This window comes from Eublepharis macularius, chromosome 4 (assembly GCF_028583425.1).
Source record: "Eublepharis macularius isolate TG4126 chromosome 4, MPM_Emac_v1.0, whole genome shotgun sequence".
NCBI lineage: Eukaryota > Metazoa > Chordata > Lepidosauria > Squamata > Eublepharidae > Eublepharis > Eublepharis macularius.
Window position 1 is genome coordinate 14,521,907 of NC_072793.1, and position 1,153,433 is coordinate 15,675,339.

Here is a 1,153,433-nt window from a genome sequence, read left to right on the forward strand (position 1 = left end):
GAGGGAGTCATTGGCAGAGCTGAGAAAAGCAGTCCATTGTTCCTAGATCCCAGACTGGTGATAAAATGAAGGGGACAACTATGCCCCCCTCCCACTAAATATTTTCGTATGCACAGGGAGGGCTGAAGTCCATGCTTGCTTGTTTCACACAATAAGACTGTATAACTGCCAAGCTTTACTGGCACATTTATCGGTTGATAGGAAATCATATCGTAATTAATTGCCAGTGCTAAATCACAGTCAAGTCACTTAAACATTTCAAAAAGGTTTGGTGGTTATGGATTTGAAGGAAGGAAAGATTTAGCCACTAGAGTCTGCATTTGACTATATTGCAAGTAAAGAGATCTTTGTTTGAGCAGAACGGAGCTACACTTGAGTTCCTAGTATCTGATATTTTACATATGTAAAGAAATCAACAAAAAGCAATGATGATTATTTTATTCCAATGACAACACGGAGGACAAAAATCACATGAGTATACAGTTCCCCAAATTCCTTGGTGGGCATAACTTCTGTAAACCGAATACTGTAAATACTACCCCCCCCCCGCCCATACTGTACTGGCATTTTGGTGCTGAGTTTAACTGGGAGGGAATCCCTTGCATTTTGATGGCTGTGTATAAATAGTTCTTCTATAAAACACACACACCAAGAGTCCAGTTCAGCTTGTCCCTGAGGAGCTCCTTCTGGGCAGAGATCTGGGCTGATGGGAAAGGACGGGGGGGGGGGGTTTACAAAGAACTGAACGTATAAAAACACAAAGTTACATCAGTCTTAGCAACCTGGAACCTTTCTTCCAAAATGTGCTTTGTTATCTGCACATCTCATAGTGGACACTCCAACCCCCCAAAAAGCCCACAGCAGAAGTCTGTGATATAGATAGATATGTTGCTAAAATACTGATATATGATTATCAAAATATGGTTTGATTCCAGACACTGTTTAATGCTGAAGGCCTGTGTGTGTTAAATCTAAATCAAATTGCAATGTTGACTTGTAAGAGAATTTAAAACACACATGCACACACTATTTTCCATTGTTAAGAAATGGAAATGCAGCCATCACTGAAGGGTCAACCCTCACAGGATATGGTGAGCATAGGCTGGTCCTGGTTAAGAAACATCTGCGAGGGGAAGCCAGGAACTTGTATTAACTGCCTTCGCTGTCTTATACTTTAGATGCATCTCTTTGGGTAACATGGAAAAGGTGAGAACGTGTTGTAAGCTGCTTTGGGCCTCCACTGGGGAGAAATGTGGACTATAAATATCTAAGTGCATTAATATTGGGCCCTGTGGCACAGAGTGGTAAGCAGCAGTACTGCAGCCCAAGCTCTGTTCACGACCTGAGTTCAATCCCGGCGGAAGCTGGATTCAGGTAGCCGGCTCAAGGTTGACTCAGCTTTCCATCCGTCCGAGGTCGGTAAAAGGAGTACCCAGTTTCCTGGGGGTAAAGTGTAGATGACTGGGGAAGGCAATGGCAAACCACCTCATAACAAAAAGTCTGCCAAGAAAACATCGTGATGAGACATCCCCCCATGGGTCAGTAATGGCTCGGTGCTTGCACAGGGGACTACCTTTACCCTTTACCCTAAATTAATGTCTACTGTTTTGCTAAAGTTCTTCATGTTTTTGAATAACTGGTGACCTCTCAGTTATACTAAAACAAAGAACGTCTTACTTGCTGCCAGTCCCGGGGGGGGGGGATGCCCTACTCCCAGCCTCTGCCCTCCACCTCCATTCAACTGGGTCTCCCACATCCTACTCTGAAACTCTAACCACTACATTACACTGGCTGCTGTTGAACAGTAGCAAGCAGCCAAGTGAGCGAGTCACACATATCAGGGAGTAGCATGATATGTTTGCTGAGAAACAAACAAGAGCAAATGACTTTTTTGTAGTGCAATGTTGCACAATGCATAAAGCAGATTACAACCTGAGGTTACAATTTAGAAACATTAGTTGTAGCCCCAAAGCAAAAGCTTTTCACTGCTGATAATATTTCCATATAGCTACACAGGGTTTTTTTTCTGGGTGGCAGAACTCTCAAGAGGAAAATGAGGAAGAAACACACGGGATTTTTTGAAATCATATTATTTTCAAGCACTATTGCCGAGTATTTTCAAGAGGTGCCGGAACTCCATTCCCCCGCATTCCCCCTGAAAAAAAGCCCCGTAGCTACTAAAAATATAAGTCCCTGTCACTATCAGCTACTTGTCAATCTTTCATTTGGTTTTCCTGAACGGTGATTCACAAGCCTTTTGGATCTCCTTTCTATTCCTGACTTATTCAAAACCTGGCGCTCATCGTCTCTCTCTTGCTCCAAACTGTAGATTGTGAGTTTCTGCAGGGCAGAGGCCGGTCTTCCTTTTCACTATTCTGAGGAGCATCAGACACAATGATGTCATCATACATATGCCCATCCATATGCCCAGTGTGTGTGGTAATCCCTCTGGAATGGATTTCACAACTCATGTTTGTGGCTTAGCAACAGAGGGTAGAGGGAATTTATGTGAAGAAAAATAAATATTCTGAGGTAGAGTTTCCTTATCAGGAATACTGATGCAGAGCATCTGAACCTCATTCCCACAAGAACATGATCACCATGAGCCAAGCTACAAGTGACGCCTGACACAGGTTGGACACGTCAGCTTCCCTCAAGTTTTGATGGGAAATGGAGGCAGCTTGGCGGAATGTTGGACAAGTGACAGTTGAAAAGTCCATTGGGCAGCAGTCGGAGAGCCAAGCTGCAAGACCAGGATGCCTACATTTCCCATCAAAACTTGAAGGAAGCTGACGAGTGTCCAACCTGTGTCAGGCGTCACTTGTAGCTTGGCTCTAATATAGTCATGTGCTCACAGTGGCAAAAATGGCTTGAGTTCAATAGGACATTTTTTCCAAGCTGTGCCAATTATAGATAATCCACCAAGCGTTCAGTCTGAGCATTCAAAGTTATCTGTTCAATAATGTCAAAATATACTTAATTTCTCTAAAACTGTGGCAACGGCTTAGAAAAAAAGGCAAGCGTGAAAGAAGTTAGTGTCAAAATTGAGCTGAATAATCTTTGGCTAAAAACAATTAGACTAAAAAATACCAACAAGCTCATCCAGATAGTTTAGCATTTTTGCTTGAAAGTATGTTTATAACGGTGTGTTTAGACTGGCCATATGTTTCATGTTTATGCTATTTTTTATAGAAGATTTTTTTTAAAAGCCTGGTATCCCTATTCAGAAATTCACAGTGCGCTTCTCTGAGATTGCTTTTCGATGTCAACTGTATGTTCAAGCATTTGCATCTCCTGATGTCTGAGTAATTTTCTGACGTCCCTTCATTGGAGTGATTTTCACCACAAATACTGCCACCCACTTGATTGGTTCTCAGCTGACAACCCAGAATAAACTGTGTGAATAACTACCGATACGGATAAAAAGGAGACGAGAAGTGACAACACATTTATGCAAGACAATGTACTTCTCTGGTTGTTGTGGGTTTTCCGGGCTGTATTGCCGTGGTCTTGGCATTGTAGTTCCTGACGTTTCGGCAGCAGCTGTGGCTGGCATCTTCAGAGGTGTAGCACCAAAAGACAGAGATCTCTCAGTGTCACAGTGTGGAGAAGATGTTGGCAGGTAATTTATTCAGGAAGGTGGGTTTGGGCTGAGTCATCCTGTAAGAGTTTCCCAGGGTGTGGAATGCTAATGGAGGGGGCTTCACTGTATCCTGAGGAGGTTCTTTTGCATATGGATTGGTTCTTGATGTGTTAATCTTAACGTCAGGAACGTCAGGAACTACAATGCCAAGACCACGGCAATACAGCCCGGAAAACCCCCAACAACCATCGTTCTCCAGCCGTGAAAGCCTTCGACAATACAATGTACTTCTCTCCTAATATGTGGGAGAATGGGAATGGCAGTAGTTTCCAGAGGGCAAGAAAAGGTGAATTAAAAGAGGTCAACAATGCAGGAATATTTTTGCAAAGTGTAACAGAAGGTAGATGGGTATAAACATTCTGACAATCCTATACAAGATTTCCAGTTAAGCTGAGTGTGTGTGTGTGTGTGGGGGGGGAGTAAACAAAAAACTTGAAAGCACCTATTAATATAATAATTAATTTTGCAAATAAACTTCTTATTCCCACGTAAAGATTCCTACATCTTCCCACCTTTCTATTTGTAGAAGGCCCTTTTAACTATAACAACTAAAATATCCTTCTACAATAAGAGTTTTGCCTAACAGAGAGACCTCTTTGAATCTGTCATTGCCTTTATGAGATCAAGCTGACGCACAAAGTTTTCTACATAGATTTTGGGGCCCTGTGTATATCATCATGTGTATCGTGTATCTGCATATTTTACCATGCACTCATGCATCCCGGAAGATTATGATCAGCAAAGGGTTCCAAACATGTGAAGAGATGCTGCAGAACAGACAGCTGCACATTCCCCACACATGACAATGTGCACAGCTATACATGTTTCCCATAATATCAAGGTACTCTTGTGAAGACAGAACTTCATGTGAAGAGGCCCTTAAACTGGTCATCAGTTATCACAGAAGAAAAAGACAACAATTATTAAATTAAGCAAGAGTTTTCCAGAACGGGGGCAATGAAATTGTTTGGCACAGTTCAGACGTAGTGTAAATCTAATGTTTTAGTAAGCTGAGGACCCCACTTCTTCATACTATGGTTTGCAGAACACATTTCATTTGATGAGAGATTGCTTTCATGCTGCAAAAATGGTAGGCAGACCAGCCTTCACGCAGCAAGGGATGTGGCAGATTCCTGATATTAACATGAGCCCATTGAGCATCTAAGTTTGCAAATATTAAAGGCAGGGCTTTTTTTCAGCTGGAATGTGGTGGAACGGAGTTCCGGAACCTCTTGAAAATGGTCACATGGCTGGGGGGCCCGTCCCCTGATCTCTAGACAGAGGGGAGTTGAGATTGCCCTCCGCGCCACTTGCGGCACGGAGGGCAATCTCAACTCCCCTCTGTCTGGAGATCAGGGGGCGGGGCCACCAGCCACGGGACCATTTTCTCTGAGGGCAACCCACTGAGTTCCACCACCTCTTTTCCCAGAAAAAAAGCCCTGAGTAAAGGGATAATTTTTTTTTAAAAAAAGAGTACCATGATGCATGCTAGCCCCGAAACAGAAATCAAATATTTACTGATGTTAAAAATCAGCATTTTCTAATAAAAATAGAAGGGCGGAAGATTATAAACCATCTCTACAAGGTGACTGAAATGCCAGGGAATAAATATAAATTACTGCAGTTAGTCCCTCCCTTTTTGGCAATCGGCAGGTATAGAGAGGAAACATACATGTTCCGAGCAGGCAGCTCATAGAACCCTTTTCATAGCTGACTGTTCAAATCCTCCTTACCACAAAAATTCTAAACTGTCCTTTAAACTGCCTGGAGTTTTGCAATTTGGTGCAAGAGCAAAATGTGCACCGGAAACACACTCTCTTTAGCAGTTTGGGGGTTTGAGGAGCAGTTTTTAAACAGGGGAGCACATGCATGTGTAACATGCAGACCCTTTCATTTGTGGTGCAAGCCCTGTAGAAAACTTGCAAGTACCCATTATCATTTAGCTATAATGCAAGACTAAAGGAGAGATTGCCTTAAATGATCAATGTTATGTAGGCCCTCAAAAAAAAAACCACAAACAAAATCATCATAATAAAACATTAAGCTAAAGCGAAATAAAAGGCTATCCAGAACAAGAACCTTCACAAATATAGCACAGCTGTTTCTTATAAAAATTATATCATCTTCTTTATACTAGATAAAATTATCCATAATATTGATTCACTTAATGTTTATTATTAAACATGCAAAATTCATTGCATGTTGCATATGCAAAAATGCATAGGCATGCAAAAATGTATTCAGCATTTTCAACCAGGATTGGTTCAGCTGAACAAAAGCATCTTCAACTGATTTTAATTCTTCCTTTGTTTTTCTCTGGCTCCAGGGCTCTTAAACCAATGTTTAAACATATATATGTATTTTAAAATCCTTAATTATTCTTGGAAAAGGTTGGAGTGACACTGAACTCCACTTTCATGAACTCACTGTGCAAACACTTTCTATACTCTAAACCTATCATGCAGCTTACTTAATAAATAAGTATAAATTGAGGGGGTTGGGAGTTTGCAGATTTGTTTCAGAGACAGTAAAATGTTTTAACATGGAATATTACAACTGGCTTAATAAGAAAATTGAGTAATGGAGTAAATTAAGTGGTAAAATGGTAGCTAAAATTACAAAATAATCTCATGGAGATTAAAAGTAACACATATACCAGTATTTTGCAGTTTTGAGTTAATTTATCACAGATAGTAGTTAATATCCCACTTATCTACTTTCCCATTTCAAACTGTTTTGTCTCAGATCTTCTGCATCTTCTTTGATCAGCAGATTTTAAATGATCTGAGGGACGAACAGGCAATTTTTCTCAATTTGGCCTGTTCCTGTCAATCTTCTTTCATTTCCAATTATTTTATAGCAAGCCGACTATTATTATTATTCAATTATTTTGTACAAAACGAGCCAGACCAACAACAGGGCTGGTCCTAGAGGGCTATGCACACATTTCTTATCTGCTTAATTATTTTTAACAGGTAATTTCTCCAAACATACGTGGTACCATTACATTTGTTATAAGGAGAAAATTTGAATAATTGAGATATAGGGTTCAAATGGGGACAACAGAAGTTATAAAAATGCATTGACAAAGACTAATTTCATAAGAATCTAAAAGCAGCAGCAATTCCTAAATGAATACAATAGGAGCTGTATGGTGATCTTTGAAGACCACACATTCGTTGCTGTAAACCTCAAAACGTTTCTTTACTTCTTACCCCTACTTCCTACCCCTATAATTTTCAGACCCAAATGGAATCAACAAGGCAAAGGTCTAAAAACTCCAGGGTTAAGGACAATTTTTCACTGTGTGGTTTCCATGTCTATCACGCTCATACTACGTTCTGCAAGATCGGATGAACGAACTGTGGATTGACATAGGAGAACCCTTCAAAATCCGTTTGGTCTATGTTAGAAATAACCAGCTGATCAGGTGGTGTCAACACGGGCTGTCCTCTGGTAAAGAATTTGTCGAAGTTTTCAGCACCCTTGCCACACTGTAAGACAAAGGGAAACAATAACAATGAGAACAGATTTAAAAATGGAATCTATTTAAAGTAGGGTTACCCAGGGTTTTTTTTCAGCAGGAACGCGGTGGAACAGAGTTCCAGAACCTCTTGAAAATGGTCACATGGCCGGTGGCCCCGCCCCCTGATCTCCAGACAGAGGGGAGTTTAGATTGCCCTCCGTGCTGCTGGGTGGCGCGGAGGGCAATCTAAACTCCCCTCTGTATGGAGATCAAGGGGCAGGGCCACCAGTCATGTGACCATTTTCAAGAGGTTCCAGAACTCCATTCCACCACGTTCCAGCTGAAAAAAAGTCCTGCTTGTAACACCTTAAATATCATAGCGCAAAAATGGAGGCCATCAGAAAGATCCTCTGGGGCCAGGACTCTGCACAGTGGATGTGACATTTAGAAAATTCTAGCCCATATGCTTGCAGTGTCTGCTCACCTGTGGGATTGCACAGAGGCAGCATGCAGATTTATATAGGCTTTACACGAGGCATCTTTTAAATATTATGCCTGCCACAAGGTGACACAAGCAAGTTCTTTTTTGGCAGCTTCCACATGCATAGAATAATGTCTGAATCAGCCATCAATGTGAATGTCTGACAATTATTACATTTCTGGCAACATCCTTTACATGACATATGTAGGTTGCTAGGTTCCATAATAGACCATGAACAAGTTTTCAGCACCCTATAACAATGAGAACAGATTTTAAAATGGAATCTATTTAAAGTGGTCTCTTGAAAATGGTCACATGGCTAGTGGCCCCGCCCCCTGATCTCCAGACAGAGGGGAGTTGAGACTGCCCTCCATGCTGCTTGGCGGCGCAGAGGGCAATCTCAACTCCCCTCTGTCTAGAGATCAGGGGGCGGGGCCACCAGCCATGTGACCATTTTCTCCGAGGGCAACCCACTGAGTTCCACCCCCTCTTTTCCCAGAAACAAAGCCCTGGGGTTACCCAACATGTTTATATTACATGTTATACTGTTGAGCAGGGATTTTTTTCAGGGGGAATGCACTGGAATTGGCACCTCTTTATGGAGTTCTGACCCCTCTTAGGCATTTGGGACTTGGGCTGAAAGGGGAGAACAGCTTGTGTACTAGCACCTTGTTCTTTTTTTAAAAAAGAAAAAAAAAAGCACTGCTGTTGAGAAATGGGCACTAGCTGCACTTGAACTGCCTCAATCTATGCCATAAAAACTGATGAAATTAATGAAGGACACAATACTGTTGAGGAAAAAAAGCAGTCATAATTGTTCTTAGGCATTCGTATGGACTGGAATACAATACGATGGATGCGCCCAGCAGTTCTTATGATTGGGCAGGGCACTTCCTTCAGCTATGGTGATTGTGGAAATCACTGCTAGTCCACCTGTAATCACTTAGTTCACAGCTGTCCAGGGCCGTTTCCACACGGCTTACCTTATTCTGCAAAATAGTGAAATCTCGCATGAAATCTCGCGAGAAGTCGCTGTTATCGTGCGAGAAGACGCGATAACAGCATCTTCTTGCGAGATTTTGTGCGAGATTTTGCTACTTTGCAGAATAAGGTAAGCCGTGTGGAAATGACCCAGGTGAACCCAGAGATGGTTGGGACTGAGGGGAAAGGCCACTGGAAACTGGAAAGTTGGGGAAAGAAAAAAATGCCTATGAGAAGGGACTTGAGATATGCTCGGCAACGATATTGCAAGCACAATCCAAGAATATCATCCCCATAGAAAAAACCACTTGCAACAGCTCCATGGAAATACTATATTTCTGAAAACTTTGTCTTCTAATACTACTATGTATTCTGTCCATTGTTACCAAAACCTAGCTGTATTTGCTTTCTGTGGGTTACTAACAGAACTTTACAGCAAGAGACTTAACAGTTTTTATACGTGATCTGAAAGAGCGACAAAGTTTTAGCACGTGTATTTCAGATTATCCAGGAGTGCAATTAGATGAGAGTAATGGGGCCATCCTAAACAGGATTATATACCCTTCTATGCCCACTGACTCCAATCGACTTAGAAGAGTGTAACTCTCCTTAGGGTGGCGCTCCCAAGTCTCCCAATGTCTTTTATTTTACAAGCAGCTGTGGGGTGGTGAGGGTGGTTTGGATTGATGTCATGACGGTGGGGCAATTGAGGTACAGCCCTTTCCCTCTGTGTTGTTTTTACTCTAGCTAGTGTAACGCACCAGGAGAGGGGAATATCTCCCTAAGGACGTAGACACAGAAAACATTACTAACAATTGTTCAAGAGAAGGACTAAATCCAGTTCTCTGTTCCCACTCCTAAACAACTACTGGGTATATGCATACGTAACTCTATTAAACTGGATTAAGGGAGAAATTGGAGATCCGAAACCATCTCGCATTGCAGGAAGAATTTACTTCAGATAAAGATACTGTGACTCACCCTGCGGCTGCTTGCAGCTTGAGCAGGGAGTCAGTTTTGCAGCCCTGCCGGAGGAAGGAGGCAGGCTCCCCTCCTCCCGGGCATACGGGGCTTTGGCCGGGGGGCGGAGCCAGGAGCCGTTTTCTGGCGGCTCCGCTTTCCCCCGGCCGCAGTTGGACGCGGGGTCTAAGCCGAGGCTTGGCCCTGGCGTTGGCAGGAGATTTTGGGAATAGGGTGCGGGATGGTGAGCTCCCAGTGGCGTTTCCCCAAGTGTGGGGAACAGGGCCTGCCATTTATTGCGGTATGCTTGTTGACGGCTACTGTACCACTGGCAGAATCCTGCGGGGATCCCCAAATACAAGGCCTACCCTCATGCTGGACGGCTGCGGCGTTAGGTGCTTGCTGGGGGGATCCATTGCCTGGCTGGCCGGGTTGCAGCCATTCATGGAATGGCCTATACCCGGGGCGATGGGGCTCACCCAGGCAGGTCAAGGCGGAGGTCCAGGTGTTGACCCCAGGGCTTGACCTGTACCGCTTAGTTGGCCCTTGCCTTGTTAAGTTATGGTCTTGTTAATAAATGGCCCTTTAATCCAAGCCTGTGTCTGCCTCTTCATTCCGGTTGGGGTTGCAAATGCTTGCTTCTATCTACATACGTACGTTCCCCATCTGGATTGGGACAGGGCTTGTAATACAAAGGTTTTGGTGAATTTCTATTTGATCATTAGCACAAGAATCACAAGTGGTGCGGTAAGTAATACATCTCTCACATATTTAACACAGGCATTTCTTATAACATTCTAAAGGAAAAAATAGGACCCTGTCTCTCAGAGGCACAAGCATCATATTACATTCTCTTAACAACATTATACAGCCATGGCTATGACTGAATCATAGCTGCCCTGCAGTGGGATTTGTCATGAGCGTGTCACTGTTCTGCCAACATGCACTGTCTTAATGTCTGGTTTGCTATAAACGGAAATGTGTTTGAAATGATACACCCTATTACCTTTCACTGTGTTTTAAAGACATGCTACTTTGTGACAATCAAAAAGGCCCTTAACTTGATGGGTGTTTGGGGTAAATTCTGGCCCACAAGCTAAGAATAGAGAATGCTCTTTCCAATTTATTTTGTACTAAACAGTAGCACCTTGGATTTAGAACCACTTCCTCCATGAAATATGATGTCCACAGATTACTGTCTGCACAGATGTTTCAAGGTGCTCAGACTGGTACTGAGATAACTAGATTTCCCTCAGTTGAGTATAATTCATAAGAACAATTATCAAAGCATTTCTGCTATTTAAACTACACATAATGTTACTTTTGATGCCATATTTGTTGTTAACATATCTCATTAAGAAAATGATATGTAAAACTACATATATTGGGGTGAAATCAGTTCTGCTAGAAAAGAAATGTGGAACTAAAGAATTAAATCATTGTTACTGAAATCTTCCTGAAATTTAGCTACCCCAACAACACTATGCACATCGTAAGATTCTGATTCCAGATTACACTCCAAGCATTTCTTGGAAAAATGGTATTCCAGGGTGATTGTGGCAAGGTCAACTTTTTTACAGAAGCAATAAGCTGGCAGAAGACAGGTATATATAGCTGCCCAAAGGTAGCTTGATGAAAACAATGTAGATGGGGGAAGTCTACAGCCAAACACTCCATTAAACCACCAACAAAATCAATCATCAACTATACAGGCGAATCTATCCGGAAGCAGATTAGAGGACAGTAAGGTTATTTCACTGACTGGTGTGTATATATTTCTACTCCATGTTTAAAACAGTAATGGGATTAATGACTGATGATTAAGCCAGGTATGCCCTAAATATTTCACCTGCTACAGCTACAGCTCAAAGGTGGGAATTGTATGAATGTGAAAGATCACAGCTCACCTGTGAAATATATTTTCATCCAGATCAGATGGAAGTGGTAAACCCTGCTCGGTTTATTGGGTTTTGTTCACACGTAAATGTTCATAAGATTGTGTGTTTATGATGGAAGACTCATAAAAAGTGAAGTACTGAACAAACATCTTTTCCCAAGCACTTGGAAATGATGATGGACAAGTTTGATACAGTTTGGTTGTTGTGGATTTTCCAGGCTGTATAGCCATGGTCTTGGCATTGTAGTCCCTGATGTTTTGCCAGCAGCTGCTGGCAAAACGTCAGGAACTACAATGCCAAGACCATGGCTATACAGCCCGGAAAATCCACAACAACCACCTTTCTCCGGCCATGAAAGCCTTCGACAATACATTGATACAGTTTGCTAATATAAAGGCAAGAACTTTTATATGTATGCATATCTGCGCGTAGACAGCTAATCGAGAACTTTACCCCAATAACAGTTTATTCGTCCCAAATGTATACATAGCTATTACAGGAATAAGTATTATAATATTAAATTGTAGTAGCTAGTTATGGTTCCTTTTATACGAGAATGTGTTAATATAGAGTTCTTAGCACAATATAATTGATAGTAAAATGCCAGCTGGCCGCATAATCGTTCATTTAAAAACATGACCTATACTTCAGTTATGACAAGGGTATCTAAATGACATGATGTTAGAGAATACTGTCTAGTGGGATGGATTTATAATCCTTATAATTTGTTTTGACCAATTCTATAATTTGCTCTTTAGAAAATCCAAATTTGGCTGTTGACAAAAATGTATTGAGTACCTGTTTTGTGTTTCAGAGAAAAAAATGTTTTATTATAATATGCAACAAATTCATAAAATTGATAAAACGCAAAGATAGGTGAGAAAGAATAATTTCAAAGCCTTGAAAGAAATGTGGCTCATTATTTCAGTCTTAGAGTTGTATTCACAACTGTCAGTGCAACATGTATGGATCTTCCCTGCATCTCCCTCTTCCACCAGGAGTCCCTTTTGACCCATGGAAAGATGATGCCTGCGGCTGTGGGACTTTCATGGGCAAAAAATTCTGTTCCATGGTGTGACCTTAAACAGCTTACACTTGCCTGCGAACGGAGGTGTTGCTTACCACTTTGGGCTTGAATGGAGGCTGTATCTCTCGGTTCTCCAGTTTCTCCCAGTCAATTCTCCTGAAGAATGCATGTTCTCTGATATCTCGCTCCCCCTCTGGCCCACAACCAAGACGTTTAGCAGGGTGTTTAGTCATCAACTAGATATGAAAAACACATCAAACAATGAAAAATGATCTTCAAAATGGAACGAACAGAGGTCAGGACAGTTGTGGACTTACAGGGAAAAGTGACATGACACAATCCCCCCAGCAACAGGTTCATTGTATAAGAATACATTTTTTCTTTATGCCTTATTACAAAACCAGATTAGGAGTTCTAGAACCAAAATACACATGAAAATCACTGTTTTAGGTTGTTACCGTGATTTCCGGAATGGTAAACACAAATCTGGGTTTTTTAGGCATTGCGAAAACATACCCTGAAAAAATCTATGTTGCTTTTCATGTTCTGGTAATTACTGTTGTCAACAGCAGCAGGCCTCTTGTTTTCCATCGATTCTCCTGATTTCTCAGGCAATGGTATTTCTGTCTTCCACCCAGATCCTTGCAAGGGATCAGGAGAGCGCTCTCAGCCAATCACCGTTGGAGACAAGCCTCAGAAAAGGAATTTTTAAGGCCTGCAGCTGATGCTTTGAGCTGGACATTTTCAGAAGAATGAGAGACCTCCCCCAACTAAGAACTCCTTAAATAATAGCAGTAATTAAGGTACCTCTATAGTGGATGCCCAACATGAAGGCATGTGTCTCATAGCTATTGGATGATGGATTTATCTCTCTCTCTCTCTCTCTCTCACACACGCACACGTTTTAAAAAATGCAAACTATTTTCTGAGTTTGCAGTGATGAGGCGATTGGAGGGGGGGAGTTTTCTGCAAAGGAAGCCTTCCTTACTTTATGAAAGGAAATGGACCACAACAAGAAAGTAAGGCAAATGCAGAGTTTTCAGTAGAAAGGTTAAAAAAAATGTCAGTCACTGTGAGTCAAGCTGCAAGTGACGCTTGACAAGAGGTGGACACGAGTCAGGTTCCTGAAAGTTTTGATGGGAAGTGTAGGCATCTTTTCTGACTACCGCAGCTCAGCTCCTTCTCAGCCACTGGGGGCTACAGTGTAGCGCTCCCAACTGTCCCGGCTGCCAGCAGCTTTACCAGCTGCTGGTGAAATGGTGTAAGGGGGCTCCCTTGGGCCAGCAGAAGGTGAGTTCCCTGCACTCCACTGCCGGCGGGCTTTGCTTGTAATAAACATTTGTTGTAAATACTAGCAATCTCTATGCAGGCACTCTCCCTTCAACTCTGCAAGTTGGACAGGTTTTATGTTGTTAACTATGTGAATTCCTTTGGTAAACTCCAGCCCCCAGTGGCTGAGAAGGAGCTGAGCTGCGGTAGTCAGAAAAGATACCTACACTTCCCATCAAAACTTTCGGGAACCTGACTCGTGTCCACCTCGTGTCGGGCGTCACTTGTAGCTTGACTCTGTAAGATTATGTAAAGATGCAGCCAGGATTTTTTTTAAAAAAAATGCTGACAGCTGGCTCTGTCCTACTGGGCTACTGCATTTCCCCCCATAGGAAACTGTGGAGTGAACTACACCAAAGGGTACCTACTTCAGGAGTCTGTAAAATCAATCCTCTTTGTTCATTCTGCTTGAAATTTAAGGGATCTTTAGACTAGGAGGAGGACTATATTCTGTGAAAATTCGATGCCATTACCTTTTTTAAAAAGCTGCACTAGCTACTCAAATGTCTGCCTTTGAAAGCAATGGCCATGAAATTATAGAACCCGAATAAAAACATGGGTTTGAATCCAAAACTGGTACTCTTCTACCCAAAAATCAGGAATAAATGGTAAAAGACCTGAAATTAAAATGACATTTTTCTCAGAGAACACCCCTAGACCTGACCAGAGATCTACCATAAGCAAGTGTAGTAGATTCCAACTAGATTTCTGCAGGTGTAAGAGAGGATGATTTTCACTGATCCTCTCTCCCATATGAGACCTCTGATTCCCCCCAATCTATTCCTGAGGTCCCCACCCAGAGCAGCATTTTGGGGTGTGTTTTGGGCTGTTGCAAGAGGTAGGATTTGGCAAAAAATGCCCCCCACCTGTAGAAATCTAGGCAGGATCTGTCTGTTCCTAGAACTGTTTATAACCTATACATCTCCAAAAACAAAAGATACTTCAAAAAAAGAAACCCGGTTAAACTTGGTATGTTCCCTTGCACTGAAAACTCTATGAAGAATGATTTTCTCTTTATCATCTGAACATGTTTTGGACATACCATTAAAGGCTCGGTGTGGTCTCAGCAGTCTTTCATTTGCAACTAACACATGTATTGAACAAAGGAGAAACATCTCTTTAACCATCTCTCTTACTGAGGACTTAACTACATGTTACACTGTCCTTTGGTCATTTCTGGGTCTGCCACGAGGACTTTTCATCAGTGCAATGCAAGTTTCCCATTGGCAATTCAATTCCCAGGTACACAGAGGCCCAATGTGGATGGGAACCATGGCACACAGGGAGAGGGTAGCTTAAGGATTTTGTGCTGTGCTATTTTCCTGGCCTGGGGAGTGCTATTTGCCCTGTTGGGCTTAATGTGTACTGATGGGGTAATGTAGGTATCTCCAATATGGCAACTAGTGACCCCTGGGGCTTTTTCAGTTTTAGAAAGTGCCTTTAAAAAAACTTTATTTATACCTCACCCTTCTCCCCAATGGCGGCCCAAAAGCAGCGTACATAATTCTCTTTCATTTTTCTCTCACAACAACACTGTGAGGTAGGTTAGGCTGAGAGAGTATGCTGGGCCCAAGGTCACCCAGCATGCTTACATGGCAGAGTGGGGAATTGAACCTGGGTCGCTCAGATTCTAGTTCACCACTCTAACCACTGTAGCACACTAGGTTTCAGGGAAGAAAGTTTAAGACCGTCTCTGTGAATTCACATTGCACCTCTGATTTAAAGTCCTTGTGGTGGACCCATATATGATCCAAAGACTGTGTGACATGTAACTAGGCCCTCAGCAGACTTTTATCTTTTCACATTACTAGAAAAAATGTTTTCAAGGCAGTTGGTACCAAATCATTGACAAGATAAATTAAATACCTGAATTTATGACTGCAATCAACCAGATATAAATGCCTTGTTTTTTAATAAGTAAAGTCAATCTTATACAGGCTATGCCGTGACCATATGATCATCAATAGAGACCTGATTTTCACTGAAGCTTTGTTTCTTCTTTGTGGGAAAATCCATCCGGCATCATCTACCTATTTCCTTATAAATGTAGCTTTTCTCTTTGGATGCAAACCAGGCTAAATAATTAATTTACAGTTCTGCCCACAGAAAGAAGTACAGAATGTGGGGGATATAAAAAATTTAAGAATACAAGACTTGTGGTTTGAGCTAGAATAATAACAGGTTGCAACTATTTCTAACAACATATTTAAGATGTTCACTTCAGTAGCAGTACCAGAAACTGCTTTTTAGGATTGTATAGAAGAGATGGTTAAAAAACAAACTCTTAACCAAAATAAATTTCCCTATAACAAGAGATGCATGATTACTCTCTTGCTGATGATAGTTAGCAGAATAGCATGGATTAGACTAAAACATGTTCCAGAAAGAAAATTTTCATCCCTCTTACAAAACAAAGAACTGCTGTAAGGGATGAGAAAGTTTCTTTTCTTATTTTTTAAAACAGGGACAATATAACATTTTGCAATAAAGGACAGCAGCGGCAAACTCAAAACCTGAAGGAAGTTAACAAGCAAACCCCACTCAGGGGATCCATTAAAGTACAGCAACATTTGAACCAAGAAGAAAAAATTAATATAAACAACAGTACAAATATTTGGTCTGGGGAGAAAAGAGTCATGAAAACTCCCCATCATCTTGAAATATAGTGTCCTATATTTCATATTTCAAGGGATTTCTTCTAACATTCTTTAGATTCCGATTTCTTATACGATGCGGCCTGCCATAGCTACAACACGCCTTTTCCTAGAATGACAGAAACATCTGGCAACTCCCCTTCCCAATTTCTCATAAACCTGCAATCTCATTTCCCAATTCCTAGGCACCAGGACCATGCGTTATAATAATAAGGTGATCTTTGCAGGAACTTCTGAGAAAAAAGAACTTCTGAGAAAAAAGAGCTCCAGGAGAAATTTAGATGTGGCTATAAACCCCAACTGTTTACATGTTTACTTGGAAGTAATCTCCAGTGAGCTCAATTGGGCTTATAAATCACCATGCATATAAGTTTGACTTTAACAACGGCTGGAATAAGAGGAGTGAGGCAGAAACAGCACAAAACAAAATACAAACCAAAATTCATGACGAACCAGGCCGGTTCATGGTTCACGAACCAGTGGTTTGTCAGTTTCCATTTCTGACAAACCGCCGCAAACTTTAGGCTGGTTCGTTTGGTTCATTTTTTTGGTTCGTCACTGCAGACAGCCTGGTGCCAATCAATCAGTTTCCTAGGCAACAGGAGATGGACTTCCTGTAGACCTTCTGCTGACCCAGAAGTGACCTTCTGCTGGCCCAGAAGTGACCTTCTACTGACCCAGAAATGACAATTTTCTGACCCGGATGTGACGTTTTCACGAACCAAATGAACTGGTTCGCGAACCGGGGGCAGGTTTGTGAAAGTTCATGGTTCATGAAATTTGACGAACCATGAACCACATGGTTCGTTTTTTCCCGGTTTGTGCCCATCTCTATTTGAGACTTATTAGAAGGAACTCACAAATGACTTCATTTTATAAATGCAGTGACCATAGCAGCAGCCAAACTGAATTACACTTAATATACCTTGCTGAAAGTGAATCTCTTATCATCATAATAGTTTACTTACCCCTTTACAAATGGACACAGCTTCTTTGGACATTGCTTTTGGATACGAAACATTATGTTCCATTATTGACTGAAAGAGCTCATCCTCATCTTCACCATCAAATGGGGGCTGTTAAAACAAAAGCTAAATATTTAACAGATGTTTAAAAAGTAATACTGACAAGAGAACATTTGTTTAAAAGCAGGTTGACAGGGGGAGAGGTTACACATAACTCTAGTTCATATGGTTTATTAGTTTTGCTTCTGATTAATGTCCACACACCTATGAGGTTCCACACACTACAAACTTATGAAGTTCCTACCCCAATACATGTATCTTTTTGTTTAGTGTTGTTCAGATTAACACTCTTGGCAGAGCAGCTAGACCAAAGGATTTATGGTCAGCATTAGACAGACACAGTGTGGAAGAAGAGAGACCTGTTAAACCCATTAAGTTAAAATACTTGGTGTCTTTGGAAACAAAAAAAATTCCAAAATGGCTCAAAATCAAATTAAAAACATAATTCTAAAACTGGCAGAAATTTACAAAATATACAATGATCAAGTATATGATGAACTTGACCAAATTAATGGCAAATCCAATAAAAGATGATTACCAGAATACAGATCACTCCAAACGAATAACAGAGGCAAACTACCTTTGCCTGGTTCCTAAAGGCCAACAAGATAGTGTCAAAGCAGGGAGTTCTAAGGATGTGCACTTGGGGGAAAAAAATCAGTATCTTTCCAATTCAGATTTTAGGAACAGTTTCCATACCAGTAATTTGGATTATTCAATTCCCCAATACATTCTGGAATTTAGATTCATATGTTTTCCAGAATTTTTTGGGTCCTTTATTCCCTATGAGGGACTATTTCTGGAGGGCTGGAGTAGCTGTTTTTCAAGTAAATGACACCAAAATAGCATGGAACCTAGTCGTGCCTCCCCCAGCCCTGCATTTCAAGCAAATTACATCAAGGGGTACAAGTCCATGTGCCCGTGAACAAGGTGCCCGCAGCCATCCTAGTTGTTTCCATTGTTTCCTATGGGGAGAAAATCCATGCTTTCTCTAGGGCAAAGAATAGCCAAACATTAACAGAGCGAACAAACCCAACAGAACCAACACCAAACTAGAGAATCTCATCTGAATCACAGGCCAATGTGGCAAGCCCAACACAAACAATGTCAAATCAGAGCATCCAAGCCAAATCAATTTTAACTGTTGTAAGCCTAACAAAACCAGTGTCAAATCACAGAACCATGATTTGGCAGACAGTTCTAGTGCTCCCCCTAAGATTTGATCCTATTGCCCCCACTCTTCATTGCACAGGAATTCTGTGGAACTGAAGAAAAACAGGCTCGGTCCTCAAAATGCTGGCTGTGTGTAAGGATCTGCCAAGCAACTCTCAAAAAGACTCCACTTGTAGCAGTAAAAGCACTCTGTTGAAAAGCTGCCACTATCAGGTTCTTACTCCATCTTTGCCAGGAATGACAGCTACGTGCAAACATCGAACATATATAGGCTTTCAAAGTGGAGGGAATTACTAAACTCCCCCGCCTCTAATCTAACAGTCAGCTAAGAGGGAAAATAGTAGGGATGATGTAGGAGCTTTTCAAGGCCATCCAGACGCCTCTTCCCAGCAGAGGAGAGAGGGCACAATGAACACACAGATAACAGTGGGGATGAACACCTCTCTTCACATAGCTTCACATCATGGGTTCGCAAAACAAATAAGGTAACATCTGCAGTCCAAGTACAGAATAGCCTGAGCAGTTAACCATAACATACAGCATGAGTACAATCATGAATGCAGGGTGTGGCCGGGTGTGACAGGTGATGGCGAACACTTGATACCTTGAATATTCCCAAATATTTCCAGAATTTTTCAGGACCTGATTATCAGTATTCCAGAAAACCCAAATATAGCCCCAATGATACCCCCCCCAAATATTGATAAAGGTATTTTCAGATATATATTCAGACTGGAACTATCCAAATGCACATTCCTAGTGAATTCCATAACGTTGGCACACCTACTCAGAAGGCCCTGTTCGTGTAACAACTCACTACATGTCAAGCTGTGGGGGAACATGCAAGTGGGGGGGGGGGAACTACAAGTAAACAGGTGGGGGAACCGCAAGCTGTGGGGGAACTGCAAGTAAACAGGTGCATATGGCAGAAAATGGGCATTGCTATATCTTGCAGAGAGATCATTTAAGGCTTTAAGAGTCAACACCAGCATTCTGAATTGGGCCAGGAAAGCAACTGAAAGCCAATGAAGATGTTGCAGAATGGTAATTCTATGTTTCCTTTGGCCCACTCCGGTCATAATCTGGGGGCAGCATTTTAGATCACCAATAGTTTCTAAAGCGGCCCTAAATGAATGACAGACCTAAACATAAACCTAGAGGGGAATAAGGGACACATCCGTTGCATCCAGAAAAGGTTGCAGGCAAACCATCTTAAATTGGAGATTAGCACTTTGAGCATTTGTTCCTAAAGGATGCTAGCATAATATTTCCAATTAGAAAATGACTAGATATCCCTTAGACTGTCCTGGTTGCTGTAGTGGTATACTGAAAAATCCAAAATAAATCCATGCAATACCCTTTATTAAATCCAACCAAAATGGCACAAAATAGCATGCAAGATTTCGGGTCTCTAGGCTAGATGCTAAGAAAAAAGGAGAGGCAAGAGAAAAAGACAGGTTTCAAGGTCATGATCTTGATACCACTTGTCTGTTTCCTACTTGGGTAGTTGTGCGGATTTAGGAGGTGCTGAGATACAAAGCTGAGCTGGTATCAGGCACTCTTTGTCTCAAGAGAAGAAAACTGAGAACAGGGATAGCCTCCATTGTGAATACAAAACCAGTGGTTACAAAAGCCACTTCTTTCCCCATGCGTCTGGCGAAGAGAACTGTGGTTCTCGAAAGCTTATGCTATAGAAAAGTTGGTTAGTCTAAAAGGTGCTACTGGACTCTTTACTATTTTTCTTTCCCCAGAAATCCCTGAGAGTTGTAGGCAATAAAAGGATGCAGAGCCATAGCAGTAGCTGCTATATATAAAACCTCCCTCCATGCTACTTCCACTGAGAAGGAACAGCAAAGCTTTGACCCAATTCTAACTTGCTTTCATGGGAGTTTCTTTCAGAATTTAAGCAACTGATAAACTACTTTTAGCTGAACTCTGCCACGCAGTGTTTGCTTTACTCATTGCAGGTTTAAATGCATGGTCTCAGATTGTGAGCACAAAGAAAAAGGTTGGTGATTAAGGCTAATGGACTATTAACTATGCATGTAATGTGCATACAGTTTGGCTTTGAAGGAGAAAACTGATCTAATAATCCAGTCTCTTTTCATGCATGGGGTCTTTCACATCTATCATTTATCTTACACAGAGCTTGTTCATTAAAACATTTAATGCAAAGGAATTAATGCAAACCTTACCTGACCAGCAAGCATTTCATATAACAGTACACCATAGGCCCACCAGTCTACTGACTTTCCATATGGCTGATAAGCAATAATCTGTAAGATTAAGATAATTTTTAAAAGATTTTTATCTTACATGGAAAACCAAACATATACCTGAAGACGTATTTACTGCAGTGCAAGATTTACAGTATGATTCTCAATGGATTTATACCATTTTAAGTGCATTGAAAGTTAATGTGCTTACAAGTGTGTAACTCCATTTAGGACTACACAGTTAGATATATAATCCCCATATTTATTTATTTATTCAAAATATCTGACCCTGTCTTTCCTCTTGGCTCAAGAGTACTTACATGTGTGACAGAATTCACTTTAAAGAAGGTTTCCTTAGTGCAGCACTCAGAGAGATGGAAGGGAAGGAGTTGACAACTGCCTTGAATGAGAGCTTGATTGACAGGCTGCTCCCTCCTCTCTCTGACTGTCCAGTCAGAACCAGCCCTCAGGATGACAGCTGCTGCTGACAGAGGTTTTTTACATTTACGGGAGTGTGTGAGAGAGCCTGACAAGGAGGGTCAGACAGGTTCCTCTCTAAAAGTGAGGAAAAAGGAAAATGTTTGCCCTAACTGTAACAACCTCTTCTTAAGGAAGACTTTTACAAAGAAATCCTAAACTGAATTACTCCAGTCTAAGTAACTCTCCTTAGGATTTCACTGTTAGTTAAGGATTCCAAGTATATAAGCCAGCACAAGGCGAAACCTGTTTACACAGCCAAAATAAAACTGTGTTTGTGATTTTTGGCAGGGTGAGTGGGTAGTAAGTAGAGACTCCATTCAGGCCAAGTGAATAGGGTTATGTTTTCTTAGGTGAAGAAGAATAATTCCTGCTCAGTGTTTAGAAGGGGGTTTGGCTCTAAGGAGGACCCCGGTTTTGTTGTAAAGGGGAAACAGTGTTGAACTAACATCAGGACACCTGAGCTGAAAAAGGGAAATCTGTGAAGAAACACTGTTACTTTAACCAAAGTATTAAACAAAACACCTCTAACTCTTAGGGATTGTAAACACTGAAACTAAGCTGCCAGGAAACTATTTTGCTTATTAATTTTAAAGTATTCTATTCTACTAGCAAATTTTACCACAGCAGTTTCATCTCCTGACTGCCTATATTCTATCCCTGCCTGTTCAATAAAGTTGCTATTTCTTTTGAGAGTTATTCAGCCTCTAGTGCCATTTCATACAAAGAAGAGGGATCCTACTTTTTCCCTATCAAGTTTCTGGGCTAGGCTATAAAGCCAAAAATATAACTGCTTAACAGGGTGGGACAAAAAGAACTTTACAACCATAAACGGAGACCCACTATCTGAGGCCGCTCAGACATATTTATTTATTTAATTGAATTTATAATCCGCTCTCCCTGAAAGTGTGCTCAGAGCAGATAACAACAAAAAGCATAAATACAAAAGGATAAAAACATGGTAGCATAAGGTAAAATAAAATTAACAATAAAATAAATTTAACAAGCAAGTGAACTTGGATCTTGGTGGGAAAATCTTCCTCAGTGTGGGGGAGTGAAGGAGGGTCTGTCATAGAATGCTGTTCACATACTAACTCCAAAGGATGAAACAACTGCAAAAATTCTGCTACAAATTGTTTTAGTTCTACATTTCAACATGATAGTCAGATTATTAAGTAAACATCAAAATGCCACAGACCTAGATTTCATCCATGCAAGCCAAATTATGATTCTTACAAGCCCTATTTACAGCAGCATAATTTAAATATTTTTAATGAAACAATTGTAATGAAACAATTCTTGTTTTAATAATAAAAACCCCAAGCTTTGAAAGCTGCTGTTATGTTTTGAAAGGTAGCAACATTTTAATATGAAAAGTAGTATCTCATAGGGGTGTGCACCTGAAAAAAAATTGGATTCGGGTATTTAAATCACTTCGGTATACTTCATAAAGATTTGGATATGCTCCATAAAGCTGTCTCCCAGTTCTGTATTTCTGTGCCCACTGTTGTTAATGATCTCCTTCCTGATAAACACAAATAAATCAAGTAAGTATATAAGGGGCTATTCTTTTACTCAGTTCTCCTTCAGTATTTCTTGTATCATTTGCCTGTCACAAGCAGGTTTTCATTAGTACAGAAAGTCTACACACGAATAGTATGATGTAAGCCCCACTCACTTTCCCACTGTAAAGTAGATTTTCCCGCCAAAACGATCAAGATTGCTTGCTGTGGCTAGGCAGCCTCTGGAAGCGTGTCTCTGGGTATAATGTAAAGGTCTTTTTGTCTCACACTTTAAAACATATGTATTTTTGGCTTATATCCCAGCCCAAACATTTGGCAGGGGAGAAGGATGAGCTCACAGCTTCTTTTAATGAAATGGCACTAGAAGCTGAGTAAAATTCAAAGGAAACAGCAGGTTTATTAAACAAGTAGGGTTGGGGAAAGAAAAGTAAATTTTGATTGTAGAACTGAATACTTTGCAAGATTTAGGCACAGATCTCAAACGTGAGAGGTTGGTAGTTTCAGACTTAGGTTACTTTAACAAAGTTTCTTCATAGATTTCACTTTACAGCTTAGGTGTTCTGACTTCAGTACAGCACTCTTTTTCCTTTACACCAGACCTAGGGCCCTCCCCAGAGCCAACCCCCCCCTTTAGACACTGGGCAGGAATTATTCTTCTCCGAATGACATACTCGTGATAACTTGGCTGAAGGGAGTCTCCTTTCACTTCCCAGTTCCTCTGCCAACAACACCCACCCCCATTTCTAACTTGTCTGTGTAAATTAGTGCTGACTTTCACACTTTAGTTCCTTAACTAGAAGTTTTCTTTAAACCTAAAGCTGTCCCAGTTAGTGCAAACTTTCCTTTTTTCCTCACACAGAGCGTTACTAGGCTGACCCTTGTCAGACTCTAAACTTCAACTTCTTTTACAATTTTGTCAGCACCAATTATTTACCTTCTCACTGGCCAATCACAGAGAGGGGGGAGTAGCCTGTCAATCATTCTCCCTTCTGGCAGTATTTTAACCCTTTCTCTTTCACTCCCTGGATGCTGCACTTAGTAAACCTTTCATGTAAAAGCTCATTCCATCACAAGTACCTTTCCCAAACTGGACACCAACCATCACTTCTATTATCATGAGGCATGGTCATTATCTAAGGAACCTGGCACCTGGAAATGCTCTAATATGTCTTTCATAATACTTTAAAAAAAATATTTAACTTCGGTTGCAATACAAATACAATTTGAAGTGAACTTGTAACAAAGCCTGACAGCAAATAGTAAATAACCATAGACAAATATAGGTAATTAAGCATAATGACCAGACAGTCAGAACATATTTAAGTATAAATGGATTGTAAGCAGAGATAAATAAATATGAAAGAGAGCACAATGTATTACATATAACTCAGAGTTTCATAATATACTTGATTTGAGATGACTTTACGTATGAGATCATTTTTTCCTAAATATTCCAACACTGGGATCCAGGGATCCATGCAATTAGATTGGTAATTGGGATGTTCTACCAGCATAATTTGGTCAGAGATCTTCTCCATAGTAAAATAATCCCAGATTTTTAGGAACCAAGTTGAGCCCTGCAGGACCTTTTTCTCTCTCCAACAGGTAGCAACAGTTGTTTTTGCAGCTGATAGAAGCAGGGCTCATTTCAAGAGGGAATGTTCCAGAACACTGTTCTGGCAGTTCTCCAAAGAGGTCACTTGTCTGGTGGCCCCGCCCACCTGATTTTTGGCCATTCTGGGCCCATTTCAGCTGAAACAGCCCAGATCAGGTGAGTGCTGGGCAGGGGAACCCTCCCCTGCCCAGCACCGACTTGGTCCGGGCCATTTCGGTCCTGATTGAGCCCAAACGGCCAATTTTTGGCCATTTTGGGCCTGTTTTGGATGGGATCATGGCCAAAACCACCAGGATTGGGTTGGTGCCTGACAGGGGAAGCCTCCTTTGCCCGGCAGCAACCCAATCCCGGCCGTTTTGGCCCTGATCCAGGCCAAAACATGCCCCAAATGGCCATTTTGGGCCCATTTTGGCCTGGATCAGGCGGTTTCGTCTCGAATTGGGGCCAAAACAGCCCTGATTGGGCCACTGCCAGGTGGGGAACATTCCCCCATCTGGCAGCAGCCAAATCTCGGCTATTTTGGGCTCAATCCTGGCAATTTTGGGCCCCTTTCAACCTTTTTGGGCCCAATTTGGGCCGAAATGGCCAGGATCGGGCCCAAAACAGCCAGGATTGGTCCTGAAACAGCCAGGATCAGGCCTCTGATGGATGGTGGATCACTTTCCCACTCAGCAGTGGCCCGATCCTGACCATTTTGGGCCCCTTTTCAGCCATTTTCAGCCCCTTTTTGCCATTTTGGGCCCAATTTCACCCTGAATGGCCAGGATTAGGTCCGAAACAGCCAGGATAGGTGATGTCAGGGGGTGTGGCATATGCAAACCAGTTATGCTAATGACACACTTCTGGTGATATCAAAGGGTGTGGCATGTGCTAATGAGTTGTGCTAATGAGTTCCTGCAGCTATTTTTCTACGAAGTGACCCCTTGGTGGTACTAATTTGTGTGTCTGTTTGTCCCAAATTTGGAGAGGAATTAAGAAAGGGATTATTTTGAATGTTGTTTGTTCTTTGTATAGGGGCCGTCCAAACAGATGCTTGAAGATTATTATGTGAATGACTGTTCAATGTTTTTCCAGTCTAGTATCTGTGTGGGATCCGTCATTATTAAAATATTTTTTAATTGTGATGCTTCATAGTAAAGTTTTAAATCAGGGAGGTTCAGACCCTCCAGTTTATGGGTTCTTTTCAGCACATTGGTCGCAATTCTTGGTTGCTTGTTATTCCAAATTTTGAGATTTTATTCTGCCAATTTTTAAATTCTATATCAGGAATATTAATTGGAATTAATCTAAAATAAAATAAAAATTTTGGAAATATCCTAGATTTCACCAGGTCTATTCTCTCCAAGAAATTTAGATTAATGTTTTTCCATTGATTAAGTAATTTAATTAGAGAACGAGTTAAAGCTTTATGATTAAATTTTAGTAGATCATTGCGATTTAAAGGAATTTTAACTCCTAAGTAACTAAGATATTCAGTAAACCATCTGAATTTTCATAATACTTTTGGGGGAATTTGTGTATGATAGTTACAACCTCAAATAATAATTACCTCAGGTGCGATGTAATCTGGAGTCCCACAGAAGGTCCTTGTCGTTACACCATCACTCACATGCTCCTTACACATCCCAAAATCTGCAATCTTAATATGTCCTTCAGAATCCAACATTACATTATCTAATTTCAGATCCCTACGATAAAGCAATTAAAATGTTTAATACAGTTGCCGATATGCTGATGAACTCAAGTCCCTCCTTATGCAGCAGTTTTAGATTATTTGGAGAGGATGGTGGGGCTGAGGAAGTGAGGATAAACAGTCTAAAACAGAATCCATAGAAGATGTCAGTAAAGCTGGTGAGAGATTCAGGTGTTCACTGGTCAGGAGTCTGCCTGCTAAGTGACTCAGATTCATAGCCTGAGAGTTCTCATTGGCTTGGCACTGTTCCTGAAATTTCAGCTGACGTCCAATGGCCAGGCACCCTGACATCACAAGGATTAACTACTGCAAAATGCTCTATGGGGAACTATTCTAAAAAGAACCTTTGGACACTCCCGATGGTGCACAGAATGCTTCAGTTAGCTAAAGATGAGCTTCTGGCGCAATGCAAAGTGCTGCTTTTAGTCTACAAAGCTGTACATAAAATAGGTATTTCGTATCTTAAAGAATTTCTCTTCCCTCGTGTACAACCCTCTTCTCCCCAATTGACATTGCTTGGGAAAGTCTTGTTCATGACTTCACTAATGAATGAAACAAAATCCAGATAATGTCAATGCAATTGTCCTCATTGTGGCCACAGTTATATGGAGAAAGCTTCCCAATGGACCACATTGTTTCCTGGCCACGGATCTGTCTATAGAGATCTGTAAAGCTTATATTAAGGTGGATTAATTTAATATGCTGCTTTGTTTGTCAGTCTGCTGTTTCTGATTGTTTAATGTTTTATCTTTTACTGGTACAACGATTGTTTTATATATTTCTCGACTTGAGCTGATCGATAACGCAGAATCCAAGTATTTTATTTATTTAAAGTATGTATATAGCACGTTTCCATTTTGTTCCAAATGGTTTCCGTAAGTAAACCATAAAAACAATCAATCTTATCTATACTTCAGATTTTACAATAATTCTAAAAGATAATTATACTACCCAACTGTGCCCAAACATATTAACTTAACCAAAAATATTTAAAACAATTCCACATTACATTTTCTTCTAAAGATTGGCAGAGATGTCAACTCCCTCACCAGATGAAATATAATCGCCTTTCAATTCAATAATATATGTGGCTGTACAGTATATGGATATTTATAGATAGCAGATATCCCACAATCTATTTCTTTAATCAAACCAACTCCGAGTACCACGTATATGGAATCCTCAGCTCAGCATATAGTAGACGCTGCAGGAATTGTTCAGATGTTCTTTACTCCAGAAGTCCAGCAACTAAGTCAAACCACTCTTGAGTTGATTTTTATGTTTGGTCATTATCCCATGGTGGAGGCATATATACATTCCCCTCCTCTCTTCATGACAGCCTATAACCACTCTTCCTTACACATACACACATTCATGTCTCACCACTGGTGACAAAACAGGCACAGCACTGCAAAGAAGGATTAATTTGGGCTTCAGTCAGTACACACCGATAAACGATTCCTTTCTTCTGGAGAAAGAAAAGTCCCACTGAGATCTCTGCTGCATAGAACCTGAAAGGAAAGTACTCTACATTAGCCATAGGATGCATTTTTCCCCTTCTGCTGAATTATGATTGCAAAAAGCCAAAACGGTACCTGAAAACTGTGGAACAGAAAATAATGTAATGCCATATGGCTTCATCTTTTTTATTTTTTTAAAACCAGATAAGGGTTTTAAAAAGGGGGAAGGGGGCTAAAAACACAAAGATTGCAGCGAAAAGAAAATTAAAAATATGCATTACAAGGACTATCATACGGCTTCATTTTAATGACTTAAATGCCCGGGAGAGGAACAGGGCCAGTTATTTTGTATGTGGAAAAGTTTGGGACTTGCCATTCCTTAGGCCAGTAGGACTGTCGTCATAGCTGTGGCACATGCAGGAGCATGGAAGGCAATTTTGCCCATCCTAGATAATAATCAAAGTGTCTTGCCTTCAAAGTAGCTCCTGTGCTGATTCTAGTTTTCAACCTGCTGAGGATCTGTCCTGCTCAAGCAAAGGGAGTGGCCCTTTCTAATCCCGTGGCCTGTGACATGTCAGATGAGCAAGCCTATACAACCAATGAAGTAGCCCAAAGGGATCAGGGCACTGTATGTCAACATATAGTGGTGGAGGCCACCAGAGTTCTGGCATTATACATGGAAGGGAGTTTGCTATAGAATCTCCCTTTTGGGACAAAGGGCAAAACATCACAAGGGCTGTGAAGATGCTGAGTGAATTCCAAGAACAAAGGAATATTGGGCGAGGAAATTGGTGATTCCCATTGCAGTTGCTTACATACTTTTTCTCGTTTTGTCACTCCCTCCCTGACTTCCTGGGCTAACTAGCTGGTCCCACTCATGGACCTTGTTCTGAAAGTCCACCTTGGAAACTTTTCCATCATTGGGAACAATGGATAGCAGCTGGACAGCTTGACCACAGGACACTTTTTTTTGAGGGAGTGGTCAGTTTGGTTTGGCTTTGTGTGTGTGAAGTTTGCATTTGGGACTGTGCCTTGGCCATGGTAGCCTTGCCATGTATGTTTCTGCAGTGGGAGTCAGCTTTGACTTTCTCCCCATGATAGAAACACATGGAATGGCTGTGGTCACCTACTTTAGGATCCATAGGATTGGACCCCAGGGTTCAATCTTCCTGAAACTTGGACGGTCTTTAGAGGACAGTCAAGAGTAGGTCCTCTGCACATTTGGTGAAGTTTGCTTAAAAAATGACTCTCGGAGCACCCCTGAAAACCCCTGGATTGATTTCCCCTTAATGAATAATGGCTGAATTAACCCAATTTCTCTACCCGAGCCAAATTAGATAATCGGTCATCTCAGCTCACTTGTTATTGTTCTATTCTCAATGGACTGTTTTTAGGTCCTACTGGATATTCCCTGTTTTATTAAAATTCCATCTCCCATTGGAGCCATAGGCGATTTCTTACTTACTGGCAGACATTGATCAGGAAATTTTTGCAATTATAATCTCATTGAAATGCCAAAAATTAGTCTTAAACTAGTTTTTAGGAGAGATTCTATTTTGTCATTTGCATTTAGAATCTCTAAAGTTTTGGATTCTTTTTATATCTAAATGCCGAATTTTAATTATATGGGTTTTATTTTTTATCTATTTTTCAAAGCAGTATTACTTATCATTCACCTTATATTTTGTAAATTTTGTATTTTTAATGTACTGCTATTTGGTGATTGTATATATGTATTTGATTTTAATCATGTCTAATTATGCTTAAACTCTATGGTCATATAAGCAGAAGAAATCGATGATGATAATGGTGACGGTGATGAGGTAATTGGCCATGAATTTTGGGAATCCCAAATTTTTCTGGGACCTCCCCCCCGAATCCTGAAATTTTTTTTCGTGCACTCCCTTAGATACAGACAGTTATTTGCAATAAATGGCATTCAAAATGTAATTGTTTTGATTTGTTTAAGTATATATGCACAATATCTATGAGCTTTTGAGCCCAGAGTTACTGTCACACTCTGTCAGTCACATATACCATAAATGGGGGAGGGGGGGAGACCCAGAATCCTAGAACAAAATATTAAATAACAATTTTGATCTAAGAAAGAGAGATACTCACACTGCTTGGGGCTCCTTGAATTTTCCTACTTGCTGAATATGATACATGAGGTCACCACCATTCACATACTCCATGACAAAGTACAGGCGGTCCTAGCACACAGTACAAAAACAATAAATATGTCGGGCAGGACAGACTGAATTGAATTTTATGATGTTTTTAAACATGCAGTCCTTAATATGGACATGGGGTGGAGAGCTTTCTACTGCTCCCTGGACTTTCGGATAAAAATACAAAAGTTATCAAAATTAGCTTGGTAATGCTCAAGATCCCGTAATTTCCATCAAGTGAACACTGTAAATGATATTGTAAGAGAGTTTGAGCATGACCTTAGTAAACAACTAAATCTTGGAAAGTTGTGAGCGTGCATGTGTATATGTGTGTGTGTGAAAGAGAGAGCGAACACATACCACAGTTTGGAAGCAAGAATGAAGCTGTGTTAGGAAAGGTGGCTTGTCCAGCAAGGCTAGAACTCTTTTTTCAACCATGGTACACTCTACGTCATCATCCTGAATCACCACATCTTTTTTCAGTATTTTGATTGCATACAGTTCCTCTGTATTCTTCCGTTCAGCCAGCATCACCTGCATACACGTGCATGCGTGCACACACACAAAAGATCATTTTAAAAGGACACAGTGAAAACCTTGACGGCAAAAGAGGCGCTTTCTTATTTTTTAAAGTAATTGTAATATCTCAGCTCCCTGGTCTATAGGGAGTTACTAACTTGCAGTATGAACAACTTTTTCTTCTTTTTTTCCTGCTTTTTGCAAAGTCATTGCACCAGTTGTTTAATAAAAACTACGTTTGGTCTATGAAAAGCACCAGCCCTCAGCAGCCAACTACAGAACCTCCCTCTAGGAGTCATAGATTTTTAGAAGTTTTCATAATATTCTTCAGGGCTAGGTTAGCTACAATTTGGATGTTACAAGACAGCATGGAATTAAAAATTTCAGCCAGTCAGACTAACATACAACGTATTCTAGGGGTGTGCAATTCAGTATATCTGGCCCAAAAATGTACCTGAAAAATACATTATATGTATGCTTGCTTCAGGAATATTGAGAATCATGATCATATTTCGGATTCTCAGATATACTGATATTCCTATCCCAATTAATCCCGGAAATTTATGGGATTAACCGGGTCCATCATTTTAAAGGTTTCAGCAGTTTGGTGTTTTTTCCCCCTTTTGCAGGTAGGGGGAGGGAGGGGGAAGAGAGGAAGCTCTCATGTGCGAATGGCATCATATGTTAGTGGGAACGTAACTGTTGGCTGCTTCCACACACGTTGGATAATCCACTTTCAATACTCTTTAGTGAACATTTGGAACTGCTTTTCCATGTGTGGAACAAAAAATCCACTTCCAAAGGATTGCTAAAGTGCATTGAAAGTGCATTATTCAACGTGTGTGGAAATGGCCGTTGTCTAATCACAGCGATTCTCTTATATCCTAGAAACAGACCTCCTGCTTACAGCTTCAGGACAGTATGTTTGGAGAGCCTGCTGCTCTGCTCTGCCTTTGCCTTACTTCTGTTCTGCTGCCAGGTTGGCTCTGCTGGAATTCTCTGATTTGTTGTTGGTTCTGTTCAGCGTTGTTGGATCTGGTTAATTTTGGAATCCCTCCCAAACCTGGATCTGACTAAAAAACCAATAAAGGAGGACCCAAATATCAGGAATACTGAATTCATCCGGGCATCATTCCTTAAGGGGAATAATGGGGGGAAATATCTGGGAGGCTCATTTTTCAAACTCCACCAAATTTACAGGGAAATTACTCTTTCCTGTCCACTAGACCCCCAAAGTTTCAGCAGGACAGGATCCCAGGGTCCAATTCTCTGGCTGCTGAACAAGCTGCCTCCTTGGTGTCCTATGGAGGAAATATTTTCCATACTGCTTGCTGCTGCTGCTCTGGCTTTGCTGTGACAGCCTCTGCAGCTGAATAATCTGGCCCTTCAGAGTCTGAATTCTCGGATCCAATACAGAATTCTCGAATGTGATCCAGCATAGCTGGATTATGCTAGATCAACATAATCTGGCTATTCAGCCAGATCATGAATCCCTGGTTGTACAGCCCTACGTACAATGTATTCTGTAGTTTACGTGGCTAGATTCAGCAAAAAAAATTCCAGTGAAAGGAGCACCTTAGAAATTAAAAAAAAGTTTCAGGAGATAAACTTTCGAGAGTCAAAGTTCACTTCTTCAGATACAAGAAGAAGTGAAGATCTCTGACCCTTTATATCCCAGTCAAGAGATGGGAGTGGTGAAGAAAAGAATCAGGATGTAAAGACACAATGCACCTTGATTAAAGCAACAATTAGCATCTGTGGTGAGATAAAATTCCTATGTGCCTATTCAGCCTGAGGGGTTCCATTGTTCTGAATTTATAAATGAACTCAAATTCAGCAATCTCAGTCATCTGCCCTTGAAGCTTCTTTGTTTAAGGGCCAATCAGTATGTTTCCTGTATAAGGTCGTTCTTAAACTTCTGTCATGTATTTGTACAGTAGTGTCTAGAAAACATACTTCCTGTGTGGATTGATTCATGGTCAGGTTGACGGTGGGATGGGAATTGCTGAAGGCCTGGTGAAATTCCTCGAGTGCTTCTTTCCCATGTGTCCAGATGATAAAAATGTCATCAATAAATTTCAAATACATGAGGGGCGCAAGGGGATGGGAGCTGAGAAAGCACTGCTCCAAGTCAGCATGAAAATATTGGCATACTGTGCTGCCATGTTCATGCCCATAGCTGTGTTACTGATCTGGAGGAATGAATCTTCACCAAATCTGAAGTAGTTGAGGGTGGGGAGACAGAGGAAACTGACAGAGCATGGTACCAAGGCCAGCTGTGGTACTGTCAGAGCTGGGCTGTTTCCACACGGCTTACCTGTGCTCGTAACGTCCCGGTAGATCGCGCAAAAAATGCGGAAGATTGTTTGATATCGTGTAAATCTTGCGCAAGAAAACGCGATCTTCTGCATTTTTTGCGCGATCTACCGGGACGTTACGGGCACAGGTAAGCTGTGTGGAAACAGCCATGGTGTTCCTGATGGGTTGTAGTTCATCTTAGTGGGGGATCTTGGTGTAGGGAGATCCGTGTTGGCCAAAATAGTGTCATCTGGAAGATTGCCAACAGATGGTATTCTTTTCAGAGTCTGTTGTGTCTCACACATAACTGGGGCATTGACAGCATAGGGTCTGAGAATGGGGTCCATGTAAACAGACTCCACAACAGTGATAGTGCCTGTGCCAAGAGACAACAGAATACCCTTCTATATTTTGGGCAGTACCTGGTTTAGGTTCCAGTGGTGTGTTCATACAGATTTGTTTTTGTACGTGTGTGGATAATTCCTTTTAAATCCTGCTCAGTTCTTCTTGGTATTCCTGAGTGGGGTCTGAGGTTAGCTTTTGAAAGCTTATACGCTGAAAATCTTGTTGGTCTCTGAGGTGCCACTAGATTCAAATCCTGTTGTACCACAACCCTCATTTTCTTTTTGCATATTTTCGGGGGTGTTTTGGTGATACTCAAAGCAAGAGCAATGACCATTTGGGGGAGTAACATTGTCAGCTACTTTGTTTCCTCCTGGAGTGGCTGTGGCTGCTTCCACACACGTTGGATAATCCACTTTCAATACTCTTTAGTGAACATTTGGAACGGCTTTTCCATGTGTGGAACAAAAAATCCACTTCCAAAGGATTGCTAAAGTGCATTGAAAGTGCATTATTCAATGTGTGTGGAAATGGCCTGTGTTTCCTACATAGCAGATAGAGGTGTTCAGCTGCTTGAGTCATCTCTTCAGACAATATTCTGGCACATTGGATAGTGGCCTTCATATGTTCATCTATGAGGGGCTGAACTATAATAGTCCAACCATCTGCCCAAATGCAATTTATGGTGACTTCTGTAAATCCTATGATTTTATAGGATTGCCTCACCTCCCAGAAATACCTATTACTTCATTAAAAAAAACAACACATGACAACAAAACTCATGGAAGATATTATCACGGTTTCTTACCTTCCCAAAGCTCCCTTTCCCAAGTACCATAAGAAAGTTGAAATCTGACAGCTTAACCTGATCAAGATTGTTGGAGGGTAAATTATAGATCCGGTCTTCAATTGGAGTTATGACTTTGTTAGCAGAAGGCCCAAGTCTGGCTTTCTAAATAAACAAAAAATATTTTTGTGAGATCTGCAGCTTGGTTTTAGAGCTGATGAGACATCTGGGTGAGGCAATGTCTGCATGGAATTGATCAGAAGTTTTTTCTCAGAGAAAGAACTGCGTAACAAAAAGTTCCACAAGCACAAACTCATTCCAACAATACTATGGATATTGTTAAGTGATGCAAAGTGGCAAATCTGTATAACCAGATAGAAGAACTCTCTTATCTGGTTAAGAGCAACAAAAACCATTTTTTTCCATGCCAAAATCAATTAACTTGTGAATTTATTTTCAAACATGAAGGGTGTTCTTACCAATATTCATGCTTTTAATGTGTTAGGATATGCAATCTGTTTTAAGCATACTGTATTTTTAAAAGTTCTAGCTGAAATCCACTCTTTGTAGTAACATTTTGACAGCTTATGACATACGTCATGTAAAGAAAACCTTCACTCTGAACAAACCACCTGATATTCCAATCTACACAAATCACTGCAGTCATTTTCCAACAATCAAATTTGATTTTCAATCAAACGTTGATCTTGGTCAAAAAATATTGTTGCACTCAAAGCTTTCCTTAAGAGTTTTATGCTTTATTGATGCATCCTTCTGGGCCAATCAATAAAAAGGAGCAATTCTTTATATAAAACACTTTTGAAGTCACAGGATGTTCATACTGGAAGAATGACAAGTCTCTCCACAAGAAAAACGTGACCTTAAATATCACTGTTGCTTAATTTCTAAGATTTTATACCTCGTATCAAATTGGGGTTAAAATAGAATGGTCCTTTATTGGCCTCGTTAAGATTTAGGACAAAACTAAGGATAACTAACGGATATTCTGAATGTGGACTATTACATTAACTATGATTTAATGAGGGTAGAAAAAAACCCACATTTAAACTTGGCTTATTATCTACCATTATAACAAGAAGAAGGGAGCTCTGACTCTAAAAAACTTATACTCAGAAAATCTTGTTGGTCTTTAAGGTGCCACTGGACTCAAATCCTGTAGATATAACCACAATCACTCTTAACTATGGCTCAGCATCGTCTGTGACTGTGGCATCCTTCTTTAAACCAGGCTTGTTTGCTGGTGATGCTCCCCACTTGTTCCGGCTACAGAGATGCCTAGCAAGAGAGGCTCAAAACAGAGGCCTTTACTGCCTCTCACAAGCAGTTCTCGTAAAGACACTTGTCTCTTCCTACTTTTAAAGGAATATTGGCATACTTGTTTCACTACTGAAAGCAGAATTGCAGCAGGACAAGTCTGGGAGGCAGGTCACCTCTACAGCTGTCCCATTGCTGCTGCTGTGCCAGGGTGGCTTCCATGCACAGCTCCTTCCCCCAGACTTGTGGCACTGTCACCCAGCTGGGTCATAATGTGGGTTATAGACATGCTGAACTTGTACCCACTTTGCACCTAGTAGCATAAGGGACACAGCCCTGCACATGTGCTGCTGCTGCTCAGATGCGTTACAAGATGGACTGCTTCTACAGCCCGCCCGATCTGACATGAGAAGAGGGTGATTGGGGCAATGACGTCCTTTTAGCGGCCCTTGGCCATTCCTTGTGCCATTGCTGGTAGACCCAAAGCTGCAAAGTCTGGAGGGAGCTGGAATGGGACAGGCTCATATTTGGAAGGTGTGTGCCTCGCCCTTATCACCTATGCCTCTGTCAGACTGGGAACTGTGTTGATCTGCTGACCCGTTTTCCCCAAAAGGGACACATTGTGAGCTCCAGGAGCAGAAGTAGTGGCGGAAGAAGATTGCCAATTGTGGGATAAAACTGGGCAGGTGGCAATATTTTGCTGGGCCCTTGAAAGGTGACTGCATGGTTAAATTTAATTGGATGCCTACTGATTCGGTGTGAGGAAAGGGGTGTGTGGATTTATATGGTTCTGGAGTGGAGATGGGCACGAACAGCAATACGAACAACAACAAAAAAGCCACAAACAGCCCAATCTGCTGTTCGCAAACAAGCTGTTCGTGGGGCCCCATTCTAAACAAACAGATGGTCGTTGCAAGCCTCATTCGTTGCTGTTCGTCAAGCCAGGCAGTCTGGCACCTGCAATCAATTCCCTTGGTAACTTAGGCAGGGATTGTCGGAACTCTGTCTGAACTCCTGCTGTTGCCCTGGAAACCTAAATCTAAGCCTGATTTAGCTTGATAGGCAGGTCTTCTTTTCAAGTGTGGAGCTCCAAATTTGTTACAAGGCAACAAAGACCAGGGGGGAGGGGGGCTCCCAGCTCTGGCTTTGGAGAGGGAGAGAGAGCTGCTGTTGGCATTTTGATAGAGAGAGTGCATTGGAGCTTGAATTTTCTTTGTGTGTGGTGGGATAGGGATCTACCCCTTCAAGTTTCAGGACTGCTGCCAGGCTCTGGGGCCAAGCTATTATTTATTATTGGTACCTTTCCTGGTGCCTGCTCAGGTAAGGTTTTTGGGAGTGGTGCGGTAGGGATCTACCCCTTCAAGTTCCAGGGCTGCTGCCAGGCTCTGGGGCCAAACTGTTATTTATTATTGGTACCTTTCCTGGTGCCTGCTCAGGTAAGGTTTCTGGGAGTGGTGTGGTAGGGATCAAGTTCCAGGGCTGCTGCAAGGCTCTGAGGCCAAGCTATTATTTATTATTGGTATCTTTCCTGGTGCCTGCTCAGGTCAGGTTTCTGGGAGTGGTGCAGTAGGAATCTTGACTTGGACGATGGCTGGAGGAGAGCCTGCTGGCCCCCACGAACAGCCAACCACGAACATGTTCGTGAACAGGGCCATGTTCGTAGTTGTTCGTGAGTCCCTGTTCATGGATGGAAACGAATAACGAACATCATGTTTGGGTTTTTTTTCCTGTTCGTGCCCATCTCTATTCTGGAGTAAAGCTGGTAAAGTAAGCTGACATGGTGCAATTTCCTTAAGCTGAACATCATGAAGCAGGCTGGGATAGCAACCACATTTTTTAAAGGCTACTGAGAAAGCTCTGGACTTAGAATTTGTCAAGATGAGCTACAATTTAGAGCTCCTCTGAGTGGTTTCACAAATAAACCATAGGTAAACTAAACCATACTTTGTGCTTATGCCTGAAACCAAGGATTTGAAGTCATACTTGACTGAGATGTCTACAGGCATCATTTGAATTACTATGATGTAGTATGCCATCTTCCTCCTGTGAAAATATTCCTATAGTCACCTCATTGAGAAGAAATGGAGGCTTCTTTTAGTCAGGCTCAAGAATGCACACAAGGATGCATGGGAAAATCCCCCAAACCTTCCTGTCTTTTCACTCGCAAATAATTCTTGTCCAGTCATTTCTACATTATAAAGATACATAAATACAGTGTTATGTTGGATGCTTCAAAAACTACGTTTTCGCAGTACCATTTCGATAAGAAACAGAAGTACTCTCCGCAATGGTGCCCACGATGGTGGAAAATGCCATCAAGTCATAGCTGACTTTTGGGGTTTTCAGGGCAAGAGACTAACAGAGGTGGTTTGCCATTGTCTGCCTATGCAACCCTGGCCTTCCTTAGAGGCTTCCCATCCAATTTCTAACCAAAGTCAACCCTGCTTAGTTTTCGACATCTGACGAGATCGAACTTGCCAGCACGATCCATTTGGCTGCACTTGACAGACATGTCCTTGTGTCAGAGTTTATGACATGTATCATTATAAGAAAGTCATCTATAGAAAAAGATACACAGATTGCAAAGGAATTTTATGCGGCTTTGCCAGAGCAGAAGGCTTCCTAAAATTGTAGAAGGTACATTCAGAATGACAACATGTTTCATTAGTGGTTCAGACACTTCAATGTTCTATGTCCAAAGTGAATTTAGACTGCACTTCTTGTAGAAACAGCTAAAACCAAAAAGCCTATAAAACATAAAAGCTCTAACAGGAGAAAATAAGATTAAAGTCAGGACCAATCCTTCAAAAACTAGTCTAAATCCAGACAACGAAACAACTATAACCTTGACACAGAAAAACATTATGAAAACTTCAGATTAGCCTGCTTCAGGACACAAAATTTTTTAAAAAGTCAAAGTGGTACAAAAGCATAGCAACCCTCATCCTTTAAATTCAATGCAATTTTTTTCTACTGAGTTCAGTGGGAAGAGGTAGGCACCTACAATTTTAAAGAATTTGTACTATGCACTGAAAACATTTTGAGACAACAGGTATTTAGGAATCTGGATCTTAGAAAATCATGAAATAAATTATTCTTCACCATAAGAGTAGATTTAACAGAATATTCAGGACAAAAATATAATGGGCAGTTAGTGATCTACGCAACACTATGTTGGAAGAGGTAGAGGGAAAATAGAAGGTGGATATTTTCTTGCTTTACTCTGTTGTGGGAACGATAAAATGAGAGAGAAGGAATGAAACTTTTTATCGTGTATCCTGATTGCATTCAGGCACAGTAAAATATTGGAAAGCAACAGAGCAGAAAGTTAAGCAATGTCCCTCCACCCAAAGTCCTTTTTATTTGGATGAACAAATTTTAAGAAACCCCAGTTTGTAACTGACAGGCCAAAATTCTAAATTATCTAAATACGCATTTTGCTGTATGATCACAAAGGGGGTGTTTTCTGCTTGCTTTGCCTACACAAGGGAGATGAGGCCACTGCCTGTCCCCTACCAGATAGGCCCAGGGTCCAGGTGTAATGCCACGAAGCATTTGACTATGGCTTGGGCTCTCACCGGATATTCAAGCAATATTAACCATATACTGGTTTTATTATTACCATTTCCCCCAGTGGAACAAAATGATAAGAGGACTGGCGTAAGCTTTAATCACTGCTTCCTCCCAACTATGGCTTTCTTTTCAAGGCCCATTTAAGTTATTTTGCAATACTCTGGAATCTTTTAAACCTGGACAGATTGTGAAAAATACAGAGTGCTTCAAAAATAATAATGACATAATTAAATTATTGACATATTGGAGCCACATTGTTAAAAGTGAAATAAATAAAGCCAATTATGGGTACTGTTTTTTAAGGATACAGTACTCTATAATCATTACACTGTAGCATGTATTAAGCATATCTTTTCAGTCTTAAAAGATTATTTATAATTTTAATTAGATTATTGTTAAGAGTAGAAAGCTAATTTGTGGTAATAATTTTACATTACCGGCACAAATCACCATGTAATTCCATAGTAATTATATTATGATTATTTGTGGAGTTTCTTTTTCTAATGGTGGTTTCAAATGCACTCATCTTAGAGGATGCTATAATGAGTATTAATAATCAGCTCATTACTCTGCTTCAACAGGCATTCAAAACACCAAGCCCTAAAAAATACAGGAACTTGAAGCTATAGAAGTATTTAGTAGGAAGGACAGAAACAATGGCCGTTTTCACCGTAGTTCTCGTGCAAAATTGTGCCAGGAAGACGCTGTCGTTTCGGGAGCTTGGCGCAATGTTCCATGGCTGGTAAGCAGTGTGAAAACAGCCAATATATACATTCAACAACTTTGGGGGAAATGTAATGAAAAGTTTTTGTATCCATGAAATGATGCGCACACTTTATATTGGACATTATTTTCCAATTAAGGCAAGGTTGTTCTGTAATTGTATGGTTGCATAAAATTGCAGTCTAAACTGTTTACGACCACTCCAGACGAGGAATTGTTTACAAATTGCTCCTATAAAAATGGAAGGATAAAGGAGATTTAAGCATATACGAGTCAGATTAATATTCAAACAAGGAAGTTAGCTTAGTTTCTCAACGCTAGCACTTTTCTCAAAAAGAAACCATCTTTTGATTCCTCTTCTATAACACCCTGTTCCTTATTTATGTTTTTCTGGGCATGGCAGTTGTTTGTGGCTTTCTTTCATTTCCAACAAATTCCAACACAAAAAGGTAGTTGTGGAAGGAAAAAGTGTAAAAATTGCATATAGCTCATGCGTAATCATCTCACGAATGCCTATTTTATTGCATGTACACCACATATACATGAAATCAGCACAATGTAATAATTATGTACAACTGAAAGAGAACATGTAAGTGCCCCAAATGATGATTGTGAAGTTTGTCACATTGTTTTCAAGTTTCATTTTCATTCTAGGCTGCTGTGTATCAAACGGCCCAGTTAAAAGCTTCTCTTCTTAAGCTTTCTCTAGCTTATCATTTGGAGCTGCTTTCAATAAAATCTTCATGTATGATTTTCCCTCTTTTTATATCCTTTGTCCAGCCCTGGTCCATGACCACATACAAAATCTATCTGATCATTACCTCTGTAAGTTCAACTGACTGGGTTATGTGAGGCTCCCACAGATAATAGACTGCATCCAGACTACATTTTCTGCTAATGAGAGCATTTCCGTAATTTCCCCCTTATTTTTGAAACTAAGGATATGCCCCTGGAAAAAATAGTATTTTTCAGATTCAGATTTTGGGAATAGTTTACATACTGGAATTCTAGATTATTCAGGGTCTCCAATACTGTTTCAGAATTCCAGATTGGGGTGTGTGTGTCTGTTATTCCCTATGGGGGAATATTTATAGGAGTGGGAGTGACTGTTTTTGAAGCAAATGACATCAAAGTTGTAGAGAATTTAGTCTTGATTGTTTATTAAATACCAACCAAATTTCAAGTGAATCAGCTCAAGAGATCCAATTCTATGGGCCCCTGAATAAGGTTCCCCCAGCCATCCTACTTGTCTCTATTGTTTCATACGGTGGGGGGGGGACACCTCAATGCTGTCTCCAGGCAAAGACACCAATAATGAAATACAAAATAGCAACCAGTGGCCAAAAGCCTCAACAAGCCCAACAGAACCTACACTGAACAAAAGAGTCCCAGCAGAATCATGGGCCAATGTGGCAAGCCCCAACACAACCAATGTGAAAACAGAGCATCCGAGCCAAACCAATTTAAGCAAGAGACACTGTTGGAAGCCCAACAGAACCAATGTCAAAGCACAAAATCCAATTGTGTTTTAGCAGACAGTTCTGGTGCTCCCCCTAACATCTAATCCCATTGCCTGGAAGATCTTCCTTCCACTGCCCAGAAATCCTGCAGAATTGAAGTAAAACAGGCCTGGGAGCTTTAAATGTTGGACATGAATATCCTCAAATATTTCCAGTATCTTTAAGAATCTCATGATCACTATTCCAGAAAACCCAAATATTGCTCCAGAAACCCAAAGATACTTCAAAATACTGATAAAAGTATTTTTCAAATATATATTCATATTAGAAAATATATATTCATGATTAGAAAAATCAAATGCACATTCCAAGCGAGTTCCATAACTTTGGTATGGCTGCTAAGAAGGTCCTGCTTCCACAGCACAAGGATGTTCACTGTGTGTCTGAAGGTGGCTGTCTCCGTCTTCTGAAGCAGCCATTTTGTTGCTGCACCCACCATACTGTGTCAGAATTCCAAATGTGCCCGCAAGCTCAAAAAGGTTGACGACCCCTGATTTAGGGCTTTATGGGTCAACACCAGCATTCTAAATTGGGCCTGGAAAGCAACTGAAAGCCAATGAAGATGTTGCAGAACTATAATTCTATGACTCCTTTGGCCGACTTAGGAAAACAATCTGGAGGCTGCATTTTGAACCATCTGTAGTTTCTAAAGCTGCCCCACACAAATGAATGACAGAAACCTAAACCTAGAGGTGTACCAATGTTGACAGAACCAACATAAAACCAGAAAATCTCAGCAGAAGTGTGGGTCAAAGTGACAAGTCTAACACAACCAGTGTTAAAACAGAGAATTCAACTTAAAGCAAAGGACACTGTTGCAAACCCAGCAGAACTAATGTCAAACCAAAGAATCCAAACCAACATGACAAGCTAGCACCAAGGCCTAGCAAGAAGACACTGACACACTGTAAAAATGAAGAAAAAGAGTCTTCGGAGCCTTAAAATCCCAGCACTGAATATTTCCGTATTTTTCTCAAATTTTTGGGAATCCACTTACCAGAATCCCAAATACCACCCAAATACCCAAAATATATCTGAAAAACATTGATAAGGTATTTTTCAGGTATATATTCAGACCACGTATATTCAAATGCACTTCCCTAACTGCAAACCCATTATTTGCCACTCATGCTATTCCTGAAGGTCACCTGTCCCCCGTCAGGAGCAGCATTTTGGTGAGATAGCAATGTTCCACTGTATGGAAATGTTCCACTGTCATCTCTATCATCCCTAAGTACAAAACTATCATCCCTAAGTACAAAAGCCCTGCCGCTTATTCCTCATTGCTGTCTCTCCCTCGCCTACGCCGAGCTTTTATGCTTGCTGTCGTGGCCTCTGAGTCCTCGGAGGATGAAGACCTCGGGGAGGACGACAGGAGTGGGAATACTCCAAGCTCCTCCAGCGTCAGCTGCTTGGAAAACCAGCAGGGACTGGAGCAGCAGGAATCCCTGCCAGAGCAGGTTGAGGAATCCAGGGCAGACTCAGGGACAGAAGCTGCCCCTGTACCTGCATCAGCTCCTGAGACTAGGGCAGCATCCCCACCTAGCTCCCCCGAACCTGATAGGCAGCGCAGAGGGAGGCAGCAGCTTGCTGCACAGGAAAGGAGGCGAAGTGCAAGGCTTCAGGCACTCAAGCAGCGTCGGAACGACCTTGAGTTGTAACAGAGTGCAGCCCCGTCCTGCAGGTGAGAACTCTTAAGCCAGGACGCCCTCTCCTTCGGTGCAGAAGCACCTGCGTACAGACCCACCCGGTTCCACTGCGACTCCATTCTGCTCTGACTGCTTTTCGGCTCTGACCCCCCGCATTTCGGCTCCTTGGACGACGCTCCCGGCTTGCTCCCTTATCGGCTCGGTTGAACTCGGACTGTGGGAGGGGCTCGTGGCTGTCTCCCGGCCTGCATTCCCAGCACAGTTGCACATTTTAACGTTTTACCCTCCGAAATTCTGTTTGGGAGATTTACAAACACACCCTACCCCAACAGATAATGTCCTTGTGGAAGGATGCAACCCGAATCCACACTTCACGTTTTATTTTATTGTGACTTTTATGTTCACGTGCGGGAATCCTTGATTAGCCCTCTGCTGATCAATCGTCAGGGTCCGTCCGACAGAGGATTAGTTTCTTTCTTACTATCAGATGATTGTCCCCACACTACATAAACGGTTGCATTGTATTTCTCAATTGCTATGTGGATTAGGGAGTATACGGTGAATTCTGTCGACTGATTTTGCTGATCTTTTGGTTCCTGCCCTGCTCGTTGTAAATTGTTTTATTGTTTTATTGAATGCCAATAAAGCGTTGCTGATCTGGTGAGATAAGTGGGTTGCAGTGGGGACGGGACAGAAAAGTCATGTTCCGCTGATGGATGTGCCATCCATTAGCAAAAAACTTAGTCTGGATCCAATTTGATGTTGGATCCTTAATGAGTCACCTGCTATGCCTCTAGATTTCCTCTAAGCACCACAATAATCGACATATAATTCAAAAAGATTTTTTTCTGAATGGAAAAGCTTTCTGACTAGTCAATTTAACATTTGAAGTATTTGAGACAAGGTTATTAATCCATTTATTGAAGTGGTTACCAAACATTTTAAAGACAAACCATGACTTAAATCCTTTAAGGCTCCATCCGGAAGCGTCCTTCCCAGTGACTGCTCATACTTTTGACTGTCGGCCAACTTGTAACCACACAAATAGGAATGGGGCTCCATAATCAATCCCCACACGAATAGGGACCGAGATATGGGCACCCATAATCAATTCCCAATTAACAGTTAGCTCACCTAGAGGTTTCTTCAACAAAGTAAATCTACTGAAGAAAGGTTTTAATAACATTTCTACATACTGGCCTGACCAAATATTTGCCCTAATTTTCAGGGGTAGTAATAGAAATCTAAAATTACTAGGTCTATTTTAAAGCCATTATGTACATGCTGAATTATTTTACAAGATACTTCTGCAAAATCTCTGTTTCTGTCTCTGGCCCAGATGTCTTATTTCTTATTAAGATAAATCTAATCTGCTTTTCCCCTTAATGAGGACCCAAAATGGTTTACATAATCCTCCCCACCCCCACCCCTTGTGAGTTCAGTTAGGCCGAAAGTGTGACTGGACCAAGGTCACCCAGCAAGCTTCCATACCAAGGCTGTTTCCACACTTCTTACCTTCATCCAGAACGCTGCAGAACGTAGCAAAAAAAAAGCGGGCAATAGCGTCTTCTCGCGCGAGTTTGGCACAATGTTGCGCAAAACTCGTGTGATGTCGTGCAAAACTCACGCGAGAAGACGCTATCGTCCACGTTTTTTTTGCGATGTTCCACGGCATTCCAGATGAAGGTAAGTAGTGTGGAAACAACCCAAGAGTGGGGATTCAAACCTGGGTGTCATAGAACCTAGCTGATATTCTAACTATTGCAACGTGTTGGCTCTTTCTAAGTACACTAATGCAATGGCAAAGCATTTCTTAAAAGCACTTCCTGTGATTGGCTGTAAACACTTAAGGTGCTTCGACTAGTTAAATATATTTCCTACATGTAACAATTCACTGACCTATCTGTAGTTAACAGTAACCTAGGTTCCCATCTTAAAAGGATCTGAAATTGAATTTAACATTCAGAACCTTGTTAAATAGGAACATTAGTTAGCATTAACAATGTTAAGGGCAGTATTCATATTTCCAATAGGCCTGGTCTACTAATGAGGCAGTAGCATCTTGGAGAGGTAGAATGGACTGCACAATGTCTGGCTGCAGCTTGGGCAAGCTAGTTTTAATGCTTCCTAATGCAAAAAACTTTTTAAAAAAATCTAACATGGCAGGGAGAAAGACTATAATTCAGCTTTCTCTTTGCTATGTTTGCTTTCCATATACCAGCAGCCATTAGGATTTTTAATGCTAAGGTTATCCCACAGATACTTTATAGGTGTGGAGTGTGGATTGAAGGTGTATCCGACAACCTTGACACCCCTCTACACACATTTTTGAGGGAGATAGCGGCAGTCCCGAGATGCGTAGCAGGTACTGCACTTAGGGTGGAATTCGCCCAACCCTCAATTGAGAAGAGAACATGGATTACAGCCTTTAAGTTGTTCTTGAACAAGGAAATTTACAAGGGCAATTCAGGGAAAGTAGGTTTTGCACATTTGATCTCGCAGGATACCTATAAGAGTAGCCGAGCTAATTTAATTAACCAGAAACTAAAAATTCTGGATATTGATATAACATCTTTACAGACAAATGAGGCCCTAAGAGTTATAAAATTAAAACTAAAGGATCTTGATTACAGCAGTACTCTCCAGAGAGCCAGACGTACATGTTCGGGCTTATCCCTGGGACTTTCACCCCCAGAGGCTATTCCATCTTATTGCTATTCTTTAAAGATTCCAGCTCAACGCAGAGCCTTCACATTGGCTAGACTTAACTCCTTCCCCTCTAAAGTGCTTTCAGGTCGTTTCTCTGGACTCCCTTATTCTGAACGAGTTTGTGACTGTGGACAAGGAAAGTTAGAGACCTTGCATCATATAATAGTTTTTTGCCCTAAGTGGAGTAAGGAAAGAGAGAGATTTATTATTCCTATTACGTTAAAAGAAAAGCTTCCCTTCCTTCCTTGGGCAATCTCAGTGTTATTGTCTGATAACTTTCCTGACAATCAAACCTCTGCTATAGTGGCTTCCTTTTTAGCCACGGTGATAAAGAAACAAAATCTTCATGAGTTTAGATAGTTTAAAGTGATAATGACGAGTTATGTCTGTGTGAATTGGGTATGTTCAAGTGTACAGTTCATATTTTGTTGGTGTTTGTATGGCTAATGGCTTCGGCCGGAAAAGCAATAAACATATTATTATTATTATTATGTTTGCTTTCCATCTGCGGGTAATACAAGCTGCCCTTCAAATTAAATGCCCCCCACAACTGCGATGAAGGGTGGAAGTGACACCCATTCACTTTAAAATTCCAGAACATGGAATCTCCTACATACATTTCCTTTGGAGTGTGGCCCACAGGGTAACGGATGAGATGCACTGATAAAGTGGGGGCTGATAACTTGCACTGATATAAGTACAGTGCTATAAAAAAAGGTCTTGCTGCCTTGCCTTTGAGTTTTATATTGTTTCTTTAGTTGTTTACATTCCTATCCATGTGCATCTTCTTCAGCGCCCCCCCCCCAACTTTCCTTCCATTTCCCTGGATTTCCTAAGAGTCTATAATGTCTTGTTTTTGCTTGGTATGTTTGCATAAGTTATCTTAACTCACTCTGGCATCTAGGGATTTTTGAAGTAGAGGAAATGGTTGGCAGTGAGTCTCCCCATCTGGTCTCTGGGGACCTGCAGGTTGCGCGGCAGCATGCTACCTGAAAGAGGTTGGTTCCCCCCACCCACTTTCAGCTACTTTGCTGTGGGAGCAGCCTGGGAGGCAGTGAGCGGGAGTTGTACCCCTCTCCTTCCATTCTTCCTATTGTTGAGGAACGTTTAAAAAATGCAACTCACCACTTATACTTCAAAGTGGAACTGTCCATTCTACCACTTCAAGCGCCCACCACCTCATTCAGTTGCATATATAGGCAACTAATTAATATGTGGGTGTGCATTACTCCTAAGGGCAGGGAGTTGCAGGGGGGAAAGAGAATGAATGGGCTGAGGCCAATCCTGGGTGACTTAGCAGTGGTTACAAAGGAGCTAGTATTACCACTGTCTCTCCTAGGGATATTTTGAAACATACATTGATTACATGGCAGGGACTCCCAAAGGTTTTCGATAGGCTGCAGTGATCATTTGCTGGAGCAATAGTATTTCTGACTTGGACCTCTCCCACCTCTTTCTCCCTGATCCAATCTATCAGATATGATTTTATTCCAGAATAAAAACGGATGGTGGGCCTAAAATTTTAATTTGTATCTTCATGGTAGCATTACGTTTTCAGGTTTTCAAATAATAAAATACACATTTGCTACTTTCACAAACTGGTTGTGAAAGCTTAAGAGTTTTAAACCTCTGAATTAAGATATTGTATCATACCGTTTCAGAAGTCAAATTTCACCAAGCAATAAGCAACGCATGCTGAACGGTCTCCAGGCAGACTGTCATGCAATAGACTTACGTTGCCTTAGCCAGAGGAAGAATTTTAGGGAGAAATTCAAAAAGGGAAGAAAAAGTGATAAAGATAAAAAAATAGAATGCTGCCTTGTGGGACAATTGTGGGATCCAACCACAACTCCATCACCCGTTCAGCAGAATCCATTAGCATGGTGGTTTTCCCCATTCCCCAGTAGAATTCAGCTGGGTTTCCACTTTTTAGAAAACAGCACAGAAGGGGCAAAGTAAGCTCTGACTCTCTTTCAGGCCCATAAGACATATGGAAGACAGCCTTTTTGTTTGAGGTGATGGACTGTTCATGAGGTATTGGATCCTTCTTTAGACATAGTGCTGCAAGCCATTATTTAGTGCAAGCTAAAGCGGATTAACATTGTATCAAGCAGCCCGTAAGACAATTATAAGAACTGCTGCTTTGAAAAACTGCATTGTTCATACGTGTTAATATTACTTAGTAAAAATCAAATAAAACTTGCACACAAAATCTAGCTGGCAAATCAGAAAGGCAGGTTTTAAATTTAAATTAGTCTGCACTACAAAAAGTGGGTGGGGGGGGGGAACAAGACATGCACATAGTCTTACTTCCTTTGGTTTGGACGCACCTTATCTTGGACCTTTCTTTTACCCTGTAACCACAGGTAAGATACACTTTATACATTTTTTACCTCTATGGTATAAAACAAAACAAAATTACTGTAGTTTTGTAAACAAACACAAAATCACCACTGTCTAAACCACTGAGTCCACTGTACAACACACTGAAGTTTGTCCCTGCAGGGGCTCTGGTTAATGTATGAAAAAGCTGTTCTGTCCAAATCAACCCATGTTTAGGAATAAGTTCTTAGTATGACAGAAAAAAGAATGGAATCTATTCTATTCCAAATACTATAGTTATGACACTGCAAAACTACTACCCCTCCCCCCATTTCATTTAACATCTCAAATTTTTGTACTAACCAGGGCTCATTTCGAGGGGGAACACGCCGGAACACAGTCCCGGCAGTTCCCCAAAGAGGTCACATGACAGGTGGCCTCGCCCATCTGACTCTTGGCCATTTTGGGCCCGTTTAAGCCTGGATTGGGGCCAAAACGGCCCGGATCAGGCCTCTGATGGGTGATGGATCACTCTCCCACTCAGCAGCAGCCCGATCTTGACCATTTTGGGCCCCTTTTCGGCCATTTGCAGCCCCTTTTGCCATTTTGGGCCCAATTTTGGCCGTGAATGGCCAGGATTGGGTCCAAAACAGCCAGGATAGGTGATGTCAGAGGGTGTGGCATATGCTAATGAGTTATGCTAATGAGTTCCTCCAGCTCTTTTTCTACGAAATGACCCCTGGTACTAACTGATTTTGTAAACAAATCTTGAATGCAAGGGTCAATCATTTTTGTTGGCTTGGTAGTTACTAAAATTTGTGCTTTGTTGACAATAGCAGGATCGTGGGCGAAATTAGTGACTGGTAAAAGTGAAAGTTGTCCATGCAAAGCAATAGTGTTATCCCCACATCCTCCCATCCCTGTTCTACTATTTATTGCTTTCCTCTCCATTATTTCATCTCTTCTGTTGTGGAGGTTTGCAAGTCAATAAACTGTGGGCCTTTTAAATCTGTGAAATATTTAAAATTCTTAAGAAATATGCAGCAATTTATATGAAGAAACATGAACAAAATTTAACACTGTAGAGAACATATAATTTATATATCCTGTTGGCATGATTAATAATTTTTATTATAAATACAAAGTAATATAAATACTAATACAAGTACCCCCACTTTAATGGGTGCAGTCTTTGTTAATTGTAAACCCTTAGTACAGGGATTTTCCTTCAAGTTGAAGCCACATTGTAGTGGTGAATGAGAGAAATAGGAAACATGGATCGTGAACAACTGAATGGTCCAGTGATTGGTGAGAGATGGGGTGATTAGAAAGTGAAGGACTAACAGTGGACAGGAGAAAGAAGGTAGAGTTGGAAAAGCAAATTAAGGACAAAGAGTACCAGCCCTGGAATGACAGACAAGGTACAGTGTTATGGCTAGGAAAACCAAGGCAGAAGTTTATTTCTTATTTTTTTGCAAGGAATATGGCCTTAGAAATCTGGAATTAAAAGCAACAAACCCAGTTTTGACAAGTCTGCTCATTTTTCCTAAGCCGTAATGTTCTGTTTTGTTTTATAAACATTGAATTATTCACCTTTTCTTTTTTATTTAAAAACAAATGAAGAAAAATGAACAAACAATATACCTCGTACTTTTGGGGCTGTCTCATACATATGTTGCTGCAATCCATATCAAAATGGGGTCTATTTTGAAAATTTCACTGTGGTTGGACGTGTTCCTCCCCGCTATATATTAAGTACAGTTTCAAGTTGCAACATTTGACTTGGCAGATCAGACAGCACCAGGGCTTTTTTTCAGGGGGAATGCGGGGGAACAGAGTTCCGGAACCTTTTGAAAATGGTCACATGGCTGGTGGCCCCACCACCCCCTGATCTCCAGACAGAGGGGAATTTAGATTGCCCTCCGCGCCATGTGGCACGGAGGGCAATCAAAACTCCCCTCTGTCTGGAGATCAGGGGGCGGGGCCACCAGCCATGTGACCATTTTCCCCGAGGGCAACCCACTGAGTTCCACCACCGCTTTTCCCAGAAAAAAAGCCCTGGACAGCACCATAGACTTCGAGTTGGCATGGGTAAACCCCTGTCATTGGAAATGTCTCAGAAACAGATGCAAGCAGTTTGTAAACAATTTACCAACAAATTCCCTATCATCTGCATGTTATAGCTTAACACGTGGCACAAACCAGCTAAACTACCAGAGGTCAGGGGGAAAGAGATGTCTGTCCTTAACTCTCTCCCATTGCAACAAGTCTTTCTTTGGATTATACACCCTGTATCTGGAATCCTAAGAAAAACCACACTGAGCCAGATTTAATCAGTTTTTCATAATACTTTATTGTCCCCAAAGCTGCTGTTTTGATAAGACAGAAAAAGAAAGGCAACTCATAGAAGTTATGGTAAGAGTACCTGCAAAGTATCAGTTGAAATGCTACTTCTAAAAACACTGGAATGGAACCACACACACATTCCAAATAAACCTGCATCTGCCAATTTTGACAAATACTTTGCGCCATTTAGATCTCTTTTATATTAATATACAGGCTTTTTGTTTTTAATTCTTAAAGATATATTTGGAAGGAAAAGCTGTGTATCTACTGTGTTATAGTAATACACTACTGCCCTCCTGTGGTTTGTGACTTCAGAGGAAACTCGCTATCAACTGACTACAATGCAAAGAATGGTCCAGTTTTTCTAAAAGTGACATAGTTGTTCCTTCATAATGAATCTCTTCTTTATTACAATTGTGTTAAAGTAAGAGGTCTTCATCCTCAAAGCACATTGTATTAGTAATAGAATCCATCAAGCAATCGAAATCTGTGAACAATGTAAATTCCATGTTGATCCTCAAAGCACTAACTGAAGTCTTGTGTATCTCCAGCGAATGTGTATGATTCAAAAAGAACTCTTTATTGAACTGTTTGTATAACCAGTTTGCTTTACTTTAAAGTGAAAGGTAAAGGGGAGATGTGCACGATGTTAGAGAACCTTCATTTACAAAATGTCAGGAAAATAAGCTTCCTACTAAAGTACCATAAGTTTTAAAAGCTACATAGAATCTCTCTAATTAACAGCTCTGTATTATAGTAACAAGACAATGTTGGGTTTGCTGTAGGCTATCTTGTGGAGTTCCAAAGGGCGCAATCTTATCTCCCATGTTATTCAACCTCTACGTAAAGCCCTTGCAGACTCGGTTAAGAGCCTAGGAATTATACTGGATCCAGTGCTATTCCCAGAAAAAACAAGTTAAGGCAGCTGCAAAAAAAATGCTTTCTACAACCTCACTCTAGCCTGGAAAATGGCTTCTTATCTTGACATGGTGGACCTGGCCACCTGGATCCATGCTATAGTAACACCCAGACTTGACTACTATAATGCACTATACATAGGTCTCCCATCTAAACTAACTAGGAGATGCCAATTGGTGCAAAATGCTGAGGCTTGACTGTTATCAGGAGCAAGCAGGAGCATGAACATCACTCCATTGGTTACTAATTTTAGTTACCGTCCTGAGTTCAAGGTATTGGTTTTCACTTACAAAGCTCTTCATAGCCTTGGTCCAGCATACCTACGGGACCGCTTCCCTCCCTATGCTTCACTATGGCAGCTTCACTCTTCCGAACGGGGTCTCCTGCAAGTGCCAGCCTGCACATGGGCAAAATCAACAGCAGCCCATAGATGGGCTTTCTCTGTGGTGACCCCTACCCTGTGGAGCAGCCTGCCTGAGGAGGTCAGGACAGCCCCCACTCTCGTGGCTTTCTGCAAACAATGCAAAACCGAATTATCGAAAAAGACTTTTTACTCAGATAGGAGAGATGTATTGTAAGGAGGGGATTTCAGATGATCCACTAATGAGTTAGGAACCATAGATTTCACCACTATGTTGTACTGGATTCCTGCTAATGGCTCTTTGTGAACTTGTATCTGGATACCCTATGGCATGGTTTATGGAAATGTTCTTGATACTGACTGTACTAATCACACACTGTGTAATCCGCCTTGAGTCTCAGTGGCTGATTCCGCACACGTTGGATAATGCACTTCCAATCCTCTTTAGAGATCATTTGGAACTGAATTTTTTTTGTGTAATGCATTGAAAGTGCATTATCCAACGTGTGCGGAATCAGCCAGTGAGAAATGCAGACTATAAATGACATAAATTAATGTTTTCCTTTCTACTAACTGTTCGTTGGATCTAGCCCTGTATGTCTATTAAAGTATTCATGTTTACTGCCTGTTTCAGGTCCAAAATTACTTAGGCTAGTGGTTCTTAACCCTTAGTCCACTACCACCTTACAAGTACACTAAATGATTCCCAAATTAGGACAAGCAATTTTATTGTATAGATATATTTTAGATATATGTATATGGAACATGGATCTCAGGCAGATATTCAATGAGACCTTTGTGTTGGGTCACCATTTTGGATCAGATTTCTTTTTGTTAGGTGTCACTTTTGCAAGGGCCTGGGAGAGAAACCTAGAATCTGAGATTTTATCCTCAGGGTAGGGGAAGCAGTATAAACCATCTCTTTTCCATGGGCTGTCAGAAGCCATTGCAAGCAGGAAGAAGGGCTGCCTAAAATTCTAAGAGCTCTCATCCCCGCCCTTGCAAAGTTCTGAATGCCCCAGAGATTTAGAGCTCGCTTCTTGAGCCTCCATTAAGAATCAACAATTGAGACAAAACCATGCAAAATGTATATACATTTTAATATTTTTGATATTCCGGAAGGAATCTGGTTCACCCATAAAGATCAAGCCTTTAAGATATTATCAGAAGATCAACTAAGGGATTTTGAGGACAGGAACCCAGAATTCCAGTGCACCAAGCAAGACAAAAAGGAGAAGTCTGAGGGGGAGGGGGAGGAAACGAGCACTGCGGCTGCAGTTGCGCAGAGAGAACTCCGTCCGGGACCCAGGAGGGGAAGAAAAATTTAACTTGAAATTAAATTGTAATTTGCATTTAGTAAGGTCAACCACTCCATCAATATAATATAAAGCTTTAACTTTTGAATAATGGCAGTATGAAGGGAAAACAGAAATGTAGTGTTTAGTGTTTAGTGTTTGTAGGGTACCTTCCCCTTTTTTCCACCCCTCCCTCCCTCTCTCTTTTTTCTCTCCTCTTTCCTATCCCTTGTGTTATTGTAGTCTTTTGTAGTTACTGTTCTGTAGTTTATGTATGTATGTAGTAGTTGTATGTTAGATATTGAAAATAAAAAATTATATATAAAAAAAAACAATTGAGACAAAACCATGCAAAATGTATATACATTTTAATATTTTTGAAAGTTGCTTCTTTAATTTGATAACCCCTAAGTGTCTCCTTTTTTATCAACAGTTTCTGCAACTTTATCATAGTTTCTCTACTGGTAGTAACTAACAAACCCAAGGATTCCAGATCCCCCGGTGGGGGTGGGGGACCCTCTGCTTCCACCCTCTATTCCCCACCACCACTCACCTAGTTGGCAGGGGGAAAGGGGTGGGATAGGCCTCCCAGGCACACTCCTGGGAGTGTGTGATGGTGTCACCTGGAGTGATGTCATCGTGCCACCCTGGAAATGATCCTGTGCTTTGCAGAGAGCTGATTTGGGCCCCTAGGGTTGATTTGGGGTCCAAATTGGCCTGCTGTGAAGTGCGGGAGCACTCCTGACTCCTGCATGATGACATCTCTTCCCAGAAGTGACATCATCACGCCATCTCAAGAACGTTCCTGTGCTTTGCGCGTGAATACATCTAAAAAGGTGAGTGCCAGGTCCACACCTCTGACCAGGAGCGTAAGGGGACCCAGAAACCCTAAACAACCATGATGTTTTTAGGCTATAAGTAACCCTGTGATAATGTACTATGTCCAGGGCTTTTTTTCTGGGAAAAGAGGTGGTGGAACTCAGTGATGGAACTCAAGACCGCACAATGATGTCAGTTTGGGTCAGCTGGAACAAGGTGGGAGTTTTTTAAAGTTTAAATTGCTCTTGGCGAAAATGATCACATGGCCGGTGGCCCCGCCCCCTGATCTCCAGACAGAGGGGAGTTGAGATTGCCCTCCACGCCATGTGGCGTGGAGGGCAATCTAAACTTCCCTCTGTCTGGAGATCAGGGGGCAGGGCCACCAGCCACATGAACACTTTCAAGAGGTGCCGGAACTCCGTTCCACTGCATTCCTGCTGAAAAAAAGCCCTGACTAAGTCTACATAACTTATGACATCTATTTAAGTAAAGATTCTAGTATTTACATATCCAAAAACTGTATACATGAGGAAGAAAGATTAGCTCTCCAATTATAGTACATATAAATAGATACTGCAATGTATTTCATTTCAGTGGAAATAATTCAGTAAACTGAAATGTTTATAAAACAATTCTGTCAGTAAACATAAGGTCTATAAATATTCCAAGGCCTGAAATATCTGTGTAACATTTATGGGCAAAACATACTGTATATGTAACATATCACAACATAACTATGTGATATGGTGTCACAATATCTTCATGCTACACAGTACATAGGTTTATGAATATGTGTCAACAAAAGGAAATGTATTGCAAATACTAGGAAGAAAAAGAACACACCAGTCTTGTATATCTAATCAAAGAAAGAAGAAGAGAAAGAAAAGGAAAAGAAATATCTGTATTTGATGAATGAAACAAGCTTTGGTAACAAGCTTTGGTGAACATTGCAGAGTTATATATTATAGAAAACTATGAAAGTACATACAACAATACTATGTTTCCCCCAACCCTATTAACGAAACCAACTGTTTTAAAAGGTTACAAGAATGCAAAAGAATTTGAATTCCAGAATGTGAGAGAAAATCAGGAAGGAAATGTTGCATGTATGAATGCAAAACAGAATGCAAAGGAGAAAACTACCTTTAAGAAGCGAATATTTATATGGCAGCCCTGAAAGAGACAGTAAAGGGAGAAAAACTGCTTTGTTAGTACGAGGAAAGCAAAATAAAATAATTACTAGCAGAAGCAAACAGGGAAAATGAATTACAATAACAACAACAGCAATATAAAGAGCACACAAGCCCAAATACAACTATTGTTCAAAAACAGCTAAAAATCAGAAAAAATAAAGTTTCATTGGTCATTCCACTGCCAACAGCAGGTTACACAATGCAGAACAGTGCCCTCAAAGGGTGGGGGGAAGGACACCATTAATAAAGTAAAACTCTATAAATTGTCATTAACCTCAAAACACAGCCTATTTTGATGAGAACTAGTTTTTCTTTGTTGACTGCTGTAATAATATGACTCAAAGACCACAATTCTATCAATGACTCTCCATGACTTGTAGATGTAATACATTGTCTCAGTGCAATCAATGCAAGTGTAAACAGTGACTCAGCTAGGGATATAATAATAATAATAATAATATTTGGTTTATATACCACCCTTCAGGACAACTTAATGCCCACTCAGAGCGGTTTACAAAGTATGTCATTATTATCCCTACAATAAAACACCCTGTGAGGTGGGGCTGAGAGAGCTCCAGAGAACTGTGACTAGCCCAAGGCCACCCAGCTGGCTTCAAGTGGAGGAGTGGGGAATCAAACCTGGTTCTCCAGATTAGAGTCCCTCGCTCTTAACCACTACACCAATCTGGCTCTCTGCCAGGCCTCTCTGCCTTGTTGGAAGAAAAACTGGGGTGGGGGCATGCACCAGCATGCTTACATTTCATCTGATAAAACCTGAAGTACCATGGTGGGTGCTCTAGAATTTTGCAGATTCTCTATGGTTTTATCATTGAGTTTTTGCAAATTGCTAGAATGTCCGCCATGTCACTTCTGGGTTTTAATCAGATATGACTTAAGTTCACTGGTGACCAGACTCCACTTGGCAATTTCATCCCATGGGTTGACAGTATTAACTGAGTTGCAGCTGTGGCCTGGCAAACTTAGCCTCAACCCACAACAGTTCTTTCCTCATTATTATTCAAAGCAACTACTACAACGTCAACAGTTTCTCCTCTCATCTTTTCCCCAGGAACTGTTCCCACGTGCCGTTACTATGTTTATTTTTCACTATTAGTTCCAGATGTTGGGTAACAGCTACACCATGTTTGTCCAATAGACAAGCAGTCACAAATCACACTTGCTGGACAAAAGAAATCAGAAGTAACACATGGATACAGCTAGCTATCATCTAATCCTGTAATTATGGTGCTTGGAACAAGTTGTAAATAATTCGGTACTCCTGCAGCCTAGTTACTTTAGCTGGGTGTTGCCCATTGTCTCCCTGTGGGAGGGAGAGATGGAGTGTTCCTGGGCACCCAGGTATCTGACAAGGGGGTGCAGCCAGGCACCTTATCAAGCAGCTCTGCCTACCTGGTCAGCAGTTGCTCAGCGTGCTTGGCCAAAGCAGGGCATGCAGTTCAGAGCTCCTACTTCTCCGAGCACCTGAGTGACTGACAGGTCCATTTTTGGGTGGGACTGCGGCGATGGTGGTGGCAGCAGCATTTGAGGCAGCAGTGCTTTTTGGAGCCTGAAGTAGAGGCTTGTCCCTTCCTTGCAGCTCGAGCTGGCCTAGGGTTTGCGGGGCATCTGCTGTGGTGGTGGCAGCCGCCACTGTGTCTGTGTGGGGGATTAGGCCCCTGAGTTTAGTACTTGTGAGTTGCTCCAAACCCCTCCCCCTCGATCTCCCTTTGGACTCCCATTGGGGTTCTAGTATTCCTTTGGACTTTTGATGCCTGCTGATATTCCCTCATCCCACACAACAACACAGGGTGGGGCCCTGGGTTGGGCAAAGGGGGTGTTGTTATATATAGGGGCCTTAGGTGGTACTGCTGTGCAAGTTACAGACCTTGCCTGCTTATCACCCCTGACACTGTGGCTCATTGTGGGTGGTAATTTTAAGTGCGGCAGCCATTTTAGGATACTGTTTTACTGGTTGTCATTGCCCAGTGTGAGCCATGCAAACTGGAAAGGGCAAGAGACCAGATAAGGGCAAGCAGCCAGCCCCTAAGAGGGCCTTGCCCACTTTTTCTTCCTTGAATGAGAAGGACAGTGATGCAGGCATGCAGGAAATTTGAAACTGCCCGATGGCTTTAGAACAAGCCAGGGGTACTTGGATGCTGCTGGCAGGCAGTTCTCAGTGGCAAAGGCCAATCAGGCGGGCCTCAAATGCAGCATTTCATAGGCATGTATTAATGAGGATTTCTGCTCTCAAGGTTACGTCAGGTGCAGCAGCATGTGAAGGAGGTGGGAGTCCCAGCTGCCCAAGGCGCAGCTGAGGAAGTCGTTGCAGCACAGCCTGACCATGAGTGGCTGGTGGAGAGCAGGCAAGTAGCTGTTGTGGTGGATTCTGGCATGGCCAAGGGTAAGTCTGCCCTGCCTCAGCATGCACCTGGCCATGGGGACCCTGGGGTCAGATAGCTTCCTCTGGGTCCCTGGGCTCTACACCTTCAACTTACACACAGACTGCTACCATGTGGCCCCTAGTAGGACAGCCGGGCTGGCTGGGACAAAATTTAGGAGTACAATGTTCGCAGTCATCACAAGGGGCTGCCACCCCTTCCTCTTGCGGGGTGTAGAGGGTCAGCCTTATGCCTTCCCACCTATTGGTTGGCCACATTGCCCTGGTTCACCTTGTGGCTTTTCATCTTATCTACCACTGGCCTATGGCCAGGTCCCATACAAGGCCTTGCCCTTCGGAGATGCAGCGCTGCCCCTCAGTGATCACTTGACCCCAGCTACCAAGGACAAGATAGTCAAGGGGGAACATGTTGATTTCTTTACCTTTCTCTTCAGGGAGCCAGAGAAGAAGGATAAAGACGACTTAGATGAGAAGGACAAGGAGAAGATTAGGCGCAGGTGGATGGACTGCACCTGGGCCAGTTTGCTGCCAGAATTCCTTATCTATGCTGGGATATTGGGTAGAGCACAGTCCTTATGAGCTGTATCTTTATTCCAGTACATAGACATCATTTACAAGGGCTACGCTGACTTCGCCAGTATTGCGTAGCTGCAGTATGACGAAGAGTTCAGGATGCGGGTGGCCCTTAACCCCAGTTTGCCCTGGGTTCAAAGTCACCAGCAACTTTGATTGCAGGTGATGTCCCTGGCTAAACCAAACTTGGGAGACCACTCAGACAGTGGTCACTTAATACTTCACCTCCCAGCGGAATCTGGAACCCGCGGGGCAGCAGGTTCAAACCTGGCTACTTTGCTAGGAGGTCTGCAATTGTAAATCATGCAAGTATAGGCATGAATGCCCCTCTTGTTTAGGCCCCCACCCATATACAGCTTGTCCCAGATCTAAGCGGGGAGGGGGAGGCAAATGTTCTGGAAGTGGAGGTGGGCAGCAGGCAGTTGGAAAAGGGGCCCAGCCCAGTACGGCTGAGAGTACTTGAGCGCCTGTTACAAACATATCTGCGGCGTCTCAACGCCTTGTTTTTGTTTAATGGGTTCAAGTTTAGATTTTGTATTCCTTTTCAGGGTCTTAGGGCCCCTCTCATGTCAGCCAACCTGCGTTCTGTTGCTGGCATGGAAGGTGTAGTGCGGGAAAAGATTTTTAAGGACTGGGATGAGAGCAGGGTACTGGTGCTGTTCACAGCCCCGCCTATGCCCTGCTTGAGGGTTTATCTCTTGGGTGTAGTACCCAAGAAGGCAGTAGGTGAATTTTGCCTGATTCATCACTTGTCCTTCCCTAAAGGGGATTCTCAAAATGATGCCATTCCCAAACATCTCTGTTCAGTGCGCTACACGTCCTTTGACTAGGTGGTCAAAGTGGTGCACAGATGTGAGATGGGCACTGAAATGGCCAAATGCAATGTCATGTCGGCATTTCACCTCCTCCCTGTCCACCCAGAAAACTTTTGAGTTCCTGGAGTTTTCATTTCAGGACAAGTTTTACATGGACAGGGCACTTCCCATGGGGTGTTCTACTTCTTGTGTTACCTTCAAGCACTTCAGTTCCTTCTTGGAGCGGAAGTTATGGCACCAACTCTGCACCGGGACATGGCCCGCTATCTGGATGACTTTCTTTTTGTTGGCCCAGCTTTTGCAAGCCCCTTTGTGTTTGATATATAGTTCTTGAAACATGCACATTAATACATTAATGCATCTTAATACACAAGCAATTCTAGTTGAAGACTAAACTGATCCTGTGCTTATCTATATCACAATCTGGAATGATTAAATCCTACTTCCAGTTCACATGCAAAGATGCTACTGTTGCCAAGTTATTTGATTTATGCCCTCTTCTCTATTACTTGAGTATCACAGTATTCAATCTACCATCTATCCATTGCCTTATTGTGTATTTTCAACTGAGAAACACTACTTGGAGAATCTTATTAAAATGCATCCACCTTGCTTTCCTGGGTCATTTTTACTAGGTCATTTTAAATCACTTGTTTGCATTTTGTAATGTATTCACAGATAATATATTCTGTTTTTCTGTAATTATTTTATCCCAGCAGACCAAGTGCAAATGGAGGGAAAACATATTTATATGCATGATCCACATGGTGATGTACAGCTTTCAAATGTGTGTGTTTGGTTGACATAACCAACTTATTTTTATACAGCAAATATTCAATATATGCAGGCAACACTGTTTATAAGCTTTAAATAAATATTCATCAAGCACATACAAACTCAGAAAGCTGGTGTCAGGAGAAGACTACATGTAGATTTGCATCAGTTTTTCCAAGTAGGAAAACAAAAGCTTCCAAAGTTTTAAAATATTACTGTTCAGGAAAAAAAAATATTTTCTTGACTGAAAACAATACTCTGTGAAATACACAGAAATTATTTTGAAGCCAGTTGTTAAAATGTGTGCCAAACTACAGATAAATGATAAAATGCAATGCAAATAACAGATTCATATAGCAAATGTACAATAATATGGAATACATGGAATTTAAAAGACTTAAAACCATACTATATTTCTGACATACTCCAACAGTGGAGTCCTAAACAGAGTTACTCCAGCCTAAGCCCACTGAAGTGAATGATTTTAAAGTGTGTAACTCTGTTTAGGATTACAGCGCAAGTCACTTGTCTAGTGCTACCTTACCAAGAGTTAGAAGTTGTAAATACTATAAATGTTGGTAGGAAGGCAGAATGTTGTAACTAAACCATGAGTGAACCATACAAAGTAATCAAACTGCAGATATTTACACTTTCATAATATGCTTGTCTTTCACAGCTTCTTTGCAATCTCAAAGCATAGTTATAACAGATAAAGCAATATAAATGCATCATTATAAGGACTTGTTGAAAATTATATTCCTGGTAACTTATTACTGGATAAGGAATATTTCGACTAAGAAAATCACTATTGAAAAAGGCACTTACTGTGTGTGGGAAAGCAACAATTATTTTTTCAGGGAATAATTCTGCAGTTTCAACAAATTTTAGGAGAAAACTTCACAATTAAAAATTATCTAGTTACAGTATCTTTGAAGTTGGGGAACCTGCATCTGTTTTATGTTCAATAATTACTCAAAAATTTTAATTTTCAGACAACGTTAGAGTGTCAAACTAAGATCTTGGAGACCCAGGTTCAAACTCTCACTCTGCCATAGGAACTTGCTTAGTGAAATTGGGCCAGGTACACCTTCTCAGCTCAAGGTTGTTGTGGGGATAAAATGCGGAAGGGGAGAGCCAGTTTTAAGCCAGTTTGGGTCCCCACTGGAAAGAACGGTGGGGTATAAATGAAGCAATAAATTTTTAAATATAATATATGTATATTATATGATGGATGGATCTGTACATATTTAGTTTGAAAAATCTTCCTCCAAAGCTTTAGGTGGAAGCTATAGGCTTGAAAGTGAAATTACGCATACTGGTGGAATCACAGCCCAGGAGGATTAGGCTCAATGGGATTTCCAGTACTCAGAAAATGGCAAAGGATTCAGTGTCCTGCATAGCTTTTTGCCTGTGGCCATCACTAGTACGATATGTGCATATTTACTTATACTGCATACTTTTTGCAGGTCACAAAGAATTCAGTGGTTGGAACAGAATTTGGTTTACTCTGAAACAAACGATGATTTTTTAAAAAAGCGAGTCCAACACCTTGCAAGTACAGGAACAAATTTAGAAACTGTAGATCTGGAAACTGGAGACAAACTATAGATGCATATATGGATGTGCAATTTGGATTCAGTATTTCTTTAAAAATACCAAATTTTACCTGATTCGGTAAAATCCGGAATTACTGAACTCAAAAGGGAATACTGAATCAGATTCATATTCCTGAACTCAAGTTTACTTGATTAATTAATTTGGGTTAATTTAGTAAACTTCGGTAATAGCGGCTGGGCTGTTTCTTTGCTAAGGTTGTTTTCTGTTGCCATAAATTTGATCTGGCGTTCAATTGTTGTTGGTTCAGGGTTCTCGCTCTTTTGGAGGGGAGGTCATCCAAATAGGTCAGAGTGGCACACACGTATCTTCCCTCCTCCATTTTATTCTAACAACCCCCCTTAGGAAGGTCAGGCTGAGAAAGAGTAAGTGGTCACCCAGTAAGTTCCTTGGCAAGCAGGAATCCGGATCTCAGTCTCCCCAGTCCAACACTCTAGCCACTATATCACACTGGCTCTTCAGAAACCCTACTGGGATCAGGACTAAACCATTTCCTGGTGTGATAACAGCTGCCTGGCAAAACAGATGTTGCCTGTGTTGCCAAACTATTGGGAACTGTATCCCATTCACTTTATCAAAGCCACTGAATACCATGCCCAATTGCTTTCAGGAAAGCCCAGGTCTTCATCCTGGCTTCTGTTTCATGCCCCTCCAGGAATATGAAACTCAAATGAAACCGGGCACTAGATACTTTATTTTACATAGAACCCTCCATACCCATAAATGGGATTTGTGGGTATGGGGGACACAGACAGAAACTGAAGAATGTGCACGATGCGTACAGCACCTCCTATGCTCAAACAGTTAATAACAGTTATTCATTCTCTGTTAGCCTCTATTCTGTCATCTAGAACATTTGTTCCTGTAACTGGTATTTCTGAAAAGGTCACTTGCCCTAAACCTGAAACTCCATCCTCTCTTCCCTGTTTACAAGAAGTTCTTGTGGGGACAGGAATCCCATATCCAGACCCTGGGCTTACATAGGCCGTTTTCACACTGCTTACCGGCCACAGAACATCATGCCAAGCTCCCGGAATGACAGCGTCTTCCAGTGCGATTTCATGCGAGAACTGCAGTTTGCACACAAAATTGTGCTAAGAAGACACTGTCGTTCCGGGAGCTCAGCACGATGTTCCGTGGCCGGTAAACAATGTGAAAATGGCCATTGCTAGGATCCAGCAACACAGCAAAAGGTGGTACACCTGCTGCAGCAATTGTAGTGACCTCTCCTGCACCCAACAATTAGTAGTATTAGATCTAACAAGTGCTGATTATGTAAGGGGGAAAAAAGCTAAAATCAGTTGACATGAAAGGCTCTCACTTACAACTGAAAATGGAAACATAAATGGCAGAACAATAGTGCCTTCTACCTCACCACTAGCATAACAATAGTAGAGTTTTCATTACTCACTCCAAGTAATTAATGCATAAAACAGAAGTCTAGAGGAATGATGACTGAAATTTAATACTACATGGATATTATGCATGTGTGTCCATATGCGCCATCAAGTCCAAAAAACTTAGGGCAACCCCAATGAGGGGCTTTCAAGGCAAGCGAGAAGCAGAGGTGGTTTGCCAGTGCCTTCCTCTGTAGAGTCTTCCTTGGTGGTTACCCATCCAAGTACTAAACCTGCTTAGCTTCTGAGATCTGATGAGATCCAGCTATACCATACTGCCTTCCTTCTCCTGTATTTTATATACAATGGGGAAAATAAAATTCTGAAAACTATGTATATTAAACTTTTTAGTTGCAAAGTTTCTTGTCCACTGAGGAACTAAACTTAAAATATGTTTTACTTGAGCGCTACTGACAATTTAAAAGTGTTCAAAGTTTCTGAAACATATTGACATATCAATTATTGTACTTATTTACTGTTACAATGCTGAAATGTAATTCATTACCTGTAAAAACTAAAGAAAATCTCATTTTAAAATCAGACATTGCTGAGACTCTTCAAAAAGTAATTTGGAAAGAAGAGTAAAAATTAGAAGAAAATACTAGCTTTCTACAAGCTCTGCACTTAATTTGACTAATCACTCCAAAGTGTATTGAAGCAAAATCACTCTTAATGCCCTACTGAACACTTTGGTAATTATATCCTGGATAACAGAAGATTAGAGATGGGCATGAACCGGAAAAAAATGAACCATGTGGTTCATGGTTCGTCAAATTTCACGAACCATGAACAATGAACTTTCACAAATCCCCCCCTCCCCCGGTTCGCAAACCACTTCGTTTGGTTCGTGAAAATGTCACATCTAGGCAAGAAAACCATCACTTCCGGGTCAGTAGAAGGTCACTTCCGGGTCAGCAGAAGGTCTGCAGGAAGTCCATCCCCTGTTGCCTAGGAAACTGATTGATCGGCACCAGGCTGTCTACAGTGATGAACCAAATGAACCTAAAGTTTGTGGCGGTTCGTCAGAAATGGGATCTGATGAACCGCTGGTTTGCAAACCATAAACTGGCCTGGTTTGTCATGAATTTTGGTTCATATTTTGGTTTGTACCCATCTCTACAGAAGATCATTTAGATATATTCAGCTAGCAGAATGCTCATCTAACAGCTAAAAGATCAGTTGCATAATGGTAATTATTGCCAGCATTCAGTATTTTTGATGCAGCTTTTAAACTGCAGATTTTCTGTAACTGAAGAATATTTACCTAATGTTTTATCATATAAATTTAGTTGAAGATTGCTGGTGGGGAAAAAGAATTAAGCTGATCTGGAACAAATTTTTGCAAAATAATGAAGGGGTAATGATGTGGTGGAAAAAGATATATCCCTGATAGCTTGCAAACTAAGAAACAGATCCATCCCTTCCATATGTTAGAGGAAAAGGAGAGGGAGAGAGAGAGAGAGAGAGTCATCCCTACAACTCAGAGAAGCAGTTACTATGGATATTCAGAAACTCCGATAACTGGATCCCAGTTATCGGATTGGATACAGGTGTTCTTCTGCTTACAGAAGGTCATCTTCCAAGACTATAGTTCTGATTTAGTCCTCGGCTTTTCCTAAAACTATTGCTTGACATTCATTAATGTTGACTTATGTCACATCTCAATTGCATTTTTTAATCTGATCCATTAGGAAAGGGAAAGAAGGCACAATGAAATCAGTCATGCCCTGCTTTTTTATGGTTGTTTACATGGAAGATGATTGGACCAGATGTATAGGTAAGAGAATCTCAAAGATTCCCCCACTACTGCACATAAAGGGGTACTGAACATGTAGCAATTGGAGAGGCATCTGAAAGAGAACTTAATCAATGTGGCTGATGTAATTGTTGGAAGCAGAAGTTATAGAAACTCTATGTTTCATTGTTCCCACTCTAGAACTCTAGAAAGATCCTGGAATTTCTACGTTCCATTCAATAATTATGCTTAGAGCTAGCATCAATGGTTAGGGTTCTAAGATCCCTAGAATCTACTTCTGGGCAGTTGAGTGGACAACTGTTGCACACAGGAGCCGGTGCATCTGACAGCTCAAGTTACCTAGAATGTTGGGCTAACTTGTTTGGAACTAGATAGCATTTCAGAAAGTCAGGATTGTTAAGTGGGGAGCAGACACACATCTTGCAACTTCTGAAAAGGAGTTGTTAGTACCAGACGTGACCAGGCCAGGAGAAGTGTCCGTCCTCAGAAATTTACTCAGAATTTTTTTATGCCGTCTCTCCAGGGAACTTGCCAAAGGACTGTTGAGAATTTTCTTGACTTCGTAAATAATCAGTATAAATCAGTTGCACTGTAAATATGCTAAGGAGCACATCTTATAAAGCTTGTTCACCCAATCAAGAGGCTGCTGTTCTGAAGTTAACCACCTGGCCACACAAACAAAGAACTCCAGGGTGTTCCAGCAACATATTGTTGCTGAGAGTTTGGATCACTCGTCTGTGAATTCTGCAACCAGATGTAACAATAGGTGATTATTTATTTAATCGTGTGAATAAGAAGTGATTCAAGAGCTCTTGTATTGGCATACGATTGCAGTGCGTCAGCTCACTTTAAGTTCAGTTCACCTTGTGAATAGACAAATAAATCAGAACTTAAAGGCATTCTGGGAGCAACTGTTTCCATTTATCACACTATGTAAACTCTACCTTAGTAATTTTTGTAGTCTCTTTTTTGTAGCTTATATTTTCCTACCACTCTACAGTACAATTATTTAGCACTGAAACATTACACAATACATTCAGAATATTAATAGAAATGAGCATTAGAAAATCTCATAACCTGTTTTATCATTTCACATTGTCCAAAAAGAAAACTTTTTATGGAGCAGAAAAAGAAGTTTATAGAAAATGATTTTTTTTAAAAATATTTTTTTAAAAAAATGATATAAAGGGGAAAAGGTCGAAATGGCCTGGATAGGGCCTCTGATGGGTGCTGGATCACTCTTCCACCCAGCAGTGGCCCGATCCTGACCATTTTGGGCCCCTTTTCGACCATTTTCAGACCCTTTTTTTGCCATTTTGGGCCTGAATGGCCAGTATGGGGTCCAAAACAGCCAGGACAGGTGATGTCAGGGGTTTTTACCAGTAAAAAAGGAGTTAGAAGAAAACAGAAACCTAAGCCCTGGAGTTTATAGTCCCAGTGACTGGGTTTACACAAAGAGCCAAGCTGGTAGGATTCAATTCAAATAAAGTGTAGTAGGTCTACCAGCCTGCCTGTGGTAAACACTAACCATGGTTTCATGAGGAAAACAGAGGGATGTTTTTGAAAAAATCATTGTAACATATAAAACCTTTATAAACAGCAAAGACAGAACCCTCAAACATATCAGAATCAATAGCCAGGCCTACTCTGTGACAGCTCTGGTCATCAGATAAACACTGTAACTTAAAAAAACAACAACAATCCTGGTTAACAGTTAGATATTATGTTCTATGGCCAAGTGGTTTCATACTCCTAATATAAAGACAAAGAAGTACACATCAAAAAGAGGTATAATTGGAGATCAATGAAGTAAAAGAGATGTAAAAGGGATAAGGAGTTCCTATCTGATGCAGAAAGTTGTAATGTGGCACCACAGGATCTGCTTACACATTACACTCCCTCTGCAGCATGTGCATACAAGTCTTACCTCGAACTTCTGTCTCAGTTCTGCATTTCCATCTTCATCAGCTTCTGGTATCGGAACATTGTAATACTCGCCTTCTTCCTGATTAAGTAGCTTGTACCTGTGGAATGCAAGGAAAATAGTTCTATATATTGAAAAAATACTGCCTCTTCAGAAAAGTTGTGCTTTTCCTTGAGAAAGCTCACTAATAGGGGTGTGCACCCAAAAAAGATTCAGGTTTCCCGCTTGGGTTTATGCTTCGGTATGCTCTGTAAAGATTCGGAGCATGCTGAAGTGATGGGGAGGGGAGAGGCCCACCCCACCCTTTAACCCCATCTCCACCCCCCCCCACTCCACTTACCTGGTCAGGTGGAAGGCTGGAGGCAATGCCGCACTGGCCAGCTGGCTGGCAGAGAAGGCATTCCTTTCTGCTGCTGCACAGCCATGACTGGCTGGCAGAGAAGGCCTTCCCTGCCGCCACCACACAGCCACAGCCGGCTGGCAGAGAGGGCGTTTCCTGCTGCCGTTGCTGCGCTGCCATGGCCAGTGCGGCCAGCTGGCTGGCAGAGAGGGCCGCTGCCGCCGCCACTGCCCAGCGGGGAGGTGGGAGGGCCACCTCCTCCAGCGCAGTGCCAAGTAAGTGGGGGTGGGGGGGTAAGGGTGGGGAATGAGTAAGTTTAAAGGGCCCTGCTGCTTGCAAAAGGGCCCTTTCAACTTAACCCCTAGGGCACCGAATGCTTCGGGAAGCTTTGATTCAGTATTTTCAAAGCTTTCTGAATCGGGCCCAATTCGGGTATTTTACCCGAATCGGATACCGAGGTGCACACCCCTACTCACTAAGTAAAAACAATACAACAACATCATTAAATCATTAATATAAAAAACAATCCACAAAACGCTCAAAAGCCTATAATGATGGAAATGCAGATCAAGACAAAAAGTCTTTGCTATATTTTCCTTAATATCTCTATAGCTTAGGGGCCTTCCTGTGTATTTGCATATCTGTTTCTTCAGAAGAAGATCTGACAGAGTTCAATGGGACTTTCTTCTTAGTAAGTACACATAGGAACACAGCCTTAGACTGAGATGAGTGACTGCATGGAAAGCACATGACCAGTACATGAACGGCTTTATCCATTCTACACAAGCACTGATTGTGCCAAGTCTACCCAATTCTTGTTTAAGAGGAAGAACACATCTTCTCCTGATGGGGGGGACAGCATCAATTATGACTAGGTCTTTTTTAAAAAAGAAAACATTTTCTTGTTCATTGTGATTTTTGTCATGGTAACCTACAGACTAATGACTAGGATTTTTAGTACTATATTTTCTATGAATATCTAAGATATGTTTTAAGAAATGCTTCAATGTGTTTTATTGCTCTTATTTTATTCTCTCTCTCTCTCTTACTGAAGTAAACCTTCCTGCTGTAAACCAAAAAGCACCTTACCATCCACATGCTGGCATTTTCATGAGTTCTGACACTCCAAAAGAAAGAGAGCCCATAAAATCATTCCTAGTTGTTCGATCCCAGTCCCAGATTTCAACAGATAACCTTCTATCTTTGTCTGTAGGTTTTAATTTACTACAACGAAAAGAAGAAAACTGTTAGCATTTCAATAAGCTTATAGAAACACAATAGAATATGTGCAAACAAAACCATTGCTAGGAAAAGTATTAGAATTCAACTTACAATGTAAATGTCTCATTCCAATTTGGATTAAGAGTGGAACGAATGGTTTTTGTTTTTTGTTTACTTTCATTCTTTGGATCTGGAATAAGTTTCAGCTTCACATAAGGATCTGAAAGCCCATTTGGATCCATAGGAATTAGGTTTTTTGCGTCTCGCACTGCAAGTACATAAAACAGCAGTCTATTATATATGTACTACAAGAAAAAACTTTACTACTGTGTACAAAGCACTAAACACACTAATAATGAATAATCAAGCCTTCACTTTCTCCTGGCACAGGAATGTACAATTTGTGGGAAACAGATGAGGAGGGAGAGGAAAAGAGTAAAACAGCTAAGTGCTCACCTGCTAAAAACATCTGGACAAGGTAATTCAGAGCTCACAAAGATTCCCTTCTCTCCCTTCCTTCATATAGGTCTTCTATGGATTCTCCCCTTCTCCAGCTCCCCCATATATGGTGCATCTCATATTGGTTGCATTTACAGAAGGAAACGTTCCTACAGGCCTACTTGGAAGTCCCAGTGGAAACCACTAAATAAGTCTTGGACACTGCTTCTAATCTGATGGGGGGGGAGATGGTATCCCATCTCTACTTTTTTCATAAGTAAAGTAGGTCAGAGACTGACAACCTGGCAGCTAAATCTTATTTCCGATGACCAACATGGAAGTGACTACTACAAGATTTATAGTAGCATCCGGTACAAGACTGATGAGTTACTAAATATTAGTGCCTGGGGAATCCTTCCTACAGCTTACACCCAGCTCTTTGATGAACGTTGCGACAGAGAAAGCTCCCAGATTCATAATGAAGGATACCTTTGTGACAGAGTTAAGAACATCACATAAATGTCATGTTCTGCTGCCACTTGGAGAAAATCATACAAGCCTTGATTTCTCGCAAGTATAAATTTGTTGGACGCTGAAGCATTAGTCAGATATCCTTTTCAAATAAAAAGGTCAAATTAGCCATCATTTCCATCTTAACAAATCAAGAATATGCATATGATTCTAAATTGAACATGGAAGACTGCAACAATAGAAGAGTTTTGTTGAAATTTACACAGGGAAACTGTATGTGCACACAAGTACTTATGTACATTAAGCCTTAGGGAATTACATATTTGCTCACAGTGCTGCACTAATTTTTTTTGTTTCAAAAGAGGAAGTCAGCAACACTTAAGTTCAATTTCTCATTCACTACCCGCAGTACAATATTCTCAGTACACAAACAATAATGGGATGTTTACAAAAATGGATGTCTTGCAGCACAAAGGTTAAGATGCTCTAACGAAACAGAATTACCGATATCTTACTACTTGGTGAATTATTATTGAACCCACTCATTATTATTGAACACATAGCCATAGCCACATACAATATAATGGATCAAATCCATCCTAAACAATAGTCTAACCTAATCCTTTAAACACCATGGCTACAAATTATGTCAGGAACAATTGAAAAAAAGACTTTTCCTAATAGTTCACTGGTAGGTTCAGTCATATTTTCACTCTGCTTGAAAAAACTGATTATGTTTTCTACAGTGTACTAAAGATGACATAATGAACACATCTGTATAGAACTGTGTTTAGATATTACCAGTTTTGACAGAATAAATGCATAGTTAGTACTAAAAGTGGGCACGAACAGAAAAAAAACTCGAACATGATGTTCGTTGTTCATTGCCATCCATGAACAGGGACTCACGAACAACCACGAACATGGCCCTGTTCACGAACATGTTCATGGTTGGCTGTTCGTAGTGGCCAGCAGGCTCTCCTCCAGCCATCATCCAAGTCAAGATCCCTACTGCACCACTCCCAGAAACCTGACCTGAGCAGGCACCAGGAAAGGTACCAATAATAAATAATAGCTTGGGCCCCAGAGACTGGCAGCAGCCCTGGAACTTGAAGGGGTAGATCCCTATCCCACCACACATAAAGAAAATTCAAGCTCCAATGCACTCTATCAAAATGCCAACAGCAACGGTCTCTCCACTGCCTGCAAAGTCCGAACTGGTAGCCCCCCTCCCCCCTGGTCTTGTTCCCTTGTTGTAACAAATTTGGATCTCCACACTTGAAAGGAAGACCTGCCTATCAAGCTAAACTGGGCTTAGACTGGGGTTTCCACAGCAACAGCAGGAGTTCAGACAGAGTTCAGACAATCCCTGCCTAAGTTGCCAAGAGAATTGATTGCAGGTGCTAGCTTGACGAACAGCAATGAACAACAATGAACGAGGCTTGCAATGACCACCTGTTCGTTTAGAATGGGGCCTCATGAACAGCTTGTTTGCGAACAGCAGATTGGGCTGTTCGTGGCTTTTTTTTGTTCGTATTGCTGTTTGTGCCCATCTCTAGTTAGTACCCATTTGATGCAATATAACCAAACCATATTGTCTGTAGCTAGGGTTGTCAGGTACCTTGGGGGTGAAAGTGGCAGATGAGGGGGTATTTCTATGTAAGTAAGTAATGGGTCAAGATGGGAGCCGACTGAGTAAAACTTAACTCCAAACACTACATGGGGCGGGGAATGACACTTCATCATGGCAGGCACATGAGCAGGAAGCTCCTAATTCCTATCTCAACATAAATCAATTAAATTGACTAAATCACAGGGAATCCACTCCACTTGCAATGGGTAAGTCTATTGGGAATAAGACTAACCCCAAGCCAAATGATTCAGGAGCCATAAAAGCCTTTCTTTCAACGGGCGACCCTGTTTTATCCCCGGGCCCCCAAGCAACACCAAGGCAGAAAATGGCAACTTTTCAGTACCCCGCTGAGGGCAACAACGCAACAATTTGCAAACAAGACTTAAGAGCCCTAAAACAAGATTTACAAGAGATCTTTTCTGAAAAAATGGCTGAATTCACCCAGCCCCTCTATGCCCAGCTTAACAAATAACTTAAAAGAGACAGCCCAATCGGCAGAGTCTGTGTTAGAACTCAGCCTCACATTGCAGAAGGAAGTAAAAGCCTTGCAGATGAATGAATCAGCCATGCAAGAAAGAATTATGACGCTGCAAAATTACTGGAGGCAGAACCATTTAAAACTGCGCAGGATGGAGGAGAATGCTGAAGGCACTTCAGACCTTACTTCTTTTATATCAAAATGGCTTGCAAAAGCCTTAAACTTGGAAGATGGTGTTGCACCAGCAATAATTAAGGCTTATCGACTGGGACCCCTAGCCTCAGTACGAATAAATTATCCTTGAGACATACTAATTCAGTTCTTATACCCTTGGCTCCAGAGACAAAATCCTCCAGGGAGGCTCGTTTGAAAGGGGCTCTGATGAACAATGACAAAAAAAATTATGTACTTCTTGACCTTCCCCCTGAGGCTTTGGAAAAGAGAAAAATCCTTAAATATATTTCTTCCAAGCTACTGGAGGCCAACATCCGTTTCGGATGGAGTCCAACTTCAAACATCCCGGTGCACCAGGAGGGAATTCTACACCAGGCATCAGACTTGGGATCATGAAAACTTCTATTAGTAACATTAAACTTGCATCTAAAACTGGAAGAACAGATGGCTGCAAAGATGAACATGAAACAACAAGACCGTATCTCTAAGTCTAAGTCATAATGCGATTTGGAATTTCTCTTTCCTGATATAAACGTTTGTAAAAATTATTAGCTGAAAAAGAATACTTTATGGGATGTGGATAGCTGTGTCCTATACTCTACTGAAAATTCTTTAAAAGGAAGAGGTAAAGGAAGGGGGAAAATCTTTCTTTTGTTTTTTAAAAATGTTATTTCACTGTGTAAAGAAGAATATAGCTGATACTGTACATACGGATCTCAATAAAACTACCCTTGGACATATGGTACTGTAAATCATAAACTTATAACATACAAAAATGGCTGTTCCACTTAAAGTTTTGACTTGGAACTGTAGAGGACTAAACAACTCTATAAAGCTCAGAAGAATTTCAAATATTCTAACTAAGGAACGTCCAGCTTTTGTATTTCTACAGGAAACACACTATAAATCAATAGTACAACAGGTGATAAAATCAAATTGGTTTGCACAAAATTTTCATCAAAGGCTAGAGGTGTGGCAGTACTAATATCAAAACACACACCATTTCCAAGCCTCGAAATCTTTGTTGACCCAAAAGGTAGATTTCTCTTTGTCAGAGGAGAGCTTGATGGAAAGCCGCTTACATTAGCATCATTATATGCCTCCAACTCTGATCAACTGAATTTTATTAACAACACCTTAGCACACCTTGCACAGTTTCAGAGAGGTGAAGTCCTTACAGGCTGTGACGTCAACTATATTATCAATCCCGAGATAGACAAAATGCACAAAATTAGATTAGAGAAACCTTCAGAACTAAATAGGATAGTAAGAGTATTACAACATTGGTGATGTATGGCGAACCATGAATATGGGGGTTAAAGAATATACTTAGGGGTCAGAGGGTGGGGTTGGGGATCCCCCATCACCACCAGGGGGGACTGGCAGGTCTACCTGCAATCTAGTATGCCAATCTCATACTAGCTTTTTAAAAAAAAAAACATGAAGAGCACCCTCATTCTACCCTATTCTAGCCCTGCTGTATCAAGAATCTTTACTTGAATAGGTTTTCTTTTATAAATTTCCCAGCTGATTCAATGCCGTCCTGCTAAACTAGCACCACAGAATGCTAGCAATCCGAATGGCTGTTGCAGTGAAACAATAAGGATATCACATTGCCCTCTGTGCAGTCCCACTTATGGGTGGCCTCTTTTTGACCCAAGACCATGGCTAGAGAAAAGAGAGGGAGACCGTGTCGTCTCTGACGCTCTCCTCCTTCCCCCATCCACCTAATTTAGCAGTACTTTGCTACACGATTAAAGGAAAGCACATACTCATTTTTTTAAAACTTTGCTGTCTTTATAAAGAATCACCAGAATAGCAGAGTGTTTTGTAAAAATAAAGTCCTATATGGACGGATGTTATTTTGCTTCTTTTGAGATGGCCTTGCTACCTCAGTTGAAAACAAACTGAAAGAGAAATGCATACTTTAAGCAGGGATGTGCAATTGTTCCTCTGATAATGTATATTTTGCATATAATGTAATGGCCCGCGTGAAAAAGGTACATGTAATAGAAAAGTACGGTTTAGAAATATTAACAGTTATGGCTGGCTGTGTCTTCCTGAAGCTAATTCCATCTGTTTTCAGCACAGAATGTTCATCTTACATTTATCTGAAAAGAGAATTCAAAAGCATTGCTAATGTCTGCTGTAATGTATACAAGTAGCCTCTAGGGGACAGCTTTCTGCTTTGCTTGTTCTTCAGTCTTGGCCCTTCAGGGCTCCTGTAGCAAAGTGCTGGCTGATGAGGCTTGACTGACAGCCAGAGCAGAAATGCAGGCTGAGCTCAAGTGAAAGCTGAATAAAAACCTGTTTATTGTGTATAAAGCTAGCATGGCCTGGTATTCAAGATACAACGATTTCATATTGATAAACTGAAAATCTGGTGAACTTTTAGACTGAAATTGCCAGAAGAGCCATTATTTATTTTTTAAAAGTCCAGGAATTCTGGATACCATACGTATTTTATTGACCTCAAAAAATGAATTGAACTCCTATACAAATTTTGCCCACTCTTGAAATTTAACTTGTTTGGTTCTAACAGAGACCTCTCTCTATGGAAAAAAGTATCTATAGAGAACTATGAAAATGTGCACAACTGTATTACCTGTCGAACAGGGTTGCCAGGTCCCCTGGGGGCCAAACGGGAGGTAGGGGTAGTGGTGGAGGTGGGTCAGCAGGTGCCACCAGAAAATGACATCATTTCTGGTGCAATGCAGGAGCTAAGGGTCACTCCACAGGCCGATTCTCTACAAATTAGTCCCATACTTTGTTGTGACCCATTGCTTCTGCAATGTGCTGGAAATTATGTCATTTTCTTGGACTGTGGGAATGCGCAGGCCCATTTCTGCTGTGTGCCTCCTGGGTGGAGTACATAGGGTTGGCCGATTACCTGCCCTGTCCCACTGGCTTAGTGAGTGGTGATGGGGGGCAGTGGCTGGCAGCGGGGGATTCCCCACTGTGAACGGGACAGGGAACCCTACTCTCTATAGCAGATGTACTGACAAGCCATTTTGGTTTTCTTCTTTTCTCTGAGTCAGAGAAAGAAGTATGACATAATTCCATTACGGATGACTCAGTAGAGGCTCCATTTCTGCCCCAAGCATAACAAAATTTAAAATATTTCTGCCCTGCCTTTCACTTTAGACTGGGGCCCAAGGTAGCTTAAAAACACCCAAGAAATCATAGGACGATATATGGGAAAACTGCCAACAGTCTAATTAAAAATTACCAACTCTAAAATATCAGAAACAAAAAAAAGCTTTCAAATGTTAAACCAATGATTAATATATATTCTACAAACTTGAATTATGGGCCTGAATGAAGAAAAGGCTCAGTAGCAACCGAGAGTCAAAATGTCTTCCAAATCAGCCTTTGAGAACATGACCCATTTTCCTTTCCGAAAATAAAAGCTTGACTGTGGCAGAAGAAATGACTGCACACTGCTGCTTTTGTTCTATTAGAAACAACAAACAATGAAAAGTAAAAAGGTTGAAAATTTCCAGTCATGTCACCAAAAAATAGTGAACTGCACAATTGTTTAATAAAGATCAGGCTTGTATTCTACAGACTGAAATCTGGTATTAAAAATACTCCCACCATGTAATAAGCATTCAGGACAACAAGCATAGGTTATAAATATCCTCTTTGTTAAAATGTTTTGTAAACTTCAAAATGAATAAAAGGCCTGTTTTTTTAAAAAAAATACATACAGAGATCATAGAAGCTGGACTATCAAAAAGTTAGCACACTAGTTGCTTTATAACCCTTTTAATATATTGGAGGGAGAAAAAAAAATATTTCGAACGCATATTGGATAGTGAAAGTCTATATTCCTTTGTAGAATCCAAATGCTCAATTATACTTATAGAGGGACAGGAAGCATCTTAAACTGAATAAAGATTCTGTAAAAGAAATTACAAATTAGGAATATAGGCTGGAACACTGGGTTTTACTGTTGAATGGGGACTAAATGCAGGACACTGGAAGAAAACTGGTTTTCCTTAATCTTTTTGTGTGTCAGCCTTACTGAACTGGGTTCAAGGTAACATAATCTATAATAATAAAAGGTGCACCTATCTATCTGTGGCAGATATAATTTACCACAAAAGAAAGCTGAGTGCCAAAATGAAGGGAACTGGAACATTGTCATGACCCAGGTTATCCACAAAACCCCTACCTTCATCCCATGCTATTTCCAATGGAAGCTAAGGTTCTCTGTTTGTGGTAGGCATAATTCATCCGAAAATAAAGCTAGGCATTTGAAAAATTGTCCACCGAGGGATTCGTTTTCGTTTTCGCGGCCATGTCGGATGCTCCTCTTCGCAGGTCCGAGAGGAAACGTCCGAGCAGCCTGACCGGGCGGCTGATCTGCAAAGATTAGCCCCCAGGACTCCCAGGGAGGGAGTCAGGGTCCGGGACGCTGCGGAAAGAGCCCTCTGGCAAATCGAGGCAGGGGGTAAATTGCCCATTTGTCCCCATGGAGGCCGGCAGACGTGCGCGGCACCTTGCGTGCTGCTGGGCCATGGAAAACGGCAAAGAACAGGACTAGGCGGAAGCCTGTAAGTAAGCGAATCCCTTATGTTATTACAAGCATATGCGAAGGAGTGGTGGGATCTGAAGTTAAGAAGACTCGGATTTCTTCCCCCTTGCTGAGTTTCAGAAGGTTGGCGGTCCCCCCCCTAAAATGGCAGCGAGAAAGCAGAGTCCCGCTTTGGGCAAGTCAATCTCAGCTGCCCTGCAGGGAAAAGCGGAGTCGCTCGAGGAATTGGTGAAAAGATCGGTCATCGAAGCCATAAAACCCTTTGTTGACAAGCTGAATGAAACAGATCAAAGGGTGGGCTTAATTGAGAGCGATGTGAAAGCCATTAAGGAAGCAGTGGGGGGGGCAGAGAAGTCTGCTCGGGGAAATGCGTCACTCATGAGAGCAACGAACAAGGAGCTAAAGCTGGTCGAAAACCAGCTGATCGGGCTGCAAGTGGAACGAACACAGACTGTTTTGCATCTCCAGAATGTTAAAGAGGAGGAAAACGAGGATCTAAGGGAGCTTGCCTCGGAATTATTGGCGTCACCCGCGAGGGCAACTAAGGAAGAGGTGAAAAGCGCCATTTTGGAAGTCCGCCGGGCTTCTTCAAAATATGCAATGAAGCGGCAGCTGCCTCGCGAGATTTTTATTGAGTTTTCATCCAGGAAGGTCCGAGACACTATCCTATTTAACTCATATAATGCGGACTTGGACTTTCTGGGAAATAAAGTCAAGATACTGAAGGACGTTCCATTTCTAGTTCGGAAGAGAAGATTTAAGTACAAAAAGCTCGCAGCTCTCCTGAGGGAACGAGGGATAAAGTATAAATGGCTATTTCCGGAAGGAATTTGGTTTAATTATAAAGATCAAGCCTACAAGATAAACTCAGAGGATCAGCTAAGGGATTTTGTGGACAAAAATCAAGAATTCGGGCAAGATACCATGCAAAATGAAGAAGACTCGAAGCCTGAAGGGAGGGGGGAGGCAGTGAGCGCAGTGGCTGTAGCTGCTCAGAGAGAACTGCGTCCGAGGCCCGGGGGGGGGGGGAGAAAATTGAATATGGGTTGTATTTTGTATTTTGCAAGGTCAACCACTCCATCATTACTTTATGAAGGCTTAAATTTTTAACCATGGCAGTATGAAGGGAAAACATTGTAGTGTAGTGTTTACTGTTTGTATGTAATCCCCCCCTTTTTTCCAGCCCTCCTTCCCTTTTTCTTTCTTCTTTCCCTTTTCCCCTTTCCTAGTACTTTTGTAGTTTTTTTGTAGAAAAATTGTCCACCGATGTCAGGATGATGAATGGGAGTTGCTGTGGCAAACATGAATGGAATTGGAATATCTTCGCTCAGGTTATCTTTGGACACACACGCATCCATGCACATATACTATTTGCAAAAGAAGCTAAAGTTGTCTGTTTGTGGCACAAAATAAAGCTGGGAGTCTCAAATGTGGACACCAGCTTCTGGATGATTGTGGGACCCAGGTATGAATTCTCATTGTGCTAGGGAATGATGCAAGGCAACTGTGATGCCCCCATAGCTGGGGCCCAACCCCCAAGGAATCTAAATATGGTGTCGCCATTGTTAAAGATGAGCCAACACTCAAGAAATACCAAGGTTGCTCTTTTTATTGTTTAGCTGACTCTCAACCAGCAGCTTCCAAGGTTAACAATCAGCCTGCAGCCAGGCTGGTTTGATTTACTGCCACCCGCTTGCACCCGGGTTCTTAGGTCTGCTTCCCTTGCTGAGGTCCTTCATCTGGTCTTTGATGGCTCCTTGCTCTAGCCACTTCCTCTTCCGGCAGGGTTACCTCCAGCAGTATCTAGGCCCAATGTCTAGGTGTGGCCCAATAATTGTTGTGGTTTTCTGGGCAGGAATGCCACTTTCGCAGTCCAGGGGAATCCTGGGCCGCTGTCCACTGTGGAGAGGCCAGGCTGGCTGCTCACCGTCCCTGTTCCTAGCCGATTCCAGCTAGGTTCTTCCTCCCTTAATCTGGGCTCTTTTATTGTTCTTCTTCTGGACCCACCCAATTCCTGCATCCCTGGGCCTACTCCTGAGTAGATCTTTTTTCCTAAGATAACATTGCCCTTGAGTAGGTCTTTTCTCTCTTGAGAACCGGCCCTGGCTGTCTTCCCTCCCTCCTGCTCCTGCCATACCCTAACAGACACCCTGGGTGTCTCCCTCTGCCCCATTACTGGACTGCTGACATGTTTAGGGCTGCACCCATGTTCCATCCCTTCTTCTCCAGGGTGTGACTGTCTCACAGACTAGCCTAACTTATAGGGCTGTTGTGATGATAAAACAAAGGAGGAGAGAATGTTACAGGCTGCTTTGGGTCCCACACAAGCAGAGCAAAGAACTCTTGCATAGTTTGTGTAAATTCAAGCTAGCTGGGCTGGATAATTCAGGTAACCTAAAATAATAACTGGACACATATAACTGAAAGACCTGCTGGCTCCTAAATCTGAGGCTTTATTGTCTTGGGAACAGGCAATTCGCTGTGATTTTTGCTGATAAAATATTGTGAATGCACTCTGATCTATGGGTGTGCACCATGAAAATTTTTGTTTTGTTTTGGGGACTTTGGAGAGGGGGACTTTTACCATGATTACTTATGGCCAGGTAGGATATTACCAATTCAGGTGTAAAATCTGTTTTTTCCCCCCTTTGAGATCATTATTTTCAATGGGAAGCTATTAAAGGATCTGGGGCAGCTGGTTATAAAGTTAATGGCACCAATTTTGCGCAGAACACAGTCCTCCCTCTAATCTAAAGACCTCCTAAGTTTCAAGGAGATTGAATAAAGAGGGTCGATTTTACAGATCCCTGAAACTGGTCCCTCTCTGTGCAGCTGAACATCTCTCTACTGAGTTCTAAAATGGGGGCACCCTAGCAGGAGAGCTCCAGAAGGGAATTTTTAAAAAGCCCATATCTGCATTCATTTCGTTTACATCACTTTGGCCTCATGAAATCCAAAACAGTGTGCACATGGCAGTGACTGGGATTGTGTGGAAAGATGCACAAAAAGAAAGAACTAGGCTAGATACAGGGAAGTGCTGGGAGAACAGAATCTGACTCCCAGAGGAGTTGGCTTCTGATCAATGGGCAGCTATTTACTTGTTTGGAAACTATCTGAGCTGCTTGGTGCAAGCTGACGGTATTCTTGATTGGCCCATGCTCTGATTGTGTCGTACAGTGTGTGTTTGATGCTGCAAAATCTATGGCTGTAGACAGGGCTTTTTCTGGGAAAAGAGGTGGTGGAACTCAGGACTGCACAATGACATCACTTTGGGTCAGCTGGAACAAGGGGGGAGTTTTTTAAAGTTTAGATTGCCCTCAGCGAAAATGGTCACATGGCCGGTGGCCCCACCCCCAGATCTCCAGACAGAGGGGAGTTTAGTTTGCCCTCCACGCCACAGGGCGCGGAGGGCAATCTGAACTCCCCTCTGACTGCAGATCAGGGGGCGAGGCCACCGGCCATGTGACCATTTTCAAGAGGTGCCAGAACTCTGTTCCACCATGTTCCAGCTGAAAAAAAGCCCTGGCTGTAGATTCTCTCTCTTCCGCTTCAATCCCACTCCCCAGGATTAGAAACACGGATACTACACTTGTACCACTAAATAATATGGTATCTGAAAGTCCACAGTACAGCATTTTGCTCTTCCTCTGCATTCTCATTCCTCTGTATTAGCTAACGAGTACACCTTCAATTAATACAGGGATAGTGACCAATTTTTTTATACCATGCCATGTCCACTGTGTTTCCTTTCCATGTGGGGACCTCTGGCATGAAACAGAGCACAATTTGCAGGTGTGTACTACTCTGTTACAGAACCCTTTTCCACCAAGACTCAAGGAAGTCTGTTCCCTGAAGAAACAGGTTACTGAGGAGACTTGGTACAGACTCATGACTAGGAAGCAGCATTGGCAGTCAGGATCCACGGGACTGACTGAAGGCAAGACTATTTCTGCTCAACTTCTGCTGGCAGGAAACAATGAATAGCAAAAGGTGGTGGGGGAGGGAGGAGTTCTAAAATGCATTGTTAGTGAAGCTCATGCTAAATACAGGCTGCTAAAGGGAAAAAAGGTCATTGCTTTGTTTGCCTTTGTTTTACAAGATCGGTCCTATTTGTATTTTTGTCTGTGTAATTAGCACTCTGATTCCCCCTGCCCCCTCCCGGCAGCTGATCTAGTGTTTCTTTCCTCAAAAGAGGAGGATGATGACAGCATTTGGAGAGAATACAGGTTATAAACAACTATACTCAGTTATCCACCTCTTTGACGGCCTCTTATCTTTTTAATGAAACAGGTCAGGCATATTTGGAAGCAGTGAATATTTTTCTCCTAAAATCAGAAACTTGCAGTTGAAACAGGTATGTTAAATTAAGAACAACCTTAGAAAGCAAAGTAGAAGTCTTTATTTCAAATAGCTCTCCTTTCTACCCCTCCTGCTGGTCTTCTCTCCCACTCCCACAGAAAAACATTTCTGCTTCATTTATAAGTCTGTTAAAGCATTGAATGCTAGTAAGGAAAAAAATAGCAGCAAACATTCCATTTTACAAGGTATTAATAAAGTGTCTGAGTGGATAAAATAGGACACCAAATAATTTACAACCTAGTGAGGGATGCCAACAAGCTCCAGGGAGAATTCTCCAACCGGGTCAGTCTTTGTAAATTACATCTTCTCTCTACAGCTCCAGAGGTGAAACGTTCTAGGGGCATGTTGCAGCTGCCTTTTAATTGTGTTTTTTGCAAAGTTCGAGAGGAGTTCTAATGTAGCTATCACCTTTTACTAAAACCTATTTTTAAATGCTTATTGCTGTTTGCTTTTCTTAGTAGCTCAGCATTCTATTCCTATACAGCAACACTCCTATTTGATTTTAATTAATAATCTCTAATTAACACTGTTGAATTTTTCTAAAAATCAGAATTGAATTGAATCTACAGGGTAAACATGTCAACCTGTTGCAGTAAAATAAAACACAAGGCCAGTGGCAACTTAAAAATAATTTATTCCAGCATAAGCTTTCATGAACCAGAGCTCGCATCATTAGACACATAATGCTTTAGAACTGAACTGAGTATAGCAGTCCATACTGCTGCCCTGAATTTTGGGAACTATATCAAAATCTGGAATTGTTTAATCAAGTTCATTTCCCCCCCAGAAATGCCTACTTTTCAACTTGTGTTTGAAGAAAGTTAAATCAGCCACACCTAGGATTGCCATGTCCCCTGGGAGTGAAAGGTGGGGATAGAGGGGTGCAAGTAGTGTTGTCAGGTCCCTGACCCCTCCAGGTGGGAGGCCCGGCACTTATCCTATTGCTTCTCCTGTCATGCGCACACACTCCCAGCCTGTGCAATGACATCACTTCTGGGAAGTGAAGTGGCATGGGCCACGTGCCACCCTGGGAGCACTCCCACACTCCCCAGGGGACTGAATTGGGCCTGATTCAGGCCTCTGTGGAGCACGGGAGAACTGCCGCACTCTGCAGCAGCCCTATTTGGGCCCGATTCAAGCCAAATTGGACTTGAATCCAGCCGCTGAAGAGTGTGGCAGTGCACTGCGCTGCCCAGGAGCGTGCCCTGGGAGGCGCATTCTCCCCCACCAGCCAGGTAAGCTGGGATGGGGGGAGGGTGGGAATGGGGGATCCCCCAACCCCAGCGGGGGACTGGCATCCTTATGCACAGCATGCATGCACTCTGGAGCTCCTCTGTACCATGCCATGCATGATGTCATTCCCAGCACAATGCTGAAGTAATGGGTTATGCTGGGGACTGATTCGGTAAAAATCAACCCCAAACACTAAATTGAGGGCTGATTTTTACTCCAAAGGTCCCCAATGTAACCAACCACTTCTGTGTTGTGCTGGGAATGATGCCAGGCACTCCGGAGTGCACTGGAGCACACTTTGCCCCACCGCCCTGTTCCCAGACACCCCACAAGTGAGAGGTGGCTGGGGTGGAGCCTGGCGGTGGAGTATCCTTACCCCCACCGGGGGACTGGCAAGGCTAGACACAACCCAGGCAAGAACTTGTTGCACAATTTTGGAATGGGTCACCTAGTAAGGAGAAGGCTGCATTATCTTTCTGCTCTGCTTAGTAAATGTTCTGATGGTTGTTTTAAGGATATGGTACAATTCAAATCTGGATACTGGGAATGCCATAAACATTCTGTATTCCTGATATCCAGGTCAGATTCTTTAATTGTATTTAGTTTTATTAGAAAACAACAAATATTGTTCCATATATAGGAGGGGGTGCATTTTTCAAGCAAACTTCACCAATTTTGTAGGGAACCTAGACCTCCCTGTCCACTAAGTATCTCCTGCCCAAGTTTCAGGAAGATTGGGTCCCTGAGCGAGCTGCCCCTAGCCACTCTCCGTTGTTTCTTATGGGGAAAAACATTCCAAGGCTTTCCAGGGCAAAGAAACAAAGGGGCAACCCAAAAGACAGTCCCAATGCAAGCTGAACCAAGAAAGCTCAACAGAACTAAAGTGAAGCAAGAGATAAACAGCACAAGCAAGCAAATGCTTAAGCAACAAGTAAACAAACAAACAAACAGCAAGCAAGCAAGAGCTTAAGCCATTCCCATCCAAGAAGCAATAAGTAAATAGACAGCAAGCAGCTCCCCCCTCCCAAAACTCTCAATAATATATAAAGCAAGCAACTATTGTCTTTAAATTAACATAACCAGAAACAAGTTCTCCCTCCAGTGCACATCCACTGGCCACTCACTCCCCCTGAAACAAGTAACAAAAACAGCTTGGAGAAGCAGCCAGACAGCTTTGAACTGCTGAGCTATATTTGACAGATAAAACTAAATTCAGTTTTATCCAGCATTAATGTATTCGGTTTACCTGGATAATGCCAATTTAGCCATTATCAAGGTATTTATTTATGTCATTTCAGTATATTCAGTATATCAATACCAAATTGCACATCCCTATATGCAACAAGAAAATTTCAGTACCATTCTACTGAGGTTGTGAAAAGTATGTCTTCTGCATTTAATTGTCAGACTAGCACCAAAATGAATTATAAATATTATGGATTCCTTATAGTATTCAATTTCAGGACTGCTGCCGTCTTGTACACCAGGAGACTCTGTTATATTCTTAGTTCAGTAAAGCTCTATTTCAACGTTTCTCATGAGCCTAATGATTCTTCATTATATTCCCAAGTCTTGATACCTGCAGGGTAATTCTATAATAACCACAGGGAATTAAGAAATTCCATATCCATGCTCTAAACAGCAAGCACCAGAGAGAGGTCCATTTTCTTTTTTAGTACAAGTAATAATGTTCTCGTGCTTTATTAGATTATATTTGCAACTGTGATGGACTCAGCTTCAGATGCTGAGATTTCCAGTCAGTGAGCTGTGACTGACATGTCCCCCCCACCCCCAATGTGGCTAGCCTGAAATGGCAGTTGGGGATGGAATGCTGGGGAAGCTGTCAGGTGGAGTGGGATAGAAAACAAGAGAGTGAAAGAAGAGTTGGAGCCTGGCTCTAGACCAGAGAGGGTCAGCCAGAGAATCCTCTGTGTGAGGAAGAAATGTTTGTGAAGCACTGTTAGTCCTAGGATTAAAGTGGGGAAAACCAGCACTAACTCCTGCTTAGACTTGAGAGATCTGGGAATTATAGAGGGCCAAGGAAGTGGGTAGAGAGGAGTCTCCCCTTCAGTGCCAGGAACAGGGTTATAGCTCATAACTATAACACCTGCCAAGTATCTAGTGAGGGTTTGTCTCAGTGGAGCACCCTTCAGTCTGGAGATGAGGGAAAGTCATGCTGTGTCTGTGCTTTGAAAGTAGAGCATTCGTGAAGCAGTGTCAACCTCTGAAAGAAGCTAGCAACCTAGTGTTAAACCAAGTGTTTTGTGCCTCACACCAGTGAAGTTGCTGTATAAAAACCTTTCTGTTACTTAAGTTCAAACATCTGCCTACCTGCCTTTTGACTTTAACCTACTGTAAATAAGCCTTCAGTTACGTTTTGAACCTCCCCAAGCCTTGTGTGCCAGTTTCTGCTAAAGGGAAGCGCAAACCCCTGATCTGTTCCCTACTAAGACTTGGCTGGGTAACCATTTTTAATAATCCTTAAGGGTGGGACAAGAAGGAAAGTTGAAACTTATCATCAACCATGCTACCAGAGGCTCCCCAGCCTATTATACAGCTTCACAGGCTTAAAGAGGAGAAGTTTTACATTCAGGGTAGGGGAAGGTCAGCCTAAGCCTGAGTGGGACGAAACTAAACCTCAGAGAAAATTTTTTCAGTCCTATCTTATCTCATATTCAGGGATTTACACCATTCAAGCCATGAAAAGGATTTATTCTACAACTCCCGTGCCTAAACAAAATGCTTTATCATCAAAATATAAATGTCTGTTAACATGGAACTTGTCTACCTGTCTTCACTCACTCTTTCCCTCTCGCATACACACATGAACACAATCTCGTCATTATTATTTACTATTCTTACTCAGTTTAGATTTCATAACTTCTTTTACTCGCTGCCTAGGTGTGCTTCCTCATGGAATGATTTCCCTTGACTTTCAGCATCCAGAGCATTTAGAAGGTATTTCATGACATGATAAAGTGTGGAAGAACATTTTCAACCTTTAAAACAGAACAGCCTATTTTGGAAAGTTTAATAGGAAATAGCAGGTTAGAGGTGCCCTTAGGAAAAAGGAGTTGTGTCTAGCAATTTGAAGGAACATAGGAAAGAAGTAGGTGTCCAAACGTCAAGGTCTCTCTCTTCAAATACAGACATTCTGTTCCATGTGCACACTGAGAGAAACTGCAAGTGCCGAGTTCTGGTTCTATATGTATCACCCTATTGCATTAACAGACAGTGACACAGCCGGGGGGGAAAATACCACATATCACCATCTGTAGTGATGGGACTAAAGTTTGTTATTATCTGATTCAGAATCCTGGAAATAAACTCTGCGAGAGAAAAGTAATTTTTCTTGTCTAAGAGTTCTTTAAGAAGATATAAATGCTGAGTCAATCCAAATAAAGCTAAGAGCTAATGGCCAATCATTAAACTTAATTTAAAAAGAAAATCTCCCATCTGTGTACATATTTATTCAAGCATTTTAGGTCACTTTTCTCCTCAGAGGGACCCAAAGAGTCATACAAAGAAGAGAAAAGTTTCCAAATTATTTTTTAAAATAAATTTAATCATATAAACAATGATACAAACTAAAGGAAACCATAAAACCATGAGATAGAGGAAAAAATCATAAAATTAAACCATGGAAAGCAGTAATAGAGACTACATTTCACAATCGGTTACAAACCCAAGAATCACAAAGAACAAACATCAAAATTTTGTTGCATCGAGGGAATTACACCTTTAGCACATATAAAATCCAGAGCTGGTTTCCATATTTTATCATACTCCAATAAGAGAACTACCATACGTAAGTCCCCAAAGAACAGATTATGCATAATCCTACCCATCAAATATTGCTCCCAGATTTTCTGGTACCATTTTTTGAGCAGTGATCCCGTGAGGGATTTCCAGTTCCTAGCAATAACCAAACGAGCAGAGGCAACCAAAACTGAAACCAGAGATTTAGTATTTTTATCAAGCAGAGAATCAGCCCAAAAATCCAGTAACAAAAATTCCGGGGAATATGGCAATGAAAGACCCACCATGTTGGATATCTCTTTATGAACCGCCTTCCAAAAATCCTGAACAAGATGGCATTCCCCCCACATATGTAGAGCCATGCATTCCCGCTTACAAGATCTCCAACATAATGGGCTCAAAGACCTGTTTATCCGGTTCAGTTTGTGTGGTTTTAAATATCAGTTGGACAATGACTTGTAAAATTGGAGTTTAATGTTCCAACAATGGGATTTGTTGGAGGGGGAATTCCATATCTGTTTCCAATCAGATTCTGAAAAGGTTAGTTTTAAGGAGTCAGACCACTTTTTTTTGGTATGGTAAAGGATCTTTATGTATTGCCATTAGTAAAAGTTTATAAAGTTCATGCTCCATTTACCAGAATTCCCATTCCAAATTATTTCCTCTAACAGGGTTAGTGGTTGAAGCAAATCCTTGGACCTGATCAGATTAGTGATCAGATGTTTCAACTGAAGATATCTAAACCAAGCCATCTTAATTCCAAATCTTTCTTTCATTATGGATTTATCTAGGATTGCCCCATCTTTCATTCAATTAATAATCATCAACAAACCAGAGTACCTCCATTCCATAAATTCACTTAAATCCTTTCCTGGTGGGAACCAGTCCTGATTAATGAAGGACATTAAGGGAGAAATACCTGGAGCTAAGATTTTCCTATATTTGCCCCAGGTTGGAGGAAATCAAAGCAGGCCTGTTTTTAGCAGGGGACCAGATGGTTACCGATAACCAAAATGGTGAGGGAAAAAAACTTTCTACAGAGATCCAGGCTTCCATTGGATTCAATTTTAAAACCTGAATCAATAGAGCCAAAGAAGAGGCAGCATAATATAAAGACAGGTCCAGGACATTCAGACCACCTAAACTCGAGGGCTGACCTAATGTCTGAAACCCAATTCTTGGTTTGCGACGAGACCAAATAAACTCATTGAAAATCCTTTGCCAAAGCTGTATTTTCTTTGGGGGTATCTTAACTGAGAGGGTACGGAACAAAAATGTGAATTTAGGGAGAATGAAAGATTTAACCAACGAGATCCTATCAAACCATGAGTAACGTTGGTTTTTTCCATTTAGAAAAAAGGATCAACACTGATTTTAAAGGTTCATGAAAATATATCCGGACAACATCATTCATATGTACAGGGATATAAACTCCTAGGTATCTCATCATCTTAGTAACCCACTTGAACGCAAATCGTGTTCGTAACTTGACTACTCAACTAGGGGTCAAGTTAATGGGAAACAGCTCCGATTTTGACTGATTAACTTCTAAACCTGAAATTAAACTAAACAAATGTAGCGTGTGCGAGATTGCTTCTAAAGAGTTAACTGGTGAGGAGGTAAAAATCAGAATGTCATCAGCATAAAGCAAGACCTTGTGTTCATAGTCCCCCACTTGAATGCCGTGGATCTGAGGATTCTGCCTAAAGGCTTCTGCCAGCAGCTCTACAGCAAGCGCAAAAAGGAGAGGAGAAAGCTGACAGCCCTGATGGGTACCTTTATTTATATTAAATAAACCAGATTTCAGATTGTTTGCCTTGACTTGGGCTTGAGTGGAAGAGTAAAGAGCCTGCAGAGTACAAAGAAACCTAGGGCCAAATTCCATATGTTGAAAAAGGGAAAGAAAATAGGACTTTTCTATGGGATCGAAAGCTTTGGCCATATTGAGGCTCAATACAACTGCCTCTGCTGAATTTTACAAAAGTTTATAATATTCATCCTCCTCCTAACATTATCCATTAAATATCTATTGGGTATAAATTCCGTTTGGTCAGGTTTAATGAGCTTCTCAACAATTTTTTTCAAACGAATGGCCAATACCGAGGCAAAACATTTATAGTCCGTATTTAATAATGCTATTGGGCAGTATGATGCCAGATTCAAGGCATCTTTACCTTGTTTTGGAATGGGAACAATAGAGATTATTCTCCATGAGGGAGGAACAGACTGCCTCTGGAGGATCTCATTACATGCATTAGTCAAGGGGGCTGGCTAATAAGACCATGTCATCCTGTTGAGGCAGAAGTGGTATCAAAGGATGTGCCTTGGACTGGTTCAAATTGTTTCTCATGGAACAGACTCAAAGGGTTGCCTTCGGAAATCAGCTACCTCCAGAATGGGAACTATCTTTTGGGATCCCACAGGGCGCAATCTTATCTCCCATTTTATTCAACCTCTACATAAAACCTTTAGGAGAACTCACTTGCAGCTATGAAGTTGGATGCCATCAATATGCTGATGATACCCAACTCTATATCTCCCTATCCAGGTCCCCACAAGATGCAGTAGAAATATTAGATCGCTGCCTGACAGCCGTAGTGAAATGGCTGAAAAATAACAAATTAAAATTGAACCCAGAAAAGACTGAAGTGATGCTTGTTGGGAAGTCAGAGGTCTTGAAGGACATTGTACTCCCCACCTTCTATGGAGTTCGTCTGACCCTTGCAGACTCGGTTAAGAGCCTAGGGGTTATACTGGATCTAGCACTACTACCAGAAAAACAAGTTAAGGCAGCTGCAAAAAACGCTTACTACAATCTCAGTCTAGCCTGGAAAATGGCTTCTTATCTTGACATGGCCAACCTGGTCACTTGGATCCATGCTATGATAACATCAAAACTTGACTATTGTAATGCATTATACATTGGTCTCCCATCTAAATTAACTAGGAGGCTCCAATTGGTGCAAAATGCTGCGGCTTGACTATTATCAGGAGTGAGCAGGAGCTTGAATATCACTCCCATCCTACAGTCACTCCATTGGCTACCTATCAGTTACCGTGCTCAGTTTAAGGTAATGGTTATTACATACAAAGCTCTTCACGGCCTTGGTCCAGCATACCTATGGGACTGCCTCTCTCTCTATGTCTCTCCACGGCAGCTTCGCTCATCTGAACAGGGTCTCTTGCAGATGCCGGCCTGTACATGGGCAAAATCAACAGCAACTCGTTCTCGAGCTTTCTCTGCGGTGGCCCCTATCCTATGGAACGGTCTGCCTGAGGAGGTGAGGAGACCCCCACCCTCCTGGCTTTCCGCAAACAATGCAAAATTGAATTATTCAAAAAAGGCCTTTTTTCTCAGTTAAGAGGGCGTTAATGAGTTAGAAACCATAGATGTCACCATTATGTTGCCTTACATATTATCTGTTGCTTTAAATATGCACTCCTATATCCTACCTGTGCTTTATGTTGTTCAGTGTAAGTCCTAGAATTGATTGTCTTCTGTTTCAGTAATTCTTCAACCCCATACTGGATTCTTACTAATACTATACCTTTGTAAACTTGTGTTCTTTTACCTCATGACATTGTTTATGGAAATGTTCTTGACACTGTATGGAAATGCCTGCCCTCATCCTTGCCACTAATTGTACTAATCTCACACTATGTAATCCGCCTTGAGTCTCAGTGAGAAAGGCAGAATATAAATAACATAAATAAATAAATAAATAAATAAATAAAACTATTAATGTTAACTATTAATATTAATAAGTATTAGGTTCAGTTGTTTTCCTCCCTTTTGCTTAATGATTTAGATACCTATACCTGTGACAAATTGGGGTTGTAGGAATGGGCACTAAAACAGTTTTGTCCTCATGATGGTAGCATGTATTAATTTTGGGATTAACCAAGGACTACTGTCCACACCATCAAAGCAGAAACTCTTGTTGCCCCCTACACTTTTTCAAGTGCCAAAACAGTTGTTTCAGCACTAGGAAAGCTGCGGGGAGGGAACAACAGAACTTGGTTCCACTATGCTGTGGGTCAGAACCTTTGCAGTATTTTTATATCACCTACATTAGGCTTTCAAATGGCGGTAATTTTCCTCGGTTGGACCCAGGAATGCCATCACTTCTAATCTGGCCCTCTAGCACCCACTGGACATCTTTTTTTTTCCTGCTCTTCCCCCTCCCATCTCCTTCCAAAGGTTTGGATGAGCCTGATTGGCTGTTTCTCCAGAAAACCAGGGTATAAAGGAGATTGACACATATGAAAGCAGGGACAGACTTGGCACTGTCCATCACAATACCTCACTTTGCTCCACAATGGATGACCAAATTGACTTACAATATCATTATCCACTCTTCCATTTTATCCTCACAACTACCACTTTGTGAAGTAAGTAATGCTGACAGATAGTGACTGGTTTTAGGTCCACCCAGTAGCTTCCATGGAAAATATTCATCTCATTGTAAAGCTATTCCATGTTTTGTCAGAAATAGAAAGCTCTCGTAGAAATTCAGAAAGGATTATTATAAATGCTTACAGTAATGTTGTAGGATATACAAAATTTGGACAAAACTGAAGTCCTTTTCTTCAATACAGATTTGAATATTCTGACCCCCCCCCCTCTAAAAAAACTCTGGATTATGAACATGAAAAGTAATAGTAAACTAATTAAATACCTATGAGTTAAACTTGGCCAGAACACTTCTGACCTTTCAAAAAATAATTTCAGGATAGTAATGGCTGGTATTAAAAGTAAACTAGCTTCGTGGAGGACTTTTAATCTATTTATATACTTGGATTAGAGATGAGCATGAAACGGGAAAAAAACGAACTGTGTGGTTCATGGTTTGTTGCATTTAACAAACCACGAACTTTCACGAACCTGCCCCGGTTCACGAACTGGTTTGTTTGGTTTGTGAAAATGTCACATCCAGGTCAGCAAATCGTCACTTCTGGGCCAGGAGAAGGCCACTTCTGGGTCAGCAGAAGGTCTGCAGGAAGTCCATCCCCTGTTGCCTAGGAAACTGATTGATTGGCGCCAGGCTGTCTGCAGTGATGAACCAAAAAACAAACCAAACGAACCAGCCTAACGTTCATGGCAGTTTGTCAGACATGGGCTCTGACGAACTGCAAATCATGAACCGGCCTCGTTCGTCACGAACTTTGGTTCATATTTCGGTTCATGCCCATCTCTAACTTGGATGCATTAATGCACTTAAATGGATGATTATACTAAAGTTTAGCCATTTACTAATTAACGTAATTCCAGATAAAGTTTTAAGAGAGAGGCAAAGTCCTCTTTTCTCTTGGCTAAATTGACAGGTAGAAAGAACATTTTTTAAAAATTTAATTGGTAGGTTATATCTCTACATTTAGATTTTGTCGTCGTAACTGTATACATATTGTAAATAAATACTTTTGAGGGGAGAAAACAGCTGTATATTTTGATATGCAACAAATGCATCGGTGAAGCCCCAGAGTATAGATACCTTTCCAAAGATCCTAGTTGTGTTGCCTCTCTAATGCTGATCCTTGTTAGCATGTAGTATGATAGCTGAACACGCCACTTCTCTCTTTTACACACACACACTGCCCAATCCTGAAGAGCTGGTACCTCATTAGGAACAGAACAGAGAGAACAGCCATTTTGCACAGCTACTCTAGCAGATGGGAGGAGGGAGATGGAATAGAAGGAGACAAGGAAAACAGAACAGGGGTAGGGCAACCATCTATTCAAAAATCAACGCTGTATGACACTTTGTCAGTTTTCTATTCTACTCCTGTCAACCCAAAGATTAAAATCCCAACATAACTACCTCTCTCTTGCTTCAGGGCATCTGGCAAAGTTAGCTTATTATTATTTTTGCATGGCAGAATGTTTTAAAAAGCAAGTGGAAGTCTGATTCAGGCTCCTACAGAATTCTTTACTGTGTAGCACAAAGTTAAGCGCTAGGATCAGCAAAAAAGAAAAGCTAAAAAAATAACTAGAGGAAAAGCAACATTACTTTCACATTCATCAACCCTTGCTCTTGGCTCCAAGTGGAAGTCAATACAATGTAGATTAAGAACGAATGGAAACTGCATTTCAAAGTTTTAAAACAGAACCTGAAAATAAAACACAATCAACAAGATGCCAATATTGACTCTGAAAAAGATAACCAAATAAAAGTAAATGACGACCAAATAAAGGTATTGAGGGACTTGCTCAATAAATCACATGATTTTATTTTATGTGCCTCACAAGGAGTAGTTCTATTTTCTTTGCTAAAACAAGACCAGAGCTGATTGTGGCATAGACGATGTGGTATTAGACTGTGTGGATCATGATGTTAAAAGAAATGGGTGTGCCACAACAGCTGATTGTGTTGGTATACAACCTGTACTCTGGGCAAGAGGCTACTGTCAGGACACAATATGGGAAACAGAATGTTTTCCAACTGGTAAAGGTACTAGACAAGGATATATTTTATCTCCCAATCTGCTCAACCTATACGCAGAACATATCATAAGGAAGGCTGGATTAGATCTAGATGGTGGAGTGGAAATTGGTGGAAGGAATAGTAACAATTTGAGTAGTAGTGTATGCGAAAGAGATCTTGGGGTAAGAGTAGACTGTAAACTAAATATGAGCACTCAGTGTGATGCAGTGGCGAAAAAGGCAAACTCAGTCTCAGGTTGTATCAAAAGGGCCATTGCATCGAAATCGCAGGAGGTTGTAGTCCCTCTCTATACTGCCTTGGTCAGGCTGCACCCTAGAGTACTGTGTGCAGTTCTGGAGGCCTCACTTCAGAAAGGATGTGGACAAAATGGAGAGGGTGCAGAAGAGAGTGACGAGAATGATCAGGGGTCTGAAGAAGAGGAGATTGAGGGGGGGGCATGATTGCTCTCTTTAAGTATTTGAAAGGCTGTCATTTGGAGGAGGGCAGGGAGTTGGCAGCAGAGGATAGGACTCGAAGCAACGGGCTTAAATTACATGCAGAAAAGTACCGGCTGGATATTAGGAAAAACTTTTTCATGGTCAGAGTAGTTCAAAGGTGGAATCAGCTGCCTAGGGAGGTGGTGAGCTCCCCTTCACTGGCAGTTTTCAAGAAGAGGCTGGATGAATATTTGTTAGGGATGCTTTAGGCTCATCCTGCATTGGGCAGGGGGTTGGACTAGAAAGTCTGTATGGCCCCTTCCAACGCTGTGATTCTGTGAAGTTGGCTACAACTTGATGGCATTTCCTACCACCACCACAGAAGAAGATGCCACAATGTCACATCTAGATGCAAAATTGTAATGATTTTTTTTCAACCATACACCTAACCAGTCCTTAATCAAGGGCGTGTCTTGTGACTCCACAAGATCTTCCCAAACCTAGGTCAAAATGGAAGACCAATGCTTGTGGGACAATAATCTTACATTCCATTCCCCTCAAGAATATTCTTTACAGTATAGTTCTGCCTGGTAACCTAATTAGGTTCTTAATCAAGAGGAAAACATTCTCTCCTGCCCCATTAGCATACCCCTTGGAGTAACTCATGTACTATGAAAATCATAAAGATTCCCTTTTAGATGGAATTTTAGGCTCAGTTTTCCCCTGGGCTGTTCCTCCACTACTGACAGATTCAGTCAGTTCTGTTCCACCCCAAGGCGGCTCCTCTGCTACTGTGGCTTTGGGTTCAGCTTTCTTACCCCTATGACTTTTGACAACACTCATGCTATAGATGAGGTAATATATGGTTCTTTCTTTTTCTTAATCTATTATCTTCCTTCTCTGCCTTTCTCTTTTGCTCTCTTTCAGCCATCCTTGCCCTCATAGCTTAGTTTCTCCCCCTCATTCATTCTTCTGTACTTGCTTGGAGCCCCAAACCACAGATTCTTTCCACCTTTGCTAGAAATCTACTCCCCCCCCCATTTTCTCCTTTCACTCCTGGTCTTCGTAGCTGCTTCCCTCTGCTTCCTAGTCTCACTTGGCTAAGTTTTAGAAGCCCATTCTGTGCCTTTTCTCCTCTATGCCTTTTCTCCTCTCATTTCCATCTCTTCATTCCAACCTCTCCCTCTTGTTCATGTACCCACAACACCCTCATTCCTTTGCCTTACTCTTTTTCTGCCTCTTTCTTGGGGACATGGACATGACTCAAACCTCCATCAGTGAGTTCTGCTTGAACTACCTATGAGTGGACACATTTGGCTTAACAGGGATCACTTCCACCAGGCACTTCTTAAACTGCTCTCTATTGGATTCTTAGATTTGTGTATTTGATTGGATTTCCACTACGCCCCCCAAATCATATTTAAGTGCATTTTGAAATCTGCCTTCCTTTCTTTCGCCTATCTATACCTTGTATCCAAAAAAGATCATATCTAGTTGTGTTAAAGTTTCCACTCCCTTTCTTTCATATTCCCACATCAAGTTGGCACTAAGACTTAAGATCTCATACGTGTGAAAAGATCTCGTACGTGTGAAAAGGTCACACATGTGTACCTTCCCCAGCTCCTAGGTAACAGTCTATGATCGGCAGGTGAGCAGATACTTAAAACATTTTGGCAACTATTCCAAAAGAAAAGTATTTTAAATAATTCTTCTTCAATATGTAAATTTGGAGGAATGTGCCAAAATAAAACTTGCTCAACTATAAACATTTAAATGCTTTTACTATAAACATTGTTATATGTAACACTTAACAGAAACTGCTTTCAGATACTCTAATACTGGAGTATAATAGATATGAATCTCACTAAAAATAAGCAGTACTTCATTTTTAACACATTATCTCAAAGTATAATATTTATATAAGAATTTAAGAACAGATGCAGTACAACTTTCAGAAAGCTAATCCTTAATTTCAGTTTTCCCAAATATAATGGTTTTGATTACATTCCATTGATTGTTTACAATGTTGAGTCCTGCAGAGAATGTGGAGTATTCAAAACAACATACAACACACATCCTGGATTATAGACAGAAGTGGAGAAATACCTTTATACTTCAGGGTTTGGCTTGGCAAAATCTCTACATTTATTTTTAACAACTCTCCCCTCTCCTAACAGAGGTCAGGCAGCAGTGGGGAGGGAGTCAGTTGCTCCCAAGCACTGCTCAAGCCAATTGGCTATCTTGGCAGGGTGCAGTGAAATGGCCGGCTCACACCTTAGCTATTTCAGGAAAGGATTCTGTGACCCACTAGTGGTTGGGAAAACAGAAGAGAGAATATTCTTTGGCGCGTAAGGAGATGGGTCAAACTGGCAGCTCCATTTTGGCTGATTTCATCTGCAGGAGGGATCTCTCACACCTGGGCTCTGTCTTGATGGCTGCCATTGCCACGTGGGACAGACAAATGGCTGGCTGCCTGGACCAAGACTCCAAAGTATAACTTCTCTGTTAAGGAGCCTATCTTACAACAAGATCAGCTAGGGGATGTATTGAATGAGGAATAGGGGAACTGCATGTTTGCACCTTTCTTTTGTACTCTACTCAATCTGTTGTTGTGCAGGCATAGTATGCGTTTGGACTTTTTTCCTTTTAATAAATTATTTACTATTGTAAATGCTGGTAGTTATTTTCCACACTACATATACCTCCACCATTTAAATGCTAGTTGAAATGGGCACCAAGGGAAGGGAGGTGGTCAGTCGCTAAAGAGCCATTTCCCTGGGGCTGTGCAAGTGCAACAAGCTATCCCAGTGGTAACCAGAGTAGCAGGAGATGCAGGCACTGGGCTGAGCCTTAGAGCCAAGCTACAAGTGACGCCTGACACAGGTTGGACACTTGTCAGCTTCCCTCAAGTTTTGATGGGAAATGTAGGCGTCCTGGTTTTACATCTTGGCTCTCCATTACAGCTACAATACCAGGATGCCAACGTTTCCTATCAAAACTTGAGGGAAGCTGACAAGTGTCCAACCTGTGTAAGGCATCACTTGTAGCTTGGCTCTTAGAACAGCAATGCAGAAGGGAAGATGGAAACAGTGGCCTTCTTCATGGGTAATGTTAATTTGGTACATTTTTGCCCTGAAATGGCCCAGTTACAGCCTCTGAACAAAACGGATTTCAGACTCATCAGAAATTGTGGCTTTTGCTGAGACTATAACAATACAGCGCTGAGTGATTGTTGTGCATTCCGGGAGGAATACCTAACCGCAAGTAGTTGTAAACTATTTGACAGTGAGAGAAAACTTTTGGTCATTGATCAACCTGTCTGGTGGTGGTAGAAAGTGTCACCATCAAGTCCTAGCTGACTTATGGCAACCCCTGCCATGGCTTTCAAGGCAAGAAACTAACCGATATGGTTTCTCATTGCCCACTTCTGCCTAGCAACTTTGGTCTTCCTTGGTGGTCTCCCATCCAATTACTAACCAAGGCCGACCCTGCTTAGCTTCCAAGATCTGATTTGTAAGAAACTTGTCCAAATGGATTTTTACAACAGAAGACCCCTCCCATCAAATCATCTCAATTGCGTTGGACGCTAAACTGTTAAACTGAAAGTTAAACTGAAAGGAATAACTGGTATAGGAAAAAATTCACCACTCGCCGATCCCCAATCTCTGTACACTCTTCTTCTTTTTTAAACAATGAAAATGAACTTTAACTCACACTAACAACTAACACTAACTGTAAACTAACTACTAAATACATACAAGTTAAGAAACAAGCCAAATCTAATATCGAAAGAGAAAGCTTTGGAGACATTTGTTCTTTGTGGCGGCAAAAAACAAACTGGAGAAGAAGGAGGACGTCCTCTCTGATCACAGGGCCATTTTGGCGCGAAGAACTGGCTCGGAGTGGTTGCGGGGGAGGTTGCCCCCCTTAATAAACTGGGGAAAATCCTGTTCCGAGTGGCTGGCCTGTGCAAGCGCAGTCCCGATGTGTGACTGCACTAAAGACCATAGAGGAACTGTCAAGTTCTGCATTTCGACAGGAAAAATCAAAGGCATAATTATAGGACAGGGGAAGAATTGTCTTGACAGTAGTACATGTGAAAAGGATCTAGGGGTCTTAGTAGATCATACACTGAACCTGAGTCAGTAGTGTGATGTGGCAGCTAAAAAAGGCAAATGTGATTTTGGGTGGTATGAATAGAAGTATAGCATCCAAATCACTTGAAGTGATGGTATCACTTTACTCCACTATGCTTTGGTCTCACTTGGAGTATTATGTTTAGTTTGCAGCACCTCAGTTTAAGAAGGATGTTGAAAAGCTGGAACGTGTCCAAAGGAGGGCAACAAAGACAGTGAGGGGTCTCCAGAAAAGCTGAAAGAGCTGGTTATGTTTAGCCTGGAGAAGAGGCGACTGAGAAGTGATAGGATAGCCCTCTTCAAGTATTTGAAGGGCTGTCACATAGAGGATGGAGCACAGTTGTTTTCTGTTGCCCCAGAGGGTCAGACCAGAACCAATGGGTTAAAAGGATGTATTTATTATTTATTTATGTTATTTATATTCCGCCTTTCTCACTGAGACTCAAGGCGGATTACATAGTGTGAGATTAGTACAATTAGTGGCAAGGACAAGGGCAGGCATTTCCATACAGTGTCAAGAACATTTCCATAAACTATGTCATGGGGTAAAAGAATATAAGTTTACAAAGATATAGTATTAGCAAGGATCGAGTAGGGGGTTGAGGAATTGCTGAAACAGAACATAATCAATTCTAGGACTTAGAGCACAGGTAGGATATTTAAAGCAACAGCTAATATGTAAGGCAACATAATGGTGAAATCTATGGTTTCTAATTCATTAGCAAAACATCTGGGATCCCTTTCCTACAATACCACCCTCTTAGCTGAGAAAAAGGCCTTTTTGAATAATTCAGTTTTGCATTGGTTGTTGTGGGTTTTCCGGGCTGTGACACTGAGAGATCTCTGTCTTTTGGTGCTACACCTCTGAAGATGCCAGCCACAGCTGCTGGCGAAACGTCAGGAACTACAATGCCAAGACCACGGCAATACAGCCCAGAAAACCCACAACAACCACCGTTCTCCGGCCGTGAAAGCCTTCGACAATACACCAGTTTTGCATTGTTTGTGGAAAGCCAGGAGGGTGGGAGCTCTCCTGATCTCCTTGGGCAGGCCGTTCCGTAGGGTAGGGGCCATCACAGAGAAAGCCCGTGTACGGGCTGCTGTTGATTTTGCCCATGTACAGGCCAAAAGCATTTTTGGCTAAACATTAGGAAGAACCTCCTGACATTTGGAGCAGTTCCTCAGTGGAACAGGCTTCCTTGAGAGGTGGTGGACTCTTCTTTGGAGGTTTTTAAGAAGAGGCTAGATGGCGACCTGACAGTAATCCTGATTCTATGACTCAGTATGAATTTCGGCAGATTGGGAGAGGGAGGGCTGAAGGGGATGAGCCAGTGCTCGGCTCTCATGGCCCTTCCTTATATGCTCAGGAAAGAGCAGGAGTGCAGTAGCACCTATAAGACTAACAAAATTTGTGGTAGGGTATGAGCTTTTGAGAGTCACAGCTCACTTCTTCAGACACTTTTTGTGAGCTATGACTCATGAAAATTCATACCCTACCACAAATTTTGTTAACCTTGTAAGTGCTATTGGACTCTTGCTCTTTTCTACTGCTACAGACAGACTTACACAGCTACCCATCCTGATTTATATGCCTGGAGTAACATTGATTGTTACTTTGGAGTCAGGAAGGAATTTTTATTCAGGCCAGACTGGCCAGTGATCCTGGAGGTTTTTTGCTTTCCTCTGAACATAGAGCAGTGGTCTGCAGTGGGGAAGCTGTGAATTTCCTGCACTGTGCAGGAGTTGGACTAGCTGACCTTTGGGGTCCCTTCCAGCTCAATGTTTCTAGGGCAATCTCATTCCCTTACACCTCCCCACTATAGCCACTGAATCAAGATCTAAGCCAGTGCTATTAAACATTAATGCTAGTTGATTTCATACACTAAATCATTTACATTCCATATATTTAAACACAAAACATTTTTGATTGTAACAACACAGTCAGTTTGACTCTGTTAAATAGACCTTTAAATCTTTCTATCCCTTTCTGCTTAATTGGGATTAATGGTCCCCCCCCCCTCCATGTTATGCTACAGAACGGAGTCTGAATACTTATGTGTATACAGCAGGAACAAGGCAAAAATGATATCCCATAACATTATTAGTGCTTTACAGACAAAAGGGAACTTTATCTGGCCCTGCTCATGCCTATTTTTCCCTAGTTAGCCTGCAGCTTTCTTTTGTATAACAGCATCTCAAACATGCTTGTTTTCAGTTATTAGAGTTGCAAAGCATCAGATACATCCTGAGGCTAAGTATTGCCTGATATATACAAACAATTCTGGGCAAAATTAGTTCTGGTCTTAAGGTAGCTTAGATTTTTCTGTTAAAAAAAATAGTGGCAGCAGATAACCCATAAAGTAGAGAAGAATCACCAGGATAGTCTTTACAAAGCAAGAAAGACCGGTTCAATCAATTAATACATAGGAAACTAAAATACAAAGGCAACCAAAATAAATCAGGCTACGGGTACACTGCTGTTCTTTCCTTAATGTGGTTATTCACAGTGAACAAATCATATTGCAAAATCATCTGGAAATGCTGCAAAATAAGTATTTTCTGTTACATTTTAAATGCTCCAAGAGCATTTCACCCTATCCATTTAAGCAGTGAATATTAGATACAAGTGGAAGAGGAAATGGCTGCTTGGCATGTGGTATATGGATAGGTGGAGTGCAAGAGTATTTCACGTCCAAGCTTCATTTTTATGCTTTTAACCAGTAAGACTGAAACACTGAATACATGAAAATATATTAAAATTCCAAAGTAAAATGATGTTGCTCCGAGCCAATATTACCTAGTAATTAACATACACGCATTATTTTTATACTAAATAATGGCTTGTCTTTGCCAAACATATAATCTGATCTGTCATAAATTACTCACACAAATGAAACTGACCAATTGTTTTACAAAGCCAAGAACATATCCAAAATGAGTCTTGCTACTTCTAAGCCGCTTTCTTACCTGTGACTTGTAGCTTGTCAGCAGAGACTTCCGCCTTCAAATAGATCCTCCCCCTTTTTTCTGTGTGATCCATGCCACAAAGACTTGGGACATTTATTACACATTGTTTGTGAACATTCATATCACAGGCTGCAGATCAGAAAAGAAACAGTTAGGCATTGTATTGGTAATGGCTGAAATCTCAAGGAACGCAGAAATTTCCTATTGCCCGTTACGGTGAGAGGCAGGTCCATCCATCTCACATCTCTTTAGGTGGCTAAGAAAAACCTGTGAGCTCACAGTCCATAGGGCATACATGAAAATACTTTTTATTTATAAAGTATGCAAAAAATTCTCTGCACCTAAGTTATTTTGTGCAAAAAAAAAAAAATCCTGCCCAAATGAAAAACATTCAGTAGCCCTTTCTCTCCACACCTCTGGTGAAACTTGAAACCCCAGGTGTTGTCTGTTAAAAAAGAAAACACTGGAGAAGAGATTCATTATTTACTTCATTTATAGCCTGTAAGATGCAGTCTGACTCAGGGCCAAAGAGAAAGTCCAACCGATGAAACCAACAGGAAAAATCCTAGTGGCACTGAAAAGGCAAAAGAAGTTGAAAAGAAGATTTTCTGGACTGAAGACCATAATTCCATGCAAATTATGATAAAGCTTAAATGAATGGTTAAACAACTGTGTAGGGAATTCTCAGACAGGGCAAGAAAAACAGAAAATGACAATAGCACGATTGACGATGTCAACATTAGTGAAAGGGATGAAAATACTAAAATTCTTCAGCACAGGGAAAGGTCATTAGAAAGTAGCTTAGATATAAGTGTAAATTATGATTAGGGATGGGCACGAACAGCAATACGAACTTTAAAAAGCCACGAACAGCCCAATCTGCTGTTTGCAAACAAGCTGTTTGTGAGGCCCCATTCTAAATGAACAGGTGGTCATTGCAAGCCTCTTTCAATGCTGTTCGTCAAGCCAGACAATCTGGCACCTGCAATCAATTCCCATGGCAACTCAGGCAGGGATTGTCTGAACTCTGTCTAAGCTCCTGCTGTTGCCCTGGTAACCCCAATCTAAGCCCAGTTTAGCTTGATAGGCAGGTCTTCCTTCCAAGTGTGGACTGGAGCTCCAAATTTGTTACAAGAGGAAAAGACCAGGGGGAGGGGGGCTCCCAGCTCTGGCTTTCAGGTAGAGAGACAGGGAGAGTGCATTGGAGCTTGAATTGTCTTTGTGTGTGGTGGGATAGGGATCTACCTCCTCAAGTTCCAGGGCTGCTGCCAGGCTCTGGGCCAAGCTATTATTTATTACTGGTACCTTTCCTGCTGCCTGCTCAGGTAAGGTTTCTGGGAGTGATGTGGTAGGGATCTACCCCTTCAGGTTCCAGGGCTGCTGCCAGGCTCTGGGGCCAAGCTATTATTTATTATTGGTACCTTTCCTGCTGCCTGCTCAGGTAGGGTTTCTGAGAGTGGTGCAGTAGGGATCTTGATGGCTGGAGGAGAGCCTACTGGCCCCCACAAACAACGAACATGTTCGTGACAGGATCATGTTCATCAGTGTTCGCTGTTTGTGGATGGCAATGAACACCATGTTCGTTTTTTTTCCTGTTTATGCCCATATCTAGTTATGATACAGTTCAAATTAATAAGCCACTGAAGAGAAGATTCTCAGAGAGGATAAGAGAAACAGGAAATAACATAATATAACTGACTAAGCCAGTACTAACAAAAGGGATGAAGGAGGTCAATGATGAAGAGAAAGAGCATAGAAAGGTCATCAGATATAGTTGCTTACATGAATGTGAAATACATAATCCGGTAAGGACTAAGATGTAGTGATGTGGATTCAGATGTTAACTAATCAAAATCTGAACCAAACAGCCCTATTATTTAATAGTGTTACTGAATACAACCTGAATATAAACACGAATGATGTTTAGAAACTACTGGTAAGGGATTTCCCTGTAAGTGTCTATGTATTGCATTTTCACCAGTCACTGTACTGTTGAAGAGGGCTTCACATATAGGCAAGAGCAATGCTTCATTTCACTACTTTACTACTTTAAGAGACTCTGCATTTATGGATTCTGTAATACTGCCAGCCTTCTTGGGGTGCCTCCCATCACACATGCCCACTGTCTAACATTTCCTGTTTTTGTGTATTGCCAAATACAATCTTCCATGTTTGTTCTGCCGTACTACCTTCATCTGCTGTCCCAGAGGTGCTGAAAATTTCCCTCTGCTCTATAATACTGCCTGCTTATTTTATTGAAATATTTATACCCTGCCTTTCTCCCAAGAGTTCAAGGTGGCTTACATAATTTCAAATAATTATAGAATACTTATTTGACACAGCTTTGTCCATCCTAAGAAGACTGATAAAATACTGTATTGAAAAGAACCAAATGCTATCCTCTTAGGTACACAGAATGAAAATTGCAGGCCTTTAATAATCTACATTTGGTAACTCTGTTGACCAACAGGAAATGTAACAAGAAATGGGCCATAAGGCCTAAGAGCAAGGATGGCCAAATTGCAGCCCAAGGGCTGAATGTGAGTTCTATAGTAATTTTATCTAGCACCTAGTGTCCCACTCAGATATTTATTAAGGCTCCATAAAAACAATTCTCACAAGAGATACTGTGAGCACAGAAAAAAATTTCAAGTTGTAAAAGGCTGAATCAGTGCTTGAATGTTACATTTTCTTTCTGGATTTTGTAAGTAAAGTCCTTGTGCAAATGCCTGAGGCAGCTGCGCTCCACATCTTTTAGTACGATCCTGGGTGCCAGTTGCGGTCTTCTATCAAGGTGCCATTTACAGTGCCCTTACACAAATCTTGATGACTCTCTTTGTATTTTTATTGTCTCCTTTAGTGTCTTGACCATGGCCATTCAAAACCCTCAAGTAGGATTTATTACACTCATGTAAAAGGGGAAAAAATTGGACTTCCTTATAAGTTGCTCCACATATCATGTGTTGGATGATGTTGTTTATGTTGGAAATACAATGTCTTGTGTACAGAGAACTCAACAAAAAAGGAGAGGAACCTACTCTAATAGTAGCAACGAAAAGGGTGCGAACACAGGAGTAGGCACAAAGCATTAACGGTTAGAAAATATCAAAAACGTTCTGTTGGAGTAATAACACTCTCAGAAATACAGTGAAAGACAGTCAAACACTTGTAAAGGCATATACATAAAGTTAATATATCAGTGCACCAAACCAGGTAAGTACACCGATACAATGAAAATGTCCCAAAGGAAGACGTCCAAGGGAGAGAGTTGAATCCAGTAGTGGTAAGTTCAACCAAATGAATAAAAATGTCTTTCTTTAAAGTAACTAAAGTAAATCCTCTTTCTTCCAGGTAGAACAAGCTGGAATGGAGTGTTATTACTGAGAGTGTTATTACTCCAATAGAACGTTTTTGATATTTTCTAACTGTTAAAACTTTGTGCCTACTCCTGTGTTTGCACCCTCTTCGTTACTTGTTTACAGAGAAGGCAGAAGACACAGAATACCTGGAAGGGGCAGAAAATCTGACAGTTTAATAGATAGCAAATAAGATATCTCTTTCTTCCACTCTTCTGTCCTTGCATGTCTCCAGATTGATATTCTTAGGCTGCTTCCTGCTTCTTCCCGGAAGTCCCTCCTCTCTTTTTACTGAGGTAGTTAGTATCTATTCTGTTTCTCTCCTTTTTATCAAAGTTGTAGTTCCTGAATAAACTCTCTTCATTCACTCCTTAATCAGACTCAAGATCATTCCTAAGATATACTAGAGCCTACAGTTTAGACTAACACTTCCTGTTTCAAGAGACAGGGAAATGTGAAAGAGATTGTGAGAGGAATGAAGGAGCTTCCATGTTAAAGTTATTTTTGTCTAAGCTAATAAAATTCTTCTGACTAAGGAGGGGTGGGCTGAGTCAGATCCAGAACAACAAATTCTGATGGACTGTAGCTGTAGAAGAGGTCGCAGTTTCACTTCTCTCTCTCTGTCTCCAATGCCAGGCCTTTTGTTGTCTAGCACTTAAGATTACTCCCAGATGAAGCAGCACTGCTTTTCTCAAAGGTAACTGGGAAATCTGATGATTTTCAAAAGTCTGAATTTTGACTTTGGTGTCCTGGGCAGCCAGAATGTAGTCCACATATTAGGGAGATAAATCCTGGGATGTACATATTTTAGTAGGTAGCACATTCAGGGCAAACTGAATGATAGTATTCTATACAGGGCTCATTTCGAGGGGGAACGTGCCGGAACACAGATCCGGCAGTTCCCCAAAGAGGTCACATGTCAGGAGGCTCCAGTCACCTGACTCTCGGCCATTTTGGGCCCATTTTGGCCTGGACTGGGAGTTCCTCACTCATCTTCCACCTTAAATAACTGAAGTTACCTTCTCTTTGGACATGATAAACAGGCTTCAAAGGAACCCCTAAATAATTGGGAAATCACCTAATTAGTCATAGTTGACTACTATTTTTATAGCTTTTGAGGAGGAGTGCAACTCAAAACAGCATAGGAGAAACAAATTTTGTGCACATTCTGACAGCCATTTTCATAATCTTTTATGTGTGCACGACTAGCTTTGCATCTGATTCCTAATTCAGAGTTGCAGATCATGGTACATAGTTATATCCGAGACCAAAGCCCAAGCACTGTAATAACTAACACTGAGGGTCACATTAGTTAGCATTCTTAGGAACAACTGGCTACATTGGCAGAAAAAAAGATAATAAAGTTACTGTCCTGTAAGTAGCCTGAAAGGACAATGAAGGAGGAAATCCTACAACTGAATGGGAAGCGGGTGACATTTTTTTTTACACAAATTTGAGAGAAACATGGTTGCTGACTAGATAGTTCAAGAGCCGTACAGAATCTAGAAAACATTCTATCAAGAGGAACAGGTCGATCACATTACCAGGGCTGTACAATACTCCCCTCAAAACAGTGGCTGTTTTGGTTCCTTAGAAGCAGAAGTTGATCCAGGAACTGGACGTGTGGAAGAATCCCACACAAGAAGATGCCAGAAACTGTTTCTTGATGTCAATGTAATGGAGAGGGGCATACCATGTGATAGACTGACAACATGATACGGGGTCCTGATACCCTTGCGAAGTTTGGATGTAATCAAAATAAAGCTGAGAAGTAATAAAGATGGAAAAATGTCTAGACAGGCAATACTGAAGAAGACAGTGAGCTCACAAAGTACATTTACTGCATTTTTAAAAAATGTTACGGGCTTTACCGCAATGTTTTATGCTCAACTGCTGATTGAATAGGGTAGTTCTGACTTCCAGTAAGCTTCTACTGACTTGTATCTATAGCAAATGCTGTGCTAGAAAAGGAGCTACAAATTTACATTATTAAATCTGATGTGTTCAAATACTAAGTTATTTGAAATGGAAAATAATACTTGTAATTAACAGTAAGTGAAAAATATTTTACTGACATATGAAAGGCCACTAACTAATGCTTTTATTGATTTTTATGTCTTGTTTTAAAAATATTTGAAAAACTTACTTACTGTCACATTTCATCCCTTGATGTATAAGTCCATAAAGTAATGACCCACAATGGTCACAAAATGTTGGGCTTCCATATGTGTGGATTTTGAACTTGTGCTTGCTTCTAGGGTCCTGAAAAAGGAGGAATAGAATACTGATGCACTTTCTTCCTTGTATATATAACAACAACAACATTCGATTTATATACTGCTCTTCAGGACAACTAAACAAGGATAAAACTTAACATCCACTCAAAGCAGTTTACAATGTATGTCATTATTATTCGTACAACAGTCACTCTGTGAGGTAAGTGGAGCTGAGAGAGCTCCAAGAAGCTGTGACTGACCCAGGGTCACCCAGCTGACTTAAAGCAGAGGAGTGAGAAATCAAACCTGGTTCTCCAGATTAGAGTCCCATCGCTCTTAACTAAAGGTGAGCACGAATTGTAATACGAATAAAAAAAATGCACGAACCAGGCCATTTCATAGTTCATGAAAACATGGTTCGTGGGGCCTCGTTTTCCATGAACTCCACGACTTTTTTGCCCAGTTTGTGAGAGTTGTGAGCGATTTGTGAAGCCAGACAGGCTGGTGCTGCCGATCCATTAATTCCCACACAAGGTGTGTGAAACTGACAGCCCTGTTCTCCTGCCGCCTGCAAGCGGCAGGCAAGGGGGGCTGTCTGTTTCAAACACCCCACGCTGAGTTCAGCTGATTGGCTGAAGGCAGTACGGGGTGTGTGAAAGTGTTAGCCCCATTCTCCTGCCACTGGCGAGTGGCAGGAGAAGGTGGCTGTCTGTTTCAAACACCCATGTCTACTTTTAACCACACTCTTGGGTGCAGAGTTAAAATGGAACCATGAGTCTCAAATCCCGCATTACAAAAACCTTGCACAAAATGGCACTAGCAGTAGTAACTTTGGATGACAAATCCTCTTCTTGGAGGTTTGCATAGGTACACTTGAAACTGAACTGCATGGGGAACTAACAACGCAATCCTTTGCAGAGTTACTCTAGTCTAACGTTGCATAGGATTGCTTACTATAGCTTGCTGCTGTGCGGTTCTGTTTCAGCTAGTTACCAATGTTTAGCCATGTGCCTAAATTGTACTTGTGATTTTTCAAGATGAAAGTGATTATTGTGCTATATTGGGAGCTTTAGAATCTATTTTTTCAGAGTCAGACCATGCAATGGTCTTTTATTTAAATCCAGGGTTTTGCGGGGGGAGGGTTGCAGGCGAAATCTCTCTTTAGTTTTTACTAAATATCCAAGGAGACTGAAATGCCCCTCCCCCAAATATTTGTTTGAGAGCTTTCATTTTAAATATCTGAATTGTGTACGTCTATTTTCTTTTGTAGATACTGTCTAGTTTAGCTGAAGAAAACAGCAGAAAGACATTGCTAGCATATAGGCCGTTTCCACACACCCTTACAGGGTCGGCCCATAATAGTATACATCTCATCAGAAGATGTGCAATTGGATGAGCCCTTGATGATAACGCTAAAGTGTTGGGGTCTTGTGACTGTGTTGCTCAGGTAGATATGGTGCTAGCATTGTCATGAGGGCCTGCTCGTGAGGGGAAGTCCCATGATTGGTATCCTCAGAGTAAGTAGCACAATTTTACCCCTCCGGATGTCAGCTATCCTGCAATTAGCGAGAGCAAAAGAGGGGCACCACAGAGTATAGAACCAAGAAAAGGACAAGGACCTGCCACGGTAACAGTCCACAGACCTTAAGTTCTTAAAGGTGCACCATACAACAAAGTTATAATTTTAGAAAGTTATATTTCATGTATATAAAGTACAAGGGGTGCTCAATCAGTAATAAATAACAATAAATAGACAAGAATAAATACAAAGTTCACATCCAATACTCATAAATATACCAATTCACTTCTCAAATCCTGTCGCCAGGAAGTATACTTTTACTCCCAGACTGTAAGTACTTATTTCATCAAAGTGGAGACATGGAGTCAACAGGTAAGTCTATCATTAATATTGTCCATAAGAACTTGTTCTAAGAGTATGAAAGTCTTTTTTATTCCTTTTCAGGGGCAAATCCAGCCAAGCAGAGGGGTCCAATGCGGCAGACACCTCCCAGGAGGAAGAATCCACAAGAGGACATCCAAGTCTCACAGAGAAGAGAATCCACAGCCACCAAAAAACACTCAACAGGGTGCAAGCTATACTCCTGTTTCAGATGGGCTTTTTCAAGAGCATTCAAAATTCACAATCATTCAGAATACCGGGGCTTCATTTATTTGCAGTTTTTTTTTTAAAAAAAAAGTCCTCGTAGACAAATACTGTACCTCTCTGTCTAGTATGCTATGAACCTGATGCATAACATGCCAGTACAAGTATCAAAGATAATGTTTTATACTTTTTAACCTTCACCTTATGATGTCATACCTCATCCAGACTTATTTCATACAATCTGTTGTAGGAGCATGGCATCTAACTGCCTTCCTGCTCCTCGTGGGAGGAGGGGGAGGACGCCACGGGCCGCAGCTCAAGGTAAGTGTGGGGCTGGGTGGGTGGGGGTGGGTGGGTGCTGGGGTTTGGGTAGTTTAAAGGGCCCTGCCGCAGCAGGTCCCTTTAAACTATCAGCTGGCAGGCGGAGGGGGGGATCCCCCCTGCCCACTGCTAGTTTAAAGGGACCTGCCGCTTGCAAGCAGCAGGAAAAGTTTATACGGCCATTTCCCCAGGGAAATTAAACTGCCCCTTCAAATACGACCCATCGAACCAGTAGACCAGTTCGTGGAAGTTCGTGGAAACGAGCTTCCATGAACCACTGGTTTGCGAACCACGAACCGGCCTGGTTCATGTGTTTTTTTGGGTGGTAATTCAATTTGTGCCCAGCTCTACTTAAGAGCCTGGGAGTTGAAGTATACATCCTGGCGACAGGATTTGAGAAATGAATTGGTATATTTATGAGTATTGGATGTGAACTTTGTATTTATTCTTGTCTATTTATTGTTACTTAGTTCCACTCTTCTCAAAGTATCTTCTCAAAGTAGATAGATGGTCTGCAGCTAGCAAAAGGGTAAGATGAGACACTGAGGAAAAACTGATTATGTAGCACTTGTGTTATCCACCTTTAGATATTTTTAAAAGAAAAAAAGTACAATATAAATATTAAACATTTTTTGAGGGGAAGAGAACAGCCAGATCTGGCAGCTTTCTCCAGCCAAGGTCAGGGCGTGAGAACGTGGAATCAAGAGCTTGGCTTCTTGACAACAAAATGCGTATTAGTAGGGGAAAGATACCTTTCAAAATGCCCATACTGAGTGGCTAACATCACTGACAAAACATTCAAGAACTATTGCACAACAGCAGGAACGTGGTAACAGGCACAGGGAATCTAGCATTGTTGGAAAATTCGTTTCAGCTTTAAAAACCCATAAGCAGAAAAATATTGTGCAAAACAGAAAAGATTGGAATGCCGTTCCATTAGATGCCATGCTCCTACAACAGATTGTATGAAATAAGTCTGGATGAAGTATGACATCATAAAAAAAAGGTAAAGGTAGTCCCCCTGTGCAAGCACCGAGTCATTACTGACCCATGGGGGGGGGGGACATTGCATCATGACGTTTTCTTGGTATCATAAGGTGAAGGTTAAAAAGTATAAAACATTATCTTTGATACTTGTACTGGCATGTTATGCATCAGGTTCATAGCATATTAGACAGAGAGGAACATTGTTTGTCTACGAGGACTTTTTAAAAAAAACTGCAAATAAATGAAGCCCCAAGAGGACACCTCTGTGATTTCATAGCAAAGCAGCAAAAGAATGGAAGTCTGTAGGAACTGTACTCTAATTTATTATACCTCCATGTAGGAACTGTACTCTAATGTATTATACCTCCATGTCTCAAAGGTCTTAAATTAAAAGATAACTATGGAATAATTTCCTAAATTCCTGTCACTTAGCTAGTTAAAGGTCAATTAAAGAATTCAATTTGCTGGCCACCTCTGCTTCCTCAAAGAACACAACCATATTTTCTCAGATTTCTATAGATATACAACATGGTTTTTTACATTTACTCCCCCATACCACAAAAGCTTACCTCCCAGCTCAATTTGTATTTTAAGTTCCTTCAGACACATGGAAAGATGTCTTCTAGATGGGCCCACATTATGTAGGGTTTTTCATGCCATTCATAATATAAGCATTTCGGTAAATGACTCTTTAAATCTCCAAAATTAAGGCTATCCAGATTGGGGAAGTGTTTAAAATACCTATATGTCCCTCTAGAGGGAGGCAGAACAACATATAGGAAAGTCTTAATCAAAACAATTATTTTATTTACTTCATATTTTAATAACATTTATTAATATTTTAATAACATTTATTTACACCATTAACACAATGGGCCCATAACAACATCTAAACCTTTCAATAATAAGAGGAAAAGATTTCTGTGATTGCTTTAATGTAAGTTTTCAAAGTCAAGTCAAGTCAATAGGGCCCCTGCAAAGCTCTCGTAAGGAGCGAGGAAGACAATGTTACATTTAAAGAGGCCTCTAAATTTCTACTGGCAGTCAACAGTCAGACTACAGCAGCCTCACACAATCTTAACAGCTCCTCTTTACTCCCTTGCCTTGAAGGGAGGGGGGACCACACCCAGCCAAGCAAACTCCTACATTCCCAACTGAGAATTGTATCACTGCTCCTTCCTTAATACTCCCCATGCAAAATCTAGTACGTTTTTTCAGATATTCGGTGGATACCTTGCTCCCCCCCACAAATATGCAAAATGTTATGGGTTGCTTCCAGGGCTTATTTTGAGGGGGAACTCACAGGAACGCAGTTCCGGCAGTTCCCCAAAGAGGTCACATATCAGGTGGCCCTGCCCACCTGACTCTCAGCCATTTGGGCCCGTTTCAGCCTAGATTGGGGCCAAAACGGCCTGGATCGGGTCTCTGACAGGTGGTGGATCACTCTCCCACTCAGAAGTGGCCCGATCCTGACCATTTTGGGCCCCTTTCCGGCCATTTCCAGCCCCCTTTTGCCATTTGGGGCCCAATTTTGGCCCTGAATGGCCAGGATTGGGTCCAAAACAGCCAGGATAGGTGATGTCAGGGGCTGTGGCACAATGCAAATAAGTTATGCTAATGACACACTTCTGGTGATAGCAAGGGATGTGGCATATGCTAATGAGTTATGCTAATGAGTTATGCTAATGAGTTCCTCCAGCTATTTTTCTATGAAGTGACTCCTGGTTGCTTCCTACTTAATGGCAATCCACAGCATAACTTTATAAATACCGCTTTGCATAAAAGTTCCACAGGGTCATCTACTGTCTCCATAATTCAAGAAGAAAGAATATTTTGTCCAATATTTTGTCATTTTAAACTACATTAAAAGTACTGCACGTTATTGACTTCTCAAAGATACAGGGAAAACCTTTCAAAGTGACTGTTGAGAACTATTAATTAGAAAATACATAACAATTTAGCAAAAGAAAGGACTAGTAGCTATGGAACAACACATTTCTACTGCTTTATTACTGAATTAGCATCCTCGGCATAGTAGGCTGTAGGAAGGTCTGGCTTAAAATGATAAATCAGAAAGCCTCTTATTCAGCAGTGAAGAAAACCTTTTATTCACAAGGACCACTTACTGCATGCTGGTGCTAGAGTCGAGCTGTATTGTTGAAGGCAGCAATAATTTAGGGCTGGATCTTGCCAGATTTTCAACACTCAAAAAGAAGAGGGAGAGGGCTCCCCTTTGACCACTGAAGAAGATATGCTGGACATAATGGGGCTCCAGGCTGTGAAACTCCTAGAGATTTGGGAGTGAAGCCTGAGGAGGAGCATGTTCAGCAGGGACGTGATGCCATAGAGGCTAGGACATAAGCCCCACTCTCTCCCCCACTGAGAGGCAGATTTTCCCTCCAAAATGGTCAAGATTGCTTGCTGTGGCTGGGCAGCCTCTGGTAGTGTGTCTCTGGGTACAAGTTAAAGGTCTTTTAGTCCCACACTTTAAAACATATAAAATTTTGGCTAATATCCCAGCCCAAATATTTGGTAGGGAAGAGGCAAGAGCCCAGGTCTTCTTCAAATGAAATGGCACCTGAAGCTGAATAAATCTCAAAAGGAAACAGCAGATTTATTAGACAGGCAGGGTTGATACATAGGTAGACAGGAAAAGTAAAGCTAAGGTAAATTTTGATTGTAGAACAGAATACTTCACAAGCATTAGGCACAATAATCTTCTTAAAGCTTAGTTTCAGTAGCTACAGATCTTAAAAGTGAGAGGTTGGTAGTTTCAGGCTTAGGTTACTTTAACAAGGTTTCTTCATAGATTTCACTTTACAGCTTAGATGTTCTGACTTTAATACAACACTCTTTACTCTTTACACCAAACTGAGGGTCCTCTTCAGAGCCACCCCCCTCTTTATACATTGGGCAGGAATTATTCTTCACCGAAAGATATAACCCTGATCACTTGGCTGATGGGAAACTCTCCTTTCACAACACACTTCCTCTGCCAACAACACCCCCCTCCCCAGTTCTATCTTGTTTGTGTACATTAGTGCTGGCTTTCACACTTGAGTACTTTAACTAACGTCTTCTTTAAACCTAAAGCTGTCCCAGTTAGGACAAATTTTTCCTTTTTTTCCTCACACAGAGAGTTACTAGTCTGACCCTCCTTGTCAGACTCCCAAATACAACTCCACCAACAATCCTGTCTGCACCAAATGTCACCTTCTCACTGGCCAATCATAGAGAGGAGGAGCAACCTGTCAATCATTCTCCCCTCAGCCTGTATTTTTACCCTTTCCCTTTCTGGAAGGTTTGCCCTTAGTAAACCTTTCATTTAAAAGCCCATTTCGTCACACAGGCCATCCACTGAAGCTGCCGCTTTCTGCAGGAGAACTCATCAATGTATCCTGGATAATAGTTATAATTCTGGGAAATCTCTAGGCCCCATCTGGATACTGGCAACCCTATATGGGTACATATGAACAGGAGGGAAAATGCAGAAAAGCTGGTCAGATCCAAGTGTTATTCTGCAGATAACTTTGAAACATGGGGATCTGTTTTCAAGACTGCTATGCATAGCAGTTAATAAAAAGACTAACTTAAATGCAAGATCTTAACTATACCATTTTGATATTTTAATAGAAAATAAAACCAGTATCTGAAATGCTAGGACAGCCCATCAGCAAAGGATGGGCTGTCCGAGCTTTTTAGAGGAGGGTTATAGGGAAACAATATTTTTGGCTTCTAAGGCCTGGTTCCCTCCCACTGTTGCAACAATGAAATAAATCAAACCCTCTTCTTACTCCTGGCATCCAGTATCTTATTGGGTGGGGCACTGAAGGAGATAGCCTTTTGCAGACATAACAGGAATGAGAAGTGCGTTACTAAAACGGTAAAAGGATTGATTGATAAGAAAAAATTGATTGATTGATAAGAAAAAGAGCAAGGACATGGTAGGCCCATTGCAGGGACAGGGAAGTGAAATTGTAACAGGTGATGAAGAGGGCAGAACTGCTTAATTCCTACTTATCCTCTGTCTTCTCCTGCAAGGGAGATGGTGCTCAACATGGCAATAACAGAACACATGATGGGGGAAGGGAGTTATAGCCTAGCATCAGCATAGAGGTAGTACGTAAACACTTGGTTTCTTTAAATGGAATTAAGTCCTCAGGGCCAGATGAATTGTACCCAAGGATGCTAAAAGAACACGCAGATGTAATTTCTGAGCTTCTGTCCATTATTTTTGAGAATTCTTGGAGATCAGGCAAGATGCCAGAAGATTGGAGGCGGGCAAATGTTACCATCTTCAAGAAGGGGAAAAAGGAGGATCCAGGTAACTACCGACCTGTTAGCTTGACATCTATACCTGGAAAGTCTTAGAACAAATCATCAGTCAATCCTTGATCATTAGAAAAGAAGGCTGTGATTACTAAGAGCCAGCACAGGTTTCTCAAGAACAAGTCATGTCAGACTAACCTTATCTCTCTTTTTTTGAGAAAGTCACTACCTTGCTGGATCAGGGGAATGCTGCAGACATACTTTATCTTGATTTCAGTAAGGCTTTTGATAAGGTTCCATATAATATTCTTGTCGACAAGTTGGTTTGGATCCTATTACTATTAGGTGGATCTGTAACTGGTTGACCCAAAGAGTGCTAGTTAATGGTTCCTCATCCTCTTGGAGAAGAGTGACAAGTGGAGTTCCTCAGGGATCAGTCCTGGGACCTCTTCTGTTCAACATTTTTATAAATGATTGGGATGAAGGAATAGAGGGAATGCTTATTAAATTTGCAGATGATACTCAATTGGGAGGGGTGGCAAATATGGTCGAAAACAGAGTAAGGATACAGGATGATCTTGACAGGCTGGAAAACTGGGCTAAAACAAATAAAATGAATTTCAACAGAGATAAATGCAAAGTTCTGCATTTAGGAAGGAAAAATGAAATGCATAATTATAGGATGGGGGAAACTTGTCTTGGCAGTACTATGTGTGAAAAGGATCTAGGGGTCTTAGTAGACCATAAGCTGAACATGAGTCAGCAGTGTGATATGGTAGCTAAAAAGGCAAATGCAGTTTTGGGCTGTATCAACAGAAGCACAGTGTCCAGATCATGAGAAGTGATGGTATCGCTCTACTCTGCTCTGGCTAGACCTCACCTAGAGTACTGTGTTCACTTTTGGGCACTACAATTTAAGAAGGATATAGACAAGCTGGAACGTGTCCAGAGGAGGACAATGAAAATGGTGAGGGGTCTGGAGACCAAGTTTTATGAGGAAAGGTTGAAGAAGCTCGGAATGTAGAGGAGACAACCGAGAGGTGATATGATAACTATCTTCAAGTAATTGAAGGGCTGTGATAGAGGATGGCGCAGAGTTGTTTTCTGCTGCCTTAGAGGGTCGGACTAGAACCAATGGCTTGAAATTAAATCAAAAGAGCTTTCGGCTAAACATTAGGAAGAACTTCCTGACAGAGCGGTCCCTCAGTGGAACAGGCTTCCTCTGGAGGTGGTGGCGGGCTCTCCTTCTTTGGAGGCTTTTAAGCAGAGGCTAGATGGCCATCTGACAGCAATGCTGATTCTGTGAACCTGGGCAGATCATAAGGGGGAGGGCAAAATGGGTTACTTCAGTGCTTAGTTCTCGTGGCCTTCTTACATGCCCAGGGTAATGCCGATTGCCATCTTGGGGTCAGGTAACAATCTTCCACAGGCCAGTTTGGCTAGGGATCCTGGAGGTGTTTTGCCATCTTCTGGGCATGGAGCAGGGGTCACTGGGGCAGTCGGGGGGGGGGGTATTTGTAAATTTCCTGCATTGTGCAGGAGGTTGGACTAGATGACCCTAGATGTCCCTTCCAATCCTATGATTCTTTATGGGGCAGGGGACTGAGAAAATGCCCCTAATGTAAGTAGATTTAAATAGCAGATTTCCTCCACATACAGAGGAGCAAAAATACTTAAGTGCCTCCATTTTGCAGTGGCAGCTTCACTATCATCTTTCAAAATTGTTAGGGTCTTCAGGCTTAACAAGGATCAGGACCCCTCTAATACAAAACTGGACTTCTATAACGTATCCAAAGATGTAAGTAACCAAGGCATGTAGTTGGCAATCCTGGTGAGATGTTGAGGTGTATTGATTCTACAGTCATCACATCAAGCGGATCTGGTCCTATCTATTCCCTTGGACCAGAGGAGAAACAAAAGCCACTCAGAGGTCTTTGAAAAAAGAACAATATATATATATATTTAAAAAGCAATACACAATACAGCACGTATAAATCCAGATGCAACTCTTTAAGGACATAATGATACTTTGGTCATTTTCATGTTCTGAAAATTTCCCCCCATTACATTCTTTAGAAACATGAATCAGCAAAAATATTTACACTTGATATATTAATTATATCTATAACAGACTCAGTATTAGCTAGTGGCTGATTCTGCACACGTTGGATAATGCACTTTCAATGCACTTTCGCTATCGTTTGGAAGTGGATTTTTTGTTTCACACTCGAAAAATTCAGTTCCAAATGATCTCTAAAGAGGATTGGAAGTGCATTATCCAAGGTGTGCTGAATCAGCCCTAGACAAATGCTCAGACACAATGCTCAGAACTGCTAGTTATAACCTACTTAAACAAGTGTTATGTTATATCCTAAACAATGATGTCAGGAGTTGCTTGAAGTTAGTTAAGTCTTTTTAATTGACACACAAAGACATTTCAAGATGTATTTACTTGTTTGTTAGCAGAGAACATCTGTTTCATGTTGGACTTCTAAATTCTTATTTTACGTTAATGAATACTACAACTTATTACATAAGGGGCAAGATAGTCACTGAACTTCCTGGGTTTGATTGCTTTTTGCTGTTACTGTCCTTGTTTATAATTTATAATTGTTTATAACATATAATTCATGGGGAGGGCAGGGTATAAATAAAATAAAATTAAATTAAAATTAAAAAAATAACAGAGTTGATTGAGCTGGCAAATGTAGAATGGGCTGCATGTCAACAGCCACAGGGCTTTCTTGTTTCCTAATTACAATATGGGCTGAGTATTTAATAAGTATTTTGTGCATTTTTTTAAGAAAAAAAATGAAGGAACTGCAATCTACACGCAATGTATAAACAAAATATCCTATTGTTGTGATCAACTGAAGACTACGACGACAACAAGTGGGTCCAATTTCATAAGACTAAATATGGCAGGAACATCAAACATTTGTTTTACATTTACAATACAGAAGACAAATTCCAGGATGCTTTTTCACCAATTGCTGCACACTTTTGAATTTGTAAAGCTTTCTTGAATATTAAACATCCAAACCATACATCTGAATTCCTGAGTTACCTTGAAAAAAAGAGGCAATCCTTTTGGGATGCTCTAAATAAAAGCGTTCTCTTTCTTTGAAAAATAATGTGGTTGCAGTTTCACAGCGCTTATTTCACTAAACATCAGATAGAATTTACGGTGAGGGATTCAATAATTAATTTTAAAAAAAACCCATTTCTGAAGGTACTGCATAATCAACAGTTGGTTATTAAGGTTCACAAAAGAGATGAAGTATATAATAAACTGATATTATGATATGGTCACAACAATGCCTATCCCTTCTGACTAAAAGTTCTGTGCAATGCAAGGAAAAAATGTGCAAGATCCAATATGAATTCCCTCCTACTCCTATTAGCTCACAAGCTCTCTGCCTGTCTTCTTCCCTCTTCTCCTCTTCCACCCCACTCATCTGCAGCAAACTGGCTCATCTTTCCAACTGCAATCCAAAAATATGTTTTCTTGATTCTCATGTTGCTTGCCAGAGAAGGTCAAATCTGTTCCATCTTAACACAGCATTCCCTGAATCCCTCTTTTCTCCTCCAGCTGCCGCCCTACAATTGCTTGCCTTAACTTCACATGAGGTAATTCAACAAATATATCCCTGAGGTAAAATCAGAACATGCACAGAATCCAGTTCTTATGCTCTCTAAAGAAGTTTAAATGCTTATGTTTTGAGACTTTTCTTTTGGAGTTAGGAACACTGGTATCCACTGTCTAGTACCTCAGTCCCCTTCTCTCTAAACACCAGAGCTTTTCTTCAAGTGTAAACTGAATCTGAAGGCCTCCACAGGCAGTTTCCAACCATACCCAACCAGGGACCTCTTCACTCTCCAGAGTTACCTCCCTGTTTGATTGGGTATGGAAACTCTCCTTAAAAGATCTATCCCCTTCTTTGGCCCATTTGGGAGTCCGCACCTATTTACCAAACCTCCTTGCCAATTTCCCTCAGTTCTCCTGTCCCTGTTAAACTGCTCTCTCTGTTAGGACTCCGCCTCTCAACTCTTCATACTCAATTCTACTCCTCTGCCAGGACTGAAAACAGACCCACCTCTTTCCAGCTCATGCTACCCAATCAGATCCCTTGGAGTAGCCTGCCACTCAAAGCTCTCTGATTCTGTGAGGGATTAACTCTTAACAGTCCTGCAGGTGTGTGTGTACAGCATTTCCAGGCTTTTTAGAACGTGCAGTCCATCACAACCCTCAAAACATATTCCACGTCTCCAGTTCCTTTTCCATACAGTCACATTTTCTGTATCTTCAACAGCCACATATTTATTTATTCATTTACTTAATTTATATTCCACCTTTCTCCCCAATGGGAACCCAAAGTGGCTCACATCACTCTCCTCTCCTCCATTTTATCCCCACAGCAATCCTGTAAAACAGATTAGGCTGAGAGACAGTGGCAGGACTAAAGTCACCCAGTGAGCATCCATGGTAGAGTGAGAATTCGAACCTGGGTCTCTCAAATCCTAGCATAAGCAGAGCGCTTACTGCAGCCTAACCACTTAATCACTATGCTACCACAGCTCTCCTATGTCACTTATTTTTTCAGTTTTGTCTAGTGTGTTCACACAAACACGCATATATAATCCTGATCTTTTACACTGGTATCAAAGCTGTTGGTATACCTTTCTAGAATCAAAGATGTGAACACGTTTTTAAAAATACAGTAAGGTATGCTGAAACAGACTCTGCCAGGCATCTAATTCTACCACAGGGAATTAGTAATTAACTTATCTGGCCCAGGTCCCAGATGGCTATATCATAACGAGTTTACTTTCCCCACCATCAGGTGATGAATTAGAGATGTTTGTCTAGTTATCTAGGGCTGACTAAAGCATATGCTTGAACAAAAAAAGTCAAACTACTGAGCAAACGGGAAATCAAATGAGAAATACCTGCAATCTTTTCTCCCACTCTTTTGATAGTTAATAGGTAGCTGAATAGGTAGGCAGAATTATCTTTAAAGTTACTAGGTATCTGGTTCGGGTCATGCTTGCCCCTTAACGCACCGATCTTGGCCTCTTTCACTGAAATCAGTTCTATCAATGTTCTTTTCTCTTTCTTCTTGAAAAAAGTCCCTTGACTTCGAAGTCACCTCAAAATCTCAAGTCCCTTTAAGAAAGAGTTATTTCTTTAAAGCCCATCCAACCTCTCCCACCGTACCTGATGGAAAGATTCTAGCTTCTAGGCAGACTTCATTGGTTATGTGAATGACTTAGTGTTACAGGAAAAAATTCTTTCTGAAGCAGCGAGGTTTCTACGGTGGTGAATTTATGTACTTAATATGAAATTGTATATTTTAGAATATATACTTGTATTATTATATTTAGCCCCTCCCCAGCAGGAGTTCTCAACAACCTTCTCTAATCATTCTTTTTGGAACATTGTTCAAATAAGTCTTATTAGTACCACTTAATTTTAAATCCCCCGGATTCACAATGAAATCAGTGACCCAGAGCACAGATCTATCAGTTCAACATCTGCTCTTGCCTGACTGCAAGTTAAAGCTACCAATAAATTACGATTCATCAGGGTCAGAAGCCACTCATATAGGAAGGGCGCCAAGAATTATTTGACATCTAGAGTTCTTCTCTGCTAACACTGCAAGTTTCTAAAAGTTGATTTCCTGCCTCCTCATCAAAGGGTGACCATGAAGAAAGTCAATAATGAACAGGGCTTTTTTTTCAGCAGGAATGTGGTGGAATGGAGTTCCGGAACCTCTTGAAAATGGTCACATGGCTGGTGGCCCCGCCCCCTGATCTCCAGACAGAGGGGAGTTAAGATTGCCCTCCATGCTGCAGGGCCGAGGGCAATCTAAACTCCCCTCTGTCTGGAGATGAGGGGGCGGGGCCACCAGCCATGTGGCCATTTTCTCCGAGGGCAACCCACTGAGTTCCACCACCTCTTTTCCCAGAAAAAAAGCCCTGATAATGAATATTACACTAATTCTCAGTACAGGCACTTTTTAGTTGATTTGGTCTTAAGCATTTGACACTGAAGCCCCAGGAAGTGGGAAGCCTCTGACATGAGATTCCCACTTACACAGGAGTGGGGGGGGGGGGGCCGCTGGTTCCTCAAGGGAGCAGTTCAGTACTGCTTGATGTTCAAGAACAAAATAGGGTTGGGGGGGAAATGAACACATAAATTATCAATTATTTACAGAATAGCTGTGTTCTTCCTGGGGGTCAGAAAAACCTTATTTGTGCATCTATCATATTGTACAAAAACTTCTTATAACTGGTTCATACAAAGAATGCCAACAGCCACTGGCCCAATTAAGGTAATACTATCACCACAAATCAGCATGTGTTAATTCTGAATATATTGCATTGCTTCCTTATACATTACTTGATGTTACTTTATATAATAATTTCATGACCGCAGCCAATATGGTGTAGTGGTTGGACTAGGATTCGAATTCCTACTCTGACACAGAAGCTTGCTGTGTAGCCTTGGGCCAGTCACACACTATCAGCCTACCCTACCTCGCAAGGTTATTGTGAGGATAAAATGAAGAAGAGGAGAAGGATATAAGTTGCTTTGGATCCCTACTGGGGAGAAAGGCAGTGTAGAAATGAAGTAAATTAATACAAATAAATAAAACCTCATGTACATTCGAATCTAGTGAGCTTCAAATCTTGGTTTAAAGGAACCATGGGTAGTGTTAACCTCAGTGCTGATATAATGCTGCACTGTGGTTAACCCTCAAAAAGGGCTATGGGGATATGTGCCTCTTCTGTGGTAATCAATAAGATTTAGTTTGTGGACTGTGCAAGTAGAAAAGCAGCTGCAAGCTGCCACTTATTTGTTACGTATTAACAATGTATGAAAGCACTAATTACAACTAAACAATAAATACAAAGGAAATTTCATAGTGCTTGCCTGACTCTAAGAGAAAGTGGTATTTAAAACATGTCGATCTTCAGAAGATAAAACAATTCCCTGGTAAGCCAACTCAGGGCAGGTTTTAAGTACAGAACACACTATAGTCTCTTTAAGATGAAGGGTGGAAATGTAAGCAACCTACTAAGGTTTCAAACCAAAAACTACAAACACGTTGCTGTGATTAATGGGATATGCCATTATAGAGCCAGAAGGCAACTTCAATTTGTGACATATTTGCAACAAGCTAAGAGGAATTCTAACCATATGTTTTGTTCTTTGGCTGGAAAGGAAAGAAGGGAACAGAAACCTTCCATCAAGACAACTTGCTACATACAAAACAAATACGAAGTAAATATTTATAAAGTTAGTAGCCAAAAACGACATTGCCTCAGGTATTCTCAGGAGGAACTGGCTTCTTCTTGGCTTCTTTCTCCATCCATTAAAAGCAATAATAATAAAACAATGATTTTTTTCTTCAGATAAACCAACAGATTGTATTAAAAAAAAGAAAGGTTGCAGTGCACCAAAGTTAGAAAATTAGATTCAAGCAAGCAAACTATTTATTCAGCTGGATTTTTAGCATTCCCATAAAAAGCATACACACAGAGACTGTGCAATAAGAAACACCTATTTATTGGTGCTTTCCATGTGTGAGAATCACTCTTCACCTTCATCCTGTTGCACCTCCCTATATAGGATTACTCCTATCCGGGAAAGTTACCTCCAGTTGCTCCTTTGTTTTGACTTGAACCAGCCTATAAATGTGTTTCCGAATCTTAAAGAAGAGACACTTCTAAGTGGAAAGGCTTTGAAATACATTCTCTGCTCTGAAAACAAATTCCTTAGAATGCACTGTGCATATTCAGATCTCTCTCACCAGTTTTCAAATGCCTGGTTTTTATTCATCCTGATTATAGCCTAGTTATACCCTTATTAAGCCCTTGGGAGTATGCTATATTACCTTCCTCGATTAGATAATGCATAGTCACAAGCTCAACATGTTTCCTGCTTGCTACAGGGGATTAGAAATTGTTTTACACTAAAGAAAACTTCACGCTACATATTCTGAGTAACCTCGTCTTAAAAAGCATTTAAACATATATTTTAAAAGCATTTTCAGTGCTCCTCAAAAAAAAATCATAAAAATCTCTCCCAAAACTATCAGCATAATTTATAAGTCACTCTTATTTTTGCCAGTATAGTAACATCACAACAGCATTACAATTTCAGTAGCCCTTTCCTGATACAGGCTGCTCTTTTCAAGTTTTTAGTGTCAGCCAAAGGACACGTCAAACATCCAAAGCAAACAGAGCTGATGAAAGCTGCCTACATATAGTAGCATATGCTTAAAGATGGGAATATTCACTGTGGTAACAATATAGTCTTCCCCAGGGCTTTTTTTCTGGGAAAAGAGGTGGTGGAACTCAGGACCACACAATGGCGTCACTTTGGGTCAGCTGGAACAAGGGGGGAGTTTTTTAAAGTTTAAATCGCCCTCGGTGAAAATGGTCACATGGCCAGTGGCCCCGCCCCCTGATCTCCAGAAAGAGGGCAGTTTAGACTGCCCTCCGTGCCGCTCAGTGGTGCAGAGGGCAATCTAAACTCCCCTCTGTCTGGAGATCAGGGGGTGTGGCCACCGGCCATGTGACCATTTTCAAGAGGTGCCGGAACTCCGTTCCACTGCGTCCCAGCTGAAAAAAAGCCCTGGTCTTCCCATAGATATCATACTGTACTGCTATAATCTAAGAGCATTGTAAGTATACAGAACATTACCAATGTTAATTATGTGTTAATGTCCTCAATGGCCACAAGTAGCTTAAGGGCATCAGAAGAATGTGGATCAATAAATAAACTCTAATTGAATCCTCTACCCCATTTTGGTTGTTTTTTTTTATTGTAGTTACTGTCGAGAAATCTTTTATGAAGTTCTGTGGCTCTTAGGGGCTGGTGAAGTGCAAAATACTGAAAAAAATACCCACCTCACACACCCATCAAATCAGCATAACGTATGGAATACCAATTCATTCTCTGGGAAGGATCTCATCAGAACCCCAACAAAACAGCACAGGGGCAGATTTACAGTGAAATCCTAACCTTCAGAGAGCACTGAAGTAACTATGCTTTGGACTGTATTCTTAATTATCTTTAGCAGGGTCAGGTCCCACCACTAGCATGAAAAAGCTGTCTTTGTGGAGAGCTGCTGTGGTGGCTAAAGGGCTGGACTAGGATCTTGGAGAGCCACTTTCAAATCCCGACTTTGCCATGGAAGCTCACTGGATGATCTTGGGCCAGATCTCTGATCTTACACACATTCAGCCTTATCTATCTCATAGGGTTATTGTGAGGATAAAATCCCTATCTCATAGGGTTGTTGTGAGCTGGCTCGCAGGGAGGGCAGAATAGAAATGTGAAATAAATAAATAAAATAGAGAAGAACGATGTAAGCTGCACGGGGTCCCCAATGAGGAGAAAGCTGTGGTATAGACGACGTATAAATACCCCTAAAAGTACTAAGGTTCTCAGATGGTCGAAGTCCTTGCCTCCATGAAAGGAGGAGTCTGTAAGCAGGGCTTTTTTTCAGCAGGAACGTGGTGGAACGGAGTTCTGGAACCTCTTGAAAATGGTCACATGGCTGGCGGCCCCGCCCCCTGATCTCCAGACAGAGGGGAGTTTAGATTGCCCTCCATGCCAATCGGTGTGGAGGGCAATCTCAACTCCCCTCTGTCTGGAGATCAGGGGGCGGGGCCGCCAGCCATGTGACCATTTTCTCCGAGCGCAACCCACTGAGTTCCACCACCTCTTTTCCCAGAAAAAAAACCCTGCCTGTAAGTCTAAAGAGCACATGCTCTAACCATCTGGGTGTACTGCCACCAATTTGCCTAATTTCGATTATTTTGTTTTGCAGTCTTGGTTTTTTAAAGTTATATTATACTTCTGGTTATGACTGCTACGTGCTAGTTATAACATGGGTGGTCAACCAGCACAATGATCAATAGAAGCGATCTCAGCCGTGACGCACCTGCAAGAAGCAGAAGGGCTCATGGTTCCTGGGCAATGCAGGGCCTCAGACCTATACTCCCCCTCCCATCTGCCTCTCCAGTGCTGAGCCACTGCCTGGCCCAGTAGGCCAGAGAGGGGGAAACACTAGTCAGAGGTACAGTAGACTAAATGCATGCTGTAGAACACTCTACAGTGACACCCCCTCATATTTTGCACTTGATTTGCAGCACACCTGGAGGGTGGATAAAAGTCAGTTGTTTTAAAAAAAGGTCTAAGGTTGAGCATTATAAATGACAAAAGAGGTCAGTTTCTGGATTTATTATTGTGGGCTTTCTACTGAAGCCAGGAATTAACAAGGCATCACAGGTCTTAGGAACCCAGATATACCATCCCGTATCTGTTCAGGATCAGCCTCTGAGCTCACAGAGGTGATCAGATTTTCCTAGTCATTCCCTCCAATAACCTGAGTTCTACAAACCATGGTGTTACCATATTACAAATATTTATTACTCTACTAACCAAACGGCATGGACATGCATTGCCCATTTTCAATGAGAAACAGTATTTTGCCAGGTAACTATCATCCTGCTCTTCTGGAAACTTCTGGACACTTAATAGCCTGAAGCATGAAAGAGTCCCAAGGGCAAGTAAGTAATTGTGCCTTCACCCTCAACTTTCTCAGAGACCTTACATATAAACAGAAATCGGATTCCGTCTATAAAGAGATACAATTCAGCAATGCATGTGGGCTGCATGACAAAGATTTTGGATTACGCTTCTGGAATATATAAAAGCTGGATTTGCAAGCCAAAATGTTTTAATTGCTCTACCTGCCAGGTGGCCTGCATGCTTGTTCAAGAAAAATATAAAATTCAAGATGGGAAACTTGATTTAAACATGATCTTAATTGGTGTTTTCCAAATCCAAATCAATGTAATTCCAAATTATAATTTAAATAAATTATTTACGTAGCCTGGAATCACTCCACTCGGTCTAGGATACGTAGGTGCAAATGGCGATTTAACACTAGCAAGAAAAACAGTTTTTCTTTTCAAAATTCATATATTTCTTGAACAAGGGCACATATTCTACACCTATGAAGCTGCCTTATACTGAGTCAGACCATCAGTCCATCAAAGTCATTATTGTCTATTCAGTCTAGCAGGAACTCTCCAGGATCTCAGGTGGAGGGTCTTTCGCATCACCAAGCAGCTGGGGACGGCACCCGGGACTTTCTGCATGCAAAGGAGAGGCTCTTACACTCCCACAGCTGGTCCTCATCACAGTGTTTTGATTGCTATAAAAATTTAAGCACAGAAAACGTGTGCACAGAAAATAATAGAATAACCAGGAAGAGAATGTCTCATTTTTCTTGGTAGAGCCAGATTGCCTGAATAATTATGTTGCCAAGAATAGTTCTGTTTGGCTGGCTACTGATCACCAGACTCTATACCCAAGCCAACAGTTGGTCATGTAACAAAGGTATTTGACTTTCAAAGCTATGAGATAACATTACTATCTAAAAGAAATAGTTTCTACGGAATGCGGAGAAGTGAAAAGTATGAACAGCTTGCTAAAAAAGAGAATTCAGGATGAGAAAAGAATCTCAGGTCAGCTCTTCTGCTGATTTTCTTAAACTTCCACAAATAATTTTTCTTCTAATGATGACTGAAATCTTTCAAAAAGTGGTTTCACTCTGAATCCTTGCACCAGCAGCTGTGGCAAAGTATTTATTGTCTCTTCCTTGGCTCTGCAGTTACATAGGCATAACATTATCCCAAACTAACATTGGTGCCTTTCACACTGGGACTTTAAAGCGTTTCAATATCTGCTCCGCATCCCATGCTTGCAGGAGTTTCACACCTGAAAGGTAGTCATGGGACACAGTACCGCTCTTTGTCTGCAGCATCCCTGATTTTTCTTCCTGCGGACATACCGCGATATTATTTTCGAAGCCACTGCCAAGTTGCAGCTGGCCCGATGTATGTCAGTGTTAACACTTTTGTCCCCTTTTTGCTTTTCTTCCCCCCTTCTTTTCCTCGGGAGCTGATTGGTCTGTGCGGAATTAAGCACCCCCACCCTCCTCAGCTCACTGAACTCCTTGTCTGCCATTTTTATCAGTAAAGTGAGGTAAAGGTCATAAGGCTGCTTCTCTGTTGGCTTCCTTCCTCCTGGGTTTGCACGCACTCTCTTATTTTTTTTTCCAAAGCCAGGAACCATTGCTAACCTTGCTGCTTATTCCCTGCTGGCTTTAAAAGTCAGGAAAGGGTTAAATGGCTGCTTTTCCCTTCCTCCCTCTAGGGTATGTGCACACTCTCTTTTTTCAAAAAAGCCAGGAATGGTTTGTAACATTGCTGTGTAGAAACGTTACTGCCCTTTCCTCCTGGCTTTAAAAGCCAAAAAAGGTTAAATGGCTGCTTTCCCCCTTCCTCCAGGTAAGCTAAAAAAAAAAAAAAAAGCACAACAAAAAGCTGCCAGGAGGGAATGAACCAGCAACATTTTAACCCTTTACTGGCTTGGCTTTAAAAAATAAATGAGAATGGAACAAGCAGGAAAAGTACATGTTTCCCCCCAGAACTCTGCCACCAATTGCCTCTCCAGTGGGCATGGGACAGCCCAATCAGCAAATACAGGTAGGGGATGGGTTCCAACATTGCAACGTTACTACGTATGCTCAAAGTTAGAGAGAGAGAGAGAGAGAGAGAGAGATTAATTGCAAAGCCCCAAAAGCCTGAAATTGCCCCAAGGCTTCAAAGCCAGTCTAAAATGAAAAACAAGAGTCCAAACAGAAACTGCCTCGGACAACATGGGGGTGCCATGCTGAAGCCACTGTGATGGGGGGCGAATGCTCATAAATGGGGGTTTAAACCACAAGTGTGAAAGGGGCCATTGTAGCATGGAAGAGGCTGATAGACTGGGAATGCATGAAAGTTCCGTAGTGAAAGATACAAGTCTCAGAAAGATGGGACCTAGAACATAAGCAAGAATTAAGGACTAGCAACTGCAATGTATGGTAGATTATGGCGGATTCGGTCAAAAAGTTCAAGAGGGCTTAGGTAGCAGCTGGAAAACAAGAATTTGAAAATAGCCTCTGAAGCCGTTTTATTTCTTCACATCTGAGTTCCCTCCACCTGTTTCACATGACTGCCTCCCAATCTCTTAACCTGTCTGCAGAAAATGGAACTGCAAGTTACAAATATTTCACAACTCTTCACTACCATAACCAAACAGAAATACTGGGACATTAAGTCCATTGTTAAGACAAAAGTTATGTCAATTAGATAATGGCCAAAGCTATGATAAGAAATCAGGGCTGACCGTTATCTAAGGGTCAAGCTAAACATGTAGGTTTTTAAAGATCTGGTTCCCCAGATCTAACTCGGGTTCCCCACAGCCATACAGCAGCTGTGGGGGATGACTGTTAAAAAATAAAGGAGAACTCAAATGGCCTCTGAACACTATCGCAGAGGAAGGAAAAGCTCCTACCTTCCCCATCAAGCCTTTTTCTCATGTCAAAATAGCATGGGGGAAAGGTATTTCCGTTTTTACTGCCCCACATGCACAGAATACTCCATGTGGAGCAACAAAAACAAAGGAAGCTATTTTGGAAAACAGCTTGAGGGGGAAGGGAAGAACCCTTCCTCCCCTGCAATGTGGGTTCTGAGGCTGTTTGATCTCTCCTTTATAATTTAACAGCCATTCCCCACAGTTGCTGTATGGCTCTAGGGAACCTGAGTTGGGTCTGGGGAACCCAGACGTCTAGTATGACTCACAGTGGCACTAAAAACTAGCATTTTAGCTGTCACTGCAAATAATTAAATGAATGCAACTAACTGGAATGTATACGTTGAGATCTTCCAGTGTAGCTGATACTACTGATTTCAGCACCCAACTACACAGCTCTGATTTATGTAATATTTTGTCACGGTTTGACACTAAATGCTAAAAATGTAATAATTTAACAAACTCTTGGCGTCAACAGTACTTTGATGATTAGCTGACATGAATATTAGCAGGGGCTTTGTATAGATTAGATTTATAAAAGCATTTAACAAGAACAAGAACCATGAACTAGTTTAATTCATGCTGCAGCCCTTAGAGTTTCAGACTAGGAACTGAGAAAACCAGGTATGAATTGCCACTCTGCCATTGAATTTTGCTGGGTGATCTTGAGCCAGTCACACCCTCTCAGCCTAACCTACTTCACAGGATTATTATTAGACATGGGCATGAATTGAAATACAAATCAAATTTTGTGCTGAATTGGGCTGATTCGTGTATTGTGAAAATGCGTTTCGTGGGGCCATGTTTTTTATGAAATCCATTACTTTGGGGGCTGATTCGTTCGATTAGTGAATGCTTTGTGATGCCAGACAGGCTGGCACCGGTCCATTGATTCCCTAGGCAATACAGGCCTGGAATGTCTGCAGACCTTTTTTTGCCATGGAAACTCCAATCTTAGCCCACATAACCTTGATAGGCAGCTCTCCCTGCCAACCGGAGAGCTGAGCAATGTGGGTCTGTGCAAGTTTACCTGGGAACTATAGTCAGAGACTCCTTCCCCTCTCTGTTTCCCTTCTCCATTTTTAAGAACGGGATGGTGGAGTAGCGGCGGCGGCAGCCTCAGCAGCTCCTTCTGCTGCTACTTGCGGCTTGCCAGCTTCAGGAACCCTTCCCTGACTCTCTACCTCCCATCCTCCTGCTGCTATGACATGACTTCCCATCCCCTCACCCCAAGCTCCCTGGAGCAGATCCACTTTTCCTTCGAGAACTTGGAGGCGGGGGGAGAGCATGTCAGAGCAGCAGGAGGACAGGAGGACTGGAAGGAAAAGTCAGCAAAGAGAACCTGAAGAGAGGAAAACCCAAGCAGATCTGCTCCACTTGACTTTTCTTCCAGCAGTGGTAGAAAGCAGGAGGCCAGGAGGACGGGAGGGAAAAGTCAGTAAAAAAAGCTTGAAGAGAGCTACTTGGAGGGTGGCCGGAGGAGAGCCTGCTGAAGTCTCCCTGCGAGTTTGGCATCTCTGGGTATGAAGGGGGTGTTGGAGGGCCCCAGGATCTGACAAATCGTGAACCTAATGAATTGTTTCACGAAATGGGACAATTTTGTGAAAGTTCTTGGTTCATGTTTCGTGGAACGTGACGAACCACGAAACTCAGGGTTTGTTTTTCCCCATTTCGTGCCCAGCTCTAATTCTGATGAGTATAAAATGGAAAAAAGGATCATGATGTAAGTCACTGTGGATCCCCACTGGGCAGAAAGGAGGGGCATAAAATAAACAAACAGAAAGACAAAAAAACCCATTACGTTCATTCATGTCCTTCTGAAAAATAAAATACTCACCCCAAACCAATAAGGATGCTTTTAGATACAACAAACATTCCTTAGAGGCCCTCAGATTTGTTGACTCTCCCCTCATGTGAACTGGAAACTGGATATCCCACAATTCCATGTAATCTTGATATGTATGTAACAGAATAAACCAGAGTCTGTTATTTTTCTGATTTGGATACAATGATAAACTACCACTGGTTGGGAATTCTGCATCTGGCAATACCAAAGTTCCCAGCGCTTTGCCATCAAATATTCTTGTGTACAATAGTAAAGCAGTTTCAAAGGCTACTTTTACACCATTAAAACAAAAAAAATGCATTCTATAGAACCCTCTCAAGCTGAACTCACATGATATAATCAACACTTGCAAAGACTTGCAAAAAATGCCAGAACAAATATCAAATGTATGTTTTTTAAAAAGGCAAGGATGGAAAACCTCATGAACATGAAAATCTACACTTGCCCTCGAACATTGGCACAAGATTGCAAGCTAAAATCATTGGGGTTTTACTCATCAATTTAGAGCTACATAATTAACTATATTGACTGAACTATTACATTATTTACAGATATTTATACACCACCTCTCCACAGCAATTTGCACAAGGTGGCTCAGAATGCAATAAAACAACTTTATATATAAAGCAATCTCATAATCAAACCAACAATAAAAACTAAACCAAGTAAATCGACAGGAGCATCACAAAGCAAACACCATTATTAAAACCATAGTCAGACAGAAAAAATAGCCAACAACGAGGAACAACTGTCAATTAACTAAAAGCCGACAGGAAAAATAAAAAGGACATTCCAAAGCCGAGGGATGACCAATGAAAAACCTGATGACCTGCCTCTCTTCTAAAGGTAGGGGAATTATGGAAAAGGGCCTGAACTTTTGGAATGCAGTCTGAAGAGGACTGTATGGTAATAGTTATATAGTCATTCAAGTGCCATGGTCACAGGCTGTAGACAGCTGTGGGAAGGGATGTAGCTCGGTGCAGAAGGTTCCAGGTTCAATCTCTGGAACCTCCAGAAATGGATTAAGTTGTAAGTGATATGGAAGACCTTTATGTGAGTCTCCAGAGAGCAGCTGTTGGTTAAAGAAGATTATACTAGGCTTGATAGATGAATGGTCTGACTCAGTATAAGGCAGCTTTGCATGTACAAGTTAAAACCCGTTCCTTGCATTGAGACCAGAAGATGACAAACAGACGGTGAACATTTAGCAGCTGTCCACCCAGCTAGCAATCTTACCGCTGTATTCAGGTCTAACTGAAACTTCTGAATTGCCTTACTGATAACGAACTGCCAAAGGAAGACCTTGATCTGGCAATAGGAATATCTAGAAATTAATTTGGTTTCTCCACAGCCTATTGCACTTGAGGTAGAAGAGGAGAAAACAACCCGCATTCAGCAATACACTGAGAAAATGTATTGCCTCTCTTTTCCTTTTTTTTTTATAATAAATTTTTATTGGATGGGTCAATATATAGTCAAATTAAAATACAAATATAATCCATTTCAATTCCCATGAATATATTTCCCCACCCCCTCCCTTCCCCCCCTTTTCAATGTTGACTTCCAACAGCACTCCAACCCCCCCGTGATCAATAACACATTATTTTTATACTAAAATTGTTCTTATCTTGATATTAGTAAAGATCTTAACTCTATCTTATCTTACTTAATATCATTAAAACCCCTCAAAAGACCATAAGTATTGCCTCTCTTTTCCAACAGCCTGGTCAGGAATAATAAGTATAGGAGGCATGCAGCAATTGTTCCTTGGACTGTTCCATGGATTTGCCCTTTATTGTTGTTTTGTCCCAAATAAATTGTTAAATGCCTGTGTTAGTATAAACATATGTTTATATACACTTTGTGTCTCAAATAGGGTTACCAGTCCCACGGTGGTAGCAGGGGATACCCTGTCCCACCCTCCACCTGGCTGGGGGGGGGAGGGAGGCATGGGAATGGGTTTCCCGGGCAGGTTCCTGGAGCGGCTTGATGGTATCACTTCACAGGAGTGACATCATCATGCCACCGGAAGAGCGCTTCCATGCTTTACAGCGGGCTGATTTGGGCCCCAAACAAGCCGGACTGGGTCCTTTTGAGGCCCAAATCGGCCCGCTGCAAAGCACGTGCATGCACTCCTGTGTGATAATGTCGCCCAGAAGTGTCATCACCAGAAATGATATCATCGCATAGGGCTGGGAGCATGCGTGCTTATTAGGAACTTACCCTCCAACCAGGAAGGTAAGGGTGCCTGGCATCACTAGTCACAAAATTTCCAATTTTGTGCAAAAATAGCATTTTCTTCACATTAAAAATTAGTTTGTGGAAAGATTTCACAACGCACTAATTCCCCCCGTGCTATTATTCTTTTAAGGTAAAGGTGGTGCAGAGTGGTAAGCGGCAGTACTGCAGCCCAAGCTCTGCTTGTGACCTGAGTTCGATCCTGGCGGAAGCTGGGTTCAGGTAGCCAGCTTAAGGTTGACTCCGTTTTCCATCCTTCCGAGGTCGGTAAAATGAATACCCAGTTTCCTGGGAGTGAAGTGTATATGACTGGGGAAGGCAGTGCCAAACCACCCCATAAAAAGTCTGCCAAGAAAACGTCATGATGTGACGTCCCCCCATGGGTCAGTAATGACTCGGTGCTTGCACAGGAGACTACCTTTACCTTTTATTATTCTTTTACTCCCCAAAATAAAACTCCCAATAAAATATTCTCAAAGAAAATATCTTGTGCGCCTGCCACATACATTAAGCACCTATTTCCATATCCTATTTTTGTGAAATAGAAACAACTTTACAAACCTTTTTCCTCATCTCAAAAACACCACAGAAATGGTAACTGACATTACTGTCTCCCCCCACAAAAAAAGAAAGAAAAAAGATTGCCAAGTACAGCAAAGACACTTCTACATCCTCAGCATACCCACTTCCTTTTCCAGTATAATGTTTAGTAAGCTTTTTTGGGATGTTAGTGGAGATCAGAATGAATACCAGGAGAAAAATGGGAAATCTGCCCTAACATATTACTCTAAAATTTTAGATAGAATCTACTAGAATGCAAATGATTACTGCCGAGAGCTTACATTCTGTGACAATCATTTAAAGACAGCAATATAACTAGAGGCGTGACCTGAACAGTATTTAAATCATCAGTCTACCAAATACATTATAGAGTAACTACGTACTTCAGCTCAATCAGAACGTAGATATGAAATGTTTTCCTGCAAGAAACGTTAATCCAGGTAAAGTTACTGAACAACAAATTTTGTTTAAAGTTAAAAGTTATTGCTTTATGCCATCAATTTTTTTTCTAACGACAGAGCAACAAATTAGGCTCTTGTAAAATCACATAATTTCTTTTTCGAAATCAAAGTTCAGAAATATTAGTTGTACAGGAAATAATAACCCATAAGATTAATACTTCCCTCCTACCCAATTACTTTTATGGCCTAAAGATTAAAATGGCAAGGTTTAGAAGAGGTTTTACTTTTAAGTAGAATTCATATCTCCTTCTCCAGTACTCCATTTCCAATCAGTCTAATAAACTGTGAATGAACCTTTTATCTGAAAGAAGAATTTTTTTCTCTGTGAATTTAAAGTGACTGGTATGAAAGATGTATTCCCAGTAATGGTTGTTGTGGATTTTCCGGGCTGTATAGCTGTGGTCTTGGCATTGTAGTTCCTGACGTTTCACCAGCAGCTGTGACTGGCATCTTCCGAGGTGTAGCACCAAAAGACAGAGATTTCTGTGTCACAGTGTGCCTTTGACAATATATTTCCAGTAATATTTCCCAGGTACCCACTACTACAATAGGTAAAGGTAAAGGGAGTCCCCTGTGCAAGCACCAAGTCATTGCTGACCCATGGGGGGACGTCGCATCACGACGTTTTCTTGGCAGACTTTTTACGGGGTGGTTTGCCATTGCCTTCCCCAGTCATCTACAATTTACCCCCAGGAAACTGGGTACTCATTTTACCGACCTTGGAAGGATGTAGGCTGAGTCAACCTTGAGCCGGCTACCTGAACCCGGCTTTTGCCAGGATCAAACTCAGGTCGTGAGCAGAGCTTGGGCTGCAGTACTGCCGCTTACCACTTTGCGTCAGCATAATTTAAATAATGATATAATGTTGAGTATCAAATTATATCTTAATCTAGCCTATTATAAAGGAATAGACAAGTTTGTGATTAGCATAACATGACAGCCTTGGATTAGGAGTTAGCAGCTGGGTTGAAAAATCAATCCTACACAATATTAACATAGAGGGATGGCTAGAAGATCTAAAATCAGACCACCTGGATCTAGATTAGATTACTACAATGCATTCTATGTAGAGTTCCTTTCAAGACAGTCCAAAAGCTACAGTTGGTTCAGAGTACTGTGGCCCAAACGTTGACGAGAGTGTAATGACTGTATCACTCCAGGCTTGTTCCATCTGCACTGGAACTTGCTTCCAGGCTCAATTTGAAGTGAGTTAAGAGTCTAAGGGCCATATTGAATCCGGCTGACACAGCTGATCTGGCTACATGGATTCATGCTACGGTAACATCAAGACTAGACTACTGCAATGCACTCCATATAGGTCTCCCCTTGAAGTCAACTTGGAAACTTCAGCTGGTGCAGAACTCTGCAGTTCAATTATTATTAGGAGGTAGGCTCAGCATGTATACTACTCCTGTTCTGCAATCACTTCATTCACTGACTATCAATTACTGGGCTCAATTCAAGGCTTGAACCACAACATATAAAACCGTTCATGGCCTTGGTCTCCCATACCTAGGATTCCTGGTTGCCTGCCAATAATGGGAGTTTGCTGCATTGCTCGCCAATTGCTGGCGATTGCCCACCACTGGCAGGCCACCCAGGAGAGCACGCACCAGGTGTGCTCCTGGCAGGGGGCAACAGCATCACTTCCCCAGGTGACAGTATCATGCTGGCCACAAGTGTGCTCCCATGCTTCACTGGGGCCAATTCTGACCCCCATCAGGATGAATTTGCCCCGTGCACAGCATGGGAACATGCCCATAGACAGCATGATGGCATCAGTTCCCGGAAGTGATGTCATCACAGCCCGCTGGGAGCGTGTGCATGAGAAATCAACTCCAGGTAAGCCCTGGGTACCCTCACCTTCTGCCAAGAGGGTATAGGGACCTGGAAATCCTATTCTTTCCTGCAGGACCACTTGTTCCCCTATGTTCTACCAACTTGGCTCACCTGAGCAGGGTCTTCTGATGGTACCACCCTGTAAATGGGCAAAATCCAATTGTCCATATACATGCATTCTCTGTTGTGGCCCCCACCTTATGGAATGGCCTGCCTAATGAAGTCAGGAAGGCTACCTCTCTCCTGGCTTTCTGCAAACTATGCAAAACGGAATTATTCAGAAGGCATTCTTACATAGTTAATAAAACTACACTGTAATGAAATGGTTCAAAAAGATGATTTGGTAAAGGGACAGGAATTGCAGACTGTATTACTGTGTATAGTATGTATTGCCTGGGGCTGTAAGTATAGTCCTACTACATAATTTCTGCGTCATTTAATGTGTCACGTTGATGCTCATGCTTCGTTTCAGCTATGCTTCAACTCTGTTTTAGATTTTTGTTTAATTTTATTGTTCTGTTCATTGGATGTCCCATCGTGTTGATTGTGTTGGTTTACACTGTGTAATCCACTTGGAGTCTCAGTGAGAAAGGGAGAGTATAAATAATGTAAATTTTAAAAATATTAATAGGTATAGTAGGTCTGAGATCTGTTTATATCTGGTAGATAAATGTTCAAGGCTCGTTAGACTGCTGAGGTGTCTTAGTTTACTGAATTTTAAAGAAGCTCATAATATTATACTGGAATCTCTGTCAAAATTGAAATTACCTTATATAGCCTGCGACTATAAGAATTCTCTTTAGTGCCTATATTTAAATGTATAACTAGTAGTACTGGAGGATAGGTTTCCTTCTACATTATGAATTTATCAAAGGAAGGAAGTACAACTGATCTTAATTCTCATAAATGCTACTTAAGTGAGCATAAAACTAAATCTTTTAATATTAAGAAAATGACAATCCTACATTCTGCAACTTGGGCTAGTTCTAAACCACAGTTAGTGCAAACTACTGTTTGGCATTGTGTTTGAATTAAGCCAGGAAGACTGAGCCTCACCACCCTCCTCTGGGGTTGCTCATTATATGTCAAACCATCAAAATTTATAGCAGCTGCTCCTCTTGGATTATTGTAAGAAGTTAATAGAAGACTCGATGCTTGCATTTTCAAATAAATGGTTAACATGATTATTACTTAGTGAATTGGTGGACTAGTCTTGGGGGTGGAGATGATGAAAAAGGGGAGACAGAGGTCTATCAAGCACTAAAGGAAAAGTTATAAATGTATCAAATTTATGCTTAATTTATATGACTTTATCAAGTGAGAACCACAGATATCACTTGATATTCTTGTAGCTGTGAAAATTAATACAAAAAAGAATGTAAAAAACCTGATGTATCAACAGACATTCTTACGCAGTGATAAAATTGTGACTGATCATATGCGTGCAGAACTCCACACGTAACTGCATCATTATGCGTAGCTGTGGAATTGCAAGTGGTCCTTAGCATACGTGTCCGTATATATGAAGTGTATCTTAGTCATTCCTATCTCTGGATTGTAGCTAAAGGATGCCAAACAAAATATCAATATGGCAGTGACCTTAAAACTGCCCACTGCCGCCTCATCAAGCCAGTTATCAAGGAATGTGGCAGAATGGTAACACTGGGGTTTGTATGTTTAGTATCTAGAGAAGGAGTATGGTTAGTATGCAATAAATCTTTTGCAACAACTATGCAAATTCATAAACTAACATATTAATTGTCAAAACACTATATTTATTATTATTATAAGCTGTAAACGCAAATATAAGATTAGATTTGTTCGGCAAAAGGTAAAGGTGTGTGTTGTTGTTTTTTAATGAAGAGGAAGGTTGTTCTAAATGAAGATTCCTGTCAGTACTAAGATTTGAAAGATTTCTCCATCTTAGGAAGTCTGCTATACTGTATAACAAAGCGAGTCACAGATCAGTTTCTATGGCAACAGCAGTATGACATAGGCAAAGATTCAAGAGAGAGATAAAGGGCGCTTTACAGTTAGCAAAAGAGAAGGTACACACACCCTCTCTGCTTTTCCTAACTTAAGCCTTAAATGGCTTTTGAACCATTTTTTCCCTTGTAATTTAGATGTACCATTGTTTTGAAACTTGAGCTATGGATTAAGACTTGTACACATTTTGCTCAGTTTCTCACATTTGACTAACATTCATTAAAATGCTACTGCTGAAAAAGCATTCCATGTAAGTCAACAATGCCAGATTTTTTTCAATTTAAAAAAAGTATAAAAATATTGCCTGAAGGCTAATGTTCTCTGTGTACTGGAAATCATAAACAGCTATTAGCAATTTACTTCAAAACAGAAAATAACATACTGCCTTAGTGTGCAAACATCCCTTTCTCCATCAGCAGCTATAAAACAATATTTAATGCTAGTATTTCCCACAAACATGAAACATTTGTACGAATGAGAAAAGAGAATAAAAGAACAAGGGGAGAGTAACTGGATCACCAGAGACAAGGAAAGAAATAAGGCAAAGATCCCACAGGCAAGAAGTGGAGAAGAGAAAGTCGTAAATATGCATACACAGGGCTTTTTTTCAGCTGGAACACGGTGGAATGGAGTTCCGGAACCTCTTGAAAATGGTCACATAGCTGGTGGCCCCGCCCCCTGATCTCCAGACAGAGGGGAGTTGAGATTCCCCTCCGCGCCGCAGCCATGTGACCATTTTCTTCGAGGGCAACCCACTGAGTTCCACCACCTCTTTTCCCAGAAAAAAGCCCTGTGCATACATAAGCACGAACCTTGATCTAATATAGCAATACAATGTTTATGTTCTTCAATGAGTCCTGCAAAAGCCAACTTTCAAAATTTCATGTTTTCTTAACACTAGTATAGGTTAGACTTTTATTCCATTCTTTTCTACCATTATGATCAAGTATCATTTTTATTCTACCATGCATTACAAGGATGGAAATTAAATTTATGATGCAGTACTTTCAGTGTGTCCTTCCTATTTTACTTAAATAGGACTTCGTGCTGTGATAGGTTCAAACTCACTGACTACAGCTGCAGCATCTGTAGTGATTCTCAGCCACTCGAGGTCCTGTACAATTGCAGCCACATCTGGAGTTAATTACCGTTCTGGCCCTTTTAGCAATCTTTCTTGAAAGGTGATATTCATGTTCAGCCAAAATCTATTTTTGCAAAACTGCCGGTGTCTTTGTTCCCCTGTTTCTAAGAAAAAAAAACTAGCCTATTTTAAGAACTATAATACAAATATATGAGAAGCTCTTTACTAAGTTTGCTGAAATTAATCATTTTTGGTGTCTCGTTTACCATATTATAATCTTCAAAGAAAAAGGAATAACTGAATAGCCTGTCACTGGGCTTGGCTTACTAAATGCTTGTCATGGGCTACAGTTCAGAGTTCTAAGCAGAAAACTGCCTAAATTATACGGCACAATCATATTTTCTCCCTAACAGTCTTAACTGGGAGCTGTCGGAATAGGAAGATTTGCCACTTAGAATTTTGAGTTTTGTTTTTGTAATACTTTGAAACTTCCAAAGATGACCACGCATCCAGTGGTTTTAGCTGTCTGCTAAAGAAATGAGGAAAAACTTTTGTAGAAAACCCAAAAGATTAGTCTTACTTTTCACACGTAGAAGCCCAAGACGAGAGAGAGAGAGAGAGAGAGAGAGAGAGAGAGAGAGAGAGAGAGAGAGAATGAACGAATGAACGAGAACAGATTGGCCAGGACAAATAGTCCTATCCCTTTAACAAAGGCTTACTATATGAAAACAGGCAGTTGAAGCTTTTAATGACATAGTGATAAACAAGATTACCTGATATTTGCTGCAGTGCAGATCAAACTGATATTAAAGGGACAGCTAGAGGGGCCATTTGAAATCATGTAAACGTTTTGTTTCCAAGGGTAGACTGGGCCCTTAATTTATCAGGAATCTTGCTGCTCTGGAAGGCTGCTGTCTTCTAGGAATAGGCAGTGCCAGGTGGCTACCCATCTGTTTCTGGGTACAATTCATAGGGCTGGCACTTCCCTTTAAGGCCTTAAATGGCTTGGGACTAGGGTTTTTGAAGGACTCCCTCCTCCCATACGGTCCAGCCCACCAGTGAAGATCCTTCTCACAAGCTGTGCCGGTGGTGTGACCAGAGACTCAGCCTTTTTAGTGGTGGCACCTTGCCTGTGGAATGTCCTTCTCCTGAAGGCTTGCCTGGCAACCATGCTACTCTTTTAGGCGCCATGCCAAAGCATTTGTTTACACAGGCTTTTAATGAAGGTGTTTCAATGAAGATTTTTAAAATTTATTTATTATGTTTTAATTATGTTTTATTTTGTAAGCCGCTTTGAGCAGGTTCCCTTCAGAGGCAGCATAGAAATGTTCTAAATACATCCATATACAAAGTGATACAGAGCCAGCGATGCAGGGCCCCAAACAACCCATTAGGAATGTGTAAAATTATTTACTTCTGTAAAAATGAAACCCTGAAAAATTCAAAATAGAAGAGAGTCCAGTAGCACCTTTAAGACTAACCAACTTTACCGTAGCATAAGCTTTTGAGAATCACAGTTCTCTTTGTCAGATGCATCTGACGAAGAGAGCTGTGGTTCTCGAAAGCTTATGCTACGGTAAAGTTGGTTAGTCTTAAAGGTGCTACTGGACTCTCTTCTATTTTGCTACTACGGAATAACACGGCAAACTCCTCTGGATCTATGAAAAATTCAAGAGGACTTAATGTAAAGTTTAATTTTTGTTTGAAAGTAATGCGTTGACATTTACATATTTAACTTGGTGAACTTTTTAAAAGGTTAGCCAATATTATGTAGGTGTTCATAACTGGCTATAGACCACATCACAAACGAACATTAAGTGCTGCAGCTAGGAGTGAGTATGATCTAAAGAGGTATGAACGGAAAGTAATTTTGCTTATATTTGGGGGATCCCCCTTCTATCTGGAGTGGGCAGGGGTAGCACAGAAGAAAAATCAGCAACTTCCTTTATGTGAGTAGAATTGGTTCTGCCGGTGCAAAATATCTGTACATTTCTTACAAGCAGAAGAAGGGCTTCCGAAGCAGTTAGCCAAGTATTTTAAGAGGAGTTATTAACGTGTAAAAAGTTAATTTGCAAACTGCAGCACAGTTGTACTCCCTCTGCAGCTCACAGAGAGTTGCATCCCCATTTACTATCAACCAGAAGAGCCACATGAGTCTGTACTCTGTGTACCACACTACCACTCCACCACACCAAACACACCCATACATAGGTTCGCCAGGCTCAGCAGGAAGACTGGGTGGCAGGTACATAGGGAGGTGAATGATGGCGGTGACCAGGGCTTTTTTTCTGGGAAAAGAGGTGGTGGAACTCAGTGGCTTGCCCCCAGAGAAAATGGTCACAGGGCTGGTGGCCCCGCCCCCTGATCTCCAGACAGAGATTGCTCTGTTTAGATTGCTCACATGGCGTGGAGGGCAATCTCAACTCCCCTCTGTCTGGAGATCAGGGGGCGGGGCCACCAGCCATGTGACCATTTTCAAGAGGTTCCAGAACTCCGTTCCACTGTGTTCCCGCTGAAAAAAAGCCCTGGCAGTGACACTGCTGACATCACTCCATCACTTTTGGGTACAACCTGGAAGTAACGCATTGGAGCAGAGGCCTACAGTGTTTTTATTTTTCTCCTGCCACTGTTCAGAGCAGCAGTGGGAAACAGAGCCATCGGCGGCAGCCCCCAACCCCCCAATAGAGGGAGGCTTTGCAAGACTACACATACAACAAGACAAGATATAACTATCAATATTAAATATACAGATTTTTAAATGAGCAGAACGCCTCTGACAATGTAGGGTTGACTCTTCCCAGAAACACAGTAGATCAGGTGAGATGCTAAGACTGCCGAGGTGCATGAAGGACAGACAGCTAGCTGTGGGGAAAGGGAATCACTACCACACCGCTCCGGCCATGTTAGTCTTTTCCTGCAAGGCTACTATGGTGGCGGTTCCAGTTTGCTCTCCTCACAATAGCCGCCTGGGGGCGGTGGGGTTGTTGGAGAGGATGGACCCTTGACAGCCATCTCTGGCCCACAGCTGAGGGATGCTTGCCACTTACATGGGACATGGGAAGCAGTCATGGGACTGCTTCACATTAAGATAAAGGACATATGCTGGACCTTCATTCTGTAGCGGGTGGCTTTCTGTACTGAATGACTTGACTCCGTGGAGTCCTTGAAGCTGCACAGAATGACGGGCAGGCTGAAGCCATAAAAATGGTTGCTCCTTTGCCTACTCTCCCACTGCCTGATTTGAAACAGATGGGGAAATGATGAGCATTACTGGCAGAAGACTTGGGATGAGTCAGACAGAGGTGGTGAAGATGGTGGCAACCCCCCCCCCCGCCCTGTTCTCCACCACCATTGCATCAGCTAAATCTCATCCGGCTTATTTGTTTCAAGTGGTTCACTATTTGAAGTCTAACCCTGCTAACGAACGTTTGTTTGGCCCCTAGCTGTGACAGTTTTGTAATAATATTCAGCATACAATAGTGAAAAAGATTTCTGCTGAATACATAAAAAGGGTGCGAAAACACTCAAGTCAAAATTAAACAGTGGAAATATAATTCATGCTATGAAAACCTGGGCCATCCCAGTGATTCAATACTGAACTGGAATTGTAGACTGGACACAAGCAAATTGGATGCACTGACTGTAAAGTGAGGAAAATCATGACAGCCAATCATTGCCCTACATCCTCAAAGTGACATAGGTAAAAGGTAAAGGTAGTCCCCTGTGCAAACACCGAGCCATTACTAACCTATGGGGGGACGTCGCATCACAACGTTTTCTTGGCAGACTTTTTACGGGGTGGTTTGCCACTGCCTTCGCCAGTCATCTACACTTTACCCCCAGGAAACTGGGTACTCCTTTTACCGACCTCGGAAGGATGGAAGGTTGAGTCAACCTTGAGCCGGCTACCTGAACGCGGCTTCTGCTGGGATTGAACTCAGGTTGTGAGCAGAGCTTGGACTGCAGTACTGCCGCTTACCACTCTGCGCCACGGGGCTCAAAGTGACATAGATCGACCTTATTTGTCACAAAGTAATGGTGGTCAAGGATTGTTACAAGTAAAACAAACAGTAATAGAAGGGGGAAAAAAGGTGCTGAATGATTCCATCAAGAGCAAGAAAGAGAAGATGAGGGCTGAAGTTTACAGAGAAGGAATAATTAAAGTTCAGGGAATGAAAGACAAATATAGGAAAGAAATGTTGAAAAATCACATGGAGGAACAGCAAAGTAAATCACAGCATAGTCAATACTTGAAGAATACTGAGGGTAAAGTTGACAAGAGTAACAACTAGAAATGGCTGACACAAGAGATATTGAAAAAAGAGACAGAAGGACCTATATAATCTGCACAAGAACAGGCATTACGAACAAACTGTATGAAAGTGAAAATTGAAAAGACCAGAAATGACAGCAAGTGTAGATTATGTAACAAAGTGGATGAAACAGTTGACCAACTCATCAGCGAGTGCAGTTAAGACTGCACAAACTGACGATAAAACCTGCTATAATAAAATAGCTGCTATGTTGCATTTGGCCCTGCCTTGGATAGCCCAGGTGAGCCTGATCTCGTCAGATCTCAGAAGCTAAGCAGGGTCAGCCTTGATTAGTAATTGGATGGGAGACTTTCAACGAAGACCAGAGTTGCTGTTAGTCTCTTGCCATGATAACCTCAGCAGGGGTCACCAGGAGTCATGGTGCTGCATTAGAATTTATGCAAAAAATATGAGCTACCAGCTGCAAACTGTTGGTGAGAATATAAAGCCAAGAAATTGTTGAAAACAATAAAGTTAAGATCTTGTGAGATTTTAAAATCCAAACAAAAAGTTCGAACATAATACTCCAGATATTACTGTGGTTCAAAGTAGCAAGGTCAAATGTGGCAATCCCAGTGACAGTCAAGTTGAAGAAAAAGAGATAGAAAAGATAAGAAAACATTAAGATCTAAGATTTGAAGTTCAGCACCTCTGGGAGAAACATACAACAGTTATTCCAGTAGTGATAGGAGCATTAGGTGCAATTCCAAAAAGATTAACTAAACATCTAGGTGATATCCATATAAACAGGATAACAATGTCAGTTTTTTTATTAGCAACAATATAAAAGTCTTTGAAAAAACCAACTAGGTTTCCATTGGAGGGATCTGGTTTATTCAGTAAAATCATTAATGGTTTCATATTCCAGAGTGATGCTAGACTCCATTTATCTCTAACTGATTATAGGGACAAACCTAGCACACAATTAGGTGTGCTTAACTCTCACTGAAATTAGCGAGCCTTAAGAATGCTTAATTGTACACCAAAATGTGTCCCAACTACCAATGTCAGTAGGGATTTTCTCCTTTTTTTCTATTTCACAGCGGTACAAATACTCCTCTTGACACTTGGGCACAACCTAGCATACAATTAAACATTCTGAAGGCCCACGAATTTCAATGGGATTTCAGCATGCCTGTGCACAAATACTTTCCTTTCAATACCTTTGCTAAGTAGATTAAAGTATTGCTGAGAGATCCTGTTTCGCAGTTGCAATAAAAAAAATACCTGCACCTAATAAAATCCGGAAATTTTGATTCTTGAAAACCATAAAGGGAAGAAAATGCGCTACTTTTGAAACCCAGATTAGTAGTGATTTGAAATTTCACCTACTGACTGGTTTGACAGTAAGAAAAGCTACTTCTGAATTAATGTGCATTCTCTTGTGTACAGAAACGTCACTTGCAAAGAGTGCTATCATTCTCTCCTGGTAAAAAGATGAATGCAATAATAATTCTTAGTTTGCTTAGTGTACCTAAATTCATCGAATGATTCTTTGTAGCTAAAATTATTTGGCAGGCTTTAAAAAACAAACAAACATGAATCTCCCAGGTCCTATTCTGACACAGAGCTGTCTGGTTATGAAGTTTCCCTCCTTTCAGTTTGAATTCTGTTTTGGCAGAACTCAAACAAAAACAAGACCAGGAGCTGAGTGTGGTACAGATCATGAGTTGCTAATATCAAAAATTAGAATAAAGCTGAAGAGAAACACTAAAAGAACCATAGTGCCAAAATACAATCTAAAAGATATTCCTGAAGAATTTAAATCCAGGTAAGGAATAGATTTGCAATGCTAAGCTTAATTGATCGTGAACCAGAAGAACTATGGGCTGAAACCAGAGATATTATCAAGGAAGAATGTGCAAAGACTATTCTTGTAGCCAAAAGAAAGGAGAAGTCTAAAAGGATGGCTGAGGAAACTCTTAAAATTGCTAAAGACAGATGAGAAGCAAAAGCAAAAGGTGACAAAAGGGAAATTCAAGCCATGGCTTGGGATGCTGAAAGATCAACATGGAAATACAGTATCTGATCAGGACAAAATAAAGATGGAAACAATACACTGAAGAACTATACAGAAGAGATGGAAGGACGGCAGATATTTTTGAAGAAGGGTTCTTTGATGAAGAACCAGAAATCTTAGAAAGTGAAGTAAAAGCTGCACTCAAAGCAATTGGGAGAAACAAAACACCTGGAGTAGATGGAATACGAATAGAGCTATTTCAAGCTACAGAAATGGAGTCCATCAAAATCTTAACAAGAATCTGTCAATAAATATGGAAAACAAAACAATGGCCCACAGATTGGAAAAACTCAGTCTACATTCCAAATCCAAAAAAAGGGGAATGCCAAAGAGTGCAGCAACTATCGGACTATTGCGTTAATTTCCCAGGCAAACAAAGTGATGCTCAAGTTCTACAGCAAAGACTCTTATAATTTATGGAACAAGAAATGCCAGATGCTCAAGCTGGATTCAGGAAAGGAAGAGGCACTAGTGATCACATTGTAAATTTACAATGGCTAATGGAATGCACCAGGGAATTTCAGAAGAAAATCAGCATCTGTTTTATAGATTCCAGCAAAGCTTTTGATTGTATGGGTTATGAAAAGCTATGGAGAGTGTTAAAAGAAATGGGGGTGCCGCAACATCTGATTGTTTTGATGCGCAACCTGTACTCTGGACAAGAGGCTACTGTTAGGACAGAATATGGGGAAACAGAATGGTTTCCAATTGGCAAGGGTGTCAGACAAGGATGCATATTATCTCCCTATCTGTTCAACCTCTTTGCAGAGCTTATTGTAAGGAAAGATGGATTAAATCTAGAAGAAGCTGGAGTAAAAATTGGTGGAAGGAACATTAACAATGTGAGATATGCAGATGACACCCCGTTACTGGCAGAAAACTATGAAGACTTGAAATGACTACTAATGAAAGTTAAAGGAGAAAGCGCCAAAGCAGGATTACAGCTGAACATCAAGAACACAAAAGTAATGACTACTGAGGAGTTACACAATATTAAAATTGACAAAGAGGAAACTGAAATTGTCCAAGATTTTCTATTCCTTGGCTCAATCATCAACCAACAGGGAGACTGCAATGAGGAAATCAGAAGGAGACAGAGACTTGGAAAAGCAGCTGTGAGGGAGCTAGAGAAGATCCTTAAAGATAAAGATGTCTCTCTAGGAACCAAGATAAAGATAATCCAAACTATGGTATTCCCCATTGATATGTAAGGATGTGAAAGTTGGACAGTGAAGAAAGCTGACAGGAAAAAAATTGATTCAGTTGAAATGTGGTGCTGGAGGAGAGTTTTGCAGATAACATGGATGGCCAAAAAGACAAATAAGCAGGTTCTAGATCAAATCAAGCCTTAATTCTCCCTAGAAGCTAAAATGACAAAACTAAGGCTATCATACTTTGGTCACATCATGAGAAGACCCTCTGGAAAAGTTAATAATACTAGGAAAAGTGGAAGGCAGAAGGAAAAGAGGAAGACCTCAAACGAGATAGATTGACTCAATAAAAGAAGCTACATCCTCCAGTTTGCAGGATCTGAGCATGTGTGTTAATGATAGGACATTTTGGAGGTCTTTCCTTCATAGAGTTGCCATAGGTCAGAGGCAACTTACTGGCACTTAATACACACACGGAACATTTCGGAGACCGGAAAGACGAATAACTGAACCTTCAGAAGGAAATTGAGACTTGGAAGAGCAGCTGTGAGGGAACTAGATAAGATCCTTAAAGATAAAGGTGTCTCTCTGGGAACCAAGATCAAGATAATCCAGACGATGGGATTCTCTATTACTATGTATGGATGTGAAAGTTGGACAGTGATGAAAGCTGACAGGAAGAAAATTGATTCATTTGAAATGTGATGCTGGAGGAGAGTTTTGTGGATACCATGGACAGCCAAAAAGACAAATAAATGGGTTCTAGATCAAATCAAGCCTGAATTCTCCCTAGAAGCTAAAATGACAAAACTGAGGCTATCATACTTTGGTTACATTATGAGAAGACAAGGTTCTCTGGAAAAGTCAATAATACTAGAAAAAGTGGAAGGCAGTAGGAAAAGAGGAAGACCTAAAACAAGATGACTTGACTCAATAAAAGAAGCCACACCCTCCAGTTTGCAAGATCTGAGCAAGTCTGTTAATGATAGGATGTTTTGAAGATTTTTCATTCATAGGGTCGCCAAAGGCGACTTGATGGCACATAACACACATACACAGTTTGAGTACGTGTAATAGTATCACCTTCCATAAACTCAGTGGTCTACTGAGATTAAGAGACAGGGGCCAATTCCAAAAATCTGTGCAACCAGTTCTGTGAATTCAGGTGTCTTTCATGGTGGTTCACCAACAGCATCCTCCAGTGCAAGAATGTTTTCAAAACAATCTCAGAAGCAGTTTCTGATACGGCTCAGTCTCTAAAGAAAAACAAAACCCACAGATTAAAAGCAGCTCCTTGAAGAAATCAGCAGCTCTGCAGAACCCAGATACAGCAATTACTTTGGAAGACTGGTTTTAGTGCTATAACAACACTGAAGAATCCAAAAGAAATTTCTGTGATCTCACAGAATGGTTTAGGAAAACTGTATATAGAATAAATGAGAATGGACTTTAATTCCACGATACAGCTACAAACATGGCACAGAAGCATTAACCAACTCAAATCAGTTTCCTTCAACCTATTAAATGAAGCAAATGAAAATGAAAAAATTAATTACTTTCTGATACTTTCCAACCAAGTTTTCAACTGAGTTTTCAAACCAAGTTCAAGGATTTTTTTTTTAAAAAAGTCTATTTGTTCATATCAAAGGAAAGGGAACCATGTGTTTCAAAGAACACCAACATCTAACCTAGGGAGAATATAAGGGAGGGGGGAGTAAATATAGCTTCTTTTTACTAATCAGTCAACATTTGTAGTTTTAAAAGCAGCTTTTTAAAACTGTCAGATATGCCTCCAGCATATCTGTCATGTGTTATGGATTCCTTGCTGCAGTGTGTAGTGTACCTCTGAGAACATGCAGAGGGAACCTGTTTTGCTGACTGGTTGCTAGCTGCTTATCTTGCAGGTGTTTTTGTTACCATTTCCAGGCTGGCCTGAGAACATGACCTTGAAGTTACAGCAGAGACTGCACCAACCTCCTAAGAGACTGAGCAGAGCTCATCCTTTCCCTCCTCCCCTCTCTCCTGGCTCCCTAATGGACTTTCTTTCCCACTGGGGGGTGGGGACTTTGTCCTATAATTAACCTTGCTTTGTTACCTTGCATCACTTCAGCCAATGATGCTGTCTGACCATCTTGATACTGGTATTCTTCTTTAATGAAATATCTTTAACTCATATACCTGAGTGATGCAGTGAAGTGCTTGGGGAGTTACCTGGCAAGACCTGACACTAACTGAAATCTCCGGCTATTTTCATATGTGACACGGAAGTGATCTGCTCATGGCAATGCAAAGATGGTTGCTGTTGGAAGCATAAAGGCATTTTTAATGGTTTCAGTGCATTTCTGAAAACAGATGGGGAGGACTGCAGATTGATAACATACTGTTTCATTCATATTAAGGAGGATGGCTCAGCAAAGGTTTCAGACTTTAATACGGTGTATGTTCCTGGTGTCCAGAGCAAGATTAGCATTTCTTTTGTAAAGATGCCTAACAGAATGCATGCTGTGTATGACTGTCTGTTGATCCTTGTAACCTTTTATTCTTCAATTCCCACAGGCTTACTGAGACAGCTGAATTTCAACAGATTTTGGAATGCTTCCTCTTAAAAAGGAGATTTTGGAGACAGCAATCTTAATGAGCAAATTTCACTTGGGCAGCGGTATTTTAATGAGTTTTCTACTCAATAGAAACTGGTTTCACAGTAAGGAAAGCTACCTCTGAATGAATGTGTGTTCTTTTGTATACAGAAAGTTAACTTGCAAAGTGTGCTGTCATTCTTCTTGCCTTCTACTAAAAAGGAAGCATGGAATAATAATTCTTAGTTTGCTTACTGTGTGTAAATTCATATTTTTAAAATGTAAAATGAAATCCTATTTCCAGGCAACCTGGCCATTATATCCCAACCCGTCCAAAGGTTGTTGGCAGCTAACAGCAGTTTTCAATTCAACATATGAGACGTTTCACTTAAATTATATAAAAAATACAATAAAAAGAGGTCACATGAAATGGGCCCAGAAGGAAACACGAACTAATGATGAGAGTAAGTAATGGGAAACGAGCACACGTTTCACGCCTGCCCTCTTTTTATTTCCAAAGCTACATGCTTGGGCTTACCTATGAATACACATCCTGCTGTATAATCCATACTAACTTAACATTGGTGTTTTCCACACAGTGACAGGCTTATGTAGTTTCCCTGTTACTGCTGCAGATGCTAATAAACCACAGCAGCAACAGGGCTTCCACACAGCATGTTTCCCCAATACTTGTTTAAAACCGTGAGTGAATAGTATTATATTAGTATACTTTATAGCAATATACGTATCAAGCATTCTGAATTATCAGGTAAGTCTCTTGCCCCTTTCCTTGCAGAGATCTACCTTTTCCCTTATAGCTCCACAATGAAAGAGGCTAAAAAAAATTAAATTGTGAATTCAAGGTTCCTCAATGATACACATGTTGGTTTAATGGTGTATCAATATTAGGTAAAAGGTAAAGGTAGTCACCTGTGCAAGCACCAAGTCATTACTGACCCATGGGGGGGCGTCGCATCACGACGTTTTCTTGGCAGACTTTGTTACGGGGTGGTTTGCCATTGCCTTCCCCAGTCATCTACACTTTACCCCCAGGAAACAGGGTACTCATTTTACCGACCTCAGAAGGATAGAAGGCTGAGTCAACCTTGATCTGGTTACCTGAACCCGGCTTCTGCCAGGATCGAACTCAGGTCGTGAGCAGAGCTTGGGCTGCAGTACTGCAGCTTATCACTCTGTGCCACGGGGCTCCTATTCAATCATTATAAAAGAAAAGGCGAAAGCACCAGTGATAGTGAAAAGAAATAGCTGTTGGGAAAATGCTTGCTCTGCGAGCAGGATCAGGAAAATCCAAACTTTCTCACCCACATGGCAGCCATCCAGGTTTTGCATTATGATGCTGTGTGGAAGCAGGAAAAAACAGCCCACTTCCCAAAAGCACTGATGTTGGGACAAATAACTCAGGGGAAATACTCAGTGTCCCGAGATATAATCAGTGTCTCAAGATCAATACTTCCCAAAAGCACTGAGTTTTGGGACAAATAACCCAGGGGAAATACTCAGTGCCTAAGCAAAGTGACTTAAGGAAAATGCCACTGGTCTGAACCTTTTGCAAGCTACCAGCTATCGATGGTTGTTGTGGGTTTTCCGGGCTGCATTGCCGTGGTCTTGGCATTGTAGTTCCTGACGTTTCGCCAGCAGCTGTGGCTGGCATCTTCAGAGGTGTAGCACCAAAAGACAGAGATTTCTCAGTGTCACAGTGACACTGTCTTTTGGTGCTACACCTCTGAAGATGCCAGCCACAGCTGCTGGCGAAACGTCAGGAACTACAATGCCAAGACCACGGCAATACAGCCCGGAAAACCCACAACAACCATCGTTCTCCGGCCATGAAAGCCTTCGACAATACATCTACCAGCTATCCTTTTCATTGCAAATATTTCCACTTTTGCTAAATGTATTTAGTCCTCAGCTATAACCTTAAGCAACTTAAAAAATGAAATGCTAGAAATACGTTGTATTTTATAACTTCCCTATACATTCTGTTCTTCCATTATTTATAACACTTCATTATGCCCCCTAAACATATGTCCTAATAATCATAAAATCCTAGTACTTGAGATGCTTCACTTACCCGCTTGATCATCATGAAATTTTGCACTTAAATCTAGGTCTAGATTAGATTGCAACAAAATAATGTGGGTCACATGGTTGACTTCAGAATTCATTGTTCCTGTAAGCAGATCTTAAATCATTCAACTGCACAATGCAATTTATCGCTTTCTGAAGCCAGTGTGTACTTTATAAACATATAATAGCTGCTTATCTTTCAGTGACAGGAAAAATGTCTTTTTCATGCAATTTGAAATGGAATTGAGGCATATTAGATCTTTATAGACCATTAGATATTTATGAACCTCCACTGCTTTAAAATCCCAGAAACAGCCTGCATATAGTGCAATTTAAGATGTCAAAAGGCCAAGAGATTATACCAAAAGATGTTGCCAACATACAGTGTGCTAATGTGCAGAATTCTCCCTAGAATTTGTTCTAGACAAAAACAACCATGTGATTGCCACCCAAAATCAAACCACATAGAGGGAAACATTTGTGTATGACAAAACTCTACATGATTATAGTGACTCTGTGGCATTCTTCCAAGCAGGGCTTTTTTTCTGGGAAAAGAGGTGGTGGAACTCAGTGGGTGGCCCTTGGAGAAAATGGTCACATGGCTGGTGGCCGCGCCCCCTGATCTCCAGACAGAGGGGAGTTCATTGCCCTCCGCACCGCTCCAGCGGTGCAGAGGGCAATGAACTCCCCTCTGTCTGGAGATCAGGAGGCAGGGCCACCAGCCATGTGACCATTTTCAAGAGGTTCCAGAACTCCACACCACCGCGTTCCAGCTGAAAAAAAGCCCTGCTTCCAAGATATAATAACTAAAATTGCTAAAACTGTTAGCTTGTCGTATGAACCTGACTTCATGTGGTTGTACTTTAGTTGCCAAATATGTGGCTATTTCACTATAAATAATGACCTGCTGGACCTCTGATAGGTCTGAAGAAAAATACCTTTCCAAGGTATTGAATAACCCAAATTATATAACTGCCATTCCACACAGTCTTCAGGATTTGGATGTTTTTAATTAAGAAAATATCAATGTATCACCTGGCTACACTGACAAATGCATTCTTCTTTAAAATGAAAACAACAGCGAGAGAGACTTTATCTAGAACACACACTGTTTTCTCCAACAATCTCTCATAAAGTTAGTTTCTGTACAAAAAGGTCACTCTCATTTTCAAAGGATTAATGATACTTTCTGCTCTGTGTTCATCAAAAGCCTGTTGATTAAGCGGACTGAAATACAGCCTTAAATGCATTTATTAGTTATAAATATAATTTCCTGGGACGGCATTATATAGAACATATCCCCTTACAATGGGAAGTAATCAGTTGACCCAATTCACAAGTTAAACACTGCACTAATGAATTGCTGTGGAAATTTGAGTGATTCTACCAACTGTAGCATGAGCTAAAATTATATTTTCCCCCATCCTCCTCCTCCACAGCATTGCAACTTGAACTTTAACAAATGTATCTAAGTTTATCTTTGTATTATCTGGAAACTATATCTATAATAAAACCACTTGCCAGAAGACAACTTTGAACAAAAAAATCAAAGAAGTGTGCCTAATTTCAGGTATATTTGATGACATTGTTGAATTAAATATTATTTGACCCATTTCAAACAAAATTATTTAGAAGGTGATACTGTGGGGGGGGGAAGGATATGTGGTCTATGGCCTTTATCTTAGAGATGCCCTTGAGCGAGCAAAAAGCACTCCCCTCATGCAAGTGGATAGCCCCAATTTTTACCATTTCCCCCTTCCCACTGCATGTTATCTAATCTAGAAGATCCCCCAACACTCAGGAGTGGTGGTAGAATGGGAAAGAGGAGAGACCCCATATCGCCAGCAGGACTCCATTCACAGCTCAAGCATATGTAGCTATGGCGTGAGCCTATACAGCTTCGATCCAGAGAGCCTCTTTACATACATGGAGGTGAATATGTACAAATGAGCTTTTGACTTTCCCATAAACAACAATACCTGTACTATTATGAACTTTTTTTGAACCCCTTCAATCTCCATGGCACCTTGCCAGAGTGAGCAAAATGTTGGGGGCGGGGCCTTCAAGAGGCCCACTGTACAGGTGTGATTGTTACCGTCACTTGTTCCTGTTCTTTACAAAGAAATGTACTTGTGCTCTTACTTCAGACTTCTCCATGGTTACGGCAAACATAATTGATTTGCACATTATTAAGAAAAACAGGAGAAGTCAGATTTGGGAGGTCAGCTGCTGTCCTGTCTAGAGATGGGCACAAACCTAAATACGACCCCAAAAAACCCCACGAACCAGGCTGGTTTGGGGTTCGTGAACCAGGGTTCATGGAAGCTCCTTTTCACGGAACTTCCATGAATTGTATACTGATTCGTTGGGTCGTGTTTACAGGGGCAGTAAATCCCCTGCTGCCTGCCAGCTGATAGTTTAAAGGGACCTGCCACTTGCAAGGCAGGAAAGGGCCCTTTAAACTGTTAAATGCTCCTTCCCCTGCCACTGTTATGGCCAGAAAGGGGCATTTAAACCCCACGAACCACGAACCGGTTTGTAACTGGTCCAGTTCCGTGGTTCGCGGAACTCACGAACCACGAACCTCTTGGTTCTTTTTTTGTTGTTGTTCTATGCCCATCTCTAGTCCTGTCCTCCTCAAGGACTTAAAGATATTTTCCTGGAAAGCAAAGAACATCTCTTGTAGTATTTGTTTTTGTTGATAAGTTGCTTGTTTGAGGATCTGGGGGGGGTTAGTACTGAAGCACAATGTCTTGACGCTATTACATGTAGGAATGGTTGGGGTTATGTGAGGGTCAGTTATCTGTTAGGGCTTTTGTATGCATGGGAAAGACTTGGCCTTGCAACTATATTTAGATGGAATTTATTACTTCATTCTTTTTGCACTGTGATCATGTACATCATCAAGACGATTGAAGAACTAAAAAAGCCTAACTGGTTTATTGTGACAAACTTTTAGAGGCTATAACCTATTTTATGCAGCTGAGGAAAAGGGTTGTGTCCACAAAAGACTACACCATAATAAATCTGTTAAGTCTATGTAACATTAGTGAGATACTTTGTCCTCTGTGGCCTACTTGTAGGACTTCTTAGGTATCTGACTGGCCACGGTGTGAAACATATCTGTATGTATGGTTATAGGAAATATTGTAAACAGTGGGGCCAATTTTTTTCGTTTTCTCTGCATGTGTCTCTGCACACATGCACATCTCCATCTGAGGCTAATACTTTATGTGTCTTGTGAATTAGGCTCTTATCCTTTTAAGCTTATCTTACCATAAATCCCCCAATCTTTAAGATGTCACAGCATTCTTAAGTATGATGCAACGAAACACAGCTTACCCCTCCCACCTGAAATCTGTCATATACCAAATATAATGGTTTTAGGCAGGGCTTTTTTTCAGCTGGAACACGCTGGAATGGAGTTCCAGCACCTCTTGAAAATGGTCACATGGCCGGTAGCCCTGCCCCCTGATCTCCAGACAGAGGGGAGTGTAGATTGCTCTCTGTCTGGAGATCAGGGGGCGGGGCCACCGGCCATGTGACCATTTTCACCAAGGGCGATTTAAACTTTAAACTCCCCTCTTGTTCCAGCTGACCGAAAGTGACATCATTGTGCGGTCCTGAGTTCCACCACTGAGTTCCACCACCTCTTTGCCCAGAAAAAAAGCCCTGGTTTTAGGGAAATAACCTGTTTTACTTCCTTACAGTTATAGCTCAACTTCATCTCCACATTAACTATGGAAGTTTTTCATTAATTTTAACAGAGAAAAGGAACTCTAAACCACTGAAATCTGTTTCTTCTTTACTGGGTATTTTTTTAAAAAAACAACACTGTTTTTATGTTGGGAAATAGTTGTGAAAAAATTCAAGCATACATTTTGGTGCGCACTACTGACTCCTGCACATTACTGTCCAAGAATCTGATCTTATTCTCCTTTGTTTTGATGTGAATTGTTTATTGATTTAACAATAAGTCCATTGCACAAACAAACTGAGTGTAACTTTTTTTGCATGTTAAATAAGCCCAACACTCTGAGTCTAATTCGTTCTTCCTCCTCATGATCCAATCCTCTCCTCTTGCCTATTACTATGTGCGTAAATCTCAGAGTAGATGGAAGAAATAAATTACAGGAAAGCACACAAATAAATAGATTTTTTTAAAACAAAAAACAAAAGGGTTAGGGAGAGAGATGTTTCTCCATAGCCTGAGTCCCAATTTTTTTAATCTGATCCACCTTGCGTGGTTTTGTGGTCAATATTTCAATTTAAAGTTTCACTTCTCATGAATACGTTTGATGAGCGATTCCTAAAAACCTAAAACAAGGACCATTTAAGTTCACAGCATCTTGTTTCCAAGAGCTATTAACCACGTTTCAGGGAAGGCCAAAGAATGTAAGGCAATAGCTCTGCCTCATTCTTTAGCTCCACTGTTTGGCGTTGTGCCTCTAAACATGGAGGTTTCATTTTACTATCCTTGCTATTAGATGTTGGTACACAATATTAAGAGAAAGGAAATGTAGGATACTTTAACACTCAGGGACGTTAGGGAAAAATTCTTTCCAGGGAATAAAACGACAAAATCCTCAGATTTATGGTTGAGAGGACAAATAGGACAAATAGATTTCTGGTTTATGGAGACAAATGGGCAGAATGGAGATGACCATTTGTCCACCTGACAGGAAGGGGCAAGACAGATGGCTGTTTGGATATCCTGAGTTTTGGGATGCACATCTTTTTTGTTTGGATAAACGTACAAAGCAGTACACACGGGATCCACTCCCAGTTTCATGACAGATCAAAGTAAAACCTTCCCAGCTGGGATAGGAAGGGTGTAAAGGTCTGGAAACCCTGTCAGAAGTGTGCAAGCCTAGTACTAGGAAGAGGGGAAATGAAATGAAGTCTGGTCTTGACTAGCATCTAATTTTCAAGGTTTCAGAAGGCTTCTGTCCATTCCATGGAAGAGAATGCCAAGCTAATACCAGTGACTGTACAACTTAATTAGTCATATGTTTTTATTTCTCTTCTTGGTTCTGTAACATCCTGCAATGATAGTTTTCTAGGGCACATGCGGGCTCATAAATAGCAAATAGAGATCTTTTTTCTTTTAATGGTCATAGATCCAGAGGAGTTAGCCATGTTAGTCTGTAGTAGCAAAATAAAAAAGAGTCCAGTAGCACCTTTAAGACCTTTAGGGGTACCAGGCCCTGCAACAGACCCAGATGCCAGCTCTGCCCCTATATCTACCCAGGGAATACAATTACAGGACCCAATGGCATCAACTACACTGTCTCTGGCTCTTACAGCTGCTCATCCTCCAATCTGATATATGCCCTCATGTGCCAACAATGTCCTTCTGCTCTGTACATTGGACAAACCAGCCAACCTCTACGCAAAAGAATAAATGGACACAAATCGGACATTAGAAATGGCAACGTCCAGAAACCAGTGGGAGAACACTTCAATCTACCAGGACATTCCATCAAAGACTTAAAGGTCGCTGTAGTTCAAGGGAAACCTTTCAAAAACAAAATCCAACGGGAAGCTGCTGAATTGGAATTCATATGCAAATTTGACTCTGTCAAGCTGGGCCTGAATAGGGACTATGAATGGTTATCTCATTATCACAGGTAACTGATTTCCTTTACAGAGGCGGGGTCAGGGGGAGTCCAGTGGCACCTGGCGTGGGCTTTTGAGGACCACAGTTCTCTTCGTCAGATGTATCTGGCGGGGAGGACTGTGGTTATTGAAGGCTTGTGCTGCAGTGGAATTGGATAGTCCAGGTGGTGCTGCTGAACTCTTTTTGATTTTGCTACTAGAGACTAACACGGCAAACTCCTTTGAACCTTTACACAAACAAACTGATCCCCACACCAAAAGGAGCTGTCTGCATCTCCATATCAAAGGAGTTGTTTACATCCCCCCTCTCCTCCTCCCCCTCCCCCCTCCCCCCTCCTCCTCTATATTTGACCAGTTTCCTTCTGCCCTCCATGCATCTGACGAAGAGAACGTGATTCTCGAAAGCTTATGCTACAATAAAATTGGTTAGTCTTAAAGGTGCTACTGGACTCTTTTTTATTTTTCTTTTAAAGCTCTCACTATTGTCTAAGGGTACCTAAATGCTCCTTCCATGCACAGACCAGAAATTCCTGACTGGGCTACAGATAGTTAGCTGGCTAGAGTAAGGAGTGTGTGAAGCTGTTCGCACACATCCACATGCATGTAGCCCCTATCTATGCCTGAAGCCACACGTATACAAAAAGGGGCAGAGCTTGAGTAGGGTTGTTACCTGAGAAAGAGGGAAAACCAGAGCCCTCTCTCATGCACTGATCCCCCTAGTGCCTCTCAGGCAAAGACAGCAGGAAGCAGTGGGTGGGATCTTTTCAGGTCTATCTTTCATGAATTTGTCTAATTCAGTTTAAAGTAATCTGTGCCAATGATCATCACTGTCTACTGGGCCAGCGAAGTCTACAAATCATGCATAAAAGCATTCATCTCAAATCCAATGCTAATATATATTTGTGATGAGTCCCAGGGCTTTTTTTCAGCCAGAACGCAGTGGAACGGCATTCCAGCACCTCTTGAAAGTAATCACATGTCTGGTGGCTCCACCCCTTTCCTCCCCAGTCAGCCCAAGTGCTGCTGCTTTCGAAGCCAGCAGTTTTTTTCCACTGACAGGAGGGGGATTCCCCTCTTATCAGCTGGAAAAAAAAACTGTTTTAAAATGGCAGCAGCTTTTTCAGCTGAGGGGAGAGGGAGGAGGAACCCTCTTCCTCCTCCCCTCATCTGAAAAAAAGAGTGGGGCATTTGAAAGCAGCAATACTTTTCTTGCAAGAAAAGTGTTGCTGCTTTCAAAGCTGGCAGGTTTTTCCACTGACAGGAAGGGGATTCCCCTCCCATCAGCTGAAAAAAACTGTTTTAAATGCTGGCAGCTTTTTCAACAGTTTTTCAAACTGTTGCTGCTTTCAAAGCCTGACGCTTTTTTCAGCTGATGGGAGGGGGATTCATTTGTAATAACTGTTCTTCGGTAATGATTGATAACTGTCTATGGTGACTTCAAAGCATGAATAATAATAATTAAAGCTTATTGGCAAACAGTTTATACAGCAATTATACAGTTAAAGAGGGTGAACAGATTACAAACTAAACTAAGTATGACTTAATTTGAAACAAAATATCCTGCTTCCTTTTTCCTCAGACACATGGTATACATACTCTGAACATGACTCTTTTAGTTAGCTAGCACAGAAAGTAACCATTAGTAGACATGTCTGCAAAACTGTACAGGACTTCTTCCAATGTCCAAAGGACACATTTATACCAGAGGGCATTATAATGAAGACTTGCCTGAAAAATTACACTAGTATGCAATCTTTTAATGCAAGATTAACTAGATCTAATCCTCTGTAAACTCTGAATAAAGTAGATTATTTGTACACTGATCCCAAATCCTTCTTCAGGCCTTATTTCAAGTAGAAATGAACATACAGAGGACAGCAAGGATGTCACTGTAGTGTGCTTAGTAGCCCCATTAAACCAAGCCTTCATACACATCCCCAAATGGCTGAAACTCCTATAGGTACAACCCACTGCAACAAAAAAAAATTACAGAATGGGCCAGGCGTATGGGAGTCCACAAACATGTGCATAGGCTCTGTGCAATTGGCTGGATAGAGAGCCAATAGATGCTGGAGGATAATCCCCTACCCTTCCGCACATTTCTATCTAAATGAATACCTGAACATAAATATAAGAACAGCTTTCTAGATTTATTTATTTATGTCATTTATAGTCCTCCTTTTTCACTGAGACTCAAGATGGATTAAATTGTGTGAGATTAGTACAATCAGTATCAAGGACATTTCCATACAGCAACAAGGACATTTCCAAATAGTGTCAAAGACATTTTGTAAAGTTCTGCCAGGCAGATTTCAAAAACTTCACTACGTGAGTCCAGAACTGCATTGGTTAAAGCTTTAATGATAATCTACTTGTTCAGCAATTCATTACAGGTTCATTGCCAGGAATGAAATTCTGCGCCAAGCCCCAAGTCTATATTGAATTCTAAGTACAGCCCAGTTCTCACCCCCGCCTCAGCTGCTAGCCTAGTCGAGGTTCTCACTTTCCATCCCCCAATAGCTACAGTATATATGGAAAGCCAAACAAAATGGGGCAACTCCAGAAACAGAAACCTAAACACACAAATTACTCCGGAGAAATATTACAATTCTGATAATAAATTTTAAAGAAATTTTTATGAATTTTAAAGTGCAAGGTGCAAAGTGCTAATAGTGTGCAATCTCGAGTATTTACAAAAATAGTAGTAAGTCACTTTCAATATCAAACTATCAATAAGCCAGCAGAGTCAACACATACAACACAGTCAATAAATACAATCAATAAGCCGTAGTATAAAGGTCCAACTGGTGAAGAGTCATATATCAGTAAATATTCCTTCAATTTAACAACAGATGTTATTTTCGTAGAAGCGACCATCAATCATGTTGAGAAGAATAGAGCTGAACGTTTTTTCAAAGGTTGGCTGACTATGCTGGCTTATTGATAGTTTGGTATTGAAAGTGACTTACTACTATTTATCGAGATTGCACACTATTAGCACTTTGCACTTTGCACTTTAGAGTTCATTAAAAAAATTTAAAAATTTACTATCAGAATTGTAGTATTTCTACGGTATATATGTAAGCAAAAGCAAAGCAACTAAAGATGAGAGCAAAGAGGATGTTTTAGGAAGTTCAGAAGTTCCAAGGTTACATATCCATGACAATGGTTCTTCTTCTCTGGAGACAGGCAGAGAGGTCAGGAGGCCCCCCCCTCCTCTGCACGCTTTCACAGGACAGAGACAGAGGAGACATCCACAGATGTCTCTAACATAAGAGCACAATGTTCATTACAGTTCGGTCCTCGGCCTAGGTTCTTACCAAGCAGGTGAGGGGACTGTCAAGCCCCTGAAGTATGGCAGGGGATGTCAAGACCCTGACACATTTCCACAAACAATGTCATAGGATTTTGCAAAGATGTAGCATTAGCAAGGCTCCAATACAGAGCTGAAGAATTGCTGAAACAACACAATCAGTTCTAGGACCGACATCAGATAACATGACGTACAGGTAGTATACAGGAGTACATATTCAAAGCAACAGATAATATGCAAAGCAACATAGTGGTGACGTCTATGAGACCAAAGATCCAACTAGTCCCCCACATTGTTTGCCACAGTGACGAACTAGGTGCCCCAAGAAGGCCACAGCAGAGGGTAGCACAGCACTTCAAGCAATGGGAAGGTTGGTACACAATATCTGAATACTCTCCCTACAACTGGGAAAAAAGCATGACCATGCAATATCTGCAGCCTAAAACAGTATTGTTCAAAAAAAGCTTTTTTACACTGAATTCATAAACAGTATTCACCGAAATCTGTTGAATGCATAAGCTACAGAACTGCTGGTCATCGCGGAAGCGCATATTTAAAATGAAAAAGTATGAAAGCTTTAAGAATAGTGGCATCTCCTGTTGCATTCAGACATATAGATTCAGACACAAATCAACCTTCCACTTTTCATTGTAAAAAGTCATTGTGAATCAATGGAAACCTCATTGCCAATGTGCATCCAGTGACAGGCTAAAATCAATAGTGAATTAGGGAGACTGAAAAGTCGAGTCTTTCACATTATTGAGAACCCTCTGCTTAAAAATCCCAATCTAATGCTGTTTCATTTGATAACAAATCATCATTTGCTTTTAATATTAATGAAACCTGACTTTAGGAGCATAATTTTCACACACCACCTTTTTGTTTTGTCTCTATTCTCTCTGCCTCCTCTTATTTTCTTTTTTGTTCATATATTATGACTAGAGATGGGCACGAACAGCATTACGAACAAAAAAAAGCCACGAACAACACAATCTGCTGTTCGCGATCAAGCTGTTCATGAGGCCCCATTCTAAACGAACAAGAGGTCCTTGCAAGCCTCGTTTGTTGCGTTTGTCAGCCATTCGTCAAGCCAGACAGTCTGGCGCCTTTCGATCAATTTCCCTGGCAACATAGGCATAGACTCTCTGAACTCTGAACTCCTTCTGGCTTTCCTTCTGGCTTGTAAGTTAACCTCTCAAAGTGGCTTCCAGCAGACAGTCCAGTGTTTTCCACTGTGCAGAGAAAATGACAGGAAAGGGAGGGACCAGTGGATCCTATGGAGATTCTCCCTGCCCCTCTTGCACTAGGGCCACAGCACCCCGGTGGAGCCGGCTCTCCTGGCACGAGAGGAACGGGGAATGACCTCGCCCCTCTCACCGGGCTGCAGCAGCCCAGCGGCACTGGGGTGGGGCAGCGGGGGGTGGGGGCTGGGGGATTCTCTGCCAGCTAATAGTTTAAAGGGATCTTTAAAGGGCCACGAACAACGATCAAAGAACGTGTTCGGTAACAGGTCAGTTTTGTTAATGTTCGTTGTTCGTGGATGACAACAAACAACTAACAGCATGTTCAGGGGGGGTTTCCGTTCGTGCCCATGTCTAATTATGACTCCCTATTTCTAAGCTGAATATGAATTGTGATAGGTACATAAAAGGAAGAAATTTCATTTTCATATATTAAAACATGGTGATCCCTCTGTTGCTGACATTCACCATCATTTTCAAATTCAGCAATGAATCAGAACAGAGGAATTGGCAAAATCCAATGTACTTACATCCGTATCAGGCCCCTTGTCTGCCCCCGGACATGAAAAGGTAACAAATTCATGGCACCTCTTGTGAACAACAAAGCAGCAAACTACAAAGAGAAAAGAAAATATTCAGGTAACTACGAATTCATTAAATGATTAGAGTTAATTCATTTGCATACAGATAGCTATTATGAAATGGCTCAAACTAGACCTGCCAACGTCCAGGTGGTAACAAACAAGAAAAATCAAGACCACCTAACGACAAACCACTTCAACACAATCTTATATAAACATTCATATAATTAATACAGTATAAGTCAATTGCCAGTATTTGTACAATTCATACAGTGTACTTATTCATTCATTACTAGATGCAGGTGGTAGCTGTTATCTCCCAGAATTACAACTGATCTCCAGGCAACACAGATTAGTTCTCCTGGAGCTTGCCTTGGAAGATAGACTCCATGGCATAATACTCCACCAAGGTCCTTCCATTCCCCAAACCCACCCTTCTCCAGGCTCCACCTTCAAAATCTCCAAGAATTTCCCAACCTGGAGTGGAAACTCTACTGAAAACTAATTAAGCCTGTGAACTAATTGGTAGATGATATTCAAATCATACTCTAACTTGTTAAAAAAAGCTTCTATGTCTCATCATGAGATATAGCAGTCACTTTTTTAAGATGTTTGTTGATTATGATATTTATATAAAATATGATGTACTACATGTTGGGAACAGTATATCAGACACTCATTCCTCAATGCTGTTTGCAATGAAAAGATTTTGAAGTGATAAAATTACAGTAAAAAGAAATTTATTGTAATGAGTTCAACAAAAAAGTTATGATTAATCATGTGTGTATGTTATATGCCATCAAGTGGCTTCCAAATTATGGCGACCCTATGAATTAATGACCTCCAAAATGTCCTACGATTGACAGCCTTGTTCAGATCTTGCAAACTAAACGTCATGGCTTCTTTCATTGAGTCAAGCCATCTCATGTTGGGTTTTCCTCTTTTCCTACTGCCTTCAATTTTTGTCTTCTCGTGATGTGACCAAAGTATGATAGCCTCCGTTTTTTTTTATTTTAGCTTCTAGGGGAAATTCAGGCTTGATTTGAACTAGAAGCCACTTATTTGTCTTTTTAACAGTTCATGACATCCATAAAATGCTCCTCCAGCACCACATTTCAAATGAATCAATTTTCTTCCTGTCAACTTTCTTCATTGTCCAACTTTCACATCCATACGTAATAATGGGGAATACTGTATCTTGATTCCCAGCAACATATCCTTATCTTTAAGGATCTTTTCCAGTTTCTTCATGGTTACTCTTGTAAGTCTCAATCTCCTTCTGATTTCTTGGCTGCAGTCTCTCCTTTGATTAATGATTAAGCCAAGGAATAAGACATCTTTAACTATTTCAATTTCTTTATTAATCAAGGGACAATTTACACAGTACATTGTTCTCTGACCTAGGCTTATGTAATAGTTCAAAAAATTTGGTGTTGGAGTTGATATAGAAAAAATGGAAAGTGGAAAATGATTTGTAACTATTACTATGTTTCAGTCCCTTAGTTTGTAACAAGCAAAAAGATAGGTAATTTACGGTCAGCTTTAGACTATGCAGCAATGTACGGCAGCAGTTATCTCTAGACTAGCTACCTGCAAACTGGGTTCCATCTTTTACAATCATTTTCAGATACACAGTGTGTGAGCTGCTCTGATCGACTCTTCCAACACACTGAAAAAAAACTTTTTATAACTACTTTCATTAGAATGTTTTAGGATATATAGCAATAAAATTAACGAAAAGTAATTAAAATTGAGATCATTGTTAAGATTCACAATATTCAAACAAAGTATAAAACTTAAACAAATAAAATATTGTGGTTTTTCAGTTTGTATGAATAATTTGAATTAAATCATGACTATATCTTTCCAAATTACTGTTGTATTACAGGTGGCGGTTTTTTGCCTGCTGAACTATGACTTAAAAGGAAATAAATACCACTTGTTGAAAAGACCCTGTTTTGAAGGGAAAGACTAGCTTGATTTTGTGGGTGTTTCTCATTAACAATCCAATCCTTAGTCTTTGATACCACTGATTCATAGTTACCACTGATTCATTAGTCTTTGGTATCGCACATATCGGGGCGTGTTTGCTTTCCACCGCTGCACTTTCTCCATGAGTGCTAACACTAGCAAACTGATTAAAATCATTATGCAACACACTGTGTTTTCCAATAAATAAAATTAGAAGAGCAATACTCGGATCAGGACTCGGATCAGGAGTGACCATTGGACTTGTTATTCTTTCAATTTTCAAACATATCTGGGATCGATAAACATAATGAGATGTATAAACGACATATGCTTCCAATCTTAATTCAGAAAAAGTTCCTCAACGATGAGAAGTTACAATGCAAGGTGCATGACTACTTCAATTAATTATGTGTAACTGCAACATTAATTCCACATAAAGTTAGCACCTTGCTAGAAATGCAAAGAGTACTCTTCTATTTCAGAACTGGCCTAACGTACTTTTAATGTTCAAGGTCACCTTATAGCCATGGTGACACTGTACCCAAGAAAAATGTACTGCAGGAACACGATCCGTGCTGTGGTCATGCACCAGAACAGAAACAGATTCTGTACGCATCCTTCTCACTTATTTCTTTAACACCCCCTCCCCCAAACTATTCAGCATTTGTTGGTAATACAAACCTGAAGATAAAGTGAGATAATCTATAATGTCTTGCAACGTATCAGAAACAGTAAAGTCACAGAAGTGGGTGACAACTGTATATTACAGGAGCACAGACATGGTTTAAAGCAATTTAAGTTGCTATAGTATTGTGGGATAATATTTTGTGTAAAGAAGACATGAATAAATATGGAGCTGTATTGAAGAGTTAAAAAAATCTAAGTGCTTTAAGGAGATCCAGGATGTTTTATTACATGACTAATCTCATTCCAATTATATTGACAGAGCTGAAGCCTGTGTTTCATCATGTATATCAAGAAAGACTTCATGTATTGTATTAATTGATTTCCCTGAGGATCTTGCCAAAATACTTCCGAAGTAGATAGTGCTTGATAGGTTATTCTTGTATTGTGTTTCCTCCCACACAGCATGCAGAAGAAGCAACAGATGATTTGGGACTTTATATGGGGGCAGGGGGTAATTTCCCCATTTCCTTTTAAAATACAGGGTTTCAAGGATTTTCTAGGGGCAAAAGTAGCACCTTACCTGGCTCCTAATCAATACAGTATTGGATAAAACACCAAGAAGTACCATTCCTTCAGGGCAATTATATCCTATTTTTATGCCATTTGCAAAGGACCTGATTATTTCATGGGGGGGGGGGAAATCAAGAACTATTCCCAGGTTCCCTTAAATCCAGAGAACGATCCAGTTGCTCTGCATGAACAGGTTTAATCACAGACTGACTGAACCAAGCCCAAAGAAGAATATGCTTATTTTAAAACTTTCAAAATCCCTTTTTTTGATATGTCTGGATTAGTGACCCAACTGTTCTCTCTCTTTTGTATTATTTGCATATGATTCTTAACAACCTGCTTTGGTTTACTACATAAAAACAAGAATGGATACTTCATATGCAAGGGCCACCAACCTTGTTGAGCATGTGGGCACTTTTGGAATTTTAAGAAAGGTTAGAAGGCACCACCACCACAGTTGCTGCTATAAGTAGGCAGGATCATCTCCTTGCTTCAGAGAAGACAGACTGTTCAGTTTCATTTCCAAATAAACGGCTCAGTCTGATCCCACAGATAAAGTTTGCCAAGAGATGTAAGAAGAAAGATCAAGCTGAGGGTGCACAGCTATGATACACTGGATCAGGAAGATCTCAGCAGTTTGCTAATTGGTCAGCTGATAGGAAGTGACCAAAAGATTTTTTTGTTTGTTTTCAATCTTTCTTAGGATTCCCCTCCCCTAAGACTCAAGAAGCAACCAGGCACTATACTTTTTTATTTTTAAAATTTTATTTATTTATTTTTATTTATCATTTATTTATTAATTCTATTTTTAGCCCGCCCTCCTACAAACAGGCTCAGGGCATGGTAAAATAAAATGCTCAATGAGCAGTGAATATATGTATATATTATACAGGGCTCATTTCGAGGGGGGAATGCACAGGAACGCAGTTCTAGCAGTTCCCCAAAGACATCACATGCCAGGTGGCCCCACCTACCAGACTCTCGGCTATTTTGGGCCTGTTTCAGCCTGGATTGGGGCCGAAACGGCCTGGATCAGGCCTCTGATGGGTGGTGGATCACTCTCCCACTCAGTAGCTGCCTGGTCCTGACCATTTTGGGCCCCTTTCTGGACATTTTCAGCCCCTTTTTGCCATTTAGGGCCCAATTTTTGCCCTAAATGGCCAGGATTGGGTCCAAAACAGCCAGGATAGGTGATGTCAGGGGGTGTGGCATATGCAAATCAGTTATGCTAATGACACACTTCTGGTGATGGCAAGGGGTGTGGCATATGCTAATGAGTTATGCTAATGTGTTATGTTAATGAGTTACTCCAGCTCTTTTTCTACGAAATGACCCCTGATATTATATATACATACATAACAGCATATCAGATGGCGGCCGCCTCCAGTTTCACCAATCATACCATAAACAAACCGAGGGGAATGGATGGGGGCCATAATTTGATAATATTCTGGTGACTGCGCTTATAGGGGGGCAGATGACTTTGTCGCCCCCCCCCCGGTGAGAGACCAGTAGAAAGGCTCCTAAACAATCAGAAAGTCAAAGACTGGCCTCAACCATATGCCTGGTGGAACTACATCATCTTACAGGCCCGCCAAAAGGACATAAGGTCTTGGCGGGCCCGGGTGTCTTTTGACAGAGAGTTCCACCTAGTTGGGGCCAGGACTGAAAAAGCCCTGGCCCTGGTCGAGGCCAGCCAGGCCTCCCTGGGGCCAGGGACAACCAGCAAGTTCTTATTTGTGGATCTTAATGCTCTCTGGGGTACATATGTGGAGAGACGATCCCCACTTCTATTCTGCCCTCCCTGCCGAACAGGCTCAGGGGAAATCACATCATTTAAAACACAATAAAACATGATTTCATATAACTATCCATAAAATCATTTGGATTTGCTTCTCCTAAGACTCAAGAAGCAACCAGGCACCAGAAAACATGTTGGTGGGCACCATAATGGATTCTGAGGTAGGAAAAATTTGGAATTCCCTACAGAGAGGATATCCATCATTAATCAGTGGCCTACAAAATTCATATAAGCTATTTTTGATTATTTTCTAAGCTTTTAAAAAAACATTAGCCTTTCTTGACATGGGGAACCTTATCAAAAGCTTATGTTGACAGAGTTCCCACAATCCACTAAGCTCGTCACTCGATCAAAGAAAGAAACCAGGTTGGTCTGACAAGATCTGTTGGGGACAAAACCATGTTGACTTCCCCGGATCACTAAGCGGTCCTTCAGATGCTTAAAGACGGATCCCTTTAAAATCAGCTCTAATATCGTTCCAGCAACAGAAGTCAGACTGACCGGCCTGTAGTTTCCCAGGTCATCCTTCTTCCCTTTCTTAAAGATTGGGATAATATTCGCTCTTCTCCAATCTTCTGGCACATCTCCAATCCTGCAGGGGGCCTTGAAGATGAAGGATAGAGGCTCTGCAAGTTCTCTAGAAAGTTCTTTGAGCACTCATGGGTGCACACCATCCGGCCCAGGGGATTTGTATTCATCCAGTGCAGCTAGGTGCCTCTCCACAACCTCTCTGTCAATGTCAACTAGCCAATAGACATGTCCTGTCATGTCTTCTACCATCTCTAGGTGGGCTCGAGTTCTTCGGGGACAAAACAGAAGCAAAGAAATCATTAAGCCTGTCTGTTTTTTTCTGTCCTCTATCAGAGTTTCTCCTTCCACTCCCAACAGTGGTCCAACTGCCTCTTTTACCTTGTGTTTGCTTCTCACATATCTTAAGAATTTTTTCTTATTGTAGTGAGCTCCCCTGGCCAGACCCAGTTCATACTGAGCTTTGGCTTCTCTGATGGCTGATCTGCAGTACCTGGTAACTCTCATATACTCCTCTTTAGAGGTCTGTCCTTCTCTCCATTTCCTGAACATTTCCCTTTTCTCCCTTAGCTTATTCTGGAGCTCTCTGTTCATCCACATCAGTTTCTTGGAGCCCTTACCATGTTTCCATCTTGCTAGAATAGTGAGAGCTTGAGCTTGCAAAAGCTCATGTTTGAGAAGAGCCCACCCTTCACTCGCTACTTTCCCTTCCAGCACACTCCCCCATGGAATGACTCTCATCAAGCCTCTGAGTTCATTGAAGTCGGACCTATGAAAATCTAACCTACGAGTCTGGCTATGAACTTCCTTGCCCCCCCCAACCGCAACTGGAATTAAAGGAGGATGTGGTCACTTCCCCCTAAGGTCCCCACCACCCCATCCACCAATTCTTCCCTGTTGGTTAATATTAAGTCTAGTATGGCCGAGCCCCCTGTAGCTTCCTCCACCATTTGAAAAAGGAAGTTATCCGCCAGGCAGGACAGGAAGTTGTGTGAGTCTTGTCATTTTGTTGAGCTTGTCTCCCAGCACACATAGGAGAAGTTGAAGTCACCCATAATTATAAGGTTCTGATGTCTGGATACTCTACCTATCTGTTCAAGGAGGGCAGCATCCATTTCCTCTCCCTGGTCAGGCAGTCTGTAGCAGACTCCAACAACAATACCCTTTGTCCTTCCTCCCCTTATTTCCATCCATATACTTTCCACTGGGCTTCAACCACATTCTCCAGAACTTCCTGACAATCAAGCCCTTTCTTCACATGCAATGCCACTCTGCCTCCTCTTCTACCCTTCCGTTTTTTCTTGAACAACTCGTACCCATCCACTACTACATTCCAGTCACGGGAATCATCCCACCAAGTCTCAGTAATTCCTACTATATCGTAGCCCTCTGTTTGCAAGAGAAGCTCAAGCTCTTCCTTCTTGTTACCCATACTTCACGCATTGGTATATAGGCACTTGTAGCCTTGAACCTTTATTTGATCTGTCCTACCCAGGTGGGCCCCCGCTGTTATCACTTCTTCAATGAAATCCCCATTGAGAGTTTAAAGCTTTCCTGATGAAGCTCTACAAGTTCTTTCCAAACAGTTGAGTCCAATAGGGTATCGGGTCCGACGTCGATGCCAACTCCCATGCTGGCGGTTCAGCCATGTGCTCCACCGGGGCAGATACCTTCACTACTGGGCTACTGGCACTTGACCTAGCCTTCTTCCACAGCATTGCTTTCAATAGGGAGGCACGATCCCCTCTTGCTTTGGGGGTGAAAAGCTGGCAAGGCATAGCAAATTTCTGTCCGTTTTGTCCATCTTAGTGCCACACGGTGCACACTTTTTAAACAGCAATTTGTCCACCATTACAGCTCTTTGGGAATCGGGATAAGCAAACTAGTGGGTGCGAATGCAAAAAGCTCCCACAATCTCTACAACACTCTCCTCTCAAACAATTTTTTTTAACAAGAGTACCTAAAACTATCTAAAACTACAACTATTAAGTAACAGACAACTATTTACAAATACCAAGCAAACTGAGCTGATAGAGGCTAAGAGAGCTGTTGAGACATCCATTTTTCACAGCAGCAAAAAACAAACTGGGGAAGAAGGAGGCAACCTCCCTGATCACGTGACCGTTTCAGCAGGAAGAACCAGCTCGGAGCGGTTGCGGGGGCGGTCGCCCCCCCCCAATGGCCTTTAAGATGAGAAAAGTCCTGTTCTGAGTGGTTGGCCTGCGCAAGCACAGTCCCCGATATGGGTCAGCACCAAAGACTGTAGATGAACCATTTTATCTTCACATCAAGTCTGTGAGGAAGGTTGTTCTGAGAGCGTTTTATTTGTGACTGTTATACAGTGAACATTTGGGTTAAGTGAGGCATTGGGATATAAAGGTTTCTCAGCCAGTAAGCTTATCATTTCTCCAAACAGGATTTGCACTTGCTTTTAAATATTCCTGAGCACCCAAACATATATGTATTTTGGAAAAAAGCAGAGATGCAAAATTTCTGGAAATGTTAAAGCCCCAGGAAAAAAATCAAAAAAGAAAACAAAAATTTGGGGGGGTAATGCAATACTTATATGCAATACTTCCTGTCGATCCTAATTTTTTAAAATTTATTTAACAATATAAAGTACATCATTTATAACACTGTGAGCATATTTATGGAATTGAAAAGCATAAATATCTTTGTTTTCTATAAGTCAGTCAGTCAATCTTTATTACGGTCATAGACCACACATTAATAGCATACAACCTACTGTTTTCTATAAGTAAAATAGCTGTTAAGTATATTTCAGCAGCTCTGAAAATTTGTATTAAAGCTTTGGCGCCTGCATTCTATTTTAATTATAAACATTTTAAAGTAGTTTGATCAAATGTTTTGATCTTATGCTTGCTTGTTTTGTATGTTTTACTTGCACTCGTTTTAGCTTCTAAACTTTCTTCTATTTTAGTATTACAGAGGTCCCTTCCAACCCTACGATTCTATGATTCTAAGTTAGAGATAGAACTCAAAGATGGATATACTGGCTGAGAGCCAAAAGGCATTCTTATGTATGAGAAACATACTCACCACCACCTCTCATTGTATCTCAAAGGATGGGGGAGCAGATACAAGGGAGGCTGACTAGTGGGTGAGAAGGAGAGAAGGTGGTAGGGAAAAGGGAGAGAATATGGGAGCTGCCAGGAGGTCAGAAAGAGGACATTGTGGGAGAAAGGGTACAGGGGGAAATGAGATGTCCCTTGCAAGTCTTTGTGGGTCCCTCACCTGTCATAAACTACGGATGTTGACTGTTCCGAAAAAATAAAAAAATTAAAAACTCTGGGATTTTTTCCATTACTCCCCAAATTTCCCATTTTTTTCTTTGGAAAGTTGTCTATTTTCAAGGTTCCAGAGGGCTTGGGTCCACTCCAAGGACAGAAAGCCAATGTACCAGTGAATGTATAGCACAGATTAGCCTAATATGTTTTATTTCCTTTCTTAGTTCTGCAATCCCCTATAGCGCTGTGATATACTTTTCCTATGTATATGTGCTCTAGTGGTTAACATTTTTGTTTGTGTTATAGTAAATTTAGATCTTTCTCTTTGAAGAGCTCAGACTATGTTCAAAGATTATCTTTGTGCCTGGCCCCTTTTTTTGCACAAAAGTTAGTGACTCTTGGCTGGACTAGGTTGGATACTAGGCAGAAGTGGGATGGGAGCTAGGAGTAGTGCATACCCACACATACCCACAGAGTGCCTCAAACTATGGGTAATCAAGAAAAAGAGCGAGAACAAGTGGTGGCGAGTACCCCATATAACAGATGGGAGTACAGTTGCCAGGTCCCTATACCTCTTCGTGGGAGGGGGTGACCCAGCACTTACCAGCTGGTTGATCCTCGCACATGCATGCAAAGCGCATGCACACTCCCAGCACTGATGTGATGATGTCACTTGTGGGGAAATGACAGCATTGGGCCAACAGTGTGAGTGCTCCTGAGCTTTGCATGGGGCCAATTCAGGCAATCTGGGGCTCAAACTGGCACAGGAGCACGCCTGCCACCAGTGAGATGAGGTCACTTGAGAAAGTAACGTAGTTGCACCTTGCTGGGAGCACACCAAGTGTGCACTTGCTCAGGTTGCCTGTCGGTGGTGGACGATCACCAGTCAGTTTGCCACCTCTCGCCAATCAGCAGAGCAAACCACCAGGGGAGATTTCCCACCACCGATGAAACTCGAATTTTTGGGGGGTGCACAACCCTACCCTCATTTGTGTGCCGTGGATAACTGGTATTTTTAACAATAGATTCTCAGTATGAAAACAAAGGGTGAAGAAGCAAGCTGCATGCACACAAACCTAGAAACAAGCCAGATGCTTGCATATTTTTGTTTATTGTGTCTATATGCAAAATTTCCATTTCAAGAAAGTTGCACACTGCAGAATTTGGCCTCATTTTCTTCCCCCACCCTCCCTTTTTTTCTACTAAACATTAATGTGATGAAGAATTCTAAGGAACTTGAATGCTATTTGTAACAATTTGGTTGACCCTAATAAAAAAGTATTATACTGCTTTTTAAAAAAAAATTCTGACAGCATCAACATGCTGTATAGAAAAAAAACTGTCAAAATACTGTCCTGCAAAATACTCTTCAACTGCAATACATCAACGTACTGTATTAATCAAAGAATCTAAAAGAGTATTAAAACTTTCTTTAAGTCTGAAAGCTTCTAAAACCTCATATATTTAAAATCAATTACCCTACTTTCAAAAGGTCCATGAATTTAAATTAGCAGTAAAAATAATAGATTCTACAGACCTCTTCAGGGATGTACACGAAGCCTTTATAAGCATTTTATCTACATCCTAGGAACAAAGCATTATATTTGCATGTTCCAGATTCAATTTTTCTAACAAAGAAGTCAGTATCTTTCTGGGATTTGTTACTGAAAATTATATTTAATATTAAACAATACCATTAATCCTTTTTTCTGAATCAATTCCTATGAAGTGCCTAAAGTGTTCACACACACACACACACAGAGAGAGAGAGAGAGAGAGAGAGAGAGAGAGAGAGAGAGAGAGAACAAGAACACTGGTTGCTTTAAGACCTGAAATCTATATAAAGAATGCATAGAAAAGATTTCAGTTATGGCAGGCAAGTTCATTTAGGGTGGAAGAGCCTGGCTTGGCTAGCATATGACCTGTTCAAACCTCTGCCTCATCCTTCTGTAACTTAATCTAACCCTGAAACCTTAATACAGGCTTCAGAAGCTTTCTGGATACAGCCTTATCCTTCCGCACAAACAACATGCCTGGGATATGATCTCACTTACCTCTTCTTATGCTGAACTATACAGCATTACATTCATACAACTAACCAGAGGAGTGCTATGCCAGTGCAAAAGATTTGTGCCACACAGAAAGAGGCCTGAAGAAAATGCACAAAAGAGATAAGAAGTTGGCCAAGGCTAGGTTATGTTTCAGACATGTGTACATAAGGAAACTGGAATATAGAATAGTTGGGATCTTCAAAGCACAGTACAGCATTAAGCCCGTACACTGCTGATGGGAACACAACTCACTATCGAAGATGCACAGTACACAGCCATGCCACTCTGTTGTCCAATCTCCAGGACTGTGAGAACACAAGGTGCAAACAGAAATATGCAATGGATGAACAATGGCAGAGGGCCACTGTGACGGACAGGCCCTGTTTGAGTGACAGGTCCTGAATAGAATGTTGAGAGAGAGTGGCAGTGAAGAGCAGTTAAGACCGTTTAGAATAGTTAGTGGGGAGTTTTGGCAGTTAAGGGAGACTCTGGAAAAGGAAGTGGAGGGCTAGCAACCAGAGAAGGCAGATGTGTTTAGAGAGTTCTCTGAGGAGGACTAGTTAATGAGGTATCTGGAACGTTTAACCGTTTAAGGCTGTGCAGGAGGAAGATAAAATGTGCTTCAGTAAAGTTAATTTGTTCTGTTAACCATCTGAGTCCGGTTTGATAATTCCTGCCTATCTTATACTCCCTGAGGAGAACCAGCTCTCAGCCTGTCAGACTAAGTGGCAGACTTTGAGGAGGTGCTGGGGCAACGAAGTGATATTCTAGTTCCAGTTTGTGTCTGTGAGAGCTGAGGAGGATTCCATTCTGTCCAGAGAGTGGACCCGCTTCCAGCCAGAGTTCTCTCCTCATGAGAAGAGGTCTACAATGCACCAAATGAGTCAGAGTGTAAGTGGTCCCTATTTCTATTCCCTGTCAGAAGGGTCCCTCGACCAGTGAATACTTCACAAGTGGTGACAGGAGCTGTGAGATCCCAAATCAGAACCGCCTTAAGCTAGCAGAATCATTCACAAGGGGTGGCATCGAAGGGTGTCAGCAAGATAAGGCTGCGGGATCCGTCACAACCACTGATCACAAAGAAAAGACCTCGTACAAGCTTACAATTCACAAATGTAGACACTATACAAAGTCCTAAGAAACAAAAGGAAATTGTAACATATGCACTAAGAGTTCTCCCCACAGATCACCAGTCTCACACAATTAGATATGTCCATGAGGACCCCCCCCCAATGCAAGCAAGCGAGGTATCCTACGTGTAGAAAAGGCACCTCACACCACAAACTATGAGCCAGGCAGCAGATATCATTTCCGGCTTCTGTTTAGCACTCAGAGTAGACCAGGAACATGGAGGACTGGACTGAACACCAAGCGCTTCAAAATGGCTGGTGTGTATCATGTAGATATGATGGGGAAGGGGTCTCTCTCCACTGCTAGGCAGATAGTAGCAGTAGCATAAAAACCAAACTCCGGGTAATACGCCATGCTGTGGAATTGTTCACATTAAGACCTGATTAAATGCTGTTTGAAGTCCTTCTCAAGCACAAAGGAGACTAGAAAGTTCTGCGAGTATTGGTATAAAGGGTTGTTTTTGTTTGCAGGGGAAGTGTTGCTTCTCGGGGTAAGATCATGACTTTAGAAGAAGCAGCTCCAAGTTAACAGCATCACGGCACTTCTCTGCTGAAAACTAGGCAGTTGAAAAACTGGTTCACAAGAGAAACAGTGCTCCCCAAACACAAAAACAAAATTTCAAAAGTGACTTTGTTTTAAAGAGAAGATGAGAAAAAGCCAACTCTTTGCAGCCCAGCGCTAATGGGTGGAGGGGGGGGAAAAGATGACAAGAACCACTGACACAGTTAGTTGGAGTAAAAGGAGGCCACAAATTTATTGAAACATTCACAGGATGTGGAGCATTGGCGCTTCATAGAGGTCGGATCCTGAGCATCGGCTGACCCATCTGCCAGCTGATGAACCACCGAACCCCCTCAGACCGAAGATGGGGGGGACCAAGCAGTGGCAGCCAGCGGGACACCACGTGGGCCTGTACCCCTGTGTAGATCCCCTGCCACCTGGGAGTGAGTATGCCCTGGGCAGCCCCCTGCTGGGCGTGCACCACTCCCAAGATTCCTTAAGGGGAATCCTCTTACTGGGGAAACTAGGCTGTCTCCCCCCAAAGGGATCCCAATGCCGATCTGCCCTGATAAAGTTGTGACAAGAAAACACAGCACAACATATGGCAAAATCACATACATGCAAGAAAAACTCTACATGAACCTGAGCTAAAGGAAGGCTGGGAGGGATGCCAAAGAAACACAAAGTGCAGAGGGGTGGAGCTGGTGGCCCTAAATACATCACCACCAGACCTGAGTGGAGCTAGCGACCCCCAGGTCCAGCATTCAGCCCCATTCCTGTTGGCCAGTTCCTGTCTGGCCAGGATTGGCTGGCTGGGATTTGAATCGCCTGGCTGCGAGGCAGCAGTACAGACTGCCAGGAAGCCCAAAAATGGCGGCAACAACTTATTGCCCAGGTGAGTCTGGGGACAGCATTTCCTATCAGAAAAGGTAAATGATATAAAACAGCAATCTATGTAGGGAGTAAGTCTCATGGAATGAAGTAGGATGTCTTTCCAAGGTAAAAATGCTCTAATTTCAGTTGTATGCTGTAAGAAATCAAACGTATGAAAAACATGTTATTTGCTTAAAGCATTCATTCTTTCAGGGGGTTTTTTGTCGACAGTGTTCTCTCTTCAGGAAGTATCTGGTTGCTTTATAATAATTGCTCTCATAGTTAACATGCATAACTACCTCAAGCAGGAAACAAGTTATCAGTTGCCTGACTGGAAACATCTTAACAAGTTCCAATAATTTCTAAATAAAGCTTGCATTTTATTACAAGACAGCAATTTTTTAAAAAAGAAAAAGAAAAGAAAACCCTACAAAATTTAAGAAAAAGCAAGTAAAAAAGGGATAAAATTACAGAGACAAAGAATGAAAAGATAGGCATTTGGCAATTAAGTTATTCAGAAGATGCAGATTTTAAGATCAGGTCTAAACCTCCAATGTTCAAAAAACAAATTGTTTGAGATCAAAGGACTTTATTTAAACAACAGACTCAGTAAAAAGCATTTACTGTACCAATCTCCAGGTCTTGTGCCGTTTTTGTTCACAGTATATTAGTAATCCACCAACCATTTACTCCAGTTCAGTTTTTTAACAATGTTAAAGAGACTTCTCTGTAGTTAGTGAAGAATGGCCAGGTTTATGACACCATGAAGAGATTCAGCTTGTTTCTACTTGTTTCACAGATAATTATCTGACAAAGCAGAGTTTTTCTTCGCTAGCCGTACGTACAGCTAGGATGTATAACAAGCAGGGCTTTTTTTCAGCTGGAACATGGGGGAACGGAGTTCTGGCACCTCTTGAAAATGGTCACATGGCTGGTGGCCCCGCCCCCTGATCTCCAGACAGAGGGGAGTTTAGATTGCCCTCCGTGCCTCATGACACGGAGGGCAATCTAAACTCCTCTCTGTCTGGAGATCAGGGGGCGGGGCCACCAGCCATGTGACCATTTTCGCCCAGGGTGATTTAAACTTTAAAAAACTCCCACCTTGTTCCAGCTGACCCAAAGTGGCGTCATTGTGAGGTCCTGATTTCCACCGCTGAGTTTGGCAAGTTCCCTGTAGCTACAGGAAATCCCGCAGGAGAAGTTAAGAAGGATATTGAAGCAGGTAGCATGCAGAAGTATAAAGAAAGAGAAAGCACGGGGGGGGGGGGGGAAGGAGAGGCAAAGGATGCTTTGCATTTCTCTTCTTCCTTCACTCAAGTTCCTTGCAAGTCCCCATTGGACAGAACCAAATTTTAGAATATGTAATTAAAATTGGAGCACCTTTTTTCTTGGTTCAGTGTGTGAATGCAATGAAAAAAGGTACTGCCAATACCTGAAACACGTTTTACTTATTCGATCAATCTCCTGCAGTACTTGAATGACTGTTTTAAAAAAAAAGCAAAAAAAGAGAAACACACTATTTTTTAAACTTTTTAACTGAGTCTTTTGTGAGTCCTTTATTCATTTTTTCAGAGTTGATGGCGCCTGTGCAGCTTAAAAGAACTCCCACAAAGTTTCCTTCAAGTTATACCTGTGAAACATCTCACAAACTAGCTGTTTTAAACACCCTTCCTGCTCAGTCCAAGTCAACATTAACAGACCAAGTTCTGAACTAGGCTTAAACATACAACATCAGTTTATGATAGGGATGCCACTCCCCTGCTGGGGTCAGGGGATCCCCCGCTCCCACCCTCCACCCCCCCATCCTTGTTTACCTGGCCGTGGGGGGAGGAATGTGCCTCCTGGTGCGCGGGTTCGGCCCGAATCGAGCCACTGTGGCACATGGAAGTGCAACTTTGCTCTGTAGTGGCTGGATACGGGTCAATTTGGGCTGAATTGGGCCAGATTTGGGCCGAATCCAGCCCGATTATAACCTAAAAAGACAGGTAATAAATTCTTTAACTGTTCCTAACATTGGATTAGATCCAGTGCAAACATTTCTATTGGCTCTAGAGCACAAATGGAATTGCAAGAAAAAGACTGTACCAAGTAAATTTATTGCATTCTCACTTGCATTGTACCAGTTTCTGGGCACTTCAGTGTATAGGGAGGCAAGCAGAACTATGCTAAGTCAGTTTATGTTTCCTCTTGTGCAATGCTGGATCCAAGACAAGTCTCTTTAGCCTAGAAGTGCGCTAGCCATGTGGTCCAGTAAAATACCTTGGCTACCGAGGATTTGCACAAGACGTCGGCAGCATTTGGAGGCAGCAAATTCTCAATATACCCAAAATCTTCTCTTACACATGTTTTGTACTTTAAGGGGATTCTTCCAGAAGGTGATTCAATATGGCATATTGTTGCCAAGTAGGCCCCCTCCCCTGCTTTAAAGCCTGCTATGAACTGTGTTAAAGTTTCCTGCGTTGCTGTTTTACTGCTGCACCCAAAGACTGCTTTGCACGTGTGTGTTCTGATACACGTGTCAGTTTCCTGCCTGCTTGCTAATTATCTTGCTGCTGCAATAGACTGTGTAGTTTACTGACTCCATGTTTGGATAACTGCACAAAGGACTCTCTTTCTGGGCAACCCTGCCCTGACCTGTATCTGGACTTCCTAGTGTGCGTTTGGACTGTGTTACAAGTGTGCCCCGTGCCTGCATTGCCATCTGCCACGGACCGTGCCTGTTCCCTGCCTTGGACTGTGTTTTAAAGTGTTGTTCCCCCTGCCTCCATGGAAGCCTGCCTCATATGGGCCCAAGCCGCTGCTAGCAGCCAGGCGCCTGCCGGGGAAACCTCCAGCGAGCCTGGCTAGGCGCTCCCTGGTCAGTTCCCGCCTGGAGCCTCCCGCAAGCTGGCCCCCGAGCTTGCCCTCGCTACCGGGCAGCCTGCTATCCAGCCCCAGCTATGCCCAGCCGGCATCCATGTTCTCAGGCAGCCAGAAGACCCTGGGAAGAAGACTGCTTTGGGAAGCCATTTCGGCGAAGCGGGCACACCACGTCCGCAGCGAGAGCCCCTCGCCCCGCTCTGCATATCTTAGGAGCTGCCCCGGAGAAGAACTAAGTGCCGACCATCCCAAGCACTTAGAGAATGCATCTCAAAGAAACCTCCGCATTCCAGAGCTGATGACATCAGGACAAGCCCTGTCCGCTGGAACATCCTTTCAGCCCACTTGGATTTCCCCCTCCCTCTTTTGTCCCCTCTTCCTGAGGTGTCACTTATCACAATCTGATTACCAAAGTGGCCCATCCAAGCCATTCAGTAGCCCATTAGGCCCTTTGTTTTAATCTGTGAGAACCACCAAGTACAGCACCAGCCCCAGGGTACGTTTTGGGGTATTTAAGCCGGCCTCTCAGACCGCATGGTGCGCGTGCCATCCTATCCAGACTTCCTTGCTGTCCGTCTGTGGTTCCAGTGCTGGCATTGGACCACCACCCTCACTGCTGTGTCTCTGCTTCACTCCAGGATAAGTGAGTATTCCCCCCTATCATCGTTGGGAACCAGCTAATGCGAACGTCTCTGTATTTCCTACTCTGTATTTCCTAGATCTTGTGTGTTTCTTGTATGATTGTGCAAGTTAGGCTTACGCCACACTAAATACACGTGTTTGGAACCTATTTGTTGTCTGCCTCTTTTTCACTAGAGTGTCTGGGATCGGGACCTCCGTATACATAGGTTATGATCCGCGCTTAATATTAAGTTACAGACTGCTACAGCTAATTCCCCATTATAATAAAGAGCAGTTCTGGTAACAGTTTACTGGTGGAGAATGCGGGCATAACCCAGTTCGTGTGAATACACGTGAGTCGACACGCGTGTCTTCAGCGAACTGACTTAGAGGAAAATTTTCCAGACCTCTGTGTAAAGAGTGCAATTTAGCTCAGGGAATTAAAAAGTGTGAGTGTGTGTGGCTCTAGCGAGCATTTCTATCTTGTGGGTTGGCTTTTCCCCCATTTCCTCCTTCAGCCAGCTTTGGACTACTTGCCTTTTGTGGTGCACCGCGAGGCCCTCCAGCCGTTATAACCGGTGTACTGTGGGTGAGGACCTCTGAACTGGTGAAGTTCCTGGCCACCTTCCGGGCCGCCTAAACGCGTCTATGTGGGTGGGATCCCAGAAGTAGGCTATAGATCTATATATATACTTCCTGAAGCAGCACATATAAGACTCTCTTCCGCCCTCCCCCGTCTCTCCTAAGTCCGTCCAAACCCCGTTCCTGCCAGCACTTAGGCTTCAATCCCCGCTCCGGAGGAAACGTGAAGGGATCGTTAGTCCGTTCGTTTAGTTAGCTTTGGGAATCTAAAGCCAGGTTCCTGAAGCCCCGCGGCAGCCGGCCGCACCGTACTTAAGAGTTTTAAGGTAGACTCTTGGGCGCACCGTGCTTAAGAGTTTTAAGTTAGACTCTTGGGCGCACCTCGCTTGAGAGTTAGTAGGACTCTTGGGCGCATTTTTGCTTGGGAGTTGTTAGAACTCTTGAGCGCACCTCGCTTGGGAGTACAGTAAGTTTTACTCCTGGGCACTTTTGCTTAGGGACGTGCAGAGGCAGTCCTTGAGCGCTTTAGTCTTTTGGTCTTGGCTTGGAGACAATTTAACCGTTTGTCTCTGAGCACGAGGCCTGGGGACACTTTGAGTTTAGTTCTTGGGCAGAGAGCTTGAGAGCATTTTGGCTTCTAAGCAGAGGCTTGGGAGCATTTCTGGTTGCCTGAGCAGAGGCTTGGGAGACCCCCTTAGTAGCAGTTCCTGAGCAGAGGCTTGGGAGCACTTTTTGGTTTCCGAGTATAGGCTTGGGAGACCCCTGAGCTTTGGCTTCTAGGCAGAGGCTTGGGAGCACTGAGCGTTTTTGGTTCTTGGGCTTAGAGAGCTTGAGAGCACCCTCTGAGCCAGTAAACTTTTCCTGGTCCCGTGGCTTGTAGGCAAGCTTGAAACGGGAATAGGAATTTTCCCCTCTCCCCCGGTGGAGAAGGATTGAGTGTAGTACCATTAAAAATACCCTTGTAGACCTAAAGGTAGGACCTTAAAAACCCCTGGTAAAAACCTGTGTAGAACCCAGTTAAAAATCCTTGAGAACCGGAGGGAAGGATAAACCTCCCGAAGGAACATAGAGAGGAGAAAGTTGTTAAAAACCCCTAAGAATCCAGTGTAAGAATCCCCGAGGACCCGAAGGAAAATAACCTCTGAACGGCCCCTAGACGGGAAAACTTATAGGGAGCTTCAATCGCCCCACCCCTGGTGTCGCTGATCCACTCTTTAACCTCCCCCGAGATCAGCCTCAAACGAAAGTAAAATGTACCGGGCAGCCCCCACTGTGCCCCGCCTGGAGAAGTGGCTAGTTAAGAAGGGAGATTGCCCTTGGGAAGCCTGTTCCTTCAAGGGACCCGACCCGCTCCAGATAGTCAGAAGTGCCTTCCAGGATTTCTGTGAGAAGGAGAAACCTAGGTCCAGTAAGAAAGACAGATACGGAGCTTGGGCACTTTTCACCGCCCTACAGGACAGCGTGTCCCTAATTAATAAGCTACAGGTAGCTCAGGAAGAACAGGAACAGGAGATAGAAAAGCTAAGGAAAGAAAAGAAGGAACATGAGGAGAAAGCAGCTGAGTGGCGTTCAGAACGCGTTAACTTCATGCTGGAGAAGCAGGGACTAACCACTGCCCTCCAAGACGCCCAGCACAAGGCTGAAGTAGCCACCGCTCGTGCCGATATGGCTGAGCACACAGTAATTGAAGGACAGGAGAAAATTGCCAAATTAACCCATGCTGCCCAGTTCATGGCAGAGCAGAAAGTTGCAAAGATAGCCGCAGCAGACCACTCCGCTTGTAAGAGGGAGCTAGAGGCCCTAAAGCAGCACCTGGGGATGCAGCAGGCCGTAATCTCCGCCGTGCATCCCGCAGCCCTCTTGGCCCTCCCCGAAGGTAGTACCGACAGTTGGTCACCCCCTTCGTCCCAGCCCGAGGAAGCTCCACAGCCCCTCCATCCGATAGCTACCAAAGAAATTGTCTCCACAGACGAGGATGGCAGGAAGACAGACCGAGTAGTTAAAGAGACCCGCAATTGGAGGCCCGATGAGCTCCAAGCCATAGCGGACCGCATGGGACCCCTGAACCGAGACTCAGCCATACAATGGTTCGCACACGTGACCATGTCCCAGCCCTCTGCCAGTGGCTCCGATGTAGCTCAGCTGGCTCGCCATTGTGCCAGCCCCGAAATAGTCACATCTCTTAACGCATATATTTCTAACCGGAGACTAGCCACTCGCAGTCAGTATGGTGCCATGAAGGAATTGTGTGCCTTCCTCTGGCCTACCAAGAGCCTGAAGGCCTTATACATAGCAGAATCTCAGAAACCCGGAGAGGACCCAGAGGCATATTTAGCCAGAAAGCAGCTCCTAGCCGAACTAGCAGACGAGGTGGACTTAGACTTGAGCGACATGCCGGACTTCGATGACTTAGAGTTTAGGAGGGCAGTTATAGATGGACTCAACAGCACCACTCGCCTAGCCCTAGCAGGAGTAGAGCCCGGGAGCATTACATGGGGAGAGCTGGAATCCCGCATCAGGAGCATTGCTGGCCTGTTGCGAGAAACCGGCGCCATCCGCCATGTGAAATCCCCGGCCTCTCGTAGGAAGGAGAGCGAGCCGATAAGTGCCGTCACCTATGCCAATCATGGCCCCCACTCTCAGTACCGACCGCAGGGACGCAGCCCGTACTCGGAGGCAAGGGGAGGAATCCTGAGGGGAAGGAGCAGCAGTTTCAACCGGGGAAGAGGGCCAAGGGACTACCGCCCGGGAGTTTCCTTTGCGCCCACCCCGAGTTACGGTTCCTCCTCCCAGCAGGGACCCCACGAGCCCCGATCACAGGATGCGCCCCTAGCCCCTTCTCACTCGCGAGCATCACACCCGTACAACCATCAGGTCTACCCGCCTCCAGATCAGTCTAACGCTTGGGGAGCATCGCAGGGCGACCACGAGGGCTACCGGGACCGTGGCAGCACGCCCCAGTCCAGGGACTCCCTCCGTTGGGAACTATGGATGCGCCTCAAAAACATTGGAGCGAACATGGAGCTATTCGACGGAAAGCCCACGTCCGTTCTAATGAAGGCGATCATGGAGTGGGAAGACCAGCAGCAGCCCCCAGTACCCCCATCGGCGCCCCCGTTACCGCCAGACCCTCCCTTCTCGAGCCCCCCGATAGCTGCGGTCCGGGAATGCCCGAGCCCCAACAACCCCTTTAGAGGAAGCGCCGCTTCCACCGACCAGGGTGCAGGATCAGAATAGGGTCGCCCCGAGTCCCAGTCTCCTTCCGTGGGCATAGTTGCCAAACTAAAGCCGGACACATGGGGGAGACCGACAGTAAAGGCAGGGATCGGGACTCCCGGGGAAAAGAAGAAGCCTGCCACCCTCCTCATAGATACCGGAGCTTCACTTAATATACTCCGGCCCACCTTAGTCACAAAGGGAACTCAGACCCCCACCACCATGCAGCTCGCCGGTTTTGGAGGCGGCATGCAAGAATCCCCGGTCTGGCAGGATATCCCCCTCTCCGTTGGGAACCTGGCCACCCGGATTTCGGCATGCGCAAACCGGGGAGAAGATGACGGACTTTTGGGCATGCCATTTTTCCGTGCCGAGGGACTGACCATTGACCTAGCAAATGGGCTCCTGTGGCGCATCCCAGGAGGCCCAGACTTTGTCAATGCAGTCCATCGATGTGCAGCCCTTAAGGCCCCCCTTCCTGTCGCCCCCATCACAGGAGACCCCTGGGTTCAGGACTTTCCCGAAGTGTGGGTGACAGACAAGGCCGAGTGTGGGATAGTGAAGGGCGCCTGCGTCCTGATTGAGGGAAAGGACCCCCCTCCCCAAAGACAGTACAAGTACCCAGCGGAAGCTGAGGCAGGGATAGCCAAGACTATAGAAGGACTCCTCGAGTGGGACGTCATACTCCCGATGCAGTCCATCTGCAACGCCCCATTGTGGCCAGTTTTAAAAGCAGATGGAGTGACCTGGAGAATGACGGTCGACTTCCGTGCCCTGAATGCCACCACCCCTCCAGTTGCCCCGGTTGTGGCCAAGTACAACGAGATCCTGACGGCCATTGCTGCTGGGTCCCGGTTCTACTCGGTCATAGACCTGGCCAACGCTTTCCACTCCATCCGGTTGCATGAGTCTTGCTGGTACAAGTTCGCGTTCACTTTCCGCGGCCAGCAATACGCATTCAAGCGAACGCCCCAGGGATTCCACTCCAGCCCCAGTATTTGTCATGCCCATGTAGTTCAGATGTGGGAACGCCTCCAACCCTCCTCGAGGCCCCACGTACTGAGCTACGTGGATGACATTTTAGTCCACGCCCCTACGGAAGAATTAGCCCGCCAGATCACCAGGGAAGTCCTGGAACTCCTCCGCGAGACTGGGTTCAAGGCAAGCAGGGAAAAGGCCCAATTGGTTCAGACCAGCGTCAAGTACCTGGGTCTGACCCTGGGACCCGAGGGTCGCACCCCGGATGCCCAGCGAATGGAGGTCATTTCCAAGCTGCCTGCACCCACCGATGTCCCCTCCCTCAGAGCCCTTCTAGGAACTTTTAACTTCTCCCGAGACTTCATCGAGTCCTTTGCAGACAAAGCTCGCCCCCTTTATGCTCTCCTCAAGAAGAACACTCCCTGGGAGTGGGGACCGGATCAACAGACAGCCTTAGCCGAGCTGAAGCGCAGCCTGGCCGCAGCCCCGGCCCTAGCCCATCCAGATGTCACCCAGCCATTCTTTATTCAGTTAGCCGTGTCAGACAAGAGCATAGGAGCCACGCTCACCCAGCAGCAAGCGGGAACCGCTAGAGTAGTAGCCTATGCCTCTCGCAACCTAACCGCAGTAGAGACCAAGTTCAGCCCATGCGAAAAGACATGCCTTGCTCTAGTTTGGAGTCTGACCCATTGGGAATTTATCATAGGAGGCTCACGCACAATAGTTCAAACCACTCACACGCCCCTCAAATACATTCTGTCTGGCAAAATACAAGATGGACAAGTCTCAAACGCCCGCATAGCACAGTGGACCCTGGCCCTGGTTAACCGCGGAGTAGAGTTTAAAAAGGAAACCACTGAGCCACCAGCCCCCTATGGCCTGTTAGTAACCGGGACCGAGCACGAGTGCCCCCTGGACCCGCCACCGCAGGTTGTTTGGCCAGTCACTTGGGGAGTCCCGCTAGAGGAAGCCCGACTGAACGGCTTCACATGCTGGTTCTGCGACGGCTCCTCCTTTCACGTTGGAGGCTCCCCTCGGACAGGCTACGGCGCCGTGCGAGTGAGCGACGCATGCACTCTAAAGGGTCCAGCCCGCCCCCATTCCAGCCAAGCGGCTGAGGTGCAAGCGCTTCTGGCAGTGCTTGAGTTTGAGCCCCCAGAAAGCCCACTTGCCATTTACACAGACTCGGATTGGACGGCCAAAGCCGCCACGGTCTGGCTCCCGGTGTGGCAGAATCAGGGGTGGAGAGCTAGTGATGGGAAACCCGTAGCCCACCTACAGCTATGGCAGCAAGTAGCAGCGCTCCTTCAGTCCCGCTCAGGCCCAACGCAGGTTACCCATGTCAAAGGACACCAAAAGACAAACTCAGAGACCGCTTATTGGAATGACCAGGCAGACCTCGCAGCCAAGGCAGCCGCCACTGAAAATGCTCCCCTACCGGAACCAGCCACCGATTGTCCTCTCCACCCTGTCACCACCCGCGCACAAGCCCGCAGCCAGGCTCAGGGAACCGCAGGAACACTAGACCTAGCACAACTGCAGCTATCTGACCCAGAAGTAGCTGACCTCCTAACCGCAGGAAGAGATCAGACAGGAAGACTAATGATCCGAGAAGAGGAAGGCATAGTTTGGGCAGTAGATGCAGCCGGTGAACGCCACTGGGTAGTGCCACTGGAAGTTAGGGCCGACTTAATTCAGTTTGTCCACGAGCAGGGACACCGAGGCAAGGACCTGACTCTGGAGAGGGTAAAAGAGGTTGGATGGTGGCCTGGCATGCGCACCGAAGTAGCGCAATGGGTAGACAACTGTCTGTCCTGCGCTATGGTCAATGCAGACCCCACCGGACCTAGAGCTCCCCTCCAGCATCAGAGAATTGACGGACCCTGGGCTCGCATCCAGATTGATTTTATCGGCCCCCTTCCCCCCACTCCTTGCGGCAATCGCTACTGTCTCACTGTCATAGACCCCTTTAGCAAATGGGTCGAAGCGTTTCCTTGTAAGCGCAACAATGCAGCCACCACAGCCAAACTACTGTTTAACCATGTTTTTTCAAGATGGGGCATTGTGAGAGTCATGGACTCTGATTTAGGCTCACACTTCATCGGAGAAGTCACACAGGAGCTTTGCAAGGCACTAGGCATCCAGCAACGCTTCCACATAGCCGGCCACCCTCAAGCTTCAGGCGCCATAGAAAGAACCAACCGGACCCTCAAGGAGGTTCTCCGCAAAATGGTTCGCTCCTCCGGGAGAGACTGGGATGAAAAACTCCCCATAATCCTAATGGCCATCAGAGGCACCACCGCAGTTCACGGGCTCACACCCCATATGGTAATGACAGGGCGAAGAATGCAGCTCCCGGAAGCCTTCTGGCTAGATACACAGCTCCCTTCTGATATGCAGCCCGTAGTGATTAATGACGCTTGGGTCCAGGATCTGCTCTCATCCATACACGCCGTCCACATGCAAGTGGCCCAGAAGTTGGGCACAGCTCAGAAAGATATGGACCGCAAATTAGGATGGGTCAGGAACCCAAGGCAATGGGAGGAAGGACAGCTCGTTCTGTACAGGAAGTTCTCGCAAAAGGCGCATTCACTAGCAGCCAAATAGCAAGGCCCAGTCCCCATCACGAAAAGAGTCTCCCCAGCCGTCTATCAGGTAGCTATCCAGAGGAAGACGGGAGGCACTTGGCTAAAATACTTTCACGCCTCTCAATTAAAGGAATGGAAAGGGAAGCCGCTCCAAACCGCCCCTCCTGTGTATGACCCTGGGGGAGCCGCCACCAGCCCAGCCCCCCTCTGCCCAGTGATTCGCCAGATATCCCTTCACCCTGGGCCAGAGATACCCTGTGTCCCCTTAGACCAGACCTTTGTAGCCTTAGTATAAAAGAAACAGTAGAATATGTAGATATAGGTGTGAATGTCAAGAGTTTTTCCAATTCTATTCTTTAACTTCATTAGGCGGGCCCCACAGTTGGGACCCTTGGGGAAGACACGGCAACCAAAGCCAAATAGGACCACCACCGAAAGTGATTCTTAATTGGATTGTAAGCCGCATGTTCGGAAAAAAATTGCACAGGCAAAAGAGATTTGCTGTGTGTGAAAGTGGTTGGAGAGGCTTTAGCCCAAGAGTGAATGCATTTCCAATATTGGAGACACACCAATAAAGGTGATCTCTGTATTTGAAAACATTTCACCCGCCGTGCTGGTGAAGATCCCGCATCTATGTAGATTCGGGGTCTCACCTGCCAGACCCACGCTTTCGCATGATGGTCGGCTTTGGCTTTGAGGGCCGTGCCTCCCCTGGAAAAGAACCCCCAGATAGCCCAACATCCCTCTTTTACTAATGTTCATATTCGTCATGGTGAGTTGCTATACGGCGCCACCAGCCAGTACGCTTCAGTGCAAAGGTAAAAGACCCGCCAGTGTCTTGTAAATATGTTACCCCTGGAATATGTTATTGAGGTGCGTTCGCTACGCACAAGGGGCAGCGTGCCTCATTTACATAGCCAGAATTCCCCGCGCCAAAATGACCCCTGAATAACCCAGACCCAGCGGCGCCGGAGGATTTCCGCCGTCTCCGCCACTTCTCGATGAACGCCGCCAAGCGCCCTCGGCTCCACTTCGGCCCTTTCCGCCAGCAGCCGCTCGCCCCACGTACTGATATCTTTTCCCTTGCCCGTACCGTATAAGGGAAAAGAAGGGGGGGGAGACATATTGAAGTTTTAATGAAGCCGTGCCAGGCCTTCCAAGTGAGGGCAACCCGAAAGTATCCCACACCCGTGTGCTTTTGCTTTGTGTGTTTCTTTTTTTTTTAACATGAAAATGGGGCCTCCCGAGGGAGTCCCTCCAAAAATTGATCCTAGGAAAAAATGGTCCGCTGAAATACATACATGAGGTCCTGCAAAAAAGCAGAGGGAAAAAGGCAAAGCAAAAGCAAACTATCATAAAACATACCTTCAACCCTAACCACCCCTACTTAAAAATTATTTTAGAAAAATAGAACGAAGGTCTCCTTTAGCAGCAACCCTTATAGTTAATGGAAACCGCTCTTTAGTTTTCTTTTCTTTTTAAAACGGCAAGGCCAGGCCGAGCCGGACCGATAGCTCTCAGCCCGCAAAGTAAAAGCAGCCCGCCACCGAGCAAGGGGCACCTGAAGGCCACATAGCCTAGGCACCCAGGGACCCCTGGGGCGAGTTTGCATAATCCCGCCCAACGTTCAGCCGACCCTTGCTCGACGTAAAGACGTCCCCCCTGAAATATACAAGCTTTAGGAAGAAACCTTCGCACAGGAGTTCCCCAGAGCAACAAGCTGGAAGGCTCGCTTAGTGCCCCTGGGACTTCTCGTTCGAACCCCGCCTAATAGACAGTGCTGGCAGAAAAACATCCTCCTTTCCCCCCCCTTTACTTCATTTATTTTGCTGCAAGAAACTCAGGGAACCTGTACTTATATCCGCAGGTCTCCCCAGGATATTTTCACTACAGAAAGGAAAGGAAGGCCAGGAGATGAGGCACCTGGCTACTCTGTGTTTGCTCGTGCTGGCAGGCACCCTAATAGAGGGACGCCCGTCCAAATTAATGCCCTACCCCCACTGGAGATGTATTAATACTCTAGCAGGAAATGAAATGATGGTCTGCAAAGTTCTGCAGCAGAGCAATATGACCACCCCTACGGATTGCACTAACTTCCGCAGTTGTGAAGAGCAGTGGATCCGACCCCCAGAGCTTGTTATTTTATGTGTGGGAGTAAAAACTCTGTCCCAAGAATTAGTATGTTACTCGCCTACTGATACAGTTTCACCACTTGCTCCGATTCCTTGTATGTTTCTTCCCCGTATCAGGCCAGCCCCCACCGCAGTCCCGGTGGTAGACAAATATACCACCCCTGCCAATTTCGAAACCTCGCCATTTGTCACTGAGGCTTTCGGACCATACTGTGAAGTTATTTTAGTGTCGGCCGCAGTATGGAAGGCAGGAGACCCCTTTAGAATGACCATCCTACTAGGCACTACTACCACTGAATCGGCAGCAGTCACTATTACGCCCCCTTCAGGCACGGCTCTCTCCTTCACTATAGAGCACTGGGAGAACCTGACCTGGATTGTAAAGGAGGAAGACCTAGCCAAACACGGCCCACCCGATTGGATACTGGTTCAGCAGACGCCCGAATGCCAAACCAAGCCCCTAGTAGAGAAATTTCACCGGCTTGGGCTGCTCTTTGTAAATTTGACTCATGAACCAGGCAATTATTCCCTGCTGATCCGGACCCAGGAGACCCACACCATCCAAATTGACCCTTTGATTGCTAGCAATGAACAATTAAGCCAAGGCGGCACGCATATAGTGGGCTCCCATGTTTTGAAGACTGACATTCGAGAGAGAGTTCTAGTCCGCCCGCAAATGTCTTTAAAAGAGATCCGCATAGACTTAGCTGAGCTAAATGTAACCCAGAGGCTGCCGCAGTGCGCTCCCTATCTGGAGGCCGGTAGCAAGGGTTGGAATGCCTGGCTACAACTGTGGATCGATCCCTCCCCCTCTCTCTCGCGTGCCAGACGAAGCATTGCCGACTGGACTGTTCCTGCAGCCGGAGGCTTAGCAATCATGGATTCGGTCAACATTGAGACTCTCGCTAATAAGTTTGCCCATGTCACGACTAGCATCTCCGACTTAGGTAAACCGGTGGTGCAGTCCCTAAATTCCATTTCGAATGGGCAACACGAGATCAGCTCCATTTTAGTTAACTGGGAGAGTCAAATTGAAAGAGATTTTTCTCTGCTGCTCAAAGGAACACAGTCTGTTGAACGCAACGTGTCAATAGCCATGGCATGTATGCAAGCCCAACTATTAAATCAGGCTGTGGCCATAGGGCTAATTCGGCAAGCCACGGATGGGCACTTGCCCCTGGAAATTAAAAGATTGATTATGCCCAAATTGTCACCCATAGAACTGGAGCTTGAATCCTGGTGGTCTCTCGTAAATTCCTCATTCTCATCGACCACCCAGGAGCTTAAACTATTTTTATTAACGGCCAGTGCGCACGAGTCATTCCATGTGTACCCAGTTGTGCCTCTGGGACTCCAAGTCAGCGACACCGAAGTCCTCTACGCCCGCCACCCTGACCATTGGGCCCGCTTCACCCCGACCGGATGGCAGCTCGTCAGCCTCCAAGGGTGCCAGCATCGAGACCAGACCGGCTTCATTTGCCAAGACCAAGCCTTTGCACCACACCACCCCTGTGTAGCCCCGCAAGTCGACGCCCTCAACGAGTGCCCCTTCGAGGTCGTCCGGGAGAACAGCTCCGCTGTGGTCTACCTTGGGAAAGGATGTGCCTGCGTGCGAACGGCCTGCAACTTTGTGATCCTGAACTCGTTCCAGCTCAAGCCCGTGATCCCGGGAGTCAACCGCTGCTTCTGCAACCTGTCTTCGGTGGCAGCCTGCGACTTCACCTACACGGTACCGGTCTGGACCCAAGAAGAGATCCTGGTGACACCCTCCATCTATCGTTATGTGAAGCCCATCTCCCTTGGCATCAGTCTGGAGCTAATCCACGAGCTCCTGGCCCACCCGCAGCTCCACCGCACCCTCCAGAGCATCCAGAGGGACGGGGACACCACTGCTCTGGTCGTGTCCCACAACGGAAAGGAGATCCTGGACCTGGCTCAACGAATCAAGACCACCGGTGCGCACTCGTGGTGGGAGACCCTCTTTGGCTGGAGCCCCACTGCCACTGGAATTTACAATTTGGCTTTGCACCCGATCATTGTTATTTTGGCCTTTCAAGTTTTGTTGTGTGCCTCACTGCTTTACCTGGGCTGTTGGAGCCGCCGACAGCTCCAGCAACTCCAACTGTCCTACCGTTTGGATCATTACAACCCCGACCTCCTTCTGCCTTAATGGTTATTCTTGGCGCCCCATTTGTTTTATTTATCCCTTGCTTGTTTCATCAGTTATGAACTATGCTTGTGCCTTTATGTGTACGGATCCTAAACCGGCCCCATGGACGCTTTGCTGCCGGACACCGCTCCGAGGCCTTCTTGTGGACTAGGGGGGGACATATTTCCCTGCCCCCCAGCCCACGGCCCGCCTACGAACGACTGCTAGCGGCACTACCTCCATGAGGACTAGAACTGTGTGCCTGAAGCCCTTCTCGCCGCCTGCTGACCCTGCTCTGCGGATTGACGCAGACAGCAAGGGGGGGTGGAAGTGTGTTTTGGAACACATGGACTAAGTTTGCTTGTTTCTGTAAATATGCAACCCAGTCCAGCAGCTGTACTGCAGACTGAGCCGCCTGTGATCTTTGTTGCTCTATTGTTTTATGAATTTCTTGCCATTGCTTTTATGAATTTTACTCCCATGAATTTAGCCCCGAACTAGCCCCTCCCTCTATCTACTGCAAGTGCGCCCATGATCCTCCCATGAACTGGGACCCTTTTTTTTCACCCCCTATTAACTCTATCCCTATGAATTTGATTTTAACCTTATGGATTGCCTTTTTGACCTGACTCCCTCCGCCGAAGTGATTTTAGCCTATTTACCATTTTATGAATTTGGTTTTAACCGGGACCACTCCTGAACGGTCCCTTTTTAAAGGTTATTTTATTCCTGATTTTAGACTGTATGAATTTGGTTTTAATCTGGCCGCATGAATCGGTCTTTTAATTGCAGAGTTTATTTTTCTGACCCCCTATGAGCCCTTCCGCCGCTTACCCCTCATGAATTGTTTCCACGCACTTGCTTTTACTACTGCTGCTTTTATCTGTGAATTGGTTTTAACTCCCTGAATTATTGTTTTTAATCCTATATATCTATGTATTTATGATTTTAACCATTTATGAATTGCTCTACCCTCTATGAATTGATATATGCCTGACTTGCACTCTCTTATATGAATTATTCCCTCACCTATGAGCTTTGTTTTAACTTCCTATGAAATAGCCTGCTTTTATTCTTACATTCATGAATTGTATCCATGAATTGCCTTTGCTTTTAATCCTATGCCTATGAATTAATCCATGTATATGAATTGCTCCTGGTTTTTAGTGCTTTTAACCCATCATGAATTACGTATGAATTACCTCCACCCATGAATTGATCAATGTACAAGAATATGAATTATTGCTATTTATATGCATGAATTGCTCATTGCTGCCTATATCACTATGAATTGCTATTACCTATGAATTATTGCTATTTATTCTGACGATTGCACTTAGCACACCCCCTGGTGTGAACCCAGAGACCTGCAGCCCATTGGCTGATCTAAATTGCACTTATTCGGTTAGGTGGTTCTCCAAACTAAATTTTTGAGTGACGCCTCCTCCCCCTTCCCTTCCCACTCCTTCTTCGCTCGAAGCTCGACCACCGGACATTGCCGACCACCTTGCCTTTGAAGTCAAGTTCGGAGACCCGCGCGCCTGACGTCACGGGGTCTCCGAGGGGGGGAATTGTTGCCAAGTAGGCCCCCTCCCCTGCTTTAAAGCCTGCTATGAACTGTGTTAAAGTTTCCTGCGTTGCTGTTTTACTGCTGCACCCAAAGACTGCTTTGCACGTGTGTGTTCTGATACACGTGTCAGTTTCCTGCCTGCTTGCTAATTATCTTGCTGCTGCAATAGACTGTGTAGTTTACTGACTCCATGTTTGGATAACTGCACAAAGGACTCTCTTTCTGGGCAACCCTGACCTGACCTGTATCTGGACTTCCTAGTGTGCGTTTGGACTGTGTTACAAGTGTGCCCCGTGCCTGCATTGCCATCTGCCACGGACCGTGCCTGTTCCCTGCCTTGGACTGTGTTTTAAAGTGTTGTTCCCCCTGCCTCCATGGAAGCCTGCCTCATATGGGCCCAAGCCGTTGCTAGCAGCCGGGCGCCTGCCGGGGAAACCTCCAGCGAGCCTGGCTAGGCGCTCCCTGGTCAGTTCCCGCCTGGAGCCTCCCGCAAGCTGGCCCCCGAGCTTGCCCTCGCTACCGGGCAGCCTGCTATCCAGCCCCAGCTATGCCCAGCCGGCATCCATGTTCTCAGGCAGCCAGAAGACCCTGGGAAGAAGACTGCTTTGGGAAGCCATTTCGGCGAAGCGGGCACACCACGTCCGCAGCGAGAGCCCCTCGCCCCGCTCTGCATATCTTAGGAGCCGCCCCGGAGAAGAACTAAGTGCCGACCATCCCAAGCACTTAGAGAATGCATCTCAAAGAAACCTCCGCATTCCAGAGCTGATGACATCAGGACAAGCCCTGTCCGCTGGAACATCCTTTCAGCCCACTTGGATTTCCCCCTCCCTCTTTTGTCCCCTCTTCCTGAGGTGTCACTTATCACAATCTGATTACCAAAGTGGCCCATCCAAGCCATTCAGTAGCCCATTAGGCCCTTTGTTTTAATCTGTGAGAACCACCAAGTACAGCACCAGCCCCAGGGTACGTTTTGGGGTATTTAAGCCGGCCTCTCAGACCGCATGGTGCACGTGCCATCCTATCCAGACTTCCTTGCTGTCCGTCTGTGGTTCCAGTGCTGGCATTGGACCACCACCCTCACTGCTGTGTCTCTGCTTCGCTCCAGGATAAGTGAGTATTCCCCCCTATCATCGTTGGGAACCAGCTAATGCGAACGTCTCTGTATTTCCTACTCTGTATTTCCTAGATCTTGTGTGTTTCTTGTATGACTGTGCAAGTTAGGCTTACGCCACACTAAATACACGTGTTTGGAACCTATTTGTTGTCTGCCTCTTTTTCACTAGAGTGTCTGGGATCGGGACCTCCGTATACATAGGTTATGATCCGCGCTTAATATTAAGTTACAGACTGCTACAGCTAATTCCCCATTATAATAAAGAGCAGTTCTGGTAACAATATGACAGGAAGCTGTAGGAGCTGAGGGCTAGCAGACGACCCAGCGAGCGAACAACTTAAAAGTTCTTGCAGGCAGCAATCAAAAAAGGCAAGTCTTTTGCGTGTGTGCATGTGTGCGCTGTACCATTGTTACAATTTTGGGAGGAGGTGACTTTACCTGCTGAGAACTCCCTTAGACCAAGGTTTCCTAGAAGGCATCCTGGTACTCAGGTACCTCCACTCAGGTAACTCCTAAGAATGTATTGACTGACTGACCGAGAATGTGCCCATACGGCACCATAACAAAGTAACACTGTGGAAACCCGGGAAAATACCTTGCAATCTGGCACATAGGGAAGCGATTCAGAGAAATATCCCAGAAAAATGTATTGCACAAAAGAAGTCAAAAAGGTTTATTAGAAGAAAAAGGGCTAAATAGTGGGTGATTCAGAAGGGCAGGAAAAGGGACAAAATGCAAAACACAGGGAAAAGTACACTATTGCACACCACACAGTCTCTCAAATAAAAGCAACAAAGTTGGTTTAATTCAGCTACATTCACTTTATCTAGGATGCAGCAGGTTTTTCAGAGCATGTGTAGCATTCCTTGTAGTACCAAGTTTGTAGAGGAGTGCTTGACCCCTGGCTCACTGGTCTTGAAGTCCTCAGATGTTCACAAAGTTTGGACCAGAGAAACATCCACAACTTATGGGCAATGGAATCTGACCTACGTCAGCTTCCTCAGTGAGACTGATCAGTGGATCATTTAACCAATCCCAAGTAAAGCTTGGGATGTCAGAGACTGATTAGCAAATCTAGCCAATTCCAGGTAAAGCTCCACCTCTGATGTCAGAAACTATTGCTACCAATCAGAGAATTATTACATGACGACCAACCAAGCTCCAGAAAGTGATCCAATATGTCATAGCACAGCAAGTTCTATGGGGTGAGGGCTAGCAGACATTTCTTTTTTGTCCCGAGGCCTTCCTAGGCCTCTGGAGGCTCTGAGGAGGCTGCTTTGGCAGCGGAAATGCAAGCCGTGTTGCTGGTGACTCACCTGTTATTCCCACAGAGGGGCCTGCAAGTGTGCCTGCACGAGGATAAAAAGTGAGTCGTCGCCAATACAGCTTGTCTTTTATATATTAAGATGGTCCTGCTATATAAATGGCTCTGCACTTCCATGACAAAAAGGGGATCTGGCCCAAGCTGATTGTCCTTTGTCAAAAAAGGATTAAGTTGGTCAGGTAGCCTCAATGTAGAATGATGGATAGGGTGTTATTCTCATATAAACTCTAGGGATCCAGGAACCCAGATGCCCTAGGCAGCAATCATGAGCCAGACTGAATCTCGGGGTTCTGTCACAACCACCACTTGCCCTATTCAGATCATGCAATACTCAGCTTCCCGACAACTGACAACCATGAACTGGAGCTACTTGGGGAACTTCTTCGTCCCTATAAAGATCTTGCTTCTGCTGCTGCTCATAGCTTCTTTTAAACATATGTGTGGTGGGGAGGGGCTATTAGCTAGCCATTGTTCTTGTGGAAGCCTCATCCCTTTTTCTTTCAAAACTCCCACTGGTACTACCAGACTTGGCTGCTACAGAAAATTCACCCACCCCACCACTCTCCCTGGAAAACTCTTATCACAGCAGCTACTACTCCATGCCACTGCTCCTCACAAACACTGCCATGAACTACATTAGAATGAGGCAGCATACTACACATATTTACAAGTTGCAATTACTGTGAAGGGGATGCAGCTTGTCCAATGATCAGTTTTAGAATATGTAATGGAGGAACAAGGCCGGAATTGGTGACATAAAGTCACCGATCCAGTGACAGATTCAAGAGAGAGACCCTGAATTACACGTATACACTAACCACATCACAACCACAAACCAAGCAAGGCAGCGGTGTTTTGTCAGTTCAACCCAGTTCACCCTTCTTCACAGGATAAGTAAAATAGGAAGACAAAATTGGTTGAAGGTAGTTTTATAACCCAACTTTTAACTCTGTCCTTGGGTGGAAATAATTCCTAAATGAAAATAAATTGAATACATTCACTGTCTTTTAGAGCAGACATGGTTCACAGAGTCGCAGAGATCTGCTTATGCCATCAACTTAACAATATGGGCTGTTTCTATTCTTTATGTAGGAAAGCCCTTGTTCACAGCCGGGTCATTGTTTCAGGTCATTTAAATTGGTACTTTCAAAATATCTTCCACATGAAAATGATATTCATAATCAAATTACCAGGAAATAAGTGGAAAGTTAGTACAATGCCCTTTTTTTATTCAGGACAGGCCAAATAAAACAGACGAACCGTCTGCTGCCAAACTATTTATTGGTACCCTATCAGTGACAAACACACACTCTGAAATCGAGAAGAATGTGTTTTTGTTATCTGACACTGATAATCATGCGTCCTTTAGATTCTCTCAGTTCGCACTCGCAGCCAAAAAGATAAGATCTAAGGTGGTACTGAATGAGGCTGTTGACTCCTGGGATAGTTTGGCATACTGTATTGTTTTAATTAATTTTAGTAACCTAGACAAACTGTAATAAGTGATTTAATTGTTTTATTAGTCAATGTTTGGTGAATTGTGACGGCCTATGGCTATAGACAATAAACTCTTTTGACTTGACTTGACTATTTATTGGTACAAGCTCCATATTTTCAGAAACAATGCAAGTCTCATCAAGTTTTTAAATATATAAACTCAAAACAGTAATGAACGGAAGATTGTTTGATCTGAAGATTGTTTTATTTGTATTTTCACATTAAAGTCTCCATACTGTTCTTGGCTCCCTGTTTGTCAGGATGCTGCTATAAGTAAGGAACAAGTGATATGCTGGCAAGTCCCTTAATGCTATTCCATATCCACTGGTTCTTCCCAAAATGACATACAGAGAGAGAGAGCGCGCGAGGACGAGAGAGAGAGAGAGAGAGAGAGAGAGAGAGAGAGAGAGAGAGAGAGAGAGAGAGAGTTGCATAATCTGCTCTCCCCCTCCCCCCACTAATCTTTACAAATAGAACACAAAGACAAGGGTAACAGAGAACAAATGAAGGTATTGGAAGGTAGAGTTTGGTAGAAAGAAAAGATTTGGTAGATAATCTATTCATTCTACATTGAGAGTACTGAAACATTTCATTAGAACAGTCTTTGGTCTTGCATACAAATACATTTACACAAAATCTTGATTCTTGTTCAGTCACTTTCTTTTACTACAAAAGTCACATTGTGCTTTTTGCATTTCACTGATGCATTGCAATGCAAGTTCTCTGTGACATTTTATCATGTGAAGCTTACTGGGCTGTAACAGGATTACTTTGTCCTTGCTTTAATGATTGGCTGTTCATCAGTAAATACCACTGCAAGGCGGGGGTGGGGGGGCAGAGAAGAAAGGAAGAATTATTTCAGAAGAGAAGTTACAAGAGAGCAGGATATGGGGAAAACCTTCAAGCACTGCTATGCTTGACAAAATGGCACCAGAGGCATTTTTAAAATTCCAAAAATAACGAAATAGTTTGTTTACACTGGCGGGAAAGGTCAGGTGAAGTCAGGGGTTGAAAATTTCTGAGGTAAAAAATTCAAAACATGCACAGGCTTCCGTTCTTATGCTCTTTACTGTTACTTATGTTTTGAGACTTTGGTTCCCTTGTTTTTCCTCAAGCACTCTAGGATACTTGCAGTATTCTCTTTCTCTTCTGGGGCTAGGAATGCTGGTACCTGCTTCGTAGCACCCCAATCCCCTTCCTTCAGTCCTTAACTGAATCTGAAGGTCTCCATAGGCAGTTTCCAACAACACTTGGCCAGGAATCTCTTCACTCTTCAGAGTTACTTCCCTGTTTGACTGCCTAGGGAAAATCTCCTCTCCTTAGAAGATCTATCCCCTTTCTCTGGCCCATTTGGGAGTCTGCACCTACTTCCCAAACCTTCTTGCCAATTTTCGCCAGGTCTCCTGCCGGTATTAAAACTGCTCTCCCAGCTCTTCACATTCGATCTTTCTCAGCTAGGGCTGAAAAACAGATTCTCCCCTTTCCAGTTCATGCTACGCAATCAGATCCCTTGGAGTAGCCTGCCACTCAAAGCTCTCAGATTCTGGGAGGGACTAACCCTTAACAGTAATGCTGCTGTGTACAGCACTTCCAGGATTTTTAAAACATGCAATCCATCACAACTGCCTTGACTGTATTCCAGATGGGTTGATATCGCTGCGTACATTGAAGCTCACAGTCATAATAATGTCTATATTTTTTAAAAAACCACAGACCTGTCCTTCGTAATGTATGCACTAATACATCTCAAATTAGCAAAAGTTTTGATCCTTTGAACCTTATACGAGCTAAGATGAGTCAGGTACCAGTTCTCTGACTCTCTTGTAGTACCCCTATGACAGTCAACTGTGACTCTTTGCCCTTCAAGCAGATAGATAGCGCACCAACACTACATTTTGAGTATGAGAACCGTTTACGTTTCTGACCTTCCTTGGCTGCAACTTGGCTATTCAAACCTACCAGCTGCTTTTGCTCCTGCTGCTGACTAAATGCATCAGCAAAGAAAAAAAATGTTCCAGTCTCAAAAAAAGAGAATTAGTTTACAGGCTAACAGATGCTGTGGTTGAATCTTAGGTTATTTGTAAAGTGTTAATTTAGCACAGTGGAAGTTACAGAAGAAGGTAGGGCTCCCCCTTCTCCCCCCACCTCGCAAAGTAATGAGAGTCAAGACAGGCGAATCTCTATTTTTCCTGGCCAAAAAGCACATTACAAAAGATGGATAATCTTTTCCTTCCCCTCAATATGCTGGTCAGCTTTTAATATTCAATACTAGCAACTGGAAGTGGAGATGCTTGTATTGCAAAAACTTAAAGGACCAACACTTTCCTAATTTAACAGCAGGGCTTTTTTTCAGCTGGAACATGGTGGAACGGAATTCCGGCACCTCTTGAAAATGATCACAATCTAAACTCCCCTCTGTCTGGAGATCAGGGGGCAGGGCCACTGGCCATGTGACCATTTTCACCGAGGGTGATTTAAACTTTAAAAAACTCCCCCCTTGTTCCAGCTGACCCAAAGTGAGGTCATTGTGTGGTCCTGAGTTCCACCACTGAGTTCCACCACCTTTTCCCCCCAGAAAAAAAGCTCTGTTTAACAGAAATCTTTGAGTTATATAAAATATCAGGGTAAAATGTGAACTTTAAAGCACTACTGGAAAACCATCCATTCATTCACCTCACAAAAATACTGAACTGAATCCACTGGAGTGTCTGTAGATGGAAAGATTTCCACTAGTGGGGCGTGACTTTCTCTCATCCCTCTCTTGCCCCCCAAATGTTATTCCCAGGGGTCTCTGTCCCCCGGAAGCAGCATTTCAGGAAACATTAATGGACTGGAATAGGGTGTGTGTGTGTGGAAGAAATATACAATCAATGGCAGAAATCCTTCCTTCCATAGAATTGCTTTGGTGGATCCAAGCTATGATTATCGCAGTCTTGTTACCAAGATGCTAGAAATGTTAACAGCTGACTTGCAAAAAGATCAATGAATTGACAGGGAGCTCTTTCTTTGCAAACCAACTTTGAATATGGAGAAACTTCCTGATCTTTTTAAATTAAGTTTGATTACAAATTTTAAAAACTACATTCAACTTTCAAATTCATAAGCTATAATTACAACTACATAAATACATATTTCCAACTTTTTAGCTTTAATCTTTTTGCATCACAATCCTATGGGGGAGGTCCCGAAAGTGCTTAAGAAGCCAATCAGCCCCCACCTCAGCGTATCTGCCCACTATGCCAATGTAAACCCAACTTATGTTGATAGTTGCCTCTGGCACCACTGCACCTGGGTTCCCCACTTGCGCCTGGCTGCCACAGCCAGACGCAGAGAGATCTATGGCGTATATCCCCCCGCCAGCAGGGCAGTGGGTGAGATGCAAGTTAGTTTACTCCCTGAGCTATTTTGAGTTTGGGAATGCCCCCTGCAGTTGTGGAAAGTTACACTATGAAAAATAATGGTGCAGCCCGTAGGTGCCCGTTGTATGGGAAAATTCCACACACACCCCGCCACTCCCAGCCCAACCAAACTGCTCATCAGAACATAGGATGCCAACTACTGCAGTGACCAATCCACTCACCCCCCAGTGGTGTCTGAGTCCACCCTAGGGTTACCAGGTCCAGGTTGGGAAATTTCTGAAGGTTTTGGGGGTGGAGCCTGGAGAAGGCAGGGTTTGGGAAGGGGAGGGGCCTCAGTGGGGTATAATGCCATAGAGTTCACTCTTCAGAGCAGCAATTTTCTCCAGGGGAACAGATACCTGTTGCCTGGAGATCAGTTATAATTCCGGGAGATCTCCAGCTACCACCTGGAGGCTGGCAACCCTAAGCAGAGACAGCAGTCGTCTACAACAGGAGTCACACTCCCACCAAAAGGGTTTTTTTATACCAACAGCATATACTGCTTACGTCTTGAACCTACCTGGTAGCAAGTCCCTAGGCACACAAGATAATTTATCTTGGACATTTTCATCCTGCCTTTTCTCCAAAGAGCTGAGTGCTGTAGGGTTGCCAGCTCCAAGCTGGGAAATTCCTGGAGATCTGGGGGGGGGGGGGGACCTGGAGAAACCTGGAGGAAGTGGGGTTTGGGGAGGGAAAGGACCTTGGCATGGCATAATTCCATAGACTCCACCCCCCCCCCCCCGCAAAGTAGCCATTTTCTCCAGGGGAACTGATCTCTGTGGCCTGGAGACCAGTTGCAATTCTGGGAGATCTCCAGTCACTACCTGGAGGCTGGCAACCCTAGTCCACCCCCCCTGGCAGCCAGTCAGACCGCCCCCCCAACCACCTTAAACAACCTCTAGCCAGGAGGCACATAAACACAGGTAATATTAACATGCTAAACTAATTACACATATCAAGTATATACTCCAGCTTGCTAAATAATGAATATCATATTCAACAAAACAGACAACAAGAATTTTATTTGTTCATTTCTTCATCTTTTAGATAGCTTAGCTACCTGGTCCTTTTTGTACAGAAGTAATTCTGAAAATTAACTCTAAGAAGTAAGCAAATAAAATAAATGCATTAGTGGCAAGAATCGATATCTGCCCTTCCCCCATGAAACATTAAGCTTGAAAAGCAATCCTGATATTAACTCAGACATGATTTCATACACATAAGAATGATTTTCAAACTACTTTTGACTGCTGTTAAGGAGTCACATGGTAATTATCTTGTGTCATTCTCTGTGTAGCAAGAGTTGTTTTGCAGTCAGGTTGTCAGAGACTTGTTCATTTATATAATTTACATTCTATCGAAAAGAAAAAAATCAACAAATTATGAATAAACACAGTGACACTACTAGAACTCACTGTGCATCACTAATGTAGCCTCACGATCTGTTCCATATTCCTGCGTACCCAAATTTGCTTTATAAATTCTTCAGCCTCAATTGAGAGGATCTACAGAAGGACATCTTCACAGAGCTAAATCACTCACTAGATTCATTATTTGAAAACTGGAATAAAATCCAACTCACGGTACTTGAAAGATCGGTACTTAATCAGATCTCAGGTGCTCCCTAAATTTTTGTATTTATTTACAGCCCTCCCAATAATAATCTCAGAAAAAAAAACATTTAAAATTTGGCAAACTAAAATCAGTAGATTTATCTGGAACAACAAAAAGCCTAGGATTTCTCTGGAACCTTAAAAAGGCCAGAAAATATGGGAGGCCTAGATGTACCATAGATCCAGAGGAGTTAGCCGTGTTAGTCTGTAGTTGCAAAATAGTAGAGTCCAGTAGAACGTTTAAGACTAACCAAACTTTATTGTAGCATAAGCTTTCGAGAACCACAGCTCTCTTCATTAGATGCAAAATAGTAAAAAGCCCAGTAGCACTTTTAAAGCTAACCTACTTTGTATTGTCGAAGGCTTTCACGGCCCGAGAATGATGGTTGTTGTGGGTTTTCCAGGCTGTATTGCCGTGGTCTTGGCATTGTAGTTCCTGACGTTTCGCCAGCAGCTGTGGCTGGCATCTTCAGAGGTGTAGCACCAAAAGACAGAGATCTCTCAGTGTCACAGTGTGGAAAAGATGTTGGCAGGTCATTTGTGACACTGAGAGATCTCTGTCTTTTGGTGCTACACCTCTGAAGATGCCAGCCACAGCTGCTGGCGAAACGTCAGGAACTACAATGCCAAGACCACGGCAATACAGCCTGGAAAACCCACAACAACTAACCTACTTTATTGTAGCATAAGCTTTCAAGAACCACAGCTCTCTTCATCAGATGCAAAATAGTAAAGAGCCCAGTAGCACCTTTAAAGCTAACCTACTTTATCGTAGCATAAGCTTTCGAGAGCCACAGCTCTCTTCGTCATATGCATCTAGATGTACCAGACCTCAAAAACTACTATGAAGCAATTCAACTCAAAAATATAGTGATGATGAAGAATTCTATAAAATCTAATTGGAAAGACATAGAATCAATATATACAGAAGGGAAATCCCTTCAGGAAAACGTTTGGAACAAAAATACAGAAAGCACAGTCTGTTACAACCAACCAGTTCCTTAATAGTGATATTAAAATTGTGGATGCCAACAGGGTCAGACTAGTCCCATCTTTCTCCGGTTTCACGCTTTGTGGGGCAAAAGTGGTTTAGGCCAGCAGAAAGCTTGAACTCATTCAATTGGTGGAGATAGAACAAACAAAATAACAATTAGAGATTTGACTACAAAAGGCCTAATACACGAAAAAGCACATTTGGAAAAGAACTTCTGATCCTGGACCACTCTACACAACAAGTACACTTCCTGGACACCACTGTACAACTACACCTTATACCGGAAACCCACCAACTGATACTCATATCTACATGCCTCCAGCTATCACCCTAAACATACCACTCGGTTGATTGTCTACAGCCAAGCCTTATGTTACAATTGTATCTGCTCCAATGCTCTTGATCTCTTAAGTGATGCTCTCTCTGAAGAGATTTACAACAAGCATTTTTGAGGCTACAGTACCCACCAAATGAGGTGAGGAAACAAATTGACAGGGCCAGACTAGTACCCAGAAACAGTCTGCTCCAGGACAAACCTAAAGGAACTAACAACAGAACACCACTGGTTGTCACCTATAGTTCCCAGCTCAAACCCATCCAACGTATCATCAGCGATCTACAACCCATCCTGGAAAACGATGCCTCTCTCTCACAAGCCCTGGGTGGAAGACCTCTCCTTGCCTACAGACAGCCCCCCAACCTTAAACGACTTCTCACTCACAATCATGAATTGGCTAACAGAGTTACCAACACAGATACCAGACCCTGCAACAGACCCAGATGCCAACTCTGCCCTCATATCTACCAAGAAAAAACTATTACAGGACCCAATAGCATCAACTACACTATCTCTGACTCTTGCAGCTCCTCATCGTCCAATGTAATATATGCTCTCATGTGCTAACAATGTCCATCTGCTCTATACATCGGACAAACCAGCCAACCTCTAAGCAAAAGAATAAATGGACACAAATCTGACATTAAAAACGGCAACATCTAGAAACCAGTAGGAGAATACTGCAATCTACCAGGACATTCCATCAAGGACTTAAAGGTCACCATAGTTCAACAGAAATGTTTCAAAAACACAATCCAATGGGAAGCTGCTGAATTGGAATTCATATGTAAATTTGACTCAGTCAGACTTGGATTGAATAGAGACTATGAATGGTTATCTCATTACCAAAAGTAACTGCCTTCAGACATTCTATTCAGATTCTGCCATGGAGGAAGGGGTCACACCCAGCCTGGATTGTGTATTCCACCACTTTAATGACTTCTTGTAACTTATTCACATTTACATACCCCTCACTCCCGGCACCCCACCCCCACGTGTGTGTGTGTGTGTGTGTGTGTGTGTGTGTGTGTGTGTGTGTGTGTGTGTGTGTGTGTGTGTGTGTGTGTGTTCATACCCTCCATGCATCTGACGAAGACAGCTGTGGCTCTCGAAAGCTTATGCTACAGTAAAGCTGGTTAATCTTAAAGGTGCTACTGGACTCTACTATTTTACTACTACAGACTAACATGGCTAACTCTTCAGGATCTAACTAATAATGAATCCACAAACAAAATATCCCCAAGAATGGAATAAAGGCTGGCATATCTCTGAATTTTTTCTTAAGACTACTGTATAGTTGTACATCTGTAAACAGTTTGTAAGTATTGTATACTGCTTCATCGACATACCTATTTTAATGTTAAGGAGACAAGAATTACATATTCAAATGTTTTGAATCTGTTTAGTGTTTGTTTATTTGTTTATTAATTGTTAATTATTGAAAGGTTGGAAAAATTATTGAATAAAACAAAAATTTTAAAAAATCGTCAGCCTTTTCAGATAAATTATTTATTTATTTATTTTATTCGATTTATACCCCGTCCTCCCCACAGATGGGCTCAGGGAGGCTAACAACATTAAAAAATACATTAAAATCACAAAAACAAAAAATCAGTAATTGATTACGGAGAACTAGAGCCTATGACCCTTTTCTCATAAGCAGGATTCTTCCTCCAGAGCAAAAAAAGAAAGACAAACTCCTCACTCAGCAGAAGAAAACTGTGGACTCTAACCCAAAAGATTTCATTCTCAGGAAGCTCGGTAGTAGATAATGTAACATTCTCCATTTTTTCTTCTTGCATAACACTTCAATTATTTTCTCAATTCACTTTATTACAAAAAACTTCAGACTGTGCAAACGGCTTATTTTATCTTGATGATGATGATGAAGAAGAAATTAAAACTTTTGGGTAATAAACACATGAATTACCTAATGATGGGATACAATCGATTTAGATTCCAAAGTTACAGTACTCAAACATCTGAAAAGGAAAGTAGACGTACAGATCTAGAAATTAAGAAAATATTACCATAATAAAAATGGCTACAGCAACAAACTAGAGAAGTGCAGACCTATTTTGAAAGGTTGGTCCAAAAGAATATTGTATATCCTTAATGTCAAAATTAACATAATAGGAAATCATGCATAAACCATGAAAAAAGTACATGTATTGAAAACTGGATCTTGTTCATTATGTATGAACAAACCACTTTTTTGAACAGTACTTTTTTTAATGAGGCTGTCCTTGCTCCCCCACTTTCACAAAGGTGTTGGGCCAATGGTGGGGTATATCGCAGCAGTAAAAGGGAGTCAGCACAGCCTAGGGCTGCCAGACCCCTGGTGGGGGCGGGGGATCTCCCGCCCCCACCTACCTGGCCAGCGGGGGGGAACGCACCTTCAATGCGCACCCCCCTGTGGGGCTGCATGGCCCCGCACACAGCAGCAGCCAGGATCAGGCCTGTTTTGGCCTGGATCGGGGCCCCTGTGGAGCGCAGGAGCATTCCTGCACTCCACAAGGGCCCACAACGGACCCAATCCACGCCAAAACAGGCATGGATCGGGCCCGTTTTGGCACGGATTGGGCCCGTTGTGGGCCCCTGGGGAGCGCAGGAATGCTCCCATGATCCACAGGGGCCTTAAATGGGCCCAATCCGTGCCAAAACAGACCCGATCCGTGCCAAAATGGGTGCAGATTGGGCCCATTTTGGCATGGATTGGACCCGTTGTGAGCCCCTGCAGAGCGCAGGAACGCTCCTGCGCTCCGCAGGGGCCCACAACGGGCCCAATCCGCACCCAAACGGGCTGCGTGGTGATGTCACTAAGTGATGTGATCGTGCTTGCAGGAGTGCGCGCACGCACACACACACCCTCAGGTAAGAGCCAGGCCCCAATCTCCCGCTGGGAGATCGAGGGGGCCTGGCAACCCTAGCACAGCCTGACCCTTGCTTGATTTGTGTGCTAAACTGGAAGTGGGAGAAAGTGGGCCATTCAGGGGCAAGAGTCCACCCACTCTCCTTTTCGGACCATTCAGTGAGGGAAAAGACAACTGCATGGAGCACCTGAGAGGTGCCACGCCATGCAAAAACAGAGGAATTCCGAATAAGTACGGTACGTACGGGGGGGTGGGCTGGATGCACTGGGTTAGTAGTGGTTTCTTTGCACCCTACAAGCTTGCAGCCCCCCTTCCGCTTGATGCCTTATAGCTGCACAAGTCTCATTTCAGGGCACAAAAGATTCGGAGCACACAATGAACATGTCCTCTCCCCCTGCAGCAGGCAGCCCCATCCTCCTGACATTTCATGCACAAGGCCTGCAACCACGTCAATCTCTCTGTAGAGTGCAACACTGCCAGAGCGGGCTGTGTGCGGCCTCTTGTGCTGCACCCCAACAGCACCACCCCACCCCACCCCAACAGCACCAGTCCCCCTCCACATGACAGCCAGGCACTGTTAAAGTGCAGCAGTTGCCTCCTCCAGGTTGCTTTGCGGGCACTAGCCTGTGTGTGTCTGGAAGTCTTCTCTGGCTGAAGATCCTGAACTGAGCCCAAGCGTACAAACCCCACCACCTGGCCAGTAAACAAAAACAGGAGCCTCTCTGTGGGTGCCCTACAGTAAACCGGGGGGGGGGAGGGGTTTAATATAAGAACATCTGCTCTGCATGCAAAGGGTGCACCTCCAATTAAATGGGGGGAGGGGCTCAGTACAACTGCTTTGTGTGCAAACAGTCTAAGTTTCCAGTCCAGAACCTTATTGCAGCAATAGGCAAATTCAACCTCAAACACAGCAAACTGCCAGACAATTGGGGGCGGGTGTTCGATGGGCCCAAAGAGAGCCAATAAGGGAGGTAGGCAACAGACCTCAATCTCAATGGCCAAGGGGGAGATGGGAGGCACCCTACAAGCACCTGCAGATGGAGAGGCGGGTGCTTTTACATATTTACTTGATTTTAGCAGCAAAGATGGACAAGGATCCAGAGTCTAAGTAGAGGCCGTTCTAGATGATAGGATCCTGTCAATATCTGTCACTGTAACTGGGTCAAAGTGGTCCATAAGCAGACCAGATGGTGTGTTAAGCACTTCTTCCACCTCACCTAAATTATGGCTGGCCTCCACAACTCAAAGCATGTTTGCGCAATTTAGCCAGCAAAAAAACCTATGCAAAGGCTTCACAGCTAATTGTTCTTGAGTAAAGGTTCAGATTTAGGAGTAAGAAGGTACTGAGATACTTTGAAAAGCTGGGATGGTTGTGAATCAGCTGATGCAATAATATTCTCTGCCACTATCACAGCCACTTCATAGGTCTTCCAATGGGCTGTATAGCATGCTCTATCAGATTTAGTGCCCGTTTTTCACCAGCATCTTTCTAGATGTCTTCCATCCCTCTTTAGGTCACCTATCTCCATGGTAAGCCATGGGGCTGGCTTCTGCCCCAAGGATGGGAGAGGTGGACAAGAAACAGTCTTGTCAATAGATCCAGAGGAGTTAGCCGTGTTAGTCTGTAGTAGCAAAACAGAAGAGTCCATGCATCTGACGAAGAGAACTGTGGTTCTCGAAAGCTTATGCTACAGTAAAGTTGGTTAGTCTTAAAGGTGCTACTGGACTCTTTTCAATCTTGTCAGTAGTTTCAAGGAGCTTCAAGTTCCAAGCTCCCACTGCAGCCTCAACAGAGCATATATTTGGAATCCTAAAACACTCCTGAGCATTTTGGGATCCAGAATGATCCATGAGGCCCTGTGGACAGACCATAGTAATGGGTCTTCCCTTTTCGCAGGGTGCCAGGGCCATATTCACCTTTGCCTTCATGATTCAGGGCAAATCTGCCATCTTGAAAGAAGACTTCCCCTTAAAGGCTTAGTGCAAAAGATCAAGACCAAGGTGTGGCCTCATTCATGTTTGGGTCTGGTCACTATCTGAAAGAGTCCCGGGGCAGCAAGAGAAGCTATAAAATCCTGGGCCAGCCCTAATAAGGAGCATTCAGCATAAATTTTGAAGTCACCCAAAACAATCAGTCTAGGTGTCTCCTGTACCATGCCTGCCAATTCAGGAAGGGAGCTTACCGGGGAATTAGGTGGCCGGTAAAAAACCAGAATACCTAATCTGTCCTTAGTTCCCAAGTCAACACCAGCTATAGTCTGTATAAGAAATCTGCAGAATTTAAAGGATTTGTGGAGGATAATAGCAACCCCTCCTTCCCGGTCATCTGTGTGGGGTTGGTGGAGGATTGCATAATCAGGTGGTGTTAATTGGAGTAGAAACACCATGTCATTTTATTCCAGCTACATTTCTGTTATCCAAGCCAAGTCAATTTCCTCTTCCTGCAATAACCTTGTATACGTTGAATTTTTTTAGCACTGTGCTAAGAGCCTGTAGGGTATGCTCTCCTTTATATCTGGGATTATCCTATTTCAAGGTGCCTTTACCATACTTAGATTTTTTAACCATTTTACCATACTTAGATTTTTAACCAATATACAAGAGCATTTATAATCACAAACCAAATTCTATTCCTTTTCAAATTATGCAAGATCAAATGCAAAAGATTCCACATTCTGACAGACTTTGCGATTGTACTACTGACCTGGTAGATACTTTGGAGCATTGTTTACTTAAATACAATATTTTTCATGCTATTGGGGTTGTGAGGGATTACTCCTATTTTTTATGATAAAGAAGAATTGGCGAAACCAGACAAGATAAAAGTACTTTTGGAAGGTGTGGAGTTCGGAGTTATACTGGCTGTTGCCAAAGCTTTTGCCTATGTAATTAAATGTAAAGGATTTTAAGTGCAGTATACGGTAGGTCAATTTAAAACTACTATTTGCTGTAGTACTTAGTGTGGCATTGTTCAAGGCTTGTTGACTAAATGAGCAATATCCTTAAAGTAAAGTAATGTCTTTATAGATAAAGGTTTTTTTTTTTAACGACTTAAAGCTTTGCTAATTCACTGCTCCCAATGGACGTGCATGGATACGATACTGATCCAGTTGCTAGCCTCCATTGCCTAATCATGTAGCAAGAAACAATAACTGAGGTTCTGTGCTTTTAAAAATGAAATTATCTTCAAAGCTCCTTGGAAATGTCAGTTAGATTTTTGTAACTGCAATATTTCCAAAATCGTGACAGTGCCAAAAACTGAGGCTCAGTTTGGTGAAAGTGCTGCTTGGTGTATCGACGTTCAGTCATTTCACTCTAGCTAAAGGGGGATCCAGCCGCTTGTTGGCTTCGTAAAGAAAAGTGATTCCCCCCTTTTTTTTTAAAACCCTCAAAATTGTAAACCAGCTTCTTGTTAATAAACTCCCTGGTTACATAAAGGATCTTTAATTCAGTCTCTCTCTCTTCTAAACAAACCTAACAAGAGAAACATAATAATTGGCATGAAAATAAACACGTTTATCTGCCCCACTAAAATTGCCGGTAAACGAGTTACTGTGGACTGCACCAGCCAGCATTTGCACAGAATGAAAACGATGTGGATAAAATGCTTTCGGCAGCTTGTCTTGCCCACCGGTGGTGCTGTGACACAGCTGAGAATTTTTGTCTTGAAGAACTTGTAGATGAAAAATACTTTTATCTATAAAGATACAAAGAGAAAAGTGCCCTAAAATATAATGGTGCTATCCTTCACAAAAATGCCAGCATGCTCAGATCCTATGCAGCATGAAAGGAACTGCACTACATAAAAAGGGACTTTCCTGTTGCGGTATGCTGTCCCCCTACCCCCCAAAACTTGTGCCCCCATGGGACAGTAGACTCTCAGGGATATCATAGGGTTGAAGGGGGTGAACTATAGCAGGAAGGCAGAACAGAATGGGTGTTTAGGACCCAGGTGTAATGGGCAGGATCCAGATGTATTCCAAGGAATGGTTTGTGATTGTTTGTGCGCCTTAACTGATTGGGCTGACTAGGAAGGATAATTACGTTTGTGGACTGTTTGAACTTAGAACAAATGAATTAACTGCTGTTTTCATACCTGAATCAATACATGCACCTGGAGGCATGCACCCTGAATATTCTCCAATATTTTAAAAGCTACTTTGGGATGCAGGTCACATTCTGGCAGCAATAACAGCAGGAGATGACAGGTCTCTTTTTTACGAATGCTATTAGTTTGTTTTAAATAATAATTATTATGGCCATTTATTACCTCACTTTTCCCCCGCAACAGGACTCAAAGTGATTTACATACATTAAATTACAAGTGTAATTTAAAGAAATGATTAAAACAAGTGTAGTTTTGAATGATAAACAAAAAGCACAAAAGGACCTTGTAGGCAAGTGGACTGGGTCATGCAGGGACTGTGGGATAGAGGCTAAGGGCCAAGAGATTTATGCCTCTGGCCACGTTTAGACTTTAGACCTCTAGAACTGAATATGCCTCCTTCAATTCCCAGCAGTAGACTTCAGGCAGCTGAAGCTGTGCTGTATTAGATGTTGCAAATTGAATAACAACAACAACAAGTGTGCTTGTATACAACCCTTCTGGACAGATTAGTGCCACACTCAGGGCAATGAACAAAGTCAGTGTTATCATCAGGGCTTTTTTTCTGGGAAAAGAGGTAGTGGAACTCAGTGGGTTGCCCTCGGAGAAAATGGTCACATGGCTGGTGGCCCCGCCCCCTGATCTCCAGACAGAGATTGCTCTGTTTAGATTGCTCACATGGCGCGGAAGGCAAACTCAACTCCCCTCTGTCTGGAGATCAGGGGGCGGGGCCACCAGCCATGTGACCATTTTCAAGAGGTTCCGGAACTCTGTTCCACCGCGTTCCCACTGAAAAAAAGCCCTGGTTATCATTATCCCCACAATACAGCTGGGGAGCTGGGGCTGAGAGGAGTGGCTTACCCAAGGCGACCCACAGAGCTCATGGCAGTCCAGGGAGTCAAACCAGCAGAGTGCTGATTCAAAGCTTAACCACTATGCTACAATGTCCTCCCATCCAGAACATCCCAACCAGGAGATAATATAACTAGTCCTCCTCTTTGGAAGGTTCTGAGGATGCAAGGATTTTGATTGAACCTGGATTAATTGCAGTTTGTTGCAGAAATGAATGCTGTTAAAAACAAGCCATATAATCCAATAATTGATCTTTTGCACTACCAAAAGTGGGGAGGGAAAAAATTAGAGTCTGGAAATGTTAGATTTGAGATGTGGAAGGTGTCTGTTCATTAACAAAGCAGTTAAAACATTCAAATAACACATGATTTCATAATAAATACTATTAGGAGGGTGCTGTAACAGAATGCAATTTAAAGAAAGGTTTCCACAGTGCAACACTCAAGAGATGGAAAGCTCAAATGAGAGCTTGATTGACAGGCTACGGCCCTCTCTCTCTCTGATTGGCTAGTCAGAATCCGCTGCAGGATAACAATTGGTGCTGACAGGATTTTGAGTTCAGTTAAGAGTTGACAGAGTGGGTGAGAGAGTCTGACAAGGAGGGTCAGGCAGGTACCCCTCTGAAGTGAGGAAAAAGGAAACGTTTGCCCTAACTGTAACAACATTCTCTTAAATGAAGATTCATAGTTAATAATTCCCAGTATAAAAGCCAGAAGAAGTTGAAACCTACTTGCACAGCCAAGATAGAATTGGGAGTGTTTTTGGCAGTGTGAGTCGGTAGCAAGTGGAGACTCCCATTCAGCCAATAATAATAATAATGACAACAACAACAACAACATTTGATTTATATACCACCCTTCAGGACAACTTAATGCCCACTCAGAGCGGTTTACAAAGTATGCCATTATTATCCCCACAACAAAACACCCTGTGAGATGAGTGGGGCTGAGAGAGCTCCAGAGAGCTGTGACTAGCCTAAGGTCACCCAGCTGGCTTCAAGTGGATTAGAGTCCCGCGCTCCTAACCACTACCACAAACTGGTGAAGAGGGTTATGTCTTCTTAGGTGAAGAAGTATTCCAGTGTCTGGGGGGTGGGGTTGGCTCTAAGGAAAACAGTGTTGAACTAATATCTGAAAACCTGAGAAATAAAGGGAAATCTTTGGAGAAAAATTGTTGCTTTAACCAAGGTATTAGACAAAATACCTCTCACTCTTATGTATTGTAAACACTGAAACTAAGCTGCAAGAAAACTACTTTGCCTATTACTTTTTAAGTATTCTGTTCTACCAACAACTTTTACCTAAGCAATTTCATCCCCTGACTGCCTACATTCCATCCCTTCCTGCTCAATAAAGTTGCTGTTGCTTTTGAGAGTTATTCAGCCTCCAGTGCCATTTCATATAAAGAAGAGAACTCCTACATTGCCCCTATCAAGTTTCTGGGTTGGGCTAAAAAGCCAAAAATATAGCTGCTTATCAGAGTGGGACAATAAGAAGTTTACAACTATAAACAGAGACACACTACTTTAGGTGCTGAGCCACAGTGAGTAAACTTGGATTTTGGTGGGAAAATCTGCCTAGAGTAGGGGAGTAAAGGGGAGTCCGTCATGGACTGGGGAAAAGATAGCTTCATTTTTAGAGCTGGGCACTAAAGTTAGAAAAGCTGAAAATGCAGGTCCAAACTTTCTGGTTCAGCTAAATAATACAGGGGTATTTGGGGCAAGACCATAAGAAGTTAATTCAGAACAACTTCAGGAAGATATTAGAAATTACAATGTCGCTTTTCCTTTGACTTCTCTCCAATATCCAAACATAAACATAAATCCCATAAATACTTTACTTCTCTTTTCCAACAAGAAATTATGATTTGTTTACTGTCAAGTTTAAATTACGAAAAATACTAAAATAAATGGGAAAAATGGGCTAGACAAGACTTGGTACTTCACACCAAAATCATCAATAGCTGACAAAATCCATGCCTAGATATTCTGCTCATTCAGACACACAGGGGAGGAGGAATCATCACTTGAGACTGCTAGGCAACTGAAGAATGAAGTCATTATCACTTCTGAGTAAGACATACAAAGCTTAATGCCCTACACTCTCACGCTGAGGACTTGAAAGACGGAAGAAAGCCTGGGCCACTGCAGCTTAGAGCAGAAGAGGCAGGTGGACCTGTGGTTTGCCGCTAGACATCACCAGGAGATAAAGGTCCAATTTAAATACTCTATTTGCCCTGCAGAAGGGCTTCCCCTTCCATAGAAAAATGATGCGGCAGATCCAAATCAAAAACTATTTCTAACTCCTCCTCGTTAAAGAATAAATAATAACACCATCATTTTCTATCCTGCTTATCCTACAGCCCAAAGCAGGGTGGATTTGATTTAAATCGAATCGATTTAAATCACTAGTCAGTAAGACTAGATTTAAATCATGGTTTTCTACATAGTTGTTTTCACACACAACTTCTTGTGCAGATCTATTCTACTCCCAACAATCTTCTATTCATTGATTTTTTTGAAACTTAGCACTTAAGAGGTAAGGGGTTGGTTCTGTGTACAAAGATTTGTAAAGGAACAATGGGATTAAGGTCTTTTTCTCAACTGTGTTATGTTTATTTTATAACCTTTTTGCTGTGAAGAAGAGACATGTGATCTCTGCAAATTCAGTTTTGAGAACTGTAAAACCAAGCATCTGTGATCATATCGTCTAGATGGAAAAATTGCCCAATAATCTTACAGAAACCTCTGGAAGCGTATGACATTGTGAATGAATTAATGGAATTCATTTACCAAAAAATTAAAACATTGCATGAATATACAGCCTCATGCTACATAATTAAAAACTAATCTTTATTTCATGATGATAACCTTTGGACTATAATGTATCTTAAATAGAAAACTATCTTTAGATAGATTTTTCCTCAAAAACATTTTATTAAAACAAAATCTGATTTAAATTTTTAAAATCCGATTTAAATTTTTTAAAATCCGATTTTTTTAAAAAAAAATAAAAATCCATTTTTTTTAATTTTTGATTTTTACCCACTCTGGCCCAAAGTGCATCCCCAACAGTTATAAAAATCAGTCCTAACAGAATTTCAGTAGACATTCTGAAACTTAAGATAAATAAGTTAAAAGACTACGGTCTTTGATTCAGCAACATCATTATAGATGACAAAAACACTTCAACAGGAATCATTAACGAACCTGGAAATGTTAGAAACAGATCTCATGCCTGAATATCATTAAAGACAATGATAGACAAATCTGGGGGGGAGGTCCACAGCTATACCCTCTACCACCACCAAGAGCACTCTATCAACTTGCCTCACATGGCAGGGGCATTTGGGAATAGTCAAGTTTGTATGAGAGAAGATCATCTTTTAAATACCAGAGATACAGCTCTTGTAGGTCATGAAAAGTAAAAACCAACACAGAGTTGATAAGTCAATGAAGTTCTATTAAAACAGTGGTGATATTTATTTTATTTTAATTTTATTTACAGAATTTTTACCCACCTTTCTGCCCTCACTAGGGCAGCTAGGCAGCTAACAAAATCTACATATTAAAATATCCTTTTAAAAGCCATTATGTCCAATACACAGGGCTCATTTCGAGGGGGAAAGCACAGGAACGCAGTTCCAGCAGTTCCCCAAAGAGGTCACATGTCAGGTGGCCCTGCCTGCCTGACTCTCGGCCATTTTGGGCCCGTTTCAGCCTGGACTGGAGCCGAAACGGCCCAGATCGGGCCTCTGACGGGTGGCGGATCACTCTCCCACTCAGCAGCAGCCCAATCCTGACCATTTGGGGCCCCTTTTCAGCCATTTTCAGCTCCTTTTTGCCATTTTAGGCCAAATTTCGGCCCTGAACGGCCAGGATTGGGTCCAAAACAGCCAGGATAGGTGATGTCGGGGGGGTGTGGCATATGCAAATCAGTTATGCTAATGACACACTTCTGGTGATGGCAAAGGGTATATGCTAATGAGTTATGCTAATGAGTTCCTCCCGCTCTTTTTCTACGAAATGACCCCTGCCAATACATAAATATATCATTAAAACAATTTGAAATCAGAACTTAAAATATATACGAAAGATAAAAACAACAGTTTAAACATTGGGGAGGTAGGGGGAATCACTGGGGGAATGCGAAAAGGGTGGGGGGAATCTTCACCTGCTGGCAGAAGATGGTAACAGAAGGGACAGACAAACCTCCCTGGGAGAGAGTTCCAGAGTTCTGATGCCACTTCTGAGAAGGCAATCTTCGAAGGCAGAGGTACCCGAAGCAGGGCCTCCAAAGACGACAACAGTGAGCATGCAAGTTCATAAAGGAGTAGGTTGTCCTTAAGTAAGTTGGTCCCCAACCATATGGGACTATACCATACTTGCACTTTGAAGCAGTTGAAATTTCCAAGGGATCTTCAAAAACTACCTGTCATACAATGCATTACAGTAAATTATTTATTTTTTGTTTACTTATTTTACTTCATTTATATCCTGCCTTTCCCCTTAACAGGGACCTAAAGTAGCTTACATCATTCTCCTCTCCTCTATTTTTCCCCTTCACAACAACCCTGTGAGGTAGGTTAGGATGAGAATATGTGACTGGCCCAACCTATCCAGCTTCCATGGCAGACGGGGGAACTGAGCCAGATCCTAGTCCATCGCTTTAGCCACTACATCACATGTCAGCAGAGTAACCATAAACAGATCTTGAATTTCAACGAAGGGAGGTATCTAACCCCACCTAGAAATGGCAACAAACCAGCATCCCAGCCTGAGCTACCAATTTCCATCATCTGGATTCCACTTCTGTGTGTTCACTAATCCCGAGCAGTGTCTTCTCCAGGTACATCCACCACTTCATCTGATTTGAATGAAGAGGAGAAACAGCTGGGTATCATCAGCATAATAATAATAACATTCGATTTATATAGCGCCCTTCAGGACAACTTAATGCCCACTCAGAGTGGTTTACAAAGTATGCCATTATTATCCCCACAACAAAACACCCTGTGAGGTGGGTGGGTCTGAGAGAGCTCCAGAGAGCTGTGACTAGCCCAAGGTCACCCAGCTGGCTTCAAGCGGAGGAGTGGGGAATCAAACCCGGTTCTCCAGAATAGTCCCGCGCTCTTAACCACTACACCAAACTGGCTCTCCCAACTCCAGCTCCCCCAACAATTCTGCTAGTGGTTTCATATGGATGTTAATAAGCATGTAGGACAAAACAGAGCCCTGAGGGACCCCACAGCACTGGCAAAGGCACAAAACTAAAGTCATCATCACCACATTCTTGTACCTACCATCCCGACAGGAACTGCAGAACTACTGCCGTATGATGCACCCCTCTCTCAATTCCCGAAAGTAGCCTAGAAGAATACTATGCTTGATAATATCAGAAGTTACTGACAGATTAAGAGAACCAAAATTGTAGCATCCCCCTTACTTGCTCAGCGGCAAATGAAGAGCCAAAACAGAGTCTGAAATACCTTGAAATGGGTCCAGAAAATCAGTTTAATCCCCAAGCACCTGGAGTCAGACCACCACTACCTAACCGAGTATCTTTGTCCAAAGGGGAAGATTACTGGCAGATTTCAATTTACATAGAGCCTTTTCTCTGGCCAGATTTAATGTTCTTCCTTCAGCCATTTTATCTGGCAGATTTCATGGGATTCCTTATTCTAGCAGGTGTTGTCCTTGTTTGATGGACTGTGTTGAAACTGTTTCCCATGTTCTTCTCCAGTGCCCTTTTTATTTGGCGCCACCCCGGGATCTTCTGCATCCTATATTAGCCCAACTTTCAGAGTTTTCTGATGATTTTAAGGTTCAGTTCCTGCTTGACAACCCAGATGGGGAAATAACTGAAATAGTAGCTAAGTTTCTCTACAGTGCCATGGCTATACGCCATGACAAGTAATATTCTGTACTGGCTTTGCCGCACTGTTGCCCTGTTCCTATCTGTAATTTTAATCTCACTTTGTATGGAGTTTCTGTATTTAAAATTTTATATTTTATATATGCCAATAAAGGCTTGCTTGCTTAAACAGTTTAAGGAATACAAGTTTAAGGAAAACAATAAAGAAGCGGCCCCACAGCCATTCCCTTCAAATTAATCGGGACTACTCGCTCTGTCAATGAGAAATTCACCGCCTCTTGAATACAGCCAGCCACTCCCCCTTCAGATCAGATGCAATAAGCCGAAAAAGGCACGGGTCAAGGATGGACCAGATTTACCTGCATGCCTTGTCCTTATCTTCAAGCAGCAATAAATGAAATCGATCCCAACCATTATGAAAATGTGGCGATGTCCAGTTCAGAAAAATGAGAGGAATTTTTCCACAAAGTGCTTTGCAAACATATCCCAGCAATCTGTTCAAGGATACACAGCGCTATGCTTATCTAAAAAGGGCAAGTTTTAATAATCAAACACAGTCCCACTGGATAGCTTTTTGGGGATGCCATAGTGGCAGTGAAATAATTTTTCTTCAGTTCCAAACAACAGCCTCTAATGTAAGCTCTTCTTGCCTGTGTTTGATTTCGTTCAGCCAAGAGTTCTCCCTCCCGTACTTCAACAGTCATCTTTGCCACTTAATTGAATTAGACTCCCCAGTGTCAAAGGAACCGAACAGACTCCGTCTGGTGGAGACAGAAATCTATCTATGACTGCAGGATAATTGCAATCTCACTCATTCCCACAATTCAAAATCCTCATGCTTGGCACAGAGTATCAGACTGAGCGCATGAGTCACCACATCTGTAGGGAAAAGGATATTTTGGACAGACCCACTGTTGCCATGACACTAGGAACTAGGGATGTGCACCAAGAGGGAAAAAATCCACGAAATCCAAATTCGGGTTTCAGGGATCTCAAAAAATCTGGGATTTCTGAAATCCAGGAAAGATTCTCTGATCCCTTTAAAACAAATCAGCAAATCCCAGCTTTCTTTGGCCATTATTCCCTAAGGGAAAAACTATCAGAGGTTCAAGCAAACTCCAGAAAATTTGTAGGGAAGCTACTCCTGGCTGTCATCTAAAGACCCCCCAAGTTTCAGAAAAACTGGAGGCTGGGGCCCAATTGTATGGGAACCTGAAGAAGATGCCCTCAGCTAGTCTCCACTGTTTCCTACGGGAGAAACATTTCCAAGCAGGCCGCTAGGCAGAAACACAGAGGGGCAAAGCTATCAGTGGCTGAAGGCATGTTCCCAAATGCAAACGGAAACCCAGCAGAACCAAACTGAAGCAATGGAATGGATGGAATCCTCCCAGAACCACAATGAATCAAGGGGACCAACATGAAAACAGAGAATCATATAAAACAGAGAATTCCACCCAAATCAAAGTGACGCAAGTGACACTGGTGCAGCTTAGCCCAACTAAACCAGCGTTACTCACAGAAACAAGACAGACAAGGAGAGCTTCTGCTTAGATCAGCCACGTACTCCACCTTCCCTGCCTCACTCCCCCCTCTCTCCTGCCTCTGCCTCACTCCTCCCACTCTCCTCCCACTCCCCCTTGGAAAAAAGTGGGAGAAGCCCAGGAAGGAGCTGGCCAGAGGCTGAAGCCATATTTCCTGGATTTACCTGGATTTACCCAGGGTTCCCGAGTCAGATGTGGAATCTCTGATTTGATTCAGGCAAGATGGATTTAGCTAGATTGGAAAAAATCCATCTTACCCCCCCTCAATCCTGAATCCACATTGCACACCTCTATTAGGAACTTGTTCTAAGCCTCTACATTTAATGAGATGAGAACTGAGGTTCACATATACCTTCTCCCAGGGCTTCTTTTGAGCTGGAACGCCCCGGAATGGCATTCTGGCACCTCTATAAAATACCCACGTGACAGGTGTCATGTATTTTTAAATGGCCTGTTTTGGCCATTTTGGGCCCATTTGGATGCAGATCGGGCCCGAAACAGCCTGGATCGGGCGACTGCCAGGGGGGAAGGATCCCCCGCCCGGCAGCGACCTGTTCCAGGTCATTTTGGCCCCAATCCAGGCCATTTGGGGGGCATTTGGGCCATTTTGGGCCTGAAGGCCCATATCGAGCCCTAAATGGCCAGGTTCGGGCTGCTGTCAGGCAGGGGAGTGCTCTTCTGAGTGGCAGCAGCCGGTTCCAGGCTGATCCAGGCCATTTGTGGCCCATTTTTGCCTAAAATGGGCCCCAAACGGCACAAATCTGGCCACTGCCGGGCAGGGGAGTGCTCCCGTTTTCGGCCAATTTTAGCCTTATCCAGGCCAAATTGGGCCCTACCTTGGAGCACAGGAGCGCTCCCGGGGGCAGACACCACCTGTGTGATGACATCACTTCCCAGAAGTGATGTCATCACGTAGCCCCGGGAGCACGCAAACGCCTGCAATGAGATGCGCGCAGGAGCGCTCCTGGGGTAGCCACAGCCTGCGTGATGATGTCACTTCCCAGAAGTGATGTTATCACGTAGTCCCGGGAGCACATGAACACGTAGTGAGATGCACGCCATCTCCTCCCAGGAGTTGTCCCAGGTGAGAGTTCCCTCACTTCTTTCCCCAGAAAAAAAGCCCTGCGGCTTCTCCCCATATGTAGAACACCTGAACCAGGAAATACCAAAAATAAGAGAGTCAAGTAGACTCTTGAACACTTGCAACATAATCTTTCGTGAATCAGAGCTCACTTCTTCAGATGCACAACAGTGTAAATCCATCAATTTGATGCATTCACAGCGTAAGGGGTCTCTCTGTATGTTGGGGGAGTTGGTTGTATGCATTCGTCCTGGTGGATTTACATTTCCTGTTTAAAGAAGTGAGCCCTGACCCATGAAAACTTATGCTGGAGCCAAGGGTGTCAGCAGAAACTATTCTAGGTAGGGGCAAGGTCTATTAAGTGTAACCGCAAATCACCGGAGGCAGATCAGTAAATTGAAGTTTTGGGGGCAAGTGCTTCCCCACGCCAATCCCTATAGACTTCCATGGCTGGAGATGCATTTTGTTAAGTCTTTACAATCTCATTGGATCCTTGTTTTATTCTGCTGCTGTCGCGGCCCAGTCTGGACTCATTGAGGGTGAGGTCTCCTCTGGAGGAGAAAAACTTCATGTAGCCAGCCAGGACTCCTCAGGAGAAGAGGACTTCTGTGTAGTCAGCCCTGGCCCTGACTCAGCAGAAGCCGATGATCAAGAACAACAGCTGTTGGATGATCAGAGCTCACAGCCAGCAGCTGAAGCAGAGGCACCAGCACCCTCTGGCCCCAATACCACAGGGGAAACTCAGCCAGGGATGTCCAAGGCTACAGGTGCAGCCCAGCCAAGGGCCTCCACCCCGCCCCCCAGGTTCACCCACGCCCAAAGAACGCCACAGACAACACCAGACATTGGAACTGAAGGAGAGGCGGCACAGTGCTCGTCTCCTGAGCCAACGCCAGTTGCTGGAGAGTGATGATGAGTAATGTCAGGATGGAGCCCCAGCAGCTGGCTGAAAACCACGCCTGGCTACAAAAGCCAGTCTGGAGAAACTGCCAGATGTGGAAGCAATGTGTTGATTACCTGCGGCCACTGCCTTGAACCTTGCATCTTGTTCTTGCCTGCACCTTGACTTGACACTCTCGTGCTCTGACTTACGGACTGGACTTGATTTGGCTTTTGGATTCTGGACACACCCCTGGCATTTACCTTGTGCTCTGACTACGGACTGGACCTGGCCTTTGAATCTTGAACGCTCCTTTGGCTTTGTGTTAGTGCTTGGACAAGCCCAGCCCATGACAGCTGCTACAGACTAACCTTGCCATCTACTAGGGGATCCCGAGTTTACCTGAACACAAGATATACCTAATCCAGAGATCCATATGCTACTTCTAAGCAGGAATCACAGATTATGCATTCAAGCACTCATTGTATTTTCTGGTTCAATGTAATGAAAGCAGAAGAGAAAAGGAATCTTCCTAATCTCGCACAATGGTTCCAAGAGGAATATCATCTGAACAGACTCTAGACATATGTATGATAACCCTACTTTGAGACTGCTAAAAGAATACAGCGGTTACTCAACTGTTGGCAGCTTGAAGAAATTTCAGCCCATCTTCATAAAAAACTCTTCCTTGTTATTCTTCTTTTTGGTCTTCTGCCATTTACTGTTTGATTGTTAAAATGAATTAGAAGTACATAAAACTTTATACACCTGGGGCTGGGGGCTGGGGGCTGGGACAGAAACCTTATCTTATATGATAAGCAGTCACTATGAACCAGATAAATTTTACACATAAACTTGGTGGTTAGTATTCATATAAACAAGCAGAAGATAACTGTCCTTCCTTGAATGATGCAGAGGTCGTAAAGAAATAAAATACTGCATTTACTCATATAGAAGACTAGAGTTTTTTTTTCAGGTATGCCATCAAAAAAGAGGGGAGAGCATGTTATATTTGCACACAAGTTACAGTTAGGTGTAGGTAGTCCCCTGTGCAAGCACCGAGTCATTGCTGACCCATGGGGGGACGTCGCATCACGACGTTTTCTTGACAGACTTTTTTATGGGGTGGTTTACCATTGCCTTCCCCAGTCATCTACACCTTACCCCCAGGAAACTGGGTACTCATTTTACCGACCTTGGAAGGATGGAAAGCTGAGTCAACCTTGAGCTGGCTACCTGAACCCGGCTTCTGCCGGGATCGAACTCAGGTCATGAGCAGAGCTTGGGCTGCAGTACTGCAGCTTACCAATCTGAGCCACGGAGTTCTTTCCCAAGTTACAGTTATGTTCAGTAATAATAAAAATTGGGGGGGGGAATCTTATATTCTGGGTCATTTTTCTTTGCTAGTCTATAAGAAGCTGTGACAGACTACACTTAACAGCAGATTTCTAAAGTGAAGCAAAATCAGAGAGCTGGGAGGGAAAGGGTTACCTATTCCTTAGAATGAGTGGCAGGCTGCTGCCTCTTCTCTGATTGGTCAGTTAGAACCAATGTGAAGACAGTAAGTTGGTTTCTTTTTTTTAAAAAAATCTTTATTTAAACTATAAACTATACACCATAACATAATAAACAATAAACATAGAGAATAAGAAAAAACACACAATTCTAAACATGACACTAACAATACATATATCTATATAATTAAAAGGAAAAGGGTAGTAAGTTGGTTTCTGACAGGATATGGAGTCAAGGAGACTGACAAGAAAAGTCAGGTTCGCCATTAGAGTGAAGGGAGAAAAATGCTTTGCCTTAACTCTAGTATTTCTGTCCTGAGGAAGAATTCTATCTAAAGTCTAAGTGTCAGCACAAGCTGAAGTACGCTTTACACAGACACCAGAGAACTGGGAGTGTGTTTTGGTGAGAGTGACTGGGTAGTGGGTTAAGACTTCCTTTCAAGCCAAAAAGAAGCATGGTTATATATTCTGAGGAGGAGAATAATAATTCCAGCCCAGTTTCGAAAAGGGGTTGGCTCTGAGGAGGACCCCAGGTCTGTTGTGAAGGGAAAATGGTTTTAGAGTACTCAGGAGATAGAAGTACCCTCTAGTTTCAAGAAAGGATCTCTAGTGAGGTCTCCAACTAGAAGGAAGAGGGCTCCTGCTTTTCCCCATCAAGTTCCTGGGTTGGACTAAAAAGCTATATGTCAGGGCGAGACAAACAGACTTTCAAAACCGCAAATATTGATATGCTACTTGGGGCTTTTCAGTCAAAGCTGGGAGAGTGAAAAGGGGGGGGGGAGGGTCTGTCATAGAAGCATTAGTCATCAGTACCATTGCAGTAATGTCTATCACCTTCCTTTCTTAATCACACATTACACCTCTCCTTTCCCTCCTCCTTCTGAGTAATTTTGTGCCACATGTCAAGTATCACTTTCATACGTGATTATTCTATACTTATTTCCTCAGTTAAAACAACAAAGCTGGCAAGTCATTTCCATCTAGCCACAAAGTGCTGTTGCCTCATACCGTTTCCCGTGTAATGCCGAAGGAATTGTGGTAACAACTTGTAGCTCACCCAGCTCTCTCATAACATTTTCATGGTCTCATGATCTGGGCAACCTACAGCATAAGCTCCTTTCACAAATCATACACAAATATCACAACTATGAAAAATTTAGGGGTAGGGGGAGATTAAGCAATAGCTACCTTAATTCCAAATAAATTCCTACCTAGAAAAATAAAGCCTACCTATTGCACAGAAGTATTTGGATAAAACAATAATTCAAGTACACAATTTTATAGCCGTGTCCAGTAGGGGATTGTGTTCTGTGAAATCAAATATTGACCAGGTGGTCAATCTCAGAACTGCACTATTTGCACATCCTGTAAGTATCTGTACAGTTTCCATTTCCCTTTTCAAACACTCTAACACAAAGGCAAAACACGCTGATTGCTCCACATTGCTTCAGTTCATATAATACAGACCATAGAGTCCTTTAAAATAAAACAGCTTCCTGCCAACTTTGTCTAAATGATGCAATTATGAGGAGGATTTTACAGTTCATTCCATTGTGTGATTGCTTTCATAGCTCAAAAAAAAGGTAAATAGCAAATAAAATGCCAGATTCCAAGAAAAACATCTTTAATATGTTAGGCCGGACCCCAAGGCGGTTTAAAGACTATAGAAACCCAATTTAATGTTTCAGCCTGCAGAGGATGAGGACTGCTCATTCTTCCTGGACAAAGCTTACAAAACAAGGGAGCTCTGCCTTCATTATGACATAGTAAGAGCCTGCATCAGAAATGCAGAAGGGGCCCTAAAAACACATAACAAAGTGTCATACTGTTGCACTAGCACTAACTATACACTATAAAACTACAATTACGATTCTGTAGGCAGATATGGAGAGAGAGAGAGAGAGAGAGAGAGAGAGAGAGAGAGAGAGAGAGAGATGATTTCTTATGATACCAATCATCTCTCTTTCATAGTACTGTATGAAAAGCAAATCTAAAACTCCTGTGACCCCCCCATTTTACACACCATCATCCACCTTAAACCTCCACAGGTCTTGGAGCTTCCCAAGCAGTTATAGGCAGTCACAACTCGCTACCTGTCTACTCCCTAATTTTGAAGTAGAGAGCCATGACTCATATCTCTCCATTTCCCAGAGGCTCCACCAGACAGGCAGTCCACTCCATATATTTACTTCCCCTCATCCAGCGACTGCCCAGGGATTGGGGAAAGGGAACTCTGTGTTTACTTTTCATATAAGCTGCCACCATTTAATTAAACTTTGCTCATTTGTTGTAACCAGGGTATTCAATATTTGTCTGTGTGCCTCTTGTTGCCCTTCAGCCATCAACGTCAAGCCAGTCAGATTTAAAACAGAACGAAGAATAACTTTTATTTATAACGTAAAACTTAGGAGTAAATGATTTCAAAAATCATAGATATATTGTGGCTAAACTATGTAACAGAACTGATTAACACCTAGCTATATTTCTGCTACTGTACCTTAGCAGCCTTCAAGCTTCTCTATCCCCAGTAACTGTCTTCCAACCGACTTTCAACTGTCATTGGTCCAGCATTCCTCCAACTCTCACTGGCTGTTTCTCAGGAGAGGCGGAGTTGGAACCAGTCCTGTCCATTACAACCCTCTTCCATTACAAACTAAAAGCAAACTTCCTTTTAATAATTCACACAGCTGCATCAAGAAGAGCAACTTCCTCCTTGATCATGCTCTTCAAACCATAATCATCACAGGGTTAGGATACAGAGTGTCTTCTGTAAATGTACCTGAGCTTTTTCCCATTTCTTTTCTAACTCCAGAAAAAGATCACCAAGTTTCAAAAGCAATCTGTTAGGTGGTTTAAAGGATAGTGGCTCAAGGGCAGCTCCAAAGCTTTAAAAAAATCCTCAAAATCTCATTTATTTGATAATCCCTGAGAGAAAAAGGAGTTTGAGTTGGTAAACTTATCTCTTGCTGAATTAGACATAAGCTCTGTAAATCTATTTGGCCTTTTTATTTGGATTTTGTGACCTTATGCCAAGGATAGTGGGACTGACTAGGCACATTGTTCTTCTTTGTTATATTTGGGGAACCTGCAAACTGTTCAAATATTGTTTATTGTCTAAACACAGAATGACAGAAGTAGCAATTGCAAAATTAAAGGAAAAGCAATAGAGCTTTTCTTGATACCTACTTCCCACAGCAGCCCTCCTGAGGACCACCCCCAAAAGGCATTGCCAGGGGTTGCAAGACATCCTGTGAACAAAAAAATTAGCAAGCACAAGCAGATGCAGCGTGGAGGAAGAAATCATGAAAAATCCCACTCCCACCAGCTGAAAGCATGTTCTACAGTGCTTCCTCCATCAGAAAAAGAGCAAAGAGGGGCAATTTCCTTCTCATTGCAGCCCCCCATGCACAGCAGCTTTTTGACTATAGAAACATCAGCAACTTTAATGAGCATTAAAGAATTGCTGTGGGAGGAAGAAGTTAGGGAAAATTGACCCCTGTGAATAAATTCTTCTTCCTCAAACACTGGCTCTAACTCTAACTTCTTGAGAATATCTCACGCATTTTTAATAGGTTTGTTTGTTTTCCTTTATGTTATGAACCCTACTTGGTTCTTTTAAAACACAAATATACCCAACATTATGTCTGCTGGCATGATGCAAATAGCGAGGATAGCATTTTGCAAGCGTATATTTACAAAGCTTTCATATTGTATCTGCTTCTTTCTAAAGAGTCATAGGCACCAGTTTTTTGTCACTTGCTCTGTTAACAGCATAGTTGAGAAACGGTTACTTTATATTAGGAGTCATCAAGCATCGCTACTGATTCATAGCTTAGAGAACTGCCTGTGAAGTCTAAAATGTGCTTATTGGAAGGACAGTACAATCTAACGTACTCTTTGCTATTTTCATTAAACAGACACGTTTAAAGTTTGTCAACATCATTTTCCCCAAAATGAAAGTTTATGATCTTTAGGATGCAATCTTTTTTCAAAACAGCTCCTTACAATGCAGTTCAAAACAAGGCTGAAGTCTGTGTTTTTACCCCCTCCAGGCCTACACCTCTAGACATTCCTACAACAGAACACATTAAAAGCATTCTTATGACAATAGGGCTGCCAGCTTCTGTTAGTGATCAGACCTGCCCCCACAGTATTAAGAAGGCCTGTGAATATTTCTATGTCATAAGCCCCTTCTCCAGGGCTTTTTTTCTGGGAAAAGAGGTGGTGGAACTCAGTGGGTTGCCCTTGGAGAAAATGGTCACATGGTTGGTGGCCCCGCCCCCTGGTCTCCAGACAGAGGGGAGTTGAGATTGCCCTCCGCGCCACTAGGCGGCGCGGAGGGCAATCTCACCTCCCCTCTGTCTGGAGATCAGGGGGTGGGGCCACCAGCCATGTGACCATTTTCAAGAGGTTCCAGAACTCCGTTCCCCCGCGTTCCCCCTGAAAAAAAGCCCTGCCCTTCTCTGAACGTGTTTCAAACACAAAATGCTGCCCAAGCAGGTAGAAATACGGAAGCCGGATCCCCGCTGGGAAACAGAATGTGCTACCATGTGAAACGTCAGGCGAGGCCACCTCTCAGCCCCTATGCCCTGGAGCTGGGCATAGATCCTAAGACAAAGGGTCCTTACGGAGTTCCTGAATTAATCACAACAACACACCCTAACGATCTTCCCTGATCCACTCTCCTAGTCACAGGCAACTCAGGGCGCTGATAGCCTCACCCACCTATCCCTCACAGACTCATCAGTCATCGTGGATAACTTTAGTTTCATCCAGGAAGGTCTTATCAAACCTTCCCAGTTTATTGTCTCACCCTGGAGACAGCTCACCAGTCCACTGCCCCACCCTGGAGACAGCCTCTCAATCCTTAGTCATTAAATCATTGTTTCGGGGCAGAAGACGCAATCTTGCCCCAGGGCACGTTCCACAGTATAGCTGGACTGCCTGCTGCCTCATTCAGTGTGTGTGTGCACTTTAAACCAATTCATGTACCCTCGGACTATATATCTGAGCCCCTCTCCCTCTTCTTGCCATGAAGTGCTGGTCACTGAAGCTGCTCTTCATCAGACACCCTCTATTTTCTGGAACTGGAATAACTCAACTTTGCAACGATCTCCAAATTTCTTTCATGTTTTCCTAGTTAGCCCCGTATGTGTGCTGTGTATTTGAAATAAAAATGCAGTATTTTTAGTATTTGAAATAACCCCCCCCCTTTTGATTGAACGCCTGCTTCTTCATTGAAAGAGTTCTCTAAAGGAAAGGGAGCCTCGTATACATAGCTGAAAAGATCCTTAAATTACCCCTCCTCTTTCAGCTTCTCGTTGCACGCTAATTCCTCCAATTTGCAAGGAGACCTCATCGGGTAACAGCTGCCAATCGCTGCCACTGCACACCTGGCCAGTGGGAGAAAAAGGCACTGGAAAATAAGGGAGGTATGCAGGCACACAGGTGAAATGTGTGTGGGTGGACCCAAGGCCTCCAGTGATTAAATCATTTCTGGCAGGACCTGGAAGTGATTGGTTGCGTCAGGGATGCTCTTTAAAAAAAAAAAGGCCCCTGGTATGACCCATGACTTTAGGGCCACATCAGAAATGATGTAATCACAAGGAGAAACAGATGTATTCGCACATATAAGTACCTGTCACCACCACCACCCCACCCCATGCACCCACCAACCCCCCTGGTTTTGACTTGGGGAGCATGGAAACTTTGAATGAAAATCTATTCTAAACTATACAAGTTAAATCCGTTATAATGGTATGCCAACAAATGGCTAGGAATGTTCATATTTTATGGTAGCGCATTCACATTTTCATCACTTGTGTATTTTTTGAGCTTTTGCTTTCTGCATCTCATCTCCAAACCTTAAAGTTGAAAGAAAAAAAACCCTCTGCCCACTTGTTATGATTCTGTAAAATAGCTTCCAATTTTTTAAAACTCCACACTAAGTCTAAAGTTTACAAAATTATCCAGCATTATTAATGTTGGAAAATGAACTCAATTTCTAGCTAAAATATAATGAAAAAAAATTAGTGTGGATAGTAATACACCTTGAAGGCCCAACATACACACAAATGAGGCGGGTGGTATTGGGACAAGCATTCTGTGTGTTGTACAGATATCCAGTTCCAAAAACCTGTCCTCGCAAAGATATTTAAAAACTCATCATTCCATAAAATATTTTCCTATCAAAAATGTAATCTAGGGCTTCCTAAAAATAGATGAAATTGCCCCATCTTCTACATACTCATGCTTTCCCGATCTCCAATCTAAAAATTTCAAGCATATCCTCACAACTTCACTGCCTCCAGTAATGCTCTACTCAATGCCCCCCCTTCCAATGACTTCGTCTCCTTTCAAATGTAAGTAGCATCTATAGTAGTCAGAGATACATAACTTAAATTTTTCTATCTAATGTATAACCTTGAAGAACTCTGAGCCCTTGACTTTTCATAGGCCTGTTCTATAATTTTTGGCTCAATCCATATCCCACACAAAACTATAAGTACACTAATTATGATTTTGCGAGAAGTAATACGTATAAATGTAACCTAGAAGTAATACGTATAAAATGTAACCTAGTACTACCTTCCCCTCACTGTTTAGAACCTCCCCCCTCCTTTTGGAGAAACTATCATTCCACATATGAAGGCTGCTGTACCAGCACACCATGAGCAACCAGACAGGAAACAAAAGCAGATAAGCACAACCAAACCATGGTTTGACAGGCTGTCTAGAAGAACCTCCAAACCACAGATTTGATTACTGCAGTAACTATGATTTGAATTGAGCCTCTGATCAACATTTTCACGTGAAATGCAAATTTATCATATATCCTTCAGCTTTCAAATGCGATGTAACTATCATGTGAATCATACATAGGAGGCAGCAGTGAGATGCATCATACATATAACCTTCAGTTAATCATCATACAGCTAATTTTCAGAGCCATGAGGTAACGTGAGCACATTTATATTTTCACCATGTAGTGGCTGAAAGCACTAGGCCAGCGCACTAACAGATGTATGGCATACAAAAGAAATGGAAAGTGACTGCCTTTTCAAACAACTAGGGGAAGCCGCCCACCTACTAACCTGCCCAGATGTGCTGCTCCTAACAGTCCTCCTTCAGTAACTGTGGCATTGTGCATCTTGTCTGACCTTGTTTCTACCTAAAATGACAACTGAAGAAGAGGAGAGGGAAAGGTCAGAAGGGAGAGAGAGACGGAGGCCGAACGAAAGCATACTGTGGGTACGACTGCTATAGACAATGACCTCTGTTTGTAACTCTTAAAAGTTAAAATCAAGAGAGGAAACACAGTCCACATGAAACCATCACAACACCAAAATAATACAGAAACATACCAACAACTGCAACAACCTATGAAGCACGCTCTAACTTGAAACACAGTCAAACAAAAGTGTGACATTTGGATATATTCTTCTCAAAACATGGAAACATGTCGATTTTGTGCGTCTAATAAATATGAAACAACCATTTCCTATAATCTACAGATAATTACAGATACTTCACGGATTCTCTTGGTCTTTTTGCATTTTGTACAATAAAAAGCATGGGGGAGTATTATTTTCTCATGCTCTCTTTCCTTGACCTCTGAAGCTCAATGAGCTTGCTTAAAAGTACATGCTGCCATTATGTTTCATAAACAGAGGTCCGAATGGGAAAACATTGTAAATTAAATGGCATGGAAACTTGCGAAAACATTTCGCTTCACGTAAAGTATTAATTATGAGTGACAAAGCATATTAGAAGCCCGCAACCTTTGGTCCACTCATCAACATCATTGTACAAACCAAAGCTGTATTAACTTGCAGGCTAAATAATCTGTTTTAAATCATGAAAAGTCAAACAGAAGTGTGAAAAAATAGGGGTTAAATAATCTGTTTTGAGTCATGGAAAGTCAAACAGAATGTGAAAAAAAGGGGTGCTATGTTATTATCAAACTGTTCAAACTACTATCTGTTACAAGATCGTGGTAGTCTACTTTGGAGTATATACTTTTTCCTGCTTCAACAAGATTCAGAAAAACAAAGCAACGGTGGTTCTCCCGGTTACAAACACTTGCAAAAAGGGTGGGGGGGAGAACAGAGTCCCTCACGGGAGAAAAATGCACTTGACGCTGTGCAGGCTATTAATCAATTTAAAGTGCAAAAGTGCTAATACGTTTTATATTATAAATCTCATATACAATATACAGTATCCCAATACAAAAAGTACAAAGTTCTTCCTGCGTGCATTTGCTACAACCTTACAGATTGGGATGATTCCGGAGGAGAACAATAAAGTCCATTAGATGGAAGCAATTCGTTTTATTCTGTTTCTTCTTATGTTTTCTTTAACTTTGTTAATTTCCAAGCATTGTGTGGTCAAACTAAAGGGAAGATGGTAATACAATGTCCCATGCCCAATCCAGGGCCGGCTATTATTGACTCAGATTTCGTACATCACCTCCTCAGGGGCGTGTTAATCCACTATAACACAAAATTAAAATACATAACCCAAATGTGACAACACTAAATTCATACATCCATCATGATTTTACAGGAGATCAGCAAAGATCTTACCACAGTACGATCCACAAGTACCCTTCACTCCGGAGAATGGCGGCGGTTTGAATCAACAAGGTTCAGAACAAGGACCACATGAAGCATTTACGGGTGGGAGTAGTGCACTATATTAACATACATTTCTGAACGAGATCATTTATTTGCGCATGGCTTTTCTTCTCAATGGGCGCCCAAAGCACCCGACGACATCTACCCTTCCTCCATTTTATGCTCACAAACATCCTGTGAGATGGGTTAGGCTGAAAGTGTGTGACTGGCCCAAGCTTTAATTTGTCCACTTAATATCACAGTAGAAATATAGACAGACACAATGTGGGGACTCGTAAGCACTTGAAGGGGGCATCTTATTTTCCACTTCCCCACTATTTCCTCTGTCCCTTCCCTGAAAGCCCCTATATTCTCTCCCCTTTTCCTACTTGCTTTTTTCCTTCTCGCTCACCAGCCAATCTACCTTTATCTGCCTCCCCTAGCAGCCTCTCCCTGAGAAAACTCTGGTTGAACTGTGTGGTGCTAGTTGAGCTGAGCAGTAGGGAACCTAGGACTTGTGGGGAGTGGGTGTGTTACTGTTTCCTGTATCTCCTCCCCACACTATCTCCTCTTTCCCTCCTCCTGGCAACACCCATATCCACACCTTTCCCTGCTTCCTTCTTTCCTTCCCACTCACCTACATTCTATTTGCTTCCACATCTTCAGTAATATTTATTTATTTGCTTCATTTATATCTCACTTTTCTCCACAATAGGCACCCAAAGCAGTTTACATCATTCTCCTTGCTGCCATTTGCTGTAAGTTAGGTTAGGCTGAGAGAGTATGGTTGGTCCAAAGTCACCCAGTAAGCTTCCATGGCAGAGTGGGGATTCAATCCTGGCTCTCCAAGATCCTAGCCTGAAACTCTGACCACCACAACACATGAGGTGGCTGCTGTTGAACACTAGCAAGTAGCCAGTCCTAAGTCATGCAAATCAGGCAGTAGCAAGTCACCCAGTGGTTGCTGCAGTGAGTCCTCCTGCAAAGGCAAAACAGCCCTGAGAAGGGCCCTAGGCCTCCCTTTTACCAACCGAAACCAGGCCTGGATTGCTGGCAAGTGTTTCAGCTGCATAGGAATGGCTACTGAGGGCATTCATTTCTTAAAGCTGCAGGCACTACTTTTATCATATGGGATTTTTTAAAAAGGTGTATGTATGTATATATTTCAGATTTTTCTGCAAACCTTAGGTGTTTTTCAGGTTTGTAGAAAGATGTGTCTTGCCTATTAAGAGTCCAGTCTCCAGATTTAAGTATCTACTCTGACTTGAGGGAACTCTCCTCCACCACCACTTTTCTAAAGAGTAAAAAAAAAAAAGAGTGTTCTCTTCAGTTGTACATTAACGTTTTCATGTTCAGAATTTCACCACTGTTTAGAAATATAAAGAAGGATCTCTGAGAAACTTGATTTTAAATTGGTGGTGGTTTTAAAGTTGGTGTTTTTCTGTTACTCGTTTAAAGTGCCTTGATTTAAGCAGAAATGGAACGCACATGCATTGATAGGGTACTGCAATAGTGGCATTAGAGCGTCTTCGGTTGTAGAGCTTACAGCACTAAAACAAACCATGTGGCAGGCACACTAAGCCAATCTTTCCAGCCAACATGCATGGCTGAACCATTCTTTATAGCTCAGTCCAGGGAGAAGACATGGAAATGAGTGTAGATTGACTGTCTGTGTCTTGTGTCCGTTCAGAGCCCATCCATCTCTTAACTCCTTGGAGATCACAGCCTTTACATGACCATTCACCAGGGCTCATTTTGAGGGGGAACACACAGGAACGCAGTTCCGGCAGTCCTCCAAAGAGGTCACATGTCCGGTGGCTCCGCCCACTGGACTCTCAGCCCTTTTGGAGCCTATTTTGGCCTGGATTGGGGCTGAAACGGCCAGGATCGGGCCTCTGACGGGTGGTGGATCACTCTCCCACTCATCAGTGGCCCGATCCTAATCATTTTGGGGCCCTTTGGGGCCATTTTCAGCCCCTTTTGCCATTTTGGGCCCAATTTCGGCCCTGAATAGTCAGGATTGGGTCCAAAACAGCCAGGATAGGTGATGTCAGGGGGTGTGGCATATGCAAATCAGTTATGCTAATGGCACACTTCTGGTGATGTCAAGGGTGTGCCGTATGCTAATGAGTTATCCTAATAAGTTATGCTAATGAGTTCCTCCCGCTCTTTTTCTACAAAATGGCCCCTGCCATTCACTCAGCCTCACTCAATGCCAGGTAAAATCTCAATTCCTCTGACCTCAGTTTCTACACTACTTCTCAAGCCCTGCTGGTTTAAAATGCATCACCACCACGCCCAGTCTTACACACATCAGAAGCAAATACAAGGAAATATACACAAACTCTTGTACCACTGTATATATTTTTCCAATAGCATAATTTTACTGTACAATTAACACAAGCTATTCTTCACATTTAAATGAAAAGACTAATGATAAAATAAATATTATGGTGATTATTAGGATACATTGCTTTAACAAAATTAAATGTTGCATATTAAAAGATGAGAACTACTACTAGTCTTGTAGTTATAGACTTAACTCCCACAGGTAAAATAATTTTGAATACTATCAACAAATGGCTTTCTTATGAGATTTAATTAACACAAAGGGGCTTATTTTTTAAAAAGTTTGTCCAAAAGAGAAAGGAGAAGGATGCATATTAGTAGCACATTACTAAATTACAATAAATTGTGAGTAACAGTAGCACAGCCAAATTTAAAAAGTGGCCAACTGAATAAAAAACCTCTCCATTTTTTGAGTATGTAATCAGAATCCTTCAAGGACTGAATCAAATGGCTCCCAAACACTAAATTTACAAAAAAAAAAAATTAAATGATGCCATCTCTTGCAAGAATCCTATCTAAGATTGGAGGGCAGCATGTTAAAGCCTTTTGGAACAAGCTCAGATCTAACTTACCCAGTCTCTCAAACTCTTTTACCTGAATTTCCTTATCTCTTTTAATTCTGAACAATGGGTACTGCAGTAACTGCAACAGCATCATTGCTAACCAGGACTGGAGAGCCAGTTTGGTGTAGTGGTTAAGAGCACGGGACTCTAATCTGGAGAGCCGGGTTTGATTCCCCACTCCTCCACGAAGCCAGCTGGGTGACCTTGGGCGAGTCATAGTTCTCTGGAGCTCTCTCAGCCTCACCCACCTCACAGGGTGATTGTTGTGGGGTAATAATAACACTTTGTAAACTGCTCTGAGTGGGCATTAAGTTGTCCTGAAGGGCAGTATATAAATCGAATGTTGTTGTTGTTGTTGTTGTTATTAAACTTGAGTTTGCAAGTACATGGTTGAAAACTGTAGTTTGGATATAATCATAGTTACCAAAGGGGCAGGGGGAAAGGATGGCGTAGTCAAAGAATGGTTAGCGCTGAAAGTGGGAGGGAGGGAAAACATAGGAAAGAGAAGGCAGAAAGAAAGTACTAACCCTTAGGGAAATGTCTCTAAATTGGAAAGAAAATATTTAGCACTAGAGATGGGCACAAACCTGGGGGGAAACGAATTGTGCGGTTCGTGATTCGTTGCATTTCACAAACCACGAACCATGAACTTTCACAAACCTGCCCTGGTTTGTGAACCAGTTCATTTGGTTTGTGAAAACGTCACATCCAGCTCACCAAATCATCACTTCCGGGTCAGCAGAAGGTCACTTCCGGGCCAGTAGAAGGCCTGCAAGAAGTCCATCCCCTGTTGCCTAGGAAACTGATTGATCGGTGCCAGGCTGTCTGCAGTGACGAACCAAAAAATAAACCAAATGAACCAGCCTAAAGTTCGTGGCAGTTCATAAGAAATGGCCTCTGACGAACCACCGGTTCGCGAACCATGAACCAGCCCGGTTCATCACGAACTTTGGTTCGTATTTTGGTTCAGGCCCATCTCTATTTAGCACCTACAGATTTGCAAGGTTTGATATGTGCTATAAAGGGTTAATCTACACTTTGCTTAAGCAGAGAAGAAAATGGGATTCTCAGTCTAGCTGGCATTATTGAAATTCTTTACTTGCAAAGATTGAAAATGCACATACAGAAATGTACTGCATGGTCTCCTGAGATCATCTAATTGTTTTCTAGATCACATTAATCTTATTTATTTATTTAGAAATATATGGCACCTCTCCAGAGGCCTTACAGAGTTAGATAGGCTATACATTTAATTTTCTATCACTAAAACTCCATTTCTTTCCTTTTCTGTTACCCTAAGATAAATAACATAGGTTGGATCCAGACTAAATTTTCTGCTAACAGAGGAGATCGGATAATTTCCACCAATCGTCTCTTTTTGATGGAGACTCATAATTTGCCTCTCATCATCTTCCTGAGGACGCCCCATTCCCTAGAAGCAGCATTTCAAGGAGATCAGTGGGCTGCAACAGGAGGAGGAAGGCAAGAAAATTTTGTTCCACTGAAAGAAGTGACTTGAGTAAGCGGAAAATTTAGTTTGGCTCCAACACAACTGTAGGCCCTCGGGGGTCATAAGGTCCATCCTTCTCCCTTTTGCTGTCCTGTTGGCCCTTCCCCGTGAGCTCCTCAGTGGTTCAGCTGCAGAGCTGAAAGACTGAATTACTTCACCCAGGACACTGTAGTCTCTCTCAGCTACCTGCCACAGAATCTCTCTTTCTGCTCCTGGGCCCATCCCTGGAGCTTCCCTTATATGCCTTTCCTTGGCTCCTGACCCACTCTCCTATTCCCACCCTCTGGGGTGTGGGCAAATCCCAGGGCTAGGAGCACCATATGGGAAGAACCCCATCTTTGCCAGGGCCTGCCTTCTGTCCTGCCCCCCCAGCCCAATCACCAGCCAGGAGCTGACTCAGGTGGTCCCTGGATCAGCTCCCAGTTGCCTGGCTAGCTGCCTGAGAGGTCCGGGATCAAGTCACAAGGTTGCTTCATGATGAGGCAGCATGGCTGCCCTGTGACCAGGTTGTGCCCTCGTGGTGTGGCAAATCAGCTCTACCATTGCTTGTTTTCCAAGCAGGAACCTGCCATTACATCTGCAACTGACTGTGACGCTGCTGCATGAATCAGAGGCATCCTGTCCACTTCTATGGAGGGTGGTGGGAGCCTGGTCCCAGAGGTCACCAGCACCCTCGCCTCTGCCTCCAATGCTGCTGTGTGAGTCAGAGGCTTCAGGGTGACAGCTGCAGTCGGCTCTCAGGGGCCATCATCATCGTTGCCTCCAGGGGACAAGGGAGCTTCTGGCAGGTGGAGTCCAGGGTGCGCTGGGCTGCTGCCCCCAGACACCAACATTTACTAAACATTGTGTGAAGCAGTCTTTTTCCTCATTCCTCGTTGAAATCTTATATGAGTGAAAATTTTCTCTGAGGTAGATATTTATGTTTGTTTAATATTTATATCCTTTTTAAAAATAAATAAGCTCAAAGTCCAAGAAGTGCTGAGAGAAAAAAAAAACCCACGTTAGACATGAAGATCCAAGAGGGAAACAAAACCAGAAAAAATCAGTGGGGTGGGGGGGGGGATCAGTTTTCCTAGGATGACTTCCTGGGACCAACAAGTCTGAAGGACCACCTACTCCTTTATGAACCAAGCCGACCACTAAGGTGATCCTCCATGGCCCTGCTTCAAGTTCTCCCCCCTTCTGAGATTAGGTGGGAGGCAATTCAGAAGTGGGCCTTCTGAACCCAGAGAGACTTGTCTGTCCCCTTCTGTTGCCATCTTTCACCAGCAGCTGAAGACTTTTTTGTTGTTTGATATCCTATTAGTGATTCCTCCTTCCTGCCCAATGTTTTAATTGTTGTTATGATGTTTTGGCCTTTGTTTTAGCTCTGGTTTTAATGGTTTAAATATATGTTTTATTATGTATATTTTAATTGTCAGCTGCTTTAGTGACCCTTAAAATGCCCTCTCTGTCACATTATTAGTACTCTTGCAATATAGTAATTTTAAGGGTGTTTTGAGGGCCAGGAACATTTCCTGAATCTTGCCTTACAAGCATTTTCTCTACAAGTAAGGTGCAGACTGTCATGAAACTTCAGACATGGTTACAACTTCTGAGCCGTAATTGTGCATGATGCAATGTAAGAATCAGTTTTTATACCACCGCACAGTAAGTAGCCAATGTCTAAATTCTTACTGCTCAAAGGTGTTTTTCTGTAAGCTGGAAAAAAGTTATGTTACTATACTAATCCATTCTATTGATCTCTGTAGACAGGTATTACGTTATTCCTACAACCAAAGAATTTTTAAAAAGTTTTGTTTAAAGGAAAACTAACTATTCCTGTTAATCCCCCAAGGCATTTTCTCTCTAGATGAATATAAGACGAGATGAATTTTCTCAGTTAAGTCAAACAGCAACTAAATGGTTGGTGGAGCGGGGAACAGAGTATATATTGCTATATACTGCTGCACCATCAAATTAAGAGCGTGAAATATTTAATGTAAAGTCATCCAAAGGACTTGAGTATGAAGCTGTGAAACCAGCTGCATCCTGCCTCCTCTAAAACATTAAAAACTATGGTGAAAAAAGAAATGCTATAACCCATTCATTAGTAGTAAATTATATGTATTACTTATTTTTAAATTTATATTTGAAGCCAACTCAGCTTCAAAAGCACTCTAGGTGGGCTATTATGTGTTTTCAAGTACAGTTAATAAAAGCCGATCATGTCATGTATTTTCTGCTCTTCAGAAACTGAAAGGACTTGATATGAAATTGTTAGCCATATCATGTTTGAATAATAGGAAAGTATGAAATCATTAAGTAGTTATGTACTGGAACAGGACATCTCAAACAAACTACCTAGAAAAAACAGTGTTACAAAATCCTCTTTTGTATGCTGCCCAGAAGATTTTAAAGAAAAGTATCCTATCAGCCAAAGAGGTACTGTAAATCTCAAAGATATATATGGGAGAGTGTTTCACAAACAGAAAAAAAGTCAAACAATAAGCATACACAGGTGACAAAATTCTCCTGTTTAAGGAACTGGGTATCTTCAGGACAAATAGCATGTTCAATTAGAAGTATAATTGCCTTGACCTGGATAACCCAGGCAAGCCCGAAGTTGTCAGATTTCAGAAGCTACGTAGGATCGGCCTTGGTTCATAATCGGATGGGAGACCTCCAACATAGACTAGGGTCAGGGCTTTTTTTCAGCTGGAACGCAGGGGAACGGAGTTCCGGAACCTCTTGAAAATGGTCACATGGCTGGTGGCCCCGCCCCCTGATCTCCAGACAGAGGGGAGTTTAGATTGCCCTCCACGCCACTCAGCAGTGCGGAGGGCAATCTAAACTCCCCCCTGTCTGGAGATCAGGGGGCGGGGCCACCAGCCATGTGACCATTTTCTTTGAGGGCAACCAACTGAGTTCCACCACCTCTTTTCCCAGAAAAAAAGCCCTGACTAGGGTTGTAGAGGCAGGCAATGGCAAACCCCCTCTTGCTATGAAAACCCCACCAGGGGTCGCCTGAAGTCCGCTATGGTTTGACATCACTCTCCACCAACACCATTAAAAGCTTATCTACACCACTGACTCAAAAGTGGTTTAATGTGTGTCTTACTAAGAAGAGTACAAAAGATTACAAACACAGAAGCTGTGCAAGACAGGAAAGAAATAAACAAAGCTACATGAATATACTAAAACACTATATAAGCTTTGGACCTCTGACACACAGATGGTACTCTATCATATTAAAGGCACAAAAGTCCAGGTAGAACTCCAAAATCCAAAGGCAGGAGTCCTGGACCGACACCTATCCTGGTGGTCAAGTCCAGAGCACAGAAAGGCATTTAGTGATGTGTATGCCACCAGTAGGCACAACTGAACTAGACTGAAGGTCCTCCTTGCTTTATGCCAGGCTGGTCTGATCCTGGTTGACCAACCAATGGGTGTTGCTAGGTCTTATGAACACATTCCTCTGCAGCTGGAATATATTCACAACTAGAGCCACTAGCTCTCATCCAGGGCTCCTTGCGCTAATAGGCAGGAATGGAAGTGCAAAACTCCTTTCTGGCCTCTCGACCTTGAAGCTCGCTGATCCATGATCTCGTCTGCACCTGTGTGCATCAGTTCCATTTTATACTGATCTGAAAACTGCCGCGTCATAGTGGCTGTACTTTTCCAGAGGAAGGTTTTCCGTAGCCTAACCAGGCCTAGAAACCTGCGCCTGTCAGGACTGTGACCCACAGCACTTCCATCTTGCATTCTCATTTGCTGTAGTTTTCCAGTGTTGTTTTTCTGTGCAGGTTCACAGGAGCAGCTTTGGTTCCCAAGACAGCCTTATCTGAGATGGCTCGCTGCAGCAACCTTGGAGCAGTTACTTTCACATTCAGTTACTTTCACATTCCCAGCTTCTATGCTAACGGGGCAGGCAAGGGGGGAGGTGGACTGGAGGGTCTGATATACTGTAACAAGCCATTAACACGTCATTCTCAACAAGAGTTCTGTGTACAGCCAAAGCTTCTTTCAGCCTTTGGATTATCTATGGACACTTGGACCTTCTGAATATATATACTCTCAATAAATAACCTTTGACTCAAGAGACCTTGGATTTCTTGCTGCAAGGGGTGGGAGATGAAATTAGAGTATCCTGCTTTGGGTTCTAAAAACCCAAGAAACTTATTAGAATAAGCCAGTTTCTTGACAGCCTAGACAAAACACTCAAAACAAACCCTTTCTGCAGATGGGCAACAGCTTTTTTTTGCATTCTGCTCTGACTATACACTCTCTCTGACACACCGGGTATCTGTCCCAGTGACCTGTCAATTATCGAACCTGGGGGAGGCTGTCAATGGCGGCATTCTCTAGTTTAACAATCTAGCACTTCCCTTCTGCATGCTCTTGCACTGTGCATCAAAAAGGATGTTGTACAGAACATCCTATGGTCTTAAGAAAAAAAGTTCATGGATTAATCTTTCCTTAGGCGTTTGTGTCACGCACCCCACTCCAGATGCATCTTTTCAAGAGCTGAAACATCCCACACTGTTGTTTTGGCAATTGAAAAGCATGGGGGCGGGAAGAACACTTGGTCCCTCTGTGCTAACAGACCCTTTCGGCATTTTTAAATGGCCCAAGTTCAGCTGTTAAACAGTGTCAGCATCCACAGGTCTGTTCCTACAGCATCAAATCTCAGCTGGGCATTATGTGAAATGATCAGAGCCAGGGGTCATTTCGTACAAAAAGAGCTGGAGGAGCTCATTAGCATAACTCATTAGCATATGCCACGCCACTTGCCATCACCAGAAGTATAACTGATTTGTGTAGGCCACACACCCCTGACATCACCTATTCTGGCAGTTTTGGACCCAATCCTGACCATTCAGGGCTGAAATTGGGCCCAAAATGGCAAAAAGGGGCTGAAAAGGGACCCAAAATGGTCAGGATTAGACCGCTGATGAGTGGGAGAGTGATCCACCATCCGTCAGAGGCCCGATCCGGGCCATTTCCTCCCCAATCCTGGCTGAAATGGGCCCAAAATGGCCGAGAGTCAGGTGGATGTGGCCACCTGACATGTGACCTCTTTGGAGAACTGCCGGAACTGCGTTCCTGTGCGTTCCCCCTCGAAATGAGCCCTGATCAGAGCATTAGTTAGACATGCAGTGAAGAAAGAAATCATGTTCCATACACTATTCTGAATTCACCCAGCAGTACGCCAAAATTTGAAACCATGAACCATTACAAAGAACCTTTGGTTTTGTGTTTTTAATAGGTATTATTGCACAATCAAATGCAAAACTCTGAAATGTGGCCTTAAAATACATCTTCAGTTTCAATTCATATTCCAAGAAAAGCTTAACGTGCTATTAAAGTTTCAGCATTAAAAATGAGAAAACTAACAACTTCAACATTACTGTCTTTGAAGCATCAAGGAGTCTCTGCAAATCTGTGGATCAAAAAGCCTTCTCTAAAAGCTTACACAGCAAATTACCCAAAAACGTCTTTTTGAAATTTCTCAGTGCACAAAACCTTGTCAACGTTTTAGACTCCTAAGTAAGGAAAAACTTAACAAATTAGTAAAGTTTCCTACACCTGGACAAGCAATCCATTAAGTTATGCAAGATGACTGTTTAAACTGTGTAGCACAGTGTTCACTAAATATGGCAACTAGGAGTAACTCTATATGTTTAAGTTATGACTTAGGGAATGGAAAATGAATTCATGCTACGCTTCAAGGCTTATGAACAAGAAACATTGTTATTGCACAGCTTTAATTAGACCATCTAGCCCAAGTGCATGGAGAACCATTTAAAATGAAGGCAGTAGACAGTAAAAAAGAACCAGAACACTGGAATAATTAAATTTTATACTGTCACTCCATGTGCTGAGAAATCTAAGGAAGTGGAACATGGTAGAGGCTAGGACTGACAGAGCCTCATGAGCGAACAGAAAGGTCACCTATTTTATTCCCCAGAATTTAATTCCCCTGCAGTTCTGAACAGGACCCTAACTCAGAAACAGCTTTTCCAGAGGCAAAAAGGGCTACACCGTGAAAGAGAGAGGTGGAAAAGCCACAGCGCATGTGCGGCCCTTTGGATTCTGCCCATGCTGAAGTGAAGAGTTCTGCTTGATCCCGCAGTGCTGTAGGGAGGCAGCCATTTATCGAGCTAGGCGGAATTAATATATATTTACTGTAAGCAGGGCTTTACTTCTGGGAAAAGAGGTAGTGGGACTCAGTGGTAGAACTCAGGACTGCACAATGACGTCACTTTGGGTCAGCTGGAACAAGGGCGGAGTATTTTAAAGTTTAAATCGCCCTCGGTGAAAATGGTCACATGGCCGGTGGCCCCGCCCCCTGATCTCCAGACAGAAGGGAGTTTAGATTGCCCTCCACACCGCTGAGTGGCGCAGAAGACAATCTAAACTCCCCTCTGTCTGGAGATCAGGGGCAGGGCCACCGGCCATGTGACCATTTTTAAGAGGTGCCAGAACTCCGTTCCACCGCATTCCCACTGAAAAAAAGCCCTGACTATAAGATTATTCTATAGTATATATTATAATTTAGAAATTTTACAGGAGGAAGACTCACAAGGGTGTCTCATTTTCCCTGTGTGTCCCCCCCCCAATATTATTTCTGCTTTTGCTTCCATGGCAGCCCCCAAAGCCTCTCCCCTTTCCTGCTGCCATTTCTCCTTCCCAACCAGTCAACCTACCTCTATTCCTCTCTCTACATCTTTCCCTCCTTCCCTCCTTCCCTCCCCAAGTAAGGCCATTTATATTGCTGCAAGTAAAGTTTATTGCATATGGCTAAAGGCCATTTCAATCAGAAGAAAAAAGGGAAAAATATGAATCATAAGAATATAAAATACAAGAATTAAGAAATTAAAATTAAGAAAAAAATTAAAATGAGATTAAAATACAATAGAAATCCTTAGTCTGAAAACACCAACACATAAGACGTACTACGAGGGTTTAGGCCTCAAATGCAGCTCTAGCCCAGCGCATACACTGGTATCACATTAATGACATATGGATCCATGTCGGCTAGAAAGAAGATAATTTTCTCTGCAACGAAATACAAGATGAGACTAGCTAGAATAGCCACAAAGAATTTAGATGTGTGGTGTAAATAGGGAGGACAGAACAGAATATAAAAGGTGGGAAACCTGCAAGGATTTGCAGGGGGCATCTCATTTTCCGCACCCCCAGCACGTTCTCTTTCTCTTTCCTGCCCCCATAGCCTCTCCCCCTTTTCTTTCTTACATCTCTCCCTCTTCCCACCTACCTTTGTCTGCCTCCGATTTTCAGCTCCCCCCACCCCGCACAGCCTCTCCCTTATGGCCCAACTGTGTGGCTTTGCTTTACAGAAACCAAGGCACGCTCCCAGCAATATTGTTGTGGTTGCCTAACTACCTCCAAAACGGCAACAGAGCTCAGTGGTTATTCTTTTCTTAAAGCCACAAGTATTGTTAACATCTTTTGGGGGACTTCTAATTCCTCATTTTTTTCTAATTTCAGACTTTTATGCAAACCTGGTTCTTCCGTCAGGTTTGTGAAGAAATCTTTCCTATCTGTCCCTAGCTCCATTTTTTGGATCTATTAATCCACACATAATGATCCAGTTTGAAATTAGATATATGATATGTAGACTCTCTCTCCACAGACCTGTTTGAGGCAGCTCAAAATTAAAACAGAAAAACAGTATAAATATGATCATAAAAAGCCATACAAACAAGCCATAAAACTAGTCATTAAAAAGCCAGATTATAAAACTACATGAAACAGATATTCATAAATAGTCCACAGGCTAGAAGGTTTCTCTAACAGTTGAGGAGAATGATGGATTTTCCATAGTAGGCAAGTTTTATGTGAGAGGGTTACTTAAAAGGTAGAAAGTTTGGAAACTATCATCCTAGAGTAAAAGCTGTTAAGCCAAGGCAGGATGGCTTTGCTTCCCTTACTAAGTAGTTATGGTGTAGCTTCATTCCTTGAAGTGACAACTAGTATCAATCAGACTAATTTTAGGTTACTACTAGGTACAGGATTTTAGTTATTTAATTTGTGCCAGTTATTTTAGTAGTTTAATTTGCACCAGTTTCTACACACATATTAGCTTACAATTTTTTTTAAATGAACACACAAAACCAAATAAAATGCTAATAACAGTGTTGTATGAACTCAGCTTTGTGACAACTAAAGTCTGCTTCTTTTTTTCTCCAGCAAGATCCTCTCTGAAGGGAACAGATGAAGTGAATAGAACAGTCAGACCCAAATGTGGCACGTGTTTCTTTTCTTTTAAACAGGTGACAAGAGCTTACCAGAAGAGACAGAAAAATGCTTTGAAAATTCGTTACTTACCGTATTTATTTTCTGTCTACTTCCTTGCAATTCTTGCCACTTAAACAGGTCCATTTTTCATCAATCTATCATCTGATGAACATTGAAGTTCACACACAAAATGAAACTAATCACTTTGGCAACATCCTTTGTAACTGAGACCATTTATTTTACTGTGTTGTACAGAAACCTTGTCAAACATTTTTGTTTATCAAATATTTCCTGCTCGTTGCCAAGAGTTTGAAACAATGCTGAATTAAAACAGAGGAAAAGAGAAGGATACATCTGTCAGATTAGCACAGTGTTCAAATTTATTGAATGGCAATGTTTTAAGATTAGCATCCTGAGATAGGGTTGCCAGCCTCCAGGTGGTAGCTGGAGATCTCCTGGAATCAGGGTGGATAAAAATCAATGATTTTTTTAAAAAAAATAAAAAAAACCGATTTTTTTTATTTAAATCAGATTTTTTTAAATAAAATGCTTTTTGAGGAAAATATATTACCATCCAAAGGTTATTCCATCATGAAATACAGATTAGTTTTTAATTATGTAGAATAAGGCTGTATATGTTTAATTTTTTTGGTAAATAAAATCCATTAATCCATTCACAATGTCATGCTCTTCCAGAGGTTTTTGTAAGATTATTGGGCAGTTTCTCTGCCTACAAGATATTATCACAGATGCTTGGTTTTGCAGTTCTCAAAACTGAATTTGTGTCAGCTCAGCAGAAATCACATGCCTCTTCTTCACAGCAAAAATGTTGAGAAAAAGACCTTAATCCTATTGTTCTACAAACCTATGAAGACAGAATCAACCCCTCCAGTGATAAGTTTCAAGAAGTTCAGTGAATAGAAACAATATTTTTCTGATTGTTTGGAGTGGAATAGATCTGCACAAGAAGAAACTAAGTGTGAGGAGGGAGGGGCAAGCAGTACAAAATGAAAGTGAAATTTTTTAACCCAATACTGCACAAGTCTTTGGATCTTTTGTGCGTATGACCTGAGGTTTATCACATTCTTTCCTTGGAGGAAAAAACCTATAATGGCAGCAGGCTGTAAAAGAGACCCAGTTTGGGAATACTTTAATGAAGTTCCTTTACCTATCGGTAAGGCAGGCATCTACTTGCATATTAAAGTTATACCAGCAAGAATTAGTCTTTATGTAGAAAACTATGATTTAAATCAAGCCTTAATGACTAGTGATTTAAATCAAATCCACCCTGCCTGGAATTACAACTGATCTCCAGGTCACATAGATCAATTCCCCTGGAGAAAATGGCCACTCTGAAGGGTGAACTCTATGGCCCACTGAGGCCCCTCCCCTCCCCAAACCCCACCCTCTCCAGGCTCCACACCCAAAATCTCCAGGAATTTCCCAACCTGGACCTGGCAACCCTATAACAATATAATTTTAACTTCTTCAAAATTTTGCAAAAATACTACCCAAATTCTGAACAGTAGCTGATATATTCTGAGGTTCTTTAAACACACAAAACTAGGCCCAAGATTTCAACAAGCAGAGCTTCCTCCCCCTTTCTTGCACTTGGGGCTTTTTTTCAGCTGGAACACAGTGGAACGGAGTTTCAGCACCTCTTGAAAATGGTCACATGGCCAGTGGCCCCGCCCCTGATCTCCAGACAGAGGGGAGTTTAGATTGCCCTCCGCACCACTGGAGCTGCGCGGAGGGCAATCTAAACTCTCCTCTGTCTGGAGATCAGGGGGCGGGGCCACTGGCCATGTGACCATTTTCGCCAAGAGCGATTTAAACTTTAAAAAACTCCCCCCTTGTTCCAGCCACCCCAAAGTGACATCACTATGCAGTCCTGGGATCATGTGCACACTTTGTGTGCGTGCATGTTGTACCAGGGACACCACCTCCTGCCAGGAGTTGCCCCCTATGCTGGCAACCCACTGAGTTCCACCACCTCTTTTCCCAGAAAAAAAGCCCTGCGTGCACTATTATAAAACTAAACACTAATATGGTGAGAATGTTAGAAATTATTTTAAACACATTATTTAAGATTTTCCACTGTGAGGGCAGAGCCCAAAGATCTTGTCCTCGAGAGGGAGACCTCTTTACCTGACATAAAATGAAGCTTTTGCTGCTTTGTTTCAAGATGCGGAAATCTTAGAGGACTGAATGAAAAAGGAACTTCTCCTGTGGTAGGAAAAGTTCTACTTGAAAAATGACGGGAGGCACAAGATCAGCAACTTCGGCTTGAAGATCAAGGTTTCAGAGGACCTGGGAGAAGGGTCAGTACAATTGCACCTGAGTGACTATTCCTGCAAAGCATCACGAAACTAAAAACATCGAGGAAACCCTTCCAAGGCTAGGCCAAGGCAATGATCTGGACTGTGTTGCACTTCATGTGAATGGGTTCTGAACAGTGGGTAGAAGCACACGAGGTGTCCCCGATGAGGCAGAAAGGCGGGGTATACATTTTGTAAATAAACAGCAATATTCTAGCAAGATTTTAACATACACCTAACTCAATAGCATAAGATAACATTAATAAACTGCGGTGGAGGAGGAGTTGTGTAATGGTTAGAGTATGGGACTAGGATCTAGGTGATCTGCGTTCAAATCTCTACTCTGACACAAAGTATGCTGAGTGAACCAAGGCCAATCACTCTCTCAGCCTAAGTTACCTCGCAGGGTTGTTGTCAGGAAAAAAGAGACGAGGAAGAACCATGTACTCCATTCTGAGCTGGCTAGAGGAAAAGCAGGAAAAATGTATAGATTTTTCTCCCCCTCCCCACCTCAGTACTTGTAAAAACAAAGATATATTATTTTTAAAACGTACTAGTTATGTACTGGCCTTAGCCTGAATAAAAGTTAGGCTTCCCTGACTTAGATTCTCATTGGAGGTTTCAGTTGGCAAGCAGCCAATGGCCCATTCTAAATAAAGGCCAATCAACATCTTTATAAATGTGATATTTTGTATATAGTTAATGCAAATGATGGTATCCTGGAAGGTTCGTTATTATTGGTTGATGGTTAAGCCAGGGGCGGGGTTTGTATGTATATAATGAGGGGTTCTGTTCTGCTGAATGTCCATCTGTTTGGGTTGGCAATAAAGCACGTTGCTGAGCTGGAATCGCTCTGGGCTGAAATCATTCGGAGCTCCAGGCTCAGTATACAATAGTACTTGAGCACAGAAAACAATTTTATGTTTAATTTATTGATAAAGCATTAAAATCAACATATAAAGTGAATATGGGTTGTTTAAAAGGCTAACTCCTCCTATCCTGTCCTCTATTTCCCATTCCTAGATGATTTTGATGCAGCCCCTTGGCTAGATTTATCAATCCGTGCAATATGGACATGGAAGCAGACGCTAGTAAATAAGTCTGAAAATTGAAACTTAATGAAGGAAGCATCCGCAAATTTATTTAAAATAATTTATTTTATGCAAGTTTCTTTGCAAACCTTAGCAAAGAGGCGATCTTATCAGGGTTGATAAGAGGTGAGGTACATGTCATGATAATTATGAATGCTTCAAATTAAATGGCATATATAGCAGCTTAAGAAAGACAGCTTTTTTTAAGCACTTGGCTTCAGCTTTAATAGTGTGAACCGCAGAGCCCCCTCAGTTGACTCCAGGCAGCACCCTTCTCAACATACCATCTCAAATAGCCCCTTGTGGGGGTTTGGGCACGAAACCTATGTTCACAACAAAATTAATACCAGGCAAGGATATCCTAGATACAACCATGCACATTATCTGCAATTATGAAAATGACAGATGCTAAAGGAATGAGGTACCAGGACATATTTTGCATAATAAGGCTATAACCTGTAAGTACACTTCTGTTGTAAGTTCTATTGCAATTAATGGATAAATGAGGATTAAACTGTGTTATAGTTAAGCAACCTTTGAATGGCAACTGAACAATTTTCATAGTAACAGCAACATAAAACAATATTCAAGGATACTTCCTTGCCTTAAGCAACAGGTGGTATTTGTCCATGCTGGAGTTAATTTCAGGGAGACACTGTATGTGATAAACATATTAACCAAGAAGTAATTTGTCCCTGAATGAAAATGTTTCTTGAGAAGTCCATAATAAGGTGATAGTCCTGTTATTCTGTTTGAGACCCTGGGATTGAAGCTGTTTTAACAATGTGCTAAAACATCTGTTCAACATACAGCAACATACAGAAAAGACTCCTTTTATTCCACTTCTGCATGGGTTATTCTGCTCCCTATATCTGGCCTCTTCTGTTACAGAGATCTGGGAAAGGCATATTTCCACATAGGGATACTATTCTCTTAGTGGGGGCAGGGGATCCCCTGCTCCTAGCCTCCACCCCTCACCACCACACCTGGCCAACAGGGGAAAAGCCACGAGGAATAGGCTCAGGAGCCCCACAGCATGCTCCTGCATTCTGCGGAGCACTTCCTCATTGCGCCAGCAATGATGTCATTCCCGGCACCGCAGGGAAGCGAGGGGCCCTACATGGGGCCGAATTGATAAAAAAAAATCTGCCCCCAATCTAGTGCCGGGGGTCAGTTTTTATCAACTAAGCCCGGCATGAGGGCTTTCACTTCCTTGTACTCCCAATGTGCATGCCCGCCCAACCGCCTAGTCCCCTGGTTTGGGGTCCAGGGGACCTGGTAATCCTCTCTCTACAACAGAAGGGGCTAGACACTTAGGCCCCTTTCACATTTCCATTTTAACCTGGTTGTTATCCACTGCTGCCCCAATTGCGTGTAAAGCAATGTGGAAGTGGCGGTTTCAAACAGCATTTACATCCGATTATGAGCCATATACGAATCGCTGTGCCGTTTCAAGCAGCACTGCTTTTTCTGATGTGGAAAGTGGCTGCCCCACACCCACTCAGTGCAAAAATATCACTATAGTGTTGCAACCGTAAGTGTAGCAGGTTCTCTGGATTCCCAGCTTTCATTTTTTTTAAAAGTAAGCCTCTAACCCCTTCCCCTCAAAAGATTTATTTATTTATTTATTTACTTTGGATTTTTATTCTGCTCTCCCCAAGAAGGACTCAGGGCGGACTACAAGTTAAAAACACATTAAAATTAATATACACGATACAAAACCATGAAAGGTTTAAAAAACAATCAATCATAAAATATTGTTATACATTAAGATACAATGATATAGTAACCAGATGGCAGCAAGCAATAAAACGGCAGGTGCAACTCAGCAAAACAAAACACGAGGTGGTGGGCAACCCTAGTAGGGAGGGTTCAGATCTTACATTCTTCTCCACTTTTTTGGCTGGCGGACACCAAGCCCGACCTCAACCATATGCCTGGTGGAACATCTCTGTCTTACAGGCCCGGCAGAACGATAACAAATCCTGCCAGGCCCTGGTCTCAGTGGACAGAGAATTCCACCAGGCTGGAGCCAGGGCTGAGAACGCCCTGGCTCTGACTGTGGCCAGGTGGGCCTCCCTGGGGCCAGGGACCACCAATAGGTGTTTCTGTCCCAATCAGAGCATCCTCTGGGGCACATATGAGGAGAGGCTGTCCTGGAGATATGCTGGTCCCAGTCTGCATAGGGCTTTATAGGTTAGTACCAAAATCTTGAACCTGATCTGGTACTCCACTGGCAGCTCACGCAGCTGGCGCAGTATAGGTGTTATATGCACTCCACTCGGTGCTCCCACAATAACACACACTGCTGCATTTTGAACGAGCCGTAGTCTCCAGGTCAGACTCAAGGGAAGCCCTGCATAGATCGAGTTACAGCAGTCCATCCTAGAGATATAAGGAAAAAGTTATCTCCACAAGAGATGGCGCTAAAGACTTACTTTAAAAGCTAGGAATTCAAAGACCTTGCTACACCAATAATTAGTGGGGGAGAGTGCCCTGAAGTCATAGCTGACTTATAGTGACCTCTGGTGGGGTTTTCATGGCAAAAGACTAACAGAGGTGGTTTGCCATTGCCTGCCTCTGCAACCCTGGTCTTCGTTGGAGGTCTCCCATCCTCCCATCCAAGGCCGACCCTGCTTAGCTTCTGAGATCTGATGAGATCGGGCTCACCTGGGCTATCCATGTCAGGGCGCACCTATCATTACAATGTTTTAACACTAATCTGTATATGTTTATTAAAAAGAACATGCTGGAATTGGGTGGGAAAATAAAAAAGGGCAATGCTGCCGGAAGTTCTACGGATATTTCAAACAGTACTCCACAGTGAACGGGAAGCATGCTGAAAACCTAACAATGGGGAAAGCGATTTTTAAAAAATCAGCTCAACCCCACATTGAAAACAAGCAGCTTTGTCTGAAAAAGTTTAAAAAATCAATTTGCTGAGGTTACTGTGTGGGAGGACAGCAGATACCAAAATTATTAAGCAATAAAACAAATCTGCTGGAGCAGCAGCCACACACAACCGAATCGCAACCCCCTGTGGGAGGACAGAGTTTGGGGGCATGTGAGCGCGTAGAGCCTGCTGTAAACGGATGCCAGTTGGTTCTGCCAACCTTTCACAAGTAGTCTTCTGAGGCAGTTTAGCGGGGGAATCATCAGGGAAGTACCATAAAACCTGATCCACCTTTGAAATAGACTGCAGGAGCATGGCAGGCGAGAGAGCCGAGGCAGTGACGTGTACAGTCTGTGGCATGTTTGTATTCTTACCTGAGGGTAACAGCGACTGACTACACTTGCAGCAAGTGTAAGTTGGTAGCTCTTCTGGAGGAGAAGTTACAGGGACTTGAGGCACGCTTGCCCACACTCAATTGATTAAGGGAAGGTGACGAGTGCATGGACAGAACGCATGAAGCACTTTTCAGAGGGCAACAGGAGGAGGAGGGAAAGGTATCTCAGGATTTGGAGGCGGGCACATGGAAGAAAGTCACCTGCAGGAGCAGGATAATCAGGAGACACTCTGAACCTCAGAAGCTAAGCAATCGGTTCCAGGATCTCCCCATAGATATTGATTCTGGACTACTGGATCAAGAGCTACTCCTCCAGACTCCTCGAACCTTGAAAGAAATTTCTCAAGCCCCTGCAGATGAGAGGACTCGAGCTTCCATTCCTCAGTATAGGAAAAGGCGTGTGCTGGTAATTGGGGACTCTCTACTGAGAAGGGTAGAGGGTAAAGTGTGCCGACCAGACTAGTCATCTTGAGAGGTATGCTGTCTACCAGGTGCAGGCATCCAGGATGTGACAGAAGGGGTAGGAAGACGTATCAAACCCACAGATTATATTATCCCTTCTTCCTGAAACATGTGGGAACATATGATATTGCCTGGCACAGTCCAGAATGCCTTAAAAGAGACTATGTGGCTCTGGGTAAAAAGGTTAAAGACCTGGGAGCGCAGGTGTGTTTTCGTCAGTTCGTTCGTCAGCTGGTTTCGCTAGGGATCCTGGAAGTGTTTCTGGGCATGGGGCAGGGGTCACTGGGGCAGCTAGAGGGGAGTATTTGTGAATTTCCTGCATTGTGCAGGTGGTTGGACTAGATGACCCTAGAAGTCCCTTCCAAACCTTTGATTCTATGATTCTAATTAGCAATCGGCAGCCAGACTGGTTGTGTCCAAAATGGCACCAAAAATCCACTACCAACCAGCATCCACAATGGCTATGTGGAAAGGGTCTTACTATTTTTAAAAAGGGAATAATGGGATAATTCAGATATTCCAACAATACAGAAGGATCTGGTCTCACGTTAAGCGCTGCTGAAACCATTATATCAAAATTTTGGAAGTCAAACGTTCCACTCTCAATTCAAACATGGTTCAACAAAATGTGAGAATATCTCACTATGAAAAAATCAGACTGCCTCTCACTTGCTGAGAATCTGAATTTCCAATCCGATTTCAATGAGAAATGGCCATCTTTTTTGGAATTTATGGAATATCAAGATAAGTACCTTAAACTAGTTCCAGACAATCTTAAAGTTATTGCCATTTATTAAGATTCCATTTCACATATACAATCTCATTTCTCCAGCTGACATATACATGTTAATGTTAAAGTGTCCTATTTATGCTGTTTTAAGTACATGTTCATACTGTTCTGAATTTTTTAAATTATATTATTAAAAAACTTAAAATATTTTTTCCAAAAAAGAGTAATGTTATATTCAATTGCCAGTTATTAAAAAAAACTTTTAAAAACCCAGTGGCCTGGTGGAGCAACCAGGCAAGAAAACTGCAGGGAAACCTGACATGTGGAAGTTGCGCCATATCAGCAGCCATACTAACAACGGGAAAGCCACAAAAGTCTGTCCCCAGACCACCCACAACTGGAAACATGCCCTTGTATTCTACCTATCCAGTAGATGTTGCTGGCAGAGGAGAATTTTTTCCTACCCCTCACTTACCACCACCACCACCACCACCGCACTCTGTTAACCCCCACAAATATGGGACCATGGGACCTGTTCCAGCCAAAATGTACATGGGTTAGGGGGCTACAGCAAAGCAAAATCATCCTTCCCCTTTCTCACTGCAGACTTCTCGACCCATATGCCTTCTTGTCCTTGTGGACTCTGTTATTCCGGGAAATATTTCCTGGGGTTGCAAAAGGCTTCTAGAAGGATGAACATGGAGAAAAATCATATGCTTTCCACTAACAGCTGGATGGATAAAAACCACATTGTTTATTTAAGGAGGGTTTCCAAAAAGTGGGGATACTTCCAAGTCCCCTCCCAACCAAGGGATCACCTTCCATTTGCTCCACCCATCCAGATATCCTTACAATTGCTACATCTCAGCCTTGCCTATAGAACGCCTCTGGCCATGATATCTAAATGTAACCTCCAAGTTTACAAGCAGTCTCTCTCTGCATACATGACAGTGGTGATAAATATACAAAAGCTATTACTGTTATAACCTGGTTCTAAGAGCCAATGAATAAACAGTGTAAATGACCCTTGATGTACATCGTGTTTACCTTTAAGCAAGCACAGTTCTTTTCCTCCTGCACTGTTTCCCCAGCCTCTATTACCTCCAAAGCTGCTATTAGGCTTACAGCAGGAAAAATATGGGTAGGGGTATTTTGTCAAATTTCTGTTTGCCAACACTTATGTGCTTATTTACTCTGCAGGGGCTACCAACTTAAGAGGGGCATATGCCTTTGTCTCCTTTTCCTTTGGCGTCTACACAGCCACATTTAAGAGACCCCATCCCTAGCATATTTTTCCAGTTCCACCTCCAGTCTCACAAGGTCAAGAGAGCAAGGTCAAGAGAACAAGATGACCTATATAGCTGTTGCCAAGTTTGCAGTGACAGACTGTGATGGGCCAGCCTGACTTGCCTCCACTACACTGTTCCTCCTTCAGTATGAAGAATAGTGCAAGAACCCCTGTGATGCTCCAGAACTGATGTAGAAGTAGGCAGGCAAACCCTGCAGAGCCTATTTTCATACCTTTTCTAATGCTCTGTCACCTGTCTGAGCCTTGGAGCTTCTTGATTAAGTCCTAGCTGCCACCTTACAGCCTAAATAGTCCCCCGATAAAAATCAATGCAGCACTGATTTTTCACTGGACTTATTTTGCCCTTGTGGTTTGGAACGCTACATGCACCGTAACTACAATTCCTAATGGTTATGAAGCCATTATGATTTACAATATACTGCTGCATTCCTCATCTCCACCTTTTTGACTGAAACGGATGAAGCACCTCTGCAGAAGCTTGCAGGGGAACTTAATACTGAGAACCAGCTAAGTCAGCAGCTCTGCAAGAAAATATGAATTTATTTAGTTTTGCTGGACGCCACAGCTTATCCATCATCCCTTGTTCTCTTTTTCTATTTATTTTTCACTCTTCTATTCTTCCAAACTCCAGCCCTTTCCCCCAAAATCAATTCAACACGTAAATGTAAACAACACCCCCTCTTCTACGTACAAAGTCCAAAAAAGACTGTTCAAGCCAATAGCAAGTGCCAAAATGCCCACACACCCCGTGCCTGTTTCAGAACTTGAAAAGGGCACAGAGAGGGGAAAACAAGAGTTTCCTATGCTGTGGGCCCAATCCTGATTTTAAAATCAGATCTTTAAAAATCACTTTCAAATGGTGACACCATCACATCTAGTTTGGCCCACAGTTGTGAAGTGACCGCTGTTTCACTCATCAATTCAGGTGGGACAAAAAGTGAGCCCACGGAAAGCAATGCCTCCATGTAAGGAATCCCTTTCACTATTTTCTTAAAGTAGTAACATCACTGCAAGCTGGAAGCAGAATGCCTGTATGCTCCACGTCATATGTTGTGTCACTGATTGAGTAAAGCCTGGGCCCACTGTCCCAGTGTGTCAAGAGGCAGAGTGGCTGCCCCACCCTCCCAGAACTCATTCCCCTACTCCCAAGTAGTCTCCAGTGCTTGAAAATGAGGAGGGAGTGATCAAGCACAACACCGTGGTCTTCCTCCTACTCTTCAGCCTTCGTCCTTGCTGGGTCAGGAGCTAAGGTCTGGCATAACCTCACAGGCTTGTCTCCTTCCTCTTATAAAGGCCTCTCTCCAGCCAGCAACCTTGGCTCCTCCAGGAACCTATCCCTATCGGTCCGGCAGAAACCACCACCTCAGCCAGTTTTTTAAAAAATATTTTTTATTATTTTCACACATACATATACAGACAAGAGACAGTTATCATTTTGCTAGTTGATATCTGTTATCTATTTCTTCACCTCTTATATTTCATCTTATTACATCTTTAACGGTGAGTTCTATTATGTCATTATACAGTTAGTCTTAGTATCATATTTATGTTTAAACATTGTAGTTATTTATCATCCATTTGTAGAAGGGATCCCATGGTACAGAGATGTCTTCTTCCATTTGCCCTTTCATTAACAATGTTAATTTATCCATTTCCGCCGTCTCCATTACTTTTGTTATTAGTTCTTCTTGCTGAGGGATTCTTTGTTGTTTCCAGTAGGTTGCTAGTAATATTCTAGCCGCTGTTACTATATGGATTACCAAGTGTTCTTGCTTTCTCTTTATATCCGGCATACAGGTTAATAAAAAAAATTCTGGTTTCAAAGGAATTGATATCTGTAAGATATTTTGTAATAGCTTGTGTGCCATTATCCAGTATCTATGCACTTCTTTACAGGACCACCACATATGGAAAAATGTCCCTATACATTCTTTACATTTCCAACACAATTTTAAACATTTTAGCCAGTCTATCTGGCGTTAGATACCAGGTTGGTTTCTGGCTTGCCAGCCAACTGTATGACAGGTTGAAAGGGCCCGGGAGCTGGGCTGCAGCCCTGAGCTGCATACTGGACTCCACCTAGGAGCCAAAACACACGAGAAGAAATACCCAGGTTCAGCACGTGTTCTCTTACCTCAAGGTTTGCCGGGATCTGTAGGCATCCTGGAAGCTTAAAGTTTAGCATTTACAGAGCAGCAGGGAGGGAAATACAGGCGCCTGTATTTCCCTTCCCCTTCCTGCTGCTCTGTAAATGCTAAACTTGTTCTCTTACCTCAAGGTTTGTTGGGAAGTGTAGGTGTCCTGGCAGCTTAAAGTTTAGCATTTACAGAGCAGCAGGAAGGGGAAGGGAAATACAGGTGCCTGTATTTCCCTCCCTGCTGCTCTGTAAATGCTAAACTTGTTCTCTTACCTCAAGGTTTGCTTGGATCTGTAGGCGTCCTGGAAGCTTAAAGTTTAGCATTTACAGAGCAGTAGGAAGGGGAAGGGAAATGCAGGCGCCTGTATTTCCCTTCCTGCTGCTCTGTAAATGCTAAACTTTAAGCTTCCAGGACGCCTACAGATCCCGGCAAACCTTGAGGTAAGAGAACACGTGCTGAACCTGGGCATTTCTTCTCGTGTGTTTTGGCTCTAGGAAAGGGCCACCCTGGGGCTATTCAAGAGCCTGCTTCTCAATCCAGCCTTCAGAGGATTTCCTTGAGGAAGCCACTGACCCACAGCAACCTGCCAGTCAGCAAGGCCATCTCTGCCACCTTCCAACACAGGGCAAGTACAACTACTGCTGAATAAGAAACTTGCAGCACTGCACTGACACAGGTTCTAACCAAGTGGGGTATCTTTTAAACTTTGCTTGCTCGGTATTCATTTTATTTCTCACATTCATATCCTGCTCTTTTTGCAACAAATTCAGGGCAGCATATATAAGAACATAAGCAAAGCCATGTTGGATCAGGCCAGTGGCCCATCCAGTCCAACATTCTGTCACACACAGTGGCTAGAAATCCAGTGCCATCTAAAGGACTGTCAGTGAGGCCAGGACACCAGAAGCCCTCCCACTGCCTTCCTTCCAGCACATGAGGAATCTGTCTGAGCCTCACCACAATCCTGTATGATAGGGAGGCTGAGAAGACTGATTGGATCAAAGTCAGCAAATGAACTTACTGTAAGGATGGATTCTAACCCAGATCTCCCCGATCGAATGCCAAACATCTAATCACTGCACCACTGTACGGGATTTATTAGCTTGCTGTGTCCAACAGCAAACACCAGACAATACATTACCCACTACAGTGCAAACTAAGCCGTTTCCTATAAAGCAATGTATGCAATAGATCATTTAAAGCACAGCATGAGTTCATTGTGATAGTGGTTCTGTTATGAACTCTCTGTGTTTTTCCTCCAGAAATTGGCTTCTCTTCAGAAAATTTCCCTCTGATGGAACTTTGAGATCAGAACAAGCTTTGCATCTGCATTTCCAATCTGCTATTTTCCATTTTAAGTTTTGCAAACTCATGTTGGTTTCAAACACTGCAAAGCAAGAAGAAAGGAAGAACAATTTGTTTACTGGATGTACAGCCTCTCCTGCAATACACAGGAGTACATATGTGAGAGACAAAAGAACATGAAAGTTCACTAGATGTGAAGTAAGTGCACCAATATGTAGACAACATCTGGTTCTACTTCTCCTTAACAGCTGAGTCTGTGGAAATCCCTAACAGTTGACTGGAGAAAGTAATGGAATGGATAAGGGCCAATAAACTGAAGCTCAGTCTGAAGAAGACTGAAGTACTGTTGGTCGACAACAAAGCTGCTCAAGGATTGAGAAGTCAGCCTGTCAGAGAAGTCAGGGAATTGCACACCACCTGAACAAGGTGGTGCAGAGCTTGGGGTACTGATGGATCCTGGCCTCCAGTTGGAGGCCCAGGTCTCCTCTGTGGCACACAGTGCCTTTTTTATCAGCTGCAGCTGATATGCCAGCTTTGGCCATTCCTCAAAAAGCATGATTTGTTCATGGTCTGATTACATCCAGGTTAGACTACTGCAATGTGCTCTACATGAGGCTGCCTTTGAAAATGGTTTAAACGTTTCAGCTAATTCAAAATATGGCAGCCAGGCTATACTGTCCAGGAACCCTGGAGGTGGCTCCATCTTTCTTGGTTGCAGCAGCTGGAGCGTTGGCGAGAGTCGGGCCTCTGGCCTTCCTCCTGTGGCAGTTTTGAGGCATTGAGCCAGATCCCAACAGGGTGAGTGGGCCTTCGGGACTGCTCACCCTGATGGATCTGGAAGCAAGGGTTGCCAGGCAGGGCCAGCGACGGAACAACATGTGCCGAGGTGTGCCAGCGGGAGGCTGGCGGGTGATGCATCGGTTGGCAGCCAGGCCTCCGATGCCAACGGGGATCCATGCCCAGACGCCAGGCCAATGCTCCATCCAGCTGTAATCAATAAAGTTGTGGCCATTCCTAACCCAAACAAGTGTCTGGTGTGATTCATTAGCTGAAACGTAGTCTGACATAGCACATAGGTGACAACACAATTAAAGGTTCTCACCTTTAAAGCCATAAGTGGCTTGGTGCTAGGTACCTGAAGGACCACCTCCTCCCATATTGTCAAGCTCACTAGCTAAGACATTCCTCTCAAGGCCTGCTTTCTATGCCCATGCCTTCAGAAGTGAGGGGGATGGCAATCAGATACAGGCTCTTTCAGAGGTGGCATCTCATTTGTGGAATCCCCTTCCCCTTGAGGTCTGCCTGGCACTTACAGTACTTTCTTTTAGATGCCAGGCCAAAATGTTTGTTTACCCAGGCTTATAACTAAGCAGCTCATCTTTTACACATCATAAGTCTTTTTTTTTAGCCTAATAAATGCTTAAGGCACATTTTAAGCTGTTTCAATTTCATGTTGTTTTATGCTCTGCTGTGTTTGAATGATGGGATTTAGTAATCTTTATGTTGTTTTATATTTTTATTATGTTTTATGTTGTAAGGAGCCTTAGGCAGTTTCCCTGGAGAGATGGTATGACAGACCCCCCCCCTTCATTCCCCCACACTGAGGCAGATTATCCCACCAAAATCCAAGTTTGCTTGCTGTGGCTGAGCAGCCTCAAGTAGCGTGTCTCTGCTTATGGTTGTAAAGTTCTTATTGTCCCACTCAGGTAAGCAGCTATATTTTTGGCGTTTTAGCCCAGCCCCGAAAATTAATAGGGGAAAAGTAGGAGCTCTCTTCTTCTTTGTATGAAATGGAACCGGAGGCTGAATAACTCTCAAAAGAAAAAGCAACTTTGTTGAACAGGCAGGGGTGAAATAGGGCAGTCAGCGGATGAAACTGCTGAGATAAAATTTGTTGGTAGAACAGAACAATTCAAAAGTAATAGGCAAAATAGTCTCCCTGCAGCTTAATTTCAATGTTTACAATCCTTAGGAGTGAGAGGTGTTTTGTTTTATACTTTGGTTAAAGCAACAATTATTTCTTTACAGGTTTCCAGAAATTAGTTCAACACTGTTTTCCTTTTACCACAGACCTAGGATCCTTCATAGAGCCAAACCTCCTTCTAGACACTGGACAGGAATTATAAGAAAACATAACCCTATTAACTTGGCTTGAATGGGAGTCTCCACTTACTATCCACTTACTCTGCCAAAAATACACACCCAGTTCTATCTTGGATGTGTAAACGGGTTTCAACTTGTGCTGGCTTTTATACTGCGAATTATTAACTGTATGTCTTCCTTTAAGACAAATTGTTACAGTTAGGGCAAATGTTTTCTTTTTCTTCACTTTAGAGGGGAGCCTGCCTGATCCTCATCAGACTCCCAACTGAACTCAAAATCCTGTCAGCACCAATTGTCATTCTGCAGCTGATTCTGACTAGCCAATCAGAGAGCGAGAGGAGCAGCCTAACAATCAAGCTCTCATTCCAGGCAATTATTAACTCCTTCCCTTCCATCTCTGAGTGCTGCACTGTGGAAACCTTTAAATTGCATTCCATCACAGGTGGCACAGAAATTTTCCAAATAAATAAATAATATTTCAACGAACATTACCTGGGTTGCTGTCTGGGTCACAGTGTTCAAATATCAAGTTCAAATACCAATTAAAGAATTTCTTGTAAACAAGGTATACAGAATTACCTTCCACTCATATTTAGAAAGAATGAAAGTTTAGAAATCTTTCAAACCAAATAAAATAAATCTTTAAACTGCTCATATTCTATCAACATCAATACCTACATAGAAAAATGTTAAAGGAATAATGAAAATGTCATTAACAAATAAAGCAATTGACCAACCAGATTTTCAGCAAATCTGTACCAAAAAGGAAATCCATTTGGAATAAAAAGTTTTATATTCTCAGGGAAAATACTTTTTAAATGCTGCACTTTCCTCCAATAGGATTTTCGTGCATTCATACAAAACTTCACATAAATATAGAATTTAGTACTGCAAGGGTAAGCATATAAAAATAGCCTGTGCTTTATTTCCTGTTCATAACTTTATGATGTGTAGACAACTCAAATAACGAAGCAATTTCAAGGTTCAAGCAACTAAGCAAAAAAAAAACTTCAGGAAAATCATCAGTGGACTATATCCATCTGCTAAATCTACTATGACTTTGGTTTTTAATGTCCACTAACCAAGTAGAGTATATTTGATGTAATGTGCAGTCCAAAAGCTGCTTAACCTGTTAATCCTAAAACCCTGAAATGATGCATCTAACCAATCAAAGCATTTTAAAAACCAGAACACTTTTCTTACTGCATGTTAATGTGACAACCTTGGTTGAGATAAAACCTTTACTCCTTTAGTAATAAATGCAGAGCCTAATTACTGTGAGCTGAACTGGGGCTTACCAGGATTCTGCTCTACCTTCTGTTTTCATGCGTTTTGGGAACTAGCAGCTGCTCCTTTAATTTTCCGTTTGTGTTATGGTCGTTCTAACTAAGGATTCTCTGACTAGCCAAAGAGGAAAAGTCCTTGCTCGGCTGTACAACCTGTCCTGCATGATCCTTCCCCTAAGCACAGGCTTGACTGATGGCCAAATGGAGTGCTATGAAGGTAGCTAGCACTTAGCATGCTTCTTACATAATGGAGGTTGCATGCTTATTCCCTCCCATCTTCCTTCAATGATGTAGCTTTACTATGTTTTTTAATGGCCAGAGTTAAGCGCTAGGATGGAAAGCCCACCCAACACCAACCTCCACTACCAGTCCTAGGCAGCATCAGCTCTGGAATGAGCAAAACGTACTTGTGCCTTTTATTTTTAAAGCGGAGAGAGTTAGAAAATTGACTTTATGCTTCAGCTTTACATCTGTAAAATGGGAATAGTAGCAATGTTTTTAAAAGGGAAATTATAAAGGAGGGAAACCTAAAGACTGAATTTGTAGTACTTTCTTCAGCAGCCAAGCATGGAGCGTCCGTTGTCTTTAATTCCATAAAACAAAGAACAAAGATATTGTGAGGACTAGAGCTGGGCATGGACCGGGAAAACCCCACGGACCACTGGCCCGTAGTCTGTTGATTTTAATGGACTATGGTCCACGAACTTTTCACAGATCAGCCCAGTTCGGGGACAAGTTCATCTGTCCATGGTCCATCACTTCCAGCAGCCCTGGCTCCATCCACTTCACACCCAGAGAGCCCAAATTCACAGAGTATCTTCAGCAGCCTGTCCTCCAGCCACCCTCCAAATTTGGTCAAGATTGCATTTCGGATGTCCGAGTTACAGACTCCCAAAGCAGCCACCCCCAGGAAACTTCCAGTAGATACTGGAGTCGCAAATGCCAATTGACTTGCATTGGCTAGCAGCACTAAAAAGTTGCAATGAGGCAAAAGCAAACAGAAAAGGGTGGGGGGAGAGCCCCCTCACTCACCACACAGACACCTTCCCAGCAGTTGCCTAGGGAATTAATTCTTGCTCTTTGCTCACATAGAGAAGAATGGGAGCTCTCTGGTTGGCAGGTAGAGATGCCAATCAAGGTTTTGAGGGCTAAGATTGGCTGCAGAACATCCACCCCTCCCTTGCAGAATGGGAGTTCTCTGCTTGGCCGGCAGAGCTGCCTATCAAGGTGTTGAGGGCTAAGATTGGCTGCAGAACATACACCCCTCTGTTGCCTAGGGAATTCATTCTTGTTACTTGCTCCATAGAGCAGAATGGGAGCTCTCTGGTTGGCAGGCAGAGCTGCCTATCAAGGTTTTGAGGGCTAAGACTGGCTGTAGAATGGGAGCTCTCTGCTCACAGGCAGAGCTGCCTATTAAGTTTTTAAGGGCTACAAAAGGTCTGCGGATGTCCTCTCCATTGCCCAGGGAATTGACAGATTGGCACCAGCTTGTCTGGACTCACAGACCACGGACCAACGGACCGGCCCAAATGGACCAAAATACATGAAAAAGGTGAGTCCCTTGAACTGTGTGTTCGCAAACCATGACCCAGGCCATACCGTGTCTAATTTAGGTCCATTTTCTGGACCATGCCCACCTCTAGTGAGGACTGTTTATCCAATGCAACTCAATGGATTAGAAGACTGATAGTATAACCAAATCAGTAATGTTTTGATATAACTGTAAAACTAATCTGATAAGTAGTCTTTATGTAGAAAACCATGATTTAAATCTAGTCTTACTGGAAAATTCACTGGAGCCCCAAGCACCATTCCCATTCTCACCAGTGACTTGCTGTCTAGTGTTGGATTAATCTTGCTGGGATTGGTCACATAGCTTTGTGGACAGAGTCTAGGGGCCACTATAGTAGCCTTCGATTTTTGACAATTCTATCAGTATATTCAGTTTGTGAGGATTCATTGTATGTTCATTTTTCATAGGTTTGTTAGTTGGAACATCTGAACCTTGAGGATCTTCACAACACTGCACACATGATCCAAGTGCTGTGATCCTCAAATGAAGCCCCCCCCCCTCCGATTCCATCTTTTTAGAGAGTCCAGATCTGCTAGGACTAAGAACAGGGAATTCCCCAAAAAAGCTTCCCAGCATTGCTCATTTTGCACATTTAGAAGTTGAAACTTGTTTATTCTATACGATATAACCTGGACTGCTAAGAGCTTTAAGATTCATTAAATGATCTGTTTTAATTATGATACATATTTCATTAGTTGCTTTAACATACCCTGACTCTTTTTGTAAGCCCTTCTGAAGCCCAGTCTGGCTGAAAGGTGTTCTAGAAATGTAGTAAATGTATTAACGAAATTATGGAAGTTATTAAAAGGCTGTCCAATAATCTTGTTTGGCCAAGACCTAGTACAAGAAAAAATATCCAGCACGGCAATACAATAGGACTGATTTGCCCGAAGCCAGCAGACGAAAGGCCCAGGGTGTACCCGGCCAGTTTACATAATAACAGCAACCTGACAGCTGCTCCAAAACAGCAGATGTTAAATGGCAAGTGCAATTTCTGTCTCAAAAAGCTACAATACCACTTCCAAGGCCACAAGCACAACAACACTGTTAAGACTTAGAAAGTATAATTTGCACACATTAAAAAATTAATTTCATATGTGTATGTAGGTCTCCCACTGAATGGTCTGGCAACGTGTAGGGAGGGAAGGTTTACGGGGAAGAGAAGGGCTTTCATATTGGTAATTGTATCCTGAACAACTTTCCTGCAAATTTAGCCCTGAATAAAGTTTTTTTAAAATGCGGCAAACCTTTCCATGACTTCTCTAAACATTTGGTGAGTCAGTACCAAGGACAAGCGATTAGCTGCGCATTTTAAGAGCCTGATCCAATTATCCATTGTGCTGTAGCATCGACAGAGCATAATACTGCAGGGATCTCGGAGCTAGGACAAGAGAACCCTTTCCTCTCTTGCACATGGGAGAGAGCAATCTGCCGGCATTGTCTATCAGCACATACGACTCAACACCAGTACTGATGGAGGCCTTCCTACTGAGCACAGGCCTTTTTCAATGTTGGAGCACTCACAGTCAGAAGAGCAGCTTCTCAGGGCCAAGCTACAAGTGACGAATGACACTTGAAAGACAAGTGAACAGACTCACATGTATTCCTCCCTGTTCACTTGCACTCCACTTGCACTCCACGTGATCAAGTGGAGCGCAAGAGAACAGGGAGGAATACACGTGAGTCTGTTCACTTGCTGTTCAAGTATCATTTGTCACTTGTAGCTTGGCTCTCAGAGATCCTGGAAGCTGCCTCATTTCCCTAAGCACAGTAAAAGAATGAGAGCTGAGGACAGGTCGGACACAGCAGTATGCATTTCACCAGCTGCAGCTGTAGACAGGAAGAGAATGCCCAAGAATGCCAACCATGATTTGGCTTAGCAGTTAAAACTTCTCATTATTTCCAGCATACTTTCCTTGCACTTTTTAACACAACTCAAGTTAGAAAAATGATCATTAGGCAGATTCTAAACATTCTTTTAAACCAGGAAGAGGCTGGGGGGGGGGGACGCGGTGGAGGGGATTGCTATTTTTAGCAGTAGTCATAGTTGCATAAAGATGCATGATAGTGATTAAAATACAAACTTCAACCGAAGTAGACAATATTCAGCTAATTTCTACATGCACAAACAGTAGACTTCAGAACAACATTTTCTTATATTTAAAGCAAGTTAGTTTCCAATTCAAAAACATCTGTATTTCATAGTTGATACTTTCACATATAAAAGTATGTGAATAACATGCAGTGCTCTCTGAGCAGCCTGGGACCTTATTTATATGCACTCTTCTCTCTCTCTCTCTCTCTCTCTCTAGGTAGGTAGTCAGGCAGGCAGGCAGATCATCTGATTGATATACCACCCTTCAGGACAACTTAATGCCCACTCAGAGCAGTTTACAAAGTGTGTTATTATTATATCCTCACAACAATCACCCTGTGAGGTGGGTGGGGCTGAGAGCGCTCTGGAAGAGCTGTGACTGACCCAAGGTCACCCAGCTGGCTTCAAGTGGAGGAGTGGGGAATCAAACTCGGTTCTCCAGATTAGAGTCCTGCTGCTCATAACCACTACACCAAACTGGCAAGGAATTACCCAAGAAAACACTCCCAAATCTTAAGAGCCGAAGAACAGTTCGGTGGTTTAAGGGGGAAAAAATATTACAAACCCTAGAAATTCCTGTGCATTAACACCATTTTGGCATGCACAGTTTCCTCTTTAAAATACTGCCAGACTCAATAAAAACAGTGTAAACAGTTTATACAAGCACGTCTCTTCAAACAGCACAGAGAAACCAAGTTCAAACAATGAAAAGTCTAGACACTATAACAGCTATTAAATGAACGCAACCTCTCCTCTTGCTTCCTCCCCCTCCACTTTCTCCTCGTGTCCAAGGAGTGATCGAGGGCTTTCTTCCTGGTTTGGGAAGTCTCCACTCAAAACTCAAACCAGGAAGCCTTCTAAACACACCCAGCACAAGCATAGAGAGAGAGAGATTAAAAAAACAGCTTCATAACAGATACATTAATTGACGAGACTATTATCGAAAATCTTCATGTACACCGAGTTATGAAAATCTGTGTGTCCAGTCACTATATGCTCAACCTGAAAAAAAAATCACATGCCCAAGAAATTAGGCTATTAGACTGTTCATTAGGATGATTTCCCTTTTAGCAGGTTCCATCATCATCTGGCAGGGCACATTCGCACTGTGTTGACAGTGATCCATATGACATTACAGTCAAGGAAGAGACTCTTTGCTACCTGGAGACTGGGTGGTATGATGATACATTTATATTAACCCTATGATACATGCAGAACTCCAACTACTGTTGGACCAGAGGTCAGTTGGCACAAATTCATACCATTACTATTCATATTGCAGGGCAGGGCATATTGCAGGGCAGGGCAAACTGTGACACTGAGAGATCTCTGTCTTTTGGTGCTACACCTCTGAAGATGCCAGCCACAGCTGCTGGCGAAACGTCAGGAACTACAATGCCAAGACCACGGCGATACAGCCCGGAAAACCCACAACAACCATCGCAGGGCAAATTGTTCGGGGAAAACAGATGTTTGTAGTCTCCACCCAAACCAGGAAGCCAAGCGTATTAACATCCCTCCACTATCTAGGATCTGTGTGTGTTTAGCCATGTGAGTGACAGGTTACTGGGCTATTTGCATGTTAAGCTTTCAAGTGACTATTGCATGAATCAGCCTAGTTTAAAGGAGGAGACTTTACTTCTGAATGATGATAATAGTGCACCTAAATCTTCCTTCATCCCTACAAGCAAGTCACAGCATATGTCAAAACATTTGTGAACAAAATATAATAAGATCAACTGACTGGACAAAAAACACAACCCCTATTAATTTGTTTTAAGGACAAAACTAAAGAGGAGGAATTAGATTTCCTGGAGCCTAACCACCCCAGAGGACCCCTCGCCCAGTCACAATTTTCCACCTCCCCAAACGGTTCCCTGTAGCTATGTGAACCACCACTCCCAAAATTAGTTGACCCAGATCTGGGTTTCATGGAAATATGGGGGGAAATCAGAATCCTTGAAATCCAGATATGATTCTCTAATATGAGACCAACTATTGGTGGGGCTGGGGGGGGGGCGCATTTTTCAAGCCAACTCCAGCAAATTTGCAGAGAACATACTTCTTCCATCCCACACATTTCAGGAAGGTTAGGCCCAGGGATCTAATTCTGAGGGCCCCTGAATAAGCTGCCCCCACCCATTCTCCATTGTTTCATATGGGGAGAACATTTCCAAGGCCTTCGAGGCAAAGATAAATCTTAAACAAAGGCATCTCTTTGCCAAAAGCCTGTCAGTCCCAATGCAAGTCTCACTTCCAATGCAAACTGAACTAAAAAAAACCCAAACTATTGCAAGGTAACCAGTGTCAAACCAAAGATCCCTGAACTGAAGCAAGTGAGGGGTGAGGAACCACAGAGTTTAAAGGGCAACCGGTGGAAATCTGAAGGGTTCTTTTGGAGCTCAGGCAGGGGTGGAGGGGTGGGATGAAAATTCACTCTGCCTCCTGCCCCCTGCCCTGAGCTAGCCTTGCTCTGCTCTCCTGCAGCTCAGCACCGCTTGTCCTCTGCTGCACCTGCTGGCTTTTTTCTGTGAGGTGGGGGCCATGCAGCCCTTACCGTGCAGAGAAAAACAGGCAGCAAAAGCAGGCCAGTAGTGAGCTAGACGGCAGCAGCACGAAGTGAAGGCAAGCTCCTCGCCATGGCAAGACAGCAGCATGAGGCCAGCAGGGGACAGGAGGCAGCAGGCAGAGAGGCTGGGAGGGGAGCCAGCCAGGAACATGATAGGCCAAGGACAGACCTGCCCTCTTTTCCCATGCCTGAAAAAAAGGCCTTGGATGCCAAATAATCTGGCTTATCAAAGTCCAGATTCCTGGATCTGAGCTGGAATTCTTTCAGCATAGCTGAATTATGCCCAATCAGCATAAATCTGGCTATTTAGCCAGTTCACGAAACCTGGATTGCCCACTTGCAGTTCCCGGCAGAGTTTTTAAAAGGTTCAAGGGGACAGAATCTTGGCCTGTGTATAAACCCAGGATTGATTACTGAGGGATAATGAGGTAAACTGACAGGCAAAAGAAGGCTTGCTTTTAAAAGTGAACAAGTACAAAGTTTATTCAGAAAGAAACACACAACTGAGGTAAATATTAACACTTAACCAGGATTTGTGGGATGTTAGGTTTCGAACAGTGTATGCCTAAAGAAAACTGCCTCTCCGGCAGTTTTATAACATACAAGTTCATCACTCTGCTGGCACACTCATACGCCTCCAATGCACAGAGAAGGAGAACTTAACAAAAAAAACCCTGGTATCTCCGCAGATCTTTAATTCATTAAACACCTTTCCCTCTCACTCACAACCTCTAATTCACAACCCACAAACCACTCACTAAACCTCCCTGCTCAGATCTTAACTCTTTTTGCAGCAGCACTTAACTGCCTGGTTCAGAGTGCTGCTCTCATGAGTTCTACCCAGGGCTTTTTTTCTGGGAAAAGAGGTGATGGAACTCAGTGGGTTGCCCTCGAAGAAAATGGTCACGTGGCTGATGGCCCCGCCCCCTGATCTCCAGACAAAGGGGAGTTGAGATTGCCCTCTGCCTAAACTCCCCTCTGTCTGGAGATCAGGGGGCGGGGCCACCAGCCATGTGACCATTTTCAAGAGGTTCCGGAACTCCGTTCCACTGCATTCCAGCTGAAAAAAAGCCCTGGTTCTACCATTGCTGGGGTATATTTCTGTGCTCTACCTGTCAGAGGGAGAATAACCATAAGAGGCAAGATCAGCCAACACTGCTTACTTCCCCTTTCCTGGGCCGTTTCCACACGTCTTACCTGCCTGTGGAACATCGCGGGAAGGACCCGGAAGACAGCATCTTCACACGTGATATCGCACCAGGAAGACGCTGTTATCCGGGAGTTTTGTGCAAAATCGCGTCTTCCCAGCACAATTTTGCGCAAGAAGATGCTGTCTTCCGGGTCTTTCGTGCAATGTTCCGCAGGCAGGTAAGATGTGTGGAAACAGCCTGGTTAGCTGAAGCTGTTCACGGATTGGCCGGAAATCACAACATGTTTAAAGAACCCCTTGCAGACTCTTCAATTTTCCTTGAGTTTTGATTAAAAAGATACCTTAATGTTGCTTGTTCTAGTGAGGCCACACTTAATAAACCAGAAGGGAAATTACAAGATTGCCTAAGTTTGCATCTTAGGATATTCAGGCAGACTACATTAGTTATTACCTGCTATAAAAGTATGTTCTGCTAGCAAGGGAGCCAAGTACATCAAAAGGCAGAGAAGAAACAGAGTCCTTTGCATTAAACTGGGAGAGGACACACAGCCGGTCTTCCTGGGATGGATCTCAATACTCCACTCAACTCCCACAACAGATCTGCTTAAGCAAGGGGATGGAGCAATATTCAGATGCCACTACTTCATTATTTTATGTCTCAGGACTTGTTTCAGGAGTGTGGCAGGGAGGCAGCAGAATTTGCAGTAGGAAGAAGCCAGGAAAGTCTCATTGCAGAGGCCTTCGGACCCAACCCTTTGTATATAATAGTAAACATCAAAAGTACCATTAAAAGTACCAGTGTGGTATAGCGTTTCGAATGTTGGACTAGGATCTGGGAAACCCAGGTATGAACCCCTGACCGGCCACAGAAGCTCACTGAGTGACCCTGGGTCAGTCACATACTCTCAGCCTAACCAACCTCACAGGGCTGTTGTGAGGTTAAACAGAGGAGAGGAGAATGATGTAAGCCACTCTGGGTCCCCCTTGGGGAGAAAAGGCAAGGTATAAAACATGAGGAAGGAGTAACATGATCTTATTTGAAATTAGCAAGATGGAATTGCCTTGCATTTCATTTAAAACAAACAAACAGCCAATCCATTCTGAAAAACTCAAAGTTACAAAACACATTACAGTAAAAAGCAACAGTAAAAGTTTTGCAATTAATATTTACAATGCGACCCTCAATTCTGAACAAATGGCTGTACTTTGACTTAACCCTTTTGGAAATCACTAATGCATTATGTACAGATACATGTACTCTTGGAATTTACATGAAGAATGTGTAAACATAATGCTTAGCATAATGCTTTTAGGAGGAACCAAATAGAAATAATCAATTTACTTTCTGAATATAACATTTTTATTCTTTAGAAATATATACCTGAACAGTACAAAATCAATTCAGGGCCCTTGAAATAGAGTTATAAAAGGAGTAACCTGATCTTATTTGAAATTAGCAAGATGTAATTGCATTGCATTTCATTTAGAAATAGAATTATGACCACCAAACCTCCTTCCTCCACAATTAGCTATATATACCTTGAAATATATCTACAGATATTCGGGTTTGGGCAGCAGGAATAGACTTCTCAATGAGGTAAAAATCAGAAAACATATGAAACAGATTCTCCTTGCTTACCTACCAGGAAATCCTGCTAAATTAATAGGCAATAGATAAAAGCCAAATCAACAAAGATAACTATGTACTGATGCAGAGTTGAAGCCTCTGCCTTGACACTCGTGTATGAGATTTCTGTCAATTCATAACAGCATGGGAGGCAATGAGAAGGGTTTGCCAACACCGTACGTAGGATTTCCGGGAGCCCTGCAGGAAGCGAGGGTTGGAAACACTCTATTCCATGAGTCGAAAAGAGTCCAGTAGAACCTTTAAGACTAACCAACTTTATTGTAGCAAAAGTTTTCAAGAACTACAGCTCTCTTGGTCAGATACGAAGAGATGTGTAGTTCTTGAGAGCTTATGCTGCGATAAAGTTGGTTAGTCTTAAAGGTGCTACTGGACTCTTTACTGTTTTGCAACTACAGACTAACATGGCTAACTCTCTGGATCTATACCTTTAAGCGACTTACCACAGGAGAAAAATCAAGGCAGTGGATGATATTAAAAGCTTTTAGTCGTGATATGTACAAATTTAAAACACTTAAATGTTTACCATTTCTAAGTTGCACTAACTTGATAACAAGAGCTTCCTGCCATTTCAAAGTCTGTTACTTTGGTTATTCAGTTATTATTTATCTTAAATAGTAAAGGCCCTCAGAGTTCAGCCAAGCCAAGGCAATGGTTAATACCATTAAGTAGGAAATCCAATTAAACCATTTCCAAGTAGCGTTTTATCATTAGATGGAGATCTAACCAAAGAGATGCTGTCCAAATTGAAAAACGAAGACTTCAGAAATCCTTCTGAGGAGTGTCCCAGTTTACATCTTTGAAAAAAATTAAAAATATGAACACAACTGAGGATTCAAGGAACCAAAGTAATTTTCTAGGAATATCGACATGGGAAACTACATATCTCTGTTTCAAGCAGTTAATTTATTCAAGTTATACAGACCCAAGATTAGCAATATCGTATGAAATGTGGTCTATTAGATTTGTTTTAAATTGCCTTGTCAAGATTCTGCCTCAAGTGACAATCTGTAATAAAACAAATTCCACAGAAGTTGTAAGCGTACGTTCCCAATTAAAAAACACAGATACTAACTGCTAATTAAGACTTCAGTTATAGCACTTCCACAGAGGATTACATAACCAATTATTTCTCATAACTGCTATTCTACTTCCATACTTATACGGATATCCCATTTTAACATTTGCCGTTGTATTTAAAATCAGTACTGTATTGTCAGCTATTTAACGTCATGCATTTTCAACTATTGGTCATCTAAACGCTAAGATTCAAGAGAATCTTTTAAAAAATGGGCATTAAATCTATGATTTTCTTTAAAATACACACACAAGCTCCATTTTGGTCTTGCAAGATTATAGTCATTAATCTCAACTATTGCTATTTATACAGATTATATGCCTGTGGGTTTCTGATACACTATTATAGAATGCTTAGCTGACTGGGCACTTTATAAGTAGTCATAATTACATATGTCAGTATTTCACTACATTCCTCATAATACTCTTTGCTATGAATCACAGTAATGTAGCAAGTAGAAGTGAGCCAGTTTCAATTTTAGCTTATACCATCATTCTACAGGATAAAATAATTCCTTGCCAAATCCTATTAAATCCCATTATTTGCTGCTTCTATACATAAGAAAACTGTCAAGTTTCAAAGGGTGGGGAGAAAAGAATATACATTTCACCAGGACTTTTTTTCTGGGAAAAGAGGTGGTGGAACTCAGTGGGTTGCCCTCGGAGAAAATGGTCACATGGCTGGTGGCCCTGCCCCCTGATCTCCAGACAGAGGGGAGTTTAGATTGCCCTCCGTGCCGCTCAGAGGCACGGAGGGCAATCTCAACTCCCCTCTGTCTGGAGCTCAGGGGGCGGGGCCACCAGCCATGTGACCATTTTCAAGAGGTTCCGGAACTCCGTTCCCCCACGTTCCTGCTGAAAAAAAGCCCTGCATTTCACTAAACCACAGCTAAAGACTGGAACATACTACATTTTGAAATACATAGTAGGTTGAATCCTACAAACAAAAAACTGTGCAGTGGATTTCTTCCCCCTTCTCTGTTCTCTCTGCAGTCCCTTGTACCCCCATGAAAAGCTGCTCCAGAGAATCCCTGAGCTTAAGAGGAACAAGGTCATCCCCAGTCCCTTCCCCACAAACTCTTCTGCTGATGGATCAAGAGCTTATGCAAGAGGGGAGGTAGATTTCTGCTGTCTTCCTGCTGCAGCCACTGTGCTATATCCCACACTATTCCTGTCCTGAGCATTGCCTGAACCTTGGGAGCATCTTTCCAGGAGACTGCAAGTAACCACAGGAAGGAAGATATCCAGGGCTTTCTTTCTGGGAAAAGAGGTGGTGGAACTCAGTGGGTTGCCAGCACAGGGGGCAACTCCTGGTGGGAGGCGGTGCCCCTGGTACCACATGTGTGCACGCAAAGTGTGAGCATGCTCCCAGGAGGGCACAATGATGTCACTTTGGGTCAGCTGAAATGGGGGGGGGAGTTTTTTAAAGTTTAAATTGCCCTCGGCGAAAATGGTCACATGGCCGGTGCGCCCCCCCCCCAATCTTCAGACAGAGGGGAGTTTAGATTGCCCTCCACACCGCTGGCATGGAGGGCAATCTCAACTCCCCTCTGTCTGGAGATCAGGGGGCGGGGCCACCAGCCATGTGACCATTTTCAAGAGGTGCCGGAACCCTGTTCCACCATGTTCCTGCTGAAAAAAAGCCCTGAAGATATCCAAATACCACAGTCTCTGGTTTAAAAAAAGGTTGATGGCAAGGAAAGAGAAGCATGAATTTGAGAAACACGTTGCTAAAAATATTCAAACAAAAAAATACAAATTCATTTACATACATCAGAAAGAGCAAACCAGTCAGGAAGGTGACTGGCCTTAGAGACAGAGGGAGGGAGGGAGGGAGGGAGGGAGAGGGAGAGGGAGAGGGAGAGGGGAAGAGAGAGAGAGAGAGACAGACAGACAGACAGACAGACGAAAGAAAGAAAGAAAGAAAGAAAGAAAGAAAGAAAGAAAGAAAGAAAGAAAGAAAGAAAGAAAGAAAGAAAGAAAGAAAGAAAGAAAGAAAGAGAAGATAGCAGAGCTAGAACTGCTTTGTTCAGGGTTTCTGAAGAACAGGCTCATAGAAGCAACAAGAGATGAAGCAATAGGACTACCTGGTTGTTCCAAAACTAACTGGACACGGGATACAGATGGCAGACACGCAAGGAGTTCTTAAAGAACTCAGATATGTAACTGTTTACTAGCAATAACATGCAGCCTCACTATCATTTCTCTTGCAGAGGGCCAACTTGATGTTATGCCCAGCACCATTTCAGTTCAATTCAAACCTGCTTGGTATCCTACTCGGAATAGAGGCAAGAGGCCTTACAATCCAGACCGGAAACATTCACTTTTGGTGAAGAAATCAGGGGAGGGCCTCAGCCTCCATGTCCTGTTTGTTTTGTCCTTCAGTATGTTGGAACTCTGGTCTGGTCCAGCAAGCTCAACTTAACTCAAAAGCTTTGGCCTTGGGAGGTGGTTGTGGTCTCCCTATTTGGAGGGATTTAAGGAGAGGTTAGATGCTCACCTGATAGCAGTGTTGATACTATGACTCAATATTAAGGTATGCAGATCGGGATGGGGAGGAAAGGAAGGGATGAACGGGTGGCTAGGCTCTCATGGCCCTTTTTTGAATGCCCCGGGTAATACCCATAGCCACTTGGAAGTCAGGTAGGAATTTTCCTCCAGGCCACATTGACCAGGGATCCTGGAGGTTTTTTCACCTGCCTGTGGGCACAGGGCAGGGGTCACTGGGGAGTGAAGTAGCTGTGAATTTCCTGAATTGTGCAGGAGGTTGGACTAAATGACCCTTAGGATCCCTTCCAGCTCTATTTTTCTATATTATTTTGTGCTGGCTTGATCCTAGTAAGAGGCATTCCATGGCCATGGCTTTTGTTTTTGTATTTTGCTTCTTCCTGCTTCCAATGGGATCCCTTTCAAAAATAATTTTTCTGCTAATTTCTGGGAAGGTCCCTCTACTCAGCATTCCTGCACAAAAGGGTGTTATATTACATTACAGAGCACAACAGCCAATCCAAAGACCAAATGATCCAGTGTGCGTGTGCGTGCGTGGACCACTCTGTCAAGATATAGGTAGAAATTTTTACCAGAAATTTGGGCCTCATCATATGTAAAAACACACAACTTAAAATGTCAAACTACACATCACAATAGCAGTCTGTTAGTAGTATGGCGATCTTAATGGTAATCTATGACATTCCAAACACTCTTCTAAAACATTCCACCTTACAGCTTTTCTAAAGGCTGTCAACAAAAATGCCTTTCTGACATGTTCAGGGAGACAGTTCCATAAAGGAGGCCTGCAGCCACCAAAGAAATCCTCAAGTGGGTCACAACTAGAGATGGGCAAGAACCTGAATACAAACCAAAAAAACCCACAAACCAACCCAGTTCGTGGTTTGCAAACCAGTGGTTCGTGGAAGCTTGTTCGCGAACCAGTGGTTCGTGGAAGTTCTGCAGGCCTGCACAGCAGCGGAGGAGGCCAAAAACGGCCTTCCTGCCCCTCGCAGGAGGAGGGGGAGGTCGCGGGCCCGCAGGTCAGCCGGAGCCAGGAGACAAGGTAAGTGTGGGGCTGGGGGTGGGAGGTGGTGGGCTGGGGCAGGTGTTTATGCAGTTTGGGCCGTTTAAAGGGCCCTCCTCCTTGCAAGCGGCAGGTCCCTTTAAACTAACAGCTGGCAGGCAGGGGGGGGATAATCGGCAGGAAATTCGCAGGAAAGGGCCCTTTAAATGATCAAATGCCCCTTTCCCTGCTGCTAAGCAGCCGGAAAGGGGCATTTAAACCCCACCAACCACGAACTGGTTCGGGAACTTCCCCCAGTTTGTGGGAGTTCATGGTTCCTGCTTTGTGGAAACCCACAAACCGCATGGTTGTTTTTTTTGTGGTTCGTGCCCATGTCTACTCACAACAATGCGTACCCTAGAGCAATAAGGGGCAATGAGAAGCTTCTGAAGGGACGACCCAAGCTGGTGCATGGATTTATATAGAGGAAAGTGGTTCTTCACGTATACAGGTGCCGAGTCATGAAAGGTTTTGATTTAGTACTGTTAAATGACATCAGAAAATACTAGCAGCCGATTCAGATACTGCAAAAATTAGGGTAATATAAGCCCTCAGGGCTCTTCTCTTCTTATAAACAAGTTACACATTCTGAAATAACAGAACTTTCCAAGTTACCTTCAAGGACCGCCCTATGTGTCAAGTTTTCATCTATGCTCTGCAATGTAATACACATTTGCTATGAAATGCTAGGTGTTCTGGCTCCTCTTTGTAATAATACCCTCTTCCCCCCCACACAACACTTCACACATCTGATGGAAGTGAGCCCTGGCTCACAATAGCTTGTTAGTCTTTAAGGTGCCGAAAACTCTGTTGTAATTTTCATAATATTTAGTTTCATTCGATGCCCTGTGTACTGTCAACAATGGTCACTGAGAAGTATATTATGTGGAAACAATACACAGTATGATCTTGGTGATTTTAGTCTGTGAATCCTATTAACAAGCAGTTGTTTTATAAACAATGAATGGGGATGCCTCCCAACTGATTTGGTTTCTCAGGTTTCTCAGTACATTTTGTTGTGCAAGTCCCAAAATGCCAGCATACTTGTGAAACTAACAGAGCAATCCTATGGAGAGTTACTCCAGTCTAAGCCCATTGAAGTCAATGGGCTTAGACTAGAGTAACTCTCCATAGGATTGCACTGTAAGTACATCTAGTCAGCCAGAACAGTCAATCTTCAGTACTACTGCTTTTTCTTTTGTCATTCCACTTTAAAAAACACTACATCCAATATGTTCTACTCATGATACCATATGAACTGTATTATTTATTTATTTATTTGACTTATACTCTGCCCTTCCCGCAAATGGGCTCAGGGAGTCTTCCAACAATATTCCAATACAATTACAATAAAAACATTTAAAACCAGGTTCAGGCGCCACTGATTAATAGCAACCTTGGTTTTTTTGGATACCCATCCTCACCTACAATCAAAGCTACATATGGAATATATTATTTCATCCGAATATAAAAATCTAGATTAAGAAAACAGGGTTAACATACCTGTAACTTATGTTCATCGAGTTCTTCTGTGCCGACACACATGGGTACTGCGCACGCGCAGGCCAGCCGCCGGAAGATTTTTTTTTTTTATCGCTTTCCCAGCTCCGAAGGGGCCGTTTGCCGCGCGCCTCAGCGACCGTTTCCCGCCCAAACGGTCACATGCTCCTCCAGCGGCCAACGGCCCCTTCCCTCAGTTCTCCCTTGCTGCCGCTCATCCAACACACAGAGCCATAGCCCCGAGAAGACTAGAGCCATAGCCCAGCCATAGTACAGTGATCTGCGTTGGAGTTCACAGCGGGGTAGGAGGGAGGGTTGTGTGTCGGCACAGAAGAACTCGATGAACATAAGTTACAGGTATGTTAACCCTGTTTTCATCTTCGTTCTTCTGTGCCTCCACACATGGGAGAGTACCAAGCTTCACACAATAAGGAAGGTGGGGTGAAATCCAACTCAATTTTATTATACAACAAGAAAGGAACAAAACAACATATATACACATACACATATGTTACAAAAGAAACATACCAACCCCACAACATCCAGCAAGTATAAATACATATCTATATATATATATATACACCATATACAGCGCCTCCACCTCCCCATTGGAGCATATTAACCAGCATACTCCTAGGGAAACAAGGAATGGAGGACAGCCCTAGCAACAGCTACATCCTCATTGGCATTTACATCCACAGCATAATGCCGTACAAAGGTATCGGCGGACGACCAAGTTGCAGCCCTGCAAATATTAGCTAAAGGTACACCCTTGAGCAGTGCCGAAGATGTCGACTGGGACCGTGTGGAGTGAGCCCTGACACCCAAAGGACAGTCCACCTTAGCCGTGGCATAGGCCTTCACAATGGCTGTCACAATCCAACGTGACACCGTCTGTGCAGACGCCCTGCGGCCCTTGTCCTTCGCCCCGAAACACACAAAAAGGTAAGGACTGTTCCTGAACACCCTTGTTCTTTCCAAATAAAAAGCCAAAGCTCTCCGCAGATCTAAACTGTGGAGGGCCTTTTCCCCCTTAGTAGAAGCTTCAGGGAAAAATACAGGCAGAGAAATCTCTTGTGAAAGGTGGAAGGTTGACACCACCTTGGGCAGGAACGAAAGACACGGTCGCAAGACCACCTTATTCGCATGAAAGCGAAGGAACGGGGGGTCTGCCCTAAGAGCAGCCAGTTCGCTGACCCGTCTGGCAGAAGTGATCGCCACGAGGAATGCCACCTTGTAGGAGAGCAAGTCCAGAGGGCACGTAGCCAAAGGCTCAAAAGGGGGCAACATCAACCTGGCCAGGACCAGGGAGAGAGACCACTGGGGCACAGGGGGTGACACAGGCGGGTAAAGATTCAGCATCCCCTTCAAAAACTGGCGAGACTTATGGTGAGAGAAAACCGTGCAGCCATCCACCCGATCATGGAACGCAGAGATGGCCGCAAGGTGCACCTTCAGAGATGCTACACTAAGGCCCTGGTCCTTCAGCTCGCAAAGATAATCCAAGACCATCCCCAAGGGGCTATCCAGAGGCGCCACCTTCCTAGAGGCAGCCCAAGCCTCAAACCTACTCCACTTCGCCTTGTAGGCACGCCGTGTGGAGGGCTTCCTAGCGTTCAGTAGGACCTTCCTGACGGGCTCAGAGAAACCTAGGGACGGGGCCGAATCCGCCAAGCGGTCAGGTGTAGTTTCCTGGGCTCGTGGTGAAAGAGCTCCCCGTGTAGGAGGAGATCCCTCCGGGGCGGAAGGGCCACGTAAGTTCGGCCGGACATCTCCAGCAGCTTCGGGAACCAGAGCTGCCGTGGCCAGAACGGAGCCACTAAGATGCAGTCCGTGTTGTCCCTTTCCACCTTGCACAGCACTCTGGGTATGAGAGGGACGGGCGGAAACATGTAATGTAGTCCCCGGGCCCAAGTAAATTGGAAGGCATCCCCAATAGAGAGGGGATCGCTTCCTGCCCGAGAACAAAAGACCTCGGCCTTGGTGTTCGCCGACGTCGCAAACACGTCTATGCTTGGGCGACCCCACTTCCGAAAGATCGGCCCAGCGTACTTTGCGTTGAGCCCCCATTCGTGATTCAGCATGTGCACCCTGCTGAGAGTGTCCGCCTGCACATTGTCCGACCCAGCTACATGAATGGCGCGAAGCGTCACCCCATTCCTGATTGCCCATTCCCAAATGAGCGTGGCCTCCCTGCAGAGGATCATGGACACCGTGCCGCCCTGTTGGTTCAGGTAATACATAGCGGTAGTGTTGTCCGTCTGCACCAGCACCTGATGGTTCTGCAAGATTGCTGTGAACGACATAAGTGCAAAACGAACAGCCCTCAGTTCAAGCACATTAATATGGAGACCCTTTTCTCTCTCAGACCACACATCCTGAACACATAGGTCCCCACAGAAAGCCCCCCACCCCTGCAGAGAGGCGTCCGTGGTTACGGAGAACTCGGGATGATGGAAACCAAATGGGGTCCCTTTAAACAAATTAACATCCGACAACCACCAGTCCAGAGAGGATATAACGGCTCTGGGAACAGAGAATTTAGCAGTCGGAGGATGCTGTAAAGCATTGTATCTCCTCACAAACCAATTCTGGAGCGGGCGCATCCGCAGCCTCGCAAAAGAGACCACCGGAGTCGCAGCAGCCATATGCCCTAGCAAGCATTGAATCATGCGCACTGGCTGATAACGATTCCGTTTAAACAGGGTTACCAGTCTCTTCAAAGAACGTGCCCGCTCTGGAGGCAATAAAGCCTTGGCCTCCACTGAGTCGAACACTGCCCCAATATAAGGCACAACACGGCTAGGTGTCAGCTTAGATTTTTCAAAGTTAACCAGGAGGCCCAAGCGTTCGCAAGTGTCTAGCACCAATGCCACATCTTGCAGAAGCTTAACCTCCGAGCTCGCTGTTATGAGCCAATCATCGAGATAGGGATAGATGGTACAGCCCTGCTCTCGAAGAAAGGAAACCACAGGAGCCACGCACTTAGTAAACACACGTGGGGCTGTGGAAAGGCCGAAGGGGAGAACCTTGTAACGGAATACCCGCTGCTTGTAAACGAAACACAGAAATCTCCTGTGCTCCTCCAAGATCCCCACGTGGAAATACGCGTCCTTTAAATCCAGGACAGCGAACCAATCCCCCTTCCTCAAAAGGGCAATTACAGCAGGCAGTGTGATCATCCTAAACTTGGTGACCCTTAGAAAGGCATTTAGGCCCCTAAGATCCAAAATCGGACGTAGACCCCCATCCTTCTTAGGGACTAGGAAGAATCGGGAAAAGAAACCCCTCACAGACTCCACAAAGGGCACCTCTTCCACAGCACCCTTAGCCAAGAGGGACCAAATTTCATCCTCCAGCTCAACCAAGGTATTATTCACCGCACTCAGCGGTGAAGTACACATCGGCAGTTCAGTGAATTCCAGCCCGTACCCCTTATCAACAATCGTTAAGACCCATGAGTCAGATGTTATTGACTCCCATTCAGACAAAAAAGGACTGAGTCTGTCCGAAAAGTTCAGGGCTGCCGTAGGGCCGGGTCTTCAGAACTGCCTTCCAGCCCCTTGCGGATCTTTCTGCTGGGGTGGAGGTTGAGACGAGCGGGGCTTGAATGGCCTACGCCTCCTGCCCTGGTGTTGCGCTGGGGTATACTGGCGCTGCGAAGTAGGGTACTGCGGATAGTACGGACGGGGTTGGTATCTGCTGCGGTACTGGTAGGGATTATACCTCGACGAGTACCGAGACTTGAACGTGGACCTGTCCGCCGGAGTGACCCCCAGGGAGCGAGCCGTCTGCCGGTCCTCCTTCTTCTTTTTAAGCGCCTCGTCGGTGGTGGTAGAGAAGAGGGAGTCACCCTCGAAGGGCAGACGTTCAATCTTGGCCCTCACCTCCTGCGGGGGGCAGTCGACCGCAACCACGAGTGCCTCCTCAGAAGCACCGCTGACGCCATACCCCGAGCCGCCGTGTCAGCCGCATGACTTCCAGCATTCATCTGTTGTTTTGATAATCGTACTGCCTCCGTCTGCAGCAACGACACCACCGCCTTCTTGTCAGCAGGGAGGTCAGTGACATAGTTGGCTAGCTTCTCCCATAGGTAGAGCTGATAGCCCGCCATAATTGTTTGATAGTTGGCTATCCGGAGGGCTAAAGCAGCGACTGAGTACTGACGTCTACCCAGTGCGTCCATCTTCTTCCCCTCCTTATCTGGTGGGACGGAGGAGGACCCCGACCTCTTGTGCTGAATCTCCTCGGCTATCAAGGATGATGGTGGAGGGTGCTTGATGAGAGACTGCCACGTCCCCTGTTTGATCTTATACATCTGTTCGATGCGTTTGGACGTGGCAGGCAGGTCAGATGGTGACTTCCAGACCTTGTCGATGATCTCCTCCAAGCCCTCCAACATAGGAAAACCTACTGTAGCCGGGTTCTCCCCATAGATTCTGCACAGCAACTTGTCTTTCGTCTTCGGAACCACAGAAGACACGTCAATCTCCAAGGCCTTGGACATGCGGGCCATTTGGTCTGCATAAATCCGCAGGTCCTCGAAGGGAGAGCTGGTGGATGGGCCGACATTGTCGTCTGGAGATGGTTCAGAGAACGACTCAGAGTGGTAGCCGGACCCCGCATCCTCGTCATCCTCATCAGACGCAAGAGCTGACACTTCATCTCCTGGGAAGGGTGGGGGCAACCACTCACGACGGCTAGACGACGACGGCCCCGGATCCGATGATCTGAAGCCAGGTGGAGCCCCTTTCCACTGGCACCGATAGGCCTCAGGTAGACCTGTAGCCTGTTGGTGACGCGCAGCCACAGACCGTTCGGATCCGACTCGCTCGGATCCGACACTCCCCTCCGACCAGTACCGCTGGCTACGGGCAGACTGTGCAGGCGAAGGATCCCTGGTCGTCTCTCGGATCCGACGACGCGGAGCCGGGCTCGATTCCGGTGTTGGCGAACGCCGCCCACTCGACAGGACCACATAGGCCCCTGGATCCGGCACCTCTTCCTCAAGGAGGGGACGGTCAGGGGAGTCTAGGTGAGGTGATGGCGTAGGTGGAGACACCAGGACCACCTCCTCTGCAGGCCGGCGCCGAGGGGACCGAGAGCGATGTTTGGTCTTCTTAGCCTTCTTCTTCGGAACCGGTTCGGAGGAAGCTTTTGGAACCGATGCCCTCTTGGTCGACGCCTTTCGTGCAGCCTCCGGTCCCGGGACTGCCACAGACCTTTCGACCGACGCCGGGGCTGACCGTATCGGATCCGACTCGCCTGGTTCCGGCCTCGGAGTCGACCTCCCCGGTTCCGACCTCACCGACGCCGCCTTGTGCGGGGACTTCGCAGACCTCGCCACCGAGCTTGCCCTCGACGCCGGCTTGTCCGCCGGGCGGGATGTAGCCACCGATTTTGAAGAGGTTACAGAGCCCGCTCGCGACCGGCTCCCGGCATGGGTGGAGGTTCGGCCAGCCTTCTCCGCGGCCCCGGGTTTCTCCGCCTCGGAGGGCCCAGGGGCGTCCAAGACCCGCTGCCACAGTGAAGCCTTGAGGCGGGCGGACCGCTCCTGCCTGGCTTTATGCGTAAAGCCCTGGCAGATCTTACAAGTGGGGACTACATGTTCCTCCCCCAGACAAAGCAGGCAAAGGCTATGCCCATCCGTTTGGGCCATTTTAGCACGGCACTGGGCACAGTGCTTAAACAGGGCTGTAGAAGCCATTCCGAGGGGCAAGCCAAAACGCGAAGTCAAATACAGTCCGGATCGATACACTACCAAATCAGTCAGTCCAAATCACGAAGCAGAAGAAAGGTCAAGTCCAGAATCCAAGTCAAGCACGAGAAAGCAATCCAAAGGCACAGGAAAAAGCACGGAGCTACAAGCGAACGTTCTCCTCAAGCGGCGGCAAGAAGAGAACTGAGGGAAGGGGCCGTTGGCCGCTGGAGGAGCATGTGACCGTTTGGGCGGGAAACGGTCGCTGAGGCGCGCGGCAAACGGCCCCTTCGGAGCTGGGAAAGCGATAAAAAAAAAAAAATCTTCCGGCGGCTGGCCTGCGCGTGCGCAGTACCCATGTGTGGAGGCACAGAAGAACGAAGATGAACGATTATAGTTTTCACATAAAATCCTTCTACTTGTTCTGTGTTTTTCACTAAGGAATCCTATACATGGTGTAAACTAGCCAGTATAGCTGGCAGAGTTTTAAAATTCAGTCTTGTACGAGTTGCCCTCTTCCTTCCAATATATATATTTACTGATTCATTCCAACAATACCTACAGGTTTCCTATAAGTAATGGGGAATTTTCTCCCCTTAAATCAGAGGAATGAAAGATGCTGAGAAAATGCTGGATTGGATCCAGGGATTCATCAGCAGAAGTTGCGGATGGTCACAGATCTTCCCTCGTGTTCCCCTCCCCACAGCAGTCCCTTCCAGCCCAGGGAAAGCTAATTACTGGAGTTGCTGGATGCATGTGGAATAATAGGCACGAGGGCAGGTGTGAGAGTGAAGGGGAAATCATGTGGCATCCTAGTCTTATGCTCAAGTTACTGCTGCACATTTCTGACATAGCTATTGGCAGGGCTTTTTTCCAGGGAAAAGAGGTGGTGGAACTCAGTGGGTTGCCCTCGGAGAAAATGGTCACATGGCTGGTGGCCACGCCCCCTGATCTCCAGACAGAGGGGAGTTTAGATTGCCCTCCGTGCGGAGGGCCATCTCAACTCCCCTCTGTCTGGAGATCAGGGGGCGGGGCCACCAGCCATGTGGCCATTTTCAAGAGGTTCCAGAACTCCGTTCCACCGCATTCCAGCTGAAAAAAAGCCCTGACTATTGGTAAATTGCAACTAATATTATGCAGAATTATATAGAAAATTATTGTTCCAAATGCATCACAAGCATTGTCTTATAACAACTATTACAATAACCGTGCAAGGCAGATCATTATTATTATTATCTTCGTACTGAAGAGGCTGAGATGCAGTTGCCTGCATCCGACTTAAACTGAACACTGAATAAGCACAGAAGTGACTGAGTCCACACACCCCAAGTAGCCATCCTTCTTATTGGTACAAACAGAATGAGACCACATAAAAATGACAGTGGAAATAATTGCATCAGCTTTGGAGGCCCGTTCCGAGCCCTGTATTTCACACTTCGTTATCTTTTAGATGAGACTCATGAGCTGAATGTTTTGTTTAGACATGGATGATTCAACACTTCAACAGCTCTCAGTAAAGCAGAGGCACCACGCCCATCTTTTCTGCCCACATTTAACCAATCTTGACAATAATATTTAAGAGGAAGCAGAGTCATTTATTACAGCATGTGGTCCAAAGTGTCATGAATTCTCCGATGAACACATGAAGCTCACAGACAAACGGGTTCCATACTTATCCGCAATGCTATGGAATGTTAACATTACTAATGTATGTTGTTTTAGGCTTCAAATAGGTTAGTGACAGTGAGTTACAAGGGACAGAAAGTTGTGCTTGCACATCTCACTCAAGCCATGGGTTCTTAGTGTGATTTGAGGCCTATTCTTCATTTCCCATCTACAAACTAAGATTATTCAGTACCTTACTTCAGAAGGGTGGCTTGACTGAAAAACAGTTTGTATGTGAGAAGTGTAAAGTTGAACTGAGAATGGTTTAGCTCCATGGAAGACTGCCCGGCAGCTCCATGTACAGCACTCTAAACTTTGGAGTCTATGAATGTGGGGAGGTGGCTTTTCTCAGTAATAGAGCATATACCCTCTATGAAGAAATCTCAGGTTCAATCTCCAGCTAAATATGGGTGGAAAGAATTTGGAGAACTACTGCCAGTCAAAGGAGATAGCACAAGTGTCTGAATATGTGATCTATATATAAAGACAAGTGTCCTGACTGACTCATCAACGCCCAGCCCAAACCCCGGGACCTAGAAACATGAAATTTGGGAGAACATTCCTTTCGTGATGTAAACACCCACTAAGAAGAGATTTTAAGAAATTTCTCCCCTAAGAGGGTAAAAGGGGGTCAAATGTGTTTTCCCAAAGGGATACAGTTTCCCTGTGTGGCTGGCAGGCTGCTGTCTGCTTGCGCATCTGCCCACTGCCAGCTCGGCCACTCTTCCCTGATTGGGCCAGCCTTTCAAGGTCATTTGCATATGCAGGCTGATTGGGGCTCACAACACACCTCATCCCCTCCCCTCCAGAGACAGTTGGAACACAGAGGTCATTTGCATATGCGGCCTCATTGGTCCTCACCCCCCACATTCTAAACAGTCTGCAGTTGCTATTGGGAGTCACTGAATGTGTCCTGAGGTAAAATGCACCTCCTCGTCTTCCCCTAAAAGTTCCCTAGAGTTGCCAATCTCCTTGTGGGGCCTGGCTTCCCTATGTGGCTGGCAGGCTTCTGTCTGCTTGCACCCTCCTCTCTCTGATTGGTCAGCTGTGGAACTCTCGTTTTCTGAGGTAAAAATCAGGTCAAGGAAACTGCAGACAGCTGAAGAAAGATGGTACAAGTTTTTCTGAATAGGAATAACATGCTTCATTTTATTCAAACACCTTTGTGAAGCTCAAGTATTATGCTATTATACTGCAAAACCAACTCAAAAAAACTCCCCATAAATCAAAAAATGTTACATACCCATAAGTACTATAACTGAATTTAAAGTAGTTAAATACTGTAGCGAAGCACGAGTATCAACCTAGTCTTCATATATTCATATAACTACTGCTACAAAGAGTATTTCAGTATTAATTGTAGAAGTGTGGCAGTGTAGGCATTTATTTAATATCTTCAAACAACCTATCTTGACAAATCACTAAAGTGAAACTTCAGAGCTAAGTTAATGGATATTATTATTTGATTTTCCCTTCCCTTCATCCCTCTGAATAAAGGTAAGGTTGAATAGCATACTGTAGAATTAATGAGAACACTATTTGTTTGTGGTTTGGCCAGCAATATTTTCTGCCGGGGTTTTGGATGGGATGAGAGGAAGTAATCAATAACTTCTAATCGGTTATAACTGGGCTGTATGCCAAACATACCTAGTCCTGAAAACTGGGTTGAGAAAAGCCTTATAATGGACAGGGAGAAAAAGGTAACAATAGTTTTGAGATGGGTGCAAACAGGAGTGATTGAAAGGAGGGATAAATCATACACAGCTGAAGCATGACTGGCAACTAGAGGTGAGCACAAACCAAAATACGAACCAAAGTTCAACACAAACCGGGCTGTTTTATGGTTCACGAACCGGCAGTTTATCAGAGGGCATTTCTGACAAACTGCAACGATTTTTAGGCTGGTTCACTTTTCGGTTCATCACTGCAGATAGCCTGGTGCCAATCAATCAGTTTCCTAGGGGAATGGGCTTTCTGCAGACCTTCTGCTGCTCTGGAATTGACGTATTCACAAACCAAACAAACTGGTTTGCAAACCGGGCAATTTAATGCCTGTTTGTGGTTCGTGAAACCACAACGAACCACCATTTTCCCGGTTCATGCCCATCTCTGCTGGCAACACACTAGATGTAAGATTTTGTTCATAAGAATAATTACTTCAATCAGTTGCTTTTATTTGGGGTTAGAAAAAGGTTACAATGAACTTATGAAGCTTCCCTATACTGAGTCAGTTCACCGCTTTATCTAGCTCAGTGTTATCTAGTTTGACAGGCAGCAGCTCTCCATCATGCCTTGTAGAGAAAAATCTTTCTCACTAACTGCTGCTTAATATGCTTGAATTGGAGTTGTCAAGGATGAAGCCTGAGAGCTTCTGCATTCAAAGTACATACTCTGACACCAAGCCACAGTGCCACTTCTATGCCAGTGTTGTTGCCCTAGAGGTATTTTATCTACCTGTAAGGTATGGCTTGCATGTCAGGTTTTACTCTACCCGTATTTTTTTCTCTACAGCCACCTTCATTCAGGAACTCCTAGCTTCCATAATGGAATTTCCATTGGAGGGGGATGGAATTCCAATCTTCGTAAGCGCAGAAAAAAATAAACTGCGGTCCTGCTTTGTTTCTCAAAGCAACCAGCGTATCTGGATGCAGGGAATGAGCATATTGACTGTTAAGACAAAGAAAATGACATTATTCATTCAAATAGCTAGTTTTTGTCTTTCCTGAAATGTAAATGTATCCAAACGCATAGGAACAGCTTCAGCTTAGGGAAGAAGCACAAAGAGATAGCTTCCAAGTTAATGATATGAAGAGTTAGAGAATAACCAAGGGAGAATGGATAACAACCCCCAAACAAGAAGATGGATGGGAAAACAGCCTACATTTTCACAGACCTAGAAGGTCTTACAGTGTTTCTTGTAATTATCTTCCAGATTATAAATTCCTCAAGGCTAGAGCCATTTTACTCATCCTGTAGCATGGGTGGAGGTCAACAGATCCATCATTATTACAATTACTCACAGGGATGATGATGCCAACAAAACTGAGATTGCAGATGGTTCAGTTAGAATATCACAAAATCGTGAAGAAGCTCCTATCATGTTGTTCAAAGTATAGTGGCAAGATATGACGTCTCATTTTGCCAACAGAAGGGCAAGCCAAACAGAATCTTTGGTTAGAATGTTTACCAGATTTCATGTCTCACAGTTCTGCCTGCCTTTTTCCTTTTTGAAATTTTGACACAGGACTGACTACCTATATTAACAGATAACTAACGAGAGAACTCCATTTAGAGGAACAACAGCAAGCATAGCATTAGCAAAGTTTCAGAATATCACTACATCTTGAAGAGCAAGGGTCCAAAGGCACCTATAAGACTAACAAAATTTGTGGTAGGGTAGGAGCTTTCATGAGCCATGGCTCACTTCTTCGAGCTGGGACTCATGAAAGCTCATACCCTACCACAAATTTTGTTAGTCTTATAGGTGCTATTGGACTCTTGCTCTTCTCTACTGCTACATATAGACTAACAGGGCTACCCATCTTAGTACATCTTAAGAATTCATAAATCCCAAGCAATAGTTCCAGACAAATTACATTTTTTATTAAAAATGGCTTAAGATTTATATTCATGGTCATGATTATTTATTGTTGCATTTACACTGTTATACAATTAACGGTATGCCCTATGATCTTACCTTTTCATGAAATTTTGTTATCTTAGAAGTATATTTGTTATTCTGAAAAAAAATACCAAAACGCTCATGATCTTAAGCTGAGTTTCTAAGTGGCTTCCCTACTGCCAGTCCAGCACAATCTACCCAAGAATCATTAAACTTCTGTTCCCAGGGACAATAACCTCATCCTGCAATAAAATACTTTCCTTTCTATTAAAATATTTCATCTGCATAAACCGTTCGACCTTTCCCTAATATGAATGTTCAACCCAACGCAAGCTTACTTGTCACCCATTTGCTACATGCAGCCCAAGCCTGTGCTTCTCCTGGGAGGCTATCCCCTTTCCCAAGCATTTAAAGAACTCTGTAATGTTTGTTGCTGGAATGTGAGATTATTTCACATTCATTGCTACTCCAAATACCAAGCAGAATGTAGTTGCAGTAGGGTCACAGGAACCTGTAGTGTGAATGGACGGAAAAGTAAGCCTGATGTGTGTGTACCCTGTACCCTTTGCTATTCTGCTGCAGTTCTAGCTTTCGGGGGGGAAGGGGATATAAAGCTTTAGAAGAAATGCCGAAGCAGCCAACTGAGCCTTTCAAAACAAGTAGCAGCAAGGCCATTTCTGACCCTCACATCAGTACAACCACCACTTTGTACATCTTTTGCTACGATATACTCCTTTAAAGGCAGTAATACGCATTCAGAGGCAGCTCAGACATTGACTACCATGATCTCTGGTGATACTGGTTTATTACTGATAACTCGAATGTAAAGCAATGGGAGAAAATGATAGTAGTACATCTCCTTTTCAATCATTATGTGTAGACTGGATATTGTAGCGTTGCCTCTGAATGGAGAGTGGAAGTCTGAAAGCACCACCCTTTCGAATCTTCCTGGAGCAGCAAAGAACTACCACCAAGGATGCATTCTGCCCCCTCTATCCTGCTCTTTGAATAGATCATCCACCAGGGTAACCAAAGAAGTTTCAGTCTCAGACACAGGGCAAAAGCATCCGGCGGGGAACTCACCCGCGACGGCGTTTGCGGGGCCTCACAGGGCAGGGAGAAGGGTAGGACGGCATTTCTGCCGGCCCAGCCCCGAACGTGCGGCCCCGTGGCAGGCTGGGTATTGTAGTAAGCGCCCCGCCTGCCAATCAGAGCATCAGGACGAAGAACCAATCCGGAGTGGGGAGGAGACGCCCGACCTGAAAAGGGAGGGCTACAATCAGGTCCTCCCCAATAGGATTAAGGCTGGGCCGGGACAGTAACGGCTCAGACGGCTTTGGAACAGCGATCGCTGAGGACGTGCTGGTCGCTGTTCTGCCGTTTGCTACGCAGTTGGGCTAGCCGACTGCGTGGCCCGGCCCAGCCAGCGGCTGCTTGCGCGCGGTAGCGCGCCCGGCTTCAGGCCCCGCAAGTTGTTCCCGGGGCCGGGAAGAGCAGCGCGGCGGGCTTGGCGCCTAATCCGGGCACCACATTGGCGCGCTTTCGCGTGCCTGGTAGAAGGTCTTCTCAGGGGCCCGTAGGCCTTCCTTTCCTTGGCGGTGAGGGGGCAGGGAGGCCGGGTGGTAGAGGCACGAATTGTGGGCCTTCAGCCGCGGGGTGCATAAGCGGCAGCTTTGGGTTCCTGTGCCTCCGGCCGCTGACGCAACAGTCGCGGCCTTCTCCCGTCCCAGGGGAAGGGCGACGGGCCTAGTACAACTGTTCTCAAGGATAGGCAGGGGGCAGTATTGAAGCCTTTACTATGCCTCGCATACAACAGAAATCTGGGCAGGCAGGAAGAAGCCACTATCGGCCTCGGCCTAGCAGGGTTGCAGGGAAACCCCACAGGGCAGCCAGGGGCTCACACTCCCGCGGGTCCAAGGGCGTGGGGACTGTTAGGCCTCCGCAGGCACGGGGGGGCCCTTGGGGGACAGGGAAGAACCTGGCGCTGTGCAACAGAGAGCTAGGCCAGCCACCAGGCTAGCTTCTGGGGCGATACGACGTGCCATCACTCCCGGCGCAGAACCTGCACGTAGGTCCAGGAGGGAGGAGGGGGAATCTCCCGATGGGGCGCCTCTGGTCGCCGGCGCAGCCCGCAGGGGCACGAGGGTGAGGGGAGCATCCCCCCCTGTATTGCCTGGGAGTCCTGCTGATTCACCCATTAGGGCTCGTGGAAGGTCACCCACCAGGGCGGCAAGGCGGACCACACGGCCTAACCGGGCCCCTTCCCTGCAGGGCCTGTCTGAGGCACTTCAACATTTATCGGATAGGGTTGACATGATGGGGGCTCCTGGGATGGAACAGGGTGATGGCGGTCTTTCCTCGGAGAGTGGGGTGTCATTGGATAGGGGTGCAGGACGCCGGGGTGCCAGCAAGAAGCGGCAACGGCCCCTATCTCCGGCCTGCGGAGACTCCTCCAGCCCTGACGTCAGACGACGGTTGATCGCGAAGAAGAAGCGTAGGAAGCGTCGACCTCGGCGGGAATCGCGGCACAGAGATAATTCCGAGTCTAGCACAAGTAGTGAGTCTTCCTCTGGGGCAGAAGGGAGGGGCTCAGATGGGGATTATTGGGACGCTGCTGCTATAGTACCTCCTATACCGGCATGGGCAGCTCGGAGACGCGCTAAGAGGGGCTCGGGGGCATCGGGACCGGGTGTTATTTGGGGTCAGGATTCCGGGGAGGATAGTAACCGCCCAGCGGTGTGTTACGGGGATGATGAGGACGCCCATGGGGCACACCTGTCTCGGAAAACGAGGAGGCGTATATTGGATGGATATTACGTCGATGTCTTCGCCCTACTCCGTCCGGAGGCTGAGGAGGGTGTTTCACGCCCGCCCTCTCGCAGGCGAAAAGACAAGGATAGGAAAGTAGAGGCGGAGAGGACCTTTGCTAATTGGTTGGAAGGTTTCACGGTGTTCATGGGGGTGGTCCAGCTGGCTTACCCAGACAGGGGTTGGCACATTTCCAATCATTTAGCCAATGTTATAAGGGCTCGCTCCCTGGCTGGGGACGCAGCTGCGATTGACTATGATGAAGCTTTTAGGAAGAGGGCCTCTCATAGTGCCAGGAGGCGGTGGGACCTGATCAGTCAAAAACTGTGGCTGTGGTTGGTTGGCCCCCATATGCGGGGGAAGAGCGACTCAGCACGGCAGGGGAGATGGGGGTCTAGGAAGGACAGGAAATTGGTTTGCTGGGAGTACAACCAGGGCAGGTGCCAGCGGACTCGGTGTAAGTTTGAGCATTTTTGTGAGACCTGCTCGGGGCCGCACCCTCGAGTAGCTTGCTTTCGGCAAGGTTCTTCACAACAGCCCTTTCGGGGGGGCCGGCCCCCCAATGCAGGTGTCCGCAAGGATGGTGTCACCGCCGGCTCAAACCAACCTGCATCGGGAACGAAATAAGGACATGGCGCAAGTTCTGGCCATCGCCCCTTCCCCCATCCGAGTGGAGGTCCTCCGGCATCTCTTGGACAGTTATCCCGACAAGAAGGCTGCTGAATATTTGTGGGCAGGTTTCACTACGGGATTTAGGATCCCATTTACTGGCCCCAGAGTCCCAACTACTTCTGGCAATCTTAAGTCCGCTATGGACATGCCAGACGTGGTGGGGAAGAAACTGGACAAGGAGATTGCGGCTGGTCGGGTGGCGGGGCCTTTTGCTTCGCCTCCGCTTCCCAACCTTCGTGTTTCTCCCCTGGGGGTGGTCCCAAAGAAGGCAGCTGGTGAATACCGCCTTATTCACCATCTGTCCTATCCAAAGGGCTCCTCTGTTAACGATTTTATACCGCCAGAATTGTGCTCGGTTCGGTATGCTTCACTGGACCACGCAGTGAGCTTGGTACGTTCCTGTGGCACGGGAGCCCTCATGGCAAAATGTGATGTCCAGGCGGCCTTCAGGCTGCTACCTGTGCACCCTGCTGACTTTTGCCTACTTGGTTTTAAGTTTGGGGGTGCCTGGTACATGGACAAAGCGATGCCAATGGGGTGTTCTGTAGCATGTGCAGCATTCGAATCGTTCAGCACATTTTTGGAATGGGCTGCTAAGAGACGCCTTGGATGCCCTCAGGTCACGCACTATTTGGATGATTTCTTTCTCGTTGGGCCCCCGGGGGGGGGACATTTGTGCCCGGAGGTTGGCGGCGTTCCAGGCGTTGGCGAAAGAGCTAGGGGTCCCCCTTGCTGAGGAAAAAACTGAGGGACCCGCGACGCGCCTGACGTATCTGGGGATCGAACTTGATTCCATTGAGGGATGCTCCAGGCTTCCTCAGTGTAAGCTCCAAGCCTTGCAAGCATTGATCAGAACCTTGATAGCCCGCCGCAAGGTCATTTTGAAGGAGATGCAATCCCTACTGGGGCATCTCAATTTCGCTTGTAGGGTGGTTTCCCCGGGTCGCCCGTTCTGTTCTCGGGTGGCTCGTGCCATGTCCGGGGTCACTTCGCCAAGTCACCATATCAGGCTCAGCAAGGGAATAAAAGCAGATCTTAGGGTGTGGCTGGCCTTCCTGGCACAGTATAATGGGGTGTCATTCTGGCAAGACTGCTGGGATGTCTCGTCTGAGCTTCAGGTGCACTCTGATGCAGCTGGCAGCGCAGGCTTTGGAGTTTTTCTCCGGGGCTGGTGGTGTGCTCAGCCCTGGCCCAGCAGCTGGAGCAGGTCTGGTCTGGTGAGGGACCTCACCTTTCTGGAGCTGTTCCCTATTCTGGTGGCAGTCATTATTTGGGTAAACCTATTCAGGAATCGAAGGGTGGTATTCTGGTGTGATAACATGGCGGTGGTCAAAGTTCTGAACAGGCAGTCATCGCGCTCTGAGCGGGTAATGCGTTTGGTTCGGCGGTTTGTTTTGGAATGTTTGGTCAATAACATTTCTTTTTCTGTGAAGCATGTAGCAGGCACAGATAACAGTATCGCCGACGCGTTATCTCGCTTCCAGACGGAGCGGTTCTTGGCCTTGGCACCGGATGCACGCCGGGATCCAGACCCCTTCCCGGAGGATCTCTGGAGCCGGAGGAACTATGGAGCTCCATAGTTCAGGGAGTATTATCGTCTCTTGCTTCTTCTTCTTTACAGGCGTATCGCAGAGCTCTGGATAATTTCTTGTTGGTCTCCCAGCGCTGGGGTGGTTCTGGTTGCCTGCCTACCTCAGAGGGGCTGGTTCTCCGTTATCTGGCCCACCTACGGGATGTGGGGTTGGCTCCCAGAACCATGAAGTGCCATTTGGCAGCCATTTCCTTCTTTAGTAAAGCTCGGGGTTTTCCCGACCCCTGCGCCTTGTTTGCAGCCAGGAGGGCCATAGAAGGTTGGAAGCGCCTGTCCCCTCCATGCCCAGATTGGCGACGCCCCATAACTTATCAGATTTTGATTTTGCTTATTGAACGGCTTGGCACAGTTTGCTATTCAAATTATGAAGCACGGTTATTCGAAGCTGCATTTACCTTGGCCTTTTTTGGGGCCTTTCGAATAGGGGAGTTAGTGGCCAATTCTAGAAGGGAGGCCGTGGGCATGGCCTTGGGGATGCGGGATGTTACCCTATCCAGCTCCAGCGTGGTTATTCGCCTTAGCAGGTCTAAAACGGACCAACGGGGGCGGGGGGTGGCAATCCCTTTGGGAGCATCGGATTCTGGCCCCTGCCCGGTACGCGCCTTGTCCAGGTATTTGCTGCTGCGCCCGGCAGGCGAGGGATTCTTATTCGTCCACCGGGATGGGACCTCCCTTTCCCGTTACCAATTTGTCAAAGTACTGAGGGCCGCACTGACAGAAGGGGGGTTCCCAGCTCGGGAATTTGGGGCCCATTCTTTCAGAATTGGGGCTGCCACGGTGGCTTCGCAGTTGGGCTTCCCAGTGGAACGTGTGAAGTCCATCGGCCGTTGGAAATCGCGTAGCTTCACGGCCTACGTGCGCCCGGGGCGGGTAATTAATTCCCCCTTTTTGTAGTTTTTTCAGTTCACAGGCCGCAGGTGTGGATAATGGGCCACAGCATCGTGCACTGGGCAGCGGCATATGCGAAGGTGTCTGGCTGGGGACGTGACCTGGGCCTCGGGGAAGTTATCGCTCTGTCGTGGTTTGGTGCACGGGGAATGATCTGGAAGGAACTGCTGCCCCTTTTCCTACGGCTTGTTCGACGTGTTGGACCACCAAAGGCAGTAGTTTTGCAGCTTGGGGAAAATGACCTCCCGAAAAGGAAGAAATTGGACTTACAGCAAGACATCTTACGGGACCTGGGAGTGTTACATGAGAGTTATCCCAGTATGCTAGTTTTTTGGTCGACTTTGCTACAGCGAAAAGTTTGGCGAGGGGCACGAGCCAACGAGAGGGTGGATTTGGCTAGACATCGGTTGATCAAGGTGGTTGGGCGCTCAGTTTTGGCAGCGGGAGGAGAAGTGATTGAGCACCCGGAAATCTCTTTTCGGAGAGAGGCGTTGTATCAGCCAGATGGAGTGCACCTGTCCAGCTGGGGGCAGGATATATGGTTGCAAGACATCCGAGATGCTTTGCTTTGTTGGTTGCAGTGTTAGGAGCTGTGGCGGGGAGACATTTCATGCCTCCAGTGGCGGTTTCTGCGTGGGGCACCGATCCCATTGGGAAAAACAGCGCCGGCAGGCACTGTTTCCCCATAGAAGGGGATCCCCGTAAGGGATCTTGGACCTGGCTTGGCAGTGGTAAGCCCAGCTCGGGAGGCTGACAGGTCAGGCCTGTGTCCAGGTGATGGGGGAGCCACGCAGAGGCTACCGCCCAGTGTGACTCCCTTAACCATCATCCCGTGGTTTCCCCCTGAAGCAGGCAAGCTGGAGGGGTGAGGGGTCATCGGTGGGCAGGCGGGTCTGCCGATGCTGGGATCCGTGCCCCTACGCAGCCATAGCTCCGTAGTTCTGTAACCAATAAAGTTGTGGCCTTATTTTATCCAAAAAACAAGCGTCAGCGTGTTTTTTCCTACCCTGCATATCCCTGCCCTTCGGGATGGCTTCGCAAGCATCCGGCGGGGCCTCACAGGGCAGGGAGAAGGGTAGGACGGCATTTCTGCCGGCCCAGCCCCGAACGTGCAGCCCCGTGGCAGGCTGGGTATTATAGTAAGCGCCCCGCCTGCCAATCAGAGCATCAGGACGAAGAACCAATCCGGAGTGGGGAGGAGACGCCCGACCTGAAAAGGGAGGGCTACAATCAGGTCCTCCCCAATAGGATTAAGGCTGGGCCGGGACAGTAACGGCTCAGACGGCTTTGGAACAGCGATCCCCACCCACCCTCCGCTTCATTCAGGTTTGTGTTCACTAAGTACGTGAAGGTAGGATGTTGGTTTGGATGTTGGAATATACATGTTACTTACGTGTTCTTTCTTATGGTTTTTATCATTGAGCTGTTAAGGGTTAATTGCAGTAATCTGTCACAACTTTGGTTGGCGGTTTCTGCGTGGGGCACCGATCCCATTGGGAAAAACAGCGCCGGCAGGCACTGTTTCCCCATAGAAGGGGATCCCCGTAAGGGATCTTGGACCTGGCTTGGCAGTGGTAAGCCCAGCTCGGGAGGCTGACAGGTCAGGCCTGTGTCCAGGTGATGGGGGAGCCACGCAGAGGCTACCGCCCAGTGTGACTCCCTTAACCATCATCCCGTGGTTTCCCCCTGAAGCAGGCAAGCTGGAGGGGTGAGGGGTCATCGGTGGGCAGGCGGGTCTGCCGATGCTGGGATCCGTGCCCCTACGCAGCCATAGCTCCGTAGTTCTGTAACCAATAAAGTTGTGGCCTTATTTTATCCAAAAAACAAGCGTCAGCGTGTTTTTTCCTACCCTGCATATCCCTGCCCTTCGGGATGGCTTCGCAATCCAGACATGAAGAAAAACCTGACCCAACTGCATAACTATCTCAAGTAGCTGTTCAGTTTGGGGTGGTACCAATTAAACAGTGCACAGTCTGAGAGCTACATCATAACATCTCCAGTAATACTGTAGAGAATCCTTGTGCAAATTGTTCAACCTGTGCATTAATGTGCTGTGAACAGTATACATTTGTTGTTTAACTACTCAACGAAGTTGCAGCAAGAAATGTACGCGTTTTCAAACTCACACTACAGTGCTCGCTACAGTAGGATGATCATGATAGCAACTAAAAGTCCTGTAAGAACCAGCTCTCGGATTAAAGGGTGCATCAATAAAAAATATAGATATAAAAAAATGCTAAAGAAGAGGTACTTGAGACTCAAGTAAAATACAGCAAATTTAGCGCAGAAGAAATAAGAGATTGGCTTTTCCAGTTCTTTGCCAATAAAGACAAAATGTGACAAAGGAAAGTACTAAAGATTCCCAACTTCAGCTGTTGTTTTGCCTCATAATTTTAGGTCAACCACGCCCTAGGCCCCACAGGCTCCATAACCAAGAATACAGTTTCTGCCTTCTAGGCAAAAACATATTCCAGAGTCTTCCCTACATGTTTTTCTCCTAAGAAATGTTAAGACCAATGTTAAAAACACTGCAAAAAGGTAAGAAAAATTGAGCCATGTCATTTGCACACTGGGAATTCTTCTACAACAATGTACAGATGTCTGAGATTGATTAAAACAACTAGCCTACAAAGATAGATTCCTGTTCCATCACCATCTTGGTGTGATGACAACATGTCATATTTGTTTAGTACTTCATGGGTGAGCAAGCTAGTTCATATAAATTATTCCAGTAGTTCTTAGTCAAGAAGTCAGTATTAAGCCAATACTGAAGGTGGAAACTCAGGCTTATCTAGAGCCATCTTGGCCTAAACCTGATCTGTTTTAAGGTCTGTTACTCATATTGTACCTGTCAATCTTAAAGAAGCCTCAGGAAAACGCTTTCTGATCAGAGAACTGGCACACAGAAAGGAAAGTGATTTTTTTAAAACCCTCTTCCCGTTAAGAGACTCTAATTCACACATGTCCTGATGCCCCCAGGGTGGTCCAAAGCCCATCCACGATTACATTCCTTGCTATCATTACTTTCCACTAAAAGTGAACCTTGACAAAACCATTCACCCACCATTTCCTGACACCGAGTCAGGACTGAGATCAAAGGATATGGATATCACCAGGGCTTTTTTTCAGGGGGAAAGCAGAGGAATGGAGTTCCGGCACCTCTTGAAAATACTCAGCAATAGTGCTTGAAAATAATATGATTCCAAAGAATCCTGTATGTTTCTTCTTCATTTCCCTCTTGAGAGTTCCACCACCTCTTTTCCTAGGAAAAAACCCCCGGATATCACTGAATACTATCAGTGTTCTGGTGGTAACTGAATCCACATCTTCCAATCACCTCACCTTGTGCAGAAGAGAGGATAGATTCCTAGACGACACCACAGGGAAGGCACGATCCAGCTATCCTGCATAATCTGATAGGATGATCTCACCTGGATAGGATGGTCAGAAGTTGAACCCACAAAGGCCAGGATTCTTGTGCGAAATTGTACTCCGTATAACAACTGGATCGAATGATGCATTTTTTTAAAAAAAGTTGAACACTTTATTCCTTGAGATGTTGGTTATATTTCTCTTCTTTAAAAAAATTGAGAATCATCTTAAGAGAAATGTTGTTAAAAAGAAGTGAACTAAAAGCAAGTGTTATATATATAAAATCAGTACTCTGCAGTAGATACATTCTGAACAGGTACTGCAGGATTTTAAAGACATCACTGCAGTCTTGAGTACTTTTCATGCCTCAAGTAGGTTCTTAAAACCACATATGGCTCAGGACAAAGAACTTGAGACTATATACAATATTCTTCTTGCAGCTCAAGACCTTTGGTCTTCACAAGAGCTTCTCGTTACACAAAAAGGTCAAACACTTCTCTGGAGCTGTAACAAGTACTTCTGCCAGCTAAGCTCTGTGGCATTTTATTAGCATAATTTATTTAACAAGTCTCTGAAATTTAGTGATGTCACATTGACACAGCATTTTCTGTTACCCCAAAACTGATTACAGAGAAAGAACCAAAGAGCAGGGGGAAACCCACATAGACATACAGAGAAATCCTTAAAATGTAATCTTTGATTTTAAAAAAAATTCCATTTACATTCCTTCAGTAATAAAAAGTGAAACCGTAGGGGCATGTATACCACTATGGTTTTGCTCATTCAAAAGAAACAGAATTTGTTATAACAACAATGGGGGGGGATATTTTGCTACAAAAAGGTTGTCACGAGCAGGAAGAAGCATCTAATGTATTCCATGTAAAACTCTTTCTAGCATGGAGAAAGGAAATGGGAGTAGCAGAGCGTCAAGCTATCAGAAGTAAGAGATTAAGGTCAGAGTTTACAAAGCTACAGATAAGGCATGCTCCCCTCCACCCCACCATTATAATGGGTCCAACTGTCCATTCCCATATTGAAGCAAGCACTGGGGAAGGTATCTTAGTAATCCTTTGGTTTGCTTTACAAAGAATTTAGTGCTTCCTTTAAAGGTGTTAGCAGCAGCCTCCCTAGCCACGCAATAGCTGCTGCTCTGTCAGAAAATCCCACTCCAGCACTAGAAGCAAGTTCTACAGCAAGACTTTTAAAAGTGCAAGCAAAAAAGGATGGAACAAAGAGCAATTACATAAATGAGGAAGCATTATCAGAATAGAGACTTAAAATGATTAAAATCCTTTCAAATGTGCAGGCCCAGTGGCATGGTTTATAACAGCAAGGTTTTAGAAATGTTAATCTAGGGCATTCCCCTTTCAGACGGGGTTTGATTAGGTTAATGCAATGATAGCTACGCAGTCGCTGTACTATATCCTTTGAAAGCATGTTAGAAAATGAGACTGACTTTACTGCCACAAAGAGAGATGTATGATATCCTTTATCAAACAAAGCACTTTATCATGAGATTACATGGAGATTATTGAAATGCATCATGCAAACACAAAAATGCCCAGACAGATTTGAAGGCAGCTGCAAAGAAAGGAAAAAATTACCAAACCTAAACAAAAAGTTGCTGTTGCTCATTCATAAAGCGAAAGTCCTTCCTCCAGGTCTTATGTTTTTATCAAAATTCTTCTCTAATATAGGTTTACTAAATTTACAATACTATTCTGCTTGAGGAGTTGCAATACCGGCTTCCTGACCAATGAACCCGCGAGATCTGCACTGTAAAAGTAATCTACTTGTCCCAAAATACATTCAAATAAATTTAAGAGAAGGAGCATTCACAGCAATAATGTCAAGGATTTTGCCCTGACCTCCTCCTTTCAAAGGATGTACAAGGACAAATTAGCCAGGGTGGGAGAGTCCAGTGGTTAGAGAGCAACATGTAGCTTTGGGGAGGAGCTGCTCTCCCTCGCAGCCATAGAGACTGAGTATTTCGGACTCCTGGATGACTTGCTCTTTGGTGCTGGCTAAGCGGCAATTGTTGGTTGCTGAGCAATCACGCAGCAAGTGTGTGTTTGAGTGGCCCAACGTGTTCCTTAAAAGAGAGCTTAGTGTCCGCTCCCCCAATTTTTTTCTTCTGGGTCTGAGAAGCAGTAGTCCCTTTGTTTCAGTGGCCTGCTAGGACTGTGGGATCAGGGATCCCCTGACCAGATAGCTTGGCCAGGGGTTAGGATGCCGTGGTGGTATGGTTGAGGCAGGGTTGCCTGAAGTTGAATCCTCTGAAGACGAGGGTCCCGCATCTGGATTGTGGGATGATGGGTTTGGGCTCCCAACCCTCAACAGAGTGCAATTAACGCCTTCGTTGATGGTGAAGAGCCTGGGTGTGATCCTGGATGCCACGCTTTGAGTGGAGGCCCAGGTCACGGCTGTTGCCGGATCTGCATTTTTTTTCATCTTTGGCAGGTCAAGCAACTGGTGCCCGACCTCTCGTCCCAGGACTTAGCTTTAGTGTTCCATGCCATGGTCACTTCTAGGCTAGACTACTGTAACTTGTTCTGTGCAGCACTGCCCTTGGGCCTGACCTGGAAGTTACAGCTGGTCCAGAATGCAATAGCACATGTCGTTACAGGAGCCCCATTTAGGGCACATATCCATCCAATGCTGTGCCAGCTACACTGGCTCCTGGTTATGTTCCAGATCCAGTTCAAGGTGTTCGTTTTGGTATTTAAAGTCCTTAACAGACTGGGACCAACATGCCTGTGAGACCACCACTCCCATTATGTCCCCTGCAGGGCTTTGCTCTCTGCGGATAAGCACTTACTGGTGATCCCCGGCCTGAGGGATGTTTGCCTGACCTCAACCAGGGAACATACTCTTATTGGTACAAACTCTCTATAGTTCTGCTAATAGAACTTGTTCTCCCCTAAACTTGGGGATTTTCCCTATTGTAAGTTTCCCAGCAGTATACCTTTACCAACTCCTGGCTCCCAATTTACGTAGAGCCTTTTCTCTGGCCAGATTTAATGTTCTTCCTTCAGCCATTTTATCTTGCAGATTTCATGGGATTCCTTATTGTAGCAGGTGTTGTCCTTGTTTGATGGACTGTGTTGAAACTGTTTCCCATGTTCTTCTCCAGTGCTCTTTTTATCTGGCGCCACACCGGGATCTTCTACATCCTATATTAGCCCAACTTTCGGAGTTTTCTGATGATTTTAAGGTTCAGTTTCTGCTTGACAACCCAGATGGGGAAATAACTGAAATAGCAGCAAAGTTTCTCTACAGTGCCATGGCTATACGCCCGGACAATTAATATTCTGTACTGGTTTTGCCGCACTGTTGCCCTGTTCCTATCTGTAATTTTAATCTTATTCTGTATGGACTCGTTTCTGTATTTAAAATTTTATATTTTAGATATGCCAATAAAGGCTTGCTTGATATTTTGATACTCTCATTGGAAAGCCAGGCTCTGTGGGATTTGGTACCGTTCCACAGGGCATGTAACACAGAGATGCTCCACCGGGCCTTTGGCTGAGGGGCCAGGCGTTCTGCCCCCCACCCCAACTGCCGTGCTCTACACCCTGCCATCCTGGATGCTGCATCATGGTTGCGCTTGTAGTCTTTTATATTGCAGTTGTATTATTTGATGTTTGATGCCTTTATCTATGGATTTTTGTGACTTTTTATTTCTGTAATTGTATTCCGTTTTTAAAACTGTATCATTCTTTTATTGTTGTGAGTCATCTTGAGCCTGCTCACGGGGAGGATGGGATATAAATACGATTAAATAAATAAATAAAAGCTGGATTTTTGATGACCCAGCTAAATCAGGCTGTCCTGAATTGAATCAGAGAATCCAAGATCCAATCTGGGAACCTCACCCTCATGCAAGAGCTTTGCAATCATGTTTCTCTAGGAGTTTGAGCTACATGAATATTATTCCATATTCTGACGGCTTTGAAAAAAGCAATGAAACGGGACAAATGCACGGGACGACCCGTTAGCTAGTCACAGTTGGTTGAATTGGGGCTCTATAAACAAAGATATAACCAGCAAAAATATATAACAGCAGCTTTGGACCTGAAACTGGACTTTGATATGATCCACTGAAGATTGTGAGGGAAATAGGAATCTCTAAATAAGTATATTTCCTAGCATGCTGTTTTGGATTTTGGGACTGTAACAGTCTATGGACTAGTGCAATATTGCATTATTTATTGATATATTTATGAATCGCATTTATGAAATGTATTTATTGTATGTCAAGAACTAGCACTTTATTGTCACAGAGGGAGTCATTGTAAAGTGAGTTCCATACTGACCTGGAGGTTGACTTAGAGTGTATTTTCACAAATGTGTATTTTGGACATATGACTTGTACCCATAAAATAGACACACTTTTGTAGTAACTATTTTATTGAAGGTTAAGTGGCATTGATTTATACATCTTAGTAAGTGTTCACGATTATTGTTTTTTCTTTGGCTTCTGTGAGTGACGCTGGTTCAATTGGGCTAAGCTGCACCAGTGTCACTTGCTTCACTTTGATTTGGGTGGAATTCTCTGTTTTATATGATTCTCTGGTTTGATGTTGGCCCCCTTAATTCATTGTGGTTCTGGGGGGATTCCATCCATTCCATTTCTTCAGTTTGGTTCTGTTGGGGTTCCTTTTGCATTAGAGAACATGCCTTTGGCCACTGGCAGCCGTGCCCCTCTGTAAAATAGTAGCGAGTCCAGTAGCACCTTTAAGACTAACCAACTTTATTGTAGCATAAGCTTTCGAGAACCACAGCTCTCTTCATCCTCTGGATCTTTGCTCCTCTGTGTTTCTGATAGTCTGTTTGGAAATGTTTCCCCCATAGGAAACAGTGGAGAGTAGGTGGGGGCACCTTCTTCAGGTTCCCATGGAATTGGACCCCATTGTCCAATCTTTCTGAAACCTGGGGAGACAGAAGAAAGTTCCCTGAAAATCTGGTGGAGTTAGCTTGAAAAATTCTACTCCAGTTAGTTTTCTCAATGGGAAATAATGGCTGAATAAATCCAGGATTCTCTGATCTGTGTTAACTAAATAAGAAAATATTTCCCAGATTTCAGAAAGCCTAGATTGGGGGGAAGGGTCCTCTGAAACCTGGATCCAGATTTCCTGAATTGTGTGTGTGTGCGCGCGCATGTGCATCCATGCACACGCACCGCTATGCCCAGCCACTGCTGTCACCAGAGCTTCAGCAGTATTTTTTTAAAGGAAAATAAAGAAGGGAATAGTTTTGTGAGTGCATCAGAGTTGCAGAGTCCCTGAATAACATTTGGTATAGCAGCACTAATAGCCCAAACTAGCCTGTTCTTACTAGGTATATCAAATCAAATCTTGACTTGAGGAGCTGATATTGTATAACCCTTATTATTCAAAGTATGTTTATCTTTCAACTTAAGACATTTCATTCCACAAATTATTCATTACTAGTCACTCAAGCCATTCATTACAGGATAGTATAAGAAATATAATTCACACCCTTAAAATGATGTCCATTACAGTGATTCTTTGGAACTGCCCGTTTTCTTGCAGGCAGTGAGATAACAAAAGAGGTGAAAGTCTCATCCACCCAGTAGGAAGGAAGCCTGCTTTCCATTTCCCATCCCCACCTGGATTATCCAGCAGGGCTCAATGCCAGGAACTTGATAAGGGGAAAAAATAGCTATTCTAACAACAATTCTGAAAACGTTTCAAAATGATTGGAAGAATTCTTTTTATGCATCAAATTTTGCTCTATGAACTATAAATGGCTAAGGATAAGCTGTGGACTCTCTGTATGTAGTTTAAGACCTCTGAATATTAGATCAGAACAAAATCACCTCTTGAGCCTCAGCACGTGCTTATTTTAGCCAAGTCCCAATTTGTAGGGCTGCTTTTCTAACAAATCTCTGGGAAGATACCAAGAGAAAGAAGGATTAGGACAGACAGACTCTAATTAGGTCTCTTTTCTATATTGGGATTGTCACGATGTAAGACAACGAGAGTACCAAATACAGGAGTGCAAAATGGTACATCTTGGCAAGTACCCTAAAATATCACCCTATGAGGTGAATAGCCTGACTTGGAGGAGCCTGACAGGGCTGGAGACGGTCTGCCGCAAGAAATCTCTTGATTAGCTCAAACTGGCCCTGGAGAGTGATGCCGTAAGGACTATTAGCCCTTGCCTTCCTCTCCTTAGGTAGCACATTTCCACATGGGGTTTCAAAGAAATACACGGGAGGTAGGGGGTGTGGAACCTGCCTTATAATAAGCACTTCTACAAAATAGGGCCCCTAAATGAACCAAGCTTTTGTGAAAAAATGATCAAAAATGAATACAAAGGAAACATTTCCTAAGAGGTTTTTGAATGCAAATTTTCTATGTATATAGCCACATGAGAAAAAGTTTTCTGTCCGGTCAGGTAAATGTTCTAATTCTAACAACTCCTTCTGCTAAGAATTCTTCTTAAGAAGCTTAGTACATCCAAAACAGCAATATAAAACCGGAAGAAATTCTTTTTAGTGAAGATAACCTTAAAACCACTGGACTGTTTATCTCAGGGGACAGGAAGGGAAGCAGTTTCCAAATTCCATGCACCTGACGAAGAGAGCTGTAGTTCTCAAAAGCTTATGCTACAATAAAGTTGGTTAGTCTTAAAGGTGCTACTGGGCTCTTTACTAGATTCTAGGTGAGTTATTAAGTGTTTAAAAAAATCAAGACCCTAGGATAAACAGGACTTTCCCATTATCAAGTCAGGTGTGATTTCTACTTGTTTAAGAGACAAGATTTTAGATTTTCATCAGATGTTTCCAATGATTACCTGCAGCTTCTGCTATCCACAGGAAACGGAGAATGTAAAGATTATCTGTATCAGTACTCATATTAATCTACACACATTCTATATTCAGCAGAGTACACTTTGGATAAATATTTTAAAAGCCAGGGAAGAAACAAATTTTCTCTAAAATAAGACTAAAGCAAATGAGCTCTTTGACAAAGGCATGTATAATCTGGCATACAGGTAAGCTCCCTATGTCAACAGCACCACTCCCAGATGAAGAAGAGATTGCTCAGTGCCAGGAGGAGACTGGCAGTACCAACAGCACTCAGTTAATTATTTGTGAAATGCAATAAGTACATCTTCACAAATTTACATAACAAAGTCTACCATTTACCAATTTTCTTGTCAAATAAAATATGACTTGCCATGGGGAAAAAATATCCTTTTTGGGTACTATTGAAATATGTATGATTGCCATCTCGTCAATGTGAAGTTTGGTCTACATGGACTGAAGCTAATGCCCATGACAACAGAATTTTTTTTCCCTTAACAACTGCAGCAGTTTTCCTGATGAGCCATAAACGTTCGTAGTTCTGATCAAATAATCATCAGAGCTTGAGGAAGGTAACCATCATCATTTGGATGAAAGGATGGAGCAGGCAGCTGTCCATGAATATAAAAAACAGTCTGGAAGAGAGGCAGACAGCTGTGAATTCACCGAAGCTCCTTAAAAGCTGCAGAATCTCTCTCTCGCTCTCTCGCTCTCTGGTGATTTGGTGTGGGGTAGCATATCTGCTCTAGATAAAACAATTATTACCAAAGAATCTCACTATCCATTGTAGATATTTACCTGGAACTTCTCACCATTCAAAGAAGTGGCAAGCACATAACAATACTACACTTGATCTTAGCCAAAAGGCCGAGAAGCGATATACTCACTGCAATGGCACAACTCCATCTGTAAACAACTTCTGAACAAGAAATTGAAAAAACCACGGTTTGTTGGTTTGTTTGCTAAGCAAACACACACACACCACCAAATAAGTAGCTAGTCCACTGCTTTAGGGGCATCAAAGTGCCATCTGGAATTCATTACAAACTTCACCCAACAGATTTGAGAGAGAGAAGTGCACACCTAAGTGTTGACCACTACAAACTGAACCTATACAGCAGGGTGGATTTGATTTAAATCGAATCGATTTAAATCAAATCACGATTTAAATTACTAGTCAATAAGACTAGATTTAAATCATGGTTTTCTACATACAGACTCCTCGCGCTTAGCTTCTTGTGCAGATCTATTCCCAATAATCTTCTATCCATTTAATTTTTTGAAACTTAGCACTTAAGAGGAAAGGGGTTGGTTCTGTGTACAAAGATTTGCAAAGGTACAATTGGATTAAGGTCTTTTCCTCAACTGCGCAGACACAAATTCACAGTTTTGAGAACCGTAAAACCATCAGCTGTGATATCTTCTAGATAGAAAAATTGCCCAACAATCTTACAGAAACCTCTGGAAGAGCATGACATTGTGAATGGATTAATGGAATTTGTATACCAAAAAAATTAAACATTGGATGACTATACAGACTCATGCTACATAATTAAAAACTAACCCTTATTTCATGATGATAACCTTTGGACTATAATGTATCTTAAATAGAAAACTATCTTTAATAAATTTTTCCTCAAAAAACATTTTATTAAATCCGATTTAAATTTTAAAAATCTGATTTAAATTTTAAAAAATCCATTTTATAATTTTTTTTTTAAAAAAACATTCATTTTTATCCACCCTGCTACACAGTGATGTAGCCATTCTTTCAAAGGAAGGGGAAATGTAGCTATGAACCTCTAACACAGCCAAGCATTTCTAGCAGAAGCAGGCAGCACCTGACTCACCCACACCTGTCCCATTGTTTGATGATTCGGCAACCTGAGAAACTGCTCCAGGATCTGTACAACGGCAGCTGTTGCAGGAACCTCCATGTAATATGAAGAATGAGTCAAATATCTAAAGCGACTTTCCCCTCCAGCATTTCCAACATGGGGGTAATTTAGTTAACACGTATCCCATCCCTCCCAGATCACTGACGGATATTAGCAAAACGGCAAACTTCTCAGCTTGTTTCTCTCATCGCCTGGCGAGCAGTCCGACAAGTTACGCAGGCCATCAAGTACTACACCAATGTTAAGTGCCAGACCAGCAAGCCATCTCCAATAACCATAAATTGGATAACTTAAATACAGTATTTGTTTAATATTAGAGAGAATGTGATCTATTTTGGTATGCAGCCAATACCGGTATTATGCAATCTCATTGTAATTATTTATGGTTACTGTAATTATTTATGGTTACTGGTCTTGTATTTATATGAATATTTATTAGAAGCACGTAAGTATTTATTAGAAGCACTAGTCACCTTTCACTTGAATTCACTTTATATTTGTATTGACTCTTGTATCACTGTATTGTCTTCCCTCCAGTTGTGATCAGTCCACTGGGGCGTTTGGTACTTTATACTGCGGGTGTCTCCTGGTTTGGTGTTTAATGTTTGGGCCTAGGCAGTTTTTCTTGGACCTGCAATGAATAATAGCCCTCTAGTTTAGGCCCAAACACTGGCAAGGAAATTGGAAGTAAGACTTTTTAACTTTTACACAGTAGAGCTAACCCAAACCATCTGCTCTCAGACATTACAGAACAAGCATTAATGGAGAACTAGGAGTGGGGAATTCACACGTGCAATCATTCAGCAAATTCCCCCCCCCCACCCTTGCACACACCAGGTACAGAAAATCCAGCTTCGCGCTGGTCTGGCCTTAAAACTCTAGGGAGGTTATAAAGCCAGTGGCCAAGAGGGCAACACACAGGAGAACAGGGCGGCACTACAGCCATGAAGACTTGGATCCTATATTCCTGTTCTCTCATGGAAAGGGGGAAAGGTAAGTTTTGCCAACTCCCTCCGCACTCACTGCAGTCTTTCATGTTGACCCCAATGTTTCCGAGGGTCACCATTCAGGGGTGACATGACTACAGCGGGAAGTGGAGGTGGAAAGTCTCTATTTAGCTAGCCCAGCTCTACTCACGCCAAGTAGGATGCAAGATAGTTTGGCAAACGGAACACTCAGGCTTGGATCAAATACATGTTGGCGATCTCTCTGAATGCAATAATTATGAAGTGTTCTTCTAGGAGTGAAGAAACTGCCATAAATTCACAAACCCTTTTAAGATAACTGAACATTTCCCGACTTTCCATTGCAGTGTTTACATCTTCTACCCACTAGGTGAAAGAAAGGTGAAAGGAGAACTAGAACAATAAAGCCAAGATAATGCCTATTATAGAACAGGCACAACTATCAAGCATAGCAGGGCTTATAATCTATTCCTCTGTGAGACATACCAAGGCACATGAAAAATTTATTAGTGTTGTTGACTTGCTCCATTTAAAATACATGAGAATACATTTCTCACTCAATGGGATCCCCACAAACTTAATTACAGAAACAAATACTTGATTGAAAACAGGACCCATATTTAAGCACTGGCTGGAATCCTACATTAACCAGACAATTAGCTTTCATTCATAATAAATGATGACACTGTATCAGACTAAGCATGTGAGAAATGTTCTAGCTATAGATGGGAAACAAATGGTCCAGCGAAAAACCCCAGGAGTTTAACAGAATGGTTCCCGTACATACAGTATCACCAAGTGTGTCTGATACTGGGCAAGAGGCGTTGCTTGGTTTGAATGGCAGAACATTTAATAAGTAAAATTTAAGAACTTTCTACACGCAATAGGAAAAGTGTCTTAACATTGTTCTAAACCAGGAAGAGTTTTTTCTTTCCCTTTGTTTATTTTCTGGTGGACATGTTTATTTTAGTTTCTCTTAACGTGAACAGTTTCACATTTGTTTAGCAGATCCTTATTTCCAACAGACATCTTTCCTAAATAAGCAGATTCAGGAATCATGCAGAGTAGAATTAGGCCGTTTTCACATGTCTTACCAACCACGCAAAACTGCGATTTTGCGCAGCTGGTAACACGTGTGAAAATGGCCTAGGTCACCGGGGGGGGGGGAGCCTTGCCTATCAAATGAAGACTTATGACCTGAGATTTGTTTTTTGTTAAAAAAAAAAGCAGCCATTATACTCTACAGAAATATTACACACTATTTTGAGATATCCTCATGGGACACCTTTTGTCTTCACTATTGTGGAAATTCTCTATGCCACCTATGTCCCCATGTTCTGAAAAAGTACAAGAGATTACTACTCACAGAGATTCATGTACCCATGGCACTTCAGGGGTACAATACTGACTTGTATTTTATGATTTGCTTTATTTATACCCATTTTTCTCACCCAGAAAGCATATGTCAGCCAATAAACAATATGAATGGACCAGGATTACAGAATTAAAACAACAAGCAGGGAACCCACAAGGACTCTGAGTGTCCCTGCCCTCACTATTTCTTCTTTCCTTTCCTTTCACTGTAAGCCCTCACAGCCTCTCCCTTCCTCCTGCTTCCTTCTCTCCTTCCCATCCACCAATTAACCTGCTTTTTACATGCTCCCATTTTCAGCTTTCCCGTCTTCCCTCCCTCCCCCCCTCCCAGCCTCTACCCAGGAAAACTGAGGCCACATTGTGCAGCATCTGCTGGGCCTAGCCCAACTGCATGGAGAGGAATCCACAAAGAGTTGTGGGGAGGCCCTCACATTCCCCTGTACCCCCTCCCCTCCTCCTGTCAGCCCCCATATTTTCACTTTTCCCTGCTTCTTTCTCTCCTTTTTACCATCCAAACTATATCTGCTCCCCCATCTTTGGCTATATTTATTATATATTAACTTTATTTCTATCCCACTTTTCTCCATAATGGGAGGCCAAAGCAGCTTACATCATTCTCCGCTCCTCCATTTTATTCTCACAACAATCCTGTGAGGTAGGTCTGGCTGAGTATGTTTGACTAGCCCAAAGTCACCCAGTGAGTTTCTGCAGCAGAGATGGGAGTCACGCCTGGGTCTGCCAAATCTTACTCTGAAATTCTACTATGCTGGCTTTCATGGGGTGGCCACTGCTGAACAGTAGCCAGCAGCTGGGCCTGGGTGAGTCATGCAAGCTGCATTGTGGCAAGTTACTTGGTGGCTGCTGCTGGGCGTGGCCCCAGACAGTCCTCTTTCAAAGGCCAAAACAGCTCTGGAAACGGGTCCTCGCTGTCACCCTCCCTTTCAGGCAGCACCACGGTACAAATTATTTAAACACAATCACTCCAGAGCTGCTTATTGAGTTAATATCTCGAAACACAAACTTCACATTTTCAAATGATGCCTACGGCAGTTTAGGACGGCCACTTTAACCATATCCTGCTGGCTCAGCATATTTGCATATGCAGCTCTAAAGAAATAGAGGCTCTAACCCACTATATTCTCGCCTGTTCAATGTATTGTACTCCTAGAGTCAAATTTCTGGCAGCAATTTTCGATAGCTTAAAGCAATACTCAGAGGTCAAGAAAATTTCCATATTGCTATCTAATACAAATGCGGAAGTGCCTTATAAAGACTCTCTATTCGCAGTTGCAGCAAGAAAGAGAAGAGCATCTATGGCAACTAGCAGGGAATCTGGATAGATATTTCTTTATTTTATAGTCCTAGGGTATTATTTGCTGTAGTTGTACTGATAACGTGTAGTCCTTGGAGTTTATAGAGTCGATAACAATTGTAGATTTTATTTGTTAATTGTAAATTTGCTACAGCCAATGGCTAATTGCAACAAACTTACTACTTTTATCCCCCCTTTCACTGACAGAAACCAAGGCTTGGATACTGTTCCAGTTCCCTAGCAACAGTCACTGAGGGTATCTGTATCTTAAAGCTACAGGTTATCCCTTTTATCACTTGAGGGGATTTAAATCACCACCACACCACTTCAGATTTTTGTGCAAACCTGAGACATTTCTCAGGTTTCTCAGATTCACCTCTGCTGTTGTAGAGGTTTCCAGGCCCTCTTCAAGTTACACAGCTGTGCAGTGAACCAAGATGCCAGATTCCACCTCAAGGGTCAATGGGAGGAAACTTTTAGGGCATTTTTAACCTTCCTCTCTCCTTGAAAGGACTCAAAGTGGGTTATAATGTTATTCTAAAAATACATCTCAGAATACGCCAGATAATAGTTCAAATCTGCAATTATAACAAAAAATTTAAACAGAGGTTAGCGTACAGTCAATTGATGTTTCCTAAACAGGGGGTCATCCTGACCTGGATGGTCCAGGCGAGCCCATTAAAAAAAGCTACGGAATAGTTGCTATATTCCATTTTAAAGCTTTTTATTAGACTTTTAATTAAGTAAGAAATAAGAAAGATGACTTCAAATTCTTCTGAAATCTGATATCTGTTTGAATTATTTACCAAAGAAGTTTTTACAGTCATACAAGATAAGCAGCTGTATCAAACTTCTGCTAGATAAATCTATTCTAAAATGCAAAAATACCAGTTCTCTGTCTGCAACATTGTCTCTCCTACAAAGCATTTTCTTCTAGGACAGAGCAAAAGAGCTGGGATACATATGGTGGCATTAAAACGCTTGCGTGTTTTTTTTAATTACACATCTGTAGTGCCTATTTTAACATTCCAGCCCAGTACTGATAAGATATTGTGACTGGATAAAATTATCCTATTTTCAGTTACTCAGGCATGCTTAACAAGGATGATTCCATTTCTGGTAAATGGTACAAAGAAGTTACAATTCCACAGATGTTCAATGCCTTAGCCATTGATTGTAATCTTTCAGTTATAAATAACTACATAACACAAAGCCGGTACTAGCTTTCTGTGGAACACAATGAACATTATCAAGACAGATTGTTGGTTAGAATTCTTACACAAAATTTTTCAAAATCAGCAAAATAACTAGAAAATTCACCATTCAAATAATTGCAAAACGAATTGTTTTACACAGGCCACAAGATTATTCTATTCACACAACTAATACCGCCTGTCATGGACTGGGACACGGGCCTTTTCTTATACCAAACTGGCCTGTGTGATTCACATTTTTAAATCCAGACCAGGGTCGGGTGGGGAGGAGCAGGATCAAGGGAAGGCAGAGTAATTAAAACTCCAATAGGCTCAACCGGACACCTCTCCTTGCGGTGTGTGGATAACTGACACCTTTAGGATAAATAATTACATGTTGCTTTAGCTTTTGGTAAACCATAAAACTGACTTTGTGGCCTACGTGTGCTTCCGTGACCAGGGGGCAGTTTAGCCATGGAGGAGGAGAGTATAAAGGGGTTTGATAGTCCTTTGTGAGCACTTTAGTGGCTCAGAGCCAATCTACAAGTGATTTCTTTCTTAAACAATTCATGGGAGCGTTTTGCAGAACTTCCAAAGTTTCTTATCCTAAAGACTACAACGTAGCATTTCCGTGTAAATACACCATTGAAAGTATCCCTTGTTAAGCACTACAGATCCACACACTTGCTATTACCCTTGATAGAAAGCAAATCTTGAGTTCTTCTTTTTAAAGCATAAAAGCCAAAAACAGGAGTGAGGGGATACACTCCTTTTAAAACTTTGCTTTTAAAAGTCACAAAGCAAAGATGGAAACGCATGCCCTTGATTTTTTAAAAACTTCTACCAATTAGCTAAAAGCTACAAAGCTTTCAGCACACAGCAAATAAGCTTAGCCATGACTAGAAGCCCTTTAGCCTTTGAAATAATACTGATTTCAATAATATTTTCAATGAAACTGAATTTTAAAAAAACATGCAGCTGGGTTTATACAGTCAAAAACTATGAAACTAATTGATCAGAAGTTAGAGACAGAGATTGAAGTAGTCCAAAGAAAAACCCAAAGACAAAGAATAAACTGCCATTCGATTGGCTAATGTGGAACTGATGATACCAAGTCCCCAAGACAATCTGCACAAGACATAAGCCATAACATCAAGGCATGAAACCTGTCCTTTTCCCTTCCTCTCCTGTTTAACACTGAGCCCGATAAAGGGTCCTGGAGACCCCAAAAGCATACACGGTGTTTTGTGATATTATAGTGGGTCCTAAAAAAAGGTATTGTATGACTTTTGTTTTTGAGGCTTTATTTACCATCTGCTAAGCTCCACCTGGATAGCCCAAGCAAGCCCAATCTGATCAGATCTCAGAAGGTATACTGGCCTTGCTTAGTAATTGGATAGCAGGCCTCCCATGAAGACCAGATTTGCAGAGTCAGACAATGGCAAACACTTCTGTTAGTTTCTTGCCTTTAAAACCCCAGCGGAGGTCACCAAAAGCCAGCTATGACCTGATGGCATTTTCCACCACCAAGCTCTACAGATCAAAGGCAAAAAAAATCTTTCTTTCTGCAAAACTGCATAGATTTTGAAGTATGTCAATCATGCAGATCTCCATTCTCAGCAACCCAAAGTAGGCAGCTTTCTCTTGCTCTCAAGGTGATTAAGCCCCCTTTCAAAAGAGCGCACAAGGGAAAATTTGTTATCACAAATGTGTGAACAATGGGAATGTCATATGCCAGTCTTCAAGTGAGCATTCTATCCCCTCTATTGCTTGTGCAAATGCTGTCATCCATGTGACACTGTGATTTTCCCAAACCTGCATATAGGAAATACTCCCAGTATCTTCCCGAAACATATGCATGGGGGAAAGTATTCCTCCCACACACACCATTAAAATAATATCAGAAAGTTCCCTTAGACAAATAAGGAGCATAAACAGATTTCATGCCAAGGAGGGAAGTTCCTTTTCCGTCTCACAGATGTCGTTATGTGGATAGACAACTGATCGATGTCAGACTTTTTTTCATTAATGCAAAACCCATGCTTTACACAAAGAGAATGCTCTCCCTGTGCGCAGCACGGGAATCAGACCCTAGGCTATGAATTGTGCCTACAAGCACTTTGTGTCAGGGGCCAGCACCAGGGGACCATATCTTAATAAATCCCTCTACACATGGAAATCTGCTGTGTTAACAGTCATGATGGTTCGTTCATTCATTCATTCATTCATTCATTCATTTATTCATTTATAGTCTGCTTTTCTCACTGAGATTTAAGGCAGATTACCTAGTGTGAGATTAGTACAATCAGTAACAAGGACAAGCATTTCCATAACAGTGTCAAGAACATTTCCATAAACAGTATCATAGGGTAAATGAATACAAGTTTACAAAGACGTAGCATTAGCAAGGAACCAATATGGGGTTGAAGAATGACTGAAAAAGACGACAATCAATTCTAGGACTGACATTAAACAACATGAAGCACATGTAGTATATAGGAGTACATATTCAAAGTGACAGGTAATATGTAAGGCAACATAATTGTGAAGTCTATGGTTCCTAACTCATTGGCAAAACATCTGAGACTCCCTCCCTACAATACCGCCCTCCTATCTGAGAAAAAAGCCTTTTTGAATAATTCAGTTTTGTATTGTTTACAGAAAGCCAGGAGAGTGGGGGCTCTCCTGACCTCCTCAGGCAGACCATTCCATAGGGTAGGGGCCACCACAGAGAAAGCCTGTGTATGAGCTGCTGTTGATTTCCCCCATGTGCAGGCTAGCACTTGCAAGAGACCCTGTTTAGATGAGCGAAGCTGCTGTGGAGGGACACAGGGAGGGAGGCAGCCCCATAGGTATGTCGGGCCAAGGCCATGAAGAGCTTTGTATGTAATAACCAATAACTTGACCTGAGCACAGTAACTGACAGGTAGCCAGTGGAGTGACTGTAGGATGGAAGTGATGCTCCTGCTCCTCCTCGCTCCTGCTAACAGTCGAGCTGCAACATTTTGCACTAACTGGAGCCTCCTAGTTAACATAGATGGGAGACCAATGTATAGTGCATTACAATAGTCAAGTTTTGATGTTATCATAGCATGGATCCAGGTGGCCAGGTCGGCTGTATCAAGATAAGAAGCCATTTTCCAGGCTAGAGTGAGGTTGTATTAAGCAATTTTTGCAGCTCCCTTGTTTTTCTAGTACTAGCGCTGGATCCAGTATAAGCCCTAGGCTCTTAACTGAGTCTGCAAGGGTCTTTCAAGATCTCTGACTTCCTAACAAGCATTATTTTAGTCTTGTCTGGGTTCAATTTTAATTTGTTATTTTTCAACCATTTCACCACAGCTGTCAGGAAGAGATCTAAGATTTCTACTGCATCCTGTGGGGACCTGGATAGCGAGATATAGAGTTGGGTGTTGTCTGCATATTGATGACATCCAACTCCTAGCTGTGAACGAGTTCTCCTAAAGGTTTTACGTAGAGGTTGAATAACATGGGAGATAAGATTGTGCCCTGTGGAACCCCACAAGATAGTTCCCATTCTGGAGGTAGCTGATCTCCGATGGCAACCCTCTGAGTCTGTTCCATGAGAAACAATTTAAACCAGTCCAGGGCACATCCTTTGATGCCCACTTCTGTTTCTAAGCACCTCATGAGCAACTTCAGCCAGGCTGGGAGAAAGTTTCAGAGATCAACCATCTGGGACTTTTCCATGGAACTGGGATACCACTAGAGCAAAACTGCTTTCACAGAAAAAGCCCCTTGCGATTACCCTTTTCCTGTGCATTTTGGCCATTTAAACATTCAAACACAGAGTCAGACATTCACATTCACACCTTCCATGTAACTGGGATAATGTCTGAAGACTAATGGACAGTTATCCAGAAGGAAAACGTTAAGGGCTTTTTTTCTGGAAAAAGAGGTGGTGGAACTCAGTGGGTTGCCCTCGGAGAAAATGGTCACGTCTGGTGGCCCCGCCCCCTGATCTCCTGGCAGAGGGGAGTTTAGATTGCCCTCCGCACCGCCGAGCGGCGCGGAGGGCAATCTCAACTCCCCTCTGTCTGGAGATCAGGGGTCAGGGCCACCAGCCATGTGACCATTTTCAAGAGGTTCCGGAACTCCATTCCGCCACGTTCCAGCTGAAAAAAAGCCCCTGGTTCCATCTGACTTGTTCTTAACAGAACAGAATGCTTAGCTGCAGCCAAGCAGCACTTTCTTAAAACTGTGTTCTTTCATCATTATCAAACAAAATATCTGGCTGTGGACTTTACCGCCAGCAACTGATATTGCAGAATAGTTTGCCTTTTAAACAAATATCAGTTAATAGCTAGATGTTGAGAGGGGAGTGGCTGCTTAACTTTAAGTTGCTTTCATTTAACATGCCACGGCATAAACAGAAGGAAAGATTAATTCTGTCTCCCTGTGTCATTTTCCCATCCTCAGATGAAGAGAGCTCCAGAACAATTTACCTTGTTGGGGAAAACATGCAAGCACCTCACAGACTGCCAGTATGCCTCCTATAGTAAGGTAAGCAGAAGTTGGAGAAGTTGGAGGTCAAGAAAACAGCACAGGAGGAAACCCCTTGGATCCAAAAGCCTACAGATGCTGATCTCTCAAAATAAAGTGTGTTGAAGATCTACTCAAGGATTTTCCAGCACCTCATCTAGTTCGGCTATAAAACAGGCTGCAAAACCGGGTCTTCAGATAATGGAACGATATAAAATGATAGACAATGGCTTGGATCCAGAAGACTGAGAGAGGCGCTCATAGAAAGGGTCTTTGTGGCATTTACTTTGCATCTTTTATAAAGCCGTTCTTTAGAAACCAGAGACCCTTAGGAATGGTGTGCATGGGCTACAGTGAAAAGGAAATGAAGTGGAAGTGTCTTCATACAGGATGAGTGAAGCTTCCTGCAGGTTTCACAATCTACATAGCAAAAACATAGATACTCTGGCTCAGCTGTCAGTCTCCTTCCATATGCTTCAGGCAGGTTGCCTGCCTTGTTAAGAAATGTGGTGTGAACTTTAAGTGTTCATTAACCATTTTAGGGTTTTTTAATGGTCATGAAAATAATAACAAGACTACTACAGAGATTTGGAAAAGGGCAGTAGCTTTATGACACCGCATAGGCTCCAACTAACCGAAACTGTCTGTAGGGGACAAGTCACTATTTCCTGGATCCCCAGGGGTGCTGCCAATTCCTCAAAGGTGTCAAAATGCAAAATTTGAAGACCGGAAAGTGAATCCTTGCCAGAGTAGAATGCCAACACCAGCCTCTCTTCTAACCCGCTGCTTAAAGCCAAGAGGGAAGTCCCAAGCCCTCTGGGTGTTAACACTAAGAAGTCAACTTCGCAGCGTAGGCACCTTCAGTAGGCAGGCTGAGTCCAGAAAGCAATTACTTGAGCAGCTTATGGCAAAATGGTTAAAGTACTGGGTTCAAACTGAAGCAGCAGCAACTGAGTAACTTCACACAAGTCTAATTAGTAAAAGTTCATTAATGGAAGTGCAAAATGCAAATTATAAAAGCTATAAAAGTGTGCAATGAGATGGAATGTGGGTGCCCGCCTCTCTAATGCTTTGTCCTTAGGAGCTGCCGAAGTCTTGCACCTGTGACACCAACTCATCCTCTTATCCAGCTGAGAACCGACATCTCTGCTCCAGCCTCCCAGCAAACATTCTCTTCCCCCAGGCTAATAAATCTATCCACATCTTAGCTAGGCCAAAAAAGCCTGAACACAAAGTGTTTGAAAGGACCAAGAAATGAGCTATGTGAGTTTCTTGACACTATTAACCTCGAATTTCTGCTGCAAAAATGCAGAGTTTGTATTTTCAGAGAAGAGGTATTTAGATTAAACTCCATACGTGTAACTTGCAAATCAGCTCCATCGCTATAAAAAAGTTGTGTCTGTCTTTTCACCCCTATTACTTGGAGCATTTGTATACGCACAAACCAAAATCAGACAGACGTCACATTTCCTTGAGTTCTGCAAAGCACTCCTACATCTACATATTTCAGGTTTCTGAATTATAAGGTCTGGAAATTAAAACTATACTATATAAATGAAACTTAAAGGTTTCATCATTTCAAACCCTAAGAGCAAGACTAAACTGCCTTTAAGTTGCAGAAAGACTTGTTTAAGCAAACTGTTGTAACTTACTATCCACCCTATAAAAATCTATTATCTTTTGCACGTGAATCAGTTCTTTCTCTCATCATCAACAGCACATTTAATTACCTAACAACATTACAACTGACTGTTTACAGGACATCAGGGCCACTTTTTCTGCTGAACAGCTTTTCACAGGAAGTTTCAGTCACTGCCAACTAAATAACCCATTAATATTAGTCATACTTCTTCTCCTACTACTTCATCAAGTTAACAAAAGCACTGAAGTATTGGGGGGGGAGGTACCAAATCCTACTGCTGTTCAGGAAGCACTTACTGGATTATGTCACCTAGAAAAATTGCATTCATTTATATAATCTGCTTTCCTGACATTCAAAAGGCATTGGAGAGCCTGTTTTATCCTCTCAAAACACTCTGTGGGGTGGATCAAGCTGAGAGGTCACCCAGTGAGTATTGTATCCAAATGGGAATTTGGACCCAGCTTCCCACCTCCATGCTCAATATTCTAATGAATATACAAAGGCCAAGTTTATTATTAGCTTCACCATTCCATTAATACATTGACTTTAAATTAGCACCACTGCTCCCAGATATAATGCAAATAAGGAAATGAACTGAGCATGCGCTGATATTGCAAACACTCACCACAAATGCTTTCTCAGAACAACTTGTTCAGATGTTAAATGATATTCACAGATGGACTCTTATAGCACCTCATCAGTTAGCTGCTGTTCTCTAAGGAGGAAGCAATCTCACAACTACACTAAGGCTATTTTAGAAAGTAAGGCTGGAACCATGTTAGCGCTAAAGCTTTTATTTCCACTAAATCTTGTTGACAATTCAGAAAAATGTAGTGATCAGTGGTATCAAAAGTTATAGAAAGGTCAGAACTACTGGTAAAGAAGACATTACACTGCTGATTTCCAGGTGAAGAAATGAAGTTCACTGAAGAAGAATGCGTTCAACACAAGCACATGAATATTAATAGCCATGGTCTTTCAGAAACGACAGAAAAAGCAATTCTTTTGTATACGAGTCAGGGCAATTACTGAGCATGTTGATTCAGAAACTAAAATTAAAAGACACTGTGCTATTTGTACTAACATGTGGGTGAACTTTAGACAGGGAAATAGCTACATTTAGAGAGCAAATAACATGATGTACCACTACCTTTCTTTCCACTAAAATATTTGGTGAAGACTGGGTTTTACCTTAATTTTTTTTACAATATTAACAAGGGCTTTATCCCAACCTCTCTCTATGTTCTAACTGATGAAGAGGCGCATTGAAAACACTTCCCTAAAAATATTTTAAATAAGGGTGATTTATACATTTGCACCTGAGATACACACACATGGCTTTTTCATCAAGTTAGACAATTAGTATCTTCAAAACTGCAACTTGGAAGTTTTAATCCTGCAACTGTTCTTGCAGTTCTCAGTAAAAATCGTATTAGATGCCAAGACTCTTTGCCCCAACAATTCAGACGTCAGCCTTTGAAGTTAAGGCAACATGCCTTCAGTTCTGTGCAGGGCCGGATCGATGGGCGGGGGGGGGGGCGGGGGGCAGGAGCGTGCTGGAGCTGGCGGCAGCAGTGCAGGCAGCTGAGTGGAGGGCTGGGAGGCCGCCATGCCATTCGCCTGCCCCGCCAATGGGGCGGCTGGCTTGCTGCGCACGCAGGAAAGGGAGTGTGCGGCAAGCCGGCTGCCCCATCAGTGGAGCAGGCAAACGGCGAGGGAGGCCTCCCAGCCCTCTGCTCAGCCACCCGCGCTGCCGCCACCAGCTCTGCATCGCACCATGTGCCGGGGTGGCCAGCACGCCCCTGGGCCCTGCGTGATGACGTAACAGAAGTGACGTCATCATGCAGTGACGGGAGCGCACGCGGCGGAAATGCCAGTCTTGGGTTGCCCTGGGCGCTGGCAAGCCTAGATCTGGCCTTGGTTCTGTGGAAAGACAGACACATATCATTCTGGAGTAATTAACGTAAGAAGGGGAGGGTGACATTGACAGAGCCTTCAGAGAGGTGAAAATGAATATAACAAACCCTCTGAGCAGCGATCTCCACAGCTCTGTCTTTTTAAACTATGCTTCACATCAAACATTGAGTCTCCCTACACCTGAGCATTCCCATGTAAGATGTCTTGTGTAGTGAGACTCTATATGGTGCTGTATTCTTCTTCTCTTTCCCCCCCGCAAACTTTTATTGGCAAGTTACATATAACAATTAACAATCAACAAATAACAGATCAACCAATATTATACATATACAAACAATTTTGGGATTGTCCAGTGTGATAACATTGTCTATCATTAATGATTTACAGAGCTGAATAATACAACAATTAGCATTATCATAATGTTCCTTAATGGTTAGATGAGATATACACATAATTACAATGTAAAATAACCAGAGTTTGTTACAGTTTGTAAAAGTTTCGATTTTGGATGAAGATTATTTCTTTCTATATAAGTGAAAAAGGGGAACCATTTTTCGACAAAATTTGTATCCGCAGGGAAGTGTTCGGCTTTATGTATGTCGTCGGTTACTTTGTCAAGAATAAAGTTATTCCATATTTTCCCCAACCAATTCTCAATTGTTGGTATGTGATTAGCCTTCCAGAACGTAGCTATGACGCTTTTTGCCGCAACAAGGAAGGATGCTATAAGCTCCCTTCTAATTTTTGGGATTGATCTAGAAAAATTAATTTGGGATCTAATGGGACTGTATAACCTGCTATCAGTTTGATTTCACTCAGTGCTTCATTCCAAAATTTAGAAATGTGATGGCACTCCCACCAACAATGGGCATAGGTGCCTTCTTGCCCACAGTTCTTCCAGCACAAGGGAGATGCAGAGGAGGAGATTAACGATATCTTCTTCGGGGTTAAATACCATCAATGGATGATTTTATATGTCTGCAGTTTTATCACATTTATGTTAGAATTGAAGATGTAGGAAGACCAGATCCTTTGCCACGTGGAGCTCGCTCTATCTACTCCACAGTCTTTATACCATCCAGTTTGACAGCTCAGTTGGTTTTTACTAGAGAGGTGTAATATAATTTTGTATAATTTAGCTATTATTCCTTTCCTTTGAAAAGTAGCATTGTCTAACAATGTTTCAAATTCTGTTAGAGGTCTTTTAACTATTGCTTGGAGGTCAATCTTTTCTGCCATATTTTTTAATTGTAGATATTTGTACCAACGTATTTTATCTTTTAATTTATGTTCTAATTCTGCTTTCTCTAATAGTCCTGATTGAGTTGCTATGTCCTCCAATTTAGTTATATTTGCTTCCCTCAAGGCTGCACTAAAAGAGGTATCTGTTCCTGGGTGAAACCAGTGTTGCCAGAGAAAGGAAGCGTGTCTGGATATTATAGGAGTTAGTTTTTGCCTGTATTGGTCCCATGTTTTAAATATTGATATCAACAGTTTGTTTGGGTTGATATACTTCGGACGGTATATATTCTTTTCCCAGATTATATCACTGATTGCACTCTTGTTCAAAATGGCTTGAGTTATCTGAACCCAATCAGGAGGGTTTTCCGAATAATATAGTTGCAGGAAATCGGTCAATCTTATCGCCGCTTGGTATATTTTCAGATCGGGGTAATTAAAGCCACCGTCTGAGGATTTCAATTTTAATTTTAATTTAATATGGTGCTGTATTCTTGATTCTTAGATCCATTCAGGTTAAACAAATTTACCTAAACGTATCCACATCCAAACAGTATCATCACTGCTGGATGGCAGGCTTAATATTTGGTGATGATGTCCTGCTGGGTTTTTGGGGGGGTGGGGGGTGTTTTAAGGTAAATACCATATGGCCCACTGATAGTTTTACCTGGAGTATTTGGTGATCTATTTCTGAATAAATATTATCATATAAGCTACAATGGAGCTTTAATCTCTACCACAACTACGATAACAAAAAAAACTGCTGTCATGTTCATCCCACAACAATAAACTAATGGTTGACTAAGATACAGCAAACAACAGAGATGGTCAGATTCTCCAAACTGCTTTAATTTAGATATGAGGGAATAATCTGTAACTTTTCAGGAGAAATAGCAAATCAAGAATTGCACTTTTGAATTCTCATTAACAGATTGTTTTTAACATTATCTTTGGTTCTTTTGGTATTTGCAACTGTAGCAATGCTATTTGTATGCTTTGAACATTCTTCATTTATGTATATTTTCTATTTTTGCTATAATAAAAAATTAGGAAATGAACTACTGGTCTGATCACAAGCTCCTTCAATATGAACCAGAAGTAAAGTTCTTCTTTTATCTGTCAGCTTCGAATGCTAGCGTGTAAGTATTTTTTTTTGTTGAACATTCTGAAGAGAAGAAAATAAATGATGAAATTTGTTCTGCAAGGAAAGTTATTTTTGGAAATAAAATTTGGACCAAGGGAATCCTTCCACCAAGTGAGGGGTTTTGTTCTGGAAGAAGACTCCTTCCTTATTTGGATCAAACCTCAAGTTCTTCTCCTGTAAAAAGAAACTTGTCCCTTGCGGTGAAGGCTGCATGGATCTGCCCCCCATTTTTTCAGAGAATTAGATGGAATCCTTCCCCAACTCTCTTTGACTGAAGAGAGAGTTCATCCAAATGGATGAGGCTGCACAGATCTAACATCCACTTTATGTCACTCACTGCGTAGCAGAGTTACACCCTTCAAAGACCACTGACTTCAACAAAAGGGTGTAACTTCGTGTAGGATTGCACTGTCAATCAGCAGAAACGTGCGAAGTTAGCTGTCAAAAACCAGAGCTATGAATAATACTGCTGAAGTTTTAGTTTAAGAAGTGGTAGTACATACTACAATGCTGAAACCTCAATATACTTGAGCGTATTGTATCCATCCTTTATTTTAGTTCCAATCCAGCTGTTTTTATAAACTACAAATTTCTTATATCCTAAGCTGGCGAGATAAGTAGTATGAAAACACATATTTAGTACTGCAAGCTGGCATCACATTATCACATACTATTTGCAGACATGTGACAAGGTAGAGTAGTAAATATAGGGTTGGCATACAGAGGAAAGACACTCAGTTCTCAAAGATTCTTATGTGCTCCACCCCACATACTAGGCACAGTTATTAGATCATTAAAATCCAAGTCTGCCAATTAATGCCAAAACCTGTATTCATCTAGACACATGTATAAATTAAAAACCAAGTCTTGTAAATTAGCAAGAAAAAGTACCCAGTCTAACTTTACATTACAAAATAGATATTAAATAACAGAAACTTCAGGGGAAAGGTAATATTAGACCAATACCACACAGTTTCTCAACTTGGGTGAGGGGCACAGTCCTAACAGCAACAATTCCAGATGCAAGTGCTTTCTGAGGGTGGAAAGACATGTTTCTAAGTACCTGAGGATGCTCAAGTGAACTTCATTTCATATGTTCCCCCCTCCAAGTAGTTCATACCGTCACACTTCAATTTGCTCCACGTAAATACATTCACGCATTCAGTATCAGTTCTTCTTCAGTTCAGCTGCTCAAAATATCCCAGTTTTCCCCACCTCCCACATCCATTCACTGAAATACAGATTGTGACACCTTAAAGAAATACAAATTGGCAAGTCAAAGAAGTCTACAGTACTTGTTCTAATAGCAAAAACAGAACTAAATTGGTGCTTTGTCCTCCGGACACACCGGCAGATGCAAGCACACAAAGGGAGCTCCCATAAAAGCAGCATTCACATGCACCAAGCAAGAATAGCCTGCACATGAATTGAGGACCACACATAAAATCCTGCATTCAAGCATCCCCAGGTAATCCATAACATGTATTTCCACTCTCAGTGACAGACCACACCTGTTTCTCTGAAGGCAACAGAAACCCTACCATAGAGATTCCATAAGTCACCTCCGTGCTTTCTGATAAAACCTTGAACAGCAATCTACGAACAACTTAAAAGTTGTATTGTCAAAGGCTTTCACGGCCAGAGAACAATGGTTGTTGTGGATTTTCTGGGCTGTATAGCCATGGTCTTGGCATTGTAGTTCCTAACGTTTCGCCAGCAGCTGTGACTGGCATCTTCAGAGGTGTAGCAGCAAAAGACAGAGATCTCTCAGTGTCATACTCTCAGAGATCTCTCAGTGTGACAATAAGTGATCTCTGTCTTTTGGTGCTACACCTCTGATGATGCCAGTCACAGCTGCTGGCGAAACGTCAGGAACTGCAATGCCAAGACCACAGCTATACAGCCCGGAAAATCCACAACAACCAACTGAAAAGTTACCTAAATTTTCTTTTCCTGAATAGCATTAGTCACATTTGGCTACATCATTTCACCTGCTTCAGCTTATATTTAGAGTCTTCCCCCAAAGATTTGGTTTGGTTACTTTGAACAGACAGAAAAGATTAAATGAAAATTAAAGCAAGGCACACAGAACCGGCAACAACTCTAAGACAGACAGTACCGTGAAACCTTTATTTCAGACCATCTGAAAAGATCACAAAGTAAGTCAGCAAGCTTATGTGTTTACCAGAGTGCTTCATCAGGGCTGACTAGGCCGAAACCTAGGGGCCCCGCAGGGACTAGGGGCCTGTCACTTTGTTTTGCTGAGGCACAACCTCCACATAAATTACAATTAATTGATTCTCTTATATAACCTCTATTAATAAGATAATTAACCACGTCCTTATTGAAGTGAAACACGTTGTTTCTTATATTAAACCAATTATCCATAAATTATATATTTTTAATAAATAATAAAAATTTTATTCACTTCAAAATATTACCGTATTGAACAACTATACCCCCAAATGTGCTTTCCTGAAGAGTTCTACTAGCGCAATAAAAATATTAAAAAATTGTGAATAGAATTCTTCAGGAGACCCTCAAAATGGATACAGGGCTATGTAATTCAGTCTAGTACCTACCGTACCAGGGTCAGGCTATCAGCAGTAGTGGGTGAAAGACTGAAGTGCCGGTGGGGGCCCAAAATATCTGAAAGCCTCGGGGCTCTCCCATGGGTTAATAAGGCCCTGCGCTTCATCACAGGAGATGTTAAGCGAAAACAAAATTAAAGTGAGGGAGAGGGGCAATGCTTCCAGGCCCTGAGCAAATGGCCCTAGTCTGTGTTTAAAAACATGGGATGAGGGATATGCTATGTAGATTTAATTAGTTGAGATCTAAGGCTTCACCAAAGACTATGAGGACAAAAACTAGACATCACTGCTTCATCCCAACAGCCTTTGATGCAACTTTAGATCTTTTCGCCTCACTCCCTCCTCCTCCCTCCTCTTTTTTTTTTTCCTTTTTAGCCTCTAACCTGATCAACGGTCTTTATGAACCAAACAGCTTGCCGACTACTTGTTAAAGTTTTAATTGGTAATAATAAAAGCATTACAGAGCTGTTGCCTTAGGATTTATTTTAATGATCCAACACAGAGACCTGCAATTTTTGAAGACTAAAACCAAGCTTTTCCCCCCATTGCTATTTTTCCTAAGTCTTCTTGTATTTCAATTAATTCCGAAATAAAAACCCATGTATATCAGCTGCTACATGCTAGGTACACCTAAAGTTCAGTAACTAATTCATTGTGGTTTTGTTGTGCAATCATATATAAACAAAAACTAAGGAAAGGAGAAGAAGAGATTTAATGCTATATTGTTGTTTGCCCAAGACTTAAACAGGTCTGACGGCCACTGCCAAAACATACTTCGCTCCCACACAGTTATAATCTGAAATGGTTTGCGGATCTATATTTCATGTCTGTGAATATCCAGCACTGACCTGGATAGCTGGATAGCTCATCTGAAATGAAAGTAAGAAATGCATCCTATGTATCCAACAAAGTGGGCTGTGACTCATATGGAAACAAATGTTAGCCCTTTAAGGACTTTTTTTTTAATTTTAACACATCTCCCCCAGTTAAAACTTAACACATCATTATCCTGTGCCGTACATTTAAACTAAGGTATTGCATACACACACCCTCAACCTAGGTATTTCCTAACTTAATGCGCTTGAATAGTTTTCAGAAACCAGTCTTCAATACAATATAAAAATTGCCAACTAATTATTGAGAGACCTGGTTTTAACATGTATGGCCTATATTCAGTGCATTGCTGCTGATGTGTTTCAAAAAGGGCAATATAGTTATTATTTTATTTCTTTATTCTCACTGAGACTCAAGGTGGATTACACGGTGTGTTTCAGTACAGTCAATTTCAAACACATTGCAATTAACAATGTAATTGGGTATATAAATGCAAACTTGCAGAGATTTACAACTAAGAAGAATTCAATAGAGTGATGAAGAAATGCTTATAAGCAATTATAAGATTGATATATTAAACAACCCAGTAGGATCATACTTACAGCAACAGACAGTACATAATAGTAAAGTCTATAGTCCCTTTCCGTTTACTAATGCATCTCTCTGAGACCACTTCCTTACAGCACAGCCCTCCTATCTGAGTAAAAGGGCCTCATCAATAATTCAGTTTTGCATAGTTTATGGAAAGCCAGCAGAGCAGTAGTTTTCCTGGCCTTTTCAAGTAGGTGGTCCCATAAGGTGGAGACCACCACAGAGAATACACGTGTATGGCTGCATGACATTGCCTCATCCTTACACAACAGAAATGGCACCATAGGCATTTTTTTAAAAAAATCCCCAAAATAACAAACTAGTTTGTTTACTTTAGAGGGGAATGGTCAGGTGAAATCAGGAGCTGAAAATTTCTGAGGTAATTCAACATATGTATCTTCAGTTATGCTCTCCGCAGATACTTAAAAGTTTCTGTTTCGAGGCTTTGGTTCCCTTGTTTCTCCCCAACTACTCTAGTATATATATTTCTTTTAGTATTCTCTCTCTCTTCTGGAGTTAGGAATGCTGGTACCCACTTTCTAGGACCCCAATTCCCTTCACACACCAGTGCTTTCCTTCAGTTGTTAATTGAATCTGAAGGACTCCCACAGGCAATTTCCAACTACACCCGACCAGAGATCTCTTCACTCTCCTAAGCTACCTCCTTGTTCGACTGGGATGGGGAAATCTCCTCTCCTTAGAAGATCTATCCCCTTTCTTTGGCCCATTTGGGAGTCTGCACCTACTTCCCAAACCTCCTTGCCAACTTTCCCCAGTTCTCCTGCTAGTGTTAAACTGCTCTCCATTAGGACTCCATCTCCCAAGTCTTTACACTTGACCTCTCTCTGCCAGGACTGAAAACAGACCCTCTCTGTAGCTCAAAGCTCTCGGACTCTGTGAGGGGTTAACTCTTAACAGTCCTACAGCTGTGTACAGCATTTCCAGGCTTTTGAAAATGTGCAGTCCATCACAGGCTGCTTTACAGTAAATTGCAGAGTGATTGTACCGCCAAGGGCCACTCCCACTCTGTTTAAATTCAGTATGACCTCTCATTTACCCCAAATAATGTATAGTTGTAAATCAAGGGCACTATACAGAATTTTCATTCCAGTGTAAATAGAAAGATTTTAAGCTTACCTTGATGTCTGGTAAATTTCCTAGGGAACAGGCATTTTAATTTTTTTCCTATTTCTATTCATGTCCCTTTGTTTTAAAACTAGGTATTTAAAATAGAGGCTGCGGACAGGGGATAAAAAAGGGGGCCACACTACCATCACTTATTATAATCTGGTACAGGAAAGGAATAAGAGACTTGCATCGCACCTGCAGACTGCTTGTTTAAAATATGATCTGACCAAGAGATGAGTGAGACTGGAGTTCCAAGATGCCACACTCATCCATATTTCAATTCCAGCACAAAGCTATATCCTCCTTACCGATTCCCAACTGCCTATTTATTTAAATATTCATACGTTGCCTTTTCTTGTGACTTAAGGCACACTGTAATTCTAAAAACTAAAAACATAAAAAACACAGTAAAACCCCATTTTCCCCCATCACCCAAAAAATGCCTGCACCCTACTGTATATCCTATTAAAAGCCAGAGCAAATAAAACGGCCTTACAGAGCTCCCTTAAAATGGGGAAAGGGAGTGCTTTAGTTATGAGCCCTAGACCACGAAGGGCATTAAAGGTCATAACCAGCACCTTGAACTGAACTCACAAATTAACTACCAAGCACTTAAGCTGTTTTAAAATAAGCAAGATATATTACCGTTAGCAAACAGAATAATCAGGCTCTAGCACTCTGAACTAGCCAATGTTTTTGATTTACCTTCAAGGGCAGCCCATCATAGAGCATGTTACAGTAGTCCAACAGTGAGGTTAAAGAAGCACTGATTAGCACAGCCAGATCAGCTGAGCCTAAGAAAAGAGAGAGGTGGTAAACCAAATGTGGCTGATGAAAACCACTTGGTCACAACACCAACCTCCATGTTAAACAGCAGGACTGGTCCATAAGCACCCTCTCCAACGTTCTTAACTTGCTCAGTGAATGTCCACTCCACTCAAAATAAGTCAATCCAGCCCCTCCAAAGTACCAGCCTTCCTAACCAACATTACTTCCATCTTGTATGGATTCAGATTTATCTTGCTCTACATTATCCATTGGGCCACAGTCTCAAAACACTTGTTTGTAGACCAGACAGATGTTTGTGAAGGCATTCACTTCAACAAGACGATGGATAAACAAACACATTCTGACTGTGATCCAGAAGAAAGCAAAAAAAACCACAAGGCTATTTTAACTGTGGTTAGACAAACATTCGCCTCAAGATCAACTTTTAAAAGGAATGAGCAGAACCAGCCTTTTTATTGACAATGCAATTTCAACTCAGGTAAGAATGATAAAGCAGAAGTAAAAACAACCAGGGATCAAGAAGACATTCAAAATTAATAATTTCTCATTAAGACATTTATGCTGAAGAGAGAACATTAAGTTAAGGCTGGAGCAATTTCTGAGAACCCTTAAGTTCAGCAGGTATTCCCTAAACTATTACAGCTTATAAAAATTCACTTCTGTCTGATACAAACACCAAAACATTCTAGCTGTTGCGCACATGTTCCCTAGATGAATGCAAAAAGAACAAGAAATCCACAATTAAGACAGTAACAGTCCTACTTAGGTCAAAAGCTGTCAAATCAGTGAAGCTTTCAGGACTGAATTTTAAAAAAACCAAACAGGCCCAAGGCCACACCTTGGACGTCCCTAGGTTTGGACACCCTTTCCTTCCCTCCTGTCATCCCATACCACACGGAGACGGATGGCTCACTGGTTTAGACCTGGAAATTTGTCATGGCATCAAAACTGAGTACTAGCAACTTGCTTCTTGCCTACAAACCAAGATTAAAGTGTTCTTTAGAAACTTGGTGTATAAGTATGTATCATAAGAAACTGAACATCACAAGAGGAAGAGGAGGACACAACATTCTGAGGATCAGGAACCATGGGTTGTGTATGACACCTGAATGCAGCGACAGCCTCTTCATTCTCATTTGCTCAAAAATGAAACCAATAGCAAGAAAGATAAATATTCCACAGAAAACAAAGTTATTGAAAACTCAGTAATTTTCATTCATTTGCATCTTTAAAATACCAAGCAATCACATTCTGAATATATACAAGTCTAGTTTCCTTACCATTTCCTCATTATGCCTTCACCTAATTTATATTAGAATGAATGTCATTAATTTTCACAGTTAGTTCTCATGCCTGATTTGCCAAAAAAAAGTGTCAGTGTGTATTAATCTTAAAATTACCTTTTCAATACAAAGTCAAAAAGTTTGCTTGTGAGGAATAAAAAAATGTTAGTGCTAAAAATCAAATTCTCAACAGTAAATAGCCTTAGCAGACATAAATGTTATTTGCTCGCGGGAAGCCATCCACTGAAAAAGACTGCCAATGTTTTAGCAAGTTATACACTTGAATTCAAATGCAGAAATATTTAACACAGACAGATATGCCTAAAGAGAGAATATGGGAAGCTGCTTAACACAAACTTTGCATGATGAGAATCCAAAGAACGCCGCGCATGAGCACAAATAGGCACACGTGGGCAAATTGCCAGTTTTGCCCACACACTGCATCATTCTTTACCGTGTCTCATATTGTTCAGGTAGGTCCCCCCATCAGAAGAAACTTGGGGAATTGATAAAAACTGCTGTGGGAATTGGGGCAGGGAAAAAAAACCCCATCTACATGCACCAAAGCAGCAAGCAATTGGATCCTGGCATCTGAATATATATCGAAATTAAGTAAAGCTCACCAAACTACCTCAATTTTAACAGTCTGAGATACGATCATTCCTAGTATTTGAAGATGCTGTCAGATAGATTTAGAATTATTTAGAAATATGAAAGATAAACTGACGTCATTTCATAGAAATTTTCCAGTGAAGACTTTGTTGGGCCCTACATGCATCTTATACTTAAACCAAACATTTGCTGAATACTGTTAATACAACGGAATGACAGAAACGGAGGCTAGAACCAAGCAACACTAACAGTTCTAAGAACTCAAAAGTGAAAAGTAAACTGCAGAGCAGGACACAAAGCATCGTTGCCCCCAGTTTCTTACCGAGGCTCTCCAAATGCTGATTTCTGGAGCTCCTGCCCTACAGCACTCCGATCTTGGCAGGCACCCTGGAAAACCTGCTTTTTCCCCCCTCCATTTTTTAAGTTTTTGTAACATCCGCCTGATGAAGATTCCTGATAACTCGACAGCTTACACGAAGTTTTGGATTACTGTGACTGGGCCCAGTAAAAGGTATTGCATGGATTTTATTTTTCTGGATTTTAACCTCAGTAACGTGGTTCCTCAGGCAGGTTCTGAGCTGTCTCCCATCTTGCTCTGGTGCTTTGGCCAATTCTGTAGTTGGGGCATACTTTCCCCATCTCATCAGCAATTTCAGCAGCGATCCACCACGCCTTTTCCTCTGCTCCGCTGTCTTATTTCTACAGCCTAGACCCTCTTTGAGGACTGGCAACGAGGGCAGAAGCCAACTTACTGCCACTTCTGGCTGTAATGGGAGGTCTATAGCATGGCCCCATCAGACGCAGCACTTCACAGTAAAAATACAGACTGTGTTAGCCAGAGGCTCCAATTGAATATTTTCTCCCTTAGTTCAATTTGAGCCTTCTACCTTTCATCCACAGAACTCCAAACTATACATGACAGACAACGAACCTACTTGGTTGGTTTGAGTCAATCTGCCTTTTGTCCAGTTGGGAAGCAAGCGGGGGGCGGGGGGAGCCACTACTACAGCATATACAAGTTTTACCTGAAAGCAGAATAACCTAAAAAGCCTGCATGAAAACCATGATGTCAGCTAAACTTCCAAACCTGTCATCAAAGCATCAAACCTTTCAACAGCTCCAAATGCCCTTCTAAGTAGCTGCTCCAAAGTGATGTCAAAATAGGAGCTTTCCTCATACTTTCCAGGGAAGTCATTATAAGGGGCACAGCAGAAGGGATATAAAAATGAGCTATAGTTGCACACATCCTCCTACAGCAGGGGATAGCAAGAAGGAGACACAGGGAGGATGGACTCTTTTATGCAAAACTGATTTAAGACAGATTTTAATAAGTACTATTTACTAATCTGACTCCTTTTCCAAAGACAGGAGTGGGAATTAATTAGAAACTGTGGTTTCTGGGGTCCCTTTCCCCCCCAAATTTAAAATAAATTTTAAGGTTAATTTGCACTAACCAACTAACCTATATTGATTAAGAATTTCATTACAATTGATACAGTTTAGTAAGGAAGTATGAACTTTTCCCAGTTCAAATTCTACTTTGTTTGTAAATTCTAGGAGGCTTAGACAAGTAACACACATGCAGGTTCACCTTCAAGCTTAAACCCTTCTCCCTGGGATGGATCTCTCTCTCTCTCTCCCTCTCCCTCTCTCTCTCTCTCTCTCTCTCTCTCTCTCTGTGTGTGTGTGTGTGTGTGTGAGAGAGAGAGAGAGAGAGAGATTAAATTCAAACCTGAGGAAAAGGAAAACTGGTCAACAACACTTCCCAGGGTTTGAATCCAAGTAGGCCCGACACTAACTGAACAGAAACAAACAGAAACAAACAAACGCCCCAGCTAGTCCCTAGATCTGGAGACGGCAACCTGTGATTCAATGTACAGGGCTTTTTTAAAAAGATAATGAAATTTCTACATTAAGGTATATGGGAAACATATTATTGGAAAGAATGAGAATGTATATGAAGTACTCTGAAAACACTGAAGTGCTATTTAAATGCTAGTTACTACTTCATTTGACTCTGAAAGTAAATTTTTATCCTTCTCCAACACCTCTTCAAACACAACACTTCACATTTGGCCTCATGTAAAACTATTGCTACAATCCTTTATATATACACACAATTCATCAAGAAGGGAACATTTTACACAATTGGACAGCAAGACAGATTCATTCTTGGAAGCCTCTTAAGGAATCACTAAATTTAGGACAGTAACAAATGCCAGCAGCGGTACTACTATATGCTGCACTCCCCCCCCCGCCCCCGATCTCGAATAAGATGAACTTCTACATCAGCTATCTTTCCATCATACAGCAATATCTACTTCTTTGTGGAGTTCTCCACTTCCATACTGAATGGCAGCAAAAATCAGTGGTGGTTTTCATCCTTTTCATGCAGTTTCACCTTATGGTTTAGCCAGGGCTTTTTTTCTGGGAAAAGAAGTGGTGGAACTCAGTGGGTTGCCCTCGGAGAAAATGGTCACATGGCTGGTGGCCCCGCCCCCTGATCTCCAGACAGAGGGCAATCTCAACTCCCCTCTGTCTGGAGATCAGGGGGCGGGGCCACCAGCCATGTGACCATTTTCAAGAGGTCCCGGAACTCCGTTCCACCACGTTCCAGCTGAAAAAAAGCCCTGGGTTTAGCTCAGACAAAGCACATACCCCCTTCTGATATCATCGCTGCTAGCAGGAATAGGTTTTTCAGTTGCACATGGTACATTTCATAATCTCAGAGATTAAATGTTGCTTTAGGCTTCACAGTTTAAAAACTTTAATACAAGATGATTAGCATACCTTGTAACTGTCTGTGACGGTCATTCCCTCACTCAGCACGCACAACTCTAGGCTTTTAGGAAGCCTCCATACATATTCAAGCGTCTATCAATCTCAGATAAGGCACAAGAGAAATTTAAAACACCTACATTTTAAACTACTGGTTCCTTAACAGTTACATTCACACACCCCTTCAATAAGAAGAGCAACATAACACTTGCAAAAGTAGTCCATCTGTCTGAAATTGAACTCCTGAAGTATTATTCATTCCTCAATAAGTATGAAATGAACTGACAATTCCACATTATGATTTTATAATATTCATAGAAGTCAACTCTTAATTAACATATACTCTCTTCCTCATTATACACTAGAGTTCAAAATGTTCGGCTATCGCAGGTTACAGAGGTTACAAGCGGGTGAACAATGGGACTCCCCAAAACATACAGCAGGGACAATGGTTATTTCCAGTTTCCCATGCTAGTATGACTCTGCCCCAAAGTCACAGATGGTCTCCAGAAAAAGGAAGAAGACTAAAAGTTCTAGAAGGCTGAAGCACTGGGCAATCAAGCCAGAATCAATGCTCCGAGCCACAGCAAAACGAAATTCTTCAGGGTTAGCAGCCAAGGGAACAGACAAGAAGATCCAGCAGGTCTTACAAATGAACCTTGAATTTCTTTGGAGGTTCTAGCAGGGGCGCACCACTATTGTATACCCTTGACTAAAGAAAGGTACACTCCTGTCTGGGATAACTGTCCTCCTCCATGCATGCACGCACGCACACACAGAAAGAGAGCATGTGTGCGTGCGTGTTCTTATAAATATTCTGTTAATGCATGTTTTACGCTGCTGGTCTTTGACCATAATAAATGACTGATTGAGAATTATTGATCCAACAGTTTCAACAGATCAAATAAGCACAGGATGAGAATGTTAAGAATTTGTTTCAGGGACAGGAAGAGAGATGAGGGAACAAATACCAGTGCAGAGGCTCAGCCAGCAGTCCCAAAATGGGAGTCTCTCAGTTGCATCCAGGCTAAATTTTCCAGGGTCAGAATGGAGCTTTCCGGCCTCCCGTCCCCAGTAGTGCAGCTCACGGATCGCCCCAAAATGCTGCTTCTGGCAGACAGGGCACTCAGGGGAATGATATGAGGGGAGCCTGCAGCAGGAAGGGTGGAGGGGGGGGGATCAGTGCACACAGCCCATCTAGCCTGAACCCACTCTCTGGACACAAAGGCTGGCCTGCTATATTACCCCAACTGCAAGTCAGGCTAAACTCAACAACAAGCAAGAGTTGACCATTCATACAGCTAGAAAAGTCCAGCCCAAGGGCTCAATTCTGACACCCCTTCAGCCCCTGTAAATTCTCTTTACTAGTATCTACCTTTACAAGAAATTAAATAAAAAATGCTTTTGAGAAATAAAGATATCCTCAGTTGTTTCTGTAGATATAGGGGAATAAGTACAGGATATACCCTAAATATAGTAAGTTTCTGGATTGTTTGGGGCTGGCATCTGTAAAAAGGTACCACTTGTATCTTTGTAAGTTAATCAAGTTTCTATCTTTTTTTATCCTGGTAGAAATTTAGTCCCCTTCGGAAGCCACCCAAGTATTCTTTCCTCATACAGGCACCTACGTGGTTGCAGACGCTCTGTTCTTTCTCAGCCCTGAGTATCCTAGAAGCTTAATCATTTTTGCTTTTGTTCATCAGAATCACTCCCACCCCTTCACAAAGCTGTCACCGTGGATGAGGGGAGATAAGTCTAACCAACTACCAAGTCATAAAGCCTTGTAGTCAAATGTGTGGGTCCTACATTTATAATCAGGGCTTTTTTTCTGGGAAAAGAGGTGGTGGAACTCAGTGGGTTGCCCTCAGAGAAAATGGTCACATGGATGGTGGCCCCGCCCCCTGATCTCCAGACAGAGGGGAGTTGAGATTGCCCTCCATACAGCAGTGCTTGGCGGCGCGGAGGGCAGTCTAAACTCCCCTCTGTCTGGAGATCAGGGGGCGGGGCCACCAGCCATGTGACCATTTTCAAGAGGTGCTGGGACTCTGTTCCACTGCGTTCCTGCTGAAAAAAAGCCCTGTTTATAATACTCAAGGAAAGTCCTATTCAATAACACAAGAGGGAGTTGCCCAAGCCACTAACTCTGCCTCCTTTACTACTAGGGGGATGAATTCTTGGAATGGTGTTCATGTTGGCTAACCCTCCTAATTAGCCTTGTTCCTTGTTTTTCAGTGCCAGCCTTTGGATTTTTCTACCCCCTTCTTAGATTTCTCTGCCTGAATCTGAAACTTATATTCTGTCCTGTGTTGGTGACAGTAAGCTTTTATTGACAGCAGCACTCTTCCTGGAATTATGAACACACACTTATTCAAACTATAATTGTATTTAGGTTGTAATGTTGAACTTGAGGGTGGAAGCAAATTCTGCTGCCTGGCTACACTGATGTTTTCCTTCAGTTTGTTTTGATTAAGATCACACACATACCGCATGCTCTTCCCAATCTCCAGAATAGGGAGGTTGTTCATTTGGTGGCAAAGGAGAGGCACTCTGCTCACATTTATATGACTGAGGAGCGGCATTTAAACCAAGTTCTGGTTGAATGCACTTGAGTTTCAACTCAAATTACAGCTTTTTCTTGGGCCAGTAAAAAGCACATTCTTTTCAGGCACGTTTGCTCTCAAGTTAAAAACCGGGCAAGGTTTAGATTTGATGCCTTAAAAAATGTTAATCATTGTTTGGGGGAGGGGAAGAAAAGAAGGCACTTCGCCAGGGCTTTTTTTCAGCTGGAACGTGGTGGAACGGAGTTCCGGAACGTCTTGAAAATGGTCACATGGCTGGTGGCCCCGCCCCCTGATCTCCAGACAGAGGGGAGTGTAGATTGCCCTCTGCACGGCCGAGCAGCACGGAGACAAATGTAAACTCCCCTCTGTCTGGAGATCAGGGGGCGGGGCCACCAGCCATGTGACCATTTTCTCCAAGGGCAACCCACTGAGTTCCACCACCTCTTTTCCCAGAAAAAAAGCCCAGCACTTCACATCCATAAAAACATACTTCTTCATTAATGCTGAACAGAGATCCAGTGCTAGAGAGTACATGTAGTTATTCTCAGACAAGACAACTCAGTCCAAGGCTGTTTGGCTCAAGAGCTTCACAATGTAGTCAAATCAAAAAGAGTCCAGTAGCACCTTTAAGACTAACCAATTTTATTTTATTGTAGCATAAGCTTTCGAGAATCAAGTTCTCTTCATCAGATGCCTGATCCGAACTGGTCAAATCTGATGAAGAGAACTTGATTCTCAAAAGCTTATGCTACAATAAAATAAAATTGGTTAGTCTTAAAGGTGCTACTGGACTCTTTTTGATTTTGCTACTACAGACTAACACGGCTAACTCCTCTGGAACAATGTAGTCAGTTGCTGTGATATTTGTTTAAACCCTTGTTACACCTTGCTTTTTATATTAGAGTCTTGCATCTGAAAGCTTCAAGATACATTGATACAAGTTTCACTGAGCTGTGAGTTTTAATGGCAAATATGAGAATGAGGGAAACCACATATTCCCTCATTCATCTTCAATGAATGCCTAAAAGGACTGAAGTGTTCTAGTGTGGCACTTTGTCTCAGAGTGGCTGGATGCCTCAGATTCAGGTGTGGAAAGAGAAGAAGTTTCATCACTGGGAAAATGGACATTGTGCTCAATATGAGAATTCATAGCATTTTATATAGCGCTTTAGAGTGCATTATATGTGGAACAAGTAACATATAGTAATACTGCCTCCATTTTGAAGAGAGGAGTTTTTGACAGAGATACGACTTGAACGATAGCCAGTGTCCAACTAATTTTCCAACTCAAACCTTTCCAGCTCAGAACTCAAGCTCTTAGCCACCGTACTACACCGCGCTACCTCACTCTAGTGAGGCCTCATGCTAGCAACGTACATGCAACCTTAACAGAAAGACAGAAGAGAGAGAACACAATTTTGTTTAGAAAGCAGTCATAACTCCAAAGTCCACTAACTGCCACTATCAGCTATCTATTAACACTGTGAGTGGCCTCGTTATTGTTTTCTACTTGCACAAGGACAATTCTGCCAGGGGGATGATTTTCAGAGATTCACCTCAGTGCAAGACAGCCAGCGCTGTTCCTGGAGCAACACTTCAGCGGACGTTGTCTGATCCGGAATGCTCCCTTACTTTACCACAGCAGCTGACGTCCCAGCAAGGAATGGCCACAGGGAACAGAGGGGCAACACGCAACTCCAGAGGCTGGCAGGTGGAGAAGGCAACACTCAGAGCCAAGCTACAAGTGACGAATTACACTTGCCTGGCAAGTGAACAGACTCACGTGTATTCCTCCCTGTTCACTTCCTCACTGTTCACGTAGTGATCAAGTGGAGGGCAAGTGGAGGGCAAGTGAACAGGGAGGAATACACGTGAGTCTGTTCACTTGCCAGGCAAGTGTAATTCGTCACTTGTAGCTTGGCTCTCAGAAGGGTTTACCCCATGCAGGCCCCCACAGCATTCATGAAGGACAAGCCTCCAGCCGTGGGAGCGGCAGATTGGGTGGGGAAACAGCTAGTCCCACCATGAACTGGCTCCCCTCCCTGTGAAGGCTGCCCACCACGGTTTGTTTTTCAGCTGCTGTTACTGTGCTGCTATATCTAGTTGTACTGCTGTATTATTTGTTAATAGTTGTATTGCTGCCACCAGGCAAAGAGTGCTGCTATTTTTATATGATGTTTTAATGTTTTAATATGGTACGTTTTAAAATTATTTTAAGGTTGTTATCCACCCTGAGCCCACTTGCGGGGAGGGCAGAATACGAATATGATATAAATAAATAATAAATAGATAAAATGCCAAGCTTGGGCAGGGAAGCGAGAACAAAAACAGGGAGAAGAGGGGAGAAGGGACAGTGCTCAGAGGTGCCTCAGCCTGCCCACCCCCACTTTACCACCCCCAGAGGAACATAGTTGGGAGTGACCGGGATTGCTCCTCCCCTAAAGAGGCTTGTAAGCAGCAAGGGGGGTGCAGAGTCAGGGAAGAAGAGCATATCCATGCTCACTCTCTGCCTGGAGGAGATGGACTTCTTAGAGAAAGAGGGGCTGGGTGAGATGGACCCCCCCTCTTCTCCTTTTTCTGAGGCTCCTTGCGCCCTGACAAAGCCAGACTTAGCCCAGAAGGGGGGGCAAAGCATCAGACACTGACTGAGAGTGGGAGGAGTTCGGCAGACGCCAGAATTCCACCTGTGGTCTGACGGAATTACCCGACCTGAAGTTGTCCCCCTCATTCATCCATGCAATAAAATCAGCTTCTTTCTATTATCAAACAAAAAAACATTGATGAACTAAGCAGAAAGGTGATTAATGATGCATCAATATGCTATACTCATTATCACAGTGGTGAACATATATTTATTCACATAGAATACCTGAAGTGTTGGTAAAACTTCAGGCACAAAACGTTAATATGAGGAGCGGCCGCAGCTCAGGGGATGAGCACATACTTTGCACGCAGAAATTCACAGGTTCAGTCCGTGGCATCTACCGTTAAAAAGATCTTTTGGTGGCAAGTCTGCAAAGCCACAGCCACTGCTAGTAAGGAACAGGCAGTACTGGGCCAGGCGGACCAATTCCCTGATTCAGTATGGCAGTTTCATTCAAAAATGCTACGGCAGAATAAAAATCAGCACAGATTACCAAATGACAACACCTATTGCTGCCAGCAATTCAACTCTGCAAATATGTTTGCACCTTCTGTCCCCAAATTCAATTTTTCCTATTACTATCAAATGGGCACTTAATTGAAATCTATTCATGTTGAAGAGACTCCACGCAACAGAATAAAGATTAAAATAAAGATCAAACCAAAGGTCCGTCTGAACACAGTCATGAAACCAATGTAGATTGGCGATGAAGAAAAGACAGATCATAGCATTAAAGGGAGCCCAATGGAGAGTGAATCCGCTTTTCAGAACACCCACACACAGACAGCAGCTCCCGACAAGAAAAATGTTCTGTACAAAAATAAACCACAAAGATTCTTTTCATGAAAAATTAAAGATTGCTCTATATGCAGATTACATGACATTTAATTTTAGGAAACTCTGCCGAAATGAAACTCTTTTGTGCATGATTCACAGTTCATGAGATAATAAATGATTAAACAATACACATCCTTTTTGATAATTTAATACTCTTATTCAGGCCATGCTTAATTCCTTTGTGTGATATTTTTCATACATTACCTGAAAGCAATGGTTAAAATAGAAGAAATGAATGCAGTTAATAAACTATTACTTACCTTGGCACTGAAATCCTTGTTTCCCAAACCCCCTGCAAGAGAAAAAAAAAATACTCAACATCCATAGACCATGTGGCTGCAAGAGTTCTATTCCAATGTTAAAATATCAAACGAATAAAATATGAAGAGTCAAAGCAAAAGGTTTTGTTGACATTCATCTGTTTCTTAACAGAGACCACGACAGCCATGTAATTTCAAATTGCAGCAGCACTCTACCCAATTCTCCTTCAGTCTTTCTGAATTTGTCAAGCAATACTGAATGATAGTTGTTTATCTGTACATTACATAATTTCACAATTTAATGTTTAATAGTGCGATAGGGCAAACATTCCTGTTGCTACAGAACGCCACCATAAGTAGTCTTAACTAAGATTCTCACTTTAATGTATTGTCGAAGGCTTTCACGGCCGGAGAACGATGGCTGTTGTGGGTTTTCCGGGCTGTATTGCCGTGGTCTTGGCATTGTGGGTTTTCCGAGCTGTATTGCCGTGGTCAGGAACTACACGTCAGGAACTACAATGCCAAGACCACGGCAATACAGCCCGGAAAACCCACAACAACCATTCTCACTTTAGATTATTTTCTGAAACTCCACCTAAGGAAAAAGTAAAGAAATGGCTTGTGCTACACTTATTGAATTTTTCGCTGGGGGGTATACCTGAAAGTTCAAAAAAGTCACTACAGGCAAGACGAGATGGCTGTGAGCGCCTCCACCATGCAGACGTACCCCAGTGCAAGCCTTTGCTGGGAGTAGGCTGCATTGAACAGAGGTGAGTAGGATCCTGGAAAGAACTGCTGAGGATGGCTGTCAGCATGTAGCAGCACAATTAATAGATTGTCTTTCTGGCTTTTAGTATTCAAACATTCATCACAGAAGGTGCTGTTTTTTATCACTTGTATGTCACTCCTAGTAACTGTCACTCCTAGAAATTTCCCATGATTGTAAAGGCCAGTAAGAAAGGAAAGATAAAGCCCATACCTCCAAGTTATTGTAAGAGGTCTTGAGAACTCAAAAGAACTCTTTAAAAGGGGGGGCACTGGCGGGTAGAAGAGAGTTGAAAACTGGAATTCTCTGCAACGAAGCAAGTTCATGCAGTGCAGTCTAATGTAGGCACAACTTTGTTACTATAGGTAATTGACTTGTGGCTGTTTTAACTAAGAACTTCCTAAGCCAAATTCTTGCTAAGCTGATTACATTCCACACAGGCAATAAATTAGAGACTTGGGCATATATACAAGTGCTCAGAAGAGAGTGGGAAATTAACTGTACATTATTTTAACACATCCCCTTGTCATTTTTATTATGATAATATGCACTTCCATTAAAAAATGCATTAAAAAGCTCATATACAGGCACCTTGGTTATTTTCTCCACCCACCCCCTCTGGATTTTTTTTCCTTCTTAAGTAGCAGTACTAACTGTAGGTGATTCTATATGGTTTATACTACTCGAGCCCAGTTGCAAAACACAGAAATATCTGATTAAAACCTGTAAAAATTAACACAACTATTCCTCCACAATAAAGCTTTTATACATTTTACTCCTATACAAGAATCTGTGTGAGTAAAATTAAATGCACACATAATTTAGAGGAAGCACATGATTACATTTATTTTATTTTTTATTTTGTTTATTTATAGTCTGCCTTTCTCACTGAGACTCAAGTTGGATATACATTAATTTCAGTTATTTTAACTGAAATTATTTTGAGACAGTATTACAAGTGTATCAAGACAGTGAAAATCTGAGTTCAGACACAGTAACACTGTTACCTAAACAATGCCACTTAAAATTGCTAAACTAAAAGTAAGTAAAATTGCAATCCTAAATTCACTGGGTATAAACCACGTACAATAACATGGGACTTACTTCTGAGCAGACCTGTTTAGGATTGTTCCTTAAATCTGTAGTAGCTAATTCATAATCTGAGCAACACATTTTTTTAAAGAAACCTTTGTATACTTGACAAAATTAATATTCTACTGCTTCGGGCCTGCCCACTTTTTAAATCAAAGTATGTTGAGGCACAAATGGCTTATATCACATTTCCGATAATAAAATAAAATGTAACCTAAGAAGAAAACAGGTACATGTAAATTTTTAAAATAAAGCACTAAAAGTCATTCAAGATGACCTGAAACTTTCAAATTACAAATATCTCACAAACAGCCACCAGTCGAGTGTAACGTACTCTTGAACTGAAGCTGATGAAGCAGGTGAGTTTCTTTAACTCAGTATATTCAGCACTCTACAATATATTCTATGGGTTTTTTTGAAGGGAGGATTTTGTTTTTGTTTTTTAAAAGTAATAAAGTGCTAGCTGAGGAATTATCCACGGGAAGATTTAATGATTTTTAAACACAGAGAGAGCGAAAGAGAGAGCGAGAGAGAGAATGCTGTTTGGGTGATAAAAAAAAATAAGCAGCACTAACTCTCTGGAGAAGTTACATATTGGATCAAATGGCTTCCCCCCTTATTTCCAAATGCATTATTCACAGCTGCCCATTCCTATTGATTTATGGATGCGCACATAATTTATATAGGCAGCAAAATGTCTCCTGATGTTTGCCACATTTCTTATTTAAAGAAGATATTTCGCTTCTAAAGCAGAAAAACTGATTTGAGACTTTAAAGGGGCTGCACATATTGACTCAGAAGAATATTTAAATGCTTCCTAGAGTCTCACCAGCAGGGAAGGACAACAGAATATAACTCCTCTTGCCACCTGTCAACAGCAGGATATCCTTTCACATTCAAGTACATCCTGCAATCAGGTGCCTTTTATCACAGCTGCTTTTTTAAAAAAAAGATAATGCATTAGTCATCTACACACCCTTGCTGACATAGACCCTACAGCACTTTTATTCCCGCAAACCACTAGCCATCTTTATAGCTCAGCACCTCTTAAATTATTTGTTCTCTTCTAATTTATTTTTTTTTTAATTGGACAGACTACATCATTTTATTGTCCTTTTATTCCTTTGGTTTGTATCTTACTTTTCATCCAAAATGATTCCAAGGTGGCTCACAGGAATTTAAAAAAAATACAAATGACATTAAAATCCATTACAAATGTCCCCCAGGGAGGGGTATTCAGCTGAGCTCAATATTTATCATCTTTTCACCTCCCTCTCCAAGGTTTCATCATGCTCGTGTAGGAAGCTTCTCCTTCTTGCATTCTTGCTCTCTCATGCTTTCTAAAGAATCTATTCCTTATCAACAAGACCGAAACACTGAAGCAGGAGAAGAAACTCTAAGGAACAGATTGCATCCTGATAAAGGCCAAACAAACCTAAGGTGCTTCTTACACAACACTACACACTCAGGTTCTGCAACTGCCATACAAAAGCTCACACATATATACAAAACAATAGATGCAGAGGAGTTAGCCGTGTTAGTCTGTAGTAGCAAAATCAAAAAGAACTGTGATTCTCGAAAGCTTATGCTACAATAAAGTTGGTTAGTCTTAAAGGTGCTACTGGACTCTATACAGAACAACATTTCCTTTAATACACAGACATACAAGGGAGTAGGCAAAACTTTAGATTATGGGTCATTTAAAGAAAACACTGCCATTCATACTTTTATGCCAATCATATCAAATGTAATATGTGAGGATTTTGTTACCTAGTAACAGATCCTGAAAAAAAGATGTCATATAAAAAGCTGTCCTTCAGTAGGTCCAATTTCTTTATTCCTACACAGTACAGGAAGAAACTGGAAGTTCTAACTTTTAGCCACGCTAAGCTCTAATGGCAGTATGCTTAATCCACACCCAAGATGTTGAGCAAGCGAGTTATTGGCATGCAACATAAAATCAAGGTATATGAATGTTTACAATGTATACATGATATATGAACATCTAAGCATGTTTTCCCACATAACGGGAGGATGTGATAACTAGGAGTGCACAAAAACACAGAGTTCAATGGTTAATAAAGAACAGGGTACACACGAATACATATACACATAGCTGGTATAAACGAGTTCAGTATTCTTAAGTGGTCTTTTATGTGTTTGCTGTATGCTTTCTTTCTATAGGGAGAATTTTTTCCCCTAAGCGTTCATGTTTAAAAAGTGCCCCCCACCAAGTATTTTCATGTCCCCCTACTTTTCATGTTCAGTAACAGGAAGGAGATATCAAAATCAATAAAAGTGTTCAACCAAGTGTCCTGAACGATAAAGAAAGAGCCAAAGAATCTCCTGCTAGACAAAAGCACAATCATCAAGGCCGGTTAAAGGGCAAGAATTTGTCTATTTAGTACATCTGCAATCACACCAAACAGGAAGTGGATCTGATCAAGGAATGCCAAAAGCACATTAAAAATCACACTGATTGGGGAGAGTGAAAAAGATAGCACGTCATGCACAAGCACTACACATACAAGTAAAGCAGCTGCAGAACCAACTTTAAAAGATATCAGAAACATAGAGCCAAGCTACAAGTGACGAATGTCACTTGAACGGCAAGTGAACAGACTCACGTGTATTCCTCCCTGTTCACTTGCGTGCCACTTGATCGTGATCCACTTGATCAAGATCAAGTGGAGCGCAAGTGAACAGGGAAGAATACATGTGAGTCTGTTCACTTGCCACTCAAGTGTCATTCGTCACTTATAGCTTGGCCCTGTGATCGAGTGGAGTGCAAGTGGAGCGCAAATGAACAGGGAGGAATACACATGAGTCTGTTCACTTGCTGTTCAAGTGTCATTCGTCACTTGTAGCTTGGCCCTGTGATCGAGTGGAGTGCAAGTGGAGCGCAAATGAACAGGGAGGAATACACATGAGTCTGTTCACTTGCTGTTCAAGTGTCATTCGTCACTTGTAGCTTGGCCCATAATCTTCTAAATTACATAGACTATTCCCGTATGAGAGTAAAAATATAGGAAATATGTACTCAAGAGGAGCATTAATTAAGTTTTAATTTAAAGCACACACTATGAACATTAGACACAAGTTGACACTTTCTGTGAAGCAGAGTGGCATTGGGAAAGAATTTCCCCAAATTGACAACACAATCTGGTTGTCAGATGAGTAAGTTATAGGATAAACAGAGGAAAGACGTGTTAGGGAAGGAAAGCAGGACTTCTCCATGGAACTTAAGTCAAGGCACTGATTTATACACAACTGAAAACATGGAATGGGAGCGGATCAGTGTATTCCATAAGGTCTAACGTATAGCAAAAAGAATGGTAACAAGAAGTTCTCCAATGGTGAAAAGTGGTGCGGCTTGTGTGGTGGGGGATGATCTTCGGCAGAAGAAGCGGAAGAAAAATATGCAATAGACCAGAACATCAGAGTATAATCTGAAGAGAGAAATCTCTCTTTCAGTGAAATACAACACCAAATAAATTTGTGCTGCAGTTGAGGGGCACACAGTTTCTTTCCCTTACTGTATCAAGCTAGCAAACTAATAACCTGGAAGCAGAACAGGCCTCCCATGGGGGGCAGGGGGGGCACATACAATCCAGGTTCGTCTAAAACAAAAAAGTTCCTCTGTTAAAAGCAACTTTCTCAAAAGAGGAGGCTAAGATGTGTAGGAATAAGGTGTCTTTTCTAGCAGAAGCTAGTAACAGCTGCTCTCACAAGACCTTTCTGTGGACAGATGTTATTTTAGGGCTCTATTGGAACGTTTGCAAAGATGTGTTGAGAAAGAACGGGAGATTCTTGGTCTGTAGACTACTGAAGTCCCACGCAGCTGCTGACAGAAGTTGCGTGTGGTGTTTTTTGTCCCCCCGCCCCGTGGGAGATGGTATATAACAAGATTTTTTACCAGATGATGCTAATGCTATTTGTGTGCAGCGTTTTGTGTGTGGGGAGGACCGACTAGCGGGAAACTCTCACCAGATGCTTCAGCTGTGATGTCGGGGGAGTTATAGAGCAGGATCTTTATTATGAAGAAGTTGCTCATCAACTGAAGCCACTGGTGGGGGGGGGGAGTCTGTGGGAGAGCAGTGGAACAAAATCTCTTACCAAATGAGATCAGCAGAATGGCTGACTAGGGTGACATGTGCAGAACAACACCGGACTCCTCTACTTTTAACAGCTGAACAAAAGGAAGGAACTCTGGGAAGACACAGCATCCCATTCTGGGAAAACTACACTTACCAAGATTATTTTTCTAAACTACTATTAAAGAAGAAAGAATTTTATCCCTGTTTCTGGTCTACCTAAGGTAGAAACATTTCTCCAGGGAAGTGTGAAAGTGGTCACTTATCCAATGGCCACTGGGACAGGTGAGGGGTGTGGAACCTATGACCACGGTTTGCGGTATGCTAACTAGAGCCAGTGTGGTGTAGTGGATAAGAGCACGGACTCTAATCTGGAGAGCCGGGTTTGATTCCCCACTTCTCCACTTGAAGCCAGCTGGGTGACCTTCGGCTAGTCACAGCTCTCTCAGAGCTCTCTCAGCCCCACCCACCTCACAGGGGGTTTTGTTGTGGGGATAATAATGGCATACTTTGTAAACTGCTCTGAGTGGGTGTTAAGTCATCCTGAAGGGCAGTATATAAATCGAATGTTGTTGTTGTTGTTACTAATACTATATGAAGACTGATTGGGCAAGGGCTGGAGCAAGGGTGAGAGAGTTTTCTCTGATCACTGGGAAGGGGCGAAACAGATGGTGTTCCAAGGGAAAACCCACAGTGGGCAAGCGGAGGGGGGCTTTTGCCATATGAAATCAAATTATATAAACGAGGATCATACACAACCTCTATCCAGAGCATTAAAAAGGTGGAAAATATACATAAGCATGTGCACGCCCGGAGGGACTGCACAAAGATTTTTCCCCCCACATTCAGTCAGCAAAGTTGACATATTGGGGGGGTGGGAGGGTAGTGGGGGCGGTCTGGGCAAAGGGAATAATGCCGACGCCTTTCTTCCCAACCAACCTGGGGGTCGGCCTCCGGAACAGGCGTTTCTACGGGGCAACCCTGGGCCAGGATCCCCGGGGTGAAACGGGCAGGGCGCCTCGGGCGGGGATCGCCCTGCCCAGCGCGCAGGCGGCGAAGGCATTGCCTCATGAAGCGTTGCGTGCAGGAAGGTGACTCTGGAGGAGGCGGCGGCGGCGGCGGCACTGACGGCTCTGCTTCGGGGGGCAGAGGGACGAGCCTGGCCAGGAAGAGGGTGCGCGGGAGCCTCGTTCCTCCTTAGCCAGGCGGTGCAGCGGCCGAGAGCGACCCGGGCGGGAGACCGCCGCCTGCCAGCCTTTCCGCCTCTGGGGAGGAGGGCGGTTTCTCGGCGGCAGGGTCCTCGCCGCTTCAAGAGGGGTCCCCGGGGGGAAGCCTGGCGAGCGGCCGAGGTCCGGGGCGAGTTCTCTGCACCGACGCCGCCGAGAGCCCGCCCGTCTTCGGGAGCAGGAGCGGCAGCTGTCAGCCCGCGGGCGCCCGTTGCCCGGCCCGGCTCGCGAGGGGGCGTGGGAGGGGGCGGCGGCCGGGGAGGGGTCTCCGGGGGAGGGCGCGCGCGCGCTCCTTACCAGATGAAGTCGGTGCAGTGGCTGCAGAAGGTGGGCTGCTTGAAGAAGCGCGCGATGAATTTGTGCTCCCGCACCTCGTGCACGTTCTTCTGGCGGAGGGCCCCTTGGCGAGCGAAGCGCCGCGCCGCGTCGGGACCCGAGCCGGGCTCGGGGGCCGGGAAGACGTCGGCCATGGCGCCCCCCCCCTTCTCGGCTCCCCGCCTTGCCCGGAGTTCGCTTCCCTCAGCCGAGCCCGGGCGGCTTCCTCCTTCGCGCCGTCCGCTTTGCCAGCTGCGGGGATGGGCGCTGCCTCCTCCTCGCCCGCTCGGGCTCCTCCTGACGTCTGAGCCACGCGCGGGAGGAGGATCCCGTCCCCGGGCCAGCCCTGCCTGCTCCGCCCGCGAGAGCGAGCGAAGGCGGGGAGGGGAGAGGGCGGGAAAGAGGGGAGGGCCGGGGCCGGCGGGCGGGCGGGCGGGCGCGCGCGCGCCGGGGAGAGCCCGTCTCTAGGGCAACAGGCATGCAGGCGCGCTCCCCGGCCGCGCGAGGGGCCCCTCGCCTCCCAGCGCGCGGCCGCCGGAGTCCACCTGTGGCGGCGGCCCAAGGGGCCAGCTGGGCCCCCTCCGCGGGTCGAGTGGCGGCGTCGCTCAGCTCCCGGTTTCCGCGCCGCCTTCCGAGTCGAGGGGGCGGGCGTCGCAGCCGGCCGGTCAACTCCAAACGGAGAGACGGCGGCAGGCACAGAGGGGGGCTGAGGCCGGGGGGGGGGGCACGCCTGCTGCTAAGTCTGAAGGAAGAATGACGGACGGCTCGGCCTCAGGAACGCGCGCGCCCTTCCCTATGCCCTCCGCGTGCGGGAAAGTTCCAGCGCCCGGCGGGAGCGGAGGGAGGTCAGGTTAAAATCTGCGGCGGCCCCTGAAAGCGCGCGCATTTGCCGCGGGCACCACCTTTGGGGCCACTTTGTGCCACGCCCGCCGGGCGAATCTGCAGGCGTCTCTTGGCCACGTGGCAGCGAGCGGGCAGCGCGGAGGTCCGCAGCCTGGTCGCGAAACCGGCTCTCGCCAAGGCTGCCCACGGGGGGGGGGGGGGTTGCGTGCCACGCAGGACTCCGCTTTCTGCGGGTCACCCCGCAGATCCTGCCCCGCCTGTCTCACGAAGACATATAAGCCGCAGCTTGTGGCTTTTTACAACAGCTAGGGTTGCCAGCTCCAAGATGGGAAATTCCTGGAGATCTGAAGGGTGAAACCGGGAGAAAGTGGGGTTTGGGAAGGGAAAGGGCCTTGGCATGGCATAATGCCATAGAGTCCACCCCCCAAAGTAGCCATTTTCTCCAGGGGAACTGATCTCCGTAGCCTGGAGACCAGTTGCAATTCCGGGAGATCTCCAGCCACTACCTGGAGGCTGGCAGCCCTAACAGCAGCCGTGGCTCGCACAGCCGCAACGCAGCCAGACCTCCGATTGCGCACAAGCGGGTTCCCCCTCCCTGCCTGCCGTCGCACGCCCACAAACGCCGTTTGGCAATCGCCGTGCCTTTAAGAAGTCGCGCGGAATCAACCGAACCTGTTGCTTGCCGACAACTTCCCTCTGCCCCCGCCCCCGCCGCGTGCCTGCAACTCCAGCGCCGCGCAGGCCGAATGCCTTACGCAACCGCGCGCTGTTCCCGGGGCTGCGAAACTGAATCGGGCGAGGGACGGGGAAAGAGATTCCAAGGGCGGGGGTTAATGCGCAGCCGAGCGCTACGTAGCCCAGCTCCTCCGTCCCTTTCCAAGTTTGAATCGCAAAGGCTGAGTCCCGCTGCTGCCTGTCCGCTCCTAAAGGCTCTCAGTAAAGTTACCAGCCTCCAGGGAGTGGCTGGAGATCTCCCGGAATTGCAACTGGTCTCCAGGTCACAGAGATCACTTCACCTGGAGAAAATGGCTACTTTGGGGGGGGGGTTGGACTCTATGGCATGATGCCATGCCGAGGTCCTTTCCCTCCCCATACCCCACTTTCTCCAGGTTTCACCCCCTAGATCTCCAGGAATTTCCCAACTTGGAGCTGGCAGCCCTAGCTCTCAGAGAGTCCTTGGGGATGCTGGGCAGAGCTGCAGCGGTGCTGAGAAAGCTCCTCAGTAAATTAGGCAAATGTTGCCAGCGCTTTTCTAAGTAGGCAAGGCAGCCCCAGAACCCGCTTATTTTCCTGCAAGCCCTCTGTGACCATAGAGAAGAGTCCAGTAGCACTTTTAAGACTAACCAACTTTACTGTAGCATAAGCTTTCAAGAATCACAGTTCTCTTCGTCAGATGCATGTGACGAAGAGAACTGTGATTCTTGAAAGCTTATGCTACAGTAAAGTTAGTTAGTCTTAAATGTGCTACTGGACTCTTTTCTATTTTGCTACTACAGACTAACACGGCGAACTGCTCTGGATCTGTGACCATAGAGGGACAAAGTGGACCCACCATTATTGTGGCATGGGCAAGAGTACGCCCAGAGGGCTGGTTGCAACCGGTGCTTACTTTCCTGAGCGCAAAAAGGGCATATTTCGAAAGCTGCAGTCTAAGTCAATGGACCTGGAGAAGCCAGGGGGCTTCCTCTTTCTTTGCTGCACTGTGGTTTTGTGTGATTCAGTTTGATCAGAGCAGTTTTACTGTTAGGCTGGTCTTCAGTAGACAGAAGCAGAACATTTGCTTTTTTTCAGGGGGAACGTGGGGGAGTGGAGTTCCAGCACTTCTTGAAAATACTCGGCAATCGTGCTTGAAAATAATATAATTTCAAAGAATCCCGTGTGTTTCTTCCTCATTACCCTCTTGAGAGTTCCGCCACCTCTTTTCCCAGAAAAAAAAACCCCTGTGCAGGGCAGCCACAATCGGAGAAGAACAAGCGCCTTTGTATCAGTTTCGTAAGACACCGATGTGTGTTGCGGTTCTCATTTCAGTGGCTGTTGCTAAATCCTTTTCATTTTTATATTGCATTTATTTGTGAAATAGCATTTCTATTTTTCAAGCGTTAGACGTTATGGCCAAAGCGATACACATATGACTAATAATGCTGGGGAAGGAAAGGTACACAGCTTGGCCCTGCCATACAGCAAGAGCTGCCTGAACAGAAACTGTTGACACATGGCAGATGTTTAGTGCAATAAACCAGCACAGTGTGCTGTTGTAAGTGTTCCTGCACACAGCAGCCACCTCACAAACGAGGAAGACAAAACCATTTTTCCTCCAGTAGCAACGCCCATGTAATCTCTTGCACCCATACGTTTGTATGGGTCTTGCACCTGACAAAGAGAGCTGTGGTTCTCGAAGGCTTCTGCTGCAGTAAAGTTGGTTAGGCTTAAAGGTGCTACTGGACTCTTTTACTATTTTGCTACTACAGACTAACACATCTAACTCCTCTGGACAAATAACCATATACACTCAAAAGGGTGAAGACAGGCAGCAACATTTCATTTCATCCAGTAACTTACCACAATGTACACATACACACTTAGTAATCTCAGGTGGGTGGCCTTGATAGTAGGACAAAATTCGAGGCCAGTAGCACCTTTAAGACGAACAAAATTCTCTAGGGGGTAAGCTTTCATGAGTTAAAATATACTTTGTCAGATGTATCTGACTTAGGAAAGCTTATATCCTGAAAAATGTTCTTGGTCTTTAAGGGGCTACCAGATTCGAATATTGTTCTACTAGTTGCCTGTATCAAGAAGCAAGAAGAATTTCCCGACTCTCTTACATGCCTTGATTTTCTAACAGTGCAAACTATGGTGAATTACTCCTGTCTAAGCTCATTGAAGTCAATAGGCTTAGACTGGAATAAGTTTCCACAGGTTTGTACTGGAAGAGATGTGCAATAAGCAGGGCTCATTTTGAGGGGGAACGCACAGGAACGCAGTTCCAGTAGTTCCCCAAAGGTCACATGGCAAGTGGCCCTGCCCACCTGACTCTCAGCCATTTTGGGCCCATTTCGGCCTGGATTGGGGCCGAAATCGCCCGGATCAGGCCTCTGATGGGTGGTGGATCACTCTCCCGCTCAGCAGCGGCCCGATCCTGACCATTTTGGGCCCCTTGGCTATTTTCAGACCCTTTTTGCCATTTTGGGCCCAATCTTGGCCCTAAACAGCCAGGATTGGGTCCAAAACAGCCAGGATAGGTGATGTCAGAAGGTGTGGCATATGCAAATCAGTCATGCTAATGACACACTTCTGGCGATGTCAAGGGGTGTGGCATATGCTAATGAGTTATGCTAATGAGTTCCTCCAGCTCTTTTTCTACTAAATGACCTCTGGTGATAAAATTCTTTTCACAACTTCACAGCTACCAAGTGAATCTACACACTCCATTATCACTTGGTAAATAGTTATGATACAGCTTGGTACCAGACAGGGAATCAGCAACCAACACTGTGACGTACAAAAACAGACTGCAACAGTAGCCTCGTGCAACTTGGTTTCTTCCTGGTATTAGTTACACACAAGCCAACCCAAGCTAAATATGTGCAAGTCCCATAGATTTCAGTGGGGCTTAGTTTAATCACAATGCAATATATTTTAAAAAGCTAACCCATGCACAGTTCTATGTTATTTTATTTATACCCTGCTTTTGTCTCCAATGAAGAATATAAGTAATTTATAACAGAACTTTATAATAATAATAACAATATATATACCGCCCTTCAGGACAACTTAACACCCACTCAGAGCAGTTTACAAAGTATCAGGGCCGGTGCCAGAGTTTCTGGTGCCTGAGGCCAGGGGAAGCTTCAGGGCTGTTGCTGCCCACTCCCGCACATGCTTTGCACATGCGCGCACCCGGACTGTGTGATGATGTCACTGCATGTGACATCATCACAGCATGCAGCTGCAAGCCGGCCCCATTGGCACGGCAGGCAGCTGGGACAGCACGCGGGTGGCCTCCCAGCGCTCCCACTCAGTTGCCCCGCACCACCCCAGCCGCCTGCCGGGCACAGCAGCTGGGGGCCAGACACAGCAGGCAGCCGGGGCAGCACACGGGTGGCTTCCCAGCCCTTCTACTCAGCTGACAGCGCTGCTGCCACCAGCTCCACAGCGCACGACCCCGCCCCCAGCACCCCCCTCCGGCGCCTCAGCGCTCGAGGCAGCTGCCGGACCTGCCTCCATGGACGTGCTGGCCCTGCAAAGTATGTTGTTATTATCCCCACGACAACAATCACCCTGTGAGGTGGGTGGGGCTGAGAGAGCTCTGAGAGAGCTGTGACTGACCCAAGGTCACCCTGCTGGCTTCAAGCGGAGGAGTGGGGAATCAAACCCAGTTCTCCAGATTAGAGTCCCGCGTTCTTAACCACTACACCAAACTGGCTCTCTCAAACTTTTCCCTCCTTCATGATATCCCTCACAAAGGTCAGGCTGTGAGATAGGGAAGCTGAGAGAATGAAGGTCCAAGTTCATCCAGCAAGCTGCCAAAGCAGCAAGGGGATTTGAATCTGGGCTTCCCATATCCTAGTTGAACACTAATCACTACACCACCCTAGCTGTTGTCATGAATATTATGTTTAAACCAAGTATCTATACTAGTAAAAAAAAAAAGAGCAAGAGTCCAGTAGCACCTATAAGACTAACAAAATTTGTGGTAGGGTACGAGCTTTTGTGAGCCACAGCTCACTTCTTCACTCATGAAAGCTCCTACCCTACCAAAAATTTTGTTAGTCTTATAGGTGCTACTGGATTCTTGATCTTTTTTACTACTACAGACAGACCAACACAGTTACTCATCTTCTTCAAGTATCTGCACTTGTAGCGTTCGTGTGCCAGCATCCATACAACAAGGCCACAATCCTTTGTGTTTTAATGCTATATGCACACAGGTATTTACAACCCAGTTTAAACCAGCATGGAACTTTTTTTTTTAGCTTGGCTGGTAATAATCATTGGGACTTCCATTGGTTTGCATCCTAACCATATTTGATTTCTAACCTAACCTGGTAGGTAACAATGGTTCGAGATGAAAGATGTCGTAAAAACAGCCCTTTTAAAAAAAATCTATATGTAATAGTTGTCATTTAAAGTAGCCCTATACTGCTTTCTTTCTGACTGTAGTATGCCAGTCCAAACAGGACAATCTTGCTGTGGTCTTTGATGGACCCCTGGGGTAGAGATCTACAATAATATGGACATTTGTTGCCCTTACTGAATTCACAGAGAATAGGAAATACAAAATGGCGTGGCATTTTCCGTTTCTTTGTAGGATAGTTACAAGATTTCAAGAAAGAGAAGATGTATATATGTTTTTGTTGGGCAGTACACATGTATAAACTTAAATGGCACATTTCTCTGCTTGGGCTAAACATATTAATTATATGTACAATTTTGTTAATTTGCTTTATATGTGACTTTGCTTCATATTTTAAGTTCACATAATTCTTATGTGATTCATATAATTCACAAAGCTTTTAAATTTCTTCACACAATCCCCACTCCCTATAATTTAGCTAAATCATACCTATTAATTATCACTTTGGGGCACATTAGCAAAAACTTTTAAAAATTCGAATTAAAGGGGAAAATCAGCACTGTATTATGGTATCTACCATTCCCTGGAGCGGTGCTAATTTTACCTTATTAAAATGAACCTCCAGGCAATCGTAAGCAGAGTTAATCGAGTCTAAACCCGATGACTTCAGTGAGTTTAGACTGGATTAATTCTGCATAGGAGCACACACTGTCAGTGCGCTGTGCTGTGTGGCTTTAGATTAGAATACCTTCATCATTTTTTATTACAGTACCAAGACCAATATACAAAAATTATGTTACCAAACCACTTATCAATAAAAGGAAAAATCATCAGTTTTTTTTTATAGAAATTTTATTGAATGGGTTAACATATTACATAATTCACAATACATACTCATTTACCCTTATCATTACAGTATATGCCCCCCATCCCTTCCCCCTCTCCCTTTTCCCTTTTTGACTTCCGACAGCACTAAAACCCCTTAATTTCTTATCGTTATCTCTAATTACTATGTAGTTCCTATTATCTAAGGTAAAGTTCATGTTCATTCTCATGGCTCATATTACTTAATAACTATCTAGAGTCCACAGTTGTCCTCTCACATCCCATTTATTTTCCACATAGTCCTTAAACTTCTTCCAGTCAGTTAAAAATTCATTTGGATTCTGCTCTCTCAATTTCCTTGTCAATTTGTCCATTTCCGCCATGTGCAACAGCTTTTGGATCCATTCCTCAACTTCTGGTATGTTTCCAGTATTGTGCATACAAGATTCTTGCTGCAACAGTCATATAATATAACAAAGTTCTGTCCCTCGTGTTAACTTCTTGCATATTCAATCCTAGCAACAGCATTTTTGGGCTCTTCAACAAATTACATTTCATAATTAACAGCATTTCTCCATAAATCTTAGACCAAAACATTTTGGCCTTTTCACAGGTCCACCACATATGGTAAAAGGAGCCCTCATATTTTTTACATTTCCAACATTTATTTGACATTGCACTGTTTGCATTTGCTAATTTTTTCGGTGTTAAATACCATCTATAAATCATCTTATATCCATTCTCTTTCAAATTGTTACATGTGGATATCTTCAAAGTATTCTTCCATAGAAATTCCCAGCTTTCCATTGTCACTTCTTTGTTAAAATTTATTGCCCATTTCACCACCTGTATTTTAACAGCCACATCCTCTGTATACCATGTCAGCAAAATTTTATGTATTTTAGAAATCTGGCTACTTGCCATGTGATCGTGTGGTTTTTATCGGCTAAGAGCCGGCAGAGCTTTGCTTTATTTGTAGTTATATGACTGGGAATCCTATCTCATAGTGGGGTAATAATTTTTAAATGAACCTCTCCATAAAATGGACAACTGAAGAACATGTGCTCTGCAGACTCTACCTCTCCCGAAGGGCATAGACATAGCCTTTCTGCCTAGGGGATTTTGTTGTACCTACCCTCAACAACCGCTGATGGAAAGGCAGAACACCTGAATACCTTTCACTTATTTCAGTTTGTGCTGTACTTATATTCTATTATACTACTAAATCCCTATACAATGATAATTAAATAGCAAATTATATGCAACAATTTGTTGTATGCCATAAAAGGTATTTGAATTGAATTGAATTGAATTGAATTGAATTGAATTGAATTGAATTGAATTGAATTGAATTGAATTGCAACAATTTGAGGGGAAAAATTGAACAAAGGATTGATTTTACTAATGCTTCCCCTGATAGTCTTTTGTTTACCTATGACCTTTGGTCAAGGCAATAAACGATAGATTGAAATGTCACTGTTTTAATGCTTCCATGTCATGTATGTGTTGCAGTTGTCGACAGTATATCTTCGTTGCATGATTTTGTGCAGCTAAGGATGTCCAGTTGGAATTTTCCCTCGTTGCCCTCTAGCCTGGACAATGTCACACTCAGAAATATCCATCCATTCTCCAAATCCAAACAGAATTATTTCCAACCTTTAGGACAAAGCAGGAGTTTTCCAGAGTGACAGTTATTAATATCACCTTGTTATCTGGTTTCACTTTCCTGAGCAGTTAATGGGGCAGAGGCAGTAAGAGAAAAGATACAAGAGATTGGTGGTGAGGCAGAACCAGAACATTTCTCTATTGTGAGAAAGAACGGTGGGTTCAGGATCTGAGATCTCACAACATCTCTGTAAATTCATGTAAAAATGCTAAGCGGCAGCACTGCTTCCCCAATACATGTCCTCCCCACCCCGCCCCCCTCATGCTGCCATTATTCCTGTAGTGGGAAAAGACAGACAACTCCTCCTATTCATGTGCAAAGAAAGCAGGGGGTGGGAAGGTCTATTTTTAAACAAAACTCTGGTGCTTGAAACATCTGTGATTACAGAAGTCAGCCAGGCTGGAAGAAATATGATGAACAAAATGAAACACTGAGATAAAGCACAGGAGTTTGCGTACCTCACCCCACTCTCAGTTTTTGTAAATGTCCCCATTGCTTGTGGATGCCAGAAAAGAAGGGGAAAGGGAAATCTATGCCTGCTCAAAATAAATAATTTTAATTTCCTGTACAATAGGGATATTTACTCCTTTCTGTCCAGAATTTGGAATGGAGTTTCCCTTGGGTGAGGGGTACAATCCCTGAAAATTTCATTCCAGTGATAGAGGGAGCTATGGATAGCAATATGTTTCCCACTGAAGCCAATGGAAACAACTAACAGGTTGATTTTGTGGGAAGTAGATTTATTGAAGAAGAATATTTCATGTGCCTTTAACCAGGGCTTTTTTTTCAGCTGGAACGCGGTGGAACGGAGTTCCAGAACCTCTTAAAAATGGTCACATGGCCAGTGGCCCTGCCCCCTGATTTCCAGACAGAGGGGAGTTTAGATTGCCCTCTGCGCTTCTGCACGGAGGGTGATCTAAACTCCCCTCTGTCTGGAGATCAGGGGGCGGGGCCACCAGCCATGTGACCATTTTCACCGAGGGCGATTTAAACTTTAAAAAACTCCCCCCTTGTTCCAGCTGACCCAAAGTGACGTCATTGTGCGGTCCTGAGTTCCACCACTGAGTTCCACCACCTCTTTTCCCAGAAGAAAAGCCCTGCCTTTAACTATTGCTATGCATTATTATTCTCAGGAGCTAATGTAGTATTTGTAAGGCAACTTGCAAGAGAATGAGACTCGAAGCAAAATGACCAAAGCAGAATGTATGTTACATATGCTAGTCACTGTGAAGATTGAGACCAGCCACTGTGACGCTTGCTATAAGGTAGTTACACCTGCACCTGTACTCACTATTAACTAGGCACTGCCTATAAGTTGATACAGAAACTTTTTTGTAAAGCTGTTCATGCCAAATGTAGCAATAGAAGAATATGTGTTACTGAAAGAAGGAAGCTAGCTGTGAGCTAATCAGATTAGCCGTACCTTTCAAGGCTGAGAAGAAGCCACAGAGAAAGGGGAGTGGGTGCTAAATGCAACCTCAAGCACATTTCTCAGGAAGGGAGAGCGCTCCCCTCCCACGGAACCCAGCGTACAAGGTTGCCGAAAGCGACATTGGGGCACCCTTGGTAAAATGTTACATGGGCCAGAGAAGTGGGCCAAGTGAAAAGCCTATGAAAGAGAGGTGTGGGAAAAGAAGAGAGATGTTCCTTCTAAAGATAAAACAAGCACTGATAAGATAAGCTATGGCAGTCAGGAAATATTGTAATTATACTGTTGACCAAAGTTGTTTCTTCCAATAAGAATACCCCTGGACTATTGTATCATTAGAGGTGGTAGCCCACTTGCGCCAATGGGGACCACAGTAATATTTGAGCCAATAGAACAACAAATATTGTAATTAATCAAGAGGTATAAAATGCTTTGCCCAGCTATTGTAGCTTTGATGAGCGGTGGACACAAGGGAACCCTTTACTCTCTAGGTAACCTCCGCTCCTCCACGTTTAATAAATGTAATAGACTTGCTTCATTCACAGGACTCTGCGTCTGTCTCTTCTTATGATTGGCTGAGGGACATTCGGACCACAGATTGTGTGGAACAATTTCTTAATCCAACTAGCATTACTTTAGATTCAAGTTTCTAAAAGGATGCCCAAATCCAGTATTTTTACACACTCCTAGTTTTTCCCTGCTACATGCTGGTCAGCTGAATTTTTAAAAACAACAGGAAAAATAGTTGTCATCTGTGTTACGGGAGCCTTCCAGGCTCCCTCGGACGACATACTTTCATTATTTTTTTCTGTGTAATCCCCAAGTACGTTTTCAGTATGTGCTTTGAATATGTCTGCAGTCCTCAAAACATTTGTGGTATCATCTCCCCCCACAAGTGGCAGTGGAGCAGCAGGCCCTGACCGTGACATCACATCATGCCACACAGTAGTGTTAGGTAGAGGCACCTATATAAGGGAGGCTCAAAGCTGCAGCAACCAGGGATTGGTTGTTGAGCTGGATGGTTGCCTTGACTGGAGCAAAACAACTCTGTATTATCTCCCCACCCTTTCAGATATTGTTCTAAACAGGGCTTTTTTTCTGGGAAAAGAGGTAATGGAACTCAGTGGTGGAACTCAGGACCACACAATGACATCACTTTGGTGCCCTTGGCGAAAGTGGTCACATGGCCGGTGGCCCCGCCCCCTGCTCTCTAGACAGAGAGGAGTTTAGATTGCCCTCCATGCTGCTGTACGGAGGGCAATCTAAACTCCCCTCTGTCTGGAGATCAGGGGGCAGGGCCACCGGCCATGTGACCATTTTCAAGAGGTGCCAGAACTCCGTTCCACTGCATTCCCACTGAAAAAAAGCCCTGGTTCTAAAGCCACAGAAACTGCCCCTGGGGAAGTCAGCCAGAGAGACACTGAGGGGATAGAGGTGTGAGGGAACAACTTCTGCTCTTGGACTAAGGCAGATAGACACAGCAGCTCAGCCTGGACAACAATGAGGTCAGCGAACATTCCTGTGCGAATCAGTGGTCTTTTTGTACAGGGCCAGAGCTGAGTTTTGAGACCCCCAACTAGCCCAAGAGGCATCAATATTATTTTTTCCTGTAAGTATATCACACATAGTATGTAACATGGCAAACACTGAAATAAAAATGGATCATATTTCCCTTTTTTTTGTTGGTAGGAATGTAATATATTTACTTAATTGTGCTTGTTAATGAAATGGAAAAAATGACACCCGTTACATAAATATCTTGTCCCATTCAAAGTGCAATATGTTACTGACGTCCGTGTGTACAGAGTCAAGCTCTTGTGTAAATTTAAACAAAGAAACCAAGATAAGCTTTTTAAAAGTATCCTTGATTTTATTGGGAGGGTCAATGGGAATTAAAAGTGCTTAACTTCCATTGAATCGTCCCCAATCTTCTTAATCATTGCTTCTCATTGCTATTTAGTATTAAATTCCAATCTGTCCAAAAGGGCAACATAAGGGTTTCATGCTATTTATAACAGTGCCAAGAGATTAATTGAATGTGGAGATGCCATTAATAAAATTAATGTTTCTTTTTTCAGACAGTTCTTTAAAAGTCCAAAAGAATATCACAGCTGAGAGAGAGAGCTCCAAAAGGTTACAGGAAAACAGAAGGGGACAATGCCCCATTGAGGGTTTGGGGTTTTTTTAGGTTTTATTTGGGGAAAAAATAGAAATGACAATAGAAAGTGCATAGAAACTTATACAGAATACAAAATACTACATTTGAACTACAACAGAAAAGTATATTCAAAATATGTGGCAACACAACTTACTTATGGGATCATTCTCTCGTCCCTCTCCTTAACTGCTTATACTTAAAATTTAATATCAATAGTTTTTAATCAGTCATCTCTTCCATGTTTTATACTCAACATTTTTCAGGTCCCAGTGTTACAATTACTCTATTTCCATATTAACTACTCTTAATTTTTCTTAGCTTCAAGCTAGGTAATCAAAGAAATCTTTCCACTTTTTCCTAGAATTTCAGTATTGGTCTATTATGCACATAACAAATTTAGCCATCAATGCATATTCGTACAATTTATCTATCCACTCAGACACATTGGGGCAAGATTATGTCTTCCACTTTGCTACATATAGTACTCTCGCAGCTGTCACCATATACTTGAAAAGTTCTCCATGTTCTTTTGTAATATTACATGGCAGAATGTTTAATAGCATATTTTTCAGATTCAACTCAAACCTGAGCTTGAAAATCTGCAAATCTTCTGAGCTTGAAAATTTTCTCTTCGTATATTTTTTATCCAATGTCATTGTGCCTTCTTGCATGTCCACCACATGTAATAGACTGTCGCATCCATGCATTTCCAACACTGTCCACTGTAGTCCTTATTCTTGCAATTTCTTTGGGTGTGATATACCATCTGAAGAACATTTTATACCAGTTCTCTCTTAACAGTTGACAATCTGTAAATTTTATTTCTTTGGTCCATATATTTTCCCATTGATTCATGGAAATGGTTTCTCCAAAATTTTTCATCCATTTTAACATATAGTTTTTAATTTGTTCTGTTTCTGTGTGGTATTGCAGTAGAATGTTGTAGATTTTTCCTAATAGATGCTTCAAGTCTCCACTTATTAGTTCAAACTCTGTTTTCTCTCTTAATCGGCCACCTATTTTGAGACCTTGTACTTTAAGTTTAGATACAGGCCAAATCCACACTTCTCAATTTTTCCGCTTTCCCCCCGCCCATTATTCGCTTCTCAGAGGGCTGTTCACATACTCTTACCCCAATCCCGCCATTCTCTCGCGTCTTTCGCGTTGCGCCTCAGACGAATTTGTCATGCATTCAAACGCTTCTCTTGCGCAGTTCTCACCGTGGATGTGGATAAATAGAAGCGTTTCACAAAGAGACCGCCCCCCTTCAAACCACCCCACTTCCATGTTTGCAGCCTTTCCGGAACACCATCCCTCTTTGCCGTGCAATTATCAAGCTTTTCCACTCTCTCCGCAGCATGCCTGCCTGCCCGCCCTTTCCTTTTTTTTTTTAAAGGGGACTTTCCCAGCATTGTTGCACAATCCCGGCCATAAATCTTAATCGGGGTGCTCCAAAATCCCCGCAGAGACATCAAGGGGTGGCGTCATTTCCATTTCCGTGTCATTTTTAGGATACCGAACAGTTGGAAATATCAGTGGCTGTTAAAATTAATTTTTTGTGTGTTGAAATTACCATTATAGCAGAAATCTGTCATTCTAACATTACATTCAAGCATCAAATAATTAGTCTGCCTGTTTGGAGAGTTTGGATCACCCCCACCTTAAATATCAGTTCAAATTAGCCCGCCAGAATAATGGTCCAATGGATTTTAATGAAGAAGGCATAGAATAACATTAACCAATTACAGGCATCATAGGGGTGTGGCCTCACCATAGCAATTTAGCAAAAAAAGCTATAGCGGAAATCTGATGAAAAAATGAAAAAAAAATGAACGTGATGTCGTCATTGGCGACGTTGGATCTAAACCCACCCTGTATTGTGCGATTCTACCAGGGATGTGGACAAAGTATAGCGTGTGGCAGCAGCAGTAAGAGAAGGGATGTGAACACAGACTGGGACATTGCGGGAGAGAATCCAGCGCGATTAATGCACATGAAAAGCAGAAGGTAGGGAAGTGTGGATTCGGCCACAGTTTGATGATACATCAACCATGGAATATTTCCCCCTTGAGCGTGAATTTCTTGCCAAGTTTTCACATTACCTTGCATATCTGTCATAGATGCATAGCTGATGTTTCTAGTGGTGGCATCACAGTAGGCGTTTATTGGAGAGATCAGTGGCGAAATTGATTGCTATAGATCTGGAGGAGTTAGCCGCGTAAGTCTGTAGTAGCAAAATCGAAAAGAGTCCAGTAGCACCTTTACGACCAACCAACTTTACTGTAGCATAAGCTTTCAAGAATCACAGTTTTCTTCATCAGATTCGTCAGTCTCTGAATCTGACAAAGAGAACTGTGATTCTCGAAAGCTTATGCTACAGTAAAGTTGGTTAGTCTTAAAGGGGCTACTGGACTCTTTTTGAAATTGATTGACTTAATCTATTTCTACATTGAAATCATTGATGTACAACTCCTCTTATTGTGCGAAGTTCCCTTTCTAATGTTCCTAACACCAAAGTGCCCCCATGTGTGTTCTAAGTGATAATGAAACGAGGCTCCATGTAACACACCCTGTTACATGTAACTAGTCCAAGAACCTGAAGGTGTAGTTACCTTCACATACCTCAGGGATACAATTCTTTATAAGGGAGGTGCCATGAATACGTAAGAATATAAGAAGAACCTTCCTGGATCTGACTATCCTATCTCACAACAGTGGCCAACCAATTACTCTGGTTGGCCAAGGCCTTCCTCTGATATTGCTTCCTGGCATCAGTATTCAGAGGTTAACTTGCTGTCAGTGTGGAGGTTCCCTTTAGTCACCATGGCTAGTAGCAACTGATAGACCTATCCTTTATTAATCTAATTCTCTTCTAAAGCTGTCTAAACCTGTAGCTATCACTCCATCATCTGGCAGCAAGTTCTGCACTGTAATCACTTGTCGTGTGAAGTATTTCCTTTTGTCTGCCCCACATCTGCTGCCCATCAACTTCATTGCATGCCCTTGAGTTCAAGTATTTGGGGAAGGAAAGAGAAAGTTCTCTTTCTCCACTGTCTCCAACCCATGCATAATTTTATAAACCTCGATCATGTTCCACCATAGCCATCTCTTTTCTAAACTGAAAAATCCGAGACTCTTCAGCCTTTCCTTATTGGAAAGGTGCTCCAACCCCTTAATGAACTTAGTTGCCTTCTTCTGTACTTTTTCAAGCAGGGCAATGTCCTTTTTGAGATACAGTGACCAAAACTGTGCACAGTATTCCAAATGAAGCCACAGCTGAGGCTGTTTTATTTGGCTACTTTATTTTCAGTCCCTTTTCAAATAACCCTTTTCACTGCTGTGTCAGAATGGGTTGACGTTTTCATTGAGCTATCCATCATGACCCCAAGGTCTCTTTCATTCTGAGAGCCAAGCTACAAGTGATGCCTGACACAGATTGGACACTTGTCAGCTTCCCTCAAGTTTTGATGGGAAATGTTGGCATCCTGGTCTTGCAGCTGTAATGGAGAGCCAAGCTGTAAAACCAGGACACCTACATTTCCCATCAAAACTTGAGGGAAGCTGACAAGTGTCCAACCTGTGTAAGGCGTCACTTGTAGCTTGGCTCTCAGTCTCTGCAAGTTCAGACTCCATTACCAAATACTTGAAGTTGGTATTTTTGGTTCTAACAGATATCATGTTACCTGCGTTAAACTTAATCTGCCACGTTGTTGTCTACTTATCCAATTTGTGGCGATCCTCTTGAGGCTCTTCACAGTCAGCCTCAGTTTTCAACATCCTGAAGAATTTCTTGTCATCTGCAGACCTGGCCATTACACTGCTCTCCCCCAGATTCAGAACAGATTAAATAGCACCAGTCTCAATACTGATCCTTGTGGGATACCATTACTTACATCCTTCTGTGGAGATAATTTTTTATGTATTCCTATTCTCTGCTTCTTTTTAATTTAACCAGTTTTAACCCATAAAAGGACCCGGCCTCTTCATCCATGACTGCTCGCCTTAGGAGCCTTTAGTGAGGTACCTTGTCAAAGGCCTTGTGAAAGTCCAAGGATATAATATCTAATGGGTCACTGTTATCTACATTTGTTCACTTTCTCGAAGAATTCCAAAAGATTAATGAGGCAGGACTTTCCCTTTTGCCATCTTCTGGGCATGGAGCAAGGGCTGCTGGGTGTGTGGGGGGGAAGGGGAGATAGTTGTGAATTTCCTCCATTGTGCAGGGGGTTGGACTAGATGACCCTGGAGACCCCTTCCAACACTATGATTCTATGATTTTCTCTCAGCAGGTTTTCCCCTCTCTATGTGCCAATTTGCCACACACTTTAACCTACACCCCCAACTGAACACATCCCTGAGGCCACTCTTCTGTCTCTCTTTGTCCTCCTTGCTGGTTTTTTCCTTTCTGTCTTTGCTCCTGTAGCTTCTCCCTTTGGCCAGCCCCCTCCCATTTCCACTTCCTTCCTTTTATAGCTCCACCCCTACACCTGGTCCTTCTGCTAAACTCCACCCACCTCTTCTCTGTTTCCTGCTCCTTATCCCCCCCCCATAGCCACACTCTACCTAAAATCACCTGACCCAAAGGAGCCACTGTTTCGCCATCTAGGTTTGCCCACTGCCTTCAAGCTTTCTGAGACTCCCTGTGACAGTCTGCCAAAGCTGCGACCGTTAATGTAAGATGAATCCCATAAAATGTTGTGTGTGTGTATGTACCATCAAGTTGCAATTGACTTATGACAACCCTAGCAAGGGATTTTCAAGGCAAGTGAGAATGGATGAATGAAGAATAAATCATGGGTTCCACTCAGTATTTTTCAAGAAAATATTTTGAAACTTTTAATAGGCCAGAAAGACACTGTTGTACTGGGAGCTTGGTGCGATGTTCCGTGACTGGTAAGCAGTGTGAAAACTGCCATAGACTGGATCCAACCATCTTCGAAGCAACTTATCTGTAACCTAAGGAGCCTTAAAATTAAGTAAAATCAAAAAGAGTCCAGTAGCACCTTTAAGACTAACCAATTTTATTGTAGCATAAGCTTTCGAGAATCAAGTTCTCTTCGTCAGATGCCTGATCAGGGGTCAGTTTTGATCAGGCATCTGACGAAGAGAACTTGATTCTCGAAAGCTTATGCTACAATAAAATTGGTTAGTCTTAAAGGTGCTACTGGACTCTTTTTGATTTTGCTACTACAGACTAACACGGCTAACTCCTCTGGATCTATTAAAATTAAGTGGCTCTTCCTCCAGTGGGAGAAAGCCTCCTTAGATTGGAGGAAGGCCTCAAACTTGGGCCAAAAGGAAAGAGGGGGGTATAATTTTTTTAATAAAGAAACTTTGTTCAGTAGAGTGCTAATATAGGGGCAGAATCCCCATAAATTTTTAAGCTGCTATCCGCTGCTCAGTCAAACCAGATTATCTGAATATGTGTCCTTTCATTCTTTATTTTTAATTTAAATAAAACAAAATTGAATTAAATTCAGGTCTTCTAGTTTAATTCCATGGGTTGTAAACAGGACTGCCCATTCCATTACAAATGTAAATTGTATTAATTAGTGTAACTGATTTGCATATGCCAGACCCCCTGACATCACCTAAAATGGCTGAAAAGGGGCCCAAAATGGTCAGGATCGGGCCTCTGCTGAGTGGGAGAGTGATCCACCACCTGTCAGAGGCCTGATCCGGGCTGTTTCGGCTCCAATCCAGGCCGAAATGGGCCCCAAATGGCTGACAGTCAGGTGGGCGGGGCCACCTGTCATGTGACCTCTTTGGGGAACTGCCGGAACTGCGTTCCTGTGTGTTCCCCCTCTAAATGAGCCCTGCTTCCACACCTCCTGGTTTTCTGTGGCTGGGTTTTAAAGGCAGGCTGTGCCTGTTTGGGAGTTATCCTGTGGTTACTCCTCATCACTCTCAACAAGCAGCTGGTGTCTGGCCAGGAGGCCTGCACTTTGCCACCCCTCCAATAGCTCCACACTTTGCCTTTGTCTGCCACGCTCTCTGGGTAAAGATGGAGGTTTGGACATCCTTGGCTGCACTTCACCAGTGGTGTAGGAGCTGGAGGGTGTCAGTGCCTCTAGTTCGGCTGCTGGCTGAGGGCTGTGATCAACTGGTGGCTGAGCTTGACCGGTGGTGTTGGAGCTGGAAGGTGTTGGTGCCTCTCCCTCAGCTGCTGGCTGTGGACTCTAATTAGCCAGCAGCTGTTCTTCCTGATCACCAGCTTCAGTTGAGTCAGGGCTGGTTACACAAGCTCCTCTTCTCATTTTCACTAAGCCCAAACTAGCTCATGACTAGACATGGGCACAAACCAAAAAAAATCCCAACTGCGAGGTTTGTGGTTCGTTCATTTTCACGGAACACGAACTTTAACAGACTTCGGCCAGTTCACAAACCGGTTCGCGGTTTGTAGTTTGTGGCTGCCCAGGATGGCCCTCTTCACACTCAGAGAACCCATACTCGCAGGGAGTTTTCAGCAGGCTCTACTCCAGCCACCCTCCAAGTTTGGATAAGATTCCAAGACCCCCAAAGCCAATGCCCCCAGGAAAGTCCCATTCAATACAATTGGAGCCATCCATGCCAATTGACTATGGGACCCCCAAACGTGGGCAATGTCAGCCAGCTTCTAGGGGGCGGGGGGGGGGGTTGTCTGCCACCTGGCGGCACCTCTATGTGCCCGCTCACCTGCCCCTACGGGCAGCCACCACTGAAGGGCGACAGGTTTTGTCGGTGGTCGCCCTCTCCGTGCAGGCTGGCTGCCAACTGGTGGCACTGCCCGCCCGCCTGCCCGCTCCTATGGGCGGCCACCTCTACCTATGACACACACACACAGGAGCATACTTGAGGCAGTAGTTTTAGAAAAAGAGTGGGGGTTCTAATTTGAATGAATAAGTTTTTATTGGTTATGAAAAAAGACAGAAAGAGGCAAATTTCAAAATGCAAAGCAAAACAATACCGTAAGTGATTCCAAAATGCAATAAGAGGGCAATTAAAGAATTCCTAGAAGAGATTTTTTTGTTTTGACGTATCCACTCACAGCTAGAATAAATGGAACGTATCTGTGAGTGTGTGTGCAGTGTCCCCAAGGAAAGGAAAACAGAAAATGAAGGGAAAGAGTAGTAGAGGGAGAAGAGAGATTTAAAATTTATAGAGAGAATTTTAAAGTAAAGTAAGGTTTTTACTTGTTTCAAATACTGAGATTCGTCTCTGCTTTGGGAAAGGAGATATTCCATATCATAGATTCATGACAGAACTTAATCAGAAAAACTTTTTCGTATTAGTAGCTGTATTCAGGGCCAGAGCTAGAGTTGCCGGCGTCCAGGGCAACCCAAGTCTGTCCGTGCACGCGCTACTGGCTCTGTGTGACTTCCGTGATATCATCACGCAGGGCGGAGCGCACCGCCCTGCAGCAAGCCATCTGCCCCAGCGTGCTGCGGAGCTGGCGATGGCAGTGCAGGTGGCTGGGAGGCCACCCATGCCATTCGCCTGCCCGGTGAGGGGGCAGCCAGCTTGCTGCGCGCCCCCTGTCGTGCAGGGCAGGTAAATGGCGCAGGCGGCCTCCCAGCCACCCGTGCTGCCGTCGCCAGCTCCGTGGCACAACAGGGAAGCTAGCTTGCTGTGCAGGCGACACACTGATGGGGCGGCAGGCTTGCAGCACTCCCTGCCCTCGGGGCAGGCGAATGGCGCAGGCGGGCTCTGTCCTCTACTCAGCCACCTGTGTGCTCCTGGTGGCTGGCTCCTGGTGGCTGCGTGCTCCTGGTGGCTCCTGGTGACATGGCACCCCCTCTTTGACGGCGCCGGGGGCTGACTACCCCTCTGCCCCCCCATCAATCTGGCCCTGGCTGTATTGATAGATATAAGTTCTTTGATTGTGAATTTTATAGTTGTGCTCATTTGTTTTAGTTGTCTTTATTAACTATCATAATTTTAAATCCAATTGGAACCAGATATGACAAACTTGGGTTGAAAATGCTTCTCCCCCCCTAAAAACATGTCTATCATCCAAGGCAGGAAGCTGACCTGTGAAGCTGTCCCATAATCCCCGCAGATATGCCCCCAAAGACTCCTGGGCTGCTTTCACACAAGGGTGGGAAAAGCTGCCCCCACTGTGCCAGCAGCAGTGAGTGGGACTGAGATCTCGGGACAGTGCTCTCACACCCGGTCCCTGTGACACTCGTTGCAACACCACCCTTCCCCACTCTCTGCCTGCTCGTCATGTTGGTGCACATCTGCTAACCTCATAACCCTCTAGCCAGGCACCCCCCACAGCTTGGCAGGCCCTTCTCCCACCTACAGCTGAGCCACGGCTCACAGCTGAGCTCAGCTGAGTTATTTTCTTAAAGCTCTATTAAATGGCGAAAAGTGGTGCACTCCGCACCACCATTTTGAAGGTGGCACTAAACTCTCCATGCCCATTTGGCTGCTGCCAGTGTGCCATTTTCCCTTTAAGTCAGAGGAACAGGTAAAGTCTTGCAAGCCTCACAAGCCAGGCTCCAAAAGACCAGTGTTGTGCAGAAACTCCCAAATAAAATGGGAGGCATTCTGTGTGCCATCTGGGGAGAAATCCCCATGTACAAGCAACCCTGTAACACTATACATATTATCAAGGCTTTTTTTCAGCTGGAACGCGGTGGAACGGAGTTCCGGAACCTCTTGAAAATGGTCACATGGCTGGTGCCCCCCCCCCGATCTCCAGACAGAGGGGAGTTTAGACTGCCCTCCGCGCCGCCAAGCACTGCTGTATGGAGGGCAATCTAAACTCCCCTCTGTCTGGAGGTCAGGGGGCGGGGCCACCAGCCATGTGACCATTTTGTCCGAGGGCAACCCACTGAGTTCCACCACCTCTTTTCCTAGAAAAAAAGCCCTGCATATTATGAACTACTCAAAGCCTCTTAGAATTCCCTGAAAGACAGGGAAGCAAGGGAAAGACTTCCTTTCCATACAACAATGGGATGGACCAAAGGAAAAATAATGAACATAATGGATTAGAGAAGCCAAGTACCTTGCCAAAACCAGGGTATTTAATAAGAAGGAATAATTAGGAAAATTGAATTCACGCATTAGATTGCTACTGAGAGTACAGAACCATCTTAGGAGGAAATAAAGGTACTCTGTAAAATGCAGAAAAATCAGATCCCAGATTTTAAATATGATACCTCTACAAGCTTATAGAAACTTATGCAGCAGAATTCCTATTGGGTTTTAGTTAAGGCACATTAACTAAACAAACTGCATGCAGAAAGCTCTTATCCAAGTTAGAGAACCAATAACTATTTGTGTAAAGACATATATTTACATAAGTTTAGTGGAGAGAACTAGTAACCGACCTAACTAGCTAGGATGGCTTTAGATTGAAAGTAGGCCATCTCTCTCAGGAGGAGACACCCTGCTGCCTCTCCTGGTGCATGCAGGGAAGAAAAGAGAGAGGAGGGGAAGAGAAGAGAAGGAAGGAAGTTCCCCTGGCAGGAAGGAGATTGATAGCAGCCTATCTATCTAACTGACTCTATGGTTGCTGCCTTCCTTCTTATCTGCTGGCAGTCGTAAAGGCCTGAGCAAGAGACCTCGCCAGTCCCTTCTTCTAACAGCTCCAGCAGGCTGCTCTCTCTCTAATGTTGGCAACTTTGCAGTCTGAAATACCACATTTCTGTTGATTTATCTGTTCTTGCCAACTGCTGGATTTATGGCAAAGGATTTTATTTCTCTGTATTGTTTTTGCGCAGAAATCTAAAAGAATTTTTTTTGCTATACTGTGTATGACTGGATAATAAGAGTGATCTACATTCAAGAGGAAATCATTGCCGGTCAGACGGGAACAATAGAGCAATGTGTTTTATACAGATCAGACTGACTAGCCAAGGTTATCTTTATTTGGCCTTTTCTGTTGATTCCACCTTCCTTCTGACCAGGAAGTCAGTTCTAGCTGGTTTGTGAATTTTTGACATGGTCCATTCCTCGTAGGGGATTGTGCCTCCTCTGTTTCATCTGGGGAACTCTTTGTGAAAGACAACAAGCTTGTATTACATTTAACTGACTGGCAGTCTGGGAAGAATTTGATATGACTGAGAACAAATGCAAATATCATTATCATAGTATCAGTAGAGAAGCTAAGCAGCAAATGCATGCTTCATGTAAGTATCACCATAATACAGTGTAATCCTATGCAGAGTCAATATGCTTAGAGTAGAGGAACTCTACATAGGACTTCACAGAAAATCTGCAACAACTTTTAAAAGATTGTATGTAGGCATGGTAGTTCAGAGGGGGAAATATTGTCAAAAGAAACCCCCAATAGTTGTAATCAGGGATTTTTTTTTCAGTGGGAACACGGTGGGACGGAGTTCCGGAACCACTTGAAAATGGTCACATGGCTGGTGGCCCCGCCCCCTGATCTCCAGACACAGAGGGGAGTTGAGATTGCCCTCCGCGCCGCTCAGCAATCTGAGCGACAATCTGAGGGTAATCTAAACTCCCCTCTGTCTGGAGATCAGGGGGCGGGGCCACCAGCCATGTGGCCATTTTCTCCGAGGGCAACCCACTGAGTTCCACCACCGCTTTTCCCAGAAAAAAAGCCCTGGTTGTAATACCCTTTTAGCAGTTCCAACTGAAATATCACAAAACGGCTGAGCAAGCTTTTGAGTTCCCCAAAGCTCTTCATTGGGACTGATGATGAAGAACGGAGAAACTGCTAGAGTTTTAAAATGGAATACAGCATGTGCTAGAGATGTTGCAGCCCTAAGTAGAGTTACCCCAGCCCATTGATTTCAAAACCCTGAGTACGACTGTACATAAGATTGTGCTGTCAATTGGATTACAGAGTGCTACATGCAAACCTGCAAACGAGAGAGTCCACCACCATGTCCTTTTTCTTTACCACTCCCTTTTGATTGTACTGAATGCTCAGTTTGATGAAAAGCAGGGCTGGCTCCAGCATTGCTGGGACCTGAGGCGGCTTAATGGCTGCCTCAGTGCGCACACACGCAAGCGCGTGCACACGCCAGACTGCGTGATGACGTCACTGCATGTGACATCATCATGCAGGGCTAGTGCGCGTGCCAGGGGCCTTCCCGCCTTCCCGTTCAGTTGCTCTGCAGCTGGCCGCCCTGGCCACTGGCTGAGCCTGGCCCGCTGAGCAACTGAATGGGGGGCTGCCCACTCGGCAGCCCCATGCTGCCGCCGCCAGCACACTCTCCTAGCTAGCGACAGCAGCGGCAGCTCCGTGGCATGTGTCCCTGCCCCTGGGCTGGCACCCCTCTGGCGCCTTAGCACCCTGAGGCGGCTGCCGGGCCAGCCTCAATGGGCGGGCTGGCCCTGATGAAAAGTTCTGAAGAAGTTGCTTTTTTGAGTTAATTTGGTCAGTCCTAACAAAAGGACCTGTTCCATGGAATATCTTGCCAACAATTTTTGTCTATTTTGGAAAATATCAAATGAACAATGAAAGAGATGCAGCACGGAGGGCAATCTTAACTCCGCTCTGTCTGGAGATCAGGGGGTGGGGCCACCGGCCATGTGACCGTTTTCAAGAGGTGCCGGAACTCCGTTCCACCACATTCCAGCTGAAAAAAAGCCCTGCTTCTAAGAGCGGAACCACAAGTGACGCCTGACACAGGTTGGACACTTGCCAGCTTCCCTCAAGTTTTGATGGGAAATGTAGGCATCCTGATCTTGCAGCTTGGCTCTCTGACTGCTGTCCAACGGACTTTTCAACTGTCACTTGTCCAACATTCCGCCAAGCTGCCTACATTTCCCGCCAAAACTTGAGGGAAGCTGGCAAGTGTCCAACCTGTGTCAGGCGTCAGTTGTGGTCCCGCTCTCAGTCCATTGAAGTGAATGGTTTTAGCATGGTGTAATTTTGTCCAGGATTGCACTGTAATCCTGCAATATAGCCTGTACTCCATTGTAAAACTCACAGACTTCAGATTAGGGAATCCTCCGTCATACCCTGAAATAGGACTCCCCCATAATTTTTCTTGTTTTTGCATTGAACATTCAGCCTGATCGCGATCTGCTGTGCTCCAAAGCATGCTTGCTGCTGCTTGATCTGTCATTTGGTGCTAACAAAATGGTGTCGTATGAATGTAGCTTTTTCTTTAAGAGCATAAACTGAAATTCCTATTGTCTATGTAATGAGGCCAAGAAGCTAAGATACAGGTGGTATTGTGATATCCCAGTATCCGTATTGCAAAGCTACAGAGAGATATAACTGCAGCTCCATTATGTACATATTGCCACAGAGCAGCTGGGACCCCTGGACAGCCTCCACCTCGCACTGGCATATATATGGTACAAAATGTTTCGACCTCTGTACTCGGTTTCACCTCATGAAAGGGTATTAAGGTGATAAGGAAAAGCACAGAGCTCTGTGGGCACAAACTGCTCTCTCTGCCTCTGCATGGAAGGCCTAACAACTTAGAACAAACAGATGCTTCCTGCCCCCTTGTCATTGCCTTCACACATTTTATGGTCTTTTATGGTCTTAGCATCTTGGTTGAATTTGTTTGTTTCAATCAATGCTATACCCAAATTGAATGATAGTTCATTTACCCTAATTAGTTTCAGAGTTTATTTTGGCTTATTCTAGTTACTTTCCATAGTTATATTACCCTTGACTTAATTGTGTAACTAAGCCTGAAAGGGCAAGCAGAATGCAACGAGTCTGTTTCCCTTATTCCCCCGCCCCCCATGGCGCAGTTCTGATTCCACAAATGGTGTTATTCAAGTTGTATCCCTTGCAGATAAGCATCTTTATCATGGAAACCTGCCTCTTATTAATCTCCTGGAACCCATAGCCCTGTCTCATCTACATAATATTTACATACTATTACATATTATGCACACACATAGCAAGTATAAGTCAGGTACCGCAACAAGTGGTATGGGAGCAAGCAAGTTTAGTGCAAGTAGTATGCAAAGGTGAGTCAGGCTTCAATTGACTGGGCAGCTCTTCCAAGGCACACCCACTGAGAGCATCTTCCAGCCTCAACCAGCCGCCATGCTCTCCTGGAAAGGTTGTATGTCTTTATTGTTGCACACACATATAGCCTAGGATGTTTAGGTCCCTTGGGATCATTAGGATCACCCTGGTTAGTTAACATTAACAATGTGTGTCTCACAGTGTTTTTTTCCCAAAAGAAAAAAGAGATGCCAGTACTTATGTTTGCCTTCTTGGGGGCCGACACCTCTGGCTGAAAAAGATGCCAGTACAGATGAAAGAGGCGCTGGTACTATGTTCCAGAGCAGACCACCTGGGAAAAAACTCTGGTGTCATGTATTGTCCACCTCGAGGCGAATTTATTGTATGTGGCCATAGGCCTTCACAATCTAAAATCATTCATTAAAAACAGAACAAAAAATACAAGAATACAGATATAGTTACATAGATATAAATAGAATTACTATAAAATGCATTTTGCCTAAAATGTAAACATTAAACAACATTAAAACCAAACGGTGTGGTGTCATGTATGTTTTGTAAGTTTGAATCACTCTCACATTGAGTGTGGGAACAATAATATCCCCCTGTTTTGTTACATATTCACTGTGGTGTATTTTCTGGTTTGTATCTTTTTAGCCATGCCCCTGTTTGTCTATTTAGTAGTAATAAAACCTTATTATCATTCATAAGTGTCATACTCTATATTGAATAAGAGTCCTCTGCCAGAATGTGTACTGTGTAGTATATGGGACCCTGGTGTATATTCAGGAGATGATTCTCATAATATGTTAACCCTTGTGGTGTTGGTCTGCACTCTGGGCATGCTCGGGGGATACATCTAAGGCCAGAGCATAGACACACATAGCCATTCAGATAACAGTATACTAATCAAGTCCTTGTTCTGTACGTTTATACAAATGACAAATTAATTAGGTCCTGAAACTTTATTAAGTTTTTCATTCTTTATAAAAGAAAGTTGGATTTAGTTTTTATAGAGGAACAAAAGACAGCAATTTAATCTAATGGAGGAAGGCTTTTAATTTGCCAAGAATAAACTGCCTCTTACAAAATGCTGAGAAATATATTAGAACAAGCCAGGTTGATTTTCTAATGGTATTTAATTACATTTCCAGTTTTTGGGATCAGGAAGACAAACAAGAAGAAAGTTTCTGTTAGTAGAAACAAAGATCATAGAATTAGAAGTACTTACATGCCTGGACTTGTAGACTTGTTTTTCATCCTCATAATAAAGAAAAATATCAGTAAAATTAATTTTGAAAAAAGCACACTTATTTTTACAGTACATATAAGCCTGCTATGACGTAAGCCCCACTCACTCCCCTACTGGAAGGCAAATTTTCCCTCCAAAATGGCCATGATTGCTTGCTGGGGCTGGGCAGCCTCTCGTAGTGTGACTCTGGGTATAATTTTAAGTTCCTTTTGTCCCACACTTTAAAACATACATATTTTTGGTTTATAATCCAGCCCAAATATTTGGTAGGGGAGAGGCAAGAGCCCACATCTTCTTTAAATGAAATAGCATTAGAGGCTGAGTAAAGTTCAAAAAGAAACAGCAGGTTTATTAAACAGGCAGGATTGGTATATAGGTAGGCAGGGATAGAAAAGCTGAAGAAACTTTTGATTGTAGAACAAAGTACTTCACAAACATTAGGAACAATAATCTTCTTAAAAGTTTAATTTCAAACCAAAAAAACTACCATATCTGGGTATAATCCTACCATCTGACCTCAACCAGTTACTAAAGTTAAATCACATAGATAAAATGGCTAAAATAAGAGCAGAATTAAGTGACTGGAATAAAAAACAATTACCATGGTATGATAGATACCATCTAATTAAATCATTTGCACTTCCCAAATTAATTTTTCTCTTTCGAACAATTCCAATATTAATCCCACCAAAACTTTTAAAACAATGGCAAACCTTCTTCAATACATTTTTGTGGCACGCTAAACATCCAAGAATTGCATTTACAACACTAAGATTAAAAAACACATAAGGAGGCTTTAATTTCCCAGATATTGATCTCTATCAAAAAGCTGCATGATTAAAAGATGTAATTTCTATAATACAGAAGGAAGATCATATGGATTGGATCAACCTTTTACAAAACACACAACAAAATGAATCCATTCAGGATCTTCTATGGAATAAACAACACGTCCGCCCCACAAACACTAAACAAAACATCTTTTTTACAGCTATCCTAAAAGTATGGGATGCTTATAGAAATAAAATCACCCCCCAAAATTCCAGGTTCTCTTCTTTTCTTTCTCAGGATTGGTTTCCACCGGGTCTCTCACCTGCATTCACTAAAAAATGGAACCAAAACAACATAACAAGGCTAACTGATACTGCCTCCCGAGAAGGCTTACTAGATAAACCAGAACTGGAGCAAAAAATTAATAGTAATATATCATGGTTTATTTATTTTCAATTAAAGAATCTAGCCTCTTCTATCAACTTAAAGGACATTATGAAACAACCAAAGACTGCATTTGAACAAATTATAGGTAGGAAAGGCCTTTCAAATAAAGGAGTAATCTCCAAAATTTATATTTTGCTACAAAACCTTAAACTTAAAACCTTAACATATCAGTCAAAATGGCACCAAGACTGTGACAAAATATTATCAAAAGAACAATGGGAAATATTATGGTCCTCTAAAATATTTAATTCATCAACAATTAATATTAAACTACAGTCCTATAAGATATTAACAAGATGGTATCTTACACCCCAAAAATTAGCAGCTATTTACTCTCACAGTTCATCTTTATGTTGGAAAGGATGTGGGGATACAGGATCATATATACATTGCTGGTGGAAATGTCATTACATAGAAGAATTCTGGAATATAATCTTGCACCAAATCTTTTTGTTAACTGGCTACAAAATACCAAAGAAACCTGAGCTGATATTTCTGAATCAATGGGATGATATAGAGATCCCACCAATTCGACAAGACCTCATCAATATCTTCTTAATGGCAGCAAAAAATTTAATTGCTTTAAAATGGAAATCACATACTGTACCAACAATTACCAGTTGGTATTCTAAAATACGGGACCATTTTTTATTTGAAAAAATCAATGATGGAATCTATCAAGCTGAAAATTTCCCCAAAACAACAAATTTTATGGGGAAATGGTTCCCTTTTTTTGAATACATTTCTAAAGAAAATCTATATCCTCCCAATAAAATATACCAAACAATCCTGAATCTATAATCCAAAATGTATCAGATCATTCAACTTGAATTTGTCTTTCCATGTTTTACCTTTCTCTGTTATGTAGTTTTTAACAATTTACCCATGTTGTATTTCATATTGTAAACAGTTTTGTTAATAATTGAAATAAAAATATTTTTTTAAAAAAGTTTAATTTCAGTAGTTACAGATCTTAAAATTGAGAGGTGGGTAGTTTCAGACTTAGGTTACTTTAACAAGGTTTCTTCATAGATTACAGCTTAGGTGTTCTGACTTCATACAACACTCTTTTCGCTTTACACCAGACCTAGAGTCCTCCTCAGAGCCAAATTCCCCTTTTTAGACACTGGGCAGGAATTATTCTTCTCCAAAAGCAATGATCACTTGGAAGGAGGGGAGTCTCTTTTTACTACCCACTTCCTCAAACCCACCCCACCAGCAAGACCTGTTGCCACAGATGCATTTTCCCATCCTCTTTTCCTCTAACCTGTTGAGAGCAACCACGGCCTTAGACAGATTCCGTTTGAGATTCCCCTTCACACCCACATTTAGGCCCCCTCACTTTCAGAAAAACATAAAGATGCTCGTTTAGAACAGATGATCAGGGCACTTTTTCTTGTATGGGTATGGTCAAATCCTTTCAGATTTAGAATGGTTCAGAGAGCAATTTCCGGCAATTTTTCCTTCTACTGCAAGAAAAAAAAATCAAAAAGGCCATCTTCAAATTAGAGAACCTAATCAAATGCAATCAAGCAGATCAGGAAGTAAAAGGCTTCTGACAGCATTGTTCTTCATTGCCCAATTCATTTGCCTTGTCTTTGGAATTGTACCAGAAACAATCAGAATCAGAATTTTTTTCCCTTGAGAGTAAAGAAACAAAAAGGTATCATAAAATTAGTCTCTCTGCTGCTGATGCCATCACATTTCTAGAAACTTCTGTTAAGATAATTAATAGGAAACGGAGGTGTAAAACCAGGTTTTAAGGTGAACGATGAGAAGTCAAAAATTGTGTAAGTTAATATTACTTTGCAAATTAAGGAACTAGAAAAGATTTAGTCTTGTCAACAACTAGGAATGCAGGTCACAACTAACAATTCATGTCTAACAATTCATAAAATTTCTGGTTCCCCCCCCCCTAAAGGATCTCATACGTCTGGCAAATATGCAGGAAAGGGCAACCAAAATGATCAAGGGTTTGGAGCTCCTTTGAGGAAAGGCTACATTGTGGAGCTTTTCAGTTTAGAGGCTCAAAAAGCTAAAGCAGGTGGTAGAGGAGGAGTTAGATTCATAACATTATGTATGGTGTGGAGAAAGTGGATAGTAAGCACTTGTTCCCCTCTCCAAAATATGAGAAATTGGGGCCACCAAATAAAGTTGGTGGCCAGCAGATTTTGGACAGTCTCAGAAGTAAGTACTTCTTTGCCCAACATGTAAACAATGCATGGAACTCTCTGCCAAAGAATGGGGTGATGTCCACAATCTTAGATGGCTTTCAAAGGGGATTAGACTAACAGTGCAATCCAAAGCAGAGTTACTCCAGTCTAAACCCATTGATTTCAATGGGCTTAGACTGGAGTAACTCTGCTTAGGATTGCACTGGAGACAACATCCATTAGTGACTATTAGTCATGATGGCTAAATCTATGTTCAGGGGCTGTATATGTCTGTCATTTGTGAGGGGGCACAACTGGGGGAGGATTTGGCCTCTGTACCCTTGCTTGTGGGTCTTCTGGGGCATCTGGTTGGCTGCTGTGAAAAGAAAGATGCCAGATAGGGCTCTTCTTATATTCTTATGTGCATACTTGTTAAAAGAGAACCATTAGAGTGATGTCTACCTTTTTAAAAGACTCGGAATTGCAGATCTCCTTACATATTTATTGGATAAGCTGAATCATTACTGCTAAAATGATAATCCTGCTTCAAATGGCTATTTTTCATCCAAAGTCTCCCGAGAAATAATTTAGATGAGTTGGGGAATACAATTGAAAACCACATTTAAAAAAGATTAGACAGTACATCAAATGTAAGACGCCAGAAGGTGAAAAAATAAATTTATGAGTAGTAAATCCTAGGAAAAGCTTGTCTGAGTCTCTAAGCAACATCGGTCTCACTTTAAAATAGATAATCCCTATATAAAGGTATAATCCCTAAATAAATCCCCCATTGCCAGTCTGGGACAGATGGAGAGGAGTGCTGGGACTGGATACATTGCCAGTCTTTTCTTTATCATACCATCCCACTTTTATATTGGGGCCCAAATAATTGTTTTACAACCTGGTCTAAATATAAACAAATAAGATTCTATGAAATTTGGCAAAATGGAAGTACTTGGACATGGAAGGATTTATCATACAGGTGACTGGAGGAAGTTGGTAACTCAATACAAATATATCAAGGTCCATCCCCTCCTTTATCTTCCTGTGTTGAAGGCAGCAGAAGGCTAATGGGTTATTTATTTTGAAGGCCCCTTAGTACTACTATATTGATGTCTATTGTTATGTATTGGCCCTAGCTTGAATAAACTATAAGCTTTCCTGACTCTGATTCTCATTGGAGGTTACAGTTGCCAAGCAGCCAATGGCTCGCTCTAAATAAAGGCCAATCACAGTCTTGCAAATATGTTATATTGTATATAGTTCATGCAAATGATGGTATGCTGGAATGTTCGTTATTATTGGTTGTTGGTTAAGCCAGGGGCGGGGTCTGTGTGTATATATTGAAGGGTTCTCTTCTGCTGTCTGTCTGTCTGTTCTTTTTGGCAATAAAGCACGTTGTTGAGCTGAAATCACTCTGGGCTGAAATCATTCGGAGCTCCAGGCTCAGTACACAACGTCTATCTACTTTCTTCTTACCTGAATAAAGAAGTGAAACATATGGAGCCATGTGCAAAGAGCTTAAGAGAACAAGTAGACTAAAGACACCTGGGCCAAAATATTGGAATCTAGAGATGTGATGGTCAATTTCAAGTTCAGTCAATCACTTTCAAACAGCGGATTGGATGTTCAGGGGAGAAGGAGGAGTTTGGCAGTTTAACTGATTGCCAACTGGCAGAGTGGAGCGTTGCTGGATTTTGGTGGGAGAAAGTTAGGTCTGCTGGTTAGTCAGGGAGTCCATTAGGGACTTTAGGTATTTTGAAGATATGTAGGATTTGGGTGCCTGTAAAAAACAATGAAAAGTTAAAAGCCTTTCTGTCCCATATTATAAGACTGAATCAGTCAAACAGAAATCTGGTTTGTTACATTTTCTCTGGTCCCAGTTCTCCTGTAACTCCTGTAATACCGAGAGAGCTGGAGAAAAGGAAAACAAAGAAACAACCAAGACAGTCATACCACTGAAATAAACCTGTTTCTTAGTTTTCTTTGCCTCGATTATGAGAAATAAAAGTATAAAAAAGAAAAAAACAGAAGAAGTTTGTAGGCTATGAAATTTAAGTCCTTCGTTTCTAGATCTGAAGACAGGGTCATAACAAGGGAGCTGTCTTCTCTGACTAGCAGCATCTCTCTTAGGTCTCTATACCATGATCCAGTGGCAGGGCTGTCCCTGGTTATCGGGGGGGGGGCGGAATAACACTCTCCTGTGTTGCAGCTTTACTATTGGGGAATGAACATCACCTGACCAACTTCAAAAGAATCACTTTGACGACTCATGAGCTTCTGGTATAAAAATGTTTACTGACTCTAGATAGACATATACAGGAGTAATAATGAAGACAATAAAAAAAACTCTACAACAAACACAGAGCAACAAGAAGACTGGTCAATAATACAATTTCCTATTCACCAGGCAAATGTAAATGCCACTCTCAGTCTTTAAGATCTAACATGAGGCTTAGTCAAAATAACAAACAACGTTAGAGGAATTGTTACTAAGGCAAAGATTAATAAAAACACCACGATGAAAACATAAGCAAAGCTAAGAATGTTGACCTGAACACATTCCATAAGCTAAAGTAGGTTGTTTATGCCATATACTAAACAAAAGAGCCTAGATTAACACTATACTCTTTTGGAGTGATTTTTCTTTATTGTGTAGATGTGGATGTGAGATAAGATCATACAACCTGTCCTGAAGAGATGACAATTGGGAGGTCATTCTCCACTATTCTAACGTGTAGTATTCCAAATTTGGTGAATCAAGGCAAAAAAAAGAAAGTTTAACTTAATAGGTGTCAAATAGGAAGAGCGTACCAGAAGGTATTAGAGCAAAGTAGAAATCACATGCACGTGTGCGTACGCAGACATACAAAGCCACTAAAGGTGGCCAAAAGTTGCATATACACCTGCAATAGAAGATAAATTAAGAGTGAGGGTAGGCAGGTAAGTTCAGGGAAAAATGGGTAAAATATTTCCCAGAAGAGGAAGTTGGAGAAGGAGTCCAAAGGGATGAAAAAGAGAGGGCATGCAAAGGAGAGAAAGGTAGACAGGCTAGGAAAGGCCCAAACACATCAAAGATCCAAATGGATGAAGACAATTTGATCCAAACCGGACAAAGGGCAATTTTTGCATAACCTTTACAGTTAATGTGCCACATACATAAGGCTAATTAATATATGCTTCTTTCCCCATAGGATACCTTTACTTAGTTAGGATACCTTTACTTAGAGTGAGATGGGATATCACCATACGCCATACTTTACAAGTAGCAGGAAGGTTTGGAGGATCTGATTCATGATGCCCACTGTGTGTTTGGCGACAAGGAATCAGTCTACCTGGGGTGAAGTGTTTTCAAAACCCTTATTTGTAACGTCTTGCTTAATAGCACAGTAATGTTTAAAGGATGCAACAGTTTCAGAGAAAACTTATAAATGCAAGATCTATGTCTTGACTTCTATGCTATCGTACGATATGCATACATTGATGTCCCTTTGTGATACTATTGGAGTTGACTCTGGTATCTACCCTTATGATCGGTTGCACAAAAAGTCAGAATTGCAGCTAACGCTGGAGGCTTTTTCTCTTGGTAAGTCCAAGAAAGAATAAATTAAATCAATGGTGGTGACAAAGCGTGAAGAGCTTTTGATTCCCTAAATCAAAGCAGAGTTCCCAGTTGTATTTAGGCATAGCGGCATGAAAACCCGTTTAATTTTTATATAAAATAAGACATCTAACTACCTAAGATTGCCAGATTAATCTCTGTACTCTTATGTGAACTGTGCTTCATAGATGAGAGCTGGGTTAGCTCCAGTGTGTGGTGGCATCACTGCGAAGTCTTCTTTCCATTCCACTTGAACAGGTGGGTGAGGTTGAAGCCGTACCCCTTTTCTTTGGCTGCCTCTCTTGCTGACTCCCTCTCCATCCTGAGTGTGTGTGTGTGTTTGGGGGTCATTGCCAATATGCCCTCTTTTCCCCTTCTCCCTTGCACATGTCGTATCCCTTGGCTGTATCAGCTACAAACTCACACATTATGAATATAGTTCATGCTAGCAAACATAGCGAGAGTGAATAAAATAGTGGCTACGTTATCACAATGGACTTCAATGACTTTAGAAGGGTGTAACTCATTTTAGGATTGCTCTGTTAAACTGCAACTTCTTACATGCAAATATGCACTGTATCATTTAGTTGTGGCTTCTCACCCTCTCTAACCGGTAAGCTGCAGTACTGCAGCCCAAGCTCTGCTCATGACCTGAGTTCGATCCCAGCAGAAGCTGGGTTCAGGTAGCCGGCTCAAGGTTGACTCAGCCTTCCATCCTTCCGAGGTCGGTAAAATGAGTACTCAGTTTCCTGGGGGTAAAGTGTAGATGACTGGGGAAGGCAATGGCAAACCACTCTGTAAAAAAGTCTGCCAAGAAAACATCGTGGTGCAATGTCCCCCCATGGGTCAGTAATGACTCGGTGCTTGCACAGGGAACTATCTTTACCTTTTAAAACTCATTTTAGGATTGCTCTGGTAAGCTGCAACTTCTTGCATGCAAATATGCACTGTAACATTTAGCTACGGCTTCTCACCCTCTCTAAAATATAGGTATTGTTAGCCTTTACCTCTACGTCTACAAAAATTAAAGAAGGTATGCAGGAAGTACTGTGTAGATGATAACTTGATAAGGAAATATAGCTGGGTTTATACTAGGGAAAATGTGGGCAAGAAAGCACATTTCCACATTTGATAAACCTGTTCTAAATTCCAGAGATACTGGGCCAATGATCCCTGTCACATGGAAGCTATTATTAAGAGCAAGCGTCACATGGTTCTAAAAGCAATCTTGCTAAATTATATGTAGAGTGACCAAATCCCACTATTAAGGATGGATCTAATTTCTCTTTTTGACAACAACAGATTTCAACAGACAATGTGGTAGAAAAGCAGATTCTCCAAATATGCTGGTGGTTTTCTAGAATTTGGAGTGGACAAAATGCTTTCTCGGATCAGGGATATATGTGGAAAGATTGGAGCACAGCACTTTTCGGAAAGATGGTTTCAGTGTTCATCAAGCGACCAAATGGAATTTCTTGATAATCTTTCATGGTAATTTTTGGCATTTTTTAATCAGCTCTGACTAATAAAGGTGTCTGATAATAACATGGAACTGTTCCCTTTGTACTTACATTTTGACTGAGACTTATAGGAAAGTGATATTCTTCTTCTTCAGTCTGTTCTGTTGTTTTTCCTGTTCTTTATCTGTTTTTATATTTTCTGTAAAACTGGGGAAAAAGTTTTATTTTTTATTTTTAAATCTGAAATAGGATCAGTATAGCCCGGGGAAATGTCAAAGTGCAAACATAAAATTCCCATGTAAAAGCATTGGCTAAAGTGGAAGGATGTCATAAAAATCAGTCCGAAGACATCGTTGTCCCTTGGTGCATCTCAGTTTAAAAGGCACCAAAGTGAAAGTAGTAGGAGATCTTAAAGTTACGCTTCATGAATGTTAAGGTGGACAGAGGTCAGGTTTTTATGACAAGTCCTCTGCTCTCACAGAGCCTGGAAGGAATCTGACAGTTAATACCCACCGGCAAGTAGAGATCACAGAAGCAAAGACCGCATATATGGTAGCTGATCTATCAGCTGTAACATTATAGTCAACTTTTAACAGTGCCAAACAGTAATGGTGGGCAAATTCCCAGAAGGGAGTCCTTCTGGCTGAGTTTACAATTCAAGTAGAGAACATATATTGAACAATGATCCGTTACTACAACCCCACACACCTTAAAACTCAACCATTTACTAAGCCCTCACCCCAGTTTTATAATTGTATATTTAACGGAACAAAGTGGAGTGGATGAGTGTGGTATAAAACAATATTATTGCAAAGGGGAGTTAGGCTGCAATATTAAGGACAATTTCCTGAAGGTGAGCCGTGTGTGTGTTTGTATGTTTGTGTGTGTGTGTGTTGGAAATAAGGGCTGAATCCACACTTACCGGCATAGCGCTAAACGAAATGATAGCATCTTCCTGGCTCGTTTTATGATGTCATTGCGCCACGATGCTGCTCTCATGGTGCAATGACGTCAGAAAAAGCGCCAGGAAGACGCTATCATTCTGACTGTTTAGCGCTATGCTGGTAAGTGTGGATTCGGGCAAGATCTGTTAGCCCTATCTTGTCAGATCTCGGAAGCTAAGCCGGGGTTGGCCCTGGTTCATGCTTGAATGGGAGACCACCAAGGAAGTCTAGAGCTGCTCTGCAGAGGCAGGCTATGGCAAAACCCACCTCTGTTCATCCCTTGCCTTAAAAATCCCATGAGAGGTCATTGAGGGGGTCAGGAAAGCCCCTACTTTCCTGGCTTTCTGCAAAATATGCAAAACTGAATTATTCTGGAGAGCTTTCCCCTAGATTACAGGACTATGTCATAAGAAATAGCTCAGAGAGAGGCCCTGGTAGGGACGAGGACTGAACACTTCGCTACTGGGTACTATCTGCTGATGCAGATATGCCCCTATTAGCAAGTTTCCTCTCTACTGAACATGCCATGGAAATTAGTTACGCTGTATTTCAGATAGATTTCATCTTGGTGCTTGACTTTATGCTTGTTTTAATAATAATAATATAATAATAACATTCGATTTATGTACCACCCTTCAGGACAACTTAATTCCCACTCAGAGTGGTTTACAAAGTATGTTATTATTATCCCCACAACAATCACCCTGTGAGGTGGGTGGGGCTGAGAGCGCTCTGGAAGAGCTGTGACTGACCCAAGGTCACCCAGCTGGCTTCAAGCGGAGGAGTGGGGAATCAAACCCGGTTCTCCAGATTAGAGTCCTGTCGCTCTTATCCACTACACCAAACTGACTCTTAAAAATTTTCTGTTACCATTCCCTGTTGTATCTATTTCCTGGAATCTGTTTCCCGGAATGATCTAATGATCATTAGATCTAATGATCTAATGATCTAATGAAGAAAAAAAGGGGGTATATAAAATCTTAACCCTCCCAGTGAAGGCTGTCCACCATCCTGTTTTAAATATGTATCGATTTTATTGTATTTTAATATGTTGTTTTTATTGTATTTTGTATTTTAATATGTTGTTATCCGCCCTGAACCTGCTCGTGGGGAGGGCAGAATAGAAATTTGAAATAAATAAAATTAAAAAATAAATAAAAATTGTACTTTACTCAGTGAACGTCCTGGCTGTTAGTTATATTGAATTGTCACTTGCACTGTTGTAGTCCACCTTGAATCTCTGGGAAAGGTGGACTATAAATAAATAAATAAATAAATATTTTTAAAAGTTGGCTGTGAATTGAGGGCACTTTACACACACAAGGAAGTGTTCTTAGGCCTGCAGCCTCAGCAAGGTGAGAGGAAGTGGGAGGCATGAAGGTGGCTTGCTGGAAGGGAGTGGAAACATTGGTCCATGTGCAATACTATGGCGTGTTGCAGCCTTAGACTGTAGGAACTCTGCAAGGGATCGCAATGTCAGTTTCCTAATTTACAGCAGAATTCTAAACTGAACTACACCTTCCTAAATCCATTGAAGTCAAACAAAGCACTGTGAGTCTGTTTGTTAAACATGTTTATCGGGGTACTGCAAGGCAGTGTAAGGCTATTTGAACTTTGACCTTGCTTCCAGCTCAGTGTCTGCCTAGCTTAATCTGTAATTCACAACATATTGTGTGATTGCTATAACTAGGGTTTCCAATTGCCTGGAGAAAAAAATGTTCTGACCCTTTAACAGAGGATTTCTGTTTTGTTATTTACTAGGTGAAGTTATTTATCTTCATGCCATTGAAAACGTCCACTGCCCATTTCCACTTCCGCCTCTATGAAAGGGACAGGACATTTTTCTCCAAGTCAGTTGGCAACTCCGGCTAGAACTGACATTAGAGCAATTTCTTTAATGGTTCCACCAACTGGAACAACATGTAGGGCTTTGGTGTTGTTTTTTATGGGTCTCAGGAGCACTTTCGGAAGCACGTTCAGCCCTTCAGGCAACATGAAACGCATGCACTGCCTCTACTCTTCCTCACAGCTTTCAAAGAGAACTGCAAACTTCTGAGGGTTTCACAGTAGAGAGCAAACTTGCTGCAACTCCCCCTCCCCGTATCGTTCTGTAGTTAATTATATGCAGTGCTGATCTCTGCGCTTCCAGTTATGCACTGGAGTGCTGAGCGAGGACATAAGATAAATCAAAGGCCTTGAGGTGTATTTGTTTTATTTGGAAAAATAAGCAACTGCATGTGGAAAGAACTTCTTCTGCCAAGGTGGATAGCAACTCCGATTAGAACTGGCTTGTGCCCGATGATGGTCCCCCTGAGTTTCCTCGGTGCCATTATTTGCACATAGAAACTCGTTGCCCAGGTGACACTGAGTCATTCTGTAAAAAGCTAGCCAGAGAGGCTGTGCTGGGCTATGAAGTGGTAAAACATAGCGTTTTGGAACTGTAAAGTGCTTTCATTTACCGCCACATGTCCTCAAAGAACTTATGCTCAAGTACCAATCAGGGTAATTCATCTTTTGGAGCTCTGATGAGATTGCACAGGCAGAACTGGACTTTCTGCTAAAAGCATTTAAGAGCTTGTCTGGGACCATTCTGGATGAGGTAAGAACAAGCTCACTCTCATAGCTCAGAACCCTGGATACAGAGAGGGAGCAGCAGGCTAACAAACGTGGAAGAAAGCTGACCGGGGGGGGGCGGGGCAGGGGGGCCCTTTGGGACCTAATGCAAAGTGGGGGAATAACATAACAATAATGAAAGAAGTCAGCATTGGCTGGTAGTGGGTGGCAGTAGTGGGTATGTGCCTAAGAGAAACGGAAAGAGATTAGTATACTGCCGGAATGTTGTCCTCACATACTAGATTTTATCACAAACGTCTAGAGAAAACGGTATTCTTTACATTTTTAGTACAGAAATGGCTATAATTGGCTCCTGTGACCATGTGGTTTCCTCCTGTGGACCAGCAACCAGAGTCCCAAAGTCATTTCACACACCACCTGCATGCTGAGAGGATTATGGGGTTGGCTGTGCTGTCGATGCCTTTGCTCAAAAGTACGTCACACGGTCCTGAAAGGTATGTAAATATAGTGCTGAGACATGATGCTTAAGGTTCCTTTCTTTTTTGAAACAACCATGTATTTGATTTTTGTGCAGTCTTGTGACCTGTGACACTCAATCCGTTTTCCAAGCATACCTATTTGCATGCGCAGCAGGTTGGGTGTCAGCCAGGTCATGAACATGGAACCACTGGTTTGTATTTCCCCTTCCATGATGTCCTGTGCTAAGATGAAAAGGGAAAGAACATTCCTTCTTTCCATATGCGCCTTTATGTCTGGCGTGTTCCCCATTAAGCTGAGCCCAGGTTGCTAACCAAGCTTCGCTATTGGGTCACCATTTGCTAGATTCAGTCATTAATAAGGGCGGTTTGAAATTTCTAGAGCCGCTTTCCTCATTTAATTTGTACAATCTACATGGGACTAAGTATGACAAGCCTGGGGGTTCTTATACATATCTGTCTTCCCGCTTTGCTAGCACAATTGACTATATCGCTGTTTCCTCTATGCTATTGGATCAGGTAAATCACTTTGAAGTGGGAGACAGTACTGAAAATGATCATTGTCCTCCAAGGCTTGTGTTAAATTATAATAATGGAATCTTTTTGACCCCAACAGCTGAACCCACTGATGACATGTCTCCTGATATCAGGAGGTGTAGGTGGACAGAGGAACTACAAAACTCAGCTTTGGCGAGTGCTGACCTAAAACTTAGAGCCTTGCTACAAGTGACATTTTACACGTGAAGGATAAAGGATCATTTTCGCAAGTCTTTCTGGGAACTGAAGTTCCTCTCCCTCACCCCTTTTCCTTCTGTTCCTTCCCCTCGCTGCCTGAAGAGACAGAGAGAGCCTGCGGCAACATCAGCTTTTGCAAATCGTCTTGCTGGGGTGGGGGGGGGATGCTCCGGAGAAAGCTGAGAAAGTTGCAGCTGCCTGCCCCAAAGATCACTGAAAGCAGGCTTGTGACTGGAGGAACGATTTGCAAAAGTTGCTGTTGCCGCAGGCTTTCTCTGTCTCTTCAGGCAGCGAGGGGAAGGAACAGAAGGAAAAGGGGTGAGGGAGAGGAACTTCAGTTCCCAGAAAGACTTGCGAAAATGATCCTTTATCCTTCACGTGTAAAATGTCACTTGTAGCAAGGCTCTCAGATGCCAAACTTTACTCCAATCAGACACCAGTGTAATTCAATATTATGACAAAATAGTGCAACTCCTTAAACCATTATTACCAACAAACCCTTAAAACAGCAACTTTACACACACACACACCAACAGGCCAAGAATGTAGGAGCCACAAGAAAAAATAGTTAAATATATGAGGCTAACACGGCATTAAGGTAAGCCCACTCATCTGAACAGGGCCTTCTGCAGGTGCCAGACTGCATATGGGGAAAATCAAAAGCTATCTGAACACGGGCATTCTCTGTGGTGGCCCCACTTTTTCTGAAGAGGTCAGGAAAGCTCACACTCTCCTGGTTTTCTGCAAACTATGCAAAATCGAATTATTTAAGAGAGCTGTTTTACTCAGACAGAAGGGCTGTACTGTAGGGAAGTGGAGTCAAAGGAATACATTGGTAAAGGGATAGGGACTATAGACTGTACTACTAAGTACTGTCTGTTGCTGTAAGTTGATCGTATTGTGTAGTTTTTGTGTTGTTTATTATGTCAGGTTTAGAATTGTTTATCTGTTTCAGAGTAGTTTCAGCTCTCTATTGATTTCTTATTTTTTTCAAAATCTTGCAAATTTGCATTTATAGACCCTATTGCATTGCTTATGGAACGTCCCTGTCCTTGATCGCATTGAGTTGCATTGCACTGGGCAATCCACATTTAGTCTCACTGTGAAAGGTGGACTATAAATCATGTAATAAACAAATAATAAATTAAAAAGCCACATTTGAAGGAATATGGAACATGGATATCCTACTTCCCCCAGAATGGAATAGGGACAATTTTCAACAATTCTCTGCTCTCACAGCTTACAGCCAACTCCTGCCTCATACTGTTCCTGGTAGTCCCTTGTCCCCCAGGACCAGCATTAGGGGGTGGCATTTTGAACAAAAGGAGGAAGAGAGGAGATGGGCAAGTCCTGATTGGCTGATGGAAATTTGTTCTGTACAGATTTTGTGCAGATCCAGTCCTAAAATTTGTTCTATGGAAACAATCCAGACATGGAGGCCTGCCATGATGTCATGGTATAAAGCACTAAACTACGACCAGGGAAATTTGGGTGGGTTTACTTACCCACTTCACTGTTAAGTCCATCACTGTGCTATCCTTGGGCCAATCTTTTTCCCCCTCTTATGGCCGTTTCCACACTACTCACCTTCATCCGGAACGCTGCGCAATGTCGCGAAAAAAACGCAGAAGATAGCGTCTTCTCATGAGAGTTTTGTGCGACATTGCACAAAACTTGCGCAAGAAGACACTATCTTCCAGGGTTTTTTTGTGGCATTGCGCAGAGTTCCAGATGAAAGTGAGTAGTGTAGAAATGGCCTATGTCTAATTTGCCTAATAGGGTGGTTGTGATGATAAAATATTGGAGAGGAGAACCATGTACAATGGGTTTAGGTCTTTGGGAAAAGGCAGGATAAAAGTATGTGTGTGTGTTTGTGGGAGTGTGTGTGTGGGAGGGAGGGAAGGAGGGAGAGCATCAATCTTTTGGACTTGCTAGGCTTCTTCTGGTCATGTATCTCTTAGAGTCACCAAACACAAAAAGTAAGAATTTACTTCTATACTATTATCAAAGGTAATGCAATACTGTATTGGGAATGGCAACAAAAGGACAATCAAACAAAAAAGCTGGGAACCCGAAAAGGAGAGAGGTGGCCATGGATGGAGCAAAGGCAAACAGTGACCAAAGCGCTTCTAGAGATGAGGTTTGTTTTCTCTCGTTCCTCACCACAGCTTCATCACCAAGCAGCCCTACGAGTGCACACTCCTCCATCTGAAGCCGGCTGGGTGACCTTCGGCCAGTCACAGCTCTCCGGAGCACAGAGTGATTGTTGTGGGGCTAATAATAACACACTTTGTAAACCTCTCTGAGTGGGCGTTTAGTTGTTCTGAAGGGCGGTATATAAATCGAATGTTGTTATTGTTGTTACACAAGCAGAGACCTACTCTGGAATCACTTCCTTAAGTACCACAGAGAAAGAGCAACCAGAGCCTGCTATGTTTCTTTCTTACCAGTTAAGAATGATTTAAACTTCCAAGATGGCAAGTGGGGGGGGGGAGTGGGGTGAAGAGGAAGGAGACCATCCTTATTATCAAAAATGTGAGCTATAAGCCAGCAAAGAGTTGGATCTTTCTCTAGGGAACGCTCGACATTTCCCTGTGAAGTGCAGGTGGTCTTAAAGTAATTTCTAAAGCATACATTCTGCTGCAACCCTCCAGCCTCTGACAGACTCATTCCGCTGTAAGGAAAATGTGTTTTCCAGGAGATTTTACAACCTTATTAGCATTCCTAGTAAGTAAGCTGGGGGAACCAGGAAGGAAGCCAGGGTGGCAGAGTACCAAGCCAGCATGTTGTGCAACACAGGAATTTGCAGTGTGGTTCATTCCTGGACTCGATGGATTACCCTGGCTAGATCAGTTCTTCTACAGGAAATGGAGTCGTCTGCCTACCTTGTGGTATCTTATATTACTACAGCTATATTTAGCATTTAAGTTATTGCCAGCAGACTAGAGGTCATTCCAACCTATTTGTGGTCTGGGAACTTGAAAGCAGTTTGCTTTGACAATTTTCTTAAAAGTTTGAAGAGTTCAGCAAAGACTAACAAATTACTGAAACTAAAGAAGAATTAAAACAACGGGTAACAGCAACAGCAAAGAAAATAGAAAGATATGATGGGCGAATAAAGCAGTATGAAGAAAATTTGCAATTTCAAAGTAATCAGTGATTATTTTATAAGTCACTGGGAGAAAATACAGTGCAGAACATCATCCCATGTAAAGAAGATGCCCTGAAATTTTGGTAAGAATTTTGGGAAAGCCCAGTAGAGCATAATAGAAATGCCCCATGGATTAAAGATATTAGTAAAGAATTTAAAGGGAAACAGATGAATGATGTGGTAAGAACAACTGAAATGGTTACCAGACAAGTGAAGAATGTGAAGAAATTGAGTGTACTTGGGCCAGATGAATTGCATGGGTTTTGGCTAAAGCATCTAAGAAGTTTTCATCAACGTATGGCAGTGCAATTCAATGAAATGCTTCAAAATTCTATCAGTGAAGAATGGTTCACAAAAGGCTGCACATTTCTGATCGTGAAGGATGAAGGAAAAGGCAATGAGCCTGGCAATTACTGCCCAATCACATGCCTTCCAACAACATTCAAACTTTTCACAAAGATATTAGCAACATCAGTATATGATTATTTAATGGAAAACAATATGTACCCTATTTAACAGAAAGCCAATTTTAAAAAGTCAAGAGGCGCTAAAGATCAACTGCTAATAGACAAAACGGTACTGAAAAATTCAAGAAGAAGAAAGACGAATTTGAATATGGCATGGATTGACTACAAAAATGCATTTGATTCACTGCCACACAGTTGGATTACTATGTGCCTGGAAATTTTTGGAATTAGTTCCTTAAAGAAAATATGCGAAAATGGGAAACCATGTTAATGGCCTATGGTGAAGAAATTGGGGGAGTTTGTATCAGAAGAGGTATATTTCAAGGGGACTCCTTGTCACCTTTATTATTCATCTCATTAATCCCCTTGACAATGGTCCTCAAGAAAACAAAAATGGGTTATTATATTTCTGATGAGGCTGGGAAAATAAACCATCTCCTGTACATGGATGGTTTGAAATTGTACTCAAAGAGCCCCACTGAACTTGAACCATTGCTTAATACAGTGAAAATGTACAGTGATGATATTCAAATGAAATTTGGCTTAGACAAATTTGCAGTACTCTCCATGCACCGGGAAAGAGTTAAAAATATTGACAGAACTTGAAAATGGCGACATTATGAAATCGTTAACAATGAAAATTATAAATATCTTGGAATATTAGAATTAGATAATATCCTGCATGTGAAAGTAAAAGACTCAGAGCCTTGCTACAAGTGACATTTTACACGTGAAGGATAAAGGATCATTTTCGCAAGTCTTTCTGGGAACTGAAGTTCCTCTCCCCCACCCCTTTTCCTTTTGTTCCTTCCCCTCGCTGCCTGAAGAGACAGAGAGAGCCTGCGGCAACAGCAACTTTTGCAAATCGTTCCTCCGGTCACAAGCCTGCTCGCAATGATCTTCGGGGCAGGCAGCTGCAACTTTCTCAGCTTTCTCCGGAGCATTCCCCCCCTCCCCCCCAGCAAGACGATTTGCTGATGTTGCCGTAGGCTCTCTCTGTCTCTTCAGGCAGCGAGGGGAAGGAACAGAAGGAAAAGGGGTGGGGGAGAGGAACTTCAGTTCCCAGAAAGACTTGCGAAAATGATCCTTTATCCTTCACTTGTAAAATGTCACTTGTAGCAAGGCTGTCAGAAAGAATATATCAAGAGAGTACAAAAAATTCTGAAGACAAAATTAAATGGTGGAAATACATTCAAGGCCATAAATACATGGGCAATTCCAGTGATCAGATATCCAGCTGCAGTAATAGATTGGACACAAAGCGATTTAGAAAAATTGGATCGAAAAACATGAAAACTAATGAACATGCATCACTCTTTACACCCAAAAAATGATATTGACAGGCTATATTTACTACAAAAAATTGGTGGAAGAGGACTGTTACAAGTACATCAAGTAGTGGAAGAAGAAAAGAGAGGCCTGAATAATTACATCAGTAGAAATACAGAAAATTACTTCAGGTTGTGAAAACAGAGAACTTATTATTAAAACAACCAAAACAAAGGCTGAATACAAGAAGAAACAGTTTGAGAATAGATTAAATGGCTGGAAGAACAAACCCTCAGATGGGCAACATCTAAAAAATACTGAAGGAAAAAGTGACAACAGCCTAACTTGGACAAGGTTGAAGATGGGTACAATCATGAAAGAAACTGAAGGTCTGATCTTCGCAGCACAAGAACAAGCGTTGCAAACGAATGTTATGAAAGCCAAAATTCAGAAAATCAGTGAAAATCCAAAATGTCGACTTTGCCAGGAAAAAGATGAAACTGTGTCCCACCTTTTCTCTGAATGCAGCAAAATTGCACAGACAGACTACAAAGCTAGACATGACAGGGTCGCAAAGCTGATTCATTGGTCATTGTGTAAAAAGTATAACTTGCGGGTATCAAAGAATACATGGGAACATCAGGTGGAAAAGGTGCTAGAAAATGAACAAGTCAAGATATTGTGGGATTTCAGAATTCAAACTGATCGTCACCTTGAACATAATACATCAGACATAACAGTTGGGGAAAATTGAAAAGTCTGGATAATCGATATTGCATTTCCTGGGGATGCCAGAGTCGAAGAAAAAGAACACGAAAAAAATGATAAAATATACAGATCTGGTAATAGAACCCACCCAACTATGGAAGAAGAATGCAACAGTAGTCGCCATTGTCATTGCGGCACTTGGAACCATCTCAAAAAACTTTGCAATTCATGTGGGAAAACTGCAGCTTTCTGACATAACACCTACAGAACTAAAAAAGAGGGCGCTACTTGGAACAGCGTACATATTACGCCAAAATTTGGTTGATACTTAGGCCTCCAGTGGAAACTTGTATCATCTTAGCAAGGCCAATCAATAATAACATGTGACCTCTGCTTATTGTTGATTGTGTTTCTGATGATGATGATGATGATAATGATGATGATGATATAGTGGTTAAGACTGTGGGATTCTAATCTGGAGAACCAAGTTTGATTCCCCACTCCTCCACTTGAAGCCAGGTGGATGACCTTGGGTCAGTCACAGCTCTCTGGAGCTCTCTCAGCCCCACCCACCTCACAGGGTGTTTGTTGTGGGGACAATAACGACATACTTTGCAAATCGCTCTGAGTTGTCCTGAAGGACACTATATAAATTGAATGTTAATTGCGCTTATGTACCTCTCTTCTAGACAGATTAGTGCCTCACCCAGAGCAGTGAACAAGTTAGTGTTATTATTATCCCCACAATACAGCTGGGGAGCTGGGGCTGAGAGGAGTGGCTTACCCAAGGCCACCTGCTGAGCTCATGGCAGTAGTGGGATTCGAACCAGTAAAGTGCTGATTCACAGCCAAACCACTTAACCACTGTGAAACAGCAGTTCTCTACAGAAGGCTCCACACTCCTGGCATTTCACGAACTATACAGCACTGAATTAGTTACGAGGGCATCTTTACAAAGACTGTTTCAGGCTGTAAAAGACTGAATAAATAACTGTACAGTGTAATTCTTAATTCTTTGTTGAAGGGACTGGCCAGTTTGTCTAATGTAGAGAGTGGCAGGCATCGCTGAGGTTAACTAGATAAGAGACTGGAAGTCCATAACTGGATCTTGAGATGCCTTTTGTTGAATTTAAAAAGGGACCCCACTTGGAGTAGGGCAGCAGGGTAATGTTGAGCGGTTCCTTGCTACCAGATTCTCTCTAAACTTCCCCAGTTGGGAAAGGCGAAGGACAACTTATTTTTCATTCTCCCTCTCTCCTGGGTCTGACCAAGGAAAGGGCATGCCTCAGCACTGTGACCCTATTCCAACTTGTCCCCCCCACCCCGAAGTCCAGTCACAGATCTCCAACATCTCATCTGATTGCTTCTCCATTGGTTGCTGAACAATGCCGTAGACACTGGACTGGACATAAAACTGACACGGTTGGCTTTACTGAACACAGGCAAAGTGGATTTGCCACTAAGTGCATTCTCACCAGGGCCCTGCAGCCAATCACGGTGCCTTTACAAGCGAATCTGTGCAATACATTTATTGGTAACACGAAAACTTCATATTTTTAGGTATACACTTCAAAACTGTTGTGTCTGAGGGGAGGCCATTCAAAAGTCTAAAGAATAATGGGTGTGTAGTTTGATACAAAGGTAAAAGTAGTCCCCTGTGCAAGCATTGAGTCATAACTGACCCATGGGGGGACGTCGCATCCTGATGTTTTCTTGGCAGACTTTTTGTTATGCGGTGGTTTGCCATTGCCTTCCCCAGTCATCTACACTTTATTAAGAGTCAGTTAAAGGGGAGGGGAAACAGGGAAATTGACAGAAGAGCCCCATGGCGCAGAGTGGTAAGCTGCAGTACTGCAGCCCAAGCTCTGCTCACGACCTGAGTTCGATCCCGGAGGAATCCAGGTTCAGGTAGCTGGCTCAAGGTTGACTCAGCCTTCCATCCTTCCAAGGTCGGTAAAATGAGTACCCTGTGTCCTGGGGGTAAAGTGTAGACAACTGGGGAAGGCAATGGCAAACCACCCCATAACAAAAAGTCTGCCAAGAAAACGTGATGCGACGTCCCCCCATGGGTCAGTAATGACTCGGTGCTCGCACAGGGGACTACCTTTAGCTAGTTTGATTCAATGGATCATGACATTCTCTTGTGTCACTTATGAGATTTGATGGGAGTGGAAAAGTGAGCTCTATGCTGGCTTCATTCCTTGCTGAAATGTTGGCTTTGGAATGTTATGTTGAAGAATTGCTCTCTAAAGCCTTGAGAGCTGCTCGGGGAGTCTGACCGCCTCTCGTATCCTCTTGCTTGGAGAGATTGGCAGAAGACTTAGAATGAGATGTCCTGAATTTTTTGATGATGTTTAGCCTCTGTTGCCCCATGACATTTTGTCTGAGCTGATCCAAGAGCGGCAGTTTGGGTCCTTTTAACCGGTGTGTGGCAGCTGAGGGTTGCATGGATGACAGTTAAGGTAATAAACTCAATCTAGATGTGATGCTGTTTAAAAGTCCCAGCTCTCGTGATATGAGCAATTACCACCTGCTTATTGATGGCATTTGATTGACATTAGTTAATCAGACCCACAGCATATATGTACTTCTGGATTTTGGCTTATTCATGAATATACAGGTGGTAATATTTTGTTTGTTTGTTTGTTTGTTTGTTTATAGTCCACATTTCTCACTGAGACTCAAGGCAGGTTACATAGTGTGAGATTAGTACAATCAGTATCAAGGACATTTCCATACAGAACCAAAGACAGTTCCATAAACAACGACATAGGGTAAATAAATACAAGTTTACAAAGAAATAGCATTAGCAAACATCCAATACAGAGTTGAAGAAATGCTGAAACAGAACATAATCAATTCTAGGACTGACATTAGACAACACGAAGCAAAGGTAGTACATAGGAGTACATATTTAAAGCAACAGGTAACATGTAAGGCAACATAGCGGTGAAGTCTAAGGTCCCTAACTCATTAGCGAAGCATCTGAAACCCGCTCCCTACATTACAGCCCTCCTATCTGAGTAAGAAGCCTTTTTGAATAATTTGGTTTTGCATTGTTTGCAGAAAGCCAGGAGCGTGGGGGCTCCCTTGACATGCTCAGGCAGGCCATTCCACAGGGCGGGGGCCACCACAGAGAAAGCCCGTGTATGGGCTGCTGTTGATTTCACCCATGTGCAAGGGGACGCCTGCAGGAGACCCTGTTCGGAAGAGTGAAGCTGCCATGGAGAAACAGGGAGGGAGGTGGTCCCGTAGGTATGCTGGACCAAGGGCGTGAATAGTGACTAAGGAAACGTTTCTCTCACTCTATACTGTTCATTGTCTGCAGCTTTATCTGGAGCATTAGGATTTTTGTATCAACTCAACATGATCTATGCTTTTGTAGCTTCCATGGCATAAATTTGAAGCTCCTGCGAAGATCCAATAGAAGATGGTTGTTGTGGGTTTTCCGGGCTGTATTGCCGTACAGCCCGGAAAACCCACAACAACCATTGTTCTCTGGCCGTGAAAGCCTTCAACAATACATCCAATAGAAGCTTCCAATAGACTGGCTGCATCAGGGAAAGCTTACAGGAGTGGGTTGCAGGTGTGGCCATTTGGCTTCTGGGCACCGTTCCGGATGCTGGTTTTAATCCTTTGAACCATAAGTAGCTTGAGCCCAACTTAATATCGGGGGCACATCCCTTTCCCCCATATGAGTCCCTCACTGGTTGAGATCGGCTGCAGGTGACCTGTGCTGTACAAAAAAGATAAAGGAAAGGTACGTGGCCTTTTAAAATTATAGCCTAGCCCTTTGGAAGTCTGCCCCTATTTTTCTCCGTAGATATTTGCCTTTATTATCTTTTAGGAAACTGGCCAAGATTTACCTACTCAGGTTGGCTTTTGATGTCCCCTCCATTTAGTAATTTGGACTGGGGATACAGCTATTTTAATGGGACATTAGCTGGTTTTAATGTATTTGAATGGTTTGTTTATTCCATTGTACATTGCATTTAAATAGATTATAATGGAATATTTCTTGGCTCAGCATATTATAATATTTTAGCATTGCAGATATCTTCATATCCTTTATTTGTAAACAGCTTTGGCCAAATTAAAATGGCATAGAAATATAAACATAAATATTCCAGTCAATACTCCTAATGAAGTTTTACTCAGTTTGTAAGCTCACTCCTAACCAGATTGTATAAGTCTCCACAACTTTGCTTGTTTCCTCTTGGCTATACTACTACTCAGTTTATCTGGACTGATATTGACTACTTGGCTTGTATGTTAATGTGCTGTTGGTTATTATATTTAATAAAAAATTGTTTTTAAAAAATACTCCTAATGAAAAGTTCATCTTTTTCTCACTTTTTTGTCTTATGTTTCAGCATGGAAATTTGTGTCTCCTCTAAATAGTGGGATTTAAAACTGTACAGGGCTTTTTTTCTGAGGCAAGAGGTAGAGGAACTCAGCGGCATAGTGTGGCCTCTTCCAGCTCCCGGTGCTGAGAGGTGCTGGAACTGCGTTCCACCGCGTTCCAGCAGAAAAAAAGCCCTGACTATATATAATTCTGGTCCTAGATGCAGATCCTTACATCTGTAAATTAGTGCCATGTACAGAGGAAGGAGATCCTTCTACAGACTTGGAAACCCCCGGGGTTTGCAGAAAACTCTTATGTTGCAGAACAGTAGAGGGGATTTTAAGAAGAGTTTTAAAAGGCTGAGATTTCACAGGATTTCCCCACAAGACAGCCATTTTGGATTGCCTAGGCAACTCACTTGCCTAGACTTCATTACTGGAGGTGAATTGGAGGAAGAAGAATGGAGCAGGAAAGGAAAGGAGAGGAGAAGGGGTGTGGGTAGGAGGAAGGGAAAGCAAAATGGAGTAAAGCAGGGGAAAAGGGCACTGGAAGGAGTCAGGAAAAACAGCTGCAAAGGGGAAGGAAGGAAGGAAGGAAGGAAGGAAGGAAGGAAGGAAGGAAGGAAGGAAGGAAGGAAGGAAGGAAGGAAGGAAGGGAAAGAGGCAGATGAGATGAGAAAGTTAGGTGGGAAGGAGAGAAGGAACCAGGAAAAGTATTGAGGGTGTGGGTGAGGTAGTGATGGGGAAGAAGGGAGGTAAAATGGAGGCAGGTTGGGGAGGATGACCAGCTGGGAGGGGAAAGGCCCCCTTGGGGATCCTCTGCTTGTTATTCTATAAAGGCCAATCATCATTGAACAATAAACATGAATTTGCTGTTATAAATGTCATTTTGACATGATAAAAGGAAACCACAGCCAGTCCTGGTTTGCTGACACATCGACTTGCCTTAACCACATGTTTTCTTACGCCTCTTCTTCATAATCAAAATTTACATTATACAAAAACTGTCACATGTGAAGAAGCCTCAATGCTCAGATATTCTACGTAAGCTAACTTTGCATTCACTCGGAGCTATGCTACCATACTTAGGGGTACCAACTCCAGCTTGAAAAATTTCTGTAGACTTGGAGGTGGTGCCTGAGGAAGGAGCTCAATGGGGATGTGATGCCAGAGTCTGTCCTCTGAAGCTGCCATTTCCTCTAGGGGCAACTGATCTCTGTAGCCTGGAGATAAGGTTGCCACCCTCCAGGGGGTGGCTAGAGATTTCTTGGAACTACAACTGATCTCCAGGTGGCAAAGATCAATTCCCCTGGAGAAAATAGTTTCTTTTGGATGGTGCACTCTACGGCATTATACCCACGGAGGACTCCTTCTGGGCATGGAGTAAGGGTCACTGTGTGTGGAGGGGAAGCATTTGGGGATTTCCTGCATTTTGCAGGGGGTTGGACTAGATGGCCCTAGAGGTCCCTTCCAACCTTGTGATTCTATGATTCTATGACCCTCTTCTCTCCAAACTACACCCTGTCCAGGCTCCACCCTAAAGTCTCCAGGAATTTCCCAACCCAGACTTGGCAGTCATATATGGAGATTAGAGATGGGCACAAACAGCAATATGAGCAAAAAAAAGCCATAAACAGCCCAATCTGCTTTTCGTGAACAAGCTGTTCATGAGGCCCTATTCTAAACGAACAGGTGGTTGTTGCAAGCCTTGTTCATTGCTGTTCATCAAGCCAGACAGTCTGGCACCTGCAATCAATTCCCTTGGCATCTTAGGCAGGGGTTGTCTGAACTCTGTCTGAACTCCTGCTGTTGCCCTGGAAACCCCAATCGAAGCCCAATTTAGCTTGATAGGCAGGTCTTCCTTTCAAGTGTGGAGCTCCAAATTTGTTACAACAAGGGAGCAAAGAGCAGGGGGGAGGGGGCTCCCAGCTCTTGCTTTGGAGAGGGAGAGACAGCTGCTGTTGGCATTTTGAGAGAGAATGTGCATTGGAGCTTGAATTTTCTTTGTGTGTGGTGGGATAGGAATCTACCCCTTCAAGTTCCAGGGCTGCTGCCAGGCTCTGGGCCAAGCTATTATTTATTATTGGTACCTTTCCTGCTGCCTGCTCAGGTAAGGTTTCTGGGTAGGGATCTTGACTTGGATAATGGCTGGAGGAGAGCCTGCTGGCCCCCACGAACAGCCTACCACGAACATGTTCGTGAACATGGCCATGTTTGTGGTTGTTCATGAGTCCCTGTTCATGGATGGCAACGAACAACGAACATCATGTTTGTTTGTTTTTCTGTTCGTGCCCATCTCTAATGGAGATCCACAATAATTCCAGGAGAACTCCAGGTCCCACTGTGAGACTAGTAACCCTACACAAGTCTTCAAATACCTTGGACTTCATTCTGCCAGTTACTGAGCACTCGAGCCCACTCTTGCATATCTCTTAAGTTCCTAATGAACCTCAGACATATGAGCTATCCCAAACTACCTAATAAGATTAACTATCATAACCTCAGATTAAACTTGCATCCTGAACACATTGATTTCATCTGAACTTTCTTCTGGATAATCTGATTAAGATAGCAGCATTACAGTGGATTTCAATTAAAAGAAGCCAACAGGATTAACACAACATGTACCAAACAGGAAGCAAGAATTCAGATACACTCAGAATGTACTGACAACTGTATATTAATTTGTTACTAGATAAAGATAAAACATGTTGAAAGAGAAGTATAAAATATACTGTCCCAGTGAGGTTAAGACTCGCTCAAGCCCAGTGCTCTGTCTACTGCCTGGGCTCCATCAAGCCCTGTTGTGAGACGACAACAATTTGTGAATGTAAATCACAGCATTTCCCCTTTTTCTTCCAGAAAGAAGGCAGGCCAGGTTCCCATGGCTGCATTTAAAGATGCTTCTGAGACTTGCTAAACTGAAGAAGTAGCTTCTGTTGCAGTGCAGGACAGCAGTTGTTTTGAAAAGAAGGCTTAAATGTCAACAGTTTCTGTGGGACACAATTCTCACCTTAGCTGATTCCGCACACGTTGGATAATGCACTTTCAATGCACTTTATCAATCGTTTTAGGTGGATTTTTTGTTCCGCACACAAAAAAATCCATTCCAAATGATCTATAAAGAGGAGTGGAAGCACGTTATCCAACGTGTGCGGAATCACTCCTTATTTGGTGGACATTTGAAAAGTTCCATTTTTGTTTTCAACTCCTTCATGGGCTATCAGCTTCTCTGCAGTAAGCATGTATAGGGGCATCTTGTACAGCAGGACTGGGTTTTTAAGGGGCAAAGAGCAGCTTGTCCATCATAGCAGCAACGGGCAAGAATCTGGGGAAACTTTAGGCTCTTACTCACATGCATACAAAAGTATTTTTTTAAAAAAACACATACTCCTCCCCCTCCCCCAAACCAGCCAGTATTTCCAGCAAGGATATCCTTCTAATCTAATGGTACAATAGTGCACCACTATTACTGAAGAGGGGCATGTGAAAGTCCCTCTTTTAAAGAAACCATCGCTGGACCCCACTGACCTGGTCAATTACTGCCCGGTTTCGAACCTCCCATTTCTGGGAAAGGTGATTGAGCCGGCGGTGATGGAACAGCTGCAGGGCTTCCTGAAGGATGTCTCGGCCCTAGACCCCTTCCAGTCCGGGTTCCGTCCAGGACTTGGGACGGAGATGTTGCTAGTCGCCCTCACAGACGATCTTCGTAGACATCTGGATCGAGGCAGCTCGGCGCTGCTGATATTATTGGATCTGTTGGTAGCGTTCAATACAGTCAATTACGATCTTCTGACTCGCTGCCTCGCCGATGTGGGGATACGAGGGACTGCCTTACAGTGGCTTGTCTCTTTTCTCCATGGTCAGGGACAGAGGATAGTGCTTGGGGAGAAATTGTCATCCCGCCATCCTTTGGTGTGCGGGGTCGCACAGGGAGCAATACTCTTCCCATTGTTGTTTACATTGTTGTATGTCACATTGTTGTATGTACCCCCTTGCCCAGTTGGTGCGAAGTTTCGGACTTGGGTGTCATTAATATGCAGATGGCACCCAGTTGTATCTGATGATGGACAGCCAGCCCGACTCAGCCCCAGATGTCCTGGAACATGCTTTTGCAGCCGTGACTGGTTGGTTGAAGCAGAGTCGGCTGAAACTGAACCGACGAAGATGGAGGTTCTGTACTTGAGCCACGGGGGATTAGGTTCGGGACTCTGGCTCCTGGCCCTCGATGGAGCACTGTTAGTGCCAGTTCCGAGGGTTAAGAGCCTGGGGGTGATCTTGGATGTCTCCCTGAAAATGGAGGCACAAGTCACAGCGGTTGTCAGGTCCTCTTTTTCCCATCTGCAGCAGACCAGGCAACTTGCCCCTTACCTGTCAACCCATGACTTAACTACAGTGATCCAAGCAACGGTCATCTCTAGGATAGATTACTGTAACTCGCTCTGTGTGGGGCTGCCCTTGAGCCTCACCCGGACGTTACAGCTGGTACAAAATGCAGCAGTGCGTGTTATTACAAGAGTGCCAAATAAGGCGCATATAACACCATTCTTACGTGAGCTGCATTGGTTGCCAGTGGAGTACCGGATCAGATACAATGTTCTGGTATTGACCTATAAGGCCCTGTGCGGACTGGGACCAGCGTATCTACGGGACCATCTCTCCCTATATATTTCCTGGAGGAGACTCTGATCAGGGGACAAACAGCTGTTGGTGGTCCCTGGCCCCAAGGAGGCCTGCCTAGCCTCGACTAGAGCCAGGGCCTTTTTGGTCTTGGCTCCCACCTGGTGGAACGCTCTGTCTGCTGAAATCAGGGCCCGGCAGGACCTACTATCCTTTCACCAGGCCTGCAAGACAGAGTTGTTCCGCCAGGCATACAGCTGAGGCTGGGCCTTTGCCGGCCTGAAAAAAGGGGTGTATAAAGTCTTAACCCTCCCTGTGAAGGCTGTCCACCATCCTGTTTTAAATGTGTATTAATACACTGTTGTTTTAATGTTTTAATGTAGATGAATTTTTATTGTATTTTAATATGTTGTTATCCGCCCTGAGCCTGCTTGCGGGGAGGGTGGAATAGAAATTTGAAATAAATAAAAATAAAAATAAATAAAATAAGTTAAGTGCCAACATGTTGATAGGACAGGCTTTGAAAAAAAAATTATGTGAGAGGATCCTAAGAACAAAGCTTGGTTCATAATCTACCACATTGTTCTTTTGGATTCCTCTTAACTAACTTTACTCGCTTCACAATTGTTATCTCAACTATTCTTACAATATCCCTGTATGGTAGGCCAACATTATTAGATGCACATGTGTGTGTAAGCTCAAGGGGAAAATAGTGTTGTGCCAAAGGTAGCTTGGTGAGTTCATTGATAGATGAGAAAACTGGATTCCTTATTTTCACCTCTTCTAACAATAACTTCCAGAAAGGAGAATCACTATGCTAAACCTTTCTGGAAGGAAAGTTTAAAGCAGTCCCTTACTCTTTTAGGCTTTGCTCCTGTCCCCTAAGAGAAATTGACTCAATGGAGCACATCTTCTTTAACTGCCCAAACAGTAAAATTAGAGTGGAAACCATCAGTCCATTAGTAGAAAGATTCCCTGGAAGTTCGAATAAAATCAAACTTGATTATCTTTTGTCTGATTGGAATCGCCAGACAACACGTCAAGTAGCCAGATTCTGTGCCCAGGTCTACAAGCGACGTAAATCGCATAAGGCAGACTGAATGTATTGTAACCTTTTAAACAACTCATTTATGGTGATCTTATTTTTCTACTCTTATATTTATTCATTGTTCTTCTCCTGTATCCTGTCTCAGCTGTTTTTAAACTGATTTGCAAATGGTTTTATATGTGCCGGTCGCAAACTGTAATAATAAACTTGACTTGACTTGACTATGCTACCGTAGTCGATTGCAGTTTTAGGGGCGAGGTCTAACAAAGGAAAACACCATCGTCAAAAAGGTACAGTTAAAGGTGTACCCTGATTTTTGTTGTCCTCACTGCACTTAGCTGCCAGCTAAACTGGTATTATGCTACACTCGTGGATTAAGAAATCAAGTTAGCTATGTTTACAAAAATGGGAGCTGCCCCAGCCAGTCTCAAACCATGTGTTTGAGTGGAGCGCAAGTGGAGTGCAAGTGAACAAGGAGGAATACATGTGAGTCTGTACACTTGCCGTTCAAGTGTCATTCGTCACTTGTAGCTTGGCTCTGAGTCAATTTTCTATTAACTTTTCCCCCCCATCTGAGAAAAGGGCCCATTTCCCTAAGGCAGCCACATTGGCACAAAGTCAAGCGAAAGGATCCACCCCAAATTTCTTCATTTTCATACCAGGAAAGGTGTTGCAAGAGCATTGCAGCTTGTTCAGGCGAGTAACTGAGATGAGGAAGCAAGCATCAATCATCCATCTCTATGGCGACCGGCTCTGCCCCTCCACACTATGCAATGTGCGTCTTCCTGGAGAGCAAAGAGAAGAGGAGGAAAGAGGAGGGAGAGGTGGAATCAACCAGCCACATGAGTTATAAACTCTCTGGGCTGAGCTTGCATGTGCAGTGAGCTTGTGTGGTTACTTTATCATGCCCCCAAATCTTCTTAACACATGCCTACATTTTACTATGGAATCACAAGCACAAGTTGGCTAAATACTTTGCCATACACACACACACGGACAAAGCCAACCAATATGTTGTTACAAGCCCATGTATCATTTGAAAGGCTGTCGTTTGGGGGAGGGCAAGGAGCTGTTCCAGTTGGCAGCAGAGGATAGGACCCGAAGCAATGGGCTTAAATTACATGCAGAAAGGTACTGGCTGGATATTAGGAAAAACTTTTTCACGGTCAGAGTAGTTCAAAGGTGGAATCAGCTGCCTAGGGAGGTGGTGAGCTCCCCTTCGCTGGCAGTTTTCAAGAAGAGGCTGGATGAATATTTATCAGGGATGCTTTAGGCTCATCCTGCATTGGACGGGGGGTTGGACTAGATGGTCTGTATGGCCCCTTCCAATTCTGTGATTCTGTAATAGAAAGCACTCCTCAGTGACATCCGTGAGCTAAATCTGTGGGCTAAATCCGTGATTTGGGGGGACACGTCTAGCAATGTGAGTTTGGCAAAGGGCCACACATGGAAACAGGCGTCTCTATTGTTCTTTCCTGATGAAATCAGGACAGAGAGCACCGGGCTGGATCCCTCAGATCTGTCCCACGAGTGGAATCCCTTCATCAGAAGGAGTCATCTTCTTTTTTAAAAGTTACTTTATTTTTAGTTTTAACATTTTCATAACTCCAAAACAATATAACAATCTGCAATATACAATAACTGACGAGATCAGCCTTGCCTGGGCCCTATTCAGGTTAGGGCCCAATTTATATAGGACTTTAAGATTAAGAACCAGTGCTTAGAATTGAACCAGCACTTCGAACAAAACGTTTCTTTACACATAGCACCTACCTCCAGGTAGACCGCGCAAACATTTCTTCAGTTTTCGTCCTCCTTTCACTGCTTCTTCTGAGCAACCGGAGGCACAAATCAGTCAGATTGGGTGTGTGTGTGTGATCATAAGGAATCATGGTAAAGAGGTGGGCTCGTTGGAATGGCTGTCATTGGGAGAAGTATAGCAAGAAGCTCTCCTTGAGAGACCCAAAACACCCATTTTCTTTTCTGATTCCCTAGGATAACCGCTGGTTTAGGCCTGGGCTGCTGAACTCGAAACACGTTAAACTCTTAATTTGTTAACAACGAATGAGGAACCTCAGTTTCATCTTTTTAAAAGCATCATTTTACTAAAAGGGTATTTGCTAACTCTTTTGCCTAAAGAGTCCTTCTGGGTCTAAAGAAAATTACATGCACTCTTAATCCACAGGGCACAGATATGGATTTGTGGACAGTGGTTGCCATTATATTGGGAAGGCATTGCTGGGTAATGGAGTCTATTGCATGCGCTTCTGTCACTCTTTTCCATGCATGTGGGTTCTTTTCTTTTTTCTTTTTTTAAAACATATTTTTAATTATTTTTCCAAGTAGAAAAGAAGAAAATAGATAGAAGATAGAAGGAGCAAAAAGGTTTTCTGTACAATTTCAGTAGGCTTGCTTATATCAACGTTATAGTTCTCCAAGTCATCTAGTTAATCTCAATACAATTATAACTGTAAGTTCTGATATTTCATACATTATTGCCATCTGTTGGATTCTGTTCTGTACATTTATTATTTATCCATTTGTAAAAGGGCTTCCAAGATGTAAAAAAGTCCTCTTCCACTTGTCCATTCAATATGGAAGTTAATTTGTCCATTTCTGCAGTTTCCATGATCTTCTCTATTAGTTCCTCCCGTTTAGGTATTGCTTGTCATTTCCAGTAGGGTGCAAGTAAAATTCTAGCTGCAGTTACTACATGGATAGTACAATGCATCTGTTCTTTGTTTATATCCAGCATACAATTTAACAAAAAACCTCTCTGGTTTGAGAGCAATTGAAATCTGTAACACCGTTTGTATCAAGGCATGCGCCATTATCCAGTACTTATGCACCTCTTTACAGGACCAACACATATGAAAAAATGTCCCTGAATGTTTCCCACATTTCCAACATTTATTTGACACATTTTTATACATTTTGGCCAATCTATCCAGTGTTAGATAACACCTGTAAAACATCTTATATAAATTCTCTTTAAACGCAACAGATTTCGTTATTTTTATACTCACTTGGGTTCTTTTCCATGTCTGTGACTGGCCTGCCATCCTAAATATAGTGACTCCCTTCTAAACCCGTTGACTTCAATGGATTTAGAAGGGTATCACTCCGCTTAGAATGTCACCGTGAGTCTTTATGAATGGATCTTCTGCCACTGACTTTAGCCTTAAATGGATTTTTATTGCTGATTGTTAGCTTTTTATCCTGTTTTAAATTTTGTAAGCCAGCTTAGCAGCAGGTGGGTGTTTGTACAGAAAGGGAAGGTAGAAAGGTCTTAAATACGTAAAATAAAGTTCTGGTTCAAATAGCTATGGAAGTCATACCTATAAAAGCAATACTGCGTCTTCTTTTTTTTTGCAGGGTGGTAATGTAGAAGCAGGAATGTCCAGGATAATTCAAGATATGACATAAATGGCATGAAATAAATGAGCTAAATTTATCTTTGCTCTTGAGGTTTCATACTTAGGCTCAGGGCTTTTTTTCAGGGGGAACACGAGGGAACGGAGTTCCGGAACCTCTTGAAAATGGTCACATGGCTGGTGGCCCCACCCCCTGATCTCCAGACCGAGGGGAGGTTAGATTGCCCTCCGTGCCACGGCACAGAGGGCAATCTAAACTCCCCTCTGTCTGGAGATCAGGGGGTGGGGCCACCAGCCATGTGACCATTTTCTCTGAGGGCAACCCACTGAGTTCCACCACCTCTTTTCCCAGAAAAAAAGCCCTGCTTAGATGTCATGTATAATTACATGATACCGTCCAAGCAATACTATGTAGAGAGAAAAAGAAATATTTCTCTTTTAGCTCAGTTGGTTTGTTGATGCTCTGCCAAGAGCAACCATATCATGCAAAACGCATAATCTCTTCTTAATTATTCATTTGCATTTTTCTGGAAAGAAAAGATCTTCGGTATTATATAATTTGGACATTCTTTTGCAATTACTGCAAATAAAGAGTTGCTAGCTCATTTGTACATAGGTAATGTAGTATCATAGGAACAGAACCCTATTTTGTATACATAGCCTCACAGAAGGAAACCGGCTTGGTTAATTAGCATGCACTTAAAATCAAACTCTTACATTTTAGGGGAACAATACCATTGTAAATGGTGAATGATTTGATTTCTTTTCCCAGTACACCAAGGAGGAAATGGACTGTGTGTTGAGCATCTATGAACCAGTTTACATTCAATCTACCAAGAAAGATAATTGCAGATGGGTGTTTTGTCTATAGCAGTGAAATAAACTGTGGTCCAGTGGCACCTTAAAAATTAAGCAAATGTATTCTAGCATGAGCTTTTTGGAGTCACAGCTTACAGAAACTTATGCTTGATTAAATTAGGTTAGGCTTTAGGGTACTACTGGACTCCTGTTTTACTATTTAAAGAGAGATTCCTCTACCAAATCTTCCTCTACCAAATCAAGTCTCACACGCCATCATGGTTCAGAGATTGAGCACCATTGCATGTTGTCCCCATTTTCAAAAAGGGAGGAAAGGGGGATCCAGGTAACTACCAACCTGCCAGCTTGATGTCCATACTTGTTGATTACAACTCCTAGTTTATGACAGAATACATTGCACCCTCTAGTGGTCATTATGAGAAGTCAATCCATATAATATCTTATGAAGAACCAAATGATACATAAACTGCGCAATCCTATGGTCGGCCGTGATGCTGGCGTGGCTGCGGAGGCGGAGCAGTAGTGCCACTGGGCTGGCTCCTGTGCTAGCAAAGTGCAGAGGTGGTGGCAGTGACAGCAGCGCAGAGTTGCGAAGTGGGAGTGCCGAAAAGCATAGTGAGTGGGGCAGATGTGTAGGCTTCACCGCCCGCAGCCAACTGGCTAACAGCTGTGGGAGGGTTGAGGAGAGGCACAGCCAGTGGGCAGCTCATGATCCGAGGCAGCCTTCGGAGCGACAGGCGCACAGAACCCTTGCCGGCAGACCACCCTGCCTGCCGTCCTGAGCGATTCTGGCAAATGACAGGGAGGGCGGTGGGCGTGGCTGGGCTTGCAAGCTGGCGGCTGTAGCCAGCTGGGTGACCTTGGGTCAATCTCAGAGCTCTCTCAGCCCCACCCACCTCACAGGATGATTGTCGTGAGGATAATAATAACACACTTTGTAAACCGCCCTGAGTGGGTGTTAAATTGTCCTGAAGGGCAGTGTATAAATCAAATGTTATTATGGTGACTGATGGCATCAAGGCAACAGCAGTGCAAGTGAGCTGCAAGCACATTTACCGTGCAGCTGACAAACATCACCTTGTGGCGAAGGATGCTCTGAGGGCCAAACTACACGTGACGCCTGACACAGGTTGGACACTTGCCAGCTTCCCTCAAGTTTTGATGGGAAATGTAGGCAGCTTGGCGGAATGTTGGACAAGTGACAGTTGAAAAGTCCATTGGACAGCAGTCGGAGAGCCAAGCTGCAAGACCAGGACGCCTACATTTTCCATCAAAACTTGAGGGAAGCTGACAAGTGTCCAACCTGTGTCAGGTGTCACTTGTAGCTTGGCCATCAGTGTGGGTTCTTCTGAGGAACCTGGACTGGGCACTGTGACTCGTGTGAGTTTCGATGTCTTCTCCAGTGCATCACGAGTTACTTCTTGTGCAGCATGAAAGCAACTCACCAACTGTGCCAGAAGCAGGTCAGGACAGGCGTGCCTGAGCACGGCCTTCTTGGATGCCTCTTTGCTTCTACCTTTGGTCTCAGATATTTGTAATTTGTAATATATTTGTAAATAAAATAGTACAAAACCATCATGCATCTCCAGTGTTTTCTTATCCAAAGGAAACCAAGCCAAGCTAGTATTTAAGATGGATTTTCTCACTCAGGGAAGTCAGGCATGCATAACAATATCGAGTTTTCCGTGGGCATAAGTTACTTGGAACTACTAAATTCACGGGGCTTTAATTCCAAGTAAACCCGCACACCACTGAGCTGCCTGGTGGTGGCTGGCCTAAACATAATATAAGTTGTTGAGTGCCTGTCCATCTACTGCACACATGAATACTGAGTGGCTCCAGTGGGGGAAGAAGCGTGAGCTTGTTTTCTGCTGTTTTGCAACTGTTGGTAGAAGGACCTTTAACATGTTACAAAGCCCCACACAGTCCAGTTTCCTCTGCCCCTTGTATTGAACTTCCCAGAGCTTGAAACGCAAGGGGATATAACGAGCTCAGCCATCTTGCTTTCAATGTAATTAGTCTTTTCAGAAAAAACCCTTTAAGAAATTTGATCTGAAAGCAATATAGACAGGGCTCATTTTGATGGGGAACATGCAGGAATGCAGTTCCAGCAGTTCCCCAAAGAGGTCACATGTCAGGTGGCCCCGCCCACCAGACTCTCAGCCATTTTGGGCCCGTTTCATCCTGGATTGGGGCTAAAACGGCCCGGATCGGGCCTCCGACGGGTGTGGATCACTCTCCTGTTCAGCAGTGGCCCAATCCTGACCATTTTGGGCCCCTTTTCAGCCATTTTCAACCCTTTTTTTGCCATTTTGGGCCCAATTTTGGCCCTGAATGGCCAGGATTGGGTCCAAAGCAGCCAGGATAGGTGATGTCAGGGGGTGTGGCATATGCAAATCAGTTATGCTAATGACACATTTCTGGTGATGTCAAACGGTATGGCATATGCTAATGAGTTACTCCAGCTCTTTTTCTACGAAATGACCCCTGAATATAGCTATAATGCCACAGTATTTTTGGCAGGGTTTACATAAATTAGGAAAGTATCCAGTGAAAAATAGAAAAGAAAGATGGGGAAATACATATTTGTGCAGTTTTAGACAATTTGGTTTTTTGTAACTGAGCAAGTTTAACTTCTACAAGCCCCAAACTAGTTAAAATGGTGGGTTTATTCAAAAGTACTTCTAGAGCAAAAACAGATTACTGTTTTAGCTCTTTCATATTATATTAAAAGTCCCCACTTTAAATACATATAAAGGAGGCCCTGAAAAACAGAACCCAGTAAAAGTAAACAAAGAATAAACTGCTGAAAGATTTGGCATAAAAACAGCATCGTGAGATTGCCATCTTTTTTTTCCGAGTTAAGTTCCTGTGCTTTTAAAAAAGACATTTTAATTTGATGGTTTTCAAATTAACATAAGCAAAACAAAAACGGAGAAAGTATAAATTACAAAAGTATACAACGATCTTATATAGTCATAAAGAAAAATGAATACATAATAAATTTTGAACATGAGCCGTGCGAGTCGTAGTTGCATGAGAATATATCATGGAGAAACTCAACAGGTATCAATCACTCTTTGCAGCAGGAATATTCGTCGACCCGTCACACGGGCACTGGAGATGCTGAAGCTCTGCTAGGGAGAAGCTGGCAGTCCTTGATCTAGGGCCCCCACCTCAGAGCCTTGCTACAAGTGACATTTTACACGTGAAGGATAAAGGATCATTTTCGCAAGTCTTTCTGGGAACTGAAGTCCCTCTCCCCCACCCCGTTTCCTTCTGTTCTCCTCTCTGTTAGAATGGCTGCCTGAAGAGACAGAGAGAGCCTGCGGCAACATCAGCTTTTGCAAATCGTCTTGCTGGGGGGGAGGAGGGGAATGCTCCGGAGAAAGCTGAGAAAGTTGCAGCTGCCTGCCCCAAAGATCATTGAGAGCAGGCTTGTGACCGGAGGAACAATTTGCAAAAGTTGCTGTTGCCGCAGGCTTCCTCTGTCTCCAGGCAGCGAGGGGAAGGAACAGAAGGAAAAGGGGTGGGGCAGAGGAACTTCAGTTCCCAGAAAGACTTGCGAAAATGATCCTTTATCCTTCACATGTAAAATGTCACTTGAAGCAAGGCTCTCAGTGCTTCTCCCGCACCCACTTTGGAGTTATTGATCAGGCTCTTTGCTGGCGAGGAACAGCATTTGTTAAACTGCCTTCTTCCTCCTCCTCCAGGAGCATTTAAACATCTTTAAAGGCAAGCCCTTAATATATTCCATTGAACTGCTACCTGGTGAGGAACGTTCTGCATGTAGTAACGCAACTCTTGAAACACACTTTGCTTTTGCCTTAGATCATACTTTTTTACTTTCTTCTGTCCCCTTTCTGGCACCAGCATTGTTCTGATATTATTATTGTTGTTGCAGCGAATAAAAGTGGGTTCTTCTAGCTAGGGTTGCCAACCTCCAGGTAGTGGCTGGAGATCTCCTGGAATTACAACTGATCCCCAGGCCATAGAGATCAGTTCCCCTGGAGAAAATGGCTGCTTTGGAAGGTGCACTCTATGGCATTGTGCTCAGCTGAGCTCTCTCCCCTCTCCAAACCTGCTCTCCCCACACTGCTGCTGCCAGGGTTTCTGGTGCCTGCGGCGATCCCCATGTGTGTGCGCGCAAAGCACGTGCATGCACGCACGCACCCGGACTGCTGCATCACGCAGCAAAAGTCAGGCCCCTTGGCCGGTGGGTGGCTGGGGCGGCATGTGGAGGCTGCCCGCGCTCTGCATAGCGCCCTGGCTGCCTGCCCTGCCTGGCCCGTGGCTGCTGTGCCCAGCTGGGGGCATGTGGTGGCGGCAGCGGTGGCAGCAGTGGCAGTGGTGGCACGGGGCTGGCCAGCTGTAGCAGCCACAGGCTAGGCATGCCAGCTCCATGCTACACGCCTCCGCCCCGGCACACCCTCTGGCGCCCGCTCCAGCACCCTAGTGCCCACGGTGCCCGCCTCACCACCTCAATGGTGGCGCTGGCCCTGCCTCCTCATTGTCTCTCCCAATCTCCAGGAGTTTCCCAACCCTAGCTCTAGCCCACCAAGGCTTCCACGTCAATACATCCATGAAATGTTAAGGTGCCCCAAGATTCCTTTTTATTTGTTCCGTTGTTCGGTTTGTTACTTCCTTCATTACAGCATACATTAAGCAGAGCCTGAATGTTGCCTCTAGAGTGAAGGGAAGACTTGACAGATTTTGCAGAATAGCTCTGGGAAGGTTCAGAGTTTCATTTTATGGGCCAATGGAAATGCCAAGGAACACATCAACAGCCCGAAAGATATGCAGCAAAGAACCCAGAGCAATTTATAAGCAGTCTTTCCCGTCTCCTCCACCTCCTTCTATGTCTCAAAATCCCAAATGGGCTTTACCCTGACAAGCCAATAGGACCCAAAGGGGTCTTCCTCCAGGAATTGTAATTGTAACTTACCAGATTTGAAGATGCTAAACAAGAGCTTTCACTGCTTAACTTAGGGCTATTGTTCATGGGGTGCACGGACTACAAGACTCATCTTCAAATTGACACACGTAGGATGACACAGCAGATGTCCTACACATAGCAGTAAAGCCCTAGGCCAGACTCCGGTTCCACACTGCTGAAAAGACATTAGTCAGCAGTGTTTGGGAACCACATGGGCTGCTTTATTGTCCTCTGTTTGTAAATATCTGAATATAAAACATACTCAGTTACAGCTCCATCTATCAGGTAGTCTATTCCCTCCCCCTCCATAGCTTTTTGTAGTACTGAATCCTTTGTCTGTTTCTTGAGCTCGCTATATTTTTATATTGACTGAGGATCCTGAACCTCAATAATTATTAAATTGAGCGAATTACCCTAATTTTGTAGCCCTGTGCTTATTTATTGGCTACACTGAACTCAATGGAACTTGTTCATGTAAACGTGCCCATCATCCATAAAGCTTCGTTCTGTTGACAGTTTGGGTTTAAGCCTTGTTGAACTCAATGAAATTTATTTCTGGGTAATGTATAGGATCAGCCTGCATGAGTAATCCTTTAGTGTATACATTTTTCTTTACATAAAAGTTGCCCTATGCAACATTAAAGCTTCCGAGGATCAAAATATTCCAGAGGAAACGTGTTACGTTGTAGGCAGTGTCTGGGGTCTGAGGCACAGCCCCCGGCCTCACCGGGAGGAAGCAATGGGAGGCAGCCGGGAGACAGCGGTCCTGCCACCCCAGCCGGCAACCAGGGCCAGAACCTGCCTACATCAGGGGAAAGGGGCAAAGCTCCAAAGCCTCAGAGGGCTAGAAGGGGCAGGGAGAGGCCAGCTAGCCCCACCCTCCAGGGGGAGGATAGGGGGCTAAGCAGAGCAGAGGGAGAGGGCAAAGGCAGGGGGAATAGGGACCCAGCAGCTGCCCAAACAGAGGCCTTACCAGCCAAGGAGGAGAAGCAGCCACTACAGCCCAGAGCCACACCGTGGCTAGAGGACAGCAGCCTGGCTCAGGAGTGGCTAGGAACCAAGCCCCTCCAGGTGGAGCTGCTGGAGGCACTCTGCTGGAAAAGCTGGGCAGCCAGCCAAGGGGCCACAGCTGGGCCTGCCTTCAGCAACCAGCTCAGCCAGAAAGGCCTGGCAGCCAGCCAACAAGACACAGCTGTTGCTGACCTATGCAGCCAAACCAGCTACCCCAGCTGCAACGGCTTGAGGCAGCCCAGAGCAATGCTGGGAGGCCAAGGAGGGGTGTGGCCTGGCAGGTGGAGCCTGCAAGGAGGGTGGGGCAGGGAAAGAAAGCCCTATAAAGGATGGCTCGGAAGAGCACTGGGGTGGTGGGTTTGAGTAGGAGTAATGGAGCGGAGCAAAGGCAAGGAGGAGAGTGGATGGAGGAGGAGATGGTGGAGATCAAAGGGGGTGAGTGGCACAGGTTGAGCAGACCAGCGAGTGAATTGAGAGGAAGTCTGGGTGATGTATACCACCCCTCCTTCCACAGAGCAGGGTCCTGCAGCATCCCTGGCACCCCTTTGATGTCAGGAGCAGACCGCCTGGTGCCTCGCCCAGTGGCAGCCGCTGCAAGCCCTGACAGGCAGGGCATTACCAAATGTGTGAGATGGGCTTTTCTGAAAGTACAGTTTTTAAGACTGTGGGGAGAAGCAAGAGCAAAAAGACATTTGAAAGCACCTACCCTACTCAATGTATCCCCCCCCATCCATCAAACAGTTTGATAAATATCTGTTAATGAAACACACATGCCAGCAAGGCATTCCGTACAAAAGATTCCCAAACAAAAATGAGACCTTCAGACTAGAGCTTTATCTGGATTCCTCTAAGTATTTCATAATGTTTTGCATGACTATCTGCTCAGTTTGTATACCTGGCAATACCAGGAATATCTTTTCTTTTGTTTGTCCTTAAATATACACAATTAATATTTAACTTTTCTAGTTTTTGGAAGTAAAGCTCTGAGCTGGGGCTCATTTCGGCTGCCGGCAGTCCAGCAACAATGTTTCGCGTCCTGCTTGTCTTATGGATAGTTTCTCTAACCCACACAGTTCTTGCACAATGGGGTAAGACTCTGTTTTCTTACAGGACAAAAAGTGCCGGGATCCCTTAGAAACAGATGGCATGTGCCATTGTAGGTTGTAGTCTTTTTTATTAGGTGCACGAATGTGTCAAAAGCACGATTTGGCATGGATCTGCCAGTGCATACAGCTGGCAGGCTAGGGCACGGCTTAACCAAGGGCTCCTTTCATGGCAGACCCAAATTGAAGAGTTGTGTGAGCTGCCACTGAGGGTATTCCGTAATACATTGCTCAGTCTCCCACACCCCCAAACTCTTTCCTAGCCTGCCTTCCTGCCATCTCAAGCCTCTGGTTCCTTTTCACTTGGCCCTTCGGCTTGCTCTGCCTCTCTCTAGAGTCCAAGCCAGCCAGTGACAGCCAGAAACCCGTCTGCTTGCTCTCACAGCAGCTTTCGCCAGTCATTTTTAAAGGTTTCATAATGAAAATCTTCTACTGCATTACGATAGATTTTAACCCATATAATATTCATAAACGTCTAGCTTTCTGAGTTGCATCTGACAACTTTCTTCTAAAAACTCTTCTCCCTGCAGTTGACCTGTCCTCGGAGAAAGGATGCTATAGATCATGGACACGGTTGCCCAGTATCTGAGATATATAGCATTACTCTGCTGTTTATGATCTTGCTGTTCTTATGGTTAAGGATTTTGCTATTAAATTTGCTGTTTTGATAGTAGTATTTATGATTGGTTTTGCCGCTGTTTTAATGTTTATTGGGAATCAGCTTTACCATGAAATCCTCCTTGAGAACCATTCCAGTTGAGGGGTAAAGAATAAAAATTGTAATGATAATGATAATGATAATGGCAACAATAATTATAATAATAACAATGATGAACTTATATACTGCCCTTCTGGACAGATTAGTGTCATACTCAAAGCGGTGAACAAAGTCAGTGTTATTATTATCCCCACAATACAGCTGGGGAGCTGGGCTGAGAGGAGCAGCTTACCCAAGGCCAGCTGCAGAGTTCATGGCAGTAATGGGAGTCAAACCAGAAGAATGCTGGCTCAGAGCCCAGACACTTAACCACTATGCTACAGCAAGTGCCTTAGAGTCAGCTCATGTTGTTGCTTGGGTCAAAATCCTGCTTTGCTTTTGATTCATCATCTTTCTGAAAATGAATGTATTTTCCTTTTAGTGCATCTCTTGGTCTCAGCTCTGAGAACAGGCCATTACACTTATTTAATAGTTTAAAAATAATTGCTCCAAAAAGATATGAGTGAAGTGCTACACCTGAAATCCTTGCTTCTTATGCCCTCAAGTCCTGTTAAAGTGCTTCATGTCTTCTAGTCTGTCCCAGCCCACCTGAAATACCATTGGCGACTGTTGACAGAAGCAAGGAAGAATACAGTCCGGGAGAGGAGATTACATACAGGTGTAATTCTGGATATGTTCCTCAGACAGGCGCAAGGAGTTATACATGCCCTTCGACTGGTAGATGGCCTATTATTACACTGAGATGCACACGTAAGTATACTCTTTCTATAGTTTGTTTTGTGGTCTTTAGGCTCAACGTATGCCAAGAGTGAAAAATAGTAACATATCCTTTCAGTTTATTGTAATATTCCAACGCAATTGTGATGACCGAACATGTGTGAAAGGGATTCTTCTGCATGCGTTTGAATGCCTGCATTGAGTTTATGTGTGTATGCTTGTACAAGTGCTGGACTGTCCATGTACTATTGGGAAGCTTGCTTTTCTGGGGTTCCTGATCATGTGGGAGAGAACCCTTTTTTGTGTAAAGTTATCACACTGAAGATACATGAAGATACTCAACTTAACACATGTGGGTCAGAAGCAAGGCCTGCCACTCTGATCCCAGGGAGAGTAGATTCCATGGCACGATACTCTAATAATGTCCCTCTTCTACCCAAACCATGCCCTGTTCTGGTTCCACTCCCAAATCTCTAGGAATTTGCCAATCTAGAATTGGTAGGTAAGAGGTAAAGGTAGTCCCCCTGTGCAAGCACTGAGTCATTCATTACTGGCCCATGGGGGGACGTCACATCACAATGTTTTCTTGGCAGACTTTTTGTTACAGGGTGGTTTGCCATTGCCTTCCCCAGTCATCTACACTTTACCCCCAGGAAACTGGGTACTCATTTTACCTACCTCGGAAGGATGGAAGGCTGAGAGCCAAGCTACAAGTGATGAATTACACTTTCATGGCAAGTGACAGACTCACGTGTATTCCTTCCTGTTCACTTGCCCTCCACTTGCCCTACGTGATCAAGTGGAGCGCAAGTGAATGGCAGGTGAACAGGGAGGAATACACGTGAGTCTGTTCGCTTGCCATGCAAGTGTAATTCATCACTTGTAGCTTGGCTCTGAGTCATCTTTGAGCCAGCTCAGGTCATGAGCAGAGCTTGGGCCGCAGCACTGCTGCTTACCTCTCTGCGCCACGGGGCTCATTATCCTAGAGTTGGTAGCCTTACTCTTATTTTATCAAAGGCTGAGAGTCAGGCCGATAGAAAAATAACACCACCCTTAAACAAGCCATGTAAAGTAGTATAGGGTAAGGGGCGTGGTTCAGGGGCAGATCCTCTATTCCGCATGCAGAAGGCCCCAGGCATTCCCCAGCATCGCCAGCTAAAATGATCCAGGAGCAGGTGATGGGAACGGTCCATCCCTGAGACCCTGAAGAACTGCTGCCGGTCCGAGCAGACAACGCTGGCCTTGATAGAGCAAGAGTATGACTCAGTGCAAGGCAGCATCGTGTGTGTGCCACTCATCAAACATACGTCTGGTTTGCTAAACTCATACGGCTTATCTGCATTAGGATTTTGCCATGAGCCCAGGACACAAGCATTTGTCTTGGGCTGCCAGCAAAGCTGCTGACTTCAGGCTAAGCTACAAGTGATGCCAAACACGTGTTTTTTTTCATGTGACGGGGATGCAATTTTAGCTGGGAACTGTAATTGAAAACAGCCTTATGACTCTAGCGCGGGGAGGCAGGGGAAGGGAAGAGCTTTTCAAAGACAGCCGCACAGGATCTCTGGGGGAGAGGAACTTTGCAGTTGTTTTCTTGCAACCTCGATGGGGAGATGAACTGCCAGCTCTTCCCTTCCCCTCCCTTCCCGTGCTAGGGACAGGGCCTGTATTCCTCTCTCTTTGGAGATAGCAAGAAAACCACTTTAAAGTTTCTCTCCCCCAGTGATCCCACACGGCTGCCTTCGAAAAGCTCTTCCCCTCCCCTGCGTTGCTGTGCTAGGGACATAGCGCTGTTTTCAACAACAGTTTCCAGGTAAAATTGCCTCCCCGACATGTTAAAAACACGTGCCTGGCATCAATACTAGCTTAGCTCTGAGTGGGGATAACCAGGGAAACAAAGTTTTGCAGGCCCTGGTCACTGGGGGGGAGGGGGCAAGAAGCCAGAAAAGGCACGTGACTGCTTGGTTTTCCTGTGTTGTATGGCTTGGATCTGTGGTGAAGGGGTGGGGGCAAATAAAAACAGCTCCATATCAGTGTCAGTCCTAAGTTTCACCAGGGGAGTCAAATATAACGGTTTAAAGGCAGTCACATTTTCCTACTTTACCTCCCGATGTGCGTGAATGTGTGTAAGGTGCCCTCAAGTCACACATGGCAGCCCCAGCAATGGGGCTTTTAAGGCTAGTGAGAAGCAGAGGAGGTTTGCCATTGCCTTCCTCTGCAGAGCCTTGTTTGGTGGCTTCCCATCCAAGTACCAGATCCAGAGGAGTTAGCCCTGTTAGTCTGTAGCAGCAAAATAATAAAGAGTCCAATAGCACCTTTAAGACTAGCCAACTTTATTGTAGCCAGGGCTTTTTTTTCAGCGGGAACATGGTGGAACAGAGTTCTGGCACCTCTTTAAAATGGTCACATGGCCAGTGGCCCCGCCCCCTGATCTCCAGACAGAGAGGCAGCCCGGAGGGCAATCTAAACTTCCCTCTGTCTGGAGACCAGGGGGCGGGGCCACCGGCCATGTGACCATTTTTGCTGAGGGCAATTTAAACTTTTAAAAACTCCCCCCTTGTTCCAGCTGACCAAAAGTGATGTCATTGTGCGGTCTTGAGTTCCACCACCTCTTTTCCCAGAAAAAAAGCCCTGATTGTAGCATAAGCTTTCGAGAGGGACTGCTCTTTTTGTCAGACTGGAAGGGGGAGAGGAGCGCTAAAGCTAGTGCTCTTTGGAAGGCAAGGCTTGTTTCCAAGCTTTGGATCTAAGAAGGTCACAGTGCTGAAACTGCTAGCTGGGAAGAATTGAACACTTCTCCCTGAGAGAACAGCAGTAGCTGGGAAGAGCTGAAGAAACTAGGGGCCAAGCTACAAGTGACGAATTACACTTGCCTGGCAAGTGAACAGACTATGGGCCAAGCTACAAGTGACGAATGACACTTGAACAGCAAGTGGATTGAGTGGAGTGCAAGTGAACAGGGAGAAATACACTTGCCGTTCAAGTGTCATTCGTCGCTTGTAGCTTTGCCCTATAACAGAACAATGGAGAGCAAGTGAATGGCAAGTGAACAGTGAGGAATACATGTGAGTCTGTTCTCTTGCCAGGCAAGTGTAATTCGTCACTTGTAGCTTGGCTGTAGGAAGAGCAAAGAGCAGGAATTGCTGACAACTAAACTCTCCATTGACTGCCTGAGACCAACACCCTAGTACAGAGCGGCCCCACTTTGTCTTTCCTGGAGGAAAGGGGAACTGCTCCTAGGGCAACAAGCAAGCTCCAGGATTCTTACAGCATCTTCATAAAAAGAGTCCTGATGTGGCAGGGCCTTCTGGAAATATGGGACTCCATTCCAGGCATAGCCCCTGGTCAGACCCACAGAACTGCCTGTGCCCTCTGCCAAGTGGAGTAGGACTCTGCTCTGGTTCTGGTTAGTGAACCAGTATTGATTACTTTGGGAATGTTTTCACAGTTGTGTTCTGTTATAGTTAAATAAATTGGATTTACATTTTGAATTTGTAAACGTATCGCTAGAAATTGAACCTGGCCCTCGGGACTTTGGGGGTTACAGCAGGCTTTGCATATAGAATGACCCAGGTTCAGCCACGGGCCTTTCCAGCAATAGAGTCTAATATTGCAGGCAGGGGTCATTTCGTAGAAAAAGAGCTGCAGGAACTCATTAGCATAACTCATTAGCATATGCCACGTCCCTTGACATCACCAGAAATGTGTCTTTAGCATAACTGATTTGCATATGCCACACACCCCCGACCTCACCTATCCTGACTGTTTTGGACCCAATCCTGGCCATTCAGGGCTGAAATTGGGCCCAAAATGGCAAAAAGGAGCTGAAAATGGCTGAAAAGGGGCCCAAAATGGTCAGAATTGGGCCGCTGCTGAGCAGGAAGGTGTTCCACCATCCGCCAGAGGCCCGATCCTGGGTGTTTTGGGACCAATCCTAGCTGTTTTAGGCCTGATCCTGTCCTTTTTGGGACCAATCCAGGCCAAAAAGGGCCCAAAATGGCCAAAAATCAGGTGGGTGGGGGTCACCTGACATGCGACCTCTTCGGAGAACTACTGGAACTGCATTCCTGCACGTTCCCCCTCAAAATGAGCCCTGATTGAAGGTATCCCTGACCTGGATGGCCCAGGCTAGCCCGAGTTTGCCACTTCTTGGAAGTGAAGATGGGTTGGCTCCAGTTAGTACTTGGATGGAAGATCACCAAGAAAGTCCAGGGTCTCCAGGCAGAGGCAGGAAATGGCAACTTGCCTCTCTTAGCCTCTTGCTTTGAAAACCTGGGGGGGGGGGTGTCACCATAAGTTGGCTGCAACTTGATAGCACTTTACACCCACTTTGCAAGTACTGAGACTTTTCTGTGCCTGAGACCCCGGAGAACTGTTGCCAGTCAGCGTATACAATATGAGCTAGGTGTAAGAGTAGTCTGGTGTAAGGTAGGATCAGGGGTTCATATACACAAACACTTGCTTCTATGAGTGAAAGTGTTCCATTAGAGCAACCTGCCAGGAATAGGAGCTGGGGCTGGGAAAGAGAAAGCCTCCCACCACTGTACCATTCAAAAATCACCAAAAGTAGTATCGTGACTTGCTTCTTCACAGAGCAAGTCAGGGCTTTTTTTCAGTGGGAACGCAGTGGAACGGAGTTCCGGTACCTCTTGAAAGTAATCACATGTCCAGAGGCCCCACCCCCTGATCCTGTTTCCTCCCGTGCGCAGCCCAAGGCGTCCAGCTCTTTAGCTTTGGGCTTGCAAGCGGTAAGAAAAGTGTTGCTTTCAAGGGCCACCGCTTTTCAGCTGATGGGAGGGGAACCCCCCATCACCGGAAAAAAAGCTGCAGGCCTTGAAAGCAGCAACACCCCCCTCCTCCTCCCCCCTCAGCTGAAAAAAGCAGTGGGGCATGTGAAAGTAGCAACACTTTGCTTGCGTGCGTTTCTCCCTCATTTCCCTCTCGAGAGTTCCACCACCTCTTTTCCAAGAAAAGAAGCCCTGGAGCAAGTTGTTTCAGTCTTCTCATGTGGAGGACTCCATGGCAGCAGCTCCCTGGAAGGCACTGGATCTTCTACTGCCCTCCCCTGATGATTGTTGGAGTGGACGGGAGGTGGAGGTGGTGATAACTTACAGTGCAATCCTAAACAGAGTTACTCCAGCCTGAGCCCATTAAAGTCAATGGGCTTAGACTGGAGTAACTCTGCTTAGGATTGCACCACTCGTGCTGAAATTGCTTCATGTTTCTATATAATGGAGCACTATTTTATATTTTAACAGCAAGGAAATGTTATTACCCGGGACCTTTGAAAAATGGAAACATACACGGTGTAGACTTCAGCTATCAGAATGCTATAAGCTTTTCATGTGAACCTGGGTAAGTTTTCTGTTTGCTTCCAGTGGCAGAAGTGAGAATAGCTTGAAAAGCTAACCTTGGAACACTTTTAATTGCTCATAAAGCAGGGCAAAACCAGAGCCATGTGATGAGTTCCCCACGTACAATAAAGCCTCTGAAAACTGATTTATACCAGGGCTTTTTTTTTTCTTGGAAAAGAGGTGGTGGAACTCAGTGGTGGAACTCAGGACTGCACAATGACGTCACTTTGGGTCAGCTGAAATGAGGGAGGAGTTTTTTAAAGTTTAAATCGCCCTAGGCGAAAATGGTCACATGGCTGGTGGCCCCGCCCCCTGATCTCCAGAGTTTAGATTGCCCTCTGCGCTGCTTGGCAGCGTGGAGGGCAATCTCAACTCCCCTCTGTCTGGAGATCAGGGGGCGGGGCCACCAGCCATGTGACCATTTTCAAGAGGAGCCAGAACTCTGTTCCACTGCGTTCCTGCCGAAAAAAAGCCCTGTACATTACATTTATTGATCTTGTGCTACTGAAATATGGTTGGCCCCAGGAGTACTCTTGGTAATGTACGAAAACCTCTCGGTGGGTGGAATGGCCATACTGCTTGATTATGCCCATGCTAGTGAAGCCTACGCAGCTGAAAGGTGCCTTTCTGATATGCAATATGGCCACGCCATATGGGTGGAACTTTTATATATTATTGGAGAATGTGGAAAGCAATCATAGGGGACTGGTTGGGTGGAACTTTGCTCATGAGTTGGCCCCAAGAACCTCACCTTCCAGAATGAGTTCTTTGCTTAGACAAAACATTTCTTGAACTCAGGGGAACTTCAGAAAAGACCTCCATTGTGGCACACTAACTGGCGGGGGCGGGGGAGGAGGAGATATGAGGAAATGTCTGTACCCAGGGCTTTTTTCCAGCTGGAATGCAGTGGAATGGAGTTCCGGAACCTCTTGAAAATGGTCACATGGCTGGTGGCCCCACCCCCTGATCTCCAGGCAGAGGGGAGTTCAGATTGCAATCTCAACTCCCCTCTGTCTGGAGATCAGGGGGCGGGGCCACCAGCCATGTGACCATTTTCTCCGAGGGCAACCCACTGAGTTCCACCACCTCTTTTCCCAGAAAAAAGCCCTAGTTTTGAAGCATGGCCAAAGGAGCTCTTTGGACTGTTTGAATATAGAATGAAGAGGTAAACAATAAAAGTTTTTTTTTTAAGGAAGATGCAGCCAAACACAAGCTTGTATATATAATTTTGCATTGTTTTATCAGAACATCATTATAAACTTCTGTGTATAAATGCAAATATGAAACATCCAAAAAGGAAACACAAAAGCTTTTATACCCTTACTCCTTCAGGTACAACACTGTCTGTAATACCTGTGGATGCAGCCAGACAATTACTTGATGCAAATGAATTCCTTTAAGCCAATCCTTTGAGAAATTACAGCAAGGGACACACTAAACAGCAATCATTCTGACAGTGAAAGTAGTAATGAGGAAAAAAAACAGTGGAGTTAATTTTGCTAATAATAATTTCCTAGGACTATTCCAATAAAAGAAATCCTTCCAATGTGTTATATGTATAGGCAAAACCTCAGATATGAATGTCTGCATATAACTGTAGGGATCAAAGATGCAACTGAGTCAGGATCAACTCTGTTTTTATTTAATTTGTTTGTACCCTACTTTTTACCCCAATGGAGACCCAAAATGGATTACATCATTCTCCCCTCCTTCATTGTAGGCAGATTGTGTGCGACTGGTCCAAAGTCATCCAGTGAGCTTCTGGGGCAGAGAGGGTATTTGAACCCGGGTTTCCCAGATGCTAATCCAACACTATACCATAAACCCCATGAACTTGCAACACATTGATTACAAACAATGCCAGTTTAATTATCATAAAGTGTACAGCTCCCAAGAAATCGTTTATTGGGCATAGTCACTCACAACAAATCAATGTTCTTATTTACAGCCACATATAATATTAATCAATTGGAAGAAACATTATGGCCCTAATCCATCTTTCTGTATGAGGATGCAGAGAATAAGCTACGCAGAGAACTTGAGTAATTGAGATGCCTTGGTATTGCTCTGTGGACGATTTCATGACTTTTTGGAGCAAGCAAATTTATTTCCGTTCTACAGTGGATTGCATTTATTTTGAACATGGTATTCTGTCATTGACCAAACATACATTCTGTATGCTAACAGTAACGTACAGAATGCTTTAAAAGCTGGGTGAAGACTTCCCAGGGAGCTATGGTGATGACAACATATAAAAGAGCATGGGTTCTGCTGCTCTTAACCTCTACACCAAACTGGATCTTACAAACTGGTCCTACAGAGTGGGCAACAGGACAGACTCTTCTGACCAGAGGAGTGATGCTTTACCCCCCTGCCCTTGCTTGGGGTGGGAGTCCATTCTGCTTTTGTCTCTCCTGACAGCCCACAGTGGGCCAGCAGTTCCCAGCCCACTCCCCGCTGGGCGAGGGTCACCCCAGGTGCTTCCCAACTACACATAGATTTGTTTTTATTTGTCCGGCCTATATATATATATATATTTAATGCATCCCATTCTGAAGGCTCTTTTAACCGAGTAGGTCTTTTAATAACAGAAGATCCTAACAATATTTTGAAAAAGTGGCTGAAGCTTTTGCAGATCCACGCCTTGGAGATGTTCCACAGTGGAACGCTTCTAGCTTGTTCATACGTTCTTGCTTTCTGGAAGCTGGTGACTAGATAGATGTCTTCTAACTCGTAGGTATATTCTTCATGGAACTAATACCAGCCATTGCCTGGCCAATGGACAGTGGAGTAAAAAGCTACCTGAATGCCGACGTATGTATTATGTATACCTGTTTGGGATTGGCCGACAAGCACATGGGGGTCATTTAGTTAACGTATATCTGAAAGCTGAAATGCTGTACACGTTGCTCATTCCAGCTTTGGAAATTGCTGGACATCTGAGGACAGTGCCTCGGGTGGGTGGAGTCTGAGAAGGGGAGGGAGCTCAACTGAGGTGTCATGCCATAGAGGCTGCCCTCTGAAGCTGTTATCTCCTCCAGAACTGATATCTGTAGTCCAGAGATCAGCTGTACTTCCAGAAGAACTCAAGCCCCCACCTGGAGTCTGGTGGCCTCATAGACCCATATAACCTAAATAACTTCTTTACATTTAAGGCTCTTGAAGTTTCCTCATAGCAGAAACCAGCAATCCAGCACAATTTATGTTATTTATAGTCAGCCTTTCTTACCAAGACTCAAGGCACAGTGTCAGTACAGTCAATTTCAAGGACATTGCAATAAATAACGTATACAAATGCAAATTTGCAAAACATTAAAACCAGCGGAAATGCACTGGAAAAATGCTGAAACAGAGCATAAGCAATTCTGCCATATTAAACAACACAGAACTACCCAATAGGATCATACTTAAAGCAACAGATACTATTTAGTAGCACATAGTAGTAACTAGGGCACCTATCTCTTTACTGATGCGTGTCTTTGAGGCCACTTGCTTACAGTACAGCCCTCCAATCCGAGTAGAAAGCCAGATCGTCCATGTTGAAGTAGGGGGCCATCTTCCAGGCTAGACTGAGGTTGTAGAAAGCATTTTTTACAGCTGCCTTGCTTTTCTAGAAGCGCTGGATGACTCTTAACTGAGTCTGCAAGAGTCTGATGAACTCCATCAAAGGTGGAGAGGACAACGTCCTTCAAGATTTCTGGCTTCTCGATAAGCATCACTTCTGTCTTGTTTGGGATAAACGTTTTCACTTTCAGCCATTTCACCACAGCTGTCAGGCAGCAACTCAACCACTGTGTCTGTGGTGATTTGGATAGTGAGATATAGAACTGAGCAGGGATTTTTTTCTGGGAAAAGAGGTGGTGGAACTCAGCGGGATGCCAGCACAGGGGGCAACTCTTGGCAGGAGGTGGTGCCCCTGGTACAACATATGCAAAGTGTATGCATGCTCCCAAGGCCAATGACGTCACTTTGGGTCAGCTGGAACAAGGGGGGAGATTTTAAAAGTTTAAATAGCCCTCGGCGAAAATGGTCACATGGCTGGTGGCCCCGCCCCCTGATCTCCAGACAGAGGGGAGCTTAGATTGCCCTCTGTGCTGCTGGAGCGGCGCGGAAGCAATCTCAACTCCCCTCTGTCTGGAGATCAGGGGGCGGGGCCACCAGCCATGTGACCATTCCACCATGTTCCAGCTGAAAAAAAGCCCTGGACTTGAGTGTCATCCACATATGCATGGCATCCAATTCCATACCTACAAATGAGTTCTCCTAAAGGCTTGGAGGATAAGATTGCTTCCTGTGAAACCCCGCAAGATAATTTCCACTCTGGAGATCGCTGGTCTCCAACAGAAAGCCTTTGTTTTGTGAGAAACAATTTAAACCAGTCCAAAGCACGTCCTTTGATACCCACTTCTGTCTCCAAATATCTCAACAAGATGGCATGATCTATTGTATCAAGGGCTGCAGATAGATCCAAGAGGAGCATAATGAAGCACGGCCTTTGTCCATATTCAGACGATCATCCACTAAAGCTACTAGAGCTATCTAAAGCCAACCCTTACACAAGACAGACTATTGGGCTGTAGCAGGTCTGTTGCTTCCTCACACGCTTGAATAAGGATTTGTTCATGGAGTGGAGGATGGTGGATTTCTAATAGCAGCCAGGAACTTGTATATATGTTTACAGGATGCAACCTATATTTTGTAGTGTGCGTATAATGACTACTCGCTCACTGGAAGGGATATGAAAATGACATTTATATAGGTTTGAAGAATGCAAGGGTTCTTTACCAATATTTTTTTTAAAATAGAATTTTATTAGTTTTAAAACAGAGAAATAGACAGACAGACAGGAATACATACCAATTTTCTATTTGAAAAGATCTAACAATATTACATATAGTTACCATAAATAACTACTTTCCCTTTCCATCCCTCCCTCCCTCCCCTAATCTTCAAAGGCATGTCTCATTGTTCATTTCTTTGTTTCTTGCAAAAAGTCAATAAGGGGCTGTTTACCAATATTAAACACTTTAAATGTCTTGTTTACACTTGGCTGGTTTTTATGCACAGCTTTGGGAAAGCAGATTAATCTTAACATGGCTCTTTTAAAATCCAAAATATAAAAATTCCTTTGACGGGAGAATGAAAAAAAGATGATTTTCTTTGAAAATGGGAATTCTCTTCCCAGAAAAAAAACAACCCCTCTAAACACCAAGTAGATTGAAGTACTTCTGTAGAAATACTTGAAAAAAATAGGCAAAGCAGGACAGTGCTGTGTGAAAGATGCATTTGTGCTAAAATTGATCTCAGAAGGCTGGTTTTGTTATTATTAAGGATTAGAACATTTAAGACAAGATGGGGATGGCTGAATGGCTCCATTTGCCACTTATCTTTTAATGAGAATCTTGGCAGTTACTGGATTTCAGATGTACCTTGATTGCTTTCAGCATCCAGCCTGCCTGACTTTTGCTGGAAGAGAATCGCTGAGAGTGCTGGAGTATAACTGGTAAGGCTGAAGAGGGTGGCTGAGTTTCACTCCCTTCACCCACCCACTCACGTTTAATTGTAAAATAAACTAGTCCTCCATCCCATTTTAGATGTGATTAGGAAAACACACATAAATTCACATAGATCTCCCCATCACATCGACTCTGGTTTCAGCAAGCAGTGATCAAGATTGGGAAAAACCTTTTGCTTATTGCAACATGGCTTGGGTAAACTCAATATTGCTCAATATTATGGAATAGTCTTCTGTGCGATGGTGAGCTAGGCAGGCGTAAGAGTTTTTGCTTTGTGTGAAACGAAAATATTTCTGTTTTTCAGCTGTGATGTGTCCTTCACCTCCCATTTCTGAATTTGGAGCTCTTTCTTACCGTAGACTTAAGCCTGGAAACATATCTTTCTTTCAAGATGAGATCAAGTTTGAATGTTTATTGCCTTTGGCGTTAATTGGGCCTGAAAAGGCTAGGTGTCTGGCTACTGGAATCTGGAGTAAGATACCAGAGTGCAGAAGTAAGTATCCCAAATACTGTTTTACTATTTTAAAGGCTCCTTACCACAGGAGTGAGTAAGTTGTCTAAACTGTCCCATCATTACCCTTGTTACATTGCCATTTTCCAGATTTCTTCTGAGCCATGTCTTATTTTGGAATTAGAGCACAAAGCCTTTGTTAAATATTTCACCCTAAAATCGTAACTTCTAGTTATCTTTCTTTTTTTCCCAATATAGAAGTTGAATGTCCATATCCACCAGAAATAGAAAATGGATTCCTAAACTTTGCTCTTCGCAGAACTTATCAGTATAAAGACAGTGTGAGCTACGGCTGCAATCCTACTTACGTGCTGGATGGACCTTCAGAGTCTACGTGTGAAGAAACAGGAAACTGGTCATTGATACCAACTTGCAAAGGTCTAACTTGATATCTTGGGTATCTGCATATACGTACCACTTTACATTTCCCTAAAAGTGACTAAGAGATATAGAATCTCTTTATGAAAGATTGCCTGGTCACACACAACAGCTAGGTGCTAAACACTAGCTTTTGGGATGAACATTGACTGTAGGAAGAATTCTTTAGAAAACAGTTTCCGTAAGTGCTTAATACACCGCGTTATGTGTCCCGTGTCATCGGTCGTTATCAATCTGATCTACAACTAAATACCTGAGGTTTCTCTCTTCCTTTATTTATACCTGGCTTTTCTGTAACGTTTTCAGTGTACAAGATAAAAACACTTTGGCCTCAATGCAACAAAAATTGTGACTAACATAAATCCCGTTGCTTTCAGTGGAAGTCTGCAACATTAGGTTGGGGACAAGATTTCTGACCAAGTTTATTTGTACTGAAAAAAAAAAGTCAAAGTTCTGAACATGTTATAGATGTAACCTTACAAAAAATTGGACACTGCCACTCAGGGTTGCCAGCTCCAAGTTGGGAAATTCCTGGAGATGTAGGGGGTGAAACCTGGAGAAAGTGGGGTTTGGGGAGGGAAAGGACCTTGGCATGGCATAATTCCATAGATCCCCCCCCCAAAGTAGCCATTTTCTCCAGGTGAACTGATCTCTGTGGCCTGGAGACCAGTTGCAATTCCGGGAGATCTCCAGCCACTACCTGGAGGCTGGCAACCCTACTGCCACTACATGAGTGAATACAGCTTGTAAAGTCATATAAGACATGGGTAGAAACATAGGAGACTTTGAAGGTCTTGCTGTGGAAAACAGGCATCATCAGTCCAATTTTGTTTGGTATATTAATAAAGGCTTTGGCTTGCTTAATGTTTTAATATGATCCTTATAGCAGACTCCGATTGTCCAAATGCTATTTATATTTTTGCCCTTACAGCACCATGTAAAATGCCAGTTCAACGAGCTACAGTGTTATATAATCAGCAGAGGGTAAAAGTGCAAGACCACCTCAAAGGAGGAATACAGCATGCCGAGACCATCTGGTTCTTCTGCAAAAATAAAGACCAGCACTGCAGCTATACGGTACCCTCTCAGTGCATAGATGGCAGTCTCACAGCCCCTGCCTGTTTTAAAGGTATGCTTAAACGTTTCTAGTTTAGTAAATGAAATGTGTGGAGTAGGGCCAGAATAGGTGGCTAATGATTTCATCGTTAGAAATGGAAAATGGAAAGGCGGTTCTGTTATTACATTCATCATCTTACTGCGGCTGCAGGATAAGCGAGATCTGGGGATGACTCAGAGCCAAACTACAAGTGACGCCTGACACAGGTTGGACACTAGTCTGCTTCCCTCAAGTTTTGACGGGAAATGTAGGCGTCCTGGTTTTACAGCTTGGCTCTCCATTACAGCTGCAAGACCAGGATGCCTACATTTCCCATCAAAACTTGAGGGAAGCTGACTGGTGTCCAACCTGTGTAAGACGTCACTTGTAGTTTGGCTCTCAAAGAGCGTGGTAGATGAAGTGAGGTGGCAGGCCGCCCACAGCAGGGTCATGATGGTCAAATACAGACAATTATACTTACTAGTTTTGGGTGGGACCAAGACCCAACCAGATGGGATTTGGGCCTTATGAAACACATACAATCCGCATTACAGTGCAAAGTAGGGAATGTTTACCTCTTACAACACGCCAAGGAACAGAGGAAAATCATTCTCATAGGTGCCGAAACTGATAGCGGCCTCAGCCTGAAGCACTTATTTAATGAACCTAAGTTGAAGATGATTTGTAATTCCTAAATGAGGCAACTGTATTCAGAGGCTCACAGAAACAGGGAATGAATTATCCAATGGATCATTCATCAGATAGGTGTACAGGCAGTGCTGTTTACCCTCCATTGAGACTAAAGCAAACGATCAGGGTGCGTGTATTTCACACTAGCTGCCATACTCTAGAAACCTAATTTCCTAGTGCCTTTTGAAACATACACTCTTGATTCCTCTTGTCCTCAATTTTTGAGACAAAATTCCATCCTGGTTCAGCAGATCCTAGGTAAGACGGACACAAAAGAAAAACCAACAATAGACTTAGAATAAGCTTGTTTTTTATTGTTGTTTTAGTTTCAAGACTTATTTATGTATTTATTTTATTTACAACGAGGAAGAAAAAGGGAGTGTGGGGGGAAAGTCCCCACAAACTCAACCCAAACAAGCAGGGGAACAAAACAGAGGGGTTAAGTAACAACCTAAAAATATATTAGAAAATATTTATTATAAATTTGTGCACATTTTTAGGTTGTTACTTAACCCCTTTATTTTATTTACGTCATTTATGGTCGGCCTTTCTCACTGAGAGTCAAGGTGGATTACACAGTGTGAAAGTAGTACAGTCAGGATCAAGGACAATTTTATAAGCAATGCTGGAGGGTAAATAAACACAAGTTTACACAGACATCACATTAGCAAGAATCCAATACAGAGTTGAAGAAATGTTGAAACAGAACATAAGCAACTATAGGGCTGACATAGGAGCACATATTTAAAGCAACAGATAGTATGTAAGGCAACATAGTGGTGAAGTCTATGGTCCCTAAATCATTAGCGGAGCATGTCAGACCCCATCCTTACTATACAGCCCTCCCATTTGAGTAAAAAGCCTTTTTGAATAATTTGGTTTTGTATCGTTTGTAGAAAGCTAGGAGAGTGGGGGCTCTCCTGACATCCTCAGGCAGGCTGTTCCACAGGGTAGGGCCCATGTGCCCATGTGCAGGGTGGCACCTGCAGGAGACCCTGTTCAGATGAGCGAAGCTGCCATGGAGGAACATTGGGGGGCGGGGGGGGGGGGAGCCAGTCCTTTAGGTATGTTGACCCAAGGCCATGAAGAGCTTTGTATGTGATAAACAATACCCTGAACTGAGCACGGTAACTGATAGGTAACCAGGAGTGATTCCGCACACGTTGGATAATGCACTTCCAATCCTCTTTATAGATCATTTGGAACAGATTTTTTGTGTGCGCGGAACAAAAAATCCACCTCAAACGATTGATAAAGTGCATTGAAAGTACATTATCCAACATGTGCAGAATCAGCCCAGGACTTGGACTTAAAATCTGTGAATTTATTATTTACCTACCACATTTTTACTCCACCTTTTCACCCTCTTAGGGCAACCACAGCATCTTGAAAGCAAGATGGCTCACAAAAGGGGCTTTTTACCCCTTGACCTTACTACTGCAGACCCTTGTGCTGCTCTGGAGGATTGGGAGACCCCTCTGTAATGCAGCACAGGGAAGGAGGGAATAAATATTACCAGACTTTCACACTCCACAAGCTTTGTGCAAACAGAGTCCCTGGGCTCTATCTCACCGTGGTTGAGGATTCGTTATTGTCAAGAGTTAACATTTCAAACTGTAGGAGAATCAGGCAAGATCAGTTCCACAACCTGCTTTATGTTCACAGAATTTTTGGTATCAGGGTTGAAAATGAGAACCAGGATAAACTTTGCAAAACCAACTGTAATGGGAGGCTTGAAATGAGTATGACTACTGAATGCCAAGAAGTGTTTTGCAATACCATCATCTTTTAAATTTGACACAAAAGCAGCTTTCATCATTAAGTACAATTTTATTTGGAAAAAATAAAATGCCACAATCTTACGCCTAACTACCTCATGTAAAAAAAATCAAATTGCTTGTATGATTTAGCATTGATGTTTAGCATTTTGCTGAACTGAATGCTTACAATTTAACATGTCAAAAGTCCCCATGTGCCATTATGTATGTCATACGACTGTACTAGTAACACATTTTTGATAAAACATTTGTCTATGTTCATAAAATTTTCAACAGAACGTGGGTGGCTAGCAAGTTTAATAAAGACAGATGTCGCAGACATGACACCGTGCGAGAACTGAAAAGGAAAGATTCATGACCTTTGAAGACTGCGACGGAGAATCAGAAGTCCCACCTAGACCACACTCACCTCCAAAGGAAGCATAACGCTGCCACCATATTTCTAATCTTTCTCGACTGTAGTCAGTTAGACTTGTTTTTATGCTGTCTTTTGCTCATTTCTTCTCTTCTTACTTTTTAAGATACATACGGTCAATTTGCTTACAACAGGTTAAAGTCATGAAAGGATAAACATATTGTTGATACAACTTTATCGGAGATAAATGTAGCACTGCAGTATGTTTTTAGTATGACCAGAATCTTAACCATTTCAACTGGTGTTTGATTTGAACAGAACACTTTCAGCTATATAATATTTGTTTTGAGAATGTAATTTGCAGTAGTATTCAACTTCCTGAATCTTTAACAATAAACTTGCTAAACCTAATAGAAAATGAAACATTTTCAGCTGCCCATTTCATCATACAGATAGGGTTGAATCCCATGGGAGATTTCTGAGTGCACAACAGACTTGGAACAATCAGCAGTGCTGAAATTATTCCTTGCTATCTGCTTGTACTAAGTGTAGGTGATTACATCCTCGTCATCTGCTGTATGCGTGCAAAACATAGCACAAAATACTTCTTCAGGTATATTTTCAAAAACATAACAGCATTTGTATTTGCAGTACATTTCATTGCATCATCATCTGCACGTTATTTCATTAAAGTTATGTTGAAGTGATGCGTATGGATGGATACCTTGTGCTATTGCTTTCTGCTCACACAGTACTGGTTCCAATCCGTAATTTTTTGCCTTTAAAGTATATAAAGTAGTTGAACACTTCAAATTGTAAGAAAATGTTCTATCTTAACTTAAACATAACAGCAGTTTAGAGGGCAGGAATAAATTTGACTATAATAAATCATTATGTGAGCCTCATTCTTCTAATGCAGATCAGCTGAAGAGCAGCTACTGAATCATAAGTACCGGATTATTATTTGTAAATATCTCAAGACATTACAACTCCGCAACATTTTAGACAATTATGGTGGTAAAAGGAGTTTCACAAATTGTTTTTAGGCTACTATAGTTTATAATGCTTTTAAAAATAAGTTTTAACTGGTACAGTACTGAAGGACTATATTGTCAAAGGGCCTGGAAAGTTTTTATTTTATGGTTATGGATTGCATCAGGGGACTATACAAAGTATCACAGGGCTTTACCTCTTAAAGCCTGACAGTGGAAAGGGAATGAATAATAACTAGGCTAAAGATAGGAGAAGGCAGAATTTGTAATAGTGGATACCACTACTTAAAAGAAGGTAGGTCAGGATCTACCATTGTATCTGCATAGTATCAGATTTCAACGATGAAAGCCAAAGTTCAGAGAAAGTGCAGAGTCATGCATCCCTGGTATTTTGTGAAACTTGAATAACACTTGCAGAAGTTTTGCGGTTTGTTCCACTCACTGGGAGGGGCTACCTCTGTACTTCACTGCTTATTTTATTATGTTCTGCTGTTTGAATATAATTTTCTTACGGTCGGCCTATACTGCCTGAGGTTAACAGGACTGGGCAAAAAATGCTGAACTCAAACAAGCACATCATGGTACAGTTGGGTGGCGATAAAAAGATCCCTTGTCAACAACATGTTGCATTTTTGGAAAAAAATTATGACCTCTGATGGTCTTGGAAAAGGAAGGAAGAGGCTCACTCTCCTACCCATTCACATTTTCCTGGGCCTACTCTATAAGTGAGAATTTTAATTGACTAACAGAACAGCCCTTTGCAGAATTACTCCAGTCTAAGCCAGTTGATTTCAATGGGCTTAAACTGGGAGTAACTCTGCATAGGGCTGTGAGAGGAGACAACTGGAGAGGAAACGACTAAAGGCCAAGCTACAAGTGACGGATGACACTTGAATGGCAAATGAACAGACTCACGTGTATTCCTCCCTGTTCACTTGCGCTCCACTTGATCAAGTGAGTCTGTTCACTTGCCGTTCAAGTGTCATCTGTCACTTGTAGCTTGGACCGAAGAGGTGATATGATAACTATCTTCAAGCACTTGAAGGGCTGTCATATAGAGGATGGTGTGGAATTGTTTTCCGTTGCCCAAGAAGGTTGGACCACAACTAACAGGTTGAAATTAAATCAAGAGTTTTTGGTTAAACTTTATGAAGAATTTCCTGACAGTGGAACAGGCTTCCTCGGGAGGAGGTGCGCTTTCCATCTTTGGAACTTTTAAAGCAGAGGCTAGATGGCCATCTGACAGCAATGCTGATTCTGTGAACCTGGGCAGGTAATGAGGGGTAGGGCAGGAATGGTTACACCAGCGCTTAGTTCTCGTGGCCCCTTCTTACACATCTAGGGTAATACCAATCACCACTTTGGGATCAGGAAGCAATTTTCTCCAGGCCAGTTTGGCTAGGGATCCTGGCGGTGTTTTGTCATCTTCTGGGCATGGAGCAGGGGTCACTGGGTGTGTGTGTGTGTGGGGGGGTAGTTGTGAATTTCCTGTATTGTACAGGGGATTGGACTAGATGACCCTGGAGACCCAACTCTTTGATTATTTCTCTTACGTGCCTAAAATTTGAGAAGAATCTCGGGGGCAGGCTTACCACCCCCGCTCCCTGTTTCCCACTATTGCTCAAGTAGTGGACAGAGGAAAAATGGCAGGGAACATGTAGGGCTGCCAGATAGTTCCAACAAAAATACTGGAGACACTTGATAAAAATTTATCGACCCCTCCCCCCTACACATGCTCGACATGGGAAGTTTATTGAGGACATTCACATTACATTTTATATATTTTTTCTTTTTTTTAAAAAAGATCATGTTCAGTCATAGCAACATAGATACACAAAATATTGCTAATGCCAGTGTATCATTACAAATATACAATACATACAAATGCAAATAGAACTGGTTCTAATTGTTATCATACCAGGAGTTTTTACTAGACCAGAACAAAATAAAGTAGTTCAGTGAGACAAACAGACTATAAATATACTTAGCACTGATCCAGATTTTCTACAATTTATCAAACAGGGCTGCGCTTACCTGTAACGGTTGTTCATTGAGTATCTTTTGTGCAGGCACACCCTGGGGACCGTGCACACGCAGGCCAGGCACAGAGAGATTTCCCTAGCTTTTAAAATGTGTAAGGGTGTGTTTACCCCCCCACACACACACACACTGTGCAGGCAGACATGGGACTGCACAGGCACAGACCAGCCATGGAATTAGATTCTCTAGCTCTAACCTATAGAGGGCACCTCTGACCGGTCAGCGCACAAGCATGTTTCCCCCCGCCAAAATCGCATTGTATGTCAGAGCGCCCCCTTTTCACTCATTTCTCTTGAGATGCTGTAGAGCACGGATACAAAAACCCATACTCACAGCGGGGCAGGAGGGAGGGAATGTGTGCCTGCAGAGAAGACACTCAACGAACAACAGTTACAGGTAAGCGCAACAGTGTTTTCACTGTCATTCTTTTGTGCGGTTTCACATGGGAGAGTAACAAGCCACTCACCTGAGGAGGTGGGTATGAGACGAACTCATGCAAACAGAGAATGAAGGGCTGCAGTTCTAACCGCTGTGTCTGCCCTGCAGTTTGTGTCGACTGAGTAGTGCCAAATGAATGTGTCCGCTGATGACCAGGTGGCAGCCTGGCAGATGTCCCGAAGAGGAGTTCCCTGCATAAGGCAGCAGACGAATGACTGAGCCCTGGTGGAATGAGCTCTGACAGTCACTGGGAAGGAGGACCCGGCTGAACGATAACACTGTCTAATGGTTGCAACTATCCACCTGGAGGGACTGGTTAGGGACAGGTAGGCCCTTGTGTGGGCCAGCATAACAAATAAAGAGTGCCTGTGATTTTCTAAAGGGTCTCATTCTTTGTAAGAGCACAACTGTGCTCTTTTGGCATCCAAGCTGTGACGTGTGCATTCGGATTCCAAAGTGGAATTTGGAAAGAACACAAGCAATGTTACATTTTGTTGAAGGTGAAATTTTGATACTTCCTTGGGGAGGAACTGAAGGCTAGGGTGTAGAACGACCCTTTTGTGGGGAAAACAGAAGGAACGGAGGGCCTACCCTCAGCGCACCCAATTCCCCTACCCTCCTAAGGGAAGTGATGGCTATTGAAAAGGCTACTCTCCAAGATCAGGGCAATGTGCCATAGGTTCCAATGGTGATAGCATCAGTTGTGCCAAGACTAATGACAGGTTCCACCGTGGCACCGGCACTATCCTAAGAGGGAAGGTGTTGATTGCTCCCTTAAGGAATTGTCTAGAGCCATTGTGGGGAAAAAAATCTTGCCACTGATGGTTTCATGAAAGGCCGAGATAGCTGCTAGATTTAACTTTACCATAGGCCCCTCTGTAGGAATGAAAGGAGATATTCAAATATAAGGGAAAGGGGGCATGTGAAGGGGGAATGCTCCACATTGGTAACCGGTTTGCCAATTTTATCCCGTTTTAACCTGTAGGAAGACCTTGTAAAGGGTTTGTGAGCATTCAGAAGGATCTGAGTCAATTCTCCGGTGAAGGAGGGATTCTGCAAAAGAGGAGCCATGCTGAGAGCCTGTGTGTGGCTATGTCGTGATGAAACACTTGACTTCTCTGTAGAAAATACGCTGTTAGTAGCAAATGAATGAATTGTCCCTTGGCCAGCTCCTATAGAATGGGGAACCAATACTGTCAAGGCTAGAATGGGGCAATAAGGATACACTGTATTCTGAAGAATTTTATTCTGCATAGAACCTTTGGAAGCAAGAGGGTAGAGGGGGAAATGCAGTAGAGTCCCCGGTTCCAAGGAACCTGGAACGCATTCCGCAGGGAGTTGGGGTCCCTGCTAGGGAGTAGAAGATCTTGGTTTTTGTATTGTTGAAGTCGGCAAATCTGGAAATCTCCACTGATGGAAAATGGGTCATATGTATTTGTCGTTGATCGTCCATTTGTGATGAGGACAAAATAAACGACTAAGAGAATGCACCCTGATGTTTTGTTGTGCCAGCTATGTGTATTGCTCAGGGATGGACTTTGTTTTCTATTACCCACATCCATATCCTTATTGCCTTGGCACACAAAGTCAGTGATGCCATTCCTCTCTGCTTGTTCAGGTAGTAAAGTGCGTCCCTGAATGCGTCCCGGTGTGTCCCTGAATTCTCCTGTTGCTTAACAGTCCTGCAAAAGAGGTAAGGGAGTAACAGATCACTCTCAACTCAAACACATTAATATGTAATCCAAGCTCTGAAGGGGACTGAGTACCCTGTGTAGAGAATTCCTGGCAAAAAGTCCCCCATCCCAATAGGGAAGCGTCAGTAGTGACTGAGATTTCTGGGGGTTGAATACTACCTTGGATTTCTTTAAAAAGGATGCAAATTTCAATTAATGAAGGAAGATTTGGTTTTCTGGACCTTAGTTTTTATGAGGCATATTTGTTAACATGTACAAATTATTCGGATCACTCCTCTCAGTTCGATTATCCATCTTGGGCTCCCTTGGAGGCTTCATATTTGGACCCACATTTTAAATGGAATTAGGGTTTGTGCGTGTTATGTGTCATCAAGTTGCCTCTGACACAAGATTTACATGGTAGCAAGTTCCCAGTAGTTGCTACTACAGGCCTGTGTGTGTGTGTTATGTTCTGTCAAGTCGTCTCCGTCCTGTGGCAACCCTATGAAAGACCTCAAAAATGTTCTATCATTAACAGACATGCTCAGATCCTGCAAACAGGAGGATGTGGCTTCTTTTATTGAGTCAAGCCATCTCGTTTTGGGTCTTCCACTTTTCCTAGCATTGACTTTTCCAGAGAATCTTATCTTCTCATGATGTGACCAAAGTAAGATAGCCTCAGTTTTGTCATTTTAGCTTCAAGAGAGAATTCAGGCTTGATTTGATCTAGTACCCACTTATTTGTCTTTTGGGCCATCCATGGCCAAAAAATCCATACAGAGTAATGAGGAATAGTTTGGATTATCTTGATCTTGGTTCCCAGAGAGACATCTTTATCTTTAAGGATCTTTACTAATTCCCTCACAGCTGCTCTTCCAAGTCTCAATCTTCTGATTTCTTCACTGTCATCTCCCCTTTGGCTGATGATTGAGCCAAGGAATAGAAAATCTTGAACAATTTCAATTTCCTCATTGCCAACTTTAAAATTGTGTAATTACTCAGTAGTCATTACTTTTGTCTTCTTGATGTTCAACTGTAATCCTGCTTTGGCGCTTTCTCCTTTAACCTTCATTAGTAGTCATTTCCTCATAGTCACTCCAACTTCTTCTAGATCTAATCAAGCTTTCCTTATGATATACTCTGCATAGTGATTGAACAGGTAGGGAGATAATACGCATCCTTGTCTGACACCCTTGCCAACCAGAAACCATTCTGTTTCCCCATATTCTGTCCTGACAGTAGCCTCTTATCCAGAGTACAGGTTGTGCATCAAAACAATCAGATGTTGTCACACCCCCATTTCTTTTAACATTCCCCATAGCTTTTCATGATCCACACAGTCAAAAGCTTTGCTTTAGTTTATAAAACACAGACTGATTTTCTTCTAAAATTCCCTGGTATGTTCCACTAGCCAGCCACCATAAATTTGCAATGTGATCTCTAGTGACTCTTCCTTTTCTGAATTCAGCTTGAACGTCTGGCATTTCTCATTCCATAGATGTAGAATTTTGAGCATCACTTTGCTTACATGGGAAATTAATGTGCTAATATAATAATTAAAAATAATAACATTTGATTTATATAATGCCATTCAGGAAAACTTAACACCCACTCAAAGCGGTTTACAAAGTGTATTATTATCATCCTCATGACAATCACCTTGTGAGGTGGGTGGGGCTGAGAGAGCTCTGGAAGAGCTGTGACTGACCCAAGGTCACCCAGCTGGTTTCAAGTAGAGGAATGGGGAATCAAACCTGGTTCTCCAGATTAGAGTCCCGCTGCTCTTAACCACTACACCAAACTGGTGATAGTTCGATAGTTTCTGCACTGTTTGGCATCCCCTTTTTCTGGGATTGGAATGTAGACTGAGCATTTCCAGTCTCTGGGCCATTGTTTTATTTTCTATATTTATTGACAGATACTTGTCAAGATTTCACTGGATTCCATTTCTGTAGCTTGAAATAGCTCTATTGGTATTCCATCCACTCTAGGTGCTTCGTTTCTCCCAATTGCTTTGAGTGCACCTTCTAAGATTTCTGGTTCTTCATCAAAAGAGTCTTTGTTGAAGGTATCTGTCAACCTTCCATCTCTTTTATACAGTTCTTCAGGGTATTGTTTCCATGTTTCCTTTATTTTGTCCTGATCAGATACTGTATTTCCATGTTGATCTTTCAGCATCCCAAACCATGTCTTGAATTTCCTTTTGATTTCTCGGATCTTTTGGAACAGTCTCTTGTTCTTCCTTTTTGTTGTTCTCTTCCATTTCTTTGCACTGGTTATTATAATAGATTTGTCTCTGTGTGCAAGTCGCTGAAAAGCTGCATTTAGAATTTTGACCCTATTTCTGTCACCTTTTGCTTCTCGTCTATCTTTAGCAATTTTAAGTTTTCCTCATTCATCCAGTTAGGCTTCTCCTTCCTTTTGGCTACAGGAATAGTCTTTGCACATTCTTCCTTGATATTGGCCGTTTCCACACAGCTTATCTGAAGCCGGGCCATGGCGCAACGTTGCGGATCATGCTGGGGAAAACGCGAAATATCGAGTTTTCTTGCACAAGTTTTGCACGATGTCGTGCAAAACTCGCGCGAGAAAATGCAGTATTTTGTGTTTTCCCCAGCATGATCCGCAACGTTGCACCATGGCCCGGCTTCAGGTAAGCCGTGTGGAAACGGCCATTATCTCTGGTTTCAGCCCATAGTACTTCTGGCTCATGATCAATTAAACTTAGTATTGCAAATCTGTTCTTTACATTGTCTTTAAATTCTTCAGGAATATTATTTAGATTGTAGTTTGGTACTATGATTCTTTTGATGTTTCTCCAACTTTATTCTGATTTTTGATTTCAGCAGCTCATGATCTGTGTCACAATCAACTTCTGGTTTTGTTCTAGCATAGAGAATAGAGCTTCTCCATCTCCTGCTTTCAATTATGTAATCTATTTGGTTTCTGTATCGGTCACCTGGTGATTTCCACGTATACAATCATCTTTTTGGTTGCCTGAAGCATGCGTTAGCAATGAACAGGTTGTTGGCTTCACAAAATTGTATGAGTAGTGCACCTGCTTCATTTTGTGATCCTAGTCCAAATTGTCTAACTATGCTTGATTCTGCTTTGTCTCCTACTTTTGTGTTCCAGTCACTTATGATTATCAGTATATCTTGTTTAGGTGTATGATCAATTTCTTCTTGAACACTTGCGTAAAAAATTTTGATTTCTTCCTCCTCAGGATATGTAGTTGGAACATTAACTTGAATGATGGTTATGTTAACAGGCTTTCCTTGAAGTCTGATTGACATTACTCGGTTATACTTTGCATTGTACCTCTTGACTGCTTGTGCTGACTAGCCTCACTATTAGAGCAACACCGTTTGAGTTATTTCCACAGTAAAACACTTTGTAGTTTTCTGACTGAAAATGTCCTGAGTCTGTCCACATTAGTTCACTCACACCCAGGACTGCAATGTTTAAACGGTCCATTTCTTGTTTTACAATGTCTAGCCTACCTGGTTTTATACTTCTCACGCTTCATGTTCTTATTATTATGCAGCTTTGGATGTTCCTGTTCCATCTATTCATATCCACAACTGAGTTTAATCTAGTCCCATCATTAAGAATAGCGCTATTCATACTTGTGCTCAGCTTGTGCCATCCGACCTGGGGGTTCTGTCTTCCAGCACAATATTCTTTTTCATTTTGGATTGTCTCATCATAGGGTTTTCATGATAAGAGATTAACAGAAGTGGTTTACCATTGCCTTCTTCTGCTTCGCAGTACTAACCAGGGTTAGTTGAAGTGACACTGCAGTTGTCTGTGAAAGATCCTCCGCCAGTGTCACCCTTCCACTTTGATTGCTGTCCAGTAGCTAACCTTCAAGAATTCCTCCACTCCCATCACCATTGGAACATTCTGTTGATGTGACTGTTGATTCCTGAAGGGGGTGGATACATCTTAGTCTGGTGTCTCAGCTTTAACCATTCTGTCTTGAGTGACTCTTCCAGGAATTTAGACTCTTGATCAAGCTTGTCCTTCTGACAGTGTTGCTCTCAGCTTTACTGACACATTCAAACCCCCGTACTATGCTAAGGTGTGTATCCAAGAGGAGGTGAAATTAGGGTCTACTTACGTTAAAATAGATTTTGGTTCTCCTGAATTTCTGCAGTTAGAGAAGTATGGCACATGATATCACGACAATATCAATTTGACCCATTCTCATATGCTAAACTAACATTATGGTCCAATCCAGATTTAAAAATTGGAAGGAAAATCCTTTGGCTTAGACAGACAAGGGAATTTTTACTTTAGATCAATTGATAGGCTATGATGTTGCGTTTTTGTCATTTTCTCAGCTGAGGTCTAGATATGATTTGCCAACTTCTGCTGAATGGCAATATTTACAATTGCAACATTTGTTGGTGTTCAAATATGGCCCAGCAGCTTTGATAGTTTCAGAATCTCCCCCACTTTTGGAAACTCTTACTGAATCAACATGGAAAATATTTGTATATATATATTTGATATATATTTGAAAGATATGATATACAGAGTCTCAAAAATGTATGGAATAGTGAGCTAGATTGTCCAATTCTGTCAAAGTAATAGGGCAGGGCTTTAAGCCTGATATCAGTTGCTGCTGTGGATCTAAAGCTGCAAATTATTCAGCAAAAAAATTATGCTTAAGGTATATTGACACCACAGTGCCTTCTTACTAAAGAATGAAGTACAGTGTAATTTTTGGTGGTGTAACTGACAAGAAAGGTCTCTTATGCATATATCCTTTGGACATGTCCAGTTATTTAGTCCTTTGGGAGGAAGTCATTACTCATATTAATTTTCTATTCGAATATTTATTTTCGAGGATGTTAATATACTTTTATACTAATCTGTCTTTTAAAACCTAACCAACAGTCAATGGAAATGCACATTTGTGCCCTTACAGTTGCCAAAAAATTTATACTTTAACACTGGAAAGATAAAAACCCACTTCCTGTAACATTGGATTAAGAACCTTATAAACTTTTCAGCATTTGAACATATCACATAGAGACGGCAATTGCATATGAGTTTATTTTTAGATAACTTTTTATAGAAGTGTATGTATAGACTGAAGCTTTATTCACTCTGCAAAACTGGCAATACACGCTACAGAAACTCTTTGACATTCGTGCCCATTTGCCGCCTAGCGAACCGCAGCAGTTTATCCTTGGGGGAAGGGGGCTTGCTTTAATTGGCCATGCAAAGCCATAGAGAATTCTGTGCCTTATGAGGAGCTGGGATATGGCTCCTTCTTGGAAATGAGTATCCATTTCCCCGTACAGCTCCACACAGTGATATTTAACTCTTGAACTCTGTGAAGTACTGACTGTGATGTAGGAATGGCATTTATTTTAATGCTTTTAGGTAAAAACATTTTCCTACGGGAATCGAGAAGGAATGCTTGAAGAGAAAAATAAAAACCAAATTATTCAGTTGCTGTATTTGGCAAAACTTTACATGTAGAAGCTGAAAGGGTCTATGGTAGGCCTATAAATAAATAACTCATTGCGGAACAGTCAGGGGCTGCTTTCACACAGGGGTAGGAAAAGCCACCCCCACTGTGCAAACAGCAGCAGCCAGCACTGGTATTTTCTTTGAAGTTTTTCTAGACAGTCCCAGAAAATACGGGACTGTCTGGGTGAAAATCGAACACCTAGCAACTCTAGAAATGGGAAGGGAGGGTGTCAGCAACATCCTGACACACTGATGTTACTCCCTGTGAACCTGGAAGTGACATCTGCATATCTCCAAGGGATGCCCTGGTATTTGGGAAAAAAAGGTAAAGGTAATCCCCCTGTGCAAGCACCAAGTCATTACTGACCCATGGGGGGACATCGTATCATGATGTTTTCTTGGCAGACTTTTGTTACGGGGTGGTTTACTCCATGGTTAAACAATAGAGTTCTTCCAAAATACCATTAGTTTCCGCAGCAATGCTCTGATGTCGCTTCAGTGCATTGCCAACAATGTGATGATGTTGCCAGCAAGCTCCCTATGATGGCAAGTCTCCTCACCCCCAGCTGCCAAAGGGACCTACTTGGGAGGCATGGTCTCTGCAATCTACATTTCAATTAATTGTATGTTAGACCATATTGGTTCTGTTACACCAGGAAAGTTTATTCCTGGGTCAGAAAGGGCAACTTGGAGGAAAGGAAGTGGGAAAGGTCACTGACCATCAGCTCCTTCTGCTGACTGATCACTAAGTTCAATCCAAGGGTTCTGCAAAGGATTTCCGATTAGAATATTATCTCTTGGCTTTTCAGTTTGCTGTCAGACTGTGGCTAGATAAGGTACTCTCTGCAAGATTCCCTTTAGAAGCAAGAATAAGTCCAATGTCTAGCAAAGGAAGTTTTATTGCAGAAAAGGTCCATTATAGTCCACTGTCCTGAATAGGAGACTCAGGATGGTACATGATCATTGTTACCAATGAAGAGCAAGCATAGGATACAGAGTAACAATACCCATCTGGAACAGCCTCCCCCCACAGTTCTCAAAACAACATCTTTCAGTCCTGGGAAGCTGCTCTCCTTCAAGGCCAATGCCTGGTGGAACGGTGTTAGACAAAACAGTCTCCTCTGGTGGGAATGCTGCCTGGGAACTGGTGCACCTGAGGAGAAAACACTTAGAGACTAAAAGCATTAGAAAATGGAGTCAGTATAGTTAAGATATATACTGGACCTGACATTTCTGCCCCCCTTAAAACAAATCCCCCCCTGGTTTATATGGGTAGCGAGTATGAAAAGCTTTGGTTAATCTAGGAGCATGAACATGTGCAGAGTTCACCCATTCATCGTAACCAGAATCAAAGTCCTTCCACCTAATGAGGTAAAAAAGCTGATTTCTCTTGATTTTAGAGTCTAAGATTTGTTGCACCTCATAGTGTATTTGGTCGTCTATTAAAGTTGGAATGGGTGGAGCTTTGATATGCCATTTGTTGTCGGTGGGAGCTTTCTTCAAAAGGCTGACATGGAACGTATCATGCACATGGCGAAGGTTCTTGGGCAATGTTACAGCAACAGTCACTTTATTTATTACCTTGCGCACAGGAAAAGGTCCTAAGAATTTCAGAGCGAGTTTGCGGCTTGTCTGAGCTAGCTTTAGGTTCTTTGTGGAAATGTACACATGGTCCCCTGGTTGTAATTCCCATTCGGCCACACGATGGCGGTCTGCGTACTTTTTGTAATCCAGTTTGGCTTTTTCAAGGTGTCTTTTAATGATAGTCCATTGCTGCACTGCCTCCCCCCACCATGAGGACACATCTGGCAATTTAGAGGAATGGAGAGGGGGTGCGTCCAACGGGAAGGGATTGAAGTGAGTTCCATATACAATCTTGAAGGGGGCTTCTCCCGTTGAAGCGTGTACACTGTTGTTATAGGAGAATTCTGCTAGAGGGAGAAGGTCCACCCAATTATCTTGTTGGAAATTGATGTAGCAACGAAGGAACTGTTCTAATATTTGGTTTGTTTTTTCGGATTGCCCGTCGGTTTGTGGGTGGTGGCTTGAACTGATACCTTGTTCAATATTCAACATTTTCATAAGCTCCCGCCAGAAGTTGGCAACGAACTGTCCGCCGCGATCCGAAATCACCTTGGACGGAAAAGAATGTAATTTTACGATGTGCTTTAGAAACAGGTCCGCTAGTTTTCGAGCGGAGGGTATAGCGGTACAGGGTATAAAATGGGCTTGTTTGGAGAACAGATCTACCACAACTAAAATACAATTATGTCCTTTCGAGGGAGGTAGATCAGTGATAAAGTCCATGGAGATTATTTCCCAGGGCCTGTTCGGTGTTTCTAATGGTTGCAGGAGACCCGGAGGTTTCCCCTTCCTGGTCTTTGCGCTGAGGCAAATAGGGCAGGAACCAACGTATTGGGAAATGTCTTTGCGCATGCCCGGCCACCAGAATTGTCTTTGAACTAGGTGTAAAGTTTTCAGGTACCCATAATGTCCAGCAGTGGGAGCATCATGACAGCGCTGCAAGACTTCCAGCTTAAAGCTGTCTGGGACATACAACTTGCTCCCAGCTAGCCAATCCCCCTGTGGGGATTGGGTTAGTTTGTTTCGTGGCGCCTTATCCCCCTCCTTCTCCACTTCAGCTTTAAGTTTCGATTTCCATTCTTGGTCGGCCGGGAGGGGCTGCTTAGCGCGGCTGCGAGTAGTCACCACGCCCCCAAGTTGCTTAGGCGAGAAGACCGTGTCGACAGTCTCCGCCCGTTTGCTCTTATGTTGGGGCATGCGCGACAGGGCGTCCGCCAAAAAGTTAGTTTTGCCCGGGAGATAATTGAGGGTGAAGTTGAACTTGGAAAAGAATTCCGCCCACCGCAATTGCTTGGCATTCAGTCTGCGTGGGCTTCGGAGGGCCTCCAAATTTTTATGATCTGTCCAGACCTCAAAAGGGTATCTCGCCCCCTCCAGCCAATGCCTCCAGTTTGTGAGAGCTGCTTTCACTGCAAAGGCCTCCTTCTCCCACACATTCCAATTCCTTTCTGCCTCTGAGAACTTTCTGGACAAGAATGCACAAGGCCGTAATTTCCCATCCTCCCCCTTCTGCAGCAAAACCCCCCCTATCGCCGTATCGCTGGCGTCGACCTGTACTATGAAGGGGGACTGTTCGTTAGGGTGGGAGAGGATGGGTTCCGTTACAAATTGCTGTTTTAGACATTCGAAGGCCATTTGGCAATCAGGGGTCCATTGTAGTTTAGCCGAGGGTTTTTTGGCTTGGTCCCCTTTATCTTTGGTTTTCAGCAATTCTGTTAAGGGGAGTGTGATTTGGGCAAAGTTCGCTATGAAGTCTCTATAGAAGTTGGCAAACCCCAGGAAGGATTGCAGTTCTTTACGGGTGGTGGGTGTTTGCCAATCCTGGATCGCCTGTACTTTGGCTGGATCCATTTTCAACCCCTCTTGTGAGATACAGTACCCAAGGTAAGTGAGTTCGGTTTTGTGGAATTCACATTTGGACAATTTAATGGGCAGTTTATTCTTCATTAAGGTGGCCAAGACCTTTTGTACCATTTGAACATGTTCTTCCTCTGTGTCCGAATAAATTAAAACATCATCAAGGTACACCACCACCCCTTTGTATAGAAATTCATGTAAAACTTCGTTTATCATGGACATGAATACAGACGGGGCTCCCGTCAATCCAAAAGGCATAACTAGGTATTCATATTGTCCGAGGGGCGTATTAAATGCGGTTTTCCACTCATCCCCTGCCTTGATACGAACGTGGAAGTAAGCATCTTTTAGATCTAATTTTGTAAAGATCTTACCTTGGGCCACGACGTTGAGAAGGTCTCGGATGAGCGGTATAGGATAGGCGTTGTTGGTGGACACTGCATTTAGTCCTCGGAAATCCGTGCACAGCCTGAGTCCCCCATCCTTCTTTTTCACGAAGAGAACTGGAGCGGCGTGGGAGCTAGAGGCTGGGCGGATGAACCCTCTTTGGAGGTTGGTGTCGATGAATTTCCGGAGCTCTTCACGTTCATGGAGACTCATGGGATAGAGTCGTCCTTTAGGCAATGAGGCTCCGGGTAGAATTTCCACCGCACAGTCCGTTCGTCGGTGCGGGGGTAGAGTGTCAGCTTCCTCCTCCGAGAAAGCATTTAGAAAAGGCCAGTACGGTTCGGGTATTTGGTTGACTTCTTCTTGGGTGAGGAGGGCCTTTTCTTTGTAAGTTGGGTCTTCGCCCCAGTTTTGATTCCAACGGTGACTTTTACAGTTGGCATGGTTGAAGGTAATACATCCTTGAGCCCAGTCTATGTAGGGATTGTGATCACATAGCCATTTGCTGCCCAGAATTAACGGGTACTTGGCAGTAGAGCTGATGACAAAGGACCTCTTCTCCCAATGTTGTCCCATGCCTGTGATCACCGGGATGGTTTCAGTTGTGACCGGATTCATGTTGGTACCATCCATTTGTTCAAAAATTACTGGATTCTGTAAATCCCGAGTTGGTAAGACCAGTCCATTGACTAGAGCTGGGGCTATGATGTCTCTTGAGCAACCCGAGTCAATAAGAGCTTGCACCCGAATGTGCATTTTTCTCTCTGGGTTGATTAGAGTCACTGGCATGAATAAAATGGACCCAGGTGGCCGGTTCCGTGCAGGGACGGGCTTGGGGCGGATCTGTCGTTTGGGCCCTTTTACGACAGATCCATCTCGTTTCCCGACTGGGGACTTTCTGGGTTGACTTCTGTAGATGGGGAAGCGGGATCGTATTCCATAACTTCTTCCGCTTCCAGCCCTCTTTCTGAGGCTGGCCTTTGGGAAGCGCCGCGGCCTCTGTTTGCTCGTGGAGCTGGAGTCGGGCGTTGGAGCGTAGGGAACGGAGCAAGGGTTGGACGCCGTAATTGAAGCGGAGGTCTTTGCACAGGTCGGTAGGGGCATTGTGCTGCAAAGTGACCAGCCTGTCCACATTGCAAACACAGCCCTTGTTGCCATCTAGCATCTCTCGCTCCACGAGTGGCGTAGCCCGCTCCCCGAGCTCCCTTCTGTAGGGTCAATGGTCTCCTTTGTCCCGTTTGTTGTTGTTGCTCAACCAAACGGACTTCTAAAATGCGATTCTCCACTTCGCAAACAAGTTGAACCCAACCTAACAGCGTAGGGGGATTGTCTTGCATGAGGGCTCTGTCCAAAAGTCTCGGATTAAGTCCTTGTTTGAACAGAATAATTTTTGTGGACTCCTCACACCTGGGGCACTTGGCAGCCAATTGTCGGAATTTCGTGATATAGTCTCTCGCTGACATGCTGCCCTGCTTAATGGCCTGCAATTCTGTTCGGGCCCTGGTTTCCTCTAAGGGGTCTTCATATTGTGCTCTAATAGCATCTACCAACCCCTGGAGAGTATCAAGTTCTGGGGCCCCAATATTATATAGTCCTACGTACCAGTCTGCTGCTTTCCCTTGTAAGCGGGAGCCGAGATGTTCAATTTGGCTGGCCTCGCTGCCGAAGAGGTGTCCCCACCGGTTGAAGAATTGTAAGACTTGCACTAGGAAAAAGCCCAGTTTGGAGGGATCCCCATCAAAAGTGGCGTCCAGTTTCACCCAACCCATTGGGAGGTCTTGCCTCGGAGCCGGTGCTGGGTAGAAGTCCGCCGGAAGCATCAATGGTACTTGAGGTATGGGGGGACCCGGTTGTGCTGGCGGTGCTGGTTGCGCTGGCGGCGGCATCACCGGTTGAGCCGGGGGTGGCGGCCTCGGCTGGGCTGGCGGTGGTGCTCTCGGCTGGGCGGGTGGCAATGCCGGAGGTGTTGGCCGTAGCGGTTGAGGTGCTGGCAGTTGAGGTTGGTGCGGCGGAGTAGTGATCGGCCGCTGAGGGGTGGGTTGGTGGGGTCGTAGTGGTGTAGGCCCCATCGGTTGGTTCGGAGGAGGTCTTAAAGGCTGTTCCAGTGGCAAACGTATCGGCTGCAGCGGCGGGGTTAGTTGTGGTCGAAGCGGAAGGGGCCGCAGCGGCGAAGGCCGAATGGGTGGAAGGCCGCGCGGGCTTGCCCCTCCCGGCGTTGTTGTTCTGGGAAGCGTCGGCTGGCCTTTTGGCGCTGGTAGACCATCTCCCGGAGGTTGTCCGACGGGAACAGTTTCGCGCGGTTGACCAGGGGCTCCCTCCCCTGATGGAGCCACGGGTGCTCCCGCTTGGTCCGGCCGGACCGTTATAGGGGAAGTATGTGGGGGTATCACCGGTGTATCACTTGGCTTTTCCTCCCCTTCCGTAGGCCTCTCGACAGGGGTCTCGTCTGGCGGCGCCTCCGCTCCCGTGATCGGAGGTTCGATGGGAGCTTCATCAGATGGCACACTCGGGTGATCCCTTCTCGGTGGAATTTCCCGCTGAATGGGAAGTTCCTTGGGTTGTTCTCCCGATTCGCCAGGATAGGTGCCCCCCTCGCCGGTAGGTGACGACCGCTGCTGAACTTCCTCCATCGGATAGGAGATGACACTTTGAAGGGTAGCTATCTGGATTGCCATCTCTTCAGGAGACAGTCTTTCTCCTGCCCCCATTGAGGAAATTAAATGAATGGCGTGAGCCAAACTTTCTTCCATATCCATCAGCTTAGCTTCTAATTGTTGTATTCGACTTGGCCCTGGTTGTTCGCCCAGGGAACCTTCATTCACTGTACTCACCGGGGAGAAAGGGCCCCACGGAGGAGGGTCTCCTCGGACTACTCGCGACCTCGCGGCTAGAATCCCCTTGGCCATACCCGTCACGGCCGAGATGCTGGTATCTACCGCATAGGTGCGACCTCGTATCTGCTCCCAACTTGGTTCAGGGACTTCCGTTGGCTCCTTCCACGGGGCAAGTTCGGAATAATCCCAACTCAGGGCGCCTCGGCGAGACGTGTCCCCCTCCATCTGCTCAAACGTCCTGTTCCAATATCGCCATGGTTGGCTGCTATCTAGTTCCGGGACGGTTTCTAGGCTTCGGCGCCCGTCCATCGAGACTCGTGGATGGAGTCCACCTGCCCGGCGCTCTCTGGTTTCTCGGGGTCTGGCTCCCCACTCCGACGGGGTGGGTACCGAGATCAAGGGGAGAGCGGTTGCTTTCGGCCTTGCCCCGAGGTTGCTTTCGGTCTCGTTCCGAGTACTGAAGTCGATGAGAGGCAGGGTAGAAGTGGAGGCTCCGGTTCCGTTCCCGGTTGCTCCCAGCTCCTGGGAGTCTTGGATTTGCACCGGTTGATTGTCGGGAGACGCATACGGATCAAACAAAGGATCCCTGTCCGGGACAACCTTGGATTCCGCTGGGCCCGACTCAGACATGATTGGTAACAAAATGTCAGACTGTGGCTAGATAAGGTACTCTCTGCAAGATTCCCTTTAGAAGCAAGAATAAGTCCAATGTCTAGCAAAGGAAGTTTTATTGCAGAAAAGGTCCATTATAGTCCACTGTCCTGAATAGGAGACTCAGGATGGTACATGATCATTGTTACCAATGAAGAGCAAGCATAGGATACAGAGTAACAATACCCATCTGGAACAGCCTCCCCCCACAGTTCTCAAAACAACATCTTTCAGTCCTGGGAAGCTGCTCTCCTTCAAGGCCAATGCCTGGTGGAACGGTGTTAGACAAAACAGTCTCCTCTGGTGGGAATGCTGCCTGGGAACTGGTGCACCTGAGGAGAAAACACTTAGAGACTAAAAGCATTAGAAAATGGAGTCAGTATAGTTAAGATATATACTGGACCTGACATTTGCATCGAAGTGGTTTTATTCATAACCCTTCTCATGTGTGTTGCATAAAGCTACAAAAACAAGTTGTTCTGCCTCTTGGAATATTTAAAGTTCCTTTGCAATTGTGTGTATCAAGCTATTATAGACAGAATTATATTCTCCTCTTGGTACAGTAGCTAAGTTAACACTGTTTAAATAGATTACAAAATGAGTCATCTTTGGGGGCATACAAAACTGTTTCACATAAATGAACTGAGCAAGAATTACAATTGTTCTAAGCAATGTTAACTACCATCAAATATACAAAACATAGCGCAGAAACAAGATCAGAAGCTGTTGACTTGAACTGTTAAGATGTTTTATTACATGGGGTACCTGCCAGTATTCATTTATCCACTCCAGACGCAGCACTCCAGTAAGTCTAAAAAATCTTTAAACTTGCAACTGCTTTGCTATAAACACAGGCAAGAGAAGGGGGAGAAAAACATGTACCAGGATAGTAAGAACCCTGGGCCCTGACTGAGACACTCAGGAGAAAGGTGGGTTATATAATGAGTCTACATAAAAAAAGTAAATCATTCTAACATGATGTCACCACACATTAACATCCCAGTGCTCACCTGAGCAGGCATCTTTTGAAGCAAAAAGGAGGCTGCTAGTTTTTATATAGGACTAGCTGCCTACGACCACAACGGGGTCAAGGCTGTGGCTTGATATGAAATCCAAAGAGAAATGCAATGGGGGAAAAGTGCCAGTGCTTACATATAAGGCTGCAGTGATTTCCAGCAGTTTCCCCCCTCCCTCTGCAGATGCCCACTAGACTGTTCCTGGGGACCCATTCTCCCTTTCTGCTGAGTGGGGCAGGTTGGCACGTGGGACCAAGATTCGGGAGAGCCCCCAAGACGGTGCCCAGTATTCAGTACTAGTGACTACAGTCACACACACAGATTAAAAAAAGTCTTGGGAGACATGTATCAGTTTATAACTGGTTGAACAAAACGAGGCCTTTGATTTAACCTGCCCAAATTGCTGTTTCAAGTTTGTCTCTAATGTTTCTTGAACTACCTGTGTCAAATACAATACCAATTTTCTTCATTACATTCACACACTGTATCATGCCTATTATGCTATGCTATGAATATTCAGATTTTGGTAATCTAAGTTCTAGTAAACTGTTCGTTAGGTTTCTCATATTGAACGTACTGACGGACGTGCATCATGCTTATTAGATACCTCTTTGATTGGACTTTGTATCGACTCATCGAGACTCTGCTTTGAGTTGCAGTGAGAAACATGGACTCTAAATACAGTAAATAAATAAAAAATATAATGCAGTCTGTCCCTTGAACATGGAAACATTGGAATTATAGAAAGAGAACCCATTCAGAACATTTGGCATTTTAAAAACCAACCCTAGATCAATCCCATTTAAACCAAACCAAAAATATTCTTGAAACTTGGTTAAAAGGACTTCCTGTGAGAGTATACTTCTATCTCCCATATACAGCACAAACTTAAACATGTTTATTTAGAATTCTGTTCGACTGTTTTTTACTCCTGGGTTTTTAAAGGAGTCCAGCTTTAAACTCATAGGAACCAACAGTACTAACAGTGTTATGTGTTCTCCAGCACATGCAGCAAAAGAACAGAAGCATGTGATAATATTATGGAGTGTACAGCCCCATCTTTTATTACAACAACACATACTTGATGTCTGGGCTTGTTCTCTCCAGTCTTTTCTAAAGCTGGGATGGAATAATCTTGTAATTTACCAAATTATTGACAGCAATTATTCTTGAAAATATAACACAAGGAACTATAAAAAGAAAACAAGTTGATCAGACTGCTAAATGAAGATATTAATAAATATTAATAAATGAAGGCATTAATAACAACAACAACATTTGATTTATATACTGCCCTTCAGGACAACTTAATGCCCACTCAGAGCGGTTTACAAAGTATGTTATTATTATCCCCACAACAAACACCCTGTGAGGTGGGTGGGACTGAGAGAGCTCCAAGAAGCAGTGACTGACCCCAGGTTATTTCAAGTATTTATGAGTCCACTAAGCAATACAAAAAAACAATTATCTGTCATATAAATCCTGCCTGTTGAGAAGCTCAGCTGTCATTTAACAAATAACAAAACAGTAGCAGAGAAAGGTGCAAGGGGTATAGGCAATATTTGCTGGAAGTTCAAACTAAAAGGCAGGGTTGTTGAATTAGTCTTTAAGGTCAATTGTATTGTGGCATAGGTTTTCATGACTGAATGCATCTCAAGAAGTGGGATCCAGCTCACAAAAACATATACCAGAATACATACATACATTATCCTTTAAGGTGGGACAAGATTCTTTGTTGCCCTGGTTACAGAATTTGAAATTGCTTAAGTGGAAGTAAATTATAACATTCTCCATAAGCATTCAAATAAATTTAATGTCATGATATAGCTTCCATTATCAGTGGAAGAGGTAAAAATGTTATATTCATAGGTGGTCAGTAAATTGCTACCAATTAGGGAGCCACGAGATGTACACAGGTTTGCCCACACCCCTCATTCTCAGTTTCTATTCCTCAGTAGACTGTTTGCCACTTGCTTCCCTTCATCTTAACAGCCTCAGGGCAAACAAGGTCAGCCCCAGCTCTCTGCCCTCATGTTGTCAAGATTCTATCTCAGAACAGACATAGTCCTGTTTCTCTTTCTGCAGCAGTTAATCCTCCCCCTTTGAGGGGTGAATTTGGAACTGCCTACTTTCCCGCATATCTGAGGCTCCTCCCGAGACTAAAACAAATCTCTTTCTGGCTTACGGGTATCTCTGTTTTGGTCCTCTGATGATTAGCACAGGCAGCCAGCTTTGCTATTAGGCAAAACAAACTTGATGATCTACACAGCAATTCAAGGGGGTCATTTCGTAGTTTCTCCTCTCCCTTGATAACACAGCACTTAACACAGCTAAGTCTCAGGACTAGATGACGAGCTTTTGTGGGCATAGCCTTGAACTTTGGAAGTCTTAACCTCATGATAATGCAATTGCCCTAATTGTTGATGTCTGAGGATAGGTAAGCCACAAGTTGCTTATCTAGCCCAGAATTTATGCACCAACAAACAGAACATTTTTACCTTTTTCTCTACATGCTTTATGACAAGCTGTATGTATGTAAGGGGAAGTTAGGGAGGGACTTCACATGTCACAGCATTCATCTCCTGATCCTAATTCCACATCCTGTTCCAGGGTCCCATGCTCGGAAGCAATCAGGAGAACTTCTAGGCAGCTTTTCGGCTGTTTTTTCAACATGTCAAGAGCTCCAGTGCTTGAGATTGTGGTTAAGCAGTGTTGGAGTTTGGTGGTTTGGTCAAGGATTCACCAAAGGGCTCTGGAGAAATGGAAACTACAATGAGCCATCCTGACAAAGATGTGCGCAACTATGGAAAGTGCTCCACAAAGTTGTGCTGTTTAATTTCAATCTGAGAAGCAGAGTTGGCAGCATGAAATCAACCTACATGGTCAATTTAAATGATAAATACTACAAGACCAAGAGTATCTGTAGACTCACAGTGACAAACATGAATTGCCTTCTTATTATCTGCCACTTTAAATACTACTAGAACATCTGACAATTGATGTTTTAGGACAGATATTGGGCACACCTTAAAAGGCTATACGGTGTTTTGTAACTAATAATATAGCTAAATTAGGTCGACGTCCAGAAAAGAGATGTGAAATGGCATTCAATTTCACAAAATACTATTTGTCTGATATTATCTCAGCAGTATTCATCATATTGACAACACATTTTCTGAACAAGATCTACTTAGCCTGCCAACCAGGTAATTCATTCTACTTACTAGTTTCTAAGATGGATATATTAAAAGCACTTCAACATTATTTCCTTAGGAATAAAGTGTTGATATGTTTGTAATTATGATCCTTTGGCAAGAAGAATAAAATTATAACAAAATCCTTTGAAGCAGTGAAACAAATTTTGTGACTTGCACTTCAAACATGAAAGGTTTGCGCAGAAACCCTGAAATATTGTAGTGTGTCTAGAAGTGTTTCCAGGAGCTTATTATGATGAATGAAGCCTGCCTCTTTCTTTACAGACAACTGAAAGAGAGCCTCAAGCTGTGCTCATGTTTCTTGCGGCAACCTGCTGAGGCACTCACAAAGATAAGAAAGCATGGGAAAATTAGATTTTGAAAAGCAGCAAGCCACATTCTATCTAAATGAATACATTTTTTTACAACTTAAAATTGCAAGTTGTGCCACATTGGGGATTTTTACATATTCAACAATTGTGCTTTTGGAATAAATTCTTCTGGACAGTCAGCATGTTATAGCTAAGATGTTTAGTGCAGCTGCCTCCTTTAGAAGCTGAATCATGGTGACTGTAGACTTCCGGTCTTTTCACTCTCTTGGACAGACATTAGGCAATTGCCAACTCACAAATATAGACTGTAAGCGCCATCAAAAATGCACATCTTTATGCCGTAATAGACGAATTGCCTTCAGATTAAAAAAAAAACCGACTGGAGATTCCCTAGAGAATAACCAATTAATATACAGCTAGAACTATCTTACCAAGGCTAAAATTCTGCACACTCTTATCAGGAAGCAAATTTCTTCTTTCCGAGGGCTGGAATTCAATGGGAGGCAATAGCCATACACTGTTCTATTGTGCCTGGTCCCACCTCAACTTGAAATAACTTTGGGTCAGTTTGTATTGTTTTAATTAAGAATTTAAGAGGAATCTTGCTGGATCAGACTAGCATCCTGCGACCAAAAGGATGCCCTGGAAGATCCACAGTAGGGGCCCAGAAACTCAAACTTCCCCTTCTTGTTGTGAGTTTATCTATCTTCTTACTATATAATTGAGTAAGCGTGTTTCAGACAACTCACTTTATACCCTGGTGCACCACCAGAGGGCGCTGCTGCAGAGGAAAGCCCAGGTGGCTCATCATATCGCTCCAGAAAACATGCCATGGTGGGAAGCCCAGGCAGGGAACAAGAGCGGAGCAGGAGGCAATGACCTCCCCGTGGCTTAACCCAGCTGGTATTAGGTGCGGAGCAGGTGGCAATGCCCACCCCCTTCAGGCAGCTGGTATTAGGAGCAGAGCGGGTAGCAATGCCCGCCCCCTACGTTAACCCAGAAGATATTAGGAGCAGAGCAGGTGGCAATACCCGCCCCCCTTCAGCCAGCTGGGATCAGGAGGGGAGCAGGTGGCAATGCTCACTTTATGCCTTAACCCAGGTATTATTAGAAGCGGAGCAGGTGGCAGTGCTGCCCCCCACCTTAACCCAGCTGATATTAGAAGTGGAGAAGGTGGCAATGCCCCCCTTCATGCAGCTGGGATCAGGAGCAGAGCAGGTAAATATGCCCACTCTCCACCTTAACCCAGCCGGTATTGGAAGTGGAGCAGGTGGCAATGCACACCCCCACCTTAACCCAGTTGGTATTAGGAGCAGAGCAGGTGGCAATGCCTGTCCCCCTTCACCCAGCTGGGATAAGGAGGGGAGAAGGTGGCAATGCCCACTCTGTGCCTTAACCAGCTGTTATTAAGAGCAGAGCAGGTGGTGGTGGTGTTGCCCCCCCTTAACACAGCTGATATTAGGAGCAGAGCAGGTGGCAATGCCCCCCTTCATGCAGCTGGGATCAGGAGCAGAGCAGGTAGATATACCCTCTCTCCGTCTTAACCCAGCCAGTATTAGAAGAGGAGCAGGTGGCAATGCCCACCTCCCGCCTTAACACAGCTGGTAATAGGAGTGGAGCAGGTGGCAATGCGCACCCCCACCTTAACCCAACTGGTATTAGGAGCGGAGCAGGTGGCAATGCCACCCTTCAGCCAGCTGGTATTAGAAGTAGAGCAGGTGGCAATGCCCACCCCCCATGTTAACCCAGCTGGTATTAGGAGCGAAGCAAGCGGCAATGCCCAACCCCTCCTTATCACAACTAGCATTAGGAGTGGAGCAAGTGGCAATGCCCACCCCCGCTGTAACCCAGCTGGTATTAGGAGTGGAGCAGGTGCCAGTGCCCACCCAGTGCCTTCACCTGGGCGGGATCAGGCACAGAACAGGAGGCAATTCCCTTCTTCCAGTCACTCAGCCAGGACAAGGAGCAGTTGGAAATGCCCGCCTCCTTCAACCTACTGGAGTAAAGCACTGAGCAGGCAGCATTGCCCACCCCATCTTCACCCTGTCGGAATCAGGAGCCAAGCAGGCTCCCCCTGATTCTCCATGACGAATTTAAATCCAGCTGGCTTAAGGCGGTTTATAGATATATTACAAAAATAGGTTTTTCTCCTCAGGTGCTCCTAACTCAGGGGGCTGAACGAGCCAAAGGGTTAATTAAACAAAGAACAGAAGACATAGAGTGCCAATCTGACATCTTTAGTGCATCTAAAATGGGGGTGTTGATAAATGATAAAGGTACTCTTGAGCCAGCCAAGTATCTGGCCTCTGTGGAAGTAAATAATTTCAGAAGGGCATTTTCTTTGGCCAGGTGTTCTGCTTTTCCATCAGCGGTTGTTGAGGGTAAGTACAACAAAATCCCCTATGCAGAAAGGCTATGTCTATGCCCTTTGGGAGAGGTAGAGTCTGCAGAGCACATGTTCTTCAGTTGCCCATTTTATGGAGAGGTTCGTTTAAAAATTATTACTGCACTATGAGACAGGATTCCCAGTCATATAAATACAAATAAAGCAAAGCTCTGCTGGCTCTTAGCCGATAAAAACCACATGATCACATGGCAAGTAGCCAGATTCTGTACATTAATTTTTAAATGGCATGAAATGTATTTTAAAAGTCTTTTAAAAACTGATGGTTTTTCTTTTTATTGATAAGTGGTTTGGTAACATAATTTTTGTATAGTGCTCTGGGTACTGTAATAAAAATGATAATGATGAAGCAGGCAGCAATCTCTGCCCCCCCCTTCAACCTGCCAGAATCAGGAGCAGAGAAGGTGGCAATGCCCGCACCCCCTTCACCCAGTTGGGATCAGGAGTGCAGCACATAGCAAAGCCCACTGTCTGCCTACACCTGTCAGGATCAGGTGAGGAGCAGAAGATAGTGCCCGTTCCTCCCTTCATCCAGCAAGGAACAGGTGGTAATGCCCACCCCCCTTCACCCAGCTGGGATCAGGCTTGAAGCAGGCAGCAATGCCAGCCCCCCTTCACCTAGCCATAATCAGGCACAGAGCAGAAGGCAATGCCCATTTTCCCTTCACCCAGTTGGGATCAGGAGTGGAGCAGGTGGCAATACCTGCCCCCCTTTACCCAGCCTGTATCAGACATGCAGCAGGTAGCAAAGCCCACCACCCCTTCATGTTGCTGAGATCAGGTGTGGAGCAGATGGCAATGCCCACCCCACTCCTTCACCAGCCGGGATCAGTGATGGAGGAGGAGAAAATGCCTGCCTGCCCGCTCTCCTCTTTCTACGGCCCGTTGTATTTTTCCCCACAACGGGCTTTGTTTCTAGTTAGTATATATGCAACTAGGATATTTTTCCTCAATGTGCATAATTTTATATACTTTGTTACAGTGACTCATTTGTCAGGTTGTTGCCCACTCACCCAATTTGGAGACAGTCTCTTGGAGCTTTTCAAAATTTGCTTTGGTTTTTACCAGTCTGATTAAATTTATGTGATCTACAAATGTGTCCACTTCATTACTCATCCCTGATTCCAGACAGTGATAAATAACAACAACAACCCATTTATATACCACCCTTCACGACGACTTAACACCCACTCAGAGTGGTTTACAAAGTATGTTATTATTGTATTGTCGAAGGCTTTCACGGCCGGAGAACGATGGTTGTTGGGGGTTTTCCGGGCTGTATTGCCGTGGTCTTGGCATTGTAGTTCCTGACGTTTCGCCAGCAGCTGTGGCTGGCATCTTCAGAGGTGTAGCACCAAAAGACAGAGATCTCTCAGTGTCACAGTGTGGAAAAGATGTAGGTCATTTGTATCTACTCAGGAGGGGTGGGGTTGAGCTGAGTCATTCTGTAAGAGTTTCCCAGGGTGTGGAATGCTAATGGCGGGAGGCTTCACTGAATCCTGAGGAGGTTCTTTTGCATATGGATTGGTGCTTGATGTGCTAATCTTCTCTGCAGGGCTATTGTCGGGTGTGGAGTGTTTTGTTGGCCTGGTGTTTTTCAGAACTGGAGCCCATGCTCTGTTCATTCTTAAGGTTTCTTCTTTCCTGTTGAAGTTTTGCTTATGCTTGTGAATTTCAATGGCTTCCCTGTGCAGTCTGACAAAGTAGTTGGAAGTGTTGTCCAGTATTTTGGTGTCCTGGAATAAGATACTGTGCCCTGTTTGAGTTAGGCTATGTTCAGCCACTGCTGATTTTTCAGGCTGTCCAAGTCTGCAGTGTCTTTCATGTTCTTTTATTCTTGTCTGGATGCTACGCTTTGTGGTCCCGATGTAAACTTGTCCACAGCTGCAGGGTATACGGTATACTCCTGCAGAGGTGAGGGGGTCTCTGCTGTCTTTTGCTGATCGTAGCATCTGTTGTATTTTTCGGGTGGGTCTGAATACTGCTTGAAGGTTATGCTTTTCCATAAGCTTTCCCATCTGATCAGTAATTCCTTTGATATATGGCAAAAACACTTTTCCTGTAGGTGACTGTTTTTCCTTGGTTGTTTGATTCATCCTGGGTTTGATTGCTCTTCGGATTTCATTTCTGGAGTAGCCATTTGCCTGAAGTGCGTGGTTTAGATGATTAATTTCCTCATTGAGAAAGCGCGGCTCACATATCCGTCTTGCACGATCCACTAATGTTTTCATTATGCCTCTTTTCTGTCGGGGGTGGTGATTGGAGTTTTTGTGTAAGTACCGATCAGTGTGAGTTGGTTTCCTGTAGACCTTGTGACCTAACTGAAAGTTTGCTTTGCGGATGACCAAGGTATCCAGGAATGAGAGTTTTCCCTCACTTTCTTTCTCCATTGTGAATTGTATGTTCAGGTGGATGTTGTTGAGATGATTCAAAAACTCCCTCAATTCTTCCTCCCCATGGCTCCAAATGATGAATGTATCATCCACAAACCGGAACCATACACTGGGTTTGTGGGGTGCTGATTCTAGAGCTGTTTTTTCAAAATGTTCCATGTAGAAGTTTGCTATAACTGGGCTGAGTGGGCTCCCCATGGCCACCCCATCCATCTGTTCATAGAATTCGTTGTCCCATTGGAAGTAACTGGTTGTCAGACAATGATGGAATAAGGCTGTTACATCCTCTGGGAAAATCTGATTAATCAGTGCAATAGTGTCTTTTACTGGAACCTTGGTAAACAGGGATACAACATCAAAACTGACAAGTATGTCTTGTGGATTGAGTTTCAGAGAACTGATTTTGTTGATGAAATCTGCTGAATCTTTGATGTAAGACGAGGTTTTCCCGATGTGGTCCTGCAGGAGATCTGCCAGATGTCTAGCTAATTCATATGTCGGTGAACCAATGGCACTCACAATGGGTCGGAGTGGGACTGAATCTTTATGTATTTTGGGGAGTCCATATAGTCTAGGTGGCTGTGCTTCAGTCTTGCATAGTTTTCTGTGCGTGTCGGGATGTAGTGAGGAATTCTTGATCAGCGCATTTGTTAGCCTGGTGATTTTGCAAGTGGGATCTCGTTTTAGTTTTTTGTAGGTGGAGGGGTCCAGGAGTTCCTTAATCTTCTGGCATCTTCTCTGAAGATGCCAGCCACAGCTGCTGGCGAAACGTCAGGAACTACAATGCCAAGACCACGGCAATACAGCCCGGAAAACCCCCAACAACCATATGTTATTATTATCCCCACAACAAACACTCTGTGAGGTGCGTGGGGCAGAAAGAGCTCCTAGAAGCTGTGACTGACTCAAGGTCACCCAGCTGGCTTCAAGTGGAGGAGTGGGGAATCAAATCCAGTTCTCCAGATTAGAGTTCCTCGCTCTTAACCACTATATCAAATTGGCTAAACTTAAGTTAAACTATTCTGGTCTTCCTACATTGTTCTTAGGAAGCTTCACTGATTACTTTCATCCATTTTAAGAACAGTCCCCTTTACTACTACCTAATGTTTTCTGCAGTTTAACCAGTTATAAATCTACAAGCAGGTTTACCTCTCATCTCATGACTTCTCAGGACAGGAGTCTTTAGCGAGGGCATTTGTCAAAAACTTTTTTGAAGTTCCATATTTACCTCACAGGAAGACTTTTGTGCTGTCAAGAAAAGATGGGGTCTTCTTAAATTTGCATACAAGTTACAGGCATGTTTGGTAATAAAAGTGTCTTTGTTTTGGGAACACAGTAGTGCCAACTGGGCAATCCTTATATATATACTTGTTCATCTTCGCAAAGAACTCTAGTGAGGCAAGACTTTTATTTGCAGAAGCCATGCTGATTCTTCCTCTGTAGCATTTATTCCATTATATGCTTAATAATTCTATCATTTAATAAGCATTTCCAACAATTTTCCTGGAACAGACATTGGGCTAACTGACCTGCAAATCCTTGGAGCCTCTTTCCAACTCTCCAGTTCTCTTGTACAGAGGACGATCTTAGCAACAAGTTACCTACTATTGTCAGGGGATTCACAATTTTACACAAGTTCTGTAAGAACTTTAGTATTTACACCATTTAGACGGTGACTTGTGTTTTTAATTTTTCAGTTTGCCCTAGAACTTCAGCACATCACCTTTATTTTATTCAGTTCTTCAGACACCCTCCCACAAAACAGGGAAGAGCTGAAGATGCTTACTCAAAACTCTGAAATTGTTCTAAGGCCACCTTGATTATCAGGAGACAGTGCAGGATAGAATTTTGTAAAATAAATACCTATAATGAGAAGAATAGACTCAAGCGTCCTGCTAACACTGGTACTGGCCTGTCTCTCCTACCTTGTCCAGTTTCTTGGCTACTGGTAGCTTTCCAATGCTTGCAGAGCCAGATGCTTTTGCAAGCTACTCAAATACACAGTTGTGGCTAAATAAAAAAGAGTCCAGTAGCCAATTAAAATAATGGTACCTAGCCATTTCACCTTATAGTATGATTTAACAATGGCTGGAAACCTAAAAAGGGAAGGGAGGAGAAATTAATGGACCCTGCTGACTAAACTACTTGCCAGTTTTAAAATTAACCTTGTCAAGTCTTAGTTCTAGATCTAGCACAGCTTAAACTGTTTTAACTGCTCAGAGAAGCTGAAACAGAATTGCCTTGTCAACCCAAGTTCTTAAACTGCGATACCTTCGCTTTACCTTTGACGTATTCAATACACAGTAATATCTGCCTTAAGTGTGCTCTTCATGTTGGGTGTAATTAAAAAAAAATAAACTGTAGGGGAGGGGAGCTCAGTGGCAGCACCGCAGCATGACCAGCCCAGCCAGAAATACAGTCAGACTGAAAGTGATGCAGCCACCTGTCAGCTATGATGGAGGTGCATGAAAGACCTGCATAACTATGGAATGAAGCCACAGGAAGAGTGGGTAGGTTTGACAGGGAAGGGGGCTGCAGTTCTCCCAGGAAGAAGTCTTGAAGCAGAAAGTGACCCAGGGAGGCTTCCCAGGACATTCCAGCACAGGAGCCTCACAGAGGCAATGAGCGGGATGAGTAAGAAACAGTAATGCTCATTACATCCAGTGTTACCAAACCGCTTATAGAGCTGTTAGCACTCTATTTTCAGGAGCATATTTTCAGGAAGCATTACTGTATAAGAAATATACTTACCTTTTCCTCATCCAGTCACTCAACTCCCCTCTTTTACCTAGTACGGTGGCTGCTTTGTCACCGGGAGTCTCTTGTGATCTTATTCATGCTATGAGTGACTTTGGGATCAAGGTTGTTGCTGAAAAGCAGGATAGAAATAAAACAAAAATAAACCTAGTGGGACCAATACCTAAGTATGCATGTCAGCAACTAATTTGCCAACCACCCTACAGGAATATCTGACGAAAGATGAGCATTCTCAATCTTTCCTTTTGAAACAATCCTTCCTTTCTTCCTTTCACCTCCCTCCCGCCCCAGCTTCCTTCACAACCCCTGGAAAAAACAGTATTCATTTCTCCCATGCTGCCCCATAGACTTTAAAGGTGCCATGGCAAATGAGCTGCTTCCCCCAGCTCCGCTTTGGAGCAACACGTTTTGCTTCAGCAAGCTTTCAGAAGTGGAAGTTAGAGCCAAACTACAAGTGAGGTCTTACACAGGTTGGACACTAGTTGGCTTCCCTCAAGTTTTGATGGGAAATGTAGGCATCCTGGTCTTGCAGCTGTAATGGAGAGCCAAGCTGCAAGACTAGGATGCCTACATTTCCCATCAAAACTTGAGGGAAGCTGACAAGTGTCCAACCTGTGTCAGGCGTCACTTGTAGTTTGGCTCTTAAACAGGCAAGGGTTTCGCAGCACCCCAGATCAGAACCACAAGTTCCTTTCTGCCACCAGTTGTCAGTTGGCGTTCCCTGGGAACACAAACAGGCCGCCCTTCACAACGCCAACATACAAAATCCATTTTTCTCTAACCAGTTCGTTTTGCTATTCTATCAATTCTCCTCCATTTGCAGTGCCACCTTAATGCACATTTACTTGGAAATAATCTCCCCCCCCCCAACTCGAGGGAACTATTACTCCACCATAAACAGGCAGAGGGATGCAACTTGTCCCACTTTCTCCCTTAATTTAAATTTCCACCTTCTCTTTCTTACACAATTTTTAAAAAGCAAAAGACCAGTAAAGACTAGCAAAATTGCTGGTAAGGGATGAGCTTTCGTAAGCCACCAGCTGGCTTCTTCAGATACAGCTAGAATGGGAGTTCCACATGCGTGTAGTTGCAAAATAGTACAGTCCAGTAGCACCATTAAGACTAACCAACTTTATTATAGAGTACACTTTTGAGAGCCACAGCTCTCTTCGTCAGATACATGCGTGGGACTCACATTCTAGCTGTATCTAAAGAAGCCAGCTGGTGGCTCAGGAAAGCGCATCCCCTACCACCAATTCTGTAAAGGGTCCAGTAGCACCTTTAAGACTAACAAACTTTATCGTAGCATAAGCTTTCGAGAGCCACAGCTCTCTTCCTCAGATCCCCCCCCCCCCACCGATTTTGTTATCCTTAGAGGCACTAGTGGACTCTTGCTCTTTTCCACTGCTATAGACAGACCCACACGGCTACCCATCTTGAACAATTTTTAAAAATTAATTCCTTTGCGAAACTCAGTCCCCAGCTTCCCCGTCAGCGCTTCGTCCTCTCCACAGCTGAAGCCAAGAGGGGGGTGGGGGTGGAAGCCACTTCTGCCTACTTGCAACCGCGTAGGCCTCGCCTTTCTCCGCCGTCGCTTAGCAACCCTTCCACGCCGCCCAGCAGGAAGCGGAAGTAGTTCGCGGCACGTCGCGTTGCGTCGCTCTCCCTTAGGGACTCGGGAGGGGAAAGGGCGGGGTTGGTTTGAACCGTTGGCTGCGCTCGCTTGGGCGCCTCGCAGCAACCGCCGCTTCCCGCTCTTGCTTGGCTCTGCGCGGAGGGCTCCGCAAGGGGGGCGCGTCTCTCCTCACCGCGGAGGGGGACTGGAAAGGCTGGGGGGGTGGCTGGGAAGGGGGGGCTTTCCCGGGCGACTCACTTCCACGCCCCGGTCCCAACCCCGCTTCCATAGGCGGCCCCGTCGCCTCGCCCTTCTCGCGGGTGGGTCGTGCCCACCCTCTCTTCAGGCAGGGGGCGGGCAGGCTGCAGCCTAAGCCTCGGCGTCGAGGACCGCGAGGTAAATGGAGCTGTATTGCCTTGTCCGTCGTCAAAGAGAGGCAGGAGTGGCAGTTCTCCTTCCCGTGCTCGGAAAGGAGGCTTGGGTGACTCAAGGGGGACATTGCTCAGCAAATAGGTTCAGGAGCAGGGGTTTAAAAAGTTAGGGCCAGTGTGTGGTGGTGGTCAAAGCGTCAGAGGAAGATCTTGGAGAATCAGGTTCGAATCCCCGCTGCCCCGGGGTAATCTTGGGCCAGTCATACCTTGTCCGCCTAGTCTACCTCACAGGACTGTTGTGAGGATAAAATAGGAGAGGAGGAAAGCAGCTATAAATCAAGTTAAAAAAAAGTTTGATTCCCCACTCTTGCACTTGTGGGTGACCTTGGGTCAGTCCCAGCTCTTCCAGAGGAGTTGGCCATGTTACTCTGTAGTTCTTAAATAGAGTTCAGTAGCACTTTTAAGACTAACCAACTTTATTGTAGCGCAAACTTTTGAGAGCCACCGTTAGTCAGATACAGAGCTCTCTCAGTCCCACCCACCTCACAGGGTGATTGTTGTGGGGATAATAATAACATACTTTGTAAATTGCTCTGAGTAGGCGTTAAGTTGTCCTGAAGGGCGATATATACATTGAATGCTGTTATTATCGTTATTATTAAGTATTTTTTAAAGGGAATAAAACGCCCAAGGGCTCTGACAGCTGAGTAGGCATGCTTGGAATGGCTTTTCTGCTAAAAATCTAGGCAAAAAATTGGCATCTCCACAGTTTTTGAGATGAATGATGTCACATGCACATCATGATAGGGCAGGGAATAAACAGTAAACATAGCGCTTGGCTGTCTTATCTGGTTGATTTGTTTGAAAGAGAAACTGAAAAATAATATTGTTGTCCTCAGCCATGAGAGTGATTGGTTACAGTGTCAGCCAGAAAATTGTTCTGCGATCTGAAAGTTTGCCTTGTGAAGGGGCAAGAGCAGGATTGTCAAGGAGTGGGAATTACCTTCTTGATGGATTGAAAGTCTGTTACAAATTTTGGCACGTAAATGCTGATATCTGTAAATGTCATGCTGTGTAGAAAGGTTGTTGATTTGTTACCTGACAGATGAAGTTTTTCCCAGTGTAGAGATGAAATGATAGGAAAGGACTTATTTTTTTATCATGGCCATTGGGGTAGGCAATCTAGATTTCAAAGGGGTGATCTTAATATCACGAAAGTACAGCTAAGAAAGAAATTGATTACCTGAGAGAAAGCTACTGAATATTAAGGGAGTTTCAATGTTCACATGATGGGCTTAATGTTAGAAACTCTGCAGAATAAATTGCTTGATACTCTCTATGTGGTAACAGTCTAGTCATTAAAATTAAAATTGCAAACACTGCAAATACAGATTTCCATATCCACAATTGCATTGCAAAAGGGAAACATACACATAAAATGTGGGAACAGAAAATAACTGCTTGCTTGTTTGGAAAGTTTTAACATGTCCAATGAATTGTTTCCCTGAATGGTGTTGAGACCCTGTACAGTAGTTTGTTTAACGTAAGGCTGAACTTGCAAAGGTGTGTAAAGAAGCTTGATTTTCTTTCCTCTTAATAAATCCAATGAGAGAATACTTGCTCAGTTCAGTGTGGGGTCATTCCTTCAGTTCAGCTCATTTTAAGTATTTTCAGGTTAACTATGCTGGCTTCAAAAAAAGCCAGCCAGTCATTAGGTTGAGCAGGTAAAATATAAGCAATCAGATACATAACTTGACAAGGAAGGATTTCTCTAGGGTTTTCTGCAGCTCAATTATGTTTACTTGGAAGTAAGACCCACTATTGAATGTAAAACAGTTTGCAGATAAAATTGTCTCTTAATCATTCCAACTCTGATAATTTTTGGCTAGTATTCAGGGCAAGAGGCTTGTAGCAAATTAGCCCCAGAAACTCCTCAAGGAGACTTAATACTTAGAACCGTTCTAGGCTCATTTCTGCAGTGGTTTGGGGAAGAAGTCTGCCTGCAAGAGCAATCTGAATTACGCTAGTCTAAGCCTTGCAAAGGTGACGCTGTTAGTTGCCCTTGTACATGTTCTCCTGCAGGAGATGGTTGTGGGAAGTGCATCCTTGCTGGACTTCTGAAAAGCTTTGGGTTCCATTAACCAAGGTAGCCTTCTCAACGGCTGGGTTAGTGTTGAGTTGCTCTGTTTTACAGTGGCTACACCGCTGATCCGTTCCAGAAGGTGTGGCGATGGGCACTGACTGGTCTACCTCATGGCCTTTTACTTGTGGGTTCTGCAGGATTCCTTCTTGTACTGCATGTGATCTTATAGCTTAGTGAAATTGCTAGGAGAGGCCATGCACAGGTTTGGGTTTTGATAGTAGTATGTGTGGATGATGTCCAGGTTTATTACCCGTGTTGATCAAATCCTGGGAAGGCAGTAGAAGTTCTGAACTAGTTTGAGATAAATGGCTAAAGGAAGGGGATGAACAAGCTGAAATTTGATTCAGATAAGACAGAGGTACTGTTAATTGATAGCAAGTGTTTGGGAACAGATGTTGTGCCTTTGTTAAATGTGATTGCATTGTTCCTGAAACCCCCAGGTATGCAGCTTGTGGTCTGTACACTTGTGGTCTGTGGTCTGCTTGTGGTGAAACTCAGGACCGCACAATGATGTCACTTTGGGCCAGCTGGAACGAGAGGGGAGTTTTTTAAAGTTTAAATGGCCCTTCGCGAAAATGATCACATGGCCGATGGCCCCGCCCCCTGATCTCCAGACAGAGGGGAGTGTAGATTGCCCTCTGGGGCAATCTAAACTCCCCTCTCTCTGGAAATCAGGGAGTGGGACCACTGGCCATGTGACCATTTTCAAGAGGTGCCGGAACTCTGTTCCACCGCGTTCCAGCTGAAAAAAAGCCCTGGACTTTTGTATTATTTCTGGGTAAGGCTGCCCGTAGGGGGAGGAATATTTTTAAATCCAGATATTAAATCTTTCTTTCTTTGCTACAGTGTTGATAATTGCTGTTTTAAACTCTCATTTGTTTCCTATTTCCCCCATTGGTATAAATTTAAATATGCTCAGATACGTTAGTATGCAGTTTGTTGCTCCAACCGTAATAATAATATATTTGTAATAGCTATTTGGAGAAAACTGCTTCTAGCTATTATGAGAATTAAACAGTATAATTTTCTGCCTTAACTAAGTTCTGCATAATGTTCTTTAAGTAGTCAAATAAGCTTAGATTTGATAGGAAAGTAATGTGTTTTTCAGCTTTTCCCTAGATTTAAGTTTTTCACCATGTTTTCAAAAATTTTCTAAGATGTTTTGAAAATGGAGTGTGTGGAACAGCGGTGGATCAGTGCCTGAAGTCTGCCCTCATTGTCAAGTTCTGTTGACATGGCTGCTATTTTTCATACAGCTTTCTAACTGTTAAGTTGACAAGTGATTATTGATCAGATTTGGCTAAGGGACTGTCAGACTATGGAATCCCAGTTATCTAGAGTTCGTCTCCCCCCTTCTGCAAGAAGCACAAAGTTTCTTGATTCCAAAAGGTTTATTGAAAGACTATGCTCAGGATACAGGTAGCCATATTCCAAGGACTTGAAAAGCCTTGACTGAACGAAAGCTTTGTTGAGAATGACATACAAAGTGAAAGTAACAACACTTCAAACACCCATTCCCAGCCTCCCCCCCCCTGGTAGTCCTGTCTAGAAGGCCTGGGAAGGCGAGGACATCAAGGTGGGCCGGAACGGAGTGATAAGAATTCTTCGCTCCCATGGATGTATGCGGCTTGGGCAACACCTGGGCCTGGAGGGAGAGAACTAAACAACTACAGATTATAACATAAGAATATGGCGTAGCTTTGGCTTGAGAACTGACTAGCAAACTGACACTCTGACAGGGACCTTCCATTGCTTAGTGTGTATGCCCCCCTCCCAAATTTTGTTACTTGATGTCAAGAAGAATAGGTTTTCATCTCATATATTATAATTGTTAAAATACAAAGTTACATAGTTTCCATGTGCTATGTGTTATGAGAGGTTTGTGTTGAATAATTTATTAGGAGTGTTTCGTTTTACTTTTTGCCTCATTGTTCATGCTATTTAACCAAATAGCGAGAACGCGGTACTATAGACAAGCAAAACCAAAAACACTCGCGTCAACTTACTAACTCAATAAAGTAACATATACCACAACCAGTATGTAGAACCACACAGTATTGGAGATCAATGTGCAAACAATACAATTTTAATAACAGTCATCCCCAACAGTTGGAATAATATTCATACCAGTGCTAACATCAGGATACTGTACCAATAGATAAAGTGCAAGGTGCCCAAAGTGCTATTCATATATTGCACATAAAAATTAAAGTGCAAATGCAAAGGGAGCACCATGTACACAAGTCCTTTCAATAATTGTTCATGCTAAGCATTTGTGGCTAAGATTTGTATTATATTATTGTGAGCACTAAAGACCAGGCGCTTGTGTTTAATGTGTGATTTTAATACTAGTGTGCTATCCTCTTACCGCAGTTTGGTTTTATTTCTCTGTGTTGTGTTTTCAGCTGTCTTTTAAACAACGTTTGTACGCTGACGGTTGAATGAGCACAATGAGCAGTGAAGAAGAAACATGGGAGAAACTGGATGCGGAATTCGATCATTATGTTGTGGATATGAAGCCTTACGTTTTGAAACTACCTCACAAATCAGGTGACCTAATTTAAGACAACTAACTTAGAACTGAAACCTAATTTCATTTACCACTGTTATTTCAGTGACACTGTGACCAAAATTTTTGCCTCTGGAGTTAGGTAAGTTATGGATGTAAATTGAGATGTCAAATAAAAGTGAAACAAAATACGGTGGCAATTCAGAGGTCCACGTTTTGTGGCTATCATCATCAATAGTATTTAATATAATCAAACGTGGTTATTTTGCTTTTATTAGAGCTATCCATCAAATTATGTCTTAAGTTAATTGTCCAGTTTTAAACTTGATTAATTGTGAAATTAAATTAAGATGAATTTTCATGTTACTGAAAGTTCCGTATAGGCGGGCACACTTTTGAGGAGATTTTTTTGATGGGAAAGCCAATATTTAATAATTTATGATAATACATTTTACAGTTGCATTTTCAGATCAAAGTGAATGAATGTGATCTTTAATTCTATGCTGAATTTGGTCTGGCATTTAAATCAGTTAAGGCTTACTGTTCTTGGTATGTTGTAAGTAAAATGTTAAAAATTTGAACTTTTGGAGTCTTACAATGAATCGAAGTTACACTGGGGCAGCTCTTTGGTGGCACCCCGTTGCAACTATGTAAACCCCCTGCACCAGCTTGTGAGTGAGCGTGCTGTGGGGCATGCCGTGAGTTAGTCAATACCCTAAGCTGTATTGTCGAAGGCTTTCACGGCCGGAGAACGATGGTTGTTGTGGGTTTTCCGGGCTGTATTTCCACAGCTGCTGGCGAAACGTCAGGAACTACAATGCCAAGACCACGGCAATACAGCCCGGAAAACCCACAACAACCATAATACCCTAAGCTGCCTGGGAATGCCCCTGAACAGTGGCGAAAAGTGATACTATCAAACGAGCTGGTGTAGCTCATAAGTCACCTCCTGCCCCCCAACTTGTGCGGCCCTGCCCAAATACCCAGTAGACCACAGGACTATAGCTGCAACCAATCCCTTCCTGCCCCTTTGGCAGCTAACCCTCCTTCCCGGCACCCAATCACAGCCCGCCTGCCCTACATAAACTCCTGCCAGGGTGCCCTACAACTCATTAGGGGAGCATTCAGTGCGAGACTCTTCTGTCTGAGAGCTCTCTGCTGTGTGGACTTTGAGTGTGTGGCACTTTTGTGGTTGGACAAACACAGAGTGAGCACTTAGCAATACTGGGTGAGCACAGCATTCCAGGGGAGAGCAAAGTCCACGCTGCGTAGCTAACATCTCTCAGGTACCTAACAGGTACCCTGTCTTTGGATGCTTTGCTCAGACAGGTGAAGATGCACTGACAGGTAAGCTAGAGCTGGGAATCTGACTGCCCTGGCCTGGGCATTCACCTTTCCCTGTTCCCCTCGCATCAGGCCAAGTGCAGCCCCGGAATGCCATCTTCCACAACCGAGTCCAGCGGCATGTGGGGGATGGGGTGCGTTTGGGCTGAGGCACCGTGACCCATGGCATGCAACGAGGCAGGTTCCCAGGAAAGTGAACCCTGGGGCGCTGACGGGGTGAATGAGTGTAGGGTGGTTTATAGCCCTCGCAGGGCTGTTAGCAGATTCCTTTGATGGGGCCCTCCCTCTTTGGCAGAGGACAGGGCTCACCTGTGGGTTGGGGTGGCTGGGAACTGCCCCAGTGAATCCTCTCCTTGAGGTGGCTAAGCAGCCCTGGGACTCTTTCACTTGCAGGATCAGAGCTTCAGCAGCAGCAGCAAGAGCAAATCAGTCTTTTGCACTCAAAACTGCCACACTGGAGGGGTAAGTGCCATTTGGATGGTGGCAGCATCCAGCTCAGCGAGAGCTCCTGGCAGCCCCCCTCCCCCTCACGGCATGGGGCTCTGGTCTCTCCCAGGGCCAAGCCTGTGCTTTTTGCCATCTCTGCGCATCTCTGTTTTCCCTTCATCCAGGTGGGAATGCATCAGGAAGTACCGGGCCCACACTTTCATCACTGTGTTCAGACTGTGGATCCAGCCTGGCTCCTGAAGCATCCTCTCTCGACCGGCTCAGGGCTGTCTCTTCACGGCCCCTGGGAGCAGCTTTCATGGGCACAGGTGCCGTTCCAGACAGAGGGAGCTGGCAATTGGAGCCCTCGGCCCCCCTTCATTATCTGCTGTTCATTAAAGTCTGAGTTATTATGCAGCTGTCTCCCTGTCTGTTTGTGAGGCAATAACACTTGTTCCATGCCTCTTCCTACTCCACCCCCACCACCTGTGACTTCCCTTAGGGCTGCCGTTTCATACGTCCAAGAGGGTAGACTCTGACCCAGGGATCGCAGTGTTGGTCTTCCAGGTGCTGCTGAACTTCTGTTCTCTTTTGCTGCAAAATAGAGCAGGGGTCCAGGGGCACCTTGGAGGCAGAGCCCACACTTAGGTCCCCAACCCCCTCCCGCCTACCACACTCTGCAGGCTGCTGTGTGCGGATTGCACAGGAGCAGGCTGGTGAGTTGTCCAAAATGGTGCTCTGGGAAGAGGGGGCGATCTCTGGGTCCCACGTGCCTCCACAGCACTACTGACATCTGTCACACAGATCGTTAGTGTATGGAGGGGAGCCAAGGTAGATCTGTGGACTTGCTGTCGTAGGTACAGTGGAGGGGGAGTTGTGGGGTTGTGGAGCGGTGTCCTGACTGAAGCAATGGATCTCTGCGGGGTCCCATCAGTGAGGCCATCCTGTTCCCCATTTTGCCAGTTGCAGGGGTCAAAAAGTCAACCCTGGAGCCTTAGCCCACCTCTCTTTTCTCCCCATGTGGTGTTTGAACCAGGAGCCCCAGCTGTGTTATCACAGTGCCTTTCCACTGAGTCACGGCTGTCTGTGTGATAGTCTTTGCTTGGCCTCATGTGGCTGGTGACATCAGGGCTGCAGGTCGCTGTCAAGTGCCTGCTGCCATGTCTCTTTAGAACCTGCTTCCTGTTTCTGAGGTTAAGGGGCTGGTGCCAAGTGTCAAGGGGTGTGGGGTCTTGGTCTCCCCCCCCCCCCCCGTGCCTGTCTGTTTTTAGTTTACTGGGAGAGGGAGCGTGTGGCTCAAAGCAGGTGTATTTGTGTGCGAGCAGTTATTTTGCTGCCAGTCTTGTCCTTGCAAGCAATGGTGTGGGCATCCTGTCTGGTGCTGGGGTGACTGTCCTCTCCAGGCTGGGGAGAGGACCTTGTGGGCCATGTGCCTCTCTTGGGGAGCTGCTGTCATGTGGACTTTCATCCCTGTCTGCTGGCTCTCTCTGTGGGTGGGAGATTGGCATCGAGGGGCAGTGGCTTCATTGGTTGTCAGTGATCGGCTGTGCCTGTAGGTGCCATTCTCAGCGTTGCCATCGTGTGCTGTTGCATGATTGGTGGATGCTGCTCACATTACTGTGGACTCCGGAGTGCTTGCTCTGTTGTCTTTGCTTGGTGGAGGGCGTGCGTTGGCGTATCCCCCTGCCGAATTTCCACGGGGAACTGACTAGTGCTGCCGTGCGTATGCAGGCATCTGGACACCATTGCCCCAGGGGCTCTCAAGATTGTACTGCCCATATCAAAGCATTATATATGGTTAGTTTGCTGTACAGGATGCCTTAGTGAAGGCAGCTAGGACTAGTCAGATGTTGAAAAGTCATCTCTGCCACTATTATAAACATAACACGTGTCATTATATGTATTGTATTACCTTCTGTAAATAAAACAAACCTTGCAAAGATGTGGATGTGAAACTGGAAAGCGGGAGGTGGTCAGCCCAGTCCTGTCACCTACTTTAGGTGCAGCTGGCTAGATTTCCAGTATGTGCTGGGGTTGGGCCCCTTAAGATACGCTGCAGTTGGAGCCTGGTGGAAGCCCAGCCTCCTTTTCAAACCCATCTCCACTTGCATAATCCTTTGTATGCTGCACCACACAGAGGCTATTATCTGGTGCTGAGCACCAGTGCTGATGGGAGCTTGCTGGGAGTCTGTTGTTCTATTCTTTACTGTTCAGAAACAAATTGACGTGCATGTGATCCAGACTGGCATATAATGTAAGTCATGCAGCAAATGAGATCCTGATGATATGAGGAATGGTGGTGATTCTAAGAAAAAAAGGGGCATGCCTTAACCCTGTTTAGGGGGAAAGTGATACCATTTGATACCTTTTGAGTAAAAAGGACAGATTTTTTCAGTTACTTTCTTCCAAAACAGCCAATTTGGGAGAAAAATAATCTGTTAAAAGGATGTGCTTTTAGAAAAATGAAATCAAGGCTATGTAAGAAATAGATGACTGCTACTAATGGTCTTCCTGTAGGCAGAGTTATAATGAGAGTTCAATTTATTTTATTTTATTTATGTCATTTGTAGTCTGCCTTTCTCACTGAGACTCAAGGCGGATTACACAGTGTAAGATTAGTACAGTCAGTATCAAGGACATTTCCATAAACAACGTCATGGGTGACTGCAAGACAGTTGTGACAGCAAGATGGGAGTGATGTTCATGGTCCTGCTCGCTCCTGCTAATAGTTGTGCTGCAGCGTTTTGCATCAGTTGGAGTCTCCTAGTTAACTTAGATGGGAGACCAATGAGTTACAATCGTCATGTCTTGATGTAACCATAGCATGGATCCAGGTGGCCAAGTCAGCCATGTCAAGGTAAGAAGCCATCTTTCAGGCTAGAATGAGGTGGTAGAAAGCACTTTTTGTGGCTGCCTTAATTTGTTTTCCTAGTAGTAGCGCTGGATCCAGTATTATGACCTCTAGGCTCTTAACCGAGTCCACAAGGGTCAGACAAACGCCATCAAAAGTGAGGAGTACAATGTCTTTCAAGATCTCTGCCTTCCCAGCAAGCATCACTTCTGTCTTGTCTGGGTTCAATTTCAATTTGTTCATTTTCAGCCATTTCACCACAGCTGTCAGGCAGCGATCTAAGATTCCTACTACATCCTGTGGGGACCTGGATAGCGAGATGTAGAGTTGGGTGTTATCTGCATATTGATGATATCCAACTCCTAGCTGTGAACGAGTTCTCCTAAAGGCTCTATGTAGAGGTTGAATAACATGGAGGATAGGATTGTGCCCTGTGGAACCCCACAAGATAGTTCCCATTCTGGAGATAGCTGATCTCTGATAGCAACCCTTTGAGTCCGTTCCATGAGAAACGATTTAAACCAGTCTGAGGCTCATCCTTTGATGCTCACTTCTGTCTCTAAATGCTTCAACTGATGGCATGGTCTTCTGTGTCAAAGGCTACAGGTAGATCCAGGAGGAGTAATATGGAGGCATGGCCTTTGTCTATGTTCAGATGAAGATCGTCCACTAACGCTACTAATGCTTTCCCTGTCCCATTCCTTGGTCTGCATCCAGACTGGAAAGGGTCCAGTGTGCTAGATTTATTCAAGAAGATCTGGAATTGGTCAGCTACTGCGCTCTCAATCGCTTTGCCCAGAATGGGCAGGTTAGAGACTGGGCAATAATTGGCCACATCATTTTTGTCTGGGGAAGGTTTTTTAATTAGTGGATGGATAACTGTCTGTTTGAGTGGCCAGGGGGAAGGTGCCCTGAGCACTTGATTTACAATCGACCTCAGTGGTTCACTTATGTGGTCCTTACATGATTTTATCAGCCAAGATGGGCAAGGGTTGAGCACACAAGTAGTGGCTTTCATAGATGTCGGGATCCTGTTAAGATCTGTCATTGTAATCGGTTCAGGGCAGATCAGATGTAAGCCAGATGGTGTATTAACCATTTCTTCCATCTTGTCTGCTTTGCAGCTAGCATCTAGATCAGAGCATATTCATGCTATTTTTTCATCGAAAAACTTAGCAAAGGCCTCACAGATAACTGTTCTTGGGAGTGTAAAGGTTCAGATTTAGGGGTTAGAAGATGTCTGGAATATCTTGAACAAATGGGATGGTTGTGAAATAGCCGATGTAATGGTTGCCAAGAAATAATGTTTCTTTGCTGCCCTCATTTCCGCTTCATAGGACCTCCAGAGAGTTCTGTAGCATGTTCTATCAGTTTCCATGCAAGGTTTTTGCCAGCGTCTTTCGAGACATCTTCCAGTGCTCTGTAGGCCAGCCAGCTCCATCGTGAACCGTGGGGCTGGTTTCCATCCCAAGGGTCGGAGGGGTCAACAAGGAGCAATGGTGTCAATAGCTCCAAGGAGCTTTGCGTTCCACACTCCTACAGCAGCTTCCATGGAACATGTGTCTGGAATTCTAAAATCCTCCAAGGCGTTTTGGAATCCAGAAGGGTCCATGAGCCTTTGTGGATGAATCATTTTAACTGGGAAACCCCCCCCCCCCCATTTTGTTGGCTGTTTCATGCACAATACCCAAGTACAATGCATGTACGTTCTCATATTAAAATTGTGCAATTGTGTAGCTACAAGCCTGTAATTTACATTCTCATGTTTTGCAGTTTTCTTTCTCTATTTAGTAAAAATGTTTCATGTGATGGACTGTCTGTGATGTCTGTACTTTTTTTCCTCCAAACCATTAACTGTCTTTTATGTTCATATAATTGTGTGAAGGATCATGCTGCTGATATCTTAATGTTTCCTTGCTTTAGTGTGTTGCTGCCATATAATGAGTGATAGTTTCTACAACAATTCCATTTTAGGATGAATGGATTTGCTTTTTAACATTTATTTTACAATACAGCATTGTGACTTCAGTGCACAATTATATTGTTGGGAAAAAGTTAAATGCTGACCACTGTAACTTCTACTTTTAACTTTGGTTTACTGCCACCTCAATCCTCTTTTCCCCCCTCTTCTCAGAACGTCAGAGATGTGCCCTTTGGATTAAAAAACTGTGTGAACCTTCTGGTGCTGGTACGGGGATTGTTGGTCGAAAGAACCGGAACCTGCATGCAAAACTTCTGCTACATATGCTGAAAAGAGGTGTTCTGGAAGGCCCCTTTACACAGAAACCTGAAACAGGAACGCTGAAAACCCTGCCTTCGTACATGGTGAATATATAACTTAATGTGTTAGTCTGCAAGTTAGACCATAAGCATGTTGTATTGATGTAAATATGCACAGATCACATTGGGAATGTGATCGCATACGGTATTTTGTTATGGATTAAGCAGGGCAAGTTACTTGTTTTGCTGATACCTTGTCGGTTACAGTTGATAAATGTTTGATATTTTGTTTGTGTGGGTTTTGTTCTTTGCTTTTACCATGGTGGAATTTAAAAGAATAGTTTGGTGATTCTGTCAGGGTGATTGCTGAGAGGATTTAGGTGATACTCAAGTGAGTATATCTGTGGTTAACAGCCAAAGTTGCTGGACTGTGCTGATGTCTGGTGAGAGCAAAATGCAGAACTGTTTCTGAAAGTCTTACAGATCTGCTCCTTTAGTCTGCTTATAAGCCATTGTATAGAACAACAAGGAAAATGATGGTGATGTGGAGGTATAGGTTTATCTGTGACAGAATCACAGACATGGTTATCAGAATAATGGAGAAATGTACTCTAGTCGACTCTGTTATAGGTAATGGATGTCTCTAATTAAGCAAATGGCACGCACAGTTAAGGTGATGATCATGAAATTATAGCCAAGACCAGGGCTCATTTCAAGGAGGAACACAGTTCCAGCAGTTCCCCAAGGAGGTCACATGACAGGTGGCCCCGCCCACCTGACTCGGCCATTTTGGGCCCATTTCAGCCTAGATTGGGGCTGAAATGGCCTGGATCGGGCCTCTGACAGGTGGTGGATCACTCTCCCACTCAGCAGCGGCCCAATCCTGACCATTTTGGGCCCCTTTTCAGCCATTTTCAGCCCCTTTTTGCCATTTTGGGCCCAACTTTGGCCCTGAATGGCCAGGATTGGGTCCAAAACGGTCAGAATAGGTGATGTCAGGGAGTGTGGCATATGCAGATGAGTTATACTAATGGCACACGGTGATGGCAAGAGGCGTGGCATATGCTAATGAGTTATGCTAATGAGTTCCTCCAGCTCTTTTTCTACAAAATGACCCCTTGCTAAGACAGTTTCTGGAGATGAATCCTTTTCTGTATACGTGTTAAGTGTTGATTAGATGTATTTCTTTGGTGTTATTTTGGCTTTTTATTAAGCTCTTATTACATAAGATCTGACAATTCGAGTTTATAAAAAGAAGCCATGAGATATTCTTGGGCCAAATCTAAAAAGCATCTTTATTCCCGCTGTTTTTAATGTAGTCAATCTATTTTGACGAACCAAATTCCACAAGAGTGTGGAGAGAGAACCCGGAAGACTTACCTGATTGGGTCATGGGAGAACTCGGACAAAGTGATTCTAAACTGGACGAATCCTGGAAACTTTCTTTTAGAGAAGAGTCTGCTTTGGTAGCCTCACCACTTGTTCACAGGTAAGAGCTAGAAATCTCAGTCATAAAAATATACATTACAAAGACTATAAAAATGTAACATCCATCTGGCCTTTAAAATATAGTTTCACAGAGGCTAGATGGACATATGACAGCAATGCTGATTCTGTGAACCTGGGCAGATCGTGAGGGGAAGGGCAGAAGGGGTTGCATCAGTGCTTGGTTTTTGTTACATGCCCAGGTGTATCGACATGCCCAGGTGTATCGACGCAGAGGCTCTCATCCACTTTTTCCCACTGGCTTTCCTGGCCACTCAAGACTTCTAGGGGCCTCTAAGAGCTCTGGTCATTAGTTTGAAGCACCACTGCTTCCTGGGTTCTTATGAGTGTGTGTACCTCCTTAGCAAGCAATACTGGGACAGGTTGGTAAAATGTATTAGGAGTTTATTAAAGAAGGAACATAGGACCATGTGCTAGGCAGAAATTGCTCTTGAAAGCATTTAGGCAAGGCAAAAAGCAAATAACAGCTTGCTGATCTGTGTCCTAACTGGCTAAAAATACTACTTGCTGACTGACTAAACATTCTCTGAGTTGGTTCCAAAGCTGGTTGTTCTTACCAAAGTCCATCCATGCCAGCTTATGCTAGGCATCCTAGAAATGGCACGGAGCTAGAAGCTCTCCTCTTGCATAGCTGGTAGCTGGTGGTGGTTACGAGGTAGCAAGGCTGGTCATGGTATGGAATGGTAAACTGCCTAGAAACAGAAGCATCTTCAAAAGTGGAGGGGCCATCAGCCCATTCAGGGAACCAATTGGGGCTCATTTCTTAATTGGACATTCCCTCAGTGAGAAAGTTTAGGGAGTATGGGAAGAGTTGAGGTCACTCTCTAACAGGGAGAAAGCAATTAATTATCAGAGCTGTGCCTTTCCCAGTAAACAGGCCTAGCAAGATTTCTTACAAGGCATGAAGCCTGAACCAAAGTTTTACTTTGTATTTGGTGGAATAGGGCTTTCTCCTTACAGCAGGGTAATGCCGATCACCACCGTGGAGTCGGGTAGCAGTTTTCCACAGGCCAGTTTGGCTAGGGATCCTGGAGATGTTTTACCATCTGGGCATGGAGCAGGGGTCACTGGGGCAGTTGGGGGATAGTTGTGAAGTTCCTGCATTGTGCAGTGGGTTGGACTAGATGATCCTAGAGGTCTCTTCCAACCCTATGATTCTTTGATTCTTTGATTCTATATAACGCAACCATACTCAAATATATTTATTCTTTGCATCCTTGAATCTCATTATTAGATCATCTATGAAATATTTTACCGTATATATTAAAATACTTTTACAATACATTCATCCAAAAATATTAAATCAATTTAACTAGTGTATATATCATGTTAAAAAATTAAACAGCATTGTTATAGCCTCTGCAGATCTAACCCATAACAAAATTTGCAAATCTGATTTCTCTCTCTCTTTCCCTCCATCTCTGTCTGTAATAGGAGTAATAAGTTTCCCATTTCTTTTCAAATTCTTTAATCGGTTTTCTATTTATATAGTTTGTTAACTTTGCCATTACAGCATATTCTGCCATTTTGTCTTTCCAGTTTTCTCTGGTTGGAAATTCCTCAGTTTTCCATTTAATTGCCGTTAGCTGTTGTCAACATATACAGTACTTAAGCAATTAATGTAATGTTCTCTCCACATTGTGTTGCAAAATTCCCAACAATGTAGTCTGAGTAGGGCTGTGCTAGTTGGGTTTTGCTTCCGGTAAAGATACCCGAAGTGGACCCCATTCGGCAAGCTTCAGTATTCCTGAAGCAGGGCCAGCATGCCCCAGCATGCTGGCCCCGCTTTGGAATATCGAAGCAAAGCTTTCTGAAGCATTTGGAAATGCTTCGGAAAGCTTTGGGGCCTGTTTAAAGGGCCCCACCGCTGCTTACAAGCAGTGGTGGGGGCCTTTAAACATCAACCCCCCCCCACCTACCTTGCAGTGGCTCCAGGCTGGCTCCTCTGCTGCCGCTGCACTGCCTCCTGAGCCTGCGGGGTGGTGGGGAAGGCTGGAGCCGCCGCCTCTGGTCCTTCCCGCCTCTCAAATGGCTGCAGCATGCTGGTGCACTGGCGGCCATTTGAGGGGCAGGAAGGGCCGGAGGCGGCGGCTCCGGCCTTCCCCACCACCCCGCATGCTCGGGTGGCAGTGTGGTGGCAGAGGAGCCAGCTGGGTCCAGGCTGCGCTGCCTTGTGTTGCCACTGTGGTGGTGGTGGTGACCCTCCGCCCAGCTGATAACCCTCCCGCCACTAGGTAAGTGGGTGAGGGTTGGAGGGGTCTCTCCAGGGTTGGGTGGGGGGTGGAGGGGTCTCCCCGGGGTGAACAGGGCTATTAGTTCAAGATGCTGTCATGGGAATGGTTTTAAGTGTGCATGTGTAGGCCCTGTTGCTGCTTGGCAACAGGGCCTACACATGCACGCTTGGGTGGGGGTAGAGGGGTTGCCCAGGGAGGGTGGGTGGTGGTGATGGGGAGTTCTCCCCCCTCACTTCAGTACGCTCCGAATCTTCACGGAGCATACCGAAGCGATTCCCAAAACCCGAAACCGAAGCGGCTTTATTTTGTTTGGCATAACTCCAGTAAACTCTTACTGTCCTCTTTCCCTAGTTGTGTGTGTGTTTGTATGTCTATATAGTCTTACTGTCTTTATATATACATAGAAATGTTATGTTAATATTTTAAATGTCTGATGTTCGCTGCCTTGGAAACCCTATTTGGATTGAAAGACAGCATATTAATGTTTTAAACAAAATATTGCAGGAAAGGAGCAGCATAATTGTTGATTGAGTTACTGTATGTTTCAGTGACAGCTATATAAATAATGTGTTTAGAGTTAGGCATGATAGTCTTGAGGGGGTGCATGGACCGGGTTAAAAGCATAGACTAAAAATGATCCAACCTGAGGTTAAAAATTGTAGTGCTGCTATGTCACTTTTTGCTTTATTTTTCAAGATCCTGTCGGAAGAATGTCAGACTGATCTTTTGAAAGTACTTACCCCCTCCCCATCAGAGTTCCATTGATGAAATGTCAGATATATCGATCCCTTATGGACATTGTCATTTTTTCCTCTCCTTGTTTTGTTGCCTCTCTGGCACTCAAAGTCTGTAAACTTCTCAACGAAGGAAAGTTTCTTTTTTGTAAAGTACTAACCAATCCTAATCACAGTAATACTAATAGTACTGTTGTGAATGTCCCCAAAACTTGAGGTATCAAAACCCTGGCTGCTTTTAAAATTCTAGTTAGGAACTTTACATTATTTTCTTTGTTTTTGCTTTGAAAAGTTGTTGGAAACGATATTTCAGTAACGAAATCATTTGATGAAAGGGCTCATTAAAGTGCAGAGCGCTATATTTAGGGATGTGCAATCTGGGTCTGGAAACTGGACAAAAAAATGCCAGATTTATGCTGATCTGGCTAACTTTGGCTTTCCTGGATCAAATTGGAGTATCCTGGATTCTATCCAGGAACCTGGATTAACCCCTCCCCCCAAAAATCTCGGTTAATCTAGGAAACATGGCTTCAGCCTCTTGGCTGGCTGACTTCTCCCATGTTTTTTTCCAAGAGCGGAGACAGAGGCAGGGGGGAGGGAATGGCCAATATGTGCAGTAGCCTGGCCAATGGGATTCTCTGAGAAGGAGAGAGCTTTTTTCAAACTGCATGCAAGGGAGTTAAAAAAAAGCAAACGTGGCTAAGAGCAGTCTCCATTTTGTGTGGTGTGGTCTTGGAGACAGACTGCTGTTGACTAGTGCTGCCAGCTGCTGGCTCTCTTTGCCTTTAGGAAGGGATTTATAATTTGTCATTTATATATTCTGCTTTTCTCATTGAGACTCAAGGCGAATTACATAGTGTGAGATTAGTATGATCAGTATCAAGGACATTTCCATAGAGTATCAAGTGGATTTACCAGTGGATTTGCTGCCTGCCTGTTGCTGCAGTGTTAAGAGACCTGTGCTGCCTGCTGGAGGAACTGGTTTGAGAGTCATAGTACTGGTTTTTCCTGTCTTTTAGGAGAAGACGGTTGGCTCTGATGTCTGGGAAGGATAGGATGGGAAGGGGGAAAGGACAAGTTTTGTCTTATAGTTAACCTTTTAAAAACTACTTTTGCTATTTGGCTTTTGCCAAATTGTTTGAACTTTGGCGTTAGTGTTCTAGACAGTTGCTGTTCATTTATTTGCTGATTGTTCTGCCTGGCTTCTGTGAGTGGCCCTGGTTCTGTTGGGCTACGTTGCAACAGTATCCCTTGCTTCAATTTGGTTTTGGTGGAATTTCTCTGGTTTAACATGAATCTCTGGTTTGATGTTGGTCTTCACTTTGGTTCTGGGGAGGGATTCCATTCCTTTGCTTCAGTTTGGTTCTGTTGGGCTTTCTCTGGGTTGCGGTTGCATTTGGGAATGTCCCTTTGGCCAGTGGCCGCCTTACCACTGTGTGTTTCTGGCTGAGAGCCAGTTTAGAAAATTTCCCTTCCTAGCAAACAGTGGAGATCGGCTGGGGGCACCTTGTTCAGGGGCCCATAGAATTGGACTTGGGGGACAGTCAGAAGTAGAGGACAGTTAGGAGCAGGTTCCTGTCAGGTCTGGCTAGGTACTTCGCAAACAGTTCACTGCATCACTCAGGTGTATGAGTTAAAGATGGTTTTATTAAAGAAAGATACCAGTATCAAGATGCTATGACAGGTGAATTGGCTGGAATACCTAAAGGTAGTAAGGTAAGGTCAATTATAGTTGGTGTCCCCACCCCCAGTGGAGAGAAAAGTTTGTTAGGAGTTTTGGCGCAGCAGTGCCTGGGAAAAGGGGAGGAGGGAAGAGAGGAGCTTAGTTCAGTCTGTGTGTGTGGAAACCAAGGTCAGGTTTTCAAGTTTCGGCCGGAACTCACAATCAAAACACCTTGCCTGCAAGATAAGCAGTTAGCAACATCGCCACAGAAACCAGGGTTTATTCTGCATGTACCAAGAGGCACATTATTCTAGCATATTACTCTAGAAACATTTAATACATGACAGATACGTTGGAGGCCAATCTGTCAGTTTCCTGCAAATTTGGTGGAGTTTCCTTGAAAAATGCCGCCCAACCACGCGGATAGTTGTCCCCATAGGGCATAATGGTCAGATAAATTTGGGATTCTCTGATCTTGCAGAACTGTATTAGAGAATTTTACGCAGATTTCAGGGATCCTGGGGTTTTTTTGGATCCCTGAAACCCAGATCCAGATAACACAGATTTTTTTTTTTGATAAACACCTCTAACTGTATTATGATTCTCATTTGTAGTTGTAATTCACTGCATAGCTTATGGCACTCTTTCCTTTCCTTTTGCTTCTGCCCTAGTGTAACTTGCTTTACAGCAGGAGAGGACAACTCAGACAGTTACAATGCCTCTTGACTGGAGCTAAGTGGGCCAGCCTGTGACGGCATTTGGCTTTGCCTCCTGGTGCTGACAGGTGTTCAGAATGTTGCTGCTAAGTTGGGAGGAAGCATTTTTGAATGCCCTTGCCCAGGAAACTTCCGCTGTGGCCTAGGCTAGAAGGGTATTCCCCAGCTGAATTTCAAAGAGAACAAAGAGATTGGGTTGGGTTGCATGATTAGTCAGTGGAAGGGGCTATGCCCCCTGAAAGTCTAAACCCAGGAAAATTTATTCCTGGAGCCGTGGGATTTGAATAGTATAATAGTCAAATGGGTCAGAAGGCGGCATTGTGGAGCACAGCAGTGCTGATGGAAGGAAACGGGAGAGGGCGATTTGGCCCTTTGCTCTCTTCCTTACAGCTTCCAGACCTGTGTGGCCATTTGCCTTTGTCGTGCAGGTAAAGTGGCTACCTAAGGAAGGTGTTGAGATCCGTCAATGGATTCAGCCCAAGCAAAAACACTACAGCCGCCAAAAGCAAGCTCAGGTAGCCTGTATTATTCCACATATATGTACTTGTTATGGTGACTAATTTTTGTACTTTGGAGCCGAAATAGATCACAAGTTTCTTTGAAAACCTCAGATCACTGTTTCCCCCTTTATTGTGTCTGATTGTTTTTCAAAACTCTTTCATTGAAGGTTTGTACAGTGTTCCAAATGATATCTTAGATTCATCTTTTTCATGTTTCAATTTTTAAAATTTTTTCAACTGTGAGGAATGTTTGTGAAGCCACTTCCTTAAGGGTTTATTGTTAAATGCTGAATATTTCATAAGCATGTTAACCCGTCCTACATTAATGAGAGACTAGTGTAGCTGTAAAATCTATATATTTAAAGACAAGTGTCCTGACTGATGCATCAGCTCCCAGCCCAAACCCCTGGACCTAGAAACATGAAATTTGGGGAGAAAATTCCTTTCATGATGTAAACACCAACTAAGAAGGGATTTTAAGAAATTTGCCCCCTAAGGGGGTAAAAAGGGGTCAAATATGTTTTCCCATAGGGATATAACTTCCCTGTGTGGCTGGCAGGCTGCTGCCTGGTTGCGCCCCCACCCACTGCCAGCTTGGCCACTCTTCCCTGATTGGGCCAGCCTTTCAAGGTCATTTGCATATGTGGACTGATTGGGGCTCACAACATTCCACACCTCATTTGCCCCCACCAAGACAGTTGGAACATAGAGGTCATTTGCATATATAGCCGGATTGGTCCTTAACCCCCACATTCTAAACAGTATGCAGTTGCTATTGGGAGTCATTGAATGTGTCCTAAGGTAAAATGTATCTCCCAGTCTTCCCCTAAAAGTTCATCAGGGTTGCCAGTCTCCCTGTGGGGCCTGGCTTCCCTGTGTGGCTGGCAGGCTCCTGCCTGCTTGCAACCCCCCTCTCTGATTGGTCAGCTGTGGAACTCTTTGTTCTGAGGTAAAATCAGGTCAAGGAAGCTGCAGACTGTTGAAGAAAGATGATACAAGACTCTTGAATAGGGATTTTATATAAAAGTCAGTATGGAAAATGAGTGTTTAAATGTTCATGGGGAGATGGTGCACAACCTTTTTGTGGGCTGTTTTGATGCGAATGTCTCACGTGAACCTGCTGAAGTGCCCAACACACCACCCCTCCCTCAGTCCAATTCCACCTTGCACCTCTTGCATCCATCACCTCTTACTGCCCCCAAGAAGCCTCCTGGCAGACGTCATGCAAGATACACTGACACTAAAAGGAGGAAGCAGCTTAGAGATGAGGCAGAGAAATAGGTACATGGTTTGACTTGAGGGAGGACTGCTTCTCACATGGGCAGTTCTACGTGGCCTGCTCCAGAGGGAGCTCACCCAGCAGCCTGGTGATGCTAGCACCTGAAGGGGAAACCGCTAATGTGGTCTACAAAGAGGTCCTTCATTAGGAAAAAACCCTCAGTTTTATGTATTTTTTCACTTCATTTATTGCACTACATTCTTTTAAAATTTCTCCAATAAATGTTACATTTTGAAATTCACTTCTTTGGTTTTTGGCATCAACACGCTTTGCTTTATTCAAACCCCTTTGTGAAGCTCGGGTACTATGCTATTATACTACAAAACCAACTTCCGGTTTGGGATTCATGGAGGTCTAACGCAGCTCCATTTGTGGAGCTGACCGGATTGCCGTTTTAACCGGCCGGAGGGGTGAAAATAACCCGCGGCCGACTGCTCTCAGGCGGGGAGCAGGCAAAGAACGCTCAAGACCCTAGGGTGAGCTAGATCTCGGACGAGGGGGGGCTCTACACAAGGAGTCTCCCCCCCGATCCTTGAGGTCCCACCTTGTGACGGGTCGGCTATAATCTCTGCGGCAATTTTGGGGCCAATTCGGCTGGCATAAGACCTACATACCCAAGCTTCGATCGGGGAGGGAAGTCGAGAGGAGAATTTAAGATCGAAACAGCGATTACAACCCGAGAAAGTTGAAGACAAGGTAAAGATCGCTATCTCTTGAAACGGGACAGATTGACAAAAACAGAGAGGAAAGAAAGTAGATTTTTAAACTGCAACAGACTAGTGAAAAGGAGGTGAAGACTCGGCAGGAGTTGTATTTTAAAAGAGACTAAGTTTAAAGAAGTTATTACAAAAATCGGACTATTGTTTTGAATACCTGTGGTTTTGGAGCTGTGGGAAAAAGACACCATCGCGAGACCTGCTGTGGGAAGACGGGAGACAGGAAGTGCGTAACAACAATAGAGTGGCTGGAGGGAAGCGGCCCTTGCCAAAGGACAGGAAGTGGGGAATCGCCATCTTTGAAAGTGGAAGGGTCGTGGCTTCAGCGGAAGAGGAAGTAGGCCATCTTGGATTACAATAACATAGAGAAACCATAGAGAAAAGACGCCCGACATTTTGGATATAAAAAATTAATTTTGGCAAAGATTGGGACATTTAAAAAAAAGGAAAACGTTTAATTATACGCCACGGAGCTGAGGAAGAGAGCAGATTCGTGGGAGCGAGCTAAAGCAAGCCCCACGATGTCGAAAAAAGAGTGGCAATCGGCAATAGAAAATTTGGACAAAAAACTTATAGACATGATGAAAGAACTTAAGGACACGAAATTGGAGCTTATTAAAGAGGTCAAGGAAGTTACACAGACAGTAAAGTCGGAGCTGTCAGAAGTGAAAAAAGGCGTGGAAACGATTAGCAGTGAATTACAAGGAACGCAGCAGAGAGTTAAAACAGTAGAAGACGCGATGGAGAATTTAATAGACACGCAACAAACAGAGATGAGGCTGGTGAAGGGGAGGATGTCAGTTGCAGAAACTAAACACATGGAGAAGCAGCTTCGTTTTCGTGGTCTGCCAGAAGTGGAAGGGAAGTCAGCGCAAGAACAGATGACTGAGGTGTTGGCTGATTACCTGGGGAAGGAGGAGGAGGAAATTGTGGCTATCCTAGATGTGGCGTATCGTGTGAACTCGAGAATTGCAACCCAGAGGAAACTACCAAGGGATGTGATTGTGCAGTTTACAACTAGAAATATGAAAGAGAGGATTGTGACAAAACAATTTCAAGATCCATTGGAGATTGATGGCAAGACGATTATTATAATGAAGGAACTGCCCAGATCAGTGTTATTGGACAGGAAAAAATATAGAGTGCTAATTCAGACTTTGAAGGACATGAATATCAGATACAGATGGGAGTTACCGGAAGGAGTGTCCTTTGAGTTTGGAGGGGCAAAAAAACGCATCAGATCTGAGCGGGAGATGGAGAGATTTATCAAGGACAATGAAAAAGACTTACCAACAAAACCATGAATATGGAGTGTAAAGTATTATCTTGGAATGTAAATGGACTAAACTCACCGAATAAGAGAAAAAATATTTTTCATTGGCTATTAAAACAAAAATGTGATATTGTTTGTTTGCAGGAGACCCATATTAGAAAACAGGATGTAAAATATTTAAAATCTGGAAAATTGGGCAAAGAATTTGTAGCGGCTTCCAACAAGAAAAAAAGAGGAGTGGTGTTGTATATAAAAGAGGAGCTGCAGCCAAAACTTGTTATGAGAGATGTGGAAGCTAGATTTGTAGCAGTGGAATGTAATTGGAACTTAAAGAGAGTGTTGGTAGTCGGACTTTATGCACCTAACGGTGCAAAGGAAAGCTTCTTTGAGGACTTAAGGAAGCACCTAGACGATCTTGTATATGACCAGATAATTCTTGCTGGAGATTTCAATGGAGTGACAGATTTGGAATTAGACAAAAAGACTACAAAAGCACAAAAGAAAAGAGGACTATTGCCAAAGCTTTTTTTTGAGTTGATTCAACAAGAGACTCTCGAAGACGTATGGAGGAGAGAATATCCTAAAACCAGACAGTTTACTTTTTATTCTGCAAGGCATCTTACATTATCAAGAATTGATATGATCTGGGCCTCAAAGGACTTAGCGTTATGGACTAAGGAGGTAGAAATAATGCCGATGGTAGGCTCAGATCACAACCCAATTATGTGGAAATTTGGAAAAAGGAGAAAAAGGAAAGCCTGGAGAATAAATGAGGACTTGTTACAGGAAAGTGAGAATACGGAAACATTGAGAAGAGAGACTAAGTTTTTTATACAATACAACGTGAATAAAGAAGTACCAACCAGTAAAGTTTGGGACGCGTACAAGGCGGTTGTAAGGGGCATACTAATGGACTTAAATGGCAGAGCAAGGAAAAAGAAAGAGGAGAAGAGACAAGAGATTGAGGAGAAAATAAAGGCCAAAGAAGCACAGTTAAAAAAGAGACCAGGGAAAAAGAAAATACATCAGGAAATCAAAATTCTTCAAGAACAGTTAACAGCAATGAGTAATAAAGAATTGGAGTGGAACCTTAAAAGACTGAATCAAAAAGCCTTTGAGGGTGCTAATAAACCTGGGAAATATTTGGCATGGCAATTGAAGAAGAAAAGGGAAAAGAAAATAATAAATAAAATCTGTGAAGAAAATAAAACGTACCTGGAGCAGACTACCATTAGTAGAGCCTTCTATAAATTCTATGCGAAGCTGTATAATAAAAAAGAAGTAACCAAAGAATCAATAGCATCATATTTGGAGAAAACTAAACTTCCAGAGATTTCGGAAGCTTGGAGAAACAAGTTGAACAGTGAAGTAACTGATGAAGAAATAAGTAAGGCAATACAGTCCGCAAATCTAGGAAAGGCGCCAGGGCCAGATGGACTTACGGCTAAATTTTATAAGACAATGGCCAACGAACTGGCACCATTCCTAAAAGAGGTGATGAACGGAGTTTTCAGGGATCAAAGAATTCCAGACACTTGGAGCGAAGCGAATATATCATTGATCCCAAAAGAGGGCCAAGATTTGACTAACGTGAAAAATTACAGGCCTATATCATTACTTAACAATGATTACAAAATTTTTGCGAAGATATTGGCGGAGAGACTGAAGGGGTGGCTCTCGGAAGTCATAGAGGAAGAACAAGCAGGCTTTTTGCCGGACAGACAAATAAGAGACAATTTAAGGACAGTGATCAATGCTATTGAATACTATGACAAGCGTTGTGATAAAGAGGTTGGTTTCTTCTTTGTAGACGCTGAAAAAGCGTTTGACAATTTAAACTGGGATTTTTTGTTTGCCACTATGGAAAAGCTACAATTGGGAGAAAGATTCATCAGACCAATTAGAGAAATTTATAGAGACCAGACTGCAGCAATTGTAGTGAATGATGAATTGACCAAGAAATTGACGATTAGTAAAGGAACAAGACAAGGTTGCCCGTTATCTCCATTGTTGTTCATTTTAGTATTGGAGATTCTGATGATACAAATACGACAAGATGAGGAAATACGAGGAATAAAAATAAAGGACTATTCATACAAGGTTAGAGCATTTGCAGATGACATAATGTTAATTGTAGAAGATCCATTGGAGAACATGCCAAAAGTGATAGATAAGATCAAGGAGTTTGGTGATTTGGCAGGTTTCTTCATTAACAAAAAGAAGTCAAAGATACTATGTAAAAACATGACTAAGCAGAAACAACAATTGTTAATGGAAACAACGGACTGTGAAGTAACTAGTAAAGTGAAATATTTGGGAGTTGAGCTGACTGCAAAAAATATAGATTTGTTCAAGAATAATTATGAAAAATTATGGACTCAGATAGAGAGAGACTTGATCAAGTGGAATAGACTGAATTTGTCATGGTTGGGCAGGATTGCAGCAGTTAAGATGAACGTGTTACCAAGAGTAATGTTTTTGTTACAGACAATACCAATCATCAGAGACTCTAAACAATTTGAAAAATGGCAGAGGAAAATATCAGATTTTGTTTGGGCAGGCAAGAAGCCTCGAGTGAAAGTAAAAGTTCTACAAGATGCAAAGGAGAGAGGCGGAATGCAACTGCCCAATCTGAGACTTTACCATGATGCAATCTGCCTAGTTTGGCTAAAAGACTGGATGACATTAAAGAATAAGAAACTATTAGCCCTAGAGGGATATAAAAAAATTTTTGGATGGCACGCATACCTATGGCATGACAAAGTAAAGGTCAACTCGATGTTCCTGCATCATTTTGTAAGGAGAAGTCTATATACAATCTGGAAGAAGTACAGAACTTACTTACAAGAAGGAACCCCCTTGTGGGTGGTTCCATATGAGGTGATAGATCCGAGAGCTGTGGATAATGAACAACAATGTTTAACGTACAAAGAAATAACTAAGATTGAAGTATCTAAACTTAGAATAAAGACGCAAGAGGAACTATCACCTAACTATGATTGGTTTCAGTATAGACAGATTAGAGACTTATACAACTCGGACTTTGCAAAAGGGGGCATACGAACAGAGAACTCGGAACTAGAGCAGACCCTTCTTAAAGAAGACAAGAAAAGAATATCCAAGGTATATCAAGTACTGTTGAAATGGTATACTGAGGATGAGATAGTTAAAACACAGATGGTGAAATGGGCTATAAACTTTAATAAAGAAATAACAATGGAGGCATGGGAATACTTGTGGAAAACTACAATGAAGACAACGACATGTATTAATATTAAAGAGAACATTTTCAAAATGATCTATCGTTGGTACATGACACCAAAGAAGATTGCGCTAGGGAATTTCAATACATCTAACAAATGCTGGAAATGTAAGAAACATGAGGGCTCCCTCTATCATATGTGGTGGTCATGTGAGGTAGCTAGGCAGTTCTGGGGGGAAATAATAAGAGAAATGAGTGAAATTTTACAGTTTCAAATAAATAAGAACCCAGAACTCCTGCTGCTAAACTTGGGAATGGAGGGAATTCCAGCCCATCATAGGACGATGATATTTTATATGACTGCAGCAGCTAGACTTTTGTATGCGCAGAAATGGAAAGTACAAGAAGTGCCAACTATTGAAGATTGGATCTACAAATTGCTGTACATGGCTGAAATGGACAAGATGACAAGAAAACTGAGAGATCTGGACTCAGGGCAGTTTAACACAGACTGGGAGAAGCTGAAACAATATCTGGAGAAGAAATGGGAGGTGGGAGGAAAACTGTGGCAGTTTGAGAACTACTGAAGTATAATAAAAGTATAAAAGAGAGGGGTGTCTTTACCGGGGGAGGAAGAGAAATGTGAATTTATAAGCAGTTAGATTAATTGATCGAGATATATATAGATATGTAAAGATTAAGTGATAGAATATTGATAGAGAATAATTAATGATAAGGTTTAAGCATGAGGATTGAGTAACTAACAATATTTTCTTTCTCTGATAAGATTTATATGCACCAAACTGAATGCATAGAAGAGTTAAATTGATTGATTATGTGATAAGTTAGATAGAATTACCATAAAAAGATGAAATGAGTAATATATAGAGAATAAATCAAATTGTTTGATTTAAATGTGGGAAATTTTTATGGTTTACGATGTATAGGTTTATGATATATAGAAATATTCAAAACTGGAAAATGGGATAAATTGGTTATCTAAAGACGTACGGTTTGGGTGTATAATAAGTAAAGGAGTTAAAGATGTACTGCTTAATATAATGGAGAATGTATATTTGTTTTAGACAGATGAATTTTATAGAAGTAAGGGAAAAGGGACAGAGGGTGGGAAAGCTGTTGGAAGTCAACAAAAGGGGGGGAAAGGGAGGGGGTTAGAAACGAAAAATTAGGGGAAAATTGAATGTAATGTAAAAATAATAATGCTCTAACCCAATAAAAAAATTTTTCAAAAAAAAAAAAAAACCAACTTAAAAAAAACAAACCAAAAAATGTTACATACTCGTAAGTATTATAACTGGCTTTAAAATAGTTAAATACCATAGCGAAGCCCGGGTATCAAGCTAGTCTTTTAATAAACTTTGTTTCTAAAGTGGTAGTGACACCTGGATGGGGCTCCTTGCAAAATAGGGGGAAATTAGCAAGCAAGGAGTAGGTTTAGCGAGAGGTTGGTAACTAGCAGGATTTTCCACCAACTTCTATGGGGTTCTTCTCCCAGGAAGCTGATGAGATTTTGTTTTTTCCAAGACAAAGGTAGTTTTTATTAAAGAGGAAAGCAGCATACATATAACAAACAAACAAGAGTCCTAGAAATGGGGAATAGAGTAAGGTTCAGTGTAAGTTTTACCTATTAGTTGAGAAACGAGGTCTGCAGAGAATGACTGGCGTCTGCGAAGGAAGCAAACACTGAGGGTGCGACACTTGAGTCCCAAGGAAGTGTGTACATCTTGGCTGAGTCAGAGCCCAAATATTTATAGGGTGGAATGGACCTCGGGGTGGAATGGCCCTGTATGCAAAGAACTTTGATATTTGTCTCCTGGGAGCGGTAAGGACTTTGATGAGTTTTTATCAACATTCTGGCTGGAGACAAGGGGTGCAATTGCTTATTTTAGGTTCCTGGCAATAAAACAATAATTCAGCATTCCATTTGGGGACCAGAGGTGGAATTGCTTATTCAGGTGCCTAATAAAACTATAATTCACATTGAGTATCTCTGAAGATTGGTAATGTGTTCCCAAGTTTTAGTTTTATTCCTTCCCAGGAAAATCTTAATTATTTTAGAAGTGACTGATTACTCTTGATTGCTGGATAGGATTGCATCGGGGTTCCTACCAAACTGGGATGAAAGAGGAAAGAATGTCAGAGGAGTGTTGAAGGGATCTTTCTCAGGGCCTTTCTTGTTCAAAGAGCTACAGTTTGAGGCATGGGAGGCAGGAGTGCAATAAGCCTAATTGCCCTGCATTCTGCTTGCTTGGTCCATGCGTCCCAGTCTCCCGGGCTGGATCTGGTAAGGTTTTGTCCCATCAGACACGTAGAGCCAAAACACAGGTTAAGAAATACCTAGGTTCAGCACGTGTTCTCTTACCTCAAGGTTTGCCGGGATCTGTAGGCGTCCTGGAAGCTTAAAGTTTAGCATTTACAGAGCAGCAGGGAGGGAAATACAGGCGCCTGTATTTCCCTTCCCCTTCCTGCTGCTCTGTAAATGCTAAACTTTAAGCTTCCAGGACGCCTACAGATCCCGGCAAACCTTGAGGTAAGAGAACAAGTTTAGCATTTACAGAGCAGCAGAAAGGGGAAGGGAAATACAGGCGCCTGTATTTCCCTCCCTGCTGCTCTGTAAATGCTAAACTTTAAGCTTCCAGGACGCCTACAGATCCCGGCAAACCTTGAGGTAAGAGAACACATGCTGAACCTAGGTATTTCTTAACGTGTGTTTTGGCTCGTAGTGCTTTTGCGATACGAAGTACATCAGAGTGAGAGGCTCATATCTTTCATATCATAAGCAGTTAGTGCATCGGGGGCTAGATGCATCACTCACAGTAGTTAATGTTGTGATTGGGAGTAAGGAAAAACTACAAATGTCAAATGAGTTTGCAGGAATGGCTCATTTCCTGCAGTTGTTCTCAGTGTTACTTGTTTGGTCAAATCAGGATTTTAATTTCTGTAATCTGAGAATACAGGTTTTTGGAATACAGTGGTCATGTGAAACAATCATGCAGGCAAGTTGATGGTTTTAACAATAAGGGGCCTAAACTGTCTATTTCTTTGACTTCTGGGGCGGAGTGCTGCAAGTAAAGTTGAAATTGTGAGAGCCGTTCTAGGGTACAAGACAGTACATATGCAGTGTTATGTGGCCTTGGTTAGACTTTGACTGGAGCATGCACTTCCCCCTCTGGAAACGAACACACTGGCGTGTACCTCTTCTGTTGCTTTTCTGTGACCCATGGTCAGGTCACCCATGATTTATGAGAATTTGATTTTTGTATTTTGATTTTTATGCAGCCGTAATGATGCAAATAGTGCTAATTTATTGATAATTCTTTTGTTTGCATTTTTCTAAAAACATTTTTTTCTTGGTGCAGAATTCTTTAGTGCAGACCCAGTGGGCATGATGGCCAACCCCACCCCAGGCAACAGGACAAACAGCTGCAGGGAGCTTGTTTTCCCTTCTTTGTTTCCCAAGAGGAGTCTCGTGTGGGTTTAAATGCTTGTTGTTTATGTACACCTGGCATTCTCAAGCAGCTCTTCCTCCACTTCTCTTTCCTTTTTAATGTCTTTTCTCTCAGTTTGTAAGCCTGAGGGCATGGTCTGCTGGTACGTCTGTTTTGTTTTATGTACTGCTCCAAGTTACTAAAGGTGCCCCAGAAATAAATAAATAACAGTAGTTATGATCTTGGCTCCTGTAATCCATTTATCAGGCAGGAACGGGTTGTGTGCTTTGCTTTTCTTGATGCTTATTTTCCCCTTGGGGGCTTGAGTCTGATTTGAAGGCTGTGTAAGTTTAGACACCTTCATCTCCTGTGGTGGGTGCAACTGTAAATACAGTAAATACCCCCCCCCCCAATATTTTTGTTCTAGAATTTGAAGTGAATTTTTTAAATGTCATTTCAACCACTTCATGGTCCACGTGACTGAAAATGAAACTTAGCTGTTCATCTTGTATTTCTGACACTTGTTAATTATACTTCTCTTCCTTCCTATGAGATATAAGGTTCAAGGTAATCTTCCATCCAGGCACTATTCAATCTAGAATAGCATTGTATACCTTTATTGTATTAATTTTATTTTATCAAATTTATACTTCACCCTCCCCGCAAACAGGCTCAGGGCAGCTAACAACATATATTATACAATCAAAACCATATACATATCTAAAAATTATAAAAACAATACAAACAAACTGCCTCCATGATCAACTGAGGCTATAATAAATATCTTAAAAACCGCGTACATAGTTGGGGCACAGCCTAAGGCGGCCGCCGCCAGCAAAATACAAGGTGTGGCAAACAGAAAGGAGACAATTCGCTGACTCTCAACCAAAGGCCCGACGGCCTTTGTTCGATTCCCTGAGCCCTAATAAGTGGAATAGAGGGAATGAGGGGTAAATGTTGTGTTTCAAGTCACTACTCCAGAATACGTTTTCACACAGCGGTCAACCAGTTGCCCCGGAGAGGGCAAACAGGCCACAAAGGCCAAGGCTGTCCCTTGGTGCTGCCTCCCAGCACTTCCGTTCAGAGGTTTGCTGCCTCTGTAAATGGAGGCTTCCGTAAGTCAAAATGGCTAGTAGCTGTTGATGGGCCTTTCCTCCATGAATCTGTTTAACCCCGTTTTAAAACTGTCCGTGCTCGTGGCCATCACTGCCTCTGTCAGCAGTAAATACCACAGTTTAATTACCTGCTGAGTAAAGCAGTATTTCTGTTTTGAACCTATGTCCCGACAATTTCGTTGGGTGTTCTCTAGTTCTAGTGTTATAAGTGAAGGGGAAAAAAGCTCTCTCTGCTTCTCCACCGCATCCATAATTTTATAATTTTCTGCCTAAGATATTTTTGGACAAAGTTTTCATTGGTTGGATGGGCTTTATTTGTAAACACAATTCTCAATTTGGGATTCAGATGTGGCACACTTTCTACTGGCTTTCATTGTGTTATCATCATGCACCTTTCTTGATTATGAAGTATTTAGAGGTTGAAATTGTTCGGTTCTTTCTGCTTCCCTGGGCAGTAGGAAGTTTTAGGAGCAGCCTTCCAGGGACAATTTCCTTATGAAGCGATGTAAAAATGGTGAGCTGTTATTTTCTATTTTTTAATTTTATTTTACTTCATTTATATCCCACCTTTCCCCCCTTTGGGGGCTCAAAGTGGCTTACATCATTTTCCTCTCCATTTTTTTCTTCACAACAACCCTATGAGGTAGGTTAAGCTGAGAGTATATGACTGACTCAAGGTCACCTGGCGAGCTTCTTTGGCAGAGTGGGGAATTGAATCCGGGATGCCCAGACCTATCACAATAGCCACTACGCCACATTGGCTCTTACAACACACTGACACTGTGGTTAGAGTGTCAAGCTATGAGCTGGGAGACCCTGCTTCAATTCCCTGAACTGTCATGGCGGCTTGCTGGGTGACCTTGGGCCAGTTACATATGCTCAGTCTAACCTACCTCATGGGGTGGTTGTGAAGAAAAAATGGAGAAGAGGAGAATGATGTGAGCCATTGGAGAGAAAGGAAGTGTATAAATGAAGTAAATAATCATTTTAAAAGACTGCTGCTGGATCAGAGCAATGGTCCATCTTGTCCAGTATCTTGTTTCTAACAGTGGCCATCCAGATGCCCTGGAAGACTCACAAGTCAGGGCAGAGAGGCCAAAACCTTGTGTTGCCCCCAGCACCTGGCATTCAGAAGTATACCGCCTCTGAGCATGGAGGCTCTATTTATGGCTAATTGGTGGGCCTATATTTTGTTAATTTGTCTAATCCCCTTTTAAAGCCGTATACAGTAGTAGTCATTGTTGCCTCCTGTGGCACTGAGTTCCTGGAGACTTCTGGTGTATATTTGTAAATAAACAAATGCTTGAGTGGGAAAGCAGACAGACAGTGATAATCTTTCAAGCAGTATCAGTTTTCTCCAAAAGCAAACACTGTGCCCACCGGAGCATCTCAGCAGCCACCTAAGGCTCCTTCTTGCCATATATCAGGGCTTTTCTGTTCTGTGGCAGCCAGACTATTTCTCTAAGGTCTCACCTAAGCATGTAGGCTGTGTTCAGTATCGAGTAGCCATTTAAAGCCAACTTCTGTATTTGATAGCCAATTAGAGTTTATATATAATATGGCACAAAAATATATAATATGACACAAAAATTGAAAGCACGCTTCAGAATACCTGGAATATGCAAAGAAGCAATAGCTAAATACAGTGGCACCGCTGTTTTTTTGTAAAGTAAATGACTTACTGTTAGACTGTTTCCTCATTAGGCTAGTGGATATAGTAATCGGTCCGAGATCGAAGCATGTTGCCTTCCTCTGTAAAAGCGCGAAGCATTTTCAGGGTGGCTGTTTATGTCTTCTCTGTAAGTCACTGAAATGACCAGCAGATGGTGATGTTGTTCAGTGGCATCGACTGAAGGAGGCCGGCATTTTTGCTGGTGCAGTGTTTTGTTAGGACGGTCTAACTGTGTTACCGTGGTAGTTTCTCTGTTCAAAATGGATTACTTTACTTGTTTGAAAAAATTATTCACTCAAACTAATTTGTTATTATTGCCATCAGAGATCCTGTTTTGCTTCACAAAAGCTGTCTCTAAGTTGCCTGTAGCCAGGAATGCTTTTTCTCCTTGAATGATATTCCAGGTACCCCCTTTAGCAGGAAAAAGGAGACCTCACCGCTGGTCTGCTTACCCTGCTAACGTCTTGATAAGTACTGTAATGTGCTGGGTGTGAGGCTGACTGAATTCAGAAACTTCAGTTATTTAAGAATGGGGCCACTCAAAAGTTACTCATTGCTCTCCATATGGAGCATGTAGCACAATATCGAAATAGCAAGTTCATTTCTGTGCTAATCTTAAAATGCTGGTGCGACCCCTTTTTCTCTTGGGTAGATTTGGTCTTTAAGCCTTTTATTCTTTCCCCTATTGGTAGATTGCTGCCACCAGGAATTAAATTGTAGAATAACTTAAATTTCTCCTTTTTGTAACGTGCCCAAGGGTCAGGCTTTTTCGTGGTACTTTGTGGCCCTGAGGAAAAGGAATGGGATATAGGAATGACAGATACTCTGGGATATAAAAAAAACCCAAAGTAAACTTTTATTTTTATAAGAAGTATATCAGTTTCATATTATTTCTAAAACTTGATGGTTTCAAAGACTTAGTTCTCAGTTCTTAAAGTTACTTTTACTTAAACCAAGTCACACAGATCTTCTCTCAGGCGTCACATACAGTTTGCTTACTTTTGATATTAATTTCTCAGTTACAAGTAAGATCTTTTCTCAGACACACACACAGTTTGCCTGCTTTCTCCTGATTAAATATTTCTTTCAGAACTGCTTAAAAATACTCAGGTTGCACACAACTTGCCTGCTAATACCAGACTCAATATTTCTCTCAGAAATGCTTAAACATGCTCAGGTGTGCGCACAGCTTGCCTCTCTTGCCCTGACTGAATCTTTTTTCTCCACTCAGTAACTAAAAACTGCCTTCACTCACTGCCCACACACTCTGTCATCAGCCAATCATCTCACTCCCTCACCCCTCTCTTTCACCCCCACTCTTCATCTATACCACACCAAGCATTTAAAGATAGACACAATTACTTAAAATCATTACAGTTGGTTTTTACTTTTAGCACTCTACATGGCTTGGGTAAAGGTTACTTTAGTGTATACCATCTCAGATATTCTTGGAAATGCTACCACAGTCAGAAATACGGTTTGCTGTAGGCAATGAAGCCTTTTTGATGTTGCGTCCCTACTTCTACAACTTCTCTTCTGTAGAAACCAGGAACATCTCCTTGGTCTTTTTCAGAAAGCCTGTAAAGACTTTCTGTTTTAAACAGTTGCTTGTTCTGTTTATATATTGCAGAGTTGTATCTGTTATACCCACTTCATCTTCGTTCTTCTGTGCCTCCACACATGGGTACTGCGCACGCGCAGGCCAGCCGCCGGAAGATTCTTCACCGCTTCCCTAGCTCCGAAGGGGCCGTTTGTCGCGCGCCTCAGCGACCGTTTCCCGCCCAAACGGTCACATGCTCCTCCAGCGGCCAACGGCCCCTTCCCTCAGTTCTCTTCTTGCCGCCGCTTGAGGAGAACGTTTCCGCTAGTAGCTCCGTGCTTCTTGTGTCTTTTGGATTGCCTTTTTTCGTGCTTGACTTGGATTCTGGACTTGACCTTTCTTCTGCTTCGTGATTTGGACTGACTGATTTGGTAGTGTATCGATCCGGACTGTTTTTTGACGTCGCGTTTTTGGCTTGCCCCTCAGAGTGGCTTCTAAGGCCCTGTTTAAGCAGTGCGCCCAGTGCCGTGCTAAGATGGCCCAAACGGATGGGCATAGCCGTTTCCTGCTCTGCCTTGGGGAGGAACATGTAGTCCCCACTTGCAGGATCTGCCAGGGGTTCACGCATAAGGCCAGGCAGGAGCGGTCCGCCCGCCTCAAGGCTTCGCTGTGGCAGCGGGTCTTGGACGCCCCTGGGCCCTCTGAGGCGGAGAAGCCGGGGGCCGCGGAGAAGGCTGGCCAAGTCCCCACCCATGCCGGGGGACAATCTAGAGTGGGCTCTGTGGCGGCTTCCAAGTCTGTGGCTGCATCCCGCCCGGCAAGCAAGTCGGCGTCAAGGGCAGGCTCGGTGGCGAGGTCATCGAAATCGCCGTGAAAATCGCCGTCGGTGAGGTCGGAACCGGAGAGGTCGCCTCCGAGGCCGGAACCGAGCGGATCGGATCCGATAAGGTCAGCCCCGGCGTCGGTCGAAGGGCCTGCGGCAGTCCCGGGACCGGAGGCTGCGCGGAAGGCGTCGACCAAGAGGGCGTCGGTTCCGAGGGCTTCTTCCGAGCCGGTTCCAAAGAAGGCTAAGAAGAAGACCAAGCATCGCTCTCGGTCCCCTCGGCGCCGGTCTGCAGAAGAGGTGGTCCTGGTGTCCCCACCTACACCATCACCTCACCTGGACTCCCCAGACCATCCCCTCCTTGAGGAAGAGGTGCCGGATCCGGGGGCCTATGTGGTTTTGTCGAGCGGGCGGCGCTCGCCTACGCCGGAATCGAGCCCGGCTCCGCGTCGTCGGATCCGAGAGGCGACTAGGGGACCGTCGCCTGCATGTTCTGCCCGTAGCCAACGGTATTGGTCCGAGGGGAGTGTCGGATCCGAGCGAGTCGGATCCGAGCGGTCCGTGGCTGCGCGTCACCAACAGGCTTCAGGTATACCAGGTGCCTATCAGTGCCAGTGGAAGCGGGCTCCACCTGGCTTCAGATCATCGGATCCGGGGCCGTCGTCGTCTGGCCATCGTGATTGGCTGCCGCCACCCTTCCCAGAGGGGGAACTGTCAGCTCCAGCCTCTGATGAGGATGACGAGGACGTAGGGTCTGGCTACTGTTCCGAGTCGTTCTCCGAAACAACCCCGGACGACAGTGTGGGCCCTTCCACCAGCTCTCCCTTCGAGGACCTGCGGATTTACGCGGATCAAATGGCCCGCATGTCCAAGGCCCTGGAGATTGACGTGTCTTCTGTGGTCCCGAAGACAAAGGACAAGTTGTGCAGAATCTATGGGGAGAACCCGGCTACAGTGGGTTTTCCTATGCTGGAGGGCTTGGAGGAGATCATCGACAAGGTCTGGAAGTCACCATCGGACCTGCCTGCCACGTCCAAACGCATCGAACAGATGTATAAAATTAAACAAGGGATGTGGCAGTCCCTCATCAAGCATCCTCTGCCGTCATCCTTGATAGCCGAGGAGATTCAGCACAAGAGGTCGGGGTATAATCCCTACCAGTACCGTAGCAGATATCAGCCCCGTCTGTACTATCAACAGTACCCTTCCTCGCAGCGCCAGTACACCCCAGCGCAGCACCAGGGCAGGAGGCGTAGGCCGTTCAAGCCCCGCTCGTCTCAACCTCCGCCCCAGCAAAAAGATCCACAAGGGGCTGGAAGACAGTTCTGAAGGTCCGGCCCTGCGGCAGCCCTGAACTTTTCGGACAGACTCAGACCCTTCTTGTCTGAATGGGAGTCAATAACATATGACTCATGGGTCTTAACGATTGTTGATAAGGGGTACGGGCTGGAATTCACTGAACTGCCGATGTGTACTTCACCGCTAAGTGCGGTGAATAATACTTTAGTTGAGCTGGAGGATGAGATTAAGTCCCTCTTGGCTAAAGGTGCTGTGGAAGAAGTGGCATATGGGGAATCCGAAAGGGGTTTCTTTTCCCGTTTCTTCCTGGTCCCCAAAAAGGACGGGGGCCTACGTCCCATCTTGGATTTGAGGGGGCTAAACGCCTTTTTAAGGGTGACCAAGTTTAGGATGGTCACATTGCCTGCTGTAATTGCCCTTTTGAAGAGGGGGGATTGGTTCGCTGTCCTGGATTTAAAGGACGCTTATTTCCACGTGGGAATCTTGGAGGAGCACAGGAGATTTCTGTGCTTCGTTTATAAGCAGCGGGTATTCCGTTACAAGGTTCTCCCCTTCGGCCTTTCCACAGCTCCGCGTGTGTTTACAAAGTGCGTGGCTCCTGTGGTTTCCTTTCTTCGAGAGCAGGGCTGTACCATCTACCCCTATCTCGATGATTGGCTTATAACAGCAGGCTCGGAGGCTAAGCTGCTGCAAGATGTGGAATTGGTTTTGGACACTTGCAAACGGCTGGGCCTCCTGGTGAACCTTGAAAAATCTAGGCTGACGCCTGTCCGTGTTGTGCCTTATATTGGGGCGGTGTTGGACTCAGTGGAGGCCAAAGCTCTGTTGCCCCCGGAAAGGGCATGTTCCCTGAAGGGCCTGGTGTCCTTGTTTAGAAGGAATCGTTTTCAGCCTGTGCGCATGATTCAATGCTTGCTGGGTCATATGGCTCCTGCCACCTCGGTGGTCCCCTTTGCGAGGCTTTGGATGCGCCCGCTCCAAAATTGGTTTGTGAGGAGGTACAATGCCTTACAGCATCCTTCGACGACAAAACTCTCTGTCCCTAGGGCCATTATCTCCTCCCTTGACTGGTGGTTGTCGGATGTTAATTTATTTAAAGGGACCCCATTTGGTTACCATCATCCCGAGTTCTCTGTGACCACGGATGCCTCCCTGCAAGGGTGGGGGGCCTTCTTTGGGGAGCTATGTGTGCAGGATGTGTGGTCAGATAGAGAGAGGGGTCTACATATTAATGTACTTGAACTGAGGGCTGTTCGTTTTGCACTTGTGTCGTTTACAGCGCTCTTGCAGAACCATCAGGTGCTGGTGCAGACGGACAACACTACCGCCATGTATTACCTGAACCATCAAGGCGGCACGGTGTCCATGATCCTCTGCAGGGAAGCCACGCTCATTTGGGAATGGGCGATCAGGAATGGGGTGATGCTCCGCGCCATTCACGTGGCTGGGTCAGACAACGTGCAGGCGGACACCCTCAGCAGGGTGCACATGCTGGATCACGAGTGGGGGCTCAATGCAGAGTACATTGGGCCGATCTTTCAGAAGTGGGGTCACCCGAGCATAGACGTGTTTGCGACATCGGCAAACACCAAGGCCGAGGTTATTTGCTCGCGGGCAGGGAGCGATCCCCTCTCTATTGGGGATGCCTTCCAATTTACTTGGACCCAGGGACTACATTACATGTTTCCACCTTTCCCTCTCATACCCAGGGTATTGTGCAAGGTGGAGAGGGACAACACGGACTGCATCTTAGTGGCTCCGTTCTGGCCAAGGCATCTCTGGTTCCCGAAGCTGCTGGAGATGTCCGCCCGTACGTACGTGGCCCTTCCGCCCCGGCAGGATCTCCTCCTGCACGGAAGGCTCTTCCACCACGAGCCCAAGAAGCTACACCTGACCGCTTGGCGGATTCGACCCCGTCCCTAGGGTTTTCTGAGCCGGTCGAGAGGGTCCTGTTAAACGTTAGGAAGCCCTCCATGCGGCGTATCTATAAGGCGAAGTGGAGTAGGTTTGCAGCTTGGGCCACTTCAAAGGAGGTGGTGCCTATGTGCAGCCCCTTGGGGGAGGTCTTGGACTATCTATGTGAGCTGAAGGACCGGGGCCTTAGTGTGGCATCTCTGAAGGTACAACTGGCGGCCATCTCTGCATTCCACGACCGGGTGGATGGCTGCACGGTATTCTCGCACCCTCTGTCACCCCCTGTGCCCCGGTGGTCTCTCTCCCTGGTCCTGGCTAAGTTGATGCTTCCCCCCTTTGAGCCTTTGGCTACGTGCCCTCTGGACTTGCTCTCCTACAAGGTAGCATTCCTAGTGGCGATTACTTCTGCCAGACGGGTCAGTGAGCTGGCTGCGCTTAGGGCGGACCCCCCGTTCCTTCGCTTTCATGCGAATAAGGTGGTTTTGCGGCCATGTGTTTCGTTCCTGCCCAAGGTGGTGTCCACCTTCCACCTGTCACAGGAGATTTCTCTGCCGGTGTTTTTCCCTGAGGCTTCCACTAGAGGAGAAAAGGCCCTCCACACTTTGGATCTGCGGAGGGCTCTGGCCTTTTATTTAGAGAGGACAAAGGTGTTCAGGAACAGCCCCCACCTTTTTGTGTGTTTTGGGGCGATGGACAAGGGCCACAAGGCGTCTGCACAGACAGTGTCCCGTTGGATTGTGACAGCCATTGCACGGGCCCACGCCTCGGCTAAGGTGGACTGTCCGTTGGGTATCAGGGCCCACTCCACACGGTCCGAGGCGACATCTGCAGCATTGCTCAGGGGTGTGCCATTAGCTAATATTTGCAGGGCTGCAATGTGGTCATCCGCTGATACCTTTGTAAAGCATTACGCTGTTGATGTCAATGCCAACGAGGATGTGGCTGTGGCCAAGGCCGTCCTCCACTCCTTGTTTCCCTAGGAGTATACTGATGTAATTTGCTCCCCTGAGGGAGGCGGAGGCACTGTATATGGTTGTATGTATATATTTTATTGGATGTTGTGGGGTTAGTATGTTTATACATGTGTATGTGTGTATATATGTTGTTCTTTTCCTGTTGTACATAATAAAATTGGGTTGGATTTCACCCCACCTTCCTTATTGTGTGAAGCTTGGTACTCTCCCATGTGTGGAGGCACAGAAGTACGAAGATGAAGACAGGGTTAACATACCTGTAACTTATGTTCATCGAGTTCTTCTGTGCCGACACGCAACCCTCCCTCCTGCCCCGCTGTGAACTCCAATGCAGATTTGTTGTACATATATGGGCTATAACACGAGTTGCTTAGTTGAAGTGATGGCTATGTGTATTGGATGAGCGGCGGCAAGGGAGAACTGAGGGAAGGGGCCGTTGGCCGCTGGAGGAGCATGTGACCGTTTGGGCGGGAAACGGTCGCTGAGGCGAGCGACAAACGGCCCCTTCGGAGCTAGGGAAGCGGTGAAGAATCTTCTGGCGGCTGGCCTGCGCGTGCGCAGTACCCATGTGTGGAGGCACAGAAGAACTCGATGAACATAAGTTACAGGTATGTTAACCCTGTCTTTTTAATGTTTTGTATAGGTATTAAGTTCATTTGAATTTTAATAATGTTCTATCCTGTTATCCACTTTGAGAATTGAGAAGCAGAACTGAAAAGCAGGCTACACATTCTTAAATAGATTACACCTTGACAGAATTGTATAAAGTATAATAGCTTTTGAACCTCCTCAGAGTTTGACAGCATGAGCCAGAAGATGCAGAGCAAGATGGCACTCAGTGTCACTGGAGCTGTGAAATCGATTCCAGGCCCTTGCTGATGTGATGAAATCACTGGCCGATGTACATCAACAAGGATGTGAAAGAACAAGTAGGGATGCCATGGAGATACCCCCCCCCCCAAATAACATTAGAAGGAAAAGGAGTCTTTGTGACTGGTGACAGTACTGAGGGGGATGGAAGGTCATGTGTTTAGGCTTGATCCTATGGCCTGAGAAGTGTGGTGCTTCCCAGGGGCAAAACTTAAGGCTATCACAGACTAGATGGCCAAGCTAGTCAAACCAGCAGACGATTACTCATTTGTGAGGGTCTGTGTGGGAACAAATGACATGGTCATGAATACCATTGAAAACATTAAGACTGACTATGAAGTCCTCAGGAGACAACTGAAAAGAATGGGGGTACAGGTGGTATTCTCTTCGATCCTGCCTGTCAGAGGAAGAGAAATGCAACGGGAACAGAAAATTACCACTGGCTGCATTCAGGGTGTCTGCAGGAGCAATTTGGATTCTGGGATGATGGACTATGTTTTCTTGAAGATGGCCTGTTTGCATGAGATGGGCTTCGCCAGTCAAGGATAGGGAACAATGTGTTTGGAAAGGCCCTGGGGAGATTCATTGGGAAGACTTTAAACTGACATTGCAGGGGACAACTGGAATATGAATTTCAGGGAAGAAGAAGAACAAATAGCAAAGACCTACCTGGGAAGACAAAATGAAAGAGGGGGAATGCTGTAAGGCTTCCAGTGCCTATATACCAGTGCCCAAAGGTTGGGCAATAAGAAGAAGGAACTTGATCCACTTATACACATGGAAAGATAAGACTTAGTAGGTGTTACAGAGACTTCGTGGAATGATTCCCGTGACTGGAATGCAGTAGTGGATGGGTATGAGTTATTCAAGAAGACCAGGAAGTGTTGAAGAGGAGATGAAATGCTACTGTATGAGAGGAAAGGGCTTGATTGTCAGGAAGTACTGGAAGAGGAGAGTGACAACCCAGAGGAATGTGTCTGGATGAAAACCAGAGAGGGAAGGACAAGTAATATTGTGATTGGGGTCTGCTTCAGACCAAAGAGATGAGGTGGATTTTGTCCTCTGTGAGCAGCTTAATAGAGTATCCAAGAAACATGATCTTGTAGTTATGGGAGACTTTAGCGTCCTTGATGTGTGCTAGGAGACCAACTCTGCTATGTGTCCAGGGTCATGAAACTTCTAGAATTGCCTGGCCGAGAGCTTCCTTTTTCAAACGGTGGAGGAAATGATGAGGGGCTCGGCCATACCGAACTTGATTTTAACCAATGAGAAAGCATTGGTTGATGCAGTGAAGGGGGTAGGAACCTTAGGGAGAAGGGCCCTCTTAGAATTCCTTTTGCTGCGGAGTATCAAAGGAATTTGAAGCCAAAGGAGTATGTTAGATTTTAGTAGGGCAAGTTTTGATTAACTTAGAGATATGAGAGTTATTCTCCTCCTCCTCCTCCTTCTCCTCCTCCTCCTCTTCTTCCTCTTCCTCTTATTATTATGAGTGACTTCAACTTCCCCGATGTGTGCTGGAAGACAAGCTCAGCAAGCTGACAAGACTCACACAACTTCCTGACCTGCCTGGCCGATAACTTCCTTTTTCAAATGGGGGAGGAAGCTACAAGGGGCTCGGCCATACTAGACTTAATATTAACCAATGGGGAAGAATTGGTAGATGGGGTGAAGGTGGGAGGGACCTTAGGGGGAAGTGACCATGCCCTCCTTGAATTCCAGTTGCTGTGGGGGAAGTTTGTAGCCAGATTTGTAGGTTAGATTTTCGTAGGGCCGACTTCAGTGAACTCAGAGGCTTGTTGATGAGAGTCATTCCGTGGGGGAGTGTGCTGGAAGGGAAAGGTGAATGAAGCATGGGCTCTTCTCAAGCATGAGCTTTTGCAAGCTCAAACCCTCATTATTCCAGCAAGACGGAAACATGGTAAGGGCTCCAAGAAACCGATGTGGATCAACAGAGAGCTCCAGAATAAGCTAAGGGAGAAAAAGGAAATGTTCAGGAAATGGAGCGAAAGACAGACCTCTAAAGAAGAATATATATATGGCTGGAGATCAGCCATCAGAGAAGCCAAAGCTCAGTATGAGCTGGGTCTGGCTAGGGGGGCTCGCTACAATAAGAAAAACTTCTACAGATACGTGAGAAGCAAACACAGGGTAAAAGAGGCAATTGGACCACTGTTGGGAGTGGAAGGAGAAACTGATGGAGAACAGTGAAAAAGCAGACAGGCTTAATGACATTTTTGCCTCTGTTTTCTCCATGAAGAACTCAAGCCTATCTAGAGATGGTAGTAGATATGACACCTGGGTGGCTAGTTGACACTGACAGAGAGGTTGTGGAGAGGCACCTGGCTGCGCTGGACCAATACAAATCCCCTGAGCTGGATTGTGTGCACCCAAGAATGCTCAAAGAACTTTCTAGAGAACTTGCAGAGCCTCTGTCCATCATCTTCAAAGCCTCCTGGAGGACTGAGGATGTGCCCCAAGATGGAAGAAGAGCGAATGTTATCCCAATCTTTAAGAAAGGGAAGAAGGATGACCTGGGAAAGTACAGGCCGGTCAGTCTGACTTCTGTTGCTGGGAAGATATTATAGTAGATCTTAAAGGGATCAGTCTGTAAGCATCTGAAGGACCGCTTAGTGATCTGGGGAAGTCAACATGGTTTTGTCCCCAACAGATCTTGTCAGACCAACTTGGTTTCCTTCTTTGATCGAGTGATGAGCTTACTGGATCGTGGGAACTCTGTCGACGTGATTCACCTGGATTTCAGTAAAGCTTTTGATAAGGTCCCCATGACATTCCAATGGGTAAAATGGAAGACTGCAGACTGGACTATAGGACAGTTCAGTGAATAGGGAATTGGTTAGAGGACCGCACCGAAAGAGTGGTGGTCAATGACGTTTCATCAGATTGGAGGGAGGTGTCCAGTGGGATGCCACAGGGCTCGATTTTGGGCCCGGTACTTTTCAATATTTTTATCAGTGATATGGAGGAAGGGGTAAACAGGCTACTCATTAAATTTGCTGATGATACCAAATTGGGAAGAGTGGCAAGAAGATAGAGTTAAAATTCAACAAGACCTGAATACTCTGGAGAAGTGGGTGGTTATGAACAGGATGCAATTCAGCATAGATAAGTGCACAGTATTACATCTGGGCCACAAAAATGTGAAGTACAAATACAGGATGGGTGGTACACTTCTAGGTAGTAGTGTAAGCGAAAGAGATCTTGGAGTAAGAGAGGACTGCAAATTAAATATGAGCAGTCAGTGTGATGCGGTGGCAAAAAAGGCAAACTCAGTCTTGGGTTGTATCCAAAGGGTCATTGCATCGAAATTGCAGGAGGTCATAGTCCCTCTCTATACTGCCTTGGTCAGGCCGCACCTGAAGTACTGTGTGCAGTTCTGGAGGCCTCACTTCAAAAAGGATGTGGACAACATGGAGAGAGGGCAGAAGAGAGCAACGAGAATGATCAGGGGTCTGGAGACTGAGCCCTACGAGGAAAGGCTGAGGGCCTTGGGAATGTTTCGTGTGGAGAAGAGGAGATTGAAGGGGGGCATGATTGCTCTCTTTAAATATTTGAAAGGTTTTCATTTGGAGGAGGGCAAGGCAGCAGAGGCTAGGACTTGAAGCAATGGGCTTAAATTACATGCACAAAGGTACCGGCTGGATATTAGGAAAAACTTTTTCATGGTCAGAGTAGTTCAAAAGTGGAATCAGCTGCCTAGGGAGGTGCTGAGCTCCCCTTCACTGGCAGTTTTCAAGAAGAGGCTGGATGAATATTTGTCAGGGATGCTTTAGGCTTATCCTGCATTGGGCAGGGGGTTGGACTAGAAGGTCTGTATGGCCCCTTCCAGCTCTGTGATTCTGTGATTCTATGGACAAGAATACTGGAAGGGAAAGGAGCAAGTGAAGGGTGGGCTCTCTGAAGAGAAGAACTCTTGCAGGCTTGAACCATCACTATTTCAGTAAGATGGAAACACAGTAGAGGATCTAAGACACTAAAGTGAATCAACAGAGAACTCTTTGATAAGCTAAGGAAGAAAAAAGGAGCTGTTCAAGAAATGGAGGGCAGGAAATAAATCTAAAGAAGAGTACCTAGGGGTAGCTAGGCATTTCACGACAGCTATCAGAGAGGCGAAAGCTCAGAATGAGCTAGGACTGGCCAGGGGAGCTTGTGACATCAAAAAAGACATTCTACAGATATGTGAGGAGCGAATGGAAAGTAAAGGGGGATGATACTTCCATTGCTGGGGGAAAATGGAGAAACTCTGACAGCGAACAGAGATGACAAAAGGGTTCAATGCCTATTTTGCCTCAGTTTTCTCCTTGAAGGAGAGAAAAGGCCTACCTAGAGATAGTACTAGGGTTGGCATGTCTTTGGGACTGCTGGTTGACATGGGCAGAGAAGTTGTGGAGAAGCACCTAGCTGCACTGGATGTGTACAAATCCCCTGGGTCAGATGAGGTCAATCCAAGAGCACTTAAAGAACTTTCAAAAGAACTTGCAGACCCTTTGTCAATCATCTTCCAGGCCTCGTGGAGGACAAGTGATATGCTGGAAGACTGGATTGTGGGAATGCTGTTGATATAGTTTATCTGGATTTCAGTACAACTTCTTAACAAGATCCTTCATGATGTTCTGATGGGTAAAGTGGTGGACTGGACTCTTAGATTGTTAGGTGGATAGGGAACGGGTCAGGTAACAGCAACCCAAAAGACAATGGCATCATGTCTGATTGGAGGGGGGTGTCCAGCGGAGTGCCACAGGGCTCGGTTCTGGGATCAGTGTTTTTCAATATTTTTATAAATGATCTGGATAAGGGTATGATGGAATTCCTCGTTAAATTTACTGATGACACCAAACTGGAAGGAGTAGCAAACAGCCCTGGAGAAAGGAATAGAATTCAACGAGATCTGAACACACTGGAAAAGTGGGCAGTTTTGAATAAGTTCTTATTTAACAAGGATAAGTGCCAGGTTATACAAAATGCAAAGCATGTATACTGGATGGGGGATACACTTCTGGGTAGCAGTGTGTGTGAACAGGATTTTGGATATGAGTGAATGGGAAGCTAAATATATACAATGTGATGCTGCGTCAAAAAAAAAAGGAGTGCAATCTTGGGGTGTATCAACAAAGGTATAACACAGATCACAGGATGACATTGTCCTACTATATACCACTTTGGTCAGGCCCCGCCTGGAGTATTGTGTGCAGTTCTGGAGGTCTCATTTCAAAAAGCATGTGGACAAATTGGAACAGATGCAGAGGAGAGCAACGAGGATGATCAGGGTTCTGGAGACCAAACCCTACGAAGAAAGACTGAGGGACTTGGAAATGGAAGAGAGGAGGCATGATAGCTCTCTTTAAGTATTTAAAATGTTGTTACTTAGGGGAGGGGAGCTGTTCCTGTTGGAAACAGAAGATAGGCCTCTCAATGGATTTAAACTATAGGAAGGTACTGGCTGGATATTAGAAAAACTTTTTCATGTTAAGAGTAATTCCAGAGTGGAATTGGCTGCCTAAGGATGTGGTGAGTTCCCCCTCATTGGTAATCTTCAAGGAGTGGCTGGAGGAATACTTGTTGGGAATGCTTAAGACTGTTCTTGCATTGTTGTTGTTCCCACGTACACCATTACTGGTGCCTGCCAAATGTTTCTAGAAAGAGAGCCAGTTTGGGGAAGTGGTTAAGAGCACAGGACTCTAATCTGGAGAGCTGGGTTTAATTCCCCACTCCGCCACTTGAAGCCAGCTGGGTGACCTTGGGCTAGTCACAGCTCTCTGGAGCTCTCTCAGCCCCACCTACCTCACAAGGTGTTTATTGTGGGGATAATAACATACTTTGTAAACCTCTCTGAGTGGGCATTAAGTTGTCCTGAAGGGCGGTATATATATCGAATGTTATTATTATTAAAGTGGGTGTGACCAGGTGTGGCTTTTGCCAAGCTTGGCTTCTGATTGACTGTTGGAAATTTCGTTGGCTGGGCAGATTTTTTAAAAACAGTGCTTTGGCAGGAGCTGCTTCGACAGCATAAGGCTGTTTTCTGTGAGAGTGAAGGTAAGCTGTAGCAGCCATTTTGTGGCTGGCTCTGCCTCCTGTGGCAGCCATGGGCACTCTCATGGCACCTCAATATGCAAACATTTTCATGGCTGACTTGGAGCAGTGCTTCCTCAGCAACAACCCACTAACACCCCTCCTGTACTTGAGATTTACCGATGACATTTTTTGATAATCTGGACTCATGGGAAAGAAGCCCTGGAGGAATTTCACCAGGGCTTCAGCAACTTCCACCCCACCGTCAACCTGTCCATGGTGGCATATAAAGGCTCAAGGATCTCTATTCCTACTTGAGTCTGATGAAGGGCACTTTGATGCTCGAAAGCTTATACTCTGATAATCTTGGTTTTTAAGATGCCACTGGACTTGAACCTTGTTAGCAAGTCTGTGACATCTATATTTTTTCCTTTTCACCACTTTTCATCTTTCTTCAAGACGGGGGATGATATCTTGGATATTTCAGTTTAAATGCAGTATACGTTCCTTCCATAAAGGATTATTATTATTTACTTAGCAGGTGGGCAGTACTGATTTTTTTGTATAGAATTTGCACACACAGAATTTTATTCCAGTCTTCTGGTATGTTGGGGAGCTGGCTGGAATTGATTTATTTCTGCTTAAAGAACATTCATTGTATATATGCCAGTACCAAGTGGCAAAGACCTTCCTCCATTGTCACTGGTATTGATGACCCAGAGATCAATAATTGAAGGAAAAATCTAGTTATCCCTGTATCATTCCTTCTGCTAACCTCTCCTCTGGAATGCCTTGTGTTTTCAAGTTTTCCTGGAGCCTACCTTACCGCCTTTTAGATGCCCGGTCAAAACATTTCTATTCACCCAGGTTTTTAATTGAATGGTTATCTCATCCTTGTTGTTTTAAAATGCAATCCTAAGCAGAGTTACTCCAGTGTAAGTGTAAGTGCATATGACGAAGAAAACTGTGATTCTCGAAAGCTTATGCTACAATAAAGTTGGTTAGTCTTAAAGGTGCTACTGGACTCTTTTTGATTTTGCTACTACAGACTAACACAGCCAACTCCTCTGGAACTATGACTGTTTATGGCCTTTTGAAGCCTGAGATCTGTTTTATGACTGTTATTTTATGTTCTGTGCTACATTGTTTTATTGCATGCCATGCTGGGTGCTGCTTATATGATGTGCTGTGATGGTGCTCTTTTTATGATGATAGTGGGTTCTTCACAGTAACTTTTTAAAATTTCCAAAGTGACGACCTGACCCATCAGGTTTCAGCGGCAGAGGAAGTGAAATTTTTGTGTTGATACAATGTAATTTGTACTTACAAAAAAAGCGCTCAAACCTCCCCCCCCCCCTTCATTAATTTTTCAGGTACAAAAATTGGAAACTTTGGGGAGTTTTAGAATTGGAAGTATAGACTGAACAGCCGGGAAAAAAAGATTCTTTAAAGTCACTCTGCTTGTAAAAGTGCAATATATGGATGAAATACAATCAGATGTTATGCACATTTCTATGATGGTTTAATAATTTGTTTAACAATTAGAAAAAAAAACCCAATGTTTAATTTTTAAACAGTAATGAAATATTTATTAGTAAGGGATTTTTAAAAATCCATTACTAATCCAGAAATGAAATCAGCATATAGTGTTCTGCAAATCTCTTTGCAATATGTGTTAAACTGCATGTTTTTTAATCAGGATGCCTACCATATAGAATGAACATTAAATATTATCTTAAAAACTGCTGGAATTGAATTTTTGAATGCTCTTTTACCTTCTTGGTTATTAAAATAGGGGCAGAGTTTTTTAAAGTAATAATGCAAGTAGTTTTAGAATTCTGTACTTTATTTGGAAAAACTAAGTGACATTTTGAATAAAAATGTTTATTTGTGTAGAAAAGTAAAAACAAAATTATTGTAAATAAGAGGTTTTTTGTCCATGGTTTTGGCTGATTTCAACAAGTAATTGTTTGACTCGTGTTGTACAGATTGGATCAATGTATTCTCCGAGAGATAGGAACACTAAACTACTTTACCCAGGTTTGGTACCCCAAAATGTTTTTCAAAACTTGCCAGCTCTGATTTATTATATTTAGGCTTGTTTTATGACATTTTTTAAAATCAGGCCAGTCCAAGTGCAGAAGTTATATGACTTTCAGTTGTAACAAAGGTAAATATTTTCCCTGGGCATGTTGCTGATCTTTTGTAAATTCAGTATTACTATCCATCCCTGGCCACAGGAGCACTACATATCTGGTTGTTGGGGGTTTTCCGGGCTGTATTGCCGTGGTCTTGGCATTGTAGTTCCTGACGTTTCGCCAGCAGCTGTGGCTGGCATCTTCAGAGGTGTAGCACCAAAAGACAGAGATCTCTCAGTGTCACAGTGTGGAAAAGATGTAGGTCATTTGTATCTACTCAGGAGGGGTGGGGTTGAGCTGAGTCATTCTGTAAGAGTTTCCCAGGGTGTGGAATGCTAATGGCGGGAGGCTTCACTGAGTCATTCTGTAAGAGTTTCCCAGGGTGTGGAATGCTAATGGCGGGAGGCTTCACTGTATCCTGAGGAGGTTCTTTGCATATGGATTGGTGCTTGATGTGCTAATCTTCTCTGCAGGGCTATTGTCGGGTGTGGAGTGTTTTGTTGGCCTGGTGTTTTTCAGAACTGGAGCCCATGCTCTGTTCATTCTTAAGGTTTCTTCTTTCCTGTTGAAGTTTTGCTTATGCTTGTGAATTTCAATGGCTTCCCTGTGCAGTCTGACAAAGTAGTTGGAAGTGTTGTCCAGTATTTTGGTGTCCTGGAATAAGATACTGTGCCCTGTTTGAGTTAGGCTATGTTCAGCCACTGCTGATTTTTCAGGCTGTCCAAGTCTGCAGTGTCTTTCATGTTCTTTTATTCTTGTCTGGATGCTACGCTTTGTGGTCCCTATGTAAACTTGTCCACAGCTGCAGGGTATACGGTATACTCCTGCAGAGGTGAGGGGGTCTCTGCTGTCTTTTGCTGATCGTAGCATCTGTTGTATTTTTCGGGTGGGTCTGAACACTGCTTGAAGGTTATGCTTTTTCATAAGCTTTCCCATCTGATCAGTAATTCCTTTGATATATGGCAAAAACACTTTTCCTGTAGGTGACTGTTTTTCCTTGGTTGTTTGATTCATCCTGGGTTTGATTGCTTTTGTTTGGTAGCATACATGGCTGTAATTCTTTTTCTTGGCAGCATATGTGGAGGGGAAACCTAGTCTTCCTTTCAGTACATAAGTTAGCCTTTATGTTTTGTGAAGTGCATGCTGTGTTGATTCTCAAGGTGGGAAGGCAAGGTAGAAATATAAATGGGTGTTTAGTAGTAAAGGTCACAGAGATTTCAACATGTTCTGTTTTATTATTGTTTATTACAGGGAACAGTATTCACATAAAGGACAACTAGCATTAAAATCGCATTCTCTTAGTCCGCCTCATCGATCAGAAGATGACATCTTCTCTAAGACTCCTGTAAGAAACTTTTTTTTGATTTGCAATAAAACTTGTCATTCAATTTAATTTGTTTTGACAGTTTTCATGATGATACACCTGACCCTTGCATGCAAGAAATTAGCAGTAGAAAGAAGGTAGGTGCTTCTTTCTACCAAAAAACCAATAATGTTAGATAATTTGCGCTTCACCTTAAGGGGTTATGGTTTCTTAGACAAAAAATTTTAAGCTTGTCTTATTAAAGAGTTTGGCAAATGAGCTTCTGGTGATGTGTTTAGCAACAATAGATTAAAGAAAATTGTTCAGGAATTTGGGCTTCATGTTAGTAACTGACCTCTTGAAGGAGTGTTTGTTGAATAATTTGTCCTGTACTGAAATATCCATTGCTAGCTCGACAGACAAACTGGAGCAGGGAGAGGAAAGAGAGAAGAGACACACTCTAGAACACAGGATTTTTGATTACTTATGCACATATTGAGAATTATCAGCAGAGTTAAAAAAATTGTTCTCCCATGGTCTGTAGCGGGGCAGTCCATACTCACGGGAAGTTGCTCCTCCTCTAGTGCAGGGTCGGATTGAAATCAATCCTGGAGGAGAGGGGCTCTTCCCTTGGCGCACCAGCTTTTTCCGTCCCTGCTCAGGCACAGATGTGTACTTGCTCTAGAAAGCAAGCAATCCCGGACAAACTATTTAAAAAAAACCCAGAAGACGACTCCATCCAGCACAAGGCTCATCGAGGTACAAGGAAGGGCCTGTCCCTCCAACCCCCACTCCCTCTCTCCTATTCTCCGGCAGGGAGAAGAGGTTTTACTGGCAGGCACGAAGGACAGATGAGTGCCCAAGCCGACGATTTCTAGCCTGACTAGGTCCCGGCTCGGCTGAGGCCACTGAGACAGGCGCGTGTAGGAGGGAGAAGACTTAAATAGGCGCAGCCTCCTAATAACGCACACAGAAGGGACGGCTGTCTTTTAAAAGCTCAAGAACCATCTCTTTTTGGCAGCGGCGATGGGAGCCTCAATAAACACTTGCACAGCTTGCTGAATTGTGGTAAGTCACTCAGACAGAGCCTCACTGTTTCCTTCCCCTCAGGGAGGCCTACAGGCAAGTTGGGAGGGGGGAGAACCCATATTGCTTATGCCCCGGCAGTCCCCTAGTAGTTTGGAAAATCAGAGGAGAGACCGTTCGGATGAGACAGAGTTCTTATGCCCTCTTTTTCTCCCCCCCCCCACTCTTCTCATCCTGGCTTTTTAGGCAGGAAAAGAGTTGGCTGGGCGGGAATGGAGAACAAGAAGGCCTCGACAATGGCCAAAGCCCTTAGTAATTAGGAGTCACCAAGTTCACCACTCTCCACACAATCATTACCAGCCCCTAATGGAGATAATGACCTAGATCTCTCAGGCCAGGATGCCAAAGCAAATATCTTGGCATGGCTACGAAATGAGTTGAGAAAAGGACTCAGAGAGGCTGGGAAGGAAATAAAGGGGAAGCAGCCACAAAAGCTGGTTGCTAGTAAGGGAAAAAGACGTGCAAAACCCCACTCTCATATTAAAACCAAAAGGTGTAGAAGAGAGGACAAATGGTTAGAGGGGGAATCTAGTCTCTCAGAGGAGCCCAATTTGGAATCAGGACTGTCAGATGCTCGGTCGGAGAGTGAGGAAGGGGAACTTTCGGATGAAGAAGACGAAGCAGTTGGCCCTGTCTATACTAGACTATTTCCCCAGGAGCTGTACTCCAAGATGTTGTTAAAGGTCTTAAGAACCTTGGAAATAGCTCAGACAACTTCAGGGAAAGAAGATGTAGACTCAACTTACTCAACTCAATAGAGTTTAGAAAAGGCCCTACCCAAAACAAAACCGATTCAAACAGGAGTGCCATTACCAGCAATATTCCATAATGCCCTTAAGACAGAATGGGATAACCCAGCTAGACCAAAACTGTATCAATCTGTCTTCAACAAATTTTACTCCCTGGTGCCAGATGTAGTGAAGAAAATCAAATTACCTACTCTGGATGATCCAATCACTAGTCTGGCTACCACCTCAGTTCTACCCATGGACACAGAAGGGATGCCAAAGGACCCATTGGACAAGAAAATAGGATAGGCACTGCATAGAAATTTTGAAGCATCGTCGGCCTCCCTAAGATCATTTGCTACCAGTTCACTCTTCACTAGGGCAGCATTTACTTGGGCCTCAAACCTGGCAGCAGCGGGTAGTGAAATGCCCGAAGAAATCAAGAATGAAGTCAAGAAAATAGCCCTGGCAGCAGCCTTTGCAGCAGATGCCACATTTGACTCTTTCCAAATGTCAGACAGAGCCATGGGATTTGATGTCACCGCCGGACGCAACACTTGGCTGAGGAACTGGGATGTGGACCCTCCTGCACGTAATAAGGTAGCAGCAATACCCTTATCAGGCTCCAAGTTGTTTGGAGAAGCCTTAGATAGATATCTGGTGGAGGACGCTGAAAAGAAGAAAGTCCCTCCATCAAAGAAACAAGAGGTGAGAAATACGGGCAGACACTCCTTTTGAGACCCCAAATGCACCTCCACGCAAGGAAGTGACAAATCTTTCAAGAGCCGCTGGTAATCTATGCCCAAGACTGACAGCAGACCATTCTTTTTTCACAGGCCAGGACAACAGGCGAAAAGACAAGAGAAAGGTGGTCAAGCATGACAACCAACCACAACAGGCGTATCAACCAGATAGGGAGGTGCCTACAGGAGTTTGCCCATCAGTGGCAACAAACAATAACGGATAAATGGGTGGTGGGTATAGTATTCAAGGGTTACTCCGTGGAGTTTGAAGCAATCCCACTGAATTGCTTCATCCAAATCCCAAGGAATCGGACGGAACAGAAACACATAAAAATAAGGGAGGCAATACAACATCTGTTAAGGATATGAGCAATAGAGCCAGTACCACAGAAATACAGGAACCGGGGAGTTTCCTCAGTGTTCTTCATTGTACCGATGAAAAATGGGGATGTCAGAGCAGTCTTGGACTTGAAATGGCTGAACCATTACATAAGATCACACAGATTCAAAATGGAAACTGTGACGTCCACTATAGCAGTCATCCAGAAAGGAGAGTTCCTAGCATCCATAGATCTCTCAGAGGCCTATGCACACATCCCCATACGGGAGGCACACAGGAAATATCTATGCTTCGTGTATGATGGGGAACACTTACCAGTACAAGGCTCTCCTGTTTGGCCTAAAGTCGTCTCCGAGAGTGTTTACAAAGGTCCTAGTGACCCCGATAGCCTTTTTAAGACTCCAAGGAATAGCCCTGTCCCCATACTTGGACAACATACTTATTAAGGCTCCCTCACTGAGCTCAGGTGTGGAAGCAGTGAAGCAAACCTTGGATTGTCTGGAGAGGCATGGCTTTGTGGTCAGCTAAAAAAAAAACCAGCCTAATTCCAACAGAGAGGATCCAGCACCTGGGAGTGACAATAGACATAGTCGAGGACAAAACCTTCCTGTCAGAGGAAAGACAACAGAAAATCCTCTCTATGATACAGTCAATTAAAGAACGGAAAACAGCAGAGACCACACAACTAGCCAAACTCCTAGGGATGATGGTGTCCTGTCAGGAGATCATATAATAGTCGAGATCCCACACAGAACAAAGAAGATTGATCCCCCCAGGGAATCATGGCACACTCACTTAGAGGAGCAGCCACCTCGGCAGCATACAGGGCATTCCCTTCCCTAGAAAAGATATATAAGGCAGCTACATGGAAATCTGTACACACATTCACAAGACATTACAAAATAGATCAGATAGCCTCATCTGAGGCAGCCTTTGGGAGGAAGGTACTTCGACACGTATTGTAATGATGGAAAATACTTAACCCGCCCTGGGATGCACTGCTATGTATATATCCCACGAGTATGGACTGCCCCACTCCTGACCACAGGAGAATAAAAGATTTGTATTCACTTACTGTGAAGCTTCCTTTCTCAGTGGTTCAGGAGTGGAGCAGTCCAAAACTCGCCCAAGTTAGGAGTTAGACTTTATAGTGTTTGATTGAGTTATTCAAATATATGTATACATACACACATATATGTATGTGTGTATGTATATGTATATATATGTATACACACACACACGTTGTTACTAATGAGATGTGTAGTTGATAGATTAAAGTTCAAGTTGCAAAGGTTGAGGGAAGACAAGACACGAAGAAAGACAGGTGACTGTTGGGAAAGATATGAGCTTGAAAACAAACTGGCGTGTCAAGGGAAGAGCCCCTCCCTTCCAGGATTGATTTTGGGCTAACCCTGCACTAGAGGAGGAACTACTTCCTGTGAGTATGGACTGCCCCACTCCTGGACCACCGAGAAAGGAAACTTCACGGTAAGTGAATACAAATCTTCCATTCTTGCTCAGGAAATTAATATATAGTTTTCATTATATAATTATATAATTATATAATTATATTGTATTCATTATTATATTGAACTTGCTCTCTTTCCAAAGACTCGGGAATGTTTAGAAGTAGTTAACGAAACAGGATTTTAATTCAAAAAGTATAGAATATATTATTAATAATAGCGTTAGCAACTATTTCGAGCCATTGCATGCTCGAAACCTTAAATAAAGTTTGCCACTAGAGGTGGGCACGGACCGGGAAGAGGACATGGACCGCTGGTCCATGGTCCGTTGATTTTCACGGACCATGAACTTTTAAACAGACCAGCTCGGTTTGCGAAAGCAGCCACCCCAAGGAAACTTCCAGTACAGAGAATAGGAGCTGCAAAAGCCAACTGGCTGGCATTGCCTCGCAGCATCTAAAAGTTGTAATGAAAACCTGGGATGGAGTGGGAGACTCTTCCTCTGAGAATGGAAGGTCGGCCCCCAGAGGGGAATGACGCTCCCTGGCAGGATACTGGGAGAGGCTGGAAGTGCCATTGTAAATTATTGGAAACAAGAATTCCAATTTACTTGCATGGGCTCCATTGAAATACATTACAGCAAAAAAAAGGAGGTCAAAGAAAATGTGGAATGGATTTTCCAGGAAGATCTCTGGGCCCCGATAGACTATACAGGGACTGGAAAGACAGGCCCCACAGTGCAATGACATCCCCTGGAAATAGCAGAAGAGCTCTGGGACTGGAATGATAGGCCCCTGAGTGGAGTAACAGCCCTTGGGTGTAGCCAAAGTGCTCTGGGACTGCAGTGACATGCCTCTGAATAAAAAGATGATCCCTGGGAATAACAGAAGGCCTCTGGGAGTGCAATGGCAGGCCCCTGAGTGAAGTGACAGCCCTTGGGTGTATCCATAGGGCTTTGGGACTGGAATGACAGGCCCAAGTAGAATGATGGCCCCTAGGTGCAGCCATAGGGCTCTGGGACAGGAATGACAGGCCCCTGAATGGAATGTGGGCCTCTAAGTGTAGCAGAAGGGCTCTGATAGAGGAATGATAGGCCCCTGATTCCAAGGACAGCCTCAGGGTGTTGCAGAAGGGCTGTAGCACTGGAATGACAGGCCCCTGAGTGGAATGATGGACCCTAGGGGTAGGAGAAGGGCTATGAGACTGGCATGACAGCCCCATGAGTGCAATGACAGCCCTGGGCGTAGAGATAGTGGAATTAAATACTTTACATTTTAATTATTTCTAGAAGATGTGTAGCTATCACCAAATCAGTTCCATCTGTATATTTATCCTTCGTTTCAGCTCCTCTGTTTACTTGAGCTTTCATGAGCTTGATATGAGCCACCTCCTCTATTTTCAAGCAAAAATCCTGCCCTTGTCCCCCTTCCTGTTCTCCTTTCCAATTCTGCAGCCTTCCAGACCTTCCTGTTCCCATTACGTGTCACACCCAGCCTGAGTTCTTTGCTCACTTTTGCTCACTGTGTTCGCCAAAGCACACTCCTCAGACTCTCTGAGAAATCCCATCTCAAACTCTAGTTTACAAACTATTAACAAACTGCATTAATGCTTTTCTCTTGTTTTATGGTATTACTATTTTATCTCTTTATGCATTTAGTTTGTTATTATCTGCTCTGATCCCGCTTGCAGTAATAACATTAACAAATAAATAGTTCAGGACTCCTCAACCTTTCGAGCCTGCAGGCCCCTTTGTAATTTTGACACACCAAAGTGGGTGCAGACACAGGTGAGCCAGCCAGGAAAGAATGGCCACAGTGCACCTTCACTCACACAATGAAGGTTCTTCTAATGTGTGGTGGCTGCTTCTACCAAAGGAATGATTTTAAAAATCCGCACAGCTGATCAGTAGCCTTGCTGGGCAAAAGTCCCACCTGGCCCCTCTTTCTTAAAACACTTGATGGGTACCTGGAAAATGTTACCTGCTGCTTTAGTGCCCACAAGCACCATGGTCCGTTCTACAGAGCACACCTTAAGCCGATGATGCTGAGCATTCACTTCGATTGTTGCTGAAACAGCTTGGGGTAGCATCATCCTGCACTGCACAACCTCAAGGCGAATTGGTGACTGCTGCTGAGTTCATATATATCTGTTTGGAGCCTCATTTTGTGGGGGCTGGAGCTGATGTCAGTTTTAAAAAAACCATTTCACAAGTGTGGCAATGTTGCAGTGATGGAGCCCATCCCCCCCTCCCCACTCTGGTATTTGCTGTTTGTGCTGTTCCTTGCCCACTGGAGAGGCAATTGGTAGTGACGTTCTGAGGAAAAACATGTACTTTTTAAGCTGTTGTACTCTCAGTTATTATTTTTTTTAGTGAAACTAGGAAAGCATTAAAATGCTGGTGCTTCATTCCCTCCCAGCCGCTTCCCTGCCACTTTGGATCAAATGTGCATCAGGTTGGGAGGAAGGGAGGGGGAAAGCCAGCAGCAAACACACAGCTGCTACACCGAGGGGCTGTCATTCCACTCTGGGGTCTGTCGTTCCACTCCCAGGACACTTCTGCTACACCCAGAGGCCTTTCATTCAACTCCCAGAATCCTTCTACACCTTGGTGCTTTCATGCCATCCTGGAACCTGTTGTTTCAGTTCAAGAGCACTTCTGCTACACCTAGGGGCTGCCATTCCACTTTGGAACCTGTCGTTTCAGTTCCACAGTGATTCTGCTACACATAGGGAATGTTGTCCCACTCTTGAGGCCTGTCATTCTAGTCCCAAAACAGTTCTTCTCTACCTAGGGACCGTCATTCCACTCAGGGGCCTGTCATTCCAGTCCTAGATTCCTCCTGATACTCCCTGGGACCGTCATTCTACTCACGGGCCTGTCATTCCACTCCCAGAGGTCTTTTGTTACTCCCAGGGATCGTCTTTTTACTCAGAGGCATACCATTCCAGTCCCAGAGGGTTTTTGAACATAAGAACATAAAAGAAGCCATGTTGGATCAGGCCAATGGCCCATCCAGTCCAACACTCTGTCACACAGTGGCCAAAAAACCCAGATTTTTTTTGAGGTCCGTGCCCACCTCTATTTGCCACTTAAAGCAAATTCTCCCGAAAATCTGGATTTTCTTGAACTTCTACTGAAAGAGCCATTCTAGTATTTAGTAATACGATGGCTTTTTTCCTGTTTAATGTATTTAGGATACTATCATGATGAGGCTGCCTTTGGGAAAAGCAAATTATATTATTGTGATGAAGAAAATGGGTTCAAAGTTACGTTGGCTGAAATATTAGGAATTAGAGCATCAAAGTAAAATGCCCCAAATGTCCCACTTGTATCACAAGGCATTAGCAGGTTTCACCAGAGCAACTCTTGACCAAGACAGTCTAGCCAAGTCTGATTTCATCAGAACTTGGAAGCTAAGCAGGGCCAGCTTTGATTAGTAGTTAGATGAGAGATCTCCAGTGAAGACCAGGGTTGCAGAGACAGGCAATGGCAAACTACCTCTTTTAGCCTTGACGGCATCCAGCACCACCCGAACATCAGTAAACAGAGCACATTGTAGCAATCAACTTGATAGATAACATTGCATAGTTGATATGCTGAGAATGGGTTTTTTTTTTTGGAGACTAGGGAAATTCTCCCGGACATGAATAATACGTTTCAGTGTTGTACTTTAGACTGGCCATTTTGGTCAGAAGTTTAATTGGCTGCTAAGTATATGTGCTTACCTTGTTTATCTTGACTGTTACATGTAGCTGCAAGAAAATAGCAATATTGATTGCTACATGAAAAATATTCAAATGATGTCTAGTGCCTTAAATTCAGAGGCATCATAGACCTTACAAAGAAGTGGTAAAAGATTTTTCACGTATGTTTGCCCATCAGCTTACATTCATACACAGCTATATTCCTATTTGTTGAGATTTTTGAATATTCAGGTTAATAAAGTCTATTGATATATGTGAGTGTGCTCGAATTGACATAACAATAGCAGCAATGGTTGTTGTGGGTTTTCCGGGCTGTATTGCCGTGGTCTTGGCATTGTAGTTCCTGACGTTTCGCCAGCAGCTGTGGCTGGCATCTTCAGAGGTGTAGCAAAGGTGCTACACCTCTGAAGATGCCAGCCACAGCTGCTGGCGAAACGTCAGGAACTACAATGCCAAGACCACGGCAATACAGCCCGGAAAACCCACAACAACCATCGTTCTCCGGCCGTGAAAACCTTCGACAATACAATAGCAGCAATGTTTGCTGAAAATTAATTTCCAGCAGAGACACAAATTCCCTTGAATTTTACCGCACTCTTTGTCCATGTTTGCTCTTTTAGCATTTCATATACTTTAATATTCTAGGAAGATCATCGTACCAAAAAATTTTCTTTGGATGACAGTGACCTTGAAGCCCGTCTCAACAGTTGGAATCTTGGGGTAAAATAAATATACTTTCTTTTGCTGACTTCAGGACAAACTTCACTGCTAATTTAGTCTTAGCCTCCAGAATGGTCAACAAGATCTTGCACAAGAATCTGTTTTAAAGTTTGGAAATTGGAACAAACCTGAGACTCATAAAGATAAATGGAGTTTATGTTCAGATAACAGCATAGGCTGTGTTACCAAGGCAGCCTGTTCTTTGTAGAAACGCTGGCCGTACCAGAAGCTACACTATTAAGTGGAATGAAATCAAAAGTAAACCTTCCCTTGCCATTTTTAGTATAGTGGTCTGTAAAAAGCCAGCCGAAGAATTGCCTTGCACATGTGATCCACCTTGAGAGGCTGAAAGAGCAGGGATTATTTTTTTAAAAAACAAGCGTTCCTGAAAGGGGCCTGGAACTCTAATCCTGTAAGCTCTTTTTCTCTGCTATAAAAGGTTTTACTTTGGAAGATACTTAAATTCATCAGTGCTTTACCTGAGTTCAGAGATGCGCTATTTGAGACCTGTAAGATGAAGACTGGTATTTTTTTCCTGTTGATTGCTTGAAAAACTTACGTCTCTTTAACAAATTTTGTTGGTGAAGAAATAGGTGAGGTATGCCTTCTTCCCATTCCACCCACAATTCCAGCAAAAAACCTCCCCTCCAAAAAAAAAAACGTACATTGGTAGGCATAGGTAACCCCGACACAGGTGCCCAAAGGACAAACCAAGCACTTTGCTTGGCACCCAGGGCCAGATCTTAACCCAGACACCCAAGTCACTGCCAGCAGTGCTGGGGCCAGCAGTGCAGGAGAAGGCAACAGGAACGGCTTATGCTGGCCGTCACCTCCCAGACCTGCTTAGCCATCAGCTGAGTCAATGGCAGATCCTAGAATTACTGGCAGCTCGGCTGGGGCTTGGCTTCACAGAGTCACAGAGGTGGAAGGGGCCGTACAGACCTTCTAGTCCAACCCCCTGCCCAATGCAGGATGAGCCTAAAGCATCCCTGACCAATATTCATCCAGACCCTTCTTGAAAACTGCCAGGGAAGGGGAGCTCACCACCTCCCTAGGCAGCTGATTCCACTTCTGAACTACTCTGACCATGAAAAAGTTTTTCCTAATATCCAGCTGGTCCAGTACCTTTCTTCATCTGATTTGGCTTGCTCCAGGCATGCCTCTCAAGTACAAACCTCATCTCCTCCCTACTCTGCTTGCTAGCACGCCGACATCTCTAATAGGTAGACATAGCATTTTTCTTGTATTCATAGCACAAAGGTTGACTGCTCTTGTCATGGGGTGTCACTGGCGGCAGGGGTGACTCAGCTAACACAAATCCCATGCTGCCAGACATTTAAATTGGAAATGATCTTGTCTCTCCTACTATGGAAGGGATGAGGTTTGTAGTTGTCTGCTTTCTGAATTGAATAAGAAGGCATAGGAAGGTACAGATCACATACTTTGTGGTATGAAGTGGTGATATTAAACACATTCAGGAGCATCAGTTCCACAGTAATTCCTCTGCTTTTGTGTCTAGTGATCCTCCAGGCATGTTATTACTCCCTCTTCTCAGTGTTAAGGGTGGCTTTGCTGGAAACAGGTGGCTGCTGTCTGGAGTGGCTGGCGAACACTATTGACAGGGCCAAACCCCGTTTGAAATAACATGGAAGCTTTTCAAATTGGGAACATTTATATTTACTCCCTCCCACTGAATAATGTTTGCCTGTTACTGATTTTTACTTTTCTCATAAAGGGTGTAGTGTCTCTCTCTTATACTCAGTGGGAATCTTGCTGTTGACTTTAGTAGGAAAGTGGACTCCTCTGGAGTAAAGCATTTGGATCAGAAGATGCTTCAGTGTATGCCAAGTGCATCAGCTGCGCCTCTTTGTGTATTGGGGGTTCCCTAATATCCTGTTCTGATGGCAACAATCATTAGATTTTGACAAATGTGAATGTACAGGAGGCTGAGCGAGGTGGGTACATGATGAGGCCCTCTGAACTCTGGCTTTAGATAAAATAGTGTGATCGGAAAATAATTCCATGATTACAACATTAATTATATTTTCTTAAGGCACAGACAGTCTGAATAGTTTCTTATGCATATACTTATTTTTTGTAATGGTTTTTCCTTCCTTTGGTATGTTACTGAGAGGCAGATACAGTAAGACTTTCAATGTTGGATTACAATAAAATGCAAGTAATTCGCTGTTAAAATCAACTGAGTACTACTTTAATCAACTTGTTATTTTCACACAATTTTTTTGTGCTAACAGATTTAGCATATTTGGCAGTTTCGAATATCAGTTCATCTACGGTCTTCCAGTGCAGTCCCACATGGGACTGCGCACGCGCAGGCCTGCCGATCCGGACATTTCCAAGCTCAAAAAATTCACCACCAGGGGGCGCTCTCGCCTCCCACCGCGCAAGCGCGGCAATTTCCCGCCGAAAAACGGCTCTCAAGAGGCAGAGCGTCCCCCCACATACCCTCAGTTCCTTTTTCGCCGCCGATCGAGAAGGTTCTTTCCAGCTCTTCGCTATGTCGGACACTGCCCTCTTCAAGAGATGTGAGTCATGCGATAGAAAAATGACTCGGTCTGATGGCCACGCTCATTGTTTGTACTGCCTGGGGGAAACCCATAATACGCAGGCTTGCAAACACTGCCGAGCCTTCACCTCCAAGGCTAGGGCGGAGAGAGCAGGCCGGCTGCATGCTTCTCTTTGGAAACGGGCAATGGAAGTCCACGATCCACCGGGCGCGACTGGTGATTCGATTAGGCCCGGCCCGAGTTCTGCGGTCCATAGATCTGGCCCGGGTTCCACATCTTCGAGAACTTCGCGTTCCCGTCCCTCTCCCAGCCGCTCGGAACCGAGGGCTTCTGAGCCCCCGACCACGTCATCCCGGAGCGCGTCGGAACCGGCAGCTTCTGGTCGGAGATCGTCGGGCTCGAAGGCGAGTCAGAGCCGTCGATCCTCAACTTCATCTGTGGCCTCGGCGCCATCGGCTCATAAACCCTCGGAGCGACACCGACCTCCTTCGGTTCCGAAAACGGTTCCAATATCCGCGCCGGCTGTGCCTTTGTCGGTTCCGAGAACATCGGAACCATCCTCGGCGTCGAAGGCTCCGGAACCGACTATTGAAAAGAAAAAGAAGAAGCGGAAACACTCTTCTAAAAAGGACACGGAAGTCTTGGAAAGTCTTATTGTGACTCCTACCGCTCCCTCTTCGGAACCGTTGCAAGCGGTTCCGGCTGAGGACCGACGTGCGGATTCGGCTGATCGTGGCTCGCCCAGAGGTTCCATTCAGCGTTCCAGTCCGGTGGGTGATGTTATCATTTTAGACAAACCCTCCACTCCGACGGGGCGCCCGAGGTCGACTTCGAGAGAGGCACGATCATCTGCTTCATCGGGCAGTCGCAGGGGTCGACCCCGCAGGCGCAGTCCACGTTCCTATCGAAGTCGGTCGCGGGACGATCGCCTCAGCGATGATCCGGCTGGATCGTATTACAGTGAGAGAGCCTCCCCAATCTCGGACCGACCTTATCAGGAGAGCCCCAGGTCGCCTTCGTGGAGGTCCTATGGGGACTATCGCAGAACACCTCTCCCTTCTGATACCGACTTCCATAGGTCTCGTCGGCATTATAGTGATTCACCAATCTCTGATTCGCCTGACAGAGAAATTGGCCCCACTGATGAGGCTTCTCCTACGGATGATTTCAGGGCGTATAATGACCTGTTACAGCGCATGGCCAAAGCTCTGGACCTTGAAGTTTCTGCAACCGAGTCCAAATTTACGGACAAAATTTTACAGCACATCTACTCAGGATCCACTCCGACAGTGGCTTTTCCTTTGATTGATGGATTTGTGGATTTGTGGAAGGGCCTTCAGTCTAAACCGGCCTCTACGCCCGCCACTAATCGTAAGGTTGAAAATCTCTATCGTCTTAGAGATGACGCTCATCCTTTTCTATCGACACATCCACCTCCATCATCTCTAGTTACTGAAGAGATGCAAACTAGACCTAGACAAGGTTCTGTTTCCACACCAGTCGATAAGGACAGCCGAAAGATTGATGCTTTAGGCAGAAAATTCTATACTTCGGCTGCCTTTGGGATCAAGATAGCAAACTATGCAGCGATGATGGCCGCATACCAATTGTTGCTTTGGAAAAAAGTAGCTGCCTTCGTACCAAAGCTCCCAGAAGATCAGAGAATCTTCCTACGGGTAATACAGGAGGAGGCGGTACGGCTGTCTCGCCACCAGATCAATGCAAGCAGAAGCATGGCGGACACCTCGGCCAGGTCACTCCTCTCGGCAGTAGTTTTGCGTCGTCACGCCTGGTTGAGGACCACGGCGCTGCCTCCTGAGACTAGGAATAGAGTAGAAGATCTCCCCTTTGAAGGAACGTTACTGTTTTCCGAAAAAACGGATGAGTTCCTTTCAAAGAAGAGGACGGACCGCCTGACTGCACGTTCTTACGGTGTGCTCCACCAGAATCCTCAGCAGGCCTCTCGTCCATATTATAGGCCTTTTCAACGAAATCGGCAGCAAAGATACCAACCATACTTGGGGTATGCGTACCAATCCCGCAGAAATTATCAAAGTCCTCAGCCTTCTTTTTACCGGCGCCGGCAAAATCAGAGGGGTAGAGCCAGTTCACAACAGCGACAGGCTAAAGACCTACCTCAAGCAAATAAACAATTCTGACAGTTACAGAGCCCTGACCCCATTTTCGGGACCAGGCTGAGCACTTACAAGGCTGCATGGTGTTCTATTTGTTCGGACAGTTGGGTTTTATCAATAGTTGAAAAAGGTTATAAAGTTGAATTTTTGGATTTACCTTCCTTGAGTCTCCCTGTGTTTATTTCTCAACCACCTTCACAAGAGGTGTTATCTGAGATTTCTGCATTGTTGATTAAAGGGGCTATTGAGGAAGTCCCTGGCACATCATCCTGGTTGGGGTTTTATTCTCCCCTTTTTATGGTTGAGAAAAAAGATGGAGGTCTCCGGCCTATCCTAGATCTCAGAAAACTAAATAAACTGGTTCGAACTAGGAAGTTTAAGATGGTAACATTACAGACGGTCTTAACACTGTTACCCTCGTATTCATGGTTTGCCGTCCTTGACCTCAAGGACGCTTATTTTCACATTTCAATTTTTTCCGATCACAAGAGGTACCTCCGGTTTACGTGTGGTACCAAGGTTTTTCAATACAGGGTCTTGCCCTTCGGTTTGGCTACCGCACCGAGGGTATTTACAAAATGCATGGCAGTTGTGGTGGCCCATTTGAGACTCCAGGGATGTTGCATTTTCCCGTATTTAGACGATTGGTTATTAGTGGGACACTCCCCTGAGGAGGTCGATAGGCAGATCGCTCTCACCTTATCTGTATGTCTTCAGTTGGGTCTTGTTGTCAACCAGAAGAAATCTAAATTGACCCCGGTAAGGTCCCTCCTTTTTATAGGGGTGGTACTAGATGGTGTTAAGAACATGGGTTTCCTGCCTGAGGAGAGGGCATCAAAGATTAAGACCCTTGTTCGTAAATTGAGGAGATGCCGTTACCAGCCGGCACGGTTCCTTCAGGGTTTGTTGGGATGCATGGCGTCCACGACGGCTGTGGTCCCCCTTGCCAGGCTTTTTATGAGAGACCTACAGACGTGGTTCAATTCTGTTTACTCCCCTGAACGGGATTCCCAGGACAGGAAATTTTCCGTCCCCAGACGGGTTCTGCGGTCGCTGGATTGGTGGTTGTCTGACGCCAATCTTATGAAGGGTGTTGAGTTTGGTTATAAACAACCTCAAATCACTATTACAACGGATGCCTCACTGTTGGGGTGGGGTGCTCATTGTGAGGGATTGTATGCCCATGGGGTATGGTCTGAACTAGAACGTACTGAGCATATTAATCTGCTTGAGTTGAGAGCGATCTTACTCGCTTTGATTTCCTTTTCAGATACGGTACAGAACAAGTCCGTCCAGATCTTGACGGACAATACGACAGCAATGTTTTACGTGAACAAACAGGGGGGCACGGCGTCCATGTCCCTGTGTGCAGAGGCAAAGAAGTTGTGGACTTGGGCCATAGAACATTCGGTGTGGCTCCAGGCAATGCACATACCAGGGGCCGAGAATTCTATGGCGGATCATCTGAGCAGATTGGACAGGGACAATCACGAGTGGTCCCTGCAGGACAAATATCTGCTTGCTGTTTTCTCCCGATGGGGGTTCCCGGAAGTGGATTTCTTCGCCTCGGAAGAGAATTGCAAAGTCCAAAAGTATTGCTCCAGGGGAGGAGTAGGCCTAGGGTCTCGTGGGGACGCATTTCAACTTGGGTGGTCGGGTCCCCTGATGTATGCATTCCCCCCGTTTCCGCTGTTGACCAGAGTCGTCAGCAAGATTCAGAGAGACGGAGCATCGGTCATACTGATAGCCCCTTTTTGGCCACGCCAACCGTGGTTTCACGCCCTCTGGAGGCTCCAGGCACAGTGGATTCAGTTACCGGCGGTGCCGGACCTGCTGATTTGGAGGGGAGTGTTACATCACGATATCGAGAGGCTCAAGCTCACAGCTTGGCTGATCACACAAGACCCTTTTTTTCGGTTGATGTAACTAATGTTTTAGAGAACGCTAGGCGTTTTTCCACCAGACAGTCATATGTGTTTAAGTGGGAAAAGTTTTCTTTGTGGTGTCAACAAAAGGGATCGCATCCATTTCAGGCTTCGTTGCCGGAAATATTAGATTTTTTGTGGGAGGTCAAACAGAGGGGTTTGGCTAATAGCTCCGTAAAAGTCTATTTGGCGGCTATCTCAGCCTTTCATCCTCCCATTGATCAGAGATCGGTTTTTTCTCATCCGGTTGCGAAGATGTTCCTGAAGGGTCTGAATAACCTCTTCCCCCCAGTGACAGCTATCGTTCCCCAGTGGTCATTGCCTCTGGTGTTGTCTCGATTGATGGGAAAACCGTTTGAGCCCTTGGCCACTTGTCCTCTTCGACTTTTGTCTCAGAAGGTCGTTTTTCTGGTGGCTATCACCTCGGCCAGGAGGGTGGGGGAATTGGCAGCTTTGTCTCATGAACCCCCTTACCTAAAGGTCCATAAAGAGAAGGTTGTTTTGAGGACGAAGGTGGAGTTTTTGCCAAAGGTGGTATCAAGGTTTCATCTTTCCCAAGATATTACTTTACCGGTGTTTTTCCCTGACCAATCTACGGAAGCTGATAGGGCGTTGCATTCCTTGGATGTTCGCAGGGCACTCCTGTTTTATCTGGACAGGGTGAAACCATTTAGGCGTGACTCTAATTTATTTGTGTGTTACGCAGGGCCCAATAAGGGTAAGAAAGCGTCATCTTGCACCATTTCTCGTTGGGTGGTTCAAACAATTTGGACCTGCTATGCTGCAGCAAATCAACCTTGCCCTCTGGGTGTACGTGCTCACTCTACTAGGGCGCAGGCGTCTTCTGCGGCCCTGCTGAGGGGGGTCCCTCTCCATGATATTTGCAGGGCAGCAACGTGGGCCTCGGCTGACACGTTTATAAAGCACTACGCTTTAGATATCCTGGATAGGAAGGAATCTTTAGTGGGAACTGCAGTGTTGCAATCCATGTTTTTGTGAATTTCATTAAAAATAAATAAATAAATAACTGAATAGATTAATAAAGGACATGAATACAGTGTCTAATTGTGTTTTTCTTAGGTAATGCCACCTCCCTGGCGTTAAGCTTTGTAATCTTCCCATGTGGGACTGCACTGGAAGACCGTAGATGAAAAACAGGTTTTTACTTACCATAACTGTTGTTCATCTAGGTCTTCCGTGCAGGCACACATGCCCTCCCTCCTTCCCCGCTGAGTCTTTTGGTATTTTTTCCTTGTAGACAGCGGCGAGAAAGGAACTGAGGGTATGTGGGGGGACGCTCTGCCTCTTGGGAGCCGTTTTTCGGCGGGAAATTGCCGCGCTTGCGCGGTGGGAGGCGAGAGCGCCCCCTGGTGGTGAATTTTTTGAGCTTGGAAATGTCCGGATCGGCAGGCCTGCGCGTGCGCAGTCCCATGTGTGCCTGCACGGAAGACCTAGATGAACAACAGTTATGGTAAGTAAAAACCTGTTTTTTCCTACTGATACTTAACAATAGACTCAAGCTTACATGACTAGAGGAAATAGATATATAACAACAACAATTGATTTATATACTGCCCTTTAGGACAACAATGCCCACTCAGTGCTATTTAGAAAATGCATTATTACTATCCGCACAACAATCACCTGTGAGGTGGGTGGGGCTGAGAGAGTTCAAAGCTGTGATTGGCCCAAGGTCACCCAGCTGGCTTCAAGCAGAGGAATGGGGAATCAAATCCGGTTCTCCAGATTACCATTCTGCTGCTTTTAACCACTACAGCAAACTGACTTAAGATATTCAGATAGTCTAGCTTTTATGCTTTTATCTCCCACTCCTCTCCAGGCTGCCTCTATTTTTACATTATCCGGCTCCTGGTTTCAGAATTGGGTTCCCTTTTTATGTTGTAGGTTTTCCATGGCTCTCCATAATCATCTCTGTACTTGGATAGTACATTGGTTCTTTCAGAAACTTAACCATAGTTCTCAGAAAGTGATTATTTTCTAAGGTGCAGATTCTTTCCTGACTCTTTCACAGTCCAGTGCTGCAATAATGATAATGATAATAATGATAATGATAATAGATTTATATACTGCCCTTCAGGATGACTTAATACCCACTCAGAGCAGTTTACAAAGTATGTTATTATCATCCCCCCAACAAACACCCTGTGAGGTGGGTGGGGCTGAGAGAGCTCTGAGAGAGCTGTGACTGACCCAAGGTCACCCTGCTGGCTTCAAGTGGAGGAGTGAGGAATCAAACCCGGTTCTCCAGATTAGAGTCCTGGCGCTCTTAACCACTACACTAAACTGGCTCATGTTTATTTTGACCGCACATTGTAGAAGAATGACATACCACCCTCATTAATGCAGCATTGGTGGTCATGAAATCCTTACATTCTTGGAGCTAAAGGGTAAGAGGCAACATGATATGTGTGTATATATATCTATGTATCTCTTGTCCAGAACATTAGAAGATGCTGTTGGCCCTCAGGGCCTTGGTGACTGTTGTATATTCATAATGTCAGCTGTGTGGCAAAATGTGAAAAAAACCCTGATCCACTGTAATCTATAATTTCAAATAATTTGAATAAAGGATTTTTTACCGTTATTATCTGACTATTTAACCTTCCGAAGCCTATTGGATCATTATTACTGAACAAGAATAATTCAGGATACAAGCATAAGCTTATAGCTCCATTAAGGATACCATCCAAATGCCGTTGTTGAATGAGAAGGCTTTGGGTCAGTTCTAGGGCAGTTCAGGCCTAATTTGGAAACCTGGAAAAAAATGGAAAGTGAATCAAATTACTTTGAATTATTTGCATGGGTTCTAGCTCAACCCAGACTGCGAGGGTGGAGGTTCATGCAGTTAATCTTAAGTATATCTTAAGTCCAGGCCACAGGGAGGCGAGTTTTGGCACTTTACTAATCTAGCCTGTGGTCCAGCCCTCACACAAGGATGAAAACCCTTGAAATCGAACACGTGTTTACAATAAGTCAATAAGTGATGTTTGTGAAGCAATTTGAAGAAGCAGATTGTTTTGTTTTAGTTTCATAAGGGCTGTGTAACTGTACCTATATGACACCATAAAAGAGGAGAGAGAGAAATCTTAAAAGGAGTACAAATGAATATCTCCATCTGTTCTTGTATACTAAATCATTATAATGGATCACCCGTGCAAATGAACTGCAGTCTGCTTCATTGGTTTTTGAATACAATAATTGAAACACCTGGCTGTGTTTAATAATTGCAGCAGCTATTGCTTCCCAATATGCTTGATTTAAGGGAAATTGCTAAATATTGATATCCATTTGAGCATGTTCGGATAAAAAACTGATCTAGGATACTTTGTTCCTTGATGCATAACACTCAAACTACGACTGTTTCTCCTTTCTCATCTTTGCAAGTATGGAGTTGTGTAATTTCTTACCTGTAAGCCGTAATCTTTTGAGTGCTCTTCTGTGCAGTGACACTTACTGCGTTGTACAGGTCAGAGCTTTGTTGTGATCAAGATGCTCCGCCTTTCAGATACACAATTGTCTCTTTGGGAAGGATTTTGAGAATAGAGCAAGCTTCTTGCCTTCCAGTTCCTTCTAGATGATTGTGGTATCTTGATTTATTATTATGGGAAGGTGGATGTGTGATTGTGCGCACTTGAGCACTGGGAAAAAATCACAAAATTAAGCAATTGTCTCTTCATGGTCTCTGTGCATTCCCACAATTGGAGCTTAGAACACATGTTCAGCAGTGGCTTGAAATAATGGGAAAATATTCATCAGAGCATCCTGGAGTGGGTTGTAGGGACCATATCACTCCAGTTTTGTTCCATCTGCACTGGCTCCCACTTTGCCCCAGGCTCAATTCAAGGTGTTAGTACTGACATTTAAAGTCCTATAGGACTTGGAGATAGCATATCTGAAGGACGCCTTCTCCCATTTGAACCTACCTGTCCACTCCAGCTTTGGAGTCCCTGCTTTGGGTGCCCCTGCCATCTCTGATTAGGAGGCAACCCAAAAAGGGCTTTCTTGGTTGTGGTGCTAAAACTTTGGAACTCCTTCCCCGTGAAGATTTGTCTGTCTCCTTCTGTTGTTGACTTCTGCCAACTGGTGAAGTACTTTATTTTGTTTGGTATACCCGCAGTAACTGTTACAGGCCCTCCTCTCTGGTTGTGTTGTATTTGTATGTCTGTATGTTTTATTGAAATGTTTAAATATTTTGTATTGTCGAAGGCTTTCACGGCCGGAGAACGATGGCTGTTGTGGGTTTTCCGGGCTGTATTGCCGTGGTCTTGGCATTGTAGTTCCTGACGTTTCGCCAGCAGCTGTGGCTGGCATCTTCAGAGGTGTAGCACCAAAAGACAGAGATCTCTCAGTGTCACAGTGTGGAAAATCACAGTTCTAACGAAGAGAACTGATTCCCGAAAGCTTATGCTACAGTAAAGTTGGTTAGTCTTAAAGGTGCTACTGGACTCTTTTCTGTTCTTCACAGGGGGAAATGGAATTTTCCAAATTCTTTATTTAAAACTTTTCTATGCCACCTTTCTACCCAATTTTAGGGTCCTCAAGTTAGCAACATTTGTGTGTGGGAGCACTCTCATAAACATACATGGTTTCCTTAACCAGCAATGATTTCACTCAGTACTGTGGATGAGAATTTATACTTATTTATATAAGAATTTACATTTATACCCTTATATAAGAATTTATATTTATACCCTTTAACCTGCATGAAGATGAACAAAAACACTCTGGTATGACTTAATTGCTAAGAACAGTGAAGTGACTTCATGTACAGGTACTGGTCCTGCACATTTTGATCTATCACGTTGTCTTGGCCCTTCTTATCAATTAGTACCATTTTTCCAATGACAATATTTGCCTCACATATTATGGACTCCCTGGGAAATGTTGCTGATATATTTATTTCATTATTTATATATTAGTCATGTTTGGATAAATTTGAAGATCAGTAGTCATCTTCATAATTGTTGCTTTTCATAACTGGAACTCTAATGCTGGAATACTTTTGAATAGTTACTTAGTTTTTATTAACTTTTATCTAAAATGATACATGGCTGTTGCCTAGAATTTAAAGTTGTAATGTAGGGAGGGAATCTACGGTGTTACTGGTTTGGGCAGGAAAAATAGTGCCCTGTGGATAATGTATACAGGTTTAAATAATTCACAATGAGCCTGTACGTTTTTGAGCTATTTTTGTCATTTGTAAATATATTTTAGAGCCTTCCTCTAAATTCTGTGGCTTCTGAATGTTTTTGGGAAAGTGTTGTTAGTAGAAAGACTTTATCTAAATCCCATCTCGGGGGAGAAATGTGTTTGGAATCAAATTGAAAAAAATGATTCCATTGCACCCCAAATAACTCCATGTTTACTGGGTGGTGATTGAATGGGCATACTCAGGGAATACTACAGAGTGGACATTTTAAGTGTGGGGGTGTTATACTGGGACCTTCAGAAGGTGGTCACAAAAGATGTACCCCTTTTTCATACTTTGCTTTTCTGCAGGATCTGGCCTAATGTAGCTGTGCTGGTTCTTACACATGCTTGTGTGTGCAAGTGCAATTAAAAATTAGTACTATTGCATTATATATAAAGTGTGTGTACTTACTACTCTTATTACTACTACTAGCTTTCTTCATGGCTGAAATAAAATAATAATAAATAATTAGGGTTAGGAAGGTAACATTTTATTGAATGGGAAGATCAAGAAATCTTCAGTAACAAAATCTTTGCCAACAAAAGTCTATATTCAGGATATTTTAAATATTTTTTTTGGCCATTTCTTCCATTAGGCAAATGTGATTTCTGCATGAATACGTCATGCATTTTACACTTGCTTGTATTTCAAGAATATGTAAAAGTTAGTGTGATTTTTTTTTAAAAAAACTGATATTTGGGAAATGAGAAACTATTGAAGGACAAGCAGAAGAAGATTAATTGTTTCGACACTGAATAGCTACAAATTGATTTATGTGGATGGAATCCAGAAGCATTTAGAGTGTGGCAGTATTAAATTTCAAAGTGCAGTCCTTTCTAAACAGCAAAATGCAAGACTCAGCCACATCTTATTTGGTTGTAAACAAGGAATATTTACCTTTCCTACTTATAGGCTTATTTTATTTTAGAACTCAGTTTTGCATTTCATGCCAAATGAAATATGTAAAATAGCTGGCAATTTCCATTTCCATTAATAGCTGCATTTTGCTTGCATACTTCATGAATTTTTTAAAAAGAAAATTAACTGCCATCTTTATATGTAGGATGGGAATATGAGACTAATAATTCAGTCTCAAAGCCTTGATCCTGTGTTAGTTATTTATATAACATTCCTACTGCAACTGTGTAGAACTTTATAAGGGAAAAGTGGTCAGAAAAATATTTTCGCTAGTAGATAGTATTCAGTATTCATAAAGAACCTTCAGGTCCATGCGCTGTACAATACAATAAAATTGAAGATGGGCGTGGTTTGCATGGTTACGTTCTAATCAGATACAGGCCTGTTTCAAGTTCATTTCTCCATACAGTATAAACAGGCTTCAGAAACCTTAACAATATGAAGCAAAAATTACTCTGCTACTAATATATACTAGGTTTATCCATGTGGCCCATATCAATAACAGCTCAGGACCTTTCCCCTTAGAATTTACAAATGCATCTGAAACCCTCCCCTTGCCGGGATGAATGATAAGATCTTCAATTCAAAAATAACTGTAAGTTCAAATTCAAATCAAATCACTGAGAAAGGAGATGGAAAGGGTGGTGGTCTTTGGGTGTCACTTGAAGGATTTTGCCTGTATCTGTGTCAGAGTAGATCTTTTTGTGCCTTCCCCAAGGGGAGGCATCAGTAAAGAGAGACCGTAGACTTCACTGCTATATTCCACTATGTATTGTCTGTTGCTTGAAGTATGATCATACTGGGTAGTCTATGTTTTTTAATATGTCAGTCTTCGAACTGCTTATCCAGGAGGGCTGTACTGTAAGGAAGTGGCCTTAAGGAGATGCATCAGTAAAGAGAAATGGACCATAGAATTTACTGCAGTAACAGTTCAGTTTTTATTGTGGCTTATAAGCCATGCAAACACAAAAACTATCAACAATTAGTAACTTACCCAAATCCCATTTACAGCATTCACCCAACTCTATAACCACATTTTAAAAATTAAAACCTAAACAATTTATACCCAACGCTATAACCACATTTTAAAAATTAAAACCTAAACAATTTATACATGGGATGTTAGCTCGTCTTGCATTTTCATTGCAGAAAGCAAAAACTTGGTTACAGAGACCATCATTCTTGGGTCAACTCCCGCCAATAACATTTTGAGCACCCTCTGTTCCGAGAACTGGTTTTTTTATCACCCAGCTCTGGTTCCAGAAAATCTGTGTGTGCTTGAACATAAAAATCTACAGTAAAATAACACATAAACCAACAACTCAACCAGGCTATTAGAACCAGGAGTAAAATCTACGATTAGATGGAATAGTTTAATATCTCCTTGTTAACAGTGCAGATGGAAGCGCATTAAGTGTGGCCAATGTATAATGATATCTTCAGACAGTTAATATTCATAAGTAACGTGAATGGTGGTGTGGGATAATTGAGGCTAAATCAAAAAGAAGAGAACATTCCCCATGAGCTTTAGTTAGTAGCTTTGCTTGGCCCTAGTGGTTTTAAAAAAGAAATTGGAAGTTCCAAGGTGGCCAGTTTTTTGTCTATTGGGTTAAACCAAAGTTGGCGATGAGGATCCGTCATAAAGCTATAAAGAAAATTGTTCAGATCATTAATGAATAACAGTCTGGTTCTGTATCTGAAGGCTGCCAACAAGGTCAAATTTGTAAGTGACATATGGTCAATTTCTAATGTGAGGGCCTTAGAAGTTGTACATCTTGGTACTTTAAAATTGGTCTCAATAATTTTAAGTGAATTAATTCAATTGGAGTTATCACTCCCACCAAAACTTGTGCTGCATATAAAAATGGATTTAGTATCTTGGTAGTAAACACTTGAAGTACCATAGGAATATGCCATGTTTCTGTTGTAAACAAAAATTTTACCATTTCCTCAATTTCCCTTTTGGCTTTATCACCAAATCATAATATTACAGTACAAGAGATCTCACAAACAATAAGAAAAATGAAAAAAGATAAAGCTCCAGGCCCGGATGGGCTAACAGCCATGTATTATAAATGCTTGGAAGAAGAACTAATATTGCCACTTCAAAAAGTGATGAATAAAATAAGTGAAAATAAGATTTTACCTCCAGTTTGGCAAGATGCCCATATAATGTTGATCCATAAAGAAGGAAATGATCCAGTGTTGCCTCAATCATATAGACCTATCACATTACTGATTGTGGATTACAAATTGTTTACTTCTATATTGGCAGAAAGTCTCAGAATTGCATAAGAAATATAATACATCCAGATCAGATAGGATTTGTCTCAAAGAGATACATGAAAGGAAATGAAAGAAATGGAATTAGTGGGGGGTGGGGAGGACATAAGATGGCATTTATTTTTTTGGATGCTGAAAAAGCATTTGACAACCTCTCTTGGACTTTCTTACAAAAAATAGTACAAAATTTAAATTGTGGCCCAATATTTGAGAATTGGATACAAGGAATCTATACGAAGCAAAAGGCTAAGATTCTAATTAATGGGGTATTAACAGAAGAATTATAAATTGAAAAGGGGGCTACAAGGTTGTCCATTATCACCACAATTATTCATCTTAGCAATGGAAAGTTTTGCTTCAAAATGAAGACAAGATTCCAAAATTAAAGGTTTGAAAGTGGATGATGAAGAATTTAAATTGAAATGTTATGCAGACGATGTTGCTTTGACGATTTTCAACCCACATGAGACGCTACAACATATTATGGAACACAGCGAGTTTTGGAAATTTTTCAGGATTAAAGTTAATAGGGAAAAAACTAAACAAAAAATTGAGGAACTGTCAGGATATAGCAGTAAATACAGTGAAATATTTGGGCATAAATATAACAGGACAAAAAGAAACACTATTTAAAGATAATTACGAAGTACTATGGAGGAGGATTCAAAAAGATCTTGAAAGGTAGTCAAAGTTAAAACTGTCTTGGATAGGAAGAATTTCTACAATCAAAATGAGTATTTCACTGAAAATTAACTTATTTCAAATGCTATCAATTAGTGTAAAAGATAAGACAATGAAAAGCTGGCAAAGACAGACAAATCAATTCATTTGGAATGGCAAAAAAAGAAGAGTAAGATTTGAGGTACTACAAGATGAAAAAAGAAGAGGAGGACTGGCAATACTAAACATTAAGTTATATTATAAAGCAGCTGGTTTAGTTTAGACTGCAGATTGAATTAAAAACCCAAAGGACAGATTAATATGATTGAAAGGACAGATTAATATGATTGACAGATTAATATGATTCAGGTGGATTTGCCTGAAGGGCTAGATAATTACCTTTGGATGAAGAGAAGAGCAAGGATGCAACATAAAAGTCATGTGATAATAGCTTAATTCAAATCTATGACTCGGTAAGAATGAGGATAAGCCCTCTGATGTCACCAATACTGTTACCAATTGATGCCTTTTGTGATAAGAATCAGAGAAAAGTTAAAACATTTATAGCTTATCAAGATTTGATAAATTCTCAAGGAAAGATAAGATCATGGCAAGAAATTCATGATGAAGGAAATACAATGGCTGATATATTTTCAGGCATTCTCCAGATGAAAAGAAGCTCTTAAGAATTACAAAGGCCAACTGAGGGATGTTACTTATTTTGAGAAGATAATCACGCAGGAAAAGAATCATATCCTGGGCCAAATTTACAAACTTCTACTTCAATATGATACAGAAACAGAGCAAATTAGAACAAGTATGCTAAAAAGGATGCAAAATTTTGAAGAAGTAACATTTCAACAGGCGGAATATTTATGGATTAAGGACATAAAATTTACGGCAAGCCAAACACTTAGAGAAAATTGGTACAAGATGTTTTTTAGATGGTACATTACACCAAAAGGTATTGAAAAAATGGATAAGAAATACGTAGGGTCATGTTGGAAATGTAAAGAAGCAGATGGTTCATTTTTCATATGTGGTGGACATATAAAAAAAAATGGAAAGATATACACACAGATTCAAAAGATTTTAAAAATTGATTTTGCCATGAAACCCTAGACTATGTTGTTGGGAATAGTACCAGATAACGTAGACAGAATACTACATGAACTATTTCGGTATTTGCTGACAGCAGCAAGAGTGGTAATGGCAAGTAAATGGAAAGAAGGAGAATGCCTAACCAGGGATATTTGAAAATACAAAGTGCGGTGATGGCAAAATTGACAAATTAAATAAATAGAAGGCAAATTAAAGAATTAAAGAAATGGGGAAATTATTTTGTTTATAACAGACAAAATTTATAAGATATCTTACAGCGCAAACAGACATGCAGTTTGTTTTTCAACACATTTTATTAAACTGGAAACAGTGAAGAGATTCTCTAGATGTGTTTCCTGCCAATGTCTCTTGGCTGGGAAGGGAGCAAAGGCAGTTTGTGCAGCAGTCAGAGCCATGAAATCCATCTCTCGTCCTGCCCTTGCAGGGGTGAGGTTGAGATGCGGGCTGCTATGGGAAACTGTTCTCTGAGCTGGACCTGAATGGCACTCGTGGAGGATCACAGCGGGTAGGAACAGCTATGCTCCTTGATCACCTGGACGAGTTGCAACCTGCCTGCAAGGGAAAAGACATGTGTGGCAAGAGACCCAGCCCTGTCTGAGCCCCAGCCCAGTCTGCCACATTGTGGGAGGGTGACCATGGAGGAGAGTGGCTGCGGCAGCTCCAGTAACACAGGTCCAGCCCACAACCAGATTATGCATGACCCTCTGGTGAGAAAGCGCTGTGCATCAGAATGGTCTTATCCTGTGAGGGAGATAGGTAAGAGGCTGAACACCCTCTATCAATAGGGAGGGCTGTCAACCCAACTTGCAGCCACATTTCCTTCTCTTCTGGGTGAGGCGTCAGCTCAGGAAGTCTGAACAAAGCTCCCAAATGGGTAGCTGGCGACCCCCTGCTATGGCTGCATCAAGAGCAATTTTCTGGGCAATTGTCTCCATGGCAGGCAGCTGCTGCCACAGATCCCCCCACCAGCGAGCCTCACCTGCAGAGGTTGGCGTTTGGGAGGAATCACTTGTGGGGGGCAGCTGGCACAAATCAGTGAACCAGGATTGCTGCCTCCTCACCTCCTCCTCACCTGCCAGTGCTCCCTCGCCCATTCCCAAGCTGGGATTCTGGAGTGAAAACCTGCAAGGGGACTTGGGTGGTTGTTGTTAGTCAGACATTCTGGACTTTGCTCTTCTTCCCTTGAATTGGGAGCAAAGTGCTTCCAGTTTTCCACGAAGTCTCCCCAGTGCACTTGTGACCCACCACTGTGAGCAGCTACTCTCTCACACAAAGTTCCCACAGCAGAAGGCTGCCGGGCAGAGCTTCCGGCCGCTGCCCATTTACCTGAGTTCATGAGCCACGCAGCTGGAGGTTATGTAGGGTGTGTGGGCTGCCGATTGGGTACGGGGGCTCACTCACCCCAGAAGTGCACGCGGGTTGGTCCCCATGGTAGTTGCCATCCTATGCCCTACACAGGGCACGTGAGTGGGGCCGGGTACTGGGAGGATAGCCTGAGTTTTCCCTCTCAATGGATACCTATGGGCTATGCCTCCTTTTTCGTGGTGTAACTTTCCACTTCTGCAGGGGCATTCCCGGTCCTGGAGTGGCTTTGGAAATTGACTATCTCGCAACCCGCCCCCTCTACCCCCAGTGCAGGACCTTGCAGTGCACTTACGCCTCCACCTGGCTGCCAAGTGTACCAGCTGGCGGCGAACTATGTGCAGTAGTGCGCATTGGGAGGCTGCTGGCGAAGGGGGGGGGGTTATGCCCACATAAGTGCCATTTATGCCTGTGCAAGCCTTAATTCTCTCCCTGTGTACTTTCCACACCTCGCCTTAGGATTGCATAGTTAGTCCTTTAAATCTGAAAATGATTGCATATTGAAATATTTTATAATTTGACTGTATATATAATTTGACTGTAAGATATAAAAAGACTAGAAACAAAGCCCGGTGTGGGAAAAAAATACAATGGGCTCTAGAAAGGGGAGAGCAGGCAGGCAGGCATTCCCTCCTCCTCCATCACTGATCCTGACCGGTGAAGGAGTGGGGTGGGCATTTCCACCTGCTACACACCTGGCCTCAGCAGCATGAAGGGGTGGTGGGCTTTGCTACCTGCTGCATGTCTGATACAGGCCGGGTAAAGGGGGGCAGGCATTGCCACCTGCTCCACTCCTGATCCCAACTGGGTGAAGGGAAAATGGGCATTGCCTTCTGCTCTGTGCCTGATTATGGCTAGGTGAAGGGGGGCAGGCATTGCTGCCTGCTCCAGGCCTGATCTCAGCTGGGTGAAGGGGAGTGGGCATTACCACCTTTTCCTTGCTGGGTGAAGGGAGGAGCGAACACTACCTTCTGCTCCTCACCTGACCCTGACAGGTGAAGGCAGACGGTGGGCTTTGCTACGTGCTCTGCTCCTGATCCCAACTGTGTGAAGGGGGTGCGGGCATTGCCACCTTCTCTGCTCCTGATTCCAGCAGGTTGAAGAGGGGCAGAGATTGCTGCCTGCTTGGCTCCTGATTCCGACAGGGTGAAGATGGGGTGGGCATTGCTGCCTGCTCAGTGCTTTATTCCAGCAGGTTGAAGGAGGCGGGCATTTCCACCTGCTCCACTTCTTGTCCTGGCTGGGTGAATGGAAGAAGGGAATTGCCTCCTGCTCTCTGCCTGATCCCACCCAGGTGAAGGCACTGGACGGGCACTGGCACCTGCTCCACTCCTGATCCCAGCTGGGTGCATGAGTGCATTTTTTTCAGCACTTCCTGGGCAATGTGGTTGGCATTGGCATTGAGTGGCTCGTATGGATCAAAGGTTTGTTTGGTAGTGGGGAGGGGAGCTGCAGACGGTATGGTGCCATCAGCGCCAGCTTTGCCATCACCATCTGTTTCTGTGCGCTTTTCTGTACAATGCAAGGAAAGGAACATCCATGCAGGTGTGCGCACTGGGTTTGAGGAGGGAGGGGTCTCCTTCAGCCTCTGAGCTCCTGGCTGCTGCAAAGGCTTATGTTACGCAGATTAGGGTGTAAATTGGAAATAAAAAAAACAATTATTAAAGGAAAGCCTGGTGGTCCCAGGCATGTGGAGCTGGTTTATGCCCATTCAGTGGCCTGCTGCTGCTGCTGCTGAACTTTGCTTAGATGTCATGGTTCCCCAGGGCCACTCACTGTGACTTAAGAAGTGAGGAGCACCAGGAGGAATGTCATCTGGTCCAGAAAGCCTTCTGGCTTTCTGGGATTTTCTGATTAAAACTGTTAACCCAGTGCCAAATGACGGGGAGATAGCAGGCATGCCCGTTGCATACGCACACACTCACCCCCCCCCCAAGTCTTTCCAGATCAGTATGCCATGCGGAAGGACTGATATGATCAGTTTCCCCCCCTTTCTGTTTGTCTTCTGGCGATTTCTCTTCCCCCCCCTCTTCATTCAACTCAGGGCTAATGGTTTTAGTCGGAAAGGGAGACTGGCAGCGAGCAACTAGTCTAGCCTCCCACTTTTACTAGTAAAAATATAGGGGGGGAAAGAGAGCCATCCTCCCGTTACTTCCTGTGAAGGAAAAACCAACCTTTAGCCCACCCTTCCTGTGCGCTTTTATGCACAGAGCAAGGACAATCCGGCAGCTGGCAGGTTTAAACCAGGAGTCCCAGGCTGCTGCAAAGGACATTAGGGAGAGGAGGATTCACCCCTCATTGTGAAAATGAAACGGCAAGGTAGAGGGAAACAGGGCATAGCTGCAGGACCCAAGGTAGTAAATTATTGGCTTTCTCACTATCATAAAAAAACCAGTTGTTTTTTTCCGTTCACTGCACTGAGCTGGTTGGCAATGGAAGGCTTTCCTGCTTGTGTGCCATGCGGGCGTACTTTGGAAATACCACTTTGCCAGTAAGTTTCCTGCTGTTGTGTGCTCCTGCCAGCATTTGCCTTTTTTGGGGTCCATTGATGTGTGAGTTTTCATGTGCTTGAGGAGAAAGTCATTAGATCAAAAGGTTTTGGATGATGCAGTTTTTGGTTAAGCATGACTAGAGCCTCGTTTCTCTACCCCCCCCCCAAGAACAGTGTGTGTGTGTGTGTGCGTGCGTGCGTGCGCGTGTGCGCACGCGCGCATGCACACTGCGCAACACAGCACTCATGTTGACTTGTGCCTTTGCAAGCATTCTTTGAGGTCCATAAACACACAACCACTCTCTCAAACTTAAACTCCTTTCTTAAACATAAACCAGAACCCTCAAACTGTTTCAGCCCATTGTGTGTGTGGCCAACAGACAGACACACAATGGGCTGAAACTCATGAAAACATGGGGGAGAAACCCCCCCCCCAATAGATCAGTTCTGCGCTGGTGCCGGCTGACCTGGAAAAAACCAGTAATGCAACAGAGTTATTCTGGAACCCCCCCCCCCCCCCAAACTGAAACTGAAATGGAAACTTTCTTGGTTGCATTATGTGATTGCCTAGCATATGAGGCAGAAGATTCTGGCCTTAGGCAACTTTCATCTGATTGCAGCTTGGAGAGCCAGTGTGGTTTAGCGTGTTACCTTACAGGGTTGTTGAGAGGATAAAATTGAGGAGAGAAGAATGATACAAGCCACTGTAGGTTCCAATGGGGAGAAAGGTAGAGCATATAGGAAATAAATACGTTGGATAAAAGCAGCAGACACAGTGGTGGCGGGGAGCTGTTGGCCCTATATGATGTTTCCTTCTTTAATTTAAAATAATCTGATATTGTATAAACTGTATTTTTGAAAGGTGTTAAAAGTTGCTTGGATATTTACTGTGCTGTGACTTACACAGATGTCTATTTGCTTTACCATATTATGGTATCCTTTCTAAGAGTAAAAGAGAAGCGCTCGTATGTTTGAGAAGAAAAATTGCTGTTAATCTAACAGTCTTTTGATCAAAGTTCATATCACATTCGAATAAAATTGAAGTCCAGTAAGAATTTGAAGACCAACAAAATTTTCCAGGATATAAAACTTTCATGAATCAAAGCTCATTTTATCAGATGAGATGTTAGGACATGGTACTTTATTCTTTCATGTAGGTTTAATTTTTTGTGGCTTAATTTAGATAGTGTATTTCATCTAAGGAGCTTGTAGTGGTATTTGAACCTCATAACAATCCTGTGGGGTTAAGTTAGTTGAACTACTGTAAAATCAAAAAGAGTCCAGTAGCACCTTTAAGACTAACCAATTTTATTTTAGCATAAGCTTTCGAGAATCACAGTTCTCTTCTTCAGATGCCTGATACAGATGCCTGATGTATCAGGCATCTGAAGAAGAGAACTTGATTCTCGAAAGCTTATGCTAAAATAAAATTGGTTAGTCTTAAAGGTGCTACTGGACTCTTTTTGATTTTGCTACCACAGACTAACACGGCTAACTTCTCTGCATCTTGAACTACTGTGTTCATCTTCATGGCTTCTGTGCAGTCCCCAATGTGTGCCTGCACCGAAGATCACTGGATGAACAATCGGTAAGTGCAACCCTGTTATGTAGGCCATCCAGTCAAACTCATGACAGATCTGGGTTTCAAAAAATGTTAGCCACCTTTTCACTGAAAGGAGGACACGTCCTGAACTGCTTAGAACTAAGACGTTTTAAGTTTTTACTTTTAAGATGCTTACATAATGCTTTAAAAAAATCCATATAGCATAATGGCCTCTGTATTAAATTTCTATCAATGTCTGTTTTCTAGCTGGAAAATCCCAGATACTTGCGTGAGAAACCTATACCCCTGTCACTGGTAGGTACTGTTCTGTTATTTTGGTTTGTAATAAACAGTGTTCTCCTTGTGAATTACCTCCAAAGACAATGTTGAGTATGTGCACAATCTTTTCAATAGATGTCACCCAAGACTGGAATGGGGAAAAACAGCATTTCTCGGGATGAAAAAGTGTTCCGTATGCATGAAAAAGAGGTAATATTTTTCACTTAAACTCTATGTAGAGTTCTCAGCCTAAAATGATAGACAGAATTCATATATTGATTCATTTGCATTTGTCTGACAAACTTAAAATAAGAAATTATCACCATGGAAAGCTCTGTTCTGTTTAATCTTTCTTAATATTGTGCTTGACAACCAAAAAACAAAAGCTGCTTCCTGCTCTCCATCAAATCGCCCATTAGTTTATATGCTGGTTTTGCGGAACAGTAAACATAGAGTAACTTTGTGTAGCATTTATACCTTGACTTTCTCTGTATTGTCTCATAGCGGTTCCAAAATTTGATTAAAACGGTATTAAATCCAAGTAAAAATAATCCCCAACAGCAAACACAAACCAATGCCTCCAAAAAAATGTATACTTCTGTACATGCTGTTTCAAACCATATCATCATATAGTATTATAATGATTTTAAGTAAATGTGTGATGTGGTATAGATGAAGAATAGGGGTGAAAGAGAGGGATGAGGGAGTGAGATGATTGGCTGATGACTGAGAGTGTGGGCCGAGTGAAGGCAGTTTTAGACCGAGAGTGAAGAGAAAAGATTCAGTCAGGGCAGAGCAGGCAAGCTGTGTGCGCACCTGAGCATGTTTAAGCAGTTCTGAGAGAAATATTGAGTCTGGTCTTAGGAGGCAAGCTGTGTGCAGCCTGAGTATTTTAAGCAGTTCTGAGAGAAATATTTAGTCAGGAGAAAGCAGGCAAGCTGTGTGCAGCCTGAGCTTGTGTATGTTGTCTGAGAGAAATATAACCTGTGTGGAAGCCTGAACTGTGTGTTTGTGAAAGAACATTCAGTCAGGGAAAAGCAGGCAAACTGTGTGTGCGCCTGAGAAAAGGTCTTACTTGTAATTGAGAGATAAATTAATATCAAAAGCAGGCAAACTGTGTGTGCACCTAAGAGAAGATCTGTGTGACTGAGTTTAAGTAAAGTAACTTTAAGAATTGAGAACTATTCTTTTGAAACCATCAAGCTTTAGAAATGAGATGAAACCGATATGCTTCTTATAAAAATAAAAGTTTACTTTGTTTTTTTAAAATATCCCAGAGTATCCTTCATTCCTATATCCCATTCCTATTCTCAGGGCCACATAGTACCATGAAAAAGCCTGACCCTTGGGCACGTTACTAAAGGGGAAATTTGGATAAAATACCTTGGAATATAATATTCCTGGTGGCAGCAATCTACCCAGAGGGTGTAAGGGAAAGATTAAAGGCAAAATCTACCCAAGAGGAAGAAAGGGGTTGTAACAAGTATTTTCTTTAAAAACTGAGGGAAATATGCTCTCGTTCTGGGAGCCTGTTCCATAGGGTTGGGGTTGTCACAGAAAAGGAACGGACTGTATCAAAAGCCAAGCAACCAGCCATTGTTGGGTCAAATCAAAACTGATGGAAGGGTTGCAACCAGTGTACAGGATTACTTTTTGTATATATTTAACATCTTTCTAGGTCCAACTCGCATAAAAACATATTGGGTGGATCCTTCTCCAATCCTACCAACACATGGAGCAAACCATTCATTCATTCATTCATTCATTCATTCATTCATTCATTCATTCATTCATTCATTCATTCATTCATTCATTCATTCATTCATTCATTCATTCATTCGCCACCTCTCCATTTGGCTCAAGTCTAAGGACTCTTTAACTTCAGAGCTACTTAAGGTGGAGAAGGGTTACTTAGAGGATGGTTGGCTCTACCTCATTGAGTAGTTTGGAACCTGAAGGTCATCAGCATATTGATGACGCTCAACTCCAAAACTGTGGATGATTACTGTAGGGAGAGATAGTTTTCCAGATACACGCATTCCAGGTCTTGTGTGTTTTTTATTTGTAAATCAAGATGTATTTGTTTACGTTTTAAAACTATTTCTCACAAGTAGCTACTTTTTTAAACCTAAAAAAAAAAATTCCTACAGTTATTCACATATTCTAGGAAAGTGTAATGTTTTTGAACAAACTTTTTAAAAAATTGGAATACCATGAAGTGGGTTGTTGTACACTTAAAAGGAGAATGTAGCTTTAGAGGCTTGCATCTTGCCTTCTAGTTACATGCTGTTTGTTCATGGGCTTGTGGGCCTGTAATAAAGTAACAGAGAACACGGGCACATAGCCACAATATTGAGATACTGTGCTCAGCCATTCTAGAGCCATTTGTTGGAAAGCTTTTTTATAATTGACCCAGCATGTTGAACTGAGCTCAACTTGTGTTTGGCTCTAGAGATATCACTGAATGCTGCTGTGACCCAACTCTAGGCAAGCTTGTTAAATTAGTGCAGAGTTGAGCCAGTACTGCACTCTGATTCAGAAACTCTGCACTTAGGAAATGTAAGATACCCATTTCTATTATTATAGTATGTATTTCTGTTTTTGATTTGTTACTCTTGTTGATAAGTGGTATAAAGTATAGCAATTTTACAGAGAGGTGTCAGATATCTGTGGCACAGATGAAAGCTTTGAGCGCTAATTTTTAAAGTTTTGCTAATTTTAAAAGTTAAAAAGTCAAATGGCTCTTACAGATTGTTTATTAATGACTGAAGACCAAAATGTGTGTATGTATTGGCCAAATTCCAAAGAAATTGTGTAACTAGTTCTGCGTGGCTTTGGCTTGTGTTTCTCAGAAGGATTCCCATATCCCCCAGTGCCAAATAGCTTTGGAAACTGAAAAGCAATTCATGATACGGCGTGCTGATTTGCTGTTAAAAAACCAAAACCAAACTCCAAACAAAACCATATTTGGCATACAAAAGCCTTTGGGATTGCTGAAGTAGCTCTTTGGATCTTGATATTTGAATGAAACTTAGTTGCATTAAAGAAATAAAACAGTTGGCTCTGTAGAACTAATTCACAGAAAATATTTAAAATGATAGATGTGGCAACTAACATCGGTAGTATAAGATTGGCTAATACAGTGTGCATCTAGCCTTTGTATTTTTATTTGCTCTAAATAAACTGAACAAGTTTTCAAGGATTGCAGTCTTGCATACTGTTACATGTTCATAAATTCCACTGGAGTCAGTGGGAGTTAATTATGTATTATTGTATACAGGATAGCAGCCAACGTCTTCACAGATTAAATCGAAGAATGCTATCTATACTTTTATAGTGTAATGGCTGGTTGTGTGCTTTTTAAAAAAAGTCACTTGTGAATCCATGTTATTCTTGGGTTCTTGCTGGTGGCTGCTATTTTAGTACTTTTTCCCTTTTGGAATATATTATACAGAATAATTAAAAGTGACTGCTTCCTTTTGATGTTTTTGCCATGCGTGTAATGAAATCTTTACTTTCTGGGATGACATACTGGTATTGAAATAAGCATCTCGGTGCTACCACATGTGTACATTTAAAGGAAGAAACCTCTCCTTAACCTGTTCATATACTATATCTAAGATTATTCTTAAATTTGTTGTGGTTTTGTGTCTTCTCCACACCCTGAGTTATTTTTTGTTGTCTGTCGATAGCTGACGTGTATTTTTATGTGTGGTTTCTATAAGAAGCTTGAAAATACAACATGGTTTGGTATGTAGCTTAAAATGTGACTAAATGGCATCCGAGCTAAAAATGAACATACATACATACTAAATAGCCCCAAGGAGAATTTACTGTGGCTTACCTTCTTCATGTCCCACCCTAAAGTGTCAATAATTACTACGAAGAGTTGAGCATAACTGTGCTATTGAAAAGGACATGAGTGTTTCTTTGTTCACAAAAGAGGCATAATTGCTGAGTCTTGCATACTTATTGGACTTAAATTTTCAGGTTATGGAGTGGCTAAATTATATTCATAACTGCATACATGTAATTCATATGAAATGACTTCTTCACAGTCGGAACCCTGGTCCATTCATTCCAGTATTGTCTTCCCTAACTATCAGTCATTGTCTGAGATCATTTGACTGGAGACAGATCACAAAGGAAAGGGCGGGGGGGGGGGGATTACCAACATTTTATGTCAAAGATTCCTCTTGTGAGGAAATACATTAATCTGAGCATGGAAGGCCAGTTGAGAGCCTCTGAGTTAAAAATAAAAGGAGAAAGAAATAATAGTGATACTATTGTGGGAGTCTGCTACGGACCACCAAGCCAGGCAGAAGACTTGAACGATGCATTCCTAAACTAGATTACAAAAATTTAAAAGCGACTAGACTTAGTGGTCACGGGAGATTTCAATTACCCTGATATCTGTTGGGAGTTAAACTCTGCTAAAAATGTAAGTCTAATACATTCCTGGCTTGTCTTGCTGACAGTTTCATCTTCCAGAGGGCAAAGGAGGAAACAAGGGAGTCTGTTGTCTTGGATCTGATTCTCGCCAACAGGGGAGAAATAGTTGACAGTATGAAGGTGGTGGGAACCCTGGGTAGTAGCGACCATGTCATTTTGGAATGTAAGATCTTGGGGGAAAGGGAGACGTGAATGTAGTCAGACATATAGCTTGAACTTTAGAAAAGGTAATTTCAGCAATCTCAAAGAAATGCTTGGTCGAGCTTTTCTTGCAGATACCTTAAAAGGCATTGATTCTTCTTGTGTGATGGAGAAATTAACGTTCCTTTTTCCAATTTGGATCCAGATGTCTCATAAAGTAGCACACTTTGCCCTGACACCTAAGAAAATTCAAGCTTGGGCAGTGCTTAGTGGCTGAGACTCTTTCACCTGTGTACAATGAAGGTGCGATGTGTTTTAATGTACTTTAATATGCTTTAATGTTATAATTTTGTTGTTTTTTTGCTCTTTATTCTGGTTTTACTTGTACATTTTAATTGCTCAGTTGTGATGGCTTTTGGCCACATGCAAGAAACCTTTTCTGATTCACTCCCAGAGTTGATCCTTTATAAGAGGGGCTCCCATGATGGGCAGCTGAGGAGACAGTCAACCCATGGCTCCACTCTACAGGGAGCAGGGCTAAAGCAAGGGGGAGAAGGCACAGGGGGTGTTGTAACCCCGCTCCTCCCTATTTCTGAGGCTACCATGGAGCACCTGGGGGGAAAGAAGGAACCCTGGAGAGTGAGCCCACTCTAGACTCTGCCCCCTTTAAATTGAGCCTGACATTAGGTTAAGATACAGCAAGGCTTTTTAACATTCCCCTTTGTTTATTGGTCTTAATCCAAATTATGTTGTCTCTTCTGCTTTAAATCCTAGCTGCAGTTTATATTACAGTTTGACCTTTTATGATTGTGAAAGCCAGTGTGATCCAGTAAGCAGAGTGAGGGAGCTGGAATGAGTGACTGGATTGCAACTTCCCATCCAGCCATAGACTTTATAGGGTTCCTTATGAAAATTATTTCCTCTTTACCAGGTTTACTAGCAGGGCTTTTTTTCTGGGAAAAGAGGTGGTGGAACTCAGTGGGTTGCCCTCGGAGAAAATGGTCACATGGCTGGTGGCCCCGCCCCCTGATCTCTAGACAGAGGGGAGTTTTGATTGCCCTCAGCTCCGCTGGAGCAGTGTGGAGGGCAATCTAAACTCCCCTCTGTCTGGAGATCAGGGGGCAGGGCCACCAGCCATGTGACCATTTTCAAGAGGTTCCGGAACTCCGTTCCACCGCGTTCCAGCTGAAAAAAAGCCCTGTTTACTAGTATTATGGGAATATTAATGATTTATTTTGTGATTATAGTTATGAGCACTAGTGAAATATGGATTGAAGAACATCTTGTGTTACAGAAGTCTCACTGAATAACAATGCAGCTTTCATACTTTCCTCAAGTTTGCCTTTAATAGCTTTATCCTTGTATCCAAGAAAAGTTAACATGCTTTGAATGCAGAGAACAAAAGCGTTCAGAGTGAATTAAGTGACCTAGGTGCTTGAGTTTTAATCTTTATTGAACATATAAAGGAGGGGAGAGGATACACTTGAGGAGTGAGGAGGCTAGATCAGGAGGGAAAGGAGACTGGTTTAAAGAAGCAGAGTAAAAAGTTTTGGATGTTGCTTTATCTGGCAGTCTCAGTGCAGCTGGAGAAATTTTCAAGTAGTGGTTGTGGGGAGGGTCTTTGTACAAGATGTTGGTAGAAAGAATATCCCAGGTGAGGTAATGGGAAGGAGAGATGGATCTGGGTGGGATGTGTTGATGGCTGGGGCTGTATGTTTGATCAAACTTGCAAAGAAGCCTGCATTGTAAGGCAGATTCCTGGATGGTCCTAGAAGGTTGGTTGTTGTCCTGCAACCTTTGGTCATTAATCATAGCCTAAATTCTAATGAATCCCCAGGAAGCCACAGAATAGAGCCGTTGTAAGGGGCTTCCAAGCTGCCAAGGGAATCTGTCTATTCCTTTCTGTGCTGGCATCTTGATAGGATTTAGCGTGGTCTTAGTTTCTTAGCCTTAATATCAAACCTTTTCTCAGACATCAGAAAGCCTGAGAAATGAGGAGTTGGGATGAGTTCTTAACGGTATGCTCCCCTTCCCAGGGGGTTTTCGTGGGGTAACGAATTTTACTGGTTATTCTCAATCCCCTTGGAACTGGGAAGGACTCTGATAGGACGGTCTCAGCAGCCTGCTCTGCAGTTTATTTGGAACATCCTGGGTTGCCCATCTTTTCCCAGTCTAGCTTTTACAGGCTTACCTCTTGCTGGAGAGTATTATTATTATTATTATTTTTAAAAGGCTGTGCGTAAGGCTGAATGCGAAAGGCTGTAGATTCCTTGCCCCCCCCCATTGGCCCAGGGACAGAAGCAGGGCCAGAGTGCCTTTGGTGAAGACAGCCATGGTACCTGGCAGGTGCTAGACAATGCACTAAGGCCCCTAGTGTATGGAAGGTAGCCTCTCTATGATCAGTACTGGGAGGCACAAGACTTCTCACAGGAGTGGGAGGAGCTTGCACTACGATATCTGCAGATGAGAGTATCTTTCTGGATCAGTCTGGTTCAGTCTTGTCCTGGGTTAAAGGCACAGATTCCATGGATGTTTTGAGAGAGGGTTGTAGTGGTAGGCAAGACAAGGGCGAATAATTCACTAGAGGTTAAGTTTCACTCTGTGTCAGGCAATGGTTGACATGGCAGTTGTCATACCAGAAGTCATCTTAAACATATTTATGCTTGGAACATGAAGGAGGGGGGAGTGTGAATAACTTTCAAAAGAAAAAGTGAAGTGCATCATTATAAATGAGAACCATTTCACAGCAGAGTGTAGAGGCATGAATCCAAAGATGCTGCTGTGCTTGTAGATCCAGAGGAGTCAGCTGTGTTAGGCTGCAGTAACAAAACAGCAGAGCCCAGTTGCATCTTGAAGACTAACTGTGCTTGTGAAAGGCATTTCCACTCATGTGCATGAGGCTTGGTTAAGAGTTGGAGGGGTGCTCTGGAATGTCAAACGCCCTTTTCTCTCCACCCCTTCTCAGTGGTATTAAGCTGAGGTGCTTTCTGCTCATACAGGGGATGTTTTGATCCAAGCCACAGCTATGAACTTTGTCTGCTAGCCAGTTTCAAGACTCCCTGACAACGGGTCTCACCACACAATCAATAATGCTTACCAACTTTTCAATATTTTTTAAAATCAAAGCAAAATCAAAAAGAGTCCAGTAGCACCTTTAAGACTAACCAATTTTATTGTAGCATAAGCTTTTGAGAATCACAGGTCTCTTCATCAGATGCATGGAGGGCAAAAAGAAACTGGTCAGATATAGAGGAGAGGGGAGGGCGGAGTAATATTTTTGAAAGTGCTCAAAGTGCTCTGTATAAATACAATTATGGTAATATACTAAATACACCAATACAACAGTACAAAATTTCAGCCGATATTGATGAATGAAAAATTCTGGGTAGTCATAGGAATTCAGTACCACAAATAAATCCAGATACAATGAATGTAGATACAATAAAGTCCTTGATCCAAAAGAATGCGAATATTAAAAAATATTGAAAAGTTGTTAAGCATTATTGATTGCGTGGTGAGACCTGCTGTCAGGGAGTCTGGCTTAGTTGCTAGTTGGTATATACTCCCTTGGTGTTGCCCTTCATTGTTGTAGTTGCTAGCCAGTTTCAGCCAGCATCTGTATATGTCATGCTCGCTGTTGGTTTAAGTACTTACTGAGCGTTATTTCTTCACCTTTTTATAGTCCCTGTAATATACTTTGATACTCTGACCTGATGGCCCAGGTGAGCCTGATCTCGTCAGATTTCAGAAGCTAAACAGGGTCTACCTTGGTTAGCAGTTGGATGGGAGACCCCCAACGAAGACTAGGGTTGCAGAGGCAGGCAGTAGCAAGGCACCTCTGTTAGAGTCGAAACAGACGAGACGAATTTCACGCGTTCTCCACGCGATTGTACTTACACGTGTCTCCCGCGGGTTTTGCTGTTCACGTGCTGTCCGTGTGTTTTGGAAGTCTCTTGCCATGATCACCCCACCAGGGGTTGCCATAAGTCAACTATAACTTGAGGGCATTCTCCACCACCAATATACTCTGATAGCAAATGATTTTGCCGCTCCGGAGTTTAGGGAGGCAGTGGTTCAATATTGCTTTTACTAGCTGTTGAATTAGGATTAGTGTTGGCTCTCAGTTCCAGCCAAGACACCCACTGACTGCTTGAATCTTTATGCTTGATCATTTGAAATGCTGTCTTGGTTTAGGAGCCTGTAAGTGTAATTTGTAAACTAATGTTCCCAGTTGGTTTTATAGTGATTTATGCTAGATTAACTAGGCAATGTATAGTGGCTGAACATACACTCAAAAATGCTCCTCATTAAAGTTTTTTTAAAGTTTTGAAACTTGAAAAGTTTTGGAGTTAAGCTCTACGACTTTATCATTCCTGTTGTATGCTGCCATTGTGTAAGCTTAGTTGTGACAAAGGCCTTTTAGCTTCATCGAAGAAAAATATACTAGCTAATGAAATGTTATACACGTGGAAGAGTTCTATTTTTGCAGCTTCCTTAAATAAAAGAAGCCACTTCACAGTTCATTTGAATGAGTTTAATTGGATAACTGGTTCTTTGCTTTTAACTTACTCTTTATTCGTAAACCTTTATGGTACCTGTTTTGACTCCTTAATAGCAAACATTGTGCATTTTTAGAACCACATCACACATCTGTGCGAACATGTTATCAGCCAGCAGTGTTTGGTAGCATTCCTTGATGTGATTTTGACATTAGACAGTTTGAAAACTGTCATCTTTTTTTTTTTTTAAATGTGTCCAAAATGAAGAAGAAGCAATAGAACAAGGGTATGCTGGTTTTCAGCAGTTCCAGAGCAACCGAGAACAGATGGTAGAATATGGTTCATGTTGAGAAAATAGGAAAGTTCCCTTTGAACTCCACCCATCCTGAACGCCACCCATCCATAAAAAGAAAAAGGGAGTGAAGTTCTTATTTACATTTTGTGCAACAGAAAACCAAACATGTTGTTAGGAATTGGTTTTGAACTCTTAAGTGGAATACAGAATTAGTCTAGCTGTATTATTTTAGCGGTTATAAACATCTTTCTAGCAATTGATTTTAGTTGTCATGAACTGCAGAGTTTTAAAGCCTTTTTGTGTTTAATGTTAGGCTTTATGTTCTACTGTTTGTCATTCTTCGGATTAAGTTTGCAAAATTCTTTCATCTTCACCCCCACCAAGACTTTTTAAAGCAGAGTATTTTAATTCTAAATGAAAGTTTGGGTTGGTTTCCCATTGCTCTTATTGCTCCAGATATTTGCAGGAGAAAATGAAGATACTGTAAAACTTCTGGATGACAAATTTCTTTTGACAGTCTTAAATAAGCTGGTAGCTACTAGACATGGGCACGAACCACAAAGAACCTGAACCATGTGGTTTGTGGGGTTTCCACGAACCAGGAACCATGAAGTCCCATGAATGGGGGCAAGTTCGCGAACCGGTTTATGGTTTGTGGATCGTGGTTCGTAAGGTTTAAATACCCCCTTCCAGCCGCTTAGCAGTGGCAGGGGAAGGGGCATTTGATCGGTTAAATGGCCCTTTCCTGCTGCTTGCAAGCAGCAGGTCCCTTTAAACTATCAGCTGGCAGGCAGCGGGGGTCCTTCCCACCCCTCATGGGGGAGGGGGAGGACACCGCGGACGCGGAGAACACTGGAGCCACGAGACAAGGTAGGCGTGGGGTGGAGGGTGGGGGGTTGGGGCTGGCGCTTGTGTAGTTTGGGCTGTTTAAAGGGCCCTGCCGCTTGCAAGCGGCAGGTCCCTTTAAACTATCAGCTGGCAGATGGTGAGGGGGGAATCCCCCCCCGCCGCTTGCAAGTGGCAGGGAAAGTTTAAATGGCCATTTCCCTGGAGAAATGGCCATTTAAACTGCCCCTTTCCCTGCCGCTTTGCAGTGGCAGGGAAAGGGACATTGCCCTTTAATATGAACCGAATGGAACCAGTAGACCAGTTCCGTGGAAGTTCGTTGAAATGAGCTTCCACAAACCACTGGTTCATGACCCATGAACTGGGCTGGTTTGTGGGTTTCTTTTGGTTTGTATTCTGGTTTGTGCCCATCTCTAGTGGCTACAAGTGTAAGAAACAATGAATTTCATACTCCAAACACTTTGTAATGGTCGAAGGCTTTCACGGCTGGAGAACGATGGTTGTTGTGGGTTTTCCGGGCTGTATTGCCGTGGTCTTGGCATTGTAGTTCCTGATGTTTCGCCAGCAGCGGTGGCTGGCATCTTCAGAGGTGTAGCACCAAAAGACAGAGATCTCTCAGTGAAGACACTTGTGTACTGTGTAATGTCATCTTGTGGCTGAATAATTACGTTAGGCAGAGTTGTTGAGGGGTAAGCAAGTTTTATTGTCATATTATCAAGGCTACTTTATCACCATTGGATAAATCAAGGTTTTGATAGTGCTCCTTAACTTTGTTTTGCTGAGTCGTGGACCACACTGTTGTCTCTGGGTAACTTAGGTAGAATATACTCGTGGACAAATTTTTCAATTGATTCAGAGTGAGATTCATAGACTGTCGGTGTTTTTGGAGGTGGAATGTTGCAGGTTTGAAGGAAAGGGTCGGGGGAAGCCTCTGTCTTGTTAGCTGTCATGGCTTGATAGATACTGGAACTTTCTCGTTCCTATCCGTGTGCTGGTTACCGGGTAATTGTCCACAGACCTCTGAAGAAAGACACAACACCTGTCATGGATTTAAGAAATGACCCAACATTTTATAATGTTAATAGTGAAAATACCACCATTTATGGAATAATTTCCTCATAGGACTGAGTTAGGCATGCCTTCTGTGTGTTCCAACAAAAGACGTCTCTATTTTGCGTTGATGCCTCCAGAACGCTGGTTGCTCGATACCAAAGGACTAGACGTTTACAAATAGGAGTCACAAATTGTCTTAAACTCTGCTGGGCTTCCCCTAAAATAAAAACGTGAAGGAAACTGGTTACTAAATTGGTTGTGATACAGAGGTAATACTGTTCATGGCACCAGTTTTGTGTTATATTTAGTTTTTAAATTTTTGTGTTGTTTTTAGATATTTGTATATGGTTTTAATGGGTGGTAAGTTTTACTGAAGGATGGTGTTTAAATTGAATGTTGTTATTTATTTTCTTGTTAGCCACCCTGAGCCCATTCGTGGGGAGGGCGAGGTAGAAATCTAATTAAATAAGCAAATAAATATTGGCTCCCTGAAAATTCTTTCTGCCTAGATACATTCCAAGGAGAGATTTCCCAAGAAAAGCTTGTCCTGTGAGGTCTTTAGATTAAATTATTTGAGTTTATAATATTGCCTAAATCTGATGCTGGGTAGCCAGTACTATGTCGATGTCTTTGCCGTGAGCCTAGAACATCATCCTAAGCCTCAAGGCCATTTTTTTGCCCGTCTGTGTTGGTTGTGTTGTGTTGAGAGCTGTTGGTTGTGATGAGAACTGCATGATTCTATTAGCTTCTTGAAAATGTAACCTTACATAATAACGGTTATCTTCAACACCATCACGAAAAAGTATAACTTTGGTAGCTGCAGTCATGCATGAAGACATGTACCATGTTTGTACCATGTCTGTCTACTCATGAAGCATCTCTCAGACCTGTAGAGTTATATTATTTTTCTGAAGCACTCATTTTAAGCTAACTGTTACTTGAGTTTTAAAGAAAGATGGGGTGAAAACAATGCTGAATACAGACTACCTGTCTACAGTTTTATTCTGGCGTGGGGGGAGCGTCTTATGTTCTACTTTCATGATTTCATAGGAAAACATCTCCTTTTATGACTTGAATGTTTAATCTGATAGTGCTGAAATCCTAATATTTGCTTTGGAAGTCTTATTATTCCTAATATTACAGCTCATGTGGTTTTTGTAATACTTCTTTGTGCCACCGACTCACTCATGTCTTTAATTATTGTACATATGTACTGGAGACTCCTGAGACAGATCAAAGAGTTGGTTTAGTAGTTCGGGCCCGGGTTTTAACTAGTACAATGTCCAGATAATTGCCAAACAGCTGGGGCTGAGTCTCCTGCTTTATTAAACTGTGTCAAGTTTGCCTTGATAGTCTTTAGCATGCACAATAGAGTTGTGTTACAACTGCGAATATAAATGATTTCCCCCAGAAAATGACCAATTGTTAAAAATATTTGTCATGTAGAAACAATTTCAAAATGAAAGAGAGAGAACTTCTCCCTCGTTTGGCAGTTTCCATATTAGTGCATTTTTGAATTTGTTATAGAGGTTTTTCAAGTGGCCGATTTAGTTCATGGCTGCAAATTAGAGATTCTGGTAAGCCAAAGAAGTATTGAGTAATACAAGAAGTACATGTGATCATGGAAAATGTTAATGAACTTCTAGAAGCAAGTGATGGAAAGTGGTGTATGGATTAGGTGAGTTTGAATTAAAGAGATAATTTAAGCTACATAGCTGATAGTTAGAAAATTATAGTGGAGCTTGTCCTTGAAGGTAGCCCAGAGATGTCCAATTTGGCACCCGCTTGCTGTTTGAGTCTTGGAGGTAGAAATCCAGAGGGTCTAGTCAGGAACAGGAAAAACAGGGAGCTTCTAGTTGCTCTGTACTAGTTGACTTATTAGTAAAGCTTTAAGCTCATCATGGGCAAATGCACATCTTTTAACGTTCTCTTTGGTCATAGACACAGACTTCAAGCAACAATGCTTGGAAGCCTCTCCCAGCAGTTGCTCAAATCATCCTCTTTCCATTGGAAACTGACTCCAAACAGCACCTCTTTCACAAAACGAAGACCTGGTCATCCTAGCTTTTCCGGATGTTCTCAATATAGAAGGGAAGATTTTTTAGAAGAACGCAGGAAGCATCACTTTTGTATGTACAAGAAGTGCCTACTGGGAAGCAGCTGCCTGTATCATAAGAGTACACTTGGCCTAGAACCGCTCAACATTTTTTATTTGCCCCCCCCCCCCATGGCAGCCATTTTGAAAATGAAAATTGTGAAAAGATTGGAACAAAAATCTTGTATGATTATCATGGTGTGAATAATCTCATATTGAGGTGAAATTGCCACATTCAGACTACTGGTCCGCCTAGCTCATGTCATCTACTCTGAACAGCATCAGCTCTTTGGTTTCCTAGGTTGAGAAAAGGCTTTCCTGGTACCCATTTTGAATATCTCAACTGGAGATGCCAGTGGCTAAACCTGAGGTCACTGACATGCAAAGCATGCACTTTACAATTGAGTGTCTGTCCGTTGCAATGTCTGTTCTGCATGGCACAAAAACTTAATTGCATTTAAGTTTGGATTCAGGCCAGGTTATGGGACCGAGACTATTCTGGTGATGTTAGTTGATGATCTTTGCCTGAAGGGAGACCAAGGCTATGCTTCTTCATTGCTCTTCCTGGATCTATCTGCAGCCTTCGATACAGCATACCATGCCATCTTGTTGAGGTGCTAGGAGGCAGAAGTGGGTATCAAGGAACTGGTTTAAATAGTTTCTCACAGAATGGACTCAAAGGGTAGCTGTGGGAGACCAGTTCTCTGCAAAGTGGGAACTGTCTGGGGGGGGGGGGTCCTCAGGGTACAATCTTATCTCAAATGTTATTTAACCTCTGTGTAACACCTTTAGGAGAACTCATTTGTAGCTATGGAATTGGATACCTAGCTCTATATTCCACTATCTAAATCACCGTGGGATGCAGTAGAGATGTTGGGTTGCTGCTTGACAGCTGTGGTCAAACAACTGAAAGCAAAAAAACTGAAACTGAACCCAGACAAGACAGAAGTGATGCTGGTTGGGAAGGCAGAAGTCTTGAAGGACATTGGACTTCCCACTTTTGATGGAGTTCATCAGTTAAGAGCCTAGATGTTATACTAGATCCAATGCTACTGCTAGAAAAGCAAGTTAAGGCAGCTGCAAGAAATGCTTTCACCCCTCCACCCACCTTGACAGAGCTGATCTGGCCACCTGAATCTATGCCACGGTAACATTGAGACTTGACTACAATAAATCACTGTACATAGGTCTCCCTTGGAGACTTAATTGGTTCAGAACACTACAGTTCAGCTATTATTGGGAGCTAAGAGGACCATGACTATTACTTCCATTCTAAAGCCACTCAATTGGCTATGTATCAGTAACTGAGCCCAATACAAGGTATTGGCTATCGCTAGAAAGCCCTTCATGGCCTTGATCCCTCATATCTATGGGATTGCCTCTCTCACTATGTTCCATCACAGCAGCTTCGCTCATCTGAACAGGGCCTTCTGCACATGCCACCTTGCACACAGGCAAAATCAACCCCTGCCTGCACACGTGCATTCTCTGTGGTGGCCACCACCTATGGAATGGCCTGCCTGAGGAGGTCAGGAAAGCTCCCAGTCTCCTGGATTTCTGCAAACGATGCATAACTGAATGCTTTGAAGGGTGACCTGCATGAGGAGATGGAGAGAGGGAATGCAACCCTGTTAAGTCTCCTAGAACTCTCAGCAGCTTTTGATGCCATCAATCACTGTATCCTTCTGAACCTCTTTGTGAGGTTGGGACTTGGAGACACTGTTCTGTGGTGGTATCCGTTGTTGTTATTACTAATAATAATTCATTTTATACTCTTACGGAGATCCAAGGCAAATTGCGCAGTGCGAGTGTGATACAATATAATCGAGAGCTAGGACGTTCACTGAGCAAATACCATAATAAACATTTGGATAGTCATTGAACAGATACATAGGGTGTGGCAGCAGGAAATTTGAAAAGCATAAAGTTTAGCATAGAGATAAAATCTTCTGAATCAACTCATAACTAATTTATATGGCATATTAAGAAACTCTAGTGGTGCTTATCTGCATAAGCAGACAGGTGCCTAATAGCATAGCATATAGTCCATGTCCCTGCTAAAACATCTCTCCAAGCTATTTCTTTTGACATAGCCCTGTAATCTGGGTAGGAAGTCCTGAATAATTCAGTTTTGCATAGTTTGCGGAAAGCCAGACGAATGGGACCTTTCCTGGCCTCCTCAGGCAGGCCATTGCATAAATTGGCGGGCACCACAGAGAAAGCAGGTATGCGGGCAACTGTTGATTTTGCCCAACTGCAGAATGGCATCTATAGAAGGCCCTGTACAGATGAGCAAAGCTGCAGTGGTGGAACATAGAGAGATATGAAGTGCAAAGGCCTACCTTTCCACTTCCCTCAACTTTGAAGCCCTGCTTCGGGTCCCCCGGCCTGAGTTTAGATGGGTGGCAACCTAAGAAAGGATCTTCTTGATCGTGTCGCCAAAACTTTGGAATGTCCTCTTCAGGGAGATTTCTCTCTCTCTCTCTCTCTCTCTCTCTCTCTCTCTCCTTGTTTTCCACTAACAGGTGAAGACATTTTTGTTTTTCATACCTCTTACTGGCCTTCCTCCCTGATTTCAGTGTTGTATTTTTATATTTTTTATTGCATTATTTTACGTATTTTAAGTTCTGTTTTAATGTTCAAATGTTTTAATGATTTCATGTTTGCTTCCTTGGGGACCCTATTTGGGTGGAAAGGAAGCATTAAGATATTTTAAATAAATACCTAAAATAATTGAAGGGGAAAAGCTGCCTTGGAAAGTTCTCAACCAATAATAATAATAATAACAACAGCAACAGCAACAACATTCGATTTATATACTGCCCTTCAGGACGACTTTATGTCCAACGGAACAGAACCAAGAGTTCTGTTCTATTCCTGGTAGTTTAGCTAAGTGTTTTCTACCTTGTGGGTCAGGTAACCAAAGTGGGTCATGAAATGTCTGAAAGTGGGTCTCAGACCAGGCATCCCTAATGGCAACTCCAGCTGTTTGCACTCTTCTGTTTCTCTCTTCTTCTTCCTTGCCAACTTCTCTCATTCTTGCCTCCCCCTTTGTGATAATAATGAAGGAGGAGAAGCTGTTTGGCAACCAGTAACTGTACAACAGTAGCTAGAAGAAGGGGGGGAAGGCTTGAGAGTCAGTGGGAGCTGTTCAGAGCATGGAAAAGTAAAAGGAGGAGAGAAAGTGGTGTGTGCAAGTACAGGCTCTCTGTTGGTGCTGCTCCTTCAGCATCTCAACCCCTTGTCCACCGCCCTGCTCTGCCTCACTGCCCCTCTACCTGCTGTGCAAGATGTATTGCAGTAAGCCACTTGCCACCCACCTCTATGCCAGTCTTCCCACATCTTTACAATGCCCCCTGCTCCTTCTCAATCTCTTGGGTCATCGTTGGATCATACAAAGTTAAATTGAGTTTGTGGGCCACCATACCGAAAAAGTTGGGAACCACTGGTTTAGATCCCAGCTGGATACTTTGTTCTATTAGGAAACGGTTACAGTTGGTTTAAAACTACTTGGTATCATGACTTTTTTGTGCTTTCTTTAAGCCATTTGCTATAAAAACATATTTCCTAGCTACTTGGTAGTCGATGTATTGTCGAAGGCTTTCACGGCCAGAGAACGATGGTTGTTGTGGGTTTTCCGGGCTGTATTGCAGTGGTCTTGGCATTGTAGTTCCTGACGTTTCGCCAGCAGCTGTGGCTGGCATCTTCAGAGGTGTAGCACCAAAAGACAGAGATCTCTCAGTGTCACACCTCTGAAGATGCCAGCCACAGCTGCTGGCGAAATGTCAGGAACTACAATGCCAAGACCACTGCAATACAGCCCGGACAATAACCATACTTGGTAGTCGTTAGTTGATTGACTGTTGGATGATGGTGAGAAAAAACACTTCCTGTATCAGGTTTTAACTGGGATGAGAGATTGGCTAGGACAGATTGCTAACTCGTACAGAATGTTAATGAATGCCTTGTACTTCGCGTAGCGTTTTCTGGGGACTATACTTTTGAGTTTCTCATTATATATGTTCAATTTGGTTAATTACACTTGAGGTTTTTTTTTAAAATTTAAGACCTTACTATCTTACCTTACTGTCACTGGTAAAGAGCTACCTAGTGATGTAGTAAATCATAACGTCTGAGCAATCTTGCTTCCAGTACTATATTGCAATATATGTTGCATCACTTCTTTTGAAAAACTGGGTCAAGATGCTGAGCTGGTGTTCAAAACTGTGTTGTGGAACTGTCCTCCGTGTATATGCCAACTTTAATTCCAGTATCTCAGTTTTCAAGGCTGGTGGACATTGTATTCCAGTGTATTTTACTGGGGTTCAAGCAGTGAATTTTGTCAACTGCATATACCAAATAGCTTTGGTATCTCTTTATTTTAAGGGATTTTTGTCTTAGTATTTTTTTTTCTGGCTCCTTTGGGAGTGGTTGCACAGTTGAGCTGGGGTTTGAACTTGAAGTACGTCATAAACAAATGTATTGCATTTCATTTGATCTCATAGAGGACTTTTGTCTTAAGATGTTTACACCTTTTCTGGTCCTCTTGAAAAATGAAGTTCTGGGTGGAATTGAGAGTTGCCTGTGTGAATGTATACACAAGCCTTCGTTTTACTGTCTCAGTCTTCAAGTGAGGCAATATTTTGCTTAACCCACCTACCTCTCTGTGCTGAATAGGTGAATGTAATTTTCCCAAGGGCCTCCTTTTTCTTCCACCAATCATGGGATATTTCACAGATGGAACAGGGAAAGATAAAGCAAAACTATGCAAACTAAGAAAAACACGTAGCAGTTTCTGGTGCCTAGTGACATTAGTATGTTATATTTGATTTCTTTTTATTTCTCATGAAGTTTGATTTGGTTAGTACACTTGAGTTTCGCTTTGACAATTCAAGCTATTGGCAGCTCTGCTCATACCCATGGTTTCTGTTTTTGTATGTGTTGCATTGGCTTGACTTTGAATAAGTGTTGTGTGGCAGAAGTGAAAAATTCCGATTAACAACCAGTTCCGTGTTTTTAAAAATTACACTGATGTGGTGGTAGATACCAGGGTACATTGAAATACATTATTTGGAGTTCAAGCCAACGTATTTAAGCAAGCAAAATATGACAACAGTATCAAAAGAACGTGCTGAGTTTTTGAAGAAAGGAAAGTGAGCAAGCGAGAACCCAATCTTTTTTTATTGGTATTACTCTCAATAGCTTTAATTACAGGGGTAGAACAGATGTTTGACATCAGTTGTGTTTACATGCCTGTAAGGCTTAATTGTTTCATGGTTCTCAGTAAAGAGCATAAACAATGACAGAAACATAAAGGAATGAGGTGTTGCAACAGTAAAAAATTTTACACTTTCTTACAAACATTTCGGCATTGGATGAACACACATTGTCTCTTCCTTAATCTTTAGTTTTATCAGGAACAGTTGCTTCTTTCACGGTTGATCAGCCAAGGTTGTTTAAATAGTTTCACTGCCTTCATTCTGAAATTCAAGGAAGAAGAACTGTTACATTCTGTTAAACATATTGGCGATGATTAAGTTGCGTTTGGCAATACTTGTGTCCATCCTCCAGACAAAGAGCCGTCATAAAATCCAATTACTATTCTAACAAATTTATGTAACAGATAATCAGCCCAATTTCATCACCTTATTTACTTCAAAGGGATTCTGATTTTTTAGGAGACCCTCTTAAAATGGATAATTGATCACCTGTGAGCTCACCAAGTTCATCCTTTGAGATCCCTTGAGCATTCTCACCTCTTACTTGGATGGTTTAAGATGGCTAGGCTGTATATCAAAACTTTTTTCTTAAAAAAAAAAAGATTAAATGATGCACAAGGATTTTATTTTTGGTTAGCACGTTTTAACTTGTAGATGTGATTTAATGGCTTAAGCCTCCTTCTCTTTAGCTCAATGCACATATAATAGTCATGACCATAGTGAGGTGATTAGGGGGTATCTCCCTCTCTCTTATCTTTTGCTGTTCCATTCAGAATACTCTCTCACTTCCATACTGTGCGTTAATTATGATATAGCATTACACTTGTATTACTGCTTACTGAAGTCCCTGTTAATCAGGGTTTGTAATCCCACTTCCGATAGTTGAATCTGGAGTTAAGCATGGTGAGCAGCACCACATCTATAATGCTGTACCCCAGGTAAAGCAAACCATGGAAAGAAAGGGAGTTCATGCAAGAAAAGAGAGTGAGAGGTGGCAGAAATATATAAGCCTATAGCAGGCTCCCAGTCTCCGGACCATGGTTAGGAGGCGGGGAATTTTACATTTGCAGGGGGCTTTGTTCAGATTTTATTAATCTCACATGGGCTTCAGAAAAGCCATTTTAAAAAATGTATTTCACAGAGACTTTGGTATAATGTAAAAATAAGAATTTTTTTTAAAAAAAATTAAGGGTTTTTTAGTTTGATTCAGGGACACATCAATACAGAGCTGGTATCCAAGATTTAAATCCCATTGTAATTTGTACATTGAATACCACTGTATGGTATTCGGTGTACGTATTCACATATTCTAGACTGTACTGTCTAGAAACGTAGGCATAGTGATAACAAATAACAGTAAGAACATGGCAAGAAAAATACTAAATTGTGTTACTTAAATTATTGGTTTTGAATTTATGTCCTGGAGGCCAGACTTTTCTGAACTTCTGGTCATTCTCCTGGTGGCAAAATTTACCCTTTGGTCACACTTTCCTATAGGACAGTCTAGGAATGTACAAAAACAGTGTACTTGGTTCTAGAGTACAGTTGCCATGTTACTTCTATTCATACAGTCTTTTGAGAATGAGCTAGGTTGGGAACAAGCTTTGCTAGAGGTTAATATATTTTCGTTATAATTTATTAGTGTTTTACATTCTTTACAAATATATTGTATTTATTTATGGAATGTTGGCAAACTCTTTTGTTGGAATGTAGATTGAATTGTTTGTGTTTGAAATATGCTTTTCTTGATCAGTGGTTATGTAAGAATCCTTTAAACTGAATTTCATTTTCAATTATGAAACATTTTATTTCATGATCCTGTAGAAGTTTTGAGAGCATCTTTGATTGATGGTCAGTGAGGAATATGTCCTCTGTTGATATTTACGTATTGTGTCCAGAGGTCCTTCCACTGCTCCATGCTTGACCATTCTTTATAAAGTTGAATTATTCAGATGATTTCCAATAATATTATTTTACACATTGGTGCAAGCCTGTATTCGGTAGCAAAGCCAGAAAGCCCAATTCTTGGTAAAAGGCTGCAGAAGCCAGTCTAGGATGGTGGGAAAGATCAGAACCATGGGTATTCGCAGGGCTCATTTTGAGGGGGAAGGCACCGGAATGCAGTTCCGGCAGTTCCCCAAAAGTGGCCCCGCCCATCTGACTCTCAGCCATTTTTTGGGCCCGTTTCGGCCTGGATTGGGGCCGAAACGGCATGGATCAGGCCTCTGATGGGTGGTGGATCTCTCTCCCGCTTAGCAGCAGCCCGATCCTGACCATTTTGGGCCCCCTTTCATCCATTTTCAGCCCCCTTTTGCCATTTTGGGACCAATTTCGGCCCTGAATGGCCAGGATTGGGTCCAAAACAGCCAGTATAGGTGATGTTAGGGGATGTGGCATATGCAAATCAATTCTACTAATGAGTTCCTCCAGCTCTTTTTCTATGAAATGACCCCTGAGTATCTGATAGTCAGAATTGACCACAGTCAGAACCAGGCTGTGGAGAAAAATATGGACAGGATGAGTAGAGGGCAAGTTGGATTCAACACAAGAGAAAGATTACAGTACGTAGGAAGCAAGTCCCACCAAGCATTTTAATTGCCTTTCCTTTATTATGTTTTACAAGTTCTTTTGGGAAAATGGGATTTTATTTCAGGTTTTGTAGGGAGAAGTTGAAAATTGACCACTGGCAGCTTCTTAGGTGTTGAAATTAAGAATTAGTATTTGAGTGCATGATTCTAAAATAATCAAATGATTAGGAAAAAAGCTGTTTCCATATGACTAATTTCATATTGAGTCAGTTTTCAGTAAATTCTATTTTATTGATCAAAATGACCTTAAAAAAACTTTTAAAGATGATTTTGGCTAGTTAGTTTAAAACCTATGTAGAACAGCAGTATGTATTTCAGTGCATATGCTGGAAAAACTAATAGAATAGATGCATTTATTTTTATCCTATTTAACAATCTTTGTGCACATTAAATGCTTCCAACAAAGTAGCTCAACAATTGAAGAAATCTTTAGATTAATGATTTTGCAGTCATGAGGCTTTGTTATCATCAGTATTTGTATTATTTCATTTAAGTTCTTCAGTGAATATAGGAGTTGAAGAAAACTGCTTTGCTGTGGCTTGAAATCTCATTTATGGGAGGCAGCTGTTTCTCCAGCCAAAGGATTTTTTGTGCACTCTTCAGAACTCTATTTTTCCTTATGAGAGTCACAATTCCTTCTCCTTCAGAACATTTCCCCAGAGAACTAGTCTCATGGCAGTCAGGGGAACTAGAATTTGGTCTTCAAGTTTTTTCTCCTTTTGGCTCAAATTAGACCTTGCTTATATTTGGATAGGTAGCGACGGGTTAAAAGCATTTTAAGCAATTAATGTATTGGATCTCTTAATTTTCAGCTGGAGATGAAAACGAAAATCATGGAAGCTAGAATTCATGAAGAAAAGCTTAAATTACAACAGAAGCATGATTCAGATGTTCAGAAGGTATGGTATGTTGATCTAATTCTGTGGGATGATTGTATATAATAACATTTTGAACAAGAAGAAATAGTAAATTTCCTGCTTAAGTTATTTGTCCAGGACAGTCTTGGTGTTTGGTTTTATAACATGCCATTGCTAACTGAATCCTTTGAAAACCAATATGATTGGGATTTCTAATGTATTGGAATAAAACATTTTTTTTTTACTTTTCAGTACAGATATTAAAAAAAATTGTTCCCACACAGCTTCTTCAGTAGGTTCCACTCATCTTGTTAATGAGACTACAAAGTGCCTGGCCTTGCTAGTATGATTGCATTGTGCAGAAATCTGTATACATGTGTATGTGTGCAAACAAACATGCAACGAAGCCTTGTATTTGCATAGTTCATGGCATCACTACACTAGTCCATGAACTGAGTCAGCTACTTAGTGCTGCTTTGGAGTATTTGAGGCCTTCAGGGGCTGCATCCTCAAGAAGGAAGAGCCCTGCGTTGGGTAATCCTCTATTGACAGTTTTTCCTGGTGGCTACTTGTATAGGGAAAAGGTAAACTTTTGGGAATGGAGAAAGATATGAGATAAGAGCTGGTAGTCATATCTGGAGGAATCTTTAAAAAGAGATTATATTTTAACCTTTTAATTGGGGTGTACACAGGAAAAAAATACAGTTGATTCTGTTAAGTAATACCAAACAGGAAAAAAAATGGAATTCGGGGAATACCGACTTCATTCTCCAGCTCGGTTCAGTAATACAGAGCAAATTCGATAAAATGCGGCTTTTGTTTTATATGGGAAACTCGATTTGAAAATTTGCAGTGGCCTGGGGTGTGGGGTTGGTCATTTTTGGACCAAATTTCACCAAATTTGCAGGGGACCTACTCCTAAATGTCCTCTAACTACCCCCCTAAGTTTAATAAAGATTGAACCCTGGGGGGGCATTTTTTGGCCCTCCCAAAGAAGGTGTCCTCAAGCCACCTCCAATCTCCATTATACCCTGTGGGGAAAACCTACAACTAACCAATCTTAAAAACACTTTTTAAAAGTTCACACCACAACTTTCTCAGGATACCCAAAAAGTATGCCCAAACACCACTAGATTAAGTTAAGAAACTTAACCAAGTCTCCCAACAAAACATCCTCCCGGAAAAACAACCAACAACAATTGAACACCTGACAAAACTAAACTTCTATGTCAACAGAAAATTGAACCCAGCAAAAAACACCAACCAAACTTCTGTAAAGAAAGCCCAACAACAGAGGAAAACAACCCCCCACCCCAGAAGAACAAGTGAATTTAATAAAATTAACAGGAACTATGACATTCCAAACAAATTACCCACAACAAAATAAAACAACCCTTCCCCCAGAAGAACAAGTAGCAAAATGAGTAGTAAATATAACCAACTTCAAAAGCCAGAAACCAAAGCCCCCCTACATAAAAGCCCCACCAAAGCCCCCACACAGCAAAAAAGCAGTTTTTAAAATGCAAACTAAAAAAAATGTCCCCACCCTATCCCTCCTAGACACCAGGCCAACCCCTTCCCCCCAAAGAGAAGGAACCCCCCAGTGGGTCTGTGACTCTCAAACCAGGCATCAAATCCACTCCACTCCCTGGGCAGCAGGATCCAGTCACAGTCCAAAGCAGGCCAGGAGAGAAAGGCAGCAGCAGCAAGCAGGCAGCGTCTCTCAGTCTCCAGGCCAGAGCAAAAGGAAAGCTGACTGAGGCAAGCCTCCTAATTTAACTCTTTGCAGCATTTTAAAAAAGGAAGTCTCCTTGAGGGTCCCATTGGCCAGAAAAGGTGAGCCGTTGCAAGGATTGGCCACTCCCTTCCCTCTTTCCCCAACCCAAGTGCTGCGGAGTTTGTGTGTGTGTGTGTGTGTGCACACTTTCCAGGTGATAACAGAACAGAAACCAGCAGCACATCCTTGCCAAGCAGAGGAGGAGGACTGTGTTACCGAGCAGCCGCCCCTCCTGCCCTGAGGCCAGCCACGAACTGTGGCTGAGTTCTACACTAAAAGATTGCCTTGCACGTGTGCCTCTAATACACGTGTCAGTTTCATATCTGATGCTGCAACAGACAGTGTCAGTTTCCTGGACAATTGCTTGCAGGACCCTTGTGTGGCACAGCCCTGTTCAAGCTTATATTTGGACTTTCCCTTGTGGTTCTACCCTACCACCAATCACGGGCAGTGTCTTAGACACTGCTTCCTCACCTGCCATGAGAACTTGCCTCACCCTGGGCCCCAGCCACGCTGCTAGCAGCCAGGCGCCAGCCAGGGAGATCTTCAGCAAAGCTGGCCAGGCGCCCCCTGGCCAGCTCCCGCCGGGAGCCTCCCGCGGGCTGGTTACTAAGCTCGCCCTCGCTACCGGGCAGCCCACTAGTAAGCCCTAGCTGTGCCCAGAAGACAGCTTTGTTCTCAGGCAGCCAGGAAACCGAGGGGAACTGCCTGCTTTGGGAAGCCATTTCGAAGAAGCGAGCTGACCATGTACACAGCGAGAGAATTCCGCTCTCCTCTGCATATCTTAACACCTATCCAGAATGAAGATTGAGCGCCAGTCAGCCAGAGCAATCAATGAGCGCGCATCAAAGCAGCCTCCGCACGCCAGACTTGATGGCACCAGGATGAGCGCTGTTAATGTGCAAACTGCCCGGATCCCCTTCCTTTCCCCCATCCCCTCTCCCAAAAGGTATCATGATATAAATCAGACTTCAAACATTGTCCAATCAAGGCTATTCCGATAGCCCCAAATCCTTTGATTTAAGTCGTGGGAACCACTGAACGGGGCCCCCGCCCCTGAATACTTTGACAGTATATAAGCTAGCCCCTCAAACCAGAGGGTGCACGCCATTCCTATCCTAACTTCCTTGGTACCCTTCTACCCGTGGTCCTAGTGCTGGCACCAGACCACCTCGCTGCTAGATCTCTCCCAGGGATTGTAAGTATGCCCTTGTCATCATGGGGTTCCTGCTCCTGCATCCATCTCTAATTTTCCTACTCTGTATTTCTTAGCTCTTGTATGTAATCTTGTATGTGTGTGTAAGTTCAGGCATATGCCACACTATTAGAAAATACATTTTATTGATTGAATATCTGTAGCCTGCCTCTTTATCACGTGAGTTCTGAAGACGGGACCTCAGTATAGCTGGCTAGATCCACGCTGAATTTAGTTCTGGACTGCTAAGCTAATCCCCCATTCAAATAAAAGAGCAGTTCCAGTAACAACTGTGTAGGAGGAGGATCTAGGCAAGCACGCGTCCATGCAACACCCATACCCTTGCCACTGCATGCACTGCCTGCTGTGGCCAAGGACATGCATCTATAAATGTGTTGAAGTTAAGCAACATCATCTCTGTATACAGTGGAATGGAAAAATTTCTATAATTGTAAATTCATGTGCCACCTCTTGTAGGTGGTGGTGGGGGAACAGTGTTAATCATTCCTGCAGAAAGATGCAAATATAACTTTACACGTTTCCTGGTTTGATTATGTGATGAACAAAAAAGCCAGCTAACTTAGATTCCTGAAGTGCAGTTCACCCATGAGGAAGTATGGCTGCATGCTCTCGCACAGGAACTCTGTCATCTTTCCAGTACTCAATGGTCTGACAGAGCCCAGGTGTGCCTCCTGCAAACTATCTCAGTGTATAAGTTGTGTGGTGGCAGCTGGTCAGGGAAGAGTGGCAGCGAGTCCTTGTGTGGCACTGGCTTTTGTGTCAGTGGTAGCTGCGAAGGCAGGAGAAGGATGAGGTATATTCTGTTACAGCTGCTGGGGATGGCTTAGGAGACGTACTGGGCCAGCTGCACTTCCTCGAGTGTACTGGCTCTTGTTTCTGCAGGTGTCTCAGCAGGTGTCTCAGCTATCATGGTGGGAGGGTGCTTCTCATCCAAGCCAAGCAGAGGACTTGGATGAGAAACTCCTAGAACAAATTAAAAAGTTCACGAAGAGACGGGACATAGTGGTCATGGGAGATTTCAGTTACCTGGATATCTGTTGGAAGTCTAACTCTTAAGTCTAAAAATGAAAGGTCAAATAAATTCCTGACTTGTCTTGCTGACATCTTCATTTTTCAGAAAGTAGAGAGGGAAACAAGGGGTTCTGCTATCATGGACTTGATTCTCACCAACAGGGAAGAGCTGGTTGACGAGGTGAAAGTAGTGGGCACCCTGGGTAGCAGTGACCATGTAATTTTGGAATTTACAGTCTTGGGAAGGGAAAAGCTGTATGTAGTCAGGCATATAGGTGGGACTTCAAGAAAGCAAATTTCAACAAACTGAAAGTTATGCTGGGTAGAATCCCATGGTCAGAAATACTTAAGGAGAAGGGAGTTCAAGAGGGGTGGGAGTTTCTTAAAGGAGAAAGAGTGAAGGTACAATCAGAAACGATTCTTATGAGAAGGAAAAGTTTGAGGAGCCTAAAAAAGCCCAGGTGGCTTCATAAACAGCTTTCTAATGAATTGAGAAATAAAAAAACTCATTTAGAAAATGGAAGGAGGGCCTTATAACCAGGATGAATATAAACAAATAACCAGTACTTGTAGGGAGAGTGTTAGAAAAGCTCAATATGAGCTTAGGCTAGCAAGATATGTTAAAAACAACAAAAAAGCGTTCTTTGCTTAAGTTCAAAGTAAGAAAAAGAGCAAGGACATGGTAGGCCCATTGCAGGGACAGGGAAGTGAAATTGTAACAGGCGATGAAACTGCTCAGAACTGCTCAGTTCCTACTTTTCCTCAGTCTTCTCCTGCGAGGGAAATGGTGCTCAACATGGCAATAACAACACATGATGGGGGAAGGGAGTTACATGGGGGAAGGGAGTTACAGCATAGAGGTAGTACGTGAACACCTAGTTTCTTTAAATGGAACTAAGTCCTTAGGGCCAGATGAATTGCACCCAAGGGTACTAAAAGAACTTGCAGATGTAATCTCTGTGCCTCTGTCCATTATTTTTGAGAACTCTTGGAGATCAGGCAAGGTGCCAGAAGATTGGAGGTGGGCAAATGTTGTCCCCATCTTCAAGAAGGGGGAAAAGGAGGATCCAGGTAACTACTGACCTGTCAGCTTGATATCTATACCTGGAAAAGTATTAGAAGACATCATCAAACAGTCAGTCCTTGAGCATTTAGAGAGGATGGATGCGATTACTAAGAGGCAGCATGGAGTTTCTCAAGAACAAGTCATGTCAGACTAATCTTATTTCATTTTTTGAGAAAGTACTACCAGAGGTGTGCACCCCCAAAAGATTCAGCAAGCCACTTCAGGATTGTGGTATTTAGCTCGCTTCGACATGCTACGTAAGTATTCGGAGCATACTGAAGTGAGGGCGATCTCCCCACTAAACAGTTGATCCGCGGGATTAAATGCCACTTTCCATGCTGCTTCACAGCAGCACGGAAGGGGTATTTAAACCCCTGCTGGCTGGATCAGCTGCTTGGAGGGGATCTCCCCAGCCTAGCAGCTAATCTTGGGGTTTAAATGCCCCTTTCTATGCTGCTGCAAAGCAGCACGGAGGGGCATTTAAACCCCTTGACCTGAAGGTTTCCGAAGCGATACAAATTGCTTTGGGAAGCTTTGATTTGGGGTTTCTGAATCAGGCCCAGTATGCTGGACCTGATTCGGAAATCCCAAATCATTGCGAATCGGGTCTGATTCCTTCCTGGAACAGAGGATGCTCAAAATGTGATTGGTAGGAGTTGATCAAAGGATTATGATCTCTGTAGCCAAGTTTTTGCTTTCTGCAGTTAAAATACGAGCCAAGTTAACATCCAATGTGTAAACTGCTTAGGTTTTAATTTTTTAAAATGTGGTTGGATTTGGATGAATGTAACTGGGATTTGTGCTGGTTATTATTGTTGATAGTTTTTGTGTTTGTAAGGCTTGTAGGCTGCAATAAATACAGTACTACTACTAGCACAATCTTTTAAAAAGCCAGTTCTGAGTTTCCTTTGTTCCTTGCGTACATTTCTTTCAGTTTTTTGTCCTGCCCACTCCCACCCACCTCCAGTCTACTTGTCAATGATTGGACATTTGTTATTGTTGAACCCCTCTTTCCCTTGTCTTCCTCCCCATGCCTGGTTTTGTTTTTTGATTTTTTTAAAAATTCACTGCTTTATCACTGTATTGATATACTGCTGTAATTATAGGTGTAGCAGGTTCTCTGAATTCCCAGCTTTCATTTTTTTAAAAAGCAAGTCTCTAGCTCCTTCCCTTGCAGAGATACATCTTTCCCCGAAGGAAGTAAGAACCTTGAACTGTTTAAGAATCCATAAGAAAGGAAGCACTCACTATCTGGTACATAAATAGGATCAGAGATCCAGATATTGGAGAGTATTTAGGCTGCCTCGGTTTTCATGCGTGAACGCCTGCAGAAGAAGAAGGTGGAATGTGAGGTCCAGACAGAATAACACTGCATAACAGGTGACCACATTAAAAGTGGCGTAAAGTTGATTGAACGAAACAGTGAAAAGGAAACATAGGGGCAAATGTGGACACTTACATGGCTGCCTGGACTGTCAGAGAAACACCCTCATCAGAAGGTGATATGTCAGGAATCAAGCCAACATCACAGCATCTCCGTAGTGAAGCGCCCCCCCCTGCTCATAGTTAAATGACCCAGTGCATGCTGCTTCCTACTCTCCACCTCCCCACCCCCCGGGGGGGGGAGGAGGAGTCAGTGAATTGGAACTGCTGCCACAGTAAATGGCACCTTCCTATGCTAGACCAGTAGTTAAATGGTCTGGTGCATACTCCTTCCTTTCCTGCCCCCAGAAAGAAAAAAATAGCCCGTGAATCAGAGCTGGCACCATAGTGGAAGCCCTCCCACCACACCAGGACATCACTGAAAGGGCATGTGTGTCTTCTTTTTCCCTCCTGGTGGAGAGGGGGGAGGGAAGATTCCTCTACATAGGCACCTCCTTAATTGTCCAGACTGCACATATAGTGAAGCTGATCCTCCACAGAGGTACCCCCCCCGACCTCAGTGGTTCACAAAGATTAACTCACCAGAAGGGACTGTGCTTCCTTCTTCATTCCTCCTTGTTGAGTCTTCTGGGAAACTCCTCTCTTCTTGCAGTGTGAAAAAGAATCAATGGTCACCTTGCTTTTTAAAAAAGGTACCTGTGTTTTTATTATTTTTCCTGCCACTCATTCAGTGACAAACATTTCAGAATTGTTAGTTATTTCACCTTTAAACTGATTGATCTGAATGTAACAATGCAGGTACACAACTGGGAACTGTGCGAGCGCCAAAGCAGGTGAAAGGTCATAAACAAGACAGATATCCTTTGGCGTATGTGCAAAATAAGGCAACAGGAGAAAGAAGTAAAGTCACAGGAAGAGGCTGTTACTATCCGGGGCAGAAGTTTACCATCTGCTCTACTGCTCCCCTTTCTTCCTTCCCTCCACCTCTAAAAGCTCAAGGGGAGCTGACTTCCTAAAGAAAAGAAGTACCTTGAGAAAGACTATTGCCATCAGAGGCAGAGCTTTTACCACCTGCGCTGCTCCTCACCTCCAGCCCTAGAAGCTTAAAGAGAGCTGCCTCTTGGAAGGAAGGAAGCACCTGGATAGAGACTGTTGGCATCAGGGGTGAAGCTTCTACCATCTGCTCTGTTCCCTTTCCCTCTCCTATGGATTAGAAAACTAGAAACATAGAGCTAGAAAGGACCCCAAGGTCATCTCATCCAACCACCTGCACAGTGCAGAAAATTTACAGCTCCCCCACTCACCTCCCCAAGTGACCCCTGCCCTATGCCCAGAGAAGGCAAAATCCTCCAAAATCCTTGGCCAATCTGGCCTGAATGAAAATTCCTTCCTGACCCAAAGTGGCATTACCATGGTCATATTTGCAACCCCTCCCAATATAGTATCATCTACATATTTAATCAGCATCCCTTCTGTTCCTTCATCTAAGTCATTTAGAAAGACGTTAAACAATACAGGGCCCTTGACAAATCCCTGAGGCACTCCACTTCTCACCCCTCTTCAAAAGGATGAGGAATTTATAAGCACTCTTTGGGTGCGATCTGTCAACCAGTTACAGATTCACCTAATAGTAATAGGATCCAAACCACATTTTACCAACTTGTCAACAAGAGTATCATGCGGAACGTTATCAAAAGCCTGACTGAAATCAAGATAAACCATGTCCACAGCATTCCTTTGATCCAACAAACTAGTAACTCTCTCAAAAAATGAGATAGGGTTAGTCTAACATTACTTTTTCTTGAGGAACCTGTACTGGCTCTTAGTAATCACATCTGTCTTTTCTAATTGCTCTTCTAAAACCGTTCCAGGTATGAGTAGGTAAAGTTAAAAATAGTCCCCTGTGCAAGCACCGAGTCATTACTGACCCATGAGAGGATGTTGCATCATGATGTTTTCTTGGAAGACTTTTTACGGGGTGGCTTGCCATTGCCTTCTCTAGTCATCTACTCTTTACCCCCAAGAACCTGTGTACTCATTTTACTGACCTTAGAAGGATGGAAGGCTGAGTCAAACATGAACCGTCTACCTGAACCCAGCTTCCGCCAACATTGTACTCCGGTCGTGAGCAGAGCTTGGGCTGTAGTACTGCAGCTTACCACTCTGCACCACGGGGCTCTTATTGTGCCTTCAATATCTCGCTTTTAGTAAATGCCCACCCATCTTGAACTCCCTTCTTCCTGACTATTTCTGACCATGCAGTTTTCCCCGGCGTAACTTAAAGTTTGTTAAAATTTGCTTTTCTAAAATCCATCCTATATGTCAGATTATGTCCATCTTTCCCCCTACCTAGGATCTTAAACTCCAAAATAACTTGGTCACTAATACCCAGGATGCCCACTACTTTCACCTCATCAACCAGTTCTTGGTGAGAATAAAGTCTAAGATAGCAGACTTCCTTGTTTTCTTCTCCACTTTCTGGAAGATAAATTTGTCAGCAAGACAAGGCAGGAATTTATTAGACCTTACATTTTTAGCAGAGTTTGACTTCCATTAGATATCAGGGTAATTGAAATCTCCCATGATTTGTTCTCTCTGAAAAATTTGTAATCTGATCTAAGAGTATATCATCCAAGTCCTCTGCCTGGCCCAGTGGTCTGTAGCAACCCCTACCGTAATATCTATTCTTTCTTTTATTTTTACCCAGAGGATCTCAACTGAATTTCCATGCTGAGATTCAGATATTTCATCACAAGTATGTACATCCTTGATATATAATGCTGCTCCTTCACCCTTTCTTATTGGTCTATTCTTTTTGAACAAGTTGTTTCCCTCAATCCTAACATTCCAATCGTTTGTCTAATTGCATCAAATTTCAGTAATGCCTATTAGGTTACAGTTCCCTTCCTGTATTAAGACTTCTAATTCCTCTAGTTTGTTTCCTATATTTCAAGCATTACTGTAGAGACATCAGAATCCATGGTTTATGTGCTTGGAGTGCTTCATATATGTCCTTACCTGCATATTAGTGGGGCTTTGCGCATATGCTGCTCCCTGCTCATCATTAGTGATCTTGTCACCAGTAATTGGTATCAAAGTAGTTTTGACTTTTTTTATTTTCCTCCCCCACAGAATTTAGTTTAAAGCCCTTCTTATCAGATTTGCTCTCCTTTCAAACACATTTCTTCCTACCCATATGAGATTCAAATCATCTCCTGATAGAAGTGTTTCATTCCTAAAGCATAGTCCATGGTCCCGGAAACTAAACCTTTCTTGACGAAACCATCTGTGTAGCCACTTACTTATTTCCAGTATTCTGCTCTGTCTTCTTAAATCAACTGGAGAAAGTGATGAAATCACAGCTGGTGCTCCCAGATCCTTCAGCTTTTAACCAGAGCCTTACAGTCTCTTAATATGCTCTGGACTCTGTCAGGCAGCATCGTTTGTTCCCCCATGAGCAGGAAGGGATAATAATCTGTGGGCTTGGTTAGTCTTTCTAGCCTTTCTGTCATGCCTTGGATGTTTGTACCTGATAGATAACATACCTCTCGAGATGACAGGTCTGGTAGATACACTTTAGCGTCTATCCCTCTCAGTAGGGAATCCCCAATAACCATCACAGGTCTCCTCCTATTTTGGGGGCTGATGGGAAAGGGTGCTAGTGTGAGCAGTCGACCCCAGCTTCTGCCGTGTTTAATACAGCTTATGATATAAAAATCACAGAGTCCCTGAATTAATGCAGCTTGATCTGCATGAGGGAAGTTCCAGCTGGCTGAGCCAAAGCTTGCCGAGTCCCGCCCAGGAGATTGAGTCACAGAATGTAACGTGAATTCAAATACTGAGGACTGGGTGTGATTGGCTCACTGCCTTCCCGCGCTGTGGACGTACATTCATGACAAGAAAGGCACTTGCAGGATCATCACCCTGCATTCTGATCCTTCCTACCTTTCCTTGATTGCATTCTCATCCTAAAGACTGAGAGCAATCAATCGGCCCTGATAAGTTCGTCACTCCTTTGGAACATTTAATCAAAACTTCTAAATTACTTAGTTCAGCTCATTGGCAAACTGCTTCTTTATGAAACACCAGGAGACACTATGCATTTCTTTTATCATGCCCCGATAGCATTAATCAAAGGTAATCAAACCTTTGTCATTTCCAGGAGATGACCTTTAAGACCTTTGTCCCATTGGCTGAGAGGGCTCCCTAGCCTCAGGACACACTTTGCCCTATAAAAACCAGGGCTCTTACCTTGTTCACGCTTCCTGTATCCAAGCGGTGTACCCTTAGGGTCTCCTTCCTTAAGACTCTCCTGGTCGAGAATGCTGTTTGAAGCCCTCTTCCTCCGTGGACTACTCTGCTCTACTCCCCGGATAGGTAATTTTCACCCTGAAATCCCTCAAACCTATTCCACCTTCACACCTGCCTTTTCTAGGCATCTTGTGTGTTTGTGAGACATTCCTTGCGTGTATGTGAGTTTCCCCCTCTCAATAAAATTACTGTTTAATTGAAGAACATCCATCTCCTCAGTGTCTTTAGAGAGAGGACCCCGTAAAAATTGGTGGAGTATCCTGCTTCATTACCCCTCTCGTATAGCCTACTCCTTGTCGCTAATTCCCCCTTACTCTCAAGGAGTCCCATCCTGGTAACAGAAGTGGTGTTGCTTTTCCCATCCAGGGCCAAGGTGTGGGTGTGCGCGCGTCCTTTTTCACATGAAATAGAGAGAGAAGAGAAGCTGCTGTGGTAACTTTCAAGGGAAGAATAATAAAGTGATTGTGTGAAGGAGAGGTGCAGAGGTACTTTGCTTTGAGAGTGGCTGATTGCTTCTAGCTGACCTTTTTGCCCATCCCTGGTGTAGAGTAAAATGCAAGCCAGTGTCTTATGACACACAACGAAACAACAATATTTTATACATTTCATGGCATATCTTGAAGTGGTTTGTGCCCATGTCCAATACAACAACATTTCTGTAGCTTAATAATGCAGATGGACCTTTTTTTTGGCTTGCAAGAGACAAAAGTTTAAATGTTTGCACTATATAATATAAAATATATGTGACTAGAAAGGCTTATTTACAGTTGTGTGTTATGAGGAAACTCATGAATAGATGAATGTGGTTTGGGAAGAAAGTTTGGGTAATGGGTTTACAGAGGTCAGATTATGGCCAGTGATTATGATGGTTCGAATAAATCCAGTGAAAATCTTAAAGCTAGTTCATTACAAATATTTGTAACCCTGTTTTCAGGGGAAGTACTCTCTAAAGAAAAGGTGAGAACCAAAAATTATTGCCCTTCGTTTTACTTTGAAAGTCGTGTTTTGACTGACACAGCAGGATCTCTCGATGAGATGTCCTACGGTATTCGAAAGTAAAGAAGAGCTCTTTTATCCTTGTTTGCAGACAGCGTACGCAGTTTTTAGTTCCTTTGTAAAGAAAACATTTCATCTTGAATGTTTTCTTCCATATGTTCATGAACATTCTCTCCTCTTCTTGCTGGGATCCCAAAGGATTTAATGAGAGCATTTAGCAATAATACAGTTGCATTTTAGAGTTTTCTTTCAAAACTTGTTGATGCCTGGGGAAAATAAGTCTTTTCAAAACTTGTCCTTTGTGTAATATTTTCCTTACTTTCCAGTTAATCCCCCATAAACTCACAAAGGGCATTTACACTAAAATTGTATTACTCTTGTGGAGGGACTTTTGTCCTACTTTGAGCAGCTGAATTCATCCTCTGCTTATTTTGCATTTAGAGCCTCCACAGTGCATTCGAAACTCACGCAAGTTTACTATGTGTAAGAGACTTGCCCACTTTGCCTCCTTAAAATACAAAAAGGTTGCCCCAAGGAAGTTGAAAGAACAAGATACTGTGGAATATGTTATGAGTTGGGAGAAACTTAAGAATTATGTGGGGAAAAAATGGGCCATGAAAGGCAAAATGTGGTCTTTGGATAATTGTTAAGAGAGGAGAATGGATCTTTACTTTATATTAGTTAGAGGTGAAAATATGGATAGTGTGTAAGTAAGAATGATATAGTATATTTTATATTATAATTGTGAAAGTAACATTAGAGACTTATTCTAAACATGGTAGATATAGATATGTTATACTATATATTATAATGTAGAAATTAATATTATAGGAGATAGTGAGGTAATGTAGGTGAAGGGAATGGAAAACTGTTGGAAGTCAACTGAAAAGGGGGGGAGTGGATGGGAGTGATATAATGTGATGGATATTGATATTGAATATTATGATTTGTGTATACTGACCCATCCAATAAAAATTTGTTGGGAAAAAAAAGGTTGCCCCAATTCCTGCTTATGCTGAGCTATATTTAGTGTTCTCTCTAATACTTCTATACCATTGCAGTTTCATTAAACACACATAATTTTCTTCTACAGATTTTGGATCGAAAAAATAATGAAATTGAAGTACTGAAGGCTCTGTACAAAACAAAACAGAATGAAGCTGAAGAAACTATTCGAAAACTTGAAAAAAAAGGTGATGCAGCATGATGTTCAGTCCAACTTTATTTTGGAGGCACACATTTACCTCTTGATAAGGAATTGCTCCTTTGCCTGGCCCTCTCTTGGATATCCAGCGTGTGTTATTTGATCCCTTGACCTTTCACCCTATCTCTAGCTCCAGTGTTTTGCAGCTCTTTAACAAAGGAAGTAGGAAAAGCGAGGCAAACGTAGTGTTTAATTTTTTGATGTGAAGATTTTCACCCCCTGAAAATCTTACTGAATTCGTTTTTGAGGACACATTGAATTTAGCACTATCTGATCTGCTTAAAAAGGGGGTCTAGAGGAGAACTAGGAAATTACAGGCCAGTTAGTCCACCTGAGGCAATTTAGTAGAAACTATAATTAAAAATAGAACTATTAGGCACATAGAAGAACAAGGCATGCTGAGGAAAAATCAGCATGGCTTCTGCAAAGGGAAGACCTCTTTCACCAACGTTTTGGAGTTTTTAAAGAAAATGAACAAATACGTAGATAACAGTGACCCAGTAGATGTTATATAGTAGGACTTTCAAAAGGCTTTTGATGAGGTACCTCTCTAAAGTCTCCTGAGCAGTAGAAAAGAGCACAAGTCCAGTAGCACCTATAAGACTAACGGATAGGGTATGAGCTTTTGTGAATCACAGCTCACTTCTTCAGATAAAGATTCCTGAGTAAGCTTAGTAGTCATGAGATAAGATGATGGGCTCTCTTATTGATTTAAAATTGGTTAGATGACTGGTAGCAGAAAGTAGGAATAAATGGACAGTTCTCTCAGATGTAGGGATATATACTGTGAGGTCCCACAAGATCAATATTGAGGCTGGTGTTAATTAACTAGTTCATAAATGATCTGAAACTGGGAGTGAACAGTGTAGTGGCCAAGTTTGCAGATGACACAGATTATTTAGAATGGTGAAAACCAAAGGCTGACTGTAAAGAACTCCAGGAAGATGTCCACAAATTGAGTATGTTGGAAACTGTATGGCAACTGAAGTTCAATGTAAGTAAATGTAAGGTGATATACATTGAAACAAAAAAAAAATCTCAACTTCATGTGTATGCTGATAGGGTCTGAAATAGCAGAGGCTGAGGGGGAAAGAGACCTTGGGATCACAGAATCACAGAGTTAAAAGGGGCCATACAGACCTTCTAGTCCAACCCCCTGCCCAATGCCTAAAGCATCCCTGACAAATATTCATCCAGCCTCTTCTTGAAAACTGCCAGTGAAGGGGAGCTCACCACCTCCCTAGGCAGCTGATTCGTCCTTTGAACTACTCTGACCATGAAATAGTTTTTCCTAATATCCAGCCAGTACTTTTCTGCATGTAATTTAAGCCTGTTGCTTTGAGTCCTATCCTCTGCTGCCAACTGGAACAGCTCCTTGCCCTCCTCCAAATGACAGCCTTTCAAATATTTAAAGAGAGCAATCATGTCCCCCCTCTATCTCCTTTTCTCCAAACGAGGCATTCCCAAAGCCCTCAGCCTTTCCTCATAGGGCTTAGTCCCCAGACCCCTGATCATTTTCCTCACTCTCTTCTGCACCCTCTCAATTTTGTCCACGTTCTTTTTGAAGTGAGGCCTCCAGAACTGCACATAGTACTCCAGGTGCGGCCTGATCAGGGCAGTATAGAGAGGGACTATGACCTGCGATTTTGATGCAATGGCCCTTTGGACACAACCCAAGACTGAGTTTGCCTTTTTTGCCACCGCATCACACTGACTGCTCGTACTTAGTTTACAGTCCACTCTTACTCCAAGATCTCTTTCGTATACACTACTGCCCAGAAGTGTATCCCCCATCCTGTATTTGTGCTTCACATTTTTGTGGCCCAGATGTAAATACTGTGCACTTACCTATGTTGAATTGCATCCTGTTCACAACCAGCCACTTCTCCACAGTGTTCAGGTCTTGTTGAACTTTTTCTTGGGTATTTGCCACTCCTTCCAATTTGGTATCAAATTTAATGAGTAGCCCGTTTATCCCTTCATCCAGATCATTGATAAAAATATTGAAAAGTACCGGGCCCAAAACCGAGCCCTGTGGCACCCGACTGGTCACCTCCCTCCAATCTGGTGAAATGCCATTGACCACACCATTCTTTGGGTGCGATCCTCTAACTAGTTCCGTATTCACTGAACTGTCCTATAGTCCAGTCTGCCGTCTCCCAGTTTATCCATTAGAATGTTATTGGAACCTTATCAAAAGCTTTACTGAAATCCCGGTAAATCACGTCGACAGAGTTCTCATTATCCAGCAAGCTCGTCACTCAGTCAAAGAAGGGTCATAGTGGATAGCTCATTGAAAATGTCTACCCAGTGTGGTGCAGCAGTGAAAATGGCAAATTCTATGCTGGGAGTCTGTTTGGAAAGGGACAGAAAATAAAACAGCCAAATAAAACAGCTGCAGCCCCTGTATTATAATGCAGACTCATTTGGAATGCTGTGTGCTGTTCTGGTGACCATAACTCAAAAAGGAAACTGCAGTGCTAGAAAAGTACAGAAACAGCCAAGTTGAGGGATTGGAGCACCTTTCCTATAAGGAAAGGCTGAAGAGTCTCTGATTTTCATCTTAGAAAAGAGATGGCTATGGTGGGAAATGATGGAGGTTTATGACATTATGCATGGAGTAGAGACAGTGGACAAGAGAGCTTTTTCTTCTTTTCTCCTAATACTTGAACTCAAGGGCATACAATGTAGACAATGGGCAGCAGATTTGGGAAAGACAAAAGGAAATACTTTACACAAGAAGTGATTTCAGTTTACTCGCTGCCAGATGATGGAGTGATGGCCACAGGCTTAGATACTTTTAAAAGGGGATTAGATTCATAGAGGATAGGTCTATCAGTGGCTACTAGTCATGGTGACTAAGGGGAACCTCCACATTTATAGGCAGCAAATATTGATGCCAGGAAGGAACATCAGAGGAATGCCTTGGACTCTGTTGTTGGTTGTCCAGAGTACTTGGTTGCCCACTGTGTGAGGGAGGATGCTGGACTAGATGAACCATTCGTCTGATCCAACAGGACTCTTAAGTTACTGAGTAGAGATGGGCACGAAATCGAAATACAAACCAATGTTCATGATGAACCGGGCTGGTTTGTGGTTTCTGAACTGGCGGTTCATCAGAGCCCATTTCTGATGAACCACCATGAACTTTAGATTGGTTTGTTTGGTTCATTTTTTGGTTCATTGCTGCAGACTCTCTGGCGCTGATCAATCAGTTTCCTAGGCAACAGGATTGACTTTCTGCAGACCTTCTGCTGACCTGAAAGTGGCCTTCTGCTGACCTGGAAGTGATGTTTTCATGAACCAAAATGAACTGGTTCACTAACTGGGGCAGGTTCGTGAAAGTTTGTGGTTTGTGAAATGCGATGAACCACAAACTGCATGGTTCTTTTTTTTCTGGTTCCTTCCCATCTCTATTACTGAGATATTTAGCAATGCACAAGTAGTATTGAATTCTGTTACTTGAACAATTTGTCATTGTAATATGGCAAACTGATTTTGAAACTTAGAGGAACTCTAAAGCAATTTATTATATGCTATTATGATATGCCAAATAGAAAACTTATTGTTCCTAGGATGCTCTTAAAGTTCTTTGGATCCTGAGTACTGCATTCAAAATACTTCTGTGTTACATTTCCACTCTTAAAAAGAAAAATTAGCTGTAAATTGTATGCAGGGTAACATAAAATGAAGATTATTACTATTCTGCTTCTTTGAATAAAACTAGAGGTAATGTTTGTTTATTAATTCTTTTAAATAAAATGCAGTTAGATGAAGCTAGGGGTGTGCGCATTGGGTTTCCGATTTGGGTAAAATACCTGAATTGGATCCAGTCTGTAAAGATTCAGGTTTCCTGAATTGGGGCCAGCATGCTGGCCCTGATTTGGAAATCCTGAATCAAAGCTTCCTGAAGCATTCGGGTGGCTTCAGGAAGCTTTGGGGCTGAGTTTAAAGGGGGGACTGGGGTTGGGGGTTGGGGATGTTTAAAGGGCCCTGCCTCTTGCAAGCGACAGGTCCCTTTAAACTTCAGCTGGCAGGCGGAAGGGATTCCTCGGCCTGACAGCTGAAGTTTAAAGTGCCCCTTTCCTGCTGCATGAAAGCCGCAGGGACCTTTAAATTTTCCCAACCCCCACCCCCAGTCCCCCACCCCACCCCACTTACATTGACCCTGCAGCCACTGAGGCGGTGAGTGGTGGATGGCGGCAGCAGCTCTGGTGTTCCCCACCACCCTGCATAGCCGCACACCGCTGTATCCGGCTTTCTCGGCTACCCTGCGAGCCGCTGTGACCCCAGAGGAAGTGTTTTGGCGGCAGTGGCTCCACCCCTTCTCAGCCCTGTGGGGGGCTGGTGGCAGAGGAGAAGGAGGCAGAAAAGGCCCTTCCTGCCCCTCAAATGGCCGCTGTGTGCTGCCGAATCCGGCCTTCTTGGCCGCCCTGTAGGACGCTGCGGGCCACGTGGTGGCAGCTCCAGCCCTTCCCGCAGCCCTGCAAGGCCATGCAGTGGTGGCGAGGCCTAGAAAGCCCTTCCTGCCCCTCAAATGGCTGCCATCCTGTGAGCCACTGCGGGCCTAGAGGAGGCAGCGGCGGTGGCGGCTCTGGCCTTCCCCACCTGGCCAGGTAAGTGGAGTGGAGGTGACAGGGGGCTAAGTGGGGGTGTGAGGGGGTGGGTATGCTGGGAAAAAGCCTTTCCTCAAATCACTGTGGAATGTTCCGAATCTTTATGGAGCATTCCGAAGCGATTCAAATACCCTAATCCTAAGCGGCTTTCTGCTTCAGGTTTTGGTTATTTCCCAATTTTCCCCCCGCTTCGGGTAAAACCCAAATAGATCATATCTTTTGCCAGATGGAATCATCTTAAGGTAATCTCATGTATTGTTTTTCTTGTTTGTTTCTTATTTTCTGACAGTTCAGACTCTTGTCCGTGAATCACAAGTCATTAGAGAAGCTAAGGAAAAACAGATTGTGGAGCTAAAAAAGTTATGTGAGCAAAGTACAGATTCGCTGAACAACGAGTGGGAGAAAAGGGTAAGAATCACAGACCTTTCTTTTTCATTGAAAATGTAGGAATATTTATTAGTATCTAGGTCTCATTTTGATACACAAGTAATATTGTTACTAAGATGAAATACGTATTGTACCTTGTTCAAACTGATATTTTAATCTTGATTTGGTTCTGTGTTTGAACATTCTGTGTAACATTTCCACTTTTAATGTTGTTCGTTCAGACTATGGGTATGATTCGTATAATGCAAACAAGTATGTTATACATTTTCCTGAATTACTATTTAGTTTTAGAATGAATTTTCTTTGTTAAAAAGTCCATTAAAAAGTGTATAAAATGTTCTAATTAAAAACGTATATGAACTGTTAAAAGGTAAAATTTCATTATAAGCTGACTAAGTGCATGGTTAATTTTTTAAAAAATAATTTAAAAAATTATACATGTTGAATTTGGAATTTGGCATAATCAGTTGCTAAGAACATTGGTACTTATCCAACCATGAACTTTTTTCAATGGTGAGTTCCACTGAGTCTCGTCTATGCCTGCTGCAGACCTACATTTTGTTTATTAAACTTCCGGACAGTCCACTGTGCCCCAAGAACAAAATTTTGGAAGGCTCAGTGGATTTTGGAACAAGATGGGAAGAAGGAAAGTCATCCTCTATGAAGTCCATGATTGATATCCACAGTATGCATGTGTGGGGGTGGTCTTAGCTATGGGGCAGCTACAGCAGTTGTCCTGTGCTCTATGCTGGGGGGTAGTGCCACTGCCCCCAAGCATTGAGGGACAGAGGCTGAGGTTTGGCTTAGCCTTGTATCCCCATGCCTGCCTTTGTGTTGGTCCCTGCCCCAACCAACAGCTGCCAGTACTGGCTGCTGCTCTTGCTGGCACACTGATGCTTCAGCTCTGTGCAGGCTGGCTGGGGGCTGATTTGGCTGCTGCTTTCTGCCCCAGCTTAGCCCAGTCTGTCCCTCACAGAGGAGAGAAAGGAAGCAGTGTGTGAAATCAGGTGGCAGAGGACTATAGGACTGCACAGCCTCTCATGCTCCTTCACTTGCTTACTCGCTCACTACTACTGCCTCGGATGGGCGTATGCTTGCTCCTGCCATGGCCCAGGCTGGAGAGGAGATTGCTCAGAACCTGCAGACGTACCTGCTGGGACTGGGCTAGCTAAGGTTGGCCACTGGCAAAGCCATGCACAGTGCAAGGCTGGTCCAGCATGCATTTTTCCCCTTTTTCTCTTCTTTGGTGAGGCAGGCTGGTGGGTGGGGCTGCATAGAATCATAGAGTTGGAAGGGGCCATACAGACCATCTAGTCCAACCCCCTGCCCAGTGCAGAATCAGCCTAAAGCATCTCTGACAAGTATTCATCCAGCCTCTTCTTGAAAACTGCCAGTGAGGGGGAGCTTACCACCTCCCTAGGCAGCTGATTCCACTTTTGAACTACTCTGACGCTGAAAAAAGATTCTCCTAATATCCAGTCGGTACCTTTGTGCATGTAGTTTTAGCCCATTGCTTCGCGTCCTACCCTCTGCTGCCAACTGGAACAGCTCCCTGCCTCCCTGAAGTGAGGCCTCCAGAACTGCACACAATACTCCAGGTGTGGCCTGACCAAGGCAGTATAGAGAGGGGCTATGACCTCCTGCGATTTCGATGCTATGGCCCCTTTGATACAACCCAGGATTGAATTAGCCTTGGATGTTTTCCCAGGGCCCCAAAATCTCTCAGACTACCCCCTTTTTTTGTGAAGTAAAATCTTTAAAACAAGAGTTCAGCCTTCTCAAATGCAATACAGATCCAACCCATAGCAGAACGGTTCAGGATAATGCATTGGCACTGGGATAAAGCTTTACAAGTACATTTCCTTGCCTCTCGTTTGAGTTCCCAATCTACACTTGTGCAGATTACAATTAACCAGGTCTAACTACAAGCCTTTCTTAAAGATGTGGAAGAAAGGGCCGAGAGATGTTATGGCTGTGGTGTCTTTTATTAAAAAATACATAAGACTTCATGATATACTAAAGCAACATAGTTTCTGGTGGGTAGCCGTAGTGGTCTGTAGTTAAAGACCAAGATTCAGGTCCAGTAGCACCTTAGAGACCAACTAGATTTCCAGGTTGTAAGCATTTGAGCTTTTGATTCTTGAAAGCTCACACTTTTTAAATAAAGCAACACAGTAAGATAAACCTCAAAATTAATGCACAAATGCCCTTAATAGTCCAAAACTGTCTTTTAATTGTAAAGCTGGGCAGAATTTTCATGGCTTTTAAAAAAGGCAATAACACTCGGAAAAGAAAAGAGGAAGACCCAACGTGATACGAATATATTCAAGAAAGGCATGGCCTTCAATTTACAAGTCCTGAGCAAGGCTGTCAATAAGAGGATGTTTTGGAGGTCATTAGTTCATAGGATTGACATAAGCTGGAAGCGATTTGATGGCACATAACACAAGATGCAAGAGTGGAAAAGTAACAGCTGAACAGTTCTTCTTCAGAGAAGACTGATTCTTTGATTTAATATCTGATGGCGAATAGAGCCTGGTGCCCTCAGTATCTTGTAGAGGAAAATGATGATTGGTTCACTCTGCCAATGCCAAAACAATGACTAGTAAATGGAAACTGTTTACTGTCTGTGTGAATATTCATAAAGTCCATAAGAGCATATTGGTCTGCTTTGTCATGACTTAATATTAATTTTCTGGCCAAAAGTGGAGAGCTGCTCGGTATTTAGGCCAGACTACTGACCTTTGTAGCCCTTTCACCGTTACAGATTGACTGGTTGATTTGGGAGCTTGCTTGAGGCAGTGGAAGGGGAAAACTAAAATTTCCCAGGTCGCCAACACTCTCCTGACTCTTTATCTATAACTGAGAGTTGAGAGGTGTAAGTAAAGTTTAAGATTATATATTTAGTGGAGGTTTGACAACTCCAGTTTTAGTAGCTGCTGAATAGTTTCTTAATTTTGGTGTATGTGTATAGCTCCATAATGCTGTGGCTGAAATGGAAAAGGAAAAGTTTGATCTCCAGAAGAAACACACAGAAAATATCCAGGAATTGCTGGAGGATACAAATGCACGCCTAAGTAAAATGGAAACCGAATATTTGGCACAAACCAAAGCAACTGTAAGTGTGTTAACATTTGTTTGTTTGTTTTTGTTATTTGTGCGTCATCACGAAATGGTATCTTTTAATGCGGATTTTACTTGCGGCATACTGTTACAGGAAGGCATTACTGAATGAAAAGCTGAGGTAAAATGGTTGCATGCTTACTGCTGATAGATGAGGGGGATGAGGGCAAGGTGACAGAACGCACTGAACAACTTTGTTGGAGTCAAGAGGCCACATCTTTATTGGTTCACATCATTTGGAGCATTGGCATCCCACAGGATGCGGATCCAAGCATTGGCTAAACTGCCTGCCAGCCAATGACCCCCAAACCCCTCAGCCTGCCCTCTGAGGGAGGGAGCCCTGGGATGACAGTTAGTGGGATACCACATGGGCGCACATCTCTTTGTGGATCCCCTAGGAGTGAAGATGCCCTGGCAGCTCTTGAGCCGCGCATGCACTTGCCATGCCTCGCTCCCAACATCCTTTAAAAGGATCCCCATAATAGGGAAACTGGGCTCACTGGCCCTGTTCCCCCCCAAAGGATCCGTACCCAATGCCAAAACTTCAATATCCAAAGTTGTAACGAAGAGAAAGCAGTTAACAAAGTGCAGTGTAAGACCTCCAAACATGTAAACATCTCCCCAAACCCCCCAAACAGTGAAATAGTGAATGATGCCCCAAAGTTGGTGATTTGAGGGAGGGCTGAGTGGGATGCTAGCCATGAGCCAAGTGACGAGGGACCCAGCCAACACCTGCTTAAATACCCTGTCAGTGGACCTGAGAGGAAACTATGCCTCTCAGGTCCTCCGCTTCCCCCACCCCTCACAACCTGACTGCCAGTCCTGATTGGCTGACCAGAAAATTGAATGTGTTGCCCTGCTGAAGGCTGCTGAGAACCTCCAGGACTCCAAGAAAATGGTGACCGCCATGTGCCGCACCTCCCCCACCCTGTGAGTCTGGAGGCTGGTATTTTTTCCCTTCACAAAAATATGCACGAGTACTTCTAAACAGAAAAACATGAAAGGACAGTTTAAAGAACCTGTAATCCAAACATTCTTACATCATCCCCACTTTCCCAAGTCACACATGACTTCACTTTATTCCAAGGCTCACTTCAGACACATTCCCAGAAACATACAGTTAATGGAAGTATTGTGAAATGGGATCAGTGGTCTAATTCACTATCGTTTGCTCCAGTTAAAACTAATTTTGCTGCTTTTTGGTTCTGTAGGGAATTAATCCTATTGTACAAAAATTGCATCTCAGTGTGGACCCTGATTTTTATGTTTGTATGGCTAATGGACAAATGTTTGCTCTTTAGAACTGGGTGCAACCATTTCACTGAAAGAGTTAAGTGAGTTTCTTTGATCTAGTGCATAGATTATTTACTCTTCAAGAATATGTCTTCTGAAGCTCTGTATTTGATCAGACATTTGATCTTATTTTCCAGGTTTAGTGATCTTACTCTGGAATGTTTAAAGCTGTGATGTATTTTAAAGTATGATAAATTCTGCTCAGCTGGTGTCTTGCATTTGTTTCATCCAGAGGGTGCTTTATTAACCATTTTGATTTGTGAAGGAAAATCATACTGGGAAATATTATGTGGAAGGTGGTGGGAGAGTCAAGGCTTAGTGTGTGTTACACCATAAGACTTTCAAGTGTAAATCTCAATATAAGGGGAAAATGGAGGAGATGATGTAGAAAGGCTAGGCATGTTATAAATCAAAAGAATTAGCAGATACCCATACTGGATAGTGAGAGAGCTCAGAAGTTTGAACAGATAAGTGAAAGCTAACTGATATTGGCACATGGTTATAGTCTGATAAAGCATGTTAAGAACAGCCAATTATGGATCCTGTAGAGCCATTAGAGAACAGCTGAGGAAACCTAAGTCTCTTTATAAGCCAGGATAATATGTAGTGTTTAATTTTTTGATGTGTTCTAAATCAGCACTTTCAGATGTCCAGGGAGATTAAAATGCTCCCCCTGATATCTGAATGTTGTGATTTCTTATATCCCGGGCTTTTTTCTGCCGGAACGCTCCAGAACAGTGTTCCGGCACGTCTCATGTGTGGTGGCCCCGCCCCCTGATCTCCAGACGGAGATCAGTTCCCCTGGAGCAAATGGCTTAAGGTAAACCTGCTCCTGAGGGGAGGGGGAGCACATGTGTATAAAGCGCTCTGCTGAAGAAAACTGATAAGGAAGTGGAATCTTAGGAGCATCTCTGCGTAAGATCTTATCTAAGCTTCTGTTTCCCTTCCTGTTTTAAGTATTGAAGCCTGGACATAGGTAGAGAGATGTGACTAAAGGGCAAGAGCCAAACTGTTAGCGTTTGGCCTTTTGTTTGTAGCCATGAATGAGCTACAACAGCAGATCTGGGTCCTGCCTAGGATGTGGGTGCATTTAAACATTTTGTTTCTTCTCTTTGTTAAATCACATCTTGGTATATTGTAAGCTGCTTTGGGTCCTGCCTTGGGGAGAAAAGTGGGACATAAAGAAATGGGTACAAAACAGTAGGAAGAGGTCTGGGTTAGAAATATCTAAGCTTGCTGCCCATTTATTTCAAGGTTCAAATCAAGGTATTGGTGGCTACCTCTAAAGACCTTCACAGTCTGAGACGCAAACGCAATAATTTCTCTTGCCTATTCCTTTCGCTAGGCTGATTAAATCTGAAGGAGTTCTGTGGCTCTGAGAGTGCCTGCTCCAAGGCCAACCAGCTAGCTTCCACAACAGCAAACTTCCATGGCAAATTGCTTACTGCAAATATTTGCACTTTTAATGTTAGGACTGATATTTTCAGTACGTCATTCTGCCCTTTGGTTTGGCCACAGCCCTCTGGGTGTTCACTAAGTGTGTGGCAGTGGTTATTGCTCGCCTCTGTGCCAAGGATGTTCCATCTTCCTTTACTTGGACAATTGGCTCCTTATGCCCCCTCCAGGACCCAATTGTTGTCTTATCTAGACCTAGTCAATGAGCATGCAAAACCTTGGGCCTCGTTAGTAATTTATACAGATCCAAATTGGTCCCTGTGCAGCACATTCAGTTTATTGTTGCTGTCCTGAACTTGCTTCTGTTCAAGATCTTTTTACCATCTGATAGGGCTGCCACTATGTTTTTTTGATTTTCAACATAATGGATTTCAGTTTGCAGTAATGATCCAGAAATTATTTTATCTTATGTCCTCTATTATGATATACTTCATATGCAGCCTTTACAAAACAAGCCTCTTCTGCATCATTTCATTGGGGGGTTCCTCTGTTTTAAGTCTGTAGAGCCGCAACGTGGTCATCAGCTGACACCTTTGTCTGCCACTATTCTGTGGGCATCAGTACAAGGAGAGAATCTCTGATTAGAAGCTCACTTCCCACCTCTTTGTTGCGTAGCTTGCTAGCCTCCCAATCTGAAACTGCATAGAAGACTGAAGAAGAAAACAGGGTTGCGTTTGCCTGTAGCTGTTGTTTTTTGAGTGTCATCTGTGCAGGCGCACATTCCCTCCCTCCTACCCCGCTGCGAGTTGTGGATTTATCTTTGAGCCTCCAATAGCTCAGGAGAACTGAGGGAATGGGGTGCTCCTCCTCACAGGACACATGACAGTTTCAGCAGGAGACTGCCAGCCCGTGTGCTGGAGAAGGGCGCTCCTTCAGTGCCTAGAAGCTAGAAGGTTCTGTCTTTGAGCAAGCCTGCACAAACTCTGTCCCTAATGTGTGCTTACACATTCCCAGTAAGTTCCCAGTAAGTGTGACCCTGCTTTTCATCGCAGACTCTCTCATGCTGGGTGGCTTCAGTAATTAAGCCTGCATATTCCACATCCACAGTAGTATACCTTTTCCAGTCAAAGATCATTCTACCAGGTTGCAAGCAGTTATTTGGGGACACGTCGCTGTCATCGACATCTGCAAGGCTGCCACTCGGTCATCATCCTTGACTTTCCTGAGATACTACTCTATAGATGTCAATTCCAGGAACCAGGTGTCTATGGGAAAAGTAGTGTTACAGTCATTATTTTGTTGATCAGCCTACAGTCCCTTATGATGAGTGAGCTTGCTTATCTCCTATATGGGACTCCACAGAAGCCACAAAGACGAAAACAGGGTTCCACTTACCTGTGACTGTTGTTCATCAGGTGATCTTCTGCACAGGCACACATCCCTCCCTCCTTTCACCTCTGCGGACTTCTTGCCCTGTTTACCTGGCTTCTCTATGGTGGCGAATGGAGGTCTGGAGAACGAGCTCTCACCTTCCCCTTGGTTGCATGCCAGTTTGGGTGAGAAAACTCTGGCATGCTGAGCAAACAGAAGAGTGCTCCTAGCCTTTTGGAAAGCTCTAGAAAAACATGTAAGGTACATATCCACGGCCAGCCAGTACGTGTGCAGCCCCATGCGTGCCTGTGCAGAAGGCCACTCAACGAACAGTAGTCACAGGTAAGTACGACCCTGTTTTCCAATGCAGACACTCCTGTCTCTTCACCCAAGTGTTCGTATTCTGTGCTGCTGAGTTTAATAAAGTTGTGTGCTGCTTCTGTTTCTTATTGTCCTCCTCTTCTAGGTCACTCGGGTGATGAATTTCAGACTTGAGAGTTCACAAAGCAAGAATCTGTGTCAACATCAACAAGTCTCTTTTGACGTTTTCATCGAGCTGGCACTGAGAAAAACTGATCATTTGTTTGATGTTGCCCTTAAAGCTCCCTTAAACTTTAGATTCTGTTGTTATTAAAGTTGAATTGGAAAAAATTAGCATTCAAACCTTGTCATAGGTAACGATAAATATGGCAAGAAATGGACACAGTCTGTCAGCAGGATTGAATTTAAGAACCATCAAAAGCCAGGCAGATCTTGCGCAGCAGCTTCTGATTTAATAATTAAACAAGGTAGAGTTCAAGGCATGGCTTAAGATGAAAGACTAGACTGTCACTGAAAATTAGTTTCTCTTTTCTTATTATTTCAGACTCCCCCACCCTTCTTCTTCTTTTTTTGCCGTTTTATACTGTCAAGGATGGCATTTGTTGTGAGCGAGTGAGTTTTGCTGAGTGATGAGCTTTGCACGTTATATTCTTGGCACATGTGTGCTTCCATTATACATAGGTTGATTGCTGGGGAAAAGGAATATAGTCAACATATTTATACTCAGCAGTGGTTAAGACTATATAGCACTGGACTGGAGCTACATTGCTAGCTATGGATGGTTGTAACATTCTTTGTTTATATATTAGGCATTTGTTTGATTAGGCATTTGTTTTTGGAAGACTTTGCTTTTGGACTGGGCAGGTAATATAATTTGGCATATGAGTCTGAATGAAGTTAGTATTATGCTCATTATATTTTAATTACATTATATTTTAATTACATCAATGTATTAATGGTGTACCTTAAATCAATGAAATTGGAAACTCTGCACCAGAATGTTTTTCCCTGACCAGAAGACATAGGGATAGTAAATTTTGTGTGTATCCGCCTTTAAAAAAAAGTTAATGTAGAGGGACTGAAAAATCTTCTGATCATCTGACTTACAAATGCTTGTACTAGTGTGTTAACTCCACACCACCTTCATGTGAGAATGCTGGTATGGGAATAACTGTTAATTTGGATGTACCACTTATCTATCTCAGTGACTTTATGTATTTTTTTAAAATAATTGCCCGTGAATGTTGATAGTTGATAGTTGCAAACTGTTGCTGTCTGAACCATTGCTTTTCATTTTTTAATGTGAAACTTACTTTAACCTATCATATTGTGCTCTGGAATATAAACTCTGCTTTCCATGTTAACTTTCTAACTTCATTGTTCTCTTTGTCTCTTAAAAGCTTTAACCGCACATCTCTGTAAAAGTTGAAGGATTGCGACTTCCATATTTCGCAGTTAAAAAGATAGTTGAGCAATATTTTTTTTCTCAGGCTGTTGGTTCATAGTTTTCTTTGCTTGGGTGCAAAGGATCTCAAGAAAGATAAAAGTTTGTTGTTTAAAAGTTACAATATTTATTTCTTTGTATCACACATGTTTACATTTCATCATTATGGGGATTACATACAATGGAAATTAGCATCTTTCTGGTAAGTCATTAGAGAGCAAAAATGTGTGAGCCCCCTGGTAAAATTCTGGGTTTTCTTCCCAGATACAGATTCCATTTAATCAAATTAGGGTCTAATTGTGGATTATCTTTTTGTTCATAATTTAGAATTTTGTTTAACTGTTGGAATGATGCTACTATTGTCATTTTCACATATTTTAGAAATAGCGAATTCTTAGGCTGTGTTCATATGACTTCTTGTTTCATTTACATCTTTTGTAACGTATTGTTCTCTAGTTTTCGCTTTTCAGTTTTTTGCTCATATGTGCAAACATTAGTAGAGGAATACAAAATTTACCTGTGAGGAGACTGGTTCTCTTCCTTGTATGACGATGATGATCTATTGTAACATTTCACGTTGCAAGCTTGAAGAAATAGTATTCCATACAGTCTCTCTCCAGACTTCATTAGCGTGAGGGGCTAACTTCCATGTTACAGAACCTGCCAGTGGAGTCCTTGAAGAGCACTGCCATTCCTGCCTGTCTGGTTTGAAATCAGCTGGTGACTTGCTATCATTTACCTTCAATAAGAGTGAGTAGACTGCTTGGCATGCAGAGCAGAGTATTTTCAACGGTGAACCACACTTTATGGAACCCTCTGTCCCAGGAAGCTCGACTTACTCCCTTGATTCAGGCCTTCTGGAAACTAATATAGTTTGTTAATTTGGCCATCATAGCATAATCCACTTGCTTTTCTTTCCATTCTTCTTGTTTAGGGCAACAATCAGCTTTTCATTTAGCTGCAAATAATACTCTGGCTGCCGTTACGTAATTGAAAACGTCTTCCAAAATTTTTGGAAAACTCTTGGGCAGAATACCCAATATCTTGCCCAATGTCATGTATTCTTTCCCAATATTTTAAAATTATTTTACAGTTTTACCACATATGGTAAAAGGTACCATCATATTCTTTACATTCCCAACAGTTTCCCTTATAATTTTTATCCATTTTTTCTTAATCTTTCAGTGTGACGCACTATTAAAAAAATCTTATACAAATTTTCTTTTAACAGTTGACTCTTCGTAAATTTAATATTTATGTCCATAAGGTTTCCCACTGCTGCATAGTAATCCCCTCCCCAAAAGAATTCTGCATCCACTGATCATACATGGTTTTACTTGTTCTTCTCTATCAGTTTGCAATAGTATTTTATAAATTTGTTCCAACTGATGTTCTTAGTGCTGTGTGATCCATTTTTCAAATTCTGTGAGGTCCCTAATCATTTCACTTCTTGCTTTTATTTTGTTTCTCAGCCTTGAAGTCAACTGTAAATATGATAACCACTGTACATTTTTACTTTCATCTGTTAGGGTTTGCCAAGTTTTTATCCTCCATTTTGACCCTTGCAGCAAATTTGTAAGATAGGTTAGTATGAGAGAGTTACAAACCTCATCCAGCAAGCACTGAGATAGAGTGGTGATTTGAATCCAGATTTCCCTAGTCCCTAGTTTAGCACTTAGACTGCTATACAACACTTGCCAAATCCCGAGCATCTTCCTTCTAAATACATGTTTGCATAATCCACCTCTCATGTGGTTTTCAGATAGAATTTTTTTTTTTACTCTGTCAATTCTATGTTTTGCTCAATAAGGACAGGGTTTTTGTATAATGGATTTTGTGGACTAGTGGTACGTCAACGACTAGGGTATCCAATTGTCTGCTTTCCTTCTATTAACTTATTAGTAGGATTTGTCAAGAAACTGGCCTTCTTTAGTCTGTTTCTTGACTTTTCTAAATCTTTGGTTCATCTACGGTCTTCCTGTGCAGTCCCACATGGGACTGCGCACGCGCAGGCCTGCCGATACCGGAGATTTTAATAGCTAAACACCACCAGGGGGCGCTCCCGCCTCTCAGCGCGCATGCGCGGGCCGCTTTCCCGCCGAAACGGACCTTAAGAGGCGGAGCGCCCCTCACATACCCTCAGTTTCTCTTTCGCCGCCGATCGTTGAGGTTTACAGCTTTCTTCGTTCGCGATGTCTGAGAAGGCCTTGTTTAAGCGTTGCGAGACCTGCAATCGTAAGATGACAAGGTCGGATGGCCATTCCATTTGCTTATATTGCCTTGGGGAAACCCACAACACTCAGGCGTGCAAGCATTGCCGCGCGTTTACCTCAAAGGCCAGGGCGGAACGGACGGATCGTTTGCATGCCTTTCTCTGGCAGCGTGCGATGTCGGTCGAGGACCCTCCGCCGAAGTCTTCGTCTGCTCCGTCTGCGTCCTCTCGTCCTCCTGTACCTTCGGGTTCCAAGACTCCTCGTTCTCAGCCGTCTCCGAGTCGCTCGGAGTCGAGGTCCGAGAGGATCCCTTCAGGTCGGAGTTTGTCGGAACCGACCGCTTCGGTTCCGAGACATCTAGCAAGTCGACCTCCTTCGATCTCGTCGGCTGTCTCGGCTTCGCCTGCTCGTGGCGCCCATAGGAGTTCGACTCCGTCGGTTCCGAAGTCGACTCCGCCAACTCAGACCACCTCTACGGTTCCGATGACTTCGGATCCTTCTGTGAGATCGAAGGCCGTTCCTGAAAAGAAAAAGAAGAAGCATAAGCATTCCAGTAAGCATGATAAGGCAGTGTTGGAAGGCTTACTCACCTCTTCCCCGTCGGTTCCGGTCGACTCCGCTCCCGTCCAAGTGGAGCAGCAGGCAGAGGCGAGTGATCGTCCGCAGTCCAAGACTCCTCCGGACCGGGTGGCTCAGGAGGACGATGTCATTCTCCTCGAGAAGCCTCTTACCCCTTCCGGTCGGGCTCGATCGGCCTCGTACGAATCGGACTCTATTCAGTCGGCTCGGAGTCGACGGAGTCGGTCTGCCCGTCGCTCTAGCTGTCGGACCCCACGGTCCTATCGGAGCCGATCCAGGGAGAGTCGACGTCGAGATGATCCTGTCCCTCGTTACTTTAGTAGGGAGAGTTCATACTACTCGGACCGGCATTATAGAGGTGCTTCGTTGTCTCCCTCATTTCGAGTCGGTTCCGATGTTGGCTATGACCCGTCCCGCCTCCTGTCGGATCGGGTCTCTCCACGACCCCGGGCCCGTTACAGTGTTTCTCCTCTGTCGGAGTCACCTGAAAAGGAGATTGGGCCATCTGATGAGTCCTCGCCCACTGATGATTTTCGGGCCTACAACGAGTTGCTCCAAAGAATGGCGAAAGCCCTGGACCTTGAAGTGACTTCCACTGAATCTAAATTTACTGATAAGATATTGCAACATATCTATTCGGGTTCTACTCCCTCGATTGCCTTTCCCCTTATTGAGGGGTTTGCTGATCTATGGAAGAAGCTGCAGTCTCGACCTGCGTCTGCTACCGCCACTAATCGAAAAGTGGAGAGCTTGTACAGAACCAAGGACGATGCTCATCCGTTCCTGGCCGTTCACCCTCCTCCATCCTCACTTGTCACCGAGGAGATGCAAGCTCGGCCTCGCCAGGGCTCGCTATCGGCTCCAACTGACAAGGATAGTAGAAAGATCGATGTCTTGGGTAGGAAGTTGTATACTTCGGCTACGTTTGGCATCAAAGTGGCGAATTATGCCGCAATGATGGCGGCTTATCAGCTGTTTTTATGGAAGAAGGTGGCGTCTTTTCTTCCTAAGCTTCCCGAAGATCAGCGCACTCTGCTTCGGGTCATTCAGGAGGAGGCTGTTCGCCTATCCAGACACCAAATTAATGTTGGGAGAAGTATGGCTGACACTGCGTCTCGATCACTTCTCTCCTCGGTGGTACTGCGCAGGTACGCATGGCTTCGCACGACCGCCCTGCCAGTTGAGACAAGGAACAGGGTTGAGGACCTGCCGTTCGAGGGCACCACTCTGTTTTCAGAGAAAACTGACGAGTTCCTCTCTAAGAAGAGGACTGACCGCCTGACAGCCCGCTCGTATGGGGTTCTACACCAGCCGTCGCAGCAGCCTTCTCGCCCATACTATCGCTCCTTCCAGCGTGGCAGACAACACCGCTATCAGCCCTATCAAGGGTATGCTTACCAGCAGCGCAGGAGCTACCAGAGCCCACAATCTGCCTTTCCCAGACGGAGGCAGGGCCAACGTCCCAAGCCTGGTTCCCAACAGCATCAGGCCAAGGACCAGGACCAGTTGCATAAGCAATTCTGACAATCACAGGGACCTGACCCCACATTTGGGGACAGGCTTAATGCTTTTTTGGATGCCTGGTGTTCAATTTGTTCCGATGTTTGGGTTTTGTCTATTATCCAGTTTGGTTATAAAGTTGAATTTCTTGGTTTACCTTACCTACGTCTCCCTGTGTTTTCTTCTGACCCCCCTCGTTCAGAGATCCTGGGAGAGCTCTCAGCCCTATTGCAGAAAGGGGCTATAGAGGAGATTCCGGTTGCTTCAGCTGGTTTGGGGTTCTATTCCAACCTGTTTTTAGTGGAGAAGAAGGATGGTGGGCTTCGGCCTATCCTGGATCTTAGGGGTTTGAATAAATTTATACGAGTTCGTAAATTCAAAATGGTTACTTTACAGATGGTCTTGACCTTGTTGCCCCAACAGTCGTGGTTTGCAGTCCTGGATCTGAAGGATGCGTATTTTCATATTTCAATTTTCCCTGAACACAGGAAGTTTTTACGTTTTGTCTATGGGCAACGTGTCTTTCAATACAATGTTTTACCCTTTGGGTTGGCCACTGCACCTAGGGTGTTCACCAAGTGTGTGGCAGTAGTGGTGGCTCATTTACGCCTCCAGGGCTGCCAGATCTTTCCTTATCTGGATGACTGGCTCTTGGTTGGTGATTCTGCTGACTCTGTGTCCAATCAGGTGTATCTCACCTTAAATTTATGTTTACGCCTGGGTCTCTTTGTTAATCAGAAGAAGTCCAAGTTGACCCCGGTGCGCTCCATCCAATTTATTGGAGTGGTTTTGGATGGTGTTCGGGATGCAGGCTTCTTGCCTTCAGAGCGTGCTGCGAAAATTAAGAGGCTTATTTCGACCCTTCAGAGGTGTCGTTTCCAATCTGTTCGCTTTATCCAGACCCTTTTGGGTTGCATGGCTTCTACTACGGCTGTGGTTCCGCTGGCCAGGTTATTTATGCGACCCTTCCAATTGTGGTTCAATTCAGTATTCTCACCGGCCCGTGATTCTCAAAATAGGAGACTTTCCGTCCCTAGGGGGGTGCTGTCCTCCCTGGAGTGGTGGCTGGATGATGCTAATTTATTTAAAGGGATGGAGTTTGGTTTTCACCAAACTCATCTGTCAGTTACTTCCGATGCTTCCCTTTTCGGTTGGGGGGCTCACTGTGCTGGCCTTTATGCCCATGGGTTATGGTCTGAATCTGAACGTGAGGAACATATTAATGTTCTTGAGTTACGGGCAATTTTATATGCATTGATCTCCTTTACAGATGTCGTGCGGAACAAGTCCGTTCAGGTCCTGACAGACAACACGACGGCGATGTTTTACATCAACAAGCAAGGTGGCACGGCATCTGTGGCTCTCTGCACAGAGGCGATGAGACTCTGGAAGTGGGCCATAGATCATGCTGTCTGGCTGCATGCAGTTCACATCCCGGGGGTGCAGAATTCCATGGCGGACCACCTGAGCAGACTCCACAGGGAAAACTACGAGTGGTCCCTCCAGGACAAGTATCTCGCCCCTATCTTCTCGGAATGGGGGACTCCAGAGTTGGACCTTTTTGCGACTGTGGAAAATCGCAAGGTCCTAGCTTATTGTTCCAGAGGAGGAGTAGGCCCAGAATCAAGTGGGGACGCATTTCAGTTAAGTTGGTCAGGTCCCCTGTGTTATGCCTTCCCTCCGTTCCCGCTTCTGGCACGGGTCCTCAGCAAGATCCAGAGGGACAGAGCGTCCGTCATCCTGGTGACCCCGTATTGGCCGAGGCAACCCTGGTTTCACTCCCTTCTGAGTCTACAGACTCAATCGATCCGTCTCCCGGTGGTTCCCGATCTCCTGACCTGCAGGGGGATTCTTCACCACGACATCAGGAGACTCAAACTCACAGCGTGGTTGATCAGGCCGGGGCTGCCTTCTCCGAGGCTGTGACTAATGTTCTCTTAAATGCTAGACGTTTGTCTACCAGGCAGTCTTATGCCCTTAAGTGGGACAAATTTTCTGTGTGGTGTAGTCGCAGGGGTTTGGATCCTTTTGAGTCCACCCTTTCTGAGATTTTGGACTTTTTGTGGGAGGTAAAACAGGAGGGTTTGGCCAACTCCTCAGTCAAGGTTTATCTGGCAGCCATCTCTGCTTTTCACCCTCCAGTGGATAGAAAGTCTGTTTTTTCCCACTATTCTGCCAAATTATTTTTGAGGGGATTGAATAATTTGTTTCCCCCTGTGCGGGCTTTGGTCCCTCAGTGGTCGTTGCCCCTGGTTCTGACTCGTTTGATGTCTAAGCCGTTTGAACCCTTGGCTTCCTGTCCACTTCGTTTTTTGTCCATGAAAGTGGCCTTTTTGGTTGCGGCTACTTCAGCCAGGAGGGTTGGGGAGCTAGCAGCGTTATCTTGCGAGCCCCCTTATTTGAAATTTCACCCTGAGAAGGTCGTTCTTCGTACAAAGGTTGAGTTTTTACCTAAAGTAGTATCCCGTTTTCATTTATCTCAGGAATTGGTTCTGCCGGTTTTCTTTCCGACTCCGGCTTCTGCGGCAGAGGCGGCCCTTCATTCTTTGGATGTTCGCAGGGCCATTTTATTTTATTTAGATAGGGTAAAACCATTTAGGATTGACTCTAATTTGTTTATTTGTTTTGCTGGACCGAAGAAGGGTAACCGGGCTTCGGCTCAGACTATCTCTAGATGGCTGGTCCAGGCTATACTGACCTGTTATTCTGCTGCTAACTTACCTTGTCCTTTGCAAGTGCATGCCCACTCCACCAGGTCCCAGGCGTCGTCAGCGGCTCTCTTCAGAGGTGTTCCACTCCAGGACATCTGCAGGGCGGCGACGTGGGCCTCGGCGGATACCTTTGTGAAGCATTATGCGCTGGACATCCTAGATAGAAAGGAGACAGCGGTGGGCACAGCAGTTCTGCACTCCATCTTTGAGTGATGCTTTGGCGTCACCTCTACCCAGGTATTTAGCTTTGGAATCTTCCCATGTGGGACTGCACAGGAAGACCGTAGATGAAAAACAGGTTTTACTTACCATAACTGTTGTTCATCTAGGTCTTCCGTGCAGGCACACATGCCCTCCCTCCTTCCCCGCTAACTCTCTTGGTACTTACCTTGCAGGGGGCGGCGAAAGAGGAACTGAGGGTATGTGAGGGGCGCTCCGCCTCTTAAGGTCCGTTTCGGCGGGAAAGCGGCCGCGCATGCGCGCTGAGAGGCGGGAGCGCCCCCTGGTGGTGTTTAGCTATTAAAATCTCCGGTATCGGCAGGCCTGCGCGTGCGCAGTCCCATGTGTGCCTGCACGGAAGACCTAGATGAACAACAGTTATGGTAAGTAAAACCTGTTTTTAAGGCTTTTGGGCCTAGTCAAGGCTTTTTGGTCTTAGTTGGGCATACAGGTAACGTCCTTCTGGGCATCCCAATTTTTTCATTGCCACTTGCAAGAGAAACAAATGAATGGAAGTAATTAATTTGAATGGATTTGAATAGTACTTATGGAAACTTTACCTGTGGGAGGCTTTCCAGACTCTGCACCTGTTGAATATCAAGACCATAAGGACTGCGTATATCATTGTTCTCTACAGCGGCTTGAATTGTTGATTTGTTTGCTGATTTATGTGTGTTTGATGGAAATTGACATTGCCAGAATTTGTATGACTATTTAGCTCTATAGCCAGTAAATCTCATCTTTATCGCATTCAGTTAACTTGTATCCTTCACGTGTAGTATTCTACTCTATTTCACTTTTACAAAAACACCGTTGGCAAATCTGTACATAGGTATCTACAAAAGATTTCCAAATATCTAAAAATAAGTTACCTTCTATATGTGATATGTTCAAATGTTGATAAATGTATAAGGCCTTCAATTCAGTGATTTACAGGAGTGGGGCTTTTGTCTTTCTAATGCTGAAGTATAAAGTCTTTTAGCAACCGTAGGGGCATGGAGGGTCCATTTCCATTGATCATCAGTTAGATTCCAAGAGACAGGCAAGTAGTTTCACAGCGCAGTAACGTCTTCAAAAATAAGAGAGTTTTCTAACACAAAATTAATATAACTAATAACTTTCTTTCCAAAAGGACTGAATGACTAAACATGACCAAAGCATATGCTTAAGGGATGCATTTTGTGAATTACACTGCCAGCCTATTCTTTATAACCGTAATTAATTATACTTCTGTGGTGTTGTTTGGTTTTTGAGGCTTCAATCTAAAAACAGTACCCTGGCCTAATTTGGCTACAGCTACCAAGTAATTGTTTCATGGAACTCAACCTGCAAGCGTCCAGTCTTGCAGGGCTGACTTCTTGTTTAACACCTGGAAGGGCTGGATGTATACCTTAATGTTATGAGGGAATTTGAGTGTGTCGGTGAAGCTGAGAGCAATACCGTCAAGGAGCACAGACTTGGTCAAAAGTCTAAACTCCGAGCAAAGTCACTGAAGGAGGAATGATCAAAGCTGAGATACAGACTAAGATGAATTCATCCCCTCAGGAATCAGTGGTCACATCAGCAGAAGGGAATTAATAGTTCCAGTAGTGATGGGGGCAGACTTGAACAGTAGTGGAAGGTGACATGATGGGACTAGATTAGAGCCAAAAGGCTGTCCAGTAGCTGATCTAAGTAGAAACAAAAGGAAAGTCCAAAGCTGTGCAACACATACAGTAGGAACATGGAATGTGAGAAGTATGACTCAAGGTAAGCTTGAAATCATAAAATGAGAAATGGAATGTTTAAACATTGTAATCCTGGGTGTGAGTGAAGTGATGTGGGCGGGGTTAGAACATTTTCAGAGAGAAAATTACAAGTGTTTTACGCTGTAAATGACAAACTCTGAAGATATCATGTTGTTCTAATAGTGAGGTGAGGTGTAGCACTAGCAATCAACAGATATAGCACAAAGTCTGAAAAATAAATCGGACTTCAAGGAAGGCCTGTCAGCAGAACTGTCATTCAAGTGTATGCCCCAGCTATAGATGCTGAAGAGGATATAAACTAAACACACTGAAAGACGGTTTTTAAAGCTAATAGACACATTTGTGTCTTCCCTGTTCTTTGAATTCTGCTGGAAAGGCATTTAAAAAAATTACCCTACCTTTTATTCATGGTGGACCATAAAGAAGACATAGCATATCCTATATAAGTACCAGCCATATTCAAAGCTTTTGGCGTGCTTGTTGTCCTGTGTGCTGCCCTTGTGTAAGAGTTTGTTGAAGGTGCCTAAATATATGCATAAAAGCCTAAATATATGCATAAAGTGTGCATTGCGAATTTAGTGCCGAAGAGACAGACCTGCCTAACAGGGTTTGGAGGGGTGAGATTGGTGTGCCCATGGTTACAGAAGGCCCGCCTCCTTGGTTGCCTAGGGGATTGACTCCGTTACTGGCTGTATAGGGCAGAATGGAAGCTCTCCAGATGGCTAACAGAGCTGCTAATCAAGAGTAAGTGGGCAATGATTGGGGTTTCCAATGGCAACAAAACAATGAATGGGCATAAATTAGATATCAAGAATCACAACATTTAAAAACCAGTGGGAGAACATTTTAATCTTTCACAACATTCCATCGCTGATCTGAGTAGCAGTTTCAAGCAGAGAAACTTCAAATGAAAATTATAATGCAAGATTGCTGAAATTGTGATTTTTGATATCCAATTTATGTCCATTCATTATGGCTTTGTAGATTTGTTTTCTCTCTACATTTGGTGGGAATTATAATTCCAGAAACCTCTGTTGTGAATCACACAGGAGAGAATCTCTACCAGAGGGAATGGAACAGATGTGGCTGTAGACAATGGACTGTTTGGTGTGCTTGAGATGATGACTGGAGGCAGGCAGATATGTTGTTGATCAGTAGGTTTTTGCTATAAGGTGGGAGTCTAGAAAATATACTTTGAATCAATACCTTGAATCAAGGTCAGGTTGATGGTGGGGTGGAAGTTGCTAAAAGCCGGGCAAAATTTCTCCAGTGCTTCTTTCACATCTGTCCAGCTGATAAAAATGTCTTCAATGAATCTCAGGTACAAGAGAGGTGCTAGCAGATGGGAGCTGAGGAAACGTGCCAAATAAGCCATGAAAATGCCGGCATATTGTGGTGCCATGCTGTGTCACTGATCTGAAGAAATATATCATCATCAGAAAACTGACTACATTCAAGATCACAAGACTAAAGCAACTCTCCAATACTACTTTCTACAAACAACTATCCTCCAACACTACTCAGGAATATATAAAAAAAATAAACTGGATTATAAAGTAACTACCCAAACCCATATATAAAAAAATCTATATGGACACACCACAGTAACCTCGACCGGGCACTCTCTAGCTTCTGCTCAAAATACAGAAGCCCCAGCAACTCAAGGCATCCTATTGTCTCTGGCACCATGACTGTAAGGCTGTTTGGGTACATGAATTCCATTCTCAGACCCTATGCCATCAATGCCCAGTTATGTGCATGACACCACAGACTTTCTAAGAAAAATAAAATCTATTGACAATCTTTCAGATAACTCTATTTTGGCCACCATGGATGTTGACTCTCTATACACCAACATCCCCCACAAATATGGAATAGAAGCCATTAGAAACACTTTCTCCCACAACGCCATAGCTACCAAACTCTGCCAGTTTGTCCTCACTGACAACTATTTCAGATTTGGTGATGATGTATTTCGTGAACTATATGTAATACTTACTGTCCTATCAAACCTAAACTAACTTTACTGCTTTGACAACATAAAATGCATCCTTTATAACTTATTTAGCATATAAAATTGCAATATTTGACATATTTATAGAATGTAAAAGTTCTAAATTCCTTTGTTTTCTATAAGCAAAATTGCAAATATACCCAGTACTTGAGAGAGAACTACAAGCTGATACACCCTATGCTACTTTAGCAAAAATTAAGATATATATGTACTACCTGAAAAGTAGGGGGAAAGGAGTTTAAACAGAAAATACAAGCTTTGTGGTACTGATGATGGAAAGTGCCATCAAGTCATAATGACTTCTGGTGAGCCCTGCAGTGGTTTTCAAGGCAAGAGACTAACAGAGGTGGTTTGTTATTGCCTGCCTCTTCAACCTGGGTCTTCACTGGAGGTCTGCCATCCAATTACTAACCAAGGTCGACCCTGCTAAGCTTCCAAGATCTCATGAAATCGGGCTTGCCTAGGCTATCCATGTTTGGGCAAGCTCTATAGTAAATAATATAAAATATATTATCTGATCAGAAAAAGGGTCAATATACCCAGCAGCATGTTTTGATATGTAGTTAAACTTAATTACGTTAAAGCATTGAGTTATTCAGTAGTGTATTATCGGCATACACATTATAACATTTTAATTACGTACAAAATTAGTCACAGTTAAAAATAAAAGTATCAGCACCTCAAGTCTAATCAGAATCAGGTTTCTGAAACTTCTGATTCTCAATCTCCATTTTTAACCTCATGCAGCTGTTTGGAAAACTTGAGGCATGCATGAATTAAAACACGTTTCTCTATTCTTTTACACCTTCTAGGTGCAGAAATGCAACTTGGAATTCTGTATATGACTACAGCCTGCCCACCTTGACATTAAAAGCATTTTACTCATTCTAAAAGAGTAAATATTTCACAGGAGGTTTTTTTTTCCATACTTTCCAAAATTTTGAATTTTTCTGTAGGATTTTTTTTAAAGGCCTCTGGGGAGGGGGGTAGACAAAAAGTTTCCCCCAATTTTTTTCCAGAGTTTTTCCGTGGGGCCTTCACATCTCTACATTTGATACTGTTTCGGTCTCCTATTACCTTTTTAAGAATTTAAATTTTAAACTGGACAAGAATTTTAAAAATTTTAAAATTAAGAAATTACTAACAAATCAAGAGATAAACATACCCAAGGAAAGTATACACTATTTTACAGACTGAAGAGGTCATAATCTAGTATCACACTAATCTCTGACCCTGCCTTCTTTCCATCCCTTAACTGAAAAGTTCACATTTTTCAAAATGACACCTTTTCATTCCTAGACCAATGTAGTTCTTCTAGCTGCTAAGAATCCTTTCACTTACCTAAAAAAAAGGTGGATGAAACATTATTGTTAGAGATTGTATCTTTGTATTTCTGAAGTGCAAAAATGATTTAGTCAGAATCATAAATACTGTTTTGAATCAAGTATCAGTCAGTGGCGATTCTGTCATCTAAACACTAGACACATACTTGGAGATCTGACAATCCGATTGAAATTAAGCCCTTGTAGTCTACAAGGGTGTGGAGGTGTGGCGTATGGTGGCCGCCATAATCCTGGGGCCAGCAGCTCCCAGGAGCAGCCCAGATTCAAAATTGCCCAGCCAACCAATCATCATCGGGCTTGTGGGGCAGGTCCTGGTCAGAAGACCTAGAGGGTGAGGGCTTCCCTTTGGTCTGATGACTGGATATATATATAGGAGCCAGCCAGGCTACCAGCATTCTGCCTTTGCTCCAGCTTTCTCCCATTCCCCCCTTGGTTCGGTAAGATTGTCGGATTCTTTGCGAATAGCTCAGCTGTGTTGGAGATTTTCTTCCTTGACAAGACAGGTAGCCATCTTAGTCTGTCTGTGGCAATAGAAAAGAGCAAGAGTCCAGTAGCACTTATAAAACTAACAAAGTTTGTGGTTGGGTATGAGCTCATACCCTACCAAAAATTTTGTTATAGGTGCTACTGGACTCTTGCTCTTTTCTTCCTTGACAGTTCTTTTTCAGATTCTGCAACGCATTTTTGGTTTATTGTGGTCTGTTTTTGATGTTTTCTCTGTGTCACAACTTCAGGAGACAGCAGTTTTGGCATTTGGCTTAGATCCTTTTGGGGGAAAAAAGGACCTGTGAGCCCAGTTTCCCTATACTCGAGGGTGACATATTGCAAGGACAAGTCCAGCTTGGGGGCTGTCAGGCAGGCATACTCCCCCCTACCACCTCCCACACAGAAATTTGTGCCCATGTGGAATCCCCCATCTTGCCTTCTGTAACCATGGGCACACCAATCTCACCCCTCCAAACCCTGTTAGGCAGGTCTGTCATCCAACCACTGATCTGTGTTAGCGTTTTGCTGGGATTGGAGCGGGAGAGTGTGTGGAAAGATTTGAGATCGTCCTTTTGGCTGCTGCTGCATTAAGGAGACCGAAAGAAGCCTCTTATTTCCAGCTCTTGGGCTTCCTGTGGGAAGGTCTTTGGGTGAGGGTGTCTTTTTTCCTTCCACTCCATACCATCCGTCACTCTGTCTTTCCGGCCCAGCTCCACCGTGGCTGGTCCTTTGTCCTCCTCTGATCCAGCAACTCCCGGTCCCTGTTTCAGTCATGCACTCTAGCAGCACTTCCCTTCCCACTCTTCCCGATCAAAGTATTGCAAACTGGGAGGGTGGGTGGAGGAGAGCCTTCTGAAGTTTCCCTGCGAGTTTGGCATCTCTGGGTATGAAGGGGGCCATTGAAATGCCCTGGGTTCTGACAAATGATGAAACCAACGAATTGTTTCAGCAAACTTGTCAATTTCATGAAGTTTCGTAGTTTGTGATTTGTGGATTGCGACAAAACACGAAACTCTCGTTTCGGGCTTTTTCCGTTTCGTGCCCATGTCTACCTCGCCCCAGCCCCCCTCGGCTTGAATCAGGACACTGGAATTTTTTGTACTACAGGTACTAATTGTCTTCACTTTACACCCCTCTATCAAGCTAATTACAACATATATTATAGCTAGCTTCCTGACACTCTAATTTGCAATACCCCTCCCATCCTCTTCCTGATTTATAAAGACTCCTACCTTTTCCCTCTCCTTGTATCTGACAAAGAGAGCTTTGCTTCTCAAAGGCTCATACTCTGGAAATGTAGTTGGTCTTTAAGGTGCTACTTGACCCAAATCTTGCACCTATAGCTTTAAAAACCTCAACTGTCATGGGGGTTGCTATGTAGCTACCTCTGTGTTGACAGCTTTAAAGCTTTGGTTTTGGTCTTTAAAAGGCAGGGGGAGGGGCAGGGCCTTTTCAAGGGCTGTTTTTGCAGTTTAAAGAGGATTAATTAATGCTAGGCCTGGTAGATCAAGAAGACCAAAGTAATGACTACCGAGGAATTACTCAGTTTTAAAATTGACAATGAGGAAATTGAAGTTGTTCAAGATTTTCTATTCCTCGGCTCAATCATCAACCAACAGGGAGACTGCAATGAAAAAATCAGAAGAAGATTGAGACTCGGAAGAGCAGCTGTGAGGGAGCTAGAGACGATCCTTAAAGATCAAGATGTCTCTCTGGGAACCAAGATCAAGATAATCCAAACTACGGTATTCCCCATTGCCATGTATGGATGTGAAAGTTGGACGGTAAAGAAAGCCGACAGGAAAAAAATGGATTCATTTGAAATGTGATGCTGGAGGAGAGTTTTGTGGATACCATGGACAGCCAAAAAGACAAAGAAGTGGGTACTAGATCAAATCAAGCTGGAATTCTCCTTAGAAGCTAAAATGACAAGACTAAAGCTATCATACTTTTGGTCACATCACGAGAAGACAAGATTCTCTGGAAAAGTCAATAATGCTAGGAAAAGCGGAAGGCAGTAGGAAAAGAGGAAAATCCAATCTGAGATGTCTTGACTCAATAAAAGAAGCCACGTCCTCCAGTTTGCAGGATCTGAGTAGGTCTGTTAGAGAGAGAACGTTTTGGAGGTCTTTCATTCATGGGGTCGCCATAGGTCGGAGACGACTTGATGGCACATAACACGCACACACACACAGAGGCACAGAGAGGGATCAAGATGGGGTCCTGAGCAGACACACCAGCGTGCTGCTCCTGCTTTTATCTGGCTTTAAGATAAGTGTCTGTACTGAACTTTGTATTTTGATAAAGCCGCAGTTTGTTTGGATTTTGCACCTTCACAGAGGCCTGTAGTAGAAACTACTGGGAACTTGCTACTATGTAATCTTGTGAATCATATCAAAAAGATCACTCACATGCAGTGATCTTTTTGATATGATGCCACACGACTCTCCTGGGCTCAGTGGCAGTTTTCACACCACTTGTGTGACTTGGTTAGGCTGAATAACTTGCTACCACATGATTATTGCAACTTGGCCAGACTTCCCCCAGGGTGAAGCTGCTGGGGGAGGGAAGGAGGGAAAGCTGAGGACCAGTGTGGCGTGATCATTCCCGTGCAGCATCCGAGATACCCCGGTTCCAGTTCCCACCCTGCCATAGAAGCTTGCTGGGTGATTTTTGAGCAGTCATTCTCTGATCTTAATTTCCACATAGGGTTGTCATGAGAAAATGGAGGAGAGGAAAATAAGGTAAGCTGTTTTGGCTTCCCATTAGGGAGAGAAATGGGGTATAATTGAAGCAAATAAAGATTGCTAAAGATGGGGAGGGGGGATAAGACTGGTTGAGAGCCAGTTTGGTGTAGTGGTTAAGAGTGCAGGACTCTAATCTGGAGAGCTGGGTTTGATTCCCCACTCCTCCACTTGAAGCCAGCCGGGTGACCTTGGACTAGTCACGACTCTCAGAGCTCTCTAAGCCCCACCCACCTCACACGGTGTTTGTTGTGGGGATAATAATGACACACTTTGTAAACCGTTCTGAGTGGGCATTAAATTGTTCTGAAGGGCGATTTATAAATAGATTATTATTATTGTTGTTGTTGTTGAATAGTTAGTGTAAAGGCGAGAAGGCAGCAGGGAAAGAGGGAGGAGGATATGGGGGCTGTCAGGATAATAGGGAATAGTGTGGGGAAGTGGTCATAAGTCCTTGCAAGTTCATGGTTATAAATATATATTGCCAAGAAACGTAGGGCGTAAGCCTCGGCATAAGTGGTATATGAGTTCAAACTGTGTTGGCAAAGAGGTAATAATTGTAGTGCAGAGACAGGAGGTAACCAGAACTAATACTTTAATTTCTAAAATAGGAGATGCCTGAATTCTACTTTTCTTGATGTTGTTCCCTTCGGTCTAGATCAAGGGTCTCCAGTGTTTTTGCGGCTGTGGGCACCTTTGAAATTCTGTTACAGTGTGGTGGGTGCTTCCACAAAATGGCTGCTGCAGGAGATGAAGCTAGCTATGCAGTGGCTGCCGCAACTTACCTTCCATTGGACAGTGAAGATCCTTTTGCTTTGGTAGCAGCTGCTGCAGCTGCAACCATTTTTAAAAATCCACACAACCGGTCAAATCTCTAAAGGCCAGTCAGAACCCTTGCTGACCTTTCCTACTTCGTAAAAACCCTTTGTGGGTGTCAGGAAAGGTGTTAGTAGGCACCTTGGTGGCCCATGGACATGACATTGGGGACCCGTGACCTAGATATTCACCCCCTAGTATATATGGTTTTTCTGAGTTGAGGGAAAGGCAGTTTGCATGCAAGGATGAGTTCAGTCTGTAAAGGATTAACGGACAAGAACTCCAGAGTAGTCTTCCAGATTTTCCTTCCCCAGATGTTGCATGGAAATACTGCTTGCTTGCACATTTTCTCTTATACTGTCCCAAGGATAAAGGCTAGAAGCTTGATTTTATTTTAAAAAAACGAAAGCTGAAATTTCATAGATGGGGCATAGTATATTTCTAAGAGAGCACTGGCCAGCATACCCTCTGTGGCTTTGGATTTGGTTACTTCTCTTCATGAAGTGATACCTTGCGGAGTTATGGCAGGGTGTCATCTCTGTTGACACCAGAGCTTTGACACCTCTTTCCCTTAAAAGGCCTACTGAACTCTCTTTACAAGTGTAGAGAGAACACTTTTTTGGGGTGCTTTTAATTAGTTGTCTGCCTTTTTACTGTTTATTATTTTTGTATATTAATTCTTAAACCTTGTACATCACCTTGAATGTTTCTTTAAACAGAAAGATGGTTAATAAATGTTATGAAGGTAATTTTTTTAGATCTGCTAGCAAGGAAGTTTTAATTTCTATCCAGTAGATTTATTGTACTCAGTCTCCGTGCTGTTGAAATGATTGTTCTGGGTCTTTTCAGTTTACTTTGTGTGTATTTTTATTAACAGCAAACAGTTTCTTTAATAAGGAAGGTTTCTCTTAACACTGTTCTTATTTGACTGTTTAAGTTTCGCCCCCTTGCCAAATTGTCTTCATCTGGCAAAGTGGGATATCCTCTTGATCTTATCATATGGTCAAATCTGCTGGATACAGGATGTCTGAAAGCTGCTGGTTATCAAAAACAGGATAGTAATCTCTACTGGCTACACAGCTAATCCTATAATTGAAAAGAAAAATGTGCTTGACTTTTTTGTCTAAACAAATATAGTCCTAACAGCTGTTTCAAGAACAGTTTGAAAGAATACATTTTAAAAATGCATTGCAAATGTGTGGTGTTCGTGTTTCAGAAAACCATAATTTGACTGGCTTGTTCAACTTGTGAGTCATGAAAATCTTCAGCTTGTATCAAACTATGCATCAAACTATTTTACATACTGTAAACTAGCATTCAGTAGATGTTGTCACAGAAGCAATAGCTGGAAATATTAGTTCTTTCAAGAGTTTATCACACAAAACTTTGTTACCATCTTAACTTAAAATACCCGTTGTCATGTTTTTCAATGAATACCATTTTCTCGTATGGTCAGAGGATTTTAGAGAAGTATGTTTTGTGTTAAGTATTTAGAGAAGATACTACCAGGGTTTTTTTTTCTGGGAAAAGAGGTGGTGGAACTCAGTAGTGGAACTCAGGACCGCACAATGACATCACTTTGGGTCAGCTGGAACAAAGGGGGAGTTTTTAAAAGTTTAAATCGCCCTCGGAGAAAATGGTCACATGACTGGTGGCCCCGCCCCCTTAACTACAGACAGAAGGGAGTTTAGATTGTCCTCCGCGCCATGGAGATCAGGGGGCGAGGCCACCAGCCATGTGACCATTTTCAGGAGGTGCCGGAACTCCGTTCCACTGTGTTCCAGCTGAAAAAAAGTCCTGAATACTACTGTATCTAAACTAATAAGGGGGGAGGAAGGTAAAGTGTAGTGTGGTGTCTTACCTCTGCAGGAAACATGGTGACAGGGTATTCAAGCAATTACCGTGGGCTTAGACTGGAGTAACTCTGCTTAGGATTGCACTATGAGAGTGTTAAGGTTGGTCCTTGGTTCAAATTGCCATGTAAAACCTCCCTGGCTGATCTTGAAACACTTACTCTTGTATGTGTATATTATCCCAGCAGGGTAAATTGTGGCTCCTCAAAACTGTTTCAGGCATTGAAAGGGTGTGACACACTGCCCTTTTTAAAAGCTGAGAAGTGCTATACAAACAGCTGAAGTACTGTGAAGAGTTAATGCTTCACAGGAACAGAGAGTTTCACAGGAGCACAGGCTACTTCAAGGAATCTGATTGGGTAGTGTGAGCTGAACAGAGAAAGACTTCAGAACCATATGCTGGAAGAGGGAAATCTGATTTCAGCCCTAGCTGAGAGGAGTCGAGTACTGAGAGTTTGGAGATTCAGCCCTGAGTGAGAGCAGTTTAACACAGACAGGAGAACTGGGGGAAAGTTGGCAAGGAAGTTTGGGAAGTATGTTCAGATCCCCCTCCTTCTCCTTTTAAAAAGTATAGTCCATCACAAGGGGGAAGGCTTAACCCCCTCTCCTGTACACTACCGTCCCAATCCAGATCGAGCATCCATTTGCCTGGCAATTAAATTTCAACACGGGGCTTCCAGGGCTGTTCAGCTTGATGTGACGTAGGGCAGACCTGTGAACAACATTATGAAGTTAATGCCTGCAGTAGCCCTTATTCACTTTCACTGTTTGATAACCTTTTTCAGAGAGTAAAAAATATTTTTAAAGACGAGAGTTTTAAGCAAGGATTAGGAAAAATGCAACAAAAATCACTAGGGGTGGGAAATCTTTTGGGGCTGACTTTCACAAAAGGATGAGCCACAATCTAATCCTTGATGCACACAGAGGAGGCTGTGTAAAGGCGGATGCACAGTAGTAAAAGATCACTTAGTAAAGAGCAGCACACTTTGTCTCCCCTCACCCACAACAGACCACCTGATTGTAGCTGGGGGGAGATGTATCCCATGCTCCCCTCTCAGAGTGTAAATGCCCATATAAACCTTGTAGATCCCCCCTCCCCCACCACCACAGTGCATTTACTCCACTAACCCTTTTCCCAAGTTGGTTCAACAAATCTTAGTAAGATGCTCCCCAAGTCTAGATCCCAGCCCTCCTCCAGAATTTTGCTGCATTCACTTTTCCTTTGATCCTGCCTTCTCACGATAGGAAACCAGCTGGAGTTAGTTAGGCAAAGCACCTTCTCCTTGCTCACACCGCTCATAGGACAGGAACCCATATTTTCAGGAAAGGCCATGTAGTAACCTTTCATTAAGACATCCAAAATAATACAACACTTTGTGTAAGCTTTTGAGTTCTCCAGAAGTCTACATAAGGCTGGATGTTAAAAGGAGGGTGGGAGAGAATCTCTAAGGCATGGTCTTAAGGTTTCTCTGTGAACACCCTCTATAGAGTGCCTTTCTGATTTCAGCAGATATAGGCTGTCTCCTACCATGCCCCTCCTTGCCCATTGCTCTCTGCAGGGACCTTCGTACTTTGTAGATACTGTTCACTTTGGTGACAGATCTCCAGAGTTCTAAGTTTTTTGCTTCCCCAGTTCTGATGTTCTCTGAATCACCCATTGAATGGCAACCACATTTATTTGTAAAGAAGTCTTAACAATAGTGTGTTGATTTAGAACCAGATGGTCAAAGAGCTGGAAACCCGTGTCCATCAGTTGACTATGGAAGCTGAAAGCAGCAATTTGCTACGTCAGAAATTATCTCAAGAAAAGACTAATCTGGAACAGTCCTACCAGGCTATATGCACTGAACTTCAAGAAGCCAAGACAAGGTACTTAATGAAATGCTTTTGTTTTCATCTGTTACCCACAGGTATACAGTTCTGCAACTTTCAAAAAATGTTATTCTTCTACAGGGGTCATTTCGTAGAAAAAGAGCTGGAGGGACTCATTAGCATAACTCATTAGCATGCCCCTTGCCATCACCGGAAGTGTGTCATTAGCACAACTGATTTGCATATGCCACACCCACTGACATCACCTATCCTGGCTGTTTTGGACCCAATCCTGGCCATTCAGGGCCGAAATTGGGCCCAAAATGGTGAAAAGGGGCTGAAAATGGCCGAAAAGGGGCCAAAAATGGTCAGGATCGGGCCGCTGCTGAGTGGGAGAGTGATCAGAGTCAGGTGGGCAGGGCCATCTGACATGTGACCTCTTTGGAGAACTGCTGTAACTGCGTTCCTGCGTGTTCCCTCTCAAAATGAGCCCTGTTCTTCTGTTACTTACTAATTACTTATGTCTTGTCTTCCATCAGCTGTAGGTATATTTCACTTGCCCTTTCACTTGATCAGTTGATGTGGGATAATCTCCCTAAGTTATCGCCAAGTTTTGGTTTTGTTATAGTGTGACAGAGTGTGAATTGAAAGTGAACTGGAAGATGTCCACCCCCAGCAAAATCACAGCTCTTTATTCACGGGATGAAAGAGAAGAGAGTTGCCATAAAAATAGCATGATATTATCTCTAATGTCGAAGTTCACAGTTCCATGCAGAAGAAAGCAGTTGCCACAGTGCTGGATGAAAGGGGGGAGGAGTTAACTCTTTCCCTTGCATTGTTTCTTAATGTCAGTTCTCTCTTCCCTCACATTGTCCTGGTGTTTGTCCTCTGGGGAAAGACATTCAAGTATCATATGGGCACTTTCCCCCTGCTTTGAGGAGGTATCGTAAGGTTAGGAAAAATTGGGCTGGATCCTATGGAAAATTTTCTACTCACCTGGGGAGGGCACAATTTTTAATGGTTACACCTTCCAGTGGCAGACCCTCAGTTCTTCTACCGTGCTGCTCTGGGATGTCCACTGTCCCCTAGCAGCAGCATTTTGATTGGCACTTTGAACTGCAGCTCTGTCCCTTCTATCATCTGATAAGTATTGTGGGAATTTCACAAACCACTGTGTGTGGTGATATTTTATCTCCATAGCACAGTGACAATCCAAATTTGATGTTTCCTCCTCCATCATATTGAGTTGGGCCCCCAGCAATCTTGGAACTCTTTGTTTTAATAGATTGGGATTGTTATTATAGAATATCAATTCTAAAATAATCTCTAGATCTTGATTGCATAAACAAACCATTGAACTGAAGAGAACTTCAGATGCTGTTTTGTGTAGTTCAGCTGCTTCAAATCTATACCACTTTTTACTTGTACTGTTTGCCAGTGGAGAGTCAAGAGACCTTGACCCGTCATTTTCCTTGACTGTGATATATTGAGCTCTGTCTGGTTATTGGAACTGGTGTAGCTGACCACATATCCCCCTTGATTATCTTCTTATAAAATTACTCTATTTGATTGTTTCGTTATCAGAGATGAAAATGTAGACATGAATAGAGCTCTGCTCACACATCAAAGCACTAAAGGATGAGAGAGAGTCATTCAATATATTGCTTATCTACACTTAGTTTCCCCTTGTAATATTTGTAGATGCAACTCACTCCAAAAAGAGAGAGAACGTATTGTGCGAGATTATGAGAAGGACATTCAACAGCTACAAGGCAAATATGATGCTGACCTAAATTTCATGAAGCAGGAGCACGCTCATTCTGCGGCTAAGGTAAGTTTACATAGATGCAAATACTCTTAATGTAGGGACAGGCTTCCTCAACAGCAATACGTGTGTAGCAAGTATTTAATATTAATCTCTGAGGGTTTTAATTTTACAGACATATATGCATACACATGCAAATATATGTTTGTGAGAGGCAGAATTTAAGTTTAATTGAGTCTTCTGATCTGCCTGAATTATATGCGTGAATGTTGACAAGGCTGAAACCTAAGCTTGCATCATTCCATTTTTAAGGGGATAATATCTCAGTGTGCAGACAATTTTTAATCAAGTCCAAATGAATAATATTTTTAAAACAGTGTTTGAATTTTAGTCAGTGACTAATACTATTTGCATTTTAAGGACAAATCAGATGTGTAGTGCCTGCATTTAAACAGTTTATATCTTTTCCAAGTAGATTATCTTTCTCCCCCTTTTTTTAAAAAAAGAAGAACTTTGAAAATAAAAAGTAAGTTATTTCTGCCCGAGCTAAAATACATTACCGACATTCCCTTTCCTATTAAATCCCTGCAGGCGTCCGATGTGATTGAAGAATTAGAGCAGTGTGTTTCTCAATTAAAACAACAGTTAGTAGAACTGGAACATCAAAGACAGCAACAGCTGAGGGTGAGCCCTGTATTTTTTCACTCATGAAAAACCATGATCCCTTTTTACTTCTTTCTTTTGTATGAACAGAATGTGAAAGTGGGAGAGTTCTTGGAGTTCTTGGAAACCTTGTGATCCAATCATTCAATAACAGAAGATGATACTATTTCTGCACAAACCCTTTAAAGAAAATTTTGGGCTATTTGTCTCATTTCCTTGCTTGTTGAATTGAGATGAAAAGCATATATACCAATGGATTATAGAGAAGTTGAAAGTAATCCTTGGGTCTGTCTTAACGATAGCTACATTTGTATAAATGAGTACATTAGCATAAACTTGTCACGTTGGTATTATATTTCAAAGAAATCTGTAGTATTCGCTACCTTCTCCATGCCGCCCAGATTATTCTTGGGTCTTCATACTCTCAAATACCCTGCAGTCAGTTCACTGCATTTCCTTTGAAGTTCTCCAGTGCCTCGTTTTCTCTTCCTCTTTATTGTTTTCTGCTCTAGACTTAGGGCAGTATAATCTTTTATTTCAAGGAGGTTGCTGATTATTATCACTTGAAAGGAAGTGGAGTCAATAGCACATAGATTTTCTCAGTAAATGTCTTACCGATAGAAGATATAGAGATAAGAGAACGGCAGTATCAGACCAGCAGTCCATCTGGTTCAGCATCCTGTCTCACTCAGTGGTCTGTTAGTTACCCTGGAGAGCCAACAAGGCATAGAAGCTGAGGCTTTCCCTTGATGTTGTCCCCATGGCACTTGTCTTCAGAGGTTTACTGCCTCTGAATATGGAGGCTCCATTTAGTCACCATGGCTACTAACACTGGTTATTACATTCTCTCTGTCCAATCTCTCTAACCTGTCCATAATTTTGTAAACTTCTGTCAAGGGTTTGATTGTCACAAAATATGGAAGAGGAGAGTGACAACCCAGTGTGGAGTTTCTTGGTGAATATAAGGGAGGCAAGGACGAGCAATATTGTGCTTGGGGTCTGCTACAAACCATCTGACCAAGGAGATTAGGTGGATTCTGTCCTCCGTGAGCGGCTTAACAGAATATGCAGGGAAAATGATCTTGTAGTTATGGGAGACTTCAGCTTCCCTAATGTATGCTGGGAGACCAGCTCTGCTCTGTGACCAGAGTCACACAACTTCCTGATTCCCTGGCTGACAACTTCCTTTCTCAAATGGTGGAGGAAGTGACGAGAGGCTTGGCCGTACTGATCTTGATATTAACCAACAAGAAAGAGTTGGTTGATGAGGTAAAGGAGATGGGAACCTTAGGGGGAAGTGATCACGTCATCCTAGAATTTTTTTGCTGTAGCCAAATGAGCATGTTAGATTTTAGTAGGGCAAACTTTAATAACCGTAGAGATATGATGAGAGTCATTCCATGGAGAGGAATGCTGGAAGGGAATAAGATGGAAACAGAGTAGAGGATCGAAGAAGCCAAAGTGGATGAACAAAGAGCTCTGTGATGAGCTAAGGAAGAAAAAGGAGATGTTCAAGAAGTGGAGGGGAAGAAACGCATCTAAAGAAGAGTACCTAGGGTTAGCTAGGCACTGAAGGATAATCGTCAGAGAGGCCAAAGCTCAGAAAGATGTTCTTCAGATACGTGAAGAGCAAGTGGAAGCTAATGGGTGCAGTACCTACATTGCAGGGTGAAAATGGAGAAACTTTGACAGAGATAAGGCAGAAAGGCTCAATGCCTATTTTATCTCAGTTTTTTCCCTGATGGAGAGAACAGGCTCACTTAGAGATGGTAGCAGGTAAGGCATGGCTTCAGGGCTGCTGGTTGACATGGGCAGAGAAGTTGTAGAGAAACACCTTGCTCCACTGGATGTGTACAAATCTGGCCAGATGAGGTGCACCCAAGAATGGTTAAAAACATTCAAAAGAGCTTGCAGACCCTTTACTGATCATCTTCCAGGCCTCTTGGAAGACAGGTGATGTGCTGGAAGACTGGAGAAGGGCAAATGTCATCCCAGTCTTCAAGAAAGGGACGAATCCTGGGAACTGCAGGCCAGTCAGCCTGACCTCTGTCCAGGGAAGATACTGGAGCAGATATGAAAGGCATCAGTCTGCAAGTATCTGACGGACAACATGGTGATATGGAGAAATCAGCACAGATTTGTCCCCAACAGGTCCTGCAAGATCAACCTTATCTCTTCACATGACTGAATGATAGGCTTACTGGATCGCGGGAATGCTGTCGATGTAGTTTATCTGGATTTCAGTAAAGCTTTTGAAAAGATTCCTCATGATGTTCTGATGGGTAGACTGTGGATTGGACTCTTGGATGGTTAGATGGATTGGGAACTGAAGGGATATCTATATCCATAGAGTAGTTTTCAATGGCATCATGTCTGATTGGAGGGAAGTGTCCAGTGGAGTGCCACAGGGCTTGGTTCTGGTCCCAGTGCTTTTCAGTATTTTTATAAATGATCTGGATGAGAGTATGAAAGGATTCCTGATTATATTTACAGGACACCAAACTGAGAGGAGTAGCAAACACTCTTGAAGATAGAGATAGAATTCAGCAAAATCTGAGCCCACTGGAAAAGTGGGCAGATTTGAATAACATGCATTCTAAGATGGATAAGTGCAGGGTTCTCCACCTGGGTAACAAAAATGCAGAATATGATACTGGATGAGGGATACACTTCTGGATAGCAGTGTGTGTGAACATGATCTGAGATATGCGTGGATGGGAAACTAAATATGAACAATCAGTGTCCTCTCTTAGCCAACTGTTTTCTAAACTAAAAAGTCCCAGAATATTGTGTATTCTCAAATCCCTTAATCGTCTTGGTTGCCTTCTTCTGTACTTTTTCCAGCTTTACAATATCCTTTTTGTGATAAGGTGACCAGAACTGCACAAGATATTCTAAATGAGGCTCCACCATAGATCTGTACAGGAGCATTATAATGCTGCCATTTTATTTTCAATCCCTTTCAGTCCCGTTTTATTTTCAATCCTTTTCCTAATAATCCGCAATACAGAGTTTGTAGTACCTTGCATTGAGATTTTCACTCAGCTGCCCACTCTGACCCCAAGGTCTCTTTCCCTCTTGGTCTCAGCAAGTTCAGACCCCATTAGCATATACTTGAAGTTGGGATTGTATGTTCCAGGGTGCGTAATTTGAGCAAAGGGAGACAGTCTGGAAGTGTATGTATTAATATGGCTTGGTTCAAATGTAAGAATTTCTGGACCAGGCTCACAGGGGAACTGGTTCTGCACATTTGCTGCGGAAACTAGAGTGCAGTGCTCTCTCTGACTGGTGATTTGAAGCAGAGACAACATGAACCCAGCTTCCCTTCACTCCCAGGGCAGTTTTTCATATGCTTTAACGTTGATCTTGCTGAAAAATAACTTCCCAGGTTTCCCCTTGAATATCACATAGATGATATCTGGCTCTTACAAGCCCTAAAGAGAGCTTTTAGATGGTGCAAGAAGTTTTTATCAAACAGGTGATGATGTATTAATAAGCACACCTTTAACTTTTCAGGACCAAGAGCAGACATTTCTACAGGAGAAAATTCATTTAGAGAGATCTCATGAAAGCAAGGTAAGAAAGAGAAGTGTGGTTTTCATTGAACAAAATATCTAGCTATCAAACGTATAAAACCACACTGGTAAGAACTGAATGACATTGGTTCTGTTGGGCTAAGTTGAAACAGTGTCCCTTGCTTCAGTTTGGTTTGGTTGGAAAGAACGTGATTCTCTGGTGTGATGTTGGTGCCTTGCTTCACTTTGTTTCTGGGGGTGGGGGTGGGATTCCATTCCTGTGCTTCAGTTTGGTTCTGTTGAATTTTCCCAGGGATGAGCTTGCATTTGGGAATGTGCCTTGGCAGTGGCAGTGTTGCACCAGTGTGTTTGTGCCTCTGGCACAACTTCGAAAATTTCCTGTCATTGGGAACAGAGTGGCTGGCAGATTACTTAGGGGGCGCTTGGGTGTTGTGGGCAGGGTGTCAGTTTGGTTCTGTTGGGCTTCCTAGGAATGAGCTCATATTTGGGAACATGCTTTGGCTGTGGCAGCCTTGCATTAGTGTGTTTCTGCTGTGGGAGTCAACTTTGACTTTTTCTCACAATAGGAAACAGTGGAGTCACCATGGGAGCCTTGTTCAAGGACCCATAGAATTGGACCCTACAGTCCAATCTACCTGAAACTTGAGGGTCTTTTGAAAACAGCCAGAAATAGGACTGTAAATTTGGTGGAGTTTTATTGGAAAAACCTGGAGAATTTTCCCCATAGGGAATAATGGAAAGTGGCTGAGGGTACCTTCTTTGGGGACCAATAAAATCCTCCCCTCCCACGGTTCAGTCTTCATGAAATTTAGGAGATATTTATAGGACAATCTGGAGTATGTTACTTCCATATTTGGTGACGTTTGCTTGCCATCCCCCCGGATAGCCCCTGGATTGATTTCTCCACAGGGAATAATGGCCTAATTTTTCAGAATTTCTTTAATATAACCAAACCAGATTAGAGAATCAATTTAGAATTCAGGGGATTCTGATTTTTTTAAAATTTGGTATTCTGGGTTCAGATTTACTAATTTTTTTTTATGCGCAACTCTAGTCTAAATGCAGCTTTTGATGCTTAAGTGGGCTAAAACTTTTCCCATTTCTTGTCCATCTATGATCTTCAGTAATAGATTGAGATGAATTTTAAACATGGAACATTCAAGAACTTGTGGGAAAAGAGTTTTTACTGTTTAATTAATATTCAGCGGCTGTGATCCTGTATACACTTACCCCGAGAGCAAGTCCCATTGAAATCTGAGCACAGCCATCAGATAGTTAGTAAGAGTTTACCATTATGCCTGTTAAAATACCTAACTTTGTCAAAACTCGAAGATAGCAGCTGACAGCCTCTAAGGAAAATATAGAACATCTTCAATAGAACTGTTACGATAATTCACTATTTCGAAGAAATGGAGACGGCCAGTTGGTCTATTTTAGTTGTTAAAATAATGATTTATTTGAGTCTTTTTAGTTCAGTCTCACTCAAGTCATGTTTGCCTCCTTTTAGCAAAGATACCTGGTTTAATTCCTTGCTTTGATCAAGGAGGGCAAACTTCTACAAAATTCATCACACATTTCGTAAATTTTGGTAGAGCTGTCAGGAGCTGGAACAGGTCCAAGGGCTGCCAGTTGAATATGGCTGCTCTAGCTTTTAAAAGGCAAATGAGAGTCTCTCACCACACTGCTATTTTGTATGCTAGCCAAAGAATAAACATTTTTTTAATGCAGAGTCATGCTGTTTAGGCTTTGCACAGCTCCACATGGGCAACGTAGGCTTTACTTTGTGTGCGTGGTAGTTTCTGTATGCGTCACAAATAAACGGAAGTCGCAGCCGCCATGTTACCAGTAGTTTAGCTTGTTTATGTTATTATCCACCTTTCTCTCTGAAACGCAACGTGGATTGCGCAGTATAATTCAATGTGATTAACAGCTGGGGCATTTAATAAACAATAAACAAAAGGGTATAGATTGCAGAACAATTGAAAACCAGCAGAAATCTGATACCGAGCTGAAACAATGTTGAAACAAAATATAAGCAATTTGAGGTGACGTAATAAACAGCAGTAACAGACAGTGCACAATAATCTAGTGTACAGTCTCTGCTGAAGCATCTCTTTAACCCTTTTCTCACAGTATGACCTTGTAACCTGTGTCAGAAGATCTTCCTGAATAATTCAGTTTTGCAGATTTGGCGGAGAGCCAGGAGGGTGGGAGCTTTTCTGACCTCCTCAGGCAGGCCATTCCGTAAGAGGGGGGCACCACAGATTTTGCCCATTTGCAGGGTGGCTCCTGCAGAAGGCCCTGTTCGGATAAGCCAAGCTGCTGTAGCAGAACCTAGGGAGAGAGGCGCTTCCGCAAGTATGAAGGGCCAAGGCCACGAAGAGCGTTTTATGTGATAGCCAGAATCTTTCTAGTAATCAGACTGGGAAAAAAGAGCTTTTTAAACAAGATAAAGTATGGTCACTTCAATACATAATATTGAAATGTAAGACATTTTATTTTTTAAATGCATTTGAATGAGTAGGAGCTCACATTGAAATTACTTACAATGTAATGTGCTAATACTTTTTAAATAGTATTTTAAGCACAGTGCCTAATACTTTAGCTGCCTACAATTAATACACACTGAGGACTCTCCCTACATCTATAAAATCATGTCAGGAGGCTAACATCTCTTCACGGACGTCTGAACCCTCTTTTTTTAAAAAAAGCTTAACACCTAGTTTGCCTTAGGTAAAATGTATATGCTTTGCATCATGACTGAAAAGGTTACACGTTTGGAGTGTTGTACTGATAGATAATAGTATGCTTCAGAGTAAAAGACCCTCCACAGAGAAGAATCTATTACATATATCTGATCATTACAAGAGATGGGCACAAACCGGGAAAATGGCTGTTTGTGGCGGTTTGTGGTTTGTCGCATTTAACGAACCTACGCTAACTTGCCTAGTTCGCGAACCAGTTTGTTTGATTCATTTGGTTTGTCCCATCACTTCTGGAGGTCACAGAACAGCCCCCTTGATAGTCAGACATGTCAAACTCATAGGGAGTCTTCAGCAGGCTCTCCTCAAGCCACCCTCCAAGTATGGCAAAGATTGGATTTTCGATGTCCGAGTTATAGACCCCCAAAGTAGGTGCCCCAGGAAAGTTCCATTCGATATAATGGGAGCCACGAATGCCAATTGACTTGCACTGGCTCTTTTGAAATACATTGCAGCACCAAAAAGTTGTAATGAAAACGTGGGATGGAGTTAGAGACTCTTCCTCTGAGAACGGAATGATGCCCCCCCCGGACTGGAATGACGGTCCCTGGGACCAGCTAAACTGCTCTGGGCCTCGAATGAAGGCCCCTAGAGTAGAATGACAGTCCCTGGGAGTAGCTAAATTGCTCTGGGGCTGGAATGACGGTCTCTGGGATCAGATAAACTGCTCTGACTAGCATTGGCTCCATTGAAATACATTGCAGCACCAAAAAGTTGCTATGAAAATGTGAGATGAAGTTACAGAATCTTCCTCTGAGAACGGAATGACGGCCCCCAGAGTGGAATGATGGTTCCTGGGAGCAGAAAAACTGCTCTGTGTCTGGAATGGGGACAAAAGTACTCTTTCAGGGGACAGTCAAGGAGATATTATTGAAGAGACAGGAATATTCTTTTCAAGGACAGGAGAACAGAGATAATCTATTAGAGGAGGTTAATCTTGGAGGGAAGGAGTAGATGTTCTTTGGGGAGACAGGAATATTCTTGTACAGGAAAGGACAGAGGTGATCCATGAGGGAAGGTCAATCCTGGGGGGAAGTTAGGATTGCCAGCCTCCAGGTAGTGGCTGGAGATCTTTCGAAATTACAACTGATCTTCAGGCCACAGAGATGAGTCCACCTGGAGAAAATGACTGCTTTGGATGGTAGACTCTATGGCATTATACCCCATTGAGGCCCCTCCCCTCCCCAAACTCCACTCTTTCCAGGCTAATAATAAAAGACTCCTCAGATGAGTAACCCACTAGGCTTGGCTGTGGAACAGAAGCAGGTGCTTCAGAGTCCTGAAGCACCAAAATGTCAAGCAGAAGCTTCAAATACCTCCCTCTGTGACTGAAAATCCAACAGCAGTTCCTCCCTGTCTGACTGTCTGCTGGAAACTGAAACGACTCATTGCTGGGGGTTATACTCCTCCTATTCTCAGAGAGCAGAATAGGAGCTCTCTGGTTGGCAGCCAGAGCTGCCTATCAAGCTTTGGAGGGCTGACATTGGTGTTCCCAGGTCTGCAAAAAGTCTGCAGAAGTCCATTTCCCCCCCCCCCTCCATTGCCTAGGAAAAAGATTGATCGGCTCCAGGTTGTCTGTAGTGACGAACTGAAAAACGAACCAAATGAATCGCCTTAAAAATCATAGCAGTTCGTCAGAAATACGCTCCAATGAACCGCTGGTTTGTGAACCAAAAAAGCGGCATGGTTTGTGACGAACTTTGGCTTGTATTTCAGTTCGTGCCCATCTCTGGTCAATTTGTAGGGGTCATTTCGTAGAAAAAGAACTGCAGGAACTCATTAGTACAACTCATTAGCATATTTCATTAGCATATGCCACACCCCTAACATCACTGGAAGTGTATCAGAAGGCAACACCCACCCCGCAGTCCCCTTTCCCCCAAAATCTCCAGGTATTTCCTGAAAATAAAGCAGAATTAATTTAAAGCAGCTTACCCTTTTTTGGAGAGCCAGCCCCAGAAGCTCGGCTTGCACTCACTCACTCACTCACTCACTCACTCACTCACTTCACTCACTCACTCACTCACTCACTCACTCACTCACTCACTCACTCACTCACTCACTCACTCACTCACTCACTCACTCACTCACTCACTCACAAACGAAAATAAAGCAGCAGAATGAATTCAAAGCAGCTTACTGTCCTCTGCAGAATCTTCACCGCTTGCAGGCCTGGAGGATGGGCCACGTGGCCTCCCTCCCTGAACGGCCGCCTGGTGGAGCTGCAGCTGCAGCTTCTGTTTCCTCTGCCGCCTGCTGCTACTAAAGACACAGGCAGCGGGGAGGAAAAGGAATCACGCAGGTGGGGCCAAAACCCACGTGACCTCTTTTTAGATCTACAGGAATGCTGTTCCGGTGCGTTCCCCCCTCCAATTGAGCCCTGCTGGTTATTACTAGCATCCATATGTAACTCTGAACTTTTAAAATATGGTAATAGTATTGGGTTGTTGGGACATATAGAATTTGTTATTGTAATTGACAAGAATGACATGGTGGTAATCTTAATTGTATGAGGTAGTAAAGGAAACAGCATTCTGTATCAAGTGTCACAAATTATTTTTGTATTTCTGTATATTTCATATGATTGCCTAGCAAATGTGCTGCTCAGTTTTGTAGAAGTTCCTATTTGTATTGTTACTTTGTAATTCAGTGCAATGTATCCTGCTCTGCTGATTTTTGATTCTAGGATTTATTCTGGTTTTTTTTTCAAACTGCTGTTTTCCATTTTAATGCTTGTCCATAAAAATATTACTAAACAATAAGCAACTGAATTACATAGGGTGAGCTAGCCTCTTGTTGCTAATTATTAGCAGTAAGATTGGGGTAAACAGAACACTAACTATAATTATTTTTGAAAAATGAAGGGAGGGAGAAATTGTGCATGCAAAGGAAGATTTAAAATGGAAGGCACTTATGAAACTGAGAGAGAAAGACAAGTAAGGGGAATAGGGAAGATAACACTAGCCTGGGGATGGGTGCTCCCGATCATGGACTGGTGCTGTTTTTATACAAAAACTTTTGTGACTGATAGTATGAAATGGATATGAATACTTTGAGCTGCACAAAAACACTTGCTCCATGCTGTTTAATCATCACTACTCTTAATGGTAGTGAGATAGGGATTTGTTGGGCACCCAGTCAATGCTACTATGACTTTTTCACATTGTTAACAGAGACAGCAGAAGGTCATCAGGCTTGTCAAGATATCATGTGATTTATGAACCACTATTTGCTTCTTCACAGTAAATGATTATTATGATTAGATCCAAAATTCTTTTTATGCATGCAGAAGGACACTGTGCGTAGAAGTGCCCCTACAGTAGGGGCATAATCAATATATCTAATTTTCAACATGGCCTCATCTGTGCATACTTAAATACAGAGATTGGAGTCATCAATAGACAACCCCCCAGAAAACAGAATAGCTTAAACCCCCCCCCCAAATAATAGAAACAGTACCTGTACCTTTAAGAAAGGAGAGCTCAGTGTCCATTTGGGGGGGGGGGTTGCTTAGGAACCATAATATTGCCATCCTTCAAACACTGGTTTCTATCAGTAAAAGGCAGAGGGAGGGCAATTTTCAGGATTATTTTGAACTCCCCGTCCACCCCTGTTCCTCTCCTTCTTGCCATAGACTTATCAGGGCAGCTCCAGCAGCAACTACTGGGAAACTTGCTGCTATGTAATTTGTTCAGTTCACCCTAGTGAAGTGGTAACTTCCAGACTTCCCGAATCTTTATAGAGCACACCGAAGTGGTTTAAATACCCGAAGCGGGAAACCCAAAACTTTTTCGGGTGCACACTCCTAGTTCTGACCTCCAGGAACGATTTTTCAGGGGGCTGCAAAGGGAAAGGTGAGGTAGAAACAATCCATTTATTGTGGTCCTTTGAATCCTACCCTATCTTAGAAGCTAATTGTAGTTTGAGAGATCATCAGCTGTCAATTGTCCAGTTTTCTTAGGCTGAAATCCAAAATTCAGATGTAGTATATATGTGCCGCTAGAGTTTTATTTCTTGTTTCTAATGCAGATGTTTTCACTGCTGAATCAGTTGTTCAGTTTAAGAAATGGGTTGTCTGTTCAACAGTAAAAACTATGGTAACAAAGACAGCAAGTTAATCTCTGGATGCAAGCGTGATTCACATCTGTTGTTTGCACACTTGTTCTTTGGATCTCAGATATAAGAAGAGCATCTTACTTTAAATTAGTCTTTAAATGCAAAGATAATTTTTAGTTGTCTCTATTTGAATGAGAATGGTAGATAGAATGTAACTTTCTCCCTTTTTTCAAAATATTAGATCCATGGATTACAGAATGACTTTGATAAAGAGAGAGCAGAGTCTCATAGGAGAATACGAAGACTGGAAGACATTCTGAAGTATGTAAAATACCTTTAATAGAGTATTTTTTCCCTTGGTATGCCTTTGAAGAAAGGCTGCTACAGTTTAGTTGATTTTGTAATCGCTCCTGGATCCAGTTGTGTGGATTTGCCTGATGAGATCTGTTTTAACTTTTTTGCTGTTTTTTCACATATGTTGTTGTAATTTCTGCACTTGTGGAACATCGAAAAATTAGCAGGTTAGCTCACAGGTAATATCAGGTCATGTGTTGACAGTACATGAATGAGCCCTTTGCTTGCCTGTTCCCTCTCCTTTCCAGTCCTTGTGCAATTGGGTACTTCCATCTTAATTCCATCTAAAACCAGGAATGCTTATCTGCTTCAAACCGTGATTTGGACTGCAAAAGAACTGCAGTTGTTCCTGTAAAATTGCCTTTGCCTGTTTAGTGACTTTGTACTTCATTCCAGATCAACATTTCATTAAGAGGGCGAGGTTTAACATTAAGAATAGAATGAGAACATTTTAAATATCCAACGGTCTTGGTTTTCTTTCTGGCCCCGTTATGCCTAATACTGTGCTCTTAAAAATGTGCTTCTGAATATAAGGATTGCCAGATCAGTGTTACTAATGATCTTCCTATCTCAGTATTCAGTGTCTGCGTCATCCGTATAAAGTGTAGAAATCTGGGCAGTTCATTCTCTAATGTTCACTTAAGAAAATCATTGAAATAGTTATGGACGTGTCTTATGGCTAAAGTATTTTGTGACATCAGAAGATGAGTGAATAGATCCTCCTGTAGATTTTTTCTTCTGAGCTTAAGAGCAGCCATAGGGGGTGGGGGAAGGATACCTGGATGCCTGTCCCTATTCAGGAAACAGTACCTTCAAGAAGGTATTGAGATAAGGAAACCAGTTCATGAGAAAAGGTTAATCCTTGCCTCACCTTGTGCAGTAAGTATGATCTAGATCTCTTCCCTTCTTTACTGAGACTGCTGTTATGACTGAAAAAAACCCTTGGTGCATAGCTGTTGACAGATCCATTTATCCATTTATGTATTAATTGCACATTTTTGCACTTAGCACTTTGCATAACATTAAATAGTATATGTTGCTCATAGTTTAACATTGCATTCCCTGGTTGTGTACCACCTGGAGGCTGGCAACCCTACAAGGAGAGTCTGTGCTGCATCCATAGGAGGCCGCCTGCGCCTCCTGCTGCGCTGACAGGGTGGCTGGCTCGCTGGTCACTGAGTTGGCCCTCCTGCTGGCTGAGCAGTGCGCTGAGCTCGTGGTGGCAGTGCAGGCGGGCTGCCAGTTAAGGGGTGGGGAGGCGGACGGGCCCGAATCACGGCAGCACTGTCGGGGGGGGGGAGGCTGTGTGATAACATTATTTCCTGGAAGTGATGTCATCACACTGTCCCGGGAGTGGGCCCGTGTGGTTCCAGGGGCACCACCTCCTCTCGGAAGTTACCCCAGGTGCTGGCAACCCATGCTACATCACGGAGTTCCACCACCTCTTTTCCCAGAAAAAAAGCCCTGGGATTATACCATGGTTTAGAGTAATGGTCTGATTTCCAGGTCCATCTTTAAGTTCATTGTCGGTCTTCTGTGCGTTCCCATATGGGACTGCGCTTGCACAGGCCTACCAACCAGAGGATTTGTAGCTAATTTTTACCACTAGAGGGTGTTCGACGCCTCCCAGGGTGCAGGCACAGCTGTTTTCCTGCCGAAAGAGCCACTACCCTTATGATGTGGCGCCCTCTGCCTCCAGTTCCTCTTTTGCCACTGCTGTGAGAGGTTTGGTAGCTGGAGCTGTGAGTTTTTCTTCAACCTTTACCTAGTGAAGAAAAAAGAAATAGACTCGCTTTAAGAATCATGGCTGATAAAGCCTTATTCAAGCATTGCTCTAAATGCAAGTATAAAATGGCGAAGACGGATGGGCGTTCCCTTTGCCTTCTCTGATTGGGCGAGGGGCATAATGATCAGACTTGCAAGATCTGACGGGCTTTCACCCCGAAAGCGAGGGCAGAGAGGTCCTCTCTTTTAAAAGTGGCACTTTGGAAGAAATCCATGGCAGTGGAAAGCCTGAAGCCTAAGGCTGGGAGCTGCCCTGGCCAAGAGATCCTCGGTTAAGAACCGCCTCCGCCCCCACCACCTCAGCGTTCTCAGTTGGAACCATCACCTGCTTGGATCCGAACTCTCTCGAGTGAACTGTTGTCCCAGTCCGACTTGAGTCAGAACCGTAAGCAACAGTCGGAGCCGAGATTGTCCACGCTCTCGGGACCCGCAGACAGTGCAGTCATCGTTCGAAGTCGACAGACTTGATTCGTTTAATGCCCTTGATGCCCACTCTGGCGCAGGCTCAAACCTCGGCATTGGATCTAACTGCCTCAGAAACAGGGAGGAAGAAAAAAGATAAAACCAAGCACTGTTCTAGCAACGAATCGAGCAGGATTGAACTGGTGCCGAAGCAACAGTCGTCGGATCCAAAGGTAGTGCAGCCTCTGAGAACCTCCTCACCGAGGTCCAGGTCATCCTCTGTGACATCCTCGGTAGAGGAAGGCAAGATTTTGAGGGACAAGTCGCGTAGACAATGTAGTCAGCTCTCTCGTTCTGAATGAGGCTTCTGCAGTGGGTGCTCATCGAGATTCTACCCAGATATTGACCTTGGGGAGCCTTTTCATGCAGAGTCCGCGTTCTCCTTCGGATCCTTCTATGAGCTAACAAGTAGGCCCCACTCTGTTCTAGAGTCTGCTATGACTTATCAGCTCCGAAATGTGGACCCATACCATTCTGGGGAGAAAGCAGGAGGTCCTTCGGATCTGTCCCCTGACGAGAATCTGGGAAATTCTGGTGAGAACTCTCCTACTGAGGACTTTAGGTCCTATACTGAATTGCTGCAGAGAATGACACATCTGTGGACAACAAACCTAAGGACAAGATCCTGTGCTATCTGTACTCGGGATCTGTGGCCAACATGAACCTTCCCTGTGATTGAGGGATTCGTGGATCTCATGAATTCCTAGTGTGAGAAGTCTGCCTCTAACCCACCTTTGGCTACAAAGGTGGAGCCACTCTATAAAACTAAGCATGATTCGTGTCCCTTTCTCTCAGTGCATCCCCCTCTTTTGGCCAAGGTTGTACGGGAGGAGGGCTTACAATGATTGAAGCACCAGATGAATGTCAGTCAGACACAGCTGATTCGGCAACAAGGACATTGACCTCGACAATTGTCCTCTAAAGGCACGCCTGTCTTCGGTCTACAGTGCCAGCGATCGACACCAGGAATAAGGTGGAGAACCTTCCCTTTGAGGGAAAATCCCTTTTTTCTGAAAAGACCGACGGCCACCTTTAAGACAGAGTCCGTGCACATTCCATGAGGTCACAGGCGCCGTCAACGGCGTTCTTGAGAGGGTTTCTTCTCTGCAGAGCAGCGATTCGGCAGACCCCTTCGTGAGGCATTATGCCCTGGATGTCCTCGACAGACAGGAGACAATGGTGGGCAGAGCCGTGCTGCAATCCGTATTTCACTGAAGAGCGGATTCCACCACACAGGTGAGAAGCTTGGTATTCTCGCATGTGGGAATGCACAGAAGGCCAACAATGAAAACAGGGTTGCACTTACCTGTAACTGTTGTTCATTGAGGTCTTCTGTGCAGGCACACATGCCCTCCCTCCTTCCCCGCTGGTGCTCTTCATGCTGAGGAGTGCGGTGGCAAGAGCAGCTGGAGGCAGAGGGCACCACACCTCCCGGGTAGAGGCTGTTTCGGCGGGAAAACAGCCGTGCCTGTGTCCTGGGAGGCGTCGAGCGCCCTCTAGTGGTAAAAATTAGCTACAAATTCTCCAGTTTGTAGGCCTGTGCAAGCGCAGTCCCATGTGTGCATGCACAGAAGACCTCAATGAACAACAGCTACAGGTAAGTGCAACCCTGTTTTCCATGTGACAGCATGAGACCCACTGTAGCAAGCGCATGATTAATATGGAATCTTTGTCACCTGGTCACTGTTTTTACTGCTGACTGTAATTTGAGACCACCTATTTGCAGGATTGTGTTTTAGATTAGCATATGCTGTTTATTGTGGTTTAAATGTTTTAAATTATTTAATTGTTTTTAATTGGTTTCACTTGTAAACCATTTTGGGCCTCATTCGAAGGAAGGCGATATAAAAATTGAATAAGTAAATAAAATAAAATAAATGACATTCCAGCCTTAAAGCACTCTAGCCTCTCATCAGAAAGAAGAGGCAAAGTTGTAGACAGCCATGCTGGTTCAAAGTGAAATCCAAAAAACAAGAATAAAATTACCTTACTTAAAAAGATACTGAAATATCTTTTTAAGGAGCTCATGTAGGATAGCAGATTGCATCCTTTTACTAATCTAAGGTTGGCTAAATGCAACAATCTTAGTATTTTCTGGAAGGAAAATACTTCCTAACTCCTCAGCAATGCGTGAGTGTGAATCTTTCGCTATTTCCAATTTTTTGTTAGACAGAACACTGTTTCCACTTGTTATGCTTAATTTAATTTTGTGCCTGTTTCAAAGTTATGGAAATCATTTCTTGAGAAAAGCAGATATACTGAAATCTTATACTAGAAGTCTTATACAGGAAAATGTTTACTCAAATGTTACATTGTAATGTATGTAGAATAATAGAGGACATTTGAAGCTTTTTAAAATACAGTAATGCCAGTCTTTTAGCAGACGTCAATTCATAGTAGATATGTGGCTCAAACAATGAGGAAATTTAAATTGTTCACGATTTTCTATTCTTTGGCTCAATCATCAACCAAAAGGGAGACAGCGATAAAGAAATCAGAAGAAGATTGATACTCGGAGGAGCAGTTGTGAGGGAGCTAGAAAAGATCCTTAAAGATAAAGATGTCTCTCTGGGAACCAAGATCAAGATAATCCAAACTATGATATTTCCTATTACTGTGTTTGGGTGTGAAAGTTGAACGGTGAAGAAAGCTGTCAGGAATAAAATTGATTCATTTGAATGTGGTGCTGGAGAAGAATTTGTGAATAAAATGGACAGCCAAAAAGACAAACAAGTGGGTACTAGATCAAATCAAGCCTGAATTATCTCTAGAAGCTAAAATGACAAAACTGAGGCTACTTTACTTTGGTCACATCATGAGAAGACAAGATTCTCTGGAAAATAATGCTAGGAAAAGTGGAAGGAAAAGAGGAAAATCCAATATGAGATAGCTTGACTCAATAAAAGAAGCCACGTCCTCCAGTTTGCAGGATCTGAGCAAGTCAGTTAATGATAGGACATTTTGGAGGTCTCTCATTCATAGGGTTGCCGTAAATCAAAGGTGCCCAACCCCCACCTTCACCCAGCAGGGATCAGGAGTGGAGTGGGTGGCAACGCCTGCCCCCATTTTCATCCAGCTGAGATGATAAGTAAAGCAAGTGGCAATGCCCATCCCCCACCTTCACCCAGCTGGGATCAGGGGCGGAGTAGTTGGCAATGCCCTCTCCCCCACTGCACCTGGCTGAAATCATGAGCGAAGCAGGTGGCAATAGTTGTACCCCGCCAGCACCCAGCTGGGATCAGGAGCGGAGCAGGTGGCAATCCCCTCCCACCTTCACCTGGCTGTGATCATCTGCAGAGCAGGAGGAAATGCCCGCCCCCCCCTTCACCCATCCATGTCAGAAGTGGAGCAGGTGACAATGCCCACTCCCTTCACCTGGCCGGGATCAGGAACGGAGCTTGAGGCAATGCCTGCCCCCCCTTCACTCCATCAGGCGCGGAGCAGGAGGCAATGTACGCCCCCTGTTCACCCTGTTGGAATCAGGTGCGGTGCAGGGGGCAAGGCCCCCCACTTCACCCAGCCAGAATCAGGTGCAGAGTACAAGGTAATGCCTGTCCCCTCTTCACCCAGCCAGGATCAGGAGCAGAGCAAGTGGCAATGCCCCACCCCCTTCACCTGGCTGGGATTAGGAGCGAAGCTTGAGGCAATGCCCGCCCCCATTCACTCCATCAGGCGCGGAGCAGCAGGCAATGTCCGCCCCCCGTTCAACCTGTTGGAATCAGGTGCAGGTGGCAATACCCTCCCACTTCACCCAGCCAGAATCAGGCGCAGAGTATGAGGTAATACCCTTCCCCTCTTCACACAGCCAGGATCAGGAGCAGAGCAGGTGGTAGTGCCCGCCTCCCCCTTCACCCATGTGGGATCAGGTGGAGAGTAGGAGGCAGTGCCTGCCCCCCATTCACCTGGTCAGGATCAGTGGCAGAGGAGGAGGGAATGCCTGCCTGCCCACCCTCCCTTTTCTAGAGCCCGTTGTATTTTTCCCCAGAATGGGCTTTGTTGCTAGTAGCATAATACTTTTCCAAAGCTCAGATTTTGTGATGATTTAATAATTTTGTTTTTCACTTAAATTCTGGCATAGTAGCAAACAATGCTACCATTTGAGTTTATACTCTCTCATAAGAGGTAGTTGAAAGAAACATTTTACTTTCACATACCTGGAAACCTATTTCATTTTTACTCCATTTGTTATTCAGCAGAACTTATAACATGTTGCTGTTTACCATCATTGCTATTTTACTTTCCAGGCTTTCACGTTCCTGTTCCAGTGCCCATTGTGCCGACAAACACGCTAATTATTTCCATACCATGGTATTTACTATTTAAAATGATTTGGAGAATAAATGATTTCCTGTTTCGCATTTTCACACAGGAGCATCTGAAATGTGAAATATACATTTTATCCATTTTAAACATGCAAGAACATCCTGCCGTTGCCTAGTTTGCCTTTCATTCTTTCATTCTGCTTTTTAAAGCTTAAATTTTCTCTAGGGTAGCAGCACATTGTTGAAAGGCCGAACAGGATTTTACCAAAGCAAGTCCTGTCTTCCTCCCAAGTCATTATTTTAGGAATAAGTTGTCATTCCAGTAGTGCTTGTCCAGTGAACAGACATGAACACCCACGAAGCTGCTTTATACTGAATCAACCATTGATCCATCAAGCTCAGTATCGTCCTCAGACTGGCAGTGGCTTTCAACTGACTGGCCCGTCCCTGCCCGCCCATCCATCCATCCATCCATCCATCCATCCATCCATCCATCCATCCATCCATCCATCCATCCATCCATCCATCCATCCATCCATCCCTGTACTGGCCACTAGCAGTGGCTTTCCAGGGACTCTCTTAGAGGTCTTCCATACCACCTCCTTGATTCTTTTAGCTGGAGATGCCAGAGATTGTCCCTGGGACCTGCTACATGCAAAACAGCGGCTCTTCCACTGAGCCACAGCCCCTCCACAGTGTGCATATAAGACTTGCTAAACATTTTTTTCTGGAATCTGTGCATATCCATGCATGGTGGTTGTTACATTCTTAATAATGAAGCGTTTCAGATGCACTTCATTAAAGGGAGAAAAAACCCCACTTTTCAACAGAACTCTTGTTCTTGTGCAGCTACCGCTCAGAAACGAGTCGGTTTTCCAGTAATTTCTCAAAGAATCTTTTGATCTGAATAGTCTTTGATACTGAAATGGCCACAGGATTATATCTGAAGCATAGAAAGGGTGGTGTCCTCCAGTGTTTTTTTTTTTTTTTTTTTTTTGCGATATGACAGCAAGCAGTTGATTCAGAATGTTTGCATAAGAGGAAAACTGAGTGGAAAATAGTGATTGGCAGGGATCAAAAATCAATAGTTCTCTGCATAATGCTTCACAATGTTCTAATATACCTTCTACACACTATTGCATTTTCAGGGAGAACATATAAATACAGCTTTTATTTGCGATGCTTGCAATTGCTGCACATTCCCTTTAAATGCATATTTATATTTAATGCCAGCACACTAGTAACTGCCATGTTCTCCTTACTAGAAAGGACTTTAATATAAAATATTGGTATTTAGAAGCCAATTTAAATGTTCACACACCGTGACTGAAGACGTAATGCCTATATAATTACTTAGGGCAAGGAGTTGTTTCTTTGTGATCGCTGTGTATTAGTTGAATTGCAACAGCATTTTATGAGGGACAGATCACTTACTAGGCTAAATCTTTCCGTATATTATTTTATTTGCAATTAATACAGAAAATAGCAATGACAGAAAATTAAATTGTGATTTATGTGGCAAACTGTCAGCGAAATATATAGAGCAGATGCTTGAAATCAGGGTTTAAACGTACTTATAAAAGGGCAGACCAGTTTGAACAAAATGTAAAAATAGCAAACATTGTAAAAGCTCTGTGAAAGAAGATGCATTCATGATCAATATAATAATCATATATAATAAGGTCATTGTCTAACCAAAAGCAGAAGCCCATCTTCCAATCAAATAGGACATTTCTAGAAGATGTGCTTCTACACAATGTTTCCACTGATGAGTGGCTGATGAGTTTATGATAGGGATGATTGCAAGGTGGCTCCTTCCTTGCATTAGGGCTGTTATCAGGCCCGTAGACACAGTGGGGCAAAAAGGAATGGTGTCTTATCAGATGTTGGTCACTCCCCTCTAGTCAGCATTAGGGGTTGGTGTGAAATCCGTCATGAGTCTTTCAAGGATAAATTTTCCATTTAAAGGAAAAAGGAGTTGAGGCAGAAAGGTGTCACTCCTGTCATAAATTTTCCAAGTATGCCTAGAAAATAATAATAGTAATAACAACAACATTTGATTTACATACCGCCCTTCAGGACAACTTAATGCCCACTCAGAGCAGTTTACAAAGTATGTCATTATGCCCACATCAAAACATCCTGTGAGGTAGGTGGGGCTGAGAGAGCTCCTAGAAGCTGTGACTGGCCGAAGGTCACCCAGCTGGCTGGCTTCAAGCAGAGGAGTGGGGAATCAAACCTGGCTCTCCAGATTAGAGTCCCGCGCTCTTAATCACTATACCAAACAGGGCTGGAGGGCCCTGCTTTTAAAAGCCTGAAGCAGGAATGCGGATGGGTGGGTAGTAAATTGGGAGTCAGACAAAAAGAGAAAAACTAACTAAGGAATGAAGGGGTAAAATTGTGTTGCAGCAGACTCACAGCAAAGCAAAGAAAAACAGAGAAAAGGGAAAAGACAGTGTTCCACAATAGTCCTACAGGCTGCTTATTGCTGAGGAAATTATTTTTTGACAGGATAGGAGTCAAACAGTAAGGGGCTTAGGCCCAGAGGTAAGTGAGCCCAAGTCTTTTTCTAATTTTTGCTACACAGGAATCTGAGGGCGGCTCAGAGATAATGCCACTGTTGCCTGACCCATGAATGTTCACTTGGAAAACAATAGTACTCACAGCCTGTCCCTAGGCATACACTTTATTTATTTATTTACATTATTTAAAGTCTCCTTTCACACTGAGGTTCAAGGTGGATTTATACCAATGGTTCCCAGCATTTAGGATATGGTGACCATACGTTTAAATTGACGTGGTACAGTGACCCAGTTAAGATCTGCCCAAGGGTTTCTAGTGCCTTTGGTGAAGTATGACCTTGGCACCCATCGAGTCCAGCATTCCCTTTTCCACCGTGGCAAACCATGTTTTTGAGACACTGACAAACACCACATCCTACTATGAACGCCAGAGAAGTTGCATCCTGCAGTACACAGGTTTTGCATGTGAGGGCTGTATTCCAGTCTTTGATTACCCTCTTTCTCCTTTACTCCTTCTACTCCTCTTCAAGATTTTAAGAAACTCACTCTAGTAACCATCAGGACACATTTTACTTGATTCTTTATTAATGAAGAAACATTTTCAGTGAAGAAAAAAAATACCAGCTAATGTATGACATGGAAGATAATGTGTCTAGGGTCAGGTCTTAGTTTCCAAACTATAGGTCAAAGCCTTGCAACAAATTAAACACTGAAGTTAATTCTTTTAGGAGCCATTTCACACATGGTGATTTTTCCACAGAGATTTTATTCTACATAGAAAAATATGCATGCTTGTAAAGCTACTAGTTGCCAGTTATTGTTGCAAAGGGTGGGGGAAGAGAGAATGTGAGAAGCTGGCATGGAGGAAGAGGAGAGAAAGCAAGAAATGCTAAGGACAGGAGCAGCCATTAAGAAGGGCTGGCCTGTGACTCTCTTTTCGAGGCGTCACAACCCACTTCTGGGTTCCCAACCCATAGGTTGGGAAGCATTGGATTATCCAGTGTAAAAATGTGCTCAGTAGGATGAGACATCTAATAAGTAATGCAATAATTCTAGGATTACAAAAATATGAAATAGAGTAAAGTTATTAGACATGACATTGTGTGTGTGTGTGGTGCCCTCAAGTCATAGCTGACTTATGGCAACCTCTGGCAGGGTTTTCATGGCACGAGACTATCGGAGGTGGTTTGCAGTTGCCTGCCTTTGCAGGCTTGCTCTTCGCTGAAGGTCTCCCATCCATTTCCTAACCAGGATTGACCCTGCTTAGCTTCCAAGATCTGATGATACACAGGTAGAAATCTTTGGGTCAGTCGCACACACTCAGCCTTACCCACCGCATAGAGCTGTTCTGAAGACAGAAAGGAGAATGATGTAAGCTGCTAAGGGTCCCCATTGGGGAAAAATGTAAGGTATAGATGAAGTAAATGAAAATAAATGAAATAAGAATAGCTTTTCATATCACATCTGAATCTTTTCTGCCTTTTATTAATTTTTGTAATTCTGGTGTTATTGAATTGCTTATGAGAGCTCCTACGCTATTTGATTAGATTGTTTTACACCATGGAATTTGCTTTGAGTCTCACTGAGAAAGGCAGACTATTAAACAAACAAATAATGGTCTGCTCGCCAATATATTCATTTGCCTCCCTAACAAAAAATTTCTGGCTATGGGCCTGGCTATTTAGTCCTTATCAAGCAGACATCATTGGAATCTTAAATGGGGAGGGGGGTTGATAGGCTTGTCTTCAAATAGACTTTTTCATCACAATGGGCTGCTTCCCTATTTCTATTGGAGAGTACCTACGCCTACTGGGATTTTATTGGAACCCTGGCTTTAGTTACTGTGAGTGCATTCCAAGCCTCGAGAGATACCAAAGTTCAGCAATACATGCATAGCCTTTTGGGGAGTCCCATGCTAGGGCCCCATCGGGCCCCATTTGTAAAGATTCGGTATTTCTGAATTGGTGCCAGTATGATGGCCCCGTCGGAAATATCGAATCAAAGCTTCCTGAAGCAATTTGGGTAACTTCGGGTAACTTCAGGGCCTTTTTAAAGGCCTCCCACCCACCATCACCACTCCACTTACCTGGAACATCCTGGCGGTGGCAGCGCGGACAGTGGAGGCGCCAGCGGCAGCCTTCTCTGCCGCCCAGCTGGTCGCTGCAGAGGCGGAAGTGGTGGTACGGGCAGTGGAGACGCCAGTTCCTGCCTTCCCCGTCGCCCAGCTGTGCTGCTTCGGGAAGCTTTGGGGCCTTTTTAAAGGGCTCCCAGCACCACCCCACTTACCTGGGACATCCTGGCGGCGGCGGTGCGGGCGGTGGAAGCACTGGCTATGGCCTTCCCTGTGGCAGCAGTGCCAGCCTTCTCTGCTGCCCAGCTAGCCGCTGTGGAGATGGAAGTGGTGGCAGAGGAGCCGGCTGCAGCCTTCTCTGCCACCCAGTTGGCTGCTGCAGAGGCGGAAGTGGTGGTACAGGCAGTGGAGACACCGGTTCCGGCCTTCCTCGTCGCCCAGCTGGCCTGCTTTGGGAAGCTTTGGGGCCTTTTTAAAGGGCTCCCAGCACCACCCCACTTACCTGGGACATCCTGGCGGCAGTGGCACGGGCGGTGGAAGCACTGGCTGTGGCCTTCCATGAAGCAGCGGTGGTGGCCTTCTCTGCTGCCCAGCTATCTGCTGTGGAGACAGAAGTGGCGGCACAGGCAGCGGAGGCACCGGCTGCAGCCTTCCCCACCTCCCAGCTGGCCACTGCGGAGGCGGAAGCGGTGGTGTGGGCGGTGGAGACTCCGGTTCTGGCCTTCCCCGCCACTCAGCCAGCTCCTGCGGAGGCAGAGAAAGCGGTGCAGGCTGCGGAGGAGCCGGCTCCTGCCTTCAGGATTCAATAAGTGGGGTTGGGAGAAGGGGGGCTCAGGGGGGTCGGGGTCTCACTTCGATATGCTCTGAATAATTATGAAGCATACTGAAGCGATTCCGATAACCCGAATCCAAAACGGCTTGCCTCTTCGGATTTTAGGTTATTCCGAATCTTTTCCCTGCTTCGGGTAAACCCCTAAGGGACAATGAAAGAGGCTAATAATGTAGACCATCCAGGTGAAATATTTTCAACCACACATTAAAATATCAAAGACATATATTAACTGCCCCATATTAACAGTAATCTCTCTCTCATATGCCTGTCATGACAACCAAGGCCAGGTCTTTTGGAAGTGCAGATGATATGGAGCAAATGCTCACCAGCTGGCTGCTTTGAATTCACTCTATAAAACTGTGTTATGTAAACTGACATTCTTTTCCCCACCCCTCCTTGCCCCTACGTAAGTGTCTGGTCAGATAGTTTAAAACCAAAAAGGGTTGTATCACTGTTCTTGAAGTACGGACAGACTTCTCAGAATTGGATGGGCAATTTCATCTGCAGACAAGTTCACATTTTTCTTCATAGTGTTTTCCAGAATGTGCTGAAGCTGTTCCAATATTATGAACATTTGGAGATGTTAGAACTGAACAATATTGCTTTTCGGTGAAATGCTCTGTATTGTGGTTGTATGAAGAAACAACGACGTCAGGATTCAGGTCTATGTAAAATGCTTTGAGACATAACTCATTAGGACAATGTGGTGTTTGGAGGGTTTCTCTGTGGATAGAGTTGAGCTCAGTGTATCTGATTTCATTGTAAAGGATTAGATTTTGTCATTGTGGCATTCGTTGATAAATCTCATTTTTGATATTGGCAGTAGTTACATAATTGTGCAGAATTGATTTTTTAAAAATGTAATGCGTCATATGTATGGAACATTTGTCATGTTCCAACATTAACCTCCTGTAATAAGATTTTCATCCATTAGTTACTTGCATCTGTTAAAGTGGTCCTGGCATTTGTTCAGATGTTATAGACTTTATTAAAATGTAAGCATATTGTATCAGCCTTATGCAGCATATCAATGAGGCAAATTTCTAGATAAATCCTATGAAGGTGAGGAGAAAAAGAATACAGTGACACATAAATCAAGCAATATAACAAACAGCAATCCCTGAATAGCTGTAGAATTTTATGTATTTAAACAATTTCTGTGTTGCCTCTTCATACAGCCTGCTCAAGGTGGCTTACAACATAAATGTAACAACAAAACATAAAAATTGTAATAATAAACTAATTAATAAGACAGCATTAGAAACTCAGAAGCAGCACTGAAAAACTGAAAACATAAAACACCTTAAACCGAATCTCATAAAGCATTTTGCTAGCAAGAAATTGCTTGCCTCTGCATCCGTGGAAATCCTTCATGGAATCTAACCCATTGCCTCTTTTATTTATAACCTGCCTTTCTTGTTGAGGGGGATTAGAATTAAAAAAACAAACAATGTCATCATATAGCGTAAGACGTCCAATCAGTAATACAGCAGAGTTAGGACTGCAAAACTAGAAGACTGCAAACAATGTGGACTACAGAATAAAATGCATCATAGAATCATAGAGTTGGAAGGGGCCATACAGACCATCTAGTCCAGCCCCCTGCCCAGTGCAGGATCATACAGCATCTAATGCAATAGAATTACAAAATTAGAAGACAATCCCTAAACTGTCTAAAGCAGGGTGTGTACTATAATCAATGCAGAGTGTGGAGTTATAAAGCAGTAAAGCAAGATGATACCTACAACAACCTTATGCCATCGAAGCTTGCTTGGTGACTTTAGGCCACTTACAAATGCTCAGCCTAACCTACCTCACAGTATTTGTTGTGAGGAAAAATTGGAGAAGAAGAGAGTGATGTAAGCCACTTTGAGTTACCATTGGGGAGAAAGGCAGATATAAATGAAATAAAATAAAATAATGATTACCTCCTAGACTATTCCATACTGTTACAGTTCTAGTCCCTTTGCAGAAATTATACAAGGGTTGGAGCCTTCCAGACCACCTCAGGAAGGCCACTAAAAGTATTTATGAGCAAATGTCCATCTCACCCATTTGCAGAATGAAGCCTTCAGAAGGCTTTGCTCAGATGAGCGAAGTGGTTATGGCAGAGCATAGCAAAGCAAAGAAGGCAATTTTGCAAGTACTTGGGTCCAAGGCCGTTAAGGAGTTTGTAGGTGATGACATTGACTTACACCCAGTAAATGATGGGTAGTCAATGGAGTGACTGTGGAATAGGTGTAGAAGATATTCCAGTAGTCTAGCCTCAAGATAACCATAGCATGGATCCATGTGGCTAGATCAGCTGAGTCAAGGTAGGGAGGACCATCTTCTGGGCTAAATGAATCTTGGAAAACGCCTTCTTTGCTGCTCCATTAATTTGCTTCCCCAGCAATAATGTTGGATCCACTATAACCCCCTCGGCTCTTAACACGTTGAGTATTGAATGGTCCCCAGAAGCTTTTGCACTCACCGCTTTGCACTTTCTCTGTTTATAGAGCTGATGTCTCATACTCAGTTTTAATATGATTTGCCCGAAACCTAATTCGCCTTCAGTATCTTTGAAAACTGTCATTATGGCAAACTTCCTAAGTGGTGCACCTCAGCAGCATCATACAGAAGCTGCTCCACTGTCAAGACAGTTAACAAAGCCATGGCATGGAAATCATATCATATTTTTGCTGTTACTGACTCATCTGCCTTAGCAAACGAATTCTTCAGAGGGTCGTCTCAGTGCAGTAGCTTAGGATGCAATGCTCTCGGATGCCTTGCTTTTCTACATTCCATCAATAGTAGACTGCCCTGCCCTAGAACCACTAGAGGAAGGAATTTTGACTTCCCTGTGAATTCCTATTCTCACTAGTTCCGAGGTAGAACATTCTTCCCATCCTTTTATAAGGCATTTTATAAAGAGTACAACTTCTTAGATTTTGAACGAGTGTGCTCCTAAGAGGTATACTTTTAAATCTGGTGAGATGTCCCTTTTAAGGTTTTTTTTTTACATCAACCGTTTTGTTTAGAAGTTCTTTACATAGTAGAAAGTGTTATTGGTTTCCAGGCCGTTCGAAGTGCTTCCCAGCCAGTCTAGTTCACACTATTTAAAATGTTGCCAGCTTTTGACTTTCTTTCTTCCCTCCTCCACGTTTAGCTAGGAAGAAATTATCAAGTTTTGGTCTACTGGGGATAGCAAAAGTAGTCGCCATATTACTTCTTCATTGATTTAATTTTATAGAAGGTGTTCCAATGGAGTGTATCACTTCCCCCAAAAGAAAGTCAGACAGCTTGAAAACGAGGGCTTAGAAACAAGAGGCCAGGGATTGCTCATAGCGCAGCCCGCATTTATTCTTTACCAGAAACCAAACAAAAGAAAGATCTTGTCCCCTTCATGTTGTATCTATTGGCTTTACATTTTCTGGACCTTGTGTGATTAAAGTGAGGAATGTTGGGGTGGGGAATTATTTATTGGATGTGGTTACTACCGTTAAGTTGGTGCGATGTTTCTGCAACGTGGAGCTGTCAAGCACAGGAACCAAGCGTGTGAATACATTAATGTAGGGAGGAGCGTTGCTGTCATGACATAGATGCTCTGCACTGTGTTCACTAAAGCATTTGTATCACACCGAGTGGTAATCCCTATGATTTAAAATCCATGATAAATGTTAGTTGCTGAGGAGTCTCCTTATAAAATTCTTCCTCCCACTCATAGATCAATGGGGAAAAGCATCTGTTCTCCGCTCACTACTCTGAGCATCTGAAACCATTTAGAGCGAAAGCCGTCAAAGTTTCCATCATATTGTAAACATTCTTTTACTTCTAGTGAACATCCTGACATAACCCTCACTCTAGGGGGCACAATGTAAAGTATGAACAGAGGACAGAAAATATGAGGAAACCGTATTTTATAGTATCCATTTAAGAGAAAATCCTGTTAACTGTTTCCAGACTGATTTTATTCCATGAACTTCACAGAATCACAGAGTTGGAAGGGGCCATACAGACCATCTAGTCCAACTCCCTGCTCAATGCTGGATAAGCCTAAAGCATCCCTGACAAATATTTATCCAGCCTCTTCTTGAAAACTGCCAGTGAAGGGGAGCTCACCACCTCCCTAGGCAGCTGATTCCACCTTTGAACTACTCTGACCGTGAAAAAGTTTTTTCTCCTACCCAGCTGGTACCTTTCTGCATATAATTTAAGCCCGTTGCTTCGAGTCTTATCCTCTGCTGCCAACTGGAACAGCTCCTTGTCCTCCTCCAAATGACAACCTTTCAAATATTTAAAGAAAGCAATCATGTCCCCCCTCAATCTCCTCTTCTCCAAACTGAACATTCCCAAGGCTCTCAGCCTTTCCTCGTAGGGCTCAGTCTCCAGACCCTTGATCATTCTCATCACTCTCTTCTGCACCCTCTCCATTTTGTCCGCATCCTTTTTGAAGTGAGGCCAGAACTGCACACAGTACTGCTGGTGTGGCCTGACCAAGGCAGTATAGAGAGGGACTATGACCTCCTGTGATTTCGATGCAATGGCCCTTTTGATACAACCCAAGACTGAGTTTGCCTTTTTTCCACTGCATCACACAGACTGCTCATATTTAGTTTACAGTCCACTCTTACCCCAAGATCACTTTCACATACACTACTACCCAGAAGTGTATCCCCCATCCAGTATTTGTGCGTCACATTTTTGTGGCCCGGATGTAATACTGTGCACTTATCTATGTTGACTTGCTTCCTGATCACAACCACCCACTTCTCCAGAGTATTCAAGTCTTGTTGAATTTAACTCTATCTTCTTAGGTATTTGCCACTCCTCCCAAATCGGTATCGTCACCAAATTTAATGAGTATCCCATGTACCCCTTCATCCAGATCATTGATAAAAATATTGAAAAGTTCCGGGCCTAAAACCGAGCCCTGCGGCACCCTACTGGATGCCTCCCTCAAATCTGATGAAACGCCATTGACCACCACTCTTTGGGTATGGTCCTCTAACCAGTTCCCTATCCACCAAACTGTCCTGTAGTCCAGTCCTCAGTCTTCCAGTTTACCTATTAGAATGTCATGGGGAACCTTATCAAAAGCTTTGCATAAAGCCAGGTAAATTACGTCGACAGAGTTCCCATGATCCAGTAAGCTCATCACTCGATCAAAGATGGAAACCAGGTTGCTCTGACAAGATCTGCTGGGGACAAAACCATGTTGACTTCCCCGCATCTCTGAGCGGTCCTTCAGATGCTTACAGATCGATCTCTATAAAATCTGCTCGAATATTTCCCCAGCAACAGAAGTCAGGCTGACCTGCCCGAGGTTTCCCGAGTCATCCTTTTTCCCTTTCTTAAAGATTGGGATAACATTCTCTGTTCTCCAATCTTAAGGCACATCCCTGGTCCTCCAGGAGTCCTTGAAGATGATGGACAGAGGCTCTGCAAGTTCTCTAGAAAGTTCTTTGAGCACTTGGGTGCACACCATCCGGCCCAGGGGATTTGTATTGGTCCAGTGCAGCCAGATTCCTCTCCACAACCTCTCTGTCAATGTCAAGTACCCACCTAGGTGTCCTGTCATGTCTACTACCATCTCTAGATGGGCTAAACTTCTTCAAAGAGAAAACAGAGGCATAAAAGTCTTTAAACCTGTCTGCTTTTTCTCTGTTCTCCATTAGAATGTCTCCTTCCACTCCCAACGGCAATCCAATTGCATTTTACCTTGCGTTTGCTTCTCACGTATCCGTAGACATTTTTCTTACTGTAACGAGCCCCCCTGGCCAGATCCAGCTTTGGCTTCTCTGTTGGCTGATATCCAGTACCTAGTCAGCCTCATGTATTCCTCTTTAGAGGTCTCAAAATCAAAAAGAGTCCAGTAGCACCTTTAAGACTAACCAATTTTATTTTAGCATAAGCTTTCGAGAATCAAGTTCTCTTCGTCAGATGCCTGATACAGAGACTGGTCAAACACAGAAGAGCAAGAGAGGGAAGAGGCAATTAGGGGGGGAGGGGGAGGGAGCAATCAAAACATTCCTTTGCTAGTATATGTAAACATCTCCTTTTGGTGTGTGTATCAGTTGGCTCTGCATCTTTAGAGGTCTGTCCTTCTCTCCATTTCCTGAACATTTCCTTTTTCTCCCGTAGAATCTTCTGAGCTCTCTGTTCATCCACATCAGTTTCTTGGGGCCCTTATCATGTTTCCGTCTTGCTGGAATAGTGAGGGGTTGAGCTTGGAAACGCTTTTGTTTGAGAACAGTCCACCCTTCGTTCGCTCCTTTCCCTTCCAGCACACTGTTCCATGGAATGACTCTCATCAAGCCTCTGAATTCATTCACGTCGGCCCTACAAAAATCTGACCTACGGGTCTGTCTACGAACTTCCTTGGCCCCATACAGGAACTGGAATTCAAGGAGGACGTGGTTACTTCCGCCTAAGGTCCCTACCACCTTCACCCCATCTACCAATTCTTCCATGTTGGATAATATTAAGTAGTATGGCCACGCCCCTTGTAGCTTCCTCCACCATTGAAAAAGGAAGTTATCGACCAGGCAGGTCAGGAAGTTGTGTGAGTCTTGTCGCTTTGCTGAGCTTGTCTCACAGCACACATCAAGGAAGTTGAAGTCACCCATCATTCTCCAGAGGTCCATCAATCTTTTGAGAACATTATACTTAAAAAAAATAGCACACTCAATTTATACTCCTTGGTGACATATTCCATGGCCAAATGTTCAATACGAGAGTAGACAACAGATTCATCATCATGATAAGCAATAAAATTGTTTCAAAGTACAATTGAGGTATCAGTTTCTTTGCATACAGGTTGATGCGTAGTGAGCTGCTTTGTGAAAGTTCTTCATTATGTTGAGTCTAGTAACTACAATTTTTTTTAAAAAAAAACCTTAATTGCCATGATCGTGCCAAATTAAACTTCTTGCAAGTGGCCTTGCTTTCAGCGGGAGATGTACACATCTATTTATTCTTACTGAAATCAGTTGTTTAACTTTAGATGGATTGCATGCATTGAATGCTATCCACGAATCCTCTCTTGCTAAACATCCCTTAATTGCTGATAGGGTTGCTACTGAAATTTCATCTAAAGTTAAATTTGAAGTACATTTGTAAGTTATCCAGTTGAAATATCTGTGAATTTTGATGAGATTAAAATTAGAGGTTCTCTGTACATGTCCCATTAAAGGCCCCTGTCGCACTTGTGGTTTAAAGCACCATTTCTGTACAGTCACCACAATCACAATGGCTTTGGCTTGGCACCTGCTCTTTTCACACTGTCCATGGTAGTTTCAATTTGGCGTCTTGTTTTTCATTTTAAACTAGCTTTGAAGCCTCAGTGCAGTTTTGGGCTTTCGGGGCGCTGCAATAGATGTCACACTTTTAAAAAAAAGAAATTGAGCATGCGTATTGATGTTGCAATGTTGGAACCTATCCCCCCCCTTTTTTTTTGCTGATTAGGCTGTCCCCTGCCCACTGGCGAAGCAATTGGTGGCAGAGTTCTGGGGGGAAACATGTGCCCCTCTCATTTATTTTTTTAAAAGCCAAGCCAGGAATGGGTTAAAATGCTGCTGCTTTACCTCACTGCCATTTTGATTTGCAACATTGTTCTAAGACACTGGGAGGGAGAAAAGCAGCCATTTAACCCTTACCTGGCTTTTAAAGCCAGTAGAAATTAGGTGTAAGGTTATAACACTTCCTTAGCTTTGAAAGAAATAAAATAAAAGTGTGTTCTCATACCCCTGAGGGAGGAAGGGACAAGCAGCCATTTAACAGTTCCCGGCCTTTTAAAGCCAGCAGAGAATAAGCAGCAAAGTTAGGAATCGTTTCTGGCTTTGGGGAAAAAAAAGAGAATGCGTGCATACTCGGGAGGAAGGAAGCAAACGGAGAAGCAACCTTACAATGCTTACTTCACTTTATTTTTTAAAAATGAAGGAAAAGGAGTTCAGAGAGCTGAGGAGAGGGTGGTGAAGTGAAACAGACTACTATTAACAGTACTTTTTACTGTAATTGCACAATGATTCACAACGCTGAAACGTTACTGTCCTATAGAGAACCCCCTGCAAAAATTACAAGAAAAGCGGACGGAGTGATGAGAAGCATGGATGCTATTAGATCTGCAGACTAATCAGCTCCAGTAAAAGGAGAGCGGGATGCTGAAAAGCTAGCAGTCCAAATGTTTTTGCGTAGTCCTACACAATTGCAGGAAAAGTGTGCAGCGTGCTGCTGAGGAGGGGAGTAGCTGGATCTGCACCGACCAATCAACAGCTGAGGAAGAGGAGAGAGGAGAGAAGAGAAGCAAAAAGGCGAAAGATGCGTTCATACTAACATTAATCGAGCCAAGTGTGACTGGGCAGCTCATTTTTAAAAAGTCCCAGTATGGGTTCAGGGAGAAAAATCAGCGATGTGGCAGACAAAGAATGGAGCTGCTTCCCATGACTACCTTGCTAGTGTGAACCAGTGCAAACATGGGACGTGAAACAGGTACTGAGATGATTAAAAGACTGAGTGTGAAAGGGCCCAAAGTGAAGTGTTGTTGTGCATTAGAATTGTTTGGCATGTTGTACCCATTGGGTTGGATCGTCAGAAACGGAAATTATGCTTGAGGAATAGGACTTCGCCCCTTCCTCTGTTGTACCGCACTTTGCTGTGATTTTATGAAGTAGTACAGACTTAAAAATCTCTTGAGGAAGGCTGACAGTGATAGTGTCTTGCAAACTTTCTTTGGCAGGCTATTCTATAAAACAGGTGTTACCAGTCTGTTTGCAGAGGTACAGGGGCAGCCCATCTACTTGGTAGTCCCAGGCAATTACCTAAGGTATCAGTTGCATAGGGGTGCCCTCCAGCCCTGTGGGTTCCCCTGCCTGCCACCCACTGCATCAGGTTTTGCCTCAGGACTAGCCCCTGGCTCCAGTGGGCAGCTAGCAGAAAGTCTACTCTCTCCATTGCTTCCTCTGTTGCAGGGAGGTTTGGTGCAGCCCCTCCTAACTTCCACCTAACCTTGCCTGACTGTGGAAAGCAAGGAGGTGGGTGGTGGCTTCTTGGTGCAGTGTAGGGGGCACGGAGGGCAGTAACAGACATCCAGCCTTGCTGAGACCTGCTGGGGGCAAGGAGGGGTGCTGTCTTCTTTCCAGCCAGTGGGGACATGGGAGACAGCTGGTGGCTTCTTGCCACTGTGTGGGGTGAGGAGAGTGGGTGTTGTATACCACCTCCCCAGGAGTACATGCATGGTGGCTGCTTGGATGCCCAAAATTCTTGGGCTAGCCATACAGAGATGTGCATATGGAAGATAGAGAGCCCTGTCAGAAGCATCTGCTATGCGGACCTAAACTGGTATATAGGTTGCATATATGTGGCATATATACAGGAAGAAGCAGATGTGTCATTTCCTGTTCACTGAAGGGCTTTAAAAATAATATGGAAATTACTGAAGCATGGAACAGTATGACAAGGTTGGCCAGGCCCCAAAAGGAGAGAGAACTTGCAATCTATGGAAGAAGACATTTCATATGAAAATCATTGGCCTGTTCCTCTAGCAATGAGGCCGCGTACAGGAGAACTCCTAAGCCTTTTAAATGGTTTGATAGAGACAACCACATTCTGTATGAAACCAGTGTCCTTCTCTTCCTGAACTTTAGCTTTCCCACCTGCATCACATATATCTTAACTTGTACTAGCATCTTCCCTTTCATTTGCTTGATTGTGACATTCAGACCAGAAATGGCCACTTCTGAGGGCTTAAAGAAATGTATAACTGAATGTCATTAGCAGATTGATGCCACTCAATTCCACACCTTCAGTGATCTCATTTAAGAGCATGAATTAAAGCACAGTGACCTGTAGAACTCTGCATTTTACATTACAGGACTGTGATTCAGTTTCCCTGAAAGCAATTATCTGCAGCATTTCAGACAAAAAAGATGGTAATCTACAGAGAGCTGTTCCTGATATCCCCTCATGTTCTATGTGGTCCAAAAGAGTAGTGTGATTTACCATATCAGAGACTGCTCACAGTCAAGTAAAACTAACAGTGGAACCTGCAAGCATGTATCATTGGACATCTAAACCTGTGTCTTCTAGCCAGGCTGAAAAGGGTCACGGGGAGAGGTTTTATTCTGCTAGGCCTGAAGCTTCTCTGGTGTACTGCCCAAAAAAGGATGGTTGTAGAGAGATCTGTACTGCTCGGCTAATCAAGTCTTCACTGCTTCTTCTTTCAACTCCTTTGGAAAGTGACTTTCCATCAAGGGAGAACGAGTCAAAATGATCAAAGCAACATGGGCAGGCAGGTGTTTCTGGCACTTCGGCAACAGATTTAACCTGCCGTTTGAGTGAGATCAGGTAAGAGGCTTTACCAGCAAATATTCTAGCCATTGTGTCATAGCAGGCCATTCATTGTTTTTCTTCAGGGGATCAGATGTAGGAATTTAAAAACTCTGGACCGTTTAAAAAAGCTTTGATGCATAAGATAATTTTGACACACTGGTGGCATAGAAGATTTTTTTTTCCTTTGCCATCATCAATTTGTAGGCTTGCAAATGATACGAGTCTTCTGCTAGGTGATGCCTTCTCTGTCTCGAAACCTGCCTTGTATCTTTCAGCTTCCTGGAATATGAAAGACTTCAAGATGGGCGACGGTGCCCCATCTCTAGCCCTAGAGTACTTGACATGATTATCTTGTATTTTTAATAAATTTAAATTTTTTGCTTGCAAGCTGCCTTGAGTGGTATATTAGTAGAAAGATGGTATTTAAAAGCCTCCGAATAAATGTAGAGTCGACTAGATCTGTCCTCTCTAGGAAGAGCAGCAGATGCCAAACCGGCCAAAGCTCACTGAAAACACTGCCGGCCATGGCTGCTGGTCATCCAGGAGCAGCCGTGAATTGAGGAGCACCTCCAAGCAGTGGAGCTGTGTTTTCCATGTTCTCTTTTACTGTTGGTGGGCATGTCACTTATGGAACTTGGCAATTAACAGCATATGGAACGTAACTGGATGTGTCTACTCCGATGGTGGTGTTGATGTTGTAAAAAGGGGCATCTAAAGCTTTAGGGGTCCCTGGATCTTGGTCCTAAGTCAGAACTGGCTAAGGATTTGTTAAAAACTCAGAGGCTGCAGCTGAGAGAAGGGAAGATTTCCAGTTTGGTGGAGTGGTTAAGAGTGCGGATGACCTTGGGCTAGTCACAGTTCTCTGGAGCTCTCTCAGCCCCACCCACCTCACAGGGTGTTTTGTTGTGGGGATAATAATACCATACTTTGTAAAGCACTCTGAGTGGGCATTAAGTTGTCCTGAAGGGCGGTATATAAATTGAATGTTGTTGTTATTAAAGAGGCGTACATGTCATAAAGATAACCGGCTCATTTGCTGTTTCAGCCAGTTGTTGAAAGGTCCTCTGGTAAGCATTTGCAAGGTAAATAAAAAAGAAGATAAGAAATTCTTGGTTAAAGTAGCCAAGGCGCAACAGGGGTCTGTTGTACGAATGCTTGGAAATTTACCTACGCAAAATAAGAATTAGAATAGAAACTGCTGCTTCAAGCAACATGCAAAAAGAGTGGTTAGGAATGCCTAAAATCCTAAGCCTTTACTTCATATGTACACATGAAAGTATGCTTGCCTTAGTCAGAACAAGTTCAGAAAGAACAGTTGCAAAGAGATGGTGTAATTGAGCTTTTGACCTGCTTGTTGAAAGCGATAGAAACATTTTTCTTTAAAAGTGGACCATTAACCAATGGAAGCTCAGAACTATCAAGGGGAGAGATACGCGGAGAGAAAGGGATCATCCCAAGAAACCGAGCTTGTTTCTGCACTCCCGTACTACAGTAGCAAAATCAAAAAGAGTCCAGTAGCACCTTTAAGACTAACCAATTTTATTGTAGCATAAGCTTTCGAGAATCACAGTTCTCTTCGTCAGATGGAGGGCAGAAAGAAACTGTAGCTTATAAATAAAATTGGTTAGTCTTAAAGGTGCTACTGGACTCTTTTTGATTTTGCTATTACAGACTAACACGGCTAACTCCTCTGTACTACAGTAGGACGTGCTAACTTCTTTCTTGCTGTCCCTGAGAAGACCAGGCATGCTCTCTACCTCTGAAGCCACCTTGTAGCTTCAGGTGATATAGTTAATTCCTGTTGCTGTGGTGGTAATATGTGCATCGTGTGTTTTTACTTAATTATTTGCTGTCGCTACTGTAATGGGCACTGCAGTCTTCTCAGCAGAGTTGAGCTAAATGCAACAATGTTAGGCTTTTTGGGGGGGAGGGATAAATTTATAATTTGTTACAAATGTTCTGACAAAAATAAAAGCTGTCCACAGTGGGAATTTTTATTCCCACATGAATGGGATTTTTATAGTTGTTATAATTCCTGCTAAATTGATAGATTCAGCTGAGAACATGGAAATGGTTTCTTGACAATAGTGGACAGGAGGAAATCTTTACTGTTAGAATAGAGCAGTTGGGCTCTGGTAGATTCTAATTTACCTATTTGCTGTTGCATAGTATTTATAGACTTGTGTCTCCCCCACCCCACCCCAGTTTCCTGGGTTTTAATTTAGTTGTGTTAAAATACGGCCATCACTTGGTTGGTTTATTAATTTGTTTACTCTTGATCTAAATCACTGTGCATTCCGCTCAAAGCAGTTTAAAATAAAGCAAGTTAATTATATCCCCTCTCCCCATAATTTCCAAAATAGCAACAACAACAGCAACATTTGATTTATATATCGCCCTTCAGGACAACTTAATGTCCACTCAGAGCGGTTTACAAAGTATGCTATTATTATCCCCACAACAAAACACTCTGTGAGGTGGGTGGGGCTGAGAGAGCTCTGAGAAGCTGTGACTGACCCAAGGTCACCCAGCTGGCTACAAGTGGAGGAGTGGGGAACCAAACCCGGTTCTCCAGATTAGAGTCCTGCCGCTCTTAACCACTACACCAAACTGGCTCAGCAAATCAGTCCCAGTGCTGAGTGCTGGCAGATGATCTCCTTCAGCCAGCCTCACAATCTTTGGCACCTCCCTCTGTTACTAGCCGTGAGTTCTTTTGCAGGTTTTCTTGTAGTTTTTCTTACAATGAGAAGGATTTCTTAAAATTAGTGTGCATTTTTGGTATGCTTATAACCCTAAAGACCAAACTGAACGTGTTAATGGCTTTAAGCTGTGGTTTAGTTTCCCATTTAAATGAATATATATCCCCTCTGATTATAAAACGCCTAACTGTGAAAACTAAAAAAAAATCTTCAGTGAAAGTTTTGCTTTCTTTAGAATGCCATAATGCAGAATCCAATATTATATTCAAAACCAAGAAAAAATGAAAAAGACTGTCGCCCCCCCCCCCTAAATTTTTGGTCCATTTGTCTGCATTGATGAATAGAACTTAGAATATTTTCTAGCGACTTTGTAATATTAAAACACCCGGGGACAGGACAGTGATGATGTTTTGAAGGCAATAAATATTTCAGCTTCACATTTCAGCCTTTCTTCTTTACTCCTTTGATCTGGGTTAGATTTAGTTATCATTCTACTTGAATGGCTGCACTTTCTCTCTCTCACTCCCCCCCCCCCCGAACATATTCTGACTGTCTAGCCTCTTGTTACAAAAGATGGTCATAATCTTTTCCCAATTCTTTCTAGTGATAACAGCATCTAAAATATCGTTTTCAGTTAGTTCCTGTGATAGAATTGGTAACATTTTTTTTTTTTTCAGAATCTGTGGAACATTGGAAAGCATGATCTTTTTTTGCATGTGTGCGTGGCAAGTGTATAGTGGGATCTTCATAAGGGAGTCCTGTTTTTAACTTCACTCCTCATCCCCTATGGACAACAGTGTGAGGCACTGTGACCAGCCAAAAGGGGGAATGGAAGGTCTGTATGCCCCTTCCATATCCTTGTCCAGCCTTCTTTCGCTGTTTGATCTAGTTACCCTAACTCTAAAGCTTGGGCAACTGCACTAAACTGAAAGAGCAAGAAACTGGACGGCCATTTCCGGCAGTGCCCCAAAGTACCTCTTGTGCACATGCTTGTAGGTATACACTTGAGGGGGAGGGAAAAGGAGGGCTCATACCCAAATTTAAAAAGGGTCTGATAGCAGCTTGGTTTTCACTGTGCAGGGGAAAAATAAAAGTGAAGTGGTTTCTTATAGACCACTTCTATAAGTGGTTCCTTATAGAAAATGTATTCCTGTATATGCTTTTTGTGAGGCAGAGCTTACTTAATCTGATGCACAGAGGGTCTACCCAAGACAGTTAAATTTTATACTTCATGTATACTGTGACCAGGGCTTTTTTCTGGGAAAAGAGGTGGTTGAACTCAGTGGGTTGCCCTCGGAGAAAATGGTCACATGGCTGGTGGCCCCGCCCCCTGATCTCCAAACAGAGGGGAGTTTAGATTGCCCTTTCCACTGCGGTGCAGAGGGCAATCTAAACACCCCTCTGTCTGGAGATCAGGGGGCGGGGCCACCAGCCATGTGACCATTTTCAAGAGGTTCCGGAACTCCGTTCCCCCGCATTCCAGCTGAAAGAAAGCCCTGACTGTGACACTGTCATTTCCTTGGCAGAATTAGCACGGCAACCCCTCTAGGATCATTCTCTACTGATGAATTGCTCATGCTAAGGAAGCTTTCCAGAATTCGAGGATTGAAGGGCCACTTGAAGCCCTATTAGATCATTGTATTGTGTGGCTGCTGCCCAGTCAATATGCCCCTTTGCCCCCGCCAAGGGGAGCTTCTCGGTGCAGCAGAAAAGGCAGGCCTAAAGCTCTCTCTTCTGGCATGCTGCCTACGCTAGTTACGTTTGTAAGTCATGCTTCAGCCTGGGTTGGTTTGAGACCCTCCAAGAATTTAAACTAATTTGTAAAGAAGACATTTTTTGCTTAACTTAAAGAAGGTTTATGCAAGCAGAAATGGTAAACAAACAAAGTTCAGCAAGTATTTTGTGGCCAGAGGGCCTCAAAAATGCCTTTAAAGATGAGATTCATGCTGAACTGGAATTTATAAAAGTAGTGTATAAAATCTGTGAATTGATCAAGACAGTTCTTTGAAGAAGCATATAAGACTGCAAGATGTGAGAGCGGGATACATAATATATTCAAGACACAATATTTCATCAAGCTGCCTGACACAGCTTCAAATATTTTTACATATGGTGATGTGTGTGATAGTTCTCATCTTTCGTTCTTGTTTGTACTAATTTTATGAGTGTCTTATTCTTTATGGCTTTTCTCACACCTTTGTACTTTCTCAGAAACAGTAAGCCAAGACATCAAAGATATATAGCTGTAAACTGCAAAAAATGGTGATTGGCCACTTTTCAAAAATTGCTTAGCTTAGCTGACCAAATGGAGCCTACTAATATTTGCTACATGGATTTATCAGTTTTAGCTGTACTAATATATGACAATGCCAGATAACTCTGACTTTTCTGCCATTGGTGGTGATATTGGTGTATTATTGAAGAGTAAAATGATTAGCTGTTACTGAGTCAGAGAAACGTATGAATGGATGGAAACTGGCTTCTGTATGTGGAGCTGATGGTTACTCTCAGCTCATTGCATTAAGGGCAGGCAGTGGCACCCAGCAACAGACAGCGCATTCTTGAACTTGATGAGATTTCTCATTTTGTTCCATATGAACAGATGATAGTTAGAAATGCTGCGGTTGGATTAGTTTGCTCAGTGTTCACGGAATCACAGAGTTGGAAGGGGACACACAGACCTTCTAGTCCAACTCCCTGCCCAATGCAGGATAAGCCTAAAGCATCTCTGACAATATTTACCCAGCCACTTCTTGAAAACTGCCAGTGAAGGGGAGCTCACCACCTCCCTGGGCAGCTGATCCCACCTTTGAACTACTCTGACCGTGAAAAAGTTTTTCCTAATATCCAGCTGGTACTTTTCTGCATATAATTTAAACCCGTTGCTTCAGGCTGTATCCTCTGCTGCCAACTGAAAGAGCTCCTTGCCCTCCTCCAAATGACAGCCTTTCAAATATTTAAAGGGAGCAATCATGTCCCCCCTCAGACTCCCCTTCTCCAATCTAAACATTCCCAAGGCCCTCAGCCTTTCCTCGTAGGGCTCAGTCTCCAGACCCCTGATCATCCTCATCGCTCTGTTTTCTGCACCCTTTCCATTTTGTCCACATCCTTTTTGAAGTGAAGCCTCTAGAATTGCACACAGTACTCCAGGCCTGACCAAGGCAGTATAAAGAGGGACTATGACCTCCTGTGATTTTGATGCAATGGTCCTTTTGATACAACCCAAGACTGAGTTTGCCTTTTTTTTTGCCACTGCATCACATAGACTGCTCATATTTAGTTTACAGTCCACTCTTATCCCAAGATCTCTTTTGCATACACTACTACCCAGAAGTGTATCCCCTATCCAATATTTGTGCTTCACTTTTTTGTGACCCAGATGTAATACTGTGCACTTATCTATGTTGAATTGCATCCTATTTATAACCGCCCACTTCTCCACAGTATTCATGTCTTGTTGAATTTTAACCCTATCTTCTTGGGTTTTTGCCACTCCTCACAATTTGGTATCATCAGCAAATTTAATGAGTAGCCCGTTTACCCCTTCATCGTGATCGTTAATAAAAATCTTGAAAAATACCGAGCCCAAAACCGAGCCCTGCGGCACCCCACTGGACACCTCCCTCCAATCTGATAAAACACTCTTGACCACCACTCTTTGGGTGCGGTCCTCTAACCAGTTCCCTATCCACCAAACTGTCCTATAGACCTGTCTGCAGTCTTCCAGTTTACCCATTAGAATGTCATGGAGAATCTTATTAAAAGCTTTGCTGAATTCCAGGTAAATCACATCGACAGAGTTTCCACGATCCAGTAAGCTCGTCACTCTATCAAAGAAAGAAACCAGGTTGGTCTGACAAGATCTGCTGGGGACAAAACTATGTTGACTTCCCTGGATCATTAAGCAGTCCTTCAGATGCTTACAGATTGATCCCTTTAAAATCTGCTGTAATATCTTCCCAGCAACAGAAGTCAGACTGACCTTCCTGTAGTTTCCCAGGTCATCCTTCTTCCCTTTCATAAAAACTGGGATACCATTCACTCTTCTCCAATCTTGTGGCACATCCCCAGTCCTCCAGAATGCCTTGAAGATGATGGACAGAGGCTCTGCGAGTTCTCAAGGAAGTTCTTTGTGCACTCTTGGGTGCACACCATCTGGCCCAGGGGATTTATATTTGTCAAGTGCAGCCAGGTGCCTCTCCACAACCTCTCTGTCAATGTCAAGTAGCCACCCAGGTGTCCTGTCATGTCTTCTACCATCTTGTTTCTGTAGTTATGTGAATTGGAATGAAGTGTTCAGAATCAAATATAATATAATTTTATTAGGACAACCGAGGTATCTCAAAACAGTGTGCAAGATGGGTGCTTTATAAAATTGGGCAGGGGCGGGGGAGGAGAGAAGAAAAGATGCTTCAGGCGATGAGCAAGATGGTGTTGCATACAAACTCAGATAAAGTGCTGCTGGGTGGAACTTGCATCTAAACCTTTTTCAAGAAGGAAAAGTTTGTCTTTGAGAATATTGATGTCTTCTGGAGCAACTGTGTCTTCAGGTACTTCAAGAAAGACTATAACGATGACACCTTTAATGTGCCTTGGGGAGGAAGATCTACAGGAACAGCAGCCAAGGAGGTCCCTGCCAAACAATCTTCCAAAAACACAGATGTTCATATCAAGCTGCTCCAAATGGCTTCAAAACCCCAGTAGATGTAGGAAAGCTTTCAGGTATTTCTTGCTCAAGCCTTTTAAGTGCTTTTAACCAGCACTTAGGACCGGAAACAAACTAAAAACCAGTGCAGTTGGTGTAATACTAATTCACTTCCCATTTCATTAGGAGGTGAGCTTAGTTTCTTTAATTCCCTTCTAAAAGTAAGGGAGGATCTTTTGAGGGACAAATTCATAGTGTCAGTCCAGTCACAGAGAAGTACCACCTGAGGTCACTGGATGTCAAGTTTGTAGAACCAGCCCTTCTGTGCTAGTGGCTTCGTTTTTGATCCCTGAGAAGAATCGCTATGTGAGAGAAACCCTGGACTTTAAAAGACTCTTACAGATTTAGTGAACAAAAGGTCAAGATGGAGGTGCCAGAATTGACTCTGCCCTAGAAGAAGCAAGAATACCTAACTCCCCTTCGTCCATCTGAGTGTTTATGTGCCCTTTAGGGCAGTGGACTGCAGTCTGTCTGAATTGTAGGCATTTCTAATACAGGCTGTCTCATTCGACCTCATCATAGCACTCAAAGGATGCAATCCTAAGGTCGCTGCCCTGGGTGTAAGCCCCATTGAATAAGATGGAATTTACTTCTCAGTTGACCTGTGTAGGATTGCTCCCAAAGTCTTCACCAGGATCATGGTTGCCTTAGTCTACCTCAGGCACGTGTACATAGGATGTGAGGTCAGGTTCTCAGAGGGATGTTGAAGTCATTATGGAATGCTCGGGTGAACATGGCTTTATGATCAAATGGCAGAAGGGTTTATTGACTCCAGAGCAGAGCACTAGAGCACCTTGGAGTATGTCTGGATGTAGTCAACTTCAGAATATTCACATCACAGGAGTGAAAGGAGAAGATTCGGACCCTAGCAAGCCATATTCACAAGACAGCTGGCTGAGTGGAGATCTTGAAGTGGGCCACTTTCCTGGCTACGCTGAACTCATGCCAGGAGACAGTGTATTGGGTGCATCATCTGAGGATCATCTGAGGGGATTTTTACCTTTCTCAGGGTGATCAGCATGCCACCATTTGTACAGGAAACTGTAGGTTTGTGGCTGGAGACTTAGGAAGTTAGCCTTGACTCCTTGGGTAAAAATCAGAACAAAGCAAGCTAACTATTGAACAGATTGGCACCTGCTTCTTCAAGAACAACAGTGGAAGGTAAACTGGCTCTGAGAGCTATGAAGCTGAACTCTGAGAATTTTAAAGTGATACTGTCATGATATACACCAACACAGCTAGCATGGCATACTTAAATCACCAGGGAGGCGCAGGTTCCGTAGCACCCCATCTGAAGATATATCCATTCTTGAGATGGGCAACGACGAGTCTGCAATCCCACCTGGCCGAGCAAGGAGTGTTGAACATAAATGTAAACTGGCTGACCAGAAGAACCATCCAATATTCAGAATGGCACCTACACAAGTATTCAGAGTAGTGTCCTTGGTGGGCCTCTTTGCCACTGCAGAAGATAGGCAAGTAGAAAAATTTATGACATGACGTGCATCCAGATACATTCTTGGAAACCTTAATATTTTCAACATACACAATTCCAATGGTCTTTTGAATCCCAAGGATTCTCAGGCAGGTGGATGACAAAACTAATAGTACTTGCTGGCTAAGGCATCCCTGAGGCTGCCTGAGTTCTAACAGGAACAGAAAGTCTTAAGGATCAGCACCCTCAAATGCCAGGTTGGTGGCCCTTACATTATTTTTCTGGGTGCAGGGAGAAACAGATGGTGGTAACTGTGAGAAGTACTTTCTTGCAGCTCCATTTAATTAGGAAATTGACTCCTTTTTTGCAGATGGCCGATCTGGCCATGCTGAGCCACACTTCAGTATCCTCAAGGCTATATTACTGTAAGATGGTATATATGGAATTGCCCATGGAGATGGTCCAGATTCTTCTGTTGGCAGTTTAAAAACAGCCTATCTATTATCAGTGGCTAGCTGGTAAAAGTACTAATTTCTAGCTCCAATTGAAGGTGCTAGTGCTTACCTTTTAAGTGCTTCATCACCTGGAGCTCACATACCTGAAAGATTGCATGTTCCCATGCTGCAGCTTGGCCCTTCTCAGCAGAGCCTAATGACTGTGCCTCCTAACTCTAGGACCTGTTCTGTTAACTGTGCAGGCTTTGTTTTTTTTCAGAGGAGTTTCTACCCTCTTGACTTTCCAGCAAGGCTGTAAAACAGAACTGTTCTGTAGATCATCCGGAGCTGTCCAAAGAGTATATCTGCACAAGGTGCTTTTAAAGTGGGTGTTTTTAGTGGCATTTTATTATTTTAGTGTTTTAATGTTTTTTACTTAAATATGTACTCTTATACAATTGTATTTCCTTTATATTACTCCCACCTAAAGTCAGGAGAGTGGTGTGCATATAAACATTTTAAATAAATAAAAATACTACTCCCATGTGTTTCTTAAGGGGGTTGCTCTTACCAAACCTACTACTGTATCTGGAACTTGAACTGGATGTTTGCAGCCCTAACGGAGGGCTCCCTTCTATGGTTCATACACTCTTAAAAGTGAGCTATTTAAAAAGGCCTTCATGGTGTCCATCAATTCATTCTGTCATCTCATTCAGTATAAATTTGTTCATCTTCCACTAGCTTAAAGTAGTTCTGTACTACTTTAAAGCTGTCATGCCTTGACTGTGTTCTACTGTTTGGAATAGGTGGTGCTTTCATCCTTCCCAAACTCAATTTTCACACATCAGCAAAGTTAGCAAAAATGTGGATGTTCATCAGGATTGGCAGTTATATCTGGACAGAACAGTGCCTATTTATGGCCTTCATTGAAAAATCACTGGGGGACGTATTTAAGAATACCTTCTCCGTGTGGCTTAGGGAATGCTTAATGGTAGCATATGAAAGCTTGAACAAATGACCTCTGTGAGGATTCAAGGTCCATACTGGGAATGGGTCTGGGGTCCGGCATGTCTCCATGGCTGAGGCTAAGAACCTCTCCATTAGGAAGCGAGACAAGGCATCCACAATATTGTTATCAATCCCTGCAACATACCAGGCTGAAAACGAGATGATAGCTGAAAAGCAAGCTAAAATGAGTTTGTGCAGAAGTTGTATGACCCATTCAGAGCATGAATACTGCTTGTTCAGAACGTGGACACCTGCCTGATTGTCACACCCTGAGCTGCTTCTGCCAGATGACCACCGCCCCTAGGATCAGGAAAAGCTCAAAAAAGATGAGTTTGTGCAAGAGGACAGACCTAGACCAATGATCTGGCCATCTTTTGGATCACGATTGTCTCCTGCAGATAAACCTGAAAGCCCACATTTCCAGTGAGATTGGAATGCAAAACACCCAAGCTGGGGACCCCACCCTGCAGGTCAAGTTAAGGTGCTCAATCAAGGACTGTAGCTCCTTTAGTGTACATTTGGGATGGGACAGGGTGCAATAGATAAGCTCCTGTGGTGCTTGAAGCTTTTCAAAGGTGAGAGGACCGTGACACTGTGTCCAGCTCAACGCTGAGGTATACTAAGTGGGTGGCTGGGTCTTCAGGTTTTTCCTGGGCAAGCAGGCCACCTAGCTCACTTCCTAGGGTCTGAAAGGTGAATAGGCAGTCAGCATAGTCTGTACTCCCCATGGGGCCCACTATAAAGACGTCATCAAGGTAATAAGTGATGTGCAGGCACACCATGCAATATTTTGCTGCCCATTCTATGAACGTGCTGAAGACCTTGAAGGTTATACAGGCAATGGAGCACTCCATAGGCATGTGCCAACATCATTGTACCAACGACTGCCAATGTACCAAGAACTGTCAAATTTGAAACCCACCAGGCAAAACCGTAATAACAATCGCGAAATACTAACAAAAATGAATTAATAAAGCTTTTATAAATTCAATTTTTTGTATTTTTTCATGAATAGTATACAAATTATTCACACTCCTAAAGGAAGAGCCTCCCTAGGAGCTTTTCCTGACATCCAGGTGATTGAATGCTTGAATATCATGTTTTTGGAACGATACAATTGACATCAGTCTAACCATCTTTGACAAAGCACAGAAATGGGACCTTCCAAATGCACCAGTCAGCCTGTTAGATGGTCTCTCCACTCTGCTCCATCGGACCTATGATTTTGCTCCTATGAACTTTATTACTGTATAAAATGGTTTATGTGTAAGTATGGTTCATAGGCATTTCCATATGCACTTAGCACTTTATGTATAGGTCTGCTGCCTAGATTGTGTGCCTCCTTTAGGAGTGTGGATGATTTGTATACTATTCATGAAATAATACAAAAAATTGAATTTGTAAATGTTTTATTAATTCATTTTCATTAGTATTTTGTGATTGTTGTTACGGTTACTGTTCTTGCGATTCTCCATTCTGTTGGCCAAATGAACTGTATTATTAAAGATGGGAACATGAGGGCCTGTGAAAGGGATGTGCAACCTGCCATGGAACCCAGCCCATGGATAATCAGCTTTAGGCCCATTTGGATAGCCATTCAAGAGGTGGGAAGGACTTTTTTCTTGATGAGGATGAGTGCTGGCCCTGAGGCTGTCCAATGCTCTCAGAGAGAGGCTCAAGAACTCTTGATAGGCCTTGTAAAGTGCAGGTACTTCTGGCCGCAGTGGAACACCTCTGAGTGGGTCTGGCTGATCCTGACCCCTTGCTTCCCCTGAGCTGAGACCCCCTGGGCGGACTTCAATTGGGCTCCCCTGGCTTGTGGGTGGAGGGCCACCAGTGCCCAAGACCCTTGGCGGGAACTGGCCTCAGCTGACTTCTTGGGAGGCATGTTCAAAAGCTGTCCCTTCTGCATCATTAAGGTCTTTTATTAAGTAGGGGAAAGCATGCACCCCAAAGGATTGGTCACAGAGAAGGTGGGCTTGTCATGCCCCTGGTTAGCTCTTCAAGGTTTGTTTTTTAATTAGGGAATCAAAGAGGAGTAATGAAGGACTTGGTGGGTAAATGCCCCATTGAATGGCTTCTTGAGACCTGTGGCTGGCTGCCCTCACAGGCCGCGTGAGGAGGAGGAGGAGGAGGAGGAGGAGGAGGAGGAGGAGGAGGAGGAGGTGATGGTGGTGGTCAGCATCCCCTCCCTGATCCACTGCAACTGCCTTGAGTGCCCTGCAGCACTACTGCTACTGATGACCCTTTTGCTGCCAGGCTTAAACCCTCCACTGCCACTGAACCCTGCTCTGTGCACGTCTGTACCACCTCCAAAGCCTTTCCCTGCTGCTGCCACTACTGTTGTCCAAGAGCTAGCTGAAGCCAAATGCTGGAGGGGCCCAGACAGCTGTAGAATTTAAGCCTGACTGCGAGACCTGACTAAAGTCTGCCAGCAGGGCCCGCCCCCTGAAAGTCCACCCTGCCCTCCGTTGATCAGCTAGTCAGGCAATTTGAATTTCCTGGCTGTCTGGGCATCTTTATGAAAGCTGCTGTGAGCTGCCAGGTTCCAAGGAAATAGCAGCCACTTTGCGCTGTACCCCTGCAGCTCTCATACTGGGGCCCCAGGCAAGTCTGGGGCAGGGGCTTATTTTCATGGATCACAGATCTATTGTGATAAATGATTAAATGGATAAAAAGCAGACTGCAGAGGCAATAAATGGAAACTGATTCTTGGTTTTTATGACCACCTATTTATGGGGTTCACATTTGAATAAAAGAGAGTATGTATGCTTGTGCACACACACGTTTGTGATGTATATATATATACGTATGAAATTCAAGTGGATTTCATTGCATTTGCTTCTTTAATAAATCATTTGATGAGTCTCTTCAAGGAAATTGATTTATGACAGGAAATTTCTGTATTACCATAACGTCCTCATATCCTTTTAAATTTATTTAATTTAATATAATTGGGAATTTTATTCCAATAGTTCCTTTTTGTTATTGCTGAGAGTAATTTGGAGTAATGTCTGGCCTGGATCATTAATGGTATATAATTTATCCAGCAGTGCACCTAGATATAAAAGAAAATTAATTGCCACAAGTGGCAAACATATGTTGTAGAACTTTTCACCTGTTTCAGAAATTTTTTTAAGTAGTGTATACAGTAGCTGTATTTTATTCCAAGATAGCTGTTGTAAATTCAATACTGATAAATATTTCAGACCCTGATAGCATTAGAAAATGAATTCTAATGGAAAGAGCAACATCACATTAATAAAGGAGATAAATTGTACCATTTCCATCTTTGTAGATATATTGGATTTGAAGGTAGTTACCATGACTTTACGGTTTTACTCAGATACAGGGTTTCAGGATTGCCACATTAACTTTGTTTTGTTTCATATTATCTCAATGGCATGAAAACCCCCGAATGAGTTTGTCAATAAGAGACTTGTTCTTCCTGAATGAACATTACAGCAGAGATGGTAACATCAAGGAGTCCAGGGAAGCCCAGAAGATGTCTTTGCACCCACAAGTTCCATAATATTGATTGTCCTAAATTTGCAGTCTATTACTCAAAGTACATCTGCTATAATTGTAAGAATAAGTAAGGCACTTATTCATAGTAGAAAAGTTGTCAAATCTAACTCTTGTTATTGCATTGTTGTTCTTGATAATCTTTTCTATTGTGTTGATCCTGTGCTGCTACTTTCAGAAAGCCTCACTTAGCAATATTGAGAGGAACCACAAGTGACAAAAGGCACCGGTTGGACACTTATCAGCTTCCCTCAAGTTTTGATGGGAAATGTAGGCGTCTTGGTCTTGCAGCTTGGCCCTCCGACTGCTGTCCAATGGACTTTTCAACTGTCACTTGTCCAACATTCCGCCAAGCTGCCTACATTTCCCGCCAAAACTTGAGGGAAGCTGACAAGTGTCCAATCTGTGCCTTTTGTCACTTGTGGTTCCACTCTCTCTTAACTACAGTTCATTTACATTTACACGTACAGTTTTAGCTTTTTGAACTGAGTGCATGTTATCTAAGTATTTAAATAAAGTATTGAGTATTAAGAAAGCCATGCATGGTGTAGAAGATTAAAGAGAAACCTGCCAACTTCATCAAATAAGGAATCTAGCAGATTGCTGGATTTCATGAGCACAGACAAGTCTTAAAAGAGATTGTATTAGGACAGCCTTAGAAGACAGCATTAGAAGAGCCAAATATTGTTATGAAAGTAGGGACTTATACAGAATTTTGAAAAGATTATGTTGTAGCCACATGAATTTCTAATGTTCTCTGTACCTGCATTTCAGTTTTTTTAAATTAATAGTTCAGCATTTTAGTTGGTAGTTCAGTAGCATCAATATTAGATGTTAAGAATCAGTGATTTGAGATAGTAAAGTTTGGAAATATAAGTCGTGTCACCCATTCAAATTTGGTTAAATGGATGTCGTAACTGTACATTAATGGTTTAACTAAAATGTCTTGCAATAGATCTCTCAGTGTATGTACATGGGTCACGTTTTTGGTATTTAATCTGACATATACTGCGCAGTAAGTAAATCCTCTTTCTATCTTAGAAGGTATGGTAAAGGGGATATGTTTCTCTTGATGTGTTAAATGTTACAATATTGGCATGCATTGCAAAGCATTTTTAAAATACCTTTTGACGGTGTTTTGGTATCATTAAAGAAAAGATTAATGAGAAGTGTTCTATGGAGTACAATAAAGCTGTACTTTTAAGCTACCTTGCTTTAGCTGAGAACTTTGAAGAGAGGGTAACTTGCAAGAGATCAGTGTCCTATGCTTAACTCTCAATTTGGTGAGAGCAAGTAAAAAAAAAAATCTGATTTTTCCCCCCTCATCAAACTTCTTACTGTCTTCTTCAAAGTATTACTAAGAGCGAAATTTGGCATAACCATGGGGACAGGAAATTGAAACCTGCATAGTATTTTAAATTGAGAGGGTTAAAGGCCTTTCTTTTACACAAGCACATACATTCTTTTATTTGATACTTGAACTATGAAAAATTTCTCTGACTTTCTAGGGAGAAGGAGGAGCAGTTGACTCGGGTGATGGAGGTACAGAGGCTGCAGGCCCAGCAGGCTGACGCTGCCCTGGAGGAGTTTAAGCGGCAGGTGGAGCTGAACTCAGAAAAGGTCTATGCTGAAATGAAAGAGCAGGTGAGGAGGTCACCAGGCCAGCCTTTCTACAACTCTCGGTCTCAGTGGGATAGTATAGTCTCATCTTATTATGCCAGAAACGTACTTCCCTTGATAGCGGTACATCAAACTCTTTTACAATATAGTGGTTTTGCCAAGAGAATGTTAGCAGTTGATTCATCTTCATAACAAAGCCCAGATTGTCATTACTGTAAAATTATCCATGGATGTATTACTGATCAGGGCTTTCCCAAAAGTTCAAGAATAAAGTATTAGTTTATTTGTTAATTTGGACTCGGTCCTGATATCCCAATTTTCACACACGTATTTTTTCCCTTTTAATGGGAATTTTCTTTGGTTTTATCTAGTTGATCTCATTGTGACTATAGTATGAAATATAGGCTTGGTATCAAATAGTGTTCCTTAATTTTCAAATGAAATGTATTTGCATATCATGTCAGTTCTTGCAGGGCAGGCAAGAAGTCATATTTCATTTAAATAGGTCATATGTATCTCTCAAAGCAGGACATGTAATACTGTAGCTCCCTCGGGTCATAGAAAAAGAACAGGGCAATTATGCCAAGGATGGTACATGATCCTAGATGTGACATTTCTGACACAAAAGCAAAAGACGTATCATTGTGGGGACTCTGTTTTCTTAGTTTGATTGAATATCTGAATATGGCTTTGTACTCCAGGGTTGAAATGCCCGCCAGGTGCCTAAAGGCCATAAAGGATCATGGCAAAAAGTTTAAAGTTAGGAGCAGAACAAAAGTATTAAAATAATGGATTAGCTATAGTTGCTTCTATAAGTTATGCGTCTATAAATTAAATATTTTTGAAAACGAACTCTCTGGTGTAGTTCAGCTACTCAGCAGCAGTTGAAACAATTACTTATGGGGGTATGTGGGGCTGGTGGTAAGCTTCCAGCCTGGTAAGGATCATATTGGAGGTATATGAATCTTTGGTTAGGTACTGGAATTCTCTTATGAAGCTGTTTCTTTGTAAAGAGCTTCAGCAATTGTGTAAACTGTGGCGGACAAGGTAATAGGCCTGAGCTTTCCATTCAGAAAGTTTTCAGCCCTCTCCTTGGCCCAACGTTCAGAGAGTCATTTGAGAAACTGCTGGGACTAAGTTACCCCTAATCAGGGCTTTTTTTCAACTGGAACGCAGTGGAACCTCTTGAAAATGGTCACATGGCTGGTGGCCCCACCCCTGATCTCCAGACAGAGGGGAGCTTAGATTGCCCTCCGCGCCACAGTGTGGAGGGCAATCTAAACTCCCCTCTGTCTGGAGATCAGGGGGCGGGGCCACCAGCCATGTGACCATTTTCTCCAAGGGCAACCCACTGAGTTCCACCACCTCTTTTCCCAGAAAAAAAAAGCCCTGCCCCTAATATAAACTACATCAGTAGCTGCCACAATATACTGGGCAAGCAATAGAAACTTCGTAGCTGTCAAAATACTTCCTTTGCTGATCAGGGCTTTAACATGGAGTTGACATAAATGGACAGAATCCCTCTTCATCAGAACATACAAGTTTAACCAAGATGCTAGAATTTATTATTTAACATACAAATAGAACAGAAAGTTGCAATAAAAGCAGAAGCAAAATATTGTTACTTAACATAATTTTTGTCCTAGAAAATGATGTCGTTCAGGCTCCAGTTTGCTAGCATCAGTCTCTACCTCTTGGGTCCTTAACCAAATCACCTTTTTCATCTTAATGGAGAATCTGGATCCCTCTAGAAAAGGGATATTTGCAAGAGAGTTTTGCAAGTTCCGGTTAGGACTGTTTGCCAAAAAATAGGGGCCAGGCTATCAGAATAACAGGCAGAAGAGAACCACGCAGAATAATCATTGAATAACAGGGCAGCCCAGCGGCTAGATAAGTTGCAGAATAAGCGCGGAAAGGTGCAACCTAGTACAGATGGAAGCTCAGGGGACTGATTCAGTCTTACAATGAAGGTTTTTCGAATATTTTCCAAGCTATTTCAATTTAACCAATAGCACTCTGCTATCTTGCTGTACTCCTTTCTAACAGAGAGCCTCAAGTCACACCGCCCTCTAATTAATACCGCTTTGTAATTTACTGGTATGATAGGAGTGCACACCAGTCCCTGTGGTGTCACAATCACACCTTCTCCATGCCTTGAAACTTTTTTACTTCCATAGATGGAAATGAAGCTTTCCATGTTCAATCACAAATGAAATCTGTATTCTAGTCATGGATCTTGGTTGAAATTTTGCAGAGTTATTATACGTGTTGAAATGTATACACAGACTTTTAAAATAAAGCTGTTACTATCTTGCATGATGTATGGAGTTTAAATGATTTGATTCACATTATATAATCCCAGAGTATATTACACATTGAGACTTCCAATAATTAGAACTGATAGGGCTACTAAGTGCAGCTACTAAGTGCATAACTAATGTTTAAATACAATTTTAATGAAACTATTTTTAATAATAAATGTAATCGACTGGATTATCAAGTGTTTTAGGAACTCCAGGCAAAATAAACTGCCAACGTGATTCTGAACAGTGTGTAGTCTCTCAAATCAAAGAACTCGTGCTGAGAGATCCTCATTTTGTTGACTTCTTCTGTTTGAAAAGGGCTTGTGATCCATGCGTTCATCTCTTACTGTGTAATCCTAAACCAAGTTACTCCAGTCAAAGCCTATTGAAATCAGTGGGTTTAAGATGAAGTAACTTGGCTTAGGATTGCATTGTTAGTGTTATAGACAGGGGAGTATGCAGTGATGGACTGTGTCATGGAAAATAAGCACTGACCATTATCAGCAAATTAACACTATTTTGGGGTGGTCTTAAGTAGCATTGTCATTTCTGAGAACATGCTGACATCATCAGCGTTCTCCATTCGGTGAGAAAGCTACTGTTTTGTATGCTTTGGTAACACCTGAGATCAGACTACTTCAGCATGTTCTATGTTGGGTACTCCTTCAAGATAGTCCAGAAACATGTCCAGGGTTTGTACTGATGTGTACATAAGGGTAGTGTTTTCTCAGCTACATTGATTTCGAGTTCCAGTGCAGGGTGTTAGTTTAGACCTTTAAAATCTAACCGCTTGCGTCCAAATACTCGAAGAACCGCCTCCATCGATCAAACTGACTGTGCTATGGAACGGATAGTGAGATGTTCGCGTAGGAATCTGCATACTTTTATTTATTTATACAATTTATGTCCCCTTTTCCTGCCCAGTCAGGGGCACCAAAACATATTAATGGGAGGACTTTTTCAGTTCCTAACCCCAGGCAGTACAACATCCTGACCCAGGAGGTACTATTAGTGGGGATCTTCTGGAGCAGACTAAAGGCAGTTTATAATTTCCAGATGGCATTTGACTGAAGTTGATAGAAGTGGCTTGCATTGCTGATGTAACTGTTTTATCTGATTTGCTGTTTGCAGTTGCATTTATGGGTTCTAATTTTTAGTTGCCTTGTGTAAGGTATTTGTACTATGGTATTCGTACTAAGCTGCTGGCCGTTTCCAGATGGCTTACCTGCACCCGGGACGTCGCGCCACGTTTCAGATCGTGCCGGGGAAAACGCGAAATATCGCGTTTTCTCGTGCGAGTTTTGTGCGACGTCGTGCAAAACTCGTGTGAGAAAACGCGATATTTCGCGTTTTCCCCGGCACGATCCGAAACGTGGCGCGACGTCCCGGGTGCAGGTAAGCCGTCTGGAAACGGCCGTTGTTTTATTGTGATTTTATTGAATATATTGTGTTTTGTATTGTTTTTTAACTGATGTAATTGTGAATCACTTTGAGCTCTTAATTGAAGAGATGCGGTATAAAAATCAAACAAATAACTAAAATAAATTTGAGCCAAAAACCCAGCAATTAACTAAATGCATTTTGCCAAAGTACTGAAAGCAGAACAGCCCAGTCCTATTAGGAGACAGCCAGTCCACCATCTGGCACACAAATTATACTCAGTCTTGGAAAACATAACGAAATGAAGATGCTAAGGAAACCTTTAGTTTATGTTGTTGTAGCAGCCTACAGCTCAACCTCGATCATCCTGGTTGATGATATAAATTTCAGAGGTCAGTAGCAATCAGAGCAAAGGGGGATAGCTCTGAAAATAGCAGCAACCTACATTGTGTTCATGAGAAACTTAGCTTTCATAGGGTGGGGAGATAAGCTGACAGATGAAATGAGGAATGCATTCCTGTGAACAAGTGCTGATGGCAGCTTTTGCCTTGGCTTCAGATCAAGTTGAAATTAGGTCAGTAGCAGGCAACATTGCTGAGTAAAGGAATGTGTGACTGCAGACCTGGGATTTGGTTTCTGGAGTCATGCTTCTGGTTTGTGGAGCAGTAACAAAGTTATTTGGAAAACTGCTGAAGACGATTGAGATAAAGTACAAAATACGTGACCCATCACTGGAAAAGAATATGGGCTCTAGCAATTGTAGCAATTCTTTCAAAGACTCCATTTATTCAGAAATTGCCCGGAAATTTCAAGACAAAATGGCATTGATCCCAGGTTCCAGGTAGCTGTCCCTAAGAAGATGCCCTGCCTCCTTTCAAGGAGCAGGCTAGCAGGGGGGAGGAAAAGGCATCCTATTATATTATACCCCTTTCCCACATACTAAATTAGGGAGTTACTTACTGCGCTTTGCCAAACATTTGGAAGAGTCTTACTAATACATTAAGAAAATGAGCCAGTAGGGGTTAAGAGTGTGGAAAACCGGATTTGATTCCCCACTCTTCCACTTGAAGCCAGCTGGGTGACCTTGAACTAGTCACAGCTTCTTGGAGCTCTCTCAGCCCCACCCACCTCACAGGGTGTTTTGTTGTGGGGATAATAATGACATGCTTTGTAAACCACTCTGAGTGGGCGTTAAGTTGTCCTGAAGGGTGGTATATTGTTGTTGTTATTAAAATGTAGTGTAAAGGACATACTGTTGGGATATGTCAGAGTAACCAGGAACCCCTTGGAATACCCACAGATGTGGAAGTAGCTAAATTAGTTTTAGTGGTGATCTACTTTTCTTACTGCGGATCTGGGAGGACTAACAGTGAAATCTTAAGCAGAGTTACACCAGTCTAAGTCCATTGAAATCAATGGGCTTGGACTAGAGTAACTCTTCTTAGGATTTCACTTTAAGAGTATGCCCCTTCTGAGTATTCAGCAGAAACTTAGTCCAGCATCCTGACTTCGGGAGAAAGTGCTGCCCTATCAGCCGAGAAAAGTCTTTCTGATGCCATCAAAAACAGTTATTCTCAGAAAGCAAATTCCTTCTTTGTTCTTAATGAACCCAAACAAAAATAATAGAAATCGAACCATTTCCTGATTTTCAATATGCAACATAATTTTTAAAAGTGTATCTTTACTTCTACATAGACAGAATCTGCATTTTCCATTGTAAAGAGTTCAGTAGCACCTTTAAGACTAACTAATGTTATTGTCGCATAAGCTTTCGAGAACCACAGCTCTTTTTATCAGAATAGAGCTGTAGTTCTCAAAAGCTTATGCTACAATAACGTTGGTTAATCTTAAAAGTGCTACTGAACTCTTTACTATTTTGCAACTTCAGACTGACATGGCTAACTCCTCTGGATCTGTGACCATTTTCCATTGGTGAGTGACATCTTTGCAACAGCTATGATACTGTCATGAATTTTTCCAGACTTCTAAAAACATTTTCTTCCTGTACAACCTTAAATTGCGAAAGTAGGAATTGGCTATATTCAGACTCTTTATGCTGCTGAAACCAATATACAGTGAAATCCTAAACAGAGTTACTCCAGTCTAAGCCCATTGATTTCACTTGATAGAATTTTAAAATAACGGTGCATGGTTTTTCTCTTATCCGTGCCATTTCCTGATGAATATTTTTCTGCTTTGATCATTTCTTCCTATCATACTTGGTCTTGATGAAAGTAGCCTTGCAAACCACATCAGAGTAAATTAATAAGGCTATTGTCATAGTACTGGGCAATTCTTAAGATTGTTCAGTACTTAGAACAAAGCAAAGAATGTGTTGTCTCATTCACTGTCATAGCAGCTGTCAGGAAATACTTAAAAAAAAGCTATAATCACATGCACAGTAATTTCATAAGCAGGACATTTAGAATTTCAGCTGTAGCTGTAGAAGTTCATGGTTTTCTGTAAGAGTAGTGGTGAATGGTTCTAGAATCAATTTAACCTTTGGCTTGTCCAATAGCAGTGACAATTCATGCTTAGAATATGGCATATGGACCAGAGGAAGGTCCTAGTTGGGTGACCTAATTTGAAGGCATTCCAAGACTGTCCAAGGCATCTTCCGGGCAGTTTCATTTCCTTTGGTTACTGTTTTATTATTATTATTGTTTCCCCACAACTTCATTGCATATCCCTTGCAGTCCCAGCTTTTCTCTGTTTTCTTCCTGCTCTTTCTAAATCCTGTTTCTTTCTCCCACCCATCTTTTTTCTGAAATAGCCTGATTTTGTTTTTTTCACCAGTCTGTAAAGCCTGTGCCTTTTCTCTCATTGCTCTGCCCGCCTTATCAGTTTGTTTTAATGCTGGATGGGCAGTGAACAGGTTGTTTAAAAATTTCCATGCTAGCAATATGTCAAACCAGCAATATACCGCACTTGTGCTAAATGAACCAGGGCGCCATTTTCAAGCTGTGTGGGCACTGTATTCGGTTCCTTTTCAACATGCAATCTCAAGAGAAAGAGAAAGGGAAGCCTGTGGAAGTACTTGGGGTCTCCTGGAGAAAAAAGGGAAATTGTTATCAGTCTAGGGTGAGGAGAAGCTTCAGGGTGCTTCTCATAACCCTCGTTATAATGCTTGTTATAAACCTTGTTATAACCCATCCTGCCTAATATGCTCTCCGAAGAAACCAATGAAAAGGACACCTGCCAGTAATGGCCCAGCACAGTAACTGGTCTGTTCACGGCTTTTTTGTGGTGGCACTCACTGGTACTGCGTACCAGCACCATTTGGGGGCTCTCCCAAGTCCTCAGTGGGGAATTGGTGGAAATCTGTGCAAGTGTATGCATGAGTACTAGTACCTTTTTTTAAAAAAAGCACTGGGTATATTCAAAAGTTCATGAGTAACAATTCATGAATCAGAATGCATTTCTTTGTATTGATGATTTATGGTGTTTCAGTAATAACCATTACTCCCTCTGCGCACACTCACTAACATTCTGCGAATGAAATTTGGTCTCAATAATAATAAATTTGATCTTGACCTAAGGAGTATAAATACAGCAACATGCTTCCTGATGAACAGAACAGCACAACAAAACAGTGTAACGCTGCTTTGAAGAACCTTGAGAATAACCTTCCAAAGCAACATCCCCTTAGTCCTGAGATCAGCTATGATCGTAGCTCTGCTGAATATTTTAGCTCCTATCCTTAATTCAAAAAAGGAAGGAAGAACACCGTAGCCAATCAAAACAATCAGTCAAATGATGGAAAGCAGGTAAACAATCAAAGGGCAGACATATATGCAAGGTATGATTTGCTGGTGGGCTTTAGGGGAAGTAACTGATTAAACTACGCAGTGATACAACACATGTGAAAATGGAATGGTTTTTACAGATTGCTCCAATGCAACAGCCCAAGGCTGCAAGTGCAACTCCCCCTGAAAGAAGCTGCAAACTAAAGGCAGAACATACATACACAGGGAAGTTTCTCATAAAAACCTACAGTAGAAAAGAGCAAGAGTCCAGTAGCATGTATATGACTAACAAAATTTGTGGTGGGGTATGAGCTTTTGTGAGTGAAGAAATCAGCTGCGACTCACAAAAGCTCCTACCCTACCACAGACAAGAGAAAAAACAACTTCTCAGAGTCTGAAGAGGAGTTTAAACCAATTAAAAACTCTTCTAGGAATTTGTTCCTTGGCTCTGCATAGAGTGGGCAGGATAGTAGATAATGTGGTAAATCCACCACAACGTGAGCACCACAAAAACAGTAGCGGAGGGCTTGCGGTGTTTTGGCATAACGCCCAGCTAGCAGCGCTGTGGGCGTAGTTTGGAACCGAACTGAGGTAAAGGCTGTTCTGAGGTTGTGAGGGAGGATGTTGACCAAATAGCACACTCTAACATGATCCTTCTTGAAAAGTTTAAAACATGGAGAGAATTTCGAATAGAAGATTGCCTGCCTGTCCGTTACGGCGTCACAGTGGAACAACCATTCCCGAAAGTTAAGGCCCGCAACCGGAACACCCAGAGAGTCGTCACAGATGGAGTGACATCGAAGGATATTATAGCTTGCTAGTTGTACAGCCTCGTTTTTATGCATAATTTCATAACATAACCTGTGTAATAGGTTGGTATTATCGTTACTCTCCTTCCTCCAGAATCTGAGCAGGGTTAAATGTACATGGGCTCTGACTGAGGGCAAGCCAAGCTCTGCTCTCATAAGAGCTGCTGGAGAGCCTTTTGGTAAAGCTAGAATTCTCCTTAAGAAATAGTTTTGGATAGATTCCAAAGCTGTGATATATAATCTTTCCAACCCCAGACCTCTACACCATAAAGGAGCTGAGGAATAGCCTTGCTCAAATATATTTTCAGTGCCGGGTTTATTAGAAAACCTCCTTTTGAATAGTAAAATTTCAGAATGGCACTGATTGATCTAAGAACTGTACATTTGGTTATTGCCAAATGCTCCCTCCAAGACAGAGTTTTGCTAAAGGTAATCCCCAGGTATTTAAAAGTGCTGCATTGTTCTATGGTGGTTCCATCTATGGTCCACTTGTACCTACAAGGTCTTTCCCTAAAAACCTAGACTTTTGTCTTGGCGTAATTGATGCTTAAGGCCTCTTCTTTGCAAAAGTCACCAAGTGTATGTAAAAGCCTTTTCAGGCCAACATGGGTAAGAGAGACCAGGACCATATCATCAGCATATAAAAGAACTGATATTTTCTGAGATCCTAAAGGGGGTGGGGGGAGGACAAACTCAGGGCTGGATAACATCAGGATAATATCATTTAAATATAGGTTAAAAAGCAGAGAGACATATCCCTGCTTTACCCCTCTCAGAATTGGTATTGCCTCTGATAAAGAGCCTGTGGTGCCCACCCTGTTTTTTGCAAAGATGTTGGAGTAGAATTCCCACTGAAAAAAACAATAGCCGCCTATCTATGTTTGAAGCAGCTAGCTTCATCCAGAGGCGTTCTCTGTCAATGGAGTCAAAAGCAGCTGGTAAGTCCACAAAGGCTGCATACAGAGATTTAGTAGGGCCCTTGATACTTTGGGATGCTAGTTGGTAGAGGGTTTGACAATGGTTGATGTTACAATGCCCTTTGCGGAAGCCAGCTTGCTCAGGATAGATGACCTGGTTGGAGGCTTCCCAATCCTCCAGCTTACATAGTAGAGATTTGCTATACAACTTAGCAGCTATGTCCAGCAAGCTTATTGGACGGTAATTCTGGGGATCTGCTTTACTTCCCCTTTTAAACACTGGAACTACTATACTCAGTTTCCACCCTGAGGGGAAGACTCTTGTTGAATTTACCCAGGTGAGTAACTTAGCTAAGATGGGAGCCCACCAATCAGGGATGGACTTAAACATCTCGGGGGGAATCAGATCCTCACCGGGGGACTTGCCAGAGGCAAGTGAGGAAATAAGTCCTTTGATCTCAGTCTCAGTAACTGGGGGCCATTGTGGCAGGGTAGAGAGATCAGTGGGAGGTATCTGCTTGGGTACCTCATTCTGGAGATTTGAAAATTGAGGAGGCCCTGAATACTTAGCTGAAGTGTACATGCCAGTCTTTTGCTGAAATTTGGGCATCCACCTCTGGTGGTGGGGGTCGTCTATGTGTTCCAAAGGACACAAGGTCCCAGAACTGAGCCTCCCTCTTTTCCTGAACCGACCCAATCCAGGCTGTTTCAGCCCCAGTTGAGTCCAAAACGGCCCAAAATGGCCAAAAGTCAGGTGGCCGGGGCCACCTGACAGTGACCTGTTGGGGGAACTGCTGGAACAGCATTCTGGTGTGTTTCCCCCTCCAAATGAGCCCTGGGTGATACCTTTTTAATCTTCTATTAAAGCATATATGTTACATTTTAAAAATTGACTAAGTCAATAAAATGTGTACCATCCATTCTAGTTACATAGATAATTCAAGGAGAGCAATTACATGAGTCCATAAAAATATCTTACTACAAAGATAAGCAGGTCACAAACAAGGAGACCCTTCTGAAAAGAAGTTCCCAATCAATTCAGCTTCCCATATTCATTGGTTTTTAAAATTCTCTCCTAACAATAGCTAGCCGTCCCACTTGACAAGGGAGTACATTCTTGGCTAATTCAAACAACAGTTTAAAACTGTTTAATTGGCTGTGCATTGCTGGTATTTTTTGTCACATTAAGGTGATGTTGAATCATATTAAAGAATATCCATTATTGCAACTGTAAAATATTTTTATGTATATGATGGCAATAAAGCACGTTCCAATAAAGCAGGGCCTGAATATTTTGCAATGACTGATATAATATATTAAATATTCTGTTTTACTATCTAGATGGGAAAGGTGGAAGCAGATCTAAGCAGATCAAAATCTCTTCGTGAAAAGCAGTCTAAAGAATTCTCCTGGCAATTGGAAGAACTCAAGCAAAGATATGAACAACAGGTCAGCTAGTTTACTTTTTATAATAAACGTTCCTAGCATTTACATTTGCAACATAGATTGGTCTAATTTGCTTATTTTATGTCCTCTTTTTTTTACCAATAAATTTGGGAGCTGTTCACTTTTTCAAGTTCAAGATTTATTGCATTGGGCCAAAGGCCATTGCAAACGATAACACAGTAGCAAAAATATAAGCGACGATACAGATAAAATATACAATGCAAGCCGAATAAAGCACTGTAAGAGTTACATTATTATGCTTGCAGCCTATTGACAGCCCTGTACTGTCATGACCTTCTCACGAATTTTCCCTGCTGTAAGGGCAAAAAGAGCGACCTTATATGAGGTCTCCGGGTCCACATCTGCTAATACGGCAACGATGTTTTCATTGTCTTGTCAGGAGCCTAAACTGGCTAGGATTGGGTTTAGTAATTTCTTTCTAGGGAATGTATAGAGTGGGCAGTGTAGCAGATAATGGCAGAAGTCTTCTGGCTCAGAGCCTCCACACAAGCAGAGGCGCTGAGCAACTGGGATCTTGGAATAGTGACCTTCAAGCATGGCTGTTTGCATCGACTGAAAGCAAATTGAGGTGAAGGCTACACGTAGTTTGCTAACTGAAATCTTAACTAGGTATTCTGCCCTTGTTCACTTTTGTTTCCAGTGCCGCCTTTAATTGCATTATCACCTCTTTCTACAAATGGAAATTCAGTAATTTGCTTCCTTTGTCAACTTACGTGTGGTGCATAATGCTGTGCCTCAGCTCTTCCAGACGTCCTTTGATAAATTGAGTTAAAATCTACCTCCTTTCATCTAAATACCAGGTTGCCCTATCCTTTCATTGACAGTACCTGGAACCGGCCAGAAGAAGAGTGGGTGAAAGTGTGAAAGATGGAGGGCTCTTTATCTCATAGTAGGACCTTATAGGGCACTCTCTGTAGCTGTCTTTTTTCATTATATTTCCATTTTAAATGAAATTAAGAGCCAAGCCACAAGTGATGCCTGACACAGGTTGGACACTTGTAGCTTCCCTCAAGTTTTGATGGGAAATGTTGGCATCCTGGTCTTGCAGCTGTAATGGAGAGCCAAGCTGTAAAACCAGGACGCCTACATTTCCCATCAAAACTTGAGGGAAGCTGACAAGTGTCCAACCTGTGTCAGGCGTCACTTGTGGCTTGGCTCTAATTAGCTTAAGGACTACAGTATCATTTGTAGATCTTAACAGCTTCTTTCATGTTTGATGTAATATTTATAGACAATTCTCGTGCTATGTTAGTCTGCATCTGTTGTTGCATTGTTCATTGATAAAGCTATATCAACATCTGGTTCAGCAGTTTAATGCCAGATAAGTTCCGAAGTTTCTTAACAAGCAGTGTAGGCATAACTTGGTGTAGGGGATGGTACAATTGGCACTACATGGCACTACAAGGTTGATTGATGGTCCTTGGATTTGCTTGCTCATCCGGGTTGCCCTTGATGAACTTTCTTATTTTTCATTCAGCACCACCAATTCTGCAAGATAAATAGCCTTTACAATACCAAAACCAAGCTTTTGAGCAATAGAAAACACCATAATTAGAGCCGTGGGGTGGGGATATTCTTTCAAGAACACCTCAATTCCCCTGTCTTCACGTTTAAAATAAAAGTCTTTAGTGATTTTACTTAGAGGTGCATGAAGGCAGCTTCCTACCAAGAATTCTCAGTCCTTGATTCCTCAATAAGAAATTCGCCCTTTCTTTCCAGTGGTCTGGTCAACAAAGACAAAAGCATCGGGACCAGGGCTTATTTTGAGGGAGAATGCGCAGGAATGCAGTTCCGGCAGTCCCCCAAAGAGGTCAGGTGGCCCAGCCCTCCTGACTCAGCCATTTTGGGTCTGTTTCAGCCTGGATTGGGGCCAAAATGGCCTGGATCGGGCCTCTGACATGTGGTGGATCACTCTCCCACTCAGCAGTGGCCCGATCCTGACCATTTTGGGCCCCATTTTTGGCCATTTTCAGCCCCTTTTTGCCATTTTCGGCCCAATTTCAGCCTTGAATGGCCAGGATTGGGTCCAAAACAGCCAGGATACGTGATGTCAGGGGGTGGGGCATATGCAAATCAGTTATGCCAATGACACACTTCTGGTGCTGTCAAGGGGTGTGGCATATGCTAATGAGTTATGCTAATGAGTTCCTCCAACTCTTTTTCTGCAAAATGACCCCTGATCGGGAAAGATGACCGTAACTTGACACGTACTCCTTTTTTCCTGGTTAGTTATCGCATTTAGATTTTTAAAAACTCAGGTGCTCGTATTTTTTGGACTGACATGTACTCTTCCGCAGCAAGAATATTCACAGAAACATCAAACATTTTTTAAAAAAAAGTCTTCTGTAAGAGTTTTCTTTTCTCATCACTGCTTTGATTTCATGTGTCTCCTTTAAAACTTTTGTCTACCGGTTCATTATCACAGTTCCATCTTTTCTGGCAACAAACTTACAAGGTTACTTCATGGATAGTCTCTCCTGAATATTATTTTTCTTCCTTGTAGTCTCTATGCAGGCTCACTTATTCGTTCTAGATGTCTTTTTTAGTAGTACCAACTAGCTTTAATTACTTTTACTTACAATCACAGTGTGCAGTTTTTAACCTTTGTTTTTTAATACTGTCATGTCTTAAAGGTGAATAAGTACATTCCACAATATTGATGAAAGTTTGTTGTTATAAATGAGCAGTAAGACATAAGAAGCAGTGTATCATGTAGCATGCCTCAGGGTGTGTAATAAGGTTACGATGCCAAAGCCTGTACTTTGAAATATACAGCCTGGAATGTTTGATTACTGTTCAGGAATATATGATTTATATAAAAGAGAGAGAGATGCATATACTTGACACTGCTGTTTGTACAGAATAATTATGGTACATGGAGAGGTTTTTGGAAACCTGAACGTTTCCAGAAATTTACCTTGTTGTTTACATTTTGGCAGGGCAAGTTATTGCCAGGCTAGCCCCTACAGTCCTTTCTGTCGCCGAATTAGCATGGGCTTCAACAAGCTTTAGTCCAATTTAGTCAAGAAGCTTATGTCATATGAGATAACATTTTGCTTGGTGCTGACTTTTAATTTGTCACATTTTTCTCATGCTCTTCCTCCTGGGAGCTTAAGGTGATACACATGCTGCTTTTTATATCTAGTAAGATCAGCATAGCTAAATGAAACTCCCTAGATGTTCAGTGCTAAAATAAAATCCCATTTCTTCAAGCAGTTTGAATCGTTTCTCTTTTCAAAGATGACCATGATGGCCTTATCCAGATACAATATTCCCGATTGATTGTCAGTGATCTTGGCTTGTATCTCTCCACTCTCCCATGGAAACTTGCTGACCATAGGCCCCAGTCACACTCTCTCAGCCTACCTGTTGTGAAGATAAAGTGGAGGAGAGGAGACTGGTGTGAGCCATATTGGGCCCCCATTGGGGAGAAAGGCAGGGCACAAATTAAGTAAGTAAGTAAGAAATAAATAAATAAATAAATTCTAGACACACAGCTGACCTGTTGGACTGTACCAAGGTCCATCTCACCGGGCATTCTGTTTTCAACAGCAACCAGCCAGATGTATGAAGATTATTTATTTATTTAGAAAACGTACGTGCTGGCTGTTCAGACACTTGCTGTCGGTAGATTGTGGTCATTTCTGTGGCCACCCTCAGCTTTGGAATTCTTTGCCTAGCACCGTAATTGTTTTCATTTAGGGCATCAGAGTTAGTGTTCCTTTGTGCTTTTAATAAGAATAAGTGGCCATGGGACCGAATGAACAGATTAGTATTGTTCTTCCTAGTAAACAGGAGGTGATTCAAGAACCTTTAGGTTGTTCCATCCCATTCATTTATGGGGCCAGGGCAGTAGGGGTCTTCTCCTACTTCCAGTAGCATGGAAGCAGGTTCCAGGAGAGCTCTAGAGCTCTCTATTTTCTGGTGGTCCAGTGCTTTCTAAATGTATTCTAGGGAGATGTGGAACCCAAAAAAGACAAGGGAATGGGCTTCAGGTGAAATGTATAGGGAATCCCCTCATCCATCCTTCCTATGTATGTCTAGCCAGATTTCTCAGGAAACCAAGCTTGCTCACAGCTCTTAGCCAGGGTGAAAGGATTTAGCAACTCTTATGCTTCTTAGTACAGTACTCGTTGAAATGTGTAACAAAAAGTTCATCTTCGTTCTTCTGTGCCTCCACACATGGGGACTGCGCAGGCGCAGGCCAGCCGCCGGAGAATTTTCTAGAGCTTCCATGGCTCCGAAGGGGCCGTTTGTCGCGCGCCTCAGCGACCGTTTTCCCGCCCAAACGGTCACGTGATCCTCCAGCGACCAACGGCCCCTTCCCTCAGTTCTCTTCTTGCCGCCGCTTGGAGAGAACGTGAGCTTCGTTGCTCTGTGCTTTTTTGTGCTTCGTGCTTTATTCTGACTGATTGCTTGGCTTTTGACTTCGGACTTCGTGACCTCGACTATTCTTCGGATCTCGTTTTGGACTTTGTTGTGGACTCGGTAATTTGACTCGGACTGTTTTTGACCTTCCTTTCGCGTGCCCCTGAAGATGGCCTCAAAGGCTCTCTTCAAGCATTGCCTCCAATGCCACACGAAAATGGCCAAGACCGATGGCCATGAACTGTGCCTGTTTTGTTTGGGGGAGACCCATAACGTGTCGGCCTGTAAGATTTGCCAGGGCTTCACCAGCAAGGCCCGGCAGGAGCGCAAGGCCCGACTGAACTCCTCCCTGTGGCAGAAGGTCATGTCTGGAGGCGCTCCGTTGCCCTCCCCCAAGGCCGGCCCTAGCCCCTCTGCCGAACGGCATTCAAGAGCTGGCTCAGTGGCCTCCGCGAGGTCGGGGTCGAAACCGCGTCCCCCGAGTACCTCGGCGTCGAGAGCGGCCTCTCCAGCGCAGGGACCGGTGCGGCCGCCCCGTAGCGCGTCATCTACCAGGTCGGATCCGAGACCTACGTCGGAACCGAGGATCCTGGTACCGAGTCCCCGGTCGGAACCGACGTCCGGATCGGTTCCGATGAAGCCTAAGAGGTCGAGGCCGAGGTCCCCTTCGAAGGCGAGGAGCGCGTCGGTTCCGAGGTCTTCTTCGGAACCGGCGAAGAAGAAGAAGAAGACCAAGCATCATCGGTCGCCGCGTCCCGCTCCTCAGGAGGAGGTCATCATGCTTCCTCACACGCCTTCCCCTCATCTGGGCTCCCCTGAGCCAGAAGGCATCTCCGTGCCGGTGCCGGATCCGATGGCCTTCGAGACGGTGCCCGCAGAGTTCTCGTCGGGGCCGGAGCCGAGCCCGCACCGTCGGAGCCGACCATCGCCTGCCCTTCGGTCGCCGAGGCTGGGACCGAGCCCGTCTCCTCGTCGGAGCCGTCCGTCGCCTGTCCGTCCGTCTCCACCTCCGGTCGGTCGTGAGCGGCATGGTTCCGGGGACAGTGTCCGATCTGTCCGGTCCACTGCGTCCCGGCATCGACAGGCTTCCTACCTCCCCTCGCCATACCGTTGCCAATGGGAGGGGGCACCTGCGGGCTTCTCCGTGTCGGAGCCGAGGCCTTCGACATCGAGGTCGGCGTGGGCTCCCCCTCCACTCCGGGCTCAGGAATCCGAGCTCGGTTCCGATGAGGAGGAAGTGGGGAGTTTTGGCTACCAGTCGGAGTCCTGGTCCGAACCGTCGCCAGCTGAGGAGCTAGTGCCATCTGCGGACTCGCCATTCGAGGACCTCCGCATCTACGCCGACCAGATGGCAAGGATGGCCAAGGCTCTCGAGATGGATATCTCTTCAGCAGCCCCCCAGACCAAGGACAAGCTCCTCAAGCGTATCTATGGGGATAATCCGGCGTCCGTTGGCTTCCCCATGCTCGAGGGTATTGAGGAGATTGTGGAGAAGGTGTGGCAGGTGCCCTGTGATCAACCTCCAACATCCAAGCGCATCGAGCAGCTTTACAAGATCAAGCAGGGCACCTGGCCGGCGTTGGTGAAGCACCCTCCACCTTCCTCCTTGGTCACAGAGGAGTTCAACCCCCGACGATCGGGTCACTCCTCGGTGCCTGCCGATAAAGAGGGCAAGAAGCTTGATGCCATGGGCAGGCGCCAGTACATTGTGGCTTCGCTGGGTCTGAGGATTGCCAACTACCAGACCATCATGGCAGGGTACCAACTGTACCTCTGGGAAAAGTTGGCATCCTACACTCGAGACCTCCCACCTGAGCAGAGGGCTGTCGTCTCCCTGTTGCAGACAGAGGCTGTCCGGCTGTCTAAACAGCAAATGAATGCTGGGAGCCATGCTGCCGACACTGCTGCTCGGGGAATGGCTTCGGCGGTGGTCCTCAGGTGCCACTCCTGGTTGCGGTCTACGGCCCTGTCCCAGGAGGTGCGTTCCAGGGTGGAGAGCATGCCCTTTGAAGGGGACTCGCTGTTCTCCAAATCGACCGACGAGACCCTGAAAAAGAAAAAAGAGGACAGGCAGACGGCGCGGTCCTTGGGGCTGGCTCCTGCGGACAAGCCCTCCTCCAGGCCACGGTACGCTCCCCGGTCCGGCCCTTACCACTACCAGGGCAGATACCAACAGCAGCGGCCGGGCTACCAACAGTATCCTGCCTACCAGCAGCGGCCTTACCCTCCCGCACATCAGCAGAGGAGGCGTCGGCCCTTCAAGCCTCGTCCGGCACAGCAACCGGCCCAGCAGAAAGATCAGCAGGGCGCCGGGAGGCAGTACTGACGGGTCGCGCCAGCCGTATCCCCGAACTTTTCGGACAGACTGAGTCCACTCCTCTCTGAGTGGGAGTCGATAACATCTGACTCATGGGTCTTAACGATTGTTGAACTGGGATACGGGCTGGAGTTTGTTGAGCTGCCTAGATGCAGTTCACCCCTGACAGCTGTCAATAACACTATGGCCGAGCTGGATGCGGAGATCGTGTCGCTCTTGGCCAAGGGTGCTGTGGAAGAATTGCCCTATGAGGACTCTGTAAAGGGATTCTTCTCTAGGTTCTTCCTGGTCCCTAAGAAGGATGGGGGCTTACGTCCCATCTTAGATCTGAGGGGCCTTAATGCCTTCCTCAAGGTGACCAAATTCAAAATGGTTACGTTGGCGGCTGTGATCGCCTTGCTGAAACAGGGGGATTGGTTTGCGGTTCTTGACTTAAAAGACGCATACTTTCACGTGGGCATACGGAAGGAGCACAGGAAATACCTGAGCTTTGTTTACCGGCAAAGGGTTTTCCGGTATAAGGTGCTCCCCTTTGGCCTGTCCACTGCCCCACGAGTGTTCACTAAATGTGTGGCCCCTGTGCTTTCCTTCCTACGGGAAGAAGGCTGTACCATCTTTCCGTACCTCGATGACTGGCTCACCGTGGCTGAATCGGAGTCTAGGCTAGTGCAGCACATTGGCTTGGTACTTAGCACTTGCCAACGCCTGGGGCTCCTGGTGAACTTGGAGAAATCCAAGCTGGTGCCCAGATGCAAAGTGTCCTACATTGGTGCAATGTTAGACTCTGTGGAGGGTAAGGCTCTGCTTCCCTTGGAGAGGGCTCGGTCCCTAAAGGGTCTGGTGTCCATGTTTAAAAGGAACCGATTCCAGTCTGTGCGCACTATCCAGTGCTTACTAGGGCATATGGCAGCGACCACCTCTGTGGTGCCTTTCGCTAGGCTGCGTATGCGCCCTCTCCAGAACTGGTTTGTGCGGAGGTACGATGCTCTGCTGCACCCTCCGTCCCTCAAATTCTCTATCCCGAGGGTCATCCTCTCCTCCTTGGACTGGTGGCTGTCTGATGACAACTTGTTTAGAGGGACCCCTTTTGGGTATCAGCACCATGACATCACGGTTACCACTGATGCCTCTCTGTTGGGATGGGGGGCTTACTGTGGTGATGTGTCTGTGCAGGATGTCTGGTCTGAGAGGGAAAAGACCCTCCATATCAATGTGCTTGAACTAAGGGCCATTCGTTTCGCACTTGTGTCTCTTACAGCACTGCTGAGAAATCGTCAGGTGTTGGTGCAGACGGACAACACGACTGCCATGTACTACGTGAATCAGCAGGGGGGCACAGTGTCCATGGCCCTGTGCCGGGAAGCCACACTCACTTGGCAGTGGGCTATCAAGAACGGCGTGTCGCTCCGTGCTATACACGTGGCTGGGTCAGACAATGCCCGGGCAGATGCCCTCAGCAGGGTCCCTTTACTGGACCACGAGTGGGAACTGAACGTAGAGTGCGTTGGGCCGATCTTCCGGATGTGGGGTCATCCAGTGATAGACGTGTTCGCCACTGCGGCGACCACCAAGGCCCACACGTTCTGTTCCAGGGCAGGGAGCGACCCCCTCTCTATTGGGGATGCCTTCCAGTTTACGTGGACGCAGGGCTTGCACTACATGTTTCCTCCATTCCCCTTGATTCCCAGGGTCCTGTGCAAGATAGAGGAGGACGGGACGGACTGCATCCTGGTGGCCCCCTTCTGGCCACGGCAGGTTTGGTTCCCGAAGCTCCTGCGGATGTCCCAACGGACGTATGTGAGTCTGCCCCCTCGGCAAGACCTTCTCCTAAACGGGAGCCTAGTCCACCACGATCCCAGGAAGCTGCACCTAACGGCTTGGCGGATCGTTCCTCCCCGATAGGCTTTACTGACGAGGTACAGAGGGTCCTCCTGAATGCTCGTCGGCCATCCACTAGGCGCGCTTATGCGGCCAAGTGGCGCAGGTTTGAGCTCTGGGCACTTGCCAGAGGAGTGGTGCCTGACAGCAGTCCCTTGGGGGTTGTGTTCGAGTATTTGTGCCAATTGCGTGGCCTGGGCTTGAAGGTTTCCTCCCTCAAGGTCCACCTGGCAGCGATATCAGCTGCTCACACCCGAGTTGAGGGTGCTACGGTGTTTTCTCACCCACAATCCCGCCAGTTCCTAAAGGGCATGTACAATCTTTACCCACCTGTGTCGGCGCCAGTGCCTCAGTGGTCACTGTCCTTGGTGCTCTCACGTCTCATGTTGCCTCCATTTGAACCAATGGCTACCTGCCCCTTGGATATGCTATCCTATAAGGTGGTGTTCTTGGTGGCCGTCACATCGGCCAGAAGGGTCAGTGAGCTGTCTGCGCTGCGGTCTGACCCTCCCTTTCTTGTGTTTCATCCCAACAAGGTGGTCCTGCGTCCCTGCCTCGGGTTCCTGCCCAAGGTGGTGTCCGCCTTCCACCTCTCGCAGGATATCTCACTGCCTGCATTCTTTCCTCAACCTTCCTCTAAGGGGGAAAAGGCCCTTCATTCCCTAGACTTGAAGAGGGCCCTAGCCTATTACCTGGATAGGACAAAGGAATTCCACACCTGTCCTCACCTGTTTGTATGTTTTGGGGCCAAGGACAAGGGTAACAGGGCTTCCTCACAGACCCTGTCTAGGTGGATTGTGGCGGCCATTAGCAAGGCCTATTCCCTGGCAGGGGTGGCTTGCCCGCTTCATGTCAGAGCCCACTCCACGCGGTCCCAAGCATCCTCTTCGGCACTCCTCAGGGGGGTGCCCCTGGTTAACATTTGTAAAGCCGCCACATGGTCCTCTGCAGACACCTTTGTCAGGCATTACGCCGTTGATGTCAATGCGGAGCAAGATGTATCTGTGGCCAAGGCTGTCTTACACTCCCTTTTTTCCTGAGGGAGTTTTGGGATGGCTTTCTTGGTGTACCTGCTGGGTACCCTTGAGTGAAAAAGTGTATATATGTACCTTGGGGTGTATATATGTAAATATTGAGTATTTATGTGTCCTTACACAGTTTTTTTACAAAGATGTGTATATGCATATCTATTTGTTGTTGTTCTTGTTTGTTCAATAAAATTGTGTTGGACTTCACCCCCGCCTTCCTTATTGTGTGAAGCTTGGTACACTCCCATGTGTGGAGGCACAGAAGAACGAAGATGAAAACAGGGTTAACATACCTGTAACTTATGTTCATCGAGTTCTTCTGTGCTGACACACAACCCTCCCTCCTACCCCGCTGTGAACTCCAATGCACAATACTGTGATGGCTGTAACGGATATTGGTGTTTTTAAGGTGTTATGGCTGAAGTGTGTTGGTCAAGCGGCGGCAAGGGAGAACTGAGGGAAGGGGCCGTTGGTCGCTGGAGGATCACGTGACCGTTTGGGCGGGAAAACGGTCGCTGAGGCGCGCGACAAACGGCCCCTTCGGAGCCATGGAAGCTCTAGAAAATTCTCCGGCGGCTGGCCTGCGCCTGCGCAGTCCCCATGTGTGTCAGCACAGAAGAACTCGATGAACATAAGTTACAGGTATGTTAACCCTGTTTTAGGAAACCCTCACCAAGTAGATCTCATTTCAACCTCCGTAAAATGTACTGCACTCATGAACAATGCAAGGTAATTCAGTAGCATCCTCTGACTGCTCCGATGTCCAGGAGTCTAATACTCTTAGCTATCTTGTAGCCTAGTAATCTAAAAGTTAAGATCTCCGTTGTCAGAACAAGGATATTTAGGGTTTCTCCATCCCCAGATAGGAAGATATGGAGCTACCCACAAACAACATGATGCAAGGCAACAGGAGCAGCCAAACATGGATGCAGGGCCCCTTTTCCAAGGGTTCCTCTGGTTGCTTGCCACAGTGTTCTGCTCCCTGCAGTTATCAGAGGAGAAAGGTTGGCAAGAGGAGATACCAGTTCCTCCGCTTATAAATTGAGGTTAGTGTATCCCCCACGGATGAATGAAACCACAGTTTCTTTTCCGCAATCATTCAACAGGATAGTGAAAACAGAATGGCCTAAGCTGGGCCGAAGAAAGATGACTCATTTGAGTGAGGTCTCTTAAAGGTCACCTCAATAGATTTCGGGGTAGTGGCTTTATTTTACATTCCTCCTCCTGTTGGAGGGTGAAGAGGGGGGTGGGAAACAAGGGCTCATGCAACAAAACAGTAGAAACAGCCCGGAACTAGCATTTTGATGCAACAGCAACCTCATTCTATTGCCTCAACTTCTAATTCGATGTTTACCAGAGTCGTTTTCCTCATCAAACCCCAAAGTGCCCAAGTCTGTCCAGTATGAGCTAAAGACATTTCAGTATCAGTCGCTTACCTGACAGATTCCTTTGTGGGTGCTACACAGCCAGATACCAGAAGCATGGTAGCTAACATGATGAGCAGATGTAATATATGGCTCCAAAACAGAAACATTTATCAGGGGTCTCAGGCAAAAAAGTTATTTGGGAGAACACTTGGAGCCAATGTTGATAGATAAGAGACAAAAAGAAGGTGCATAGAAACACTGATCTCATTCTTGAAGCAGAGGAATTGGTGTCCAAAGCACCAAATCACCTTGGCTTTGAAAGCATGTTTCCTAAATGGCACTCTGAACGTCAAAAAGGACCATGGCTGAACTAGTGGAACAGGGGCTGATTGGGAAGGGGAAAACAGCTCTGGGACAAGACCCCCCCCTTGCCTCGCCCCCTGAAGGAGGGAGGGAGAGCATGTCCCTCCAGCCATGAGCAAAGCTCCCAGGCATGGGTTCCTTGGCAAGGCCTGGTGAGGCTGGCCATATAACTGATGCCCCAGTGAAGCCAGACTAGGCCATGCATCAAGGTCAGGCTGACTGGGCACATCCCTCACCATGGCAAAGCCAGGGTCAGCCCTGCTGTTCCAGGTTACTCTAGTCAGCCCTGATTAGAGTATGTGCGCGCTCTTGAGATCCTAGGCATCTAATAAGCTTTCTATTATTATATCATTTAATTTTAGGCAAGAGGTATACCTCGACAAGAGGCACACTTCGGCCTGGATGTGTGAGGGGATAACATTCATCCAAAAACAAAGACCTAGATAAATATATATCTAAATATATATCTGAATATATATATTTATATTTTTATATTTGAAATATGTTATAATATACTATGTTTTTTATTAATCTGTTTGTGGTTTTTAACTGTATAAATTGATGTGTTTTAATATGTTGTAATCCGCCCTGAGCCCTTTGTGGGGAGGGCGGAATAGAAATCCAAATAAAATAAAAATAAATAAAATATTTGGGGTGAGCGACAGCTGTTCCATGAGAAATTGACTTTCTTATCAGGAGGAGCAGTTGACTGCTCATAGGCCATGGTTAATTGGTTTGATACAAGATGGAGTTTCTCTGTACCTCTGGTTGCTTTAGGGCCCTGGATCCTAGGAAGCTCTAAGAAGCACAGCTTTCAGCAGAGAAAAGGTTTTACCATGTTAGGGCCTCCTGACTTCACCTGAAGCTCCTCTTATGGAAGCAGTACTTTGGCAGGGCATGTCCTGAAGGCCCTGCTTTCTTTGTAGAAAGGCATTCAATCTACCACTTGACTTCAGATGAATATGTTGCCATCCTTATGGATATTAGTTGCATGTAGGTAAGTAAGAACCTCTGGGAATGTGACCCTTATCTATTTGCCTTTTGTTTTATTCCTGTGGAAAACATTGATCAGTTGGTTTTCAGAAGTATAGGCAGGGAGTTTTCCTCTCTTGCTGCTGATTTTCTGGACCTATATGCTCGTGGGTTTCCTGCTATACCAGTCAGTTCTGGGGGTAGAATGGAATCCCTCCACCTAAGAAGACAATTAATCCCTGATGACCTACTGAGTAGTAAAAACCAAGTACGAGAATTGAAGGGATGGGTCTTACGGCACCCTTATTTAAGTACTTTAAAAGTGATCACTGTAGGTCCTCCTATCTGGAGAAATCAGTCACCCTGGAATTAAGAACGGCTTTCACTTCTTTAAGATGCCAATCTACGCCCTCAATGATCTGTACTGGCCGTTTTCTTGGTATCCCTGCCCCCTCTAGGTTTTGCCTCTGTGACATGGGAGAAGTGGATGATGTGGTACGCTACATTCCGAGGTGCCCATGGCACGAAGCTCCCAGACAAAGGTTTTTTATTCCTATTATTCCATGGTGTCACGGTATCTCTGAACTGGACTTGCTTATATTTTTACTTTCGGACGTAGATCCCTATGTTTCCAACAGAGTGGCTTTATTTGCGTTAGCGGCAAGGAAGATTAGACTGAGCTTGGGACTCACTGTAAGTCACTAATTTTATTGCCCGTTTTATTCAATTGTGATATGGCTGTGCTCTTTTTTTTTTACTGTTTGAATTGTTATGGCCTATGGCTAAGACAATAAACATGAGTGAACTTGTGTGAATAAGTGAAGAAGACAATTAAAAAACTGGACCTGCCTCCTAACTAGGTGAGGAGGGGTCAGCCTGATAGTTCTGAAATGCCTTCCTGCCTATTTGGAGGAAGCACATTTAAAATAAGAAAATTCCATAGTGATTATGACTTTACAGTAAGAAACCCTTCATAAATTAGTGTTGAAAGCCGACTTGAAGGCCTTTTCAAAATGGAAGCTTGGGTCTAAAAAACAGGCGATTCCTTCATTATTCCCGTAATCTGGTACGGGGATCTCCATTGCGATGCAAGAGACCTGGGAGCCCAGTTTGTTGCCTCCTGGTGCTGTAAGCACTGGTGAGAGGAAGCGGGCTCACAGTGGCATCATGCTGATCTCACGGTGAAAACCGGAAGTGACATCATGGGAAGTTGTAGGATTGCTCCTGGATGTTTTAACGAAAATCAGAAATTTTTTTTGTCTGCACTGATCTACAATATATCATTCCTTTACTTCTTTTTCACATCTACATAGAGATCTACATAGTTTTCCATTATAGTACAAATCTGTTAATAGGCTAGAAACAAGGCCCTGGTTGGTACCAGCTGCACAGCTTACACTTGCATTCAGCTTCTGCAGACTTGTTTTCTTTTGAAGTATCCACGAAGGGTCCTTTTAATAGAAAAGATCTGTTATTTTTTTTAAAAAGATTTTATTTGGAATTTCAAATCTACCAGCTGCAAGTAGAACAAAGTGTGTGTGGTATGTGTATTTATTTATTTATTAAAGAAACACAGAGTTCCTATCTGCCAGGAGCAGCTGCCTTAGATACTTCAAAGGTATTGGACACTACAGAGAAGGCAGCGGTTTTTCCTGCCTTTGAAATTATTTCAGTGTCTAGGTCACGCTTCAAGGACCTTCAGCAGATAATGCCGCTTGTGGTATGAGTGTGTGTGGGGGGGGGGCTGGGAGTCTTAATGTACATGTAAAATACTTGTGGATGGTGTTGGCTGAAAGCACTTTCATTAGGAGCTGTAGATATGTGAGGGTAAGGCTTACCTGAGCAGCATTTCAGAAATCCTGGAGGCTGCTAGATCCTAACCTTATGCCTAAGGATCCCTAGGGTATAATTTGATGCTATTCTAAGCTGCAGGTATAACTGAAAGAGTATCAAGAGTCCCAGTATTCATGACTGCTTGCCCTCTTATGAGAAGGGAAACCTTTTCACGAGCAGGACTTTGAATAAAGATCAGTAAATAACGATTGATTTGGCACTATTGATTTGGCACTGGTGTGTGTATATATATATATATATATTTATACTCAGGGCTTTTTTTCAGGTGGGATGCGGTGGAACGGAGTTCCGGCACCTCTTGAAAATGGTCACATGGCTGGTGGCCCCGCCCCCTGATCTCCAAACAGAGGGTAGTTTAGATACCCTCCGCGCTGCTGGCAGATCAGGGGGCAGGGCCACCGGCCATGTGACCATTTTCACCGAGGGTGATTTAAACTTTTTAAAAAATCCCCCTTTGTTCCAGCTGACCCAAAGTGATGTCATTGTGCGGTCCTGGGAATGTGCATATACTTTGCACATGCGCATGTGGTACCAGGGGCACTACCTCCTGCCAGGAGTTGCCCCCTGTGCTGGCAACCCACTGAGTTCCACCACCTCTTTTCCCAGAAAAAAAGCCCGATATATACTTACTGGAAAATACGTTCTATTAACTTACTCTGAAGATGAAATAATTTCAGTGCTTTGCCTTGAAAAGAATGTTGTCTTTTCGGCTTTTAAATAACAACTTCCTTTAAAGTTTAAGGCCTGAGCCACAGTAACTAGCCACTGTCTCTTAATCATGGTTATGGAAGCATGCCATGGGATTGCATACTCCCTCGCTCCATCCCGTTCCCCTCTACTTGCATGAATTCTTCCCCCTGGTTTTAATCATGTAAAGGCTCCCGTTCTTGGCCTTACTATTACATAGGCTTTGAAAACTTAATTAAAGTTGGCGTCAAAACAAAGAGCAAAGCCTCATTGGTTATTTATACTTGTACACACTATAATATCAACTTTTTGATTGATCATTTCCCCATTTTTTATCTTAACTTTATACTGTTACTTTAATTAATGTTAATGTCTGCCAAAGTAGTCAAAGAAATCCTTCCATTTCCCCCAAAATTCGGCTGTTGGTCTATTATGTAGATAAGTAGTTAATTTGGCCATTGATGCATATTCATAAATCTTATCTATCCACTCTGATACATTAGGACATATGTCTGTTTTTCAATTTGTTGTGTATAGTACTCTTGCTGCTGTCACCATATTCATACAATAATCCATGCCCAATATCCATATGATTTCTTGAATCGTGCATTTTAGAATTTAAATATATGTCGCATGAAGAAGACCCCCCAAACAGGTGGAATAATTAGCTAGTAAGCCCGTTGGCCAATTTTCAGGATTGGACTACAGCTTACATATACACCAAGGCCATCACTGCTGGTTTCCTGTGGTTTGCTGGAAGCTGACTGATAAACCCTGTGAAAAAAGAAAAAAAGAAATATATATGATTGGCACAGCACCATCTTCTAGTCGTTACGATAATAAGCTTGTAATGCGTTTATGATAATCATATTCCACTTGAATATGCACCCATAGCACTTGCACTTTGAATTATATAAATTTGTGAAAGACACATTGTGTTAATAGTCTTGGTCTCGGGTGGAGTTTTTCCTCTTATTGTCAGTTTGTTGCTGTTGCTGAGCAGGCAGGGGGTAGGTTAAGTCACCACTGTGGCAGTGAAACTGTGGAGGGGTGTGTCTGTGATCAAGTGGAGTGCAAGTGGAGTGCAAGTGAACAGGGAGGAATACACTGAGTCTGTTCACTTGCCGTTCAAGTGTCATTCGTCACTTGTAGCTTGGCTCGAAGTGTCTACACCTAATCAGGGTGTTTTTTGTCACAATACTGTGTCTTCCCTTAGCTTTTGTTTAACAAAAGGACATCCTGTGACTTCAGTATCCAACTTAATTAATTTTACTTCGCAAACTGATACCTTCTATGCCCTTTCCCTTCCTCCTCTCCTTTCCCTACCTTAACCCCCCCCCCACGCCCTCCATTTCAGCGGGGAGCCTTGTTTCTGACTTTATCCAAGCTCCCCCTGCCTCTTTTTGTCCAAGGAAGCTCAAACCTTTGTTTATTTTCTGACCCCTACATGAAAAGTTGCTATCATAATTCCAAGCCATGCACAGTAATCTGATTTTAAGACTGCACTCTGATGTGTCTCCTGAGCTTTGTTGCTCAGCCACTCTGCCCCTTGCTTGGCAGCTGCCATGAGTTTTTCCCCCGGACTTTTTCGTGAATATTTTCTTGGATATTTACCACAATTTCCTTTATTGGGCCCCCAGGTGGCCTTGACTAGCACCCTTCCTGGAACCCCAAACCTATCAATTTATGTGGGTCTGAAGGCGATCAGTCGCAATAATGTCTGGAAACCACCTCAGATGGCAACCTCGTGCAGAATCATGCAAAGATTGGTAATCTAATCCTTTGCTTTCTTCTTACCTGCTTTTTCTCCTCAAACCTCTTGTCAGGTGCTCGGGATCCCCTGCCATATTTAATACTCTTGCCGCTGAAGCGATGTTGTTGTAATGATTCCGTCTGTGATTCTGTCACTGGGGTGGGAAACTGAGAACGGGACGTGGTTGTTGATTCCTGCTGTAATCTCTCCCGAGTCTGGGAAGCTGCCCGGCCTTGAGAAGTCTAGGAATCCCACAGCCTGTTTTCCTGCTTGCAGAGTTCAGGGACTCTTAGAAGGAGTGGGATTAGGAATATCCACGGGGAACCTTTATCTCCTTGTCTGTAGCTGCCAGTCCTAGCAAGGATGGCGTAAGTGCATGAAACTGGCATGTTATCAATAAAGAACTTTAACTCCTGAAGTGAAGTCTTTTGAGAATTATCTGGCATCCTTACACCTCTCTTCAATTGCACATAGTACAATTGTGTGTACATGTAGGAATATAATAACAACATTTAATAATAATTTTTGATTTATATACCGCCCTTCAGGACAACTTAGTGCCCACTCAGAGTGGTTTACAAAGTATGTTACTATTATCCCCATAACAAAACACCCTGTGAGGTGGGTGGGGCTGAGAGAGCTCCAGAGAACTGTGACTAGCCCATGGTCACCCTGCTGGCTTCAAGTGGCGGAGTGGGGAATCAAACCCGGCTCTCCAGATGAGAGTCCCACTCTCTTAACCACTACACCAAACTGGCTCTCTCTCTATGTAGGGTTTTACTTACCCCCCCCCCCTCAAATTTTTAATATAGATCTCAAGGCAGATTACACAATTAAAACAATGCAATAAAAACAGTGTAAAACATACAACCGACACTAAATAAAACTGGATTACAAAATTAGGGAACAGTGTACTTAAAACTGTATAATACGTGGAATATAACAGTATAATACTGTGTCGTAGACCCCTTGAGAATCTGATGAATGCTATGAACCCCCTCCCCAGAAAAATACACGTGGACATGAACATACAAAATTTTGCATACAAGTTATGTTACTTATGGACTCTTCCTGAAAAATAGTGAATACCAGCTGTAGAAGTAAAGCAAAAAGTAATCTTCAATCCCGCTCAGAAGGAAATTTGAAGGAGAAGGCAGCTGCTGTTGTTTGACTTGAGTAAGAAGTTGAAGTTGTGGAGCAGCCTTTGACAGGGCAGCGTACTTGTCTTCGACATTCATTTCCTTTGGCCTTCTAGTTTTGATGTCAGCAAGTGTTCAAACCCCTGACTCACATAGGTATGTTGCAGCGAAGTAAATTAGAGCTCCCATAACTCGCCTAGCCAGAAACGGGTAAGCTTGTGTCAAGGAACACCAGAATTTTCTAAGACTTCTATTTGGATTCAGGTTATATCATAAAAAAGGCATTTCTCACAAAAAACAAATTTGGATTTGATTTTACCTGTAAGTTTGATATCCTTCTGACTACGTAAGTATGTTTCTATGTTTTACACTGTCCTTTGTTATTCTGCTAAATTCCTACTTCAATTTTAATTACACACATGCCTCAAAGCTTTGTCCCTTTGTTTTAAAGATCCTTTAGAATTGTGTCCAGTGCAGTGAATTGGGTTTTCTAGGGAAAAAAATCCAATTGAAATGTAAATACATGATTTAAATAACGTTAGCAAAATTTAAATAACGTTAGCAAAAATGGGCAAATATACCAAGTACAAACCTTGACCATGTACAAGAAATACGGTTTGGCCATGCTTCATATCCCACATTTAGCCCATCTAACATGATTGATGTGCAGCAGAACAGCCCTGAAAATTATCGATAGACTGTATTTACATATGTGGGGGAGAAACAATTCTATGGAAAAATAAACATTGGAAAATTTTCTGAAAAATGTTTCTGGTTTGTAAAATTTTCTGCCCTACAGCACTGGTCCTGAATCCTTCCCCTTTTTGATGGTTGTTAGAACTTAAATTTGTAATGCCATTAGAGCACGAATGAGTAGTGGCAGAAGAGACGTTTTCTTTTACCTCTTTTAAATGTAGGCTTTCCTACAGTTAATTTGTACTCATGGGAAGCAGGCCTCATTCACACCCATGCAGGTCTAATGCAGGTATATCTTCCCACGAGCACACAGTTACAAATAGATGTAGGATTTCAAACTGCATTTCTGTCTTCCAGAGAGTTTTTACTAGCTGAACTTCCACTACCCATTTTAAAAGTACATTGTAATGATTTCAAGTAAATGTGTGCATGTATCTTTAAATGCTTGGTGAGCTGGGTGAAGAGTGGGGGTGAAAGAGAGGGATGAGTGAGTGATATGATTGGTTGAGGACTGAGAGTGTGGGCGGAGTGGAGGCAGTTTAGACTGAGAGTGGAGAGAAAAGTGTCAGTCCGAGGAAAGCAGGCTGGCTGTGTGCTGCCTGAGTATGTGAAGTATTTATGAGAGAAATATAACCTGTGTGGAACCTGAACTGAGCATGTTTGTGAAAGGACACTCAGTCAGGGAAAGAGAGGCCAGCTGTGGGCTGCCTGAGCAGGTTTCATATTTCTGTGAATATAGAGTCAGAAGAAAGCAGGCTAGCTGTGTGCAGCCTGAGTAACTTTAAGCACGTCTGTGAGACAAATACTGAGTTAGAGAAAGAGGCTAACTGTGTGTGAAGCCTTAGAAGAGATCTGTATGAATGAGTTTAAATGAAGTAACTTTAAGAACTGAGATCTACTTTTATGAAATCAGTACGCTTCTTGACAAAATAAAAGTTTGTTTTGTTTTTGTTATATCCCAGAGTAGCTGTCATTGTTATCTCCCATTCCTATCCTCAGGGCCACATAGAACCACGAAGGAGCCTGACGCTTAAACACGTTACCAAAGGGGAAATTTGAATAAAATATTTTGGAATAATATATTCCTGGTGGCAGCAAACTACCCAGAGGGTGTTAAGGGAAAGATTAAAGGCAAAATCTACCCTAGAGAAAGTAAAGAGGTCGTAACATACATATTTATTTATTTTATTCGACTTATTCTCCGTCCTTCCCACAGAGTATAAAGAAGCATATATTTAAATAACATATACCAGCCAATACCCCTTGTACTACTCCTTTTGAGGGAGTAGGTGATAGGCAGGGGGATTAGTGGTGGTGGTGGTGGTGGTAGTCGTAGTCGTAGTAGTACTAGTAGTAGTAGTAGTAGTAGTAGTAGTAGTTGTAGTAGTAACATTCTAGTTATATACCGCCCTTCAGGACAACTCAACGCCCACTCAGAGCAGTTTACAAAGTATGTTGTTATTATCCTCGCAACAAAACACCCTGTGAGGTGGGAGGGGCTGAGAGAGCTCCAGAGAGCCATGACTAGCCCAAGGTCTCCCAGCTGGCTTCAAGCGGAAGAGTGAGGAATCAAACCCGGTTCTCCAGATTAGAGTCCCGTCCTCTTAAACGCTACACCAGAGTATGTTGCAAATAAGTGATCCCTCTGTTTGACAACAGCTCCACAAACTACTTTGATTTTTCTGAGTTACAAGGAAGCACATGCCTATTGTTTGCAGGCAGATAAGTGAGAGTGCTGTTAAGTATGCAAAGAGAAATATGCAGAGGTACAGCTGAGAGGATAGTAAGAACTTTCCTTCATTTTTCTCATGCTTCTGAGTTGCCAGTGGAATGGGAGAAAGGAGAAGTGGTCAAGGCTGCCTGCTTCTATGATTGTTACGTTCCTTGCTGAAATTGGTCTGTGCTGCTGAATAATCAGTGTAGGCTGTTTTTATGTCCCTAGGAGGCTCTTTGCTTGTTTTATTACTTTTTAATACTGATCATTGTTATGCTTGTTTTTATGATTTCATTGTTGTATTTTTTTATCTTGTAAACAGCCTCATTCAAGTTATTGGAGAGCAGAATATACATTTTCTAAGTAAACAAATGTAGAAGAATGTAATGGTAAAATGCTTAAGTGGTACAGTATAATTCAGACTCCAATTCTGAATGCTCCTGTACATTCTGCGCAAATAGAAGATTAGCTCAGCGAAGAAAATTCTGTCCCATCTTTGCTTGCTGTGCTGGTTTTCTTTTTGCAGAGAGATTTTAAATGCATTCCAACATGTAATCATCCACCTCTAATCTGGTGCAGTTCATTTTAATGCTTCATTCTAACACCTGATTCTCTTTCATGTGTAAATGAGGCCTCAGTGTCATTAGGGAAGGTTCAGAGTCTACACCTTGGCATTTTGCCTTATATGTAATTCATTCCTAAGTGTGAAACTCCCTGAGAAGCTGCAACGTAGCACAGAGATTGATGAATCACCTTCCGTGTTCCTGAATATATGACCTTCTGTCCTCTACATACATAACACAATGTTAGGCATTTTTGGTGTTCATAAAGAAAACATGCTTACCGGCAAGATCAACAAATATCAGCTATCCAAAATTTGAAGCACCTTGATTTTTCTCCGGTTGTTCTATGAATGCGCAACTAGAAATACTTCATAACTCTGAGACTGGTTAAAAGAGTTTAAGGGGCCTAAAAAGGGTAGGACAACTAATTAATCAAGAAATAAATGGAGGAGTGGAGCTCACAGTGTTATTTAAGATCTTCTCTAAACAAAGTTTGAATATATAATTTGTTTTAAATTTGTTTATGTTAAGATTAGAGATGGGCTGAAACAAAACACGGAACAAAATTCCAAACGGAATGGCTGGTTCGTTTGCAAAGAAACGCGTTCCGTGGCTCCACGTTTTTACAGAATAATAACAACAATAACAACATTCGATTTATATACCACCCTTCAGGACAACTTAATGCCCACTCAGAGCGGTTTACAAAGTATGTTATTATTATCCCCAGAACAAAAAAATTTACCTACTGTTCCATTTCTGCTTTTCTGGGAAGCCAGACACTTTGACACCATTCACTCCATTGCCCAGGCAACGGTTGCAGTCTTTAGGTTGCCTCCAAGGAAGCCATGTAACCTGGTTTCATTTTCTCCAGAGTGAGTTAGGGAGTAAAGAGCTTGCTTGCTGGCTATATTGCTAGGAGAGGAACTTGGAAGGGATCTTTGGCCTGCAGTACACTTCTTGCTTCTTGGAAAGACACTGAAAATCTTCTTTTCTCTTTCTGCCTTTTCTTACTGGGGACTGGGGAAGTTTTTGCGAAAGTGTGCTTTTTTCCTTTCTTCCTCCACCCCATCCCAGTCTTAGCTTTTCACGCCCCCCCCCCCATCCCCAGCCTAGTCCTAGGCCTTTGAGTAGAGCTGGGTTCTTGCTTTTCTAAGTGAGTTTTACTTGCTTTTCCTCTGTTTCTTCCCCTCTGCTTTTTGGAGCTCCAATCTTCTGGTTTGGTTTCTGGGGGTTTGTGGCCCCTCTTCCCCAGGGAGCCCTTCTTTTATTTGCTTTTCTTTCTTTCTCTGCTTTTTGAAGGGTCTGTCTTCTGTTTTTGGTGGGTCCCCCCCCCGCCCAAGGAGCCTCACTTTTCTGTAGCCTGGCTCCCTGTGTGTGCACTTGTGTGCACTTGTGTGGTGTACTGCAGTTTTCCTTTTTTTCTCCACATTCCCTTAGTGCCCTTTACTTTTATTTGGAGTGGCTCTATAGCCTGTGCCACTGACTGGGTGGTGTTTGGGGGGGCTTGTGCCTATGGTGCACTGACTCACATCCGCATGGGGCTGTTTGCTCTCTGTGTGAACTTGTGTGGTGCAGTGAAGTCTGACCTCTTTTCTGCACACTTCTCCAGTGCCCTTCACTTTAGTTTGGAGCACCTCTCCAGCCGGTGCCACTGGGCTCGTGCCTCTGGTGCGCTGACTCCCATCTGCATGGGGTTGCTCAACTGTGTCCGCTGTGCACACCATCAGGCTCCGCACTTGCATGCTTCTCTAGTGCAGCTCGCTTTTGCTGTGCACATGCACACAGTTAGCACACACACACTGTTGTATTTTATTTTGAGACCCTTTCCAGATGTGGGCAGTGTCTGGGTGGAGGTGGTTTGAGGGGCTGTCCGCTGACTCACAATTGCATGGGTAGCTTTACTGTCTGCAGGCGGGCAGGCACAGGGGGTGAAGGAGAGCCTGCTGAAAACTCCCTGCGAGTTTGGGCTCTCTGAGCGTGAAGGGGGCTGCCCTGGGCTCAGACGAACCTCAGACTGGTTCGGGAACCAGTTGTGGTTCGGAAGTTTGTGATTCGTGTTCCGTGAAAATGAACGAACCACGAGCCAAGCGGTTTGGGTTTTTTTCCGTTCCGTGCCCATCTTTAGTTAAGATAAATATTTTGGTCAAGATTTTTTTGAAAGGATAAGAACAGTAAGTGCTTGTACTGATTTGTGTATCTGATTATATGGAAACATATCACTTCCATTTAAATGGCTTCAGGCCTCCATGTTAGAAGATAAAAAACATAGAAAGTGTGATATCTGGTTTTTGTGAGTGAGGCAGCGTTAGCAGACAGTTTCCCACAGGCTGATTTTTATTTCTTCACTGAATTCCAGATAAAATGTTAATAATGCCAAATGTGTCTTTAGTGTAGTAAACCTGGAGCTTTGTTTTTATTTAATAACATCAAAATAGTTTACACAAATGTGTCTCTCTTGAGCCTGACAGCCTTGCTGTGGGAATAAATCCCCCCTCCCCGCCCAACACACACCTTTGTTCCTGGATGGAAAACAAGCTTTAATAGTAGTATTCAAAATTTGCATGATGGCCATTTGCAAGAACAGATTTAAAACAGCACGTAATAAACATCATGTGAAAGAGATGATGAAGATAGAGAACGCATTTTTAAAAAGAATGCTATCGCTTTAAGACAAGGTGCCTGCGCACTTTCTCCACACAAACAAGATCGATTTTGAGCAGACTCCTACTGCTTGCTTTCTCTTTTTTGAAGAAGAAGAAGAGCGATTCTCACGCTGGATATAACCAACATATTCTCGATAACAGCGTTTTTTCTTCTCCTGAAATCCACCAAAACTGAAGAAAAATCCAAGTGACTGTTCTTAGCAGCTGTGTGGCCTGGAGTTCACTAGGAAAGCTGGCTTCCTGCAGTCCCCTATTCATCACCTGCTTCAAAGGCAGCCTAGCTGGCTATAGTTTGCAGGCCAGGTAGGGTGCCATTGTGCACAGTCTGGGAGGATTAGTATCAAAGCTGCGGCAACCGGGCCCTTGGTCTCAGGCTGCCATTCAGTCTAGCAGGGAGAGGCTAAGACTGGCCAAGGTCATCGTATCCAGTGTGGTGTGGACTGGGAAAGGATCCTGAGAACAGAACGCTTCTTATGAAATCATGGCGCAAGCTTGCAGCACAGCAGGTGCCCTTCTGAAGCACATACATCTGTTTATGTTGTACCGTGGCTGACAACGAAATAATAGAGCTTCTTTTTAAAAACGGTTAAGGAAAAGAGTATATGTACAAGTTGCCTAGAATTAAGCTTTTATTTTGGAGAAATCATGACAAAGTCTTTTGTGTTTTGTGTGTGTGTGTGTGTGCATGCGTGCATATGTGAAGAGGAGAGAAGACTGATTTAACCATTTTCTAATCTGTACCACTGCTGGACAGGCAACAGCAGGATCCTTTGGAAGGTATACAGAATGCGACAATGTATTTTTTAAACACATTCGGATATACTGATGAGTATACTGGGTTTAAAGATGTGCCGGATTTTCTTAGTTGTCATGTGAATGAAAATTGCATGGAGGATTTTTCTCCCCAAGACAAGGGTAAAATTGTGTATTTTTTTTTTAAAGCAAAGATGAGGTAAGAATGACGTAAAAAAATTTTAAATAGCCAACTTGATGAAATTGTAGGAGGAAAAAAATTAGCTGTGAGATGAGTTGTCATGACGACAAGGATGTTCTATTGATGAACTGTACTCTTCATTGTCCAATCAGATAGTAGAGCTGAAGCTGGAGCATGAACAGGAGAAGACGCACCTATTCCAACAGCATAACACAGAAAAGGATTGCCTGGTCCAAGACCATGAACGGGAAATCGAAAAACTAGAAAAACAGCTTCGGGCTGCCATGACAGAGCACGACAATAAAACTCTGGAATTCAGGAAGCGAGATGCGCAGGTAATAATCAATAACATTTCAGAAGTCAGAGGCTCGTTTTTTAAAAAAATTCCTGTTTTCCAGTGTAGTTGTTGCACGCTGTTTGATCATTTGCGAAACTGACATGTAAACACAATTTTGCTTTTCTTCCCCCCCCCCCACCGCTCCCTCCCCTGCCAGTGCTGGAAAAGGCTTTAACTGGGCGTGGGGGTGAGGAACCACAGGTAGCCAGATTAAGAATCCCATGGTGTGCAATAACTTGGCCTCTTATTTATAATCTTGTCTCATTTTCTTTCACGATGGATTTAAGGAAAGGAAAAGGCGTCCCCTCCCCATTCATCTACAATAACCCCCTTCTTCCCTTCTCCTCCCTCCTCTGGGTAAATCTGTGTTTAATATATCTCAGTCATTCATATATTTTTTTTAGTTTTTATCTCTGGAGGCTGCCCACAAATTGTTGTACTTAACTTCTCACTTGATTACTTAATGGTTTCCACTGATCTTTTTAAAAAAGCCTGTGTGACTAAGTTTATCAGATAAACAGTTAAGAGATCATTTGGAATGTAGGTTGCTTTCCGTTTGACATTTTTTTCCCCCTGCACAGATACATCCATGTATATGTATGTTATGGATAAAACCCCTCCCAACTCCCATCTCTATGGTCACTGTTGGGAGCCATTTGGTAGAATAACCCCCAGCTGTGGTAGCATTTGACTCTTCAAACTTATGGATGAAATGTGCGCTGTCAGCATGGAAAATTATCTTTATTAGTGGTTCCTTTTAAAAAAAGAAATCTTCTTGGCTGATTGTGGTGTTCTTTGCATTTATTATGTGGTTGTCTACACATGATTTATTATCTAAAATGTGTGTGCTATAAACGGCCTGAAATGAAGATATTTTTAAAATCAAAGCATTTTTGGTCAAATAGAAAAATAATTAGTTTTATTAATCTGCATTAGAATGGCTTGGATAATTTTGTACAGCAATGGGTATCTTTGTGTGGTAGATCTAACCGCGATACACTTTTTACACATTAAATTCTTTTTTTCAATTCCTGTTGCAAGACTGACCATATTAGCTTCCTTGCTATATTACCATCTATAGTCCTACCACAATTGTCTGTATCATATTTAAACACAGTTAACAGCTTATTTAATTTTATTTTTTTGTCATATATTCCAGAAACCCAGTATTAGCTTACGTAAAATCAACACAAACCATAGGTGAAATACACATTTTCTGTTTACCTCATTTTTTTCTTCTATGGTTTATCAATTAACGGAAAAAGAGTTTTTACGCTTATCCGATAATGAGGAATTGATAGCTTTGGAGTTAGATAGCGCTGTCATCATTTTCATAGTCCTCTCTTACTGTGTTTTCACAGAATATAGTTTGTTTTTACTAGCTGTACCCCAAATTTAGGTGTTAGTTCCATTAATCTTTACAGTGGAAATTGTGAGTGTGAAATATATTTATACTATTACGTTTTAATAAATATAATAATATATGAAGAATGTACGCCTAGCCAATTTTTCTGCTGTTAGATTTACCCAGCAGATTTAGTCCAGAGAAATTTAAGTGAGCCCGTGTTCCTACGAAATCCGTGTAGTGAAGCATGTAACTGTGCACTTCAGTTCCACTGACTGCGGTGATCATGAGCTATGCCTAACATTTGCTAGATTGTTGCTACTCATGTGACTTTGGAGTAGCAACTTTTGCTATCCTTTGTATATGTTCTGATTGATGGCTTCAGCTGATGGGTGTTAATGGATGTTGCTGGATTTTTAATTGTATATATACAGTAAAACCGTACAGTAAAAGAGTGAAGCACTCTTGTACACTCTATTACACATTGTAATAGAAAATCTGTTGTTGTGAAATAGTTAACAGGCTATAGTAGGCAGTTGAAATGCCGTATGGCTGCACTGGAAATTCTTTTCATTTTTATTATTCTTACTATGGCCTTAGCACTACAGTCATCATAGTACAGTATAGAAAATATTCTTGCTGTTGACTAGGCCATTTTTTCTGTTCTCAAAGGCTAGCTAATAGCCACCATTGTTGTAAGGAAAAAGTTCCATTTGGAAAGGCCAAACTTATTAAAGTGATTAATGGTAGTGCCTTCACTGATAAAATTCTGAGCACATTTACATTTTGCAGATATTCACTTCAGATATATAAGTATTATACATTGATATGATTTGCTATTATCAGTTACAGTGCTATGGGTAGTGATATTATCAAAGCAAAAAAGTATGCCTAACAAATATGGTAAGGTCTAAATAAAAGGTTACCATTATTGTTAATAAGTTTTGTGTTAATCCTTTTTTAAATATCATTAGATCATATTTGTCCTGTGTGGTTTCCCACCTCCTTCCACCCAACTACTTATGACATTACGGAAGCCATTTTGTTTAGCTAGACTCTTCATATGGTTCAGATAATTAGCATCCAAACAAACAAGTCCTCTGCTTTATTCTTAAAGGCAGAGCTGATCCGTGGTTTTGAGCTGAGTTTGATTTTGAAGATGTTTTCTATGCCCCTTTGCTATCATCATGTTAAAATGGGTGCATATTTTACTTATGATCACTAGAATATTTTTTCTGAAGTTTTGAAGAAAGGAGCGTTTCAAAACCTCTGGAAAGGTTTGTACCTCAGATGCAAGGATACAAAACCTCTAAAAAGGTTTGTACCTTGAACAATTTAGTCACTAAAAGAATGAAGGTGGAAGATACCTGTCTAATAGACGTGCAGTGTATCACAATGAAACTTGTATTTTTAAAAAATACTGGGTGGATCCCTAAAGCTGTGTTAAAATACTAGCTATGTTTTCAGGTTTAGTGAAACTGGATTCACAGTTATTATTTTCATTTTCTCCTAGCATTTGAATTTCATTTTGTCATGATGAATATATTTTAAACCTAAAGTTTATAGTAGATAGTAGTATCATTCTGAACAAACGTGAGCTCAGAAAGTAGGAAGCATATATTTTGTTACCATAATTTACTTATGATATATATATATATATATATTTATATATCATTATATATAATGTATATATATAATCCATCACTGGGTAATTGTACTCTTTTACAGGAAAAGATTGATACGCTCTTTTAAAAATACTTTGTTGCCTTATAATAAGTTTGCACCTGTCTGCCTGCAGTTTTACCATCTTACTGTTGCTTGATCCAATTAATGTCACCTTTTTCCAAGCATATGACACACATTTTTGCCACTTCAAGAAGTGAACTGTTGCCATCTGCTGCATAAAGTTTTGTCTTCATAATCCTTATTTCTTGGCTCTTTGACCTTTTGAATAAAGAAGAAAGGAATGCACTTCAGAGAAAACGCATTACTTTGTTGTTCTGTGGTATAACAGGAACAAGGAAAATGAAACTTTCTCTCTGTTTTCTATTGCAAGAGCAGCCCTGCCATTTTCTGCCATTCAAAAATGTGTAGTCATTAAATTGAAAAGGAGAACAGAATGTAATGTTACAGAGGCTCTGTAGTTATAATGTTAATGTAAATACTTGCTAGCCCTTAAGGTTAAATATGTTCTAGGTCAACTTCTATCATAGTGAATGTAAATAAACCCTTTGTAATTTTGAAGCATTTTCAACTAATAGGAAGATAAACTTGGGCAGAATAAAGAGAATAAATATAGTAGGGGAATGTACGTATACCTTTTCATTTCTTTTTTCCAGTTTTAATTTCCTTGCTGTCATTCCTTTTCTGATGTGTGTTTTAGGGGTGCGTGACCTGGGATTGATGATTTGGCTAAATAGCTGGATTAGTGCCAATCCAGCATAATCCGGCTATCCCGGATCACATCGAAGAATCTAATTGGATCCGGGCAGCCGAACTCTACTGGGCTGGATATCTTCGGCTGCAGGCAGCTGCAGCAGAGGGGTGGCAGCAGCAAATAAGAGGACAGCAGCATAAATGAGAGGACAGTGGTGCAAAGCAGAGGCAAGCTGTACTCCACAGCAGGGAGAGCAGCACAAGGCTGTTGGGGACAGGATGCAGCACGCAGAGTGGATTCCCACCCTCCTCTTCACCCCCGCAACTCCAAAAGAGTCTTTCAAACTATTAGCAGCCACCTTTTAAATTCCACGGCACTAGCAAGCCTCGCTCCCCCACCTGCTTCAATTTGGGATGCTCTAGTTTTACATCGGGATTCTCTGATTTGACATTGGTTCCTCTCCCTCACTTTGGTTCTGTTGGGCTTTGTTGGCTCAGCTTGCATGGGAGAGGGACATGCACTTGCAACTGGCTTTTGGCAAATGGTTGCCTTCACTTAAGGTTTCCCTTTGCCTGGAAAGCCTCGGAAATGTTTTCGTCATAGGAAACAATGGAAAGCGACGGGGGTGGGGGTAGCTTGTTCAGGGGCCCTTAGAATTAGACCCTGGGCTCCAATCTTCCTGAAATTTGGAGAGTTCTCAATGGACAAAAAAGAATAGATTTCCTTCAAATATGGTGGAGTTTGCTTGAAAATGGCGCACACACCCTCAGGAATACTGTTTTTGTTTGTTTTTTGTATCCCTGTAACCCAGATCTGGAATACCCAAATTTGGGGGGGGGGAGTGCGCACCCCAAGTGTGTTTTTCCTTGTAGATATATATTGCCTTTTCCCTTAATGATATTGTCCTTTCCAGGGCTTTTTTTCTGGGAAAAGAGGGGGCAGAACTCAGTGGGTTGCCCTTGGAGAAAATGGTCACATGGCTGGTGGCCCCGCCCCCTGATCTCCAGACAGAGGGGAGGTTAGATTGCCCTCCACACCACTTGGTGGCGCGAAGGGCAATCTCAACTCCCCTCTGTCTGGAGATCAGGGGGCGGGGCCACCAGCCATGTGACCATTTTCAAGAGGTTCCGGAACTCCATTCCCCCGCGTTCCCCCTGAAAAAAAGCCTTGGTCCTTTCAATTCCTACTCGTTCTTTAAAATGTCTGCCCTGAACCTGCTGTGCTACTCAGTGGACTCATAAACAGTGAAGGTGCTAATCCCTCTGAGAATCAAACTCCTGATGACTATGAGTCTTTTTAATCAAGAAAAGTTATTCTGTTTATGATAACTTAAAATCCAGAGGAGGGAACTTTCATAGAAGACTTTATTGTTTTGAAAACATTTTTAAGTGGTGGATGTAACTTCTGTTTTAAGTTGAGGAAAGCAACATAAAGGCCAGAAGATGCCATTTATGCATAGATTTTGGCTATCATGTTGTTATTTCTTCTTTAGCTAGTAGATAAGAATTTCAAATATTTATTCATTGAATGCAATTGTCAGCTTCAGGTTCCTTTGACTCTCTCATTGCTAGGAGGACAAGCATAGCTGTTTAACTCTGAAATACAAATTTCTGCTAGTTTTGAACAGAAATCAAAAGAAAAGCCTTAAGTTTATTTTTTGTTAAAATATACTTCTGATCCAAAAGATGGGTGTATTTCTGTGCTGTTTAGTCTCAGCCCTACCAATTAATTAATATGAATTTGAAATTATATTTTAAATTGGCTAGTGTACCCATTTAAATGAACATGCAAACTTAAACTGTTGTAGGAGAATGGAAAACACACTTTTGTCAAGTCTAGCTCTTCATAATTTCAGCATGGTGCAGCAGAATTGTTATCCAGTGGTACCTTAGGAACCAACAAGACAGACAGACACTGTTTGTGTCTCATTTGCCTGGGGGAGGAGCATAACGTTCTGGCTTATAAGCATTGCCAGAATTTTACCCCCAAGGCGAGTGCAGGAAGAGAAGGCTCAAAGTCCTTTTGTTGGAGCGGGCTCTCTAGGCTTCCAACAGCCCTGCCACCAAGGTGGCCAAATCTTCCGCTCTCACAGAATTAACCAAACAATTAGATCTGACTCCTGTAATGGCATCGATGTCGGGGACTCGCAACCCTCCGCATCCCATAGCGATGGCTCAGATGCATCACCTGACACCACCAATCTCGATGTTGAGACTTTCGAGCCTTTTGGATCCAACTTTGATGGTCAAAATCAGATGCTGTCATTCAACTCCAGAGACTTGAAGCCTATCTGAGCAGCCTCAGGGAGCATCACCCTACTTCGACCTCCCCAAGTCTTTTGGAACCAGTCAGAACACATGTATCACCATTCAAGCTCAAAGGAGCCTTCCACCTCACAGGCTACTGATACCACTGCAATGTCGGCTACTCCTTCAGATTAATATGCAGAACAATCCAGCAACAGGGAAGCACAGATCCTGGAGTTTGCAGAACCTCCTAAAGCTAAATCCAAGTATAGATACCCCCAGAAAGGAGGTGAGGTGACCAACCAAGAATAAAACAGGGAGAAGGAGTCAACTGAGGTTGAGATTATTGAGACTCCATATACTCCATCAATGCTAAGTACTCCATCAATTACATAGGCAACTGTAAAAAGGTATAAAAATTACAGGTTCTGCCTTGATTTTCGTGATGATTTCCTCCCCCGGTAATGCTCCTGGTGTGCAGGGGTTGAACGATTTTGAGAATACTAGTATGGCTGATATCTAAAATATTGTCTACTATAGGGTCGTTGTTGCCTGTATGGGGGTCTCTGACCAGACTGTTGTTTCGGAGGCAACACGCCATACGCCCTTGCAATTTGCCTGTTTTTTCTCTGGGCAAAAAAAAATTCTTTGGGCAAAATTTCCAGCAAAGACAGACCTAGCCACCTCCCAGTCCACAGAGAGTGCAAGAGAGTGGCACTTTTCCCATATCTGGTCATGGTTCCATCCTACTACAGCGGGCGGAAGCGATGAAATTGATGGTAATCTGTCTACAGGATCATGGATTCATGATCAATGAAGTAAAGACCAGTTTTACTTCCAACCCAATAAATATTGTACCTGGGGATAGTGATAGACAGGGCTTAAGACAGAGTTTTTGTGTCACAGGAAAGTCAACAAAGATCCAGATGATGGTGGCAGAGATCTTAAGGAGCCAGAAGGTGGAAGTGATGCTGCTGGGGATGAGGGTATCCTATCAGGATGTCTTCCAAGGGGGGAGGTTCTATGCACTCCATAGAGTCATGTTTCCGTACAAAGAGGTGTTAGGGCAAGAGGTTCAAGATAGTTAGCTGCCAGAGGTCATCAGACAGGAGACCAACCAGTGGCTGGACCTCATCAGATACCATGATGGCATCCCACTCAGGGGGAAAAAAAGAATGGTGATGACCACGGACACGATCCCATGGGGCTGGGGAACCCACACCCAGGGAAGAATGACATAGGGCATCTGGTTGAAGAAGAGATGATCAACATTGGAACTTAGAGGTATCAGACTGGGTTTGGTGGAATCCAGGATCTTCCCACAGGTCACCGCATGTGAATATAAATGAAGGTTCAACTCAAATCTCTAAAAGCAACACAAGTAGCAGACCAGGACAACTCCCTGGTGGACTAGCTAAGCCAGAGATGGACCTATTCGAATGGATGCTGTCTAGAGAGATATTTCAACTGATCTGCCAGTATTTGGCAAGATTCAAGAAGAAGAAACCCTTAAGCCATAGGGGTAGATGCCGTAATCTGTGAGTTGCCTCCACAACTTCTGTACACTTTCCCCAGTACAGCTACTGCACAGATGTGTTCAGAAGAGTATACAGCAATGTGCAGAAGTGATTCTAATAGCATCCTTCTGATCCAGAAGGACGTGGTCTCATGACCTGAAAAGACTATCAAACATGGATCCCTGGCACATTCCACTGAAGTAGGGGCTGTTGACGCAGGGAACAATACCACACCCTCAACCAGCTCTGCCAAGCCTCACAGCCAAGAGGCTGAATGCAAACAACCAATAGAATTGTATCATGCACAAGGTGTAGTTGGTACTGTGTTGGCCTCCAGAAAGAGTTCCACAGAGTCTATAAAAATACCTGCTGAGTTTCCAGACGGGGTGCATGGATAGAAGCATGGAACCCCTTAAGGGGCCAATTAGGGAGATACTATCCTACCTTCAAGAATGAATAAAATTTTTAACACCAGCGCCTTTAGACAGCAGGTAGCGAACATCTCAACAATTAGGGGTTCTAGGAAGGGACATTCCCTTACACATCACCATCATACCAACAGATTCCAAAGGGGGACTTCATTGTTGAATCTTCCAAGGGTTTGCCGGTTTTCCCATGTGGAATCTTAATTTGGTACTGGAAACTTTATCCAAAGACCCCTTTGAGCCTGTTTCCTCATGTCCTTTAAGACCATCTTTCTGATGGGAATCACATCAGCTAGACAAGTGTAGGCACTAGCAGTAGATAGGGAGTTCTGCTCTTTCCTTCAGGATGACAGTAGAGATAGTATCACCCTCCTTCTATCCCAATCCAAAGCACGAGAAGGAAAGGGAATCTCACTACCTTGATATAAGGAGAACCATGAGCTTCTACTTGAGCAGGACTAAAACAGTTTTCAAAAGTCTGAGACACTAGTTGTGTTTTTCTTCTTTTTCAGGAGGTCCTCCTTGGGACAGAGAGTGCCCTTTTCCATGTTAAGTAGGTAGAGCAGAGGGTACATAATTCTGGCATATCAAGCCAGAGGTTTGGAGATGCCTCAGGGTGACATGGTGCACTCACTAAGGGGAGCAGTGACATCGGCAACCTATACATTCTTTAGTCATTAGAGACAATAAGACAGCCACATGGATATCAGTACAATCACTCATTAGGCACTACAGGATAGATAAGTTGGCCGCCACTGAGGCAGCTTTTGACAGGAGGGTACTACAACACACCCTCTAGACCTGGAAGCTGGACGACACACCCTGGGGCACACTGTTTTTGTATGTCCCAAGAGTAAGGACTGCCTCACTCCTAGGACCACGGGAGAATGGAAGATTTGTTTTCACTTACTGTGAAGCTTCCTTTCTCGGTGGTCCAGGAGTGGGGCAGTCCTGCCCACCCGAGTTTCTTAGGGGAGGCTTCTAGGATTGGATGGAGAGTTAGGACAGTGGTCTTCCTCCCACAAGTGTCAGGGGAGGGACCTTACTATTTTTAAAAAAAAGGTTGAGGGAAGTGGTTTTCTCTCATGGTATTATGATGGGGAGTCACGGCTTGGGAACGGACTGGCGATTCCAGGGACAAGCCCCTCCCTTCCAGCATCACAATCAGCTGACTGACCCTGCCTTTAGAGAGAAGGAGCTATATCCCAAGAGTAAGAACTACCCCACTCCTGGACCACCAAGAAAGGAAGCTTCACTGTAAGTGAAAACAAATCTTCCATTCCCTTGCCTCTTTTGCAAGTCTGCTCTGCAACGAGAAGGTTCAGATTCACACGGACAATATGACTGTGTTATACTATCTGAACAGGGAAGGGGGAACGACATCACTCAAGCTCTGCAATGAGGCCATGGCTCTTAGGGAATGGGCCATATTGAACAACGTCAGGCCACAGGCCATTCACATTTCAGGGGTCATCAACACTACTGCGGCTATCCTCAGCAGAATATTTTTGGATCAGCACGAGTGGTCCTTGGGGACCAGAAATCTCCTTCCAATCTTCTGTCAATGGGGGTTTCCCCAGGTAGATTTGTTCTCTACCAGGGCCAACAGGAAGGCTGTCATGTATACCAGCATACTTGCCATGATTGTATTCTGCATTCTGCATTTTATAATGGTCAATGCCGTTTGCCAGAATTATATGCTGTATTCTGTATAGATATGTGTAGATCATCTGAGAGTGCCTTAACTTTTGATATTAATTGCAAGAGAGTCAGTGGGCCCCTCCATTATCTGTTGAAAATATGTACTTTCACTTTTTCCAGCAAGTGTCCTTGAGGAGAGCTGATAGCAGTGGACATTGTAACTTTCCCAGAGACTGGGATATTTTGCTTTATACTTCATGTAGTCTGAACTACTCTGTTCCCATGCAACATCTTTGGGGTTTCGCGCCAGAATGTCAACGGACCTCGGAGGGCGGGAAGTTTCCTTATAATTAATAATGCCTTTGTTTGAATTGTCACTTCTGCCAATTGCCACCTTCTGGTGAACACCTGTACTGTATGGATCTCAATAAAGCTACTTCAACTGGAACACCTGCGTGTTAACTGTGGAGGGCTTGAGGGACCTAACTGCCAGGGACTGACAAAGACAAACATGTTCTGCTCCAGAGTGGGCGTGGACCCCTGGTCATTGAGGTATGCATTTCATACCCTTGGTCTCAAGGCCTGTTTTACGCTTCCCCCCCCCACACACACACACACCATTACTGATCAAGGTCATTTGCTGAATTTGAGTATTTTGAACCCATTGCATACTGATTGCCCCTTTTTGGCTGCATCAGGAGTGGTTCTCGATGCTCCATTTGATGGCTCGGGACGGTATCCATCATTTCCCATTTGTTCCAGTCCTGCTGCACAAAGAGGGCTTTTGGCATCACAATCTTGCCCCCCCTGAAGTTTTCAGCTTGGTTGTTCAACCCCCTGAGTTAAGTTTCTCTAAGGAAGTGTGTCAAATCATCCTGAATACACGTAAATTATCTACTAGGGTTTCCTATATGCAGAAGTGGACCTGTTTTTCTCACTGGCTATTGCCGAGTGGGGTTTCCCCATTCACCTGTCCTTTACCGTATATCCTGCAGTACCTGTTGGATCTGCATAAAGGCGGACTATCAGTTGATAGTATTAAAGTACATATGGATGCTATTTCTGCCTTCCACGAATGAGTGGATGGTAGAACTGTATTTGCCCACTATATCTCTAAACAATTTCTTAAAACCTTTTCTCCTAAAGTGCCCCCGGTCCCTCAATGGAGTTTGCCTTTAGTGCTTGCCCAGTTAATGTTACCACTATTCAAGCCTATAGCGACCTGTACCATGTCCCTTTTAACGATGCTTTTCTGGTTGCCATCATCTCATCTAGCCATGTAGTGTCCAAGTTCCATTTACAGCAAAAAGTGGTGTTGCCTGTGTTTTTTCCCCAACCCAACTTCCAGTGCTGAGAAATCATTACATACATTGGTTCTGAAAAGAGCTTTATTGTACTACCTTAACAGAACAAAGCACATTTGAAAATTCAAGCCCTTGTTCATGTGTTATTCCGGCACTAGTAAATTTCACTTTGCATCCTCACAGACATTGTCTTGATGGATTGTATCAACCATTGAACTCTGTTATCAGAAAGCTGGCAAGACTTGCCCACTTCTTGTCACAGCACGTTCTATGCGGGCTCAGGCTGCTTCTGCTGCATTCCTACAAGGCGTTCCACTACACGATGTGTGTCAGGCTGCAACCTTGTCCTCACCAGACACGTTTATCAGACATTATTTTGTGGACACAAATGCAAGACGTGACTTAGCAGTGGGAAAGACTGTATTCCAGTCACTGTTTGCTTGATCACTCACACACCCCTCCACTGGTGAGTAGCTCACTATACTCCCAATGTGGGGCTGCACAGAAGGACGACGATGAAAAACAGTGTTGCGCTTACCTGTAACTGTTGTTCGTCAAGTATCATCTGTGCAGACACATTTTCCCTCCCTCTTGTCCTGCTCTGAGTGTTATTTAACTATCTGGATTCTCCGGTGGCTCAGGAGAACTGAGGGGATCTGGGGACGCTCGCTCTAGCAACTGCAATTTGGTGGGAACGCTACTGCGCATGCGCAGTAGGGGCAAGAGCCCCCCCTAACAGATTTAAAGCTAGAAAAATCCACAGCAGGCCTGCACATGCGCAGTCCCAGTGTGTGTCTGCACAGAAGATACTCAACAAACAACAGTTACAGGTAAGTGCAAAACTTTTTTTATTGTTGTAACCCCATTTTGGCCTTGCCAATCATGGTTTCATCGTCCTTGTACAACTGTCCAGAGGTACATTTCAACAACTACAATTGATCCCAAATCTTCTCAGTTTCAGGTCATCCTAAACACTAGAAAACCCAACATTAGAAAATCTTACGCATACAGATGGGACAAATTCATTGATTGGGACAGAAACAAGGGTCTAGACCCTTAGGATTGTCCTTTAGCTGAAATACTAGAATTCTTATACAGCGTAAACAGGGTGGTCCTTCCATCTCATCAGTTAAAGTCTATTTGGCAGCCATCTCAGCATTTCATCCCCCTATAGACAGAAAAACATTTTTCTCCAGCACCAGCATCTAAAACCGGATGGACACCCCACTCTTTTGATGTCCGTAGAACGATCTTGTTTTATGTATTGTCGAAGGCTTTCACGGCCGGAGAACGATGGTTGTTGTGGGTTTTCCGGGCTGTATTGCCGTGGTCTTGCCAAGACCACGGCAATACAGTCCGGAAAACCCACAACAACCATCGATCTTGTTTTACCTGGATTATACAGCATCATTCAGGATGGACATGCAACTGTTTGCAAGGGAAAAGGCCACCTCCCAGACTATTGCCAGGTGGATAGTACAGAATATTAGAACGTGTTACAAGCAAGCTAACTTACCCTGTCCTTTGGAGATACATGCTCCTTCCACCAGGTCACAAGCATCGTCAGCAGCTCTCCTCAAGAGAGTACCACTGTAAGACATTTGCAGAACAGTGACGTGTTGTCAGATACCTTCATCAGGCACTATGCACTAGATGTGCTGAACAGAAAGGAAGCAGCAGTGGGCCAGGCAGTCCTTCGGTCACTATTCTAGTGAAGAGCCTGCCCCTCCTTCTTGGGTTGGTGGCTTGTTAATCTCCCATGTAGGACCGCACAGAAGACTGACAATGAAAACAGAGTTGCACTTACCTGTAACTGTTGTTCATTGTCGTCTTCTGTGCAGGTACCCATATCCTTCCTCCCGCCCCGCTGAGTGCTCTTCACTACTTACGTGGAGAGTCTGGCAGCTCAGGAGAAACTGAGGGTGGGGGTGCTGCCTCCTCTAGAGCGTGAGCTGCTTTCGGTGAGAAGCGCCCACACATGCACTCTGGGAGGACAGGTGCCCCCTATTGGTTTTTATAAAACTGCAGAAACCTCACTCATTGGCAGGCCTGCACATGTGCAATCCCATGTGTGCCTGCACAGAAGACCTCAACAAACAACAGTTACAGTTAACTGCAACTCTTTTTTTCTCAAGTGCTGAAGTTATTTCCTGTTACTGGATGCCTTGTTGACCCCAAAGAATAGGCAACAGAAAGTAGATATAATGATGTTTTCTTGGACCAAACCAGTCTGGTTTGCAAACTTTCAAATTTTATAGAACTTTCAGTCGCATAGAGTAAAATAAACCATTCTCCTCTTTGAGCTTACGCACCAGTCATCTATGAATGTTGTTTCTATCATTAAAAGAATCATGAATTAAAAGAATTATTAATATCTGTATATTTCTCAGTCCCTATGTATCTGCCCTTGCCAGTTGGGCATAGTTGAAACAGTTAAATATATGCTATTCTATTGTTCATTTTGCAATGACATTCAGTAAATATCTATTACCCTAATTATATCCAAATACCTGGGCAGATTGATTCTTTATTACACCACTTAGCCGGTACATTTTCCATAGAAATTTAAGTGCACATTTTACAACCATTTGAACATGGAACATATACAGTTTAAAAGGGCAGAGCTGATAAGTTTTATACCTTCTTCCTCCTTTTAATAAAACTGCATTTTAAGGCAAAAAATTTTGCTGTAGCATGCTTAATAAAGAAGCACTTGGTATAATATTTTAATAACTATCACTTTAATGATGCAATGAATTCCTTGCAGTATATATTTACTTCTTTTATGCATTGCTGACTTGTTTATTAATGCTCTAATCAATGATTGTAACAAATAAACTGGTTGAATGACTGGGTTAGGGAAAGTCACTTCCTACTGAAAGTTCAGCTGTCCGTCCGTCTTAAGTAGAGGAAGCAGGCTTTAATATGTTGTTTCCTTTACTTTTTTTCCTTGAATAACCTCCTCTGAAGTAGCATTTGGACCCCTAAGTACTTTAGCAATCCAGTAAGGTGGAATTTACCTTTAGCTTAGTCCCTCTTCCCTTTTCGGCCAGTTCTAGGACTCGGGCAGGGTTTGGCACCAGGATTTTCTTGTGCTATTAATATCAGTATTGTTGCCAGCTTGCAGAACCTCAGTGTCTTTGCAACTACCTGTTTGTCCTCTAGTTCCTTTCAGCAATGGTGTAATTATTATGATGTGTGTGATGATAAACCATACTGCCAAACTGGAAATGGGTTCAAAATGTTGAAGGATTCCCCTACCCATTTTTTCCTCTCCTGTACTCAGAGGACATCTTATAAGGCATGAAGCAAAAATTGCCTTCCTCCGAAACTCTGCAGAAGATTTCAGTTTCCGCTCTGCTGGTCTAGTTCTTTTGTTCAGGAACACATCCAGGAGCAGAGCACAAATCAGAGATACCCAGTGGTGGTACTTCCAGACATGACTGGACCACCTGTCTTTGCACAGTGCCCTCTCTGCTGTGGGATGAGTGAGTTATGATAGAAAATCTGAATTCTATTTATTGTCTAGGCCTAAGGAAATCAACTCATTTGTCTCCTCCTTGCATTGTCTCAAACTACAATAGACTTGAGAAAAAACTATGCTCTAACTCTCAGATGAACAGCGATTAAGGAGAACCTTACTGTTTACAGCTTCTCTGACCTATTCAGGCAGGAAGGTGAATGTTCAGCCCACGGGATCTTACAGAGTTGTCCTTACAAAGTTCTTGAAGTACAGGCTCAACCCTTTACTGTCATTTAGGTGGCAAACCTTGATGTGAGATGAAAGGGTCCCAGCTACAAATGGCAAATATTTCCTGGAGCTTGAACATTACAGTTCTGGAAATGTATAAAAACAAATCCTTGAGAAATAGTTTAACAAGTCTTTTAAGTATGAGATGTAATGCAGAAAACTTTCCCAACCCTGTCATTTCATTCACTAAGAAGAATGGATGTTGCAGCTTGTGTGATAGTATCAGTGACCACCACGATACTTATGAGAGGTTATGTAGATTTGTGAGACTCTTATCTGCATGCCCTTGTAAATGTCACACAAAAAAATCTTTTTTTTTTTGCTTCAAGAAGCAGCGCCTTACTTCATTATCATTTGCCATTTCCATATTTTCTCACTGCTTTACAAATATTTTGGTTACCTTGGTTGCTGTTCTCGGGCAAAAATGCACATACTTTTATTTGGATGATTATGGAATCATCAGTGAAATCTCTCATATAACTCTGTAAATCTTGCAGTATTGAGGATGAAAATGGTCATCTAATACTGTTACAGTAACGTAAGTACATAGGAGTTATGCTGGCTTTTCCTAGTGGTCCTGTCTTCTAAGAGAGAAGTATTATTGCTGGCTCATTAAAAAAAAACTATAGCAGTTCCATGGAATTCTTGGTTCAAAGTAAATAGTCCCTTGAAATAAAAAAAGCTTAATCTTGGTCCTCCTAGAATTTTGAGCAAAGATATGAGCACTATAGCTCCTTGCACAGTCTCTGCTGATGGCAGAGAGTGCCCTTAAGTCAGAGTTGACTTATGGCGACCCCTGGTGGGGTTTTCATGGCAAGAGATTAACAGAGGTGGTTTGCCATTGCCTGCCTCTGCAACCCTGCTCTTTGTTGGAGGCCTTCCATCCAATTAGAAGAGATATTCTGGCTCAGATTGACAGTGTTGCTCTAGTCTTCAGCACCAGATAGGAGTCTGTTCTACCTCCTTCAAATAAGAAGCCTCCTCCTTTTGGTCAGAAGTCCTCTCCTCTCCCCAATTCAGTCATAGAGGGAATACATTCACAGAAGGAATGTGGACATTGGAGAGGCCAGTGGACTCAGTTGGAGGGCAATGAAATTGTCCGATTCCTGTCTGAGCTTGGAAATCTTTAAGATTATTTTTAATACATTTACTGTTGGCATTCAGTATTCAAATCTAGTACGTTTCAAAAAAACTAGTTTTTGTCACTAATATAATATTACAGTCATTATTGTACCATTCTGAAATTAATAGAGTTTTATTCTTTTACAGCTCGCTGCAATACATAATTCAGTGGCTTTGACTAAAATGAGTATATCATTCATATATAACTATATTATTGTAGGGTTTACAGCTAACCTATGAGCCATTGTCATATGCTAGGTCTAAAACTTCAGACCCCCCCCCATATAAGGACTTATCCAAAATACATGTGTGAAGTCTGCTATAACAGCCTGAAATTTCCAGCAGACATTTGTTGGTGAGTTATTGAATTTCTGAGGTCTCGTTGATACTGAATTTTGACCAGTAAAAATCAGATTTTTCTACAGGGAACATTATCCTAAATCTATTTCCATTTGTACTCTGGAATAATTTGATTTAAATTTGTCCGGAGCAGGCCTCTCCTGCCCCGGACTGGGCCCGCCCGCCCCCCCCCCCCGCCAGGCCCCCTGGAACCCTCCCGCCACCCGCAACCACCCCACCGACGACCCCCGCTTACCGAGGGGCCCCCGACGACGGGCCGGAGGAAGGGCTCGGGCTGAGGGCGCACCAACGCGCTGCCGCCGGGACGGGCGGGCCCACCGGCGCGGAGGAGGCTGCCGGAGCGCGAGCGGAAGGGCCCGCCGGCGCCGCCACCAACACCGCCGCCAGCACCGCGGCCCATGGCAGCGGCTCAAACAGAGCCGACCCAGGCACCCATCGCGACAGCGGCTGCAGGGCTGCGAGCCAGGAGCGGTGCGGCGCGGCCAGCGTCGCCTCCACCGTCGCCGCCGCCGCCCGGGGCAGCGGCCCGAGGGCGGGCGCGGCCGAACGCCGGCCGGGGGAGGGCCTGGAGGGAGAGGCCGAGGGGTGGGTCGCCGCCCGAGCCGTTCCAGTCGGGGATTGGCTGGACGGCTCCTGGGAGGGCTCTCCAGTCTGAGGAGCCGGCGAGGGCAGGCTGGCGCAGGCAGGGGATTGGCGGGGGGCAGGAGGGGGCAGAACAAGGCTCAGGGGAGAAGGCGGGCACTGAGGGGAAGGTGGAAGGGCACCAGAGCCAATGGGGATGGGGGAGCCAGGCATGAAGGGAGGGGGTTGGTGCAGGAGGCAGGGGTGTGATCAGGGGGAGCTATAAGAGGGAAGCTCCCGGGGATGCCGGGGAGGAAAAAACTGGCTGGAGGACGGAACAGAGAGAGAGAGTGAGACTCCAGGACAGCAGGGAGGGGAGCAGGCCTTGGTGCACTAACCACTGCCCCCACCCAGTCTGAGGTGGAGGGAGCTCCCTCGGCCGCCCCCTGGTGACAGCGCAAAGGACGGCCGGACGAGGGGAGGACGCGGGTGGCAGGGCGGGGCCTCACAAAATTCTTATCCTTTTTTTTAAATAAAGCTATGGATTTTTTTTGTAAGCATGAGTTCACATGGGTACTGTTGTTTCTTCTTTGTTTATTTGTGTGTGTGTATGTAGTGAGTGCAACCTTGAGGCCTTTTGTATTTTGCCAAGAAAATCCCGTGCATAATCAAATGCCTCTGTTTTCTATTTGGTCGTGTGTTAGGTTGTGAATTTATTTATTTTATTTGTTTTCTTCATTTATACCCCTCCTTTCTTCCCAATGGGATTTCAGAGCAGTTTAGGTCATTCTCCTCTTGTGCACACAACAGTCTTTTGAATTAGGTGAGGTTGAGTGTGTGTGATTGGTCCACAGTCACCCAGCAAGCTTCAATGGCAGAATGGGAATTCAAATCTGGGTCTTTCAGTTCCTAGGCTGAAACTCTTACTGATACATCTAATATACTCCTCTCTCTCTCTCTCTCTCTCTCTCTCTCTCTCTCTCTCTCTCTCTCTCTCTCTCTCTCTCTCTCAGAAGATTAATACCTATGCCCAGGGCTTTTTTTCAGCTGGAACACGGTGGAACGGAGTTCTGGAACCTCTTAAGAATGATCACATGACACTGACAGTTACTGAGAATACATTTTAATACAATCTTGTTATGAGAGTCCTTTCCAAATGCTGGTTATGGAATTTGAATTCAGATTGATAGTTTCATGATGATTATATGTAGTAAGCCTATCTCTACTTTAGGAATGCAAAATCTTGGTAATATTTAAGGCTGAAGATTGAATTCAGAAAATATACTGGTTTGACCCCATTTAACCTTGACTGTACCCTAGTGCCTTAGACAGAAAATCCTGTTTGCTTTCTTGGCAGTAAGTCCCATTGAAATCAAGTTAACACAGATATTGTCAGGGCTTTTTTTCAGCTGGAACGCGGTGGAATGGAGTTCCAGAACCTCTTGAAAATGGTCACATGGCTGGTGGCCCCGCCCCTTGATCTCCAGACAGGGGAGTTTAGATTGCCCTCCGCGGATTGCCCTCCATGCTAAACTCCCCTCTGTCTGGAGATCAGGGGGCGGGGCCACCAGCCATGTGACCATTTTCTCCAAGGGCAACCCATTGAGTTCCACCACCTCTTTTCCCTGAAAAAAAGCCCTGCCTATGCCACAGAGCCTTGTAACCGAGGAACTTAACTAACACAGAGGCCAGAAAATTGTTTAAGAACTGACTTGCTAGTGTGTTGTAGTTCATTGGCTATTTGCCACCTGTGCTGTTTACACCTGCCTCAATAATTAACCCATTATGTCCATTCATTTATACCAAGAATGAGTTCAAAATTTTATTTCCCTGTAGGGGAAAGAAGGGTTTTGGTGTTGAAAACTAAACTAAATAAAAATGTGGCTGAGTGCAAGATTTAAAGGAACAGTTTCATTGTAGGATAAGATGATTGAGAAAGAACCAGCCAGAAACTGCCTGGTAATTGTATAAGGGTAAAACAGACAAGTTTTCCTCAGGTTTTCCAACCTAGTCTAAAATGTCTTGGGTGTTTACCACACATACTTTAGTCTGCCCTTTAATTTCTCTCTGCCTTGAAAGGCTTAAGTTTAGGAGCTTATAAACCGGTGTGCATGTTAGGCTACTGCACTATTTATTTATAGTCTGACTTTCTCACTAAGACTCGTAGTTTATATAGGGGTAAATCAATACAATCAGAGGCCAGTACATCCAACAAGCCATACAATGGGGTATGGATCGCAGAAATTTGAAAACAAGAATAGAACCAAATACAGATAAGAAACTAAGAAACAAAACGTATTTGACATGAACATATTAAATGATGTGGAAACTCTCAGTAGGAGCATATATACACTGACAGACAGTACCCAATAGTATAGTCAACGGGCCCTGACCCTTTACCAAGACATCTGTCTGATCCATTTCTTATAAAACAGATCTATTTCCAGAGTTGCATGCCCTCCTGGATAATTGTTTTGTATAGTTGGTGGAAAGCCAAAGGAGTGGGAGCTTTCCTGACCTCTTAAGGCAGGCCATTCCATAAGTTAGGGGCTACCACAGAGAATGTGCATGTATGGCCAAGTGTAGATTTTGCCCATTTGCAGAGTAGGATCTGCAGAAGGCTTTAGAAAACCAGACTCAGTCTGTTTCTTTCTGAAGAGAGACTATGAGATAGAGCTATTTCTGATTTGTCTGTCAGAATGACTGGTAAGATACAGATTAGATTACCGCAGTGCGCTTTATGTGGGGGTGCCCTTAAAGACTGTCAGGATGCCACAGTACAGGATGGTACAGAATGCTGCAGCTAAAATATTGACTGGAATGGTTAGTAGGACCATATCACTCCAGTCTTGTTCCATGTTCACTGCTTCCAGGCCCAATTCAAAGTGTTGATATTGACATTTAAAGCTGTATATGGCTTGAGGCAAGTATACCTTAAGGCCAGCTTCTCCCATATGAACATACCCGTCTGATCCGGTCATCTTCGGAGGCTCTGCTTTGGGTGCCCCCACCAAATGAGGCAAGACAAGTGGCAACCCAGGAACCATCAGGTGAAGAATTTGTTTTGTTTCTTTTGGTGTTCACCCACTAACTGGTTTTGGCACTCTACTCTGGTAGGGTTGTGCATTGCTATATTTTACCAAATTGTATAAATACTTTATATGTTCTTATATTTAAAATATTTTTTATGTTCACCACCTTGAGGACCATATTTTGGTAGAAAGGCAACACAGAAACGTTTTAACGAAATTAAAGTTGACCCTATCTGAGAAGAATGATAGTTAAGCTTTTTTTTCTTTCACCCCCCCCCCCCATTTCTCTCTGGGAGTTCCAAGGGTTCTGATTGGTTGTTTATTATCTCTTCAGTGCACCAACAGGATGAGAAATGAATGGGCTTTTTAGGAGGGAAAGAGAGGACTTAGCTGTGGCTGTCACAGAAGCCAGAAGGGAAATTCCAAATCAAACAAAATAGATAGCAATTAGCCCTTCAAATGAAGTATTCTCTATAAGTAGTTCAAAGTTTTTGTCTCATATCATATTTCCTCAAAGGTGTAGAAGGCATGTATGTTGGGAGGTAGTATTGAAAAATAGGAAGTTTTCTTCACTATTCTTACCACCTCTTCATGTGATAAATAACCGTTTTCTAATGGCATTCCAATTGTGGACAAACCATGCTACTTTCAAATGAAAACATACCCAATATTGCCAGGTGTACTACTTAAAAAGAAAAAAAAAAGATAATTAATTCACATTGAAACTGGCTGCCCAGCGTTTAAATAGATAATATATAAATTGCTAAGGCGTCCTCTATAGGTGAATTATATTCTGATTTGTATTGTCGAAGGCTTTCACGGCCGGAGAACGATGGTTGTTGTGGGTTTTCCGGGCTGTATTGCCGTGGTCTTGGCATTGTAGTTCCTGACGTTTTGCCAGCAGCTGTGGCTGGCATCTTCAGAGGTGTAGCACCAAAAGACAGAGAGAGATCTCTGTCTTTTGGTGCTACACCTCTGAAGATGCCAGCCACAGCTGCTGGCGAAATGTCAGGAACTACAATGCCAAGACCACGGCAATACAGCCCGGAAAACCCACAACAACCATATATTCTGATTGTTTTGAGAAAAGAATCTACATTATTGTTCTAACAAAATAAAGTGAGGTGTTTCTATTTTAGTACATTCAAAGAAAAATAGAACCTAGCCATGCAAAGGTGAAAAGGTCCATAGAATTTTTTTGGGAGGTCTGAAATCCAAGACCTTGAAGTGACAGATGTTGGCCCTTGAAATAATAGTAGTAGATTATAATTAGCTAAGGTCTTTGCTTATGTATATTTTTCCAGACCTCAGAAAGGATTTTCACTTAGCTTTTCTCTAGTGGCCAATCACTTCCTTCTATGTTTTCCATTCTTTCTTTTGACTAGAAATCATCTTAAAATATCTACAATCATGGCTAGATGAGTTTCAAATCAGGGGGTTTGACTATCTACTCTTCTTTATGCACTGTCCTCAAATATGGGTGCAGTGCCCTGGATTTTCTTCCCATATCTCAAGATTGTTTATGAATCCCTCCTTCTACACAGATTCTAATTATTGAAGGGCATTAAACAATTTTAGGGTTTACAAAAAAGACATTGAAATTGTTAAAGATTTTCTATACCTTGGCTCAGTTATCAACAAAAAGGAAGACTACAACCAAGAAATCAAAAGAAGATTGAGAATTAGAAGGGAAGCCTGGTTCTACAAATTATTGGAAAATGAACTGGCACCTTTTTTGAAAGTGGTAATGAATGAAGTTTTAAAAGGACAAAAGATACCAGAGTCTTGGAATGAGGCCAACATATAATTGATACCAACAGAAAATCAAGACTTAAGCAATGTCAAGAACTATCGTCCTATTTCGTTGTTAAATAATGATTACAAAATTTTTGCAAAAAGTTTGGTGGAGAGATTAAAGGACTGGTTAGTTGAGTTTATTGCAGAAGAACAGGCAGGGTTCCTTCCAAACAGGCAAATTAGAGACAATTTGAGAACTGTAGTAAATGCTATAGAATACTACGATAAACATTGTGAAAAGGAAGTTGGTTTCTTCTTTGTGGATGCAGAAAAAGCTTTTGATAATTTGAACTGGAATTTTATGTTTGCCACAATGGAGAGGCTGCAAATGGGAAAAGATTTTATTCAAGCAGTAAAAGCAATATACAGAGACCAATGTGCGGCAATTGTAGTAAATGACGATTTAACCAAAAAATTGGAAATAAGAAAGGGTACAAGACAGGGGTGCCCATTATCTCCATTGCTGTTCATTTTGATTTTGGAACTGCTATTGATTCAAATACGAGAAGATGATACTATAAGAGGCATAAAGATTAAATAATTTACCTACAAAGTTAGAGCCTTTGCGGATGATGTGATGGTTATAGTGGAAGATCCAATACAAAACATGCCGAAGTTGCTTGATAAGATAAAAGAGTTCGGAGATCTGGCTGGATTTTATGTTAATAAGAAGAAATCAAAGATACTATGCAAGAATATGACTAAACAAAAGCAATAAGAGTTAATGGAACTTATTGATTGTGAAGTAACACATAAAGTTAAATATCTTGGAATTGAGAACTGCGAAAAATATTGATTTGTTTAAGAACAACTATGAAAAGCTATGGCAACATATTGATAGAGACTTGATTAAATGGAATAAATTAAATCTGTCATGGCTGGGAAGAATAGCAGCAGTTAAGATGAATGTGTTACCACGGATTATGTTCCTATTACAAACAATTCCAATTATTAGAGATACCAAACAATTTGAAAAATGGCAGAGGAAGATCTCTGACTTTGTGTGGGCAGGCAAGAAACCTCGAGTAAAAATTAAAGTTCTGTGTGACACTAAAGAAAGAGGTGGACTGCAGTTGCCGAATATTAGATTATATCATGAAGCAATATGTTTGGTTTGGCTAAAAGAGTGGATGTCACTGAAAGACCGTAAACTCTTAACATTGGAAGGTTATAAGAAGTTGTTTGGATGGCATGCCTATTTGTGGCAGGATAAAATAAAAGCTGACTCTATGTTTTTGCACCATTATATTAGAAGGAGCCTCTTCACGGTCTGGAAAAAATATAAAAAATATCTGGGTGAAGGTATCCCCTCTTGGGTGGTACCGTTTGAAGTGATCGATCCGAGAGCTATCTATAATGAAGAACAATGTTTACCATATAAAGAGATATTGATTATGGAACAAAAAATGATAAGAATCAAAATGGAGGAAGAATTATCCTCCTGTTATGGATGGTTCCAATATAGACAGATTAGAGACCTTTACAACTCGGATTGTTCAAAAGGAGGAATCAAATGGAAAAACTCAGAGTTGGAAGAGACTATACTACAAGAAAGTAAAAAGAAGATATCTAAAATTTATAAAATACTTTTGAAGTGGTATACAGAGGATGAGACAGTCAAAGTACAGATGGTGAAGTGGGCAATTAACTGTCACAAAGAAATAACAATGGAGTCATGGGAATATTTATGGAAAACTACATTGAAGATTTCAACTTGTACCAGTATTAAAGAGAATGTCTATAAGATGATTTATAGATGGTATTTAACGCCTAAGAAAATTGCGATTGGAAATGCAAATATGTCAGATAAATACTGGAAATGTAAAAAGCATGAAGGATCATTGTATCATATGTGGTGGACGTGTGATGTAGCTAGACAGTACTGGGGAGATATTTTAGAAGTAATAAATGAGATTTTGCAGACCCAAATAACGAAGAACCCAGAGCTATTGCTACTGAATTTAAGTATGGAAGATATTCCTATGCAATACAGAACATTACTATTGTACATGATGATGGCAGCAAGACTTTTATATGCGCAGAAATGGAAGGTGCAAGAAATACCAACTATTGAAGACTGGATGTATAAATTGCTGAACATGGCAGAAATGGATAAAATGACAAGAAAGCTGAGAGATCAGAATCTGGCAGAATTCTTTACTAATTGGGGGATACTGAAAACATATTTAGAAAAGAAGTGGGACCTGAAAGGGGAACTATGGCAATTCGAAAATTATTAGAATGGGTTTCTTTTTATTGGAAGAGATGGAATCTTTACCATATGGAGTGAAGTATTAGCTAATTGTTAGCTTAAATTTAAGTGGATTTGGAGTTAATAGATATTGGCAAAATTAATAAAGTAGATATTTTATTTAATTGTTAGCTTAAATTTAAATATAGCTGAAGTTAACCGATAGTAATAGATAACAGATTTTAAGTTAATAATAATAGATCTGAAGCTAACAGATAGAGCTTAGCTTAACAAAGCAGAATGTAAACATGATATAATGAGTTATAGAAAAAGGGGATAGATTAGGAATAGATTAAGATATAGGGTTGGAAAGCTGTTGGAAGTCCTGAAAAAGGGGGGAGGGAAAGGGTGGGGGAAAATGATATTGAGATGTTATTTGAAAGTTGTATGTATTAAGATTCTCACCTAATAATTTTTTTTCAAAAAAAAAAAAAGAAAATTAGAAGGGAAGCCATGAAGCAACTAGAAAATATCCTTATGGATAAAGAAGTTATATACTCGTTTAAGAAGATCCATATCCTGTTAATTCAAAAAACATGGGTATCGGATGAATTTTTTTAGAAGTTCTTTCTGCTTTTTTAGTATAAGCTGAGAGATGTAGTAAAAAAGGATTGCTTTAATGGATGATTAGCTTGTTTAGTGTCAAATTCCTTGAATATAAAGGAAATGAGGATATTGGTGTTTAATTCCCTGGCGCTTGCAGTCTTTTAAATTTTACCTACGCCTTCCTTTTTATTGATAACATTTTATTTACCTTCTCTACTGAAGAAAGGAGAACTGTTAAGAAACTGGGATAAAGTAGATGAATTCATCTCAGAAGCAAGTCACGGGTTACCAAATCACTATTTAATAATTACCGGGGACTTAAATGCCCATATTGGTGTAGACAATTTTGAAGGTCTGTGCTCTGGATATGGAAGTTTTTCTGCATAATTTTCTTCTTTTTAATTTGTTAGATAAAGACCAAGGATTAAATTTGGCTGGCAGGCAGCTAATAAATTTAGTTCTATCCCACGATCTGGTACTAGTGAATGGGAACAAACTGGTGGACCCAGAAGGAGCATTTACCTGTTTTACTCATAGAGGAGCCAGTATGGTTAATTATTATTTGGTCCCAGAAGAAGTATTGGTAAAGGTTCATGAGTTTTATTGGGTGGAGACTAGAGGTGGGCATGGTCCGCAAAACGGACCTAAATTTGACACGGTCCAGCCTGGTTCGTGGTTTGTAAACACGAGGTTCATGAGTCTCACATTTTTCATGAACTTTGGTCTGTTTGGACTGGTCTGTCAATCCGTGGTCCATGAGTCCAGACATCTTGGTGCCGATCTAACAATTCCCTAGACAATTCCCTGGAACACACCAATCCTATCCTCAGAACCTTGATAGGCAGCTCTGGCTACCAACCAAAGAGCTCCCATTCTTCTCTATGTGAGTAAGGAGCAAGAATTAATTCCCTAGGCAACGGAGGGGAGAGATGTTCTGCAGTCCTAGGAACACACCAATCCTAGCCCTTAAAAACTCGATAGGCAGCTCTGGCTGCCAACCAGAGAGCTCCCATTCTTTATGCAAGGAAGGAGCAAGAATTAATTCCCTAGACAACAAAGGGAAGGGACATTTTGCAGCTCTGGAAACATACCAGAGCTGCAAAATGAAAGATATTGATTCTTTTAAAATGTTTGAAAAAATAGCTAGATTGCCAAAATGTGTATCAGGAATAGATATCTGGAAAGAATTTGCAATTTCTTTGTTAGAATCAGCTGGCTCGTTAGATGAATTTAGATTTAGGATTAAGAATCTTTTCAATTGTAGAACTAGGCTCCTCATTAGATTAAGAGAAGATTCTTTCCAGAGTAACTGGAAGAGATTAGTTGGCCAAACATTAGAGCAGTCAGGTTTTGCTTCAGCCTTTCAGTTATCTATGCAGAATGATAGAGGAGCTCTGGCTTGAATTAAGAAAGAATTACTTGAGATGGATTTCAGAAGTACAAATTTGTGATCTAGAGGGATGTTTTCTCTCCTATTATGGATTAGAACCTCTGGTAATTCTCCCAACATATTTAATTTTTTTTTACTACTTCTAGGTATTGCAGTATGTTTCTGACTACTAGATTAATTGATCTGTCCTAATGGGCTAGACTGGAGTAATTGTGATTAGGATTGCCTTGTAAATGCTGTTCTGTCACCTTAATTAAAAGGCCAATTTACAGGAGTTCCTTTTTTAGAACAGTGGTGTTTCTGTAATATAGAAAAGATAGGTATCCTGATTTACTTAGTCCTTGAACGTCCTTTGTTTAGTGAAGACAGAAAGAGACTGCTTCTAGATAATTCTGCTTCTAGAGAACAATGAAATTATGGGTAACAAATAACGATCAAAGGTTTTCCTTTCTTCTGTGTGATAGTAATCTGTATCTTACTAAGTCTGTGGTTTCTTATCTCCTAGTAATTCAGCACAAAGTAAAAACTAGAAGACCTTAATGATTAGGGTGGATTTATAGAGAGAATGATTTTTTTTTATCGGTTTGGTTAAGCTTAAGGCTATCGCCAGTAAAGCCATACCATTAAAGGAAAGGAAAGAAAGGATAAAGAAGTATCTCTGGGAACCAAGATCAAGATAATTCATACTATAGTAGACTTTGAGTCCAGTGGCACCTTAAGAGACTAACAAGATTTTCAGGGTTTAAGCTTTAGAGGTCAAAGGGAACAAGATTTTCAGCGTATAAGCTTTTGACTCTTGAATTTTAACTCTTGAAAGCTTATACCCTGAAAATCTTGTTCCCTTTGAATCTCTAAAGCTTATACCCTGAAAATCTTGTTGATCTCTTAAGGTGCCACTGGATTCAAATTCTGATGTTCTACTGCAGACCAACATAGCTACCTACCTAAAACTATTTTCATATTGTGGTATTCCCCATTACGGTATATGTATGTGAAAGTTGGACAATGAAAAAGCTGACAGGAAGAACATTTATTCATTTGAAATGTGGTGTTGGAGGAGAGTTCTGTGGATACTATGTACCACCAAAAAGACAAGTGGGTTCTAGATCAAATCAACTTTGAATTTTCCCTAGAAGCTGAAATGACGAAACTGAGGCTATTTGGTACTGTGGTCACATCATGAGAAGGCAGGACTCATTGGAAAAGACAGTAATACTAGGAAAAGTGGAAGGCAGTAAAAAAAGAGGAAGACTCAACATGAAATGGATTGACTCAATAAAGGAAGCCATGGCCTTTAGTTTACAGTATCAGTGCAAGGCTGGTAATGATGCAGTGTATTGGAGGTTGTTAATTCATAGCATTGCCATAAGATGGAAGTGACTAGACAGTACATAACACACACATGTGGCACCTACTTGATGAACCTGAAGAATCTATTTGGCAATATTAGTGAATCAAGGAAATATTCTACCCTTTCGATTGTTTGAAGAGATATGATCAAAATTAAGAATCCTATCGCGCAGGTTATTTTGCAAAATGGATTAAATCCTTTTTTTTTTAAAGAATTTTTTATTGGATGGGTTTACAAACATACATATAGAAATCATTGTCATTATTCACCCCATTGCATTTTCCCCATCCTTCCCCCCCCCCTTTTTCTGGTGACTCCCAGCAGTTTTCCATACCCAACTTAATCTAAAAAGTATATCATATAAATTCTTAAAGTCCATAATAATAATGTAATATGTAATGTATATCTATATTATACCTATCAAATCTCTTTAATTATCTTTACAATCTACACTAACTATATTGCTTATCTTAGTTAAAAATATAAAAATTATATAAGTAATAATAAGTACATATACTAACTAAAAAAACCCTACATATATATATGTAACATACTATTCCTTACATACCAATTAACTATATTTTCTATCTTTCACATATACTAAAATGGATTAAATCCTGTATCCAAGTGATGAGAGGCCTTTGGGACTTTCACTCTCTCAATGTGGCTTTGCTTTTAATTCTGCTAGGTCATGTACCGTACATTTTTTTATAAAATAATTTTTTTATTAATAAACAAGATATCAATACAACTTTTCAAGGAAATAACAGACAGTGTAAAGTTAATAATGTACAATAACAATAGTTCGCACTATAGGCGTATATTAAACATCACAAAACTTTCAGTATTCGTTAAACATATCAATGTAATCTAAAATGATGATTATAATGCGAAATAACCAGAATTAGTCACTGATTGTATAATTTTAGACATTGGTTGAAGGTCATTCATTTCTATATATACAAAAAAGGGAAACCATTTATCAGAGAAGTTCGTTTCAGCAGGAGAGTGTTCAGCTCTGTACAAGTCATCAGTTATTTTTTCCAAAATAAAGTTGTTCCAAACCTTTTCAAACCAATCCTCAATTGTCGGCCTCTTATGTGCTTTCCACAATGTCGCTATGACACTCTTTGCGGCTACAAAAAATGAAGCAAGAAGCTCCCTTCGGATTTTAGGTATGGTGAGTTCTTCCCAAACATCCAGAAGAAATGTACCCTACATTTTAAGACATGGGCATAAGTACAGTATCCACTTAATAAACTGTTTTGCTTTGGTAACTTTAATCGATGCATTCTAGAGTAAAATTTCAACAGCTCTTTATTTTTGTACTCAGAAATTTTAAGAAATTTTATGACCAGGTTCCCCTACCTTCTCGTATGAGTAATTCTCTGTTTTGGCTCTGTACTACATTAGTCCATCCTGCAATGGAGTGATGCCTAAACTCAGCAGGGACAATGAAGGATGATATCTTACCTATTGATTTTCTTTGTCTTGTTGAAGTCAAGGCCCACTCCAAACCATCTCTTTGCCTTCTGTTTTCATCTTCTGTGAGGGTTTGGTTGAATTGAATTGAATTTACTGTATATGGCCATAGGCCTTCACAATCTGGTTTGGTTGTTTTCTGCCTCGAGAAAAAATCTTCTATTTTTCCTTCATATGTTATATGGAATATGCTGCAAATAATGGGAGATTCTATTTTCATATTTAATTAGGTTGCCAGAGGCAAAGGAGGATTGCCCCTAGGCTCTTCCCTTCCTTTTTATATGTCTATCTTTCACAGGGTAAGTTGGGGATAACACTCCACTGGAGTGTTGACGGATAAACATCAACAAGCGGGAGGCTTATGGATGGACAAAGATGATGAAACATCTCGGGCCGTTATTTTTCTGCTGTTAAACCTTATTTCTGAATAAACATCCATAGACTTGGTCTTCATGAATATAAAGCTACAGGTCATGTTTAGCAGGCAGATGATTCGAAATACAAACTCACCCATGAACACATCCAAAATTATCTGCCCTTTGCTGCATTAGAAAGCTGGCCTGAAGCTCGCTTTTCCCATCCGCTCTCTTGGCATCATTGTGGGTGGATTACTGACGACTGAGTACCTATAGCAGAGGCGGCTCCTTTTTTCTGATTCTTTCTAATGTCTTGGTTGCTTTCCCTCTTCCAGCTGCTGAATGAGCAGCCATTCTGGGCAATTCTTATCTGCTTTGCAGACATATCTATATTTGCTGGGACTCTATAGTCAGGCCGCAGCAGTTCCTATGCTTGGTGATTGTCCTCCAGGCAAGCAGAACACCTCCATCCACACACAGCAGATTTGAATCACCTTGGTCTTCAAGGGAAATTGTAACTGGACTTACATAGTCAGCAGCAGCAATTGGGGCTGGAGGCAAATAGTGGTTGCATTTACCTCTCAGAGTAATAAGGACAGGACCCTCCACCTGGAAAAAAGATGCTGGCATGGCTGCAGTTTGTTTTTCCTCCCTCAAATGTGGGTTCAAAGCAGCTTTACAGCACAAACCCTATAAAATTCAAAAGCAGCACTCCTGATCAACAGTATAAAAAACCTCAGTGAAAAGTTATTTTTTTATTAAAAGCAACCTTTAATTTACATGAAGGGCATATTTACATTGTGAATTATATCTAAAGAGCAAAACATACCACTTGAGGACAGGATTTTATTTAGTCTTTCCGTTTAGTGTGTTAGGGTACTGCAGCAAACGTAGGTCTCTGCTTAAATGGCAGAGTGGATTTGGACCCCTCTGTCTTCACTACAGAAGCCAAATTAACTGTGCATCGGATGAAGAGCCACATGCCCTCTACTTTGGGCCAATGATCCACTACCTCCTTCTAACCTTTCTTCAAAATACTCAGTTCAACCCATTGGAAACATCTCTTGCCCAAGAAGCATGATTCTAATGGATGGAATATTTGTTTTTTGAATGGGGGAAGGTGGAGAGCCCATACTCCCCCACCATAGTTTTGTATAAATGGAAATTTCGTGTAACTTGCATCAGGGCACAAGCCCACTATTTTTTTAAATTTATTTCACCAAAGAAGACACATACCTACAAAAATTATAAAATCTATCACATAGTAAATAATGTATACATTCTCTCAGAGTAGAGAACTATGTCCTTATCCAATTACTAAATACAAACATTAGGACATTCTATCTCAATTCATGATTGTCTTTACAATCAAAGTCAGAGGTTCATTCATAAACACAACAATTTCCTGTAGATCATATTAAGAGGAATAATATTTTGTTCAGCCATGTTCAGAACGGGAAGCCAGGTAGATTTGAAATCAGATTGATAATCTTCATGGTCTAATTGTTTCAGATTTATCATTTATTTTTTCCATAGTGATCTGATCCCAAATTTTCCCATGCCAGTCATCTAAAGTTAACGGGCGGTTGGATCTCCACTGAGAAGAAATAGTTCACTGTGCAGCTCCCAGCAAAATTGCAATAAGGTTCCTTTCCGGTTTTGTTATTTTTAAGTTTTGCCAATAATAAAGTAGCATCAATTCTGTAGTAGACGGCAATGTCACTCCCATAATTTTCCTAATTTGTTCCGCAATTTGTTTTTAGAAAGTATTTATTGTTTTACAACTCCACCAACAATGGAGGTAATCTCCAGATAAACCACACTGTTTCCAACATTCATTTGAGTTGGAGCAGTTTATTTGATGTAAATGCATTTGGGTTAAATACCATCTAGTCATTAATTTAAAATATTGAAATCTAATATTAAAAGTTTTCGACTTGCTGTTTGGTGAAGACCAGATTTCTTCCCAGACATCATCCAGGAGTTCTTTTTTGAGGTCCTTCTGCCATATTTTTTGGTATCACAACATCTCTATGTTATCTAGTGAGGTTAAGATTTTATATATTTGGGGGAGGACTCCCTTAGGGGCATCCTCATTGTTTTTAAGCATGAGTTCAAACTCTGTCAATTGCTTATTAAACATTCCTGATTTTTTAAAGTCTACAAATAGGTGGTTTATTTGACAATATTGAAGCCAAGGGATAGGACATTTTATTATTCTTTCTCATTGGACTTTTCCAAGTAAACGACCCTTGTGTGTCAGATCCTGTATACGATAAATTCCAGCCTGTTTCCATTTTTTTAAAAATCATCTACTTCCATCCCCTGTGGGAACCAGGGTTGATTATAAAAAGAAGACATAACTGAAATATCTGGAGCCAAGATTTTTTCTTTAGCATCCCAAATTTTTAGGGAAGTGTGTAGAAAAGGGCTATCTTTTATCTGGGTCACTCGGAGTTGAGACTTGACCCATATAGTATCTAGTGAAGACCATGGTTTGGCCACTTCCTGTTCTGTTTGTATCCAATTCTCAGAACGATATCTCTTTAACATCGTAATTATGTTAGTTACATTTGTAGACTTGTAATAGTTTTTCAAGTTTGGGAAGTCCAAACCCCCTCTAGATGCCAGTCGGAACAAAATCTGGCTTCTAATTTGTGGGTTTTTTATATGCCCACATGAAGACATTCAGAGTTTTCTGCCATTGCAGTAATTCTTTATCTGAGAGCATTATGGGCAGAGTTCGAAACCGAAATAAAAATTTCGGTAAAATAATTTTTTTAATTAAATGTAAGCGATTGGGTCAAGCTGAATTCATCTTGTTCCATTCTTTCAATTTTAGAAAAATATCTTGGTGTAGCTTTTGAAAATTGAGTTTTTTGATATCTGATAAATTGAGAGGGACATGTATCCCTAGGTACCTTCAAGAAATTTGAACCCATTTGTATTGATATAATTGTTTAAGAGTTGGACATGTTTTCTCAAATAAAACTATTGGAAATCTGTTTGTGTTTTGTCAAATAGTGTCTTCAATTGCCAGTAATTAAGTAATGGAGTTAGTTAAGTTAAGGACCATGTCATCTGCATATAGACTGATTTTATGGTCTTTATTGCCTATTTTGACACCCTGTATATTGGTGTTCTGTCGTATAGCGTCTGCCAGGGGTTCTAGGGCAAGTGTAAACAATAGAGGAGATAGAGGGCATCCTTGTTGTGTGCCACGTGAGAGATAGAATTTAGAAGAGCAAAGGCTGTTAGCTCTAACCTGATAGGGAACTGGTTAGAGGACTGCACCCAAAGAGTGGTGGTCAGTGGCATTTCATCAGATTGGAGGGAGGTGTCCAGTGGGATGCCACAGGGCTCAGTTTTGGGCCCAGTACTTTTCAGTATTTTTATCAATGATCTGGATGAATGGGTAAATGGGCTACTCATTAAATTTGCTGATGATACCAAATTAGGAGGAGTGGCAAACAGCTTTGATTCTAGAAAGCTCATACTCTGGAAATCTAGTGGTCTAAAAGGTGCTACTGGACCTGAATCTTTTCTGCTTCAGGTCAACACTACCCACCTGAAACTCAGCAGAGAACATCACTCAGAAGAGACATGAAAATGTACCTAGATAAGAGTTAGGAGAGAGATTAGATATGGCAAAACTGAATCTACTAAAAGCAAAATGCGTTGTAAAAATTGAAGCAGTTTTATTGATCCCTAGTTAGTAGGGGATACTCTTTTAGGTTAACGTGAGGCAAAATACCAAATGAAACCACAGGAGGAGGGATAACTTATCAGTGCCCTCCTAAGCAGAGTTACACCATTCTATTAAAGTCAGCTCTGTTTAGGATGGCAAAGTTTGTCTCTTTTGGCACAATTATGAAATTGGCGCTCAGAGAATGCTGGACAAATTAGAATCCTCAAAATATAAAAGATGACGTTGATTGAAGCTTGACATTTTGGGGGCACTAACTGGAATCCATAAACATTGGCTTGGTTCAGTAACCAGCCTCCACTTACATTGAAGTATCTGTAGAAGTGTTTCACAGCCCTTAAAAAATAGGTCTCGTTGTAATTATTCAATTTTAAGACTTGAAAAGAGCAACTGAGTTTATAGAAAAAAGTAGTGATTTGAGATTAGGGTATGATGGGGCGGATGGATAGAACTCGACAAAGAAGTTTTTATTTGACACTGATTTCAAATTAAATAGTGATTTCATACCATCGCTGAGTTTCTCAAGTTTTCTGTTCATTTTTTAAACTTTTTAATTCTCTGTATCTTCTAGTATATTGGCAAGTGTAAACTGAATATAGAAAATACATAGCAAGAATTTGTAGTGCAAATTTCTTCTTAATAAAATGTTAGACGTTTAAGCCTTTTATGTGATGGTAATATTTTCATTTCAGTATAAAAGGCATTATACTTTGATTATAATATACTTCATAGGTTTACATGCTAATTTCCCCTGTCTGGTGTGTTTTGTAGCCCATTTGTTCTTCTTTTCTACCCAATATTAGCCAGCATTGCTTGTCTTGTATGCAAATATAACACGCACTGCAGTCCTGAAATACACTGTAACTTCCTAGCAAAGACTAACATTTCATAACTGCCACTGCAAACCTTGGTGAAGGACTGGATTCTTTGTCTTCACCAGCCAAATGTCTACATTCTGGGGGCAGGAAACCCTTTTCAAGAAAGCACGCTACCAGTCTAAACCAGCTACTTTGCAAAACATGGGTGCAAACAGGTATCTGCTTTAGATAAAATTTTATTGCAACCAAGGTAGCTTATTATCAAGAACAAGCAAACAAAATTAGAATAAAAATAGAAAAAATGCAATCATCTTTATTCACTACCTGATTGAGATAGAGCTAGCAAGCAGGTTCCAAAACTTTACATACATGTTGATAGGGTCCTTTGCATCAGGCTTTTTAAAGATAGTGCTAATGGCATTGACTCTCTCCCCCCGCCCCAGTTTTGGAATAGCTTTAACCCATTCAGGCATAAAGCTAAGGAAGAATAGAAAGAGTTCACTGTTCTATCCCTTTTTCACTAGGGCCGTTTCCAGACGGCTTACCTGCCTCTGGAACGTCGCGCCATCTTGCGGGGAAAACGTGAAATATCGTGTTTTCTCGCGTGAGTTTTGCGCGACGTCGTGTGAGTTTTGCACGACGTCGCGATATTTCGCATTTTCCCTGCAAGATGGTGCGACGTTCCGGAGGCAGGTAAGCTGTCTGGAAACGGCCGAGGTTTGTGCCAGGAAATATGTCAGTGGGCATTGTGTCCATATAAGCTATGTTAGGGGCCCCTATTATAAAATACAATAAAATAAGCAGAAAACTTGTGGCATCTTAAAGACTAACCAGATTTGATTCCAACATAAACTTTCATGGACCAGAACCCACTCTAGTAATGTAAAACTTTATAATGAATCCCAGTTCAGAAGTTTAGTGATGGAGTTTTCCTTTGATGAGCAGTTGCTTCAGTAGTGATGTTCAAAACACCGATAATATCCTCAGAGACATTCTGCCAATTTCTGAACATTGTAATTTTTAATGTCAAATTTGTGCCAGTTTGTTTATTTGTATGTGTAGGGACTGTCATATATAAAGAGCAGAAGGGCATTGTTATACATAATGATATATGCCATGCTGGAGAATGAGCAAGTGAATGAGCTCATGTTGTTAGGTCCCATATAGGCCATCTCGGGAATACCATCTTTTGAACTGGGATTTGAATCTACCCCTCCGATTCAGTTTCACTGATATGCCATGTTTCCATGGCTGCCACTCTATAGCTGCTGTAATGCTGCATGGTAACAAATATAAACCTTTCTGACGAATCTTTACCCTTATTTAGTGCGCTCGCTGTATAATTCATACTAAAACCGTTTCCTATGTAAGAATTCCTTCATCTGTCTGTATCTAGCTTATAGAAAACCTCCTTCCCTGTGTCTTGCCATGAACTCTACAATTACCTGACGTTGCCTTCTTAACTGTCATCTGTGAACCACAACTGTGAAAATCTCTCCCCTAGGTTCAACCTAACTTGATTATTTTTTTAGAAATCTTGTAAGAGCTGAGATCACACTGAACATTTTGACAGACTGCTACAATTATGGGAATTTCTGTCCGCTTGTGTGAATTGTCTGGAAACTTCTTTCCCGAAGTTAGCTTTGGGCTGTTGCTAAACCAATTGTAGGTGGGGTTTGGGCATCATTTAGTGTGTGTGGTTTAGTTATGATTATTAAACTTATTGTGACTTAGGAACCTCTAGCATGAGATAAGGTACAAGAATCAGTGTTGTCCTCTGAGAAGAGAATTAAATTTGACACTTGAGTCCTAGATTCCAGTTTATTGAATTAATTAATTAATTAACCTTCTATCCCACCCTCCCCGCAAATGGGTTCCTCTTCCCATGGATTTAGTGTATAGCCTGCGCGTATCAGCATTAGGGATGGGCCTGAACCTAAATACAACCCAAAAAAACCCACGGAACAGGCTGGTTCGGGTTTCGTGAACCAGGGTTCGTGGAAGTTCCTTTTCATGTAACTTCCACAGACTTTATACTGGTTCGTTGGGTCGTATTTACAGGGGCAGTTTAAATGGCCATTTCCCCAGGGAAATGGCCATTTAAACTGCCCGTTTAAGGGACTTGCAAGGGCAGGTCCCTTTAAATCAGCTGGCAGGCAGCAGGGGGGATCCCACCCTGCCGCCTGCCAGCTGATAGTTTAAAGGTACCTGCCATGGCAGGTCCCCATAAACTGCCCAAACCATGAATCTCATGGTTCATTTGGGGGGGTGGAGGGTCGTGCTCATGTCTAATCAGCATCCCTGTCTCCCAGGGTTGTTGCTTTTTTAAAAATGAAAAAATACTCCAAACTTGACTGTATTGGGAAGAAATATATATTAAAGTGCTGTAGACAGTAATAGCATTAGTAGAAGAAATATAAATAAATCAATGAACAGACTTACGTGTATATCTCTTACCTTTTAATTGAAAAAAGAAGTCAGAAATAGACATTACATGAATGATGTGCTTTCCACCAAAAATAGTAGCTTGGAATCTCTTCCGATCTTTCTGCAACAGAAGTCCATGCTACAAAAAATCCAGCATAATGTCAAGTGCACTGCAAGCTTGGCATCTGCTAGTTGTTATTGGTCTATTAATTGAAATGCTGGAAATTGGTCATCTGGGAAAAGGACCATATTATTTAGAGATCACTGGCAGCATTTTCACCTGAGAAAAAGAAGGAAGGAAATGGGATGCTCATAGTAATCTGGGATTTCTTTCAAAAGAACTCTTCTCTTTATGGTTGTGTGGCCATATATTCTTGTGAGTGTGCAGTAACTAAATACAAAGTATGATGGAGTTCCACTCTAGTGATCAGCTTAGCCCATTCACGTTTCTCTGAATGCTGACGTACTCTCATTCACTGATCCAGGATGCATAAGTCATGGGAATTGGGTGGCAGCATAGCCAGGGTAGGAGGTCCTCATTCTCCAAGAGTGACAAATTCCTGCCTGCAGTTGCTCTTACAGACAGGTCACTCTGTGTTGGAAGAGATGACTGGTAAAGATGGCAAGATGAGCACAATCCAGCCTTTGTCACCTTCCCATAAAAGTAGACTGTTGGCAGATATAGCCGCTTGTCCCCCACTGGCACTTTGAATGCACGGGGAATGAAAGGACGAGAGATCGGAATTCTCTTCTGCAGTGCACACCTCAGTCTCAGGCCCCTATCTGCGGTGCAGTCCACTCTACTAGGAAAGTATATGTAACTGTCTGTAACAGGGATCTCCTGTCAGGGGTGTTCACATACAGTCTCCAGTGATGTGATGTCGAACCACAGAGAAGCAACTGTAGGTTCCTTTAGCTTCTCATGGTGGGATTGGGGGAGAGAGGGTCAAACTAGAGCAAGCAAGAGAACGGATGTTCTCACTCATTTTTCTCTTCTTTCTTTTTCTCATTTCTGTTTTTCCTGTTGAGTATAGAAAAATAAAAATGTGTGTGTATGCTAGAAGTAGCTATCTCTCCCTCTCTTTTTGAACTATTTGAAGAAGGTCATCATGCTATGTCTTGTATGTTTCCACGTGTACATCTTTCCTCTTCATGGAGTTTTAGACTGGCCTATGAATTAGCTGGCTTTCATTCGTTGTTACACACTGTGCAGTGTATCTAACAATATGTGTGACTGAAGGGAGGGGTAAGACCTCTTTAATGAGATATGATGTGAAGATGAAGCTGGAACGGTAAAGAACTGCAGAATTTGAGATGATTGCAGCTGCTATTTGCGGCATGACCAAGGCCATCTCATAGGGTGAACATTCTGTTATTCTTCCATGTACCTATTTCATATGTTTATATCCAATTTAATTTCTATTACCTGTGACTATTATTTTACAAAACTAACGTATATAGTGTGGAGCAGGGCTTTGTTTCTGGGAAAAGAGGTGGTGGAACTCAGTGGGTTGTCCTCAGAGACAACGGTCACATGCCTGTTGGCCCTGCCCCCTGATCTCCAGACAGAGGGGAGTTTAGATTGCCCTCTGCGCTGCGGTGCAGAGGGCAATCTAAACACCCCTCTGTCTGGAGATCAGGGGGAGGGGCCAACAGCCATGTGACTATTTTCAAGAGGTTCTGGAACTCCATTCCTCTGCGTTCCAGCTGAAAAAAAAAGCCCTGGTGTGGAGGGACCATAAATATTCTTATTGCTTCTCCGATATCTCATAGGAGCAGTTATGTTCAAGTATGTTGTACTTGTACATTGTAATGAATCAAAAGTCATTTTTTTTGCTTGAGAATGTTTCATTCTAAATTCTCATATGTTTCGGTTATGTTGTGGATTTTTTCCCTTCCAAGCCGTTGTTGTTTATGACATTTTAGCCCATTGGCTAATTATAAAAGGAATCAATCATTTTTGTATGCCTAAGAAGGGATAGTCTTGTTCAAAACTAACACATGCAAATTGTGATGGCTCTAGTAATAGCACCATTTAAAGAACAAAGCATATAATGCACAGTAACTCTATCTTTGGCCAGTGCCATCAAATTACCATAAATATGTGAAGGAATCTAAATTGTATGGGCTCTCTCGTAAAGATTCCCTGTTCATATCTAGTTCTGTAAGAATGTGAAATAAAGTATTCATTTAAGCAAATATAAAAATATGTATGCTATGCAGTTATAATCATATGCCATTATTCAGAAAATACAGCAGAAACTCTGACAAATTAAAAACAGAAGGATGTGCCTGCAAGGGCTTTTTCAGTCATTAAAAAGCTGCTTCACCTCTCAGGCATACTATTTAATGGCAACTTCTTGCTCACTGTACTGACATCTTCAAAGACTTTGACATCTGTCAGCCTTTGAACTACCATTAAAAAATATTATCCCATTTCCATTCTTTTATGCCCATTTTTTTTAATTATAGCCCTTCTTTCAAGTTGGGAACACGGTTGGTTTAAATGATGCTGTCCTTTCGTTTTTCAGCCACCCAGCTGCGGTTTGAATAAATTGATGTCGAATCAAAGGCGGGACTTTAAAGGGAAAAGGTTTGATGGACTTGGACTCCGAACCAGATGAGGCTTTATGATGAAAAGGGTTTAATCCCAGCACAGGCATTGCTTCTATCAGTCGAGCAGTACAAAGCAATTCATATATATAGGTTCACAAGAAATGATCTTTAAAAAAAAAAAAAACAGCACAGATCTCTTCAGGACTTGCAAATGTGGCATTAGCTAATATTCAGAGTACTGATTTCCTTTCATCCACTAGAAGCTTATGATTATAGTACCGTTCTCGAATTGGAAATGAGAGCTGCAACACAGATTTAAAGCTTTGCTGTCTGATTTGTATTCAATATACATGTCACTGCGGGACAAGCTAGTCTAGGCCAAGCTGGTTCAATAAAAGGAACAAGCAGCCTCATCGTTTGTGATGCAGAGATGATGACAAGTAGAAAAAGCTGCCAATTAATTAGTACCAATATTACTTGACATTGTTGCAAGCGCTCTTCCGAGATGTAGCATCTTTACCAAATCTGTCCTAGAGCAGGATTTTGGAATTCCATTTATTTGGATAGCCATTATTCCCTCGGCATCCTTCTGCAAAAAACAAGGCATCGCATTAACCAAATTTATGGCATCATTTGCTTTGTTACATTCTAGACTTGAGCAGCTTTCAGATGAGAGAATTATTGCAATTCCCTTAAAACAGCTGCTGTCATTAAAGTTGTAATCATGTATGATTATGAGGCGAACAGAAGTCTTTGAATATAAAAAGTATGATAAGCTTGTTCATGATAATAACAGTTTTCCCTTATTTTAGTATGTCGTATCTGAAAACGATATTCCGCAATATGTTAGTGATCGTTGCAGATATATCAGTGTTAATTCTTTGTACAAATATTTGCAGTATCAGAGTTCTTAAAATCTGCTTCCACTACAGTCATGAATGATGGTGGCTTTACTTAGAATATGACTTGGTACCAAAGCCTGATGGTCTGCATGTGGATGTGTGTGAGCCAGTTTGGTGTAGTGGTTAAGAGTGCGGGACTCTGATCTGGAGAGCCAGGTTTGATTCCCCACTCCTCCACTTGGAGCCAGCTGGGTGATCTTGGGTCAGTCACAGCTCTTCTAGAGCTCTCAGTCCCACCCACCTCACAGGGTGATGGTTGTAGAGATAATAATGACATTGTAAACCGCTATGAGTGGGCATTAAGTTGTCCTGAAGGGCAGTATATAAATTGAATGTTATTATTATATAACTCATCATTATCAATGGAGATTAAAAATATTCTCAGCAAAATCTCAGCTCCAGAGCTTTTGCTCTTCATTGCTCAAATTTTAGGCCATTACATGATCAGCTGTTTCACATCTGATTTGAGTTAAAATGTCTCGGTTGACTTGCTACCAGCACCAGTTACCTTAATTGTCAGTTCTGCGTTTTGGATCTAATTGAAAAATTAATAGGAGATAAGCAGCAGAACATTATATTCATTGAAAACCTCACAGGAGTAATGTGAAGCTGATCTTTTAACGAAATCATACAACTTATCTCTAAATTCATCTTCCTTTCCTGATTTTTTAAAAAGGCTCCATTAGAAATCCAGGTGATTAGATTTGTGGCCTGAACTTCTACTCCAGTAAGTTGGTGGCAAGCTGTGTTAAGTGTCAGAATCATTAAACACAGGGGGACGTATTACTGAATTAGAATCAGCTTTCTGCAAAGAGAAACCGTCCTCTTCTGACTCTTTACAATTTGTCGTAAGTGTAAACAAGAATTAGGTGGAGACTGTATGGTGGGAATTTCCAAACAAACCAATGAAACATTACTTCATGTGATCACAACTTCATGGATAAAAACAGTGAAGAGTTGTGGTACTTTAAAGAAGTATCAACAGCCTGCATGATCAAGCATTTAACATGCCCCACACGCAGGCAGGTGTCCCGCCTCTATCCAAAACAGCCCAAATTACTGATGGATGGATAGCAAGTGACAATAAAGAAAGAGCCTCTGCTTGTTTTCCCATGGTAGAGATTGGGCCGAGTAGAGGGTCAATTGCTTGTCACCACGTTCCACTTTCTGTGAGCACAGTATGTCTGGAAGGACAATGTGTAGCTGGACAGGAAGAGAGTGGTATGTGCAGGCTGTCCGGGGTCTGAGGCACAGCCCCCGGACTTGCCGGGAGGAAGCAACAGCAGGCAGCTGGGAGACAACTGTCCATCCACCCCAGCCGGCATCCAGGGCCAGAACCTGCCCCCACCAGGGGGAAGAGATGGAGCTTCCAAGCCTCAGAGGGCTAGAAGGGGCAGGGGGAGGCCAGCTAGCTCCGCCCTCCAGTGGGAAGATAGGGGGCTAAGCAGAGCAGAGGGAGAGGGCAAAGGCAGGGGGAATAGGGACCCAGCAGCTGCCCCAGCAGAGCCCTTACCAGACAAGGAGGAGAAGCAGCCACAGCAGCTCAGAGCCACGCCCCAGCCCATACACCAGCTAGAAGGCAATAACCTGGGTCAGGAGACGCCAGGAAACAAGCAACTCCAGATGGAGCTGACACAGGGCAGCCAGCCAAGGGGCCACAGTTGAGCCTGCCTTCAGCAATCAGCTTAGCCAGAGAAGCTTGACAGCCAGCCAGCAAGACACAGCTGTTGCCGACCAACATAGCCAAATCAGCTACCCCAGCTGCAGCTGCTGGAGGCAGCCCAGGACAATGCTGGAAGGCAAAGGAGGGGTGTGGCCTGACAGGTGGAGCTTGGAAGGAGGCAGGGCAGAGAGAGAAAGCCCTATAAAGGATGGCTCAGAAGAGCACTGGGGTGGTGGGTTGAGTAGGAGTGATGGAGTGGAGTTGGAGCAGAGTGAGACCAGAGGTGAGGAGGAGAGCTGGTGAAGGAGGAGAGGGTGGAGATCAAAGGGAGTGAGTGACGCAGGTTGAGCAGGCCAGTGAGTGGATTGAGAGGGAGTCTGGGTGAGGTAAACCGCCCCTCCTTCCACAGAGCATGGTGCTGCAGCATCCCTGGCACCCCTTTGACGTGAGGATCAGACATGCCAGCGCCCCGCCCAGAGGTGGCCGCCGCGAGCCCTGACACAGGCATCACTCCTCATACTTTAAGTGGGTCTACTAAGGATGTTTTCCCACCCACCTACCCTCCCACAAGAAACCAGAAGGATAATATGCCTTGTCTTCACCCACTATTTTATTCTTAAAGCAACCCAGTGGAATCGGTTAGGATGTGTGTGTGGCTGGCCCAAGGGGGCCCAGTGACCTTTGTGGCAGAGTAGAATTTAAACTTGGGTCTTCCTAGTCTTGGTTCAACCTTATAACCACTACACTACAAGTCAGCACTACCTTAAGAATTAACAGTTTTATTGTAGCATAAGCTTTCAAGAGGCTGCTTCATTAGAAACATCTGACAAAGCTTATGACATAATACATTTGTTAGTATTTAAAGTGTTCTATATCTCTTATTTTGGTATTGCACTGTACCACAGGTGCTTCTGAACAAGCTTCATGGGCATTCATTCAGAACAGATTATTTAAATAACATTGTTCCTTTCTTACTCGGTTAAGTTCTGCTTTCCATATCTATACTAAACTGCTATGCATAAACATCACACTCAGTGCATCTAGTAAAAATTATTTACTTCTTAGGGTCAAAAGTTACAGGATACTGAAACAAAAATGTCTGGACTCCTTGAAACTTTTGATACTCTTTATACCATTCAAATTTCATGTCCTCCTTTAGAAGAAAACATAAATGAGATTTCAGCAGTAACTTTGCAAATGTTTAGTCCAGAAGTAGACAATTTCTGGCAGCCGTGCCAAACAGCTGCATGCCAGACCACATTGCCTGCACACAGTGCAGCATTGACAGTGCTGTCGGAGCCAGCTTGTCACTTCCTAGACCCATGTATCTGTCAACCAGGTTTGAGGTGATGGGGTCAGCATGCTTCCTGTGTGTTTGGTCAAGCACAGCCCTTGTCTCTTGTCAAGGTAGGGGGCCATCTTCCAAGTCAGACTGTTTGAAGAAGGCTATTTTTTTTTGCAGGTAAGTCATTTAGTCTGAATGACATTTCACCCTGTTGGTCGTCTTTGTTGAAGTTTTTAAAGCACTTTTGGGGTGGTGTTTGTTGAAATGGAGCAAGAGTCCAGTAGCACCTATAAGATTAACAACATTTGTGGTGGGGTATGAACTTTCGTGAGTCACAGCTGACTTTTTCAGACCTTGCACCATCTTGAAGTATGTAATACTCCTGATATCTCCATTTGTCACATGGATCATTCTGTAGTCTAGAACACAAACATGGACTGTGGAAATTGTAGATACAGAGGGTTGCACAACATGATGATGAAGAGTTCCAGTTTGACTAATGACTGGATTGTAATTGATTGTTAGGTGAAAAAGCAGCATGATAGTCAGCCATGCTGACTTGTTCATTTTCAGCAATTCTCAGGATAGTTGAGTTTGTTACTCATATGAAGAAGTCCTTTCAGGATTCTCTTTGCTAACCAAGTATTACAGCTCTAAAGCCAAACCTGTGAACCCATGTGTCTCCAATTCTTCTAATTGGTTTGATCAGGATTATTTCACATGGAAAAAGAAATTTTTAATTTAATTTTAATTTAATTTATTACATTTATATTCCGCCCTCCCCGCATCAGCGGGCAAATTGAGAGTTGTTTAAAGAATCCCAGCAGACCAGAGACCCAAAGAAATTAAACTACTTCCAATGTAAGAAATCCTTTTTGGAAGTAGTTGCAAGCAAAAAGAAATTATATTTCCAGCGTAATTAGGAACAACGTTATCATTCTGAGAAATCTAATGATAGCAAATCCTTTTGGAGAATAATTTCGTGTGGCTTAAACCATAAGGCTTTTATCGATCCCACAAATATGGGTTGACCATTTCTCTGTGATATTTGATGCACCTCCCGCCTCTTATTATCACAGAAAATACCATTCCTTCTGATATCCCTGTTTTGCTTCCTGTTGAACCTGATGAAATTGTTGATCTAATAGAGGCTCTAAAAGCAGGTAAAGCACCAGGTCCTGATAGACTCCTTGCTGAATTCATTAAAAAAAATTGCTGAATAGTGGTCTTTACCATTGGCCAAGTTGTTTACATTGATAGATATGTATGGAATGATCCCAATTTCCTCATTAAACTCTGTAATAGTCCCAATTTATAAAAAAGGGAGCCTAGATTTATGTGAGAACTTCCGTCCTATCAGTTTATTATCTATTGTGGGTAAATTATATGCCAAACATTTAGAGTGCCATTTAACAGATTGGATGCAATTAAATAAATTAAATAACAACATCTCTAAATGAAAATCTGCTATAAATCATTGTTTCACTTTGGCCTTTTTTGCTGATAAATATATGAACTCAGGAAGGAAAAAACTTGATGTAGCCTTCATTGGCTTGAAGAGTGCATTTTATTCAATATCCAGAGACAATTTATGGAGTAAACTAATGAACATAGAGATAGATATGTGATTGTTATTTTTATTGAAGAAACTCCACACGGCTACAACCTGTCAAGTAAAATACTCTACAAGAGGCCATTTAACTGATAAAGTGCCCGCATTGAAGGGGGTTAAACAAGGCTGTGTTTTGGCCTCCCATCTTTTTAATCTTTTTCTCAATTCTATAAATGGCCATCCTCTTAGATGAGAAGGTTTGGCTGTACCTTTGCTTCTTTATGTCGATGATACATCCATCCTTTCCTATACAAGAGTGGGCCTACAAAGATATTTGAATGCATTTTGCAGTTACTGCCAATGCAATCTACTCACTGTTAACTACTCTAAATCTAAAGTAGTGTTTTTTTCCAAAAGCTAGTGTCCACAGAAATAGTTTATTGGTCAATTGGAAATCAAACAAACTAAGTGTTTTAAATATCTGGATATTACCTTTAATTACAATCTCAAATGGTTGATGTACCGCAATAGAATAATAAATTTGACTAGATGTTCTTCATCTCAAATTAAACAATTCTATTTTACAAGGGGTAACCAATGTGCTTCTGCTGCCGTTAGAGTATTTAACGCTAAAACACTATCACAAATCTTTTATGATATTCCCATATGGATTAACACTTTTAATTGGAAAGTAGATGATATCTAGGCTTCTTTTCTTAGGCAAATTTTGAGAGTGCCTAAATGTGTTTCATATTTTACACTTTGTTCAGAAACGGGTCAATCCTTGCCGGAAATGAAGGCATGGATCATAACTTTCAAAATCTGGCTTAAAATTTGTTTTAGAGCTAAGATGGGTAGCTTGCTTACTTACTTAAAAAGCAATTCATACTATGCAATCTGGCAGGCTGGAATTATGTCCAAACTCAATCATATAGGGATTGCAGTAGAAGATTCATTTCTGTCTGATGAAATATATAATTTTTGATTTATTAAACAGAGACGTTTAGATCTGGAATTTTCCAAACTTTGTCCTGAACAACCTTATATATATTTCCCTGCTTCATTAGGTCTCAGCTCTCAGCCTAGGAAGATGTCTCATTATTTATACAATCTTGAGATTCCTCTCCAAAGTAGGGCTTTTATGTTGGCTAGATTGAATGCATTCCCTTCTAACATTCTTTGTGGTAGATACCAGCAAGTCCCTTTCCACAAGAGCAGCAAAAGTTGAGCAGCAAAAAATTCTTAATTATTGGGGTTTTGGACACAAGGGATAGAAAGACTGCGACAAATTTTGCTACTTTCAAAGTAATCTTAGGATCATTATCTCTAAGCAAATAAAACAGTGTTTCCAAAGTGTAGTATGTGTGTGTGTGTGTGTGTGTGTGATTGATCAGTAGTAAGTGGCTAAATATATTTGTTTCTGATACTCTCATTAAAAGGCATTCAAGAAAAACATATCAAAGTGTATCAGTTCTATTAAGACCACAGGGGCAAATTCTATCAGAATAAGGCCTGTTCAAAAATCTTCCATCTAAAACTGTAGAAGGTATAATATTAAATCTCGCAAAAAAAAAAAAAAGCTCTGCAATTGTGTGGAATAGTTAAATAATACATTTAAGGAGGTAAAGATTTTGAAGGAGTAATGCCAAAGAACAAGGGGAAACAGACACAACAAACTTTAAACGTCAAATTTCCATGGTCAATTACTAAAACAAACTTTACAATCAAAGAGAAACCGTTTGTTTTACCCTTATCAGAAATAAGATTAGTCATCATACTGACTAGTGGCAGTTTCTCATCCAAAGCTTTCATCCAAACTGATTTGAAAGTTTCCTGTTTCAAGGCAGCCAATAAGCTGTCCTCAGCAAAATAACAATTTTAATCTCAATTTGAAGGTGGAGAGCTATGTACTTGCTTCCAAAGATGTTTGGCTAAATTCCACCTGCAGTGTAACATTTGAGACCCAACAGGGTACATTGAACAATTTTTCTTAGAAATTGACCAAGAGATTGGTCAATATTATCGAATACTGATTTACTCCAAATGGCTGAACCATAAACAATTACTGGAACCACTTTCAGGTTAAAGCCCTACACAGTTCTGGGAATGTATTTCCCTTCCTAATTATAGAAAAACCTGTGATAAGCGTTTGTACATGGTCTTGCTTTGTTAAATGACATTTTAAGTTGGGAATGCCAAGATAAGTCTGCTGGAACCAGAATCCCCAAATATGAGAAGGTCCTAACTTGCTCAATATTAAACCCGTTGGTTAACCATTGTAATGGAGACCATCTCCTACTTTTCGTGAAGACTAGGATCTTAGATTTCTGGTAAGTAATCACCAGACTCTCATGCAGACAATAGGTGGAAAAAAATTGAAAGGCTAAACCACTCAAGAATATAGTTGAATGTTTCCCATAAGCTAACGTACTTTCAAAACCATTGAATAGATACATAATATATAGATGTGGAAAAGAACTAACATGGCCAAAGAAACTAAAAGTACAAAAGTTGCCAATATCTCCTGATACTGTAGATCAGTAGAGAAAAAGTCTATACTCCTTACACTGCTTAGGGTTCAAAAAAGATAAGAACTGCTAAATTCAAAACATAAAACAAATGTATTATATTTATATTAGAAATGGTGTTCCACCCCTCAGAAAAGGAAGAATGATACGAAAATCATGAATAAAATCGCTCCACTGACCCAGAGCTCTAAGACAATCATACTAGGGGTCCCGTGCTCGCTTCGGCAGCACATACTATACCTATGACAAAGGCCACCTAAACTAAGTGGTAGATTCATACAGTCGCAGTATGGGGCTGTATCAAAAAGTTGCCACCATATTACAGAGATTGTAGTCTTCTTTTAGAATAATGCTTTCAGTGTCCATGCATTGACAAAAATAAGAGTTTGTAATAATAAATGTAACTGAAGAAAACTTTAAAATAGCAAAAAGACAGAGGAAACAAATGAACTTATACTGTAAAGATCCCATTTAGAATTAGGACTAATAAAGTCTATAAAGCAGAGTGCAAAACAACCTAACATCGTTGGGCATATACTTAATTTGTACAAAAATGTGCTGTTAAAGGAAAATCCAAGACCTGAGTTTGGATTTTACTTTTGTGGTCACTTAAGCTTTGTCAAAAAAGATATGTGGTGGTAGAGAGGGCCCTCAAGTCATAGCTGACTTATGGCAACCCCGTGGCGGGGGTTTTATGGCAAGAGAATAACAGAGGTGGTTTACCATTGCCTGCCTCTCAAGATATAATTTTTACTATTCAGTGGATTAATAAATGTTTTAAACAACATAGTTTGCTGACAGCAGGACCAATGTCCACACTTAAATGTGTAAGTGAATTCTTTAGTTTTTGGTTTAGTACAAGAAATATCAGATGAACTAATTTGTCTTCCACATTATGGGTTCTCTGATGATTGTTACAGGGAGATGTATGACACAGTAAAATATCCTGAACAAAGTGCCACTGTTTGTATACAATTTATGTAATAGTTCCAAGGACAATCTGTTGTTAGTCAAATCTCAGCTGGTTTAACTCTAGCTTGATCAGTCACTCTGTTAGGGAATCCTGTGAATCAGAAATTATATCTCCATGCAACTTGTAGGATTCAACATCAGGTCAAATCCTTTTAAATGAGGAAAGTGCCTATAAAGCAAAAGCTCTTTTACATGTCTGGGATGATAAATAACGAAGAATGGAATTCTTGCTCACAGATTTGGCATATTCTGCTTGGCCAGTTTTATTCCTCATGTTTAAACTAGGATATTTAAAAAGGACTATGTGTAGGATCAGAATCACAAGTACATTTAATCAGGGCTTTTTTTTCTGGGAAAAGAGGTGGTGGAACTCTGTGGGTTGCCAGCACAGGGGGCAACTCGTGGCGGGAGGTGGTGCCCCTGGTACCACATGTGCACACGCAAAGTGCGCGTATGCTCCCAGGACCACACAATGATGTCACTTTGGGTCAGCTGGAACAAGAGGGGAGTTTTTTAAAGTTTAAATCACCCTTGGTAAAAATGGTCACATGGCTGGTGGCCTCCGCCCCCTGATCTCCAGACAGAGGGGAGTATAGATTGTCCTCCATGCCAGCACTATTTTCAAGAGGTGCCAGAACTCTGTTCCACCGCATTCCAGCTGAAAAAAAGCCCGATTCACTAATAATCACTGATGCTATTGATCCAGTAGAAAAATCCTTTCAAAATAGCATGCTGGAAAATATTAAAAAGTTGACATCTGTATAATGCCCCCTTCCAATTGGTACTAGCTAAAAAATGGACTAATGTGGAATTCAAAATAGACTGCTCCTGTTGTGTCATGTAAAGGTTGACTACATAGGACCATAAAGGGGCACACGATCTATTGCATGCCTTTAAAGAGGTTATCAAATATGATACATTTTTCATTATCCTCTCCCAGAAGGGTACTTGACAAGGTATTTGACACCCATCTGTGTGTCAGATCCTTAAGGCTTAGACGACCTGCCCTAGCTTGTAAAATGGCATTTTGGCCTCAGAATGTTTTCCTGTCTTACACACACACACAAAACCCCCACTGTCCATTCGAAACTTGGGGGGTAATCTTAAATCAGAAAGGTACTGGTTACTTTGTCAATATGAATGAAGCAATTGTTCTTGGTGGATCTTTTTAAATGCAGGAATAACAGCTTGCTACACCATTGAATTGTCTGTATACTTCTTTGCAGTAGCCAGTTTAGTTTCACAGCCATTATATATAGTTTTTTTAAAAAATGGACGTAACACCCCTGAATACAAAAATTTGCTCACTGTTGTCTGAATGTGTATAAATGGTAAATACAAAGTCTAGTATCTGAGGAAAGAATGACTATAGAGCCCTGATCCACGCATGTAGAATATTGATGATGATAATACAACATGAAATACAAGCAAATATTTTATATGTTGTAGATGTGTCCCATATGAGTTTCTGCAGATTCAGAACAGATAGCTACCCAGATTTTAGTATATGCAGAATTTCAAAGTTGTTTGCATTATATCTTACAGAAGAGTTTTGACATCTGTAAGCCGCTTAATGCTGTTAAAATTAATGGAGGACACATGCAAGTTAGCAACATAACACCTTATTCCTCGTAGACACTTTTTAAAAAAGAATCTGTCAGAGATGCTTTCAAAGGTAAAGAAGCTGGAAATACTGGAAGAATATAAATGTCTAACTATTTAACCTATCAATTGGATTTATAAGCTAAATTTTAAAAATCATAATACATTCAACTACATTTGTCATAGCTCATCTTTCAGCTTTTGACAATTAGTCGGTGTTTTGAAGAAGGGCATTCTTGTTTACATGAAAGAGCCGATTTATCCTTTATTGTGTTAGTCACAATTTTTAAGAGGTGGCAAGCATATTTCTAAGCCAAATTGGGAAATTTTCACTTGACTATAAGCTGTGTTTCATCTAAAAACCTTAAGCATTTGCTTGAAAGATTATGAATCTGTTAACACATTAAATATTCCTCTGCCTGATCGGCATTTTTTTATTTAAAGAAAAATAAACTGGGGCTTGATCCCATAGCAACATAGCATAAAATGTGAAGGGAGGTGCGTGTCTCCAAATGGGCAGTAGACCTCTACTAGCAAGCTGAGATTGATCCCAACTCATGTGTTTGGAGAGGTGAATCTCTCCCTCACACTTTACAGCCATTATTGTTTGTTAGTTTTGGCCCTCCTTTTGGTGAAAATCCATGTACAGACTTGAGTACGTTTCAAAAAGCAAAATTCAAAAATTGCTTTCTTTCTGTCAATTGGCGTTTGTAAAAGAGGATACACTTACAGAACTTCCTCTTTGGTTAGAGCTCCCAAGAATTTTCCTTTTGTTAAAATTAAAATATTTCTATCCTTCCTTTCCACTTTTGAATCCGATCTACCCAAAGGGAGTTAAAATCAAATCTACGAAAATATAATAAAAACAATGAAAATATTTTTAGAATGACAAATCTTATGCACAAAAAGGCCTTGAGAAAAACTATGCTTCTGTAACAAAATAGCCAAATACCTTCTGAAAAAGAATTGCCTTACATTTCTTTTCTTTCACTTTCTCAGCAAGGCCGTTCAACAAGGTAGGGACAATGGCATTAAAAAAAAAAAACCAAGGTGAGGGCAGAAGCAGAATTTATAGCCTTGAGGACAGAAAAAAACCAAACAAGAGTGGTTCTGAGGAGCATATTGGTACACAGGCGCGTATAAGAAGAGAGGGTATTTATATCCCACGTTTCTCCCAAGACTGGACCCACTTTCACATCAAAACTTGGAACATTCCATACCATGCAGACAACAGAGTCAAAGGGAATAACCCCTCAAGAGCTCAACAAACCACTAGTCTAAACACTTCTGCTTTGCAGAATTTCCGGAACTGCGGTAAATTAGAAATCTTTCCCGCTTGCAAACTATTCCAAAGTGCCAGAGCAGCAACAGAGAATGCTGAAGCCCAGGCTGAAGCAGATTTCATTGCTTTACAGGAAAGCATCGTTATTCAGTGAAGATTACCAAAGTTGCCCAGTTACATGTAAAGGAAGATGCTCCCTAAGGTATAAAGGCCCCAGGTTTTGAAGGGCTTTAAAGGGTCAAACCAGCACTGTGAACAAACAAGCTACTGATGAAGTCTTTTTTCAAGACCCACTAATATGGTCATATTGACTTAATCTAGTCAATAAAATAAATGGGCGTGTTGCAGCAGTCCAATGTTGAATTTACATTAGCTTGGAGCAATCTGCCCAGATCAGCTGGATGGCAAAGAAGAGCTGTGTTATAAACTAGATGTAAATATAAGTAGGCATTCCTAGGAACAGCACCAGCCTGTTTCTATAGCAACAGAGCTGATAGCAGGAGCACCTCGAAATGTATGGTTTCTTGAAACGTTGAAACCATAGACGGAAGTGATGGTATGTATAGAAATGTTGTTGTAAAAGAACCCTGAAATATATGCAATACATACATTCCTATCAACTCTATTTTACTGCTTTAGCATTATAAAATGTATCTTCCATAACTTGGTCAATGTATACAATTGTAGTATTTGGCATATTTATGAACTTTAAAACAATAAATGCCTTAGTTTTCTATTCGCAAAATTGCTAGTGTACTCAATACTTGAGAGAGAGACGCATATTTAATTTTTTTTCCATCTGAGGGAGAAATGGAGGTCCAGGGGGAATCAACGGAACCCAGGGGTTAAAGGAGAGGGGTTATTCTGCCTGGGTCAGGCAAGCTGTGTGAAAAGGCCTGAGCAAATCTACGTGTGTGTGGATGAGAGGAGTGTTTACTCTGTTGGTGAAGATCTCTGTGGAAAATTAGTTTTTGTGGCTGCATCTGTGAATATATCTTTAAGAAGATATTTTCGAAACCACCAAACTTAAGAACTATTCTGAAATCGGTCTGCTTATCAAAACATTGCAACACTTATGTACTTATAAATGAATTCTATTTTTGCTTAAGCAAATAAGGATCCCATTTTCTAACCTCATAACCACCCTTATGTGCTGACCATTCTGTCAAACTGCCACACGTAACAAAGCCTTCCTGTAGAACCAGTTAAGCGGAAGAGATCTAAGGTGAAAGTCTTTGGTGGCAACAAAACCCTTTTGCAGAAGTCAGGGAGGCAGCAATATGTAGGTCACACACGAAAAAGAGAAGGCGTTCTCGAGGTAAGAGCCTGGGTAAACCAGAGAACACCTGAAACTCTCTGTGAGTGGAAATAAAAAGAGCGTTGGTTGTGAGTGACTAGAGCCATCCTGAGATAACAGTTTAAGGTAAAGTATGGAGAAGGTGAATTAGAAAATTGTTACAGTCAGTGTTGTTGAATCTCCACAAAATGGTTACAAAGGTAGCTGGGCCAATCATGGCCTGTGCACTGGTTTAGGTTGAAGCCAAAGATAATGGAATTTCCACACAGATATGAAGAATATTTTGTTTATTAAAACTGTGCATAAAAGATTATACTTGGAAAGTGGACCCCCCCAAAAAAGATGACAATGAAAGATATAACTAGGCCTAACACTTTTACATATCAGGAAGAGTCTTTGCCAATCTAAGCCATGATGGTACCTTGCAGATATAGCACAGCATTCTTAGTCAGCAACAAGTGTCAGAGTCCAAGGCAACGAAGTAAAGTTTGAATTCAAAAGGGCCTAAAAGAGAACCTGCAGAACAAATACATGGTTCAAAGCAGATGCTAAGAGCAAAATCCTAACTGACTTTTCCATATTATGTTTTTTCCCATTTTATGCCTGGCCTAGCAACCAGGCAACATCTTAGTTACCAATCAGTGCTGTGCAAGGACATGTGAGATTAACGTTATACAGCTACTTCAGCTCACACAGCACTGTGATTAACATGTACTACTCTGCTCCTGGGATTTGCAACTGGGCTAGATTAGCCTTATTAGCGGGGATGTTTCCACCTGGCCTCCCCAACCTTGAAGAGGTCTCATTAGCAGCATTTGCGTTGCGGAGAAGGCTTTGGGGAAATGCTCTCACCATACATCATTTACCCACAATTCATGCAAACTCTGTCCAAGACTGGCCTCTTTTGACCAAAAAGGCCAATTTCTTTACAAGTATACAAAAAGTTCGTTATTTCAACAGAAACAGGCTTGTGGGTGTCAGTAAGGCTACCATATTTGGTTATTAAGATCAAATTTATAATATTGAAATCGAAAGTATTACCAAGCACATTGTATCATATTAATTGTCATCTTCAGAAAATGTGTGGCATGAAAAGTTTTATATCATATGTTTTATGGTTTAAAAAAACTCTTAATCTTAAAAAGCATTCCTTTCATTTCAAAAGAGAAACATTTTACAGAGCCCCACCCCCACCCCCCCACACAGTGCACCTCACATTTCCCAATTGTTCCATTAGAAAATGTTAGGTCTTCAAATGTTTTTTTCTTGCATTTTCCAATCTTTTCCCCGGGACTTTACATCTCAAGAGGCACTCCGAGATTCTCCTAACTTGATCTGTAATGAGTAGCACAGCCCCATCCTGGGGGAGCTGCTTTACATGCTGCACAGTTTCAGTTCTACTGGCCAGCATCACCTCCATCTTACCTTGATGACGTTTCATCGTAGCCACTTGACTACTGCCTGCTGAAATCGTCAGGGTGGGAGCGACCACTTCTGAGGGCCTAGTTAAGAAGTATCAATCTGGGGGGACATCAGTATATTGATACACGGAATGCCGAAGTTTCAGGCAGTCTTTTGGTGGCTTAACTGGAATGCATGGAGTTAGAAACAGAATTATGTAAAACCGCACTGGTCAAATCCCAGGAAGCCAATTCACCATTTCTAGTGGACGTGATTTGAGTACTACCCAACAGAAAAGATCAAATTCACTGGAGGGCTACCTTGGTAAATCCCTGCTCTTCATTCTAGCCAGTCTAATAGGATAGCATGCTCCATTTTGTCAAAGGTTGCTGAAAAATCTAATAAAACCAGAGATGTTAAGACCTTGAAAACACAAAGTGCGCCCCCCCTTTTTTCCTCTTATAATATTAGGGGGAAATGGAAATTTGTGAGAACGCTGAATAAAAACTCTGAAACGTCAGTGAAATATTTTCTCTTTGGAATGAATGAAATCACTTATAACTCAAAATGTATAGCATGAAGATTTTTACATAAAATAATTTATAGATAATCTGTAACTGATCTCTTTTGTCTGGAGATCAGTTACAATTCTGGGGGGGGGGGGGTCCTCCAGGTCCCAACTGGATGTTAGCAACCCTAAGAGATTGTGGTGTCATATGGGGGGGCTACAGTGCCTAACAAGTTTGTTAGGCACTGGGATTCAAAAGGCAACTGCTGGGCAGGGGCAGGGCAGAGCAGAGTCACCTGGGCTCAGGAGCACATGGTCTGCAGCTGCTAGAGGAGGTAAGGGCTTTTTGCCTTTCTTGGCTGTGGTGGGTTAAGCTGAGAAGCTAAGGGTGGTCCTCTCTAGCTTTGGGGCTTTTTGTGTGTAGTTTTGTGTTGATTTGAGTGTAGTTTTGAGGCTGTGTGTGTTTGGGCTTGATTGTGTTTGAGGGTGAGTGTGTTTGTAAGGCTGCTGGGGGTTGCTGGATTACAAGCCACACACCCCCTTTGTGCTCACCTCCTGTGCTTAGCAGGAAGTGACCTTTTGCATTGAAAAGGCAACTGCTGGGCAGGGGCGCAAGCCTTTGGCACGAGCCGAAGGGCGAGAGCTAAAGGGCTCTTGGCCTGTGGCTCTTAGCCGGGGGATCATAGCCATTTTCTTTTCTCTTAGTGTGTTATTCCTAAAACAGAATAATGAAGTCAGAATGCCCGCAGGGGGTTGGGGGCTTTCCAGTGTATTGCACTGAGTGTCACATGTATGACTATCTGCCTTCTGGTCAGAAGTCCTGGATGTGTGCTTGCTGCAAGGAGCTCCTGGTTCTCAGGGAACGAGTACGTACCCTTGAGGCCAAGGTGGCTGACCTGGAGAAGCGGAGACAGTTAGATAGGCACGAGGACAAGATTCTCAGGGACAGGATAGATGTGTCCCACTCTAAAAATGGCAGCGTTCTTGTTGTCAAGGAGAATGAGGATCTTGTGGAATCAGGGCCCCGTACTGAGGATAAGGGGAACATGCCCTCAGAAGGGACCTCTTCTTCAGTTGGTGAGCAGGTTTCCTTTCGCATCAAGGAACCATCCCTGGGTGGGGCGGGAGGGAGGCTCTTGGTAGTTGGTGATTCGATCCTTAGACAAGTAGATAGCTGGGTGCCACAACCGCGTTCTGACCGTATGGTGACTTGCCTGCCTGGTGCGAAGGTAGCGGACATTACGCGTGTTATAGATAGGCTGGTAGATAGTGCTGGGGAAGAGTCAGCGGTCGTGGTCCATGTTGGAACCAACGATGTTGGGAAATGCAGTCGTGAGGTCTTGGAACAAAAATTTAGGCTGTTAGGCAGGAGACTCAAGGCCAGGACCTCCAAGGTAGCCTTCTCAGAAGTGCTACCTGTCCCACGCGCAGGGCCAGAGAGACAAACGCAGATCAGGAGTCTCAATGCGTGGATGAGACGATGGTGTAGGGAGGAAGGGTTCAAGTTTGTTAGGCACTGGGATTCTTTTTGGGACAAGCGGGAGCTGTACAAGAGAGACAGTCTCCACTTGTCCCGAGAAGGAACCCGGCTGCTGGCACTTAAAATCAAAAAGGTGGCAGAGCAGTTTTTAAACTTAATGCTAGGGGAAAGCCGACAAGAGATAAAGTGTCTCTGGTTCAGGATGGTTCATCTCAGAGAGATGAAGGGCTAGGTATAACACTTCTACAGGGAGATAGATTAGAGTTGTCAACTGAGATGGAGACAAACAGTGCAGATGACCTAACTACGTCTCGAGGCAAAGTGTGCCGGGGAAGTTACAGGTGTTTATATACAAATGCTAGAAGTGTCCGAGGTAAAATTGGGGAGCTGGAATGTTTAGTGTTGGGCGAATCCATAGACATTGTGGGCATAACAGAAACTTGGTGGGATGAGGAAAATCAGTGGGACACGGTGATTCCTGGATATAAATTATATCGGAAGGATAGGGAGGGAAGGGTTGGTGGTGGGGTGGCTCTATATGTCAGAGAAGGTATACATTCCAGTAAGATTGAGAAGGTAACTGAATTAGATTCGCTTCTGGAAATGCTATGGGTTGAAATTACGGGCCCAAATGGAAACTTAACTGTGGGAGTTTGTTATCGCCCTCCAGATCAGAAAATAGAGGAGGATTATAAAATGATGACAGGATTAAAGATGGCTGCTAAACAAAAAAACTGTGTTGTAATGGGTGATTTTAACTACCCACACATTGACTGGGCCAATGGGTGTTCGAATCGGGGGAGAGAAAGTGAGTTTCTAGACTGTCTCAATGACTGTGCTATGGAACAGATGGTTACAGAACCTACTAGGGGAGAGGTGATCCTGGATTTGGTCCTCAGTAATGCTGAAGACCTGGTGAGAGATGTAAATGTGATTGCACCACTTGGGAACAGTGACCATAATGTTATTGAGTACAACATATATATAAATAGGAAATTGCCAAATAAGACCAACACAGCCATGTTTAACTTCAAAAGGGGTAACTTTTCTGAGATGAGGGGGTACGTGAAGAAGAAACTGAAAGGGAAAGTAAAAAAGGTCAAAACACTTGGGGAATCTTGGAGACTATTTAAAACTACAATCCTGGAAGCTCAAATTAAATATATACCGCTGGTTAGGAAAGGCACAAATAGGTTTAGGAAAAGGCCAGCATGGTTAACAAGCAATGTAATAGAAGCTGTAAAAGGTAAAAAGGATTCTTTTAGGCAGTGGAAAACTAGTCGGAGTGAGGTTGATAAAAAGGAGCATAAGCTGTGGCAAAAAAAGTGCAAGTCTGTGATCAGACAGGCAAAAAGGGAATATGAGGAGCATATTGCAAAGAACATAAAGAAAAACAATAAACAATTCTTTAAATATATTAGAAGTAGGAAACCAGCTAGGGAGGCAGTGGGGCCCTTGGATGACCAAGGTGTAAAAGGATTACTAAAGGGTGATAGGGAAATGGCCGAGAAGCTGAATGCGTTCTTTGCTTCGGTCTTCACTGTGGAAGATAAGAAGTGCATGCCCACTCCGGAAGCACTGACTTTGGGAGGGGTTTTGAAAGACCTGAGTCACATTGAGGTGACGAGAGAGGAGGTTATGCGACCGCTAGATAATTTAAAAACTGATAAATCACCGGGCCCAGATGGCATACATCCAAGAGTTCTGAAAGAACTCAAGTGTGAACTTGTAGATCTCCTCACAAAAATATGTAATCTGTCATTAAACTCTGCATCTGTTCCTGAGGACTGGAAGGTAGCTAATGTTGTCCCCATCTTTAAAAAAGGTTCCAGGGGAGATCCGGGAAATTACAGGCCAGTCAGCCTGACGTCAATACCGGGTAAGTTGGTGGAAACTATTATCAAAAATAAAATTAGTGGGCACATTGATGACCAAAAGCTGATGAGGAAAACTCAGCATGGGTTCTGTAAGGGGAGATCTTGTCTCACCAATCTGTTAGAGTTCTTTGAGGGAGTGAACAAACAAGTGGACAAGGGAGACCCGATAGATATTGTTTATCTTGACTTCCAGAAAGCTTTTGACAAAGTTCCTCATCAAAGGCTCCTAAGTAAGCTCAGTAGCTATGGGATAAAGGGCCAAGTCCTCTTGTGGATCGAAAACTGGCTAATTAATAGGAAACAGAGAGTGAGTATAAACGGGCACTTCTCACAGTGGAGGGTGGTGAGCAGTGGGGTGCCACAGGGGTCGGTATTGGGTCCAATGCTTTTTAACTTGTTTATTAATGATTTGGAATTGGGATTAAGCAGTGAAGTGGCTAAATTTGCAGATGACACGAAATTGTTCAGGGTGGTGAAAGCCAGAGAGGATTGTGAGGCACTCCAAAGGGATCTGTCGAGGCTAGAAGAGTGGGCATCCATGTGGCAAATGAGGTTCAATGTAGCCAAGTGCAAAGTAATGCACATTGGAACCAAAAATCCAAAATATAAATACAAGTTGATGGGGTCTGAACTGGCGGAGACTGACCAAGAGAGAGATCTTGGAGTCATGATAGATAACTCACTAAAAACGTCAGCACAGTGTGCGACTGCCATAAAAAAAGCTAATGCTATGCTAGGGGTTATTAGGAAAGGGATTGAAAACAAATCAGCCGGTATCATAATGCCTCTGTATAAATCGATGGTGAGGCCTCATTTGGAGTACTGTGTACAGTTCTGGTCGCCACACCTTAAAAAAGATATCATAGCACTGGAAAAAGTACAGAGAAGGGCAACTAAAATGATTAAAGGGTTGGAACACTTTCCCTATGAGGAAAGATTGAGGCGCTTGGGGCTCTTTAGCCTGGAGAAAAGACGACTGAGGGGAGACATGATAGAGGTTTACAAGATAATGCACGGGTTAGAGAAGGTAGAGAAAGATGTGTTTTTCTCCCTTTCTCACAATACAAGAACTCGTGGGCACTCTATGAAATTATTGAGCAGTCGGGTTAGAACAGATAGAAGAAAATACTACTTTACACAAAGGGTGATAAACACATGGAATTCGTTGCCACAGGAGGTGGTGGCAGCTACAAGCATTGCCAGCTTCAAGAGGGGACTGGACAAATATATGGAGCAGAGGTTCATCAGTGGCTATTAGCCACAGGAGATAGATGGTATTCTCTTTGTGGGGAGGTGGTGCTCTGTTGTCTTGATGCTGGAAGGAAGGCAGTGGGAGGGCTTCTGGTGTCCTGGCCTCACTGACAGTCCTTTAGATGGCACTGGATTTCTAGCCACTGTGTGTGACAGAATGTTGGACTGGATGGGCCACTGGCCTGATCCAACATGGCTTTGCTTATGTTCTTATGTTCACCTACTCAGTTGCCTTCCACACAAATGGGAGATGAGATACTAACCTAGGCTCTCCCTTTCCAAAGACAGCTTCTTCAACAGTGGTTTCATCACTGCTTCCTTAATAGTTGGTGGAAACAGTTCTTCCCCCGGTGAAGAATTTACAGATTTCACAGGCCCAAGAATCCTGTCGGAGAGATCACTATGAAAATATTCATAAAATAGTAATAAGTGGCTGTTTCTGATGCCTCCAAGTCAGTCCAGATGAGAAATGTCAGCAAAAAATCATGCCACGATGTCAGCATTTGTAACCAAACTATCGTTAAGTAAAGGCTCAGATCTAGGTGTCAAACGCTCACCAACCGTGCTGCATGCTTTCCTGGACAGGGCTCAACGCGTGGAGCCAATTCTCATTGTGACTGTGGGAGTCAGAAGAGAAGTACCTTCAGCCCCTTCATCTCCGCAGTGTTGTCACATCCTGGAATCGTCCCAGAGAGGTGCTTTTTGTTCCAGTGAGGAAAGTTAAATTGTCACTTAAGTTTCCCATCAAAGCGAGTAATGGCTCGTCGGGACCTTTCTGGACACACAAAAGCACGGGGGGAAAGCATTAGCCAATTCTACTGGCATGGTCATGGTCAGAATTGGGCCTGCATTACTCTGGGAAGCCCAGAACCCCTGTTGCACGTCTGATAAAGTCCTCATGACAACCACAGAGACTTCGTATTATGTGGAACAACCTTTGGTGGTTTGGCTCATTCAGAGCCACAGGAAATGCATTTCTGACTAGGGATGTGCAATTCAGTATATCCGGTTTAAAACTATACCCCCAAAATACCTATTTTGGTATTATTCAGGTATATCTGAATATGTCTGTCTTATTCAGGGGTATTTGGATAAACCAGTATTTACATTCCTGAATTATAATGGATATTTTGGAAATATCCAGGAATAGCATTTTAAAGGTTGCAGGTGCTTGTTCTCTCCTTCTCACCCCCGTTCTCACGTTTCCCCGTCTGTAGGAGGGGGGAGGGAGGCCACATGACTGTGTCTGTGTCACTGTTGCTTGCTTGTCATATGCCACTGCCAACTTTGGCTGGCTGCCTTGGAACTACTGGCTTGCTAGTTTGGGTGCTCTGCTTTAATATTGGTTCTGTAGGGTTTGCATTGGCCCTAGGTTCTGCCTAGCATCTATGACACTGGTTCTGTTGGGCTTGTAACAGTGCCTCTTACTTCAGTTTGGTTCCTCTGGGATTCTCTGGCTTGGCATTCGTTCTGCCTGGGATTCCCTGGTTTGACATTGGTTCCATTGGGCTTTGTTGGTTCACTTTGCATTGGGAGGCATAACCAGTGTGGTTGCTCTTGTGAGTTAGGTTAAGGCTCTTTTTTAGGCTTCTGTCTCTAACCAAGATAATGGTTTTTCCCCCATAGGGAATAATGGAGAGTGGATGGGGACACCATTTCATGGGGCCCATAGAACTGAACCCCTTCACCCTAGGGAGGGCGGAATACAAATACGATAAAATAAAATAAAAAATCATCTTGAAACTTGGAGATTTTTTTAGTGAACAGGCAGGACTAGGTTCTCTGTGCCTCCAGTCCCCCGGAAGGATTCCCCCTTAGGGAAGAATGCAGCCAAATATACTCAGAATTCTGAAAAAAAAAACCTGAATTCGAATAGGGTACTGGTATTTTTGGACCCAAATATTGAGGATACCAAATATATATGGTATTCCAGATGCCTAAATCCAAAAATACGAATTTTTAGTGCACAGCCCTACATCTGGTAATGCTCAGCCTAAATACCTGTAAGAGTAGGAAACAAAGCTCAGCCCGGATCTACTTCACCTGGCAAAAAGATGTTCCCACACTTTCTCCCTTGCTCATTATCCAGTTGTTTTCTTGGGTGGGAGGACCAACACAATCATTATCTTCCAAGAAATCCCCCTTAACTGTCCATTGCTTTCTCATCAAAGAAGCCTTCTTAATTGTCCGTTGCATCTTCATCACCAATACAAGTGTGTGCAAGGCCCGCACGGGCCTTTTTCACCAGTTCTGGCCCCATACTGCATTGATTTCCCTCTAGACTTCTGCACACGTGGTCACAATGCCCCCTTTTCAGTCTCCAAACTGCTTCCTGGACTTTTTTGCATTCCTCATGGAGAAAGGCTGCAACTGCTACAAAGTCAATCTTTCCCTGCTTTTCTCCCTGCCGGCATGTATACCCTAATGTTTTGGGGGTTTTTCCAGCAAAGTCAAACTGAGGCTTTTTTGAAGTGCAGAATGCTTTCTTTGGAGTGAGGCCTGGCCCTGCCGTGCCTTTCATCCTCCCCTTTATTCCCCTGCATCCTGATGGTTGAACATCAACCAATCAATTTTTTTTCCTGATTTTTAAAAAAAATTAAATGGCAACATTACAACAATGATGCCATTAAAAAAAAATCTTTGTAAGTTTCTTCAGCAATCAACTGACAAAACTCGGGAGTCCTCAGCTGATGGACTGAGGAAATTGACAAGATCTCAAAGCCCACAGCAGAATCGGGGGCATTTTTCTAGTGCAGAAATAAAAAAGAGACACCACTTCAGTAGAGTTAAAAAATCAAAGCAATACGGGGCCAGAATCTATTAATAAAGCGAACCCAGTCCTCATGAGTTGAATATGCAGAAAGCCCAATGTAAAGTTTACCATGTGGAAGAGGCCAGAATCAACTTTCGCTATTCCTCAACTTTTGAACATAAGAACAAGAGAATCCATGTTGGATCAGGCTAATGGCCCATCCAGTCCAACATTCTGTATCACACAGTGGACAAAAACCCAGGTGTCATGAGGAGGTCTGCCAGTGGGGAAGGGACACTAGAAGCCCTCCCACTGATTGCCCCCCAAACACCAAGAATACAGAGCATCACTGCCCTAGACACAGTTCCATCTATACCTTGTTGCTGATAGCCACTGATGGCCCTCTGCTCCATATGTTTATCCAATCCCCTCTTGAAGCTGTCTATGCTTGAAGCTGCCACCACCTCCTGAGGCAGTGAATTCCATGTGTTAATCACCCTTTGGGTGAAGAAGTACTTCCTTTTATCAATTCTAACCCAACTTCACCCTTTGGGTGAAGCAGTACTTCCTTTTATCCATTCTAACCCGACTTTTGCTATTCCTTTTGGTCATCACCTATACAACCTATGTCTTATTGAACAAACTGGCCTTCCCATAGCCTTGACCTCATATTTGACTTCCTCATATGATTATAGATTCAGAGGAGTTAGCTGTGTCAGTCTATAGTTGCAAAATAATAGAGTCCAGTAGCACCTTTAAAACTAACCAACTTTATTGTAGCATAAGCTTTCAAGAACCACAGATCTCTTCATCAGATGCACAGACATCTGTGGTTCTTGAGAGCTTATGCTACAATAAAGTTGGTTAGTGTTAAAGGTGCTACTGGACTCTTTACTATCTCACATGCTTAGTTTGCTTTTACTTGAACAGGAATCTTGTTCATTATAAATGGTAGTGAAAGAGGCCAGACTCAAGGGATTGGATTTGCACTATTATTTCCAGAGTAACCTGAAGCATTTTATAAACAATCACTGAATTCAATGGAAACTTCCCAATGATAATAACAACAACAACCTTTCGCTTATATACGACCCTTCATAAAAACTTAATACCACACTCAGAGTGGTTTACAAAGTCAGTGCCATTATTATCCCTACAAATAGACAGTCAGTGAGGTAGGTAGGGCTGAGAGAGTTCTAAAAGAGCTGCAGCTGACCCAAGGTCCCCCAGCTGGCTTCAAGTGGAGGAGGAGGCAATCAAACCCATTTCGTTTTCAGTCTTCTGTGCATTCCCACATGGGACTGCACACATACAGGCCTGCCGATCTTGGAGGTTTTTCTAGCTAAGTACCACCAGGAGGTACTCCCACCTTCCATTGTGCCTGTGCAGCTGCTTTCCCACTGAAACGGCCCTTAGGAGGGCAGGGCACCCTCTGCTACCCTCAGTTCTGCTTTTGCCACCATGTAGAGAGGTTCTAGCTCATTGTTTGTGAGATAAGTAGTTTTTCTTCTATTTCTCGTCGTCGTGTTTTTTGGTGTTGAAGATGTCTGAAAAGGCTCTTTTCAAGCGCTGCGTTGAGTGCAACGCAAAGATGACCAAAACGGATGGTCATTCCCTCTGTATGATGTGACACCAGACGCACAGTTGGAAGCACTGCCAGAGTTTCATTCAAAAAGCCCATGCAGAAAGATCCAGCCCACTTAAAGTGGCTTTGTGGGCAAAAGCTATGGACGTACCCACTACCACTAGAGAGAATGCATGTGCACAGGCAGCTTTGATCTTGTCTGTTTTCAGAGTGACATCTGTAGAAGGCCCTGTTCAAATGAGTGAAGTTGTCATGGCCAGGCATAGGAGGAGGGGTGGCCCTGCAGCTATGAAGCTCCAAAACCAGGAAGGTAGTTGTATGTGATATCCAGTGCCTTGAATTGAGCCAGGTAACTAATGGGCAGCCAGTGGATGACTATGGAATGGGTGTAATGTGCATACACCACCAAGTTCCCGATATTAACCAAACTGCAGCATTCTGTACTAACCGAAGTTGCCAAGTTGATCTTGAGGGGAGATCTATATAGATTGCATTACAGTAGTCTAGTTCAATGATACCATGGTATGGATTCAGGTGGCCAGATTGGCTGAGTCAAGGTCATCTTTTGCCACTGTTTTTGCCACCACAGACCAAATGTCTGTGGCTGTGTTAATTTGCTTATCTATTAGTGATGCTGGGCCCAGTAAAAAACACTAGTCTGTTGACCAAGTCCGCAAGCATTACCGGAACCCCATCAAAAGTATGAAGCAGAATGTTCTTCAAGACCTCAGCTAGCATCGCTTCCGTCTTGTCAGAGTTCAGTTTCAGTTTGTTCACTCACAGCCATGTAACCACAGCAGTCAGGCAATTGCTCAGTACCTCTACTGCATCCCCAAGAGATATGGATAGAGAGAGATATAGAGTTGAGTGTTATCAGCATACTGATGGCATCCACTATCACTATCCACTATCAACTATGGATGATTTCTTCTTAGAGTTTTATATCGAAATTTAACAGCACAGGAGGTAAGACTGCACCCTGCGAATCACTGGTGTCCAACAGCAACCTGTTCCATAAAGAATGATATAAACCAATCCAAAGCATGTCCTTTGACACCTACCTCTTCCTCCAAATATTTCAACAAGAGGGCAGGATCTACTATAATCAATGGCTGCAAATAAAGCCAGTAGGAGTAGATGCATGCCCTTTGTCTATATTCAAATGGAGCTCATCAACTAAAGCCACCAGCATCGTCTTTGTTCCGTAGCCTGGCCTGAAGCCAGTCTGAAAAGGATCCAGATTACATAAGTTTCCAAGTCCTAGAGTTTGTCCACCTCTGCTCTCCTAATTACAGCCTCTTTGAGTGGTTGAGGGAAGGTGCCCTGAATCAGTGATTGGTTTATGATAGACAGCAATGATTTATTTATGTGGTCCCTGACATGAATTCAGCAACCAGGATAGACAAGGATCCAGAGCACGTGGCAGGATCCAGGGTCCTGTCACCATCCATCATGGTAACTAGGTCCAAATGATCCATAAACAGACCGGACAGTGTGTTGGATATTTCTTCTGTCTGATCCATGTTACAACTGGCATCCAAATCAGAGCATATTTGAGAGATTTTATCAGCAAAAAACATTATGAAGGCATCACAACTAATTTCCTGTTCCTAAGACAATAAATCCTCTGGTTTAGGCATCCGTAAATGCCAAGATAAACTAGTGCAAAGAAATAGAGGGGAACAACAAAAAAGGAAGCACAATAGAGCTGTTCCGCAAGATCCAGGAAATCAAAGGGAAATTCATATCTTGGATAGGGATGCTGAAAGAGTATCACAAAAGAATATTATCTGATCAGGACAAAATAAAGAAAACATTGAAACAATACACTAAATAAGTATACATAAGAAAAGTATGATTGGATCAAAATCTCCCAAGGAGCTTCCACAGCAAAGTGGCGATAAGAACCTGGTTTCCCAATTCCTAGTTTGAAACTCTAACCACAACATTATCAGTGGCTTTTGTGGCGGGGGCTGGCAGGGGCTGCTTTTGAACAATAGCAATGGTGGTTTCTTCTGGGCTTGGCCCCAATGAGGCCTCCCTCAAAGGCCAAAACAGCCCTGGAAATGGCCCTACCGCTGCCTTTTAGTAACAGTAATCAAGCCTGGAATACGGGCTGAACTGTTACGGTTGCATAGGAACAGCTACTGAGGGCATCTACTTAAAGCTACTGGTGCTCCTTTTATAATTTTGGGTTTTTAAAACTCTCAAATGTACTTTTTCCGTTTTTAAATTTCAGATTTTTCTGCAAACTTGGGGCATTTTTCAGGTGCTTAGGAAGATCTCTCTTGTCCGTTCATGTCTCCCAATTTCCAGATTTAAGTATCCTCAGATCAAGACCACTTCACTATTAGTATAAAAGATGCCAGGAATCTGCAAAAAAGAAATACCATGGGGGATGATAGCCACCTCTCCTCCCCGCTTCCAGTGCAGGTTTGATGAAAGACTACATAACCAGGTAGTGTTCGTTATGACCAACGCACCACTTCGTTTTCTCTCAACCAGATATCAGTTACACAAGCCACGTTAATTTTCTCTTACTCCAGCAGTCTGGAGAGGAGTCAGTGAGCAGTCCTTCCTAGTGCTGGCCACCTTTTAAAATTCTCACCCTTATATCTATCAGCTCCCATCAGCACTGATAGAAAAGAGTCCAGTAGCACATTTAAGACTAACCAACTGTACTGTAGCATAAGCTTTTGAGAATCACAGTTCTCTTCGTCAGATGCATGGAGAGTAAAAAGAAACTGGTCAGCTATATAGGTGGAGAGGGGAGGGGGAAGTAGATGCAATCAGTGACTTCTGATAATGAAATCAGTTATTTCTGATAATGAGATAACCATTCGTAGTCTCTATTCAATCCAAGCCTGGAATTCAAATTTACATATGAATTCCAATTCAGCAGCTTCCCGTTGGATTTTGTTTTTGAAAGGTTTTTGTTGAACTACAGTGACCTTTAAGTCCTTGATGGAATGTCCTGGTAGACTGAAGTGTTCTCCCACTGGTTTCTGGATGTTGCCATTTTTAATGTCAGATTTGTGTCCATTTATTCTTTTGCGCAGAGGTTGGCTGGTTTGTCCAATGTACAGAGCAGATGGACATTGTTGGCACATGAGGGCATGTCAGCACTGAAACAGCATGTTCATCAACCATCCCACCTAGGTACAAATTGCCATCAGAAACACAAAGAATCCCCCTATAGTTGGCTAAGCATTCCTGGGCATTGTTTTTTTTTTAAAGCATGCTACTCAAAGAAACGGAAAAGAAAATATCCAGCTCATGAAGCAGATTTTGATTTCAAGTTTCAGTGTTGAAGGACACTTTCGTAATTAAACAAACTGCTTTTGTCTGTGCTTAATTTTTGGAGTGAATTTTCCTTTTTCATGAACCTCTAGGTCAAGCTATCTGTTACGCAGGGGAGCTGAGATCAGATCTGATACTGTCTTTGATGTTGAAAAGCAACTAGGGGAGCAGGGTGGGTGGGTTGCAGCTGCAGTACTAGGATAGGGTGCGTTGTCCCCCTCCCCTCTTGTGCTATTCCCTCAAGAGAAATCTCTACAAGGGAGAAGGGTCCATGGCTCAGTGGTAGAGCATCCACTTTATGTGCAGAAGTTCCCAGGTTCAGTCCTTGGCACCTCCAGTTCAAAGAATCAAGTAGAAGGTGATATGAAATCCTCTCTACCTGAGTACCTGGAGAGCTGCTGTTAACCAGTATAAACAGACCATGACAGACCAATATAAGGCTTCATGTGTTCAGCACTTGCCCAGCTGGTTGGAGAAAATGCAGGTACAATACAAATACAGGCATTTTTGCCTACTTGGGCTAATAGTTCTGGGAAGGGGTGATTTCTGTTGTAGAAATGCTTCAGGAAGAAAATGTTAATTCCCGTACAACGATTCCAATGCAAACAGAGGACTTTTTTCAGCTGTCACTTAACATCAATGAAAACTTTGAGAAATCTGATAATGGCACCTACCATGTAGTTTCATCCTCAAGCCATGAAAGGTCTGCTTTGTGTCCAAGTTCCTTCCTGCTGATGCTAATCACCAATAACCTTCACTCAGTTGAAAGTTAACTACTAGCATAATTAGGTAGGGATACAGAGAGCTGAATCAATTATTCAGAATTTGTTTCTCAGTCTGTATGGTATATTGAAAACTTCATTTGAAAGAAAAAGAAATTTGCAAGGCGTTTTACGACACATCATGGGTAAAGGGTCCCAAGGAAAAGGGTCATCAAGAGCTAGGTGGAGCATGCATAGTACCCCCATTCTGAGTCACTCCGTTGTCTGCCCATCAGTTACTGGGATCAAGTCAGGGTATTTGCAATTATATACAAGGCTGTTCATGGCCTTGGTCCTTCGTATCTGCAGGACTTCCTGTCTCTCTGTACCACATGGGGGCTGCACACGTGAAGGCCTGCCAATCAGAGGAATACACAGCTTTTAATCCACTAAGAGCACCTCCCCCCCCTCCAGCACATGCGTGGCTGCTTCCCACCAAAAGAGCCTGTGCTCTGTGAGAGGCAGAGCCGCTGACCCTCAGTTCCTCTTTTGCTGCCGGTCAAAGAGGTTCTTTTTTGCTCCTTCCACTTGGACTTCTGATAGTCTAACAGAGAGAGTGTGAGTGAGTTTCTGAGACAAGATCCATTGTTTTCTGTAAGAATGGCTGAAAAAGCCCTATTCAAAAAATGCACTCAAATCAATACTAAAATGATGGGAACTGATGGACATTCTGTCTTGTCTGCCTGGGGGAAGGAAACTGTGTGACTTCTTGCAAACATTGCCAAAAGTTTACCCCCCAGGGTTCGGGCAAAAGAGTCATTAGGCTCAAAGCTGTGTTGTGGGAACAAGCTCTATTGGCTTCGACAGCCCTTCCACAAAATCTGTTAAGTGCTCTGCTCTCTCAGAGCTAATTGATCAGTCAGTTTTGACCGCACTTTCTGCTCCAACGTCGAGGACCCAGAGCGCCTTCAGAATTGACATCCTCATCTTGGATCCAGCAACACTACTTGACTCCAGAGAATCAGAGTCCATCGGAGCAGCCTCGGAGCTGACAACATTACTCTGCCTTGGGTTCTCCAAGCCCTTTGGATCCAATATGAACACCTACGATCTGACATCATTCGAAGTGGAGGGAATCCCTCAACTACTCTCAGTCATTGTTACATATGTAGCCTCCAAGGGCATAGAACCAACCTTGGAGTTCTCGGAGCTGCTGAGAAAGAAAGCCAGGTCTATGTTGCGGCACTCTTCCAAAAGGAAGGAAGCCTTTAGCAAAAAGCCTAGTATTGAAGTGGAGACACAAAAGGTTGAAATTATTGAAGCTCCACAAATACATTGTGTCCAAAGTTGCCATCTGATTACTGTTCTGAGGAAGAGGGTGAGATTGTGAGAACAACCTTGGTTCTGAGACATCGGGTTCAGAGGCAAGACCTATACCAACTTTGCTGTACCTCTAGATGTCCATCCTGGTTTCACTAGGAAATGCCCATAGCTTACTGCGTCAACATGGAGGAATCTTACAGGGCAGAATCAGTCAGATCTGCCTTCGAAGGATTCACACAGACAAAATCATATTGACACCAACACTCCGTGGCCTTCCAGCTTTCTGAGTCAGACCCTGAACCTTATCAGGGTGAAAGGAGGTCCAGCTTACCATCTGATCCTTCCCCGAACGAGGCAGTAGAAGGTGGAGGGTCAGTCTTACCTACTGATGATTTTCACTTATATGCTGAACAGATGCTCCATATGGCCAAATTGCAGGACATCAATGTGTCCTCTATGGAACCTAAGCCAAGGATAAGATCCTGCTGCACTTATGCTCGGGGAATCCAGCCAATATTGCTTTCCCTATGATTGAAGGATTTGTAGAACTGATGTTCCACCCATGTCCAGAAAGGAAGAGGTCCTCTATAAGACCAAGGAGGATAAATGCCTTTTTCTGTTCAACCCTTCCACCCACTGTCACATGGAAATGCAGTCCAGACTTCGTCAGGGAACTCATTCCACACCCGCCAATAGCGAGGGAAAGAAACTTTGACAGGCTTGGAAGGAAGATCTTCATATCAGCAGCCCTTAATATAAAATTGCGAATTACACAGCAATCATGGGGGCTTACCAAATTTTTCTCTGGAACAAGATGGCGGCATACAATGACCATCTGCCAGAGGATCAGAGAGCTCTGGTAAAGGTGATCCAAGAAGAGGCATTGAGGCTGTCTAAACAGCAGATCAATGCAGGCAGGAATGTGGCCGACTCATCCACTAGAGTGTTGGCATCAGCTGTAGTGCTTAGAAAGCACACACGGCTCTGTTCAACAGCTTTACCTGTAGAGACACGTAGCAAAGTGGAGGACTTGCCATTTGAAGGCCAAACACTGTTCTCCACAAAATCATCTTTCACAAAAGCGAAAGGATCAATAGACAGCAAGGTCTTATTGGAATCCTGCCAGCAAACCAAGAATCAGGATCAAGGCTTCCCCATAGATAATATCAGTCTTACAGGGGCCAGTATTACAAATACCAACTGTATCATTATCCTCAGAACTGTTCTACCTCTGTTACTCAGGGGCAATATCAGAGACTAAAGCCACCTCATAAATTGAGACATCGACCTGTTTGCGGCAAGGGAAAATCAAAAAGCCCCTTTATTCTGCTCCAGAGGGGGATTAGATCCTATGTCCTTAAGGGACGCATTTCAACTAAATTGATCAGAGTACCTATTTTACGCCTTTTCTCCCATCTCTCTAATCAGATTAACGGTCATCAAGATGCAGGCTGAGGGAATGAACACCATTGTAGTTGACTCCATTCTGGCCTCTCCAGCTATGGTTCCATCGGCTATTTCAGATGACCAGAGGCAAATTTTGACTCCTACAAGGGAGTCCAGTATCAAGACATTACCCAGACTCAAGCTGGCAACTTGACTGATTATACAGTAGGGAGGCTCCGGGCAGGAGTAGCTGAGGTTATTTTAAATGCAAGGAAACCTAACACCAGATAGTCTTATGCCCTCAAATGGGACAAGTTTGTTGAGCCAAGAATAAGGGTCTGGAGTGGACTTTTATGACGGTTGTATTGTCGAAGGCTTTCACGGCCGGATAACAATGGTTGTTGTGAGTTTTCCAGGCTGTATTGCCGTGGTCTTGGCATTGTAGTTCCTGACGTTTCGCCAGCAGCTGTGGCTGGCATCTTCAGAGGTGTAGCACCAAAAGATCTCTGTCTTTTGGTGCTACACCTCTGAAGATGCCAGCCACAGCTGCTGGCGAAACGTCAGGAACTACAATGCCAAGACCACGGCAATACAGCCCGGAAAACCCACAACAACCATTTTATGACGGTTCTTTAGCCTGGATACTAGAATACTTAAATGAAGCTTAAACAGGAGATTGATTTCATCTATCAAGGTATATCTAGCCACTATCTCAGTGTTCCATCCCTCTATAGACAAGAAGACAGTTTTTTTCTCATTACACTTCTAAATTTCTCCTTAAGGGTTTGCACAACATCTGTTTGCACCCATATCCAAGACTGTTCCTCAATGGTTGTTACAGTTGGTATTAACAAAACTGTTAATGAGGTCCTTTGAGCCCTTGGCTACTTGTCACCTGAGGATCCTATACACGAAGTGGCACTTCTAGTAACGGTTACTTCTGCGAGGAGGGTAAGCAAACTGGTAGCACTACGTATGGATCCACCTTTCCTTAAGATCCGCACAAAAAAGGCAGTCCTTAGACCAAGTCTAGAATTTCTCCCAAACGTGGTTTCCAAGTTTTATATCTCACAGGAGATCATTCTCCCAGTGTTTTTTTCATCCCCAATGTCTGAACTTTAGAGAACACTTCACGCGTTAGATGTACAGAGGGCAATTCTCTTTTATCTAGACTGTACAACCTCTTTTAGATCAGACATCCAGTTGTTTGTTTGCTATGCAGGTCCAAATAAAGGGAAAAGAGCTACGTCACAGACAATTACTTGGTGGGTGGTTCAGGATATCAAAATATGCTACAACCAGGCTAACCTACCATGTCTTTTGGAAGTCCATGCTAATTCCACCAGGTCACAAGCATCCTCGGCAAAGCTTCTTAGAGGGTACCTCTGCAGGATATATGCAGAGCGGCAACATGGACTTCAGCAGATACCTTCATCAGACATTATGCTCTGCATACGCTCAACAGAAAAGAGGCAGCAGTGGGTCAAGCACTCCTACAGTCACTGTTCCAGTGAAGAGCCCAGTCCTCCTCCTTGAGCTTGTGCTTTTCTAATCTCCCATGTGTGACTGCACAAAAGACTGACAATGAAAACAGGGTTGCACTTAGCTGTAACTGTTGTTCATTGAGGTTTTCTGTGCAGGCACAATACCCTCCCTTCTGCCCTGCAGTGTGCTCTTCTCTATTCACTTGGAGAGTCTGGTGGCACAGAAGGGTCGGGGGCTCTGCCTTTCCCAGATCGTGGGCAGTTTCAGCAGGAAGCAGCTATGCATGCACTCTGTGAGTGGAGGCACCCTCGAGTGGATTAAAAGCTGTAAAACATCTCTGACCCTGTGTTCCTGCACAGAAGACCTCAATGAACAACAATTACAGGTAAGTGCAATCCTGTTTTCTGCAGTAACTGGAGTCTGAGTTGACTTTCAGAAGAGACCTATATACAGTGCATTAAAGTAGTCCAGTCTCAGTATTGCTGTGGTATGGATCCAGATGGCCAGATCTACTGTATTATTATCATTAATTACTCGTTGTCTCTTACCAAATTGTTCACTGTTTATTGATATGTGACCTTTTAAAAGTTGCTATTTCAAGAAGTAGCTGTGAGAATATGGGATCATAAGCCCAGTCTTCTTAGTGTAATCTCACCCGAATGTTGTTGTTGTTGTTGTTGTTGTTGTTGTTGTTGTTGTTGTTGTTAAGCTTCAGAATGGCACTCTTCTAGCAATGATGGCCATTTTACGCTTTTTCATTCAAAAAAACAAGGTACCAGACCAGTAACACCTTAAAGACAAACAAGATTAAGGTGCTGAACATTGTTCATCTACTCGACTTGAATCTTGCTCATATACTGCAAACTAACACAGCTACTATCATTCAAATAAGAGTCAACTCTTGGGTTAATGTTCCATTTTAGTTTTAGGCTGCAACAATTTTACAAAAGAATTATAAATGGTATGTCGTAGATTACAGTTCTACTGAGAACTGAAATACATATTTGGTGCATATAAAACTCTGTATAGGTTTTCTAGATTAAAGAGTATGCTGCAAAAGCACTCTTGTTGGAGTGTGCTACAAAAGCTTTAGTGTAACTAAAATGCATGGCTAGTATGTTGTATGTAAATTAAATACTTCTTCACAGAAATACATTTTTATTTCATTAATGATTAGGTCATGAATTCTCAAAGGCGAACCAGCATTGAGTAACAATTTTCAGAAAACAAACAATGGTTTTTCTACTTAGGTGAAGAAACCCTCAAACAAAATGTCAGTGACTCCTAAGCACTACAGTCAGCAGACACCTACAATACCACATCTCAGCTGGTGTGCCATGATACTATTGGCCATATCTGACTTTGGAAATAGTGCATGTGTTCCCTGTACAAGGGCTAATTGTCCATGTGTAGTATCACAGTAGATGGCACTAAGGCGCTGTTTCCCAAAGTATGGGTCGGGACCCACTGGTGGGTCGCGAGCGGATATTGGGTGGGCCCTGAAACTGATAGGGCGACAGTCGCAACACGTTGGCCGGGCTGTGTCGTTCGGCTGGCAACCGAACGGTTACTAATAATTTAATTTCTTGCGGCATGGCGCGGAGTGTGATCGTTCATCATGGGCGTGGGGCAGGGGCGGGGGCAGGGTGGCCGAAGGCAACTCGCGAGCCCGAGCGTCAGTCGTCACTGTAGTATTCGTCGTCGCATATTGTGTGTTTATTATCTTCTTAAAACTAAATAACGGACAAGTGGTTGAAACGGATAGCAAAAAGTACGCCGCCAGCAGCGGATTGTGTACAGAGCGATGAATAAATAGAAGACGTTATTTCGGATGACAAAAGTGACACTGAGCCTGACCTACTAGCTCCCTCTACGAGTTCACATGAAACAAAACGTCGAAAAGTTGTGAGAAAATATGATGTCGAATACCTGAAACTAGGATTCACGTGGAATCAAGATACGGTGGATCCATGCCCTCAATGCGTTATTTGCTGTGAAATATTGGCGAACGAAAGTATGCGTCCTAGTAAGTTGACATGTCATATAGAAACGAAACATTCCCATTTAAAAAATAAGCGAGTGGATTTTTTTCAAAGAAAATTATTGGATATGAAATCTTCAAAGGATATTGTTTCACATTTCATAAATATTAATGAAAATGCTACTGAAGCCTCATATCTTATTAGCTTAAGAATCGCCTGAGCAGGTAAACCTCATACCATTGGCAAGAATTTAGTGTTGCCATCGATTAAAGATGCTGTTGGAGTGATGTTTGGAGAAAAAGAAGTAAAGGAAATCGAACGTATACCACTTTCCAATAATACTGTTGCACGAAGAATTGACGAGACGTCCGAATGGGCGGAGGATGAGTTAATCCATAGAGTAGTTGGTAGTAAATATTTTACACTACAACTGGATGAGTCTACCAATGTGCAAAGCCTATCTCAGTTACTTGTTTTCGTGCGTTATATATGGCAAAACAACACGCATGAAGATACCTTGTTCTGCAAAACAATTATTCATGGAACAGACGAGTAAATTTTCAAAGAAATTGATTCTTATACAAAAGAAAAAGGGTTGGAATGGAAGAACTGTGTCGGCATATGCACTGATGGAGCTCGAGCTATGTGCGGCAAAAATAGCAGTGTGGTCACAAGGGTTCTTGAACGAAGTCCCAATGCTTCGTGGACACACTGTAGCCTTCATAGAGAAGCACTGGTTTCAAAACCATTGCCTGATGATTTAAAAACAGTATTAAATACCGCTGTGAAAATTGTAAATTATATTAAAACAAGACCCTTACAAACACGTTTATTTCAAAAGCTGTGCGAAGAGATGGGTAGTCTCCATAAATCTCTTCTTCTGCATACAGAGGTACGTTGGTTATCCAGAGGGAAAGTACTGACAAGATTAGTGGAATTACGCAATGAAGTTAGAGTTTACCTGGAAGGAAAAAATGAATATCTTGAATCTCTACTGGACGAAGAATTCATCCTCAAGCTCACATACATGGCGGATATTTTCTCAAAGTTAAACGAACTCAATTTGTACCTGCAAGGATCAAACAGATCCAATATTTTTGCAGTTCACGGTAAAATTCGAGCGTTCATGAAAAAACTTACGTTGTGGAAGAGATGTATCGAGGAATGCAAGTATGATTGTTTTGAAACATTTGAAACTTTCATTATAGAAAACGAAGTGCAGCCAGATATCAATGTAGTGTCTGCAATTTCCACTCATTTAACAGAGTTGAAAAATAACTTTGACGCCTACTTTGGGGAAGAGATGAAAAAGTTCGACATGATGAGCTGGATTTGTAACCCGTTTCAAGACAACATACCAACTGTAATGTCAACAAAAGCAAATGAAGAACTTATTGATTTATCAGAAGATACATCGCTGAAAAACACTTTTAATCGCAAGCAATTAACGAAATTCTGGCTTTCAGTTGCTGACACCTATCCCTGCCTGTTTGATGAAGCCATGAAAGTCCTCCTCCCCTTCACTACCTCATACTTATGTGAAGTGGGATTTTCAGCCATGGTTCATATTAAAACTAAATACCAAAATAAATTGGATGTAACTAATTCATTGCGATTAAAAGTGACTAAAATCGAAGTCAACGCTAAAGCTGTAATGGCAAGAAATAGGAAACAAATACATCCTTCTCATTGAAATATCACATCTTATATTTAGTAAGTAAAAATTTCAATTATAACTGGATGTTTTTCTTTTTTTCTTAATTGAACAGTCCTTCACATAGTTACGATATGTATTAACGAGAAAATGCTGCAGCAGCAATATAACGCTGCTTCTTTTGCTTCATGTTAGGCACGGGTGCGTTATATATGGTTATTGTATTAGGTGGGTCCCGAACTTTGAAATTTTTTTTAAATGGGTCGCGGTCCAGACAACTTTGGGAAACACTGCACTAAGGTATAACCAGGGCTTTTTTTCAGCAGGTACACAGTGGAACGGAGTTCCGGCACCTCTTAAAAATGGTCACATGACCGGTGGCCCTGCCCCCTGATCTCCAGACAGAGGGGAGTTTAGATTGCCCTCCGTGCCACCAAGCTGTCTGGAGATCAAGGAGGCGGGGCCACCAGCCACGTGACCATTTTCGCCGAGGGCAATTTAAACTTTTAAAAACTCCCCCCTTGTTCCAGCTGACCCCAAATGACGTCATTGTGTGGTCTTGAGTTCCATCACCTCTTTTCCCAGCAAAAAAGCCCTGGGTGTAGCTATCAAAAGTTGGATACTTTTTTTTGCTGATATTATACACCATTATATGTGCTGTGACAACTAAAGGATTTCATAGGATCAAGCTGGTAATGTGAATTATTTTATTCCTCCCTCCCAAACTCTCCCCAACTTTCAAATCTTCAAAGTAGTGCTCCATCCCACATGTACCACTACGAGTCATATATGGTTGACATGTTTGAAGACCACAAACGTAGTTGTCAAATATTATAGAAGAGAGGTAAACATATGTTGTCGAAGGCTTTCACGGCCGGAGAACGATGGTTGTTGGGGGTTTTCCGGGCTGTATTGCCGTGGTCTTGGCATTGTAGTTCCTGACGTTTCACCAGCAGCTGTGGCTGGCATCTTCAGAGGTGTAGCACCAAAAGACAGAGATCTCTCAGTGTGATCTCTCAGAGATCTCTCTCACACTGAGAGATCTCTGTCTTTTGGTGCTACACCTCTGAAGATGCCAGCCACAGCTGCTGGCGAAACGTCAGGAACTACAATGCCAAGACCACGGCAATACAGCCCGGAAAACCCCCAACAACCATCAGAGGTAAACATAATTTATTCAGATGCTTTCGAATATAAATGTTCAACAAAAGATAATCTGGAAAGGAAATACTTATGAGAGCAGCACAGAGATCTTAAACCAACAACTGACACTGACAGTTACTGAGAATACATTTTAATACAATCTTGTTATGAGAGTCCTTTCCAAATGCTGGTTATGGAATCTGAATTCAGATTGATAGTTTCATGATGATTATATGTAGTAAGCCTATCTCTACTTTAGGAATGCAAAATCTTGGTAATATTTAAGGCTTAAGATTGAATTCAGAAAATATACTGGTTTGACCCCATTTAACCTTGACTGTACCCTAGTACCTTAGACAGAAAATCCTGTTTGCTTTCTTGGCAGTAAGTCCCATTGAAATCAAGTTAACACAGATATTGTCAGGGCTTTTTTTCAGCTGGAACACGGTGGAACGGAGTTCCAGAACCTCTTGAAAATGGTCACATGGCTGGTGGCCCCGCCCCCTGATCTCCAGACAGAGGGGAGTTTAGATTGCCCTCCGTGGATTGCCCTCCACGCTAAACTCCCCTCTGTCTGGAGATCAGGGGGCGGGGCCACCAGCCATGTGACCATTTTCTCCAAGGGCAACCCACTGAGTTCCACCACCTCTTCCCCAGAAAAAAAGCCCTGGATATTGTATATGTAATGTTTTGGCAAACCCATTGTAAATCACTGGATTCATGCACTGCAGTTTTTAAGTAAGGAGCTTTGAGTGTATAAGTTAGGGAGAGGCTATAGCTTTCTTTCCAGCAGATTCAATCTCTAGCATCTCCAGCTAAAAGATGCTAGGTACCAGATGTTGGGAAGGACCCTTCTCTGCCTGGGACGCTGGACAAGTGATTCCCAGTTGGAACACAAAATTCTATTCATGGACCAATAGTTTGATTCTCGATATGTCATGTTCATATGTTCAACTTTTCTGAGTTGTTTTTATATTTTATATTTGTAAGAATTTTTGCACCCTCACCTGGATGGCTCCAGCTGAGTCAGTCCTGGTTAGTACTTGGATGGGAGACCTTCAAGGAAGACCAGATGCAGAGGAGTTAGCTGTGTTAGTCTGTAGTAGCAAAATCAAAAAGAGTCCAGTAGCACCTTTAAGACTAACCAACTTTATTGTAGCATAAGCTTTCGAGAATCACAATTCTTTTCATCAGATGCATGGAGGGCAAGAAGAAACTGGTCAGATATATAGGTTGAGAGGGTAGGGCGAAGTAGATGCAAACAGTAGCTTCTGATATGGAGATTAGTTTGCTTCTGTTAAGGAAGTCAGTTACTTCTGATAATGAGATAACCATTCATAGTCTCTATTTAATCCCAGCTTGACTGAGTCAAATTTACATATGAATTCCAGTTCAGCAGCTTCCCGCTGGATTTTGTTTTTGAAAGGTTTCTGTTGAACTAGTGACCTTGATGGAATGTCCTGGTAGACTGAAGTGTTCTCCCACTGGTTTCTGGATGTTGCCATTTTTAATGTCAGATTTGTGTCCATTTATTCTTCTGCGCAGAGGTGGGCTGGTTTGTCCAATGTACAGAGCAGATGGACATTGTTGGAACATGAGGGCATATATCACATTGGAAGATGAGCAGTTGTAAGAGCCAGAGACAGTGTACTTGATGCCATTGGGTCCTGTAATTGTATTTCCTGGGTAAATATAAGGGCAGAGCTGGCATCTGGGTCTGTTGCAGGGCCTGGTACCTGTGCTGGTGACTCTGCTGGACGATTCATGATTGTAAGTGAGAAGTCGTTTCAGGTTGGGGGGCTGTCTGTAGGCAAGGAAAGGTCTTCCACCCAGGGCTTCTGAGAGAGAGGCATCATTTTCCAGGATGGGTTGTAGATCACTGATGATACGTTGGATGGATTTGAGCTGGGAACTATAGGTGACAACCAGTGGTGTTCTGTTGTTAGTTCCTTTAGGTTTGTCCTGGAGCAGGCTGTTTCTGGGTACTAGTCTGGCCCTGTCAATTTGTTTCCTCACTTCATTTGGTGGGTACTGTAGTCCCAAAAATGCTTGTTGTAAATCTCTTAAGTGGGAGTCCTAATCAAGAGCATTGGAGCAGATATGATTGTAACATAAGGCTTGGCTGTAGACAATTGACTGAGTGGTATGTTTAGGGTGGTAGCTGGAGGCATGTAGATATGAGTATCGGTCTGTGGTTTCCGGTATAAGGTGGTATTTATCCGTCCATTATGTAGTTGTACAGTGATGTCCAGGAAGTGTACCTGTTGTGTAGAGTGGTCCAGGCTCAGGTTGATAGTAGGGTGAAAGTTGTTGAAGTCCTGATGAAATCTCTCAAGGGCTTCCTTCCCATAGGTCCAAATGATGAAGATGTCATTCAAGAATCTTAAGTATAGTAGTGGTTTCAGTGGATAGGAGCTGAGGAAGCGTTGCTCCAAGTCCTCCGTGAATATGTTATCATATTGTGATGCCATGCGTGTGCCCATGGCTGTGCTATTAACCTGTAGATATAAGCTGTCACCAAATTTGAAGTAATTGTGACCAGAGTCTCTTTGAAGAGGCAGGCATTGGCAAACCACCTCTATTAGTCTCTTGCCTTGAAAACTCCAGCAGGGGTGCACCATAAGTCAGCTGCAATAGCACTCCACACACAGAGAAGAATTTTAGTAACACCAAGACCTCAATATGCTCTCGTCACCCAGTAATTTGCAAAAAGTTTTGCTTCCATAACTATGACTGTTTTCTACTCTTCTTGGTGCTCTAACTAATTTTAGAAAAACGTACTCTAAAAAGTAACTTCATTTTGTTTTTATTTTTAAGATAATCTGTGATATGGAAGCCCAGATCCATACACTGAGAGAAGAGCTTATTCAGGTGAATGCTCAGAGAAAACAGCAACTAGTTGAGCTTAGCCTCATCAGAGAAGAAGAAAAGCAAAGGACTGCTCGGGACCACGAAACTGCCATGAACAAGCTAAGAGCTGACTCGGAAAAGACGATGTTAGATTTTAAAAAGAACAGTGCTGCAGAAACAGAGATGGTTTTGGAAAAGGTAAGCCCATTTTTATTATTATTTATTTATTTATTTAATTAATTACTTATTAATTTATTAAATTAATTTATTTAATTTATTTTAATTTACATAATTTATACCCTGCCTTTCTGCCCTCATCGGAGCCACCAAGGTGACTAATCGTTTTGAAACATATATAATAAAAACAGATTTTAAAAACCATTAAAACGAAACAAAAACACATCATTAAAACAATTTAAACCAAGCTAAAATACACATACAAAAACGTAAAATCAAAGTTCCCCGGGGATCAAGGCTTCGAAACTCGCAGCTGGGTACTTTGCATCAAAGAGTTTCTCCTGTGCAGCAGAAGAGATAAATAAAGATATTTATCAAAGTCCTCGTAATCTGCTGACATTGCATTAGGCAAAGAGGGTAGCCATTTTCTCCTAACTTGATGATATCCCAATAAGTTCACCATCCCTACAGCAAGGGTGGAAGGTATCTGGAAATATGCTCCAAATGTCTGAAGATCAGTGAGCTTGTGCTGTATCGGGAAGAACCCTGCACACTTGAGACAGATTACCTGGACTAGACTTGGATATTCTGATAGAGAGGATGCTTCTGTAAGAAAAAATGTAATGCAGGGTGACTTGTGTCAGTCTTGAGTTTCCTCCTCAGATGTCAGGCAAGTATAGTGGAACAAGCACAATTGTTGGGTGGGCTGATGCTATGTCAGGAAGTGATGTAATAGCCCAGTTTCACGCTATACTCCTTCAGAGTTCCATTTTGCCGTTCCAAAATTAGCACTACAGGAATTCCTACTTTGAATGGTCTACAACATGTGAGTAAGGCCCTGAGTTGGGTCTTACGTTCAGAGAGGTTGCCTCAGGGTATGCTTCTCCAGGAGCATTATAAAATCCTAATAATGATGGATTCAGGCTGTCCAATATCTACTCCAATGGATGCATATTGTGATGTATTGGAAACACAGGGAACATAGAAACAGGCATGAGTACTAAAAATTCAAGTTGGAAGAATTGGCCTAGTACCCTTGACTTTCCAGGGCTTGTCCAGGGAACACATATCAATATACATGTTAACAGTATGTTGGGAAATGCAGTTTGAACAGGCAGCACGATCTCTATAGGACCTTGGTGGAACATCATTTGGGAGTCATGAGAACAGACCACGTAGCAGAGGATTCAAACTTGAAGCTATAGGGGTTCAGCTGACAAAGCACCAGCAGGTAGATTAGGAGCTTCCTTCCGAGTCCTTCAAAAAGGTTACAAAAAGGTTTGAGAAGCCATCAACAATCCCTTTTGCAAGCTCAGAAACTCATCAGTTGGACACTGTCGTGGTTGGATATAAAATGCCTGGAGAAATATAGAAATCCTGTCGGCAGTGTGTCCAAATATACTGTATATACTTCCTACATTTCCACTTCTGGAGTTTTGAGGGAATGCAAGTTACAAGTTGTTTTAATCCAGGGGTCATTTCGTAGAAAAAGAGCTGGAGGAACTCAATAGCATCACTGATTTGCATATGCCACACCCCCTGTTTTGGATCCAATCCTAGCCATTCAAGGCCGAAATTGGGCCCAAAATGGCAAAAAGGGGCTGAAAATGGCCGAAAAGGGGCCCAAATGGTCAGGATCGGGTCGCTGCTGAGCAGGAGAGTGATCCACCACCCGTCAGAGGCCCGATCTGTGCTGTTTTGGCCCCAATCCAGGCCCAAAATGGTTGAGAGTCAGGTGGGTGGGGCCACCTGTCATGTGACCTCTTTGGGGAACTGCCAGAACTGTTCCGGCACGTTCCCCCTCAAAATGAGCCCTGTTTTAATCTAATATCCAGACCATACCCGAGCAAGGGGGACCAACATCAATTACTCTTCACTGCTGCCACCTGGTCTCCTACCGGCTCCTTTTGGCCAGTCAGGGAGGGTGGATGAGTGAGTGCATGGCAGTGCGGAGGGAAGGAACAGCCAGCACCAGCTCTCTAAACTGCCTTCTTCCCTCTCGGCACTGGTGGGGATTGGCTCCAGCTTGGCTTCCATCACTATATTGCAAGTGATGATGATGGCAAGGAAGAGTAGCAGCAGCCAACTGGTTGCCCCCCAAAGCCCAAGGAATCTGTTGACTCTTTTTCTGGCCCATAATAAGATAAGGGTAAGCAGCCAATGAGGAGGAGCCATCTCTACCTGCTTGCTTACTCACTTTTTTGCTCTGCTCCATAACGAAGGAACAAGCAAGCAGGTAATGGAGAAGTATGTTCTAGTTGGGGGAGCAACAAAGGAATCTCGATCAACCCCTTCCCCCACTTAAGTCTGGAGCCATCGCTGCATAGAGATAAATTTCGATATGCTTGCATTGCATGCTATTCCACTGCACTAACATTGTTGTCAACTTTCAGAATGAAATGTCACAATTTTTGTAAATTAAATGAAGTAGAACATCATGATTTTGACGCTTAAATAGTGTCAGTGGCAGCCAGCATTGTGTTTTGGTTAAACTGTTGGGCTTGGCCTGGAAGAGCCTGTGTTTGATTGACAAAAGCCCCCAATGAGCTTTATAACAGAGTCATAGATGCAGAGGAGTTAGCCGTGTTAGTCTGCAGTAGCAAAATCAAAAAGAGTCCAGTAGCACCTTTAAGACTAACCAATTTTATTGTAGCATAAGCTTTCGAGAATCACAGTTCTCATTAGATGCAAGATCCATCAGATGCAGATTCTCTTTGTCATGCATCTGGCGAAGAGAACTGTGATTCTCGAAAGCTTATGCTACAATAAAGTTGGTTAGTCTTAAAGGTGCTACTGGACTCTTTTTGATTTTATAACAGAGTGAGTCTCTACTTAACCACAAAGCTGTTGTGAAAATAAAATATGGGGGAAACTATGTATATTTCCCTGAGTTCATATGAAATCATCAATTTTTTTAAAAAAACCCTAGATGATATGATTATTTTGTTCTCTGTGTTTTATGTGCTGTAAAGGTGCTTCTGAGTTATTGTGACCCTATGAATTAAGTATGAAGTTTAAGTATTTTTTGTGCATTATACCGTGCAAGATTAAGCCCTATCCACTTGGTGACATTAGCTGGAAGGAGACAAAATATCCTTCAAGATTTGGACTGATCATAAAAATCTAGAAGCACTTAGATTATCTTGCAGGTTGGAGGCAAAGCAGCTCTGGTGGGTGGAGTTCTTCTCAAAGTTTCAGTTCACACTCAAGCTTGATGAGAGCTCAAGCTTGATGAGAGCTCAAGCTTGATGAGAGTCATTCTGTGGGGGAGTGTGCTAGAAGAGAAAGGAGCGAGTGAAGGGTGGGCCATTCTCAAACACGAGCATTTGCAAGCTAAAGCCCTCACTATTCCAGCAAGATGGAAACATGGTAAGGGCTCCAAGAAACCAATGTGGATGAACAGAGAGCTCCAGAAGAAGCTAAAGGAGAAAAAGGATATGTTCAGGAAATGGAGAGAAGGACAGACCTCTAAAGAGGAATATATGAGAGTTACTAGGTACTGCAGATCAGCCATCAGAGAAGACGAGGCTCAGTATGAGCTGGGTCTGGCCAGGGGGGCTTGCTACAATAAGAAAAACTTCTACAGATATGTGAGAACCAAATGCAAGGTAAAAGAGGCAATTGGACTGCTGTTGGGAGTGGAAGGAGAAACTGACGGAGGACAGAGAAAAAGCAGACAGGCTTGACTTTGTTGCCTCTGTTTTCTCCCATCTAGAAATGGTAGTAGACATGACAGGACAGCTGGGTGGCTAGTTGACATTAGCAGAGAGGTTGTGGACAGGCACTTGGCTGCACTGGAGGAATACAAATCCCCTGGGCCGGATGGGGTGCACCCAAGAGCGCTCAAAGAACTTTCTAGAGAACTTGCAGAGCCTCTGTCCATCATCTTCAAGGCCTCCTGGGAGGACTGGAGATATGCCACAAGATTCGAGAAGAGCTAATGTTATCCCAATCTTTAAGAAAGGGAAGAAGGATGACCCAGGAAACTACAGGCTGATCAGTCTGACTTCTGTTGCTGGGAAGATATTAGAGTAGATTTTAAAGGGATCGATCTGTAAGCATCTGAAGGATCGCTTAGTGATCTGGGGAAGTCAACACAGTTTTGTCCCCAACAGATCTTGTCAGACCAACCTATTTCCTTCTTTGAGCGAGTGACGAGCTTACTGAATCGTAGGAACTCTGTCAATGTGATTTACCTGCATTTCAGTAAAGCTTTTGATACGGTTCCCCATGACATTCTAATGGGTAAACCGGAAGACTGCAGACTGGACTATAGGACAGTTCGGTGGATAGGGAACTGGTTAGAGGACCGCACCCAAAGTGTGGTGGTCAATGGCGTTTCGTCAGATTGGAGGGAGGCTTCCAGTGGGGTGACACAGGGCTCGATTTTGGGCCCAGTACTTTTCAATATTTTTATCAATGATCTGGATGAAGGGTTAAGTGGATTACTCATTAAATTTGCTGATGATACCAAATTGGGAGGAGTGGCAAACACTACTACCCACTTCTGGGTAGTAGTGTATGCAAAAGAGATCTTGAGGTAAGAGTGGACTGTAAATATGAGCAGTCAGTGTGATGCGGTGGCAAAAAAGGCAAACTCAGTCTTGGGTTGTATCAAAAGGGCCATTGCATTGAAATCGCTGGAGGTCATAGACCCTCTCTATACTGCCTTGGTCAGGCCACACCTGGAGTACTGTGTGCAGTTCTGGAGGCCTCACTTCAAAAAGGATGTGGTCAAATCGAGAGGGTGCAGAAGAGAGTGACGAGAATGATCAGGGGTCTGGAGACTGAGCCCTACGAGGAAAGGCTGAGGGCCTTGGGAATGTTTAGTTTGGAGAAGAGGAGATTGAGGGGGGACATTATTGCTCTCTTTAAATATTTGAAAGGCTGTCATTTGAAGGAGAGCAAGGAGCTGTTCCAGTTGGCAGGAGAGGATAGGACTCGAAGCAAAGGACTTAAATTACATGCAGAAAGGTACTGGCTGGATATTAGGAAAACTTTTTCAGGGTCAGAGTAGTTCAGAACTGGAATCAGCTGCCTGGGGAGGTGGTGAGCTCCCCTTCACTGGCAGTTTTCAAGAAGAGGCTGGATGAATATTTGTCAGGGATGCGTTAGGCTCATCCTGCATTGGGCAGGAGGTTGGACTAGAAGGTCTTTATGGCCCCTCCAACTGTGTGATTCTGTGATCTCCCAAGGAAATCGAATTTCTTAGCCAATGTTCTGTTCTGCCGCCCTCAACACAAAAGTCAAAGAGGGGAAATTGTTGACAGCATTTTCACATCCACACAGTTGGGAGGGGCAGTGGTGACACAGGCAAGCACAAAACCTCCTCGCTCCCCCATCGAACTCCTGACTGGAGACAGTCAAAACAGAGCAGGAAAAGGAGGGGGATGAAGGTTTGCAAGATTCTCTGGAGAAGGGAGAGGATGGATGCTGGTGCTGAAAAAATGCCACGATGACAAAACAGCAGGGCACTTCAAGTTCGTAAAAATGTTGCATTTAACACAAAGGCAATTGTGGTGGCCAGGAACGAGGAAAGACATTTCTCAATATGTTTCCAATTGCCCTGTTAATGGGGAAACGACGTGGGGGGGGGAGCCTCTAGGTCACTTACAACTGCTAGATGACCCCCGCAATCTTGGTCTACCATTTCCATGGACTTCATTACTGACCTTCCCCCCTCTAAGTGAAAAACTGTAATCCTGGTAGTGATTGATCTATTCTCCAAATAAGCACATATCATTCCCTGCTCCAAACTCCCCACACCAAAGAAACTAGACACCCTATTTATGCAGAACATGGTTCATTTACACTCTTTCCCGAACAAGATAATTTCTAACAGAGGGGTGAATTTGTTGCCAACTTTTGGCGGGAGCTTATGAAAGTAACGGGAATCGAGCAGGCGTTAAGCTCCAGTTATCATCCAGAGACGGATGGACAATCAGAATGTACTAATCAGATACTGGAACAATTCCTGAGATGTTATATCAACTAACAACAAGATGACTGGGTAGAATTCTTGCCTTATGCAGAATACTGCTACAATAATAGCCTATATAGCTCCACGGGAAAAACACCCTTCCAAGTGACTCAAGGTTTTGAAGGAAAGCCTCTGCCAATGCTAGGCACAGACCCAGAAATAAAGAGGGGTGATTTGAGTGACTGGTGGAGTAAAATTTTGTCACAGTGGGATGTAATGAAACAGATGTCAGAGAGGGCTAAACATACTTATAAATTTCAGGCCGATAAGAAGTGTTCACCCCCTTGGGACTTGAAGGTGGGATACAGTATTTATATATCCACAAAGAAAGGAGCAAAACCCAGCAAAAACTTAGTATGGAAGTATTTGGGTCCTTTCAAAGTAACCGGGGAAACCGGTGGGAGGGGGGATTGATCTTCGGGGGCAGAATGTCAGGTGCTCAGGATCACCTGTCATATTCAATACCCCCTGCAGTTGAAGCTGATGCTGTTGGGGTGTTTCTGGGTTGTTTCTATTATTTGAACCCAGCGTGGGAGTCTGGGAATGGAAGGTGTTTGTTCCTGTTGTAATCTCTCCCGAGTCTGTAATCTCTCCCAAGCCTGGGAGCCTGCTTGACCTTGAGCAGTCCATGAATCACACGGCCTGTTTTCCTACTTGCAAAGTTAGAGAACTGTTCAGAGAAAGGGGGCAGGAATTAGGAGCAGCCTTGGAGAACCTATATCGGCGTGATACTTGTCTGTGGTCGCCAGTCCTAGCAAAGATGGCGTAAGTGTATAATGCTGGCATCTTTTCAATAAAGAACTTTTACTTGTGAAGTGCTTGAGAGTTGCCTGGCATCCTTACACCGCAATCTGCAAATTATTACAAGATGAATTTCAGCAACCAAACGTAGCACTTTGCAAAGAGAGTTGGAATAGCCTTTGTGAAACTGACATTTCTTTTACCTGCATCAGGTTCTTGGTCTATAATTTTAAACAGCGTTCTAAGGATTATGTTGGAAATCTGCCAGCTTGAAACCATTAAAGAGCCGTGATCAACAATTCAGAATCTTTTTTGAATTTAAAGAAAGCTGCACTTGGCATAATTATTTAAAGCCAAGGTCAGAGAAAGTATTTAAAGCTTTGAAATTTATAATTAAAGGATTAATATTAACTCATGAAGACATTGTCATTTTTGCTTAAAAGTTGAATTTGAATCTCAATTATTTTCTTTCTTTGATCTTTTTAATATTTAAAGCATAGCAAAAGAAAAAGTTAGCTTGTCTCAAAATTAAAGTTATGTTGTTTCATTGTTACAATGTACTTCTAACTTTTTAAAAAGTTAATTTAAAAAAAACTATACAGCTAAAAATTCCCATCAACTGAAAATTATGAGTGGTTTTTAGCACATTGCAGGTATAGTAAAAGTGTAATTTGCTGTCTTTTCAGCACATACAACAAACAGACTGTCTGCCAACTATAACGGTACTGGCAAAGTAACTAAGAAATAAATAAAAATATGTAAAATGCTGATGGTTCTGTATTTTTAAAAGTATGGCATTACATTTCTGGGGATTGTATAGAGGAGAGGCTTCCAACTCTCCTGTGCGCTGCCGGACAGTCCTGGTTCTTTCTGTTTTCTGATTTGGGCCTTATCTGTGTTGCCCTATCTTCCCCTTTGCAGTGCCCATAGGTCAACTCTTTAAAGCTTAGATGAGCCAGATTTAGACTTATGTATTACCGGAGGCAACACACTCAGCCCCCGATTGTGTGTCTCTTGCAAACAAAGGGTTTCTCTACCTGTTACAGTGAGGTAGGAAGAAACTTCGCCCCCCCCCCCCCGCATGTCACTGATGTTCCTTTAAAGGTTCTTCTTCTCTTGTTGATTGCTCTTTTTACGCACTTTGATTCCCCTCTTCCCCACAACAACAACAACAACATTCGATTTATATACTGCCCTTCCGAGCAACTTAATGCCCACTCAGAGCGGTTTACAGAGTATGTTATTATTAGCCCCACAACAATCACCCACTGGCTTCAAGCAGAGGAGTGGGGAATCAAACCCGGTTCTCCAGATTAGAGTCTCGCGCTCTTAACCACAACACCAAACAGTTATGTCTATACCAGGCCAATGGTTCATGATCACCCCAATTATTATGTTATTGTTCCATTGCGCAAAAAGGACTAGAATATTTGCACCTGTTTTTATACAAAAACATCCAAACTATAATATTTAGCGGGTGGGGTGGAAGGATAAGTACATGCAGATTTTTTAAAAAAATCAAATGACTATTTGATATTATGGCACCACTAGTTCAAATATTTTTAAAATTAGAATTTGTATATAGAATTAAGGTTTTTCCTCTGTCCAGTTCTGGCAGTTGATAATGTTATACTGATTGGTAATCATTCCAGTTCCCCTGAACTAAGGTTTTAAAAGTGAACCCTCTAAATAATATAATAATAATAATATGTTTATTGCTTTTCCGGCCGAAGCCATAAGCCATACAAACACCAACAAAACATGAACTGTACACTTGAACATACCCATTTCACATAGACATAACTCGTCACCCTCTAAATAATAACCCTACAGAAGTTCAGGCTGGACTGTAGCATAAGGGGCAAGCATAGAACAATATATCTGTGTGTAAAGCTGAGAGGGCAAATGGTGATTTGCATAAATGAAGGAGGACAGACAGTGCAGTTATCCCCCTGTAAACACACACACACACACACTTCTTATATCTCCATCCATATTTTGGGTGGCATATTTGCCTTGTGGATGCGGGTTTGTACCTCTGCAAGGATAACTACAGTTGGTGGCAGGAGTTTCAGATTAAAAAAACAACCAATAGAGTACAGGCTAAGATCAAACTGAGAGCCAGTTTGGTGTAGTGGTTAAGAGCAGCGGGACTCTAATCTGGAGAACTGGGTTTGATTCCCCACTCCTCCGCTTGAAGCCAGTGGGTGATTGTTGTGGGGATAATAAAAACATTATTGTAAACCGCTCTGAGTGGGCGTTAAGTTGCCCTTAAGGGCGGTATATAAATTGAATGTTGTTGCTTTTGTTTTTATTTTAAAAACCCTGCTGCACTTGTCTGATTTCTTGCATTTGTATCCAACCTTCCTCCATGGAGCTCAGGGGTGGTGTGTATCATCCTTCACTTCTCCATTTTATCTTCACAACAGCCTTATCAAGTGAGTCAAGCTGAGACTGTGACGTAGGGGAGTGAGAATCTGAACCATGTCCTTGCCCAATTCTCCAAGTTCCACACCAAATCACACATTCTTAAGAGTACTTTGCAAAGAAGGGCCCTGTGGAGCTTTCTTATATTGAACTACAGTATAATGTGTAGTAGGCCTTGTAGTACAGGCTATCGAGTAAAGCATTAGCCAGCCAGTTGTCACACAATAAATACTGCTTGTGTACATTTTAAAGTTTGTCAGCCATTATTAAAAGAAAGAGATTGGCTGCAGTTTAAGTGGGTGCAGATGTGATTTTTGGCTTAATATATCTGTTAGTAACATTCATCTCTGGAATTTACTTGGCAAAGAAAATGAGCATTCAGAACAAATGACCCTGAAATATCGGCCTAACTAGAAGTTGCATTCTTTAAAGAGATGCTGCAGGGATTGACTGTTTATTAATAAAAGAGAGCCTGCCTGGGCTGAGAACTATGATGTCGGGCATGGGCTCTTGCCTTCCCCTCTGTGTGTTTTCTGGACCTGAATTGCAGTCAAAAGAGGGGAGAATTCCCTCCAGAGCGGTTTCTTGACAAAAGACGTGGAGAGGACAACAAGAGCCACTCCTCCCCATCATGTCATAGTTCTCAGCTCAATCAGGCTCTCCTTTATTATTGGACAGACACTCCATGCAGATTTGGTGAGGCTGTGAGGAGAGACTGTTGAGTCCAGGTTCCCCAAATTCAACTTTTTAAAAAAATGTAATGTCTACTTTGGCTCTCACTTGCCGTGCTGACAATACTCTAAGGAAGCAACCTTGAAACTCTCTAGATATCTTATAAAATTGCTGTATTTTAAACCATTTAAATTTTTTATTTATTTATTTTACTTAATTTATATCCCACTTTCTCCCCACTGGGGACCCAAAGTGGCTTACATTATTGTCTTCTCCATTTTTTCCTTGCACAAACCCTGTGAGGCAGGTTAGGCTGAGAGTTTGTGCTTGGCCCAAAGTCACCCGGTGAGATTCTGTGGCAAATCAGGGAACTGAGCTTGGGGTTTCTAGTCTAGCATTCTAGCCACTACACCACACCGGCTTTATGTATAATATACTATATATAATATATTCTCTGTGTTTGTATAATATACAAACACGTACATATATCCCAGTTCTGGCCCCTGGATATACAGCACAGCTACCCTCCAAAAGAATACAAGTATTAGTTCATCTTCGTTCTTCTGTGCCTCCACACATGGGGACTGCGCAGGCGCAGGCCAGCCGCCGGAGAATTTTCCATAGCTTCTATAGCTCCGAAGGGGCCGTTTGTCGCACGCCTCAGCGACCGTTTTCCCCGCCCAAATGGTCACGTGCTCCTCCAGCGACCAACGGCCCCTTCCCTCAGTTCTCTTCTTGCCGCCGCTTGGAGAGAACGTTAGCTTCGTTGCTCTGCGCTTATTGCTTGTGATTGATCTTCTGGTTTTTGGACATCGGTTTGGACTTCGGACTTCGCTTTTGGATCTGATTTGGACGGTATTTGAATTCGGTATTTTACGACTCGGACTGGTTGACCTCTCTAATTGCGCGCCCCTGAAGATGGCCTCTAAGGCGCTCTTCAAGCGTTGCCTGAAGTGCCGCACTAAAATGGCACAGACCGATGGCCACGACCTATGCCTTTTTTGTCTGGGGGAGACCCACAATGTGACCGCCTGCAAAATCTGCCAGGGGTTCACGAATAAGGCCCGTCAGGATCGGCAGGCCCGGCTGAATTCCTCCCTCTGGAAAGCGGTCATGTCAACAGCAACACCGCTGCCCTCCCCCAAGGCTGGTCCAAGCCCCTCTGTCGGAGGGCGCTCGAGAGCGGGTTCGGTGGCCTCCGCTCGGTCCGCACGCCCCGCAAGTGCCGCGGCGTCGGGAGCAACCTCTCCAGCGCAGGGTTCGGCGGGGCCGCCCCGAAGCGCTTCTTCCACCGCGTCGGATCCGAGAGCTGCCGCCTCGGGACCGAAGATCGTGGTTCCGAGCCCTCGGTCGGAACCGACGGCTGGGTCGATTCCGGTGGCTAAGCCGCGCTCGTCGTCATCCAGGGCTGCGTCGGTACCGAGATCATCTTCAGAGCCACCGGCTAAGAAGAAGAAGACCAAACACCGTCATCGTTCTCCACGCTTGGTTCCGACGGAGGAGGTCATCCTGATACCGCGTACACCATCTCCTCATCTGGGTTCTCCGGTTCCGGAGGATGTGCCGGACCCGGGCGCGTTCGAGATCGTACCATCTGCACCTTCTCCGGTAGCTGATCCAGGCCCGCCTCCGAGTCACCGGGATCGGTCGTCTTCTGATCACCGCTCACCAGCAGCTGCTTCCAGTCGTGAGCGGCGTCGGTCCGAAGAGGGGAGTGTCGGTTCCGTGCGCCCGTTGGCCTCCCGTCATCGTCAAGCTTCGGATCTGCCTCCCGCTTTCCATTGCCACTGGGAAGGGGCTCCGGGTTTCGCATACTCGGAACCGAGGCCCTCGACCTCTAGGCAGGCATGGTTCCCTCCGCCGGCCCGGGGAGAGGAATCGCACAGTTCCGAAGGGGAGGACATCGGCAGCGTCGGAGATTACGGTTCCGAGTCCTGTTCCGAGCCTTCGCCGGACGACAATGTGGCGCCGAGCAGTAGTTCTCCGTATGAAGATTTGAGAATCTACGCGGATCAGATGGCTCGGATGGCTCAAGCCTTAGAAATGGACATCTCCTCAGCCGTCCCCCAAACCAAGGACAAGCTGCTCAGGAGGGTCTATGCGGACAATCCTGCAACCATCGGCTTCCCCATGCTTGAAGGGATAGAGGAGATTGTCGAGAAGGTCTGGAAGGTGCCCTGTGACCAACTTGCCACCTCGAGGAGGATTGAGCAGCTTTACAAGATTAAACAGGGCACCTGGCCGTCATTGTTGAAACACCCTCCGCCTTCATCGCTCGTCACGGAAGAGTTCCAGTCTCGCCGCTCTAGAGCACCCTCAGCGCCACCTGACAAGGAGGGAAGGAAGCTGGATGCCCTGGGTAGACGGCAGTATTCCATCGCGTCCCTAGGACTAAGGATTGCCAACTACCAGACGATTATGGCTGGGTACCAGCTCTACCTCTGGGAAAAGTTGGCATCCTATGTTGGCAACCTCCCTCCTGAACAGAAGGCAGTGGTGTCGCTCCTGCAGACGGAAGCTGTCCGCTTGTCGAAACAACAGCTGAATGCAGGGAGCCATGCGGCCGACACGGCAGCTCGTGGGATGACTTCCGCCATCGTCCTCCGACGCCACTCATGGCTGCGGTCTACGGCCCTTTCCCAGGAAGTGCGGTCCCGGGTAGAAGGCCTACCTTTCGAAGGGGAATCACTGTTCTCCGCGTCGACCGATGAGTCCTTAAAGAAAAAGAAAGAGGACAGGCAGACGGCACGGTCCTTGGGCCTAGCTCCCACGGACAAACCCGCCTACAAGCCACGGTATGCTCCCAGGTATGGTCCTTACCACTACCAGGGCAGGTACCAGCAGCAGCGGCCGAGTTACCAACCGTTCCCGGCTTATCAGCAGCGACACTACCCTCCTCAGCAGCAGCCCAGGAGGCGTAGGCCATTCAAACCTTGTTCCTCGCAGCCTCCAGCCCAGCAGAAGGAGCAACAGGGCCCTGGGAGGCAGTACTGACGGGTCAACCCAGCCGTACCACCGAACTTCTCAGACAGACTGAGGCCATTCCTCTCGGAGTGGGAGTCAATAACATCTGACTCATGGGTCTTAACTATTGTTGAGAAGGGGTACGGACTGGAATTCATTGAACTGCCGAGATGCGGTTCACCGTTGACCGCTGTCAATAACACTATGGCCGAGCTGGACACTGAAATAACATCGCTCTTGGCCAAGGGGGCTATAGAGGAAGTGCCCTATGAAGGCTCTGTGAAGGGGTTCTTCTCCAGGTTCTTCCTAGTCCCCAAAAAGGACGGGGGGTTGCGTCCCATTCTGGACTTACGAGGCCTTAATGCCTTTTTGAGGGTGACTGAATTTAAAATGGTAACGTTGGCAACTGTGATTGCCCTGCTCAGGAAGGGGGATTGGTTTGCGGTCCTGGATCTGAAGGACGCATATTTTCATGTGGGGATACGTGAGGAACACAGGAAATACCTGAGCTTCGTCTACCGGCAAAGGGTCTTCCAGTACAAGGTGCTCCCCTTTGGCCTGTCCACTGCCCCACGGGTGTTCACTAAATGTGTCGCTCCTGTGGTCTCCTTCCTTCGGGAGCAGGGTTGTTCAATCTTCCCCTACCTTGATGACTGGCTCATCGTGGCTGAGTCTGAGCCCAGATTAGTCCAGGACATTGATCTGGTGCTTACCACATGCGACCGATTGGGCCTCGTGGTTAATCTGGAAAAATCTAAATTGGTCCCCAGTCGCACGGTCTCCTACATTGGTGCACTTCTGGACTCTGTGGAGGGTAAGGCTCTGCTCCCCCAGGAGAGGGCTAGGTCCCTAAGGGATCTTGTGTCCATGTTCAAGAGGAACCGTTTTCAACCGGTACGCACTATCCAGTGCTTACTGGGCCATATGGCAGCTGCCACTTCTGTAATCCCCCTCGCCAGGCTGCATTTGCGGCCTCTCCAGAACTGGTTTGTACGAAGGTATGATGCCTTTCGGCACCCTCCGTCCCTCAAGCTCTCCGTTCCTAGGAGCGTACTGTCCTCGCTGGATTGGTGGTTGTCTGAGGGCAATTTGTTTGGAGGTTTCCCTTTCGGTTATCAACATCCTGACATCACGGTGACCACTGATGCCTCTCTGCTGGGATGGGGGGCTTACTGTGGGGATGTCTGTGTCCAGGACGTCTGGACTGAAGGTGAAAAGGCGCTCCATATCAATGTTTTGGAACTAAGAGCCATTCGTTTTGCGCTTGTGTCCCTTACAGCTCTGCTGCGAAATCGTCACGTGTTGGTACAGACAGACAACACCACTGCCATGTACTACGTGAACCAGCAAGGGGGCACAGCGTCCATGACTCTCTGTCGGGAAGCCACGCTCACCTGGCAGTGGGCAGTCAAGAATGGCGTCACTCTGTGAGCCATACATGTGGCTGGGTCAGACAACGCTCGGGCGGACGCCCTGAGCAGGGTTCTGTTGTTAGACCACGAATGGGAGCTAAACGATGGGTGCATTGGGCTGATCTTCCAGATGTGGGGTCACCCGGTTATAGATGTGTTCGCTACTGCGGCGAACGCCAAAGCCCAGACGTTCTGTTCCCGAGCAGGGAGCGACCCGCTCTCTATTGGGGATGCCTTCCTGTTTATGTGGAACCGGGGGTTGCATTACATGTTTCCGCCCTTCCCCTTGATAGCCAAGGTCCTGTGCAAAATAGAGGAGGACAGGACAGACTGCATCCTAGTGGCCCCATTTTGGCCGAGGCAAGTCTGGTTCCCAAGGCTCCTGCAGCTATCTCAGTGGACCTATGTGAGGCTGCCCCCTTGGCAGGATCTTTTGAAGAACGGGGACATTCTTCACCACGACCCCGGGAAGCTGCATCTGGCAGCTTGGCGGATCGTCCCTCCTCGTTAAATTTTTCTACGCAGGTGGAACGGGTCCTCCTGAATGCCCACAAGCCATCTACCCGGCGCTCTTACGAGGCCAAGTGGCAGAGGTTTGAGACCTGGGCACGTGAGAAAGGGGTGGTGCCTACGGATAGCTCCCTAGGGCTGATTTTTGATTATTTGTGCCTCCTGAGGGACCAGGGATTAAGGGTTACCTCCCTCAAGGTTCACCTGGCAGCTATCTCTTCTACCCACTCTCGAGTTGATGGTAGCACGGTTTTTTCCCACCCAAAGTCCCGCCAGTTCCTTAAGGGAATGTTCAACCTCTACCCACCAGTGTCGCCTCCTGTACCACAATGGTCACTGTCTTTGGTGCTGGCACGGCTAATGTTGCCTCCCTTCGAGCCTTTGGCGACCTGCCCCTTGGACCTGCTATCGTACAAGGTGGCATTCCTAGTGGCTATAACCTCTGCCAGGAGGGTCAGTGAGCTCTCTGCGCTACGGTCTGACCCCCCCTTCCTTTTATTCCATCCCAATAGGGTGGTATTGCGTCCCTGCCTGGGCTTCCTGCCTAAGGTGGTGTCCACTTTTCATCTGTCGCAGGAGATATCGCTTCCTGCATTCTTTCCTCACCCCTCTTCCAAGGGGGAAAAGGCGCTGCACACTCTGGATTTGAAGAGGGCACTAGCTTTCTATCTGGACAGGACAAAGGGCTTCCGAAAGTGTCCTCACCTGTTCGTGTGTTTTGGGGCCAAGGACAAGGGCAATAGGGCTTCCTCGCAGACTTTGTCCAGGTGGATTGTGACGGCCATTAGTAAGGCCTATTCCCTGGCTGGGGCGAGTTGCCCGCTGCAGGTTAGGGCCCATTCCACGCGGTCCCAGGCTGCCTCTTCGGCTCTCCTCCGGGGGGTTCCGTTGGCTAGCATCTGTAGGGCAGCCACCTGGTCCACTGCTGACACCTTTGTCAGGCATTATGCTGTGGATGTGGATACAGGGCGAGATGTGGCTGTGGCCAGGGCTGTATTGCATTCCCTTTTTTCCTAAGGGGTTCTGGGATGCTACGCTATGCTGCTACAATTTTGTAGTTGTATGTTTTATATGTATATATGCTTATATATATTTATTGAATATATCCTTGTACAAGTGGTGTATATATGGGAGTATATTGTATATATGTGTTATTTTTGTATGTATATTTGTGTATAGTTATATGTTGTTTACACTTGTTGATGGTTCTTGTGTGATACAATAAAATTGTGTTGGACTTCACCCCACCTTCCTTATTGTGTGAAGCTTGGTACACTCCCATGTGTGGAGGCACAGAAGAACGAAGATGAAAACAGGGTTGACATACCTGTAACTTATGTTCATCGAGTTCTTCTGTGCTGACACACAACCCTCCCTCCTACCCCGCTGTGAATTCCAATGCACAATGCTGTGTGGGCTATAACAAATATTGGTGTCTATGCAGGTTGTGGCTATGTGTATTGGTTAAGCGGCGGCAAGGAGAACTGAGGGAAGGGGCCGTTGGTCGCTGGAGGAGCACGTGACCGTTTGGGCGGGAAAATGGTCGCTGAGGCGCGCGACAAACGGCCCCTTCGGAGCTATAGAAGCTATGGAAAATTCTCCGGCGGCTGGCCTGCGCCTGCGCAGTCCCCCTGTGTGTCAGCACAGAAGAACTCGATGAACATAAGTTACAGGTATGTCAACCCTGTTTTCCTGCTTTCCTCTTTCCCCAACAGGAAATTGTTAAATATGCCAACACCTGCCATCTATTCACTGAAGATATACTTGTGCACAGTAGCACATGTACACCATGATATTTCACACACACAAATCTGTGGCTTAGAGCCATAGTGTTATTACCGAAATGCTATATGTCTTGTTGCTGAACAATTTGCAGTGCATTTCTCTCATTATTTCAATTTCTAGATTATAAATCACCATTTGAAACCTTGCATTTTGTTTAATATGACATCTGTTTCTGTCCTATTGTTACTGCTCCTTTATGCTCAGACTGTACTTTTGGTTCCACAGACTTCTCATATACTATCTGTAAAAAGTTCCTGAGCTAATTAAAAGACATGGACCTCATTTTGTGCTCTGGGTCTAGGATTGAAGTATTGGGAAACAATGCAAGCAAATTAAAAAAAAACCTGTCTAAGGCAAAGCAAAGTTCGACATTAGAGATGGGCATGAAACAGGGGGAAAGAACCCCGAGTTTCATGGTTCGTTGCATTCCATGAACCACAAAACACGAACTTTCACAAAATTGTCCTGTTTCACGAAATGATTTGTTAGGTTCGTGATTTGTCAGATCCCAGGGCCCTACAACGGCACCCTTCATACCCAGAGATGCCAAACTCGCAGGGAGAGTTCAGCAGGCTCTCCTTCAGCCACCCTCCAAAGTTTGGTGAAGATTGCAATACGTTGACCGGGAGATCGCCTCCCTTCTGTCCCCCCAGGTGCCACGGGCTCAAGGGGGTGGGGGGTAGTCTCTGTCAAGCTAGGCCCCAGAGCCAGGCAATGCCCTGAGACTGGGGTGGGGTGGAGTGGAGGAAGAAAGGCACCCTCACCCAACAACCTTCCCAGCAAGGACAAGAGCAGAAAATAAGAAAGAGTTTTTTTGGTCTCTTTTGAAGCAGCAGCAAATCCAGCCAAAAGGTCCCAAATCCATTCTCTCTCACTCTAAATCCCAGCAACAGTTCCTCCCTCTCCTTCTGTCTACTGGAACTGAAAGCAGGAGGCACAGAGCTGTGTCTTATATAAGAAACACTCACATAGAGCAGAACAGGATCTCTCTGGTTGGTAGTCAGACCTGCCTAACAAGATTTGGAAGGATGAGATTGGTGTTCCCATGGCTACAGAAGGCCCATCTCCCCCCTGCTCATAGAACAGGATGGAGCTCTCAGGTTGGCTGGGAGAACTGCCTATCAAGGTTATGTGGGCTAAAATTGGGGTTTCCACAGAAGCAAAAGGTCTGCACTCTGCAGACATTCCAGGCCTATGTTGCCTAGGGAATCAATGGATTGGCGCCAGCCTATCTGGCATCACAAAGCATTCATGAATTGAACGAATCGGCCCCAAAAGTCATGCATTCCGTGAAAAACGTGGCCCCACAAAATGCGTTTTCGCAATACACGAATCAACCTGATTCATCACGAAATTTGATTTGTGTTTCGACTCATGCCCATGTCTATTTGACATACTATGCTGAAGAGAAGGCTACAAAAGTACAAGACATTGAATTGCAATAAAGGGGGGATTGATATGTAAATTAAGCAACATGCTATAATCCTGTCCCCATAGAAGCTACCTGCTGAGCTGATCCATTATAATATGTTCTGATCCCTTTATAACAATGCTCCCCTAAACATTTCTGTCTTGCACATTCTGCAAGTGTGAGGGACCTTCCTGATAGTCTAAAGCCAGGCCATCTCTAATGAGAGAGCCACCACCGAGAATGCACATAAATGGGCAGTTGCTGGTTTTACTTGTTTGCAAGGTGACACCTTCAGGACTCGTTGCTTAGATGAATGTCACTGTCATATCAGTACGTAGCAGAAGACATGATCCAATTCCATTAAGGGCTTTGTAGATAATAGCTAGAAACTTGAATTGAACCAGATAACTGAGTGATACTTAATGGAGTATCTGCAGAATAAGAATGATATTCACATTCCGTTTAGTGCCCAATAGCAGCCGAACCAAAGTATTCTGTAACAACTTAAGTTTCGGAGGGCCTGAGGGCAGACCAATGTATAGGGCATTACAATGGTTTAGCCTTGAGGCAACCATACCTTGCCAAGTTATTGCTATTTTAAATTTCACAATTATTAGAAAGATTACCATGCTTTTTGCATGTGATGACAGCACTGCCATTTCTGAGATGTACCGAGTTTGCAAGGTTATCACTGTAAGTAACCTTCTATACAGTGGAAGCTGATCAGACTTGTACATGCTCTCTGCAGTACAGTACAAACAGCACATTTAAGAAAATACAAAAATGCATTGAAAATTCTAACTAGTTCTTCACTAGATATACATATGCTGTGCACAATGAAGCATGTCCAAGATTTCTGTAACCACAAGTTCTGGATGATTCTGATCAGCCTGATTCAGATATAGGCATGTAGTTTAAAAGCCCCAAGCATCTAATTACTTTTCCTATATCATTAATGTTTTAAGTTCGTTATCGCATATTGTACACAAACAAATACAATTATAGAATCTCAGCTTCCATTCTAAGCTTTTATTAAAACATGATTATTCAACATCTTATATACTAGTAGCCAAGTGGCCCTGATGTTTTTTAAAAAATTATTTTTATTAAAATTTTTAAAAATACACACAGAATAAAAAAGAAGAAAAAGCTAAAAAGATACAAAAGGAAAAAAGAAGGAAAAAAAGAAAAGCAAAAAATAGAAGAAAAAATATGTAGTGGCCCTGTTCTGAGAATACTTAAATACAGACATTGGAGCCATGAACGAACAAGACATCCTACACACCTGAAAAAGGGCCCAGATTTGCAGAAAAATATGAAATCTAAAAAAAAAACACTGTCGGGTTTTAAAACATCCAGATGATAAAAAGCGCACCTGTAGCTTTAGTTAGATGTTCTCAGTGGCTGTTGCTAGTCAACCATAAAAGTTTAGCCAACATTCCAGGCTTCGTTTCTGTCAGTAAAAGGCAGGGGGAGGGGACAGGACCCTTTCCAAGGTTCTTTTGGCCTTTGAAGGAACACTCATGAAGTAATTTAGTAGAAGATGGGAATAGATAAAATGTAATTTGTTTAGTGAGTTTGAAGGAGAGAGGGATGTAGGGAAACATGAGCATATGGAGGCTGTCAGGTGGAGGGGGAAAGGAAACAGTGTGGGGAAGGTTCTACAGGGGAAGATGAAATACCTCTAGCAAATCCTTGCAGGTTCTCCATTATGCAACTGGGCCTGGCTCAGTGGTACCATGCAACTGGGCCATAGGAGAGAGGTTGCCGGGGTAGGACGTGGGAAGAGCGAAGACGGGGGACGGACAAAAGTGGGTAGGAAGGAGAGAAGGAAACTGGAAAGGAGGAAAGGCTATGGGTGGGGGGCGTAAGAAAAGGAAAGAGGATATGGTGGAGGAGGGGAAAATGAGATGCAACAAATCAAACAACAAATCATACCATCCATTATAACTACATAGATCATTAAATAACAGCAATTACATGAGTCTAAGAAAACATCTTACCCAAAGATAACTTGAGCACAGGCAGTGAGCCCATTCTAGGAAGAAACTCCCAATTGATTCAACTTCTTATAATTATAGGCTTTCAGAATCATCTTCTAGCAATAGCTAACTCTTCCTCTTTTTTAAAAAAAATACTTTATTTAACTGTGGCTGTAGTAGATTTGTACAAATGAACCAAAGAAGTGATTTAACATGACAGTCTGATAACAGTTAGTCAAATGTGCTTATTATACGATTAGCTGCTGGCAATTAAGAAAGTCAAAGTTTGTATAACAATAATGGCCATTTAAAACATTTACAATGTTTAGAATGTATCAAAATGAACAATGTATCAAAATGTTCATTGGTTGAAGTGGAACTTTTCACCAAGTCATCTTCTGTGAGATATTCCACCACTGGAAGCCAATATTCCATAAAGCATGATTTGTAGTTGGAATGTTTGGTTTGTGCAGTCTAGTCTGAAAGTTTCTCCATAGTAAAGCAATCCCAAATTTGGGTGATCCAGTTGGTAATTTGAGGTGTGGTTTTTTCTTTCCTGAAAAAGGTTACAGTTGATTTAGCTGCTGATAGCAAAGTAAAGGCTCACATTCTTGGCTAACTTATCTTATGAATTCAAACACCATACAAGTTTATCTATATTTAAAACATCTGTTTGTTCATTTTTACTACATTTTATTTTATCTTAACAAAGTGTATGTAAAATTAGTGCTTACAAGTTTTTCATGCATATTAATATCTTTTGGCTATCAACCAATATATCTATCCTTGATTCTTATCTTCACTTCTATGAAGTTCAACATTCCTGTCATTCTCAGATGCTCTCCGCACCTGAACTTCAACACAAAGCCATATAGCTGTGCTACAACTCTGTGCATGCTGCTCTCCAAGGTTGGTTTATTCTAGTCCTCCAGATTCCCTTTTGGTAGGATTGCCAACCTTCAGGTGGTGGCCAGAAATCTCTCAGAATTATAACTGGTCTTCAGGCCACAGAGATCAGTTCCCTGGAGAAAATAACTGCTTTGGAAGGTGGACTTTATAGCATTATACCTTGCTGAAGTACCTCCCTTCCCCAAATCCTCCCCTCTCCACGTCCCACTCCACAAATCTCCAGGAATTTCCCAATCTTTGGGTGGCAACCCTGTTTCTCAGCATGTCTAGCTGAGGGGCCAGGCTAGCCCTGTTTCTCTATGTAAAGACATCTTCTATAAGAGAGCCAGTTTGGTGTAGTGGTTAAGAGTGGCATGACCCTAATCTGGAGAACCGGATTTGATTCCCCACTTCTCCACTTGAAGCCAGGTGGTTGACCTTGGGTCAGCCAAGGCTCTCTCGGAGTTCTCTCAACCCCACTCACCTCACAAGGTGATTGTCATGAGGATAATAAGAACACACTTTGTAAACCGCTCTGAGTGGGCGCTAAGTTGTCCTGAAGGGTGGTATATAAATGAAATGTTTTTCAAAAATGTTAATCTTTGAGGTCAAATCCAGCAACAGTTTCCCTATATTTCTAGTTATATCCATGACACACACACATTTATAAGTTGTGATCTTATCCATTCTCATTGTCATAGAGAAATACCTTCCACCCTAGAGAGCACATCTGTATTACAATACTTGGTCTGCTTGGTTACAATACTTGATTCCTTGCTTCAAGGAACCTTGCTTCAAGGCAGTAGCTCACAAGAGGGAAAGTACAGAGGATGAGCCATAGATCCCCTGGCCAGAGTGAGACAAATGGTTTATCTCAGCTGAATATCATTCATAAGGGACAGAGACTGGGAGCCCAACTAAATGTGATGCTGAATGCATGGCCACCATACAATTGTCATTGCCGTTGTTAAGTGTTTTTAAAATGCCTTGAAGACTGGGCCTGTTGCTCGGAGCTCTTCCCCCAACCCCATACTCAGCCCCAGCTCCCCAGCTGTATTGTGGGGATAATAATACTAACCTGTTCGCCACTCTGGGTGAGACCCTAATCTTTCTAGAAGAGCAGTATATAAGCACTGTGATCATCATCATCATCATCATTAAAACAGCTGCAGGGTGTGTCGGAGCGTGCCTCCCTGGCTGTTTCAACACTTTAAAAGACATTGGGGGGGGGGGAAGACCTCCACACCATGGGCCTGATCAGGCATTTTAAAAACACTTTAAAATGTCAATGATGATTGCTTGGTAGCCACATAATTACCGTCATGTTTGGTTTGGCTCCGGGAAAGCCAGAAGGCTGGACCATATTTTTTCCTTTTGGGTCAGCAAGATTGGGAATTACCCTAGAGGGTGATGGACTCCCAACATGAGATTATTAGTTCTCTGGGCATGAGTAAGAAGCTCTCTCTTTGGGCTTTTGCTCCTTTGGTTCTTCTGTACTCAAGGGACGGAATCCTTTATAATGGGGCCATATGATGAGGGACAATGGAGAGAAGTCCCAAATGCTGAGAACTATGGTAATGGAGGATTTTAAATGCTGCAGTTTTAAGAATTATTAGCCTATACTAATTCAACATTTTTTAGGATATGTATGGAGTTAGGATTTAGAGGACTACATGTTTGCGCTGTTTATTTTTATCCTTGCTAAGCCTGATGCTTCTGCAGACCATGTGTATGTTTCTGTTTGTTGATTAAACTTCAATTAAGTATAAGTCTCTCTAGGACTTACTGTCAGAGTTATACACTGTTCTATAAAGCACATGTGTAATAAAGTAAAACCTATGCAGACAATTAAAACGAATCTTAAAACACTAATCCACCATTTAAAACAAACAGATCTGAATCAGCTAAGCCTAATGGAAGGGGAGAAAATCCTAAACTTTTCAGAGCCTGACTAGTGTAGTGTCTCTCAAAAGCACATTCTGCAAAGCTGGAGCCGCCATGGAGAAGATGCTCTGCTAGGATAATATCCTAAATCAGGGGTGGGCAATTGTTTTGGCTCGGGGGCCACTTTGTGGGAATGGAGGTTAGCGGAGGGCCGCATCTTTTAAAATGATTGCATTCATTAGTTAACTTTGCATTTCAGAAAAGGTATAAAATTGTATCATAAAAATCAATAAATATAAATTAAATAAAATAGTGGTAGTTTTATTCAATTTATTTATTGTGCTAATTTCATATCTTCTATAGCTGCAAGCACATTTAATTTTAGAATCAGTTTAATGAGACAAATGTACCCTATCACACTTTTTTACAATTTTTTTGAAATCAGGAGTGAGATTGCTTGTTGAGATTCTCATCCCAGCCTGCAAGTTAATGTCTGTCAAAGAGCATCTATATTTACTCTTGTTGATCTTCATGCAAGAAAAACTTTGCTCACAAATATATGTAGACCCAAATATAGAGAACATTTTCCCAGCAAATTTCTTCATACATGAAAACTTTTCAGCAGACTAAGGTTGTAGGCTACCATGAAACTTGCTTCTGTGGCGCTATTTTAAGTGTTGATTGCTTTGTAAATAATGTTTGTTGCAGACCTTGCTTAGCTTCTGATATCTGACGAGATCGCGCTTGCTTGGGCTATCCAGGACAGGGCTTAACGCCTATTAGTGACCGAGGCGCAGCTGAATGTAAGCCCGTTTACCCGCTGGGGCGATTCCAGTTCCACAGTTGCCCACCAGAGCTTTCCTTGGCAGTTCCCTCGTTCAAGTTTGAAGACTCGCAGACTGGCAACTCAAGGCCTAGCCGGTGGGCCGAGCAAATGCCAGAGCAGGCTGGGGAGGGGAGCCCGAGGCCAGGGCAGGCGAGCAGAAAGGGGAGGAGGAACAACAGGCAGACTCGAGCCCACCCGAGCCCAGCATATTACACCTCCCAGGCTGCTCTCGGCAAGGGATGGAGAGAAGGCGAGGTCCCACCCCCGGAGCGCTGCGGAGGGGCGCGCGAGGGAAGAGGCGAAGGGACTGCAGCAGCCAGCCAGCCAGAGGGCCCGCGAGCCGAGCCGGGCTGCGCGCCACGTGCGTCTTGGCGAGCGAGGCGCCCGGTGCGCTCTTGGCACGGGGAGGTCGGGGGCAGTCCGTGCGTTTCACCGCGCTCCAGCTCAGGCCATGCCGTCTCCGGGCAGGAGGAGAAGGGGCTGAACCTGCGCCTTGGTGGGCCACAAAAATCTCTATAGCGGGCCGCATGCGGCCCGTGGGCCGCTATTTGCCCACCCTTGTCCTAAAGAGCTACTATAGTAGCAATAGCATCAGCAGTTGCCTTTCTGTAGCTGGTAGTTCTTTTCACCCTTATAAATGAGGAACAATATTGTATGTGGTGGACATGTGCTGTGCTGTCCTAAGCATGGCAAGCGCACTAGAACAATTAAATCTTTTCTTTTTACTGGGCATCCACTTTTTAATGTAATATTATATAATGGCCATTTCCACACGGCTTACCTTGTTCCAGAAAACAGCGAAATCTCACATGAAATCACGCGAGAAGACGCTGTTATTGCATGAAATCGTGCGAGAAGACACTATAACAGCATCTTCTCATGAGATTTCGTGCGAGATTTTGCTGTTTTCCAGAACAAGGTAAGCCGTGTGGAAACGGCCTCTATCTCTCCCCTATCTCACAATCTATTTCTCTACTGCTGAACTTTTTTCCTTTGAGCAAAAACAATTGTAGATGTTGTCTTAAGATCCCTTCAGATTAATAAGCAAGCTCTTTGTTTTTCTAAAGCATCCTTATACCTTGTGGACTGTCGGCTGTCATATCTTTATTACACGCCTCAGGCATCAATTATTTAACACAAGACTGTTGCCACATGAAAAGCCCATTACATTGCCATACCAATAAAATTTCTAACTTATCTCAGTTTTTTCCTCTAGCTTAACATATTTTATGTTTGTTAATGAATGATAGTAACCAGAAATTATACTATATGTGTGCATAAAGATTTGTCACCTGTATAATCTTAGGCCATATTTAACCAGTTAGTTTGACAGAGCATTCTTTGAAATGCCTCTCATTTCAAGGAATGTCCTTCATCTTAACATATTGCTCTAGCATTGTCTTCTTCAACTGGATTGGCTCCAAGAATTCTGTTTTTCAGCATTAGGAGAGCTGTGATGCGAAAGAATCCACTTCAGCGCTACGGAAGGGGCATATATCTGAGTTTCGAACAAGGGTAGTGATGGGTTATTTGATTAATTTCTGATGGACCACCTACTGGGGTTACAAAGATCTTTGCAAAAGAACGTCAGACAATGTGGACTGTCGTCTGATCCATCCAGCATGGTGTTTAATAAACGATAGTGCACCATCACTTAACACAGATGAATGTTGTCTTGTCTGTGAAGAGATCTTCTCTTGCTTTGTAAACTGAACATGCATTGGTGGATGAAGAAGATTCTACTTTTTTTTAAAAAGCCATGCAAACCAGAAGTGAGCCCACCCTTGGTTTAGAGAACATGTATCCAATATTTTCTTTTTCTATTTAATTGACTGGAGAAATGTAAAGGATTTTAGAACGGTAGGAACTGTTGGGTATCCAGGAGTGGGTAATTTGATGCTTTTAGCCCTGTACGGTCTTTAATGTGGAAAAAATCCAAAGTGTTCCAAAATGACTTGCAGCTGCAGAACATGTCAGGGAATAAAAACCACCTTCATTAAATGGGTGAGAAAGAATTATAATTGTTTTGAAGTCTTTATGATCAGCCTGCATACGCTTCATTGTAATACGATACTAAAGTACCTCAATTATGGTTTGTATATTTTGGTGCCAGAAGGTTTTTTTTCCCTTACGCTAAATTACTAAGTTCTGTCAGCTGTTGGGCTGTCATATAGAGATATAGTAAATCACATTATATTTTGTCATGGATTACACACAGGAATATATTTGGAAATAGAGATCAAAGTAGTTCTGCAATCACATCTAAGTGTAGGAAGGATGTTTAACTTGTAGAAAATCTGTTGCAGTTCTTGTGTGAATCTGAAATAGACTAGAGTGTTTCCCTTTTTGCATAAAAAATGAATGGGGTACAAATCCCCGAAAGTGTTTTGTTTTTCGTATTTAGTTCAGAAAAGTTAATTCTGACCTACAGCTGCAAACTAAGCAAAGATAGCTAATGAAGCACTGAGACGCCGGAGCCTCCAGAAAGTCTCGTCTATGTTTTTAATTGCATTTATGATTGAGCAACACATTCCATTCTCCTTTTAATTGGGATTTTGCATCTGGCGGTTAGTCATTGGTTGGGTAACGCTTTCCAGCTCCATGAAGTTGTAGTGTTTTCCTTTTTTGAAGCTTTTGTTGTATTTAAAACTATTAAAAGTAATCCAGTGTAATCTTTCTTAAGAACATTCATTACTTCATAGCATGGATTTTTTGGCTGCACTTCACAAACAGTAGGGAGATTCTGTATGATTTATCAAAAGGCATTTATTAAATTATAACATCACCCTTTGTATTTCATAAACACTTTCTTGCAAAACTCAGCACTATTTTGATCTAATCCCAGTCTCGTTTCTTACTCTTGACCACTAACATCTTTCTGGCTACAATTTGCTCTGCGATTAATTCATAGTTTATCACAGAAGATTTATCCATGGACCTCTACAAATCTTTGTTGCTCCCTGTCAATTTTCTTGTTAGTTATGTGAACTTTAATAATAATCAATTTCTGCCACGTCATGCCTTTTATACACTATGAAGCTGATTAAGAAAGACCATCTAAGAGGATGGATAGCACTTATTTGCATTACAGTTACCATCATTGTTCTGAATAATTGTTCTGAATATGAGCTGTTTCATACATCACAGGGGCCCTTAAGCAGTTGCCCAGGAGTGCCTAAGGGCAGCATTCTGCTTGCAGCTAGACTGGGCTTGCACTATAATAGTGCTTTATGTGAAGATACTGGGTCACACAGTGCTGTAAACGCAACTGCTACAGTTTGCACGGTGGTGCCAGAACTTTCTGGAGCTATTACTCCGGAAGAAATCACAGCATTTGTGTCCGAAACCCACATTGGGTTGTTCTTCACAAAACAGGCACTTCACCACAAGCACATCCCCACCTCTGTGGATTGCCAGTGGAAACAATATATGGTTGCATCAGGATTACTGTGATGTTAAGCAGCCCAGAGACTGAGGTTAAAGGGACAGGAGATGTGTGATGGGACTAGGGAACCCAGGTCCCCCAGTGGGGGCGGGGAATCCCCTGCTCTCACACTCTGCCTCCTGCCACCACTCACCTGGCCAGCAGGGGGGAAAGGCAGGGGAATGGGCCTCTCATGCACACTCTCGATGCTGTGCAACAACATCATTCCCAGGAGTGATGTCATCACGCCACGCCAGGAGTGCTCCCATGCTTCTCAGCAGGCCAATTTGGGCCCCAAATGGGCTCAGTTTGGCCCATTTGGGGCCCTAATGGGCACACTGAGAAGTGTGCGCACACTTCCATGTCTGTGCGAAGATGTCATTTCCAGGAAGTGACCAGGCAGATGCGGGAGCATGTGCAAGCTTTTCAGTGCGAGGAGGACCCGAGGAGTAAAGAGGTGAGCTCTGGGCCCCCCGCCAGGAAGGTGACCTGGAAACCCTAGATGGGACCTTCGCAGTGATTTTAAAGCTAAATTGCAGGTGTGTGTGGCCCTAAGGACCTTCCAGCCCTGCACTTTCAGTAGTTGGAAGCACTCTCTCCAAACTGCTATCAACAATGAAAGGGGGAAAGATAGACATTGGCTTTTGTTGCCCTTTTTCCTAACAGCAGCACAGAGGGGAGAATTTGGACAGAAAAACTGCCTAGGAATTGAACCACCTCCACCCCATGGCCCTGATCTAGTTCTTAAAAAGCCTAGGAAGGTTCAATAAGGATCTCCCAGTGTTTCATCTAGTTTAATCCCAACTCTACAAAACTGTAAACATGTATTGGTTATCTGCCACAAGCAACTAACCCTTTCCTGCAGATACACCAACTCTTAGAAAGCACAAATCTGACAAGGAGTGAGGTGCACCTAGGGGTGTGGCTGGTGGATACCATGGCTTTCCATTAGCACAGCACTTTATTGTCTGCTCACTCCTGCTACAGTCCAAGATGTCCCACTATATTCTGTTTCTGGGGGAGAAGGTTGAGGTCTGCAGCAGGAGGGGCGAATTGGAGAAAACTGATGCCCCTTCTGTTAGTAGAAATCCCCCATGGTATCTAACTACACATGCCCAGCAACAGAACCAAGGTATAAAGGAGTGGAACCAGCAGGAATTGTTCTAGTCAACTAAAGTGTACAGCTTTAGGTCCCACCAAGCAATATGTGAATACTCTCCCTTCCCCTCCCAGTGTGTGTGTGTGTTTGTGTGTGTGTATATAGATGAATAGGGACACTGAGTCTGAGAATCTCTAGTTGAAAAGAAGATCCGTTAGTGCATAACTGAAAACTCAACCACTGTAGAATACCTCTCAAGGAAGTGAACCATGTTGTATGGCGGAGTATCAAAGAGCCAAGTAAGGTGTCACATCACTCAAGAAGTGAGCGAAATCATTAAAGCAAGTGAATCCACCTCTCAGGGAATTCACGCAGGAAAAAAAATGTCAAGAAAACAGGTCACAGTGTGGGAGAATCAAAACAATGCCAGAGCATACAAAACCCATACAAGGCAATTGATCACTCAAGAAAATGAACCAACCCTTTCAGCAACTAAGTCCCTTGGACAGAGATCTGAAAACCCATGCAGCTATTTATATACAATAACATTTGGTCTCCTTCCCTTTGACCCTCAGACTAACTTGCTCTTCTAGTTGTTTCTGGTGGGTGGTTGTTGCATACCTTCTGGCAGTTCGTCTTGGCATTGTATGTTAGGAGGATGAGTAGCAGACTTGGTGGTAGGGCAAGCAGGCTGTTTATGCTACCTACCACTCCATCCATTTTGATAATCCACAAGACTCAATATGAATCACTCTGTCAGCACAACTACAGGATGGTCTGGATGCAGTGTTCACAAGTTATGAATTAACTTGGTAGCCAAGAGGTATTTTCTACTGGTCAGTTGTAAAGTTCAATCTCATCCCAATGTAACAAGATAATTCCTAGACTAATAAGATCTTCGGAGAGGGAAGGCGGCATGGTGTAGCCCAATCTTGTCAGATCATAGAAGCTAAGTAGGATTGGTACTTGTGTAGGCAACCACCAAGGAAGACTGCAGAGGAATGCAATGGCGAACCACCCCTACTTCTTACTTGTCTTGAAAGCTCCTTGCTGGGGTCACCATAAGTCAGTTGTGACATGTCACATACTGTCATGTATGCGAGCATTCATGCCATTGTTGTGTTCATATGCCATATGCCATTATTGTGTTACCATGCATACCATTGTTGCATTTTATACTTTGTCTAGGCTGAGTGATATAAGCATCCATGCCATCATTGTGTTATACATATTGCCATAATGCCTAAATTCCGTACTGTACTTTATGCATTTCATATAATTCATCTGAAAGTGTTTAGATTGCTAATATTAATTTCTAGAGGAGCAAACGGCCTCTTGCTTATCTCTAAGCAGTATGTACTTTCACTTTTGAGCGGCCTTGGGCCGAAGCTGCAGCTGTGTGCTGAAATGTATCTTTTCACAGAGGAGAATGATTTCATTCTGTACTTTGTCTAGACTAAACTGCTTGGTTCCCATGTAACTTTTTAGGTTTTCGCGCCTGAATGCAAAGGGGCGGGAGAACATCCCTCTATATCAGTAGTCCTGTTGTTTAACTAATTACTTCTGCCAACTTCTCTCTATGAGTGAATACCTGAACTGAATAGATCTCTAAATAAAGTTTCTTCAACAAATGCATCTGTTTGCTTCTTGTGAGGGACTTGGGGATCTTACTGCCAGGGACTGACACCCTAGGACTGACACATACGTAATCATACCTGATATTAAGTATATTAATAAAATAACAGTTCTTTAACAATCCAGATTCCTATTTTGCCACATGCATAAAGCAAGAATTAAAGAATTAAGCTTGCATCCATTAATCCTATCTACATTAACAAACATTTGAAATTCTTTTTTGCATTTAAACTGTGATTGTATTTAACGTTTTAGTTCCCCGCTCAGTTTTTTTCCATTTTTGACAAATAGACTTTTTAATAATTTCAAATACTGTATAATTTATTTCCTCCATTTAGTTAAAAAAAACTAGCCAGAAAACTAGCCAGAAAAGGCATAATCTGGCCCTGCCAGTAGATAACTGGTCAGTTGGTGACCCTTATATGCAATAAGTTCTCTGTTTTCTCTAACAACTATGAGTATGGCTGAAATCCTAAACACACTTCCTTGGGAGGACAGATCCAAGTAGGATTCTAAGTAGATCTGCTTAGTATTGCAACCTACGCACGTGTACTTAAGTGAAATGAGCGTTGCATCTTCTTACTGAACTGTAAGAAACTTGCTTTGCCCACTTAACTGTGCCAGCAGTGGAGAAAAATTCATGTGGTGCAGAAATTCTCAAATGACTATTGGAGGCAGGATGGTATCAGAGAGCGACCATCAGCAATACTACCATGGCTGTCTAGGGAACACACAAGAGGCCCCATCCCTGAATCAAAGTAAAAATGAGGTTGACAAATCAGCATAGGAAGCAAAAAGGGATTTAAATAGAGGACAGAGGCGTACTCTGCGTCCTGGCCTTGCCCTTTGTTAGTATGCATGGAGTAGCTTTGTAGGTGAGGGTGGTTACAAACCTTTTGTGATTAGAAATGACGGAAATCGTGTAATAGATATATTGTGGAGCGGAAGATCTAAGAGGAAGAGGAATTCAGCATGGGGAAAACGGGGGGGGGTAGATAAGAGTAGGTGAATATGGGCTTAGCACACCCTTCCCTAAGACTCTCACTGTATCCTGTCTATGGATTTTCATGGACTTTTAATTGGAAAAATTCTTTGGCTTCCAATAGCCTTTGGAACATAAAGCGCTGGAGAATATTCAAGGAAGAGTTCATAAAATAGGAGCTGATTTTATGTGGTCTCCCATTTAAGTAAAGATGGTAGTTACTGTAGGACAGTTTTTTGTGGGGGGAGATTGAATGTCAGATTATCACTTCTTTTGTTCATAGCTAGTGTAAATGGTTTCACATTAGAATATGATGCTTTGTTCCTCCTTCCTCATGTTCAGTAGCCGTATCAAAAATGTAATTTGAGTCATATCATACAGCTAAAGGAAAACTGTAAAGGGAGTATTAATCGTTTTATGGTACAACGGATTTGGTATCTACTGTTCTTTTCAAGCTCTGGAAGTCATTTGATATTCGGCTAATTAATAGAGCTGAAATATTGAAGTCGTCCTAATAATAATTTTGGAAGTTTAAATTACGTGTGTCAGGGCTTGCCGCCGCTGCCGCTGGGCGTGGCACTGGGCGGTCTGCTCCTGACGTCACAGGGGGGCCAGGGATTCTGCAGGACCCTGCTCTGTGGAAGGAGGGGCGGTATACCTCACCCAGACTCCCTCTCAGTCCACTCGCTGGCCTGCTCAACCTGGCCTGCTTACCCTCTGCGTCCTCCTTCATCTCCTCCTTCCAGAACTCTCCTCCAAACCTCCACTCTTGCATTGCACCATTCTCACTCCACATCATCACTCCTCACTCACACCCACCACCTCAGGGCTCTTCCCAGCCAGCTTTTATAGGGCTTCCTTCTACTGTCCCACCCCTCTTCCAGCCTGGTCTTGGGCTGCACCAAGCAGTTGCAGCTGGGGTAGCTGATCTGGCCCCACTGACCAGCACCAGCTGTGCCTTGTTCCCTGGCTGCCCAGCCTCCCTGCCTTGGCTGATTGCTGAAGGCCTGTCCAGCTGCAGTTCCCTGGCTAGCAGCCCGGCCTCCCTGGCTGAGCTGATGGCTGAAGGTGGGTCCAGCTGCGGCTCCTTGGCTGGTTGCCCAGGGCTTCATGCCGAGTGCCTCCACTAGCCCCACCTGGAGTGGCTTGGCTTTTGGCAACTCCTGAGCCAGGCTACTATTTTCTAGCTGGGGCATGGCTTTGGGTTGTTGGGGCTGCTGCTGCTTCTCCTCCTCAGGTAAGGTCTTTGGGTGGGTGACTGCTGGGCTCCCAATCCCTCTGCCCTTGCCCCCTTCCGCCTTGCCTAGCCCCCTTTCCCTCCCTAGGGGAGTGGGACTCGCTGGCCTCTCTCTGTCTCCCCCTGCCTCCTGAGGCCCTGGGCTTTTGCTCCTTGCCCCTGGCACCGGCAGGTTCTGGCTCCATTTGCCTGTGGGAGGGGTTGACCTGCTGTCCCCCAGCTGCCCCCTCTGCCTGCCAGTCAGACCGGTTGACCTGCTGTCAGCTGGCTGACCAGTTGACCTGCTGTCTGCTGGCTGCCCCCTCTGTTTGCCCATCAGCCCGGCTGACCTGCTGTTCCCTCCTACCAAGTCTGGGGGCTGGGACCCAGACCCCGGACAACGTGTTTGAGTCTGTGCTGCTATTTTTGTCTTTAGTCATTCAATTCTGCTTTCCATGTGTTATTCTGGGGAAGTTGCAAGAAATAAAGTAGTGAACTGTGAATAAGGAAGAAAAGTAGGGGATTGTGCCATATCCTACAATGCCAACTGCTAAAACATTGTACAATTTATTGTAACTTACTTTAAAAAAAAAATCAAGTATACAGTGTTTTGAGTAAATCACGTTTACTAGAGCAATCATCACTCTGAGCGATCCTAAGTAAACCCTTCTAAGACCACTGAAGGCTGCTTTAAGCCACACTGTCAGTCTCTAAACTAGATTTGAAAGGGATGGGGAGAAAGTACTTTCAAAGCCTTTTTAGCAAATATGGTAGACTTAAACATTCCTGAGGTCATTTTTCCTTGACACCAGTCAAATGTATCCAGTGCTGAATTTTTGCACAAGAGACAGTGCTATGGATTCATTTACATTAAGCTCTTTGATGTGAATTTCTTTGCTATACATCAGAGGACTGTTGCTTTTTCCCTGGGGCAGGTCTTCTTTCTAAAGTTCCCTCCTTGTCTTTTAAAGTTTGCTTACACTTTTACTTGGCTAATTAGAGAACATTAACTTGCATGTGACTATTGACTTCCCAATCTGGTTTTTAAAATGTCGTCAGATTCTGTTTCATTCCTAAACTAGCTAAAGCTCGTTCTCAAAAAAAAAAAAATGCACACTAGAAAAACATACGCAATACACCTCATGGAATTAAGAGAGTTGTTCACATAAAACTTCCACAGAAAGAACAGAACTTGTAAAAATCATTTTGGGGAGCAAAATTGAGTGTTGAATTCTTCATTTTGCTTTAGATATTAAGTAGTGAGTGCTACATTTCCCTTTTGAGAAATTAGCTCTTATGACCCGAAGGTAATAGTTGTCAAGGGTGAGTAAACAGCCACCACACCCTCACCCCATTCCTCTATGCCACTTGATATTCTTCATTCGATTCCCAAGAATCCCATTTTCTTTTCCCTATAAAATGGGATTCTTGGGACTGTTACTCTTTTTTGCAAAGCGATTCTGAGTGTGTGATGTCCAGATTTCCCTGTGTGGTTCTGAGGGTGAAACATTTGTTGTGTGGCTTAATCTATTGAAATGTTCAAGTGTGTGGCGAGGGCGGGGGTACTCAGTTTTCTGAGGAGCAATTTGAATTTAAAACACATTGTGGAGTTGTGTTAACAAGAATTCTGAAGAAACTAGAAACTGCAATAAAAATAACTTTGAAAAACAATGTACTAGTGTTATCCATTCCGTATGTACCGTTTGTCCACCTATTCCAGGTGTGTGTTTGTTCTTTTCACAGCTGTGGTCCCTCTTATTGATAATTCTGTCTTCTACTTTTGAGGAGCAATTGAGCATTTAACTTCTCGAGAACCTGGTGAGGATCTAGGATCTAGTAGATCAAACTCTCAATAATTGGCCATTGTGGTTTCATAATTGCATCCTTTTTTTAAAAAGCAAATTAATGGACACAAAATGCATTTTTGCATCTAGATAGTAATTAGTTTGTACTTACTTATTTCATTTGCAGTGCTGTCAGTGTATGGACTCATTTGGACAATTTATAGAGTAATATAAGCACACACACAAAAAAAACCTATGCCCAAACCAGAGGTGCAGGCAGCATTTGAATACTGCAGCATTTTAATACCCACCCCTCCAACATCCCGGTACATGCACACCGTAAGTCTGTAAACCAATCTGCCTTGTCATGTGTGGAGTCTGCTGCAAGACTGACACGGCGGTCATTTCCAAATTATCTTACTAAGGATATAAGAGAAATGGAAAGATAGAGAATACAGTTTTAAAACAAAATTAATCATTCTAGCTAAGAGCCCCATGGTAAGCAGCAGTACTGCAGCCCAGGCTCTGCTCGCGACCTCAGTTCGATCCTGGCAGAAGCCAGGTTCACATAGCCGGCTCAAGGTTGACTCAGCCTTCCATCCTTCCGAAGTTGGTAAAATGAGTACCCAGTTTCCTGGGGGTAAAGTGTAGATGACTGGGGATGGCAATGGCAAACCACCCTGTAAAAAGTCTGCCAAGAAAACGTCGTGATGTGACGTCCCCTCATGGGTCAGTAATGACTCAGTGCTTGCACAGGGGACTACCTTTACCTTTACCTAATCATTCTAGCCAGGGCTTTTTTTCTGGGAAAAGAGGTGGTGGAACTCAGGACCGCACAATGATGTCACTTTGGGTCAGCTGGAATAAGGGGGGAGTTTTTAAAAGTTTAAATTGCCCTCGGTGAAAATGGTCACATGGCCCCACCCCTTGATCTCCAGACAGAGGGGAGTTTAGATTGCCCTCCGTGCCGTGGTGTGGAGGGCGATATAAACTGCCCTCTGTCTGGAGATCAGGGGGCGGGGCCACCGGCCATGTGACCATTTTCAAGAGGTGCCGGAACTCCGTTCCACCGCGTTCCAGCTGAAAAAAAAGCCCTGATTCTAGCTAAGCAAAAACTGGATTAACAACCTATGTATGGTAAGTCAGAGAGGGTCTTTGTTGGTATCTTGACAGCTAATAAATGACCGTTATTTTCCTGATCCTTTTGTGGAGTTTCAGGAAGGAAGGGCAATGGATGCAGTTCTTCCACTTTGAAGGATCAAAGGCAGTAACGATGGTTCTCCCAGACTAAACAGCATGGCACTGGGCACTTTGGAATAGTGGCCAAAGCCCTGTCTACCTTTGCGAGAACGCTGTCATGGACTAGCTGGAACTGATTTGAGCAAATGGGGCCATCCACCTGATATTTACAGATGGTCCCATTATCACTAGTAAAATGCACCCAATTAAAAGTAGTAGTCTGAGGGAATCAACCGAGAGACTACTTGGCTACATGACAGGAAAAGTGAGTCTAATAAAGTTTGGGTCTCTCAGGAGGGGTTGATTGTCTGTTACGGAGAATAGCTTTTATTAAAGTTAAGGCAATAGCACCATTGTTGCTCTGTTATTTTTTCCCGTTGTCATCTCAGATTAAATGGCAGATGCTGTTTTTTGATACTCCAAAAGCCTGAAATTTATGTAAGCTTCTAACGCAATTGCTGTGTCATTCACTTTTCAACTTTCTAAGAAAGTACTGCCCCTCTCTGGCCTTCGGGATGCTCAGTCACTACCCAACTGAGCATTCCACTACTCGAGCCTACACAAGGTAACTTGGCAGCACTGCAAATGGGGTCGCCCAGTAGAGCACACAGAGTTGTCCATAGGTATTCTGCTTATGAAACAGTCTTGAATAAAATCTAAAATCTTACATTATTAGCTGTTCAGTAAGCAAAACAGTTTCCCCTCTCTCATTTCCTTTGTCTGTAAACAGGATTACTATTATAAAGGAAAATCATAGCGGATTGTATTTTAACTATTGACTCCGATGTGTGATTTCCATTGATTCCTTTGTGATGTTTACGGATTAATATCAGCACATCCGCTGAAGCCGGAACGACAGCTGAGGCTGTCATATGCAAACCTTTGCCACCAACTTGCATTCTGATGCCTAGGGATTTTTTTTTACGTCTTCCCCAAACTGTGCCTTGGAAATCTTGCATGCCATACGTTCCACAATAGCTGAGCAATACTGGGTGAGCTCAGGACACAATTGTAAACAGAGAGATTTTGGTGCCTAAGTGTGGACCTCAGATCTATAATGCTTCAGAGAGGCAGCTGCTCTTGCGAACTATGAGCCATTATGTTTTTGCCAAAACCAAGCCCATTTGTCATTTCCGTTCTCCTCATGGCTGCTCATCAAGGTATTTAGAAATGAAAACTTTCACTTAAGCGGCAGCCAGCTGCAGAACTCATTCATTCAGGGAAACCACAACCCAGTATTTATGATGTCAGAACTGATCACTGTACAAGCAATTGTTTGTAGTGTCACAAACACTGGCCCACAGATCAGCTGAGTGACTCAGACAAGGGGAAAGGAATGCTTCAAAAGTTCTCTTTACAAGACAAATATCTTGTTAATCGGTGCTTGTGATCTGACTGGATCTGTTTAAGGAAGTCTAACAAGGTTTTAACAGCACGAAGTGTGTTAGTTAGTTCTCTGAAGTACAGAGCCATTGAGCTGGAAATTAAACTGACTTTGTTAAAACATTACTAAAAAAAAAGATGATACAGCCTTCATTTGCACTGTAGAGTAGACCTTCCAAGATAGCACAACACAGTCTTTTGATCTAATTCCAACTTAGCATTCAGTGTTTGGCTCAATAAGTTACACGGTATGGATATAATTAAAAGAGAATGCTGGCACATAAGCACGCTACATGCCTGTAAACCGTTTTTTTATTGCTGATAGACCATATATCTCATATGAAACTAGCACCTGCCTAAACATATCTCCTGCATTTAAGTTTTCCAGTTGTAGAGAAGTCAGCAGAGTTTTCTTCCAAGGAATCGTGGTCAGGATCAACGATAAAAGGAAAATGGTTTAAAATCAAGGTTTTCACATTTACAAACATTACATTTCAAAACAAGTAAAAATGGGCTTGAGTAGAATTGAGTTCCACCATGGCACGTCCAAATTAATGCAGTTTTCTTAACTGACAAATTAAATCATTTCATAAAATATCTGAAACTGGCTGTAGGAACTTTTGACCTTGTAGTCCCCTGCAATAAGAAATGGGTTAGATCATAATGCTTCCTGGCTTTTCAGCAGACTTAAAATCTGGTTTCTTTCTCTTTATTGGTTCTGAGATAGCATGCAAATTCAAAATTGAGAAGACACCTTAATACAAAAACAGCTTTTGTTTCATAATCTAAAGACTATCACTCCCATCATAGGAATATGCGCGCCACAGTTCCGCAGGTGAACGTAAAATCAGTGAAACAGTGTATTGGGATCAGAATTCAACTTCCCTTAAAATGATTAAGTTATGTATTTATTTTCTTTGTTTACAGTCTGCCTTTCTCGCAGAGATTCTGGATGGATTTCAAAAATTAAATACCAACAATATAACAAACGCAGCGAACCTATCTAAAAAATTTCCAGATACTCAAACTACAACAATATTCCCTTTATAAAAATGTCTTCCGAAACAGTTCTGTTTTGCATATTCCAAGGAATGATAATAATACAGGCACCTCCCTGACCTTGTCATCCAGGCTATTTCCTCAGGTGGGGGCTACAAAAGAGAATGGTTGGGTACAGGCAGCTGTTCGTCTACAGGGTGACACCTTGCTCAGCTAGGTGAATTGGTCATAGAGCATATCAAGAGCAGCAGTCGCACAGATATGGAGGTTCCAGGCCTTTACTTACTTTATAGGTAATAATTACCTTGAATTGAACCTAGAAATTAGGAACCAATGAAGCTAATTCAGAACAGGTTATTACATTCACTCTGTCTAGCACCAAAACAAGTTTCTGGCCTTAATGCCTTCGGTTATGCTTACTGTAACACGAAGGAGGGGAACTAAATAAGGTTTCTAGTGATATAGGCTATAATTTGTATGTCCAGCATAGCACCTTACCCCTCCCGTGATAAAAATAAAGTAGGCAAAATGTTGGAAGTTATATATATATACATTTGCTTGTTTATATGGGTAGTCAGTTCATTTAGTAGGTTTTTATACCACCTTCCCAGAGATCTGCTTGAGGCAGTTAGCAACTGAAAAAGTAAAAACGAATTTCAGTCCAGTTTTAAGCTTGGTTTTTGGACTGAGACAGCTCGGGTTGCTCTGGTGGATGATCTCCATTTATATAAATAGAGGCAATGCCTCGTCCTTAAATCTTCTGGATTTGTCAGCTGCATTTGATACTGTGGGCTATCAGATGTTTTTGGAATAGTTACAGAAAGAAGTGGAGTGGAATGCTTTCCAGTGGTTTCCATTGGAGAGGCAGAGACGTTGGTATGGACCTTGAGATATAGTATCCCTCAGGGCTCTGTCTTCTCACTAGTGCTTTTTAATGACTGTCAATGGATGAGTGCATCTATAGCTTTCGGAGTTGGATGTCATCAGTAAGCTGATGAGGTCCAGCTATACTTGTCACTAATGAAGATTAAGGAAATGGTCAGAGGTCAGTGTTTGAATGTTGTGCTCAAAAGGACGAGAGTGAGCAAGCCAAATCTGAATCCAGACAACGCAGAAGTTGAAAAAGTTTATACTCTGGATGGGATTGAATTACCGACTTTTGATGGGTGTGGCTGTCTTTAGTTAATCATGTGAAGAGTTTGGAGGTACTCTTGAGCTCAGTCTTGCGTAAGTGGAAGCATGTAGCAGCCATTGCTTTGTTCATCTTTATCTTATTCAGAAACTGTCTTCCCTATAGACTCAGCTGATCAATTCCAACTGATCTTTGTTTCTGTAACCTCAATATTAAATTGTGTTCAGTGTGGGATACAATGGCCCATTACAACAGCAGCATTGGCATCCAATACATTTCCAGGCTCAGTCTGAGTTCCTGGTATGTACCTTCAAAATACTTCACAGCCATTCACATATCTCAATGACCCGTTCCATTCAGCCTGACGCTTCTTCCTGACAGTGCTTTTGCTGCATTTAACACACACCACATGTATAAGAACTTTTTCTGTTATACCTTCCACCATGTTGAATGTACTATTGGAAACCCCATTTCTTTCAGGAGGGGATGTGATTGCATTATTTGAGAGGGCCTTTGGCTGAGAATATGGATCTTTGATCTTGAGGGAATCCATTTGACGAGGAATATAATAATCTCTCACCTTGTTGTTATTTTGGCAAGGATGTTTGCTCTACAAGTGTGATTTTATTTGTAAACTTCCCTGAGCTATGATTGTAGGTCAGGATGTAACTCTTTTATTGCAGGGTTTTCTTTGTATTGCAATGAATGGAATCTCCCTTGCAGAATGAAGCTGCATGCAAACCAAGGGGCAGGTGTCTTACAGGTAAAGAGAGTAAATAAGATACTTAGTTTGGAGTCATATCCTATGCTTGAGAATGATAGAAGAATGTATCATATCTCATATTCATGGAGTCACTTGCATTGCCTCTCTGATGCAATGAGAACTCAAAAGCTGTTTGAACTTATAAATAGGATGATTTTTGGACAAATTTGCAATTCAATTACATGCATAATTAATTAAATTAACCATGCAATTAATTAATTGACTACATTATTTAATTAATTAAATTGGGTTTCTGGTTTGGGTTTTTCCGCCCTGGCATTATGTCTGGGCCTCTGTACAGAAGCTCTGTACAGAAGAGATGCTGTAGCATAGTGGTTAAGTGGTTGGGTTGGGAATCAGCTCTCTGCGGGTTCAATTCCCACTGCTGCCATGAGCTTAAGAGGTAGACTTGGGTAAGTCATTCCTCTTAGCCCCAGCTCCCCAGCTCTGTTGCGGGGATAATAATAACCAGAGCTTATTTTCTGAGAAAAGAGGTGGTGGAACTCAGTGGGTTGCCAGCACAGGGGGCAACTCCTGGCAAGAAGTGGTGCCCCTGGTACCACCTGTGCATGCGCAAAGTGCACGCACATTCCCAGGACCGCACAATGATGTCACTTTGGGTCACCTGGAACAAAGGGGGAATTTTTTAAAGTTTAAATCACCCTTGGTGAACATGGTCACATGGCCGGTGGCCCTGCCCCCTGATCTCCAGACAGAGGGGAGTTTAGATCACCCTCCGCGCCACCAGCAGCATATAACATAAGAAAGGAGTCATATAATTAGAGATGAACTCTTGAGAATATGGTTTAAACATTAGAACTTATTGAGTCCCCCAAACTCTCCACTCTAGAAATGTATCACAATAAGAATATGAAAAATAAGTGTTTTTTTAACATAAGGCGATATGGTAGATGCCCAGGGGAAACTCATGTCCAGGCAAGATATATAAGAGATGAAGGAATTAACATTTAAATGGCTACAATATTACCAATCATTCTCAAGATTTAAAAAGATTATTAATATGGAAGGTGGAGCTCTAAGAGAGATGACTGAGTTCGAACAGTGGATTACAAAACAAAAATCATTTACTATGATGGATATAAAGTATTACTTCAGTTGGAATCAGGTGAAGAAGTGAAAAATGTACGATTAAATGGATGCAGAACTTTAGAGAGCAAATACCTATGCACCAATGGGAAAAAGGAATTAAATTCATAGCTAGCCAGGCGTTAAGAGAAAATTAGTATAAAATGGCTAGCTCTGAATTTAATTCCTTTTCCCCATTGGTAATATACCATTACCCCAAAGGATACTGAGAAAGTAGTTAAAATTACAAAAGAAATGGTGGAACTAGAACCTTTTATCATATGTGGTGGACTTGCAAAAAAGGAAAAAGATATTGGAAAAGGAATACATAGGAAAATGCAGACTATATTAAAGTTTAGATTTCCTATGGAAGCTAAGAATATGTTATTAGGAATGTTGCCTAATAAACTACCAAAGGTTTTGGGTGAGATATTTGAATATATGATGGCAGCAGCCAGAATTATTTATGCAGCAAAATGAAAACTGGAAAATGTCCAAGCTTAGAAAAATGGGAAAATAAACATGCCAAATATGCAGCAATGGCAAAATTAACAGCTTATTTGAGAAAGAGATCAATTATGAAATTTGAGGAGAGATGGAATGTGTATTATGCAAGCAAGAAATAAATTTAGAATGAGAAACAGTTGCAAAAATTGTATATAAATGTATTGCTTGCGATGTAGAAGTGGGAGAATAAGCTTTAAAAGTAACATTTGGAATATAAATGGATAAAGAAATAGATCCTGAGCAGACTCATTCCTTACTTTCTTATCTTGAGAAAGATAATAGACTTTCCTTTTGTACTCTCATATATTACCTATTTGTTAAATATAGTGGGCATGTAGAATGTGGCGAAAGTAAGTAGTATATTGAACATGTAGCAATAATGAAAGCAATAATGTAGTTGCAAATTATCATAGTTCATAGACCGTGTCTTAAAAATTTAATGAAGGGAATGTTGGGGAGTAAATTTTCTGTTTTATACACTTCGTTATAGACAGTTATTTCTGATTTACATAATTCTGTTATATAATCCCTCTTTTTCTTTTCTGTATCCCCCCCATATTACCATTCTGCTTTTTAAAATAAAAAACACATAATAAGAATGAATATAATTGCTCTGTGCTTTAGAATTGTGGAATTATGCCATCATAATCTTCAGGCCTTTTTAATAAATATATTAGCTGTTTATTTCTATGCACATTTCTTTCTATGTCGATAGTTAATTCTTACCCAACACTAGAACTCACCTGCCACCTCTCTTTGTCGATTTGGTCTGTTTTACGAGGGAACTGGACCTCACTGCTTACTAGAGTAAACAGAAATCCACTTTGTATGAACATATATTTTGACATTAGTGTTTGAAAATGCCTACCGTTGGAGCCCCCAGAAGTGGGTCACTTTTTAAAAAAACTTTCCCCACAATTGTGAACCCTTTGTTCACTGTAGCTGTGTACAAATCTTAGCTTCACCATCATTGCAAGTGATATACACGTTCACTTTGGGGGAGGGGGGGTCCAGCTATTGTCTCTAGTCAAACTAATTTTTGTGGATTTTCTGATACTAAAGTTTTTGGAGTGTCCGTCAGTTAGCACCCGTAATAAGTAACACCTTCCTCATGTCCAAAGCATTTTTGGTACTGTTAACAGAGTTTGTTTGGTTGTACGTGGAAAAGTGGTGGTTTTTCTTGGTCAAGGGCAGGGACAGATTGGCCATTATAGCCAACAAGGAACTTGTGGACTGGTTGCCTGCTCCCCCCTCTCCCACTTCGTCTGGTGTAGCCCAGGCAAGAAGAGATGCACCAGCCTGTGGAAGGTGGCTCCTAGCCCAGGGAAGGCATTCCCTGGCCAGCATGAATCTCACCTGGCCAGAGAAAGGTGGCTCTCAGCCAGCACTAACCTTGGCCTGGCCTGAGGAAGACAGCTCCCAGCCATCAGAAGCCTTCCCCGACTTGGAGAAGGCAGCTTGCAGACAGCACAAGTCTCACCTGGCCCAGGGAAGGCTGCTCCTGGCCCAGGCAACCCGGACACAAGGCCTGGCAGAATTGGGGGCCTATCTGGTTTCTTCTCCCTCCTTCCGCCTCTCCTTTGTGGGGGTGGGGCCCTTGCCTAAGGCTGTTTTGTCCTCCCAGTCCACCCCTGGTCGAGGGCTGTTGGGTCTAGAAGGAAAGATGCATTTAAGAAAACAGAACTGATCGATATAATTATAAAACTACTGGTACCATAGTAACATTAAGGGGATACAACTTTCCATTGCTCTAAAGAAACAGCCTGTAAACAGCCTTATTTGCCCCTATTATCCTCTTAGATGCTGAAAAGATTCCTTGCGCTCTCAGAGCCAAGCTACAAGTGACGAATGACACTTGAACGGCAAGTGAACAGACTCACGTGTATTCCTCCCTGTTCACTTGCACTCCACTTGCGCTCCACTTGATCACTCAAGTGGAGCGCAAGTGAACAGGGAGGAATACACGTGAGTCTGTTCACTTGCTGTTTAAGTGTCATTCGTCACTTGTAGCTTGGCCCTCATTCTGCCTTTGGTGAGATATCGGTGGCCTGCTGTACTTGCACAGAGTTCTCTGGCTTCCGTGGAATTCCATGCTCACACAGATCAAGTTGCAAACTTCTTTTGTATTTAGTTAGGGGGAGTTAATTTTAACTTCTAACTGCAGAATTGAGCACAGAACTGAGATCATAGCTTTACCCACAAAGCTGAACTGACTTTGACTGACTACTTTTCTTATACCTTCTTCAAAACAGAGTGGGCATTGTCCAAAGCTTCTCATTTGCTTTCTTGAAGAAAAACATCCCATGCGTTCACAGTGATATTCCATGGCATGCACACAGAGCCAAGCTACAAGTGACGCCTGACACAGGTTGGACACTTGTCAGCTTCCCTCAAGTTTTGATGGGAAACGTAGGCATCCTGGTCTTGCAGCTGTAATGGAGAGCCAAGCTGTAAAACCAGGACGCCTACATTTCCCATCAAAACTTGAGGTAAGCTGACAAGTGTCCATCCTGTGTCAGGCGTCACTTGTAGCTTGGCTTTGAGTGCCGCCCTCTTGTATAAGAGAACAAGGAATCCCCATGGATGGTAGCCAATCCACTATAGCATTCTTAGACACACGGCTTTGCTGTTTCATACCCTGAAATGCAAGAACAAAGTGAAATTATGTCTGTTGGAACTGGTTATTTAAAAAAATGTATATCAAAATTGGGATCCAGGTAAGTTTGAAAAGTAAAGAATAGAGCCTTTTTTTTTTGGTGAGCTGAACATAGCACAGCACAGCAACCTTTATTGGCATTAATAATACAGCCGGAACAGAGGAGATGTTGTAGAATCAGTTCATAGGGGAGCTGCATATAATGAACACTACCCTCTCAATTGCATGGGATCTCCAAACAACAAAGCACTCCTATTTTCTGAATGCTTTATACCTTATCTTAAAAGATATGAAAGATAAACCAGCGAGAGTGAAAGCTGCGGGTCAAAGGGGGTCCAAACGGTTCCATGGCACATTGGATTTTGACTTTTAATAGCAGCCAGCTTTTAGCAAAAAGGGTGTAAGAAAATGACAAAAGGAACTAGCAGGCATCAGCTGGCACAGAAAATCATAGAGTATCCGTCACATTGTACCCTCACAGCCCCTAGTGGAGCTTGTGGCTTTTTTCCTTCCCTTTTTCCTTCTTACTGATGAAGTCATCCTGATTCTCTCCACCCTCCCCCTTTTCTTTCTTTCTTTCTTTCTCTCTTTTTAAATCCACAGAGGCCTTTATGTTTTCCTAATAATTGGCAGCAGAGGTACTGTTCTGCTCCCCCCACCCTTTCAAGTGATGAATAGTTGGCCCTAGATCAAAGACAAGCCCTAGCGGTTTTTTGGCGGCCACAAAAGGGCGTTGGAATTGGCATGAATCCCAGCTGCTTAGTGATAGGCATGTAGACGAGGTGCCAGGCAATAGGGGTCAGTGGCAAAATGTCTGTACACGTTCTTCATCTGAGATAATCTGGTTTCCTTTTTGTGTGTGTGTGTATGTGTGTGTATTTCAGGCCAACGGCAAGTTGAAGCAGATTGAAAAGGAATACAGTCAGAAATTGGCCAAATCTGCACAGGTAGGAAACATAAAAACAAAAAATACTTTAGAAAGTTCCTTCAGTTAAGAGAAAATAGAAATAGCTTTGCTTGCTTTTGATTACAGCCCTAGGAGTTAATTCTAGTTCCTGTCAGTCTCTTTCCCCCTTTACACAACTATACCCTATCTCTTGTAAGCTGCTGTTTATTTAAATTGGATGATAGAAATGGAGAATTGATTAATTTGCTAGCCCCTGAGGATTATAGCATTGGCTTTTTTCAAAATGTAGTAGCATTTTTAACTTAAAACAAAAAAAATGGCAACTTGCTGATCGTCCAAGGCTATAATGTTTAGGTTACTTCAGCATTTTATTTTCACTCTCTGTGCTGTGGTAATCGGGCATCCTTTGCGCTACATGATACATCCAGAAGGCAGGGGTAGAACTTCCCAGGTTATTTTAAGTGAAGAGTCCCCTGTTTGCCTCTGACTGTTCCTGCTTTGTCAGCAGGCAACAAAATGGCAGTTGAACTTCTCAGACGTTCTCAAATGTCAGGAAGCTCTTCCCTTGCATTTCTTTCACTCACTGTGTATTATTGCCAGGAGAGATCTGCTCCTTGGCTTTGAAGGGGGCTTCAGAAAAGAGCGCCAGAGAAGAATTTCTTTTCTTCCAGGTAGAGAGAGCCAACGTCAAGTCACTGCCATATATTTAGCTTCCGCTTCCCTCTTTACGTTGGTCAGGAAAGTGAGCAGCACCATGCCACGCTGAGCTTTCTCCACATGGACTCTGAGCGAGAGAGAAGCAGGACAGAGCCCCACCAGAGCCAGATGTTGGCCCAGCAGAGTCCCACTTCATACACTTAACAAGAACAGTGTAACTGGCATAAGCATATCGGCAACAAAGAGAAGTAACTCAATAAGAGCAGGGGAGATCGGGTCTTTTCGCTTGAAGAAGCATAAGCACAGAACCAGTGCAAGTGAGAGTGAGTCAGCAAATTACCTGCTCCAGGGCTTTTTTTCAGCAGGAACGCTGTGGAACGGAGTTCTGGCACCTCTTAAAAATGGTCACATGGCCGGTGGCCCCGACCCTGATCTCCAGACAGAGGGGAGATTAGATTGCCCTCCACGCTGCCGAGCGGCGCGGAGGGCCATCTAAACTCTCCTCTGTCTGGAGATCAAGGGGCGGGGCCACCAGCCATGTGACCATTTTCACCTAGGGCGATTTAAACTTTAAAAAATTCTCCCCTTGTCCCAGCTGATCCAAAGTGATGTCATTGTGCGGTCTTGAGTTCCACCACTGAGTTCCACCACCTCTTTTCCCAGAAAAAAAGCCCTGACCTGTTCCATCTTCCCTTCTGTGGGAACTCTTGGGACTTGCTTTGCTTTATGTGTGAACTGGATGGAAATATAGGAAAGACTGAGAACATAAGAAGAGTCCTGATGGGCCACAGGCTCATGCAGAGTCCAGCATTCTGTCTCCTCCAGTGGCCAACCATACGCTCCTGGGAAGCCCACAAGCAAGAGTTCCAGAGTCCGAAATCCAAGTTCTGTCTTTTGGCGTTGAAGTCCAAGTTCACTCATGCCTATATGACTGTAGCTGAAATTTTCTGTTTTATCTCACAAACTCTGCAGTTTTGTGCATCTAGTTTGGTCTTTTTATTATTGATCAGTCATCCATATTTTGTATGTTCCTGTGAAATTATGAAATACAGTTTTTTGTTGGCCCTCTCTTTCTTTACTAACTTCTAATAATTCTAATTTTACCTACTCCTCATTTAAACGAGGGTGGGACGAGATTCACTCAGAGTTGGCAAGAAGGACCCTGCCCAACATCAGGGCCATTTCCACACGGCTTACCTTTTGTCGGGATACAGCGTCTTCATGTGTGAAATCGCACGATTTCGCACAAGAACACGCTGTTATCGCGCTAGAACACGCTGCATCCCGGCAAAGGGTAAGCCGTGTGGAAACAACCCAGGTCATGCGCCCACTCCAAGTTTTGTCATAAAAACAGTGGAGCAATTGGAACCGGGATGCCCTAATAAGTTAGGCGCTTACTAATGAATAGATCTGCTAATGGGATGATCTGCATTTGACAGCTTGAAGTTGCAGGTTTGAGTCCTTCTAGATATCCAGTTACAGCTCATTGATGGGAGTCAATCCAATTGCTGTCATTGGGGAAAAGTCCAGCCTGCCATTTCAAGCAGTGGCTTTGCTTCTAAGAAAATGGGCAGTGTTCTTGATTCTGTCCAGTCAGGAGTATAGTGGGGAGGTGTTGCTCCATTTCCATGTCATTAATAGAGAAGTGCCAGATATATTCTCTGTGCCAGATAGATTCTCTGAATGTATCCTGGGAAGCACTGCTAGTGCAAAGACATCTCTAGTCAGTACATGCCCCTCTTTTCTGAATTTGAAGAGGCCTTTCTTGGGGTTCCAATTTGAACAAGTCGTGCATCAGAGCCACATAGGACACATTTCTGATGTAGGTAATGAATGAATGTCTTAATGCTCAATGTCTCCACTTTTTGTGGCATTTACGTCAGCCTCGCACTGTCACTTGAACATAGCCTTTGTGAAACAACGTTAATAATAGGTCATTTATAACTTTCATATGGTTTTGCTGCTGACAACGTCAACCTAATCTAGCTCTCTGTGGCCTCTTGGAACATTTCACTTTTAACACCCACACGCACCAAATATATTCCAGGAACTTGTCTCTGAAGTTAGGGCAAAATAAACAATTACATTTTTTTCCCCTGAACATTTCTGCCCAAAGCATTTCCTTGTCTGTCAGCTTTTTTTTAAAGAAAGTGTCTTAATACATTATTAAAGCAATTCAGTTTCTATTACTCCAAAGAACTTTCGATGGAGTCCCATCTTAGCTATTCTTGGTCTTTTCTACACAATTTTATCTTAATCGATGTGGTAATATGAAATTACTGTGCTCTTCAACATTTGACTCCTTGGCTAGTTTTGGAGGGATTGGATTGGATCTTTCAATAGATTCAGCCCGCACCAAAGTCATACCATCTCTCTTGGGCCCATCGTGTTCCACCATCTGTCTGCGCTGTTGATGACATGAATAAGAGTTCCAGAACTTTGCGAGGGCAGGAGCGTGTGGCAAAATCTTTACAGCCAGCCTGTGTGATGTCAGTAAGCTAAGGTAAAAAGGCAGCTATTACAAACCTTCGTGTATTCAGCTAACACACGAACTCTTCTTGAGAAAACATTCCCCAGATGTGTCCTCTTATTAAATATGTTTTCATAGCAAATGCTTTACATGGCACAACTGCTTCCTTTGAGTTCTCCTTGTTGCTGCAATGATGGCTACAACGTTTATGCTAGGCAGCTTCCATCATCTTCCCAGGTTTCATGCCAGACCGGGGCTCCAAGCCTCGATGCCATGTACAAAATCTGTGGCCGGCTAAAGAACTGCCTAACCTTTAGCACGTTTACTCAGATAGTCCTGCAGAGTTCCATGGGGCTTACTCCCAAATAAATGTGCAAAAGATTTAGCTTTAGGTAGTAGCCAAGGATCACAGGACTTTTTTTTTCTTTTTTAAGGCAGCTTGACAAATAAAAATATCGTCCATTTCATTCACGGGGCATTGGCCTGTTTTTGCTCTATCAGTGTCATATATGCAGAGTTAGGCCAGGATCTTCAGACCCAGACACAACCAGCTGTGCATGTACAGCATCTTTTCAGACGCCCCCTTTCTTTTAACCATAGCTCTTGTACCTTCTGAAAAGCTATTTAAATGTTGAGGCACCCTCCAAAATGTTATTCAGTGCACTGTTTGGGTGGCTAAAGCCAGAGGAGGAAGTTGGTGCCGTCCCCTTGCGTGTGCAGAAGTGCTTTAGGTGTATATACGTGGCTCTTTGCATCCACTACTGCATTCTAAGCCAAAACATCAAATTTCATTGAACACTGGTGATCTTTTTATTATTCATATCCAGAACGTCATTCTTTTGTGGTGCATCCAGAGAGTTTTGAATTGGCATTATGTGTCCCAACAAGTGTGCAAAAAGGTGTTTCAGTCCGTCATTTATTATTACAGCAAAAGCCAGTAAAACAAAACAAATCTGCGATAAAAAAATAAGTTATTACATCAGGGCATAACGATAAGATCAGAGCATTAGTGCTGGAAGAATTGATGAAATAAAAGCAATGAAGATAAAAGAAAAAATGGCAAAAGCAATTATACCACATTTTCAGCTACAAGGAGTCTGCGTTTCCTAATGGCCAAGGAACAGAATCTGGCCACAGCATAAGTCACTGAGCTCTGAGTGTCTTCTAAAAGGAGGTTGCACAAGATTTCTGGTCTAGTCGAGATAGGACTGCAAGGGGTTAAATTTAGACAAGAGAGGCCGTATAAGACAAGCCCTTTCCTCTTGATATAGTTCGCAGAATAAGAGAACATGAGTGACCGATTCCACCATGTTGGTCATGTATGGGCAAAGGCGTTCATGCATTGGCAGACAAGCAAATTTACCCTGCAAAACGGCAGAAGGAAGTGCCTCAAATCAGGATCTGGAGAAAGCCCATCAGTAAGGCTCGTGAGTGATATTGGAAAGGTAAGGGGCAGCAGTAAAACTGGGGCTGGATTTTAGACGTTTGAAGTTCTTGGGCAGCAGAGCGTCTTCATTTTGTAATTCAATATCAAGAAGTCTCTGTGTAATGGAAGTTCTTGCCATTTGTAGGCGTCCATGCAAGAGATCTTCTGGGACTCAACCAATCTGTTTAATCTTATTAAGAATTTGTGTCGACCAAATGGGATAGGGGTCCAAAGCCAGAAGGAAAGGGGAAAGTGTTTCAGATGAATGATTTTCAAAAATCATTTCAGTGCAGGGGAAAACTGGAAGCCCATATTTTCACATCACAAATGTGCTTTGTTCTGGTGAGTAAATTGCTGGGGGATTTTATAGTGGAAAATTCTCCCAGATATTTTTATGTGCAGCCATTTTATGCAATGAACAGTCTTATTATATTTCTTTGTGTGGAATGTTCGTCTTGCTGGTGCATAATATGTTAATTTAAACGATTGCATTTTCACAGTGGAGTTTGCCATCTCCAATTCGTGTGTCGAGCATAAACGCATGCAAAGTCTATACTGCTCACTATAGTAGGAGTTTTAGCCTGCTGTTTTCTTTTTAGATCATAGCTGAACTTAAGACAACCGTTTCCTCTCTGACAGAGGAAAGCAGCCAGCAGCAGCTTGCCGCAGAAAGGCATCTACAAGATGTTGTACAAAAGTCTGAAGATGAGAAGCAGCAGCTGATTAGAGATAATGACAGAGCAATCAAGGTAATCTGGGGCTTTGAGTCAATGATGCTACCAGCTGTTTGAATGTAATTAAAAGTTTTGAAAGCATTGGCAGAAGACACACGAATGCATGTAGCATTCAGCTTCTTATACCACTCAGCAGTTCCACTTTCTGGAGAAACCATGATGCCATAACTGACTGGGAGATAAGATGTCTAAATAAAAGGTTGGGTTTTTTTAATCATGTCTGATACGTTTGCTCAAAACCTTTAATGAAGCCTGGTAGTAATTTCTCAGGTGAATAAAAATTAATAACAGTATAATTTTAAAACTCTTCTGCTGTTTCCCTAGAAATATGCAAAGTAATTTCATGTTGCGGTTGTATGTTTAGTACAGTTCTGTATATTGACAAGAGCGCATCCCAATCCAAGCTTGGAAAATCTAATCTTAATGGAAGCAGGGCTTTTTTTCAGCGGAGTTCCGGCACCTCTTGAAAATGGTCACATGGCCGGTGGCCCTGCCCCCTGAGCTCCAGGCAGAGGAGAGTTTAGATTGCCCTCCGCTCGACTCGGCAATCTAAACTCCCCTCTGTCTGGAGATCAGGGGGCGGGGCCACCAGCCATGTGACCATTTTCGACGGGGGCAATTTAAACTTTAAAAAATGCCCCCCCTTGTTCATCCCAATCCAAGCTTGGAAAATCTAATCTTAATGGAAGTAACTGAAAAACACCAGCCATTTCAATAATTTTGTTATGCCTTTAATTCACCAGCGTTGTTGCACATCTTTGTCTTAAATCCTTGTCTGAACTAGTGGATTCTGTCGAAGTTGATAAGTATATATCATCACACATCTAAGATAAGATCTACACTAAAGCAGTTGATCACCACTATAGGAACCATTGTAGGCTCTTAATGCTTACAGAAGATTGCTTTCTTCATAATATCAGACAACTCCAATGTGAAAGGAACCACAACTGAGGAAAGTTTCCATGAGGAGCATCTTTGGGAAATGTTATGGAGTAATATATTTAGGGTTGTTTTTATTTATTTTCATTATTTATTTTCATGGCCATCTGACAGCAATGCTGATTCTGTGAACTTGGGCAGATCATGAGAGAGAGGGCAGAATGGGTTACATCAGTGCTTAGTTTTCGTGGCCTTATCATGCCCAGGGTAATGCCAGTCGCCACCTTGGGGGTCAGGTAGCAACTTTCCACAGGCCAGTTTGGCTAGGGATCCGGAGGTGTTTTGCCATCTTCTGGGGATGGAGCAGGGGTCACTGGGGCAGTCGGGGGGGGTAGTTTTGAATTTCCTGCATTGTGCAGGGGGTTAGAATAGATGATCCTAGAGGTACCTTCCAACCCTATGATTCTATGATTTACATTATTTATAGTCTGCCTTTCTCATCAGGACTCAAGACAGATTACACAGAGTAAGTTAATACAATCAACAGGATTGGACAGCCAACAAACAGTGCAATAGTATTTGTACAGTAGAAACTTAGAACCAACAAGAACTGAAATGAAGCATAAATGCTAACAAGATGCATTAAACAATGCAAAAAAAATCATAGTAGGATTCGACTTATGGGCAGTATGAGCTATACTGAAGACCACAGTCCTTAAACTTTTACCCAGCTAGCTTTCTCAACCATTCTGTATAGTACAACTCTCTTGACTGTGTAGAAAAGCCCTCTTGAATAATTCAGCTTTGCACAGTTTGCAGAAACTCAAGAGAGTGGGAACGTTCCTGCTCTCATTGGGCAGGCCATTCCATAAGGTGGGGGCCACAATGTAGAAAGCCTGCTGATGGGCAGCTGTTCATTTTGCCTGTGCGCAGGTCGGCACCTATAGAAAACCCAGCTCAGAAGACCGAAGCTGCCGTGGCGGAGCATAGCTGGAGATGTGGTCCCACAGATATGAAGGATCAAGATCATGAAGGGCTTTGTGTGCGAGAGCTCATGCCTTAAATTGAGCCCATTCACTAAGGGGCAGCCCATGTAGTGGGGCCAAGCCATTATGGAACTTTGGCTTTAGTTTTAGAAATGTTTTATCTGGCCAGCTGATTTAATTTGCCTATTTTATGTGTCTGTACGTTTGTTTTAATTTACTGATACGTTCCCCGAGTCTCTGGGATTGATTTGGATTAGAAATGTAAACAAATTTATGTCAAAATCATTCTACATTATTAAGAAGAGGGGGGGGGGTTACTGCAAAGATTAAAATATAAAAAGGGGGTGAATTTGAAAACTCTTGGACATGGCCTTCATAATTATTGTTTTGGCGTTGGGCCAGTTTATCCTTGAGTCCATACCAGTTTGTCGCTTTGTTGTCTTAATCCAAGTGATGGGCATTCCCGGATTGATTGATTTTCCTGTTGTCTCCATGTATTAATTTATAGTTGCTCATTGAGATATATAGTAATCATGCTTATTTCAGTATGGCTCCTCATTGGTAGATAACAGATCAATACCAGACCCCCCCCCCCCACACACACACACACACTACACACAAATAACTCAAAGCATAGCAAATGACATGGAGAAAGAAAATATCCGTGAAGCAGAGGATGAAAGAAAAATGTAAGAGATGCAAGTCAAAAACTGCTCCAAAATAAACCATGGTAATTCGCTGTGTAGACATGGTCTGTTTCAGTGGGGTGGTTGAGGACTGCAGTATATTGCTAAAACTGACTGGCTGTTTAAATGTTTGAACATGGACACAGATGTACTGCACCATTATGTTTGCATGGTATAAAACCTTTGCTGGACTAAATGCTACATTTTGTACCAGAGTTCTTTCATGATATTATTTTCACTGTTGCGCTGCTTTCATTCTTCTAATAATACTGAAACCTTGAACCCTTTCAGTATACGTAAGAAAAGCTGAAACTTCGGTGGACTTCCAGTAGATTCTGAGGTTGGGAGAGCAGAGGCACATTTTCTTGTTCCTGCTACTTCAGATGGCAAGGAAGGTTCCTTAAAGCATTTCCCTCCAGGCAAATAAAGTGAATGAAAGGTTAATCTCAGAGGAGCTGCCCCTGCCAACCTTTAACAATCTGATTTTCAAAGGCAGAGAAGCATCAACCTGTATTACTAGACCAGACTTTAATTTGTAGCAGATAAAATAGTGTGGCATAGTGACCTTCTTACCAACTCCTCTCACCCAAAAGAAAAGGACTATCCAAAAAGTGATGTATAACATGGAGAGAGAGAGAGGGAGAGGATGGATACATAAAATGCTCTGTCCATGTTCACTTGTGTTTCTTTGAGATCCCACGTCTGAAGCTATTATAGCTTCAGACAGGATATGGTAGATGTGGATGGCAGGATATGGTAGACGGATCCCTGGACCATTGCAGCAAGACACGGGTTCTTGGTTAAATAGCTTTTATTCAGAAATCAGATCATTCCAATATATATGTCCATAGAACTATTCAGAAGCAAGGTAAGCATCTAAGCAGCAAGATTAAAAGTTGACAGGAATGACATCATGTGAGAGAGACTTCTAACATTCAAGTCTGCTCCTTTCCCCCCTCCCAATCATAAACAAGATTTTGGTGCTCTTCTTGTGTGATAACGTTTCACATATTTGTAATATCAAGTTGAGTCACTAGAAAACAAGACATAGGAAAAGTCTGAGAGGTAGTAGCATACAAGGCCAAAAACACTGGAAGCTGTTGCTGTGAAGGCCTGTGAAAGAAATAGTTATGGCATTGGTAAAATGACATCGAGTTACAGCAGGATACATTGGTTCAGAACGAAAGGATCATTAGAATTGGCATGGATGGGACTCAGACATGACACTTTATGGCTATTTTGTCTTGTATTAAACATTTGCATCTGATAAATGAGATCATCCCTTAGAATGAATCGTTGCTGCTGGTTCTCCAACCTGGCGTTGGCTAGATGCTCTGCCTTCAGCCTTGTTCCTTACTTTACCTTCCAGTCTTAACAGTACTCTGGTGTGATGCATACATAAAGCACTAGATACGGATACATTCTTTAAGGCAGTTCAGAGATGAGCAGATGTTCTCCATTTCATTTCTTTATTGTTTCATGGATTGGCACTGCCCCACATTCTGTTCCAGCTGGCTTTGTTTAACTAGCAAAATTTATAAAATTAATTTTGGAATTGGTGCATGCACAGTTTGCAGTTCCCATTTTTTCCCTTGTAGGTTATGAACGCACAAGTATATAAGTGCATTGGAAGGAAAAAAAGAAAATCCTGTTGCGATTGTGCCAGTGATTCCTTTTTGCGCAGTGGTTTAAACAGTTTGCTTATACCATCACATGCTTTGGTAAGCTATAAAGGGAGGAAATGTGAGCAGAAAACTGTAGATATTGCATGCTGAGCAGTCTGACCCAGGTCCAGGAATCAAAAACTTAAGAACGGCGGGTCTCTACACATCAGTGCCACTCCACAAACAAGAGGATGTAATTCGGAACCCCAAATTCTGTTTAAAAACATTTTAAAATATGAATATATTTTGTGTTGATTGCTGTGACGGGCTCAGCTTCAGATGCTGAGATTTCCAGTCAGTAAGTGTATGATTGACATGTTTCCTTCCCCCTCCCATGTGAGTAGCCTGAAATGGCAGTTGGAGGTGGAATGTTGGGGAAGCTGGCAGTTGGAGTGGGATAGAAAACAAGAGAGTGGAAAGGGAGGGGGAGCCTGTTTTTAGACCAAAGAGGGTCAGCCAGAGAATCCTCTGTGTGAGGAAGTAATGTTTATGAAGCACTTTTAGTCTTCGAACTAAAGTGGGTAAAAACCAGCACTAACTCCTGCTTAGACTTGAGAGATCTGGGGATTATAGAGGGCCAAGGACGTGGGTAGAGAGGAGTCTCCCCTTCAGTGCCAGGAATGGGGTTATAGCTTATAACTATAACGCCTGCCCAGTATCTAGGAAGGGTTTGTCTCAGGGGAGCACCCTTAAGTCTGGAGAGGAGGGAAAGTCGTGCTGTGTCTGTGCTTTGAAAGGGAAACATTTATGAAGCAAAGTCAACCTCTGAAAGAAGCTAGCAACCTAGTGTGTTAAACCAAGTGTTTTGTGCCTCACACAAGTGAAGTTGCTGTATAAAAACCTTCCTGTTACTTAAGTTCAAACATCTGCCTACCTGCCTTTTGATTTTAACCTCCTGTAAATAGTCCTTCAGTTACGTTTTGAACCTCCCCAAGCCTTGTGTGCCAGTTTCTGCTAAAGGGAAGCGCAAACCCTTGATCTGTCCCCTGCTAAGACTTGGCTGGGTAACCATTTTTAATAATCCTTAAGGGTGGGACAAGAAGGAAAGTTGAAACTTATCATCAACCATGCTACCAGAGGCTTCCCAGCCCAGTATACAGCTTCATAGGCTTAAAGAGGAGAAGTTTTACCTCAAGGTAGGGGAAGGTCAGCCTAAGCCAGAGTTGGATGTGAGTTTGTGGCAATTGCTATAATATGCTTCACAAATTTTGTGGTGAAAAAGTACTTTGGGAAAAAACTGCTATCCATCATCTAAATGTTTATGGCATTTTCAGCAAATAGCACATTAGTTCTTCATGAGAAAACCCGGTAGCAGTTTTACTGCACTAAAGGGTAAAGACGTAATTCAGTAGTTAGTAACTAAATTGTTTATTACGTGATATATTCTTTATCTCTGAATAATGTTGGTGTGTTAAATCACTGGGTTGTGATGAGTAGTGGAAAGGACATTTCATAGCCCTACTCCTAGATTTCATTTTTCAAAATTTCCCCCAGCCCCCATCTTCCCCATCTTTGTTATGTTTTTCCTCTTTCCACTCCAGCTTCACTTTCCCCCACTCACTGCCTATCCATATACCTCCAATCTCATCTTCAGTTTCAAAACAGAATAAATGATGGCTGAAATGTGAAAAACGAAATACTTAGAATCTCATCAGCTTTTTTAGTTGTCTCAGGAAACAAAGACAATGGTTTAATGTCCTCCGGTGTGATTATGAATAGGATTACCACATTCTGGCCTGACAGAAGATCCTGTGTGTTAGAGCCTATGACCACCTACTGCTAAATGAGGAGCCTTTCTACATTGAAATGAGTCTAGCTAATTTGGAAGAAGTTTACCTTCAGTGGAGAAAGGTCTGGCCTTTTGATCTGGTATTGCCATAAATAATATCCAGGGCTTTTTTAAAGCTGGAACGCGGTGGAACCGAGTTCCGGCACCTCTTGAAAATGGTCACATGGCTGGTGACCCCGCCCCCTGATCTCCAGACAGAGGGGAGTTTAGATTGCCCTCTGCGCTGCGTGGCACAGAGGGCAATCTAAACTCCCCTCTGTCTGGAGATCAGGAGCGGGGCCACTGGCCATGTGACCATTTTTGCTGAGGGCAATTTAAACTTTTAAAAACTCCCCCCTTGTTCCAGCTGACCCATTGTGCGGTCCTGGGAGCATGCGCGCACTTTGCACGCACACATGTGGTACCAGGGTCACCACCTCCTGCCAGGAGTTGCCCCCTGTGCTGGCAACCCACTGAGTTCCACCACTTCTTTTCCCAGAAAAAAAGCCCTGTTTCTACCTTCTGTTTCCTACAAATGATAGTTTGGGATTGACAGATAAATCAAAAGGATGACCCAACATGTGGTTGGACGTCTTGCTAACACAGCACTCTTGAGAATCCATCTGTGGAAGAACATGAGAGACCTCATTCTGAATCTTTGTTGTTCAGTGAATAGATTTTTTTAGCTGGAAGCAGACTTCCTTTGAAGTTAAAATCCTTGCCGTAAGGCCACATATCCAATCAGAGGATTCCTATGAAAAGACACCTTTATTAAATGGATCCTTGAAAGTCTTCACATGAAGATTTAAAACACTCACTTATATAGCCTTTCAGAAATAATTTATAAATAATACTAAATACTATTATTATTTCAGTATTCCACTCATCTTCCATGGAGCTCAGCTCAGCTAACATGTGGTTCCCAGGTGGTCTTTCTCCAAGGCAGTTTGCAAGACCAGGCCTGTTTAGCTTCAGCCGTAGAACTACATCATGTGCTTTCAGATCCTTACCTGTGACCTTTGCTTTTTGCTTTTGCTTTACATTTTCAGCTTTAAAAAGGAATCTTAATTCTGTGGCAAGGGTTTAGTAAAATGGACAAAGTTTAAGAGGCAGCACTGGTCAAGATTATGAGAGAGCACATCGAAATGTATACAAAAAAATCCTAAATGAAATTAACTGACAATGATATCGACTCAAAAATCCGGCCTTAGCCTGGCAAACTGCATGAACTTCTCAAATCATTGTGCCTTTTCCATTGTCGTTCTTTTTTGATCTTGGAGGATAACCAAGAGAGTGTTCTGAATGTTTCCCTTTTTTTATCCCTGGGCCTTAACGTTTCTAACCTAAAATCCAGTCTCACCACAATAAGATAATTCCTAGATTAATCAGAGCTTATACTGACTGATATTTTTAAAAAAGGCAATTCTTTAAACTTAAGGAGATCCCTATAATAAGGAAACTGAGCTCACGGGCCCTGTTTCCCCCCAAACGGTTCGGTGCCCAATGCCCACACAGCCTGCTCTCTCCAAAGTTGTGATGAAAGGACTGGGTGGGATGCTAGTCATGAGCCAAGTGTTGAGGGGTGGGGGCTGCCTCCCTCTTAAAGAAGGAGTGGTATACCTGCGTGGAAAGCGCGCCTCCCAGGTCCTCAGCCCTCTTCCCGCCCCTTGGTGCCCAGGCCACCCTGTTTTGATTGGCTGGCCCTGGCGTTTGAATCTGGGCTGAACGGGTTCCGCCCCCACCAAGGCTGCTGGAAGCCTGCACTTCCCTCTAATGTGGTGGCCACCCAGCATCCTGCCCTCCTCCCATGTAGCCTACACTGGGATTAAAAGCAGTGTGCTTAAAGTTAGGTGGCCAAAACAAATCTGATCCTTGAGGAGCAAACACTCAAAAAGAGAAAGGAATAAATCACCCATGTGGAAAAGGCCTGAGACTGATTTCTGAGACCAAAGAACCTAATGAACTTACTTCTGAGACTGAATATGATCAGACTGAACATCATTGAAACTACTTGACTACTGGGATTGGAAAATATTTTTAGTAGATAGCACAAAAAGCAGGCGCATAATCATAGAGTCATAGAACCATAGGGTTGGAAGGGACCTCTAGTGTCATCTAGTCCCCTGCACAATGCAGGAAATTCACAACTACTCCCCACCCCCTGACGACCCCAGTGACCCCTCCTCCATGCCCAGAAGATGGCAAAACACCTCCAGGATCCCTGGCCAACTGGCCTGTGAAAAATTGCTTCCTGACTCCAAGGTGACGATCGACATTACCCTGCGCATGTAAGAAGGCCACAAGAACTAAGCACTGAAGTAACCGATTCTACCCTCCTCCTCATGATCTGCCCAGGTTCACAGAATCGGCATTGCTGTCAGATGGCCATCTAGCCTCTGCTTAAAAACTTCCAAAGAAGGAGAGCCCACCACCTCCCAAGGAAGCCTGTTCCACTGAGGGACTGCTCTGTCAGGGAGTTCTTCCTAATGTTTAGCAGAAAACTATTTTGATTTGATTTCAAGCCGTTGGTTCTGGGGCAACGGAAAATAGCTCTGCACCATCCTCTATACTGCAGCCCTTCAAGTACTTGAAGATGGTTATCATATCACCTCTCAGTCGTCTCCTTTCCAGGAGCTCCATTCCGAGCTCCTTCAACCTTTCCTCATAGGATTTGGTCTCCAGACTCCTCACCATCTTCATTGCCCTTCTCTGGACATGTTCCAGCTTGTCTATATCTTTCTTAAATTTTGGTGCCCAAAACTGAACACAATACTCTAAATAAGGTCTAACCAGAGCAGAGTAGAGCGATACTATCACTTCTTGTGATCTGGACACTATGCTTCTGTTGATACAGCCCAAAATCACATTTGCCTTTTTAGCTAACACATCACACTGCTGACTCATGTTCAGGGTATGGTCTACTAAGACCCCTAGATCCTTTTCGCACATACTACTGCCAAGACAAGTCTCCCCCGTCCTATAATTATGCATTTGATTTTTCCTTCCAAAATGCAGAACTTTGCATTTATCTCTGTTGAAATTCATTTTATTTGTTTTAGCCCAGTTTTCCAGCCTGTCAAAATCATCCTTTATCCTTACTCTGTCTTCAACCATATTTGCTAGCCCTCCCAATTTAGTATCATCTGCAAATTTAATAAGCATTCCCTCTATTCCTTCATCCAAATCATTTATTAAAATGTTGAACAGAACAGGTCCTAGGACCGATCCCTGAGGAACTCCACTTGTCACTCTTCTCCAAGAGGATGACGAACCATTAACTAGCACTCTTTGGGTGCGATCTGTCAACCAGTTACAGATCCACCTAATAGTAATAGGATCCAAACCACATTTTATCAACTAGTCAACTAGGTTATTATGCGGAACCTTATCAAAAGCCTTACTGAAATTGAGATAAACTATGTCTACGGCATTCCCCTGATTCAGCAAGTTAGTAACTTCCTCAAAAAAAGAGATACAGTTAGCCTGACATGACTTATTCTTGAGAAACCCATGCTGGCTCTTAGTAATCACAGCCATCCTTTCTAAATACTCAAGGACTGACTGACTGATTATTTGTTCTAAGACTTCTCTAGGTGTAGATGTCAAGCTGACGGGTCAGTAATTATCTGGATCCTCCTTTTTCCCCTTCTTGATGATGGGGACAACATTTACCCATCTCCAATCTTCTGGCGCCTCGCTTGATCTCCAAGAATTCTCAAAAATAATGGACGGAGGCTCAGAAATTATGTCTGTGAGTTCTTTTAGTACTCTTGGGAGCAATTCATCTGGCCCTGAGGACTTAGTTACATTCAAAGAAACTAGGTTTTTTCATATTATGCTGATCCTAGGCTGTAACTCCCTTCCTTCGTCATGTGTTTTGCTATTGCCATGTTGAGCACCATTTTCCTCGCAGAAGAAGAATGAGGAAAAGTAGGAATTGAGCAGTTCTGCCCTCTCTTCCCTGTTACAATTTCACTTCCCTGTCCCCGCAGTGGGCCTACCATGTCCTTGCTCTTTTTCTTACTTGAACATAAGCAAAGATCCCTTTTTTGTTTTCTCTTGCTAGCCTAAGCTCATACTGAGCTCTATGTGGTGCTTTTTACAGCTGCAATGTGTTCCCTGTCCGGCTGAGGAGGTATCAAACAGGAAAGAGCCCTAAAGACAGCTGCAGCATTTACCAAAGTTGTGTAGAAGTCTCCCCTTCACCTGGAGCAGAGTCTGGGCCAGAAGCCCCCTTCTGGGGTACCTCCTCCAGGCCTTTGGGGGGTGGAATCAGAGGTGGTTCAGAAATAAGGAAGGAGGTGGATTAGCAGTGTACCCAATTCCCTCTCTTTCTCCAGCATTGGGCCACTTAACTGGCTCTGCAGGCTTGTCCATGCTCTTCTTTCCCGGCCCTTGTTCTCCCAGCCTTTTGAAAACTTCCCTGGGGGTGGGGAGCAGTCCCAGATTATGCCTCCCCCTGCACCCATTGAAGGGGCTTCCCAGGACTCCCAGGCCATTGGGCTTGTGAGGTCCCTTGGTCCCTTGTAGCCCCCGCCCTTCAGGAGGGAGGGGCTGCATGTCCTTCCCAAGGGTGGTGGTCAGCAACGCTGACACCATCCAAACTGACAGCGCTGGCTACATCTCTGTGGCCTTCCTGGCCTCTTGAGTGGGGGCGGAGTTTTCCCTGACCACCACATGTCGCTGTTGGGAGCCTGGGCCCATGCCAGCCCCCGATGCCTCTGCATGAGGCTCGACCTCCTTCGGCCCTGACAGTGCCCAACCGACGAGACCTCTGCCTCATTTCGCTCTCGACAAGTCTGCATTGTCTCATGAGGAGGCTGGCATGCCGAGCTGATTGCTTGCTGTGGCACCACCACCTCCTCCAACCGTGGATCCCCCAAAAGGTAAAGCCACTTTCTCCCACCAGCAGCCCCCAAAAGGTAGGGTAGTGGCAGCCTGCTCTGGGTGGTGGGGGCTCTCTGATGTCACTGAGGCATGGAGAGAGGGAAAGGTAGATGTTGGAGGAGCTGACCCTGGACACATTGCTTGTAAAGTACAAAAAATCCTCAGCTATTTGCTATTTAAATAATCGGCTTCAAGCCTAATGCTGTGAAGCTCTTAAAAGCAAACTTCCACTGGCACATTGGCGAGAGCTTTTGTAGACCATAGTTAATGCAATTAATGTAGTAATGAGCTTCTCGAAAGTACACCAAAAGGATGGCTTGGATCCTAACCTTCATTTCCACTTGCGCAGCACCCTTTTCTGTTGTGGAGGCAGTAGACTGCTGTGGAGCTCCCCCCTGCTTTTCCTCTCATGCAAGTCCAATGCCTTTCAGTGAGTCTGTTGTGGAGGTGGTCCTCTGATGTGGAATGCAGTCCTCTAGTGTTAGGCACTAGTCATGGGCACAAACAGCATTACGAACAGAAAAAACCCACAAACAGCCTAATCTGCTGTTCTCAAACAAGCTGTTCGTGAGGCCCCGTCCTAAACAAACAGGTGGTTGTTGCAAGCTTCGTTCGTTGCCTTCGGCAGCCAGCACCTGCAATCAATCCCCTTGGCAACTGGAGGCAGGGAGGGACTGAACTCTGTCTGAATTCCTTCTGGCTTTCCTTCTGGCTTTAACCCTTCAAAGTACTTCCAGCAGACAGTCCCGTTTTTGCCACTGTACAGAGAAAATGACAGCCAACGGGGAGACCCGTGGATCATGCCTTTCCTGGGGTGCAATCTCTCTGAAACTTGGGGGGGGGGTGTCCTTCAGAGGACTGTGAGGACTATGTCCCCTGCAAATTTGGTGGGTATTGGACATTGGGAAGGTCACTTTTGTAACCCCTCAAACTAGCTGCCAGCAGACACTGCTGTTTTTGCCAGGACAGGGCCCTTTAAACTATCAGCTGGCAGGAAGCAGAGGGGAATCCCCCCTGCCACCTGCCAGCTGATAGTTTAAATGAATCTTTAAAGGGCCAAGTAAGTGGGTTTGAGGGGAGGGGGGCTAGGTGGGGGTGGGTGGGGGTGGTTCTGGCCCCCACGAACAACGAACATGTCCGGGAACAGTTCATGTTTGTTGTTCGTGAATGGCAATGAACAACGAACAGGGTGTTTGGTGTTTTTTTTCCATTCTTGCCCATGTCTATTAGGCAGTAGTTCGAATTTCATCATGTAAACTCTGACTGATGGCTGTGGAAGTACTTGTTGAAGTACTTATTCTTTCTAGTCTAGGCCATAATGGACTTTAACTTCATCTTTCACTTTTGTTTCTGTTATTTCCTTGCTCTGAAACTTGCCTTGAGAAAGACTTTATGACATAGAGCAGTGGCTTTCAAACAATAATTCTCAAAGAACCCTGTAGATCCTTGAAATCTTACCTTGGATTTATCAGTTAGAAGATCAGTAATTGCAGACAGGCTTCCCTGAAAAACAGCTTTACTCCATCATTGATCTTCCACTGTCACAGTGCACCTCAAGAAAGTGTACGGTGTGTTCCATATTGCACTTTCAATTCACGGAAGGCAGCAGAGAAACCGCATAGCCTGGCCAGAGCCACACGTTATGAACTGTGTATATCCCAGAATTATTTGTAGTGCTGAGTACTTCTGGGCAAATGTGTAAGGGGTTCCTCAGCAAATGTGGAAAGGGATCCCACAGAATATTTTAAAACCATGAACATAAAGCTACACATTGACAAATCTGAGCAGCCCATTTCTCCAAGCGCAGTGGTCCTTTTTAGCCATTTCAGAAAAATGTTTCACTTTGTCAACATCCTCAAAATAATATGATTTCAAATGTTGAGCCAATTAGACATCTGTGAAAAGCTAAATATTTGTAAGCACTTTATAAGATCTCGATCATGCTTTGTTAAAAAAAAAAAGAACTAAGTCATCTCATTTTTCTGTCGTGAGCTTTATGCTCTGCTATTTCCCTTGGCTTTTCATGTCTCAGCCACACACTGAAGAACTCACTGTGGCCAACTGCAAAATCACACATTGCAAGTTCCACAAAAGGTCAAACCTGACATTTTAATTTTTTTAAAAGCAGAGGTTCGTGATGTATATTAAATTATTATGCAATTGTATTTAAAAAATAATAAGTAATATAAAGATTGTGAAAGATAAGCTGGGGGAACAAAAATTTGGTTCCCAAGGAGAAAAAGAAACATACAGAAAGCAAATTAAGTGCTAGAGAGGTTTGATTTTGGAATGAAATCAGTAGTGGGATCCCAAGAATCAGGCTTCACACATAGCAAAGGTGCTTTTGGGGGAAGAGTTCAGGCTCAAAAGTCTGGGGTTTTATGAGAAAAAAGGCATTAAAAAGCCAGGACCTCTTCCAAGCCCAGGATATCAACAAAATAGTCCGTACAAAGTACTATGTAGGCTTCCAATCATTAGCCTTTGTTCTGCTTCCAGAGGCTTCTTGGAATTCTGCCTTCTTCCTTTTCTATTCTGGAACAGCACCGAACTCTTCCAGCAGTGTAGGTGGAAATACAATATGAATAAACTTGTATATTCAGCAACAAAAATCCATGGGAGCATATGGCATTTTCAAAGCAAAAGTCTGTAGGCTACAAACTTTATTGCTCTGTGGTAAGATATTAACGCCTGGTTTTTATCGTTTGGATATAGGCTAGGCATATTAACAATACATTTTCAAACCAAACATTAATCCACCACATCAGAGATTTGCAAGAAAGACACACAAGCTGAGACCTGTGAAAAATAAAGTGTGGACGGAGGGCGGTAGCGCTGCCAAGTGGCAGGCCACTAAAGCTTCTGTTGAAGTGCCAGAGCCAACCCATCCGTTTCTGATAGCTGAGGGAATGGGCTGCCATCCCAGCTCCAAGGTGGCAACAAGCTACGTATAGTTGGTGGACCAGTGGTGTTCTGAAGATAATGAGCTGGTTACCATGACCCATCGGCAGACGGCACTGGCAGTCACCTCTCTCTCCCCTCCCCCCACCAGCCATTTCTGACTTCAGGAAATTTTATTCCCAGGGTCACAGGACTGACATGGAATCAGGGCCGGCGCCTCCATTGAGGCAAACCTGGCGACCGCCTCCAGCGCTGAGGTGCCGGAGGGGGCGCCGGGACTGGGGGCAGCAGCACGTGCCACGAAGCTGACAGCAGCTGCGCACGGGCAGCTGACCGGGAGGGATGGGAAGCTGCCCACGCACCACCCTGGCCGCCTGCCACACCTGGCCTGCAGCTACTGCAGCCTTCCAGCTCTCCCATGCTGCTGCTGCCCCCAACACGTGCCCCCGGCCAGGAGCAGCAGCCATGGGCCAGGCACGGCAGGTGTCCAGGGCGGTGCACGGAGCAACGGAGCAGGAGGGCTGGAAGGACGCACGCGCACCTCCACAGCCACCCGCCGTGCCTGGCTGGGCGAGCAGCCTCCCACCCAGCCGCCCATGCGTGTGGGGCCAGGAGCAGTCTTGAAGCTGCCCCCCCACCTGGCCTCAGGCGCCAGAAACCCTGGCGCCAAACCTGCATGGAATAATAGTCAAGCAGGTAGTAGGTAGCAGTGGCAAGGGGTAAGAGGCCAAAATCGCTTCCCCTGCATGAGCTGAGTTCACTTCTTCCACCCTCCCCCACTGCGTCCTCCTGACCCCAAGAATGGCTGCTGGGGGGGGGGGGGAGGAAAGGAAGTTTGACAGTTTTTGCACAGTCTTGCACTGGATTCAATCCTGTTATTAGATCTATATCCTTCCTTTTTTGTTGGGCAATTGAAACCTGAATTCATAGGGTTTCCTTGAAGTCTTCCATTTAGGCATAGAGCATACCCAGACCTACTTAGTCACAGCCAGGTTGCTGCATAATATACCATGAGACCAGCTGATCAGCAAAATACATGTTGTTTTTTCAAAGCCCTGGCCTGAAATACTGCCCTCATCAAACCTCTCTGCACCATCTATCCAGGAATTCTTTGATTTTCCTGTAATGGCTTCTGCTCCCACACAGGAAATTAATGATGCATTTTACTTGGAGGATATTCAGGGAAATACACTGCTCAGCAACCGAAGGAGGCATCCTCTGTCAAAAGTGGGTCTTCCTCCAACAGAAGATGCTTCCACTGGAGAAAGGCTGCTTAGGTTGGAGGGGAAGGTTTCAGGCTTTGATGAGTGGAGTGACAGGATAGAATACTGGATTTTAAAAAAAAAGTTTGGATTTTAGGATTAGGGCCATAATAGATGTGTTGGTAGCCAGTGTGTTGTACTGATTATAATGTTGGACTAGGATCTGAGAGACCCAGATTTAAATCCCAACTCTGCCATGGAGACCCAGATTTAAATCCCAACTCTGCCATGGAGGCTTGCTGGGTGACCTTGGACCCCTTGTACAGTCTCAGCCTAACCTACATCACTGAGTTGTTGTGAGGATAATGTGAAGGTGAGGAGGAGAACAAGGTAAGCTCATTTGGGTACCCATTGAGGATCAGCCAACCTGCGTCTTTTAATGCAAGTCTGTACCGATCTCATATAAAGCAGGTGGTGTTGGGCAGGGAGGGGGAGCCAAGGGGGCACGTAGGTGGTGCTGAACCTTCCTTTGCCTTCTTAGTCTGTTCTTTGATGTAGCTTCTTCTCAGCCAAGTAGAGGTGGGGCAAAGACAGCAGAGATGTATGAGATGGGCACAGCAAAGAGAAGATCAGCATACACGTCCCACTCATGTACCACTTCTGTTTTTGAAATTATGGGCTTCTTCCCCCCACTTTGTATATCATTTAGGAAAGCTCATATTTAAAGAAATGGCCACTGTTACATCTAGGTTGCAGCTGTCGTGTCTAGTTTGTCTCTTAGATACAGACCCAAACTAGATATTACTTTTTTTCACGTTCACCATAAACCCAACTGCTGTTCCCTGCAGCCACACAGCAGCAGCAGGGAATGTGTTCTTTTTAAAAGGTGCCCAGATAGGCTCGGAACACTGCTATGAAGGGAGGAAGGGCTCTGCCCCACAAGCCCTTGTCCACATAGTGCTGGGGGGGGGGTAGTTACTTCCCCCCTCTTTGCTGTTCCACCTTCACCCCCCATATTGATCTGAGCCCATTTGGGCTCTCTCTCTCTCTCTCTCTCTCTCTCTCTCTCTCTCTCTCTCTCTCTCTCTCTCTCTCTCTCTCTGTGTGTGTGTGTGTTTAGGAACCATTCCCTGAAGCTGTTTTGTGGCTGTAGGAAACATGAAATGGATCTGTGACAAATTTCATGAAAAAAGTAATGTCTAGTTTGGCTCAAAGACAAGTCATTATAAATCACTTATAAAGAAGAAATGTCACATCATTTTCACAACTTACACATGGGTTCAGAAAAAGAGTAGATACCCGATGGTTCTTTCAAGGAAGACTGTGTTTACCTGTACTTTTGTGCCATTGCTCGGTGAACATAAGAATGTAAGGAGAGCCCTGCTGGATCATATTAGTGGCCTGTCTCATCTGGCAACCTGTTTTCCAGTTCCCCTGGAGGGCCAACAAACAGGGCATGTTGGTTGCCCTCTTCTGCACTTTTTCAGCTTTGGTAAACACATCCAGACCTGTTCTAGCATTGACTGTTTTTGGACTTAACAAAGAGCAAATATTTGTTTAAAACATTTATGCTACTCTTTCTCTAACTTCATTCTTGTCTAATATCATGCTTATTAGCATATGAAACTATGAAATGCTTGGGTTGGATCCTGACAGCATCTCCGCTGATGGAAGGGGGAATGATTTTTTATGATTTCCCTCACCCATGGAGGTCCACTGCCCTCCAGGAAACAGCATTTCTGGGGCACATTTTGGGCTGCAGTTGAAGGGGAGAAGCAAGAAAGATGCATTCCGCTGTCAGCAGTAATTTTCAGTGGGATCCAAGCATCTGTCTCAGCTATTGCCAGTCTTTCAAAAATTTGCTATTATTCATTGCCACAGTTTATTATTCTTGCCATAATAGTGTGCACTATAGCAACAAACAACAGCAAATTCATAAAAAATCAGCTAGTTCTTACATAGCCCAGACAGAGCACTTTAGAGTTTCACATGCTAATTAGCATGATGCTAGCTTTTAGAATGAAGTCAAAGAAAGATTTTACGGTTTAAGATTCAAGTTCTATTTGGAGTAACACTTTCAGTTATTACTCTTTGAGCCAAACTGCTCGAGAGGGTGTCCTTATGTCCACCACAGGGAAGCCACCACCCTTTTAAAGTGCTTTTAAAAATGCTGTGAGGGCCTGATCCTGATTGCACCTACAGAGCAGTGGGCTGAGGTGGTCTTGTCCGCACCTCCGTACCTTTTCAAGTGCTGAAACTCCCAGATCACAACAGCTGGTCCAGCATTTTAAAAGACGCGGGCGTGGACAACAAGAGTGTCTCAGCCCACCGCACTGCAGGATCCTTTGCCACATCACTTTAAAATGACAGAGTCATCCCCATGGTCGCCATGAGGATACTAAAATAGTAAAGAGTCCAGTAGCATCTGACAAAGAGAGCTGTGGTTCTCGAAAGCTTAGGCTACAATAAAGTTGGTTAGTCTTAAAGGTGCTATTAGCAGGGCTCATTTCGAGTGGGAACGCACAGGAACGCTGTTCTGGCAGTTCCTCAAAGAGGTCACATGTCAGGTGGCCCCGCCCACCTGACTCTTGGCCAGTTTGGGCCCGTTCTCCCACTCCGCAGCGGCCTGATCCTGACCATTCTGGGCCCCTTTTTGCCATTTTGGGCCCAATTTCAGCCCTGAATGGCCAGGATTGGGTCCAAAACAGCCAGGATAGGTGATGTCAGGAGTTGTGGCACATGCAAATCAGTTATGCTAATGACACACTTCTGGTGATGTCAAGGGGTGTGGCATATGCTAATGAGTTATGCTAATGAGTTCCTCTAGCTCTTTCTACGAAATGACCCCTGGCTATTAGATTCTTTACAATTTTGCAATTACAGACTAAAACAGCTGTGGATCTATGACTATGAGGATGCTGTCACATCTAGTTATCACCCAAATCTTGTTTGGAAGAGAAAGTTCTCTATGGGTCTAAAGAGAAGGAAGTGCCTTGCCCTACTTCATGGATGAGCTAAGAGAAGCCCTCAGATGCTACACTGAAGCTGAGTTCTTTGAAAAATGTTCCTTGGGAGGTGGCTTTTACTTAGCTCAGCTTCAGTGCACACTGCTCCATTGTGGTCATTCATTCATTCATTCATTCATTCATTCATTCATTCATTCATTCATTCAGTATTTAGCCCGTCCTCCCTGGAAGCAGGCTCAGGGCGGGTTACAACATAATTAAAACAATACATAATACAAATTTTAAAATAATTTTAAATCAGTAATAGTATAGATACTAAACATTGCTAAAACATTTGATGGTGTCTGCTACAGAATCTACTTGTGGTAGAACAGAACAGAACCGGGAAAGCTATTGGAGATGAATTGCTATCACCTCAACCATAGGCCTGATGGAACATCTCCGTTTTACAGAACCTGTGGAACTTCATTAAACCCCACAGGGCCCAGGTCTCACCTGGGACGATGTTCTACTAGTCTGGTGCCAGAGCTGAAAAAGCGCTGGCTCTGGTTAAGGCCAGACGTACATCCTTTGGGCTGGGGATGGCCAATAGATGTTGATTAGAGGAGTACAGGGCCTTTGAGGGGCATATTGGGAGAGACGGTCCCATAGATATGTTGGTCCCAGTCTGCTTAGGGCTTTAAATGTTAGAAACAAAATCTTGAACTTGATTCGGAATTCAGCTGGCAGCCAGTGCAGCTGATGCAGCACCGTATGTATATGTGCTCTTAGCGGCATCTCCGTAAGGACACGCACCGCTGCATGGTAGACCAGCTGCAGTTTCCGGATCAATTTCAAAGGTAGCCCTGTGTACAGTGGGTTACAGTAATCCAACCTGGAGGTGACAGTTGTATGGATTGCTGTAGGGAGAGAGATAGGGGACAAGCTGACTAACATACTGAAGGTAGAAAAACGCAGACCTAGCACCACTATTACCTGGGCATCCATCAAATGCAATGGAGGAATTGCAGTGTGCACTGAAGCCAAGCTCAATAACTGCCTCCAAGGGGGCAATTTTCACAGAGCTCAGCCTCAGTGTGCACCATGAATCCTCCATTGCACAAGAAAATGACATCATTTTCTAGCACAATGGAAGAATATGTGCATGCTATATGCAAGCACAAGAAGTGGGTTCCCCCAGCCCCTGCTTTGGCCCCTGGGGCTCCTTGCAACCATAAACACAGCTTTATCACTAGTTTTTCTTCCTATGTTGTCAGTCTGGCGCTGAGTATAAATGAAGCTCTAATACTGCTTTCCAATGCATAGTCAGGGCTCTTTCCGGTCACTTTTTCCCCTTCCTTCTCTTCTCCACAAAATAATCATTATTATTACTTCGATTTATAAACCGCCCATCCTCAGGGGCTCTGGGTGGTGAACATCAGTTAAAATCAATAAAAACAAAAAAACAATAATTCTAAAATCAACATACAATAAACAATAATAAAATAAATCAACCAAATACATTAAGGTGCAATGGTGGGGAGAACCCCACCCCCACCCCCAAAGGTGGGAGGCCGACATGGCACCGCCCCCTTCAACCACCGAACGCCTGGCGGAACAGCTCTGTCTTACAGGCCTGGCGGAATGATAATATGTCTCGCTGGGCCCGGGTCTCCATTGACGGAGTGTTCCACCAGGCTGGGGCCAGGACTGAAAAGGCCCTGGCCCTGGTTGAAACAAGGCAGGCATCCTTAGGGCCGGAGACCACCAGTAAACATTTTGGTTTTTTCCCCCTTGCTATTACATTCATCGGAAGAAAGCTATGTATATAATTTGAAAACACATTACAGGAAGATGTTATCTACTTAATTGATCCCAATTTTGCCCTAACATTTCCCGTGTTACCTACGTTGTGTGACCAAATATCCACCAAGGAGAAGTATATCAGCCATACAGATAAAGTGTCATTGTTAACAGGCCACACTGCATGGTGGGTTTTTCACCACTGCTTGGTTCCACTGAGTTTTTGTTTACGTCTCCTGTATAACTGCTCTGGTGTTTATCTGATGTACTTCCCAAACCATCTTCAGACTCTTACTTCCCTTCAGCCCCTTTCAGACACAGTCTTTTTTTTTCTGTTACAAAAATACTCTACATGGTAGTACTTGCCCAGTAGCTTCAGGCAAAATTTTAGTATTTGGCTTCATATGAAACACACATTTATTTGATGCATGTTAGAAAACATGACAAACAAATTGGACCTGTATGAATAAAAAAAATCAAATGGCCAAACCTTCAATACCTGATGGCCTTTATCCCTGCTTATAATAGCTCTACAATCAGGAGGCTGTTTGGTTGTTGTGGGTTTTCCGGGCTGTATTGCCGTGGTCTTGGCATTGTAGTTCCTGACGTTTCGCCAGCAGCTGTGGCTGGCATCTTCAGAGGTGTAGCACCAAAAGACAGAGATCTCTCAGTGTCAGGAGGCTGTTTCTTTGGACTTACTGAAAAACGTTTTCTCGTGCCTTTGTGAAAAAGTAGGCCTGTCCTTATAGAACTATATTTAGTTTCCGTTATGTTTTTGTTTCTAAAGTTAATATAATTCATGTCCTTTAGATTTTTGCGCTTGCAATTCCCCTGAGTAAAAACAGCAATTACTGGAGCGTATGTAATAATTTGAAGTGTATCAGGAGGTTCTAATTGTCTGCATACCTGGTAACACCCTTCACCACGACTCTCGACCAAGCCACCGTGCTTAACTCACATCTCATATTATGTGTTTCCTCAGTTCCACTAGAATCCCACATAGTATTGACCAAATCTGGTGAAAAGATTGGAAACCAGGAAAGGACTCAGGGAAATGAAAGGTGATGGATGTTTCGAGATTATACTATGGTTTGCGTTGTCAGTGTTGATAGACTGTATTTTGTGGAAATGTTTTCAGTCCTTTTTTTTTTTGCCCTTGTGTCTACTTTCTACCCAGTCCTCATGAATGGTTTACAATAATCCTCATTTGCAGCTGAAGTTTGGCACACACATGCGCTTAGTGTTGCCAGCTCATTTTTACTAGAGATCTAAAAGTTGCTTGCTTTGTACAGCTACAGTTTTACCTTCTGCTCCTTAAATTAGTGTTTTTAGCTTCCAGCTCTGCTGAACAAGTTGTTCCTTATGTTTTTCCAGTCCGACTTTCAAACAGGAATGGCAGCAAGTTAAGTTACACTATTCCCTTCCTTTGTTTCATTTGCATCTCCTTTTGCATCTCCACCGTAAGAAGGCAGAATTTTCTTGGTGGTTCGAAATGGTTTTGAAAGGGCTGAAATTCCCTATTTTTTCCTATGCTGTTCTAATGAGGGAAGGCTGGTATGTAGCTGCACAAATGAAAAACTGGTGGTGCTTTAGAACTTAATCTGTTTTGAGTTATTTTTAATGCTTTTGCATTTTAAAAATGTCATCTATACCTCAAAAATATTTGAAACTATATATAAAAAAGTAAAAGAAAATTAAAAGGGCCTGCCTTACCCGAAATCTGCCAAGCAGGCTTGGCAAGATGTCGTTCAGAATTGATTATGCTCTGTTCAGACATTCTGACCTTCAGAAAACTTTCTACCTGTACAGGCACAAAGCGTGAAACTCAACGTTACTAGCTTCAAAGTACCTTCTCTAACTCTGAAAGCAGGCCAGGTAACTTGATAACTTACATATGCTGTATGTGGTAATCTATGTACTATTGGGCTACTTACACAGACAGGCCAGAGGAGCTTGTAGCGAATAAATTCTGTAACCTAACAGCGCAACTATTAGTTCTTGCAGTAAAATGTGCAATCCTTTATGTTCTCAGTTTGGCGCTTTGAGGCAATGGCTGTTGGTCTGGTAAGATGGCTGGCAAGTTTATCTTCTTCCTTTTTTACAGTTCCTCTCAGTGTTCATTTCAGGATCTGTTTATTTCAGCATCATTTCAGCAAGCTGCAGCTTACTAGGAAGATATTCCCTCCAATAGGGCAAATTATTATTATTATTATTATTATTATTATTATTATTATTATTATTATTATTATTAGCAAGTGGGCTCGGGGCAAGGTACAACAATTATAAAAATACAATACAATATAAAACAACAATTCATCAAAATATCAACAATTATACAGATTTTAACTGTCCCAAGATGGGGTCAATTCCAGGTTCCTGCCTATCAACATAGAGGGGGAGGGAAGCAGACAGATAATGTACTGCAACCCATACGTGGGTCAGCTAACAAGCGAGCGCTACATAGCCCCGTGCTGTACCCATACGTCGGGCAGCCGGCCAGTGGACGCTGTATAACCCCACACTTAGTGGGAGACCGGTGGGAGGGTCAGTAAGGATCTCATGCTGGCCTCAACCATACGCCTGGTGGAACAGCTCCATCTTAGAGGCCCGCTGAAACAATGCAAGATCCTGACGGGCCTGGGTGTCCTCAGACAGAGAGTTCCACCAGGTTAGGACCGAAAAGTCCCAACCTGGGACTTTTCCACCAGGTTCCACCGAAAAGGCCCTGGCCCTGGTCAAGGCCAACCTAGCCTCCCTGGGGCCAGGGACCACCAGCAGATGTTTTCCAGCTGATCGGAGCATTCTCCGGGGTACATATGGGGAGAGGCGGTCCCTCAGGTATGCTGGCCCCAGTCCGCATGGAGTGGCAAGGAATTATTTAAAAAAACTTGAGAGATCTATGCACAGGTCTCCTTGCTCGTTGTTTATTTTGGCCCTCAGAACAGGCAAAACTGCAAGTAAAAAAGAATGGTTGAAAGTCAAAATTGTTGAATCTGATTTCTGAGGTCAGTAATTAAGTTGATTAATTAAGGGGTTTAATTAAGAGGTTGATCTTTTAATACTGTTTTAATCTGGAAATAATTATTTTACCAGTGGTCTGTTTTTATGGTCTGTGTTTGTATGTTGGGCAGGATTTTTAAGGCTGGATTTTAGTTAATATTGTTTAATCTTTTTGTTTTATTTTGTGAGCTGCTTCAGGCATCTTCCTGGAGAGGTGGTGTAACATTTTTTTCCTAAATAAATAAAGATGTGATGTTCTATTTAGATTTCTTTGTATATGTGATTACAAAATCAGCATTATTGGAAAATAATATTAGAGGTGGGCTACTGGGTTCCACTGAGTGATTTTGCCTCTTCATTGCTGCAGCCTACAGAGAGCCCTTTGGCTTTTGTCCACAAGCTTCATATGACTTGACCAGTTTTTCAGGGATCATAGAGGGCTTCTGAGGAAAGGGGAAAGCATGAGAGATGTGTGTCCATTTGTATCTTCTGATCAAGGTTCATTGTTGGATTCAAATGTTGTGGGCCAGAATTCCCTCTATATTTAGAAGCTGAGCCCAACACTTAGTATGAATGTAATTATTCCCATCCCTGATTTCCATAGATAATGCAATATTATCAGCATTAAAAGTTTTAGAGTAGGAATTGATAGTACATTAAAGAGATGTCAAAGAGATTACTCCAACTGGCCAAGTGGGAAAATGTCTCACATTGGGTATCTCAAATGAAAATACCCTCTAACTTGGGTCTAATCTTTGAATATTTACTGTTCTTAGAAGCAGGGCTTTTTTTCAGCAGGAACGCGGTGGAATGGAGTTCCGGCACCTCTTGAAAATGGTAACATGGCCAGTGGCCCCACTCCCTGATCTCCAGACAGAGGGGAGTTTAGATTGCCCTTCGTGCTGCCAAGCAGCGCGGAGGGCAATCTAAACTCCCCTCTGTCTGGAGATCAGGGGGCGGGACCACTGGCCATGTTACCATTTTCGCCGAGGGCGGTTTAAACTTTAAAAAACTCCCCCCTTGTTCCAGCTGACCCAATTACATCATTGTGCGGTTCTGAGTTCCACCACCTCTTTTCCCAGAAAAAAAGCCCTGCTTAGAAGGAATTGGTATATCATTCACTTCTATGAAAGTACACCTGGCTGCTATTGCTGCCTTCCTGATCCTTCAAATGAAAGATCAGTTTTTGTTAAAAAGAGTCTGAATACTTTCTGAAAGGCTTAAATATATGCCCTCCATTTAAATTTCCTGTGCCCCAATGAATCTTGTCCCTATACTTTCCTTCTTAATGTTCAAATCCTTTGACCCTCTAGCTACTTTTCCTCTGCAATATTTAACACTTGAAACAATGTTTTTGTTAGTTATCAGCATTGCCGTAGAGTCAGTGAAATTATGGCATTGAGGCATGATCCTTCCTTCTGGAAATTCCATAAAGATAAGGTAGATCTGACTAAGGTAGTTTCTCATTTCAACACTAGTCAAGAGCATGTGTTGCAAATATAGGCCATTTTCACACTGCTTACCAGCCACGGAACATCGCACCAAGCTCCTGGAACGACAGCATCTTCCTGGCGTGATTTCATATGAGTTCTCGTGCAAAATCGCGCCAGGAAGATGCTGTCGTTCCAGGAGCTTGGAGTGATGTTCCGTGGCCGGTAAGCAGTGTGAAAATGGCCATGCTCTTTAGATAGAAGGCGGTCTTTATTTACTTATTTGCAAAGTAAAATCAAATTTAGAAAGGATTCTCTTCTTTTTATTTATGTGAGAACGATGAAATTGTACACATGAATTGTGTGTACACATGAATTGTGAAAAGATGAATTGTACGCATTTCCAACATTCAGGGAAGGTTGAAGACTTGAATTGCCACTATGTCACCTTCTACCGCACTGCATCAACTGAGAGATCTACAAGCCCACACTATTTTTTGATGGGGATATAGGATTTAGCCATAACATTCTTACCTGGTGCTCGTCTGTTTGGCATTTTTTTATTGCGCTTCATAGTTCTGAAATCAGACCAGAAGGGTGGCAGTAGTGAAAAAAGAGAATAAATAACCTTAGCCCGTGTGTTTTGAGATTGATAACAAACTGTAGTTCAAGTTTTAATGACTAGAGAGAAGCTAAGAAACTTCAAAAGGTTATGTGATAAATGTTTTTGACAATGCGTCAGCTAAATGTTAGACAGGATCTTTGTAAATCCTCTCAGTTTAAGTAGTTTAAATTGGAAGTTTTGAACTTTTCTGTCATAAGTGTATGCTAAAGATGTCATGGTATCTTTGAGTTGAGAAGATTCATTTATTGAAAAACATGAGATATAGTCTTCTCTGGCCCGACCAAAGGAAATATGCAAAAAGTTTCCTACCTGATTATATTAGTAATATCTCAATATTAATATTTTATAATTTTCTTGTTTTGTTTAGAGGTGGGTATTGTAGGCAATTATTTCAGACCTTTGACACACACAGCCTTACAAAGTACTTTTAATGGTAATCTAAAAGCTCTCTGATGTTGATTGGAAAAGCCCTCCTCAGTGAAATGATACAGTAATACGGTAAACACATATAGTCTCTTGACTGGCTTTCAGCAACTCTCCTTTCTGACTAACACATTCTGGAGCAAGCTAAGTTAACTTTTCATACAGCAATAACTACATGATGCAGTTCTCCTACTGTCACTGATGCCTCTTCACTGTCTCTAGTTTACATGACTGTCTCCAGTGCACTGAAACTAAAGTCACAACAGTACCATGGTCATAGATCCAGAGGAGTTAGCCGTGTTAGTCTGTAGTTGCAAAATAGTAAAGAGTCCCGTAGCGCCTTTAAGACTAACCAACTTTATTGTAGCATAAGCTTTCAAGAGCCACAGCTCTCTTCGTCAGATGCATCATCAGATGCATCTGACAAAGAGAGCTGTGGTTCTCGAAAGCTTATGCAACAATAAAGTTGGCTAGTCTTCACAATACCATGAACAGTTTTAATCTATCATTTAGGTGTCTCTTTACATTCTTCCTGCAGCAGGATTAACAAATAGTCACAAGGAAGTACTGCTTTGTACTTCCTGCAAATACAGATTCTGCACTCGTGTTGTGTCTCCCTCCTTTAATGAATCAGTATCCTGCAAGAGGTTAGACCCCCAAGCTCATGCTGTGCTAAGGCGGAAGCTTAGTAACTGCAGTGAGGTTTAAGAATACCCATCTCATGGAGAAGCCAAGTGTTAAGCTCCCTCATGTGGTGTTGTGAGGTTTACGTTTTCACAAGACATTTTTGAGATTCCAACCTGGAGAGCAGGTTGTTCCTAGTCCATAAGTCATAAGTCACTTCAGACAGTGAAATCTAATTTTCCTCTAGGCCTAACTTCTGTTTTCAGAATATTGAAATGCAAGAGAATTTTTGTTGTTGTTGTAGGAGTTGTAGTGGTGCTGGTAGTTCTATAGAATTAGTAGGTTAACGAGTAGTGTAGCAATAATTCAACATCAAAGAGAGAACCACTTACATATATATATATCGGTCTTCTGCAACAAAAGTTCCCACCAGAATAGAAATTTTCCAGATGTGAATAGCAAACATGTGTAGGCAGTTAAACTCAGAATTGTGTTTTTCCTTATACCAAAAGAAAAAAAAGGATTGTTATTAATTTTTTACAACACCTATAATTTAATTAAAGGTACAGTTTGAGAAGAACAAAGGCTTAATATTAGAGCTAAGGGCCACAATCAGGTAAATGAGTTATGTTTAAATGAAATCACTGAAATGTCCATTTTAGAATAGTTAATATTCCCAATCATGCATTAAAATTTGTATATATCCCAAGTATTTAGAGAAATGTGCCAACTTTTTTTTGTTTTGTATTTGTTTTTGTTTTGTATTTGTTTCTTTATAGTCCTCTTTCCTCACTGAGACCCAAGGCGGATTGCACAGTGCAAGTCAATATGATCAACAGCTAGTAGGACATTCAGTCAACAAATACAATAGGGTATGGGTTGCAGAAATTTGAAAATAAGCATAAATCCAAACAGAGATGCAACATTGCTGAAAACATGACATCTTTAACAATATGGAAACTACCCAGTAGGAGCATATCTGTGTCAACAGACAGTACCCAGTAGAATAAGTCTACAGTCCCTGTCCCTTATCAAAGCGTCTCTCTGTGCTGTTTCATACAACACAGATATACTCACCTGAGTAAAAAAGCCCTTCTGAATAATTAAAATGTGCATAGTTTGCAGAAAGCCGGGAGAGTGAGATTTTCCTGACCTTCTCAGGCAGGCCGTTCCATAAGGTGGGGCTACTGCAGACAAAATGCATGTATGGGCAGCTGTTGATTTTGCCCAACTGCAGGGCAGTATCTACAGAAGGCTGATGAGCAGAGCTGCCATGGTGGAGCATAGAGAGAGAGCCAGAGGAGTTAGCCATGTTAGTCTGTAGCAGCAAAATAGAAAAGAGTCCAGTAGCACCTTTAAGACTAACCAACTTTACTGTAGCACAAGCTTTTGAGAACCACAGCTCTCTTCGTCAGATGCATGGAGGGTAAGAAGAAACTGGCCAGAAGCCAACTGATCCCATTATCAGAAGCTACTGATTGCATCTACTCCCGCCTCCCCTCTCCACCTATATATCTGACCAGTTTCTTCTTACCCTCCATGCATCTGACGAAGAGAACTGTGATTCTCGAAAGCTTACAGTAAAGTTGGCTAGTCTTAAAGGTGCTCTTTTCCATAGAGAGAGAGGCAGCCCCGCAGATATAAGGCACCAAGGCCATGAAAGGCTTTGTATATGATAGTCAGAACCTTGAATTGAGCCTGGTAACTAATGGGCATCCAATGATTGAAGAATAGGGGAAATATGCATGTTATGCCTAGTTCCTTATAATGAACAAGCTGTAACATTCTACACCAACTGGAGTCTCTGTGTTGACTTCAAGAGGAAACCTAGTGTTGATGTTAATGAGGCATGAATCCATGTGGCCGGATCAACTGTGTTATGATAGGGGGCCATATTCCAGGCTAATCTGAGTTGAGAGAAGACCTCTTTTACAGCTGCATTTACTTGCTTCTCTAGCAGCAGTGCTGGTTCCAGTATAACCCCTAGATTCTTAACTAAGTCAGCCAGGGTGAACTGAACCCCATCAAAGGTGGGAAACACAGTGTCCTTCAAGATCTCCACCTTCCCAACCAGCATGACTTCTGTCTCGTCTGGGTTCAGTTTCAAATGGTTTTCTTTTAGTCATTTGAACTCAACTGTCCAGCAATGACTCCGGAACTCTACCGTAAAAGCAGAGCTGCTGTACGACAGTGGTTAAGTGGTTGGGCTGTCAATCAGAATTCTGCTGGTTCAAATCCCACTACTGCCATGAGCTTAGTAGATGGCCAGTCCTCTCAGCCTCAGCTCCCCAACTGTATTGTGGGGATAATAATCACTGACTTTGTTCACTGCTCTTAGTGGGGCACTAATCTGTCTAAATGAGTGATATATAAGCTCATGTTGTTGTTGTTGTTGTTGTTGTTGTTGTTGTATGATACTGAGCTGGGTATCAGCTGCATATTGATGGCATCCAATTCCATAGCTACAACTGATTTCTCTTTAAGGCTTTAACATGGGGGATAAAACTGTGCCTTGTGGGACCCTGCAAGATGATTCCCATACTGAAGATAGCTCCAACAGCAACCCTTTGAGTCCATTCCATGAGGAACAATTTAAACCAGTCCAAGGCACATGTCTTGATACCCACTTCTGCCTCCAGATGCATCAACAGAATGGCATAGTCTACTGTATCAAAGGCTGTAGATAGATCCCAGATCCAGATAGATCCCAGAGCCAGTGCACAAGTAGCGGCCTTAACAGATGCCAGGATCTTGTCAATATCCCTTACTGTAACTGGGTCAAAATGGTTCAGAAGTTAACCGTTTTTTCTGCCCTGCCTATGTTATCGCTGCCATTCTGATCAGAGCGTATTAGTGCTATCAACAAAAAACTTTGCAAAGGTGTCACAGCTAATTGTCTATTCATGAGCCAGTAAAGGTTCGGATTAATGAGTCACAGATGTCAAGATATCTCAAACAATTGGGAAGGACATGAACCAGCTGACGCAATGTTTGCAGAGAAGCAACTTTTTGTTGTTGTTAACTTATCATTGCTTCTTTCTTAGATCTTCCAGTGGGCTCTGTGGCATGCTCTATCAGATTCAGCATGACTTTTCCACCAGTTATATCAATTTAGTAATATTTGTCAAATCCTTCAAAGATTAAAAGTGCCAGTGGTTGCTACTTTTATCATTAGGTTGGTTGTAAAAAGTGAGACCCTTTGTTTTGACGTACATGATAATGTGCTAATAAAGCTATCCAGAGAGGACAGGAAAGGAAGAAATGAAATTGAATGAATGGATGCGCTGCTAGAGCAAAGATGCACACCGTTCAAATCACTATAAAGGCCACTTCGACATTTTTATTAATTCAGGATAGCTGTGTGGCAACGTTAATGGCAGAAAAGGTTTTGGGTTTTTTTTTAAACAGCCCATGGTATCTTTTTAAGTCATTCTCTCTCATGTTCTATAATCCATGCTATCTTCTCATTGTGCCCCCTCTAGGGTTAGATTCAGTCTAAATGTTCAGAATCCCCCCTCCGCCCCCGCGTCCCACTAACGCTCAGCAACAGCTTGAGAGGCAAATCAGAGGTCTGCAGCAGGAAGAGGGAGCTGGTATAAATTACCCTGTCCCATCTTTTAGAACAAAATTTGGTCTAGATCCAAAGTCTCTCCTCTTCCTCTCTCTACTTCAGACTATAAGTCGTCCCTGTCTGCTCTCCGTAATGCATTCTCTGTCTCTCCCCATGTCCTCAGAGGTCAGCAAACTCTTTCTGTTCCTCCACCCACAGATATTTATGAAATCTCTTACCTCCTTTTCCTCTCAGCAGCCCATCATATTTTCTGTTTTGTCCCTGCACCACCAACAGCACCCCCCCCACACACACACACTTCTTTCTACTGCTTACTATGTTTTGTGGTGAAGTACTCAAGGCCTTTGCAAGTCTAGCAATTATTGCACGGCTTTCAGCAAAGGCTGAAAATAATGGTTCCAGCTCCACCACCATCAGCCTCTGAATCCAGGCAGAGAAGGAGCAATGCAGCTATAATGATGGACGGTGAGTAGTCCTTAGGTCCCATTCATAAAACATGGGTAGTGTGGGTGCTACTGCCGTATGGATCTTTCCTGAGTAACATGAGAAGATACGGCTCATGGTTAAGGATCCCGCACTGAAGAAATAGACAAGAGCTTCAGGAAAACCCACAATATCATTTCTATAAACTGCAGAACACTTTGACTTTTCTCTATAGGAAAAAAAATAAAAGTTTCCCATAAATACTTAGGTTTAAACAATGCCTGATACAGTCAGCCATGCTTGTTATTCATATGTCTATCTTGAGTATTCTCTCACTCTCATACCTCCCTTTAAAAACATGCCTCTTCCAGAAACTGGAAAGTGTAGCAGGAAAGTTTCTCAGGCCCGGCTGATCTGGCCATGTCGATCCTTGCTTTTGTAACCTTGCAGCTGCATTACTGTAACACGCTCTACATTGGGCTTAAAGACAACCTGGAAACTGCAGTTGGTCCAGAATGTGGAAATTCAGTTATTGTCAGGGGCTAGCCGACAGGAATGTTTAAAATGCTGCACGGGCTGCCAGATTGTTTCTGTGTTCAGTGCAAGGGGCTAATCTTTAAAACCCTTCATGGCCCTGGGTCCAAATATCTAAATCACCATCTCCTCAGATATTTTTCTGTCTGCCAATAGCAGTCTTCAGGTTGCCACCTGCTGGCCGTTCACCCACATAGATTAGCCCGCCTGGCATCAATCAAAACCCAAACTGTCATGGCTCCCATGCTGTGTAATGGGATCCTTGAAGATGGCTGCCTCTTTGTTTCTCAATTCTAAGTGCTGGTTCTTACCTTTAGAGCCCTTGGTGGCATGGATACCTTAAGCACTGTATCTTCCTGTAAGGAGCTCATCTGCCAGCTATGTTTCTCCAGCCCCTTAGGGCTGGTGGCACCCATCCACAGATCCACGTGTTCTTCTTCTGCTTGGTTTCAGGCTATAAACTAATCAAATTTGACCATTTAAGATCTCCCTACCTAGCCAGTATTTCTCATTATAACCTCAGAGTATCTTTCACTGCTCTTCGCTTTCAGATGACGCAGACAGCTCTTTTGGCAGGGCGTTATTCTCACACCCCTATGGAACATCGCACCTGCATTTGTGAATTACCTACAGTGGAGAACCTTTCCCACTACCTACTTTATTGTCCATTATATAGTGTACCCAGAGCTAAATTTTTGGCCAGAATCCTATCAGTGACAAACACATACTTTGAAATTGAGAAGATTGTGTTTTTGTTATCTGACACTGATAATCATGTGTCCTATAGAGTCTCTCAATTTGCACTCGCAGCCAAAAAGATAAGATCTAAGGTGGTACTGAATGAGCCTGTTCCGTGACTCCTGGGATAGTTTGGCATACTGTATTGTTTGAATTAATTTTAGTAATCTATACAAACTGTGATAAGGGATTTAATTGATTATTAGTCAATGTTTGGTGAATTGCGACATCCTATGGCTATAGAGAATAAACTCTTTGGCCTTGCTTGGTTTCAGGCATACTCAGTCACGGGATTAATATTACGAATAGCTTGCTGGCAGAGAGGAAGGTGCCATCTTTATGATCTTCCAAAAAAACCTTGCTTTGAAAATTTCTGGCCTTGCCATTTTAGGATATTTTAAATTTTTTAAAACGTATGACCTGGATAGCCCAAGCCAGTCCAGTCTCATCAGATCTCATTTGGATGGGAAGACTAGGGTCGCTATGCGGAGGAAGCCAATGGCAGACCGTCTCTGTTAGTCTCTTGCCTTGAAAACCCAGTCATGAGTAGCCATAACCCATAAGTCAGGTGTGACTTCACTGCAACTTGCACCACCACCATGTTGTCAGTCACCTCGAATCTTTGGCGGAAGTCATGATATAAATCTCTTAATACATAGATATCAGATTTAGAACTCGCTGTTCTTCAAAAGTAAATATATTCGTCTTAGATCGAAAATTTTGAACCCATTTCTCCTTGTCTGTTAACGTCTCCTGTTTACTAAGCTAATTATTTTGTCATAATTTCTGTCCTTTGCATTCTCTCTGGACCTCCCCTGCTTTCGTTATTTTAATTTAATGGGCTGTTTGTTACCTATTTTCGGTCAGAATTTCAACAATTTAAGTGTACTTGATCTCTGGTATAAAGAAGCAAAATCATTCTTAAATCTACTGGAAAAATAAGTAACTACCAACCCGATGAAGAAAATATTGGATTAGCACAGTTTCACATCATGTTACAGCTATTTTCCTTTTTTGCCCAACTGGAGGAAAGTAGTTTTGGTTTCTATACCTTAACTTTTCCCTAGAATAATATTTTTTTAACCACAAGGTTAGTCTGTTAAATGCATTGCAAGTAAAAAGGGGGCGGGTGTGTGTGAATTAAACTCCAAATGTTTAGAAGTACCATCATGTCACGCTTATTCAAGTGATCATAAAGGTTTTCCTCTTACTACAGCTATCAAGACTAATACTTTGCAGTCATAGCCAACATTGCCTTAGGACTTTTCCAGGTGATAGAATTTTTCTTGGCAGTATACTGGTGCTTGCCCCTAACCAGTGTCACGACTATAATAGTCTAGGCCAGGAAGCGGGGAGGGTAGCCATGGTGGAGTTCTGCTCCTGGCTCCTGTGTTTTTCTACTCAGGAGTTGTGCACTGGGGAGGTGGCACCAGCTTCAGGGCAAATGTCCACAAAATGGTGGAGATTTCCATTTCTCTCTTGGCAACATTTTTGTTGGCAGTTGCTTACACATAGTAGTTATGTTGGACTGAATATATGCTAATTTAAAGTTGCTCCGACTTTGGGGCTCAGAGCAAACGTTGTATAGTGAAAAGCTATGCTAGAAACCTAGCACCTTATTCCCCCTTTTAAAGATACTTCATTTGAGCTTCTGAAATCTTAGTTATTCCCTTATAAGGTCATTTATTTATTTATTTATTTAGTTGCTTACACATAGTAGTTATGTTGGACTGAATGTATGCTAATTTAAAGTTGCTCCGACTTTGGGGCTCAGAGCAAACGTTGTATAGTGAAAAGCTATGCTAGAAACCTAGCACCTTATTCCCCCTTTTAAAGATACTTCATTTGAGCTTCTGAAATCTTAGTTATTCCCTTATAAGGTCATTTATTTATTTATTTATTTAGTTGCTTACACATAGTAGTTATGTTGGACTGAATGTATGCTAATTTAAAGTTGCTCCGACTTTGGGGCTCAGAGCAAACGTTGTATAGTGAAAAGCTATGCTAGAAACCTAGCACCTTATTCCCCCTTTTAAAGATACTTCATTTGAGCTTCTGAAATCTTAGTTATTCCCTTATAAGGTCATTTATTTATTTATTTATTTAGTTGCTTACACATAGTAGTTATGTTGGACTGAATGTATGCTAATTTAAAGTTGCTCCGACTTTGGGGCTCAGAGCAAACGTTGTATAGTGAAAAGCTATGCTAGAAACCTAGCACCTTATTCCCCCTTTTAAAGATACTTCATTTGAGCTTCTGAAATCTTAGTTATTCCCTTATAAGGTCATTTATTTATTTATTTATTTAGTTGCTTACACATAGTAGTTATGTTGGACTGAATGTATGCTAATTTAAAGTTGCTCCGACTTTGGGGCTCAGAGCAAACGTTGTATAGTGAAAAGCTATGCTAGAAACCTAGCACCTTATTCCCCCTTCTAAAGATACTTCATTTGAGCTTCTGAAATCTTAGTTATTCCCTTATAAGGTCATTTATTTATTTATTTATTTAGTTGCTTACACATAGTAGTTATGTTGGACTGAATGTATGCTAATTTAAAGTTGCTCCGACTTTGGGGCTCAGAGCAAACGTTGTATAGTGAAAAGCTATGCTAGAAACCTAGCACCTTATTCCCCCTTTTAAAGATACTTCATTTGAGCTTCTGAAATCTTAGTTATTCCCTTATAAGGTCATTTATTTATTTATTTATTTATTTATTTATTTATTTAGAATAGTTCTATACTTCCTAATCAGAGTTCTGCTCAAAGTGGCTTACAATTAAAACTGACAGTATAAAAAGCCAAGCCATTAAAAAACAAGCAATTAGACACAAATAGCATAAAAGCTGTCTATAAAACACAGCAAACCATTAAAAAGCTGATAAGACAAAGCCACTAATTAAAAGCCTGGACAAAAGTTTGTGTTTTTAGCCTGGCACCTAAAAGAAAGTAAAGTCGGCACCGGGTGAGTCTCCGGGGGGGGGCATTCCAAAGACAAGGTGTCATCACAGAAAATGTCTTCTTTAGTCACCACCAGGGCTTTTTTTCAGGGGGAACGCAGTGGAACGGAGTTCCGGAACCTCTTGAAAATGGTCACATGGTGGGTGGCCCCGCCCCCTGATCTCCAGACAGATCCTCTGTCTGAAGATCAGGGGGCGGGGCCGCCAGCCATATGACCATTTTCTCTGAGGGCAACCCACTGAGTTCCACCACCTCTTTTCCCAGAAAAAAAGCCCTGGTCACCACCCAGATCTCTGAAGGCGAGGGCACAGAGAGCAGAGCTTGAGAGGCATATCCTAACTGTCAGGCTGGATAGTATGGGGGGAGGAGGTCCTTCAGACCACTGGTTGTAGAAGAAATTCATGTATTGCACTGAGCCTCTTTGGTGCAGTGATTGGAAGACTGGACTTGAAAGATGAGGGCGCAGATTCATGCGGCTGTGAAGTATGCTATGTAGAACTGACGAAAACGTTTTTCTCAAACGAACCTACTTTACAGGTCTGTAGTGATACTAACACCTTGTCCTGAGCCATTTGGAGGAGGACGGTAGGATATCCATACTTTACAGTATTGTGGCTAGGTAACTAACTAGGTTTTTTATTTTTCACTACCCTTATCAGCCAGGAGAATTTGAGAGGACGCTATTGGTAGTATCTTTAGAATTTCTGAATGAGGGTATATAGCTTGATATCAATGTTGCTGTATTAAGTCACTTTCTGTGAGCTCCTCTTCTATGTTAAGCTGATTAAGTCAAAGATACCGTCTTGCCTATTTTGTATTCCTTATACCAATAGGTTGCTCAAGCAGACGTGCTTGAATGCTTCTATAGTGACATATCAGTATTGTCCAGCATCCCTTCTGCCTCATCACATCTAAGATAGGATCTACGCTAAAGCAGTTGATCACCACTATAGGAACCATTGTAGTCTCTTAATGCTTACAAAAGATTGCTTTCTTCATAATATCAGACATAATATCAGACAACACCAATATGAAAGGAGCCACAACTTAGGAAAGTTTCCATGGGGAGCATCTTTGGGAAATGTTATGGAGTAATATATTTAGGGTTGTTTTTATTTATTTTCATTATTTATTTTCATGGCCATCTGACAGCAATGCTGATTCTGTGAACTTGGGCAGATCGTAAGAGAGAGGGCAGAATGGGTTACATCAGTGCTAAGTTCTCGTGGCCTTCTTACATGCCCAGGGTAATGCAGATCGCCACCTTGGGGGTCAGGTAGCAATTTTCCACAGGCCAGTTTGGCTAGGGACCCTGGAGGTGTTTTGCCATCTTCTGGGCATTGAGCAGGGGTCACTGGGGCAGTCGGGGGGTGGGAGATACTTGTGAATTTCTTGCATTGTGCAGGGGGTTGGACTAGATGACCCTAGAGATCCCTTCCAACCCTATGATTCTATGATTCACTAATAAAAAAGGATGTAATTATGCACCTGTTCTCTCTCTCTTTTTAAAATTCCAATAAAAATATAGTGAATAACCATGCTGGTTAATGAATCTTGATAATGTACGTATAAGAATAATGCGATCCCCGGAACATTGACATATGAGAATTTTGATGAGCATTCTAAAGTAAAATGGGGTATTTAGGTGCATGGATGTCTGGCTCTTGGTATGAAATTCTCGTACCAGCAGTATCAGATTCTCTCTTCCAGTATTATAGATCCAGAGGAGTTAGCCGTGTTAGTCTGTAGTTGCAAAATAGTAAAGAGTCCAGTAGCACCTTTAAGACTAACCAAGACTAATCAGATTGCATCTGACGAAGACAGCTGTGGTTCTTGAAAGTTTATGCTACAATAAAGTTGGTTAGTCTTAAAGGTGGTACTGGCCTTTCTTCCAGTAGAAGCCAGGACAGGAAGACTACAGGAAGCATGTAGCAAAATAATTTAAGGGCCAAACTAGCCCTGATATTTGTAGTTCTATACACAGCTGGGTGGTTTGTAAAAATGTAAATAGCAGCTGCTGACTTATTGAGATTGAGTTAGACGGGGGGACGGTTGGGTTAACATAGAAACATAGAGCTGGACAGGACCGAAAGGGTCATTTAGTCCAACCCCCAGCATAATGCAGGAAATTCACAGCTACCTCACTGCCATCAGTGACCCTTGCTGTATGCCCAGAGGAAAGCAAAAAAACCCTCCAGGATCCCTGGCCAATCTGGTCTGGAGGAAAATTCCTACCTGACTCCAGAGTAGCAGTCAGCATTTCCCTGGACATACAAGAAAGGGCCACAAGAGCTTAGTACCAGCTCATCCTTCCTGCTTCACTCTCCCAATCTGCCTAAATTCATACTGACTCATAGAACCTGCATAGATCCAGAGGAGTTAGTCGTGTTAGTCTGCAGTAGCAAATAGAAAAGAGTCCAGTAGCACCTTTAAGACTAACCAATTTTACTGTAGCATAAGCTTTCGAGAACCACAGTTCTCTTCGTCAGATGCATGGAGGGTATGAAGAAACTGGTCAGATGTCCAGCGTATCATCAGTGATCTACAACCCATCCTGGAAAACGATGCCTCTCTCTCACAAGCCCTGGAAGACCTCTCCTGGCCTACAGACAGCCCCCCCCCCCACCTTAAACGACTTCTCACTAACAACCATGAATCTGCAAGCAGAGTCACCAGCACAGGTACCAGACCCTGCAACAGACCCAGATGCCAACTCTGCCCTCATATCTACCCAGGAAATACGATTACATGACCCAATGGCTTCAACTACACTATCCCTGGCTCTTACAGCTGCTCATCCTCCAACGTGATATATGCCCTCATGTGCCAAAAATGTCCATCTGCTCTGTACATTGGACAAACCAGCCAACCTCTATGCAAAAGAATAAATGGACACAAATCTGACATTAAAAAGGGCAACATCCAGAAACCAGTGGGAGAACACTTCAGTCTACCAGGACATTCCATCAAGGACTTAAAGGTCACTGTTAGTTCTGTTGTAGTTCAACAGAAACCTTTCAAAAACAAAATCCAACGGGAAGCTGCTGAATTGGAATTCATATGCAAATTTGACTCAGACTTAGATTGAATAGAGACTATGAATGGTTATCTCATTATCAGAAGTAACTGATTTCATTATCAGAAGCAAACTGATCCCATTATCAGAAGCTACTGATTGCATCTACTCTCCCCTCCCCTCACCACCTATATATATCTGACCAGTTTCTTCATACCTTCCATGCATCTGACGAAGAGAACTGTGATTCTCGAAAGCTTATGCTACAGTAAAGTTGGTTAGTCTTAAAGATGCTACTGGATTCTTTTCTACAGAATCTGCATGGATGTCAGATGGCCGTCTATCCTCTTCTTAAACCTCCAAAGAAAGAGGGAAACTGTTCTACTGAGGAACTGCTCTAATTGTCAGGAAGTTCTTCCTAATGTTTAGCCGAAAACTCTTTTGACTTAATTTTAACCTGTTCATTATGGTCCAACCCCCTGGGGCAATGGGAAACAACTCCGCTCCATCCTCTATGTGATAGCCTCCTTGAAATACTTGAAGAAGGCTATCATATCATCTCTCAGTCAGCTCCTCTTCAGGCTAGACATACACAGGTCCTTCAGTTTTTCTTCTTAGGCCTTGGTCTCCAGACCCAATATCTTTGTTGCCCTCCTTTGGGCACATTCCAGTTTGTCAACATCCTTCTTAAACTGTCATGCCCAAAACTGAACTCACTACTCCAAGTGAGGTCTAACGAGCGCACAGTAAAGTGATACCATCACTTTGCATGATCTGGCATGATAGAAGTTTATAATACCATGCATGGGGTGGAGAAAGTGGATAGAGGAAGCTTTTTCTCTCCCATAATACTAGAACTTGAGGGCACCCAATGAAATTGTTGGAAAATAGGTTCAGGACAGACAAAAGGAAATACTTTTTTACTCCACTTGTGGAATTCACTGCCGATGGAGGTAGTGATGGCCACGAGCATAGATAGATTTAAAAGTGGGCCAGACAGATTCATGGAGGAGAGATGCATCGATAGCCATGGTGAATTGATCGGGAGAGTCCTTTGTCATTTTAGCTTCTAGAGAGAATTCAGACTAGATTTGATCTAGAACTCACTTATATGTCTTTTTGGCCATCCATGGTATCCGTAAAACTCTCCTCCAGCACCGCATTTCAAAATAATCAATTTTCTTCCTGTCACCTTTCTTCATTGTCCAACTTTGACATCCATACATAGTAATGGGAATACCATAGTTTGGATTGTCTCCATTTTGGTCCCCAGAGAGACATATTTATCTTTAATGATCTTTTCTAGTTCTCTCACAGCTGCACTTCCTAGTCTCAATCTTCTTCTGATTTCCTAGTTGCAGTCTCCTTTTTGTTTGATGATTGAGCCAAGGAATAGAAAATCTTGAGCAATTTCAATTTCTTCATTGTCAACTTTAAAATTGTATAATTCCTCAGTAGTCATTATTTTTGTCTTTATGTTCAGCTTTAATCTTGCTTTGGCACTTTCTCGTTTAACCTTCATCAGTAGACATTTCAAGTCTTCACTATGCCCTTGCAATCTCTTAATTGCAACGCATTGCCTTGCCACTTGGTGAATATAGTACTGGTGGGACTCAGTGAACATGTAATAAAAATATATTGTGTATCTTTTTTTCCAGTTTGTATCAGTGAATCAAATGAACGTGCACCTGTATTGTTGCAGTAGAGCTTATCTCATTTAGATTGTAAGTGCCTTTCAAAGTAAGGAATATCTGTGTTGGAAAGCCAAAGATTTTACTTCCTTGTTCTCTGGCCAACACAAAGCTCTTCCAAGGTCAGGTATAGTGTAGACTTTCAACTGCAAACATGCTTGCATGTCATTTGAGAATGAATTAAGCGGGAATTTCTTTTAAAGTTTTTTATAGCAATAATGCAAGTCAACTCTACAAAGTCAAGGCAAGGGAATTAATACCTATGCCAATCAAGTTTAATGGCTGCCATTTTTTCACTTGCTGAAAAAAACATCAACAACTTCTGGAATTCAGATCTTCAGGCTTAATTTTTATTTTTTTTTAAAAAAGCCATAATGTAATGTCCATTCCATAACCAGAAATCTACGAATCTGTAGACTATGGATTATACATTTTTATGGTTTAAACATGAATTTCCATAAAACAAATACCTAGCATCTTATTGAATACTTGAGATGAATATGGTAATCCTTCCCTCTCTCCCTCTTTCTCTGTCTCTTATTTTATTTTTTATTTAATCACATTTCTAGACCGCCCTCCCCGTCAGACCAGCTCAGGGCGGTTTAACAACAGTTTAAAACAGTAAAAACATTATAAAAACATTAAAACATTGCTGACTCATGACTTTTAAGCATTAATCTTACAATTAATTTTCAAAAGAAATGCTACATTAGGATCCCAGGAAAAACTGTTCTGCTGCCTATTACATTTTAAAGTGTTCAGTGCTTGAAGACAGGAAAGCCTAACTGTAGAAGAGGGAATTAAAGTTTCTGAATTAATGTGCATAAGTCCCTCTCATCTGGATATACAGCGTATTTTCCCCAGTAACTTGAATTCCTCGTAATTTTTGGTACGACCTTGGCTGCACTCTGAAGAGATGATAATTTAAGTGAGTAGCCCTGTTGGTCTGTAGTAGAACAGCAGGATTTGAGTCCAGTGGCACCTTAGAGACCAACGGGATTTTCAAAGTGTAAGCTTTCGAGACTCAGAGCGCCCTTCTTCAGGCATCTCTTCTGAAAAGATGACACATCCCAACTCTCTTTATGAGCAGTGCTTCGCTAGAGACATTGGCTTCGTTAATAAAAGGAAATGTGGATGGCATCGTTTCCCAGACTTGCAAGAAAAAACCTTGACCAGATAGCAAGTATGGCAAAGCTGCAGGGGATTCTATTAGTAGAGCATGCTAGATATAGCATACTGTTCCACACAGTGTCAGCCAGTTGCCCTAGAGGGCTAAACAAACAGGACCTAGCAACTGAGTCCCTCCCCTGCTGCTGCCTCCCAGCACTGGCATTCAGAGGCTCCCTACAGTCAACAAGGCTAGTAGCCATCAATGCTCCTTTCCTACATGAATCTGCCCATCCCCCTTTAAAGCTGCCTCTTGCTTGTGGCCTTCACTACCTCTCCTGGCAGTGAACTCCTCAAGTAGAGTAAAGAAGTATTTCCTTTTGTCTATCCTGAACCTGTTTCCCAGCTATTTTGTTTGAGTGCCCCTGAGTTCTAATACTATGGGAGGGAGAGAGAAAGCTCCCTTTATCTACTTTCTCTACCCCGTGCATAATTTTATAAAATTATCTCTCATGCCTCCCCTTCACTGTCCTTGTTCTAGACAGAAATGTCCCAGCCTCTCCAGCCTTTCCTCATCGGAAAGGTGCTCCAATCTCCTTATTGTCTTCTTTGCCCTCCTTAGTGCTTTTTCCGGTTCTGCAATGTCCTTTTTGAGATACAGCAATACCATTTGTAAGCCACATAGGCACATAGTTGTCTTTTTCACTGCTGCCACACACTGGTTCGACATTTTCGTTGAGCTTTTCCACTACAACCCCCAAATCTCTTTCAGTCTCAGCAAGACCACATCTGCATAGATTTATAATTGGGGAGGGGGTTGTTCCAATATGCATCAGCTTACACTTACCCATGCTGAACTTCATTTGCCACATTGTTGCCAACTCACTCAGTTTAGAGAGAGACAGGGCTTTTTTTCAGTTGGAACACAGTGGAACGGAGTTCCGGAACCTGTTGAAAATGGTCACATGGTTGGTGGCCCCGCCCCCTGATCTCCAGACAGAGGGGAGTTTAGATTGCCCTCCGCGCCACTGAGTGGCGCAGAGGGCAATCTAAACTCCCCTCTGTCTGGAGATCAGGGGGCGGGGCCACCAACCATGTGACCATTTTCTCCAAGGGCAACCTATTGAGTTCCACCACCTCTTTTCCCAGAAAAAAAGCCCTGGTTATTGTGGATTTTCTGGGCTGTATAGCCGTGGTCTTGGCATTGTAGTTCCTGACGTTTCGTCAGCAGCTGTGACTGGCATCTTCAGAGGTGTAGCACCGAAAGACAGAGATCTCACAGTTTGACACTGAGAGATCTCTGTCTTCTGGCGCTACACCTCTGCAGATTCCAGTCACAGCTGCTGGTGAAACGTCAGGAACTACAATGCCAAGACCACGGCGATACAGCCCGGAAAATCCACAACAATCATCATTCTCCAGCCGTGAAAGCCTTCGACAATATACTTGCAGCAAGTTTGCCTGATTCTGTTGCAGAAGAATTGATTCTTTATGGCCCTTGTCCTTCAATTCCCATTAGTGAGCTACCGCTCTAAGTCTCCCCATATCCTCATGCAGCTTTCAACTTTGGGAGTATGACATTAAAATGGCCCGAGATAAAACCAAGTATTTTGTGGTGAATTTAGAATGGCACACAGTTGTTACTGCAGCCGCCTCTAGACTTCTGTTTTTGAACACCTAAAGATAGGGCAAATATGAGCATTTCTTTTCTTTTTTTCCTTTTGAATTTCTTGTGATGTGGGGAAATAGAATTTGCAAAGTTCATTCATTCCCTGGTTGTAGCGCTTCCTTCAAAAGGGTATTAGAGTATCATAGCTAATGAGTATGCTAGCCTTCAAAACAAAACAGATAAGGTTGACTCAGTTCTCCATCCTTCCGAGGTCGGTAAAGTGAGTACCCAGTCTCCTGGGGGTAAAGTGTAGATGACTGGGAAAGGCAGTGGCAAACCACCCCGTAAAAAATCTGCCAAGAAAACATCGTGGTGCAACGTCCCCCCATGGGTCAGTAATGACTCGCTGCTTGCACAGGGGACTATCTTTACCTTTACCTATATAGTACAATATAGTTTCTGGGAATGGCTTGGCAGGAGGTGGGGAAATCCAAGGCATTCAGGCAATCAAAGAAGTTCAAACATATCGTCAGTTATTTATACCATGTCATATTGAAAGAGGACTGTGTGAGTATTGCCTGCATTTGAAAAAACAAAAGTTTCAGGTAAGCAATGCTTGGAAGTTTCAATGCTTGAAAGTTTCAGGTAAGCAAGAAACAAAGACTTCTCTTTTTGTATCACGTAGTGAAAGGTTATATCTTGAGATCAAGGGGCAAAAAAATGGTATAACTCTCCCTTTCTTTTGAACTTTCCTGGGTTCCTTTTGGCGGAAACAGTACTGCACATGTTTTATGGTGGTCTTCCATTAAGTGACATATTGCGTATGTGATATATAACAAGAGGGAATTGGGCAGATTTGAAGCTCTTTTTAATGTTGATTAAAGTTTTTGGCATCAGAATAGGTTGAAGCTTTACAGCTTTAATACTTTTAAGTTAACTTCTGGCATCACTTCAAAACAATTATGCAAGATCTATCACAAGTACTCCTCTTATCTTATCTGAATAGCAATTTTATCCTGTTAATGATTTAAGCCTACTCTATTCCGTTATTGTCTAAGAAAGACAAGAGAGGATTCTGTTAAATCTTTGTGCCATACGTTCTTTTAGATGCTTCTAGTTTATTTAAAACTTTCGCTACTGTACTGTAAGCCCTAAAATGCCCCCTATGTTTCTTGGCTTGTATATCCTGCATATTTTGGTGCATGTTGGCGTGATTCAACTGTGCTGTTCAGGGTCAAAATGGATAAGGGTGACAAAACAGATAAGACCTGGAAGATTCATGACTGGATCGTCCCAGCAGTGTTTAAGCTGAATTACAGCCATATTGTGCCCTGATTAGGATCAGGACCACGAGGGGAATAGGATATTTCCCTCCCAGGCACTTTCATAAATCAAAACCACTCCCACCCTCAAACACTTTTAAAAGAGATAGCTAATCCATACACTTGAAAGGGTTAACTTTTTAAATAAGTAAGAATTACCCATACCCACCCTAGGAAGACCCCTCCCAATTTATTTCAGTGTGAATCAATGTTTTGCTTCAGTCTTCTGATGGAAAGGGCAGAAACTCAGAGCTGTGTGTTGGATTTCTGCAATAATCACAACTCATGCCGACATGCAAGGGACAGCCACCTTTGAGGATGGGCAACGCTGCTGCAGCATTGTATTGAGAGTGGCTGAATGCTCCACTCCTAATGAAGAGACAGGACAGAATTACCATCCCCTCACTCTCAGAGGAAGGCAAAGCTAGAACAGCAAATCATACAGAGATGCAACAGGCACCCTGATTTCACAGGAATCTTGCGTTGATATTTTCTTCTGCCGACGCGCTCCATGGTGACCAGTTTGGGGATTTGAGCTTTATGGAGTAAAAACTAATTCTGCTTTATAAGGGAAGTAATTAGTGAGAAGAAGGTTCGCTGAACCTTATTTGCAGTATTTCAGACATTGCTGACAATTATAATTGAGGATTCTTGAACACCTATTACTTCTGCTACCAAACGTTGCGTTCAGTATACATGGTGTCCTTCCAGTCTTGTGAAAGCTGAAGGATCTTTGTAAACCGCTTTGGGTGGGCATTAAGTTGTCCTGAAGGGTGGTATATAAATTGAATGTTATTATTATATTATTATTAAGTCTGCTTTGTACGGATATTTTTCAGGGTTTGCAAGATGAGGTGGAGAACTATTGCAGTCAGGTTCGCTTGGCAGAAAAGAAGTTGCAGCATAGAGATCTGGAGAGACAAGAACAGGTATCATGTTATTTCCTGGTATATTTCTGCTCTTGGACAAGAGGTTCTCTCCCTATATATCTGTCTGTCTGTCTACATCTATATCTATATGTCTATCTGTCTGTCTCTCTCTATATATATTTATTAGAAAACTTGCTTGCTTGAAGACATAACCACAACTTCTACTTTATATTTTTGTTTCTTGTTAATAAAAAGGGATTAAACTGTCTGTACCCTGGGGGCAAATTCTTAACCAGTGCTGTCTCTCTCAAACTGATAGTTGAGCTGGTAAATGACACACTTCTTTTAAAATGCCAGTACTGTTTGCAGTTTAATTTTTCAGTTATTTACTGAGGTGGGTAATTTTCAAGTTGACATAAAATGGTAATTGGCTGTACTATTTATATCCTTGGTCTCTTATCTACTTCTGTATTGAGTGGTGCAGAAAATGAACTGTGATAGAATAACTGTTTTGAATGGTGAAATAAGAGGGATAGACTATTTGCATTTCTTATTCCTGGTCAACTATATTGTAGGTTTACAGGCAATTAACTGAAAAACTTAAGTAATTGCTTACTGTTTATTTACAGTAAGAAAAGTATGAATTGAAAGAAATGCTGGAATGTCCCAGGCAAGAAAAAGAAGACTTCCTCTTAAATCTCAGATCCCTGTTGTTCGGCCATACATTAATATAAAACATTTTTTACTTGACAAACCCACTTGTGAAGTTTGATGCTGAAGTATTCATTACCATTGTCCACTTGACATAGTGATGTATAAGAATAGTTATAATCAGACAATCTGATAGACTGTTTCTGTGAGTCAGGACTGTGGCTACTCAGCTTTTAACAAGACACACAACTTTCTGAGGGAGGAGTACATTGTTTCAGAAGTGAACCAGCTTCCCAATGCCTGGGCCCCTATTTGAATGTCTCTCTATCCCGTATTCCATGTCGCCGCTGATCCTTGTGCTGTCTGGTTCAGCAGAGTTTGATGTCCTTTTAGGGTGACAAAACCCAGACCTCCTGTGCAGGGCTAGGCTAGTCCTCTCACAGCTTTAGGATCAGCTGTGGCCAATGCACTGGCTTTCCTCGTTTCCCGTCTCCACGATTAGTGGCTCTGTGGTCAGTGGTGGCAGCAGGCTCCAGTGCATGCCTGAGGGGTACAGCAACGGCAGCTGTGGGTGGCATTGCAACAGTGCACCTGGCCAGCCCTTCCACAGTGGGGCACAGACCCCTCCACCCCTGTGGGCAATGGTGCTGTGGCACTGACACCTTCCTGCTCTTCAGCACATTGTCCTGCATCCAGTTTCCTGAGATGAAATTGGGTCCAAAGGAGGAGGGCAGCAGAAGGTGTGGATCACTTGACCTGAAGAGCAGAACAGAATCCTACCAGACCCCTCCCCTCCACACTCAGACTGGGATGTCTATCCAGATCCCTGCTGAATCCCTGCTATGCAGGAACACCGCTGGCCAAGAGGGCAAGCAACAAGTGGACAGGTGGCTAGCTGCAGTGCCCCTTTTCCTTTTCCTTCTGCCCCTCCCCCCACTGGTCCTTCCTCCTGTGGCCTCCCCAAGACAAGCTCTGTGTGGGGGTGCTGCCTCAGCAGCTCCTTGGCAACTAGACACCAAGCCTGAGGCCCCCTTGCCCATTCCCACTTCCTCCACCTCTCCTGGAGCAGTTGCAACTCAGAGGCCTCTGAGGAACTGCAGAGGTCCAGAAGCCAGGGGTGCTCCAATCATAGTCCATGGCCAAGCACTTCAGGGCACATGAAGGAGGCTGGAGGCAGAGGTCAAGGCAATCGAGGGATCTCAGGAAGGTCTAGGCCTATCTCAGCCTCCTCCCAGAGTGCCTCAGCAGGACTTCCACCAGGCTGGGTGTTCAAGCATCCCAGGAGCCAGCATAGCCATGTCACTCTGTTGGTGGACAGGCAGGGGTGATGAACCCATTCACCCCAAGAGCCAGTTTGGTGTAGTGGTTAAGAGCGCAGGACTCTAATCTGGAGAGCCGGGTTTGATTCCCCAATCCCCACTCCTCTACTTGAAGCCAGCTGGGTGACCTTGGGCTAGTCACAGTTCTCTGGAGCTCTCTCAGCCCCACCCACCTCACAGGGTGATTATTGTAGTGGTGATAATAATGACATACTTTGTAAACCGCTCTGAGTGGGCATTAAGTTGTCCTGAAGGGCGGTATATAAATCGAATGTTGTTGTTGTTATAGTCCTAAGACATAAGTGGGTAAATGTAAAGCTCTATTGTAATCAGTCTAAATTACTGATTGGAACTATTTCTGCAGGTCAGTAATATAAAAAGTTTCCAATGAGTGAATCAGGTGCTTGCCCAAATGTTAACTTGTATCAACAGAGCTCTCCTAAAACTCAACAAGCTAGAATCAAGAAGGGAGTCTCAAGTTTGGGTTATTGTTGGTTTTTTGTTTGTCTGTTTTGGGGTGGTTGGGGTTTTTATCTTGACTTTCGTTTCGTGGTCAAAAATAATTTGTTGTAGGTTTGTTCCCATGGCAGCTAATCCCTTAGTTTACCTACCTCTCAAAGGAACCTTTGCATTAATTTCCCATGCAAGCAAAGTTATGCTCAAAATTTACAACAAAGATTTACCATCTATGGAACAAGAAATGCCAGATGTTCAAGCTGGATTCAGAAAAGGAAGAGGCACTAGAGATCATATTACAAATTTATGTTCGTTACTGGAGCATACCAGAGAATTCCAGAAGAAAGTCAGTTTGTGTTTTTAAGATTACAGCAAAGCTTCCAACTGTGTGGATCATGACAAATTATAAATGGCTGTAAAAGAAATGGGTGTGATTGTTTAGATACGCAACCTGTATTCTGGACAAGAGGTTACCGTTAGAACAGAACATGGAGAAACAGAATGGTTTCCAGTTGGCAAAGGTGTCAGACAAGGACATATTTTATCTCACTAGCTGTTCACTTTATATGTATAACATATCATAAGGAAAGCTGGATTAGATTCAGATGAAGGTGGAGTGAAATGGGTGGAAGGAACATAAACAATCTGTGATATGCAGAAGATACCACACTACTGGCAGAAAACAGTAAATACTTGAAATGACTACTGTTGATGGTTAAGGGAGAAAGTGCCCAAAACAGGATTACAGCTAAACATCAAGAAGACAAAGGTAATAACTACTGAGGAATTACACAACTTTAGCGTTGACAGTGAAGAAATTGAAATTGTTAAAGATTTTCTATTCCTTGCCTCAATCATCAACCAAAAGGGAATCTGCAACCACAAAATCACAAATGGGAAAAATATATATTTGTAATTACAAATTTGCAAAAATATCAAAGAAACATCATAGTGCAATTAAACATATAGAGAGCAGACAAATTACAGATGAGCCACAACATATATAAATCGTCATCCGTCATGAGTGACCTTGAGCACATAATATTTTATTCTCAGAAGTCATGTCATATTGTATACCACCAATTAGCTTCTGAATCCTTAGCAGTTTCCACACGACTTACCGGCCTTCGGAGCGTTGCGCAAAACACGCGGAAGATAGCGTCTTCTCGCTCAAAATCACGCCAGGAAGATGCTATCATCTGGGAGTGTTTCGTGACATCACGTCTTCCTGGCGCGATTTCACATGAGAAGACGCTATCTTCTGTGTGTTTTGCACAATGCTCCGGAGGTCGGTAAGTTGTGTGGAAATGGCCCTTGTTTTCACAATTATGTGCACAAAGTCACTCATGACTGATGAAGATTTATATATCAAAACAAATTTAGCTGGCATCCTGTCTTTGTTGTTGTGGGTCACCTGTAATTTGTCTTATATATAATCATTACAGACCTCTGGTACTTCTGTACCCTTCTTTTGCTGTTCTTTCTGAGGTTCCTACCCCTTTGTTTATTGACTTGGAAGGGCAACCAGGAAGGAACTAGAAAAGGTCCTTAAGAATAACGAAGTATCAGTGGAGACCAAGATAATTCATACTATGGTATTCCCCATTTGCCAAAGAGACAAATAAGTGGGTTCTAGATCAAATCAAGCCTGAATTCTCCCTAAAAGTTAAAATGACCTAACTGATGCTATCATACTTTGTTCATATCATGAGAAGACTCGCTGGAAAGGACAATGATGCTAGAAAAAGTTGAAGGTAGTAGGAAAAGAGGAAGCTCCAGCAGGAGATGTATTGACTCAATAAAGCAAGCCACAGCCTTCAGTTTGCAGGACCTGAGCCAGGTGGTTAATGATAGGACGTTTTGGAGGGCATTAATTCGTAGGGCTGCTGTATGTCAGACTTGATGGAATGTAACACTCACAAAAGGAACATAATGGTGAAATGGCTGCCTTGAAATGACTGCTCCAGGCCAGCTACACGCACATCAGAGCTTCAAAAAGGCCCGTTTAAGACCAGCAGATTAAGCAGCTATGACCAGCAAGACCCTTCCTCGGAACTTCCCCCTTCCTTGTACCGAATATTATTGTCTTGATGCCACATTTCATAAAGGTTCAAAATTTGCCTTGGCAGTATTACAAAAGGCAGTTTCCTAGGCTTTTAACAAGTCTGCTTCAAGAGCAAAAAAAAAAAAAAAGCAGGTTTAAGCAGCTGCTGTTTTTCATTAAAAGGAAAAAATCTTGTGTTTTGATTCTATAACAACAACAAACAAATGAATGGGACATGAAAAAATTGTTGTGTTTTTAATTAAAAACACAAGGCTGTTTCTAATTGTTTCTTGTTGGGTGGTATCTTAGTTCTCCATGTTGGCCCTGTTTTTCGACGAGGCATCTCTGAGTCTGTCTTCATATCTGACAACTTCACTGAAGGGCAAGCTACAGATTACCCAGCAGCCACAAGGAACAATGCGCCCCCAGCCCCTTCTCTGTTGCAAAATGGGTCCAAAATCTTGGCAGAGATACTCAAAGCCGAGGAGCGGAAAGTTCACAAGGGAAGGATTAAGTCCCCTGCAGCCCTTTCTTGAAAGCCCAGAGCAAATGTTTGACATTAAATGTATGCTTGGGAGAAAAATTTCAGTAGTTTTTATACAAAAAGATTGTTTAAGGCTCGCAAGTGCCTCGCCTTTAAACCCCTTATATTGTACTTCTACTTAGCAGCCGTGGCATCCACTTCAAATAAGGGGCAGGTTGCCCCTTACTCCCAAGTGTAATGCAGCTAATAGAATTATCACAGAACCAGAAACTGATCCCCAGGATACTGTCTATACTCAGACTAAGTGCTAGTGTGCATTTCAATATTTACATTCAATTGGCTTTTCAGTTTATCTCTGTTGTCAAATTGATATTGCTCTATTACATATTTTGTGTCCAGCCAAGTTTTCTAAGATTTACCCAGATAGGCAGGGCTTTTTTTCAGCTGGAACGCGGTGGAACGGAGTTCCGGAACCTCTTGAAAATGGTCACATGGCTGGTGGCCCCGCCCCCTGATCTCCAGACAGAGGGGAGTTGAGATTGCAATCTAAACTCCCCTCTGTCTGGAGATCAGGGGGCGGGGCCACCAGCCATGTGACCATTTTCTCCGAGGGCAACCCACTGAGTTCCACCACCTCTTTTCCCAGAAAAAAACCCTGCAGATAGGAATATCTGAACCTGACCCTCAGTTTTTGCAGTTCATTTCATAAAGAGGTGTGTGCGTGCGTGCGTGCGTGCGTGCGTGCGTGTGTGTGTGTGTGTGTGAGAGAGAGAGAGAGAGAGAGAGAGAGGTGCGTGTGGCTAGAGACTTTTGTGATCTTAGCCTAGGGCTTCTGAATCTGCAAGGCAAAACGTAGAAATATTCCTAAACAACTAAGAAGTTTACTGAAGGAAAACAGAGTAGGGATCTAAACAATAGAATGCGTTTTTATGCTTCTTATAACTTAACTATACACTGGCTTGAATTTAAAAATGGAAACTGCCAAATCAATTAAATATGTGGAAGCTTTAAAAATACAGATAATTATGAGCATATGCTAAAACTGAAGTTCTTTCCTTCTCCATCAGGACATATTCCATGTATATGGGGCTGCTTCCCCATGAGGATTTTGCCCCGTGTGGGCAGCCAGATGCCCTTGGTTCGGGGAGGTGGGCTTCCACACAATGCCATCCTGACTGGGGAGGCGGTCGTAAGCATCCCCCCTGAGCCAAAGCCAAAAACATCCACCCCCTTAGCTCTGGGGAAACTGTGGGGTGGTTGTGGGCAAGCATCTCGTGGACACTCTTCTTGGGGACGGGGTGGAGCTCAGCTTTGCCTTCAGATTGGCGGAACTGGCCTCCTCATCTCCCCCTTTAAGCCCTTCGGTGGGATTTTTTTTCTTCCTAGCTGTGCCATGGTGCAGCTCTGCTCCATGGCTCAGCTGTGAAGAAGAAAATGGGAGGGTTGCCTAGGGCCAGGGCATGAAGTTGTCCCCCTGCTGCTGACATGCCGATGCAGTGGATCCCCTTCACTGAAGAAGAGGCTGGACGAATATTTGTCAGAGATGCTTTAGGCTGATCCTGCACTGGGCAGGCGGTTGGACTAGATGGTCTGTATGGCCCCTTCCAACTCTATGGTTCTAGGGGAGCAGCCAGCTGCGTGGGGACGAAGCGTGCCGGCATTGTCTCCATGTGCCTCCACCCTGTTCACTGCTGCTTCCACTTCAAGGGAAGCTTCTCCCCCCATGTGGAAGTGGCTTGGGTAAAGCCCATGCACAAGTTAAGACCAAAGATATCCAGAGTCATGCGTTTTGTACAGAAGACCTGGGTTACATCATAGGGGCCGTTTCCACACGGCTTACCTTCTTCCAAAAACTTCCAAAAAACAGCATCTTCGCACGCTGTTATCGCACGAAATTGCGCGAGAAGACGCTGTCTTCCACGATAACAGTGTCTTTTTGCGCGATAACAGCATCTTCCTGGCGCAATTTCACGCTCAAAGACGCTGTTTTTCGGAAGTTTTTGGAAGAAGGTGAACCGTGTGGAAACGGCCATGGTTTAGAACCAATAGGAGACTTTGCCTGAAGCCTGGATTTGAAACAGTAGCTAAAACAAATGACTCCAGGCCAAACCAGGCAAGACACTGGAAGTTCCATGAGCGAAGTTTCTGCATTCTCCCCCACCACACACACACACTTTAAATCAGGGCTTTTTTTCTGGGAAAAGAGGTGGTGGAACTCAGTGGGTTGCCCTTGGAGAAAATGGTCACATGGCTGGTGGCCCTGCCCCCTGATCTCCAGACAGAGGGGAGTTTAGATTGCCCTCGCGGAGGGCAATCTCAACTCCCCTCTGTCTGGAGATCAGGGGGCGGGGCCACTAGCCATGTGACCATTTTCGAGAGGTTCCGGAACTCCGTTCCCCCGCGTTCCTCCTGAAAAAAAGCCCTGCTTTAAACAGAAGTACAGGTGTCACTACCTGTATGTTTACCCAGTGGATCAAATAGCAGCTTTGAGGGGCCATTTCAGGTCAGGAAAATGGCACGGTGGTGGTGGCTTCCTCGCCTTTCTTCACGCTGTGGTTCTGATTCAGATTGGAGCCTCACGTGACTGCTGTTTACCAAAAAAAAAACAACCACCACTGGGCGCTCCATTTACAGAACAGGCAGCCTTACATCTGTTTGGCCTCAAGTAAAGGAAATAAAGAAGCAAGATTTCCTGATAAGGAGAGGGAAAAAATCTCGGCTCACAAGCTAATGAAACAATGGCAGACAGTACACAGGGATGGGAGTCAAAGCCGTTGAATTGTGAAGCTGGAGAGAGACCTCTGCGTGAGACGGCTTTAGGACAGACACTCATGAAAAAGGAATCGCAGCCTGAATTTACAGCATAACTGCGTTTCGTTTTCTCCTTCTATAAGCTATATCGAACAGCCAAGATTTGAACTCAAACTGAAAATGAGCTACATGTAACACAACTGAGAGAGTCCGTGCAAGTTCCAAAACGATTTTCCAAGTCTTTAATGTCTGTTTTTGAAATAAATTAAAACACAAGAAAGGGGAGACTTGGATGTGTGGGGATTATCTAGAAATAGTTTGAGTGAAACCCAATTTAAAAAATAACTCCTCCATTTCTTTCCAAAGTGCTAAATGAAACCAGGAGTGATAATTGCAAGAGAATTATGATTCAATAGCTCTTACTGAGTTTTGCTGTCGAATGTTTATTATTCTGTCTTGCTTAAGTTAATTTTTATGACAGTTGGCTGTTTACAGTGTTTGGCTTAACTAGTCTGTATCCATGCCAGCGAAATATATTTGTTCTCAGACATCTATGATGCATCCTTTGAAAATTTGGGTTGCTAAAGCATCATAGGAAACATTTGCCACGCCTTGTTCTTAAAGAAAACGTGAACATTATTCTTATAAAATGCCCCGTCCTTCATTTAGTGATTCTGTAGTCACAATGCTCAAGCCGAGATCAAAATATTAACTGCAACGGGGAACCAGTTGGGGGTGGAGGGTCTTACCGGGTCACAGGAGGGCTCGCCAACAACTGACATCAGTCCCATGCACCCAGAGCTGACATCAGTGCATTGCTGGTGGAGACTGAGAATGCTGGTGCTTGGGAAAACCAGAAAAGTTTTGCCCAAAAACCAGCACATCCCCAGTTCCCCCTGGCGATGCACTGACATCATTTCCAGGCACACGGGGAATGTCATCAGCATGTCGGGACACTGCTGACTCTGCCCATTTTTCACACCATTCCCCTCCCCAGTTAAGCAGAGGTGGGAAGTGGCCACTGGAGATGGGGAGTCCCCCACCACAACTGGGAGAATGTTAAGCCTGGTAGTGTGCAAAGAATCCTTAAGGCTATGCATACTTCACTGAAAATTAGTTGCCACAGACAGGCCGTTTTCACACATCTTACCTGCCACCGGAACATCACGTAAAACACCCGGAACACAGCATCTTCTTGCGCGAAATTGCGCCAGGAAGACACGATTTCGTGCAAACCTCCCAGATGCCAGCATCTTCCTGGCGCGATTTCACGCAAGAAAGTGCTGTCTTCCGGGTGTTTTGCGCGATGTTCCGGCGGCAGGTAAGACGTGTGAAAACAGCCTTCATCTGTACATAGAAATCATTTTCATCTTGATTTTGTTCCTCTGCTTCCTAATTACTGTGTTGTTGCCTGTCTGCAATAAGGACTGATCTGATTTGAAAAACCAGGGCATAGACTAGCGTCCTTTAGCTTCTTTTTGTTCCCTTTCTTTTACTTCCCTACATTGGCTGCCTGGTTTGTATTTCTAGCCATCACCAGACACGGCAGTATGGAGCATGTGTGCTTGTAAGTGAAACAGACACATACTTTGCGCTTGTAAATCCAGCCAGAAGCAGGAGCAGCACCTGCTCCCACTGCCTTATGCTTCTTTGATTTGCCTTCCCACCAGGTGTGTCTCCCTCTCTCTTGCCTATGCTCAATGAACTCTGGGATGGTAGTTCTTGATACGATAGACCCACAGGGTTGCCAGCCCTCCTGGCAGTGGGGGATGGGGGCGGCAGGCACAAGGCCCTGATCTGAGATCCTTGTGTGCATGTGAGCTCTGGAGGGCCTCTAGTGATGTCACTTATGATGTAAAACCAGAAATAATGACATCTCTTTGGGTCCAAATTGGTAGAGTTGCCAGGTTTCCCTGGTACATGCCTGTCTTCTTCCTCCACATGTGTGGGGGCTCCCAACCTGTGCATGACAATGTCACTTCCAGAAGCGACATTGTCACCCCTGGCCAGAGGCCTGCGCACCGTGCGTTTGCCTGGGGTGCCTGCTGATGGTGGGTGATCACCAGGTGGCTTGCCACAATCAGCATGCAGGGAGGAAAACCACCTTGAATTTTCCTGTCACCGGCAGGGGCCTGGGAACCCTACAAATGGACCCCAGACCTAGTGTTTTTGCTATTTGGTCCCAGTGAGACACCTAAGCTTCTGGTTTTACACCGGAATTGAAGCTTTCTGGGCCTTTGGAGCATGTACATGCTATTTCGCTATGTGCTTCCAGCCTGCCTCCCCCCCCCCTCTTTCTCCCCCTCTCGCCAGGTTAGCAGGGCTGGGAGGTGAAAGATGGAGGCAAGGATCCCTGTAGACCCACGAGGCCCAGCAGTTCAGAAGCCTGCTAAATCTGGCTTTTCCAAATCAATTCAGAGAACCTGAGATCCAATCCAGGAACCTGTATCCAGACCCCCAGATAAATCCAGGTGAATCTGGGAAATGGGGCTTCAGCCTCTGACTGGCTCCTTCCTGGCTTCCCCTGCTTTTTTTTTTAGAGGGGAGGGGGAGGAGGGAGGGGGAGGGAGGCAGAGAGGGGGAAGTGAGTGGCCAATCCATGCAGGAGTTCTCCTTGTTTGTCTGCCTTCTTGGAGTGCCAGTGCTTCAGTTGGGTAATTTGCAACAGTGTCCCTAGCTTCAGTTTGATTCGGGTGGAATTCTCAGTTTTGACATGATTCTCTGGTTTGATGTTGATTCCCTTGATTCCCTTTGGTTCTAGGGGGATTCCATCCATTCCCTTGCTTCAGCTTGGTTCTCTTAGGCTTCCTCTTGCATTTGGGGTTGTGCCTTTGGCCCCTGGGAGCCTTGCCCCTCTGTGTTTCTGCCTGAGAGCCTGCTTGGAAATGTTTCCCCCACAGGAAACAATAGAGTGGCTGGGGTCACCTTGTTCAGGGGCCCATAGAGTTGGACCTGAAACTTGGTGGGTCTTTAAAGGTCAGTCCGGAGTAGTTTCCCAGAAAATTTGGTGAAGTTTTCTTGAAAAAGGCCACCTTCGGCTGATACCCAAATAGGAGGCTTCCTAAATTGGTTGGGGAATTAGCGTCAAAGGAGACACAGTGAGAGGGGATAACTGGGAATCTCCACCCATGTATACGAGGATTGTTCCCTTAGAGAATTCTCAAATAAATCAGGCAGGTGCTCAACGGGAAAGGTTTTTTTTATTAAAAGAGAAATAAAAAGGGCAATAACAAATACACACAGCACATACATACAAGGCTAACTAAGAAAATCAGTGAGGAAAATGGGAGAAAGTAATTTGGTATCGGGTGATACTTTCCAGTTCTGAAGAAGGGAGGGTCCGTGGGAGCAGCAGCAAAACGAGACGTTGCTTTTATTTATTTGGAGGCGGGGTCAACCCCCCCAATGCATTTTTGCAATTTTTCTTCAAGTCTAGGGTGTTCTTCAGGGTTGTAGAAAAATCCCTCCTGTCCGTTTCATGAAGGGGAAGGCTCCAGCAAACTTGAGGGTGAGCGTATGGATCCAGAACACATACGCACTGAGCACATGGCTGGGAAGTAAAACGTATCCTGGGGCAAAGCCTGTCATCTTGCTCCCCAAAACAGTACCTTAATGGCTTGTCCAGAAGTAGGACAATAACTTGGGAAAGGCTTGATATGATTATCTGGAACGTTGCTTCATGTCCGGAAGGCTATCAGATGTGTTGAATAGTTTTGGTTAGGTAAGTGGGAGAGGGGAGGTAGGGAAAGGCGTTGATGAGATTAGGCAGGGAGGTGTCTCAGGAAGCCTCATTATCTCTGCTACTTTCTGGAGCAGAGGAATACGTGAGTCATCCATCTCCCCTCTGACTCACGTCTTGTTCACTTTCCAGTCTCTAGGTCAGCTGGCATCCACTCTGCCTGGGCCAGGAAGTGCATAGAACATAAGGCAAGGGGTTCATGATATTTCATATCCATAAACTGCCCTTTCCATGTGGGGAGTGGTCTGACTGCTAACACAGCCCCTCCAGATAGCCCCCAGATAGTTTTCCCCATAAGGAATAATAGAGAGTGGTTGAGGACACCTTCTTCAGGGGCCCATAGAATTGGGCCCTGGGATCCAATCTTCCTGAAGCTTGGGTGTGGGGGGGGGAGGTTGTAAAGTGGGTTCCCTGCAAATTTGGTGGAGTTTGCTTGAAAAATGACCACCACCACCCAGCCCACCTGGATACCCCCCAGATTGTTTTCCCCATAGGGAATAATAGCCAGATAAATCTGGGATTCTCTGGCCTGTCTTAAACAGACCAGAGAATCTTTCCCAGATTTCTGGAATCCTGGAATTTTTTGCGATCCTGAGTCCCAGATCCAGATTTCTTTTTTTTTTCTTTTGTGTGTACACCCCTAGTAATGGGAGCTGCAGCCTGGGCCAGGACTCTCTGGACCTCCAGTCTTCAGTAAAGTGTATCCTTTTTCTGCTCCTGTGGGGACTTTGCCTCCATCTTTCTTTATTCTTCCACTTCCTTTCCCCCCAGTGCATTCTGGTAACTAGTTCTCAGAACATCAAGGCACCCTAAAAGTAACAGTTCCCAGAATACAGTATGTAGAGAAGCTGAGGAATAAAAAAAGATGGGAAAGAATATCCTGTCTTCCCAGGTGCCATTCACACTACCAAACAGACCAAATAAATTGGGGTGGGTGAGGCTAGAAGAGCATGAACTTCATCAGCCTCTTTCAGATTAGTCAGATCTCATGATGGAAAGAGGTGGGTGGCATAAGACCGCTCATTCCTGACTCCACAGTTACCTGATTGCTCTACTGGCCAGGAGCAAAGACTGGCATAAAATGCATGTTTGTAAGTTCATACGATTATTATCTGAATAAAGTCATTGTCTTTAAAGCCCTTGATGACCACCTGTGGAGGAGGAATTATGACTGATGACCCCTGCCATTGCATGCCTTTTTGAGCTTCTAGGAGCAACTGGTGTCTGTTTTGGGATATCGATTGCTGGACTAGATGAACCTTCTTAATCTAGAGGTTTCCAAACAAATCTTTAATAAACTTCCATTTTCAGATATAGAGGTCTGAAAAATCCACATCTACTCTTGAGATGGAAACTTCATTTCTTGCACACCTGAATTTTCTTTGAACAGATATCGCTGTAGATTGAACACAAAGCCTTTGTTATTTCTGGCCAGTGCTGGAACAGCAAGAGTGTTAGAAAAACATTTTTAAAAATCAGAAGTCCTGCATGCTCTATGCCCCATGCCTTCATTGCTTGCTGTATTCACATCCTTTAAGTCATGATTGTGGGTGGTTATGGGAAATGAAGGAAGATTCAATGCCCTTCAATTGATTCCCTCTTAGTGCCCCTCCCCCGTCTTCTCACATTTCTCTCAGGTGATCAGGAGCCTCCTTTGACTAAGTTAAAACACAGATAACAAAGCCACAGGTTGTTGCTACAGATGTTACACTTTCAAGACTAACTGTACTTCAGTAAATGAAGGTGCAGATAGCAGTTTACTACTTGCGTTTGTTGCTTCAGCAATGCCGAAGTCATTCTCAGCCATCTTTGGGACAGCTCTCGGATACAAATAAAGGTTACCATTTTGTCAAAAGACCTGGCTTAAATGTGATACTGGCGTAGGGCTGCCAGACCCCCGATGGGGGCGGGGGATCCCCTGCCCCCACCCTCCCACCCCCGTCCCCACCTACCTGGCCAGCAGGGGGGGCGCACCTTCAATGCGCGCCCCCTGCGGGGCTGCGCGTCCCCGCGCACAGCAGCCACCAGGATTAGGCCTGTTTTAGCCTGGATCAGGGCCCTTGTGGAGCGCGGGAGTGTTCCTGCACTCCACAAGGTCCCACAATGGGCCCGATCCACGTCAAAACGGGCCCGATCCATGCCAAAATGGGCGTGGATCGGGCCCGTTTTGGCATGGATTGGGCCCGTTGTGGGCCCCTGCGGAGCACAGGAACGCTCCCATGCTCCACAGGGGCCTAAAACGGGCCCGATCCACACCAAAATGGACACGGATTGGGCCTGTTGTGGGCCCCCTGCAGGATTTGGCCTGTTGTGGGCCCCTGCGGAGCGCAGGAACGCTCCTGCGCTCCGCAGGGGCCCACAACGGGCCCAATCTACGCCCAAAACTGGCTGCATGGTGACGTCACTAAGTGCTGTGATCGCGCTTGCAGGAGCGCGCACGTACACGCTCTGTGTGCGCGCGCACCCCCACACACACTCAGGTAAGAGCCAGGCCCCAATCTCCCGCTGGGAGATCAAGGGGGCCTGGCAACCCTATACTGGTGAGACAGATTTATTTCGCCGTCCATCTTGACGTGTGCATGATGTCTCAATTAAACTGCCCGGCTTCCCATGCATAGCAGCAGCATCCAAGGAGCAGCCCAGTTAAAAAAGAAATGCTGAGGTGGATGGAGCACAATCCCCTGAGTGTTTTTTCCACTACCAGCCTCACATTTACATCAAACCCTACATGCTCGTAACACAGCTGTTTTTGTCCTTGCCAATGCAAAATCTTCACTATCGGTATTACAATAGACACACGTGGAATTAACAGATTGCCGGGCAGCAGTCCCCTTGAACTTAACTTTCCCTTGCCCACTAATATTTCTTGAGATATCATTCAAAGGAAAAGAAGCTTGGGATACAACTGGAATCTCAGTAATTCCTGTTCAGCTCTTCAAGCAGGACAATATCTAAGACAGCTTTAAGACACTAGAATGCTCAAGTTGGGTGTTCCTGTCACTGTCAACACACTTCCTGCTTTTCCTTCCCCCTTCCTGCTACTCCCTCCCAACTTCCCCCTCCCCCCAGAAATAATTGTGGGCCCGATGTGATGCTTACAGCCTTTCTACTACTCACTGTGGTATCACATTATGCTTTAAAACCAGCAATTAAGCAGGACAACCAAACAAAACACATGCTTATGTCTTTGTTACATATCAAATTAGGTAGTGTTGCTACTTAGCATTTATACAGAACATTTAAAGGGATCAAAGATCTTTAAATACATTATCTCTGCCATCTTTACAATAGAAAAGAGCAAGAGTCCAGAGGAACCTATAAGACTAACAAAATTTGTGGTAGGGTAGGAGGTTTTGTGAGCCACAGCTCACTTCTTCAGATACCTGAAGAAGTGAGCAGAAGAAGTGAGCTGTGGCTCACAAAAGCTCCTACCCTACCACAAATTTTGTTAGTCTTATAGGTTCCTCTGGACTCTTGCTCTTTTCTACTGCTACGGACAGACTAATACGGCTACCTATCTTGATCTATCTTTACAATAGTCCTATTGTAAAAGTATCACCATTCCCATGTTGCTGATGAGACGGCTAATGCTAGCAGGGAATAGTGGCGAGCCAAATGAGTGCATAGCAAGAGGAGGCACTGATGACACAGTTATCGAAAACAAAAACGTAAGGCTGTATTTATTTGTTAGACTTTTTCAGTTCTTTTATTTCAGGGCTTACGTGACGCTTCCAGGAAGTGCTCCTGAGCGATAGATAGGAGCTGTAAAGAGGATTAATGTTGAAACTTAACCTTGATAATCCGGCACTGTCCGGGAAAAGTACAAAGGTGAGCATTCGAGAATCACAGTTCTCTTCGTCAGATGCATAGAGGGCAAGAAGTTTCTTCTTGCTCTCCATGCATCTGATGAAGAGAACTGTGATTCTCGAAAGCTTCTGCTACAATAAAGTTGGTTAGTCTTAAAGGTGCTACTGGACTCTTTTTGATTTTGCTACTACAGACTAACACGGCTAACTTCTCTGCGAAGGTGATCATGGAGCTGCCATGGTAAAGGACAGATTGTTGAAATGAATTGAGCAGCTGGAAACAGGAAGTGGAAAGAGAGGATAAAAGAGCTAGAAAAGGCATGTAAACAAACTTAAAAGAAACAAAATAAACCTGGTTGAAAGGAAGGGAGTGAATTGTTGATAAGAATATTAAGAAATCATTCCAATATTCAGACATTCAGGAGATGTTCTGCATCTTCCATTGTTTATATTTTCCCCATTGGAGAATAACACACCAAAGAGGGGGGGGGGTGTTTTTACAGGACACAATGGCTGTTTCCACACTACTTACCTTCATCTGGAATGTCACAAAAAAACCCGCGGAAGATAGCATCTTCTCGCGCGAGTTTTGCGCGATGTCGCGCAAAACTCACATGAGAAGAAGCTATCTTCCACGTTTTTTTCACGACATTCCGCGACATTCCGGATGAAGGTAAGTAGTGTGGAAATGGCCAATAAGTCATTTTAAGGTGTCTGATAGAATATGAACAATGAAAGAAATTGGTTCATTCTGGAGAACAGGGACAGAATTGCTTGTGACCTATTAGGGTTGAAGTTTCTAGCACTAAAGAAAAAATGTGAAGAGTAAGGTAGAAAACGCGAAAACGGGCATCATTATAGGAGACTTCCCCCACAGCGGTCGTAGCATTTGGATCGGGTGCTGTCTGATGAGCCTGTGCTAAATGTCTCAAACTGTAGGATGGGTCTCCTATGCAATCTCATGCATACAGGAAAGCTCAAATCTTTGTTGCTACCACCAGGGCTCATTTCGAGGGGGAACGTGCAGGAACGCAGTTTTCACAGTTCGGTCACATATCAGGTGTCTCCGCCCACCTGACTCGGCCATTTTGGGCCCGTTTTGTCCTGGATTGGGGCCGAAATGGCCCAGATCAGGCCTCTGACGGGTGGTGGATCACTCTCCTGTTCAGCACTGGCCCAATCCTGACCATTTTGGGCCCCTTTTCAATCCCTTTTTGCCGTTTTGGGCCCAATTTCGGCCCTGGATGGCCAGGACTGGGTCCAAAGCAGCCAGGAGAGGTGATGTCAGGGGGTGTGGCATATGCAAATCAGATATGCTAATGACACATTTCTGGTGATGTCAAGGGGCGTGGCATATGCTAATGAGTTATGCTAATGAGTTCCTCCCGCTTTTTTTCTACGAAATGGCCCCTGGCTACCACCCTGGCCTTATACCCGCATGGCTGCTTTGTATAGCTGCTAATGCTCTACCTGCACTAACAGGAACCTGGCAGAGCAGGAAACTGAACAGGGTTGTCTTTCCCCGTATCAGTCCTGGAATGCCAGACTTGTGTTGGCTTTTGCGGTTTTTATACTAAAATTTGATTAAAATGTTTAACCTTAACTATAAAAACATACAAAAGGAAGAAAAAAGATAAATTACTAAAATATAAAGCAAAAGAAGAAAAGAGCAAGAAAGAGAAACAAATGTTGTACAAATAGGAATACATACCAATTTTCTCTTTGAAAAGGTATAGCCATGTTACATATTATATACCAACTCTAAAATTACTGTAAGTACCAGCTTTTCCTTTCCAACTTAACATCCTTTCCCTCTCCCAAATCTTCAGAAGTGCAAATCATTAGTCCATCTCTTTCTGTTTCTCACAAAAAGTCTCTACGGGGCTTCCAGGAGCGGCACGGAGGGCAATCTAAACTCCCCTCTGTCTGGAGATCAGGGGGCGGGGCCACTGGCCATGTGATCATTTTCATCAAGGACGATTTAAACTTTAAAAAATGCCCCCCTTGTTCCAACTGACCCAAAGTGACGTCATTGTGCGGTCCTGAGTTCCACCACTGAGTTCCAACCCCCCCCCTTTTCCCAGAAAAAAAAGCCCTGGCTGGGGCTAAGCAGGCAGGAGAAGCATTGAGCGAGGGGAACCGATAATGTAAATGGCAGGGGAGGGAGGACCTGTTGGACCCCCACTTTTTGTCAATTTGATGATCATAATTTTGTGTGTATGTTTTAGGTTTTCGAGGTTGGCAGCCCACCTGTGGCTGACATGTGTTGCTTTGCTCAACAGCAGCGGCAAAGAACCAATAGTGCCTTCTGAGGGACAAAACTATCACATACCAAAGTAAAGGGGAGCCTGTTGTTAATATACTCAATTGTTATTGATGTCTTCTGTATCTGAATAGTACGTTTATTGCATATGAAGTGTGAGACTTATGTAGGTTTTTTAAAATGACTAGGGAGGGAGCCAGCATTCTGTAGTTCTTGCAGCTGCCTGAGACCGAAATGTCTCTCCAGCTGGCCGCTTTAAAAAAACAGTACTTTGATCCTAAAGCATTTTACTGGGCTTTATTTCAATCCTATTTTAATTGAGCCAGAAAACAGTATATGACTCCTATTGGTTACAGTTCTTTACCATCATTGAAGCCTGTTGTCTATCAGTCAGTTCTTCCTAATGAAGCCTCAGTTCCTCTTATTGATACACACTGACCAGCAAAGAGTTTCATTGTTATTTTATTTTATACATTTTACTGTGCCCTTCCTCAGGGCAGCATGCATGGTTTTATTTATTCATTATTTATTTATACCTTCCCTTTCTGCCTTCATCAGAGCCACTATAGGGGCTAACAGGTTGAAAATGCATAAGAAAAACATGCCTTAAAAACATTAAAATCAAACAAAAACATAAAAACAAAATATCATTAAAACAATTAAAACCAGGCTAAAATATACATACAAAAACATGAGCACAACTATTAAAACACAGGGCAGGAAGGCAAGAGCACTTGGAAGAATGCCGGATGAAATAAAAATGTCTTTATCTGCTAGCGGAAGATGGTAACTGAAGGGGACAAGCAAGTCTCTCTGGGGAGAGAATTGCAGAGTTTGGGCACCATGACCAAAAAGGCCCTGTCCTGGCTTACCACCCACCTAATAACAGAATACAGGGGCATGAAGATCAAAGCCTCAGAAGACTACCATAATGGTTGGATAGTTTCGTAAGGGAGGAGGCAGAAGTGTGAGATAGAACTGAATGTTATCTACATCTTGGTGACAATCCAGCCCAGATTACCTCGTTCAGTGGTTTCATGTAGATGTTAAAGAGTGCAGGAGATAAGATGGAACCTTGGGACCCTGCCGGTCTAGGTCCTGAGGAGCAGTCCCCCAGCACCACCTTCTGAAACACGTCCTCCAGGTAGGACAAGAACCATCTCAAAATAGTGCCTTCAAGTCCCAACCTGGAACAGCAATCCAGATAGATGTATACCATGATCAATAGCACTAAAGGCTGCTATTGATCATGGTCCAGGAGAATCGACAGAGTTATACTTCCTGTGTCCATCTCCTGGCACAGGTCATATACCAGAACGACCGAGGTTGTTTCAGTCCCATAGCTGGACCTGAATCCAGACTGGAAAGGATCCAAGCAAGCCATTTCATTCAAAAATGCTTGAAGAATGGAATGCCAAGAAAGATATTGGTTGATAGTTGCTGAGATCTTCTAGGTTCAGGGTAGGCTTCTCTAGAAGTCGAAGCACCACAGCCTATTTCAAGGCTGGAGCAACCACTCCATCTCTCAAAGAGGCATTCGCTCCCTTCCTCTCAACAACAACCCTGTGAGGTGAGTTAGACTGAAGAAAAAGAACTGACCCAAAGTGCCCCGCTAAATCTCATGCTGAGGTAAGTTTTGAACCTCAGTCTGTCAGGTTCTCGTCTCTCCCCAGTTTGCCACACTGGCCTTATCTGTCTTTTTAAAAGTTCTGCCATAAACTTACCTCCTCCTCATTTCCACATATGTAATAATAGTGACTTACAAGGGATTATTGCGAGTTATTAAAAGTATTCTTTTAGGTATCATAGTTTTTTAAAAAACATTTTAATGCATGCCTATTTTTATATGATCTTGACATTCGGCCTAGATTTTTTCTGGACATAAGGAATTATACTTTTTCAGAAATGGTATAAAAGAATCATATACATTGCTGGCAAACAAGTTATCAGTAAGGAGGTGAGGGGTGAGATATCTCTGGAGCTGTCAGAAAATTATTTTAACATGGAGTTTAGTTTATTATGAGGCAGAGAAATAGGCTCTAAATTCATACTGTCTGTTAATTAGCCACGGTGTGTCCCTGATTCTTAAAAAAAGCAGAAACAGCTTTCAGTTGCACAACACTTAACAAGTTTGTGTGTGTGCGTGTGTGGGTGTGTATACACACATATATACACACATAAAGGTAAAGGTGCAAGCACCGAGTCATTATTGACCCATGGGGGGACGTTGCACCACGATGTTTTCTTGGCAGACTTTTTACGGGGTGGTTTGCCATTGCCTTCCCCAGTCATCTACACTTTACCCCCAGGAAACTGGGTACTCATTTTACCGACCTCAGAAGGATGGAAGGCTGAGTCAACCTTGAGCCGGCTACCTGAACCCACCTTCTGCCGGGATCGAACTCAGGTCGTGGGCAGAGCTTGGGCTGCAGTACTGCTGCTTACCACTCTGTACCACGGGGCTCTTACACACATATACATACACAAACACACACACACTTACTTAAATATTTATTCCCTGCTTTTCTCTCTGAAAGGACCCCAAACAGCTTACAATAGTACAAAAATGCAATCAAAATGTGATAGAAAAAAGCACAAATTAAATAAATAAACCACCTAGCTGTATCTTGGGCCCGTCTGAAGGGCCTAGAGCTCTTTGGCTGATGCCCCTTAGCTGCGGTCTTTCCCCACGCCCAACGTTTAGACCTGGAGATGGGGAAAGCAAACAAGACAGCTCAGATGCTATAGCTAGCAACAAATCTGCCCTCCCTGCTCTGCGGAGAGGAAGTACTTGGGCGGGGGGGGGGGGGGAGATGTCCCAAAGCAAACGATCACAGACTTTAGTTCTGAACCAAATGTAATGAGCAAATACACTTCCAAACAGAAGCAATTGCAGTAGCAGTAGCTTCTTTAAAAGAGCCCTTTCTTCCTGGTTGTTTCTGTAATTTTTCTATTCTGTTCATCCATTCTATGCTTTTTTTTTCATGCCCCCTTTGCTACTCAGTTTTTCTCTCCGCCCTGACAAGAAGAAACTCCTGGAATGTGTAGCCTTATTCCTTGCCGTTGCTTTATTGCACATGTAGTAAATGATACACTCTCTCTCTCTCTCTGTCTCTCTCTCTCTCTCAAGAGCTAACAGCTAGTAAGTTACGATCCCATTATAGCTTTAGGTAGGAAGCCGCCTTGGTCTGCAGTAGAACAGCAGGATTTAAGTCCAATGGCACCTCAGAGACCAACAAGATTTTCGGAGTGTGAGTTTTCGAGTCAGAGTTCCCTTCTTCAAACACGAGGACCCCCGGATAGAAATGCACGTTGAATTTCCGTCAAAAGCGTAAAAAGTCTGGAATTGGTTAGATTCCATAGCTGTACCCTCTCAAATGCATTGAAGGAGTAGATTGCATAAGAACACAGGAAGATCAAACCAGTGCAGAATCAGACCAGTGATTTATTTAAATACCCCAGAAGGGCCACAGCAGGAGCAGAATTCAAAGTCTTCATCTTCGTTCTTCTGTGCCTCCACACATGGGTACTGCGCACGCGCAGGCCAGCCGCCGGAAGATTTTTTTATCGCTTTCCCAGCTCCGAAGGGGCCGTTTGCCGCGCGCCTCAGCGACCGTTTCCCGCCCAAACGGTCACATGCTCCTCCAGCGGCCAACGGACCCTTCCCTCAGTTCTCTTCTTGCCGCCGCTTGAGGAGAACGTTCGCTTGTAGCTCCGTGCTTTTTTGTGACTTTGGATTGCTTTCTCGTGACTGACTTGGATCTGGATTTGACTTCTCTTCTGCTTACTGATTTGGACGGACTGATCTTGGTGAAGTATTTGACCCGGACTGTTTTGACTTCGCGTGTGTTTTGCCCCTCGGAATGGCTTCTACGGCCCTGTTTAAGCACTGTGCCCGGTGCCGTGCTAAAATGGCTCAAACGGATGGGCATAGCCTTTGCCTGCTTTGCCTGGGGGAGGAACATGTAGTCCCCACTTGCAAGATCTGCCAGGGCTTCACGCATAAAGCCAGGCAGGAGCGGTCCGCCCGCCTCAAGGCTTCACTGTGGCAGCGGGTCTTGGACGCCCCTGGGCCCTCCGAGGCGGAGAAACCCGGGGCCGCGGAGAATGAGCTGGCCAACTATGTCACTGACCTCCCTGCTGACAAGAAGGCGGTGGTGTCGTTGCTGCAGACGGAGGCAGTACGATTATCAAAACAACAGATGAATGCTGGGAGTCATGCGGCTGACACGGCTGCTCGGGGTATGGCGTCAGCGGTGCTTCTGAGAAGGCATTCGTGGTTGCGGTCGACTGCCCTCCCGCAGGAGGTGAGGGCCAAGATTGAACGTCTGCCCTTCGAGGGTGACTCGCTTTTCTCTACCACCACCGACGAGGCGCTTAAAAAGAAGAAGGAGGACCGGCAAACGGCTCGCTCCCTGGGGGTCACTCCGGCGGACAGGTCCACGTTCAAGCCTCGGTACTCGTCGAGGTATAATCCCTATCAGTACCGCAGCAGATACCAACCCCGTCCGTACTATCCGCAGTACCCTACTTCGCAGCGCCAGTATACCCCAGCGCAACACCAGGGCAGGAGGCGTAGGCCATTCAAGCCCCGCTCGTCTCAACCTCCACCCCAGCAGAAAGATCCGCAAGGGGCTGGAAGGCAGTTCTGAAGACCCGGCCCTGCGGCAGCCCTGAACTTTTCGGACAGACTCAGTCCTTTTTTGTCTGAATGGGAGTCAATAACATCTGACTCATGGGTCTTAACGATTGTTGATAAGGGGTACGGGCTGGAATTCACTGAACTGCCGATGTGTACTTCACCGCTGAGTGCGGTGAATAATACCTTGGTTGAGCTGGAGGATGAAATTAGGTCCCTCTTGGCTAAGGGTGCTGTGGAAGAGGTGCCCTTTGTGGAGTCTGAGAGGGGTTTCTTTTCCCGGTTCTTCCTGGTCCCTAAGAAGGACGGGGGTCTACGTCCCATTTTGGATCTTAGAGGCTTAAATGCCTTTCTAAGGGTCACCAAGTTTAGGATGATCACACTGCCTGCTGTAATTGCCCTTTTGAGGAAGGGGGATTGGTTCGCTGTCCTGGATTTAAAGGACGCGTATTTCCACGTGGGGATCTTGGAGGAGCACAGGAGATTTCTGTGCTTCGTTTACAAGCAGCGGGTATTCCGTTATAAGGTTCTCCCCTTTGGCCTTTCCACAGCCCCACGTGTGTTTACTAAGTGCGTGGCTCCTGTGGTTTCCTTTCTTCGAGAGCAGGGCTGTACCATCTACCCCTATCTCGATGATTGGCTTATAACAGCGGGCTCGGAGGTTAAGCTGCTGCAAGATGTGGCATTGGTGCTAGACACTTGCGAACGCTTGGGCCTCCTGGTTAACTTTGAAAAATCTAAGCTGACACCCAGCCGTGTTGTGCCTTATATTGGGGCAGTGTTCAATTCAGTGGAGGCCAAAGCTTTATTGCCTCCGGAGCGGGCACGTTCCTTGAAGAGACTGGTAACCCTGTTTAAACGGAATCGTTATCAGCCAGTGCGCATGATTCAATGCTTGCTAGGGCATATGGCTGCTGCCACCCCGGTGGTCCCTTTTGCGAGGCTGTGGATGCGCCCGCTCCAGAATTGGTTTGTGAGGAGATACAATGCTTTACAGCATCCTCCAACTGCTAAATTCTCTGTTCCCAGAGCCGTTATATCCTCTCTTGACTGGTGGTTGTCGGATATTAATTTGTTTAAAGGGACCCCATTTGGTATCCAACATCCCGAGTTCTCCGTAACCACGGACGCCTCTCTGCAGGGGTGGGGGGCTTTCTGTGGGGACCTATGTGTTCAGGATGTGTGGTCTGAGAGAGAAATGGGTCTCCATATTAATGTGCTTGAACTGAGGGCTGTTCGTTTTGCACTTATGTCGTTCACAGCAATCTTGCAGAACCATCAGGTGCTGGTGCAGACGGACAACACTACCGCTATGTATTACCTGAACCAACAGGGCGGCACGGTGTCCATGATCCTCTGCAGGGAGGCCACGCTCATTTGGGAATGGGCAATCAGGAATGGGGTGACGCTTCGCGCCATTCATGTAGCTGGGTCGGACAATGTGCAGGCGGACACTCTCAGCAGGGTGCACATGCTGAATCACGAGTGGGGGCTCAACGCAAAGTACGTTGGGCCGATCTTTCGGAAATGGGGTCGCCCGAGCATAGACGTATTTGCGACATCGGCGAACACCAAGGCCGAGGTCTTTTGTTCTCGGGCAGGAAGCGACCCCCTTTCTATTGGGGATGCCTTCCAATTTACTTGGGCCCGGGGACTACATTACATGTTTCTGCCCTTCCCTCTCATACCCAGAGTGCTGTGCAAGGTGGAGAGGGACAACACGGACTGCATCTTAGTGGCTCCGTTCTGGCCACGGCAGCTCTGGTTCCCGAAGCTGCTGGAGATGTCCGGCCGAACTTACGTGGCCCTTCCGCCCCGGAAGGATCTCCTCCTACACGGGGAGCTCTTCCACCACGAGCCCAGGAAACTACACCTGACCGCTTGGCGGATTCGGCCCCGTCCCTAGGCTTCTCTGAACCCGTCAGGAAGGTCCTACTGAACGCTAGGAAGCCCTCCACACGGCGTGCCTACAAGGCGAAGTGGAGTAGGTTTGAGGCTTGGGCCGCCTCTAGGAAGGTGGCGCCTCTAGATAGCCCCTTGGGGATGGTCTTGGATTATCTTTGCGAGCTGAAGGACCAGGGCCTTAGTGTAGCATCTCTGAAGGTGCACCTTGCGGCCATCTCTGCGTTCCATGATCGGGTGGATGGCTGCACTGTTTTCTCTCACCAGAAGTCCCGCCAGTTTTTGAAGGGGATGCTTAATCTTTACCCGCCTGTGTCACCCCCTGTGCCCCAGTGGTCTCTCTCCCTGGTCCTGGCTAGGTTGATGTTGCCCCCTTTTGAGCCTTTGGCTACGTGCCCTCTGGACTTGCTCTCCTACAAGGTGGCATTCCTCGTGGCGATCACTTCTGCCAGACGGGTCAGCGAACTGGCTGCTCTTAGGGCAGACCCCCCGTTCCTTCGCTTTCATGCGAATAAGGTGGTCTTGCGACCGTGTCTTTCGTTCCTGCCCAAGGTGGTGTCAACCTTCCACCTTTCACAAGAGATTTCTCTGCCTGTATTTTTCCCTGCAGCTTCTACTAAAGGGGAAAAGTCCCTCCACAGTTTGGATCTGCGGAGGGCTTTGGCTTTTTATTTGGAGAGGACAAGGGTGTTCAGGAACAGTCCCTACCTTTTTGTGTGTTTCGGGGCGAAGGACAAGGGCCGCAGGGCGTCCGCACAGACGGTGTCCCGTTGGATTGTGACAGCCATTGTGAGGGCCTACGCCACGGCTAAGGTGGTTTGTCCTTTGGGCGTCAGGGCTCACTCCACACGGTCCCAGGCGGCATCTTCGGCACTGCTCAAGGGTATACCTTTAGCTAATATTTGCAGGGCTGCAACTTGGTCGTCCGCCGATACCTTTGTACGGCATTACGCTGTGGATGTAAATGCCAATGAGGATGTAGCTGTTGCTAGGGCCGTCCTCCATTCCTTGTTTCCCTAGGAGTATGCTGGTTAATATGCTCCAATAGGGAGGTGGAGGCGCGATATATGGTTTATATTATATGTAGATATATATTTATACTTGCTGGATGTTGTGGGGTGGTATGTTTTTTTTTTGCCACATATGTGTATGTGTATATATGTTGTCTTGTTCCTTTCTTGTTGTATAATAAAATTGAGTTGGATTTCACCCCACCTTCCTTATTGTGTGAAGCTTGGTACTCTCCCATGTGTGGAGGCACAGAAGAACGAAGATGAAGACAGGGTTAACATACCTGTAACTTATGTTCATCGAGTTCTTCTGTGCCGACACACAACCCTCCCTCCTACCCCGCTGTGAATTCCAACGCAGGTTGCTGTATTATGGCTGGGCTATGGCTTTAGTCTTATCGGGGCTATGGCTCTGTGTGTTGGATGAGCGGCGGCAAGGGAGAACTGAGGGAAGGGTCCGTTGGCCGCTGGAGGAGCATGTGACCGTTTGGGCGGGAAACGGTCGCTGAGGCGCGCGGCAAACGGCCCCTTCGGAGCTGGGAAAGCGAAAAAAAATCTTCCGGCGGCTGGCCTGCGCGTGCGCAGTACCCATGTGTGTCGGCACAGAAGAACTCGATGAACATAAGTTATAGGTATGTTAACCCTGTCTTCCCTGTGCTGCCCCCCACCAGCCACAGACATTCAGCCATATGCTGCCTACAAAGATAAGGATACTCTTCAGCAATCATGGCTAATAGCCGTGAATGGACCTCCTCTCCGTGACTCTGTCTTAAACCCCTTTTAAAATAATCTAAGGTAGTGGCTTTTATGACATTGCATGGCAATGAGTCCACCAGTCAGTTACAGTACATAATGTCTAAAGAAGTACTTCCTTCTGTCTGTTCCGAATCTACCGCCCATCGGTTTCATTGGGTGCTGAATTCTAGTATTTGGGGAGAAGGAGAAGAAGTTCTCCCCACTTACCTCCAGTTCAGGCATAATTTTATAGCCTTCTCTTGTCCCCCCCGCCCCAACATCATCTTTTTTTCCTAACTGAAAAGCCACCTACCTTACAACCTTTCTCTCATTCAGAAAGCGTTGCCTTTTTCTGCACGTTTTCGAGATCTGAGATACCAGTATGGTGTCATGGTTAGCGTGTCAGACGAGAACCTGGGAGATCCAGGTTCGAATTCCCACTGTGCCATGGAAACTTGCTGGGTGACCCTGGGCCAGTCCCATACTCTCAGCCTAACCTACCTGACAGGGTTGTTGTAATAATAAAATGGAGACAAGGACAATTATGTAAGCCAACTTGGGTCCCCATTGTGGAGAAAAGTAGGGTAAGAATGAAGTGAATGAATACATTTTTGAGATGGAAAGACTCGTGCTACAGATAGTATTCCAAATGCAGCCATAGATCAATACAAGGTCATTAATGATAGCTATTTTATTTTCAGAGGAGTGAGCCGTGTTAGTCTGTAATAGCAAAATCAAAACGAGTCCGGTAGCACCTTTAAGACTAACCAATTTTATTGTAGCATAAGCTTTTGAGAATCACAGTTCTCTTCGTCAGATGCATGGAGGGCAGAAGGAAACTGGCCAAATATAGAGGAGGAGAAGAGGGGAAGGAGGAGAGGGGGGATGTAAACAACTCCTTTGATATGGAGATGCAGGCAGCTGCTTTTGGTGTGGGGATCAGTTTGCTTGTGTAAAGGTTCAGTAAAGGAAATCAGCGACCTTTAAGTCTTTGATGGAATGTCCTGGTAGATTGAAGTGTTCTCCCACTGGTTTCTGGACGTTGCCATTTCTAATGTCAGATTTCTGTCCATTTATTCTTTTGCGTAGAGGTTGGCTGGTTTGTCCAATGTACAGAGCAGAAGTACATTGTTGGCACATGAGGGCATATATCAGATTGGAGGATGAGCAGCTGTAAGAGCCAGAGACAGTGTAGTTGATGCCATTGGGTCCTGTAATTGTATTCCCTGGGTAGACATGCAAATTTGACTCTGTCAAGCTGGGACTGAATAGGGACTATGAATGGTTATCTCATTATCACAGGTAACTGATTTCCTTTACAGAGGCGGGGTCAGGGGGAGTCCAGTGGCACCTGGCGTGGGCTTTCGAGGACCACGGTTCTCTTTGTCAGATGCATCTGGCAGGGAGGACTGTGGTTATCGAGGGCCTGTGCTGCAGTGCTGCTGAACTCTTTTTGATTTTGCTACTACAGACTAACATGGCAAACTCCTTTGAACCTTTACACAAGCAAACTGATCCCCACACCACAAGGAGCTGTCTGCATCTCCATATCAAAGGAGTTGTTTACATCCCCCCTCTCCTCCCCCCCCCCCTCTCCTCCTCTATATTTGGCCAGTTTCCTTCTGCCCTCCATGCATCTGACAAAGAGAACTGTGATTCTCAAAAGCTTATGCTACAATAAAATTGGTTAGTCTGAAAGGTGCTACTGGACTCTTTTTGATTTTGCTATTACAGACTAACACGGCTAATTCCTCTGGAACAATAAAGTTGGTTAGTCTTAAAGGTACTATTTTTATTTTCACTCCCTTTCCTAATAAGATCTTATCCGTTCATGTATAAATTTAAGGGTTTTTTTTTCTGGCCCACTGTGCATCACTTTCCACTTGATTACTTTGAATGTCATTTCCACTTTGTTGACCTGTCACTTAATTTGAAGAGATCCGCGTGGATCTCTTCACAATTTATTTAGTGTACACCAACCTGAATAATTTGATGTCGATTGCAAAGGTGATCATTGTTCACCATGGAATTTAGATAATTTATGAACAGATTAAATAGTCGAGTCCCAAGACTGATTCCTGGAGGATTCCTCTGCTCAATTCCCTCTATTGTGAAACTTCTATATAATTCTACCCTCTGCATTCTCTTACTTAATCAATTACGAATGAACAGGAGAACTGTTTTTGTTATCCCATAATACTTAAGTTCACTCAGGGGCCTTTGGTGCCTTTGTCAAAAGCTTTTTGTAAGTCCAAGTATATAGTGGCTGCCAGTTCATCCTTATACACATTACGGTTGCCAGGTCCCCCAACCTCCTGGGCAGGAGGTTGGAGGCCAGGTACTTACCTTTGAGTGGCTGTTCTCGCATGCGTGCTCCTGGCCTGCACAATGGTGTCACTTCCAGGAAGTAATATTGTGCAGGCCATGTGCTGCTCCTGGAGCGCTCTCGCGCTCCACAGGGGGGCCAAATCAGGCTTTATTTGGCCTGAATCAGGCCACTACGGAGGACAGGAGCACTTCTGTGCTCCGCAGTGGCCTGATTTGACCTGAATATGTCCCACTACGACCTGATTTGGACTGCCACAGCAGCCCAGGCCACTGCAGACCACAGTGGCCCAATTCAGGCCGAACTGGGCCTGATTTGGGCCGAATCGGGCCCGATTCAACCCCACTGTGGAGCACGAGAGTGCTCCCAGGGCAGCACGTGGCTTACGTGATGGCGTTACTTCCTGGCACAGGCCGGGAGCACTCCCCTCCGCCATGGAAGCTTGCTGGGTGACCTTGGGCCAGTCACACATTCTCGGCCCAACCTACCTTATAGGGTTGTGAGGATAAAATGGAGGAGAAGAGAATGCTGTAAGTTGTTTTGGGTCTTCACTGGGGAGAAAGGAGAGGTATCAATGAAGTAAAATAACTCCCCATTCTTCACATAGACATGCAGGACTCTGGAGCTCAGGACACTCTCGCAAAGAGCACGAACAGCCTGTGTGTCTGGAGAGGAGCACAGGAGTCCAGGGCTCATGCGCTTGGTTAATAGGCTCTTATCGCTTCCAGATGACGCAGACAGCTCTTTTGGCAGGGCGTTATTCTCACACCCCTATGGAACATCGCACCTACACTTGTGGATTACCTACAGTGGAGAACCTTTCCCAGTACCTGCTTTATCGTCCATTATATAGTGTAAATTTTTGGCCAGAATCCTACCAGTGACAAACACACACTCTGAAATCAAGAAGATTGTGTTTTTGTTATCTGACACTGATAATCATGTGTCCTATAGAGTCTCTCAGTTTGCACTCGCAGCCAAAAAGATAAGATCTAAGGTGGTACTGAATGAGGCTGTTCCGTGACTCCTGGGATAGTTTGGCATACTGTATTGTTTGAATTAATTTTAGTAACTTAAATAAACTGTGATAAGGGACTTAATTGTTTATTAGTCAATGTTTGGTGAATTGTGACGGCCTATGACTATAGACAATAAACTCTTTTGATCTTCAATTGGTTCTTACTTACATATCGGTGGATTTTCTTTAACCTTTGATTGTATATATGTAGTTAACCAAATAATTGTGAAATTAAAGCCAGACAAAGAGCTCTTGAATCACCAGGGACTCTTTTCCCACTTTTCTTGCTACAAGGTACTTGACCTGATAAAGAGTTCTCTGGTCAGTATCCTGTTGGCCTCAAAGGAAGTCGTGAGAGAATTCATTACCTCAAAGAGCAATATATGTCCTCCTTTCTCGGTTTCTAAGCCTTTCTGGGAAGTGTCAGAAATGACAAACATTGATGGGTCATACCATTCAAGAATTAATGAATACATTACTGAAAAACAAATTAATATACATTTGTTGCTTAGAAAAAAATCCAAGCCTTCAGGAAAAAATTTTGAAAGCCTAAAGAAGGGCTCAACTTCAAGGGGAAAAGATCCAAAGTGGATCCCTTCGCAGCATTTTCAAGCCTTTTAAAAATGCAAGAGATTCCTAATCAGCGTTCTTCTGGGTCGTGTCTAGTTAGGTTCTAAAACAAACATATGTAACATATATCAGATCCATGGTATTTGTTCATTGGCTGTCCAGGAGAGCGTATGCTTGAGGATATGGGGGAGGCTGTGCCTTCATCCCTTGGGAAGGTGTTCATATTCTTTAGCATCTTTAGCATGTTTAAAAACGGCATGGCTTTCATCTCAAGTCCTCTGCCACAGAGGTGCATTCTTTTGGGAGAAAGAGCTATTTTTCCTTGGCAGAGGCAGTGAAGGATCCTTTAGGCTGGCAGGCTAGCGAGGTAGCAAGTGTTTTCTGACCACAGTTATGCCATGGTGTTGAGTGATGGCTCTTATTCCTCTCCAGCTCACATAATCCCAAGAATGCTGCTATGCAGAATACTGCTTCTTAAGGAAGGTTTGTCTGGCTTTGCCTCTTTGGCAGTTATGAATTATATAAACTCTAAGTGCTTAACTACAAACAGAGGATTTTCCAGGTGGGTGATCTGGTTTTTGCAAGAAAAGACCAGGAAACATATGCCACCAACATAATATTTCTTAGAGACGTTCTGCATGAATTACGTGGTAGAGCCCAAGGGACGATAGCTCTTTAGAATGTGGGGCGTTGGAGTGCACGATTAAGTGCTCCCCTGCATTAAAAAAGAACATATAACATCTCCGAACTACCTTTCTCCCAGTTATGATAGTCTTCAAAGCTAGAAACCTAGTCCATGACAACCTAGATGTTGCCCAGGATGGGAAAGGTTGTTTGTTTTGACTTAGTTTTCCTACGCAAAGGATCATGCCAGCCTGCATTGTGAAATAGTAAAGTCCATTTTGCATATGTACATCTTCCTTTGGATAAGGGTGCATTTTGCATACGTACATCTTCCTTTGGATAAGGGTGCTTTTTGGATTAATTTCACATACAGTGTTTGTAACTATTTATTGTATTTGTTTTACATATCAAACATAAAAGCCAAGCCATGTTCCTGACGACTCGCTTTTTATCCTGGTGCAGGCACACTGAGGGCCCTGCAGTGTGCCTGCGCCAGGATAAAAAGTGAGTCAGCCATGATCCCTCACAGGCCTGTCTGCAGAACCGGCGGGGAGGCACAGTATGGGGGAGCTGCGCCCCCCCCCCGTACAGCCTTCCCCCCCCCTGCCTCCAAGGCCTTGGTCCCGTTGCTAGAGGCCGTTGTGTTTATTTTTACAATGAGCTCTGTTGCTAGTAAGATATAACAACAAAAATGTACACATGCCAAGACAATTTTAGTGAAATAATTACTCAATTAGATGGGATTCATCTGTCTTGTATGGCAAAAGAGAGAAGAGGAAAATCTCAGTTTTAAAAATCTAGTTATTAGTATTTTGAAAGTCTAGTAGAATCTGGACCTATATGTGTTTCCTCATTGTAGAATAACTGGACGTTATTGTTGATAAAAGCAAACTTTGATGTGACTCGTATTACCGTTATTTAACTAAGCTATAACCAGGGCCGGCTCCAGCTTCGCTGGCACCTGAGGCAGCTTAATGCTGCCTCTGTGCGTGCGCGCACGTGCACACTGGACTGCATGATGACGTCATTGTGGGGCGTCATCACGCAGGGCTGGCGCACGCATGGGGGGCCTTCCAGCCCTCCCATTCAGTTACTCTGTGGGCCAGGCACAGCTGGCCATCCTGGCTGCTGGCTGCACATGGCCCGCAGAGCAACTGAACGGGAGGCTGCCCACACAGCTGCCCCACGCTGCTGCCGCCAGCACGCACTCCTGGTCGGTGGCGGCAGCTCCATGGTGTGCGCCCCTGCCCCCGGGCTGGCGCCCCTCTGGTGCCTTAGCACCCTGAGGCGGCGGCCTCACCGGCCTCAATGGGTGGGCCAGCCCTGGCTGTAGTTGTGCAAAATACAATGGCTGTCATTAGTAAAACCAAAATACCCCAAGTGCCAAATTGCAAAGCAAATGGAGTCCTTTGAGTTTGGGTAAGGCACTTTCTGTCATGCATTTCCCAAAGGTGTATGTGAGGTAAAGGATGTCCAAAAATGCTGCAGGAATAAAGTGTTGTGAGTTTTGGTCAAAAGATACATTGGGACAAATCTGGGTTTTGTACTCTCCACACTGATGCCTCAAACAAGTACTTGGTAATACTGACCTTGAATGAAAGCCTGGTTAGTTAAGATAACCATTAGAATGAGTGACTTGAATTCTTTGGGGCTTTGTTGCTTGGGTACCTCTGATCCCAAAGAACTGCCATCTTTCTCGAAACTGTCTGCTGCGTAGGGATGTCTCTGAAATACTCTTCATTGTGTCTCTGATTGCAAGCACATTAGAAACAGAACATCCAACACAGCAACCATAAAGATCAGATCAGAACCTGTTTTTTCAAATTATTGCGAGTTTTGCTTTTCCTTTGTTTGGACTATTATAGTGAATCAATCTTTGATGCCTGCCTAGTTCTTTCTAGTTATCAGTCACTATGCAAAGCATTCCTGTAAATTACAGCAGTTCTGGCTTCCCTATTTGCATTTAAAATGTTGGTTAAAACTCCCTGTCCCCTGCCCAGGGATATATCGAATTGCTATAATTAATTTGCTTAGGACATTTTGTTCTAAGGCTGCAGTTCTTACTGTAGATTAAGTCACGGGACTGACTTCAAGTAAGTCTGTATAGGATGAACTGCAAGCCCTCTAAAGTCGAATGGTAATAACTCTGATCGGTTCTTTAAGTACTGCACTAGCGATGGGTGCTGCAGATACACTCAGCCTAAACCAGATAGGGTTCGTCAAGGGAGATGTCCAAATTTTATCTTACTTGTCCAGATTTTGATGATTAAAAATAAATGACAACTCAACCATGTTTCTGTATACCTACAACAAAGAATAAATGACTCTAAAAGCTATTGATAGTATGATGGAATACAGTTTTAATTGAACAAGATTATATGGAGGTGCCTGATGCAAGCTAGGCTTTGCTGTCTTCTGCAAGTTAGCCCCAATCCTGTGTAAGCACAGCTTTCTCTCTCAGCCTGGATAGTTTGGAGGCATAGGCAAAACCACCGGCTTGGATTAAAGATGAACTCCATTACTAGTCATTTAAATATAGTGGAAATATAATACAAGATAATGGAAATATTCATGCCTCTAGTTTACCACTGGCGAAACCATTTTTTTTATCATATAACTAGCACAACAGCAGTACAGAAACTCTTTTATCTGAGTGGGTAGGTGTAACTAAAACCTTTGGGAAATGGCAATAAGTATCTATATTTAGCCCTGACCTGGATAGCCCAGGTGAACCTGATCTTGTCAGATTTCAGAAGCTAAGCAGGGTCAGCCTTGGCTAGTAATTGGATGGGAGACCTCCGACAAAGACCACGGTTGCAGCGGCAGGCAATGGCAAACCACCACCTCTGTTAGTCTCTTGATATGAAAACCCCAGCAGGAGTCACTATAAGTCAGCTATGACTTCGGGGCACTCTCCACCACCACCATCTATATTTAGACCTGGAAAGGCCCTCAGGCCTTCCTTGAGCAAATGAAAAAAATATTCATAGTTAACATACTTCTGACAGGCTTTCTAAAACTTCCAATAGGACCGAGCCTGCAAATGCCTTCATTTTAGAATAAGGGATATTATTCCCTGGGTCTGTTGGAGGCATTGTTTGGCTTTTTACTCCCAGGTGTGAGATTTGCTATAAACTCCATTCTCTCTCCAGTTTGGGTAAGACTTGGCAGACAACACAATATACAAAATTGCCAGATACATGAAACACAGGCACTTATTTTCTGGATGTCTGAAAATGAAAACACTTACTTGCTGTGGTGTTTTGCTTCTTTTCAAGAAAATGGGTACCACATGTTAAGTGAACTCAAATGTATTTCATTTTATATTTTACTGGCTCCAAAAGCCCCACCCCAAATGAGCTGATGGCTTATTCTGGAAAAGCTCAAATACCACTTAGTATTTTAAGCACATACAGAAGAAAAAGTCAAAAAGTAATCAGCACAATTGTTTACCATACTTACCTCATACAGACTTGCACAGGGAGGCAATTCCCCCCTTCCTGATTGTATTCCGTAGTTGATAAAAAGTCAGTAATGGGTCTCATGAAGTGAAACTGCTTCTGAACATATACAGTGTTTGCCCCTTTACGAAGTAAAAAAAAATAGCCCTAGCAACAGCTTTCGCAGCAGATGCCTCACTAGATTCTTTTCAAATGTCCTCAAGAGCCATGGGTTTCAATGTCACAGCAAGACGCAATACATGGCTGAGAAACTGGGACGTACACACACACACACACACACCCCGGCACGTAATAAGGTAGCAGCAATACGTTTTACAGGATACAAATTGTTTGGAGAAGCCCTGGACAAATATCTGGTGGAAGATACAAAGCACTACTGTTCAGACTCAAATCATCACCGAGGGTATTCACGAATGTGCTGGTAACTCTAATAGCAGTGCTCAGGATCCAAGGGATAGCCCTGTCCCCATATTTGGACAACATCCTCATCAAAGTACCTTCCCTACCCTCGGGCATGGAAGCAGGAAAACAAATCAGATATTGCCTGGAGAAACACAGGTTCATGATCAACTGGAAAAAGAGCAGTATCATTCTGGCACAGAGGATTCTCCACCAGGGAGTGACAATAGACACAACCAAAGACAGAGCATTCATCTCAGAAGAGAGGCAACAGAAAATTGTCTCCATGATAAAATATGTACAGGAAAGGAAAATGGTGGAAGTGATGCAATTGGCAAATTTACAAGGAATGATGGTGTCCTGCCAGGACATCCTTCAGTGGTCAAGATTCTATACACGCCCATTGCAGAAATTCTTACATCCATTTCAAAGGATCATAGCACACAAATAGAAAAAGAGGGTGAAGATAACAGAAACTCTGATCAAGGAGTCAGATTGGTGGACGGATCCGAACAGATTCAACGAAGGAATGCCACTCAGAGAACCAAGGAGAACAATAATGACGATGGGATGAGGAGCTCACACGATGGGCAGAATGACCCAAGGAACCCGGAAAGATGAAGAAAAGGACAGCAGTATAAATCTATTAGAACTGAGAGCCATCAAATATGGACTATGGAAAATGTGAAGCGCCCTAGAAAATCACCACGTGCTGATACAAACAGACAACATGACGGCAAAAGCCTACATAAACAGACAAGGAGGCACCAGGTCCTAAATACTGAATAGAGAGGCGGAAGAGATCTTTCAATGGGCAGAGACATATCTCAGATTGATAAAAGCAGTACACATAGCAGGTGCACAAAACAGTAGCAGATTGTTTGACCAGGAACTCGGTGGACCATACAGAATGGAAATTGAACGAACAAGTGTTCAAACAGGTATGTCAGAAGTTTGGGAAACCAGAAGTGGACCTGTTTGCGACAGCTGTAAACAACCAAGTCCCAAAATTCTTCTCCAGACAGAAGAAACAGGGAGCAACGGGAACCGATGCACTGAACGAGGAATGGCCTCAGACGCTGCTATATGCCTTTCCTCCAGTAAAAATAATGGACAGGGTGATACAAAAAGTGACGGAACAAAAAGCAGAGGTGGTTTTGATTGCCCCTTTCTGGCCAAGAAGGCCGTGGTTCCAGGACCTGAAGAGACTTTCAAAGATGGAACCATGGAAATTGCTGCACAGAATGGATCTACTTACACAAGGGAAGATACAGCATCCAGATCCAATGTCCCTAAAATTAACAGCTTGGAGGTTGAGTATGACCATTTGAAAGGATTTGGATATACCAGGGGTGGCCAAATTGCAGCTCGGGAGCCACATGTGGCTCTTCTAGACATATTGTGTGGCTCCCGGAGGTCTCTGAGTATTGCCATGGCCATACATTTTATTTTAGTTTTGTTTATTTCCCTCCCATTCCTTCCCTCCCTTCCCTCCTTTCTTTCCATGTCTTTCCCTCTTTCCCTTCTTTCTTCCCATGTCTTACCCTCCCTTTTCCTTTTTTTCCTTCTTTCTTTCCATGTCTTTCATATTTTCAATAGGGGTGAAGCCTAGCAAGGATGTGACATCACTTGCTTCCCAAGCTCCACCCCTTTTGATGATGTCACTTCCAGCATACTGCGCTGAAACCCCACCCCTTCTTGTGATGTCACTTTCAGGACACTCCCCCAAACCCACCTCCTCATCTGAAGTCACTTCAATGCATCATGTCTTGCAGCTCTCAAACACCTGACATTTATTCTATGTGGCTCTTACATTAGGCAAGTTTGGCCACCCTTGGGATATACGGAAAAAGCGATCGCCACTATACTAGCCTCCTGGAAAGAGTCAACAAACAAGAGTTATAATAGAACTTGGCAAGTGTTCGATGCTTGGTGTGCATAGAGGGGACATAAACCCCTAACCGCATCTATAAAACAGATTTTACTTTTCTTGCAAGAGGGATTAGACAAGGAACTAAGTACTAGTACCCTAAAGAGGCAACTGGCAGCCATTTCAGCTGTGAAGGGATCTAAAAAAGGGATCTCACTTACGAGGCACCCACACATCAAACGATTCCTAAGAGGAACTACGTTGATAAATCTGCCACAAGTGTGCAGATTCCCAACATGGAACCTTAATGTGGTACTAACAGCACTCATGAGGGAGCCATTTGAGCCCGTGGCGACTTGCCCCCTAAAAGAACTAACGTTCAAGACCATTTTTCTAATAGGCATGACATCAGCAAGAAGGGTCTCAGAAATGAGCACTGTCAGTGAACAGGGACCTATGCATATTTCACAATGATAAGGTAGTCCTGAGACCAGACCAGACCTTTATACCAAAGGTAAACTCGGCTTTCCATAAAGACGAGGACATAGAAAGGAGAAGGAATGGCATCGGTCAGATGTCTGGAGAGCCCTAAATTACTATATAGAAAGAACCAAACCAATACGTAGAGAATATGTTTATTTCATTTAGGAAAGGATCACTTGGAAAACAGGTATCTACCTCTACCTTAAGTAGATGGATTAGAGAGTGTATTGTTATGGCTTATAAAACTAGAAATATAACCCCTCCTGAAGTGATCACGGCACACTCCCAAAGAGGAGCAGCTACGTCAGCATTCCCATCTCTAGAAAAGATATACAAGGCAGCAACACGGAAATCTGTACATACTTTTAGAGAACACTACAAGATAGATCAAATGGCATCAGCAGAAGCAGCCTTTGGAAGGAAAGAGCTACAACACGTCCTACAGGAATAAAAAAACAGTAAACCCACCCAGGAGTACACTGCTAGGCATATATCCCACGAGTCGGAACTGACCCACTCCAAGGACCGTGGGAGAATGGAAGATTTGTATTCACTTACCGTGAAGCTTCCTTTCTCAGTGGTCTGGGAGTGAGTCAGTTCAAACCCACCCAGGGTTCCTGTTGGAAGTAAAAAACAAAACAGGTTTTGTTTGATGTATATAGTTAACATGTTGGTTGTCAAGTTGTGCATGTTGCAGAAAGGAAACAAACAGAAGGAAATATAGCAGGCAGTCTTCGGCGGATAAGGGCTTGGAAAAGAACTGGTGAGCCAGGGAAGAGCCCCTCCTATCTGGGATTGATAAGTGCAACCCTGTGCAAGAAGAGGAGCTACTTCCCACGAGTCAGGACTGACCCACTTCCAGACCACTGAGAAAGGAAGCTTCACGGTAAGTGAATACAAATATTCAATTCTCAGCTCAATCAGAATTATGCAGGGTGTCTTCAGTCATGTCACTACCATTCACCTTCATCTCCAGTTCTCTCTGTCTCTCTCTGTCTTTCTCTCTCACACACACACACATCTGGGTGATCCTGATACAGGTTTAAGGGATACCAAAAAATCCAGTATCCCTGAAATCCAAGTCAGATTCTCTGATCCAGGTTAAAATAATCCCAGATTTAACCAGCCATTATTCCTTATGGCGGGAAATGTCTGAGAGAGCCGGGGAAACATTTTTTAAGCCATCTCCACCAAATTTTCAGGGAACCTACTCCTGACTGTCCACAAAAGAATCCCCAAATTTCAGGAGGATTGGACCCTGGAGTCCAATTCTGTGGCCCCTGAACAAGCTGCCCCCAGCCACTCTCCATTCTTGCTTATAGGGAAACATTTCCAAGGCTTTTAAACTCCCTGGCTTGCAACCCCTTTGCTTGGGATTCTCTGGTTTGACATTACTCCATTGCAAGCTTAACCCACAAAGCCTAACAGAAGGAAACTGCAGCAAGGGAATCAATGTCAAACCTGAGAATTCCAGTGTTGAACAAGAGAATCCCAAGCAAGGGGAAGGCTCGCCAAGCCACAGAGTTTAAAAAGCAGCTGGTGGCAGCAACTGGAAGGGCTGTTTTGGAGCTCAGGTGGGGGGGGAGGGGAATACATTCTGCCTGCTGCCTCTGTCCGGGGTCTGAGCCCCAGCCCCCAGACTTGACAAGAGGGAACAGCAGGTCAACCGGGCTGACGGGCAAACAGAGGGGGCAGCCAGCAGCCAGCAGGTCAACTGGTCAGCCAGCAGACAGTAGGTCAACCGGTCTGACTGGCAAGCAGAGGGGGCAGCCGGGGGACAGCAGGTCAACCCCTCCCATGGGCAAATGGAGCCAGAACCTGCCTGTGCCAGGGGCAAGGGGCAAAGGCCCAGGGCCTCAGGAGGCAGGGGGAGACAGAAGGAGGCCAGCGAGTCCCACTCCCCTGGGGAAGGAAAGGGGACTAAGCAAGGCAGAAGGGGGCAAGGGCAGAGGGATTGGGGGCCCAGCAGTCACCCACCCAAAAACCTTACCTGAGGAGGAGAAGCAGCAGCAGCCCCAACAACCCAAAGCCACGCCCCAGCTAGAAAATAGTAGCCTGGCCCAGGAGTTGCCAAAAGCCAAGCCACTCCAGGTGGGGCTATTGGAGGCACTCTGCAGGAAGCCCTGGGCAACCAGCCAAGGAGCCGCAGCTGGACCCACCTTCAGCCATCAGCTCAGCCAAGCAGGCCGGGCTGCTAGCCAGGGGACTGCAGCTGGACAGGCCTGCAGCAATCAGCCAAGGCAGGGAGGCTGGGCAGCCAGGGAACAAGGCACAGCTGGTGCTGGTCAGTGGGGCCAGATCAGCTACCCCAGCTGCAACTGCTTGGTGCAGCCCAAGACCAGGCTGGAAGAGGGGTGGGACAGTAGAAGGAAGCCCTATAAAAGCTGGCTGGGAAGAGCCCTGTGGTGGTGGGTGTGAGTAGGGAGTGATGATGTGGAGCAAGAGCGGTGCGATGCAAGCGTGGAGGTTTGGAGGAGAGCTCTGGGAGGAGGAGGTGAAAGAGGACGCAGAGGGTAAGCAGGCCAGGTTGAGCAGGCCAGCGAGTGGACTGAGAGGGAGTCTGGGTGAGGTATACCGCCCCTCCTTCCACAGAGCAGGGTCCTGCAGAATCCCTGGCCCCCCTATGACGTCAGGAGCAGACCGCCCAGTGCCACGCCCAGTGGCAGCGGTGGCAAGCCCTGACAAGTTGGTGGCCCGTACGGGGAGAGACGTTCCAACGCAGGCGCCAGTCAAGGGGCGGCCTCCCAAGGCCGCCACCCCAGCGGAGCTTGGACTGTGGCTGGAGGAACGCCAGGATAGGATGTGGGGAAAGCTGGAGGCAGCCTACCCAGCCGCTCCAGTGGAACTAGCACAGACAGCGGAGCTGCGGTTGCAAGCCGGCGCGCTCACGGAGGCCTTGCCAAGGGTTTGTGCCCTCGTTTGGGAAAATAACCCACCGCCTGGCAAGCAGGTGCAGAGTCTATGCGCCACCGTGAAGATAGGCCGGCTGATCCTACAAGCCCTGTTAGACACTGGGAGTGCAGTCTCAGCAATTCGGCCCCAGCTCCTCCCAGCTGCTACCCCAGTGCACCGCTGGATCCCGGTGACGGATGTGATGGGCCGCACCCAGCCGTACCCTACGGCCCTAATCACGATAGAGTACCTAGGGGTCCGCCACCAAATGGAAGTTGCCCAGTTAACTCACCTACCCGTGCCAATGCTGCTGGGAAGAGATGCCCCGGGGTTCTTCAGGCTCCTCCAGCAGGCAGCGAAGAAATTGGGAGGAGACACCCCAGGGATAGCCGGGTCTCGGCTGAAGGCAGCAGGGGAATTGACAGACCCCCAAGTTGCCACCGCTCTGCAAGTGGAGGAGGCCGACGACCCGGGAGAGGGTCCCTCTACTAGACCAGGGGCAGAACCACGGACTGGAGACCCAGCTGGGCCCCCGGCCGATCGCCCATTCTGTGACGCCCAAGGGACAGATGAGTCCTTGCAGCGCTTACGAGAGATGGCAGCTCATGAGGAGGAGCTAGTGCGGGATGAGCGGAGGTCCCAACGGCTCCCGCGCATCGAGAAGCAAGGAGGGGTTTGGGTTCGCATAGCTCGCGCCCCAAGTGGCCAGGGGGAGGTCCGCCAGCTATTGGTGCCGACTGCCTACCGGGCCGAAGTCCTCCGCACGGCCCATGAGCATGCGTGGGCCGGGCATCTGGGGCACCACAAGACCCTGAAGAAGATCCTTGAGCAGTTCTACTGGCCCTCCGTGAATGCCGACGTGAAGGCCCACTGCCGCTCGTGTCCCACCTGCCAGCGGGTGGCAGCCCGCCGCCCACCGAAGGCCCCCCTCTCCCCACTACCCGTCATGGGGACGCCCTTCCAACGCATCGCGATGGACTTCATCGGACCGCTGCCACGCACACCCCGGGGCCACCGCTTTGCCCTGGTGATTGTGGACTACGCCACACGGTTCCCTGAGGTCATCCCGCTGAGGACCATGCAGACCCCGGGGGTGGTCCGGGCACTGTCCAAGTTCTTCGCGATGGTGGGGCTGCCGGATGAAATCTTGACAGATCGAGGAGGCCCGTTCCGTGCCACCGCCATGCGCCAACTCTGCCAGAGTTTGGGGATCCGGCAGGTGTTCACCTCGGCTTACCACCCTCAGACAGACGGTTTGGCAGAGCGGCTGAACCAGACCATCAAAGAGGCCCTGAAGAAGATGACACGGGAGAAGCCTCATCAGTGGGACCTGTACATCGACCCACTCATGTTTGCCCTCAGGGAGACCCCGCAGGCCTCCACTGGCTTCAGCCCGTTCGAGCTGCTGTATGGGCGCAAGCCAAGAGGGATGCTCTCCCGGCTGACAGAACGCTGGGCGCCCCAGGCCAGCAGCCCTGCGCCCACCGCACGGGAGTATATAAGCCAACTCCGTAACCGGGTGCAACAGTCTCAAGCCGAGGCGAACCGCAGACTGACTCGCACCCAGGCGAAGCAGAAAGCCACCTACGACCGGGGTGCACGGATGAGGGCCTTCCAGGCGGGAGAGAAGGTCCTGGTGCACCACTCGGTATTCCCCAGAGAGGAAGGGGACCCATGGAGGGGCCCCTACCCGATTCGGAGGGTGCTGGGCCCCACTACTTACGAAGTCCAGTGTGGGGTTGGCCGGCGTCGGCGGAGGACCCTGCACGTGAATCTCCTGAAGCGGTGGCATGAGCGCCCAGAAGAGGAGTGTGGCGTGGCCGAGGACCCGTTGGAGCTTCCTGACAGTGAGCTGCCATGGACCTCCGAAGCCCCGGAGTTCGAGGAGCCCAAGGTAGACCCCCAGCTCGATCCAGCTCAACGGGCCCAGCTACGAGACCTCTGTGCACGGGTTACCGGGGTCTTCTCCCGCAGGCCGGGCAGCACCAGCCTGATTCAACATGCCATCCCGACCAGCCCGGGGCAGACAGCCCGGGCTACCTGGCGCCCCATCCCCAGGAAGCGGTGGGAGGCAGTGGAGAAGGAGACAAACGAGATGCTCCGGCTGGGTGTAATCGAACCCTCACGAAGTGCCTGGAGGAGCCCGATAGTCCTGGTGCCCAAGCCAGATGGGACCACCCGGTTTTGCATTGACTATCGTGAACTGAATAAGGTGGCCCAGTTCGACGCCTACCCCATGCCCCGAGCAGACGTGCTGGTGGACCACCTGGGGTCCGCCCGCTACCTGTCGGCCCTGGACTTAACAAAGGGCTACTGGCAGGTGCCCGTACGGCCGGAGGACCGGGAGAAGACGGCCTTTGCCACCCCCCAAGGCCTCTTCCAATTCAAGAAGATGCCGTTTGGCCTGCATGGGGCAGCAGCCACCTTTCAGCGGCTGGTGGACCAGGTGCTGGGAGAGTGCCGGGCGTACGCCATGGCGTACATTGATGATATTATTATCTTCAGCCCCGACTGGCCCACCCACCTCCAACACCTGGAAGCCGTCTTAAGGGCCCTCCAACGAGCTGGACTAAGGGTGAACCCAAAAAAGAGCCACCTGGGGTTCCAGGAACTCCAATACCTGGGCTTTGTGGTCGGGGGAGGACGAGTCAGGCCACCACCGGACAAGGTGGCCTCAATAGCCGACGCCCCACAGCCCAAGACCAAGAAGCAGGTTCGGCGATTCCTAGAACTGCTGGGGTATTACGGGCGGTTCATCCCCCACTTTGCCTCCCGAGCGGCGCCCCTGACGGACAGCTTAAGGAAGGGGCTGCCCAACCAAGTCCGGTGGACCCCAGAACTAGAGGCAGCTTTTAAGGACCTGCGGTTAGCCCTCTCCAATGCCACGGCCCTATGGAACCCGGACTTTGACCAGCCCTTCACACTGGCCACAGACGCCTCGGACACCGGCCTTGGGGCTGTGCTGACCCAGGAGCGGGATGGCGTGGATGTCCCAATTCTGTTCCTAAGCCGGAAGCTCCAGCCCGCCGAGAAGCGCTATGCCACGGTGGAGCGGGAGGCCCTAGCGGTCAAGTGGGCGGTGGGGGCCCTGCAGTACTACCTGGCCAACAACCCCTTTGTACTGCTGACAGACCATGCACCCCTGCAGTGGCTCCATCGCATGAAGGCGCACAACCCCAGGGTGCTGCGGTGGTACCTCTCCCTCCTACCCTTCCAATTCACCGTCAAATACCGCCAGGGGGCGCGGCATGTGGATGCGGACTTCATGTCCCGCATGTTCGAGGCTGAACCGGACCCCCACAACCCAAAGCCAAGCGGGGAGGTGTGTCCGGGGTCTGAGCCCCAGCCCCCAGACTTGACAAGAGGGAACAGCAGGTCAACCGGGCTGACGGGCAAACAGAGGGGGCAGCCAGCAGCCAGCAGGTCAACTGGTCAGCCAGCAGACAGTAGGTCAACCGGTCTGACTGGCAAGCAGAGGGGGCAGCCGGGGGACAGCAGGTCAACCCCTCCCATGGGCAAATGGAGCCAGAACCTGCCTGTGCCAGGGGCAAGGGGCAAAGGCCCAGGGCCTCAGGAGGCAGGGGGAGACAGAAGGAGGCCAGCGAGTCCCACTCCCCTGGGGAAGGAAAGGGGACTAAGCAAGGCAGAAGGGGGCAAGGGCAGAGGGATTGGGGGCCCAGCAGTCACCCACCCAAAAACCTTACCTGAGGAGGAGAAGCAGCAGCAGCCCCAACAACCCAAAGCCACGCCCCAGCTAGAAAATAGTAGCCTGGCCCAGGAGTTGCCAAAAGCCAAGCCACTCCAGGTGGGGCTATTGGAGGCACTCTGCAGGAAGCCCTGGGCAACCAGCCAAGGAGCCGCAGCTGGACCCACCTTCAGCCATCAGCTCAGCCAAGCAGGCCGGGCTGCTAGCCAGGGGACTGCAGCTGGACAGGCCTGCAGCAATCAGCCAAGGCAGGGACGCTGGGCAGCCAGGGAACAAGGCACAGCTGGTGCTGGTCAGTGGGGCCAGATCAGCTACCCCAGCTGCAACTGCTTGGTGCAGCCCAAGACCAGGCTGGAAGAGGGGTGGGACAGTAGAAGGAAGCCCTATAAAAGCTGGCTGGGAAGAGCCCTGTGGTGGTGGGTGTGAGTAGGGAGTGATGATGTGGAGCAAGAGCGGTGCGATGCAAGCGTGGAGGTTTGGAGGAGAGCTCTGGGAGGAGGAGGTGAAAGAGGACGCAGAGGGTAAGCAGGCCAGGTTGAGCAGGCCAGCGAGTGGACTGAGAGGGAGTCTGGGTGAGGTATACCGCCCCTCCTTCCACAGAGCAGGGTCCTGCAGAATCCCTGGCCCCCCTATGACGTCAGGAGCAGACCGCCCAGTGCCACGCCCAGTGGCAGCGGTGGCAAGCCCTGACAGCCTCCACCCCTGCCCCACCCTCCTTGCTCCACTCTCCTGCCCTCTTGCTGCCACTGTCGTCTTGCTCGGAACTGCTCTGCTATGTTGCGACTGCCTGCTGCAGCTGCCTACAGCCAAATACTTCAGTCCAGCAGAATCTGGCTACCCGGATCAGATCCAGAGTTCATCCTGAGGAACCAGCATATCTGGATTATGCTGGATCGGCATAAATCTGGCTATTTTTCTGGTTTCTGAACCAGATCACACATCTCTAACAATTACTGCTTCACCAAAACTTTGATTCCTTTTTGTAGGAGGAATTGTACACAAGCAAAACTCAGCTCTCTGGACTGTTTATCCCTGAATAGTCATTGAAGTCCATGTGACTACGCCAGGGTAAATGGTTGAAGAGGAAAAACATATTGTGTGTTCTCACGACGCCGTCTCTTCTTTCTTTGCTTGAGGACAGTGCCATATGACTAGTTTGCCCGTGACGATTTCATTTTGTGTCCTCAGATCCACTTGAGTTCTTTCACTGGTATACAAAAGATTTACATCCCTTAATATGGCTTCAAGTGTTAATTAAAATTGCCTGTCTTAGTCTCTGTGCATTTATATATTTTTATTAGCTCTTGCAAAATACCATATTTGGTGAAGTTTTTTTTTCCAGCGGAGGAAATTTATTGGTACTTTAAATAGGACTTAATTTATGGCATTTTTGACAGAGCTTAACCAACAAAGCCTAACAGAACCAAGAAGAACTCATGAAAAGATGTTGAACGCCTTAATTCATTTCTGTTTTCAAGTAAAAGAACTTCTCAACAAGTTGACTTGCCCTAGCAGATATAAAATATGTTGTAACTTAAACGTAATTAGCACAGAGTATCATGACATAAACACAGTCATAGGGAACATATCACTTGTGTGCTTTAATATGCACTTTATTAAACTTCCTTCTAACCTCCATTTGTACATCAAGGGCACAGACCACAAATGCTGCTCTTGTTCTTCTTCCATTTGTTTTAGTGGAACTTTTAAAGAAACAGTAACTGACAGACTGCATATGAAAGTTTTGCATTCCAGAGGAATAAATAGGGACCCCCTTAGTTTTCAGCTAGTATTCCTGGAAGCACCCAGCTCAGTACAAGACATTTAAAACTGATTTTAAACACTTATAAATCTGGAATTCTGTGAGTTACACTGCTGTCCAGCTTTCCCTAACCAAAAGTGGTACTGTTCCATGAGTATGGTGCCATTTCTTTTTCTGAAGGTGAGAGGGGCTCTCAGATACTCTCAGATACAAACAACAGCTGCAAGTTCTGAATTGTGAGGAGCCCCAAGCCTTCAGCCTTCCCCGCTGTGCCGTTTTCTTAACCCAAGATGGCCCTGGTGGCTCTATTTACCCCTGGTGGGGGGGGGGCTGCATGTGTAGCCCATCAATACACATTCAGCCCCCCCAATAGGGCAAATAGGTCAGCCATTTCTGGTCAAGAAAATGGGATGGGGAGAAGATGTCAGAAGCCCCTCTCTTCCTGCACCCTGGGCCCAATCTGACTTGGGGCTCCACATGGCAAATGTAATATCTACTTCAAAGCTTACTTGTTAAGACCCAATCTCTCCCACCATCTTTCTCTTGACCCAGCTGAGAACTACTTGAAGCCTTCAGAAAAAGTGCAACATGGTTTGTACCATTTTGCGGTGCAGGTGAGAGATTTCATGTTTGAATGTTCTCCAGCGTCAAAAGGCCTTTGCACATAGATAGTCAGTTCATTTGGATAAAGCTGGGCTCGATCTCTTCTCCTTGGAATGCCAGCTGTCTGCATATATGGGACTTCATCTACCCATCTCTCTGCAGCCTGAAATGGTACGGTCTTGTGGAGTCTGTACAGTTTACTTCTTCTGAAAGTTTGATTCGCTCGAATGTGTCCTGTTAACCTTCTGGATGAGACTGGCCTGTGCCTGGCATGCTTTGAGGAACTAATTAAATATAAAGAGTATCTCTGTGCTGTGCTAATGAATTTCTGAACAGCATTCACAAGTTTGATAATAGTTCCGCAGGCATGGGATATGTTTACTCGGTAATGAAAGCAGAAAGAAGCTTCAGCTTAAAACTGTGTTTATTTTGCTTTGACTACCTCAAACAAACTGCTAAACAACCTTCCAAAGTTTCATTTTCTCTTTGAAGTAAACTGCCAAATTGCCGTTCAATCCAGTATTCAGAGTTTCTTCATTGAGCTGGCAAAGGAGCGGGGCAGCTGCTACAGCTAAGCCCGTTCACAGGGAACTCCACTGTGACTCAAGTCATCCTATTTATTTAATGCGAGCAGCAGTGAAAGGGAGGCAAGATGACGTGGCTCTTCCGAGACCATTCTTGAACACGGCAAAAACGCCTCGACGTGAGGAGTCCTGCCCAAAACTCTGCAGTGGGATATTTTTGTTGTGCCATTTTCATTGCTTTCCCTTACCGGTTCTTTTAATAGAATTCAGCATACCTTCTGCGACTAACTTGTGGCTCACTTTATGCAAATTTTATCTCTCTTCAGTAAGACTTGGTCTGTTTTAAGTACTGGTTTCCAGTAAGTCTTATGCAAATCACTGGCTCTTATGAGCAATGGTGTTTAAGGACTGCTGAAAGAGATCTCCCAAGCTGGTGTATGTTGATACCCTGCTTGGAATAACACAATAGCTCCTCTGCATTTGTAGGATGAAAATGGCTAATATCCTATTGAGCTTACAAAACGTACCGTTCGTAATATTTGTCCCCAAAATTTTATCTTGTGGAAACTGCCATGCTGCTGTGCGTTAATGAGTGTAGCATAGTTATCAAACAAGATGCTCTGGCTCTTTTCAGTTTTCCAAAATTCATCGTTGCCCTACTGTATCATTCCATTTCTGACTGCAATAATGCTCAAATATTTTGTTTAGTCTGTCAGTTTTATCCATTTCCCCCTTTTCAAACAGGAATGTGTATTAAATCTACCAGTCTGTTTTCCTAATCAATGCAGTGGGAAAGGGGGTTGCAGTTTGCATATCTAGAGTGTCTCAATTGTATTATCAAATATTTCAAATGTTTTGTGCATCTTCTCCATAGCTGCGTTAAGCCAACTTCCATTTTAGCCTATTAAAAATGTAGTGAGTCGATAGAGGAAATGCCTTGGATCAGGAATAGATTATATACCAGGGGTGGCCAAATTGCGGCTCGGGAGCCACATGTGGCTCTTCTAGACATATTGTGTGGCTCCCAGAAGTTTCTGAGTATTGTCGTGGCCATACATTTTATTTTAGTTTTATTTATTTCTCTCCCTCCCTTCCCTCCTTTCTTTCCATGTCTTTCCCTCCTTCCCTTCTTTCTTTCCATGTCTTTCCCTCCCTTTTCCTTTTTTTCCTTCCTTCTTTCTTTCCATGTCTTTCATATTTTCAATAGGGGTGAAGCCTAGCAAGGATGTGACATCACTTTTGTGCTGTCACTTCCAAGTCAAAGGCCAGGTGATGGCGCTTCCCAAGCTCCACCCCTTTTGATGATGTCACTTCCAGCATACTGCGCCGAAACCCCACCCCTTCTTGTGATGTCACTTTCAGGACACTCCCCCAAACCCACCTCTTCATATGTAGTCACTTCAGTGCATCATGTCTTGCAGCTCTCAAACACTTGACGTTTATTCTGTGTGGCTCTTACATTAAGCAAGTTTGGCCACCCTTGTTATATACGTTACTCTCATGAGCTTTTCCCTATGAATTGTGATAGATTCTCACTATTAAGTAGAGTAAAATAAGGACCCATGAAGTATTTGCACAATGTAATCTCAAAGGGTTGGATGTTGCACTGCTGCCAAGTTTGATTCTTGTTCTTGTGAAAATGAGTCCCACACTAGTTAGGTGGGAGTCCCACATGAACGCTGGGCACCAAAATATGGAAAGGAGCACAGAAAGAGTCCTTTAGATAAGACTACATAGAAAAACCCTCTTTTAGCGGCTTCCCAAAAGAATGGATACCAGAGGCTGTGAGAGCATGTGTACTTCCCACATACCTCTAGTGTGGCAGCAGAGAGCCTGCATAATTCCTCTTATCATCAGGCTTGGGCAATGTGTGTCTACAGGCATGCATCTCTCAATCCCATTTGTTCCGTCCCTTCTAAAGATCCTTTAAACAGCAAGGGGAAAGTTCCCATTTATAGCACCTGTTCCCTTTATAGGAAGAGTCCCCTTTGGGTCACAGGAGGGAGAATTGCCCTCGGGGAACGTGTGCCTTCATGCATTAATTCTCTGGGTCCAGTTCGCATCCTTTTAAACTGAATGGAAGTGCCTCCTTGGACTTTGGGTGTGGGCACTCGTCTCAGGGGACAGATGCTTTCTGTGCACCCATAAGATCCATTATGCTGAGAGGAGGAATTGCTTCTTGCATGCGTTCTTGAAGCCCAACACCCTACCCCTCATCAATAGGATCCTTTAAACTTTTAAAACTTTCCAATAGCAGGTGCAACCTATCTGCACAACTTTATTTTCAACATGTTTGTATTCAAATGCGCATCTTGATCCACACATTCTGTTGAAAATGCAGTATTTTATTTATTATTTATTATTATTACAGCACTTAGCCAGTACGTTAACCATAAAATTTAAGTGCACATTTTACAACCATTTGAAACATGAAGCATATAAGTATATACAATTTAAAAACATAATTTCCTAATATCTATCAAAATTTGTAAAAACCAGGAAGTCAGCGTAGTTCTAAGCAAGCAACTGAAATGGAGGCCTACACTCTAATGGGCTTTAACGACCAGAGCACAAAATTTCGCTATCTGGTGTAATGCAGTAAAATCTGAGTTTGACAGCAGTTTCTCTAATTTTTTCTTATCCGAATGTTCTGAGATACCATCCAGAAAGGGAATAATAAATCTCATATGTGCTTCCTTATAGAAAGGGCATCTCAGGAAAACATGTTCCTGGGTTTCAACCTCCCCAAGTATGCAAGGACATGGCCTCTCATTCCAAGGAATCTTGTTAAATCTGCCATCCAGAACAGCAGAGGGTAAGGCAGAACATCTGGCCGAAGTAAGCGCTCTCCTGAAATTATTTACCTCCAGAATGGATAAATAAGAAGCAGGTGCAGAAATATATCTGTTACTAGGAGGAGCTATAAAAGCAGGAGTGCCTTGTAAGTCAGATTGTCGTTCAATATCATCGATCCTTTGCCTAACCATTTGCCTTGCTTGATCGCTTCCCATCATGAGAAGCACTTGAGGGGAAAATCCTATTGCCCTAATTTTCTGTCTAGTGGCAATCATCCACTTGGACTGAAAATCATCAGTTAAGATTAGGGGTAATAAACTACAAGGATTTAAATTTATCCTTATCCATAGGAAAATGGAATGCAGGGTGATCTTTGCTTCAGCTTTCTGCATGCCAGTCTCAAGGCGAACCATTGCATTAGAAACACACTTTGGAACTTGAAGGACCGCTCTCAAAAATTTCAATTGAACTAACTCTAAAGGTGCAAAACAAGAAGTTGGTGGTCCAAGAAGTGACCTGTATAACATCTGAGTTAGTGATTTGGCCCTAAACAATTTTAAGGCTGCCGGCACAAAATATCCCCCTGAAGTGCGGAAGAACTTCAGTATACTTTGAGCAGATCTATCTCCCACACATGCTGATGCATGACTATGCGCGACCTTGGATCCTGAAGCTTGGATAATTATTCCGAGATAACGATAATGAGTAACCTGCTCAAGAATATGGCCATTTATACTCCAATTTCTACTTCGAGGTCTCTTACCAAAGGCCATCACCTTCGTCTTTTGATAATTAATGTCCAGTTTGTAGGTATTACAATAACTGGCAAATCTCTTGAGTGTTCTCCTTAAACCAATAGGAGTTCTAGAGAAAATGACCGCATCATCTGCATACAGGAGAATGGAAATGGGACGCTGTGCCAATTTAGGCGAGTGGAGATCAGCCCCATTTAGATGGTCCACCACGTCATTGAGATAAAAGTTAAAAAGAACTGGGGCTAACATACACCCCTGCCTAACTCCTTTAAAAGTGGGGATTTTATCTGTTAAATGTCCCTGACCAGTACATCTCACCCTCAATGAGGTTTGTTCATGAAGAACACGTATAAGAGCTAAGAGCCTCCTGTCTATAGTAGAGGCTTCTAATTTGTTCCAAAGAATAGTTGAAAATGCAGTAAAAAAAGGAAACATCTAAATTCAGGCGTATATGTGGACGCATAGCTGATTGAGGCTGATGATTTCTGATCCAGCCAATTATATATGAGCAGAAGACCACTTTTCCAAGCACATCTTCTGAGTTGAATCCAGTACAGGAGACAAGGTGAAGCACGATGGTAAAAACAGAAAGATATACTTCTCTTTGCCCTGTCTCCTTTTCTTCTTTAAGGATTAGGAGATAAAAATAAAGATAAGAGCAAAATAGAAAGAGTATACAAAATAGGGATCTCTGTACATATATTGAATTGATATAATTCTGTGAAGGGGCAAGTGAATTCAAATTCACATTTTTGAATTCCATAATTAAGATTGCTTATCTATATGTATAATTTTAAAGATGCGATAAGAAGAGTGTAAGTGAAAAGTCTATGCCTGCTGTTGTGGCCCACAGTCCAAAACCAATTTTCCCATTTTTGCAATGTTAAATTTAAAGAAAGCAATATAAAGGTAATTAGATAATGAATTGCCTTACAGTGCCATCCCAAGCAGAGCTTCTAAGCCCATTGATTTTGGTGGACTTAGACTGGAGTAACTCTTCTTAGGATTGTACTGTTAACCTCTTAGAAAACTTTTAACTTCAAACCCGGCATTGAAAATCCTACTCCATAAACAATGAATTGTCTTTAGATCTCATCAAATAATCTTTTAATACTGATTTGTCCGGGAGCTTGTTAAAAATGTGAAAAACCAGAAGAGCAATAGATAAGTTAGACGAGAGAGTCTGTTACCTAGAAGTACAGATCTGCTGGTCTAGAAGAATAGTGGTTACAAAGTTTTGAACAGTGTTTTTCACTCGACAGGCACCCACAGCAAAATAAAATAATTTGTTTGTTCTGAATTCTATCGGGTCACAATCGCCCTAAATATCTGGTCCTTTTAATTTTTGCACTAATGAAGATCTTGGCATTTGACAGCTCTTTTCCAGTACTCCTATAGATCATTAGAGCCACAGATGACAGAAGGCCTGAGGGCCCCTCCTTGCCAACCAAAGCTTTTCTTCCCCTTCCCTAGAAATGAACCTCCAACAGACAAGTGGCTGCACAGCAGCACTACAGCGTTATGTGAGAAAGAAGAAAGCCAAATATATAGGTCAGCTATAGCCTGTTGCTTTGCCAGGTATAGTTGTTCCAGCTGAAGACATAGTTTTAATTTGATTGTTTAGGATTGTATGGTTCTTATCTTTGCTCCTATAGAAAGATGCTACAGATTCTCAAAAATGTCCAGAAAGTTTTCCAAATGTAGTCTGAACTGATTTATCGTATCATGGAATGTTGACTCTCATATAGGTCTTGAAGTCACTAAAAGAAATCCCAGTCCATGTCACTAAATAAGCAGCCAGTTCCTGAAAAAAACTGACCTTCCCCAAGAGATAGGCTTTGCTTTTAGCCAATGCTTTCAAGGCATTGGAGTAGGGGGTGGGGGCATAGGTCAAATCTTTGGCATTGCTACCATTAATATGATTGGAACGTCGGCCAGGAAGAAGGCACAAGGAACTGTTTTTTAAAATCAAAAGGTTGAGGAAACTTCTTTATAATACTAGGGTATGATTTGGTAATTGCCTGTTCTAGTTTTATTACTCAGCTGAAGGATACTAATGGCGCTGAAAAGAATTCCAGTAATATCTCGGATGCAAACGCAGGATTGCATCAAAGAGGAAAACAACATGCACAATAAAATCATTCTTGTATCTCTTCCGTGTGTTTAAAAAGGGGATACTTTTCAACAGAAAGCTGCTCTTTCATCCTTGCTGTGAGAAGGATGGGACAAAAAACAGCATGTGGGCTAGACCGGCAAAAAGAACGGATTCAGGACTGAATGAATTAATAGGGAAGAGTGGGTAGGAAAAGGAAGTGACTGTACGTGGACTGTTCCTACAATAATATGTTCAGTTTGGACGCCTTAGTTTGGAGAGAGAAAAAAGAGAATTCAGAGAAGATACCACACATGCACAAATTTAATGTCAGCACATTTGACATCGCTCTGCAGCCATGATTTAACATTTTGAACACAAGTCCAAGTTATCTCAAACTATTTAGGAAGTTAAATGAAAACTACCAGAGAAAACTACTAAGGAAATCTTCTGTTTTATGAAGTACAACATAACGGTTTCCTCAGAGGTCTGCATTTCCCCACATATAGGTTCCTTTGTCCTGAAGTACTAACTGAGAAGAGTAGTCTATGGGTAACGCTAGATAACCTCAGCTAGGTCGTCTCATGCTATATCAATTCTCTCTTTCTTTGGTTTCAGGTGACTAATATACGGCAAGAATATGAAACTAAACTTAAAGGTCTGATGCCAGCATCTTTGAGACAAGAACTCGAAGACACAATTCTTTCATTAAAATCTCAGGTGAAAACTTAGCATTTTATAATGTTAGAAGTGTAGCATCCTGTCAATGGGTTTGGTTGTTGAACGGACTGATAATAAATGCAATGACTTGCTGGTGTTCAGTTTGATCACCATGGGGTGATCACGGCCATGGGGTTGGAGCCTCTGGCTCCTTTTTGCTAAGCTGGATCATATGATTTTCTTCTGCTAAGTTTTCCTTCAAAAGAAAAACTTCCTCTAATGAAGGCTGACTGTTTCTAATGGAGCCAGGCTTCTTCTGAAGGAGAAAAGACTTCATTGGAGGAAATCTTTTTCTGTTGGAAGAAGATTTGGTGGAAGGGAGTCATAGGATCCACCCCCGGTCTGCTTTTTAATCAATAGAGTTCCAGCCTGGTTTTAAAACAATGACTGGTATTAGAAGAACATTAACATCGTTGCTTCTGCAGCATGATCATACACCTGGTGCCAGTATGGTGCAACGATATAGGTGATACTCCAATATAAGCTAATCAAATTTCTGTAAGAGTGTACATATATGACTTGCCTTTCCATACTGGGCGCATGGTAGTATGTACAAATTTGTTACAAGTAGAGATGGGCACGAATCAAAATGCAAACTAAAGTTCGTGATGAACCAGGCTGGTTTGTGGTTTGCGAACCGGAAGTTTGTCAGAGCCCATTTCTGACAAACTGCCATGAACTTTAGGTTGGTTCGTTTGGCTCGTTTTCTGGTTCTTCATTGCAGACAGCCTGGTGCCAATCAATCAGTTTCCCAGGCAACAAGAGATGGACTTCCTGCAGACCTTCTGCTGACCCGGAAGCTGACCCAGTTGTGATGTTTTTACGAACCAAACAAACCGGTTCGTGAACCGGGGCAGGTTCGTGAAAGTTCGTGGTTTGTGAAATGCGACAAATTGCACGTTTTTTTTTTCTGGTTCGTGCCCATCTCTAGTTACAAGTATACCTAAGTAAAGAGCAAGATCCAGATCCAATAGCATATTAAAAACAATACAAAGACCAAAGCCTTAAAGACCAACACCTTAAAGTTGGTCTTTAAGGTGCTACTGGACCCAGATCTTGCACAGGTATACCTAAAACAATAACAGCAGTCAAATCATACATCATCACCATCTTGCATGCTTTCCTGAAAGAAGGCAAAGGAAGCGCAGTCCTTAGTTCTACGGACAGCCTATTCTGAAGGGTCAGGGGCAGTCACTGCAAATGCCCTAAAACCAGCAGACACTGATGGACCCTCACGAAGAGTAGAAGATGCTAGGAGGATTGAAGATAATCTGAGTACTTTGTTCCCTCTGGACAGCAGGGCTGGATCGAGGGGGGCAGGGGAGTAGTCTGCCCCCAGTGCCACCAGGGAGGGGGTGCTGGGAGCAGCTGCCAGCCTTGTAGCCTCCCACGTTGCCTTTTGCCTGCCCCACAGGACAGGGGGCAGCTGGCTTGCCGCGCACCCCCTGTCCTGCAGGGCAGGCAAAAGGCAGCACGGGGGGCTGCGAGGCCGCCCGAGCCAATCACCTGTGGGGAGGTGAAGGGCACGGGCGGCTTACCAGCCCCGCGCGCTGCCTCCGCCGCTCCACCGTGCGTGATGACGTCACTGAAATAACGTCATCACGCAGCACTGGGAGCGCACACTGCGTGCACAAGAGAGAAGTCAGCCTAGGGTTGCCCTGGGCTCCGGCAACCCTAGATCCGGCCCTGCTGGACGGGGGTTACATTTGCCACTTGTATTGTTTCTGAGAAGGAATTCCTATTGGAAATAATGTTCAACTAGTATTGTCATTACAGAAACAAACTAAAGGGTTAAGGATGCACGTAGGAAACTTATATCTAGTTAATGAAAAGTGTGGCTTACTTGATAATTATGCCTAATACAAAACATTCCCGCGATGACATCTGAGAAATCCCCACCTTTCCAACGAACTGAGTTTCCTTTAAAAATAAAACCTGAGTTCCACCTGCAGGGCTGCTGTGAGCCTGTGCAACATTTCAAAGGAGCAGAAGTCACTCCAGGCTTCTAAAAGTGGGCGTCGACTCGGGAAAGCATAGCTGGCAGCTGCCTGCGTTGTAAAATACAGTAGCTAGCCACAGACTGCTCAGTAAGCAGGGATCTCTTCTGAAGCACAGGTGTCCCCTTCTTTGAAAATTGTTGAAATTCCTGCTTCAAAAAACATCAGAGGCAGAGAGAAGCGGAATCCTTCCACCTGTCAGGGTTATTAATTGTTCCAGAAGGAATGAGAGGGCTTGGCCGAGTAAAAGTACCAACCCGGCAGCATTAACAATGAACAAATAGGAAACGTTCACCTCAAACAAAGCTTTGCTTATGTTTTAAAATATGTTGGCCACCTCCTCCCCCCTTCCCCTCCCTTCTGAGGCTTTCACGCTATTCTTTATGTGTTGTCCCAGCATGGCACCAAAGCACTGGTATAGAACAGCTAGAATTTACCTGTAGTTCTGGTTCCTTTTTTCCAAGAGTCTATATTTTCTTAGATCCAGAGGAGTTGGCCGTATTAGTCTGTAGTAGCAAAATAGAAAAGAGTCCAATAGCACCTTAAAGACTAACCAACTTTACTGTAGCATAAGCTTTCGAGAACCACAGCTCTGCATCATGACGAAGAGAACTGTGATTCTCGAAAGCTTATGCTACAGTAAAGTTGGTTAGTCTTAAAGGTGCTACTGGACTCTTTTCTATGTTGTCTTAGTAGTAACACTGACACAGAAGATCGCAAGACCCTCGTGCCACACTTAGATCCTAAATGAGCAAATGACCTGTTAAACATCTTTTATAGCTTACATTTTAAGGGAGTCCTGATATACTTGTACCTTTTCAAGATGTTGTATAGACTGTGTACATGGGAGGTCCAAGGAAGATATTTCCACTCTATGTGAATCACTGGGAAAAGACTACAGTAAAGAATCCAGTAGCACCTTTAAGGCTAACCAACTTTATTCCAGCATAAGCTTTCAAGAGCCACAGCTCTCTTTGTCAGATGCAACAAATGTTGCATCTGACGAAGAGAGCTGTGGCTCTTGAAAGCTTATGCTGCAATAAAGTTGGTTAGTCTTAAAAGTGTTTCTGGACTCTTTACTATTTTGCTACTAGACTAAAACAGCTAACTCCTCTGGGAAAAGACTGCTTCTCCAGTCAGTATAAGTATCGTAGGCAGTGATACCTGCCTTTCGATAACAATTACCAATAGGTAATAGGACAAATGGATTAAATAATAAATGAATCTCTCTCCCTCTCAAACTGTTGTGCTGCTTCATATACTAGAAATTCCTCTGTATTTTCTAGGTAACTTTTCTGCAGAAAAGGGCATGCATCCTGCAAGAGGAGCTGAACACATACCGCACCAGAAGGTAAAACTGACCTCTGCCACTCAGTTTGTAGTCAGAGTCATAAAACGTCACAAAAGTAACTCCAAGATGACGGCAGTTTAGAGGTGGCTTGCTTTTCAGGAAAGGGGATCTTTTTTGAGTAGCGATGCCCCTCCCCTACCCTCGGCGCTCAGTTAGTCCTGGGAGAGCCAGATTAGAGACCTCGCAGGTACACTGCAAGCCTGGGCTTTGCCTCGGCATTTGTGATGAGGCAGTGGCTCAACACACAGCTGCAGGTATGTGGAGCTGCCGCCGCCTTTCAAGATAAAGAAGGATGATGCAATTTGTAATATTACAGATCGTATCTTCAAAGCACCGGATCTTCACCCACTTGAGCTTTACTTGGATATTTACACCTTCATGAATATAGGTCCACAAATGTCGCAACGGCATCAAAAGGTTGCTGTGTGTGTCCTTCCAACAGTATGATTCATACGGCTGAGATTGAGTAAAAGAGACCTTCTAAGTAATGTCATTGAGGGTTTTTGCACTGATAGCAACTCACCAGTTGCTCAACATTTCTGTAGGCCAACAGGATATGTAAATACCATTTTAATTGAAACTTTGTATAAGGTGTGCAAGAACAGAGCAGATCTTCTCAACATGCTGTTGCGTAGTCTACGACATGTAAATTATGTTGATGGTGACAGTAGTTAACATGTGCAAAATTACGTCTGGGATACTAGGGACTTTGGGTGAGAAGAGATAAAAAGTTTGAAAATGACTTTGGAGACCTCTGGTAGCAACGGAATATCACGTCTCAGGGCTTCCGTTTGTGTCCACACATTCTCTCATGAGATGTTTCCATGCGTCGACAACCAGAGCAGTCCCACTGCCTTCCGTACCTGGTCCCATCTGAGCTTAGGTAGTGAAAGACCTCTGTGGGATTAGTAGGGGTGTCCCTGCATGCACAGAAAAAAACTGCACAATGAAGATGCCTTTTTAGTTAGCCAGTCTGGCTTCTTAAACTGGTTATCTGTATCAGGGCAGGAGAGAATGTGTCCATGTGGACTGAGATTCAAAGCCACACCCAAACACTTGAATAATTGGGGGTTTTTTTTAGATTTTATTGCTAGTTATAGATTCGTTTGCTTTTTTATTCGATGATTTATACCTTACCTTTTACCAGTGTATGTAGCCACAGGAGCAATTTGCTGAGAAGTGACTTAGAAATTGTTGAAATTGAGTAAATACATCACCATAAAGATGTATTGGTTTTTTTCCCCTCTTAACCCATGAACACTGTGAGAGGCACCACCCAGGGGGCAGGTCGCGAGACTAGTTTTTCAGGACCATGGACTATGGAAAGAAGGAGGCCTTCAGATGCTCGAGCCTAGACCTGGCCTGTTAGATCTCACCTCTTGCATACACTTGGCTCTGGTCAGGGCTTTTTTTCTGGGAAAAGAGGTGGTGGAACTCAGTGGGTTGCCCTCGGTGAAAATGGTCACATGGCTGGGGGCCCCACCCCCTGATCTTCAGACAGAGGGGAGTTTAGATCGCCCTCTGCGCAGTGACGCGGAGGGCGATCTAAACTCCCCTCTGTCTGGAGATCAGGGGGTGGGGCCCCCAGCCATGTGACCATTTTCGAGAGGTTCCGGAACTCCGTTCCCCTGCGTTCCAGCTGAAAAAAAGCCCTGCCTCTGGTCAAATCCCAGATACTTTCCATTCTCTCATCGAAGCTCTGTGACTCAGTGCTCTTGTGCAGCAGAAATAATTATGACTTAAGAGATGAAAGAACTAAGGAAAAAATAGCTACTAATAGAGCAACTTCAGGATCTCTATCACCGAGTAAAAAGGACGGCACATCTAAAACAGAAAATTCAGAATGACAAGCTAAAAGCTCTAAGATGCTCATAAAGTGGGCACTCAGAAAGATTATGAAAAGAGGTATCAATCTTACCTAAAGGGCATAGACAAAGACTACCAGAATAGAAACCCCAGATACTGTTCAGAACTGATCAGTAAAACCCTTCAGAGAACTGCCTATCAGTGCGGGGCCAGAGACTAAGGAAAAGAGTCTTGCAGTGTTTGAAAATTACCCAGGTGCAAGATAAGCTATGGCTAATTAAAACATTTCCATTTTTTAGGTAGCCACGGGAGCTGGCTGATTTGCCTGTGTCTGATGGGCTTCTTTCAGCAGGTTTGAAGATGTGGATCTTGTGAGCTGATTTAAGAGATCAATGATTGTTTTGTTATAGCAGACAATGTAATTGGCCTTACCAAAAGCATATCACTCATTCATAACAGAATTTTAAGTTATCAATTATTTGATTTATTTTATCATTTATATTTACAGATTTTTATCCTTTTGATATATTCAGTATTTATGTATGCCAATATAGTTACTGAAAACTTAATTTTGCTTGCTCACGTTGCTTTTGTTACCGGCTTCCTGACGCAGTTTTATTCACTTTTATGCACTCTAAAAAAATCACGTTCTTGTAACCATTATTATTATATCATACAAAATATTTTAAAATATATCTTACATTGTTTTCATGTTCACATTACATAATATTAAAATATTTTTGTACATTTTTGTTTCCATGTTATTTTCAGCATCAGCAAATATCATTTACTGCAGAAATTCTATCTACTTTTTCTTACCGGGAAACTTTCTCAGCACAGGATGTTTGGAAGAAGACACTTTTGTGATTATGGAAAAACTCTCATTGGTCCTGACCATTGCTTTTGATACATGATTCAAGACTGAGTATTGTTGTAAACAATGCTAAATCAGGGAAAGAAAGTTTCTGAATTATGGTATTATAAAACATAGCTAAGTCACGTGTACATTCTAATTGATGAAGCTTTATCTTTGATTTGAAGACCTTGGAGACGAGACTTAACATTCATTTTAGATTACTTGTTGGTTTGGGGGAGACAAAGCATAGGAAGAGGACATGCTATTGTTAGAAAGAATTGCCTCCATGCTTTATATTATACACATGCCTAAGGACTGTTCTGAAATCAAGGACAGAAAAGTAAACAGAAACAATTAAAAACAAGTTGGGGAGCTGCAAAGAGCAATATGGTGGGGTAGATGGAAGCTCTCAATAGCATTACTAGCATAATACTTCTGCGCTCCAAGGCAGGGATGCAATTAATTATGATGAGAGGAAGCACCTTTCCTATATCCATTAATTCATTTCTCTGCCAGAACACTCTTAATATCCAAAGGTGGTTCAATCCCTTAAAAGCTCAAAGCAGCCTGGACTGGGGGAGAGGAGGAATTAGGGTGGGGAATACGTGAGTCAAAGTACGCATCCCCAGACCCTAATCTCCCCCAATAATATAGAAGTTCAAGCAGGCATTGAGAACGCTCAGTGAACCATGGGAGATATCTTTTTAAAAGATAAAATGGAACCATGGGAGATATTTTTTTAAAAAAATGATAAAGCAATGTGTTTCTATAAACCTTATCTGTAAGTGTCTCTTTCTGTTGTCACATAGGACTGTCAAGAAGGAACAAGTTGGAGGCCCATGGGAGGGGAGAACTATTAAAAAAAGCCCTCTCCAAAGATCTCCCCTTCCTGGATTCTCTTAGGGGGTTCAGCAAGATAACTTCTCATCTCTCCCTTTTTTCTTTCTGTTGACTCTCAACTGCTCTTAGCATCCTAAGCCTCCTGGAACATATTCAGTCCTCAAACCCGGGTGGGGGGAGTCTTTTCATCAGTTTACAAAATCCATTTTTTCTGCACGCTGGAGTAGTATGTACAGACCCCTTTCTACCAGTGGTCTAGTTCTGCTGTTTTTATCGTTTGTACAGAGTGCCAGCCAGTTTGCTGTTAAATGATGATGGTCCAGCCATTGAAAATGTATATGCTTTAATACTGCTGTGATGGAAACTCAGGGCAGCATTTCTCACATTTTCTACTTGGGTGTAGATACCCACATACGAGATACGTGGGTCTTTTGTTCCAGATTTGTTAGTTGCTATTTATCCTTCTCAGTTACACAGAATCACTTTGTTGGCCAGGATTAGGGCTCCATTTGTGTGCCTTTTCAATGGGCAGATAGCAAATAATACACATACATTATCCCTTCACAACTGCTGCACTGTAGTTCTGAAGTACCAGAATATAAACTGTTACATAAAAAGCTGCTATGAAATGTTAATGATAATGGGAGCCTGAGAGGACAAGTTTTTCTGAGAAATGGTTCATTACTTACTAATCTTGACTTTCCAGGGCTTTTTTTCTGGGAAAAGAGGTGGTGGGACTCGAAGACCACACAATGATGTCAGCTGGAACAAGGGGGGAGTTTTTTAAAGTTTAATTGCCCTCGGTGAAGATGGTCACATGGCCGGTGGCCCCACCCCCTGATCCCCCGACAGAGGGGAGTTTAGATTGCCCTCCGCACCACTGAGCGGCGCAGAGGGCAATCTAAACTCTCCTCTGTCTGGAGAGCAGAGGGAGGGGCCATCAGCCACGTGGCCATTTTTAAGAGGTGCCGGAACTCCATTCCACTGCATTCCCACTGAAAAAAAACCCTGTGACTTTCTATCTTCTCTTATCATTCTGTTCTCAGAACGCCCAGTATTAACTGTTACATAGAAAGAAAGTGATGTGGCCTATCTAAGAAGTGCTGTGAAGGTTAGACTAACTCGGTGCTTAGCATATAAACTCCAGTGTAATTGTTCAAGTTCTGCCAGTAATTACTTTGTGGCCTCTGGAACTAAGTGACACCCACTATGTACCTATCTGTTGTATTTGACCTCCATACAAAGTGGCAATACCTCATGAGAATTAGGGTATTGGTGACCACAAAGAAATTGATGGGAAATGCTTTCAACCATGTCCTGAAAATGTCCAACAACTCATGTTACTACTCAGGCACTTGGAACAACAATTAGGAGGAAATTGGCTAGCAGACCACATTTAACCACCACTACGTACTGAAATTAAGTGAAAGGTAAAAGGTAGTCCCGTGTGCAAGCACCGAGTCATTATTGACCCATGGGGCGAAGTGTCAGACTGAGGCTTGAATAAAAGTTGCAATCCAGACTACCCCTTGCAATGAGACAAGAATTCATTGATTTCAAAAGGCTTTACTGAAGATAGACAACCAATATAAGTCCACACTCCCAGCTCCAAGGATCAGGGCTGAGCTTGGAAATTGTTACGAATGACAGGCAAAAGCAAAGGTACAGAATAGCAGTTCCCTGCGGGCCCCATCCTCCCCCTCAGTTCTCAAAACAATCGGCCCGAGGGTGAGAAAGTGAAAGTTTCCCAAGGCAGTCTGAAAGGCAGATATATGTAGACATAACATTCCTCTTCTCTGTGTGAGCTTCCAGTGGAAGGCTTGCCACCTGCAAAGAAAACACTTAATATACAGACAGGATCAAAATGGAGTTTCTTTGGTTACAACACAGTCAGAACCTGACAGGAAGTTGCATCACGACATTTTCTTGGCATACTTTTTACGGGGTGGTTTGCCATTGCCTTCCCCAGTCATCTCCACTTTACCCCCAAGAAACTGGGTACTCATTTTACCAGCTTCAGAAGGATGGGAAGGCTGAGTCAACCTTGAGCCGGCTACCTTAACCTGGCTTCCTCCAGGATCAAACTCAGGTCATGAGCAGAGCTTGGGCTGCAGTACAGCAGCCTACCACTCTGTGCCACGGGGCTCTATGTACTGAAATATAAATAAATCCATCATATGTCTTCCTTTTCTTATAACTACTGGAGATGGCTTTCTGCGATTTCTGTTTGAGTTACAACACTGTTTTTTTACGTTTTGTTATTTGTTTTGAGAAGGCCTTCACACTCATGCACAAATGCAAGTAAACTGTATGTATTTAATGTGTTACATAAATTATGAGTAACCTGTCAAAGTCTTATAGACCTTATGAAATCAATGAAATAACAAACGAGAAGGTTTACTTCTCTGCGTAAACAGGAAGTCTTGAGATTTAATGCCATAGGAACAGGACTGCTGCCTTTCGTGATGGTCTGCTCGAGAAACTGTCGAGGAATTGGAGGGGGGGGCAAAGAGAACGAAGAATAAAGCACAGCTACATGAATTTCACACCAAGATTCCCATGGGCATTGCTCCTTGTCTACATGGTTGCAGTTCTCATGGGATGCTTGGATCGTGGCAGATCATAAAAAGCCTTGTTCCAGATAACTCAGGCACTGGTACCCCACGCCCCCGGTAGACATGCTAGTGTTCACGCCGATATCCCTGGATAATACTTACATAATCATCCTATCTATAGGGCTGTTGTGAGAAAAACAATGATGTTCCTCAGACCTTTGTAACAAAGCTGACCTTATCAATAGGAACACTAAGGAAATTACCTAGGGTGCAACTCTGAAGATAACAACACTTGTTACAACATGTTGTCTGGATCTTGCTATCCTGGGTAGTCATGCTACAGTATAAAGCTGCCTCCCTGATCAGGATGAGGCTGAGCAAGTTTGTGAGTTATTCATGGTGGAGCTACATTGATTAAGCAAACCAAAGGAAGCCATGGGAAAGTTGAAAGGCATTTTGTTGGAGAGGAAGGGTCCCAGTGGGCTGAGGATAGTAAGCCCAGGGAGAAGAGCGGCCCATCATGAATCAAAACTCTCTGAGGCACAGGGAAATAGTAAGAACCCAGGAATGGAATGGTGTCTTCCAAAGGCCACCCTGTGCATTCAACGGCCTAAAGGCAGACCCTCCTTAGACCTGGCACATGCAGCATACAGACTTACACCAAAGCTACTTGTGACCACAGCTTTTGTGGGAGCTAAGCTTTTCTGCCAAGCCAAACTAGATGAAGTGGGGACAGAACAGCAGATGAAATTCACTGTAAGTAAGTTCTAAGAGGGTCACATCGGGCCAAACCAATTCCTAACTTCATTGATGGGGAAGGAGCCGCTGCTGCGTTTGAGTTGTGGGGTATGACGGAACACAATTTAAAGAGAGGTTTCCACCGTGCAGCACTCAGAAGACTGGAGAGGGAGGAGCTGACAGTGGCCTGGAATAAGAACTGGATTGGCCGGCTTCCCCCTTCACTGTGGCTGGTCAGAACCCCACCGTCAGAACGTGAGGGCTGCTGACCGGATTTTTCAGTTCTGTTAGGAGTCGGGATTTGAAGAGTGTGTGTGTAAGTATCTGACAGAGAAGGTCAGACGGTACCCCTCTGAAGTGAAGGAAAGGATATCAGTTGCCCCAACTATAAGAACATTGTTTTGAGGGAGAAGAATTCCCAGTAGAAAAGCCAGCACCAGCTGAAACCTATTTACCCAGCTACAATAGAACTGAGGATGTGTTTTGGCTCAGAGCGAATTGGGCAGTATGTGGAGACTCCCATTGCAGTCATTGGAAAAGGTTATTTCATCTCAGGAAAGGAAGAATAATTCATGCCCAATGTCTAGACGAAGAGGTTTGGCTCGTTGGAGGACTCCAGGACTGGTGTAAAAGGAAAACTGTGTTTAAGTCTGGTAATCTGTAAAGGGAACTCTGTGAAGAACCTTTTTTGCTGTAGCCAAGGGAATAAACAAAACACTTCTCACTAATAAGATTTAAGAAATTGAAACTAAGCTGCAAGAAAACTTGCCTTTTAAGAATTCTGTTCTATCAGCAAGTTTTATCTCAGCTCTTTCATTCCCTGACTGTCTATATTCCATCCCTGCCTGTTGAATAAAGTTTCTGTTTCTTTTGAACGTTATTCAGCCTCCATTGCCATTTCATATACCAAAGGAAGAGAGCTCCCGCTTTTCTCCCTATCACGTCCTGGGCTGGGTTAATATGCCTAAAATACAACCACTTATCAGGGTGGGACAAAAATCTTGAAACTATAAACAGAGACACACTACTTGAGGCTGCTTAGCCACAGCGAGCAAACTTTGATTTTGGTGGGGAAATCTGCCTCACAGTGGGGGAGTGAAGGGGGAGTCCGTCATATGGGGAATAGCTTGCTATAACTAGTTGATACAGCAGTGATTTGAAAAGGACAAACAAGAATGATTACGGGTTGGAGCCCCTTTGTGGAAAGGCTGAAGCATCTGGGGCTTTTTAGTTTTGAAAAAAGATGACATAAAAGGTGACATAGTATGGATTGACAAAATTTATGCATAATGTAGAGATAATTGAAAAGTGATATGGATAATAACTACTCTCCTGCTGCCATAATTCTGAGACTTTGGGTCTCCCCATGAAAGTCATTGGCAGAACATTCAAGACAGACCAAAGGAATCATTACTTTACTTGATTAGAAGCTGACTTGTGGAACTCACTGCCACTAGTTCAGGTGATGGCCTCTGGTTTAGATGGATTTAAAATGTGCTGGGACAGATTTATGGAGGATAGGTCTATTGTTGGCTATTATCCATGGCAGCTGAATGGAAACTTCAGGCTCAAAGGCAGAATGAATGCATCTGACTATCAGATGCTGGGGAGCAATTGGCAAGTGCAGGCTGAAGTCTGTGGGCCCTGCTTGCAGGCTTCCCCCTGACATCTGACTCACCACTGCAGGAAACTGGATGATAGACCATTACTCTTACAGCTAAACTACAAGAGACAAATCACGTGAGGAAGCTCACGTAAAGGGAGTTACAATGTTAGCCGGGAAGCTGAGTTTTAAAAGAGAGATCGGAAGGCTTTGTCAATTTCCCCTCTCTACAAAACAGCAAAGGTCACTTTTCAGAGGGTTTGTTTATCTCCTCTTCACAGAAGGGGACATGAAACTGACAGAGGCAAAGAGGAAAGAAACAAACCCTCTGAGGAGTTATCTTGGCTAGCTCTGTAGAGAGGGGAAATTGACAAAGCCTTCCAATCTGTCTTAAAACTCAGCTTCCCGGCTAACATTGCAACTGTCTTCACGTGCGCTTCCTCGTGTAATTTGTCTCTTGTAGTTTAGCTCTTACTCAGCACAGCTATTATGTCCTTACTGGAAATAGCTGATAAAAGTGCCTGAGAAATGGGGGGAGTAAACACTAGTGTGTGGGGTGTGTGGAGTTACCCCTCAGACAGACTCTAAAAATTGTGGCCTCATCCCTGCTTTATGCACAAGTGGGACAGGTTCAGATGGAAACAAACGTTTCTCCTGCCTAGCTTGGGCTTTAGTCCTAAAATGTGCTGCCTCCCTAAATCCTTAAACAACGAGGATGTGTTGTATTTGGAATGTGTTGCTATTTTGAACCACTTACATTTGAAAAGATTTTTGGTCAAGCTTTGTTTCTCATTGAATTGGTTTCTCTAGGTAATTGCTAGGCAGTGTTTACTGAATGATAGGCTAACACATATTGCCAGATTTGCAAAGAACCTGACAATCTCCATAAGGGCTCCTCTTGTTCCTCGTTCATCACCCCTGCACACTTTTCCATATCATCATCCCATCAGCATTGCTCCCAATCTTTGGTGTGTTGACAGCTGACTCCCTGGTAGGAGCCAGAGCCGCTTTGCTCCTTGGCTGTTGATGCATCAAGTTGTGATATGAATCACATATGATATGATATATGGTTCAGTTCTCGGCAAAAAAAAATGGTGGCCAAATTATTTCTTTGGAATGGACAGTATCCTTGTTTTCCTTGCTTTCCTCAATATGGAGCACCCGTTGCTTGCTTGTGACTTTTGTTACGTTACTCCTCTAACAAATGCGTTTGTTTTCCTTACAGTTGAGGTACTGTAGCCCAGGGGTCATTTTGTAGAGAAGTGGTTCATTAGCATGACTGATTTGCGCATGCCGCACCCCCTGACATCACCTATCCTGGCTGTTTTGGACCCAATTCTGGCCATTCAGGGCTGAAATTGGGCCCAAAATGGCAAAAGGGGGCTGAAAATGGCCCCAAAGGGGCCCAAAATGGTCAAGATCGGGCTGCTGCTGAGTGGGAGAGTGACCCACCACTTGTCAGAGGCCCACTCCGGGCTGTTTCGGCCACAATCCAAGTTGAAACGAGCCCCAAATGGCCGAGAGTCAGGTGGGTGGGGCCACCTGACATGTGACCTCTTTGGGGAGGTCCTGTGCACTCCCCCTCAAAATGAGCCCTGCCATAGCCCCTTTTTTTACTTTGTGATGCTCTAATTGTCATTCCTTTTCTGCCTGAAACATAGCTGAGGTGCTTTTGCGAGTTGCCCAAGCCCTTATCAAAATTACTGTTATGATTCATGCTGTTTACAGACCTTCCTCCAGAAGAGAGGACTCCAACTTGGACAGGGAAAAAATATTTGTGACTGCTAAAGCTTAAACTGAAAAATATTGGGCATCCTTGATGCTAAGCTGCTATCAGAGAGGATTTCTCTTTAAACTCCTGCTCTGCCCTCTTAGGTCTTGGTTCACCAAGGCGCCTATCCTAGGTATGGAGCAGAGGGAAGGAATTTAAAAATCAAACTATGTATGGAAAACTTTCTGAATACAAGCCCATTTTAATTCATAGTTCTTTTTTTTTTAAAGGCATTCTTTGCTCAGAGTTGGTATTTTTGTTCAGAAGTCATTCCTCTATAAGCCTTGCCAGTAAAGAAAGTTGGCTCTAAGCATATTTTCAAAGACTATAGAAATATTCAAGTTACTGAAACTGAAAATGTATGATCAGTTTAAGTCTAATAACCTGAAGACCACTTTTTTATTTTATTTTATTAAAACAAACAGGGAATATAGAAAAGAAGGGGGGAAAGGGGACAAACAGGACAAATATAGTTGGTTATCATACCCTTTTAAGAGTATCCAGAAAATACTATTGAAAATTCTAACCTATTTCTACTATTTATCTTAGAAAATAAGAAAAAATCCTTATTTCCCTCTACTTATCATTACTTTATACTTTACTTAACAATAACAATGTTGACTTTTTACCAATCTTTCAATATTACAGTTTATTCTACCATTTATCTTTATATAACTAGTTTTCTTACCATCAAATTATAAAATATATCAATATGCAATCATTTTCAGATTTACAGAACTGAGATATCTTATAAAGTTTATCTGTTATAAGCGAAATATTTTGCCCATTTCACTTCAAATTCTTTAATTGGCCTTCTATTTATGTAATTCATCAGTTTTGCCATCGCCGCATATTCTGACATTTTGTCCTTCCAAATTTCTCTGGTTGGGCATTCTCCTTCTTTCCGTTTACTCGCCATTACCACTCTTGCTGCTGTCAGCAAATACCAAAATAATTTACGTAGTGTTCTATCTGATATTATTCCCAACAACATAGCCTAAGGTTTCATGGCAAAATTAATTTTCAAAATCTTCTGAATCTCCCCGTATAAACCACTTAAAATCAGTTTTGGTTTTACACGAATGGTTTTTTTCTGTTATTACTGTTACCAAGCCCCTCCCTTAACACTGTACAAATATGTCTCTCCCTCCTTTATTTAGATCTGATTGCACAAAGCCCACATAAAACTGGTTATGCTTTCATGCATTGTCTTTTGTCTGTTACTAGTTTTTACAGAGTTTTTCTCTAGGACAGACATAATTTACCCCTTCCCTGTCGCCTCCCATACATACAACCCTGAATCCCATGAGTTCATCTTCTCCTAGAAGAAAAACAGCAGGCAAGAAAGAAAGGGGTACAGTACCATACAGTTGAAACCCGTGGCTTTTTAAAGATAGAACTAAATGGTACAAATGGGTCAATTTACACACGTGTGAAAAACCTTAATTAAAATTCATCTTGTCCTCTTTACAATCATCATTCGTATAGGTAGTTAAGGGGTTAAGTGATTATTTAAAATATTTTCACGTCTTCAACACCACTTCAGTCCACTTGCAAGGATGGGAAGAATAGTCTTGGACCTGGTCAAAGGATCCTGATCAGGGGTCATTTTGTAGAAAAAGAGCTGGAGGAACTCATTAGCATAGCTCATTAGCATATACCACGCCCCTTGCCATCACCAGAAGTGTGTCATTAGCATAACTGATTTGCATATGCCACACCCCCTGACATCACCTATCCTGGCTGTTTTGGACCCAATCCTGGCTATTCAGGGCCGAAATTGGGCCCAAAATGGTAAAAAGGGGCTGGAAATGGCTGAAAAGGGGCCCAAAATGATCAGGATCGGGCCGCTGCTGAGTGGAAGAGTGATCCGCCATCCGTAAGAGGCCTGATCTGGGCCATTTTGGCCCCAATCCAGGCTGAAATGGGCCCAAAATGGCCAAGAGTCAAGTGAGCTGGGCTATCTGACGTGACCTCTTTGGGGACCTGCCAGAACTGCGTTCTTGTGTGTTCCCCCTCGAAATGAGCCCTGATCCTGATATAAACCAGCCCAACTCACACACCTCACTGTGTGATAGCCAAGCCTGTTGCACCTCCCATCTTCAGAGAGGGAAAACCTCATGGCTCTTCCCTACGTTACCCAATAAAAAGCCTTCCAGAAAGAGTCTCCAGTTAGACTAAACTGCCACCCTCCCTCTCCTTTACTCTGGAAATCCATTTTGAGAAGACACAGAGAATTATGAGACAGAAGAATCCTGGCAATACCATAGTATTGGGGGCGAGACACTGAAACGCAATTCCTTGCAGGACTTACTCCATTTTCCATCCCATCACATCCCTAATTCTCATTATCATCATTATTGTTATCATCATCCTCATTTTAAAGCACGTGGAATGGTTTTGTGAACCTTACAATTTTGAACACCTGTTCTTTCCAGAAAGCTCAGCTAGTGATACGTAAGGTATGAATTGTCCCACTACCTAGTTTGTCTTAAGAAATATTTCAAAACTGCCTCTCTATCCTGAGAAAGTTTCCCACCACGTTGGTAATATTAAAAGAGGTGGTTGTAACCTGAAACACTAAGGAAATCTCTCCAGCTATAACGTGTGTTTGGGTGGCTTTTACTTAGGGGAGGTGACTTCAGGAAATAGATAATGCAGTATGAGCACTAAAAACATTGAGATTTTACTTCAAATGATCCCCTCTAGAAGTCCACCCCAAATGGTAAAGTTTTATCACAATGAGCTTCTGGGTACCATTTTACCAAATCAGTAGGCTCAGTACTTAAAAGTATATAGATCCAGAGAAGTTAGCCGTGTTAGTTTGTAGTAGCAAAAATAGAAAAGAGTCCAGTAGTACCTTTAAGACTAACCAACTTTACTGTAGCATAAGCTTTTGAGAATCACAGTTCTCTTCGTCAGATGCAGAGAGCTGTGATTCTCGAAAGCTTATGCTACAGTAATAGTCTTAAAGGTGCTACTGGACTCTTTTCCATTTTAAAAGTATATAAACTACATGTTTGTCGGCATAATATTGGTTGATATGATTTTAAACCACAAACTGAGAAAGATTTAGGAAATTAAAAAAAAAATGATTTAAACATCTCTTGTGAAAGAGCAGAGGTGCTGTTGATGGGTTTGTAGAGGGAGAAGAGATTTCAGGAGTGCCAAGATTCTCAGCAAAGTTCAAAGGATTGAATATAGCCAAGACTGAGTTGGGAAAAAATCAGTATAATTTAAGAACTTTTGTTGTGGTTACTTTTTACATCTTATGATAACCAGAGATAGAGGTGCATGTGTGTGCCTTATGAAAATAATTACATGTGGTCTGAATACTAGCCAGGATAGGGGGATTGCCTGCCCAATGCATGCCACATCTGTGAAATACATTCAAATGTCTGTGTACGTGAAATGTTGTTGCCATTAGCATATTAGTTAATTGCCTGGACACTTGTCCCACTGTCCCCCAAAGCCTCCACAGTATAAATGCACACAAATTCTAGCAGATTGCAGATCAGGTGGAAACCCCCAAAGGTCCTGGGACCAGGAACATAAACAAACTATGAGCCAAGCTACAAGTGACGCCTGACACAGGTTGGGCACTTGTCAGCTTCTCTCAAGTTTTGGCGGGAAATGTAGGCAGCTTGGCGGAATGTTGGACAAGTGACAGTTGAAAAGTCCATTGCACAGCAGTCGGAGAGCCAAGCTGCAAGACCAGGACGCCTACATTTCCCATCAAAACTTGAGGGAAGCGGACAAGTGTCCAACCTGTGTCATTCATCACTTGTAGCTTGGCTCATAGTTTGTTTATGTTCCTGGTCCCAGTCAAACTGCAGCATTTCTCTCCCCATCACCACTTTCATTCTGTAAAGGTGGGAATCGAAGGGACTGAATGCTTTATCTCTCATATTCAGGGGTTTTTTTTTTCAGCTGGAATGTGGTGGAACAGAGTTCCGGCACCTCTTGAAAATGGTCACAGGGCCGTTGGCCCTGCCCCTTTATCTCCAGACAGAGGGGAGTTTAGATTGCACTCTGCGCCACTGGGGTGGAGGGCAATCTAAACTCCCCTCTGTCTGGAGATCAGGGGGCAGGGCCACCGGCCATGTGACCATTTTCACCGAGGGTGATATAAACTTTTAAAAACTCCCGCCTTGTTCCAGCTGACCCAAAGTGACATCATTGGCCCTGGGAGCATGCGTGCACTTTGCGCGCACACATGTGGCACCAGGGGCACCACCTCCTGCCAAGAGTTGCCCCCTGTGCTGGCAACCCACTGAGTTCCACCCCCTCTTTTCCCAGAAAAAAAGCCCTGCTCATATTTAAAAGTCCTCCGCTGCCTCTTTAAGGGGGGATGTAGCCTCCACCTTCTTCATTCACCTCCTAAAGTTCCACAGGGGCAAAAAATCTACAGGGTCCAACAATTCCACATACGGCTGTTTCTTGTCTTATCTGACTGCTGGACTAGTTGTTTCATCATAAAACTCTTCAAATAAAAAATAATGCATCTAGCAAGATCAGTTTTGTTGAAGCGAAGGGGAGGAAGCACCAAGACACCCGGCTTAAGTTCCTTCGCTGTTATCCTTTTACCTTTAATATGCCATCTATCCTGCAACGCAATTTCCAGTAAAGAACACACCACTCCTGTTAAAGGCGGTTTCCCTTAGCAGTTGAGACTTCAAAGCAATCTTGTCTTTACAGATGTGTATTTAATAGAACATAGCTGATATAGCTATACTATAATGATAACAACAGACAACCATCTTTGAGTCAAGGAGTCTGAGAACTGCCAGTTTATAGCAATATAAAATAGTACGGTTAGCTTGCAGAGTAGTTTTTAATTTTCTGCTAGGCATGGCTGGACTTGGGAAGAAGGTTGCCAGATACAATTGTCATATTCCATCTGGAACAAAGCTACAGCGTCTGTAGGAGTTACATATGAAGGAGAAGCTCAGAGGCAGCTCTTTCCCCCCTCCTCATGCTGCAGCAACGGAAGATGATATATTCCACCTTCCATTCTTCTATACAAAGTTCTAGATCTGGCAGCTCTAATGTCAAAACTTTTTTGCCTAACAACAATTTTTCTTTCCATGTAAGCCTGCTTGTTCCTCAAAATTACTGATTAGTTGACATGTCCTTGTATCTTTCCCCTGTTTCTGCATGGGGGAAGTAGCTGAATGGAAGTTATTTTGGCTGCCCCCATGGGGAAAGCATCAAGTGTTCTCTTTCTACATGGTGGTTCAAATCAAATTCCTAAATTACTATGGCTAAATTTCAGTAAAAACAAACATAAATTGCAAGACTGCACCTGCATGTCTTGCACCCTGTCAAGTTCAGCTCAAAATTGAATTGAGAATTGAATACGGAACACAGTATCGCAAATTGTGATTGCATCAGCCCTTTGATGCACCTGGCTGCAGGTGCAGCCAACAAGCCCTCTTCCTCCAGCTGTCAGGTGTTTTGATGAAGCCATCCAAGGGGAGGGAGCATCTAAGTACCTTCCAAGGTGATCTAGCATCACCGACAGGTCCCTTCACTTTATCTTTCAACTGCTAGTGCTAAGACTATCAGGGAAGGGCAAGAAACATCCAGTGCAAATGGAGACCCCATCCCAGCTGAAGATCCTCACCCCAAGGACATTTTGTTGTGAAGATTTCATTTTGAGAGCCGCTTCTGGAGCCAATTTTTGGCTGATGTGCAGGCTTTAAAACATATAATGACTGAAATTTAACACCTACATTGGAATTTCCCCATGTGGTTTACTCAGGAATCTAGATCAAATTATGCTTTTTTTCATGAAAAAGAGAGAAACTACGTTTTCCTAAGTAAGGGGTCAGTCGAATTATTGCAACATACGCTCAAGAACTGGTGATGAATGGTGCAACTTTGCCAAGCCAGTGGACTGCTTAGCATCAACAGAAAGAATCTGTTTCCAAACTGGCTGTGCCTTTAGGGTGAAGAGCTGTGTCCTCAGAGAAGCAGCCAAAGAGGCAATTGCTTTGCCTTAGAAATGTCCCAACAAAAGGGGCGGCAACAAGATTAGTTTTACAACTTTATGCATGGTATTAGTTCAGTTCAGTAACAGTATGTGTCCTTAAACAACTTCTCTTTTTCAATGAATAACACAATCCCAGGCTGCACTAGCCAAAACTGGTCATTTCCAACTGCTCAGTACTTTAGGACATCCTTGATATAGGAGAATACTTATAGCTTGTTCTAGGCTAGCCACCGTTTACGTCAGCTTTCTGAGACTGTGGGCATCTTTTGAATCCTGACAGGGTGGTAGGTGCAACTACAAAATGGCTGGTGCAGGTGGTCGAGTACAGTTGCCATACGTCTGCTGGGAGCAGGAGATCTTCTTCCCCAGGAGCTGTTGCCTGCTGGAACCGGCCAGAGGCAGGGGGGAAAAAATCATTATTGGCAACAGTATGATGTCATTTCTAGGAAAAACCTGAAAGTGATATTCGTTCTCTTGAGGAATCTCCAAGTGATTTACCATAGAGTTTCTGGCGATTCCTCAAGAATCACTTCTGGAGTTTTCCCATAAGTGACATCATGCCATTACCAACAGGGCTTTTTTTCTGGGAAAAGAGGTGGTTGAACTCAGTGGTGGAACTCAAGACCGCACAATGACGTCACTTTGGGTCAGCTGGAACAAGGGGGGAGTTTTTTAAAGTTTAAATCACCCTCGGTGAAAATGGTCACATGGCCGGTGGCCCCGCCCCCTGATCTCCAGACAGAGGGGAGTTTAGATTGCCCTCCATGCCGCTCGGCAGCACGGAGGACAATCTCAACTCCCCTCTGTCTGGAGATCAGGGGGTGGGGCCACCGGCCATGTGACCATTTTCAAGAGGTGCCGGAACTCTGTTCCACTGCGTTCCCACTGAAAAAAAGCCCTGCCAATGACACTCTCCATGTCCCCAGCTTCCCTCGACTCCTGCTGGCTGCCAGGCATAGCCTGGCATCCCTACTGTGGAGCAAATAACAAAATGTCAGGGAGGTCATGAATAACATGCATAGTAAGTCTTCAGCATTTCAGGCAAAAGTTCAGTTTAACAGAATGCTATTTAAAATGAACACATGGTTTACAAATGGGGTCATTTCATAGAAAAAGAGCTGGAGGAACTCATTAGCACAACTTATTAGCATAACTCATATGCCACGCCTCTTGCCATCACCATAAGTGTGTCATTAGTATAACTGATTTGCATATGCCACACACCCTGACATCACCTGTTCTGGCTGTTTTGGACCCAATCCTGGCCATTCAGGGCCAAAATTGGGCCCAAAATGGCAAAAAGGGGCTGAAAATGGCTGAAAAGGGGCCCAAAATAGTCAGGATCGGGCCACTGATGAGCGGGAGAGTGATCCACCACCTGTCAGAAGCCCAATCCGGGCCATTTCAGCCCCAATCCAGGCCAAAACGGGCCCCACATGGCCAAGAATCAGATGGGTGGGGCCACCTGACATGTGACCTCTTTGGGGAACTGCCGGAAATGCGTTCCTGTGCGTTCCCCTCGAAATGAGCCCTGTTTACACATATTTTCTTGCATACGCACAGCTTGACTTCAGTCACACAGAGAAGATCCTTGTATTGTGGTGACAGCTGCTGCCGAAGCAACTTCTTACAAATCTGCATAGACAATCAGATCTCTACGGCCAATCAAAAGCCCTTCTGGGCAAAGCCCTGCCTGGTCCCACCCACTTTCTAAAAACAGTTCTTGGGCACCTGGAAAGGTATCCGCAAGTGCCACGGCATCCGTGGGCACCACATTGAGGATCCCTGCTTTACCTTATAGTCTGCCTGTAGTTTAACTGCTCCTGCTTACCTAGAGCCACTAAAAATGTTTCGTTTTGGTTTTATGTTATTTTATTTATTAAACAGCTATGCTTCCTCATCTGAGTCCTGTTCAAGGTGGCTTACAGTTAAAAGGATAAGTTAACAAAATGAACAAAAACCTTATTGGTTGTTGTGGATTTTCCGGGCTGTATAGCCGTGGTCTTGGCATTGTAGTTCCTGACATTTCGCCAGCAGCTGTGACTGGCATCTTCAGAGGTGTGGCACCAAAAGAGAGATCTCTCAGTGTCACAGACTGTGACACAGAGATCACTGAGAGACTGTGACACTGAGAGATCTCTGTCTTTTGGTGCCACACCTCTGAAGATGCCGGTCACAGCTGCTGGCGAAACGTCAGAAACTACAATGCCAAGACCATGGCGATACAGCCCGGAAAATCCACAACAACCATCGTTCTCCAGCCGTGAAAGCCTTCAACAATATATCGAAAAACCTTATTATTTACTAATCCATTTGCATTTAAACTCCATTTCAATAGCAAAAATTACACTCTTGCATAACACTCAGCTAATAAATTGGTTTACAAACACAGCCTGCCGCTGGTTTTGGACGTGAGATGAAGAAGTCTTTGGTTCTAAGGGTCATGAACCAGGTGTCAGGGTTATGACCTTCATAACTGGGATTGGATGCGGAGGGTTATAGTTTATGGAATACCCCAGAGAATCTAATCCATAATACATTAGCATAATAATAGCTCTTTGTGTTATAGAATCTTCCAAGGACTTCAAAGCTTAGTCAGTAGGACCTCTAATTGGCTGGGTCTCTTAGTACCGCTTTTTTAGCCTTTTGTTCTCAACAAAGAATCATTTCAGATTGTGTCTGCAGAAAAGAAGTTACCTTGAAAACATTTTAGTCCTGGATGCACAAAATCTCCACCTCCTATAATTTTTTTTTAAAAAATGAAGATGTTAATTTAATGTTAAATTTTTAATGCACAAATCACTTTTATTATGGTTCAAGGTAGAAAGATGGGCTATATGATGTATTACAAATTCATAAAATAAGCCAGAAAGGTTTTTTTTAAACATTTCATTAGGTTGGATCCAGGGTTTCTGCTAACACAGCAAGTTTGCAGAAGGGATTTTTGCTGCCTTCCCAACTCAGGCCCTCTGTTCCTCAAAAAAGGGAAATATGTGAGATTTTTGGTTAATCAGACAATAGCTTAATTTCCCTGCCTCTTTTTCTGTCCTCAGCCTTGGTCTTCTCTGTGTGTTTGCAAAGGTGGATGGTAATTCAGAGCCACCCCAAAAGTCACCCAAACACCCACTTCATTTCATGCTTAATCATGTACCAAATCGTAGTGCTCCATTGTTCCCTTTCAGAGCAGGCCAGTGAGGTTGAACCCTGTTCGGTGCTGCTGCTGGGAGGGACAGCTGGGAGCCAGGGAGACAGACGGGGTCCCCATCTGGGCATGTCTGACTCGGAGGCCTTCGTGAGTTCTCAAGCCTCCCACAGCACTATTATTTAAACAAGAATTCTGTCAAACAAACAGCCTCACGGAATCTCTGATAATTAAAACTTTGATCTGGTAGTTCTGCTTTAAAGTGCCTTGAGAACTAACTCTGTGGCAACTGTACGGGCTGTTTGTGGGTTTCCAGGCCAAGATGTTTACCTTATAAAACCCTTCATGAACTGCAACCATCTTGGCCCTTTTCACACTCTCAACGATGCAGAACATCATGCTAAAAACGCAGATCGTGTTTTCTCATGCGAGATTTGCGCAATGTTGTGCAAATCTCGTGCGAGAAAACGCAATCTTCCGCGTTCTTCGCGCAATGTTCCACGTCGTTGCGAGTGAAGGTAAGCAGTGTGAAAAGGGCCAAGGACTTCTCCCAATTTGCACCCTTAAACTGGAGCAAATTCTTTGAGCAGGTGCTGCTCTGTTTGTTCTCATTAAATAAGCCAATGAATAATATTAATTTTATGAGATTCCTGCAGTTTATATCCTCTTTATTGTTTCTTGAATGTCCTGGTTGTTGAATGTGTGGGACTACATTGTGTAATTCGCCTTGAGTCTCAGTGAGAAAGACGGACTGTAAATGAATGAACGAACGAATAAATATTTTTTATTCATTGATTTATTCAGATAATTATAATCCACTTTTCTCCCCAATGGGGAGAAAAGCAGCATACATCATCATTCTCCCCTTCTCAATATTATCCTCACAACAACAAACCAATGGAGGTATGATTTGGCTGAGTGAGAGTGACTGGCCCAGGGTCACCTGGCGAGCTAGCGTGGTAGAGAAGGGATTCAAATTTGCATTTCCCAAATCCTGTCTGATGCTCTGACCATAGGGTTTCCAGGTCCAGGGTGGGAAATTCCTGGAGATTTGGGGGGTGGGGCCTGGAGAAAGCAGGGTTTGGGAAGGGGAGGGGCCTCAGAATGGTGTAAGGCCATAGAGTCCACCCTTCAAATCAGCCATTTTCTCCAGGGGAACTGATCTCTGTGACCTGGAGACCAGTTGTAATTCTGGAAGATCTCCAGCTACCACCTGGAGGCTGGCAACCCTATCTGACCACTATACCTCGCTGGCTCTAACATTAAGAGCTGGGAACAGGTCCTTTGCTCCAATCGTTGGGAGCCTCAGAGATGATCTCTTGGGTGGGGTCAGTCCTTCTCTCAGGTCCTCGTGAAAGGGCCGTTAAGTCTCATCAGCCCAAAGAGGCGTTTCGATGTTCTGAATGAATTTTTGGCTGCCGAATTACTGTGAGGATTAGTCATTATTTAATGCTTAATAATGGCTTTATATGACTATAGCTTTTCCATGTAAAGTTTTAGGGTTGCCAAACTCCAGAATTAGAGCTGATCTCCAGACTACAGAGATCAGTTGGCCTAAAGAAAATCGCTGCTTTGGAAGGTGGAAGGTGCATTATACCCCCCATGAAGGTCCTTCCGATCCCCAAACTCCACCCTCCCTGGGCTCCACCCCCCAAATCTTCTGGAATTTTCCAGCCCTGAATTGGCAAACCCATAAACTACCTCATTCCTAGAAAGGGTAGTGCATAAATATTTTAAATAATAAAAAAACAACTTAAGGGCAAACACTGCTGGTCCCTTTATCCACATGCCACCAGACTCTTGACCTCATCTTGTTTCCCAGGTGTAAGAGTGGTTGCTTGGCAATTCCTTTCACTATTACGTGGCCAGAGATTATAGATTACTAGCACTCGATTTGGTCACCATGTAGCAAGTGTTCATAGGAATCCATTCACAAAGGAAGTATGAAAATCTGACAACTGTAATTCTGAGATCCTGTCAGAAGTAAGGTGAAAACGTCCCTCTTCTGACATAGCCGATTGAAACGTGTGGTTCTTACATAAGGAAAGCCTCCAGTTACGGACGTTTCTGGCACATCTTTCCATTCATTGGCTCTTTTCTGTAAAATGTATGCACTCAGATTTTTTATTTATTTATATATATCCCACTGAGAATTCATCTTCTGAGGAAAAATGTCATACGACTCATCCCTTTTTCCATCTTTGTTTCTTCTGGGAATGAGGATGGTTTTAGAAAATGCCAGTACATGAGGGAACAGAAGGGATATTTCAGAATTCTGTAGGCAAATATGTCAGGCTAATTCAAGCTAGGTCTCAGGTTTACTTCACCCCAAATACGCTTTTATGTACTGTCTGTTGTTGTAAATATAAGCATTGCCAGCCTCTAGGTGGGGCCTCGAGATCTCCCAGAATTCCAACTGATCACCAGATGACAGAGATCAGTTCCCCTGGAGAAAATGGCTGCTTGGAAGGGTGGACTCTATGGCTTTATATTCCGCTGAGCTCCCTCCCCGACCCAAATCCCACACTTCCCAGGCACCACCCACAAAATATCCAGGAATTTCCCAACTCACAGTTGGCAGCCCCAATAAGTATGTTTCTACTAGGTAATTTCTGCATTGTGTAACATGTCATGTTTAAAATTGCTTATGCTTTGCTTCAGTATTGTTTAGTTCTGTATCAGATTTCTGCTTGTTTATGCTTTGTTTCACCACTCTTTTAGCTCTCCTTGTTTTCAGATTTTCTGCTATCCCAAATCCTATTGCATTGTTTATAAATCATATTGAATTACGCTATGTGATCCACCTGGAGTCTCAGTGAGAAACGTGGATGATAAGTGACATAAATATAATAAAATTTAAATATACATGAATTCAAAGAACCGCTTACTCCAATATAGATTATAGTGCTTAGCTAAACATCACTCCTATTTTTAATCTATTTATTATTTTTTCCCTTATATTTGTAGCCTACCTCTTCTTTCAAAGAGCCAAGGACAAAGTATGTAGTTATATAAATCAAATCAAATCAATTACCTTTATTGGCATTAGAAATAATAATAGTCTACAATCAGAGAGAGGGACAATCAGAGACAGGGATAGGCAGAAGCATAAGCGTAAACAAGCAATTAGTAGCAGTTAATAATAAAATTAATAAACATTCAGCAATCAGGTGCAGCTATTCTTGGATTTAACTTTATAAACTTCTGCTAGAAATTTTGCAACACTTAAAGTAACACAAGGGTTATGATCTTCTAAAAGGTAAACTAAAATTCCTCCTTTAATATGTAGTTATATATTTTATCTGCATAGCAAAAATATAGGGTTATAAAAACAGAGCGATAAATAATATTGTTGAAGACAAGCCAGGGTAGCTTCGTGGCTGCAGAGGGATTCAAACTGGAGTTTGCAAAATCCAACTGCAGCACTCTAACCATTACTCCCTAGCCTCTCAGTCATTGCTATAATCACAAGCCCTATAAAGGCAGAGCACCAACTGTGCTATACGAGGACAGGGGGGGGGAAACGTCGCAAGGATGATGTCTTCCCTCACCGCAACTCAAACTAAGCCCCTTGCTGTGCTTTGATCTCGCTGCTGTACGGCTCTCTTCAGAGCAGCTTGGACTCCACTTTTCCTGTATGCAGATTAACTGTATGGGAAATTGTGTACACTGGAGTCCGTGAAATGCACCGCAAAAGTTTACTACATGTACCCAGATCAGGCAACCCTGTATATGCGCATAATTTGTCAGACGGGAGTGCAAAATTCTCAGGCTGCTCTTCAGACGTGACCCCCACCCTCTTCACAGGCATCTTCTCCATGTAGCAGAAAATGTCATATCGGAGGCAACCCTCAGAGAGAGGGTTCTCAGATTCACAAAGACTAACACACTGTGTGACTTTGAAAGAGTCCCTCCTTGCTCCCCCTTCCCAGAGGCTTTGTTATGAGCCCTATTGTAGGCCGGGCAGAGCCAATTGGAGAACTGCCTGATTCAAAGTCCAGGTGCCAACCAAGTTAAACTCTCCGGCTCCCCACCAGGAGGCAATTATGGCCTCAGTCACTCCCTTTGTTCTCATTGTGCCATGAATTGTGATTGAATTAAACATGCACTTGTCCGTGGCTCCTGCTCATTTGCAGGGGGAACTTCTCTGGCCGGACAGCATCAAGGACCGATCCTGCTCATATTCAATCGGGGCAGGGATTATTACCACTGATTCATCAGGAGGCAGTTTTTCTATACTAGGCAATGGCCGTTTCCACACGGCTCCCCGCTGCTCGTAACAACCCAGAATATTGTGAAAAAAACGCAGAAGATCGCATTTTTTCGCACGACGTTGCGCAAATCTCGCACAAGAAAACGCGATCTTCCGTGTTTTTTTCGCGATATTCCAGGTTGTTACGAGCAGCGGGGAGCCGTGTGGAAACGGCCAATGTTTCTCTCATGCTCCCCCAACCCAAGAACATGAAATGTCCCCTTGCTTACACCCTGGGGTTGGTATTACTAGAAGGGAGGTCTACAAATTCTGCTGATCCAAGAACAGGACTCGTCGTGGCAATTTTAGTTGGTTTGTTTTTTAACTGTAAACTCCTGCTAGATACATGGCACAGAGACAACTAAATTATCCCAGTAAGTTAAAGAAGACCGTTTCTTAATAACAATGACAACACACTGATTTTACTCCTTGGAGAGACAGCTGTGCGGTCTAGCACTACTCGTTTCTCTGGCTGGACCCCCAGACCAGGATGAACTAACTCCCTGAGCTTGCTTCAAAGACAATGCTAGCAAGGCCCTTCTATGCAAACATTGACAGGAATCAGCAAGAATACCGTTGAAACACTGTTTACAAATTTGTTCAAGAGTCTGAAATTATTTCATAGACTGTGCACCTGTGGCTTTCGACCTATACAATCCATAATGGAGGTGGCCAATCTAACGGCACTGTAGTTCCTGTGAATTAACAACCTGATTTTATGAAGCTGTTGGGCTACCAGCAAGGGGGGGGGCAAACAGAGCAGAGACATGTTGCTCTTCTCCTACTTGACATCCCCCCCTTTTTTTTTTCTGCAGGCACAATGAGTGAATGCAGGCAATCATTTAAGAAGTGGCAGCTTCCAATAGTTTGCATGCAGCCATTTGGGAAACCCTAATATCCTGCCAGGTGAAGAGGAGATAGACTGGTTCTCACATGTGTGTTCATTGCTGGATTCACACAAATAAGCTGTATATATGAGTGAGCCACCACAGGTCAAAACCTCAGATATCTCTTTCGCGTGATGTCAAACCCTACTATGGAGTCAACAAATGCATTTACTTATTCTATTCCCCTGCCCCCCGTTCAGTTATCCTTTCCTTTACATTCATTTTGGAGTCCGTCTAGTGGGACTGATCTCTGTTATCTGAATATCACTTATGATTCCAGATCACCAGGGCCCACGTGGAGGCTAACAACCACATCCCACATAGGCAAGGAAACTGAGTGGAATCTAACTTTTTTCAACTTTATAGCCTACCAAGATAGTTAAAATGTACTCATGGATAACTCAGTAAGTTGCGGATAGTCTATGATGTATTTGTGCTTTGCTTTTGTAATGAATTGGTTTTATAATATTTCTATGGATTTTTTCTACCGGAGGCCACTTAGATGGCCCTTTGGGCCAAAAAGCGCCCCTTGACTTAAAATGAAATACACACATACACAAATCGACACTAAATATGACCTTGAACACACAAGCCAAGGCTTCACATTCTTGTCTGTGCTCTGTGGACCAGACACCATCCAAAGGACTATCTCGTGTCTCATTTAATTTAGATTTCTAACAAAATGCAGAGAGATTACAATACAAAGAAAATATTCCCTTCATGCTGGCTGAGCTTAGAAGAAGCTGCCCCCGTGACACATTGCATTCAAATCCCACACGTCTTCAGCGTTCTCAAAAGGGGACCTGGAATTCCTTGCTACCTTGGAGCCCACGGCCGTGAGGGCACTGCAGACAGGGTTACAGAAGGGGCTTTTCTTCTGTGTGCCAGGCTTGGAGGTTTGTCTGCATTTCTCTTCTGACATCTCATCTCCAAGGAAGTTCCTCCCCCCACTTCACATTCTAAGAAGGATGCTACCCACTGAGCTATTCAAAGCAGATAAATGAGAAAAGAGGGTTAATAAAGCACATGCCAGAAAAAAAGAAAGAAAAGAAAATAAGATTAGAAGGGCCAATGTTTTGGCTGTGAGGCCTTCTTTGAGCTATGAAGGGAAAAAAGAACAAGATTATTATCCTCTCCCCCCCTCCACCCGTTTCCCACTGCCCAAAGGACTTCATGGCCAGAATCCCACCACTAATCCAATTTTCCCTCTCTAACAAGTGTTTTATCAACACCCCCATCACATTGCTGCATTCTGACACTGCTCGGGCTGCCTTTTTGCTTTCTTCTCAGAATGTACTTTCCGTTTGAGATAATGGGAGAGGAGCGTTAATCACAGCGATGCAACATTTGCTCTGCAAAGGCTGTGATCCTAAAGGGAACTTATGGGGAAGGGCAGAATCCTGACTACCACTGCCCTAATGCCTTTAGTAGAAAGATGTAAGGTACACAACTGGGGCTGGTCATCCAGTGGTCTAATTTCCTTCGTTTAATTGACAACCTGTGCTGGTACATAGTTTGACTAGTCAAGTTGCTTCCACAAAATGAGAGAGTGAACAACTTTAGCAAAAATCTGCTGTGACTGTGAGCCAAGCTACAAGTGAGGAATGACACTTGAACGGCAAGTGAACAGACTCACGTGTATTCCTCCCTGTTCACTTGCCATTCACTTGTGCTCCACTTGACCACATAGTCATCAAGTGGAGCGCAAGTGAATGGCAAGTGAGCAGGGAGGAATACACGTGAGTCTGTTCACTTGCCGTTCAAATGTCATTCCTCACTTGTAGTTTGGCTCTGTGTTCAATTGAAAGTGACAAGATAGAACATGGGACCCAATCTTAAATACATTTATTGGGAGGAAATAATTCCTACTGAGTTTTATGTGCATAGGATTGCAATCTTTGTCGCAACCAGGGCTTTTTTTCTGGGAAAAGAGGTGGTGGAACTCAGTGGGTTGCTAGCACAGGGGGCAACTCTTGGCAGGAGGTAGTGCCCCTGGTACCACATGCACATGCAGAAAGTTAGTGCATGCTCCCAGGACCACACAACGTCACTTTGGGTCAGCTGGAACAAGGGGGGAGTTTTTAAAAGTTTAAATCACTCTCTGTGAAAATGGTCACATGGCTGGTGGCCCCACCCCCTGATCTCCAGACACAGGGGAGTTTAGATTGCCCTCCGTGCCTCTGAGCGGCACGGAAGGCAATCTCAACTCCCCTCTGTCTGGAGATCAGGGGGCGAAGCCACCAGCCATGTGACCCTTTTCAAGAGGTGCCGGAACTCTGTTCCACTGCGTTCCAGCTGAAAAAAAGCCCTGGTCACAACTAATTTAAATCCCATTGATTTCTGTGAGATTAACAGCGCAATCCTATGCAAGCAGGTCTACTGAGTTCAGTGAGATTTACTCCTAGATAGGTAAACATAGAATTGTGGCCTCAGTTGCAACTTCCAGGCAGTCAGCGCAATCGTCTGCACAGTTATTTCAGGCCTGTTCAAAGGATGTCTTTCAATACTGACTTGAATTCTATTTCTGTTGAGTGTTCTTCCATACTGATCTTGGTACTCACAAAGACACACCTGGCACACACCATACCTCCATGAAGATGTTTGTAGACTGCAGATTTGTTAAAACCAAAACTGAAATAGGAGGAACCTGCTACCTAGGGTAATTCACAGTGCCAGCTGAAACTGAGTTATATCCTTCTTAGTCTATTGAAATCAATGGGTGTAGAAAGGTCTGCTCTTATAGAATAAGAGCAAGTGTATTATAAAGCCACATCTGGGTCTTCAGCCTAATGCATAAAATGGGAATAATTCCACCTGGATTTATACACTACTAGTAACAGAGCCCATTGTGGGAAAAAATACAATGGGCTCTAGAAAGGGGTGGGGGGTGGGCAGGCAGTCATTGCCTCCTCTTCTGTGACTGTTCCTGGGCAGGGGACAGACATTGTCACTTGCTCACCTCCTAATCCTGGCCACATGAAGGGGGGGCAGGCAGGGGGGGGCATTGCCACCTGCTCCACATCTGATCCTGGCTCGGTGAAGGGGAGGCAAACATTGCCTCCTGCTCCATGTCTGATCCCAGCTGGTTGAAGGCGAGGGGGCAGGGATTACCACCTGCTCCATGTCTGATTCCAGCCTGGGCTTCCCGCTGCGGTATGCACTTGGAGGGATGGGATGCCTCTTCTGCGATACCCTCCATAGCAGTGCCCTCTGGAGGCGCACCAGGGTAGAAAGTGAGTTGTCTGGAACATGGTTAGCCTTTTACATAATAGGATATATTCTATATACAAGTGCCTAAATAAAAACTTCAGACAGTCACACACTCTTAGCCTAACAACTTCACAGGGTTATTGTGGGCATAAAATGATGTAAGCTGCTTTGGATTCCTATGGAAGAGAACAGTGGGGTATAAATGAAGTAAATAAATAAGAACAAATCTCCCTTTATTTGTCACCCCGCAGCTAACAGTCATTCCCTCCCCACCACCAGCTTTTGAAAATGGAGCAATTTGCTACTGACCTTGGAAGCCTGTTAAATGTGCTCAGTTACCAACCACCAGGTGGGACGTGGAAATCTCCCAGAATTATAACTGATCTCCAGGGAACAGAAATCAGTTTCCTTGAAGAAAATGGCTGCTTTGGAGTGTGGACTGTATTATTATTATTATTATTATTATTATTATTATTATTATTATTATTATTATTAATGTCATTATAGTCTGCCTTTCTCACTGAGACTCAAGCCAGATTACACAGAGTGAGTTTAGTACAGTCAATATCAAGAACATTTCCATACAACATGCCATAGGGTAAATAGATACAAGTTCACAAAGACACGGCATTAGCAGGAATCCAATATAACATAGTGGTGAAGTCGATGGTTCCTAACTCATTAGCAAAGCATCTGAAATCCCCTCCCTACAATACAGCTCTCCTATCTGAGTAAAAAGCCTTTTTGAATAAGTCAGTTTTGCAACATTTGCAGAAAGCCAGGAGGTGGGGGCTCTCCTGACCTCCTCAGGCAGGCCGTTCCACAGGGTGGGGGGCCACCACAGAGAAAGCCCATGTATGGGCTCCTGTTGATTTCGCTGATGTGTAGGGTGGCACCTGCAGGAAACTCTGTTCGAAAAAGCAAAGCTGCTGTGGAGTAGCATAGGGAGGGAGGCGGTCCCATAGGTATGCTGGACCAAAGCTGTGAAGAGCTTTGTAAGTGATAACCCATACCTTGAACTGAGCATGGTAACTAATGAAGTGACTGCAGGATGGGAGTGATGTTCATGCTCCTGATAACAGTCAACTCGCAGCGTTTTGCACCAATTGGAGTCTCCTAGTTAATTTGGATGAGAGACCTCTGTATAGTGTGTTACAATAGTCAAGTCTTGATGTTACCATAGCATGGATCCAGGTGGCCAGGTCAGCCATGTAGAAAGCATTTTTTGAGGCTGCCTTAACTTGTTTTTTCTAGTAATAACACTGGATCCAGTATAATCCTAGGCTCTTAAACGAGTCTGCAAGGGTCAGACGAACTCCATCGAAAGTGGGGAGTACAATGTCCTTCAAGATCTCTGCCTTCCCAACAAGCATCACTTCCATCTTGTCTGGGTTCAATTTCAATTTGTTCATTTTCAGCCATTTCACCACAGTGGTCAGGCAGCGATCCAAGATTTCTACTGAATCTTGTGAGGACCTGGATAGCGAGATATAGAGCTAAACGTCCTCTGCATATTGATGACATCCAACTCCATAGCTGCAAATGAGTTCTCCTAAAGGTTTTATGTAGAGGTTGAATAACATGGGAGATAAGATGGCACCCTGCGGAACCCCACAAGATAGCTCCCATTCTGGTGATAGCTGATCTCCAACGGCAACCTTTTGAGTCCGCTCCAAGAGAAACGATTAAACCAGTCCAGGGCACATCCTTTGATGCCCACTTCTGTCTCTAGATACCTCAACGGGACAGCATGGTCTTCTGTGTCAAGATCCAGGAGGAGCAATAAGGAGGCATGGATGTTGTCTATGTCCCATTGAGGTCCCTTCTCCAAACCTCTCCCTCCCCAGGCTGTACCCCCCTCTCAAATTTCCAGGAATTTCTCAACCCGGAGTTTGCAACCCTGGAACAATGCAGGAAGATAAGGAAGAAAGGTAGAACTAAAAAACTTGGCCCTGCAGGGCCTTTGAGCATTACTTTTATATACTCAGGATCAGGACTTTTTTTCTGGGAAAAGAGGTGGTGGAACTCAGTGGGTTGCCCTCGGAGAAAATGGTCACATGGCTGGTGGCCCCGCCCCCTGATCTCCAGACAGAGGGGAGTTTAGATTGCCCTCGGCGCCACAGCAATATAAACTCCCCTCTGTCTGGAGATCAGGGGGCGGGGCCACCAGCCATGTGACCATTTTCAAGATGTTCTGGAACTCCGTTCCCCCGCGTTCCAGCTGAAAAAAAGCCCTGCTCATGATCTAACAGGGAGGAAAGACCTAGTTTTCTCCCCCCCACCCTCTATTTTATTTTGTAACATCCAGCCTGAGGAACAGTTCTGGGGAACTCAAAAGGTTGCACACTGTTTTGTGTCATTTGGGTTAGCCGTAATAAAAGGTATTACATGGATTGTGGTTTGTTTTTAGATTTTGATTTTGGACCAGCGCGGCTGCAAACAACTTCGGCTTACTTTTCAACATGCCAGGTCATCTTCTCCATGACTGAAAAGAATGAGAATCCTAATGAGTTTGTTTTAATCTTGAGCAATGTTCCGTTGCGACCAGAAGGCTATTCGGAGACCCAAACTTTGGTAAGGAAGAGCTGAGCATGAGACTCTCTTACTCTTTAAAGCGGCATGCTGCCGTCCTTCGCTGGAGGAAGAAAAAGCTGTAAACTAAGTTCACAATTGAAATACGTTGCTGGGGAAGGAGGAGAGATCAAAGTGCCCCAAGTGATCGCATCAAGCTCAGCTTCCTGAGAAAAAAGGATTGCTCGCACCACAGCCCCTTCATGACATATTTGCAGACGGGAAGTTTAGCTCTTGTGGTTGGAAATATCATCAGGCCGGAGGAGGAGGGAGCCCACCAGATGTTGTCGCTCTGACACAAAGAGGAGAAGAATGAATGGGTGGGGGGAAGCAATCCGGTGGGAGGGCGTTATGTGTGGAGGCGTGCATGTGCACCTGCGCGAGCACATGGACAAGATACTGGCAGGTGGCTGCGACCTGGGAAGAAGGAAGCTGAGTTTGCGGCGGCAGCGGCGGCGGCTGAGGCAGCATTTCCCCATCATGGAAAGTAAAACAGGAATCCGAACAGCTGGCTGAAAAAAAGGGACAGTTTATGAGAAGCACATTTCAGATCCTTCTTTCTATAAACTTCCTGGGATTTGAGCATTTTATTTGTCATGTTGAATCATAAGTTCTGGAAAGGTCGGCTGTTTCTGGATGTTTACCTGCATAAAGAGCATTTCTCCCCTCGGGACTTACTGGGAATGCCCATCCACCATATCCCGTTGCTCCCAGCAGGGTGGTCCTGATTTGATCATCTGGCTGCCAACCAGGGTTTTTTTTCTGGGAAAAAGAGGTGGTGGAACTCAGTGGGTTGCCTGCACAGGGGGCAACTCATGGCGGGAGGTGGTGCCCCTGGCACCACATGTGCGCGCGCAAAATGCATGCATGCTCCCAGGGCCAATGACGCCACTTTGGGTCAGCTGGAACAAGGGGGGAGTTTTTAAAAGTTTAAGTCATCCTCTGCTAAAATGGTCACATGGGTGGTGGCCCCGCCCCCTGATTTCCAGACAGAGGGGAGTTTAGATTGCCGAGTGGAGCGGAGGGCAATCTAAACTCCCCTCTGTCTGGAGATCAGGGGGCGGGGCCACCACCCATGTGACCATTTTCAAGAGGTTCGGGAACTCCTTTCCACCGTGTTCCAGCTGAAAAAAAGCCCTGCTGCCAATACAGCAGTTGAGGAGAACTGCAAAACCGACAAGCTGCTATTAAAACAGGGCCTTCCCTTGCCCCAGTACTGTTTACGTGCTACGGTGATGAATGAGGAGGATCCTGAGAAGCTGAGGTGCGGACATTCTTACCGAGCTGAAGTTCTTGCATAGCAACTGTTGGGAGAGGGTTATACAGGGATATACAGCATGGAACACGGGAGGGTGGTCTTGCTGGCATAAACTGTCAGCTTCGGGCCAATAACGCCTGCTGCATTATCACACTGACCTTGCAAATGATCTCTCTCTCTCACAGACACACACTCACACACTCACTCACATCACTACATAAAGCAACGCCGTGCATAAACTACCCTCATTACTGTTTTCATTAACGTCTGTTGTTCCTATGGAAGAAAAAGTACAGTAGAGGAGCAAAGACATTTGTTATGTAAATTAGTATTCTGGATATGAGAACTTGATTCTCGAAAGCTTATGCTACAATAAAATAAAATTGGTTAGTCTTAAAGGTGCTACTGGACTCTTTTTGATTTTGGCCCTATATAAGTTTCGATAGGCCTTACAATGTTGTAACTGGGAAGGCGCTGCTTTAAGCCACAGGGGTGGGAAAGTCCTCATGTTGGGCCATCTCTATCTCTCCGCTCTTGTGAACTCTTTCTGAATCAGCAGCGGATCAGGCATTCTGCCCGGCATCCCCAGGTACTTTGTGTTGTACCCCATATGTGACAATGCTCCACGTAAGCAAGAAAGTAACACATCAGGACGAAAAAGTTATAGCCCAGTTCTTCCATGCAGCGCTAGCTTTCTGCTGTCAGGGAAGTTTTTCTTTCACTTAGAGAACCGTTCAAAACAGCCAGACCTTTCTATCTCCTTCTGCTCTGGTGTAGAGGCAGCCACATTGAGACAGGTAATAAAATCTTTCTAGCTTCACCTCCCAAAGGAGTCGGTGCAGAAGTCTAGTTCTGCGTTGACCTAAGGCAGGGTTGATTAATCTGAACTTCTTTATTTTGGTTCAGATCACTAAAAACAGAGCTCCCCTTTTCTCTGAGTAACAGGGATTACCCTTCAACTACCGCTTGGCCCGCTTCCCAGGGTAAGATTAAAGGAGTTTCAAGCTTTAGGGCTGTTAGCCAGTTACCAATGCAGCATCTTTTTGTACCCCTCTTAAGGAAAACAGCAAACTTGGAAATGTATTTTTTTGCCTCAAGTCATAGCTGACTCCAACTGCAGTGGTAGAAGTAAGAAGTTTTCCCCCCACAGTGTCACCCATGTTCTATTATCATTATCATTATCGTTGTTGTTGTTGTTGTTATCGCTATTATCATTATCATCATCATCATCATCATTATTAACAACAACAACATTTCTAACCCACCCTTCCCACAAGCGGGCTCAGGGCGAGGTACAGCAGTTATAAAAATATAATACAAATATTAAAACAATTCATAAGACAACAGTTCATCATAAAGTCAACAAACATAATAACTGTCCCAAGATGGAGTCCATTCCAGATTCCTGCCCATCAACATACAGGGGGAGGGAAGCGGACAGATAATGTACTGCAACCCATACATGGGTCAGCAAACAAATGGGCAATACATAGTCCTGTGCTGTACCCATATGTTGGGCAGCCGGCCGGTGGACAAGCTAAAACATGCCACGCGTTTATTAAGCACTGTGTATATGTCCTGTGCTTTGGTGTTTCGCACGGCCTTTCCAAAGCTAGAATGACTCACTCTAAAAAGGCAATACCTTTGAGCTTCTTTTATGAAGCCTCCTCAGCCGTCCCAGAGGAACTGAAATGCAGCTGGAGTGGAAGAAGGTTCATCCAATAATTCACATCCAAACTGATGTTTATATATCACTTGCATCCCTTTCCCTTTGGCTTCCAACCTGCTATGGGATGGAAATAACCTTGGTCCTGCGGGTGGGTGACCTATGGCAGTTTAAAGAAAGTGGACGTGAATCCCTGTTAGTACTCCTGGACCTTCCCGTGGCTTTCAAGACCATCAGCTGTATAGTATCTTTTTGAACTGTCCGGCAGGAATGAAATTAGGAGCAGTGTTTTGCATGTCTCCAAAAGTGGTGCTGGGAGATTAGGACTCTGCCCTTTGGCCATTGGCATTTGAATCTTTCTAGAGTTCCTCTTTGTCTCCGGTATAAAGGGCACCTGTGCATGAAAGTTGCTTGGAGGAGATTATGCAGAGATTTGGAGTGTACAGCTCTCCTTCTGGGAAAAAACAAACAGGTTATGGAGGTAGGTAGGAGCATGTTTTGCCAGCTACAGCCATTCACAGAGTTGCAGATCTTGCCCCATACATTGGTAGAATACGGGTTAGACACAGGGCTTTTTTTCTGGGAAAAGAGGTGGTGGAACTCAGTGGGTTGCCAGCACAGGGGGCAACTCTTGGCGGGAGGTGGTGCCCCTGGTGCCACATGTGCGCGCGCAAAGTGCACGCATGCTCCCAGGGACAAAGATGTCACTTTGGGTCAGCTGGAACAAGGGGGGAGTTTTTAAAAGTTTAAGTCGCCCTCGGTGAAAATGGTCACATGGGTGGTGGCCCCGCCCCGGATCTCCAGACCGAGGGGAGTTTAGATTGCTATCCATGTGGTGCAGAGGGCCATCTCAACTCCCCTCTGTCTGGCGATCAGGGGGCGGGGCCACCAGCCATGTGACCATTTTCAAGAGGTTCCGGAATTCTGTTCTACCACATTCCAGCTGAAAAAAAGCCCTGGTTAGACACCTGTAATATGCTCTGTGTAGGGCTGCCATTGAAAATTGCCTGGAAACTCTAACTGGTGCAGGATGGGGCAGTCAGGGTCTTAATGGGAACTCACCACAGGCATCATATAATTCCAGTGCTTTATCAGCTTCACTAGTTGCCAGTTTGTTTTTAGACCTAACTCAAGGATTGGCGCAGGGCCAGATTGAGGGGGGGCAGGGGGGTAGTCTGCTCCTGGCACCACCAAAAAGGGGGCGCTGGGCACAGCTGCCAGCCGCTGGGAGCACTCTGGCGGCAGCGCAGGTGGCTGAGCAGCCGCCCACACCATTCGCCTGCCCAGCAGGACGGAGCGCGTAGCAAGCTGGCCGCTTCCTCAGCCGGGCAGCTTGGAGGCCACCCATGCCACTCACCTGCCCCGCTGAGGGGGAGGCCGCCCATGCCATTCACCTGCCCTGCAAGATGGGGAGCATGCGGCAAGCTGGCCACCCCCTCAGTGGGGCAGGTGAGTGGCGCAGGCGGCCTCCCAGCTGCCAGCGCTGCCACCGCTCCACTGGTGACATGCCCGCCCTGCATGATGATGTAATGAAGTGACATCATCATGCAGCACTGGGAGCCCGCGTGTGCTGTACGGACGCACGAAGGCAGCCAGTCTTGGGTTGTCCCAGGCCCCGGGAACCCTAGATCCAGCCCTGGATTGTCAGTGCACTTTGAAACACAAAACAGCTTAGGAGTCGGACCACAGTTTCTGAAGGATCTCTTCTGCCCCTATAAATCTGCTGTGGTCTGATGGCTTCAGGTGATGCACTGTTTGGGGGTGAGCTTGATGGACAGGTGGAAAAGGCCTTCTCCCTCATTGAACCCAGACTGGATTTGAGCCCAGTGGCATCCTTAGAGACCCACAAGATTTTCAGGGTGTAAGCTTTCAGGAGTCAGAGCTCCCTTCTTCAGATACGACTCTCACAAGCTTACACCCTAGAAATCTTGTTGATCCCTAGGATGCCAATGGGCTCACATCCTGCTGTTCTACTGCAGTGTGGACCAACATGGCTACTCACCTAAAACTGAACTCAGACTGTAGAACTCTGCACCCCCCCAGGAGGCTCACGGGGCCTCAGGCCCTGTCTGGCGATGCTTTATTAAAACAGTCCTATTTGGGGATGGGGGGATGGGGAATGGGTGAGTTAGTTGGCTTTCTGAGGTTGCTGTTTTTATTGGCTGCTGTTTTTATTATTATTATTATTAATAATAATAATAATAACAACAACAACAACAACATTCGATTTATATACCGCCCTTCAGGATGACTTAACACCCACTCAGAGTGGTTTACAAACTATGTTATTATTATCTCCATGACCAGGGGTCATTTCGTAGAAAAAGAGTTGGAGGAACTAATTAGCATAACTCATTAGCATATGACACGCCCCTTGACGTCACCTATCCTGGCTGTTTTGAACCCAGTCCTGGCCATTCAGAGCCGAAATTGAGCCCAAAACAGCAAAAAGGGGCTGAAAATGGCTGAAAAGGAGCCCAAAATGGTCAAGATCGGGCTGCTGCTGAGTGAGAGAGTGATCCACCACCTGTCAGAGGCCCGAACCGGGCTGTTTTGGCCCCAATCCAGGCTGAAATGGGCCCAAAATGGCTGAGAGTCAGGTGGGCGGGGCCACCTGACATGTGACCTCTTTGGGGAACTGCTGGAACTGCGTTCCTGCGTGTTTCCCCTCGAAATGAGCCCTGCCCACAATCAAACACCTTGTGAGGTGGATGAGGCTGAGAGAGCTAGAAGCTGTGACTGACCCAAGGTCACCCAGCTGGCTTCAAGTGGAGGAGTGAGGAATCAAACCCAGTTCTCCAGATTATAGTCTCACGCTCTTAACCACTACACCAAACCGGCTCTTCCTTTTTAATTTTCATCCAATTCTGTTGCTGTTTGTTTATTTACTTTATTTATACCCCTCCTTTTCTCCCCCATAATTTCCCTCTCCTCCATTTTATCTTCACAATAACCCTGTGAGGTAGGTTAAACTGAGAGTGTGCAGCTGACCCACGGTCACCCAGTGAGCTTCTATGGCAGAGTGAGGATTCAAACATGGGTCTCCCAGATCCTCACCCAACACTCTAACCACTGGCTCTCACTGCTGTTAGATTATATTCAGCTTTATTGTTTTAACATCTTGATAGGATATATGATATATTTTGCTATTGCTGTTAGCTGCTTAGGGAGCGTGGTGTGTAGCTAAAAGGCAGGACATAAATACCTTAACAAGTAAATATAGCTGTAGCTCTGCAGGACTTCCAGTCATCATAAGTAGCTTCCACACCCTGCCCTCTTTGGAGATCTTCTCTAGAACTTAGGAGGGTCCATAGCTTCCAGTTCTAGTTGCGCCACATGGAACTATTTCTCTGGTATATTATGTCCCATGACAGCACTTGCCCAGAGCCTTAGAGGTACCTGGCGTGATGGCATCAGTGGTACCTTCACCCCACGCCTCGGCACTCCTTTGTATCTCTAGCACATGTGAACCTACAGTAGCAATTTGTTTTGTTCTGTCGAGCATTTATCTACCATTCTCGCACAAGGACAGCTTTCCCTTGTCCTACTACCGGTAGTAGCAGAAATTTTGGACAGCCCTTCTGAAGTCCTTTCACTGAGTTGCATCCTTTCCATGCACACTGAGGGCCAAGCTAGAAGTGACGAATGACACTTGAATGGCAAGTGAACAGACTCATGTGTATTCCTCCCTGTTCACTTGCGCTCCACTTGCACTCCACTTGCACAGGGAGGAATACATGTGAGTCTGTTCACTTGCCATTCAAGTGTCATTCATCACTTTTAGCTTGGCCCTCAGTGTGCATGGAAAGGATGCAACTCAGTGAAAGGACTTCAGATGGGCTGTCCTACCGGTAGTAGGACAAGGGCAGAAATCCCTATCAGCTCTGATTGTGCCCTGATCCAGAAATCTCAGAATTAAGGAACAAGATATTTGCACGAAGTAAGCAGCGATGGACAGAGGAGGGACGTTAGCAATGCATGTGTTGACTACCAAATAACCACCTTACATACCTATGACACAGACATGATTACAGCTATTCCCCCACCCCTAAATTACAGAGCCCAGACTTTTCAAGATGCTGAAAGCTGAATTGGATCCCCTAGCAAAGATGGAGCAGGCACCTGACTCAAGCTTTTATACATCCTTAACTGAAAACTAAGCGGAGCTATGAGCTTGCCTTATTGTAGCCAGTTTGGTATAGTTGTTAAGAGTGGCAGAACTCTAATCTGGAGAGCCAGGTTTGATTCCCCATTCCTCCACTTGAAGCCAGCTGGGTGACCTTGGGTCAGTCACAGCTTCTAGGAGCTCTCTCAGCCCCACCCACCTCACAGGTTGTTTTGTTGTGGGGGATAATAATAACATACTTTGCAAACCGCTCTGAGTGGGCATTAAGTTGTCCTGAAGGGCGCTATATAAATCGAATGTTGTTGTTGTTGTTATAGCCAAGCTTGTGAGGATGGGAGTGTATGGAAACTGATGTCCTTTTCTCTTCCCAAGTACATATTCTGTAGATGTTCTTCTTGATAAAATCAGAGGGCCTGCCTTAATGGGATGTCCCCATCATGTGACTGATCCACATCATCTGAGCTCAACAGGGGCAGATAGACTGCGGTGACTTTGATCCAGGAGGGCTGCTGTGAAAAGGGGAAATGAGTTGCTCAGCTATCCAAATACGCAAGAAAGTGCATGCCCGTGGAAAGTAATGAGCCCTCATTCATTTTGTGCCAGCAGGGACAGATGCAAGCGGAGGCATGCAGGCCGTTCCAGCTGGCCCAAGGCCCTGTGGTGTTTCAAGTAGCATCGATACGAAAATGCTGCACTGGGTTAGGTTATAGCTGCATGTCTTTCTCTTGAGATTTTCCCCTGGGAAAAGACCCAAAGGGACAGGGCTAGCTGGCTGGTTCCAACTCCCAGGTACACATACTCAAGATCAGGGCTTTTTTTCTGGGGAAAGAGGTGGTAGAACTCAGTGGGTTGCCCTCAGAGAAAATGGTCACATGGCTGGTGGCCCCGCCTCCTGATCTCCAGACAGAGGGCAATCTCAACTCCCCTCTGTCTGGAGATCAGGGGGCGGGGCCACCAGCCATGTGACCATTTTCAAGCGGTTCCGGAACTCCATTCCCGTGTGTTCCCCCTGAAAAAAAGCCCTGCTCAAGATTGCTTAATGTGGATTACATGACCCCCAACCTACTCGGCTGTGCTCACGATTCAGGGGTTATAAAGAGGTGGATAAAGATTGCAGGTCACCAGAAAGCAGCAGCAGTATGACGAGGACCAACCACGTTGTCATCAAGCGAAGGGCAAAATTTTGCTTGCCCCAGAATGCCTCATTAGGCTGGGTGAGTGAAAGGGCGGTGGGGACCAGATGGTTCAGAGCATGACAGAAAAGCCCCAAGTCTGCAATTTGTAATCTTTTTGAAATGGAGATTGGCAGATATTACAGACGTAATTTGATTATGTAGTGTGTGTATGTGTGTGTGTGTGTGTGTGTGGTGCCCTCAAGTCAAAGCCAGTTTGGTGTAGTGGTTAAGAGCGTGGGACTCTAATCTAGAGAACCGGGTTGTATTCCCCACTCCTCCGCTTGAAGCCAGCAGGGTGACCTTGGGTCAGTCACCGCTCTTTCAGAGCTCTCTCAGCCCCACCCACCTCACAGGGTGATTTGTTATGGGGATAATAATGACATAGTTTGTAAACCGCTCTGAGTGGGTGTGAAGTCATCCTGAAGGGTGGTATATAAATCGAATGTTGTTGTTGCTATTATTATTATTATTATTATTATTATTATTATTATTAAAGCTGACTTATGGTGTCCCCTGGTGGGGTTTTCATGGCAAGAGACTAACAGAGGTGGTTTGCTATTGCCTGCCTCTGCGACCCTGGTCTTTGTTGGAGGTCTCCCATCCAAATACCAACCAAGGCTAACCCTGCTTAGCTTCTAAAACCGGACAAGATCAGGCTCACCTGGGCTATCCAGGTCAGGTTATGGGTCCAAAATAGATCCCAAGAGGCACAAGAAACGATGAGATAGTAAAAAGGGGGGAAAGAGGCCAGCCTCCCTCTGAACATATAAATGCCAACATTTAAAGGATGTTTTTTCCTGCCTTTTATTGCTTATTTGTGGGTATAATGGGAATCCCTCTCTGTATTAGTGAGTTGAAAAATAAAGGCAGATATTCTGGGTTAATATACCTAGGGTACCACGATCACTACACAGTCTCTGCTTTTAACCTATCCTTCTGTCCCCAAACCCTAGTTGAACAGACAAGCCAGGGATTGGATATTGAATCAGGCCCTTTTGCTGGTGGGAGTAGAGCATCCATCTCGCTTTCTCCTTTTAACCGCGTTATGGACCATGTCAGACATCAAAGCCCTGATTAAGCCAATACTTTAATTGTATCTTTGTGCTTCATTACTTTTCCCCTCTGCCTTTGATGAAGGACTCACTCCTTAGCTGTTCCTCCTCCAAATTGTCACCCCTCGGCTTTGTTTTTTAGTACTGATTTGAAAATGGCTGAGTGTCCCCCCCCCCCCTTTGAAAGAGATCATATCACTGAGAAGCATGTGTCCCCTTAGCTCTCCTTCCCTTCCTCCCCCCCAACTCCAAAGAAACTCCTGCCAGCGGTTAAAGGGGCATTCACACCTATTTTCTTTTTGCCTCGGCTCTCCTATTCTTATGAAGCCAACATTGATTATTGCCCTTAAATTCCTCAGTCCAGTCATAGATAAAAGGATAACCACTTCAAAGGGAAGTGTTAAGAGTTTAACCCCCGAGCTAAAAAGAGTGGACAACAAGGTAATTGAGGGTAATAACTGATCACAGACCAGCTTTCAAAGGCACATGTGAATTCTACTTTCAGATGGCTTTAATTTTATTAACATTTGTAGCAGCTTCTTGATGCTTTCGCATCATTACAGACTTCAAAGCCAGAGAAGGTAACGTTGTAAAGGAGAACCTGACACCAGGGTCCCGTGTTTCCCTTCCCCCGCTCCCCAGGTTGTGGGTCAAACCCAAGCCCCTTGCTAGCCCAGGTTTCGTCTCAATAATTGCCTAGGAGATTTCTTGTCATTTTAAATTGTCAGCCGATAAGGTTGCCACCAGTCTCTACCACCTAGCCTTTCGCAGAAATCCTGTACAGAAATCTAGAGGGGGAAGTTTATCTACATTTGGGAAAAGACCCAAAGGAGTTTTATTCTAGAAAATTTTTCATCCTCTGGATTTCTGCTCTTTACGCAGCTTTTTTAAGTATTAAAGTTTAAACTGTCTAAGCCCTACCAGAAAAAGGTAGCAACTCTATCAGCAGATATGTTATTATTTATTTATTTATTATTTATTAAATTACATTTCTAGACCGCCCTCCCCATTGGACGGGCTCAGGGCGGTGTAACAACATACAATTTATAAGATACAGTTTAAAACAATAAAAACATTATAAATAAACATTTACATGTTCACCTTTCTCCGTTCAATAATTCCAATTCATTTATTCAATCAATTGCTACAATCCTACCGTACTTAAGAAGGAGGAAGTTTCACTGCGCTGTGTATCTGATTGGTAGATAATTTTTGGACTTATTTATGGTGTTTTGGGCCAAAACCCTGAGTCGGCCCTTATAAAATGGGCCCTCCTACTCTCACAGGCCCTTGAGGAAAACAAAAAGCCAAGCATTTCATAACTTTACAGTACATATGTACAAAAATTAAGTTCCGAGAAAAAAAATGTTCACCTTCTCCCCTTTGTTCCATTTTTGAGAGTTGCTGGCACGAATGAATTTGTTTTGTCCCCAAAAGAAACAGCAACTGATAGAAGAACTTCAATCTCTAGACCTTCTCGTTTTAAAGAGAAGATATTTAACAGATGGCCTTTTTGACCAATTAAGAGCTTATTTCAGTTTAGGCTGTGAGCTCTCCTACATGGCTGTATGTCTACTTATATAGATGGAATTGGCTGGCATCAAAAAATCAAATTTGATACAGATTGAACGAAAAAACAAGTTTCCACATTACATTTAAAGGCACAGGAACTGCCCCATATTGGGGAGGCTTATTAAAAAGCCCTAGACACCGTAACAGAGACTCCAGTGGGTGGTTCGGGCCATTCCCCTAACTCTTAGCCCGGAAGTAGTCTGGGTCATTAAAAGAGCCTTGGGGCAAGCTAAACCAGGTGGCTCTGAGGGGGAAAGGAGGCCCAGGGGGTATGTTTAGACCGTGCTTGGGCCATGGTGGTGATGGCAATGGGTATAGGCTTTCCCACTGCTGAGCCTGACAGTCTGTGAACTTCCTCTGTGAGTTCTGTAATCTCCACTGTGCCCGAAACTAGTCGATACTGGTCATTTTGTTAATCTCAGTAATTACTGGATTCCACTTTGCCTCATTGAAACCCATCTTGGAAGATCTCAGAAGCTAAGCAGAGTCAGCCCTCCTTACTAGTACTCAGATGGGAGACCTCCAAGGAAGTCCATAGTTGCTACACAGAAGCAGGCAATAGCAAACAACCTCAGTTCATCTGGGTTCGCCGTAAGTCATCTGTGACTTGACAGTAGTTTCCACCACCAACCACCTCAACGAGTAGCATTTCTCATGGCAATTCTCCCTAACAATGGAAACCTACTAAGGTTTGTGGAAATCAAAGGTGATGTACAGATATCCCTGAATGGATATGTGTGGGGCTTAAATATGCTGGTTAAGGGTTACAAGTCAGTGGTAGCTCACATGCTTTACCAGGAGAAAGTGCCAGGTGCAATCCATGGCCTATCCTGTTAAAACAAATGTTGGTAACAAGGCTCAGAAGTCAGAACGACCTCTGATAGAGACCTTGGAGAGCCACTTGCTGGTTTGGGTAGACCATAATGGTCTAGAGGTCTAAATAAGTATGAGACCTAACCAAAGGCTGTATAGCTGGGCTGTTGTAGTTTATATTTTAAACCTTGAAAATCCATTTTTGGATGCAAAGGGAGGCTATAAATGATTAAAAATCAGGGCTTTTTTTCAGTGGGAACGTGGTGGAATGGAATTCCAGCACCTCTTAAAAATGGTCACATGGCCAGTGACCCCGCCCCCTGATCTCCAGACAAAGGGGAGTTTAGATTGTCCTCTGCGCCGCTCAGTGGTGCGGAGGGCCATCTAAACTCCCCTCTGTCTGGAGATCAGGGGGCGTGAGCCTCCGGCTATGTGACCATTTTCGCCGAGGGCAATTTAAACTTCAAAAAACTCCCCCCTTGTTCCAGCTGGCCCAAAGTGACATCATTGTGCAGTCTTGAGTTCCACCACTGAGTTCCACCACCTGTTTTCCCAGAAAAAAAGCCCTGTTAAAAATTATGTTGTATGGCTACTTCCAATTACTCTCGTTGACTAACAATGCTATTCTAAGCAGATTTATACCCTTCTATGGAAGGCAATGGGCTTCAAAGGATATAATTCTGTTTAGGGCTACACTGTTAATATCCATTCAGATGGCAAAAATTCAGCGTCCTCCATAGTTGCTGTAACACAGTGGCTGAGGGGTTCAGCTGTGAATCAGCTCTCTACTGCTTCGAATCCCACTACTGCCATGAGCTTAGCAGGTGGCCTTGGGTAAGCCCCTCCTCTCAGCCCCAGCTCCCCAGCTGTATTGTGGGGATAATAATAATAACACTAGCTTGTTCACCGCTCTGGGTGGGGCATTGATCTGTCTAGAGGCGTGATATAAGCACTGTTGTTTTTGTTATTTATATCCCCTGTTTCAATAAGGCTGTATCCGATGCATAATTACCTGGAAGTAACCCTCTTGCCCCCAGTGGGACTTATTTCTGAGTACACGGTTGTAGTGTTGGGCTGCAAATAGCTGTGTTGGTTGCCTTCATTGGATGCATCCTGAGCAAATGACTGTAATTGTGCTAGTAATTTTGTTTGCACCACCCCCTCTTTTATGTCCCCCAGCTATATTGACTCGTTATCACATACGTTGCCTCCGTTTCTTTTGTTGATCAAGACCTCGGTATCGATCCGAGGCAGGCCTGACATTGCATTGGCCTAGTCTTTGGTCCATAAACATGCTGTGTTCTTTCTAGGACTGGACTCTGTCCATGGTCTGTTGAACTTTTGTGTCATCAGCAGGCACGTGTCACAAGGAGACCAGAGTATGCTGTGAAGCTCAAGCATTGGTGCTCATGCCTTAAGCCCAGCCCACCATAATAAACAATTATTTTAACGTTTCTGGGAATGGTTTTACTGAGTCTGTTGTCAGCTGCACCAACAGGACGATGGCCTGGGAGACGATCTCAGACCAAATCAGGCTGAACCCTCTTGATTCAGAACATTACGGCAAGCTCCCAAAACGACAGCGTCTTCCTGGCATGATTTCGCGCGAGAATGGCTGTTTTCGTGCGAAATCACGCCAGGAAGACACTGTCGTTCCAGGAGCTCGGCACGATGTTCCATGGCCGGTAAGCAGTGAGAAAATGCCTTTACCACCTGGGAACAGAGTTGAGGAGGGGATTATAATGGCTTCCTCTGCACCATTGGTCCAGCTTGCTTTATTATTCCTCGTACCGTCTAGCAGGTGCACACAAGCATGAGAGAAGCATATTATGGGGTAGCCAGTTCATCTCATTGACTACAATAGCTGTGGTGTGTGTGTGGTAGTCACATGACAATTGTCTACCACTATTTTCAGGACAAAGCTTCTCCTCGCAGTTCAGACAACAGAGCATTCTCTTGTCGATGTTATCAACCTTACTGGGAGTTGCACGGTAAAGCCGGAACATACCCACAAGGAGGGACTCATAAGCATATTGCAAACATGCATTCCTGAAATGACCTTTTCTTTTTTTTTCTTTTTTTCTTTTTTTAATTATTATTTTTTAAAATACATTTATTCCACATTAATTTAAAACATAACCATACAAAACCCCAAAAATGATCTTTTCCCCAGACTTGTACAGCCTCAAAAAACCCAAAGCAATCTGGTTGCCTTCATCCCTTATTTAGATGGCGATTGGACTGTTTCTTCTTGCTGTCAGTAATGAAAACAGTACAATAAATAAGAGGCGCCTTCACTACGTATACACCTTACACCAGAGTAGAACACTACACTTCTCAGCAGCTGCTTTTGACTTCGTGATTCTATACCTTATGGCTAAATAGAATTCTATACCTTATGGCTAAACAGAATAGAAAGAATACAGGGTGTTTATTGGTGGACTTGTAACCGCCCCAGAGGAGGTCTACGGACGAAACAACAAGCAATGTTTGCCGGCCCTGGTTGTCAGGCGGGAAGGTGAACGCCCTTGCTGGGCGTTCCCGGCTTTCTACAGCTTCACCTGAAAAGGAATACAAAGTCACTGACTGTTTGGTACTTACCTGGAGACTTACCTACGGGATGTTCTCAAGGGACTTCAGTGTACCACATCTTTTGGACCATAAGGACTATTTTGTTACTAACTGGTAACAGCGGCTCGAGTTTGCACGGTTTGATGTTTACTCTCTCTTTGACTTATTGATGCTTATTCTATGGCTCTCATGGAGTAAATTCAGTTTTCATTGAGTAAATTCTATTTGTTCATTGTACTTGTCGGAACAGTTGTATAAGTTGCTGTTTCCTTCACGTGTAGTGTTCTACTCTGGTGTAAGGTCAGTAATGAAAACAGCATAGATGGGGTCTAATTTTATCATGGAGATCATTTGAATCAAGGCTTACCAGAGGCTATCTTGGCACTTGTCTCAAATGGTAGGACACAGCAATGCACAGAACATAGGGCTGTGCCTCTGAACATGTGCAAAATGCCTTTCCCTTACCACTGCAGCCAACCCGCAAAGATCTTGGATTAAAATTTCTAGGACAAAATGTGTAACCCCAGAAAAGCTTGAATACACACAGAGAGACATTAATTAGAAATCATCGACTGATCCGTACACACGAGTACCACAATGGACATCCTTGGGAAGCAGCATGAGAAATTGGAATGACGCATCATAACTCTTCATCTTCCCATGCTCCCAGAAAATAAATACGTGTTTGCCCTAGGCAGAGATGGAATGTGCATCTCACAGCGGGAATATACATTCGCACATCCAACTTTAGAAACGATCTGCTGCTGTGGCGAGGGGAAGCAGGAACCATGCTTCTTCCGGTGAACAGCTCAAGCGGCATGGAGAAAATACGGTCCAAGCGGTGTGTTGGGAGACAATGCCTTATCCCTGATTGACTGATGGCTCCTGTGTGAACAGGACAGCTGTGGGGGCCGTGCCTGCGATCGAGGGGAGTGAGAACTACCACAGCAACACCAGCGGAGAAGGCCCGACCGAAGATTCTCCAGCTGGTGTCGCAAGGGAGGTGCAAGGCTTGAATGAGCATGAGCAGAGCAGCGTGGGCCAAGGCCAAAAAGCCAGGGAGCCTCAACAGGGGCTAGCCCCAGCGGGACAGCTCTCGACTTTATAACCTCCCAGGTGTCGAGGGCAGGATCCTTTGAAAAAAGGGAGGGTGACCATGGGGGTTGTGCAGGATGCACAACATAATCTAGTGGGATGGAGAGAGGCCTGGCCAAGGAGGAAGCACATGGACCTGTTTCCAAGTGCAAAGGACAGGAATAAGAGTAGGTGCTGTATATCTCCTTCCTTCTTCATCTGATGCCGTGGGAATGAAGGTATCTTTGTAAGTGACTGATAACAATAACTATAATAACAACAACATTCGATTTATATACCGCCCTTCAGGACAACTTAATGCCCACTCAGAGCGGTTTACAAAGTGTTATTATTACCCCCACAACAATCACCCTGTGAGGTGGGTGGGGCTGAGAGAGCTCCAGAGAACTGTGACTCGCCCAAGGTCACCCAGCCGGCTTCGTGGAGGAGTGGGGAATCAAACCCGGCTCTCCAGATTAGAGTCCTGTGCTCTTAACCACTACACCAAACTGGCTATTCCCGCAACAACCACCCTGTGAGGCGGGTGGGGCTGAGAGAGCTCCTAGAAGCTGTGACTGACCCAAGGTCACCCGGCTGGCTTCTAGTGAAGGAATGGGGAAGCAAACCTGGCTCTACAGAGTAGAGTCCTGCTGCTCTTAACCACCACAGCAAACTGGCTGGGGAGATGGGGATGGGGAGGTGATGGGGAGAAGACGAGGGCACAATGGCTTCCCCCCTCTCACTCCGTGCCACGGGGCAACCAAGGGTGATGACTGGTGGAGACTCAGGTGCCCCACCCCACAAAAATTTATTTGAAGTTTAGAGTGACTAGGTGCAAGGTACAACAGATGTACGGGTAGAATTTAGGCAGGCCCAGCTTGCCAACAGTACATAGAACAGGAGTAACTTCTCTACAACAGAAATAAAAATGGACTATCATATTCAGGCTTGTATTAAGAGCCAGCATGAGACTAGGTAGACGGGTGTTTTAATTCATGACCATTAAGCTCGCTGGGTGCTCTTAGGCTAACTATTATTTGCCAACCTTGCCTAACTCATGAGGATAAAACGGTGGAACCGTGTTTGCTGTCTGAGTGGGAGGGAAGGTGTAGTAAAGGGTAAGGAATAATAATGTAACACACGTTCTGCATTTCCTCACATTTATATCAAACCCTTTTCCTCCACAGAGTGTAAGGTGGCTTGCATGGATGGGTAATTCTGCTTTTCCTTCACAGCAAATCTAAAGAATGACGGGCCCAAGATGACCTAGTGAACTTTATAGCAGAAAGAGGATTTGAATCCTAGACTCTACTGCTACTGCAGTTGTCTAACCAGGGCCGTTTCCAGACAGCTTACCTGGCTCCGGAACGTTGCGCCATCTTGCGGGGAAAACGCAAAATATCGCGTTTTCTCGTGCGAGTTTTGCGCAACGTCATGCGCAAAACTCGCGTGATATTTCGCGTTTTCCCCGCAAGATGGCGCAACGTTCCGGAGCCAGGTAAGCTGTCTGGAAACGGCCCAGGATGCCACATAAGCATTCAAGTGCTTTACTAGTAACAGAGAACTGACCATACTTTGCCAGCGCTTGGATGGGGAACCACTGAGTAAGACTCTGCAGTGGTAGGCGCTGGCAAACCACCTCCGCTTCTCGCTTACCTTGAAAGCCCCTCACCGGGGTCATCATAAGTCGATTGCAACCAGACAGCACACGCACACATATACCGTACTCCTCCTGGTTTATCAAAACTATCCTCTTCAGTTTGCAGGACTGACTGGAAGGACTTTTAAGATAAGATTTTTAAAATGTTCTGTTCTGTTATAATCCTTTACCTGTGCAAATGTTCCTTTGAGTATCTCCCCCCACCGCCCAAACAGGATCTTTATTCAATAACAGCTTTTAACAATAGGGTGGGTGGGGGTTTTTTTTGCTCTATCAAGGAAATAAAGCGATCCAATATTACTTGAGATTTCCTTATATTTTCTAAAAAAAGATGAAACAAGCGGGCCAACATAAATCATTAAATATCTCTTTTGAAAGCGTTCTAGAGGATGGTTTTCAGGGAGGGAGGTCGGAAGAGAGGAAAACACACTCCGGTGTATACGTTAAAAGATTGTGGAAAGTACCAGTCTCTCCCAGAAATTACATGGAGGTGGGGAAACTGACCCAGAATACAGTATGCTTGCAGTAGATTTTGAATTTATACCAGCTCTGCCTATACTTAACACCGATAACCAGATTTTACCATAAAGTTTCTGGTGATTCCTAGAGCTACTCACAATCCAGAAGTGACATACCAGCACAGAGGATGGCAGCATTTTTATTTTTTTCCCTGCCGCTGCTTGGAGTGGTGGAGCACAACCGTGATGACCAGTTGAGTGGCAGGAGGTCCGGCAACCCTAGACTCTTCCTTGATGTCATAATTCTGTTTAATTTGCCATCGTGTTGAAATAAACCTGTAGCTGAAGGATGAGGAAGTGTTGTTTTAGGCCATGATTCCAACTGGAATAAGGTTGCCAGGTCCCTCTAGCCTCCAGTTGGGAGGGTTTGGACCGGGCACTTACCTTTGTCTGCCCCAGGCACGCGTGTGCTACGGCGGCAAGGTAATGATGTCACTTCCGTAAGTGATGTCACCATGCCGTGTGCATGGCAGCATCACTTCTATAAGTCACGTTGTTGTGCCCACTGTGGGAGCGCTCCTGTGCGCCGCATGACTCAGTTTCAGCTGGTTTGGGCCTAAATTGGCCCCAAACGGAGCGCGGGGATGCTCCCATGGCTGGTGTGATGTCACTTACGGAAGTGACATCACTGTGCCAGGTGGGAGCTGCTGAGCTGCCTGCCAGTGGCGGGCAAGCTCCGAGAATTTGCCCTCTCCCGCCGATCGCTGAGCGATTGGTAGATGAGGGGACAAATCCCTGGGAGTTTGTCTGCCACTGGCAGGCACCTGGGAATCCTAAACTGGAAGGATAAACATGGTGTGTGTGTGTGTGTGTGGGTAATTAATTTATACTTAGCCCAGGGCTGACTACTTCCTTGGGCCTACCTTGGAAATGAAAGAGAAGCTAGGAAAGAGTCCCTGATCATTGAAGGATTCTTCACTTTTAACCCACTTTCACATTCCTTGACTGAAAATGCAAATTTGGAATTACCTCAGAGGTTGTTATAAATGACAGCTGCAAAAGCTGCAAGGTACCTGAGTTCCAATAACAGCAATAACAATATTTATAGAATGGGGCTGCTAATTGACTAGGAAAAAATGGCCCCACCAGCTCCTGTTCCTTTAACAGAAGTTCAACAGATAACATTTTCATGAAAGAGGACTGACCTAATTGCTGAAGACCCAGTGGCTGTTAAAGACATAAGGACAGAGGCTGGTAAAAACTTGGCAACCCTATTGCAGATTGATCCAATCCATGCAAATCAAAGGGACATTCCCAGTTGTCTGTATCAAGCTTAAGAGCCAGTTTGATGTAGTGGTTAAGAGTGCGGGACTCTAATCTGGAGAGCCGGGTTTGATTCCCCACTCCTCCACTTGAAGCCAGCTGGGTGACCTTGGGCTAGTCACAGCTCTCTCAGACCTCTCTCAGCCCCACCCACCTCACAGGGTGTTTTGTTATGGGGATAATAATGACATGCTTTGTAAACCGCTTTGAGTGGGTGTTAAGTTGTCCTGAAGGGCGCTATATAAATCGAATGTTGTTGTTGTCGTTGTTGTTAACAATTTCCATGATAATTTTAAGTGTACAAATTAGCTCTAAAATTCTCATCTCGCCTGTGCATTTTCCACGAGGCTTATTTTCATAAACAGCTAGTGCCACACTTTCCTAGTTTGTGAAATAATTGTATATCTGTTTTGCTGAGCATTCCTAGGGAGGTGGTGGTGGAACTCAGTGGTGGAACTCAGGACAGCACAATGACGTCACTTTGGGTCAGCTGGAACAAGGGGGGAGTTTTTTAAAGTTTAAATTGCCCTCCTCGCTGGAGTGGCGCGGAGGGCAATCTAAACTCCCCTCTGTCTGGAGATCAGGGGGCGGGGCCACCAGCCATGTGACCATTTTCAAGAGGTGCCGGAACTCCGTTCCACCACGTTCCTGCTGAAAAAAAGCCCTGGTCATACAGTTTATTCCTCAGATGTATCAGTGCACAAAGTTTGGGAAAGGGCAGATAGGGTAATGCTTTGGTACTACAATAATGAGTCAGTGCTTACTTTTCTGCCTCTGTACTTATGCCTTGCAAAGTATCTCCTGTTTTTTTGTTTCTTTCATGGAGTATGCATTCCAGAATACTAAGGGTTATACGCGGCATCTGCAATGTGTATTTCTTTATTCCCTGTTAATTGCATTATTGCCTGCATTTTAAAACAACAACAACATTGAGACATGTTTCTTTCATTTGTCTAATTTTAAGTTCTGAGCACTCTTGCTGGAAACTATGCTTAACAGTCAAACTCAAAACATTTGGATTTCCTTTCCCTCTCTCTGATTCCCCCCATTAGTTCATTTCATTCGTCGTCCAGGTTTTAAGCAACATTATTTCCCTACAAAGCTATGGAAGCCAGACAGCAAAAGCAAAAAGGATTTACAGCTCAGCGGCATCAAATTGCAGAAGCTCATAACTGGCAATGCACTTTATATTCCCCTCTGTCCATTTTGCCCCCAAATGATAATGGCAATACTCAACGTGCTTTTCTTGGTATTGAACACCAAATTCATGCTGCCATGATGTGGAGTATTCAGCAGGGCTTTTTTTCAGCTGGAACGCGGTGGAACGGAGTTCGGGCACCTCTTGAAAATGGTCACATGGCTGGTGGCCCCGCCCCCTGATCTCCAGACAGAGGGAAGTTGAGATTGCCCTCCGCACCACTCCAGCGAGGAGGGCAATCTAAACTTTTAAAAACTCCCTCCTTGTTCCAGCTGAACCAAAATTACATAATTGGCCTTGGGAGCATGCGTGCAATTTGCTCACACGCATGTGGTACCAGGGGCACCACCTCCTGCCAAGAGTTGCCCCCTGTGCTGGCAACCCTCTCAGTTCCACCACCTCTTTTCCCAGGAAAAAAGCCCTGGTATTCAGACACTTCAAGAGAGACAGGCAAGTCAACTTGCTCTGCATATTCATCAACGTTTTCCTTGAAAATCCTTGGAGAATACATTCTTGTTTTTTATGACATTCTAACCACAAGAGTAGCTCTTCTTCCTACTGTGACCATCCGTCTTTCTTTGCCTGTGACCGTCCGTCTTTCCCCCCAGGCAGATTTACTTCTGGGCATCCACTATAGTCTACTTGTAAATATCTTCCATGGGGATCAATAACACTGGAAATGGAATGGTCTACTGTCCACCGGTAGGTGTTCTATTGCCTTGTTCATCTGGGGAAGAGAAATCATGCCGACCCCACCCCCCAACCTCCACACTTTGGTTTTGAAATCTAAACCGAGCCTTACAGTCAGGTTCAGAAGTTATGGGGAAAATATGGAGATCGGCGTGGGACTGGTGGACATGATTCAAACCTTTCCTCCAAGTGAGCATTTCCTTGTGAATACGTTGTTTCACCAGGGCTACAGTGTGGACAAGTCTCACATATATGTCCACAGAAATGGCTTGCCCCATAGAATGTTACTAATTTGAACGTTTTCGGTATTTGCACCCCCCCCTTTTTTGTAAAGTATCCTTGCTTGTCTGCCTTAAGGCAATTTATAAGTAGGTTTGTTAACCTCCAGATATGCCCTAGAGTTCTTACAGAATTATAGTTTATCTCCAGATTACAGAGATGAGTTCCCCTGGAGAAAATGGAAACTTCAGAGGGTGGACTCTCTGCAATCACATCTCGACTGAGCTCCCTCCCCAGGCCCCACCCCTGAAACTCCAGAAATTTCCCAATCCAGAGTTGGCAACCATCTTTATAAGTGAACAGGCAGTAGTGTAAAATACGTTCCTGTAGTTCATAAAAGGTCCTCATTTATTCATGTGAGCTTCTGCAGGTATTCCTCCTTCCTTTCTTAGATAATTCATCTAAGGTAAGAAAAGGTGATTTGAGACCCTCCGAATCATATCCTTTGGTAATGGTGACCTCAGGGCTTTTTTTCTGGGAAAAGAGGTGGTGGAACTCAGTGGGTTGCCCTCAGAGAAAATGGTCACATGGCCGGTGGCCCCGCCCCCTGATCTCCAGACAGAGGGGAGTTGAGATTGCCCTCTAGGCCGCTTGGCGGCACGGAGGGAAATCTCAACTCCCCTCTGTCTGGAGATCAAGGGGCGGGGCCACCAGCCATGTGACCATTTTCAAGAGGTTCCGGAACTCCGTTCCCCCGCATTCCCCCTGAAAAAAAGCCCTAGGTGACCTACTTTGGTTACTGTGTCAATAGGCTGAGGTAAACATGGATAAAATACATGGAGAGGAGGCTGTATGAGCTGGCTTAGTGTAGTGGCTATGAGAATGAGCTATCAAAAAATACAAAGTTCAGTACAGACACTTATCTTAAAGCCGGATAAAAGCAGGAGTGGCACGCTGGTGTGCCTGCTCAGGACGCCATCTTCCCGGGGCCACCAGCCATGTGACCTATCTGTGAGGTATATTTGGTCACTCCCTCCTAGAATGAGCTATAATCCAGGCCCTGGCTCCAATATTGCTTCAGTCACAAACTCACTAGACAGCCTAGGGCAAGCCACTCTCTATGGGTATAACTTATACCCGTACCTTATACCATATGAGAATAATACTGGCCTACCTTTATTAGCTGCTGTAAGAATTGTAGGATATTGTTTGCAAAATGTTTTGAATACTGAACGCTAAGTATTACATTATTAATGCTAAGTATTACTGATGATTATTTGGTAGAAATAGTATGGGCAAGGAAGTACCGTTTTGAGTTTGCCAGCATTTCTCCTGTGAATATTCTGAAGCTGAATATTCTACCTGGAGTCTGTGTACATGCAGACCCAGAAACATCTTGGTGCGCTAGGCAATTCCCATCTTATCTCATATAGGTCTTAAAGCCAATAGGTTTTTCAAACAGAAAAAGTTAGCAATAACAACAACAACAATAACAACAAAAACAATAGATTTATATAGCACCAGGGGTTTTTTTCTGGGAAAAGAGGTGGCGGAACTCTCAAGAGGGAAATGAGGAAGAAACACATGGGATTCTTTGAAATCATATTATTTTCAAGCACTATTGCCAAGTATTTTCAGGAGGTGTCGGAACTCCGTTCCCCCACGTTCCCCCTGAAAAAAAGCCCAGTATACCACCCTTTAGGACAATTTGATATCCACACAGAGCGGTTTACAAAGTATGTTAGTAGTATCCCCACAACAATCACCCTGTGAGGTAGGTGGGGCTGAGAGAGCTCCAGAGAGCCATGACTGACCCAAAGTCACCCAGCTGGCTTCAAGAGGAGGAGTGGGGAATCAAACCCGGCTCTCCAGATTAGAGTCCTGATGCTCTTAACCACTACACCAAACTTGATCTCAAAAAAAAGTTATTGCTGTTCAATATACATTAAAAACAGCAATAAGACTAAAAAGTTATTGCTGTTAGAAACAACAAAAATTAAACAAATAATGTTTAGTTGCAGGAGTAGCTATATATTTACACACATGCAATGTTAAAATTGCTTTACACAATTATTATCCTAGACTACCAGAGCAAAAGAGAATAGGGCTCTACTACCTCAAAGATCCTGCAAAAGAAGGGGTTTCATTTTTTTCACAAAAAACCTGCAGCTACGCTATTAAAGGAACCTTACCCTCTTTTACATCTTATTACTTGAAGCTCATACAAGTTATCATCTTCTTTATAAGGCTTTATGGTGTTACATTTACTTTGTGAAGAAGATACATTTCCCAACAATTTTAGGTAGTATAGTGAAGAAGCTGAGTAACTGAGTTGTGGTCTGGGAGATCTGCAATGTATATAGCACCTTTGCCATAAACTTCTTATAAACTTACTTAAAGGCACTATGCATTTATAAGTATTACTATTATTGCTTTCAGTAGGCTTATGGTGACCAGGGGTCATTTTGTAGAAAAAGAGCTGGAGGAACTCATTAGCATAACTCATTAGCATATGCCACTCCCCCTGACACCACCAGAATGTGTCATTGGCATTACTGATTTGCATATGCCACGCCCCCTGACATCATCTATCCTGGCTGTTTTGGACCCAATCCTGGACATTCAGGGCCGAAATTGGGCCCAAAATGGCAAAAAGGGGCTGAAAATGGCCAAAAAGGGGCCCAAAATGGTCAGGATCAGGCTGCTGCTGAGTGGGACAGTGATGTACCACCCATCAGAGGCCTGATCTGGACCGTTTCAGCCCCAATCCAGGATGAAACGGGCCCAAATGGCCGAGAATCAGGTGGGCGGGGCCGCCTGACATGTGACCTTTTTGGGGAACTGCCGGAACTGCGTTTCTGTGCATTCCCCCTCGAAATGAGCCCTGATTGTGACAAATTATATGTTGGTAGACAGTACCATCAAATTGTAGCCAACTTATGGAGAACCCTGTTGGGGTTTTCCAGGCAAGAGACTAACAGAGGTGGTTTGCCGTTGCCTGCTTCTGCAACCATCATCTGCTTTGGAGGTCTCTCATCCAATTACTAACCAAGGCCAACTCTGCTTAGCTTCCAATATCTGACCAGATCGGGCTTGCCTGAGCTGCGTGCATGAGAGAGAGAGAGAGAGAGAGAGAGAGAGAGAGAGAGAGAGAGAGAGAGAGAGTGTGTGTGTGTGTGTGTGTGTGTGTGTGTGTGTGTGTGTGGGTGTGGGTGGGTGTGGTCTCTGTAATCAATATTCCACTTCTGTAAAGAAGTGCGGTTAAGAAATGCTAATAGATAGCAGGGCACTTTATGTCCTTTCATCAACTGGTGTATAATATTCAGTGTGGATTAAGGGCCATTAATTACTTCTTGAAGAGAAACTGGCCAAGAAAAAGAATGTTCTGATAATGAGAATATGTTGAATAAAATATCCAGGCCCCAAAAAAAAAGTTGGGAGGAGGAAGTCTGGAGAAGTTTAAAAGGAGAAAAAAATATCTCTTATCAAATTTGTCTCAGTAACAGAAGTGTCTTGGCTTACAAGGCCAACTTCAAATCCAATAAAATTGTCTGTTTTCTCCTCTCCCTGAAGTCTGTTTCACAATCCTCATTTTTCCCTCTTCTTTCATAAGTGGGCGTATGCATATGGATAATATTATAAAAATACTCTTTTATTAAATTTGGCTCTGGGAAAACACACCAGCGTAATTTTTTTAAACTGGGACAAATGTGAGTCCTGAAAAACACATTTGGAAACCTTGTTGGCAGTTTAGAAGCCATGGTGCAGGCAGACATACCACGTTAGGGAGACTATTACTAAAAGTTTTGGAGATGACAGTACGGTAGGTGAATACAGTTGTCCCCATATTACAGATGGAAGACTGACATGGCTAAAATGTACAAAAATACTCCAAGGAAATGCTGAAAATGTGGGAAATGTACAGGAACTTTTTATCATATGTGGTGGACTTGTAAAGTTGTACGTAGATTTTGGATAATGACACAGTACTCCATACAATTTTACAGATACCAATACCTTTTAAGCCGGAGTTGTTCCTATTGAACGGCATCCCGACGAATTTAACAAAGACCAAAAACATTTTATAATACATGCAGTGACCGCAGCTAGAATTCTATTAGCATTTTATTGGAAACAACAAATAATACCAACTCAGGAAGAACTAGTGGGAAAGATTATGGAAACAGCGGAGATGGATAAATTGACAATGCTATTAAAAGGGAAAATGGAAGAAGAGTTCTCCAGACCCTGGATACTGTTCTACAACTGGATTACAAATAAACATAAAGACTTGAATTTGCCAAGAATGTAAAAGGACTCAAATGTCTTATTATTAATAGTATATGTTATTGATGGTTGTTGTGGGTTTTCCGGGCTGTATTGCTGTGTAAGACCACGGCAATACAGCCCGGAAAACCCACAACAACCATCGTTCTCCGGCCGTGAAAGCCTTCGACATACATCAGTATATGTTATTACTAAGAATGTTTAATGATATATTGAGCGTTGCTGTAAGCAGGATATTATGGATATATTTACTTTTCTTTTCCTTTCTCCCTTTTCTAACTATACTCTTTTTCTGCTTTTGCTTTTCTTTTTTTCCTCTTCTCTTTATTTGCTATTTATTTGAAAACTAATAAAAATATTTTTTTAAAATGAAATGGAAAAAATGATGACTTACATAAAGCCACCTACTGATTTCACAATTGAGGGCCAAATGAAATGTGATGGGGACATGTGTGTGTGTGTGTTGTGTGTGTGTGCGCGTGCATGCACATGTGCATTTACAGTTCAGAATTGTCAGCATGTGAGGCTGTTTTCCAGTTAATAGAACAATTGAGTGAAAGAAATGTAGGCCTTTTTCACATGAGCCAGTTTGGTGTAGTGGTTAAGAGCGCGGGACTCTAATCTGGAGAGCCGGGTTTGATTCCCCGCTCCTCCACTTGAAGCCAGCTGGGGGACCTTGAGTCAATCACAGCTTTTAGCTCTCTCAGCCCCACCCACCTCACAGGGTGTCTTGTTGCGAGGATAATAGTAGCATACTTTGTAAACCACTCCGAGTGGGTGTTAAGTCATGCTGAAGGGTGGCATATAAATCGAATGTTGTTGTTGTTGTTATTATTATGTCTTACCGGCCGTGCAAAATCCCGCAAAGCTCCCAGATCAACGGTGTCTTGTTGGCGTGATTTCCCATCATGACTCTGGTTTGTGGCACAAAACCGGAGTCAGACAGGAAATAGTGCCTGGAAGACGCCATTGTTCCAGAATTTTGGAGCAATTTTGTGCTGCCGGTAAGACGTGTGAAAATGGCCATACAACACTGTGTAGTGTGCAGTTTGGCCCTAGGCTTGTGATGACAAAGAAAAGAGCCCCCCCCCCGAATGAGACAAGTGAAAGCAGAGGAGAGTGGTGGCAGGAGAGGGAGGGAAAACAGCCCATACTGCGGGATATCCTTCCCCAACCATGTCTGCCTTTTTTTCCGTGGCCAGATGCCGGTTAAGAGACCATGCATGAGACCAGGTTGCTATCAAGGCCAGCATTTGGTTTGCAATAGTAGCTAGCTAGTTAGATGCCTTTGGGAAGTTTACAAATAGAGTATGAAGGCAACACTTAGGTATTTGGTATGTAAGGTATACTGCCTCTGGATACGGAAACTCCATTTAGTTGTCATGTCTAGTAGCCACTGATATTAGCTGTCTTGTCATGTTTCCAGGGCTTTTAGAAAGCCACCTAAATTCTGTGTTTATGAAGCCCCGGGCAAGAAATGTTGTTTGGACCTCATCCCACCATTACTTTGCAGAGAAAGGAATACAGGGACTGAGGAGTGGCAGTTAGCTGTAGACTATGGATAAAATCTATTATCCCTCTCCCATAATACTAGAATTCAGAGTAACCCTATGAAACTGATTTTGTAATAGATCCAAAACACACAAAAAGAAGCCCAACCACATCACAGGAAGTTGGTTTGTGGAACTCGGTTGCCAGGCGCATGGATGGAAACCCCAGGAGAATGGGGGGGGGGCATGCGTAGGGATGGTGTGCAACGTGTGACATCACTTCTGAGTGAAAACCCAGAAGTGGTGTCACTGTGCTGAGAAACACTCTAGGAATCTTTATGGGTTTTACCCACCAATCCCTATAGGAATCCCACCAGTCTAAAAACCATAGAGATTTTCACCTGAACATGATGTAGGGTGACGTTTTTGGCTTTCCCCTGACACTCTGTTAAATTCAGGTGGAGGGTGGAGGAACAGTCAAAAGGTTGCCTGTTCTAAGCCGACAACTGGCAAGCATGTGACCTAGATGGATTTAAAAGGGAGTTGGACATACTGATGTAGGGTAGGTCTGTTGGCTGTTAGCCATGCAAGCCAGGTAAGGCCTCTGGGTTCAGAGGCAGCATATTTCTGATTGTCAGACATTGGAGAGTAATCAGCCCGAGAGGCTGTTGTTTTGGGACCCTGCTTATGGACTTTTCTGTGACATCTACAGAAAAGTCCATCCTGTTTCCAACCCACTGTTGGAAACAGGATGCCAGACTAGACTATCTATTGATCTCATCCAACATGGTTCCTCTTGTGTTTTTATGATCTTATGTAAGGACCACCAAGCAGGGCTTTTTTTCAGGTGGAACATGATGGAACGGAGTTCCAGCACCTCTTGAAAATGGTCACATGGCCGGTGGCCCTGCCCCCTGATCTCCAGACAGAGGGGAGTTTAGATTGCTCTCCATGCTGCCAAGTGGCACGGAGGGCAATCTATACTCCCCTCTGTCTGGAGATCAGGGGGCGGGGCCACCGGCCATGTGACCATTTTCACCCAGGGTGATTTAAACTTTAAACAACTCCCCTCTTGTTCCAGCTGACCGAAAGTGACGTCATTGTGCGGTCCTGAGTTCCACCACCTCTTTCCCCAGAAAAAAAGCCCTGGCTGATCAGCACTGTAAGATTGATTCTGCTTTGTAATTTGACTCTGAAACCTTGACCTTGCAGCACAACTGGCAGTAACAACGATGAAAGTAGAACAGATATCTTTCAGGGGCTGCTGTATTCAGCATTTGTGAGAAAGAAAGAAAAAATGATTTCCATGATAGCCACAATTGAAAATTCATGTGTGGACTCTTGGCAGAGTGCCTTTGCAGCAATCTGGACATCAAACTGATTTAAGATTAACAAAAGCTTTATTATTAGAACTGATAAGACTGAGAGCCAAACTACAAGTGACGCCTGACACAGGTCGGACACTTGTCAGCTTCCCTCAAGTTTTGGCAGGAAATGTAGGCAGCTTGGCAAAATGTTGGACAAGTGACAGTTGAAAAGTCCACTGGACAGCCATCAGAGAGCCAAGCTGCGAGACCAGGATGCCTACATTTCCCATCAAAACTTGAGGGAAGCTGACTAGTGTCTAACCTGTGTCAGGAGTCACTTGTAGCTTGGCTCTAAGATTAACATTCTGTGACCAGACACGAGGGAAAGGTCCTTAAGGAAGAAAATCCTCCCCAACAGTTCTGTGCAGCTACCTGCCCTCTGCAGGATCTTCTTCTTCTTCTCCTTCTTCAGTCCAACAGAAATAGATGGTGTAAACTACTGTTTAATCCGAACAGAAAGCCTGTACAAGGTTTATCATTATGTCATGATAGTGTTTTTTTTAGGAATAGCTCAGAACAGTGTGTCTTCTCTGTAACAGGTTATACTTGGACAAATGGACAAAATCATTTTCGTGTTGCGGAACCACTGTCCATAATTTGCACGGATGCGAAGTAAACTGCAATGTGCTTTGCGGTAAAGAATCAGGAGGCGCTGGGGATGAGTATTAAGAACAAAGTCAGCCGGCCCTAACAGCTGAGAAGAGTAGCCCATTTAACTGTTTATAAGAATAATCACCACGTCTCTGGAACAGATGAACTAGTCACAAATAGAGGTGCTCTGGATGAATAATTACATCGTCTAAAACAAGGGGGAAAGCTATTAACACCCCTGGAAGCAGCAAGGGTAGAAGACTAAATATCACTTGTGTGCAAGTCTTGACTTCGTGCTTTGCAATTCCTTGATCTGCTCAGGCACTATAGTAACCTGTCTAGGAGCTGCTTTTTATTCCCCCCTCATTTGGGGGGGGGGGCGCTGGGGAAACAGGCTCGTCAAATATGTTCTGGCTGATTCAAAAATCCACATATACATATGTATACCACGGAGAGGAGCTTAATGCACCTATGAAGTAATTTACAATAATAATAAAAAAGAACAAACTTCAAAGGTATTAACTCACACATGGCCTCCAAGTCTCTCATGTGTTCTATATACAGGGCCTTCGTTTCATTTTGATCAAACCTGTTCCATCACTCCAGCTCAAGTAGTTACAAGCCTTTGATCTTGTTATCAACGTGACCGCTGGTGAGAACGCTAGGACTCGCCTTGCCTGTGACGGTATATCTACACTGTCAGAAGTGGCAATGCCTGAAGAGCAGGTTTTTGATTCTGGGTGACCTCCCAGAATTTGCCTTGGAGTAAATGGGTGACAACGCACCCCCCACAGTGTTTTAATGCCGTGATTCATTTATTCGTTGTAAAACAATCTTCTGTTTTGTTAAACGGTTGTTGGCAGCAAATACCTTGCTGGCTTGCTAGGGGGGGATATTCCCAGTCATGGGAATATGAATTCCCACCAGATAGTCTAGAAATGTCCCAAATTAGGGCTCATGAAACGGATGTGTGTCCCCCGTCTGCGATCAGCAGAAGCTCCACTGAAACAACTGGCAAGTGACCGTGTGCTATTACGCTGGAGACATTTCCATTGGGTTGTCCTTTGCTTTCTGCAATATTACTCAAAACAGACTGTGGAAATGTATTGGAAACTCTGGAGAGTAAAAGCGGACTCAATATCCTAGAGCAGTTGGGCCATTCTAGAAGAATCTTGTGGTGGTCAGTTCCAAAGCTATGTATTTCTCTCCAGGGTTACGCTTGAAATGAAAGCGAGTCTACATGTCTGAAGCAGATTCCTCGAAAGGAACCAAATTAGGGCTGCGTTAAATACATCACCTCCATGACATCACCAAGAAACTTCCTACCATTCCTCAGAGCAGCTCTGCATTTTAAATAAAAACGAATTAATTGAAAGAAAACCGATCAATGCATGGTCATTAATATGACGCAACACAGCCAATATCTATCACCCCCTCCATTTCCCCACCCCCAACCCTCCCACTGTTTGACAGGCTCAGTCCTCTCGCTAACCCTCCTGGTCTTTCAGATGTCCTTGTGTGGATAAAATTTTCAGTTGAGAAATGTTCTTTTATGTTTTACAGTGTTAAGAAACTGGTAATTTGTGGACTTCTAATATCACATGACCTTAGTGTGCTTGCCAGCCACTGGACCCACGGACGTTGTATAATCTAGCAGCTTAGGTGAAGTTAAGCAGAACTGGGACTGGCCACTGACTGAGTAGGAGGCCTCCTTGGAACCCGATTTATGCCACCATCAGCTAGCCATCAGCAGGAGAGGAAGGCGAGGAAGAAGAAGCAGGAGAGGAAGAGGGAGGGACGTCATGCCAATGGTGCAACATCACTAACAGCCAGGGCTTTTTTTCAGCGGGAACGCGGTGGAATGGAGTTCCGGCACCTCTTGAAAATGGTCATGTGGCCGGTGGCCCTGCCCCCTGATCTCCAGACAGAGGGGAGTTTAGATTGCCCTTGTGGAGGGCGATCTAAACTCCCCTCTGCCTGGAGATCAGGGGGCGGGGCCACCAGCCATGTGACCATTTTCGCTGAAGGCGATTTAAACTTTAAAAAACTCCCCCCTTGTTCCAGCTGACCCAAAGTGACATCATTGTGTGGTCCTGAGTTCCACCATCTCTTTTCCCAGAAAAAAGGCCCTGCTAACAGCAAATATCTGAAAAGAATGTCACGTCCCTGGCATGCTGTTGAGATGATGTTGTAGGATTCAGGCCTAACTCAATGGCTTTACTGGCATTTTTTATCCTGCTATCTTGCATTAGGAATGGTGGTTGCTATTGGCACAGCATCTATTTCTGACACTTGTTTCTCCCACTACCCAGCCAAGAGGCAATGGGTAATGGAAAGGGATGTCAGGCTCCCACTGAAATAGGAGACTTAGACTCCCTAAGACATGCCCCTGTACAAGGTATTTTAGTTCATATCAAATTTGTTTTATGCAGGGTTTTGGGGGGGGGGGAAGAGGTGCCGGATCTCTGTTCCACCGTATTCCTGCTGAAAAAAAGCCCTGGTTTTATCCCAGTCTTCTTTTGGGCAGTCTGTGGACCGAGAAATACCACAGTCTTGTAAGGCAATGTTGTTTAGGAGGGCTTTTGTGAAGATTCATATACAGCGTATGTGAAATGCTGTGATATGATAAGATTTTAATGTTATTCTTTGATTTTTTCAAAATTTTGTTTTAAGATGTTATGGTTTTCTGTGTTTTATTCATACATGTAGTGAAATATGAAATCTATGTAAGCTGTCTTGGGCTCTTTGTGAAGGGGAAAGACAAGATCCAAATGTTTTAATCAATTAACAGAAAATTTTTAGTCGTATCCTGCCTTTCTTCCTTCATCAGACTCCTAGTGGCATACACTGAGGGTTCCAAAGAGGTCTTCCAAAGGAGTTGATAAGCCCCCGATCTGCTTAACTTCAACAAAGCAAATCGAGATCAAACACACAGAAATAAGTAAAATAAGCAATATATATATATTTATAAGTATTGTTGGCGTTTAGTTAATTTTCACGAATTTCTCTGGGATTTGTATTTCTCTGTGATACTCTCTGTGTGGTCTAATTATAACAAAGCTGCAAGATTATATGCAGGGATTTTTTCTGGGAAAAGAGGTGGTGGAACTCAGTGGGTTGCCAGCACAGGGGGCAACTCTTGGCGGGAGGTGGTGCCCCTGGTACCACATGTGCATGCACAAAGAGCACGCATGCTCCCAGGGCCAATGACGTCACTTTGGGTCAGCTGGAACAAGGGGGGAGTTTTTAAAAGTTTAAATCGCCCTCAGCGAAAATGGTCATATGGCCGGTGGCCCCGCCCCCTGATCTTCAGACAGAGGGGAGTTTGGATTGCCCTCCGTGCCGCTCCAGTGGCACGGAGGGCAATCTCAACTCCCCTCTGTCTGGAGATTAGGGGGCGGGGCCACCAGCCATGTGACCATTTTTAAGAGGTTCCGGAACTCCATTCCACCATGTCCCAGCTGAAAAAAAGCCTGGATTATATGACCATGGGATCAACATCCAGGAACTTGCAACTACCTAACATGAAACTCTGACAGCATCATTAATTCGGGTTTGCATCATGGATGCAGCTTGCTTAGGTCTGTCGCCGTAAGTTTCAGAGGTCCCCCTTTCTTCTTTCATGCTACTTCTGCAGCTTTAATATAGGACTCAGAGAACGGTGGCATTCAGAGAGGCAAAATATAAATTGTTAATTTTGCCATCTGCTTGGTCTGGGAATTCATTTTCAACGACAGACTGGGGAATCAGATGAAAACTCAAAGGTTTCTTGATGGCTGAGTAGTAACGACATATGCATAGCTGCTTCCCTGTAGGCCTAAAACAAGGGCTTCTACAGGCAGTTACAAAGATGATGAAATTTAGGAAACTCTGACTTTCAGGCATGAAGGAAATCATGAAAGGGCAACTTGTCCCTGCAGTTCCTTATCTAGTTCATCAGCTTAGCTCTTAGCAATGCATATGCCCCAAGCGTTACAAATTATAGTATGGCTTTGTTGGTAAGAATTTACGTTTCTCTGAACTAGCAAAGTCAGGAGTGGGTTATGAAGATTCGTCACACATCAGTTCCAATAAAATATCTAGCAAAACCTATTGCACTGATACCTCTTCTATTTCAATGCAACATTTATTGCCCCCCCCTGCAAGGTAAAAGGTAAAGGTGCAAGCACTGAGTCATTACTGACCCATAAGGGGACATCACATCATGACGTTTTCTTGGCAGACTTTTTACAGGGTGGTTTGCCGCTGCCTTCCCCAGTCATCTACACTTTACCCCCAGGAAACTGGGTACTCATTTTACCGACCTCAGGAGGATGGAAGGCTGAGTCAACCTTGAGCCGGCTACCTGAACCTGGCTTCTGCCAGGATCAAACTCATGTCGTGAGCAGAGCTTGGGCTGCAGTACTGCAGCTTACCACTCTGCGCCACCGGGGCCCTCCAAACCATAGCTCAAAGTAACCATAACACAAATAACTTTATTTGTTCTCATCCAGCCCTTAAGTACTATCCTCACTGCCAAAATTTAGATTGGGGTAGTGGTTTTCTTTTTGGCCCATGTGCCAAAAAAAAAAAAAGGAATGTTTATCTGTGGTTGGTCCTAGAGACCACGTATCCTAATGATACATGGAAGAACTACCATTAATCATGCTGTTCAGTGTGATACGATCAGGCTGTGCCCCTTGAGCCTCCGGACTTGGGATGCTGAGGACGTAGCAGTCCCAGGCAGGGTTTTGCTGTCTGGCCTTATATTGTAACCACCACCAATATTGATAGACTCTCAACATGGCAATTATAATATTGGGCAGGGAGGGGAATGTATGAAGTTGTGGAGAGAGTGCTCTGGGATTTGATGGACTTCTACAGGAGAGTGTGTTAAAGTTGTGGAACAGCCACCAGAAAGCCCAGTCTGTATGTCCTTCTTTCCCAGATGAATGATACATGATGATAGCACTACTGGCCAACTTTAGCAATTGTGACAAGTTACAGGACTCCCCTACAAGACGACTTGTTGACCCAGGCTGGTTTCAGAGGCCCTGCTTTGAGGACTTTCCCCCTCCCCACCTTTGTAAGAGATATTAAGGCCAGAGAGGACAACCTTTTTGCAACCATCTAGGGAAAAAAATGACTACTCAGAAATTACTACTGAGGAATTACACAATTTTAAAGTTGACAATGAGGACATTGAAATTGCTCGAGATTTTCTGTTCCTTGGCTCAATCATCAACCAACAGGGAGATGGCGATGAGGGAATCAGGAGACAGAGACTTGAAAGAGCAGCTGTGAGGGAGCTAGAGAAGATCCTGAAAGATAAAGATGTCTCTCTGGGAACCAAGATCAAGATAATCCTAACTATGGTATTCCCCATTACTATATATGGATGTGAAAGTTGGATGGTGAAGAAAGGTGACAGGAAGAAAATGGACTCATTTAAAATGTGGTGTTGGAGGAGAGTTTTGTGGACACCATGGATGACCAAAAGACAAATAAGTGGGTACTAGATCAAATCAAGCCTGAATCCTCCCTAGAAGCTAAAATGATAAAACTGAGGCTGTCATACTTGGGTCACATCATGAGAAGACAAGATTCACTGGAAAAGTCAATAATGCTAGGAAAAGTGGAAGGCAGCAGGAAAAGAGGAAGACCTAAAATGAGATGGCTTGACTCAATAAAAGAAACCACGTCCTCCAATTTGCAGGATTTGCAAGTCTGTTAATAAGGGGACATTTTGGAGGTCTTTCCTTCATAGGGTCGCCATAGGTCGGAGGCAACTTGACGGCACATAACACATACATGGAAATAAAAGCATTTGGCATGGCTGTCCCAGAACTATGACATAGCCCCTCCCCAAATTCTTCAGGCATTAAAATCTCTAACTTTTCATAATACATAGAAGTCTTTTAGCTATATCCCAATATGATCAACAGGTGGGTGCTTCCCTCTATGCATTCTTCATGTGAAGATCAGGTAGAGCAAGGATCACAAACCGTGCCTTTAACGAGAGCTACTTCTGATTAATTAAAAATACCCCAAGCTAATTTGTGTCTCCTCCAGCATGTTACCAAGTTATGTTCTGTCTTAGAAACAGAAAGTGGACTAGAAAGAGAGCCATAAATGAAGCTATAAATTTTAGCAAAGAGAAAAATCCTATGAAATAAGAGCTTTGAAAAAAAAAAAGTTAGAGCAGATCTTTTTGCCATTTTTTTCTTGGGTCTTTCTAGGGGATGCACGAGGTATTGTGCAACTGGCAAACTACTGATAGCTCGTAAGTTGGCTGTTGTGGATTTTCCAGGCTGTATAGCCGGGGTCTTGGCATTGTAGTTCCTGATGGTGGCACTGAGAGATCTCTGTCTTTTGGTGCTACACCTCTGAAGATGCCAGCCACAGCTGCTGGTGAAACGTCAGGAACTACAATGCCAAGACCACGGCAATACAGCCCGGAAAACCCACAACAGCCATCGTTCTCTGGCCGTGAAAGCCTTCGACAATAGCTCGTAAGTTACTTGTTGGAGAACCCCGAGCTAGAGAAATGGTGCTGTGGGTACCACACCATCAGCACCTGAAGTAAAGCTGTCTTCTACCAAAACTTGGGTCGTTTCCACACTACTCGCTTTCGTCTGGAACGGGGTGCAACGTCGCGGAAATAATGCAGAAGATAGCGTCTTCTTGCGCGAGTTTTGCGTGACGTTGTGCAAAACTCGCGTGAGAAGATGCTATCGTCCATGTGTTTTTCAGATGTTGCGCCCCGTTCCGGATGAAGGCGAGTAGCGTGTAAACGGCCCTGGACTTTACCCATGGTGGAGCATGTATTATGGAATCCTCTCCCAAGATAGACCTTGATAAAAGTTATTAAGTACTTGTATATACTATTCATTTATACCTCACCTTTCTCCCTAAGCAGCTTACATTGTTCTCGTCTCCTCTATGAGGTAGGTTAGGCTGAAAGTGCGCAACTGGCTCAAGATCACTTCGTAAACTTCTATGGCAGAGTGGAGATTGGAACCTACGACTCCCAAGTTTTACTTTAAACACTATACCACATTCCACTGGGACTTCTGAGACCCAAGAGTTGGTTCTTTTTATTAGCTGAAATGAAACATTGCTGTACAACTGCTGCTGAATTTGTTATTTTTGGTATATTTGATGTGATCTAGTTTGTATTTATTGTAAGCCACTTTGAGGACCTTGTAGCAGAAAAGTAGCTTATACATTTTAATAAAAATGTCAGGAAGATCTTTGCCTTTTGATTTCTGCTGGTAAGGCAGACAGTAAAGGCATACTCCTCTCTGTAAAGGGAAAGAGCAACCACAGGCACCCAGAATTAAAGTTGGTCTCCCGCACTAGACTCCATTTGTCCCTGCTTCTGTCACTGCATCCCAGTGTCCATCTCTCTTATCCTTGCAGCAATAGCTTCTCAGAGCCAAACTAGGCTGGATGATGGCTGTGGCAGACCCATTTGTGTACACTCAGGTGTACCCCAGTCATGTATAAGCAGCAGGATGGTGGCAGCAGATCCAATTTCTTGAGCAAAAGTTGTATTCCTGTCCAGGGAAAAGGAATCTACCATATGCCTAAAGCTTACTTCCCTGTAGCTCACCCCTCTCTGCTGCTTTTCCTCCCAGCTGTGCTCATGTACAACATCCAAACTGAATTGCAGAGAAAATGGGTGTGTGTGTGTCAATGTTCCCTCTAAGCTGTGCAGTGTTGTGAGCCAAAAATCTACTTCAGGAGCCAAAACAACAAGTAGCATTAAAGTCATAAGTGCACCTCCTTTAAAAAAAAATAAAAAAAAATATAAAACATACAAACTATAAACTACTTTAATTTGTATTGGTTCTCACTTAGAAAAAAAAATGCAAGTCATCATTCATACATGGTTTCCGAGTATCAAACTAAATTACTCTGCAGGTAAAGTTAGTTAGTACCTGTGAACTACAGCTGAGAAGCTGTGAGCAGTTGCGCACATTAACAGGAACACTGGTGGTGGTACAGTGTGTTAACTTAGAAATAGCAGAACAGGGGAGCATGCATAATATTGTGCACTCCACGCAAAGCAGACCTATGAGTCAGGGCTGGATCGAGGGGGGGAGGGGGGTAGCCTGCCCCTGGCGCTACCAAAGAGGGGGCACCGGACACAGCTGCCAGCCACCCCATCGGCAGGGCAGGCGAGGGCCTCCCAACCCTGTGCTCAGCCTCCCCCACGGCAAGCCACGGTGCGCTCCCAGCAGCTGGCAGCCACGCTCAGCGCCCCCCTTTGGCGGCACTGGGGGCAGGCTACCCCCCTGCCCCCCCTCGATCCGGCCCTGACTCATAGTTCTGCTTTGCTTGGAAAAGCAGATCTTTTTATACGTAATTGGGACAGACCTGGGCTTAAACAAAGTCTGCAAAGGCAGCTCTGATGGCTAAGGGACAACCAAAACAACAAGCAGATCTGCAGAACTTACACCCCTATATTTAACTTCTCTACTTTTTCCTATTCCAAGTACTGAGGATGAGTTATAATCTATATTGCATGATGCCCATTATGGTGCCTGTGGGCATCATGATGTTGATCAATTGATGGCTTGCAACCACCCTCAATCTTTGAGATGATAATGGGGTGAAAGTAGTTGAAGTTGCTTATCAGCACTATCCAGGGCTTTTTTTCTGGGAAAAGAGGTGGTGGAACTCAGGACCGCACAATGACATCACTTTGGGTCAGCTGGAACAAGGGGGAAGTTTTTTAAAGTTTAAATACCCTCAGCGAAAATAGTCACATGGCCGGTGGCCCCGCCCCCTGATCTCCAGACAGAGGGGAGTTTAGATTGCCCTCCATGCTGCCGAGCGGTGCGGAGGGCAATCTAAACTCTCCTCTGTCTGGAGATCAGGGGGCGGGGCCACCAGCCATGTGACCATTTTTAAGAGATGCTGGAACTCCGTTCCACCGCATTCCTGCTGAAAAAAGGCCCTGGTACTATCTCTCTTGATAGGCTCAAAGCAGAAGATGGAAGATACCACTTTGGCCACTTTGTTACTGGTACTCCGTACCAGCCCGCACTGGATGGTATGCTTCTTTCAAGCATGACTTTTGCTGCCTAGCATATTTTTGACCTTAACCTTCCCTTCCCTTAGAAAGGCAAAAAGACTGTAATTTCAGTGGCTTATGTTGATGGCAGATTCTCTGATGCTCTGTTAGATCATTGTTGCTGTGTGTGTTCCTTGGCTGTGGCGGAAAAGAATAAACGTGACATTTTATATTTTCCCCTTTATAATGGCTCTAGGAAGAGATTCCACTTTGCAAAGTTGGTTTCTTACAGAGGTTCGTCTGATTATACAATAATATGTGCTGGACTGTTGGACAACAGACGTATTTGCCATATATAGAATAGCATTATTAATTGTAGCAGGCGGAAAGATTGATGGTAGTATCTCCAGACCATAGCTGTAAACTATTTATGTATGTACATATGTGCTGTCAGGTCGCAACCAGCTTGTGGTGACTGCAACAAGGGCTTTCAAGGCCAGTTAGAGGCAGAGGAGGTTTGCCGTTGCCTTTCTCTGCAGTCTTCCTTCGTGATCTCCTGACCCTGCTTAGCTTCCGTGATCTGACAAAATCAGGTGATACCATGCTGACTTCCCTCCTGTAAACTGTCTAGGAGGCCAATTAACATAGGAATATGTTTGCAGGGTAAATTTGCTTGTATGACCAACATGGTGGAATCAGTCACTCATGCTCTCTTATTCTGCGAACTATATCAAGAGGAAAGGGCTTGTCTTATATGGCCTCTCTTGTCTAAATTTAACCCCTTGCAGTCCTATCTCGACTTTAGACCAGAAATCTTGCGCAACTTCCTTAGAATACACTGAGAGCTCAGTGACTTATGCTGTGGCCCGATTCTGTTCCTTGGCCATTAGGAACTGCAGACTCCTTTTAGCTGAAAATGTGGTATAATTGCTTTTACCATTTTTTCTTGACTCTCTTTTATCTTCATTGTTTTTATTTCATCAATTCTTCCAGCATTAATGCTCTGATCTGATTGTTATGCTCTGACGTAATAACTTATCTTTTTTATCGCAGATTTGTTTGGTTTTACTGGCTTTTGCTGTAATAATAAATGACTGACATAGAAATATGAGTAAAAAGAGTCCAGTAGCACCTTTAAGACTAACCAATTTTACTGTAGCATAAGCTTTCGAGAATCACAGTTCTCTTCGTCAGATGCGTGACACATCTGACGAAGAGAACTGTGATTCTCGAAAGCTTATGCTACAGTAAAGTTGGTTAGTCTTAACGGTGCTACTGGACTCTTCGATTTTGCTACTACAGACTAACATGGCTAACTCCTCCGGATCTAGGAATATGAATGGCACCTTAACATTTCTAGAAGAACTTTGTTTTAATATATCGTATAGTTTGGGTGTATTTTGGTTTGGATCTTGTCCACATTACTGGCAGATAGTAGTGAAGATTTGAAACAACTACTGGTGAAGTAGTCTCCCCTCAGGGTCCAGTATTCAGCCGGACCTCATCTGGCAACCCTATCCAGAGGAAGAGAAGTGGTCCAGGGGAACGGTAAGAAACTTTGGAGAAATGATGGACATCCAAAGCCCACATCTTGCTTTCTTCATGTAGGTTTCGCAGGGAGATCCCTACTGGTACTGAGGATGTTTTCTTCACTAGCATAGTAATAACTCTGTAGCCTCTAAGGCTGCATCCTAGATGCCAAGGGCTGGCAACTCCCAGGAGAATGGGGAGGATGAGATTTACCCAAATGGCATCCATAGTTTTCAGCTGCATGTCATTGCATCTCAAGACGCTTTTGGATTCACATGAAACTCTATGGTATGTAGCTGCACAAAGCCCTACTAGTATATGGATCTATGGTAGGGTTGCCAGCCTCCAGGTGGTGGCTGGAGATCTCCTGGAATTACAGCTGGTCTCCAGGCCACAGAGATCAGTTCACCTGGAGAAAATGGCAACTTGGGGGGGGGGTCTATGGAATTATGCCATGCCAAGGTCCTTCCCTCCCCAAACCCCACTTTCTCCAGGTTTCACTCTCCAGATCTCCAGGAATTTCCCAACTTGGAGCTGGCAAACCTACTCTATGGCGACAACCTCTCACAAAGCCTTTCACACGCTGCCACCCACCCCAAAGCTCCCTTCACAGGTTTGGGGCCTCCCAGGCAGGTAAAGGCTGGGTCACCTCCTCCACTAGAACAGGCAGAGAGCCCTGACCCAAATCCTCACAGGGCCCCCTCTCTCCTCTTCCAGAGGCTCCACCAGACAGGCAGCCAGTTCCATGTATGTATCTCCTTCACCCAGTTTCCTGGGGGTAAAGTGTAGATGACTGGGGAAGGCAATGGCAAACCACCCCATCAAAAGTCTGCCATGAAAATGTCGTGATGCGACGTCCCCCCATGGGCCAGTAATGACTCAGTACCTTTACCTTTTATCTCCTTCACCCAGCTACAACCCAGGGCTACTGGGGAATAGGGAACCCTATATATAGTTAAATGTGGCCCACTGGTCATGATGACCAGACCGTTTGAGGCCTGTGTGAGAGATATTTTCCTTCAGTCCACAATTTCAAGCTGGCCATGGTTAAAACGAGGGTGGGGGAGATCTTTTATTTACAAGATGGAACATAGAAGTGAATGGATTTTAAGCTAGTAAACAAATAGGAGTTAAACAGAGAATGGTTCAGTGTGACAGAACAGGTTTGGAATCATCCAGCAATATCTCTGCTGCCTCTCCTTAGCAGAGTCAAAACCCGTCTCTCTCAGCTATTCCCCCAAAGCCTCCTTTTCCTTCCAACGGACACTAAGAGCCAAGCTACAAGTGACGCCTGACACAGGTTGGACCCTTGTCAGCTTCCCTCAAGTTTTGATGGGAAATGCCGGTATCCTGGTCTTGCAGCTGTAATGGAGAGCCAAGCTGTAAAACCAGGACGCCTACATTTCCCATCAAAACTTGAGGGAAGCTGACAAGTGTCCAACCTGTGTCAGGCGTCACTTGTAGCTTGGCTCTAACTCTCATGGGCCCAGAATTCCACCCACTCCTGTGGGCTCAGGAGAGGCAGCACTGGAGCCAGTCTTGTCTGCCACGGGCTTTACATTTTATGTGTTTATATTAAACCAAATGGCCCATGGAGTGGCTCACAACATACGTATATACACACATGTATATGTATATCCAAATCTCAACACAACCATACCAAATGATTCTGATCAGCCCCACAATAGTATGGTGCATAGAGAATAAGCAGCGAAACCAAGCAAGAACAACGAAGGAAAAAATTACAGGCCCAAACAGGAATAGCGCACCCCATGACAACACCAGCAAAATAAACCCAGCCAACCATTGGCTGGAAGAGGGCAAATGTTCTTCAATCTTCAAGAAAGAAAAAAAGAACAATCCGGGGAACTACAGGCCAGTCAGCCAGACGGCTGTCCCCGTGAAGATACTGGAGGAGATAGCAAAGGGGTCAGTCTGCAAACATCTGACCAGGGCTTTTTTTCAGCTGGAACGCGGTGGAATGGAGTTCTGGAACTTCTTGAAAATGGTCACATGGCTGGTGGCCCCGCCCCCTGATCTCCAGACAGAGGGGAGCAGCGCGGAGGGCAATCTAAACTCCCCTCTGTCTGGAGATCAGGGGGTGGGGCCACCGGCCATGTGACCATTTTAGCCGAGGGTGATTTAAACTTTAAAAAACTGCCCCCTTGTTCCAGCTGACCCAAAGTGACGTCATCGGCCCTGGGAGAATGTGTACACTTTGCGCGCACGTGTGGGACCAGGGGCACCACCTCCTGCCAAGAGTTGCCCCCTGTGCTGGCAACCCACCGAGTTCCACCACCTCTTTTCCCAGAAAAAAAGCTCTGCATCTGACGGATGTCACGGTGATACGGAGAAGTCAGCACGGATTTGTCCCCAACAGGTCCTGCCAGACCAACCTCATCTCCTTCTATGATGGAGTGACAGGCTTACTAGATCGTGGGAATGCTGTTGAGGTCGTTTATCTGGATTTCAGTAAAGCTTTTGACAAGGTTTCTCATGATGTGCTGATGGATAAACTGGAGGACTGGACTCTAGGATGGTTAGATGGATGGGGAACGTCTGATTGATGGGAGATGCCCTCTGGTGGGCCACAGGGTTTGATCCTGGGGCCAGTGCTTTTCAATATTTTTATAAATGATCTGGATGAGGGGGTGAATGAATTACATTTGCAGATGACACCAAACTGGTAGGAGTAGCAAACACCCTTGAAGACAGGGATTGGATTCAGTAAGATTGGAACACCCTGGGAAAGTGCAGAGATTTGAATAAGATGCTATTTAACATGCTGGGTTCTCCACCTGGATAATAAAACGGCAAAGCATGCATACTGGATGAGGGATACACAGGGCCTTTTTATCAGCTGGAACGCGATGGAACGGAGTTCTGGCACCTCTTAAAAATGGTCACATGGCCGGTGGCCCCGCCCCCTGATCTCCAGACAGAGGGGAGTTTAGATTGCCCTCCATGCCGCTGGAGATCAAGGGGCAGGGCCACTGACCATGTGACCATTTTCACCAAGGGCAATTTAAACTTTAAAAAACTCCCTTGTTCCAGCTGACCCAAAGTTCCACCACCTCTTTTCCCAGAAAAAAAGCCCTGGGGATACACTTCTGGGTAGCGGTGTGTGTGAACAAGATCTTGGGATACAGGTGGATGGGAAGCTAAATATGAGCAGTCAGTGTGATGCAGCAGCAAAAGAGGCGAATGCAATCTTGGGGTGTATCAACAAATCACAGGGTGTCATTGTTCCGCTACAGACCACACTGGTCAGGCCCCATCTGGAGTATTGTGTGCCATCCTGAAGGCCTCATTTCAAAAAGGACAAATTGGAGTGGGTGCAGAGGAGAGCAACCCGGATGATCAGGGACCTGAAGACCAAGCCCTACAAGGAAAGTCTGAGGGACTTTGAAATGATCACTTTGGATAGGAGTAGAGGGGCGGCATGATTGCTCTCTTTAAGTATTTAAAAGGCTGTCACTTAGAGGAGGGAAGGGACCTGTTCTTGCTGGCAGCAGAGAATAGGACTGGAAACAATGGGCTTAAAGTACAGGAGGGAAGGTACTGGCTGGTCATTAGATAAAAACTTCACATAGACTAGTTCAGCACTGGAACTGGCTGCCTAGGTATGTGGTGGGTTCCCCCTCATTGGCAGTCTTCAAGGAGTGGCTGGAGGAAATCTTGTGGGGGGTGCTTTAGGCTGTTCCTGTGTTGGGCAGGGGGTTGGACTAGATGGTCTGCAAGCCCCCTTCCAACTCTGATGTTTCTATCATTCTATGTAACAGAAAGCCCAGCTGCACAAACAGATTTTGAACTGACTGGAAGCTCATCAAATCTGGATCTAGACAGTTTACTGGGAGAGGGCATTCCGCAGCAGAGGTGCCACACCCGAGAAGGCCCTGCTTCTTGTATTTAATAGACAGCGGTCTCCTGCCTTGCGTCTGCTGTAGATGGCAACAGCAAAATGTTTTGTGATGATTCAGAAGCAACTTCCTGGTGATCCATGTGCTTGCACACTCCTGGAATGGAGGAGCCAGGGCTGTCCTTGACCCTTGATAGTTTTAAGTGTCCCCTGCTGATGAAAATCCTGCCTGGAACCTACCAAAGCCAGCCTGAACCCCCTTGGTCGCAAGTGCTGGGATTTGTTTCCATGGGAGTGGGTGGTGCAATGGTGGGCAAAGGCGTGGTGGAGGCTCTCAGCAGCCCTGCCAATAATCAAATCCAGGGAGGGCAAAGGCCAAGTGGGGCAAGATCCTGAGGCTGATCCTGCGTGGTTTCAGTATCAAAGCTAAGAACGCGGCGGCACCATGTGAAGCAGCTCCGTTGCGGCTGCAGGTGTGAGAAGGGGCCCTGAAGCCCTTTTCGGACTTTCTGGAACTAATCTGTGTTGTGAGTAGGGTCGCCAGCTCCAAGTGGGGAAATTCCTGGAGATCTGGAGAATGAAACCTGGAGAAAGTGGGGTTTGGGGAGGGAAAGAACCTCGGCATGGCATAATTCCATAGAGCCCCCCCCCAAGTTGCCATTTTCTCCAGGTGAACTGGTCTCTGTGGCCTGGAGACCAGCTGTAATTCCGGGAGATCTCCAGCCACTACCTGGAGGCTGGCAACCCTAGTTGTGAGGGTGTGTGGCATGTGCCCGCCAGCATAGAGCCAGCCGCCGGGTGCAGCGACTGTAGGCACACAAGCTCACTGAGGACAGATCGCCACGTGCAAAACCAGGGGGGTTCTGGTTCTGCTCACCGCCTATGCGAAGGCTCCTCATAAGAGAGAAAGGAGCCCGGAAACCATCCCCTCGCTGCTTTTGCACGCGCTTATCAAACCCCATCGGTCGCGCTTCCGTTCTCCTGCGATCCCAAAAGCCGCTCGGCGTCTCTACGCGGCTCGGCTCCGAGGGCGATCCCCGCACCCCGCCTCCTCTGGGCGACCGAGGCCGGCCGGCCCGCCCAGCCGCAGCGCTCGGGAGCTCCTCAAGGAAGGGCGGCCGCTCCTCCGCGCGCTGCTGGCGAATGGCTCCGTCGCGGGCCCGGCCGCGCGGCCGCTTTCCTCGGACTGGCCAATCGGAGAAGCAGAGCTGGCCGAGGGGCCAATGGGAAGTGCCGAGGCGACGCCCGCCGCGCGCTTTCGGGCGCGGAGCGAGCGAGGGAGCGGAGTCCGCCGACGGTCTCCGCGTGCGGCTGCCGCCCGTCCTGCTCCTTGGAAATCTGTAGCTTCCCCTCCGAGTTAACTTGGTTGCGATCGCAGGGAAAGGGTAGTGTCAGGCTATGGGTGACAGGATATGGCACCAGTACGGTTGCAACAAGAAGCCCAGGCCCCTGGTTAAATGGATTTATTCAGAAATCAAATCATTTCCATGTGTATGTCCATAGGATTACTCAGAAGCAAGGTAAGCATCTAAGCAGTAAGAGCAAAAATGGACTGGGATGAGAACTTGTGGAAAAACCTTTTTTCTTATCACACACGTTTGCTCCTTCCCCCTCCCAATAATAAACATGATTTTGGCCTGTGCTCTGGGTGAGAACATCTCGCCTATTTGTACTATCAAGTTGAGTCACTGGAAAGCAAGACATAGTGATGAACAGGAGTGAGGGGTATACAAGGTCATGAGGACTGAAAGTTTCTACAGTTTGCTAGAAAGACACCTGCAATTATTCTGTGAAATAATTGAACAGAGGAAACATTTATGGCACTGGTAATAGGATATGAAGGTACAGCATGAACCATTGATTTAAACAGCATTAGTATTGGAATGGACATGACAAGTAGCCTGCTTTGTAAAGCGAAGGCCCCCGCCGCTTCTGCTTTTTTCTCTCCAAATCTTGCAGCCTGGAAAAAAATTACCCTGGCCTGGCTGGCCAAAGAGGAACTCCGGCAGGGCACATTTCTTATGCATTGTTCCTCTCTGAACGGGAAGATTCCCACACCGTTCGGATGGGAAATGATCAGGGCAATGATTTTTTTAGAATCATTAAAATGATTAGAATTCTTTTAAAATCCAGACCTGGTTCCTATCTTCTACCCTCAAGACTTCAAGGGCAAATCCACACTCACTCATCTTCCGCTTATCTTGCGCTGTCGTGGCAATCGACTTTATTCCGCTACCAGGCTGTGCATCCTCACATCCACCCTTCCAGTGTGTCTTCATGGCGCAATCAGTTCTCCACATGCCACCAAGTAAAGCATTACCGTGGGCGGTTCCATCCTCTGCCTCTGCCGTACATCACAATTATCCGGTATACCGATATCTTGAATTTTGAGAAGTGGCAATGTACCCTCCCCCTTATCTTTGATGGGCTCCGGTGACTGTTTCTTTTCCCGCGCAAATCGCTGCTCACTACAGTTGGTTTACCGGTATACCGACCATTATGCACTGTTAAAAAAAAGGGAAGAAAACGGATTTCCGCGAATATCACGTGGTTTGGAGGGAAGGCGCAATAGTGGTGCGGTGATGGCGGGGAACACACGGAATGGGAAAGCGTGCGAGTATCTGCATGAATAGTGCGCCAATTGCGAAAAAGCCACGGAAACAAATAGGTAGTGTGGATTCGGCCCAAATCTAATACGCTCTTTCGGCTATTGGCCCATTGTATCTAGGAAGTACATTGGTGCAGAGTCACTTAAAAGATTTGAGTCTGGTGGCATCTTAGCGACCAACATGATTTTCAGAGTATAAGCTTCAGAGAATCAGAGCTCCCTTTTTCATACCCTGAAAAATCTTGGTGGTCTCTAAGGTGGCACCGGACTCAAATCCTGCTGTTCGACTGCAGTCCAACACGGCTACCCACCTAAAATGAGTCACTTCAAGTTTAATTACAAACAGGTCTTTTTTCCAGCTGGAACGCGGTGGAACAGAGTTCCGGCACTTCTTAAAAATGGTCACATGGCCAGTGGCCCCGCCCTCTGATCTCCAGACAGAGGGGAGTTTAGATTACCCTCCGCGCCACGGTGCAGAGGACAATCTAAATTCCCCTCTGTCTGGAGATCAGGGGGCGGGGCCACCGGCCATGTGACCATTTTTAAGAGGTGCCGGAACTCCGTTCCACCACGTTCCCCCTGAAAAAAAGCCCTGGTACAATCTCTCTTGATAGGCTCAAAGCAGAAGATGGAAGATACCACTTTGGCCACTTTGTTACTGGTACTCCGTACCAGCCCGCACTGGCTTACTTTCATTCCAGATGGTATGCTTCTTTCAAGTGTGACTTTTGTTGCCTAGCATATTTTTGACCTTAACCTTCCCTTCCCTTAGAAAGGCAAAAAGACTATAATTTCAGTGGCTTATGTTGATGGCAGATTCTCTGATGCTCTGTTAGATCATTGTTGCTGTGTGTGTTCCTTGGCTGTGGCGGTAAAAGAATAAACATGACATTTTATACTTTCCCCTTTATAATGGCTCTAGGAAGAGATTCCACTTTGCAAAGTTGGTTTCTTACAGAGGTTCGTCTGATTATACAATAATAAGTGTTGGACAGTTGGACAACAGACGTATTTGCCATATATAGAATAGCATTATTAATTGTAGCAGGCGGAAAGATTGATGGTAGTATCTCGAGACCATAGCTGTAAACTATTTATTTATATACATATGTGCTGTCAGGTCGCAACCAGCTTGTGGTGACTGCAACAAGGGCTTTCAAGGCCAGTTAGAGGCAGAGGAGGTTTGCCGTTGCCTTTCTCTGCAGTCTTCCTTCGTGATCTCCTGACCCTGCTTAGCTTCCGAGATCTGACAAAATCAGGTGATACCATGCTGACTTCCCTCCTGTAAACTGTCTAGGAGACCAATTAACATAGGAATATGAATGATACCTTAACATTTCTGGAAGAACTTTGTTTTAATATATTGTATAGTTTGGGTGTATTATGGTTTGGATCTTGTCCACATTACTGCCAGATAGTAGTGAACTTTGCGTGTGCACATGGTCTACCAGGGGCACCACCTCTTGAAAATGGTCACATGGCCGGTGGTCCCGCCCCCTGATCTCTAGACAGAGGGGAGTTTAGATTACCCTCCGCGCCACGGTGCAGAGGGCAATCTAAATTCCCCTCTGGAGATCAGGGGGCGGGGCCACCAGCCATGTGACCATCTTCGCCAAGGGCGATTTAAACTTTAAAAAACTCCCCCCTTGTTTTAGCTGACCCAAAGTGACATCATTGTGTGGTCCTGAGTTCCACCACTGAGTTCCGCCACCTCCTTTCCCAGAAAAAAAGCCCTGATTACAAATATTTACATCTGCCCGAAGTTCTGGTCCAAATGAAGACATAATGAGAAAGGAGGAGAAGAGATCTGTCCTTATCTTGCCAATAGGGACAGATACTCCCCTCCCCTAATTTTAAGAGGATTTTAGAGGCACCTTGGAGGCTAACAAAAATGTCTGGAATCAGAACTCGCTTAATCGGATGCTGTAACTTTAGCGTTTGGAAAAATGTATTTTACCCTCGTCGACCTCTTGCGACATCCCTTTAGGGCTTGTATCTGAATAAGCACCTTAATAATAGTGACGGTAGGGAACCATCCCAGCTTTGAACTTTGCACGGTGGAAATCTTATACAGTTCCCCTTTGCTGGGAGTGGCGTGTGTGAAACGCATTCAGAAGCAATAGAAATGCACCCTTGTAGTTATAAATGTTTGCTTAATTACAGATGACATGGAGTGTTTGCATGACCTAGCAGAGATTCACAAAGAAGGAAACCTAAAATGATTTTTGGGAAGTAGGTGCCACGTGATGCTGTATTTGTGCTGTACTACTCACTTTCACCTTGTTTAAGAGAGATCAGGATGGGTAGCGGTTAGTCTGTCTGTAGCAGTAGAAAAGAGCAAGAGTCCAGTAGCACCTATAAGACTAGCAAAATTTGTGATAGGGTAGGAGCTTTCATGAGTGAAGCTGTGGCTCACGAAAGCTCCTACCCTACCACAAATTTTGTTAGTCTTATAGGTGCTACTGGACTCTTGCCCTTGTTTAAGAGAGGCTGCTTTCTGTAAAGTGCCCGTTGGGGCTATTAAAGCCGCAATCCTGTTGGTTTCGATAGGCTCCGTCTAGCATTGAGCTCCATCTAAGAGTTTGTACGCACACTTGTACAACTGAACCACTTGAACACAGTGGAACTAAGCTTGCATAGGCAACAAATTACACAGGACTATCCATGCTGTGTGTTATGTGCCGTCAAGGCGCCTCTGACCTATGGCGACCCTATGAAAGAAAGACCTCCAAAACGTCCTATCATTTGCTCAGATCCTGCAAACGGGAGGACGTGGCTTCCTCTATTAAGCCACCTCGTTTTAGGTCTTCCTCTTTTCCTACTGCCATGTTGGTCTGTTGTAACAAAACAGCATTCATGGTCTAGAGCCCACTTCATCAGATACATGAGGTGAGTCCTCAACTGGCAAACGTGTGTCTATGGTTCTAATCCACAAAGGTTTATGCTAGAATAAATGTGTATTCTGCAAGACTCTTGTTTATGTGAACATGCACAGAAACCAGCAGCAACTAGCAGCAATCTTTTACATATTTGTGTATTCCAAATATATGAGGCCTGGGCTGCAGGGAGCTTCCCCCCGATATTCTTGAATTCGAAGTGGAGCACGCACTCCATTCTTACATTCCAAAAAATGCAAGTTTATTATCATGATTGGCTCACAGAACAATGAGCAGGTGTCCTCCTGGTAACTGAGACCATGCCCAGTTAATATTGTCTCGCCACGTCCTCTTTTTTGCTTAGAGAGTCAGGGTTTTTTTTGGGGGGGGGGAATGCTTTCTGGACATCGGGGATGCTTCTGAAAGTCTCCTGTAGTTACAGCACAAGCTACAGCCGTGGATTCCTGTGCCGCCATAGCTAAGGGGCACAGAGAGGGTTGCCAACTCTGGTTTGGGAAATTCCTGGAGATTGTATATGGAACAGTGTTTTCATGTTCATTTATAATGTTTTTATTGTTTTTAAACTGTATGTTACAAATTGTATGCTGTTACACCGCCCTGAGCCCATCTGACGGGGAAGGCAGTCTAGAAATGCAATAAATAAATAAATAAATAAATTTAGGGATAGAGCCCGAGGACAGCAAGATTTGGGGAGGGACCTCAAGGGAATTCACCCGATAAAGTAGCCACTTTCTCCATTGGAACCGAATTCTGTAGTATGGAGATCAGTTGTAATTCCAGGAGATCTCCAGATCTCACCTGGAGGTTGGCAATCTTACTAGCGGATGCATTAATTCTGGTTTAAGTTTTCAAGGCATGCTTGCAACACACGTTTTGGGAATCACTGTAATTAGCCTTTTTAAACTTGGTGAACTATACTTCCAAATAAACGTGGACGAAACATGAAAGCTCATCATTCCAAATTCTATTACCACTATGTTTCGGTAGAGGCTTCCACCTTTGAAAATCAGGTTTCTTATTGCAGAGGGTAATTTATGTAAATGAATGCCACTAAAAGATCTGAAAAACTTTGGGAGTGCACCTGACACATAATAAGGAGCAACGTAAGTAAATAGTAATAGTACATGTGAATATGGGACATGTAACCCTCTCTTTGTTCAACAGGCTTTACTTCCAAGAAGTGTGTATCATCATTCCCAGGCTACAAACCATCCAATGACACTTTCTGGAGAAGAATTCACTTTGGACTCCGTGGAACTTACTTCTGAGTAAACATCCATAAGGTCAGGCTGTAAGCGAATATTCTTTTGAGGATTTCCATTTAAGAGGGGGGCGAATAGGTCCTGTGGTTCCCTGTCCATTTGTACAGCCCCCAGCCACAGGGTCTTTGGGCTGCATGATAAAAACTAATTATAATAATATAATTAAGGACAATCTTTCTACTATTGAGGCAAAAAAGGCACCAGTTGCCAAGTTTCATGCATGCTTATTAGTCTTGCTTGTTCCCGAAATGCAATTAAAAAAATAAATCCCTGAAATAAGCGCATAGATGGAGACAAGAGGGGGGGAGTGTGTTTGAGTTTAAAAAGGAGCAAATTAAAGCAAAGAGGGGAAAAAAAAACCAGACTGGAGCCACCAAGTTCAAATGCATTATGGCATTAGAATTTCTATAAAGTTCAGAGGTTTTGGATTTCTGTGTTCTGGGACTGCCCATTAAATAACCCTAAAAGACAACAGATCCAACTTCATAAAGGAGCTATAATGGGGGAAGGGAGGTGAATTGGCCCGAAACCTGCTCGCCAGATCCAATCTCTAATTAGAATCTTGTGTCTACTCTCAAGTCTTTTCTAAAGCATTCCGTGTCTGTTTAATATTTAACATATGGGGGGGGGGGGGTGAACAGAGTTCTGTTGGTGTGCCAGTTATATTACAATCAGATATTGTTTAGTTAAGATGCAGAATAAAAAGAAAAGGAAAAGGCCAATTTTCTTCTTACATGAAACTTTAAAAAGGAAAAAAAAAGGCACGCTGGGGCGCGGGGAGCGGGCACGGAGGTATGCCTCCAAAAGAGGCATGCATTGTATGGGAAAAGAAAAGGAAGAGAGTTCAAACAGCAATTGATCTTTATCTCATGGGGGAGGGGGGCTTGGGGGTGAGGAGGAAGGATAGTTTGCAAAGAAAGGGTTGAGTGGATTGAGCAAAGAAAGGGTTAAAGGCGGGGAGAATGGGGAGGGGGGAGAGGAGGGAATGTTGCCTGTCCCTTTAAGGTTCCTGCCGCACTGAGAGAATTGCAGGGATAATACGATTGGGGCGGCAGGATCACTTACTTCTGACGTTCCAAAGCCTGGGGGAGTTGGCTAGAGATTGTTTCCCTTTGATAAGGTCCTGGCAACTTAGTAACAACTCAAGAGGCAAAAAAAAAAAATGCTGTATTTCTCCAAGTCTAAAAGCTTCGGTATAAAACACACACAAAAAGAAAAGGCCCTCAAGGGCCGAGGGGGGGCATTCGCCTCCCCAAGCCCCCGCTTGCAGGCGGCACGTAGCGCGGGCGCCTCGCCTAACGTACCCAAGCCGTGAGAACCGAGCCTTTTTTTATTTTGTTTTTAAAGGGAGAAGGTGTTGCAGGAAAGCCTCTTATCTCCCTTGCAGGACCGTCCTCTCGGTTGTTCACTTTGATGTGCGCAGTTAAACCCACAGCTCAGTGTTTGTTGGAATAGCCCGGAGGACTTTTGGTGCGCGGAATGACTGCTTGAAACAGGACCTGAGTTGAAAGCAGGGGGGCGGGTGGGGGGTCAGGAGAAGGGGGGGAGGGATCAGGGCTTTTGATTTTTTTTCCTCCCCCCTCCCCTTTTCGGTTCAAGAAGAAGGGGGCAGCGAAGGCAGGAGCGGATCGCGCTGAACTCTCTCCGCTGATACGTTTCGGCTCTTCGCGGATACATCGCGTCCTAGCCCCCCCCCTTAAAAAAAAAACTCTCACGGATGCTATTGCGAAGCATGAGTTGGAAGATGAACATTTAACGGGAGGGGGGGGTCGGTGCAACGCTGAGGATTACTTTTCTCCTTTTCGGCAGGACCGGATTGGGGGGGCTGTTTTAAGGAAGGGCCGCGCGCCCCTCTTGCGGAGGGGGGCCGGGGGGAGAAAAGGAAAAAAGCCCCCCCCCCGAAGTCCTGGATCGATGGTAAGTTGGGAAAGAATGCCCGTGATCCCCGCGCTGCCTCTCCTCCCCCCCTCCCCCGCCGCTCCCGGGTCGCTTTGATGTGCTCTTGGCTGGGGCTTTGAAGTTGTGGGGGAAAGCTATTTCTGGGCGAGTTGCGAGCGAGCAGGGGCCGGGAAGGAGATAGAGCCGCGGTCCTGAGCAGGGGGCTAGTGGCAGCCGCAGCGCCGAGGTTTTGAGAGGGGGCGAGCTGGCGGAGGGGCAGGGTCCTCTGCACACCGCCCCCCCCCCAACCACTCGCCCCGGTAAAGTGGGATGGATTTTTCCCCCCTGCTTTCATTCTTTTGGGATCGTTTTGTATGGGTAAGGCTGGGAGTTAGAAATCGAGGATGCTGGGGGGAGGGGGGTTGCTTGTAGGTGGGGTGTCGTGAGGATGCGTTGTGTGGCCCCCCCCCCTCTACGATCAGCACCCCTTCCTTTAGAGTTCACACTCTAAAGAAAAAGAGTCCAGTAGCACCTTTAAGACTAACCAATTTTATTGTAGCATAAGAGGCGCTGCATGCTTTCTTAAGCGTCAGTGGCTACACGGGTCCTGAAGGCAGCGACCGACTCAGGACTTCTCTGCCCCCCCATTCCTCTTCTTGGTTCTTAAGACCCCCCCCCCTTCAGTCAGTCGTCATTTCTGGAGATTTTGCTTTTAAACCCCCCCCCCCAAGGATTGGTGCTGCATGGACTACAGTTTCTTCTTCTTTTAATTAATTTGATTTTTTAAGCCTTTTTTCCTGGTCTTTTTTTTTGGTGGGGGGTGTTGCCTGTTCCGAAGTGGGGGGAGTGACTGAGGACATAAACCCCGCTTGGAATGCTTGCTCCAATCCCAGGTAGTCTGCAAGAAAAGGAGCAGGGCTTTCTTCCTGTCCCCCCCTTTCCAAAAATAGCTTTTGAAACCCCAACTTGGGAGTAGGTGGGGGTGATAATAAATACAGCGGATCTTTTAAGTGTGTGGATATCTCTCTGGGATGGTGTGGGAGGTGTTCGCATAGATGGAGGAGGCCAGGGATTGACTCGTTCTTCTGATTTTGGTTTTGAACTCTTTGCACGTTTTGTAAGCTCGCTTTTTATTGGATGGATGCTGGTTTTTATTGAAAAGCCAAGGTGTAGAAAGCCAGTGTTCTGCTGTGCAGCCTTGAGAAGGGTGTGGGAAAGAAGCGCAGAACTTCTTCTCGAGCTTTTGCTTGATTCACCTTCATGAAAGGACCTAACAGTGTAAAAATAGGATGGATAGATCCAAGGGGTGGAAGGGGGGAAAAATGCCAGTCACTTGCTTTCCAATATTTTGACAATGTGGATGTCTTTTAACATCAATTAATCAACTTAATCAACTCCAAGGCATCTATATGAGGGCTGTGAGTTCAGTAAAGAGGCAGGCCAACTGTGGTCAAGATTTCTCTGAAACACTTTCTCAGCATGCAGTTTCGAAGCGGCATCTAGCCTTGTACATAGAAGAGTTTTCTGGTGATCATAATCTAAATGTTAAGGAGTTGAAGGGTTTTTTGAGGGGGGGGGGGGAGAAATGGAAACCAGATGCTGAGGAAAGCATGTTTGGTTCTTTGCCTTGAGTTATCTACCGAAGGGAGGGAGGAAGGCAAAAAAAGAGGCATTTTTGGTGCAATGTAAGGGATTCAGCATTGTTCCTGAGACTTCTCAGATGTTATCATCAGTAGGAGGGAAACGTTGAAGAGGGATTTTTCCCTTCGCATGTTTTGATTTTATAGGCAGTGCAATAATTAAGAGTTCGCTTTTTTGTTTCCAGCTTTCTCTACCCCCCCCCCCGCCTTCCACACCAAAGTTAAAAGTGTGCCCAGAGTTCACTCTTTCTCTTTGAAACACATATCTGATACTTTTGATTAGCGCTGCAGATAGCTGCGGTTGCCTCTTTATTTTAATGTGAAGAGTTGAAAAGCCTGTTTACTTTTTGTCTTTGAAGTTGGGTGGATCTGGTTTTGATTAGATCAATACCCCCCTCCTTTTTTTTTTTCCAAGAGAGAAGACTCAGAGGATCCCCTGCTGACTTGAGAAAGAAAAGCGAGAGGCACGCAGATTGCGGAGGAACTTGAAAAGAAAAGCCAGAGCAGAAGGAACTCCAGGAACCATGAGCAGCGCTGCCTTGCTGACTCACCTTCCAGACCCCAGCGGCAGCTTCAGGGAGGATGCCCCCCGCCCCCCTGTGCCAGGGGAAGAGGGTGAGGCACCATGCCACCTGCCTGCCAGCTTGTTTGTCGTGAAAAACCAAAGCTTCAAGGCCATGTCAGTTTCTTCCACCCCAAGGAGGAACGAGGACGGCCTAGGGGAACCCGAAGGCAGCGCCTCTCCAGACTCCCCTCTCACCCGATGGACCAAATCCTTGCATTCCTTACTGGGAGATCAAGATGGTGCCTATCTCTTTCGGACCTTCCTGGAAAGGGAAAAATGTGTGGATACTTTAGACTTCTGGTTTGCTTGCAACGGCTTCAGGCAGATGGACCTTAAGGATACCAAAACTGTAAGAGTCGCCAAAGCTATATACAAAAGGTACATTGAGAACAACAGCATTGTCTCCAAACAGCTCAAGCCTGCCACGAAGACCTACATAAGGGATACTCTCAAGAAGCAGCAGATAGATTCTATAATGTTTGATCAGGCGCAGACGGAGATTCAGACTGTGATGAAGGAAAACGCATACCAGATGTTCTTAACTTCTGATGTATACCTTGAATATGTAAGGAGTGGGGGGGAAAATCCTGCGTATATTAACAGCAATGGACTGGGGAGCTTGAAAGTGGACTGTGGCTATCTCCCTACGTTGAATGAAGAAGAGGAATGGAGCTGTGCAGATTTTAAACACAAACTTCTGCCCTCTGTACTTGGATTGTCCAGTAAGACGTTGAGGGCTACAGCAAGCGTCCGAGCAACGGAGACTGTGGAGAATGGGTTCAGGTAAGAATACCTGTTTTGGGAATGGCTTTTAGATTTGGTTTACTCCTTGGGCTTACAGGGTAAGAGATTTGTGTACATGAAGAGTAGATCTAGCAAAAAAACTTGGCCAAACTTTTTAAAAACAAACCCTGCTGTTTTATCTCTGGCTCGGGGGAAGGGCTGTTTCCCCTCCTATTAAAGAATTGTGGTTCTTAAAGCTCTTTCAGACATCAAAAAAGAACTTCAAAGTGACTCTTGTTCTTTGAGACATGCGTTAATTGTTACCACTTTAAACCACATTAAGAGGGACTGGGAAGAGCACCATCTAGGCATGCGAATGAGTAATGAAATACTAGTTTGCCAACTTCATCTCCAGCCAGTGTTGAAATATGTGGCTTGCATGTAGAAAATGGGAAGCAATTATGTGATGAGGGAGCCAGAGAATCCATGCTGTGATAACCTGTTTGACTTAAGGAAATGATATGTATGGGGCATGTTTTTGTCTGGGGCTTGGCACCCCTACCTTTAAGTTTCAGGCACAGGCAAGTGGCAGGGGCAGTACTTTACCCACTGGTGTGTGCCTTCCAGATTCAATGAGACTGTTGTGTTCGCCCATGTGCTTGGCCACACCAGTAGAGGGTTCCAAGCTGTTTCTGGTACAGATGGACAAGAGTGAATATAAAGAGTCCTTCACAAAAATGCCAACATCATATTCACTCTCTCTTCCTCATGGTATAATGTTCTGACATCTTATTCTTCCCCCCCTCCCTTTCCCCTTTATAAAAGACCTGCTGTCTCCCTCTGTTGTGTGTATTCTGTCTTGCTCTGGGAGTTTCTTTCTCAATCTGGTAAGTGTTTGACATCTGGTTTACAGGAATTTTTGTGAGTGTTTCTGTGATTCATGGACATCAAAGGGCTTCAGGCATCTCTGCTGTTTTCAGCTTGTTTCGATGATGGTCTGCCTCTAAGAGGAGGGTTCTTGCATTGCATTTGATGTGTTTCTTGTATGCCCTTCAGAGGAGCGGCAATACTTGTGAAGGGTGTTTGTGCTTGTGGTCTCTTCCAGCGATGGAGCTGGCAAAACAGCTGGTTCTGATTTGGCTTTCACTCACCCCAGTGCAAATCTGGAGGGGCTCCAGCTATCTCACAGGACTTCTTCCAGTTTGTTACCTGTGCAAATGAGATCATGTGTTACCTGTTGGTTAAATCTCTATGGTGACAGAGGCTCCATAAAGCATCTTCTAGCATCTCAATACTTTTCCTAGACAAAGGCAAGTTGCTATATTTCTAGCCCTAACAAATCCTTTTCCCCTAAAGGTCATAGATCCAGAGGAGTTAGCTGTGTTAGTCTGTAGTTGCGAAATAATAAAGAGTCCATGCATCTGACGAAGAGAGCTGTGGTTCCCGAAAGCTTGTGCTACAATAAAGCTGGTTAGACTTAAAGGTGCTACTGGACTCTTTACTATTTTGCCTAAAGGGCTCCAAGTGTTGTCACCTATACATATGTCTGACATCTCTGTTCTGCTGTTCTCCAGGATTTAAACAATCTTTCCTTCTCATTCTCATCCCCTCCCCTCCATGATAAGGCAGGAGACAGCAGTTCACTTTCTGATTTTAATACTGAAATAATGAGTTTTAATGTTTTGCCCACTTTGCTGTTTCCAAAGTAGAGCCAAGGAAAATAGACTCATTCTAAGGGAGCTTCACTCGAACCTGTAGACACCCACCCAGGGCATTCTTTTGATCCACAATATTAATAGCCCTTTAATGAGGACAGTGTTCAGAACTTCCACATGAAGCAAATATGCGGCTTACCTCACCCTGTTTTCCAAAGAGTTGCTTTTTTTTTTTTGCTTTGATCCTCCGCACGTGTCTTGTAGCATTAGCAAAAAAAAAAGTTGGCCTTGACTCTGAATTGCAATTCCATCTGTGCCTTGGCCTCATTGTGTAGTCTTTGGCCAAGGCAGCACAGCTCAGCCTCAGCTCGAAAATGGGAATAGCGTCTCCCAAGGGGGCTGTGGGTGTGTCCTCAAGAACCATTGTTAAGTCCTTCGTCGCCAGTTAGAAGTGCTGTGTACATGAAAGTAACTTTTGGATCAAGAGCTCATGTTTACGTCGCCCAAAGGCACTAGCCGAGAAGAGATTTCCCAGGCGAAAGGATGTCAACTTCGCTTTTCCTTTCCTTTCAGTATTTTTCAGTTTGGGCTTGGATTCATATTATATGGTTGCTGATGCTAGACGATGACATTCTAAGTGCCTTCCTTCTACCTTGGCTATGGTTCAAAGCATCTCTTCTCTCCATTGCCCCTAACATGTCATCTTCTCAGAGAGGACGAGGCTGCTTTCTGTTCCTAGGCTGCAGATCAAATCCAAAGTTAGTCCTGTCACGTTTTTACTTTTTCTGACAGCCCCTTCCCACTCCAGTGTGGCTACAAGGTCTGTATGTGTATTTGTGTGTAATATATATAAACATGTTTGTTTTTGATGGCTCCTGAGCAGGGCTTTTTTCCTGGGAAAAGAGGTGGTGGAACTCGAGACCGCACAATGACGTCACTTTGGGTCAGCTGGAACAAGGGGGGAGTTTTTTAAAAGTTTAAATTCCCCTCAAGGAAAATGGTCACATGGCCGGTGGCCCCGCCCCCTGATCTCCAGACAGAGGGGAGTTTAGATTGCCCTCCACGTGGAGGGCAATCTAAACTCCCCTCTGTCTGGAGATCAGGGGGCGGGGCCACCGGCCATGTGACCATTTTTAAGAGGTGCCAGAACTCCGTTCACGTTCCTGCTGAAAAAAAGCCCTTCTCCTGAGGCGAGGCATAGACTTCACCATTGGTTTAGGGACCTGTCCTCTCTCGCTATTACTTTTTAACGCTGTACAATAATTATTTCTGTAGATTGAAGCCGTTCCTTTGACTTTTTAGTTCTTTTGAGGGACCTGAAGAGGAACTGAAAGTCCAATGACATTGGATTCTGAATAGATCACCCACAAGTTCATGTGTACATAAGTGCCAGCTTTCTAATAGTCAACAAGATGGACTTCTAAATAAGCTGAGGCTAGCAGGTGGCCCTCTGCTGACTCAAAGTGTTTCCCCTTGGAGCTGATTTTGTGAAGTTGCTAAAATCCAGTTCTGTTCATTTTTTAATCCTGTTGTGGTGGACAAAACCAAAGGAGAATGTACCTTCTAGCCTCTCTGAAAAGAAGTAGGAGGCCAGCTTTGCTTTTAAACATTGTCAGCATGAAACATTCACTAGGCACGTGTTCAGTAGTATCTATAAGTTCCACTGTCGTTTCCTTAAACTGAATAACTTTCTGGATGTAACTTGGCTAAAAAAGGTTTCTACTAATTTCTGCATTCAACTTGTTTCAACACGCCCCCCCCCCTTACCCCGTGAAGCAAGACTCAGTTGGGTATTTAGTCGTCTCCAGGTAGTCTCCGTGACACTCAGGTCTGCTGGTCTGTAAAGCTGGGGGCTATTCATGGAGGGAAACAATTGAAAAACAGATTCTCTATTTGTGCTGTCTGTTACCCAAGATGCCCTGGACAGATTCTTTCATCTCCTTCTGTGATACAGAGCTACTACCTAACATGTCATGTGGACTTAGATACTTGCCACTTCTCCATTTTCAGAAACACAGGGCATTTTTCTCGAAGCTGGGGAACAACCATTACCCGGCAGCTGAAAGCATTTTTCACATTGAGACTGAAGACTTGTTGTTGTTTTTAGTGTGTGTGTGTGTGTGTGTGTGTGTGTGTGTGTGCAGAAATTTATATCAGACCTCTGCTTTGCACAGGAATTTAAACTCCTTGAAGGCAAACTTGATAGCATCTGGCTACAATTAAATCGTAGTGTGGTCAACTTTTTTTTTTTTAAAGAAAACCCTAACTTTATGAAAACATCCCTAATTGGTTTACTTAATGTAAGTGGAGGGTTTGCTATACAGATCTGTCTCAACAAGGCAAACTTAGCTTCTCTCTCCCCTTTCTCTCATTTTATGCCATGAGGATAGGTAGATCTTTCTCTCCATCCAGTTGGCCCAAGTTCTGAAACCATTGTTTTTCTCCGTAACATCTTGGGTTTGAGTTTTATGTGGACTAGTTTTGGGGTCTATGTTAAATATATTGCGCTTGGGTCAGACAAAACCTTACTCCTGACGGACTTTAGGAGCGAAGGCTTTGATGGCCTCCCCAACAGCTACCGAAGGACTTTTCCTTACACTCCCTCAGGGATGCAGTGTAAGCACAACAAAACCGTTATTGCTACCTTGGCATGATAAACGCGAGAGCTTTGCAAGCACTTTAAAAGGCAGGCTTGTCAGGATCCACTTAATCAGCAGGGTTGGTTCTGGACAGATGGCGAGCATCTTGAAACCAGACACTTTGCAACAATACGCCTAACGGGCCTGGGTTTCGTTAAAGCAGGACATGGAATGGTTTCGGGGAGAGTCGTAAAAAGTAAAGACTTCAGTCTTCTCTGCTCCCACAACCCCAGCACCAAAAACAGCGTCCTAAAGAATGTCATTGGGGCTTGCCAAATGTGCGTGCTTCATCCAGAGGGCTAGCGGCATCGCTTGTTTAGGTCCAAAATTTGGATTCCCCTCCCCCTCCTTTCTTTCCTAGTGGTGGAGCTATGCTTTCAATTGGAAACATGTGGGGTCGATCTGTCTTTTAGATCTGAGTTCTTTCTTCTCATACTCTTTTTTTGCTATCTCCAGTCTCTCTCTCTCCCCCCCCCCTTTCAAACGTCTTGATCTTCCTACTGAAATATCTTTGTGTGCTTTGGGAAAGTATGTGATCCCAGCTGCACTTAAATACCTGATTCTCTTGCAGCACGGCCGCCTGCAAAGGTCAGCTTGAGACGGAGGCCTAGAACTTCAGTCATGCTGTTTGCCGTCATAACTTGAAGAGGGGCTGTCTGTCTGTGTGTCTCCCTCCCATCTCTCACCCCCCCCCCAACCCCTTTCTTTGCTTAAGCCTTCACAAGGGCTCATGTTTTCCCCCCTGCCCGTGAAACGGAGGAATGCAACACAGCAGGGGAGTTAAGGGGAGGGTGGAAGGACTTGTTGTTTGAGAGAAAGCTGAGCAAAGACTACTGAAGAGGTCGAAAGTGGGTAACCGGGGCAAATGGAGACAAAGCGACTAGAATACTGGTAGAAGGGGAAGGGCTGCTTTTCATTAAGACCGCCAAACTGCTCACTTAAATCAACCCTTGCCTCCTCCAGCCTCCACAAGTGGCTTGGGGTTTTTAAAAGCCTCTCTTTAATGGTTTGTCCTCAAACAAAAAAACTTTAAGATGATGCCCCCCTCCGCTCCCAGCCGATGCCTCCCAAGTCGCTGCCGAGTAACTCTTCGTTTTAAACTCCAGTGCATCTCGATTAAAAATGAACTTTAGAGCCAGGTGGATCTGGATCGCCAAATCCACGCCTCTTCAAAATGTGGGATGTTGCCCAGCTCTGTTTTTTCTGTTGTGGAATGTCGTGCAAGTGGGGGGTGTATTTGTGTTTGAAAAGAAGGGGTGCCCCCCTGATCTCCTGCAGAGCGGGCATCTGGGACAAGGGGCGAGTGGGTTAAAAAGAGGACCATCTGGCTGACGTGGCTCGGATTCAGTGTAGGCTGAGCGTGTGAACTGAAAGATGTTGATGCTGTGTGGAAATGAGAACTTTTAAGATTTTCAGCGACAAGGAGCTCTGATAGGCCTGCAGACGTTTGTAATTTGAATCCTGAACTCTGTCTTGCCCTTAGGGCGTAATGGCAGGATAGAGACTGCAGAGTTCTACCTTTGTTTCTTCCCCTCTTTTGTGTTGCTGTATTGGAGCCGCATAAGATAACAAAAGGAAGGAATGGGTGACTGACCCAACTTGGTAGAGATATAAATCTGAACGTTTATTTTGTAGCCCCCCCCCAAAAGTATGCTTTCGAGTACATTACTTCTGAATTGGTCCAGAGAACATCTTGTTGGCACCAATGAACATATTGGGTTATACTTTTTTTTTTGCCATACCCTTTTAAACATAATGCCTATCGATCAACTTTGAGACGTGCTAGATTCTCCAAGAGGCCAAACGCTTGTGTCATTTTGACATGCTTAGAACTTCTTAGAGAATGGCTTGCTCCGAAAGCCATTTCTTGAATTCGTGGCTGAGATTGAATTCTGGGGCATTTCAGTTAGTCCCACAGCTCATTTGTTAGCAGACTTGGCATTTTTCATTTCTCTGCAGAAGTAAATGCACATAGGATGGGCCGAAATGGGAAGAGAGGCCTTAGGGTGAATAGGAAAGACACTAACTTCGTTTAAAAAGTTAAGTAATGGAGCAAGCTAGTAAGGAAATCTAGAGAGTTTTTTTTTTCTTTGAGATCAGAACACCGGAGCCTGCTTTGGTATGTTTCAGGTATATGCTGTCCTACCACGCAGAAACAGATTGCTGCAAAGCATTTATATCCTAAATTAAGTTCTTCTAAAAATGTACCAGTCTATCAAAACAGTTGACTTGTTTGGCTTAAAACGGCAAATGTTCTCAGCAAGTCCCCATGTGAACACTAAAAACTTTAAAGGTGTTGATATTGGAGGGGCATTGCATGACAGCTTTCTCTCCGCCACATTGAGACCTTTGTAATCTTTGAGACCCACGTTGGAGAGTAAAGCTTGTGTGCGAGTAGAACAGGCATCTCTGCCTCCCCATGTGCCTTGTTAAGACTTCTAAAGGCTTATTTTTATCCTTGATGGTGCAGGCAGGATCTGTGGTGCCAAAGCATGTTGAATCTCCCAGGCTTGTGTGGGTCTTACCATGAGCCAATTGCACAGAACTCAGTGGAGTGGGGAGAAAGACATGTTCTGAGTCAGGCCTCCTAAAGTTGCAGTGGATGGTGCCATTAGGATATTAACATGGGATTGCTCGTGAAGTTATTTGGAATAATTATGGAACAAGCAATGTGTGGAGAACTTAGGCTGTGATCCTAGACACGTTTACATCCAAGAGAGTTCCAATGTGATTGATACGGCAGACTTCCAAGAACTATGGTTGTTGTGGGTTTTCCGGGCTGTATTGCCGTGGTCTTGGCATTGTAGTTCCTGACGTTTCGCCAGCAGCTGTGGCTGGCATCTTCAGAGGTGTAGCACCAAAAGACAGAGATCTCTCAGTGTCACACCTCTGAAGATGCCAGCCACAGCTGCTGGCGAAACGTCAGGAACTACAATGCCAAGACCACGGAAAACCCACAACAACCATCGTTCTCCGGCTGTGAAAGCCTTCGACAATACTTCCAAGAACTGTTTGTTCTTGTATAACTATCTCATTACTATTTGCTCTTTCAGTGTATCTGTGTTCCGAGTTCCGAGAATAACTGGGCACCCCGATTCTTCCATGTCTGTAGGTCTTTCAAGAGGAACGATCCTGTTAACCCTTACCATGTGAACTCTGGTTATGTCTTTGCTCCAACCACTAGTGCAAATGACAGTGAAATATCTAGCGATGCTTTGACGGATGACTCCATGTCAATGACAGACAGCAGTGTGTAAGTATAACCTTTGATGAATTTGAGAAAAATATATATTGTGTGTATGAGAGAGAGATGAACATTGGGCTACTTCTGGTTGAATTAGAGGCCAATTAAAATTTTGGTATCATGTCATACTCCTGATAGGCTTTTAACAACTTTACAAACTTCTTTGGAGAAATGGTCAAGATCAGAGAGGAATTTGCTGATTGTTTAATGGTGATTTTGGCTGCCCCATTCCTTGACTTCACTTGAGAGGCAAAAGGAAATTCTTGTAAACATTCCTGTTAATCTGGCCTCTAACCCATGGAATGTCTCCACAATCTCATCCTTTCATCCACAATCTCGCCCCAGCCTTTGTTTTTGAGACTAGGTGTACTTTTATTATCTCATTAACGGTCATAAAAAAAAGAGATTGCTTCCTTCAGGAAGTGCTTTCAGAGGTTACCGGTAGAGGTTACCAATAACTAGCAGGCTCTTCACGTCAGACTTATCTGGCTTCCTTCTTCAAGGAGGACTCCATAGAATAGGATTATGAGTATTTTGTGACTCCGGAAGCAGAATAGCGAGGACGAATGATCTTGCGACGCAATCCCGGTCTTTTGAGGATATGGCAATGAGGAATTCTTTAACTGGCCCTAGGCAGACTTTAGTGCAACCACTGGCAAATGGGACTGTACCATTGGTTCCTTCCCTTTCTTTCTTCCCCTCTCCCCCTATTTCTGTCCAGCTTTGCTTCCTCTTCTTGGGTGGCAGAAAATGAAGGATATTTGGGAATGAAGCACAAAGCACTCCGGGAGAGAGCCCTCCCTTTTTACAACACAAGAAGTTTTTTGGGGGGGGGAGGGGGGAGTACTTATTTCACATAACCATACCCACTTTGGGTTATATCTTTCAGTGTAAGAACTTTGACTTTGGAAATCTGTCCCCCTTATCGCCACATACTTTTGAGGAGGGGGCCTGCTAGTCTGAACAGACATCACTGAATAATATATACTCTTGAAAAAGTCCCTGGATGCAAACTTTGTGCAAATTTTCAACTATCTCCCTCCTCGCTATATATTTAAATGTATAGATGTGGACTTTTTGAGTTGGTCTTATGGAAAAGCAAATCCTGAGCCCGCCTCTCCCCCCCTCCCCGCCAGTCCCTGCCTTCTCTTATTGAACAATATTAGCCTTAAATTAAAGATCTGCTTCACTATTCCTCTTGGCGAGCTGTGGTTTGTATGTGATCATATTCAACCGAGCATTCATTGGGTTAGTCATTTCTGGACCAACGTTGGGTCACCGGGGACTCGGCGGGTTGGGATTATACCCTCTTCACAGCAATGCCAATTGTAGGGCCTTATACAGATGAGAGCACTGAGTGAGAAATAAAGTGCATGCTGGATGAAAAGCTTAACTGAATCGCTTTCAGCCTATTGTTAGTCTAGGGGAGCTTAGAGGGGATAAGAGGGTAGCAGGCCGCTTTGAAATTTACTCAAACAAGTGAATAGCAGCTCCCCATAAAGCCCCTCATGAAAGGAGCCTGGCTGTTTTTTCCTGCCGTAACAATAGCCGGCAAGGCCGCGAGGAGCAAGGGGAAGCTTGCCTGATTAAACTGCTGGGAGCTTCAGGATGGGGGTGAGAAGAGAGGCGTGATCTCCATGGGACCCCCGAATGGTGTTATGGCTACAGAGAGCAGCCCCACCGATACTCTGGTTCCTGCTGCAAATGGATTCAGAATGCCGCCCCCCCCCCCAGGAAATGTTTAAATTTTCCTGCAGTCTGGAAGGAAGAAAAACTTAAAGACTATTTAGGGGCAGGTGTGCGAGAGTGTGTGTGTGCGCGCGAGTGTGTGTGTGTGTGTGTGTGTGTGTGTGAGCCCTGAAATCAAAGCATGCTGATTGGCTTCAACAGCTGTTGTCCGTTGCAGGGATACCAGCGTGTTGCCAAAGATGTTTTTGTGTTTTGAATTTCCTCCCCTCTATGGGCGCATGAAAGGGAAAGGAGAAAAAGACCTTGCTTTGGCGCAAGTCCTGTGGGTGGGGAGAAGAGGGGAATTAGCCGGTGCTGCCTTTGGTGCCGGAGTCTGGTGTTGTGTGATCCTTTCCTGCCGTGTGTTGGTGTAAATTGTGCAGCTTTGAGAGTGTAGAAGGGCTCCAGAGGGGAAGCCCTGAGCCTGTCTTAAGTGGCCTTCCAAACCAGGTGTGTTTTGGTTTGTGTGTTGACATGCGCCCAGAAAACTAATGCACGGGTCTTTTCTGAATTTAAGTTTAACCCCAAGGATGTTTTGTTTGTTTTAATCTCTCCTTTTGGTGTTGACACAAAAGCACTAGGCAAATCACATTTCCATTTCTTGATTGGAGGGAAGGAGAGAGAAACCAAAGTGGAGGGTGGGGGGGAAACTCTTTTTATTATTTGGTTATATCTTATTTATGGATTTACTTTGGACACAAGGGAATACTGCTGCTGAGCGAACTTCAAATATTACCTTATCTTACAAACCAGGCTTTTGATGTTGGCGAGATCAGAGGCTCGTTTTCAGAGCCATTGCGAAATGAAGATGGGAGTGGATGCATATGTGCCTGAGTCTGATATTTCAAAAGAAGGACTGGAACTGCATTCAGGTTAGGTCAGGCACATCGAAGTCAAAAGGCTAAGATAATTGGCTGAGCTTAAATGGCAGCTGACTGCAAGGAAGACTTCAAAACCAGTGTTTCCCCAGAAACCGATTGGCTTAGCTCTAGACTGGCGAGCAAAAATGTTTATAATTAAACTGTGCAACCCGTTGCTTAAAACTGTGCAGAACTACTTCAGCTCAGAGTTGCATTTAAAAATCTCTATGCCCCCCCTCCTCAAAAAACCAGGGGATTTAGCACAGATGTTTCTACTGGGGAAAAGAGGGGGTTACTTGAGACTGTCCTTTTAAAGCTGGTCCTAAATTGAAATAGACAGACTGTAATAAATTGTGCCTCGGTTGTAGATAACTATTTTATGAAGCAAGTTCGTCACGATCCCTTCTATTTTTATATGGAAAATTCAAGGTGGCAAAAACTTAGCTAAGGCCCCTTGTTATTCTAGCATTTCAACCAGAAATAACTGTCTATTGTTCTCTTCCCTGTAGCATACTTGGGCTGAAATCCTAAGAACAGTTTCCTTGGAGTAAAGCCCATGGAATAAAATGGGCCTTACTTCTGAGTTGGCCTGAGTTGTTAATCTCTTTCTCTCCCCTTGTTGGTTTTAAAATCCTAATCCTGCATGCATATCTTTTCTGAATTAGTGTGCTGTGAGTTATTTTCCTCCCAAAGTTCCCTTATTTTTAAATATTCTATGCCCAGCGTTTGGAAAGCGCGCTCAGATCCTCATTAGAAGGCCTCGTTCAGTTTCTCAGGGTTGTTAAATAATGCCACCCCCCTATTGAAATGAGATTCCCCAGCCTTTCTATTTAATTTTAATTAACATCTTCTTCCAAGATAGCTGATGTTTAAGCGAGCCAATTAAAAGGACACCCTCATTTATCCAAATTACTGGGGTAGGGAGTTTTCAAAACGTTTGGGACGATCGGAAGGCTCGATGAATGGGAGAGAGATGCGGCATGGATTTGTGGAGATGGAACTGCTGTGTGGGGACTCCTCCTGAATTCACATTGCGCAAGATTCTGTTAGAGGGGTTTCTTACGTGGCTCCGTGTCACGAGCGAGGTGCTTGCCACAAAATAAAGCAAAGTGAGCAAATAAGCAATTGTTATGGACCAAGATGTTGCTGTTTTTCTTCTTCTTCTTCTTCTTGCTTTTGGCAGCTGTCTTCCATGTATCTAGAAAAATAATTTGAAAGCCTCCAATAAATGGAAGAGCATGAAACTTCCTTGCCCTTCATGGCTCGTTGGCCTCCCTCCAGGTCTCCACTTGCCCTGAAGATGCCTTGTGTAGGACAGACCCATTGGCTGGTGTAACTTTCCATCACCCACCTGAACTGTGGCAGCTCTCCACTGCCTCACTTGGAAAGTTTTTCTTAGCTTTGCTGCTTGAGAACTTCGAGCTGGACTGGCCAAAGATTTGAGACCTTCATAGAGCGCTGCACTCTAACAATGAGATAGTGGCCTCCTTATGGCCCCTGCCATTCATCACTTACCCATACCATTCTTCTTGGGACCATGCCCATAGCAACCCCCCCAAACCCTCCCACTTCCATCCTGCAAATTTGCTCACACTCATCTTGCATCACTTTTGAATCTGCTATACCTTTCACGCACCCCTCTGTTCTCCTCCCCCTTCTCAAGCTTTAGCTGTAAACCTCTTGAGCCACAGACTTCCTTTTTGGCCTGTGTCTTCATGTATACACTGGCTCTGTATGCATTTTTTACATACTGGGCAGAACTTGACCGTGGCATATGTGATGTAATTTGAACAGGAAGCATTTGGTAAAACCGAGTCTTTCCCTTTGGCACAAGGGGTCATTTCTCTATTTGGCACCAGGGGTCATTTTGTAGAAAAATAGCTGGAGGAACTCATTAGCATAACTCATTAGCACAACTCATTAGCATATGCCACACCCCTTGACATCGCCAGAAGTGTGTCATTAGCAGAACTGATTTGCATATGCCACACCCCCTGACATCACCTAACCTGGCTGTTTTGGACCCAATCTTGGCCATTCAGGGCCGAAATTGGTCCCAAAATGGTAAAAAGGGTCTGAAAATGGCCGAAAAGGGGCCCAAAATGGTCAGGATCAGGCCGCTGCTGAGTGGGAGAGTGATCCACCACCAGTCAGAGGCTCGATCCGGGCTGCTTCGTCCCCAATCCAGGCTGAAACGGGCCCAAAATGGCCAAGAGTCAAGTAGGCGGGGCCACCTGACCTATGAACTCTTTGGGGAACTGCTGGAACTGCGTTCTGGCACGTTCCCCCTCAAAATGAGCCCTGCTTGACACTGATGTGGGACACTTAATAGATGTGTGCTGCTCTTTCTCCCAGGATCCAGAGCTAGTAAGGTGCTTGCGCTTTCAGAGGGGCACACTTGGCATCTCCCTCTCCCACAAGTAATTCCGTTTCAGCATCTAGCTGGTGTTCCTGCATTGGTCATTGGGAGTTTGAGGCGTCCCCCATTATCTCTCAAGAGTTAAGTCCGGTGAATGTTCTACCTGCACGAGAGCGCTTCCTTTGAACCCTCAGCTCCATGTAACTCAAGGAGCCGAATCAGAGTAAAGAGGTGGTTCTGCAAAACCATGGCCAAAAGCAGAAATATTCATCAGCCTCCCTAACCTTCTCCCCTCTGCTCAAAGCAAACCAGCCCGAATGGACCACGAGCGAAGAATGGCAGGTGTTGTGCCTGCAGAGCAAAGGCTGGGGCAAGAGCAACACGCTGTACTTTGCAAAAGCAAACCTTGGATCTGGGTCGAACTTGGGGTTAAGGAATCCCCTCCCGGTAAAAGATGGCGATCAGTCAAAGTCTTAAGTGTAAGCAAAGATCCTCTGGAAAGGAATTTGGAGTGCAGTTCTATGTCTTCCAGCAGAGCGTCTCTTGTTCTGCCAGGCCCAGATGCCCTGGAGGAAATTGGAAGGAAGCCCAAAAATGAGTCGGAGCGGGCCTTTGCCGCAGCCCAGTAGCTCGCTGGCTGCTACAGAATCTGAAGAAATCCAAAATGGGACAGACAGCTTTCTAGTGTCCTTTTCAAAAGGAGCGGGAGGAAGGCAAACAGTGTAAGGGATTTGTGGCTGCTCTTTCCTGCACTCAACTGTGATAGAAGCCCTGCAGTCTCCAGCCCTGAAACTTGAATGGGATCGCTTCCCACAGAGCCATGCGATAAGAACGTCCTCCTTGCTCAGACTTGTCCATGGCCTGATACCATGTTTTATCCTGTTCTTGAAGGCTCAAGGCAGGTGAAATTACACAAATACAAAAGATGCTTAAACGACTACCCTTGCTACCGCAAACACCGGCTCAAATTAAAGAGAAGAGAGCAAACGAAACTTTGTCATGCGTTGGAAGGAACCCTAGCCAGTGACTCGGCTGTATCTCTCACGAGCAAGCAGGCATTCCCCTTCTCGCCAAATGTAGTACATGGATGATAATGCTGCATAGGTTCTTCAGGGGCAAATCATTGAGAAACATTCCAACTGCAGTCTTAATACTGGAGGCAGTCTTTTATGCACCCGAAGAGACTGGGGCTCCTTCAATTAAAAGCTCATTGATAGTACTTAGATTGAAGTTAAACTGAGAGTGATTCTGCACACGTTGGATAATGCACTTCCAATCCTCTTTATATAGATCATTTGGAACGGATTTTTTTGTGTGCGGAACAAAAAATCCACCTCAAACGATTGATAAAGTGCATTGAAAGTGCATTATCCAATGTGTGCAGAATCAGCCTGAGATTGGGCAGGAACTCAATTTGTAGCCTCGATTGCACTCACCTCTCAGTCCTCCCACCTCCAGTTTCCCTTTTTCTGTAAAACTTGATTCACAACTTCCGGGCTTGGTCAAGCTCAAATTTGCTGTAATGCCTGAATGCGAAAGTCTCTGAAAATTACACTGATGAGGTTACCTTATACGGAGTCGGACCATTGGTCTATCAAGGTTAGTATTGGCTACCTTGACTTGCAGCAGCTCTGCAAGGTCTTTGACACCGTCTACATGAGCTTTTTAGCTGAAAACGTTGGGTATTTATTTATTGATTGATTGGATTTTTAGCCCTCCCTCCCCGCAAGCAGGCTCAGGGCGGGTCACAATCATAAATAAGATACAGTAAGTAAAACCAATAAAATAACATCTCATGGATATCCACATTCCAAGTGGGACAACTTTCCCCCTTTCCCTGCCCACCATACACAAGGGAAGAAAAGGGTGGAGGTGTGGGTTGGTGAACCTCTAGCTCTTCAAGCATGGGGAGGCAGATGGATTGTATGCTCCCCCCCACTGACAGGAGACCGGCAGGGAGGCTAATTAGATGGATCCAGTGCTGGCCTCAACCATATGCCTGGCGGAACATCTCTGTCTTACAGGCCCGCAGAAAAGATACAAGATCTTGGTGGGCTGAAGTGTCTTCCAACAGAGAGTTCCACCAGGTTGGGGCCAGGACAGAAAATGCCCTGGCCCTGGTCGAGGCCAGCTGAGCCACCCTGGGGCCAGGGACCACCAGTAGGTGTTTACTTGCAGATCTAAGAGTTCTCCGAGGTACATATGTGGAGAGGCAGTCCCTCAGGTATGCTGGTCCCAGTCCATTTATTGAATATATGATATTCTGCATTCAAAACAGCTGCTGTACCCCTGAGCCGCTGTCCTGCATGGGGTTTTATTTCTCACAAACTGGGATTCTGACACTTGATTTAATCCCAGTGTCGTGACCTCATTTGGGGAGATTAAATTCCAGTTTGCTGAGGCCCTTGCATTCAGACTTCACGGAAAACCCAATCTTGTCCAAATCAGGACATTTTGCCTCAAGCTCCATGCGAGGAAAAAGGTGGGAGGAGGAGGTGGGAGGAGAGTGTGCCCAATGCTACAACAAGCTGCGTTTGTGCCCATTCTCAGTTTAATGGCAAATTGTCACAATATCTGAGTGTGGCCGCTCAGTAGCTTACAGATCGGGCCAGATTGGGCCGCTGTGGAGCTCATAAAACTGCCTTATACAGATCCTCATGTTTATCAAGATTAGTGTTATTTTCTCTGACTGGCCATGGATCTCCAAGTTCTCAGGCAAATGCCTTTCACATCACAGGTAATGTGATGTGATCTCCTTTTAACCGGAGATGCCAGGGACTGGACCTGGAGCTGTATGCATGACAAACAGATTCTTTACCAGTTTGGTACAGTGGTTAAGAGCGGCAGGACTCTAATCTGGAGACCCAGGTTTGATTCCCCATTCCTCTGCTTGAAGCCAGCTGGGTGACTTTGGGTCAATCTCCACTCTTTCAGAGCTCTCTCTGTGGCCAATGTGAGTATTGGTCCACCCGTGTCCCTCCCTCGGTTGCCGTGTTACGTATTAGCTGAAGATTCCAGACTCCAGAGAATCCCATGTGATGATTCTTTTTGGGTGTTTTGTCACTTCTTTGAAAGAGGGGAAAAGACAGTCGGCAATGGAACTGTTTTGTTGGTGGTGGTGTGAGATTCCAGATAGAATTCTGAGAGTTCGGAATGCAGTGCCAGATTTAAAAGCCCCACAGGCCACAATAAGTCAGTAAAGAAACCTCAAGTCCGTGTTGCAGTGGGTGAGTGAGCAATGACTAGGGGGTGGTTGTTGTTTTTTTCCCTTGCCCTTCTCACCCAGAAAACCCACAACTGGTGATTTGGATGGGTCATGCAGCTTGGATGCAGCCCAGGACACGCTCATTGTCTTGCTGCTTGGAAAACCTCCAGTTCCCCGTCATACAGCCACTCATTTTTACAGATATATCGGGAACAAAAGTTTTGTCCCTGCGAAAGGATTGCTGCCTTTCCTGAGAGGAGGGCATAAAATATATTAAAAGTAGACAAATATCAAATTATCCATTGGGAAGTATCCAGTTTTGTTAGAATATCTAGTCATGTAAAACCACCTAAGTGACAGTGACCAGCTGATAACAGGCAGTGTAAGGACCAAAGGAGTGAGTTACATCCTTAAAGCAGAAAGAGAGCTGCTATAGTACAGTGGTTAAGTGAATCGGCTGCGAATCAGCACTCTGCTGGTTCGAATCCCACTACTGCCATGAGCTCAGTAGGTGGCCTTGGGTAAGCCACTCCTTTATTGTGGAGATAATAACAACACTAACTTGTTCACCACTCTGGGGAGGCACCACTCTGGGGGAGGCACTATAAGTGCAGTTGTTGTTGTTATAATGTACTTTAAGCATAGCGAACTTGGTATCTGTGTCTACTGCCACATTCTACAGCTTTTCGACTTTCCCATGGTCTTTGGGGACATAGGCAGCTCTGACATGTCTAGAAGAATGGTATATAAGTGCAGTGATGATGATGATGATGGTAGCAGGTGGGGGGACAAAAGCCACAGCTCCTGCCAACTATTTATTTGGGGAATAGGTTCCTGATGTGGTTTCAAGTTGGCGCCATTCCTCGGGCAGGAATAAAGACGAGAAGGAAAAGCTTTAATCGCAAATGTTGTGATCCTTGTAATAGCCGAGTAAGATCTTTGGTAGTTCAATAAGAATGCCTTCTTGCAGAGCTTAGATCTGGTTTATTTCAATCTTTATACCCTGCTTTCTCTCCAGTGGAGACCTAAAGCATTGTTACATCATTCCCCTCCTCCCAGCAACCACTCTGGGAGGTGAGTTAGGCTGAGAAAGATTGATGTGCCCGCAGTCATCAAGTGAGCTTCTATGACACAGTAGGGATTTGAAGCCAGGTTTGCCAGAGCCTAGCCTGGCACTGACTGCTACGCCATGTGGGCTCTTTATATGGGGCTTGGGCTGTGGGGACGCTTTCTTGCTTGTGTAAGGCTCCCGCATGTACATGATCACGTTTTCCATTCATGTGTTAGTATGCCAGCGGCTCACTGACTTGGGGCCGTTGCTTGTTGGTGTGCTGGCATTCATACACAACTGAGAAAGCACAGATGGTAAGTACAAGCAGGGCTTTTTTTCAGCAGGAACGCGGTGGAACGGAGTTCAGGAACCTCTTGAAAATGGTCACATGGCTGGTGGCCCCGCCCCCTGATCTCCCGACAGAGGAGAGTTTAGATTAGATTAGATTTAGTTTAGTCTAAACTCCCCTCTGTCTGGAGATCAGGGGGCGGGGCCACCAGCCATGTGACCATTTTCTCCGAGGGCAACCCACTGAGTTCCACCACCTCTTTTCCCAGAAAAAAAGCCCTGAGTACAAGTAAGAGGTTTCCTGTGGCCCATGCCCTGTATACATCAGGCCTTTCTAAGACACAGAGAGCTCGTGGAGTTGCTGCAAGAGGATCTTCTTTTGGTTTGGTAGAAAAGCTCTTTCTAGCTTTATTTCTGCTGTTGTGGGAACACCAGCCAATTGACCCCAAGTCGGTCGGATTTGTGGCTTTGGGAGGGTGGGGTGTTGGTATGACTGCCTACTGCTTCTGCTACATTTCTGAATCTCTCATCAGGGTGACCAGTGTAGAAAGCTGTGATGGTTTTGGCAAAAGGCTTAGGTCATTTGTTCTGGGTCTTTATCCAGTGGGGCTGTCTTGTCATGCAACTGGGAACAATGGAAGATAAATTGCTCGGCACGGTACAGCTGTGCAGATTTCAAGGCTGGGGCTGATCGGTAATACAGTGCAGTTATTGAAGTATGATCCAGTCATTTTTCTTTCCCCATGTTGCACTTTTGACACTTGAGACTTCTGAACTTCCAAAGGTTAGTACTTTGGCTGTGTAATGATACAGTACTTTAGAGGGTTCAGACCACTTCACATATATTTAAGCCATAGCTGTTTCCACGTGTCCTTAAAGGGACAGCCAACTCAACAAACACTGGTGGCTTTTCCCCTTCACTCCACACGTCTCCAATTTCAAAATGGTAGCAGGCTGTTTGGCTTCCGTTTTTTCGGCACCTTTTCTGAGAACGCATTATCTTGCGTCCCGGACAGGTGCCGAAAAACAGAAGCCGAACAGCCTGCTACCATTTTGAAATTGGAGATGTGTGGAGTGAAGGAGAAAATCTGCCAACGTGTGGTGAGTGGGCCATTCCTTTAAGGATGTGTGGCAACGGCCCGTGTATATATTGCCCAGTTAATTCCTTGCAACAGTTCAGGGGGAGCTGCCCAGGCAGACAGACTTGCCTAAGGCAGCCTAATAAGTTGATTTGAGAGATTTGGTTCAGTGGCTTCCTAATGTACAGTTCGGTCTCTTAGCTCCATACTCCAGAGGTATACCCAGAAATAAACATACTCAAATGTGTTCCATGATGCTAGCAAACACGGGCTAAAAGGAGGCTTGAAACCCACTTTGCTCCGTCCCAACTGCTTTTGAACTGGGAAGGTATAAGATTCTTGTAGACACCAGCTCCTTGGAGAGGTTTCACAACATGGAATTGCCCTTTCAGTGCTACCCATAGTGGGGCATTCATCGTAACTATAGCAGAGGCAGTTGTTACCACCTCTGAAGGGCCTGTCTCCGTGGGTGGCAGAGGAGATGTGAATAAACCAAAAGTGGGCGCTTCATCCACTCCTTGCACAAGGGGAAAGAGGCTTTGCAAACAATCTGGGTAAAGTATTCGTTTCATGTCATTCTTTGGCAGCTGTCCCCAGGGTTTCTGTGTGAATACCACTGTTCCAGTCACTAAACATGACAGCCAGTGTGGTCTAGTGGTTAGAGTGTTGGATTATAGTCTGGGAGATCCAGGTTCAAGTCCCCACTTTGCCATGGAAACTTTCTCAGGTAGCGTTGGGCCAGTTACAGACTCTCAGCCTATCTTACAGGGTTGTTGTTAGGATAAAATGGAGGAGAGAGCTATGTAAGCCACTTTGGGTCCCTATTGGGAAGAAATGCAGAGTATAAATGAAGTAAATAAATAAAGGTGTGGATTGCATAGCTGTGTCTTTCAACTTTGGGTACGTGCATTATGGAAAGAACTACCACTTCTCTGGCATCCTAAGAGCCAGAGCTGAATGGATTGTTGGGGCCTGGTGATTGGATGTGCCCAGGCAACTGCCACACCATATAGATCTATGAATGTTTGTCATCACAATTATGGGGGTTTTAAAGCAATGGAGTGTGAGATTTCAACCAGTCGCCCTGGGAATGAGCCCCCAGACCTGAAGCCTAAAACTCGGCAGTGCTAAGAGAGAGACCGTGGCTCTGTCCATGTACATGGCTATTGGAAATCATGGGTGCAACCAGAAATGTTTGCCACAAGAAGTGTCAGCACACACCCAGCCATTGTGTTTGCTGTACAAAGCATGGAGCTGCCTTTAAGTCTCCATTTTTACAACCAAGAATTTTGGTTTGTTTCCTCTTTTGGAGGATATGCATACTAAAAAGCAGGGCTTTTTTTCAGCTGGAACGTGGTGGAACAGAGTTCCGGCACCTCTTAAAAATGGCCACATGGCTGGTGGCCCCGCCCCCTGATCTCCAGACAGAGGGGAGTTTGGATTGCCCTCCGCACTGCGCCCTCCAAACTCCCCCCTCTGTCTGGAGATCAGGGGGCGGGGCCACCGGCCATGTGACCATTTTCACCGAGGCCGATTTAAACTTTAAAAAACTCCCCCCTTGTTCCAGCTGACCCAAAATAACATCATTGTGTGGTCCTGAGTTCCACCACCTCTTTTCCTAGAAAAAAAGCCCTGGTATGAATGTGTCCCTTACCCACAGCGTGAGCCTGGCCTTGCCATCGAAATTAAGGCCATACTTATCCCTGAATTAAGGTTGTCTCTGTTGTTTCTCTTGCTTCTCTCTCCCACCCCCCCACCCCCCGTGCGGGTCTGCTGCCCTTTTTTCTTTTAAATTGTGCTGCGTACACATTCATGCATTTATCTGTTCATTTGTTTCCGCCCCCCCCCTCTCTTTTAAATAAAGGAAACTTTACACGTAAAACTTCTTCAGGCTGTTGGGAGGGGTGAAAGGGAGAAAAGTTTCTTGTGACATCATGGGGAGCCATCCAATCAGCACTGTGCACTGTGCTGATTGGCTGGCTCCCCATCTGCACTGTAGTCTTTTCCCCAGTTTGACTGGGTTTGAATGCAGTGATGGTGTTTCCAGCATTTTCTCATTGCTCTAAAATGTGATGCGAGTCTTCACCCTAAGGGGTTTTTTTTTTGGTCATCACGTGGATTTCTAAAAGGTGCAGGTCCGCTAGCTAATCCCATTCATAAGGCCAGTTCATGTCACGGTCTTGGGGTTCATAGATCCCACCACTACGTTCCACAAATCCTACTTTCCACATTTCAGTAAAAGCAAGAGCGGAAGCTGCACAAACCAATTTCTGCAGCTGTCTCCCCCCCCCCTTTTTTCCAGGGCACCACCTGGAAACAACAGTCCACAGTTGTTAATATCGTGGTAAAAATGAAATGGGAACGTGAACGTATGTTTTCTCTTCCCCACACTTACCTAGCCATCACAAATGAAATCGGCACATAAGACTCCAACAGATACCAGAACCCAACAAACCAGGGCATGTTCTAATCATACCCCACAGGGTGTTTACTCACAAACATTTCTTCAGTGGAATTTGAAGTCGGAAGAGAAAGGAAGTGCCTTTGACTAGAAACCCTGATTACTTATCTGAAGGCTTGGCTTGCATTACAGGCCTGGCTTCAACGTTGTGTGGGCCCCTAGGGCGATAAACAATTGGTTTCTCTATCCTACTCTTCCAGTTGCCTCCCACTCCACAGCCAACTGCAAGCAACTCTTGAGCAGGCCGCGAACTTTTGGTGTCAAAAAATATCAACTCCCTGTGTGAGGTTGGGTGGTGAAGTAGGTAATACTTCCTGGGACCTGTTTTTGAAGTCGAGTTTCATTGCGTCATAGAATGCCTAATCTGAAAATGATGTGTTTTTTATTTCCAGTGATGGGATTCCTCCTTATAGACTTGGGAGCAAGAAACAGCTCCAGAGGGAAATGCATCGCAGCGTCAAGGCCAATGGTCAAGTTTCTCTACCTCACTTTCCAGTAAGTACAGGCGTTTTCCTTAGTGAGAAAGGAGTCCTTAGAAACGCATGGTCCTGAAATTCCAGCATATGCTATGGAACGTTATGAAGAAAGGTCACCGGACACAGTATAGATCAGGTAGTCCTGTTTTTCTGATGCGAGGATTAAATGCTGGCCGGCTGTCCAGCTAGTGAAATTACAGTTAGAGTGGGGGGTCTGCAGATGACCATCCATGCATTCCTAGAGCCAGCACTAACAAGTTTGGTTGTTTCAGACTGGTTTGGTCACAGTGATCTTTATCCTAGAAAAAAGAAAGTATCCTGCTTTTTGCCCATTGAAGAATTCAGAGATGCATGTTAAGGGTTCCTGGAAGCCTGCAGGGCCTCAACCCGCTTCGCTTCAGTATGACTGCTGCATCAAGTATCCCCCAAACTATACCTTGGGATCCGTTATAAATCAACAATGAACAAATATGGCAGAGAGCCTGTCTATAAAGTGTGCTTCCTGGTAGAAATTAACAGCGAAACCACCTAGAAACTGAGACGCTTCCAAAGAATTTTACTCTTGGCAGATGAAAAAATTCTTCCTGATGATGAATCGGAAGTTTTTATTTCTTGCACGTGTGCGCACGTGTGTGCACGTGTGCATGCGCACACATTATTGTGCACTGTCCATCTCTCATGATGATTCAGAGCTGGTTATACTGCCTCTGTTCTGAGTACCAAATGGGTTTTCATTCCATACTTTCAGCTTCCAAAATCACCTGATTGGCTGTGAAAACGGAAGGCTGTACCGGATAGGGTCCCTTGGTCTCATCCCTCAAGCGAGTTCTTACATAATTTATATTGTGTATTTATCTTGGGCCAGATCCATAGTTCGATTGTAAAGCTTTGTATGCGGAAAATCCCAGGTTCGGTCCGTGGCATCTACTGTTAAATGATTTTAGATAAGAGGGATAAAGGTCTTTTTTTTCCTGCCTGAGGTTCTAGAGAGTTGCAGCCAGTGTGAGTAGACAATATGGGCCTAGATGGACCAGCAGTCTGATTTCATTCAAGGAAGTTTCATATATCAAGGCTGATAATAATAACAACAACAATAACAACATTTGATTTATATACTGCTGTTCAGGACAACTTAATGCCCACTCAGAGCAGTTTACAAAGTATGTTATTATTATCCCCACGACAACAATCACCCTGTGAGGTGGGTGGGGCTGAGAGAGCTCCGAGAGAGCTGTGACCGACCCAAGGCCACCCAGCTGGCTTCAAGTGGAGGCGTGGGGAATCAAACCTGGCGCTCCAGATTAGAGTCCTGCGCTCATAACCACTACACCACACTGGCTGAAACTGGCTAATGTAGGGAGGGACCGTGGCTCCGTGGTACGTTGTAGATGTTTCCATCTTCTTCATAGGGTTCCTCTTCCCATTAAAGCTCTGCAGTCTGTACCCCTGCTTGAGATTGGGTTAAATCTCCCATTATGAAGACTGCTAGATCGAAATCTTTCCCCCTCCCTTGCCTTTCTGACACAATGAATATGGACTCGATGCCGTCTGGCTCCATTTCTACCACGTTGGTTTGCCGCTGAAGGGCTGTTATAAAGTTCCTGTCTTTTTTCCTTTAAGCCATGGAATGGAGGATTTGGGTGGGTGGGGGAAAATGCTTCAATCTTTCCCTAACTTCCACAGCTGTTTTTTTTAAGGGATTGTGCTTTGCATTTTGTGTTCTGCTCCAAGACTTCAAAGAGAGAGAAACACACCAGGAGAAATCCTGTGTTCATTGAAGTCGCTGGGAGTCCTGCTATTTATTTGAGCGGAGCCAGGATTTCTCCCACCGTTAGCAACTTCTTGGCAGGAAATAGATTTCCCAGCTTCTCCAAAGGAAAGAGGATATTTGCACCAAATATGCGCTTTTTTTAAAAAAAAGCTTTCCTGCCTGTTGGTTTCAAGGCAAAGCAGTTAAATCTAGTTCTGCATCTTTAGAAATGCGTCTTTCCATCTTATCTGAAGTGTGGAAGATTTCGTAAAGGTGTTTGCAATTCTGCTCGTGGATTTTTTTCTGCAAACTGTTTACACAGACAAGTACAAACTTACCTTGTTTCATGATTAGTATAACCAAATTCCTCCTCCTCCTGGTTTTTTAAGTAGTGTTTTCAAGTGATGCATGTGTATATAAATATTTGAGGGGTGTGTGCGTAGATAGATAGGCAGATAGATTTACGGAATAACTTTGCCCGTGTGCTCTCTTTTGAGTTTATTTGTGTGTGTGTGTGTATATTTTCTGCTTAAAGAAGTTCTATGGCCTCTGCTTGTAAATTAGATTATTTTGTCCTGGGGCGTGCAAATCGACTTTCTCTGTAAGGCAGTGCTTTGATCAGGGAGCTGAATAGAGCCAGCTTGTGTAAGAGTGACAATTTCCAGCAGAGTGGCCTTTTTCTACCCTCACAGCATTTCTGAAGCTAAGTGGTTGCTGGAGAGAGAGAGAGAGAGAGAGAGAGAGAGAGGCCCCACCTCATCTCATGAGTAGTATGTGAAATAGTTGGCAGTTCAGCTTTCTGCTTTAAAAAAATAAGGGGGTAGGGGGAGAAGTGTGTGTATGCAGAATTTAAGGGTAAAGAAGAGAACTGGGGAAAGTGCTCGTGGGAAGAGGAGAACAGTGATCCAGCGTTCTCCGCCCCCCACCCCCCATTCCTTGCTGCTTTTGGCTGAGATTCTTGCCTTTTTATATTCTGTGCTTGATTTGGAGATGTTCCCTTTTCCCTTGATAGATTTGCTTGAGGCAGCCACGCTCAGCAGTGTACCACTGCTCGCCTGCAGCAGCATCCTTCATTTCTGTACAAAGAGATGGAGGGCGGGGGGTGGGGGAGAGAGAGGGAGAGATCTAGGACACTGTTGAGACAACACTACCTCAAAGGTGCCCAGTGTGTAGCCAGGAAATAAATTACTAGCACTTCTCTGATCTGCAACCGTTTGACTTCTTCTTCCTTTCTTTTTTTTTTAGTTCCCTTCTTCTCCCCCATCTTATTTTTTTTAATTTCCAACTCCTTTCTGTTTATACTCCACTTTTATTCCTTGAGTTAAAGTCTCTCCCTCCCACCTCGGAGTTTTTCATTTGATGTTTGACAACAGTCTTTGAAGATTTTCTACTTCAGAGTAGCTACTGATGGGCTGGTTGTACTACAGAGAGAACAAGCAGGGTTCCTCGGAGTGCGACCAACTGCTCCTGCCGAAGGCAAACGCTATCGGGGAGGATGTCACTCCATGAGGCCACAGCACTCGCTCATAAAAATCCAGGGCAGACCATGCCTAGTTGCGGTTGCTTTTTCATCCAAACGTGGAGACACAACAAGCCGAACGGGGCCAGAAATGCGGCTCAGGCTAAGCTCCCTTGGTTCCCGCCACCTGCTAAACATGGCTCGTTGCTTTTGTCCCCGCTCTGTGTAGAGAACCCACCGTCTTCCTAAAGAAATGACCCCTGTGGAACCGGCTACCTTTGCGGCTGAACTCATCTCTCGGTTGGAAAAGCTCAAGCAAGAACAAGAGACCATGGATTGCCTGGAAGAGCGGCTGCAGCAAATCACAGAGGTGGGTGGATTAACTCTTTCGGCACAGATGCCTGCCGTGTAGCATCCCTTTCCCGAAAAATAAGGGCGGGGTATTGACAAGCTGGCAGGCGCAGCAGCCTAGTCCCATCCGGTTCTTGAGAGTTAACGAGGAAAGCTGCCGCTTTTTGATAAAACTGCTAGTTGCAAATCATTTCTATCTTTCTATTTAAGTGTCGCTGTAGCTGGTGGGGTAGTGGTGGCATGTTGTCTCTCTCTCTCTCTCTCTCTCTCTCTCTAAATATGGTGGCATGTTGTAAATTTATATATAAATATATGTATAAAAATAACATAATTTACTGGAAGAAAAAAAGGCAGATCTACACAGAAAGGGTTTTATACAGTTCTAAATGACAACCCTGTCGCTACAAGCCTGCTCTTTTCTCTTCCGGCTGTAACGCAGAAGTGCACAGGTCTGAAGCAGTTGCTAGGTCTCCATTGTTCATCTAGAGTAATGGATTGTCCTTTCTGTTTTTCCTGGGAAGGATGAAGAGAAGGAATGCTCTGAGATACCCGGCAGCACGCAGACGAATCGGGAGGCTGTTGTTGCTCCCCACCAGCAACACCCGCTCAGTCTCTTACCATCGGGCAGCTATGAGGACGATCCACAGGCCATCCTGGATGACCACCTCTCTCGAGTGCTGAAGACGCCGGGGTGCCAGTCTCCTGGCGTGGGGCGGCACAGCCCTCGCAGTCGCTCTCCAGACCGCCTCCCAGGGAACAAGCTGCTGCTGGCCCCGGGCACTGCCTCCATACCGACAAGCTGTGCCCTCATCAGCAAAGGATTTATTACCAAGCAGACCACCAAACATGTCCACCACCACTACATCCACCACCACACCGTCCCCAAGACGAAAGAGCAGATAGAAGCAGAGGCAGCCCAGCGGGTCCAGGGCTTGGGTGCGGGGGGCAGCGACTACTACTGCTACTCCAAGTGCAAGGGGCACGCGAAAGGGACAGACCTCCCTGCGGCTCAGCTGGAGCCATTTGGGTAAGTGGAGCAGGTTTGTGATTAAAGCTGTATGGAGAGTTAAAACCTGCCAGCTTCTTTAAAAGATTGGGGCTGTTGACTGAAGGGTTTGGGAATCAGGGAAGGTGACCTTGGGGTATGTTTGCAGCAATAGCCAGCTTCTGTGGCAAGGAAACAGCAGGTTAAGTGCTGTTCTCTCCCTTCTGTGTCTCTTGGGAAGCCTCAGCAGAACTGGGACGTTGCCGAAGAGGACCTGTAAACTATCAGATGGCGTCATCCTGCCCGGTGGAGAAGGAGGAGGCTTGTCTGTCGTTCCAGGGACCCAACTACCTGCCGGGGAGGCAGACCGCGCACAGAATGTCTGGCAGTGGATGCTGGAGAGTGAAAGACAATCTAAGCACAAGCCCCATAGGTAAATACAAGCCGTCTGCAATGCTCTTGCGCCTGGTAAATATTTATCCGTCTATTTTTACAATTGCTAAAAACAAATGAAGCTCTCTTGCTCTTCTGGTTTATTATGAAAGCTGTTTCGTGGAACCAGACAAACCACAAAAATGTCATGTTTTTGGCAAGAACCCCTTTTCATGCGATGACAGACTTTTCTTTTTCCCCTCCCCTCCGAAAGGAGTGAGTGCCTAGAACAGAAGCTGCCATTAAAGTCATATTTTCCAGCTTTTATAACCACGTACCTTCCCTGTCTCTTTCTCTCCTCAGCACGCAAAGCACAAAGAAGGCCCACAATTCTGAGTCCACCAGAGGCGTGCCTGGTGAGCGTCCAGCCAGGCACCACCTGTGGGGCAACGGCAGCCACCCACGTGGGGCACAGCCCGCCCACCCTTTTATCCAGGATCCTGCCATGCCCCCGCTGACGCCACCCAACACTTTGGCCCAGCTGGAGGAGGCTTGCCGCAGGCTAACAGAAGTATCCAAGCCTCAGAAACAACGGTAACTCCCACAGGGGCAGAGTTGGGGTTAGGGTACGGAAAGGCCCTGCATTTAGAAACATTCTCTGACTGCTGCCTCCTTGGCTGAAATAGAAATGCAGTCTGCCTAGAGAGGCAGTCTCCCAGAATGTACTGCAAGAGCTATCAATTATATAAATAAGATATTTCATAACTGAATATTTTCAAACCTTATTAGCTGGTGGTTCAGAGCGAAAATACAGTTATGTGCGTGGGGATCAGTCACCTGAATGCTCCTTTGGTTTTATTTTGTGCACCTCTCCTGCCTGGACAGGTGTCTGTGTGGTGGTTTTGGGGCCCTTCCCCCAAGCCCAGTCTCAGGGCCACTGCCTGGCTCTGGGGCCTAGCTTTGTGGGTTCCAGTCAACGTTTTGCAATCTTGGCCAAACTGGGAGGGTGGGTGGAAGAGAGCCTGCTGAAGTCTCCCTGCGAGTTTGGCATCTCTGAGTATGAAGGGGGCCGTTGAAGAGCCCCGGGTTCTGACGAGTCACGAAACCAACGAATCGTATTGCGAAATGGGGCAATTTCGTGGAAGTTCGTGATTCGTCGAACGCAACGAAACGCGAAACTCTCGGTTTTTGCCCATTTCATGCCCATCTCTACTGATCACGTTCCTTTGACGATTGGGGCTTCCGCTTCTGCAAGCCCAGCATTTTCCAGCGAACTGGAAAGCTATAGCGCCAGTCTCTGCAACAGAAGACTGCCTCTCAAAGGACCAAGAGGGGCGCCAGCAGAAGCTTAAGCACAGGATCCCAGTCTTAGAATTCTGCCTCCTCTCCTTGTTTGTTTGCAGTGCGTGCATTTTAGAGGCATAGGTGGGATTTTGCAAAGCCAAGTCATTCTCTTCTTTCCCTTCCCTTCTCCCCTTCCAAAATCCAGATGTTCGGCCTCAAATCAACCAAGAGATCGCAACCACTTGACTTTGGTACCTGGAGGAAATGGCCCTTTTTGCAATGCAAGCATAGCAACAGAAGAGTGAGTGCTGCTTTGTGTATTGCATAGCTCGATATCCTTCCTTGCCTTTTTAAATATTATATTTCATCCATGGGATAGTCCTTTGAAAATGTAGTCTCTTCTTGATATCTTTTTAAATTTTTTTTGTGGCTTGTTTGGTTGGGGTGAGACAAGAACCAACTATTTTCAGATTCTGTCTTCTGGTTCTTTTTAAAAAAAACCCTCGCATTCCTATAAAGCAGACAAAGATTGGATTAGTCTAATTACAGGATAGTTCTTTCTAACAAGAAATCTGCTACAGTCTAAATAATTAAAGTTTTCTTTCTTACCCTCTTCATCTTAAGCAATGAGTAATGTTTGAAGTCCAGGCTAAGCCACCTGACTATAGCCTTTCATTTTTAATTGGTTGACCTTAAGTATAGCAGCTATCTTGCTAATAGCTTTCCCCCCCTCTTCCTGAAGCCACTCTACAAAGACTTGGAACAAATTAGGAAGACTAAATTACTGTGGAGTAACACTTTGTGACCTTTTGACATGCCAAGTCAGTGTTGCCTCAGAAGCTGCCTGCACGGCGGTGTTCCAGGCACTGTTGCAATTCTGCTTGGTAGCAGAATTGTTTGTTGTTCTGTAAGAAGATCTCCCTTCCTCTGAAGACTGTATAGCTGTATAGCCGTGGTCTTGGCATTGTAGTTCCTGACGTTTCGCCAGTAGCTGTGACTGGCATCTTCAGAGGTGAAGCACCAAAAGACAGAGATCTCTCAGTGTCACAGTGTGGAAAAGATGTTGGCAGGTAATTTATATCTTCTCAGGAAGGTGGGTTTGGGCTGAGTCATCCTGTAAGAGTTTCCCAGGGTGTGGAATGCTAATGGAGGGAGGCTTCACTGTATCCTGAGGATACAGTGAATTACCTGCCAACATCTTCTCCACACTGTGACACTGAGAGATCTCTGTCTTTTGGTGCTACACCTCTGAAGATGCCAGTCGCAGCTGCTGGCGAAACGTCAGGAACTACAATGCCAAGACTACGGCTATACAGCCCGGAAAATCCACAACAACCATCGTTCTCCAGCCGTGAAAGCCTTTGACAATAGAATCTGATTTGTTTATTTAAGACTTTTATTAGCTGCCTTTTCACCTAGAAGAGCTCAAGGTGGCTTACAATATAAAATACAGTTAAAAACTACTCACACATATTTGCCAGGTTGACAGGCAGATAGAGCTCTAGCCCCTGTCCTGCCTCTTTGATCATGCACATGTTCTTTCATATTCGCTTCAAGGTAGGTGGAGTGCATGGAGTTTCCCAAGAGTTCAAGTGACTGGGGAAACATCTGCCGACGTGAACCTCCATGTGCAAGCTGAATTATGCCATCTGTAGGGGTGTCTCTTCATTGTGTGCCTTGATTGTTGCTGTGGCTTGGGGAATGTGTGCAAAGTGAAGAAAAGGGGAAGTGCCAATCTAGGCCACCTGCTGATCAAGAAAAGATGTTCTTCTCTATCCATCCCATCCCAGGCCTTTTCTCTTGCTTTTACAAAAGATGAGGTTCATCCTTTCCCTGATCTTGACAATGCATGTACTGGTTTGGTGTAGTGGATAAGAGCGCAGGACTCTAATCTGGAGTACCGTGTTTGATTCCCCACTCCTCTGCTTGAAGCCAGCTGGGTGATCTTAGGTCAGCCACAGCTCTTCCAGAGTGCTCTCAGCCCCACCCACCTGACAGGGTGACTGTTGTGGGGATAATAATGACATACCTTGTGAACCGCTCTGAGTAGGTGTTAAGTAGTCCTGAAGGGCGGTATATAAATTGAATGTTGTTGTTATTGTTGTTACTACTACTACTACTACTACTACTACTACTACTACTACTACTACTGAGGGGAAATGAATTAGTAAGGATGACTAGTCCCCTCTCCCCATATATATTTAAAAACATTATTTGTACAAACATAATGCAATATGGAGCCCTGTGGCGCAGAGTGGTAAGCTGCAGTACTGCAGCCCAAGCTCTGCTCACGACCTGAGTTCGATCCCAGTGGAAGCCGGGTTCAGGTAGCCGGCTCAAGGTTGACTCAGCCTTCCATCTTTCCGAGGTCGGTAAAATGAGTACCCAGGTTCCTGAGGGTAAAGTGTAGATGACTGGGGAAGGCAATGGCAAACCACCCCATAAAAGTCTGCTGAGAAAATGTCGTGATGCGACGTCCCCCCCATGGGTCAGTAATGACTCGGTGCTTGCACAGGGGACTACCTTTACTTTTATAATGCAATAGTCTTGAACAATAGCAAGATAAGAATTGAGAACGTGCAATTAAAATAGATGGATGAGGGCTTCACATCCAAAAACTGGTTTAAAAACCCCCGCAAGGGTCTCAGCTGGCACCATTCATATAGCCAACTGGAGCCAGTCTATCATGAAGCATCCGCAGAGTTAAAGATGGTCTGTCATCCTACGTCGCCAGCTGAGTATTACTAGACTTTCATTTGTTTTCTGGCATTAGCACTCTTTTCCTGAGGATGGTAGGGGTGGTGACTTGGTTCACCGTTTACAATATTTGCATTGCTTCTTTTTAATAGTTTTATTAAGGGATATCTGAATGTCTGCCCTATGTTAATTCACTGTACGTTGTTAATTACCTGTGCTTCATTTGATTGTAGTCTTGTCTATGGCAGAAATGTCCAGACCTTGTGAAGTCTCACCTCTTTCTCTCCCTTTTATTTCAGTCACAAAGAACCAAAGAAACTTCCCGTTGTCCACTCCTCCCAACCCACTGAGTTGGTTGTCACTTATTTTTTCTGCGGAGAAGAAATTCCCTATAGGAGGATGTTGAAGGCCCAGAGCCTCACACTTGGGCACTTTAAAGAGCAGCTGAGCAAAAAGGGAAATTATAGGTAAGCTTTTTTTGTGGTCTCTTTCGTCTTTTTTCCCCTCGTTGTGTTTGTAGAGAGACTGTGCCAAAACAACCAACAGATTTCTAAGCATCCTCCCACAAAGGAAAAGCTTACTGCACCCTCTGGAAGTTTGGCTGCTACTCACTCAACTCGAGTCTGAGTTCTTGTCCTTTGATTATTTGCCCACCAAAGCAGTGGTAGTTAAGAAGCGGGTTGGTTACTGCACCAGCAGAACTAGGTGTCACCTGGTGTGTTGACTGTGGTGTCAGCACAGTTGGCTCATACAAGCGGGTGAGTTCACAGTCTTTCATAACAAGCATTCGTTCTCTGGCTACAGGACAGCTTTAGGAGGGATCTTTCATGAACAAGTAATTGGATTGATTGAACCTCGGTTTGTACTTTGCGAAATCGGAACAATCAGTGCTGCAGTGCAATTGTCTAATGTTTATAGGTCTCTTAATGTGTTTAAAGGTTACAGCTTGTGTGTTTTACTTCTAAAAGGGGTGAAAGGTGTGTGTGCTTCCTTTTAATTTCTGCATAGAGTATTAAGATATACCAAAGGGTCTTCTTAGCCTGATTTGTGACAGAAAATGGCTGATTTTTCAAATGTATGTGTACTTGATGAAGGTTTTTGTTCAAGGTATCCGATTGTGTGGCAAATCTGTGCTGGTTTTCGCCCTGGAAGCTAGATAGGGCATAGCATGATACAAAACCCCATATTTAGGCCATTTCCACACACGTTGAATAATGCACTTTCAATGCACTTTAGCAATCCTTTGGAAGTGGATTTTTTGTTGCACACATGGAAAAGCAGTTCCAAATGTTCACTAAAGAATATTGAAAGTGGATTATCTAACATGTGTGGAAGCAGCCTTGGTCTCTGGTGAAGACTTAAAGGTCTGAAGGTAACTTTGGGTGGTACCTCAAAGGGAGGAAGGAGGAAGCTCAAGTACCTTGTGCCCTTTCTTTGTGCTTCCTGTATAATGTCTCAAGTGGAACCTTACTTATTTCCACAGTACATTTTCCCCATACATGCCTTTGGAGCCTTGAATACCTCTTTACATAGGTCACGATGTGAATGCTTCTAGCCATTGTGACTATGGAGAATAGCTTAGGAGAAATGTCTGAACAGCGGTGGAGGTACAGAAACCAGGTGGGAAGGGGTGGGAGTTCATTCAGACACCATTGTCTTTCCTTTCTCTGTGGTTCTTTGGCACTGGAGTCCTTGCTAAAGTTTCTGAATTCTGTTAGGGAGTGGGGAATTCTGCAAGGAGAACAAATTACACAAGAGTTGATTGGTTTGCATGATTTCTTGAACTCTGACTTATACTTTCCTTGGCAGAGAATTTGGTCTTTAGAATAGCATATTCCCTACCCTAAGCTTTGCCATGGGAGGTTACTGGACTTTATAGGGGAATATTGTTCCTAAGTACTCTAGAGATGGGCACGAACCGAAATACGAACCAAAGTTAGGAACGAACCAGGCCGGTTCATGGTTCGTGAACTGGCGGTTTGTCAGAGCCCATTTCTGACGAACCGGCACGAACTTTAGGCTGGTTTGTTTGGTTTGTTTTTTGGTTCATCACTGCAGACAGCCTGGCACCGATCAATCAGTTTCCTAGTAAATGGGATGGACTTCCAGCAGACCTTTTGCTGACCCTGAAGTGACCTTCTGCTGACCCGGAAGTGATGATTTGCTGACCTGGGTGTGACATTTTCACGAACCAAATGAACTAGTTTGCAAACCAGGGCAGGTTTGTGAAAGTTCGTGGCTCGTGAAATGTGATGAACCACGAACTGCATGATTCATTTTTTTCCCGGTTCGTGCCCATCTATACTCTAGAGTCCTCTGAAGAAAACAGTATCCCAAAGGATTTGTGTTCTGTCAGGCCCATTCTTACATGTTGGTGTCTAAGGGCCAATGCATGTGAGTGGCAATGTGAACTGTCCCTCTCTGTGCCTATAGTATGGAATGATGCCCGTTTGGTTTGGTTGCTGGGGGGTCTCCCCTTTCTTTCCCTCCCGCAGCATACAAATGAGGGATTTTCCTGGTTTGGATAGAATTAGGCCCGGAATATCTGGGTGGTATTTTGCAAGTGGCTAGAAGCACTCAGAGAGGCCTGAATATTTTATGTTACTTAGTTGTACTACAACGATAATGTGAAATGAAAGGAAAGCATCTGATGACTGCCATCTTGCTCACACCTAGAGCCTTAACCGGACTTTTCAAAAGCTAAGGGTATTTTGTTACTAGGATTAAAACATGATTATTGACATCACATCCTCATAAGGCATAGGTATAATTAATGTTCTGTGTATGGCTTTCATGCACTGAAGAATATTTGTCAGGGATGCTTTAGGCTCATCCTGCATTGGGCGGGGGGTTGGACTAGAAGGCCCCTTCCAACTCTGTGATTCTGTGATAATTCAGTCTGTTCAGTTGGCATTGAAGTTTCACAGGTGTAGGCAACACATTTCCCTTTATAATTCTGCAAGGAAAAGGGCAGATGTTACTCAAATAGGATTGTATATTCTGATGTAATATCCAATGCACAGACATCTGGAAGGCACAGTCACTCCCCAGAACCCTTAAGTATGCTCACTGTACAGAGATTGTGTCCTGCCAGAACTTGTCAGAGAAACACATGGTTTTATGTCTCTTATAACTTTCTTACAATTGTGTAGCAGCACCAACAAAGAAACAGTGACACTGCCATGGATGGAAAGGCATCACATTTCTGAAATGTGTAGTGGACACATACCTGGGAGCCTTGGCCAATCATGGCTCCTAGGAGTATGTTTGCTATGTATTTGGGAATGTATCTGTCATCTACGTGGTCATAGTGGAGATTGGTAATAGCAAACGAGAAACTCACCTTTCCCATAATATGTGAGGAAAGCTTTGTGACGCTGTGCTGTGGTATTCTATTTCCCAAAGCACACTGCAGGTGTTACTACTAGACACAAAACAGCATTTTGTGGGGCCACGGTTATCATGAAATTATCACAAAATTCACGACGTTTTGGCCTGTTTCGTTAGCTTCATGCATGATTTGTAATTGCAGACAGGCTGGAGCCGATCCATTGATTCCCTAGGCAACAATGAGCCCAGATCTTTAGTTGCCATTGTAAACCCCAATTGTAGCCCACTTACCCTTGATTGGCAGCTCTCCTAGCCATCTGGAGAGCTTCCATTCTGCCCTATACAGCCAGGAGCTGGGGGGTCAGTCCCCTAGGCAACCAAGGAGGTGAGCCTTCTGTAGCCATGGGCACACCAATCTCACCCCTCCAAAACCTGTTAGGAAGGTCTGTCAGCCAACCACAGACCTCCTGTTCTGCTCTATGTCAGCGTTTTTTAATAAAAGGCACCACTCTGCCTCATGTTTCAGTCCCAGTAGACAGAGGGAGAGGAAGGAGGACCTTTTGCTGAGATCGGAGTGGGAGAGTATGTGGAAGGATTTGGGATTGTGCTTTTTTGGCTGCTGCTTCTTTAAAGAGACTGAAAGAGGCCTCTTATTTCCTGCCCTTGGCCTTGCTGTGGGAAGGTCTTTGGGTGAGGGTGCCTTTTTTCCTTCACCTCACCCCACCTCTCACTCCATCTTCCCGGAGTCCACCATGGCCGGTTTTTCATCCTCCTCTGATCCAGCAACTCCTGGTCCCCATTTCAATCATGCACTCTGGCAGCACTTCCCTTCCCACCCTTCCCATTGACCTTCCTGATCAACGTATTGCAAACTAGGAGGGTGGGTGGAGGAGAGCCTGCTGAAGTCTCCCGGCGAGTTTGGCATCTCTGGTTATGAAGGGGGCTGTTGAAATGCCCTGGGTTCTGACGAATCACAACACTAACGAATCGTTTCGGCAAACGAGTCAAATTCATGAAGTTTCATGATTCGCGATTTGCGGATCGCGACGAAACATGAAACTCTCGTTTCGGGCTTTTTCTGTTTTGTGCCCATGTCTAGTTATTACTCAGACTGTGACATACAGCAACCCTTATTAGAGTATTTTAAAGCAAAAAGGATGCAGATTTTATTTATTTGGCTTTGGTACTTTCCTCTTTCACATGAGGTATGAGATCGCGAACACAGAAGTGTAAAGGAGCTTGGGCCTGAGACCAATGTGTTTTATCTTGCTATGGACACAAGGTGAAACTAATTATCCAAATGTGTTGCTCCCCCGGGGAATCATTTTGATCTAAGCTTTGATTTTTTGGCTAGACTTAGAGTGAAACTGCAGGTGACCTTCAGCGAAGAAGGCCTTACTGCCCAGAGTAGAAGGGAAGGACTGGCTGGTCGCTCTGGTAACATCTGGCATTGATTTTGTTCTAAGGCACACTTAATAAGCATGTCTTTGAAGCCTTTGCCTTTCATTTTGATGCACAGAAACATGCATAAACGGTTGACACTCCAAAATTCTTTATTGGATGAGTCAGTTTGCAGCGTAGGTACCTCAAGTTTCTGTTGGTCATCTCTCAGTAGGACAGCGCTGTCCAGCAGGCATTTAAAATGATATATGCCTTTAAAAAAAAAAGTATTAAGTGGTGATTTAATATAGTTTGTTTTCTGTGTCTCACACGCACACACCTGGGTAGTCGTACTGAGTAATTTTAACATGGCAGTAGTTTAAAAAATAGCAATAAAGCCAAATCTTGTAGACTCTCTGGGTGCCAGATGTAGAACGGAGCGAGAGAGGGGAAGAAAGAGCGGGCAAAATGTCTCACACGAGAAAATGTCCAATGGAGAGCTCACATCAACGAGCAAATGAGGGCCTCCTGGTGTGTTTGAAGAGGTTGTTGTTGTTGGGGGGGATTCCTTTGTATTCCTCTCTTCTCTTTTCAGCACTTCTCAGTGTGAAACAAAGCTGTAGTTAGGGAAAAGGTCATAGTATGTGCGAGTCCCTCCCATTCCTAGAAAATTAAAATGTGGCATTCAAACAAAGAATTTTGGCAGAGTTGGAGATCGACAGGGAAGTTATTGCTACAGGGGCTTATCCTCTTGGAAGGGAGGAGATAAACTGAACAGAAAGGCTGTTATTGTCCTTCGTTTTAGGTTTTGTTTTATTTTCCCCTCTGGCCTACTAGTTTGAAGGATTCTAGAAAGAAGTATCTTACGTTTGGGTCAGCAAAAGACCAGCATGGAGGTTCCTCTGGAAGTGACAAAAACAGCTCCAGAAATGGAAATGACAAAACACACATTCATGGACACCTTGATTTAAATTGGCTACCTCGATATCTGCCTAATAGGGTTGCCAGCCTCCAGGGAGTGGCTGGAGATCTCCTGGAATTACAACTGATCTCCAGGCCACAGAGATCAGTTCGCCTGGGAAAAATGGCTACTTTGGGGGGTGGACTTTATGGAATTATGCCATGTCAAGGTCCTTTCCCTCCCCAAACCCCACTTTCTCCAGGTTTCACTCCCCAGATCTCCAGGAATTTCCCAACTTTGAGCTGGCACCCCTACAGCCTTACCACAGCTGGATAAACAAAGCCTCTTGCTGGCATGTTCAGAGGGCCTAAATATGAAGTAAAATGGCTTTTAACAAATTGTTTAGCTACTGATAGTTTTTAAAAAGATGGAATTCAAAGGGGCTGGGTTGAAGGTTCCTTTGTCACTTATGTAGAAAAATGATTACCTTCTCCACAAGGTGTTGGGCCTTTTCATTTTTGTTGCGCGTACCTCATAAGAATATTTTTCCCTCGGCGATTGGATGGTAAAAGGCTTTGAGGAGAGGGTGAGAGATCACCACGGGCGCAAAGAGGGGTGTGGGGGGTAGGGTAGCAGACAAGCAGTCTCCCTAAATGCTAACTCTGAATAGAAGGCCTTCATTTGTGCATATGCAATTAAGCAGCCGGAGAAGGAAGAATGCTGGAAGGGGGATAAAAGGAACCTTTAATCAAGAAGCTGAACGGTCTAATTCAGGATAATAAAGGGGTCCTCACTGTTTGACACAAGAGGGGAAGGGGCACTTTTTTATCTCCCATGAGCATTGGCTTCATGATCTAAGCATCCCAAGCCAAAGAAAGGGAAAGCAGGACACTGCTGCTTGACCTTTCTGTGTCAAATATTGCAATCGAAGCCAAGATTGCTCATGATGCTAAAAAATAGCGGTGAATAAAAATTACTCTGATTTTTTGTTGTTGTTTAAAGTGAACGCTCTGTTTCAGAAAGTGTGCATTTTGGAACTTCGGAAAAAAATGAAGTATTTCCAACTTTATAACGTGCAACTTTACACACACACACAAAAAAAGCTACTTTATGGAAGCTCCTTAATTGTAGATGTTGGTTTTCCAAAGTTTAGTTATGATGTTAGATCCAAATGATGGGGTTTGTTTTGAATTTTTCTTTCCTGGAATCAAATACTTGCCAGGGAGGACTCTTTGTTCCTGCTGCCAACATCTATAAATGGTTCGAACAACTGGCCCGGAGGTGCCCCCTCTTTTATTAAGTGGCACTTGTAATTTGCTCTCTTTTGGTTTTCTAAGAGGTTTCTCCAGGGCTTTTTTTCTGGGAAAGGAGGTGGTGGAACTCAGTGGGTTGCCATGGAGAAAATGGTCACATGGCTGGTGGCCCCGTCCCCTGATCTCCAGACAGAGGGGAGTTGAGATTGCCCTCCGTGCCGAGTGGAGCAGTGGGCAATCTCAACTCCCCTCTGTCTGGAGATCAGGGGGTGGGGCCACCAGCCATGTGACCATTTTCAAGAGGTTCCGGAACTCCGTTCCACCGCGTTCCAGCTGCAAAAAAGCCCTGAGTTTCTCCCTATTTGATGTTCAGCTGCATGATCCTGCTTACGTGTGTGTCCGTCCTCCTAAAGGAAAGACATTGGCAGCCGTGTGCAAGAAGTCCACTTTTGAGCTCTGGAGATTTATTATGGTATGGGCCGGTGATGATTCAAAGCTTAGGTCCTATCCTCATGGATTTATCTTGTGCCCCCCCCAATTCTGTTAAAAAACAAACATGTGCTATATGCCTTCAGTTGGCATTACTAGTGCCATGTATGACAAATTATAATAAAGCAAAGACTGAGAACAGATGATGGACAGTGGTATAAACTGAGAGGAAACAAACAAGCAACTTCGGCTTCATTTCAGCATCTTGATCAAACTGGAGTTTGTACATGATGTCTGAATGCAGGCTAAAGGTTCTTGGACAGATGAATATGTTCATGATGAACAGGAACCTGGCTTCTTTTGGGGTGCATACTCTCCTTTTCCTTCCTTCCCTTCTTCTGTGCCTCTCAGATCAAAGACCTCCTAAGTCAATCTAAGTTCAGTTTGTTGTACAGTTTGAATGTTGCAACAAATTAGAGTTTATTTCTTTCATACAAACTGGAAAGGAAAACTACAAATTGACAATTCCTATAGCAGGAAGTCTTCATTTGTGGTGCATGAGGGAAGGAAGAAGAAAAGGTCATACACATTATCAAAAACCAGATTTCCGCTCATCACAATGTTCCAGTTTGCATGTGACATCTGAATAGCCTCCATAAGGTTGCCAACTCTGGGCTGGATAATTTCCGAAGATTGGGAGGTCAAACCTGGGGGGAAGAGGGTTTGGGGAGGGGAGGGACCTCAGTGGGATAGTGAGATACAGTGCCATAGAGTCCACCATCTAAAGCAGCCATTTCCTTCTGGGGATCTGATCTTTGTAAACTGGAGATCACTTGTAATTCTGGGAGATCTCCAGGCCCTACCTGGAGGTTGGCAAGCAAGCTAATTTTGGGAACCATGAAATTGCTTATAGTCTGATTGTCATTTTAAAGTAAAAAGTGAATGGAAGAATTGCCTTTTTTTGTGAAATAAGTATAGAAGTTGCCAAACTGGGAACCCGAGAAGGGTAGAAGTTTTCCTGTAAAGTTTTAACACTCGCCTACTTTTATGAAAGCACAAATGGCTTAATTTTTTCTAGTCCTGTTTGTGTTTTTCTTATGATTGGAAGAGCAGGCAGAACTAAGCCACGCATACCACTTTTCTGTCAGCTTCCTTAACAGTGACAGGTTTATTGATAATGCTCTAGTTCTGTCCGACTAGATACTCATTCACAGCCATCTTTGCTAGCTGTCCCTTCCAGAGCACTTTCTACCATGTCCTCCTTTACTTGCCCACTTTTTGCTCTACCTGAACTTGAATTAAGTAGCTCTTACCCTCTTAACCAAGGACTGGGGCACATCATTAGGCGGCTGTCAGAAATTGCCCCCAATGGCGAGTGTTTCTGCGATGTAACTTAAAGAACTTCTTAATGTTGTTCTCCAGCATCACGTGGCCTCGCATCATCCCAGAAGCTGTCAGGATGGAACATGGAATGGGGACTCTGTCATGTGATGTAGCATAAATGTGCACAGTAAACAGTTCTTTTAGATTATGACCTAACAGAGGCCATTTTCAGCAGCATCTCCATGGTAACTGTAATATTACCTATGACCGGGGCTTTTTTTCTGGGAAAAGAGGTGGTGGAACTCCATGGTGGAACTCAGGACTGCACAGTGACATCACTTTAGGTCAGCTGGAACAAGGGGGGAGTTTTTTAAATCGGCGAAAATGGTCACATGGCTGGTGGCCCCGCCCCCTGATCTCCAGACAGAGGGGAGTTTAGATTGTCCTATGCGCCGCTCGGTGCGGAGGGCAATCTAAACTCCTCTCTGTCTGGAGATCAGGGGGCGGGGCCACCGGCCATGTGACCATTTTCAAGATGTGCCGGAACTCCGTTCCACCGTGTTCCCGCTGAAAAAAAGCCCTACCTGTGACCATTTGCCCTTGAGGTAGATCTAGAAGGATAGTAATTGAATAGGTAATGCCATCATAGGATAAAGTGTGGCTTTTATGGTATGACAAGTGGGAACCCCCCAAGGACTTTCAGCGGGCATCTCTTTTCCCCACCCTCACTTTTTCCTTTTTCCCTTCCTTGAAACTCCCCATAGCCTCTCTTGCCTCCTTCGCTCCTTCCCACCCACTAGCCATCTTAAGTTTTCCTTCCTTCCCTACTCTGGCACCCTCCACCTGGGAGAACTATGGCCCAGTTGCACGGTGGGGAACGTGCAAGAACTTGCGAGGGGGCACCCTCATTTCTCCCTGTATCACCTTCCTTCTACTACTTCATCTTTTCCGTCCTGGCAACTTACACATCTTCACCTTTCCCTGTTTCTTTCTCTTTCCCATCCACCAATCTGTTGCTAACCCTTGTCTGTAAAAGGTATGATTGAACAAAAAGCAGGCCTGAAAATGTTCTTTCTTTTCCAAATTTGAAAAACATTTAAAAGTTCTTCTTGCTCAGCTGAGTTCTTGTTCTTTTCTTGGAAGAGATTACTTTGAATAAGTTGGATGGATGACCAGATAAAAGTACACAGTTCTGACATCTATGTTCCAATAGGAAATTTCTTTTAAACTCAGGCAGGTGCTCATCTCACACCATCAGAAGTGAAAAATTGGAAAGTTTTGGTATGGCCATGTGGGTTTGACATATTGTGTCTATATGCAATAGGCACACTCCTGAATCTCTCAGATATGGGTTGCATAAGACTGTGTCTGAAAGTACTCTGGATTCTTTAAATATATATATATTACCTTTTAGATTTAAGGTAGATAGGATAAGGCATGATGACATGTATGCTTATCTATTTTTGATAATCTTCGGGCCAAGCTACACATGACGAATGACACTTGAACGGCAAGTGGATTGAGTGGAGGGCAAGTGAACAGGGAGAAATACACTTGCCGTTCAAGTGTCATTCGTCATGTGTAGCTTGGCCCTGAGACTAATGAAAGTAGTTTATATCTTGGTGATTTCAAGAGTAATCAGATTGTTTTTTTTTAAGTCTTAAAAGACAACATTGATTGATTATTGGCTGGGACTAAATAAGGAATAAATAAACTTATTTCTCTTCATTCAGAAAGCTATTAGGTTGTGGGAGGGAACAGCCGTTTCAGTACAACTTAGTTTAATGGTTAGAGCATCACTCTGAAATAGACAGAGACCCTTTGTTTCTACTTGTCTATTTTGAAATTAATGCCCTCCCTGCAGGTGAGATAACACACTCGACACACCTTTTGTTTGACCTCATCTTCAGATTTATTAATTATTTATTTACTTCATTTATACCTCCCCTGTCTCCACAATGAAGACCCAAAGCAGCTTACTTTATTCTCCTCTCCTCCATTTTAGCACCAGAACAAGCCTGGGAGTGAAAACCCTAAGAAAGGGTTTGTTTGGGTGGGCCCAGATCCGCCCTTCTATCACAGAAGGCCCACTGGGGGGCATCCTGGTGCTCTTAATGGCTTTTACTGACAGAAACCAAGCCTAGAGTAGTGGCAAAACTGTTATGGTGGCCTAGCAACGGCCACTGAGGGCATCCGTTTCTTAAAGCTACAGGCACTCCTTTTACCATGTGGGTTCCCCTCATTTTTATTTATTTATAGATTTCAGATTTTTCTGCAAATCTGGAGTGTTTTTCAGGTTTGTAGAAAAATCCATCTTGTCTTTTCACGGCTCCGCTCTCCAGATTTAAGAATCCTCAGATTCGGCTGGGCTGAGAGTTAGATATATTGGTAGCGGCGGCGGCGGCAGCATGTACTGTTCTGAGGTGTTAAAGCAGGTAGCAAGATAATGCTATCACCTCCTCACAGGCAAGGCTCGTACTATTATGTGTCTAGATCGACCCGTATTTGGCATCTGAATATAAAATATGCACAGTAGTAATTCCGTCGTGTGTGGGCTCTTTTCTTATTATCCTTTGATCTTATTGATTCCAGGTATTACTTCAAAAAGGCAAGCGATGAGTTTGACTGTGGTGCTGTTTTTGAAGAAATCTGGGATGACGATGCCATTCTGCCCATGTACGAAGGAAGGATCCTTGGGAAAGTGGAACGGATTGACTGACGGGCTGTCGTTATCTGTGTATGTGTGTTTAAAGAACCATAAGCTAAAGATGCCAGCCATTGGACGCAACCATTAAACAAAGCTTTTGAAGGAAGGGTTTGAACCAATGAAGAAAAAAGCAACAAAAATAAATGGAGGTCTATGAAGACTTTGCCAAATCAGCCTTAGCTTTTTTTAAAAAAATGATATTCGAGCTGGGTACTGAGACATTAAGAACCCTGAACTATTTATTAAAAACGTGACCACTTCTTGGCGATTGAAGAGACTTGTTGAGAGATGTTGAGAGACTTCCATACATAATATATGGTTTCTAGGGAATCCCCAATCCTATGGACTCAGAGAACTGTGTATAGCTTACCTTACAGTAATCCTTATTGATATTTATTGAACAGTCGTTTTTTTTCCCTTAAGTCCAGTTTATGGACATGCTGCTTTAAACAACGGAGGAAAGAGGGGATGTGATGTAGAGAAAAGGGGTGGTTTTGTATTTTATTTTTACATTTGTTCCCACTGTCTAAATAATTAGAATTTTGTCTTTTTTAAAAATACATTCATTTCTGCCTCCTTAGAAAACGAACTGGAATTATGAGGTGCCCGACATTTCCTCACATTTTTATTTCTGAAGAGTCTGTATGTGTGCGTGCGCGAGCGTGTGTGAGTGTGTTAGAGAGAATGAATACTGTCCTGTACATTCACTCTTCTAGAGAGTGCTTCATTTTAATCGATGCTGCTCTGATTTTTAGGCCTAAGGCAAACACATAAGTGTTCCCATTCTCCTCTAACGATGGCTAAGAGAGGAGGGAACATCCCGCGTTCTTGAGTGCATCTCCTCATCTCCCTCCTCTGTTCTGTTTTTGAACTTCACGGTAGTGCAATGTGATGTCTGTAAAGGCTGGATACACCAACCTTGGTTAGCAGTAACAGTTTGCCAGCCTGCTTCTTACTACGGTTACAAATTGTGGTTTGAAGCTTACAGTAGAGCTAATATCAATACCAGTTCAGGCATAAGGTGCAGACAGAGGAGGGGGAAATTATATTCAGTAGGAAGGGGTAGCAAAACAGTCCATAAACATTTGTGATTTTCTAACCATGGTTAAGAGAGTAGGGATATTATGACTGCATTGGCCCTAGCCATGGATTCATGGGTGGTGGTTGTCAGTTTTTGTGGTAAGAATGTATTTCTGCCTTTTTGTTCCATACCAGTCATAGACTTTATGTCCAGTGCCTGCCTTTAGCAAGGCAAGCATACAGTTATAAAGTATATAGGAACCTACTGGATCATCCAGTCCAGCTTCCGGCGACAGACCAGCCTGTCCCAGGAAAAGCAGTACTTGAAGCCAGTCCTATTTACGTTGACACAAACTTAGCCAGATTTTTAAAAAATGGGTGTTTATCACTCAAATCACCCATAGCTTTTTAAAAAAAATGTAGGGCCAAACTACAAGTGACAAATGACACTAGAACGGCAAGTGTATTCCTCCCTGTTCACTTGCCCTCCACTTGCTCTCCACTCGATCCACTTGCCGTTCAAGTGTCATTTGTCACTTGTAGCTTGGCCCGTAGTCACTCTTTGAGTAGTGGCCAATTAATTATATCTCAACTATAATGTATAGGCCGAATTTTAAAATATCTTGTGCCCCACCCCCATCTCAGCTGCAGAGTGAAGGGTAGTTATGGGTTGATGTATTCTACAGCCTGGAATAGTGCCATCCAGTTTTCTAATATCAAATTCTGGAGCTAAATTCTGGTTCGGTTACACTTTGGCTTTTATAGACCTCAGTTGAAGCTTAGCAGAGTATAATTCCGGATGCATTTCACTAGGGCTGTTGTTATTCCGAACAACGAAAAGTATTTATACTACCTGACAAATTGGGGTGTGATCATAAAACAACAGGCCCCCTAGACAGAAATCATAACTTCCGATTGTGCCCTGAGCAAGGGAGATGTTTTAGCCTTTTGTTTCTCGGACTGCTGCTGGACAGCTTTCTCCTCTGATCATAAGCTGCCAGTAGTATCCACATACTGGATTGTGGTTGCAATGTATCGTGCTATAAAATACCGGAAAAGTTCCCTACTTTAATTGCACCCTTTGCATGTATTGGGCTAATGCAACACACAACACTTGCCCCCCGCAAAAGACGTTTTATTTCTACATTTTGTATTTGTTGATGCTTTCTATTTGCCAATGTTACATTTCTTTTGTATATTATGTCTGTATATAGTGTAGAAAATACGTGGTGAGAAAGAAAAAGACTATTAATACACTATCTCTAGTGTGTGTTTTTAAAAAAAACACTTCAATCAGTACAGTACCTGTGCCTGCATGGTGTTACTATGCCATGTTTCGCCCTATGTTCAGGGTCCAAGCTCTCCCTTGTTTGTTTAAGGGGTTTATGTATAAATATATTTTATGCTTTTTTTACTACAAGTCTTGTACTTATGACCTTTGCCATGACATTTGTTCTACTTATACTGTAAATTATGCATTATTAAGAGTTTCATTTAAAGAAAAAAATACTTGGTACAATAATTATTGTAATTAAGAGATGTAGCCTTTATTAAAATTTTATATTTTTCAAATTAATATAAGTTTGGTTTGGTCTGATTTCAATCTAGGGTTTCTTCTGAATGCGGAAATCTTTCCTAAAGTCAGATGATCAAAAAGAGTCCAGTAGCACCTTTAAGACTAACCAATTTTATTGTAGCATAAGCTTTCGAGAATCAGATGCATGCTACAATAAAATTGGTTAGTCTTAAAGGTGCTACTGGACTCTTTGATTTTGCTACCACAGACTAACACGGCTAACTTCTCTGCATCTAAAGTCAGATGCTTACCTACGACCTTTATGTATCTTTAGATTATATTGGGAGAAAATGCATTACTTTTGAATTAACATAGGCAGATGGAAATCAATGCAAGGAACTGAATTTTTTTGAGCGACCAAGAGTATTTAGTTGGTGATTAACAACTTTTAACATCTGAAACATCATTAAGCCAGCTTTTCAGTAAATGGCTGATTCCACATACGTTGGATAATGCACTTTCAATGCACTTTAGCAATAGTTCGGAAGTGGATTTTTTGTTTCACACACAAAAAATTCAGTTCCAAATGATCTCTAAAGAGGATTAGAAGTGCATTATCCAACGTGTGCGGAATCAGCCAATGACTCAGACCATGGAGGTACTCATAATTTTATAAGTGTTAAATGTTTCAAGTTTGAGAAGTCTGTGTAGTATTTTTCAAGTTGGAAACTTAAGTAATGGGACAAAGGAGTTTAGTTTGAGCTGGATCTTAGCCCCAAAGTCTGCCTGTAATGTCACAGTTCAGCTCAAGACCATGTAATGAGAGCTGTTAAAATTCTGTTTGCATTTCCTGTTTTTAAAGCCCATCTTGCTAGAAGTGTTGCATATTATATGGGATGATAGTTCATTTCACCTTCCAGTGAAAAAGCATGTCCCTGAGCATATGCAAGGTTGCTTAGCCCTTCACTGTTTAGTGTGTATGAAGACTAATACAGTCTGAGATCCGAACTAAACGAGATGAATTACACGAGTCTATGCGAGTTGCCAGATTTCATTATTTTTCCTTACCTTCCCATGTCTCTTTTACCCCTGGTGAACTCGCATCTATGGCTCTGCTCTGTGCATGTGTCGGCAAAAAAGTGGTTTACATGTAGTTGCTTTGGCGACTGTTTGCAGACCATATCGAGTCGCCGTTGCAGAGTGGCGATTCTGTTTCGCTTCCTCTTCCCGCACAGAAAGGCAATAGGGGACAGCGGACGGTTACAGGGGACGGTTTAAGCATGCACAAACTGGCAGTGCATGGTGGGATACCATTCCTGCGTCTTGGAGGACCATAGAAGAAACCCGTGCTAGCATGGACATGGGATCAAATGTGGTCTGGCCACGCTGGTGAGTGTACAGGAAAGCAACGGGGAGACACGTGTAAGTCCATTTGCGTGTCATGCATGTGTAATTTGTCTCATGTAGTTCGGCTCAGAGACTCGTATACTTGGAGGACCAGACCATCTTGAAGGATCAGACCAGCTGTTGCACCAGCTTAGATCTTCCCAGAGCTTTTGCCTGAATGCCCATTACCAAAGTCAATTAGGTGTGTCACAGTTCACCCTTCCTTCGCTTTGGTATGTGGTCTTTGAAACCGTTCCCCAGAGGAGATGAGAGTACAGTAGAGAGTACAATGATTCACGATTTCATTTTTTTGCATTCCATGGTCCAATCACGTGATGCATCTCTAGCCATTTTTTTACTACTGCCACACCATCATTGTAACCGTTAAGGGTTCTGGGAAATGTGGCTGTTTTGCTGCTTGGAGGTAGCAGAACCTTGTCTCCCAAATAAATAAATAAAACAAATAAACCAAGATGCCAACTAGGGCTGCCAGTCCCCCAGTGGGAGCGGGGGATCCCCCACTCCCACCCTCTACCTCTTGCCACCACTTACCTGGCCAGCAGGGGGGAAAGGTGGGGAAACAGGCCTCCCAGGTGCACTCCCAGGGTGGTGCGACATCACTCTCGAGAATGATGTCCTTGCCCCACCCCAGAAGCATTCCCACACTTCACAGCAGCCCGTTTTCGGCTGTCCTGGAAGCACGCATGCGCTTTGTGCATGTGCAAAGACCAGGAAAGGAATGCTGGATCCCCCACCCCACTGGGAGGGTAAAGGGACCTGGCAACTCTAATGCCAACTTGGCCCCCATATTCACTCCAAGAGCACAATCACTGAACCTAGCAGCATTTGTGGGATTGTTGCTATTTGTGATGATTGTGCTATTTGTGATCATCCTGGGAAAGGATCCTCCATGAATAGGGAAGGTCTAGTGTACTCAGTTTTGGAGGCAGCATAAAGTTCACTTGTTAGGACAGTTGAATTGAAGTGATTTTTCTTTTTGAAGCTGGGTGTTTATGGTGCAATTCTAGGCAGGACTATTTTATTCTTGTCAAAAATACTTTTAATAAGTTTGTGCATTTATGAGCTGCCTTTGAGCCACCACAGAAGTGGGAAAAGTGGTATACAAGTATTTTAATATTATGTAGCCACTGACAATAGGGCAGGGCATGTTTCTAGCAACGCAGCTATTGGGGAAAAGGAAAGGAAATAGTTTTAGACAGACTTGAGACCCAGCAAATCAAGCCATGTGCGGTACATATCTAATATGCCAGGTCACTGTCAAGGCAAAAATAGCTGGACCCTAAATAGGGAAATGAACAAAAGTGACAGGTATTTAATTTCATGCCATCAGGCCAAGATCTCGGGCAGGAGTTACTGCAGCAAGAATCAAAAAGAGTCCAGTAGCACCTTTAAGACTAACCAATTTTATTGTAGCATAAGCTTTCGAGAATCAAGTTCAGAAACTGGTCAAATATAGAAGGGGGGGAGGAGGGTGGGGAGAGAGAAGATGCAATTAGGGGGGGAGAGGGAGGATGCAACCAAAACATTCCTTTGCTAGTAAATGTAAACATCTCCTTTTGGTGTGGGGATCAGTTGGCTTGTGTGAGGCTTCAAAGGAGTTTGCCGTGTTAGTTTGCAGCAGCAAAACAACTAGACCATCCAATTCCAATGCAGTATAAGCCTTCGATAACCACAGCTCTCCCCACCAGATGCATCTGACAAAGAGAACTGTGGTCCCTCTCCCCCCCTAATTGCATCTTCTCTCTCCTCCCCTCCTCCCCCCTCCTCTTCTATATTTGACCAGTCTCTGTACCATGCATCTGACGAAGAGAACTGTGATTCTCGAAAGCTTATGCTACAATAAAATTGGTTAGTCTTAAAGGTGCTACTGGACTCTTTTTGATTTTGCTACCACAGACTAACACGGCTAACTCCACTGCAGCAAGAATAAATAGTAGCTTTTCCCCAGTCTGTGATGTTGTAGCAGAAGCTCAACCATCCCGTTTTTCCTTCAAAGGGGTACCGCCAATCACAAACGTATATTGAAACGATGGCCTACTTCTGAAAAGAAGCTAAACAAATATTCTCTCTTACAATCCCTGTTGAAAACGATTATGTTTTTGGAGGGGTTTTCGCACAGTTGTAAAGTCCAGAAAACGGCACCCTGAGATAGTCCTGCTTTCCCTGTACCAGCTAGAATGTGCTCTTAAATGTGTTCCGGCCCATTCATGCCAGTTGGGCTTCTCTTAGCAGCGTACTTGATAATCAGTATATAAGTGATACGTGTGTGTGAATGCTTTTGGTGACTACCACTGTTTTCAGTGTAAAGGGTAGTATAAAAAAACCCCACATTTCGTTACAGCATTTGTTCCTCTTGTGTTATTTGCATCTCTCCTAACAGTGCTATATTCCTGGTGAAAATGTTTGTTTTACTCTTCTTCAGACAAGGATGTGCCCATGTTCTCTCTTTCTCTCTCTCTCTCTCTCTCTCATTCTCTGCAGCTGCTAGCTTGATCGTGGTCATGCCCTTTAGATAACATTTTTAAAAAGGATGCTTCCTTTTATGGGATCCACCAATGGTACCTCCTTTTCTCTTTTCTCTGCCTCTTCTGCCATCATCCAGGTAGTGCCACTGCTTCTGGAATTATTTTGCATGTGAGAGAAAACTTCATTCCTAACATCAGAAAAACTTCATGCGGAGTACACAGGGCTCAGAACTGAATTCTCAGTTTAAAATAAAGCTGCAGGCAGTTTCCCACATTTAAATGGATGGCTGTCTTTATTAAACACCTTCTTGAGTTCATGGGTTCACCTTAATTGATGAGCTGGACATAACAGATGGGTAGGCAGACTTCAGCAACATGGGGGAAGAAAGTTATTTTTCTTCCCGTTCTACCATCAAAGGTTAGGAACTTAGCACTGCACAGTAGTATTATTTTTTCTTCTTCTGCTATTAAAATGAATCACACTGAGTTTAATTCTTCTTGGGAAGATAAATGTGTCTGAGTCAGTTTGAAGCCATTCACCGCCATATAAGCCTTTGCATCTTCATCTATCAGGGTTCCAAAATACTCGCCTCCCTCTTTTCTTCTTTTTCCCTTTTTCTTCCCTCTCTTTTTTCCTACCCCCCTGGATGTCTGTAGAAACAAAAACTAAAATGCCTTCAAATACATGGCAGGCTGTTTAGTGGAGATAAAAGGGTGTTTGAATAGTCCTTTAAAAATGAATGAGAAGCGAGTAGTCTCCGGTTTGGAGTATAAGTAGGACGTGGTGATCATTAAATGCCACCTTAAATATGTCACTTTCCAATCATTGAGCTACTTCGACTGCATCAGAAGTTTGGGTCCTGATCCTGCACTTTTAAGGCAGTGCTATGAACTGAGCCATCCAAATTGTGCAGGTAATTCCAAGTTGGCTGCTGAAACAGTTTTGAGCAGTTCTTTCAGCATGTTAGAACATAAAAAATTCTAGCTTGCTTGAAAAAGAAGGGGGGGTATGAGTGTAGAATTCATAGTTGGAGATATAAGGGAAAATATTCAGCAAACAAAGGAATTCCAAACCAAGAGGTACCTCAAAAGATACCCGAACAAATTAGATTGATTTCTAAGACGACATTAAGAATTGACATCCAGTGGCTTAGATTCCTTTTTAGAATATAAATTTCTGGTTCATTTATTTATTTATACCTTGCTTTTCTCCCCTCCTCCATTTATCCTCACAACAGCAACTCTGTGAGATAGGTTAGGATGAGACAGTAACTGACCCAAGGCCACCCAGCCAAGCTTCCATGGAGATTTGGAGAGTTGAACTTGGGGGCTTCTAGATCCTAGTCAGACAGTAACCATTTTACAACACTGCCTGTTCATGGTTATCAACCTTTTTAAAAAATCCATCCCCTCCCTTGTTATAATTTGATGCTCCAGAAGCACTTCTGCACTAAACACTTGGCTCTATATTTCATCAGTTTCTGCTACGCTTTGAGTAGAGAGGGGCAGAAACAGCAATACGAACCAAAAAAAGCCACGGACACCCAATCTGCTGTTCGCGAACAAGCTGTTCGTGAGGCCCCATTCTAAACGAACAGGTGGTCGTTGCAAACCTCGCTTGTTGCTGTTTGTTGCTGTTCGTCAAGCCAGACAGTCTGGCACCTGCAATCAATTCCCTTGGCAACTTAGGCAGGGATTGTCTGAACTGTCTGAACTTCTGCTGTTGCCCTGAAAACCCCAATCTAAGCCCAATTTCGCTTGATAGGCAGGTCTTCCTTTCAAGTGTGGAGCTCCAAATTTGTTACAATGGAGCAAAGAGCAGGGGGGGGGAACTCCCAGCTCTGGCTTAGTTTGCAGACAGTGGAACGGGAGACAGTTGCTGTTGGCATTTTGAGAGAGTGCATTGAAGCTTGAATTTTCTTTGTGTATGGTGGGATAGGGATCTACTCCTTCAAGTTCCAGGGCTGCTGCCAGGCTCTGAGCCAAGCTATTTTTTATTATTGGTACCTTTCCTGCTGCCTGCTCAGGTCAGGTTTCTGGGAGTGGTGCAGTAGGGATCTTGACTTGGATGATGGCTGGAAGAGAGCCTGCTGGCCCCCACAAACAGCCAACCACGGACATGTTCATGAACAGGGCCGTGTTTGCGGTTGTTTGTGAGTCCCTGTTCGTGAATGGCAATGAACAACGAACATCAAGTTTTTTTTCTGTTTGTGCCCATCTCTAGCTTTGAGCTGAAGTGTGTTCAAAAGATGATTCTATATACCACAAGCTTTCCTATTCCCCACCCTATCCCGTTTTCCTAAGTTTTTGAGCTGGCCTTTTCTTTACACACCGGAGCCAGTAACAGATTGCTTTTCACCTATGGAAGTGTTTTCATCAGCACTGAGTCTGCAATGCATCTTCCCTGGTTTCTTTTTTCTCAGGTTCTACATACATACTGTCTGTGCTGCCCACAGTCACCCTCCTTCCAGCTTTGTACTTTTATAATTGCAATCTTGGCCATTTTCACACGGCTTACCGGCCACAGAACATTGCACCAAGCTCCCAGAACGACTGAGTCTTCCTGGCGTGAAATTGCAGTTCTCGGCCGAAATTGTGCCGAGAGGACATTGTTGTTCTAGGAGGTTGGCACAATGTTTCGTGGCTGGTAAGCAGGGTGAAAACAGCGCTTATCTCCGTTTCCCTTGCCCACCTTCCCCCTCCAATTTGCCCCAACATTCTGTAGCAAAAAAAACGATGCTTATCCCGGAATGAGAGAAAGCAGCAGCAACAGCCACACCATCAATTGCATCGAGGAGTGGCTTGGCGGATTTGGAGGACTCCTCTCTCTCCTGCACTTTCACTTTCTACTCCCTACACTTTCCCACACTCTTTTCTTCTTGGATGCAGATGGATCTGTCCCCTTCTTTATTTTGTGATTTGTAGTGGTGATGGTGGTGACCGCCACCCCCACCCCCTGTATGGTACCAGGCCTTATCAATGGGGTGATACATTGCTTGGTCTCCTGGCTGCCAAATTTAAGAGCAAGGGAGAATGTAAAAATCGGACCCATAAAAACGCATTGCAAATAGAAAAGCTGGCTTTAATACTAAAAGTGCCTGCTCAGGCAGCAACTTCCAAATTTGTCCTGGATAGCCCATCTTGTCCGATTTTGGAAGCTAAGCAGGGCTGGTTTCAGTTAGTAGCTGGATGGGAAACTGCCAAGGAAGACCAGAAGCACTCTGCAGAGGCAGGTAATGGCAAAGCACCTCTATTAGTCTCTTGTTTTGAAGTCAAGAAAGCTCAGGAAATAAGGAGACATAACAATAACAACAACAATAACAACAACAGTCTGCCTTTCTCACAGAGATCCAAGGCAGATTGTGTGTGTGTGTGTGTTATATGCCGTCAAGTCGTTTCCGACCTATGGCGACCATATGAATGGAAGACCTCCAAAACGTTCTCTCTCTAACAGACCTGCTCAGATCCTGCAAACTGGAGAACAGGGCTTCTTTTATTGAGTCAACCACCTCGTTTCCTAGCATTATTGACTTTTCCAGAGAATCTTGTCTTCTCATGGTGTGACCAAAGTACGATAGCTTTAGTCATGTCATTTTAGCTTCTAAGGAGAATTCTGGCTTGATTTGATCTAGTACCCACTTCTTTGTCTTTTTGGCTGTCCATGGTATCTGCAAAACTCTCCTCCAGCACCACATTTCAAATGAATCATTTTTTTTCCTGTCAGCTTTCTTTACCGTCCAACTTTCACATCCATACATGGCAATGGGGAGTTTGGATTATCTTCATCTTGGTTCTCAGAAGATCTTAAAGATCTTCTCTAGCTCCCTCAAAGCTGCTCTTCCAAATCTCAATCTTCTTCTGATTTCTTCATTGCAGTCTCCCTGTTGGTTGATGATTGAGCCGAGGAACAGAAAATCTTGAACAACTTCAGTTTACAGCCGATCAGGTCCATTTCAGGCCACTGTGGAGTGCAGGAGCGGCTCAAAATGGGCCCGATCCATGCCAAAACGGGTCCAAAATGAGCCCGATCTGGGCCAAAACAGGCTGCGTGAGGACATCACTTCTGAGAAGTGACATCATCGTGCTTTCAGAGGCACGCAAGCTTTGCACGTGCGCACTCCCCCCCAAACTGGTTAGTGCCAGGCCCCAATCACCCCCTGGGAGGTTGAGGGGGCCTGGCAACCCTACTGCACCCCCAGGGAGCTCATGCACAGCATGCGTTCCCTGGTTGCTTGCTGGTGGCGGGCAACCTCCGGGGGGGGGGGCTTGCCACCTCCTGCCGATCATTGGGCACCAGGGAACCCAACCCCCACTATAAATGTCCTTGCCTAAAGAAAACCAAGCCTGTTACAAGCTGCGATCCTATTAGGGATCCCATTCCCCCAGTTGGGGTGGGGTATCAACTACTTCCTCCCACTTACATGGCCAGCGGGGGGTGGGGAGGAATGCAGGAACAGGCCTCCCAGAAGCGCACCCAGGATGGCACGACAACATCACTTCCCAAGAGTGACATCATTGCACTGCCCTTAGCGCACTCCCACGCTTTGCAGCAGGCCAAATGGGGGCGCGTGCACAACGAGCACCGTGGGAGAGTAAAGGGAACTGGTAACCCTAAATCCTATATGTACTTGCTTGGGTGAATCCTATTGAACGCAGAAGGACTTAGAGCCAACGAGACGTCGTGGCAGCCATGGATCAGACCTGTGGCTCCTGACACCATTTTAAAGAAGAATTTGGCCATTTATAAATGCCAGGGCCCAGTCCTTATGATGCCCCCAGGAGGGCCAGGCAATTTTACTTTCCCCTGCGTGCTTTTCAAACCTGTTCGTGGGGCGGGAGGGGGGGGAATCAGTCCTGCTGAGCCACAGGCCTCACAGCATTTTCAAATGGCCAAACTCTACTCTGAAAATGGCGTTGGCTGACATAACATCTAGTTCGTCCCTTATTGCTGTTTAAATGCTAATAGGATTGCATGCATTGCAAGCATTCAGAATATACTCAGCTCCGTGATGGGGTAAATAATGCCTCCAAGGGCCATTTCTGGTTGGGAAAAGAGCATGGGGAAAGGAAGGCCCCCCTTCCCTTGTGCCACAGTCCCAACCAGATCTGGGCATCTGTGGCACCTAAACTGAGTTGCCGTCGCAGCTGGCATCCTGCTTCAAGGCACCTTCGGGACCAGCAACCTGTTTCAAATAGTGGGCCACCCATTGCCCCGGAGGACCAACAGATAGCACACAGAGGGTCATTTTGCTTTAAAATCGAATGCTTCTCACAAGTCCATGTGCCGGTTCCTAATAACCATGTGTACTGCTCTACAGTAAACCAAGTCCAATCCCATTCCGAGTGTTCGATCCAGCTGAACAGACACGGTAGAGATACAACCCTCTTGTTAGCGCAAGAAGCAGCAATAAATCAGACTGAGCAGCTAGCCATTGCTCAATCAACTGGGACTAGACGGCGTTTGGAAAGTTGCATCAGCCAGTGGCAAGAGTGAGCCAGCGGGATGATGCAATGTCACTGCAGGACAAAGGATGGAACCAGGGCTTTTTTTCAGGGGGAACACGGGGGAATGGAGTTCCGGAACCTCTTGAAAATGGTCACATGGCCGGTGGCCCCGCCCCCTGATCTCCAGACAGAGGGGAGTTGAGATTGCCTTCTGTGCCGCTCAGCGGCGCGGAGGGCAATCTAAACTGCCCTCTGTCTGGAGATCAGGGGGCGGGGCCACCAGCCATGTGACCATTTTCCCTGAGGGCAACCCACTGAGTTCCACCACCTCTTTTCCCAGAAAAAAAGCCCTGGATGGAACCATACAGTGCACTGGCTTTGACATGCTGAACAGCTGCCTCTAAACTGATCCCTACTCGGTGGCTACTGAAGTTGGAAAATGTTTCTTTTTTAAAGCATGAGTGATGCTGACTCATTACCAGTGCAAATTCTACCAACTGATAAGAAACTTTAATTTCTTATCAGGTAGGTGTATAAATGCTTGCTGTCCTTTTGGGCTCAATGATTTCGAAGGCTGGCCGGCTGCCTTGATGTTAAAGCACAGCCCAGAAAATTATTGGACTCATCCAACCTGCTTTTCAAAATCTGGTGAGAGGAATGGGAAAACTTCCACTAGGTTTCCCATCTGGTGTTCTGTCAAGGAAAAATGGTTGAAGATCTTGGTAGTGGAACTGGAATTCTGTAGGAATGGATATGTCCTAGAATATTGTTGAATGTTTGGATAACTGGAGATGTGATTGGGTTTCTAGAGCCCAATTTAAATGCGCCAGTGGCCATTTCAAAAGTGTCTATCTGTGGCTGTTTCCACGCAGGGATTCCATACTTCATCTGAAGCTTCCACACAACGTGGTGACCTTTCTGAGCACGCTTTGTGGGGTTCCCACAGATTTTTTTAAGCCATGCAAAGAAAAACCTTCTTTGCTCCAACTTAAAGGGGCAACTGCATGCTGGCAACAGGCTCCATGTGAAAGCGCTGCCTTCAGCCCATCAGGAGGGGGCGGAGCTTAGCGCTGCTTTCAAAATGGAGGTGACCTGTCCCTCCCTTTTAGCCCTTCAACACAGGGTTTTTTTCTGGGAAAAGAGGTGGTGGAACTCAGTGGGTTGCCAGCACAATTGGCAACTGTTATTGTTATTGTTATTGTTATTGTTATCGTTATCGTTATCGTTATCGTTATCGTTATCGTTATCGTTATCGTTATCGTTATCGTTATCGTTATCGTTATCGTTATCGTTATCGTTATCGTTATCGTTATCGTTATCGTTATCGTTATCGTTATCGTTATCGTTATCGTTATCGTTATCGTTATCGTAGATGCTTCGCTAATGAGTTAAAGACCATAGACTTCACCACTATGTTGCCTTACGTACTATCTGTTCTTTTAAATATGGGCTCCTATGAGCTACCTGTGCTTCATGTTGTCTAATGTCAGCCCTAGAATCGTTTATGTTCTGTTTCAGCATTTCTTCAACTCTGTATTGGATTCTTATTAATGCTATGTCTTTGTAAAATTGTGTTTATTTACCCTATGGTGTTGGTTATGTCCTTGAGGGTTTGCTGGGCTGGGTTGGGAGGGAGGAGATAGGGAGGTAGGGATGCCAGGTCTCTAGCAGAAGCCCAGCAACACTGTGTAATCCGTCTTGAGTCTCAGCGAGAAAGGCGGACTATAAATGACATAAATAAAATAAAATAAATAAATAAATTATCAAATCAGGGTGATGCTCTGGAATTCCACAATGGGAAAGCCATAGGGTTCCTAGAACATCATTGTGGCACAATGACATCACTGCTAGTTGCCAGAGCTGGACTAGAACCCCTGGTGGTGCCAGTAGTGAACTGTATGGGGACTGGCCATGTGAATGTGGTCCTCGTGTGCCTCAGCCCGTCTCACTGCTGCTTGCACAATGAGGGCAATTTTTCCTGCCTTTATATGAAAGCAGCCAATGCAAGCATTTTTGCACCCTCATTGAAATGCACTTATTATGGGAGCAGCACTTAAAAACGTGTGATAAGCTGCCAATTGTCTATGCTAACATCGCATGCAAATATGCCAACAAGAGACATATTTAAATGAGAGCCAAGTTACAAGTGATGCCTGACACAGGTTGGACACTTGTCAGCTTCCCTCAAGTTTTGATGGGAAATGTAGGCGTCCTGGTTTTACAGCTTGGCTCTCCATTACAGCTGCAAGACCAGGATGCCTACATTTCCCATCAAAACTTGAGGGAAGCTGACAAGCGTCCAACCTGTGTCAGGCGTCACTTGTAGCTTGGCTCTCAGATGATAACCACATGGAATCCTTATGCGTATAAATGCTTTACCTATGGCCAATGTAGGGAAAACTCCATCTTTCTCTGCTTCTGCACATTTCTGTCTTTACATTGATTATGCCTCCCCCTCTCCTTTTTCTAAACTTAAGTCTGTGGCTTGCCCGTATTTCCAGATGCTTGAAGGGCTGTTGTTATTTTAGGATAGAGGAGATATGGGAATAAAATAAATGCTGGTTGTTGTGGGTTTTCCGGGCTGTATTGCCGTGGTCTTGGCATTGTAGTTCCTGACGTTTCGCTAGCAGCTGTGGCTGGCATCTTCAGCTGCTGGCGAAACGTCAGGAACGACAATGCCAAGACCACGGCAATATAGCCCGGAAAACCCACAACAACCATCGTTCTCCGGCCGTGAAAGCCTTCGACAATACAAAATAAATGCTAATTTTGGACATTAGAACTGTAGGGACTCATCAATCTAGCAGAGTTTATATTTTTCACTAGATTCGGGGGATATGTTTTGAGGAGGCATCTTCCTCACTCCCAGTTAAATAGTCCCTGCATCGTCACCATCTTTCTTATCATGATACACTCCACATGCTCAGAGGCTTCTATGTCATGTAGTTAATGGTGGCAGCAACGCGATGATACACCCGACACCTCAATGAAGTCCACCATGGCTCAGAGATATCAGAGAAACCATTCCATATTTAAATGATAGAATCCATTCCCTGGACTCTGCAATTGAGACCAGAGTTTTGGCTTGTATCACCATATTCCATATTCCACCACAACTTTCCAGACTGAAAAACCACTTAGTAACGGCAAGAATGAACCACCATTCATTCTTGCCATTACTAATAATCTGGGATAATCTCTGTTGACCTCCTTCTTCTCTTTCACTTCTGCATCTATTTATAGGCAGGACGTGCCATCAACTCTTGTGCTCTGTAATTCATTGCTTCTAGTTGATACGATTTGACAGACGTATTTTTTTTATTCACAAAACAGAAAAGGCCTGTTGGGATTTCTGGCTTTCAACATTTGTCTTGTGCTCTGCAGGAGCCTCGAATGCTTCTGAAATCTCCACTTCACTCTTTCAAGAAAGATATTTGTTCACAATGCACACGCTGCCGGTATGGTTTTCTAATTTGTAGTCAACGCACCTTCAGTCCATTCTTCTACACTTGTGTTCCTTCAAATAGCAACAGAGATTTACAGTTTTAACTGTATGTCACCTTTATTATGCTCTCAACAAGATCAGGACCCTCTTTACCTGCAGAATCCCCCCCTTTGTTTATAGGGGTTTAAGTGCCCAGGGAAATATCACTGCAGAGCTAGTGAACAACGATATATGTGTCAAATTCCAGTGAGGTAGTTGTGTTAGTCTGTCCCAGCAAAGAGTCTTGTGACATCTTAAAGACTAATAGATATATTGTGGCCGGGGCTTTTTTTCGGTGGGAACGCGGTGGAACGGAGTTCCGGCACCTCTAGAAAATGGTCACATGGCCGGTGGCCCCGCCGCCTGATCTCCAGACAGAGGGGAGGTTAGATTGCCCTCCGTGCCACCGAGCGGCGCGGAGGGCAATCTAAACTACAAGTGACGCCTGACGCCTGACACAGGTTGGACACTTGTCAGCTTCCTTCAAGTTTTGATGGGAAATGTAGGCATCCTGGTCTTGCAGCTGTAATGGAGAGCCAAGCTGTAAAACCAGGATGCCTACATTTCCCATCAAAACTTGAGGTAAGCTGACAAGTGTCCAACCTGTGTAAGGCATCACTTGGAGCTTGGCTCTTACTTTGCCATGCCTCCATGCGGTTTTTCAATGTTTCTTTCCTGTATTCATGTATTGTAACCTTAACTTTAATTATTCCTTTTCTATAAACATTGGCCAGCAACTTCTCTTTTTTGCTCTTGATGTAATCATTCAGTACCCTTTTTGTTTCTTGTCATGTTTGTTTTACTTATAACAATCCTCAGCTACCATTACTTCATGGCAAATAAAATTGATCTATGTTGCTTGGAGGCTGTAGGGCATGATTGGCTGTCATGATTTTCCTCAATTTGTATTCTTGTGCTTCCACTTTGGCTTGTGTCCAATCTACAATTCCAACACAGTATCTAATTACTGAGATGGCCCAGGTGTTTATAACAGTAATTATATTATCACCATTGAATTTTTACTTGAGTATTTTTTGGATCCCTTTTATGTATTCAGCACAAGTCTTTTTCACTATTGTATGCTGAATGTTGTTGTTGTTTTTATCATTATTATTATTGTGAGCCAGTTTGGTGTAGTGGTTAAGAGCGTGGGACTCTAATCTGGAGACCGGGTTTGATTCCCCACTCCTCCGCTTGAAGCCAGCTTGGTGACCTTGGGCTACTCACGGCTCTCTGGAGCTCTCTCAGCCCCGCCCACCTCACAGGGTGTTTGTTGTGGAGATAATAATAATGACATTGTAAACTGCTGTGAGTGGGCATTAAGTTGTCCTGAAGGGTAGTATATAAATCGAATGTTGTTGTTAGCTTGCAATATATCTAAATATTTGTCGTTTTCTTCATAGTATAAGCTTCTGATTTAGTTTCTGTCCACAAGTTTCATTCCATCTGGTTCAGTAATCTTCTCTCATTTTATTGATTGCATTGCACATTTTTTTAGTTCCAAAATCCACAGCTATATATTGGCTAAATATTCATACTGTATACACCAGAGACTTGATTTCCTCTTCAAATTATCTAGCTAGAGAGTGAGGGAGCGAGGCGCACCTCCCTGTGGAGATTGTTCTATGGTCACGGGACTACCACCGAAAAGGCCCTCTTCCGTGTACCTCCAAACTATAAGAGCCAAACTAAAAGTGACGTCTTACACAGGTTGGACACTAGTCGGCTTCCCTCAAGTTTTGATGGGAAATGTAGGCATCCTGGTCTTGCAGCTGTAATGGAGAGCCAAGCTGTAAAACCAGGATGCCTACATTTCCCATCAAAACTTGAGGGAAGCCGACTAGTGTCCAACCTGTGTAAGGCGTCACTTGTAGTTTGGCTCAGTCAGGAGGGCCTCTCTCTGCGATTTTAACTCCTGGGCAGGAACAAATTGGAGAAGATGGTCCTTCAGATATCCAAGTCCCAAGTCAAGTAGGGCTTTATGGGCTAGAACTAACATCTTGAATTGGGCTCAGGAGCAGATTAGTAGCCAGTATAGTTTTTCAGGGTCATGTTCCCAATAGCTGTCCTCAACCAGTAGTCTAGCTGCAATATTCTGTGCTAGCTGCAGCTTCCTGCCTGTCTTCAAGGGTAGCCCCAAGTAGAACACATTGTTTAGTTTAGTTTATTCAGTGTTTAACCCACCCTCCCCACAAGTGGGCTCAGGACGGGGTACAACAGTCATAAAATACAATTACATAACAAATTTTACAATAAAATCCAGCAATTAAAATCATATATTGCAATAGTTCGATTGAGATGTAACTAAAGCATAGATCATTAGAACGGACTGAACCAGGAATGGACACGGCTGCTGCACCAGTTGAAGCTGGGCGAATGTAGTCTGAGCCACCACAGCCACCTAAGGTGACCGCTGTGTCAAGCAGTACTCCTAAGCTGCAAAACTGACTGTCACCACATCCAAGACAGGGGAGATCTCACATTGCTGGTCAGCCTTTCTGCTAACTCAGAGAACCTCTGTTCGGTCAGGATTGTTTCAGTCAGCCCGTTACTGTTTCTAAGCACTGACATCCACAACATCCTTGGAATTATACGGAAAAGAATGGTAGAGCTGGGTATCATCTGCTCAATGATGATGATCTTTCCCAGTGGCTTCATGTAAATATTAAACAATATGGGGGATAATATTGACCCCTGTAGGACTCTTGTGGGCCATTAGGTAGAACAGGAGTCCCCCAATACCACCTTCTGTGACCAGTCATCCAGATGAACCACCATAACATGGTGCCTCTTAGTCCCAGGGCTCAGAGGCAACGCATAAGGGTACTATGACCGATGGTATCAAAGGCCACTGAAAGATCCCGCAGGACTAGGATCATATTCCCCCTTTCTAGTTCTCGGTAGAGGACCTCAACCAAGGAGACCAGTGCAGTCTCTGTTCTAAATCCCAGCCTGAAGCCAGATCGAAAGGGATCCAAAAACTCACAGTGCAATCCCAAACAAAGTTACTCCAATCTAGGCCTATTGAAACCAGTGGGCTTAGACTAGAGTAACTCTGTTTAGGATCACATTGCTAGTCTCTTCCAAGAACCCCTGGAACTGAGAAGTAACCACCTGCTCTGACACCCTGCTCAAGAATGGAAGATTGCAAACTGGCCTGAAGTTCTACAACCTAGTGGGACTTGGGGCAAGTTTTTCAGCACAGGTTGAATTTCTGCCTCCTTATGCACAGGTGTTACAATTCCAGTTCTCAAGGAAGCATTTATCACTCCTCTTACCCAGTCAGTCAGCCCCCCCTCTGACAGCCTTTATCAGCCAGGAAGGGCAAGGGTCAAGAACACAGGTGGTCGGTCTTGCTCTCGCAAGGATCTTGTCCACATCCTCAGGCGCCACAAACTGAAAGGTATATAAAGTGGATAAGCAGATGCTGGAGGTACATCATCTGACCCTACATCCACATTGACATTTAACTCAAAGCGGATCTTAGTGATTTTGTCTGCAAAGCACATGGCAAATTGATTGTGTGGTCAAGAAGAGTCCAAGTCTGTGGAGCTATAATGTAGACGCTCTCAGACCACACAAAACAACGCAGAGGGACAATTATGCGCAGACGCAATAGACTGAGGGCCTTACAACTTTATCAACATTTGACTGTATGGCATACTGATGGCAATTGTGTATGGATTTGTTTTTTGATATTTGGAGACTTTTTCATAGAAACCTACTTGTAGACCTGCTACCATTGTTGTGTTATATAACAAATATATATATATATTTGTTATGGTTGTTTGTTTGTTCTGTATGTAAAAAAAAAAATTAAAGCCATTTTAGGTCCCCGCTGGGGACAAAGGTGGCATATATCTACGGGACCGTCTCTCCCCATATATTCCCCAGAGGACACTCCGATCAGGGGTCAAACAGCTGTTGGTGGTCCCTGGCCCCAAGGAGGCCCGCCTAGCCTTGACTAGAGTCAAGTCCTTTTCAGTCCTGGCTCCCACCTGGTGGAATGCTCTGTCTGCTGAAATCAGGGCCCGGCAGTACCTACTATCCTTTCGCGGGGACTGCAAGACAGAGTTGTTCCGCCAGGCATATGGCTGAGGCTGGGCCTCCGCCAGCCTGGAAAAAAGGGGTGTATAAAACCCTCCCTGTGAAGGCTGTCCACCATCCTGTTTTAAATGTGTTGTTTTTAATTAACATGAATTTTTCATTGTATTTTAAATGTATTTTTAATATGTTGTTATCTGCCCTGAGCCCACTCGCGGGGAGGGCGGAATATAAATTTGAAATAAATAAAAAAAATAAAAAATAAAATATACATGAAGTAAATAAATAGTCTCCAGAAAGATCCCATTACACTGAAAGAATTGTTCCTAATAGAAATAATCTCAAAACGATTGGGTGTTTGGAGTGTTTAAAGGCACCTATATTATTTGCATTTTCCCTAGCTGTATAAATTAGGATATTATAAGATGATTGTCAGAGAGGTGTGTAGTAGTTAGAGTATTGGGCAAGGATCTGGGAGACTCCAGTTCAAATCTGCACTCTGTCATGGAAGCTTGCTGAGTGGCCTTGGGCCAGTCACACTCTCTCAGCCTAACCTACCTCATAAGATTGTTGTGAGGATGAAACGGAGGAGAGCAGAATAATGTAAGCCATCATCATTGGGTTACCACTGGGAACAAAGATGGGGTAGTAAATAACTATCCAGACAGTCCCCATTACACTTAAAGGTTTGCTGTCAATATTATTGGGGGTGTGGCTTGTTTCGAATACCTGCTCTGCCATGGAAGCTCACAGGGTTACACCCTGTTTTAAATAGTTCATTTCACCGTCAACACATGGATGGAGCAAGTGAGAAGTACATCTGCATCAGCTCCTCAATCGAAGCATTCCTGGCAAAATCAAATGTTACTCTGCTCTTCGAATGGACCGAAGTATGCACTTTCCCCCTGTATGGAGGTTAGAGCCATGTCAGGGCAGGGGGAGAAATGCAGCCGTGAAAAAGAACAGGAACTGTCAGATACAGACAATCAGCCCATGGTTCAAGAATGGTACCTCCTTCTACTTTCAAGAGTTCTTTCTCTCTTCTCCCCCATGTATTAATGGGTTCTCAGAATGCTTGGATTCTCAAAAGAGAGGCAGAGGAGTTAGCTGTGTTAGTCTGTAGTTGCAAAATAGTAAAGAGTCCAGTTGCACCTTTAAGACTAGCCAACTTTATTGTAGCATAAGCTTTCGAGAGCCACAGCTCTCTTCGTCAGATGCAACTTTATTGTAGCATAAGCTTTGTCAATCAGAACCTGAGAAGTCCTCTTAATATTCCCATAATTAATTAATTAATACTCCCATAATGTATAATGTGTTCATCTAAGTGGGACTGGATGCAGAACATAACTGTCGGGTGAGCATCTTTTAATGGTCAGAGACTGCAGACAGTCACATTGGTCAATAACAAAGAGGCCAGTAGTACCTTTAAGACTTACCAACTTTATTGTAGCATAAGCTTCCGAGAACCACAGCTCTCTTCGTCAGATGCATGGAGGGTATGAAGAAACTGGCTAGAGATATATAGGCAGTGAGGGGAGGGGGGAGGGTGCAGGGAGTGAGGGGCATGTAAATATATATCAGTTGCAAAAGTCATGAAAGAGGTGGAGTGTGCAATCTGGGCTGGGTGTGACCCCTTCCCTCCATTGCTGAAATGGAATGCCTGAAGGCAGTTACTTCTGGTAATGAGATAACCATCCAGAGTCTCTATTCACATTGGTCAAAATCCAAAAACGAAAAGCCACATGGGCGTATGGGTGGGTGCAACAGGCTTGGGGGTGGGTGCTTGTCCATGTCTCATTGCCGTTACAGATTCATCTGGAGGGAGTCACAGTGTTAACAAGTCCATTTAGTCAAATGCTTGACTCTTGCAATAGCTGGTTCCTTTCACTGGAGCATCCTCGGGGAATAGTTCCTTCATTGCTGCCCCTCTCCGGGTATCGGATCCTCCATTGTCCCTTGCCAGGCTCAGCCAGCCCCCAACTCCATCCGGCTACTTCCTTTTGGGCCCTCTACAGGAGTAGGATGGGGTCCTTCTCCTCCTCATTGCCCCAACCCTTGGTACCATCCGATGCAAATACTGTCGCCTCCTATTGCGGCCATGAAGGCAGAGTGGCCAGGTACATGCCTGCAACCCCTAGGAGATATTGGGGGCGGGGCATGGGGAAAAGAGAAGTAAAGTCTCTCTTCTGGATAAAACCTGGAAGTGACGTCACCCACACTTTACAATTTTGCCTGTCTCTCAGTGAAATCCTAGAGTGTTGGTGACATCACTTCCAGGTTTTAGCGAGCAGTGATGCTGATTTGTACGTGATGCCTCCCCTCCCCACCATTTCCTCTCCACTACTCATTTAAATAGTGCCATGTTCTGGGTGGTGTCAGCAGAAGATTGCCCCCAGTGAAGTGGGTGAGTTGGCAAGCTCCACCCTCCTCTGAAGTGGCTGATTGCTGTCTGTGCTCAGTTCATCAGTCTCCAAGCTTAAGGCAGCCTCCGTTTCAGGGACTGCCCCTTGTAGTCCTCTCCCCAGACCTCCCACATCATACCTTTTTATTAAGACTAATCGAAATCGCACAAAACTACATTCTCTGGAACTCTTAATCAGGCTAGATATTAAAAGGGTGGGGGGGGGGAGTAAAGAAGATGTCCCAGGCCTTGCTTGTCTATGTCTTGTGTAAACTGCCGGGCAGATTTGAACAGATAGTGGTGCTTGGTGGAGCGAATATCAGATTCACCTTTAGCATGCTGGGCCTTCCCTGTAGATTACACATGAATGCACAGGTTTTGATCAACAGAGCCTACAATCAATGGGATGTAACCTACATTTTTTTTGGCACTAGTTTGTATCCAGTTTTCCATAGCATGGCAAAACAGACCCACTGACCCTGGAGCACTGTCCCTTTTTGCCCTCTGAGCCATCCTGGAATTAACCAGTGGCAGTCCAAGTCTCTGCCTGACATAGAATCACAGAGTTGGAAGGGGCCCTACAGACCATCTAGTCCAACCCCCTGCCCAGTGCAGGATCAGCCTAAAGCATCTCTGACAAGTATTCATCCAGCCTCTTCTTGAAAACTGCCAGGGAAGGGGAGCTCACCACCTCCCTAGGCAGCTGATTCCACTTCTGAACTACTCTGACTGTGAAAAAGTTATTCCTAATATCCAGCTGGTACTTTTCTGCAGGTAATTTAAGCCCGTTGCTTCGGGTCCTATCCTCTGCTGCCAACTGGAACAGCTCCCTGCCCTCCTCCAAATGACAGCCTTTCAAATATTTAAAGAGAGCAATCATGTCCCCCCTCAATCTCCTCTTCTCCAAACGAAACATTCCCAAGGCCCTCAGCCTTTCCTCGTAGGGCTCAGTCTCCAGACCCCTGATCATCCTCGTTGCTCTCCTCTGCACCCTCTCGATTTTGTCCACATCCTTTTTGAAGCCACCTGGTTCCTCCCAATCATCAGAGGGGCTTTCACTCCCTCTTTCTGGTACCCACTGCCTCGGGGGACTTGCTTGCTAGAGGGCCAAGGCTTCCAGCTCCCCTGCATTGGTTTGCTGTCTAAGGCCCTGCCTCATGACTGAGAGTCAAGCTACAAGTGACGCCTTACACAGGTTGGACACTTGTCAGCTTCCCTCAAGTTTTGATGGGAAATGCAGACATCCTGATCTTGCAGCTGTAATAGAGAGCCAAGCTGTAAAACCAGGACGCCTACATTTCCCATCAAAACTCGAGGGAAGCTGACAAGTGTCCAACCTGTGTAAGGCGTCACTTGTAGCTTGGCTCTGAGTCTTCTCTACTAGAGATGGGCACAATCCAAAAAAAATTGCCGATCCAGCTGACCGTGGATCGGTGCCAGTGACGATCCCGACTAAATGATCCACACCGATCATCTCCCGTTCTTGATCCATGGATCGTGGATCGTGGAGGCCAAAGCAGGGCGCGCTGCGATTCCCAGCTATGTGGGAAGGTGAGTGTTGGTGGCGGCCACCGGGCATGGGGAGATGGCGACAAGCCGCCTCCCCTCAGGGGGCAGGGGGTCTGGCCGCTCGCTGGCGGCACCCCCCATGTGCCCGCCCGCCAGGCCAAAAGGGAGCGCGCTGGTGAGAAAAGAACGGTGGGTGATGCCGGCGGCATCTGTGTTTTTGTTTGGCCTTCTGTGTTTGGCCGTCAGAGCTGCCTATCAGGGTTTGCAGGGATGAGATTGGAGTGCCCATGGCTACAGAACACCCCCTTCCCCCTCCCTCCCCTGGATGTCTTCTCCCAACTGGTGACTGCTTTGCTGCTCCGTGGTTGGAAGGAAGCTCTGCTGATCAAGGAAAGCTGGGCTTCCATTCAGGTTTCCAGGGCGACAGAAGGAGGGGAAACACACCTCAGGCATTCCCCTGGCTCCGTTGCCCCGGGAATAGATTACTGGCGCCTGAGTGTCTGGCTTCCCGATCTGAGCAAAATCCAGCCCCGATCCAGCCCCCCTCCCGATCGCTGGATCGTTGGCCGTGGCCGATCACGATCCGCTGAGTCACGATCGCATGATCGCCGTTATCGTGGGGTTTTTTGGATCATAATTCGGATCGTGCCCATCTCTATTCTCTACCCAGCATCTGGATGCCGCAGGGTCTGCTTGCTGCACTTGCACATCAGAGGGGGTTTAGCAACCTCCACCCCTGGTGCCTGTTTCAAAGTAGTGTGTTCAAGTAGTGGAAGTCTATGTGCTAGAGAGAACAGTTATCAGTATTTAAGAATTAAAAAGTATTTTTTTTTTAAATTAAAACCTTCATGTACATATTTCTAAGCACAGCAGCGGCAGATTGCGCAAGGGGTCCCAAAAGAAACAGCTCGGCTATTATGGGAAGCTAGGAGGACAATGAATGTTACGCCCATTCTGCAGTTCACTCCATTGCCTACTTATCAGTTACCGGGCTCAATTCAACCTACAAAGCTCTTCATGGCCTTGGCCCAGCACATCTACGAGAGAGACCACCTCTCTCCCTATATTCCACCACGGCAGCTTCGCTCATCTGAACACGGTCTTCTGCAGGTGCCACTTGGCACATGGCCCCCACTTTATGGAATAGTCTGGCTGAGGAGGTAAGGAGAGCTCCCACTCACCTGACCTTCTGCAAACAATGCAAAACTGAATTATTCAAGAGGGCTTTTTCCCCCATATAGGAGGGCTGTTCTGTAACAGAGTGGTCTCAAGAGACCCATCCATAAAGGAATAGAGAACCCATCAGTAAAGGGATAAGGAAGGGCCACAGACTTTACTATTGCTGTAAGCTTTGAGGGACCATAGACATAAGAGAACATAAGAACGTAAGAGAAGCCATGTTGGATCAGGCCAATGGCCCATCCAGTCCAATACTCTGTGTCACACAGTGGCCAAAACTCAGGTGTCCTCAGGAGGTCTGCCAGTGGGGAGGGGACACTAGAAGTAGGGTTGCCAGGCCCCCTCAACCTCCCAGGGGGGACAGAGGCCTGGCACTTACCTTGGGGGAGAGGGGGGTGCATGCGCGCAAAGCACGCATGCGCACCCCCACAAGCATGATGTCGTGCGGCCCCTGGAAGCACACCCAGGTGCCGCAGGGGCTCAAAACAGGCTCGATCTGCCCTGAAACAGGCCCATTTTCGGGCACAGCAGAGTGCAGGAGCGCTCTGCTCTGCAGTGCATCAAAACGGGCCCAATCGTGCCGATACGCTCTGCAGTGCTTCAAAACGGGCCTGATCCACGGCAGAATGGGCCCGTTTTTGGGCACTGCAGAGCTCAGGAGTTCTCCGCAGCGCATCATAACGGGCCCGATCGTACCGATACGGGCCCGTTTTGACGTGCTGCAGCGCCCGAAAATGGACCCTTTTTGCTGTGGATCGGCCCCATTTTGAGGCACTCCGGTGTGCAGGAACTCTCCTGCGCTCTGCAGTGGCCCCGATCCGGGCCAAAACGGGTCCGATCCCGGTGACTGCTGTGCATGGAAGCTCGTAGTGCCGCAGGGGAGTGTGCAGGAAAGGTGTGCGCGTCCCGCTGGTTAGGTAAGTGGGGGCGGGGGATCCCCCACCCCCATCAGGGGTCTGGCTTCCCTAACTAGAAGCCCTCCCACTGATTGCTCCCCCAAACACCAAGAATACAGTGCATCACTGCCCTAGACAGAGAGTTCCATCTATACCTTGTGGCACTGATGGACCTCTGCTCCATATGTTTATCCAATCCCCTCTAGACTTCACCACTATTGCTATAAGTATGGTCCTACTGGGTAGTTCCTAAGTTGTTCAATATGTCATTCATGGAATTGCTTATGTTCTGTTTAAACATGTCTTCAGCCCTGTATTGAATTTCTGCTGGTTTTAAAATACTTGCAAATTTGCACATATATACCCATTACATGTTTTTGAAATGTCTTTTGATACTGACTTGTGCTGGATAGTCTGCCTTGACTGTAAATGATGTAAATAAAAATAAATATGGTTGTTGTGGGTTTTCCGGGCTGTATTGCCGTGGTCTTGGCATTGTAGTTCCTGACGTTTCGCCAGCAGCTGTGGCTGGCATCTTCAGAGGTGTAGCACCAAAAGACAGAGATCTCTCAGTGTCACAGTGTGGAAAAGATGTAGGTCATTTGTATCTACTCAGGAGGGGTGGGGTTGAGCTGAGTCATCCTGTAAGAGTTTCCCAGGGTGTGGAATGCTAATGGCGGGAGGCTTCACTGTATCCTGAGGAGGTTCTTTTGCATATGGATTGGTACTTGATGTGTTAATCTTCTCTGCAGGGCTATTGTCGGGGATAGAATGTTTTGTTAGCCTGGTGTTTTTCAGAACTGGAAACCATGCTCTGTTCATTCTTAGGGTTTCTTCTTTCCTGTTGAAGTTTTGCTTATGCTTGTGAATTTCAATGGCTTCCCTGTGCAGTCTGACAAAGTAGTTGGAAGTGTTGTCCAGTATTTTGGTGTCCTGGAATAAGATACTGTGCCCTGTTTGCGTTAGGCTATGTTCAGCCACTGCTGATTTTTCAGGTTGTCCAAGTCTGCAGTGTCTTTCATGTTCTTTTATTCTTGTCTGGATGCTACGCTTTGTGGTCCCGATGTAAACTTGTCCACAGCTGCAGGGTATACGGTATACTCCTGCAGAGGTGAGGGGGTCTCTACTGTCTTTTGCTGATCGTAGCATCTGTTGTATTTTTCGGGTGGGTCTGAACACTGCTTGAAGGTTATGCTTTTTCATAAGCTTTCCCATCTGATCAGTAATTCCTTTGATATATGGCAAAAACACTTTTCCTGTAGGAGACTGTTTTTCCTTGGTTGTTTGATTCATCCTGGGTTTGATTGCTCTTTGGATTTCATTTCTGGACTAGCCATTTGCCTGAAGTGCGTGGTTTAGATGATTAATTTCCTCATTGAGAAAGTGCGGCTCACATATCCGTCTTGCACGATCCACTAATGTTTTCATTATGCCTCTTTTCTGTCGGGGGTGGTGATTGGAGTTTTTGTGTAAGTACCGATCAGTGTGAGTTGGTTTCCTGTAGACCTTGTGACCTAACTGAAAGTTTGCTTTGTGGATGACCAAGGTATCCAGGAATGGGAGTTTTCCCTCGATTTCTTTCTCCATTGTGAATTGTATGTTCAGGTGGATGTTGTTGAGATGATTCAAAAACCCCATCAATTCTTCCTCCCCATGGCTCCAAATGATAAATGTATCATCCACAAACCGGAACCATACACTAGGTTTGTGGGGTGCTGATTCTAGAGCTGTTTTTTCAAAATGTTCCATGTAGAAGTTTGCTATAACTGGGCTGAGTGGGCTCCCCATGGCCACCCCATCCATCTGTTCATAGAACAGACAGGGCACAGTATCTTATTCCAGGACACCAAAATACTGGACAACACTTTCAACTACTTTGTCAGACTGCACAGGGAAGCCATTGAAATTCACAAGCATAAGCAAAACTTCAACAGGAAAGAAGAAACCCTAAGAATGAACAGAGCATGGTTTCCAGTTCTGAAAAACACCAGGCTAACAAAACATTCTATCCCCGACAATAGCCCTGCAGAGAAGATTAGCACATCAAGTACCAATCCATATGCAAAAGAACCTCCTCAGGATACAGTGAAGCCTCCCGCCATTAGCATTCCACACCCTGGGAAACTCTTACAGGATGACTCAGCTCAACCCCACCCCTCCTGAGTAGATACAAATGACCTACATCTTTTCCACACTGTGACACTGAGAGATCTCTGTCTTTTGGTGCTACACCTCTGAAGATGCCAGCCACAGCTGCTGGCGAAACGTCAGGAACTACAATGGCAAGACCACGGCAATACAGCCCGGAAAACCCACAACAACCATCGTTCTCCGGCCGTGAAAGCCTTCGACAATACATAAAAATAAATAAATACATAAATGCAAAAACATAATTCCTCTGTCTCTTACTCTATACATGCCCTATCTAAATCTCATTCTAAAGCAGGCTTTTAAACTTAGAAGGTCCCAGCTTACTGAGAATTTCCCATACCTTGCAGTCCTGGTTGAGGCCTTCAGCCTTCCATATGGCTAATTGCCTCTGCTTGCAAGAACTCTTCTTTTGAGAAGGAATTAGCGAAAGAAAGCCTCCCCTCTGTGCCAGGGGATTTTATTATCTATGGTTGCCCACCCACTTGGAGGGGTGGGGGGTGGTCAAAGAAATCTTCAGGAAGAGACTGTCTAGCATTCTCCCCTTTCCAAATCTCTGTTCCTAGCTAGTTGTCTGTGACCCTTCCCTTATGTTAGGTTTTAGCAGAAGGTTTGAGCTGGTCACTCCACTATCTGTAGCCAGGTATCTGCATATCTAAAGCCCTAGAGCATCTCTGGCTCCCCCAACCAACTTGTTCTCTGCTGAGAGACACTTTTAAAATTAAAGATGAAGGTTTTGGAACTATCCAAACCTCCACGTAGTGCATATTTCACCACATGTGGCAATTTCCACACTACCATACATAGACTCTAAAATAAAGCCCTCTGTATGCCGGCTATGAACAGCTAGGGTAAAGAAAAAAAAATTCTTGGTTGCTGCTCCTTCTCCCTGGAGCTCTATCACAAAGGAGGCTTGCTCAATCCTGAATTCAAATGGGTTCTTTATTGTTGAGGCAATATAAATTGATGCCATTGGGCAGGTGTTTGATAGCCTGGAAAAAATAAACAGATGAATTTTGGAAGGATGTGTATACATTGGCACAAGCGTGTGTGTGCAAAGAGAGAGAATGAATGAATCTCTCTAACAGTCAAAACTGCCAACAATGTATGGAATAGGAAGAACTGAGACAGAAGAAATTAGGCAGGAAATAAATGACCAAAACTCTACTCTGTGCAACTGGCTAATGTCTGAGCTTCATGTGCTAAGCATAGCAGGGCACTTTCATGCACACACATACACACAGAGAATTCTGTCTACATTGCACAGTGGGGTGGTGCGAACAAAGACTTGTTTACTATCTGAGTATTACTGTAACAGACAGGCCTTTGCTGGGAGTAAAGAAGGAAGGATTTGGGACTTGTGCTGCCTGTGTGAGAGAGTGCCAAAATGAAGCAGAAGTGACTCGTCACTTCTTTTAGAGGCAGTGAGAGCGTTCGTGTTAAAAGTCTTTGTAGATTGGTGGCAGCTTTAATTTTTTTTTTTTAAGTGTCATCACAACTGTCCAGCATGGTGTGTTTAATTATCAGGTAAAAGATTTTTTTTCCTGCCTCCAAGCCTCCATCTAATTGTTTGATTGCATGGTAACCAAAGAGTGTAAGAGGGTCGTAGCCAGAAGGCACTTCAAAGCAATGCCTTGATGTGTCTGGGTGAGCATTAGCGATTTCTGAAGGCTGGAGATTGTTTTTTTTAAAAAAAATATATTAAGCCCCTCCTTATGACCCTGCCAGCAAATCTCCCCACCAGAAAAAAGAGCATAAACAGCGGAATCTTCTGCCAAAGAGGAGAGGGGGGAGAAGTTCAAAGAGATCAGAGAGTCTTCATGTAAAGTTTAGAGTTTATGGCGTGACTATTGGCTGTGGAGCCTCGCCGTTTGAACTCGTGTTTATTAGAAACAGTTTCCCGGCCTTTCACAGGGTTCTGAAAGACAAGAGAGATGGGAAGGCGATTCCATCCAGCAACCGTTCCACACTCTATTGATTCCTATCTATTGGCATATTTGGGGGCGGGGGCGGGGTTCACCTCACATTCAAAAGCAGGGGCAAAACTTTTAGGAGATGAGACAGAAAGGAGGCTTCCCCAGTGTTTTTCTAGTGAGTTATAAACAATTCCGACAATTCTCTCCAAAAACTGTTGTATCGCAGCTGATTCCTTGCAGCGTTAAGACCCAACAGAAGAGACTAAAATAAGAAGCAACGCAAAGGGCTTTCCTAGCAGCACCCAACAGGGAAGAATTGCAGGTGGGTGACATCACTAGCAATGGTTTTCTCTGTAGTTATAGCAGTTGATCCCAGAAGGTGGAAGGTGGTAGAGCTTAGAGTGTTGGACTAGGACTTGGTAGACCTCAGTTCATAGTCCCTCTCTGCTAGACAGCTCAGCTGGTAACCTTGTGCCAGTCACGGGACTAACATAAACGTAAGCGATACCAAGCCTAACCTATCAGCCATACCTGAGGGACCATCTCTTCTCATATACTCCCCGGAGGGTGCTGAGATCAGCCGGTAAGCACCTCCTGGTGGTCCCTGGCCTCAGGGAGGCTCGATTGGCCTCAACCAGGCCCAGGGCCTTTTCGGTCCTGGCCCCGACCTGGTGGAACTCTCTGTCTGAGGACACCCGGGCCTGCCAAGATCTTGTCTCCTTCAGGCGGGCCTGTAAGACAGAGATGTTCCGCCGGGCGTAAGGTTGAGGCCATCAGGGTTTCCACCAAATGAGCCTCTCTCCTGGTCTCCTCTATGTCTGTAGGGGGTATTGACCATCTACCCCCATATATGAGTGACCACGCATGGTTAAGCCGCACCTCCAGCTCTGTCAGATGTTATATGTTTTTTATACGGTGAGCCGGTGTTTTATTAGAAAGCTATGCTAATTTATTGTGATTTTATCGTGTATATTTTATCTTCTGTTGTAACCAGCCCTGAGCCTGCTTGCAGGGAGGGTGGGATATAAATATAAATAATAATAACCTATTTAAATCAGCTTGTCAGGAGAAAATGAGGGAGGTGGGACCATGTATATCAGCCAGAGCTTCTCAGAAAAAAGGCAGGATAAAAACATGGCTGATAAATAGGAAGGTTAGAATACTAGTAATATTTAATGCCTTTTAACTCTTCAGGTACTTGAGAACTTAAGAGAAGGGCCCCAAATTAGATCTGAATTTTGCTGGATATTGCATCAATGTTAAAATTCACCTCCTAGATTTTTCTGTCTGGATAGGAAAATACAGGAGGTGAGGGACTACAATATAGTGCAATATGCAGTGGTGTGTGGATCCAACCTAGGCTTTCGATTTATCTGCCCAAGCAATTACCAGCCCCAGCTCCGATTTCTTGCCTCGAAGAAAATGAGAAAAATATTACCTTGATATAGTGATACTCTTTCCACATAAAGACCATAGAGACTGAGGGTGGCATCCTAGAGAATCTCCACCCTTCCTAGGCACCCTTCTCCATTTGCCAAGGCAGAACTGGGAATCCTAACCCAACCTTGATCAGACTTTAAGAGACTGCAGCCATGGACGTGCTGCCAAGAAAGTGAGGGCGAGAATTCTTCTGAGTATTGCACTTGGGGTAAAATGACTTAAGCAACATTTAACTCTGTCCAAAGCTATCTGTAGAGAAGAAAACAAACTTTTACTAGTAATGAGAAGCTGTGATTTCTGTTTTGTTGGTTTGTTTATATTTATGCGCGGGGGTCATTTTGTAGAAAAAGAGCTGGAGGAACTCATTAGCATAACTTATTAGCACAACTCATTATCATATGCCACACCCCCTGACATCACCTATCCTGGCTGTTTTGGACCCAATCCTGGCCATTCAGGGCCGAAATTGGCCCCAAAACAGCAAAAAGGGGCTGAAAATGGCTGGAAAGGGGCCTAAAATGGTCTGGATCGGGCCGCTGTTGTGCGGAAGAGTGATCCACCCCCTGTCAGAGGCCCGATCCGGGCTGTTTCGTCCCCAATCCATGCCAAAACGGGCCCAAAATGGCCGAGAGTCAGGTGGGTGGGGCCACCTGACATGTGACCTCTTTGGGGAACTGCTGGAACTGTGTTCCTGCGCGTTCCCCCTCAAAATGAGCCCTGTTTATGCGGATTTAGAAGTGAGGTGGTTCTTTACATGGGTGTAAGTATGTATGTGTGTGGGAGATCAACAGTGCTGTCCTAATCCGAGCTACTTGAATGGACTTAGAAGGGTGTAACTCTGCTTAGGATGGCACTGCAAGGGTCTCATAGCATTTGTGAACTGTTCCATCATATGTTGGCAAAGGGTGATTTTGCGACCAGAGATTTACCATATACAGGAGCTCAGAGGGTAATAAGTGCTCAATGATGGAACACAGACTTTGTTTGTTTTTAAAAAACCATATGGTGCCTCTCCAAAGATCTGTTCAGCATGGTTTACAAAATACAACAGAATAACAAAAACACTACAAAAGCCATCATTCAGTCATAAACAGCCATAAAACAAGCCATAACAAGATATTAGTAAAAAGATATTTAAAAAGATATTCATAAAATAGTCCTCATGCTAGAAGCAGACTATAAAAATAGCTAAAAAGATGGAGCTCCTTAGTATGGGCAAAAAGATGTTTCGCCTGCTGCCAGAAAGATGGCACGGTACCCACCAGGCAAGCCTCAAAGGCGAGGACATCCCAAACATGAGGTGCCACCACTGACCCCCCCCTCTCCCCCCGACCCTGTTTCTAATAGCCACCCATCTCATTTCCGCAGGCAGAGGCACAGAGGGAAACTCATGATAAATACACGTTCAAGGTAATATTGTAGATGACTTGTAGACTTTGTATCTTCCTTTTCAGACGGTATGATGGAGCAGACCTTTACAATGTACAGATATTGAAAATTAAGTACCTTGTACATGCATACAGGGGAGAACCCCGTGGTGCAGAGTGGTAAGCTGCAGTACCGCAGCCCAAGCTCTGCTTACAACCTGGTAGAAGCCGGGTTCAGGTAACCAGCTCAAGGTTGACTCGGCCTTCCATCCTTCTGAGGTCGGTAAAATGAGTACCCAGTTTCCTGGGGGTAAGGTGTAGATGACTGGGGAAGGCAGTGGCAAACCAATCCATAAACAAAAAGTCTGCCAAAAAACCGTCAAGATGTGATGGTCAGTAATGTCTCGGTGCTTGCACAGGGGACTATCTTTACCTTTACATGCATATAGGGGAGTGGGATCACATTTGCTGGCCTTATTTCTTTCATCCCATACCCTGCTGTACATTTGCAGCAAACCCTATATGTGTCAGCTTGTCTAAGCAATAAGGAATGCTGTGTTCCCATGCAAGTTGAAGACTCAATGGACTATATCCTACTAGCTGTGGATTCGATGGGAGCTGCACACACACAGAGTTGGATTCTACCATCTTTTCCATTAGCGCAAGAAGGGATATGGTCGCACTCTATTCACCTTCTCACTGTAGCCCTGTTGCTCATGGCATGTTGTATATATGGATTCCACAATCGCCAGCCCAGCCTTGGAGGCAGGGATCAAGAGAGCCAGTGTGGTGCAGAGGTTAGAGTGTTGGACCAGGATCTGGGAAACTTCGGTTTGAATCCACTCTCTGCCATGGAAGATCACTGTGAGCGGGACCACAAGTGACGCCTGACACAGGTTGGACACTTGTCAGCTTCCCTCAAGTTTTGATGGGAAATGTAGGCCACCTGGTCTTGCAGCTTGGCTCTCTGACGGCTGTCCAATGGACTCTTCAACTGTCACTTGTCCAACATTCCGCCAAGCTGCCTACATTTCCCGCCAAAACTTGAGGGAAGCTGGCGAGTGTCCAACCTGTGTCAGGTGTCACTTGTGGTCCTGCTCTGTGTGACCTTGGGCCAGCCACACACTCTTAGCCTAGCTTTCCTCACACTTATTGTTGTGAGGATAAAATGGATGAGAGGCGAGTGATGTAAGCAGCTTTGGATCTCCACTGGGAAGAAAATGCAAGGAACGAATGAAGGAATGAATGAATTTGCAGAAAGTAATAATGATTAGCAGGGTTTTTTTTCTGGGAAAAGAGGTGGCGCGGAACTCTCGAGAGGGAAATGAGGAAGAAACACATGGGGTTCTTTGAAATCATATTATTTTCAAGCACTATTGCCGAGTATTTTCAAGAGGGGCCGGAACTCCGTTCCCCTGCGTTCCCCCTGAAAAAAAGCCCTGATGATTAGGCTGGGAAGGTGATGGCCATTGAACCTGGTGCAGGGAAAATACAGATAAACCTGCCATGTGGAAGTTCCATTGCTGCCGTATTGTATCCACAACCACAGTAACAACAGGGAAACTACACAAGCGTGTCCCCATATGGAAGACACTAAAATTAAAACAGCTATTGCCATCTCTCATCAACAAAGAAAGGCTGCTATTTGTAATGCCCACAGTTTTTACTAGACCAAAGAGGTATATCCTATGTATGTGATATCAGTGCTACTGGCAGCACACACTTTTTGTAAATATCCTATTATAATAAAGATGAGTATGAAAATAGTTAATAGATATTTGAAAGTTTAATTTTCTGGGCAATTGCTTTATAGAATAATTAAACACAAGGGCATATAATACAGCTTGCAAGACAGCACATTATGTTAACTAAAAATACTTATTAAAAGCACTTATTGCACCCAGTCAGGTTATAGAAGCCTGTGTGTTCCCAAGATGTTATATTCTCACTCTCACCCATGTGTGAACCACCTGAGGATATTCCTCTTTGCTACCCAAACCTTCAGGGTCAGGGGTGTTTTAGAAACTTCAAGGATTGATGGAAAATGTGAACTTAATTTTAGATTCTGTTTCCCCTAAACCAGCCCAGCTCCAGTAAAATCAGATTAAAATGCCTCCAGCTACTGATGTTTGGAGGTATTTAAAGTCAGATCAAAGCCTCTTTAACTAGTCCTTTTTGGTAGCACGTTTGATGAGAAACACAGGTGCTCTAAAATATTAAGCTAGCAGCCGGACTGGTTCTAAATGCTGCCTGGAATCTTTGCTTCTGATCCCCTTCAATATCAATCAAGAGGAGAAAATGATGTTTTAATAGACTCATGATTTTTCCCCCTCCCTTGTTCTGGATGTGATTTGAGCTGCTTTCCTTTCAGTTATTAAAGTTTCAGCTTGCGGCTTTTTTGTTGATAGTTGCTGTGGAAAGAAGCTGTCCCTTGCGAGAGGATATTCTCTTTAAAATTCTGAATACACGCAAGCTTGATGAGCCTAGAGGACAGAATGACCTTGCGGGGGACATCATCAACGGAATTTCTGTCTAGCTTCTGCACCAAGTTGTGTGCACAAACATACACCTGTATTTTGGAAACTCAGGCACCTGCTTGGAATTTGAGCATGCCCAACACCTGCATGCAAAGGAGTATCGGCGTTTGCCTTGCAGTCAAAAAGGTCCAGCATGGCTGCGGTTTCAAATGCTGCCATCTGGACAAAGGAATGTGCTTATCAACAAGAGTGAAGGATTTTGTGCCAAAAGATGAAAGACAAAAATTCAGCAGGACATGCAAATATATATAACTCACTGCGTTTGTATCTGATTGCAGTAGTTGTATATTCCTCAAGCAGAGAAGCCTGTGAAAAGACTGGCAGCCGCACAGGGAAGCAAAGGGTAGCACCCTGAGGCCAGAAGCCAAAACAGAAGGACATGAAAAGGGAGCTCCAGAGAGTGGAAGAAATATGAGCTCTTTTCAGACAATGTCTGTTTTCACACTGCTTACCGGCCACGGAACATCACGCCGAGCTCCTGGAACGACAGCGTCTTCCTGGCGCAATTTCTCACGAGAACAGAAGTTCTCGCGTGAAATCGTGCCAGGAAGACGCTGTCGTTCCGGGAGCTCGGCGCGATGTTCTGTGGCTGGTAAACAGCGTGAAAACAGACATTATATCTGTGCTTACTGGGAACTTGGCAACTGCGTGTATTGGAAGCTTGTGCTACCCACAGTGCTCCCAATCCACATGGCCGCCATATTGTCTGAACAGGCTAATGTGTGTATGCAACCTCTTTCGTATGGGTTCTATGGGGCTCCAATGCACTCTCTCTATCAAAATGCCAACAGCAACTGTTTCTCCATTGTCTACAAAGTCAGAGCTGGGAGCCCCCCAGTGTTTGCTCCCTTGTTGTAACAAATTTGGAGCTCCATAATTGAAAGGAAGACCTGCCTATCAAGCTAAATTGGGCTTAGATTGGGGTTTCCATGGCAACAGTAGGAGTACAGACAGAGTTCAGACAATCCCTGCCTAAGTTGCCAAGGGAATTGATTGCAGGTGCCAGACTGTCTGGCTTGACGAACAGCAACGAACGAGGCTTGCAATGACCACCTGTTCGTTTAGAATGGGGCCTCAGGAACAGCTTGTTAGGGAACAGCAGATTGGGCTGTTCATGGCTTTTTTTTTTGTTCGTATAGCTGTTCGTGCCCATCTCTACTCCTGACCCAATTCCAAATATTTTCAGTATTTACTGGAAGAAAAAAAAATTGGAATCAGGAAGTATCAAGAAAACCCTTCAGAATATCAACTATTGCAGATCCAATACAGGAAATATCAGACATTGTATCAGGTTGGCAATGTCCAATTACACATCCCTACTCCATTATCAGTGAAGGGCTGATCCAAAGCAATGTGTTGGTTCTTATAGTCACTACACCTTGAGTGCTTTTTACTTGATCTTTCAGAGCACCCTGTTCACCTTGATCCATGCTATTACAGATTTTTACTCCAAAGCTCAGACTAACCTTGTCTGTTTTTGCTTTTCAGTTGTGTGTCAAACATGCCTAATGCAAATCAGCAACAACAAAACAACCTTCCTTCTTTCATCCCAGCTCAAAATGAGTCAGAATTATGCAGATTATAACTTCCAGTTGTATTAATTGTTTGAATTATTTCCTCATATATCCTGTATGGGACAGGAATAGTATTGCTCAACCGTATCAGCGGAATGCATCTAGGCTAGAATCTGGAGTCCCAGTTCCTACACAAAAAGAATTCCCTTTTGGAAGTCTCCTGTATAATAATGGCTGCACTTGCCCATTCCTATGTAACTGGTGATATTTGGTTAGAACAGACTGAGGTCATGCTGTAAACCGTAGAGAACCATATTTTAGACACAATCCAGTGCTGGTTGAAATGACAGGAATGTTGCAATGAATACCCCTTCTACTTTGGAAAAACAAAATGGTTATATATTATGTTCATCAAGGAACGGACTAAAAATAGATATGCACTGTGAAAATCATTCATGTGGATTAGAACAATACATACAGGGAGTATGTTATGTTTATACTAATCCTTGTGAACATGCATTGAAGAGCTATGAAGAATAATGCCAAAGAGCCAATTGGACTGGATATAGGCAGAGAAAACCGCTAGTAGGAAAGAAATGTGGTTCATGTATGTATGATCATCATTCAGTGGCTGCAATTCCAAGAGATGACTTGCATATGTGAAACAGATATTACAGATCTAATCCTACAGATAAAGTTTTTGTACTTGAGCTAGTCAAAAGTGAAGAGTTCTCAACAGAAAATGACTCACACTTTTAGCTGCAGTCGTTGTTGAACATGCACGTGCAAATCAATTCTCAGTTTCACCCTTTAAAGTTGTGAGATACGTTATATATTCATTAACCCAGTCCTAGACTGAAGCCACAATGGCTGGAATCTAGCAAAACTCCAGGCATGGAAAAAGAATAATGTTTAATGAGTGTGGTAAGTTAGAGAATGTTAGTTCTTCATAATAACTGGGAGCAATCATAGTAAGACCTAGAAGACTGCACTGCAAAAAACTGGGAGGCCTAACAAACCTACATATGAGCCCAGAAGAAGGCAGCTGCAACTCCTCTTTTGATTATCAGGAGGAGTCCCAGGAGACTAGATCAGTTCTCTCAACCTGGGATATGGACTTGACTTTCTCTTCAGACTCAGACCTTTCCATTCTAGAACCCACTGCAGCCTCTAAGGTCTTTCCTAAACTGACCCTTTAAGCCCCACAATGTGAAGAACCACCTCTACCCTAGAAGAGCGCTTGTTTTGCTTTGGGATTCCTGAATTGGCTCAGCAATGCTGGGGCTGATCCGGGAATCCCGAATCTTTCCAAATTGGGCCCAATTTAGGTTTAAACCCCGAATTGGAAACCCGAAGCACACATCCTTACTTGCTGCTGTAACCTCATGCAATTCCTTTGAGAACGTGATGCCTTTAAGACCTAGTAACCTGTTCCTAGATAGCTGACTCTACTCTCAACCTTTGCTAAAACAACCTTTTTAGACAAGATCTGGTAATACGTCTAAATATTCTAATGTGCCCTTGTCATGAATCAACGACTACCTTGTGAAGTTTGGACCAATGGACAGTAGGAATGTTTGCAGGGGCGGGAGACCAGTTTGGATGGTCTATCCCCAGAGAGGATGGATTAAAATGGATTCCTGGTAACCATTGGGACACTTCTGATTAGCAAGTTTGGGACTCCTATTGAAGCCTATCAGAGCGGAACTACAAGTGACGCCTGACACAGGTTGGACACTTGTCAGCTTCCCTCAAGTTTTGATGGGAAATATAGGCATCCTGGTCTTGCAGCTTGGCTCTCTGACTGCTGTCCAATGGACTTTTCAACTGTCACTTGTCCAACATTCTGCCAAGCTGCCTACATTTCCCATCAAAACTGGAGGGAAGCTGACAAGTGTCCAATCTGTGCCTTTTGTCACTTGTAGTTCTGCTCTCAGTTACGATTTTCAGTGGAAGCTCTGCTTTGTGTGCCCCGCCCTTATGGAATGGAGCAACCAGGGGCAGGTTTTTTCCCAGCGGTGGCACCCTGCCTATGGAACACTCTTTCCTTGGAACCTCTCTTGGTGCCTACCTTTTCAGTTTTTATACACCTGGTTAAAACATTATTATTTGGCTAGGTTTTAGCTGTGTTGCTATTTTTTTCACCACCTTTAAATTTCTTTGGTCATATTTTAAATCTGACTGGCTATTTTATTGCTTTATGCTGATTTTGTGTTTTTTAATTGATCCTTTTTTCTTGTGGGTAATTCTAGTATTAATACCGCTGGTCTGCATTGTTTTGGACTTTTTGGATCGGTTGCTATTTTAATTATTGACTTTTTGGGCCATCAAGTCAGACAACTTAGGGAGATCCCACTGGGTTTCAAGGCAGGAGATATTCAGAGATGGTTTGCCATTGCCTGCCCCTGTGGTCTCCCCTCCAATCCTGCTTTGCTTCCAAGATACAATGAGCTCAAATTACCTGGACGATTCAAGTCAGGGTAATTACTGCTTATTTTAGGCTTTATGGTTTGTTATGTTGTGGATTGCCTTTGTGCTGAAGAGAATGAAATGTACTAAATAAATGACATAATGGACCTTCCATAACTTATATTTCTGGTCTTCTACACCTCCTATTATCACTAAACAATCTGGATGCAGACTTCTTTAGGAAGGAGGCATCAATATTCCAAAGAAGTTCAGCTGGGCCAAGACAGGAGGTTATGTGGGCTGGATATCTTGTTCCTATGATGGATTGGAAGGGATACTCCTTCCCTTACATTCACAACATGTGACATGCACGTATGTGTGTGTAGCAGCTCAAATCTCACAGTTCTTCATACTCAAAATGGGAGAAGAACTGAGTAATAAGGGTGTCTACAAAAAAAATGTAAGTTCATTTGATTGATTGCTTGGCTAGCTACATAGAACAACATGCCACATATGTTATGAACACAAAGGAGCAAGCGCATATACCCATTCCTTGAATATAGAAATAAGGTATTCATCTCAGGTAAGCACTAGAACCTGACCTATGGTTCATGTTTTATTCATGAGTTCTCTGAACTTCATCAATGTTCTGTATGAACTTAAACAATTAAGAAGACAAATTTTCATTGTGGTTGTGAAACTAGACATTCAGTTTTTGCAAGACACTTGCCTTAGGCAAAGCCCTAGGCACTGTCTCTTGGAGACTCCAAGAGAGATTTCTTCCCATCCCTGAACTCTTCTTTATTTCTGATAATAATGACAATGCATAAATAATTGCGTGTATATGTATGGAAATACTGCTTTTAGTATACATCTACATGAAGCCTGATTTTCTTTCTACTGGTAGTAGCTTTTGCTTATTGCTAGCAAATCCATCAGAAAGGAGGATTACCTAGAAAATTTCCCACAGGAATTATGGAATATCAAATTTTCTGCATTATAATTAAGTCAAACTTTTTTTTCTTCCTAGAAAAAGTATTTTTCTTCCCACAGCCTAGACTGGGATTTCCCCCCATAAAATGTGTTCTCTTACTCCTTTATCATGCTTGATCTTCATCATGGTAATCTTTGCTAATTTAGCCATTTCCATCTTCCTTCTCTGCCATGCTTCATACCAGACAGCATTCCACACAAGTATCCAGGGCTTTTTTTCTGGGAAAAGAGGTGGTGGAACTCAGTGGGTTGCCCTCGGAGAAAATAGTCACATGGCCGGTGGCCCTGCCCCCTGATCTCCAGACAGAGGGGAGTTGAGATTGCCCTCTGTGCTGCCAAGCGGCACGGAGGGCAATCTAAACTCCCCTCTGTCTGGAGATCAGGGGGCGGGGCCACCAGCCATGTGACCATTTTCAAGAGGTTCTGGAACTCCGTTCCACCATGTTCCTGCTGAAAAAAAGCCCTACAAGTATCTAACATCTAGGAGGAAATAGGAACTATCTGTAACATAACTTTCCTTTGTGGAATAATGTAAACTAAACGTCGAGGATAAACAAGTCCTCCAGCAGGATGAGATAGCTGCATTAAAGAAATAATGCAATATTAAGCTGATGAAGAAATCAGTTAATTGACTCAAACAAAAAAAAAGTTTGAATACCATAGTAGTATTAATAAACAGTATACAAACAGAGAATAAGCTGGTTGGATAAGCAGCCATGTTTCTGGTAAACTTCCAGTATCCTATCACTGTATTAATAATAATAACATTAGATCTCTTTATCTCAGCACGCAAGTTGCTGAAAAGCTGCATTTAGAATTACTGATTTTATTAATCACAAAACCCACACCAAGAATAATGCAAATACTGCAGAGAGGAGGCCTAAACTCACTTTTCTGTCAAAAATCATTCTAACAAATGGATTTCAAAACATGGCAATTGAATTGGCTAAATTAACAGAATGTTAATTTGTTAACAGTCAGGCGTCCCCAGCCTTTTTGAGTCTGCGGGTACCTTTGGAATTCTGACACAGGGTGGTGGACGCAGCCACAAAATGGCTGCCGTTGCTTACCTTCACTCACACAGTAAAGATTCTTGTGCTGTGGTGGCAGCTGCTGCTAAAGCAAAATTGTAAAAAAATTGCACAGCCAATCAGTTCTTTAATGGTGAATCAGCTGCCTCGTTGGGCAAAAACTCCACCTGTCCCTCCCTGCCCACTTTCTAAGAACACTTTGCAGCACTAGGTAAGATGTCAGTGGGTGCCATTGTGCTCAAAGAATCCATGTTGGGGACCCCTAGTGTCCAGGTTGCCAACCACCAGATTGTCACTGGAAATCCCCCGGAATTACAATTGCTTTCCAGATGACAGAGATCAGCTGTCATTTGGGGGGGGGGTATTTAGAAGCCCCTCATAATTTGAGGTTCTAAACTGTAGTTTGCCTAGCTTGTGCCTAAATCCAGCTCTGAGAAGAACAGTATAAAGACTATGAGGTCTCCAAAGGACTTTGGGAAAGGTAATTTTGAGCAGACAAACATTAGGAATGACATTAGGAAAGCCCCTTTCCTATGCACGCCAGATTGCGACTGAGAGCCAAGCTACAAGTGACGCTTGACACAGGTTGGACACTTGTCAGCTTACCTCAAATTTTGATGGGAAATGTAGGTATCCTGGTCTTACAGCTTGGCTCTCCCAATGCCTGCACTCCCCTCCCGACTGCATGTTCTCCCTCCCATAGACTGCCACTCTGTAAACTTCTGTAAGCTGCAAGACCAGGATGCCTACATTTCCCAACAAAACTTGAGGGAAGCTGACAAGTGTCCAACCTGTGTCAGGCATCACTTGTAGCTTGGCTCTGACTCTCTTTTCACTAAATGTTGCATGTTGCATTCTCCCCTTTACTGAGATGTTGAGGATATTCCTTTGATGGTGTGATATTGTTTTCTCCCCTTCCAACAAAGTAGTAGGCAAATTATTAGCACATATGCAAGTGTTGATGAGTAAGGTAGAATTTCTTTGTTAACTTCAATTTAGAGGAATGTTCCATACACATAGTTTACACATACACATAGTAGTCACTACTGAAGTGACAAAAGTCCTTGTTTCCTAAAAGCTGTGGGTTTGGTTTGGGGGCCTGTAGAATTTTGAATCACAACAAATTAAATTTTGAGGAAATCATCATGAATTCCATCGCCTTAATCAACAAATGCCCAAATTCAAATGCGATAAACTTAGGGTTCCCAACATAACCTAGGAAAATGTTGAGAGATGCTTGGGAGAGTGGAGTTTGGGGAAGATGTGATATCACTTCTGGGTAATGCTCTAGGAATTTTCCCTAATAGCTATGGTAAAGACAATAGATGCTACGGGAAATTCCTAGAATGGGGTCCCCTGCATTTTTAAGTCCTCAGGCACCTTAGGAATTTAAATACAGAGTGGTGGGCGCAACCACAAAATGGCTTCTTGAAGAGGTGGAGTCAATGACTACATTTCAAGGAGTGAGTTCATGCATAATTTTAATTATAACACTTCAACATTTCAGGCAGGAGTTCTGTTCAAAGGACAACTTTTAAATAAATACATTATTTAAAAATATTTTCTTGCATACACACAGCTTCACTGCAAGACTGAAGGTAAGATTTTTGTCCTGTGGTGGCAGCTGCTGCTGAAGAAACTTTTTAAAAGTCTGCACAATCAATTCTCCAATGGCCAATTAGAAGCCCTGCCGGGCCAAAGTCCCACCTCGCTCTGCCCACTTTCTAAAAAACTCGTCAGGCACAATATTGGGAGACATGTCGTAGAAAGTTTATTGAAGGCAACAGTTGTACAGATCAGACTTTGAAGGAAGCCTGCTCACCAGATGAGGTTAAGGCCTCTTCTTACTCTACCACCAAACCCAGTATACTCTCCCCAGCTGAAGAACAAGCTCATGAGTACACGGCCCAGAAAGATAATAAGGGATGGTTGGTTATTCCAGGAGGAAAATTCAATGTACATAGAGTTGCCAGGTCCCCTTACCCTCAGGGTGGTAGGCTTGCCAGCCTCCAAGTGGTAGCTGGAGATCTACTGGAATTTCAATTGATCTCCAGGCAACAGAGAAGAAGGGACTGGCAATGTCTCTTGCTCAGGCCTTTAGGACTGCCAGCAGATAAGAAGGAAGGCAACAAGTGAGTCAGTTAGATAGATAGGCTGCTATCAGTCTCTTTCCTGCCAGGGGAACTTCCTTCCTTCCCTTCTCTCTCCCTCCTCTCTCTTTTCTTCCCTGCATGCACCAGGAGAGGCAGCATGGTGTCTCCTCCTGAGAGACATGGCCTACTTTCAATCTAAAGCCATCCTAGCTAGTTAGATCAGTTACTAGTTCTTTCTCTCCACTAAACTTATGTAAATATATTTCTTTAGATAAATAAACAGTTATTGGTTCTCTAATTTGGATGAGAGCTTTCTGTGTGCAGTTTGTTTAGCTAACGTGCCTTAACTAAAACCCAATACAGTTCCCCTGGAGAAAATGGCTGCTCTGAAGGGTGAACTCTATGGCATTATACCGTACTGAGCCCCCTTCCTTCCTCAAACCCCATCGTCTCCAGAATCCACCCCAAATCTCCAGGAATTTCCCAACCTGGACCTGGCAACCTTAGAGGTGGGAGGTCCGGCATTCACCTTAATGTTGTCCTTGCACATGCACAAAGCGCGCACACACTCCCAGGGCTACGCGATGACATCGTTTCCAGTATGGGACATCATCGCACAAGCCACATGCCACCTTGGGAGCACTCTCCTGCTTTGCAGTAGGTTGATTTCGGCCTATTTGGGGCCAAAATTGGTCCACTGCAGAGCGCAGGAGTACTCCCAAGGCGATGCGATGGGTCCTGGAGTGCTCCTCTGCTCTACAGAAGGCTGATTTCAGCCTTTTTAAAAGGCCAAATAGGGCCCTTTTGGGGCCAAAATTGGCCCATTTGGTACGCAGCAGTGCACCCAGGGAGGCGCACTCCTGCGCCTCCCTGGGCCAGCCAGGGAAGCTGGGGTTGGGGGGTAGAAGGTGGGAGTGGGAGATCTCCCACCCCAGCAGGGGACTGGCAACTCTATACCATTGCTGGTTCAGATAAATCAAGTCCACCAAGCTGGTAAACAAAGGCAGTTGGAACCAGCTAAGATAAGGAAGAAGAGAATGTTTCAGAGCTGAAAGAAGGCGGTGGGCTTTATCTCAGAATAGAGGCTTCATGTCAGAAAGAAAGAACAAGGTATAAAAGACGCCCCCAGCCGCCACCTTTCTCAGGTGGGCTCAGAGTGTTTTTACTTTCTTGAAATTCTGTCTTCATATTTCTTCAATATTGATATAACGAACCGGCATTTTTGCAACCAAGTCACCATGGAGGCCGTTTTTTCTACTCAATATCTTGAAGGTGGGAGATTGGGGCTTGGGCTGGGGATTTCACGTCGGGCCCATGCAATTGGGAAGCCTAAATAAAGTGCACATTGTTAGCCCAAAAGGATGCCACCCAATTCTGGCCCAATTAAGGAGAAGGCAGGTGGAGCAGAGGGAGGACAGAAAGTCTTTATTGCGATAAAGGGTTCTTAACAGGTTCTTAACACGAAGAAATTACCTCAGGTTCCTCACAGAAAACAAAGCAGTCTATTCCATATATGGTAATCCAAGCTAATTGACCTGTTTCAATGGTGCAGTATGAAATTCAAGGCACATGTGTGTCTAAAGGGTTAAACAAGTTAAGTTGCTCACATGTCCTCTGGCTCCACCTGTGATAAGGTTGCCAGCCTCCAGATGGTGGCTGGAGATCTCCCGGAATTACAATTGATCTCCAGGTGACAGAGATCAGTTCCCCTGGAGAAAATGTCTGCTTTGGAGGGTGATCTCTATGGCATTATACAATTCTGAGGCCCCTCTCCTCCAAAAACCCCGCCCTCTCCAGGCTACACCCCCAAAATCTCCAGGAATTTCCCAACGTGGACCTGCCAACCCTAACCTGTGATCAGTATTTTCCTCTAGGAACACTAGGCCAGACTAGGCCTGGTGTCAGGTATGTGCCATCCACATGATATTGCCGTTTTCAAGTGATAATATGCAGCTGGATCCCCATGAAAAGCTCATAAGCTTAGTCCAATCGAGCCATTCCCTTGTGGGGTGCCTCAGCATCTGCTCATTTATTGAATTAATTTAATGAACACGAAGTTCCCATTTACTTATCATAGTTCATGGCCATTGACAAACCTATCCTCTGTTACGTGGCCATGAATTCAATGACTTAATTAGTTGCTGTGTGAAAAAAATTAATTTTCCCCCCAGAAAATGCTGCTGATAAAAACTCATGTTTGTAATATGGGTTGTTATTGTATGTAATATGGGTTGTTATTGACAGTGAAATGAAGACGAGGTCGCCATTTTCATGTATTTTTCATTATTATTCTTGTTTTTAAAAATGAATGAATATGAACAGTGCATTTTTGTTTTTTTTTAAAAAAGCTGATGGTACCTCAAGCCTTGCTAGCCAAAAGAAGTACCAATAGGCCGTATCGTTAAACTCTCTCTTAACCGGCGCATACTAGCACAAAAAAAGCCCTGAATCTGGAGAAACATCTGAAACAAATCACAGATGGCTTTAACCATTCAGCCTTGCTCTTCTTGCTTTTCCTTTCCATCCTGCCCAATGAGAGTAAGCAACTGTAGGTAGTTGATCACTCTGTGAAAATTTAGTTTCCTCAGCCAGTGCATGTACTATTACTTCCTGACTTCGCTGTAGTATGGGATCTGTCCTTTCATCAGTGTAAAAGAGTAGCCCTGACTCAGGAGCTGAATTGCAAAGAGCTCCCCATAAAATATAGTAGAACTGGTATTTCTTTCTCTTTTCCTCAGCGCCATGGTTATTATTCACCCTCTGTTGCCTTCAGTTAAGGATCCTGTGGAAATTAATGATGTAGCTGTGGAATTTTAAATAGTTGCTTCATGACTAACAACATGTGCTCTGTATCAGTGCAGGCTTATATTTACATACTTCTCATGATAAGTCAACATATGGTTCTTGTTTTGTGAAAGGGGAGTGCTTCATATTGTAGTAGTATTCTTTTATTAATATCTCCTTTCTTTCCAGAATGTGGCAGAGGAGATGTTTCTTTCTAATTACTTTTCAAGTGATAGGGAGACAAGAGATTGACAGATGGTTCTATTTTGATTCCTGCTCCATTGTGGCTTCTTAGTAATCATTAAAGGTTAGTGACAGTGGCCCAGAAGTGTTATCGTATGTTCTAGACCTTGACCAATAGCTTCTCTTTAAGAAGGGGTTTTGCTGCATGCAACCCAGTTAATGAATTTTCGGTATTTTTCTTCTCTGAGCCTTTCTGTATGTAGACATATCAAAATTCTACATAACTACTTAATACTAGAGATGGGCACGAACAGGGCTTTTTTTCTGGGAAAAGAGGTGGTGGAACTCAGTGGGTTGCCCTGGAGAAAATGGTCACATGGCTGTTGGCCCCGCCCCCTGATCTCCAGACAGAGGGGAGTTTAGATTGCCCTCCACGCCGCTCGGCGGTGCAGAGGGCAATCTCAACTCCCCTCTGTCTGGAGATCAGGGGGTGGGGCCACCAGCCATGTGATCATTTTCAAAAGGTTCTGGAACTCTGTTCCACTGCGGTCCCGCTGAAAAAAAGCCCTGGGCACAAATCGAATTACGACCCAAAAAAATGCACGAATGAGTGGATCATGGAAGCTTGTTTCCACGAACTTCCACGAACTGGTCTACTGGTTTGTTTGGGTCATATTAAAGGGGCAGTTTAAATGGCCATTTCCCCAGGGAAATGGCCATATAAACTTTTCCTGCAGCTTGCAAGCGGCAGGGCCCTTTAAACTTCAAGGTTTAAAGGGTGGCGGGGGGGGGATCCGTGTGGTGGTGGAGGAGGCCAAAAATGCTGCCCTGTGGACCCACGCAATGGCGGAAGAGACCAAAAATGGCCTTCCCACCCCCCGCGAGAGGAGGGGGAAGACACTGCGGACCCGCAGGGCAAGTTAAGGGTGGGGCTGGGGGCTAGGGTTTGGGCAGTTTAATGGGCCCTGCCTTTAAGCTATCAGCTGGCAGGTGGTGAGCGGAGGATCCTCCCTGCTGTCTGCCAGCTGATCGTTTAAAGAGACCTGCCACTTGCAAGGTAGAAAAGGGCCCTTTAAACTGTCAAAAGCCCCTTTCCCTGCCACTGCTAAGTGGCCGGAAAGGGGCATTTAAACCTCACGAACCATGAACCACGAACTGGTTCATAAATTTACCCCAGTTCGTGCCAGTTTGTGGTTCCTGGTTCGTGAAAACTCATGAACCACGAACCTCACGGTTCGTTTTTTTTGTGGTTTGCACCCATCTCTACTTAATATAGACTTTCAACATTATTTTTAAGGGCATGTTTGGGATTGTAGGAAACAGGAACCAGACGTTGCCTATATCTGTTTGCTGCTATGGTTGCCAGCTCCAGTTTGGGAAATTCCTGGAGATTTTGGGGGATGGAACCTGGAAAGGCCAGGGTTTGGGGAGGGAAGGATCTTGGTGGGCTATAATGCCATAGAATCCACTCTCCAAAGCAGTCGTTTTCTGCAGGAGAATTGATCTCTGTAGCCTGGAGATCAGCTGTAATTCTGGGAGATCTCCATCCACCACATGGAAGCTGGCCACCCTACTTTGCTCCTTCTTTACAGTAACTAACACTTGCCTTCTTGCCCAAGTTGTAATGACATAAATGCTTACAGTCATGCACTGTTGCTGACTCCAGATCGGGAAACTCCTGGAGATCTGGGGATGTTGCCTAGGGATTTGGGGATGTTGCCTTGGGAGTGATGCTATAGAGTCTGCCCTTCTGGGGAAATGATCTCTGTAGTTTGGAGACAAGTTGTAATTCCCAGAGAACTCCAGGCCCCATCTGGTATTTCACATACTGATTTCCACACATCAGTTCAAGCAAACATCAGGATTCCCACCCCCCCTACTTAAGAAGTCTCAAAGGTACTTAGTCATTTTTTGTTCTCATTGCTCCCATTCTCTTTGAAGCATGGTGAATAATTCCTGTCCTCCTTCAGCGTTTACACCCTTTAGATTCTTCAGACGGTTATCATATCCACCCTTCAAGGTCATTTAGCCAAGCTAAACACATGTCGCTCTGTTAATCTTTCCCCATAAATCAGCTTAAACCTTTCATCATTTTTACTTCCCGTTTCTGAACCTTATCTGTTGTTATTGTTCTGCTATTTAAATGTCCCAAAAGTTCCAGGTAAAGGAAGGCAAGATCATTGCGAACTTAATTAAAACAAACCTCTTGCTTTGATTAATTCCAGTCATTTAGCAGCCCTAGGGCTTAATGTTGCAGTCCTTTGCTAATATGAGTAGGACTTACTCACCCTAGCAAAGCCCTTAATTTCACTTGCGTTAATGAGTGAGTAAGAGATTCCCGGACCTACATCAATTAAAACCCGCTTTGAATGACTATACCTTTTGATTTGTTTTGCAATCGCATGGAGGCAGGAGTTACGGAAATGGTCTGGGGATTCCTGTTTTGTATCTTTTATTTTATTTTATTTTATTTTCCTTTTCTTTATTTTCTTTCCCCCCTTTTCTTTTCCCTTGGGCAGAAAATTTAATTTCCAAATGGGTTTGAATTCAAAGCCTGCTTGCAAAAAATTGAAAATTTAGCATGTGAACAAAGTGAACTTTCTCATTTTGGCTACAGAAATATGACATTGATTGGAAATATGCAGAAGAGTTTGGTTGTTTTATTTGTTGCCAAGCCTTCCCTTAAAAAAAAATGGTCTGGATATAGTAAGTGGAAACTTACGTAGATTTGGAGGTGTGGCTTTTTCTGTTGATATAATACTTTCTCTGTGTTGTGTTTCCAATATCTGTATCATACACAACATTCAAGAGCCCTTTTCAGATGCTCTAAGGAGGTTGAATGAGTGCATGGGTTATGATGGCCATGTTCTACCCCTGTTCTGTGCACATTGATTGGAAGATACATATACAACATGTGCACATATTAGCATGCGTGCAGGACTGTCTCCATGCTATCTGGAACCCTGAAAAAACAGGGTTCTTGGCCATGTGGAGAGAGCTTGAACTTGCTCTGTCTGAGTACAGGTTTCACTCATATCATGCACATACACAGGTTCCAATATTCTTACTATATGATCTGAAGGCAAAAAACTTTTGAAACAAAATAGATCTTGGGTATGGTCAATGCGAGGTGGGAGACTATTTGGGAACTTAATGTATGCTGCCTTGAGGTGGGATAAAAATGTGATGTGTTGTCTACTCCTGATAACATAGCATTGAAAAATATATCCAGGGTAAATAAATTCACCTGTGTGTTGTTGTCCACAGGCCCATTCAATACAACGTTTTCTTTGACATGGCTCTTTGTCACTTCACAGCATCGTGGCTCTACAAATATAACTAGTATCTTTTCATTTGTCACAATATTGTCCCAGCATTTTGAGTAGTGGTGGTTAAAGATGGGCACGAACCGTGGTTCAAATTTCATGAACTACAAACCACGAACTTTCATGAACCTGCCCTGGTTCACGAACCGGTTCGTTTGGTTCATGAAAATGGCACATCCAGGTCAGAAAACCACCACTTCCGGGTCAGCAGAAGGTCACTTTCGGGTCAGCAGACGGTCTGCAGGAAGTCCATCCCCTGTTGCCTAGGAAACTGATTGATTGGGACCAGGCTGTCTGCAGGGACGAACCAAAAAATGAACCAAATGAACCAGCCTAAAGTTCGTGGTGGTTTGTCAGAAATGGGATCTGACGAACCACTGGTTTGTGAACCACGAACCAGCCTGGTTCATGCATAATTTTGGTACGCATTTCAGTTTGTGCCCATCTCTAGTGGTGGTTTGCTGGGCTCAGGTTAAATTGTCAAAACTGTATCTTTAGGAACTAGTATTTTCTGATTATTGGGAAACTGACACTTGAATTTGGGACTCAAATTTCCATGAGTACTTTTAAGGCTATGTGTTTGTGTGAGTGCATGTACATGTCAGACTGTCCTATAGCATTCTGGCCCACTCTAGTGTCATTAAACCAAAACTGAAACCACTCAAGTAACATGGTATTACAAAGCTGGCAAGAACCAATCTGCAGCTGCTTTATGTTTCACACTTTGGAATGAAATACTAATAACAACCAGTATGCTCATAAACATGTGGTAAATGAGATATGGTGTTTGTGTGTGGAAGCAGTTGTGGTTGTACATTCTTTTTACACAAGAGAGCTGGGTGTCCAGCTAAGTGATATCAGAGGAACAAATTTTACACAAAACCTCAAATAATAAATATCACAAAAAGTGTTCACTAGTGTATTATTCTTGAGTCAAAGCAGACTGCACAAATCGAAAGTAGAGAAAAAATCCAAAAATATTTAGTTTTATAATGGCACAAACAGAAAGAAAAAAATAGTCTGACTATTATTAACTAGTATGTTATGGGAGATTTAAATTCCTAAACCTTTTATCAAGCAAATTTCTTCATAAAATGTCTTTGGAACATAAGAGTAGATAGTTGGCAGTTCTAAATCTGAGCTTGCAAGTGAAATTCTAATAGTTCTACATAATTCAGTATTTCCATTTTTTACCAATCAGTTTTGCGCTTCATTTTCTTCCTTCTCCCCACAGAGGGTTCTCTTGAATCTTCTTGCAAAAGTCAGCCCTCTCACCATGGACCCCCCCCCCCCAAAAAAAACTTTACAACCTAACCAAGTTCTTTTGCGGCACTTTGAAAAACCTGCATAACCAGACTTGGTGATGGACTTATGGGATGAGATTGTACACGAGAGCAACAATAGCTTTATAATGCTGCCTTTAACTCTTACAAAAAATGTCCACCCTTCAGTCATGTTTCTGTCATGGTAGTATTATTTGTCATGAAGTCACCACTTTAGAGGCATATAGATGGGCCTGTTTTAGCTACATTCACCTAGGTGTCAGGTCAGATGTATTACTCAATTTTAAACAATGTTATTGATTATTTATCACTCATTCAGGCTTTCCCTGTAAGTTGTGAAATCCTAACAAGTCCATGTCTATATTCTATGTTAATAGAACAAAATGAATACTGAAGCTGTATAAAAAAATCTGTATATGAGCTAATTATGAACTATATGCTAATTTTATTTGAAACGTTTAGCAAGATGCCTGGTCACTGATGCAATATATACTAATGAACACACAAAACTCTTCCACAATAGAAGAGCATTGCCACTTTTGAAATTTGTCCTCAGAATACTTTCCTGTCAATCTCATACTAAGGACTGATTTATAAATAGAGATGGGCACAAACCGAAATACGAACCAAAATTAAGCACGAACCAATCTGGTTCGTGGTTCGCAAACCACGGTTCATCAGATCCCATTTCTGACGTACCGCCACGAACTTTTAGGCTGGTTTGTTTCGTTCATTTTTTGGTTCATCACTGCAGACAGCCTGGTGCCAATCAATCAGTTTTCTAGGCAACAGGGGATGGACTTCCTGCAGACCTTCTGCTGAGCCGGAAGTGAACTTCTGCTGGCCCAGAAGCGACCTTCTCCTGTCCTGGAAGTGACGATTTTCTGCCCCAGATGTGACGTTTTCACGAACCAAACAAACCGGTTCACGAACCAGGGCAGGTTCGTGAAAGTTCATGGTTCATGGTTCGTGAAATTTGACGAACCACGAACCACATGGTTCTGTTTTTTCCCGGTTTGTGCCCATCTCTATTCATAAACCTTTCATTATTGTTTATTTACTTCATTTGTATCCCACCTTTCTCCCCTTGGTGATTCAAAATGGTTTACATCATTCTCCTCTCTTCTGTTCTATCCTCACAACAATCTGGTAAGGTAACTTAGGCTGAGAGAGTATGACTGGCTCAAATCACCTAGTGAGCTTCCATAGCAAAGCACGGATTCAAATCCGGGTCTCCCAGATCCTAGTCCAAATCCGGGTCTCCCAGATCCTAGTCTAACCACTACACCACACTGGCTCTCCAAGTATTATTCAGCTCTTGGTGTGAACCCAGATAATTGTGTGAATTCTGTCTATTGAAAATTTTTCTATTTGAGTTGGCACAAGAGGATATTAAAGTTTTGCCTGCAGTGATTAAACCTATGATCCCTCGTTGATGATTGCAAATCATTACATGGTGCTATAGTCAACATACATGTATGAGCAAGGTGTTATATTTAAAAATCAAAGAAGAAAATGTTCTTATTATGTATTTCCAAAGTCATTGTCATGGTCATGGCCCCTGCCATAAGCCAAGCTTCATGGTCAGCCCCTGCTGTACTTCAGACTTAACGTTGGGGTTTGATATTCATTGAAATGCTGATATTCATTGAAATGCTGTGTAAAATCCTGTGTATAAAAATTCCTGTTAGCTGACACTGTTTATTCTCTGCAAGCAGGCAGAGGAACTATGTTGAACTTTTACCAAGACAAGAACAGTTGCCATAGATAAATAACCTTGCATTCCAGTAGTTATCTATTGTAGCTAAATTCCTTCCCGTATTTGCTGTAGATAGAAGAGGGGACTGGGAAGGAGGAATGGGGCTGTGCTTAAATGTCTATATATGTTGGGTATTGAGAATCAGATTTTATTCCTAACACAGAACATTTTGAGATGCTGAGCTGGGGATCATCAATAAATCTTTAACTCATGAAGTCTTTTAGTCTTATAGAGAGGTTATTGAGATTCAAGTGACAGGTCCTTACAATCATGTACTTTGGAAATCATGGAAAAAAGGTTACTTGTAGATTAATCCTTGTCATACTTATTTCCTACCTCTGTCACCCTACTGATTGACAGTTATCTGGGCATTTGTGAACAGCAGGGGACCCCAACCTTGTTGAGCTTGTGGGTACTTCTGAAATTTTGAGAATGAGGAATGAGTGCCACCACAAAGTTGTTGCTATGGGGATCTGGGGCTGATCACAAAATGTTGGGATGTTGCAAGCCAAGCATCCTTTTATGATTGAGGCAGCTGTTTCTGAATGGGTGCTCCCTGTGAACACAAAGGTAATACCTCCCTGGTTCTTTTGAAGCTATTCTTGCTCCAGTGAAGGAGAGGAAAGCCTGGATTGACTGTTAGTTTTGGGGAACAGAATTTTTGGAGAAGAAGATAATAGGCACCGATGTCATGGTGCCCGTGGGCTCCATGTTGAGAATTACTGATCATCGGCATTCTGCTCAGGAGCCTGTGAGTCTATATTTCTCAGTGGGCATGTGTTCCTTCCCTCATTTTATGTTTATTTACTCTCTTTGGGTAGTGGTTAGTGTTCAGCTACAAACAGGCAGATCTGAGTTCAATGCGAACTCCACCACAAAGGTGTCCAGGAGATCTTACACCAGTCACTCTTTCTCAGCTAATCATACTTCATAGCATTGTTCGGAGGAGAAACTGAGGCAGAGGGGAATGGGATCGTTTATAGAGATGGGCACGAACAGCAATACAAACAAAAAAAAGCCACGAACAGCCCAATCAGCTGTTCGTGAACAAGCTATTCATGAGGCCCCATTCTAAAGGAACAGGTGGTCGTTGCAAGCCTCTTGCGTTGCTGTTGGTCTTGCTTTTCATCAAGCCAGACAATCTGGCACCTGCAATCAATTTCCTTGGCAACCAGAGACAGGGACTGCCTGAACTCTTTCTGAACTCCTGCTGTTGCCCTGGAAACCCCAATCTAAGCCCAATTTAGCTTGATAGGCAGGTCTTCCTTTCAAGTGTGGAGCTCCAAATTTGTTACAAGGGAGCAAAGAGCAGGGGGGAGGGGGGCTCCCAGCTCTGGTTTTGCAGACAGTGGCGAGGGAGAGACAGTTGCTGTTGGCATTTTGATAGAGTGCATTGGAGCTTGAATTTTCTTAGTGCGTGGTGGGATAGGGATCTAGCCCTTCAAGTTCCAAGGCTGCTGCCAGGCTCTGGGGCCAAGTTATTATTTATTATTGGTACCTTTCCTCCTGCCTGCTCACGTCAGGTTACTGGGAGTGGTGCGGTAGGGATCTCGACTTGGATGATGGCTGGAGGAGAGCCTGCTGGCCCCTACGAACAGCCAACCATGAACATGTTTGTGAACAGGGCCATATTCGTGGATGACAATGAACATCATGTTCGTTTTTTTTTCCTGTTCGTGCCCATCTCTACTCCTGATACGTATGTGAGTGAATGACTGAAAGAGAGTGTGAACAGGATTATGGGTATATTTCATATACAGTTCCTTCTTGGAGGGGGGCTAGATGAATTTTGCCTTTTGTATAAGTTATTGGACCTAGAAGTTGCATTATACCGAACCAGATCATTGATCCATCTAGTCCAATGTCAAATGATTAGCTGTGGCTTTTGGGAATCTTTTCCAGACTACCTATTTTAATCCCCTTAATTGGACATGCCAGAGATTAAAACTAAGACTTTTGGTATGTGAAGGAGTTGCTGTACCATAACCTATAGGCAAAACAGAAGGGCCAAGCTCCTCGGAGGAGAAAAGTGATTTGAAAACTGAATTACTGGGAAATTCCTATTTTATTACTATAAAGTGCTACTTGTACTGAAAGTGCTATATAGTGTTTCACACAATCTATAAATATCAGAACTCTACCTCAAATAATATTGCAATCATTAAATAGAAGAGGTCATAGAATCATATATCAAACACCATTGTTAAGTATTAAATTCCAGTACAGTCAAGTACAAAAGTTAACTCTTCTTTCTTCTTTGTAGGTATAAGAAGATGCTTCCGTAGTCAAGTGGTTGCAGAAGGGCCAACAGTTTCTTCCTTCTTGCATAGATGTATAACTCAGTCAATAAAGATTATTGTTGCATATTTGATGTGTTCAATATTTGGGCAGAGCCGACGGGCATGTGCCAGCAATATATCTCCGGTTTTGTGTGCAACACTTTTTCACAGGCTCATTATAACCACGACAATATAACAAGCAGTATCACAAATTATTCGCCCACTGGTGTTGTCATGCGACAGTAATTAGCTATATAGCACTTACAGCACAAGTAGCACTTTATAGTAATAAAATAGGAATTTCCCAGTAATTCAGTTTTCAAATCACTTTTCTCCTCTGAGGGGCTTGGCCCTTCTGTTTTGCCTGTTAAGTTCGGAGGAACCCTTGTTCTTGGGTTAGTGTACCATAACCTATAGCTACCCACCTAATTCTCTTCTGACTCATCATGAGCGGGAGTAAAGACACTGTGGCCTCTACTTCAAAACTGGAAATTCACAAGGCATCATTCTCCACCTTTCAGCTCCACCTTGATGCCATAAGGTCTAGATATGTATAGTTTGTTCACTTGTTTGTTTTAACTGGAAAGCTGACAATCTCAGACTGCTTCATTCTGGCTCTAATGCCAAATTCCACTCTTGTGCAGCGCAATAACTGAGTAATGCAAATGCAGAAATTCTTGGTTGATTGCATGGTCAAAAGACATGCCCAGAGCATGATGGTGAAGGAAACACTGAGAGAACCAAGAAACTAAAGTACATGAAACTCTTGTGTATTTACATTTTCTATGTTCAGAAAAAAATATTATTTGTTGGGAGTCATCAGACATTTTAAGATAACTGTTTGGATGGCAGGTATGCTGGTTACATTGGATAATATTAACATAGGAAGGCAGCTTCATAATTTAATATTATCCCCTGTAAACAACATACCGACCTAGCTGAATAAGACTTGCATGTCAAGGCCATGTCTTACCAGAGATTTGTGGCCCATTCCTAATACTGAAATGGATCTGTAAGGGAGGGTACTATATGTTTTGATAATTAATGTAATTAATATTTAAATTATGGGTCTTCCATTGTAAACTATGGATGTGGGATATCTGTGCAATTTATAGGGTTGCCAGGTCCCCCCCGTCCCCGGGCAAGAGGCTTGAGGCCTAGTACCTACCTTGCCTTCTTCCCTCCACATGTGCGTGCAGCGCGCATATGCTCCTGGCTTGCATGATGATGTCACTTACAGGAAGTGATGTCATTGTGTAGGCCGCAGGCTGCTCTGGGAGTGCACCTGTGCTCCCAGGGGGCCGATTCAGGCCTGATTTGGGCTGATTCAGTCCAAATCAGGCAGCTGTGCAGGAGCATGCTGCGCTGCCCAGGAGTGTGCCCTGGAGGCGCATTCCCCACCTTTTCCCCCGCTGGCCAGGTAAGCGGGGAAGGGAGGGGGAAGGGGAGTGGGGGATCCCCCGCCCCCAGTGGGGGACTGGCAACCTTAGCAAATTACGATGGATGCTGTGGAGAATATTCATCTCAACCAATCAATAATGCTTCAAGCAGTTTTCTGTAAAAATGGGTTTAAACAACATATAATGATGATGATGAACATATAGTCAACAGAAGGAGAAACAAGCTGAAACTTAATCTCAACAAAATGGAGATGATACTGGTGAAGGGAAGGCCTGATCCAGGAAATGGGTTATCTCCTGTTATAGATCGGGTTGCACTCCCCCTAAAGATCCAGGTTCATATCTTGGGGGTGCTGCTGAATGTAGGCCTTCTGTTGGATAAACGGGAGGCAGTGGTTGCAAAAGATGCCTTTCATCATCAGCTGGTTTGTCAGCAGCAGCCCTTCCTTGGTGGGAAAGATCTTGCCACTGTGGTGCATGCCCTGGTAACACTTAGATTACTACAATGTGCTGTCCTTGGGGCTGCCCTTGAAATCTGTCAGGAAGCTACAATTGGTACAAAATGCTACAGCCAGAATGGTGACTTGAGTGGGTCATAGGGACCATATCACTCCAGTCGTGTTCTATCTGCACTGGCTTCCAGTTTGCTTCCTGGCTGAATTCAAGGTGCTGATATAGACCTTTGAAGGCCTATATTGCTTGGGGCCGGCATACCTTGAGGACCACTTTCTCCCATAAAGTTACCTGTTCACTCCACTCATCTTTGGAGGTTCTGTTTTGGGTGCCCCTACCATCTGAGGCTAGACAGGCGGCAACCCAACAAAGGGCTCTTAGTCACGGCACCAAAATTTTGGAACCCTCTCTCCAAGGAGATTTGTCTGTCCCTCTCTATTGTTGTTATCCACCGGCTGGTAAAGACTTTTCTGTTTTGTTTGGCATACCCCCCAATAACAGTTACTGGCCTTCTTCTCTGTTCTTTGTGTTTGTGTGTGTATCTCCCTATATTCCACCATGGCAACTTTGCTCTTTGGAACAGGGCCTTCTGCAGGTGCCACCCTGCTCACAGGCAAAATCAAGAGCTGCCTGTACACGGGCATTCTCTGTGGTAGCCCCCAGTTTATGGAATGGTCCACCTGAGGAGGGTAGGAAAGATACACCAGTTTGGTGTAGTGGTTAAGAGCGTGGGACTCCAATCTGGAGAGCCGAGTTTGATTCCCCACTCCTCTGCTTGAAGCCAGCTGGGTGACCTTGGGCTAGTCACAGCTCTCTCAGCCCCACCCACCTCACAGGGTGTTTGTTGAGGGGATAATAATGACATACTTTGTAAACCGCTCTGAGTGGGCATTAAGTTGTCCTGAAGGGCCGTATATAAATCGAATGTTGTTGTTGTTGTTGTTGTTGTTGTTGTTGTTGTTGTTGTTGTTGTTGTTATACCACTCTCCTGGCCTTCCATAAACAATGCAAAACTGAATTGTTCAAGAGAGATTTTTGCTCAGATGGGAAGGCTGTACTGTAAGGAAGTGGTCTTAAGAGATCCATCAGTAAAGGGATAAGGAGGGACCACAGACTTCACTTCTATTGCTGTAATTATGATCCTACTGGGTAGTTCCTAGGTTGTTTAATATGTCAGTCATGGAATTTGGATATGCTCTCTTTCAACATTGTTAAATCTCTCTCTCTCTCTCTCTCTCTCTCTCTCTCTTTCTCTCTTTGTTTCTCTTTCTTTCTTTCTTGCAAAATTATCTGTATAGACTCATTACATGTATATTGAAATATCTTTGATACTGATTGTACTGACTCACTCTGTGTAATCTGCCTTAAGTCTCAACGAGAAAGGTGGACTATAAATGACATAAAATAAATACATAATTTTATACTATTTTAATTGTTTTTTTAATTCAAATTGTTTAAAATGTATTTTTACATTAAAAATGTATTAATGTTTGGCACCTTGAGGATCCTATTTGGGTAGAAAGGCAGCATACAAATGCTTTAAAATAAAAATAAATCCTTGGCATGATATCTAAATATATGGTGTGATCTCATATATGCCAGAGTGACATCCAGTGTGGTGTCCTGGTTAGAGTGTTCTAGTAGGATCTGAAAGATCCAGATTCAAATTCCTACTCTGCCATGGAAACTTGATAGGTGACATAAGGTCAGCATAACCTACCACACAGGATTGTTGTGAGAATAAAATAGAAGAGAGAAAAATCATGTAAGCTGCTTTGCATCCCCATTGAGGAGAAGGGTGGAATACAAACAAACAAACACACACACACACACACACACTTTGGGGAACTAAAAGCCAAGCTACACAGTCAGTAGCCTCATGCTTGTTTATTTATTTTTTTAAAATCTCAGCTCACAAGAAGAATTTAGAAATCAAGATAAAAAACTTTAAAAGTCACCAAAACAGAGAATATCTTAGCCTGTTATAAAACTCTTTGATAAATTTTACCGCATCACAACCTCAACCATCTGCCAGCATAAAAATTTATACAATTCATATCAGGGCCAGGAAATTTCAACGAATTTTGGACAGAGATTATCTGGGCACACTGAGCCATGCTACTGTAACCTTGAAACTGGACTTTCGTAATGCATTCTGTGCGAGACTACCACTGAAGACTATTCAGAAGCCACAATTCATCCAGAATGCAGCAGCATTTTTATGAACAGGTGTTCATTTTGTTGATCTATTTATTTATTTATTCATTCATTTATAGTCCACCTTCTCACTGAGACCAAAGGCGGATTACACAGTGCAAGTTAGTATGAAAAACTGCTAGGACATTCAATGAACAAATACAATAAGGTATAGGGTGCAGAAATTTGAAAACAAGCATAAATCCAAACACAGAGATGAAACATTGCTGAAACAAAGTATACATAATTAAACATGGCTTCTTTAACAACAAAGAAACTACTCAATAGGTGCATGTCTACATCAACAGACAGTACCCAGTAGAATAGTCTATAGCCCCTGTCCCTCTACTAAGGCATTCTCTGAGCCATTTCTTACACACAGCTCTATTATTGAGTAAAAAAGGCCTCCTGGAAAATTTCGTTTTGCATACTTTGCAGAAAGTATGAGAGTAGGAGCTTCCTGACTAGAGATGGGCACGAACTGAAATACGAACCAAAATTAAGCATGAACCAGGTCGGTTCGTGGTTCACGAACCAGCGGCTCATCAGATCCCATTTCTGACGAACCGCCACGAACTTTTAGGCTGGTTTGCTTGGTTCGTTTTTTGGTTTGTAACTGCAGACAGCCTGGTGCCAATCAATCAGTTTCCTAGGCAACAGGGGATGGACTTCCTGCAGACCTTCTGCTGACCCGGAAGTGAACTTCTGCTGGCCCGGAAGCGACCTTCTGCTGACCTGGAAGTGAGGATTGTCTGACCTGGATGTGATGTTTTCATGAAGCAAACAAAACGGTTCGTGAACCAGGGGCAGGTTCGTGAAAGTTCATGGTTCGTGAAATTTGACAAACCACGAACCATATGGTTCGGATTTTTTCCGGTTCATGCCCATCTCTATTCCTGACCTCCTCAGACAGGCCATCCCATGAAATGAGGGGCATATGATGGTGGCATTACAGCAACTGCACTGGGTACTTTAAACTAGATCCAGTTTAAAGTGCTGATGATGATGCCAGGAAGATCAAGAGAAGAGGGTCATCTAAATGTGCACAAGGGAATGGTTTACACTACATCTATGGTTGGGCCATATTACTTCAGATAGCAGGCTGGGGAAAAATAACTTGAAATTACTGCTTTCCTTTATAAAAGCTCCCTACATATACAATGCCAGCACATTCAGGAGAAGGGAAGCCCTGAACCGTCACCTGTGTGTGTTATGATTTTTTAAAAATTTTTTTAGAGAATACCGAATTATTTGATTCCCTACTTGAAATTGTATAGCCCAGAATTATAACCATCACGAAAATCTGCTGGTTCTGGTTTAATGAATACACATGAAAGTATGACTTGCTCTAAGTATAATTTAGAATTTAAACTATGGTTTGTTGGAAAGTTGGCTGAAGGTGTTCGTTTGCTTTTATTTACCGTCTTGTTTTCCAGTTCCTGTATGCATGATTGCCAGTTTCCACAGCTGAAGCAACAATCATATCTACAGTTTGTCATCAGTCATCACACCAAATTACAGCTAGTACAAAACCACAATTTCCAAAATCACTTCGTGCCAATTCTGCTTTGTTGGCTGATCACAAACTCTGTTTTGTCAATTCAGACATCACACTAAACCATAAGCTTCCTTAACCAGATGATACCTGAATTGAGCAAATGGGCGGTCTTCATGCATGGAATGTTTTCCTACATTCCTCTCCATTCCTGTATTCCACTATTCCAAGATCGTTCTTGGGATAGTGGAATACATAAAGAGGAGCAAGAAGGAGTAAGTATATGAAATCAGCCTCTTTCCTCAGTGGAGCTACTATTGTAGAAGATGGAAGAGGAGAAATTTAACTCCCTTGTCCTTCTTCACTCTAGCCCCCCCCCCCCCCCCGCAACTGCCATGACTATGTGGGTCCTATGACCATGGAAATGACCTTTCGGAGGGTCCTAAAGGGCTGCAAAAATAGAGAGAAACATGAGAAAACCATGACTTCTATGCACAGAGTGGTAGGATACTAGTAGAACACCATCCACTGTGTTTCAACTCTAAGATTCCTTTAGGAGAAAATATTTTTGAAGCTCAGATATATACAATTCTACAACTATGGCACATGCAATGAAAGCGTGGGTGGGCTATTATCAATAACTGATGCGATCTATATATAAAGGAACAAGGAAAGCTAATACCCATACACATACGTGTGCGGGTAAATAATGACTCACTGTGTGGATTTTTATTTTTTCATGTATTGTAGATACTTCTGGAAGAACCGCACATGCACTGAAAGGCTGTCAATAGACTTCCCTGGAGTTATTTTTTTTTTAAAGAACTCTTATTTTTTCCTGAATAGCTCTATTACTCTGATGAATTTAGTTGGCTTAATAGCGAATAGTTTAAAGAATAACATTTTGCCCACAATGGGACTTTTTTTTCTTTTGGCAAATCATAAGGTTCTGGAGGGTGTAACCTAAAATAGATATTTCATAAAAGAGTCATACTTGAACAAAAATGTCGTGAAAGCATGAAATGAGGAATAGATGACAATCAAAATTCTACTTGAAGTGCTTTATAGTAATTATTTTTAAAAGAACTCACAAAAGAATCTTTTCAATTGCAGAACAGCTAGCAAAGTCTATATGGTTCAAGGCCAAATAATTTCTGCAGTAAGGGGGGGGGGAAGACCCGTTTTAGTTTTTCAGCTTCAATCTAAAGTATGTTAAATGGGCACATGTTTCAATTACTGCCCTTTCTTTAAAAAAAGTAAGCCAAGGAGATGGAGCACTGCAGAACAATATCTGTCGAACAGGGTCTCTGTAGAAAGTATATTATCTGTGCTCAAGTCCCTTGTAATTAGCATTTATTTATTTATTTAATTCATTTAATTTATATGCCACTCTCCCTACAAGCAGGCACAGTGGATCACAGTAATATAATAAATACAATAAAAACATGGTAGCATAAATTAAAGCATCAATCCATAAAATAATCCATTAAAACAACAAGGTACATATTGCACAATCCATCAGACATGAACAAACCCATGGAGCAGGGTGGGCCAGCTCCCAAATGACTACAAAATCTGGGAGGACACACGCCTCCCCGCCCCGTACAGGGAATGTACTTTGTAACGGAAAGTCATGGTCTCTATGGTTATAAATTAATTACAGAGAGTGATGATAAAGTTGGGCTCTAGCTGGTTGTTTAGCGGGCATTCACTGAGCATAGGCACCATATGCATTTTTATAAAAAAAAGTTTCATCAAAGGGCATGCCTGCACGAGATCCTTGGCTTGGATCCTCGAGTGCCATTCCATCTGTGCAGGGCAGATCCAGGCACTGGTGCTTGATCCAAACACCCAGGGCTTTTTTTCTGGGAAAAGAGGTGGTGGAACTCAGTGGGTTGCTCTTGGAGAAAATGGTCACATGGCTGGTGGCCCCACTCCCGATCTCCAGACAGAGGGGAGTTGAGATTGCCCTCTGCGCCACGGCGCAGAGGGCAATCTCAACTCCCCTCTGTCTGGAGATCAGGGGGCAGGGCCACCAGCCATGTGACCATTTTCAAGAGGTTCCGGAACTCTTTTCCACCACGTTCCTGCTGAAAAAAAGCCCTGCAAACACCACTTCTAGCACAAACAGCTTGTATTTGGGCTGTCTCCAAGAAAGTTTTAGTGAGAAGATGTGAATAAGGAACTGGAACAGCTCCATGCCCTCTGTACCCCAAAATTAAGGTTAGACCATATACCCCCACATTCAGGGGATCGAGCACCAGTGCAGGTCTTCTTTTAGGGGTTAGTCTTTGAAATGTGAGGCTGTGCGGTTAGGGCGATCCAAAGATTGTTTTGGGGCGCAGCTCCCCCTCCTTTATGCTGTGCATTTATTTTATTTATTTATTACATTTCTAGACCGCCCTCCCCGTCGGACGGGCTCAGGGCAGTGTAACAACATACAATTTATAACACACAGTTTAAAACAATAAAAAACATTATAAATAAACATTTAGAAACATTATTCCATGTGCAATACAATTTCTCAAATGGTGGGTATAAATATTAAAATCCAGCATTTGAAGTGCAGGGCTTGGCTCTTACATAATGACCTGTGTCACACTTTATGAGCTCCTGCACGGGTGGTGGATGGTCTTCAGTGGTATGGCCGGTGAGAGGACAGCCTAGCTCCCCACCAAATGCCTGGTGGAACATCTCCGTCTTGCAGGCCTGGTGGAAAGATAACAAATCCTGCTGGGTCCTAGTCTCCTCAGACAGAGAGTTCCACCAGGGCTGAATAGGCCCTGGCTCTGGTAGAGGCCAGACAGACCTCCCTGGGGCCAGGGACCATTAGCAACTGCTTATTAGCTGATCCGGGGAACATATGGGGAGAGGCGGTCCCAAAGGTATGCTGGACCCAGTCCACATAGGGCTTTATAGGTCAACATATGGGGAGAGGCGGTCCCAAAGGTATGCTGGACCCAGTCCACATAGGGCTTTATAGGTCAACACCAAAACCTTGAACTGGACCTGGTACTCAACTGGTAACCAGTGCAGTTGACGGAGGATGGGTGTTATATGTACCATTTTTTGTCCTGGGGACACCCCACTTTGGAGTAGTTAGCACAGGAACTGAGATTTGAAGCAGGAAGCAGCCATAGGACCACCTGAAGGGCAAAGTTCCCTGAACGTGGAGATGTATGGTGGTCTAAACCTTATTTGGGGGTACAGAACTTTTCAATGGTTCTGTCAGCTCTAGGCATGGCAGTCCATGGCAGATAGATCCCCAAGCCCCTCACAGCACACAGTCCAGTGTATTGGTTGACAGGCTTTTATTTAGAGATCCATTAAGTTCATGGGTACATCCATAGATGGGAAAGTTGGCGGGAATGATTTTACAGGCAAAGTTACTATTGATATAAGAATCACCATTTCCCCCCTCCCCTGGGATAGATTGCATTTAGGTGCGAAAATCTGAGAAGTTACATGAGAACACAATAGCTTAGTCTAGATAGAAAAGGCATAAGATTACAAAGCAATCAAAGTCTTCCTCTCTCCCCTGAGAAACGGTTACGTTTCTGGTTCCAGCTGCAAGGTCTGTGCAGCATACTTTCAGAGATAACAGGCTGGTTACTTGTTCTGTGAAAACTTTCATTTTCAGGCAGGCAAGAATGGCATGACTAGGTGGTTACATTACAGACACAACTGTATGCTCATGGCATGAGACCAATACATTAGAACAGAGAGATCAATGATCTATACAGTTTTACAGTGAATACACAAATGGCATGGGTCCTCAATATTTGTGGTTGGATTTGCAAATAAGGAACTATGAATGGCAAATAAGGAACTGGGAATCAGCTTCAGGGCAGTGGTGGGTTATACTGAGAGCTGAACCACACAATATGAATTACATGAGACTGAGCGAGTGTCAGGAGTCCTGTCTTACCCCAAATGCCCGTGTTCAGCATTCTCTTGATAAGCATGTGTCCTGGTCCAGCCACAGATTCTTAATGATGCTCCAGTGTAGCCGTGGGTTATACTGAGAGCTGAACCACACAATATGAATTACATGAGACTGAGCGAGTGTCAGGAGTCCTGTCTTACCCCAAATGCCCATGTTCAGCATTCTCTTGATAAGCATGTGTCCTGGTCCAGCCACAGATTCTTAATGATGCTCCAGTGTAGCCGTGACGGCGCATGTTTGCGGTAGCAAACAGTAAGTCGACAATGCAGAGTGTCCTTTTTTCCTGGATCTTCCGCTTCCTATCTGCAGCTCGCTCCACCATGCTCTCAGAACTGCGGGAAGATGGCACACATGTCTATACACAGAGTGCAGATGCATGATGGGATATCATTCCCACGTCTTGGAGGAATGCGGAGAAAGCCTGTGCCACCGCGTACACAAGTTCGATGGAGGTCCTGCATTCCTGGCGCGTGTAGTTGAAAACAATGTTGGAACACATGTAAGTGCGTTTTCATATCATTCACGTGTAATTCGTATCGTGTGGTTTGGCTCTAAGTGGCTGTTTTGGAACTGTGTTTTAATGATAACTGATGCTGTTGTTGTAGAAAAGAGCAAGAGTCCAGTAGCACCTATAAGACTAACAAAATTTGTAGTAGGGTATGAGCTTTTGTGAGCCATAGCTCACAGCTCACTTCTTCAGACGTGAGCTGAGGCTCAGGAAAGCTCATACCCTATCACAAATTTTGTTAGTCTTATAGGTGCTACTGGACTCTTGCTCTTTTCTATTGCTACAGACAGCCTAACTCTTTATGCTGTTGTTGTTTTTATTGTGATTTTAATATGTATTGAAATTGTTGTAACCCGCCCTGAGCCAGCTTGCGAGGAGAGCAGGCTAGAAGTTTAATAAATGAAAATGAATGAATGAACTCCAGCCTAGTTATGCATTCAAACTGCAATCCAGATTGCCCTTGATGGGAGGGAATGGGCAGTAATACTTTGGAAGAGGAGGGGCGGGGGGACAATGACTTTTTTAAAACTGCAGACCTAGACAAATCAGATAACAAAGCCCAGCTGAGGGTTTAAATCTGTCCATCTGTTCGAGTATACTCTGGTAGTGTTCTGGTAAACAACTTGAAAAGGAGCTCAAGAATATACAGCATTTAATCCAAAACTCCAAGGGCGTGATTGGATACTGGGGACAGATGGGAGGTTGAGGTGGGACAATCAATGGGAGGCAAGCAAGGTATAGTGTGGGATGTTGAAAACTCAGGGCAGTTGTGTCATTTAAATTGGAGTAATGTAATGGTTAAAGAATTAGACTAGGATGAAGAAACTCCTAGGTTCAAACTCTGGCTCAGCCCTGAAGTTTACTGGGGGGACTACTCTCTCAGTCTTATCTACCTCACAGGGTTGCTGTGAGGATAAACTAGGAGGAAGAATCATGTGTGCCTCATTGAGCTACTTGAAGGAAAAACAGGATCACAATATAACAAATAGTTGCTGGGAAATGCATCTGTATAATTAGGGCTTCATGTGGCTGTGGCAGCATCCGAATATACATTCTGCATAAACTTCCCAGATCATGTAGCAAGTGCAGTTTCCATGGGACTGGTGTTGCTGGCATGGGGCACTTAATGTGAAATCCAATCAAATTATTTGGGAAACTAGTTCAAACGTTCTGCAGCTGCTTGGAACCCCAATTATACAGAACTAGCTTCAGGGGGAAACCACACCGCTCCAATAATGTATGATTCTGTCCTCAGATTAAGTTTTTGAAACCTTATCCACAAGAATCCACCTGTCCATGCTTTTCTTTGTACTCAGAAGGGCCAGTAATGTCTTAAAATGGAAGCAGAGGTAGCAACCTTTAAAGACAGTGGGGAGCCTACACTGTTTCCACAGTATGTTCAATTGTTAAGTTTCCTTTGCATAGCAATTAACTGTTACAGCATATCATTAGCAAATTCATCTAAGGGAAAGGGCATGGCACCATTTTAGTAGGGACCTATGGTGAACTACCCCCTGACCTGAATAGCCCAGGTAAGCCTGATCTCATCCACTTTTTGGAAGCTAAGCAGGGTCGGCCTTGATAAGTACTTGGATGGGAGACCCCCCAATGAAGATCATGGATGCAGAGGCAGGCAATGGCAAACCACCTCTCTTAGTCTCTTGCCATGAAAACCCCACCAGGGGTCGCCATGAGTCAGCTATGACTTGACAGCAGTCTCTACCATATGGTGCACTACATAATGTGAGTGAGAGAGACATCTTTTCATCACTATGGCCGCTTCTACATGTAAATGCATCTCCATTGTACATTCAACAGGGTATCAAAATGTGGAGGTAGGATAGTCCATTCTTTCCTCCATTTCCCCTTGCATCCACCATATTCCTCCCACCCCCTCACCTCTGGAGAGTTTTTTTAAAAAGTAGTATTTCTATAGTGTAGGTTTTTCAGGCACAGCCTGGCAACCAATGGGAGAATTGGGAGGGGGGATATGCTGCAGAGGGTATCATCTTTGGTGTGATGACATCATTTCCAGGGAAAACCCAGAAGTGATGGCAGATAGCTCTAAGAATGGCCAGAAATCTAGTTACCTGCTGTCACTCCTGGGCTTTTCCTCGAAGTGACATATTGGTGCACACGAGGCAGTGGGGCTTTTTAATATTTCACCACTACTTGATAAGTAGTGGTGGAGCCCTGTGGCACAGAGTGTTAAGCTGCAGTACTGCAGCCCAAGCTCTGTTCACAACCTGAGTTCGATCCTGGTGGAAGCCGTGTTCAGGTAACCAGCTCAAGGTTGGCTCAGCCTTCCATCCTTCCGAGGTCGGTAAAATGAGTACACAGGTTCCTGGGGGTAAAGTGTAGATGACTGGGGAAGGCTATGGCAAACCACCCTGTAAAAAGTCTACCAAGAAAATGTCATGATGCAATGTCTCCCCATGGGTCAGTAATGACTTGGTGCTTGCACAGGGGACTACCTTTACCTTTACCTACTTGGAGTGGCAGTGGGTAATGAGATCTCATGGTGAGGAATCCCCTGCCCCAACTGGGGGGAATAGCATCTATTCTGGGAGCAGCTGAAAGGAGGGGCTGACTCCCAGGTAGCATCAACACGCTGTCTCTTTAAACCCAGATTTTAAAGGAATCCTTACTTACAGTTGGAGTTAGTAAACAAGACATGGTTCAACCTGAAGCTAGGTACATCTTTATTGCTCTAGATTTATTCGTAGACTAGTAGTGAATTCATGATGACTTTTGCATCCTTGCTTGAGGGAGTAAGTTACAGAACAAAGAGGGGAAGAGGGCAATAAAACTAACACTCTGACAGGAAGATCTACAATAAACTTCTCAAATGTCCCACTGTCCTAATACTGGAGGGGGAACTACAATTCCCATGAGTACCAATTGTTAGAGGGACAGCACATATTTCTGACTACACGGATACAGAGGCTTTCTAAGCTGTGGTTACAGTACAGCATCCCTATGATAGTGTAAAGATACAATAATAATATAGCTACCACCATTTAAAAAATATATCCAGCTATAAGATCACTGTTGGTGAGAGATATGTGTGTGGTGTATCTGAGGGGAAAGGGTTCCAATGGAGAAGAAATCAAAGCAGAAGAAATCATGGAATGGAAGTGAACTGTTGAAGGAAAACTGAGGGATGATGTTGTGTGGAAACCCTGTAAAAAAGCCATAACAGTTTTAAATGTGAACCAGAGCAAAACATTTATGTTGAAGTGAACTGTCTACATGCCACAGAAACATGAAATTGCTGAGCAGTTGGGTTACAACAGATAAAAGGAAGTACGTCTTCACCCAAAGAGTGATTAACACATGGAATTCACTGCCACAGGAGGTGGTGGCAGTTTCAAGCATAGACAGCTTCAAGAGGGGATTGGATAAACATATGGAGCAGAGGTCCATCAGTGGCTATTAGCGTATAGATAGAACTCTCTGTCTATAGCACTGATGCTCTGTATTCTTGGTGTTTGGGGGGAAATCAGTGGGATGGCTTCTAGCATCCCTTCCCCACTGGCAGACCTCCTGATTAGAGATGGGCACGAACAGAAAAAACACACCGAATATGATGTTCGTTGTTCATTGCCATCCACAAACTGGGACTCATGAACAACCATGAACATTGCCCTGTTCACGAACATGTTCATGGTTGGCTGTTCGTGGGGGCCAGCAGGCTCTCCTCCAGCCATCATCCAAGTTTGGTCAAGATCCCTACTGCACCATTCCCAGAAACCTGACCTGAGCAGGCAGCAGGAAAGGTACCAATAATAAATAATAGCTTGGCCCAGAGCCTGGCAGCACCCCTGAAACTTGAAGGGGTAGATCCCTATCCCACCACACACAAAGAAAATTCAAGCTCCAATGCACTCTCTCTATCAAAATGCCAACAGCAACTGTCTCTCCACTGTCTGCAAAGTCAGAGCTGGGAGCCCCCTCCCTCCTGGTCTTTGCTCCCTTGTTGTAACAAATTTGGAGCTCCACACTTGAAAGGAAGACCTGCCTATCACGTTAAATTGGGCTTAGATTGGGGTTTCCAGGGCAACAGCAGGAGTTCAGACAGAGTTCAGACAATCCCTGCCTAATTTGCCAAGGGAATTGATTGCAGGTGCCCGACTGTCTGGCTTGATGAACAGCAATGAACAGCAATGAGCGAGGCTTGCAATGACCACCTGTTTGTTTAGAATGGGGCCTCACGAACAGCTTGTTCACGAACAACAGATTGGGCTGTTCATGGGTTGTTTTTTTTTGTATTGCTGTTTGTGCCCATCTCTACTCCTGAGGATACCTGGTTTTTTGGCCACTGTGTGACACAGAGTGTTGGACTGGATGGGCCATTGGCCTGATCCAACATGGATTCTCTTATGTTCTTACATGCTGAAGAAAGTCAAAGTTGGCTCTCGTTTCTCACAATTTGCTTATGAGGTAAAATAAATATATGTATCTTATACTTTACAGTGTAGATGCTAAATTGGTATGCTGTGGGTGAAGCCGGGAGAGGGAGAAGACCTAAATCCCAGTTGGCAGCCCCAGCCAACTTGTTCCCAAACTGTATTAAATCTTTAGTCAGGTTGGCTTTGCGTGTCACTCCTTGGAATCAATGGGATTTCTTGCAGGCCAAACTTGCACGTTGAAACTGTTATGCAAATAAGTATCTGCTGCTGTAAAATACAGAAATGATATTGTATGAACAGAACAAAGTTTTAGAGGTGCTTCATGTGGCCCATTTTTACTGTACTTGAGTCCCACTTCTGAAATACATGTTACACAAAGAATTACAACAGCTACCCCCACCTCTGCCCGCCCTCAAAGTCATCAAAATCACAACAGCCATTTATAATTTTCAGCCTTTGGACTTGGAAATGGATGCTGTTTCTCTTCCCCTCTGCCTTTTGGGATATTTGATGAGACTGGGAAGATCAGCAGGGGGAAATAGAAAGGCAAACAAGTAATTTTCTGTCCTTTGGAGGGCAGGGAAGAAGGAAGTGTCTATTGTGTTTGTATATAGATAAATATTGGGATATTTACTTTGGCAGCTTTCCCCCACTTAATGCTGCTTAATGTTATAGTGAGAGAAGTCAGCCCTGCTTTTTTACTTCCCAGAAGATGAAAGGGATGGTGTTTTTTTTGCACATGTATGATAGTAACTTTTGCTTGCAACTTGATACTGTGTTGGGAAAACTCCCAGTCTTCATTTTGGAGCTATTTGGGATTTTAGTGAAACAAAACCTGCTTTCTAAGTAAGGCCAAGGAGTTCCCAGAAACTATTTTAATCTGCACAAAAGTAGCATAGTTTCGGAGGTATGCTCATGCCCCAACTTATCCTGCTGCTTTCTCTTCTGATTCATGCTCCCCCCCTGCCCCCCGTGTCTGCAGTTTTACTTTCAAAAGTATTCTGGTCCTCCTTAAATCTAGTGGTGGTGTTGGTGACCCTCATTTGAAACTCTAGTGTTTGAAGCTGAAACCCTTCCCCCACAACATCAGATTTTAATTTTAAGCTAGCTGTTGAGTTTTTGCTTCTAAATGCCTTTCTCAAAATTGCTTCAATGTGTAGCTTTCTGAAACTTTATTTCCTCTTTTCATTCTGAAGCTTCCTTGGCTTTGGTCTCCCAATCCAGAATTTTACAACTGTTCTCTCTCTCTCTCTCTCTCTCTCTCTCTCTCCCCCTCTCCCTCTCTCGTCTTCAGGAGCAAATCGTATGGCACTTTACAACGGCAAATGGCACTTCGTAGTGGTTTGACCTAAACAGCCACTTGTTCTGTTCTGTAACGCTGTAATGGATTGTTGTGTTGCTGAATCTGAGACAAAGGGTCTGTTCAGAATTTGTCTGTGTTAGAGCAAAGGTTAGGATAATTCACTAGGAGCCAAACTACAAGTGACTTTTTTCATGTGAAGAATACTTGATCGTTTTCGCAAGTTTTTCTGGGAACTGAAGTCCTTCCCCTCTCTGTTAGAATCGCTGCCTGAAGAGCCAGAGAAAGCCAGCGGCAGCAGCAGCTTTTGCAAATCGTTCCTCCAGTCACAAGCCTGCTCTCAACGATTTTTGGGGGCAGGCAGCTGCAGCTTTCTCCCTGGGCATCCTGCTCGGCTTCACTGACATGTCGGCTTTCTCCAGAGCAGCTCCCCGGGAGCAAGACGCCCAGGGAGAAAGCTGCAGCTGCCCGCCCCCAAAGATCGTTGAGAGCAGGCTTGTGACTGGAGGAACGATTTGCAAAAGCTGCTGCTGCCGCTGGCTCTCTCTGGCTCTTCAGGCAGCGATTCTAACAGAGAGGGGAAGGACACTAGGACTTCAGTTCCCAGAAAAACTTGCAAAAACGATCAAGTGTTCTTCACGTGAAAAAAGTCACTTATAGCTTGGCTCTAGGAGAAGGCGTAAATGGGAAGTCTCAGAGGGAGAAAGCAAGATTCTAGAATATGGCACAAGGTAGAGCTGCCAGCCTTTAAACATTAAAGTGTAGGGGAAAGTCTGTGTTGTGATTGATGTATGGAACTGATTTTCCAGATGTCCAACAGACATCCAGAAAATCAAAGACAAAATTAATTAGCAAGTGGGTTAGGCACCGATATGCATTTCTGCCATTTGTCAGTGCCTGCTGGAGTACATAAACTTCGGAGCAAGTTGCAGCCTGCCCCCACAGCATAATCTAAATGGTACAGGAGTGGCAGGGAGGACACAATCCCTTTTGTACAAGATGCAGGTGCTTGGAGGTGCCTGCCAGGATGCTGTTACAGTACATGTGTTTTCCAAGATACTGATAGGTCCACAATTCCCATCACCCCAGATGACTCCTGGAAGGAGGACCAATGGTGCCAAGAAGGGCTTGATCTACACGATGCATAGTGGAAGTTATTTAACCCCACAATAATTTAATCTCAAATAGAATGTGTATCTCAAATTGGGATAGGCACCCAATATAACAGGACACCGACCATGATTAAAACGCTTGGTCTCCTACTACAGCCTGAGCCAGCTCATTCCATGATTGCTTGGCATGAGCAGCCTTCTTGCTTTTAAGCAAGATTTTATATCGAGATCTTAATTTAGCTTTATGCTGAACTCTAGAAGTTTCCATGCTACCTCGTGTGATCTTCATGAACTTAGATATTTTAGCTTTGAATGCCCTGCATTCCTGATCAAACCAGCTGTTGCTGGGGTGCAGTTTTTGATTTGGAGGTTTGCTGTTGACAAGTAGCGATTTAAGAGATTGAATTATCTCTTCATAATGTTGGATTGTATTCTGATCTGAAACAAGCAAGGCTTGTCATTCTGCTCCTAGAGTGGAGCTCCTTAGAGCTATTGCTACATTATTTTGTAGCTGTTCTGACCATTGGTGTCTCCTGGCAGTGGGCTGCAGATCTTCATGATTTTCAGATATTGGCCTCAAAAAATTTTTGTCGCTGAAGTTTAATAGTAGCTTTAATGGGCAATGATCACTTGCTATACTTTCACCCACTTCAAAGTAATACACTTGGTCTAATAGAGTTGGGGAAAGGGCTATATAATCAATTGTACTAGCATAAGCTGATGTTAAATATGTGTAAGCGCCTCCTGATTTATCTAGTTTCCTACTAGGAAACTATAAGGTAAGAAGGCTTTCTTAAAAGAGGAAGTCTTCCCAAACAAAGTAGACAAGAAGGAACATAAGTTCCAGCAAAACAAATGATGATAAAGTAGGCAAGAAGAGAATACAAGAAGCATATTGTCGAAGGCTTTCACGGCCGGAGAACGATGGTTGTTGTGGATTTTCCGGGCTGTATAGCCGTGGTCTTGGCATTGTAGTTCCTGATGTTTCGCCAGCAGCTGTGACTGGCATCTTCAGAGGTGTAGCACCAAAAGACAGAGATCTCTCAGTGTCTCATTCTCAGTGAGAGATCTCTGTCTTTCGGTGCTACACCTCTGAAGATGCCAGTCATAGCTGCTGGCGAAACATCAGGAACTACAATGCCCAGACCACGGCTATACAGCCCGGAAAATCCACAACAACCAAGAAGCATATTGCTAACAACATTAAGGCAAACTATAAGAATTTATTTTAGTACATTGAAAGCAGGAGGCGGAGGGGCCCTTCGGTATCAAAGAAGGATCATTGGCAAAAGACAGGGTGATGGCAAAGAAGCTGAATTAATTCTTTGTATCTGTTTTCACTGAGGACAATGTGGGGCAGTTACCCATGCTGTTACCAGGAAGGGTGCTTGAATGAGTCAAATGTGGGTGATAAAAGATGACATTAAAAAAATTACAAATCACCGGCTCTGGATAGCATATGCTAAGAATTCTTAACAAATAGAAATGCAACAATATTGATCCCCTCAAAATAATATTCAGTATGTTCCTAAAATTGGACTGTTTCCCAGAGGACTGGAAAGTAGCAAATGTAGCACTAGGGATTAAAATAGAATCTATATTAGAAAATTACTGGACAGCTAGCTTGATTTCTCTTCTGGGTAAATATTCCAAGCTATGTATTCTGCATTTGGAATACTTTGGATATTCTAGTGGTGGAAAAGGCGAACAAAATGCCAATCAAAATTATTAGGAGGAAGGAGGACTTTCAGTATGAGGAAAGTAAGGATTTTTTCAGTTTAGGGAAAAGATAAGGAAGGAGGCAACCCGTGATGACATGAAAGAGGTTTATGAAGGTGGAGAAACCAGCTTTATAGTTTTATAAGCGCATCTGACAAGCCACTGTATAAAACAGGATGCTGCACTAGAGAGATTCCCCCACTCCCACCCTCTGCTTCCTGCTACTACTCTCCTGGCTGATGTGGGGAGGAGGCGGGGGAACAAGCGTCTGGGGCACACTCCCTGGGTGGTGCAATGATGTCATTGTGCCACCCCAGGAGTGCTCCTGCCCTTCGCAGTGGACTGATTTGAGCCCCAAACAGGCCCGTTTAGAGCCCGGATTGGCCCACTTTGAAGGGCGGGAGCGCTCCCGGGCCCTGCACGATGATGTCACTTCCCAGAAGTGATGTCATCATATTGCCCAGGGAGCATATGCATGAGGACAACACGAATGGTTGAGTGTTGGGTCCTTCCCTCCTGCTGGGAGAGTAAGGGGACCTGGAAACCCTATAAGATGGATCAAGGGTCTGAAGGAGCCTGTTTGCTCTTAAGAGGAAAATCTGGAGCAAAGCGGAGGTCAACCATCGGGTGGAGGGAAGTTCATCCTAGCCTTGCCAGCTTTCGCTTCTGCCAGCTGTGAAACTAGTAATTGACCGGGGATGGAAGAAGAGCTGTTCATTGCTTGGTCAGGGAATCATAAATTGGCCAGTCCCTAGGCAGAGATTTCCTCTGCTTCCATCTTGAGAAAAAAAAATTCATTCTCCTCTGCTCTCTAGGTATTAACAGAATAATGGGATTCAATAACGTGGATAGAGTATTTAACACGTGGCTTAAGCCAAGCTCCTATTCCTCAAACATATTCCCTTCCATTCTCTAATGCAACTGTAATATTGATTTACTTTACAGGGATACGGCAAGGATTACTTAGATTATATAGTACTTTGAAGACTCGTTAGGAGCACCACATAAATACTTAGCAAATAAGGGCATGTCTAGAACAACCGAGTTTGGAGTGCACAGAGTAGAGGTGTAAGAGTCACTCATGATAAGGGACTATACCGTAGTTTGGCATAAGTTATGGACTCGGAAGCACAGTGTCGTTTTGGAGGCCCTTATTGTACTTCAAGCATCCAGTGGCTAATCTCTATAAAGCCTTCCTGCAATTAATTATTAAGCTGGCTTTCCTTGTAGCAGGAGACAAGCACGGCCGGAATGTGTTTGATACAGGGGGGGGCGGGCAGGCATGTAAATGGGGGCTACAAATTGATATGACATTTTTTTCTTGAAGCCATTTTCAGCCTCCACCCCCAGCCTCAGTCTCCAAATCGTTTCACTGACTTTCCCCGCCTCTGGTAAAAGAAAGTAAGTATCTCATAGCTGTAGTAGAGATGGATACACCTTCTTGAAAATCGTTTATTCTGTCTCGCTGGTATATGCACCAGCAGAATTTTTATATTTGTATCAAAGGTGATTTTGCAGTGTTGGAACGTGTGTGTGGTGTGTGATCTGGGTTTGTTTATGAACGTAAGGCAGAGGTGACAGTACTTTTCACCTTCATTTTGGTGCGCTGCTATTAGCTGCAATCCGCCCAATATGCTTGGTCATCATCGTTTTCAGTGAATTGGGCCAACGTGCATATATTGAGAGCTACTGTAGCATAGTGGTTAAGTGGCCTGCAAATCAGCAGTCTGGGATGCAAATCAGCATTCTGCTAGTTCAGCTCCCACTACTGCCATGAACTCTGCAAGTGGCCTTAGATAAGCCACTCCTCTCAGCCCTATTTCCCCAGCTGAATTGTATGCAGGGCTGGCGCGCCCATTGAAGCCAGGGTGTGGCTGCCTCAGGGTGCGGGGCACTGTAGGGGGTGCCAGAGGAGGTGCTGGGGCGGTAGCATGCGCCATGGAGCTGCAGCCTCCCAGCCCTCCCACCTCACGCTGCCACCGCCACCAGCACACGCCCCTGATCAAGCGCAGCAGCCGTGGGCAAGCGTCTGGGGCAGCACAGGGCAACCGAGCGGGAGAGCTGGGAGGCCACCCGTGCGCCATCCCAGCTGCCCGCTGCAGCAATCAGGCCGGCTCATGCATGCGCCCATGATGACGTCACATGTGACATCACCACACAGGCTGGTGTGTGTGTGCATGTGCGCACGCACACGCACCTGGTCCGGCGGCTGGCCACAGGCACCGAAAACTCTGGCGCCGCTCCTGACTGTATGGAACATTGACTTTGTTTACCACTTTGAGTATATATAAGCACACTGTTGTTGTTGTTAATGTTGCTATTATTATTACCATGTACATACAACTTCAGTATGCAAAAACAAGAACTGTCAAAAGTCCAATATTCTGTTCATACATATTGTCATGGGCCAGTCTGGGCTCAGTGAAAGTGAGGACTCCTCAGGAGGAGAGGAGCTTGTATAGCCAGCCCTCAGAAGCCAGCGATCAGGAAGAACAGCTGCTGGCTAATCAGAGTCCACAGCCAGCAGCTGAGGCAGAGCCACCGGCACCCTCCAGCCCCAACACCACAAACTCAGCCAGGGACTTCCAGCACCACAAGTGAAGCCCAGCCAGGGGCTTTCAACCCCCAGGTTTGCCCACAGCCACAGAGCACCGCAGATGAAGGCAGAGAGTGGAACTGCAGGAGAGAAGGCGCAGTGCTCGCCTCCGGGGCCGACACCAGCTGCTTGTGGATTGCAACAAGGAGTAGCATCAGGATAGAGCCCAAGCAGCTGGCGGCAAGCCACGCCTGTCTATAAAAGCCAGTCTAGAGGAACTGCCAGGTGTGGAAGCGATGTGTTGTATTCTTGATACTGCTGTGATCACTCCCTTGAGCCCTGCCCCTGCCCCTGCCCCTGCCCCTGCCCCTGCCACACAATCTAAGTTCTGAATAGGTCTCAATAAAGCTGCTATCACTACAGAGTGAAATATAATTTTCACAAGAATTGTTTCAAAATCATGTCTCTTTAAAGCACATTGACTTGAATGAATGTGGAGAAGCGTGACTCTGCTTAAGATTGCATTGCCAGTCTACAAGCAATACTGTGAATATAGCCCATAACAGAAGGGCAGAGAACTGTATCCTATGCTTCCATAGCACATGTATCTTAGTTTTTGCCACCTGAGAGGTAGTACAGGAAAAAGTTGAAAACAGAAAACACCAGTTTCATAGTATACCTACGGGACCGCCTCTCTCCCTATGTCCCTCCACAGCAGCTTCGCTCATCTGAACAGGGTCTCCTGCAGGTGCCAGGCTGCACACAGATGAAGTCAGCAGCAGCCCATACAAGGCCTTTCTCTGTGGTGCCCCCTGTCCTGTGGAATGACCTGCCTGAGGAAGTCAGGAGAGCCCCCACCCTCCTGGCTTTCCGCAAACAATGCAAAACTGAATTATTCAAAAAGGCCTTTTTTCTCAGCTAAGAGGGTGGTATTGTAGGAAAGGAACCCAAGATGTTTCACTAATGAGTCATAAACCATAGATTTCACCATTATGTTGCCTTACATATTATCTGTTGCTTTAAATATATACTCCTATATCCTACCTGTGCTTTATGTTGTTCAATGTAAGTCCTAGAATTAATTATGTTCTGTTTCAGCAATTCCTCAACCCCATACCGGATCCTTGCTAATACTATATCTTTGTGAACTTAAATTCTTTTACCCCGTGACATTGTTTATGGAAATGTTCTTGAAACTGTATGGAAATGCCTGCCCTTGTCCTTGCCACTAATTGTACTAATCTCACACTATGTAATCCACCTTGAGTCTCAGTGAGAAAGGCAGAATATAAATAAATAAATAAATAAATAAATAAATAAATAAATAAATAAATAAATAAATAAATAAACAAAAGAAAGTGCATTATCTTACCACAAAGTCCATTATACAGTCGCAATAGTCACAACATATTTTATTTGAAGTATATGAATTCTAAACAATGTATTTTATCTTGTTCTATGTTCTGATTTTATTATGTATAGCTGGTCTAATGACCATTACAATAAATACTACTTCTACTTCTACTTCTTCAGTTAGATCACAGGTACATCTAATTGGCAGTGGCTCCCTGGATCTCAGGAAGAGAACAGTCTTTCCCAACACTTGCTATCTGGTGTTGGAGCGGTCGCTTCTCACAGCAAAACTTTGTTGGTGGCTTAATACTGAATGCTGTTAGGCATGATAAAGATGTATTAATCTGTTCATCCATACATATGATCTACTGATTTTTCTGTCTCTCCCGTTCTCTCCTCAGAATTGGTGTCCTAGGAGAGGGTGGCCAAGTTATGCTTTGTCATAGATGTATTTATATTTCATCTTCCCGTGAAACAGGAATGATAGCCATCATCTCGGATCAAAGCTGAGATGCACAGCCAGTCTGTTTGGTTATGCACACATTCCAACTAGCTGAATGTCCCCTGCCATCTGCTTGCAAACTTATGACCCATTAGTGTGAAAGAGCGTTCTCTGGACATCAGCAGGAAGGGTTTTTTGGTTGGGGGGGGGTTTGCATTCCTTGGCAAGGTTTTCAATCGTGCACAGCTGTAAAGTCAGTATGTTTATAAGCAGTAACTATGCCAGCGTGTTTCCTATCTTGCTGATTCATTGGTATCTTCTCAAAAAAAGCTAGCATTCCAAGTGAGATTTTTTTTTTTAAAAAAAGAATGCCACCCAGAAACTAGCTAAAATATTTTTTTTTTAAAAAGATCAAGAGTGTTTCCTTGCTAGGTGTGATAAGTTGATCTGATCTAGTGGCATGGAATATGGACATATTCAGAAAGTGTGTGAGCCTCGTAATCTGACTCTGAAACCTTCTGCAGGCTGAGCATATTCTCTACCAGACCCTCCCCAAAGAAATAGGCTAGAAACATAATGTTTGGGTGGACTGTCTGAGTCTATGTTGGACTAGGTAAAGGTAAAGATAGTCCCCTGTGCAAGCACTGAGTCATTACTGACCCATGAGGGGACGTCGCATTACAACGCATTTTACCGACCCCGGAAGGATGGAAGGTTGAGTCAACCTTGAGCCGGCTACTTTAACCTGGCTTCCGCCAGGATCGAACTCAGGTCGCGAGCAGAGCTTGGGCTGCCGTACTGCCGCTTACCACTCCGCACCACAGGGCTGCTAAATACAACATGGAGTTAGCCATGTTAGGGCCAAGCTACAAGTGACAAAGGACACTTGCCTGGCAAGTGAACAGAAGTGTCGTTTATCACTTGTAGCTTGGTCCTTAGTCTGTAGTAGCAAAACAGTAAAGAGTTCAGTAGCACCTTTAAGACTAAGCAACTTTATTGTAGCATAAGCTTTCGAGAAACACAGTTCTCTTCGTCAGATCTGACTCTTTACTGGACTCTTTTACTGTAAGCATAAAGTGAATAACGTACGTGGGTGAATCAGCCATACCATAAGAAATCACATAACTGGTGTCCATAATGACTTTGGGCTGGTACATTACATTTCACTTGATGATCAAATGCGTAAAATGTTGACAAGCATTGTGTGTGAGGCGATATGACATTTCTCTCTCCGTGTGAGGGCTAATACAGACAGGAACAAGTCATTCCTTCATTCTGCAGTCATGCAAGCAGACGTGTGTGAAGAAGCTGTGCTGTTTTTACCATATCGACTAGATAAAACCCATGAAAACAACAGGCTTAAGACCAATTCCTTTGGAGGATTAAGGAAGTAAAATATTAGAACATCATAAGCAGGGAACCCACAAGGACTTGTGAGGGACATCTCATTTAACCCTCCCTCACTGTTTCCTCTTTCCCTTCCCGGGCAGCCCCCATAAGCTCTCATCTTTCCCCCTCCTCCTCTCTTTCCCACCCACTAGCCAACCGACGTTTATCTGCTCTCCTGTCTTCAGTTTTTCCTCCTTCCTGACAGTTGTACTTGGGAAAACTATGGACCAAACGTATAATAGTGGCTGCCAGGCCAGCACCAGCTGTGTGGTGGGGAACCTGCAAGAGTTTGCAGGGGGGTACCTCACTCCCCACACTATTTCACTTTCCCGCCTTCTGGCACCCCCAGATCCTTTCGTTTCCCTGCTTCTTTCTGTCCATCCTATTTGCTCACTAACCTACATTTAATGCCCCCCCCCAATTTGACTATATAGATATTTATTTACTTTATGTCCTGCCTTTGTCCATGATGGGGACTCAAAGCAGCTTTCATTGTTTTCCTCTCCTCCATTTTACCTTCTCAACATCCAGGGCTCATTTCAAGGGGGAACGTGCAGGAACCCAGTTCCGGCAGTTTCCCAAAGAGGTCACATGTCAGGTGGCCCCACCCACCTGACTCTCAGCCATTTTGGGTCTGTTTCAGCCTGGATTGGGGCCAAAACGGCCCAGATTGGGCCTCTGACGGGGAAGTGGATCACTCTCCCACTCAGCAGTGGCCTGATCCTGACCATTTTGGGCCCCCTTTTTGGCCATTTTCAGCCCCTTTTTGCCATTTTAGGCCCAATTTCAGCCCTGAATGGCCAGGATTGGGTCCAAAACAGCCAGGATAGGTGATGTCAGGGGGTGTGGCATATGCAAATCAGTTATGCTAATGAGTTCCTCCAGCTCTTTTTCTACGAAATGACCCCTGTCAACATCCCTGTGATACTAGTGTTTGCCAAGAGTATGTTAGTGCCCAAAGTCACCGAGTGAGCCTCCACAGCAGAGTGGGGATTTGAACCTGGGTCTGCAAGATCCTGTTCTGAAACTGTAACCACTACATCACACTGGCTTTTGTGAGATGGCTGCTGTTGAATAGTAGCAAACAGCCAGTCCTGGGTAAGTCATGCAAGTCACAGGGTAGCAAGTCACTCGGTTGTTATTGTTGGGTCTGGCCGCAATTAGTCCTTCCTTAAAGGACCAAACAGCTCTGGGAAGGGCCCTACCCCTTCCCTCTGCCTTTTCCTGGTAGAAATCAAGGCGTCAATTAGCAATACTGTTATGGTTGCCTAGCAACAACTACAGAAGACATTTGTTTCTTAAAGCTGTATGTTCTGCATCTATTATTGGGGTGGGGGTGGGGGGTGGGCTTGCCAGATCGCTTGGGGGCAAAACAGGGGCATGGGGGAGTTGCACAGGAGGCTTCACATGCACACGCTCCAGAGCACCCCACGTTGTGCCAGGAATGATGGGACTCAGGTATACAGGGAGGCACACTGGAGCACATGGGAGTGCTCCAGGGTACACCCACCACTGCGTTCCTACACCTTTCTTCCTCCCACTGTCCAGATGAGAGGTGGGGATGAGGAAGCTGGGGTGGGACACACCCCACCCCTACTGGGGGACTGGAAAGCCTAGGTGTGTGTGAAAACACCAGTATATTTTTTTATGAGTTCGGATTTTTCTGTAAACTTGGGGCTTTTCTTCGAACTGTAGAAAGACCTGTGTCTTGTCTGGCCATGGCCCCAGTCTCCAGATTAAAGTATCCATGAATGGAGCAACATGGAGAATTAGATACAGTGATGATACTTCCGAAAAGGAAGGTTATCAACATTTCAAGAAAGTTCATAGAAAACATATAATCTAATGCCTAGAAAGAAAGAAAAAATTAAACGAGCCATAGAAATTCCTTAAATATTGTCTATGTTGCGTCTATTAGTACTGTCTAAAGGACAATGATTCTGCTCTTTTGTGATTGAAGTTAGAGTTCTTCTCACACCTTGCTGGTTGTTATATATTCCATATCATCATAAGGGACTAGTGAAACGGTGTATATCTTTCTCCCTTCTTATGTGACATCTTTTGAAACCTCATAAATAAATAATCTTTTTATATTGAATTTAGTGGGTTTGTGCATGTTTCATATCAGCCACACCTTTAAATTAGAAAGAAAGTTAAACCTCTCCAGGTATGTTGTTATAGGATTAAGACTGTGTTGTTTACTGTGATGATTAAGGCACAGCACAGATTTCCTTAACTGGATATTAACGCAGCGAGTCACTCATTATACAGAATAACGGCTTCCCAAATTTTGCCTGTCTTTGAGAAGAAATCTGCAGGAATGTCGCAGATTGAAGTTTTGCTTCGTGCATCTCAAGAAGTGGCCTCTAGCCTGTTAAATAAATCTGTTAGGGTACCCTCACACTCAGCGAGGTGTGATTTCAGATACTGCCTACTGCACAAATTATATTAAAGCAAACTGCAGAATTTTCTTTCCCTCTCTGCTGCTGTGGAGTGTGGGAGCACTCCAGTGTTCCACATCGGCCCGATTTGGAACCCAATTGGCCCAGATCAGGCCTGAATTGACCCAGAATGGGCCACTGTGGCACACAGGAGCACTCCCATGCTCTGCAGCGGCCTGATCCAGGCTGATTCAGGCCTGATCAGGGCTGGATCAGGCCTGTGGGAGCGTGCCGCGCCAGGTAAGCAAGGATTGGGGGTGGAGCGTGCGAGCGGGGGATCCACCCCCCACCCAGTGGGGGAATGGCAACCCTATATTCCTGTCAGGCACAAATGTCCTTTTAATTTGCTGGTGATGACATAATAGTTTACCTGTCCACATTCAGATTCCTATGTACTGGACCCATATTTGCCATGGGGATTCAGTCTGTTTTTTCCCCCCTCAGAATACTGACTTTGCTTGTTTTCTGGCAAGAAAAGGCTGGGAAATAGACTATGTAAAACTACAAAAGTAAAATAATTCCAACCCCTTCCTCTCAATTCAGATGTGTATGCAATTATAATAGCATAAAAGAAATGGTGCTAAAAACATGCAAACATTTTTCAGGCATCAAAACAAGATATAGAATGTGTAGCAAAATTGTAGCAGAGAACTGTGGGTTAAATTAGAAGGGCTGAATGTTAGGCCTTGAAACACTTGTGGCTACATGGCCTTTCTAGTAATGAACAATAGTGCTGTCGGCTGCGAAGTGAAGAATGAACAGGAGATTTTGGTGTAATGTTTGCTTACTTGAGCTGACCCAGAAGCAAACCAAGTCTAGATAACATCATTTGGGCATTTTGCCAAGAAAGGAAATGTTAAATAACGTAATTTGGGTTAACCCAACCAGTTCTGAACTCCTGGGGGGCATGTGCCACATCTGAGAAGTAATTTGGCATGAGTAAAGATGGGGGGGGGTGGCGGGGGGGAAATCTCCTTAAGTTCTAAGAAAGAAAGAGAAAGAAAGAAAGAAAGAAAGAAAGAAAGAAAGAAAGAAAGAAAGAAAGATGGCAGTGCAGAATCTTGCAGACTCTTACTAACTCACACTGTGTAATCCGCCTTGAGTCTTAAAAGAGAAAGGTGGATTATAAATGACATAAATAAAATAATAAAGTTAGCATTAGCTAAGGCATCTCTTCACTGTGGAAAATTGTTAGATAAGTAAAAGAGAAAATAAGCTGGGGATCACCGTCAGAAGGTTCTGTCAGATTGTTTTTGAAGGATGATTTTTCACAGTAGCAAAGAGTCCAGTAGCACCTTTAAGACTGACCAACTTTATTGTAGCATAGGCTTTCAAGAAGCTCAGCTTTCTTCGTCAGATGCATGCAGTCCATGCATCTGACAAAGAGAGCTGTGGTTCTTGAAAGCGTATGCTACAGTAAAGTTGGATAGAGAGCCAGTTTGGTGTAGTGGTTAAGACAAGTGCAGGACTCTAATCTGGAGAGCCGGGTTTGATTCCTCACTCCTCCACTTGAAGCCAGCTGGGTGACCTTGGGTCAGTCACAGCTTCTCGGAGCTCTCTCAGCCCCACCCACCTCACAGGGTGTTTTGTTGTGGGGATAATAATGGCATACTTTATAAACCGCTCTGAGTGGGCATTAAGTTGTCCTGAAGGGCGGTATACAAATCAAATGTTATTATGATGATGTTATTATTAGTCTTAAAGGTGCTACTGGACTCTGCTATTTTGCAACAACAGGCTAACATGGCTAACTCCTCTGAGTTTTTCACAAAACTCTGTCTCAACCCAATAATAGTGACATGTGAGAACAGGTACCCAGGAATGAATGCAATGAATATTTTTTATTCTTCTTACTTTATTTATTAAAATACTTACATATATATACTCTTCAGATCTAACATAGAGAGGCCTTGAGAATCACCTACAACCTGATCCTTTCGACCGGCCATGTGGGGACTGAACCTGAGGCCCTTTCCATCTAAAGCAGACGCTCTACCACTGAGTCACAGCCCCTTCCCACTTTCCTTCCCACAGGTGGATCCAAGTGAATTCTGGCCCCCAGCTCCACTGCACGTCTCTGTCTGTTTCACAATAACAATTGAAAACTGCATTCCATCATAGCCACTGTATTTGGTTGTACCCAGGGCTTTTTTTCTGGAAAAAGAGGTGGTGGAACTCAGGACCACACAATGACGTCACGTTGGGCCAGCTGGAAAAAGGGGGGTTGTTTTTTAAAGTTTAAATTGCCCTCGGCGAAAATGGTCACATGCCGATGGCCCTGCCCCCTGATTTCCAGACACAGGGGAGTTTAGATTGCTGCGGAGGGCAATCCAAACTACCCTCTGTCTGGAGATCAGGGGGCGGGGCCACCAGCCATGTGACCATTTTCAAGAGGTGCCGGAACTCTGTTCCACCCCATTCCAGCTGAAAAAAAGCCCTGGATTTTGTTAGCTTGGTTTGTTTATTACATTAGTATTCCCTGGAATTCAAGGCAGAGTACATAGGAGTCCATGGAAATCTCCCACCCAGGTACTGACCAGACACAGGGCAGACCTATTTTGCTCTAGCCACAATAGCTATCTAAGTAGAAAAACAACCAGCCCAGTAAAAGTAACTCAAAATACAGAAATCAAAAGCCATACAACACAATGTAAAAGAACCCCCCCATTAGAAACACAAAACACAATTGACCAATTTTAAAAAGAGTTCCAAACAAAAGCCAGGGTGGGGGGTCAGCTCATTCCAGAACACAGCCCCTCACCTTGGAACAAGACTGAGAATGGACTGTCAGTGATGAACGTAACGTCCATATACAAAGGGACAAAAACCAGAAATTGCTGTGAGGAGCCCATCAGGTGAATATATTAGGAGATGTGGTGCTTCAGATATGTGCATTTCAGGGTGGGTGGGTTCCCCCCCCCTTTTTATACCCCCCCTTTTTATACCCTGCTTTTCTCCTGAATGAGGACCCAAAGTGGTTTCCAACAATCTCCTTATCTTCATTTTATCCTCCTTACAACCCTGTGAGGTAGATGAGGCTGTGTGTGTGTGTTTCTACACCCTGTGAACTCTAGCCATATTTTGGGACAGCATTATCAAGAATCTGGAATCATGAATGCAGTTCTTTTTTCAGCTCTATTTCTGTTTATAAGGCATTGGCGTGCAAATTAGCCATAAATCATAATACTGACTGTGCTGAAATTCTTCCTGAAATGGCAGCAATCACCATGCTTTCTTCCTGAACACATTCCCTTTTTGCTGTAGATGGATAGGGGAAATGTATTCAGTAATAATGTTGACAGTTTTAGGTGGGTGGCCATGTTGGTCTGAAGTAGAAGAGCAAGATTCGGGTCCAGTAGCACCTTAAAAACCAATTAGATTTCCAGGGTATGAGTTTTCAAGAGTCAAAGTTCCCTTCATCTGATACAAGGAGTGGAAAAAAGGGAGAAGTCTTTATAATCCTGACAGAAGGTGGGTGGGTATTGTAAATTAGAGTGCCGGGAAGCTAGCTATAAGACATGTTGTAGTTAGCTTGATAGAAACTGGGTGAGAAGTGCAGAAAATAAGCACCTGTAATGTGAGAGCTGGTTTGGTGTAGTGGTTAAGAGGGGCAGGACTCTAATCTGGAGAACTGGGTTTGATTCCCCACTCCACCACTTGAGGACCTTAGGTCAGTCACAGCTTCTCAGAGTTCTCTCAGCCCCACCCACCTCACAGGGTGATTGTCGTGAGGATAATAATAACATACTTTGTAAATGGCCCTGAGTGTGGCATTAAGTTGTCCTGAAGAGAGATATATAAATCAAATGTTGTTAAAAATCCCATGTCTTGATTCAACCCTGGGGATCCATTGTTCCAAATTTGCAAACAAACTCCGTTTCAGCAATCTTGCATTGTAATTTTCAAGATAAGCCCAAACAGAACAACAGAACACCACTGGTAGTCACAACAGTTCCCAATTCAAACCAGTTCAATGCATTATTGATGACCTGCAACTGACGCTGGACAATTATACTGTTCTCTCACAGGCATTGGGAGGCAAACCTTTTCTTGCCCCCAGACAGCAGTTCTCTAGCAGGGAAACTTCAAAGGACAAGTTCATACCCTGGAAATTTACTTGGTCTTTAAGGCGCTACCGGACCTGAATGTTGACAGTGTTTTCTGAATCATTACTAGGAGACAGAATGATGCTATTGTCCAAGGCCTGAATGTTGACAGTGTTTTCTGAATCATTACTAGGAGACAGAATGATGCTATTGTCCAAGGCCTGAATGTTGACAGTGTTTTCTGAATCATTACTAGGAGACAGAATGATGCTATTGTCCAAGGCCTGAATGTTGACAGTGTTTTCTGAATCATTACTAGGAGACAGAATGATGCTGTTGTCCAAGGCACTGATGTGTGTCCTGTTGTATTTAGGGCTGCCAAGTCCTCTGCCATGGTGAGGGATTCGCCCCCCCCCCACTGTTCAACTGGCTGGTGGAGGTGGGGTAAGCAGAAGAAGGCCAGAGCATGCCGCATGCAGGCTCCACAGCCCCGAGGACATCACTTCTGGTTTAAAACATAAGCTACAGCATCTCAGCAGATCCAATTCTCATTGTCGCATCTATCCTGTACTCTTGCCAGAGCTTTTCCTTTCTTTTGTGAATATCAAATGTGCAATCGCATCCGTTCACGATAGAATTACAAATTGAATGTAATAGGACTTACTTGTGATGTGAGTATATAGGCGCAGGCTAGAGTCGCTCCACCCATTCCATTGCTTTCAGTCGCTTGGACAGCCCTGTGCTCGAGGACAAATGAAAGAAAATTACACCTCCATATAGCACATAATTTCCTTGTGGAACTCCCTGCCACAAGATACAGTGGAGGCCACTAGTTTAGCTGGTTTTAAAAGGAGATTAGACATATTCATGGTGAGCAATTCTACTAATGGCTACACCTCTGAAGATGCCAGCTACACCTCTGAAGATGCCAGCCACAGCTGCTGGCGAAACATCAGGAACTACAACGCCAAGACCACAGCTATACAGCCCGGAAAATCCACAACAACCATCTACTAATGGCTATTCACCATGATGGCAAAATGAAACTTCCATGTTCAGAGGCAGCTTGCCTATGAATACCATTAGCTGGGGAACAGCAGCAGAGAAGAGGCTTCGCCCCTTTTGCGGGCCTCCATGTGCATCTGATTGGCTCTTTAAAAGAGAATGGAGGACTAGATGAACCAATAGGGCACTGCTTACTGTGCGTATTTAGTTGAAATTGTCCCTTTGAATTAAACGGGAGTATACAGAGGATGACAACCTAAGTTTTTGCTGGATTGTGTCCAGTATCATATCATTGTTGCATATCTATTATAATATTATTAACTGCAGTCCTAATTAATCCTTTGGAATCCCAGGAATCTTTTTTTCTTTTTAGTCTGCTGTACAGGGAAGGCGAAGCAGTAGCATCGGGGCGGGGGGAGGAATAGAAGGCGCCTTAACAACTGTTTACCTCACAGAGTTCATAAATGAGCCCGTCACCCTGTACTAGAACTGGTATAATTTTATCGGAATGAAAACCATTCTCTTTGATCTTCTCCAGTTCTTAAATCCAGCAGTTGTGTATTCGAACATCAATGGGAATGTGGTTTCAAGCTTCCTCTTTCATTATCTTTCTCCAAGATAAAAAAGAGCAAAAAGGAAAGAAAAAAAGTTCTGAGCTTTGGAGATGAGGCAATATTTTTACTGTAATTTCTTTATCTGATTGCATCCTGTTTACTCCTGCCGCTGTGTGGAGGATACCACCCCTCCCTGGTTGTTGTTTTTTTTTAAAGATGGCTTTTCTTTAAACAAATTTTATATATTAAAAAATAAAGAGAACGCACGACAGAGCTGTCTGTGCTTTGCTATTTTATTGCCAAAGAGATAAGGTTACGTAAATGCTATAATGTCTGACTTGGGCACGGTGTGTGACCTACAGGAATCGAGATGAAGATTTAGTGATTAAACTTCTTTACCTTTAGCAAGCAGAGGAGGAATAGCCAAATGACAGCCTACTTTCTTCTTCAGGATGATAAAACTGCAGTTCAACATGATGATTAACTCTCTGACATATTCCTGCCAGGCTTCAGATGTTGTTAGCTGCTCAGAAATGCCCCCTCAGTGTCATCTTAGCCTATAGCAATGTTCAGCAATAAAACAAGGGCATACACACACAAACAAGAGCACGGGCTTTGTGGGAAAAAAGAGACGTCTTTTGGTTTAGCTGCTTCTTTCACACCATTAGAATTTCTCATTGTTCTAATAAATATCAAGGACCAAACTCTGATATTATCTGAAGTAAATTTGAACGTATCTCTGATCCAACAAAACTTCTAAATGTCCCTGTTCTCCTCAGGGTATTCTTCTGTCTGCCATTCTATATCTCGTGTGTGTGTCCTTTAACTTTCTGTTAAGTTGTGGCATTACCTCAGGCGGGTCTGTCCAAAAGCCTTGTAGTCGACTCCATTCCAAACGGAGAGACTTTGTGCTCAAGGTTATTCCTACTATCCAGGGCCGATTCCAGATGGCCCCCTGCCTCGTGAAACGTCACGCGTCGTCGCGCAGAAAACGCGATATTTCGCGTTTTCTGTGCGACGATGCGCGACGTTTCGCGAGGCGGGGGGCTGTCTGGAATCGGCCCAGGGCTTTTTTTCACGGGAAAACCGGTGGTGGAACTCAGTGGGTTGCCCTTGGAGAAAATGGTCACATGGCTGGTGGCCCCGCGCCCTGATCTCCAGACAGAGGGGAGTTTAGATTGCCCTCTGAGCTGCTTCAGCACAATCTAAACTCCCCTCTGTCTGGAGATCAGGGGGCGGGGCCACCAGCCATGTGACCATTTTCAAGAGGTTCCGGAACTCCGTTCCACTGCGTTCCAGCTGAAAAAAAGCCCTGCTACTATCCAAGTAAAGTGGAGTGGGGTTGGGGGGAAACACCCTGTTTTATAGCAGTGTCATTTCACTTACACTTCACATGTGTTCAAAACCTCTAGTATCTTTTCAGGGCAGATGTCTTGAGCTAGTTCAGGCTTGAAATGTATCTTGAATTCCGGCACGCAATACATGACCCACTGTTACCCAATGCATCCATCTTTCTCCGTCTCCTTCTCTGTGCTTATTTTTTCGTTCTTTTTGTGTGCCTCTTCCGTGTTCTTCCCTACTCTCTCAGAAACCAGTTGTGGTAAGCCACCAGCTGAAGATGATGATTTAAGATGAGGCTGAACTGTAATTTTTTTAAAAGCATCTGATAAATGGGGCAAACAGCTATAGGTTATAATATATTTGGCACAACTGTTCTCTAATATAACACACTTCTTTTACACTGTCTCCTATCCTCTTTTCAGGATTGTCTTTTCAGAAAAAAATAGCGCAGTCATGTATACCTGCAGCAATTGTGTCCTTTGCCACCTTAGTAGTATTTTCTGCTTTGGGGGAAAAAAAAGCATTATTGTGGGTGGGTGCATTTCTGCCATTGTACAAATCAATAAATTGGTAACCGCCTACTACTACTACAATAATAACAATGATAGCAGTAGGCTTATATATCATGCTTCAAGACCAATTAGTGCCTACTCAGAGCAGTGAATATAGTCAGTGGGCCAAGCTACAAGTGATGAATGACACTTGAACAGCACGTGGATCCAGTGGAGTGCAAGTGGAGGGCAAGTGAACAGGAAGAAATACACTTGCCATTCAAGTGTCAATCATCACTTGTAGCTTGGCCCAGTGTTATTATTATCCTCACAATACAACTGGGGAGCTGGGGCTGAGCAGAGTGGCTTACCCAAAGCCACCCGTTGAGCTCATGGCAGTCGAGGGATTCAAACCAGCAGAGAGCTGGGTAACAACCCAACCACTTAACCACTATGATACAGCAGCTCCTATACTACTACAATAGCAATACTCTGGTTTCTCTTCAGATTGGATAAACCTTTTGCCTTGTACAATAGCAGATGATCCCATTTGCTTCAGAGGAAATGGACTCTTTTTATTTTGATGAGGATAACCCAGTGCAGATGTTACTGAGATTATACAAGGTAGATTTGTGTTGTCCTGCAAATCTTGAAGAATATACATTCTGCAAGCTCAGAACCCAGAACAAAACCTCCAAAGATGCAGTGCCTATGGCTTGTTACCACAAGATTTCACTACCGCCATGATGGGCAAAATTGAAGGGGGAAGCATTTGACGCTATTATACATGAGATATTGTTGACATGATGGAGGAACTTGGCAGGTGTTCAGAACCACACCAGTGGTTCTCTTTATTCTCAGCAATAAGCTCCCAGAGAGCATGTCCAGCTTTTTCTTAGGATATCCCCTGCGAGATTTCACAGAGATCCATCCTGTCCCAGTTCTTGTTCGGTGTGTATGTGAAGCTATTGGATGCAAACCTGAGGGTGAGATGTCTTTAGTACTCAAATGATCTGCTTCATTTCAGAGTCTATAGATGTTTCCAAGACAATAGAAGTTGAATCCAGATAAGATTGAAGCCTAGTCTTCCGCAGGGAATATTCTCGTCAGCAACTGACTGTGTTCATTCTCCTCCAGTCACCAGGCTCAAAACAATTACATGCTTTAGTTCTTCATTCAATTTGTTGTTAAAGGTTCTCAGAGTAGTGTTTCAATGACTGTAGCTTGTATTCAACAAGATCTCCTCATGGACTGGACCAGGGCTTTTTTTCAGCTGGAACACGGTGGAACGGAGTTCTGGAACCTCTTGAAAATGGTCACATGGCTGGTGGCCCCACCCCCTGATCTCCAGACAGAGGGGAGTTTAGATCGCAGCATGGAGGGCAATCTAAACTCCCCTCTGTCTGGAGATCAGGGGCGGGGCCACCAGCCATGTGACCATTTTCTCCGAGGGCAACCCACTGAGTTCCACCACCTCTTTTCCCAGAAAAAAAGCCCTGGGCTGAACCTTGCAAAGCCAGACTTTCTCACTGCCCCCTTCCACTGAAGCCAATTGAAGTGCTTCCATTTTTTTCTCTGGGGTCAGTGGACTGAGAGAAGAGAATTGACAAAAAACTATCAACTCCTCTTCCAAAGATGGACACACCCTTCCATTTTCAGAACTGATAAAATGGATAGATGACTGTATAAATTAGGTTAGATTGAGTGTTATTGGCCCTCATCTATGTGACTAGGGTTTATGATTCAGTGAAAGACATATGTTTAGCACACAAAGGGTCCCAGAACGAATCCTTGACATTTCCAATTGAATCCAGAGTACCTTTCCCTGCCAGAGATCCTGAGAGATAGCTGCCAGTCAGAAAGCTAATAGAGTTTACTTGAATGTGTGACTATACCTTTAAGGGTCTCTCCCTTACTGGAGTGAGGAAGTCTGGTTTCCAAAGTTTAAGATAGCTGAAGGTTTGGGCATTGAGGAACCAAACAATATCTGTAATTAGTTCTTAACACATTCTAGTTTGTTAAGATATGGGTCTATTGTTAAACTCTATTGCTGCCTCTTTCTTGGAGGGACAATAAAACAATACGTGGTATCAGAAACGAGGCACAAAAATAATAAAAGGGAAACAGGGAAGCAAGAGAACCAAGCTATGAAGATGGAATGGCGTAAGGCCCCAGATAAATGGAGCCTTGGTGGCAATGCATCAGAACCTTGGAACTCTGACAAACAATTCTCTGACATCTACATGCAAACTACAAGGGACGCCTGACACTAGTTGGGCACTTGTCAACTTCTCTTTTGGCGGGAAATGTAGGCAGCTCGGCGGAATGTTGGACAAGTGACAGTTGGAAAGTCCACTGGACAGCAATCGGAGAGCCAAGCTGCAAGACCAGGATGCCTACATTTTTCATCAAAACTTGAGGGAAGCTGACAAGTGTCCAAGTTGTTTCAGGAGTCACTTGTAGTTTGGCTCTATGATTCTGTTCATGTTTACTTTCAGTCCAAAATAGCGTCCTCCCATTCAAATGGGTTGGCAGAAAACTGAGTTAAAACAACTGCCGGAAAAGGACTCCCTCACAGATCCATGCTTTGCAATGCCGGACTACAAGGCAGGGCCACTGGAACTGGGTATGTCTACTGCTGGAACTACTAGTCACAGAAAAACCAGGCCCAGATTGCCAGCAGAGGACCAACGTGTTTGCTATTTCAGTCAGTAGCTTGAAACTAATTTTTGGTGGTTGGTCTTCAGTAGAAAAGCAGGATTTGAGTCCAGTGGCGCCTTAGAGACCAACAAAATTTCCACGGTATAAGCTTTCAAGAGCACCAGCTTCCTCCTTCAGATAGCTTGAAACTAAATACAGACAAATCCAAATGCAGCAAAAGCTGTACCAACTCTATTTATTAGTTCAAAGCATGTACACCTTTTGCATTGGAAGAAGTGCTGTATTGTGCCTGTGTCCAGGAGTTCACATACATAGGTGAACATCTGTAGGAAGTTCTATGTGTATCGCCTTTGTATAAGTGTTTGGGACCTTTCTTTTTGCAGTATTTCCCAAATGCATGTACATAGCCTATATATGTATTCTTGTACATCTTGTGGATGGATATCTGTACATGCAGACATTTGTGTGTGTGTGTGTGTGTGTGTGTGTGTGTGTGTGTGTGTCATTTATAGTCCGCCTTTCTCACTGAGACTCAGGATGGATTACATAGTGTGAGATTAGTACAATCAGTATCAAGGACCTTTCCATACAGTGTCAAGGACATTTCTATAAACAATGTCATAGGATTTTACAAAGACATAGCATTAGCAAAGATCCAATACAGAGTTGAAGAACTGCTGAAATATCCAGGGTGAGTAAAAACGAAGGGAAAAAAGGGGGGGAACTCAACCCAGAAAAGTGAGTAGGATGAGAGGGTCAAGCTAGCACTACAAAAATGTAACAAAATTCCATATATTTATTATAGAATGTACACAAAAACAACAATTAATTTTTTAAAAAAAGATAAAAGTCTGAGACCGCAAGTAAGTACATACAATTGTAATATTTCATACACAAAGATGGATTGCCCAATGACCAATAACAATTACATCCAAATAAATAGTATCTCATAGACACTTGATGGACTACCTAAAAACAAATGGACCATAGTAACTTCACCTACACATTTGGCTATTATATTCAATGTTGTTCTCGTGTAAAGTATCTCCTATTCCTGGATGTGTGAAGACTCCATCAAAAGTTGCAATCAAAGTTGCAGACAGCAACACCTGGCTTTTAATTTTTAATTTTAGTATAACTATTATTGGATTTATTTATTCCTGGATGTGTAGGGCTTATCACAATAATACGCTGACCACTGCGGAAGGCCTTTTAGGGGCTGAAATGTGTATGGCCCATTTGTTTTTAGGTAGTCCATCAAGTGTCTATGAGATACTATTTATTTGGATATACTTGTTATTGGTCATTGGGCAATCCATCTTTGTGTATGAAATATTACAATTGCGTATGTACTTACTTGCGGTCTGATATTCAGACTTTTATCTTTTTTAAAAATTTTAATTGTTGTTTTTGTGTACACTCTATAATAAATGTAGGTAATTTTGCTAAACTTTTGTAGTGCTAGCTTAACCCTCTCATCCTACATCCAGGATGAGGCCAGCAGGAACAATCCCACTCGTATCGATGTTTTGAAAAGCTGAACAAAGCTGATGACAGAGGACAATGTGGATTCCCCCTGCCAAACATACAACCCAGGGATGACATAAGAGTCCACAGTTGCGAAACATGAACACAAAGTGCCATTCTTGACACAAAAGCTAATCCACAGCTAATGCAAAATCCAGACATCAGATGGAATCATTTTTAAGATGCAATAGAGGTCCTTCTAGAGATTTTCCAGGAAGACGGGGACAAGTAAAACATGGTGCAGAACCAGAAGAAGGCCAACCACAGAGTACAAAAGAAAACACTCCAGAAAGAATTTTGCACAAGTCAGACAGAATTCAGAAGACATCTACCTTTGACTCTCAAAAACTTCCTTATTGAAGTGAGGAAGTCAGGAATCTAAAGTCAGCTGTCCCCAGCCTACCAGGCTAACTATGATGTTAGCCATCAGACCCCCTCCTCCCATTGAGGGGCAGTTTATAGATATAAAATCATAAACACCCTACCGCACTGTTTGGCCTGAAATGAAACAAAATGGATGCCAGTCAGGTAAAAACCTGGGAAATATTTTAGAAGGAGACTCAAAGTGGCTGACTGATTAAAGACCCCCTCCACATGCCAGATAAATGCATAATTTATGTCACTGGGTCTTCCAAGAACTCTTGACTAATCTTGTCCATGCGCGGCCTCACTTTCCCTCACCCATCTACCCTAATTAAGCAACACCTAACACTATTTGCCAAACCTGGTAGCTTTTCCCATCTGGTGCTCAGAGGGTCATCAAGCCTCTCCCAACTCATTATCCACCACCGGAAAACCCATCAAGTTATGGTTTTGGGGACAAAAACGTCAGCTTGCCCCCGGGAGCATTTTGCCCTATATCTGGAGTCCCTAGCCACCAGTGTCTTTGTGTGTGTTCTGGGTCCCATACATATACCCCCAAATCTATTTGGGCCTTCTCTTCTCTGTGAAACACTGGTCATTTTGCTGCTGCCTCCACGGATCTCCATCTTCAAGACTGGTAACTACAGCCCTCCCCAAAATTGCTTCCCCCCCTTTCCTCCCTGATTCCCTCTTAGTTGGCCTTGTATGCATTCTGTGTGTGATTGTATGTTTGCCCTTTTATTTCTCCTTTAATAAAACCTTTCTGATTGAACATCTGGTTGGTTTATTTCGAGAGTTCTCTTAAGGGAATAATCCCTGTAAACATTGTGTCAGGTGGTTAGCCTCACCTGCCATACCCAACCAGACCCTGTGTACAGTTTGTGCTCTAATGCTATGGGCATAGCTAAAGGCTGGAGCTATTGCTTGACTGTGATGTGTCTCTACTGTTATCTGTACGTTCTCTTAACCTCCTCTCTCCTTGGCCTGGGAAGAGATGCTTGCACAGACACTCATGACCTTGAGATTTCTCATATATCAACTCTGTGTTTTCTCGCCTAAATGCTTCCTCTTGAATGTAGTTGACCGCTACCTTAAGGGGGGTGGGGACTTGGGAATTCACCCACACTTAGAATCCTACATATGACTTGTGCTTGTAGGGAAACGTCATTCCTGGCAAAAATGGAGTAGGAGCCTGAAGCTGGTAGCTTATCAATAAAGTTCTTCAACTCTTGCAGTGAAATGTTTTGAGAGTCACCTGGCAAATCCTTACACATTAGTGGAGAATCCTAATTACCCCCTCTCACTTTGTCTCCTTTCAGCTGTTCCCCAAATGGGCCTGGTGCGAGGCCCAAGAACACTCCTGGGATCACTTCATTCCCGGAAGTGATGTCATCATGATATGCTGGGAGCACACACGTGCGAGGTAAGTGCTGGGTCCATCCCCCCCACCCTGGGAGTGTAAGGGGACCTGGCAAACCTAGCAGTGGTACTTGGGCTTATAAGCTATCTGCCTTCCCTTAGTTGTTGAATGAGAAGAAATTTGAAACATTAAGAAGAAAAGTTCTCTCTTCCCTCTCCATGTTCATTTGTTCTTCTAATGTTTTCTAGCCTGAAAGGGCCATGCAAGACAGATGGCTAATGTATGTTTATGTACACCAGCATTATCCATGAATGGGTAGCTGTATTAACCCTTTTGTATCCAACCCCCTGCACAGAGGTTTACTGTGACCGCATGAGGTGTCCCGATAATGGTGTGCATTCACATGGGCTAGCATACATTGGAAGATAAACACATTTAAAAATAAGAAATTATGATTCTTGTTAGCTGTAGTTTTCATCCTGTTAACTTGGATTAGAAAGACTCCTTGGAGACAGCAGTTCCTTCATGTTTGGAAAACAAAACTAGAATGCTCTTTTCTACTTTTCTGTTTGAGTCATTTTGGGATTTCAGCTTGGTATGCCTCCGCAAACTCAGTATTGATTAGTCTGCTTACATTTTCTTATCTTCCACTGTATCTCAGCCTGCTACCTTCTCAGTACACCCCAAGCACAGACATGAATCTCCTTAACAATTTTGTCATCTCAACGGAAAAATCTGTGGAGGGTTTTATGAAAAGTTTTAGTAATAGTAGTACTATGACTTCAGGCTGTAGGCTAATGTCCAAGACATCCCAGATGTCAGGTTCTGCCATAGGTGCCGCCCTGTGAGATGCCAGCCTGCCTGACTTCCACCTTAAAGAACCTTCAGGGAATATGCAGGATCCTGGTCTGTGGAAGGAGGGGGTATACCTCACCCTCACATCCTCTCAGTCCGCCCACAGGTCCCTTCAACCTGACATTGTCCCAGCTGCCTTCCATGACAGCTGTCCCCATCCAGCTGTCGGTCTTACTCCTCCTCCCCCCTCCTCCTCCTCTCTGTCTTCTTTCCTCCACCTCTTCTCCGCTGCTCTCTCATATTCTCCTCCTCTCTCCCCCACAACCCTACACAACAACCCACCACGTCCTGTGGGTGGACTTCCCTTATATCCTTTCCCTCATTCCTGGCCCCACCTGCCAGCCACACCCCTCTTTTGCCTTCTAGCCTTGGCCTTGGCTGTCTCAAGCAGCTGCACCTGGGGTAGCTAGTTTGGCTGCTTTGGGCAGCTACAGCTGTGCTCTCTTGGCTGGCTGCCAAGCCTCCTCTGTTTGGAGCTTCGAGCAGCCTCAGCTGGTCCCTATTATTCCCTTCCTCCCTGTTTGCAGGTTGGGGCATGGCCCTGTGCTGCTTCTGCTGCCCTGCCAGTAAGGTTGCTGTCTGATGGCTGGCTGTCCCTATCTCTTGTGCCTTCTCTCTCTGCCCTGGTCCCCTCCTGGCTGTCTTTACTTCCCCTGGAGGGTGGGGCTAGCTGGCTTCCACCTGCTCCTTCTGACCCTCTGGAGCTTGAGAACTGCTCCACCCTCCTGTGAGTGGGTTGCCTCTTTCCCCCTTTCTATTGTTGGTCTGTGCTGGCCCAGGTTGTCCATTGGGGTGGCTGGGTAGTTTCCCCCCAACTGTCTCCCACCCCCTCTTCCTGGTAAGTCCGGAGGCTGAGCCTCAGACTCTGGACACCAGAGACCTCCCTTCATATCCTTTTGTATTCAGAAACCACCCTTTACCAAACATAGCTACATGTGCTCAGAACAGGGTATCTTCTCTTTACATGCAATGCATAACGCTGTTGTAATGCCCTAGATTTTCTAGCCAAAACTTTGCTAGGTATAGCTCTTTCGGGTTAGAAACACAGGATGAAAGCAAAACGAGTGCTGAATGCTTAGTCTTCTGCTTAGTACAAAGGAATCTTCTCTGTGGAATTCCACAGATGCCTCTCACAGTCAGAACTGCCTTCCTTCCAGAGGATGTTCTTTTGCAGCAAGAAGAAACTTTGCAGTGATAGCCTGGATTCTGTTCTTTGGTTACAATATCTTGGCTTCTACATTGCTTGGTATTAGATCATTGTCTTCCTGTCTGAGGCCTTGGCTTCCCATTGGGCATCCTCACCATTCAAAAATGCCAAGTTAAGGAAACCGTTTTAAGTGCGCAGCTTGGAAGGAGATACTTGTGCTATAGGTACAAATTAAATTTGCACTAGGGGATAGCTGCATGCCCTGCAATCTTTCTCCGGAAGACAGGGGGGTGCTCATATGAACATTCCAAAATTCCTGAGCCAAAAGTATACACAAAAATCACTGTTTTGGGCTGATACCATGATTTTCTGGAATAGTAACACAAATCTGGGATTCGTAGGCATTACAAAAAACACCTTCTGAAAAAAAATTGTATTGTTTTTCATGTTTGGATGCTTACAGTCAGGTGTAATTCAGGGAAATTCTGATTCTCCCGATTTCCCAGACAGTAGCATCTCTCCTTTCTCATCGGAGCCTTGCAAGTGATCAGGAGAAGGCGAGCGCTCTTAGGCTCCGGTCAATCACCTTCGGAGATAAGCCCCAGAGAAGAAATTTCTGTGGAGGAGTCTGTGCTGAGCAAGTGCTCAGACTACATGTACAGCTCCAAACTTATGCAAATAAATTCCCATGGGGTTTTTTGTAGCAGCAGAAAAAAGGCTCTGCCCGGGAAGCAAGAGCCTCCCTCCTCTACCCAGTCTGCCCCTCATCAGCAAAATCAGCTTCTGTGGCTTTTAAACAAGGTTTTTGGAGCTGATGCGTGACTCTGATGGAAGTGGTAAACCCAGAGACGACTCATAAACAAACATATCATGTAACTTAGCCCCCCAGCTCCCCCTGCCAAATTCTCCCCCTCCTCCAGGAACCCCTTAAATAGCCACAGTACTAATTACTAATTAAGGTACCCTACAGTGGAGACCCACCATGAAGACGTGTCTCATACCAAATTGAATTATTAATTCATCACATACAATCACACACATTCTCTCTATGTGTGTCTTTTTGAAGTGAGATATTTTCAAAGAGTGTCGGGCCAGGCCAGGCTGGGATGGTGGAAGGGTGGCAGAGGTTTTCTGCAAAAGGAGCTTTCTTTAGTTCGTGAAAAGAAAAAATGGGCCACAACAAGGAAGGATGGCAAACAGAGTTTTCAGCAGAAAGGAATATTTTTAAAAAATGTTAGTCAGTCACTGTAAGATTATGTGGAAAAAATGGAGGCAGACTAGGGTTGCCAGCTCCAAGTTGGGAAATTCCTTGAGATCTGGGGGGTGAAACCTGGAGAAAACTGGAGAAAGTGGGGTTTGGGGAGGGAAAAGACCTTGGCATGGCATAATTCCAAACAGTCCACCCCCCAAAGTAGCCATTTTCTCCAGGTGAATTGATCTCTGTGACATGGAGACCAGTTGTAATTCTGGGAGATCTCCAGCCACTACCTGGAAGCTGGCAACCCTAAGGCAGACAGGATTTTAAAAAGATATATCTGTGGCCGGTGTCATTTCCACCTGATAGGAATCAGTGGAGGCAAATACACTTGTGCTGAAAGGCAACTAAAGTTGGTAAAATCAATCCCTTTTGTCCTTTCTACTTGAAACCGAAGTAGTCTTTAGATTAGTGGGAGGATTATGTTCTGTGCAAATTTGGTGCCATTATCTTTAAAAACAGCTGCCCCAGACCTTCAACTCGCCATTTAAAATAATAGTCCTGAAAATTCAGAACCCGAAAAAACAAACAGATTTTAAATTTGAACTATTAATATCTTACCTGAAAGCCAGCAATCACAGTAAAGCCCCCCCCCCCCCATCCTGGATTTGAAATTATAATGAAGTTTTTCTCAGAGCAAACCCCTACTTCTTACTTAGGGTTGCCAGCTCCAAGTTAGGAAATTCCTGGAGATCTGGGGGGTGAAACCTGGAGAAACCTGGAGAAAGTGGGGTTTGGGGAGGGAAAGGACCTTGGCATGGCAAAATTCCATAGAGTCTACCCACCAAAGTAGCAATTTTCTCCAGGTGAACTGATCTCTGTGGCCTGGAGACCAGTTGTAATTCCAAAAGATCTCCAGCCACTACCTGGAGGCTGGCAACCCTACTTCTTACTCCATTTTTTTCTCCCTTAATCTGATCCACTTCCCTGCTGACACATCTTTGAATTATCTTTTTTTTTTTACATGCAGTACACTCTATGTATTTACTTTGCTTGTCTTGCTTCTGAAGAAGGATTTGTTAGTAAACTGACCATAACTGTTTCCAAGGATTGTTTGATAAAGATTTAAATCTCCCACCAGCTTCTGGCTGTACTTATTAAGAGACTGCAGCTCAAATTCAGCAACAACTCCTGCTTGGAGAGGTTTGGGAAGAGAAGAAACCCACTGGCAATTTGCAACAATCTGGGTCCAGGCATTTGAAATGGAAACAAAGAGGGAGGTGGTCTTTTAGTTAAAGATAGGCTTGGGAACGGCATTGTTTTGTTATATCATAGTTCACTTTAAAGTTCAGCATTCCTCTGTAGTGCTAAGTTTTGAGCATAAGCTGCTGGCTGAATCCTTGTGCAGACAGATTTTGAATGGGAATTAATGTTGCAATCCTATGCAGAATTACTCCTGCCCAGGGCTTTTTTTCTGGGAAAAGAGGTGGTGGAACTCAGTGGGTTGCCAGCACAGGGGGCAACTCCGGGCAGGAGGTGGTACCACATGCACACGTGCAAAGTGCACACACACTACCAGGACTGCACAATGATGCCTCTTTGGGTCAGCTGGAACAAGGGGGGAGTTTTTAAAAGTTGAAATCGCCCTCGGTGAAAATGGTCACATGGCCAGTGGCCCCGCCTCCTGATCTCCAGACAGAGGGGAGTTTAGATTGACCTTCACACTGCAGAGGGCAATCTAAACTCCCCTCTGTCTGGAGATCAGGAGGCGGGGCCACTGGCCATGTGACCATTTTCAAGAGGTGCCGGAACTCCGTTCCACCGCATTCCAGCTGAAAAAAAGCCCTGCTCCTGTCGAATCACATTCAAGCCAATGTAGTGTTGGATCATTAGGTGAAGAAAATGTGTTTTCCCCAATGGCACTTGTAGTCTCTAGGGTAAGAAGTTTGAATGCTGTGATGTAAATTGGCATACTGAGTCATCTTCTGCTTCTTATCTGCCTTGCTTTGGAAGGAAAGTTTTGTAGAGTGTGAATTTGATGAATGTCTTTTGGTCATTAAGGAGACACAAAGTCAAAATGCACCTGGTGTTTATGTAGGTGTTGTCTAAAAATGTTAATGACACCTATACCTTTTTAGAAATGTTAAATGTCAGTGTTTGAGGGCTTCAAGTAAAATATATATTTTTGTACGATCTTATTAGATACGTAATGAATGGATCCTTCATGTGTCATGATTAATTTTTCATTTTCATCTTATATACTAATAGCCAAGTGTCCTTCAACTGCAGACTCTTAAACCTGAGGATCGGGACCACTTGGGAACAAAACAGATGTTTCAGCAACTTTAGGAGATCCTCCAGGATCGCAGAAAAATCTGAAATCCTCAAAAAAAAATGGAAGGTTTAAATCCTCCCCCGCAAAAAAAAAAAAAAAAACACTTACTTGAGGTCTGTGCATGAGCAGACAGAGCCTGTCCCAGCCACCAACTGCATCAAACCCAGCAGCTGACCAACTTCTGCGGCCTGGGAACAGGTTTCACTTCTCCTTGGCCCAGGCAGTGTGGTGGTGTCCACTCTATGGCTGGCTGCAGTGGCACATCAGCAGCAAGCAGCCCCAGGCTTGGGTGAAAAGATAGTGAGCTGTCCCAGGCCCAGGCATGGTGGCAGTGAGCTGTCATGGGCCCAGGCCCAGGCCCAGGCGCAGCAGCTGTGAGCTGCCCGGCAGCCCAGCCACCCCAAGGGTGCAGGCACAGCAGTGAGCAGACTAAGGCCCACTTGGGAACCACAAGGTAGGAGGGGAAGAAACCAGGAAGTGGAGGGGGCAGAGCCTTCCCCTTTGCCATCACCCAATGCCATTCTGCTCTGGCTCCTCTCTTCCATAATTCTCTTTCCTTTTGCCCTCTCAAGACCTGATTTGGTGATAACATCAACCATGGAATATTTTTCCCTTGAGCTTGGATTTCTTGCTATGTTTTCACATTTCCTTGCACTGGACATGATTGCTGCTTTGAAATGTAGATATTCTTCACTAGAGAGCTGACAAGGAGGGTCATCAGTTATTTTGAACCATACTGTCAAATTGCAAGTCATTCATTATGGTGACCCTAGCAACATGCTCTCAGGGAAAGTGTGAAACAGAGATGATTTGCCATTGCCTTCCTTTGCAGTCTTCCTTGTTGGTGCCCCATTCAAATACTGACCCTGCTTAACTTCCGAGATCTGATGAGACTGGGCCATACCATGTCACCTTCCCTCCGACTTTAAACCATACCCGACCAGAATTTGGTTAATTCCGTGGAACCTGCCCATTGTTTAGTCTCCATGCTGTACGCGTGTATGTGTGTGTGTATGGATAACTTGAATTAACTTGATGACAATCAAGCTGGTAATTTGATGAGCGATAACTTGGGGTTTTGCCCAGTGATTGCCAAACCTCATCTATTAGCCTAATTATTGGCTGCTGTTTGGTTAGTCAATAAACAGAGCAATAAATTGGGCTTTGGGGTTGCCCCATTGCTTGACTTGTCATTTTCCTATGAAAACAACCTCATCATCTTTAACCGTTGCCCCATTGCTACTGTCATCAAGATAATCTTATTTTAAGATAAAAGTGAAATGGCCCACAAAGGGCGGGGGGGGGGGGGGCGGAGGAGGATCAAGAGCTTTGCTCTTGAGTGTATAATGCCTAATTTTGTTCTGAGTTTATTAAGGGCAGGTGTTTGCGTTTTTTGTCCTGTAAAATTCTAGATCAAACCACTGGCCTTAAACAAACAAAAATAAATCGAAGGACAAAGTTCAGAATGAAGCTGTTCTGTCATTAACCTTGAACTTAATCATTTCTGCATTGTTTTGATGTGGTTACTTTAATATGCTCCATGTTTAAAAGGGTCAGGGTAGAGCGACGTACCTTTTTTGATCTTTGCTGAACCCCTTCTGTTCTTCATCACTTTAATGTCATATTCCCTAGCTAAGGTAGCTGAGCCCCCTCTTGGACTGCAAAATTGGGTGCAGATGGGCAACGAGAGCTGGGCTTTCTGGGCTTTCTAAAGTCTGTGCAGCTGTGGCCGAAAAAAGTCTTGGGATAGATACAAAAGCTTCTTTTAGTATTATGATAGTCGATGGACATACAACAAAACACTGTCGTGACAAATAGACTTACAACGACCATTTTTAGATGACTGTCATTTTATCTAACTTTTGCATCCTTTGCAAAGAGGCAGGCACTAGCAAATCTTGCAACAAGGCAAAGAGATGCTGTAAGGACTGGAATGTATCTTTCCCGGGGACAGGCATGAATGTGGGGTGTGTAAGCAGCATTAACTTGACAAAAGAGGTACTGCTAAGGCAATCTCATGTATGCAGATGAATCAAGTTTTCCATTTCAATCTCTTTGTTGCTCTGAAGCTCTGACGTGATGAATGTGGCTGAACGAGTACAGCAATGAAAGTCCATGCACAGAGTTGCCGTCCATCCCATACTGCTCCCTTTCACTGCTCATGCTAGGCTTGAAGACTGCTGGGCGTGGTACACGTGCATTGACCGGGGCAGCCGAGGTATCTTTGTTGTCCTTCCCCTAACACTTCCTTTGCTCTGACAATTTTGTGCATTCAAAATAGGGCAGCTTGAAGGCTCCACGTTATTTACTGTTTGGCCTTCTCCAAGTGCAGCTTTCTTCTTCAGAGCTTCTTCAGAGCTCTGAGCCAAGCATGGTGAGATAAAGGGAGACGAGGGAGCTGTCAGAGCAAGGATGAAGTGGCGATGACAGCAGACTGGAAGGGTTGGAATCAGGGCTCATTTTGAGGGGGAACACGCAGGAATGCAGTTCTGGCAGTTCCCCAAAGAGGTCACATGTCAGGTGGCTCCACCCACCTGACTCTCGGCCATTTTGGGTCTGTTTCAGCCTGGATTGGGGCCAAAACAGCCCAGATTGGGCCTCTGACGGGGAAGTGGATCACTCTCCCACTCAGCAGTGGCCCAATCCTGACCATTTTGGCCCCTTTTAGGCCATTTTCAGCCCCTTTTTGCCATTTTGGGCCCAATTTCATCCCTGAATGGCCAAGATTGGGTCCAAAACAGCCAGGATAGGTGATGTCAGGGGGTGTGGCATATGCAGATCAGTTATGCCAATGACACACTTTCAGTGGTGGCAAGGGGCATGGCGTATGCTAATTGGTTATGCTAATGAGTTATACTAATGAGTCCCTCCAGCTCTTTTTCTACAAAATGACCCCTGGTTGGAATAGAAGTTGGGGTAAGGGATCTTGGATAAGGAAAGTAGATAACCAAAGGAAAATGCTTCTGTATATCATCTGTCAAATTGATAAGCCAACATTAAATAATAGCCTTTTATTATATTATCTAGATAGCAAAAGCAGAGAGATGGCTGTTGGCTAGCTATCCAGCAATTGTAAGGGGTCTGAATATCTCAGATCCAGAGGAGTTAGCTGTGTTAGTCTGTAGCTGCAAAACAGTAAAGAGTCCAGTAGCACCTTTAAGACTAACCAACTTTATTGGAGCATAAGCTTTCGAGAACGCAGCTATCTAGGTTATGCTTATGCTGCAATAAATTTGGTTAGTTTTAAAGGTGCTACTGGACTCTTTACTATTTTGAATATCTCAGGTTAAGAATCTCTGAACCTGATACTTCCTTGATAGGAGAGAAATAGGGGAGAAATCAAAAGGGAAAATAATGATGAGATTAATTCAATTGTTTGGTAGTTTCATAATGTGACCTCAACACTATTTCCAACAGATAGGCACAGAGATGTAGAATTTCTGGAAATTTTGAAGCCATGGAAAAAAACTTCCCACCCATGTTTTTCGGAAGGGGGTGGGAATGGACATTTAGGGTAAAATTGAAATGCAATACTTTTCTATCAAACATTAACTTCTTGTACTGATTTAACAACATAAACAACATTATTTATAACTTAGCATACTTAATTTTACTATTTGGCATATTTATGGAATTTAAAATTATAAATATCTTTGATTTCTATAATAAAAATGGCAAATATAGCCAATATTTGAGACAGTTGCTGCTCCTTAGCGCATGTATCTTTCCTTAGCACATGTATCTTAATTTCTTAATGTATCTTAATATCTTAATGTATCTTAATTTCCTTAGCACATGTATCTTAATTTTGCCATCTGAGAGGTAGAAAAAAGTAAATGTTGAGTGTAGAAAACAAATTATGTAATAAACAAAAAAAGTGTATTATTTGGACAGAAATATTGGTGTGGATCCAACACCACACTTTTGTGGCCTTGGGGACTTCTACCCACGGAGCAAAGACTTCCACCTCTGTCCCCAAGAGCAAGATTTCAGTGGCCATTTGGGGCTGCGCAAGAGGAGGGGGCAAGAAGATTGTGTTCTGATGGCAGAAGTCCTTGTACTCATGGAAACTCAGCACTGGATCCATCTCACTTGAGAGCCAAGCTTCAAGAGACAAATTATACGAGGAGGAGCAGGTGAAGGGAGTTGTAATGTTAGCTGGGAAGCTGAGCTTAAAAAGAGATTGGAAGGCTTTGTCAATTTCCCCTCTCTATAGAGCCAGGGAGATCCCCCCCTTAGAAGGTTTGTTTATTTCTTCTTTGCCTCCTAAAAGGGGAAGTGAAACTGACAGAGCCTTCCAGAGGCAAAGAGGAAATTAACAAACCCTCTGAGCAGCCATCTCCCTTCCTCTGTAGAGAGGGGAAATTGACAATGCCTTCCGATCTCTTTTAAAGCTCAGCTTCCCAGCTAACATTGCAACTCCCTTCACGTGCTCCTCCTTGTTTAATTCGTCTGTTGTAGCTTGGCTCCCATGCAGTTACAATAGATATTTAGATATCAAGTTAAGTTTTATAACAGTGAAAACACAACCTATTGATAACATATTATTAAACATATAGCATATTAATTGTTGCCAAGATTATATATATGTATTTTAAAAGCATGGATCCAACTGGCTTTTTTTGCATGTGAAAAAGGGAGGATGCTTCAAAATCTCCCACCTTTCCCATCTCAGGACTAAAAACACCTCAGGACTTTTTTCATGCTATACATTTTGAGTGCAAAAAATGTGCCTTAAGGAGTACTTAACTCATTCTAAAAGAATTTTTTTTCATAGGAGAGGCTTTTCTTTCAGTAGTCCCCCATTTCCCCCATTTTTCTATTAGAAAAAGTTTTAAAAGTCCTAGAAAAACATGAAAAAACATTTTTCTGAGGTTTTTTCCCCCTTCTGTGCCTTCACTTCTCTAAACTAGCATATATTCTACCACTCCACTGGGTAAAGGTTGAAGCCTTCCTCCAGTGCCAAGGAGCCTTCCTCCAACTTGTTGCTGTAGTTCCAACAGAAGATTATATTTATATTTATATAAAATATATTTATATATGTATAGGCTGGCAGAACTTCCACTAACCCAAAGTCAACTACTTGCCACTGTCTGCAGACTATTGAGCCACCCCCAAGAGTTATACTCCGCCCCAGGCTGGAGTCAGTATCTGGAGGCAGGAGGCTGAGGAAGAGGTTGGTTGCTGGGGAGCTTAATAAGATTTTATATACTCATCATCTTGAATGTCCTGACCCGGATAGCCCAGGTGAGACTGATCTCATCAGATCTCAGCAGCTAAGCAGGTTCGGCCTTGGTTAATAATTGGATGGGAGACCTCCAATGAAGACCAGGGTTGCAGAGGCAGGCAATGGCAAGCCACCTCTGGTAGTCTCTTGTCATTAAAATCCCACTAGGGGTCGCCGTAAGTCAGCTGTGACTTGAGGGCACCACATAGGCCACCACATTGAATAAAGAAATCAGAAATACACGATTAAAGTGGTGTACCTGTGTTATATTTAGTTTGGTATTATTTCTGGAATCATATTATTCCTGCAGGGCTGTAATCCCCAAGCTAAAGATAGAAGACTGGGTTCAAGCTGTTTCATAAATGGGAAGACTGTGGCAAAGGACTCTAGCAGTTTGGGGTGAGATTTGAATAACTGGACCTTGCTTTTCCTGAGCGGTTTCAAAGACAATCAGTTACTTAACTGAACTTAAAGACATTGTTGGCTACAAGGTTCCATTTTTGTTGCACCTCTGAGCTTGGTTTCGAAAAGAAATCTTGTATTATTCTGATGGTTGAACGTTTTAGTGTAAAGAAATTTTCTTAATTTAGTGTTGTAAGTTTGCTTCATAAATTAGCTTCATAGAAACCACACAAAAAGAGGTTATACCAGCATTGTTTGTGTCAGAACGCTTGCAAATACAATGACGAAAGGAATTGTCCATTTTCAGGGCTTTTTTTCTGGGGAAAGAGGTGGTGGAACTCAGTGGGTTGCCCTCAGAGAAAATGGTCACATGGCTGGTGGCCCCGTCCCCTGATCTCCAGACAGAGGGGGAGTTTAGATTGACAATCTCAACTCCCCTCTGTCTGGAGATCAGGGGGCGGGGCCACCAGCCATGTGACCATTTTCAAGAGGTTCCGGAACTCCGTTCCACCACGTTCCAGCTGAAAAAAAGCCCTGCCCATTTTTATGGTGTCCAATAGGGTGCCAGGGAGGCAGTGAAAATTTATAAGACAAGTTGTGACTTGCTTTTATCTTTGGTTAATCACCAAAGACTGAGGGCAAAAATTGGGCTCTGAATGGTGCATTGGGAAGTGGTCTTGAGTCCATAACAAAACATTGTCCTCCTCCCACGGCCCTGAAGAAAAGAGAGCAATGTTCTTCCCACTTTTCTCTCCCCCACTTGCCTTCCTGCTCTCCAGCCATTAAGCATGTGTGCAATGAGACGCAACGGTAAAGGAAATGCTGAGAAGCCACATAACAATTTAACGGGGTTTTAGCAAAATATTATCATTCTTAATGTTTCTCAGCATGTGGCAATTTTCTTTGAACCAGAGATTGTTTAAATTCCTTCTTTCTTTAAAGATTTAATATTTCCCTTCATAAAGATTATGGAAGCCGCCTCGGATAATTTAGGATTTAGGAGTGCCGTTTGGCTCAGGCATGTGCATGGATTTGATTTTCAACCCTGGTTAGGTGAAAGGTAGGGTTTGTTTGTTTTTTTACATGGTGAGGCGCAGAGATCTCAGTAAGCCACCAGTTGTGGACGGCTTCTGTGTAGTTCTTATCTCAGCTTGTTTTTCAGCTCATTGGATAGGATGTGTATCCTGATTCAAGCTCGTGACGGGTACAGTTTATTCAGCAAGCCATACTTCCTGGGATCGAGCAATCAGCAAAACTTACATTCGCACTTAGTAAATACATTGGTTGCTAGTTGGTGGTGTATAAACACAGAGGGTTGGATCCACCAGAAGATTTCTGTATATATTACAGTCCTTGTGCAAGAGGAAGTATGGGGGAGAAACCTCATGCCAACACTTTGCGCTAAGTTAAACTGCTCTTCCTCTTACACAAGATGCTGTGCAAGCAATTTCTGCACATTATAAGATTCAGGGAGGAAAACACTAGGCATTGCATGAGATCTTGCACAAACAGAACTGCACCTAAGTCTATTTATGTTTCCTCTTGCACATTGCTGAATCTAAGCATTATCCTTAGAATTCACCCAACGAGTTCAAAGGAGCATATTGAAAATAAAAGAATCCCAAAGGTTATTCTTGAAATCCTACTATTTAAGGAAATGTCAATATTATGGAAGAGCCCCGTGGCGCAGAGTGTAAGCTGCAGTACTGAAGCCAGGTTCAGGTAGCCGAATCAAGGTTGACTCAGCCTTCCATCCTTCCGAGGTCGGTAAAATGAGTACCCAGTTTCCTGGGGATAAAGTGTAGATGACTGGGGAAGGCAATGGCAAACCTGTAACAAAAACTCTGCCAAGAAAATGTCATGATGCGATGTCCCCCCATGGGTCAGTAATGACTCGGGGACTACCTTTACCTTTTTACCATTATTATGGAAGGAAAGAGCTGGAGTGTATTTCGTGGGGCGAGGAAGATCCCAAGAAGCAGAAAATGGAAATAGACACAAAACATCAATTGTGCTGGAGAAAAATAATAAGAATGCAATTGTAATTTAGCCTAATTTCTTCCTCCTTCCTATGACAGGGGTCCACAACCTTCTTGGGCCTATGGGCCCTCTTGGAATCCTGGCAGAGACGGGTGGGTGCAAGCACGAAATGGCTGCCAGAAGAGGCACAGTCAACCGCAAAATGACACTTAAATATTTACATCTCTGTTCTGACTGGTAGGGGGGCTTCTCCCCCCTCCCAAACCCAGTAGACTTCTTCCCTCCCGAGCACTGTTACTTTGGAGAAAAGGGTTCTGTCTGGAAGTGAAGCTGGTTGGCTTGGGGTGGTGGTGGTACACAGGGCTTTTTTTCTGGGAAAAGAGGTGGTGGAACTCAGTGGGTTGCCCTCGGAGAAAATGGTCACATGGCCGGTGGCCCCGCCCCCTGATCTCCAGACAGAGGGGAGGTGAGATTGCCCTCCGCACTGTGGCGTAGAGGGCAATCTAAACTCCCCTCTGTCTGGAGATCAGGGGGCGGGGCCACCAGCCATGTGACCATTTTCAAGAGGTTCCGGAACTCCGTTCCACCGCATTCCAGCTGAAAAAAAGCCCTGGTGGTACAACAGCTGAATTTTATTGCTTTCCTCCTCAGGGGGCTGCAGAACCCCAGGCAAGAGGCTTGAGTGGGAATAGCTTTTCTTTCCCCCACATGTGCTGGCCATGTTCTTCTCCTTCCAGGCTGCAGCAGCACTGATTGGTGCAGCAGGCTGGTGGTGGGAAGACGGGCTTTTCTGTCTCCCCCCACTCCAGGCCAACCGAGGGGGATCATTCCGAAGGTCTAGGGGGGTCGCTTTCTTCAGGCAAATAAAATCCTCTTGTTACAGCTACAGACCTTCAAGCAGAATGAGCTCTACTCTGCACAAACCCTGTTTGGCCACATCCTCTTCCTGAAAAGCCTCAGCAGGCACACAAAAAGGTGTTTGTGGGTGCCCTAGAGCCCGTGGGCTGCATGTTGGGGACCTTTGGTTTATGAAATAAAAGTGAGTTTCTACGGGAACAAACAGTGGTCACTTTCCCTTTGCCAGCAGCATTGGACAAGGAGAGGGCTTGAAGGAGGCTCTCCAGTTGCCTGTAAGAGCTGTCAGAAATGATAATTGTGATGGCCACATGGAGGGTTTAGTACACATGATATTTCACGTAAAGCTTACTGCATGACTTGCACCTTTTCCAGGACTAAGCAAATTGTCTAGGTTAATGGAGAAACTTCTGGTTAAGAAAGAGAACTGGCAACCAAGGAGATTCATGGGGCGGGGGCGGCATAGGCAATATTCACTTTTGGAACACTTCTTGATATGGGCAACATCTTGCCTAACCAATACTTGGCACCACTATAGAGAGAAACAGACAAAAATAAAAAATGTTCTTCACTCTCACACCACTCTATTTCTCTTCTCAGAATCCAAAGATATCTTTAACTGGGCTCAAGTCCCTAGATTTCCAAGGAATTTTGTGGTTGGCCCCAAATTACACAAAGGACCCAATACTCTAGCACCACAAAGTGTGATGTAACTCAAACTGGTCCACAGTGCGTACATTTTTGAAGCCCTTTCTGCTCTTAGTGTCAGTTTGTAAGATGCAGTTTTGTAAGCAGCTGACCCAAAGAGACTTTCTCTTTGGGTCAGCTGCTATCCAAGACACACTGACTAGGGAGAGGTTTGCCAGCTGCCCACCCCAGCTGCCCCTGGTACCTGGGTCTCCCACTCGGGAAGAGAGAAGTAAATGTTCTATATGCCTGTGGAACTATATGATTTATTGCTGTCTGGTAACCCTCTTGAGAAAGCCTCACGAAACAGGAATTCAGCTTGCGACCTGTTGAGCGTGTCGCTAGCCTTGATCTTCGTTGCACCTCCAGTACCTCCGCCTAGGGACCTCCAGCCCAGGAGTTGGCACCCGCTTCGCCGTGGTGTTGGATCCCTGCCGTTACACGAAAGGAAGAAAGAGAGTTTTTCTCCGTTTGCACTGTTGAAAGGATTTCTCTGGAGCTCTGGGACTTTGTGCGATGTTGCTCATGTAAATTGGCTTCCTATGGTTTTGTAAAAGTGTTTTGCACTTATTACTTCATTGTTATTTATTTCAGCACCCAGCACTTTACATGTAAAGAGGAGAAATAAGAATATTTTTCTGTATGAAGAAAGTGGTTTTCTGTCCATACGGTGCGCTTTAAGGAATTTTGGTCTACTAGACCTTCACCGCAGTAGGTTTTGTTGCTAGCTGCCCACCCCAGCAGGCATTTCCCCGCCATTACACTCACCTAACTGCCAGTGCTGATGGTTTCAGTGGGAGAAAAAGGGGTTGAGAAATGGTGTCTGACCTGGGAAGTCAGGTCAGAAGTCAGGTCAGAAGTCAGGTCTGACCTGGGAAGTCAGAAGCAAACTGATCTCCATATCAGAAGGAGCTGTTTGCATCTACTCCTCCCTCCCCTCTCCTCCTCTATATCTGACCAGTTTCTTCTTGCCCTCCATGCATCTGACGAAGAGAACTGTGATTCTCGAAAGCTTATGCTACAATAAAGTTGGTTAGTCTTAAAGGTGCTACTGGACTCTTTTTGATTTTGACCTGGGAAGTGACACTGTGTTCAGGAAAGGCTCTAAGAATCACCCCGCATCTCTATGATTTTGTATGTTTTTATGGACATGAGTCAACATTCAGATCTTAGATGTTTATTTAGGAACTTGTTTTAACTGGGAAAAAAATATTTTAAGTGCCATCCAATAGCAAAGCCAAACTATTGTAAAGTGAGCCAAAGGATCAGTTTTGATTTGTGTGAGAAATATTTTGATGCACTCGTGTTATGCCTAACAGTAAGTTTTAGACAGAATTTATGGCAGCTGCAAGAACAAAGACATGAAGAAAGAATAGAGAAAAGGTAGAGAGGGGGGCACAGAAGTCATGAGTTTGGAGGGTTTCCTTTTGGTCTTGCTTATAATGTGCTTCTAGGGATTTTCTCTTGCTTTCCAGAACAGACATCAATCAGGTGTAGAACTGTATCTAATCAGGTATACAGAACTGTGTGTGTGTATTTCCACTGGAAGTGGAAAGCGAAACTACTTTTACAAAGCAGCACAATTCCAGCCCTTCCTGGTATGGCAAGTCAGTAGTTTTACCCAAAGAGAAGGTCTCCTTGCGAGTTGGGGGGAATTAGCAGCAGGGATAAGGCAGCAAGAGGGGGTAACTGCGGGATCTCCACCAATGTATATGAGGATTGTCCCCACTAGAGAACTCCTTTCAATAACTAGACAGATATTTCAACCAAAAAGTTTTTTAAAATTGAAAATAACAGAGATCAATCGCATACAAAACACACACACAACATGCATTCAGAGCTAATTAGAAAGCAGGGGTGAAAGTTGGATAGAGTTTGAGGGGTTGGGCTATATTTACCATCCAGACGTCCGAGAGAGAAGAGGAGCGTTGCGCAGCCTGCACTTCAAGGCAGAAGGACTCAAACGGAGGTTCAAGGGTGGGTGCTGGATCCAAAGCACTATCTGTCAGGTCTTGGCAGGTATTTTCCCCAAGCACTTCACTGCATCACTCAAGTGTATGAGTTAAAGTTACTTTATTAAAGAAGAATACCAGTATCAAGATGGTCAGGCGGGATCACTGGCTGAAGTGACGCAAGGTAGCAAAGCAAGATTAATTATAGGGCAAAGTCCCCGCCCCCCAGTGGGGAAGAAAGTCCGCTAGGATTTTGGCATGCTGAGCTAGGGAGCCAGGAGAGAGGGAGGCGGGAAAAGATGAGCTCTGCTTAGTCTCTTAGGAGGTTGGTGCAGTCTCTGCTGGAACTTCAAGGCCACATTCTCAGGCTGGCCAGGAAACGGTAACCAAAACACCTGCAAGATAAGCAGCTAGCAACTAGTCAGCAAAACAGAGGTACACTACACACCGCAGCAAGAAATTCATAACACACGGCAGATATGCTGGAGGCGTATCTGACGCTATCCCTCTGCCATAAGCAAGGGTGAATATCGCCTGACACCATGCAAAAAGGGGGGGATCTGTTAAAAGGATCTCACCATGGAAGTTCATGGATCCTTCTGGATTCAAAAATATTCTGAGGGATTCCAAACACATGCTGTGTTGAGGCTGTGGTAGGGGCTTGGAATGTGAAGCTCCTTGAAGCCATTGATAAGATTGCTCCTCGTTGATCTTTCCCACCTTTGTGATAGAAGCCAGCCCCCTGGTTTACCATAGAGCTGGGTGAACTAAAGAGGGCTGGAAGACATCTAGAACATCACCGGTGGAAAACTCGCACTGAATCAGATATAGCATT

The 1,153,433-nt window shown here is 43.6% G+C and overlaps 4 protein-coding genes, 1 long non-coding RNA gene and 1 pseudogene across 6 annotated transcripts; 3 read left to right on the plus strand and 3 right to left on the minus strand.

The window, feature by feature from the left end:
* Positions 1-5,008: 5,008 nt before the first annotated feature.
* PRKCA (protein kinase C alpha) lies at positions 5,009-338,414 on the minus strand. Its single transcript, XM_054976872.1, has 17 exons — positions 338,094-338,414; positions 330,619-330,650; positions 157,861-157,943; positions 103,807-103,918; positions 98,301-98,429; positions 67,365-67,521; positions 67,122-67,256; positions 65,696-65,792; positions 33,760-33,903; positions 30,153-30,326; positions 29,743-29,834; positions 27,610-27,672; positions 26,018-26,156; positions 20,833-20,913; positions 17,408-17,515; positions 12,552-12,692; positions 5,009-7,137 (listed from the first exon to the last, which is right to left on the minus strand). Exons 1-17 carry the CDS (start codon positions 338,264-338,266, stop codon positions 6,973-6,975), a joined length of 2,025 nt encoding a protein of 674 aa, XP_054832847.1. The 5' UTR covers positions 338,267-338,414; the 3' UTR covers positions 5,009-6,972.
* On the minus strand, positions 297,253-297,405 carry LOC129329455 (U2 spliceosomal RNA; annotated as a pseudogene).
* A 65,739-nt stretch (positions 338,415-404,153) lies between the features above and the next one.
* Positions 404,154-422,274, plus strand: APOH (apolipoprotein H). Of its 2 annotated transcripts, XM_054978713.1 has the most exons (8): positions 404,154-404,258; positions 405,565-405,741; positions 410,964-411,060; positions 413,797-413,873; positions 416,880-417,068; positions 417,285-417,464; positions 418,396-418,593; positions 421,305-422,274. In XM_054978713.1, the coding sequence occupies exons 1-8, from the start codon at positions 404,195-404,197 to the stop codon at positions 421,367-421,369; spliced, it is 1,047 nt and encodes a 348-aa protein (XP_054834688.1). In that variant the 5' UTR covers positions 404,154-404,194; the 3' UTR covers positions 421,370-422,274. The 2 variants fall into 2 exon arrangements, with proteins under 2 accessions (XP_054834688.1, XP_054834689.1); XM_054978714.1 differs by lacking the exons at positions 410,964-411,060; positions 413,797-413,873.
* A 17,385-nt stretch (positions 422,275-439,659) lies between these two features.
* Positions 439,660-453,034, minus strand: LOC129328390 (uncharacterized). Its single transcript, XR_008596871.1, has 4 exons — positions 452,981-453,034; positions 451,417-451,534; positions 449,815-449,913; positions 439,660-443,094 (listed from the first exon to the last, which is right to left on the minus strand). It is a non-coding gene; the product is annotated as an uncharacterized LOC129328390 (long non-coding RNA).
* Positions 453,035-453,306: 272 nt separating this feature from the next.
* Positions 453,307-917,894, plus strand: CEP112 (centrosomal protein 112). Its single transcript, XM_054976905.1, has 27 exons — positions 453,307-453,433; positions 457,957-458,101; positions 464,816-465,006; positions 466,221-466,390; positions 501,797-501,890; positions 510,562-510,636; positions 533,083-533,130; positions 533,230-533,304; positions 555,095-555,181; positions 567,993-568,092; positions 573,009-573,127; positions 576,081-576,224; positions 601,994-602,148; positions 603,793-603,922; positions 604,448-604,540; positions 608,036-608,095; positions 615,115-615,194; positions 652,784-652,919; positions 663,392-663,499; positions 687,969-688,151; positions 766,243-766,473; positions 810,724-810,786; positions 815,899-816,048; positions 859,663-859,752; positions 911,991-912,092; positions 915,376-915,440; positions 917,546-917,894. Exons 2-27 carry the CDS (start codon positions 457,993-457,995, stop codon positions 917,547-917,549), a joined length of 2,862 nt encoding a protein of 953 aa, XP_054832880.1. The 5' UTR covers positions 453,307-453,433; positions 457,957-457,992; the 3' UTR covers positions 917,550-917,894.
* Positions 917,895-997,003: 79,109 nt separating this feature from the next.
* AXIN2 (axin 2) lies at positions 997,004-1,044,044 on the plus strand. The gene is made up of 11 exons (XM_054978593.1): positions 997,004-997,330; positions 999,347-1,000,279; positions 1,007,626-1,007,766; positions 1,021,181-1,021,283; positions 1,024,703-1,024,843; positions 1,025,346-1,025,851; positions 1,026,051-1,026,242; positions 1,026,545-1,026,775; positions 1,027,671-1,027,766; positions 1,030,462-1,030,629; positions 1,041,371-1,044,044. The coding sequence occupies exons 2-11, from the start codon at positions 999,456-999,458 to the stop codon at positions 1,041,495-1,041,497; spliced, it is 2,529 nt and encodes an 842-aa protein (XP_054834568.1). The 5' UTR covers positions 997,004-997,330; positions 999,347-999,455; the 3' UTR covers positions 1,041,498-1,044,044.
* The last annotated feature ends 109,389 nt before the right edge of the window (positions 1,044,045-1,153,433 follow it).

Bases quoted from the DNA above. Each gene is read 5' to 3' on its own strand.
- AXIN2 (XM_054978593.1), top strand. From the start codon at position 999,456: ATGAGCAGCGCTGCCTTGCTGACTCACCTTCCAGACCCCAGCGGCAGC. The intron at 1,007,767-1,021,180 runs GTAAGTATAACC...TTTTATTTCCAG, and splicing joins TCAATGACAGACAGCAGTGT to TGATGGGATTCCTCCTTATA. The intron at 1,021,284-1,024,702 runs GTAAGTACAGGC...CGCTCTGTGTAG, and splicing joins TTTCTCTACCTCACTTTCCA to AGAACCCACCGTCTTCCTAA.
- PRKCA (XM_054976872.1), bottom strand. From the start codon at position 338,266: ATGGCCGACGTCTTCCCGGCCCCCGAGCCCGGCTCGGGTCCCGACGCG. The intron at 65,793-67,121 runs GTAAGGTGCTTT...TGCATTCCACAG, and splicing joins AAAATGCCAGCATGTGGATG to GTACAAGCTACTTAATCAGG. The intron at 17,516-20,832 runs GTAAGGTTTGCA...TTGTTTTAACAG, and splicing joins ATGAAATGCTTGCTGGTCAG to CCCCCATTTGATGGTGAAGA.
- CEP112 (XM_054976905.1), top strand. From the start codon at position 457,993: ATGAGCACAATGAGCAGTGAAGAAGAAACATGGGAGAAACTGGATGCG. The intron at 555,182-567,992 runs GTATGGTATGTT...TTTCTTCTACAG, and splicing joins ATGATTCAGATGTTCAGAAG to ATTTTGGATCGAAAAAATAA. The intron at 766,474-810,723 runs GTAAGCCCATTT...TGTGTATTTCAG, and splicing joins CAGAGATGGTTTTGGAAAAG to GCCAACGGCAAGTTGAAGCA.
- APOH (XM_054978713.1), top strand. From the start codon at position 404,195: ATGTTTCGCGTCCTGCTTGTCTTATGGATAGTTTCTCTAACCCACACA. The intron at 413,874-416,879 runs GTATGTATTATG...TCTGTTTTTCAG, and splicing joins AAAGCTACCTGAATGCCGAC to CTGTGATGTGTCCTTCACCT. The intron at 418,594-421,304 runs GTATGCTTAAAC...AATTTTCAACAG, and splicing joins AGCCCCTGCCTGTTTTAAAG to AACGTGGGTGGCTAGCAAGT.